The sequence below is a fragment of the Ranitomeya imitator genome, chromosome 3 (assembly GCF_032444005.1).
Source record: "Ranitomeya imitator isolate aRanImi1 chromosome 3, aRanImi1.pri, whole genome shotgun sequence".
NCBI lineage: Eukaryota > Metazoa > Chordata > Amphibia > Anura > Dendrobatidae > Ranitomeya > Ranitomeya imitator.
This window is the reverse complement of record NC_091284.1, coordinates 479,353,195-480,506,627: the sequence shown is the minus strand read 5'-3', so window position 1 is coordinate 480,506,627 and position 1,153,433 is coordinate 479,353,195. Positions and strand designations below refer to the sequence as shown.

The 1,153,433-nt window shown below is 43.5% G+C and overlaps 3 protein-coding genes across 5 annotated transcripts; 2 read left to right on the top strand and 1 right to left on the bottom strand.

Annotated features, from left to right (window-relative positions):
- Nucleotides 1-185,639: 185,639 nt before the first annotated feature.
- On the top strand, nucleotides 185,640-188,683 carry LOC138670322 (uncharacterized). 2 transcript variants are annotated; one of them, XM_069757548.1, is made up of 5 exons: nucleotides 185,640-185,758; nucleotides 185,839-185,943; nucleotides 186,094-186,289; nucleotides 186,439-186,598; nucleotides 187,524-188,683. In XM_069757548.1, the coding sequence occupies exons 3-5, from the start codon at nucleotides 186,217-186,219 to the stop codon at nucleotides 188,626-188,628; spliced, it is 1,338 nt and encodes a 445-aa protein (XP_069613649.1). In that variant the 5' UTR covers nucleotides 185,640-185,758; nucleotides 185,839-185,943; nucleotides 186,094-186,216; the 3' UTR covers nucleotides 188,629-188,683. The 2 variants fall into 2 exon arrangements, with proteins under 2 accessions (XP_069613649.1, XP_069613648.1); XM_069757547.1 differs by having other exon boundaries at nucleotides 185,693-185,943.
- Nucleotides 188,684-203,847: 15,164 nt separating this feature from the next.
- LOC138670321 (uncharacterized) lies at nucleotides 203,848-205,898 on the bottom strand. Its single transcript, XM_069757546.1, has 2 exons — nucleotides 205,308-205,898; nucleotides 203,848-205,152 (listed from the first exon to the last, which is right to left on the bottom strand). The coding sequence occupies exons 1-2, from the start codon at nucleotides 205,652-205,654 to the stop codon at nucleotides 204,267-204,269; spliced, it is 1,233 nt and encodes a 410-aa protein (XP_069613647.1). The 5' UTR covers nucleotides 205,655-205,898; the 3' UTR covers nucleotides 203,848-204,266.
- A 60,126-nt stretch (nucleotides 205,899-266,024) lies between these two features.
- On the top strand, nucleotides 266,025-1,044,529 carry SH3RF3 (SH3 domain containing ring finger 3). 2 transcript variants are annotated; one of them, XM_069757544.1, is made up of 10 exons: nucleotides 266,037-266,844; nucleotides 642,641-642,916; nucleotides 701,126-701,221; nucleotides 829,673-830,026; nucleotides 927,900-928,006; nucleotides 954,512-954,682; nucleotides 990,385-990,632; nucleotides 997,836-998,173; nucleotides 1,038,197-1,038,531; nucleotides 1,043,263-1,044,529. In XM_069757544.1, the coding sequence occupies exons 1-10, from the start codon at nucleotides 266,344-266,346 to the stop codon at nucleotides 1,043,429-1,043,431; spliced, it is 2,595 nt and encodes an 864-aa protein (XP_069613645.1). In that variant the 5' UTR covers nucleotides 266,037-266,343; the 3' UTR covers nucleotides 1,043,432-1,044,529. The 2 variants fall into 2 exon arrangements, with proteins under 2 accessions (XP_069613646.1, XP_069613645.1); XM_069757545.1 differs by lacking the exon at nucleotides 829,673-830,026 and having other exon boundaries at nucleotides 266,025-266,844.
- The last annotated feature ends 108,904 nt before the right edge of the window (nucleotides 1,044,530-1,153,433 follow it).

The following is a 1,153,433-nucleotide window of genomic DNA, read 5'->3' as shown; positions in this document are numbered from 1 at the left end:
ACAGCCGGGACCAGCTGCTTCGAAAGCATCACCAAACCAGGGATTCAAGCTTCAGGAGGCTAATTTGCATATTCCAGGTGCCTTCTGGGAGAAGCGAAGTCTCCCTAAGCTAGAAGATCGTTGGGTACAGCCGGGACCAGCTGCTTCGAAAGCATCACCAAACCAGGGATTCAAGCTTCAGGAGGCTAATTTGCATATTCCAGGTGCCTTCTGGGAGAAGCGAAGTCTCCCTAAGCTAGAAGATCGTTGGGTACAGCCGGGACCAGCTGCTTCGAAAGCATCACCAAACCGCGCGCCTTACGGCACGCGAATTTTTGCCTGTAGGACATTATTGCAAGAGAGCTTGGCTGAGTAGATTACACAAGAAGGAAAACACACAGCAAGTCAGCAGGATCTAGGAGCAACATGGCAGATGTGACAACCTACATGGTGAGCTGCAGCATGTGCTACATGTTCACAGATCGACCAGAAGAAGAATCCAATTTCACCTGTCAGAAGTGTAGACTAGTGGCCCTTTTAGAAGAAAAGGTGCGGGGTCTGGAAGAAAGAATAGCAACTTTGAAACTCATCAAAGAGAATGAAGACTTTCTAGACAGAACAGAAGCATCTCTACTGGTCACAGAAGGTGCAAAAAGTGTCAGAGAACCTCCAAAAGCAGATGAGTGGAAGCATGTGACCAAAAGAAGCAAGAAGACCATGGAGAAATCACCAACCACACAACTGAAGAACCGATATCAAATCTTTGTAGAGGATGAAGATGGCACACCTAAGAATGAAGCAATACCAGCAAGCAAAAAAGAAAAGGGCACACAGCAACAAGTGACAGCAAAAAGTACAGCCAAGAAGCAACGAAGAGTGGTGGTGGTGGGAGACTCACTACTGAGAGGCACCGAAGCAGCCATCTGCAGACCGGACATAACTGCAAGAGAAGTATGCTGCCTTCCAGGTGCGATGATCAAGGATGTGACCGATAGGATACCAAAGCTCTTCAGCTCCAAGGACGTCCACCCATTTCTTCTGATACATGTTGGCACCAATGACACTGCAAGGAAGGACCTACCGACAATCTGCAAGGACTTTGAAGAGTTGGGGAAGAAAGTAAAGGAACTGGATGCACAGGTAGTTTTTTCTTCTATCCTTCCAGTAGACGGGCATGGCACCAGGAGATGGAACAGGATCCTTGATGCAAACAACTGGCTAAGACGATGGTGCAGACAACAAGGATTTGGATTCCTGGACCACGGTGTGAATTACTGGTATGATGGACTCCTCGCCAGAGACGGACTACACCTCAACAAACCTGGGAAACACACATTCGCCAGAAGACTCGCTACACTCATCAGGAGGGCGTTAAACTAGAAGAAGAGGGGACGGGAAGAAAAACATTAGACTCGAACAAAGACGACCCAGGAAAACATACTCAGAAGGGAGGTAAGAACATTTCTAAAACAATCCACAGTGAGGAGATTGGAACAAAACAAAATCCTCTAAACTGCATGCTCGCAAACGCCAGAAGCCTGACAAACAAGATGGAAGAACTAGAAGCAGAAATATCTACAGGTAACTTTGACATAGTGGGAATAACCGAGACATGGTTAGATGAAAGCTATGACTGGGCAGTTAACTTACAGGGTTACAGTCTGTTTAGAAAGGATCGTAAAAATCGGAGAGGAGGAGGGATTTGTCTCTATGTAAAGTCTTGTCTAAAGTCCACTTTAAGGGAGGATATTAGCGAAGGGAATGAGGATGTCGAGTCCATATGGGTTGAAATTCATGGAGGGAAAAATGGTAACAAAATTCTCATTGGGGTCTGTTACAAACCCCCAAATATAACAGAAAGCATGGAAAGTCTACTTCTAAAGCAGATAGATGAAGCTGCAACCCATAATGAGGTCCTGGTTATGGGGGACTTTAACTACCCGGATATTAACTGGGAAACAGAAACCTGTGAAACCCATAAAGGCAACAGGTTTCTGCTAATAACCAAGAAAAATTATCTTTCACAATTGGTGCAGAATCCAACCAGAGGAGCAGCACTTTTAGACCTAATACTATCTAATAGACCTGACAGAATAACAAATCTGCAGGTGGTTGGGCATTTAGGAAATAGCGACCACAATATTGTGCAGTTTCACCTGTCTTTCACTAGGGGGACTTGTCAGGGAGTCACAAAAACATTGAACTTTAGGAAGGCAAAGTTTGACCAGCTTAGAGATGCTCTTAATCTGGTAGACTGGGACAATATCCTCAGAAATAAGAATACAGATAATAAATGGGAAATGTTTAAGAACATCCTAAATAGGCAGTGTAAGCGGTTTATACCTTGTGGGAATAAAAGGACTAGAAATAGGAAAAACCCAATGTGGCTAAACAAAGAAGTAAGACAGGCAATTAACAGTAAAAAGAAAGCATTTGCACTACTAAAGCAGGATGGCACCATTGAAGCTCTAAAAAACTATAGGGAGAAAAATACTTTATCTAAAAAACTAATTAAAGCTGCCAAAAAGGAAACAGAGAAGCACATTGCTAAGGAGAGTAAAACTAATCCCAAACTGTTCTTCAACTATATCAATAGTAAAAGAATAAAAACTGAAAATGTAGGCCCCTTAAAAAAAATAGTGAGGAAAGAATGGTTGTAGATGACGAGGAAAAAGCTAACATATTAAACACCTTCTTCTCCACGGTATTCACGGTGGAAAATGAAATGCTAGGTGAAATCCCAAGAAACAATGAAAACCCTATATTAAGGGTCACCAATCTAACCCAAGAAGAGGTGCGAAACCGGCTAAATAAGATTAAAATAGATAAATCTCCGGGTCCGGATGGCATACACCCACGAGTACTAAGAGAACTAAGTAATGTAATAGATAAACCATTATTTCTTATTTTTAGTGACTCTATAGCGACAGGGTCTGTTCCGCAGGACTGGCGCATAGCAAATGTGGTGCCAATATTCAAAAAGGGCTCTAAAAGTGAACCTGGAAATTATAGGCCAGTAAGTCTAACCTCTATTGTTGGTAAAATATTTGAAGGGTTTCTGAGGGATGTTATTCTGGATTATCTCAATGAGAATAACTGTTTAACTCCATATCAGCATGGGTTTATGAGAAATCGCTCCTGTCAAACCAATCTAATCAGTTTTTATGAAGAGGTAAGCTATAGACTGGACCACGGTGAGTCATTGGACGTGGTATATCTCGATTTTTCCAAAGCGTTTGATACCGTGCCGCACAAGAGGTTGGTACACAAAATGAGAATGCTTGGTCTGGGGGAAAATGTGTGTAAATGGGTTAGTAACTGGCTTAGTGATAGAAAGCAGAGGGTGGTTATAAATGGTATAGTCTCTAACTGGGTCGCTGTGACCAGTGGGGTACCGCAGGGGTCAGTATTGGGACCTGTTCTCTTCAACATATTCATTAATGATCTGGTAGAAGGTTTACACAGTAAAATATCGATATTTGCAGATGATACAAAACTATGTAAAGCAGTTAATACAAGAGAAGATAGTATTCTGCTACAGATGGATCTGGATAAGTTGGAAACTTGGGCTGAAAGGTGGCAGATGAGGTTTAACAATGATAAATGTAAGGTTATACACATGGGAAGAGGGAATCAATATCACCATTACACACTGAACGGGAAACCACTGGGTAAATCTGACAGGGAGAAGGACTTGGGGATCCTAGTTAATGATAAACTTACCTGGAGCAGCCAGTGCCAGGCAGCAGCTGCCAAGGCAAACAGGATCATGGGGTGCATTAAAAGAGGTCTGGATACACATGATGAGAGCATTATACTGCCTCTGTACAAATCCCTAGTTAGACCGCACATGGAGTACTGTGTCCAGTTTTGGGCACCGGTGCTCAGGAAGGATATAATGGAACTAGAGAGAGTACAAAGGAGGGCAACAAAATTAATAAAGGGGATGGGAGAACTACAATACCCAGATAGATTAGCGAAATTAGGATTATTTAGTCTAGAAAAAAGACGACTGAGGGGCGATCTAATAACCATGTATAAGTATATAAGGGGACAATACAAATATCTCGCTGAGGATCTGTTTATACCAAGGAAGGTGACGGGCACAAGGGGGCATTCTTTGCGTCTGGAGGAGAGAAGGTTTTTCCACCAACATAGAAGAGGATTCTTTACTGTTAGGGCAGTGAGAATCTGGAATTGCTTGCCTGAGGAGGTGGTGATGGCGAACTCAGTCGAGGGGTTCAAGAGAGGCCTGGATGTCTTCCTGGAGCAGAACAATATTGAATCATACAATTATTAGGTTCTGTAGAAGGACGTAGATCTGGGTATTTATTATGATGGAATATAGGCTGAACTGGATGGACAAATGTCTTTTTTCGGCCTTACTTACTTACTATGTTACTATGCTCAATTGGGTTTAGATCTGGAGATTGACTTGGCCATTGCAGAATGTTCCACTTTTTGGCACTCATGAACTCCTGGGTAGCTTTGGATGTATGCTTGGGGTCATTGTCCATCTGTACTATGAAGCGCCGTCCAATCAACTTTGCAGCATTTGGCTGAATCTGGGCTGAAAGTATATCCCGGTACACTTCAGAATTCATCCGGCTACTCTTGTCTGCTCTTATGTCATCAATAAACACAAGTGACCCAGTGCCATTGAAAGCCATGCATGCCCATGCCATCACGTTGCCTCCACCATGTTTTACAGAGGATGTGGTGTGCCTTGGATCATGAGCCGTTCCCTTTCTTCTCCAAACTTTTTTCTTCCCATCATTCTGGTACAGGTTGATCTTTGTCTCATCTGTCCATAGAATACTTTTCCAGAACTGAGCTGGCTTCTTGAGGTGTTTTTCTGCAAATTTAACTCTGGCCTGTCTATTTTTAGTATTGATGAATGGTTTGCATCTAGATGTGAACCCTTTGTATTTACTGTCATGGAGTCTTCTCTTTACTGTTGACTTAGAGACAGATACACCTACTTCACTGAGAGTGTTCTGGACTTCAGTTGATGTTGTGAACGGGTTATTCTTCACCAAATTAAGTATGCGGCGATCATCCACCACTGTTGTCATCCGTGGACGCCCAGGCCTTTTTGAGTTCCCAAGCTCACCAGTCAATTCCTTTTTTCTCAGAATGTACCCAACTGTTGATTTTGCTACTCCAAGCATGTCTGCTATCTCTCTGATGGATTTTTTCTTTTTTTTCAGCCCCAGGATGTTCTGCTTCACCTCAATTGAGAGTTCCTTTGACCGCATGTTGTCTGCTCACAGCAACAGCTTCCAAATGCAAAAACACACCTGGAATCCACCCCTGACCTTTTAACTACTTCATTGATTACAGGTTAACGAGGGAGACGCCTTCAGAGTTAATTGCAGCCCTTAGAGTCCATTGTCCAATTACTTTTGGTCCCTTGAAAAAGAGGACGTTATGCATTACAGAGCTATGATTCCTAAACCCTTTCTCCGATTTGGATGTGGAAACTATCATATTGCAGCTGGGAGTGTGCACTTTCAGCCCATATTATATATATAATTGTATTTCTGAACATGTTTTTGTAAACAGCTAAAATAACAAAACTTGTGTCACTGTCCAAATATTTCTGGCCCTAACTGTATGTCCCCAGGGCTTCCCAGTGTGTGGATGGTGGATGATGTGAGGCGCAGTGAATAACGAGAACACAAGGTTGCAGTCTCTTTACCTTTTACTGAAGGCTTCAGCATCCACAGTCCAGAGCACCAGATCACAGGGCAGGCAGAGTCCGGCCGGTTAGGAGGCAAATCCAGAGTCTCCTTATCCAGGTGGAAATCAGTAGCCTTCCTGTAGCACCTTGGTGTTATAGTACCTTATTGCTAAGCCTCTCATAAGGTCCTCACAGATGTTGTAGATGTTATTGATGTTATCTCTCTCTCTCTGTCCCCCAGATGGATAGGACAAACCCGTATGACAGGTGGCTTAAGGCTTTTTACAGGGACTCTATCATGCCCCGGCCTCTCGTGGGGGCCACTGTTGTGAGTTCTGTTTTTGGGCTCCCTCTGGTGGTTACTGATGGTACTGGGTGATTTGTGTTCTGCTGTCTCTGGTGTCCACCTGTTCTATTAGGATTTGGGAGTTTCCTATTTAACCGGGCTTTCTTGTCATTTCCCCGCCGGCTATCAAGGTTTTCAGAGTGTTTTGTTACCTCAGCTTCTGGCTTCAGTAATCTTCAGGACAAGCTAAGTTTTTGATTTTCTTGTTCCACGTTTTGCTTTATTTTTTGTCTTGTCCAGCTTGCATATAATTGTTTCTTTGCTGCTGGTTGCTCTAGTGGGCTGTAATTGCTCCTCATGTTCCATGAGTTGGAACATGAGTTCAAGTAATTGCAGGATGTTTTTTTGAAGGGTTTTTTGCTGACCGCGCAGTTTACTTTTGTATCCTCTGCTATCTAGTTTTAGCGGGCCTCATTTTGCTGAATCTGTTTTCATACTGTGTATGTGCCTTCCTCTCATTTCACCGTCATTATATGTGGGGGGCTGCTATTTCTGTGGGGTATTTCTCTGGAGGCAAGAGAGGTCTGTGTTTCTTCTAATAGGGGAAGTTAGATCTTCGGCTGGTGCGAGACGTCTAGGATCAACGTAGGCACGTTCCCCGGCTATTGTTATTTGTGTGTTCAGGTTTAGGGTCGCGATCAGCTCAGGTTCCATCACCCTAGAGCTCGTTGGTGCTTGTCCTTTTGTGATTCCCTGCCATTGGAATCATGACAGTATAGCCGGCCAAAATGTTTGGGCTGAAGTAGGAGGAAAAGTAGTCTGAGGAAGTTTTTTTTTTTTTTTTTGTTTCCTCTCCTCTGAGGTTGCTGCCTAGCCTTAATTGCAGCCTGGCTGTTTTTTTTTTTTTTTTTTTTCCTCCTCTTAATCCTTGAATGGCTCTGACCTTAGCTGTTTATCATGGACGTCCAGAGTTTAGCTTCCAGCTTGAATAATCTTGCTGCTAAGGTTCAAAATATACAAGATTTTGTTGTACATGCTCCAATGTCTGAACCTAGAATTCCTATTCCAGAGTTCTTTGCTGGAGATAGATCTAGTTTTCTGAATTTTAGGAACAATTGCAAGCTGTTCCTTTCTTTGAAATCTCGCTCTTCTGGAGACCCTGCTCAGCAGGTTAAGATTATTATATCTTTCCTGCGGGGTGACCCTCAAAATTGGGCATTTGCATTGGCACCAGGGGATCCTGCGTTGCTTAATGTGGATGCGTTTTTTCTGGCATTGGGTTTGCTCTATGAGGAACCTAACCAGGAGATTCAGGCTGAAAAAGCTTTATTAGCTCTCTCTCAGGGGCAAGATGAAGCAGAAATATATTGTCAAAAATTTCGGAAATGGTCAGTGCTTACTCAGTGGAATGAGTGCGCCCTGGCTGCAAAGTTCAGAGATGGCCTTTCTGAGGCCATTAAAGATGTTATGGTGGGGTTCCCTGCGCCTACGGGTCTGAATGAGTCTATGACTATGGCTATTCAGATTGATCGGCGTTTACGGGAGCGCAAACCTGTGCACCATTTGGCGGTGTCTTCTGAACAGGCACTTGAGACAATGCAATGTGATAGAGTTCAGTCTAGAAGTGAACGGCAAAACTATAGGCGGAAAAATGGGTTGTGCTTTTATTGTGGTGATTCAGCTCATGTTATATCAGCATGCTCTAAACGCACAAAAAAGGTTGATAAGTCTGTTGCCATTAGTACGTTACAGTCTAAGTTCATTCTGTCTGTGACTCTGATTTGCTCATTATCATCCATTTCCGTCGATGCCTATGTAGATTCAGGCGCTGCCCTGAGTCTTATGGATTGGTCATTTGCCAAGCGATGTGGGTTTAGTCTTGAGCCTCTGGAAGTCCCTATTCCTTTGAAGGGAATTGACTCTACACCTTTAGCTATGAATAAACCTCAGTACTGGACACAAGTGACCATGCGTATGACTCCCGTTCATCAGGAGGTGATTCGCTTCCTGGTATTGTATAATTTACATGATGTTCTAGTACTTGGTCTGCCATGGTTACAAACTCATAATCCAGTCCTTGACTGGAAAACAATGTCTGTGTTAAGCTGGGGATGTCAGGGGGTTCATGATGATGCACCTCCGATTTCTATCGCTTCATCTACTCCTTCTGAGGTTCCTGTATTTTTGTCTGATTATCGGGATGTTTTTGAGGAGCCTAAGCTCAGTTCGCTTCCTCCTCACAGGGATTGCGATTGTGCTATAGATTTAATTCCTGGTAGTAAATTTCCTAAAGGTCGTTTGTTCAATCTGTCAGTGCCAGAGCATACTGCTATGCGGGATTATGTTAAGGAGTCCTTGGAAAAGGGACATATCCGTCCATCTTCGTCCCCTTTGGGAGCAGGTTTTTTTTTCGTGGCCAAAAAAGATGGGTCCTTGAGGCCTTGTATAGATTATCGTCTTTTGAATAAGATTACCGTAAAATATCAGTATCCTTTGCCTTTGTTGACTGATTTGTTTGCTCGCATTAAGGGGGCTAAATGGTTCACTAAGATTGATCTTCGGGGTGCGCATAATCTTATACGAATAAAGCAAGGTGATGAGTGGAAAACCGCATTTAATACGCCTGAGGGCCATTTTGAGTATTTGGTAATGCCTTTCGGACTTTCTAATGCTCCTTCAGTCTTCCAGTCCTTTATGCACGATATTTTCCGTGAATATCTGGATAAATTTATGATTGTGTATTTGGATGATATTTTGGTTTTTTCTGATGACTGGGAGTCTCATGTTCAGCAGGTCAGGAAGGTGTTTCAGGTCCTGCGGGCTAATTCCTTGTTTGTAAGGGGCTCAAAGTGTCTCTTTGGAGTCCAGAAGATTTCTTTCTTGGGGTATATTTTTTCCCCTTCTACTATTGAGATGGATCCCGTCAAGGTTCGGGCTATTTGTGACTGGACGCAGCCTGCATCTCTTAAGAGTCTGCAGAAGTTCTTGGGCTTTGCTAATTTCTATCGTCGTTTTATAACTAATTTTTCTAGTGTTGTTAAGCCTTTGACGGATTTGACTAAGAAGGGTGCTGATGTTGCTGATTGGTCTCCTGCGGCTGTGGAGGCCTTTCAGGAACTTAAACGCCGGTTTTCTTCTGCTCCTGTGTTGCGTCAGCCTGATGTTTCGCTTCCTTTCAAAGTTGAGGTTGATGCTTCCGAGATTGGAGCGGGGGCGGTTTTGTCACAGAGAAGCTCCGATTGCTCGGTGATGAAGCCATGTGCGTTCTTTTCTAGAAAATTTTCGCCCGCTGAGCGGAATTATGATGTGGGTAATCGGGAACTTTTGGCCATGAAGTGGGCATTTGATGAGTGGCGTCATTGGCTGGAGGGTGCTAGACATCGTGTGGTGGTCTTGACTGATCACAAAAATCTGATTTACCTTGAGTCTGCCAGGCGTCTGAATCCTAGACAGGCTCGTTGGTCACTGTTTTTCTCTCGTTTTAATTTTGTGGTTTCATACCTGCCAGGTTCAAAGAATGTGAAGGCGGATGCTCTTTCTAGGAGTTTTGTGCCTGACTCCCCTGGAAATTCTGAGCCCACTGGTATCCTTAGGGATGGGGTGATTTTGTCGGCCGTCTTCCCAGACTTGCGACGTGCTTTGCAGGAGTTTCAGGCGGGTAAACCTGATCGTTGTCCGCCTGAGAGACTGTTTGTTCCGGATAGTTGGACCAGTAGAGTCATCTCCGAGGTCCATTCTTCTGCGTTGGCAGGTCATCCTGGAATATTTGGTACTAGAGACTTGGTGGCCAGGTCTTTTTGGTGGCCTTCCTTGTCGAGGGATGTGCGTTCTTTTGTGCAGTCTTGTGGGGTTTGTGCTCGGGCTAAGCCTTGCTGTTCTCGAGCCAGTGGATTGTTGTCACCTTTGCCTATCCCGAAGAGGCCTTGGACGCACATTTCCATGGACTTTATTTCGGATCTCCCTGTCTCTCAAAAAATGTCTGTCATCTGGGTTGTGTGTGACCGCTTTTCTAAAATGGTTCATCTTGTACCCTTGCCTAAGTTGCCTTCCTCCTCTGAGTTGGTCCCTCTGTTTTTCCAGAACGTGGTTCGTTTGCATGGGATTCCGGAGAACATCGTTTCTGACAGGGGATCCCAGTTTGTGTCTAGATTTTGGCGGACGTTCTGTGCTAAGATGGGCATTGATTTGTCCTTTTCGTCTGCATTCCATCCTCAGACGAATGGCCAGACGGAGCGAACTAATCAGACCTTGGAAACTTATTTGAGGTGTTTTGTTTCTGCTGATCAGGATGACTGGGTTACCTTTTTGCCGCTGGCCGAGTTTGCCCTTAATAATCGGGCTAGTTCTGCTACCTTGGTTTCTCCTTTCTTTTGTAATTCGGGGTTTCATCCTCGTTTTTCCTCTGGTCAGGTGGAGCCTTCTGATTGTCCTGGAGTGGACATGGTGGTGGATGGGTTGCATCGGATTTGGAGTCATGTGGTGGACAATTTGAAGTTGTCCCAGGAGAAGGCTCAGCAGTTTGCTAATCGCCGTCGCCGCGTGGGTCCTCGACTTCGTGTTGGGGACTTGGTGTGGTTGTCTTCTCGTTTTGATCCTATGAAGGTCTCTTCTCCTAAGTTCAAGCCTCGGTTCATCGGTCCTTATAGGATCTTGGAAATTCTTAACCCTGTGTCGTTTCGTTTGGATCTCCCGGCATCGTTTGCTATTCATAATGTGCTCCATCGGTCGTTGTTGCGGAGGTATGAGGTACCTGTTGTTCCTTCGCTTGAGCCTCCTGCTCCGGTGCTGGTGGAGGGAGAATTGGAGTATGTTGTGGAGAAGATCTTGGATTCTCGTGTTTCCAGACGGAAACTCCAATATTTGGTCAAGTGGAACGGTTATGGTCATGAGGATAATTCTTGGGTGGTTGCCTCTGATGTTCATGCTGATGATTTGGTCCGCGCTTTTCATAGGGCTCATCCTGGTCGCCCTGGTGGTCCTCGTGAGGGTTGTGTGACCCCTCCTCAAGGGGGGGGTACTGTTGTGAGTTCTGTTTTTGGGCTCCCTCTAGTGGTTACTGATGGTACTGGGTGATTTGTGTTCTGCTGTCTCTGGTGTCCACCTGTTCTATTAGGATTTGGGAGTTTCCTATTTAACCGGGCTTTCTTGTCATTTCCCCGCCGGCTATCAAGGTTTTCAGAGTGTTTTGTTACCTCAGCTTCTGGCTTCAGTAATCTTCAGGACAAGCTAAGTTTTTGATTTTCTTGTTCCACGTTTTGCTTTATTTTTTGTCTTGTCCAGCTTGCATATAATTGTTTCTTTGCTGCTGGTTGCTCTAGTGGGCTGTAATTGCTCCTCATGTTCCATGAGTTGGAACATGAGTTCAAGTAATTGCAGGATGTTTTTCTGACCGCGCAGTTTACTTTTGTATCCTCTGCTATCTAGTTTTAGCGGGCCTCATTTTGCTGAATCTGTTTTCATACTGTGTATGTGCCTTCCTCTCATTTCACCGTCATTATATGTGGGGGGCTGCTATTTCTGTGGGGTATTTCTCTGGAGGCAAGAGAGGTCTGTGTTTCTTCTAATAGGGGAAGTTAGATCTTCGGCTGGTGCGAGACGTCTAGGATCAACGTAGGCACGTTCCCCGGCTATTGTTATTTGTGTGTTCAGGTTTAGGGTCGCGGTCAGCTCAGGTTCCATCACCCTAGAGCTCGTTGGTGCTTGTCCTTTTGTGATTCCCTGCCATTGGAATCATGACAGGCCACCTTGCCTCCTAGGTATAGGGCGGATCAGTAACTTGCAATTAGCTGTCCTGCCGGCCTCTGGAGCAAGGCATAAAGCACGGTTGCTCCCTCGGTGTTCCGGCTACTGGGATCCTGCGCATCAGAAGGAGGCAGCCTGTCAGGCCAAAACTCTTTCTGGTATCCACTCTTTTGCTATGACTTCTTCTCACTCTCAACAATACAGTTCTCTGTTCATGTCCTTTCTTAGGAACTGCCGCACGTGGGGCAGGCGCAGATCCGTGACCTTCTGTCTAGGCCTCTGACAGGCTCCCACCCCTGTCAGGGACCAACTACCTGCCAGCCAGCAACTGCCTAACTTCCTCTCCAGGCCACCAGTTTTACCTAAGTATGAAGAGTGCCCTAATAAATAGGAGCATAGCTCCCCCTGGTGGACTGGACTATGAAATGTGTTGTATATTTGTGGTACCTGGTAAAGAGATCCCCTTTATTGCCTCCAAACGTAACATCACTCCCCCTAGAGGAAAATGATATTACTGCAATGACCAGGACCCTGAGGCACTGCACTTACATTATAATTACGCTCCATAATAAGTATTAATGGTGTAAGTCACAATTCACCAGAAAAAAACTCTGCATGAGGCATGTGGAGGTATTGTAGGTGATTAAAGGTTATGTTAGGAGCTAATCTGCTTTCTTTGTTAAGATGTTTAATGTGAATAAATATTTGCTTCATCTGTACCATATAATTTAATTAAAGGGAATCTGTCACCAGGTTTTTTCTACCTCATCAGAGAGCAGCATAATGTAGGGAAAGAGACCCTGATTCCAACGCTGTGTCATGAAGTTTACTGGCTGCAGCAGTTGTGACACAATCACAGTTTTTAGATGTGGCATGTAGCAGAGTTCAGAAACCACAGAGTCCCGCCCACACAATAGCTTTCTATGTACATTGTATAGTGACAGTGAGCTGCTAATCAGTGATGGGGTGAGGTTGGACCACTTGGCATGTGGTTGCTAGTCTGGCAGTGATAATTTCCAGCTGATAAAACGCTCATTGCATTGAAACAGCACATAGCCTAATAAGTGACAAATCAGTGAAGTCAGTGTCTCAGCTTCTACATCATGGTGTTCACAGATTACATAGCAAAAACCTGCTGACAGATTCCCTTTAAATGAGGCATGTATGAAGAGATTTCAGTCAGTAGACCTCAGTATACATGGATTCTGGTAAAGCCTGTTGTGAAGACAGACAGCATTGTATCTTAATTAACCAGACGATTGTTTTTAGCAAACCAAGAATAATAGAATGTTATTTGCATGTTGGCTTTCGAATTTAACGCTGTGTGCCCACAATCCAATTTTTGTGTTTCTGCCCCATTTTTTGCCGCAGTGGAAACGCTAAAAAACGCATTACCATGCAATCCTATGGGATTCCGTAGTTGATGTGTCCATGCTGCGGAATTTCCCGATGCGGAATGGCATAGGGGTAAAATCAGCAGCATGTTCATTATTTATGCGGAATCGCTGCGATTCTGCAGCCATAGGATTGCATTGAAACACTCACTTTATGCATGTGGCTATGCCCACCATGCGTAAAGTGAGTGCTTCATGTGCAGATGGAACTGGGTCTGGAGGAGAGGAGACTCTCCTCCAGGCCCTAGGTACAATATCCCTGTAAAAAAAAATAATTAAAATAAAAAATATGGATATACTTACCTTCTGATGGCCTGCGGAGTCCTCCTGCCTCTCAGCGGTGCACACGGCAGCTTCCGTTCCCAGGGATGCTTTGCGCAAATTACTTGGGATGATGTCGTGGTTACACGACCGTGACGTCACAAAGGTCCTTCATGCAAAGCATCCCTGGGAACGGAACGTGCTGGGAGCGCCGCTGAGGAGATCGGGGGCCATCGGAAGGTGAGAATAACCATATTTATTATTTATTTTTTTATTATTTTTAACATTCTATCTTCTACTATTGATGCTGCATAGGCATCTTGTCAATCACCAACTTGTCAATTACTTTTCCAAGCGATGCTTCAAATCACTTGGAAAACGCAAGCATTCTGCAAGCTAAAAACGCTTGCAAAATGCCTGTGTTTTGTGGAAAAACGCATGCGAATTCCGCTTGCATTTTACCCATGGCTGGGAGTTGCTGAAATTTCTTCAACGTGGGCACATAGCCTTAGTGTTAATTTCTGGTTGGTCAAGAAAACAGACTTTTGTTTGTGTAGGTCAGTAATATTGACTTGTATTGTGTGCTTATCCTTGATCACTAGTGATGTTTGCTGATATGCTAGTTATGTATTGTGTTATGGAGCCAGTTTGTTAACTTCGAAAGCAGAGGCAGAAAAACTATGCAAATAGATTAAATAATCAAGTAATGCTACTTGATCTCTTCTCTGTTCATACCCTTGTATGTAAATACTGAATTAGGGACACTTGTTAAAGTCTAAAAACAGAATACATGCCTCTGTATAAAGAGTCTGAGAGAAACAGATAGATTCTACCAAGACATCCATACATCCAAAGGACCAGAGGCAGGACAGCAGCCATTTTGCATCATGGCTCCATCACGAGGGACACTGATCTATCATTCTACAGGAAACAACCTATTGGTTTTTAGCCTCGGTTGGAAGAATACAGATCTGCTCCATTAATCATCGCTGAACCATGGATACCTTTGGATAAGCCAGGTTGTGATTCTCGGATCAACTGGCCTTGTACCTTGTATGGACTCAATGGACTGTCATCTTCGTTTGCACACCCTTATAAAAAATCATATGATTCTCATTCAGTGAAAAAGGATGATCTCATCTGTATTTTTATGTATGACATCCATATCACATTAATTTTTATACCTCAATAGTTACAAAATTTACAAGAACAAATACAGTATCCCATGTTAATAGCAGCAAAGTGTTTGTAAAAATCACACATTATAGAGTTCATATGCATATCAGCAGCATATAGGGCACGTTTCTATGGAGCATTTTGAGGCCATAATCAACCTTTATGCAGCATTATATGGGGCACATTTTCTATGCAGCATCTTATGGGGCCATAATCAACCTTTATACAGCATTATATCAGGCACATTTTCTATGGAGCATCTTATGGGGCCATAATCAACATTTATGCAGCTTTATATGGGGCTTGGGGACGAGAGATTCTCAGTGCTGCAAAGCCTGCCCCCATCGGGACATCACAACCCTCCCGATGCAATAGCATCGGGCCTCCATCTAGTATATAAGAATACGCAAACAAGACTAACAAGGGAAGACATACAGGAATAAATTTAAAATACCAGTCATACAAATATGCACTCAAAAACAATGAAGTGAACCACCGGGAAGTAAAAGGAAGGAACAACCAAAAGGGAGAGTGTTAAGGATGACACCATAGAGATCACGCAAAATCCCACCGCTGACACCATTTGTGATGAACCCTCACATTGCCACCTCACCTGACGTCACTATTACGTCAGACGGATCACGTAATGCGGTCTCCCCACTATCATTTGCATGATGTTCCGTATCCTCTGGGGACATGTAAGGTCAGCTTGGTAAAGTTTTACACCCACCACCTGTCCACAAGTGCTTAGGGAGCCACAGGGAATGAGAGGATGTGGCCCAGGCAGTCACTGTCAAGGCAACATACTTGCTCACAACCCTGACAGGCTGAGTGATCCCTTTCACTAGCGCCAGTGAAACAGAGTGCTGCTAGCCTGATATGACTGCCAACAGTTCCTCGTTAGATATAAGCCTGGTCTGTTAACAGGATTATACTGGGCCAGAAACTAGCCCCGGTAGCATGGCAAGTTAAACCGAGTAACAGAATTGTGGATTGAGCTAAAAGTTCTGTCCAAGGTTAAATTATATATTTAATTGCCTTAAGGACACACTAGACAATACATGATAGTTACACAAATTCAGTAGTCAGATATGCAAATACAGAGTGGTAGGACAAAATATATAAGCAGAATATAAAACACGAAAACACTAGTGCACGCCCTAATTATCTCCCGCCTTGACAACTGCAACCTTCTACTCTCTGGCCTTCCCCCTAGCACTCTGGCACCACTTCAATCCATCCTACACTCTGCTGCCCGACTAATCTACCTGTCTCCCCACTATTCCCCAGCCAATCCCCCATACCAAGCCCTTCACTGGCTTCCTATCGTCCACAGACTCCAGTTCAAAACCCTTACTATGACATACAAAGCCATCCACAACCAGTCTCCTCCATACATCTGCGACATGGTCTCCCAGTACTTACCTATATGCAACTTTCGATTGCCACAAGATCTCCTTTTCTACTCCCCTCTTATCTCTTCTTCCCACAACCGCATCCAAGACTTCTCCTGTGCTTCCCCCAAACTCTGTAACTCTCTACCCCAACACATCAGACTCTCGCCTACCATAGAAACCTTCAAAAAAAACCTGAAGACTCACCTCTTCCGACAAGCCTACAGCCTGCAGTGCTCCACAACCTACTGAACCGCCGCGCAACCAGCTCTACTCTCTCCTAGTGTATCCTCCCCCATCCCCTGCAGACTGTGAGCCCTCGCGGGCAGGGTCCTCCCTCCTTCTGTACCTGTTAGTGCCTTGCATATTTCTCATGTTTATTGTATTTGTCTATATTTGCCCCCTTTTCATATGTAAAGCGCCATGGAATAAATGGCGCTATAAAAATGTCTAATAATAATAATATGGGATCTGATACTTTTGCATACCCAGACTTGAATGGATCATCAAAGGAAATAGTCATCAGAAGAGCCCTACTGAATAAGAGGCATTTTTATAGCTATTTCACAGGTAATGATTTCTTCTTTTTACTGTACTTTTTCCTATTTATTTATGTATTTATTTTATGATACAGCACAAATAAGAAATGCAAATCTAAACTCTGAGGATTATATGCAGTGCTGCTTTGCTTTATAATTCATCTGATGGCCAGCAGATGGCCTTAATGCTCTAAGTCTACACCCATGAAACCACAAGTCTCCTGATTCCAAACATAAGTTATTGTGGCAATGATTTGTTTTAGTGCCGACATGAATTATCCAAGATACAGATGTTACATTACACTTACAATGGGGACTCATCAGGAGCCATTAGTGTCAGTGAGACCAGTGGTCATTGTACCTTCCATTTACATCTAAGTTACAGCAGTAATGATCTGAATGCTCCTTTGTCTTTGATGATGAGCATCACCCAGACTTACAGTCCTTGGGATTTCTTTCTTTTTTTTTGGTTTCTAAAGAATATCTCTTGAGAGCCCATTAACCAAACCTCTATGGTGCCTTTTCCTCTTTCTGCTTAAGGTGACTCACTAAAAGGTTGTACAACATTCACTTACATGTTAAGTTTCCATGTTTGCAACTGATCCTAAGTGGGTCTCAAGGGCAAAGACTTTATCGTTGTTTTTTTACTTGTATAACCCTGAGAATGCCAAAATCTACTTCTGCCCAATAATAATATTTAGAGAGAGAAAGAAAGGGAAGCCATGTGCACACGTACAGTATTTTTCGCGTTTTTTTGCTATAAAAACGTGATAAAAACGCGAAAAAAATGCAAAAAAAACGCTTACATATGCCTCCTATTATTTACAATGTATTCCGCATTTCTTGTGCAAATGTTGCCTTCTTTTCCGCGAAAAAATAGCATCGCGGAATAAAAGCAACATGTTCATTAAATTTGCGGAATTGCGGTGACTCCGCACACCTAGGAATGCATTGATCTGCTTTCTTTCCGCATGGGGCTGTGCACACCATGCGGGAAGTAAGCAGATTATGTGCGGTTCGTACCCAGGGTGGAGGAGAGGAGACTCTCCTCCACAGACTGGGCACCATATAATTGGTAAAAAAAAAAAGAATTAAAATAAAAAACAGTGATATACTCACCTTCGATGACTTCATGCCTCTCAGCGGTGTACGCTGCCGCTTCCATTCCTATAGATGCTCTGTGTGAAGGACCTGTGATGACGTTGCCGTCTTGTGATTGGTCGCGCGACCGCTCACGTGACCGCTCACGTGACCGCGACGTCATCGAAGGTCCTGCACACACACACCATCTATAGGAATGGACGCCGCTGAGGAGATCGGCTGTCTGCGGGTGAGTATAACCATTTTTTTTATTTTATTTTATTATTTTTAAACATTCTATCCTTTACTATTGATGCGGCATAGGCAGCATCTATAGTAAAAAGTTGGTCACACTTGTCAAACACTATGTTTGACAAGTGTGACCAACCTGTCAGTCAGTTTTCCAAGCGATACTACAGATCGCTTGGAAAACTTTAGCATTCTGCAAGCTAATTACGCTTGCAAAATGTTAGAAAAGCGGGAAAAAAACGCAAAAAAAATTGCGGATTTCTTGCAGAAAGTTTCCGGTTTTCTTCAGGAAATTTCTGCAAGAAATCCTGACGTGTGCACAAAAGAGAAACTGGATGCGAAAGATTAAAGATAAAAAGGACAAATACTAAAAACTATGCACTTAATAAAAGACATCTAATGGTGCATTCTAGAGATATTCTTCAAATTAATGATCATAATACTTGTGGTTTGGCATCTTCTGCAGCTTTATGCTCAATAATGGAAACTATTGCTATACTAGTTGATCAACTCAACTTCTAAAATATATCTTGTGTGGTAATATGGAAATCTTAGGGACCATTACTTATGCTGTGTTCCTTATGAAAATTATCAAAGGAATTTATTACAAAATCATAGGTTATGAAAAACGAAAGAAGCCAATCAAAATTCAGCTTTAAAGAGGACTTTCACTATTTTTTTATAGCGTTGAGCAGGGGAAAAAAAAAACACTCCCAGAAAACGTCAGAACGGGCTTTATCATTGTGATTTGCTAAGACTCATGTCTAACTAGGTCACACAGATCTCACTGTGAAGGGGACGTGAGCAGATCAGTGTGTCATTACATAGACCTTTGTTCATATGAGCACAGGCATCAGGGATTAGTGTCCGGTATTTGGGATAGATGCAGCGCACTGTATGTAACAAATGCTAATCTCACTAAAGTGCTACAGCTCTCATCTCAAAGCATGGCATCTGTGGTAAATTCCCCCTGTAAAAAATCTATGATAATGCCCAATTGGTTAGAATGGAGAGTAGCATATAAACTTTACAAGCTAATATCTGCACAATGGAGAAAATAATTAATATAATAAAAAATGTTTTTGACAGATGTTTAGATACTTCATAATGATGTTGCCAGTTTAGTATATAAACTGTGATGAAAAGTCCTCTTTAACCCCTTCCCGACATTTGAAGTACATATACGTCATGGCTGGAAAGTACTTCCTGACCGATGAGGTATATATGTCATTGCGATTCCCTGTGCACAGAAGGCTGTTCAGCTAATATGACAGCCGACACAGGGCACTTACTGCCAGGAGTGGTGTAAAAGGTTCCCCATAAAAGCTTCAACTCAAGCCACAAAAACAGCAAGTCCCCACTCAGGTCTGTCAACTGTTAAAGGAAATAGAGGGGTATATAGTATAAAGGCTCTAGAAAAGCTAAATGGCTAACTGACCCCCCAAAAGAAATTCAGGAAATTCTGCGATCCCAAATACAAATGCCCCTCTCTCTTCTGAGCCTCACAGTGTGCCTAAGCCGCATTTAGAGTCCACATGTTTGACATTTCTGTAGCAATGAGAGCCCACATAATTTACTGGTGCATGTCTCCAAAGCACAAGCTGGGCACTACCACGAAATGGTGACTACAACGTACTGGGCGATACAGTGACAGTTAGCAATTTTCACTCAGCAACACCCACTGCTACTTGTTTCTGGAAAACACCCATGGAGGCAAAATCATCACTACACCTGTAGATAAATTCCTACAATACAATATAATTTACAAAATGTAGTCCCTTCTAGCACTTAGAGGCTAAGTATGTGAAATTGGGGACAAATTTTGGTGCCATTTTTACCTATTTCCCAGTGTGAAAATGTAAAATCTGGGGCTAAAACAAAATTTTGGTGGTTAAAAATGTTCCTTTTGAGCTTTGTACTGTGCCTCAAAAGTAGTTTTCAACCACATATGGGTTATTGATGTACTCAGAAGGAAATGCAAAACAAATTTTGGGGTCCATTTTTTCCTGCTATCCTTGTGAAAATTAAAACATTTTTTCAGATAAAACAACATTTTTGGGTGAAACATTTTTTTTGTGTTCTTTTTCACAGATCAACGTTGTAAAATTCTTTGAAGCATCTGTGGGTTCAAGGTGCTCACCACACATCAAGGTAAATTCCTTGAGAGGTATAGTTTCCAAAATGGGGTAAATTGTGGGAGGTTTCCACTGTTTAGGCACATCGGGGCTCTCCAAAAATACCACAACTAAGCTGACCGTTCCATCAAAGTCTGCATTTTTAAACGTCACTCCTTCCTTGCTGAGTCCTGCCCTGCACCCAAGCAGTAATTTTTCCTCCACAGATGGGGTATCTATGTACTCAGGAGAAATTGAACAACATATTTGGGGGTTTATTTTCTCCTTTTTAGCCTTGTGAAAATTTGTTGCTAAAAAGTGCGTTTTTGTGGAAAAATTTGTTTTTATTTCTTTTCACTGCTCTATGTAATACATTTCTGTGAAGCACTTGAGGGCTTAAAGTGCTCACCACACATCTAGATAATTTCCTTCAGGGGTTTTAATTTACAAAATAGGGTCACTTGTGGGGGGTTCCACTGTTTAGGCACATCAGGGGCTCTCCCAACACGACATGGCATATGCTAATGATTCCACCCAATTTTGCGCTCCAAAAGTCAAATCGCACATTTTCCCTCCTGAGCCCTGCTGTGCACCCAAACAGTAGTTTTCATCCACATATTGGGTATCGGCGTACTCAGGAAAAATTGCACTACAAATTGAATGCAGCAATAAACTTATTGAAGGTGGTTTTGAGCACCTTGAGGGGTGCACATTTTAGAATGGCATCACTTTTGGGTATTTTCTGTCATATGGGCTCCTCAAAATCACTTCAAATGTGTTTTTGCCCCTAAAATTTTGGTGTAAAAATGAGAAATGAGAAAGAAAAAAATTGTTTCAAAAATTGTGCTGATGTCAAGTAGACGTGTGGGAAATCTTATTTACTAACTATTTGTGTGACATGACACTCTGATTTAAGGGCATAAAAAATAAAATTTTGAAGACTGCAAACATTTTCAAAATTTTGGTTACATTTTTTTTTCCACAAATAAACGCATATTTTACCACTATCATGAAGTACAATATATCACAAAAAATAGTTTCAGAATGAGTGGGATCTATTTAACCCCTTCACCCCAAATCCTGTTTTCACCTAAGTGACAGGGCCAATTTTTACAATTCTGACCACTGTCACTTTATGAGGTCATAACTCTGAAACACTTCAACGGATCCTGGTGATTCTGACACTGTTTTCTCGTGACATATTGTACTTCATGATAGTGGTAAAACTTCTTCGATATGACTTGCATTTATTTGTGAAAAAAACAAAAATTTGTCGGAAATTATGAAAATTTAGCAATTTTCAAACTCTTAGTCTTTATGCCCTTAAATTAGAGAGTTATATCACATAATATAGTTAATAAACAACATTTCCCACATGTCTGCTTTACATCAGCACAATTTTGGAAACATAATTTTTTTTTGTTAGGACGTTATAAGGGTTAAAAGTTGACCAGCGATTTCTCATTTTTGCAACAAAATTTGCAAAACCATTTTTTAACAGACCACCTCACACTTGAAGTGACTTTGAGGGATCTATATGACAGAAAATGCCCAAAAGTGACACCATTCTAAAAACTGCACCCCTCAAGGTACTCAAAACCACATTCAAAAAGTTTATTAACCCTTCAGGTGCTTCACAGGAATTTTTTGAATGTTTAAAAAATTGAACATTTAACTTTTTTTTCACAAAATTTTTACTTCAGGTCCAATTTGTTTCATTTTACCAAGGGTAACAGGAGAAATTGGACCACAAAAGTCGTTGTACAATTTGTCCTGAGTACGCCGATACCCCATATGTTGGGGTAAACCATTGTTTGGGCACATGGCAGAGCTCGGAAGGGAAGGAGCGCCATTTGACTTTTCAATGCAAGATTTGCTGGAATTGAGATCGGAGCCCATGTCACGATTGGAGAGCCCCTGATGTGCCTAAACAGTGGAAACCCCCACAAGTGACACCATTTTGGAAAGTAGACCCCCTAAGGAACTAATCTAGATGTGTGGTGAGCACTTTGAACCTCCAAGTGCTTCACAGAAGTTTATAATGTAGAGCCGTAAAAAAAAATGTTATATTAATTTTCACAAAAAATGATCTTTTTGCCCCAAATTTTTTATTTTCCCAAGGGTAACAGGATAAATTGGACCACAAAAGTTGTTGTGCAATTTGTCCTGAGTACGCCGATACTTCATATATGGGGATAAACCACTGTTTAAGCGCATGGCAGAGCTCGGAAGGGAAGGAGTGCCATTTGACTTTTCAATGCAAAATTGGCTGGAATTGAGATCGGACGCCATGTCGCATTTGGAGAGCCCCTGACGTGCCCTAACAGTGGAAACCCCCCACAAGTGACCCCATTTTGGAAAGAAGACCCCCTAAGGAACTTATCTAGATGTGTGGTGAGCACTTTTAACCCCCAATTGTTTCACTAAAGTTTAGAATGTAGCATTGTAAAAATTAAAAAAATCATTTTTTTCTTTCCACAAAATGATGTTTTAGCCCGCAATTTTTTTTTCCCAAGGGTAACAGGAGAAATTGGACCACAAATGTTATTATCCAATTTGTCCTGAGTACGCTGATACCCCACATGTGGGGGGGAACCACCGTTTGAGTGCATGGCAGAGCTCGGAAGGGAAGGAGCACCGTTTGAAATGCAGACTTAGATGGAATGGACTGCAGGTGTCATGTTGCATTTGCAGAGCCCCTAATGTACCTAAACAGTAGAAACCCACCACAAGTGACCCCATATTGGAAACTAGACCCCCCCAAGGAACTTATCTAGATGTGTTGTGAGAGCTTTGAACCAACAAGTGTTTCACTACAGTTTATAACGCAGAGCCGTGAAAATAAAAAATATTTTTTTTCCACGAAAATGATATTTTAGCCCCCACGTTCTTATTTTCCCAAGGGTAACAGGACAAATTAGACCCAGAAAGTTGTTGTCCAACTTGTCCTGAGAACGCTGATACCCCATATGTTGGGGGGAACCACTGTTTGGGTGCACGGCAGAGCTCGGAAGGGAAGGAGCGCCATTTGAAATGCAGACTTAGATGGATTGGTCTGCAGGCGTCATGTTGCATTTGCAGAGCCCCTGATGTACCTAAACAGTAGAAACCCCCCACAAGTGACCCCATATTGGAAACTAGACCCCCCAAGGAACTTATCTAGATGTGTTGTGAGAGCTTTGAACCAACAAGTGTTTCGCTACAGTTTATAACGCAGAGCCGTGAAAATAAAAAATATTTTTTTTTCCACGAAAATGATATTTTATCCCCTATGTTTTTTTTTTCCCAAGGGTAACAGGACAAATTGGACCCCAAAAGTTGTTGTCCAACTTGTCCTGAGAACGCTGATACCCCATATGTTGGGGGGAACCACTGTTTGGGCACACAGGAGAACTCGGAAGGGAAGTAGCACTGTTTTACTTTTTCAAAGCAGAATTGTCTGGAATTGAGATCGGACGCCATGTCGCGTTTGGAGAGCCCCTGATGTGCCTACACAGTGGAAACCCCCAATTATAACTGAAACCCTAACCCCAACCCTAACCCTAGACCTAACCCTAACCCTAGCCCTAACCCTAGCCCTAATGGGAAAATGGAAATAAATACATTTTTTTACATTTTATTGTTTTTCCCTAAGTAAGGGGGTGATGAGGGGGGGTTTGATTTACTTTTATAGCGTTTTTTTGGCGGATTTTTATGATTGGCAGCTGTCACACACTAAAAGACGCTTTTTATTGCAAAAAATAGTTTTTGCATCACCACATTTTGAGAGCTATAATTTATCCATATTTTGGCCCACAGAGTCATGTGAGATCTTGTTTTTTGCGGGACGAGTTGACGTTTTTATTGGTAACATTTTTGGGCAGATGACATTTTTTGATCGCTTTTTATTCTGATTTTTGGGAGGCGGAATGACCAAAAACCAGCAATTCCTGAATTTCTTTTAGGGGGGGCGTTTATACCGTTCCACGTGTGGTAAAATGGATAAAGCAGTTTTATTCTTCAGGTCAGTACGATTACAGCGATACCTCATTTATGTAATTTTTTTTATGTTTTGGCGCTTTTACACAATAAAAACTATTTTATATAAAAAAAATAATTGTTTTTGCATCGCATTATTCTGAGAGCTATAACTTTTTTATTTTTCTGCTGATGTTGCTGTATGGCGGCTTTTTTTTGCGGGACAAGATGACGTTTTCAGCGGTACCATGGTTATTTATATCCGTCGTTTTGATCGCGTGTTATTCCACTTTTTGTTCGCCTGTATGATAATAAAGCGTTGTTTTTTGCCTTGTTTTTTATTTATTTTTTTTGCGGTGTTCACTGAATGGGTTAACTAGTGGGATAGTTTTATAGAGCGGGTCGTTACGGACACAGCGATACTAAATATGTGTACATTTATTGTTTTTTTTAATTTACAATAAATAAATGGATTTATTGGGAAATTTTTTTTTTTTATTATTTGGGGATTTTTTTATTTTTTTTTTACACATTCTATTTTTTTTTTTTTTAACTTTCTAACATTGTCCCAGGGTGGGACATCTCTGTATTAGATCAGATCGTTGATCTGACACTGTGCATAGCACTCTGTCAGATCAACGATTTGACAGGCAGTTTAGCTGGCTTTCCAGCGCCTGCTCTCAGCAGGCACCGGCTAGCCAGGTCATTTCATGACCCGGAAGGAGTCCGGCGGCCATCTTGGATCCGGGGACTCCTTCCGGGTCACCGGAGCAACGCGATCTCATTGCGTTGCTCCGGTGGGAGAGCGCAGGGAGCCCCCGTCCCTGCGCGATCCCCCTCTATGCCGCTGTCACTACTGACAGCGGCATCAGAGGGGTTAAATGCCCGCGATCGGCGATAGCGCCGATCGTGGGCATTGCTGCGGGGTGTCAGCTGTCATATACAGCTGACACCCGCACCCGATCACCGCGGCGCTCAGCGCGAGACCGCGGTGATCGGTGCACCGTACTAGTACTGCTGCTGGCACAAATGCAGTGCCAGCAGCGCAGTACTAGTACGGCGCGTGGCGCGAAGGGGTTAAGCAATCAATAGCACTGGGAAGAATTGTAAAAATTTTGCTTGGTCATGAAGGTGAAGCAGACTTGGGCGTGAATGGGTTAAGGGACTTGCCTCATATAATAAACAGTTGTCTATTAGACCTTTCAAGGGCATTTTCATATTATAAGGTGAAGTTTCTATGATGCGCTTTTGACGCTCGGTATTTTTGCTGTGCCAACAGTGTGTTTTGCAGTTCCATCAAAGTGGATGGGATTTATAGAACTGTCATGCCCATTGTGCTTTTTTATGCAGTGTAAACTGACCTCTGGTATGTGTTTGAAGTCCATATGTCAATTTCTCTTCCGGGTATACTGAGTTTTTTGAGTGCTTTAATAAGTTTATAGTGTTTCTGTTGCGGAAATGCATTAAAAACGCGTGCAATCTGCACATGCCTGTATCAATCAAGTTTTGTCAAAGCAAACACCAGGAAGTGTTAAAAACAAAGCAGCTTTTTTAAAACATGACATACCAAAAAGAAGCAAAATGCACACGATAAAAAACGCAAGCAAGTAAAAGAACGCACTCAAAAAAGCGATGTTTTTTTTTAACCAAAACTATATATTTTTACTCTATTATTATACACAATGTTTGTCAGATAAAAAAACGGAAAAATGTCACAACTGAGAGCACAACTATAAAATAGAAAAAGAAACTTACCATTGAGGAGATGCCAGATTCTTAAATGGCAAAGCATGCAGAATACATGATTTAATAAGTCATCTTTGGAGCATATAGCATGTGTGATACTTAACTACTAGGGATGAGCAAGCACTAAAATGCTCGAGTGCTTGTTGCTCGAACTGAGCAATTCCTAATGCCCAGATGCATGTTTCGAACAAGTATAATGGGATTCAAAGGGAAAGCTCAGCTTTTTTCCGGCAGACCCTATAAAGAGGTCTGGGGGAGCAGTGAAAATGTTCAAATGGAAGGAGAATATCATGGGGAAGACCCCTGAAATCATCTCTGACTCCCAGATTGCTGATGAGAATAATGGTGTCACACTTTTACTCCACTTTAAGGAGTGAACGGGGGCCAGAAGGGGTCATCGCCCAGGCACCATGCTCTGAGGGGACCCACCCAGAGCTATGCTACTGTAACTGAATTGGCAGGCACAGCGTCCCCATACAGTTGCACTCTGCGGCAAAGCAGGGAGAATCGATATCCCTACACTGCCACCAGTCACTATGGGGCCCCTGAATAGTGGGGGGAACTTGGTGCAAGCATCACCATCGCAAGTTCAACTGTATTGGCTGGATTGCAATACAGTTGACCGTGTTGATGAGAGTGGGAGCAGCTTCTGACGTCCCTTGCAAAGACACTGATAGGGGTCATGATAATGTCATTACTTGACACCCACTGTCCGGAGATGTGTGGGCACTTGGAGCAGTGAGAGAACGAGGAATAGAGGTGAGTATTATATTTAACCCCTTCCCGACCTGTGATGCCACGTAGGCGTCATGAAAGTCGGTGCCAATCCGACCTATGACGCCTATGTGGCGTCATAGAGGCATCACGTCCATGCAGATGGGGTGAAAAGGTTAACTCCAATTTCACCCGATCTGCAGTGGTACTTCAGCCCAGGGGGGGTAGCTTCGCCCCCCCGTGGCTACGATCGCTCTGATTGGCTGTTGAAAGTGAAACAGCCAATCAGAGCAATTTGTAATATTTCACCTACAAAAAGTGGTGAAATATTACAATCCAGCCATGGCCGATGCTGCAAACCCTGATCTGCCCCCCCGCCACCGCCACTGATCTCCTCCCCAGTACTCTGTTCTTTCCCGTACTATGGTCCGCTCCCCTCCAGCCTCCTGTCCGCTCCCACGTCCTCCTGTCCGCTCCCCAGTGCTCCGATCCACCCCCCGTGCTCCGATCCCACCCCCACATACTTACCGAGCCTCCCGGTGTCCGTCCGTCTTCTCCATGGGCGCCGCCATTTTCCAAAATGGCGGGCGCATGCGCAGTGTGCCCGCCGAATCTGCTGGCTGGCAGATTCGATTCAGGTACATTTTTATCACTGTGATAAAGCCTATCACAGTGATCAAAATAAAAAAAAGTAAATGAACCCCCTTTTATCACCCCCATAGGTAGGGACAATAATAAAATAAAGAAAATATTTTTTTTCCACTAGGGTTAGGGTTAAGGTTAGTGTTAGGGCTAGGGTTAGGGTTAGGGTTAGGGCAAGGGCTAGAATTAGGGTTAGAACTAGGGTTAGGGTTAGAATTAGGCTATGTGCACACAGTGCGGATTTGGCTGTGGATTCGTAGCAGTTTTCCATCAGGTTTACAGTACCATGTAAACCTATAGAAAACCAAATCCGCTGTGCCCATGTTACGGAAAATACCGCGCGGAAACGCTGTGTTGTATTTTCCGCAGCATGTCAATTCTTTCTGCGGATTCCGCAGCGTTTTACACCTCTTCCTCAATAGGAATCCGCAGGTGAAATCCGCACAAAAAACAATGGAAATCCGCAGTAAATCCACAGGAAATCCGCGGTAAATCCTGCGAATTTTTAAAAAATGGTGTGGAAAGATCTCACACGAATCCACAATGTGGGCACATAGCCTTAGGGTTAGGGTTGGAATTAGAGTTAGGGATGGAATTAGGGCTAGGGTTGGAAATAGGGTTAAGATTAGGCTTGTGGTTAGGGTTACGGTTAGGGTTAGGGGTGTGTTGGGTTTAGGGTTGTGGATAGGGTTGGGATTAGGGTTAGGATTAGGGTTGGGATAAGAGGTGTGTTGGGCTTAGGGTTGTGGTTAGGGGTGTGTTGGGGTTAGGGTTGTGATTAGGGTTATGGCTAGAGTTGGGATTAGGGTTAGGGGTGTGTTGGGGTTAATGTTGGAGTTAGAATTGAGGGGTTTCCACTGTTTAGGCACATCAGGGGTCTCCAAACGCAACATGGCGCCACCATTGATTCCAGCCAATCTTGCGTTCAAAAAGTCAAATGGTACTCCCTCCCTTCCGAGCCCCAACATGCACCCAAACAGTGGTTTACCCCCACATATGGGGTACTAGCATACTCAGGACAAACTGGGCAACAATTATTGGGGTCCAATTTCTCCTGTTACCCTTGTGAAAATAAAAAATTGCTTACTAAAACATAACTTTTGAGGAATGAAAAATGATTTTTTATTTTCGCGGCTCTGTGTTATAAACTTCTGTGAAGCAATTGGGGGTTCAAAGTGCTCACCACACATCTAGATAAATTCCTTGGGGGTCTAGTTTCCAGACTGGGTTCACTTGTAGGGGGTTTCTACTGTTTAGGCACATCAGCAGCTCTGCAAATGCAACGTGATGCCCGCAGACCATTCCATCAAAGTCTGCATTTCAAAAGTTACTACTTCCCTTCCGAGCCCCGACGTGTGCCCAAACAGTGGTTTACCCCCACATATGCGGTATCACTGTACTCAGGACAAACTATGCAACAACTATTGGAGTCCAATTTCTCCTGTTACCCTTGTGAAAATAAAAAATTGCTTGCTAAAACATCATTTTTGAGGAAAGAAAAATGATTATTTTCACGGCTCTGCGTTGTAAACTTCTGTGAAGCACTTGGGGGTTCAAAGTGCTCACCACATGTCTAGATAAGTTCCATGGGGGGTCTAGTTTCCAAAATGGGGTCATTTGTGGGGGGTTTCTACTGTTTAAGCACATCAGGGGCTCTGCAAACGTAACATGATGCTCGCAGACCATTCCATCAAAGTCTGCATTCCAAAACGTCACTACTTCCCTTCTGAGCCCCGACGTGTGCCCAAACAGTGGTCCCCCCACATATGGGATATCAGCGTACTCAGGATAAACTGGACAACAACTTTTGGGGTCCAATTTCTCCTGTCACTCTTGTGAAAATAAAAAACTGCGGGCTAAAAAATAATTTGAGAAAAGAAAAATGATTTTTTATTTTCACGGCTCTTCGTTATAAACTTATGTGAAGCACTTGGGGGTTTAAAGTGGTCTCCGCACATCTAGATTAGTTCCATGGGAGGTCTAGTTAACAAAATGGGGTCACATGTGGGGGAGCTCCAATGTTTAGGCACACAGGGGCTCTCCAAATGCGACATGGTGTCCACTAACGATTGGAGCTAATTTTTCATTCAAAAAGTCAAATGGCGCTCCTTCCCTTCCGAGCCCTGCCGTGTGCCCAAACAGTGGTTTACCCCCACATATGAGGTATCAGTGTGCTCAGGAGAAATTGCCCAATAAATTGTAGGATCCATTTTATCCTGTTGCCCATGTGAAAATGAAAAAATTGAGGCTAAAAGAATTTTTTTGTGAAAAAAAGTACTTTTTCATTTTTACAGATCAATTTGTGAAGCATTTGGGGGTTCAAAATGCTCACTATGCATCTACATAAGCTCCTTGGGGAGTCTAGTTTCCAAAATGGGGTCACATGTGGGGGAGCTCCAACGTTTAGGCACACAGGGGCTCTCCAAATGCGACATGGTGTCCGCTAAAGATTGGAGCCAATTTTTCATTGAAAAAGTCAAATGGCGCTCCTTCCCTTCCGAGCCCTGTCGTGCGCCCAAACAGTGGTTCCCCCCACACATGGGGTATCGTCGTACTCAGGACAAATTGTACAATAACTTTTGGTGTCCAGTTTCTCTTTTTACCCTTGGGAAAATAAAAAAATTGTTGCTAAAAGATCATTATTGTGTCTAAAAAGTTAAATGTTCATTTTTTCCTTCCATGTTGCTTCTGCGGCTGTGCAGCACCTGAAGGCTTAATAAACTTCTTGAATGTGGTTTTGAGTACCTTGAGAGGTGCAGTTTTTAGAACGGTGTCACTTTTGGATATTTTCAGCCATATAGACCCCTCAAACTGACTTCAAATGTGAGGTGGTCCCTAAAAAAAATGGTTTTGTAAATTTCGTTGTAAAAATTAGAAATCGCTGGTCAAATTTTAACCCTTATAACTTCCTAGCAAAAAACATTTTGTTTCCAAAATTGTGCTGATGTAAAGTAGACATGTGGGTAATGTTATTTATTATCTATTTTGTGTCACATAACTCTCTCGCTTAACAGAATAAAATTTCAAAATTTGAAAATTGCTAAATTTTCAAAATTTTAGCCAAATTTCCTTTTTTTCACAAATAAACGCAAAAATTATTGACCTAAATTTACCACTAACATGAAGCGCAATATGTCACGAAAAAGCAATCTCAGAACCGCTAGGATCCATTGAAGCGTTCCTGAGTTATTACCTCATAAAGGGACACTGGTCAGAATTGCAAAAAATGGCCAGGTCATTAAGGTCAAAATAGGCTGGGTCATGAAGCAGTTAATTTTTTTATGGGGGTTCTTTATATTATATAGAGTCTGCCTATGGGAGATGCATTATACTATAGAGTCTGCCTATGGGGAGTGCATTATATTATTTTGAGTCTCCATATGGAGAGTGCATTATACAATTTAGAGTCTCCTTAAGGGGGGTGCATTATACTATAGAGTCTGCTTATGGGGGTGCATTATACAATATATAGTCTGCCTATGGGGGGGTGCATTATACAATATTGTCTGCCCATCGGGGTGCATTATACAATATTGTCTGCCTATCAGGGTGCATTATACTATAGAGTCTGCCTATGGGGGGTGCATTATACTATAGAGTCTGCCTATGTGGGGGTGCATTATACTATAGAAGCTGCCTATGTGGGGTGCATTACACTATAGTCTGCCTATGGGGGTGCATTATACTATATAGAGTCTGCCCATGGGGGTGCATTATACTATATATTCTGCCTATGTGTGTGCATTACACTATAGAGTCTGCATATGGGGGTGCATTATACTATTTAGTGTCTGCTTATGGGGGTGCATTATACTATATAGAGTCTGCCTATGGGGGGTGCATTATACTATATATTGTTTGCTTATGGGGGGTGCATTATACTAAATAGAGTCTGCTTATTGAGGGTGCATTATACTATACAGAGTCTGCCTATGGGAATGCATTATACAATATAAAGTCTCCCTTTGATGGGAACATTATACTGTAGAGTCTACCTATGGGGGGTGCATTATACTATACAGAGTCTGCCTATGTGGGGTGCATTATACTATATACAGTCTGCCTACTGGGGTGCATTATACTATATAGAGTCTGCCTATAGGGTGTGCATTATACAATATAGTCTGCCTATGGGGGGTGCATTATGCTATAGAGTCTGCCTATGGGGTATGCATCATATAATATAGTATGCCTATGAGGGGTGCATTATACTGTACAGTCTGCCTATGGGGTGTGCATTATAATGTAGAGTCTGCCTATGATCAATATGATGACGATACATTTGTAACAAGTTTTTGGAGGCTGAGGCTTATATAGCAACTAAATGTACTCCAGACCACGGAATAGTCTATAGGTGAGCATTATAATACTTAATAATTTTTAAACAAGCTTTTGGAGGCTTATATAACACAGAAATCTCACCAAGAATATGTAAAAGTCTGTGGATGAGCAATGTAATACCGATAAAATTTTGAACAATTTTTTTCTGACCCGTATATAGCAATGAAATTTACCCATAAAGATGTAATACCTTATGTGTGACACTAGTCACTTCTCACGGCCAAACTGGGATTCAGGATAGTCAAGAAACAAACCACACAGCATCTAAATGTATGACTGGCAGAGGTCTGGGAGAAACAGCTGAGCTAACTAACCTGGCAATCACCTGGGATAATGAACACCTGCAGACAGACAGCACCTCCCAGTCTCAGAAAGGATGGCTGAGCTGTCAATCAAAGTACTGACAACTTCAGCATGGGTATGTACCAGATTGGACCGCTGAGCTGTCAGTAACTGCATCCCAGACACACTAAGGGGTGGAACCATGACAGTAACCCCTCTTCTGGGGAGGGCCACTGGAACCCCAGGCTTCCCAGGAAATTTTAGATGGAAGGCCCTGACTAACAGATCGGCCTTCACATCCCAAGCTGGAACCCAGTATATCTGCTTTGGTCAGTATCCCATCCAGTGGATGAGGTATTGGAGGGAACTTCAGACCCTCTGTGAATCCTCAACCCTCTGAACCTCATACTCCAAGCCACCGTCCACTGAAACTGGAGGAGGTAGGTATGAGGGAGACAATGCTGAAGGGACAAACTCCTTTAATAGGGATTTATGGAACACGTTAGAGATTCAAAGGGATGGAGAAAGCTTTAATCTAAATGCCACAGGATTGACCACTTCTAGAATCTCATATGAACCAATAAACTTTGGACTAAACTTCACCGACGGTACTTTAGGTTTAATGTTTCTAGTTGACAACCAAACCTAATCTCCAATCTTAAATACAGGACCCACCGAACGACTTCTATCAACCTTCCGTTTTTGGCAAATCTGAGCAGGCCAATATTCATTTGGACCTCCCTCCAGACATCCCAAAGTCTCTGTATGGTGTCCTCCACCTCAGGGCATTCTCCAAAATGGGGATATAAACCATAATTAGAGAAGAACGGTGAGGATTTACTCGACTGTTAAAAGCAAACTTAGCGAGAGGTAAAAATGAAGACCAGTCTTCCTGCTGAGCTGCCACAAAGCACCTTAAAATTAGTTCCAAAGATTGATTTGTCCTCTCAGCCACACCATTGGTTTCAGAGTGATAAGCAGCTGAAAATGACAAGTCAATCCAGAGTTTACTACAAGAAGCTCTCCAGAATTTAGAGACAAATTGTACTCCTCTATCAAACACAATGTTCAAAGGGATCCCATATAACCTTACAATATGAGAAATAAATAACCTGGAGAGTGTCTCTGCATTAGATAATCCTGACAAAGGAACACAATGAGCTTGTTTGCTTAATTGGTCAACTACCACCTAGATAGCAACCTTCCCACCAGAGGCAAATCCATAATGAAATCCATGGACAAATGAGTCCATGGCCTTTCTGGAATTGGCAGTAGAGCCAATTACCCAGCCAGCCATGAATAACTTTAGCACGTATTCAAGGTTCACAAAAAGATACAAAATCTTTAATATCATTATGCATGGATGGCCACCAATAATGTCTAGCAATTGCCTTCCATGTAGCAGTAACCAAAGGATGACCACTCAAGACAGAATAATGAAATTCCTGTAACACAAGCAAATCTTAGGTACACAGGCACAAATAATTTAGATCCTGGAGTAGGGGAAGGAGCCAAAGACTGTACTTCATGATTATCCTCTTACAAATCTGAGGTTACCATAGAAACCACAATACTCTGAGGAATAATGGATGATGGAGGTTCTGGAGGAGAAAGTGACTCAAGACTACGTGATAATGCATCAACTTTCACTTTCTTAAATCCTGGCCTGAATGTAATAGAAAAATTAAACCTACAGAAAGACAAGGACCATCTGGACTGTCTAGGACAGTGTTTCTCAACTCCAGTCCTCAAGTCCCCACAACAGGTCATGTTTTCAGGATTTCCTTAGTATTGCATAGGCGATGGAATTAATGCTTGAGCAGGTGATGAAATTATCACCTATGCAATACTAAGGAAATCCTGAAAACATGACCTGTTGTGGGATCTTGAGAACTGAAGTTGAGAAACACTGGTCTTGGAGTTAACTTTTTAGATGATTCAATGTAAGCTAGATTATTGTGATCAGTGACCACTGTAACCGGATGAACCGCCCCTTCAAAAAATTCCTCCATTCCTTAAAGACCAATTTGACAGCAAGTAACTTCTGATTTCCAACATCAACATTTCTTTTCACCAGCAAAAATATTTTTAGGAAAAAAAGCACAAGGATGCAGGTTAGTCAGAGTTTTGAGCCCCTGCAATAAAACTGCCCCCACTCCAAGCTCCTAAGCATCCACCTCCACAATGAACCGTTCTTGGAGATTAAGTTGGATCAGAAAAGGAGCAGACATAAAACACACTTTTAATCTTTTGAAATCCCTGAAAGCACCCAGCGACTAAACCTTGAGATTCACCACCTTACATGTAAGGTCAGAAAGTGGTTTAGCAAAGAGAAAAACCCTTGATAAATTTCCTATAATAGTTGTCAAATCCCAGAAAATGTTGTAAAGCCTTAAGATCACAAAGTTGAACCCAATCAATTATGGCCTGCACCTTCCCAGGGTCTATCTTAAACTCTTCTGCTGACAAGATAACCCCCAAGAATGAAATTTCCTGAACAGAAAAAGCACACTTCTCTAATTTAGCAAAGAGTTCTCTCTCAATCTCTGCAACACAACACGGACATGTTTCTGGTGAGAGTCCAAATCTGGGGAGAAAATTAGAATATCATCCAGGTAAATCACAACAAATCTTTCAACGCAATCAGAGAAAATATTATTCATTAAATTTTGAAACACAGCAGGTGCATTGGATAATCCAAATGGCATGACAAAGTTTTCAAAAAGACCTTCAGATGTTAAAAATGCTGCTTTCTACTCATCATCCTTCTGGAAACTTTCGTTAACATGTTCTTTCACAGCGGTAGGGATAAGATCAATAGCACAATCATAGGGACTATGGGAAGGTAGTATCTCCACCTCTTTTACCGAGAACACATCTACGAAGTCCTTCGGGTACACCTGAAGACCTTTCAGACTAGCAAAGTATATTTGTACAGTTTTTCAGACATTTCTTGTAACAATTGGGGCTCCATTTCACAATCTCCTTCTGATTCCAATCAATAACAGGATTGTGAATCTGCAACCATGGAAGCCCCAGTACCAACCTACCCCAAAGGTAAATTAAACAAAACAGGACATGGATTCATAGTGGAGTGCTCCCACTTGGACAGCAAGATCCACCATTGCCCTCTTAATAAATTGCGGGTTAACGGTGTTTTGTCAAGGGTGAAGATTTGAATGGGTGTTTCTAAACTAACTGTCCCTAACACTAACTTCAGAACCAGGCACAAGTCAATAAAGTTACCAGCAGACCCATAGTCAATGAACGCCAATGTTGATGACACCCGTTTCTCGGAGGATAACATCGTATTTATCAGAACTTTATCAGAGGAAGAAAAAGTTACCTGGGAATCTGGGTGACATCCTTGGCCATTACCCAGACTCAGATGTTCTACCGACTGTTTACTAGCTTGAGGCTATTCTTAAGAAAATGTCCAGAAAGACCACAGTACAAACAGAGTTCAAGATCTTGTCCACATCTTTTCTCCACAAAATGTAGACTAGCCATTCTAACCTCCAATTGGTCCACTTCCATTAAATGGACCTGGTCTGGTGAAATATAAAGAGCAGCCTGCTGTTCACCCCATCTCACAGGGAATCTGTTGTCCATTTGTATGGCTTGAGTCATGGCCTCCACCAGAGAACAAGAGGCGCCATGAAGGACCAGAGCACCCTTGAGCATTTTGGAAAAGACCTCTGTGGAACTGGCACCTGAAAGCATTTTTCCATAGAACTTCAGCGAACCACTTGCGAAAATCAGTATGTAGTCTGCAGCTGCGCAACACTTCCTTCCTGTGCCGGGTTCATGATCTTAGTCTCAGCAACCTGGATCCTGTCAGGTTTGTCATATATCAGACCTAAACTGTCAAAAAAGGTGTCTACAGAAAACCATTCCTGGGCTTGTGGGGACAAAGAAAATGCCCAGATCTAAGGATCCCCTCACAGTAGGGACATAATTATTGCCACTTGCTGGAACTCCACCTTTGACGACAGGGCACATGTAAAAAATAACCCACAAATCTCCCTGAAAACACTTAACTGGTCATTACAGAAAATCTATCAGGAAGGGCCATTACAAGTTCAGGAGAGACCAACTGTACATCAGTGGAGGGTTATAGGGGATCTTCATCAAATTATTTATCTGACTCTGCAACTGATATTGCGATGACTCCAGACTCTGGCATTCCTTAGCCAGATCCTAAGTCATCTGTGTCAAATTCACCACCTGGTTAAAAAGCGTGTGAAAAGGATAGTCAAGAAGTCCAAGATAAGAAACCAGGAGGTTACGTCATAAACAGAAGGATGAGACAAAACAGTAGTCAGGTAGCAATCCAGCAACATTTTTAAACTTTTTTTTAGTTATATATCAGAAAAATGTACCTAGAACACATAGTGTATGGGTAAGAAATGTGACAGAAAGCACGCAATACTGTATGGATGAGTAATCTAAACCTGAACTATTTTTATACACTTTTTTAAGTTTTACATACCTTTGTAATGCAACAATAACAGTGTTAAACTGTATGGATGAAAGTGCAGGGTTGACTCACTCAGCTGCTTCACAAGGTAGACACAGGAACAGTACTGTTAATAATTCACTGGCTGGTTTATTATAGACAGCATAAACCTTAGCAGGGTTCAGCAAAATAAACAGAGCCTTTCTGGCATAATGGTAAAACAAAAATAAAGTCCATCAAAGTCCTTGCCCTGCAGGCTTCACTGCAGGTAACACACAGCATCCTTAGCTCCTATGGGAGCCACGTGGGAGTTCCACCTCTCCCCAATACACCACACCACACTTACTCTCATGGCAGGTATTTAACACCCATGTGCTGGTCACATGACCTTGACCTCACACGGGTCCTGTCAGGACACTGCATGTGGAGATACGGTGGACCTCCACCCACCCGCTCTATGAAGATCCACTAAAACCAGCCCATAACATAGGTTTCTATTAACCCTCTCAGCACCTAGCGTGTTGGAGGCAAAAACACTCTGGTTTTACATCACTGACCACAGTATGTGCAGTGACACACATAGTGTGCCAGTGACTCTGCCACAGTATTTATACAGTCATAAAGGCTTTGCAGAAAGTGCAAAGCCCGACAGAAATTATCGGGAGGGTCATTTATAGACTCCTGAAAGGCAACAACTGGCTCATTAAAAATATTGAATATTACAAACACTTTATGTTCTGCTGTCATTTGGTGGTTTGCAAAAGTGGGGGCTAATCCAGGCTTTGTTCATTTTTAGGAAACAGCCTCTCTGCATTCGCTGTTGACAGGTGAAAGCACTTTTCTGATATGACACACCCGATGGCACTAAAAACCCTCTCAGAGAAGACACTAGTGGCAGGGCAGCACAACACCTCCAAGTCATAGAGAGACAGCTCATGCTAGGTGTCCAGCTTTGAGAGCCAATAGTTGAAAGTCGCAGCAGAAATAGAGGGTACGTTGGTTTGGCCGGTGTGAGTATATGGCCACTTACTAAAGACTATAGGACAAATGGATGTAGAATGGAGTCCACAGCTCTAAGAGATAGAGACTTTTTCTATCATGGAGCACCGATTACATTGATATTATAGTGTTTTATTAGATGTTTTCTTGCTGTGTTTTATTAGTGATTTGCTTGCTCGTCAGTTTATCCTCAGGAATCAATGTTTAAATTCAGTGACAGTAAGCAGAGGAAGACGAGCAGGCTAGATCTTATGTAAACCTAAGGCCAGATAGTAGATTGCTAAAGGTAAGGGTACCGTCTCACAGTGGCACTTTGGTCGCTACGACGGCACGATCCGTGACGCTCCAGCATCGCTCCATTATCGCTCCAGCGTCGTAGACTGCGGTCACACTTCGCAATGCACGATGCTGGAGCGATAATTTCATGACATGTTTGCGATGTAGAAGCTGTTGGCTACTATGCGCACATCGTATATGTGACGCCCAGGAGACCGGGGTACCCAGCACCGGACCAATGGGGTCTGTTTCTTGAGGGGGATGTCACAGGTGGCTTGACCCGGTGCTGTGGCCTCAGGCAATGCACAGTGTAAGGGGTATCATGAGGGAACAGGCACTTACTTGATCAGCAGCAGGTTCTCTCAGCAGTGATGATCCTGATCCTGGATAGATAGCTATTGTCCAAATGAAAGTCTGAGGCACTGAAACGTTTAACCAGTTTACTTCAACATAAAGGGATTTACAACCAGTCCTGTCACCGGAGTCTGTATGGGAACTCTGAGTTACTTTGACCCTGCCGGGGTCTTCGCCTCTTATTGTACGCAGTTTCTGTGTGGCCCTGCTGCTGTATGTGAACTGGCTGCCGGCCCAATCTGTCCCCTCCGGGTCCTGGTTCGATGGGCAACCCGAGTCCTTTTATCGGCTTACCCCCTCCAGGAGTACCGCTGAACTCTGTGTCTGTTGCTGCGTCCGGCCCTAGTGAAGCTGATATCACCTCACGTTTTTTTCCGGTTGCTGTATTATATATAATGAATACAGCCACGGATCCGGTATCCGTCTTTGCGCCTGTTCTGGGTAGTGATTAATGCTACCCGGTTCTCACAATGTCCTTTTTCTCCGTCCCTTTTCTCCTCAGGCCGGTGATTTGGGCCTGGAAACCGTCATAGGACTGTTAGAAATTCAGTTGTATAACCTCTCACTTTCAGCTCCTTAGCCCAACTGCCAGTTCTTCTCTCAGACCAGAATGGATCAAGGGGAGTCTCTGGAGCTCCCCCTTCTGGCCGGAGGTGGTAGTGCAGTCTTGCTATTTTAGTATTTGTATTTAGTGTCAGTAACTGTTTTTGTGGCAAATACCCCTAGGGGTGCCACATTCCCCCTTAGTTAAGAACAGTACTCCGGGACTGTGGGACGATAACATTTTGAAATAACAATTAATATGTACAGAGTCTTAAAAATGAAAAGTTACAAAAAACAGTCAAGGAAACAAAAATAGAGTTCTGTAAAAAGTCACTTCAAATAGCGTCCATTAATACAGTTCTATCCTTGAAGGTACTAGGAAAGGCACTGCACTTTGTGTCCAAGAATTTAGTTCCATTTTTCCAACGGAGTTACCAATATAAAGTCTAAAGAAACTTCAAAAAGAGCAAAAAGCAAAGTTCAAAAAGCAGTCTTTCCGGAGCTTTGATTTAGTGCCTCCGGGCTGATAAAAAGTTCAAGAATATGCAATAAGTTCATACAGACAAGTCTCTGTAGGTACTGGGCTTAAACGTTGCAGAATGATAACAATGACTATAGTTTTATAGTTGGTAATCCGCATACCTGGCCGGTAATTGACCCTGGGTACTACGCTGTGATCTACGTAATAGCGGTGTCTCTTCATGTGATGTACTACTGTCTACTGCGGATGTAGTATCTGCCTGCTCTGCTAAAGATAATTTCACGACTATGGAGTTGGCAAGTCCACCGTGAATGGGATTACTCTGATCAGGAATCTGTTCTTCCTGGCCTGGAACCTCCCGTAGTACGGGGTCAGCCTCTTCCTGTCTTGGGACTTCTGGTATTGGGTTCGGTGTTGGGTAAAAGGCCACCATGGGAACCACTACTGCACCATGGTATGTTAGTAGGGTTTTGGGAAAGTCTCCTATACAGGTGTGATACATTTCCTCTTCTTTTTCCTTTACTGGTTGGACCTGCATGGGTTGAATAACTTCTGGTTCTGGCTGGACAACTTCTGGCTCTTTCAATGCTTCTGGACACAATTTAAGATTGTCTCTTGACACTAATACAGATGTTAAGCCTCCGTTTTTGCTAATGAGACACATTTTAGGATTATCCATTCTTGTTGGTAAAACTGTGTAGGGTACGGCTTCCCACGGATTGTCTAGTTTATTGGTTCGACGGTTTCTCTTCAGCACTTGGTCACCCGGTTGTAATGGGGTCGCTAGAGCATTCTGGTTGAAAGTTCGCTCTTGTCTTTCTCTAGTTTGCTGAAGGCTTCTTTCCACACTCTCTTGCACTTGGCGATACTGCTTTTGCCGTATGATATCCCAATTGGAGTCTTGAACTTCTGCCTCTGGTTTCAGAATTCCCATTTCTAGATCGATTGGTAATTGGCCGGGTCTTGCACGCATAAGGTAAGCTGGGGTGCAGTTGGTGGAGCTCACCGGGACATGATTATACAGATCCACCAAGTCAGGCAATTTCTCTGGCCATTGATTCCTTTCTGTCTCAGGTAAAGTCTTTAGTAGGTCTATTACAATATGGTTCATTTTCTCGCATAAGCCGTTTGTTTGTGGATGATAGGCCGTCGTCCGGATCTTTTTGCAACCATACATATTACAGAATTCTCTGAAGATCTCTGATTCAAAGGCTGTACCTTGGTCGGGGAGAACCTGTTCCGGATATCCATGGGGTCTACAAAAGTACGTTTGGAACGCTTTGGCTGCTGTTTTTGCTGTCAGATCTTTTACGGGTACTACTACCAAGAAGCGTGAATAATGGTCCACGATGGTCAAGGCATAGACATAGCCGGACCGGCTTGGTGTCAACTTCACGTGGTCCATGGCTACAAGTTCAAGTAGTTGTTTGGTGATTATGGGCTGCAGTGGTGCTCTTTGGTTCTTTTGATCGTTTCTTCTAAGGTTGCACGGGCCACAATTTCTGCACCACTGTTCGATTGATTTTCTCATCCCGACCCAATAAAATCTTTCTCTTAGAAGTACTTCTAACTTTTTCCAACCGAAGTGACCAGCACCATTATGGTAAGCTTCGAGGACCATCTTCACATCTTGTTTAGGCACGATAATCTGCCAAACCAATTAATGTGTTTTCGGATTGGTGTACCTTCTACAGAGCTTCCCTTGATACAGGAACATTTTGCCTCTCTCTTTCCAGAGTTGATGCGTCTCTTCTGGGGCATCCTCATCGGGATATGCACTTTGCTCAGTCAACAGTTCCTTCACCAACTTCACAGCCGGATTGCTGTCTTGGGTGTCAGCCCATCTATGGTGTGCTAACGGATTAAAATTCACCTCTTGTTGTTTCTGATAGGTACTTGACTGATGATGTTTTGCCTTGGGATGATGGAAGGCTGGTAGTTCAATTTCTTCAAGCTCCCCCGTTTCTTCTTCTTCATCTCTCAAGTGTGGCATCCGGGATAGGGCATCGGCATTTCCATTCTTGCGACCTGCTCGATACTTGATTATGAAGTTGTAATTAGATAACCGGGCTATCCATCGCTGTTCTAACGCACCTAATTTGGCTGTGTCCAGATGGGTCAACGGATTGTTGTCAGTATAGACAATAAATTCTGCAGCGGCCAGATAGTGTTTGAAACGTTCAGTCACAGCCCAAACTACTGCCAGTAGTTCCAATTTGAAGGAGCTGTAATTTTCTGAATTTCTTTCAGTTGGCCGGAGCTTTCTACTTGCAAAGGCGATGACTTTCTCCCGACCTTCTTGCTTTTGTGACAACACCGCTCCTAGTCCCACATTACTGGCATCGGTGTAGAGGATGAAAGGTTGATGGTAATCTGGGTATGCCAGAACCTCTTCTCCGGTTAGTGCCTTCTTTAGTTGTTCAAAGGAGTCTTCCCTTTCGTCGTTCCACTGAAAAGGAGGGTTTCGGTTTGAAGGTTTCTTCGTCTGCCCTACCAAGGCATCTTGCAAGGGTGCTGCCAACTTGGTAAATCCTTTTATAAATCTGCGACAGTAACCCACCAATCCCAGGAATTGCCTCACTTCTTTTGCGCTGGTAGGTCTTGGCCAATCCCTTATGGCGCTTATTTTCTCGGGATCCGGTGCTACTCCCTCCGAACTCACGATGTGTCCCAGGTACTGTACCTTTGGCTTGAGAAGGTGACATTTGGATGGCTTGATTTTCATGCCATACCTGGATAAGGCTTCGAACACTTCTGCCAGGTCTTTTAAGTGTTGTTCGTAAGTCTTTGAGTAGACGATCACATCATCTAGGTACAGGAGGACGGTCTCGAAGTTCTTGTGTCCGAGGCAGCATTCCATCAACCGCTGGAAGGTACCAGATGCGTTGCAGAGTCCGAATGGCATGCGATTAAATTCACATAGACCCATTGGTGTGGTGAATGCCGTCTTTTCCTTATCTCTCTCAGCCACAGGGACTTGCCAATACCCGCTTGTTAAGTCTAAGGTGGAAAAATAATTAGCAGATTTCAAAGCAGTCAAGGACTCTTCTATCCTAGGCAAGGGGTAGGCGTCTTTATGGGTGATGTTATTAATCCGCCGGTAGTCTACGCACATTCTCATGGTTCCGTCCTTTTTTTTGACAATCACTAGAGGGGCCGCCCAGGGGCTACAGCTGTCTCTTATTACCCCGGCCTGTTTCATCTCCCTCAGCATATCTTTTGCACATTGATAGTGAGTGGGTGGTATGGGTCTATATCTTTCTTTTATTGGGGGATGGTCACCGGTGGGGATTGTGTGTTCTACCCCTTCTGTCCGTCCGAAGTCCAATGGGTGTTTACTGAAGACTTGTTCATATTCCGTCACTAGCCTATACACCCCTTGTTTTTGATGGGTAGGTGTTGAATTTATGCCCACGTGTAGCTGTTGGCACCAATCCTCCAATTCTCCATCTGAGCCGTTGACTTCCACCTGACAGGTTGGTTCCAAGGGCTCAATGGTTGTGATGGCATTGTTGTCAACAGTATATAGCTTTGCCACTGTAGCATACCTTGGCAAAGTGACCTCTTCCTCTCCACAGTTCAAAAGTCTACCGGCACTCGTCCCCGGTGTACCTCGACTACCCCTCGTGCTGTGAGTATAGTGGGCCTGCTGTCGGTGTACACTGGTTCTATTAAGGCTTGATAATCTCGTCCATTAGTACCAATGGCTGCTCTACACCATACCAGCATTTCTGTTTTTGGTGGGATTACAATAGACGTTGGATCACTTACCCTCACACTGCCGATTTCTCCACCTGCAACTTCTACCTGTTGCCTTAACATCAATACTTTTATTTCCCTCTGGAGAACTCTCTGCTGGTAGAATTGGGCAGTTTCAGCAATTTGCTGTAAGACAGAAATAACTTCGGCAATGCAGTTCCCTAACACATTCATTCCTATCAATACAGTTGGTTCACAGTTCCGCCGGTCAACATCAACAACAATTATACCCTGTTTCTTCAATTCTACTTTACCAATCTTTATGGTCATCTCCCTGAATCCTAGTTTCGGTACCAACTTACCATTACTGGCCCATATATCTAGTTCAACATCAGAGGGCCCTTTATCAATATCTGCATCAGCCCAGTACCTCTTATAAAGGATATACGGTATAGATGAAATCTGGGAACCTGTGTCCAGCAAAGCGTTGAGGGGAATTCCGTCCAGCACGATAGGGATAATGGGTCGTCCTCCGATGTACCTGTCGTGCCAGGGTGTTGGGCCTTGAAAGTTCATTCCTGTGAAGCGGCCCGCATTCCCAGGGGATTCCCGTTTAAATCACAATCTCGTGCAAAGTGGCCTGGCTGCTGGCAACGGCGGCAAATGGGCTGTCCATCCGGTTGGTAGCGGTCGCGGGGTCGTCCTCTCCATGTCGGGTATTTCCGGGGTCTCATCCATGGAACATCCTCACTACGGTTTGCCAACTCCATCTTGGGTCCCCTCATCTCCTGCATGGTTTTAGCCATTGAAGCAACAACATCAGTTAAAGAGTCAAGCTTTTGTTGAAGAGCCTCATTAGTACTGGGCCCCAGGGGCTTAGCAATGGCCCCGGACATAGCTGATGTCACTTGCACTCCCTGTTGTTGAGGTGCCTCTGCCATGGGTTGCGCAGGATCCTGATCCCGAGGTGCCTCTGCCAGCTGGAGACGTATAGCGCTCTCCTTTAATTGGGCAAATGTCAATTCAGGGTTCTTAAAAACAAGAATACTCACATGCCCCCGGTGAGAAGGGGTGTAGAGTCCCTCAATAAATTGATCTCTTAGCAGTTTATCCGCTCCGGTGTTAAAAATGGGTTCAGCCAGTGTAAGTGATTTAAGGGCTTCCTGCAGGTTTAAGGCAAAGTCTCTCACGCCCTCATTAGCTTTTTGTTTGCAATTAAAGAATCGTACTTTAGCTTTGTTGCCCGCCGTGGTTTCAAATGTAGCTTTTAATCCAGCAAATATGCGTTCAACAGTGCCTTTTAGATTAGCTGCCCATGCTGTGACTTCTCGCTTAGCATGGCCACTTAACTGCATCATCAGGAGACTATCACGCTGAACTTCACCCACGGGGAACATGTCAATATGGGCCAGCATCTTTTCTCTGAAATCGTCAAGGGTATTAGGCTCACCTTCATACATTGGAAGCCACGGGCCACCCGGGATATATGGCATCAGCACCGGCATGATGGGCGCCGCTCCTTGCACCGCTGCGCTACCGGACTCTCTATCGACACTCTGTCTTTCAGCTGCATTAGCGTCGCCGGGTGCTGCGGCGTCTCCGTGCTGCGACATACTGTGTCCCCTTAGTTAATCCGGACCCTTCCGGTCCTCCGCTTCCGTTGGGATAGTGTAGATTCGTTCCGCTGCGCAGCAGGATTGGTTTTCCCCTTGCTCTGACGTCAGAGCGCTCAGCTTGGTGCCGCCCACAATGACACGCCCCCTGCTGCTCCCGCCCGCCACGCGCTCTGTAATGGCGGATTCTGAAGTTTTTCAGTCAGACTGGGGCTCAGGTAATGGCGTAGCTCAATTAACAGTCTCGTGCCTAACGGTTATGAGGTGATGGCGGCCATCTTTACTCCATTATAACCAATGGGGAAAAGTCACTTTCAATAGTTTTTAATGGGAAATGGAATTTTCTTTAATAAAGTCAATTTTCAAGATTTTTCATCCAAGTTTTCACAGTTTTGGGCTCCAATCACGGCACACAATACCCGGTATACGGGCTGGCTGAATCCTGTTCGTGACGCCAATTGTGACACCCAGGAGACCGGGGTACCCAGCACCGGACCAATGGGGTCTGTCTCTTGAGGGGGATGTCACAGGTGGCTTGACCCGGTGCTGTGGCCTCAGGCAATGCACAGTGTAAGGGGTATCATGAGGGAACAGGCACTTACTTGATCAGCAGCAGGTTCTCTCAGCGGTGATGATCCTGATCCTGGATAGATAGCTATTGTCCAAATCAAAGTCTGAGGCACTGAAACGTTTAACCAGTTTACTTCAACATAAAGGGATTTACAACCAGTCCTGTCACCGGAGTCTGTATGGGAACTCTGAGTTACTTTGACCCTGCTGGGGTCTTCGCCTCTTATTGTACGCAGTTTCTGTGTGGCCCTGCTGCTGTATGTGAACTGGCTGCCGGCCCAATCTGTCCCCTCCGGGTCCTGGTTCGATGGGCAACCCGAGTCCTTTTATCGGCTTACCCCCTCCAGGAGTACCGCTGAACTCTGTGTCTGTTGCTGCGTCCGGCCCTAGTGAAGCTGATATCACCTCACGTTTTTTTCCGGTTGCTGTATTATACATAATGAATACAGCCACGGATCCGGTATCCGTCTTTGCGCCTGTTCTGGGTAGTGATTAATGCTACCCGGTTCTCACAATGTCCTTTTTCTCCGTCCCTTTTCTCCTCAGGCCGGTGATTTGGGCCTGGAAACCGTCATAGGACTGTTAGAAATTCAGTTGTATAACCTCTCACTTTCAGCTCCTTAGCCCAACTGCCAGTTCTTCTCTCAGACCAGAATGGATCAAGGGGAGTCTCTGGAGCTCCCCCTTCTGGACGGAGGTGGTAGTGCAGTCTTGCTATTCTAGTATTTGTATTTAGTGTCAGTAACTGTTTTTGTGGCAAATACCCCTAGGGGTGCCACATATACAATATCGTGCACACCTTTGTTACACGATGCGATCATGCCGCCACAGCGTGACACTTGACAACGAAAGAAAGTTTCAAACGATCTGCTATGATGTACGATTCTCAGCGGGGTCCCTGATCGCAGTAGCGTGTCAGACACAGCGAGATCGTAAGTATATCGCTGGAACGTCACGGATCATGCCATCGTAGCGACCAAAGTGCCACTGTGAGACGGTACCTTAAATGTAATGCAATCGTCTTATCAATCCCCTCTGTATCTCAAGGTCTCAATCCATTGTTCTTCCAGCCTACGTACATTGTGTGGATGGAGATAGTAGACCCAAGTGGGCTGTCACCACGGGGTCTCACATGCAGTCCCGCGTGATTGAATATGCTTCATTCTGTGAGCTAAAGAAAAATGTTTAAGGGGGAGGGAGAAAAAGACACATGGGTTGAATCAGGAAGTTGTTGGAGTGACTTCAAAGGGAGAGGATCCAAGCTGGGATGGATTGATGGACTATGGAGTTTTCGAGATCGGTTGCCGGCTGGGCTGGATCCTCCTGCTACGTTTGAGGGATCTGTTGTTTGGATTTAACAACTTTTCTTAAGGATTGTTGATCCTGGATACTTAGACGTCAGTTGTGATAGTTGTTGTTTGGAGGAGCCTGGACTGTGGCTACAGACTATAATGGCAGGAGATACGAAATATGTGAGCCAACAAAAGTTGGGAGGCAGTGAGTATCTCCTGATACAGGGGCCATGGGAATATCGGCCTGAGGGAAGGGATCTTGAAGACTGAGAACATTGTATTTTTGCCATCTACCTGGATTTGTTGTATAACCATGGATGTATGGAATAAAAAATAGTTGCTTCGTTAACCTGCCTAAGTGATATTTATAACCCACAACCTCAGATCTTCACAGTCGGACAGGTATTGCTTGACCATCTTTAAAAACGTTTTCCTCTTTGTCAAAAATACCTGGTCATCAAGCCCTGGGCTGGTGTCAAGAAATTGGCCACTTACTCCTGCCTCTTCTGTGTGTCTCCATGGCCTCTCCTCCTTGGTTGTTAGTGTTGTCTGAAGGGAATTTTTCAACATATTTTCCACAATGGCCTTCTGGTATAGCACCATTTTAGAAGACCTCTCCACCTCAGGAAAAACAGATCTCCTTGTAACATGGGTATAGCAGGGTGAACAACCAGTAATCTTTTTTGGTCAAGATGAATGTAACACGAGGCTCACGGGAAAGGCAGCCGTACATAAAGTTCGCTATATGTGTCAAGCTCCATACTATCAACACTTCCCTGTCTCCACCATGATGACAACTCTCCATCTCCTCCTTCTCCATCTTTTCCTCAGCCCATCCATGTAGGAGAGACAGAATGAGGGTTGTCTACTAGCATCGGTTGTGCTAGCTACCAGCTCTTGTTTCTCCTCTTCCTCATTGTTATCCAATCTGCACTGAGCAGATGAGATGAGGCTGGGCTGGCTACAATCTCTCTGTGTTATGTCTTCCTCCATCCCCACCTGGTCAGCATGCAAAGCTTCATGTTTAAATGTGAGCAGCGACTGTTTAAATAGGCACAGAAGCAGGATAGTTGCGCTGAGTATGGCGTCACCACCGCTCACTATCTTTGTGGAGTTCTCAAAGTCTTGGAGAACCAAACAAATGTCAGACATCTATGCCCACTCTTCAGTTGTTATGCACGAAGGCTGACCAGAATACCAACTGGCATGTTGGAGCTGGTATTTTGCCACTGGCCTCTTCTGCTCACAAACCCTTGTCAGCATGTGCAGTGTGGAGTTTCAGCACGTGGTGACGTTGCACACCAGTTGATGAGCTGGCAATTGCATGCACTACTGCAGCACTGTCTGAGCGGTGACAGCTGTAGCCAATTTGCAGAAATGGGCGCTTACGTGGCGCACCTTGACCAGAAACCCTGGCAAATTGGGGTATGTTTTCAGTAACCGCTGAACTACCAAGTTGAGCACATGAGCCAATTATGGTACATGTGTGAGCTTGCCAAGATTCACATCCACCACCAGGTTATGCCCATTATCACACACAACCATACAAAACCTACAAGAAACAAAATGAGCAAAAACCCTGCTGTAACTAAATAAGCAAATAGCAAGTAAAAAGTGATTTAAATAACACAGAGTTCTTAGACAGTGTAGTGTGTTTTTTCTTTATATTTTTGCATTCTGTGCAAGCCGGGGTGTGGTCTCCCTTTCCTGAGCTGGAAATTACAATTAAAGGCTTCCCCAGACTGGTGTCTACTGGTTGGAACTTGGTCCTTTTGTCTTCCCTTATTCACACACTGACGTCAACTCTGACACATGGTAAGGTTCTTAATATTAGACAGTGTAGAACCATCCCGATCAGAGTCACCTAGTCGACGGTGGGATGGATTTTATGCTTTTTTGATCAAAAACAGTATTACTAAGAACTCTTTGTTATTTAAATGCACTTTTGCTTTTTACTTATTTAGTTACAGCAGGGTTTTTGCTCATTTTGTTTCTTGTAGGTTTTGTATGTTTTATGGCCAATGTGAACATGCGTTTATGTGCTGCATGTATACCAACTCAAACGAAGCTCAAATTTGTGTTTTTTTCACACACAACCATGCCTGGTTGGAGGTTCAGAGGTAAAAAAAACACAGATCTGTCTGGTCTGTTATTCCTATAAGTAACTGTGCCGCGGTGGGCGGATTCTCTCCTAGACAAATTAGTTCAGCAAAGCCTCTTGCAGCTTCGCTACACCCAGTCAGGTGCTTACATGACATGTGCGTGATCATGCTGGTGGTGGTTATATTCTTCATGGTGAGGCCCCTGCTGATCTTTGCATGGCACATGTTGCAAATGGCCATTTGCAACATGGCCATTCACATTGTATGTTCATGCGCCCAGCTCTCCAGCCTGCTCTCCTGCCTTGTCTGTCTATGAAGTGCACATAGTACATCACCCAACTTTCCACACAGACTTTCCTCTGCTCCTAGCATTCACATGGTATGCCTTTCAGCAAACCCCAGCTTACCCCAGTGTTATTTATGACATTTTTTACTCTGAATTGATTGTATGCATCTGGTCCACCCTTAATTCTCTAACCAAGATGAGCAGAGACCACTCCTCTCTGCTTCACACCTGAATGCACTTAGTTGTACATATATTGCATAGCACAAGTCTGCAATGACTTCAGTCTGTAGTGTGATTACTATAAGTGTGTCCTAGAAGTGTGAAGATTAATTTAGAATTAAAACCAGAATTGAACCAGAAGGGAACTGAAGGTAACTGGCAAGTCACTGTAAACAATGTTTCTGTTTGTTTTTCACTTTCTCCCCTATAATCCGTCAGTTTCTGCTACAGTAACTCCCCTAATCCCTACACCTAGTAAGGAACTGTTCATCTCTTCTTCAATCCTGCTCCTTCTCACTGCTGGCAATATCTCTCCCAATCCTGGTCCTCCTCACCACATCCCCACAGTCAGTTCTACCTCCCATCCACACGCTATCAAAAATTTCCGTAACCTATCTAACCTTATACCCATTCGTCCGGCCCCCGCTTCGCCATTCCCACTAACAGGAGCTCTATGGAACGCTCGCTCTGTTTGCAACAAGCTTTCTTACATCCATGATCTTTTTATTACTCACAAACTTTCCTTCCTCGCCATCACCGAAACCTGGCTCACCCCTTCTGATACAGCCTCTCATGCTGCACTCTTGTATGGTGGCTTCCACTTTTCTCACACACCTCGCCCCAGCAGCAAGCATGGCAGAGGAGTAGGTTTTCTCCTGTCAGATAACTGCTTCTTCACCCCAATCCCACTGCCACCCTCTGTTACCAGCCCTTCATTTGAGGTGCACTCTGTGCGCATATACTCCCCCTCCAACCTCCAACTGGCTGTCATTTACTGCCCCCCCTGGGCCAGCCACCACCTTCTTTGACCACTTCACCACCTGGCTACTTCATTTCCTTTCTGCGGACATCCCCACTATCATCATGGGTGACTTCAACATCCCCATTGACACTCTCAGCTGCCACTAAACTTCTCTCACTTCCTCCTTCGGCCTCACTCAATGGTCTTCTGCAGCCACTCACAAAGATGGTCACACACTAGACCTCATCTTCACCCGCCTCTGCTCCCTATCTAACCTCTCTAACTCACCTCTTCTTCTTTCTGACCACAATCTACTCACATTCTCTTCCCTCTCCACTCCTTGTCTACAATCTCCACCCCACAAACTAGCACACCCTCACAGAAATCTTAAACACCTTGATCTACACTCACTCTGAATCCCTCCTCACTCTCACAGACATAAGATCCCTACACAATGCAGATGACGCTGCCGCTCTATATAACACCACAATAGCTGCAGCTTTGGAATCTCTTGCCCCTCTCACACATACCAAAGCTCGCAAAATCAACAGACAGCCCTGGCACACCAGCCTGACCAAAGAACTGAGGCGAGCTTCCAAGGCTGCTGAGCAGAGATGGAAAAGATCCCACTCCAACGAGCACTTCATCGCATTCAAACAGTCCCTCACTACTTTCAAGACCACACTCGCCACAGCAAAACAAACTTCTCATCTCTTATATCCTCCCTGTCTTACAACCCTAAACAGTTATTCAACACCTTTAACTCTCTCCTTCATCCCCCAGCACCTCCTCCCTCCCCACTCATCTCAGCTGAAGAGTTTGCCTCATTTTTCAAGCAGAAGATTGAGAATATCAGACACAGTTTTAGTCGACAACCCCCAGAGCCCTTCCTCCCAACTACCAAGCCCTCCACCTCCAAAACCAACTTCTCCACTGTTACAGAAGATCAACTCTCCACTCTACTCTCAAGATCGCATCTCACCACCTGTGCACTTGACCTGATCCCTTCCCACTTCATCCCAAACCTCGCCACAGTCTTCATCCCAACTCTAACTGGTGTTTTCCCCTCAAGCTTTAAACATGCCTCAATCACACCTATGTTGTGAATTCTGTGGCAGAGCTCCCTCCTGTGGTCACAAGTGGTACTTCGGCTGATTCTCTCTGGGAGCTTCCGTTTGTGGAGGAAACTGGTGCTGCTGCTTCTGAGTTTCCTTCCTCAGGTGATCTGGTGAGGTCGTTAGGTGCTTCTCTACTTAACCCCACCTAATGCTTTGATTCATGCTTCCTGTCAATGTTCCAGTGTTGGACTTGTGTTTCTCTGGATCATTCCTGTGGCCTGCTGCTCTGCATAGCTAAGTGCTTCTTTGCTATTTGTTGCTATTTTTTCTGTCCAGCTTGTCTATTTGTTTTGCTGGAAGCTCTAGGACGCAAAGGGTGTACCTCCGTGCCGTTAGTTCGGTACGGAGGGTCTTTTTGCCCCTTTGCGTGGTTTTCTTTAGGGTTTTGTGTAGACCGCAAAGTTATCTTTCCTATCCTCGTTCTGTCTAGAATATCGGGCCTCACTTTGCTGAATCTATTTCATCCCTACGTTTGTCTTTTCATCTTACTCACAGTCATTATATGTGGGGGGCTGCCTTTTCCTTTGGGGTATTTCTCTGAGGCAAGGTAGGCTTATTTTTTCTATCTTCAGGCTAGTTAGTTTCTCAGGCTGTGCCGAGTTGCATAGGTAGCGTTAGGCGCAATCCACGGCTGCCTCTAGTTGTGTTTGGACAGGATTAGGGATTGCGGTCTGCAGAGTTCCCACGTCTCAGAGCTCGTTCTATTATTTTGGGTTATTGTCAGATCACTGTATGTGCTCTGACCTCCATGTCCATTGTGATACTGAATTGCCTTTCATAACAGTACAGGAAGCCAAAAGTACTAATGATTCTCAATAGAGGGAAAAAAGAAGTTCTGAGACCATTTTTTTTTCTTGGCTTTGTGTTTTGTCTTTTTTTTCCCCTAGACATTTGGGTGGTTCAGTACACAGGTATAGCGATGGACATTAGAAGTCTGTCTTCATTTGTGGATCAGCTCTCGGCAAGAGTACAAAAGATTCAAGACACTATTGATCAGAAATCTATGTTAGAACCAAGAATTCCTATTCCTGATTTGTTTTTTGGAGATAGAACTAAGTTTCTGAGTTTCAAAAATAATTGTAAGTTATTTCTGGCCTTGAAACCTCGTTCCTCTGGTGATCCAGTTCAACAGGTTTTGATTATTATTTCTTTTTTGCGCGGCGACCCTCAGGACTGGGCATTTTCTCTTGCGCCAGGAGATCCTGCATTGAGTAATATCAATGCGTTTTTCCTGGCGCTCGGATTGCTGTACGATGAGCCTAATTCAGTGGATCAGGCAGAAAAGAATTTGCTGGCTCTTTGTCAGGGTCAGGATGAGATAGAGGTATATTGCCAGAAATTTAGAAAATGGTCAGTGCTCACTCAATGGGATGAATCTGCGCTGGCAGCTATGTTCAGAAAGGGTCTCTCTGAAGCCCTTAAGGATGTCATGGTGGGATTTCCTATGCCTGCTGGTTTGAATGAGTCTATGTCTTTGGCTATTCAGATCGGTCGACGCTTGCGTGAGCGTAAATCTGTGCACCATTTGGCGGTATTACCTGAGCTTAAACCTGAGCCTATGCAGTGCGATAGGACTTTGACCAGAGTTGAACGGCAAGAACACAGACGTCTGAATGGGCTGTGTTTCTACTGTGGTGATTCCACTCATGCTATCTCTGATTGTCCTAAGCGCACTAAGCGGTTCGCTAGGTCTGCCACCATTGGTACGGTACAGTCAAAATTTCTTCTGTCCGTTACCTTGATCTGCTCTTTGTCATCATATTCTGTCATGGCGTTTGTGGATTCAGGCGCTGCTCTGAATTTGATGGACTTGGAATATGCTAAGCGTTGTGGGTTTTTCTTGGAGCCCTTGCAGTGTCCTATTCCATTGAGAGGTATTGATGCTACGCCTTTGGCCAAGAATAAGCCTCAATACTGGACCCAGCTGACCATGTGCATGGCTCCTGCACATCAGGAGGATATTCGCTTTCTGGTGTTGCATAATCTGCATGATGTGGTCGTGTTTGGGTTGCCATGGCTACAAGCCCATAATCCAGTATTGGATTGGAAATCCATGTCGGTGTCCAGCTGGGGTTGTCAGGGGGTACATGGTGATGTTCCATTTTTGTCAATTTCGTCATACACCCCTTCTGAGGTTCAAGAGTTCTTGTCTGATTACCGGGATGTATTTGATGAGCCCAAGTCCGATGCCCTACCTCCGCATAGGGATTGTGATTGTGCTATCAATTTGATTCCTGGTGGTAAATTCCCAAAAGGTCGACTGTTTAATTTATCCGTGCCTGAGCACACCGCTATGCGCAGTTATGTGAAGGAATCCCTGGAGAAGGGGCATATTCGCCCGTCATCGTCGCCATTAGGAGCAGGGTTCTTTTTTGTAGCCAAAAAGGATGGTTCGCTGAGACCTTGTATAGATTATCGCCTTCTTAATAAGATCACTGTTAAATTTCAGTACCCCTTGCCTTTGTTATCTGATTTGTTTGCTCGGATTAAGGGGGCTAGTTGGTTCACCAAGATTGATCTTCGTGGTGCGTATAATCTGGTGCGAATCAGGCGAGGCGATGAATGGAAAACTGCATTTAATACGCCCGAGGGTCATTTTGAGTATCTAGTGATGCCATTCGGACTTGCCAATGCTCCATCAGTGTTTCAGTCCTTTATGCATGACATCTTCCGAGAGTACCTGGATAAATTCCTGATTGTGTACTTGGATGACATTTTGATCTTCTCGGATGATTGGGAGTCTCATGTGAAACAGGTCAGAATGGTTTTTCAGGTCCTGCGTGCTAACTCTTTGTTTGTGAAGGGATCAAAGTGTCTCTTTGGTGTGCAGAAGGTTTCATTTTTGGGGTTCATCTTTTCCCCTTCTACTATCGAGATGGATCCTGTTAAGGTCCAAGCCATCCATGATTAGACTCAGCCGACATCTCTGAAAAGTCTGCAAAAGTTCCTGGGCTTTGCTAATTTTTATCGTCGCTTCATCTGCAATTTTTCTAGTATTGCCAAACCATTGACCGATTTGACCAAGAAGGGTGCTGATTTGGTCAATTGGTCTTCTGCTGCTGTGGAAGCTTTTCGAGAGTTGAAGCGTCGTTTTTCTTCTGCCCCTGTGTTGTGTCAACCTGATGTTTCTCTTCCGTTCCAGGTCGAGGTTGATGCTTCTGAGATTGGAGCAGGGGCAGTTTTGTCGCAGAGAGGTTCTGATTGTTCAGTGATGAAACCATGCGCTTTTTTTTCCAGGAAGTTTTCGCCTGCTGAGCGGAATTATGATGTGGGCAACCGAGAGTTGCTCTCCATGAAGTGGGCATTCGAGGAGTGGCGTCATTGGCTTGAGGGAGCTAAGCATCGCGTGGTGGTATTGACTGATCATAAGAACCTGACTTATCTCGAGTCTGCTAAGCGTTTGAATCCTAGACAGGCTCATTGGCTGCTGTTTTTCGCCCGTTTTGACTTTGTGATTTCGTACCTTCCGGGCTCTAAAAATGTGAAGGCGGATGCTCTGTCTAGGAGTTTTGTGCCCGACTCTCCGGGTTTATCTGAGCCGGCAGGTACCCTCCCAGATTCTTTTTTCATACATAACGTCTTCCATAGGTCAATGTTGCGGAGATACGTGGCACCTATGGTTCCATCTGTTGACCCTCCTGCCCCGGTTTTGGTGGAGGGGGAATTGGAGTATATTGTGGAGAAGATTTTGGATTCTCGTGTTTCAAGACGGAAACTCCAGTATCTGGTTAAGTGGAAGGGTTATGCTCAGGAGGATAATTCCTGGGTTTTTGCCTCTGATGTCCATGCTCCCGATCTTGTTCGTGCCTTTCATGTGGCTCATCCTGGTCGGCCTGGGGGCTCTAGTGAGGGTTCGGTGACCCCTCCTCAAGGGGGGGTACTGTTGTGAATTCTGTGGCAGAGCTCCCTCCTGTGGTCACAAGTGGTACTTCGGCTGATTCTCTCTGGGAGCTTCCGTTTGTGGAGGAAACTGGTGCTGCTGCTTCTGAGTTTCCTTCCTCAGGTGATCTGGTGAGGTCGTTAGGTGCTTCTCTACTTAACCCCACCTAATGCTTTGATTCATGCTTCCTGTCAATGTTCCAGTGTTGGACTTGTGTTTCTCTGGATCATTCCTGTGGCCTGCTGCTCTGCATAGCTAAGTGCTTCTTTGCTATTTGTTGCTATTTTTTCTGTCCAGCTTGTCTATTTGTTTTGCTGGAAGCTCTGGGACGCAAAGGGTGTACCTCCGTGCCGTTAGTTCGGTACGGAGGGTCTTTTTGCCCCTTTGTGTGGTTTTCTTTAGGGTTTTGTGTAGACCGCAAAGTTATCTTTCCTATCCTCGTTCTGTCTAGAATATCGGGCCTCACTTTGCTGAATCTATTTCATCCCTACGTTTGTCTTTTCATCTTACTCACAGTCATTATATGTGGGGGGCTGCCTTTTCCTTTGGGGTATTTCTCTGAGGCAAGGTAGGCTTATTTTTTCTATCTTCAGGCTAGTTAGTTTCTCAGGCTGTGCCGAGTTGCATAGGTAGCGTTAGGCGCAATCCACGGCTGCCTCTAGTTGTGTTTGGACAGGATTAGGGATTGCGGTCTGCAGAGTTCCCACGTCTCAGAGCTTGTTCTATTATTTTGGGTTATTGTCAGATCACTGTATGTGCTCTGACCTCCATGTCCATTGTGATACTGAATTGCCTTTCATAACACACCTATCCTCAAAAAGCTATCTCTTGACCCATCCTCTGTATCTAGCTATCGCCCTATATCCTTTCTCCCCTATGCCTCAAAACTACTGGAACAACACGTCCATCTTGAACTGTCCTCCCATCTTTCTTCCTGCTCCCTCTTCGACCGCTTACAATCAGGCTTCCGGTCACACAACTCCACTGAAAACTGCCCTAACTAAGGTCACCAATGACCTATTAACCGCCAAGGGTAAGTGACACTACTCTATCCTCCTCCTCCTGGACCTGTCCTCTGCCTTTGACACAGTGGACCATTCCCTATTATTACAGACCCTATCATCCCTTGGCATCACAGACTTGGCCCTATCCTTGATCTCGTCATACCTAACTGACCAAACATTCAGCGTCTCCCATTCACACACCCCCTCCTCACCTCACCCCCTATCTATCGGAATCCCGCAAGGTTCAGTTCTAGGGCCCCTGCTCTTCTCCATTTACACTTTTGGCCTGGGACAGCTCATAGAATCTCATGGTTTTCAGTATCATCTCTATGCTGATGACACACAGATCTACATCTCTGTACCAGATATCACCACCTTACTAACCAGAATCCCTCAATGTCTATCCGCTATTTCATACTTCTTCTCCGCTAGATTTCTAAAACTTAATATGGACAAAACAGAATTCATTGTCTTTCCCCCATCTCATGCGACCCCCCTAATGAACCTATCCATTACAGTTAATGGCTGCCCACTCTCCCCAGTCCCACAAGCTCGCTGCCTCAGGGTAATCCTTGACACTGATCTCTCCTTCAAACCGCATATCCAAGCCCTTTCCATTTCCTGCCGCCTTCAATTCAAAAATATTTCACGGATCCGTACATTCCTAAACCAAGAATCTGCAAAAACCCTAGTCCATGCCTTCATCATCTCCCACCTCGACTACTGTAACCTCCTGCTCTGTGGCCTCCCCTCTAACATTCTCGCACCCCTCCAATCTATTCTAAACTCAGCTGCCCGACTAATCCACCTGTTCCCTCGCTATTCCCCGGCCTCTTCCCTCTGTCAATCCCTTCATTGGCTCCCCATTACCCAGAGACTCCAGTACAAAAGCCTAACCATGACATACAAGGCCATCCACAACCTGTCTCCTCCATACATCTGTGACCTCGTCTCCCGGTAATTTTCTGCACGCAACCTCCGATCCTCACAAGATCTCCTTCTCTACTCCCCTCTTATCTCCTCTTCTCACAATCGCATACAAGATTTCTCTCGCGTCACCCCTACTCTGGAACTCTCTACCACAACATATCAGACTTTCACCTACCATCGAAACCTTCAAAAGGAACCTGAAGACCTACCTTTTCCGGCAAGCCTACAACCTGCACGACCAGCTCTATCCTCACCTACTGTATCCTCACCTATCCCTTGTAGATTGTGAGCCCTCGCAGGCATGGTCCTTTCTCCTCCTGTACCAGCTGTGACTTGTATTGCTCAACATTATTGTACTTGTTTTTATTATGTATACCCCTCCTCACATGTAAAGCGCCATGGAATAAATGGCGCTATAATAATAAATAATAATAATTATTTTGTTTGTCTCAGAACTCTCTTTTAAAAAAGTCCCAGACTGGGGAACGCCTAACTCTTTGATGGAGAAACTTCGGAGTGTAGATGCTCTGTGGAACAGTTGTCCACCTTCTCCCTCTGGTCACCCCACTGATTCTTCCTGTCTGTTTTGATGATGGCTCAGCTTCAGCACCAGTATCAACACTACAGGCCTCTGATTTGTTATGCTGTGCACACAGGCCTAGACAAGCACTCTCTTCCTCCAATATGAAGTGTCACAGAGCTGTTCAATGACATTAGGGTGCCAAGCTAGGTGGCTCTATCCTTTTTAAATTTCTGATGTCAGAGGGCCAGCCAATGATAGTAATACCACAACCAAGATGGCTATGGCATTACAGTGACTCACAGGCAATACCTGCAAGCTTTTTAGCTACGTAACAGGTGCCAAAGATGCTGGGCGGGAATTCGAGTTTTACATCGAGCACCGCCCATTATTTCCAGAGAAACAAGCACATTCGAGCACCGTGATACTCGAATGATGACAGAGTATCACCAAGCACGTTCACTCATCCCTACTAACCATCTGTTCCTCAAGTCTGGACTAACTTGTCTTGTTGATGGTTGTTGTTTTTATTTTTATTTTTTTGCACATACTGTATATATTGCTTCCTGTCCTTTTCTAGAATAATATCGCTTGGTTGCCATTTACTAAGGCTTGTTTTCTGCACAGAGATTTCTGACCAAAGAGCTTAATGCACAGATGAAATGACTTGGTCATTTACATCCATTTATATTTTGTTAGTTTTATTCTAATTGTCATGGTTCTCATCTGCTATTATCATCTAAAAATAAAACGTTAATTGAATTGTCCCAGGGTATATGCACACAACATCTACTAGATGCCTGGGAACCCACATCCTTTTTGGAGCAGGAGATGCTTCAAGAAAGGGGGTGTTTTTCCTGAAGAGTCTACTTTGACATCTGTTGCATCATTTTTGCGAAGGCTTTGCTGCCAGCTTTTATGAAATCGTGGCTACTTCCAAGAAGAAGCCACCTGAAGAATAGTGAGGTTACTTCTTTTAGCAGCTGTTTTAGAATCCTGAAGTGGTTAACAGAAGTGAAAAGAGATGGAACATATGCTGAGAAGGTCATTTTGACATTACTGTGCATGTGTGCATCCTTTTTGACATTTTTTAGCTCTTTTTCAGATGGCTTTCAAATAAACTGTGTCTGAAAAAGGCATTTTGTGCACATACATAGCCGGAAATATGGAATAAAACAGGAACCATAGTCTTTTGTGAGGGATACTCCCCAATCAATATAGATAATCAATGGAGAACATTGCGAGCTTAAATACCCCCGTATAGAATATATGGATGTAACCTCAAACAGATCACAAGTCTTGTTTACCAAAAAATACACATTTTATTAAAGTCACATAGACAAGTTGAAGTGTAAATACATCCATATAGAAATAACATTTGTAAAAACAGGCAGGCAACTATACAACCATGGGGCAACAGTATAGGCAAAAGTGTAATATCAAAAAAAGAAAGGGAGCTGTTAAACAAATATAACTATGTAATTTTATGTGTAAATAGTGCCAGCCCCCTATAGAGACCAGAAAAGGGAAAGAGGAAGATAAATATGTAACTAGCTGGCGGACATGGGGTGTATGTACGCTCAAGGACACAATGAATGGAAGCAGTCTGTACAGGCAGTGTATAGCCCTAAGTGGGTAAAAAAACAGCCTCAAATTCTAATACATATGACTCCTACCATGTTTCACAATAACTGTCAAAACGTGATAGTACAATCATGAATGGCACAGACGCTGTATATGGATGCAGATATCAATCATGGTGAGACAGGTAGTGACAGAACAATATAGTGGTACAGAACCCTCTTACCCATGTAGATTATGATGCCTATACGTTATGCATTTGAATTTGAATGTATTACTAGTGGAGAGCACCAGAGGAAGGTGCTACTTCTTTTAAAAGGTTGATGTGTCTGAAAGCCTGAAGCTTTTAAGACGTTCAGAAGCCTGAATATAAGGAACCGCAAGCTCTTTTCAAATACATATTAATAGAACCATTCTATTGATCAATTTATTAACACTTTTTCTCCCACTTAAAAATGGTGGAAACAGGCAAATTAGTAAGTTTTCGCCAAGCTCTTGTGGAGGTCCAAACGAGAGCACAGAGGTGACTATAAATTGCATAGTCCTATGTATGGCTGAAAACATCTGGTTCAGCAGCATAAGTGACTGGTTGACTAAATTTGTACTCACAAAAATTGCTGTGCAGATTTCAGAAGGCAAATAATCTAATCATTTTATTTTGACATGACCACAAATGGCGATGCCCAGACATCAATTGTATCTCATGAGTCACAAGCATCACCTCAGTTGGTCTAGTAAGGATTCAGTAGGAAAGTTTGAGAAACCCTGATTTGTTTTTTATTGTCATACATAAATCATATATGTTTTCTGGCAGATGAAACTATATCCCTGTGTTGTCTCAAGTACTCTTCATCCTTCCATGATTGTTCAAAATCATTGACATAGGTATAAATGTGCATAAGTAAACCTAATGTGAGTGCATGAAGATGTAGAAATTCATATGTTTTTGGGTCTATGTGCTTAATTTCAAATTACCGTAATAGAATATTGGTTAAAAGAGATTTTTTTAGAATCATAAAAAGGAAAAATTGCATAGCGCTTGTAAAGCCACTTATTATTAAAAATCCTATGCGTTCAAGAAGAGAGGGATTTTAAATGTTATAGTGTACTTCTTGCTCCCTAGGTTTCTGACCACTACTGCAATCTATCAGAGGTGGCCATATCCTAGACAAGGAGCACACTCTTTCAAGCTCTTGGTTTTAGAGCTTGCAAATACTGCTCTGAAGCTGGATCCGGCCAATTTCAGTTCCCCTCTCCTACTCCTATGATGCAGAGGCAAAGCAACCTTTGCTAGAAGCATCAGAGAGAGCACAATTCAGGTAAGGGGTTCAACCATGCTGAATGCCTGAACTGTCAATCTTTAGGAGCTTACCACCCACCAGGAAGCAGGAAGGCATACCTTAGGGGAGTTGTAAATTATTGAAGAAAGAAGACGACAATGACCATTTAACTATTTAAGAGAAGGACCGAACGTGTGGTATGGTAGTTATCAAATTTCAGAATATTTAGGGCATAAAGTTTAGAGTTTTTAATTTTAAAAATGTAAATGAGCCCACTTATAAAATCATTTTTCAACTTTATTTTTCCGTAAACTGTCTTCAAGATTTATCCAGCAGTTTACATATAATTTCTACTTGGGATTCATGCTAAGTGTTGCTTAGTGTTCTAAAAGCAGATTTGACTCTTTTTCAAGGGCAAACAAATCACATCTTTAATGTAGCTCATTAAATCACAGGAAATTAATGGCACAAAGTATTCCTCAAAACAACATATGTACCTTTATCCTTACCTCTCTTGTGAGACCGAAGGAAATAGACGCACAAATCTTAGGGATTACCTGCAATAGAACAATTTCCCACATCAAAGCTTATCTCATTCAAACACATACTCTGGATTTCAGCCTTTGACAGGTCAGGAGAGACCGTAGTTTCTATCGTTGTGGTTTGTGATTATTACAGGATCACGTATTGCACTATAATATAAAAGGAAACATCACTAGGAGATGCTTGAATGAATCCTCTAAATGAGACCTCAAAAAGGCATTACCCTGAAGCATATCAGACTGCAATTCAAGCACAAGACCCATTAATGCAAGCAGCAATATGCAACATAAATCTCAATTTATCTCATTTATTTTTCATGAACCTGTCAGTAAAGCAAAAGCGGAAATCAGAGCATGGGAAGTTTCAGGGCAAGTGAGACAAAGAGACTCAGACATTGTGGTGATTTCTATGTATTGACAACACTTAGGGAATGAACACATACTCTCAGTACATTACTATATTTATTACATTACATATATGTAATATTACAAGCATGTCAAGTTATAATGTTTTCAACATGCAATGTTTTTTTCAGAAAAAGTATACCTAGCAAACACATTCAACATATACCATAGGCATTACCAATCTATAGCACATGCAATAGACAGAAAATGTAAGCTGTGTACTGGGAGGGCTCTCCAGTATACAGCGAAGTAGCGAACAAAGAAAACAACTCTAACATCAGTTTATTCACCAAAAGTATTTTACTTAAACGTGTGGATGAACGTAATCAAAAAGAGGGGAAAGATTCAAACAAATTCACAGACACTCAGCGGCCGAGACCCTTATGCTGTACTTTGTGGCGCCCTGTAAAGTGTGCCAACTATCCTCACTCATCTTTGCCTTAAGGCAGGCCTGTATAGTCCACCCACCGAAAACCCTTAAATACCCTAGTATCGGGAACAATGGGTGAATGGGTGTGCAGTACGGGCTTGCCGGAGGTACAGCACAACAGTTTACAACTTACAATGAATTATCTCTATCCCCCAACCAAATAATCACCTGCCCCAATAGAACAGTGAACACTAGTGTTGAGCGATGCCTTCCGATATCTGGAAATATCGGATCGGATTGGATCGTTCCGATACCCAAAACATATCGGGTATTGCCGATTCCGATACCGGAAACCAATGCAAGTAAATGGGACAAAAAAATCGGAATTAAAATAAACCCTTTCTTTTCTTGCAGGTTAATTCTACATGAAGGAAAACAACTAAGAATAATGTAGAATGTATTGGGGGAGGTGGAGGAGACATTAAAGGCATAGAGGTTTAGCCCAATCAAATGGAATAGCAGGATTTAAATTTTTTTAAGACGTTCGGAGTTACAAAGATATTGACTATGTTGAGCTTTTTTTTCATCAACTTCTTCACTTTATTCATCTTCTTCTTCTTCTTCTTCACCTTCTTCCTATTCTTCCTTTTTTTACATTCTTCATATTCATCTTATTCAACTATTATTCTTCTTCATATTCTACTTCTTCATTTTCTTCATATTCTTCTTCATCATCATATTCTTATTTGTGACAGGCATTCCTGTAGTTGTTATCTATAAAAGTTTGAAGATTACACCTTCCGTTGTGCCTGTCACAAAAGATGTACAACAGGATTTGTCCGCGTTCAGTTTTGCCTGCAGCAGCAGTTTTTTTCCAGGGGCACCATGAGGAGGAACGGACTCACCCACATACACTGCTTAGTCTTCTTCTGCTTATAATTTAGATAATATCTTTTGCTCTGATTTTTAGTCTTATGCTTAATGTACTTCTGCTTTTTGTTCTGCAGCTTCTTGTTCTTCTGCTTCTTGGTCTTCTTCGGGGTGGTTTTCAGGGTCGTCGTCTCCAGGGTTGTCGTCTCCGGGGTCGTTGTCTCCAGGGTTGTCGTCTTCTTCGGGGTAGTCTTCAGGGTTGTCGTCTTTAGGGTCGTCGTCAGGGAGATCCAGAGTGATTACCAAAAACCATTTAAAAAGCTTGAACTTGGAAATGTAGCAAAAGGTACAAGAAGGCTGAGGAACTGCCGAGAACCAGCTGATGGTACTGGAACCAGGATGGGTAGCAGAAGGTACAAGAGTCAATGGAACTACCGAGGACCAGCTGATGGTACTGGAACCCGGTTACTAAGCAGGAGGTACCCATGCCAGAAAGCACTACCAAGGACCACCAGACATTGGTGGAACTCGGATACCAAGAAGGAGGCATCTAAGCCAAAGGCTCTGCCTGGAACCAGCTGACGGTACTGGAACCCGGATGGGTAGCAGAAGGTACAAGAGCCAATGGAACTACCGAGGACCAGCTGATGGTACTGGAACCCGGTTACTAAGCAGGAGGTACCAGTGCCAGAAAGCACTAACAAGGACCACCAGAAGTTGGTGTAACTCGGATACCAAAAAGGAGGCACCTAAGCCAAAGGGTCTGCCTGGAACCAGCTGGCGGTACTGGAACCAGAATGGGTAGCAGAAGGTACAAGCACCAAAGACACTGCCAAGAACCAGCTGACGGTACTGGAACCCGGATGGGTAGCAGAAGGTACAAGAGCCAATGGAACTACCGAGGACCAGCTGATGGTACTGGAACCCAGTTACTAAGCAGGAGGTACCTGTGTCAGAAAGCACTACCAAGGACCACCAGACATTGGTGGTACTCGGATACTGAGAAGGAGGCACCTAAGCCAAAGGCTCTGCCTGGAACTAGCTGACGGTACTGGAACCCAGGGGGACCTATTCAAGATTGACTCCCAAAGAACCAGCTAATAGTGCTGGAACTCAGATAGGAAACAGAAGGTCCACATGAAAAAAAAATTGCAAGGCCGCGAGCTGGCCGGAGTTACCGAAAACCCACAGTCCTACAGGGGGAGCTTGTCCTATTGGCACTACGGAACCAGCCTTGATTGCCAGAACCCGCAGAGTCGGCTAACCCGACCGCAACCCGACAGGACAACGTATTGGAGGCAAGGTGACCTTGACACTACCCAGAAACAGCAGGCGTGCTGGAACCAGGCTGGGCAGCAGGTAGTACCCGTGCCAAAGACACTTCTGATCAGCAACACACAGCAGGGGAATAGCTGACGTTACTGAACCCCAATAACACAGGAGCAAGTGTTGACTGTGCAGACAGCACTTCTGAGCAGCAACTGGCAGTGTTGGAGCCCAGGGATTCCCGGAGAAAAAGAGTGTAGGCAGAGGCCTAATTTGAGCAAGTTTAATATCTGTAGTAGTGTGAATGTGGAGGGAGCAGGAGAAATTGCCGGATACACAGCAGGGGAACAGCTGACGTTACTGAACCCCAATAACACTACAGCAAATGCTGACTGTGCAGATGGCACTTTTGAACAGCAACTGATGGTGTTATAGCCCAGGGATTCCAGGAGAAAAAGAGTGTAGGCAGAGGCCTATTTTCAGCAAGTTTCATATCTGTAGTAGTGTGAATGTGGAGGGAGCAGGAGAAATTCCCGCACACACAGCAAGGGAACAGCTGACGTTACTGAACCCTATAACAAAGGAGCAAGTGTTGACTGTGCAGACAGCACTTCTGAGCAGCAACTGGCGGTGTTGGAGCCCAGGGTCAATGCTAGAAACAGAGTGTAGCCATTGGCCTAATTTGAACAAGTTTAATATCTGTTGTAATTTGACTGTGGATGGAGCAGGAGAAATTGCCGGATACACAGCAGGGGAACAGCTGACGTTACTGAACCCCAATAACACAGGAGCAAGTGTTGACTGTGCAGACGGCACTTCTGAGCAGCAACTGGCGGTGTTGGAGCCAGGGATTACAGTTCAGGTGGTAGAAAAATGAGCACAAGAGGAGATCTGGATACTGTTGCCAACCAATTATTTAATCTGGAAGAGGAGTGGCAAATTCCTGCGGGATCCAGGCTTTGGTCATTTTCAGAAAAGTAAGCCGGTCAATGTTATTGGAGGATAGTCGTATGCGATGGTCTGCTGGTACACCGCCTGCAGCACTAAAGATGCGTTCCGATAATACACTAGCAGCAGGGCAAGCCAGCACCTCCAATGTATACTGGCTAAGCTCTGGCCATGTATCCAGTTTAGAGACCCAAAACTTGAAGGGGGAAGAGCCGTGTGGGAGACCACTGTGAGGGCAAGACATGTAGTCTGTCACCATCTGACGGAAACTTTGCCTCCTGCTGACTGAAGCCGTCTGTGATGGTGTAGAAATTTGTGGCGGGGACACAAAACTTTGTCACATTTGGGCCATACTGGCCTTGCCTTGTGCTGAGGCGCTGCTTCTGCTCCCTCTTTGTGCAGAGCTTCCTCCACTGCCTCGACGCACTGAGCTGCTTTGTAAAGCACTAGCAGCACTGCTCTCGATTGGAATGGAGAACATTATGGAATGCACCAGTGTGTCTTGGTACTCCTGCATTTTACGTTCCCGGTTCAACGGTGTTATGAGGCTTTGTAAGTTGTCCCGGTAGCGAGGATCTAGGAGGGTGTACACCCAATAATCAGCCATGTTGAGAATGTGGGCGATGCGGCGATCGTTGCTCAGGCACTCCAGCATGAAATCAACCATGTGCTGCAGACTGTCAACTGGCCAAGAAACGCTGTCCCCTGCTTGAGGCATCATCTCTGCCTGCTCTGCATCACCCCATCCTCGCTCTACATACTGACTACTAGAGCATTGTGTAACTCCCTCCTATGGACAGATGTCTTCCTCCTCCATTGACTCCTCCTCATCCTCCTCACAAAGTGTCCCCTGCCTAGGCCTTTGTGAGGAACCACGTTGCGCAGACTGTCCAGAAGCAGATGGCATTTGTGACTCCTCATACTCCACCTCTTCCACAACCTCCTCCCTTAGCGCTTGCTGTGTATTTTCAAGCAGCCAGATAAGGGGGATAGACTTGCTGACTAGTGCATCATCTGCACTCGCCATCCACATGGAATCATCGAAGGCACGCAAAACCTGGCAGATGTCCTTCATAGTGGCCCACTCAGTGGTGGTGAAGTCTGAATGGCGCGCAGTGTGACTTTTTTGCGCCTGATGCAGCTGGTACTCCATTACTGCTGCCTGCTGCTCACACAACCTCTCCAACATATGTAAAGTTGAATTCCACCTGGTGGGTAGGTCACATGTAATGCAATGTTCTGAAAGGCGGAATCGGAGCTGCCGAGCTGCAATGCGCGATCTTGCCATGCTGGAACACCGCAAGTGTTGGAATGGAGAACATGATGGAATGCACCAGTGTGTCTTGGTACTCCTGCATTTTACGCTCCCGGTTCAACGGTGTTATGAGGCTTTGTAAGTTGTCCCGGTAGCGAGGATGTAGGAGGGTGTACACCCAATAATGAGCCATGTTGAGAATGTGGACGATGCGACGATCGTTTCTCAGGCACTGCAGCATGAAATCAACCATGGGCTGCAGACTGCCAACTGGCCAAGAAACACTGTCCCCTGCTTGAGGCATCATCTCTGCCTGCTCTGCATCACCCCATCCTCGCTCTACATACTGACTACTAGAGCATTGTGTAACTGCCTCCTATGGACAGATGTCTTCCTCCTCCATTGACTCCTCTGCATCCTCCTCACAAAGTGTCCCCTGCCTAGGCCTTTGTGAGGAACCACGTTGCGCAGACTGTCCAGAAGCAGATGGCATTTGTGACTCCTCATCCTCCACCTCTTCCACAACCTCCTCCCTTAGCGCTTGCTGTGTATTTTGAAGCAGGCAGATAAGGGGGATAGTCATGCTGACTAGTGCATCATCTGCACTCACTATCCACGTGGAATCATCGAAGGCATGCAAAACCTGGCAGATGTCCTTCATAGTGACCCACTCAGTGGTGGTGAAGTCTGAACGGTGCGCAGTGTGACTTTTTGCGCCTGATGCAGCTGGTACTCCATTACTGCTGCCTGCTGCTCACACGACCTCTCCAACATATGTAACATTGAATTCCACCTGGTGGGTAGGTCACATGTGATGCGATGTTCCGGAAGGCGGAATCGGCGCTGCAGAGCTGCAATGCGCGATCTTGCCATGCTGGAACACCACAAGTGAGGGCACTCTATGCGGACCTTGTGCAGCAGTGCATCAAGATCCGGATAGTCCCTCAAAAAACTCTGCACGACCAAGTTGAGCACATGTGCTAGACATAGGATGTGAGTGAGGTTGCCTAGGCCCAGAGCTGCCACCAGATTTCGGCCATTGTCACACACTACCATGCCTGGCTGGAGATTCGCTGGCACAAGCCACACATCGCTCTCCTGCTTAATGGCATTCCAGAGCTCCTGCGCTGTGTGGCTTCGATTCCCCAAAGAAAGCAATTTCAATATGACGTTTGGCCACGGCTGTGCTCATATCGGTCGTAACAAGTCAGCATTCATGGGTCCATGTGGAGGCAGACTGTGACGGCTCCTGCAGCAATGATTCAGAGGAACTGGAGTATGAGGAGGAGTTAATGTGTACAGACTGGATTCCTGCAATCCTTGGAGTTGGCAGAACACGTACATCGCCACTCTCAAGATCTGTACCCGACTCCACAACATTTACCCAATGGGCAGTGAGGGAAAGGTATCGTCCCTGTCCATGGTTACTGGTCCACGCATTGGTGGTCAGGTGGACCTTGCTACTGACGGCGTTTAGTAGTACATGTTTAATTTTTCCCTTCACATGCTTTTGCAGGGCAGGGACGGCTTGCCTGCTGAAATAAAAGCGGTTGGGCACATTGTATTGTGGTACTGCCAATGCCATTAAGTTACGGAAGGTTAATAACTGCTGTTAGCAAAATAGAATGTGTTAACAAAAATTTATTCTACTCACAAAAACCACAGAACAAATAGATAGAAATGTATTTATTAAAAGGCAAAAACTAAGCTAATAGAAGCATTTCACAATATATATTTCAACACCAGAGTTACTCCACACAGATTTAACTAAATTGGCCAAGTAATGTTAAGTAATCTTCTACTACTTACTCAAGAGCCTTTTGATAAATGACATTCTTAGTTTTTCCGTCAGGTGCAAAGACGAAGAGATTTTTGGCTGTTCCAACTCTTGAACAGGCTACATAAAGTTGACTATGAGAAAAGCATGGAGATTGTAAATCGATTCCAACTACTTTCAAGGACTGTCCCAGAGCCTTGTTGATGGACATAGCAAATGCCAGTCAAACAGGAAACTGGAGGCGTTTCAAATCAAAAGGCAAATCAGATTGAATGAGAGGAATTGTTGGAATGAAAACATCTTCTCCTGTGGCACATCCTGTCGAAATGGTTGCCTCAAATTACATGTGGAAACAGGTTCTTAATCAAGAGTCTTGTTCCATTACACAGCTCCATGTTTTAGAAAGAGGTTGTGAGGAGGAAGTCCTTGTGGCTCTAAGGAATTGAGGAAATCATTTAGATAAAATAATGCTTGCGCAGGGTCTATTACTGTATCCACTGACTTGTAGGTTGTGCACACACCTGGAAGGAGATTTAGAATTTCAAGATTGATCTTGTTGACGCTGTCACTTTTGTGAGCTAGAATATCCCTTTCACACAGCCAGCCAGAATTTTTGAAGTGGAGTTGAATGTTTGGAAAAACCTTTGCTTTCAACTTTTCAATGAAAGTCACAATGCAACAAAAGTTGCTTGGAAAGCTGATATGTCCAGTAGTTGAGTTTACTGTGGCCTTGCCATCTCCAATAGTCAACAGATGGCTCGAAAACAGTTCAGCGGAAACATCGCCTGTCATGTAGACCCTCATGTTTGTGTTCAGTGACATTTTCTTTACTTTTCTCCAAAGGTACAATGCTTTGAGACAGGCATTGAGTTCGTCTGCATGGGTTGACTTTGGAATAACAGGTAGTGTTTGGCGGAAGTCACCTGCCAAAACAACAACTACTCCTCCCATGATATAGTTGTTGCTACGCAGGTCTTGCAGACTGGGGAGTTCCACCACTCCTCTTGGGCTATCTGCACAAAAGCTGTTCTACCCTGTATGCACACATGGATTTTTCCTCTCTGAACCCTGTTCACACAGGTTATATACAGATGATCAGGTTTTTAAATACATCAGATAGGGATTGCATACATTAGTTAGGACTGCTCTGATAAGGGTATACTGTGAAGATTGGTAGAGCAGCTTAGTATACATGTTTTGCAAAAAACGTATCAACCAAATACCCTGTTTTTTACATCTTTTACTAGCACTTGCGGATTACTGCAACATTTTTTCAAACTGAGTGTTTTTGGTTTTACTATTCTCTTTTGTGTCTTCAGGTTTCTTGGTGGTGTGTGAACATGATCATACAGACTTGTTCACTGTGCAAGTAGCCCATGTGTTCCTGTTTCCATAATTGTTCTCTTGTGTCTACAAGACTGGGGAGTTCCACCACTCCTCTTGGGCTATCTGCACAAAAGCTGTTCTACCCTGTATGCACACATGGATTTTTCCTCTCTGAACCCTGTTCACACAGGTTATATACAGATGATCAGGTTTTTAAATACATCAGATAGGGATTGCATACATTAGTTAGGACTGCTCTGATAAGGGTATACCGTGAAGATTGGTAGAGCAGCTTAGTATACATTTTTTGCAAAAAACGTATCAACCAAATACCCTGTTTTTTACATCTTTTACTAGCACTTGCGGATTACTGCAACATTTTTTCAAACTGAGTGTTTTTGGTTTTCTATTCTCTTTTGTGTCTTCAGGTTTCTTGGTGGTGTGTGAACATGATCATACAGACTTGTTCACTGTGCAAGTAGCCCATGTGTTCCTGTTTCCATAATTGTTCTCTTGTGTCTACAAGACTGGGGAGTTCCACCACTCCTCTTGGGCTATCTGCACAAAAGCTGTTCTACCCTGTATGCACACATGGATTTTTCCTCTCTGAACCCTGTTAACACAGGTTATATACAGATGATCAGGTTTTTAAATACATCAGATAGGGATTGCATACATTAGTTAGGACTGCTCTGATAAGGGTATACCGTGAAGATTGGTAGAGCAGCTTAGTATACATTTTTTGCAAAAAACGTATCAACCAAATACCCTGTTTTTTACATCTTTTACTAGCACTTGCGGATTACTGCAACATTTTTTCAAACTGAGTGTTTTTGGTTTTACTATTCTCTTTTGTGTCTTCAGGTTTCTTGGTGGTGTGTGAACATGATCATACAGACTTGTTCACTGTGCAAGTAGCCCATGTGTTCCTGTTTCCATAGCAGGTCTTGCAGTAGTCTATCCACTGCTTCCAGAGCCCTTTTGTGTGACATGGTGCATTCATCCCAAATGATGGCACTGCATTTTTGAAGCAATTTGGCCATTCCTGATCCCTTGGCAATATTACACACAGGGCTGTCACTATGAGACAGGTTAAGTGGTAGTTTGAATGTCGAGTGTGCTGTCCTGCCACCTTTTAAAAGTGTAGCTGCAATTCCAGAAGATGCCACTGCAAGTGCAATCTTTTTTTGTTGTCAAAATTTTGCCAGGAGCAAGTTGATTACAAATGTCTTTCCTGTTCCACCTGGAGCATCAAGGAAGACAATCTCACCTTTGTTGGTTTCACTGAAACTTAAAATCTAGTTATAGGCGTCACTTTGATCTGGTACCAATATTGTCTCGTTCTGAGACACAAATGCTGTCAGTTCATCAATATTGTAGTTTGTTTCTATGAAAATCTCCCTACACATTTGGATGCCTTCAGGATTTCTTTTTGGGGCAGGCAAACCAAGCAACTGTAAGGCTTTTCCTGACATTGCTATGCACTGATCTTCAAGGAGCATTAAAGTTTCATTGAACAATTCCTCAGTGAAGTTGATGAGTTGCTGAGGATTTTCCCTTCAAATCTGCATGAGGATGTCCTCACTGAGATCAGTTTTCTACTTTGTCCAAATTTCAAGAGGATTGGAAATGCTACAGGTTGTTAGAATAATAGCAAAGAGGTGTCTTAGGCTGGTTTCACACTTGCGTTTTATCTGCAGCGTTTGTACCGCAAAAAAACGCATGCGTTTTTTTCCTATGTTTAACATTAAAAACGCATGCGTTTTTTTTATACGTGTTTGGTTGCGTTTTTGAACGCATGCGTTTTTTTGCTGCATGCGATCTTTTGCAGAAATGCAACATGTAGTAATTTTCAGAGGCCTTTTTTTGACGCAAAAAAACGCATGCGTTCGTATGCGTTTTTTTGTGGCAAAAAATGCATTGGAGTCAATGGAAACGCATGCGTTTTTAAGCGCATGCGTTTGGTTGCGTTAAAAACGCATGCATTTTTATAGAAAAAAAACAGAAAACACACTGATATGCCACCCCCCACCATAAAGGTGATAAAGGGATCCTAACCCTAACTCTAACCCTAAAGGGATCCTAACCCTAACCCTAAAGGGATCCTAACCCTAACCCTACCCCTAACCATACCCCTAACCCTAACCCTAACCCTAGGGATCCTAACCCTAACCCTACCCCCAACCCTAACCCTAGGGATCCTAACCCTAACCCTAACCCTACCCCTAACCCTAAGGGTTAGGGTTAGGATCCCTTTAGGGTTAGGGGTAGGGTTAGGGGTAGGGTTAGGATCCCTATGGTTAGAGTTAGGGTTAGCGGTAGGGTTAGGGTTAGGGTTAGGATCCCTAGGGTTAGGGTTAGGGGTAGGGTTAGGGTTAGGATCCCTTTAGGGCTAGGGTTAGGGGTAGGGTTAGGGGTAGGGTTAGGGTTAGGATCCCTTGGGTTAGGGTTAGGGTTAGGGGTAGGGTTAGGGTTAGGGTTAGGATCCCTAGGGTTAGGGTTAGGGTTAGGGGTAGGGTTAGGGTTAGGGTTAGGATCCCTTTAGGGTTAGGGCTAGGGTTAGGCTCCCTACCCCTAACCCTAACCCTAACTTTTACTGTTTATAGTGGGATTTTTACTTGATTTTGATGATTGGCAGCTGTCACACACTTCTCATCATGCGTTTAAAAAATGCAAACGCATGAAAAAACGCATGTAAACGCTTCAAAATGCCGCGTTTTTTTCACCACATCCAAAAGCGCATGCGTCTAAAAAACATAGCGTTTGCACGCGTTTACATGCGTTTTTCCACCATGCGTTTTTTTTTTAAAACGCATGCGTTTTAAAACGCAAGTGTGAAACCAGCCTTAGTCGCTTTGGGGTTTGTGTGGCTGCTGCTTCACTGAGAGTCATGTCCCAGTGTCCATCATTTTCCAGAAGTCCTTTTCTTTGGCAAGCTTCCCTGAATGTTTCACACACATGCCCTTCGACGGTCTTCAGGTCAGAAAATGATGTAGGGGGCCTTTGATAACATGAAGTAACATGTGCAGGTAGAAGCACTCTGCATTTGACTGATGAACAGTGTAGACGCAACCAAGAGTATCAGTTGCTTTCACCCCTGGATAGCTTTCAATATCAAGCTCCCATTTCCTCCGTTACAGTGTTTTTCTGAGGCATTCCAAGTGTAGTACTTTGGTAAATCACAGTAGAGAATTGTTTTTGAAAAAGAATCTCGCTGACACAGCTCAAAAAGTGCCAAGAGGGAGGTCTTAGGTGGTGTTAGGAGCTGCTGCTGCAAGTTTGCTGGGTTAAAGTAAATTCTCTGTCCATTTTCAAAGTGCACACTCAGATGCACAACTGGTGGGTAGCGCTCATGAATGGAGAATCCTAGTATTCTCCAAACAGCTTCATTGCTGCTTATGTACCTGCCCATCTGTAATGCCTCCACATCATCAATAATAGGTCCATTTTTCTGGAGTTCAAAAACTGCTCGATCAATTCCTTTGTGGACATATTTGCAGATATACTTGATTGATTTCACAGAGTGGCAAGATTCAACATTTATGTGGCCCTGGAAGATTTTTGAGAGCAAAGGGATGTAAGGCACTACCTACCTGTTGTCAATTTCTATCTCTTGGAGTGATGATCCAACACGCACTTTGAGCTTTGCTGTGAAACCACCATCCCCTGGCTTTCTTCTTCGGTAGACTGGATATCCATCTTGTCCTGTTTGGGTTTCTTGGACCAGGGATCGTGGGTAATGCTTTGAACACTTGCCATCTATCATACAGGGAGAATTTTTGTTGAGACTCCCACACGGACAATGGGTCATGTTTTTTGTGATGGTGTCAAACAGCAATGGGTCAATCTGAAGGTCTGGCAATTCAGCACTGATGATATTGTCAATTTCGGTAGGCTGTATTTTTTGCTTCAGCCAGATCAAGATGTGGGCGTGAGGAAGGCCTCTTTTTTGCCATTCAACTGAATACATCCAGCACTGTGTCTCACCATAAATATGTGATTTTGTGATGAGATTAGTCATTTTTGAAAGTTTGTTTGAAAACTCGAGCAATAAGGTCATGGCGATTGACTGTTTTTTGGCCCGGTGTAACAGGCCAGTTTAACCCCCCTGCCCAGAATATACCCGGGGTTAAAGTGGCCTAGGCCAAATTATACCCCGGGTATATTCTGGCCTAGCCCAAACTATACCCCGGGGTATAAATTGGACTAGTCCAGTTTATACCCCTCTGGGCCAGAATATACCCCGGGTATATTCTGGCCTAGCCCAAACTATACCCCGGGGTATAAATTGGACTAGTCCAGATTATACCCCTCCAGGTCAGAATATACCCCAGCTGCTGTAGATCAGGCGGCGCACAGGGCCCCAGGCAGAACACAGGGGCCCCAGGCAGCCCACAAGGGCCCCAGACAGTGCACAGGGCCCCAGGCAGCGCACAGGGGCCCCAGGCAGTGCATAGGGCCCCAGGCAGCACACGGGGCCCCTAGCAGAACACAGGGCCCCAGGCAGCGCACAGGGGCCTCAGGCAGCACACGGGGCCCCTAGCAGAACACAGGGCCCCAGGCAGCCCACAAGGGCCCCAGGCAGCGCACAGGGGCCTCAGGCAGCACACGGGGCCCCAGGCAGAACACAGGGCCCCAGGCAGCCCACAGGGGCCCCAGGCAGCGCACAGGGCCCCAGGCAGTGCACAGGGGCCCAGGCAGCGCACAGGGGCCTCAGGCAGCACACGAGGCCCCTGGCAGAACACAGGGCCCCAGGCAGCCTACAAGGGCCCCAGGCAGCGCACAGGGCCCCAGGCAGTGCACAGGGCCCCAGGCAGCACAGGGGCCCCAGGCAGCGCACAGGGGCCTCAGGCAGCACACGGGGCCCCTGGCAGAACACAGGGCCCCAGGCAGCCCACATGGGCCCCAGGCAGCCCACATGGGCCTCAGGCAGCCCACAGGGGCCCCAGGCAGTGCACAAGGGCCTAAGGCAGCACATGGGGCCCCTGGCAGAACACAGGGCCCCAGGCAGCACACAGGGGCCCCAGGCAGCGCACGAGGGCCTCAGGGAGCACACGGGGCCCCTGGCAGAACACAGGGCCCCAGGCATCCCACAAGGGCCCCAGGTAGTGCACAGGGGCCTCAGGCAGCAAACGGGGCCCCTGGCAGAACACAGGGGCCTCAGGCAGCCCACAGGGGCCCCAGGCAGTGCACAGGGACCCCAGGCAGCCCACAGGGGCCCCAGGCAGTGCACAGGGGCCCCAGGCAGCACACAGGGGCCCCAGGCAGCCCACAGGGCCCCAGGCAGCACACAAAGGCCTCAGGCAACACACGGGGCCCCTGGCAGAACACAGGGCCCCAGGCAGCCCACAGGGGCCCCAGGCAGCGCACAGGGGCCTCAGGCAGCACACGGGGCCCCTGACAGAACACAGGGCCCCAGGCAGCCCACAGGGGCCCCAGGCAGCCCACAGGACCCCAGGCAGCCCACAGGGTGTCCCAGATAGCACACAGAGGGCAGAGACAGTGAGCAAGGGGGTAAGAGATAGCGCGCAAGGGGGGAAGTAGACAGAGCGCATGTCCCCTGTGTGCTGTCTGGGCCCCCCTGTGCGCTATCTGGGACCCACTGTATGCTGTCTGGGACCCCCTGTGCGATGTTTGGGTCCCTGCTCTTGAGTATATCACTCAATCCTAGTTTCACATTTGCGTAGAGCCGTGCGCATGCGTGCGCTCTCAGTGAAGCCTTGACCACTGCTGCGCCCCGCCGGTTAAGCTCCGCCGACGTTCTTTAGACGGTGCGGCGAAGGCAACAAGCTGGATTTTCTTGCATTCACTGAATCGTCAAAACAACGTATGTGGACGCAAACGCAAACATCCGCAGGGCCTGCGTACCCAATGATAAAGATAGGGTACGCAGGCCGTATGCGGCCGCATGCACACCTGGGCGGAGCTTAATTGGCGGGTGCGACAATGGGCGGGGCTTCACTGAGAGCGTACACAGCCGTGCGCAAATGTGAAACTAGCCTAAGATGTCTAGGGCCCATGTGTGATGTCTGGGGCCCCTGTGCGATGTCTGGGGCCCCGTTCTTGAGTACATCACTCAATGGTTCTCATAAGCGTGAAAAATCGGATCTTTAATATGCTTTAATCTTTAATATACTCAAGAACGGGGCCAGAGGCATCACACAGGGGGTCCCAAAAAGCGCACATGGGATCCCAGACAGCACACAGGAGGCAGAGACACGCTGTCTCTTCCACCCTTGCACCCTGTGCTCTGCCTGGGGCCACGTGTGCTGCCTGGGGCCCCGTTTGCTGCCTGGGGCCCCATGCGCTGCCTTGGGCTTGGGTTAATCTGGCCTGTTACACCGGCAACAGGTGCCCTCCAATTTCCTCCCAGGCAGGATTGCAAGTAAAGGTGATGAAAAGATCTGGACGGCCATACTTTCTCACATAAGGCATTGCATTCTGTGTGTATTCATGCATGTGTCGTGGGCTTCCAGTGACAGTTGATGGAAGAATAACCATTTTCCCCAACTCTTTTGGATTAGCATCATTTGCAACAGCATCTCTAAGGTGACTATATTCCTCTGCCCTGAGCTTCTTTTGATTTAGTCGGATATATAAAAGATGTTCACTCTCAATCTTTGCATACGTACATGTTAACAATAAATTGGTGGAAGAGGTGTTTGCATTTCAATATGTGATTTTCCTCTGCAAATCTTGTCATGATCCTATAAGCATAGAAGTCAATGGCAGACACTTTTTTTCCCTGAAGGGTTGCCTGTTGTAGGATCTGTCTGAGGTATTCCAAAGTGATAGCCATCCTGTCCCTGCCAAAAGATGATTGGATATTGCAGTGCATCATAGGACCTGAGAGTTTCTGCTACTTGTTGCAAACTATTGTTCATTTTCTGAAGCACAATGTCACGGCTTTGAAAATCATTACCTACAATCAAGACGGCTACCTCATCAAATGTGGGAGCATTGAAACGTCGCTGATGTTCACCTTGCGGTGTTTTGTCAACTCGAATGGCAACCTTGTAATCGTCATTTGGCATGCATTCAAGTGCAGTCTTGAAAAGTTGAACATATGGATTGTTGGAGTGAAGGAACTGCTGCAAAATAGTGACGATATCAAGGCGAGTGTTAGGAATTAAAGAGCATCTCCGCTGAGCCTCTGCTTCTGCATTTCCCATGTAGAAGAGTTGAAGAAATTTAAATCGTAATGGAAGCAGTGAGCCAATTGAATGGTAAACCTGTCCTTGAACTTTAAATGTCGCCATAAATCCTGTTGTAAACATTTCTTTTGTTGCACCAAATGATGTGATTTGGAAGCAGGAGTTGTACTTCCTGATGTTGTCCAAGAAATGCTTTGATATTGTACTGGCACCTGTCATCAGAGACTTTAGGGGATCTGGTGGTGACAGGAGAGGTGGAAGTTTTATCTTGCCATTTACACAGCATAAACCTAGCGGTTCATCTTTCCATTTCAGGGCACTGCAGTACATGCAGACCACAATCATCTTTCCTATCTGAACTTTAGGATTATCTTGATAATTTATGTCTGACTGGTAACAAAAGGCAGCATCTTTCAAATCTCCAACCATTTCCTGTGCCCTGGTGGAAGAAATAGTAATTCTCTTAGAGGCAAGTCGGCCTTCTCTCTGCTGAGATGACTCATTGGCCATTGAGGAAGCAGTTCTTGCTCTCTTGTCTGCAAGACTCGCTTCCCTCTCATCATAAAGTTCATTGGCTCTTGAGGAAGCAGCTCTTGTTTTCATGTCTGCAAGCCTCGCTTCCCTCTCCTCAGAAAGTTCATTGGCCCTTGAGGATGCAGCTCTTGTTTTCATGTCTGCAAGCCTCGCTTCCCTCTCCTCAAAGTTCATTGGCTCTTGAGGAAGCAGCTGCTGTTCTCATGTGTGTCAGCCTTGCTTCTCGGTCTTCACATTTTTCATTGGCCCTTCATGCAGCTTTTCTTTTCGCATGAGCTGACATTCGTGCCATGGAATTCCTTTTCTTATGTGGCATTATTGTGTTAAAAATAGTCTGTAACTGGCAGTTTCTATATCCTCTCACATAGAGGTAATGTGACTGACATCAGCCTTTCCACCAACACACCCTAACTGACATGCTATTACCTCACACAAGCTTTGTTATACTGAGAATGTCCTTTGTTGCCTATATTAACCAATCAGGGCTCAGATTAATTAATTGTAGCAAAATAGAAGCTGAGCTGTGTTTGGTTGCTATTGGCAGCCTGATCAATACCCAGCTAACAGGAAGCCCTCCCCCTGGGAGTACATATTAGCTCACACATACACATAATAGACAGGTCATGTGACCGACAGCTGCCGTATTTCCTATATGGTACATTTCTTGCTCTTGTAGTTTGTCTGCTTATTAATCAGATTTTTATTTTTGAAGGATAATACTGGACTTGTGTGTGTTTTAGGGTGAGTTTCATCTGTCAAGTTGTGTGTGTTGAGTTGCGTGTGGTGACATGCATGTACCAACTTTTGTGAGATGAGTTTTGTGCAGTGACATGCGTGTAGCAACTTTTTGTATGTCGAGTTGCATGTGACAGGTTAGTGTAGCAAGTAGTGTGCAGCAAGTTTTGCGCATGGTGAGTTTTGCCCGTGGCGAGTTTTATGTGTGGTGCATTTTGAGTATGTGCAAGTTTTGTGTGAGGCAACTTTTGCATGTGTTGCAACTTTTGTGCATGTGGCAATTTTTCCGTATGTGCAAGTTTTGCGTGTGGCGAGTTTTCCATGAGGTGAGTTTTGCACGTGTGGCGAGTTTTGCGTGAGCCTAGTTTTGCATGTGGCGAAGTTTGCGTATGGCGAGTTTTGAGTGGCGACTTTTGTGTTTTGACTTTTATGTTGCGAGGTTGGTGTATGTGTGGTGAAATGTGTGCTGAGGGTGGTATATGTGTTTAAGCACGTGTGGCGCATTTTGTGTGTGTGTTCATATCCCCGTGTGTGGTGAGTATCCCATGTCGGGGCCCCACTTTAGCAGCTGTACAGTATATACTCTTTGGCGCCATCGCTTTCATTCTTTAAGTCCCCCTTGTTCCCATCTGGCAGCTGTCAATTTGCCTCCAACACTTTTCCTTTCACTTTTTCCCCATTATTTAGATAGGAGCAAAATTGTTTGGTGAATTGGAACGTGTGGGGTTAAAACTTCGCCTCACAACATAGCCTATGACTCTCTCGGTGTCCAGACGTGTGACTGTGCAAAGTTTTGTGGCTGTAGCTGCGACGGTGCAGATGCCAATCCCAGACATACACACATACATACTTACACACACACACACACACACACACACACGCACACACACACACACATTCAGCTTTATATATTAGATATCTCCATTTTTTTGCTGAATACATGTGAACTTTTCTGAGTGGGTTGCTGTTCCCACCTATTTGATGTTCTACTTTAACCCCTTCCCGACCCATGACGCCACGTAGGCGTCATGAAAGTCGGTGCCAATCCGACCCATGACGCCTATGTGGCGTCATCGAAAGATCGCGTCCCTGCAGATCGGGTGAAAGGGTTAACTCCCATTTCACCCGATCTGCAGGGACAGGGGGAGTGGTAGTTTAGCCCAGGGGGGGTGGCTTCACCCCCCCCCCCACCGTGGCTACGATCGCTCTGATTGGCTGTTGAAAGTGAAACTGCCAATCAGAGCGATTTGTAATATTTCACCTATTATAACTGGTGAAATATTACAATCCAGCCATGGCCGATGCTGCAATATCATCAGCCATGGCTGGAAACACTAATGTGCCCCCACCCCACCCCACCGATCGCCCCCCCAGCCCTCCGATCTGTCCGTTACACTGCTCCGGCTCCCCTCCGTCCTGTGCTCCGCTCCCCCCGTGCTCTTGTCCGCTCCCCCGTGCTCCAATCACCCTCCCCATGCTCCAATCACCCCCCCCTGCACTCCGATCCACCCCCCCCGTGCTCCGTTCCACCCCCCCCGTGCTTCGTTCCACCCGCCCATGCTCCGTTCCACCCCCCGTGCTCCGTTCCACCCCTCCCGCGCTCCGATCCACCCCCCCATGCTCCGATCCCCTCCCCATCATACTTACCGATCCTGCCGGGGTCCATCCGTCTTCTCCCTGGGCGCCGCCATCTTCCAAAATGGCGGGCACAAGCGCAGTGCGCCCGCCGAATCTGCCGGCCGGCAGATTCGTTCCAAAGTGCATTTTGATCACTGAGATAGATTATATCTCAGTGATCAAAATAAAAAAAATAATAAATGACCCCCCCCCCCTTTGTCACCCCCATAGGTAGGGACAATAAAAAAATAAAGATTTTTTTTTTTCCACTAATGTTAGAACAGGGTTAGGGTTAGGGCTAGGGTTAGGGGTAGGGTTAGGGTTAGGGCTAGGGTTAGGGTTAGGGCTAGGGTTAGGGCTAGGGGTAGGGTTAGGGTTAGGGGTAGGGTTAGGGGTAGGGTTAGGGGTAGGGTTTCGGTATGTGCACATGTATTCTGGTCCTCTGCGGATTTTTCCGCTGCGGATTTGATAAATCCACAGTGCTAAACCGCTGCGGATTTATGGCGGATTTACCGCGGTTTTACAACTGCGATTTTCTATTTGAGCAGTTGTAAAACCGCTGCGGAATCCGCAGAAAGAAGTGACATGCTGCGGAATGTAAACCGCTGCGTTTCCGTGCAGTTTTTCTGCAGCATGTGTACAGCGATTTTTGTTTCCCATAGGTTTACATTGAACTGTAAACTCATGGGAAACTGCTGCGGATCCGCAGCGTTTTCCGCAGTGTGTGCACATACCTTTAGAATTAGGCTATGTGCACACGGTGCGGATTTGGCTGCGGATCCGCGGCGGATTGGCCGCTGCGGATTCGCAGCAGTGTTCCATCAGGTTTACAGTACCATGTAAACCTATGGAAAACCAAATCCGCTGTGCCCATGGTGTGGAAAATACCGCGCGGAAACGCTGCGTTGTATTTTCCGCAGCATGTCAATTTTTTGTGCGGATTCCGCAGCGTTTTACACCTGTTCCTCAATAGGAATCCGCAGGTAAAATCCGCACAAAAAACACTGGAAATCCGCGGTAAATCCGCAGGTAAAACACAGTGCCTTTTACCCACGGATTTTTCAAAAATGATGCTGAAAAATCTCACACGAATCCGCAACGTGGGCACATAGCCTTAGGGTTAGGGTTGGAATTAGGGTTGTGGTTAGGGTTGTGATTAGGGTTATGGCTACAGTTGGGATTAGGGTTAGGGGTGTGTTGGGGTTAGGGTTGTGGTTAGGGGTGTGTTGGGGTTAGGGTTGTGATTAGGGTTACGACTACAGTTGGGATAAGGGTTAGGGGTGTGTTGGAGTTAGAATTGAGGGGTTTCCACTGTTTAGGCACATCAGGGGTCTCCAAACGCAACATGGCGCCACCATTGATTCCAGCCAATCTCGTATTCAAAAAGTCAAATGGTGCTCCCTCAATTCCGTGCCCCGACGTGTACCCAAACAGTGGTTTACCCCCACATATGGGGTACCAGCATACTCAGGATAAACTGCGCAACAATTACTGGGGTCCAATTTCTCCTGTTACCCTTGTGAAAATAAAAAAATGCTTGCTAAAACATCATTTTTGAGGAAAGAAAAATGATTTTTTATTTTCACGGCTCTGCGTTGTAAACGTCTGTGAAGCACTTGGGGGTTCAAAGTGCTCACCACATATCTAGATAAGTTCCTTGGGGGTCTAGTTTCTAAAATGGGGTCACTTGTGGGGGGGTTCTACTGTTTAGGCACACCAGGGGCTCTGCAAACGCAATGTGACGCCCGCAGACCATTCCATCAAAGTCTGCATTTCAAAAGTCACTACTTCCCTTCTGAGCCCCGATGTGTGCCCAAACAGTGGTTTACCCCCACATATGGGGTATCAGCGTACTCAGGAGAAACTGGACAACAACTTTTGGTGTTTAATTTCTCCTGTAACCCTTGGGAAAATAAAAAATTCTGGGCTAAATAATTATTTTTGAGGAAAGAAAACGTATTTATTATTTTCACGGCTCTGCATTATAAACTTCTGTGAAGCACTTGGGGGTTCAAAGTGCTCACCACACATCTAGATAAGTTCCTTTCGGGGTCTAGTTTCCAAAATGGGGTCACTTGTGGGGGGTTTCTACTGTTAAGCCACATCAGGGGCTCTGCAAACGCAACGTGACGCCCACAGAGCATTCCATCAAAGTCTGCATTTCAAAACGTCACTACTTCACTTCCGAGCCCCGGCATGTGCCCAAACAGTGGTTTACCCCCACATATGGGGTATCAGCGTACTCAGGAGAAACTGGACAACAACTTTTGGGATCAAATTTCTCCTGTTACCCTTGGGAAAATAAAAAATTGCAGGCTAAAAGATCATTTTTGAGAAAATAATTTTTTTTTTTTTTCATGGCTCTGCATTATAAACTTCTGTGAAGCACTTGGGGGTTCAAAGTCCTCACCACACATCTAGATTAGTTCCTTTGGGGGTCTAGTTTCCAAAATGGTGTCATTTGTGGGGGATCTCCAATGTTTAGGCACACAGGGGCTCTCCAAACGTGACATGGTGTCCGCTAATGATTGGAGCTAATTTTCCATTTAAAAAGCCAAATGTCATGCCTTCCCTTCCGAGCCCTGCCGTGCGCCCAAACAGTGGTTTACCCCCCACATATGGGGTATCAGCGTACTCCGGACAAACTGGACAACAACATTTGGGTTCCAATTTCTCCTATTACGCTTGGCAAAATAGGAAATTCCAGGCTAAAAAATCATTTTTGAGGAAAGAAAAATTATTTTTTATTTTCATGGTTCTGCGTTATAAACTTCTGTGAAGCACCTGGGGGTTTAAAGTGCTCAATATGCATCTAGATAAGTTTCTTGGGGGGTCTAGTTTCCAAAATGGGGTCACTTGTGGGGGAGCCCCAATGTTTAGGCACACAGGGGCTCTCCAAACGCGACATGGTGTCCGCTAACAATTGGAGCTAATTTTCCATTCAAAAAGTCAAATGGTGCGCCTTCCCTTCCGAGCCCTGCCGTGTGCCCAAACAGTGGTTTACCCCCACATATGAGGTATCAGCGTACTCGGGAGAAATTGCCCAACACATTTTATGATCCATTTTATCCTATTGCCCATGTGAAAATGAAAAAATTGAGGCGAAAAGAATTTTTTTGTGAAAAAAAAGTACTTTTTCATTTTTACGGATCAATTTGTGAAGCACCTGGGGGTTCAAAGTGCTCACTATGCATCTAGATAAGTTCCTTGGGGCATCTAGTTTCCAAAATGGGGTCACTTGTGGGGGAGCTCCAATTTTTAGGCACACGGGGGCTCTCCAAACGTGACATGGTGTCCGCTAAAGAGTGGGACCAATTTTTCATTCAAAAAGTCAAATGGTGCTCCTTCCCTTCCAAGCCCTGCCGTGCACCCAAACAGTGGTTTACCCCCACATATGAGGTATCAGCGTACTCAGGACAAATTGGACAACAACTTTCGTGGTTCAGTTTCTCCTTTTACCATTGGGAAAATAAAAAACTTGTTGCTAAAAGATAATTTTTGTGACTAAAAAGTTAAATGTTCATTTTTTCCTTCCATGTTGCTTCTGCTGCTGTGAAGCACCTGAAGGGTTAATAAACTTCTTGAATGTGGTTTTGAGTACCTTGAGGGGTGCAGTTTTTAGAATGGTGTCACTTTTGGGTATTTTCAGCCATATAGACCCCTCAAACTGACTTCAAATGCGAGGTGGTCCCTAAAAAAAATGTTTTTGTAAATTTCGTTGTAAAAATGAGAAATCGCTGGTCAAATTTTAACCCTTATAACTTCCTAGCAAAAAAAAATTTTGTTTCCAAAATTGTGCTGATGTAAAGTATACATGTGGGAAATGTTATTTATTAACTATTTTGTGTCACATAACTCTCTGGTTTAACAGAATAAAAATTCTAAATGTGAAAATTGCGAAATTTTCAAAATTTTCGCCAAATTTCCGTTTTTATCACAAATAAACGCAGAATTTATTGACCTAAATTTACCACTAACATGAAGCCCAATGTGTCACGAAAAAACAATCTCAGAACCGCTAGGATCCGTTGAATCGTTCCTGAGTTATTACCTCATAAAGGGACACTTGTCAGAATTGCAAAAAACGGCAAGGTCTTTAAGGTCAAAATAGGCTGGGTCATGAAGGGGATAACAAATTCACCAGCTTTGCCCAAAAAATTTGATTGAATGTGAATCGATATGACGTAAATCACAAGTATTCTGATGTTTCCTGGGACTGTTTATACACCCTTTCAAGTTCTTTAACAAAAACATGGGTTTAGTAATGTCAATGTGACCTGAACACATATAGCTATTGGTAAATTAATGGTGGTTTTTAAAATGTAAAAATTATGCAAACATGATCCCTTTTTGGAATTTTATACTCTGGTGGTGTTTACGGAAAAATCCATGGCTTTTTTTGGCAAGTGGTGGTCCTAAATGTAGCCCTTTTTGGGGCACAGTTACAGGTTTGTTGTTTTCAAAATAAAGAAGCAATAGATTTTGGTAAAGAAAATCATTAGTATAGAACTTATAATGTATAAATTGCCAGTATTGCTTAGCTTAATTAATATATTATTCTGTTCTTATGCTTAAAAACTGAAGCCATGACAATAGTTTGACTACAACCTAATACTTTCCAATGATCCAATAACAGCCATCTGTGCAACCCCTAACATAATACCATTTCTTAACCCTGCTGTACTGTTCGGGTCAATATGACCCAAAATGATTTTTGAGACCCTGTAGATTTTTTTATATGAGGATTTGAAACTAGTGGTATCTTGACTTCTCCTCATTTGTGGAGCTCTATATATTTTTTTTGTTTTTGTTTTTGTTTTTTGTTTACTTTTTGCTACACGCTGATTGTTACACTTGTACTGTTCGGGTCGAGATGACCCGATAGCATTTTATACTGTTCTACAGGTCTCTGATTATTTCTGACTGCAAAAGTTATGATTTTTTTTATGTGTACTTCATCTCAAAATGGTGGTGGTTTCACTGTTCTTATCAGTAAACAAGTAATTTTCTAGTATTATCCATTTGCTGTTTGTGAGAGAGGAGACTGGTTGTCTATCATTCAAAGGCTGGGGGTTTCACTGTTATCAGTAATCAAGTATTTATGTTCATATGCTCTAAATGTTCACGTGTATACAGGAAAAACCCCTGGTGAAAGACCTGAAAAAAATCAGGGTATGCGTGTTGTTCTCGATTTGACTCATGGACTAAAAGGACAAAATGTCACGTGACAACTTTTTTACATCCTATCAACTAGGCCAGATGTTGAAGAAAAAAGAACTTAACATGCTGGGTACTATGAGAAAAAACAAACCTGAACTACCACAAGGTATCCTTAGCAAGAGAGAGGCGTACAGTTCTACTTTTTTTTTCTGGAAATACAACTGTTGTTTCTTATGTTCCCAAAAAAACCAAGCAGGTAATTCTAATGAGCACAATGCACCACGACAATGTCGTAATGATAGAGAAGACAGAAGCCTGACATTATTTTGGATTATAATGCCACAAAGGGAGCAGTTGATACTTTAGATGAAGCAATATCAACATATACATGCAAACGCAAAACCAATTGGTGGCCAATGATTTTATTTTATAGCATACTGGACGTTTCTGCATACAATGCATTTGACTTATGAAGAGAAATCGACCCCGATTGGAACCGGAATAAGCTGCATAAAAGAAGATTATTTCTTGAGGAATTGGGCAAATCCCTGGTTAGGCCATATATTGAGAGCAGAAAAGTGACCCCCAGAAGTGAAGGAGCAACAGCCATTGTAAAAAGTGTCCAGCATGCTGAAGAAAGAGACTCCACATCCACGGCCTCCACCAGCACAGCTACCACCAGCACAGCTACCAGCAAAAAAAGAAGAGATGTAGCTTCTGTCTATCTTCCTGTGACAATAAGACTAATCTGACATGTGCTGGATGTTCAAAATATCTGTGTAAAGGACATGACAAAACGCATGAACATGTTCAGTTTTTCTTTTTTCTTTCTAAAAAGGTTGAAGTTTTTATGATTTTTTATTTGTTGATTTATAAATATTGTTTTCAAAAAGTTAAATTTCATGTTTTAGTAATAGTAATGAAAAGCTTCTTTGTTATTTGTGTGCAGAATGCCAACAATCAAAGATAATTGCAAAAAGCCTGTGGAACCTTTTTATGAACTCTGTTTAATGTACTGTATGTCTGTATGTATGTATTGTATGTAATGTATGAATGTACTGTATGTAGTATGTGTGTAGTATGTATGTAGTATGTTGTATGTATGTAGTATGTAGTATGTATGTATGTAGTATGTAGTATGTAGTATGTATGTAGTATGTAGTATGTAGTATGTATGTAGTATGTATGTAGTATGTATGTAGTATGTAGTATGTATGTATGTATGTAGTATGTGTGTAGTATGTATGTAGTATGTATGTAGTATGTATGTAGTATGTATGTATGTATGTAGTATGTATGTAGTATGTATGTATGTAGTATGTATGTATGTATGTATTGTGAGGTTCCAAGGGGAGAAGTACTAGAAAAAAGATATGTTTCTCCCCATTTCATTTCATATGTATCACGGTATTGATTGTGAAGCTGTTTATTTCACTGTAATCCGGTCCTGGTTTCTTTAGTGATCAGCCTGAAAGGACTGGTGCTTCCCTTCCACACATGCAATCCAGCTTTTGACTCCTGACTGCTTCAGCTGATATAATCAGGAACTGCTGGGATCTCACTCACTCATCTGCTGGTCTGGGATGCTGACACAGTAAGGCCGGCGTCACACTTGCGAGTTTTACGGATGTAAGAGCGCAGAAACTACGTCCGTAAAACTCGCATAACATACGGCACAATGATTCTCAATGGGTCTAGTCCTATCAGCCGTATATTACGGATCCGTAATATATGGCGTTCTACGGCCGCACAAAACCGCAGCATGCTGCGTTTGCCAGCGTATCGCACAAAAAATACGCCAATGCAAGTCTATGGGAGAGCGTATAATACAGAATGCATACGGACCATGTGTGTGCCTTGCGAGAAATACACAACTTACTGGCAGATGTCCGGAAATGTCCAAAGGACTCAATCAGGCAGGTGAGACATGCTAATTAGCTGAAAAAGCCAGACAGTGAACCCGGAAGTCTGCTGCACGCCTCCACGGAGTGAGATTCAGCATGGCCAGCATAATTAATGTAGACATGCTGATCATTTTGGTCCAAGAGAGGCCTGTCATCTGGGACCAAAGAGACCCAAATTATGCCAACAGGGCACAAAAAGAGGCTGCATGGAGGAGTGTGTGTGGGTCCCTCTTCCCACATTATGACCAGCAGCCACGTGAGGCACAGCGACAGATAAGTAAGTACACCCATGTTTGAAATGTAATGTTCTTGTGAAACAGCAGGCCTTTACTACTTAATTTATCATCAAGAATGTCTTAAATATTCATGAAAGAACTAGAAAGCACACCAGTAGATACATGGTGTTGTACCTGATAAAAGGATTTCATTAATGTTTTGAATAGGTGTCCCTTACTAAACAGTGTTTCCCATTAATTGTCCTTTCTGTGATAGAGGTTAGGGGACTCTGTCCTTGTGGCCTTGCTTGATAATTGTGTGTGTTGTTTTTAAATTTAATATTAAATGTGCTCCACAAATGCCTATTTGTATGCTACACTTAAATCTGTGTATTCAATTTCACCTTGTGTGAGCAATCTGCATAATGGTGTAATGAATGTGGATATTTTTTGTTGTTTTAGTGGGTGATGTTACAACAAGGTGGGGGAGTATCCGTGACCAGTATAGGAGGGAGAGGCAGCAGCGGGAGAAAAGTGGAGCAAGGGCACCTCCTAAAAAAAAAAAAATACGTCTACTTCGACCGCCTAACCTTCCTCCCCAGCATGGACCTCAGGCCGTAAGTACAAACATCACTCACTGTTTTTATTAAGTCTTTTGATACAAATTTTCCTTAAAATTTTGAATAAATCAAAATTTTTCTTTTTCAGAACTCAGTCTAACCTCACTGACAGGGAGACAGGGTCTGAGTCAGAGCTGGTCATTGACCCAGTTGGGGAAGGTGAAGAGGTGGCTGGTCCATCTGCTGCTCCCTCCGGCTCCATCCCTCATGGATCCTCCACATCTGGCCAGGCAGCTCCATCTGCATCAGAACCACACCCAGAGGCCCCAGAGTTTGCATCTTCCGCCGCAGCATCATCAGCAGCAGCACCACCACTTAGCCAGGATGACCCTGGAAATAGCAGCAGCCCAACTGTTGCCCTGGATCCATCCCCACAGGCTGCAGTCAGACCACAGCGTTCACGCCGCAGGAGAGAGCTGATCCAAAGCCGGCGAAACGTTGATGCTGGGGTCATGAACTATTTGGCACGGGTTCGAGAGGATGATGGGGAGGAGGGATTTACAAGGAGCCTTGCCCAGTACTTAAGGTCCATAGAGCGGGAGTTGAGGCTGCGTTTGAGAGGGTGTTTTCAGATCCTTATTGACGCATGCACCTCCCCAAATAACCCATACAATCTCTTGCAGATGATTGAACAGTGGCAGATGTCACCTGAAAATATTCTGCGGCCTCAGAGATTACAAGGCCTGGCTGCTCAACAAGGATCTGAAGCACCCCCTCAACGTCAGCCAACCCCTCAACCCCAACCCACAACGAACCCACAATGGCAACCTCAGCAACATATGGCAGGATATCATCAAACATCCCAATATGGCCACTTGTCCTCACCTAGTGCTGGAGGCTGGTCCCAACCTGGGTATGGACAATATGGTCATTTTGGGTTGGAGTATGATTCACGGACATATGGTCAGCAACAGCAGGGGTATGTCCCAAATCCTCGGCCCACTCTTCAAACTTTCCAGCATCATAGCTGGGCTAATGTCCCTCAGGCCACTACAACATCTGCACAGGGTGCTGGACAATTGGGCCTACAAAGGCCACCTGATGCTGACCCTGAGCAAGCTACATCTCCTGCACCAACCTACCAGGACTTGTAATTTTTTTTGGTTTGTTTTTGTTTTATAATTTTTCCTTGTTAGTTTTTTGTGGTTTAGATTCTTTTATCCACAATATTGGTTTAGATTGTGCATACATAGCAGTCTTAATTGTGGATGTTGTAAATAAATTTGTGGCCACTAAAAACAGGCAAATTTGATGCCAAAATCTGGTTATGGGCCAAAAAAAAAAACCATAACAAATGTACTACAGTAAAAAGTTATATTACTACCAATCAAAGTCTGGATGCGCTCGAATCATTCTTCCATCACACACACATGATATGCTGACAACCATATGTGAAATAATTAAATACAACAGACCGAGTTTATAAATTGGTTAACACATACTTCATAGATCCAAATAATTAAACATGCAAAAATGCATAGTCTTGCCAGGGAGTAGCACCTTGAGGGCTCAAAAAATAATTTGTAAAGACATCACGAACTTTAAGACCAGAAAGTGGACGGCGCGAAGGAGGGACATATGGGGTAGGCCTACTAACATTGTTCATGAGGTGATCTTCAAAATTTGGAGAGGAACAATCATGTATTCTTGTGAAATTATGTAGAATTACACAGGCTTTGATCACTTAATTGATTGTAGCCTCACTCAGCTGGATGGCAGACTGAAGAACACGCCATTTGGCAACAAGAATCCCAAAGGTGCACTCAACCAGTCTCCGTGCCCTTGCAAGTCTCAAATTAAACACCCTCCGCCGGCGGTCAAGGTTGCGCCTGGGGTAAGGCCTCATGACGTGCCTCGTCAGTTGGAAGGCCTCATCTCCAACAAAAACAAAAGGCACTGCTTCTGCATTGGAGCCTGGGAGTTGTTGTGGTTGTGGGATGTTCAACTGGTTGTCACGTAGCCGCCGACCCATTATGGACGAATTGAAGACCCTAGAGTCTCCAGTTCGCCCATAGGCCCCAATGTCTACAATTATAAACCTGAAGTTACTGTCAGCAACTGCTAACAGAACTACAGAGAAAAACTGTTTGTAATTGTAGAATTGGGAACCAGAGTTCGGCGGCTTACGCACCCTGATATGTTTCCCATCCACAGCTCCAATGCAGTTGGGGAAGTCACAAGTATTTTGGAAACCAGTGGCGATTTTGAGCCAATCCTCCTGTTGGGGCTCAGGCATCACAACTTCCTGAAGTTTCTGCCATATTTGGGAACAGGTTGTCCTAACAATGCCTGAAATTGTCGACCGCCCAATCAGAAACTCCAGGTGTAGACCCGCATACGACAAGCCTGTGGACAGGAAGCTGCAATACAAGAAAAAGGTAAAAAAACCATTAACATGATGACTACGAAAACATGAATAAGCACAAGTGTATATTTCATTTACTAGGACATTATTTACAATAGAAAAAGGTTAATTTTAATATCTTAAAATAATAGCATATTAACAACATTCTTTTATATGTGCTTGTGGCTTCATGTCCAAGTTAAGTTACTGAAACATAGTAGGACACCACACAGTTTTGAACAAACAAACAAAAAACAGTATGGGCGAATGTGGAACACATACCGTAAGGTTAGGAGCAGACGCTCCTCAGCAGAGATGGCTTTTCTCATTCAGGTGTCCTGATAGGTGAGGCCAGGACGTAAGATCTCCAACAACATGTCAAAAGTCCTGATGGACATGCGACTATACAGGTAAAACTTGTCAGGATGTGCCCTCAAAGCTGAATATAGTCTCTGGAAATGTCCTTTACTCTGGCGTTGGGTCAATAGAGGATGGACCCACAATCTTCGTCTCCTCCTTCGCGGATCAACATTGACCGGATATGGCTGGCCAAAGCGACGAGACAACACCCAGTGAAGCAACACCCGCTGAGTTGTGCTTAAATACACATGGTCAACCATGTTTGTAAGGTCCAAGCAACACAGCCAAAATATGCTAGAGAACATATAGGGCAGATGGGAGGGGTCCACCTGTTGTAGAGGGCTTAAATAGTGTGTTTAATGATGATTTAAATGATTTGCAGGCCAGAAAACCGTTAAATGTCCATTTTGTGAGGGTGCGTGAAAAATACGCCATACGGATTACATACGGATTACACACGCACAAGCACATGTGCAAAATACGCGACCACACCTAAGAAACGCATTAACTACGGAAGTCGATTACGGAGACATTGTGGCGTATTGAACGCGTAGTACGGACGTATAATACGTTCCGTATTGTCTTACGCCAAGTGTGACGCCGGCCTTAGGCTGCACAAATTGCTTGGTTATTGTGTTGGTTTATGTTCTAGTTAGAATCTTAATGTTAGTTAGTGGCCAGACGGCCTTAGACATTTTATTTTATGTTTGGCACGTGTAACATTGTACGGCAAATGTGTACAATAAATACACCTGAGACATACCTGTATGGAACTCGCTAACCTGCTATTGTCCGTTGTGACTCCATAGCCACCTGCTTGGGCCAAAGCAAAGATCCCTTCTGAGCTATATTCCCCACTAGGGTTGAGCGACCTTGACCTTTTTAGAGTCGAGCCGTGTTTCGCGAAACCCGACTATCTTAGAAGTCGAGTCGAGTGGAATCGGCCGATTATCGCGAAAAGTCGGGTATCGCCCGAAACACGAAACCCAATGCAAGTCAATGGGGGAGCATAGTCGGCAGTGAGTGGAGGCCAGGAAAACACCTACACTGCCCATTTTAATGGCAAATACATCCATTCTTGTTAAAGAAGCTTGTCAATCGTAATTTACCTTATAATAATTGGAAGGCATTTGAAATTGGGGGTCATTTGGCTAAAGTTGTGGGGGGTAGGGCTGGTTCAAGTAATTAGTGGGCCCAGTAAATCTGGACCACGTCACGGCAGTGGAGCAGGGAGAGGTAAGTATTTCAACTTTGCAAGTGCTGTGATCCTGAGCAAGCAGGGGGGGCCCACTCGTTGGCATTGGCACTGGCACAGGGCCCCTCAAAGTACAGCGGTGTGTTTGCATGGCGGGGGCGCCTCCCACCGGCAGCAACACTTTTGCGTACTATGAGAGGCCCTGTGCCAGTGACGTCGCCAACTAGTATTCCTCCCCCCCACCTGATGAAGGAACCTGCACTTTCATCTGCACCTTCCTCTTTGTCCCCGTGTAAGGTGGTATGGTATGCGGGAAGAGGAACCTGACTTTCAGCAGGGTCACAATCTTGCTGTGTAGCGTGCACGGGGAATGTTGCGTTATGGGTCAATGTACCAGCAGACTCATCTATCACTGGCTGGGCAATGGGCAGGATGAGGAGGAAACACAGATATAGGCCCAAAGAATAAAGTGGGCTAAATGCAGTTCAAAATTGGTAACACAGGACTAACCAGGGGGCATTGCAGTGGAGGACAACTGGAATGAGAGGCTGACACAGAGAGTAGGCCCAAATCAGTAAGTAGTCGAAATGCAGTTCAAAATTGGCAACCGTAGTAAACAGGCGGCACAGCTTTGTTTAGTGGAGGAGAACAGCAAGGAGTGGCAGACACCGATAGTAGGCCCCAACCCAACTAGTAGGCCAAATGCAGTCTAACATTAACAACTACTTAACGAGAGCCTGAAAATGGAATGTCAGGACAGGAAACCAGGAGAACAGCAAGGAGTGGCAGACACCGATAGTAGGCCCCAAACCAACTAGTACGCCAAATGCAGTTGTTCCGTTTAACCACAATTTAATGAGAGCCTGAAGATAGAAGTTCAGGAAAGGCAACCTGGAGAACACCTTGGAGTGTAACACACCATCTCTCTACACCCCATACCCAATTTGTAGGCCTAATGCAGCGTAGTTTCCAACAACTACTAAACGAGAGCCGGAAGATCGAAGCTCAGGAAAGGCAACCTGGAGAACACCTTGGAGTGGAACACACCATCTCTCTACACCCCATACCCAATTTGTAGGCCTAATGCAGTGTAGTTTCCAACAACTACTAAACGAGAGCATGAAGATCGATGCATTGGTGAGGAAACCTGGGGAAAACCTTGGAGTGGAACACACCATCTCTCTACACCCCATACCCAATTTGTAGGCCTAATGCAGCGTAGTTTCCAACAACTACTAAACGAGAGCCGGAAGATCGAAGCTCAGGAAAGGCAACCTGGAGAACACCTTGGAGTGGAACACACCATCTCTCTACACCCCATACCCAATTTGTAGGCCTAATGCAGTGTAGTTTCCAAGAACTACTAAACGAGAGCCAGAAGATCGAAGCTCAGGAAAGGCAACCTGGAGAACACCTTGGAGTGGAACACACCATCTCTCTACACCCCATACCCAATTTGTAGGCCTAATGCAGTGTAGTTTCCAAGAACTACTAAACAAGAGCCGGAAGATCGAAGCTCAGGAAAGGCAACCTGGAGAACACCTTGGAGTGGAACACACCATCTCTCTACACCCCATACCCAATTTGTAGGCCTAATGCAGTGTAGTTTCCAACAACTACTAAACGAGAGCATGAAGATCGAAGCTCAGGAAAGGCAACCTGGAGAACACCTTGGAGTGGAACACACCATCTCTCTACACCCCATACCCAATTTGTAGGCCTAATGCAGTGTAGTTTCCAAGAACTACTAAACGAGAGCCGGAAGATCGGAGCTCAGGAAAGGTAACCTGGAGAACACCTTGGAGTGGAACACACCATCTCTCTACACCCCATACCCAATTTGTAGGCCTAATGCAGTGTAGTTTCCAACAACTACTAAACGAGAGCCGGAAGATCGAAGCTCAGGAAAGGCAACCTGGAGAACACCTTGGAGTGGAACACACCATCTCTCTACACCCCATACCCAATTTGTAGGCCTAATGCAGTGTAGTTTCCAACAACTACTAAACGAGAGCATGAAGATCGATGCATTGGTGAGGAAACCTGGGGAAAACCTTGGAGTGGAACACACCATCTCTCTACACCCCATACCCAATTTGTAGGCCTAATGCAGCGTAGTTTCCAACAACTACTAAACGAGAGCCGGAAGATCGAAGCTCAGGAAAGGCAACCTGGAGAACACCTTGGAATGGAACACACCATCTCTCTACACCCCATACCCAATTTGTAGGCCTAATGCAGTGTAGTTTCCAAGAACTACTAAACGAGAGCCAGAAGATCGAAGCTCAGGAAAGGCAACCTGGAGAACACCTTGGAGTGGAACACACCATCTCTCTACACCCCATACCCAATTTGTAGGCCTAATGCAGTGTAGTTTCCAAGAACTACTAAACAAGAGCCGGAAGATCGAAGCTCAGGAAAGGCAACCTGGAGAACACCTTGGAGTGGAACACACCATCTCTCTACACCCCATACCCAATTTGTAGGCCTAATGCAGTGTAGTTTCCAACAACTACTAAACGAGAGCATGAAGATCGAAGCTCAGGAAAGGCAACCTGGAGAACACCTTGGAGTGGAACACACCATCTCTCTACACCCCATACCCAATTTGTAGGCCTAATGCAGTGTAGTTTCCAAGAACTACTAAACGAGAGCCGGAAGATCGGAGCTCAGGAAAGGTAACCTGGAGAACACCTTGGAGTGGAACACACCATCTCTCTACACCCCATACCCAATTTGTAGGCCTAATGCAGTGTAGTTTCCAACAACTACTAAACGAGAGCATTAAGATCGAAGCAATGGCGAGGAAACCTGGGGCACACCTTGGGGAGGCAGACACCGTTAGTAGGCCCTACCAAAGTTGTACCCCCAATGCAGTTTTAAAATTCCTAGAGGCTGAAAACAAGACTATTGACGCTCAGCGTTTTTCAAAGGAACACAGCTGAATTGAGTGGCGCAGACAGACACAGGTAGTAGGACTTAACCCAAAAATGTGGCTCACTGCAGCTTAAAAAAGTTACAGGGGTACACAAGCAGCAGTGCTCTGGGCAGTGGAGGACAATTTCAATAGTGGACCGCAGACAGACTTTGTACGCCTACTATTAAAAAAAGGATGCTCTATGCAATTAAAAATAGGTTCCAGGGGTCCACGGGCAGCAGTGGTGTGGTCAGTGGACGAGTATTGGAAGGAGGGACCACAGACAGGCGTAGTAGGCCTAACATAACAAAATTAGGCTGTAGACACTGTAAAATTGGTTCCAGGGGTACACGGGCAGCAGTGGTGTGGTCAGCGGAGGAAAATTGGAATTAGGGACTGCAGACAGACTTTGTAGGCTGTCCCCTGTGGACCATGCATCCAACACATTAACCCAGTGCGCCGTAATGGACACGTAACTTTTTGTGGACATGCCTACTGGTCCATGCGTCTCTTGTCAGGTGCACCTTTCTACTGTTTGATTGCCTGAGTGCTATGACAATGCAGACTTTTTCATGCCGGTGGAGGGCTGGGATGGCTTTTCTCGCAAAAGAAATGTCGACTGGGTAGCTTGAACCGTTGCACAGCGTAGTTCATCTGGGCTTTCTAAATATAAAACAAAGAAAAAAAGGAGGCTACATGCACTTTCAGCTGGGTTCCAGGGGTACACGGCCAGCATTGGTCTGGTCAGTGGAGAACTATTGGAAGGAGTGACCGCAAACAGGCATCGAAGGCCTAACATAATAACACATTGCTGTTGGCAATTTTACATTGGTTCCAGGAGAACACGGGCAGCAGTGGCCTGGTCAGTGTAGTAGTAGTAGAAAGAACGGACCGCAGACAGGCATCGAAGGCCTAAAATAAAAAAATTGGGCTGGCTGTAGGCAATTTTAAATTGGTTCCAGGGGTATACGGGCAGCAGTGGTGTGGTCAGTGGAGGCCTAGTGGAAGGAGTGACCGCAGACAGGCATCGAAGGCCTAACAATAATAACACATTGCTGTTGGCAATTTTAAATTGGTTCCAGGGGAACACGGGCAGCAGTGGCCTGGTCAGTGTAGTAGTAGTAGAAAGAACGGACCGCAGACAGGCATCGAAGGCCTAAAATAAAAAAATTGGGCTGGCTGTAGGCAATTTTAAATTGGTTCCAGGGGTACACGGGCAGCAGTGGTGTGGTCAGTGGAGGCATATTGTAAGGAGTGACCGCAGACAGGCATCGAAGGCCTAAAATAATAACACATGGCTGTAGGCAATTTTAAATTGGTTCCAGGGGTACACGGGCAGCAGTGGCCTGGTCAGTGTAGTAGTAGTAGAAAGAACGGACCGCAGACAGGCATCGAAGGCCTAAAATAAAAAAATTGGGCTGGCTGTAGGCAATTTTAAATTGGTTCCAGGGGTACACGGGCAGCAGTGGTGTGGTCAGTGGAGGCATATTGTAAGGAGTGACCGCAGACAGGCATCGAAGGCCTAAAATAATAACACATGGCTGTAGGCAATTTTAAATTGGTTCCAGGGGTACACGGGCAGCAGTGGTGTGGTCAGTGGAGGCCTAGTGGAAGGAGTGACCGCAGACAGGCATCGAAGGCCTAAAATAATAACACATGGCTGTAGGCAATTTTAAATTGGTTCCAGGGGTACACGGGCAGCAGTGGTGTGGTCAGTGGAGGCCTAGTGGAAGGAGTGACCGCAGACAGGCATCGAAGGCCTAAAATAAAAAAATTGGGCTGGCTGTAGGCAATTTTAAATTGGTTCCAGGGGTACACGGGCAGCAGTGGTGTGGTCAGTGGAGGCGTAGTGGAAGGAGTGACCGCAGACAGGCATCGAAGGCCTAAAATAATAACACATGGCTGTAGGCAATTTTAAATTGGTTCCAGGGGTACACGGGCAGCAGTGGCCTGGTCAGTGTAGTAGTAGTAGAAAGAACGGACCGCAGACAGGCATCGAAGGCCTAAAATAAAAAAATTGGGCTGGCTGTAGGCAATTTTAAATTGGTTCCAGGGGTACACGGGCAGCAGTGGTGTGGTCAGTGGAGGCATATTGTAAGGAGTGACCGCAGACAGGCATCGAAGGCCTAAAATAATAACACATGGCTGTAGGCAATTTTAAATTGGTTCCAGGGGTACACGGGCAGCAGTGGTGTGGTCAGTGGAGGCCTAGTGGAAGGAGTGACCGCAGACAGGCATCGAAGGCCTAAAATAATAACACATGGCTGTAGGCAATTTTAAATTGGTTCCAGGGGTACACGGGCAGCAGTGGTGTGGTCAGTGGAGGCGTAGTGGAAGGAGTGACCGCAGACAGGCATCGAAGGCCTAAAATAAAAAAATTGGGCTGGCTGTAGGCAATTTTAAATTGGTTCCAGGGGTACACGGGCAGCAGTGGCCTGGTCAGTGTAGTAGTAGTAGAAAGAACGGACCGCAGACAGGCATCGAAGGCCTAAAATAAAAAAATTGGGCTGGCTGTAGGCAATTTTAAATTGGTTCCAGGGGTACACGGGCAGCAGTGGTGTGGTCAGTGGAGGCATATTGTAAGGAGTGACCGCAGACAGGCATCGAAGGCCTAAAATAATAACACATGGCTGTAGGCAATTTTAAATTGGTTCCAGGGGTACACGGGCAGCAGTGGTGTGGTCAGTGGAGGCCTAGTGGAAGGAGTGACCACAGACAGGCATCGAAGGCCTAAAATAATAACACATGGCTGTAGGCAATTTTAAATTGGTTCCAGGGGTACACGGGCAGCAGTGGTGTGGTCAGTGGAGGCCTAGTGGAAGGAGTGACCGCAGACAGGCATCGAAGGCCTAAAATAAAAAAATTGGGCTGGCTGTAGGCAATTTTAAATTGGTTCCAGGGGTACACGGGCAGCAGTGGTGTGGTCAGTGGAGGCCTAGTGGAAGGAGTGACCGCAGACAGGCATCGAAGGCCTAAAATAATAACACATGGCTGTAGGCAATTTTAAATTGGTTCCAGGGGTACACGGGCAGCAGTGGTGTGGTCAGTGGAGGCCTAGTGGAAGGAGTGACCGCAGACAGGCATCGAAGGCCTAAAATAAAAAAATTGGGCTGGCTGTAGGCAATTTTAAATTGGTTCCAGGGGTACACGGGCAGCAGTGGTGTGGTCAGTGGAGGCATAGTGGAAGGAGTGACCGCAGACAGGCTTCGAAGGCCTAACATAACAAAAATGTCAATACAATGGTATTGTCAGTGGCAGGCATTGCAGGATGTCAGCGCATAGACTAAACATTGGTGGAGCTGTGAGATAATTTTGCAAGTGGTAGAGCACTGTTTGAGCTGGGGGGGGGAACTGTCTTGTGGCCGGCGGTACAGGCCCAGGGCCCCTCATATTACAACGGTGTGTCTGACGTTGGGTGCGCACCACCACCGCCAGAGACACTTTATTGTACTAGGAGGGACCCAGTGGCAGTGACGTCGACCAAAAGCGGGCACACCCACCTCTTCAGACAAACAGGACTCTCACGGGTGCTGTCGCCAAGTGTCGATACCACGGCCCCGTGTGGGGAGTTTGGCCATTTAGTGAGGTGTAAACATGTCGTATGCTGGACAATCAGGTGCAGAAAATTACGAGATTGGAAAAGGCATTCAGAATAGTCCACAGGCAAGACCTTTTCATAGGAAAGCTAGGTGTCAGCCGGGCAAGGTGGGGCAAAAGATTTCGAAATCCAGTTGTGGTTCATTTTAATGAAGGTTAGATCATCTACATTTTGGGTAGCCAGACGAGTCCTTTTTTCTGTTAGTATTGAACCTGCAGCACTGAATACTCTTTCTGATAGGACACTAGCTGCCGGGCAAGCAAGCTCCTGCAATGCATATTCTGCCAATTCTGGCCAGGTGTCTAATTTTGATGCCCAGTAATCAAATGGGAATGACGGTTGAGGGAGAACATCGATAAGGGATGAAAAATAGTTTGTAACCATACTGGACAAATGTTGTCTCCTGTCACTTTGAATTGATGCTGCAGTACCTGTCCTGTCTGCGGTCATAGCAAAATCACTCCACAACCTGGTCAGAAAACCCCTCTGGCCAACGCCACTTCTGATTTCTGCCCCTCTAACTCCTCTGGTCTGCTGGCCCCTGCAGCTCGTGTGAGAACGATCACGGGCGCTATGTGCAGGGAATGCCAGAAGCAAACGGTCAACAAGAGTTGATTGTTTGGTTGCTAATATTAGTTCCAAGTTCTCATGTTGCATTATATTTTGCAATTTGCCTTTATAGCGAGGATCAAGGAGGCAGGCCAACCAGTAATCGTCATCGTTCATCATTTTAGTTATGCGTGTGTCCCTTTTGAGGATACGTAAGGCATAATCCGCCATGTGGGCCAAAGTTCCAGTTCTCAAATCTGCGGTTGTGCTTGGTTGAGGGGCAGTTTCAGGCAAATCCACGTCACTTGTGTCCCTCCAAAAACCAGAACCCGGCCTTGCCGCGCCACCAATTTCCAGTGGCCCCGGAAAAGCTTCCTCATTAAAAATATAATCATCCCCATCATCCTCCTCGTCCTCCTCCTCCTCTTCGCCCGCTAACTCATCCTGTACACTGCCCTGGCCAGACAATGGCTGACTGTCATCAAGGCTTTCCTCTTCCTCAGCTGCAGACGCCTGATCCTTTATGTGCGTCAAACTTTGCATCAGCAGACGCATTAGGGGGATGCTCATGCTTATTATGGCGTTGTCTGCACTAACCAGCCGTGTGCATTCCTCAAAACACTGAAGGACTTGACACATGTCTTGAATCTTCGACCACTGCACACCTGACAACTCCATGTCTGCCATCCTACTGCCTGCCCGTGTATGTGTATCCTCCCACAAAAACATAACAGCCCGCCTCTGTTCGCACAGTCTCTGAAGCATGTGCAGTGTTGAGTTCCACCTTGTTGCAACGTCTATGATTAGGCGATGCTGGGGAAGGTTCAAAGAACGCTGATAGGTCTGCATACGGCTGGAGTGTACGGGTGAACGGCGGATATGTGCGCAAAGTCCACGCACTTTGAGGAGCAGGTCGGATAACCCCGGATAACTTTTCAGGAAGCACTGCACCACCAGGTTTAAGGTGTGAGCCAGGCAAGGAATGTGTTTCAGTTGGGAAAGGGAGATGGCAGCCATGAAATTCCTTCCGTTATCACTCACTACCTTGCCTGCCTCAAGATCTACAGTGCCCAGCCACGACTGCGTTTCTTTCTGCAAGAACTCGGACAGAACTTCCGCGGTGTGTCTGTTGTCGCCCAAACACTTCATAGCCAATACAGCCTGCTGACGTTTGCCAGTAGCTGCCCCATAATGGGAGACCTGGTGTGCAACAGTGGCAGCTGCGGATGGAGTGGTTGTGCGACTGCGGTCTGTGGACGAGCTCTCGCTTCTGCAGGAGGACGAAGAGGAGGAGGAGGGGGTGCGAACGGCTACAGCCAACTGTTTCCTAGACCGTGGGCTAGGCAGAACTGTCCCAAACTTGCTGTCCCCTGTGGACCCTGCATCCACAACATTCACCCAGTGTGCCGTGATGGACACGTAACGTCCCTGGCCATGCCTACTGGTCCATGCATCTGTTGTCAGGTGCACCTTTGTGCTCACAGATTGCCTGAGTGCATGGACGATGCGCTCTTTAACATGCTGGTGGAGGGCTGGGATGGCTTTTCTGGAAAAAAAGTGTCGACTGGGTAGCTCGTAGCGTGGTACAGCGTAGTCCATCAGGGCTTTGAAAGCTGTACCACTGCCCTTCATCAAGGGCATCATCTCTAACGAGATTAGTCTAGCTATGTGGGCGTTCAAACCCTGTGTACGCGGATGCGAGGCTAAGTACTTCCATTTTCTAACCATAGTCTCATGTAGGGTGAGCTGGACTGGAGAGCTGGAGATCGTGGAACTAGCGGGGGTGCCGGTGGACATGGCAGACTGAGAGACGGTGGGAGATGGTATTGTTGCCGCCGGTGCCCTAGATGCAGTGTTTCCTACTACAAAACTGGTGATTCCCTGACCCTGACTGCTTTGGCCTGGCAAAGAAACCTGCACAGATACTGCAGGTGGTGCGGAAAATGGTGGCCCTACACTGCCGGAAGGGATGTTGCGTTGCTGACTAGCTTCATTGGCCGAGGGTGCTACAACCTTAAGGGACGTTTGGTAGTTAGTCCAGGCTTGCAAATGCATGGTGGTTAAATGTCTATGCATGCAACTTGTATTGAGACTTTTCAGATTCTATCCTCTGCTTAAGGTAGTTGAACATTTTTGACAGATGACTTTGCGCTGATCAATTGGATATTGTTTAAAAAAATGCCAGACTGCACTCTTTCTAGCATCGGATACCTTTTCAGGCATTGCAGACTGAGCTTTAACCGGATGGCCACGCTGTCCTCCAACAGGTTTTGGCTTTGCCACGCGTTTTGGGCAAGATACGGGCCCGGCAGATGGAACCTGTTGCGATGTTGATGCCTGCTGCGGCCCCTCCTCCTCCGCTTCAGAACTGCTGCCGCCTGCACCCTGTTCCCCCAATGGCTGCCAATCGGGGTCAAGAACTGGGTCATCTATTACCTCTTCTTGTAGCTCGTGTGCAACTTCGTCTGTGTCACCGTGTCGGTCGGTGGTATAGCGTTCATGATGGGGCAACATAGTCTCATCAGGGTCTGATTCTTGATCATTACCCTGCGAGGGCAATGTTGTGGTCTGAGTCAAAGGACCAGCATAGTAGTCTGGCTGTGGCTGTGCATCAGTGCACTCCATGTCAGATTCAACTTGTAATGGGCATGGACTGTTAACTGCTTCACTTTCTAAGCCAGGGACGGTATGTGTAAAGAGCTCCATGGAGTAACCCGTTGTGTCGCCTGCTGCATTCTTCTCTGTTGTTGTTTTTGCTGAAGAGGACAAGGAAGCGACTTGTCCCTGACCGTGAACATCCACTAACGACGCGCTGCTTTGACATTTACCAGTTTCACGAGAGGAGGCAAAAGAGCTAGAGGCTGAGTCAGCAAGATAAGCCAAAACTTGCTCTTGCTGCTCCGGCTTTAAAAGCGGTTTTCCTACTCCCAGAAAAGGGAGCGTTCGAGGCCTTGTGTAGCCAGACGACGAACCTGGCTCCACAGCTCCAGACTTAGGTGCAATATTTTTTTTCCCACGACCAGCTGATGCTCCACCACTACCACTACCCTCATTACCAGCTGACAATGAACGCCCCCGGCCACGACCTCTTCCACCAGACTTCCTCATTGTTTTAAAAACGTAAACAAACTAACGGTATTTGTTGCTGTCACACAACTTACACGGTGAGCTATAACTTCAGTATGATTTAGCTACCCCTTTACAGGTGAGTGAGACCACAACGAAAATCAGGCACAATGTTACACACTCTGTTGTTGGTGGCAACAAATGAGAGAGATGCCACACACGCAGGACTGTCACTGAAGCACAAATCTAAATATTAATCTCCCACTGATTTGATTTTTTTTTTTTTTTCAGGGAGACTTTAGGAAAAAAAAATAATAGAATAAAATGATTTTTTTCAGGAACAATTTAGAAACCAAATAAAATAAAATGATTTTTTCAGGGAGAATTTAGAAAACAAATAAAACAAAAAAAGGCTTTCTATGGCCCACTGAGTGAGAGATGACGCACACAGGAGTCAGGCGTGGCACACAAGCCCAGAGGCCAATATTTATCTCCCACTGATTGATGTAGTGATTTTTTCAGGTAGATTTTGGAACCCAAATCAAGCTAAAAAAATAATAGGCTTTCTATGGCCCACAATTGGAGAGAGAGAGATGGCACACCCAGGAGTCAAGACTGGCACACAAGCAGAAAGGGCAATATTAATCTCCCACTGATTTGTTTTTTTGTTTTTTTTCAGGGAGACTTTAGGGAAGAAAAATAATAGAATAAAATGATTTTTTCAGGAAGAATTTAGAAACCAAATAAAATAAAATGATTTTTTCAGGGAGAATTTAGAAAACAAATAAAACAAAAAAAGGCTTTCTATTGCCCACTGAGTGAGAGATGACGCACACAGGAGTCAGGAGTGGCACACAAGCCCAGAGGCCAATATTTATCTCCCACTGATTGATGTAGTGATTTTTTCAGGTAGATTTTGGAACCCAAATCAAGCTAAAAAAATAATAGGCTTTCTATGGCCCACAATTGGAGAGAGACAGAGAGATGGCACACCCAGGAGTCAAGACTGGCACACAAGCAGAAAGGGCAATATTAATCTCCCACTGATTTGTTTTTTTTTTTTTTTCAGGGAGACTTTAGGAAAAAAAAATAATAGAATAAAATGATTTTTCAGGAAGAATTTAGAAACCAAATAAAATAAAATGATTTTTTCAGGGAGAATTTAGAAAACAAATAAAACAAAAAAAGGCTTTCTATGGCCCACTGAGTGAGAGATGACGCACACAGGAGTCAGGAGTGGCACACAAGCCCAGAGGCCAATATTTATCTCCCACTGATTGATATAGTGATTTTTTCAGGTAGATTTTGGAATCCAAATCAAGCTAAAAAAATAATAGGCTTTCTATGGCCCACAATTGGAGAGAGAGAGAGAGATGGCACACCCAGGAGTCAAGACTGGCACACAAGCAGAAAGGGCAATATTAATCTCCCACTGATTTGTTTTTTGTTTTTTTTTCAGGGAGACTTTAGGAAAAAAAAATAATAGAATAAAATGATTTTTTCAGGAAGAATTTAGAAACCAAATAAAATAAAATGATTTTTTCAGGGAGAATTTAGAAAACAAATATAACAAAAAAAGGCTTTCTATGGCCCACTGAGTGAGAGATGACGCACACAGGAGTCAGGAGTGGCACACAAGCCCAGAGGCCAATATTTATTTCCCACTGATTGATGTAGTGATTTTTTCAGGTAGATTTTGGAACCCAAATCAAGCTAAAAAAATAATAGGCTTTCTATGGCCCACAATTGGAGAGAGAGAGAGAGATGGCACACCCAGGAGTCAAGACTGGCACACAAGCAGAAAGGGCAATATTAATCTCCCACTGATTTGTTTTTTGCTTTTTTTTCAGGGAGACTTTAGAAAAAAAAAAATAATAGAATAAAATGATTTTTTCAGGAAGAATTTAGAAACCAAATAAAATAAAATGATTTTTTCAGGGAGAATTTAGAAAACAAATAAAACAAAAAAAGGCTTTCTATGGCCCACTGAGTGAGAGATGACGCACACAGGAGTCAGGAGTGGCACACAAGCCCAGAGGCCAATATTTATCTCCCACTGATTGATGTAGTGATTTTTTCAGGTAGAATTTAGAACCCAAATCAACCAAAAACATAAATAGGCTTTCTATGGCCCACTATTTGTGAGAGAGATGGCACGCTCAGGACTGGCACACAAGCCCAGAGGCCAATATTAATCTCCCACTTTTTATTTTTTTTCAGGGAAAATTTATAAACCCAATAAAAAAAAAATAAATAGGCTTTCTATGGCCCACTATCTGAGAGAGAGAGAGATGGCACGCTTAGGACTGGCACACAAGCCCAAAGGCCAATATTAATCTCCCTTTTTTTTTTCAGGGGGAATTTATAAAACCAAAAAAAAATAAATAAATAGGCTTTCTATGGCCCACTATTTGTGAGGGAGATGGCACGCTCAGGACTGGCACACAAGCCCAGAGGCCAATATTAATCTCCCACTTTTTTTTTTTTTGTTCCAGGGAAAATTTATAAACCCAATAAAAAAAATAATAAATAGGCTTTCTATGGCCCACTATCTGAGAGAGAGAGATGGCACGCTTAGGACTGGCACACAAGCCCAAAGGCCAATATTAATCTCCCACTGATTGATTTATTGATTTTTTCAGGTAGAATTTAGAACCCAAATAAAGCAAAAAAAAAAGGGCTTTCTATGGCCCACTGAGTGAGTGATGATGCACACAGGAGTCAGGAGTGGCACACAAGCCCTGAGGCCAATATTTTTCTCCCACTGATTGATGTAGTGATTTTTTCAGGTAGATTTTAGAACCCAAATCAAGCAAAAAAATAAATAGGCTTTCTATGGCCCACTATTTGTGAGAGAGATGGCACGCTCAGGACTGGCACACAAGCCCAGAGGCCAATATTAATCTCCCACTTTTTTTTTTTTGCTCCAGGGAAAATTTATAAACCCAATAAAAAAAAATAATAAATAGGCTTTCTATGGCCCACTATCTGAGAGAGAGAGATGGCACGCTTAGGACTGGCACACAAGCCCAAAGGCCAATATTAATCTCCCACTGATTGATTTATTGATTTTTTCAGGTAGAATTTAGAACCCAAATAAAGCAAAAAAAAAAAAAAAAAGGGCTTTCTATGGCCCACTGAGTGAGTGATGATGCACACAGGAGTCAGGAGTGGCACACAAGCCCTGAGGCCAATATTTTTCTCCCACTGATTGATGTAGTGATTTTTTCAGGTAGATTCTAGAACCCAAATCAAGCAAAAAAATAAATAGGCTTTCTATGGCCCACTGACTGAGAGATGGCACACACAGGAGTCAAGAGTGGCACACAAGCCCTGAGGCCAATATTTTTCTCCCACTGATTGATGTAGTGATTTTTTCAGGTAGATTTTATAACCCAAATCAAGCAAAAAAATAAATAGGCTTTCTATGGCCCACTGAGTGAGAGATGGCACACACAGGGATGGCACTCTATCAGAAATGTCAATCTTAATCTCCCACAAAAAAAAAAAAAAAAAAACAGGGAGTGTCCAACAATTACTATCTCCCTGCAGTAATCTCAGCCAGGTATGGCAGGCAGCAATAAGGAGTGGACTGATGCACAAATTAAATAAAAAGTGTGGACAAACAAAAAAGATAGCTGTGCAGAAAGGAAGGAACAAGAGGATTTGTGCTTTGAAAAAAGCAGTTGGTTTGCACAGCGGCGTACACACAGCAATGCAGCTATCAGGGAGCCTTCTAGGGCAGCCCAATGAGCTACAGCGCTGAGGGGAAAAATAAAAAATGTAGCTTCCACTGTCCCTGCACACCGAAGGTGGTGTTGGGCAGTGGAAATTGCTACAGCACAAGCGGTTTGGTGGTTAATGGACCCTGCCTAACGCTATCCCTGCTTCTGACGAAGCGGCAGCAACCTCTCCCTAAGCTCAGATCAGCAGCAGTAACATGGCGGTCGGCGGGAACTCCCCTTTATAGCCCCTGTGACGCCGCAGACAGCAAGCCAATCACTGCAATGCCCTTCTCTAAGATGGTGGGGACCAGGACCTATGTCATCACGCTGCCCACACTCTGAGTTTACCTTCATTGGCTGAGTAATGGCGCTTTTCGCGTCATTGAAACGCGACTTTGGCGCGAAAGTCACGTACGGCATGGCCGACCCCGCACAGGGGTCGGATCGGGTTTCATGAAACCCGACTTTGCCAAAAGTCGGCGACTTTTGAAAATGAACGACCCGTTTCGCTCAACCCTATTCCCCACAAATGGTGTTTCGAATGCAGGCATTAGTGGCTATTGGACTGTGACTGCAGATAAAGTGCTCTGTGTATGTCCTGGCTGAAAGCTCCTGTGCTTTTGAAGAGCCAAGAGTCCAGTAATATGGAGGAACTAGTGAAACAGTTACTGCAGGCAAATGTTCAACAACAGCAGACTAATACTTACTTCCAGCAAGCCCTGGACCAGCAAAACCAGATTCAGCAAGAGCAGTTGAATGCAATAAAGCAGGCTTTGATGTGGCAGCCCCGAGATGAGAGGGATCATCCACAAAGTGGTGCTAGTGCACAGAAAGCTGTACAAAAAACCCTGCTTAAAATGACTGCTGACGGTGATGTAGAAGCGTATCTCACCGTATTTGAACGTATTGCAGAACGTGAGCATTTACCGGTGGACAGATGGGCTGAAGTGGTTGCTCCATTTCTGAGTGGAGATCCACAAAAGGCCTATTACGATCTAAGTGGAGTGGATGCTATGGACTATACCAAATTAAAAGGCGAAATTCTGGCAAGGCTGGGAGTAAACACATATGTACGAGCACAGAGGGTACATTTATGGACTTTTGTGGAAGATCAGCCAGCCCGCTCACAAATGCATGATCTTATCCATCTAGTAAAAAAATGGCTGCAACCAGAGATTTTGACATCTGCAGAGATGGTAGAACGTGTTGTTCTAGACAAGTACCTGCGGTCCTTGCCCCCTAAGATACAGAGGTGTGTTGGACAAGGTGACCCAAATACAGCCGATCAGTTGGTGAATATGGTCGAACGCTACAATGCTTCTGAGAGCCTACTCCAAGGGACGTTATCACCTCGCTGGGCTACCAAGAAATCGCCGGTATATACTGCAAAACCTACGTCATCTTCAAAAGAAGAGAACGTCGTGATAAAGGGTAGCAGACCCACAAGGGACTATGGAGGCGGTATGGTCTCACAGCAAATCAGCAGACCCTATCAGGTGTCTCCAGCGAGGAAGCAAGGACCTATACAATGTTGGCGATGTCGCGGGCTTGGCCATGTAGCAGCTAACTGCCCAATGACTACAGAGCCAATGGACTGTAACGCTATGAAACGCCTTTCGTTGTATGTACAGTCGGTCTGTGTTGCGGAGGTCCTCACAGGAAATGAACGACACGTGTGTTGCCTTGAGGTCGACGGCCATAGTGTGAATGCCGTCTTGGATTCCTGCAGTAAAGTAACTCTGGTACATGCCAGTTTGGTGGACCCTAGAGCCCTAACAAACTTAACCCTCGGCATTAGTTGCATCCATGGCGATTTAAAAAACTACCCCACTGCCTGGGTCACCCTTGCCACGCCAGTAGGAACCAAAAGACATCAAGCGGCAGTCCTAAAGTCTATGGGACATGACATAATATTGGGGAGAGACTTTCCCTTATTTTGGGACTTGTGGAGCCTTAAAAATGGCATGAACACTCCAGTTGAGGAGGGTGCCGTGGGGCTAACCCCTGAGCCGTTGCAGCAAGATGGGGGGGGCCATTTCAGAGGAAACTCCAGAATCTGTAGACTCACCTCTGTCTGTATATGCAGGCGACACGAGTGAACTAGAGGAGGCTATAGAAATGCCAGGTCTTGAGGTGGCCTGTGGTAAGTTCGGGACCGCTCAGCACCAGGATCCTACTCTGGCAAGGGCATGGGAAAATGTAAAGGTCTCTGAGGGAAGACCATTGTACCCAGGGACTCAAAATGAGTTTCCACATGTAGCGGTGCAACAGGGTATGTTGTATCACATAGACAAAGTGCGAGGGGTGGTGGTAGAGCCACCACCACTACCTTTCGCCGGGTAGTTTTGCAACTAGCACATAAACATCCCTTGGGGGGACACCTGGCTGGAGAAAAAACAAAACACCGTATTCTACAACGTTTCTTTTGGCCGGGTCTAGGGGGGGACGTGACCCGGTATTGTCAGTCCTGCCCTACATGTCAATTGACCACACCTATGTCACATTTTAGAAGCCCCCTTGTGCCCTTACCAATAATAGAGGTGCCCTTCGAGAGGATAGCAATGGATATAGTTGGTCCATTAGATAAATCTGCCAGGGGTCCTCAGTACATTTTGGTAGTACTAGATTATGCCACTCGTTACCCTGAAGCAGTGCCTCTGCGGAATGCCAATGCGAAAGCAATTTCAAAGGAGCTTGTTAATATGTTTTCTTGCACCGGCATTCTGAAAGAAATACTTACGGAGCAGGGAACCCCCTTTATGTCTCGAATACTTAAGGACTTATGTAAACTACTAAAAATCTCCCACTTGCGTACTTCAGTATATCACCCTCAGACTGACGGATTGGTGGAACGATTTAATAAAACCCTGAAGGGAATGTTGAAAAGGGTGGTAGATAAGGACGGGAGGGATTGGGATGCTCTCCTACCATATCTCCTGTTCGCTATATGTGAAGTACCCCAATCCTCCAGCAGGGCGCGTCCGAGGGTGAATATATTCCTATTAGGTATATACTCACCCTCAGACGCGCCCTGCTTCTTTCCGGCAGCCTTCCTTCCTAAGAATCAGCGCTTGAAGGACCTTCGGTGACGTCGCGGCTTGTGATTGGTCGCGCAAACGGTCACATGGGCGGTCGCGCGACCAATCACAAGCCGCGACGTCATCTAAGGCCCTTCATGCACTGATTCTAAGGAAGGAAGGCTGCCGGTTAGAACCAGGGCGCGTCAGAGGGTGAGTATAGCAATATTTTTTATTTTAATTCTTTATTTTACACTTAAATATGGATTCCGATACCGATTTCCAATATTGCAAACATATTGGAACTCGGTATCGGAATTCCGATACCAGATTCAGAAGATCGCCGACCTCATGGCCGACCCCACACAGGGGTCGGGTCGGGTTTCATGAAACCCGACTTTGCCAAAAGTCGGCGACTTCTGAAAATGGCCGACCCGTTTCGCTCAACCCTAGTCATCATTATTCCTAATCATTACTATATGGGGATCATGTTGCAGATAGTGCAGCAAGAATGCACTCATATGTCAGGGCTCTACCATGAGGTCCGAGCCCATGCTGTGTTGGTGGCTGGGTAACAATGATGCTTGTTTCCTCCCTCTCTCCCCGCCAACCCCGAATAACAGAGAGGGGAGTGTTATGATCTGGTGGTTTGGACAAATAATGGACCTGATAGTTACTGATAATAAGGACGAGCTCTGTGACGTGGGAACTCTGCTGACCGCAATCCCTAAACCTATCAAAACACACTAGAAATAGCCGTGGATTGCGCCTAACGCTCCCTATGCAACTCGGCACAGCCTAAGAAACTAGCTAGCCCTGAAGATAGAAAAATAAAGCCTACCTTGCCTCAGAGAAATTCCCCAAAGGAAAATGCAGCCCCCCACATATAATGACTGTGAGTAAAGATGAAAATACAAACACAGAGATGAAATAGATTTAGCAAAGTGAGGCCCAACTTACTGAACAGACCGAGGATAGAAAAGGTTACTTTGCAGTCAGCACAAAAACCTACAAAAGACCACGCAGAGAGTGCAGGGAAAAATACCTTCCGCACCGACTCACGGTGCGGGAGGCGCCCCTCTGCGTCCCAGAGCTTCCAGCAAGCAAGGCAATATTGACAAAAGCAAGCTGGACAGAAAAAATAGCAAACAAGCAAAATAGCACAGAGGAACTTAGCTTCTGCTGGAGCAACAGGAACTCAGAACGATCCAGGAGCGAACTAGAGCCATAGTACAACATTGACAGCTGGCATGGGGCAAAGATCTAAGCAGAGTTAAATAGAGCAGCCCACTAACGAATTAGCCTCGTCACCTGTGGAAGGAAACTCAGAAACACCCACAGGCACCAGAGAAAGTCCATGGACAGAACCAGCCGAAGTACCATTCATGACCACAGGAGGGAGCCTGACAACAGAATTCACAACAGGGGAGGATTATCCTCTTCATCCAACAGTTGCTCGCCCATCACCTCTTTCTACTCCATTTGTTCATCGGATCTTGCACCTTCTATAGCAGTTTGTCTGCTGTCACCACCAACCCCCTTGATCACAAGACTCCACCCTCCCTTGGCACCCACCTGTGTGACAAGAGTCTTGAACTTTGAGACAATGTTATCCCTTCCACAGCCTCCTCTGCTTCCTCCTCTTCTTCTGGGATACCATCTTCTACTTCAGGCTATTCAAAGTCGTCAATGCTAACCATCGTAGTAGCTATTTCAAAACTGTGCAGAAGGGTGCAGAGATCTTTAATCTGTGTCCACTCTGTAAACGTGATATGCACCACCTCCGTGCTGCATTGGCCCAGGCTATGTGACATGACATACTGCGTCAGGGCTCGTTGCTGCTGCCACAACCGCTGCGACATGTGCAGAGTGGAATTCCACCGTCTCGGCACATCACATGCATCGATTAAAGTCAATGAGCAGAGGGGTGCAAATGGCAGAAATGAGCACACAATTTACGTGCTTTCTGGAGCAGGTCACCCAGGCCAGGATAGTGGCTGAGAAAATGCTGCACCACCAAGTTGAGGATGTGATCCATGCAAGGCACATGTGTGAGCTTGCCTCGCCATTATCGGACATGGCCTTTCCTGGATACAGGTTCAGCGGAGACAGCCATTGATCAAATTCAGCCTGGATACCATCCACAACTCTTCAGCTATATGATTGCGATCTCCAAGGCATATCAATTTTAAGACTGCCTGATTGTGGTGAGCCCTGGCTGCTCACTACGCAGGTGATGGGAGTTCGTTATGCACTGTTGGAATGCGTGTCTCATGAAGGCAGAGGTTGATGGCGCAGGTGGAGGCCCTAGAGGAGATAGAGGAGGCAGAAGTAGTGTAGGAAGTGTTTAGTGTAAAAGTTTGGCCTGCCAGCCTTGGGGATTCCAAGACTTGTGGAGCAGTGCCTGTCCCCACAGCCACCAGAGTCACCTTGTGCCCAACCAGCGAGATTTAACGCCCTTGGTCATGCTAACTCATCCAAATGTCTGTGGTGAAATGCACCGTGGCAGACAGAGATTTTGTCACGGAACGGGTGATGGTGCTGGTATAGCGCAGGCACAGCTTTTTTAGAAAGATAATGGCGACTGGGTAATTAGTACTGGGGGATTGCGACGGCCATCAGTTTTCAGAAACCGTTGGTATCCACCAGGCAGCATTTCTGTGGCCAACAAATTGGAGATGGTGTAGTTCAACCTCTTTGCTTTGTCATGCGTAGGAGAAAACAATCTTTTCCTTGACCACAACTGTGGAACCATGGGCTGACTACTGTGCTGTGAGAGGGCGGAGAACGCTGAACAGGACAAACTGCTGGACCATGAGAGAGGTGCAGGCTAAGATGTTACTGTGGATTGAGAAACTTGTGGTGTGATAGTTCTCTGAGATTGTTCAAAAATTGCAAGCATGTCCGCTTCTGCTACAGCTGAAGGCAGCCTCTCAGGCAGTGTGACTGGAATGGGTAAAGAACCCGAGGTTCTACGGTCAAAGACCTACATCTCAATAGTTGGTAACAGAGGAGGAAGAAGAAGCAGCAGATGCAATTGATGGGGTGGCTGGTGATGGTGATTGATGTCCACTGGTCCTCATTTTTGTGCAGTGGGATTCCCACACTAAAGCATGTTGATTGCACATGTGAAGGTTCATACAGGTAGTAGTCAAATTATTGCAGTTTTTACCTCGACTTAGATCTATTTGCAAAGTTGGCAGATTACGTGAGTTGGCTAATCCTTTGCAGTGTCAAAAAGGGCCCAGGCTAGGCAACCCTTACCACACCTGCAAGCTGTGGACCTGCCGATGCTGCTGGTCAAAGGCACAGTTGTGGCTAAGGATGCATCACTCATCATGGCTGCGATGGACAGCGCAACATCTTCCTACTCAGATGAACCTACTCAGCAGTTTGCCTCTTTGTTCACTCCAACTGGGATTTAACACCTCATTATCATCCTCTGTGTTATCACATTTCTGGCCATTGGAGTCACTCTCCTCCTCTTCTTGCCCTGGCAGCACAGTACAGTCCACGTGAGCCTCAGATATTTGAGTCTCATCAGGATCACCTCCCCCCAGGGGTTAACATCTGATGAAGAGGGTCAGGATGCTGTTGGGACCATACTTCTTCCTGCCCCGGATCCATGCTAAAAAAAATTTGGGCATCTGTGCAATTTTCTCATCTTGACTCTGCAAAGCTTTTGAGTACAGAACAGCTCTTCAGAATCACCCATCTGTGGTTCCGTGCAGTCAGTTGAACGTTTGGATAGTTGGGACACAGGGGGAAGCAAGGGGAATTTGGGTGCCACATCTGTGGACTGTACTGGGTGTGATGTTTGAGGTGGAGGAAGAGGAGGAGAGGCCACTTGAAGCTGCACTTGCCATCCACTCGAGTACATGCTCTTTCTACCACTGTGCATCTGCCAAAGAAAGGTAGTAGTGTATCCTGTCCAGTAACATAAGTTGTCAGTTGTCTTTGCATAGGACGTGACATTGCTTCACTAGTACTTTCACCAATATTACCACCTACCCCACATACACCTTGAACATCAAGCCTAATTCCCCTTCCACCACGATCTCGCTTTTTCCCAGTCATGTTGCTCAGACAGTGTGGTAGGAGCACACTATTAAAGGGAACCTGTCACCCCGAAAATCAAAGATGAGCTAAGCCCTCCAGCATCAGGGTCTGATCTACAGCATTCTGGAATGCTGTATATAAGCCCTCGATGTATACTGAAAGATGAGATAAAGAGGTCAGAATATACTCACCCAGGGGTGGTCCCAGTGCAGTCCAGTCTGATGGGAGTCGCGGTCCTGTCCGGGGCCTCCCATCTTTTTACGATGACGTCCTCCTCTTGTATTCACGCTGAGGCACAGGCGCAGGCGTACTTTGTCTGCCCTGTTGAGGGCAGAGCAAAGTACTGCAGTGCGCAGGTGTCAGGAAAGGTCAGAGAGGCCCGGTGCCTTCGCACTGCAGTACTTTTCTTTGCCCTCAACAGGGCAGACAAAGTACGCCTGTGCCAGAGCCGCAGCATGAAAATAAAAAGAGGACGTCATCCTATGAAGATGGGAGGCCCCGGACCGGACCGCGACGCCCATCGGATCGGACCGCCCACCCAGGTAAGTATAATCTAACTTCTTTTTCTCATCTTTCAGGATACATCGGGGACTTATCTACAGCATTCCAGAATATGCCTCCTGTTGACCTGATTCATCTATATATATAAGAGGCATCATGATTACTCACTAATCCCGCCCCCTGCACAGTAGCTCCGCCTCCCACCACATCACCACACACAAACCCGCCCCCCACCTCATTACCACACACAATCCTGCCCCACATCACCACACACAATCCAACCCCCAACACATCACCACACACAATCTCGCCCCCAACCCATCACCACACACAATCCCGCCCTCCCACCACATCACAACACACAATCTCACCCCCAACCCATCACCACACACAATCACGCCCTCCAACCCATCACCACACACAATCTCGCCCCCCAACCCATCACCACACACAATCTGGCCCCCCAACCCATCACCACACACAATCTGGCCCCCCAACCCATCACCTCACACAATCACGCCCCCCACCCCATCACCACACACAATCCCGCCCCCAACATATCACCACACACAATCCCACCCCCCAACACATCACCACACACAATCTCGCCCCCCAACCCATCACCACACACATACCAGCCCCCTACCCCATCACCACACACAATCCTGCCCCCCACCACATCACCACACACAATCTCGCCCCCCAACCCATCACCACACACAATCTCACCCCCAACCCATCACCACACAATCTCGCCCCAACACATCACCACACACAATCCTGCCCCCCAACCCATCACCACACACAATCCCGCCCCCAACCCATCACCACACACAATCCCGCCCCCCAACCCATCACCACAAACAATCCCACCCCCCACCACATCACCACACACAATCACGCCCCCACCCCATCACCACACACAATCCCGCCCCCAACACATCACCACACACAATCCCGCCCCCCAACACATCACCACACACAATTTTGCCCCAACCCATCACCACACACAATCTCGCCCCCAACCCATAACCACACACAATCACGCCCCCCAACCCATCACCACACACAATCATGCCCCCCACCCCATCACCACACACAATCCCGCCCCCAACACATCACCACACACAATCCCGCCCCCCAACACATCACCACACACAATTTCGCCCCAACCCATCACCACACACAATCTCGCCCCCCAACCCATAACCACACACAATCACGCCCCCCAACCCATCACCACACACAATCACGCCCCCCACCCCATCACCACACACAATCCCACCCCCAACACATCGCCACACACAATCTCGCCCCCCAACCCATCACCACCCACAATCTCGCCCCCCCACCCCATCACCACCCACAATAAAGGCCCCCACCCCATCACCACACACAATCCCACCCCCCACCCCTTCACCACCCACAATCCCGCCCCCCACCCCTTCACCACCCATAATCTCGCCCTCCCACCCCATCACCACCCATAATCCCACCCCCCACCCCATCACCACCCATAAACACCGCCCCCCACCCCTTCACCACCCATAATCCCGCCCCCCACCCCATCACCACCCATAATCCCGCCCCCCCACCCCTTCACCACCCATAATCCCGCCCCCACCCATCACCATTCATAATCCCCCACCCCATCACCACCCATAATCCCGCCCCCCACCTTTCACCACCCATAATCCCACCCTCCACCTCATCATCACTTATATAACCGCCCCCCCACCCCATCACCACCCATAGTGCCACCCCCCCACCCCATCACCACCCATAGTCCCGCCCCCCACCCCTTCACCACCCATAATCCCACTCCCACGCCCCCTCACCACCCATAATAAAGCCCCCCCACCCCATCACCACCCATAATCTTGCCCCCCTACCCCCTCACCACCCATAATCTTGCCTCCCCACCCCATCACCACCCATAATTCCGCCCCCCACCCCTTCACCACCCATAATACCGCCCCCCACCCCATCACCACCCATATCACTGTGTCTGCCCCCCATCTTTACTTCTGCTCATCGGGTCCTATAAAACAGTAAGGGCAGTAATGATCTGATAGCGGTCCTGTTCACACATGAAAGTAGAAAATAAAGACTCAGACACATCATGGAAGTTTTAAATAGTGTGAAGTTTATTATATGCTTTATATGTGCTGGTTACCTCCCATCACTCACAAAGAGTGTACAGCAACACTCAGGACAGGAAAAAACCCCAGTGGTGAAAACCTGTAGGGAAACCATGGCTGCTGTACTGCCCTTCCTCCGGGCATACTAAGGGAGGTTTACATAGTTACATAGTTACATAGTTATTAAGGTTGAAAGAAGACTTTAAGCCCATCAACCCATAGCCTAACCTAACATGCCCCAACATGTTGATCCAGAGGAAGGCAAAAAAAAAACCCATGTGGCAAAGAGTAAGCTCCACATTGGGGAAAAAAATTCCTTCCCGACTCCACATACGGCAATCAGACTAATTCCCTGGATCAACACCCTATCAAGGAATCTAATATATATAACCTGTAACATTAAACTTTTCAAGAAAGGCATCCAGTCCACAGTGGTGGAAACCTGTAGGGAAACCATGGCTGCTGTACTGCCCTTCCTCTGGGCATACTAAGGGAGGTTACCACTATGAAATCCAAGTGTGAAAAAATAACAATTATCTGTAAAGTATGCAGTGTGTCTATGCCTACAGCATGTGGGGTGTCTGTGTGTGTCTGTGTCTTTGTTGTCTGTGTACAGTGGGATGTGCATTTTCTGTGTGTGACTATTAAGAATACTTCTCTCCCTTCTCCAGGTCTTCATCCGTCACGTCTTCTAGCTGTTCTCCTTGCAGGTCCAGCAGCTCTGTTCCCCTTCCAGCCATGTTCTTCTCTTTGTGGGTCCCGCAGCTCTGTTTCCAGAGATTACATATTCACATCTTCCTCCTTCTTGCATGCAACGATGTTACAGAGGGAGTAGGGTAGGGCATTATTCCTCCTGAACCAACGGATTACCCAGCTGTGATGGATATTCCTGTCTCTCTTCCATGCCCAGTGGTCAGGGTCTTGTGCCATGATCTAAAATGAAATAAGTGATTATAATCAGAGTTCAAAGGAAATATGTCACCATTAATCATAATCCAATTTGCATATATTTTAGATCTGATGATACTGGTGTGATGACTGAAAATCCATGGCAAAATGACTATAATTACTTATTAAAGTTTTCTTCCTTGACATTAAAACAAGCATTTCATGAGTCCAGCTATGGCTGCATTCAAAAAATGCTCTACCTAATATCAGGATTACAAGACCATTTTGACATGGCTTTTCAAAGTAAGTACAACCGCCCCATCAGGTCTAAGGGATTTATTTATGTATACTGCTGTGATACCTATTTACAGATCAGCTGTATATTATTATTGTTTATATTGCTAACCAGATCACAGGTGGCCCGATCCACGCAAGCTCGAAATTCCATCCTGGTGAGAAGAACATTGCGGAATTGTAGAAGTCGGTCGTTCTTCATACTCCACGTCCATCCGAGGGCCCAGCGGTAGATCTCCTGTTGATATGGCACGTCTTCTTCAAACTGGTTGGCTAAAAACCTGGAGGGAAGAGAAATGAATCCAAATAAATTAGAATCCATTTCAGAAGAAAATACAGACAAATAACAACAAATACAATTATCATGTTTTTACCCGAGTGGTAGAAAAGATATTTTGGTTTTACAATAAAATAAAATAAAGTTATTTCTAGACATAAATGTGTAATAATAAAAGAGACTCACAGAGCTGGAAAGAAGAAGTTTCCATATTCTGAAGATCGCAGTCCTGCTCTCCTGAAGTAAGCGACGACCATGGCGAGGAGATACTAGAGGGATGAGAAGCAGAGGTAGAGGGTATATATAATACAGAACATATATAGCTGTATATTCCTATGTTTGGTAATATCTGGCCACTATTACATAAGAATAAGCCCTTTATTTCCCTATGATGGATCTTCTCAAATCTGGATGATTTCTTATCCTTCACTACAATAATACCTTGTCCGAAATCTTAAGACAGCTGTCCCTGGCTAGAAAACATCTGATGTATTCTTCTTCTACAAAAATGAGAAAATAGAATTATTTCACTATGAACTTTTTTAATGAAAGCTGTTTTAATACTATTAATCTTAAATTTTCGGGGTTGTAGAGCTCTTCATTAATGATGGATTATCCTCACAATAGCATGAATATCAGATTGGTGGAGATTTGGCCCCCGACACCCACTGATCAGATACTGAAGAATTGTCCTAAAGATATGCCATCACTATTGAGGTGAAACCAAAGCCACGACACTGTTCACCACGTAGTGACCGCTCCTGTCTGCTGTATCATACTAGGTATAATTATAGGAGGCTGAGGGAGAACACTTCCCTACATGTTTCTCTACCATTATACACATAAAATAGATTAATATAAAATACATGCCATATAATCTAATACTTTATATCGGGAAACCTTGTAATGTGCAATGAGTCTTACCAAGGAGTATGGCGAAAGCTGCCCGCTCTTCTGGCTCGGGACTGTCATCTTCTGTCTTCCTCCTCTTGGCCACTTCCTGGGTGGCAGACAGTGAACTGTGGTAGAAGAGGTAGGTAATATAGTATTAGGCCTCATGCACATGGCCGTACTATGGCTACACATAATTCACTTACATCCTGCTGGGTGTTCTCCTCATGGGGATCTGACATTAGTTTTGTGCTGTAAATGGTATAAATATGTGTAGTGGTGATGTGTATGATCACTATGATTTGCCGGTGTAAGTGTATGGATTGTGATGACTGCAGTGATGTAACCTCATCTACTTACCACTCCTCTTCATACAGGGCGATCAGTTCTCTCTTCCGCTTCCTCATGGCCATCTCTGCTCTTCTTCCTGGAAACTAACATATAGAAAAAGGAAAAACCTGAATATGCAGAGAATGGCTCTGTCTATAGGATCCCTGGTAGAGTAATACTACCAACCTAATGTGTAACCCAAAACCTAACTACCACAGCCTGCATTACATGGGTTGCAGTATTGCAGCTTTATTGACTTGATTGGTGCTGAGTTGTAATACCCAACATGACCCATTGACAGAAGTGGCGCTGTAGCTAGTAAACAAAACAAACCCTTTTTTTCTACTTAACCCCTTAGTGACAGAGCCAATTTGGTACTTAATGACCAGGCCAATTTTTGCAATTCTGACCACTGTCACTTTATGAGGTTATAACTCTGGAACGCTTCAACGGATCCCGCTGATTCTGAGATTGTTTTTTCATGACATATTGTACTTCATGTAAGTGGTAACATTTCTTCGATATTACTTGCGATTATTTATGAAAAAAACGGAAATATGGCGAAAATTTTAAAAATTTTGCAATTTTCAAACTTTGTATTTTTATGCCCTTAAATCAGAGAGATATGTCAGAAAAAATAGTTAATAAATAACATTTCCCACATGTCTACTTTACATCAGCACAATTTTGGAAACAAAATTTTTTTTTGTTAGGGAGTTATAAGGGTTAAAAGTTGACCAGCAATTTCTCATTTTTACAACACCATTTTTTTTCAGGGACCACATCACATTTGAAGTCATTTTGAGGGGTCTATATGATAGAAAATAACGAAGTGTGACACCATTCTAAAAACTACACCTCTCAAGGTTCTCAAAACCACATTCAAGAAGTTTATTAACCCTTTACGTGCTTCATAGGAACTGAAACAATGTGGAAGGAAAAAATGAACATTTAACTTTTTTTTGCAAACATCTTAATTCAGAACCATTTTTTTATTTTCACAAGTGTAAAAACAGAAATGTAACCATAAATTTTGTTATGCAATTTCTCCTGAGTACGCCAATACCCCATATGTGGGGGTAAACCACTTTTTGGGCGCACCGCAGAACTTAGAAGTGAAGGAGCGCCGTTTGACTTTTTCAATGCAGAATTGGCTGGAATTGAGATCGGACGCCATGTCACGTTTAGAGAGCCCCTGATGTGCCTAAACAGTGGAAACTCCCCACAAGTGACACCATTTTGGAAACTAGACCCCTTAAGGAACTTATCTAGATGTGTGGTAAGCACTTTGAACCCCCAAGTGCTTCACAGAAGTTTATAACGTAGAGCCGTGAAAATAAAAAATCGCTTTTGTTTACACAAAAATGATCTTTTCGCCCACAAATTCTTATTTTCACAAGGGTAACAGGAGAAATTAGACCACAAAAGTTGTTGTGCGATTTCTCCTGAATATGTCGATACCCCATATGTGAGGGTAAACCACTGTTTGGGCGCACCGCAGAGCTTGGAAGTGAAGGAGCGCCGTTTTACTTTTTCAATGTAGAATTGGCTGGAATTGAGATTGGACGCCATGTCGCGTTTGGAGAGCCTCTGATGTGCCTAAACAGTGGAAATCCCCCACAAGTGACCCCATTTTGGAAACTAGACCCCTTAAGGAACATATCTAGATGTGTGGTGAGCACTTTGAACCCCCATGTGCTTCACAGAAGTTTATAATGTAGAGCTGTGAAAAAAAAAATTGCATTTTTTCTACAAAAATGATCTTTTTGCCCACAAATTTTTATATTCACAAGGGTAACAGGAGAAATTAGACCACTAAAGTTGTTGTGCAATTTCTCCTGAGTATGTCGATACCCAATATGTGGGGGTAAACCACTGTTTGGGCGCACCGCAGAGCTTGGAAGAGAAAGAGTGCCGTTTTACTTTTTCAATGTAGAATTGGCTGGAATTGAGATCGGACGCCTTGTCGCGTTTGGAGAGCCCCTGATGTGCCTAAACAGTAGAAATCCGCCACATGTGACCCCATTTTGGAAACTAGACCCCCCATGGAACTTATCTAGATGTGTGGTGAGAACCTTGAATGCCCAAGTGCTTCACAGAAGTTTATAATGCAGAGCCGTGAAAATAAAAAAAAATTTTTTTTCCACAAAAAAGATATTGTAGCCCCCAAGTTTTTATTTTCACAAGGGTAATAGGAGAAATTGGACTGCAATAGTTGTTGTCCAATTTATCCCGAGTACGCTGATGCGCCATATGTGGGGGTAAACCACTGTTTGGGCGCACGGCAGAGCTCGGAAGGGAAGGAGCGCCTTTTTGGAATGCAGACTTTGATAGAATGGTCTGTGGGCATTATGTTGCGATTGCAGAGCCCCTGATGTACCTAAACTGTAGTAACCCCCCACAAGTGACCCCATTTTGGAAACTAGACCCCCCAAGGAACTTATCTAGATGTGTGGTGAGAACTTTGAAAGCCCAAGTGCTTCACAGAAGTTTAGAATGCAGAGTCGTGAAAATAAAAAATTTTTTTTTTTTCACAAAAAGATATTGTAGCCCCCAAGTTTTTATTTTCACAAGGGTAACAAGAGAAATTGGACCCCAGAAGTTGTTGTCCAATTTATCCCGAGTATGCTGATGCCCCATATGTGGGGGTAACCCACTGTTTGGGCACACGGCAGAGCTCAGAAGGGAGGGAGCACCATTTGACTTTTTGAGCGCAAAATTGGCTGTCATGTTTGGAGATCCCCTGATGTACCTAAACAGTGGAAACCCCCCAATTCTAGCTCCAACCCTAACCCCAACACACCCTAACCATAATCACAACCCTTACCCCAAAACAACCCTAATGTCAACCCTAACCATAACCCTAATCAAAACCCTAAATCCAACACACCCCTAATCCTAATCTCAACCCTAACCTCAAACCTAACCCTAATCCCAATACACCCCTAATCCCAACCCTAACCTTAACCCTAATCCCAAACCTAACCCTAATGCCAAGCGTAACCCTAATGCCAACCCTAACCCTAATACCAACCCTAATCCAAACCCTAACCCTAATCCCAGCTCTAACCTTAACTTTAGCCCCAACCCTAGCCCTAACTTTAGCCCCAACCCTAACCCTAGCCCTAAGGCTACTTTCACACTTGGCATTCCGTCGCAATCCGTCGTTTTGGACAAGAAACGGATCCTGCAAATGTGCCCGCAGGATGTGTTTTTTGCCCATAGACTTGTATTGCCGACGGATCGTGACGGATGGCCACACGTCGCGTCCGTCGTGCACTGGATCAGTTGTGTTTTGGCGGAGCGTCGGCACAAAAAAAGTTCAATGAAACGTTTTTTTGTACGTCGCATCCGCCATTTCTGACCGCGCATGCGTGGCCGTAACTCCGCCCCCTCCTCCCCAGGACATAGATTGGGCAGCGGATGCGTTGAAAAACTACAGCTGCTGCCCAAGTTGTGCACAATTTTCACAACGTGCGTCGGTTTGTCGGGCCGACGCATTGCGACGGCCCCGTACCGACGTAAGTGTGAAAGAAGCCTAACCCTAAATTTAGCCCCAACTCTAACCCTAAATTTAGCCTAACCCTAACCCTAAATTTAGCCCTAACCCTAGCCCTAACCCTAACCCTACCCCTAACCCTACCCCTAACCTTACCCCTAACCCTAACCTAACCCTACCCCTAACCCTACCCCTAACCCTACCCCTAACCGTACCCCTAACCCTACCCCTAACCCTAACCCTACCCCTAACCCTAACCCTACCCCTAACCCTAATTTTAGCCCCAACTGCTGTTCTCCTGCCGGCCGGCAGATGGAGACAGATGGCGGGCGCACTGGGCATGCGCCCGCCATTTTCTTCTGCCGGCGGCCAGGAGGAGCAGCAAGAGGATCCAGGGACACAGGTGAGTATTGTAGGGTCCCCGAATCCCCCTATTTCTCTGTCCTCTGATGTGCGATCACATCAGAGGACAGAGAATTACACTTTACTTTTTTTTTTTTTTTTTGCGGTCGCCGGTAAACAGTTAATTACCGGCGATCGCAAAACAGGGGTCGGTAAAACCGACCCCGATCATGCTCTTTGGGGTCTCGGCTACCCCCGGCAGCCGAGACCCCAAAGATTCTCCCGATGCCAGCCGGCGGGCGCACTGCGCATGCGCCCGCCATTTTGAAGATGGCGGCGCCCACCGGGAGACACGAGGAGCATCGGGGGAGCTAGGTGAGTATTGGGGGGCCACCTGGGACCCCTTTTCTCTGTCCTCCGATGTGCGATCACATCGGAGGACAGAGAAATTAAAGATAGATCGCTTTTTTTTTTTTTGCGATCGCCGGTAAACGGTTAATTACCGGCGATCGCAAATGCGGGGTGGGTTAAAAACCCCCCGAATCATGTTCTCTGGGGTCTCGGCTACCCCCGGCAGCCGAGACCCCGGAGAAAATCGGCCTCTGGGGGGCGCTATTGACTTTTTCCACAGCGCCGTTAATTAACGGCGCTGTGGTTTAAGTACCCTTAGCGGCCGCCGTTAAAAGGCGTATCGGCGGTCGCTAAGGGGTTAAAGCAGCACAGCGGCATTTTGTTTTGTTTGTACTGCTGGAGTGGTGCTTTAAATGTAAGCCCCCTGACAATGTTCTTATACTTCACCGTATACTGACAGTGCTCCGGTCCCGTGGCACCATCTTTTGCTCATAACTTCTGACCGGCCGCAAGTCAGAAGTTACGTGACAAGAGCTTAATACAAGTCTATGAGAGCCAGAATGAGGCTCTCATAGAGAAGTATGGAAAAGTGACGTCTGCGCCGCTCCATGAAACACTGGAGCTGACGGCCGGTCACAATTCACCGGAGACTGATAGGAGCAACACTGGAAAAGAATGAAGGGGCAACAGGCGAGTATGAGACAGGGGCCAGGAGAATTACATAAAAAGCACCACTGTCGCTGTGTAGTTAAAAAAAAACGCTGGAGTGGTTGCTTTAAAAAATCCAAAAAATATAATCAGTCATTTATGCCTACCAGATTGATTTCATGTCCTATGATAAGGAAAGACTACACATATCTACATTATACTGACTGCACTGTGACCCGCCATATAAACCTATAAAGCGTATATCCGCTACCTCCCTGCATAGTGACTGATGATCCAGTACAATATTCGTCATATCTTCACTACATGTATGATATAACTATTATATACAGGCTAATAATGGCCATGCACTTCTAAATATTAAATCTGGGAATTTCTAGGAGAAATATGTGGCCCTGTGCTTTTCAGATTAACCCCTTTACCCCCAAGGGTGGTTTGCACGTTAATGACCGGGCCAATTTTTACAATTCTGACCACTGTCCCTTTATGAGGTTATAACTCTGGAACGCTTCAATGGATCCTGGTGATTCTGACATTGTTTTCTCGTGACATATTGTACTTCATGACAATGGTAAAAATTATTTGATAGTACCTGCGTTTATTTGTGAAAAAAACGGAAATTTGGCGAAAATTATGAAAATTTCGCAATTTTCCAACTTTGAATTTTTATGCAATTAAATCACAGAGATATGTCACACAAAATACTTAATAAATAACATTTCCCACATGTCTACTTTACATCAGCACAATTTTGGAAACAAAATTTTTTTTTGTTAGGGAGTTATAAGGGTTAAAAGTTGACCAGCAATTTCTCATTTCTACAACACCATTTTATTTTAGGGACCACATCTCATTTGAAGTCATTTTGAGGGGTCTATATGATAGAAAATACCCAAGTGTGACACCATTCTAAAAACTACATCCCTCAAGGTGCTCAAAACCATATTCAAGAAGTTTATTAACCCTTCTGGTGCTTCACAGGAATTTTTTGAATGTTTAAATAAAAATGAACATTTAACTTTTTTTCACAAAAAATTTAATTCAGCTCCAATTTGTTTTATTTTACCAAGGGTAACAGGAGAAAATGGACCCCAAACATTGTTGTACAATTTGTCCTGAGTATGCCAATACCCCACATGTGGGGGTAAACCACTGTTTGGGCGCATGGCAGAGCTCGGAAGCGAAGGAGTGCCATTTGACTTTCAATGCAAAATTGACTGGAATTGAGATGGGACGCCATGTTTCGTTTGGAGAGCCCCTGATGTGGCTAAACATTGAAACCCCCCACAAGTGACACCATTTTGGAAAGTAGACCCCCTAAGGAACTTATCTAGAGGTGTGGTGAGCACTTTGACCCAACAAGTGCTTCACAGAAGTTTATAATGTAGAACCGTAAAAATAAAAAATCATATTTTTTCACAAAAATTATCTTTTCGCCCCCAATTTTTTATTTTCCCAAGGGTAAGAGAAGAAATTGGACCCCAAAAGTTGTTGTACAATTTGTCCTGAGTACGCTGATAGCCCATATGTGGGGGTAAACCACTGTTTGGGCGGATGGGAGAGCTCGGAAGGGAAGGAGCGCCGTTTGACTTTTCAATGCAAAATTGACAGGAATTGAGATGGGACCTCATGTTGCGTTTGAAGAGCCACTGATGTGCCTAAACATTGAAACCCCCCACAAGTGACACCATTTTGGAAAGTAGACCCCCTAAGGAACTTATCTAGAGGTGTGGTGAGCACTTTGACCCACCAAGTGCTTCACAGAAGTTTATAATGTAGAACCGTAAAAATAAAAAATCATATTTTTTCACAAAAATTATCTTTTTGCCCCCAATTTTTTATTTTCCCAAGGGTAAGAGAAGAAATTGGACCCCAAAAGTTGTTGTACAATTTGTCCTGAGTACGCTGATACCCCATATGTGGGGGTAAACCACTGTTTGGGTGGATGGGAGAGCTCGGAAGGGAAGGAGCGCCGTTTGACTTTTCAAAGCAAAATTGACAGGAATTGAGATGGGACGCCATGTTGCGTTTGAAGAGCCACTGATGTGCCTAAACATTGAAACCCCCCACAAATGACACCATTTTGGAAAGTAGACCCCCTAAGGAACTTATCTAGAGGTGTGGTGAGCACTTTGACCCACCAAGTGCTTCACAGAAGTTTATAATGCAGAGCCGTAAAAATAAAACAAAATTTTTTTCCCACAAAAATTATTTTTTTAGCCCCCAGTTTTGTATTTTCCTGAGGGTAACAGGAGAAATTGGACCCCAAAATTTGTTGCCCAATTTGTCCTGAGTGCGATGATACACCATATGTGGGGGGAACCACTGTTTGGGCACATGGGAGGGCTCAGAAGGGAAGGAGTGCCATTTGAATGCAGACTTAGATGGAATGGTCTGCAGGTGTCACATTGCGTTTGCAGAGCCCCTAATGTACCTAAACAGTAGAAACCCCCCACAAGTGACACCATTTTGGAAAGTAGACCCCCTTAGGAACTTATCTAGATGTGTGCTGAGCGCTTTGACCCACCAAGGGCTTCACAGAAGTTTATAATGGAGAGCCGTAAAAATAAAACAAAAATTTTTTCCCACAAAAATTATTTTTTAGCCCCCAGTTTTGTATTTTCCCGAGGGTAACAGGAGAAATTCGACCCCACAATTTGTTGTCCAATTTGTCCTGAGTGCGCTGATACCCCATATGTGGGGGGGAACCACTGTTTGGGCGCATGGGAGGGCTCGGAAGGGAAGGAGCTCCATTTGGAATGAGGACTTAGATGGAATGGTCTGCAGGTGTCACATTGCATTTGCAGAGCCCCTAATGTACCTAAACAGTAGAAACCTCCCACAAGTGACACCATTTTGGAAACTAGACCCCCTAAGGAACTCATCTAGATGTGTTGTGATAGCTTTGAACCCCCAAGTGTTTCACTACAGTTTGTAACGCAGAGCCGTGAAAATTAAAAAAAAAAATCTTTCCCCCCAAAATTATTTTTTAGCCCCCAGTTTTGTATTTTCCCGAGGGTAAGAGGAGAAATTCGACCCCAAAAGTTGTTGTCCAATTTGTCCTGAGTACGCTGATACCCCGTATGTTGGGGGAAACCACCGTTTGAGCGCATGGCAGAGCTCGGAAGGGAAGGAGCGCCATTTGGAATGCAGACTTAGATGGAATGGTCTGCAGACGTCACATTGCATTTGCAGAACCCCTAATGTACCTAAACAGTAGAAACCCCCCACAAGTGACCCCATATTGGAAACTAGACCCCCCAGGGAACTAATCTAGATGTGTTGTGAGAACTTTGAACCCCCAAGTGTTTCACTACAGTTTATAACGCAGAGCCGTGAAAATAAAAAATCTTTTTTTTTCCCACAAAAAATATGTTTTAGCCCCGAGTTTTGTATTTTCCCAAGGGTAACAGGAGAAATTGGACCCCAAAAGTTGTTGTCCTATTTGTCCTGAGTAGGGTTGAGCGAAACGGGTCGAACATTTTCAAAAGTCGCCGACTTTTGGCTAAGTCGGGGTTTCATGAAACCCGATCCGACCCCTGTGCGGGGTCGGCCATGCGGTACGCGACTTTCGCGCCAAAGTCGCGTTTCAATGACGCGAAAAGCGCCATTTCTCAGCCAATGAAGGTAAACGCAGAGTGTGGGCAGCGTGATGACATAGGTCCTGGTCCCCACCATCTTAGAGAAGGGCATTGCAGTGATTGGCTTGCTGTCTGCGACGTCACAGGGGCTATAAAGAGGCGTTCCCGCCGACCGCCATCTTACTGCTGCTGATCTGAGCTTAGGGAGAGGTTGCTGCCGCTTTGTCAGAAGCAGGGATAGCGTTAGGCAGGGTCCATTAACCACAAAACCGCTTGTGCTGCAGCGATTTGCACTGTCCAACACCACCCTCGGTGTGCAGGGACAGTGGAAGTTTTTTTTTTGTTTTTTTTCCCCTCAGCGCTGTAGCTCATTGGGCTGCCCTAGAAGGCTCCCTGATAGCTGCATTGCTGTGTGTACGCCGCTGTGCAAACCAACTGCTTTTTTCAAAGCACAAATCCTCTTGTTCCTTCCTTTCTGCACAGCTATCTTTTTTGTTTGTCCACACTTTTTATTTCATTTGTGCATCAGTCCACTCCTTATTGCTGCCTGCCATACCTGGCTGAGATTACTGCAGGCAGGGAGATAGTAGCTGCCTGCCATACCTGGCTGAGATTACTGCAGGCAGGGAGATAGTAGCTGCCTGCCATACCTGGCTGAGATTACTGCAGGCAGGGAGATAGTAATTGTAGGACATTCCCTGTTTTTTTTTTTGTTTTTTTTTTGGTGGGAGATTAAGATTGGCAATTTGGCATTTCTGCTAGAGTGCCATCCCTGTGTGTGCCATCTCTCTCACATAGTGGGCCATAGAAAGCCTTTTCATTTTTCTGTATTTTTTTTTGTGGGGTGTATAAATTCTCCCTGATAAAAATACAGTGGGAGATTAATATTGGCCTTTGGGCTTGTGTGCCAGTCCTGAGTGTGCCATCTCTCTCACAAATAGTGGGCCATAGAAAGCCTATTTTATTTTTTTTGGGGTTTTATAAATTCTCCCTGAAAAAAAGGGAGATTAATATTGGCCTCTGGGCTTGTGTGCCAGTCCTGAGCGTGCCATCTGTGCCAGCCCTGAGCGTGCCATCTCTCTCACAAATAGTGGGCCATAGAAAGCCTATTTATTTATTTTTTTTGTTTTATAAATTTTCCCTGAAAAAAGGGAGATTAATATTGGCCTCTGGGCTTGTGTGCCAGTTGTGAGCGTGCCATCTGTGCCAGTCCTGAGCGTGCCATCTCTCTCACAAATAGTGGGCCATAGAAAGCCTATTTATTTTTTTTTTTTGTTTTATAAATTTTCCCTGAAAAAAGGGAGATTAATATTGGCCTCTGGGCTTGTGTGCCAGTTGTGAGCGTGCCATCTGTGCCAGTCCTGAGCGTGCCATCTCTCTCACAAATAGTGGGCCATAGAAAGCCTATTTAAATTTTTTTTTGGTTTTATAAATTCTCCCAGAAAAAAAGGGAGATTAATATTGGCCTCTGGGCTTCTGTGCCAGTCCTGAGCGTGCCATCTGTGCCAGTCCTGAGCGTCCCATCTCTCTCACAAATAGTGGGCCATAGAAAGCCTATTTTATTTTTTTTGGGGGTTTTATAAATTCTCCCTGAAAAAAAGGGAGATTAATATTGGCCTCTGGGCTTGTGTGCCAGTCCTGAGCGTGCCATCTGTGCCAGCCCTGAGCGTGCCATCTCTCTCACAAATAGTGGGCCATAGAAAGCCTATTTATTTTTTTTTTTTGTTTTATAAATTTTCCCTGAAAAAAGGGAGATTAATATTGGCCTCTGGGCTTGTGTGCCAGTTGTGAGCGTGCCATCTGTGCCAGTCCTGAGCGTGCCATCTCTCTCACAAATAGTGGGCCATAGAAAGCCTATTTAAATTTTTTTTTGGTTTTATAAATTCTCCCAGAAAAAAAGGGAGATTAATATTGGCCTCTGGGCTTCTGTGCCAGTCCTGAGCGTGCCATCTGTGCCAGTCCTGAGCGTCCCATCTCTCTCACAAATAGTGGGCCATAGAAAGCCTATTTTATTTTTTTGGGGGGTTTTATAAATTCTCCCTGAAAAAAAGGGAGATCAATATTGGCCTCTGGGCTTGTGTGCCAGTCCTGAGCGTGCCATCTGTGCCAGCCCTGAGCGTGCCATCTCTCTCACAAATAGTGGGCCATAGAAAGCCTATTTATTTTTTTTTTTTGTTTTATAAATTTTCCCTGAAAAAAGGGAGATTAATATTGGCCTCTGGGCTTGTGTGCCAGTTGTGAGCGTGCCATCTGTGCCAGTCCTGAGCGTGCCATCTCTCTCACAAATAGTGGGCCATAGAAAGCCTATTTAAATTTTTTTTTGGTTTTATAAATTCTACCAGAAAAAAAGGGAGATTAATATTGGCCTCTGGGCTTCTGTGCCAGTCCTGAGCGTGCCATCTGTGCCAGTCCTGAGCGTCCCATCTCTCTCACAAATAGTGGGCCATAGAAAGCCTATTTTTTTTTTTTTTTGGGTTTTAGAAATTCTCCCTGGAAAAAAAAAGGGAGATTAATATTGCCCTTTGGGCTTGTGTGCCAGTACTAAGCGTTCCATCTCTCTCTCTCTCTCTCTCAGTCAGTGGGCCATAGAACGCCTATTTTTGGTTTTATTTGTTTTCTAAATTCTCCCTGAAAAAATCATTTTATTTTATTTGGTTTCTAAATTCTTCCTGATAAAATCACATTTTTTTTATTATTTTTTTTTCTAAAGTCTCCCTGAAAAAAAAAAAAAAAAACAGTGGGAGATTAATATTGGCCTTTCTGCTTGTGTGCCAGTCTTGACTCCTGGGTGCGTCATCTCTCAGTCAGTGGGCCATAGAACGCCTATTTTTGGTTTTATTTGTTTTATAAATTCTCCCAGAAAAAATCATTTTATTTTATTTGGTTTCTAAATTCTTCCTGATAAAATCACATTTTTTTTATTTTTATTTTTTCTAAAGTCTCCCTGAAAAAAAAAAAAAAAAACAGTGGGAGATTAATATTGGCCTTTCTGCTTGTGTGCCAGTCTTGACTCCTGGGTGCGTCATCTCTCAGTCAGTGGGCTATAGAACGCCTATTTTTGGTTTTATTTGTTTTCTAAATTCTCCCTGAAAAAATCATTTTATTTTATTTGGTTTCTAAATTCTTCCTGATAAAATCATATTTTTTTTATTATTTTTTTTTCTAAAGTCTCCCTGAAAAAAAAAAAAAAAAAACAACCAAAAAAAACAGTGGGAGATTAATATTGGCCTTTCTGCTTGTGTGCCAGTCTTGACTCCTGGGTGCGTCATCTCTCAGTCAGTGGGCTATAGAACGCCTATTTTTGGTTTTATTTGTTTTCTAAATTCTCCCTGAAAAAATCATTTTATTTTATTTGGTTTCTAAATTCTTCCTGATAAAATCATATTTTTTTTATTATTTTTTTTTCTAAAGTCTCCCTGAAAAAAAAAAAAAAAAAACAACCAAAAAAAACAGTGGGAGATTAATATTGGCCTTTCTGCTTGTGTGCCAGTCTTGACTCCTGGGTGTGCCATCTCTCTCTCTTTCTCTCTCTCTCTCTCTCTCTCTCCAATTGTGGTCCATAGAAAGCCTACATTTTTTTTCCTTGATTTGGGTTCCAAAATCTACCAGAGAAAATAACTCCATCAATCATTGGTAGAAAAATATTGGCCTCTGGGCTTGTGTGCCACTCCTGATTCCTGTGTGCGTCATCTCTCACTCAGTGGCCCATAGAAAGCATATAGTTTGTTACATTTGTTTTCTAAATTCTCCCTGCAAAAATCTTTTTTTTTTTTTGGGGGGGGTTTCTAAAGTGTTCCTGAAAAAAATAAAAATAAAAAAAAAATAATAGTGTGACATTAATATTAACATTTGTGCTTCAGTGACAGTCCTGCGTGTGGGGCATCTCTCTAATTTGCAGCCACCAAAAAAAGAGTGTGTAACATTGGGCCTGATTTTCGCTGTGGTCTCACCAACCTGTAAAGGGGTAGCTAAATCATACTGAAGTTATAGCTCACCGTGTAAGTTGTGTGACTGCAACAAATAACGTTAGTTTGGTTACGTTTTTAAAACAATGAGGAAGTCTAGTGGAAGAGGTCGTGGCCGGGGGCGTTCATTGTCAGCTGGTAATGAGGGTAGTGGTAGTGGTGGAGCATCAGGTGGTCGTGGGGGAAAAAATATTGCACCTAAGTCTGGAGCTGTGGAGCCAGGTTCGTCGTCCGGCTACACAAGGCCTCGAACGCTCCCTTTTCTGGGATTAGGAAAACCGCTTTTAAAGCCGGAGCAGCAAGAGCAAGTTTTGGCTTATCTTGCTGACTCAGCCTCTAGCTCTTTTGCCTCATCTCGTGAAACTGGTAAAAGTAAAAGCAGCGCGTCGTTAGTGGATGTTCACGGTCAGGGACAAGTCACTTCCTTGTCCTCTTCAGCAAAAACAACAACAGAGAAGAATGCAGCAGGCGACACAACGGGTTACTCCATGGAGCTCTTTACACATACCGTCCCTGGCTTAGAAAGTGAAGCAGTTAACAGTCCATGCCCATTACAAATTGAATCTGACATGGAGTGCACTGACGCACAGCCACAGCCAGACTACTATGCTGGTCCTTTGACTCAGACCACAACATTGCCCTCGCAGGGTGCTGATCAAGAATCAGACCCTGATGAGACTATGTTGCCCCATCACGAACGCTATACCACCGAACGACACGGTGACACAGACGAAGTTGCGCAGGAGGTACAAGAAGAATTATTAGATGACCCAGTTCTTGACCCCGATTGGCAGCCATTGGGGGAACAGGGTGCAGGCGGCAGCAGTTCTGAAGCAGAGGAGGAGGAGGGGCCGCAGCAGGCATCAACATCGCCACAGGTTCCATCTGCCGGGCCCGTATCTTGCCCAAAACGCGTGGCAAAGCCAAAACCTGGTGGAGGACAGCGTGGCCATCCGGTTAAAGCTCAGTCTGCAATGCCTGAAAAGGTATCCGATGCTAGAAAGAGTGCAGTCTGGCATTTTTTTAAACAACATCCAATTGATCAGCGCAAAGTCATCTGTCAAAAATGTTCTACTTCCTTAAGCAGAGGTCAGAATCTGAAAAGTCTCAATACTAGTTGCATGCATAGACATTTAACCACCATGCATTTGAAAGCTTGGACTAACTACCAAACGTCCCTTAAGGTTGTTGCACCCTCGGCCAATGAAGCTAGTCATCAACGCAACATCCCTTCCGGCAGTGTAGGACCACCATTTAGCGCACCACCTGCTGTATCTGTGCAGGTATCTTTGCCAGGCCAAAGCAGTCAGGGTCAGGGAATCACCAGTTTCGTAGTAGGAAACACTGCATCTAGGGCACCGGCGGCAACAATACCATCTCCCACCGTCTCTCAGTCTGCCATGTCCACCGGCACCCCCGCTAGTTCCACGATCTCCAGCTCTCCAGTCCAGCTCACCCTACATGAGACTATGGTTAGAAAAAGGAAATACTTAGCCTCGCATCCGCGTACACAGGGTTTGAACGCCCACATAGCTAGACTAATCTCGTTAAAGATGATGCCCTACCGGTTAGTTGAAAGCGAAGCTTTCAAAGCCCTGATGGACTACGCTGTACCACGCTACGAGCTACCCAGTCGACACTTTTTTTCCAGAAAAGCCATCCCAGCCCTCCACCAGCATGTTAAAGAGCGCATCGTCCATGCACTCAGGCAATCTGTGAGCACAAAGGTGCACCTGACAACAGATGCATGGACCAGTAGGCATGGCCAGGGACGTTACGTGTCCATCACGGCACACTGGGTAAATGTGGTGGATTCAGGGTCCACAGGGGACAGCAAGTTTGGGACAGTTCTGCCTAGCCCACGGTCTAGTAAACAGTTGTCTGTAGCCGTTCGCACCCCCTCCTCCTCCTCCTCCTCGTCCTCCTGCAGAAGCAAGAGCTCGTCCACAGACCGCAGTCGCACAAACACTCCATCCGCACCTGCCACTGTTGCACACCAGGTCTCCCATTATGGGGCAGCTACTGGCATACGTCAGCAGGCTGTATTGGCTATGAAGTGTTTGGGCGACAATAGACACACCGCGGAAGTTCTGTCCGAGTTCTTGCAGCAAGAAACGCAGTCGTGGCTGGGCACTGTAGATCTTGAGGCAGGCAAGGTAGTGAGTGATAACGGAAGGAATTTCATGGCTGCCATCTCCCTTTCCCAACTGAAACACATTCCTTGCCTGGCTCACACCTTAAACCTGGTGGTGCAGTGCTTCCTGAAAAGTTATCCGGGGTTATCCGACCTGCTCCTCAAAGTGCGTGGACTTTGCGCACATATCCGCCGTTCGCCTGTACACTCCAGCCGTATGCAGACCTATCAGCGTTCTTTGAACCTTCCCCAGCATCGCCTAATCATAGACGTTGCAACAAGGTGGAACTCAACACTGCACATGCTTCAGAGACTGTGCGAACAGAGGCGGGCTGTTATGTTTTTGTGGGAGGATACACATACACGGGCAGGCAGTAGGATGGCAGACATGGAGTTGTCAGGTGTGCAGTGGTCGAAGATTCAAGACATGTGTCAAGTCCTTCAGTGTTTTGAGGAATGCACACGGCTGGTTAGTGCAGACAACGCCATAATAAGCATGAGCATCCCCCTAATGCGTCTGCTGATGCAAAGTTTGACGCACATAAAGGATCAGGCGTCTGCACCAGAGGAAGAGGAAAGCCTTGATGACAGTCAGCGATTGTCTGGTCAGGGCAGTGTACATGACGAGGTACCGGGCGAAGAGGAGGTGGAGGATGAGGAGGATGATGGGGATGAGTATATTTTTAATGAGGAAGCTTTCCCGGGGGCACGGGAAATTGGTGGCGTGGCAAGGCCGGGTTCTGGTTTTTTGAGGGACACAAGTGACGTAGATTTGCCTGCAACTGCCCCTCAACCAAGCACAACCGCAGATTTGACAACGGGAACTTTGGCCCACATGGCGGATTATGCCTTGCGTATCCTCAAAAGGGACACACGCATTACAAAAATGATGAACGATGACGATTACTGGTTGGCCTGCCTCCTTGATCCTCGCTATAAAGGCAAATTGCAAAATATTATGCCACATGAGAACTTGGAACTAATATTAGCAACAAAACAATCAACTCTTGTTGACCGTTTGCTTCTGGCATTCCCTGCACACAGCGCCCGTGATCGTTCTCACACGAGCTCCAGGGGCCAGCAGACCAGAGGTGTTAGAGGGGCAGAAATCAGAAGTGGCGTTGGCCAGAGGGGTTTTCTGACCAGGTTGTGGAGTGATTTTGCTATGACCGCAGACAGGACAGGTACTGCAGCATCAATTCAAAGTGACAGGAGACAACATTTGTCCAGTATGGTTACAAACTATTTTTCATCCCTTATCGACGTTCTCCCTCAACCGTCATTCCCATTTGATTACTGGGCATCCAAATTAGACACCTGGCCAGAATTGGCAGAATATGCATTGCAGGAGCTTGCTTGCCCGGCAGCTAGTGTCCTATCAGAAAGAGTATTCAGTGCTGCAGGTTCAATACTAACAGAAAAAAGGACTCGTCTGGCTACCCAAAATGTAGATGATCTAACCTTCATTAAAATGAACCACAACTGGATTTCAAAATCTTTTGCCCCACCCTGCCCGGCTGACACCTAGCTTTCCTATGAAAAGGTCTTGCCTGTGGACTATTCTGAATGACTTTTCCAATCTCGTAATTTTCTTCACCTGATTGTCCAGCATACGACATGTTTCCACCTCACGAAATGGCCAAACTCCCCACACGGGGCCGTGCTATCGCCACTTTGCGCTTGGACCCTTGAGAGTGCTGTTTGTCTGAAGAGGTGGGTGTGGCCGCTTTTGGTCGACGGCACTGCCACTGGGTCCCTCATAGTACAATAAAGTGTCTCTGGCGGTGGTGGTGCGCACCCAACGTCAGACACACCGTTGTAATATGAGGGGCCCTGTGCCTGTAACGCCGGCCACAAGACAGTTCCCCCCCCCAGCTCAAACAGTGCTCTACCACTAGCAAAATTATCTCTCACAGCTTCACCAATGTGTAGTCTAGGCGCTGACATCCTTCAATGCCTGGCACTGACAATACCATTGTTTTGACATTTTTGTTATGTTAGGCCTTCGAAGCCTGTCTGCGGTCCCTTCTTTCTACAACTACTACACTGACCAGGCCACTGCTGGCCGTGTTACCCTGGAACCAATTTAAAAGTGCCTACAGTCAGCCCAATTTTGTTATGTTAGGCCTTAGAAGACTGTCTGCCGTCACTCCTTCCACTAGACTTCCACTGACCATACACTGCTGCCCATGTACCCCTGGAACCAATTTAAAGTGCCTACAGCCAGCCCAATTTTGTTATGTTAGGCCTTGGAAGCCTGTCTGCGGTCACTCCTTCCACTAGACTTCCACTGACCAGACCACTGCTGCCCGTGTACCCCTGGAACCAATTTAAAAGTGCCTACAGCCAGCCCAAGTTTGTTATGTTAGGCCTTGGAAGCCTGTCTGCGGTCACTCCTTCCACTAGGCCTCCACTGACCACACCACTGCTGTCCGTGTACCCCTGGAACCAATTTAAAATTGCCTACAGCCATGTGTTATTATTTTAGGCCTTCGATGCCTGTCTGCGGTCACTCCTTCCACTAGGCCTCCACTGACCACACCACTGCTGCCCGTGTACCCCTGGAACCAATTTAAAATTGCCTACAGCCAGCCCAATTTTTTTATTTTAGGCCTTCGATGCCTGTCTGCGGTCCATTCTTTCAACTACTACTACACTGACCAGGTCACTGCTGCCCGTGTACCCCTGGAACCAATGTAAAATTGCCTACAGCCATGTGTTATTATTTTAGGCCTTCGATGCCTGTCTGCGGTCACTCCTTCCACTAGGCCTCCACTGACCACACCACTGCTGTCCGTGTACCCCTGGAACCAATTTAAAATTGCCTACAGCCATGTGTTTTTATTTTAGGCCTTCGATGCCTGTCTGCGGTCCATTCTTTCAACTACTACTACACTGACCAGGGCACTGCTGGCCGTGTACCCCTGGAACCAACATCAGAAAATATAAAAATAAGTATTTTGCTTATAAAAAAGAAAATACTGGTGAGATATCAAATGCAGACATTTTAACATTAAAAACAAACACACAACTAAAATCTGGTACAGTACTAAAAATGGCCACCAGCTACAATTACTTTCTCCTGCAAGTAGTTAACTGAAAGTTTTTTTAAATTGAAAACACACATATGGCATCCACCGAGTGTTGTCCTGTCGCGTCTTCTTTATATTATTGCCGAGAAGATGCAAAATAATGAAAATAATAAAATCATTAATTACCAAAATAATAGAGAAAGTCAACACCACATTGCAAATAAACATTCATTCCAAATAAAGAAGCAGGGCGCGTCCGAGGGTGAGTATATACCTAATAAGAATCTAATCACCCTCGGACGCGCAATGCTTATTTCCAACAGCCTTCCTTCCTAAGAATCAGCCCTTCCGTCGTGTAGAGAGACGTTGTGTTACACTCCAAGGTGTTCCCCAGGTTGCCTTTCCTGAGCTTCGATCTTCCGGCTCTCGTTTAGTAGTTCTTGGAAACTACACTGCATTAGGCCTTCAAATTGGGTATGGGGTGTAGAGAGAGGGTGTGTTACACTCCAAGGTGTTCCCCAGGTTGCCTTTCCTGAGCTTCGATATTCCGGCTCTCGTTTAGTAGTTGTTGGAAACTACACTGCATTAGGCCTTCAAATTGGGTATGGGGTGTAGAGAGAGGGTGTGTTACACTCCAAGGTGTTCCCCAGGTTGCCTTTCCTGAGCTTCGAAATTCCGGCTCTCGTTTAGTAGTTGTTGGAAACTACACTGCATTAGGCCTACAAATTTGGTATGGGGGAAACATTGGCGCATCTGCGGTCCCTCCTTCCTCTAGGCCTCCACTGACCTGTCTACTGCTGCCCGTGTTCCCCTGGAACCAATTTTAAATTGCCTACAGGCAGCCCAATTTATTATGTTAGGGCTTCGAAGCCTGTCTGCGGTCCCTCCTTCCACTAGGCCTCCACTGACCTGTCTACTGCTGCCCGTGTACCCCTTGAACCAACATCATAAAATAAAAAAAAAAGGATTTTGCTTATAAAAAAGAAAATACTGGTGAGATATCAAATGCAGACATTTTGACATTAAAAACAAACAAACAGCTAAAATCTGGTACAGTACTAAAAATGGCCACCAGCTACAATTACTTTCTCCTGCAAGTAGTTAACTGAAAGGTTTTTTAAATTGAAAACACACATATGGCATCCACCGAGTGTTGTCCTGTCGCGTCTTCTTTATATTATTGCCGAGAAGATGCAAAATAATGAAAATAATAAAATCATTAATTACCAAAATAATAGAGAAAGTCAACACCACATTGCAAATAAACATTCATTCCAAATAAAGAAGCAGGGCGCGTCCGAGGGTGAGTATATACCTAATAAGAATCTAATCACCCTCGGACGCGCAATGCTTATTTCCAACAGCCTTCCTTCCTAAGAATCATCCCTTCCGTGGTGTAGAGAGACGTTGTGTTACACTCCAAGGTGTTCCCCAGGTTGCCTTTCCTGAGCTTCGATCTACCGGCTCTCGTTTAGTAGTTGTTGGATACTACGCTGCATTAGGCCTTCAAATTGGGTATGGGGTGTAGAGAGATGGTGTGTTCCACTCCAAGGTGTTCCCCAGGTTGCCTTTCCTGAGCTTCGATCTTCCGGCTCTCGTTTAGTAGTTCTTGGAAACTACACTGCATTAGGCCTTCAAATTGGGTATGGGGTGTAGAGAGAGGGTGTGTTACACTCCAAGGTGTTCCCCAGGTTGCCTTTCCTGAGCTTCGATATTCCGGCTCTCGTTTAGTAGTTATCGGAAACTACGCTGCATTAGGCCTACAAATTGGGTATGGGGTGTAGAGAGAGGGTGTGTTACACTCCAAGGTGTTCCCCAGGTTGCCTTTCCTGAGCTTCGATATTCCGGCTCTCGTTTAGTAGTTGTCGGAAACTACGCTGCATTAGGCCTACAAATTGGGTATGGGGTGTAGAGAGAGGGTTTGTTACACTCCAAGGTGTTCCCCAGGTTGCCTTTCCTGAGCTTCGATCTTCCGGCTCTCGTTTAGTAGTTGTTGGAAACTACGCTGCATTAGGCCTTCAAATTTGGTATGGGGTGTAGCGAGAGGGTGTGTTACACTCCAAGGTGTTCCCCAGGTTGCCTTTCCTGAGCTTCGATCTTCCGGCTCTCGTTTAGTAGTTCTTGGAAACTACACTGCATTAGACCTTCAAATTGGGTATGGGGTGTAGAGAGAGGGTGTGTTACACTCCAAGGTGTTCCCCAGGTTGCCTTTCCTGAGCTTCGAAATTCCGGCTCTCGTTTAGTAGTTGTTGGAAACTACACTGCATTAGGCCTACAAATTTGGTATGGGGGAAACATTGGCGCATCTGCGGTCCCTCCTTCCTCTAGGCCTCCACTGACCTGTCTACTGCTGCCCGTGTTCCCCTGGAACCAATTTTAAATTGCCTACAGGCAGCCCAATTTATTATGTTAGGGCTTCGAAGCCTGTCTGCGGTCCCTCCTTCCACTAGGCCTCCACTGACCTGTCTACTGCTGCCCGTGTACCCCTTGAACCAACATCATAAAATAAAAAAAAAAGGATTTTGCTTATAAAAAAGAAAATACTGGTGAGATATCAAATGCAGACATTTTGACATTAAAAACAAACAAACAGCTAAAATCTGGTACAGTACTAAAAATGGCCACCAGCTACAATTACTTTCTCCTGCAAGTAGTTAACTGAAAGGTTTTTTAAATTGAAAACACACATATGGCATCCACCGAGTGTTGTCCTGTCGCGTCTTCTTTATATTATTGCCGAGAAGATGCAAAATAATGAAAATAATAAAATCATTAATTACCAAAATAATAGAGAAAGTCAACACCACATTGCAAATAAACATTCATTCCAAATAAAGAAGCAGGGCGCGTCCGAGGGTGAGTATATACCTAATAAGAATCTAATCACCCTCGGACGCGCAATGCTTATTTCCAACAGCCTTCCTTCCTAAGAATCAGCCCTTCCGTCGTGTAGAGAGACGTTGTGTTACACTCCAAGGTGTTCCCCAGGTTGCCTTTCCTGAGCTTCGATCTTCCGGCTCTCGTTTAGTAGTTCTTGGAAACTACACTGCATTAGACCTTCAAATTGGGTATGGGGTGTAGAGAGAGGGTGTGTTACACTCTAAGGTGTTCCCCAGGTTTCCTTGCCATTGCTTCGGTCTTCCGACTCTCGTTTAGTAGTTGTAGAAAAGTACACTGCATTAGGCCATACAAAATGGGTATGGGGTGGAGAGAGATGGTGTGTTACACTCCAAGGTGTTCCCCAGGTTGCCTTTCCTGAGCTTCTATCTTCAGGCTCTCATTAAATTGTGGTTAAATGGAACAACTGCATTTGGCGTACTAGTTGGTTTGGGGCCTACTATCGGTGTCTGCCACTCCTTGCTGTTCTCCTCCACTGAACAAAGCTGTGCCGCCTGTTTACTACGGTTGCCAATTTTGAACTGCATTTCGACTACTTACTGATTTGGCCCTACTCTCTGTGTCAGCCTCTCATTCCAGTTGTCCTCCACTGCAATGCCCCCTGGTTATTCCTGTGTTACCAATTTTGAACTGCATTTAGCCCACTTTCTTCTTTGGGCCTATATCTGTGTTTCCACTTCATCGTGCCCATTGCCCAGCCAGTGATAGATGAGTCTGCTGGTACATTGACCCATAACGCAACATTCCCCGTGCACGCTACACAACAACATTGTGACCCTGCTGAAAGTCAGGTTGCTCTTCCCGCATACCATACCACCTTACACGGGGACAAAGAGGAAGGTGCAGATGAAAGTGCAGGTTCCTTCATCAGGTGGGGGGAGGAATACTAGTTGGCGACGTCACTGGCACAGGGCCTCTCATAGTACGCAAAAGTGTTGCTGCCGGTGGGAGGCGCCCCCGCCGTGCAAACACACCGCTGTACTTTGAGGGGCCCTGTGCCAGTGCCAATGCCAACGAGTGGGCCCCCCCTGCTTGCTCAGGTTCACAGCACTTGCAAAGTTGAAATACTTACCTCTCCCTGCTCCACTGCCGTGACGTGGTCCAGATTTCCTGGGCCCACTAATTACTTGAACCAGCCCTACCCCCCACAACTTTAGCCAAATGACCCCCAATTTCAAATGCCTTCCAATTATTATAAGGTAAATTACGCTTGACAAGCTTCATTAAGAAGAATGGATGGTTTTGACATTAAAATGGGCACTCTAGGTGTTTTCCTGGCCCCCACTCACTGCCGACTATGTTGCCCCATTGACTTGCATTGGGTTTCGTGTTTCGGTCGATCCCGACTTTACGTCATAATCGGCCGATTTCACTCGACCCGACTTTGGACATAGTCGGGTTTCGCAAAACCCGGCTCGACTCTAAAAAGGTCAAGGTCGCTCAACTCTAGTCCTGAGTACGCTGATACCCCATATGTTGGGGTAAACCCCTGTTTGGGCACACGGGAGAGCTCGGAAGGGAAGAAGCACTGTTTTACTTTTTCAACGCAGAATTGGCTGGAATTGAGATCGGACGCCATGTCGCGTTTGGAGAGCCCCTGATGTGCCTAAACAGTGGAAACCCCCCAATTATAACTGAAACCCTAATCCAAACACATCCCTAACCCTAATCCCAACAGTAACCCTAACCACACCTCTAACCCTGACACACCCCTAACCCTAATCCCAACCCTATTCCCAACCGTAAATGTAATCTAAACCCTAACTGTAACTTTAGCCCCAACCCAAACTGTAGCCCTAGCCCTAACCCTAGCCCTAGCCCTAACCCTAGCCCTAACCCTAGCCCTAACCCTAGCCCTAACCCTAGCCCTAACCCTAACCCTAGCCCTAGCCCTAACCCTAGCCCTAACCCTAGCCCTAACCCTAACCCTAGCCCTAACCCTAGCCCTAGCCCTAACCCTAGCCCTAACTCTAACCCTAGCCCTAATGGGAAAATGGAAATAAATACATTTTTTAAATTTTTCCCTAACTAAGGGGGTGATGAAGGGGGGTTTGATTTACTTTTATAGCGGGTTTTTTAGCGGATTTTTATGATTGGCAGCCGTCACACACTGAAAGACGCTTTTTATTGCAAAAAATATTTTTTGCGTTACCACATTTTGAGAGCTATAATTTTTCTATATTTTGGTCCACAGAGTCATGTGAGGTCTTGTTTTTTGCGGGACGAGTTGATGTTTTTATTGGTAACATTTTCGGGCACGTGACATTTTTTAATCGCTTTTTATTCCGATTTTTGTGAGGCAGAATGACCAAAAACCAGCTATTCATGAATTTCTTTTGGGGGAGGCGTTTATACCGTTCCGCATTTGGTAAAATTGATGAAGCAGTTTTATTCTTCGGGTCAGTACGATTACAGCGATACCTCATTTATATCATTTTTTTATGTTTTGGCGCTTTTATACGATAAAAACTATTTTATAGAAAAAATAATTATTTTTGCATCACTTTATTCTCAGGACTATAACTTTTTTATTTTTTTGCTGATGATGCTGTATGGCGGCTCGTTTTTTGCGGGACAAGATGATGCTTTCAGCGGTACCATGGTTAGTTATATCTGTCTTTTTGATCGCGTGTTATTCCACTTTTTGTTCGGCGGTATGATAATAAAGCGTTGTTTTTTGCCTCGTTTTTTTTTTTTTTTCTTACGGTGTTTACTGAAGGGGTTAACTAGTGGGCCAGTTTTATAGGTCGGGCCGTTACGGACGCGGCGATACTAAATATGTGTACTTTTATTGTTTTTTTTTTTTTATTTAGATAAAGAAATGTATTTATGGGAATAATATTTTTTTTTTTTTTCATTATTTTGGAATATTTTTTTTTATTTTTTTTACACATTTGAAATTTTTTTTTTAACTTTTTTACTTTGTCCCAGGGGGGGACATCACAGATCAGTGATCTGACAGTTTGCACAGCACTCTGTCAGATCACTGAATCTGATAGGAGTGCAGGCTGCTTCACAGTGCCTGCTCTGAGCAGGCTCTGTGAAGCCACCTCCCTCCCTGCAGGACCCGGATCCGCGGCCATCTTGGATCCGGGGCTGGAGGGAGCAGGGAGGGAGGTGAGACCCTCGCAGCAACGCGATCACATCGCGTTGCTGCGGGGGGCTCAGGGAAGCCCGCAGGGAGCCCCCTCCCTGCGCGGTGCTTCCCTGTACCGCCGGCACATCGCGATCATCTTTGATCGCGGTGTGCCGGGGGTTAATGTGCCGGGGGCGGTCCGTGACCGCTCCTGGCACATAGTGCCGGATGTCAGCTGCGATAAACAGCTGACACCCGGCCGCGATCGGCGGCGCTCCCCCCGTGAGCGCTGCCGATCGCATATGACGTACTATTGCGTCCTTGGGAAGTAAAGCCCACCCCACATGGACGCAATAGTACGTCTAATGGCAGAAAGGGGTTAATATTTACACATCATTATCCACATTTTAAATATTTATTCAAAGTCACCAAATTTTATCCCGTTTCTCCATAATCACCCCGTTATCTATATCTGGGATTTATGGTGAAATCATTTGCTTTTTTATATGTGATTGCTTTCAGTATAGATCCCAACTGTCAGTATCTGGAATGACATAAATCGGCAGTTTATTCATCACACAATGATTCTCACCTCTGTAGAGCGGCCGGTGGCGGTTGTCTCCCAATCAGCAGGTAACGATCTGGGTACAAATCCAAAAAGTGTCGCTTCTCGTAATCAATAAGGAGCCTGTCTTATCTCTAATAGAGCTATCGCATACTGGCACCAACTGACGGTTTTTATCTTTCTTTAAATTCAAATCCTGCGATTCTATTGGTTGATGGTTGAGGCACATGACGCATGCTGCGCTAAATTTAAAGGGAAAGCGCATTCTAAAAATGTTATAAGGAGATACAGTGTATTACTTTTATATCTATATTTGTAGTTTTCCTCTTTATTCTAATTAGTGTTATTTGGGGAAGTTGTCATGTTATTCTATTTATTAACTGATGTTTAGGAAATGGCAGCAGTGGAAGCCCCATGTAATAATGATGACACTAAAGTCGTGATGGGAGAAGTGTGATGTGTAACATGTTCACTAGATCGTCCAATGTGTATGGAGTAAGAGAATAATTGTCATCTGCTTTCTTGCTCCCTGTAAAGTCATTATTTAACCCAATTAACTACAAGGTCAATTTTCATGTTTGCATCTTTGTTTCTTCCTCCACTTTTCCCAAACTCCAACTTTTTTAATTTTAATTTTAAGAGGGCTTGTTTTTTGGGGGACAAGTTGAACTTTTGAATGACACCATTCAATTCACCACATAGTGTATGGGAAAAAATGAAAAAAAAACAAGCGAGGAGAAATTGTAAAAACTAAAAAGGAATTCTGACAATGCTTTTAGGACTATAGGTTGCAATATACTGTATGGACTATGGGGTGCATTATATTATACAGAGGACCACTGGGTGCATTATACTGTATGGACTGTGCGGTGCATTATACTATACAGAGTACCAAGAAGTGCATTATACTGTATGGACTATGGGGTGCATTATATTATACAGAGGACCACTGGGTGCATTATACTGTATGGACTGTGCGGTGCATTATACTATACAGAGTACCAAGGAGTGCATTATACTGTATGGAGTATGGGGTACATTATGCTGTATGGACTATGGGGTGCATTATACTGTGTGGATGACTAGTTGGTGAATTACACTATGAAAAGGACAATAAGGTACATTATACTGAATGTATTATTGGGTGCATTATGCTGTAAGGACTATCTGGTGCATTATGCTGTATGGATTATGGGGTGCATAATACTGTATGGATGACCATGGGGTGCATTATACTATACGGAGGACAATAGAGTGCATTATACTGTATGGACTATGGGATCCATTTTTCTGTAAGGATTATTGGGTGCATTATGCTGTATATACTATGGGGTGCATTATACTGTATAGAGTATGGAGTGCTTTATTCTGTATGGAATATGGGGTGCATTATACTATACAGAGGACTATGGGGTGCATTATACTATACAAAGGACTATGGATGCATTATACTGTATAAACTATGGGGTGCTTTATGCTGTGTGGACCATGTATCACATTATGTTGTATGGATTATGGACTATTATAGTGCATTATACTGTATAGAAGACTATTTGATGCAGTATAATGTATTGAGTATGGGGTGCATTATACTATACAGAAGACTATGGGGTGCCTTATAATGTATGAGGCATGTGGTGCATTACACTATGCAAAGGACCATAGTGCATTATACTGTATGGATGGTTGTGTGAGGGTCACAGTTGGGTGATCATACGATGTAGGGGTCATTATATTTTTCTGGATGAGTTGTGGGGTGGGGTACAGTAGGGTCATCATACTGTGTGTGGAGAGTACTGTGGAGGAATTCATTGTGGTGGTATATTACAGTGTCTGTGGGGTGCTTTTGTTGACATCCTACCTTGCGTGCAATGATAAGGCTCAAGTAAGAGCAATATTAGAGGACACACAGTACCAAATAGTAGGTGCAAAAATAGGGACACATAATTCAGCAGTAGCTCAGCATTGGGGTATCAACAGGATAAGGAGTTTGTGCAGGTTGGGGTTATATGCAGATGGTGCCTGAAATGTGAGAAATCTAAGCATTTTTGTTGTAATCTCTGCAGCCGAGTCCTGGCTGGAGTAGTTTTCATGTTGGTCTGGGCCAGATGGAAACAACAGGAATTGTAAATGACTCCACCTGAAAGAACGTCAGCTTTAAGTCATAACTGTACTGTAATCCCTTATATGTTCTGCAGGACGGGTATCTACCACTATATAGTCACCATACGGTGGTATTATCCATGTTGGTCTTAGGCTACGTTCACATTAGCGTCGCGTCGCTGTTGCGTCGGCGACGCAGCGGCGACGCAGCGGCGACGCGCCCCTATGTTTAACATAGGGGACGCGTGCGTCTTTTTGCACGCGTTTTCCGACACGTGCGTCGTTTTAGACGCTAGCGTCGGACGCAAGAAAACGCTACAAGTTGCATTTTTCTTGCGTCCGATTCCGTCAAAAAACGATGCACGCGTTTTTTCCGTGCGTCGCGCGTTGCGTCGCCGACGCAGGGCGGCGCAACGCTAGTGTGAACGTAGCCTTAGGGGCACACTCAGAAGCTTTGCCCCATAAACCAAAGTCCTAGCTACGCCTCTGGTTTCAACTGAAAGTATTCCTTTGTGTACTAGCTTAACTTGCCTAAAAGGTGAAAGAGAAGCTGTTTAGTAGCTACTTGCGAAATGAAGGAAAAGATGGAGTTCAAGTCCATACATAAATCTTATTTATTTTACAAAGGTAACAACCATAGTCAAAGACATACAAAGATAATATTTTCAAGTAAACATTATATATACAAATACAAAAAGAGGGTGAATGGTAGCAAAAGATGGAAACAGACACCTTATGGGAAATCCTAATGCCCAGTAATTAACTCTTAAAGTGCATAGTGCAATGAAATCAAAGGGTCAAGGACCAGGTAGTGTGAGGCTCCCCTACCGATCTATCAAGCTAATTTAATATAAGTATAACTAGCCCTGCGCACAGGCTAAATGACCCAGATCAGGTCAATAATCCACAAGCCAGATAGAGGGAACCGCCATAAATAAATCCATATCGGTCCTTACCCAGATGATAGGCAACTAGGATACCCCACGCGGTGGCCCCAACGCGCGTTTCGCGTCAGCTTCGTCAGGGGGCAGTGTTTCTACGTATCCAAAATGTGCCTTTTAAATTTGCTCTACTCTAATTACACCCACTCCACCTGATGCGGCGCATGTCACCGCTCGTCCGACCAGAAACTGCATCCCGGGCGGCATCCAAGATGGCGCCGCGGCCAGTTCCGTCGCAATGACGTCACTGAGCCGCACATGTCATCAGACGGCGCCGCCCACAATGCTCCGGACTGAAGACGTCAGCAGACATGCGCACAGTGGACCTGTGCTGTGGTAAGGGAGGTAATATCTTTAAAAGGGGGCGGAACTAGCGGAAAAGTGAAAAACAGAGCCGAAAATGCCTCAAATTACAAGGAGAAAGAGAGATTAACCCCTGAGCGGCCATGCATTCCCCCATGTGTCGGATGAATGTGACAAATATAATAAATATTAGAAAATGCACATACAAGAGGTCCTTTTATGGTCACATAGACCTATACAGAGGTGACCAATCTTAGTGAATAGTGCTTGGGAATCATGAAGTGACACATTCAATAAATACAATATATTACCATATATTACATATTGTATATGCTTTTACCCACAAATATCAAAAGACATATACCACAATAGTATCTACAATAATGATAGATGAACCAAAATGTACATATATACGGTAAGTGCACATGAAACTTAAGCATTACAAATTAAAAGAATTGTACATATATAATCCTTTTCGTCATTCCATAGGTGCCGTGAATTGAAGGACATCAGAAGGAACACATATAGACCGCCAATAATAAACAAGGGGAACTTCGTTGAGGCAGAAGGGGCTCCACTCGATAACAAGCCATATTGCGTGGTAAGTATACATAAACTGAATGCTATAAAAGGCAGAAGAAAAAGTAAAAAAATTAAGAATAATAAAAAATAAAAATAACAGGAACAAACAACACCAATGATTAGTAGCTACTTGATAGTAAAATACTGATCCCTTGGTTGATCTCTTGGTTGTTGTTCAGTCCCAGTCTGGCACCAGCCTTCCCAGTGGCCCGGCAGAGGTTGGCATTTCCTTTCCTGTACGCCAGTTAAAGACCTAGAGGAAAAAATGTCAAGGCCGTCATGTGATACCAATAATAGTACACTGTTTTATAGTAAATTGGTTCAGAGACAAAAATAGTTTAACCTAACACATTTTGTGCTGCTGAAAATGAATATGATGCATATATTTGCTGATTGGCTCTAAATTTCAAGATCCTAAGGAGATTACCTTTCACGCAGACTTATTGAAAAATTGTGTATTTATTATGTCATCATCATTATTGCATTGATAGTAGCTAGGTTATTACATCATCTACATAGTCTATTGATCATTCAATATTCTATCATCTCAGGGTGACCTATCAAAAAAACTCAGCTCTGATGATGTAATCCTAATTACAGTTACATCACCTACTTTTATAGGAAAAATTAAGAGGATAGCGGCACACCACTAATGAAAAAATGAAAAAAAAAATGTATTCAGGCAAGCAAGCCATATTAAAAACATGAAAACCTTACGTGTTTCATGCGGCACCGTTAGTCATAGGATGTCCTATGAGTAAGGGTGCTGCATGCACCTGAAACGCGTAAGGCTTTTCATGTTTTTAATATGGCTTGCTATGCCTGAATAATGTTTTTTTCATTAGTGGTGTGCCGCTATCCTCTCAATTTTTTCTGTTTGGCTGTGCTCACTAGCCTTGCGAGCACCGACTTGCCTTCGGATTTGGCTGTACCCATTTGGTGTTGCATGTGGATCCCGTTGAAGCTCCCAGACCACCTTCTCCTGCACCCACTTTTATAAATGCTCTCTGTGTAAGGCAGGGACGTATACTGACAGCTTGGGGCACCTGTTGTGAATTCTGTTGTCGGGCTCCCTCCTGTGGTCATGAATGGTACTTCGGCTGGTTCTGTCCATGGACTTCCTCTGGTGGGTGTTTCTGAGTTTCCTTCCACAGGTGACGAGGTTAATTCGTTAGCTGGCTGCTCTATTTAACTCCACTTAGATCTTTGCTCCATGCCACCTGTCAATGTTCCAGTATTGGTCTAGTTCACTCCTGGATCGTTCTTGTGACCTGTCTTCCCAGCAGAAGCTAAGTTCCAGCTTGTATTTCTTTGGTTTGCTATTTTTCTGTCCAGCTTGCTATTTTTATTGTTGTCTTACTTGCTGGAAGCTCTGGGACGCAGAGGGAGCGCCTCCGCACCGTGAGTCGGTGCGGAGGGTCTTTTTTGCGCCCTCTGCGTGGTCTTTTTGTAGGTTTTTGTGCTGACCGCAAAGTAACCTTTCCTATCCTCGGTCTGTTCAGTAAGTCGGGCCTCACTTTGCTAAATCTATTTCATCTCTGTGTTTGTATTTTCATCTTTACTCACAGTCATTATATGTGGGGGGCTGCCTTTTCCTTTGGGGAATTTCTCTGAGGCAAGGTAGGCTTTATTTTTCTATCTTCAGGGCTAGCTAGTTCCTTAGGCTGTGCCGAGTTGCATAGGGAGCGTTAGGCGCAATCCACGGCTATTTCTAGTGTGTTTGATAGGATTAGGGATTGCGGTCAGCAGAGTTCCCACGTCCCAGAGTTCGTCCTCTATTATCAGTAACTATCAGGTCATTCCATGTGCTCTTAACCACCAGGTCCATTATTGTCCTGACCATCAGGTCATAACAGTACAGGTGGCCCAAATTACTAATGCATCTCAATAGAGGGATAAGAGAAGTTCTGAGACCATTTTTTTTTCTTTGCAGTGTGTTTTGTCTCTCTTTTCCCCTTTACCTGTGGGTGGTTCAGGACACAGGTGTAAACATGGACATTCAAGGTCTGTCCTCTTGGATGGATAATCTCACTGCAAGGGTACAAAACATTCAAGATTTTGTGGTTCAGAATCCGATGTCAGAGCCTAGGATTCCAATTCCTGATTTGTTTTTTGGTGATAGATCTAAGTTCTTGAATTTCAAAAATAATTGTAAATTGTTTCTTGCCTTGAAACCTCGCTCCTCAGGTGACCCTGTTCAACAAGTAAAGATCATTATTTCTTTGTTACGTGGTGACCCTCAAGACTGGGCATTTTCCCTTGCGCCAGGAGATCCGGCATTGCGTGATGTTGATGCATTTTTCCTGGCGCTTGGATTGCTTTATGACGAACCTAATTCAGTGGATCAGGCAGAGAAAATCTTGCTGGCTCTGTGTCAGGGTCAGGATGAAGCAGAGATATATTGTCAGAAGTTTAGGAAGTGGTCTCTGCTCACTCAGTGGAATGAATGTGCCCTGGCAGCAATCTTCAGAAAGGGTCTCTCTGAAGCCCTTAAGGATGTCATGGTGGGATTTCCCATGCCTGCTGGTCTGAATGAGTCTATGTCCTTGGCCATTCAGATTGATCGACGCTTACGTGAGCGTAAAGCTGTGCACCATTTGGCAGTACTATCTGAGCATGGGCTTGAGCCTATGCAATGTGATAGGACTTTGACCAGAGCTGAACGGCAAGAACACAGACGTCGGAATGGGCTATGTTTTTACTGTGGAGATTCCACTCATGCTATCTCCGATTGTCCTAAGCGCACTAAGCGGTTCGCTAGGTCTGCCACCATTGGTACGGTCCAGTCTAAATTTCTATTGTCCGTTACTCTGATTTGCTCTTTGCCATCCTATTCTGTTATGGCATTTGTGGATTCAGGCGCTGCCCTGAATTTGATGGACTTGGAGTATGCTAGGCGCTGTGGTTTTTTCTTGGAGCCCTTGCAGTATCCTATTCCATTGAGAGGAATTGATGCTACGCCTTTGGCCAAGAATAAGCCTCAGTACTGGACCCAATTGACCATGTGCATGGCTCCTGCACATCAGGAGGATATCCGCTTTCTGGTGTTGCATAATCTGCATGATGTGGTCGTTTTGGGGTTGCCATGGCTACAGGTTCATAATCCAGTATTGGACTGGAAATCTATGTCTGTGTCCAGCTGGGGTTGCCAGGGGGTACATGGTGATGTTCCATTTTTGTCTATTTCATCTTCCACTCCTTCTGAAGTTCCAGAGTTTTTGTCGGATTATCGGGATGCATTTGATGAGCCCAAAGCCAGTGCCCTACCTCCTCATAGGGATTGCGATTGTGCAATTAATTTGATTCCTGGTAGTAAGTTTCCTAAGGGCCGATTGTTCAATTTATCTGTGTCAGAACACTCTGCTATGCGGAGTTATATAAAGGAATCCTTGGAGAAAGGCCATATTCGCCCGTCATCATCACCATTAGGAGCAGGGTTCTTTTTTGTGGCCAAGAAGGATGGTTCTTTGAGACCTTGTATTGATTACCGCCTTCTTAATAAAATTACAGTCAAATTTCAGTATCCTTTGCCGTTGCTGTCTGATTTGTTTGCTCGTATTAAAGGGGCTAGTTGGTTCACCAAGATAGATCTTCGAGGGGCGTATAATCTTGTGCGTATTAAACAAGGCGATGAATGGAAAACAGCATTTAATACGCCCGAGGGCCATTTTGAGTATCTGGTTATGCCATTCGAGCTTTCCAATGCTCCATCAGTATTTCAGTCCTTTATGCATGACATCTTCCGAGAGTACCTGGATAAATTCCTGATTGTGTATTTGGATGATATTTTGGTCTTTTCGGATGATTGGGAGTCTCATGTGAAGCCGGTCAGAATGGTGTTCCAGGTCCTTCGTGCGAATTCCTTGTTTGTGAAGGGGTCAAAGTGTCTCTTTGGAGTTCAGAAGGTTTCATTTTTGGGGTTCATTTTTTCCCGTTCTACTATCGAGATGGACCCTGTTAAAGTCCAGGCCATTTACGATTGGACTCAGCCGACATCTGTGAAGAGCCTGCAAAAGTTCCTGGGCTTTGCTAATTTTTATCGGCGCTTCATCGCTAATTTTTCTACTGTTGCTAAACCGTTGACTGATTTGACCAAGAAGGGTGCTGATGTGGTCAATTGATCTTCTGCAGCTGTAGAGGCTTTTCAGGAGTTGAAGCGTCATTTTTCTTCTGCCCCTGTGTTGTGCCAGCCAGATGTTTCGCTCCCGTTTCAGGTTGAGGTTGATGCTTCTGAGATTGGAGCAGGGGCTGTTTTGTCGCAAAGAAGTTCTGATGGCTCGGTGATGAAGCCATGTGCTTTCTTTTCTAGAAAGTTTTTGCCTGCTGAGCGTAATTATGATGTTGGTAATCGTGATGAGTTGTTGGCCATGAAGTGGGCATTCGAGGAGTGGCGTCATTGGCTTGAAGGAGCCAAGCATCGCGTGGTGGTCTTGACAGATCACAAGAATTTGACTTATCTTGAGTCTGCCAAACGGTTGAATTCGAGACAGGCTAGATGGTCATTATTTTTCTCCCGTTTTGATTTTGTGGTTTCGTACCTTCCGGGCTCTAAGAATGTGAAGGCTGATGCCCTGTCAAGGAGTTTTGTGTCTGAATCTCCGGGTGTTCCTGAGCCGGCGGGTATTCTCAAAGAGGGGGTAATTTTGTCTGCCATCTCCCCTGATTTGCGGCGGGTGCTGCAAAAATTTCAGGCTGATAGACCTGACCGTTGCCCAGCGGAGAAACTGTTTGTCCCTGATAGATGGACTAGTAGAGTTATCTCTGAGATTCATTGTTCAGTGTTGGCTGGGCATCCTGGAATCTTTGGTACCAGAGATTTGGTGGCTAGATCCTTTTGGTGGCCGTCTTTGTCACGGGATGTGCGTTCTTTTGTGCAGTCCTGTGGGACTTGTGCTCGGGCTAAGCCCTGCTGTTCTCGTGCCAGTGGGTTGCTTTTGCCCTTGCCGGTCCCGAAGAGGCACTGGATGCATATTTCTATGGATTTTATTTTGGATCTCCCCGTCTCTCAAAAGATGTTGGTCATTTGGGTGGTTTGTGATCACTTTTCTAAGATGGTCCATTTGGTATCTTTGTCTAAATTGCCTTCCTCCTCTGATTTGGTGCCATTATTTTTCCAGCATGTGGTTCGTTTACATGGTATCCCGGAGAACATCGTTTCTGACAGAGGTTCCCAGTTTGTTTCGAGGTTTTGGCGATCCTTTTGTGCAAGCATGGGCATTTATTTGTCTTTTTCCTCGGCTTTCCATCCTCAGACAAATGGCCAAACCGAACGAACTAATCAAACTTTGGAAACATATCTGAGATGCTTTGTTTCTGCTGATCAGGATGATTGGGTGTCCTTTTTGCCGTTGGCTGAGTTCGCCCTTAATAATCGGGCCAGCTCGGCTACTTTGGTTTCGCCGTTTTTCTGCAATTCTGGTTTCCATCCTCGTTTCTCTTCAGGGCAGGTTGAGTCTTCGGACTGTCCTGGTGTGGATGCGGTGGTGGACAGGTTGCAGCAGATTTGGACTCATGTGGTGGACAATTTGACATTGTCCCAGGAGAAGGCTCAACGTTTCGCTAACCGCCGGCGCTGTGTGGGTCCCCGACTTCGTGTTGGGGATTTGGTTTGGTTGTCATCTCGTTATGTTCCTATGAAGGTTTCCTCTCCTAAGTTTAAGCCTCGTTTCATTGGTCCGTATAAGATTTCTGAGGTTATCAATCCTGTGTCATTTCGTTTGGCCCTTCCTGCTTCTTTTGCCATCCATAATGTGTTCCATAGGTCGTTATTGCGGAGATACGTGGCGCCTGTGGTTCCATCCGTTGATCCTCCTGCCCCGGTGTTCATTGAGGGGGAGTTGGAGTATGTGGTGGAGAAGATTTTGGATTCTCGTGTTTCGAGACGTAAACTCCAGTACCTGGTCAAGTGGAAGGGTTATGGTCAGGAAGATAATTCCTGGGTTTTTGCCTCTGATGTTCATGCTGCCGTTCTGGTTCGTGCCTTTCATTTGGCTCATCCTGGTCGACCTGGGGGCTCTGGTGAGGGTTCGGTGACCCCCTCCTCAAGGGGGGGGTACTGTTCTGAATTCTGTTGTCGGGCTCCCTCCTGTGGTCATGAATGGTATTCCGGCTGGTTCTGTCCATGGACTTCCTCTGGTGGGTGTTTGAGTTTCCTTCCACAGGTGACGAGGTTAATTCGTTAGCTGGCTGCTCTATTTAACTCCACTTAGATCTTTGCTCCATGCCACCTGTCAATGTTCCAGTATTGGTCTAGTTCACTCCTGGATCGTTCTTGTGACCTGTCTTCCCAGCAGAAGCTAAGTTCCAGCTTGTATTTCTTTGGTTTGCTATTTTTCTGTCCAGCTTGCTATTTTTATTGTTGTCTTGCTTGCTGGAAGCTCTGGGACGCAGAGGGAGCGCCTCCGCACCGTGAGTCGGTGCGGAGGGTCTTTTTTGCGCCCTCTGCATGGTCTTTTTGTAGGTTTTTGTGCTGACCGCAAAGTAACCTTTCCTATCCTCGGTCTGTTCAGTAAGTCGGGCCTCACTTTGCTAAATCTATTTCATCTCTGTGTTTGTATTTTCATCTTTACTCACAGTCATTATATGTGGGGGGCTGCCTTTTCCTTTGGGGAATTTCTCTGAGGCAAGGTAGGCTTTATTTTTCTATCTTCAGGGCTAGCTAGTTCCTTAGGCTGTGCCGAGTTGCATAGGGAGCGTTAGGCGCAATCCACGGCTATTTCTAGTGTGTTTGATAGGATTAGGGATTGCGGTCAGCAGAGTTCCCACGTCCCAGAGCTCGTCCTTTATTATCAGTAACTATCAGGTCATTCCGTGTGCTCTTGACCACCAGGTCATAACAGGCACCTGTGCAAGAAATGTGTCTGGGACCCCCTTTTATGGCGACAAAATTATATATATACAGTGGGGCAAAAAAGTATTTAGTCAGTCAGCAATAGTGCAAGTTCCACCACTTAAAAAGATGAGAGGCGTCTGTAATTTACATCATAGGTAGACCTCAACTATGGGAGACAAACTGAGAAAAAAAAATCCAGAAAATCACATTGTCTGCTTTTTTAACATTTTATTTGCATATTATGGTGGAAAATAAGTATTTGGTCAGAAACAAACAATCAAGATTTCTGGCTCTCACAGACCTGTAACTTCTTCTTTAAGAGTCTCCTCTTTCCTCCACTCATTACCTGTAGTAATGGCACCTGTTTAAACTTGTTATCAGTATAAAAAGACACCTGTGCACACCCTCAAACAGTCTGACTCCAAACTCCACTATGGTGAAGACCAAAGAGCTGTCAAAGGACACCAGAAACAAAATTGTAGCCCTGCACCAGGCTGGGAAGACTGAATCTGCAATAGCCAACCAGCTTGGAGTGAAGAAATCAACAGTGGGAGCAATAATTAGAAAATGGAAGACATACAAGACCACTGATAATGTCCCTCAATCTGGGGCTCCACGCAAAATCCCACCCCGTGGGGTCAGAATGATCACAAGAACGGTGAGCAAAAATCCCAGAACCACGCGGGGGGACCTAGTGAATGAACTGCAGAGAGCTGGGACCAATGTAACAAGGCCTACCATAAGTAACACACTAAGCCACCATGGACTCAGATCCTGCAGTGCCAGACGTGTCCCACTGCTTAAGCCAGTACATGTCCGGGCCCATCTAAAGTTTGCTAGAGAGCATTTGGATGATTCAGAGGAGTTTTGGGAGAATGTCCTATGGTCTGATGAAACCAAACTGGAACTGTTTGGTAGAAACACAACTTGTCGTGTTTGGAGGAAAAAGAATACTGAGTTGCATCCATCAAACACCATACCTACTGTAAAGCATGGTGGTGGAAACATCATGCTTTGGGGCTGTTTCTCTGCAAAGGGGCCAGGATGACTGATCCGGGTACATGAAAGAATGAATGGGGCCATGTATCATGAGATTTTGAGTGCAAACCTCCTTCCATCAGCAAGGGCATTGAAGATGAAACGTGGCTGGGTCTTTCAACATGACAATGATCCAAAGCACACCGCCAGGGCAACGAAGGAGTGGCTTCGTAAGAAGCATTTCAAGGTCCTGGAGTGGCCTAGCCAGTCTCCAGATCTCAACCCTATAGAAAACCTTTGGAGGGAGTTGAAAGTCCGTGTTGCCAAGCGAAAAACCAAAAACATCACTGCTCTAGAGGAGATCTGCATGGAGGAATGGGCCAACATACCAACAACAGTGTGTGGCAACCTTGTGAAGACTTACAGAAAACGTTTGACCTCTGTCATTGCCAACAAAGGATATATTACAAAGTATTGAGATGAAATTTTGTTTCTGACCAAATACTTATTTTCCACCATAATATGCAAATAAAATGTTAAAAAAACAGACAATGTGATTTTCTGGATTTTTTTTTCTCAGTTTGCCTCCCATAGTTGAGGTCTACCTATGATGTAAATTACAGACACCTCTCATCTTTTTAAGTGGTGGAACTTGCACTATTGCTGACTGACTAAATACTTTTTTGCCCCACTGTATATATATATATATATATATATATATATATATATATATATATATATATACACAGTATATATTTACTGTATAAATATATACAGTGTATATATATATATATACAGTGGGGCAAAAAAGTATTTAGTCAGTCAGCAATAGTGCAAGTTCCACCACTTAAAAAGATGAGAGGCGTCTGTAATTTACATCATAGGTAGACCTCAACTATCAGAGACAAACTGAGAAAAAAAAATCCAGAAAATCACATTGTCTGTTTTTTTAACAATTTATTTGCATATTATGGCGGAAAATAAGTATTTGGTCAGAAACAAAATTTCATCTCAATACTTTGTAATATATCCTTTGTTGGCAATGACAGAGGTCAAACGTTTTCTGTAAGTCATCACAAGGTTGCCACACACTGTTGTTGGTATGTTGGCCCATTCCTCCATGCAGATCTCCTCTAGAGCAGTGATGTTTTTGGCTTTTCGCTTGGCAACACGGACTTTCAACTCCCTCCAAAGGTTTTCTATAGGGTTGAGATCTGGAGACTGGCTAGGCCACTCCAGGACCTTGAATTGCTTCTTACGAAGCCACTCCTTCGTTGTCCTGGCGGTGTGCTTTGGATCATTGTCATGTTGAAAGACCCAGCCACGTTTCATCTTCAATGCCCTTGCTGATGGAAGGAGGTTTGCACTCAAAATCTCACGATACATGGCCCCATTCATTCTTTCATGCATCTGGATCAGTCGTCCTGGCCCCTTTGCAGAGAAACAGCCCCAAAGCATGATGTTTCCACCACCATGCTTTACAGTAGGTATGGTGTTTGATGGATGCAACTCAGTATTCTTTTTCCTCCAAACACGACAAGTTGTGTTTCTACCAAACAGTTCCAGTTTGGTTTCATCAGACCATAGGACATTCTCCCAAAACTCCTCTGGATCATCCAAATGCTCTCTAGCAAACTTCAGACGGGCCTGGACATGTACTGGCTTAAGCAGTGGGACACGTCTGGCACTGCAGGATCTGAGTCCATGGTGGCGTAGTGTGTTACTTATGGTAGGCCTTGTTACATTGGTCCCAGCTCTCTGCAGTTCATTCACTAGGTCCCCGCGCGTGGTTCTGGGATTTTTGCTCACCGTTCTTGTGATCATTCTGACCCCACAGGGTGGGATTTTGCGTGGAGCCCCAGATCGAGGGAGATTATCAGTGGTCTTGTATGTCTTCCATTTTCTAATTATTGCTCCCACTGTTGATTTCTTCACTCCAAGCTGGTTGGCTATTGCAGATTCAGTCTTCCCAGCCTGGTGCAGGGCTACAATTTTGTTTCTGGTGTCCTTTGACAGCTCTTTGGTCTTCACCATAGTGGAGTTTGGAGTCAGACTGTTTGAGGGTGTGCACAGGTGTCTTTTTATACTGATAACAAGTTTAAACAGGTGCCATTACTACAGGTAATGAGTGGAGGAAAGAGGAGACTCTTAAACAAGAAGTTACAGGTCTGTGAGAGCCAGAAATCTTGATTGTTTGTTTCTGACCAAATACTTATTTTCCCCCATAATATGCAAATAAATTGTTAAAAAAAACAGACAATGTGATTTTCTGGATTTTTTTTTCTCAGTTTGTCTCCCATAGTTGAGGTCTACCTATGATGTAAATTACAGACGCCTCTCATCTTTTTAATTGGTGGAACTTGCACTATTGCTGACTGACTAAATACTTTTTTGCCCCACTGTATATATATATATATATATATATATATATATATATATATATATATATATACACAGTACAGACCAAAAGTTTTCTCATTTAAAGATTTTTCTGTATTTTCATGACTATGAAAATTGTACATTCACACTAAAGGCATCAAAACTATGCAATAACACATGTGGATTTATAGTCCTAACAAAAAAGTGTGAAACAGCTAAAATTATGTCTTATATTCTAGGTTCTTCAAAGTAGCCACCTTTTCCTTTGATGACTGCTTTGCACATTCTTGGCATTCTCTTGATGGGCTTCAATAGGTAGTCACTGGGAATGGTTTTCACTTCACAGGTGTGCCCTATCAGGTTTAATAAGTGGGATTTCTTGCCTTATAAATGGGGTTGGGACCATCAGTTGTGTTGTGCAGACGTCTGGTGGATACACAGCTGATAGTCCTACAGAATAGGCTGTTAGAATTTGTATTATGGCAAGAAAAAAGCAGCTAAGTAAAGAAAAACGAATGGCCATCATTACTTTAAGAAATGAAGGTCAGTCAGTCCGAAAAATTGGGAAAACTTTGAAAGTGTCCCTAAGTGCAGTCGCAAAACCTTCAATCGCTACAATGAAACTGGCTCACACGAGGACCGCCCCAGGAAAGGAAGATCAAGAGTCACCTCTGCTTCTGAGGATAAGTTTATCCGAGTCACTAGCCTCAGAAATCGCAGGTTAACAGCAGCTCAGATTAGAGACCAGGTCAATGCCACACAGAGTTCCAGCAGCAGAAACATCTCTACAACAACTGTTAAAAGGAGACTTTGTGCAGCAGGCCTTCATGGTAAAATAGCTGCTAGGAAACCACTGCTAAGGACAGGTAACAAGCAGAAGAGACTTCTTTGGGCTAAAGAACACAAGGAATCGACATTAGACCAGTGGAAATCTGTGCTTTGGTCTGATGAGTCCAAATTTGAGATCTTTGGTTCCAACCACCGTGTCTTTGTGCAAAGCAGAAAAGGTGAACGGATGGACTCTACATGCCTGGTTCCCACTGTGAAGCATGGAGGCGGTGGTGTGATGGTGTGGGGGTGCTTTCCTTTTGACACTGTTGGGGATTTATTCAAAATTGAATGCATACTGAACCAGCATGGCTACCACAATATCTTGCAGTGGCATGCTATTCCATCCGGTTTGCGTTTAGTTGGACCATCATTTATTTTTCAACAGGACAAGGACCCCAAACACACCTCCAAGCTGTGTAAGGGCTATTTAACCAAGAAGGAGAATGATGGGGTGCTACGCCATATGACCTGGCCTCCACAGTCACCAGACCTGAACCCAATCAAGATGGTTTGGGGTGAGCTGGACCGCAGAGTGAATTCAAAAGGGCCAACAAGTGCTAAGCATCTCTGGGAACTCCTTCAAGATTGTTGGAAGACCATTCCCAGTGACTACCACTTGAAGCTCATCAAGAGAATGCCAAGAGTGTGCAAAACAGTCATCAAAGCAAAAGGTGGCTAATTTGAAGAACCTAGAATATAAGACATAATTTCAATTATTTCACACTTTTTTGTTAAGTATATAATTCCACATTTGTTAATTCATAGTTTTGATGCCTTCAGTGTGAATGTACAATTTTCATAGCCATGAAAATACAGAAAAATCTTTAAATGAGAAGGTGTGTCCAAACCTTTGGTCTGTACTGTATATATACACTGCTCAAAGAAATAAAGGGAACACTTAAACAACAGAATATAACTCCAAGTAAATCAAACTTCTGTGACATCAAACTGTCCACTTAGGAAGCAACACTGTTTGACAATCAATTTCACATGCTGTTGTGCAAATGGAATAAACAACAGATGGAAATTATTGGTAATTATCTAGGCACACTCAATAAAGGAGTGGTTCTGCAGGTGGGGACCACAGACCACATCTCAGTACCAATGCTTTCTGGCTGATGTTTTGGTCACTTTTGAATGTTGGTTTTGTTTTCACACTCATGGTAGCATGAGATGGACTCTACAACCCACACAAGTGGCTCAGGAAGTGCAGCTCATCCAGGATGGCACATCAATGTGAGTTGTGGCAAGAAGGTTTGCTGTGTCTTTCAGAATAGTGTCCAATGGCTGGAGGTGCTACCAGGAGACAAGCCAGTATACCAGGAGATGTGGAGGGGGCCGTAGGAGAGCAACAACCCAGCATTAGGACCGCTACATCAGCCTTTGCAAGGAGGAACAGGAGGAGCACTGCCAGAGCCCCGCAAAATGACTTCCAGCAGGCCACAAATGTTCATGTGTCTACACAAACAGTTAGAAACCGACTCCATGAGGATGGTCTGAGTGCCCAACATCCAAAGATGGGGATTGTGCTCACAGCCCAACACCATGCAGGACGATTGGCATTTGCCACAGAACACAAGGATTGGCAAATTCACCACTGGCACCCTGTGCTCTTCACAGAGGAAAGCAGGTTCACACTGAGCACATGTGACAGATGTGACAGAGTCAGGAGACGCCGTGGAGAGCGATCTGCTGCCTGCAACATCCTTCAGCATGACCGGTTTGGCAGTGCATCAGTAATGATGTGGGGAGGCATTTCTTTTGAGGGCCGCACAGCCCTCCATGTGCTTGCCAGAGGTAGCCTGACTGCCATTAGGTACCGAGATGAGATCCTCAGACTCCTTGTGAGATCATATGCTGGCGCGGTTGGCCCTGGGCTCCTCCTAATGCATGACAATGCCAGACCTCATGTGGCTGGAGTGAGTCAGCATTTCCTGCAAGATGAAGGCATTGAAGCTAGGGACTGGCTCGCCCATTCCTCAGACCTGAATCCAATTGAATATATCTGGATCATCATGTCTTGCACCATCCACCAACATCACGTTGCACCACAGACGGTCCAGGAGTTGGTGAATGCTCCCTCAGAAGACCATCCGCCACCTCATCAGGAGCATGCCCTGGCATTGTAGGGAGGTCATACAGGCACGTGGAGGCCACACACTACTGAGCATCATTTCCTTGTCCTGAGGCATTTCCACTGAAGTTGGATCAGCCTGTAACTTCACTTTTCACTTTGATTTTCAGCATTATTCCAACTCCAGACCTCCGTGGGATATTATTTGTGTGATTTACGTTGATAATTTTTAGGTTTTATTGATCTCAACACATTCCACTATGTAATGAATAAAGATTTACAACTGGAATATTTCATTCAGAGATATCTAGGATGTGGGATTTTAGTGTTCCCTTTACTTTTTGAGCAGTGGATATATATACAGTGGGGCAAAAAAGTATTTAGTCAGTCAGCAATAGTGCAAGTTCCACCACTTAAAAAGATGAGAGGCGTCTGCAATTTACATCATAGGTAGACCTCAACTATGGGAGACAAACTGAGAAAAAAAAATCCAGAAAATCACATTGTCTGTTTTTTTTAACATTTTATTTGCATATTATGGTGGAAAATAAGTATTTGGTCAGAAACAAAATTTCATCTCAATACTTTGTAATATATCCTTTGTTGGCAATGACAGAGGTCAAACGTTTTCTGTAAGTCTTCACAAGGTTGCCACACACTGATGTTGGTATGTTGGCCCATTCCTCCATGCAGATCTCCTCTAGAGCAGTGATGTTTTTGGCTTTTGGCTTGGCAACACGGACTTTCAACTCCCTCCAAAGGTTTTCTATAGGGTTGAGATATGGAGACTGGCTAGGCCACTCCAGGACCTTGAAATGCTTCTTACGAAGCCACTCCTTCATTGCCCTGGCGGTGTGCTTTGGATCATTGTCATGTTGAAAGACCCAGCCACGTTTCATCTTCAATACCCTTGCTGATGGAAGGAGGTTTGCACTCAAAATCTCACGATACATGGCCCCATTCATTCTTTCATGTACCCAGATCAGTCGTCCTGGCCCCTTTGCAGAGAAACAGCCCCAAAGCATGATGTTTCCACCACCATGCTTTACAGTAGGTATGGTGTTTGATGGATGCAACTCGGTATTCTTTTTCCTCCACACACGACAAGTTGTGTTTCTACCAAACAGTTCCAGTTTGGTTTCATCAGACCATAGGACATTCTCCCAAAACTCCTCTGGATCATCCAAATGCTCTCTAGCAAACTTCAGACGGGCCCGGACATGTACTGGCTTAAGCAGTGGGACACGTCTGGCACTGCAGGATCTGAGTCCATGGTGGCGTAGTGTGTTACTTATGGTAGGCCTTGTTACATTGGTCCCAGCTCTCTGCAGTTCATTCACTAGGTCCCCCCGAGTGGTTCTGAGATTTTTGCTCACCGTTCTTGTGATCATTCTGACCCCACGGGGTGGGATTTTGCGTGGAGCCCCAGATCGAGGGAGATTATCAGTGGTCTTGTATGTCTTCCATTTTCTAATTATTGCTCCCACTGTTGATTTCTTCACTCCAAGCTGGTTGGCTATTGCAGATTCAGTCTTCCCAGCCTGGTGCAGGGCTACAATTTTGTTTCTGGTGTCCTTTGACAGCTCTTTGGTCTTCACCATAGTGGAGTTTGGAGTCAGACTGTTTGAGGGTGTGCACAGGTGTCTTTTTATACTGATAACAAGTTTAAACAGGTGCCATTACTACAGGTAATGAGTGGAGGAAAGAGGAGACTCTTAAAGAAGAAGTTACAGGTCTGTGAGAGCCAGAAATCTTGATTGTTTGTTTCTGACCAAATACTTATTTTCCTCCATAATATGCAAAAAAAATGATAAAAAAACAGACAATGTGATTTTCTGGATTTTTTTTTCTCAGTTTGTCTCCCATAGTTGAGGTCTACCTATGATGTAAATTACAGACGCCTCTCATCTTTTTAAGTGGTGGAACTTGCACTATTGCTGACTGACTAAATACTTTTTTGCCCCACTGTATATATATATATATATATATATATATATATATATATATATATATATTGTAGCATGGCTAACGGGTGTGTGGTCGACGGGAGGTATGTGTCACATAGGTACCTTGTCGCTGTAATATAGCCCGGAATATTTCTTTGTTATACATAACCATATATTTGTGTTTCAGGACCTGTGGTGATGTCAGACCACATGGCTAATCATGTGATAGGTTACTGGGTATGGTTAGTCCTATATAAGTCAGGCTAATGCTTAACACAGTAGATATGTGAGGAGGTGAAACCCTCCTGAGTGTGTCAAGGCTCCAGGACTGAGCCGGAAGGACTGGACATTTGTTTTTCTTTTCCTGAGCCAAAGGCTATTTGTTTTCTGTTATTTCGCCACGTGGTTTATGATGCAATAAACCCTATGAACTTTTCAAGAAACGTGCCTCCTGCGTCTCAGACGTCACACCCGAGTGAGTGAAATCCCTACAATTGGTGGAGAATGCGGGCAGCGTGCCCAGCGGAGACGAAGAGTCTGTTATTGGATGTCCTGGGTCAAGTCTGTGGTAAGCCAGCAAGCATTGCCGGGGAAAATGGAGGACCTGCTGAAACACTTGCTCCAGTCACAGCAAGAGAGCAACAGGCTGTTGATGCAGCAGATTCAACAGAACCAGCAGCAGATACAACAGAGCCAGCAGGAGCAACGGCAGCAGATGCAACAGAACCAGCAGGAGCAACGGCAGCAGATGCAGCTTCTGGCAACCGCCATCCAGGGCAAGACGAGCGCCCCAACCCCAGGTCTGGCTGATGACACCCACGTCCGGAAGACGGTAAGACGCGCGTTGCAAAAAATGACTCCCGGGGATGATGTTGAGGCCTTCCTGACGGTGATTGAGAGGGTCGCTGAGCGGGAAAAACTTCCGCCAGAGCAGTGGGCAGAGGTACTGGCGCCATACCTGACGGGAGAACCCCAGAAGGCGTACTATGATTTGACCTTGCAGGATGCCAAAGAGTATCACAAATTGAAAGCCGAGATTCTCGCACGTTTGGGGGTTACACTGACTGTCAGGGCACAGCGAGTTCACTGCTGGGCCTATCACCGGGACAAACCACCTCGTTCCCAAATGTTTGATCTGTTGCACCTGGTTCAGAAATGGCTGCAGCCAGAGTCATCTACACCTGCACAGATGGTAGAACGGGTGATGATGGATCGGTTTGTCCATTCCCTCCTGAGGCCTATACAGTCTTGGGTTGCCCAGGGTGATCCCCAGAATGCCGACGAGCTGATCGGACTGGTTGAGAGATACCAAGGGTTGGAAGGCTCCTTCGGGAGGCAGCCCATGCCGTACTGGGGGTCCCAGAAGGGAGCTGAGTCCCAAAAAGGGGTGGTGCATCCAAGGTCACAAAGGGCGGGGGAGGTGGTGCCCAAGGTCCCTACGGGTGATATTATTTGTTGGAGGTGCCACGGGCCAGGACATATAGCTGCCCGTTGTTCCCAGACCACTGAGCAGATGGACTGCAGCATGGGACGCCGTTGTTCATACTATGCGTATCCAGCCTGTAGTGTGGACTCTCCGTCCAACGAGGGACCTCAAGCGTGTCCCGTAAAGGTGAACGGTCGAGCAGTAACGGCACTGTTAGACTCGGGGAGCCTAGTGACCCTGGTGAGGGCCACTTTTCCTCTCCACCTGCTCCCAGGAAAGAAGGTCGGAGTGCGGTGCATACATGGTGATGCAAAGGACTACCCTATGGCCAGGGTGGACATTGAAACGGCATGTGGCACTGAGTCCCACATAGTCGGCGTCGTTCAGGACTTGTTGCACCCTATAATTATTGGCCGGGATTTCTGTTCGTTTTGGGATTTGTGGGGGAAAGGTTCTGAGCTCCCTAGCAAGAGTAGGGAACCAATGAACCCTGGAAGGGTGTCGCCACACCCAGAGTCAGACAGTTTTCCTTTTTGTGTCCTGGTTGGAGATGAGGAGGAAGTGTCCCCTGCAGCTGACATTCTGGAGTTAGCGGTATCCGGTGAAAATTTTGGGACTGCCCAACATAGGGACCCCACTCTGAGGGAAGCCTTTAATAATGTCACAGTTATTGACGGGGCGGTACAGGAGCCGGGGGCAGACACAAGATTTCCCCATTTTCTGATGAGTGGGGAGTTGTTGTACCGGGTCACGAAAATAAGGGAGGAATTGGTAGAGCAGTTGGTAGTGCTGGGTCCGTATAGACGGAAGGTGTTGGACATGGCCCATTCACACATCTTGGGTGGACACCTAGGGGTGGAAAAAACGCAGGAACGGGTTGTACAGAGGTTCTATTGGCCTGGGTGTCACCGGGAAATAGTGAACTATTGCAGGTCCTGCCCTACATGTCAGCTAACTGCTCCCACTCCTCATTTCCGGAACCCCCTTGTGCCACTGCCCATTATTGAGGTACCGTTCGAGAGAATTGCCATGGACTTGGTCGGACCCTTAGTTAAATCAGCTCGGGGCCATCAGTATATATTAGTCATCCTGGACTATGCCACACGCTATCCTGAGGCAATTCCCTTGAGAAATTCTTCCTCAAAGAGCATAGCCCGCGAGTTGGTCCATGTCTTTTCCCGGACAGGTCTGCCGAAGGAGATCCTGACTGACCAGGGTACACCTTTCATGAGCAAGGTGATGAGGGAGTTATGCAAAGCCCTGAAAATCTCCCAGTTGAGGACCTCGGTGTACCATCCCCAGTCAGATGGCCTTGTTGAGAGATTTAACAAGACTCTGAAGAGCATGCTGAGAAAAGCTATTGAGAAAGACGGTAGAGACTGGGATTGTCTCCTACCCTATCTGATGTTTTCCATTCGTGAAGTTCCACAGGCCTCCACAGGGTTCTCACCATTTGAGCTTCTATATGGCCGACATCCGCGAGGACTCCTGGATATAGCCAAGGAAACCTGGGAAGCCGAAGTCACGCCCCACAGAAGCGTCATTGAGCATGTGGCCCTGATGCAGCAGAGGATTGCAAAGGTGATGCCTATCGTGAAAGATCACCTCCTCCAGGCACAAGGAGCTCAGGCCAGGGTCTACAACCGGTCTGCAAGAGTGAGGCAGTTCAATCCGGGAGACCGAGTTCTTGTGTTAGTTCCGACGGTGGAAAGTAAGTTCTTGGCCAAATGGCAAGGGCCATATGAGGTCATCGAGAAACTTGGTGAGGTAAATTATAAAATTCACCAACCGGGAAGACGGAAACCATTCCAAGTTTACCATGTCAACCTCATCAAGCCAAGGCAAGATAGAGAGCCGACAGTAACTCCGTCTTTGCTAAGCAACCCAGAAGATGAGGTTGGAGCGATTACTATAGCAGAGACGCTATCAAAGACCCAGAAACAGCAGTGCCGGGAGTTACTCCAGAAAAACAGGGACCTGTTTTCAGAGTTGCCGGGATACACGAAGGTCATAGAGCACGAGGTCCTAACAGAGCCACATGCGCGGGTGAATGTGAAACCCTATCGTATTCCTGAGGCTCGTCGAGAAGTTATCTCCAAGGAAGTGGAGCGTATGTTGAAGCTTGGAGTCATTGAGGAGTCCAAGAGCGGTTGGTCGAGCCCAATTGTCCTGGTCCCAAAACCTGATGGAGAGTGGAGGTTTTGCAACGACTATCGGAAGTTGAATGAGGTCTCCAAGTTTGATGCTTATCCCATGCCCCGCGTTGATGAGCTCATCGAAAGGCTCGGGCACGCCAGATATATATCCACCTTGGATTTGACAAAGGGGTATTGGCAGATCCCCATGGCACAGGAAGCCAAGGAGAAGACGGCCTTTTCGACACCTGATGGATGCTTCCAGTATGTCTGGATGCCGTTTGGCCTACAGGGAGCTCCGGCGACCTTCCAGAGGGCTATGGATAGAGTCCTTGCACCCCATAAGGCCTACGCTGCTGCGTACCTAGATGATATCGTCATCTTTAGCCCGGACTGGGAGAGTCATCTGGAGAAAGTCCAAGCGGTGTTTGATGCTCTAAGAGAGGCGGGGTTTACAATAAACCCAAAGAAGTGTGCCTTAGGTAAGGAAGAAGCTAAATACCTAGGCTATATAGTGGGTCGTGGAGAAATAAAGCCCCAAATCAGGAAAGTGGAGGCAATCCAAACGTGGCCGAAACCACTTTCAAAAAAGCAAGTTAAAGCCTTTCTGGGAATCGTGGGATATTACAGGAGGTTCATCCCGAACTTCGCCACAGTGGCTGCGCCTCTAACTGATCTGCTGAAGGGGACAAAGTCGGTGATGGTTAAATAGTCCGAAGAGACAGAGTCAGCCTTCCAAGAGTTGAAAGGGGCTCTATGTAAGCAGCCCGTTCTGATGGCCCCAGACTTCAAGAAAGAATTTATTCTTCAGACAGATGCCTCAGATGTTGGGGTAGGAGCAGTCCTTTCCCAAGAGCTACATGGGGAGGAGCATCCTGTTCTCTATCTGAGTAGAAAGCTACGTTACGGTACTATCTGCTGGGTCGTAAATTCAGACTAATATCTGACCATGCCCCACTTAGATGGATGAGGGAAACAAAGGGCAGAAATGCTAGGGTCACCCGTTGGTTCTTAGCCCTGCAGGACTTTAGTTTCCATGTGGAACATAGGGCCGGAAAGCTGCACGGTAATGCGGATGCCCTATCAAGAATCCCTTGTTTAGTTGGGGAAAGTGCCAAGCCCCACGGCTTTAGGCAGAGGGGGGAGGTATGTAGCATGGCTAACGGGTGTGTGGTCAACGGGAGGTATGTGTCACATAGGTACCTTGTCGCTGTAATGTAGCCCGGAATATTTCTTTGTTATACATAACCATATATTTGTGTTTCAGGACCTGTGGTGATGTCAGACCACATGGCTAATCATGTGATAGGTTACTGGGTGTGGTTAGTCCTATATAAGTCAGGCTAATGCTTAACACAGTAGATATGTGAGGAGGTGAAACCCTCCTGAGTGTGTCAAGGCTCCAGGACTGAGCCGGAAGGACTGGACATTTGTTTTTCTTTTCCTGAGCCAAAGGCTATTTGTTTTCTGTTATTTCGCCACGTGGTTTATGATGCAATAAACCCTATGAACTTTTCAAGAAACGTGCCTCCTGCGTCTCAGATGTCGCACCCGAGTGAGTGAAATCCCTACTATATATATATAATATTTCCTTTGAAAACTATGTGAATTGCTGTATGTAAAAGCTCATGCTAAAATCGAATTGCAGTCAGCAATCCCACTGCATTTGGATGTAAAACGGATGATAGGTGTGAAAAAACAGATTGTATTCGCATGAAAAACGCATGACACTTGCATTACACTCATCCGACCTTACAGAAACAAAATCGGACCGATTTTAAAATAGCTAGGGTGACTCCAGCCGTAGACTTGCATTAGATGTGGATAATCCGCAAATAAAAACACACTCAAAAAAGCAATGAAAAAATTCATAGCCTATTTTAAATAGGTGCAGAAATGGTGCAGAAAATGTGCAACTTCAAAAACACACTAAATACTCATCATGGGAACGTAGCCTAATTAGCCAAAGGCTACGTTCCTTTGACCCTAAACGAACGCCGATATGCCTTTTAACGGTGGTAGTTAAGGGTACTTAAGCCACAGCACCGTTAATTAACGGTGCTGAGGAATAAGGGTATAGCGCCCCTCAGAGTCAGAATTTCTAAAGGGTCTCAGCTACCAGGGGTAGATGAGACCCCAGAGAACATGATTCGAGTCAGTTTTTACTGACCTCGGTGACACGCAAGATGGTGCACCACCACATTATGGGTGTCAGATCCGAGCATTTGTACATGAACAGTTTCCTAAAAAAGTGGATTGGTCGTCATGGGCCAGTTGAATGGCCACCAAGGTCTCCTGATCCGACCCCCTTAGATTTTTATCTTTGGGGTCATCTGAAGGTAATTGTCTATGCTGTGAAGATACGAGATGTGGAGCATCTGAAACAAGGAATACTGGAAGCCTATGCTAGCATTTCTTCTGCGGTGTTGCTATCAGTGTGTCAAGCGTGGGAGAAGGGGTTGCAATGACAATCCAACACAATGGGCAGCACTTTGAACACATTTTATAAGTGGCCATAAACTTGTAAATAACTCATGAAAGAATAAAGTTATGTTAAAACCAAGCACACCTTTGTTTTTCTTGTGAAATTCTCAATACGTTTGATGTGTCATATGAACCTCTTCCCATTGAAAAAAATAAAGTTGGATGTAAAATGGCCTACTTTAAAATGGCCACCATGGTCAACACCCATCTTGAAAAGTTTTCCCCCTCCCATATACTAATGTGCCACAAACATGAAGTTGATATTACCAACCATTCCCATTTTATTTAGGTGTATCAATATAAATGGCCCACCCTGTGCTTTGGTGCAGAGTACATGCATTTTTTATGCGTATCTGCAATGGAAATGTGCTAAAAATGTATGTGCATTTTTTACCTGCAGAGTTTCTGCACCTAATGGAAGTCTATAAAGAAATTCTGTAGAAAACTCAACGCACCCGCAAGAGAAATTACCATGCTTCAGATTAGAAACACACACCACAGGTAAGTTTAGGCTGAGAAAAAAGCACAGTGGGTATGCAATTTCTATTAAACCCCTCAACTTTGCTGGGACTGCAAGATGCTACGCTTTTTTACGCACTGAAAATATGCCGCGTCAAAATCTGATTTTGGACACACAGCCTAATGTGTTATTGTTTGAAGCAATTTATGTGCATTTTTCCAGAAAAGTCAGTACATTATTTTTGTGACATGCACAAACAATGCATTATGTGAAAAGAAATTTATATTTTTCAATTGACTGACATAAAGTATTCAAATCCTGAGTTTCTCATAAAAGCCTATGGGAAACACTACAAAAGGACAAGAATAAAATTACGTTTTTCTTGTGAACTTATAGTTGTTGATATTACTGCCTCAACTAGAAAATTCTAAATTCTTATTTGATTAGAATTTTAAATAAATTCTCATGTACAAACTCAATTGAAAACTGACTGCAAATTCTACTCACCATTCTCTACTACAAATTAACATATTATAATTAACACCTAGATTGAAGAAAAAGTATTCCTACTGATAAAAGACCAGAATGAATCAATAATTCAATATCGGTCACAATAGATCCCTGCATCCCTGACATTCTGTAGATTACTTTGACATTCTTATGTTCTTCATTGCCTTTTATCAGCCTTTGCGACATGTTTCCAGCCTTGCTCATACTAGAATTCATATCATGTTCCAAAAAAATTTGACGCACAGCTAGAATATGAGCTCACAAGTTCAAATGTAAAGTAAATCACAGAAATGAGTTAACTGAAAGCTAACTATATACACCAATCAGCCAAGTAATCACTGACAGGTGACATGAACAACATTTATCATCTCATTTCAATTGCACGTGTCAGGAGGTGGGATGCATTAGGCAGCAAGTGAAGTGACAGTTATTGATGTTCATGTGTTGTAAGCAACAAAAATCTGCATTTGTAAGGGTTTGAATGAATGAAGGATCCGTGGTCCAAATTGTGATAGCTAGACAACTTGATCTATCAAAAATAGTCCAAGAGAGTACAACTGGTAAACCAGTGGCGGCAGAGTCATGGGTGCCCCATGTCAATAGAGATACTGAAAAAAAGATGATCAGAAGGCAATAATTCCAATATAAAAGCCATAATTTTTATTAATACAACTACATTAAAAACCCATACTGCCAATCATTAGGGAAGTAGAACCACCAACACATATCACACCATCACCAGTGTTAACGCACAGCGTCCAAGCATTAGTGAATTACAGGTAATAGTATCGGGCAATGTTACAATAAAACACCCTGGTACATTGCAAAATGCAGACAGATTCCTGCCCTATGTGCCACTACTCAGGCTGATAGCCATACCTCCTAACACAAACCCCTATAAAGCCCACCAGAGGCCTATATAAAAAGGGGAGACGCAATAATTACCATTTAGGGGAGTAGCCGTCACTGCTGGACACCGTGCGTCTGCCCCGACGTGCGTTTCGGACTCCTTTTTCAAGGGGCCTATTGAGTGCAGTGATCCCTGTCATTTATAGTTCCGGGATGCAGCGTGGAACGCCGCAAACCGGATGTAAAGTGTCCGCCCCGGAAGTGACGCGCCATGTTGCCCAGATACCAGCGACGCCAGCCGGCGTCGGCGTCACAGAGTGAGCAGAGCAGGGGAAAACCCCCCGTCCCGTCACCAGATGCCGAAAGCCGGCTGGAGTGGCCAGGAGCGGGCAACACGCGCGTGCAGGGGAAGGACACTGGGATCAAAGATATCATACTGCACCCATATATACCGTCATTATCACAGATCTATAATACCAATTAGACTATTGCCGGGCTACTAATAATAGGATAACAGGACTAATAGGATAGAAGAATAGCACCCATACTAACCCGCTCCATTGTTACAATATATAAATACACAACAATTTATTATATACATATACAGTAGGCACTTTGGGTGAAATTCCGATCTCCTGTAAAAGTCCATAGCTTGTTTTTCATAGCTTGTTTTTCCATCATCATTGTATCAATTATTAGTGTCCTTTTCCTGCCAGGCAATTTCCGTCAAGCTGGCAATCAACGTAAAACACGATACAATACACAATAATTATCTAAAAAAATAAAAATAATATTAAGAAAACACATAGGTATGGTGAGAGATACGTCGCTGACAATCGACAGGTGATAGGAAAGGACTATAGGAATGAGGCGTAGCTGATATTTTCATTGAGTCCAGATGGATATATGGTACCCAAGGTCCATATCCACCTGGACTCCAATTGGGCCAGTCTTTTAGTCAAATTCCCTCCCCGAACACCAGCATCAAGCATATCAATGCCACGGACCATAAATAGGGCCCCATTACAATCATGATACTGTTTAAAATGACGGGGAATTGTTTTTAATGACTGTATATCATTCACAGTTGCTGCGGCCGCTATGCCCAACACGTGCTCTCTGACACATACTTTCAGTTGCCTACTGGTCATACCAATATAGTTTTTACGGCATGGGCATACTCCATAATAGATTACGTGCCGACTTGTGCATGTTATCCATTTTTTGATCTCAAAGGATCGAGAGCCATCCTGGCTCTCAAAATTGTTACTCTTTTCGATATTCACACAAGCGACACAGCGGCCACATGAGGAACATCCCTGTCGTATTGGCATATGGTCTAAAAAAGTGCCGTGGCACTCAGTGGCATAGTGGCTAAATACCAAGTGATCGCGCAAATTTTTCGATCTCCTAGCTGTTATAGCTGCCTTTGCTGGTAAAAATTTAGCAATTACTGGATCTGCCCTCAAAATATGCCACGATTTATCCATAATGTTCCTCATGCGAGCAAACTGTGAATGGTAATTCGTCACGAATCTGACCATGTTCTGGTCTTTTTTAAATTCTTTGGGGCCGTATAGTAAGGTGTTTCTTGACGCATGTTTCGCCCTATTAAAGGCTTTTTTAATCATGCGGTTACTATACCCCCTTTCTCGTAGACGTAATTTCAGATCTTCCGCCTGAATAGCAAACTCCTCATCAACCGAGCATAATCTCCGGAGGCGCAGAAATTGCCCAGTGGGAACCGATTGAATCATGTGACCCGGGTGTGATGAGGATGCATGCAGCAGCATATTGGTGGAGGTTGGCTTGCGGAAAATATTAGTTTGTACCTCTCCTCTTTCGTCCTTACGTAGCAATACGTCCAAGAACTCAATAGTCTTCGGATTGTATTTATACATAATATATATATTTAAGTCATTGTTATTCAAGGATGTCATAAATATTTCAAGATCATCCTGTGACCCCTGCCAGATCAGTAGAATGTCATCGATGTACCGCGTCCATGAAAGAACACAGCACATCGGCGACGACTGATCTGGCAGGGAGAGGTCCCTCTCCCACAGCCCCAGGAACAGGTTAGCGTAAGCAGGGGCAAAAGAAGCCCCCATAGCTGTTCCCTGGAGCTGCAGGAAGAAGGACCCCTTAAAGACGAAAAAGTTATGGGTTAATGTAAACCTGAGAAGTTCAATAATCAGTTTCTGAATGTCCATAGGTGAGCTCGACATGCTTAAGAATATACTGGTGGCCCTAATGCCATCTTCATGCCTGATGCTCGTGTAGAGGGACTCTACGTCCCCCGTCGCGAACATCATATCCTCATCCAATTGTAGGCCGTCAACCCGCTTCAATAGGTCTCCCGTATCTTTCAAAAATGATGGCAACCCCTCGACTAATGGCTGTAGTTTGGAGTCGATCCACCGATTCACAGGTTCTAAATAGTTACCCCTTCCGGAGATAATCGGACGTCCAGGGGGAGTCTGCGCGTCCTTGTGGATTTTAGGCAACAAATAAAACGTTGGAATGGTGGGCTCAGATACAATGAGAGCTGTTGCCAAATCCTTCTTTATGACTCCATCCGCCATAGCCTGATTAATAATCAGATGGAGCTGTGTGGTAAAGGAGGATAACGGGTTGAATGTAAGTTTTTTATAACAGGTGTTATTGTTGAGTTGGCGAAAAGCCTCTTTCTCATATAATTTCTTAGGCCAGACAACCACGTTACCCCCCTTATCAGCTGGTTTATACACCACATCCGTTAGATCCTGTAGGACGCGCAGACGCCCCCTTTCCTCCCTCGTAAGATTATCCCTGTAGATATACCGTGGGATCTCCCTAAACTCTCTAGATACGATCTGTACGAACAAATCTACGTTGGCACAGGTTGCCAGAGGAGGAAATTTTCTCGACTTTGGACGTATTGAGGGTGGAATTTTACCTCCTTCCGGAGTGCTCTGCTCGATGGATAATTCCTCCAAGGCACGCAAGGCTATTTGTTCTTCCTCTGTTGGAAAAAGTTCAGAGAGGTTGCCATCAAAAAAATGTTTTTTAAAAATCAGAGAGCGGGCAAACAAATGTAAATCCTTGACGGCCAAAAACGCATCAAATGACGCAGCGGGAGAGAATGACAGACCCTTCTCAAGAATAGCTAAATCCGTCTCTGTAAAAACATGATTACTAAGGTTAATTACCTTGTTAGTATTTCTGGTATGGACAGGTGACCGATTATTACGTCTATATGGATGATAGGAATATTCCCTCTGATCACGTCTCCCTCCTCCGGATCTAGTACTCATAGATGACCCTGAGGCCTCCGATAAATCGCTCCTGGATGAGATCGATATTTCAGAGGGGGCTCGTTCCAATTGTTGGATCTGAGACTTTGGTTTACGCCAAAGATAGACGGTCTCATTTTCACAATCACGTCGATCACGATTTAACTTATTAAGCTGTGTTGGTTGTATCTTCTTTACTACCGCCTCCAATGTTTTGTCGAGCTGACCATGGAACACATCAAGTTTTTCCGCAGTACCAATTGTTTTCAACTCATCCTCCATTTTTTTTATATTGCCATCCAATTGTATAATCATATTATTATTATGTTCAATTAAGAGCTGCATTAATATCTGTGAACAGCCGCTGCATGCGTCCTCCCATCGGGACACGAATGTACTATCCTCGACTGGAAACGTGGGGATAACCCTCACCCTGAGCCCCCTCGGTATCATTTTTCTATTCATATACTTTTCAAGAAACGTGTGGTTCCACCACAACTTTGTCCGTTTAATGACCATCTGTTGCAAAGTTGTGGTCAGACCTTCCCATCTCCCATCACTCGTCGACTGCACATTAGCTCCATCACCCCCAAATACTTGGTCAATATGCGACAGCCAATTTTTCTCCCTGGCTTGAAAATCCATGTCAAATACACAACCTGTGCGAAACACAGCAAAGATTATCAACAGATATATATGACAAAAAAACATGGTAAAGTATATAATCACTTGTAAATTTATAACCATGTAGATACAGGATTACTGTGGCCTATCATCAATTACTACATAGATACTGAAAAAAAGATGATCAGAAGGCAATAATTCCAATATAAAAGCCATAATTTTTATTAATACAACTACATTAAAAACACATACTGCCAATCATTAGGGAAGTAGAACCACCAACACATATCACACCATCACCAATGTTAACGCACAGCGTCCAAGCATTAGTGAATTACAGGTAATAGTACCGGGCAATGTTACAATAAAACACCCTGGTACATTGCAAAATGCAGACAGATTCCTGCCCTATGTGCCACTACTCAGGCTGATAGCCATACCTCCTAACACAAACCCCTATAAAGCCCACAAGAGGCCTATATAAAAAGGGGAGACGTAATAATTACCATTTAGGGGAGTAGCCGTCACTGCTGGACACCGTGCGCCTGCCCCGACGTGCGTTTCGGACTCCTTTTTCAAGGGGCCTATTGAGTGCAGTGATCCCTGTCATATATAGTTCCGGGATGCAGCGTGGAATGCCGCAAACCGGATGTAAAGTGTCCGCCCCGGAAGTGACGCGCCATGTTGCCCAGATACCAGCGACGCCAGCCGGCGTCTGCCTCAACTAGAAAATTCTAAATTCTTATTATTTGATTAGAATTTTAAATAAATTCTCATGTACAAACTCAATTGAAAACTGACTGCAAATTCTACTCACCATTCTCTGCTACAAATTAACATAATATAATTAACACCTAGATTGAAGAAAAAGTATTCCTACTGATAAAAGACCAGAATGAATCAATAATTCAATATCGGTCACAATAGATCCCTGCATCCCTAACATTCTGTAGATTACTTTGACATTCTTATGTTCTTCATTGCCTTTTATCAGCCTTTGCGACATGTTTCCAGCCTTGCTCATACTAGAATTCATATCATGTTCCAAAAAAATTTGATGCACAGCTAGAATATGAGCTCACAAGTTCAAATGTAAAGTAAATCACAGAAATGAGTTAACTGAAAGCTAACTATATACACCAATCAGCCAAGTAATCACTGACAGGTGACATGAACAACATTTATCATCTCATTTCAATTGCACGTGTCAGGAGGTGGGATGTATTAGGCAGCAAGTGAAGTGACAGTTATTGATGTTCATGTGTTGTAAGCAACAAAAATCTGCATTTATAAGGGTTTGAATGAATGAAGGATCCATGGTCCAAATTGTGATAGCTAGACAACTTGACCTATCAAAAATAGTCCAAGAGAGTACAACTGGTAAACCAGTGGCGGCAGAGTCAAGGGTGCCCAATGTCAATAGAGGCATGTAGGAGGCAAAGGACAGTCTGTCTGGTCTAAAATCTGACAGAAGATACATTTTAGTTGTTTTTACTATACAGCGCCATCATATTCCACAAAGGATTACAGATATTATTATTCATTACCTGTCAGTAGGTCTTTGATTTGTAGAAACCCAAGCAAACACAGGGAGAACATGCAAACTTCTTGCACATGTTGTCCTTGGTGCGAAACACTGAACCATGCTGAAAATGTTAATGCTTGCCATTAAAAAGAGAAGCCAGAAGAAAGAGTGAAATGTAACCTGCTGTAGCGCCCGCTTCTTTGCCTGCAATCCCTTTCTCCCTGCAGAGACACCAGCGTACTCACCACCACGGCCCTGGTCCTGCTCCTTCTGGGTCTTTTCCTTTCTGTGGTGCGTGTGTAAGGAGGTTGCTTTCCCTGCTCCTTACCTGGAACCACTGAGTCAGTCAGCTGGGTTGTTGGGGGGAAGACTTTCTGCCCCGGACAGAAGGGACCATGTGACTGCAGGGGGTAGAGAGGAAGAGAGAGGGGTATGGTCAGAAAAGAGCGGGAGAGCAGAGCACGCGAGACAGAGAGGACAGCGCGCCAGAGAGAGGGCAGGCTGCAGCGCCGTGCTCCCTGAAAGAGAGGTCTCCCCGTGAGGGCACTGAGGCTGCCAAGGAGAAGGGGAGAAAGTGCCAAGTGTTCCTGCAGCGCTCATTTTCAAGGTCCTAGTCAATGAGAAGGAGGAACCACTGATGTCGGCCCCTGAGGTGAAGAGTGTGCTGGCTGTCAGCTCACAAGATCCTGATCGGACAGAGGAAGTGGAACAACTGTGTGAGACAGGGCGTGTGGCTGAGAAGCCCTGGGAAGTGATGCCCGCAGAGCCCAGCACAAATGACGAAGAGTCCGGCCTGCATAGTCTTAATCCATCTGATTCTAGTTTCGACACGAATGCTCCTGTCAATGAGAGGGGGACCTATGGAGAAAAATTACTTGTACTAAGCCCCCAGACTGAGGAGCCTGGGCATGAAGTCCCTAAAGTTTCCGATAACGACAAGGAAAAGGACGAATCGTCTATGCAAGCATCTGCTTGCGGCAAAGCCAAAAAAAGAAGAAAAAGAAGAAGAGGACAGTGGATGCCATTGGAAAATCTAATGTGACAACACAAAATTCGTCTGAGGAATTTTCTTCTATGGCTGCCGACGAGGTAGAGGAAGACTATCTCAACCTGACTGATGAACAACTCCTAGACCATTTGGTTTGGCAGTATGTGAAAGAAGAAAGGCAGAAGGAAATGTGAGAATAGCAGGTATCTGAGTCCCCTCAAAAGAACAAAGAGAAGCACGAAGAGTCCTCGCCCATGGAATGGCGAACTTCAAGAGAGGGGGAATGTAAGGAGGTTGCTTTCCCTGCTCCTTATCTGGAACCACTTAGTCAGTCAGCTGGGTTGGTGGGGGGAAGACTTTCTGCCCCGGACTGAAGGGACCATGTGACTGCTGGAGGTAGAGAGGAAGAGAGAGGGGTGTAGTCAGAAAAGAGCGGGAGAGCAGAGCGCGCGAGACAGAGGGGACAGCGCGCTAGAGAGAGAGAGAGAGCAGACTGCAGTGCTGCGCTCCCCGAAAGAGAGTGCTCCACATGAGGGCACTGAGACTGAGATACCAGCCGTAGTGAAGGCTGGATGTGAGAGTGTGGACTTGGAAGCCTGTGTAATCAGAGAAGACGTATTCCCTGACAGTGACTTGAGCGCGCAGCCCCGGTGACCACAGTGACAAGCCAGGACCCCTGAGTGTGACAAGTAAACTGCTCAGGATGTGTGTAGCATTGCTATTGCAGAAAGACTGCCAGGCTAATATACAGAGACTGTGCAGCAGAGTGGCTGTGTTACTTCTTGCTTCCAGCTTCACTGGGAGAAAAGACTGCAAAGATTTAACCCCGGAGTCTCCAGTTCCCAGGAGACAGAGGAGAGACTTCAGGATATTCAAGCACTGCTGGTGACTGTACCTACGTTGAGATAAGGACCCTCCAGTCAGGACTGCCCTGGACTGATAAGTTACAAGAACATTTGTTAACCGTTTCGATTCCGCTTAACTGTTTACTGTTTGCTTTATCTCTATTAACCCCCTGTTTACTCCCTGCGAGGAGAATCTTACTCCTGTTAATAAATTCCCCTCAACAATTGTTCTGTCTGTTCTGTGGTGACATACTCAACCCTGCACTCTATTACACGTGCACGACATGCAAGTCACCGGGCAAGTGCACACACTTCCTCTTTATTAAAGGGGCCGCATGCGTTCCTCTAAAGCAGAGGTCTCAAACTGCATTCCTCAAGGGCCACAAATAGGTCATGTTTTCAGGATTTCCTTGCATTGCACAGGTGAAAATTTAATCACCTACACACATAATGATTACAGCACCTTGTGCAAAGCTAAGGAAATCTTGAAAACATGCATGGTTTGCGGCCCCCGAGAAATGCAGTTTGAGACCCCGGCTCTAAAGTGTCCCCATCCAATAGCTGGAGGACACTTACTATTTAAGGCACCTCCTCCAACATGGAGGTGCCAGGGCAATATTGTGAGTTTGTTTTCCTAACACTCTTGTGAGTTCTCAGCTTCCAGTATTTGTATCTCAGTCTGCTGCATTCACCAGTGATCACCTCAACAGCAGCTGGCCCAGTTGCACCTGCCAGTGCTCACCGCAATGGCACCAAGTCCAGTCTTGGTCAATGTTGAAGGAAAGATGAATGCAGCATGTTATCAGCAAATGCTGGAGGCAAATTTGAAATCATCAGCCTGGAAGCTGCTCATGGGACGTACCTGGACGATCCAACATGACAACAATCCAAATCACAAGGCCAAGTTGACCTGTCATTGGCACAAAGTGAAGGTTCTGGAGTGGCCATCTCAGTCTCCTGACCTCATTATAATTGAGATACTCTTGGGAGAGCTCAAGTGCCCAGTTCATGCTAGACAGCCCAGGAATTTACAGGAACTGGAGGATTTTTGCCAAGAAGAGTGGGCAGCTTCACCATCTGAGAAAATAAACAACCTCATCCACAACTACCACAAAAGACTTCAAGCTGTCATTGATGTTAGAAGGGGCAGTACACGGTATTAAGAAATGGGGTATGTGATCAGGGTCATTTGGATGTTTTTGGTTGTCATTATGATTTAAAAAGAGAAAACACAGTAGGTTGACAGTAAATGGCTTCACCCAACCACTAACATAAGTGGAGAAAACGTTTTGGTGTTATCATTCATATTCTCTGAAAAAAGGCCAAGAAAGGAAAAATTCTGCTGAGGTATGTAAACTTTTGAGCACAACTGTATAATGAATTGGGGGAGAGGGAGGTACAGAGTGGGGGTGTTGAGGGTGCAGTGGCTGGTATTGAATTTGGGGAAAGAGTTCAGATGCTAATTAATTTATATATTTATTGGGTGGGAAAAGTGGCTATTTATAGTTGGTTAGGCGCAGTGGTGGATTTATATTTGGAATAGTGGGTTGCATAATAACTAATTGTGTATTAACGGTGGGAGTATGTATGTCTGTATTCAGCTGTGTAGTGTAGAAGAAATGGAAAAAATGGGTAATGTGCTCTGGAAGTGGGACTCTAAGTAACTATGCAGAGATGAGTCTTGGCTGGAAGAAGTGATGGCGGTCTGCACTGATTTAAAAAGAAAAGCAAATGTGAAGGACTTCAGTTAGAAACGTCACTTGTGAGTCGGTGTGTTACCTGTATACTGATACTATACACTATATACTATAAACAGATTTCCTGTGCATAATGTCATTATATTACCTGAACACTGACCCTATACACTGTATAATATGTACAGAGATCCTGTGTATAATGTCACTGGTGATCACTTTATTACCGGTACACTGACACTATATACAGAGGTCCTATGTATAATGTCACTGGTGATCCCTGTATTACCTGTACACTGACACTATATACAGAGCTCCTGTCTACAATATCACGGGTGATCATTGTATCACCTGTAAACTGACACTATATACAAAGCTTTTGTGTATAATGTCACTGGTGATTTCTGTATTACCTGTACACTGACAGTATATACAGACCTCCTGTGTATAATGGCACTCAGTATTGTTTTTTTTTTTATTAATGATTCGTATTGTAGTATTCGGTCACTATGTGGTTGTAATATGTGGTCTGGTCATGGTGTGGTAGTATTTGTTCCTTGTATGTGGTATTATTCAGTCACTATGTGGTGGTAATTTGTGGTCGGGTCATACTGTGGTGTATTTGTTCCTCACATGTGGTATTATTCAGTATAGAGGTACTCAGGGGTGGGCTGGGCCAGGGGGCAGAGAGGTAAATGCCCCCCAGGCCACTCCCCCAGCAGCTGAACAGGGCCGGCCTCCTGATGGCTGCATACAGCAAACTGCACGCTGTTGTGTTTGCTGTGCTGTACATGGACACGCGCATCAGTCTGTCTCATAAGCTGAAGACCGTGGCTTATATGAGACATCATCAGCATGCTCTCGCAGGCGGCGCTATGATGTCATTGTCTTGTGCCTCTTCAGGCCGGAAGAGAAGATGGAGGCTGCGGTGCCGGGAATCAGGATTAGGTCGGTATAAACTTAATTTTTTTTTTAACCTTTTTGTGGGGCCATTATCTACTATATAATAGTCTAAGGGTCACTTCCGACTTTCTGTCCTTCTGTCTTTCTGTCACGGTTATTGATTCGCTGATTGGTCTCGCCAGCTGCCTGTCATGGCTGCCGCGACCAATCAGCGACGGGCACAGTCCGGAAGAAAATGGCCACTCCTTACTCCCTGCAGTCAGTGCCTGGCGCCTGCATACTCCCCTCCGGTCACCGCTAACACAGGGTTAATGCCGGCGGTAACGGACCGCGTTATGCCGAGGGTAACGCACTCAGTTACCGCCGCTATTAACCCTGTGTGTCCCCTGTGTGTAGGTTTCTTCCTTGCTTTGGGCCAATATTTCCCAAAAACTTAAGGCAGGGTCCACTCTAATTCACTCATGCAGGATCTGCCTCTGGGGAGAGCTGTGGAGTCATAGTCCTCATAGTTTCCTGTCTGTTATGATCTGGTGGCCTTGGAGCAGCATGAGACGTACTCTGGAGAAGGTGGTCCCTGTACTGACCGCAAACGCTGAACCCAGCAGCGCAACTAGAAGTAGCCGTGGGGGGTACCTAACACTCCCTAGACCCCTCGGCACAGCCTAAGATCTAACTACCCCTAAAGACAGAAACAGGAAACCTATCTTGCCTCAGAGAAAATCCCCAAAGGATAGATAGCCCCCCACAAATATTGACTGTGAGAGAGGGAAATAACATACGCAGATATGAAATCAGATTTTAGCATAGGAGGCCATACTAGCTAAAAAGAAAGAATAGAACAGAGTACTATGCGGTCAGTATAAAAACACTAGAAAATATCCACCGCAGAAAATACGGATCACCACATCTGACTAAAGACATGGGGGGTATATCTGCATCTCCAGAGAAATAGCTAGGCTGCAAAAAATCCTTCACAGACCAAGCTGGACAAGACAAAAACATGAAAATGCACAGAACTATAAGGTCCACTGCAGGTGGACAGCAAAAACAAAGCCAGGACTTATCTTTGTAGAAAAACACAGCAAACTGGAGAGACCAGCAGGAAAGTGAATCCTTCAAGAACAATGGACAACTGGCACTGACTAAAGGATCCAGCAAAGCTATATGCCCCAGTCAGTTTTGCAATTAGTAGATACACCTGTCCACTCCTGCAGTCCAGGCACAACTGCATTACCCTCTACAACCACCGGAGGGAGCCCAAAAGCTGAATTCACAACAGTACCCCCCCTTGAGGAGGGGTCACCGAACCCTCACCAGAGCCCCCAGGCCGATCAGGATGAGCCCGAAGAAAGGCACGAACCAAATCAACGGCATGGACATCAGAGGCAGAAACGCAAGAATTATCCTCCTGGCCATAACCCTTCTACTTGACAAGGTACTGAAGCTTCCGCCTCGAAAAATGGGAATCCAAAATCTTCTCAACAACATATTCCAACTCCCCATCGACCAATACAGGGGCCGGAGGATCAACAGAGGGAACAACGGGCTCCACATATTTCCGCAACAAAGATCTATAGAAGACATTATGAATAGCAAAAGAGGCTGGAAGTGCCAGGCGAAAGGACACCGGATTAATAATCTCAGAAATCCTATAAGGACCAATAAATCGAGGCTTAAACTTAGGGGAAAAAACCTTCATAGGAACATGACGGGAAGATAACCAAACCAGATCACCAACCCGAAGCCGGGAACCAACACACCGACGACGGTTAGCAAAACGCTGAGCCTCCTCCTGAGACAGCACCAAATTGTCCACCACATAAGCCCAAATCTGCTGCAACCTGTCGACCACAGAATCCACACCAGGAAGGTCAGAAGGCTCAACCTGCCCAGAAGAAAAACGAGGATGAAAACCAAAATTACAAAAAAAAGGCGAAACCAAAGTAGCCGAACTAGCCCAATTATTAAGGGCAAACTCGACCAATGGCAAAAAAGCCACCCAATCATCCTGATCAGCAGACACAAAGCATCTCAAATAGGTCTCCAAGGTCTGATTAGTTCGCTCAGTCTGGCCATTTGTCTGAGGATGAAATGCAGAGGAAAAAGACAAATCAATGCCCACCTTGGCACAAAAGGCCCGCCAAAACCTAGAAACAAACTGGGAACTTCTGTCGGACACAATATTCTCCGGAATACCATGCAAACGTACCACATGCTGAAAAAACAACGAAACCAAATCAGAAGAAGGCAATTTAGGCAAAGGCACCAAATGAACCATCTTATAAAATCGGTCACAGACAACCCAGATAACCGACATTCATTGGCAAACAGGAAGATCGGAAATAAAATCCATAGAAATATGCGTCCAAGGTCTCTCAGGGACCGGCAATGGCAAAAGCAACCCACTAGCGCGGGAACAGCAAGGCTTAGCCGGCGCACAAATCCCACAGGACTGCACAAAAGAACGCACATCCCGTGACAAAGAAGGCCACCAAAAGGACCTACCAACCAAATCTCTGGTACCAAAAATCCCAGGATGGCCAGCCAACACAGAACAATGAACCTCAGAAATCACTTTACTAGTCCATCTATCAGGAACAAACAGTTTCCCCACAGGACAGCGGTCAGGCTTATCAGCCTGAAGTTCCTGAAGAACCCGTCGCAAATCAGGGGAGAAGGCAGAAAGAATCACCCCTTCCTTCAAAATGCCGACCGGCTCAAGAACCCCAGGGGAATCAGGAAAAAAACTCCTAGAGAGGGCATCCGCCTTAACATTCTTAGTACCAGGAATGTACGAGACCGCAAAATCAAAACGGGAGAAAAACAGGGACCATCGAGCCTGTCTAGGATTCAGACTCGAGGTAAATCAGATTCTTATGATCGGTCAGGACCACAATGCGGTGCTTGGCCCCCTCAAGCCAATGTCGCCACTCCTCAAATGCCCACTTCATAGCCAACAACTCCCGATTGCCGACATCATAATTGCGTTCCGCAGGCGAAAACTTCCGAGAAAAGAAGGCACACGGTTTCATCAAGGACCATCAGAATTCCTCTGAGACAAAACGGCCCCTGCCCCAATCTCAGACGCGTCAACCTCAACCTGAAATGGAAGAGAAACATCTGGCTGACGCAACACAGGGGCAGAAGTAAATCGGCGTTTAAGCTCCTGAAAGGCAGAAACAGTCGCGGAGGACCAATTCGTCACATCAGCGCCTTTCTTGGTCAAATCGGTTAGAGGTTTAACCACACTGGAGAAGTTGGCAATGAAACGACGATAAAAATTAGCAAAGCCCAAGAATTTCTGAAGGCTCTTCACAGATGTGGGCTGAATCCAATCATGAATGGCCTGAACCTTAACAGGATCCATTTATATAGATGAGGGAGAAAAAATCAAACCCAAAAAAGAAACCTTCTGCACTCCAAAGAGGCACTTTGACCCCTTCACAAACAAAGCATTATTACGGAGGATCTGAAATATCATCCTGACCTGTTTCACATGAGACTCCCAATCATTGGAAAAAATCAAAATATCATCCAAATATACAACCATGAATTTATCAAGATAACTCCGAAAGATATCATGCATGAAGGATTGGAACACAGATGGGGCATTAGAGAGTCCGAATGGCATCACAAGGTATTCAAAATGGCCTTCGGGCGTATTAAATGCAGTTTTCCATTCGTCACCCTGCTTGATACGAATAAGATTATATGCCCCTCGAAGGTCAATCTTAGTAAACCAGCTAGACCCCTTAATCCTAGCAAACAAATCAGTAAGCAAAGGCAAGGGGTATTGAAATTTAACCGTGATCTTATTCAAGAGGCGATAATCAATACAGGGTCTCAAGGAGCCATCCTTCTTGGCAACAAAAAAGAACCCCGCTCCCAACGGTGAAGAAGATGGCCGAATATTCCCTTTCTCAAAAGACTCCTTAATATAGCTCCGCATGGCGGTATGTTCAGGCACAGACAGGTTGAAAAGTCGGCCCTTAGGGAACTTACAACCTGGAATCAAATCAATAGCACAATCACAGTCTCTATGCGGTGGAAGGGAACTGGATTTGGGCTCATCGAATACATCTTGGAAGTCAGACATAAACTCAGGAACTTCAGAAGAGGGGGAAGAGGAGATTGACATTAAAGGAACCTGATCATGAACCCCCTGACAACCCCAACTAGTCACAGACATGGATTTCCAATCTAACACCGGATTATGTAGCTGCAACCATGGAAAACCCAGCACAATATCATCATGCAAATTATGCAACACCAGAAAACGACAATCTTCCTGATGGGCTGGCGCCATGCGCATGGTCAGCTGTGTCCAAAACTGAGGTTTATTTTTAGCCAACGGTGTAGCATCAATGCCCCTCAAAGGAATAGGGTTCTGCAAAGGCTGCAAGGGAAAACCACAACGTCTGGCAAATTCTAAGTCCATCAAGTTCAGAGCGGCGCCTGAATCCACAAATGCCATGACAGAAAATGATGATAATGAGCAGATCAAGGTCACAGATAACAGAAATTTAGGTTGTATAGTACTGATGGCAACAGAACTAGCGATTCTCTTAGTACGCTTAGGGCAATCAGAAATAACATGAGCAGAATCGCCGCAGTAAAAACACAACCTATTCTGATGCCTGAATGTTTGACGATCAGCTCTAGACAAAATCCTATCACACTGTATAGGCTCAGGGCTCCGCTCAGAGGACAACGCCACAGTGTGCACAATTCTGCGCTCGCGCAAGCGCCGATCAATCTGAATGGCCAGAGACATAGAATCACTCAGACCAGCAGGCGTGGGGAACCCCACCATAACATCTTTAATGGATTCAGAAAGAACCTTTCTGAAAATTGCCGCCAAGGCATCCTCATTCCATTTAGTCAGTACAGACCATTTTCTAAATTTCTGGCAATACAATTCTGCCGCTTCTTGACCTTGACACAGGGCTAACAAGATTTTCTCAGCCTGATCCACAGAATTAGGCTCATCATACAACAACCCCAATGCCTGAAAGAACGAACCTAACATTAAGCAAAGCAGGATTCCCATATTCCAGGGAAAATGCCCAATCCTGTGGGTCACCACGCAGCAGAGATATGATGATTTTAACCTGCTGAATAGGATCACCAGAAGACCGGGGTCTTAATGCAAAAAACAGTTTATAGTTATTTTGGAAACTCAAAAATTTGGATCTGTCACCAAAGAATAAATCAGGAGTGGGAATCTTAGGTTCTAAGGCAGGAGTCTGAACAATGAAATCTGAAATACCCTGTACCCTAGCAGCAAGCTGATCCACCCGAGAAACTAACTCCTGAACATTCATGTTAATACTAGACTCCGTAGCCACCCAAAGGTAAAGAGGGAGGAACAGACCAAACAGGCTAAGGAAAAAAAATGGCTCAAAATCTTTCCACCCTTCTTCTGAGATGCAATTAACTCATTGTTGGCCAGTTGTACTGTTATGATCTGGTGGCCTTGGAGCAGCATGAGACGTACTCTGGAGAAGGTGGTCCCTGTACTGACCGCAAACTCTGAACCTACCAGCGCAACTAGAAGTAGCCGTGGGGGGTACCTAACACTCCCTAGACCCCTCGGCACAGCCTAAGATCTAACTACCCCTAAAGACAGAAACAGGAAACCTATCTTGCCTCAGAGAAAATCCCCAAAGGATAGATAGCCCCCCACAAATATTGACTGTGAGAGAGGGAAATAACACACGCAGATATGAAATCAGATTTTAGCATAGGAGGCCATACTAGCTAAAAAGAAAGAATAGAACAGAGTACTATGCGGTCAGTATAAAAACACTAGAAAATATCCACCGCAGAAAATACGGATCACCACATCTGACTAAAGACATGGGGGGTATATCTGCATCTCCAGAGAAATAGCTAGGCTGCAAAAAATCCTTCACAGACCAAGCTGGACAAGACAAAAACATGAAAATGCACAGAACTATAAGGTCCACTGCAGGTGGACAGCAAAAACAAAGCCAGGACTTATCTTTGTAGAAAAACACAGCAAACTGGAGAGACCAGCAGGAAAGTGAATCCTTCAAGAACAATGGACAACTGGCACTGACTAAAGGATCCAGCAAAGCTATATGCCCCAGTCAGTTTTGCAATTAGTAGATACACCTGTCCACTCCTGCAGTCCAGGCACAACTGCATTACCCTCTACAACCACCGGAGGGAGCCCAAAAGCTGAATTCACAACACCTGTCCACAGATCCCATGCCGCCAACTCCATCTGTCTCTTTAGTACCTCTGCTAGTACAGCCTGTAGTGCCATGGCATATTGGGAGACCTCTTCCGGCTGCAGTAAAAGAACTTTGCCCAGAGATGCCAGCCCTAGCTGTTTCATCATATAGCTCATCCATATCTCATCCAGAAATGTCACTATCTCTTTCAAGATGTTACGCGTGGGTTTCAGTTGCATTAAGATAGTTCTATGGACCTCAACCTTCCAAGGCGGCCATAGCAATCTGCACTTGTAGCTCTGGGCTGACACTATAAATCTTAGCGGCGCTTTGCAATCTGGTCACCCAGTCAGACAGTGGCATATTCTGGCAAACAATTTTGGGCAGCATGCTAAACATGGGTAGGGCCCGTGCAGGAGTTCCACTATTAGCATTACTAGCATCGTTGCCTAACAAACAGGCAATCCCTGCATTCTGGCTGTCTAAAAACGGTGAATCATGCAGCCACAGAGATTGGAACATATTACTTGAGCACGTCCAAGATACTCAGATAACACCAGAGCATGCTCAGATAACACGATATTCGAGCACACCCCATGATCATGTCACGGGGCGCCGATTAGACTCGGCGAGGGTGAATATTGATGCACATTTCAATTAAGTGCCATTATCAGAGATTGGTGGTAGTTAGAGACAATGCTGGATACTTCAAATAGCCAGCATTTGCTGTCTGTGAAGCTCCTGAGCCTTCTCCATAAGAATACACAATCACAAAAATGTACAAGACATCGCATTAAGGGGTTAATGGATCAGACTTTATATACATAGCAGTACCAAAAATGTTTTTTTTTCTTTATCTTTATATTTAATAGGAGAAAATGTGAGTGATTCAAGTGTTTATATTTATTTTTAATAATTTTTTTCAATTTTAACTTTAGTTTTTAGTATTTCTTGGGGACATAAACCTGCGATTCTTTGATCACTTAGGCTACGTTCACATTAGCGTCATGCGACGCTGCGTCGCCGACGCACGGCAACGCATGCGTCATGCGCCCCTATCTTTTACATTGGGGATGCATGCGTTGCGTTGTCGTGCGTTTTCGGTAAAACGCACGACGCATGCGTCGTTTCACCGCACCTGGGTGGCGTCGGAGACGCGACAATGTTGCATTTTTCGAGCGTCTAAAAAACGCATGCGTCGCACTTGCGTCGCTCGTGCGTCGACATTGCGTTAAAATCTCCATTGAAACACATTGACAACGCACTTGCGTCGCGTGTGTGCGTCGTGCGTGCGTTGTACGACGCATGCGTCGTTACATAAAATTGAACAAAAAGGTGTCTAGACAGTGTCTAGACAGTGCAAACAGTAGATAAACATCCCCCCTATATAAAGAAAATGTTTGGATTGTTTGTCACTTCTACTGCAGCATCTTGAGGCAAGAAATCCATCACCAGAACACTTCTACACATCCCAGAACACTTCTACTTATCCGCTGTCCAGAGATGTAAGTATACAATGATTCTGTGCATTTTCTACATGTGGTTTAAAATTATTTTTGCAAGTTGTGTTTTATATTCTGCACTGTGGTTAAAGATATTGTTGTATTTTTAGTCTGGTTGTGATGTATGGCGTTGTATAGGATGGCGTTTCATTGTGTCTGCGGACTTGATGATTGTTCTTTTCAGGATAGAATTTTATTTTCAATTATTTGGTTTGGTGGTGTTTTTTGTATTCAGTTGTGATGTTTAAAAATTGCGTTATATGATGGCGTTTAATAGTCTCCGGCCCTGACGGTTTTATTGTAAAGTATGGTAGTGCATAGAATGATTATGCGCCCTTTTACATGTAATAATTTTTTTATTGCAAGTTGTGTAGTTCTGCACTGTGGTTGTGTAAAGACATTGTTGTATGTTTCTGGCTGTGATGTATGGCGTTGTATGCCCTTCTATTGTCTCCGGCCCTGTCGGTTTTATTGTAAAGTATGGTGTTTTTAAATATTTACATTTTTTTCCTTTCAAAAATCTATTGTGTTTTTGGGGTTTCTTGCTCCGTGGATTACTGTACTTTAAAAAAAAAAAAAACTTTTGGTATTACAACATGGGGTCTGTTGTAGATCTTATCTTTAGGCTTTAGTTTAATCTGGCATTGGGTTGTCTCAGCCATTGTTTCTTTAATTTAATCAATGTGGCAGTGTTGTTTGCTCAGCGTTAGGTTGGAGTGCAATGTTGTTTGTGGTTTAAATGCCTTTTTTTTTTGTTTTTTTTTTTATATTGCTGGATTGTGCATAGGAGCATAGGAACAATTATTTTGTTCTTTATTTCAGAATTGCATTAATAGTCATGGCCAGCGGCAGTGATTCCAGCACCCCACCGCTGAGGAGTGAGGTGAGTACATGATCTACTATTACTATATTCGCTTTCATTTGTAGATGGGTCACTCAACTTTTTGGTAAACTATTTTGCAGGCTTCTTCAAGTGAGGAGGAGAGCCAGGAGGAAGAGAGGGAGCAGGAGCAGAGACCGGAGCAGGAGCAGAGACCACGGGGCCAAGCTGTGGTTGCAGGACGGAGAGTAAGTTTTTTTTTTAAACTTTTTTTTTTTTTTTGGGCGGGTATGGGGGGTGGCGGGATGGGGTGGTGTTGTGTGTGGTAGGTGGCGGTGGAGGAGGTAGGGTCAACTTTTATTTATCTTGCAACAATTAATATTTTCCATTTTTTCTAGGTTTCACAACGGGCCCTGGATGAACCCCTCAACATCGACCTCATGTAGGCATCCATAGAGGAACGGGGCCCGTTGTGGGACAGCCGTGACCCCCGGCACGCGGACCAGGGCATATTGCGGTGTATGTGGAAAGAGGTGGCACAATTGCTGTGGGATGGCTTCGACAGCGCTTCCCCCACGGTCAAAGCTAGTTTTCGTAAGTATTTCCAAAATGCTGCTGTGACCCATCATGCTAGGATTACACAACCGTCTGTGATGTCTTCTATTGGTATTGCACACGGTTGCGTAATCGTTGTCAATATATTCTCTAAATTTTGTTGTGTTTTTTTATTTATTTATACACAGTTCGAAAACTGCGGACCAGATGGCGCTCCATGAAGGACCGTTTCAAGAGGGGCCTGAAAAAGGAAGGACAGGCCCGTAGTGGTGCAGCGGCTTCAAGGACCTCGGTTTACAAGTATAACCGTATACTGCAATTCTTGAGACCGGTCCTTGAAAGCAGAGAGTAAGTCAAGTACCTATGCACACACCTAGTTTTTAAAACATGCATATTCACATACTACATTCCAGCCACTTAGCTTATTGCCCAGCCATTTATTTTGGCAAGTACAAAGTATTTAAACAAAAAAAAAAAGGTGAGTTCACCGAGGCGTGAAAAGTAAAAAATACATACTTTTATCCTCTTCAATCATAAGCAGAGGATGAAAAATCAGCACAATACCATAGACACTATCTACGCGTTTCAGGTGGCAGGGAACATCAGACCTGAAACACGTAGATAGTGTTTTTATTGTATTGTGCAGATGTTTCATCCTCTGCTTCTGATTGAAGTGAATAAAGTATTTTGTTTTTACTTTTCACGCCTCGTTGACCTCGAATTTATATTCATTTCTGGTATTCTCACACTTTACACAGCAGCTCCCTTCTGGGATTACTACAATGGTGAGCGTGACTTACTAGTAATGTCCCTGAAATCGGAAGTATACAGAACACAGAAAGCTAGTAGATTGGCCATGCCCAGCCAATATTTCATAGGGGATTAGTATAGTACCTATCCAGGTGTATCCCCGATTTAGTTATACACAAATAATTAAAATATTATAGACACGCCATACATTCCACTGCAAGGCAGGTTATGTTCCCATGCTTGCTCAGCTCAAAGGACCTGTGATGACGTCTCGGTCACATGACCGTGACGTCATGGCAATTCCAACGTAAGCATAATTGTCTGGCGTTAAATCGCAATCATGGGTGACTATTTGGAATAAAATAAATGTGTTTTTTTTAATATTGATGGTGCATATGCAGTGTCAAGATTAAAAATTAGGTTAATATTAATGGCGGTAATGGATACCTGGCGGTAAAGTTAATTAATGACGCCTGTGAAATTTGATATTTAGTATACTAATGCTTTCCTTATGTTTTCACAGAACACACAGCAGCACCCGCGAGCCTGTCCGACCCTCTGGAGCGGTCCTTTGTGAAGCGCCATCTCAAGCCTCGCAGCCATCCCACAGCGAGAGCAGGTCTGCACCACCACAATCTGGCGAACCGGCAGCCGGTCCATCAGATGTTCCCCTGGCCGAGGCCTCTGTCGCTCCTTCCTTCGGGTCTTCCCGACAGCGTCAGCGGGCCTCGGACAGGGCGCCCATGCCCGAATTTTTACATTTGAGTACCGTCTTTCAGAATGGTTTCAAGGCGCTGTGCGATAAAATGTCAAATATCGAGCGGCGTCTTGAAAACATCGAAACGGATCTCGCGAGGCCGGCGAAACATTTTTTTAATGCCCTTCACAACGGGATGGTTGAACATCTTACGCCGGAACTCCAGATTTCGGTCATGCAGGGCTGCAACAATCTTTATGTCACTGCTCTGCAGCAGGCTCGGGTCATGCAGTCAGCGACAAATGCGCCCACAGTACCATCGCTGGCTGCCATGACTCCGACTCCTGCTGCAGAGCACCACCACAGAGGTCCGCGTGACGAGGGCCACCGCCACCGCCACCGCCACCACAGAACAGAGCCCCAAAGGTCGGAGCAAGACCGGCCTTCAAGGGCACACGGGCACAGACGGGAAGCCGACCCACACACAGAGGGAGAGAGGAGGAAAAAAAAGAAGACCAAGACGACGACGACTAGCACTACGACCTTGGCTATGGCTGCTCCCACAACTACCACCAGAACACAGCCTGGGTCGACCCGGAGCACACCAAGTACCCAAGCTGGGTCTACACGGAGCACACCCAGTACCCAGCCTGGGTCTACAAGGAGCACACCGTCAACACAGCCTGGGTCGACCCGGAGCCGGAGTAGCCAGCCAAGGACACTGGTCGTCGTCCCTCCTCCTCCTCCCTCACCTGCTTTGGAAGTATCCCAACAGTGGATGGATGTCGGCATCCCGTCAAGTATCATTGAATATGCTGCTGCTTCCTCCCCCTCGTCCTCCTCCTCCTCGTCCTCCTCCTCGGTCTCTTCCACACCCACCAGAAGTGAGGGATATCAATCCCCTTTAGTTGTGGATGTAGGTACCCCGTAATGTTATGTCCCTAATTTTTTTTCCTGTCCCAAAATAAAAAATTTATTTGGTTTACAAAAAATTGGTTTTTATTGTCTCAAATAAAGTTTTCACCAAATGACACCTTGCGCCGTATACACAAATATTGTCTTTGTAACACCTGATGTGCAATGTCTGACAATATTTTTTAGATTTTTTTTTATTAATTGTTTTATAGGCCTGGCGCTCATTGTACTATCAGCTGTTACAAATAGGGTTGAGCGAAACGGGTCGAACATTTTCAAAAGTCGCCGACTTTTGGCTAAGTCGGGGTTTCATGAAACCCGATCCGACCCCTGTGCGGGGTCGGCCATGCGGTACGCGACTTTCGCGCCAAAGTCGCGTTTCAATGACGCGAAAAGCGCCATTTCTCAGCCAATGAAGGTAAACGCAGAGTGTGGGCAGCGTGATGACATAGGTCCTGGTCCCCACCATCTTAGAGAAGGGCATTGCAGTGATTGGCTTGCTGTCTGCGACGTCACAGGGGCTATAAAGAGGCGTTCCCGCCGACCGCCATCTTACTGCTGCTGATCTGAGCTTAGGGAGAGGTTGCTGCCGCTTTGTCAGAAGCAGGGATAGCGTTAGGCAGGGTCCATTAACCACAAAACCGCTTGTGCTGCAGCGATTTGCACTGTCCAACACCACCCTCGGTGTGCAGGGACAGTGGAAGTTTTTTTTTTTTTTTTTTTCCCCTCAGCGCTGTAGCTCATTGGGCTGCCCTAGAAGGCTCCCTGATAGCTGCATTGCTGTGTGTACGCCGCTGTGCAAACCAACTGCTTTTTTCAAAGCACAAATCCTCTTGTTCCTTCCTTTCTGCACAGCTATCTTTTTTGTTTGTCCACACTTTTTATTTCATTTGTGCATCAGTCCACTCCTTATTGCTGCCTGCCATACCTGGCTGAGATTACTGCAGGCAGGGAGATAGTAGCTGCCTGACATACCTGGCTGAGATTACTGCAGGCAGGGAGATAGTAATTGTAGGACATTCCCTGTTTTTTTTTTTTTTTTTTTTTTGGTGGGAGATTAAGATTGGCAATTTGGCATTTCTGCTAGAGTGCCATCCCTGTGTGTGCCATCTCTCTCACATAGTGGGCCATAGAAAGCCTTTTCATTTTTCTGTATTTTTTTTTGTGGGGTGTATAAATTCTCCCTGATAAAAATACAGTGGGAGATTAATATTGGCCTTTGGGCTTGTGTGCCAGTCCTGAGTGTGCCATCTCTCTCACAAATAGTGGGCCATAGAAAGCCTATTTTATTTTTTTTTGGGTTTTATAAATTCTCCCTGAAAAAAAGGGAGATTAATATTGGCCTCTGGGCTTGTGTGCCAGTCCTGAGCGTGCCATCTGTGCCAGCCCTGAGCGTGCCATCTCTCTCACAAATAGTGGGCCATAGAAAGCCTATTTAATTTTTTTTTTGGTTTTATAAATTCTCCCTGAAAAAAAGGGAGATTAATATTGGCCTCTGGGCTTGTGTGCCAGTCCTGAGCGTGCCATCTGTGCCAGCCCTGAGCGTGCCATCTCTCTCACAAATAGTGGGCCATAGAAAGCCTATTTAATTTTTTTTTTTGTTTTATAAATTTTCCCTGAAAAAAGGGAGATTAATATTGGCCTCTGGGCTTGTGTGCCAGTTGTGAGCGTGCCATCTGTGCCAGTCCTGAGCGTGCCATCTCTCTCACAAATAGTGGGCCATAGAAAGCCTATTTAATTTTTTTTTGGTTTTATAAATTTTCCCTGAAAAAAGGGAGATTAATATTGGCCTCTGGGCTTGTGTGCCAGTTGTGAGCGTGCCATCTGTGCCAGTCCTGAGCGTGCCATCTCTCTCACAAATAGTGGGCCATAGAAAGCCTATTTAAATATTTTTTTGGTTTTATAAATTCTCCCTGAAAAAAAGGGAGATTAATATTGGCCTCTGGGCTTCTGTGCCAGTCCTGAGCGTGCCATCTGTGCCAGTCCTGAGCGTCCCATCTCTCTCACAAATAGTGGGCCATAGAAAGCCTATTTTTTTTTTTTTTTGGGTTTTAGAAATTCTCCCTGGAAAAAAAAAGGGAGATTAATATTGCCCTTTGGGCTTGTGTGCCAGTACTAAGCGTTCCATCTCTCTCTCTCTCTCAGTCAGTGGGCCATAGAACGCCTATTTTTGGTTTTATTTGTTTTCTAAATTCTCCCTGAAAAAATCATTTTATTTTATTTGGTTTCTAAATTCTTCCTGATAAAATCATATTTTTTTTATTATTTTTTTTTCTAAAGTCTCCCTGAAAAAAAAAAAAAAAAACAGTGGGAGATTAATATTGGCCTTTCTGCTTGTGTGCCAGTCTTGACTCCTGGGTGCGTCATCTCTCAGTCAGTGGGCCATAGAACGCCTATTTTTGGTTTTATTTGTTTTATAAATTCTCCCTGAAAAAATCATTTTATTTTATTTGGTTTCTAAATTCTTCCTGATAAAATCATATTTTTTTTATTATTTTTTTTTCTAAAGTCTCCCTGAAAAAAAAAAAAAAAAAACAACCAAAAAAAACAGTGGGAGATTAATATTGGCCTTTCTGCTTGTGTGCCAGTCTTGACTCCTGGGTGTGCCATCTCTCTCTCTCTCTCTCTCTCTCCAATTGTGGTCCATAGAAAGCCTATATTTTTTTTCCTTGATTTGGGTTCTAAAATCTACCAGAGAAAATAACTACATCAATCATTGGTAGAAAAATATTGGCCTCTGGGTTTGTGTGCCACTCCTGACTCCTGTGTGCGTCATCTCTCAGTCAGTGGGCCATAGAACGCCTATTTTTGTTTTTATTTGTTTTATAAATTCTCCCTGAAAAAATCATTTTATTTTATTTGGTTTCTAAATTCTTCCTGATAAAATCATATTTTTTTTATTATTTTTTTTTCTAAAGTCTCCCTGAAAAAAAAAAAAAAAAAACAAACAAAAAAAACAGTGGGAGATTAATATTGGCCTTTCTGCTTGTGTGCCAGTCTTGACTCCTGGGTGTGCCATCTCTCTCTCTCTCTCTCTCTCTCTCTCCAATTGTGGTCCATAGAAAGCCTATATTTTTTTTCCTTGATTTGGGTTCCAAAATCTACCAGAGAAAATAACTACATCAATCATTGGTAGAAAAATATTGGCCTCTGGGCTTGTGTGCCACTCCTGACTCCTGTGTGCGTCATCTCTCAGTCAGTGGGCCATAGAACGCCTATTTTTGTTTTTATTTGTTTTATAAATTCTCCCTGAAAAAATAATTTTATTTTATTTGGTTTCTAAATTCTTCCTGATAAAATCATATTTTTTTTATTATTTTTTTTTCTAAAGTCTCCCTGAAAAAAAAAAAAAAAAAACAAACCCCCCAAAAAAATGGGAGATTAATATTGGCCTTTCTGCTTGTGTGCCAGTCTTGACTCCTGGGTGTGCCATCTCTCTCTCTCTCTCTCTCTCTCTCTCTCTCTCTCTCTCCAATTGTGGTCCATAGAAAGCCTATATTTTTTTTCCTTGATTTGGGTTCCAAAATCTACCAGAGAAAATAACTCCATCAATCATTGGTAGAAAAATATTGGCCTCTGGGCTTGTGTGCCACTCCTGATTCCTGTGTGCGTCATCTCTCACTCAGTGGCCCATAGAAAGCATATAGTTTGTTACATTTGTTTTCTAAATTCTCCCTGCAAAAATCTATTTTTTTTTTTTGGGGGGGTTTCTAAAGTGTTCCTGAAAAAAATAAAAATAAAAAAAAATAATAGTGTGACATTAATATTAACATTTGTGCTTCAGTGACAGTCCTGCGTGTGGGGCATCTCTCTAATTTGCAGCCACCAAAAAAAGAGTGTGTAACATTGGGCCTGATTTTCGCTGTGGTCTCACCAACCTGTAAAGGGGTAGCTAAATCATACTGAAGTTATAGCTCACCGTGTAAGTTGTGTGACTGCAACAAATAACGTTAGTTTGGTTACGTTTTTAAAACAATGAGGAAGTCTAGTGGAAGAGGTCGTGGCCGGGGGCGTTCATTGTCAGCTGGTAATGAGGGTAGTGGTAGTGGTGGAGCATCAGGTGGTCGTGGGGAAAAAAATATTGCACCTAAGTCTGGAGCTGTGGAGCCAGGTTCGTCGTCCGGCTACACAAGGCCTCGAACGCTCCCTTTTCTGGGATTAGGAAAACCGCTTTTAAAGCCGGAGCAGCAAGAGCAAGTTTTGGCTTATCTTGCTGACTCAGCCTCTAGCTCTTTTGCCTCCTCTCGTGAAACTGGTAAAAGTAAAAGCAGCGCGTCGTTAGTGGATGTTCACGGTCAGGGACAAGTCACTTCCTTGTCCTCTTCAGCAAAAACAACAACAGAGAAGAATGCAGCAGGCGACACAACGGGTTACTCCATGGAGCTCTTTACACATACCGTCCCTGGCTTAGAAAGTGAAGCAGTTAACAGTCCATGCCCATTACAAATTGAATCTGACATGGAGTGCACTGACGCACAGCCACAGCCAGACTACTATGCTGGTCCTTTGACTCAGACCACAACATTGCCCTCGCAGGGTGCTGATCAAGAATCAGACCCTGATGAGACTATGTTGCCCCATCACGAACGCTATACCACCGAACGACACGGTGACACAGACGAAGTTGCGCAGGAGGTACAAGAAGAGTTATTAGATGACCCAGTTCTTGACCCCGATTGGCAGCCATTGGGGGAACAGGGTGCAGGCGGCAGCAGTTCTGAAGCAGAGGAGGAGGAGGGGCCGCAGCAGGCATCAACATCGCCACAGGTTCCATCTGCCGGGCCCGTATCTTGCCCAAAACGCGTGGCAAAGCCAAAACCTGGTGGAGGACAGCGTGGCCATCCGGTTAAAGCTCAGTCTGCAATGCCTGAAAAGGTATCCGATGCTAGAAAGAGTGCAGTCTGGCATTTTTTTAAACAACATCCAATTGATCAGCGCAAAGTCATCTGTCAAAAATGTTCTACTTCCTTAAGCAGAGGTCAGAATCTGAAAAGTCTCAATACTAGTTGCATGCATAGACATTTAACCACCATGCATTTGAAAGCTTGGACTAACTACCAAACGTCCCTTAAGGTTGTTGCACCCTCGGCCAATGAAGCTAGTCATCAACGCAACATCCCTTCCGGCAGTGTAGGACCACCATTTAGCGCACCACCTGCTGTATCTGTGCAGGTATCTTTGCCAGGCCAAAGCAGTCAGGGTCAGGGAATCACCAGTTTCGTAGTAGGAAACACTGCATCTAGGGCACCGGCGGCAACAATACCATCTCCCACCGTCTCTCAGTCTGCCATGTCCACCGGCACCCCCGCTAGTTCCACGATCTCCAGCTCTCCAGTCCAGCTCACCCTACATGAGACTATGGTTAGAAAAAGGAAATACTTAGCCTCGCATCCGCGTACACAGGGTTTGAACGCCCACATAGCTAGACTAATCTCGTTAGAGATGATGCCCTACCGGTTAGTTGAAAGCGAAGCTTTCAAAGACCTGATGGACTACGCTGTACCACGCTACGAGCTACCCAGTCGACACTTTTTTTCCAGAAAAGCCATCCCAGCCCTCCACCAGCATGTTAAAGAGCGCATCGTCCATGCACTCAGGCAATCTGTGAGCACAAAGGTGCACCTGACAACAGATGCATGGACCAGTAGGCATGGCCAGGGACGTTACGTGTCCATCACGGCACACTGGGTAAATGTGGTGGATTCAGGGTCCACAGGGGACAGCAAGTTTGGGACAGTTCTGCCTAGCCCACGGTCTAGTAAACAGTTGTCTGTAGCCGTTCGCACCCCCTCCTCCTCCTCCTCCTCCTCGTCCTCCTGCAGAAGCAAGAGCTCGTCCACAGACCGCAGTCGCACAAACACTCCATCCGCACCTGCCACTGTTGCACACCAGGTCTCCCATTATGGGGCAGCTACTGGCATACGTCAGCAGGCTGTATTGGCTATGAAGTGTTTGGGCGACAATAGACACACCGCGGAAGTTCTGTCCGAGTTCTTGCAGCAAGAAACGCAGTCGTGGCTGGGCACTGTAGATCTTGAGGCAGGCAAGGTAGTGAGTGATAACGGAAGGAATTTCATGGCTGCCATCTCCCTTTCCCAACTGAAACACATTCCTTGCCTGGCTCACACCTTAAACCTGGTGGTGCAGTGCTTCCTGAAAAGTTATCCGGGGTTATCCGACCTGCTCCTCAAAGTGCGTGGACTTTGCGCACATATCCGCCGTTCGCCTGTACACTCCAGCCGTATGCAGACCTATCAGCGTTCTTTGAACCTTCCCCAGCATCGCCTAATCATAGACGTTGCAACAAGGTGAAACTCAACACTGCACATGCTTCAGAGACTGTGCGAACAGAGGCGGGCTGTTATGTTTTTGTGGGAGGATACACATACATGGGCAGGCAGTAGGATGGCAGACATGGAGTTGTCAGGTGTGCAGTGGTCGAAGATTCAAGACATGTGTCAAGTCCTTCAGTGTTTTGAGGAATGCACACGGCTGGTTAGTGCAGACAACGCCATAATAAGCATGAGCATCCCCCTAATGCGTCTGCTGATGCAAAGTTTGACGCACATAAAGGATCAGGCGTCTGCACCAGAGGAAGAGGAAAGCCTTGATGACAGTCAGCGATTGTCTGGTCAGGGCAGTGTACATGACGAGGTACCGGGCGAAGAGGAGGTGGAGGATGAGGAGGATGATGGGGATGAGTATATTTTTAATGAGGAAGCTTTCCCGGGGGCACGGGAAATTGGTGGCGTGGCAAGGCCGGGTTCTGGTTTTTTGAGGGACACAAGTGACGTAGATTTGCCTGCAACTGCCCCTCAACCAAGCACAACCGCAGATTTGACAACGGGAACTTTGGCCCACATGGCGGATTATGCCTTGCGTATCCTCAAAAGGGACACACGCATTACAAAAATGATGAACGATGACGATTACTGGTTGGCCTGCCTCCTTGATCCTCGCTATAAAGGCAAATTGCAAAATATTATGCCACATGAGAACTTGGAACTAATATTAGCAACAAAACAATCAACTCTTGTTGACCGTTTGCTTCTGGCATTCCCTGCACACAGCGCCCGTGATCGTTCTCACACGAGCTCCAGGGGCCAGCAGACCAGAGGTGTTAGAGGGGCAGAAATCAGAAGTGGCGTTGGCCAGAGGGGTTTTCTGACCAGGTTGTGGAGTGATTTTTCTATGACCGCAGACAGGACAGGTACTGCAGCATCAATTCAAAGTGACAGGAGACAACATTTGTCCAGTATGGTTACAAACTATTTTTCATCCCTTATCGACGTTCTCCCTCAACCGTCATTCCCATTTGATTACTGGGCATCCAAATTAGACACCTGGCCAGAATTGGCAGAATATGCATTGCAGGAGCTTGCTTGCCCGGCAGCTAGTGTCCTATCAGAAAGAGTATTCAGTGCTGCAGGTTCAATACTAACAGAAAAAAGGACTCGTCTGGCTACCCAAAATGTAGATGATCTAACCTTCATTAAAATGAACCACAACTGGATTTCAAAATCTTTTGCCCCACCCTGCCCGGCTGACACCTAGCTTTCCTATGAAAAGGTCTTGCCTGTGGACTATTCTGAATGACTTTTCCAATCTCGTAATTTTCTTCACCTGATTGTCCAGCATACGACATGTTTCCACCTCACGAAATGGCCAAACTCCCCACACGGGGCCGTGCTATCGCCACTTTGCGCTTGGACCCTTGAGAGTGCTGTTTGTCTGAAGAGGTGGGTGTGGCCGCTTTTGGTCGACGGCACTGCCACTGGGTCCCTCATAGTACAATAAAGTGTCTCTGGCGGTGGTGGTGCGCACCCAACGTCAGACACACCGTTGTAATATGAGGGGCCCTGTGCCTGTACCGCCGGCCACAAGACAGTTCTCCCCCCCAGCTCAAACAGTGCTCTACCACTAGCAAAATTATCTCTCACAGCTTCACCAATGTGTAGTCTAGGCGCTGACATCCTTCAATGCCTGGCACTGACAATACCATTGTTTTGACATTTTTGTTATGTTAGGCCTTCGAAGCCTGTCTGCGGTCCCTTCTTTCTACAACTACTACACTGACCAGGCCACTGCTGGCCGTGTTACCCTGGAACCAATTTAAAAGTGCCTACAGTCAGCCCAATTTTGTTATGTTAGGCCTTCGAAGACTGTCTGCCGTCACTCCTTCCACTAGACTTCCACTGACCATACACTGCTGCCCATGTACCCCTGGAACCAATTTAAAGTGCCTACAGCCAGCCCAATTTTGTTATGTTAGGCCTTCGAAGCCTGTCTGCGGTCACTCCTTCCACTAGACTTCCACTGACCAGACCACTGCTGCCCGTGTACCCCTGCAACCAATTTAAAAGTGCCTACAGCCAGCCCAAGTTTGTTATGTTAGGCCTTGGAAGCCTGTCTGCGGTCACTCCTTCCACTAGACTTCCACTGACCAGACCACTGCTGCCCGTGTACCCCTGGAACCAATTTAAAAGTGCCTACAGCCAGCCCAAGTTTGTTATGTTAGGCCTTGGAAGCCTGTCTGCGGTCACTCCTTCCACTAGACTTCCACTGACCAGACCACTGCTGCCCGTGTACCCCTGGAACCAATTTAAAAGTGCCTACAGCCAGCCCAAGTTTGTTATGTTAGGCCTTCGAAGCCTGTCTGCGGTCACTCCTTCCACTAGACTTCCACAGACCAGACCACTGCTGCCCGTGTACCCCTGGAACCAATTTAAAAGTGCCTACAGCCAGCCCAAGTTTGTTATGTTAGGCCTTGGAAGCCTGTCTGCGGTCACTCCTTCCACTAGACTTCCACTGACCAGACCACTGCTGCCCGTGTACCCCTGGAACCAATTTAAAAGTGCCTACAGCCAGCCCAAGTTTGTTATGTTAGGCCTTGGAAGCCTGTCTGCGGTCACTCCTTCCACTAGACTTCCACTGACCATACACTGCTGCCCATGTACCCCTGGAACAAATTTAAAAGTGCCTACAGCCAGCCCAAGTTTGTTATGTTAGGCCTTCGAAGCCTGTCTGCGTCCCGTTCTTTCAACTACAACTACACTGACCAGGCCACTGATGGCCGTGTTCCCTTGGAACCAATTTTAACTTGCCTACAGCCAGCCCTATGTTATTATGTTAGGCCTTCGAAGCCTGTCTGCAGTCACTCCTTCCACTAGACTTCCACAGACCAGACCACTGCTGCCCGTGTACCCCTGGAACCAATTTAAAAGTGCCTACAGCCAGCCCAAGTTTGTTATGTTAGGCCTTGGAAGCCTGTCTGCGGTCACTCCTTCCACTAGACTTCCACTGACCAGACCACTGCTGCCCGTGTACCCCTGGAACCAATTTAAAAGTGCCTACAGCCAGCCCAAGTTTGTTATGTTAGGCCTTCGAAGCCTGTCTGCGGTCACTCCTTCCACTAGACTTCCACAGACCAGACCACTGCTGCCCGTGTACCCCTGGAACCAATTTAAAAGTGCCTACAGCCAGCCCAAGTTTGTTATGTTAGGCCTTGGAAGCCTGTCTGCGGTCACTCCTTCCACTAGACTTCCACTGACCAGACCACTGCTGCCCGTGTACCGCTGGAACCAATTTAAAAGTGCCTACAGCCAGCCCAAGTTTGTTATGTTAGGCCTTGGAAGCCTGTCTGCGGTCACTCCTTCCACTAGACTTCCACTGACCATACACTGCTGCCCATGTACCCCTGGAACAAATTTAAAAGTGCCTACAGCCAGCCCAAGTTTGTTATGTTAGGCCTTCGAAGCCTGTCTGCGTCCCGTTCTTTCAACTACAACTACACTGACCAGGCCACTGATGGCCGTGTTCCCTTGGAACCAATTTTAACTTGCCTACAGCCAGCCCTATGTTATTATGTTAGGCCTTCGAAGCCTGTCTGCGGTCACTCCTTCCACTAGACTTCCACAGACCAGACCACTGCTGCCCGTGTACCCCTGGAACCAATTTAAAAGTGCCTACAGCCAGCCCAAGTTTGTTATGTTAGGCCTTGGAAGCCTGTCTGCGGTCACTCCTTCCACTTGACTTCCACTGACCAGACCACTGCTGCCCGTGTACCCCTGGAACCAATTTAAAAGTGCCTACAGCCAGCCCAAGTTTGTTATGTTAGGCCTTCGAAGCCTGTCTGCGGTCACTCCTTCCACTAGACTTCCACAGACCAGACCACTGCTGCCCGTGTACCCCTGGAACCAATTTAAAAGTGCCTACAGCCAGCCCAAGTTTGTTATGTTAGGCCTTGGAAGCCTGTCTGCGGTCACTCCTTCCACTAGACTTCCACTGACCAGACCACTGCTGCCCGTGTACCCCTGGAACCAATTTAAAAGTGCCTACAGCCAGCCCAAGTTTGTTATGTTAGGCCTTGGAAGCCTGTCTGCGGTCACTCCTTCCACTAGACTTCCACTGACCAGACCACTGCTGCCCGTGTACCCCTGGAACCAATTTAAAAGTGCCTACAGCCAGCCCAAGTTTGTTATGTTAGGCCTTCGAAGCCTGTCTGCGGTCACTCCTTCCACTAGACTTCCACAGACCAGACCACTGCTGCCCGTGTACCCCTGGAACCAATTTAAAAGTGCCTACAGCCAGCCCAAGTTTGTTATGTTAGGCCTTGGAAGCCTGTCTGCGGTCACTCCTTCCACTAGACTTCCACTGACCAGACCACTGCTGCCCGTGTACCCCTGGAACCAATTTAAAAGTGCCTACAGCCAGCCCAAGTTTGTTATGTTAGGCCTTGGAAGCCTGTCTGCGGTCACTCCTTCCACTAGACTTCCACTGACCATACACTGCTGCCCATGTACCCCTGGAACAAATTTAAAAGTGCCTACAGCCAGCCCAAGTTTGTTATGTTAGGCCTTCGAAGCCTGTCTGCGTCCCGTTCTTTCAACTACAACTACACTGACCAGGCCACTGATGGCCGTGTTCCCTTGGAACCAATTTTAACTTGCCTACAGCCAGCCCTATGTTATTATGTTAGGCCTTCGAAGCCTGTCTGCGTCCCGTTCTTTCAACTACAACTACACTGACCAGGCCACTGATGGCCGTGTTCCCCTGGAACCAATTTTAACTTGCCTACAGCCAGCCCAATGTTAGGCCTTTGATGCCTGTCTGCCGTCACTCCTTCCACTAGGCCTCCACTGACCTGTCTATTGCTGCCCGTGTACCCCTTGAACCAACATCATTAAATATAAAAAAAATTAATTTGATTATAAAAAATAAGATCGTGTTGAGATCTCAAATGCAGACATTTTGACAATCAAAACAAACACACAACAAATATCTGGAACTGTACTACAAAGGTCCAACAGCTACAATTTCTTTCTCCTGCAAGAAGTTAACTGAAAGTTTTTTGGAGTTGTTAACACAGATATGGCATCCACCGAGTGTTGTCCTGTCGCGTCTCCTTTAAATTATTTCCAATAAGATGTTAAACTATTAATTTAATAAAATCAATAATTAAAAAAATAATTGAGTAAGTCAAAAGCACATTGCAAATAAACATTAATTACAAATCAAGAAGCATGGCGCGTCCGAGGGTGAGTAGATACCGAATAAGAATATAATCACCCTCGGACGCGCAATGCTTATTTACAACAGCCTTCCTTCCTAAGAATCAGCCCTTCCGTGGTGTAGAGAGAGGTTGTGTTACACTCCAAGGTGTTCCCCAGGTTGCCTTTCCTGAGCTTCGATCTTCCGGCTCTCGTTTAGTAGCTGTTGGAAACTACGCTGCATTAGGCCTACTAATTGTGTATGGGTGAAACAGTGGCGCATCTGCGGTCCCTCCTTCCACTAGGCCTCCACTGACCTGTCTACTGCGGCCCGTGTACCCCTTGAACCAACCTAATAAAATATTTAAAAAATTAATTTGATTATAAAAAATAAGATCGTGTTGAGATCTCAAATGCAGACATTTTAACAATCAAAACAAACACACAACAAATATCTGGAACTGTACTACAAAGGTCCAACAGCTACAATTTCTTTCTCCTGCAAGAAGTTAACTGAAAGTTTTTTGGAGTTGTTAACACAGATATGGCATCCACCGAGTGTTGTCCTGTCGCGTCTCCTTTAAATTATTTCCAATAAGATGTTAAACTATTAATTTAATAAAATCAATAATTAAAAAAATAATTGAGTAAGTCAAAAGCACATTGCAAATAAACATTAATTACAAATCAAGAAGCATGGCGCGTCTGAGGGTGAGTAGATACCGAATAAGAATATAATCACCCTCGGACGCGCAATGCTTATTTACAACAGCCTTCCTTCCTAAGAATCAGCCCTTTCGTGGTGTAGAGAGAGGTTGTGTTACACTCCAAGGTGTTCCCCGGGTTGCCTTTCATGAGCTTCGATCTTCCGGCTCTCGTTTAGTAGTTGGTGGAAACTACGCTGCATTAGGCCTACAAATTTGGTATGGGGTGTAGAGACAGGTTGTGTTACACTCCAAGGTTTTCACCAGGTAGCCTTTCCTGAGCTTCGATCTTCATGCTCTCGTTTAGTAGGTGTCGGAAAGTAGGCTGCATTAGGCCTACAAATTGGGTATGGGGTGGAGAGAGATGGTGTGTTACACTCCAAGGTGTTCCCCAGGTTTCCTTGCCATTGCTTCGGTCTTCCGACTCTCGTTTAGTAGTTGTAGAAAAGTACACAGCATTAGGCCTACAAAATGGGTATGGGGTGGAGAGAGATGGTGTGTTACACTCCAAGGTGTTCCCCAGGTTGCCTTTCCTGAGCTTCGATCTTCATGCTCTCGTTTAGTAGGTGTCGGAAAGTAGGCTGCATTAGGCCTAAAAAATGGGGAATGGGGTGGAGAGAGATGGTGTGTTACACTCCAAGGTGTTCCCCAGGTTTCCTTGCCATTGCTTCGGTCTTCCGACTCTCGTTTAGTAGTTGTAGAAAAGTACACTGCATTAGGCCTAAAAAATGGGTATGGGGTGGAGAGAGATGGTGTGTTACACTCCAAGGTGTTCCCCAGGTTGCCTTTCCTGAGCTTCGATCTTCATGCTCTCGTTTAGTAGGTGTCGGAAAGTAGGCTGCATTAGGCCTACAAATTGGGTATGGGGTGGAGAGAGATGGTGTGTTACACTCCAAGGTGTTCCCCAGGTTTCCTTGCCATTGCTTCGGTCTTCCGACTCTCGTTTAGTAGTTGTAGAAAAGTACACAGCATTAGGCCTACAAAATGGGTATGGGGTGGAGAGAGATGGTGTGTTACACTCCAAGGTGTTCCCCAGGTTGCCTTTCCTGAGCTTCTATCTTCAGGCTCTCATTAAATTGTGGTTAAATGGAACAACTGCATTTGGCGTACTAGTTGGTTTGGGGCCTACTATCGGTGTCTGCCACTCCTTGCTGTTCTCCTCCACTGAACAAAGCTGTGCCGCCTGTTTACTACGGTTGCCAATTTTGAACTGCATTTCGACTACTTACTGATTTGGCCCTACTCTCTGTGTCAGCCTCTCATTCCAGTTGTCCTCCACTGCAATGCCCCCTGGTTATTCCTGTGTTACCAATTTTGAACTGCATTTAGCCCACTTTCTTCTTTGGGCCTATATCTGTGTTTCCACTTCATCGTGCCCATTGCCCAGCCAGTGATAGATGAGTCTGCTGGTACATTGACCCATAACGCAACATTCCCCGTGCACGCTACACAACAACATTGTGACCCTGCTGAAAGTCAGGTTGCTCTTCCCGCATACCATACCACCTTACACGGGGACAAAGAGGAAGGTGCAGATGAAAGTGCAGGTTCCTTCATCAGGTGGGGGGAGGAATACTAGTTGGCGACGTCACTGGCACAGGGCCTCTCATAGTACGCAAAAGTGTTGCTGCCGGTGGGAGGCGCCCCCGCCGTGCAAACACACCGCTGTACTTTGAGGGGCCCTGTGCCAGTGCCAATGCCAACGAGTGGGCCCCCCCTGCTTGCTCAGGTTCACAGCACTTGCAAAGTTGAAATACTTACCTCTCCCTGCTCCACTGCCGTGACGTGGTCCAGATTTCCTGGGCCCACTAATTACTTGAACCAGCCCTACCCCCCACAACTTTAGCCAAATGACCCCCAATTTCAAATGCCTTCCAATTATTATAAGGTAAATTACGCTTGACAAGCTTCATTAAGAAGAATGGATGGTTTTGACATTAAAATGGGCACTCTAGGTGTTTTCCTGGCCCCCACTCACTGCCGACTATGCTGCCCCATTGACTTGCATTGGGTTTCGTGTTTCGGTCGATCCCGACTTTACGTCATAATCGGCCGATTTCACTCGACCCGACTTTGGACATAGTCGGGTTTCGCAAAACCCGGCTCGACTCTAAAAAGGTCAAGGTCGCTCAACTCTAGTTACAAACACAACCAGCATTGCTCAATATGTCAAGTTTAAAATGTACCATCACACAACGATTTCAGTATAGATAAAGTTGGTTTATTTGTGTAACCAACGTTATCTTTTCTGTAATCGTAAAACGATAGAGCCCCTGCTGTGAGATTTTGGGTGTCAACGAATGATTATGATTTTTTTTTGTTACCCACGCTGTCATTGTTGGATCGGCGAGTTAGACACCGATCAAGCGATGTCTTTATTTTAAAATAGGTAATATTGGGTTACTAGCGCAGTGTTTTAAACACTCAAATAAAAATTAAAAAATACCCCACAAATCAAAAAAGGTGTCAACCACGTCCCTCGCCGTCATCTTTCCGCAATTACTTACACTGTGATTCCCGCCCGTAAATCAGAGCACACCGTTAATAATAAACGCTGTACTGTGGTTTAGGGCTGGCACAGTACGGAAAGCTGACGGCGATGGACGTGTCACACACCGTAATAAAATGTTGTTTTGTATTTTTAATAACTACATTTACAATGGTAAACATCGTGAGTGCGGCCATGCGCTTCATAACATTTCCCAGATTACACGGGACTTGCTCTTTTTGGGTTGCTGGAGAGCTGGCTGTGTGACAGCTCTCCATCAACCACACGACCAATAAACAACGATCACGGTCCGGTGGTATCACTGGTAGTTATCGTTGTAGAATAGTTTTATTAATGTACCTTAAAGGGAACCTGTCACCTGAATTTGGTGGGACTGTTTTTGGCTCATATGGGCAGAGTTTTGGGGTGTTCCAGTCCCACAAAATACAGGTGACTGGTTCCCTTTAAAATATTGGTCAGGTGAGGTGGAAGCAATGTTCACAGTGTCGCCACTATTTGACTCTGGACAAATTCTACCATCCTGAATACAATAGTGTTAACTCTGTAGAGTTTTGCAAACATGATAGTTTCCCTCCTTGTCAAGCCAGGTTCCATATGAAAATAGTCTTCAGTATTAATTATGGTTAACAAGGTGGGAGCCGATGAAGTTTTATACGTCAAAACTATGGTACTCACGGCTGCAAATTTTATTGTTTTGTCACAGTCCATTTGGGTACTGGTGCTCACATAAATTTTGTGGGACAATCATTACTTTCAATAAAATAGGATTTTTTACAATTACTATGGAAAAACGGATGGGAGATTTGTTTTGTGAAAACGGAAAGGCGGAAAGGCACAATAAACTTTATTAACAAACACAACGCATTAGACAATCGGGTGACATTAATAACCAAACATATGATGGTTACATGGGCTCCACAGTGTTTACATAACATCATAACAACACGTTGAATTACACCATTTGATCTTGCCAAGAAACACGGCCAACATCGGAAACAAAATATGCAGCAAATTGGTCCCTCATATGAGCAATCTCCAAAGTTGTCCGCAGAGGATGAGCTTGATAATCAGGCAATGGATTTTGTATGGGTTCATCGAGTTCAACGTTGACTCTCTCTTTATCAATAATAAAATTGTGTAGAACCACACACGCCTTCACCACCTCATCCACTGTCTCAATTTTCAAATTTATTGCGGATCCTAAGATACGCCATTTGTTCACCAGAATGCCAAAGGCGCACTCCACAGTTCTTCGGGCCCTGGACAGTCTATAATTAAAAATACTTTTTGTGTGGTCCAACCCCCGACTAGAGTACGGTTTAAGTAGGTTGCCACACATTTGAAAAGCCTCATCCCCAACCACAACAAATGGCAGGGCCGGGCCTTCGGTGTTAGGAAGAGGTCGTGGATGGGGGAAATTAAAATTGTTCTCGTATAATCTTCGGCCCATGTCAGACTCCTTAAATGTCCGTGAATCATTTGCACGACCAAACGCTCCAATGTCCACAGCGAGAAACCTGCAGTCCGCACCTGCAATTGCCATCAGCACGGTGGAAAAGTATTTTTTATAATTATAAAAAAGAGATCCACTTCTTGAAGGCTTGGTAATCCTAATGTGCTTGCCATCCACGGCTCCGATACAGTTAGGGAAATCACAAACTTTTTCAAATTTTTGGGCGTTGGCATGCCATAATTCTCTTGTAGGGATGGGTAAAAATTCCTCCCTGAGGTTGTCCCACAATGCGCGGCATGTGTCTGCAATAATACCCGACAGTGTTGAGACTCCAATCCGAAACTGGAAATGCAGTGATCTCAATGTCTCTCCGGTAGCCAGGAAACTGACAAGAAGAAAAATAAATAAATAAATATAATTAATTTAATTGTTATGAAAGAATTTTTCATTTTTAATTACAATCCCCCACCCCAAAAAACAAAAACACGTTAATTTAAAAAGTGGCAAGAACATATAAATCCTTCACATTCCATTACGTACCGTAGAGTCACCAGCAGACGTTCCTCAGGGGAAATCGATTTACGGAGCTGCGTGTCCTGCCTGGAAATGGCTCCTTCCACCAGACGCAGCAGATATCGGAAGCTGTCTTTTGACATCCTGGTGTACTCAAAATATTTGTCCTGGTTCTCATTTAATTCGCCAAAAAGACAATGGTACACTCCACGACTCTCTCGGACTTCCACTATAGGGTGTAGCCAAAAACGCCGACGACTCCTTCTCCGTTGTTTGTCTCTTTTCCTCTGTTCTTGACAGGCAAAAGCATAAGCTATAGCAAGGGCTAATTCCAGCTGAAAAGTGAGGTAGATACTCTCCATGGAACGATCCATCTTGATGCTCTATGGTTGGAAATAATGTATGCCGGGGTATATATACCACTATTACATTAATACCCACCCCCATCTACCCATTGGTGGCATTATCGATTGTCTAGACACTAGACCCACCCTCTTCTATTCATTGGTGGTGTTATCTAGTGTCTAGACACTAAATTGTGTGTAAAGATCTAATCAGTGTTTGACAACGCATGCGTCGTAAAACGCTGCGTTTTTGTAAAAACGCACCAAAAACGCACCAAAAACGCAGCGTTTTACGACGCATGCGTCCGACGCTTGCGTCACAAAAGTTGCGTTTTTGCGTGCGTTTCCGATGCGTCGTGCGTTGCGTCGGCGACGCAGCGTCGCATGACGCTAATGTGAACGTAGCCTTATACTATACGTTACTACATACTGCAATAACACAGTATTGCGCTATATAGTAAAAATTGCAGCACGGGGGTCTTCAACAGACCCCTGGTGCCAATGCAAACCATTAGCAACTTGTAATTGCATCACGGACGGCTAGTAGGACTGGACCAGGTGTTGTAAATGTTGCTGTTAGCAATTAACAGAGGCATTTAAAGGCTCAACAGCATCTGTTAGACACAAAGACACAGTTGCTGGCTTTAGAACACAGCCAGTGTCTGTCTGGTATAATGAAGGCTCAGCTCCTGAGCTGGCATAATACATAGGGACCAGACATAGGATGTACCAATACGTCCAATGTCAGAAAGGGGTTAACAAAATGCAAAGTGAATGAGCAAAAGAGAAATCTAAATCAAATCAATATTTGACGCTACCATCCTTTGCCTTTTCTTCTAGGTAACCTGCATATAGTTTTTGAAGGAACTCGACAGGGAGGCTGTTCCAAATATATAGAACTAGCCACATACTTGCTCAAATCCTTCTGTCTCTTCATATAATCTCACACAGACTTGATGATGTTGAAATTAAGCCTCGGTGGGGGTCGTATCATTGCAAGGGGGTACAGATGACAGTATATACCCTGCTAGCCTTACACTTGCTTCTGTGTCCCTGAAAGTGCTGGTACTTCTCATATGCATAGTTCTATATGTTCTGTTATGTATGTCTGATATATATTATGAAGTCGTATAATGCCTTTAATGCTGCTATAATGTAATGTACATATGTTCCTGTGATTGTAGGGAAAGTATAGGACTCAGTGAGTTGTAGGATCTAGGTTAGCCAACTAGAGGGGGTACAGTAGAAACTAGTTAGTAAAGAGGGGCCAACTGCATAAGGTACCTAGAGCTTCCTGCTTTTGGTCAGAAGGGCCTCAGAGCCCATGCAGGGCAGTGGATCCGCGTAACGTTCTACAAGCAAAGGAGCCCAGCTCGTCCAGGGCCTAAGAGTAATGTTTACTGGTGAGGCAGAGGAATACAAGACAGCTACTGTATGTTATGATGGCGGTCAGCTACTTAGGAAGACGCCTGCGTGTCTGGTGCGAAACAGACCGGGAACTCCTATAGTCAGACTGGTCAGACCAAATGCTGCAGTACCGAGGACAACGGTGCGAACCGGAGGTATTCCTAAAGAAGAGAGGGACAGCACAGGGACAGAAAATGTTGTGTCTTGTGAAGTAACTTGTGCAGTTGAAACTATTAGGCGGTAGATATGGTGAAGGAAATGTCGGGAGGCATGAGAGCAATACGCTTTGCAAACAAGCCAATAAAACACATCCAACATTCCTTAATTATTTCCTGAGCATTCCTGACACATATTGTCCCTTATGGATCCAAACAAATTTTAGAACCATTAAATGGCTCCAACATTGTTCTTTGGGGGCTCCACTGTAATCCTGGATACTCTATCACTACAGTTTTATGTATCGTGTATTATGAAACACAAAACAAGAACTGTGGGGGTAAAAGGGGTTTCATTTATTTTTGGCACTTTAAATTTTCTTTTTTTTATCCAGATCTATTTTGCTTACATTTTTAATCTATGTAAAAATACGTGATGCTCACAAGCCACAATTTCATCATCTGCACTGCTAACTTTGTGGTGCAAAGCTTTCTTTTTGCTGTGGTGGGGTTAATTAGTAAATTAATCCTTTATCTGAAACTCAAAGTGAGTCAAAAGAACATGTTAATTATATTATATTATATTAATTGTATATTATGCACCCTCATCAGGAAGAATATTTCTCATACTCTGAGGCTTGATATTTGACATTGTTCCAACCTTTATACAAAGACTAATGTTTCCTATCAGTCAGACAAATTAGTGGATTAATCAGCTTGTAAAGATTTATGTATTAGAGTTTATGATTAATAGCAATAGTTAGTGTGTAGTGCAGGGTCTGGTTGAATGGGGAGGCCGAGCTCATGTGAAATGTTCTCCATGCGTCACTTGCAACCAACACAACAGAGTGAAGCTAGAAGGCATTGCAATTAACCTATTTAAGAAACAATACACAGTGCCCTTTATAATCTATTTATTATATACCTGAGATGTACACATGAACAATGAGAATGGATTGACCTTCTACACTATAAATCACTGCTGGGCTGGAGAATATGTCTTGCTATTCAGTGATGATATACTGTCATTTTACTTTAGCTCCTATTGTCTTCTAACACGGAAAAGGAGAAGTCTGCATGCTGAAGAAAATCCATGTTCATTACTGAAAGAGCAATTAATAAGTGGAAACATTCATGCATATAAATACAGTCTTTGTTGAAGTTGCCTTCAGAACCGAGCTTACTGCAGAGATATGGGAGCAGAACCGATCTTACTACAGAGATAAAGGAGCAGGACCAAGCTTACTACAGAGATAAGGGAGCAGAACCAAGCTTACTACAGAGATAAGGGAGCAGAACCGAGCTTACTACAGAGATAAGGGAGCAGAACCGAGCTTACTACAGAGATATGGGAGCAGAGCGGAGCTTGCTACAGAGATATGGGAGCAGAACCAAGCTTACTACAGAGATAAGGGAGCAGAACCGAGCTTACTACAGAGATAAGGGAGCAGAACCGAGCTAACTACAGAGATAAGGGAACAGAACCGAGCTTAATAAGTATACTACATGGAACCAAGCCTGCTGCATAGAAACTGGAGCAGAACCGTAATCTAGATTACTACATTGATACAGTACCAGAACCAAGTTTACTGCTTAGATATTGTGCCATAATGGAGCTTACTGGCAAACATACAGTACAGACCAAAAGTTTGCACCCACCTTCTCATTTAAAAGATTTTTCTGTATTTTCATGACTATGAAAATTGTAAATTCACACTGAAGACATCAAAACTATGAATTAACACATGTGGAATTATATACTTAACGAAAAAGTGTGAAACAACTGAAATTATGTCTTATATTCTAGGTTCTTCAAAGTAGCCACCTTTTGCTTTGATGACTGCTTTGCACACTCTTGGCATTCTCTTGATGAGCTTCAAGAGGTAGTCACCGGGAATGGTTTTCACTTCACAGTTGTGCCCTGTCAGGTTTAATAAGTAGGATTTCTTGCCTTATAAATGGGGTTGGGATCATCAGTTGTGTTGTGCAGAAGTCTGGTGGATACACAGTTGATAGTCCTACTGAATAGACTGTTAGAATTTGTATTATGGCAAGAAAAAAGCAGCTAAGTAAAGAAAAATGAGTGGCCATCATTACTTTAAGAAATGAAGGTCAGTCAGTCAGTCCGAAAAATTGGGAAAACTTTGCCGACAGCGAACCCCAGCTGTGCCAGGTACTTGTGAATGGGTACCAAACAGAGGCTCTCCTGGACTCGGGGAGCATAGTGACCTTGGTTCATAGGTCCCTTGTTGCCAGTGACAGCCCCAAAGGACCAAAAGTGGAGGTGATGAGGTGATGGGTATTCACGGGGAAATCCGTGAGTACCCGACTGTGGAGGTTAATCTTTCCACACCATGTGGGGACATTAAACATGTGGTGGGAGTGGTGAAGACCCTTCCATATGGGGCTGTGTTGGGAAGAGACTTACCCCTATTCTGGTCCCTGTGGGAGACCAGGGTCAACCCTCTCACGCTAAAGGTTGTGCCGGGAGTAGAACTCGAAGGTGTTGAGATTCCTGCTACAGGGGTCGCCAACTTAGGGACAGAGAGTAACCCCAATAGGCTTCCCTTAGAGGTTGTGGCAGTAGAGGTCGTGGAAACCCCACTGATCCCAGAGCTGGAAGGGTCCCCTGGTAAGTTCGGGACAACTCAGTTCCAGGGTCCCACGCAGAGATGCAGAATTAAAAAATGCAGGTATGAGAAGAGCCGGGAGTGTATGGTCGCGGAGGTGACTGAGGACGTGCGCACAAGGAACCCTCTGGCACCAGCCAAGGATGTGGCCGGGGGTCAGTGTAAATTAGATAGAGCACTCGCTAGACAGCAGTGTCGGGAGGCTCAGGTTCAGGTGCGACATAATACAGACATATGCGCCAAGCTGCTGGTGCATTCTTTGGCGTTTCAGCGTGACATAGTCACGGGTAAGGGTACGGAGTAAACGGTACTAAGGGCCTGAAGGCCAGTACTTAGGTGACAGGATGACCTGAGGGGTTAGTGATCCCAAAATAAACAAGGTCGAGGCTACCCAAAACTGGCCCAAATCTACGGTTAATCAGAAAAGAGGGCTTAGCTTCTGCAATGGAGAATGGAGTTGGTGGTCCCGTAATGAAGTATGGAGGAGAAACGCAAAGGGGAGGGATGCATGCGCCGATCGATGGTTCCGGTCCCTACTTTGGTTTCTTAGAGTAGTGTCGGGCTGGGATGTCACAGGACCATGTAGATGCCCTGTCTTGTGCCCATACAGGGTAACAAATGTTCAAACTCACAGGTATGAACAGGGGAGGAGGATATGTGAAATTCATTCCCTTGTAGATTGTGAGCACTCGCGGGCAGGGTCCTCTCTCCTCCTGTACCAGTTGTGACGTGTATTGTTCAAGATTATTGTACTTGTTTTTATTATGCATACCCCTCCTCCCATGTAAGGCACCATGGAATAAATGGCGCTATAATATTAAATAATAATAAATAATAATAATCATTTGTTCTCCGCCTAAATTATCATTTGCTCTCCCCACCCCCACCTTCAATTAAATTGCTGTCCCCTGTCCCTCACACTGAATTAATCATTTGGAGTCCCCCGACCTCTCCCCACTTCATCATTTACAGTCCCCCCACTTTAATTTGAAGTCCCCTTACTTCATCCATTGCAGTCCCCTATCACCCCATCACTTCATCTGCAGGGCTACTTCATCATTTGCAGCCCCCTATCCCCCTTCCATTTCATCATGTAGTCTTCTCTCAGACACACTTCACCATGTGCAGTCCCCTTCCCCCACTTCATCATGTGCAGTCCCCCTTTCCCACCCACTTCATTATGTGTAGTCTCCCTTGCCCCCCACATCATCCTGTGCAGTCCCCCTTAACCCCCAATTCATCATGTGCAGTCTCCCTTACCCCCCACTTCATCATGTGCAGCCCTACTCCCCCACTTCATCATGTGCAGCTCCACTCCCCCTTCATCATGTGCAGTCCTCCTTACTCCCCTCCACTTCATCATGTGCCGTCCAACTTACCCCCACTTCATCATGTGCAGCCCTACTCCTCCCACTTCATCATGTGCAGCTCCACTCCCCCTTTAACATGTGCAGTCCCCCTTACCCCGCACTTCATGTGCAGCCCCACTCATTCATCATGTGCAGTCCCCCTTACACCCCACTTCATATGCATCCCCACTCCCCCTTCATCATGTACAGTCCCCATAACTCCCCACTTCATGTGCAGCCCCACTCCCCCTTCATCATATGCAATCCCCCTTACCCCCACGTCATCATGTGCGGCCCCACTCCATCATGTACAGCCCCACGTCATCATGTGCGGCCCCACTCCATCATGTACAGCCCCACTTCATCATGTGCAGCCCCACTTACCCCCCACGCCATCATGTGCAGTCTCCTTTAACCCCCAAACTCCATCATGTGCAGTCCCACTCCCCCTTCAAAATGTGCAGCCACATTTACCCCCCACTCCATCATGTGCAGTCTCCTTTAAAGCCCAAACTCCATCATGTGCGGCCCCACTCACCTTCATCATGTGCAGTCCCCCTTACAACCCCCCACTTCATCACTTCCAGTTACCTTCAACCATTGAATTCATTTTATAAAGAAAACAAAAAAGTTTTTCATACTTACCTCACAGTCACTCCCCTGCAGCGCCTCTCTGCTTCCAGCGTCTGGGACATGTCGGCGCGTGCGCGATGACGTCATTGCGCATGCCCGACACGGAAGTAAAGAGAACATGGTTAGACAGCCATGCACAGCTCCCGGCCCCGGTGCAGACGTGTGCGCTGATAGACTGTGATGCGGCTGTGTTTGCTGTCGGCCTCTTCACAGTACAGCGGACATGGCCGCGCACAATTTGCTGTGCATAGCCATCAGGCGGCTGGCCCTGTACAGCTGCTGGGGGAGTGGCCAGGGGGGCATTTGCCTCTCTGCCACCTGGCCCAGCCCGCCGCTGTTTACAAGTTCACCTGTGTGTCTGGCTGCTTGAGATTGCACAAACACCACAGGCACCCCAAAATCTGCACCTAGACACCACCGCTACAGGAGTGCCTCCAAGTGGGTCCTATACCATGAACAAGAACCACTTCCTGCTATTGACATTTGTTGTGGACACAAGGGAAGTGTTGAGGGGTCCAGCGACCTACTTCAGCTACGGTGACATCATTATCTGCTGCCAGTGGTACTACATGCCCCAGCTGGCCCTTCTTCAACATCTGGCGCCTCCCCAGTGGTCCACCACACCAGTATTTACACTACCGGCCTCTGATTCATTATACTGTGCACAGAGTCCTAAAAAAGCAATCTCTCCATCCAATGTCCAATGGCGTCAGTGTGCCGAGTCGGGCAGTGTCTGTCCTTTTATGATCTCTGCTGATGTCAGATGGCCAGCCAATAACAGTAATGCCACAACCAAGATGGCTACGGCATTACAGTGACTCACAGGCAATCCCCAAATGCTTATTGGCTGCGTCACAGGCGCCAAAAATGTGAGGAGAGGATTCAAGTTTGACATCAAGCACCTATTGATCATGAAGTAAGAGTACAGCCGAGCAACGTGATACTCGAGAAATAACCGAGTTTCACCAAACACGTTCGATCATCCCTACGGATTCCATCAGAAATGCCACAGCATTTCAGAGTCAAACATACTTGGCTGAAATCATGCAGCCAGCTTCTGATACATGCTGCCCGTGGATCAATGTGATGTTACCACAAATCAGTGAGGTTTCTAGATTGACAGTTAATTGGCCCTCGGTTTTCTGGACTAAACCTACAAAAGCATGCAGCCATTAACAAATAGCTTGAAACCTGCGCAAAAAATTGCAAGCTAACACAGTGCAGTGGCCAGTGGCCACTAGTTATGTAAGTGAGTAAAATAAATGTGAGTCCATAATTTCCAGTCTGTTACATTCTGATACATCCCAGAATCAACTTTACTGGTGGGCCATTGGCACCCCAATCAAACACTGGTGGTGGGGATGCTAGCAGTGAGGGTATAAAGCCTTTTCCTACAAATGATGTACAGTATAAAAACTTTTGGATGGAAATTACCACTCATGCATTGCTAGAACAATACAATGTATCACTGAAAAGGAGAAAATAACATATTTCAAGTGATATGCTCAACTTCACGTTTTTTACATGGTGTGAACTTCGCTTTATTTTTAATCAGAGATGCAAATCTGGAGCAGAAATCCCTGTATGCAGTAATATTGCCAGTGCAGTAATAATTACTAGTTTTTAAGCAGACACTCTCAGAATTGTGTTTAAGGGCAACTCTCTAGATTTCTCGTCCCCGCTTTTCTATTTTGATCACGCTGAACAAGCAACATTATAGCTTCTTTGATTATGTTTATTTCTTGAGCAAACATTCATCAGCATGATTTTCAGCATAGTGTTTATGCATGTAAATTACCTATGTACGGGAGCTGATGTATATATTGTGTGAGAAAACACATTAAAAGGCCATTTATGTGCAAAAAGAGCCTTCTTGGTAAAATTAGCATTTATTAAATTGCTAAAACTCATAAGACTGAATTGACTACCCCCCTTCTGCCTGCTTTAAATACCAACATTACTGTGATAGTGTAGATTAAAGGACTATCCAGAAAGCTTCACAGCTATAATAGTTGCAAATATATTTAATAATTCACATGTGGACTCTTTTCAATCAAACAAAAAACCCTTAGCTGCATTAAAACATGGAAACATTTTTAAGATATTTTACCTAAATATTAGGTCGGTTTCACACGTCCAGATAATTCTGGTACCGGAAAAAATCGGTACGGGAATTATCCGTGTCCGTGTGCCCCTACGTTTCTGTGGCACATCAGTGTGGCACACGTGCGGCACACGTGTGCCGCCCGTGTGCCCACTGGGTACCACACACACCGTGCTGGGTACCACATGTACCAGCATCTGGTGCTGAAGCCCCGATTCATATCTTCCCTGCAGCAGCGTTTGCTGCATGGAAGATATGAATAATAGTGTTTAAAATAAAGATCTATCTGTCCCCCGCCCTCCCACCCCCTGTGCGCCCCCCGCTGTTCTGAAAATACTCACCCAGCTGTCGCTGCTTCCTGTTCTGGCCGCAGCTTCTCCTGTATGCGGTCACGTGGGACCGCCGATTACAGTAATGAATATGCGGCTTTACCCTTATGGGAGGTGGAGCCGCATATTCATTACTGTAAATGAGCGGCCCCACGTGACCGCATACAGGAGAAGATGCGGCCAGGAGAGGAAGCAGCGCCAGCGAGGGAGCGAGCCGGGTGAGTATTTTCAGAACAGGGGGCACATAGATCTTTATTTTAAACACTATTATTCATATCTTCTATGCAGCAAATGCTGCTGCAGGGAAGATATGAATCGTGGCTTCAGCACCTGTGGGGGGGACAGAGCTTAATGTAGCGCTGTCTCCTGCACGGCACACGGACTGCACACGGACATGTGTAATGGGTCCGTGTAATACGTGCGCTCCCACGAACACTGACATGTCTCCGTGTTTGGCACACGGAGACACGGTCCGCAAAAAATCAATGACATCTGAACAGATGCATTGATTTTAATGGGTCTACGTGTGTCAGTGTCTCCGGTACGTGAGGAAACTGTCACCTCACGTACCGGAGATACTGACGTGTGAAACAGGCCTTAAAGAGTATTTTCCCTACTTGTATCCATTATTAGTAAAAATGTAGCATTGTTCACTCTACTAACACACCATCCAACACGTATAGCTCACATATTCATATCAGAGAAATATGCTAAAGTGAGCCATGAATGCCCACCAAATGCCACCTTTACCTACCAGAAAAGTTACTGAAAAGGATTTTCTAAGAATTACTTGTTTACGCCATAGGTTTGCTGACGTTAAAAATACCAAACGCAGTTACTGTATTCTCACCCTTCTGTCTGCAGTAGGTTGGAAGAGAAGCTGCCATTGATTTTGTGCTGTCGCAAGATATGTTCTCAAATATGTAAGTTTGGGGGGTGAAATTCTGCTGAAAGAGAATTTCTGTCGGGGTAGTCTCAAATTTGAAAGTTAACCCCTATCCATGGGATAAGGGATATCCTCATAAACACTAAGGGAGCAACCGCTGGGACACTCACCGATCGCGAGAAACAAATCTGAAGAGCTCCACTGTGAATGGTGGTTGATCATGTGTACTGCAGCTCCATTCATTGTTATGAGAATGCCAACTACCAGTGAAGTGCAGTGCTCAACAATCTCCAGCAGTCCCTTTAAAATTGAATGCGCATTATTGACCACAGCTCCATCCTGAAGGAGCTCTTCAGGGTCCCGGCTCTTGGGACTGGTGGAGGTCTCAATGGTCAGATATCTCTTATTCCATGGAGAGGGGGTGACTTTTAATCTTGAGAATACTCCTTTAAAAGGAATCTGTCAGGAAGATTTCACCCCTTGGCTTTTTACCTATTTTGTTACATTTCAACCTGTGTATAAATTTTTTTGTAATCTGATTTGTACATCATACATCAGCACTAAATTGTCTGCTTGTGAAGTTAAAAAATATAGGCATAAATTAAATTTATGGGATCAAATAACCAAAAATTATCTTGTGCATATGTATTCACCCATTTTACTGTGAAGCCCCTAAAAATTTCTGGTGCAAACAATTACCTTCATAGGTCACATGCTTAGTGAAAGGAAGTCCACCTGTGTACAATCTAAGTGTCTCATGGTCTATCAGTATATACACCTTTTCTGAAAGGCTGCAGAGAACACCATACACTAACCAAACAACACCATGAAGACCAAGGAAATCTCCACACAAGTCAGGGACAAAGTTGTTCAGAGGTAGAAATCAAGATTGGGTTATAAAAAACAAAAAATCCCAATTTTTGATGATTCCCCAGAGCACCATCTAATCCATTATCATTAAATGGAAAGAACATGGTACCACAACAAAGCTGCCAATAGAAGGACAGCCCACCAAAACTCTCAGCCAAGGGAGGGCAACAAGCCGAGCGGCAGCACAGAGACCAAAGGTAACTCTCAAGGAGCTGTAGAGTTCCCAAGCAGAGACTGGAGTACCTGTCCATATGACCCTAATAAGTCGTACACTCCATAGAGGTGGCCTTTATGGAAGAGTGGGTAGAAAAAAGCCTTTATTTACACACAAAAAATGTAAGGCTTGTTTTGCGTTTGCCAAAGGACACGTGGGAGACTTCCCAAATGTATGGAGGAAGGGGCTGTGGTCAGATGAGGCCAAAATTGAATTTTTTGGCCACCAAGGTAAATGCTACCTCTGGAACAAAACCAACACAGCTCATCACCCCAAGAAATCCATGTTTTTCGGCAGCCGGGACAGAGAAAATGGTCCGAGTCGAGGGAAAGATGGATGATTCAAAATACAGGGATATATTTGAGCAAAATCTGTTTCAGTCTGTCAGTGATTTGATCTGTCAGTGACTTAGCCAAAGCGACTTGCAGATGTAATTGCCTATTTTTCCTATATGTTGTTTGCTTCACAATAAAAAGAACACCAAATGTTCACAGTAGTAGGCATGTTCTTTTTATGCACTGTTGCAAACGTTAAAAAAAAACTGTGAAATTCCAGATTGTGAGGTAGCAAAGCACAAAAAATATCTAGAGGTGTGGAGGGAATGGGAATACTTTCGCTAGCCACTGTAGTTCTTTCAAAGACAAGATCAGCACCACCTCTCTTTGGCCAGTCTATTCCTCATTTACTGATAAACCAGTGCTTGAATTGATATGTAAATGAGGCTGTAGATCTCAAGCCTCCGTCACTCCACCTCTATTCCTACCCCTGCTTGACTGAATGCCTCTATGCTGTGTGACTTCGGGCAAAAGAGCCGTCAGTCCAGCAAAAGGAGGCATGTGAAAACCTTTTGACAGATTCTCTTTAAGTACTTTGCTATCTGAAATCAGCTATAGGTGGCAGAATGGTGAATTGTTGGCTGCAGCTTAAAAATTCAATTTAGATGTTCAAAAAGGCTTATTTTATACAATTTCTGGCGCATTTCACAGCATAGGTTGCAGATACTGCTCAGATTAATAACTGTTAATAATATAGCAGCTATACCCATCCAACATATTGGCTAAACACATGCCCAACCACCCTCTAGGTGGTCCACATTTGTTTCACCTATGCCCTTGTTATAAATCTCTATGAGGAGACCAAGCACAAAAAATACTATATAATTCGATTTCTCTAGACCTAATGCTGGTACCTTTGCAATCTTGTTCTGGATTACTATTTTTTAAGAAGCTCTAACCATAATGTCTATTTATCCTTCATGTGAATGCTACTGTTTTCTGTAATTAATATTGACAACAATTTTTAGTGTAAGCCCCTATTTATGTCTGTCAGGCATTGAAGGAGTTAAGGCTGCAGCAAGAGAAGGAGACCACAGGGGGGCTCTGCTGAATAGAGAAGCATTCTGGATATGTGGTTTTCAGACTCTATTTGTCATTATTCATATTTTTTTTTTTTTTGCAATATGTTTGAACATTTAGTAAATCATTTTTGTAAACTGTCACACACACAGTTAACTTATATAACCTTAAACCCACAATAAATGTGATAAACCCGCAAAAGATATATAAGATGGTATGTGAGAAAAAGTATGCCATGGCTAACGTTCCCTATAGACATTAGAGATAATAAGACCAAACCCAACTGCCCTCCTTATGTATGTGAGACCCTTCTGACTCTTCCCGAATGGACGATTCAAGGAACTCAAGGCTCATTGTGCTGAATTTCAGTGTCTAACCTTTTTATGGGGTACTGTGAAAGATATAGTTGCCGACCATATAAGTAATCAGTCATCAGCTATCGGAGGATTTTTGGACTTGTAAAAGGCATTGTCCAAGGTTTTTAAAAAAAAATCCCATAAAACGATAAAAAATAATTGCATACCAGTTAATTTCCCCATCGCCGCAGTGGTCCCTGGTGACACTGACGTGATTACATCACTTCCATAGTTCCAGTGGAGGTTTAAGCCACACACTGGCTTTAGTGATCACACTGTCATGTACCAAACGTCACCAACAAAGTAGTACCCATGATATTCTATGGGGCTGTGCACATGTTCGATTCTTTCCACTGACCAAGTGGTCCGAGGGAAAAATCAGAGACACGTCCAATTTTGATCCAAGTGTGGGATCAAAATCGACAATGCAAGTCCATGGACCACACGGACTGACAGAATGGAGAGAGTGGAGAAACTTTTTTTTTTTATCCACCTTCAAGAAAAACTGATGCCACTCTGATCAAACTCGGTCAGAGCCTGATCAGAATAATCGGACTGTTTTTCTCGGATGAAGAGAAATTGGTCGTGTGCACCTACCCTTAGATTGATAGATGTTGCATCATTGTGGACTAACAGGGTGTTTAACCCCTTTCTGACCTCGGACGGAATAGTACGTCCGAGGTCAAATCCCCTGCTTTGATGCAGGGCTCCGCGGTGAGCCCGCATCAAAGCCGGGACATGTCAGCTGTTTTGAACAGCTGACATGTGCCCGTAATAGGCGCGGGCAGAATCGCGATCTGCCCGCACCTATTAACTAGTTAAATGCCGCTGTCAAACGCAGACAGCGGCATTTAACTACCGCTTCCGACCGGGCGGCCGGAAATGACGTCATCGCCGACCCCCGTCACATGATCGGGGGTTGGCGATGCGTCAGGATGGTAACCATAGAGGTCCTAGAGACCTCTATGGTTACTGATCACCGGTGGCTGTGAGCGCCACCCTGTGGACGGCGCTCACAGCACACCTCCATTTCTGCTACATAGCAGCGATCAGTAGATCGCTGCTATGTAGCAGAGGTGATCGTGCTGTGCCTGCTTCTAGCCTCTCATGGAGGCTATTGAAGCATGGCAAAAGTAAAAAAAAAAAAAGTTAAAAAAATGTGAAAAAAAATAAAAAAAATATAAAAGTTTAAATCACCCCCCTTTCGCCCCAATCAAAATAAATCAATAAAAAAAAATCAAATCTACACATATTTGGTATCGCCGCGCTCAGAATCGCCCGATCTATCAATTAAAAAAAAGCATTAACCTGATCGCTAAACGGCGTAGCGAGAAAAAAATTCGAAACGCCAGAATTACGTTTTTTAGGTCGCCGCGGCATTGCATTAAAATGCAATAATGGGCGATCAAAAGAACTTATCTGCACCAAAATGCTATCATTAAAAACGCCAGCTCGGCACGCAAAAAATAAGCCCTCAACCGACCCCAGATCACGAAAAATGGAGACGCTACGAATATCGGAAAATGGCGCAATTTTATTTTTTTTTTCTTTTTTAGCAAAGTTTGGAATTTTTTTTCACCACTTAGATAAAAAATAACCTAGTGATGTTAGGTGTCTATGAACTCGTAATGACCTGGAGAATCATAATGGCAGGTCAGTTTTAGCATTTAGTGAAACTAGCAAAATAGCCAAACAAAAAACAAGTGTGGGATTGCACTTTTTTTGCAATTTCACCGCACTTGGAATTTTTTTTCTGTTTCCTAGTACACGACATGCTAAAACCAATGATGTCGTTCAAAAGTACATCTCGTCCCGCAAAAAATAAGCCCTCACATGGCCAAATTGATGGAAAAATAAAAAAGTTATGGCTCTGGGAAGGAGGGGAGTGAAAAACGAACATGGAAAAACGAAAAATCCCAAGGTCATGAAGCGGTTAATGACTTAACATAGAAAAAAATACATACCATGTAGGATGCAGCAGGCCTCCACTGATAAAGGCTAGGAGCGGCACAGGTGCAAACTACTTGATAAAAACAGCCACCCCAACCAAACATTGCAGGGTTTAGCTGCCTAGCAGAAAAAATACACATTGATATAACTCACTTAGGACGCCAGTCACACTGATAGGTGGTATGCAACCTATTAATGACGCCCCTTGTATTAACAGGCGGGCTGCCCAGCACTATAAAATGCAGCGCACAGTGACAGACGCCCCAGAAAAACCCTGTCTGATGTCCTATCAGTGTGACTGACGTCCTATATGAGTTATATCAATGTGCATTTTTTCTGCTAGGCAGCCAACCCCTGCAATGTTTGGTTGGGGTGGTTGTCTTTATCAAGTAGTTTGCACCTGTGCCGCTCCTAGCCTTTATCAGTGGAGGCCTGCTGCATCCTGCTAAGTGTGCATTTTGTCATCAGACAGGGTTTTGGGAAGGCTGTAGCTCATGGTATGTATTTTTTATTTAATGGCTATGTAATGGTTATTTTATCAATTTATCACATTTATTACTCTTAGCATGTTTTTGAAAATAACCTTATCAAATCCTTCTTGCAAAATAAAGTATAGTTACCTTCTGTGGATGGCCGAAATTCAGAATGAAGGCCTGCACTATCCGCAGCATACAGATGACAACCCCTGCGGAGGCCTGGGATTGAACATGAGTCCAGCCATGGAAGTTTAACTCCAGTTTAAACTCAGAATTGCTGGTTTATTATATCTGAGCTTTATATAAAAAAAAAGGTAATAATAAAAAGTGATTCAAGAGAATCTACATTATGCTGTTATCAAATTAGGTGGCAATAACCTGGTGAGTGGTGACAGATTTCCTTTAACCCCTTCCCGACCTTTGACGCCACGTAGGCGTCATGAAAGTCGGTGCCAAACCGACCCATGACGCCTATGTGGCGTCATGGAAAGGTCGCGTCCCTGCAGATAGGGTGAAAGGGATAACTTCAATTTCACCCGATCTGCAGGGACAGGGGGAGTGGTACTTTAGCCCAGGGGGGGGTGGCTTCACCCCCCCTGTGGCTACGATCGCTCTGATTGGCTGTTGAAAGTGAAACTGACAATCAGAGCGATTTGTAATATTTCACCTATTAAAACTGGTGAAATATTACAATCCAGCCATGGCCGATGCTGCAATATCATCGGCCATGGATGGAAACACTGGTCTGCCCCCCCCACCCCACCGATGGCCCCCCCAAGCCACCGATCAGTCCTGTACACTGGTCCGCTCCCCTCCGTCCTCCTGTCCGCTCTCCCCGTGCTTCGATCCAACCCCCCTGCACTCCGATCCACCACCCCCGTGCTCCGATCCACCCCCCCGTGCTCCCTCCCACCCCATCATACTTATGAGCCTCCCGGGGTCCGTCCGTCTTCTCCATGGGCGCCGCCATCTTCCAAAATGGCGGGCGCATGCGCAGTGCGCCCGCCGAATCTGCTGGCTGGCAGATTCGTTCCAATGTGCATTTTAATCACTGTGATAAAACCTTTTGATCACAGTGATCAAAATAAAAAAAATAGTAAATGACCCCCCCTTTGTCACCCCCATAGGTAGGGACAATAATAAAATAAAGAATTTTTTTTTCTTCCACTAAGGTTGGGGTAAGAACTAGGGCTAGGGTTAGGGTTTCGGTATGTGCACATGTATTCTGGTCCTCTGCGGATTTTTCCGCTGTGGATTTGATAAATCCGCAGTGCTAAACCGCTGCGGATTTATGGCGGATTTACCGCGGTTTTTCTGCGCATTTCACTGCGGTTTTACAACTGCGATTTTCTATTGGAGCAGTTATAAAACCGCTGCGGAATCCGCAGAAAGAAGTGACATGCTGCGGAATGTAAACCGCTGCGTTTCCGTGCAGTTTTTCTGCAGCATGTGTACAGCGATTTTTGTTTCCCATAGGTTTACATTGAACTGTAAACGCATGGGAAACTGCTGCGGATCCGCAGCATTTTCCGCAGCGTGTGCACATACCTTTAGAATTAGGCTATGTGCACACGGTGCGGATTTGGCTGCGGATCCGCAGCGGATTGGCCGCTGTGGATTCGCAGCAGTGTTCCATCAGGTTTACAGTTCCATGTAAACCTATGGAAAACCAAATCCGCTGTGCCCATGGTGCGGAAAATACCGCGCGGAAACGCTGCGTTGTATCTTCTGCGGCATGTCAAATCTTTGTGCGGATTCCGCAGCGTTTTACACCTGTTCCTCAATAGGAATCCGCAGGTGAAATCCGCACAAAAAACACTGGAAATCCGCAGGTAAAACGCAGTGCCTTTTACCCACGGATTTTTCAAAAATGGCGCTGAAAAATCTCACACGAATCCGCAACGTGGGCACACAGCCTTAGGGTTAGGGTTGGAATTAGGGTTATGGCTACAGTTGGGATTAGGGTTAGGGGTGTGTTGGGGTTAGTGTTGGAGGTAGAATTGAGGGGTTTCCACTGTTTAGGCGCATCAGGGGTCTCCAAACGCAACATGGCGCCACCATTGATTCCAGCCAAACTTGTATTCAAAAAGTCAAATGGTGCTCCCTCACTTCCGAGCCCCGACGTGAGCCCAAACAGTGGTTTACCCCCACATATGGGGTACCAGCATACTCAGAACAAACTGCGCAACAATTACTGGGGTCCAATATCTCCTGTTACCCTTGTGAAAATAAAAAATTGCTTGCTAAAACATCATTTTTGAGGAAAGAAAACGTATTTATTATTTTCACGGCTCTGCGTTATAAACTTCTGTGAAGCACTTGGGGGTTCAAAGTGCTCACCACACACATCTAGATAAGTTCCTTTCGGGGTCTAGTTTTCACTTGTGGGGGGTTTCTACTGTTTAGCCACATCAGGGGCTCTGCAAACGCAACGTGACGCCCGCAGAGCATTCCATCAAAGTCTGCATTTCAAAACGTCACTACTTCTCTTCCGAGCTCCGGCATGTGCCCAAACAGTGGTTTACCCCCACATATGGGGTATCAGCGTACTCAGGAGAAACTGGACAACAACTTTTGGGGTCAAATTTCCCCTGTTACCCTTGGGAAAATAAAAAATTGCAGGCTAAAAAACCATTTTTGAGAAAATAATTTTTTATTTTTATTTTCATGGCTCTGCGTTATAAACTTCTGTGAAGCACTTGGGGGTTCAAAGTGCTCACCACACACATCTAGATTAGTTCCTTTGAGGGTCTAGTTTCCAAAATGGGGTCATTTGTTGGGGATCTCCAATGTTTAGGCACACAGGGGCTCTCCAAACGCGACATGGTGTCCGCTAACAATTGGAGCTAATTTTCCATTCAAAAAGTCAAATGGCGCTCCTTCCCTTCCGAGCCCTGCCGTGTGCCCAAACAGTGGTTTACTCCCACATATGAGGTATCTGCGTACTCGGGAGAAATTGCCCAACAAATTTTAGGATCCATTTTATCCTATTGCCCATGTGAAAATGAAAAAATTGAGGTGAAAAAATTTTTTTTGTGAAAAAAAGTACTTTTTCATTTTTACGGACCAATTTGTGAAGCACCTGAGGGTTTAAAGTGCTCACTAGGCATCTAGATAAGTTCCTTGGGGGGTCCAGTTTCCAAAATGGGGTCACTTGTGGGGGAGCTCCAATGTTTAGGCACACAGGGGCTCTCCAAACGCGACATGGTGTCCGCTAACGATGGAGATAATTTTTCATTCAAAAAGTCAAATGGTGCTCCTTCCCTTCCGAGCCTTACCATGTGCCCAAACAGTGGTTTACCCCAACATGTGAGGTATCAGCGTACTCAAGACAAATTGGTCAACAACTTTCGTGGTTCAGTTTCTCCTTTTACCATTGGGAAAATAAAAAAATTGTTGCTAAAATATCATTTTTGTGACTAAAAAGTTAAATGTTCATTTTTTCCTTCCATGTTGCTTCTGCTGCTGTGAAGCACCTGAAGGGTTAATAAACTTCTTGAATGTGGTTTTGTGCACTTTGAGGGGTGTAGTTTTTAGAATGGTGTCACTTTTGGGTATTTTCAGCCATATAGACCCCTCAAACTGACTTCAAATGTGAGGTGGTCCCTAAAAAAAAATGGTTTTGTAAATTTCGCTGTAAAAATGAGAAATCGCTGGTCAAATTTTAACCCTTATAACTTCCTAGCAAAAAAAAAATTTGTTTCCAAAATTGTGCTGATGTAAAGTAGACGTGTGGGAAATGTTATTTATTAACTATTTTGTGTCACATAACTCTCTGGTTTAATAGAATAAAAATTCAAAATGTGAAAATTGCAAAATTTTCTAAATTTTCGTTTTTATCACAAATAAACGCAGAATTTATTGACCTAAATTTACCACTAACATGAAGCCCAATATGTCACGAAAAAACAATATCAGAACCGATAGGATCCGTTGAAGCGTTCCTGAGTTATTATCTCATAAACGGACACTGGTCAGAATTGCAAAAAACGGCCAGGTCATTAAGGTCAAAATAGGCTGGGTCATGAAGGGGTTAAATTACTGTGTGTACCCCAATATTTTACCAGTTAAAATGGCAACTCTTGCTCCCTTATTTTGTTTGGCAGAAAAATTAAAAAAAAGTATAAATTCTCGAATATAACAACACAAGAAGTTGATTTCCATACATGATTTCTAAAACCGTTATACATTTAGAATCATGTTAATTGTACTTGTAAGATGGTGGAAGGTGACCCTAGCATCTACTTTCTGCTGTACTATGGGCTACCAGACCAAATCTGGACCTGCACTTCCCCACCACCATTTTGTTCAAATGCGTTGCTAGAGTCCGGTATTGCTGGTTTCTACAATGACTAATGTCTATCATAGTAAAAAAATATATATTACCAATTTTACTACCATCCTATTACTGAACAAAACCCAATATACCCAGACCAATATACCATATACTACAAAGAAAGCAGTATAAGTGTATACAATACAGGTAAATCCAGTGACATCCTCCAGCCATGACTAATCTCTGCAGAATGTAGCACACACACCTCTATGGCTGATCCTTTGTAGCGTACCCACCTGTTGTGAATTCTGCTTTTGGCCTCCCTCCGGTGGTTGTAAATGGTAATGCAGTTGTCCCTGGGCTGCAGTCTTGCACAGGTGTATCTGCTGATTGCAATTCAGACTGGGGTATTTAGGTTTGCTGGACTCCTTACTCCTGGCCAGTTGTCAATGTTTCTTTGGGAAGTGTTGGATCTCTCCTGGCCTCTCCTGCCTAGCTGCCAGTTCAGCAAAGATAAGTGTCTGTTTCTTTTCCTGTGGCACACTTGCAGTGTGCTTATTTTCAGTGCTGTTCATTTGTTTTTCTATTGTCCAGCTTAGACTGTGTCAGTGTTTTTTCAGTCTGGTTGGATTCTCTGGAGTTGCAGATATGCGCTCCACACCTTTTGTTAGGTGGTGGAGTTTATTTTTGTATTTTCTGCTGTGGATATTTTGGAAGGATTTTAATGCTGACCGCTTAGTGTCCTGTCCTATCCTTTCCTATTTAGCTAGAAGTTGCCTCTTTTGCTAGATCCTGTTTTCTGCCTGAGTTTGTCTTTTCCTCTACTACTCACAGTCATTATTTGTGGGGGGCTGCCTATCCTTTGGGGTTCTGCTCTGAGGCAAGATAGTATTCCTATTTCCATCTTTAGGGATATTTAGTTCTCCGGCTGTGTCTAGGTTTTGTTAGGCACACCCCACGGCTACTTCTAGTTGTGGTGATAAGATCAGGGTTTGCGGTCAGTATAGTTACCACCTACTCCAGTGAAAGTTTTCATGCTGCTCCAAGGTCACCTGATCATAACACCCACCCCACTTTCCCCGCTATTTCTACACAAACTCGATGATGCCGTAGTGTCCTTGGCTCCATATACTGGTCTCTGCAAGTAATTGAGGAGTGACTAGGCATTTATTACACATTCCAAACAGAAGGCAGTAAGCTAATTGCTTAATTGAGTATACAGAAGAATCTAGAAGAGGGAGAGTGATTTCGTTTATCAATAGACCCCTGGAATTGGAGTAACTGATATGTAATGGCTATTGGAAGGAAACTGAAAGGCATTGTACAGAGTCTGGAGGCCCCTAAGGCATTGTGCAGTCACGAGGCCCCTTAAGGTACCGTCACATTTAGCGACGCTGCAGCGATCTAGACAACGATGCCAGTCGCTGTTTGGTCGCTGGAGAGCTGTCACACAGACAGCTCTCCAGCGACCAACGATCACGAAGTCCCCGGGTAACCAGGGTAAACATCGGGTTACTAAGCGCAGGGCCGCGCTTAGTAACCCGATGTTTACCCTGGTTACCATTGTAAATGTAAAAAAAAAAAACACTACATACTTACATTCCTGTTACGTTCCCCCGGCGTCAGCTTCCCTGCACTGTGTAAGCGCCGGCCGTAAAGCAGAGCGGTGATGTCACCGCTGTGCTCTGCTTTACGGCTGGCCGGCGCTGACACAGTGCAAGGAAGCTTGCTCCGGGGGACGCGACAGACACCGGAATGTAAGTATGTACTGTTTTTTTTTTTTTTTTTTTTTTTTTTTTTTACATTTCCAATGGTAACCAGGGCTTAGTAACCCAATGTTTACCCTGGTTACAAGCGAACACATCGCTGGATCGGCGTCACACACGCTGATTCAGCGATGTCAGCGGGTGATCCAGCGACAAAATAAAGTTCCAGACTTTCAGCTCCGACCAGCGATGTCACAGCAGGATCCTGATCGCTGCTGCATGTCAAACACAACGATATCGCTATCCAGGACGCTGCAACGTCACGGATGGTTATTGTTCTAAAGTTGCTCAGTGTGAAGGTACCTTAAGGAATGGTGCAGAGTCTGGAGGCCCGTAAGGCGTTGTGCAGAGTCTGGAGGCCCCTAAGGCATTGTGCAGTCACGAGGCCCCTAAGTCATTGTGCAGAGTATGGAGGTCCCTAATGCATTGTGCAGAGTATGGAGGCCCCTAAGTCATTGTGCAGAGTATGGAGGTCCCTAATGCATTGTGCAGAGTATGGAGGCCACTAAGGCATTGTGCAGAGTCTGGAGGCCCCTAATGCTTTGTGCAGAGTATGGAGGTCCCTAATGCTTTGTGCAGAGTCTGGAGGTCCCTAATGCATTGTGCAGAGTATGGAGGCCACTAAGGCTTTGTGCAGAGTCTGGAGGTCCCTAATGCATTGTGCAGAGTCTGGAGGTCCCTAATGCATTGTGCAGAGTCTGGAGGTCCCTAATGCATTTTGCAGAGTCTGGAGGTCCCTAATGCATTGTGCAGAGTCTGGAGGTCCCTAATGCATTGTGCAGAGTCTGGAGGTCCCTAATGCATTGTGCAGAGTCTGGAGGTCACTAATGCATTGTGCAGAGTCTGGAGGTCCCTAATGCATTGTGCAGAGTCTGGAGGTCCCTAATGCATTGTGCAGAGTCTGGAGGTCCCTAATGCATTGTGCAGAGTCTGGAGGTCCCTAATGCATTGTGCAGAGTCTGGAGGTCCCTAATGCATTGTGCAGAGTCTGGAGGTCCCTAATGAATTTTGCAGAGTCTGGAGGTCCCTAATGCATTGTGCAGAGTCTGGAGGTCCCTAATGCATTGTGCAGAGTCTGGAGGTCCCTAATGCATTGTGCAGAGTCTGGAGGTCCCTAATGCATTGTGCAGAGTCTGGAGGTCTCTAATGCATTGTGCAGAGTCTGGAGGTCCCTAATGCATTGCGCAGAGTCTGGAGGCCCCTAATGCATTGTGCAGAGTCTGGAGGTCCCTAATGCATTGTGCAGAGTCTGGAGGTCCCTAATGCATTGTGCAGAGTCTGGAGGTCTCTAATGCATTGTGCAGAGTCTGGAGGTCCCTAATGCATTGTGCAGAGTCTGGAGGTCCCTAATGCATTTTGCAGAGTCTGGAGGTCCCTAATGCATTGTGCAGAGTCTGGAGGTCCCTAATGCATTGTGCAGAGTCTGGAGGTCACTAATGCATTGTGCAGAGTCTGGAGGTCCCTAATGCATTGTGCAGAGTCTGGAGGTCCCTAATGCATTGTGCAGAGTCTGGAGGTCCCTAATGCATTGTGCAGAGTCTGGAGGTCCCTAATGCATTGTGCAGAGTCTGGAGGTCCCTAATGCATTGTGCAGAGTCTGGAGGTCCCTAATGCATTGTGCAGAGTCTGGAGGTCCCTAATGCATTTTGCAGAGTCTGGAGGTCCCTAATGCATTTTGCAGAGTCTGGAGGTCCCTAATGCATTGTGCAGAGTCTGGAGGTCCCTAATGCATTGTGCAGAGTCTGGAGGTCCCTAATGCATTGTGCAGAGTCTGGAGGTCCCTAATGCATTGTGCAGAGTCTGGAGGTCTCTAATGCATTGTGCAGAGTCTGGAGGTCCCTAATGCATTGCGCAGAGTCTGGAGGCCCCTAAGGTTGTAAGGGTATGTGCACACGTTGCGTATTCCATTGTGGATTTTTCAGCGTGGATTCTGAAAAATCCGCAGGTAAAATACTGCGTATTTTGTGCGGAATTCACCTGCGTTTTTACACCTGCGGATTCCAATAATGGAGCAGGTGTAAAACACTGTGGAATCTGCACAAAGAATTGACATGCTGCAAAAAATAAACTGCAACGTTTCTGTGCGGAATTTTTCCCAGCATGTGCACTGCGGATTTGGTTTTCCATACGTTTACAGTACCGTACAACGCATGGAAAACTGCTGCGGATCCACTGGGCAAAGTCCGCTGTGGATCCGCAGCCAAATCTGCAATGTGTGCACATACTCTAAGGCTATGTTCCCACAGAGAGTTTTTGATGAGGTTTCGATGCTCCGTATTTTTGCTGAATCAAAGATAGTACGTAGCTTCTTACACTTCCAGCAAAGTGGGAGGGATTTCTAGAAATCTTATGCCCACTGTTCTTTTTTTATGCAGTGCAAACTTCAACCCTGGAAACGCACTAAACACGCATGTAATCCACACGTGATTGTATCAATAAGGTTTTATCAAAGAAAGATTCCAGGAAGTATCAAAAACAAAGCAGCTTTATTTAAAGCATGATATACCAAAAAGAGACAAAAAACCACAGCATCAAAAACACAGTAAAAACGTAGGTTAAAAACAGAATTAAGAAAATACAAGTCACCTAATTTATAGGTGCAGAAATGCTGCAAAAAAGACAAATACACCAAGAAAACCCGTTTTTGACCTTCTGCGGTCCGTAGTCTAAGGCCGGAGTCACACTACCGTAGAATACAGATGAGTGCTATGTGAGAAAACATCGCATAGCACTCGGCCCTCTGTTAATGTATGGGGCAACTCACATCACCATTATTTTCTCGGGTGTATTCAGAGTGCGTGTAAAATCGCAGCATGCTGCAATTGTCACCCAGATGTGGCCGAGACTCGCCAATGCAAGCCTATGGGTGCGAGGGCTGTCCAATTTTTAAGCACCGATATCCTTTGAAAAGCTGGCAATTCACGTGCTGCATATAGTATAATCACACTGACAGGTTAGAATTTAACAGATAGAATAGATTAGAGGCGTAGCTAGGGTTTTGGTTCAGGGGGGGGCGAAGCTTCTGAGTGGGCCCCTAACCAGATATCCTTGATTACAACTCGGTGATGCACCCTAGTAAAGGAGGAGAACCTCAGCAGATGACCGCAATGCAGCGCGCCGATACAGTTATAGTAGCGTAGCTCCGGGTGGGCCCCCTCAGAGTGCGGGGCCCAGGGCGATGGCCCCCTCTGCCCCCCCCGGTAGCTACGCTACTGGAATAGATATATACACTTAGAATACATCTACATACTGTATATAATCGCCAGTTGGGACTTCCAGTCGCTGTCCCTGAATCCAATAAGGCACCGCGGCAGTGTCACTTGCACAGGTGCAGTTCGTGGTCGCAAGGCCACAAACTGGGCCTGCGCAAGTGACATAAATGTCTCCGCTATTCCCACGCAGGCGCAGTAACAGCTGCATCGTTACTACGTATGTGTGGGAACAGCCATGACATGTATGTCACTTGTGCAGGTGCAGTTCGTTGCCTCAAGGCCACGAACTGCACCTGTGCAATGACATTCACGTCACCGCAATTCCCGCGCATGTGCAATAACAGCCACAACTGCGCGCTCTAGTCGCGCATGCTTGGTAACAACGCAGCTGTTACTGCGACTGCGTGGGGAATAGTGGTGACATCTACGTTTTACTTGTGCAGCCGCAGTAACAGCCTTACGGCCACGAACTGTGCCTGCGCAAGTGACAGATATACGTCACCGCTATTCCCAGTAACAGCCATAACTGCGCGGCGCACCCGCACTCCCGATGCGATAGCATCGGGCCTATTTCTAGTATATACTGTATGTAGACGTCAGTGACACACACATATATACATGTATTTATGTTACATAGATACATGGATAGAACAAAAATAATTAATTTGCCTTGTTCTGTAAAATCACTGCAGGAGCCGACAGGATAGAAGAGATGGATTACATACAGTAAATACAAAGGCAATAGGTAGATATATAGATGTCAGTGACAAATACAATTAGTACAGTGTGTGTGTGCAGCTTACTGTACATGTATTTCATAAAAGATTATTTTTCAGAAAAAAATGGCGTGGGAAAGCCAACGGCTGGGGGCAGATGTTTATAGCCTGGAAAAGGGGTAATACCCATGGAGCTTGAGTGCCAATACATTTTAGATTTAATGTTCCCAGTGTTTTCATATACCTTTGCCCATATAGAGTGCTGGTGTGGTCATTGCAGCCTGCATCTGTTCACAATAAGGAGGTGCTGGTCAGGTTGTTTACTATAGTTTACTACTGGAGATTGTGACTGCCTACTGTCCGACTCTGCACTCCTCCCATTAACCTAAAGGTGATTTTAATCAGTGTTTTCATATATATTGGTCCATGCAGAGTGCTGCAGTGTTTTCTTTTTGTATATTATGCAGTAATTGCAGCTTGCACCTGTTCACACTAAGGAGGTGTTGATCAAGTTTTTTAATCTATCTATCTATCTATCTATCCTTCTTCGCTACCTAAAAATACAAGCCCGCAGCCACCCAAGAATTGGCATATCACATTAGATGCACCAATTCTGGCGCTTTGCCCTGCCAAGTTAAAGCAGACAGCTCACAGCAGTTTGCTTTACCTTAGGCCAGTTTCACACGTCCAGATAATTCCAGTACCGTACAAAAACGGTACTGGAGTTATCCGTGTCCGTGCGCACACGTGGCACATCAGTGTGGCACACGAGCGGCACACGTGTGCCGCCAGTGTGCCCACTGGGTACCACACGCACCGTGCAGGAGACAGCGCTAAAGTTTAGCGCTGTCCCCTGCATCGTGCTGAATCGGCGATTCATATCTTCCCTGCAGCAACGTTTGCTGCAGGGAAGATATGAATAATACTGTTTAAAATAAAGATTTATCTCCCCCCCCGCCCTCCCACCCTCTGTGCGCCCCCCCACCCCTTGTGTGCCGCCCCAACCCCCCTCCATCCCCGCTGTGCTGAAAATACTCACCCGGCTCGCTCCCTTGCCGCCGCTGCTTCCTCTCCTGGCCGCAGCTTCTCCCTGTATGTGGTCACGTGGTGCCGCTCATTTACAGTAATGAATATGCGGCTCCACCTCCCATAGGGGTGGAGCCGCTTATTCATTACTGTAATCGGCGGCCCCATGTGACCACATACAGGGAGAAGCTGCGGCCAGGAGAGGAAGCAGCGGCGGCAAGGGAGCGAGCCGGGTGAGTATTTTCAGCACAGCGGGGGGGGGCACACAGGGGGTGGGGGGGCGCACAGAGGGTGGGAGGGCGGGGAGGAGATAAATCATTATTTTAAACAGTATTATTCATATCTTCCCTGCAGCAAACGCTGCAGCAGGGAAGATATGGATCGCCAATTCAGCACCAGTGGGGGGGGACAGCGCTTAATGTAGCGCTGTCCCCTGCACGGCACACGGACTGCACACGGACAATATCCGTGTGCGGTACGTGTTTTACACGGACCCATTGACTTTAATGGGTGCGTGTAATTCGTGCGCTCCCACGAACACTGACATGTCTCCGTGTTTGGCACACGGCCAATCACGGAGACACGGTCCGCAATAAATCACTGACATCTGAACAGATGCAGTGATTTTTATGTGTCTACGTGTGTCAGTGTCTCCGGTACGTGAGGAAACGGTCACCTCACGTACCGGAGACACTGACGTGTGAAACAGGCCTTAGGCTACTTTCACACTAGCGTCGGAATCTCCCCGTCGCAATGCGTCGGGCAGAGATTCCGACGCTAGCGTTTAACGCACTGCACAACGGAGGCAGCGGATGCATTTCTCCGGCGCATCCGCTGCCCCATTGTGAGGTGCGGGGAGGTGGAGGCGGAGTTCCGGCCACGCATGCGCGGTCGGAAAAAGCGATCCATCAGGAGCAAAAAACGTTACATGTAGCGTTTTTTGCTCCCAACGGTCCGCCAAAGCACGACGCATCCGTCGCACGACGGATGCGACGTGTGGCAATCCGTCGTCAATACAAGTCTATGGGGAAAAAACGCATCCTGCAAGCACTTTTGCAGGATGCGTTTTTTCTGCAAAACGACACATTGTGACGGATTGCAGTTAACGCTAGTGTGAAAGTAGCCTTAGCTGGTTATCAAAAATAAAGGAAACCAATGCCACATGAAAGGCACTAAAGCAGGGGTCCCCAACTCCAGTCCTCAAGGCCCACCAACAGGTCATGTTTTCAGGATTTCCTTTGCATTGCACAGGTGATACAATTATTACCTGGGCAAGAATAAGGAAATCCTGAAAACATGACATGTTGGTGGGCCTTGAGGACTGGAGTTGGGGACCCCTGCACTAAAGGGTGCACATTTATTTTATTTTAGATATCTATTTGCAGGATATCTGGCTATTCTATCTACCTTTACTATTTATTCTATATATCTATTCTATTTATCAATTCTATATATGTATCTATTCTATATATCTACAGTGCCTAAAAGTAGTATTCAACTCCCTGTAGATTTAGCAGGTTTAATAAGATGCAAATAAGTTAGAGCCTTCAAACTTCAAACAAGAGCAGGATTTATTATCAGATGCATAAATCTTACAAACCAAAAAGTTTTGTTGCTCAGTTAAATTTTTATAAATTTTAAACATAAAAGTGTGGGTCATTTATTATTGAACCCCTAGGTTTAATATTTTGTGGAATAACCTTTGTTTGCAATTACAGCTAATAATCGTCTTTTATAAGACCTGATCAGGCCGGCACAAGTCTCTGGAGTTATCTTGGCCCACTCCAACATGCAGATCTTCTCCTGGTTATCTAGGTTCTTTGGGTGTCTCATGTGGACTTTAATCTTTTGATTTAACCCCTTTACCCCCAAGGGTGGTTTGCACGTTAATGACCGGGCCAATTTTTACAATTCTGACCACTGTCCCTTTATGAGGTTATAACTCTGGAACGCTTCAATGGATCCTGGTGATTCTGACATTGTTTTCTTGTGACATATTGTACTTCATGACAATGGTAAAAATTCTTTGATAGTACCTGCGTTTATTTGTGAAAAAACCCGGAAATTTGGCGAAAATTATGAAAATTTCGCAATTTTCCAACTTTTAATTTTTATGCAATTAAATCACAGAGATATGTCACAAAAAATACTTAATAAGTAACATTTCCCACATGTCTACTTTACATCAGCACAATTTTGGAACCAAAATTTTTTTTTGTTAGGGAGTTATAAGGGTTAAAAGTTGACCAGCAATTTCTCATTTCTACAACACCATTTTATTTTAGGGACCACATCTCATTTGAAGTCATTTTGAGGGGTCTATATGATAGAAAATACCCAAGTGTGACACCATTCTAAAAACTACACCCCTCAAGGTGCTCAAAACCATATTCAAGAAGTTTATTAACCCTTCTGGTGCTTCACAGGAATTTTTTGAATGTTTAAATAAAAATGAACATTTAACTTTTTTTCACAAAAAATTTAATTCAGCTCCAATTTTTTATTTTCCCAAGGGTAAGAGAAGAAATTGGACCCCAAAAGTTGTTGTACAATTTGTCCTGAGTACGCTGATAGCCCATATGTGGGGGTAAACCACTGTTTGGGCGGATGGGAGAGCTCGGAAGGGAAGGAGCGCCGTTTGACTTTTCAATGCAAAATTGACAGGAATTGAGATGGGACGCCATGTTGCGTTTGAAGAGCCACTGATGTGCCTAAACATTGAAACCCCCCACAAGTGACACCATTTTGGAAAGTAGACCCCCTAAGGAACTTATCTAGAGGTGTGGTGAGCACTTTGACCCACCAAGTGCTTCACAGAAGTTTATAATGCAGAGCCGTAAAAATAAAACAAAATTTTTTTCCCACAAAAATTATTTTTTTAGCCCCCAGTTTTGCATTTTCCTGAGGGTAACAGGAGAAATTGGACCCCAAAATTTGTTGCCCAATTTGTCCTGAGTGCAATGATACACCATATGTGGGGGGAACCACTGTTTGGGCACATGGGAGGGCTCAGAAGGGAAGGAGTGCCATTTGGAATGAGGACTTAGATGGAATGGTCTGCAGGTGTCACATTGCATTTGCAGAGCCCCTAATGTACCTAAACAGTAGAAACCTCCCACAAGTGACACCATTTTGGAAACTAGACCCCCTAAGGAACTCATCTAGATGTGTTGTGATAGCTTTGAACCCCCAAGTGTTTCACTACAGTTTATAACGCAGAGCCGTGAAAATAAAAAATCTTTTTTTTCCCACAAAAAATATGTTTTAGCCCCGAGTTTTGTATTTTCCCAAGGGTAACAGGAGAAATTGGACCCCAAAAGTTGTTGTCCTATTTGTCCTGAGTACGCTGATACCCCATATGTTGGGGTAAACCCCTGTTTGGGCACACGGGAGAGCTCGGAAGGGAAGAAGCACTGTTTTACTTTTTCAACGCAGAATTGGCTGGAATTGAGATCGGACGCCATGTCGCGTTTGGAGAGCCCCTGATGTGGGGTTTCCACTGTTTAGGCACAATTCTAACTGAAACCCTAATCCAAACACATCCCTAACCCTAATCCCAACAGTAACCCTAACCACACCTCTAACCCAGACACACCCCTAACCCTAATCCCAACCCTATTCCCAACCGTAAATGTAATCTAAACCCTAACTGTAACTTTAGCCCCAACCCAAACTGTAGCCCTAGCCCTAACCCTAGCCCTAACCCTAGCCCTAACCCTAGCCCTAACCCTAGCCCTAACCCTAGCCCTAACTCTAACCCTAGCCCTATTGGGAAAATGGAAATAAATACATTTTTTTAATTTTTCCCTAACTAAGGGGGTGATGAAGGGGGGTTTGATTTACTTTTATAGCGGGTTTTTTAGCGGATTTTTATGATTGGCAGCCGTCACACACTGAAAGACGCTTTTTATTGCAAAAAATATTTTTTGCGTTACCACATTTTGAGAGCTATAATTTTTCTATATTTTGGTCCACAGAGTCATGTGAGGTCTTGTGTTTTGCGGGACGAGTTGACGTTTTTATTGGTAACATTTTCGGGCACGTGACATTTTTTGATCGCTTTTTATTCCGATTTTTGTGAGGCAGAATGACCAAAAACCAGCTATTCATGAATTTCTTTTGGGGGAGGCGTTTATACCGTTCCGCGTTTGGTAAAATTGATAAAGCAGTTTTATTCTTCGGGTCAGTACGATTACAGCGACACCTCATTTATATCATTTTTTTTATGTTTTGGCGCTTTTATACGATAAAAACTATTTTATAGAAAAAATAATTATTTTGGCATCGCTTTATTCTCAGGACTATAACTTTTTTTTCTTTGCTGATGATGCTGTATGGCGGCTCGTTTTTTGCGGGACAAGATGACGTTTTCAGCGGTACCATGGTTATTTATATCTGTCTTTTTGATCGCGTGTTATTCCACTTTTTGTTCGGCGGTATGATAATAAAGCGTTTTTTTGCCTCGTTTTTTTTTTTTTTTCTTACGGTGTTTACTGAAGGGGTTAACTAGTGGGCCAGTTTTATAGGTCAGGCCGTTACGGACGCGGCGATACTAAATATGTGTACTTTTATTGTTTTTTTTTTTTATTTAAAGAAATGTATTTATGGGAATAATATTTTTTATTTTTTTTCATTATTTTGGAATATTTTTTTTTAATTTTTTTTTACACATTTGAAAATTTTTTTTTTTACTTTGTCCCAGGGGGGGACATCACAGATCAGTGATCTGACAGTTTGCACCGCACTCTGTCAGATCACTGATCTGACATGCAGCGCTGCAGCCTTCACAGTGCCTGCTCTAAGCAGGCTCTGTGAAGCCACCTCCCTCCCTGCAGGACCCAGATCCGCGGCCATCTTGGATCCGGGGCTCGAGCAGGGAGGGAGGGAGGTAAGACCCTCGCAGCAACGCGATCCCTGCGCGGTGCTTCCCTGCACCGCCGGCACATCGCGATCATCTTTGATCGCGGTGTGCCAGGGGTTAATGTGCCGGGGGCGGTCCGTGACCGCTCCTGGCACATAGTGCCGGATGTCAGCTGCGATAGGCAGCTGACACCCGGCCGCGATCGGCGGCGCTCCCCCCGTGAGCGCCGCCGATCGCGCTGGACGTACTATCCCGTCCATGGTCATAGGGGCCCACCCCACATGGACGGTATAGTACGTCCGATGTCAGAAAGGGGTTAAATAGATTTTTATTAACAATATAAAGAAGAATGCCATTTACATTACAATATGTCACATACACATTTTCTTATTTTAATAAACCCCAACAGCCCCCCTCCCCCATAAGACAGCTCATTCCCAATCTGCACCCCTCTAAGGCCATCTCTGCCTCGAGTAGTTTACCCTTATCCAGGTCTTAAGAAACCCGACTTCTATACTCCTCAATCCAGTTCAAGCCAAGGAGACCACATTCTATTAAACATTTCTATTCTCCCCCTTTTTTTGTACACCCCCTTTTCCAATTTTAGACCATGTTGTACATATTGGAGAAATTCCCTCCTCGCAGGTGGTTCAGCGTTTATCCAATTTCGTGCTATCACTTTCCTAGCCATGTATAGTAGCCTAGCGATTGCAATCTTCCAGGTATTGTCAACTCCAATTTCTTCCACATATCCCAGCAAGCATACTATCGGATCTCTAAGAACTCTACACTTATAAGCTACTTCAACCCGGCTCAAAACCACCACCCAAAAAGCAGCCAGCCTAGGACACGTCCACATCATGTGATATATTCCTGCATTCTCACTCGCACACCTCGGGCACTCAGAATTGGCACGCAACCCCGCTTTGTGTAGTACTTCCGGAGATTTATATACTCTGTGCAAAATATATAGCTGCGAGAGTCTATATGGTTCACTCAAGGATAGTCGCGGAACCCACTCCATCACCGATTCCCAGGTTTCATTCTCCATCGGCCCCACGTCCCTCTCCCATTTAGCTCTCGCCTTTTATAGGGAAATCTAGCAAAAACGTGTGCATAAGGTCCTTATACAGGGTGGAAATAACTCCCCTTGTAGTCCCGTCACCACACACATACTCCAAAACTATATCATCTTGAATCCTGATATCAGCTTTCTTATTCTGAGCTCTAAAGGCATGTCTCATCTGCGCGTACTGATATTCCCCTGTGGATCGCAGACCAAACTCTACCTGCAATTGGGAAAAGGATTTCAATGCTTGCCGCTGGATTATCTGGTGAACAAAGCAAATTCCCTTAGTCTGCCATTCCATCAGTCCTCCCAGAGCCTCAAATTCCTTTAAACTGTTGTTAGACCATATCGGTGTGAATTTAGTCAGCCCTGTAACCCCACGAATCTGCCTTAGTCTGTTCCATAATTTATGAATCAGGAACAGGGTTGGATATAATTTCCCTAAAGCGCCCAAGGAGCCATCCTCCAAACACCGAACCACCGGTCGTCGGCCTGTCACCTCTTCCATTAGGTGTTGTACTGCACTGGATGACGCCTCTCGCGCCCAGCCCTTCAAATGCTGACTCTGGGCTGCAAAAAAATATATTTCCGGGTTGGGCAAAGCCAAACCACCATCTTCCTTGGGTCGCTGAAGCGTCTTCAGGCTAATACGTGGATATTGTCTCCCCCATATCAAACTTCTAAAGAGGGCATTAATCTGCCTGAACTTCCCCCGAGGGATCCAAATTGGTGCATTGTGTAAAACATATAGAATTTTAGGCATCAGGACCATTTTAATAAGGTTAACCCTTCCGACCACCGATAGATGTAGTTTATTCCAGGCATCTACCTTCGCCTTGAGTACCCCCATAACAGGAGTCAAATTCCTTTGTAGGAACTCCGCAATTGGCACCGAAATCCATATTCCAAGGTATTTAAATTGGGAAACCACCTTTAGCCTCTCATCCCCAACATCCTCACTCACATTCTCTCCTACGTCATCCACCCTAAAAAGAACCGATTTACCCCAATTAATTGTTAGTCCCGACACGGTACCAAATCTCTCAACAATTTCAATGGCCCCTCTCAGTGAATCATCCGGATCAGCCAGGAACAGTAAAACGTCATCCGCGTATAGCGCTATTTTTTCCTCAATCTTCCCATACCTAAACCCAGGGACTCTATCAGACTGCCGAATCTTAGCAGCAAGAGGTTCTACAGCTAACGCAAACAGGAGGGGTGAGAGCGGGCATCCCTGCCTAGTACCCCTAGCCAGCTCTATAGGCCGAGACAGCTCCCTGTTCACTCTAATTCTAGCCGACGGTAATGAATACAACAGCTGTATCCAGGCCACAAACTGCGGACCAAACCCCATACATTCCAACACCTGCCAGAGGTATCCCCACTCAACACTGTCAAACGCCTTATGGGCATCTAGCGACACAATCACTCTTCGACCACAGTTATCCACCTGTAAATTTACATATAACCTCCGCAAATTAATCGCCGTTGACCTATCAGGCATAAAGCCAGACTGGTACGAATGCACCAGACTCGCAATAACACTAGAGAGACGGAGAGCCAACACCTTGGCCAGAAGCTTGACATCAATAGTTAGTAAGGAAATTGGGCGGTACGACTTCGGTTTCCCCAAATCCTTATCCTCCTTTGGAATAACCACTATTATGGCCTCTCTCATAGAGGCTGGCAAGCACCCTCGGGACCTAGCTTCCTCCAGTACCATTTTTAATCTAGGAATCAACACTTCTGCCAAACCTTTATAGATCTCAGCGGGTAGCCCATCAACCCCAGGCGCCTTCCCATTAGCCATGGACATCAATGCCCGACTCAATTCCTCCTCAGTGATAGGGGCCTCGAGGCTCTCTCTATCTGCCTCATTCAGTCTCGGCAGATCCAGACCCTCCAAGAAAGTCAATGTATCCTCGACCGATTCACCAAACCGGGAGGAATATAAATCTGCATAGAAGTCCGCGAAGGCCCTCAAAATCTCAGGCGTTTCCGTTATTCTACCTCCACTTGCAGATTCCAAAGAGTGTATATATGAAGAACCTCTCTGAGCAGCAGCCACCACCGACAGCATATGTCCCACTGTTTCTCCCTCCTGATAAAACAACACTCTTTGGAAATCCCGCTTTGTCTAACAGAATTTTTTCCAAATGATTTTGTGCATTTTTCATCCTTCTCTCTGCCTCAGGAGTTCCCAGTGTGGCCATCCCATCTTCTGCCTCCTTCAACTCCTCAACTGCCACCTTTTCTGCCTCTCTCGTCCTCCGCTTACACCTACTAATGTCCCTAAACAGTAGTCCCCTCAGATACGCCTTCATTGCATCCCAAATCGTAAGAGCGTCAGTGCTTCCATCATTTAAGACAAAGAATTCCGCCACCTCCCGTCCTATACTTTCCAACTCAATACTCTGTAACCAATTAGGATGAATCTTCCAATCTCTCCCACTTATCGAACGTGCCCCCTCCAATCTAACCTCTACTTCAATTGGACTATGGTCTGACAAGGCCCTTGGCAGATATCTCACCTCCCCAACCAGTGTGTCTAAGATCCTGTTACCCAGAGCCATATCAATTCTAGAAAGCGTGGCATGCGCTGGTGAATAACACGAGTACCCTCTCTCCCCAATATGTCTGACCCTCCAAAGATCAATCATACCTATCTCTTGTATATAGGTGCCAAATGTTGTAATGTGTCCCTCCGACCTATTCTGAGTATTTTTATCCCAATAATCATCACAGATGTTATTTAGATCCCCGATAATCATTAATGGTGTTGGCCCCCATCTTTCCACTCGCTCCATTACTTCTCTAATTTTCCTGCTAGAGTAGGGGGGCGGAATATACATCGCAGCAACACACATCATCACTCCATACATTATACACTGTATTAGTACGTACTGCCCATCCACATATACCTTCACCTCCTCATACTGAACTCCCGCTGGAACCAAGATTGAGACTCCTCTTGCATACGTGGAGAAGGTAGAGTGGTATCCCTTCTGAATCCAGCGTCTATTTAGGACATCCACCTTTTCCCTTACCAAATGCGTCTCCAGCAAGCATATCATTGAGGCCCGTTGGTCTCTTGCATATTGCAAACTCGCGGCTCGTCTGGATTTCTCCCCTAGGCCTCTCACATTCCAGCTCAAAATCTTAAAACTGGTCCCCATCAATTGACTCATCTTCACTAAGAGTATCATTATTCTTGAGCACGAGCTGTCTAACTTCCCTCCCCCCCCTCTCCCAACTCCCCCTCCCACCCATCCCCCCTCACATCTAACCATTCCACCTCTTTTCAAGAGTGGGGCATCATCGCCCATAGCGAACACTCCGTTTGGCATTACCTTCCCAACCCTCCTCCCACCACTGTACATAACAGGATTCCATACATTTTGAAAAATAACGTGTCTCAAAATATTTTAACATAGAATTATTTACACACGCAAGAAACCTGCATACACTTATAATATGCCGCTTACCCTTCCTCCCCCTTTCCCAGCAGCCATTACACCATCCCTTTAACTTTAACTGATTACAATCCAGCTCCCTTCTTCACCACCCATACCCCCTGAGTGGTCAATCACATGACTCTTTTCCAACTGACAGATCAGTAAACAAAATCAGACTCTTCCCACAGTTTCAGTCTCCTTTTCCTTTAAGCTTTTTAGCATTAATATCGATCCACTGGGAAGCTTCCTCCGGCTTCTGAAAAAAGTGAATTTTATCAAACGCCACCACCCTCAGTCTTGCTGGAAACATCATGGAGTATTGCACTCCCAGCTCCCTCAGCCGTCTCTTGATACCCGTGAACATCATCCGTTGTTTCTGCACCAGAGTAGAATAGTCTGGGTATATAGCAATCTTTTGGCCTTCAACTGTCAGATCCGTCATGTCTCTGGCCTTCCTCAGGATAATGTCTCTGTCTCTATAATTTAGAATTTTGGCAAGCATGGTACGGGGATTTGCTCCAGGGACAGGTGGTTTCGGCAGGACCCTATGCGCTCTTTCTACCGCAAACACTTTTGTCAGCGCCGTATCTCCAAATGTCTCTAACAGCCAGTTTTCAATATACTCCGTTGGATTCCTCCCTTCAGCCCACTATGCGAATATTATTTCTTCTGGACCTGTTCTCAAGGTCCTCATTTTTAGCCACCAATTCAGCTATTGCTTGAGTGAACTTTTTCTCTGCTTTTTGCAGCTGCACTATATGATCTTCTGCAGTGCTCACTCTCTCCTCTACCTCCCCCACCCGTTTGTCAATCTTCTGCATGGCTGCGTTTATCTGGGCTGTGTCCCCCTTAACCTCCTGTATCTGTAAGGTCAGAGACTGTTTACATGAAGAAACCAGCACAAAAACGTCTCTTAAGGTAGGCTCAGCTTCTGGCGCCATTTCCTCGGGTCCCCCTTCTGCCACCGCCATTTTGCTCTCCTTTCTCCCCTGTTGTACCTTATGTTCTCCTGCTGGGCTCTCCTCCTCCTCCTCCTCCTCCTCCTCCTCCTCCTCCTCCTCCTCGGTATCCGCTCCAGCTCCCTCCTCTGCGGCCTCCGCTCTCGCAAACTGCTGGAGCTTTGCCGCTACCTCCATGCGCTTTCTGCATGCGGCGTTCTCCTTGTCCGCCTTCTCCCTTGTGTCGGCGCCATCTTGGATTGCGCCTGCATCCCCGGCTCCCGCGTCCTTCTGCCGTCTCCTGGTCATGTTCGCCGGTTCCAGCGCTACCGATCAGCACCGCCGGACTCTCCAAGTCTCCCCGCAGCCGGTAAGCCCCCTCAGGGACCGAACAGCAGCGGCTCTGCAGGATTATTGAATATACAGCAGCGGGAGCTCACAGCCGCACGTCCGTTCACATGGACTCTCAGGCCACGCCCCTGTGGACTTTAATCTTGAGCTCCTTCCACAAGTTTTCAATTGGGTTAAGGTCAGGAGACTGACTAGGCCACTGCAACACCTTGATTTTTTGCCTCTTGAACCAGGCCTTGGTTTTCTTGGCTGTGTGCTTTGGGTCGTTGTCTTGTTGGAAGATGAAATGACGACCCATCTTAAGATCCTTGATGGAGGAGCGGAGGTTCTTGGCCAAAATCTCCAGGTAGGCCGTGCTATCCATCTTCCCATGGATGCAGACCAGATGGCCAGGCCCCTTGGCTGAGAAACAGCCCCACAGCATGATGCTGCCACCACCATGCTTGACTGTAGGGATGGTATTCTTGGGGTCGTATGCAGTGCCATCTAGTCTCCAAACGTGACGTGTGTGGTTGGCACCAAAGATCTCGATCTTGGTCTCATCAGACCAGAGAACCTTGAACCAGTCAGTCTCAGAGTCCTCCAAGCGATCATGAGCAAACTGTAGACGAGCCTTGACATGACGCTTTGAAAGTAAAGGTACCTTACGGGCTCGTCTGGAACGGAGACCATTGCAGTGGAGTACGTTACTTATGGTATTGACTGAAACCAATGTCCCCACTGCCATGAGATCTTCCCGGAGCTCCTTCCTTGTTGTCCTTGGGTTAGCCTTGACTCTTCGGACAAGCCTGGCCTCGGCACGGGAGGAAACTTTCAAAGGCTGTCCAGGCCGTGGAAGGCTAACAGTAGTTCCATAAGCCTTCCACTTCCGGATGATGCTCCCAACAGTGGAGACAGGTAGGCCCAACTCCTTGGAAAGGGTTTTGTACCCCTTGCCAGCCTTGTGACCCTCCAAGATCTTGTCTCTGATGGCCTTGGAATGCTCCTTTGTCTTTCCCATGTTGACCATGTATGAGTGCTGTTCACAAGTTTGGGGAGGGTCTTAAATAGTCAGAAAAGGCTGGAAAAAGAGATAATTAATACAAACATGTGAAGCTCATTGTTCTTTGTGCCTGAACTACTTTTTAATACTTTAGGGGAACCAAACAGAATTCTGGTGGGTTGAGGGGTTGAATAATTAATGACCCTCTGAAAAGACTTTTCACAAGTTTAAAAAAAAATAAACAAAGAAATAACATTATTTTTTGCTGCAGTGCATGTCACACTTCCAGGCTGATCTACAGTCCAAATGTCACAATGCCAAGTTAATTCCAAATGTGTAAACCTGCTAAATCTGCAGGGGATTGAATACTACTTGTAGGCACTGTATCTATTCTGAGAGTTCTGGCTGTACAAAAAATGAATTATCCAGCACTCTTTTTTTTGTGAGATTTATTGAATTATAAAGTAATGTATAGGGAAAGTTTTATACACTATGTAAATCATATAAATTCACAATAATTCATAATAAAGGCATAAGGGAGTCCGGCTCTTTGTATTTCATATGATATCCATATGACTGAGAGGAACCGAGCATATAGCAGCACGTAATATTGCGACGTCCATAGCTGGAATGAATAGCTAGTGTGATGTGTTAATTTACTGTACTTGGTTGATGAAATTTTGGGTTTTCTTTGAGATATGTGTGCAAAAATTGGGCGGCACTCGCATGGTCCGTGTGCCGTTCAATTTTTTTCTTGCACCCATAGACTTGCATTGGTGAGTCTTGCACAATATAGGAGTCCAATCACAGCATGCTGAGATTTGGCACAAACACTGAAAACGCCTCAGGAAAAACTCTGATCTCAGCTCTCCTATAGAATAACAGTGTTCCGAGGGCTGTGCGATGTTTTATCACATAGCACTTGACCATGTTATACGCTCATTAAAGAAAAAAATGGATGTGCCATAAAGACCAAAACTGAGTGTTGTAGAGGAGGTTAACCCCTTTATGACTTTGGACGTACCCATACATCCTGGTTGGGAAGGGGTTCCTGACCTTGGACGTATAGGTACATCATGGCATGAGCTATGCCCAGGCGATTGCAACTGGGAGCTCAGCAGACATGACAGTTGAGACCAGGCTCTAAAAAATAAGAATGTAAATAAGAATGTTATCTCTGAAAACACCATCTTGTCCCGAAAAAAAAAAAAAAAAACAAGCCACAATACCGCTCCATCAGTGCAAAAATAAAAGTTATAGCTCTCAGAATGAAGAAAAAAGGAGCAGGGGTCAAATGGTGTGAAACATGAACAAATATATAAAATTGAACAGTCTCACCAATTGCCAAGGACCAGTAAAGTGGAGCCAAAACTTGCTGGACTGAAAGAATCCATCATGCCACAGCGTCGGGAGACAATACCCTGTCAATCCCTATAGGGGCTATCAATAAAGCTGAATCCCTAAGCTCCCGCCCTTACAAATTGTATAGTGCATTTTCCCCTGCTACCATTGTGAAAATGCTAACCACATACTTGAATGTGGTTTTTCAGCAGTTTGAGGGGTGCAGTTTTTAGAATGGTGTCTTTCATATAGGACCCTCAAAGTCACTTCAAGCGTGATGTGGTCTTGAAGTACAATATGTAAGGAAAAACAGTCTCAGAATCACAGGAATATGTTGAAGCATTCCAGAGTTATTATCTCATAAAGTGACACTGGTCAGAATTGAAAAAATTGGCCTGGTCAGGATGTTAAACACACGCCGATGGTTGTAGGGATTAAAGGGGTTGTCCAAATAGGGCAACCCCTTCTTGATCAAATTTTTGGCTCTCACAATATAATAAAGCTTAAAGTCACTTCCCATGTAGACACTGTTCCCGCGGTGTTGGCACTCGCAGTCTTAAGGCTCTTGTGCGGTTGTTGTGACACACGACCCCGGTGCCCAATCAGCGCTAGCGTCACTGTCTCCACCTTCGGACAAATCGAACATGAATAGGAAGTGCAGTTGCCGCTGATCTTCGACTTTCTGTTCATATCGACAGTAGGCGGGGACATTGACACCAGCGCTGATCGGGCGACGGCGTCACATGTCACAACAGCAAGGGAGCCCCAGGAGACGGAGTGGCGACACAACCGGAATGGCGCCAGAAAGGTAGGGTAGTATAAGCTTTATTATTTAATGAGAGCATAGCAAGGGTTATGAGAAGGAGTTGTCCAAGTAGTGGACAACTTCTTTAAGGTACATTCACATGTCAGATCTGTAACACGAACTGAAAGAAAGTGGTTATTCCACTGTCTATTCCGTGCAGAATCTATGCAGAAAGGAGCAAGTTACTTAAAGATTGCCTTGCGCAGGCGTGTACTACGGAGGACACAGCATGAACTTCAACCCAATATTGCGTACAGCATGCAGCCAGCGGGTAAGGAAAGGGTGAATCAAACACCCGAAAACCCCGCCCATATGACCGCAAACCTGTCCCGCCAAATTTAGGTGACAGGTTCCCTTTAATAACATGAACTTTTATTTTTGTGTGGACATCAATCTGCACACATTTTTTGCTGATGCATGTGAACAGTGTTACACAAACCACATTCACATCCACCAAATGCTGCTTGCTATTACTGTTGATGTCATGTGGACATTACAAAAGAAAATCTGCATCAAATCCTGAACTTATGAATGAACCCTAAGGAATAGTTTACTCAGAATTAGGTCACTGAGCCTTGATACCTGCATTTATATTTTTTTCTCACACAAGTGGAAAGGGGCCCTTTGTAAGGAAAAGCCAAGAGTGGGTGAGAAATACAGAAGTGGTGATGTGTTTGGGCCCCTTTCCACTTGTGTGAGAAAAAAACGGTCCGATTTACGGACCGAAAAAATGGATGTAACGTGTGCGATTGTCATGCGAGTGTAATGCGATTTTTAATCGCATCATCCGTTTTTACATCCGTATGCAATCCGTTTTTTTTCTCTGCAACTATTTTTATACAGTCATTTACAGGACTATTTACAGTGTTCTGTGCCACAGAATGGTAAGGTATCCGTAAAAAACAGATGGAATACGGATGGTCCGTATTCTATGCGTTTTTTTTCTCGCACCCATTGACTTGCATTGGTGAGTCTCGTCCGAGACTCGCAGCAAATCGCAGCATGCTGCGATTTTTTTTTCTCAGTCCGATTTCAGCTGAGAAAAAAATCGCAAATGGAATGTCACCTATTGATTAACATTGGTCCGAGTGCAATCCGATTTTTTTTTTTTTTTTTTTTTTTTTTTTTTTTATCGGATTGCACTCGTCCGTTTTCCTCGCAAGTGGAAATGAGCCCTTTCTATGATGCTTTTCTGTTGATTGTCCCACTCCTGGCTTTGGCTTACAAATACTGAGGTAAAATAATTCACCAAATACTGAATGTGTGAACGTGGCCTAAGTAACCGGAGTTTTTCAAGAGGTTAAAGCCATATGCACATGTTCAGTATTTGGTCAGTATTTTACCTTAGTATTTGTAAGGAAAAACCAGGAGAGGGTGATAAATACAGAAGTGGTGACATGTTTCTATTATACTTTTCCCTTCCCCCATGACGGCACACCTGAGAGAGGGGATCCGCCCAGCCAGGACAGGAAACCCTACTGAAAATAAAAGGGCGGTACCTCTCGGTCGCTTCAGTTGGGTTTCCTGTCCTGACAGGGACCCTCTTACTGAACACGGCGGTTCACTTACCCAGGTCCCGTCCCGGCGTGGAAGAACAGGCAGCGCCTGTGCGTCGGGTTCGGGGGTCTGGAAGCGCCGTCCGCGGGTCCTCCGGGTCTCTGCGTCCGAGCGGGCGTTGAGCAGCATGGTCAGAGGGCCGGGTTCCCTTCCATGGCTGCCACGCCGCCCTCCCCTCTCTGCCGGCGTCCAGGTTCGGTGGCCGCTTCCGGGTCGCTCGTCTGACGTCACGCGCAAGGCACGCTGGGAATGGGCGTGCCCGCGTGACGTCGGGGGCGGGCGCCGGATCCAAGATGGCGGCGCCCATGAAAAGAACGCCGGCCGGTGAGAGGGAACTCTGGCGGCACGGCAGAGAGTGGGAGGGGGTTAATTTTGGGCACCAAAGGAGGCGGGGAGTGCAGTGGTCCCCCCCATAAAAGGTTAGACCACAGAAGACGCGCTCATGTCCAGAACCTTCACCATGGAAGTAGGACAACAAGAGCAGCAGCAGCAGCAGCCGCCTTCACAGCAGCAGCAGCAGCAAATGGAGCTCTCATCAGATGCCTTGCCGAGCCACCAACATACCAGGAGCAGCCGCTCAAGTGGTAGGAACAGCAGTCGTCCCGTCCGGCAAGATTCGTCGGCGTCCAGGAGGGACGCTTCACGTGCATCTGTCCAGCCTCCAAAATCGGTACCCTTGATTGTCGGTAGTGGTGAGTGATCTACGTGAATGTCACCCTTATGGTAACAGGGTCCATTTTTGTCTGTTTTGATCACTAGGGGTCCAGGAAAGCTGGTGGTAAAACAAAGAACCGAGAGTGTGCCCTTTCTAAAAACCCGCTTGCAGTTCAGTGGCAGAAGGATCTCTGTGCTGACTGCATCAGTAAAACCATACAAGAAGAGACCCCTAATTTTGCCACTAGCCTAAAAGCCATAATACAGGCTGAAATAAAAGACTCCTTGAAATTGGCCCTTAGCGAACCAAGAAGGAGAAGCCGTAAGGCGTCCACAGACTCAGATGCCTCTCAGAGACAGGGGAGTCATAAAACATCCCGGTCTCCCTCTACCTCCTCGGCCTCTGTCCAGTCTTCAGATTCCTCCTCGGACAGTGATTCAGGAGGTCGTCCATGTTTCCCAACTGAGGACGTAGATAAATTGGTTAAAGCAGTTAGATCTGCAATGGGGCTTAAAGAGGAGAAGACACCTAGGTCACTAGAAGATGTCATGTTTGGTGGCCTAGAAGAGAAAAGGAAACGTACGTTTCCGGTTAATGCAAAAATAAAGGCATTAATTGAGAAAGAGTGGAAAAAGCCCGAAAAAATGGGTTCTTTGCCCTCTTCATCCAAAAGGAGATATCCTTTTGAGGATAAAGACTCTGAGTCCTGGGAGAAAATCCCTAAGATTGACGGGGCAGTAGCCAAATGTTTAAAAAGATCATCCCTTCCGTTAGAAGACTCTGGTGTACTCAAAGACCCGCTTGACAAAAAAGCAGATGGTTTTCTAAGACACATCTGGGAAGCCTCAGCGGGGGGCCTAAAACCGGCAATTGCTGGAATATGTACGGCCCGTGCTTTAATAGTCTGGCTACAACAGATAGCGGACCAGCTAAGAAATAAAGTACCCAGAACTGACATCCTTGCAAACATATCTTTAGTGCAAGGAGCAGCAGCTTTTTTAGCAGACTCTTCTGCGGATTCCGCAAGACTAACGGCAAGAGCAGCGGGCTTGTCCAACGCGGCAAGAAGAGCCCTTTGGCTCAAAGGTTGCCCGGGAGATTTGCCATCTAAACACAAGCTGTGTTCTATTCCATGTGACGGCCAACTTCTCTTCGGGAAAAAACTTGAAGACATCCTGGAACATGCAGGAGATAAAAAGAAGGGTTTTCCCAACATCCCTAAAGATCCTAAAAAACCTTTTTCGGAGGAGAAGATATAATAGAGGTCGCCCCCCAGGGGAGAGAAAAAATTGGGACTTCAGAGATAAGAGAGGATCGGGCTATATGTTTAAAGGGCCCTCCACATCGGCAAAAAAATCCCCCTAATGACATTACGCCAGAAGTGGGAGGAAGACTCTCCCTCTTCTTTCCGGCCTGGGTAAATATCTCCCCCAGTATCTGGGTCACGAACATCATCAGAGACGGCCTAAAAATAAAATTCGTCTGTCCTCCCAGACGAAACTTCATAATAACTCCCCGACGGAAGTCTCAGCAGGAACAATCTGCCCTAGAAACCGAGATCTTGGGACTTGTCCACAAAAAGGTTCTTCAGGAAGTCCCGGCTCAGGAAGAGGGAGACGGGTTTTACTCCCCCCTCTTCTTGATCCAAAAACCGGATGGTTCTTGGAGAACTATTATAAATCTAAGGAAGCTCAACCAATCCATAGAGAACTACACTTTCAAGATGGAGTCTATAAACACGACCATAAAACTTCTCTTCCAACACTGCTTCATGGCAGTAATAGACTTAAAGGATGCTTACTACCATATACCAATACATCAGGAATATCGGAAATACTTGAGAGTAGCTCTCTATATTCAGAATCAGGTAAAGCATTATCAATATACAGCTCTTCCATTCGGCCTGTCTACAGCCCCCAGAGTTTTCACCAAAGTGATGGTGAAAGTAATGTCATACCTCCGGTCCCGGGATATAGTAATTGTCCCATATCTGGACGATTTCCTGGTAATAGGGAGGTCAGAGTCCCACTGCACTCATCAAGTTTCAGTGGTAACATCAACTCTAATGGAGCTGGGTTGGATAATAAACATCCCCAAATCCAGACTACTGCCAGTAAAAATACAGTCCTTCCTGGGGTTAATACTGGACTCCGAGCGTCAGCTCTGCCTCCTTCCACAAAACAAAGTGGACAAGATAATAAACCTGGCCAGTACAGCAATACGTCAACCCGCAATGACTCTCAGAAAGGCGATGTCCCTTCTAGGCTCGTTAACATCGTGTATTCCGGCAGTAGAATGGGCACAATTCCACCTAAGACAACTACAGTGGGAAGTTCTCTCAGCTCAAAGACTATTAAGAGGGCATTTAGAAGGAAATCTATGTCTCTCCCTGAGCATAAGGGATTCCCTAGCTTGGTGGACTGTAGAACACCACCTGACAATGGGGGTCCGGTGGAAAAATCCGGTCAAAGACATCATCACGACCGACGCAAGCGGTACAGGTTGGGGAGCTCATCTGAGGTCTCACTCTGTACAAGGTACCTGGTTCATACGAGAAAAAAACTATGGGTCAAACGAAAAAGAGCTATGGGCAGTGGAGAAGGCCCTAAGACATTTTCTCCCTTTACTCCAGGGTCGCCATACTCGAATCCTGACAGACAATCGAGCAGTGGTGGCGTATGTCAATCATCAGGGTGGGACAAGGTCCAAAGGCCTCATGAATGCATCAAAACTACTCTTCCAATTAGCAGAACACCTGTTATCTCTGTCGGCACTACACATCAGGGGCATAGAAAACACTCAAGCAGACTTCCTGAGTCGCAGAGGCTTAAGACAGGGGGAATGGTCCTTAAACCCCCAGATATTTCAACAAATAGTCCAAGCCTGGGGCTCACCAGAAATAGATTTGTTTGCCAACTCTCACAACAAAAAAGTCAGAAAATTCTGCTCCTTGAATCCAAGAGAACATCCCTTCGCAGTAGATGCCCTACTAATACCTTGGAAGTTTTCTCTGGCCTACGCATTCCCCCCGATAGTGATGATCCCAGCTGTGATCTGGAAAATCAGAGAGGATCAGGCGAAGATTATCCTCATAGCTCCATTTTGGCCAAGGAGACCATGGTTCTCCCTTCTAAGACAGATGTCGGTAACAGATCCATAGATTTTGCCAGAAATTCCGGACCTACTAACCCAGGGCCCAGTAACCCACTCTCAGGTGAAGGGCTTCCATCTGGCAGCCTGGAATTTGAGAGGGCATTACTAAGTCGCCATGGATTCTCACCAGGTTTAATCTCCACCCTGTTGAAAAGCAGAAAACCCATAACTTCTAGAATCTATGGTAGGACATGGAAAAAATTTCTTGACTTCCTGGGTGAACCATTGGGGGAGGTGGCTCCAGTGGGTCCTATCCTTGAATTTCTACAAGCAGGATTACATCTTGGGTTAGCAACCAGCACCCTTAAAGTCCAGGTTTCAGCCTTGGGGGCACTATATAACTGTAATCTTGCCTCAAATAGATGGGTTTCACGATTCATAAAATCTTGCAATAGATCTCGGCCGGTCGTTATCCCAAAAATCCCTCCTTGGGATCTAAATTTGGTCTTAGAAGCTCTAACTAAACACCCTTTTGAGCCCTTACAGGAGTTATCACCTAAGTTACTTACCCTTAAAACAGTTCTTCTAGTAGCCTTAACATCGGCACGTAGGGTAAGTGATTTGCAAGCCCTGTCAATATCCCCTCCTTATACTCAGGTTTTTGATGACAGGATCGTTCTAAGACCAGACCCGGCTTCTCTTCCCAAGGTGTGTTTAAAAGTTCCATAGGAGTCAGGAGATTACCTTACCATCTTTCTGTAGTAATCCCAAAAATCCAGGAGAACAAAAGTTCCACATGCTAGATGTGAGAAGATCTATGTTACAATACATATCTATGACTAGTCAGTGAAGGAAAGATCAAACCCTATTCATAGCCTTTCAGGGTAGCAAAAAAGGGTGTGTGGTAGCTAAAAGTACTATTGCTAGATGGATTAGGGAGGCCATTAGTTTATCCTACTCTGCGGGTGGCACTCCGGTTCCTGAAGGCATCAAGGCTCACTCTACCAGAGCCGTGGCTACCTCCTGGGTGGAAAAGGCTGAGGTATCAATTGATCAAATTTGCAAGGCTGCTACCTGGTCCTCACCCTCAACTTTTTTCAAGCACTACCGGCTAGATCTTTCTTCCTCTGCTGACCTAACCTTTGGTAGAAGGGTACTACAAGCGGTGGTCCCTCCCTAAGGTTTCATTCTACAAAAGTCTCTCAGGTGTGCCGTCATGGGGGAAGGGAAAACACCAAGGTTACTTACTGGTAGCCGGTTTTTCCGGAACCCATGACGGCACCCGTATATTCCCCCCCTTTATCACCCTTTCGGTGTGCACTATTGTTTTGGGTGCTTTTTTAGTTAATATGATGTGGTGTTGGATTGCCATGTGTACTAACCAGGGGGGCCTCTCATGCTCTGAAAACCAACTGAAGCGACCGAGAGGTACCGCCCTTTTATTTTCAGTAGGGTTTCCTGTCCTGGCTGTGCGAATCCCCTCTCTCAGGTGTGCCGTCATGGGTTCCAGAAAAACCGGCTACCAGTAAGTAACCTTGGTGTTTTCTTCTGATTGTCAGACTCCTGGTTTTGGCTTATAAATACTGAGGTAAAATACTGGCATTATATAAATTAGTGAACTGTGGCTTTCTGCCCACTTTGATACCAGTTTTTAATGTCCAGCACCCATTTGGACCCCATAGCTGTATGACTGCGATGTTGGTTATTTAGTCAGTGAAGAGAATGTTTGCCCATTTTGATGTTGGCTCTTATGCCAGTCTTAACCAGCCCAAAGTGAAATGAATTTAATGAGATAAGGGGCATTTCTATCTGTGTCTTGGCAGAGTGAGTCAGTGACTTTAACTACGGTAATGTAATCCTTTGTATACGCCACATACTTAAGCTAGTTCCACACTAAAAGACCACAGAAAAGGCAGTCAACAAGGACCCATAAAATGGCAAAGTTTATTAAACTTTCTCAGGGGACAGGAGTTCTTTTACTCCGAAACGCACGTCGGGGGTAGTACTCTTGGCCCCTCGCTCCTGCATCACTGAGGTATGGTATATGCGGCGGTGTGCCGCTAATGATATTAATGCGTACTTGCACTGCAATTTTGATTAAGTAATTATGCGCTCTTGTTATATATGTGTCAGTGGTGATGCGGGTGTGTGTGGCTGATTGAGTCTTTTTCAGTATGTCCATGCTGTGCTATGGACACTATTCATCTCCCACTTTGTGACATTTACCTGATGTTTGTACTGTTTTTAACGGTTATTTAATAAACTTTGCCATTTTATGGGTCCTTGTTGACTGCCTTTTCTGTGGTCTTTTTGTGTATTCATATTTGCAGTTTGGCCCTATTTGTGGTCCGTGCCTACATGTAGATTACATATCTACTATATATTATTTTGCTATGTTGCTATCTGACCCCTTTGGGGTATTCTACGTGTAGTGTGCCTGCTACAATATATTTTTTCTATTAGTTTCACACTAGCGTTTTGCTGAGCTGCGGACTTCCTCCGTGAAGCCCTGCCCACGGCTGCACCTCCACCGCTCAGCTCCGCCCACTTCCGCATGCGGCCTGCGTACCTATCTTTAACATTAGGTACGCAGGTCGTGCGGATGTATGCAGATGCCTCCGCATGCGTCATTTTGACGATGCGGCGACCAGAGTCAAACGCAGCTGGTTGGATTTTTTTTTTTCCTCTGCAGCGTCAAAACGACGCACGTGGAGGCATCCGCATACATGCGCATGACCTGTGTACCTAATGTTAAAGATAGGGTGGGCAGAGCTGAGCAGCGGAGGTGTTGCCGTGGGCAGGGCTTCACAGAGGAAGTCCGCAGCCCTCCGCAGCTCAGCAAAACGCTAGTGTGAAACTAGCCTTATTCAGAGCAGTGATAAATAGCTGTTTGCCCACTTTGATGCCAGCTTTCAGTTTAGAGTGACATAAATTTGATGGAGCGCATCCTTTTTCTGTGTTCTGGCTTCTTGAGTTCAGCAGACTAAAGTTACTAAATTCTTTGACAACGTCAGTTACTTAAAGGGAACCTGTCACCCCGAAATTCGCGGGTGAGGTAATCCCACCGGCATCAGGGGCTTATCTGCAGCATTCTGTAATGCTGTAGATAAGCCCCCGATGTTACCTGAAAAAGGAGAAAAAGACGTTAGATTATACTCACCCAGGGGTGGTCCCGCTGCTGGTCAGGTCGGATGGGCGTCTCCGGTCGGCTGCGGCGCCTCCTATCTTCTTTCCATGATGTCCTCTTCTGATCTTCAGCTACGGCTCCAGCGCAGGCGTACTTTGCTCTGCCCTATTGAGGGCAGACAAAGTACTGCAGTGCGCAGGCGCCGAGCCTCTGACCTTTCCGGCGCCTGCGCACTGCAGTACTAACCTCTGCCCTCAACAGGGCAGAGCAAAGTACGCCTGCGCCGGAGCCGTGGCTGAAGATCAGAAGAGGACACGTCATGGAAAGAAGATAGGAGGTGCCGCAGCGGACCGGAGACACCCATCCGACCTGACCAGCAGCAGGACCGCCCCTGGGTGAGTATAATCTAACGTCTTTTTCTCCTTTTTCAGGTAACATCGGGGGCTTATCTACAGCATTACAGAATGCTGCAGATAAGCCCCTGATGCCGGTGGGCTTACCTCACCCGCGATTTTCGGGGTGACAGGTGCCCTTTAATCGAATCAGTGAAAGTGGTCGTCTGCCCCCTTTGAAGAACGCTTTTATGCCCAGAACTCATTGGTATAGCGTGGTGTGAAATTTTGACGCGTTGCAACTAGAGTTGAGCGACCTTGACCTTTTTAGAGTCGAGCCGGGTTTCGCCAAACCCGACTATCTCAAAAGTCGGGTCGAGTGAAATCGGCCGATTATGACGTAAAGTCGGGATCGACCGAAACATGAAACCCAATGCAAGTCAATGGGGCAGCATAGTCGGCAGTGAGTGGGGGCCAGGAAAACACCTAGAGTGCCCATTTTAATGTCAAAACCATCCATTCTTCTTAATGAAGCTTGTCAAGCGTAATTTACCTTATAATAATTGGAAGGCATTTGAAATTGGGGGTCATTTGGCTAAAGTTGTGGTGGGTAGGGTTGGTTCAAGTAATTAGTGGGCCCAGGAAATCTGGACCACATCACGGCAGTGGAGCAGGGAGAGGTAAGTATTTCAACTTTGCAAGTGCTGTGAACCTGAGCAAGCAGGGGGGGCCCACTCGTTGGCACTGGCACAGGGCCCCTCAAAGTACAGCGGTGTGTTTGCACGGCGGGGGCGCCTCCCACCGGCAGCAACACTTTTGCGTACTATGAGAGGCCCTGTGCCAGTGACGTCGCCAACTAGTATTCCTCCCCCCACCTGATGAAGGAACCTGCACTTTCATCTGCACCTTCCTCTTTGTCCCCGTGTAAGGTGGTATGGTATGCGGGAAGAGCAACCTGACTTTCAGCAGGGTCACAATGTTGTTGTGTAGCGTGCACGGGGAATGTTGCGTTATGGGTCAATGTACCAGCAGACTCATCTATCACTGGCTGGGCAATGGGCAGGATGAGGAGGAAACACAGATATAGGCCCAAAGAATAAAGTTGGCTAAATGCAGTTCAAAATTGGTAACACAGGAATAACCAGGGGGCATTGCAGTGGAGGACAACTGGAATGAGAGGCTGACACAGAGAGTAGGCCCAAATCAGTAAGTAGTCGAAATGCAGTTCAAAATTGGCAACCGTAGTAAACAGGCGGCACAGCTTTGTTCAGTGGAGGAGAACAGCAAGGAGTGGCAGACACCGATAGTAGGCCCCAAACCAACTAGTACGCCAAATGCAGTTGTTCCGTTTAACCACAATTTAATGAGAGCCTGAAGATAGAAGTTCAGGAAAGGCAACCTGGAGAACACCTTGGAGTGGAACACACCATCTCTCTACACCCCATACCCAATTTGTAGGCCTAATGCAGTGTAGTTTCCAAGAACTACTAAACGAGAGCCGGAAGATCGAAGCTCAGGAAAGGCAACCTGGAGAACACCTTGGAGTGGAACACACCATCTCTCTACACCCCATACCCAATTTGTAGGCCTAATGCAGTGTAGTTTCCAAGAACTACTAAACGAGAGCCGGAAGATCGAAGCTCAGGAAAGGCAACCTGGAGAACACCTTGGAGTGGAACACACCATCTCTCTACACCCCATACCCAATTTGTAGGCCTAATGCAGCGTAGTTTCCAACAACTACTAAACGAGAGCATGAAGATCGAAGCATTGGCGAGGAAACCTGGGGAACACCTTGGAGTGGAACACACCATCTCTCTACACCCCATACCCAATTTGTAGGCCTAATGCAGCGTAGTTTCCAACAACTACTAAACGAGAGCCGGAAGATCGAAGCTCAGGAAAGGCAACCTGGAGAACACCTTGGAGTGGAACACACCATCTCTCTACACCCCATACCCAATTTGTAGGCCTAATGCAGCGTAGTTTCCAAGAACTACTAAACGAGAGCCGGAAGATCGAAGCTCAGGAAAGGCAACCTGGAGAACACCTTGGAGTGGAACATACCATCTCTCTACACCCCATACCCAATTTGTAGGCCTAATGCAGTGTAGTTTCCAAGAACTACTAAACGAGAGCCGGAAGATCGAAGCTCAGGAAAGGCAACCTGGAGAACACCTTGGAGTGGAACACACCATCTCTCTACACCCCATACCCAATTTGTAGGCCTAATGCAGCGTAGTTTCCAACAACTACTAAACGAGAGCATGAAGATCGAAGCTCAGGAAAGGCAACCTGGGGAACACCTTGGAGTGGAACACACCATCTCTCTCCACCCGATACCCAATTTGTAGGCCTAATGCAGCCTACTTTCCGACAACTACTAAACGAGAGCATGAAGATCGAAGCTCAGGAAAGGCAACCTGGGGAACACCTTGGAGTGTAACACACCCTCTCTCTACACCCCATACCCAATTTGTAGGCCTAATGCAGCCTACTTTCCGACAACTACTAAACGAGAGCATGAAGATCGAAGCTCAGGAAAGGCAACCTGGGGAACACCTTGGAGTGTAACAAACCCTCTTTCTACACCACGGAAGGGCTGATTCTTAGGAAGGAAGGCTGTCGGAAAGAAGCAGGGCGCGTCCGAGGGTGATTATATTCTTATTAGGTATATACTCACCCTCGGACGCGCCCTGCTTCTTTATTTGTAATGAATGTTTATTTGCAATGTGGTTTTGACTTACTCTATTTTTTTGGTAAATAATGATTTTATTATTTTCATTGTTTTGCATCTTCTTGGCAATAATATAAAGAAGACGCGACAGGACAACACTCGGTGGATGCCATATCTGTGTTTTAAATTGAAAAAAACTTTCAGTTAACTACTTGCAGGAGAAAGTTATTGTAGCTGGTGGCCATTTTTAGTACTGTACCAGATTTTTGTTGTATGTGTTTGTTTTTAATGTTAAAATGTCTGCATTTGATATCTCTCCAGTATTTTCTTTTTTATAAGCAAAATACTTATTTTTATATTTTCTGATGTTGGTTCCAGGGGTACACGGGCAGCAGTGGTGTGGTAAGTGGAGGCCTAGTGGAAGGAGTGACCGCAGACAGGCATCGAAGGCCTAAAGTAAAAAAATTGGGCTGGCTGTAGGCAATTTTAAATTGGTTCCAGGGGTACACGGGCAGCAGTGGTGTGGTCAGTGGAGGCCTAGTGGAAGGAGTGACCGCAGACAGGCATCGAAGGCCTAAAATAATAACACATGGCTGTAGGCAATTTTAAATTGGTTCCAGGGGTACACGGGCAGCAGTGCCCTGGTCAGTGTAGTAGTAGTAGAAAGAATGGACCGCAGACAGGCATCGAAGGCCTAAAATAAAAAAATTGGGCTGGCTGTAGGCAATTTTAAATTGGTTCCAGGGGTACACGGGCAGCAGTGGTGTGGTCAGTGGAGGCATAGTGGAAGGAGTGACCGCAGACAGGCTTCGAAGGCCTAACATAACAAAAATGTCAATACAATGGTATTGTCAGTGGCAGGCATTGAAGGATGTCAGCGCATAGACTAAACATTGGTGGAGCTGTGAGATAATTTTGCAAGTGGTAGAGCACTGTTTGAGCTGGGGGGGGGGGGGGGAACTGTCTTGTGGCCGGCGGTACAGGCCCAGGGCCCCTCATATTACAACGGTGTGTCTGACGTTGGGTGCGCACCACCACCGCCAGAGACACTTTATTGTACTAGGAGGGACCCAGTGGCAGTGCCGTCGACCAAAAGCGGGCACACCCACCTCTTCAGACAAACAGCACTCTCACGGGTGCTGTCGCCAAGTGTCGATACCACGGCCCCGTGTGGGGAGTTTGGCCATTTAGTGAGGTGTAAACATGTCGTATGCTGGACAATCAGGTGCAGAAAATTACGAGATTGGAAAAGGCATTCAGAATAGTCCACAGGCAAGACCTTTTCATAGGAAAGCTAGGTGTCGGCCGGGCAAGGTGGGGCAAAAGATTTCGAAATCCAGTTGTGGTTCATTTTAATGAAGGTTAGATCATCTACATTTTAGGTAGCCAGACGAGTCCTTTTTTCTGTTAGTATTGAACCTGCAGCACTGAATACTCTTTCTGATAGGACACTAGCTGCCGGGCAAGCAAGCTCCTGCAATGCATATTCTGCCAATTCTGGCCAGGTGTCTAATTTTGATGCCCAGTAATCAAATGGGAATGACGGTTGAGGGAGAACATCGATAAGGGATGAAAAATAGTTTGTAACCATACTGGACAAATGTTGTCTCCTGTCACTTTGAATTGATGCTGCAGTACCTGTCCTGTCTGCGGTCATAGCAAAATCACTCCACAACCTGGTCAGAAAACCCCTCTGGCCAACGCCACTTCTGATTTCTGCCCCTCTAACTCCTCTGGTCTGCTGGCCCCTGCAGCTCGTGTGAGAACGATCACGGGCGCTGTGTGCAGGGAATGCCAGAAGCAAACGGTCAACAAGAGTTGATTGTTTGGTTGCTAATATTAGTTCCAAGTTCTCATGTGGCATTATATTTTGCAATTTGCCTTTATAGCGAGGATCAAGGAGGCAGGCCAACCAGTAATCGTCATCGTTCATCATTTTAGTTATGCGTGTGTCCCTTTTGAGGATACGTAAGGCATAATCCGCCATGTGGGCCAAAGTTCCAGTTCTCAAATCTGCGGTTGTGCTTGGTTGAGGGGCAGTTTCAGGCAAATCCACGTCACTTGTGTCCCTCCAAAAACCAGAACCCGGCCTTGCCGCGCCACCAATTTCCAGTGGCCCCGGAAAAGCTTCCTCATTAAAAATATAATCATCCCCATCATCCTCCTCGTCCTCCTCCTCCTCTTCGCCCGCTAACTCGTCCTGTACACTGCCCTGGCCAGACAATGGCTGACTGTCATCAAGGCTTTCCTCTTCCTCAGATGCAGACGCCTGATCCTTTATGTGCGTCAAACTTTGCATCAGCAGACGCATTAGGGGGATGCTCATGCTTATTATGGCGTTGTCTGCACTAACCAGCCGTGTGCATTCCTCAAAACACTGAAGGACTTGACACATGTCTTGAATCTTCGACCACTGCACACCTGACAACTCCATGTCTGCCATCCTACTGCCTGCCCGTGTATGTGTATCCTCCCACAAAAACATAACAGCCCGCCTCTGTTCGCACAGTCTCTGAAGCATGTGCAGTGTTGAGTTCCACCTTGTTGCAACGTCTATGATTAGGCGATGCTGGGGAAGGTTCAAAGAACGCTGATAGGTCTGCATACGGCTGGAGTGTACGGGTGAACGGCGGATATGTGCGCAAAGTCCACGCACTTTGAGGAGCAGGTCGGATAACCCCGGATAACTTTTCAGGAAGCACTGCACCACCAGGTTTAAGGTGTGAGCCAGGCAAGGAATGTGTTTCAGTTGGGAAAGGGAGATGGCAGCCATGAAATTCCTTCCGTTATCACTCACTACCTTGCCTGCCTCAAGATCTACAGTGCCCAGCCACGACTGCGTTTCTTTCTGCAAGAACTCGGACAGAACTTCCGCGGTGTGTCTGTTGTCGCCCAAACACTTCATAGCCAATACAGCCTGCTGACGTTTGCCAGTAGCTGCCCCATAATGGGAGACCTGGTGTGCAACAGTGGCAGCTGCGGATGGAGTGGTTGTGCGACTGCGGTCTGTGGACGAGCTCTCGCTTCTGCAGGAGGACGAAGAGGAGGAGGAGGGGGTGCGAACGGCTACAGCCAACTGTTTCCTAGACCGTGGGCTAGGCAGAACTGTCCCAAACTTGCTGTCCCCTGTGGACCCTGCATCCACCACATTTACCCAGTGTGCCGTGATGGACACGTAACGTCCCTGGCCATGCCTACTGGTCCATGCATCTGTTGTCAGGTGCACCTTTGTGCTCACAGATTGCCTGAGTGCATGGACGATGCGCTCTTTAACATGCTGGTGGAGGGCTGGGATGGCTTTTCTGGAAAAAAAGTGTCGACTGGGTAGCTCGTAGCGTGGTACAGCGTAGTCCATCAGGGCTTTGAAAGCTTCGCTTTCAACTAACCGGTAGGGCATCATCTCTAACGAGATTAGTCTAGCTATGTGGGCGTTCAAACCCTGTGTACGCGGATGCGAGGCTAAGTACTTCCTTTTTCTAACCATAGTCTCATGTAGGGTGAGCTGGACTGGAGAGCTGGAGATCGTGGAACTAGCGGGGGTGCCGGTGGACATGGCAGACTGAGAGACGGTGGGAGATGGTATTGTTACCGCCGGTGCCCTAGATGCAGTGTTTCCTACTACAAAACTGGTGATTCCCTGACCCTGACTGCTTTGGCCTGGCAAAGAAACCTGCACAGATACTGCAGGTGGTGCGGAAAATGGTGGCCCTACACTGCCGGAAGGGATGTTGCGTTGCTGACTAGCTTCATTGGCCGAGGGTGCTACAACCTTAAGGGACGTTTGGTAGTTAGTCCAGGCTTGCAAATGCATGGTGGTTAAATGTCTATGCATGCAACTTGTATTGAGACTTTTCAGATTCTGTCCTCTGCTTAAGGTAGTTGAACATTTTTGACAGATGACTTTGCGCTGATCAATTGGATGTTGTTTAAAAAAATGCCAGACTGCACTCTTTCTAGCATCGGATACCTTTTCAGGCATTGCAGACTGAGCTTTAACCGGATGGCCACGCTGTCCTCCAACAGGTTTTGGCTTTGCCACGCGTTTTGGGCAAGATACGGGCCCGGCAGATGGAACCTGTTGCGATGTTGATGCCTGCTGCGGCCCCTCCTCCTCCGCTTCAGAACTGCTGCCGCCTGCACCCTGTTCCCCCAATGGCTGCCAATCGGGGTCAAGAACTGGGTCATCTATTACCTCTTTTTGTAGCTCGTGTGCAACTTCGTCTGTGTCACCGTGTCGGTCGGTGGTATAGCGTTCGTGATGGGGCAACATAGTCTCATCAGGGTCTGATTCTTGATCATTACCCTGCGAGGGCAATGTTGTGGTCTGAGTCAAAGGACCAGCATAGTAGTCTGGCTGTGGCTGTGCATCAGTGCACTCCATGTCAGATTCAACTTGTAATGGGCATGGACTGTTAACTGCTTCACTTTCTAAGCCAGGGACGGTATGTGTAAAGAGCTCCATGGAGTAACCCGTTGTGTCGCCTGCTGCATTCTTCTCTGTTGTCGTTTTTGCTGAAGAGGACAAGGAAGCGACTTGTCCCTGACCGTGAACATCCACTAACGACGCGCTGCTTTGACATTTACCAGTTTCACGAGAGGAGGCAAAAGAGCTAGAGGCTGAGTCAGCAAGATAAGCCAAAACTTGCTCTTGCTGCTCCGGCTTTAAAAGCGGTTTTCCTACTCCCAGAAAAGGGAGCGTTCGAGGCCTTGTGTAGCCAGACGACGAACCTGGCTCCACAGCTCCAGACTTAGGTGCAATATTTTTTTTCCCACGACCAGCTGATGCTCCACCACTACCACTACCCTCATTACCAGCTGACAATGAACGCCCCCGGCCACGACCTCTTCCACCAGACTTCATTGTTTTAAAAACGTAAACAAACTAACGGTATTTGTTGCTGTCACACAAATTACACGGTGAGCTATAACTTCAGTATGATTTAGCTACCCCTTTACAGGTGAGTGAGACCACAACGAAAATCAGGCACAATGTTACACACTCTGTTGTTGGTGGCAACAAATGAGAGAGATGCCACACACGCAGGACTGTCACTGAAGCACAAATGTAAATATTAATCTCCCACTGATTTGATTTTTTTTTTTTTTTCAGGGAGACTTTAGGAAAAAAAAATAATAGAATAAAATGATTTTTTCAGGGAGAATTTAGAAAACAAAACAAAAAAAGGCTTTCTATGGCCCACTGAGTGAGAGATGACGCACACAGGAGTCAGGAGTGGCACACAAGCCCAGAGGCCAATATTTATCTCCCACTTTTTTTTTTTTTGTTCCAGGGAAAATTTATAAACCCAATAAAAAAAATAATAAATAGGCTTTCTATGGCCCACTATCTGAGAGAGATGGCACGCTTAGGACTGGCACACAAGCCCAAAGGCCAATATTAATCTCCCACTGATTGATTTATTGATTTTTTCAGGTAGGATTTAGAACCCAAATAAAGCAAAAAAAAAAAAAAAAAGGGCTTTCTATGGCCCACTGAGTGAGTGATGATGCACACAGGAGTCAGGAGTGGCACACAAGCCCTGAGGCCAATATTTTTCTCCCACTGATTGATGTAGTGATTTTTTCAGGTAGATTTTATAACCCAAATCAAGCAAAAAAATAAATAGGCTTTCTATGGCCCACTGAGTGAGAGATGGCACACACAGGGATGGCACTCTAGCAGAAATGTCAATCTTAATCTCCCACAAAAAAAAAAAAAAAAAACAGGGAGTGTCCTTCAATTACTATCTCCCTGCAGTAATCTCAGCCAGGTATGGCAGGCAGCAATAAGGAGTGGACTGATGCACAAATTAAATAAAAAGTGTGTACAAACAAAAAAGATAGCTGTGCAGAAAGGAAGGAACAAGAGGATTTGTGCTTTGAAAAAAGCAGTTGGTTTGCACAGCGGCGTACACACAGCAATGCAGCTATCAGGGAGCCTTCTAGGGCAGCCCAATGAGCTACAGCGCTGAGGGGAAAAAAAAAAAAATGTAGCTTCCACTGTCCCTGCACACCGAAGGTGGTGTTGGGCAGTGGAAATCGCTACAGCACAAGCGGTTTGGTGGTTAATGGACCCTGTCTAACGCTATCCCTGCTTCTGACGAAGCGGCAGCAACCTCTCCCTAAGCTCAGATCAGCAGCAGTAACATGGCGGTCAGCGGGAACGCCCCTTTATAGCCCCTGTGACGCCGCAGACAGCAAGCCAATCACTGCAATGCCCTTCTCTAAGATGGTGGGGACCAGGACCTATGTCATCACGCTGCCCACACTCTGCGTTTACCTTCATTGGCTGAGAAATGGCGCTTTTTGCGTAATTGAAACGCGACTTTGGCGCGAAAGTCGCGTACCGCATGGCCGACCCCGCACAGGGGTCGGATCGGGTTTCATGAAACCCGACTTTGCCAAAAGTCGGCGACTTTTGAAAATGAACGACCCGTTTCGCTCAACCCTAGTTGCAACCTTTCTGTGTTGGCAGTGTGGTATCAGTGGCTCAAAGTTATTTAACCCTGTAAATAAAAGTTGGGGCTTATTCAGATGTCAGTCTTTCACAAACGAGTTTTGTTCATGATTTTCAACGATAGAACGTGAACCTATTATAGTCTGTGAGGCTGTTTACATGTCTGTGGTTTTTTTGTAGACTGAGTGGTCCACACCAAAACGCTGTGAGATATCCATTTTTGGTTGGAGTCATGGCTCAAAGTTGCCTATACAAGTCTAGGGGTCGGTGGAAAACGAAGACAACACTTACATACCATCTGTGCGCTGTCTGTTTTTCACTGACTGTTTGATATGAGAATCTTGAGAAACCCTCCATCAGTTTTTATTTTTGCAAATGAGAAAAACTAATGAAACTCTGATGATAAAAATCAAACAGTGACTAAACACTGGTGAAAATCTGATCCAAACCGTGGATGAACAATGGACTGGTATTTTGCATACAAAAAAAAAATTGATGAAGCTTTGATGCTAAAATCTGATCCCAAACATCGAAGAAAATCTGATCAAAAACACTGATGAAAAGCTGATTATATACACTGATGAAAATCTGATAAAAAACACCGATAACATCTGATCAAAAACACTGATCAAATCTGATTAAAAAACCCCTCTGATAACATCTTATCAAAAACACTGATAAAATCTGACAGTTTTTGCATTCGAGAAAAATCACGGACTTCTGATTGAAGACTTGTGGATTTTGGTCAGATCTCACATTGCAATGCACGTGACAGCATCATAGATATATACAGTATGAAGCGGTCATGCTACGGTCAGGAGACCTGCAGCCGGTCTGGGCATTGCAGGTCAGTGATCCGACATCTGCATGAGCCCTTACTTATGTGAATCAATAAAGTGTTGTACTGCCAAGTTTGATGCCACCTTTTATGCCCAGATCCTATTTGGACCAGCCTGATAATAATTGCTTTCAAGAAGAGGAAGAGATGTCAGCACTCACCCAGTCTGCAGATAAATCAGTTCATTTCTATTTTCTTAATAACATAATTACGGACCTGTAGAAGCGCTAGTGAAGCGCGAAACGGTCATTTTCTGCCATGTCTGGCATTTTTTACTGTAATCCCTGCACCTGCATTATCACTGCCGCACTTTATGATATTGTCCAAGATGTTAAGAAAATAAAAATGGACTGATTTACCTGCAGACCGGCGAGTGCTGACATTCCTCCTTAATTTATTTTGGATCTCGCACCACCCTGAAAGGTTCTGTGCATGAGGTTGTGCAACAGCTATATGGGTCATTCTTCTCTACATGTTATAATAATTGCGTTTATTATCAGGAATCTCTCTGTGAGTGGCAGTGTTAGACACGTCACGCAACGTCATTTAACCCTTTACATAACACCAGGGTTGTTCTGTCCAGCTTGATACCAGCTTTATGCTCAGAACCCTCTGGACCAGCCAGCCATCTATTGTCCCTCTCTGTTAGCTGGCAATGTAAGCTACGCCAATCAAAGTAGGTTTAACCCTTTAAAACACCAGTTTTGTTGTGCCCAGTTTGATGCCAGCTTCATGCCCAGAACTCCTCTGGACCAGACTGGTATATAGCATCCTCTCTGCTGGCAGTGTAACATACTTGACACAAAGTCGTTTAACCCCTTACATGATCCCCTAGGTTTGCACGTCCCTGCATTGCCTCTTATGATGATGGCAGGTCACTGTGAGATCAGTAACACCAGAGATGAAGGCTTTGTAATCAGGAAAGTGCTGAATAAACCAATTCCAGCAGCGAATAAGACGGCACCTCATCCCTGGCAGTCAGTCAGCCCCACTGTCCGTCAGCCTCACCGTCCGTCAGCCCCACCGTCCGTCAGCCCCACCGTCAGTCAGCCTCAACGTCAGTCAGTCTCACCGTCAGTTAGCCCCACCGTCAGTCAGTCCTACCGACAGTCAGCCCCACCGTCAGTCAGCCCCACCGTCAGTCTCAGCGTCAGTCAGTCTCACCGTCAGTCAGCCCCACCGTCCGTCAGCCCCACCGTCAGTCAGCCCCACCGTCAGTCAGCCTCAACGTCAGTCAGTCTCACCGTCAGTCAGCCCCACCGTCAGTCAGTCCTACCGACAGTCAGCCCCACCGTCAGTCAGTCCCACCGTCAGTCAGTCCCACCGTCAGTCAGTCCCACCGTCAGTCAGCCCCACCGTCAGTCTCAGCGTCAGTCAGTCTCACCGTCAGTCAGTCCCACCGTCAGTCAGCCCCAGCGTCAGTCTCAGCGTCAGTCAGCCCCAGCATCAGTCAGCCTCACCGTCAGTCAGTCCCACCGTCAGTCAGCCTCACCGTCAGTCAGCCCCACCGTCAGTCAGCCCCAGCGTCAGTCAGTCCCACTGTCAGTCAGTCCCAGCGTCAGTCAGTCCCAGCGTCAGTCAGCCCCAGCGTCAGTCAGCCCCAGCGTCAGTCAGTCTCAGCGTCAGTCAGCCCCAGCGTCAGTCAGTCCCACCGTCAGTCAGCCTCACCGTCAGTCAGCCCCACCGTCAGTCAGCCCCAGCGTCAGTCAGTCTCAGCGTCAGTCAGCCCCAGCGTCAGTCAGTCTCAGCGTCAGTCAGTCCCACCGTCAGGCAGCCCCACCGTCAGTCAGCCCCAGCGTCAGTCAGCCCCACCGTCAGTCAGCCCCACCGTCAGTCAGTCTCAGCGTCAGCCCCACCGTCAGTCAGCCCCACCGTCAGGCAGTCCCAGCGTCAGTCAGTCTCAGCGTCAGTCAGTCTCACCGTCAGGCAGCCCCACCGTCAGGCAGCCCCACCGTCAGGCAGCCCCACCGTCAGGCAGCCCCACCGTCAGGCAGCCCCAGCGTCAGGCAGCCCCACCGTCAGGCAGCCCCAGCGTCAGGCAGCCCCAGCGTCAGGCAGCCCCACCGTCAGGCAGCCCCAGCGTCAGGCAGCCCCACCGTCAGGCAGCCCCAGCGTCAGGCAGCCCCACCGTCAGGCAGCCCCACCGTCAGGCAGTCCCAGCGTCAGTCAGCCCCGGCCAGCTGCTCCTCCTCCCTCCATTTGCAGGCTGCGCTCAGGTTACAGAGCCGCTATGGAGCTGCTGAGGGGGTGAGGGACAGGTCACCAGAAGGCAGCACAATGCCGCACATGCCCTGCTGCTGATCGGGGCACTGCCATGAAGTTAGGGGCTGGCACGGAGGCGGTGAGGGGCTGCTTTGTGCGTCTATGAAGTGGCCCATGTGAGGCAGTACAGTGCCAGGCAGTCTCCAGACTCCGGGACTGTGGAGTTGTCCATTTCCCCGCCTGGCTGCTGCCCCCTCCGGCTGTTCTAGATGCTCCTCGGGGCATCCTGGCTGTGCACCTCCAAGGGACCACAGAAGCCATCCAAGGGGGAAGAGGAGGAGAGGAGACAGGGAGGCAGGAGAGACGGGGCAGACATGGACGAGTCCTCGCTGCTGGATCTGCTGGAGTGCTCCGTGTGCCTGGAGCGGCTGGACACCACTGCCCGGGTACTGCCGTGCCAGCACACCTTCTGCCGCCGCTGCCTGCAGAGCATTGTCAGCTCCCGGAACGAGCTCCGCTGCCCGGAGTGCCGCATCCTGGTGGAGTGCGGGGTGGATGATTTACCGGCCAATATCCTGCTGGTCCGGCTTCTGGATGGGATCCGGCAGAGACCCCGGAATAGCCCCACGGGGAGCCCCACTGCTGGCGGGCACCACTGTGCTGGCAGCAACAACAGCAACAACCACAGCCCGGGATGTGCTGCCACCGGAGGGACCTCCAACCTGAGGGACCTGGCTGCTGCCAGCCACAATGCCATCCTGCTAGCCAAGGTATGTGCCAGTGGCTCACGTGTCACTGATGTGCTGTGTGGCACCACATGCTGCCTGTGCCAGGTGTTCTACTACTGTGCCAGTCTGCAGATTCATGTATCACTGGGGGCACAATGCCATGGTGTCACCCTAATACAGGGGCAGATCTACACATGGCATTCAGGACTCCTCTGCCAGGTGAAATCAGGAGCTCATGATCTCATTCACTATGGTGCGGTGCCATCTACCAGCTGTGAGTGGCACCCATCTGTGGACTAGGAATGACTAATAGACTAGGGGGCTGTGGCTATCATATTCTGGGTCACTAGTAGTCCCAGCATGCCAGTGGGTGGTGGATGTGGGATGTCCAGGCTTGTGCCCCCTGGTGGCACTGGGCACATAACTGATCACATGTATGGCCCAGAGAGCAGCCCCTGGACCTTCCATTATGGCCGGCATGTACATCGCCCAGGCTGGCAATCCAGGAGAGATGATTTACCCTGCCATTATTACATCACATTATTAACCCTGTCCTGCCAGGAGACTCTGATATGTCTCACAGCTTACATACAGGGCAGAAGTAATGGCTGATGGCTGTATTCTGCAGACCAGGCGCTGGCTTCTGCTTGGGCAGTGATTTTTTTTTTACCTGTATTTTATGTTTTTTGTTATATCACATGGACGGACATGCTGTTATGGAAATGAGGAGGCTTGTCAGCGCCACGGTGGTCGTTGTTGGGGGCTGTAGCCAGAGCTCGCTGTCCGCCTGGGTCACTGGAAGCCCCTACGGATACATCTCCTTACTTATCTGACCGTCGGCCCATATAATATGTCCATAAAGTTTCACGGTACATTTTTATGGGAACTGTCACCTGAACTGTCACGTACAGAACTGACGCTATAGGGGTTTCCTGTCATTACTGAGAACATGGGAACTGTTATACAAGGAGCTCCTGATAAAGGGGAGATGGAAGGGACAGGACGAGCCATACAACTTGTGCTTGAAGTATGTGCTGTTCCCATTCCGTCACTTCTAACGTCAGTATCTCAGCAGGGGCCGTGGGTAGGTGGGCTCACAGCACACATGGGGGGTGCAGTGTGATGAGGCCATATACTGTTAGGGTATGTTTCCACGTTCAGGAAACGCTGCGTTGAGCCGCAGCGGCAAACACGCAGCGTCCAGATGTTACAGCATAGTGGAGGGGATTTCATGAAAAAGACGCATGCGGCATACCCACAAAAACGCACATGCGGCGCTTCTTTTAAGAACGCAGCATGTCCTTACATTGTAGAAAAAACGCAAGGACAGCGCAGGTGACCTGCCAGTGACCTCAGGTGCAGATTTGGTCAGGATTTTACCTGCATAAAATCCTGACGCAATCCTGATGCAATCCTGAACGTGGACACATACCCTTATTGCTGCTCCGTCTTTGAACTACCATGCCTTATGCCACTTCTGCAGACCTTGCCCTTTAAGTAGGTTCTCATGATAGAAATCTCTACTAGCTAAAGCTTTGCATCTGATTGGCCAACGTTAAAGGGGTCTACCCTGGTGAGGGGCGGCCGATAACTGCAGATCTGAAGGATGCTACTAATGACTTATGCAGTGAGTGCTAAGCTTTTATTTGCTGTAGTTTTTTTGTTCCCAAGATTTTTTAAACTAATTTGCCATATTTGAACATACCTAAAGGCAGCCATACACTTTCATTAGCAGCTGGCTGACAGCTGTTCTTCTTGACCTACCGTACTTATGCATGCTTACTAGGGCGAGCACTAAATGTCCACCAATCACTAAATATTTAATGACTAGCTGTTGTTTAAAGGTAATCTGTCACCAGGTTTTTGCTACTCATCTGAGAGTAGAATAATGTAGAGACTGAGACCCTGATTCCAACAATGTATCACTTAGGCTACGTTCACATTTGCGTTGTTGGGCGCAGCGTCGTCGACGCAACCCACAACGCATATACACAATGCTGCCTTTTTTGACGCATGCGTTGACATAAAATAGTAATGTTCATGAATTTTGGCGCAGGGAAAACGTCCTCCGCGCCCTGTCTGGTGCGTCAAATTGACGCATGCGTCGTAAAACGCAATACAACGCTTACCAGCGCATGTCAATGTGCCCCCCATGTTAAAGATAGGGGCGCATGACGCATGCATCGCTATGCGTCGACGACGCTGCGCCCAACAACGCAAATGTGAACGTAGCCTTACTGAGCTGCTTGCTGTTATTTTTAAACACTCCATCTTCTCTGCTGCAAACCTACCAGATATCCAAATGTCTGTATAAACCTGCCCACATCACTGATTGGCAACTTTCTGCCCATATACAGTGTACACATAAAGCTGCCAATCAGAAATGAGTTTACTAGTCCTATAATGACCATCTCCTGCTGATAAATCTGCGATTTTATCCAAACTACAGTAAGCAGCCCAGTATGTGACTCATTCCTGGAATCAGGGTCTCTGTCTCTACATTATGCTGCTCACAGATTAGGTGGCAAAACCTGGTGACAGATTCCCTTTAAAAGCCTGTTTACACAGACCGATCCCACTAAACGATGCGCACTGAACAATCTGTAATAGATCGCTCAGCGTGCATAAACCGCCATTGTTCTTGGTAGCAAAAGTTATATTTACACAGAACGATATGTTGCCAAAAACGATGATTTTAAAACTAGACTAAAAATAATGTCACCCGATGAACAACAGATTTGCTTGTCGTCAGGTGATTGTCGGCCTGTTTACACGGCAAGATTACTGTGAAACGAGCGTTCTTAAAAAGCTTGTTCACAATAATCTCAGTGTAAATGCACTTTATGTTACTGCCAAACACCTCTGAGAACAAAAAGCTTTAAAAATCCATAGCTGCCATTTTGGGAGAGTTAGAACAAGCCTGTCACCTTAGATGGTCCATACTGGTGGGTTATCTGTCGCTTTCGCTGGGCAGAACAGCCTTTACCCTGCAGTTTTGATATCGATGGTTTGACGTTTTTTAGAGCCCAAAACTATGATGCATCCAAAAAGAGCACTAGAATATATGCTTTTTCATCTTTTATTTTGTTTCATTTATGGATCACAAAATCATTCATTTTTAGGACCTTTTTCAAATTAACCTTTGATTTTAAACAAATGACATTTTTGCTTGACCTGTCTTCAGGCTGCTCAGTAACACCAGCCAATATTCCATTCGCCTAAGGCTACGTTCACATTTGCGTTGTGCGCCGCTGCGTCGGCGACGCAACGCACAACGCAAATAAAAACGCACCAAACCGCACGCAAAAACGCTGCGTTTTGCGACGCATGCGTCCTTTTTTGCCGAAATTTGGACGCAAAAAAAATGCAACTTGTTGCGTTGTCTGCGCCCATCGCTTGCGGCAAAAAAAACGCATGCGTCGCACAACGCAGCACAACGCATGTCCATGCGCCCCCCATGTTAAATATAGGGGCGCATGACGCTGCGTCGGGAATTGCTAATGTGAACGTAGCCTAAGACTTGCGCCCTGGGAAGTGCCCAGCGGTACTCTGTTTGTAAATTTGGGAAAGATTACAATAAACGTTTATTGGAATCTCGGTGATTGTGAAGCATTTTTAATACATACTAAACAAATAGAATATTAACGTTGTACGGATTGTAGACCGCCCTTTCACCCTCTATGACTACTGTATACTATTGTTTGATTGCTGGTGACATTACTGACTTTATTAGAACAATCAGTGATGTAACTTGTAGCTCAAGAGGATCCAATGACAAATCTCAAGAAGGACCTCCAACTATCACCGACATGAATATTGTTCTTCTTATATGTGTCAGTGGGACGAGTTGGTCCCGACTAGGCTCCAAGGCCCAAGTGCAACTTCACGTCCTGTACCCACTATTGTTATTCCCCTAAGAACAATGCTAGAATGATCTATGCCTATATAATGAGACATGCTAGAATGATAATATATCCTTAGTGATCTGTTTTCTGGTGACTCCAGCTCTCTTACAGCTTCTTGTCAGTGGAATGCTCTACAACTTAAAGGGCTTGTCCATTTACTTTGGAAAGGGTAAAATATTAGATTCCTGGAGGTTTAACTGGTATCTCCACAGCCCATTGAACCAGCTAATTGGTGGAGATTAGACATTGATGGCCTTTCTTTTGTGTATAATAAGGGGCCGACAATGGTAGATCGCGCTGTAAGAACATCGGCCCATGATGCTAATCAGCAGATGTACAGTATGATCAAAACGCTCTTTCATTGTGTGATTGGATCTTTTATGCCGCCACTTTACAGGGGAGGTGCTGCCTAAGGGTACCGTCACACTATACCATTTCGATCGCTACGACGGTACGATTCGTGACGTTCCAGCGATATCGTTACGATATCGCTGTGTCTGACACGCAGCAGCGATCAGGGATCCTGCTGAGAATCGTACGTCGTAGCAGATCGTTTAGAACTTTCTTTCATCGCTGGATCTCCCGCTGTCATCGCTAGATCGGTGTGTGTGACACCGATCTAGCGATGCGATCCAGCGATGCATTCGCTTGTAACCAGGGTAAACATCGGGTAACTAAGCGCAGGACCGCGCTTAGTAACCCGATGTTTACCCTGGTTACAAGCGTAAAACTAAAAAAACAACAAACAGCACATACTTACATTCTGGTGTCCGTCAGGTCCCTTGCCGTCTGCTTCCCGCACTGTGACTGCCGGACGTAAAGTGAAAGCAGAGCACAGCGGCTGTGCTTTCACTTTCACTTTACGGCCGGCAGTCAGTGAGTGCAGGAAGCAGACGGCAAGGGACCTGACGGACACCAGAATGTAAGTATGTGCTGTTTGTTTTTTTTTAGTTTTACGCTTGTAACCAGGGTAAACATCGGGTTACTAAGCGCGGTCCTGCGCTTAGTTACCCGATGTTTACCCTGGTTACCCAGGGACCTCGGCATCGTTGGTCGCTGGAGAGCTGTCTCTGTGACAGCTCCCCAGCGACCACACTACGATTTACCTATGATCACGGCCAGGTCATATCGCTGGTCGTGATCGTAGGTAAATCGTATAGTGTGACGGTACCCTAAGACACGCATGCTCCATGGGAACAGAACAACTGCATTAACGATCCTTCTGTCACCATATACTTTGTGTTGGCCAATGTGATTGAATGCCAGTTGACCGGTATATAGTCGATTACAGCTCATTTATGGCGCATATTAGAGGGCACTAGTTGGATTTTGGGTATACATAGCTCAACAAAGATACTAAACTCTCCATCTTAAATTGAGTGTAAATCTAACTAACAGCAGTAGTAGTACAGTCATGGCCAAAATTTTTGAGAATGATACCAAAATTATATTTTCACATGATCTGCTGCCCTCTGGTTTTTATCAATGTTTGTCTGATGTTTATCACATACAGAAATTTAATTGCAATCATATTATGAGCACCAATAGGTTATGTTGACAGTTAGAATGAGTTAATGCAGCAAGTCAATATTTGCAGTGTTGCCCCTTCTTCTTGAAGACCTCTGCAATTCTCCCTGGCATGCTCTCAATCAACTTCTGGACCAAATCCTGACTGATAGCAGTCCATTCTTGCATAATCAATGCTTGCATTTTGCGAGAATTACTTGGTTTTTGTTTGTCCACCCGTCTCTTGATGATTGACCACAAGTTCTCAATGGGATTAAGATCTGGGGAGTTTCCAGGCCATGGACCCAAAATCTCTGTTTTGTTCCATGAGCCATTTAGTTATCACCTTTGCTTTATGGCAAGGTGCTCCATCATGCTGGAAAAGGCATTGTTGGGCGCCAAACTGCTCTTGGACGGTTGGGAGAAGTTGCTCTTGGAGGACATTCTGGTACCATTCTTTATTCATGGCTGTGTTTTTAGGCAAGACTGTGAGTGAGCCGATTCCCTTGGCTGAGAAGCAACCCCACACATGAATGGTTTCAGGATGCTTTACAGTTGGCATGAGACAAGACTGGTGGTAGCGCTCACCTCTTCTTCTCCGAATAAGCTGTTTTCCAGATGACCCAAACAATCGAAAAGGGGATTCATCAGAGAAAATGACTTTGCCCCAGTCCTCAGCAGTCCACTCCCTGTACCTTTTGCAGAATATCAGTCGGTCCCTGATGTTTTTTCTGGAGAGAAGTGGCTTCTTTGCTGCCCTCCTTGAAACCAGGCCTTGCTCAAAGAGTCTCCACCTCACAGTGCGTGCAGAAGCACTCACACCAGCCTGCTGCCATTCCTGAGCAAGCTCGGCACTGCTGGTAGTCCGATCCCGCAGCTGAAACAGTTTTAAGATACGGTCCTGGCGCTTGCTGGTCTTTCTTGGGCGCCCTGGAGCCTTTTTGACAACAATGGAAGCTCTCTCCTTGAAGTTCTTGATGATGCGATAGATTGTTGACTGAGGTGCAATCTTCGTAGCTGCGATACTCTTCCCTGTTAGGCCATTTTTGTGCAGTGCAATGATGGCTGCATGTGTTTCTTTAGATAACCATGGTTAATTGAAGAGAAACAATGATACCAAGCACCAGCCTCCTTTTAAAGTGTCCAGTGATGTCATTCTTACTTAATCATGACTGATTGATCGCCAGCCCTGTCCTCATCAACACCCACACCTGTGTTAATGGATCAATCAATAAAACGATGTTAGCTGCTCCTTTTAAGGCAGGACTGCAATGATGTTGAAATGTGTTTTGGGGGTTAAAGTTCATTTTCTGGGCAAATATTGACTTTGCAAGTACAGTAATTGCTGTTAAGCTGATCACTCTGACATTCCGGAGTATATGCAAATTGCCATTAGAAAAAATGAAGCAGTAGACTTTGGAAAAATTAATATTTGTCTCATTCTCAAAATTTTTGTCCATGACTGTATAGTACCTGGAGCCATGCCATGCACCTGAACACATGCAGTAAAATACGTGAGAACACCAACGGCTGGGATAATTTTGTCCCTACAGCTGCCTGTTCTTTACTACATTTCAGATGAAATGAGGGATGTATTATGCGTGCAGTGTAATCCAATGCCAGCAATACTAAAGACACCAAGAACTATTCATTGTGCTGTATATTATAATATACTGAGAATTGTATGAGTATGGGACATTAATGTTGCTTTATGTAACTGGCTATACATTTATATAAAAGAAATACACACAATATACATTGTCCTGTTTGTTATGTAACTCACTATGTCCAACAGTTACCATACTGCTATGCCAGGGGGCACAAGTGCAAAGGACACCATGTAGTCTCTTTCTTTGTATCCGTTCAGGAGGAACACAGCCCTGATACCCCCGTATCATCTCTAAACTCTTTAAAGGCCAGTATTTGCCAATATCGGGCATCGCCTGTCCTATTGGAATATCTATAATGAATGCAGGATGACTGTGTATAGTGAACCTCACAGAATTTGCATTTCTGTGCTGTTGCCTGATCTTCTCCATATCGCTGTTAAAGGGAATTTGTCTGCAGCTTTTTGCTATTTAATCTGAGCACAGCATATTATAGAGCAAATGAGCCTGATTCCAGGGATGTGTCACTTATTAGGATAACATAGTAACATAGTAACATAGTTAGTAAGGTCGAAAAAAGACATTTGTCCATCCAGTTCAGCCTATATTCCATCATAATAAATCCCCAGATCTACGTCCTTCTACAGAACCTAATAATTGTATGATACAATATTGTACTGCTCCAGGAAGACATCCAGGCCTCTCTTGAACCCCTCGACTGAGTTCGCCATCACCACCTCCTCAGGCAAGCAATTCCAGATTCTCACTGCCCTAACAGTAAAGAATCCTCTTCTATGTTGGTGGAAAAACCTTCTCTCCTCCAGACGCAAAGAATGCCCCCTTGTGCCCGTCACCTTCCTTGGTATAAACAGATCCTCAGCGAGATATTTGTATTGTCCCCTTATATACTTATACATGGTTATTAGATCGCCCCTCAGTCGTCTTTTTTCTAGACTAAATAATCCTAATTTCGCTAATCTATGTGGGTATTGTAGTTCTCCCATCCCCTTTATTAATTTTGTTGCCCTCCTTTGTACTCTCTCTAGTTCCATTATATCCTTCCTGAGCACCGGTGCCCAAAACTGGACACAGTACTCCATGTGCGGTCTAACTAGGGATTTGTACAGAGGCAGTATAATGCTCTCATCATGTGTATCCAGACCTCTTTTAATGCACCCCATGATCCTGTTTGCCTTGGCAGCTGCTGCCTGGCACTGGCTGCTCCAGGTAAGTTTATCATTAACTAGGATCCCCAAGTCTTTCTCCCTGTCAGATTTACCCAGTGGTTTCCCGTTCAGTGTGTAATGGTGATATTGATTCCCTCTTCCCATGTGTATAACCTTACATTTATCATTGTTAAACCTCATCTGCCACCTTTCAGCCCAAGTTTCCAACTTATCCAGATCCATCTGTAGCAGAATACTATCTTCTCTTGTATTAACTGCTTTACATAGTTTTGTATCATCTGCAAATATCGATATTTTACTGTGTAAACCTTCTACCAGATCATTAATGAATATGTTGAAGAGAACAGGTCCCAATACTGACCCCTGCGGTACCCCACTGGTCACAGCGACCCAGTTAGAGACTATACCATTTATAACCACCCTCTGCTTTCTATCACTAAGCCAGTTACTAACCCATTTACACACATTTTCCCCCAGACCAAGCATTCTCATTTTGTGTACCAACCTCTTGTGTGGCACGGTATCAAACGCTTTGGAAAAATCGAGATATACCACGTCCAATGACTCACCGTGGTCCAGCCTATAGCTTACCTCTTCATAAAAACTGATTAGATTGGTTTGACAGGAGCGATTTCTCATAAACCCATGCTGATATGGAGTTAAACAGTTATTCTCATTGAGATAATCCAGAATAACATCCCTCAGAAACCCTTCAAATATTTTACCAACAATAGAGGTTAGACTTACTGGCCTATAATTTCCAGGTTCACTTTTAGAGCCCTTTTTGAATATTGGCACCACATTTGCTATGCGCCAGTCCTGCGGAACAGACCCTGTCGCTATAGAGTCACTAAAAATAAGAAATAATGGTTTATCTATTATTGTAGTGTATTGTAGTGTTATTGTAGTATTGATGTGTTGTAGTTTAAATACAATCAGTGTTTTATTATCAGGAGATTATCACTGCCTGACTAGGTCTCATGCAAGCCAGTCCAGCTAATTTGTATTACCCTGCCCCACCAATGATTGTCAGTTTGTTGACAGTGTACAGAGGAGGCTGTTAATCAGGAGTGATGTCGGGGTTGCACACAAAGCAGCATTCTGACCTTTTCTACATTTTAATAACAGAGAAAAAAGGGATTCTATCAAAAATACACCAAGCAATCCAGTATGTGATACATCACTGGGATCAGGGTCTATCATGCTACTCTTAGATTACATAGCAAAAAACTGCTAACAGATTCCCTTTAAATAAGCAGCCCTACATGCGGGAAAGGTCACCTTTTAGGTTGCAGGTAATGGATAGTATATGTCATTTTCTTTTTTCTGTCTTTTGCTTGATTCAGAGGATTCTTAAGAAGTTTTAAAACCTGTGTTGTCGAATAATCTAATGAAAAACATCCACACATCCATTGAGTCATAGGATGAATATCCAGATAGCCTGGTATCAGATCACATTACCGCAAGAAGAGCCAGAGTTCTCGCTAAAAGGCCAATGCAGATCATTCATCAACTATTCCTTGTTCATGCCGCCAGACCGTGCAAACTCTCCAGGCTACTACAGATGATTGGAGCTCAGCATTTTCCTAAGAGGAAATTGAGTCTGAGTAGTCAATCCCCTTTGGAAAATATTCATAAAGATCTAGGTCACTTTGAAGCCTTTCATCGTTGTGAGGAGGACTGTACTATCGTCCTGCTGCCATTCAGAAGAGAAGGGTTAATGCTTCATATACGTATGTCAGAAGGATGTAGGGTTAACACATTTATTAGTGAACACTAGTGAGTATGGCACTGATTCTCTGCATGTGCATCTTCACGTCTAGAAATTGTGGATATAACTGTTTTCCTTAACCCCTTTCTGACATGGGACGTACTATCCCGTCGAGGTGGGGTGGGCCCCCATGACCACGGACGGGATAGTACGTCCAGCGCAATCGGCGGCGCTCACGGGGGGAGCGCCGCCGATCGCGGCCGGGTGTCAGCTGTTTATCGCAGCTGACATCCGGCACTATGTGCCAGGAGCGGTCACGGACCGCCCCCGGCACATTAACCCCTGGCACACCGCGATCAAAGATGATCGCGATGTGCCGGCGGTATAGGGAAGCTTCCCGCAGGGAGGGGGCTCCCTGCGGGCTTCCCTGAGCCCCCCGCAGCAACGATATGTGATCGCGTTGCTGCGAGGGTCTCACCTCCCTCCCTGCTTCCTCCAGCCCCGGATCCAAGATGGCCGCGGATCCGGGTCCTGCAGGGAGGGAGGTGGCTTCACAGAGCCTGCTCAGAGCAGGCACTGTGAAGGCTGCAGCGCTGCATGTCAGATCAGTGATCTGACAGAGTGCTGTGCACACTGTCAGATCACTGATCTGTGATGTCCCCCCCTGGGACAATGTAAAAAAGTTAAAAAAAATTTTTCAAAATGTGTAAAAAAAAAAAATAAAAAAAAATATTAAATACATTTCTTTATCTAAATAAAAAAAAAAACAATAAAAGTACACATATTTAGTATCGCCGCGTCCGTAACGGCCCGACCTATAAAATTGGCCCACTAGTTAACCCCTTCAGTAAACACCGTAAGAAAAAAAAAAAAAAAAAAAAACGAGGCAAAAAACAACGTTTTATTATCATACCGCCGAACAAAAAGTGGAATAACACGCGATCAAAAAGACAGATATAAATAACCATGATACCGCTGAAAGCGTCATCTTGTCCCGCAAAAAACGAGCCACCACACATCATCATCAGCAAAAAAAAAAAAGTTATAGTCCTGAGAATAAAGCGATGCAAAAATAAATATTTTTTCTATAAAATAGTTTTTATCGTATAAAAGCGCCAAAACATAAAAAAATGATATAAATGAGGTGTCGCTGTAATCGTACTGACCCGAAGAATAAAACTGCTTTATCAATTTTACCAAACGCGGAACGGTATAAACGCCTCCCCCAAAAGAAATTCATGAATAGCTGGTTTTTGGTCATTCTGCCTCGCAAAAATCGGAATAAACAGCGATCAAAAAATGTAACGTGCCCGAAAATGTTACCAATAAAAACGTCAACTCGTCCCGCAAAAAACAAGACCTCACATGACTCTGTGAACCAAAATATGGAAAAATTATAGCTCTCAAAATGTGGTAACGCAAAAAATATTTTTTGCAATAAAAAGCGTCTTTCAGTGTGTGACGGCTGCCAATCATAAAAATCCGCTAAAAAACCCGCTATAAAAGTAAATCAAACCCCCCTTCATCACCCCCTTAGTTAGGGAAAAATTAAAAAAATGTATTTATTTCCATTTTTCCATTAGGGCCAGGGTTAGGGCTAGGGTTAGGGTTTGGGCTAGGGCTAGGGTTAAGGCTACAGTTAGGGTTGGGGCTAAAGTTAGGGTTAGGGCTATGGTTAGGGCTAAAGTTAGGGTTAGGGCTATGGTTAGGGCTAGGGTTAGGGCTACAGTTTGGGTTGGGGCTAAAGTTAGGGTTGGGGCTAGGGTTAAGGCTACAGTTAGGGTTGGGGCTAAAGTTACGGTTAGGGTTTAGATTACATTTACAGTTGGGAATAGGGTTGGGATTAGGGTTAGGGGTGTGTCAGGGTTAGAGGTGTGGTTAGGGTTACTGTTGGGATTAGGGTTAGGGGTGTGTTTGGATTAGGGTTTCAGTTATAATTGGGGGGTTTCCACTGTTTAGGCACATCAGGGGCTCTCCAAACGCGACATGGCGTCCGATCTCAATTCCAGCCAATTCTGCGTTGAAAAAGTAAAACAGTGCTCCTTCCCTTCCGAGCTCTCCCGTGTGCCCAAACAGGGGTTTACCCCAACATATGGGGTATCAGCGTACTCAGGACAAATAGGACAACAACTTTTGGGGTCCAATTTCTCCTGTTACCCTTGGGAAAATACAAAACTGGGGGCTAAAAAATAATTTTTGTGGGAAAAAAAAAGATTTTTTTATTTTCACGGCTCTGCGTTATAAACTGTAGTGAAACACTTGGGGGTTCAAAGTTCTCACAACACATCTAGATAAGTTCCATGGGGGTCTAGTTTCCAATATGGGGTCACTTGTGGGGGGTTTCTACTGTTTAGGTACATTAGGGGTTCTGCAAACGCAATGTGACGCCTGCAGACCATTCCATCTGTCTGCATTCCAAACGGCACTCCTTCCCTTCCGAGCCCTCCCATGCGCCCAAACGGTGGTTCCCCCCAACATATGGGGTATCAGCGTACTCAGGACAAATTGGACAACAACTTTTGGGGTCAAATTTCTCCTCTTACCCTCGGGAAAATACAAAACTGGGGGCTAAAAAATAATTTTTGGGGGAAAGATTTTTTTTTTTCAATTTTCACGGCTCTGCGTTACAAACTGTAGTGAAACACTTGGGGGTTCAAAACTCTCACAACACATCTAGATGAGTTCCTTAGGGGTCTAGTTTCCAAAATGGTGTCAATTGTGGGGGGTTTCTACTGTTTCGGTACATTAGGGGCTCTGCAAATGTAATGTGACACCTGCAGACCATTCCATCTAAGCCTGCATTCCAAATGGAGCTCCTTCCCTTCCGAGCCCTCCCATGCGCCAAAACAGTGGTTCCCCCCCACATATGGGGTATCAGCGCACTCAGAACAAATTGGACAACAAATTTTGGGGTCCACTTTCTCCTGTTACCCTTGGGAAAATAATAAACTGGGGGCTAAAAAAATAATTTTTGTGGGAAAAATTTTTTGTTTTATTTTTACGGCTCTGCATTATAAACTTCTGTGAAGCACTTGGTGGGTCAAAGTGTTCACCACACATCTAGATAAGTTCCTTAGGGGGTGTACTTTCCAAAATGGTGTCACTTGTGGGGGGTTTCAATGTTTAGGCACATCAGTGGCTCTCCAAATGCAACATGGCGTCCCATCTCAATTCCTGTCAATTTTGCATTGAAAAGTCAAACGGCGCTCCTTCCCTTCCGAGCTCTCCCATCCGCCCAAACAGTGGTTTACCCCCACATATGGGGTATCAGCGTACTCAGGACAAATTGTATAACAACTTTTGGGGTCCAATTTCTTCTCTTACCCTTGGGAAAATAAAACATTGGGGGCGGAAATTTAATTTTTGTGAAAAAATATGATTTTTTATTTTTACGGTTCTACATTATAAACTTCTGTGATGCACTTGGTGGGTCAAAGTGCTCACCACACATCTAGATAAGTTCCTTAAGGGGTCTCCTTTCCAAAATGGTGTCACTTGTGGGGGGTTTCAATGTTTAGGCACATCAGGGGCTCTCCAAACGAAACATGGCGTCCCATCTCAATTCCAGTCAATTTTGTATTGAAAAGTCAAATGGCGCTCCTTCGCTTCCGAGCTCTGCCATGCGCCCAAACAGTGGTTTACCCCCACATGTGGGGTATTGTCGTGCTCAGGACAAATTGTACAACAATGTTTGGGGTCTATTTTCTCCTGTTACCCTTGGTAAAATTATACAAATTGGAGCTGAATTAAATTTTTTGTGAAAAAAAGTTAAATGTTCATTTTTATTTAAACATTCAAAAAATTCCTGTGAAGCACCAGAAGGGTTAATAAACTTCTTGAATATGGTTTTGAGCACCTTGAGGGGTGTAGTTTTTAGAATGGTGTCACACTTGGGTATTTTCTATCATATAGACCCCTCAAAATGACTTCAAATGAGATGTGGTCCCTAAAATAAAATGGTGTTGTAGAAATGAGAAATTGCTGGTCAACTTTTAACCCTTATAACTCCCTAACAAAAAAAAATTTTGGTTCCAAAATTGTGCTGATGTAAAGTAGACATGTGGGAAATGTTACTTATTAAGTATTTTGTGTGACATATCTCTGTGATTTAATTGCATAAAAATTCAAAGTTGGAAAATTGCGAAATTTTCATAATTTTCGCCAAATTTCCGTTTTTTTTCACAAATAAACGCAGGTACTATCAAAGAATTTTTACCATTGTCATGAAGTACAATATGTCACGAGAAAACAATGTCAGAATCACTGGGATCCGTTGAAGCGTTCCAGAGTTATAACCTCACAAAGGGACAGTGGTCAGAATTGTAAAAATTGGCCCGGTCATTAACGTGCAAACCACCCTTGGGGATAAAGGGGTTAAAGGGAATCTGTCACCACTTTTGAGCTATGTAACCTACTATTAAGGGCATACAGGTTATAAATGGCTGAAAAAAAGTCCTACCTGTGTCTAATATCAGATGTGTTGTTGAGAAATCCGCTTTTATCACTTTATGTAAATGAGTTAATCCAGACTCTGGGGCGGTTGGTGCCTGCCTGGAAGATAACTCTGCGTCCGTACTTCATTATCATGTGAATCGCCTCCCATAGCGTAACTGTGTGCCTGTGACGTTGAGTTTCTGTCCTATAATCTGACGCCTGTGCAGTCCCAGTGCCTTTGTTCCACTTCAGTATTCCGCCCTTCTCAGGACATTGGCTTCACGTTCCTAGTGCACAAGTGCCGACGAAGCACTGGTACTTCCACTCCCAGCATTCTCCGGTGTACAGAATCATCGGGAGCAGAAGTACCGGTGACTCGCCGGCACGATAATGAAGTACGGAGGCAGATTTATCTCTAGGCACCATCCGCCCCAGAGTCAGGAAGAGGGCGTTTATATGAAGTGATAAAAGATGATTTATCAACAACACATCTGATATGAGACACACTGGGAGTACTGTTCTCAGCCGTCTATAACCTGTATGCCCATATTAATAGGTTACATAGCTCCGTCTCTAACCTGTATGCTCATATTAATAGTTTACATAGCTCTCTCTATAACCTTTATGCCCATATTAATAAGTTACATAGCTCTGTCTATAACCTGTATGCACATATTAATAGTTTACATAGCTCCGTCTATAACCTTCTATGACCATATTAATAGGTTATATAGCTCCGTCTATAACCTGTATGCACATATTAATAGGTTACATAGCTCTGTCTGTAACCTGTATGCCCATATTAATAGGTTACATAGCTCCGTCTATAACCTGTATGCACATATTAATAGGTTACATAGCTCTGTCTATAACCTGTATGCCCATATTAATAGGTTACATAGATCCGTCTATAACCTGTATGCCAATATTAATAGGTTACATAGCTCTGTCTATAACCTATATGCCTATGCCCATATTAATAGGTTACATAGCTCCGTCTATAACCTATATACACATATTAATAGGTTACATAGCTCCGTCTATAACCTGTATGTCCATATTAATAGGTTACATAGCTCCGTCTATAACCTATATACACATATTAATAGGTTACATAGATCCGTCTATAACCTGTATGTCCTTATTAATAGGTTACATAGCTCCGTCTATAACCTGTATGTCCATATTAATAGGTTACATAGCTCCGTCTATAACCTGTATGCCCATATAAATAGGTTACATAGCTCCGTCTATAACCTGTATGTCCATATTAATAGGTTACATAGCTCTGTCTATAACCTGACATCTGATGACATCTGAGTGCAGTCCAATTTCAGAATGGAGAAGATGGATCACACTATGATCACATGCTGATCTGACTGTAATTAGCATAATCTGCCCGATTTCTCTTGGAGGAGAGAATGTATGCTCGTCAGCACGTTACCTAGACATGATGTGCAGAGTGACATCACATAGCTGACCATGTAATGCATTCACTGTTAGTAAATGAAAGTATCTTGCTTACTGTAATGTTGGTTTGCGTTATTGATCAAGGTGGTTACTGAATTGTCAAAGCTTCATTGAGGATATAGATTGCCCTAAATTCAAGATTAGAATTCTCCTTTCTATTGCTTATGTAAAGTACACACCGGTAAAATCAATAGCGTCTGGCATTGAAGGGGAAGTCTGGACAACTTACAGGCCCATTCATGCTGTTCATTATTAGAAGTCATTTAAGCCGGTGTTGTCCCAGTTTTTCCATGGAGTGGGCTGCTTTCTCGCACAATGCAGGTGACCCCTACTGATTTAAATGGAGCTTATCCCTTCAGCTTTTCCTTATAAATACATATTTTACATTGAGTGCAAATTGTTCTGTATTTTGTGCACTTTGCATGGCGGCGTTCGGACCAGTGACTGTGCACACTGGTGTATTATTCTAGCTCCAGCTGTAAGGCTGATGGATGGTGATAAGTCCTGGCATACAAGGATTTCTGGAAGGAAAGTACAATCCAGCCCATGATCAACTTTTTAAGATTTGCCTTTACAGACTGCAGTTGGTGAGTGTGCCCAGAAACAGGAATGGCCCTGCTGTTCTAAAAACTGTCGATTACCCAAATTGTTCCATAAAGACAACCCTTCGCCGTCTGCCCCATATGGCCGGTTCATCACGCTCCCTCCATGGGATGGAACGGAGGCGCTATCTAATGCAATGGCCACACATTTTGGATGGACCTGGGGCAAATAGGACCTGCAATGTGGAGGCCCGCACATGGAGTAGCCCCATTGTTTGTCTGCTGTCAATCACAAAACCCTCAGTGTTCATTATTATACAGTTTTTTTTTAGCAGCTAGAATCCTTAATGCTTGAACATGACATAATAAGCAGTGCTGTATAGACTATTGTAAGAATAAAAAGAATAAAAATCTAAAACATATACATTTTTTACAGTTTAAAGGCTTACATTTGTTGAGCAGCTAGAAAAATATCCATAAATGTGCTTGAATTAGCAAGTTGTATAACTAACCCATACATTTCAGTAACCAAAGGTACCCCATTCTGAAGACATCGGGAGGCCGGTAGTTTTATTCTACATTGGAGAACTTTTCCATTGTCGACATGTCATGGGTGGGAAGGGGCTGGCTGACTGCTCATTTCATTAGCTAGACCAGACCCCTTCTCAGTGGCAGCCAATGCGCAGGTAGAAAAGGTGCTGGCGTATCTATTGAAATGAGCCAGTTTGACAGCCCGCTTCACTCATAGCACTGATGGTATGTCAACACGGCAATCTCTGTCCTGTGACTAATCCAACCCAGAAGCAAATAGATTTTATTTCTAGCTAGCAACTTTTTCTTCATGTATAATGCACTACATTATATGACTTCAAGATAGATATTAGAGGGAATTTATCTGTAAGCTTTTGCTGTGTAATCTGAGAGTGATATGGTATAGAGACAGAGACCCCTGATTCCAGTGATATGTCCCTTACAATACTGGTTTGCTGCAGTTTTAATAAAATCATTGTTGTTTCTGCTGCAGATCTACAATTCTCTTCAAGCTAAGCTTAGTATAACCCTGCCCAGAACACGGATTCTCAGCTTTCTGTGTACACTGTGCATAGGCAGACAGCTATTAATAAGTGGTAGGGGGTGAGGTGCACACAGAAAGAGGAGTGCATGGCAGTAGTACACGAAGCAGCATAATAAGTGATACTGATCACTGGAATCAGGGTCTCTGCCCTTGCATCATGCTGCTCTCAAATGACATATCAAAAATCTGCTGATAGATTAACTGTTGTTAGGGTATGTGCAAACGATGCGGATTTTGCCGCGGATTTTTCCGCCGCGGATTTGGAAAATCCGCAGTGCAAAACCGCTGCAGTTTTCACTGCGGATTTGTGTGCAGTTTCTTCTGCGGGTTTTCAACTGCACTTTCCTATTGGTGAAAGTTGAAATCCGCTGCGGAATCCGCAGAAAGAAGTGACATGCTCCTTCTTTTTTTCCGCAGAGAATCCACGCGGATTTTTCTGCATCGTGTGCACTGCGGATTTTGTTTTCCATAGGGTTACATTGTACTGTACACCGCATGGAAAACTGCTGCGGATCCGCGGCAAAATCCGCATCGTGTGCACAAAGCCTTAAAGGGAACCTGTCAGCAGGATTGTGCACAGTAACCTACATATACTGTCAGGTCGGCGTCGTTATACTATACTGATAATACCAAATGATACCTTGGTTGATGAAATCTGTCTTGTGATTGTTGTTTAATCTGTATTTTCAGTTGTGAGTTAATGATATGCTCGTGATCTGCGGCGGCCTGTGTGGGGTCTTCATGTGGTGTTCTGCTTAGCTATTCATAATGTAGCCTGCTGTCAGGTCACTGATCTCTCACTGACCTGCCCCTAGTTTACATAATGAATCTATATATATAATCATCTAAGGGGCACTTCCGTCTGTCTGTCTGTCACAGAAATGCCACCGCCAGGCTGCGACCAATCAGCGACGGGCACAGTCCGGCCGCGAATTCGCCCCTCCCTACTCTCTGTCAGTGCCCCCTCCAGTCAGCGCTCACACAGGGTTAATGGCTGCGTTACACCGCGTTATGCTGCGGTGTAACGCAGTCCGTTAATGCTGCTATTAACCCTGTGTGACAAACATTTTACTATTGATGCTGCCTATGCAGCATCAATAGTAAAAAGATCTAAAGTTAAAAATAATAAACAAAATAAAAAATCATTATATTCTCACCTTCCGTCACCTTTCCCGCTGCTCCTCGCGACGCTCCGGTCCATGCATTGCGGTCTTACGTTACGTCTAAGGGACGTGGAGCCGCATATTCATCACTGTAATAAGCGACACCACGTGACCGCTCATACAGGAAGAGCTGCGACGCTGAGAGGAGTCATCGGGGGAGCTGGGTAAGTATTTTAATGCCAGCGGGTGGGCGCACAGGAGGAGGGAGGGGGGAGATAACCAGGAACTTTATTTTTACAAAAAAAAAAAAAAAAAAGATTTTTCATTCCTTCTCTCCAGTGAACGCTGCTGGAAAGAAGAAAGGAATGGGGCTTCAGCACCACAAGCTGGGGGGACAGCGCTTACTGTAGCGCTGTCTCCTGCACGGCACACGGACTGCACACGGACAGCATCCGTGTGCGGTACGTGTTTTACACGGACCAATTGACTTTAATGGGTCCGTGTGATCCGTGCACTCCCACGAACACTGACATGTCTCCGTGTTTTTCAAACGGACACACGATCCGTTAAAACACGCTGACATGTGCAGAGACACATTGATTTTAATGTGTCTACGTGAGTCAGTGTCTCCGGTACGTGAGGAAACTGTCACCTCACGTAACGGAGCCACTGACGTGTGAAACCGGCCTTGATCAGTATAATGGCGACGACCAGACACTGTAAGTTACTGTGCACAATCCTGCTGACAGGTTCCCTTTAAGCTTTACTGTGTATACCTTTATACTAAAATTTTGTTGAAACTAAAGAACTTTTCTTTCATACATAAAACATAACAAGTTCTGAATTTGTTTGACCATAAATGATGTCTTTCTATTTTCTTTTTCATATTGTATATGTATTAATATGACATAATCAGGCCCCAAATGCATAAAAAAGTGGAAAAAAATATTTGCAGATTTTGTTGAGTTTGTTTTGTGACATCTGTTTCCAATTAGTCATGCAGATGAATGGAGTGCTAGTTTTTCAAACCTTTCCCAATACTGTCATCCTGGGATATTTTTAATGTCTGGATTACAGTTTGGCACAATGCTCTTGAAGCATCGCAATGGAATGCATGAACAATTCTTCACTGGAAAAGCATTGTTTTTTACATTGGCGTTGTTTATTTCTGGCTGTCTTTAATAATCGTTGTTAGTCACTTTAGATATTTATATATCTGGTCAGATTGTAAAGAAACGTAAGGCATCCTATACAAATGATTTTTTTATGCTTTATATTGTTTTTGCCTTCGACCTAAGGTGTCTTGAGCCTTGTGTTGTCTGCTTGTGTGGATTGTGAAAGTCATGCCTGTGCCAAAACTTAAGATCTTGCCCTGCTTAGTGGGGATAATTAACACTTGGCAGTTATTAACACATAACAAGAACTGACAGTAGGATGATAAAGGAGCTGGCTGTGTATCCTATGCCTATATGAAGATGCTGAAATACGAGTCGCCGCTAAAGAGGGCAATTACGGTAGATACATAAGTCATGTACTGGAGCATGGAGTTTATGCAGTACAACACTTTGAGGTCATGTCATGTAACAAGCTGTTTTTGGTAATAACATTAAAAATCTTCAACCATTTCTCGCAGGAAATTTGTTCCAATAGCTGCATATGTGGGAGGTAGAGGTCGCATGGATTGTTTCACTCCTCAAGGTCTGGATGACTGGTAATGACCTAGACTCCATTCAGGACAGTCCAGGTTGTGGGATGCCTACATAAATAGTATAAGTTGTGCATCTCGTTCAGACAGGCTTCCAGTCTGGAAAGGAGCAGGTGAAGTCAGACACTAAAGCCACGTTCACACGATCAGTGTTTGGTCAGTGTTTGGCCGGGATCACACATGCGAGAAATACGTCCGAGTCTCGCATGGTAATCCCCGGCCTTACCGCCTGCACTCCGGAGCGGAGCGTGCGGCAGCATAGCAATACATGAAGCCGCTCCTGAGTGTCGGGTGCAGGGCCGAGGATTACCATGCGAGACTCGGACGTATTTCTCGCATGTGTGATCCCGGCCTTTTACCTCAGTATTTGTGAGACAAAACCAGGAGTGGGTGATAAATACAGAAGAGGTGACGTGTTTCTATTACACTTTTCTCTGATTGTTCCACTCCTGGTTTTGGCTTACGAATACTGAGGTAAAACATTGAGCAAATACTGAATGTGTGAACGTGGTCTATTGCTTATGACGGCGGTAGCCTTCATATCCAATAGTATAGATAGTATTTGATGTGTTTTGAAGGGCTGGCAGTAGACCTTACACCTTCACAGCTCGAGAGCTTCAGGCTGCCGTCACACTATCAGTATTTGGTCAGTATTTTACCTCAGTATTTCTCAGCCAAAACCAGGAGTGGAACAAATAGAGGAAAAGTATATTAGAAACATATGCACCACTCCTGCATTTATCACCCACTCCTGGTTTTGGCTTACAAATACTGATGAAAAATACTGACCAAATACTGCTAGTGTGACGGCAGCCTAACTTGTAGTGGCCAGACGGCCATTTTAAGAACTGTTTATCTGCTGCCTTAAATTTCGCATACTTTGATAAGTGTCCCTGTAGGTAGATGAATATACACGTATACATGTGTATGTATCCATAGGGCTATATATATGCATATGTCTGCAGGGCTTCTACTACTAAGGGCATGTGCACACGTTGGAAAAGTGGTGCAGAATTTTCTGCACAAAATCTGCATCTCCTGGCAGAATCCGCAGCCGCGGATTTGCCGCGGTTTTTATGCGGAATTGATGCGGATTTTGTGCGGATTTTCTGCAGTTTTTGCCACTGCGGATTTCTATTATGGAGGGGTGCAGAAACGCTGCAGATCCGCACAAAAGAAGTGACATAAATCCGCAGCAATTCCGCACTGATTTTTCTGCACCATCTGCACAACTTTTTTTTTTTTTTACATTGATTTACATGGTACTGTAAATCACAGTGCGGATCTGCAGCGTTTCTGAGCGGAAAAATCCGCTGCAAATCTGCATTGTGTGCACACAGCCTAATTCAGCTTTGTGGAGAGGAACAATGAATGACATTATTAATTGGCATGATATTTGAATACTTTCTGACAGTATTATTTTAGTACTGTATAACAGTAATATTGACCCACTGTATGACACTCTTATATCCCATGACTTGGCTTATTATATGTCTACTTTTTTAGGCTATGTATGATACAATTACTTGGTTACTGTAATATAGTAATATTATATTGCTCTATGGCACATGCAGCACTGAAAATACATGACATTGACAATTTACAGTACAATATGTGTGGGTGGTAGACTTGGTTTGAATCAAATAGAGAAATAGAGAAATCTGCAGCATGATCTGTTTTTGAAAATCTTTACTATAGCTGTACATGTTTGTTAGAAGGTGATATTTACCATTGGTTGGCGTAGTATCATAAGTGCCCTGATAATGTCTTGTTTTGGGGCTTAAAGGGAATCTGTCACCATGTATTTGTTACCCCATCAGAGTCTGGGATCATGTAGGTGCAAAGACCCTGATTCCAAATATATATCACTTACTGAGCTGTTTGTGGTCATTTTGGTAAAATCACTGTTTTATCTGCTGCAGATCTACCAGTTCTCTGAATACTGAGCACTATATAACCCCACCCACATCACTGATTGGCAACTTCCTACCCATGAACAATGTATACACAAAGCTGCCAATCAGTGATGGGGTGGGGTTATATTAACCTCATGAATATGCTTGACTACCAGTATACTAGTCCTCATATGATCATCTCCTGCTGATAAAACAGTAATTTTATCACAACTATGTTAGCAGCCCAGTAAGTGAAACATCGCTGGAATCAGGGTCTCTGTCTCTATATTATGGTGCTTTGAGATTAGGTGGCAAAAACCTGGTGACAGATTCCCTTAAAGATCTTTTAAAAAGCTTCCAGTACCCTTGATGGTAGCAGATACTATTGCTGTGCAATGTGCTTTGAAATCACCTAGCTATCTATAATGTGCATGCAGTCTTACCCAACAACACCTGGCTTGTGTTCTTCTTGCTTATTTTTTGGCAAACGTGGCCTTTACTACATAACTGGTGTATATTTAGCTTGCGTCTGCTACCTAATCCATCACTCGTGTCTCTGGATGATGTTTTCGTTCGTTCTTCATCTGTAAACAGCAATCTGTTGTAAAGTTCTTACTATTACCACAGCCCTCAGCAATTTACCAGCGTCTACGGTAATTGTTACTGTTCATTAAGCAAGCACAGGAAAGTCGTACACTCTTGTATATACACTGTCGGATTAAAAAAAAAAAATCTTGGCTAGATTTGTATATGCATGTACCCTGTCGTGGTCAGTCAGTGCTAATAGGATTATGACGATATTTAAATGATTATTTGTCATGATGGATATGCTGAAATATACAGAAAATGTTGTAGACTGTAGCAATTCATTAAAAATTCAATTAAGTATCTCCGGCTCTGCTAATCTCCAATACAGCACATTCATAATTAATCTGTTACTTTGTAAACAAAATTGACCTCTTTTAGACACAATCATATGCTCATTGGTCACTGTAATACTTGAAGACATCTGTAATAATATTCTCCATCAAATATATGGTGGGGTAGAGCAGGAAGAACAAATGAGTGCTTAGTATGGATGATCTGTCACCCCCCCTGACATGTTTTTTCTAGTAAATACTTGTATTCCCCAGGAACATATTATTTCTATAGCTGATTATTGCTGTTCCTCTGTTATTTTGCATGGAAACATATGAATAAACTGACAATTGGAAGTTGTGATACTCCTTGTCATTATAAGTATTGGACAGTGGCAGTTTGTGTGGAGATATGTGCCCAACTGGTCTACCATGACAAGTTCGTCACATACACATTTCACTTCTCAGAATTTCACCACCATTCCCATCTGACTCCACCTCTTGCTGTGCCTGTTGCATTCATTTTTGTCCATATTATTACACATACTGTAACACCTCTTTGTACTCCACATAGTAAGTATGCCCCTTTGTACCCTTTAGATAGTAAAACTGCTCACTAGAATATACAGTAAGAATGGAGCTTTACTTTTTTCATCCCATCTGTGCCCTAGAAAGTAATCACATAGTAATGGCCCACTTGCGCACGCATGAAATTAATAGTGTGTTTTTTTTTGCCCCTTAAAAAGTAATAATACCCATAATACCCATAATACCCATGACCATATGACCCCTTTAAACTAGTAATGTCTCCTGAATACTCTTAAAAATACTATTGCCCCCCTGAGTTGACACTTCATAATTAATAGTACCCCTATTGCCACCAAAGAGTAATGATGTCCCCTTTGTGCCCCCCTGAATGTAATAATTCCCCTTGAGCTTTCCGTTTATGGTTACTACCCCCATTGCCGCACCAAAAGAAATAATGCTCCCTGAGTCCTCCACAAATACTAGCAATGCCCCTTGAGTCCCCCCACAAAAAAGTAATCCTGCTCCAGAAAATAAAAATGTATATATACTCACCCAACACCAGATTCTGGCAAATTCACAGTTAGTCTCCATGTGCAGGCAAGGCGCTGCGGTAACATGATTGTGCATCCTGCGCCAAGATGCTGATTGACATCTTGTGTGAAGTGAGTCCTAAAAAGACTCAGTGCAATGTGCACACCATTACAGTTTAAGAATGGCAGTCGCTTGGGTGGTACGCACTGTCCCTGGATGACCTTATCTTGCCCTACCGCCTTCGCTGGGTATGTTACTGAGCACAGTGTAGAATTATTGGAACAGATGTTAGATATATACATTTACTAAACAGTCATTTACTAAAGCACATATGAGGAAAGGTGACCGGGTCTTCAAGTTAGGGTTAATCCACGCAAGTAGCGTCAACTGTTTGCCTATTTCTGGTTGTGACACATCCAAAATTATGAAATAGAATGAGCACTAATTTGAATAATGTTGAATATACCACTTAGCGCGCCAATTTTGTCTTAAGGTACCGTCACACTTAGCGACGCTGCAGCGATACCGACAACGATCCGGATCGCTGCAGCGTCGCTGTTTGGTCGCTGGAGAGCTGTCACACAGACCGCTCTCCAGCGACCAACGATGCCGGTAACCAGGGTAAACATCGGGTAACTAAGCGCAGGGCCGCGCTTAGTAACCCGATGTTTACCCTGGTTACCATCCTAAAAGTAAAAAAAACAAACACTACATACTTACCTACAGCCGTCTGTCCTCCAGCGCTGTGCTCTGCACTCCTCCTGTACTGTCTGTGTGAGCACAGCGGCCGGAAAGCAGAGCGGTGACGTCACCGCTCTGCTTTCCGGCTGACCGACGCTCACAGCCAGTACAGGAGGAGTGCAGAGCACAGCGCTGGAGGACAGACGGCTGTAGGTAAGTATGTAGTGTTTGTTTTTTTTACTTTTAGGATGGTAACCAGGGTAAACATCGGGTTACTAAGCGCGGCCCTGCACTTAGTTACCCGATGTTTACCCTGGTTACCAGTGAAGACATCGCTGAATCGGTGTCACACACGCCGATTCAGCGATGTCTGCGGGGAGTCCAGCGACCAAATAAAGTTCTGGACTTTCTTCCCCGACCAGCGACAGCACAGCAGGGGCCTGATCGCTGCTGCCTGTCACACTGGACGATATCGCTAGCGAGGACGCTGCAACGTCACGGATCGCTAGCGATATCGTCTAGTGTGACGGTGCCTTTACAAAGAGCTCATTCACACCACTGTATTTTCCGTCTGAGTGCCATCCGTGACAAAAATGGACAGCAATCAGACTAATGTAATTCAGTGGGGCAGGGCAGATGAATTTTTATCACTGACCTTATCTGCGTGTGAAAAAAACAGCAGCATGCCCTAGTATCTACCATAACTCTTTTAAAACTCACCCATTAATATCTATGGGTGTGAGAAAAAGAATTCAGTTGCCATACGGACACAATACATCAACCCTTTTCTTTAGTAGTAGAGCTTGTCATCTTGACCCGAACTTCAATAGTGATATGTCCCTTAATGACCTATGGTATATATACAGTTATATGAAAAAGTTTGGGCACCCCTATTAATCTTAAGCTTAATGTTTTAGAAATATTGTTTTTTTTTTTTGCAACAGCTATTTCAGTTTCATATATCGAATAACTGTTGGAAACAGTAATGTTTCTGCCTTGAAATGAGGTTTATTGTACTAACAGAAAATGTGCAATCTGCATTCAAACAAAATTTGACAGGTGCATAAGTATGGGCACTTCAAAAGAAAAGTGACATTAATATTTAGTATATCCTCCTTTTGCAAAAATAACAGCCTCTAGTCGCTTCCTGTAGCTTTTAATGAGTTCCTGGATCCTGGATGAAGGTATTTTTGACCATTCCTCTTTACAAAACAATTCCAGTTCAGTTAAGTTTGATGGTCGCTGAGCATGGACAGCCCTCTTAAAATGATCCCACAGATGTTCAATGATATTCAGGTCTGGGGACTGGGATGGCCATTCCAGAACAGTGTAATTGTTCCTCTGCATGAATGCCTGAGTAGATTTGGAGCGGTGTTTTGGATCATTGTCTTGCTGAAAGATCCATCCCCTGCGTAACTTCAACTTTGTCACTGATTCATGAACATTATTGTCAATAATCTGCTGATAATGAGAAGAATCCATGCATCCCTCAACTTTAACAAGATTCCCGGTGCCGGCATTGGCCACACAGCCCCAAAGCATGATGGAACCTCCACCACATTTTACTGTGGGTAGCAAGTGTTTTTCTTGGAATGCTGTGTTTTTTGGCCGCCATGCATAATGCCTTTTTGTATGACCAAACAACTCAATCTTGGTTTCATCAGTCCACAGGACCTTCTTCCAAAAAGAAATTGGCTTCTCCAAATGTGCTTTTGCATTCCTCAGCCGACTCTGTTTGTGGCGTGCTTGCAGAAACGGCTTCTTTCGCATCACTCTCCCATACAGCTTCTCCTTGTGCAAAGTGCGTTGTATAGTTGACCGATGCACAGTGACACCATCTGCAGCAAGTTGATGCTGCAGCTCTCTGGCGGTGGTCTGAGGATTGTCCTTGACTGATCTCACCATTCTTCTTCTCTGCCTTTCTGATGTTTTTCTTGGCCTGCCACTTCTGGCCTTAACAAGAACTGTACCTGTGTTCTTCCATTTCCTTACTATGTTCCTCACAGTGGAAATTGGCAGGTTAAATCTCTGAGACAGCTTTTTGTATCCTTCCCCTGAACAACTATGTTGAATAATCTTTGTTTTCAGATCATTAGACAGTTGTTTTGAGGAGCCCATGATGCCACTCTTCAGAGGCGATTCAAACAGGAGAACAACTTGCAAGTGGCCACTTTAAGTAGCTTTTCTCACGATTGCATACACCTGGCTATGAAGTTCAAAGCTCAATGAGGTTAGAAAACCAAAAAAAGTGCCTTAGTAAGTCAGTAAAAAGTAGGTAGGAGTATTTAAAACAAGAAAATGATAAGGGTGCCCATACTTATGCACCTGTCAAATTTTGTTTGAATGCAGATTGCACATTTTCTGTTAGTACAATAAACCTCATTTCAAGGCAGAAACATTACTGTGTCCGACAGTTATTAGATATGAAACTGAAATAGCTGTTGCAAAAAAAAATAATTTTTATAAAACATTAAGCTTAAGACCAATAGGGGTGCCCAAACTTTTTCATATAACTGTGTGTGTGTGTGTATATATATATATATATATATATATATATATATATATATATATATAATCTTTATTTTTATATAGCACTTACATATTCCGCAGCGTTTTACAGTTTGCACACATTATCATCGCTGTCACCGATGGGGCTCACCATCTAAATTCCCTATCAGTATGTCTTTTAGAATGTGTGAGGAAACCGGAGGAAACCCACGCAAACACGGGGAGAACATACAAACTCCTTGCTGATGTTGTCCTTGGTGGGATTTGAAACCAGGACCCCAGCGCTGCAAGAACATATTCTATGTTCTTCAAAGTAGCCACCTTTTGCTTTGATGACTGCTCTGCAGACTCTTTGCATATTATATTTTCCAGAGGAGCATTGCATGGTGAATAAGCCTCCTTACCTTGACAAGCCAGAGATGGTATGTCACTCTCCATAAGGAAAAGCGATACCCCTTAGACCCCTGTCCAGAGCCTCTCACCTAGCCAAATCAGTTCTCATGCTTCGCACTGACGAGGGCCAACAGCCCGAAACACCGTGTCTGCGAATTGAGATACTGATTTGGCTTTTATCCTAAGTCATATTGCACGACTCGTAAAAGGGTTTATTGTGACTTGTAGGATCGCTACTTCCAACAGGTGGCACTATAGAGTTTAAGTCCTCTTTTTCTCAGAAGAGGCAATTTGCATACTGCACACTCTTGGCATTCTCTTGATGAGCTTCAAGAGGTAGTCACCGGCAAGTGACAGGTTTAGGCAATATGAAAATGATACCTGAAACCAGACAAAAAGGGGAGAAGATGACTCAATCTTTGCATTGTGTGTCACACTAATCATGGAGAACAGAAAAAGGAGAAGAGAACTGTCTGAGGACTTGAGAACCCACAATGTTGAAAAATATGAACAATCTCAATTTTACAAGTCCATCTCCAGAGATCTTGATGTTCCTTTGTCCACAGTAAGCAACATACGGTAATTAAGAAGTTTATATATAACCTGAGATGTATTCACATATATACATGTATATATCTCAGGCCAGGTGCTGATGTATGGAGCAGGTTCAGGAATTGAGCCCCCTCAATACAAAGGGGTTACCGGATGTTATACAGCCAGCTTCTACCTCTAGCAGCAATAACCGTAGCTAACTCCAATTGCTGCTGTTTTGAAGAGTTCAAAACATGAGGTTTTCAAGCAGAAACCGTTTTCAGAAACCTTACTGCTCTGGGCTATGTGCACAAATTTGATATAAACTCAGTTGAACCCGACAAGGTTTTCAAGCAGGAAACGCATCACAAAACTCTACGGAGTTCCTTCCTGAGGCGTTTGTTGTCGTTCTTTGGCTGTGTGTACACATCTTTTTGAGGCGATTCCTCTGCGGAAACTGACTGGAAAACCTTTCAAAAAAATCCAAAACAAAGAACATAAGCAGTTCTATGTAAAAACGCTCATATGCGCAGACTTTTCAACATCTTTTAACTATTTTAGATTTCTAAAAACACCCAACAGGTAAAAAAAATGTGACCTGCCAATTCTTCCGGCGTTTTCCACTGTGAAGACGCTCAATACTTTACAATACAAGTCAATGGGAAAGCTCAAAAAATGCCTATGAAATTGTAAGATGGCCGGACATATTATGGAGCATTTTGCCATCCTTTTTGTCTTAAAAAATACTAGCGGTTACTTCATTATTCAATGGGATTAAAAAAAAAAGAGGAAAACAGCAGTGATGGTGGTGAAAAGGTTACATTAATGTGGTATTTATTTGCAATTTAAAATGATTAGGAAAATGAAATAAAACCACATTACCCAGTGAACGATAAAGAAAAAACGAAACACAAGCTCCATATAAGTGGAAATGTGCTTGGAACGTGCAAAATCCTGAAATCAAGGTATTGAAAGAAGATGGCCAGGTATTGTTTCAGCTTTATATTGCTGTTCTTAGCCATTGTTTCCTTTTAGGGTGAGGTTATTTAGTGGAATTTACAAATCCGCCTTTTAGCTAGGTAGTTTGTTTAAAAGAAGAGCCGGTCTGAAGAGGCTGCATAAACTGTGAACTGCTGTGACTGCAAAGACATTGTTTGGCTCAGACACTTATTCAATCAGCTCTTTTACTCAATCAAAGTCAAGCGCTGCCTAAAATAGCCGAGATAGCACCCTCCACTCCTTACTCCTGGCTCTGTTCCTTTCAAGTTGAAGTTACAGAGATGTGAAAGTGTATAGGGATGACACAGCGCTCCTCAGGAGCAGAAGCATTATTCTTGGCCCTGGCCAGGAGGGGACTGATGGTGCACAAGTTATACTTTCAGGCGGAGAATATATTCCAATATGCAACCAATAGGCTAACCAAGGCTACTAAAGGGGTCTAGCTGTTTTATTGACATAGACCATTATGCATGGCTTTACATGGCAGGTCATTTTGAGGCAAAACTGATCAAGTAGATTCACAGTGTTGTTCTTCTTTTAGGTTTCTAAAGAAAATTTATGTTGGCATGGAATCTCGGTGTAAATGCTCAATTTACAGGGTCATTGGGCCTCTATTATTTTAAAGGAACTTTTGAGGCTTCCCAGAGCTGGGAGCTGATCCAGATTTTTATGGAGATTAGAAATACTGAAGTATAGAAGAGAGGTATTACTCTAGGATACCATAGTGAATAAATTACCGTATATACTCGAGTATAAGCCAACCCGAGTATAAGCCGACCCCCCTAATTTTGTCACAAAAAACTGGGAAAACCTATTGACTCGAGTATAAGCCTAGGGTGCAAATGCAGCATTTACCGGTGAATTTCAAAAATAAAAATAGATCATTCTTGCCCCATAGCTGTGCCATATAGTGCTCTGCATGTTCATTATTGCCCCATAGCTGTGCCATATAGTGCTCTGCACCGTTCATTATTGCCCCATAGCTGTGCCATATAGTGCTCTGCACCGTTCATATTTCCCCATAGCTCTGCCATATAGTGCTCTGCACCGTTCATATTTCCCCATAGCTCTGCCATATAGTGCTCTGCACCGTTCATATTTCCCCATAGCTGTGCCATATAGTGCTCTGCACCGTTCATATTTCCCCATAGCTCTGCCATATAGTGCTCTGCACCGTTCATATTTCCCCATAGCTCTGCCATATAGTGCTCTGCGCCGTTCATTATTGCCCCATAGCTGTGCCATATAGTGCTTGCACCGTTCATATTTCCCCATAGCTGTGCCATATAGTGCTCTGCACCGTTCATATTTCCCCATAGCTGTGCCATATAGTGCACTGCACCGTTCATATTTCTCCATAGCTCTGCCATATAGTGCTCTGCATCGTTCATATTTCCCCATAGCTCTGCCATATAGTGCCCTGTGCCGTTCCTTATTGCCCCATAGCTGTGCCATATAGTGCTCTGCACCGTTCATATTTCCGCATAGCTCTGCCATATAGTGCTCTGCACCGTTCATATTGCCCCATAGCTCTGCCATATAGTGCTCTGCACCGTTCATATTGCCCCATAGCTCTGCCATATAGTGCTCTGCACCGTTCATATTGCTCCATAGCTGTGCCATATAGTGTTCTGCACCGTTCATATTTCCCCATAGCTGTGCCCCATATAGTGCTCTGCACCGTTCATATTTCCCCATAAATGCTCCACATAAATCTGTGCCATTGCTGCTGCTGCTGCAATAAAAAAAAAAAGCCATACTCCCCTCTCTTGCTTGCAGCTCCCAGCGTCCGGTCCCGGCGTCTCTCTGCTCTGACTGATCAGGCAGAGGGTGGCGCGCACACTATATGCGTCATCGCGCCCTCTGACCTGCACAGTCAGTGCAGATAGACGCCGGGAAGATGGAGCGGCGCTCGGCACGGGGACAGGTAAATATGCGATACTTACCTGGTCCCGGCGTCCGGCTCCTTCTCCTGGACAGCTGGTCTTCGGTGCTGCAGCCTCTTCTTCTATCAGCGGTCACCGGCACCGCTGATTAGAGAAATGAATATGTGGCTCCACCCCTATGGGAGGTGGAGCCGCTTATTCATTTCTCTAATCAGCGGTCCCACGTGACCGCTGAACAGTGGAAGAACTGCAGCACCGAAGACCGTGGGACGGCAGGGGGAGCGCCAGGATCGCTGGAAGCAGGTAAGTATGCCTCAGCACCCTCACCCCTTAACCGCCGACCCTGCCACCCACCTTGACTCGAGTATAAGCCGAGAGGGGCACTTTCAGCCCAAAAATTTGGGCTGAAAATCTCGGCTTATACTCGAGTATATACGGTAATCGGTTAACCACCACATGTCAAAAATGTATGGCAGTTAGTCCTGAGCTTTAACCCTGTGCCATTGTAAATTTACGGCACAGTGTTAAAGATCTTGCTTCTGCAATCTAGCAATCTGACACAGCTGATTGCAGCCAGGCACTCTTAGAAGGCGCCAGAAACAGTTTATTACTGCTTCTGTCTTCTCCCTTGCCTGCTACATAGCGTTCAGCGCTATACATTGAACAGAAGCTACATAGAGCTCAGCTAGGATTTGGATGTTTTGCCCCCAGCAGTTCGCCCCCAGCAGTTCGCCCCGGGTACATTTCACCCCCGCACATTTCATCCCCAGCATTTGGCCCCCAGGATGATGCTTACCTATCGCAGCTACAGCTCCTTGGGTCACGGAGTGCAGTCTAGCGGTTCCCCATGACGTCAGATGGAAACAGTTTTTACTTACGATATGATACGATACACTTTATTGATTGCGGGGGAAATTACGGTATTACAGCAGCAATACAAACAGTAGTACATAAATTGTTAGGACACAAATCTTGCACAAGTATACCGACATTACATAACAAATAAATGTGGGTAGTTCAGGTATATACCGTATATACTCGAGTATAAGCCGAGATTTTCAGCCCATTTTTTGGGGCTGAAAGTCCCCCTCTCGGCTTATACTTGAGTCATATACCCGGGTGTCGGCAGGGGAGGGGGAGCGGGGGCTGTGCAATCATACTTACCTGCTCCCAGCGCGGTCCCTGCAGTCCCTGGCTTCTCCGGCGCTGCAGATTCTTCCTGTACTGAGCGGTCACATGGCACCGCTCATTACAGAAGTGAATAGGCGGCTCCACCTCCCATAGGGGAGGAGCCGCATATTCATTGCTGTAAATGATCGGTGCCATGTGACCGCTCAATTACAGGAAGAAGCTGCAGCGCCGGAGAAGCCAGGGACTGCAGGGACCGCGCCGCAGCAGGTAAGGGGAGCGCAGCGCTATAATTACCTGCTCCTCGCTCCGGTGCGGCTCCGTCTGCAGCGTCCTCTAGCAGTGACGCTCAGGTTAGAGGGCGCTGTGACGTAGTCAGTGCGCGCCCTCTGCTGAGCGTCAGTGCTGGAGACGGAGCCGCACGAGGAGCAGGTAATTATTGAAAGCGCTGGCGTCCTGAGCAAGAGAGGTGAGTATGTGATTTTTTTTTTTTATTGCAGCCGCATTCTATATGGCACAGCATTATAAGGAACACCTATGGGGCCATAATCAACGGTGCAGAGCATATATGGCACAGCATTATAAGGGGCATCTATGGGGCCATAATCAAAGGTGCAGAGCATATATGGCACAGCATTATAAGGGGCATCTATGGGGCCATAATCAAAGGTGCAGAGCATATATGGCACAGCATTATAAGGAGCATCTATGGGGCCATAATCAAAGGTGCAGAGCATATATGGCACAGCATTATAAGGAGCATTTATGGGGCCATAATCAAAGGTGCAGAGCATATATGGCACAGCATTATAAGGAGCATCTATGGGGCCATAATCAAAGGTGCAGAGCATATATGGCACAGCTTTATAAGGGGCATCTATGGGGCCATAATCAAAGGTGCAGAGCATTCTATATGGCACAGCTTTATAAGGGGCACCTATGGGGCCATAATCAAAGGTGCAGAGCATATATGGCACAGCATTATAAGGGGCATCTATGGGGCCATAATCAACGGTGCAGAGCATTATATATGGCACAGCATTATAAGGAGCATCTATGGGGCCATAATCAAAGGTGCAGAGCATATATGGCACAGCATTATAAGGAGCACCTATGGGGCCATAATCAAAGGTGCAGAGCATATATGGCACAGCATTATAAGGAGCATTTATGGGGCCATAATCAAAGGTGCAGAGCATATATGGCACAGCATTATAAGGAGCATCTATGGGGCCATAATCAAAGGTGCAGAGCATTCTATATGGCACAGCTTTATAAGGGGCACCTATGGGGCCATAATCAAAGGTGCAGAGCATATATGGCACAGCATTATAAGGGGCATCTATGGGGCCATAATCAACGGTGCAGAGCATTCTATATGGCACAGCTTTATAAGGAGCATCTATGGGGCCATAATCAAAGGTGCAGAGCATATATGGCACAGCTTTATAAGGCCGCCGTCACACATGCGAGTTTTACGGACGTAAGAGCGCAGAATCTACGTCCGTAAAACTCGCAAAAAATACGGCACAATTATTCTCTATGCCCCTGCTCCTATTTGCCGTATTTTACTGATCAGTATTATACGGCTTTCTACGGCCGTACAAAATCGCAGCATGCTGCGTTTGTCACCGTACTGCGCAAGAAATACGCCAATGAAAGTCTATGGAAGCGTGAAAAATACGGATTACACACGGACAAGCAGTGTGACTTGCGAGAAATACGCAGCGCTGTTAGAGAGAAAAGCCGGTAATTCAGTGCGGTGTACAGTAAAATCACACTGACAGCTTACAGTAGAATAGGTAGAATAAATGTGTACACATAGAATAGGTATATATATATATATATATGTCAGTGAGACACATATATGTATATATATTAATATTTATTCCAGCGCTAGACAGCTTGAAAGCCGGTAATTCAATTACCGGCTTTTTCCTTCTCCTTCCTAAAACCCGACATGATTTGAGACATGGTTTACATACAGTAAACCATGTCTTCTCTCCATTTTGTTTGCAGATTCCACACTACTAATGTCAGTAGTGTGTATCTGCAAAATTTGGCCGTTCTAGCTCTTAAAATAAAGGGTTAAATGGCGGAAAAAATTGGCGTGGGCTCCCGCGCAATTTTCTCCGCCAGAGTAGTAAAGCCAGTGACTGAGGGCAGATATTAATAGCCTGGAGAGGGTCCACGGTTATTGGCCCCCCCCTGGCTAAAAACATCTGCCCCCAACCACCCCAGAAAAGGCACATCTGGAAGATGCGCCTATTCTGGCACTTGGCCACTCTCTTCCCATTCCCGTGTAGCGGTGGGATATGGGGTAATGAAGGGTTAATGCCACCTTGCTATTGTAAGGTGACATTAAGCCAAATTAATAATGGAGAGGCGTCAATTATGACACCTATCCATTATTAATCCAATACTAGGAAAGGGTTAAAAAACACACACACATTATTTAAAATTATTTTAATGAAATAAAAACAATGGTTGTTGCAGTATTTTATTCAACGCCCAATCCAGTCACTGAAGACCCTCGTTCTGTGAGTAAAAAAACATAATAAACCAACAATATACTTACCCTCCGCAGATCTGTAACGTCCAACGATGTAAATCCTTCTGAAGGGGTTAAAACATTTTGCAGCAAGGAGCTGTGCTAATGCAGGCTGCTCCTCGCTGCAAAACCCCAGGGAATGAGGCTAAAAATAGATCAATGATCTATATTTAGCTTCATTTGCGGTGAGGCGCCCTCTGCTGGCTGTTCATAGAGCCAGGGAGCTTTCTAGGTAATTTCCCACGATCTATGAACAGCCAGCAGAGGGCGCCTCACCGCAAATGAAGCTAAATATAGATCATTGATCTATTTTTAGCCTCATTCCCTGGGGTTTTGCAGCGAGGAGCAGCCTGCATTAGCACAGCTCCTTGCTGCAAAATGTTTTAACCCCTTCAGAAGGATTTACATCGTTGGACGTTACAGATCTGCGGAGGGTAAGTATATTGTTGGTTTATTATGTTTTTTTACTCACAGAACGAGGGTCTTCAGTGACTGGATTGGGCGTTGAATAAAATACTGCAACAACCATTGTTTTTATTTCATTAAAATAATTTAAAAAAATGTGTTTGTGTTTTATTTAACCCTTTCCTAGTATTGGATTAATAATGGATAGGTGTCATAATTGACGCCTCTCCATTATTAATTAGGCTTAATGTCACCTTACAATAGCAAGGTGGCATTAACCCTTCATTACCCCATATCCCACCGCTACACGGGAATGGGAAGAGAGTGGCCAAGTGCCAGAATAGGCGCATCTTCCAGATGTGCCTTTTCTGGGGTGGCTGGGGGCAGATATTTTTAGCCAGGGGGGGGCCAATAACCGTGGACCCTCTCCAGGCTATTAATATCTGCCCTCAGTCACTGGCTTTACTACTCTGGCGGAGAAAATTGCGCGGGAGCCCACGCCAATTTTTTCCGCCATTTAACCCTTTATTTTAAGAGCTAGAACGGCCAAATTTTGCAGATACACACTACTGACATTAGTAGTGTGGAATCTGCAAAAAAAAATGGAGAGAAGACATGGTTTACTGTATGTAAACCATGTCTCAAATCATGTCGGGTTTTAGGAAGGAGAAGGAAAAAGCCGGTAATTGAATTACCGGCTTTCAAGCTGTCTAGCGCTGGAATAAATATTAATATATATACATATATGTGTCTCACTGACATAGAATAGGTATATATATATATATACCTATTCTATGTGTACACATTTATTCTACCTATTCTACTGTAAGCTGTCAGTGTGATTTTACTGTACACCGCACTGAATTACCGGCTTTTCTCTCTAATATATGTGTCTACTGACATATATATATATATATATATATATTTTCTTTTCTTTTTGGGACACATGGATCACTTCTATAGCGGTATGTTGGTTTTGCAAGCCTGCGAGAAAACCACGCAGTACGGATGCCATACGGATTACATACGGAGGATGCCATGCGCAAAAAACGCTGACACACCCTGCCTACGGAGGAGCTACGGACCACTTTTTTCGGGACTTTTCAGCGTATTACGGCCGTAATATACGGACCGTATTGTTTTACACTGTGTGTGACGCCGGCCTAAGGAGCATCTATTGGGCCATAATCAACGGTGCAGAGCATTCTATATGGCACAGCTTTATAAGGAGCATCTATGGGGCAATAATGAACGGTGCAGAGCATTCTATATAGCACAGTTGTATTTGGAGCATCTATGGGGCAATAATGAACGGTGCAGAGCATTCTATATAGCACAGTTGTATTTGGAGCATCTATGGGGCAATAATGAACGGTGCAGAGCATTATATATAGCACAGTTGTATTTGGAGCATCTATGGGGCCATAATGAACGGTGCAGAGCATTCTATATAGCACAGTTGTATATGGAGCATCTATGGGGCAATAATGAATGGTATGGAGCATCTATTTTTATTTTTGAAATTCACCGGTAGCTGCTGCATTTTCTACCCTAGGCTTATACTCGAGTCAATAAGTTTTCCCAGTTTTTTGTGGCAAAATTAAGGGGGTCGGCTTATACTCGGGTCGGCTTATACTCGAGTATATACGGTAAGTCACTGTTAATTGACATTAGTACACCAGCAATCAGTCATTGTTGTCTACCACCCTTAGGAAATTATTATACACCCCCATAGCAGTAGGTACAAACGATTACCTGAATTCCTCCTTCTTGCACCTTAGTAGGATTAGACGGCTGCTGAATGTGCTCTTCTGCTTCAAGAACAGCCGGATAGTGGGTTTTTATTATTGTTCATTATAGCCCTACACTTCTTCTGAATCCTATCCTCCAATACCTCCTCAAAAGAGTCCAGATGGAGGCCAGCAGCCGTGCTTGCCTTCTTGATAAGTTTGTTGAGCTTATTAGCATCAGCTACTCGCACACTACTGCCCCAGCATATGATAGCAAAAAAGATGGCGCTTGCCACAACGGACTGGTAGAACATTTCCAGCATTTTACTGCACACATTGAATGACCTGAGCTTCCGAAGTTTGTGCAGTCTGCTCATTCCCTTCTTGTAAACCTTTTCTGTATGACACCTCCAATTGCGTTTACTGTCAAGGTGAACCCCCAAATATTTGGAGCTCTCAACAATCTCAACCTCCTGGCCAGAAATATTGATTGGTAAGTAATCCTTATTTTTCTTTCTATAACTCACCACCAACTCCTTGGTTTTCTTTACATTTAGTTCTAGACAGTAAAGGTACCGTCACACTAGACGATATCGCTAGCGATCCGTGACGTTGCAGCGTCCTCGCTAGCGATATCGTCCAGTGTGACAGGCAGCAGCAATCAGGCCCCTGCTGTGCTGTCGCTGGTCGGGGAAGAAAGTCCAGAACTTTGTTTCGTCGCTGGACTCCCCGTAGACATCGCTGAATCGGCGTGTGTGACACCGATTCAGCGATGTCTTCGCTGGTAACCAGGGTAAACATCGGGTTACTAAGCGCAGGGCCGCGCTTAGTAACCCGATGTTTACCCTGGTTACCATCGTTAAAGTAAAAAAAACAACCGCTACATACTTACCTACCGCTGTCTGTCCTCGGCGCTCTGCTTCTCTGGTCTGGCTGTGAGCACAGCGGCCGGAAAGCAGAGCGGTGACGTCACTGCTCTGCTTTCCGGCTGCCCGGCGCTCACAGCCAGACCAGAGAAGCAGACAGACAGCGGTAGGTAAGTATGTAGCGTTTGTTTTTTTACTTTTAGGATGGTAACCAGGGTAAACATCGGGTTACTAAGCGCGGCCCTGCGCTTAGTAACCCGATGTTTACCCTGGTTACCGGGGACCTCGGGATCGTTGGTCGCTGGAGAGCTGTCTGTGTGACAGCTCTCCAGCGACCAAACAGCGACGCTGCAGCGATCCGGATTGTTGTCTGTATCGCTGCAGCGTCGCTTAATGTGAAGGGGCCTTTAGTCCGACACCAATCCAATTAACTTGTCACAAAAGTGCAGCACTCTGTACAGTACTTTTGTGACATTTGGATTGATACGGGAATTCATGAACCACAAGGACAAACGGGGGCAAACTGCTGGGGGCGAAATGTACCCGGGAGCGAACTGCTGGGGGGCGAAACATTCTATAACCCGTTTAGCTAGTGCTATACAGCAAACAGAAGCTACATAGCGCTCAATGCTATACAGTATAGAAAACAGAAGCTACATAGCGCTCAGTTATCACTATACAGCGAACAGAAGCTACATAGCGCTCAGTCAGTGCTATATAGTGAACAGAAGCTTTATAGCACTCAGTTAGTGCTATATAGCGAACAGAAGCTACAAAGCGCTCAGTTAGTGCTATATAGCGAACAGAAGCTACAGAGCGCTCAGTTAGTGCTATATAGAGAACAGAAGCTACAGAGCGCTGAGTTAGTGCTATACAGGGAACAGAAGCTACAGAGCACTCAGTGCTATACAGCGAACAGAAGCTACAGAGCACTGAGTTAGTGCTATACAGCGAACAGAAGCTACAGAGCGCTCAGTTAGTGCTATACAGAGAACAGAAGCTACAGAGCGCTGAGTTAGTGCTATACAGGGAACAGAAGCTACAGAGCACTCAGTGCTATACAGCGAACAGAAGCTACAGAGCACTGAGTTAGTGCTATACAGCGAACAGAAGCTACAGAGCGCTCAGTTAGTGCTATACAGAGAACAGAAGCTACAGAGCGCTGAGTTAGTGCTATACAGGGAACAGAAGCTACAGAGCACTCAGTGCTATACAGCGAACAGAAGCTACAGAGCACTGAGTTAGTGCTATACAGCGAACAGAAGCTACAGAGCGCTCAGTTAGTGCTATACAGAGAACAGAAGCTACAGAGCGTTCAGTTAGTGCTATACAGGGAACAGAAGCTACAGAGCGCTCAGTTAGTGCTATACAGGGAACAGAAGCTACAGAGCGCTCAGTTAGTGCTATACAGCGAACAGAAGCTACAGAGCGCTCAGTTAGTGCTATATAGAGAACAGAAGCTACAGAGCGCTGAGTTAGTGCCATACAGTAAACAGAAGCTACAGAGCGCTCAGTTAGTGCTATACAGGGAACAGAAGCTACAGAGCACTCAGTGCTATACAGCGAACAGAAGCTACAGAGCGCTCAGTTAGTGCTATACAACGAACAGAAGCTACAGAGCGCTCAGTTAGTGCTATACAGGGAACAGAAGCTACAGAGCGCTCAGTTAGTGCTATACAGCGAACAAAAGCTACAGAGCGCTCAGTTAGTGCTATATAGAGCAGGGGTGTCAAACTGCATTCCTCGAGGGCTGCAAACAGGTCATGTTTTCAGGATTTCCTTGTACTGCACAGGTGATAATTCAATCACCAACTCATTATTTGTGTAGGTGATTAAATTATCACTTGTGCAGTACAAGGAAATCCTGAAAGCATGACCTGTTTGCAGCCCTCGAGGAATGCAGTTTGACACCCCTGAATATAGTGAACAGAAGCTACAGAGCGCTGAGTTAGTGCTATACAGTGAACAGAAGCTACAGAGCGCTCAGTTAGTGCTATACAGTGAACAGAAGCTACAGAGCGCTCAGTTAGTGCTATATAGTTAACAGAAGCTACAGAGCGCTCAGTTAGTGCTATACAGTGAACAGAAGCTACAGAGCGCTCAGTTAGTGCTATACAGGGAACAGAAGCTACAGAGCGCTCAGTTAGTGCTATATAGTTAACAGAAGCTACAGAGCGCTCAGTTAGTGCTATACAGGGAACAGAAGCTACAGAGCGCTGAGTTAGTGCTATACAGTGAAGAGAAGCTACGGAGCGCTGAGTTAGTGCTATACAGGGAACAGAAGCTACAGAGCGCTGAGTTAGTGCTATGCAGTGAAGAGAAGCTACGGAGCGCTCAGTTAGTGCTATACAGTGAAGAGAAGCTACGGAGCGCTCAGTTAGTGCTATGCAGGGAACAGAAGCTACAGAGCGCTTAGTTAGTGCTATGCAGGGAACAGAAGATACAGAGCGCTCAGTTAGTGCTATGCAGGGAACAGAAGATACAGAGCGCTCAGTTAGTGCTATACAGGGAACAGAAGCTACAGAGCGCTGAGTTTGTGCTATACAATGAGGAGAAGCTACAGAGCACTCAGTTAGTGCTATACAGGGAACAGAAGCTACAGAGCGCTCAGTTAGTGCTATACAGGGAACAGAAGCTACAGAGCGCTCAGTTAGTGCTATACAGGGAACAGAAGCTACAGAGCGCTCAGTTAGTGCTATACAGGGAACAGAAGCTACAGAGCGCTCAGTGCTATATAGGGAACAGAAGCTACAGAGCGCTGAGTTAGTGCTATACAGAAAACAAGCTACAGAGCGCTCAGTTAGTGCTATACAGTGAACAGAAGCTTGGGCATTGTTGATCTTTCTGTAGGACCTGGTCTCTGCTGGCATAGTTTAGTTGTGTAAACCTAATGTTACACAATACCTGGTGTTGTGAATACTTGTAATATGACAAGTTTAAGCACTCTCGGATATGTAAAAGATGGTAATGAATTAATGGACATTGTCCTTTGTGTTGGTTTTGATTCTGTTTCAAATCAATGCTGTAACTTAATTTTCTGAAAGGGAACCTGATTTGTTTGTTCTTGCATCATGAATCAGAGCTCAGCTGTGCCTTTCCAGCCAGGTATCTTTTTCTCTGAAACTGTCTTCAGAGAAAAGAGAGTTTGAAAAGAAGGTTGGGGACAATAGGAAGAGATGTGACTAGTCCGGCACGGCCCCTTTCGGCTTCTCCCTTCTCTACTCCAATTGATTGATAGGTCTCTTCTTATATACTCAAGTATAACTACTGTACCATGGCAATCATCTGGAACAGAGAGAAGCCGCCTATGGGCCACATCAGACTAGTCACGTCTCTCCCTATGGTCCACGACAGGCTTTTCAAACTATGTTTTTTCTGAAACGCCACCCAGTTTCAGACACAGACATACACAAATTTATTCATGCAGCCAGGCTCTGATTCATGCTGTACATGGTTCAGGCAGGATGAATCTTGTGGCATGTTACCTATATTTTTTTCTGTGCTCACCAATCAGTTTTGTTTTCAAGACAACTATTGTATACTTAGGATGACTTTCCCTTAAGTACATTTCACGTTGATGGAAATACATAGTAAGGTATGATTACTGTTTCAATTTTATAGTCATTTCATTTTTCATGCCACCTTTAGGCACACATTAAGTGCCACATCATCTGTTAACAGCAGGAGACAGAAGTCGAGGTGTAGTAAATAAAATCTCGGAAAATGAAAAATGTGCAAATTTGGCAAACTTAATATTTTATTTCTAAAGCCCTTTAGCTCATACATAAAATATTACAGCAAAACGCCCACGTTGACTAGACCTCAGGTTGTAGGGATGTCCAAAACCAGCAATGTTCTCTGCGATGATAATATTACAAATGCAAGACTTGAAGTAGTAACTTGATGCATCTGAAAATGGAAGTTGTGGTGTTGTTGCGTATCTATACATATAACTATTAGATCTGTTTTATATGGGTGATTCATTGAAAAATTCTATTTGAGTGATGTTTCTCGAGTCAGGAAAGAGTTTATGAAGAATAACTATGTAGCTATGTCAGTGTTGGCACCCTTGAAATTGTTGCAGAAAATTGCAATTACACATACTTATTTCCTTTGTGTGTGTTGGAGCAACACAAAAAAAACTGAGAAAAAAATGAATATTCAACATAATTTCACACTAAACCCGAAAAATAGGCCTGCCAAAATGGTTGGCACCATTCCAACAACTTTGTTTCTAGTATGTGATGCTCACTCAAACTCACCTGTGGCAAGTAACAGGTGTGGGTAATATGAAAATTACACCTGAAACCAGATAAAAAGGGGAGAAGTTAACTCAATCTTTGCATTGTGTGTCTGTGTGCCACACTAAGCATGGAGAACAGAAAGAGGAGAAGAAATCTCAAGGTTACAATTCCATCTTCAGAGATATTGATGATCTTTTGTCCAAAGTGCGCAACATAATCAAGAAGTTTGCAACCCATGGCACTGTACCTGATCTCTTTGGACGTGGACAACAGTGAAAAATTGATGAAAGGTAGCAATGCAGGATTGTACAGATAGTGGATGAGCAGCCTTGATCAAGTTACAAAGAAATTGAAGTTGTCCTGCAGGCTCAGGGTACATTAATTGTCAGCGCGAACTATCCATTGACATTTAAATGAAATGAAACGCTATGGCAGAAGACTCAAGAGGACCCCAGTACTGACACAGACAATAAACAGCTAGACTCCAGTTTGCCAAAATGTACTTGAGTGGGCGAAAATCTTTCTGGGAAACCGTCTTGTGGACAGATGAGACCAAGATAGGGCTTTTTGGTAAAGCTCATCACTCTACAGATTACTGAAAACAGAATGAGGCCTACAAAGAAAATAATACAGTGCCTACAGTCAAATATAGTGGCAGTTGACAGATTTTTTTTTTCTTATGTTGCCTCCGACACTGGGTGCCTTGACTGTGTGCAAAGCATCATGGAATCTGAAGATTACCAAAGGATTTTGGGTCACAATGTGCCCAGTGTCAGAAAGCAGGGTTTGACTTTTAGGTCATGGTTCTACCAGCAGGTCAATGACCCCAAACATAATTCAAGAAACACCCAGAAATGGATATAAACAAAGCTCTGGAGAGTTCTGAAGTGGCCAGCAATGAGTCTGGATCTAAATGCCATTGAACACTTGTGGAGAGATCATAAAATTGTGGTTGGGAGAAGCCACCCTTTAAATATGAGAGACCTGGAGCAGTTTGCAAAAAGAAGAGTGGTACAAAATTCTAGTTGGGAGGTGTAAGAAGCTTGTTGATAGTTGTAGATAACGATTGATTGCAGTTATTTATTACAAAGGGTGTGCAACCAAATATTAAGTTGATTTGTGGGGGTTTTGTGTGAAATTATGTCCAGTTAGTCTTTTTTCTGTTTTGTATTGTTCCTATACACACAAAGGAAATAAACGTGTGCATAACAAAACACGTGTAATTGTAATAATTTTCTGGGAGAAATACTTCATTTTCTGGAACAGTTTCAACACTTTCAGCCTTTACTGTATATAGTTATTGCAAGTACACTGAAGTTCAAACTCCTGAGAAATAGACGCAAGTCAAATAAATGTGTAAATAAGCAAAACACGCATAGGGGCTGTGAGTCTGGAGTCACATGGGTAAGGATCATTCCTGAACTAGTCACTACGCTTTTTGCCTCTTAAAGGCGTATTTGCACTTTTGACTTGGGTCTATTTCTCAGGAACATGATTCCCGCGATCCTTTTATCATAATGTCTTTTGTTGACTCCCAGTCTCACTCTGCCTGAGTCCTTTACAGTCTACCTGTTGTTTTGTACTACTATTAATTCTGGTGGAAAAATATTTTACTAAATGTTGTTGTATTATATACAGTTGTGCTCAAAACCTCTGTGCATGTTAATAGGCCAAAATCACCAGGGTATGTGAACTTTTGATCAGGGTCATTTGGATGTTTTGGGTTGTCATTATGATTTAAAAAGAGAAAACACAGTAGATTGACTAAATGGTTTCACCCAACCACTAACATGAGTGGAGAAAAAGTTTTGGTGTTATCATTCATATTCTCTGAAAAAAAGGCCAAGAAAGCAACAATTCTGCCGAGTTTTGTAAAGTTTTGAGCACAACTGTAATAATAAAGACTTTTTTGTATTCATTATAGACAGACTTTTTGACTCCATCTTTTTAAGTTTTCATGTTTCAAATAAAGCAGTTCATTCTCCCACAATGTCTTGAGCACTGATGATTCTGCAAAAAATCTGAAATCTGCAACAAGTGGCATGGAAGATGAGAATAGCCCTTTAAAGGGACTCTGTCTCCAGGTTTTTTTCTACCTCATCTGAAAGCGCATAATGTAGGGAAAGAGACCATGAATCCAGCAATGTATCACGTAGTTTATTGGGTGCAGCAGTATTGACACAATCAGTGTTTTTTAGATGTAGTGTGTAGCAGTACTCTGAAGGCTAACCTTGCCCACACCACAGCTCTCTGTATATAGTGTCTATTGACAGTAAGCTGCTAATCAGTCCTGGGGCGGATTTGGACCAGGATGCACATAAACTGTAGTCCTGTAGTGTTAATCTCCTGCTGATGAAACACTCATTGCATTGAAACAACAGTACACACCATATTAAGTGACACATCGCTGAAATCAGTGTCTCGGCCCCTACAACATGCTGCCCTCCGAATAAATAGCAAAAGGCTGCTGACAGATTCCCTTTAATTAATAAAGACAAATAGGCCCTCGATTATGTTATCACAATCACATTAAAAAGCAGTACCCCATAAACCCAATATCATGTACGGTAACAATGTATGTTTGTGTCTGCACTCTGCCGGTAGGATGAGGGAAGGGCTCAAGCTTTCTCTGATCATTATGGCAGCTGCGCTGGCACACCCTTCTGTACAGAGAAGCCCACTGCCAATCATCTGTCACAAGATTGGCATCTTAACCCCCTGAATTAGCCAAGCGTGCATGGCCTGGGTGGTCCTATAGAGTAGGAGCTATGCTTAATTAGCAGCTTTCTGCTGTGGATAGTACTACTGTAAAAAAAATAGAGCGGTTTGGTGAGACAACTCTTAAATATTATATGAAGACTTTTCAGAAGGATGGAAGAAGGTGCTTGGTCAAAATCAGTAATAGCAGCCCATACTGGGCCTATACTCTATCCACCGAAAAAAGGGAGACACGGATGTCAGATCATTGCTTTGATGCTTAGAGTGACCCTTGCACTTTCAGTATAATTCCATTCACATGGACTGACCAGCGGCATGATACGACTGCTGATCGGCAAACTTTTACCAATCGGCGGAGAATTGACTTCCTGTTTATACAGGCAGACCAAAGCAAATGATGTGTAGTGAGCGATCTGAATGAAATTGCTGATTGCACATAGGCTGCCATAGTTGTGGGCAGTTCACGCCCTATTCACACGTGACGATGTGCCGCCCAGAGTGGTGAACTCTTGTACTGCATTTTGCTCATTCATCGGTTGATCGCCTGCTTAATCAGCAAGTTATCAGTGAAACGAGCTTTTTTAATAACGCTCATTCACAATGATCTTGCAGCATAAATGCCCTTTGTCCCTGTTATTGTTAATGCTCAGACAGTACATGTAGAGTTAACATTGTTTGTCTGGTCATTATCACCGTAATGTAATAAACAATCTATTGCATTTGTAATGACTAACAGGTGCGAGGATAAAATACGTTAGGAATATTTTTTTTCTCTTGACTGAGGATATGTTTCAGCCGACAGTCTAACATGAATGAAACAGCTGCAGATAGCACATAAAGATATGTTGGCACGGTGGAGTGAGCGTAAGTCTCATTGTCTGCCTACAGTTATATATGGGCTTTTCTGGAAGGGTTAATAACTAAAAGGTATGATCTTTGGTGGTCTAAGTAATCTCTGGAACTAAGGGGTCTTCTTTTCTGACTTTACATTCTGACTTGACTAGGAATGCGGAAAGCAGTGTAGAAAGTTTTGACTAGTCCAAAGCTCATATTTTAGAGTTTGCTACCCAAGCCAAGAAAGCCCTCTAGTCCTGACTGTCGGACAGCGACACTTGTCAGACCTCTATCCTATTGCTGACCACTGGCATATCTATTCCCATACAGATGGCACTGAAAGAAATGTAATTCTCAGCAGGCACGTCTGAGACGCCTCATGCTAAGGGTGCGGTCACATCGCGTTCAGGCACCCGGTTGTTGGTCTCTGTCGGGGCTTATGTCCGAACCCACCAGCAAATGGCGCCGTAGACTATAATGGTGCCAACAGAGCGAACGTGAATGTACAGTGGTATAGAATGTTATCTCAATGGTGGTTACTCATGAATCATTCCTACCACTGTCTGTGTGATGATGATCTCTAGTTGCACTGTCCACTTCTACTGGTTTGTAAGTGTAAAGATTGTTAACAGTAGGCACGGCATGTCCTTGGCATTGCCTGGTTTTATAGATGTCTGAAAGATTCTCTTGAAGGCAGGCGTACACAATTATTATTCAATGAAACCTTGGCCTGGCTGTCTTCATGATTACCGCTTCCTATATCTGTCTCCCCTTATTTCATTACTTCAATCCTAAACCTCTGTCTGCTCCTTTGTTGCCAACGTGTTTCTTTTTTTTTTTCAGTCTGTAAAATCACCCGGGCATAGATTACACATACTGTAGCTTAGCCTGAGCAGAAATAAAAATGTCCTAATCATTCATCCATCTAGAAATATAGAGCATCGCCTTTAAGAAATGAAGGTGCAAAGTCACCCTGGTAGATACCAAGCCATCCAAAAAGAAAAACTGGAGGCTGCATAAAAAAGGTACAAAAGTTGTTTATAACCACATTGTGGCAACATTTCCTTTCCAGTTTGGAAAAAAGGAACCGAAACGTCGTCACAATGGGCTCATAAATAAACAATCTACTTTTGTACACTCTCTTGGTGTGCTGCCTCCACTTTTTTTATCTATCTTTATCATCTATATATAAAATATATGTCTGTGTATATCTCATATCTATCTATCTATCTATCTATCTATCTATCTATCTATCTATCTATCTATCTATATCCCATATCTATCTACAGGTGGGATATAGAGGTAGAGTCTTATTTTCTTGCTAAATTACATAAAAAGGGCTTGGTATGAAATGAATACAAGAGTCAAGCAGTCTAATATAAAAGAAGCACTCCTACTTCTCCCAGCAAACTTTTTATCCTCTTAATATACTGCAATCATCATATTACATAGCACTGTGCACTTACAATTGCTCACTTTGCCTTTCAACCCAGATAATTCTCTTTTCTCTGCTCTATGTAGAAATAGGAAGTCTCTTTTTCTGTGCATCAGTCATCCCCCTCTTCAACTCCAGACCTAGCTGCTCCCTTCTCCCCTGCCAGGGACTTTTGCAGCGATGACTCACACAGGGAAAATTGACCTCCTGTTTCTACATAGAGCTTAGAAGGATTTAGCTAGTCAGTTTTTAATCACATGTCAAAGACCTAATGGAAAACAGAAGAATCAACAGAAAAAAAGGCAAAATGAGCAATTGTCAAAGACCTAATGGAAAACAGAAGAATCAACAGAAAAAAAGGCAAAATGAGCAATTGCCAAAGACCTAATGGAAAACAGAAGAATCAACAGAAAAAAGGCAAAATGAGCAATTGTCAAAGACCTAATGGAAAACAGAAGAATCAACAGAAGAAAGGCAAAATGAGCAATTGTGAAAGACCTAATGGAAAACAGAAGAATCAACAGAAGAAAGGCAAAATGAGCAATTGTAAGTCCACAGTGTTATGTAATATTATGATTGCAATATATTAAGAGAATAATAAATGTTGATTGGAGGAGAAGTACTTTAATTCAGAAAGTTTCTTGACACTGAAGATTTCTCCTCCACCTAATCCTATTGTATCTAATTCTGTGTAAATATTTCAAGACCAAGATTTTATTACTAGTATTTGTCTGTTAGGTGTTGCTTGAAATATCATTTTTGTCAGATGTCCTCTTCTAGTCTGCTCCCATCTGCTGAAGATGGTCCTTAGACAGTAATGTATTGTAATGGTGTAGCTGAGAGAATCTGATGGGACTCTGTGACATGACTGAGCCCTGGGAAACTAGAATGATACTTGAATGCAGCGGTTTTATCTGCACTTTCACACTTTTCCGCCTGATAGACCACTGCTGACATTAATGAACTCTGCCTTTAGAAGGGGCATGGCGACCACCTTTTTGTTATAAACCAGTGAGAGTTTATACTCCTGTGCCAAAGTGTAATTAGTTCTTTTTTAACTCATTGCCTTCCTCAGGGAGCAGTATTACCTCCTATCAGACACTGCCTTCGGCAGCTGAAGCCTTAATATCTGATGTCATATGGTTCCGTGCCATCAGATATAGTTACTGTAGCAACATATAAACAGGACACAAAACAGTTTTATGTGATTGCTTGCAAGTCAGGCAACCATCAACTTTATGTTTATTTTTTAAAATTGTGAAACGAACATTTTATATAATAAAATAAACAGAAAATGATGTTTTGGGACGCTGCTTGTTTCTGGAGATGTGTCCAAAATGCTGTCTATGGCTGCTCTGTACATACAGCCAGTGGTGTAGCTGCGTGGGTGGGTGCCGTGCGCCAGGAGGCAGTGCCTTGGCCAGGCGGTTTATATACAGGGCTAGGGTAGCACCTGAAGTTTTCCCTTGGTGAAAGTAATCAACAATATACAGGTCCTTCTCAAAAAATTAGCATAGAGTGTTAAATTTCATTATTTACCATAATGTAATGATTACAATTAAACTTTCATATATTATAGATTCATTATCCACCAACTGAAATTTGTCAGGTCTTTTATTGTTTTAATACTGATGATTTTGGCATACAACTCCTGATAACCCAAAAAACCTGTCTCAATAAATTAGCATATTTCACCCTTCCAATCAAATAAAAGTGTTTTTTAATAACAAACAAAAAAACCATCAAATAATAATGTTCAGTTATGCACTCAATACTTGGTCGGGAATCCTTTGGCAGAAATGACTGCTTCAATGCGGCGTGGCATGGAGGCAATCAGCCTGTGACACTGCTGAGATGTTATGGAGGCCCAGGATGCTTCAATAGCGGCCTTAAGCTCATCCAGAGTGTTGGGTCTTGCGTCTCTCAACTTTCTCTTCACAATATCCCACAGATTCTCTATGGGGTTCAGGTCAGGAGAGTTGGCAGGCCAATTGAGCACAGTAATACCATGGTCAGTAAACCATTTACCCGTGGTTTTGGCACTGTGAGCAGGTGCCAGGTCGTGCTGAAAAATGAAATCTTCATCTCCATAAAGCATTTCAGCCGATGGAAGCATGAAGTGCTCCAAAATCTCCTGATAGCTAGCTGCATTGACCCTGCCCTTGATGAAACACAGTGGACCAACACCAGCAGCTGACATGGCACCCCACACCATCACTGACTGTGGGTACTTGACACTGGACTTCAGGCATTTTGGCATTTCCTTCTCCCCAGTCTTCCTCCAGACTCTGGCACCTTGATTTCCGAATGACATGCAAAATTTGCTTTCATCAGAAAAAAGTACTTGGGACCACTTAGCAACAGTCCAGTGCTGCTTCTCTGTAGCCCATTTCGGCACCTGTAGCCCATTTCCTGCACACGCCTGTGCATGGTGGCTCTGGATGTTTCCACACCAGACTCAGTCCACTGCTTCCTCAGGTTCCCCAAGGTCTGGAATCGGTCCTTCTCCACAATCTTCCTCAGGGTCCGGTCTCCTCTTCTCGTTGTACAGCGTTTTCTGCCACATTGTTTCCTTCCAACAGACTTACCATTGAGGTGCCTTGATACAGCACTCTGGGAACAGCCTATTTGTTGAGAAATTTATTTCTGGGTCTTACCCTCTTGCTTGAGGGTGTCAATGATGGCCTTCTTGACATCTGTCAGGTCGCTAGTCTTACCCATGATGGGGGTTTTGAGTAATGAACCAGGCAGGGAGTTTATAAAAGCCTCAGGTATCTTTTGCATGTGTTTAGAGTTAATTAGTTGATTCAGAAGATTAGGGTAATAGGTCGTTTAGAGAACCTTTTCTTGATATGCTAATTTATTGAGACAGGTTTTTTGGGTTATCAGGAGTTGTATGCCAAAATCATCAGTATTAAAACAATAAAAGACCTGACAAATTTCAGTTGGTGGATAATGAATCTATAATATATGAAAGTTTAATTGTAATCATTACATTATGGTAAATAATGAAATTTAACACTATATGCTAATTTTTTGAGAAGGACCTGTACTTCATTTACCAATTTCCCTCTCTACACTAACTTCTAGTCTGTTTTTATTTTTATTTCCTATTAATGGGATTCTCTTATAGAGTGTCATCGGGGCAGGGGCTGCTGGCACTCAGGCAACATACTTTTCCTTTAGAAAACAACTGGTCATTGGTGGCGGCGCTGTGGTCCTTTTCAGATTCTGGGCCGTGTCTTTTCTACTAAGCATGTGCCGGTTATCAATTTCGGTACATGCTCAAAACCTGTGTGACGAACAGCCAGTCACCTCAAAGGTGAGGTTGTGGAAGACAGTTGAAGTCACAGTTCCACAGCAACACAATGTAGTTATACTGTATCAGCAAAGTCTCTCCCAGGCAAAGATTTGAAAGCAAACTTGGGTTTCAAGATGTGCAAGCTTTTTGAAGAAGCAACAGCTGTGGGCTGTAGAGTGGTACAATAATGAGTGTCTGCAGACATTAGTTAAGCATGGTGGAGGCTCTTTGCAATTACGGGCTGCTTCTCATCAAATGGAGTTGAGCATTTGGTCAGAGTTATAGGTGCCTTCAATACTGAGAAATACAGGCATATACTTATACATCATGCAATATCATCAAGGAGGCATCTGATTGGCTGCAAATTTATTCTACAGCAGGACAATAACCCCAAACATACAGTGAATGTCATTAAGAACTATCAACTTAAAGAAAAATACAGAGTCCTGAATGGCCTCCAAAGAGTCCTGATCTCAAAATCATTGAGTCTAGCTGGGATTACATGAATAGATTTGACATAAACCTACATCCACAGAAGATCTGTGGTTAGTTCTCCAAGATGTTTGGAGCAACTTCCTTCAAAAACTGCATACAAGTGTATCTAGAAGAATTGATGGTGCTTTGAAGGCAAACTGAGTTCTCACCAAATATTGGCCTGAATTAGGTTTCTCATTTGTTTATTCACTTTGCATTTTGTTAATTAAAAATAAATTACAATATTTATGAAAGCATTCTGATTTTACAGATTTTTCTCCACACCTTCTTAAAGGGACTTTGTGACCAGGTTTTTGCTATCTCATCTGAAATCAGCATAATTATAGGAAAAGGGACCATGAATCCAACAATGTATCACTAAAGGCCCCTTCACATTAAGCGACGCTGCAGCGATACCGACAACGATCCGGATTGCTGCAGCGTCGCTGTTTGGTCGCTGGAGAGCTGTCACACAGACCGCTCTCCAGCGACCAATGATGCCGGTAACCAGGGTAAACATCGGGTAACTAAGCGCAGGGCCGCGCTTAGTAACCCGATGTTTACCCTGGTTACCATCCTAAAAGTAAAAAAAAACAATCACTACATACTTACCTACAGCCGTCTGTCCTCCAGCGCTGCGCTCTGCACTCCTCCTGTACTGTCTGTGAGCACAGCGGCCGGAAAGCAGAGCGGTGACGTCACCGCTCTGCTTTCCGGCTGACCAACGCTCACAGCCAGTGCAGGAGGAGAGCAGAGCACAGCGCTGGAGGACAGACAGCTGTAGGTAAGTATGTAGTGTTTGTTTTTTTTTACTTTTAGGATGGTAACCAGGGTAAACATCGGGTTACTAAGCGCGGCCCTGCGCTTAGTTACCCGATGTTTACCTTGGTTACCAGTGAAGACATCGCTGGATCGGTGTCACACACGCCGATCCAGCGATGTCAGCAGGAGTCCAGCGACGAAATAAAGTTCTGGACTTTATTCAGCGACCAACGATCTCCCAGCAGGGGCCTGATCGTTGGTCGCTGTCACACATAACGATTTCATTAACGATATCGTTGCTACGTCACAAAAAGCAACGATATCGTTAACAATATCGTTATGTGTGAAGGTACCTTTAGTTTACTGGGTGCAGCAGTTGTGACCCAGAGGTTTTAGATGTAGAATGCACCCCACACCAGGCTTTATATGTACATAGTTCTGCGTATCGCAGGAGGGGAATGAGTTGGGCCAGGAGGTAAGCACCAGCTTGTCACAGCAATGATAAAATCCTGATGAAAAAACCTTAATCGTAAGTAAACAACATCACTCAGCATGATTAATGAAAATTCGTTGAATTCAGTGTTTTAACCCCTACCTCATGCTGTCCTTAGATTACATAACAAAAACCTGCTGACAGATTCCCTTTAAACTTTTATACAGTACTGAATATAAAATGCACAGCAGGGACATGTAGCCTGAATAATTTCTAATCATCAGTGCCAATACGAGTGCAGTATTTCTGGGATGTGACTATGCTGAGATTTGTGCTACTATACATGCACAACACACAATTTGGTATAATGATGCAAAGCAAATACAATAGTGCTCGTTCCCTGGAATTAGGGCATCCGGATCTAGAATAAAATGTTGGATGGGAAGACGGGTACAAACATTCACTATTTTCGGCGTGATTTTCTTTTTGTACAGTGAAGTTTTGTTTCCTATTGTAATCGTATTTGCTTCATCTTTGAGAACAGCAAATGCAGAGGCGGGAGAACAGTTCTAGGAGTTTGTTTAATCTGTAAAGCATTGTCAGTGCCAACAGGGATAGAAACATTACTTTCTTAACTGCACTTTATATGCAGCTTTTCATCTTTGCCAGTATTGTGATATGGAAAATCATGTGAAAGCTGCCTATGGCAAACAGCTTTACTGAGGCATTGGCAGTGTACAACTCAAGCTTTGCGAATTATGAATTAGCTCTAAAAAGCCTCACGACCACAGGGTTTAACCCCTTAAGAATAAGGAAAATGTTTACAATCTTCCTGCATAACTGAAACATTGTCATGTTTACAGTTACAGAATGCATAGCTATATCAATTGCAAAACGTTAGGCACATCTTGTCAATTTATATCTTCTCTTCATTAGATAAAGGGAATATGTCAGCAGGTTATTTTTATGTAATCCGAAGAAAGCAAGAGGTAGGGGCTGAGATACAGTTTTCAGCGATGTGTCATTTATTAAGCTGTGTGCTGTTTACTTACAATGAAGGTTTTATCACCAGCAGATTATCACTGCCCTGACCATAGCTCATGCCATGGCTAGTCTGACTCCGCCCTTCCTGTGATAAGTCGCTCTCTTTCAATAGACAATGTATGCAGAAAGCTGTGGTGTGAGCGGGGTCAGCTTTCTGAGCTCTGCTTCATGCTACATCTATGCTTGTCACAGCAGCTGCACCCAGTAAATTAAGTGATACATCATTGGAATCAGGGTGTCTGTCTGCTGATCTCAGATAAGATAAAAAATAAAAACTGCTGACAAATTCCCTTTAAAGAATATCTGTCTTTTAACCCCTTTCTGACATTAGACATAATAATCGGTCCATGTGCCCTGGGTCTATCTGACCAAGGACAAATCATTACGTCTAGGGGATCGTCCGTGCACACGGGGGGTGTGCAGGCGACTGCCGCCGGGTGTCAGCTGATTCTGACAGCTGACACCTGGCACTAAGTGCCAGGAGCGGTCACACACTGCTCTCGGCACTTTAACCCTCGAAATGCTGTGATCGAACACAATTGCAGCATTCCAGAAGCCAGCTGACAGCCCTTCTGCATTTGGATTGGAGACCCCACGGCGTGATGTGGGGCCCCAATCATTGCCATGGTAACCCGATGTCGTCATGACGACATCTGTGTCATCAGACCTAGCAAACTTGCTGATCATGCGCAGTGCTGCTTTATCTCCATGCTGTAGAAGCGATCAACCTGCAAAAAATGATAGTCCCATAGTGGGACTAAGTAAAAAAGTTAGAAAAAAGTAAACAAATATTTTTAAATAATTGTAAAAAAAAAAAAAATATATATATATATATATATATATATATATATATATATATATAATCTCTCTAAATAAATATTTGAATGGGAAAAAGATATAAACAATAAAAGTACACATATTTGGTATTGCTGTGTCCGCAATGACCCAACCTATAAAACTGTCCCACTAATTAATCCCTTAAGTGAATACCATAAAAACAAAAGGCAAAAAACAATGCTTTATCATCATACTGCTGAACAAAAGTGGAATAAGATGCGATCAAAAAGATGGATATAAATAAACATGGTACCGCTGAAAACGTCATCTTGTCACCATACAGCTCCGACAGTGGAAAAATTAAAAGTTATAGCTCTAAGAATAAAGCGATACAAAAAATTTTTTTTCTATAAAATAGTTTTTATTGTATAAAAGCGCCAGCACATAGAAAAAGATATAAATGTGGTATCGCTGTAATTGTACTGACCTGAAGAATAAAGCTGCCTTAGCAATTTTACCACATATGGAACGGCATAAATCCTCTTTCCCCCAAAAAAGAAATTCATGAATTGCTGGTTTTTGTTAATTCTGCCTCCCAAAAATCAGAATAGCAAGCGATCAAAAAATGTCATGTGCCCAAAAATGTTACCAATACAAACGTCAACTCGTCCCGCAAAAAACAAGACCTCACATGACTCTGTGGGCCAAAATATGGAAAAATTATAGCTCTCAAAATATGGTGATGCAAAAACTATTTTTGGCAATAAAAATTGTCTTTTAGTGTGTGACGGCTGCCAATCATAAAAATCCACTATAAGGTCTCTTTCACACGTCCTGATATTTCCAGTACTGGAAAAAAATGGTACCGGAGATGTCGGTGTCTGTGTGTGTAATACTTTCGGCACACGTGTGCCACATCAGTACCACAAGGACGGGCGTTACAGTAAGCACTGTTCCCCAGCACCGGGTGCTGAACACGGCACTTATCATTCTCCCCTGTTCTGCTGGCGATCGGCGCAAGCAGGGGAGAATGATGAGAGTTTAATTAAATAATTTAAAAAACAGCATGGGGTCCCCCCATTTTTGACAACCAGCCTTGCTAAAACTCACAGCTGGGGGCTGGTATTCTCAGGCTGGTAAGGGGCAATGGATATTGACCCCCCAGCGTAAAAATAGCAACCCGCAGCTGCCCAGAAAAGATGCATCTATTAGATGTGCCAATTCGGGCGCTTTGCGTGACTCTTCCCACTTGCCCTGTAGCAGTGGCAAGTGGGGTTCATATTTGTGGGGTTGATGTCACGTTTGTATTGTCAGGTGACATCAAGCCAAAGTCTTAGTAATGGAGAGGCGTCTATAAGACACCTATCCATTAGTAATCCTATAGCTACATTGTAAATAAAGACACAGCCAGAATAAAGTATTTTATTAGAAATAAAACAATACACACTTTTCCATTTTTATTTAAAAATAACAAAACATAGTTATACTCACCTTACGTCTAATTCCTCCGAAACCCTCGTTCTTCTGTAATATAACAAAAATAAAAAACAATATCCCTCACGTCTCTGTCGTTCCGTCCCACGCTGTAATCCATGTCTGGGGGAGAAATAGTTTTCAACATGGGGTCACTTATGGGGGTTTCTGCTGTTCTGGCACCTCATGGGCTCTCCCAGGGGGTCATGGCACCTGCAAACCATAACAATAAAATCTCACGCTCCTTGCCATCTGAGCTTTGCACTGCGCCTGAATAATATTTCCCGATTACATGTAGGGTATTGGCGCACTCAGTAAAAAATGGAACTCGGTTTGTTGTAAAAAAAAAATCATTTCAGCCCTTAGAAAAATCAAAAACTTGGGGCTAAAACAACATTTTAGTGGTAAAAATTTAATTTATTCCTTGCTCACCGCTCAGTGGTGTAAAATTCTTTGAGGCACACGTGTAAATATGATCACGGGCAGCATGGTGGCGCAGTGGTTAGCACTGCAACCTTGCAGCGCTGGGGTCCTGGGTTCTAATCCCACCCAGGACAACATCTGCAAAGAGTTTGTATGTTCTCTCCGTGTTTGCGTGGGTTTCCTCCGGGCACTCCGGTTTCCTCCCACATTCCAAAGACCTACTGATAGAGATTCTAGATTGTGAGCCCCATTGGGACCGTGATGATAATGTGTGCAAAACTGTAAAGCGCTGTGGAATATGTTAGCGCTATATAAAAATAAAGATTATTATTATTATTATTATGATCACAGCACCCCTAGATTAATTCATTGGGGAGTGTAGTTTGTAAAATGACTTCACATATAGGGGGTTTCTGTCATTCTGGCACCTTAGGGTTCTCCTCCTATCTCTCTGACCGATCCTTCACTGTATGTTTTGCTGGTTCCTCCTCCTCTCACCTTCCCCTTACTGTTGGGGTTCCTCAAGGATCAGTCCTAGGCCCCCTCCTCTTCTCGTTGTATACTGCCCCTATTGGACAAACAATCAGTAGATTTGGTTTCCAGTACCATCTCTATGCTGACGACACCCAATTATACACTTCTCCTGATATCACACCGACCTTTTTAGAAAACACCAGTGATTGTCTTACCGCTGTCTCTAAAATCATGTCCTCCCTCTATCAGAAACTTAACCTGTCAAAAACTGAACTCCTCGTGTTCTCTCCCTCTACTAACCTACCTTTGCCTGACATTGCCATCTCCGTGTGCGGTTCCACCATTACTCCAAAGCAACATGCCCGCTGCCTTGGGGTCATCCTTGATTCTGACCTTTCATTCACCCCCCACATCCGATCACTGGCTCGCTCTTCTTACCTGCATCTCAAAAACATTTCTAGAATTCGCCCTTTTCTTACTTTCGACTCTGCAAAAACTCTTACTGTTTCACTTATTCATTCTCGTCTGGACTATTGTAACTCTCTACTAATCGGCCTCCCTCTTACCAAACTTTCCCCGCTCCAATCTGTCCTGAATGCTGCTGCCAGGATCATATTCCTCACCAACCGTTACACCGATGCCTCTACCTTGTGCCAGTCATTACACTGGCTACCCATCCACTCCAGAATCCAGTACAAAACTATTACCCTCATCCACAAAGCACTCCATGGCTCAGCACCACCCTACATCTCCTCCCTGGTATCAGTCTACCACCCTACCCGTGCCCTCCGCTCCGCTAATGACCTCAGGTTAGCATCCTCAATAATCAGAACCTCCCACTCCCGTCTCCAAGACTTTACACGTGCTGCGCCGATTCTTTGGAATGCACTACCTAGGTTAATACGATTAATCCCCAATCCCCACAGTTTTAAGCGTACCCTAAAAACTCATTTGTTCAGACTGGCCTACCGCCTCAATGCATTAACCTAACGATCCCTGTGTGGCCTATTTATAAAAAAAACAATCAGGTTCCTCGCATCATGTTCTCATACACTTTATGCAGTTAACCCCTTCATGACCGGGGGATTTTTCGTTTTTCCGTGTTCATTTTTCGCTCCCCTCCTTCCCAGAGCCATAACTTTTTTATTTTTCTGTCAATTTGGCCATGTGAGGGCTTATTTTTTGCGGGACGAGTTGTACTTTTGAACGACATCATTGGTTTTAGCATGTCGTGTACTAGAAAACGGGAAAAAAATTCCAAGTGCGGTGAAATTGCAAAAAAAGTGCAATCACACACTTGTTTTTTGTTTGGCTTTTTTGCTAGGTTCACTAAATGCTAAAAATGACCTGCCATTATGATTCTCCAGGTCAGTACGAGTTCATAGACACCAAACATGACTAGGTTATTTTTTATCTAAGTGGTGAAAAAAAATTCCAAACTTTGCTAAAAAAAAAAAAAAAAAAAATTGCGCCATTTTCCGATACTCGTAGCGTCTCCATTTTTCATGATCTGGGGTCGGTTGAGGGCTTATTTTTTGCGTGCCGAGATGACGTTTTTAATGATAGCATTTCGGTGCAGATACGTTCTTTTGATCGCCCGTTATTGCATTTTAATGCAATGTTGCGGCGACCAAAAAAACGTAATTCTGGCGTTTCAAATTTTTTTCCCGCTACGCTGTTTAGCGATCAGGTTAATACTTTTTTTTAATTGATAGATCGGGCGATTCTGAGCGCGGCGATACCAAATATGCGTAGATTTGATATTTTTTTTATTGATTTATTTTGATTGGGGCGAAAGGGGGGTGATTTAAACTTTTACGTTTTTTTATTTTTTTCACATTTTTTTAAACTTTTTTTTTTAACTTTTGCCATGCTTCAATAGCCTCCATGGGAGGCTAGAAGCAGGCACAGCACGATCGCCTCTGCTACATAGCAGCGATCTGCTGATCGCTGCTATGTAGCAGAATTGCACGTGTGCTGTGAGCGCCGACCACAGGGTGGCGCTCACAGCGACGGGCGATCAGTAACCATAGAGGTCTCTAGGACCTCTATGGTTACCATCCAGACGCATCGCCGACCCCCGATCATGTGACGGGGGTCGGCGATGACGTCATTTCCGGCCGCCCGGCCGGAAGCGGTAGTTAAATGCCGCTGTCTGCGTTTGACAGCGGCATTTAACTAGTTAATAGGTGCGGGCAGATCGCGATTCTGCCCGCACCTATTACGGGCACATGTCAGCTGTTCAAAACAGCTGACATGTCCCGGCTTTGGTGCGGGCTCACCGCGGAGCCCTGCATCAAAGCAGGGGAGCCGGCATCGGACGGTATAGTACGTCCGATGCCGGTAAGGGGTTAATAGCCCTCTGTGTCTGTACTGCTACATACTTAGGCAGTTAACTGGTTCATGCAGCTTTACATGAACACCCGAGCCTTACACTATGGCCGGTCCGAATAACTAAAGCAATTGTTACCATCCACCTCTCGTGTCTCCCCTTTTCCTCATAGTTTGTAAGCTTGCGAGCAGGGCCCTCATTCCTCCTGGTATCTGTTTTGAACTGTATTTCTGTTATGCTGTAATGTCTATTGTCTGTACAAGTCCCCTCTATAATTTGTAAAGCGCTGCGGAATATGTTGGCGCTATATAAATAAAAATTATTATTATTATTATTATTATTATTAGGGGCTCTGCTAATGTGACATGGCACCCTCATACCATTCCAGCAAAATCTGAACTCCAATATGGCTCCTCTTCCTTTCTGAGCTTTGCACTGTGCCTCAAAAGTAGTATTTCCCTACATATGGGGTATCGACATACTGAAGAGAGATTGCACAAAAAATTGTATTGTTCAATTTCTCTTGATACCCTTATGAAAATGCAAAATTTGGGGCTTAAATAACATTTTTGTGAGGAAAATGTGATTTTATTATTTTCACAGCTCAACATTATAAACTTCTGTGAAGCATCTGGAGGTTCAGGGTGCTCACCATGCATAGTTTCCAAAATGGGGTCACTTGTGAGGGTTTCCTCTGTTTAGGCACATCAGTGGCTCTCCAAATGCGACATGGCATGTAATCTCAATTCCAGCCAATTTTGCATTGAAAAAGTCAAACGGCACTCCTTCCCTTCCATGCTCCACCATGCTCCAAAACAGTGGTTTACCCCCACATATGGTGTATCAGCGTACTGAGGACAAATTGTACAACAAATTTTGGGGTCCAATTTCTCCTGTTTCCCTTGGGAAAATAAAAATTTGGGGAGAAAAGATCTATTTTGTGGAACAAATATGATTTTTATTTTCACGGCTCTACGTTATAATCTTCTCTGAAGCCCTTGGGGTTGAAAGTGCTTACCACACATCTAGATAAGTTCCTTGGGGGGTGTAGTTTCCAAAATGGGGTCACTTGTAAGGGGTTTCCACTGTTTAGGCATATCAGGGGCTCTCCAAACGCGACATGGTGTCCGATCTCAATTCTACCCAATTTTGAGTTCCGAGCTCTGCCGTGCGCCCAAACAGTGGTTTACCCCCGCATATGGGGTATCAGCATACTCAGGATAAATTGCACAATAACTTTTGGGGTCCAATTTCTCCTGTTACCCTTGTGAAAATAACAAAATTTGGATCTGAAGTAAATTTTGTGTGAAAAGAGTTAAATGTTAATTTTTTTGAGCACCTTGAGGGGTGCAGTTTTTAGAATGGTGTCACTTTTGGGTATTTTCTATCTTATAGACCCCTCAAAGTTACTTCAAATGTGAGGTGGTCCCTAAAAAAAAATGATGTTGTAAAAATGAGAAATCGCTGGTCAACTTTTAACCCTTGTAACTTCTTAACAGAAAAATATGTGGTTACAAAATTTTGGTGATATAAAGCAGACATGTGGGAAATGTTCCTTATTAAGTATTTTGTTGACATATCTCTGTGATTTAAGGGCATGAAAATTCAAAGTTGGAAAACTGCAAAATTTTAAAACTTTTCTCCAAATTTCCTTTTTTTGTCACAAACGCAAGTAATATCAAAGAAATTTTAACACTTTTATGAAGTACAGTATTTCACGAGAAATCGTTCTCAGGATCACCGGGATCCATGCAAGCGTTCCAGAGTTATTACCTGATAAAGGGACAGTGGTCAGAATTGTAAAAATTGGCCCGGTCATTAACGTGCAAACCACCCTTGGGGGTAAAGGCGTTAAAAACAAAACCTGAAGAAATCCATGGACTTGCAGTCCTTATCACTGGCAACCAGTTCTAACTGCATATAGTGCACTTATCAGTTTAATATGTCAATGAAATCTCACTATTCTTGCTCTTTAATGTGGCATAAATTCTTTTTGTAGTAGTCGGTTTAATTACAGCAGCATGGAAGCACCAGCACTATAGGGGCCAAAACTTCCTTTTTCCAATTTCCCAAGTTAGATTAAGTTTAAAGTACAGTGAACGTTTAAATGTAAAGAAGGAGATCTGCCGAATGTTGTTTGATACATCAAGAAATCTATTTAAGGTATATATCACCATCATTACTAAAACTAAGGATTTTTTTCAGATTATAAAATTGCAGGTGTTCTGATAAAATAACAAACCTATACTCAACCATCATATAGCCAGCAGTTCCAACTTAGGTTCTCCCTTCCAGTTTTCAAGCTGTAACCACATTTCTAACTTTTGACCATTTTTTGTGGTCCTGGACAACCCCTTTAAAGGGAAGGTAACGCGTTTGTAGATCATTAATAAATCAATGTAATGTAGCATAGCATGCTGTTATAACCAAGTTTTTAATGTATTTGAAACATATTTTGTGTGTTATAGGAGTTTAAGGCTAAGTGCACACGTTCAGGAATTCATGCAGAAAATTCCTGTGAAAAACCGGACATTTTCTGCATGAAATCCGGAAGAAATCCGCATGCGTTTTTTGCCGCGGTTTTGACGCGTTTTTGACGCGTTTTTTCCGCGGTTTTTTCCGGACACTTCCCAATGCATTTTGTAGTGGGAAATCCGCATAAAAACCGCAAAAAGAATGAGCATGTCCGGATTTTGTGCCTGATGCGTTTTTTATGCGGAAAAAAACGCATCATGTGCACAAAACATGCGGAATTCATTCTAAATGATGGGATGCTTCTTGTATGCGGTTTTTTTGCGGTTTTATAGCGTTTTTATAGGGAAAAACCGCAAAAAAACCGCGAAAAAACCGCGAAAAAACCGGAACGTGTGAACACAGCCTAAAGAAGGCACTGGTGGCTGACATCTTGTTTTCACAGCAGCAGGACACTATCAGTGTAATAATATGGCACCCCATGGTCATAGGAGATAACAGACCACCACTGACCCTATCTATTAGAATGGAGCAGTCACTGTTGTGTACTGGGCACTCCTCTGTAGGCTGCACATTTCACAGCAGTGGGAGTGATCTGCTGCCATATTCATGGAGCCCTCAGATCTGCTAACTAAACATAAGTAATACTGCTTACAACAGAACAGATCCTAGATTGAGGGCTGCCAGTAGTAAAATGCAGGGGCAGAATAGCCTAGACATCAAGGAGGAACAGTGTACCATTAGCATCATTGTAGTAGGAGCTGTCAGCTACTCCACAGGAGCTGTGATTCAGCCCTTCCTAAGATAAGATAATGAGCTGCAGTGAATGGCCAGGCAATGTGGAGGGAGGTGAGATAATCATGTAGTCTGGGTGAGAGAGACTGATGGGAGAGAGAGATACAGTAACTGCTGGTGATAGCAGATCACAGAGCAGTCTCCCACAAAATGGCACTGCCCTGTGATGCTACTCTTCATTCTGCCCCAGGGATACTAGACCACCCAAAATGGGAGGGAAATGGTGATGTCAGCAGTTACTGCCCCAATTTTGCTGCTAACAGTAAAGCTGGTAAGTCTTATTATAGCTGCTTGAGGTCTAAAATGGAAAATGCTTCCCCTAGTGGTAAATATATATTTGTAAGAAAATATATAATATTTTTCATATAGAAATGTTTGCAAACAGTGCAAACATTGAATTAATACATTTTAATTACTATTTTAAGCTTAATTTCACAAAAAAAAAAACTACAAGAAAACTGGTGGCACATTTCCTTTAACCCCTTAGCGACTGCCAATACGCCCTTTAACGGCGGCCGCTAAGGGTACTTAAACCACAGCGCCGTTAAGTTAATAGCGCCCCCCAGAGTCGGATTTTCTCCGGGGTCTCGGCTGCCAGGGGTAGCCGAGACCCCAGAGAACATGATTCGGGGTTTTTTTTACCCACCCCGCATTTGCGATCGCCGGTAATTAACCGTTTACCGGCGATCGCAAAAAAAAAACAAAAAACGCAATCTCTTTTTAATTTCTCTGTCCTCCGATGTGATCGCACATCAGAGGACAGAGAAAAGTGGTCCCAGGTAGCCCCCCAATACTCACCTATCTCCCCCGGTGCTCCTCGTGGCTCCCGGTGGAATCTTTGGGGTCTCGGATGCGGGGGGTAGCCGAGACCCCAAAGAACATGATCGGGGTCGGTTTTCCGGACCCCTGTTTTGCGATCGCTGGTAATTAACTGTTTACCGGCGACCGCAAAAAAAAAAAAAAGTAAAGTGTAATTCTCTGTCCTCTGATGTGATCGCACATCAGAGGACAGAGAAATAGGGGGATTCGGGGACCCTAGCATACTCACCTGTGTCCCTGGGTCCTCCTGCTGCTCCTCCTGGCTGCCGGGGAAAAGAAAATGGCGGGCGCATGCGCAGTGCGCCCGCCATCTGTCTCCATCTGCTGGCCGGCAGGAGAACAGCAGTTGGGGTTAAAATTAGGGTTAGGGGTAGGGTTAGGGCTAGGGTTAGGGGTAGGGTTAGGGGTAGGGCTAGGGGTAGGGCTAGGGTTAGGGCTAGGGTTAGGGGTAGGGTTAGGGCTAGGGTTAGGGCTAGGGTTAGGGGTAGGGTTAGGGGTAGGGTTAGGGCTAAATTTAGGATTAGGGTTGGGGCTAAATTTAGGGTTAGGCTTCTTTCACACTTACGTCGGTACGGGGCCGTCGCAATGCGTCGGCCCGACATACCGACGCACGTTGTGAAAATTGTGCACAACGTGGGCAGCGGATGTAGTTTTTCAACGCATCCGCTGCCCAATCTATGTCCTGGGGAGGAGGGGGCGGAGTTACGGCCACACATGCGCAGTCAGAAATGGCGGATGCGACGTACAAAAAAACGTTTCATTGGACTTTTTTTGTGCCGACGGTCCGCCAAAACACAACTGATCCAGTGCACGACAGATGCGACGTGTGGCCATCTGTCACGATCCGTCGGCAATACAAGTCTATGGGCAAAAAACGCATCCTGCGGGCACATTTGCAGGATCCGTTTCTTGTCCAAAACTACGGATTGCGACGGATGCCAAACGACGCAAGTGTGAAAGTAGCCTTAGGGCTAGGGTTAGGGTTGGGGCTAAAGTTAGGGCTAGGGTTGGGGCTAAAGTTAGGGTTATAGTTGGGATTAGGGTTAGGGTTTGGATTAGGGTTGGTATTAGGGTTAGGGTTGGCATTAGGGTTACGCTTGGGATTAGGGTTAGGTTTGGGATTAGGGTTAAGGTTAGGGTTGTGATTAGGGGTATATTGGGATTAGGGTTAGGTTTGAGGTTAGGGTTGAGATTAGGATTAGGGGTGTGTTGGATTTAGGGTTTTGATTAGGGTTATGGTTAGGGTTGACATTAGGGTTGTTTTGGGGTAAGGGTTGTGATTATGGTTAGGGTTAGTGATTAGGATTATGGATCAGGTTGGGATTAGGGTTAGGGGTGTGTTGGAGTTGGGTTGGAGCTAGAATTGGGGGGTTTCCACTGTTTAGGTACATCAGGGGGTCTCCAAACACGACAGCCAATTTTGTGCTCAAAAAGTCAAATGGTGCTCCCTCCCTTCTGAGCTCTGCCGTGCGCCCAAACAGTGGGTTACCCCCACATATGGGGCATCAGCATACTCGGGATAAATTGGACAACAACTTATGGGGTCCAATTTCTCTTGTCACCCTTGTGAAAATAAAAACTTGGCTACAAAATCTTTTTTGTGGAAATTTTTTTTTTTTTATGACTCTGCATTATAAACTTCTGTGAAGCACTTGGGCATTCAAAGTTCTCACCACACATCTATATAAGTTCCTTGGGGGGGGGTCTAGTTTCCAATACGGGGTCACTTGTGGGGGGTTACTACTGTTTAGGTACATCAGGGGCTCTGCAAACGCAACATAACGCCCACAGACCATTGTATCAAAGTCTGCATTCCAAAATGGCGCTCCTTCCCTTCCGAGCTCTGCCGTGCGCCCAAACAGTGGTTTACCCCCACATATGGTGCATTAGCGTACTCGGGATAAATTGGACAACAACTATTGCAGTCCAATTTGTCCTGTTACTTTTGTGAAAATAAAAACTTGGGGGCTACAATATCTTTTTTGTGAAAAAAAAAATATTTTTTATTTTCACGACTCTGCATTCTAAACTTCTGTGAAGCACTTGGGCATTCAAAGTTCTCACCACACATCTATATAAGTTCCTTGGGGGTTCTAGTTTCCAAAATGGGGTCACTTGTGGAGGGTTTCTACTGGTTAGGTTCATCAGGGGCTCTGCAAACGCAACATAATGCTCGCAGACCATTCTATCAAAGTCTGCATTCCAAAACGGCGCTCCTTCCTTCCGAGCTCTGCCGTGCGCCTAAACAGTGGTTTACCCCCACATATGGGGTACCAGCATACTCAGGACAAATTGGACAACAACTTTTGGGGTCCAATTTTTCTTGTTACCCTTGTGAAAATAAAAACTTGGGGGCTAAAAAATCTTTTTTGTGGAAAAAAAAAATATTTTTTATTTTCACGACTCTGCATTATAAACTTCTGTGAAGCACTTGGGCATTCAAAGTTCTCACCACACATCTAGAGAAGTTCCATGGGGGGTCTAGTTTCCAAAATGGGGTCACTTGTGGGGGATTTCTACTGTTTAGGCACATCAGGGGCTCTCCAAACGCGACATGGCGTCCGATCTTAATTCCAACCAATTCTACATTGAAAAAGTAAAATGGCACTCTTTCTCTTCCAAGCTCTGCGGTGCGCCCAAACAGTGGTTTACCCCCACATATTGGGTATCGACGTACTCAGACCACTAAAGTTGTTGTGCAATTTCTCCTAATTTCTCCTGTTACCCTTGTGAAAATAAAAATTTGTGGGCAAAAAGATCATATTTGTAGAAAAAATGCGATTTTTTTTTTTTTTTTTCACGGCTCTACGTTATAAACTTCTGTGAAGCACATGGGGGTTCAAAGTGCTCACCACACATCTAGCTAAGTTCCTTAAGGGGTCTAGTTTCCAAAATGGTGTCACTTGTGGGGGGTTTCCACTGTTTAGGCACATCAGGGGCTCTCCAAACGCGACATGGCGTCCGATCTCAATTCCAGCCAATTCTACATTGAAAAAGTAAAACGGCACTCCTTCTCTTCCAAGCTCTGCGGTGCGCCCAAACAGTGGTTTACCCTCACATATGGGGTATTGACGTATTCAGGAGAAATCGCACAACAACTTTTGTGGTCTAATTTCTCCTGTTACCCTTGTGAAAATAAGAATTTGTGGGCGAAAAGATCATTTTTGTGTAATCAAAAGCGATTTTTTATTTTCACGGCTCTACGTTATAAACTTCTGTGAAGCATTTTGGGGTTCAAAGTGCTCACCACACATCTAGATAAGTTCCTTAAGGGGTCTAGTTTCCAAAATGGTGTCACTTGTGGGGGGTTTCCACTGTTTAGGTACATCAGGGTCTCTCTAAACGTGACATGGCGTCCGATCTCAATTCCAGCCAATTCTGCATTGAAAAAGTCAAACGGCGCTCCTTCACTTCTAAGTTCTGCGGTGCGTCCAATAAGTGGTTTACCCCCACATATGGGGTATTGGCGTATTCAGGAGAAATTGCATAACAAAATTTATGGTTACATTTCTGTTTTTACACTTGTGAAAATAAAAAAAAATGGTCCTGAATTAACATGTTTGCAAAAAAAAGTTAAATGTTCATTTTTTCCTTCCACATTGTTTCAGTTCCTGTGAAGCACGTAAAGGGTTAATAAACTTCTTGAATGTTGTTTTGAGAACCTTGAGGGGTGTAGTTTTTAGAATGGTGTCACACTTCGTTATTTTCTATCATATAGACCCCTCAAAATGACTTCAAATGTGATGTGGTCCCTAAAAAAAAAAATGGTGTTGTAAAAATGAGAAATTGCTGGTCAACTTTTAACCTTTATAACTCCCTAACAAAAAAAAATGTTGTTTCCAAAATTGTGCTGATGTAAAGTAGACATGTGGGAAATGTTATTTATTAACTATTTTTCGTGACATATCTCTCTGATTTAAGGGCATAAAGATACAAAGTTTGAAAATTGCAAAATTTTAAAAATTTTCGCCATATTTCCGTTTTTTTCATAAATAATCGCAAGTAATATCGAAGAAATGTTACCACTATCATGAAGTACAATATGTCACGAAAAAACAATCTCAGAATCAGCGGGATCCGTTGAAGCGTTCCAGAGTTATAACCTCATAAAGTGACAGTGGTCAGAATTGCAAAAATTGGCTCGGTCATTAAGTACCAAATTGGCTCTGTCACTAAGGGGTTAAGTACGGTAATTTATTTTAAATGTTACATTATTTACCTCTTTGTATTATAGTTTTTTTCATCAGGTACTGGAAGCTTTGTGAGATGCTGAGGCATTTGACATTACATCATAAAATTCTTCTAGAACTTATGATGAAAATAATAAAAAAAATCATAAACCATCATCATAAAATCATGATAAACTTTGATCCTTTTTGAAAAAATTTGTCGCAGGCACATGCTGTGTGGTGAAGGAAGCTGAAGGACATCTGGTGTTGGTTGCTTGAAAGAATTTTACTTCTTTTTTTCTGCTACAAGCAGAAGAAATATCCCAGGAGCTTATAAAAAGGGATGATGAAGAGGTTTCTTTCAGCAGCGCTGCAAGGTCTTGAAGTAACGTGATTACCTCCACGCGTTTGCCTCCCTGTAATAACCAAGGGTAGTTTGATTGAAATTTGAATGAAGATGATATTGGCAAAGATGAATATAAGAAATCCTGTTCTGCTTTATTTATTGCTCATACGTTCATGTGCAGTTTATGTTTAAAACAGGCAAAAGAATAAATCCCTGAAAGATGCATACTGTATAGTATCTCAATTCCCCTTTCATATTCTATTATGTATCATGTATATTTTCCTTGCACAAGGTGACCCAACCATACTAGACACCTTTTTATGAATTGTAAAAATTTGAAGAAATGTGTTCTGGTTTTGGGGTCACATTTTCAAAATTGACTAATTTTAATTGCTGCATTAAAACTTAATGAGGGTTCAACTTTAAATATTTAAGGGATAACCACAGTATAGGTAGCACAGGATGCACCAAACTGTAACACATAAGTGCAGGACAAGGCGCGCAATGTTGTCTTATACATAAAGAAGTCTGCACTCAAAGCGCCATAACCACAGCGACGCTGAAGCATTTCCCACTGCTTGGCTGCTATTCTTCTTTCTGCACATCTGGATAACAATTTTTGTTTGATAGAAGTTTATCTGAGGAACCTAATGTGACAAATTTATTTGTACTGGAATCAGACTTGATTGTGGAGTTCTTCTTTATGTGTGGTGACACCATAAACAATCAAGAATAATTTGTGTGTGGGGTAATTTCTGGTAATTATCAGAAGAATCAAAATGTCCCATTCCAGATATACAGTGCCCTTTTCTCATCTCAGTTCCTCTATAACAGTTCCAGGTATACAGTGCTCACTCAGTAATACCAGCCATACAGTGTTTCCTAAATAGTATGATTAACACAGTGCCACCTTTTACTGCTGACCATACTGTGCCTCTCATAAGAGTACTAGCCACAAAGTGCATCAACAGCACTAGAGAAACCAACAGCACTAGAGAAACCAACAGCACTAGAGAAACCAATAGTACTAGAGAAACCAACAGCACTAAAGAATCCGACAGCACTAGAGAAACCAACAGCACTAGAGAAACCAACAGCACTAGAGAAACCAACAGCACTAGAGAAACCAACCGCACTACAGAAACCAAAAGCACTAGAGAAATAAATAGCACTAGAGAAACTAATAGCACTAAAGAAACAAACAGCAGTAGAGAAACCAATAGTACTAGAGAAACAAACAGCACTAGAGAAACCAATAGTACTAGAGAAACAAACAGCACTAAAGAATCCGATAGCACTAGAGAAACCAACAGCACTAGAGAAACCAACAGCACTAGAGAAACCAATAGTACTAGAGAAACAAACAGCACTAAAGAATCCGACAGCACTAGAGAAACCAACAGCACTAGAGAAACAAACAGCACTAGAGAAACCAATAGTACTAGAGAAACAAACAGCACTAGAGAAACCGACAGCACTAGAGAAACCAACAGCACTAGAGAAACCAACAGCACTAGAGAAACCAAAAGCACTAGAGAAACCAACAGCACTAGAGAAACCAACCGCACTACAGAAACCAAAAGCACTAGAGAAATAAATAGCACTAGAGAAACTAATAGCACTAAAGAAACAAACAGCATCAGAAAAAATAGCACTGGAGAAACCAACATCACTAGAGAAACCAAAAGCACTAGAGAAACTAATAGCACTAAAGAAACAACAGCACTAGAGAAACAAACAGCACTAGAGAAGCCAATAGCACTAGAGAAGCAAACAGCACTAGAGAAAACAACAATAGAGAAATCAATAACACTAGAGAAACCAAAAGCACTAGAGAAACTAATAGCATTAGAGAAACAAACAGCATTAGAGAAGCCAATAGCACTAGAGAACCAAACAGCACTAGAAAAAAACAGCACTGGAGAAATCAACAGCACTAGAGAAACCAATAGCACTAAATAAACAAACAGCACTAGAGAAAACAATAACACTAGAGAAACCAACAGCACTACAGAAACAAACAGCACTAGAGAAACCAATAGCACTAGAGAAACAAACAGCACCAGAAAAAAACAGCACTGGAGAAACCAACAGCACTAGAGAAACCAAAAGCACTAGAGAAACTAATAGCACTAAAGAAACAAACAGCAATAGAGAAACAAACAGCACTAGAGAAGCCAATAGCACTAGAGAGGCAAGCAGCACTAGAGAAAACAACAATAGAGAAATCAATAACACTAGGGAAACCAAAATCACTAGAGAAACTAATAGCACTAGAGAAACAAACAGCACTAGAGAAGCCAATAGCACTAGAGAAACAAACAGCACCAGAAAAAAATAGCACTGGAGAAACCAACAGCACTAGAGAAACAAACAGCACTAGAGAAACAAACAGCACCAGAAAAAAACAGCACTGGAGAAACCAACAGCACTAAAGAAACCAACAGCACTAGAGAAACCAATAGCACTAGATAAACAAACAGCACTAGAGAAACCAATAGCACTAGAGAAACCAAAATCACTAGAGAAGCAAACACTAGAGAAACCAATAGCACTAAAGAAACAAACAGCACTAGAGAAACAAATAGCACTAGAGAAGCCAATAGCACTAGAGAGGAAAAACAGCACTAGAGAAAACAACAATAGAGAAATCAATAACACTAGAGAAACCAAAATCACTAGAGATACTAATAGCACTAGAGAAACAAACAGCACTAGAGAAGCCAATAGCACTAGAGAAACAAACAGCACCAGAAAAAAAACAGCACTGGAGAAACCAACAGCACTAGAGAAACCAACAGCACTAGAGAAACCAATAGCACTAAATAAACAAACAGCACTAGAGAAAACAATAGCACTAGAGAAACCAAAAGCTCTAGAGAAACCAAAAGCACTAGAGAAACCAGCAACACAAGAAAAACCAACAGCACTGCAGAAACCAACAGCACTAGAGAAGCCAATAGCACTAGAGAAGCAAACAGCACTAGAGAAACTAATAGCACTAGAGAAACAAACAGCACTAGAGAAGCCAATAGCACTAGAGAAACAAACAGCACCAGAAAAAAAACACCACTGGAGAAATCAACAGCACTAGAGAAACAAATAGCACTAGAGAAAACAATAACACTAGAGAAACCAACAGCACTACAGAAACAAACAGCACTAGAGAAACCAATAGCACTAGAGAAACAAACAGCACCAAAAAACAGCACTGGAGAAACCAACATCACTTGAGAAACCAAAAGCACAAGAGAAACAAACAGCACTAGAGAAGCCAACAGCACTAGAGAAGCAAACAGCACTAGAGAAGCCAATAACACTAGAGAAACAAACAGCACCAGAAAAAAAACAGCACGGGAGAAATCAACAGCACCAGAGAAACAAATCGTACTAGAGAAAACAATAACACTAGAGAAACCAACAGCACTACAGAAACAAACAGCACTAGAGAAACCAATAGCACTAGAGAAACAAACAGCACCAAAAAAACAGCACTGGAGAAACCAACATCACTTGAGAAACCAAAAGCACAAGAGAAACAAACAGCACTAGAGAAGCCAATAGCAGTAGAGAAGCAAACAGCACTAGAGAAACAACAATAGAGAAAACAATAGCACAGAGAAACTAATAGCACAAGAGAAACTGATAGCACTAGAGAAACTAATAGAAACTAATAGAACTAGAGAAGCCAATAGCACTAAATAAACAAAGAGCACCAGAGAAGTCAATAGCACTAGAGAAACAAACTGCACCAGAAAAAACAGCACTGGAGAAACCAATAGTACTAGAGAAACCAGCAGCACTAGAGAAACCAAAAGCACTGGAAAAACCAACAGCACTAGAGAAACAAACAGCACTAGAGAAACAAACAGCACTAGAGAAACAAACAGCACTAGAGAAACAAACAGCAATAGAGAACCCAAAAGCACTAGAGAAATCGATAGCATTAGAGAAACCGATAGCACTAGAGAAACCGACAGCACAAGAAAAACCAACAACACTGGAGAAACCAACAGCACTAGAGAAACCAATAACACTAGACAAACCAACAGCACTACAGAAACAAACAGCACTAAAGAAACCAATAGCACTAGAGAAACAAACAGCACCAGAAAAAAAACAGCAATGGAGAAACCAACAGCACTAGAGAAACAAACAGCACTAGAGAAACAAATAGCACTAGAGCAACAAACAGCACCAGAAAAAAATGAATGCACTGGAGAAACCAACAGCACTAGAGAAACAAATAGTACTAGAGAAACAAATAGCACTAGAGAAACTAATAGCACTAGAGAAGCCAAATGCACTAGAAAACCCAACAGCACAAGAAAAACCAACAGTACTAGAGAAACCAATAACACTAGAGAAACCAATAGCACTAGAGAAACCAATAGCACTAGAGAAACCAATAGCACTAGAGAAACAAACAGCACTACATAAACCAACACTACAGAAACAGAGCAGTTTTAGATTTTTTCCACTTCCATTATTTTTATATTGCATTTTCTTCCAGAGGCTTTTAAGGACCATCCCAATAGTTTTTGGGGTGTGAAGATCCATTAAAAGTTTAAGGTGACTCCTTTGGTTTATTTAGGGATGGAAAATACAAAATGCTCATCTAGTTCTGTTATTAAACCTGGACAGTTGCCACATTATGGTGCATTGTAAAAGATTGTTTGTTGTGTAGACGCTGAAGGCAGCAAGCTGATATAAGAAGATGTGCACACAACCTCTTTTTCTGGGAAATTTCTCCCAGGAATCACCTAAGGTTATGTGCACACTGACTCTTTTAGGCGCTTCCTCAGCCATTAAAATTTCCCAGGCAAAGTTGTTTCAGGAAAATGCCGGCGGTCATTATCCTGAGGCTGACTTCAACTGCGGTGCCTTCCAGTCTATGATATGTATAGAGAGCAGGTGGCTTCCAAAGAGCTTTTACTTTTGAGATATCTTGTGCCCATAGCCTGAAAGAGCAACTTAAAAACATCTCATAAAATGAACATAGTGCACAGCAATGTTGTTTTAACATTGCTGTGCACTTTGCTCCTTTTATGAGATGTTATGCCTTATGTCACTTATTTTAATCACTCAGGGTTTGGAAGCCTTGAAGTCATTAACGTAGCTACCGGGGGGGGGGGGGGGGGAGGGTAGAGGGATTGGTGGCATCGGGTCCCGCACCCTGAGGGGACCCACCCGGAGCTACGCTATGTAACTATATTGGCGTGCACAGCGCACAGATATAGTTACATTCCCTGCTCTGCCACCCGGCCACTATGGGGCCACTGAGGAGGCGGTGGGGGGCCCTGTGCCCTGTCATTGCAGGGTCATCTGTATCGGCTGCATGCCGATACAGCTGACAGCATTGATGAGAGAGGAAGCGTAGCGTTCCCTCTCCCATCATCCCCCTGTCAGCGTCTGACGCCGCTGGCACTGACGGGGTCGCGAAGAAGTCAGTACTCGGCGCCCGCTGTCTGGGCTCATTATACTGTACTGGCTGCCAAATGGGGGTGTATTATACTATACAGGCTGCCTAATGGGGTGCATTATACTATACAGGCTGCCTAATGGGGGTGTATTATACTATACAGGCTGCCTAATGGGGGTGCATTATACTATACAGGTTGCCTAATGGGGGTGCATTATACCATACAGGCTGCCTAATGGGGGTGCATTATACTATACAGGCTGCCTAATGGGGGTGCATTATACTATACAGGTTGCCAAATGGGGGTGCATTATACCATACAGGCTGCCTAATGGGGGTGCATTATACTATACAGACTGCCTAATGGGGGTGCATTATACATACTGGCTGCCTAATGGGGGTACATTATACTATACAGGCTGCCTAATGGGGGTGCATTATACTATACAGACTGAAAATTCCTGAGAAAAAACTGACATTTTCTGCAATAAATCCGCATGTGTTTTTGCCGCGGTTTTGCCGCGGTTTTGGTGCGTTTTTGATGCGTTTTTTTCCGGACATTTCCCAATGCATTTTGTAGTGGGAAATCCGCAAAAAAAACCGCAAAATTAATGAACATGCTGCGTTGTTTACCGCGATGCGTTTTTTTGCGGAAAAAAACGCATCATGTGCACAAAACATGCGGAATTCATTCTAAATGATGGGATGCTTATTGTATGCGTTTTTTTTGTGGTTTTATAGCGTTTTTATCGGGAAAAACCACGAAAAAACAGCAACGTGTGCACACAGCCTTAGGGTGCGTCACCCAGTTATGGTCAAGGTTACCTGGCTAGGGGCCCACTCAGAAACTTCGCCCTCCTGAACCAAAACTCTAGCTACGCCTCTGCTTGAAGTGGATAAAAGAAGTAACATTCATTATTCTCCGAAGCCTCCGGCTATCTATACTTCGCTTCACAGAGTGAAAGACATTGGCGGTGAAGCTGCTGCAAGAACGACGACAAAGCTCATTTGAGAAAGGCCTACTGGCATTTTCCCGAAAATGGGAAAACTGCAATATAGAAGATATATGTGCATACAGCCTACAAAATATCAGAAGGTTGTGAAGTTACTGCCAGTTAATTCTGCCGTTTTTTCCACAAAATGCAATTTATAGAAATATTCCAGATAAGTAGATTTTTTAGATGGGATTCCCTCTCACCCCAGAAATTTTGTCTCAGCTGGCACGGTGGTTCTATGTATCCCACTGGTCATTTGTAGAATGTAGAGAAGATGCTTTATATGTTGTGTGCGGTGGCTTAGAAGACATAAAATGGAAATCTGGTCTTACTGGAACCCCCTACAAGTAAATGCCTGTAGTAATAAAATAACCCCATAGTGGTTGTGAATAAAGAAATGGTCGGAAGCTGTCTTTTCAGAATGCAGATGCCCAGTGTTCATGAATTTGCTTGAGGAATCTAAGTCCTTGCAGCAGGAGACCTGTTTTCTTATGTCATTTTCAGTCCCCAGAAATCATGTAATAATACCATGTCCGCCTAGCTAGCAGTGAGAGGATTAAGCTCAGCTCTGTAGATTTCCTGACTCTTTTTGGGGTTTAGATGTCTACCAAGGGCTGTTTGAAGGAGCGCACTGGCATCCAGAGGCCCATAACTGTTTGCAGCTGTGTTTATTTTCTTGGATTTTGACTCTTCTTGGCTGAAATCCATTGCTGAGAAATGAAATACTTAAAGCAGCAGTTCATTTCCTACCGCCTGCTATACAGAACTGGGTTGCCCTGGCGTACTGTATACTGATATTGAGCGTTGTTTTAATAATGGTAATAACTATAAAAATATATAATATACTATATTTCTGGGCATTACTTTATTTTCATAAGTTGATAAAGAGTAGTGTAATTACAGCTTTGTGTATATATAGAGACATTTGTGATATGCCTTGGGATTTATAACAATAACATTAGGTCTAATTTCCAGAAAAAAAGCAATACAGCTGGATAGACTGTAACAATCACCGTTTTCCCAATTCATATGGAATAGTTCCCAATGTATTTTATATATATCTTTATACTCAGATGTTCTCTTAATTATGCCAAAAAATAAAAATGAAATGTTTCCCATATAGAAAGTAATCCATTTTTTAGTAGCAGTAGTAGTAGAAACGTTTGATCTTACCTTGCCGTAAAGCAGGGGTCCCCAACCTGTAGCTCGGGAGCCACATGTGGCTCGCGGTCCCATGAACTGTGGCTCGCGACTGTCTGCCAGCTTGGTGCATTAGCTCCAGATTTAGTAAACTGGTATGAAGAGCACATGTCAAAATGGTGAACTTTGTGAGTAGCCCTGCACAGACCAAATCTGGGTACACATCTACTGGTCTAAAGGCCCCGTCACACATAGCGAGATCGCTAGCGAGATCGCTGCTGAGTCACAAGTTTTGTGACGCAACAGCGATCTCAGTAGCGATCTCGCTATGTGTGACACGTAGCAGCGATCAGGCCCCTGCTGTGAGATCGCTGGTCGTGTCGGAATGGCCTGGGCCATTTTTTGATCGTTGAGGTCCCGCTGACATCGCTGAATCGGCGTGTGTGACGCCGATTCAGCGATGTCTTCGCTGGTAACCAGGGTAAACATCGGGTTACTAAGCGCACGGCCGCGCTTAGTAACCCGATGTTTATCCTGGTTACCATCGTTAAAGTAAAAAAAACAAACGCTACATACTTACCTACCGCTGTCTGTCCCCGGCGCTGGGCTTCTCTGCTCTGGCTGTGAGCGGCGGGCAGCCGGAAAGCACAGCGGTGACGTCACCGCTCTGCTTTCCGGCCGCTGTGCTCACAGCCAGTACAGGAGGAGTGCAGAGCACAGCGCCGGGGACAGACAGCGGTAGGTAAGTATGTAGTGTTTGTTTTTTTTTACTTTTACGCTGGTAACCAGGGTAAACATCGGGTTACTAAGCGCGGCCCTGCGCTTAGTAACCCGATGTTTACCCTGGTTACCCGGGGACTTCGGCATCGTTGAAGACAGTTTCAACGATGCCGAAGTCTTTCCCCTGATCGTTGGTCGCTGGAGAGCTGTTTGTGTGACAGCTCTCCAGCGACCAAACAGCGACGCTGCAGCGATCCGGATCGTTGTCGGTATCGCTGCAGCGTCGCTAAGTGTGACGGCACCTTAAGGCTATGTTCACACTTTGTGGATTTTGCTGCGGATCCGCAGCGGATTTGACCGCTGCGGATCCGCAGCAGTTTCCAATGAGTTTACAGTACAATGTAAACCTATGGGAAACAAAAAACGCTGTGAACGCTGATTACATTCCGCAGCATGTCACTTTTCTGCGGATTTTCACCTGCTCCAATAGGAAAATGCAGATGAAAATCCGCATAAGAATCCGCAGTAAAAACCACGATAAATCCGCAGTAAAAACCGCAACGGGTTTTCACTGCGGATTTTGGAATTCTGCTGCGGAAAAATCCGCAGTGGAATCCGCAAAGTGTGCACATAGCCTTAGGGGTTTAGAGATTAAGTATGTACGCTGGAGACAGGATGATACTACCGGTCAGAGAAGGTGCTTGAAGATGGATGTAACTGTGTTGGGAGTGCGTGATGAAAGAATACTGAATGTGGGGTTTGGTGGGAACCCCTGGATCTAGGTATACTGCTTTGGAGGGATTTGTTTGGAAAAGCTTTGGTTATCATTATACCCATAATGGGGGCTTTGGTTGCCACTACTGTGAGGGGGGACAGAAGCTGGATGTGGCTCGCGACCGTCTTGCAGAACTGAATGTGGCTCTCAAGGTCAGAAAGGTTGCGGACCACTGCCGTAAAGCCTACAATCCTGATTATTGGGTAGATGATCTTGAACATTCTATTCTGTTTCTTCACTTATCTGTGAATGTGGATGTGAGGTTACGGTAAATTCTGAAACAGATTGAAGGGATTTGCTGGGCTTTAAAAAAGGCATATGTGAAAGCATAATAAAAAAGCAAATAGTCAACTTTTTCCCTTGTGGTTCAGTGCCAGGATCCAGTAGTCCTCCACTAGTCTGTTTGTACTTTTCTGAAGTAACAGTGTGATGACAGCTTTAATACATGTGCCTTGTGACCACTGCTGACGGAATAGAGGAGCGCTACACCAGCGTCACCTCTCCATGGTCAGTGTAATGCAGCGGGGGACTACCTGAGTGACGGCACAAGCGGAGCAGAGGATTTCATCGGTAAGTAATATTTTATGTCATGTGCAGCTGGTTCCATTAACCATTGTCAACAAAACTGAAATATAATGATATTACTATTATACATTTTGCATCAGTAATTAATGATTTTGTTTACTTTTTTTTGGTAAACCAAGAACAAGTCCCAGCCGCATCAAGGTTTGGAAACTTTTAAGTGGTTGGAAGAAGTGAAATGTTCATTGTTCATGTGGGGGGAACTGGGAAGCCACTTGCTCTCTATATTTCACAGTATAGAGGAGAAGACCCCGGTGGAGGAGACGCTGCAAGAACGATGGCTCGCGTTGTCATGTAGCTTTGCCTAGGAAAACTTGGCGACTGCACTAGTGGCCAAAATACACAATGTCCACATAGCCTTAAAAAGTTTTGCAGATGACCAGAAGTGCTGTCAAAAGCAAGGAAGTCCACTAATAAGTAAAATAAATGGGATGCTGTACTGTAAACTGCTCACACTCCTGAACTGGTGTTGTTCAAGAACAGAAGCTCAACTCCATTGGATTGTGTTGATTCTGACAATAAGAGAAAATATATGACAAGAAAAAAAAATTCAGCACTCAGCAGGCTGCAACAAAATCTTCCTTTAACATTAAGTTACAAAGAGCGAATTACATGTTCACAAGGGAGAGCACCAGGATGTAAAGTTGACAATGGCCATCTTGTGTTCACTAACGCCTTCTTTAGCCCTTCCCTTGAAAGCAAATCTTAGCGATGTACTATAACTAACTGTAACCCCAGGAAGGAATTTTATAGTATATAAAGCATTTTGGGTCTGAGACCATAACACAGATGTAAATTAATGTTCTCTATAACAACACACCATATATATTAAATTGTCATAATATAACTTAAAATACAAAACCTACAAGTGAATATTTAATAAAATAAACAAATATATCTTGGTACCGTGTTAGCCAGTAGATAGAAAAATATTTAGAATTGAGAGTCCTCAGTGGTTGATACCTTTTAAATCATAACATTATGGACATGAAATTACTTGTGCTAAAAGGTAGCTTCAAATCGCAGAAAGACAGAAGAATCTGGGAATATAAACTGATGACGACCTTTGACACTCACACTGCAGGAATGAATGTGTCGCACGGATTTATGTCTTTTTACATCAACTAAGGAACTTGCCCCTCAGACCATGTGGGGTCATCACAACAGAGACCCTAATCACAGGACAATAAAACAATCCTTATCTAAGAATTGGCCCAATATTTATGGACGTAACTGTTTATCACCCATGGTAATTCTGCTTCATGTCACCTGGCTTATCCATGGTGGGTTTTTTTTCTATGCCATGTTGTGCATAAATATGTGATTCTTCAGAATTTGTTTTAGTCTTTGCCTGATGCAGAGACCTGTGTAGTCTCGAAAGCTTGCAATTTGTTACCATCTTTTCAGTTAGCCATTAAAAGGTATCAACCACTGAGGACTCTCAATTCTAAATTTTTTTAAAATCAACAAATAAATACAGCCTAGTCCCGCTCTCTGTGGCAATTTCTTACTATTTAAATCTAAAGCAGTTAGTCTTGAAGACATCCTATAGAAAACAAGACCAAGACACAGGCAATAAGGAGGCCCAGGCAATATTTTGCCCTATTGCAGATAGAGCTTTGGGGGGAGGTTTCTGCTGCTGCAGCAAGTTGTTTTATAGCTAGCTACAGGACAGGAGTAGAAAAGGGGACATGGTTGATCTTGTAAGACAAGTAGAGATCTTTGTCTACAGTATTTCTCAGTGTTAGTTGTAATGTAGGACAAAATAGGAGCAATAAAAGAAAGGAGATTAATTAAGAAATTGCTTGGATATTTTTTGCATTTTCTGTGTTTATTCTGTGAAAAAGTATAGAAATTCTGATCATATTATCTTGCAAAGAATTATCTCTCCGTGTGAGTGCTGTTTACAAAGTCTCAAACTTTTAGTTTGAAAAAGTAAAAAATATTTTTCAGTAGTTTCTTGTTGGAGCAAAATAATTTGTAATGTACATTTATTTTTTTCCAAATTCTACTTTCCAGTTACTGATGTTACTGTCTGGGGTTTTTGTGGAAATACTTGCTACAAAGTCCCATCGTTTAGAGTCTTAATATAGCTTCAGGGTAATTCTTCATCAGAAATAGAGACTTGAGGGCCAATTCATTAAGCTGGCATTGCACACACCACTATTAATGAAGGGTTCACACCACTTCATAAATTCAGTGCATCTTTGTTGTGGCACATGCCTCATCAAAAGTGCTAATCCAGTCAGAGACTGGAGTAGCATTTCTGGCCTAAGAAATGCCATCAGTTTTATTTAAGTTGATGGGCGGGCTTAGCCATGCCCCGTCTTGCCCTGGCTCCTTCCCAGCTCTATCCATTTTGGTGAAGGTGGCCAAATCTGGCTTGAAAACACCAAAAGTCGCTACATTTTTGTGCAACTCCACACTGTGCAAAAGTTTTGCAACTTTTCAAAGTGTTGAATGAATTTGATGCATCAGCCCCATAGTGTTACAAATATTTAGAACTGAATTTTTGGATTGCTCAGTTCAGCAGGAACATTGTTTAATAGACACTCAGTGCCCAATTTTGTGTGTTAGTTCACACGGATAGCAGCAAAGAATAGCCAGATTACATTTTAGAATAGAGCGAGTTGGTCTTGATTGGTTACTAGCACTTTGATGTTCTAACGTTTAAGTATCCATTTGGCAGAAAGGTGACGTAATGTTTTTGATCTAAGTACCGGAACGTTTGAATCACCCTCCTCTCATTAAGGCTGAACTGTTTACTCACATTATCATATGAAAATGGATTTGTTCAATGTCAATTTGACATCATGTACAATTCTCCAGCGAGGATAGTTGCTAAGTAATTAGTGAGGCTGCAATAAGCATGCCCCTAATTGCACGAGAGGGAGCCAGACTTCATATTCTTGGAATTCCGGGAATACAATGCTTATAGCATATTTGGCCCACAGCATCCATTTTATTAGACTGGATTTACTAATGTGTGTTTATAGTGGACATTCTGCATTTAGGCATATAGAAAACATTTAATACTGTACAGAATAAAAAGTAAGATGTAATATACCGAACATGTATTCGACGTACCACTTTTTGAAGCCGGTGGTCGATGGCAGTAGCTATGTGGTAGGTAAGTTATTTTTTATAGAGAAACTCCAGCTAATGGACAGGAAATGTCAAGTTGTGAAGCTGGAGGGAAAGGGAAGACCAACTGAACAACCACCGATGTGGCACATCCTACTTTATGTAACAGTACCTAGCATTTATCAGAACATAAATGGATGTTTGGGGCCAAATAATATTTGCATTTTTTTTTTAATTTCTTACCCTTAGGAAATGATTATATATTTAATAACAGTACCTCTTATAACCATAGCATTAGGAAAACTGGTAAATCAGAGATACACAATACACAGCTGACTACATGGGTGGCATGGTGGCTCAGTGGTGTTAATACGCGGTTAGGACTGTTCCGATTGGGTAGACCTTGTCACTGGTGGGATGGCTTCAAGCTTTTTTTTTAATCAAAAACAGTGTTTACTAAGCACCCAATGTTATTTATATGCACTATTGCTTTTTACTTAGAGCAGGGTATATGTCCATCTTGTTTTTATCTTTTGTCTATTTGATGGTCAATGTGAACACGCTCCTACTCATTGCATGTATGCCAACTTATACTCCAGTTCTTTTCTTTTGGTTTTGCTCAGTGGTTAGCACTGCATCCTTTTAGCGCTGGGCTTCTGGGTTAAAATCCCACCAAGGACAACATCTGCAAAGCCTTTATACGTCCTTCTCATGTTTGCGTGGGTTTCCTCCGGGTTCTCCGGTTTCCTCCCACATTCCAAAGACATACTGATAGGGAATTTAGATTGTGAGCCTCAGTGGTGACTGTGCCGATAATGTCTGCAAAGTGCTGTGGAATTAATAGCGCCTTTTAAATAATTAACATTAAAAAAAAGACTGTAAAATAGTAATACATTGAGCCATGCAAAAAGTTTTTCAGGCAGTGGACCTTACGCAAGTCAAAGCATTTTCCTTTTGGGCCAAGAGGATTTTTTATCATTTTACTGTAAAGAATAGAGATTTGATTTTGCCCCTCCTATATAATAAAGATACAGTAATTACAAGAATGGACAGAAAATGAAGTTGTCCATAGCAAACATAAAATCATAAGTATCTGTTGGAAAATAACAGATGTCGTGTATGTTTTTTGGAGTACATCAGCCGCATCACAGCCAAATATCTCCACATGAACAAAGTATAAATTGCAGAGGAAGAGTCATCGGTATGAATATGCCTTCTTCATAATGACTTTCCCATTATGATCTGAACCGCAGCTCTGCAGAACAGAGGCATGGCAGGGATGCTCGGCAGTCTTTTAGAGACACAGAATGAAACAGCAGGAGAATTTTGGGAGTTTCTAAGTTCCAAAAGCTCCCACTGTCTAGTCCGGTAAAAATCAGCTTCTCTTGTGTGGCACATGCTATTGTAGACTGAACTCAGAATAAAATTACAGCTATCAAAGGCAATCTACATTGCTAAATATTTCTCTCCAGCTCTCATTCGCCGACCTCTGCTGCTTGTTACTTCTTATTTACTGCCTGCGTTCTTCCTAAAAGCATAGCAGCTCCCGCACTGTCATTAGCCAGAATGGTTATAATCACTAATTGTGACTTTTTTGTCATATAATTTCTGATATGGATGTCTAAAATAGCATCACTGTTGCGAAAAGATAGCACCAATTAAGTGAAATTTTCTACTTTTATCTCCAAGGCAGGCCACAGTAGAATGGTTTGTGAGCTAGTTGCAGCGTTTGATTTGTATCAGTATTGATAATAGTATATATTTTATGTACTCTTTCAATATAGTACAACCTGATGTAGATCTTAAAACTAGTGTGCTTAAAGGGTTTAGCCACTGCTTTTTTATTGTTGGCCTATCCTTAAAATAGGTAATAGATATCTGATCATTGGGGATGCAACGCGCAGCACCCCCGCCAATCATCTGTTACCTGCAGCGGTGACGGTCAGAAGTACTCAGATGCTGTCGAAAAACACAACAGTTCTGTCATATCTAGTGGTCGCTGACGAATACTGCAGATCCAAGTCTATTCAAATGAATATGGGATGGATCTGTAGTATCTGGCCGTAGCCACTACAATTCTGATGGCGCCGCTGTGTTCCAGCAGCATCTGAGAACTTCTGTCCGCCACCAGCGCTAGTAATATCTGATTTGCAGGGGTGCTGAGTTTCACACCCCCACCAATCAGATATTGATGACCTAGCCTAAGGATAGGCCATCAATAAGAAAGTACTATCCAAACCCTTTAAGATAAACTACTTACTGGTGCATATACAGTGGGGCAAAAAAGTATTTAGTCAGTCATTTAGTCATGTTTTTTTATCATTTTATTTGCATATTATGGTGGAAAATAAGTATTTGGTCAGAAACAAACAATCAAGATTTCTGGCTCTCACAGACCTGTAACTTCTTCTTCTTTAAGAGTCTCCTCTTTCCTCCACTCATTACCTGTAGTAATGGCACCTGTTTTAAACTTGTTATCAGTATAAAAAGACACCTGTGCACACCCTCAAACAGTCTGACTCCAAACTCCACTATGGTGAAGACCAAAGAGCTGTCAAAGGACACCAGAAACAAAATTGTAGCCCTGCACCAGGCTGGGAAGACTGAATCTGCAATAGCCTACCAGCTTGGAGTGAAGAAATCAACAGTGGGAGCAATAATTAGAAAATGGAAGACATACAAGACCACTGATAATCTCCCTCGATCTGGGGCTCCACGCAAAATCCCACCCCGTGGGGTCAGAATGATCACAAGAACGGTGAGCAAAAATCCCAGAACCACGCGGGGGGACCTAGTGAATGAACTGCAGAGAGCTGGGACCAATGTAACAAGGCCTACCATAAGTAACACACTACGCCACCATGGACTCAGATCCTGCAGTGCCAGACGTGTCCCACTGCTTAAGCCAGTACATGTCCGGGCCCGTCTGAAGTTTGCTAGAGAGCATTTGGATGATCCAGAGGAGTTTTGGGAGAATGTCCTATGGTCTGATGAAACCAAACTGGAACTGTTTGGTAGAAACACAACTTGTCGTGTTTTGAGGAAAAAGAATACTGAGTTGCATCCATCAAACACCATATACTACTGTAAAGCATGGTGATGGAAACATCATGCTTTGGGGCTGTTTCTCTGCAAAGGGGCCAGGACGACTGATCCGGGTACATGAAAGAATGAATGGGGCCATGTATCGTGAGATTTTGAGTGCAAACCTCCTTCCATCAGCAAGGGCATTGAAGGTGAAACGTGGCTGGGTCTTTCAACATGACAATGATCCAAAGCACACCGCCAGGGCAACGAAGGAGTGGCTTCGTAAGAAGCATTTCAAGGTCCTGGAGTGGCCTAGCCAGTCTCCAGATCTCAACCCTATAGAAAACCTTTGAAGGGAGTTGAAAGTCCGTGTTGCCAAGCGAAAAGCCAAAAACATCACTGCTCTAGAGGAGATCTGCATGGAGTAATGGGCCAACATACCAACAACAGTGTGTGGCAACCTTGTGAAGACTTACAGAAAACGTTTGACCTCTGACATTGCCAACAAAGGATATATTACAAAGTATTGAGATGAAATTTTGTTTCTGACCAAATACTTATTTTCCACCATAATATGCAAATAAAATGTTAAAAAAACAGACAATGTGATTTTCTGGATTTTTTGTTCTCAGTTTGTCTCCCATAGTTGAGGTCTACCTATGATGTAAATTACAGACGCCTCTCATCTTTTAAAGTGGTGGAACTTGCACTATTGCTGACTGACTAAATACTTTTTTGCTCCACTGTATACAGAAGTATGGGCCATTTGAAGGCATTTTTATGTCAATTGTAACTGAACAATTGAAGAATTCATTATTTTTTAGATTTTATTCACTGTTGTATTTTATTATGAATTTTCATTCCAATCCATCATTGTAGGGCCAACGACTTAGAACACACGTGGTAAAAATTGTTGGTACCCCTCGTTTAATGGCAGAAAAACCCACAATGGTTGCAGAAATAACTTGAATCTGACAAAAGTAATAATAAATAAAAGATTTATGAAAATTAACAAATGAAAGTCAGATATTGCTTTTCAACCATACTTCCACAAAATTAAAAAAAATAAATAAAACTCATGAAATAGGCATGGACAGAAATGATGGTACCTTTAACTTAATATTTTGTTGCACAACCTTTTGAGGCAATCACTGCAATCAAACAATTCCTGTAACTGTCAATGAGACTTCTGCACCTCTCGACAGGTATTTTGGCCCACTCCTCAAGAGCAAACTGCTCCAGTTGTCTCGTGTTTGAAGGCTGCCTTTTCCAGACGGGATGTTTTAGCTCTTTCCAAAGATGCTTAATAGGATTTAGGTCAGGGCTCATAGAAGGCCACTTCAGAATAGTCCAATGTTTTCCTCTCAGCCATTCTTGGGTGTTTTTAGCTGTGTGTTTTGTCTCATTGTCCTGTTGCAAGACCCATGACCTGCGACTGAGACCAATCTTTCTGTCACTGAGCAGCACATTTCTTTCTAGAATCCCTCGATAGTCTTGAGATTTCATTGTACCCTGTACAGATTCTAGACACCCTGTGACAGATGCAGCAAAGCAGTTCCAGAACATAACTGAGCCTCCTCCATGTTTCACAGTAGGGACAGTGTTCTTTTCTTGATATGCTTCATTTTTCCGTCTGTGAACATAGAGCTGATGTGCCTTGCCAAAAAGTTCAATTTTTGTTTCATCTGTCCATAGGACATTCTCCCAGAAGCTTTGTGGCTATGTGCACACGTCCAGAATTTTTCGCGGTTTTTTCATGTTTTTTTGGCGGTTTTCCACATAAAAAACGCTAAAAAAAGCTTACATTAAGCATCCTATTATTAGAATGCAATCCGAAATTTTTGTGCACATGTTGCAAAAAATGCATTGCGGAAAAAAACGCAGCATGTTCATTAATTTTGCGGAAAATCTCTGGATTTGCCACTATACAATATAGTAGTGGAAAGCTCCGGAAAAAATCTGCATAAAAAATGCAAAAAACCCCCCGAAATATACACGAAAAAAACTTGAGCGGATTTCTTGCAGAAAAAGTCCGGTTTTGTCCAGGAAATTTCTGCAAAGAATCCTGACGTGTGCACATAGCCTTAATCTGTTTATAAGTATTTCTGGGCTCTTGTTACCATTCGTATTATCCATATCTTTGATTTGTCATCAATTTTCCTCCTGTGGCCACGTCCAGGGAGGTTGGCTACAGTCCCATGGATCTTAAATTTCTGAATAATATGTGAAACTGTAGTCACAGGAACACCAAGCTGCTTTGAGATGGTCTTTTACCTTTTAAATGTTTGTCTATAATTTTCTTTCTAATCTCATTTGACAACTCTTTCCTACGCTTCCTCTGGTCCATGTTGAGTGTGATACACACCATGTCACCAAAAACCACAGTGAGTATCTGTAGCCCTATATACAGGCCCACTCACCGATTCCAAGATTGTAGATACCTGTGATGGTAGTTTGTGGACACACCTTGATTTAACATGTACCCTTTGTCACATTATTTTCAGGGGTGCCATCATTTCTGTCAAGGCCTATTTCATGAGTTTTATCTTTTTTTAAATTCTGTGGAAGCATTGTTGAAAAGCAATGTCTGACTTTCATTTGTTCATTTTCATAGATTTTTTATTATTACTTTTGTCAGATTCAAGTGACCATTGTGGGTTTTTCTGTCATTAAATGAGGGGTACCAACAATTTTGACCATGTGTGTAATTGGGCTCTCGGCCAAATTTTAACCGTGTAAATGCAGCTGGTGATGATGCATCACGGTAGTGCATACCAAATTTGCTGGCATTACTCCACTACATGAATAAATACAGTCTGCATAAATCAAAATTTCGAAAATTTTACAAACAGCAGGAAAAGTGATAAAATAAATAATCACTGATTAGTTCCCCACCGTTCCCCCTGGTATTTGTCTGTTTCCTTTCAGCATTCATGCCAAGTACATCCATGTGGGTTGTACACCAATCACTGTAGTCCGCAGTATTATGCCATGTATAACATACCGTACATTGCTGCAGGGAAGTAACCAAAGACCATATTACATTTTCTAGTGTTAGCCATTTTTTTTAAATCCCTGAAAACCTTTTTCACCAACTGGTTTAAGCCACAGCAGCAACTGTTCTTGTCTAGCTAAGGCCGGTTTCACACGTCCAGATAATTCCAGTACCGGAAAAAATCGGTACCGGAATTATCCGTGTCCGTGTGCCCCTACGTTTCTGTGGCACATCATTGTGGCACACGTGTGGCACACGTGTGCCCACTGGGTACCACACGCACCGTGCTGGGTACCACACGTACCAGCATCTGGTGCTGAAGCCACGATTCATATCTTCCCTGCAGCAGCGTTTGCTGTAGAGAAGATATGAATAATAGTGTTTAAAATAAAGATCTATGTGCCCCCCGCCCTCCCACCCCTTGTGCGCCCCCCCCCCCCTGTTCTGAAAATACTCACCCGGCTCCCTCGTTGGCTGTCGCTTCTTCCTGGTCTGGCCGCATCTTCTCCTGTATGCGGTCACGTGGGGCCGCCGATTACAGTCATGAATATGCGGCTCCACCCCTATGGGAGGTGGAGCCGCATATTCATTACTGTACATGAGTGGCCCCACGTGACCGCATACAGGAGAAGATGCGGCCAGGAGAGGAAGCAGCGCCGGCGAGGGAGCGATCCAGGTGAGTCAGGGGCGTAGCTAGAGCTTTTGCCGCCCGGGGCTGCTCCCGAGTTTGGCGCCCCCTCCCCCCCCCCCCTCGGCTCAATACACACAAAGGTTACCAAAAATAGGGCAACACACATGATAGGGTCTGCAAAAAAAAAAAACAAGTTCTGCTTACCTGACCGCGCTCCTGCTCTCTCCACGCAGCTGAAGCGTGCACTCGCCGGCGACTGACAATGACGTCAGAAGCCGTCGACGTGTGCGCTGCGGCCGACTTCAGCTGCCAGCCTCCAAATAGCTGGTGGCTGTTGTTAACTATTGACGTACGGGCGTGGGCCCGCACGTCAATAGCGTTAAACAGCTGCAGCGCCGCCCGCGGTTTTAGAGGGCCCCGGGCGAAAGAGTCTCAGTGGGCCCCCCCTTTAATATATAGCATGATTCATGATGCAGATACAGCAGAGAAATATAGCATAGCCACATAGCATATAACACAGCCCACGTAGCATATAGCACAGCCACGTAGTGTATAACACAGCCCACGCAGTATATAGCACAGCCCACATAGCGTATAGCACAGCCACGTAGTATATAACACAGCCACGTAGTATATAACACAGCCATGTAGTATATTGCACAGCCCACGTAGCATATTGCCCAGCCACGTAGTATATAACACAGCCATGTAGTATATTGCACAGCCCACGTAGCATATTGCCCAGCCACGTAGCATATTGCCCAGCCACATAGTATATTGCCCAGCCACGTAGTATATTGCCCAGCCACGTAGTATATTGCCCAGTCACGTAGTATATTGCCCAGCCACGTAGTATATTGCCCAGTGATGGAGTATACAGCACAGAGCCACGTAGTATACAGACTTAAAATAAAAAATAAACATATACTCACCCTCCGATGAATTCTGGCCCTGTATCGCACGAGGCAGCTTCCAGTCCCAGGGTTGGTATGAGCGCAGGACCTGTGATGACGTTGCGGTCACATGACCGTGACGTCATGGCAGGTCCTTCTCACATACCATCCTTGGCACCGGAAGCTGCCGCTTGCATGGAGCGGGCACTGGAGCGTTGCGAGGAGCGGGAAAGGCGATGGAGGGTGAGTATAGCAGGTTTTTTCATTTTTTTATTATTTTTAACATGACATATTTTTACTATTGATGCTGCATAGGCAGCATCAATAGTAAATAGTTAGGGACACACAGGGTTAATAGCAGCGGTAACGGAGTGCGTTACACCGCGGCCCGTTACTGCTGCTATTAACCCTGTGTGAGTGGTGACTGGAGGGGATTATGGAGCGGGCGCTGATTGTGGGGAGGATAGAGCAGGCGCCGGGCACTGACTGCAGCGGAGGGACTAATCGGACTGTGCCCGTCGCTGATTGGTCGCGGCAGCCGTGCTGATAGCCGCCCCCACATTGTGCCGCCCGGGGCGGCCCGCCCCCCCCCCCCGCACCCCCCTTCCTACGCCACTGAGGTGAGTATTTTCAGAACAGCGGGGGGGTGGGGGGGCGCACAGGGGGTGGGAGGGGGTTGGGCACATAGATCTTTATTTTAAACACACTTATTCATATCTTCTCTGCAGCAAACGCTGCTGCAGGGAAGATATGAATCGCGGCTTCAGCACCAGTGGGGGGGACAGCGCTTAATGTACCGCTGCCTCCTGGACGGCACACGGACTGCACACGGACAACGTCCGTGTGCGGTACATGTTTTACATGGACCCATTGACTTTAATGGGTCCGTGTAATACGTGCGCTCCCACGAACACTGACATGTCTCCGTGTTTGGCACATGGAGACACCGTCCGCAAAAAATCAATGACATCTGAACAGATGTATTGATTTTTATGTGTCTACGTGTGTCAGTGTCTCCGGTACGTGAGGAAACTGTCACCTCACGTACCGGAGACACTGACGTGTGAAACCGGCCTAAAAGGTAGTTTGGAAACCCATTCTAATATATTTCAAAGCCTATTTATCACTTTTCCTAAAAAGACAAAGAAAAACTCCCTCCATTTGGAGAAAAAGAGATTCAAACTCGAGAGGCAACGAGGCTTTTTTTACTGTAATTGTAGAATCACCTCTCTGAATAGTTGGTCACATTGGTAACTGTTGGAGGCTTCAAAAAGTTTAAAATGATTTCTTAGAGCAAAATAACATCAATGTTTTTGTAAATGCATTTCTATAGAAGTATTCTTCAACATGTTAATCCGATCTGATGAACACTTGGGATAATGAGGGAAAGTTTTCACTCTTAAGGTACCGTCACACTCAGCGACGCTGCAGCGATATAGACAACGAGCCGATCGCTGGAGCGTCGCTGTTTAGGTCGCTGTAGAGACGTCAAACACAGCAACTCCAGAACGATGCAGGAGCGATCCTGTGACGTAACGGCGACTCACTTATCGTTCTCGCTGGTTGTTAGCTCCATGTAAAACATTGCTGGCATCGTTGCTTTTGCTGTCAAACACGACGATACACGCCGACCTTACGACCAAATAAAGTTCTGGACTTCTAGCTCCGACCAGCGATATCATAGCAGGATCCAGATTGCTGCTGCGTGTCAAACACAACGAGATCGCTATCCAGGACGCTGCAACGTCACGGATCGTTGTCGTTCTCGTTGTAAAGTTGCTGAGTGTGAAGGTACCTTTAGGCCAAATTGGTTTATTCATTCTATTTATTTGCCTTCTTGCAGATCAATAGAGGATCAAATTTCCAAAGTTTACTTGTAGCTCTTACCTTCCTTCATATTCTTTCGTCTGATCAACGACTCGCGATAGTGAGGGAATGTTTTCACTCTTAGGTCAAATTTGTTTATTCATTTTGTTTTTTTTGCATTCTTATAAAACAATAGGGGGTCAAATTTTCAAAGTTTGCTTACATCCCTTACCTTCCTTCATATTCTACCATCCCTTGGCCGAACTTGATCGACATATATCTTTCTTCAACCCTACTATGTGTAATAAAGACCACTAATAGCAAATCATCTGAAAGATGTCATCACTTTTGCATTCTTACTTTCAATATGTTTTTATCCTACTTTGTCGATATGGAAGTGGCCCTGTTCTATACTCATGGTCAAAATTATATGGAACCAAGTTGAGCTTTTGACATTTTCATATCTGGAAAGGTTACAAGCCTCTCCTGCTCCTGCCAGGCCACAAAGTCTCAGCTATTCAGGATTGAACATTGTTTTTCTATAGTTTTCAGAGAAACGTTTGCATTTTTATGTTTTAAACAACTGTAACGAGTTCTGCATGCCAATAAAAATTATTCACACAAAACTTCAATCAATAATTCAATTCAAAAATTCCATTTATTTGCTGAGCTGTTCTCACTAGGAGAAATATTATTAGAAAAGCTGTTTTTTAATGCTTAAGTCAGCATGATTTATTGAGCTGTCTCTTTCATAGACAAACGCAACTACTCTTCTCGGTTTCATTTTTTTACGCTCGCCAGTATAAAAGTTACATATCATGTTTTACAAGCTCTTGGTTATGCTACGCTACATCAGCAACGCAATATCAGATCATGTATTTAACAAACTTTACCGGCAACTGGCACCTATGGGAAATCATTTCTATTAATGCTGCATTCACACATCCGTATGACACGTAATATAATGCTATCCGATTTATTATCGAACAGCACCTGGACCCATAGAATGGAATGGATGTACTAACACATCAGTTACAATAAGACTCAGATCCGTATGACTCAGAGCTTGTGCTATTCTGATCTGATGTTGTGGATCAGACTCGGCCATTAAAGGGGGGTTGTCTGAAACTAACAGTGAATTTCATTCTACATGTCTAACTATATAATGTAATTATCTAACCACTTTAATGAACTTTGACTAATGTACTCTAAGGTACTTCAACTTAAAGTTCCCTGCCATTCCCTCTCTACTCTGACTTCCTGTCTGTGCTTTTTTTCTTACTTCCAATGACAAATTGTTTGAGTTCCGGCATGCACTGGGTATTCTCAAATGGATCATCAGGTGGCTGGGCTGCTGTCTCTCCCTATGCTCTTTTATGCCCTGAAAAAGTTTTAGAGCAATCACCGCAGCTTTTTTCACTGCCACCCCATGTTGACATCTTTTCTCAGTAGCGGTGATGTATAAACAAATGCAACTTCTGTCACACTTCTACCAGTCCCTGCCAACCATCACACTTCAGTCCCTGCCACCCTGCATATTCAGCCCATGCTGCCACATTGCTTGTGTCGCCACCATCTCTTTCACTGACATGATATCATCAGGGAGCGGTGATAGAAGCAGGGTGAGTGACAACAACTCCATCCCACAGTTTCTGTCACTGCCGTTGAACAGAATATCCATGTGAAAAAAATCCGTATTTTGGGGAAGACTATCCAAGTCTATGAGTGCACAAAAAATGTTGCAATTCTTAACATAGGAAACTGTTTGGTCTTGTAAATATTGTTAACTGCTGAAGTATAGTTGCCAAAAATAAAGTCAGATAGTATGTAGATAAGAGATTGTGTACCTCTATATACCAGTTATAGGTTCCAATCCAACTCCATATTTTACTAACACTTTATCTGCTGATTGAGGTATATGGCAGTATGTAATGTAGGATGTATTACCTGTGCCTGATAATTTAGAAGCTTGAGTCCTTTCCTGGTTCATTCAGAATTGTTATCAAGTAGTATCCATCAGTCACTTTTTCTAAAAACTTCGTCCTGCAGTATCAACCAGAAGCTAGACAACGGTGTAGGACTCATCATTGCTGTCAAATAGCATGTAAGCCAATGATCTTCCCATAATAGTGTCTTGACTCATAACTATGGATATCACCCAAAGTAGATGCACCCGGACCACACGCAACAAAATAGATTCATTTTGCTTATGTTTAATCACACATCTCGTTTTGACATGTTTTTCTACCTTGTATTTACATTTTTGAGGCACATTCTACAATCTAATTTGAGTGCATTCTACCCTCCCCTGTTGGATATATTAGGACTTTTTTTTGTCTGCTACAAAAACATTATACAATCTCAATGAAAATGCTTAAATAATGCACATCTTTATCATAAGTCATTCGCCGTGGAGTCGATTTCAGCAGACATTTTTTTCCAAGTACGGTATATTAAATCTAGAAAATTTGACTTATTAGTGATTTTTGCTATAGACCATTAGCTTGAAAAAAAACCTTATTTCTTTTTTAAATAATATTACGTTGCCAATTTAGATTAAGTACTAAATGTCATGTTCATTCTTGGAGCTACCTTAAATAATATCTTAGGGAACTGCACTTCCTGTGTCTTTTATTGACAGTGCTAATTTTAAGTGAAGGAAAATTGGGTTTTTGTTGAAGGAGTTTTTTTTCATGGCAGAATGTAAATGGAGAGAAATGAAAGGTTGTTGCAAAGTCCTGGAGACCACTGAGACAACCGCTGTGTGTTCTTTGTTCACAGAAGACTGACCTCATAAACGGTGCTTGCATTCTGCTGATATTGTCAGATCAACGATGGGAATTAGAATCCCCTACAGGAGCCATACTCTATTACCTAAATCTATCCTACTTAGGAAGCCATTTATATATTAGGTACACAAGGAGCTACTGAAAATGTAATTGCCTAAAATATTAAAAGGGGTTTTCTACCTGGAGCATTTATCTAACATTTATGGAACATTTATATTTTGTGAGAGTCTTCATACTGGAGCCTACACCAAAACCAACAATGAGGTTCTTGTGTTCCCCATTGTCTAGAATCATGTAGGAAAGAAACTGTTGCAGATTTCTTAAGCATTTGCAGCAGCTTTGCTCTTTGCATCTACTGCTTGTGATTTTAGGACAACTCATTAGTAGTGAAGATTCACTTTATAGCTTATTCCCAAAACATTAATATCTTAGGCATGGATTGATTGAAAATAACATATGGAGACATTCTCAACTTCCAACACCCGAGAGGATCTGCTCTACAGCTCAGAAAGCAGTGTGCGCTTTGTTCAGAAGTCACAGCACAGCTGCAGCCTGTGATTGGTTGTAGCAGTCATGTGACTAGATGAGCGCGTCATCTGGGAAAAACCTGATGTCATGCACTTCGTCACCTAACCCCTGCAACCAACCATAGAATGCAGCGGTGATGTGTAGAAGTTTGGTTCGCAATTAATCACAAAATAACTTCATATTTTGGGAATAAACCCTTTAAATACAAAATTATCTTTTTTACTTTACTTTTTCTGATGAAACTAATTGTTGTATGTAGTGATTAACCCCTTAGCGACCGCCGATACGCCTTTTAACGGCGGCCGCTAAGGGTACTTAAACCACAGCGCCGTTAATTAACGGCGCTGTGGAAAAAGTCCATAGCGCCCCCCAGAGGCCGATTTTCTCCGGGGTCTCGGCTGCCGAGGGTAGCCGAGACCCCAGAGAACATGATTCGGGGGGTTTTTAACCCACCCCGCATTTGCAATCGCCGGTAATTAACCGTTTACCGGCGATCGCAAAAAAAAAAAAAGCGATCTCTTTTTAATTTCTCTGTCCTCCGATGTGATCGCACATCGGAGGACAGAGAAAAGGGGTCCCAGGTGGCCCCCCAATACTCACCTAGCTCCCCCGATGCTCCTCGTGTCTCCCGGTGGGCGCCGCCATCTTCAAAATGGCGGGCGCATGCGCAGTGCGCCCGCCGGCCGGCACCAGGAGAATCTTTGGGGTCTCGGCTGCCCCCCCGGCAGCCGAGACCCCAAAGAGCACGATCGGGGTTGGTATTACCGACCCCTGTTTTGCGATCGCCGGTAATTAACTGTTTACCGGCGACCGCAAAAAAAAAAAAAGTAAAGTGTAATTCTCTGTCCTCTGATGTGATCGCACATCAGAGGACAGAGAAATAGGGGGATTCGGGGACCCTAGCATACTCACCTAGGTCCCTGGATCCTCTTGCTGCTCCTCCTGGCCGCCGGCAGCAGAACATGGCGGACGCATGCCCAGTGCGCCCGCCATCTGTCTCCATCTGCCGGCCGGCAGGAGAACAGCAGTTGGGGCTAAAATTAGGGTTAGGGTTAGGGGTAGGGTTAGGGGTAGGGTTAGGGGTAGGGTTAGGGGTAGGGTTAGGGGTAGGGTTAGGGTTAGGGGTAGGGTTAGGGGTAGGGTTAGGGGTAGGGTTAGGTTAGGGTTAGGTTAGGGGTAGGGTTAGGGGTAGGGTTAGGTTAGGGGTAGGGTTAGGGGTAGGGTTAGGTTAGGGGTAGGGTTAGGGGTAGGGTTAGGTTAGGGGTAGGGTTAGGGGTAGGGTTAGGTTAGGGGTAGGGTTAGGTTAGGGGTAGGGCTAGGGTTGGGGCTAAATTTAGGGTTAGGGTTGGGGCTAAACTTAGGGTTAGGCTTCTTTCACACTTACGTCGGTACGGGGCCGTCGCAATGCGTCGGCCCGACATACCGACGCACGTTGTGAAAATTGTGCACAACGTGGGCAGCAGCTGTAGTTTTTCAACACATCCGCTGCCCAATCTATGTCCTGGGGAGGAGGGGGCGGAGTTACGGCCACGCATGCGCGGTCAGAAATGGCGGATGCGACGTACAAAAAAACGTTTCATTGAACGTTTTTTGTGCCGACGCTCCGCCAAAACACAACTGATCCAGTGCACGACGGACGCGACGTGTGGCCATCCGTCACGATCCGTCAGCAATACAAGTCTATGGGCAAAAAACGCATCCTGCGGGCACATTTGCAGGATCCGTTTCTTGTCCAAAACGACGGATTGCGACGGAATGCCAAACGACGCAAGTGTGAAAGTAGCCCTAGGGCTAGGGTTAGGGTTGGGGCTAAAGTTAGGGCTAGGGTTGGGGCTAAAGTTAGGGTTAGAGCTGGGATTAGGGTTAGGGTTTGGATTAGGGTTCGTATTAGGGTTAGGGTTGGCATTAGGGTTACGCTTGGGATGAGGGTTAGGTTTGGGATTAGGGTTAAGGTTATGGTTGTGATTAGGAGTGTATTGGGATTAGGGTTAGGTTTGAGGTTAGGGTTGAGATTAGGATTAGGGGTGTGTTGGATTTAGGGTTTTGATTAGGGTTATGGTTAGGGTTGACTTGGGGTAAGGGTTGTGATTATGGTTAGGGTTAGTGATTAGGATTATGGATGAGGTTGGGATTAGGGTTAGGGGTGTGTTGGGGTTAGGGTTGGAGCTAGAATTGGGGGGTTTCCACTGTTTAGGTACATCAGGGGGTCTCCAAACACGACAGCCAATTTTGCGCTCAAAAAGTCAAATGGTACTCCCTCCCTTCTGAGCTCTGCCGTGCGCCCAAACAGTGGGTTACCCCCACATATGGGGCATCAGCGTACTCGGGATAAATTGGACAACAACTTCTGGGGTCCAATTTCTCTTGTTACCCTTGTGAAAATAAAAACTTGGGGGCTACAAAATCTTTTTTGTGAAAAAAAAATATTTTTTATTTTCACGACTCTGCATTCTAAACTTCTGTGAAGCACTTGGGCATTCAAAGTTCTCACCACACATCTAGATAAGTTCCTTGGGGGGTCTAGTTTCCAAAATGGGGTCACTTGTGGGGGGTTACTACAGTTTAGGTACATCAGGGGCTCTGCAATTGCAACATAATGCCCACAGACCATTCTATCAATGTCTGCATTCCAAAAAGGCGCTCCTTCCCTTCCGAGCTCTGCCGTGCGCCCAAACAGTGGTTTACCGCCACATATGGCGCATCAGCGTACTTGGGATAAATTGGACAACAACTATTGCAGTCCAATTTCTCCTGTTACCCTTGTGAAAATAAAAACTTGGGGGCTACAATATCTTTTTTGTGGAAAAAAAAATATTTTTTATTTTCACGACTCTGCATTCTAAACTTCTGTGAAGCACTTGGGCATTCAAAGTTCTCACCACACATCTAGATAAGTTCCTTGGGGGGTCTAGTTTCCAAAATGGGGTCACTTGTGGAGGGTTTCTACTGGTTAGGTACATCAGGGGCTCTGCAAATGCAACATAATACCCGCAGACCATTCTATCAAAGTCTGCATTCCAAAACGGCGCTCCTTCCTTCCGAGCTCTGCCGTGCGCCCAAACAGTGGTTTACCCCCACATATGGGGTACCAGCATACTCAGGACATATTGGACAACAACTTTTGGGGTCCAGTTTCTCTTGTTACCCTTGTGAAAATAAAAATTTGGTGGCTAAAAAATCTTTTTTGTGGAAAAAAAAAATATTTTTTTTTTTCACGGCTCTACGTTATAAACTTCTGTGAAGCACATGGGGGTTCAAAGTGCTCGCCACACATCTAGATAAGTTCCTTAAGGGGTCTAGTTTCCAAAATGGTGTCACTTGTGGGGGGTTTCCACTGTTTAGGCACATCAGGGGCTCTCCAAACGCGACATGGCGTCCAATCTCAATTCCAGCCAATTCTACATTGAAAAAGTAAAACGGCACTCCTTCTCTTCCAAGCTCTGCGGTGCGCCCTAACAGTTGTTTACCCCCACATATTGGGTATCAGCGTACTCAGGAGAAATTGCACAACAACTTTTGTGGTCTAATTTCTCCTGTTACCCTTGTGAAAATAAGAATTTGTGGGCAAAAAGATCATTTTTGTGTAAACAAAAGCGATTTTTTATTTTCACGGCTCTACGTTATAAACTTCTGTGAAGCACTTGGGGGTTCAAAGTGCTCACCACACATCTAGATAAGTTCCTTAAGGGGTCTAGTTTCCAAAATGGTGTCACTTGTGGGGAGTTTCCACTGTTTAGGCACATCAGGGGCTCTCTAAACGTGACATGGCGTCCGATCTCAATTCCAGCCAATTCTGCATTGAAAAAGTCAAACGGCGCTCCTTCACTTCTAAGTTCTGCGGTGCGCCCTAACAGTGGTTTACCCCCACATATGGGGTATTGGCGTATTCAGGAGAAATTGCATAACAAAATTTATGGTTACATTTCTGTTTTTACACTTGTGAAAATAAAAAAAATGGTTCTGAATTAAGATGTTTGCAAAAAAAAGTTAAATGTTCATTTTTTCCTTCCACATTGTTTCAGTTCCTGTGAAGCACGTAAAGGGTTAATAAACTTCTTGAATGTGGTTTTGAGAACCTTGATGGGTGTAGTTTTTAGAATGGTGTCACACTTCGTTATTTTCTATCATATAGACCCCTCAAAATGACTTCAAATGTGACGTGGTCCCTAAAAAAAAATGGTGTTGTAAAAATGAGAAATTGCTGGTCAACTTTTAACCCTTATAACTCCCTAACAAAAAAAAATTTTGTTTCCAAAATTGTGCTGATGTAAAGTAGACATGTGGGAAATGTTATTTATTAACTATTTTTTATGACATATCTCTCTGATTTAAGGGCATAAAAATACAAAATTTGAAAACTGCAAAATTTTAAAAATTTTCGCCATATTTCCGTTTTTTTCATAAATAATCGCAAGTAATATCGAAGAAATATTACCACTAACATGAAGTACAATATGTCACGAAAAAACAATCTCAGAATCAGCGGGATCCGTTGAAGCGTTCCAGAGTTATAACCTCATAAAGTGACAGTGGTCAGAATTGCAAAAATTGGCCTGGTCATTAAGTACCAAATTGGCTCTGTCACTAAGGGGTTAAATAATAATGTACTAGTTTGCTGTGAAATAATAGAACTTCTTCTGATGTAGCATTACCTTACACTTATGTTAAACTTACTTTTGAGATACAAAAGGGTTTCCAGAGCTAATGCTTTCAGGTCTATACTTTTGTTACAGTGTTATAGTCATTATAAAGGTGTTTCCATATGTTAATAATATAGTATTACAGTAGTGAACTTTTCCTGGGGACGAAACACGCACTCGAAACGCGCGTCGGGGTTAGGAGATACGCCGTGCCATATGGTATTCTTGTATTGAGCAGTACGGACATAGGTAATATGTACATGGCGTAGTTTGGTGTAACCTACATATGAACATTGTGAACAGCATTTAGACTTACACTTGTTGTCACTATTATGTTCCAACCTAGGGATATTATCCCTCAATGGAACTTACTTATATCTGCACTGCACTTTAAACTTACGGTATTTGTGTTACCTCCCTTTCCGCTGGACCCACTATTTTCAGACAGCAGGGATTCTCTAGTTACCATACCCAACCTTTATGCCCATATTGTGACAGGCGTATACTCCTTTTATGAGGACTGCAAACAAGTATCCTCACTTGTATATATTGAAGTCTGGGAATTGTCTGGTCACCATGTGGGCATGGGGGGCGGGAATTTCTATGCAACACATTTTGTTAACTATGTGCTTAGTGACTACATACCTGCCTAATTAGGAAACCAGTCTAAATTATAGACAGGTTATATATATATATTTCTATTTACCAGTGTATTGATGTATACTGCTTTAGCTATCCTCCTTTGTGTTTTGTGGTTTGAGGCACCCTTTTTAACACTATTGTTTGTCTTCTATGAATTTTAAATATTTGATGAAATAAAGTGTTTCAAATTATCCTGTCATTGCAAACACTTCTTGATCTGGATGCGGCGTAAAGGCCCCTTCACATTAAGCGACGCTGCAGCGATACCGACAACGATCCGATACCGACGCTCACAGCCAGTACAGGAGGAGTGCAGAGCACAGCGCCGGGGACAGACAGCGGTAGGTAAGTATGTACTGTTTGTTTTTTTTTACTTTTAGGATGGTAACCAGGGTAAACATCGGGTTACTAAGCGCGGCCCTGGTTTACCCTGGTTACCAGTGAAGACATCGCTGGATCGGTGTCACACACGCCGATCCAGCGATGTCCACGGGAGATCCAGCGACGAAATTAAGTTCTGGACTTTGTTCAGCGACCAACGATGGCACAGCAGGGGCCTGATCGTTGGTCGCTGTCACACATAGCGATTTCCTTAACGATATCTTTGCAACGTCACCAAAAGCAACGATATCGTTAACGATATCGTTATGTGTGAAGGTACCTTAATTGGCGCAAGATCAATATGGTTCTCTATCATGTGAAGTATTGCGCACTCCTCGTGTGAGGACAATGGGCCTGGGTAGTATGTTTACCATAAATGTATATTTAGAATAGTGTGAGTGAGTTAATATACTCACCGATCGTCATCTTCCCAGTTCCCGGGCCTTACCAGTCCTCTCCTCACTCACGTGACTTCTATTCCTACTCACAGAGGGCTCTATGTATAAGCCATGAGTCATTTTACAATGTAATCCTATGGAGCTTCCAAAAAAGGTCCTAATGTCTTACATAGTAAGAGCCCCTTCACACCTCTTTATTTCCAGTACTTGTGGCATCTGTTTTTTTTTTTTCACGGATACCACATTTACCCATTATATCCTATGGGGCTGCTCACATCTCCTTGTTTTTCCACAGACTGTGTCAATGCAAACTACACAGAGACATGGCCGTTTTTTTCCGTCAGCATGGATGACAAAGGCCTATACAACTGTATGGGTCCGTGAAAAGAACGTACAGGACATGGATTTGCAATGTCTAACATTGCAAAGTATAGGAGACACTTTGGAATTTCATTCTTTACCATACCCAGAAAACACAGTTGGCATATTGATGGCACACTGATGACACAATTATACAAAATACTGATGACACCGGTACTGTTTTTCCAGTACTGGTTTTATATAGACACTAGATGGTGGCCCGATTCTAGCGCATCGAGTATTCTAGAATATGTATGTATTTATATAGCAGCCACATATTATATAGCACAGGCCACGTAGTATATAGGAGCCATGTAGTATATAGCAGACAAATACTACGTGGCCTGTGTTATATACTATGTGACTGCTATATACATACATACATACATACATAAATACATATTGTAGAATACCCGATGCGTTAATACAGGCCACACAATATATAACAGTGGCCACGCAGTATATAACACAGCCCAAACAGTATATAACACAGCCTACGTACTATATAACACAGCCCACGCAGTATATAGCAGCCACGCAGTATATAACACAGGCGATGTATATAACACAGGCCACGCAGTATATAACTCTGGCCACGTAATATATAGCACAGCTCACGCAGTGTATAACACTGGCCACGAAATATATAGCACAGCCCACGCAGTACATAACACTGGCCACGTAATATATAGCACAGCCCATGCAGTACTTAACACAGCCCACATAGTATGTAACACTGGCCAGGTAGTATATAACAGCCACGCGGTATATAACAGCCCACGTAGTATATAGCAGTGTGGGCACCATATCCCTGTTAAAAAAAAAAAAAAATAGATCTATACTCACCCGCCGGGATCCAATCCAGCGAAGCGTGCGTCGCTGCCGCCATCTTCCGTTCCCAGGATGCATTGTGAAATTACCCAGATGACTTAGCGGTCTCGCGAGACTGCTAAGTCTTCTGGGTAATTTTGCAATGCATCTCTGGGAACGGAATCTGGCGGAGGCCGCGCGCGGCTCGGCGGACTACGGAAGGCGAGAATAGCAGGTTTTTTGTTTTTTTATTACTTTTAACATTACATCTTTTTACTATTGATGCTGCATAGGCAGCATTGATAGTAAAAAGTTGGTGACACGCAGGGTTAATAGCAGCGGTAACGGACTGCGTTACCCGCGGCATAACGCGGTCCATTACCGCTGGCATTAACCCTGTGTGAGCGGTGACTGGAGGAAAGTATGCGGGCGCCGGGCACTGACTGCAGGGGAGTAGGTGAGGGACTAATCGGACTGAGCCCGACGCTGATTGGTCGCTGCAGCCATGACAGGAAGCTGGCGAGACCAATCAGCAACGCGGGATTTCCATTACAGAAGTTGCAGACAGAAAGACGGAAGTACCCCTTAGACAATTATATATATATATAGATGTGAAGGGGGACTAAAACTTGACTCATGGCTCACACATAGAGCCATATGTTAGCTAGTAAGTCGGAATAGAATCACATACATGAGAAGAGGTCTGGAGCGGCGCTGGAAACCGGTGAAGACTGCAGTCAGTGAGTTTCTTAAACTTTCACTACACTACTTATACCTGTAACAATATTCATAAAGCACAAAGTATGTATCCAGGCTAGGGACATTAGTACATGACCCCCGCTATTTAAATGTCAAGCAATACTATGTACCTACACAGTGGAGTACTCCTTTAAATTGAAAACACAGAAAAGAACCACTGATAAAGTAGCCACAAACCACCAATAAAATATTACAAATAACATTTTATTTAGAAAAATTAAAATAGTAACCATTGTATACATAAAGGTCTAGAAAGGAGGAAATGGAGGAAAAATATCAATATCCAATAGTGTATACAAACACCAGTGTAGACCACATAAAAAATGGTCCTTTTAAACAGTAATTATAGTATGCTAGATGGAGGCCCGATGCAATCGCATCGGGAGGGCAGTAATGTCACGATGGGGGCAGGTTTTGCAGCGTTGAGAATCTCTCCCCCCCATGTGCTCACCCACCTATCCACTTTCTCTTTCCCCATGTGCTGACTTCTCCCATCTGTGCTCTCTTCTTTGACATTGGCGTACTTTTTTAGGAGGAGCCATGTTGGCATTGATATTTTCTTTTTAAAGGGGTTTTCCCACAAACAAAAGTTAATTTTAAAAATTGTCTGTGTCTGACCGTTTACAAAACATACCACAGCTCCTGGGCAGGGGAGGAAGCAAAAGACAATACTGACATTACAGCAGGAGATCGCAGAGGATACATTTTGTGAGGTAAAATATTGTTTAAAAACAGTCAGTGAAATATTTTACCTGACAAAAAAAATCGTCTCTGATCCCCTGCTGTAATGTCAGTATTAGCTTTTGCTTCCTCCCCTGCCCAGGAGATGTGGTATGCTCCATACATGGTTTGACACAGACAATTTTTAAAATGAACTTTCATTCGTGGGAAAACCCCTTTAATGTGACTGGCTTACTCTGCCTGTAGACACGTCACGTATCTGCCGCCAGGATCAGCCGAATGATTCACTGCGCCTGCGCGGAATTCAGGCAGGTGCAGTAAATCAGAACGCCACCATCTTTGTGCAGACAGATAGCGGCGGTAACATTAAAACTGCGCATGCGCTCCTCCTGTACAAAAATGGCGGCAGTCAGTGAATCATTCGGCTGATCCCAGCGGCGGCGTGTTCGCAATGGTGTTCCGCTGGTGGTACCACGCAAGAGGCTGCATACGGCGTATATAGTGTGGGTGTGGTGCATACGGCAAATACAGTGTGTTTGTGTGTGTGTGTGGTGCATACAGTGTGTGTGTGGTACGATGGTGTTCCGCTGGTGGTACCGCGCAAGAGGCTGGTACCACCAGCAGTTTCCATATTGAGACACCCATCACTTGGGTGTCCCAATATGGAGATCGGTGAACTTCCGCTGCTTGGAATTCTGGGATCCGGACACATCTGGACGGAACAGGATGTGAAGACATTACAAGGTAAGTATATATTAAGATCATCAAAGTGCCCATAACCAAGAATCCAACCAGAAATGGTATATGCTGTTTTAGTATAAGACATATTGCTTACCTATGATAAGGGAAGATAGATGAGCCCACCACGCTGCCCCGACGCGCGCTTCGCATAAGTGCTTTCTCAAGGGGAAGTGTCATATACATTTGCACAGGTTAAGCTAATAGAAAATGTTTGGGAGTGCTTCTTTAAATTGGTATCTCTTGCCTGCCAGCTGAATACATAGGCATAACACTTGGCATTCAATCTGCTCTCACAGACTTTTCACACATGCCTGAGGATCACATTCCAGTCACATTTGAGTTGGCAATATAGCTCTTCTATTTCTAGGGTTTGCTCAAAATTAAATTGGGATTGAACCCAGCAGCCTTGACAATATTTGCCTGAGTACGTTCAGTGGCAGCTCTCACAAATATCCATCCCAATACTTCTCCTAATCCCTGATCTTCTGCCTCTCTCATCTCGTCTTCCAGCACACCTTTATTGTTTTTCAAGGCTGGTCGAGACGTCAGTGAATTGCTGTAGTGCTAACTGTGGCTTTAGGGTTAGCGCACAATAGTGCTGTTTATTGCTTTATCACACCATTGGATGGGGCTGTAATGGACATCAGTATCGACAAGGCAAGGCGTTTTATTAAATCGCTGTCTATGACAATTTGTGTTCATCAGGAATGTTGGAAATCAGACTAAAGTCATAAAGTCTTTATTATGAGCCAGAAGAAGACTAAGTATGACATCAGAAAATAATGGGGATTTTTTTTGTGTTTAATTCTTAAAATGTGATTTTTGCACTTTGTCTTACTGTTTCTCTGCTGCCCTAGATTTAAAGCGTTCTGGCCTCAGCGAAAAAATAATTTGTTTCTAATGATATTTTCCAGCATTTTTGTATGTTTATGGCTATTTTTAAGCTTGCTGCATGCAAAATGCTTCTTCACATCCCATAGTGAATTGGTTGCTCTAGCTTTCCCTCAGTGCCTCCGATCTATGTATAATAAGGAACGGTTACTGTAAGGAGAAGGTAAAGGATGACCTCAGCACAGCCACTCAGCAGCCTACTAAATCACCTTGCAGCTTGCTTCATTACTGGCTACAATTTGATGGATTACCTGTTTTATCTCAAAGATTCTCTAGTGGGAGATTTGATGACTATGATGAATGAGACTTGGAAATTTCAAAAAAGAACATATATATTTCTAAGCAAAATATATGATTGCGAAATATGATTTGTAATAAAACCGGATATTGCTCTATTTGCTTCACTGACTTGCATCATAACCTGGGCTATACTTTAAAGGGACGTTATATAGACAAATTACTTATTGAAGTCCGTGCTTTGTAAATCTACCGCTATCGAATTAAGTAAGGCTGATCCCACGTCACACAGAGAGCTGTGCTTATCAATTCTACGTTTAAGCATCTTATTCCAAAGTCATTGTTCAACCATTATTCATCCTCCAGTCAGTATCCCCACGAAGCTGCATGTCAGTGTGGTCGCAAAGCTTCATGATTGGGCAGAGTGATCCTAAATCACTCAGCCTGATATTAGAGACAAATGTGGACATGTACCACAAGAGACCTCTCCATCCACTCACTGTACTTGTACCTGCACTATGATAGGGAGGAAGCTGGAAGCTGAAAAATCAGTGTCTACTGTCCTGGTAGGGTCGAGTGTCAAACAGTGGCAGGGCGCAGTTATAGCTGCCACTCTCTAAACACAGCGGTGACTGAACTCACGCCCCATGACTGAATCCCGAATCCACCAGGATGAATAAAGTTTATTTCCTTCCTTCAGTGGGGCTCAAAGTGCCAGCGCTGGGCAGGTTTAGAACACTATTAACCTGCAGACTAACCCCATATCTGCAGATTAATAGTGTTTTTTTCATGTAACATGTTCATTTTAAAGTGAACCTGTCAGCAGGAGTTTGCTAAGTAAACTACAGGCATTGTCATGTTGACGTTGTTACACTGATTAAAATGACACCTGGGGTGAAGAAATCCGTCTTGTGGTCCTTGTGTAATCAGTTATAGGAGTTTGTAGCTAATGATATGCTCGCGCTGTAGTCAGAGTCTTACCTGCCCACAGGCCGCCCCGATGCACAAGCATGGTCCTCATCATAGAGACACAGTAGTGCTTTGGAGCGGCCTGTGGGAAGGTCTTTCCTTGGTTTCTCTGGCCTAGGGCATCAAGATAAGACCCTGCCTACAGTCCTACTCCCGGAGCACAAGCATCTTATTAACTGAAAACTTCTATCACTAGTTATACAACAACCACAAGATGGATTTCTTCACCCCCAGGTATCATTTTAATCAGTGTAAAAACATCAACACGGCAATGCCTGTAGTTTACTTAGCAAAAACCTGCTGACAGGTTGGCTTTAAGGATACAGTCATTAAAGGGATTGTTTCATCATCCTTAGTGGATAAAATTGCAAAGTTTGTGTAAAAACAGAAGTTTTGCAATTGTTATTAAAAATCCTCTCCGTTCCCATGAATGGAGGGAGTTTACATTTTCTTGTTTACTGGCCTTCACTGCAGTGAATTAGCAGTAGATGGTTTCCTAAGCCAATAGTGCATCACTTACAAGCTCTTTTTTATAGAAACTGTAGATCAATTAGGGGGACACTACTCACCATCAGACTGGAAGTTGGGGGGCAGAGGAGAGGAGCGCTCTTGTTCAACATCATGAAACAACTCTTAACTATTCTATGCCCTATACCACTATGAGTGCTGAACTTAATGTTCACTGCCTTAGATACAAATGCTGCTTAATGCTATTCCTCTGAATGATATGTGGCCCTGTATGTCTCTTTGCTTTTTATCTAATTACTAAGGCTCTGTATGCAAATATTTAGACTGTGCAGCACTCTGGTCCCAAGTTAGTTCCTAAGGTATGACGGGAGGATTGGCTCCAATCCACTCATTTCGGAACTACAGGTCCTTTATTAAAGCATTTCGAATTAGACAAAAGCTCTCATGCAATCTAGAAAATCAATGCGTGTCTTGCTGTATATTATAACCTTTATTTTTGATATACCTGCCTTCTCCAGTGTTATGTATGTGTCAGACTTTTCATGCGTATGTCATTTCCTTCATGTAGGTACATACTGTCATGTGAGTACTAATTTTCACCCACGGTTGGAATTATTAAGAAAAAGAGGCCCTGAGAAGTAATATTTCATGGGGACATAGTGAAAGTAGAAATTGTAGAATGCCTACAGCTCTGTTTTTTAGTCTCGAAGCATAATCGGTTTCTTTCTACAAGTGGACGACAAGGGGTCATTAATGTAACATTTTGTAATAACACTCAAAAAACCTCCTACCCTTACTTACCAATAATATTTGATGGAGGGTATTGGGTTACATTATTCATCTGCACATTACCAGCCCTAAAGGCTTTAGTTATAACACATTATTTGAGCTATTTTGACAGCTCAGGGGTAAATTACCTCTTATGATTTGCTTATTTTGGGTAAGATGTTTGGCACAAGAAAAAATTTCACTTTAAGGCTATGTCACACATTGCGTTTTTGCTGCGTTTATTTTTTCTGCAGGCAAAACCTGCTCTCTTGAAAGTATACAAGCTGCTTACAAAAAACATTTTTTGCTGCGTTTTTCAGGATCCCAAAGTTTAACTTTGCTTTCACCAGAGAATCATGAACACAGGTCATCAATGCAAGATGAATCTGAAACCATAAAAACATTTTTGTAAAAAGGGTAATTTGTTCAAATTATTTAGAGGAAAAAGATTTTTATGTCTGAAAAAATGGTGACTATTCTGGACTAAAAAGTTAAGGTACCGTCACACTAAGCGACGCTGCAGCGATACCGACAACGATCCGGATCGCTGCAGCGTCGCTGTTTGGTCGCTGGAGAGCTGTCACACAGACCGCTCTCCAGCGACCAACTATGCCGGTAACCAGAGTAAACATCGGGTTACTAAGCGCAGGGCCGCGCTTAGTAACCCGATGTTTACCCTGGTTACCATTGTTAAAGTAAAAAAAACAACCACTACATACTTACCTACCGCTGTCTGTCCCCGGCGCTGTGCTTCTCTGTACTGGCTGTGAGCACAGCGGCCGGAAAGCACAGCGGTGACGTCACCGCTCTGCTTTCCGGCTGCCCGGCGCTCACAGCCAGAGCAGAGAAGCAGAGCCGGGGACAGACAGCGGTAGGTAAGTATGTAGTGGTTGTTTTTTTTACTTTAACGAAAGCCCTTGAGAAAGCCTGAGTGTAGGAGCGGCGAAACGCGCGTCGGGGGTCGCGCTGTATCCAGGGACCTCCCCATACTTGGTAAGATCCTGGGTTGTTTTATGTCCTAAGGGAAATTTGGTTACGTTGGTTGGAAATTCACCTCTATGTGCTTTTTCTGTGTCCCTTTTGAGACATGACTCATATCTTAGCCCTAACATTATGCATGATATTCTGGTCTGGAGCAATGGAGCTTGTTATATTATATTGAGTACTCTTACAGGTAGATCAGGTGTCATTTCACTATTGTTAGGTGGTGTGGGGGCCACGGATCTTCCATTATGTATATCAATTCAGAGTAGCAGAGCACTATTGCCTCATTATATATGATATATGTATCAATTGATGTTATTTGTGTCTGGGTATCCCTGGTGTTTTCATCTGGTGTCTTTTAAATGTGTAGTTTTTAATGTTTTTTGTCTTTAAATAAAATTTATATTTTCCTGTATACTCCTAGGATTTGTAAAGCGCAGTTTAAAATTTGCATAAAAAAGCAAAAACGCAACGTGTGAACATAGCCTGAGACAGGAAATAAAGTTCAAAACTTGCCATTTCCAAGTTTAACCCCTTTCCGACATTGGGTGTAATAGTATGCCGATGTCGGACTCCCTACCTTTGACGTGGGCTCTGGCTCTGAGCCCACATCTTTTCTGGTACATGTCAGCTGTTTTGAACACCTGACAGGTGCCGCACTGTGGTTGGCGCTCATAGCAAGTGAGCATTTCTGATCATCGCCTGTATGTAGCAGAACTGATTGAATTATGGCAGCTTCTAGTCTCCCATGGAGACTATTAAAACATGCCAAAAGTAAAAAAAAGTTTTTAAAAATATTTAAAAAAATGAAAAAAAATATAATAGTTCAAATCAACCCCCATTGCCCCATTCAAAATAAAACAATCAAACATACACATATTTGATATCACCGTGTTCAGAATCGCCCGATCTTTCAATATAAAAAAAGAATTAACCCAATCACTAAATGGCTTGACGAAAAACAAAAGTCAAAATTCCAGAATTATGTTTTTTTGGTCACAGCAACATTGCATTAAAATGCAATAACGGGCGAGCAAAAGATCATATCCGCACCAAAATGGTATAATTTAAAACGTCAGTTCGGCATGTAAAAGATAAGCCCTCACCCAACCCGAGATCACGAAAAATGGAAATGCTACGGGTATCAGAAAATGGAGCTTTTTTTTTTAAACTAACTTTGGAATTTTTTTTTTACCACTTAAATAAAAAAGAACCTACACATATAAAAACAGTAGATACCGCGCTTGAGGAAACTACAAACAAATGCCACCTGCGTGCAATATCTGGTGGAGAAGGATTCACCCGGATCCTAACCGTATAGCCGATGACAAAAGAATCCCGGGAACGGTACCGCATAGACAAGTAAACAATTCCTCCACTGCCACACACTAATTGGAATAGCGTTGGGGCTTTTTATATGATAAATAAGCCAGCCAAGACAAATAAAATCCAATCAGAGGCCATTAAAAAGGCGCCAAAAGTGCCAGACAGAACCAGTTTTAACAGGTCATAAATGTTACCTCAACTAAATTGATGACCTTTATATGACCCTGAACTGACAGGACAAAACAGACTTAAGTAGAATAGAATGAAGGCCATTCTAGCTCTGTGTTGCCATGAGACCCCCCCCCTTTATTTCTTTATTAATGACGGGGGAGGGCTACCATTCTGATAAAAAAAAATAAAAAAGTTATGGGTCTGGGAAGAAGGGGAGCAAAAAACTAAAAGCAAAAATGAAAATACCTCCGGGGTTAATATCTTCGTAAATCAAGCATTTTACGCAAAAACCAAAATGGAGTGAATGGGAATGTCCGGCCCCCTCCATCCCTCTGAACAGTCCCTTAAAAATCCTGGCCTATAAAATACAATTCTCAAAAACTCATCAAATTCAGCTTTCGTAGACTTTTCTATCTCTCCCTTGATAAGATATATAGATCATTCCAGAAAATGTCATGATATTTGTTTAGTCATTGATTTAATGACTAAATAAACACTTTCTGACGATGCAGCATTGTTGGCTTAGATCTTATGCCTGGTGTAGAGTAACAACGTCACTGCGGCAGCTTTAGGATAGCTCATTTACCAAACACCCTGCTCTCCTTTCTTCTCCAGAGGACTAACATCTTGAATGTTAATACTAGAGTGGAGAAGCAGTGGAGGATTTCTGGCTGTCCTGCCAATGCGGGTCACATGGGAAGAAGCAAGGATTTAGTACAAACGTCAGGCATGCAGATGAGATGCCCACTGTTCTCAGCAGGTGGACCTGCCTGACCTGCTGTGCGCAACTGACACTGTGTGACCTTATGGGAAAAGAATCATTTCTCTGCAACTGTTACTGCTTCTAATCCCTCATTAACCCTTTAGCCCACGCCTCTCCGAGCCGAACCTAGCCATGGCCCTTAGGTTCTGGGAATGCTAAGTAGCAGTTAACGGTATCTCCAGACGGTATACATCGGGGGTCTACCATACCAGCAAATCATTTCACACATTGTTTTGCAAAGAATGATGATGGTTATGATTTTCAAAAAATGTCTGTGTCACATTTTGTGCATAATCTCCACGAGAAGCAATGGGATGAAACTGAAAGGGAAAAAGCTTTTTGACAGTGAGGGTGGTCAATGAGTGGAACAGGCTGCCACGAGAGGTGGTGAGTTCTCCTTCCATGGAAGTCTTCAAACAGAGGCTGGACAGATATCTGTCTGAGATGGTTTAGTGAATCCTGCTTTGAGCGGGGAGGTTGGACCAGATGACCCAGGAGGTCCCTTCCAACTCTAACATTCTATGATTCTATATAGATTTTACATTTCTAGGGTGTTTTTTTATGATGATGAAGGTAAAATTTCATAAATCTGAATTTGCAGTCATGCATGTTCTCAGCTTGACAAAAAAGGTATATGTTATACAGTATGACTTCCCACACAAATTTATCACCGACATTCAGGATTGTTAATAAATGTGTTATCATTGGTGTTCCATAGCTGGAACCCCCATAGTGAATAAATGATGGCTGCTGTTACTCACTTGGGGTGAAGGCGAGTTCGAATTGTGTGGTGGTCAAGCATGAGCAAATCTATGGGGCTAACAGTCAGCCAAAACACAGAATCTTAAATTGGAGCCACAATGCACCTCAAGGTTGCCAAATCTTCCAGAAATTCCAGGATAATCTTAAAAATACGTCACTTTTCTGCCCGGTTTGTAAAAATAATTGAGGGCGTCCATGACTTTTTTATAAGCTGTAAAAACTTATCCACATTTTCATGCTTGTAGTTTTCATCATTTTACAGTTTACATTGAATGCAGCTGATGTCTGATATAAGTTATGGGTTGTAGACATGTCACTTATAATCATAACGATTTATTATGGTTTTCCAATGTGTCTGTAAAAAAATATTGTCTGACCTTGAATTTTTGGTGAGTTTCCCAGAAAAAATAGAAAGTTAAGTTGCGCACCTGCTCGGTGGTCTCTCTATTCAAAAATGCATTCCAGTGGTTTTTCTAAGTGATACATTTTACAGTTTGTGCAAAAACCTCTTTTACAAAAAATAAATACAAATTAGGTGTGATTTTCTCCATGTTGTGCTGCACTGTATGATGAAGACTACATTTTGTCTTCTATGATTATAGATTGTAGTCTACATACTATGACATACTATATAGGCTATGGGTTGGTGAAAATTATGGCCACCAACACCAAGAGTTGCCCACAATCTTTATTTTGCTCATTTTCTTCCAGGCAGTAACCACAAACTAAGACCTTCTGATACACATCTTGTCTGCTGAGGTACATCTGAATATATTGAGATATGTTTCAAGACGTACTATAGAATGTTAAGAAAATGGAGACCTTAAATTTGAACTCTGTTAATAATATCACATCCATCAGTGCTGGAATCACCTAGACAAGGATAAAGTTTGAGTAGTTTTATATCGTTGATCTTTGTGACCAGATGTAGATTTTCTGTAGCCCTGAGCTGTAATTTAATAGGAATTCGATAATAATTTTTCTTTTTTACTGGTGGAGTATTGCCGCAGCCCTTTTTACTATTGAACGGTGTGGGGTGGACCTACAAAATCATATTGATGGCTTACCCTAAGGCCGGGGTCACCCTTGCGAGATCAATTTGAGAAACTCGCATCAATCCTGGCACTCGGGACCGGAGTGTGCGGCTGCATGTATTTCTATGTAGCTGAACGCTCCGGTCCCGAGTGCCGGTGGCAGTGCCGGGTATTGATGCGAGAGACTTGTACGAGTTTCTCACATTGCACTCGCAAGTGTGACCCCGGCCTAAAAATGCATTTACACTACAAGATTATCGTAAGCGAACGTTCCTAGGAATGTTCATGTCACAATATTCTTGAAGCCCAATTAGACTGCCGATAACCCGATGCATGAGCTAAATGCTCCTTTCTTTGGGTGAAATGATCTTTTGGTTTTCAAAAAAGATCATCGTTCTTGGCAGCGCATCGTCCTGTGTAAACAGGACTCGCAATAGTGAGAACAATGGCAGCCAATGCACACTGATCCAAAACAGATCGTTTAGCGCTATAAAAGATCACCAATTAGTGAAAGTTTACCCGTTCTTTTAACGCTGCCATATCCGGTAATGTAAGCCAACCTTTCAGACAGGCGCTACCTTGTTGATTAGAGATGAGTGAATCGTTTCTATGTAAATCTTTTTTGTACCTAATTTTATGAAACTTGCAAGTCCCGGCAAATTTGAACAAATTGCCTTTCAATTCACAAAAATTGCCCAAAAAAATACCCGCTTCCATTTCACACATTGCAGGAAATTGCATTAGCCAGGCAAGGCTCACATAACCTCATGACCTCACAACTATCAAAAGCATGATGGGATAAAGGGGGCAGCATTACGCGTTTCAAATCGTAATTACTAATAAAAATATTGATTTTATCAGAAGCTGACATAGTGCTGGAACTTTTACCTTTGCAGATGACTAAGTTCGCTATGTAAATGTGGGTATGATTTGTACAGAATTTGTAAACTTAGTGACAAGGACCAATCTGGATGGGACAGGACACTGGGTTCCGGGACTGAATTTTACCGATTAATAAAATATGGTTGGAGAAAAACTTCATTAATCATGGTCAAATTTTGACAACTGTTGCAGAGTGCCATGTGTGGCTATAATCCTTAATAAATTCAGAAGGTGACACAATGAATAGTCATGTTATGTATAATTATCTACATGTATGAAGTCATAGAGTGGGTTGGATTTCAGACAGAATCTTAAAGTTGAGTTGTCTGGTCCAAACCGGTAAGTCTGCAGTCACTGTGTGTGACTGCAGACTTAGGAATACCCCCAACCCAAGGTTTCACCACTTTCAGAGTCGGGATCGGAGGGTATGTATGAGATATACATACTCCAGGGCAGTGGGCGTGGCCTCACTCTACATACACTTATATGGAGTGAGGCCACGCCCACTGGACGGCCGTGTCACTAGTCAATGCAAGTGTATGGAGTGAGGCCATGCCCACTGGTCAGGAGTATGTATACCTCATACATGCTCGCCGGTTTCAGATCTGAATATCCGCAGCTGACAGTGCGTATACTGGGGGATTCATAAGTGACACACAGTGACTGCAAACTTACTGATTTGGACCTGACAACCCCTTTAAGTACTGTCTGAACACTCTTGTAATTTTACTAATCCTTTCCCTTAGGATGTATTGGTGGCAGATGAAAAACCTGCATTCAGATTTTAATAGAAAGTATTAAAATTAGCAAAATGTACATTACTAACAATTGCTAATTTCTCATACTTTCGCGGCTATTATTAAATGGCTGCTTCTGTGAAATAATTACGTTTTTTCGTATGTCTAGTCAGTCTCTGCAGCATGAAGGCTTTTGTTGGTGAACGCTTAAGTGAGTGTATTAGCCAGCGGGCAGCAAAGGTAATGTGAATAGATTGGCGGTCTATGTATATAGTCCCACTGCACTGGCGAACATCCAGCACTCAGTCCTACTGTAATGTGCTTTGATGGGGATTTAACAGCATTTTTTAGATAGGATGAGATAAGGTGCTGGAGAAATTCAATAAATTGTTCTGTGAACAAATGGATTTATAAAAGTGTCACATTTACTACCTACCGAGCATGAAACATTCTGGAAGCCAAAGACGTGAATTTCCCACTTGGCAATAAGAGCTATTGGTTTCCCTGGTTAGTATGTAGCTAAATATATGTAATACTGTTGTGTAATTGTTCATGTCTTCTATAGGAAGAGCGACCAGATATCATTTTTCATTGAACTGAAGACTTTATTTCCACTGTTCTTGTAAATAGTTATGGTGACTAGGAATAAGATGCATTTATTTGGGCTCATATCATTGACTGGAGGTTAGTTTTACTATCCCAAATATGTCCTAGTAATATAATCGTTTATCACTGTAGTCTGCTTATGAAAAAATGTATAGAAATGTGATTGTTATATTTGTTATAACATGGCAGATCTTTTATTATATTTGGTAGATTTCCTCACAGTCTTAGCTTGTTTGTACTTACAGGATAAAATCCAGAGCGAGGATACAAATCGCCAATTATTCTTCACATAAAAACGCATTAAAGTGCAGTTTACAGATCGTCTGGAGAGAAAACTTTCCATGTATTGATTATGTCTCCGGTAACAGTGAAGTTTCCCATTGGACTCTGTCACTTCTAAATTAGCGAACAAAGAGCATCTGGCCAGGGATGGCATATTTACTGCCTTGTTTTGAGCATGGTGACATCTGCACAATCTTTTTTGGTGGAAATCAAAGAAAATATTGGGAACCTTGTGAAGGGTTTTGTTGTTATATAGAAATTGTGCTGCAGGATTTGGAAAAGTGCATTGCTGTGTAGTTGGTCTATAAGTCTCTATTATTATTATTATTATTATTAATATTATTGTTATTATGTCCTGATCCCAGGATCAGGACTCCAGGTTGCTTGCTTTTCTGCACATACACATATACTGTATGCTGAATATTTTTGTATATCCGGTACATATGGATAAGGGTATGTGTATATGGAACCACGGGAGGACACGGACAGTGCAGGGCTCCTGTGCAGGACTTGTGTCTAGGCCCCCCCATAAAATCCCACCCACATAAACATACACACATTTATTAGGGTTCGCTCACACTGGCATATAACAGGGCCGAGTTCTCTCTGATGTTTTATCAGATAGCACTAGGACCATTGTTATACTATGCAACTATTTTCTCATGCCAATTCAGCATTATGTGGGGTGCATCAAATAATCAGATCACGTGCACTTATACAAGTCTATGGGTGCGTTTGAACCACCAGACTGCACTCGGATGTCATGTGAGTGCAGTCCAATATTCACTCATAGAGACAATGGGGAAGGTAAGTTCTCCATCTTCTTCACACCTGTGCTAATATTCTCTCATGTGAGAGAATCTGATTCCACTCAGATGACAATTATCTCTTAAGAGAGTCTAAGGGTACCGTCACACTATACGATTTACCTACGATCACGACCAGCGATATGACCTGGCCGTGATTGTAGGTAAATCGTAGTGTGGTCGCTGGGGAGCTGTCACACAGACAGCTCTCCAGCGACCAACGATGCCGAGGTCCCTGGGTAACCAGGGTAAACATCGGGTTACTAAGCGCAGGACCGCGCTTAGTAACCCGATACTTACATTCTGGTGTCCGTCAGGTCCCTTGCCGTCTAAGCCACTCACCCAGGTCGCAGTGCGCATGCCCAGGAATCCCAGCCCCGCAGTGTGAATAAATCATAAGACACTGAGGGGCTGGGATTCACAAGCAGGGCGGCCGCACAGGCACAGTCAGCGAGACTGCATATGAGGACAGACGGGCAGCGCTCACTGCGCCTGCCCCAGGCAAGACAAAAGAGCGCAGGCGCCGGCTGATTTCAAAAGAAACAGCGCTGAGGAGGCGGCGCCCGGCACCAAGAAGACTTGAGTGTCGGATGTGAGGCGTCTGAAGCGGGGGGGGGGGAGGGGAAGGCCTGCCTCCAGGACTGAAGACAGGTATTTCGGACAAATTACAAAACGGATTATTTCTGCATTTACAGCACCAATAACTAAAAGACCCACCTTGCCAGAATGCAGTATTACTGCTGCACAAGGTGGCTCTTTTAGTTTCAAACGCCTGGGGGGGGTGATAGGTTCCCTTTAATAGCATTTGTTCTGGTGACAGGTTCCCTTGAACACATGAAACTGGTTGGCTTTGTATAGTTTTTTTTATTTGTGATGTATCCTTGTTCATACTTACTCGAATTGACAGTGGCTCTGGACTAGACTGTGGTTCAGAAAAGTAATGTAATGTATTTAAATGTTTCACAACATTTCACGTACATTATATCTCTATGTAAACTGTGAAAAAAATGTTTACGAAAATGCCCCTGTGGGAATCTGTTTTTAAGAGCGTATCTTTCCTAGATCTCAGAAATATTAGGTTGGCTTCTAATTTCTACATCCGTCTATGATAATTAGTTTTATGTGATTGCCACATTAATAAGACGTATGAATCAGACATTAAGGTTGTAATGCTCACCTTTTCTGTAATATACTACTGTTCTTACATACAGTACATCAGACTTATGGTAGTTGTATAGCTTGTGTGCCAAAGACTCTTTAGAGTAAAATTGGAAGAAAAGGACTAGGAAGCCACTACATCATCTTCAAAATTCACCATTAAAGGGAACCTGTCTGCAGGATTGTGCAAAGTAACTTAGACAGTGTCAGGTTGGCGCCCTTATACTGATTACAATGATACCTTTGTTGATGAAATACGTCTTGTGGTTGTTGTATAATCTTTTTTTTTAGTTTTGAGGTAGTGATATGCTTGTGCTCCGAGGTGGGCCAGTATGGCTTCTGTAGTGCAGCGGTGTCCTCACTGTGCAGTGATGAGGCAGTGACCCATGAAAGTTCAAAGTAAACGTAGTTTTAATGTCCAAAACTTACAAACAAACAAAATGGTATCCTCCGGATTGCAGCCGGGAAACAAAACATTACATAAATGCATCTGGTTGCCGAGGGCGACCGCACCACCGTATTATGCTGCGGGTTGCCAGGAGTTTGCTCCGCTGGGCTTTGTGTTCCCTCACACAGGCTGAGCTTTTGCAGAGCCATTTGCTCTACACCTTGCAAACTCCACACTGACACACCCAACCCTCTGCTGCATTTGTTATTACAATAACATGTGGCCATAGGCCACATGGAAAACCCGTTATGGGGGAGGAAACAGACCGCCCCACTACTTTCCTGTAGTCCATTTAAAAAATAAAAGCCCATGACAGGTTTTCCTAAATCTGCCTTGGACAAATAGCTTGCCCAAAGCCAACACTCCCTTTTATTCTGCATTGCAATCACAGCTATGCCTGTGACTGCAATGCACTCCCACGGCCTCCATATGCTTCCTTGCACATCCTGGGGGACACACTTCTGGCAGGTTAGTGATCCCTCAGTGACCTGCCCCCTAGTTTACATAAATTAATATTATATATACATACTAAAAAAACCACCCTTCTGTAGGAAGGTGCCAGCCATGTCACCTGTGCTGCAGCATAATCGCATATGTAATGTGCATATAATTATTATGGTTGAGGTAATCCTGATATTTAGAAAAAAAAATCCATTTGAAAATGGCGCCCGTCGCACCTGCGCAATAGCAGCTATCGATGTAAATCCGATATCTGCTACTGTGCATGCGCCGGCGGCTCCATCTTGCTAGAGAAGAAAAAAATCTTCCTCCAAGATGGCGCTGCTGAGCATGCAGCTATCGGATCACCTCTATATACATCGATAGCTGCTACTGTGCGGGCGAGACGGGTGCCATTTTCAAATGGATTTTTTTTTAAATATCAGGTCCTAAACACACATCATAATGCACAATAGACTACCTCAAAAGGCGCAAGCTGAAGGTTTTACAATGGCCCTCACAGTCCCCTGATCTGAACATCATTGAAAATCTGTGGCTAGACCTCAAAATAGCAGTGCAAGCAAGACGACCCAGGAATCTCACAGAACTGGAAGTATTTTCTAAACGAGAATGGATGAAAATCTCTCAAACAAGAATTGAAAAACTCTTGTCAGGCTACAAAAATTGTTTACAATCTGTGATACTTGCAAAAGGGGGTGCTGCTAGGTACTAACATGCAAGGTGCCCAAACTTTTTCATTTGCCAATTTTCTTTTTTATAATTTATAAAATGTAAGATATCTATCTATCTATCTATCTATCTATCTATCTATCTATCTATCTATCTATCTATCTATCTATCTATCTATCTATCCATCCATCCATCCATCCATCCATCCATCCATTCATCCATCCACCGTATTTTTCGGACTACAAGACGCACTTTTTCCCCCCAAAAAAGGGGGGAAAATGGGGGGTGCGTCTAATAGTCGCAATGCAGGCTTACCGTGGCGGCAGAGGTGCGGTGGCAGAGGTGCGGCGGCAGAGGTGCGGCGGCAGAGGTGTGGCGGCAGAGGAGGCGCAGTAAGCGGGGTCCCTTTCTCTGGTGAGGTGATGCAGCAGCCCGGTATGCAGCAGAGCCGGGTGAATCCTGTTGTTATCGGTGGTGGCGGCCATTTTCCTGAGGCCGCGCGTGCGCAAATGGAGCGCTCTGCTTCCCGGGGCTTCAGGAAAATGGCCGCCGCGATCTCCATCTGCACACGCGCGGCCTCCCGCAGCCATTTTCCTGAAGCCCCGGGAAGCAGAGCGCTTCATCTGCACACGCGCGGCCTCAGGAAGATGGCCGTGCCCACCGATAACAACAGGATTCACCCGGCTCTGCTGCTTACCGGGCTGCTGCATCACCATACCGGGGAAAGGGACCCCGCTTACTGCGCCTCCTCTGCCGCCGCACCTCTGCCACCGCACCTCTGCCACCGCACCTCTGCCGCCACGGTAAGCCTGCATTGCCTGCACGGTAAGCCTGGGACCCCTCTCACGCCATACCTCTCACTGCACCTCCTGATCCCAGCACCTCCTGATCCCAGCACCTCCTGATCCCAGCACCTCCTGATCCCAGCACCTCCTCATCCCAGCACCTCCTGATCCCAGCACCTCCTCATCCCAGCACCTTCTCATCCCAGCACCTCCTCATCCCAGCATCACCCCACCTCTGCCGACACCTTGCCTCCTGTGACCCTGCTCTGCCACCGCCAGCCCTCAGGTAAGATACTGTAAATTCGGACAATAAGACGGACCCCCATCTTATAAAAAATCTTTTTTTCTGCAATTTTCACCCCAAATTTGGGGTGCGTCTTATGGTCCGGTGCGTCTTATAGTCCGAAAAATACGGTATATCCAGGGGTGCCCAAACTTTTACATGCCACTGTAAAATCAATTCACTCATCCCTGTTAAACAGAAGTTAGCAGAGAAAGCTCCAATTGCTGCTGTTGTAGGCAGATAAAACACAGCCGACATCTGCCACATGTTAAGCAGGCTAAACTCCTGAGCCCATACATGTGTTACCCACGATGGACAGTTACATCCTAATGCATTAAAGAGAACCTGTCACCTGAATTTGGCGGGACCAGTTTTGGGTCATATGGGCGGGGTTTTTGGGTGTTTGATTCACCCTTTCCTTACCCGCTGGCTGCATGCTGGCTGCAATATTGGATTGAACTTCATTCTCTGTCCTCCATAGTACACGCCTGCACAAGGCAAGATTGCTTTGTGCAGGCGTGTACTATGGAGGACAGAGAATGAACTTCAATCCAATATTGCAGCCAGCATGCAGCCAGCGGGTAAGGAAAGGGTGAATCAAACACCCGAAAACTCCGCCCATATGACCCAAAACCAGTCCCGCCAAATTCAGGTGACAGAGTCCCTTTAAGGAGTTATGGACTAGGGCAGTATTGACTTTGTGGAATAGAACAATTTTTATTTTTTATTTAACAGTGTTTATAATGCTTTCTTTTTTGCAGAAGTTGTACGTGAGTTTCAGGTGCCTTTTTTGGTTAGCGAAATTGTCCTATCTCAGACATTTATCCACAAGACGTGCCATCACTTTGTTCCACAGTGCTGTCAATGGAGCGACATGGGTGTCTCTTTCCACTCATTTGTATGGGAGTTCCAACAATTGGCTAATTTACAGGCTTTGCGGTTTCCAACTCATGTACTAATGAATGGATAATTCCACCAATGCCAGTATTGTGCCATCATTTTGGCGCTGCCTATAAATAGAGTTTTATATTGTATTCAATCCCTTTTTCACTGTCTAAACATAAAAACTATGAGAAATGGCCAATTGGTTGAAGGCACTTTGTAGATTAGGGTTGGCAAAGATTCCAGACTTTATCAGTTGTCATGTTGTCATAAGTATCTGTGGCATATTATTGGAGTGAACTTGACTTTGTATGTTTGAATAGTGTCTGCTCAGTTATTCAGATGACAATATATGGCCCTACGGTCTGGATTGATCAAAGCTGTTATGCCAGAAAACTACCTTAAATAGTTTTGAAGAGTTGCAAAATTTTTGCACAACACTGAGTTGTTCAAAAATTGTACGACACTCGCCATTTTTTAAGTTTTGTTTAGCGCTGTGAAAATGGCCAGGACGAGGACGTGACACCAGAACTCATCTAATTCATGTTGTTAGAATCTGTTTTGTTTTTGACCATCCGCCATCTTGCTGTGGTTTTCTGGCTGCTGGTCTTTTTCCCCTGGTGCTGGGTTGTCTTAGGTCAGGTGATTGTATCACCCTTTATTACCCAGCACCTGCCTCCCATTCCTTGCTGGACAACAGTGTTAATCCGCTAGAGTTCTGGCTAGGTGCTTTGATAGCTTTCTGTGTTTGATATTGTGCAGTTCTGGGAACCCTGGTTCTGCTATCCTTAGTTTCTGTTTTTGTTTGGTTTCTGCAGCCTTCTCTGTTTTTTCTATTAGGAGGTGACCTGTTTTTACACCCAGTCCTTAGATCTTTTAGGGATCTCCGTTCCCCTATCTATAGGTCTTCACTTGAGATTAACCTACGATCGTTGGTGGGTTTATTCGCAAGGAATGGGTCGCCCATTCCATCGTAGGGTTTCAGCCTAGTCTCGGAGCAGAGTCAGTTTTCCCCCTTCTATCCTAGTTCGGTGTTGCAGTTCCGTAACAGCTGTAGCATACGTTACACTAGAAGTCTTATTCCAGCCTCTGGAGTAAGATTTGTGGCGAGTTACAAGGAGGCACACACCACGTGTCTGATTCATTAAGAGGCACATGCTCAGGAGCGTCTAACTCAATCACACCCCTTCATCAACACCGGCGTAAACATCGACAGTCTTGATGAGTACTTTTCTGATATACCTTGTAATAAAGGATGAGATACAGCAAAAATAAGAGAAGTCAGTAAGATCAGACTGACAGTTCTAACTAATTTTCATGAAGGCCCTTTACATTGTAAAGGTGAAAAATCACTTTTGACTTGACATCTTCTACTTTGTATATATAAGACATCGGGGAAGCTTTTAAGTAAATATGGTTTTGTGCCTTGTGATTACTAAAACATGCAGAACTGATTTACATCGCCTCTAGTGTATATTTTGTCACTCTCACCTGAAGATGAGTGCTTGGTTACTATGGAAACAGTATGCAGAAGGAACGCGGACTAAGCTCACATCACCGTCAGTGTGCAGCCATAGAACAATGAAGAGGCGCTAAGCAGACCACGACATTAGCCATTACCAGCCATACCAGTCTATGAATGCATGCTATCATTTCACTACTGTGTTCCTTTCATTTAGAGAAATCGTGCAGGCAGTGATTCACTGTGGAGTGGAAGCCCAGTCACATTCCTTCTAAGACAGGCAGGACAGTGGGAGGATGACATGAATCAGATGTAAGTGGAGAAAGCATTACACTTCCATTCAAAATCTATTCAATAGTCACTTAAGTGGTATAGACAGGAAATTTTATTCCAGATTTGTGTGTCTAAAGTGGATTTTCTTGGATGACACTAAAATACCAATAAATATAGAAAAATCAGAATTTTTCTACTGACCTAAAGGTGATCAAAAGAATTAGTAGAACCATTTGTTACGATTACTTACTTATACCTGGGTTTAGCTGATCATTGTAGGTCTGGCTCCAGAGACCCCCAAATTATCAGCGCTAATTATTTGAAAAAATTGGATGTTACAAACTTTTCAATATAGTTAATATTTTGTCCATACAAATGAATGGCCATCTACCTAATACATGGGATTTCGGGTTGCATTTGAAAAGGGGGCTCGATTTATAGGAAACTGACTAATAGAGGAGGTTTCTGATTCAAGGAAAATGTACGATGTCTATAGGGTTTTATATGTTATATTAATATGGGTTGTCATGATGAAACAACACTTTTATGAAGAAATACTTGGAAGTTTACTTTTAAATTAGTGACCTATTCTTAGAATTATTATTATTATTATTTATTTATATAGCACCATTGATTCCATGGTGCTGTACATGAGAAGGGGTTACATACAAGTTACAAATATCACATACAGTAAACAAACTAACAATGACGGACTGATACAGAGGGGCGAGGACCCTGCCCTTGCGGGCTTACATTCTACAGGATTATGGGGAAGGAGACAGTAGGTTGAGGGTTGCAGGAGCTCCGGTGTTGGTGAGGCGGTAGCTCCGGTGTTGGTGAGGCGGTAGCTCCGGTGTTGGTGAGGCGGTAGCTTCGTTGGTGGTGAGGCAGCAGCGGTGTCAGTGCAGGCTGTAGGCTTTCCTGAAGAGATGAGTTTTCAGGTTCCGTCTGAAGGATCCGACTGTGGTTGATAGTCGGACGTGTTGGGGCAGAGAGTTCCAGAGGATGGGGGATATTCGGGAGAAGTCTTGGAGGCGATTGGATGAGGAGCGAATAAGTGTGGAGGAGAGAAGGAGGTCTTGGGAGGACCGGAGGTCACGTGAGGGAAGATATCGAGAGATTAGTTCAGAGATATATGGAGGAGACAGGTTGTGGATGGCTTTGTAGGTCAGTATTAGCAATTTGAACTGGATACGCTGAGGGAATGGGAGCCAGTGAAGAGATTTGCAGAGGGGGGAAGCGGAGGAGTAGCGAGGAGAGAGATGGATTAGTCGGGTAGCAGAGTTAAGGATGGACTGGAGAGGTGCAAGGGTGTTAGCAGGGAGGCCACAGAAAAGGATGTTGCAGTAGTCAAGGCGGGGAATGATGAGGGCGTGCACAAGCATTTTAGTAGATTGGGGGTTGAGGAAAGGACGGATCCTGGAGATATTTTTGAGCTGGAGGCGACAGGAGGTGGAAAGAGCTTGGATGTGTGGTTTGAAGGACAGGGCAGAGTCGAAGGTTACTCCGAGGCAGAATGGGTCATCATTATCAAATTGGTGGGGGTCCAAAACCAGCCCCCCTACCAGTCAGTTGTTTTCAGTTTTGACATACCATAAGCATTTGAGGGGGCTGTACAGCACAGCTCAAGTAAACTGTGTAATGACTGGGTACTGCAGCTCTGCTCTTATTGGAGAGAATAGGAGCTGATATACAGCACTCGGCAGCAGGCACTAAACAGTATGCAGAGCTGTGGTGTTCCCTCCGTTTACATTCAGCCGCCACCAAAGGTGATAACAGCTGATTGTGGGTGAAATTCAGAAAAATCCAAGGCACCATAGAGAGATCCTTATACATTTTTTATCTTTATTCCAGTATTAAAAAGGCATCATAATAGTGAGGAGTTTACTGGGAGAATTTTACTGCAGTGAATTTGAACTGCGGTGAACTCGCCTCTGCACCGTGAGACTTTCTCATGGTGCTAGGGGAGATCTCACTGATGTCACCGCAGTTCAGCCCGGCTGGGAATGATCGCATCTTGGCATCATCCAGGTTGGAAACTGTTTATCCCCGGGACATGGATTAAGGCATGGAACAGAACAACGGACAGGTTAGGGATATTGTTGTTTTTTATTTTTGTTTTATTACAGGAGACAAGGGATTCAGTGAAATTAGGCCTTAGGTAAGTATAACTGTGTTTGTTATTTTTAAATAAAGTAAAAGTGTTTTGTTTTATTTCAAATCAAAAACTTTATTCTGGCTGTGTCTTTATCTACCATATACAGTAACTATAGGCTTGATTTCACCTGACAATACAAAGGTGACATCAACCCCACAAATATGAACCCCACAAAGCACCAGAATTGGCGCATCTAATAGATGTGTCTTTTCTGGGCGGCTGAGGGCTGCTATTTTTAGGCTGGGGTGTCCAATATCCATGGCCCCTTACCAGCATGAGAATACCAGACCCCAGCTGTCTGCTTTAGCAAGGCTGGTTGTCAAAAATTAGGGGATCCCACACATTTTTGAAAACTATTTATTTAAATAATTAAAAAATGAGGTATGGGGACCCCTCTATTCTTGATAACCAGTCTTGCTAAAGCTGACAGCTGAAGGTTGCAGCCGTGGCTGTGAGTTTTGCCTGTCTGGTTATCAAAAATACAGAGGAAACCATGCAATTTTTTTTCCTTATTTACAGCACAGGCGGCGGCTGAATACTCCAATCAGCCGCTCATGATCTAACTGTTATTAGCGGAGAGCAGGCGTCGGATGATAGGAGCAGTAGTCCCATCAACTGGCACCAGAGACTGGAGGTGAACTTTATACCTTCCATCACAGCTGCTAGCTCACGCTGTCTTTTGACAACGTGGGAACCATGCTGTCTGACCAGCAACGATGATGTTACCGCCGACCAGAAGTGGTGTCTGTCATTCACATGACTGTGCTACAAACACCAGGTTTTCAGGGGGCCGAACCCGAACAGTAGCACGGACTTCTTGGTGAAGTCTATGTTCAGTGTCTGTGCCCAAACAGTAGGTGTTTGTACGGACGCTGAACTTTACTGTTCGGGTTCGCCCATGTCTAAAGATGGGTCATGGCTTGCTCTGTTTTCCTATTGTATCAAATACTTATTTCATGTAATAAAATGCTAATTATGTAGAAATCAGACAGTGTGATTTTCTGGATTTTTTTAAGATCCTGTCTCTCACATTTGAAGTGTGCCTACGATAAAAATTACAGACCTCTCCATTCTTTGTAGGTGGTTAAATTTGCAAAATCATCAGTGAATGAAACACTTATATTCCCTACTGTATATCCATTACCCTACCTGGGATGTAGAAAAACATCTGGAAGTACGCTTTTTGCCAAAATATAAGCACACTTTTAAACCTAATTCTAGAGATGAATATCTATATATACTGTGCATGCCATGCGGGCAAAGCTGTCAATTTTCATCAATATGTACTCCCACTTTTGCATGATAACCTCATAATTCCTTATGTCATCATTTGTGTAGGGATATGACTGATACTGCTCCAGGTCACGTTATCATACAAGTACGTCCTGCTGAACATTTTTGTGGGGGCAAGCTAACAAAAATAAAACTTGAATTGTAGCCACTAAGCAAGACTAATCAGTATCATCTGGGTGGGATAAAATAGTATAGAGTTTATCATTTATTATTAAAGGTTTTCCCTGGATTTTATGTGCTCACTAATGAGATTTCCAATGAGGAAATACGCAGGCATAACATGCTACATTTCCTCTGCAGCAGCTGCTGATGACCAGGCGGGTTATAGTGTTAAAAAAGGGGTCATCATTGTCAGACAAGCCTTTTAATAGAGAAATTTGCCGTGTATGCAAAATAAGTAGCCATTGACATGATTGACACTACTGGAACCTTCAAGGGTTAAAAAGGCAAGTGTAGAGAAGAGCAGCAAATCATGATTAGATTACAAAGAAGGAAATGCAAAATCCTGTTAAATACCGTACCTGGAAGCTTAACCGGCTTAATATTAGATTTTAAGAGGTTAAATAGATACATTTAGACGTTACGAGTATTTACAAGCTTCCATGTTTGGACTCTGGATATTAGTCTACATATATAACTGATAATGACTTGACTATGTGCTCCGTATAGCTGCGGTCCTTAGTGTATGGAGCTGTCACAGTGGGAGTGGGAAGTGGGCTTGTTTGCCAATAACCTGAGAAGAAATTCCATAACCTGCCGTGCAGAAAAGGTCAAACTCATTTTTGCGAACAGGAGTTCGGTTGGTTTAACCGCGCATTACAGAACTCAGCTTCATTACTAGTAATTAATCCTCAAGGTTCTTGAATGTCAGTTCAGGGAGGCAATGCCATAATGCAGGTAGGCTATCAAAAGTAATTGCTATTTTTCTTAGCTATGTGTGACCTAATTGAGAGCCAATCCCGACTCATGTTTTCTCATTCTCACGTAGATATACCCTTAGCTAAGGACATGGTGGGGCAATTAAATGCATCTTCATCCTGGTGATTGTGAACATTCTCTTATTAGTAATTCCATTTTATTTTTTTTAAGCCTGCCTGATACATGAAATATTCCAGATCTTACAGAGAAAATATCTTTTCCGGGGGAAGGAAGTATGGTTTGTTCTATCTAGCTACAAAGATGTCATATTGTGCAGATGAATTCATCGTTTATATTCTGGGATGAATGAAAAGATCTGCTTAATGTTATTGTAGTTTTTGCTTTATGTTCTAGAACGTTGGTACAATTTTTTTCTCTGGTGTGATGGTCACTCTGTCCATAACAATACCAAGGGACCATAATAAAACATAAAGGGTTGTTACCATATGAGACATTTTCAACATGCCAAAAAAATATGTCATAAATGTATCATCATCGGTGAATCTTCCACTTACAGGGATTCTCACCTAACAGGGGAGTGGCTGTCTCCATTTTTGTGCACCTAAAAAAGGAAAATACCATGTATGCACAAGGCCCTCACCCAGATTGGTAATAGTTACCCTTGAAGAAGCACCACCATGAAGATTATTTTTTTATGAATCTGTGTATATGTGCATGTGGTGTAGCATGTGTGCTAATATACTCACAAAACGCCCCACATTCTCCAAGATGCTCCTCTTCTCGTTGACATCACCACTTTTCCAATGAACTATCTGGGTCTCTCTATGCACGAGCTTGAAGTCTCTTATACAATGTTAATCTATGGAGCCTAATTCTGACGCTCCAGAGGTTTACATTGTAAAAGCCACTTCTGAAGTCAACTGTAGAGTCTGAAGAGCGGAGATGTCACTGAGAAAAAGAGCAGAACGGCGCTGGATACCGGAGAGGGGGCGGTAGGTGAGTATATCAATGCACTGTCTCTACATTACATGCACATATACACAGATTTATACACAAATAATCTTCATTGGAGGGCTTCTTTAAGAGCTGTGGTGTTTTTCTGTGATTTCTCCTCCCAACCCAGTGGCGGAGCTTTTCTTCTTCTAGGAGAGCCTATTACATGCAATACTTCCACTACACAAATCCAATCCCACACAACGGGTCCTGGCTTTCTAAAGTGTTGGTATTCTTCCACCAATCATATAATTGACTTGTGATTAAACTTGAAAACTTCTTTAAGATCATACTTTAGCTCATGGTAGCTACCACCTATGGGTGGATAACTATAATGAACGATGGGAAGAAAACCTTCTATCACGATTAGCCCACAAGACTCCTACTGCAGCTCGCTAATACCTGCTTAATAGAATGTAATTAGAGTCCAAAAAGTGCCTTTGTTTTTTGATAAATGTGTCATATACCAACTTCAATAGTTTTTAGGATTTCTATTTTTTGCTTGCAGCATATTAATAAACCTGCCCAAAATAATATAGGCCCTAAAGAAAGTTTGACTCCAGGTTGTAACCCAGTGTCTGCTGGAAGATTCTGAAAGGATGATGTTTTTCTCAGTAAAGCTAGCAATATGGTGAAGAATATAGGAACGTTTTCAATTGTTTCCTTGTCGCCCATAGAGTAGTAGAAGTGGTTTGAAGGGGTCAGACTCTCTAATTCCATTATGTCTATGAGATAGCTTTTATGGGAAATCCTCATAAGACACAATGTAGGTCATGAAGTTTGTTGAGTCTTGTAGTCACTCATTAATTGCAGATTAGTAGACAGCTTATAACCTAGGATTCTGTTTTGTCATCAACATTGGTTTCATCAAGGAAAAATAAGACACTAATTGAAACTTGTCATGCTGGGCTTTAGATTAATTGGCAGTTATGAAGTTTCTTACTAAAGTAAATGAAAAGGCCGAAGCAGAGAACTAATCCTAATACTTGCGTCTCATATCTCAGGGCTATATGTGGAAGTGGGGTATAATACTGAACCTTACAGGGAAATTTATGTAAATATCGAAGAAAATTGATATCCCAAGAGGGACATAGTATTTCTTTTTTCTATTTTGTGAAGAGTGAATGTGTTATGCTTTACGTTTATCTGTTTGTTTCCCTAGATAACCATACTCAAATTTGCAGCCATGCACCATGCATTATTATAAAAATCTGATTTGGCAAAAAATTTATGCTGGCTAGTGATGAGTGAGCGTGATCGGATAAGGTGTTAGCCGAGCATGCTTGACTCTTAATAGAGGATCTTCGGCGTGCTCCAATACTATGCTCAAGTCCCCGCGGCTGCATGTCTCACGGCTGTTCGCAACACATATAGGTATTGCCTCACAAAAAGGTAATCTTTTTTTTTCTTGCCTAAAAATACCAAGGAAATGTGGCATCTTTAACTTTGAGAGATCATTTCATCTTCAACTTGCTTAACATGTTCTCAGGTGCCCAAAACTATACGGTTCACCTGTTCTCTTTGACTAATTTTTGGTTTATCCCACTTGCCCCTAATATGGCATCTGTATTTTTCTTAATGCCTGGAAATGAATACTTTTCCAGGTATATTATAGAGACAGTTATGTTAGGCTAAATATGTCCAGGACATTAAAAAACTGAACTACTTACAGTACCTAAATCTTTCTGCGAACGGAGTCAGATGCACCTAAAGTACTGGGACAGGAGTGTACTACAGCTAAAAATGTGCAGTCCATTTGGTAGTTTCCCAACACCTGAAATAAAGCCGTTACACTTTCCAAAGTTATGTAGAACTAGTGAATGTATGTCAACTGCGTCACGTCCTCTAATCATCTCAAACTTTATATACAGTCTCTAAAATTCAGCTCCTTATTCTTCCTCTACTTAAAAATGTTTCCATCTCCATCCATAACGTAACCATCCTCTGTAGACATCAGAGTGTCTTCTTCCCTTATACCAATATAATGGTATTTGGGTTCTTAGCTTGATAGAAGGGTCATATGACAATAAGCTGATCCCAGAATGTCCCTCTGTTCGGACCACCAGTGATCTGTTCTCAGTGAAGAAAGCAGACAGTAAGCATCACGAGGGAAAATAACTATTATTCAGTGCCCATTCTTATTCGTGGGCAGTCTGTATAATGCAGGTCAGCATTTGTCCTTCGCAAGGCAAAAACATTGGAAACGGATACAGGAATGATCAGCAAAATATTTCTAGCTAAACACATTTACAGTGGGTCAAAAAAGTATTTAGTCAGTCAGCAATAGTGCAAGTTCCACCACTTAAAAAGATGAGAGGCGTCTGTAATTTACATCATAGGTAGACCTCAACTATGGGAGACAAACTGAGAAAAAAAAATCCAGAAAATCACATTGTCTGTTTTTTTATCATTTTATTTGCATATTATGGTGGAAAATAAGTATTTGGTCAGAAACAAACAATCAAGATTTCTGGCTCTCACAGACCTGTAACTTCTTCTTTAAGAGTCTCCTCTTTCCTCCACTCATTACCTGTAGTAATGGCACCTGTTTAAACTTGTTATCAGTATAAAAAGACACCTGTGCACACCCTCAAACAGTCTGACTCCAAACTCCACTATGGTGAAGACCAAAGAGCTGTCAAAGGACACCAAAAACAAAATTGTAGCCCTGCACCAGGCTGGGAAGACGGAATCTGCAATAGCCAACCAGCTTGGAGTGAAGAAATCAACAGTGGGAGCAATAATTAGAAAATGGAAGACATACAAGACCACTGATAATCTCCCTCGATCTGGGGCTCCACGCAAAATCCCACCCCGTGGGGTCAGAATGATCACAAGAACGGTGAGCAAAAATCCCAGAACCACGCGGGGGGACCTAGTGAATGAACTGCAGAGAGCTGGGACCAATGTAACAAGGCCTACCATAAGTAACACACTACGCCACCATCGACTCAGATCCTGCAGTGCCAGACGTGTCCCACTGCTTAAGCCAGTACATGTCCGGGCCCGTCTGAAGTTTGCTAGAGAGCATTTGGATGATCCAGAGGAGTTTTGGGAGAATGTCCTATGGTCTGATGAAACCAAACTGGAACTGTTTGGTAGAAACACAACTTGTCGTGTTTGGAGGAAAAAGAATACTGAGTTGCATCCATCAAACACCATACCTACTGTAAAGCATGGTGGTGGAAACATCATGCTTTGGGGCTGTTTCTCTGCAAAGGGGCCAGGACGACTGATCCGGGTACATGAAAGAATGAATGGGGCCATGTATCGTGAGATTTTGAGTGCAAACCTCCTTCCATCAGCAAGGGCATTGAAGATGAAACGTGGCTGGGTCTTTCAACATGACAATGATCCAAAGCACACCGCCAGGGCAACGAAGGAGTGGCTTCGTAAGAAGCATTTCAAGGTCCTGGAGTGGCCTAGCCAGTCTCCAGATCTCAACCCTATAGAAAACCTTTGGAGGGAGTTGAAAGTCCGTGTTGCCAAGCAAAAAGCCAAAAACATCACTGCTCTAGAGGAGATCTGCATGGAGGAATGGGCCAACATACCAACAACAGTGTGTGGCAACCTTGTGAAGACTTACAGAAAACGTTTGACCTCTGTCATTGCCAACAAAGGATATATTACAAAGTATTGAGATGAAATTTTGTTTCTGACCAAATACTTATTTTCCACCATAATATGCAAATAAAATAATAAAAAAACAGACAATGTGATTTTCTGGATTTTTTTTTTCTCAGTTTGTCTCCCATAGTTGAGGTCTACCTATGATGTAAATTACAGACGCCTCTCATCTTTTTAAGTGGTGGAACTTGCACTATTGCTGACTGACTAAATACTTTTTTGCCCCACTGTATTTTGGCTTTATGTACCTCCTTTTAAATCAGGCCCCTTAGATGAGAATACTGAAAAAGGGACCCCTTCTTTTAACTCATTGTTCCCTAAAAGGGTACGTGAAAATGGGTTAAACTTAAATGGGCCTCCAAAATGAATTTCTCGAGAAACGTCAGATTTACCATACCATGCCACAAAATTATCTGTAATGCTCTTCTGAGTTCTAGTTTTGTAAGGTTACGATTATAGGCAAGTACTGAGCGCCTGTAAGGAACCTCAGACTAGGAGAGAAGACCCTAAAGTTCTATTCTTTAGAGAGCAGAGTCAGTCAGTTTTGGTTTTAATGTAGAAAACCCTTCTGAGGGCTCTCAAGAAAGAGGTTAATTCAAGAAAAGCAGTCTTGGCTTCTGAAGCATATTGTATAACGGTGAACGTGGGCTATGATGAAACACCGGCTAAGTCTCCATGGGCTTCTTTAATGACAAGCGCTTTGCAGAAAAGTACTCTGGAAAAACAAAAGGCAGTCTACAAATCATGTTACTTTGCAGTCTGTCATAACAGGATTTACCCATGCTGCCTGAGTGTTTGTTTTGGCATGAGGAATTGATGAAAATGGTTTTTATTCTTACATAATATTGCATATGGCATACTTGTTCTATCTGTAACCTATAAGGCCAAATTATATTGTAATGTAATGAATAGTCTATCTTTAAGTTATTTCCATTTTTTTAGTTGAGTTTGCACTTTTTTTAAGAAACATAGTAAGTTGAGTAATAGCTTTAAATAAGGACTAAATCTATTTTCTCATGTGTCAGTCATTCTACCATATGAGGCAGGCACAGTGGTCCATTTGATATTAGATACTAGACCTTCAGAAATGTGAATGCCTTCATTTATTTTTCATTCATTTATTAATATACAAAGCGTTCGCCAAGTATTATATTATGCCCACCTATGTAGTCAGTTCAGCAATAGTTGCCCACTAAGCCTTTTTAAAACAAGAACCAGTAATAATTGGCATGAAGCAGTTTTCCACAGTCCACAGTCTCCACCTGCGATAATTCTAGAAAGATTGCGCACTAGCAGCGCCCGGGATTAGTAGAATTTGTTACTACTGTCAAAATAATTTGTTTGGTGGTTAATATCAAGGAGACATTCCACCGGGACTCTCAGTCCCTTTATTAGCCAGAAAGGAGAGCTGTTCGGGAAGACTTGCGCTCTCCTATGTATTTCACATATTTCAATGGCTGCCATTTGAACAAACACCATACTATGTAATCCATGCATCATTGCAGTAGAGTTTTCTTGCTGAATAAGTCTGTTTCACATTTGCGTTCGGCAGCCCAGCATACTTTTTCCCTTCATATCATACCTATCTTTAACATTGGGTACGCAGGGACATGCGTTTATCTGCGGATGCGTCCACGTGCGTCGTTTGGACATGCCGCAGAACGCAACATGTTTCATTCCCGTGCGGTCGGGGGACACGTCAGAACGACGCATGCGGACGCATCTGCAGACAAAGGCTTGCCCCTGCGTACCCAATGGCAAAGATAGGTACGCAGGACGCATGCGCAGCTGTGCGGATATGAAGGGAAAAAGTACGCAGCCCTACACATGTGTACTTTGCCTTAGGCTTTCCGTTAAATTATCTGTTTTCTGGGGGTTCTGGTTCTGTAGTAATTAGATAATCACTTCAGCTACTGAGATGACAAAGCCTGCTTTACGCTACTTTCACACTAGCGTCGTACGACGCACGTCACAATGCGTCGTTTTGGTGAAAAAATGCATCCTGCAAAGTTGGCTGCAGGATGCGTTTTTTCCCCATAGACTAACATTAGCGACGCATTGCCACACGTCGCAACCGTCGTGCGACGGTTGCGTCATGTTGTGGCGTACTGTCGGAACAAAAAAAGTTACATGTAACGTTTTTTTGCGCGTCATGTCCGCCATTTCCGACCGCGCATGCGCTGCCGGAACTCCGCCCCCTCCTCCCCGCAACTCACAATGGGGCAGCGGATGCGTTGTAATAATGCATCCTCTGCCCCCGTTGTGTTGCGTTGTCACAGGATGCGTCGGTACGTCGGCCCGACGCACTGCGACGGGCCGACGCTAGTGTGAAAGTAGCCTTAGGCTCTGCGACAGCTCTCTGCCTTTCCTCTCATTTGTAATTTTGTGAGATAAGAGATGGAAACCTGCTGGGGTTACTGTTCCAAATCTAAAAAAAACTTCCCTTGTAATGAAATTTTTTTTCCTAATGTTACAATAGGCTTTCAGTTTTTACATACTTTTTCTAACTAGGATTAGGGGTAAGAACAGGGTTAGGGTTAGCATTACAAACCTGGTTATGAAATAGTGCTAGGGTTAGGACTTGGGATAGGGGTATGGTTATTCTTATTATTGGTAGTATTTACTCCATGGCACTTTACATGTGAGGAGGGGTATACATAATAAAAACAAGTAGAATAATCTTAAACAATAAAAGTCACGACTGGTACAGGAGGAGTGAGGACCCTGCCCGCGAGGGATCACAACCTACAATGGATGGGTGAAGATACTGTAGGCGAGGGTAGGCCAGAGTACCTCTGGTTATGCTTGCCAAACCAGTAACCGTTAGAGTGGTGAATGGGTCGACACTTCCGTTACAGATCACACATCAGACTGTCCCTTTCACGTTAGCCATGTCCCCATCCCACCAGGAGATTATTTCCCTTCTTGTCCTTCCCGAGGGAATGGATGAGATTCTGCTGGGAATACCCTGGCTCCGTTTCCACTCCCCACATATTGAGTGGACCTCTGGGAGGATATTGGGCTGGAGTGAATCCTGTAAGGGCAGATGTGTGAAAGAGTGCGTTCAGGTTTCCACCACTGAGATACCTGCAGATCTCTCTACTCTCCCCAAATACTATTGGTCTTATGCAGACGTCTTCTCCAAAAAGGCCGCGGAGACCCTTCCGCCTCACCGTCCCTATGACTGTCCTATAGATCTCTTGCCTGGAGCAGAACCTCCTCGGGGACGTGTCTATCCCCTCTCTCTCCCGGAAACGGAGGCTATGTCCCAATATATCCAGGAGAATTTGGCAAGAGGGTTTATTAGGAAGTCAGTGTCACCAGCAGGGGCAGGGTTCTTCTTCGTACAGAAGAAGAATGGAGAATTGCATCCTTGCATAGACTACAGGGGTCTTAACGCCATCACCGTTAAGAATAAGTACCCGCTGCCCCTGATTTCTGAGCTTTTTGATAGGCTACGGGAAGCTAAGGTATTTACCAAATTAGTCCTGCTGGGAGCTTATAACCTGATTCGCATCCGTGAGGGGGACGAATGGAAGACTGCGTTTAACACCAGAGATGGGCACTATGAGTATCTGGTGATGCCCTTCGGGCTCTGTAATGCCCCAGCCGTTTTCCAAGACTTTGTCAACGACATCTTCCGGGATATGCTTTCCGCCTCGGTCGTAGTCTATCTGGATGATATTCTCATCTTCTCTCCAGATATTGACTCCCACCGGAGAGATGTTGGCAGAGTCTTCGACCTCTTACGGGCAAACTCTCTTTACGCCAAGTTGGAGAAGTGTGTGTTTGAGCAGGAGTCTTTACCTTTCCTGGGCTATATCATCTCTGCCCAGGGACTGGCTATGGATCCTGCCAAACTACAGGCTGTGATGGACTGGCAAGAACCCCATTCACTTAAAGCGGTGCAGCGCTTTATGGGGTTCATTAATTATTACCGCCAGTTCATTCCCCATTTCTCAACTTTGGTAGCTCCCTTGGTAGCCCTCACCAAGAAGGGAGCAAATCCCAAAGTGTGGTCTGAAGAGGTCTCCAGGGCCTTTTCTTCTACTAAGTCTCATTTCGCTAGCGCTCCCATCCTACATCGTCCCGATGTCGATAAGCCGTTTATAATGGAGGTGGATGCCTCTTCCGTTGGTGCTGGAGCAGTCCTCTTCCAAAAGGATGCTCAAGGTCGGAAGCATCCGTGCTTCTTCTTCTCCAAGACCTTCACACCAGCGGAGAGGAATTATTCCATCGGGGACAGGGAGTTGCTAGCGATGAAATTGGCTTTCTCAGAGTGGAGACATCTCTTGGAGGGGGCTCGTTTTCCCTTTCAAGTTTTTACTGGGCGGCACGGTGGCGCAGTGGATAGCACAGCAGCTTTGCAGCGCTGGGGTCCTGGGTTGTAATCCCACCCAGGACAACATCTGCAAAGAGTTTGTATGTTCTCTCCGTGTTTGCGTGGGTTTCCTCCGGGCACTCCGGTTTCCTCCCACATTCCAAAGACATACTGATAGGGATTTTAGATTGTGAGCCCCATCGGGGGACAGTGATGATAATGTGTGAAAAACTGTAAAGCGCTGCGTAATATGTTAGCGCTATATAAAAATAAAGATTATTATTTTTATTATTACTGACCCCAAAAATTTGCTATATTTGCAAACAGCCCAGTGGCTAAATTCTCGCCAGGCCAGATGGTCCTTATTCGTCTCCCGATTCCACTTCACCCTCCATTATCTCGCTGGGGAGAAGAATATTCGAGCTGATGCTCTTTCTCGCCTGTGTTGTGTCAATCGAGGAGGAGGAGGGAGAGCCTCGGCTTATTGTTCCTTCTGAGAGCTTGAGAACCGTGGCTCCGGTGTCGCTTGAGTCTGTGCCTCCGGGCAAGACTTTTGTGCCCATAAATTTGCGACCGGAGGTTCTCTCTTGGGCTCATTCCTCCAGGGTGGGTGGACACTTTGGGGCAAAAAGGACATCTGAGCTGCTGGCGAGGACGTACTGGTGGCCGCATATGCTCCGAGATGTCAGAGATTACGTTCTGGCGTGTGTCTCATGCGCCAAAAATAAGTCTCCTCGACAACGGCCGTCTGGGTTACTCTATCCCTTGCCGGTGGCAGACAGGCCCTGGGAGATGGTCGGGATGGACTTTGTAGTGGGTTTGCCCAAGTCTCGCGGCTGTACCGTCATTTGGGTTATTACCGATCATTTCTCGAAAATGGTGCATTTGGTGCCGCTCCCACGGTTACCTTCTGCACGGGCTTTAGCAGCGTTGTTCATAAGACACATCTTCCGCCTACACGGCATGCCAGACAAAATTGTCAGTGACCGGGGTCCCCAGTTTGCGTCTCGGTTCTGGAGAGAGCTTTGTCGTCTTCTCAGCATTGAGTTAAATCTCTCTTCCGCATATCATCCCGAGACGAATGGGTTGGTAGAGAGGGCCAATCAGACTCTGGTCACATATCTACGACATTTTGTTTCTGCCAGGCAGGATGACTGGGCATCTTTATTACTATGGGCAGAGTTCGCCCTTAATAACGCTGTAGCCGACTCCACCGGTCAGACTCCTTTCCTCCTTAATTACGGCCAGCATCCGCGTGTCCCTGTGCCTATGCCCGTGTCCTCTGCTGACTCCAGGGTGGCAGACTGGGCAGTGGAGGCACGGGACATTTGGAACCGCACTCAAGATGCCATTCGGGCCTCGAAGGAGAGAATGAGGTCCTCCGCCGATGCACATTGGCGCCCTGCCCCGAGCTTTGCTCCTGGCGATTTAGTGTGGCTCTCCGCCCATAACATCAGGCTGCGTGTAGAGTCCACTAAGTTTGCTCCTCGCTACTTGGGTCCCTTCAAGGTCCTTGAACAGGTTAATCCTGTGGTCTACCGTCTGGCCCTTCCTCCACGCCTTGGTATCACCGACACCTTTCATGTGTCCCTCCTTAAGCCCGTATACATGTGTCGGTTTTCTGAGTCATCAGCCGAGACATCGGATTCGTCTACGGACGATTTCGAGGTGAACGCTATTTTGGGGTGCAAGGTGGTACATGGCAAAAAATTTTATTTGGTGGACTGGAAGGGTTATGGTCCTGAGGACAGGTCCTGGGAGCCTGCTGAGCACATTCGGGCTCCGCAGCTCATTGCTGCCTTCGAGCGTAGCGAGGCCCAAGGAGGGGGGGGGCCCTAGGAGGGGGTGTAATGTTAGGAGTCGAGTTTCCTCTGCTGTACAGGGGGAATCTCGATCCGTGTCTGCTGCGGTCTCCCATTCGGCATCGGCCGCAGTGGGGTCTGCTCAGCGGAGGCGTCGCTCCCAGCGTCTCGCTGGGACTGATTCTGTGCAGAGGGTTACTGCTGCCTTTTCTGGCTCTCCTGTTGTACCCTGCACTGATCTGCGGCGAGCGGGCTTCTCTGGGACTAAGTCCTTATTTGCCCACACTGAGCATGCCCAGGGCAAGATCTCCCGTTGGAGATCGAGGGTCACATGCTCAGGTACTGCAGCACGTCCCATTGGTCCTCCAGGAAGGTCCTGAAAGGGCAAAACTTCGGTAGCAGCTTCCTGTGCTGCAACTGTATAAGCTGCGCATGACCGCACGGCCATGCGCTAGTATTGTCTTTATAATATGTGTGTGTGTTGTGAGTGAAAGTCGCTCTTTAAATAACAATCCCTATTGGATGACTGTTCGCGGAAGGTGTATGTTTAGTTTCAATGTATTTATTCAAAATTTTTAAACATAGAACATAACACAATAGTGCTCAGTTGGTGTTACATGCATAAGGAATGTACAGATTGTCAATTCGTACAATTCTTGTTGGACAATGAAGTCAAATTAACTCTAATAGAATCTAACTAAACGACACAGTATAGACACCACAAACATAGACAAAGGGAAGAAACAACAGGATTGGGCACATCGCTGCTGTCAGCGTAACTATAGCTATAACACCGGAGGTATCAGAAAATATAATGCGGTATCAAGGTACGCGCCAACTCTAGTTGGGGAGGGGTATACATGGTCAAGTGGTATATAATAAATAGGGTGTTTCCCCCATATCTTATGACAGTGCATTACACAACATACGCAATCAAAATCGACACATGACGTATATTCAATGATTATTTACGGCGACAATGCAATAGCTTGAGCTAAATGGGCTCCATGCTCAAGGTCCAGCCAAGGACTCCAGATCTTAAAAAAGGTATTCCATTCATCATTCCTGGTGGCCTGAATTCGTTCATATAAAAGAATAACATTTACCCTATCTTTAACCAATGAGATGGACAATGATGGTGTTCTCCATTTAGAAGCTATGTGAATCCTGGCTGCCATACATACAATGTTAACTAATTTATGTATACTCTTTGAGAGCCCGGGGAATTTCTTACCTAGCAAGAATACTGTGGGATCCATTGGGATTGATTTACCAAAAATCTGTTCTATAATTGACTTGACATCTCGCCATAGGCTCTCAGCTACTGGACACCTCCACCAGATATGGAGCATATCACCCGGTATATTACAACCTCTAAAGCAGTTCTCTGAAACTTGAGGAAACATGGCGTGGAGTTTTGTAGGAACATAATACGTTCTATGTAGTACTTTAAGTGATGTTTCGGTTAGCGATGTCTGATGACTGCCTTTTGATAGCGTATCGCAGCAGGCGAACCAAGACTCCACAGACATGGTAAGACCCAGATCCTCCTCCCACTGTAACATATATTTTAATTTCCCTGTAGTTTGTGGAGTATTGAACATGGAGTATAGTAGGGATATCATCCCATTTCCCATTGGGTTATTTATGCACCTCTGTTCAAAGCTTGTTGGGCAAAATGGGGGAAGGTGTATGTTTGCTATCTAGCGCCCAACTTATCCAACAGCACGTTACACACATAACAGCATCTAGTTGCTGTGACCGCCTGTACGGCGCCGTGCGCTTACCTGACCCAAGCCTGGGTGGTTAGCGGCGTCCGTTTGTGCGGCACCGCACGCACTCTTGTGCCACCAGTAGTGGTGTCGAGCGCATGAGGTCTTTATGAACTCAAATCCTAAGTCTTGGGATTGAGTTCTGAGACTCTTTGCTTGCGCTCTTTGTGCGGTACCGCAGCCCTGTGACGCAACAGGGTTCGCTTCCTTCACACAGGGTGAAGTTAACCTATGTGTGTATACTTATTGTACCACCATATCATCTGTCTCTACTAGCAGCAGGGTTTTCACCTGCACGGTGGACCTCGGACTCCGAACGCACCTAATACCATAACATCTGATTCTTGGTGCGTTCCGCCAGTCCTTAACAAGGGGTGATGTGCGGGAGAAATCTTGTATGCGATTGTGGGAAGAGGAGATAAGAGGAGAGTATAGAAAAAGATCTTGTGAGGATCGGAGGTTGCGTGCAGGTAATACCGGGAGATGAGTTCACAGATGTATGGAGGAGACAGGTTGTGGATGGCTTTGTATGCCATGGTTAGGGTTTTGTACTGGAGTCTCTGGGTGATGGGGAGCCAGTGCAGGGATTGACAGAGGGGAGAGGCCATGGAATAGCAGGGGACAGGTGGATTAGTCGGGCAGCAGAGTTTAGAATAGATTGGAGGGGTGCAAGAGTGTTAGAGGGGAGGCCACAGAGCAGGAGGTTGCAGTAGTCAAGGCGGGAGATCAGTGCATGGACTAGGGTTTTTGCTGATTCTTGGTTGAGAAATGTACGGACCCGTGAAATATTTTTGAGTTGAAGTTGGCAGTGGAAAGGGCTTGGATATGTGGTTTGAAGGTGAGATCAGAGTCAAGGATTACCCCGATGCAGCGAGCTTGTGGGACTGGGGAGAGTGGGCAGCCATTTACTGTAATGGATAGGTCCGTTGGGGGGGTTGAGTGAGATGGGGGAAAGATGATGAATTCTGTTTTGTCCATATTAAGTTTTTGACATCTAGCGGAGAAGAAGGATGAAATAACGGACAGACATTGAGGGATTCTGGTTAGAAGGGAGGTGATATCTGGTACAGAGGTTAGGATTAATGCTAGGATTACAGATAGTGCTGGATTTAAAGTTATAAAATAGTTCCATAAAAAACACAAAAATGTAATAAAAAGTAAAAAAAAATAACTTACGGTACTTTTTATTTTAACAGTTTTATGTTGGATTTCAGGAAAAACAGAAAATAACTGGGGGGTTAAATTGTAAACTATAATTACATCAGTGTTTTCTTAACCCCTTAGTGACAGAGCAAATTTGGTACTTAATGACCAGGCCAATTTTTGCAATTCTGACCACTGTCACTTTATGAGGTTATAACTCTGGAACGCTTCAACGGATCCCGCTGATTCTGAGATTGTTTTTTTCATGACATATTGTACTTCATGTTAGTGGTAACATTTCTTCGATATTACTTGCGATTATTTATGAAAAAAACTGAAATATGGCGAAAATTTTTAAAATTTTGCAATTTTCAAACTTTGTATTTTTATGCCCTTAAATCAGAGAGATATGTCACGAAAAATAGTTAATAAATAACATTTCCCACATGTCTACTTTACATCAGCACAATTTTGGAAACAAAATTTTTTTTTGTTAGGGAGTTATAAGGGTTAAAAGTTGACCAGCAATTTCTCATTTTTACAACACCATTTTTTTTTAGGGACCACATCACATTTGAAGTCATTTTGAGGGGTCTATATGATAGAAAATAATGAAGTGTGACACCATTCTAAAAACTACACCCCTCAAGGTTCTCAAAACCACATTCAAGAAGTTTATTAACCCTTTACGTGCTTCACAGGAACTGAAACAATGTGGAAGGAAAAAATGAACATTTAACTTTTTTTTTGCAAACATCTTAATTCAGAACCATTTTTTTTATTTTCACAAGTGTAAAAACAGAAATGTAACCATAAATTTTGTTATGCAAATTCTCCTGAATACGCCAATACCCCATATGTGGGGGTAAACCACTGTTAGGGCGCACCGCAGAACTTAGAAGTGAAGGAGCGCCGTTTTACTTTTTCAATGCAGAATTGGCTGGAATTGAGATCGGACGCCATGTCACGTTTAGAGAGCCCCTGATGTGCCTAAACAGTGGAAACTCCCCACAAGTGACACCATTTTGGAAACTAGACCCCTTAAGGAACTTATCTAGATGTGTGGTGAGCACTTTGAACCCCAAAGTGCTTCACAGAAGTTTATAACGTAGAGCCGTGAAAATAAAAAATTGCTTTTGTTTACACAAAAATGATCTTTTCACCCACAAATTCTTATTTTCACAAGGGTAACAGGAGAAATTAGACCACAAAAGTTGTTGTGCGATTTCTCCTGAATACGTCGATACCCCATATGTGAGGGTAAACCACTGTTTGGGCGCATCGCAGAGCTTGGAAGTGAAGGAGCGCCGTTTTACTTTTTCAATGTAGAATTGGCTGGAATTGAGATCGGACGCCATGTCACGTTTGGAGAGCCCCTGATGTGCCTAAACAGTAGAAATCCCCCACAAGTGACCCCATTTTGGAAACTAGACCCTCCATGGAACTTATCTAGATGTGTGGTGAGAACCTTGAATGCCCAAGTGCTTCACAGAAGTTTATAATGCAGAGTCGTGAAAATAAAAAATATTTTTTTTTCCACAAAAAAGATATTGTAGCCCCCAAGTTTTTATTTTCACAAGGGTAACAGGAGAAATTGGACTGCAATAGTTGTTGTCCAATTTATGCCGAGTACGCTGATGCGCCATATGTGGGGGTAAACCACTGTTTGGGCGCACGGCAGAGCTCGGAAGGGAAGGAGCGCCTTTTTGGAATGCAGACTTTGATAGAATGGTCTGTGGGCATTATGTTGCGATTGCAGAGCCCCTGATGTACCTAAACTGTAGTAACCCCCCACAAGTGACCCCATTTTGGAAACTAGACCCCCCAAGGAACTTATCTAGATGTGTGGTGAGAACTTTGAATGCCCAAGTGCTTCACAGAAGTTTAGAATGCAGAGTCGTGAAAATAAAAAATATTTTTTTCACAAAAAAGATTTTGTAGCCCCCAAGTTTTTATTTTCACAAGGGTAACAAGAGAAATTGGACCCCAGAAGTTGTTGTCCAATTTATCCCGAGTACGCTGATGCCCCATATGTGGGGGTAACCCACTGTTTGGGCGCACGGCAGAGCTCAGAAGGGAGGGAGCACCATTTGACTTTTTGAGCGCAAATTGGCTGTCGTGTTTGGAGACCCCCTGATGTACCTAAACAGTGGAAACCCCCTAATCCCAACCTGATCCATAATCCTAATCACTAACCCTAACCATAATCACAACCCTTACCCCAAAACAACCCTAATGTCAACCCTAACCATAACCCTAATCAAAACCCTAAATCCAACACACCCCTAATCCTAATCTCAACCCTAACCTCAAACCTAACCCGAATCCCAATACACCCCTAATCACAACCCTAACCTTAACCCTAATCCCAAACCTAACCCTAATCCCAAGCGTAACCCTAATGCCAACCCTAACCCTAATACCAACCCTAATCCAAACCCTAACCCTAATCCCAGCTCTAACCCTAACTTTAGCCCCAACCCTAGCCCTAACTTTAGCCCCAACCCTAACCCTAGCCCTAAGGCTACTTTCACACTTGCGTCGTTTGGCATTCCGTCGCAATCCGTCGTTTTGGACAAGAAACGGATCCTGCAAATGTGCCCGCAGGATGCGTTTTTTGCCCATAGACTTGTATTGCCGACGGATCGTGACGGATGGCCACACGTCGCGTCCGTCGTGCACTGGATCAGTTGTGTTTTGGTGGAGCGTCGGCACAAAAAAACGTTCAATGAAACGTTTTTTTGTACGTCGCATCCGCCATTTCTGACCGCGCATGCATGGCCATAACTCCGCCCCCTCCTCCCCAGGACATAGATTGGGCAGCGGATGCGTTGAAAAACTACAGCTGCTGCCCACGTTGTGCACAATTTTCACAACGTGCGTCGGTATGTCGGGCCGACGCATTGCGACGGCCCCGTACCGATGTAAGTGTGAAAGAAGCCTAACCCTAAATTTAGCCCCAACCCTAACCCTAAATTTAGCCCCAACCCTAACCCTAAATTTAGCCCCAACCCTAGCCCTAACTCTAGCCCTAACCCTAGCCCTAACCCTACCCCTAACCCTAGCCCTAACCCTAGCCCTAACCCTACCCCTAACCCTAACCCTACCCCTAACCCTACCCCAAACCCTACCCCTATCCCTACCCCTAACCCTACCCCTAACTGTTATATTTGCTAATGACAGGTGTTATGAAGGCAATCCAGAAACACAGTGTGCTTAGCGATCAGAGCGCACACAGTGATCTGACAAATACCCAAAAATACAAGAACGAGCTCTGAGACGTGGAAACTCTGTAGACTGCACACCTGATCCTATCCTAAACACAACTAAAAGCGGCTGTGGATTGCGCCTAACAACTACCTAGGCAACTCGGCACAGCCTAAGAAACTAGCTAGCCTGAAGATAGAAAAATAGGCCTGACTTGCCCCAGAGAAATTCCCCAAAGGAAAAGGCAGCCCCCCACATATAATGACTGTGAGTAAGATGAAAAGACAAAACGTAGGGATGAAATAGATTCAGCAAAGTGGGGCCCGATATTCTAGGACAGAGCGAGGACAGTAAAGCGAACTTTGCAGTCTACAAAAAACCCTAAAGCAAAACCACGCAAAGGGGGCAAAAAAACCCCACCGTGCCGAACTAACGGCACGGCGGTACACCCTTTGCGTCTCAGAGCTTCCAGCAAAACAAAAGGCAAGCTGGACAGAAAAAAAGCAACAAAAAAGCAAAAAGCACTTAGCTATACAGAGCAGCAGGTCACAGGAACAATCAGGAGAAGCTCAGATCCAACACTGAAACATCCTGCAGACTGTGAGCCCTCGCGGGCAGGGTCCTCCCTCCTTATGTACTCGTGTGCCTTGTTATCTGCTCATGTTTAATGTATTTGTCTATATTTGCCCCGTATTCACATGTAAAGCGCCATGGAATAAATGGCGCTATAAAAATGTATAATAATAATAATAATAATAATTGACAAGGAGCAAGGATAGCAGCATCAGGCGGAGTTAAGTAATGAAGCAGTTAACAAGCTCACCAGAACACCTGAGGGAGGAAGCTCAGAAGCTGCAGTACCACTTGTGACCACAGGAGTGAATTCAGCCACAGAATTCACAACAGTACCCCCCCCTTGAGGAGGGGTCACCGAACCCTCACCAGAGCCCCCAGGCCGACCAGGATGAGCCGCATGAAAGGCACGAACAAGATCGGAAGCATGAACATCAGAGGCAAAAACCCAGGAATTATCTTCCTGAGCATAACCCTTCCATTTAACCAGATACTGGAGTTTCCGTCTAGAAACACGAGAATCCAAAATCTTCTCCACAATATACTCCAATTCCCCCTCCACCAAAACCGGGGCAGGAGGCTCAACAGATGGAACCATAGGTGCCACGTATCTCCGCAACAACGACCTATGGAATACATTATGTATGGAAAAGGAGTATGGGAGGGTCAAACGAAAAGACACAGGATTGAGAACCTCAGAAATCCTATACGGACCAATAAAACGAGGTTTAAATTTAGGAGAGGAAACCTTCATAGGAATATGACGAGAAGATAACCAAACCAGATCCCCAACACGAAGTCGGGGACCCACTCGGCGTCTGCGATTAGCGAAAAGTTGAGCTTTCTCCTGGGACAAGATCAAATTGTCCACTACCTGAGTCCAGATCTGCTGCAACCTATCCACCACAGAATCCACACCAGGACAGTCCGAAGACTCAACCTGTCCTGAAGAGAAACGAGGATGGAACCCAGAATTGCAAAAAAATGGAGAAACCAAGGTAGCCGAGCTGGCCCGATTATTAAGGGCGAACTCAGCCAACGGCAAAAAGGACACCCATTCATCCTGGTCTGCAGAAACAAAACATCTCAGATATGTTTCCAAGGTCTGATTGGTTCGTTCGGTCTGGCCATTAGTCTGAGGATGGAAAGCCGAGGAAAAGGATAGGTCAATGCCCATCCTACCACAAAAGGCTCGCCAAAACCTTGAAACAAACTGGGAACCTCTGTCAGAAACAATATTCTCAGGAATGCCATGCAACCGAACCACATGCTGAAAGAACAAAGGTACCAAATCAGAGGAGGAAGGCAATTTAGCCAAGGGCACCAGATGGACCATTTTAGAAAAGCGATCACAGACCACCCAAATGACTGACATCTTTTGAGAAACGGGAAGGTCAGAAATGAAATCCATCGAAATATGTGTCCAAGGCCTCTTTGGGACCGGCAAGGGCAAAAGCAACCCACTGGCACGAGAACAGCAGGGCTTAGCCCTAGCACAAATCCCACAGGACTGCACAAAAGTACGTACATCCCGTGACAGAGATGGCCACCAGAAGGATCTAGCCACTAACTCTCTGGTACCAAAGATTCCAGGATGACCAGCCAACACCGAACAATGAAGTTCAGAGATAAGTTTATTAGTCCACCTATCAGGGACGAACAGTTTCTCTGCTGGACAACGATCAGGTTTATTCGCCTGAAATTTTTGCAGCACCCGCCGCAAATCAGGGGAGATGGCAGACACAATGACTCCTTCCTTGAGGATACCCGCTGGCTCAGATAAACCCGGAGAGTCGGGCACAGAACTCCTAGACAGAGCATCCGCCTTCACATTTTTAGAGCCCGGAAGGTACGAAATCACAAAGTCGAAGCGGGCAAAAAATAACGACCAACGGGCCTGTCTAGGATTCAAGCGCTTGGCAGACTCGAGATAAGTCAAGTTCTTATGATCAGTCAATACCACCACGCGATGCTTAGCTCCTTCAAGCCAATGACGCCACTCCTCGAATGCCCACTTCATGGCCAGCAACTCTCGATTGCCCACATCATAATTACGCTCAGCGGGCGAAAACTTCCTGGAAAAGAAAGCACATGGTTTCATCACTGAGCAATCAGAACCTCTCTGTGACAAAACCGCCCCTGCTCCAATCTCAGAAGCATCAACCTCGACCTGGAACGGAAGAGAAACATCTGGCTGACACAACACAGGGGCAGAACAAAAACGACGCTTCAACTCCTGAAAAGCTTTCACAGCAGCAGAAGACCAATTAACCAAATCAGCACCCTTCTTGGTCAAATCGGTCAATGGTTTGGCAATGCTAGAAAAATTACAGATGAAGCGACGATAAAAATTAGCAAAGCCCAGGAACTTTTGCAGACTTTTCAGAGATGTCGGCTGAATCCATTCCTGGATGGCTTGGACCTTAACTGGATCCATCTCGATAGTAGAAGGGGTAAAGATGAACCCCAAAAATGAAACTTTCTGCACACCGAAGAGACACTTTGATCCCTTCACAAACAAAGAGTTAGCACGCAGGACCTGAAAAACCATTCTGACCTGCTTCACATGAGACTCCCAATCATCTGAGAAGATCAAAATGTCATCCAAGTAAACAATCAGGAATTTATCCAGATACTCACGGAAGATGTCATGCATAAAAGACTGAAACACAGATGGAGCATTGGCAAGTCCGAACGGCATCACTAGATACTCAAAATGACCCTCGGGCGTATTGAATGCAGTTTTACATTCATCTCCTTGCCTGATTCTCACCAGATTATACGCACCACGAAGATCTATCTTAGTGAACCAACTAGCCCCCTTAATCCGAGCAAACAAGTCAGATAACAATAGCAAGGGATACTGAAATTTAACAGTGATCTTATTAAGAAGGCGGTAATCAATACACGGTCTCAGCGAACCATCCTTCTTGGCTACAAAGAAGAACCCTGCTCCCAGTGGTGATGACGATGGGCGAATATGTCCCTTCTCCAGGGATTCCTTCACATAACTGCGCATAGCGGCGTGTTCGGGCACGGATAAATTAAATAATCGACCTTTAGGGAATTTACTACCAGGAATCAAATTGATAGCACAATCACAATCCCTATGCGGAGGTAGGGCATCGGACTTGGGCTCTTCAAATACATCCTGATAATCAGACAAGAACTCTGGGACCTCAGAAGGAGTGGATGACGAAATCGACAAAAATGGAACATCACCATGTACCCCCTGACAACCCCAGCTGGATACCGACATGGAATTCCAATCCAATACTGGATTATGGGTTTGTAGCCATGGCAACCCCAACACGACCACATCATGCAGATTATGCAACACCAGAAAGCGAATAACTTCCTGATGTGCAGGAGCCATGCACATGGTCAGCTGGGCCCAGTATTGAGGTTTATTCTTGGCCAAAGGTGTAGCATCAATTCCTCTCAATGGAATAGGACACCGCAAAGGCTCCAAGAAAAACCCACAACGTTTAGCATAATCCAAATCCATCAGATTCAGGGCAGCGCCCGAATCCACAAACGCCATGACAGAAAACGACGACAAAGAGCATATCAAGGTAATGGACAGAAGGAATTTGGACTGTACAGTACCAATGACGGCAGACCTAGCGGACCGCTTAGTGCGCTTAGGACAATCAGAAATGGCATGAGTGGAATCACCACAGTAGAAACACAGACCATTCAGACGTCTGTATTCCTGCCGTTCAACTCTAGTCATAGTCCTATCGCACTGCATAGGCTCAGGTTTAACCTCAGGCAGTACCGCCAAATGGTGCACAGATTTACGCTCGCGCAAGCGTCGACCGATCTGAATGGCCAAAGACAAAGACTCATTCAAACCAGCAGGCATAGGAAATCCCACCATGACATCCTTAAGAGCCTCAGAGAGACCCTTTCTGAACAAAGCTGCCAGCGCAGATTCATTCCACTGAGTGAGTACTGACCATTTCCTAAATTTCTGACAATATACTTCTATATCATCCTGACCCTGGCACAAAGCCAGCAAATTTTTCTCAGCCTGATCCACTGAATTAGGCTCATCGTACAGCAATCCGAGCGCCAGGAAAAACGCATCGACACTACTCAATGCAGGGTCTCCTGGCGCAAGAGAAAATGCCCAGTCTTGAGGGTCGCCGCGCAAAAAAGAAATAATAATCAAAACCTGTTGAATAGGATTACCAGAAGAATGAGGTTTCAAGGCCAGAAATAGCTTACAATTATTTTTGAAACTTAGAAACTTAGTTCTATCTCCAAAAAACAAATCAGGAATAGGAATTCTTGGTTCTAACATAGATTTCTGATCAATAGTATCTTGAATTTTTTGTACATTTATAACGAGATTATCCATTGAAGAGCACAGACCCTGATTATCCATGTCCACACCTGTGTCCAGAATCACCCAAATGTCTAGGGGAAAAAAAAAAAAGTGAACACAGAGCAGAAAAAAAAAAAAAATGATGTCAGAACTTTTTCTTTCCCTCTATTGAGAATCATTAGTTAGGCTCCTTGTACTGTTATATTTGCTAATGACAGGTGTTATGAAGGCAATCCAGAAACACAGTGTGCTTAGCGATCAGAGCGCACACAGTGATCTGACAAATACCCAAAAATACAAGAACGAGCTCTGAGACGTGGAAACTCTGTAGACTACACACCTGATCCTATCCTAAACACAACTAAAAGCGGCTGTGGATTGCGCCTAACAACTACCTAGGCAACTCGGCACAGCCTAAGAAACTAGCTAGCCTGAAGATAGAAAAATAGGCCTGACTTGCCCCAGAGAAATTCCCCAAAGGAAAAGGCAGCCCCCCACATATAATGACTGTGAGTAAGATGAAAAGACAAAACGTAGGGATGAAATAGATTCAGCAAAGTGGGGCCCGATATTCTAGGACAGAGCGAGGACAGTAAAGCGAACTTTGCAGTCTACAAAAAACCCTAAAGCAAAACCACGCAAAGGGGGCAAAAAAAACCCACCGTGCCGAACTAACGGCACGGCGGTACACCCTTTGCGTCTCAGAGCTTCCAGCAAAACAAAAGACAAGCTGGACAGAAAAAAAGCAACAAAAAAGCAAAAAGCACTTAGCTATACAGAGCAGCAGGTCACAGGAACAATCAGGAGAAGCTCAGATCCAACACTGAAACATTGACAAGGAGCAAGGATAGCAGCATCAGGCGGAGTTAAGTAATGAAGCAGTTAACGAGCTCACCAGAACACCTGAGGGAGGAAGCTCAGAAGCTGCAGTACCACTTGTGACCACAGGAGTGAATTCAGCCACAGAATTCACAACACCTAACCCTACCCCTAACCCTAACCCTACCCCTAACCCTACCCCTAACCCTACCCCTAACCCTACCCCTAACCCTAACCCTACCCCTAACCTTACCCCTAACCCTACCCCTAACCCTACCCCTAACCCTAACCCTAATTTTAGCCCCAACTGCTGTTCTCCTGCCGGCCGGCAGATGGAGACAGATGGCGGGCGCACTGGGCATGCGTCCGCCATGTTCTTCTGCCGGCGGCCAGGAGGAGCAGCAAGAGGATCCAGGGACCTAGGTGAGTATGCTAGGGTCCCCGAATCCCCCTATTTCTCTGTCCTCTGATGTGCGATCACATCAGAGGACAGAGAATTACACTTTACTTTTTTTTTTTTTTGCGGTCGCCGGTAAACAGTTAATTACAGGCGATCGCAAAACAGGGGTCGGTAATACCGACCCCGATCATGCTCTTTGGGGTCTCGGCTACCCCCGGCAGCCGAGACCCCAAAGATTCTCCCGGTGCCGGCCGGCGGGCGCACTGCGCATGCGCCCGCCATTTTGAAGATGGCGGCGCCCACCGGGAGACACGAGGAGCATCGGGGGAGCTAGGTGAGTATTGGGGGGCCACCTGGGACCCCTTTTCTCTGTCCTCCGATGTGCGATCACATCGGAGGACAGAGAAATTAAAAAGAGATCGCGTTTTTTTTTTTTTTGTTGTTTTTTTTTTGCGATCGCCGGTAAACGGTTAATTACCGGCGATCGCAAATGCGGGGTGGGTTAAAAACCCCCCGAATCATGTTCTTTGGGGTCTCGGCTACCCTCGGCAGCCGAGACCCCGGAGAAAATCGGCCTCTGGGGGGCGCTATGGACTTTTTCCACAGCGCCGTTAATTAACGGCGCTGTGGTTTAAGTACCCTTAGCGGCCGCCGTTAAAAGGCGTATCGGCGGTCGCTAAGGGGTTAAAATACTTTATATGCATTTATGGTATAAGATATTCAGTAGTGGACCGGTGGAAGTGATTTAGAGAGTGCTAATGGACCATGAAATATGGCAGTCTGTGCACGCAGGACGATTCATTACAGATGTGCACCGTTTACAGCAACGTGCCGGTGTATACAGGCTACTAAATAAGTAAATATTTACATTTTGTGGGTAATTTAGTGCCGCCCGTTGGTCCGTGTAAATGGATCTTTACATACGAATAATGCAATATATGGTTTGAGTCGCTTTACTCTACTTCTTTATAGACACTTTCCTAATTCTTGTTAAACTATGTAATGTACACAATTTGTTGAAATACAAAGCTCTTAAAATATGTGCAAAGAGCAGAAAGGCAACAGATGCTCTTTAACCCCTTCGCGCCACGCGCTGTACTAGTACTGCGCTGCCGGCACTGCATTTGTGCCAGCAGCAGTACTAGTACGGCGCACCGATCACCGCGGTCTCGTGCTGAGCGCCGCGGTGATCGGGTGCGGGTGTCAGCTGTATATGACAGCTGACACCCCGCAGCAATGCCCACGATCGGCGCTATCGCCGATCGCGGGCATTTAACCCCTCTGATGCCGCTGTCAGTAGTGACAGCGGCATAGAGGGGGATCGCGCAGGGACGGGGGCTCCCTGCGCTCTCCCACCGGAGCAACGCAATGAGATCGCGTTGCTCCGGTGACCTGGAAGGAGTCCCCGGATCCAAGATGGCCGCCGGACTCCTTCCGGGTCATGAAATGACCTGGCTAGCCGGCGCCTGCTGAGAGCAGGCGCCGGAAAGCCAGCTAAACTGCCTGTCAGATCTTTGATCTGACAGAGTGCTATGCACAGTGTCAGATCAACGATCTGATCTAATACAGTGATGTCCCACCCTGGGACAATGTTAGAAAGTTAAAAAAAATAAAAATAGAATGTGTAAAAAAAAAAAAAAAAAAAAACCTTTCCCAATAAATCCATTTATTTATGTAAATTAAAAAGAAACAATAAATGTACACATATTTGGTATCGCCGCGTCCGTAACGACCCGCTCTATAATACTATCCCACTAGTTAACCCCTTCAGTGAACACCGCAAAAAATAAAAAATAAAAAACAAGGCAAAAAACATTGCTTTATTATCATACAGGCGAACAAAAAGTGGAATAACACGCGATCAAAACGACGGATATAAATAACCATGGTACCGCTGAAAACGTCATCTTGTCCCGCAAAAAAAAGCCACCATACAGCATCATCAGCAGAAAAATAAAAAGTTATAGCTCTCAGAATAATGCGATGCAAAAACAATTATTTTTTTATATAAAATAGTTTTTATTGTGTAAAAGCACCAAAACATAAAAAAAATTACATAAATGAGGTATCGCTGTAATCGTACTGACCTGAAGAATTAAACCGCTTTATCCATTTTACCACACGTGGAACGGTATAAACGCCCCCCTAAAAGAAATTCAGGAATTGCTGGTTTTTGTTCATTCCGCCTCCCAAAAATCAGAATAAAAAGCGATTAAAAAATGTCATCTGCCCGAAAATGTTACCAATAAAAACGTCAACTCGTCCCGCAAAAAACAAGGGTTAGGGTTGGGGTTAGGGTTTCAGTTATAATTGGGGGTTTCCACTGTTTAGGCACATCAGGGGCTCTCCAAACGCGACATGGCGTCCGATCTCAATTCCAGCCAATTCTGCTTTGAAAAAGTAAAACAGTGCTTCTTCCCTTCCGAGTTCTCCTGTGTGCCCAAACAGTGGTTCCTCCCAACATATGGGGTATCAGCGTTCTCAGGACAAGTTGGACAACAACTTTTGGGGTCCAATTTGTCCTGTTACCCTTGGTAAAATAAAAACATAGGGGATAAAATATCATTTTCGTGGAAAAAAAATATTTTTTATTTTCACGGCTCTGCGTTATAAACTGTAGTGAAACACTTGTTGGTTCAAAGCTCTCACAACACATCTAGATAAGTTCCTTGGGGGGTCTAGTTTCCAATATGGGGTCACTTGTGGTGGGTTTCTACTGTTTAGGTACATCAGGGGCTCTGCAAATGCAACATGACACCTGCAGTCCATTCCATCTAAGTCTGCATTTCAAACGGTGCTCCTTCCCTTCCGAGCTCTGCCATGCACTCAAACGGTGGTTCCCCCCCACATGTGGGGTATCAGCGTACTCAGGACAAATTGGACAATAACATTTGTGGTCCAATTTCTCCTGTTACCCTTGGGGGAAAAAAAATTGCGGGCTAAAACATCATTTTGTGGAAAGAAAAAATGATTTTTTAATTTTCACAATGCTGCATTCTAAACTTTAGTGAAACAATTGGGGGTTAAAAGTGCTCACCACACATCTAGATAAGTTCCTTAGGGGGTCTTTTTTCGAAAATGGGGTCACTTGTGGGGGGTTTCCACTATTAAGGCACGTCAGGGGCTCTCCAAATGCGACATGGCGTCCGATCTCAATTCCAGCCAATTTTGCATTGAAAAGTCAAATGGCACTCCTTCCCTTCCGAGCTCTGCCATGCGCTCAAACAGTGGTTTATCCCCATATATGAAGTATCGGCGTACTCAGGACAAATTGCACAACAACTTTTGGGGTCCAATTTATCCTGTTACCCTTCGGAAAATAAAAAATTTGGGGCAAAAAGATCATTTTTTGTGAAAATTAATATACATTTTTTTTTACGGCTCTACATTATAAACTTCTGTGAAGCACTTGGAGGTTCAAAGTGCTCACCACACATCTAGATAAGTTCCTTAGGGGGTCTACTTTCCAAAATGGTGTCACTTGTGGGGGTTTCCACTGTTTAGGCACATCAGGGGCTCTCCAATCGTGACATGGGCTCCGATATCAATTCCAGCAAATCTTGCATTGAAAAGTCAAATGGCGCTCCTTCCCTTCCGAGCTCTGCCATGTGCCCAAACAGTGGTTTACCCCCACATATGGGGTATCGGCGTACTCAGGACAAATTGTACAACGACTTTTGTGGTCCAATTTCTCCTGTTACCCTTGGTAAAATGAAACAAATTGGACCTGAAGTAAAAATTTTGTGAAAAAAAAGTTAAATGTTCAATTTTTTTAAACATTCAAAAAATTCCTGTGAAGCACCTGAAGGGTTAATAAACTTTTTGAATGTGGTTTTGAGTACCTTGAGGGGTGCAGTTTTTAGAATGGTGTCACTTTTGGGCATTTTCTGTCATATAGACCCCTCAAAGTCACTTCAAGTGTGAGGTGGTCCGTAAAAAAATGGTTTTGCAAATTTTGTTGCAAAAATGAGAAATCGCTGGTCAACTTTTAACCCTTATAACGTCCTAACAAAAAAAAATTATGTTTCCAAAATTGTGCTGATGTAAAGCAGACATGTGGGAAATGTTGTTTATTAACTATATTATGTGATATAACTCTATAATTTAAGGGCATAAAAACTAAGAGTTTAAAAATTGCTAAATTTTCATAATTTTCGACAAATTTTTGTTTTTTTTCACAAATAAATGCAATTTGTGTTGAAGAAGTTTTACCACTATCATGAAGTACAATATGTCCCGAGAAAACAGTGTCAGAATCACCAGGATCCGTTGAAGCGTTTCAGAGTTATGACCTCATAAAGTGACAGTGGTCAGAATTGTAAAAATTGGCCCTGTCACTTAGGTGAAAACAGGCTTTGGGGTGAAGGGGCTAATCACTTATACCAGGACCTGGCGGTAGATTGACAATTAATTCTGTTGAATTTATGTTTACCAGATCTGAATCATCCTGTAGGAGCAATGATTTATCTTAAATCTGGGTCTATTTTGGTTGACAGACCTTTTATCCATTAGTACTTTAAAGGGAACCTGACAGCTGATACATGCTGCCTGGTCCACGAGCAGCATGTATCAGGCATGATCTCAGCCAGATATGTTTAACTCTGAAGTGCTGCGGCATTTTAGAAAAAAATTTTTTAAAACCCACAGGGATCGGGCGGCACGGGAACCTAGCCGGATAGGCAAGTCCCCGGTGGCTTCACCCACTCTCTGGAGTGACAGGTCTCTTCCTACACACGCACTAGTCTGTCGTGCGGCTCGGCCCTCGGTGGCTATTGAACTATGTTTTTCTCTGATACATAGTTACACATACATGGCTGAGATCATGCGGCCAGTGCCTGATACGTGCTGCTCACGGACCAGCTCTCAGGTTCCCTTTAAGACTCTGGCATGTATTTATGATCTAGCAAATACAGTGTTGTCCTTGTCTAGGTCTGGATTCCATGGCGTTACATCCCATATTGTTCCTTCGCGTTAGCTGTAGGGTTATTTGTTAGGGGCCTGTAAATGATTTGTGAACGCTCCCGCTACCGAGCAGTGCATGCCGCTGAGCAGCGGGTTTTCGGCTTATATTCCTTGGGGTCCTTTCTTTGAACTGGAGATACTTTTGGTGTGATCACAGAGTTGCTGTAAGGTGTGTCACCCCCTGTCAGCATACACCATGTTGTCTGCTGTCTGGACTCTCACCCTCTGCTGGCACTACCACTAGTGACACCGTTTCTCAGCTATGTGGATTGCAGATTAATTGGAGCAGCTGCGACTCTCAAGCTGTTCATGTATCGACAGACAGAACGGAGCACGTGCAGAAGTGTTATTAATTTATTTCATTCTGCTACTCTATTCCCTGCTACGATAAAACACTTGACAGATATACACAAACGAGACGTATGGGACGGGAAATCTTGGAAAACATGTCCTCGGGAGTAAGCTGTCATTTTCTAGTAACAATATTATGGCATCATTTTCTGACTACTTTAACACTTCTGTTACTTTAGCTGGTCATCGACATAAAGATTATTTCATCATTTGTAATAATTCGAAATAATTGTTATGTAGTGAGGGCAATGACTCATGGAAGCCATGTTGAATCTGCACCGCTGTCTACACTATGACACCTCAGACACCAGCTGTGTCTCAGTAGACTTAATTTTACCCGCATTGGAAATTTGGAGCATATAAAGTACTTTTTGATTTCACATTTAGTCCGAAACTCCGAAAGAAAATGTGGTGGCAGGAAAAAAAACAACATTGTAGAGTAGGGGTGCTTGATACATTTTCTTTTGAGAGACAAAATAACAAGAAGTTGCAATTCGAAAAGCTTTAAAGGGAACATGGCATATAGAAAATGGAGGAAGTATCTCACACATTTTTATTGGAAAAGATTCAGTACAACGTACATTATAGTCATTGAAATTCCTGCTGTTTGTGTGCATGAGTCAAGTAGGCGGGCTTATTCAGTGATTGACAGTCTTCACTTTATCGTTGTACATGCAGAGCGCTGTCAGTCACTAACTAGCCCGCCGACTGAAATCACATGTAGCAAGCTCCAAGGATTTCAGTGAATAAAATACAAGTTATACTGATTTTTATCCAATATATTTCGGCGCCTTTCTCAAGGTAAAAAAAACCGTACGATGCCGAAACGCGTTGGAATATTAACCTCTTCATCCCCGGTCGATTTTTTGTTTTGTTTTTGTTTTACCTTTTTTGTCTCCTTTTGCCAAAAAGCCATAACTTTTTTAATTTTTCCAGCCATATAGGCATATGAGCACTTGTTTTTTTTGCGGGACAAGTTGTACTTTTGAAAGAAACCCAAGAGTGGTGAAATTGCAAAAAAAAGTGCAATTCCACAATGTTTTTTTTTTATTTACCGTATATACTCGAGTATAAGCCGACCCGAGTATAAGCCGACCCCCCTAATTTTGCCACAAAAAAACTGGGAAAACTTATTGACGCGAGTATAAGCCTAGGGTGGAAATGCAGCAGCTACCGGTGAATTTCAATAATAAAAATAGATCATTATTTCCCCATAGCTGTGCCATATAGTGCTGTGCGCCGTTCATTATTGCCCTATAGCTCTGGCCCATATAGTGCTCTGCACCGTTCATTATTGACCTATAGCTGTGCCCCATATAGTGCTCTGCACCGTTCATTGTTGCCCTATAGCTGTGCCCCATATAGTGCTCTGCACCATTCATTATTGACCTATAGCTGTGCCCCATATAGTGTTCTGCACCATTCATTATTGCCCTATAGCTGTGCCCCATATAGTGCTCTGCACCGTTCATTATTGCCCTATAGCTGTGCCACATATAGTGCTATGCACCGTTCATTATTGCCCTATAGCTGTGCCCCATATAGTGCTCTGCACCGTTCATTATTGCCCTATAGCTCTGCCCCATATAGTGCTCTGCACCGTTCATTATTGCCCTATAGCTGTGCCCCATGTAGTGCTCTGCACCGTTCATTATTGCCCTATAGCTCTGCCCCATATAGTGTTCTGCACCGTTCATATTGCCCCATAGAAAGCTCTGCCCCATATAGTGCTCTTGCACCGTTCATATTGCCCCATAGAAAGCTCTGCCCCATATAGTGCTCTTGCACCGTTCATATTGCCCCATAGAAAGCTCTGCCCCATATAGTGCTCTTGCACCGTTCATATTGCCCCATAGAAAGCTCTGCCATTGTCGCTGCTGCTGCTGCAGTAAAAGAAACAAAAAACACATACTCACCTCTCTTGCTTGCAGCTCCCCAGCGTCCGGTCCCGGCGTCTCTGCACTGACTGATCAGGCAGAGGGCGCCGCGCACACTATATGCGTCATCGCGCCCTCTGACCTGAACAGTCAGAGCGCAGAGACGCCGGGAAGATGGAGCGACGCCGGGAAGATGGAGCGGCGCCCGGCGGCTGGAACGCGGACAGGTGAATATTACATACTTACCTGGTCCTGGCGTCCGGCTCCTTCCCCCGGACAGCTGTCTTCGGTGCCGCAGCTTCTTCCTCTATCAGTGGTCACTGTTACCGCTGATTAGAGAAATGAATAGGCGGCTCCACCCCTATGGGAGGTGGAGCCGCCTATTCATTTCTCTAATCAGCGGTCCCACGTGACCGCTGATAGAGGAAGAACTGCAGCACAGAAGACCGTGGGATGGCAGGGGGAGCGCCAGGATCGCTGGGACTAGGTAAGTATGCCTCCAGCGCCCTCTCCCCCTCACCCGCCGACCCCACCGCCGACCGTGACTCGAGTATAAGCCGAGAGGGGCACTTTCAGCCCAAAAATTTGGGCTGAAAATCTCGGCTTATACTCGAGTATATACGGTACCTTGTTTAATATATGGTAAAACTGACCTAGCAATATGATTCCCCAGGTTAGTATGAGTACGCAGATACAAAACATGTATAATTTATTTTTATTTAAGTCGTGAAACAAATGTCAGAAATTTGTAAAAAAAAATTACTTTTGTCACCATTTCCAAGACCTGTAATGTTCAAATTTTAAGGGATCTAAAGCTGGGGCAGGGCTTACTTTTTGCGCTGAGCTGATGATTTTACTGCCACCATTTTGGGATAGATATGATCTTTTGGTTGCCTGTTATTGAATTTTATTGCAATGTTGCAGTGACCCAAAAGATGTAATTCTGGCATTCTGATTTTTTTCCTCATTAAACCATTTGCCAATCGGATGAATTTTTTTTTACATTTTGATAAATTGGACATTTCTGAATGTGACTATTCCAAATATGTGTATTTTTGTAATTGTTTTGTTTTATTGGGGCAAAAAGGGGGTGATTTGAACTTTTGTGTTTTTTATTTGTTTAATATTTTTACTATTTACTGTATTTAATAGTCCCATTAACGGACTTGAATCTGCGCTTGTCCAATCGCCTGTGCTATGTAGAGCGAAAATCACGATCTTCTATGAACTCCGACCACGGATCGTAATGACATGCACGGGGATCTTCTACAGACTCTCGGCTGTCATGACGACCTTTTGGTGCCCAACGTTCACATGACAGGCACACCAATGGGTGGGATCAATGATGCGCTTCCTCTCTGCACATGTCATATGTGCTGTCAATGATAGACAGCGGTTTTTAACTAGTAAACAGCTCCCATCTGTAGTGACATCCCTGCAAGCTTCCCCCCTTCCCCAGCAGGTACTCCAACTTACTCACCTCCGCGGCCCCCCATCCTACACTTTTTCCACTGCTGCTGCCCGGGGTCTGCTCACAGGTCCCTGGGCACTGTGCTTAGTGCGCGTGCGTGCTCCCGCCCTCTTAAAGGCATCCATAGTCCTAAAGTGTCCCCAGCCAATGGCTTGGAGACACTTATTATTTAAAGCACCATCACCTATTGGGATGTGCCTGAGCAACGTGTAGAATCTAATTGTTGCATGTTTGCTATTTCTCAGGTCCCCTGTTATAGTTTGTTTTCCATTACCTGCCTGTATACCAGCCATGTTTATGGTACGAGCTGGCATTTGCCGTGCTCACCTGTATACCAGCCTGCCATGCTCACTGTTATTTTTCAGCCCTACCAGCCTGCACCCTCCAGTGCCTACCTGTATACCAGCTGTACCAACCTGCACCTGCAGTTCCTGTGTTCCGGTCGTGCCTGCCTGTACTCTCCTTCAGCGCCATTCCAACTTCCTGCTCTTTGGGGGTCAGCTGCCGTGCGTTTGTGGTCTGTCATGGTGTAGCACCTGGTGTCCACCAACAGTGGGTGATAAATACAGAAGTGATGACGTGTTTCTATTATACTTTTCCTCAGACTGTTCCTCTCCTGGTTTTAGCTTACAAATACTTGAGGTAAAAAGCTCAAATACTTAACATGTGCACATGTGCGATCACATCAGAGAACAGTGAAATGAAATGGCAGATCGCGCTTTTTTTATTTTTTTTTGTTGGTGGTCGTCGTTATCAACTGTATAACCCGGGGGTCGGTAAAATCTGACCCGAATCATGTTCTCTGGGGTTTCAGCTACACCCGGCAGCCGAGACCACGGAGAAAATCCGACTCTGGGGGCGCTATACATTTTTTCCACAGCACCGTTAATTGACGGCGCTGTGGTTTAAGTACCCTTAGCAACCACCGTTAAAAGGCGTATCGGCGGTCGTTAAGGGGTTAAATAAAAATTAAAACGATGGTTACTCTTTAAATGTGCTTAAAATGTCAATATATATAATGCATGCTTTATTCAGACATCAGGTTTTTTTGGTCAATATTTCATCAATATGTATAATGTAAATCCAGGAGTGGGTGCGAAACATATAACAGGTGTGAAACTTTCAGTTCATGATTTTTCTCTGTGTAGGTTCCACTCCTGATTTTGGCTTACAAATACTAAGGAAAATCAGTCCAAAAATATCTGAGGTATTAAAAAAGTACTATGTGTAATAAATTATTCATATACTTAAATTAACAAAGCTGATCCTAACTAGAGATCTCAGTGCAGCCCTGGATCCCCTCCTAGTGTATATGCAGCACGAGACAGCGTTTCATCATCACTGCAGTGTATAATGGGGCGTCAGTAGCTACACCAGCCCACTTCTCTGTCTTTTTCATGGGACATAACAGAGAAAAGAGATGGTGCAGATGTTGTTCTTGGTGGAATTTGAACCCAGGTCCCCAACGGTGCTAAAGTACAGTGCTGACCACTGAGCCCCCGTGCTGCTGTGACAATATTAATAGAAGCTCCAGTTATGGAGTTGTATTTTAGACTTATACTTCCTGACCTTTTCAGGAACAGTTACCATCAAAGTTCACACCTCTATACACAGCTAATCCACAGGATCCACTAAGTACAATAAGTGATGTTACAGCTGACCCTGCTCCTCCTCTTATCTCATTGACCTTTGCACATGGTCATTAGATGCTTCAATGCAGAACAGAGGGTCAGAGTGCATTCACTATGGCTATGTACGTGTGTTGTTTCCTTAAGCAACAGAAAGTTAGAGTCTAAAAAAGCTTGAGTGACCAGTGTGAAAATTGCCAGATTTTTATTTTATTTTTTTAATATATAAATGATATGGAGAAAAAAACATTGCCAAGAATAAAGAAATAAAGATGACACAAAAATTGGATTTTTTTTTTACAATAGTTTAATTTCTGATGACACTGTAGCATTAACTGCATTTTTAACACTGTGTAAGTTTGGATTTTCCATTCACTGCAAATGGTGACTTTCCTAAATGTTCAAAAATAAGATCACGTTGAATATTGTATTTTTATATAAGATCATAAAAATTAATTGTTGTTTTCGCCTATGCATTAGAAACATCTTTATTATATTAATAAGGTGCTTGTATAAAAAACTTTTTTTTGCTGTTGTTGTGTTTATGGCATTTTGTAGGTCATTCAAATGCTTACATCAGCAAAAAATAACATTGATTGATCTGACAGCAATTGTATGTTCATGTACCATTCAACACTCAACAGGAACTGCACCTCTGGTAATTATAAGCCTGCACACTTCAGATACAGGCAACAGGGGCTACTGGCTACATCATAAAATGTTATTTGTCTCTTTGATGTTTGTGTTCAAAGAACAAATCTCCTGTCCCACAGCACTCCAAGTCTCTGGTACACTTCCAATTTGTTGTATTAGGGCAGCTCTAAGTCTGGCATATCTACTCATAGACGTGGGATCTAAGAAATGACTGTCCAAGTCCCATAAATTAATAGCGTAAAATACTACTAGATTTACAGTTTCTATGTGTGCAAGTAAACTACAAGTGCAACATATAGACGGACTGATCGATACATGGTTAACAGATGTATAGAAAGACAGATGATAGATAAATAGATCAATAGAATGATGATAGATTCATGGAAATGTAATGGACAGATTTATCAATAGATATTAGATTGAGTGATAGAGTAGATAACTGAACTATCTATTGATCACACAATAATAGATAAATACATAATAGAGAGAGATATAAATCCAGAAAAAGAAAGAAAGAGAAAGAAATTCAGATTCATAAAGAGGTGCACACCGTCATAAATCAGGAGTGTTGGACGATCGGTGGACACCTCTGTGTGCGCCTCACCACGAATATTACTCCAGTCCCTGAAGGAGTAAAGGTACCGTCACACTCAGCAACTTTGCAACGAGAACGACAACGATCCTTGTCATTGCAGCGCCCTGGATAGCGATCTCGTTGTGTTTGACACGCAGCAGCGATCTGGATCCCGCTGTGCCATCGCTGGTCGGAGCTAGAAGTTCAGAACTTTATTTCGTCGTCAGGTCGGCGTGTATCGTCATGTTTGACAGCAAAAGCAACGATGCCTGCAATGTTTTACATGGAGCTAACAACCAGCGAGAACGATAAGTGAGTCGCCGTTACGTCACTGGATCGCTCCTGCATCGTTCTGGAGTTGCTGTGTTTGACGTCTCTACAGCGACCTAAACAGCGACGCTCCAGTGATCTAGTTTAGGTCGGCTCGTTGTCTATATCGCTGCAGCGTCGCTGAGTGTGACGGTACCTTAAGATTTGTGCCATAGTGAATGCCACTGCTCATCATGAACTTGACAAGCAGCAGTCGCCACGCCTCTGTTCCGCCCCTTTTGGTGGAACTAAGAGACCGTCGTGAAGACGCCAAAAGTTGCAAAATTTAGGCACAACTCAGAGTTTGCTAATTTTCACAGCTTTTTCGACAGAATTCAGGTATAAATGTGTTGACGCATCATGTTCATAAAATAGAAAAGCAGCTGCCGACAGCACTTCAGATATCAGAATACACGTTCTAGTTCCACTGGACCCAAATGGAAAAGTGCATACGAAAAGACAGAGAAGAACAGAATCCAATCCTGGTGAAAAAATAAAAATTAACTCTTTATTTTGCCAAACATAAAATAAAAATGCATCCTGTTCAGTAGTCATTTTCACAGAAATTTAATTTTCTCTTATCCTTCCATAAAATAGTGTTACATCATAGTAAATTTCTAAAATTATAAATGTCCTCCAAATACAATATTTACATCTTTAGTTCCTAAACCAATTTCTGTTTAGTCCCCTTTTTAATTTCTCAATCATCTCAGTACATGTGAGTATACTATATGTGTGGCCATTATATGATAAAGAGAAGCTGGACAAGGGTCTAAGGCAGGAATGCAGGTAAGAAAAGAGAAGGAAAAGGGAAGGAGTTATATGAGTGACCTTGAAAGTGGGAGTACCATAAAAGTAGGGGCTGTTGGGCTGACATTTTATGAAGTATTGGAAGAGCAATATCCCAGCCAGCCTCCCTTGGTTTTGGCGAGGTAGCGGGTGCTGTTACATCTTTACTTGGAATAATGGACCAACGCATGTACCACCTCTGCTTCCATTTTAGGGTACCGTCACACTATACGATTTACCTACGATCACGACCAGCGATATGACCTGGCCGTGATCGTAGGTAAATCGTAGTGTGGTCGCTGGGGAGCTGTCACACAGACAGCTCTCCAGCGACCAACGATGCCGAGGTCCCTGGGTAACCAGGGTAAACATCAGGTAACTAAGCGCAGGACCGCGCTTAGTTACCCGATGTTTACCCTGGTTACAAGCGTTAAACTAAAAAAAAACAAACAGCACATACAGTTAGGTCCATATATATTTGGACAGAGACAACATTTTTCTAATTTTGGTTATAGACATTACCACAATGAATTTTAAACAAAACAACTCAGATGCAGTTGAAGTTCAGACTTTCAGCTTTCATTTGAGGGTATCCACATTAAAATTGTATGAAGGGTTTAGGAGTTTCAGCTCCTTAACATGTGCCACCCTGTTTTTAAAAGGACCAAAAGTAATTGGACAATTGACTCCAAGGCTATTTCATGGACAGGTATGGGCAATCCCTTCGTTCTGTCATTCTCAATTAAGCAGATAAAAGGCCTGGAGTTGATTTGAGGTGTGGTGCTTGCATTTGGAAGGTTTTGCTGTGAAGTAAACATGCGGTCAAAGGAGCTCTCTATGCGGGTAGAAACAAGCCATCCCTAAGCTGAGAAAACAGAAAAAACCCATCCAAGAAATTACTATAATATTAGGAGTGGCAAAATCTACAGTTTGGTACATCCTGAGAAAGAAAGAAAGCACTGGTGAACTCATCAATGCAAAAAGACCTGGGTGCCCACGGAAGAGAACAGTGGTGGATGATCGCAGAATAATCTCCATGGTGAAGAAAAACCCCTTCACAACAGCCAACCAAGTGAGCAACACTCTCCAGGAGGTAGGCGTATCAATATCCAAATCTACCATAAAGAGAAGACTGCATGAAAATAAATACAGAGGGTTCACTGCACGGTGCAAGCCACTCATAAGAATCAAGAATAAAAAGGCTAGACTGGACTTTGCTAAAAAACATCTAAATAAGCCAGCACAGTTCTGGAAGAACATTCTTTGGACAGATGAAACAAAGCTCAACCTCTACCAGAATGATGAAAAGAGAAAAGTATGGCAAAGTCGTGGTACAGCTCATGATCCAAAGCATACCACATCATCTGTAAAACACGGCGGAGGCAGTGTGATGGCTTGGGCGTGCATGGCTGCCAGTGGCACTGGGTCACTAGTATTTATTGATGATGTGACACAGGACAGAAGCAGCCGAATGAATTCTGAGGCATTCAGAGCCATACTGAGTGCTCAGATCCAGCCAAATGCAGCCAAACTGATTGTCCATCTGTAGTATGAAACGACGACCAATGACCCAAAACATAATGCCAAAGCAACCCAGGAGTTTATTAAAGCAAAGAAGTGGAATATTCTTGAATGGCCAAGTCAGTCACCTGATCTCAACCCAATTGAGCATGCATTTCACTTGTTAAAGACTAATCTTCAGACAGAGATGCCCACAAACAAACAGCAACTGAAAACCACCACAGTGAAGGCCTGGGAGAGCATCAAAAAGGAGGAAATACAGCGTCTGGTGATGTCCATGAGTTCAAGACTTCAGGCAGTCATTGCCAAAAAAGGGTTTTCAATTAAGAACTAAAAATGAACATTTTATTTAAAATTATTGAATCTGTCCAATTACTTTTAGTCCATTTAAAAACAGGGTGGTACATGTTAAAGAGCTGAAATTCCTAAACCCTTCATCCAATTTTATTGTGGATACCCTCAAATGAAAGCTGAAAGTCTGAACTTCAACTGCATCTGAGTTGTTTTGTTTAAAATTCATTGTGGTAATGTCTATAACCAAAATTAGAAAAATGTTGTCTCTGTCCAAATATATATGGACCTAACTGTACTTACATTCTGTTGTCCGTCAGGTCCCTTGCAGTCTGCTTCTCGCACTCAGTGACTGCCGGCCGTAAAGTGAAAGTGAAAGCACAGCCGCTGTGCTCTGCTTTCACTTTACGGCCGGCAGTCACAGTGCGGGAAGCAGACGGCAAGAGACCTGACGGACACCAGAATGTAAGTATGTGCTGTTTGTTTTTTTTTTAGTTTAACGCTTGTAACCAGGGTAAACATCGGGTAACTAAGCGCGGTCCTGCGCTTAGTTACCCGATGTTTACCCTGGTTACAAGCGAACGCATCGCTGGATCGCATCGCTAGATCGCTAGATCGGTGTCACACACACCGATCTAGCGATGACAGCGGGAGATCCAGCGATGAAAGAAAGTTCCATACGATCTGCTACGACGTATGATTCTCAGCAGGATCCCTGATCGCTGCTGCGTGTCAGACACAGCGATATCGTAACGATATCGCTGGAACGTCACGAATCGTACCGTCGTAGCGATCGAAATGTTATAGTGTGACGGTACCCTTACTGAAGACCAACAGGAGATCAATGTGTGCTGCGGGGACTCCGCTTCTGCCTTGCACCGCCGGGACACCCCTTCATCCCAGCCTGGGGCCCACAGCACCATTCCTACTGTCAAATAATGTAAATTTGACCATACTTCACCCGTGCTTGATCCTGATGATAGTTTACAAATTCTTTTTTTCCTATTTTCCTCCTCTAAACTTGGGGTGGGTTTTATGGTCCTTACAGAGTAAGGAATGGTAAGGAATAGTATGGAGTATTAATAAACTATTGGTAACAGGCAGCACCCTAAGAAAAAGAAACAATATTTGGGCATCTCAAGTAGCACAACATCTTAACTGTAAAGCATTATATATTTTGGTATTAATATACAGTGACTTTCGAAAGTATTCCCTCCCTTTGCATTTTTAATGTTTTGATACATCACAACCTTCACAGTTATTTTTCAGGGTTTGAATCCATTTATGTAAAGAACATACCTACAACTGTGAACAGCTGGTTTTCGTTTTATTGTGACGCATACAACAAATATGACAAAATAACTGAAAACTTTAGTGTGCATGACTATTCATCCCCCTAAAGGCAGTACTATGTAGAGCCTCATTTGTGACACTTACAGCTGCAAGTTGCATTGCTTAAGTCTCTGTGAGCTTTCCCCACCTTGCCACTGGGATTTTTGCCCATTCCTCAAGGCAAAACTGCTCCAGCTCCTTCAAGTTTGATGGTTTCCTCTGGTGAACAGCAATCTTCAAGTCTAACTACGGATTCTCAATTGGATTAAGGTCTGGGCTTTGACTAGACATCTCCAAAATATTCTACACATTTCCCCTTAAACCACTCGAGTGTTGCTTTAGGAGTATACTTTCAGTCATTGTCTTGTTGGAAGGTAAACCTCCGTTCCAGTCTCAAATCATTGACAGACTGAAACAGATTTTGCTCAAGAATTTCTCTGTATTTTGCACTATCCATTTTCCCCTCGACTTGTACGATTTAACCTGTTCTGGATGCCGAAAAACATCCCCGTAGAATGATGCTGCCACACCATGTTTTACTGTGGGGATGGTGTTCTTGGGGTGATGAGCTGTATTGGTTTGGTTCCATACATAGCGTTTACCTTGGTGGCCAAAAAGTTATATTTTGGTCTCATCTGATCACAGCACCTTCCTCCATATATTTGGGGAGTTTCCCACATGTCTTTTGGCAAACTCAAAACAAGCCATACATTTTTTGAGTATAAGTAAAGGCTTTTTTGTGCCCACTCATCCATAAAAGCAACCTGTATGCAATGTACGGCTTATTGTGGTCGCATGGACAGATACTACAGTCTCTGTCTGATTGCGAACTCTGCAGCTTCTCCAGGGTTACCTTTGCTCTGTGTGCTGCCTCTCTGATTAATGCCCTCCTTGCCCGGGCTGAGAGTTTTGCTGGGCGGCCCGCTCTTGACAGGTTTGTTGTGGTACCATGTTTTTTCCATTTGATGATAATGGATTTGGTGGTGCTTCGGGGGATCCACAAACTTTTGGATTTTTTGATTAACCCAACCCTGACTTGTACTTCTCATTAACATTGTGGCTGACTTGTTTGGGGATCTCCTTGGTCTTCATGGTGCTGTTTTTTTAGTGGTGCCTCATGCTGTATGGTGTTGCAGCCTCTGTAGCCTTTCAGAAAAGATATATATACTGACAGACCATGGGACACTTAGATTACAGACACGCGCACTTCCTTTCACTAAGCATGTCACTTATGAAGATAACTGCTTGCAACAGAAATTTTAGGGGCTTCGTGGCAAAAAGGGTGAATAAATATGCACATGCCAATTTTTAGTTATTTGATCCCTTAAATTTAATTTATGCATATATTTTTCTCTCTTCAGTTCACTAACTTAGACTATTTAGTGCTGATGTCTCACACACCAATCAGATTACAAAAATATCTAAACACAGGTTGTCATGTAACAAAATAGGTAAAAAACCAAGGGGGCTGGACTCTTTCGCAAGCCACTGTGTATAGTGAAAGCAGTGTCCGATTTTATTAAAGCGATCCAGACAGGTCTCCCATGCCCCAAATCTACCGCTATGTGTTTATTCTAATTTTAATATCCTACCTGACAAGTCCTTTGTATGGTATATTTGCTTGTTAGTATATGGCAAAAGACAATTTTATAAATCCATTTGTGATATGCTAATTCATGAAGGGAGTGTTGGTTTCTACATTTCATGCCTCTATGGCCATGATAAAATGATTTACAAGAGTCATAAATGCCTCCTTTTTTTGCAAATCTTCCACATATGCACAACTTTCTTCCTTTGTTTTCTGTACGTAGTGAAGCCAAGTGCACGTTCCCTGGCTTCATAGGAGCTCTACCTGTATGAGATTTGGTGGTGGCAGATTGTGGCTAGTAGCAAGCCATGCTTGTAGTGTTCTCATTCCGGGGATTGTCTTCAGCTTCTTCGTGGATGGCACATTACATCAGAACGATGTGCTCCCCGGACATACTTAGTGCATCTATGAAGCCTGGGCATGTACACCTGGCTTCATTGCGCACTAGCATGAAAGGAAAAAAGTCATGAACATGTGCGAGATTCTCAAAGGGGCATGATAACATGATTAATGGGACGAATTGTCTGGAATAATCAACTCCCCCTCGAATAGTCTGACATTAATTAACATATTGCAAATGGTTTATAAAATTATTTTTTGTCATACACTGCATTCTAGTATACAGTATAAAGGCCTCGTTGGGAAGGGTGTTAACATAAGAATACATACATGGTGCGGATTGGAGGGCATGGGCGAGCTGTCTGTTTCTGTTTTAAATCCAATGTATTATTAACAGTGCACAGTGGGGAGTGCTATACCGCACAATCTGAAAAAACGTGGCATGGTAATAGTTACTGTGTATTTGTGAACATGAACTAGCTGAAAACTAATGTCCTGTAAGTTGTAGTTGCTAGGCATAACAAGTACTTCAGCTCTGTACCGTTTGCCAGATTGCAGGATTTATTTTTATTTTTCCGAAAGTCTTTGTGTGTTTTAGTCATCCATAAAATTGTGTGGGTGGAATAAGGAGACAAATGATTGTTATTAAATGTACTTCAGTTGTGCAATTCAGATCTTACATGTTCAGGTTAAATTGTCACTTCACTAAGTTTTTTAATTTATGAAGTTGTTACCACGGTCTTAAAGTAAAATATTTCCTGTGTCTGATATTCTTGGCCCATAATGTTCAAACTTAGTAATAATGCTACAGCCTGATGTTAATTTTAGAATGTATTGCAAAATATTGAAAAGTAATTACACAGAGGGTTGATGAGGGATGTGCTAGAACCAGACGCTGCTGATTCATGAAGAGGTGCATGTAATGATTGGTGTGTGCCACCATGCGCTACACCAACAATCTCACTCCAGTCAGGTACTGAATTGATATCTGCTATAAAGAACTCCACAGTTTGTCATGGACTAAATGCGATGAAACCTCACAAGCCGTCACGCTCTGTCCCACCACTGTGTCATCCACAGCTCCATTTTGGCAGAGCTGAGTGAAACTGGCGAGACACCAAAAGTGTTAAAATTTTTGCAACTTTTTCAAAGCTGTTAAGACAGAATTCTGGCATGAAAGCTTTGATGATTCTGGCCTGTTGTGTTTTGATTGTGTTTTTTGGGTCAGTGATAATTTTCTATGTCAAATGATACATATTCTTAGGGCGCAGTCAGTCGGCCATATAACACGGACGACGATCGCGACTGGCCTGCGCTTTCCTGACCCGAGCATGGCATATATTTCTGTGCAGCTGTCACGCTCTGGTTAAGAGAGCCGCCAGCCAGTCCGTACATTGCGATTCGATCGTAGTCCTTGTTAAACAATCATCTGACTCTGTGCCCATAGTATGAAGTTACACCTGCCATGTTTCACATAGTTTTCTCTATAGGACTTCCAAACACCAGAATTTTTTTTTACAAAATTTGACAAAACTTGTATAAAAACTCTTCTAAAAAGTGCCGTGATCAATTCACTCTCATAGATGTATTCTCATAGTATTAAATTGGGTTAGTTAGTTAGTTAAAGAGCATGAAAACAAGAAAGTTTGTAATTGACTTGCTTTTTCTACCTGTTCTCATTTTCCTTAAATGAGAGCTTTTATCTTACATAGTGTGTGTATTGTTGCCTAGGAGATTCCAGGCTGAGGAGTTGATCAGGATTGGTTTCAATACAGCACTTAGCTGCTCATCTCACTCTCCCTTTCTGTCAACTCTTTACGTGTTATCCCACAATCCCCCAACCCTCACTACTTGCAGTTTCCAAAGAAGCACTGCTCTTACTTCCTGAGGATGTGTGCTCGTTCAAATCCTGCAAATATTGTGATAACAGTCTAGACTTCAGTGCAAACACCGACAGACCGTTAATATGTCACAGTAGCAAGCAGATATTATTCAGCAGTAGGAAGGAGCTACTGAACCAGAGCTGTCACTTAAGGACAGTGCCCACCCACTACCATCAAGGATGGACAGCATTGTGCTGCTGAAGACACAAGCTGAGAATAGCCCTTTAATGTGGAAAACATAGCACAAAGCCAGATGGTCTTACTGTATCTTATGTTTTCCTCATTGTGCATTGGGAGAGAATGGATTTCTCTTATCCTTGCATCTTTATCCACCGATATTTCACAGACAGGTTTTAGTTAGAGCTAAACTTGGTCCTTTTTCATCCCCAATTAATTTAAGGCATAGTTAGGCTACTTTCACACTAGCGTCGGAATTCAGCCCGACGCTAGCATTGTTAGCGCCGCACAACGGGTGCAGCGGATGCATTTCTCCGGCGCATCCGCTGCCCCATTGTGAGGTGCGGGGAGGTGGGGGCGGAGTTCTGGCCGCGCATGCGCGGTCGGAAAAAGCGGTCCGTCTGGAGCAAAAAACGTTACATTTAACGTTTTTTGCTCCCGGCGGTCCGCCACAACACAGCGCAACCGTTGCACGACGGTTGCAACGTGTGTTAATACGTCATAATGCGTCGGTAATGTTACTCTATGGGGCAAAAACACATCCTGCAAACAACTTTGCAGGATGCGTTTTTTGCCGTAAACGATGCATTGCGACGTAATTAAAAAAAACGCCAGTGTGAAAGTAGCCTTAGGTACCAAAAGAGGTGAGCAAGTAGAAACCAAAGAGGCCACATTGTCACTAATGATGGCTTATTCAATCATGAGTAATACTGTAATGTAAGTATCTTATATATTTTATGTTCAGCAGTAGTGGAATTCATGTATCGAAGAGTGTGTAGCATAGTGTTTGTATTTTTATAAATCTCCCAAAATGCATGATGTTTTTATTAATATGGAACCTTTTTTTATTAATGTTTAACCTTAAAGAGTAAATATCATTTTAATTTTTGTGTCAAGAATCAATAATCAAGAATCAATAGTACACATGATAACTTGTAATGTATAATTTAGCATGGATATCTGCTTCTTTCTCATTCCGGAGTGATCACTCTCAATTCATGGGTGAAATCAGGCTTCAATTCATAAAAGAGGCAGACGCATGCATTCTACTGCGAGTTCTCCTAGAATGTGAAGGGAAGTGTCATTTCTGGAGAACTTACATCAAAACGTCGGTGCCTGCCTCTATATCCTCTCTTACCCCCATCATTGACTCTTCTGGTGAGCAACTATCATCTCCTATCTCAGCAATGTGAAAATCTGTCTTCATAGAATACTCGGTTTAGCCAAGAATTGAGAATTTTGACAATGAATGATCAGTCCAGGAGTAAAAAGAAGCAGATTTCCTCTGATAAGATATGTTACAAAATGTCTTACTTTCACATATACTATTCTATGGAAAAATAAGCACCACTCATTTTTAATTTCAGTGCTGGAGTGGTGCCACTAATCTAAGTTCCCTGACCCTAGTAATATACTCCAGCACGTCCTGGTGCCGCTTTGGTTCTGTACTCTCATCTTGTGGCCGCATCTTCGTGTTTGCCAGAAGTTAGAGCAAATAGTCACAAGTTCTCAATGTAAGTCTAGGAGAGCCTGGTTCTGGCCTTGTTCTGGCTCTCACAGACTTATATTGAGTTGTGATTTCAGGATGGCTGCAGCAAACACTGATGCGAAGGTCACAAACTGCTGAAGACCAACAGCAGCGGTGTCGATAGTATACTGCATGAAGACGGCGTGTGGTAAATATATGACCAAGGACAGAGAACTTAGTTTAGTAGTTTAGTAGCACCACTCCAGCTCTGCAATAAAAAAAGCCTTAATATTAAAGAGGATTTCCGAGTCTATTTCATTTTCTACCTTGAGCCTAAGAACTAGCAGGCAGGTAGTTGCTAATTACCTGCTTGCTTTGCATGCTGCTGATTTCTGCTGGCTCAGAATGGCCACAGTCTTCTGCCGATCATTCTTTGGCTTCCGCTGATGCCACTTTGACAGAGCAGCTGCTTCTCTTCCGTTTCTCTGTTGACAGGGTGTAGCTGCCCTTGGCAATGTTGATTGTCAGCTGGCTCTTCGCTGCCTAAATGCGAATAGAGAGCTGTCAATCAGCATGACGTCAGTAGTCACATCCCATCAACAGAGCAGCCCGAAAGAAGAAGAGCTGCTCTGTTGACATGAACAGCAGGAGTTGTCCATGACCGCTCTGAATCGGTGCCAGGTTAAAAAGGCAGGTACTTAGCAATTTCCTTGCTTATAGTTCTTACGTTCATAGTAAAAAAAAAAATAGTCAATAGTCCCCGAAGAGCCATTTAAGGTGGTTTTTGTTGATCCAAGTCCATAAAACACCGTACTCGCTAGTATCATTTCTGGTCCGACCACCAGGAATCCTTACTTGAGCTAACTCCTCATAGGTCATAAGACTTGGAGGTCAGGCTGGGTATTGTGATACGAGCATGGTCCATGTTTCATGGATGTGTGAAACCAGTCTTAGGAGGGCTTAAAAAGATTACATTAATATTTATTATGTAAGGAATGATATCCCTCTATTGTATCTGGACTTCAGTGGAGCAAATCTTTCCACCTGCTCGTAATACATCATGTGGCAACGATGGAATTTGGTTTGATGTCTGTAGATGAAGGCATCAGTTATGTTCTCATCGTATTACATATTGTATTGTGTAAGTTGATGCGTTGATGGAAACGTAATACTCTATACACAAAGTAAAATGATCTGTATGTAATGCTCATATGAGCACAATACCTATGAGTGTGATGAGGGCTTTGTGATATATGGTGGGCAGGCACTACTAAAAGTAATAACTAGGAGAATCCATTATCACTGTGCAAGGAACTCGGCACCAAATTCTTTGAAATAGAATCAATTTTCCCACCGTTATGAATTATCGGAAAACACATTTGTACAAATGTTCCTTCCTCTGCTCTTTGCTACTCCATCAAGTTTATTACACTTAAATAATTAATCTTCCTACTTCCAATGCTGGTGCGATTTACCATAATCAGGAAGATATTAACCTGTCTCAGCCTTTTATCTTTTGTCAATAAACGTGAGTGGTAGTTCTCTGCTATGTACTGACACTTTACATACGTGCTAATTATCCTCTCATGGTGTCACCGTTATTTCATCAACATCTGAGCCTATAGTATGGGCTAAAGATATCCCACAAATCTCTGCTGATCTCTTTCTCGCCTTCCCCCTCTGTATATTATGTGTATGTAAATCATCAGCTCTCCTTTTGTTTTAGGTTTTCGTTATTTCCTCACTTGTAAGGCTCTAAGCTCTGAAGAACGTGTTGAAATGAAGAATATATATTCTTTATATAGTGTATCTATACACACTCCCCTTTCTTGAACTCGCAACAATAAGAGGGAAAAGTTATGGAAAGCACTGGATCGATGGATATGTTAATGACATACAAATGATATAAAAAAAAATTAACAAAATTTTGAAAACATCTCAATGAACTCAGCATGGAGAATCAGAGATATACACACATTTGCACATCTTGGCACGCTATCAGTGAGGTTATTGATGGTTGGGCAAGGAATGATCTTGGGCATGGAAATCATTAAGATCCGCTGCTGGCAGCTCCTTTGTATTTGTAACGACGTCCTACATGTGCTTGATGGTTTACAAGTCCGGAGACGCTGCAGGCCATGGTAGCATATTTATGCTATATAGCCTGCTCATAGTAGCATGAGCAACATGCATCCTGGCACTGACATGTTGAAAAACTGCTCCTTGAATAATTTTGCAATCCACAGTTTCCATGACCAAATAATTGTAATGCTGAGCCGTTAGTGTGCTTGCAATAAAAACCAGAGGGGTCCGGCTGCTTGCTGTCATTTTGATAAAATTGCTGTTTTTTTTAAGCTGCAGATCTAGCAGTTATTAGTATGTTGAGCTCTGTTTAGCCCCGCCTCCACCCCTGATTGGCAGCGTACACAGAAAGCTGCCAATCAGTGGTGGGGGCGGGGTTATACAGAGCTCATGAACATGCCTGACTACCCAGCAGCAGGTTTACTAGTCCTCTAATAATAATCTCTTGCTGATAAAACTGATTTTATCAAACGTACACTAAGTAACCCAGAAAGTGATATGCTACTGTAATCAAGGTCTCTACCCCTACATTATCGTGATCTCATATTAGGTTGCAAAAACCTGCTGACAGATTCCTTTCAATGATGTGATCATGACTCATGGCTAGTAAAGGATATCAGGCAAGGGTTTATAGAGGACGAGGATTGTGAAAGAAATTGTTGAATTGCGACCATCACATGATGACATTGGACATTGTGCACTGTGTTCACACAGACAAATAATTAGTCTAAGCGTGTTCAACGCTCAGTCACCTGAAAGTCGAATTGATCATGCATGTGACGGCTAATTTCAGTGGCCAGAATGTGGCGACCTTTTCTCTTTATTTATATGACATTAATTGTACATTGATTTCGAGATAAAAAAAAGAACATTTGATACAATTTGGACGGGAAATAAACTGTAAGAGGATTTGACTTGGACTGAAATGATGTGGACTAAATCAATGTTCCTTAGCTAGTATTGTGGTTTGGCTGTACAGCAGAACACCTATTCGCTCTTGTCATTTGTGTATGGATCACTTGCATTTTTGTTTTTCTTTTAATAATTTTATTGTTTATGACCCTGTATCCACCCATTTTGCTGATATTCCGCAGTTCTTACTATAAATTAAAGGAGTAGTCTGGTGTTAAGCTATAAGTCTTGTGACTTGTGAATCCTTACACTGAGCGCAATGCTATGAGGATTCTCCACTGCTGGCACTGGGAGTTCATGGTCATGTGATTGCAAGTATTAAATTTGCATACATCCGGCCACATTCCTACTAGACTGTGTCCTTCCTCACATGCATGGAGAAAGGCTGTGCCCATCTAATCTATACCTGACTGCGTGTATGTAAATTGCATACTTGCCGTCACACGCACGCTGCTCCTGGCATCGGCACTGGAGAATCCTCAATAGCCCCAAGTGTATTCAACGTGAGGATTCACAAGTTTATGTAAGATCAGATACCACATTACTGAGGTTTTTATTACCCGCCGCATTGATTTCATATCAGGGGTCTCCATTTGCACCCTACTACAAGATGGGGACGAGGATGCAGACATTACTACAAGATGGAGACCAGGATGCAGACATTACTACAAGATGGGGACCAGGATGCGGACATTACTACAAGATGGGGACCAGGATGCAGACATTACTACAAGATGGAGACCAGGATGTGGACATTACTACAAGATGGGGACCAGGATGCAGACATTACTGCAAGATGAGGACCAGGATGCGGACATTACTACAAGATGGGGACCAGGATGCAGACATTACTACAAGATGGGGACCAGGATGCGGACATTACTACAAGATGGAGACCAGGATGTGGACATTACTACAAGATGGGGACCAGGATGCAGACATTACTGCAAGATGAGGACCAGGATGCGGACATTACTACAAGATGGGGACCAGGATGCGGACATTACTACAAGATGGGGACCAGGATGCGGACATTACTACAAGATGAGGACCAGGATGCGGACATTACTACAAGATGGGGACGAGGATGCAGACATTACTACAAGATGGGGACCAGGATGCGGACATTAATACAAGATGAGGACTAGGAAGCAGACATTACTACAAGATGGGGACCAGGATGCAGACATTACTACAAGATGGAGACCAGGATGCGGACGTTACTACAAGATGGGGACCAGAATGCGGACATTACTACAAGATGGGGACCAGGATGCGGACATTACTACAAGATGGGGACCAAGATGCGGACATTACTACAAGATGGGAACCAGGATGTGGACATTACAAGATGAGGACCAGGATGCGGACATTACTACAAGATGGGGACCAGGATGCGGACATTACTACAAGATGGGGACCAGGATGTGGACATTACTACAAGATGTGGACCAGGATGTGGACATTACTACAAGATGGGGACCAGGATGCGGACATTACTACAAGATGAAGACTAGGAAGCAGACATTCCTACTAGATGGGGACCAGGATGCAGACATTACTACAAGATGGGGACCAGGATGCAGACATTACTACAAGATGGGGACCATGATGCGGACATTACTACAAGATGGGGACCAGGATGCGGACATTACTACAAGATGAGGACCAGGATGCGGACATTACTACAAGATGAGGACCAGGATGCGGACATTACTACAAGATGGGGACCAGGATGCGGACATTACTACAAGATGGGGACCAGGATGCAGACATTACTACAAGATGGGGACCAGGATGCGCACATTACTACAAGATGGGGACCAGGATGCAGACATTCCTACAAGATGAGGACCAGGATGCGGACATTCCTACAAGATGAGGACCAGGATGCGGACATTACTTCAAGATGGGGACCAGGATGCGGACATTACTACAAGATGGGGACGAGGATGCGGACATTCCTACAAGATGAGGACCAGGATGCGGACAGTCCTACAAGATGAGGACCAGGATGCGGACATTACTACAAGATGGGGACCAGGATGCGGACATTACTACAAGATGGGGACCAGGATGGGCACATTACTATAAAATGGGAAAATTACTGCTAAAGGAGGACAAGAATAGGGGATATTACTATAAGATGGGGACATTAATTCAAAATGAAGACCAGGATGGAGGAAAGTACTACAAGATGGGAACCAGGATGGGGACATTACTATAAGATCTCGGTCAGAATTAATAATTGTAATACAAATTTACTGTATGTGGCTAAATTAGTGGACACAAAAAGGAAATAATTGTAAAAATGTTAAACAAATTCAAAATAAAGTGTACATTTTTTTACGCCAAAAATTCAGTTTTATATATAAACTAAAGTAAACAAAAAAGTGCATATTTGTTGTCGCTGCACCCATAATGACCCAAATGTAAAACTGTACAATATGATATACCAGAATATGATAAATGCCATTTAAAAGAATAAAATAGAAAACAAGCCAAAGATGGTCAAAAAAATGATCAAAAGGTGTATAGAAAAAATATAGTATCAGTGCAAATAATTCATCCCTTTACATTTTTTCTGTGTGTGGCGTATATTCCCATCCAAGTTTGAGACCCCTCTAGACCGTCACCTTCTTTATGATGGTTATGCTTGCAGCTTTCTGTTTAATACTGTTGTAGATCAAAATCACAGATACAGCGCTGGCAAAAATGAAGAGACCACCACATCAAAACCCTGTCATGGGCAGCCCAATCTCCAGACCTGAACACCATTGAAAACCTCTGGAATGTAATCAAGAGGAGGCTGGATTGTCACAAGCCATCAAACAAAGAAGAACTGCTTACATTTCTGCACCAGAAGCAGTGTGAAAGACTGGTGGAAAGCATGCCAAGATGCATGAAAGCTGTGATTAAAAATCATGGTTATTCCACAAACTATTGATTTCTGAACTCTCCCTGAGTTAAAACATTAGTATTGTTGTTTCTAAATGATTATGGATGTGTTTTCTTTGAATTATTTGAGGTCTGAAAGCACTGGGGTTTTTTTGTTTGTTTTTTGACCATTTTTCTTTGTCAGAAAAAAAATACAACATTTATTGCTTGGAAATTCAGAGACATGTTGTCAGAAGTTTCTAGAATAAAAGAACAATTTACATTTTACTCAAAAATATACCTATAAAGAGAAAAATCTGACAAACTGAACATTTTGCTGTGGTCTCTTCGTTTTTGCCAGAGCTGTATATTTCACAAAGTATATTTGTTAGTATGCGACAAGAAAAGTTTACAATGTGCTTGGACTATGCTTAGCTATCCGCGATTCATCCTGACGCATCCAAACATTGCATCAGTCAAGCTGATTGCTGATCATTTGGACCTTTCTGGGTAAGAGAAGCCTGAGGTACTTGTCGACATGACATGAACTGAGCTGAACTTGAAGAACGCAGAGGAAACCTCTATTTCCCAGACACAAGATCTGAGAACACAGGAGCAGCAGGTGGTGTGCTAAACAGTTTTTGGCCATGAAAATTTCCTTCAGGATGATAAAAATCAATTTTTAGTTAAGAAGTGTGTGTAACCGAGTCCTTTTGAAAACAAAGCAAACACGATTAGATCAAAAGTGCCGTAATAAATAATAAATCAGTTTACCTTCCAGTGTTGTGAAACGGTTTAATTATAGATCCCTCAATTAGATTAGCTGTATTACAATGGGTAATTAAAACTGTATCAAAGCAGCAGCTATCATGAGAACAAACGTAAGCATCTCCTGAAATGTAGCCACTAATTTCATGTGACGGCGCGTCGCCTAAACTTTAACAACCATGTAATAAACAATATGTATCTCATTTATATGCCCTTTCAAAACAACTATAGAGCCATTTTGACACAGATTTTGAAAGTACATACATCAGATCAAAGAGATCTGTTTTATTTATTGAGTGTTTTTATTTATATGCAAATGAGGCGTTAAGTTCTCTGGGCGTGACAAGGCCGTTATGGGGAACCTGACAGCTGATACAACATGTTTGGTCATTAAGGCCAAATTAGGCCCCATCCCTAAGGAGTTAAAACATATCTATAGGCCTTATTCACACCTCAGTATTTTGGTCAGCATTTCATTAGTATTCGTAAGCCAAAGCCCAAAGTAGTTCTAAAATACAGAAGATGTGTAAATCTTTCCGTTATAGAAAAGGTTGCAAAATAGTGCCGTGAACAAATACAAGTTATCGAGCAATAAAACGAGCCCACATACTGCTGCATCATTTAAAAAAGAAATGTACTATGACCCCTAGCATACAACTATTACCAAAAAATGATATCTGGTCATTAACCCCTTCATGACCTTGGGATTTTCCGGTTTTACGTGTTCGTTTTTCACTACCCTCCTTCCCAGAGCCATAACTTTTTTATTTTTCTGTCAATATGGCCATGTGAGGACTTATTTTTTGCGGGACGAGTTGTACTTTTGAGCGACATTATTGGTTTTACCATGTCGTGTACTAGAAAATGGGAAAAAAATTCCAAGTGCGGTGAAATTACAAAAAAAGTGCAATCCCACACTTGTTTTTTGTTTGGCTTTTTTGCGAGGTTCACTGAATGCTAAAACTGACCTGATGTTATGATTCTCCAGGTCATTACAAGTTCATAGACAACAAACATGTTTAGGTTATTTTTTATCTAAGTGGTGAAAAAAAATTCCAAACTTTGCTAAAAAAAAAAACCCGTACCCATAGCTTCTCCATTTTTCGTGATCTGGGATCGGGTGAGGGCTTATTTTTTTGCACGCCACACTGACGTTTTTAATGATACCATTTTGGTGCAGATATGTTCTTTTGATCGCCTGTTATTGCATTTTAATGCAACGTCGCGGCGACAAAAAAATTGTTTTTTTATTGATAGGGCGATTCTGAACACGGCAATACCAAATATGTGTATATTTGATTTTATTTTTATTGGTTTTTTTTGAATGGGGTGAAAGGGGGATGATTTAAACTTTTTTTTTTATTTCATATTTCTTTAAATATTTTTTTTTTTACTTTTGCCATCCTTCAATAGCCTCCATGGGAGGCTAGAAGCTGGCATAGCCTGATCGGCTCTGCTACATAGCATTGAGCATCAGATTGCTCCTATGTAGCTGAATTACAGGCTTGCTATGAATCACAGGCTTCCTATGAGCGCCAACCACAGGGTGGCGCTCACAGCAAGCCGGATTCAGCAACCATAGAGGTCTCAAGGAGACCTCTGGTTACTATGCCGACACATCTCTGACCCCGATCATGTGACGGGGGTCGGCGATGCGTGCATTTCCAGCCGGATGGACGGAAGCGGTAGTTAAATGCCGCTGTCAGCGTTTGACAGTGGCATTTAACTAGTTAATAGCGGCGGGTGGATCGCAATTCCACTCGCCAATATTGCGTGCACATGTCAGCTGTTCAAAACAGCTGACATGTCCCGGCTTTGATGTGGGCTCAGCGCCGGAGCCCACATCAAAGTGAGGGATCTGACCTCGGAAGTACTATCCCGTCCGAGGTCAAAAAGGGGTTAAAGGGAACCTGACGCGCGGTCCATGGATCAGGCAGAATATATCAGACAGCAGCTGCATGATTTCAGCCATGTATGTTTGACTTCAGATTAAAGCAGACTTCAAAAGTAGGATAACTAGTTGCTGTGTTTCAGAGTGAAACATATATGGCTGATATCAGTGCCTGATACATGCAGCCACCTGTCAGGTTCCCTTTAAAGAGCCAGTGCTTCCCAAGGCTGTTTTTTTCATCTCGCACCAACCTCTTTAGCTTGATAGCTCACTTTATGGGGTCATGCACACCTGTTTTAATTGGACAAGAGCTATCCATAGTTTCCACAGATAACTCTCGTACCCATGTTATTCTATGGGGTAGTGCACATGTTCTATTTTTTTTCTCTGACTGAGTGAACTGAGGAAAACCTTTTCTGTGCGCAAGATTTGCCTCTGAGAATCGAATGACACTCGCCCATTCATGCCAATGGGTCTGTGAAAAAAATCGGATTGCGCTCGGGTGACTTATGATTTTCACGGACTGATATAATGAAGACTGTGGATAATTTTTTTTCTCTCCACCTCAGAGAAAATTGGATCCCGCTCTGATTAAAGTCTGATCAGCGTGTGATTAGCATAATCGGACCAAGAGAACGGTCTCCTCCCGCTCTGTGTGAGACCAGACAAGGGAATTAGACAGTGAGCTATCAATTACGCTAAAGAGATTGGTGCTAGACCGAGAAACCAGCTCAGGAGGCAAAGTCTAGTTAAGTGCTCTTTCACTCCCAGAGCACTTAAAGCCTGATTTATACATGAATCAAATTGAATTTGGATAGGAAACTGGAATTTAATTAAAGAAATCAAAATGTATTTCATGCATTTCTGATGGGTCTGAGGTTTCCTGATAGCCCACCTGGCTTCTTCACCCCACAGCTGCTATTGGGTCTTTAACACCTCCGTTGCCCAATAGAATTAGAAGTGTGATAGCGTTAGCCCCTGACTCATGACATGACGTGGCGTGAGTCTAGGCTTCACATGACGTCATGGTGTGCATGAATCTGACATTATGATATGGGTGCTGGAGGCACTGATGACCTGATAGGACCCATTGCATGACGAAGACCAGGTGCTTATGCATGAAAATTGGATTAGAGCGTCAAAGGGTGACGTAGCGCAGAAAAGGTGAGGGCTGAATATTCTTCTTGTTATATATTTTTTGATCCGTACCCAGCCCTTTTGAATTTAGCAATATGGTGGTCTATCCGCAATGTAGCTGGATTAGTGCACATAGGAAACAATATTGGATTCTAGTGAATCAATACATTATTATTACCGTTACATTACTGGTGAAATTGTATAGATTTATTGAGGTTTGAGGCAATCATTACCTCTGACAGTTTTCATCGATGTTACTAATTATATCTGCTAAAGGTGGCGGATTAGAGTGTGCGCCGATAATAGATATTGAAGTTATTGTTGTATGAATGATAATTTTTTATGCTCATAATGGAACACAACCAGGTCTATAGAAAGAAGGCATTGTGTGTGTGACAGGGATATTGTGTAACCAGTAATTTGAGATAAAACATTTCTGAATGCCTTCCATAAAAGATAACACCGCTCTATCTCGCCAAATATGTCACATAATCAAATTATTTTTGTTGCAATGCCAACAATTAAATGAATTCCTTGAAAAATAAGTCCATCAGGAATTTGGTACTGTTTGAAATGAATGGGCCCAATTTATTAAGACTGGCACTCTAGTGTTAATGGAGAAGGATGCACCAAATCAAACACTGTGACTCTCTCTGTCTGCATCATTACAGATGATGACTCCATCAGCGAATACGTCCGAATCCCATTTTATGGTTCAGACCTATGCCCCGACGTAACCAGAGAACATGGGGTCAAACGTGACATCAACATTGTCAAAATGGTCATCAGGCGTTTATAAAGTGGCACCACATTTCCGCCAATAATCTCTATTAACGCATTTGTTTTCTGACCTCCCTGATGTGCAATTGTAAACCTGTTCCTAAAATTAAAAGTTGTTATTCTCCAGAATACCCCTGCATCACTGGATAGGGAAGGAAATCTCCTCCTGTATGGCTACAAGGTAGCGCGGCTGGAACATTATAGCGTCGTAGATAAATGCAGTTGTACGTATACTGATATGTGCATGATTTCAGTCTGAAAAGCGTTTGCAGATGTTTTGTAATGATACACCTATTTAATATAATGGATGATCTGCTGCTTAGATAAATGCTTGGCTTGCTCAAGCAGTGTTGATCCTTATGACTGCAGAATTAACCCTGGTAGCTGAGTGTTGAACAACCCCATGGTATTGTTGAATAATACAATGGATTGGATAAACCAGTTTTTTTATATCTATATAATATAAAAATAAAATCCCATCTGCAGATTATATATTAGTGAGTGACCTGACATGTATAGTGTGTGCTATGAAATGTAGACTATTGAGTTACTGTGCAGATGGGACAGATGTGGTTTTTCTTTTGCCATTGTATGGTTGTATGGCATGTTTTGCATTTTTCTTCTAGGAGAAAGCCGTCACATACGAATACATACATTTCACTGTTTATCTGTTCTCTGTACAGTACTGCAATAAATAGCAACTCCACAACCACTGTCTGGAGGAAAAACCGCAGCCATTTGAGCAAACAGCTTGCAAAAACATTTGTAATTAGCATTGGTGATGATAATTACGGTAACATGCCGTATGAGCACCAAGGGGAATTCTTTTTCCCAGACCATCTTGCAGTCTTCTATTTTTTCTCAGTTCTGTGAGAAATAGTAGAGGAAATAAGCCATTGTAAGGTTTCTGGTCTCCTTTCCTAGAGCACTAACTCTTAAGTGGTGCGTCCTCCCCATTTAGTGGTTTCGTGTTCTGAACTGCGGAGTGCTTGGCACATTCTGAATGAAGCAAGGATCATAACAAACCCAAGCAAAAATGATATATATTCTAAAAGAAATGACATCCGATACATCTTTGTTATACACTCTTCAACATTGAAACTGCAACACACAGAAGGAAAGGTTGTAGAACTATGAAAATCACATGGTCGATAATCATGTTAATGATATGAAAATGATGAGAAAATGGACATAACATTTTCAAAACATCTTGATTTGTTTAGAATCGAGTATGAGCACCATGTGCAGAAATACAAGCACTTACACATCTTGTCATTTTATCTGCCATCAAGATCTACTGTTGGCAGCTCCTTTTACAAGTGTTCATAGAATCATAGAATGTTAGAGATGGAAGGGACCTCAAGGGTCATCGTGTCCAACTCCCTGCTCAATGCAGTATTCACTAAACCATCTCAGATGGATTTCTGTCCAGCCTCTGAAGACTTGCATTGAAGGAGGACTCACCACCTCTTGTGGCCGCCTATTCCACTCATTGATCACCACTAATATCTAATCTGGATCTTCTCCCGTTCATTGTCAATCCTTTGCTCCTCATGTTTCCATGTGCAAATGAGAATTAGGATGATCCCTCTATACTGTGACGTCCCTTCAGATATTTGCTACAAAACACCAGTGACAACTATACTGTGCAATTAATTCTGTGAACACCTTTGTCAACAAGCTTTATTTGTAATGATGTGGAGGTACGACATGTCATGAATTGTCAAAGATAAAGATATTCACAGTCTAAGGAAAGAGAATTTGCATGTGTTTTGCAGAAACCATACTACACCATTACTGCATCATCTACCGCAGCTATATATCAGGAGCAGACTCAATGGCTGCACAGTTGCTCTTGAGTAATGAAAGGCTCTTCGGCTCTGGAGTATTCAGATTTCATTGTGTTCTGTAAGGATAATAACGAAGATATCAGTAGAAACTGATGAGAAAATCTGTTCCAACCATTCAGTCATCTTCCAGTGATACAATTGTTCAGCCATTGTCACAATTAGAATAATCTCAGAGATTTCATGAAGTGTGTCGTTATGGCTGGATTCCGACAAAGCAGAAGAAAGTCTCCGGGGCCATGTTCAGGTCACAGACCTATAAATCCTCCAGAAGCACCTTGAAGTTTAGATTGAATAGGACAAATGGAAACGGTATTCATGACTTTATTATGTTCTCTAATTGTGCGAGTTTCTTCTAGATACTCTGGTTTTACCTGAAAACTCTCCAATCATATTTCACAATAAAAAAGAGCTCGTAAAAATGTTACCAAAATAAAATGAAAAAAAAACAAACAAAAACAAATAAAAGTTCAAAATATTGCATATGCAAAGTCTGTATCTGAAGTTTTCAGTGGAGCTGGACCTATGTAGTCCGTAAATTCCATAAGGAATTCTGTAATAGACAAAATAAAAAAGAGACATTAGGGCCGATCAACACTAAAGGCCCCGTCACACATAGCGACGCTGCAGCGATACCGACAACGATCCGGATCGCTGCAGCGTCGCTGTTTGGTCGCTGGAGAGCTGTCACACAGACAGCTCTCCAGCGACCAACGATCCCGAGGTCCCCGGTAACCAGGGTAAACATCGGGTAACGAAGCGCAGGGCCGCGCTTAGTAACCCGATGTTTACCCTGGTTACCATCGTTAAAGTAAAAAAAAAAAAAAAACGCTACATACTTACCTATCGCTGTCTGTCCTCGGTGCTCTGCTTCTCTGGTCTGGCTGTGAGCACAGCGGCCGGAAAGCAGAGCGGTGACGTCACCGCTCTGCTTTCCGGCTGCCCGGCGCTCACAGCCAGACCAGAGAAGCAAAGCGCTGAGGACAGACAGCGATAGGTAAGTATGTAGCGTTTGTTTTTTTACTTTTAGGATGGTAACCAGGGTAAACATCGGGTTACTAAGCGCGGCCCTGCGCTTAGTTACCCGATGTTTACCCTGGTTACCAGCGAAGACATCGCTGAATCGGCGTCACACACGCCGATTCGGCGATGTCAGCAGGACCTCAACGATCAAAAAATGGCCCAGGCCATTCCGACACGACCAGCGATCTCACAGCAGGGGCCTGATCGCTGGTACGTGTCACACATAGCGAGATCGCTACTGAGATCGCTGTTGCGTCACAAAACTTGTGACTCAGCAGCGATCTCGCTAGCGATCTCGCTATGTGTGACGGGGCCTTTACACTCTGAATGTTGTCATAAATAACAGACCACCAGCTTTTCTATTTGACCACCTTTGAGGACATTTTATTTACTTAAATGCATGTATTTTGGGCTAAAAAACATTTTTGCAATTGAGTTTCATTACCAATTTTGCGCCATTTTTTTCAGACTCTTTGTTTCTCTGTACATTCAACTTTAATGTAGCTTATGACCATAAATCAGCTGAGAGAAGCCCCTGAAAAGACAGATTAAACAGTGTTACACACTTTCCTGTTAGGAGTATGTGCGCACGTTATGTATTTGCTGCATTTTCGAAGAATTTCCTACTACCACCATGTGAATGAGATTCCTGAAGTGTCATTCTCATGTTGTGTATTTTTTCCTTGCAGATTTGAAACAGTTTCAAAACTGCATGTTAATTCTTTCAGAATTTTTCACCTATTAAATGTGAAAACATGCATCAAAAATACATGGAAAAAAAGCATCAACATCAAATTAAAATGCAGCAAAAACACGCATATTTTATACTGTGTGTTTTCCTGTCAACACTTTATTATTTACAGCAGAAATGTCTGCAGCAAATGCTTAACGTGTACACATACCCCTAGGCTACATTCGCACAATGAGCTTTTGATGTGTAATCTATTCAAGATAGGTTACTTGCGTTTTGTTTATTACGTTTTTGTGTGTAATTTTTGAGCACATGTTTTTATCATGTTTTTGACGTTGCTTTTTTTGTCTCCTGTTGGTCTGTCACCTTTTTAATAAAAATGCTGCGTACACTTCCTGTTATTTGGCTTTGACAAAACATTATTAATGTACTTAGGTGCAGATTTAAATGTGTTTTTGATGTGCTTCTGCCTCAGAAACAAATTTAAAACAAGTCTATGGGGAAAGCCCACACAGAAAACTCAACGTACCCGTAGAATTTGACATGTTGAGGATCTGAAGCATGTACTGTATGTCAGGTCAGCTTACGTTACTTTTTCATTATTGACAGCAGCATCTAAAGCAGGGGCTGGGAATCTCTTTTCTACCAAGGGCCATTTGGATATTTATACCATCCTTCGGGGGCCGTACAAACTCCACCCACAAAGTACATCCTGACTCTGGCACTGGTGTCAGGACGTCATCTTTCATTGCATGCCCTTCAGTGTTCAGTAGTGAGCACTGCATGTGTGTGCTAACAGAGCAAGAAGAAATTAAATTGAACCTGTCACCCCAAAAATTGAAGATGAGCTAAGCCCAAAAGCATCAGGGGCTTATCTACAGCATTCTGTAATGCTGTAAGATAAGCCCCCGATGTATCCTGAAAGATGAGAAAAAGAGGTTAGATTATACTCGCTCAGGGGCAGTCCCGCTGCGGTCCGGTCCGATAAGCGTTGCGGTCCGAGGCCTCCCATCTTCTTATGATGACATCCTCTTCTTGTATTCATGCTGTGGCTCCGGCACAGGCGTACTTTGTCTGCTCTGTTGAGTACAGAGCAAAGTACTGCAGTGTGCAGGCGCCGGGAAAGGTCAGAGAGGCCCAGCCCCTGCGCTCTGCAGTACTTTGCCCTCAACAGGGCAGACAAAGTACGCCTGCACCAGAGCCACAGAGTGAATACAAGAAGAGGACGTCATCGTAAGTAAATAGGAGGCACTGGACCACGACGCCCATCGGACCGCCCCCCCCTAGGTGAGTATAATCTAACCTCTTTTTCTCCTCTTTCAGGATACATCAGGGGCTTATCTACAGCATTACAGAATGCTGTAGATAAGCCCCTGATGCTGGTGGGCTTAGCCTATCTTCGATTTTGGGGGTGACGGGTTCCCTTTAATGAGCTGATGGCAATCAAAATGCAGCTCCCTGCCCAAGAATGTGGTCCCTGAGGATCTGCTCGGGGGCCTGATAAGAGGTCGTCGAGGGCCGTAAATGGCCCGGGGGCCTGAGGTTCCCCACCCCTGATCTAAAGGGTTAAACTGACATAGTGGTGCATTAAAAAGAAGCACAGTGGGCATGATTCTGTAAATTCCATCCACTCTGCTGGACCTGTAAGATGCTGCATTTTCGAAGCAGGAAAAGCACACAGCGTCAAGTGTGATAAAAGACCATTGTGGGTATGTAGCCTCTTCCTCCTGTTAGTGCATATTTACTCACTAGCTAACCAGCAATTTTGCCCATACAATGGCTGTTGGAGGATGAGCATGTGACCAGACCATGGCCTCACAAGGCCCATTCATACAATAAATTAGACTCGACAAACCATTAGTGGAAAGAAATGGCCGTGTTATTTATTTTTGAGTTACTTGAAAATTCCATAAAATACATTTTTTAATCTTCAAATTTAACTCTTCAAATAACCAAAGTTTAACCATCATCATCACAACCAATCCACCCATAAGGGCGATTTTCCTCGCAAAATAAATTACACGACAAAGGAGACCGAAATAAAAAAGGGGAGGGTGGGCGGGATCTTCAGTTCCTCAGGATATGTGAAGACTGAGGAAAAAATTCAAATACTGGGCTTTTTATAGCCCACAAAAAGACCGCCAAAACCAGCTGTCCAATTAGCAGCTGTTGCTAAGCCAGTCAGAAATCTTCCAGCAACAGCTCCCACCGCTTCTGGCACGAGACAACCAAAGCTTACCCAATATATAAATAATTCCACAACCTTAACAGTTAAATTCAATAAATCTCCTTCCTGGCCTGTGAAGCCATGAGACCCCCCCTATAATTTCAATATTATGGGCGGGGGAGGGCTAACATGGCCTCACAAGGCCCATTCATACAATAAATTAGACTCGACAAACCATTAGTGGAAAGAAATGGCCGTGTTATTTATTTTTGAGTTACTTGAAAATTCCATAAAATACATTTTTTAATCTTCAAATTTAACTCTTCAAATAACCAAAGTTTAACCATCATCATCACAACCAATCCACCCATAAGGGCGATTTCCCACATGCCAGGATTCAAAGAAGCCTGGCCCCCCCACCACCACACAGCCATCTTTCCACCATCGTTTGAAGATTTAAGTTAAAAATGTCTAAACCTATATCCGAAAGGTGAACTAAATCACGCCTGTAAAAACCTGGCAAAAAACCTTCCAAGTCTTCATGCCTGAAGGAAAACCCGTTAATTATTGGGAGAAATTTTGACATCGCACGGTTGACCCTTTTCCGAATCTTTTCTAAAAAGGAAAGTTCCAAATTCTTCCATAATAACCTAGGAATGATCTCGGAAAAAACAAACTGGGAAAGAGGAGAAAACTGCTTAAAATAAACCAAATCTGATCTCAACAGAGCTAACAATTCCAAAGTCTTGGTTTTTCCGAGATCATTCCCACCCAGATGAAATATTACTAAATCGGGAGAGGGGAATTTATAAAAACATTTATTAAACTCTAACGAAAGATTAAACCAAGACATTCCTCTGACGCTATGCCAGAAAACTTGAACACAATCCTGGCTGAAAGAAAGGTTTTCAGAATAGGAACGTTGCTTAGCCCTCTTCTGAGCCCAAAAAACATAGGAATGTCCTACGATCCAAACAACCTTGCAACCTGAAATAGAATCAAAATCAGTTATCATACAAATCATGTCTCACATAAAGCTTGAATCTACCCGATTCCCATCTACCCATACGCATAATCTGAGAATCTTGCACACCGGCTCTAGCCGCCTCCGTTGCCGCTCCTATACGAAAGGAATGAGAGGTAAATCTCAAATGATCTTTATTTAAAAGCTGTAAACACTTTTTTAATACTGCATTAAATTGAAAAATAGTCGCTGGAATGCCATCCGAATGAATAAACAAAGGCCCCGAAAAATTAGGCCTAACCCGCAACCAGTTTCTGAGATTAGAAACTGGGCAAAAATTTTTTTCTGGAATAGAATCGATTTTTAATCTGAAGCCTCGGCCTAATTGATCTGTTTTCGATCTTCTTATAAATAAAATTAAATGAGAATCGAAAAGAGAAACATCAGAAACCATAAGACCCGAGAAAACATCCTTTTTAGCAGAAACTAATTCCCCGACTCGAAGAGCTCCAAAAAACGCTAAGGAAAAGGCCGAGGAAAATAAAGAAGACTCAAAAGAATTATTACAAACATTTGCAAGAGATAGACAAAGGTCATTTAACAGCGGAAGGGAAATAGGGCGCCTAGAGTCCGGCTTGAAGTTGATTCTCTTAAACCCCTTCAAAAATTGCTTGATAGGGAATAGCCCGGTTAACGGAACCCTACCAAACAATTTCAAAAAGAACGACACCCCCGCCAAGGATTTTGCGACTGCTGAATATGACAATCCTTTGCTACAAAGAAATTCCGCAAACTTCAAACCAGAAATGGGACTAGACACATTAAAATCAAAATCATTCAACCTACAAAAATTTATCCACTGTTGCCATGCGGCTGAATAATCAGCCCATGATCGGGCCGACAATGAATTCTCAATAAACTGTGGAATTAACTCAGAATTATGTCCCAAAGTTCCTGTGGGCAAGGCGTTGGATCCGGATCTGCAGAAGGTACCTGTTGGCGAAAAATTTCCCGTTGTTGACAGCACAAAGAATCCGAAACTGCTTGCAGTCCACTTACACCTGACTTGGCTTTCAGCCAAATATTCAAATTTAAACAAAGCAGAACTAACTGCCTTAGAATTCTCATAGCCCATAAATTTTTTGAAGCAAGTGTGTTAATCCCGAGAATGACGCCTCTATTATTGGACAGGATCAGAATTCTGTTATCCCTCATCTGGTGACCCCACAGGTAAAGACCTAAATAAATTGAAAACAATTCCAAGACCATAGAATTACCAACTACGCCATTTCGGAACCAAGAATCAGGCCATTTTTTAGATATCCAATGAGGAGAACACAAAACACCGAGACCTAAAACAGAATTGCAAGAAAAAGAAAAATTAAGCGCCTCTGCTGAAACAAAAGCAGATTGCCAACAGGATTTGCCATTATAACTCGCCAAAAAGGCCTGCCAAATCTTGGCGTCCTCTTTCAAATCCAATGATACTCTGATATGAGATTCCGGAGAAGAAACTCCAATGGTGGAATTATAAAGTCGCCTAGAAAAAATCCTGCCCATCGGGATCACCCTTAATGCAAAGTTTAAAAGTCCAAGCAAAGATTGCATGTCTTTCAGAGTCACCTTTTTTCTAGACAAGAATTTATTCAAGCAATTGTTCAATTTCGAAATTTTCTCTAGTGGCAGTCTACACTCCATCTTAACCGAATCAAGGGTTATGCCCAAAAATTCGATGACATTCGCAGGTAAGCAGGTTTTATCATGAGCCAACGGGACTCCGAATTTATCGCACAAGGATACAAAACTGTGTAGAGTATCTAAACAAGAGTCAGAAGACGGAGGACCGATAAAAAGGAAATCGTCTAAGTAATGTAGAATTCCAACGTTCTGACAATTGGATTCCAAAACCCAATGGAGAAAAGAAGAGAAACTTTCAAAGTAAAAGCAGGATAGGGAAAAACCCATGGGTAAACACATATCGAAGAAAAATTGATCTTCGAAGTGAAAACCCAAAGAGTTAAAGCCGGAAGGATTAACCGGAAGCAACCTAAAAGCTGATTTAATGTCAGATTTTGACATTAATGAAAACCTACCGAATTTCCTCAAAATGTCAATAGCCAAATCGAACGAGGAATAAGAAACCGAACAAAGGGATTTATCCACTTCATCGTTTAATGAGGAACCCGACGGGTATGATAGATGATGAATCATGCGAAAACTACCCACTTCTTTCTTGGGTACAATACCGAGAGGAGAAATCCGAAAATTAACAAATGGTGGAGAAGAAAAGGGGCCCGCAATTCTACCCAGGCCCAATTCTTCCAAAATTTTTAGCCTCGCTACATCCCTATGCAGATATAAAGATGCCAAATTCTTAACTACAACACAACCTGAGCCTTTAAACTGCGGAACTTCAAACCCATAACAAAAACCCTTAAACAGTAAACTACTGCTCGCTTGGTTTGGGTAAATGCTTAACCACCATAGCATTTCTGATAGTTTCACCGGAGTCTGTGCTCTTTGAAACTTGCTCTCTGGTAGATGACTGAGTGGATTGTTTACGAAAACACTTAAACATGGGGTGTGAGTTCCCGCAAAATGAGCATTCATGCCGAAACCTGCATGAATTACCCCATTTGCATGATGACTCATTAAATGAAAAACATACCCCTTTTCTCGGGAAGTTAGAAACTGGCTGCCTATTAGCATACTGTCGTTGTGGGAGCATCAAATTAATCCATAAACCCACGTCCTTAACACCCCATGAGATGTCGGGATGAACTGCCAATTTCTGCCTAAAGGCTTCGTCGTAATGGAGCCACACAACGCCTCCAAAATTGCGAAAAGCTTCCAAAATAATGTCTATATGTTGGAACAGCTTACTACACAGGCTGGGAGATTTCTCCCCCAATACTGCTGCGTAAATTGAAAAAGCCTGCAGCCAATTATTAAAAGACTTTCCTGCACCGCGTTTAACATCGTCCTCAGATTTAGCGTCCTTGTCGGACCTAATAGCGTTGTTTTTGCGGGGAAGCAAAGAAAATATATCGACATAATTATTATTCCAAATGAGCTCTTTCACTGAAGAGCTCAAGTGGAACCCAAGGGGCGTAATATCACAAGTCAAAGCCTCCTTGTATGGATTCTGCGGCGCTGGATTAGCCTCTGCAATAGTGGGTGGGGCAATTGTGACCCCACAAGCATCACCCAAAGATTCAGCTAACACACTCTTAATCATATCTCTAAGCTGGTTAGGATGCACAGACAGGGGCACATTGCTTATCTCACCCCCTCTGGAAGATCCTCCTCTGGTCATCTGCTCTGACGGCAAGGAAACGCTCGAGCTCAGCATTGCAGGTGAGCACAGCTGCGGATTCTGCAACGCTGACACGGTCGGTTCTTCATCCGATTCTTGAAGCTGCAAACTGCTCGTGGACACTGTCTTCTGAGGGCCGGCAACGCCCACTGAAGAAGCCGCCGCAACCCGGCGGGATGATGCTGCCACAGCGCTTTTACGGCTGCTGGCAGCAGGGGACCTGCCGACGGCTTGTGACATCAATGGCGCCGCTTGATAATTGCGCTGGCAATCTCGAACCGGGCTTCGGGACTTGCTAGTAGATGGGCGTTGCGTCTTCTTGCGCACATCCGGTGCGCGGCCACTGGGACATGGAGGCGGAAGGGGCGGTAATACCGACCTCTGTGGTGTCTTCCTCCTTGAACGTCTAGCCAGATTCTCCGACGCGCACGGTTCCTGCACTAACGGTTGAACCGAAGCGCTCTGCATAGCAGCGGGAGGAACGGGGTCAGAAGCAGCAGGTAACGATTCAGCAGCCAAGCAGCTCTTCAGCCAGTCCACTCCGTCTTCTCTGCTGGCTCTCGATAGGAGTTGCTGAAATAGGTCTTCCATTCTTAAAAACCGTATCTTCAGTTCCTCAGGATATGTGAAGACTGAGGAAAAAATTCAAATACTGGGCTTTTTATAGCCCACAAAAAGACCGCCAAAACCAGCTGTCCAATTAGCAGCTGTTGCTAAGCCAGTCAGAAATCTTCCAGCAACAGCTCCCACCGCTTCTGGCACGAGACAACCAAAGCTTACCCAATATATAAATAATTCCACAACCTTAACAGTTAAATTCAATAAATCTCCTTCCTGGCCTGTGAAGCCATGAGACCCCCCCTATAATTTCAATATTATGGGCGGGGGAGGGCTAACATTAGTCTCCTCCAATAAAAAGCCGCTTTCCCATGTGAGGTGTTTAACAATTGGAGTAGGCTGATTGTCTGGTCTTTACCTGACAATCCGTCAGTGAGCTCGTTCTGACAGGATAGTTTGTCTTCCTGAGCTCCTGTCAGCTGATTTATGGCCACAGACTACATGGAAGTTGAAAGTGTAGTGAAACAAATTCCTGTAAATACTAAATGGTGCAAAATGTGGAATGAAACCCAATTTTTTTTTAGCCCTAAGTACATGCATTTAATAAAAAAAAAACCAAAAGGTGGCCAACTCCTTAAATTCTTCGCCCAGGCAATTATTGTTATCAGGCAGCATCTATTAGGATAGGTGTTAGATTACAGCAGTACACTTGGTGGGTGTTTTCAACGCCTAATGAGTCAAAAATAATTATCAAAAATCCTGATGTGTGAATAAAGCCTGACCTAAACATTGTGTAAAACCATTAACAAGCTTTTATTCTAAAATTAGCCAGTGGTCTGTGTGTTTTTTCCTGACACCATTCAGTGATAGTGTTGAGCAGGCCAATTATTTTTGGTCTTTATTTTTTTTCATTTACAATTCAGAACAATGTATGGACAGAGAGGGACTGCAGTATGTGTATGTTTCATAACATGCGGTAACTGAATTGCTAAGTAATATTTTTGTGTAGTAAGCAAGTACTAAAATCACTCTTTAGCCATGGGACTGCCATATTGCCCTTGGAAGGTTAGGAACAGTTGGCTATTTTATATTAGTTACACTGTTATCAGTGAAGCAGTTATGAAATTAAATGTCAACCTTTACCACTATTTCTGAGTTTATATATAGAATTTTGATAATAAATTGCTTTTCTTATCTTGTGCTAATCCTGAGTTACTGCTATGTGTAACTGTAAAATGGTTTCCAGAGGTTGACATATACGATCAGAAAAAAGACTGATGTGTACTTGGCCAATAATTCTAACACTACACGATTTCTGTATGGGCAAGAATCTTGATTCAGATACTAAAGAGTTGGGGACGTTTATGGATATTTGTGGCAATTATAATCATGGTGTCAGTATCATCATTTGGTCAAATTTAGGTCTTGTTAACAAGTCTCTTTTTTTGTTTAAATTTAGGAGGTAGACCAGCTCTCTACGTACAGTACATGCCAAAAGTGTCGTTAAGGGTTCATTAGCCAGACCTTGACCAAAAGAATGGACTTTTGGCCTTCTATCTGGCTGTTATATGATGGTATCATGCGAGACCAATGAACGCTCTTCTCACTCCATGGATGAGTGATGAGGAGAAACATATCACAATATACATTGATATTTATGTGTTTAATTTGAGAGATGCCATGTGTAATCCATTCTCACAGGGAGACAGAGCTATCTTACATACAATTTTCCTGCTCACGTTTGCATGTATAGTTAATTAGATGCAGGTATTAGACACCACATTTATCACTGTAATGTACGTTGCTAGAGCACTAAGTTTGCAGAGTTTGTCAGCAGAACATGGCTCTTGTGGTGTGGAATGGAAAAGTTAAGGCAAACTTTATTAATGAATACAAGCTCCCTTGACTCTACAGCATTAGTAATTCCTCTGTAGGCAGCGGTGCTGTGATGTACGTCAGGTATGATCAATGACGTGACAGAGAATTGATGAGATTTTCTAATAGAAGGACAGGTCATCCACAAATACGGCAGTCACTTTGGTTGCGTCTGCTGCAATCGTTATATATTTAGATTTTGAAGTAAATGATGATATTTTATTATATGGCCATCCCACAATACAGGACTTAAAATCACCACCGTGTGACTAAATACAATATTTATATGCATCACTTTCTGTAAATGTGAATAAATTTGTAGCACAACAGTGCATTTATCCATTCATACAGTAGCTGTTGGGAGAAAAAAACGATGGGCAACTGAATTTTCTATTATGCCAAGGAGGAGCATGTCTTGCACACAAAATACCCTAACCCTCTAGGAAATCAAAGAAAGCAGTAAACATTTTTTGTTCGTCTTGGAATGCTTCATATTAAACCATACAATATTCATCCAGATAAGGCTTCTTTCACAATTCTGTCGGTACGGGCCGTCACAAACCGTCGGCGCGACGAACTTTGTGAAAATTCGACACAACGTGGGCAGCGGATGCAGTTTTTCAACGCATCCGCTGCCCATTCTAAAGTCCTGGGGAGGAGCTAGAGATCTCCGCCCGGGCATGCGCACTCCAAAGTGCAGGATGCGACGTACGTAAAAACTTTCCCTTGAACGTTTTTTCGTGACGACGGTCTGCCAAAACACGACGCATCCAGTGCACGATGGACGCGATGTATGGCCATACGTCGCGATCCGTCGGCAATACAAGTCTATGGGGAAAAAAATCGCATCCTGGGGGCACATTTGCAGGATGCGTTTTTTTCCCAAAATGACACATTGTGACGGATCAATAAAGACGGAAGTGTGAAAGTAGCCTAACTAGTATAATTCTCCAAACCCTATCTAGTTACTCTTATGCAAATCTCATCCCCCCAATTTTGTATACCAACCAGTTGTTCATATAATGTCCATGGACTTATGTGTGAGATTTTTCAGCTTGTAATAAGAAATGCTTGTTCTATTGGTGCTCAATGTCAACTATATATTTCAGTGGCGTATTTTATATTTACTTTTATATCTATCCTTGTAGGCAAACCTAATCTTCTGTATATCTATAAAGTATGACCATGATATATCAATTGCATTTTTCTTACATAATTTTTGAATCCTCACTTTATATTTTGGATGAGGGAGTTTGTGCCAAATTGATCTACCGTATTTTTAAGACTATAAATTGCACCTTCCCCCTCCCAAATTTGAGGGGAAATGGGGGCGTTTTATCGCCTGAATGTATAGTGGGGAAAAAAAAGTATTTAGTCAGCCACCAATTGTGCAAGTTCTTCCACTTAAAAAGATGAGAGAAGCCTGTAATTGACATCATAGTTAGATACCACAATTATGAGAGTCAAAATGAGAAAAGAAATCCAGAAAATCACCTTTTCTGATTTGGCAAGATTTATTTTGCAAGTTATGGTGGAAAATAAGTATTTGGTCATTAACAAAAGTTCATCTTAATATTTTGTTATATATCCTTTGTTGGCAATGACAGAGGTCAAACAGAGGTTAAAAATGCCTAAATTCAAACTTTTACTGCCAAAAAGGAGCAACAGACATGATAAGACCTATATTTTCAATAAAAAGTTCAGATTTATAGAAATTCTTTAATGGCTTTTTGTAATTTTATTTTAACTGTGGCTGTTGCAGTTTTGTATTTGGTATTAATGATTATGGTATGAAAAATCAGATGCTGTTTACTAAAATATGTTGAAAATATTAGTTGAAAATATTATCGCTTAATTTGTTACAATATTCATAATTGATCAAAAGGTGTAGTTGTGGATGTCTGATGGGTGATTTGCACAATTGGATCCATAAGGTCAGTGTCACTATGTTTTTGCTTATAGAATATTTGGCTACTTTAAAACAAATCTGTATTGGACATAACATCCATTGGGTTAGTAAAGAATAAATAGTGAAAGCTCCTGTATGTTTGGGTCCGCAGTTGTCTGAAATTTGACAGAGAGATCTGGAGTTTTACAAGTTTGGGTTTGTTAAGTTTTGATATGCCTGTTAAAGATGACCCGTCATCAGGATTTTATACCCAATCTAATGGCATGTGTGTAAAGGTGCTTAAATGCCAAATAAATCCTTACCTTTATTGTAGAAATCCATTATTGTTCTGTCCCCACATGAGGCGAATGGAGGTGTGGTTGACTATTAAGAGTTGTGAGAGAGATAATCGTACCTTCATATTTCTTCGATGTGAGGCAGACAGGACCAATGCTGCTCAGCGTCCGGAGAGATGATGCACACCAGGGATTGTGCAATCCAGACTTGTTTATTTTGTAAATCTGGACATACAGCGTATAACTGGTAATACAGTACTTTCTCCAGAAATGCAGGTGTAGACAAGGTACAGTAAGATGTAGCACCAAGTATGACTGCAAGTGTGAGCAGCAAGAGAGAGTGGTCGAAAGACTGATGCCTTCCTAAGCCGGTTAAAGAGCGTCCTCTCACAACAGAAAGTAAACTGAAAATGAAATGGCTGCCAGAGGAAGAGAAGACTTGACCCCTGAACCGGAAGTAAAGACATGCCCACAAGCATAAATGAATAACAAGCTGCCATATGGAAAAAGGCTATTGGGTGGCAGCAGAGCAAAATACAGAGTAACATATAACAACATACATGGAACAGCACAATTATCATGTTTTAGGGAATTCCATAGTTGTAATCGTATGCTAATGAGTTGTGAGTGCAAAGGGGCGGGCACTGCTCTTACAGCTCTCCTGCCTCTCTGCCGCTTCCCACCTACCACCTGCCTCATGACTCTGACTGATAGGTCACCTGAAGAAAGGAGGCCGGCAGTGGGCTGGAAATAGGAAGAGAGGCAGGAGAGATAAGTGCGGAGTCCGCCCCACTGCACTTAGATTAGCAGACAATTGCAACCATGGATTTGTCTAAACAGCAAAATGGATTCCTACAAGAAAGGAAAGGATTTAGTCACCATTACTTACTTACTGTTATTAGTTTGGGGTATAAAATCCTGTTGAGAACCGAATGATGATGTAGAAATAATTTTTTAGATAGTGACAGTAATTTTTTTTTCAGCATCTCAAAACTTTTATGTCTGAATAAAAAAGTCACATCTTTATTTGTGGAAAGTTGTAGATGAGCAATAGGTTAGTGGGAGAACTGAGCCTGACAATGTCTGAGCAATCTCTCTGCAATGAGAGAAATCAAATCCTGAAATTACTTACAGTAAATTACTCTTCATACTATTTTTTAACTCAATTTATAAAGTTCAGATTGCGTGGACGAAAAGGGCAGCCACGGCGGAGAAATCGGGAGAAGTTATAGCAGGCATTTTCCTTTGCGGTTAATAGGAGCTATCTCTATTCATGGCTCTGTATGGCACAGTGACTGCAGCCTACAGGGAGGGTTCAATCTGTTACCTGTCTAGCAGCGCACTAAATAAAAAAGGAGCTTATTTCCATGGAAAATCTGTGCAGATCACAAAGATCGACTGTTTGATGTGTCGCCTCTTTGAAAACACTGATGAAACAGCAGTAAAAGCGAAGCACATGCTTGCATTGGCAATCTTACTTTTGCAATTATTTTTCATCTTCTCTCGATATGGCTCACATGTAAACTTAAATCTTTCATGTTGTATTAAATATCCTACTTTACTCGTCCTGGAAAATGCAACAACCGTAAATCATAATTTTTTTTCTTACATCATTTTTGACAAGCCAGTTGTGTGTGGATACTGTGTAAGCAAAACCTGTTAAACATTAAAACATATGTTCTCTGATGTAAGTTGTTTTATTAACGATATCACTTAATTATGTGTACCTGATGGACTATCCATTGAAATTACATTAACATACCAAGAAAACACACTTAAACCCCTTAACAAAGATTGTATGTGTTAAAACTGGGTATTATACAATGTATCTAAACTAAATGAAATGCAGTATTGGATGTATATTTGCGTCTTCCTGCCGCAAGACGCCATAGCAGTAGAAAGTGAGGCAGATGTGGCTTTGGCCACATGGTGTGACTAGGGAGGCTATATGCAGTACTATATATGTCTCCGCAGTAGTGATAATAATAATCTTTATTTTTATATAGCGCTAACATATTCCGCAGCGCTTTACAGTTTGCACACATTATCATCGCTGTCCCCGATAGGGCTCACAATCTAGATGAGCGAGTGTGCTTGGATAAGGTGTTATCCGAGCACGTTCGTGTCCTAATCGAGTATTTTGCTTGAAAAATGCTTCAATCACCACGCCTATATGTCTCGCGGTTGTTTGACACCCGCAACTCATGCAGGGATGGGCTAACAAACAGGCAATCCCTGCCTGTGTTGCGGCTGTCAAACAACCACGAGACATGCACCCACAGCGACTCGAGCATTTTTGTCAAGCACACGGAAAATACTCGATTAGGACACGAAAGTGCTCAGATAACACCTTATCCAAGCACAATCGCTCATCACTACTCAGCAATCAACTGTAAGCCTGCTTAAACAGGAGCTTTCACCAATTTGAGCATGTGAAAGTGGCCATATCATTGCAAAGTGACTGCTGGGCTGCATGTCATTATATTATTTAATTTCACATCTCCATTATGTAGATATTAAAGGGAAAAGTTGTAAAAGTCATAAATTATGTAAAGTTTCACTTGGAGCATTTTGTTTTTTTCCTGTATGACACTGACCAATCATAAGCATGCAGCAACAAAGGGGAAAGAAGAACATGCCCATAGATAAGCTTACAGTAGGTTTCTCAGTGTGAGACGTGTAATAATAGGCCATCTCCTCACTGATCTCACTGCAGAGCAATTAAAAGTCCTAAAAGTAGAGCAGAGCTGACATGATTGCTGACAATTTTTCATCTTTCATCTCGCAGCACTACAGCAGAACTGAGCTTGTCTCATTACAAACATGTCTGCATCTATACCGTTCCTTTCACTGCTGTCAGCTTTGCTCCTCCCCCACACTGACAATTGTGAGATGAAAGATTCAAGAAATCTCTGCACTATGCCCAGCACTTGTAATCACTCTGCAGTGAGACTGGTGAGGATAACAGGCAGTCCATCATTACATTTCTCACATAGTACAAAGCCTGTTATAAGCTATTGTAATGGTGTCTTCTTTCCTCCCATCCCTGTATGTTGCTGCCTACTTGTGATTGGTCAACATAATACAGGGGAAGAAGTACACACCCCCAGTGAAAAAAATTCTGATAACACCCTTTTGTATTTAACATGAAACCTAAATCTTATAACTAAGCTAATATCTCTGCAACGGTAAGGAGAAATTCAAAAATTAGAAAGTTGTTTTCGGCTCTGTAGATACTATTCTGTGATGCGGCCAATTTAATATGCTCTTATAAATAATCCTCTTCCACTAAATTATAGCCTGGCAAGATTGTGATGCAGCAAAGGAAAGCTGCAGAGAAAAGCAGTAGAGAATGTGCAACAGTGCGTAACACAGCACCATAGCACAGCTCAACTCTGTACAACTGCCAGGAACAAAAAACAAATGTATGGCACCGATCCTAGGAAACAGTAACATAGTGTAAGATCTAAGGACAGGCCATCAATCTTAACGTCCTGGAATACTTCTTTAACTAATATACATTTTCTTGATCCCTAATTAAGAGTACTGCATCATTTTCATCTTTTAAATTTTAAAAATGTACCAAAAGTAAAATGGCCGATAACAGTAATTCAGTGGTGCCCAAACTTATACATGCCACTATATAGGCCAGACCTTACTGTAAATACAGTGCCAAGATTCTTGTCAAAATTTAGATAAGAGGTTCATTTTTCTATTTGTTGATTTCAATCAAATATCACCATATTACTTCTCAACAATATCCTTATCTCAAATAGAGCATACAGACAAAATATTGTACTCCCAGTTGACCTATAAAAAATCTGATTTGATTGCTAGTGTTTTCCTAATGTCTAAAAGTATTCTTTTGGTAGATACTGGGAATGTCTCACAATAAAAGTAGGATATAACATTGTTTCATACATAACAATTATTGTCTGTTGCTCTTTCGTTGGCTTTTCCTCATTGAATAACATTACCTGCTGAATGCGCAAAGTTTAACCATTAGGGCTTGTTCACACGTCATTTTTTTATGTGCAAGTGCTATCCGTTTTTTTTTAACACTCGTATCTATCAGCCTATCAGGCTTTTTACATTTTGGTGATTTTTTGCAGACCGAGTGCAGTGTCTAAAATTGTAGAGACATGTTCAATATTGATCAGAGTGTCGGATGAAACTCTGCAATGAAAGTCTATGGGTCGGGGGAAAATCAGACTGCATTCGCATGCCATCTGTGTGCTGTCTGATTTTAACTGACTGATAGGAGAAGATGGAGAAACTTTTTTCCTGTCAGTGAATAAAACTGATGAGACTAGGATCAAACTGATGAAAATCACTGATGAAACTTGGTCCGTTTTCCTCGTACATAAAAAACTTGAGGTCTGAATGAGGCCTTACTGAAGAGGTAGAGCCTGATTGACCCTGCAGGACCGCAATGTTGTCAGTCTGTGAGGTAAAATAACCAGTGACATGCAGACTGAGGATTTTATGGGTAATAATATCTATTTCTCAGGTGTAATGATTATGCAAACCATCTCAATAATTAGAAATGTTTTTTTCTGAAATTAGAGCCGTGTGTTTTTCCTGGTTTCACGTGATACAGTAAACGCTAATTACTGTACTTTGCTAATTGACAGGTTTACGCGATACGCTAATCCATTAGCAATCCTATCATGGTGGTAAGGGCGTTTGAATAAGTTGTATATGTGACAGTTTTGTGTCACTTCTGTAGACGCTACTCACCACTCATGGACTTAAAAAACAAAGCAAATCTGTCAACGCAAAATGTGAATATGTGAGAGGCCTGTGGTCAGGATTACATGGCTGCCGTGGCCAGATGTCATTTAGCCGAGCGTGCCGACATCACAGCTCCAGCCATGCCTGAGCACTAACACACAAAGCACATGTCTGACATGGAGGAAATGGAATTCTGGGCGTCCACCTGTTCAAGTTCAAAGTTGTTGCCAAGGTCATAGGAAGTGAAAAGAGTGAAATATCGGGAGACACAACAACAGGTGCCACAGAAACTAGTCAATTTTTCTCCTTGGTCAGAGCATATTCTTTACATTATTTACAGATATGAAATTACTTGTATCCTTGTCGTCTTATGATATAGCTTATTCTGTTGTAAGATAATTATTATGGAGAGTGGAGTGTGCCTGTTATGATGAAATATACAGAAAATATGTTAAATTTAAAGGAGAATTCTATTTCAAATGTTAAAAAAGTGTTAAGGGACTCTGTCACTTGGTTTTTGCTACCTCATCTGAGAGCAGCGTAATGTAGGAAAAGAGATCCTGATTACAGCAAGGTATCACCTCAATTACTGGGTGCAGCCATTCTCATACAGTTAGACTAGGTTCACATTGCGTTAGTGGGTGTCCGCTAACGGACTCCGTTACATAGCGCAATTGTCGCAATTAACGCTATGTAACGGATCTGTTAGCGCACCAATTGACTGCAATGTGCTAACGGATCCCTAACGCATCGCAAACGTATGCCATTTTTGGCATGCGTCTGCGATGTGCCGTTAGTTTTAGACGGACCTCGAACGCTGCTTGCAGCATTCAGGGTCCGTTCCCTGCTTTCGCAGATGGGGCATCTGCGCTAGCGGGATTGCCGAACGCAATCCCTTTTTGGACATTGCGTTAGCGTAATCCGTTAGCGTATCCGCTAAACGGATTGCACTAACGCAATGTGAACCTAGCCTTAGAGTTCTTAAATATAGCATGTAGCAGAGCTAAGAAAGCTAACCCCACCCATGCCAGGCTCTAGATACACAATGTATATTGATAGTAAGCTGCTAATCAGGCTGGGGGCGGAGCTGAACCAGGTCTCAGTCCAGGCAGTGATATTCTCCTGCTGATAAAACACTTACCGTATATACTCGAGTATAAGCCGACCCGAGTATAAGCCGACCCCCCTAATTTTGCCACAAAAAACTGGGAAAACTTATTGACTTGAGTATAAGCCTAGGGTAGAAAATGCCAAAAATAAAAATAGATACCAATAAAAGTAAAATTAATTGAGACATCAGTAGGTTAAGTGTTTTTGAATATCCATATTGAATGTGGAGCCCCATATAATGCTCCATACAGTTCATGATGGGCCCCATAAGATGCTCCATACAAAATACGCCCCATATAATGCTCCATATTAAAATATGCTCCATATAATGCTGCACAAAGGTTAATAATGGCCCCATAAGTGCTCCATAGAAACATTTGCCCCATACAATGCTGTATAAAGGTTGATGGCCCCATAAGATGCTCCATACATTATTGCCCAATAAGATGCTCAGCACATTATGCCCCATGATATACAGTGGGGCAAAAAAGTATTTAGTCAGTCAGCAATAGTGCAAGTTCCACCACTTAAAAAGATGAGAGGCGTCTGTAATTTACATCATAGGTAGACCTCAACTATGGGAGACAAACTGAAAAAAAAAAATCCAGAAAATCACATTGTCTGTTTTTTTAACAATTTCTTTGCATATTATGGTGGAAAATAAGTATTTGGTCAGAAACAAAATTTCATCTCAATACTTTGTAATATATCCTTTGTTGGCAATGACAGAGGTCAAACGTTTTCTGTAAGTCTTCACAAGGTTGCCACACACTGTTGTTGGTATGTTGGCCCATTCCTCCATGCAGATCTCCTCTAGAGCAGTGATGTTTTTGGCTTTTCGCTTGGCAACACGGACTTTCAACTCCCTCCAAAGGTTTTCTATAGGGTTGAGATCTGGAGACTGGCTAGGCCACTCCAGGACCTTGAAATGCTTCTTACGAAGCCACTCCTTTGTTGCCCTGGCGGTGTGCTTTGGATCATTGTCATGTTGAAAGACCCAGCCATGTTTCATCTTCAATGCCCTTGCTGATGGAAGGAGGTTTGCACTCAAAATCTCACGATACATGGCCCCATTCATTCTTTCATGTACCCGGATCAGTCGTCCTGGCCCCTTTGCAGAGAAACAGCCCCAAAGCATGATGTTTCCACCACCATGCTTTACAGTAGGTATGGTGTTTGATGGATGCAACTCAGTATTCTTTTTCCTCCAAACACGACAAGTTGTGTTTCTACCAAACAGTTCCAGTTTGGTTTCATCAGACCATAGGACATTCTCCCAAAACTCCTCTGGATCATCCAAATGCTCTCTAGCAAACTTCAGACGGGCCCGGACATGTACTGGCTTAAGCAGTGGGACACGTCTGGCACTGCAGGATCTGAGTCCATGGTGGCGTAGTGTGTTACTTATGGTAGGCCTTGTTACATTGGTCCCAGCTCTCTGCAGTTCATTCACTAGGTCCCCCCGCGTGGTTCTGGGATTTTTGCTCACCGTTCTTGTGATCATTCTGACCCCACGGGGTGGGATTTTGCGTGGAGCCCCAGATCGAGGGAGATTATCAGTGGTCTTGTATGTCTTCCATTTTCTAATTATTGCTCCCACTGTTGATTTCTTCACTCCAAGCTGGTTGGCTATTGCAGATTCAGTCTTCCCAGCCTGGTGCAGGGCTACAATTTTGTTTCTGGTGTCCTTTGACAGCTCTTTGGTCTTCACCATAGTGGAGTTTGGAGTCAGACTGTTTGAGGGTGTGCACAGGTGTCTTTTTATACTGATAACAAGTTTAAACAGGTGCCATTACTACAGGTAATGAGTGGAGGAAAGAGGAGACTCTTAAAGAAGAAGTTACAGGTCTGTGAGAGCCAGAAATCTTGATTGTTTGTTTCTGACCAAATACTTATTTTCCACCATAATATGCAAATAAATTGTTAAAAAAACAGACAATGTGATTTTCTGGATTTTTTTTTCTCAGTTTGTCTCCCATAGTTGAGGTCTACCTATGATGTAAATTGCAGACGCCTCTCATCTTTTTAAGTGGTGGAACTTGCACTATTGCTGACTGACTAAATACTTTTTTGCCCCACTGTACTCCACACATTATGCCCCATAAGATGCTCCATAAGATGCTCCACACATTATGCCCCATAAGATGCTCCATACGTTATTCCCCATAAGATGCTCCAGACATTATGCCCCATAAGATGCTCCATACATTATTCCCCATAAGATGCTCCACACATTATTCCCCATAAGATGCTCCACACATTATGCCCTATAAGATGCTCCATACATTATTCTTCATAAGATGCTCCACACATTATTCCCCATAAGATGCTCCATACATTATTCCCCATAAGATGCTCCATACATTATTCCCCATACGATGCTCCATACATTATGGCCCCATACGATGCTCCATACATTGTGGCCCCATGCGATGCTCCAAACATTGTGGCCCCATATGATGCTCCATACATTGTGGTCCCATACGATGCTCCATACATTGTGGCCCTATAAGATGCTCCACACATTTGCCCCATATGCAGTTGCTGCGATTAAAATAAAAAAAATCACATACTCACCTCTCTTCGCTCAGGCCCCGGCACTTGCAGTAGTCACCTTCCTCATTCCACGCGCTGCTCTGTCTTCCATCCTCTGCATTGACTGTTCAAGCAGAGGGCGGCGCGCACACTAATCGCATCATCGCGCCCTCTGACCTGAACAGTAAGTGCAGAGGATGGAAGACAGAGCAGCGTGCAGCAGTGGAATGAGGAAGGTGACTATCGTGCAATGCTCTCCTCCCTCGATATACTCACCTGCTCCTGGCGCAGTCCCTGGCAGCGTCTCACTGTCAGATGGTCTCTGGGAACCAGCGGCATCTTCCTGTGTTCAGTGGTCTCGTACCGCTCATTACAGTAATGAATATGCGTCCATATTCATTACTTTAATGAGCGGTACCACGTGACCGCTGAACATAGGAAGATGCCACCAGCTTCCGGAAACCATGGGACATGCAGGGACAGCGCCAGGAGCAGGTGAGTATGTCACCGTGACAATGCCTCGAGTATAAGCCGAGAGGGTCACTTTCAGCCCAAAAAAGTGGTCTGACAATCTTGGCTTATACTCGAGTATATATGGTATTAGGCTGTGTGCTGTTATTTCAATATAATAAGTGACATATCGCTGAAACATTGTCTCAGTTCCAATCTCATTCTGCCATCAGATTAAATAGCAAAAACCTGCTGCATTATCTGTCCTCTGTAGTACACGCCTGGGCAAGACAAGGCAGTGCGCAGGCGCCGGGCCTCTCTGACCTTTCCGGTGCCTGCGCACTGCAGTACTTTCCTCTGCCCTCAACAGGGCAGATAAAGTACGCCTGCGCCGGAGCCGCGGCGTGAAGACCAGAAGAGGACGTCATGGAATGAAGATGGGAGGCGCCGGAGCGGACCTAAGACACCCATTTGACCAGACCGCAGCGGGACCGCTCCTGGGTGAGTATATTCTAACGTCTTTTTCTCCTCTTTCAGGTAACATCGGCGGCTTATCTACAGCAGTACAAAATGCCTTAGATAAGCCCCTGATGATGTTGAGCTTACCTCATCATCGATTTTGGGGGTGACAGGTTCCCTTTAAGCATTTCAAGGTCCTGCAGTGGCCTAGCCAGTCTCCAGACCTTAACACAATAGAAAATCTTTGGAGGGAGATGAAACTCAATGTTGACTAGTGACAGCCCCCGAAACCTTAAAGACCTGGAGAAGAGTGGTGGGGCAAAATCCCTGCTGCAGTGTGTGCAAACTTGGTCAAGAACTACAGGAAACATCTGACCTCTGTTATGTCATGCAATAAAATGACAAATTAATTATGTAAACTCATACAAATCATACAATGCGATTTTCTGTATTTTTTTTTAAAGACTCTGTCTCTTACAGGTGAAGTGTACTTGCGATAAAAACTACAGACCTATCCTTTCTTTGTAGGTGGGAAAACTTGCAAAATCATCAGTGTATCAAATGCTTATTTTCCCCACTGTACATACAGCTTTGGCAAAAATTAAGAGACCACTGCAAAATGTTCAGTTTGTCTGATTTTTCTCTTTATAGGTATATTTTTAGTAAAATGTAATTTGTTCTTTTATTCTATAAAGTACTGACAACATGTCTCTGAAGTTCCAAGCAATAAATTTTGTATTTATTTTCTGAAAATGAGAAAGTCAAAATATTTAAAAAATGCATTGCTTGCAGACCTCAGTGCAAAAAAAGACAAGTTCATAATCATTCAGAAACAACAATACTAATGTTTTAACTCAGGAAGAGTTCAGAAATCAATATTTTGTGGAATAACTATGATTTTTAATCACAGCTTTCATGAATCTTGGCATGCTTTACACCAGTCTTTCACTCTGCTTTTGGGTGACCTTATGCCACTCCTGGTACAAAAATGTAAGCAATTCTTTGATGGCTTGTGACTATCCATCTTCCTCTTTATTACATTCCGGAGGCTTTCAATGGGGTTCAGGTCTGGAGATTGGGCTGGCCATGACAGGGATTTGATGCAGTGGTCCTTCATCCACACCTTGATTGACCTAGCTGTGTGGCATGGCGCATTGTCCTGCTGGAAAAAACAGTCCCCATAGTTGCGGAACATTACCTGAGCAGAAGGAATCAACTGTTTTTCCAGGTTAACCTTTTATTTGGCTTGATTTTTACGTACTTCGCAAAGATTAACCTGCCCAATTCCAGCCTTGCTGAGGCATCCCCAGATCATGACCGATCCTCCACCAAATTTCACAGTGGGTGCAAGACACTATGGCTTTTACGCCTCTCCAGGTCTAACCATTAGATAACCAGGTGTTGTGCAAAACTGAAAATTAGACTCATCAGAGAAGATTACCTTATGCCAGTCCTCTATGGTCCAATCCTTATGGTCTTTAGCTTGGCTCTCCTTTGCTTCTCATTGATGAAAGGCTTTTTTCTAGCTTTACATGACTTGAGTCCTGCCTCTAGGAGCCTGTTACAAACTGTTCTTACCGTGCACTTCACCCCAGCTGCCATTTGCCATTACTTTTGTAGGTCACTTGATGTCATCCTGCGGTTGCTGAGTGACATTCGAATAAGATAATGGTCACCCCGGTCAGTGGAGAGTCGCTTTCGTCCTCTGCCAGTCTGTAGCTTTAAATAAAAAATGCAGAAATAAATCAATAAAAAATGCACTGTTAAAAACAGGCTACAATACTCTAAAATACAATAATATACAAAGAGAAAAAAGGAGTACAAAACTGCCCATGTATAAAAAATATAACAATTATTTATTAATTATCATAAAATCACCACATACATGATTATGAAAGATTTTTCCAAAGATAAAGAAATGTATAGTGAAGGACACAGAACCGAAAAAGGTCCAACACAATTGCATATATCACAGGGCTGGGAAGTCAGAGATCATAATATATATCCCATATTACACCGCTATCTAACCACCATAAATATAATCAGAGTAAAAGAAGCATAAAGCCAATGTGGCTATATCCCTATACACATGACGGAGGTGTAGGCAGTGCAAATCCTTATATCAATATAATCCCACCCAATTTTGTCCAGGCAATAGGTCAGACCATGCAGCCCCAATGCGTGTTTCGCGTGGGCTTCCTCAGGGGTCTGTAGCTTTGTTGTCCCCAATCCCTGCTGCTTGACCTTGTTGTAATGGACTGACGTCTTAGAAACTTTAAGGATGGAGGCAACATGACTTTCACTGTGTCTCTCTGCCAGTAAAGCCAGAATTGAGCCCTGGTTAAAAGTTATTTTTTCATTCCTATTACTTTTGGGTATTACTAGCACTTGTTTTGTCATCCAGCTTGTCCTATTGGAAGAGGATTGTGAACACCACAGCAGTGTTTTTTATACTTTCCCTCGTTCAATAAGATTTGGTTCAAGTGATCACCTAATCAGAAGCACATAAAGTAGAATGAAGTACTCTGGTTGGAATTCAACTGACACTGGAATGGAATGGCTGTCAGACATGTAGAGAAGCTGTTTTTTATAAAACTGTGCTGCAGTGGTCTCTTAATTTTTGCCAGAGCTGTATATATGTACAGATGACTTTGCAAAAGTCCCACAGGTTCCATTTGTTTTGGGAATGGATCCCTTGACAGAGAAAATATGGCAGTGCCACTTTAAGAAATCTTAGTACTAACATTCTCGTGACTAAATGATCATTTTGCTAAATTCATTGCATAGTTATGCAATGTACTTTTGCATAAACACTTAAATCCTTCATGGCCTATACTTTCTGAGGTTCCCTGGAGACAACCAGTAGATGGTAATTATAGAAAGTTGTGCTCATTTCTGCGTTATGTATTATAGCAGACTGAATGCTTAAACTGCTTTTTTCATATTGATTTGTGCATATGGATTTATCATATATTCAAATGTATCATATTCCATTGCATCTTTTCAATGAATAATAGATTTTTGTTGTGTCTACATATTAAACTTGCAGGTAAGGCTGACATATGGTAACATCAGCTGTCACGCTGCATTGTGGTCATTTATTACACTTGAATTATAGAAATATGAATTAATTATGATTTTTAGATATATATAGTTTCCATACGTCAGGAACCTTTCTTTTCAATTTCTCCACGCGTAGTGTAATAGCCGTAGTTTAGCAGTGTGGTTTTATGCTGTATCTCAGTCACCTACATAAATGCCTGGAGTGTTTTTCGGCAATTACCTTCCCTTTGTACATTAATTCAGCCTAAGCAGATACAGTATATTAAGAAGGTATAGGGCTGAAATACGAACCAGTCTAACGCTACTTCTACATGCATGTCATGAATGTGACTTTCTTCACATGCTTCATGAGCAGAAAATGAATGCTTCATGCACCATTTAGTGACCAAATCATACCATGCGCTTCCATATTTTCTGTTGCGTACTTGGCTGTACAAACGTAAAAGTAAATTTCTTTCTTTCGAGGGGAAAGATTGAATGAGTCAATCTCCCGTCAAATCCTTAAAAAAAAGCTTACCGTAATCTATTTTATCAATTCTATCTTTGTAAAGGAACATTAAACACAGAAAATATCCAAAAAAAATAATAATGTCCCAGCAATTTGGCCTTAATCTCCTCCTTTTCTTTCATCCTATTCAGTCTCACATTACAATAAAAAATTTGAAATATATGCAACCCCAATTCCAGAAAGCAGGATCGCTGTAAACTGTAAAGAAAACAAGAATGCAATGATTTGGAAATCTCTTCTTGCTACGGTTTATTTACAGCAGAACATAGAACACAGATCAGAAGGTGAAAGTTGGACATTTCTCCAACGACGCTAGTGTGAAAGTAGCCTTAGTCAGTCCCTGCGTGTGTTGTGGCTGTTAAAGGGACACTGTCACCTGAATTTGGACAATCTTCAGCCATGGAGGCGGGGTTTTGGGGTTTTTGATTCACCTTTTCCTTACCCGCTGGCTGCATGCTGGCTGCAATATTGGATTGAAGTTCATTCTCTGTCCTCCGTAGTACAAGGCAATCTTGCCTTGCGCAGGCGTGTACTATGGAGGACAGAGAATGAACTTCAATCCAATATTGCAGCCAGCATGCAGCCAGCGGGTAAGGAAAGGGTGAATCAAACACCCGAAAACCCCGCCTCCATGGCTGAAAATTGTTCCCTCCAATTTCAGGTGACAGTGTCCCTTTAACCAGCCATGAGACATGCAGCTGCGGAAACTCGAGCATTTTTTTCAAGCACGCCGAAAGTGCTCAGGATATGAGCGTGCTCAGGTAACACCTTATCCGAGCACACTCGCTCATCACTACTAAGTATCTATCCAAAATGCATCAGTGATGTAAGCCTCCATGCTGACCATTTTTATTTTGGCAGTGCACATAAATTGTAAGAATATAAAATAATGTTACAGATTAATATGTCAATGTATTTCCTCTACTGTTAAATCTTCTGGAGTTAGTCCCTTATCACAGAGCAGCTAGAGGACTGTGCAATGCTTAGCATGGTAGCCTGACATTTACAATACTTTGGAGAAATCATTGGTCAAAATGGGAAGTTTAAAATATATGTATTTTCTTTTATAATGGTTTAAATTTAGGCTGCGGAAAAAAGTTGAATTTTAAATGTTAACTTAGGGCTGACATAACACCAGTGAGTGAGCTCATGTGGTGAGAATGTCACTGCTGCAAACCATTGGGCTGGAGACATGGAGAAATTTAGACTGATCATCTATTTGGTGGTCAGAGGAATTTATTTTTACTGGGGAAAGGATGGCAGCTGTACCAACATTAGTAAGAGACCTCCACGTGGAAAAGCCATTCCCACAGTTATTTATTGTATTATCTCATAAAGCTGGAAACTTACTCCTAAACTCACGGAATAAAACGCGTCTCCAGGACCAAAAAAACTATGATGTGTGCTCTAATTATACAGAAATAAGATGCCTGCCCTTACTATTGTATCGTGAGTTTGTTATCCTTTGTGCTCTGTTCACTTTTACAGTTGAAACCAGAAGATTACATACTATATAAAAAGACACATATGCATGTTTTTCTCAATATCTGACATGAATTCAGAATAAACCTTTCTCATTTTAGGTGAATTAGAATTGCCATAATTATTATTTGCCAAATGCCAGAATGGTATGAGAGAGAGAGAGAGAGAGAGAGAATGTTTTTAAGGCATTTTTATTACTTACTGCAAAGTCAAACGTTTACATACACTAAGGCTATGTTCACACCTTGCGTCGGGTCCCTGCGGGTTCTCCCGCAGCGGATTTGATAAATCTGCAGGGCAAAACAACTGCGGTTCTCCCTGCAGATTTATCGCGGTTTGTTCCGCGGGTTTCCGCCTATACTATTGATGCTGCATATGCAGCAATATGCAGCATCAATAGTAATGTTAAAAATAATAAAAATTGGTTATACTCACCCTCTGATGTCCGGATCTCCTGGGCGCTGCACCCGGCGGTCCGGTTCCTAAGATGCTGTGGGAGAAGGACCCTTCGTGACGTCACGGTCATGTGACCGCGACGTCACCGCAGGTCCTGGTCGCACAGCAACTCTGACCGGATGGCCGCGTGCAGCGCCCAGGAGCTCCGGACATCAGAGGGTGAGTATAACCAGATTTTTTATTTTTTAACCCCAAATATGGTTCCCAGGGCCTGGAGGAGAGTCTCCTCTCCTCCACCCCGGGTACCACCCGCACATTATCCGCTTACTTCCCGCAACGTGGGCACAGCCCCATGCGAGAAGTAAGCGGTTCAATGCATTCCTATGGGTGCAGAATCGCAGCGATTCTGCACAAAGAAGTGACATGCTGCGGGTTGTAAACCACTGCGTTCCCGCGCGGTTTTTCCCGCAGCATGTGCACAGCGGTTTGCGGTTTCCATAGGGTTTACATGTTACTATAAACGCTATGGAAACTGCTGCGGACCCGCAGCATCAAAATCGCGGCGGTTCCGCGGTAAAAACCGCTAAGTGTGAATGTAGCCTTAGATTACTATGCCTTAAACAATTCTGAACTGCCCATATGATGATGTCATGTGTTTGGAAGCTTCTGATTTGCCAACATCTGAGTTAATTAGAGACACACCTGTGGTTGTATTTTAATGCACACCTGAAACACACTGCTTCTTTGTGTAGCATCATGGGAAAGTCTAAAGAAATCAGCCAAGATATCAGGAAGAGAATTGTGGACTTGCACAAGTCTGGCTTATTCTTGGGTACAATTTCAAGATACCTGAAGGTGCCTCGTTCATCTGTACAAACAATTATATGGAAGTACAAACAAGATGGGAATGTCCAGTCATCATACCACTCAGGAAGGAGACAGGTTCGGTGTCCCAGAGATGAACGTGCTTTGGTCCGACATGTGTATGTCAACCCAAGGACAAAAGCAAAATACCTTGTGGAGATGATGGCGGAAGCTGGTAAGATTGTGTCAATATCCACAGTGAAATGAGTACTGTATCAACATGGGCTGAAAGGCTACTCTGCTAGGAAGAAGCCATTACTCCAAAAGAAACCTAAAAAAAAACATTAATGTTTGCAAATGCACACAGGAACAAAGACCTTACTTTTTGGAGACATGTCCTGTAGTCTGATGAAACTAAAATTGAACTTTTTGGGCATAATGACAATCGTTCCGTTCGGAGGAAAAAGGTAGAAGCTTGGAAGCCTAAAAACACCATCCCAACTGTGACACTCGGGAGTGGCAGCATCATGATGTGGGGTCATTTTGCTGCAGGAGGGACTGGTGCACTTCATAAAATAGATGGCATCATGAGAAAAGAAGATTATGTGGCAATACAGAAAAGCAACATCTCAAGACATCAGCCAAGAAGTTAAAGCTTGGGTCTTCTAATTGGACAATGACCCGAAACATACTGCCAAAATGATAACAAAGTGGCTTAAGGATAACAAAGTCAATGTTTTGGAGAGGCCATCACAAAGCCCTGATCTCAATCCTATTGAAAATTTATGAGCAAAGCTGAAAAGGCAGGTGCGAGCAAGGCAACCTACAAACCTGTATCAGTTACACCAGTTGTACGGCATTTGTAGTTTAATAGTAAACTAGTAAGCTGCAACTACCTTTATAAAGCATGTATTTTTTTCTCTCCATACTAATGATTATCCATAAAGGTTTCTGCTATGCTTCATTTCTTGATAGTTCTGTTTTCAGTCCATTGATTTGTACAGTGCATTTATGAGCATTTGTCTCCATTTCGATTGTGCGGTCCACATATTAACATGAAATTGGGGATACTTTCTTTTTAGCTCTCTATACACATAAAGACATAGAAGCACAAACTGTGCTCACCTGCAAGGATGAAATGGGGATTGAAATAGAAATCACAAATACAATAATGTCTGTGGAATCATGTATACTTTATTAAAGTCCATAAAAGAAACACTCCAACACGGCCACTCCAATCAGGGAGCCATATGCAGAGGAATTGCTTAATGCTCCTGGGCCCCATTGCTGCATTTATAACAAGACCTACAGTGTGCCATTTATAATGCTGCCATCCTCTCATGTGGCAGTATGGCCTTGGTGCCACTGCTTTCTCTACACTTCCCATACCTGTCTACTTGCCTATCTTATGCTTTACAAAGAATAAAACATACTTAGTTCTCTTAGTAAACTTTTGTAAATACTATTATGTGCTATGTTATTTCATCCAATTAAAAATTGGAAACATAATATCTGAAAACCCTAAGGGGAACCTGTTTTTAATACTTTATTAAAAATGGCCTCCCATAAAACAGCAGCAAAAACAAATCACAACATACAAATCATTTATCCTCCCTCTTCCATTGCCTAACACTCACCCTTCTGGTTCCTACTTTTTATCTGTATTCAAACCTTACTTATAATCAATTCTTCAAAAATGTCTCTTTTTTTCTGGATGGAGAGAACCAATTACCGTATTTTTCAGACTATAAGACGCACTTTTCCCCCAAAAAAATTGTGAGGAAAATAGGGGGTGCGTCTTATAGTTGGAATGCAGGCTTACCGGCAGTGTGGCGGTAGCAGAGGTGCGGGGATGATGAGGTGCGGTGAGCGGTATGGCGTGAGCAGGGTCCCTTCCACAGGTGAGGTGACGCCGCGGCTCGGTATCCAAGGAGAGCAGCAGGGCTGGGTGAATCACGGCTTCTCGGTGGTGGCGGCAATCTTCCTGGGGCTGCGCGTGCGCAGATTGAGTTTTCTGCTTCCTGGGGCTTCAGGAAAATGGCCGCGGGAGGACGCACGTGTGCAGATTGAGATCACGGCAGCCATTTTCCTGAAGCCGAGTTCGCAGATTGAGATCTCGGCTTCAGGAAAATGGCTCCCACGATCTACATCTGCACACGCGTGGCCTCCCGCGGCCATTTTCCTGAAGCCCTGAGATGCAGAGTACTCAATCTGCACAAGCGCGACCTCAGGAAGATGGCCACCACCACCGAGAAACTGGTGATTAACACAGCTCTGCTGCTCACCTTGGATACCGGGCCACGGCGTCACCACACCTGATGAAGTGACCGCACATCTGCTGCCGCAACGGCACTGCCGCAACCCCCCCATGGACACCAGGCCATGGCGTCGCCCACCTATGCAGGGACCCTGCTCAGGTGCATGCCATACCGCCCACCACGCCTCAGCATCACCACACCTCTGCTGACACCATGCCTCCTGTGACCCTGCTCTGCCACCGCCTGCCCTCAGGTAAGATATCTTAAATTCGGACAATAAGACAGACCCCCATCTTATAAAAAATCTTTTTTTTCTGCAGTTTTCACCCCAAATTTGCGGTGCGTCTTATGGTACAGTGCGTCTTATAGTCCGAAAAATATGGTATGTTTTCCTCTACCATTCTTTTATCTGTTGTTGCTGTACTTTTGGGTCTCTTCTGGTTTTAAATCAACTATTATTAGATATCTTTAATTACTTCACAGTTCTTCTAAATCAAGAACAGTATTTTTTAGCCACTGCGTCATAATCATTCCTTTTGCTACTATGAGGATCATTATAATTACTTTTATTTCACTCAAGAAATATTTCTCTTCTATGTCTACATGGAGCAAAAGCAACAAAATATCTGTAATGATTCCACCCCTCAGTGCTGAGTTGTCTATGCAGTGATTGACAGCTCAGTTGTCCAGTCTGGTGGAGGGGAATGCTGAGTGGTCTGTGTTTTTATTGACAGCTTGGCCGTCCAATCTGAGACTGGGAGGTTCTGAGCTCTCGTCAGGTGCTCCCGTTTCCCTTAATTGTTCAGATATTTAACTGAGCTGGCAGTCCCAGATAGCTGTCACCCATATCTTCAGCTAAGTGTGGTTGCTTTACTCTGATCCACTATTCTCTTGGTATTTTGACCATGTACTGTTACTTGACTATGACTTTGTCTCTTACCTCTTATGGCATACCCTCCTGGCAATTGACCTTGGACTTCTTGACTATCCCAACTCAGTTTGTCCGTGAGAAGTGACTTAGCGTCACATGATCTTTATGTATATTCCTATCTGTACTATCCCTAATTAACTCTCTAAAGATTTACAAAAAAATTATATAGTTTTTTTTATATTTCCAAAGGTCATGGTTCATATTTCCATCTGCCAAGTCACATTTAGGACACATTTCCTTATAGTCTACTATTAATTTCCCTAAAGCGATGTCAAATGCCTGAAAGTGAAAAAAGCAACGCTTTTCACTTCATTTCTTTCCAGATTTCAGGGTTTTTACATTTATTTATTAGCGCTTTTCTCATTTTATTTCCAATACCAAGATCTAATTCAAGTTCCTGCCTCCATATCACATTATTCCCCCTTCCTTTCAAACTATTGCTCCTTATAGTTTGAGACCCTCCAAAAATATTGTATATACTCTTGACAAGTGCTACTTTCATTACTCTATTAACTTAGTATTTACAAAAAATACAATATTTAAAAATATATTATTTTTCGTTTTCAAATATGTTACTTGTGTGAATGTTAGATAATCCATGGACTCAATCTGATATCTTACTTTTAGCTTCTGTAAAGTGTATATTTCCCATAAATGTTTACAGGTAATGGTTTTATTACAGCCAGGACCTACTTCCCATCACCATTGTCAGCCTGTTAAATGCCACTGACAAACTCTGATATCAGCATTAACAATGCACAGCAGGGGGTATCATGATTCAATGCAACCATCGGCACAACCGTGACATGATCGCGGGTCACTGATTGGTTGCTATGACAACAGAGAGTCTGAGACACGGGATCTAATAAGTATTTGATCACCCACTAACCAGCAATAATTCTTGCTCTCACAGACCTGTTAGTTTTTCTTTAAAAAGCCCTCCTACTCTGCACTCATTACCTGTATTAATTGCACTTGTTTTAACTTGTTACCTGTATAACAGACAACTGTCCACGCACTCAATCACATTCCAACCTCTCCACCATGCCCATGACCAAAGAGCTGTCTAAGGGCACAAGGGGCAAAATTGTAGATCTGCATAGGGCTGTGATGGGCTAAAAGCCAATAGGCAAGCAGCTTGGTAAGAAGGGAGCAATGAATAGAAAATGGAAGATACACAAGATGACTGTCAGTCTTCTTTGGACTGGGGCTCTATGCAGGATCTTGCCTCGTGGGGTAAGGATGATTCTGAGAAAAGTCAGAAATCTGCCTAGAACTACACGGGAGGACCAGGTCAATGACACGAAGAGAGCTGGGACCACAGTCTCAAACATTACTGTTAGTATTTTGCCAAAGAAACTTGTTTCTTCGGTAAGAGTTTATATGCAAATTGCGCGGCAAATAAGCTTCCTTACCTTGACAAACCAGAGCTGGTATGTTACTCTCCATAAGCAGAAGCCTTACCCATTAGACGCCAGTTCAGAGCCTCTCACCTAGCCAAATCAGATCTCATACTTTGCACTGACGAGGGCCAATAGCCCGAAACACCGTGTCTGCAAATTGAGATTCTGGTTTGGCCTTTATCCTAAGTCATATTGCACAACTTGTTAAAGGGTTGATTGTGACTTGTAGGATCGCTACTTCCAATAGGTGGTGCTACAGAGAGTTCACATCCTCTTTCTCTCTGGCAATTGCATAGAAAAAAAAGCATTGAACTGTTTTTCACAAAAAATTTACTTCAGATACATTTTTTTTTATTTTCACAAGGGTTACAGGAAACAATGGGACAAAACATTTACATAGTAACATAGTAACATAGTTAGTAAGGCCGAAAAAAGACATTTGTCCATCCAGTTCAGCCTATATTCCGTCATAATAAATCCCCAGATCTACGTCCTTTTACAGAACCTAATAATTGTATGATACAATATTGTTCTGCTCCAGGAAGACATCCAGGCCTCTCTTGAACCCCTCGACTGAGTTCGCCATCACCACCTCCTCAGGCAAGCAATTCCAGATTCTCACTGCCCTAACAGTAAAGAATCCTCTTCTATGTTGGTGGAAAAACCTTCTCTCCTCCAGACGCAAAGAATGCCCCCTTGTGGCCGTCACCTTCCTTGGTATAAACAGATCCTCAGCGAGATATTTGTATTGTCCCCTTATATACTTATACATGGTTATTAGATCGCCCCTCAGTCGTCTTTTTTCTAGACTAAATAATCCTAATTTCGCTAATCTATCTGGGTATTGTAGTTCTCCCATCCCCTTTATTAATTTTGTTGCCCTCCTTTGTACTCTCTCTAGTTCCATTATATCCTTCCTGAGCACCGGTGCCCAAAACTGGACACAGTACTCCATGTGCGGTCTAACTAGGGATTTGTACAGAGGCAGTATAATGCTCTCATCATGTGTATCCAGACCTCTTTTAATGCACCCCATGATCCTGTTTGCCTTGGCAGCTGCTGCCTGGCACTGGCTGCTCCAGGTAAGTTTATCATTAACTAGGATCCCCAAGTCCTTCTCCCTGTCAGATTTACCCAGTGGTTTCCCGTTCAGTGTGTAATGGTGATATTGATTCCTTCTTCCCATGTGTATAACCTTACATTTATCATTGTTAAACCTCATCTGCCACCTTTCAGCCCAAGTTTCCAACTTATCCAGATCCATCTGTAGCAGAATACTATCTTCTCTTGTATTAACTGCTTTACATAGTTTTGTATCATCTGCAAATATCGATATTTTACTGTGTAAACCTTCTACCAGATCATTAATGAATATGTTGAAGAGAACAGGTCCCAATACTGACCCCTGCGGTACCCCACTGGTCACAGCGACCCAGTTAGAGACTATACCATTTATAACCACCCTCTGCTTTCTATCACTAAGCCAGTTACTAACCCATTTACACACATTTTCCCCCAGACCAAGCATTCTCATTTTGTGTACCAACCTCTTGTGTGGCACGGTATCAAACGCTTTGGAAAAATCGAGATATACCACGTCCAATGACTCACCGTGGTCCAGCCTATAGCTTACCTCTTCATAAAAATTGATTAGATTGGTTTGACAGGAGCGATTTCTCATAAACCCATGCTGATATGGAGTTAAACAGTTATTCTCATTGAGATAATCCAGAATAACATCCCTCAGAAACCCTTCAAATATTTTACCAACAATAGAGGTTAGACTTACTGGCCTATAATTTCCAGGTTCACTTTTAGAGCCCTTTTTGAATATTGGCACCACATTTGCTATGCGCCAGTCCTGCGCAACAGACCCTGTCGCTATAGAGTCCCTAAAAATAAGAAATAATGGTTGATCTATTACATTACTTAGTTCCCTTAGTACTCGTGGGTGTATGCCATCCGGACCCGGAGATTTATCTATTTTAATCTTATTTAGCCGGTTTCGCACCTCTTCTTGGGTTAGATTGGTGACTCTTAATATAGGGTTTTCATTGTTTCTTGGGATTTCACCTAGCATTTCATTTTCCACCGTGAATACCGTGGAGAAGAAGGTGTTTAATATGTTAGCTTTTTCCTCGTCATCTACAACCATTCTTTCCTCACTATTTTTTAAGGGGCCTACATTTTCAGTTTTTATTCTTTTACTATTGATATAGTTGAAGAACAGTTTGGGATTAGTTTTACTCTCCTTAGCAATGTGCTTCTCTGTTTCCTTTTTGGCAGCTTTAATTAGTTTTTTAGATAAAGTATTTTTCTCCCTATAGTTTTTTAGAGCTTCAATGGTGCCATCCTGCTTTAGTAGTGCAAATGCTTTCTTTTTACTGTTAATTGCCTGTCTTACTTCTTTGTTTAGCCACATTGGGTTTTTCCTATTTCTAGTCCTTTTATTCCCACAAGGTATAAACCGCTTACACTGCCTATTTAGGATGTTCTTAAACATTTCCCATTTATTATCTGTATTCTCATTTCTGAGGATATTGTCCCAGTCTACCAGATTAAGGGCATCTCTAAGCTGGTCAAACTTTGCCTTCCTAAAGTTCAGTGTTTTTGTGACTCCCTGACAAGTCCCCCTAGTGAAAGACAGGTGAAACTGTACAATATTGTGGTCGCTATTTCCTAGATGCCCAACCACCTGCAGATTTGTTATTCTGTCAGGTCTATTAGATAGTATTAGGTCTAAAAGTGCTGCTCCTCTGGTTGGATTCTGCACCAATTGTGAAAGATAATTTTTCTTGGTTATTAGCAGAAACCTGTTGCCTTTATGGGTTTCACAGGTTTCTGTTTCCCAGTTAATATCCGGGTAGTTAAAGTCCCCCATAACCAGGACCTCATTATGGGTTGCAGCTTCATCTATCTGCTTTAGAAGTAGACTTTCCATGCTTTCTGTTATATTTGGGGGTTTGTAACAGACCCCAATGAGAATTTTGTTACCATTTTTCCCTCCATGAATTTCAACCCATATGGACTCGACATCTTCATTCCCTTCGCTAATATCCTCCCTTAAAGTGGACTTTAGACAAGACTTTACATAGAGACAAACCCCTCCTCCTCTCCGATTTTTACGATCCTTTCTAAACAGACTGTAACCCTGTAAGTTAACTGCCCAGTCATAGCTTTCATCTAACCATGTCTCGGTTATTCCCACTATGTCAAAGTTACCTGTAGATATTTCTGCTTCTAGTTCTTCCATCTTGTTTGTCAGGCTTCTGGCGTTTGCGAGCATGCAGTTTAGAGGATTTTGTTTTGTTCCAATCTCCTCACTGTGGATTGTTTTAGAAATGTTCTTACCTCCCTTCTGAGTATGTTTTCCTGGGTCATCTTTGTACGAGTCTAATGTTTTTCTTCCCGTCCCCTCTTCTTCTAGTTTAACGCCCTCCTGATGAGTGTAGCGAGTCTTCTGGCGAATGTGTGTTTCCCAGGTTTGTTGAGGTGTAGTCCGTCTCTGGCGAGGAGTCCATCATACCAGTAATTCACACCGTGGTCCAGGAATCCAAATCCTTGTTGTCTGCACCATCGTCTTAGCCAGTTGTTTGCATCAAGGATCCTGTTCCATCTCCTGGTGCCATGCCCATCTACTGGAAGGATAGAAGAAAAAACTACCTGTGCATCCAGTTCCTTTACTTTCTTCCCCAACTCTTCAAAGTCCTTGCAGATTGTCGGTAGGTCCTTCCTTGCCGTGTCATTGGTGCCAACATGTATCAGAAGAAATGGGTGGACGTCCTTGGAGCTGAAGAGCTTTGGTATCCTATCGGTCACATCCTTGATCATCGCACCTGGAAGGCAGCATACTTCTCTTGCAGTTATGTCCGGTCTGCAGATGGCTGCTTCTGTGCCTCTCAGTAGTGAGTCTCCCACCACCACCACTCTTCGTTGCTTCTTGGCTGTACTTTTTGCTGTCACTTGTTGCTGTGTGCCCTTTTCTTTTTTGCTTGCTGGTATTGCTTCATTCTTAGGTGTGCCATCTTCATCCTCTACAAAGATTTGATATCGGTTCTTCAGTTGTGTGGTTGGTGATTTCTCCATGGTCTTCTTGCTTCTTTTGGTCAAATGCTTCCACTCATCTGCTTTTGGAGGTTCTCTGACACTTTTTGCACCTTCTGTGACCAGTAGAGATGCTTCTGTTCTGTCTAGAAAGTCTTCATTCTCTTTGATGAGTTTCAAAGTTGCTATTCTTTCTTCCAGACCCCGCACCTTTTCTTCTAAAAGGGCCACTAGTCTACACTTCTGACAGGTGAAATTGGATTCTTCTTCTGGTCGATCTGTGAACATGTAGCACATGCTGCAGCTCACCATGTAGGTTGTCACATCTGCCATGTTGCTCCTAGATCCTGCTGACTTGCTGTGTGTTTTCCTTCTTGTGTAATCTACTCAGCCAAGCTCTCTTGCAATAATGTCCTACAGGCCAAAATTTGCGCGCCGTAAGGCGCGCGGTTTGGTGATGCTTTCGAAGCAGCTGGTCCCGGCTGTACCCAACGATCTTCTAGCTTAGGGAGACTTCGCTTCTCCCAGAAGGCACCTGGAATATGCAAATTAGCCTCCTGAAGCTTGAATCCCTGGTTTGGTGATGCTTTCGAAGCAGCTGGTCCCGGCTGTACCCAACGATCTTCTAGCTTAGGGAGACTTCGCTTCTCCCAGAAGGCACCTGGAATATGCAAATTAGCCTCCTGAAGCTTGAATCCCTGGTTTGTTGTGCCATGTCTCCTAAGTATGCCAATACCCCATGTGAGGGAGAAAACCACTGTTTGGGTGCACGGCAGAGCTCCAAAGGGAAGGAGCTCCATGTACTTTTTGAATGCAAAATTTGCTATAACAATTGGCGGATGTCATGTCGCTTTTGGAGAGCCTCTGATGTATCTAAACAGTGAAAATCACCCACAAGTGTCACCACTTTAGAAACTAGACCCCTCAGGGAACTGATCTGGATATGTGGTGAGCACATTGAACCCTCAGGTAATTCACTTTAGTTTATAACTTTGAGCCGTATAAAGTAAAAAAAAAAAACAAATTTTCCCCACTAATATGTTTTTAGCACAAAATACTGCATTTTCATAAGGGTAAAAGGAGAAATTGCACCATATACAGTGGGGCAAAAAAGTATTTAGTCAGTCAGCAATAGTGCAAGTTCCACCACTTAAAAAGATGAGAGGCGTCTGTAATTTACATCATAGGTAGACCTCAACTATGGGAGACAAACTGAGAAAAAAAAATCCAGAAAATCACATTGTCTGTTTTTTTATCATTTTTTTTGCATATTATGGTGGAAAATAAGTATTTGGTCAGAAACAAACAATCAAGATTTCTGGCTCTCACAGACCTGTAACTTCTTCTTTAAGAGTCTCCTCTTTCCTCCACTCATTACCTGTAGTAATGGCACCTGTTTAAACTTGTTATCAGTATAAAAAGACACCTGTGCACACCCTCAAACAGTCTGAATCCAAACTCCACTATGGTGAAGACCAAAGAGCTGTCAAAGGACACCAGAAACAAAATTGTAGCCCTGCACCAGGCTGGGAAGACTGAATCTGCAATAGCCAACCAGCTTGGAGTGAAGAAATCAACAGTGGGAGCAATAATTAGAAAATGGAAGACATACAAGACCACTGATAATCTCCCTCGATCTGGGGCTCCACGCAAAATCCCACCCCGTGGGGTCAGAATGATCACAAGAACAGTGAGCAAAAATCCCAGAACCACGCGGGGGGACCTAGTGAATGAACTGCAGAGAGCTGGGACCAATGTAACAAGGCCTACCATAAGTAACACACTACGCCACCATGGACTCAGATCCTGCAGTCCCACTGCTTAAGCCAGTACATGTCCGGGCCCGTCTGAAGTTTGCTAGAGAGCATTTGGATGATCCAGAGGAGTTTTGGGAGAATGTCCTATGGTCTGATGAAACCAAACTGGAACTGTTTGGTAGAAACACAACTTGTCGTGTTTGGAGGAAAAAGAATACTGAGTTGCATCCATCAAACACCATACCTACTGTAAAGCATGGTGGTGGAAACATCATGCTTTGGGGCTGTTTCTCTGCAAAGGGGCCAGGACGACTGATCCGGGTACATGAAGGAATGAATGGGGCCATGTATCGTGAGATTTTGAGTGCAAACCTCCTTCCATCAGCAAGGGCATTGAAGATGAAACGTGGCTGGGTCTTTCAACATGACAATGATCCAAAGCACACCGCCAGGGCAACGAAGGAGTGGCTTCGTAAGAAGCATTTCAAGGTCCTGGAGTGGCCTAGCCAGTCTCCAGATCTCAACCCTATAGAAAACCTTTGGAGGGAGTTGAAAGTCCGTGTTGCCAAGCGAAAAGCCAAAAACATCACTGCTCTAGAGGAGATCTGCATGGAGGAATGGGCCAACATACCAACAACAGTGTGTGGCAACCTTGTGAAGACTTACAGAAAACGTTTGACCTCTGTCATTGCCAACAAAGGATATATTACAAAGTATTGAGATGAAATTTTGTTTCTGACCAAATACTTATTTTCCACCATAATATGCAAATAAAATGTTAAAAAAACAGACAATGTGATTTTCTGGATATTTTTTTCTCAGTTTGTCTCCCATAGTTGAGGTCTACCTATGATGTAAATTACAGACGCCTCTCATCTTTTTAAGTGGTGGAACTTGCACTATTGCTGACTGACTAAATACTTTTTTGCCCCACTGTAATTTGTAGTGAAATTTCTCCTGTATACGCCGATAAACCATATGAGGGAGAAAACTACTGTTTGGGCGCATGGCAGGGCTCATACGGGAAGGAGAGGCATTTTTGAATGTAAAATTTCCTGGAATCATTAGCAGAAGTCATGTGCAATTTGGGGATCCCCTGATTTGCCTAAACAGTGGAAATCCCCCACAAGTGACCCCATTTTGGAAACTAGACCCCTCAATGAATGTACCTAGATGTGTGGTGAGCACCTTGGACCACAGGTGCTTCACAAAAGTTTATAACGTTGAGCTGTGACAATAAAAAAAATCACAATTTTCCACACAAAAATGTTATTTTGACCCCAAGTTTTGCATTTTCATAAGGTTAACCGGAGAAATTGCACCATACAGTTTGTTGTGCAATATCTCTCGAGTATGCCAATACTCTATATGTGGGGGAATACTACTTTTGAGACTCAGTGCAGAGCTCGGTAGGGAAGAAGCACCAAATTTGAGTTCAGATTTTGCTGGAATGGTTTGAGTCCCTGAAGTGCCAGAACGACAGAAACCCCCTATACGTGAACTCATTTTACAAACTACACTCCCCAATGAATTCATCTAGTGGTGCAGTGATCATATTGACACCACATGTGTCTCAAGAATTTTATACACTGAGCGGTGAGGAAATAATAAATTACATTTTTACCACTAAAATGTTCTTTTAGCCAAAAGTTTTTAATTTTTCTAAGGGCTAATAGGAATTTTTTTTTACAACAAATTGAGGTCTATTTTTCCTGAGTACACCAATACCCTACATGTAATCGGGAATTATTTTTCAGGCACAATACAAAGCTCAGAAGGGAAGGAGCACAAGATTTTACTGTTAGGCTATGTGCCCACATTGAAGAAATGCTGCAGAAATGTCCGTAGCATTTCCGCAACTCCCTGCCACGAGTAAAACGCATGCGGAATTCACATGTGTTTTCCCGCAAAACACAAACGTTTTTAGCTTGCAGAATGCTTGCACTTTCCAAGCGATTTGAAGCATCTCTTGGAAAAGTGATTGACAGGTTGGTCACACTTGTGAAGCATAGTGCTTGACAAGTGTGACCAACTTTTTACTATTGATGCTGCCTATGCAGCATCAATAGTAAAATATATAATGTTAAAAATAATTTTAAAAGAAGGTTATTCTCACCTTCCGACTGCCTCCGATCTCCTCAGCGGCTCTCCCGCTTCGTTGCGTTCCCAGGGATGCTTTGCGCGAAGGACCTTTGTGACATCACGGTCGCGTGACTGCAACGTCATCCCAGGTGATTCGCGCAATTCATCCATGGGTACAGAAGCCGCTGCGTGCACCACTGAGAGGCAGGAGGACTTCGGGGGCCATAAGAAGGTAAGTATATCCCTATTTTGTATTTTCATTCTTTTTCTTTACAGGAATATTTCACCCGGGGCCTGAAGTAGAGTCTCCTCTCCTCCAAACCCTGGATACCATCCGCACATGAAGCGCTCACTTTACACATGGTGGGCATAGCCACATGCATAAAGTAAGCATTTCAATGCAATCCTATGGCAGCGGAACCGCCGCGATTCCGCAGAAATAATGAACATGCTGTGGATTTTAACGTTATGCAATTCTGCAGCGGGAAAATCCGCAGCATAAGCACAGCAACTGCGGAATCCAATAGGATTGCATGGGAATGTGTTTTTAAGCGTTTCTGCTGCTGTAAAAAACCTGACGGAAACGCATAAAAAACGCAATGTGGGCACACAGCCTTATGGTTTGCAGGTGCCATGGCCCACTGGGAGAGCCCATGAGGTGCCAGAACAGCAAAACTCCCCATAAATTACCCCATTTTACAAACTACACCTCTCAGTGAATTCATCTAGGGGTGCAGTGATCACATTGACACAACGGGTCTGTCACCGAATTTTATACCATTTGGCAGTGAAGAAAAAATAACTACATTTTTACGACCAAAATTTTGTTTTAGCCCCAGATTTACATTTTGGCCTAGCCAGTCTCCAGAACTTAATCCCATAGAATACTTATGGAGGGAGTTGAAGCTCCAAGCTGCCAATTGACAGCCTCAAAATCTTAATGATTTTGAGATGAACTGTAAAGAGGAGTGGACCAAAATTCCTCCTGACATGTGCGCAAACCTCATTATGGCTAGGTTCACACTAGCGTTGCGCCGCCCTGCGTTTTGCGACGCGTGCGTCGTTTTTGACGAAAATCGGACGCACAGAAAATGCTACAATGTAGCGTTTTCTTGCGTCCGACGCTAGCGTCGGAAACGACGCACGTGGCGAAAAACGCCACCAAAACAACGCACGCGTCCCCTATGTTAAACATAGGGGCGCGTCGCCGCTGCGTCGCCGCTGCGTCGCCGGCGCAACAGCGACGCACATTGGCGGAACGCCAATGTGAACGTAGCCTATCAACTACAAAAAACATCTGACTGCTGTGCTTACCAACAAGGGTTTTGCCACCAAGTATTAAGCTTGTTTCCAAGAGGCATCAAATACTTATTTATCACTGCAAAGTACAGACACATTTATACAATGTGATTTTCTGGATTTTCTTTTTGATATTCTATCTCTCAATGTTAAAATTAACCTATCCTTAAAATTATAGACTGTTTATGTTTTTGTCAGTGGACAAACTTGCAAAATCAGCAAGGGATCAAATACTTATTTCCCCCACTGTATAGATATATACATATATGCAGTATATGTATATACTAGCTGTTTCCAGCCAGCTAACGCTCGGCACGCTCATTGCTATCTAATATAAACCTTGTGATATCTCTCTCTGTCCTTATCAATCTGCTCAGGTGTTCGTTGTTGATAACCAATCCTACGATTTTGTCGCTATTGTTGTTGTCGATCAGCTACTGCATCGTTGTCCGGATTTTCCTGCGGCCTGTAAGATGGACCTGGCGACTTTTCTTGGCTCATTTTGTTTGGGAGAATGCGGATGCAATTAAATGTACGTTTACCTTGGCTGAAGTGGTTGAATTACATAGAAAGGAAGTGCTGCTTGTGGTAATGTGGGGGACGGAGCCTCATGTGGTAATGTGTGGGGACGGAGCCTCGTGTGGTAATGTGTGGGGGCGGAGCCTTGTATGGTAATGTGTGGGGACAGAGCCTCGTGTGGTAATGTGCCGGGACGCAGCCTCGTGTGGTAATGTGTGGGTACAGAGCCTCGTGTGGTAATGTGTGGGGATGGAGCCTCGTGTGGTAATGTGTGGGGACGCAGCCTCGTGTGGTAATGTGTGAGGACAAAGCCTCATGTGGTAATGTGTGGGGCGGAGCCTCATATGGTAATGTGAGGGGACAGAGCCTCGTGTGGTAATGTCTGGGGACGAAGCCACGTGTGGTAATGTGTGAGGACAAAGCCTCGTGTGGTAATGTAGGGGGACAGAGCCTCGTGTGGTAATGTGTGGGGACGCAGCCTCGTGTGGTAATGTGTGGGGACGCAGCCTCATGTGGTAATGTGTGGGTATGCAGCCTCATGTGATAATGTTTGAGGACGAAACCTCGTGTGGTAATGTGTGGGGACGCAGCCTTGTGTGGTAATGTGTGAGGACGGAGCCTCGTTTGGTAATGTGGGGGATGGAGCCTCATGTGGTAATGTGTGGGGACGGAGCCTTGTGTGGTAATGTGGGGGGTGGGATTATGTGAAGGGTGGGATTATGTGTGGTAATGTGGTGGGGGGCAGGATTATCTGTGGTAATGTGGTGGGGGGGTGGGATTATGTGTGGTAATGTGGTGGGGGCTGGATTATGTGTGGTGATGTGGTCAGGGGTGGGATTATGTGTGGTAATGTGGTGGGGGTGGGATTATGGGTGGTGATGGGGTAGGGGGGCGGGATTATGGGTGGTGATGGGGTGGGGGGCGGGATTATAGGTGGTGATGGGGTGGGGGGCAGGATTATGGGTGGTGGGGGGTGGGATTATGGGTGGTGATGGGGTGGGGGGCGTGATTGTGTGTGGTGATGGGGTGGGGTGGCGTTATTATAGGTGGTGATGATATTATGGGTGGTGATGGGGTGGGGGCGGGATTGTGTGTGGTGATGGGGTGGGGGCGGGATTATGGGTGTTGATGGGGTGGGGGGCGTGATTGTGTGTGGTGATGGGGTGGGGGCGAGATTGTGTGTGGTGATGGGGTGGGGGGAGAGATTGTGTGTGGTGATGTGGTGGGGGGTGGGATTGTGTGGTGATGTGGTGGGGGCGGGATTGTGTGTGGTGATGTGGTGGGGGCGGGATTGTGTGTGGTGATGTGTTGGGGGGCGGGATTGTGTGTGGTGATGGGGTGGGGGGTGGGATTGTGTGTGTTCATGGGGTGGGGGGTGGTATTGTGTGTGGTGATGGGTTGGGGTCGGGATTGTGTGTGGTGATGGGGTGGGGGGTGGGATTGTGTGTGGTGATGGGGTGGGGGGCGGGATTGTGTGTGGTGATGTGTTGGGGGGCGGGATTGTGTGTGGTGATGTGTTGGGGGGCGGGATTGTGTGTGGTGATGGGGTGGGGGCGTGATTGTGTGTGGTGATGGGTTGGGGGGCGAGATTGTGTGTGGTGATGGGTTGGGTGCGCGATTGAGTGTGGTGATGGGTCGGGGGCGAGATTGTGTGTGGTGATGGGTTGGGGGGCGAGATTGTGTGTGGTGATGTGTTGGGGGCGGGATTGTGTGGTGATGGGTTGGGGCGTGATTGTGTGTGGTCATGGGTTGGGGGGCGTGATTGTGTGGTGATGGGTTGGGGGGCGGGATTGTGTGGTGATGTGGTGGGGGGCGGTATTTTGTGGTGATGTGGTGGGGGGGTTGTGTGTGGTGATGTGGGGGGCGGGATTGTGTGTGGTGATATGGTGGGAGGCAGATCTACTGTGCAGGGGGCGGGATTAGCGAGTAATCACGATGCCTCTTATATAGATATATACATATACGGTATATGTATTTTATTTACCATATATACTTTATCCTATGAGAGAAGAGTCATTAAAATTGCCAGACTCCTGCAAAAACTTAAAAAAAACAAAACAGAAAATATACACTTCCCCAAGATGCACAACCTGTGTATGCAGATACATATGTTAAAAATGAACAGTACAATTCTGGTGTATGTAATACAGTTATGAATTGCTTGTTGTGTTTCTAGAGTGAGTTCTATTACTGCCTGGCCATGTACAAATTAGACATTGTGTTCTCGTTTATTGATGTTAATTGGGTTTCTGGCATGTCCCTATCTATGTAATGTATAAATCTTTTTTTATCATACCTGTGGCACTTTATGTCACTGTTGTGCTTTCCTATATTGTGTGCTAAGGCTGTGATTTACATGATACCTTTTTATTCATATTTTTATCCTAAGTCATATTGCACGACTTGTTAAAGGGTTGATTGTGACTTGTAGGATCGCTACTTCCAACAGGTGGTGCTATAGAGTTTAAGTCCTCTTTTTTCTCAGAAGAGGCAATTTGCATATCATATTTCTATAATTTTACATCACCATTGTGCTTCATTATATTGTACTAGATGGTGGCCTGATTCTAACGCATCGGGTATTCTAGAATATGTATGTAGTTTATTTACGAAGTTTTCAGAATAATGCAATGAATACACAGGATTCGGCCCCCAATTCGTGGCCGAATTGCATCTGTCACTGATTGGTCACGCCCGGCCGGCCGATCAGTGAAGCCAGGGCCGGCTCCAGGTTTTTGAGGGCTCCGGGTGAAAGAGTCTCACAGCCCACGTAGCATATAATGCAGCCCACGTTGTATATAGCACAGCCACGTTGTATATAGCACAGCCACGTAGTATATAGCACAGCTACGTAGTATATAACACAGCCACATAGTATATAGCACAGCCATGTGGTGGGGGGTGGGATTATGTGTGGTAATGTGGTGGGGGCTGGATTATGTGTGGTGATGTGGTCAGGGGTGGGATTATGTGTGGTAATGTGGTGGGGGTGGGATTATGGGTGGTGATGGGGTAGGGGGGCGGGATTATGGGTGGTGATGGGGTGGGGGGCGGGATTATAGGTGGTGATGGGGTGGGGGGCAGGATTATGGGTGGTGGGGGGTGGGATTATGGGTGGTGATGGGGTGGGGGGCATGATTGTGTGTGGTGATGGGGTGGGGTGGCGTTATTATAGGTGGTGATGATATGGGTGGTGATGGGGTGGGGGCGGGATTGTGTGTGGTGATGGGGTGGGGGGCGGGATTATGGGTGTTGATTGGGTGGAGGGCGTGATTGTGTGTGGTGATGGGGTGGGGGCGAGATTGTGTGTGGTGATGGGGTGGGGGGAGAGATTGTGTGTGGTGATGTGGTGGGGGGTGGGATTGTGTGGTGATGTGGTGGGGGCGGGATTGTGTGTGGTGATGTGGTGGGGGCGGGATTGTGTGTGGTGATGTGTTGGGGGGCGGGATTGTGTGTGGTGATGGGGTGGGGGGTGGGATTGTGTGTGTTCATGGGGTGAGGGGTGGTATTGTGTGTGGTGATGGGTTGGGGTAGGGATTGTGTGTGGTGATGGGGTGGGGGGTGGGATTGTGTGTGGTGATGGGGTGGGGGGCGGGATTGTGTGTGGTGATGTGTTGGGGGGCGGGATTGTGTGTGGTGATGTGTTGGGGGGCGGGATTGTGTGTGGTGATGGGGTGGGGGCGTGATTGTGTGTGGTGATGGGTTGGGGGGCGAGATTGTGTGTGGTGATGGGTTGGGTGCGCGATTGAGTGTGGCGATGGGTCGGGGGCGAGATTGTGTGTGGTGATGGGTTGGGGGGCGAGATTGTGTGTGGTGATGGGTTGGGGCGTGATTGTCTGTGGTCATGGGTTGGGGGGCGTGATTGTGTGGTGATGGGTTGGGGGGCGGGATTGTGTGGTGATGTGGTGGGGGGCGGTATTTTGTGGTGATGTGGTGGGGGGGTTGTGTGTGGTGATGTGGGGGGCGGGATTGTGTGTGGTGATATGGTGGGAGGCAGATCTACTGTGCAGGGGGCGGGATTAGCGAGTAATCACGATGCCTCTTATATAGATATATACATATACGGTATATGTATTTTATTTACCATATATACTTTATCCTATGAGAGAAGAGTCATTAAAATTGCCAGACTCCTGCAAAAACTTAAAAAAAACAAAACAGAAAATATACACTTCCCCAAGATGCACAACCTGTGTATGCAGATACATATGTTAAAAATGAACAGTACAATTCTGGTGTATGTAATACAGTTATGAATTGCTTGTTGTGTTTCTAGAGTGAGTTCTATTACTGCCTGGCCATGTACAAATTAGACATTGTGTTCTCGTTTATTGATGTTAATTGGGTTTCTGGCATGTCCCTATCTATGTAATGTATAAATCTTTTTTTATCATACCTGTGGCACTTTATGTCACTGTTGTGCTTTCCTATATTGTGTGCTAAGGCTGTGATTTACATGATACCTTTTTATTCATATTTTTATCCTAAGTCATATTGCACGACTTGTTAAAGGGTTGATTGTGACTTGTAGGATCGCTACTTCCAACAGGTGGTGCTATAGAGTTTAAGTCCTCTTTTTTCTCAGAAGAGGCAATTTGCATATCATATTTCTATAATTTTACATCACCATTGTGCTTCATTATATTGTACTAGATGGTGGCCTGATTCTAACGCATCGGGTATTCTAGAATATGTATGTAGTTTATTTACGAAGTTTTCAGAATAATGCAATGAATACACAGGATTCGGCCCCCAATTCGTGGCCGAATTGCATCTGTCACTGATTGGTCACGCCCGGCCGGCCGATCATTGAAGCCAGGGCCGGCTCCAGGTTTTTGAGGGCTCCGGGTGAAAGAGTCTCAAAGCCCACGTAGCATATAATGCAGCCCACGTTGTATATAGCACAGCCACGTTGTATATAGCACAGCCACGTAGTATATAGCACAGCTACGTAGTATATAACACAGCCACATAGTATATAGCACAGCCATGTGGTGGGGGGTGGGATTATGTGTGGTAATGTGGTGGGGGCTGGATTATGTGTGGTGATGTGGTCAGGGGTGGGATTATGTGTGGTAATGTGGTGGGGGTGGGATTATGGGTGGTGATGGGGTAGGGGGGCGGGATTATGGGTGGTGATGGGGTGGGGGGCGGGATTATAGGTGGTGATGGGGTGGGGGGCAGGATTATGGGTGGTGGGGGGTGGGATTATGGGTGGTGATGGGGTGGGGGGCGTGATTGTGTGTGGTGATGGGGTGGGGTGGCGTTATTATAGGTGGTGATGATATGGGTGGTGATGGGGTGGGGGCGGGATTGTGTGTGGTGATGGGGTGGGGGGCGGGATTATGGGTGTTGATTGGGTGGAGGGCGTGATTGTGTGTGGTGATGGGGTGGGGGCGAGATTGTGTGTGGTGATGGGGTGGGGGGAGAGATTGTGTGTGGTGATGTGGTGGGGGGTGGGATTGTGTGGTGATGTGGTGGGGGCGGGATTGTGTGTGGTGATGTGGTGGGGGCGGGATTGTGTGTGGTGATGTGTTGGGGGGCGGGATTGTGTGTGGTGATGGGGTGGGGGGTGGGATTGTGTGTGTTCATGGGGTGAGGGGTGGTATTGTGTGTGGTGATGGGTTGGGGTAGGGATTGTGTGTGGTGATGGGGTGGGGGGTGGGATTGTGTGTGGTGATGGGGTGGGGGGCGGGATTGTGTGTGGTGATGTGTTGGGGGGCGGGATTGTGTGTGGTGATGTGTTGGGGGGCGGGATTGTGTGTGGTGATGGGGTGGGGGCGTGATTGTGTGTGGTGATGGGTTGGGGGGCGAGATTGTGTGTGGTGATGGGTTGGGTGCGCGATTGAGTGTGGCGATGGGTCGGGGGCGAGATTGTGTGTGGTGATGGGTTGGGGGGCGAGATTGTGTGTGGTGATGGGTTGGGGCGTGATTGTCTGTGGTCATGGGTTGGGGGGCGTGATTGTGTGGTGATGTGGTGGGGGGCGGTATTTTGTGGTGATGTGGTGGGGGGGTTGTGTGTGGTGATGTGGGGGGCGGGATTGTGTGTGGTGATATGGTGGGAGGCAGATCTACTGTGCAGGGGGCGGGATTAGCGAGTAATCACGATGCCTCTTATATAGATATATACATATACGGTATATGTATTTTATTTACCATATATACTTTATCCTATGAGAGAAGAGTCATTAAAATTGCCAGACTCCTGCAAAAACTTAAAAAAAACAAAACAGAAAATATACACTTCCCCAAGATGCACAACCTGTGTATGCAGATACATATGTTAAAAATGAACAGTACAATTCTGGTGTATGTAATACAGTTATGAATTGCTTGTTGTGTTTCTAGAGTGAGTTCTATTACTGCCTGGCCATGTACAAATTAGACATTGTGTTCTCGTTTATTGATGTTAATTGGGTTTCTGGCATGTCCCTATCTATGTAATGTATAAATCTTTTTTTATCATACCTGTGGCACTTTATGTCACTGTTGTGCTTTCCTATATTGTGTGCTAAGGCTGTGATTTACATGATACCTTTTTATTCATATTTTTATCCTAAGTCATATTGCACGACTTGTTAAAGGGTTGATTGTGACTTGTAGGATCGCTACTTCCAACAGGTGGTGCTATAGAGTTTAAGTCCTCTTTTTTCTCAGAAGAGGCAATTTGCATATCATATTTCTATAATTTTACATCACCATTGTGCTTCATTATATTGTACTAGATGGTGGCCTGATTCTAACGCATCGGGTATTCTAGAATATGTATGTAGTTTATTTACGAAGTTTTCAGAATAATGCAATGAATACACAGGATTCGGCCCCCAATTCGTGGCCGAATTGCATCTGTCACTGATTGGTCACGCCCGGCCGGCCGATCAGTGAAGCCAGGGCCGGCTCCAGGTTTTTGAGGGCTCCGGGTGAAAGAGTCTCACAGCCCACGTAGCATATAATGCAGCCCACGTTGTATATAGCACAGCCACATTGTATATAGCACAGCCACGTAGTATATAGCACAGCTACGTAGTATATAACACAGCCACATAGTATATAGCACAGCCATGTAGTATATTGCACAGCCACGTAGTATATAGCACAGCCCACGGAGTATATAGCACAGCGATGTAGTATATAACACAGCCCACGCAGTATATAACATAGCCTGCGCAGTATATAACACAGCCCACGTAATATATAACACAGCCCACGTAGTATATAACACAGCCCACGTAGTATATAGCAATGAGGGCACCATATCCCTGTTAAAAAAAGAATTAAAATAAATAGTTATATACTCACCTTCCGGCGGCCCCCGGATCCAGCCCAGGCCTTTAGCGATGCTCCTCGTGGCGCTCTGTTCCTAGTAATGCCTTGCGGCAATAACCCGTGATGATGTAGCAGTCTCACAAGACCGGTACGTCATCAGGGGTCATTGCCGCAATGCATTCTTGGGACCTGAGCGTCGCGAGGAATGGGAAAGGCTGCCGCGGATGCCGGAAGGTGAGAATATAATGATTTTTTTTAAATTATTTTTAACATTATATGTTTTTACTATTGATGCTGCCTAGGCAGCATCAATAGTAAAAAGTTGGTCACACTTACAGGGCTAATGGCAGCGCTAACGGACTGCGTTACACCGCATTATGCTGCTGTGTAACGCAGTCCGTTAAAAAGTTATGTGGGTGCTGACTGGAGGGGAGTATGGAGGGGGCACTGACTGGAGGGAAGTAGGGAGGGGCCAATTCGTGGACTGTGCCTGTCGCTGATTTGTCACACCCAGCCAGCCACAAAAAATCAGCTATACGGGATTTCCGTTACAGACCGACAGACAAACAGATGGAAGTGGACCTTAGACAATTATATTTATAGACTAGATGGTGGCCCGATTATAACGCATCGGGTATTCTAGAATATGTATGTAGTTTATTTATGAAGATTTCAGAATAATGCATAGAATACACAGTATTCGGCCGGGCACGAACAATTAGCAAATCGTGGTTCAATTCCCGCGCCAATTTGCAGCAGGGCTGCGTCTGTCGCTGATTGTTCGCGGCCGGTTGGGGGTGACCAATCAGTGAAGCCAGGGCCGGCTCCAGGTTTTTGAGGGCCCCGGGCAAAAGAGTCTCACAGCCCACATAGCATATAACTCAGCTCACGTAGTATATAGCACAGCCACATAGTTTATAGCACAGCCACATAGTTTATAGCACAGCCACATAGTATATAGCACAGCTACATAGTATACAACACAGCCACGTAGTATATAGCACAGCCACGTAGTATATTACACAGCCATGTAGTATATAGCACAGCCACGTAGTATATAGCACAGCCACATGGTATATAGCACAGCCCACACAGTATATATCACAGCCCACACAGTATATTGCACAGCCACATAGTATATAGCACAGCCAAGTAGTATATAGCACAGCCACGTAGTATATTGCACAGCCCACGCAGTATATAACACAGCCCACGTAGTATATAGCACAGCCCATGCAGTGTATAACACAGCCCATGCAGTATATAACACAGCCCTCGTAGTATATAGCACAGCCCACGTAGTATATAGCACAGCCCACGCAGTATATAACACAGCCCAAGCAGTATATAACACAGCCACGTAGTATATAGCACAGCCACATAATATATTGCACAGCCACGTAGTATATTGTACAGCCACATAGTATATTGCATATATAGCACAGCCCACACAGTATATAACACAGCCCACGTAGTATATAGCACAGCCCACGCAGTATATAACACAGCCCTTGTAGTATATAGCACAGCCCACATAGTATATAGCACAGCCCACGCAGTATATAACACAGCCCACACAGTATATAACAGCCCACGTAGTATATAACACAGCCACGTAGTATATAGCACAGCCACACATCTGGGGTTATTGCAATGCATTCTTTGGACCGGAGCATCGCGAGGAGCGGGAAAGGCTGCCGCGGATGCCGGAAGGTGAGAATATAATGATCTTTTTTAATTATTATTTTTAATATATGTTTTTACTATTGATGCTGCAAAGGGCAGCATCAATAGTAAAAAGTTGGTCACACTTACAGGGTTAATGGTAGCGTTAACGGACTGCTAAAACAATATGTGGGCGCTGACTGGAGGGGAGTATGGAGTGGGCACTGACTGCATGGAAGTAGGAGGGGGCAATTCGCGGCCAGACTGTGCCTGTTGCCGATTGGTCGCGCCCAGCCGACCGCGACAAATCAGCGACGCAGGATTTCCGTGACAGACAAACAGACAGACAGATGGAAGTGGACCTTAGACAATTATATATAGAGATTTTTCAGGAGTCTGGAGTTTGTAGGTTTTTGTAGCTACAGTAGTTCTCCACCATCCTTGAGGCAGATGTGTTGCTGCTTGGCTGAAGCCAGTGGCTTTCTTTGTCTTTCATATAATTGTTTTAAGGAGATGTTTGCAGCATTTAACGGGCTTAATCTAGAAAATTGTTATGGTGACACTATCAATGATGGCTTTTTCTCAAGTGACATACAACACTCATTTAGGAACTTTGTTTGTTTCCTTTTACCAGTGCATTCTGGGAGTTCCGGTGACATTAATAGTTAGGAAAAAGATCTGTTAGGTCAAATGTCTGACGGCTCAGTGAAAAGAAACGCCTGGTAGCTGGAAAAAAATGTAGGCTACTATGTATATGGAGAATATCACATGTTGTGGGTCTGAATCGTTACTAGATGGAAAATAGAGATGTGCACTACGTGCCACAGGTGGACTATAGTAAGAGTAAAAAATCCAGGTCAATTTTCAGTATGATGGAGGAATGTTCTGCCGTCACTTGCATTTGTGGGATGCTCCTGTGATTGCTGGAGGCTGGCCAGCTAATATCTCTTTTCCAGAAAATAAAATGAGCAGGAAAAATCACCTTATGTTTTTCGCTTCATCTCCAGAGGGACCTGACGGTTAACGCTCTCACTGACCCTGTAACAAGGGGGCAAATGCAGATCTGCAGGTGTCTTAACAGTGACATTCGCAGGTGTCGAGAGCAGCTGAGATGTCCCAGATCGCATAAGGAAACCAGAAGCATTGAGTAACTGCACAATGTTTACCCTCGTGATCCCTCTGTTTTTCTTACATTCTTTTTTTTATTTCAGTGGCTATTAAATCACACCTTCTTACAACCAGAAGCTACTTATATACAGTACCCTATCTTAAAAATAACAGCTTTTGTAAGGAAACAGTAGGCCATAACCTGCGTAATGGTTATTTTTTCTAAAGTAGAATAATTTGCCTTTCAAAGTGAAAACATCATGCAGAATAGAGAACGTCAGGTCACCCAGCAGGAAGAAGGTGCTGACAATGGTGTTCCAATAGGAATAACGCGCTGACAATGGCGTTCCAATAGGAATAACCCACTGACAATGGCGTCCCAATAGGAATAATGCACTTACAATGGCGTCCCAATAGGAATAACCCACTGACAATGGCGTCCCAATAGGAATAACGCACTTACAATGGCATCCCAATAGGAATAACCCACTGACAATGGCGTCCCAATAGGAATAACCCACTGACAATGGCGTCCCAATAGGAATAACGCACTGACAATGGCATCCCAATAGGAATAAAGCACTGACAATGGCGTCCCAATAGGAATAACGCACTGACAATGGCGTTCCAATAGGAATAACGCACTTACAATGGCATCCCAACAGGAATAACCCACTGACAATGGCGTCCCAATAGGAATAACCCACTGACAATGGCGTCCCAATAGGAATAACGCACTGACAATGGCATCCCAATAGGAATAAAGCACTGACAATGGCGTCCCAATAGGAATAACGCACTGACAATGGCGTTCCAATAGGAATAACGCACTGACAATGGCGTCCCAATAGGAATAACCCACTGACAATGGCGTCCCAATAGGAATAACGCACTTACAATGGCGTCCCAATAGGAATAACCCACTGACAATGGCGTTCCAATAGGAATAACCCACTGACAATGGCGTCCCAAAAGAAATAACGCACTGACAATGGCATCCCAATAGGAATAAAGCACTGACAATGGCGTCCCAATAGGAATAACGCACTGACAATGGCGTTCCAATAGGAATAAAGCACTGACAATGGCGTCCCAATAGGAATAACGCACTGGTTACCAGTGAGGACATCGCTGAATCGGCGTCACACACGCCGATTCAGCGATGTCTGCAGCAGGTCCAGCGACGAAATAAAGTGCTGGACTTTCTGCTCCGACCAACGATGGCACAGCAGGATCCTGATCGCTGCTGCCTGTCAAACTCAACGATATCGCTATCCAGGACGCTGCAACGTCACGGATCGCTAGCGATATCGTTCAGTGTGACGGTATCTTAAGGCCGCTATTTGGTCATGAATTGCCATGGCAAACATCAGGACCACAAAATCAAGATCTGAGGGCACCAGTTTGGTTAAATAGGAAGCCCCCACACTCTGTTAACCATTTATAATGATGTAGTCACTATTGACAGCAGCATCTATGGGGTTAAACAGAGTCGGACGGTGCAAACACTGATAGCGGCTGATGCAGCAAGTTGTCAGCTATAATGGACAGCCGACAGCTGCTGGATTGTCACCTGTATGGCGATTCTAGTCTCTTATATCTCAGGTCAGGTAAAAGACATATTGGCTGTCATTAAGGGGTTAAGGTTATGTTCGTTCCCTTTACATATCATAACAATTATTTTTATATAATGAACATGTGGTTTATTTTTGAGGGCGGGGTTAGAAAGAGCAATTTCAACTACCAGTGGCTTTTTATTTTATTTTGTTTTTATTTACAGCCTTTTTAGTTATTTTTTCATGTATTTTACACATTGTACTCTCACATAAAGTCATAAAAATCCTTTGGGTGGTGTTTCGTCCTCCAAGATGGCGCCGCCCGTGCCTGCGCAGTAGCAGCTATTGGAGGTAGCTGAGAGCTGCTACTGCGCAGGCGGTGCCATCTTAGAGGAGGATTTTTTTTTTCTTTTCCAGTAAGATGGCACCACCGGCGCATGTGCAATGGCAGCTATCGAATCACCTATACACACCAATAGCTGCTATTGCGCAGGCGCAGCGGGTGCCATTTTAAAAGGGATGTTTTTTTTTCTTTCTGAATAGCATCATCAACATTTATTATTGGGACAGTAAACATGTGATTATGCTGTAGTGACGGTGCCATGGCTGGCGCCTGCCTGCAGGTTGTTTTTTTGTTTATTTTTCTTCTGTATGTACAGATATTCATTATGTAAACTAGGGGGCAGGTCAGTGAGGGATCAGCGACCTGTCAGCAGCCTGCATTATGAATATCTAATCAGAGCACCACATGAAGACCCCCCCACACAGGCCATCCCAGGGCACGAGCATATCATTAACTAAAAGCTGAAAATAAAGATTAAACAACAACCACAAGACGGATTTCATCACCCAGGCATCATTGTAATCAGTATAACGGCGCCGACCTGACACTGTCTGTAGGTTACTCAGCACAATCCTGCTGACAGGTTCCCTTTAAGGAGAGCAGGTCGCCACTTCAAAGCTGTGGTATAAAAAGACTCATTTATACATATGTGACATTAGGAATGTAGTTTAATCATCTAATTTGTAGTAAGAATAAAAAATTATTTTTTTTATAATTTTGATGCAAATGTTTAATTTAGGCTACGTTCACACTAGCGTTGCGCCGCCCTGCGTCGGCGACGCAACGCGCGACGCACGAAAAAACGCGCGTTTTGCGACGCGTGCGTCGTTTTTTGACCAAAATCGGACGCACAGAAAATGCAACTTGTTGCATTTTCTTGCGTCCGACGCTAGCGTCGGAAACGACGCAAGTGTCGAAAACCGCAACCCTAAAAACGCACGCGTCCCCTATGTTGAACATAGGGGCGCGGCGCCGCTGCGTCGCCGCTGCGTCGCCGGCGCAACAGCGACGCACATTGGCGGAACGCCAATGTGAATGTAGCCTAACACATTTCCCGGTTTACAACAAATATGATTCATGTTTCCAAGCTGCACATTAGATTGCGGCCTCTCCTCACTGAGTACACAGGTATGTGAGATGAGTGTGAAAAGATGTTTGGCTTCATTCACACCGTGCATCAATGGACTGTGCATGATTCATATCTTATATCAAAATCAGATCCAGTCATGTTATCGGAAATCAGGTCAGCTACGATCCAAGGAAACAGCCCCTTGTTTTCTTCTGAATATATAGGTATACTTGACAACTTTCATACTGGCCACAAATACCTTCAAGTTTATAGTCTTGTGTTAGTAAATGCTTGGTTCACGCTCTAAAACCCAAGTTCAGGAAAGTCTTTTTCTCCTAAAGCACTCTTTTTTGTTTTTTGCATTTTATGGACCAGTTTTGTGGGGTTTAGATTTAGATTGGCCCCCTTGGCATATGTTTGGAAGGTAGCAAGCATCTTTTGTAAAGGGAAAACTTTTAAAGAGAACCAGTCACTTGTAATAAATATATAATTGTTTCACTTGGTAGAAACACCTCTGTTCTCCTGAATCTGGAGTTCTTTTTCTTTTGTTCTGGCATCTTCCCATTCACAAGGTATTGCCCTTTCTTCCCTTGATATGAATCTTGTTATTTAGCCAACTGGGCATTGTTTTCATGATGACACCTACAGAAAAGAGTACAGGTACATGACCACTTGGCTACCAAGGCTAGATTTATATATAGGGAAGAGGGGACCATATCTTAGGAATGAAGAGGAACAAAATAATTAACCACCAAATCAAAAGAGCAGCGGAATTTACCCTGGGTAAGAAATGCATATGTAGCGCCCCAGGGTCCTGGTCGTTGCAGTAACATTATTCTCCTCTAGGGGGGAGTGATGTTACGTCTGATGGCAATAAAGGAGATCACTTTACCAGGTATCTCAAACCACACAACACACTTTACACTCCAGTCCACCAGGGGGAGCTATGCTCCTATTTAGTAGGGCACTCCTCACAATTAGGTAAAACTGGTGGTCTGGATAGGAAGTTAGGCAGAAGCTGACTGGGCTTCACCCAGGCAGCACCTGTCAGGCAGACAGGGGAAGGAGGAACATCTAGCAGCTGCATCCAGGAGGGTCCCTGACAGGGGTGAGATCCTGTCAGAGGCCTAGATAGAAGGCCACCGAGCTGCGCCTGCCCGACGTGCGGCCCGGCTCCGAGTACCCCACTGCCCTACTGGGGGCGATCCACATAAATATGGCGAGTGACCGGCCAACGTTCACCATCTTAGCTGTTCTCTATCCGTTGGTCTTAAGTCATTTTGAAATGCTATGTCGTCCATAGCTGCCCGCTGTGACTCTTTTCAGGCTATTGTCTACAGTAGTCTGACAATGAGCCATTTGGAGTGATTTATCGGCCGGATCGTTGGCAGTGTTAAGTACTTGTCACTTTATCGCTTTATTGAAAGCGCATATACCACGACACTTCCAGCTTCTATTGTTTCTTAACATTGGAGTCATAATTTACTGTCATGAACTTATACAATGCTAGTGGGAATGATCCTTAAAATTAAGGCTGAAATCATCAGTCATGTGGTTTAATAAAGTGTGTTTTCGGGAAAGCAGCGTTCGGCACCATGGCTGATGAGGCATAATAAATAAGGCTAGTGCCGAGAGAATGTGTGTGCCCGCTATTGACAATGGAGCAGCGTTGTAATTGGCATTGTCTTGTGAGGGGCCACGTGTGCTAACCTGTAGCATATACTGTGACAGACATGAAATTGGCAGTATATTCTAGAGAATGGATTGGGACCGGCTCATAAGCTTGATTGTAAACTGATGGTGGAAAATGTCACAAATAAAAATGTTATTTTATTCTGTAGCTCCAGAAAATGTAATGAATCTTCTTTTTACTTTTTTGAATGGCATCAGCCATGTTTGTGAGCTAATAACCTTTCCAGCAAAGTGCGGAATCCAAGCTGCCGCACACACTCCATTGCATCATTTCACACATGTAGATGAAAGAGCAGACTAGAAAACCTTGTCATCTCAATTGTAATAATGGCTACAGAAAACCAAATACATTTTGTGAATAAAGTACACTGAAAAGCTTTCCCCAAAAAACACATAACAGGGAATAACTTGCTGATCTCTGGGGTCTGACCGCTGGGACCCCCAGTGATCCCAAGATTACGGCTCTGTAACTTTGAGAACAAGGCTCTGGAGGTCTGTCTAGAGTCGCATGTTCGGCATCTGCTCCTTTCATTGTCTATGGGACTGCAGAGAACAGAACTCAGCAATTTTTGTCAGTCTCATAGGCAATGAATGGAGCGGAGCTTGATTATGCACACACCCACTCCATTCAAGACGGGGCTCCAGAGCTCTGTTCTTGGGGTTCCAAGGCCTCCATCTTGAGATCCTTGGGATTTCTACCCCTCGTGATCTGCAAGGTATTCCATATCCTATGAATAGGGGATAACTTAGTTTTTTGAAAATAAAATAAAATAAAAGGCACACATACAAGTGCCGAGACCGCTGGAATGACTCCGGTATGGGAGGAGAGTATAAGCGTTTTTATTTTATCAGGTCCAAACATTTAGATGAAGCAAGGGTTGTCAATTTTTTCTGCAAGAGTCATCATTAGAACTACAATTAAACATCGCTGCAAAGTCTCTGACGGGGGAGAAGCGATGCATCTGGGTCAGAAGCTGTGAAGGAGAGGGAGCTGGTCTGTCAGGAAATTTGCAGTGATGTCGAATTGTCGTTCTAATGATGAATCATGCTGTTTTTACATAGAGCTTAGAAGAGTTCAGCTAGTTAGTATTTAATCATGTGATGTTATATTCCTAATAGAAAAGAGAAGAATTATCTGGTAGAAAGGCAAAATGAGCAATTGTAAGCACGCAGTGCTATAGAATATGATGATTGCAATATAGTAAAAGGATAAAAACTTTGATGGGAGGAGAGCTTCAATAAAGAGAAAACATAAATATTGAGTCAAATAAAATAAATGGAAGATTAGAAGAAAATGGAAAAAACATATGGTTATACTCTGCAAATGACATAAGGCACTATACCGTATCATTCATCTCTCTGCCTTTTTATTCAGCGTGCACAGAGTAGTAGATGAGATCTCCTTTCGTCTTGGCGCTGCTACGCTCCACATATGCTAATGATTGTATTCTAAAAGGTGTTTTATAAATATCCCGAAATGTGTTTCTAGCTTATCTGTGTGATATACCCAGAGTGTTGCAGAGCCAGCATCCTCCAGAGTACAAGCGTAAATAATAGGCTGCGAGTCAGCATGATCTATGGCTTCTCTTCAGGCATCGCTATCGAATAGAATCACATCTCAGCGCACCTGAAGCCCTGAACAGCATAGCCCCTCCGAAGCTAGTCCTGGGACAGCACAGGCTGCAATCCATTATCCGAGCTGGTGCTTCCAGCAGATTTTAGGACGGTAAATGTTTCCTTTATGAAATGTTATTTTGTGCTGGCATTCAAAGGGTTACTAAGCGGTGCTGTGAAGGCCAGGCTTGGTGTAATGCATTTTGTTTTCTTAGAAACAACATATATTTTATTGTATGAATCCTATGGTGTCTGCTGTACTGGCGGCGGCATGTCACAGGGGAACATCTTCATTTAATAGGACAGGTTGTTCTTCTGTGACTCCAGCACCAGTCCTTAGTCTGGGGGCCAGAACATGCACATGCATTTCCACCCATGTCATTAAAATATGACATACTGCATTTACATATGTAGGTTTAATAATAATAATAATAATAATAATAATTTTTATTTATATAGCGCCAACATATTCCGCAGCGCTTTACAAATTATAGAGGGGACTTGTACAGACAATAGACATTACAGCATAACAGAAATACAGTTCAAAACAGATACCAGGAGGAATGAGGGCCCTGCTCGCAAGCTTACAAACTATGAGGAAAAGGGGAGACACGAGAGGTGGATGGTAACAATTGCTTTAGTTATTCGGACCGGCCATAGTGTAAGGCTCGGATGTTCATGTAAAGCTGCATGAACCAGTTAACTGCCTAAGTATGTAGCAGTACAGACACAGAGGGCTATTAACTGCATAAAGTGTATGAGAACATGATGCGAGGAACCTGATTGTTTTTTTTTTATTTTTTTTTATAAATAGGCCACACAGGGATCGTTAGGTTAATGCATTGAGGCGGTAGGCCAGTCTGAACAAATGAGTTTTTAGGGTACGCTTAAAACTGTGGGGATTGGGGATTAATCGTATTAACCTAGGTAGTGCATTCCAAAGAATCGGCGCAGCACGTGTAAAGTCTTGGAGACGGGAGTGGGAGGTTCTGATTATTGAGGATGCTAACCTGAGGTCATTAGCGGAGCGGAGGGCACGGGTAGGGTGGTAGACTGATACCAGGGAGGAGATGTAGGGTGGTGCTGAGCCATGGAGTGGTTTGTGGATGAGGGTAGTAGTTTTGTACTGGATTCTGGAGTGGATGGGTAGCCAGTGTAATGACTGGCACAAGGTAGAGTCATCAGTGTAACGGTTGGTGAGGAATATGATCCTGGCAGCAGCATTCAGGACAGATTGGAGCGGGGAAAGTTTGGTAAGAGGGAGGCCGATTAGTAGAGAGTTACAATAGTCCAGACGAGAATGAATAAGTGAAACAGTAAGAGTTTTTGCAGAGTCGAAAGTAAGAAAAGGGCGAATTCTAGAAATGTTTTTGAGATGCAGGTAAGAAGAGCGAGCCAGTGATCGGATGTGGGGGGCGAATGAAAGGTCAGAATCAAGGATGACCCCAAGGCAGCGGGCATGTTGCTTTGGAGTAATGGTGGAACCGCACACGGAGATGGCAATGTCAGGCAAAGGTAGGTTAGTAGAGGGAGAGAACACGAGGAGTTCAGTTTTTGACAGGTTAAGTTTCAGATAGAGGGAGGACATGATGTTAGAGACAGCGGTAAGACAATCACTGGTGTTTTCTAAAAAGGTCGGCGTGATATCAGGAGAAGAATTGTATAATTGGGTGTCGTCAGCATAGAGATGGTACTGGAAACCAAATCTACTGATTGTTTGTCCAATAGGGGCAGTATACAACGAGAAGAGGAGGGGGCCTAGGACTGATCCTTGAGGAACCCCAACAGTAAGGGGAAGGTGAGAGGAGGAGGAACCAGCAAAACATACAGTGAAGGATCGGTCAGAGAGATGGGAGGAGAACCAGGAGAGAACGGTGTCCTTGAGGCCGATGGAGCGGAGCATAGTGAGGAGGAGCTGATGATCCACAGTATCGAATGCTGCGGAGAGATCCAAGAGAATTAGCATGGAGTAGTGACCATTAGATTTAGCTGTTAGTAAGTCATTAGAGACTTTAGTGAGGGCAGTTTCAGTAGAGTGTAAAGAGTGGAAGCCAGATTGAAGAGGGTCGAGAAGAGAGTTATCTGAGAGATAGCGGGTAAGACGGGAGTGGACCAGGCGTTCGAGGAGTTTAGAGATGAAGGGAAGATTAGAGACAGGTCTATAATTAGCGGCACAGTTTTGATCGAGGGATGGTTTTTTAAGTAATGGATGTATGATGGCATGCTTAAATGAGGAGGGAAAAATACCGGAAGTGAGGGAAAGGTTGAATATTTTTGTTAGGTGAGAGGTGACAGCCGGGGAAAGGGACTGGAGGAGATGTGACGGAATGGGGTCACTGGTGCAAGTGGTCGGGCGAGAAGATGCAAGGAGCCTGCTTACTTCTTCTGTAACTGCTTCAAAGTCAGAGAGTGAACTAGATGCAGTGGGGGAGGGAGGACAGTGCATGGTATGAAGAGATTGGGAGATGATTTCCTGTCGAATGTGGTCAATTTTTTCTTTGAAGTAATTGGCCAGATCGTCAGCACGGAGATCCGTGGTTGGGGCCTGCTCTCTTGGGTTGAGTAGGGACTGGAACGTGTCAAAGAGATGTTTAGGGTTATTGGACAGGGAGGTGATGAGGGTGTTGAAGTAGGTTTGTTTGGAGAGGTGAAGGGCAGAATTGTATGTCTTTAGCATGAACTTATAATGGATGAAATCTTCGGGTAGATTAGATTTTCTCCACAGACGTTCTGCGCACCTGGAGCACCGCTGCAGGAAACGTGTTTGCAGCGTGTGCCACGGTTGTTGCCGTCTGTGCCGAGTTGTTTTATGTATAGGAGGGGCAGCTTCATCCAGAGCACTTTGCAGGGTTTCATTGTAATGCTTCAGAGCAGAATCAGGACATGAGATGGAGAAGATTGGGGCCAATGAGGACTGCAAGTTCTTCATAAGTTTCTGGGTGTCAATGGCCTGTATGTTTCTATAAGTGTGGAAAGTGGGGGTGACCTGAGCGGGATGGCAGTTCTTGATAGAGAATGAAAGAAGGTTGTGGTCAGAGAGCGGGAGAGGGGAGTTTGTGAAATCATCCACTGAGCAAAGCCGGGAGAAGACCAAGTCAAGGGAGTTTCCATCTTCATGTGTTGGAGAGTTAGTATGCTGTGAGAGGCCGAAAGAGGAGGATAGCGATAAAAGGTGAGAAGCAGATGGGGAGAGGGGAGAGGCAATGGGGATGTTGAAATCACCCATGATAAGGGTGGGGGTGTCACAGGAGAGAAAGTGTGGAAGCCAGGTGGCAAAGTGATCAAGGAACTGATGAGAGGGGCCGGGAGGACGATACACCACCGCAACTCGCATGGAGAAGGGGACGTAGAGTCTGACCACATGGACCTCAAAGGAAGGGAAGACAAGTGAGGGTACTTGGGGGATAACTTGGAAAGTACATTTGGGTGAAAGGAGCAGACCAACGCCTCCACCTGCTCTGTTGTCCGATCTTGGGGTATGAGAAAAGTGTAGTCCACCATATGAAAGAGCAGCAGCAGCGGTGGTGTCTGACTGCTGGATCCAGGTTTCAGTAAGAGCCAGGAGATTAAGAGAATTAGAAAGGAAGAAGTCATGAATGAAGGAGAGAATTCCACACAGAGCGAGAATTCCAAAGGGCACAATTCAAAGAGACGGTTTTTGTAGCCGTTTTTGTTGCATTTGTTGTTTCTACTGAAAACATCTTGAATAATGACATCTGCACCAAAGAATTGCTAGAAAAGGTTTTGCTTGGACGTTTTATACACATAATGGCAGATAAATAAAAGTAATGTTTTTTTGTGATTTTTTTCTCCAGTGGCATAATCAGATTTTATGAAACGCATCATTTTAAATTACTATCTAAATTGTGTTTGGGAATCAAGTCCTCTGTTTTAGGAACATACAAATGAAATTCATGTCCAAAACGGATTTGTTGCATAACTGATGCAAAGAAAAGCTAAGTGACCCTTGGTTGATTGTGGGGTCCATCTGGGTTCTGGTATTTGTCAGTTTTTAGAATGGGAAAAAAGGCATCTTTTGATCTTTTTTTTTTGCAAAAAACTGGCACAGAACGTAATCCTTCCGGCCTCTGTGTCTCTGTTTACATCTGTTATGCAATGGATAGTTTTGGATAGAGTTTGTGTTTTCCTAAAACGGAAAAGACAAATGGATTCCTGCAGGTGTGAACAGAGTCCGATAGATACATGCAGGTTCTACATTCTCTGTAAGGGTCTCTCAGGCGCCCATTATGGTAAACATACTGTATCTTTGTAATATAAGAAAAGACTGAACCTTGCTGCGTTTTTTAACTTATCTTAAATTTAGCTTATGGTCTTCAATGTATAAAACTTCTAGTACCCTGAAACCATCCACAAGCAGGCCAAGTGCAGTAGAGAAACCATACTATGGCCTAAGTGTGAAGTGTCAGTAACACACTAATGCGAGATAAGGTATGTGAGATTTGAGATATTGTGACAAGTGTGAGATTGTCCAGCCACATACATGGATCAGTTGGGCAGGCCAACCTATTTGCAAACACTTCATAGGGGTGCTCGGAAGACCAATTTAATTTTCATTGATATTCCAATCTATCTATATATTTATTTACTAGATGGTGGCCCGATTCTAACGCATCGGGTCTTCTAGAATATGTATTTATGTATGTATATAGCAGCCACATAGTATATAGCACAGGCCACGTAGTATATAGGAGCCATGTATTATATAGCAGACAAATACTACATGGCCTGTGCTATATACTATGTGGCTGCTATATACATACATATTGTAGAATACCCGATGCGTTAATACAGGCCACGCAATATATAACAGTGGCCACGCAGTATATAACACAGCCACGTACTATATAACACAGCCCACGCAGTATATAGCAGCCACGCAGTATATAACACAGGCGACGTACTATATAGCACAGGCCACACAGTATATAACACTGGCCATGTAATATATAGCACAGCCCACGCAGTATATAGCAGCCACGTAGTATATAACACTGCCCACGCAGTATATAACAGTGGCCACGTAATACATAGCACAGCCCACGCAGTATATAGCACAGCCCACGGAGTATATCACACAGCCCACATAGTATATAACACTGCCTATGTAGTATACAGCAGCCACGCTGTATCTAACACAGCCCATGTACAGTAGTATACAGCAGTGTGGGCACCATATCCCTGTTAAAAAAATAATAAAAATAAAAAATAGTTATATACTCACCCCTGGGATCCACCGAAGCTCCGGCGATACACGCGTGGCTGCCGCCATCTTACGTTCCCAGGATGCATTGTGAAATTACCCAGATGACTTAGCGGTCTCGCGACACCACTAAATCTTCTGGGTAATTTCGCAATGCATCGCCGGGAACGGAAGATGGCGGCAGGCGCGTGCGGCTCGGCAGACTACAGAGGGGGAGAATAGCAGGGTTTTTGTTTTTTTATTATTTTATTATTTTCAACATTACATTTTTTTACTATTGATGCCGCATAGGCACAACGCGGTCCGTTACCGCCGGCATTAACCCTGTGTGAGCGGTGACTGGTGGGGAGTATGCGGGCGCCGGGCACTGACTGCGGGGAGTAAGGAGCAGCCATTTTCTTCCGGACTGTGCCCGTCGCTGATTTATCGTGGCTGTTTTGCCGCGACCAATCAGCGACTTGGATTTCCATGACAGACAGAGGCCGCGACCAATGAATATCTGTGACAGAAAGACAGACAGAAAGACGGAAGTGACCCTTAGACAGTTATATAGTAGATTTTACTCACTCATATAGCGCCATTAATTCCATAGCATTTTACAGGCATTATTATCACTGTCTCCATTGCTGCTTACAATCTAGATTCCCTATCAGTATGTCTTTGGAGTATGGCAGGAAACCAGAGAACCCAAAGGAAACCCACGTAAACACGGAGAGAACATACAAACTCCTTGCAGATGTTGTCCTTGGAGGGATTTGAACCCAGGACCCCAGCACTGCAAGGCTTCAGTCCTAACCACTGAGCTAACATGATTTAATGCCAATATCTCAACTATTTCCTAATGTGCTTGAATTAAAAATTCCTCATCATTCCCTTACTACACTATCTAACTACTATTGTATTGTTTCCCTACTTGCTGCCTGATGACGCTTCATTTGAGAATCCTAGTGCATGCTAGGATATTTAATCAAAGTGTCATCAGGGGCAGAGGCTGCGGTCACTGTCATAGTCCCTGCCATCTTCAGTGCCGCTCGTTTCAGGGGCTGGGCTAGTCCGTGCGCAAAGTGCACTGAGTGATGTGCACAATGACAGCGCACGCTCTGTGTTTCCAGCTCAGATCAGTAGTAACGAGTCAACAACACAGAGGAGAACCTGGTTTCAGGATACCTGGCATGCAGAGTCCAGTGCTTCCCCCACAAGTGACGTAATTTGTGGAGGCGATGCTGTTCTCTACAAGGTGCCGGGTAATTTGTCACTACACTCTGACAGTGCCCTCTCTGTGTTGACAGCTGATTACTACTTTTCTGAGTCGGCAGTGCTTCATTTCAGGGAGGAGGCGGGGGCTACAGCGGTGACCGCATCCTCTGCCCCATGATGACAGGTGATGAGTGCAGAGTAGAAGGGCTTATTAAAGAAAACCCAACGGGTCTGTGAGAGAAAAATTTCTTGCTGGTTGGTAGATGATCAAATATTTATTTCATGCAATAAGATGCAAATTATTTATCATACCATGTGATTTTCTTGATTTTTTTTTGAGGTTTTGTCTCACAGTTGATGTATATCTACGATAAAAATTACAGGCCTCTCCATTCTTTATCAGTGGGAAAACTTGCAAAATCGTCAGTGTATCATATACTTATTTCCCCACTGTATATTAGAAATGAGTTTAGGTTACAACACTAACTAGATAGGGATTTTGATGAAATTTTTTTAGCCTTCGGGTCACCAATTTTAAGGTATAAACGAGCAGTTGCACTTCATAACACCGCATGCACACAAAGCAGTAGATACGGACACATTATTAGAATAACAGATCAGTCAACAGCAGTTTGTTGACTGTTTCCAGGCAACAACACTAGATTTTCTGTGCTGAAAATATGTGAAAACATGAAATGTTAAAATACTTTAACAGCACAGAGAAGGCAGTGCCTAATTAGCAAACACTGTATAACTTGTTGCCATTCATAACCGCTATCTTAATAGATAAAGTCTACAGATTGTTTTGGAGAATAGCGTGAATAAATTACTGATTAAAAGATGCCTTATCCCCAGAAAATATGACATTTCCATTTCATTCTGGATGTGTTTTCCTCCTCATCATCCCTATGGAAACCTGAAAGATAGACAATGAGGTAGGAAAAGACAATGGTGAGAAGCATTGTAGAGAAGGCGATGTGTCTGGGATACATCAAATAATTGGGAAATTTGTTATATCTGTATCTAGGGATATGATTATTCATGCTATGCATCTGAGCACTTATATTGTTCTGTCCAGCCGAAATCACAGACAATACATAAACCGAAGCAACTTCTGGCTTTTTACATTTATATGCCCCATAAGAAAACATCCAAGGGCATTTTTCCAAGGCGGATAACTCCTGTAATGATATTTCAAAGCAATCAGATTTGGTTCCTGGGTCATAATGGAAATTTTTGCAAACTCTAAGCTATGAAGAGTATAAGTCTGTCTGTGGATATTCAGCATGTCACTATTCACTGAAAAGTAATAATAACAAAAAAATTAAAGATATATATTAAACATTGCATAGTATTTAATTGTACACAGATTACTTACAGCAAAATTTAATCAAAAGGGCATCCAGCCCCTCAGGCGCTGCTGGTATTGCATACGTGCCTGATTCAAATTATTGGGATATGCCAGACATGCACAGAACCTGCCGATATTTGGTGGGCGGCCATTAGCTTCACGTCAGGAATATCTCCGAGTGTGGGGGTGAAAAGCACAAATCGATTTGCAGAATCGGGTTCATCAGTAATCTGTGGCTGCTGGATGGGAGCCTTGAGAACCGTCTCCTACCTATCTACATTCATGGCTCTGGACGAGAGCCCCGAGAGCCACCGATTACCTGCCGGCATCCCTGGTTCTTCTTTTGGGTTAATTCTAAAAAGACCCCTATACAAGTTGCATAATAAACAAAAACTTTGGATAACAACATATGCTTCATTTTAAAAATGTATAAAAAACGAACATACTGGGATGGTGGAGGACACGGAAAAGACAAGAACACAATGATGGTTAGCACTACATATATAAAGGTCCAATTATATACTTTTGATCATGAGAGGAGAAATAGTAACAGTGATAATGTCATGAATAATAATTCCCAGTGGGGTTGCCTAATAATGAACTTTCTCCCGTGGAAATGACTCCCACGTATGACAGCAGAGTTTTACATATGTATCATATTGTCATAGCAAATGTATATCATAATTGTGTATATGTTTCACATTGGGGAGTCACTCTGCCCAGAGAAAAAAAGAGATGGACATCATCTATGGTGGTGGAACCCATGTAAATACATAAGGTGCATGAACGTGTTAAATCCATATAGATACAAGAATAACACTGCTTTAAATAATTAGAAAATAAAGTGCTTATTGCGACGTTATGCCAATAACTTAGTCAATCAAGACCTCATAGACCATATCAGCAAACCAATCATACAGACCCACCGTATATCATATATCAATGAGTGCCTCTTTTCGTTTGACCCTTCCAGCTTCTTTTTCCATCCATAACGTATTCCATAGGTCATTGTTGCGGAGATACGTGGCACCTGTGGTTCCATCCGTTGATCCTCCTGCCCCGGTTTTGGTTGAGGGGGAGTTGGAGTATATAATGGAGAAGATTTTGGATTCTCGTATTTCGAGACGGAAACTCCAGTACCTGGTTACGTGGAAGGGTTATGGTCAGGAAGATAATTCCTGGGTCTTAGCCTCTGATGTTCATGCGGCTGATCTGGTTCGTGCCTTTCATTTGGCTCATCCTGGTCGGCCTGGGGGCTCTGGTGAGGGTTCGGTGACCCCTCCTCAAGGGGGGGGTACTGTTGTGAATTTTGGGGTCAAGCTCCTTCCTGTGGTCATGAGTGGTACTTCGGCTGGTTCTGTCTATGAGCTTCCTCTGGTGGATGTGAGTCACCCTGCCCAGAGAAAAAAAGAGATGGACATCATCTATGGTGGTGGAACCCATGTAAATACATAAGGTGCATGAAGGTGTTAAATCCATATAGATACAAGAATAACACTGCTTTAAATAATTAGAAAATAAAGTGCTTATTGCGACGTTATGCCAATAACTTAGTCAATCAAGACCTCATAGACCACATCAGGAAACCAATCATACAGACCCACCGTATATCATATATCAATGAGTGCCCCTTGACGCACGTTTCGCATCTGGCTTCATCAGAAGTGGATGGACTGGGTCCAGAGCATCAATTCACACCAACTCTACATGGCAAGTTTTGTATATCTATGTTTAGTTTAATGCAAATGCTCCATAAATTAAATTAGCACCCATCCTGTTAGAAAAATAAAAGTTCTATCTTTAAATTAATTGTTTTAAACCTGTATTACGGTGAATTGTAGAATCGCCTCTGAACAAAGGAGCTGTTAAAGCTGCAGAAAATTCTGAATCCTGTATTAATTAATTTAAAACTTGAAGTGTTAACGCAGCCATTGTACAACTTACATTTTTACTAGGCAAAAGGCACAATGATGATAATGGGTTTTCCCTACAGCTTGTGGCAATATTCTCAGCCATGGTACTAATAACATTTTAATGATGATAATCTATATTATAATTCAATTTCTAAAGAAATGATATATTGTCGCAAATCCGGAATAGTGGATTTAGCATGTCTCCTATTTTTATTTCATAGACGTTGCAAAGTCACATTCGTAGCACTTCCTGCATTTTATCAAACCTTATAAACCTATCAAGAAATGTTTCATGCTTAATGCCGGGCTATTCTAGTCTTGCTCTACAAGATTAACCTGAACCAATAGGATCAGTTTCAATTTCCCATTAAGTATTAGCATAAATATCCCAAGATTCCTTCAGACGCACAATTTTCTTTTCAGTAGCTTATTAACTAATGTAAATTATGTTTCTTTTCATCCTAATTTAGGCTTTGACCATTTTCCTACAGTTTTCAGGGACTTTTTTAACAATACAATATCCTGTTTTATACACATATACCCAGATTTGTCAATATTGTCCTGTTTTGTGCCTGTCTTGATGTATTGTGCGCTGGATTAAGATGCACCAAAGAGGTGATTCTTAATGAATATGAAGCTTCTTTAACCTGCTTTACATCAGCATAAGAAAGGTACTTCAGTCTAGGACCGGAGTAAATCTTTACTGAAAATTTACGCCACTTCTATGATGGCACTGGCCATGTTGCATCAGTCTGAGCTCTGGACACATATCAAAAACTTGGCAGAGCTGGTCAAAACTGGTGAACATCTCAAAATTCACAAAATTGTCGTTAACTGCTTAATCAAACCTTTCACGGAGTCTTTAGAGTTATAAGTCAATTGTTCCATTAGTGTCTGTTTCTTCAGAATGATGATAGCTATTTTTCACTCCTTCTACATTTTCAGATGTATGCTCTAAATCAGGGGTGTCAAACTGCATTCCTCGAGGGCCTCAAACCATGCGAGTTTTCAAGATTTCCTTAGCATTGCACAAGGTGCTGGAATCATTCTCTGCAGGTGATTAAATTATCACCTGTGCAATGCAAGGAAATCCTGAAAACATGACCTGTTTGCAGCCCTCGAGGAATGCAGTTTGACAGCCCTGCTCTAAATAGAGTACACGTGTGGGGGGACATTAGTAATTGTTGTTTCAACCTTGCGAGTTCTGGTAATTCCGATATGGATGTTGTCCGAAGGGACACTTTCTAGAATTGTGCTTCATATTCTTACACACAAGCACTCTAAGAATAGTTAATGTTTAGGTATTGACTTATTTTTCACTTTTTAAAAAAAAATAATGAGGTTTTAAATTAATAAAAGGCTTGTGAGATGAGTCCAAAAATGTCCTATACTGTGTGATCACTGGGTGATAAAGTATTCACTGCAGAAATGTAAGGGTAGGGATGTATTCACTGTGATTTAAATTGTCAGCTGCCTGATCCACGAGTTCCAGAAGCAACCGAGCGCCGTCTATGCTAGCTAATTGTGTTGTACAACTAAGACAGCTGCTGGGATTAGCGATAACTCTGATACTGGAAGTTTCATCCCTTACATGTCAAAGTCAGTAGTGACTGGGACATCTAAATAGATGGGAATAGTTGTGAGCACTGAATTATCACGGCAGCCGAAGGCCTAATAAATGACCCCACATTTGCCATATTAGTACTGCTATCAAGCCTTACCACCAATAGGACAAAATGATGCAGTACAAATCTATTGTATCCGCACAATTGTATTAAAAGGAACTTGATTACTCTCGGGAGCCATTTGTAAAGTGTCAGTGCGTGCTTATAGCTGCTGCTCACAGTATAGTGATCGGGTCTGTGAGCAGGGACTGAAGCCGCTGTGTTCATAACTGAAAGCTGGTGGGTCCCAGGAGGAAATAAGTTCATTTTCTCCCTGTAGCTTCCTTTTCAGTACGTGGACCGGAAAGCATTGTAACACTATTTGCCTGCAGATTAAACCTACAGTATATCTTCAGGTAAATAGTATTTTCCAAGGTGACAGGTTTCCTATACATAATGTAATTTTTTAGCTGTTAATATTACTCAATATTTTCCCTTTTAGAATACATAATTTAGCGGACTCCTAAAAGTTGACAATTGATTGGTCTATCATGAAACCTTTTATTCATATCTGTGAGACTTACCGTCTTGCACCACATCTGTTACCTATTTTATTTTCCACTATTTTAGTCCCTCACTCAACAAGGGGTCATGGCTTCTCGAGAAAGGAGTTTTACCCAATTTGATACTGTGTAACAAAAAATGCACCTCAGGGTAAGCAAATTAATAGGTTGTGTAAACTTAGAGTGCATTGTCAAAGACTGCCCTAAATTCATTATGTTGCACTAGCCACTGTGACAAATTTGCCGCATTATAAGACTGTCGAATCCAAGTTTATTCTGTTACAGTAGGCAGATGAAGTCTGAACTCTAAATACTGAATATTTTGTAAATCAGCTGGTCAAAGCCATCACTAAGTTTCCACCTTAAGTGTCAATTAGAAATAGATGCAATATTTATAATTCTGTACTCCAAAATAACATTTCCTAAAAAAAAAATCCCAAAACTTTAGATATTGCATTTTATAGAATCAATTTTTTGCACTATATTGCAAAGTAAGTTTGATTGTAATGAAAAAAAAATATAACATGCGCTCCTAAGGCATTGCCTCCAGGTACTTACTGTAGCCTAATACTCACAGAATATAAATCGGAAGAGCAAATTGACATCAGAGACATTTTGTTAAAGAAAGCTAATATTTATAATAACTTGTAATGATAGCAACCAATCATAAAAGAATATGGTGGCTGCATACAGTATGTTTCTGTGCACTGGTATTCAGGTGTACATTTTTGTCAATGTATGGAAAAGTGTCACTGTATGGAAAATACGTGTATAACCATGTACTTTTAGGCTGTGTGCACACGTTGCGGTTTCTTTGCGTTTTTTTTGCATTTTTTCCCGATAAAAACGCTATAAAACCGCAAAAAAACTGCATACAATAAGCATCCCATCGTTTAGAATGAATTCCGCATGCTTTGTGCACATAATGCGGTATTTTCCGCGAAAAAAACGCATCGTGGTAAAAACCGCAGCATGTTCATTAATTTTGCGTTTTTTTTTGCGGATTTCCCACTACAAAATGCATTGGGAAGTGTCCGGAAAAAATCGCGGCAAAAACGCGGCAAAACCGCTGCAAAACCGCATGCAGATTTCTTGCGGATTTCTTGCAGAAAATGTCCGGTTTTTCTCAGGAATTTTCTGCGAGAAATCCTGAACGTGTGCACATAGCTTTACAGTTTGGGTAGGGATCTAAGAGGTAAGGTTTCTCCTTGTGGAGAGTGATAAGCCTGGTCTGGCTTTCCAGTATGAGGAGACTTAAGCACCATGCATGCTCCTCTGGGAAATTAAATATGTAAATTATCTCTTCAGAGAGGAAGACGACGTGAATTTTAGTGCCACCCATTCCGTGTCTAGTGCCATACCTTGTCTGCAAATTGGGATTCAGGTGGTTTGACTTATCCTAAGTGTCAAAGATCGCAGCCCGGGAAGGTCATACAATACCACCTGCTGTGATGTTTGGAGCGAACATCTCTCTGATACCCCTATCGTTCTGACAATTACGCGATTGACCGATGATTAACGGAGGAGGCCACAGGTTGTTTCCATTAATAGGCTAGTTATCAGGAAACTAACAGTGAGCATATGGTACAGTATATACACCTCTGATTCCCATGCAGGGAATATATGTATGTACCATTGATACAGTCAGTCACTGCGAACTCCACGATAACCCCAGCACTACTCACCTCCAACACCAGCCGTGTTTTATACAGGCTGACTGAAGGACTGATTTCTGGTAGTGTATGGCTTCGGCTCGAAAGTTACAGAACAAAAGGAACAGAACAGTTAAATCTTATATTTAATCCAAACGATAGGCAGTGTTTATAAGAAAAATATACAAAAGATTTGACAAAGCAGACAAAATAATGCGGCATATACAATTACAGAAAATAAATGGGATTAACAAAATACTTACTACACTGATCACAGACTTGATTCGGCTTAGTGGATGGAAGTCTAGTGATGGGATCAAGCCTATACTAATATGTATCTTCCTCAGCATACAACACAGATCATAATTTGTCTTGACCTTTTATCAGTATCTGAGTTACACCCCCCTGTGATGATCTCACAGTTCTAAAAAAACATGCATCTTCACCCCCGATTAGCCATGTATGTCCCTTCACTATCGGATTTATACAAGCTTATTTTCCTCTCTGAAGAGACAATTTGCATACATAGTTTGGATAGAAATTCCTATTATATTTCTAAATACTGCCAATGTATGTTTTACCTCACTACACCAGTTCATACCATCCAATAGAGACTGCTTTCACATATCTGTGTTTTATGGACCAAGTAAAGATGGGTAGCAGGTCTGCTGGCCTAAACTTGACAGCCTCATAAATATGCGGGCATGTTTGGGTTAGGAGACTCGGGGTCAGTCCATGCATAGGGGTCTGAGTAAGGATCGTGAAACATGGATGTATGAAACTGACTCTAGGGTTACCCAGTAAGCTGCTTCAAAAGCCCCTGGATCTATATTATTCTGTGCATTTTTCATCAGTGCTAACTTCAAATGTTCTCATGGTTGTTTTTGGAAAAGTGCACACTATATAAACTTTCCTGACTGCCGCATTTGAAGTCCGTTGAGACTAAATCTTCCCATATGTTATGGGATTACAATTCTCAAATCAGTCAAATGGTATTTACATTTCAGAAAGAAATATGAAGGTAATAAATATCAGATTGATTATGTGTGGTTTATGCTGCATATTTTCCAAATCTGTGCATGGAAAAAGCTTGACCTATTTTACAGAAAGACTAGACATGAATATATACTTGGATAATATGTATATTTTCTGCATTAACAATTTTATAACATTTTCTTTTTTTTACATAAATTCTTTGTCAAACCTTGCGATTAAAAATTTTTGGAATGTATAATCTGTCTGTTCATCAATTTACTTGTCATTATGGATATGATCTGGGAATGATGAAGCAGGTAGAAACATTATCCATTGCAATGTGGTCATCAGGAGCTAGACTGGCTCTTTTTACTTGCCTTCCCTACAAACATTAACTTTTTGGAGAGGGGGATCTGGCTTTTCTTTCCTTGCTGCCAAAACCACAGACAGCATAAAATCCAGACAGCATCACTTATTACAGAAAGCTTTATTTTATTCTGAAATGATACAGAATATATAATTTAAAGGGAACTTGCCCCTTCTCAAGACACAATTATTTGCCTGCAAATATAGTGGTAATCTGCAAGTAAATAGTATGTAAATCATGTTGGGCTAATTTACTTGAAGCATGGATACAGGGAAAGCATGAAGTTCTATTTTCTCCTAAGCTGCTTTTTTCCTACAGTTAGAGTAGCACAGGGGGCTGTAACAGTTGGTGCTTACTACTTAGTGAGCTCCTTATAATCACTCCCTCTGCACCTTGATAGCCTGCTCTGCAGCTTGTGTGTGCAGAATTAGCTGAAATATTCTCCCTGCAGCTGTTCACTTCATGTCATCGGGTCAGTTTAGCAGTTGATGCTCACTGCACAGTGAGTGCACTGCAATCACACAACCATGCTGCAGAGCTGGCTGCTGTCTATCAAGGTGTAAGGGGAGTGATAGCAGTGCACTCTCTTTGTAGTAAGCTTGAACTTAAAGCCACCCGAATGACTAGCAGCGATCAGCTGCAGGTAAAATATAACTTCATGTTCTCCCTGTAGCCGTATGTGAAGAAACCAGATTATATCTTAATTACCCAGATGACTATGTATTGCAAACCAAGAAGAATTGACTTTTTATCTGTAGGTTGGCTTTTGGATTTAAGTATTGATTTCTGGTAGGTCAAGAACACAGAATTTCATTTGTGTAAGTCTGTAATAGTGACTTGTAAGCTGATATACCATATAATATAGTGTGCGCTTATCTTTGACTATTGATGTTTGCTGATATGATAATTGTGCATTGTATTATGGAACCAGTTTGTTGACTTTGAAAGCAGAGAGTGAAAGTGTGCAAATAGATTGAATGGTCAAGTAATGCTACTTGATCTCATCACCATTGTTTTCCCCTATCTGAATGCTGGACTGAAGGACAATGGGTAAATCTAAAAATAGATTACATGCCTTGGGTATAAAGAGACTCAGAGACAGCGAGACGAGGACACAGAGCGACAGAGCCACACATTCTGCAAAACACCCAACAGACGAGAGACAGGACTGCCGCCAATTCATCATGGCACCATCACGAGGGACACGGATCTTTGATTCTATAGGAAAAAACCTAGGGGTTTTTGGCTCCAGTTGGAAGTATACAGATCTGATCCATTCACCATCGCTGAACCATGGATACTTTTGGAGAAAGCCAGGCTTGGCACCCACTGGTCACCTGGTTCCATGGAGATGTTCGGATAAGCCAGGTGGTGACTCGTGTCAACTGGCTTTGGACCTTGTATGGACTCTATGGACTGTCATCCCCTACACTTGTCATTACCTTCTCTCTGTGTGTGTATGACAGGTGGAGTTGTGACCCTGGAAGCTCTGATGTAACATCTGCCATTATCCCAGCAAGTCAGCAGAAGGGTGAGACTCTGTAATGTGCACCATCTTGGGTACTGTGCTGGGACTGTTCTACCTGTTACCTGCCTGTTTTGTGGTTCTTTGGCACACTGTTTTACCTTCACCCTGTGTTGTCTGAGTAGTGTTATGCCCATGTTCAACGGGAGAGCGGGCGTTAGGCAGGACGATCCCTGGTCCATGCGGTTTCGGCTAGCAGGCTGGGGCGCCCGCCGACCCCGTTTCCCCACACTTTGCACACTGCAATCACACAAACATGCTGCAGAGCTGCTGTCTATCAGGGTGTAAGAGGAGTGATAATAGTGCACTCCCTTTGTAGTGAGCTCGAACTTACAGCCACCCGAATGACTAGCAGCGATCGGCTGCAGGGAAAATATAACTTCATGTTCTCCTTGTAGCCGTAATTCCAGTAAACCAGCCTAACATGATTAAAATGCTATGAACTTGCAGATTACCACTATATTTGCAGGTACATTTTATGGGAAGAACTGTGGTGACCCCTACCTCTCTCCTCAAACAGCTTACCTTGATTCCATGAAACGCCACAGGGTTTTCTATGAAATGACACAGGGTTTTCTATGAAACGCTACAGCTGTGCATGGAATCTAGTTGGCATTGCTCTATGGAAAAGAGCTTATTTGCATGTTAGAAACATTAGTGAAGACAGGCAACTGCAGTTGTAAAGAACCAGTCAACTATGAGCAGCATGAATCGCAATCTGATCACACAACTGTTTCTAGGTATAGTTTTGTTCTGGCATTTCATAGAAATTGTAGTTTGAAATTCTAACTGGGGACCATAGCCGGACATGAGACTAGTCCGGGGTCTTCCATCCGCTGCTGGAGGTGAAATGCCAATCTCCTGCAACAGTGCAAGTCTATTGCTGGGACTAGTCTAGTTTCTAGCTATGGTCTCCATCTGGATAAGAAAGCATAATTTCTCTGAAATTTTGAAGCTTTTCCGAGAATAATATGACTGGCTGTAACCGGGCAGCCAGGCCGCAACTCATGCTACCTGACCGCCCCCTGACGAAGCCGACGTGAAACGCGCATTGGGGCTGCACCGCGTGGTTCTCCTGTCACTGCAATAAGGGTAAGGGAGATGTTTGATTGAGCTTATACTTTGGCTGATTAAATACGAATGCAGAGGATTTGTTTCATGGATCTTTATGTTTGATATACTAAATAAGTAGTCTCCTGGTGTTCCCTTGTCCTAATGACCTATACAGCACTTAGCACTTTATTTATAGAATTTGCAGTTGGAGGCGGCCACATGGTTGGTGTCCATTTTGCTTTTCCTCACTCAGGAAGATATATGTCTTTGATGTATTGTTCCGTTAACCAATTGTCTGACTTATGTATTGTAATAAATTTATATTTATCTTTTTTACTATCTTGGGACGTGTACGCCATCTTTTCTGGTTAGATGTATTGCTATGTGGAGTGTTCTATTCTAGTGATGTGGTCCCTCTATCTTGGGCTCTGACACATTTGTTTTGAGCATGATTAAGAGGGTTAATGTGTCCACAGTGGGATGTATTTATTACCTGCAGTTTGGACCATAAGAATCCCCTAACAGGTTCCCTTTACGTAATGTAATACAGAAATCTTAGTCTACTATGGGACCATACTGTTGAACTTTGTGTTTCGCTAATTTTAACAAAATGATGGTATGTTCCAACAAATGTTCTGTTATTCGGGTACTCTCCTCAGAAACATTGCTTTTTGGTAAGAATATGGCACCTTTTCGAGGCAGTGAATGCAACACTTACAGCTCCTTAATTGGGAACCATAGAGACTCTCTTTATTACCAAGAGGCTTTTTACTATTCGGTAAATGGAATTGCAATTGTCCCGGCCTTGAGCTGCATACTGTACTGTAAGTAGGTTTCCAGAAGTCAATGTGCATTACAACCGCTGACACGAAGAGGATAGTATTTCAACATGTGGGACACTTAAGAGTAAGTTATGTAACTTTTAAAGAAAGCTCTAATTTTGTCAAGATGCTTTGGGACGTGATCTCTTTAATCCGTCATGTCAGATGTATATCTATTGTAGAAAATATGCGGCATCTGTTAGCATTCAATCCCAGAAAGGAGTCCGATTCAGTGACCCCTGGTCTAAGAGACAGGGGCATCAGGTGTCTGCGGTGTGTATTGGTTTTTCTGACTGCTATAATTTCATTATGTCCACTGGAGAGCAGTTGCATAAACTGGAAGAAAGACAAATTAATGTCATAAACTTCTATATTTTTTTGGCTGGGAATATAATAGATGATGTCTTAAAGCTACAGTATTGCTAGATGCACATTATCAAAAGAGTTAAAGGTAGCAGATGGCAGCAATTCTGCGAAACAAATAACATGGCCAAATGGAATAAATTTGCTTTTCTGGAATCTTAATATACGAGAGAGAAAGGCAGATGCGAGGACTTGCACTTGCAAAGACTAGGATATTATAGCTTGTCTGGGAGCCCATACCTATGAATAAATTGACAAATATATTGTAGGGTTATCTGATCTGCTTGGCAAACCTTAATGGCATTCGTTGTGAACCTGAGGCTGCCGGCCGTGCTTTCAATTGGTGTTAAATGATATTGCAATGGCTGGCATATAAAGCCTCAATATGATTTTCCAAGCTGTCACCAGTGATGAAAATATATAATTCAAAAGAACACAAATCACTTAGATTATAAGACACATAAAGAACCTCCACGTGGCGACGCACCAACAAATGCCACACTGATCCCATGGCCAGGAGTGAAATATCTACTTTTATTTTTCTTACCACCGTATCGATGTTTTTCTATTGAATAGAGGACAGTGTGAATTGTATTGAGACAGTGCATTCATTTCACAGCTACAGTAATATCCCTTCCGTAAGTTTTGGGAATATAAAGGAATCAACTGAAAGGGCCGAAAATCGCTTACTCTGTTTGAAAACAGGCTTGAAAGGCTAAGCCGGGGTTTTATGTCATCGCATTGTTGAATGCATTATATGCGATAGAAGAAAACTATATAAGTTTCGTGTTAACCATAAAAAATTAAATTGTTTTACTAGATGAGCAAAGTGGCAATCTGCGGTGCTCACATCACGCATCTGTCTACTCTGCACGGCCTATCTGTATGCATTAGGCGTCATAGTGTACATTATGTGTCACCCATTGTATATCATGCATTATGCATGATGATCTCCACTGAAGTCACAGCATTGTGCTGCATTTTTTTAAGCTTTCTATAAATAAATTCTGCTTTCCCTTGTAACAATAGTTTCTCAGACTATGTAATTAAGCACTTGCTGTTCTAAGGCTTTCGGCATCTTGCAGATCATTCATCCAAATGCCGCCACTAGTACCTGGAGACCTACTAGAGTTCCAGTTTTTGTCCATAGACGTGATTTTCAATAAAGTCAAGCAGTCAGTTAATCGGTACATTAATACTGTGGTCAGATGTCAATACGCCGTCGTACGTTGCCGGACGTGTAAATAAGACTTGGCCACACAACACAGAAAATTAACTTTAGGATAATTACTGTGACCATCAAACTGGGAAAGGCTAAGACTAAAAATGCATTCACTAAACTTGGGTGAAAAACAGCTTTACTGAGACATATAGGGGTGGCGTTTCTCTTGGATCACATTACAAGCGGTGGCAGTCCGACCTTCGGTACCCCAACTGATTCTAAGAATGATGTTTTTACCTATTTTTCCACATGTTTGTGCCACAAAAGAGCAGCGTTTAATTGGCCCCAGCAAAATAAATGAGATTTGAAATCTCATACACAATTTGCTATTTTTTTTCCCTTGCAGATTCGAAGCAGTTTCAGATGTGCAGCATGTCAATTCTTTCAGAGTTTTTGCATTGATTTTCACCTCTCATGAATGTGGAAAAAAACGCATAAATAAAAAAAATGAAGAGCGTGCAAAAACACAGTAAAAATATTTTTTTATGCAGCACTTTGAGGCAGAAATGGCTGCACAAATACTTATTGTGAGCATATACCCTAAATAAGATGCTGTGTGGATGCTTAAAAATGCTTGGTTTTGCCCCTTCACAACACTGCCCCTCAGTTGAGCAGGAAAAAATTAAATGTGGAAGGAATGCTATGCACAGCGTATATCCCCTTCATTCTATGAATCAGTGAGAGTCACGGAGGTCAGATGTTATCAATCTTAAAGCGACTCTGTCACCCCCTCCAGCCGATAGAAACTAAAAGAGCCACCTTGTGCAGCAGTAATGCAGCATTCTGACAAGGTGGCTCTTTTAGTTATTGGTGCAGTTAAAGCCAAAATAAAGCATTTTATAATTTCGCCAAAATACCTCTCTTTAGTCTTGGAGGCAGGTCTTAACCCCCCTGCTGCAAACGCCACACTTCAGTCACTCAAATCTTCTTCGGCACCGGGCCACGCTGTTTTCCAATCAAATCCGGCGCCTGCGCTGTTTAAAACTGGCTGGGGCAGGCACAGTGAGCTCTGGCCGCCTGACCTCAGATGCAGTCTTGCAGACTGTGCCTGTGCGGCCACCCAGCTTGTGAATCCTGTGCACCTGGCCTAAGACTTCCTTTTACAAATGGGTGGTCTTATTTGGAAACTGTTTTTTGCATATTTGAATTTTGCTTGCTTTTTTCCTAGCAAAGATGCAACTGAACCTCTAGCAGGCGCCTCCATCACAGTTAAGAAGATAGCCTTGGTCATTAATGACAACAATTGTCCAGTGATTTATTATAAGCTTTAGTCCTAATCGCAGAATCATATAAAGTGCTGCTGAATAATTTCACCGTAATGTCTGCCTTCTTAAGACTCCGGCTACTTAATTCTTCCATAGAATTTCAATTATGGAGTGTAATAAAATCCCCATGGGGTTAGGACTGGAGAGAGTTAGAAATATTGCTGTGGGAAAGTTTGAGTCATCCTGTTATCAAATCTAATTTGTATTCCCATGCATAACCTGATTTTAAATGGCACCTATGCAATCTAATAGTCATTTCTTTTGTTCTGTATCACAAGAGACTAGTGCGTAGCGAGATATAAAACATTGGTTTGCGAAGAGTGTTCAGAGACTGGATATCAACAGTGAGAATAAATTTGGTTTCGCATTCAGAATAATGAATGGGATTTGCGTGATTTATATTCAGCCTGTTTTCTGCAATTATTTGGTGAACATTGGTTATCTATTACATGGCTTTTATTATTCTGCAGTTTATATAACCTCAAATCAATATTGCATTAACCGTTCAAATATTATTTCTCTAAAATTGCTTTCCAATGTAATCGGCTGTGAATACAGTAGCTATTGTTATTATTTCGGCCTTGTTACTTGCACAGAACAATTGTAATTGGACTGTTTTTTGTAGTTTTTTTTTTTACATTATTTGTGTACTCCATTATGTGTTTATGATAGTACAGTTATTATATCAGGTAACAAATGGTAAGCCTACTTACAATCTCGGCTTATGTCTATCAATGTATTCTGTGTCTACACAAAGTATTTTAGGATATCCTGAAAATAATTGAAGATGAATATACAGTATATACTGTATGTACAGTGTGTTGAAATGATCTCTAAAAGGGCTAAAGCTAAAGATTACGTTTGCATTTTAGACAAAAAATTTTTTTTCATATTTTATATTTAAAAAAATTACAAAAAGGAAGATAGGCTGATGCAAAAGTTTGGGCACCATCAAGGCTGGACTGGGACTAAAATTCAGCCCTGGCATTTGAAGTTACACAGGCCCACTTGTCACATGGTGACTGTATAATATCTTTGTACACTTGTAGGCAGGGCCGGTTTTACACAAAGTGGGGCCCTAGGCAAAGTTTATAATGGGGCCCCAAATGCTAACATATTGCACATCACATAAAAGCATTTCAGTTGCATTTACATGCGCTGAGTTCAGGCCACTAAATGAGTTTGATCAACAATACTGAAGTTGTTTAACGCTTGTTTCCTGGCCTCTTTCCACCGTCTGAGAAAGAATGATGGGACAGAATGATCACTAATAGATCACTAACAGATAACCATACAGTATCATGTTATCAGCAGCACATCTACAGTTTACGCCGGCGATGTGCTGCTGCGAACAATGATTTTTGTTCCGGCAAAGATAATCTGAATATGCAGAATTTTACTTGTTTAGTAAAATACACCCCATAGTCCTCCATATATTATAATGTGCACCACAGTCCTCCATATAGTATAATACACTCACTATAGTCCTCCATATATTAAAATACACTGCTCAGTCCTCCACATAGTATAATACACTCCTCATAGTCCTCCATATAGCATAATACACTCCTCATAGTGCTCCAAATAGTATAATGCACCGACATATTCATCCATGTAGTACAATTCACTTGCCATAGTATAATGCATCGCATAGTTCTTCATATAGTATAACGTATTCCCCATAGTCCTCGATACAGTATAATACAGCCACCTCACAGAGTATAATGTAACCCCCCATAGAAAATAATGCAGTCCCCTCATAGTTTAATGCAGCCCCCTCAGAGTATGATGCAATCACCCCTCATAGAATATAAATATAATACAGCCTCCCATAGAATGTAATGTAGCCCCGAATAGAATATAATACAGCCCATCTCCCCATAGAATATAATGCAGCCCCATCAAAGAGTATGATGCAATCATCCCTCATAAATCTAATACAGCCCCCCATAGAATATAATACAGCCCACCGCCCCATAATATATAATGTAGCCCCCCATAGTATATAACACAGCCTCCCACATAGAATATTATATACCCCCACAATAGTATATAACACAGCCACATAGTATATAACACGGCCTCCCCCATAGACTATAATATACCCCCCATAGTATATAGTACAACCCGCATAGTATATAGCACAACCCGTATAATATATAGCACAACCTGCATAGTATATAGCACAACCCACATAGTATATAGCACAGCCTGCATAATATAGCACAGCCCACGTAGTATACAGCACAGCCCACGTAGTAGTATACAGCACAGCCAGCAGAGTAGTATACAGCACACACAGCCCACAGAGTAGTATACAGCACACACAGCCCATGCAGTAGTATACAGCATGCACAGCCCACGTAGCAGTATACAGCCCACGTAGTAGTATACAGCACACACAGCCCACGTAGTAGTATACAGCCCTCACAGTAGTATACAGCACACACTGCCCACATAGTAGTATACAGCCCATGCAGTAGTATACAGCACACACAGTCCACGTAGTAGTATACAGTCCACACAGTATTATACAGCACACATAGCCCACGTAGTAGTATACAGCCCACACAGTAGTTTACAGCACACACAGCCCACGTAGTAGTATACAGCCCACGCAGTAGTATACAGTACACACAGCCCACGTAGTAGTATACAGCCCATGCAGTAGTATACAGCACACACAACCCACGTAGTAGTATACGGCCCACACAGTAGTATACAGCACACACACAGCCCACGTAGTAGTATACAGCCCACACAGTAGTATACAGCACGCACAGCCCACGTAGTAGTATACAGCACAGCCCCCCGGAGAATGGCCCCACAGTCCAGTTAAAAAAACAAAAAAACACACTCCTCACTTCTCCTCGTGCCTGCGCTGCTCCCTGCTCTGGTTTCGGCGGCTGCCACTTCACTGCCGGCCACACAGCAGGTGCACGATGATATGACGTCATTTTGCACCCGCAGTGTCAGCGCGAGGCAGAGCAGAGAATGATGGGAGAGGGAGCGTCGTCAGACGCTCTCTCCTCCATGATTGCATTCAACTGTACGGCATCATAGACGCCGGTATAGTTGAAGACGGCGGTGCTGGCGGGGGGCGAGTCAGCGCTGGTGCCGCTGACAACGGCACAGTTTGCAGTGCCCCACTACTGGCACCGGCCCTTCTGGCATTTGCCAGAACTGCCCGATGGCCAGTCCGGCCCTGGGCACCATGTATGGTTAGTACCTAGTAGCACTTTTGAAAGTATGACAGCTTGTAAACGCTTTTTATAACCAGACAAGAGTCTTTCAGTTCCTGTTTGAAGGATTTTCATCCATTCTTCCTTGGAAAATTCTTCCAGTTCTGTGAGATTCCGGGGTCGTCTTGAATGCACTGATATTGTGAGGTCCGGTGGAAGCGTGGTAGCGCGAAACGGCCGTCATCCAGTTGTAATTCACGTTCTCCCTCGCTTTCCTGCTATGACTTGTATGTCACAATAAAGGACTGGAATTTTTATGGACGGTGAGTGCTCTCCTTCATTTTTCTTCTTTTTTGGACATGTACTCTTTTCATCTATGATTGAGCACCCGGTTCCTTTTTGGGCAGATAGTAGCAATTAGCTGGCTCCTCGTGTGTGATCTTTTGGCCCTTTCATTGCAGTTGGTGCGGAGATAACTTTGTTTCTTGATCTTATCCCCAAATTCAATAAGCTTATTAATCTTTCAAGTGTTTCATAGAAATTAAAACAATTTGAAAGGAAAAGAAAAAAAAATTCCAACAAAAATGCTGCTTTAGCCCCAAATTTTGCATTTTCACAAAGGCAACAGGAAAAAAAACGTACAATTTGATGTGTAATTTCTCCCAAATACGCCTGTACCCCATATGTGGTGGAAAACAACTGTTTTGGTACACGGCAGTGCTCGTAAGGGAAGGAACACCATTTGACGTTTGGAGCGCAAAATTGGCTGGACTAGAGAGCGGACGCCATGACATGTTTGGAGAGCCCCTGATTTCTCTAACAGTGGAAACTCTCCACAAGTGACCCCATTTTGGAAACTACACCCCTCAAGAAATTTATGTAGCTGTGTGTTGAGCACCTTGAACCCACAGCTGCTTCTCAGAATGTTATAATGTTGGGCAATCAAATTAAAAAAATAAAAGTTTTACCACAAGAACATTGCTGTAGCCCCATTTTTTTTATTTTCACATGGATGAAAATGGACCTCAAAAGTGCTCCAATATAATGTAATGGGAAAATACTTTTCAGGCACAGTGGAAAGCTCAGAGGGGAAGGAGTGCCATATTACAGTGCAGATCTTGTTGTTATGGTTTTCTGGTACCATGTCTCATTGGCAGAGCCCAGAGGTGTCAGAACAGCAGACCACCCTACCATAAGTGAACCTATTTTACAAACTACACCTATCAATTTACCTAAGGGTGCAGTGATCATATTGACACCACGGATGTGTCACAGAATTTTATACCATTGGGCTGTGAAGAAAAAAATATTAAATAAAATTTTTACCACAAAAAATTTTGTTTTAGCCCCAGATTTTACATTTTCACATGTGGAAATGGATAAAAATGGCTGCACAATTTGTCCCACAATTTCTGCTGAACATGGAAATACCCCATATGTTGCTGCACTGTACACCTTAGCCACATGGCAAGATTTGGGTGGGAAGGAAGGCTATATTTGACTCTTGAAGAACAAATTTTTATAAAATAGTTTACATACTCCATCTACGCTCTGTCCCTAAGTTCCAGAATAGCAGACTCCTCTCAAGTGACCTTGTTTTGGAAAATACACCCCAATGGGAATTATCTACAGGTGTAGTGACGATTTTAACTCCATGGGTGTTTTTTTCAGAAACAAGTAGCAATGTATGTTACTGAGTTAAACTTGCAAATCTGCCATTGTAGTGCCCATACTTTGTAATGCACAGTACATTTTAGTGACCATACATTCTGCTCAGCTTGTGCTTGTGGAGACATGGACCCCATAATTTAAGCAGGCTCTTATCGCTACAGAAATCCCAAATGTGGAAGCTAACTGTGGTTTATTTGTACTGTGGGTCTCAAAAGGGAGAAGACGTTAGGATTTTGGAGTTCAGAATTCGCTGGATTTCTTTTGGGAGGTGTTATGATCCGGTGGTTTGGACAAATAATGGACCTGATAGTTACTGATAATAAGGACGAGCTCTGGGACGTGGGAACTCTGCTGACCGCAATCCCTAAACCTATCAAAACACACTAGAAATAGCCGTGGATTGCGCCTAACGCTCCCTATGCAACTCGGCACAGCCTAAGAAACTAGCTAGCCCTGAAGATAGAAAAATAAAGCCTACCTTGCCTCAGAGAAATTCCCCAAAGGAAAAGGCAGCCCCCCACATATAATGACTGTGAGTAAAGATGAAAATACAAACACAGAGATGAAATAGATTTAGCAAAGTGAGGCCCGACTTATTAAACAGACCGAGGATAGAAAAGGTTACTTTGCGGTCAGCACAAAAACATACAAAAAACCACGCAGAGAGTGCAGGGAAAAATACCTTCCGCACCGACTCACGGTGCGGGAGGCGCCCCTCTGCGTCCCAGAGCTTCCAGCAAGCAAGGCAATATTGACAAAAGCAAGCTGGACAGAAAAAATAGCAAACAAGCAAATTAGTACAGAGGAACTTAGCTTCTGCTGGATCAACAGGAACTCAGAACGATCCAGGAGCGAACAAGAGCCATAGTACAACATTGACAGCTGGCATGGGGCAAAGATCTAAGTGGAGTTAAATAGAGCAGCCCACTAACGAATTAGCCTCGTCACCTGTGGAAGGAAACTTAGAAACACCCACAGGCACCAGAGAAAGTCCATGGACAGAACCAGCCGAAGTACCATTCATGACCACAGGAGGGAGCCTGACAACAGAATTCACAACAGGGAGGTGAGCAACCATTTTACTTTTCCAGATCCTTTGTGCTACCAGTATTGTAGAAGACCCCTATATTTCCATTAACAGATGACAGACCTGAGTGAGGACTTGCTTTTTTTGTGGATTGAGTTGAAGCTTTTATTAGGAACATTTAACATAAAATTTAGGATAATATTTCTCCTGTGCTCTACGCTGAGCACTTGTATTGTGTTTTCCATCTAAATCTCCAAGTAATGTGATTCAAATGAAACCCCTGAGGGATCCATTCACTATAATGAGGCAGCAAAGTTACTGTGGACTCCGTCTGGCCTCTGTTCAGTGGTGTCCTTTTCAGATAGACACTAAACTGTGATCTACCGTGCTTTTGTGCACGCCTAAAAAGATGGACTCTGCCGGATCATAGGCATGATGGTATCCACAGTATCTCCATCTTCCTCATTCTAGGGACTCTTCCAACAGGGGTTTAGTCTGAATCACATATTACAGATATATGCACAGAAACCCCTGGTGGGAATGCTCAGCATAGAGCGTAGGATAAATTTGAGCCAAGCCTTACTACGATTTTTGGGAAGCAGTATAAATAAATGAACAGTAGGTAGTGATGAGCAAAAGGGTAACAATGTTTAGAACTTTTGACTTTCAAGCTAAAGAATATAAGACTGAGAATAACATCATTTTATAGACTATCATCTTGGCTATCTCATACATAAATTTGACCTGCAACTATTTAGTGTACGATCATACATGGTCTCTTCTACACATTCCCAAAGTTAGTGCATATTGGTCGATTCACTTTTGTATGTATGCAGCTTTTTCTTCAACTCTACCCACAAGTGTTCGATTGGTTAGAAGTCTGGAGACTGGGGGTGGGGGTCATTCCTGCACCTTTACTTCATCATCATTGAACCATTTCTTCACAAATCTTGATATATTCTCCCGGTCATTTGTTGTGAATTCTGTTGTCGGGCTCCCTCCTGTGGTCATTACAGTCAAATTTCAGTATCCTTTGCCGTTGCTGTCTGATTTGTTTGCTCGTATTAAAGGGGCTAGTTGGTTCACCAAGATAGATCTTCGAGGGGAGTATGATCTTGTGCATATTAAACAAGGCGATGAATGGAAAACAGCATTTAATGCGCCCGAGGGCCATTTTGAGTACCTGGTTATGCCATTCGGGCTTTCCAATGCTCCATCAGTATTTCAGTCCTTTATGCATGACATCTTCCGAGAGTACCTGGATAAATTCCTGATTGTGTATTTGGATGATATTTTGGTCTTTTCGGATGATTGGGAGTCTCATGTGAAGCAGGTCAGAATGGTGTTCCAGGTCCTTCGTGCGAATTCCTTGTTTGTGAAGGGGTCAAAGTGTCTCTTTGGAGTTCAGAAGGTTTCATTTTTGGGGTTCATTTTTTCCCCTTCTACTATCGAGATGGACCGTGTTAAAGTCCAGGCCATTTACGATTGGACTCAGCCGACATCTGTGAAGAGCCTGCAAAAGTTCCTGGGCTTTGCTAATTTTATCGGCGCTTCATCGCTAATTTTTCTAGTGTTGCTAAACCGTTGACTGATTTGACCAAGAAGGGTGCTGATGTGGTCAATTGGTCTTCTGCAGCTGTAGAGGCTTTTCAAGAGTTGAAGCGTCGTTTTTCTTCTGCCCCTGTGTTGTGCCAGCCAGATGTTTCGCTCCCGTTTCAGGTTGATGTTGATGCTTCTGAGATTGGAGCTGGGGCTGTTTTCTCGCAAAGAAGTTCTGATGGCTCGGTGATGAAGCCATGTGCTTTCTTTTCTAGAAAGTTTTCGCCTGCTGAGCGCAATTATGATGTTGGTAATCGAGAGTTGTTGGCCATGAAGTGGGCATTCGAGGAGTGGCGTCATTGGCTTGAAGGAGCCAAGCATCGCGTGGTGGTCTTGACAGATCACAAGAATTTGACTTATCTTGAGTCTGCCAAACGGTTGAATCCGAGACAGGCTCGATGGTCGTTATTTTTCTCCCGTTTTGATTTTGTGGTTTCGTACCTTCCGGGCTCTAAGAATGTGAAGGCTGATGCCCTGTCAAGGAGTTTTGTGCCTGACTCTCCGAGTGTTCCTGAGCCGGCGGGTATTCTCAAAGAGGGGGTAATTTTGTCTGCCATCTCCCCTGATTTGCGGCGGGTGCTGCAAAAATTTCAGGCTGATAGACCTGACCGTTGCCCAGCGGAGAAACTGTTTGTCCCTGATAGATGGACTAGTAGAGTTATCTCTGAGATTCATTGTTCAGTGTTGGCTGGGCATCCTGGAATCTTTGGTACCAGAGATTTGGTGGCTAGATCCTTTTGGTGGCCATCTTTGTCACGGGATGTGTGTTCTTTTGTGCAGTCCTGTGGGACTTGTGCTCGGGCTAAGCCCTGCTGTTCTCGTGCCAGTGGGTTGCTTTTGCCCTTGCCGGTCCTGAAGAGGCCCTGGACGCATATTTCTATGGATTTTATTTCGGATCTCCCCGTCTCTCAAAAGATGTCGGTCATTTGGGTGGTTTGTGATCGCTTTTCTAAGATGGTCCATTTGGTACCTTTGTCTAAATTGCCTTCCTCCTCTGATTTGGTGCCATTATTTTTCCAGCATATGGTTCGTTTACATGGTATCCCGGAGAACATCGTTTCTGACAGAGGTTCCCAGTTTGTTTCGAGGTTTTGGCTATCTTTTTGTGCTAGGATGGGCATTGATTTGTCTTTTTCCTTAGCTTTCCATCCTCAGACAAATGGCCAAACCGAACGAACTAATCAGACTTTGGAAACATATCTGAGATGCTTTGTTTCTGCTGATCAGGATGATTGGGTGTCCTTTTTGCCGTTGGCTGAGTTCGCCCTTAATAATCGGGCCAGCTCGGCTACTTTGGTTTCGCCGTTTTTCTGCAATTCTGGTTTCCATCCGCGTTTCTCTTCAGGGCAGGTTGAGTCTTCGGACTGTCCTGGTGTAGATACTGTGGTGGATAGGTTGCAGCGGATTTGGACTCATGTGGTGGACAATTTGACATTGTCCCAGGAGAAGGCTCAGCGTTTCGCTAACCGCCGGCGCTGTGTGGGTCCCCGACTTCGTGTTGGGGATTTGGTTTGGTTGTCGTCTCGTTATGTTCCTATGAAGGTTTCCTCTCCTAAGTTTAAGCCTCGTTTCATTGGTCCGTATAAGATTTCTGAGGTTATCAATCCTGTGTCATTTCGTTTGGCCCTTCCTGCTTCTTTTGCCATCCATAATGTGTTCCATAGGTCGTTATTGCGGAGATACGTGGCGCCTGTGGTCCCATCCGTTGATCCTCCTGCCCCGGTGTCGGTTGAGGGGGAGTTGGAGTATGTGGTGGAGAAGATTTTGGATTCTCGTATTTCGAGACCGAAACTCCAGTACCTGGTCAAGTGGAAGGGTTATGGTCAGGAAGATAATTCCTGGGTTTTTGCCTCTGATGTTCATGCTGCCGATCTGGTTCGTGCCTTTCATTTGGCTCATCCTGGTCAGCCTGGGGGCTCTGGTGAGGGTTTGGTGACCCCTCCTCAAGGGGGGGGGGTACTGTTGTGAATTCTGTTGTCGGGCTCCCTCCTGTGGTCATGAATGGTACTTCGGCTGGTTCTATCCATGGAATTCCTCTGATGGCTGTGGGTGTTTCTGTGTTTCCTTCCACAGGTGACGAGGTTAATTCGTTAGCTGGCTGCTCTATTTAACTCCACTTAGATCTTTGCTCCATGCCACCTGTCAATGTTCCAGCATTGGTCTTGTTCACTCCTGGATCGTTCTTGTGACCTGTCTTCCCAGCAGAAGCTAAGTGCCTGCTTGTTTTTCTCTGGTTTGCTATTTTTCTGTCCAGCTTGCTATTTTGTTTGTTGTCTTGCTTGCTGGAAGCTCTGGGACGCAGAGGGAGCGCCTCCGCACCGTGAGTCGGTGCAGAGGGTCTTTTTGCGCCCCCTGCGTGGTCTTTTTGTAGGTTTTTGTGCTGACCACAAAGCTACCTTTCCTATCCTCGGTCTGTTCAGTAAGTCGGGCCTCACTTTGCTTAATCTATTTCATCTCTGTGTTTGTATTTTCATCTTTACTCATAGTCATTATATGTGCGGGGCTGCCTTTTCCTTTGGGGAATTTCTCTGAGGCAAGGTAGGCTTTATTTTTCTATCTTCAGGGCTAGCTAGTTCCTTAGGCTGTGCCGAGTTGCATAGGGAGCGTTAGGAGCAATCCACGGCTATTTCTAGTGTGTGTGATAGGATTAGGGATTGCGGTCAGCAGAGTTCCCACGTCCCAGAGCTCGTCCTATATTATCAGTAACTATCAGGTCATTCCATGTGCTCTTAGCCACCAGGTCCATTATTGTCCTGACCACCAAGTCATAACAGTCATTGTCCTGCTGGAACACAAAGTCGTCCTTTTAATGCTTATAGTACTCAAATGTATGAAGTAACTCATCTTGTAGGATACTCACATATAGTTCAGCATTGAGACCACCATCGATCCTGGTCAAGTATCCAATGCCTTTGGCGGTGAAACAACCCCATTCCTAAACGGAACTTGACAGTTCCTTCAATTTCTCAATCCATTAACCCCTTTTTCTTTTGTTTCTTCAAGACCCATTTGCACCCATCAGAGCATAGTTTATTGACTTTCGTCTCATTGCTCCAAATCACCCATTTCCAATCTTCTATTGTCCACTTGTCGTACTTTTTTGCAAATTCAAGTTGACTTTATTATGATGATATTGAAGTCACGGCTTCTTCATCATTTTGTGGCCGCCATTCTAGACTTATAAAATGTGTGTCACACAATGCTTGTATGGATGTCTGTGACCTCGCTATTACGAGCCACCTACACTGCCTTGTTTTTCACGCCAGAACTGATAGAACTTGTGATGAGCTGACTTCTTGACCATGATATTTTGCCTGGACACCTCTTGACTTTTGAATGGATGGATGACTTCATTTTGTATTCTTCCAACTGTCAAGACACTCACATTTTGCAGTTTGGCAATTTTCTTGACTGAGAGACGGCTATCGATGAGCTGAATGATGCTGTTTCTCTTTTCTTGGGAAATCTTCTTCATGGCCACCTTTCGATTCGAACCAGTGACCTTTTGCTTGGGAATCAACCTAATAACAAACTGAGCTATTAGGGAATGTGAGAACAGATTGTATTTTGTAATATAAAGGAAAAAAAGTTTTTTCCACCACCAGACGCAAAACAATAACAATACAAAAAGACGGGCAGAGGACGGCACTAGAGTATATAAAATCACACAGATTCTTCTGGACTTGGACTTTGCAATTTCTGATAAACAGGTGTCACGTTGGCTTTGGGTTTTTGGTGCTCTGCATTGGTAGCATATAGTTGCATAATCCACACGGCAAAAGAGGAAAAATATATGCGGCACTCACTCATTTGAAGCTGTATAATCGTGCTCTTTATTGGAAAGAAAATGTGCATACATCCATTAGGACATCAGGTGTACAGAAGGGTGTGGTGATGGAGTCTGGACGACGGCCATTTCGCACTGAATGTGCTTCAACTTGTGGACCCGTTGAAGCACATTCAGTGCGAAACGGCCGTCGTCCAGACTCCATCACCGCACCCTCCTCTACACCTGATGTCCTAATGGATGTATGCACATTTTCTTTCCAATAAAGAGCACGATTATACAGCTTCAAACGGGTGAGTGCGCATATATTTTTCCTCTTTTGCCGTGTGGATAAAACAATAACAATGCAGTGACATGACATGAATCTGCATAACTAATCAAATGCAAAATAGTGGCTAGTCAATGTTATGTATTAGATAGAAAAGAATATTTGTCTATAGAATGTTGGTAGTCACACATTTGAAGCTGTAGTGGATGGTGAGGTATGGAGCCTGAAAGTCAAAAGTTCAAAACATTGTTACCCTTTTGCTCCTCACTGTTGTTTTTACGCCATTCCTCGTACGGTGTAAGTGATTAGACAGTTTTATTTGGATTGGTGCAATTACAACAATATCAGATTTATATATTTTTTTTTATGTTTGGCTGCTATCACACACTAAATTATACTCTTCTTGACGAAAACAAGGTTTTGCATTGCCATATTTTATGAGTTATATCAGGAAAATTGTGTTTCTTCATGCAATCCCGTACAGAGATTAAGGCTATGTGCACACATCCGGATTTCTTGCAGAAATTTCCTGAACAAAACTGGACATTTTCTGCAAGAAATCTGCATGCTTTTTTTCACGCGTTTTTTGTGCGTTTTTTTTTCCGGAGCTTCCCAATGCATTAAATAGAGGCAAAAACGCGAAAAATCTGCAAAATTAATGAACATGCTGCGTTTTTTGCCGCGATGCTTTTTTTTTCGCGGAAAAAAACGCATCATTTGCACAAAAATTGCAGAATGCATTAAAAATGATGGGATGCTTATGTATGCGTTTCCTAAGCGAAGCGTTTTTTCAGCGGAAAACGCTTGAAAAGAAGCGAAAAAAAAAATGCAAAAAATCCTGAACGTGGGCACATAGCCTAAAGCTCTCTGGGGGCCATATTATCCCTTCCAGGACCCTTGTTGGTCTTTACCCAAAAATTGGTTCTCAATCTCATTGGTTATATATTTGCGGTCTTTCTCCAACTGTAGGATACATTTGAAGTCAATCAGACGCCTCCCTGATGGTACTGCATGATGCATAAATATCTGCCTGAATTTTTCAACATTAAGGACACCATTATTCTTGACAAAATTTCCATCTCTATTTGCTAGAATGCAGCTCCAAATGGGCAAGGAACTTTCACCATGCTTCATTGTTGTCTGAAGGCTTTAGGAAAACAAACTGCCAACTGTTACAGCCAAATATATCAGATTTTGACTCATCAGTCGAGAACCTGCTGCCATTTTTCTGCACCTTGGTTCCTATTGTATTCATGCATAGTTGAGTTACTTGGACTTGTTTCCAAGTCAAACGTATATCCGCCTCAATGCATTAACCTAACGATCCCTGTGTGGCCTATTTATAAAAAAAATAAAAAAAAAAAAGGTTCCTCGCATCATGTTCTCATACACTTTATGCAGTATTAGCCCTCTGTGTCTGTACTGCTACATACTTAGGCAGATAACTGGTTCATGCAGCTTTACATGAACACCCAAGCCTTACACTATGGCTGGTCCGAATAACTAAAGCAATTGTTACCATCCACCTCTCGTGTCTCCCCTTTTCCTCATAGTTTGTAAGCTTGCGAGCAGGGCCCTCATTCCTCCTGGTATCTGTATTGAACTGTATTTCTGTTATGCTGTAATGTCTATTGTCTGTACAATTCCCGTCTATAATTTGTAAAGCGCTGCGGAATATGTTGGCGCTATATAAATAAAAATTATTATTATATTATTATTATATCTTTTTTGCCCCAATTCTGTCCCAGACCTCTCCACAAAATAGATCGGTGTAGCTAGGTCCCAACTGGTCGCTGTCAATCCTGAGCTGATGGCATTTCTGGACATCTTCCAATTTTCAAAGGAAGTGAACATGATGTGTCTTTCATCTGCAGCACTAAGTTTCCTTAGCCAACAATTACATCTATGGTCTTCAACATCACCTTGGTTTTCTCAATGCTGAGAAATACAGTTACATATCCATCATGCAATACCATTAGGGAAGCACCTATCTGGTGGTATTTGCCTCCAAATGCAATTCTCCAGAAGGATATCAACCCCAAATATACAGCCAATGTCATTAAGAATTATGAGAGTCCAGAGTAAAGAAGAGCAAAAAATCCAATAAGTGATGTAATGGCCCCATAGAGTAATCTCAACATCATTGAGTCTGTATAGGATTACATGAAGAGACAATGATTTACACAAGCCTGTATGCACAGAAGATCTGTGGTTAATTCTCCAAGATATTTGGAACATCCTCCCTACTGTATTCTTTAAAAAATTGTGTCCAAGTGCACCTAGAAGAATTTGATTCCTTGATGCAGTTTTGAAATCAAAGAATGGCCACACCAAGTATTGATTTGATTTAGATTTATCTTTTGGCTATTCACTTTGGAAATTGTTAATCGATAAGTGTATATAAGGTCAACATATAAACCTAAGGATAGCCACAGCAAAAAAATATATCTGCCACCCCCTTCGATAGGTGGTCAATGCTATTCCATGACAACAGCCTGTAACACTTCTAGCTACCATCCTCTTCCTGTATCGTTACAGAGGATATTACTGTGACTGCTGTTGATAACGGAGGCAGATGTATATTTACAGAAGCCCATTGGAAATAATGAGGTTATTCTGATCTCCACTTTCTCCCCATTCACTCCAGACCAGCTACATAGAGGGCTTCATGAAGTATACATCCTTGATATAGTAAATTTATAAGAACGGAAATTCATTGCTTGCGGCTATCATTGAAACTTTGGACCTGAGTTTTAAATGAGGAGTCCAACATAATAGATTTTTTAACTTCTTTTGGGCATAGTTCACCTTTGCAGGCAATTCAGTGTGAATGATGCATATAAGATGAATCCTATTTATCAATGTCTCTGTACTTTCTTGAGTTTTCATTATGTTTGTAAACCTCGTAAAGGACACAATGTACTTCAAGACATAAAACAACTCTAGGAAGAATAGATTACGATTTTCAGTGTTAGACATGGCTTGATGTATTGTGCATCCTAGTGACCTCTGACAGAAACAAGAGAAAAATTGATGTAACCAACATGTCCATGTGCACTGCTTGTTTTTCTATATTTTGATTCATGACAAAAGGTTGTGTGACACCATTCATTACTATGAAACCCTTTTAAAACAAATGGGCGTCAGAACAATTCATGTGTGTTTCTCAGCTAATACAATTTACAGTACAATTACTGTAATCTAGTATCTGTTAGCCAAGATAGTCTGATAATCTGGGGCTAGAATTAAGAAATAGAACTATAATCTCACAATATCCGGAGCAGAACAGTGAGAGGCGGTATTATTTATTCTTTGCTGCTCAGTAATAGCTGTAAATCCCCACAAATGTCAGATTTAATGGAAGGGGTTTATTTTAAACAATTTCTCTCCCTGAATTTGAGGTCTGAAGGGAGCAAATGTAAAGATTGTCCAACAGAAGGAAGAATTTCTGGAGGTAAAGTTTTAGAAATCACGCTAGGATAGGAATTATCATTGTGTTTGTAGTTCAATTATTAAAAGCTCGATTAAAGACATAGACAATCAGTCAGGAGCTCCATGCACAATAGATACCGTAGCTGTCAGTTTACTGATGGTTCAGCAGATCGGTCGGCCTGCAGCTATATTTCCTGACCTGACACCTCCTTTCACAGGAGCGCTTGCTCTGCTGATCACTCCTACACTCCTATTTCCTCTACGAGAAAGTCGCTGCTAGACTCCTCTGAAATTGACATGCTGGATTCATCTCCCCCGGCGTTACCTGTCAGGGAGAGTCAGAAACCCCTCATATATATTAGATTGTTTGCTGGGCCCACCAATATCAGGGGGTTTAGCCAACATTAGTTTAATGCAGCGGTCCCCAACCTTTCTTATCTATAGCGCCACATTCAAGCCTGCCCCCCACAATAGTGACCCATCATTGGTAAGATAACAGTCAAAGCTTCCCTACAGAGAGCACACTGAGACATTGTGCCCTCCTACAATACAGCCAGGCGTTTCACACTTTACCCCTATTCGGTATTCTCGTATATCGCACACCCTCCACACTATCACATACAGCTTCAAGCTCCTTTCTGACTAAGGCTGCTTTGACGCATCAGGTTTTTGCCGTCAGACACAATCCGGCGAATTTAGAAAGAAAATGGATCCTGAAAAATTTGGTGCCGGATCCGATTTTTTCTCATAGACTTTTATTAGCGCCAGATGGCCTCACATTTCATCCGTTTTTCGCCAGATCCGTCAAAAATTGTCGGTCTGGCGGCCAGAGAGAATGCACAGAGGAACGTTTTTTGTGTTCATCTAAAAAACGTCCAGCAACAGATCTGGCGCCATGCGGCTTTTGCTATAATAGAAGCCTATGGCACCGGATTCGTCAAATGAGTGAATCCGGCGACTGATTTCGTTTTTTTACATTGAACATGCATTTTCCATTCTGGAGTGTGTTCTCTCTCTCTCCTCAACAGAAACATAGGATCCAATTATCCGGATATCAGCTAATCGGATCCGTCGCATCAGTTTTTCACAATTTGCAACTGATCAGTTTTTTTCAAAACTTGCCAGATTCAGCCTGAAGGCAAAAACCTGATGTGTGAAAGTAACAGTGCCATCTTATTTCCAGCTCACTACAGGTATATGCACATCCAGATCTTCTCTTCTTTGCAAGTCACCATCTTAAAATGCCACCATCCAAAGACCTTCTCCTCATAGTTGGTTGCTAGACCAGATTCTAATGTACCAAGCTGGCAGACAGACGCAAGTCACATGTGTCTCCCAAGCTACAGGTTGGCGACTCCTTGTGTAATGGTACGGGGGCCTTAAGAATTTCATGTTGGCAATTCAACTTTTCCAATCATTCTTTAAAGAGTAACCATCTTTTAAATTTTGATTCCATAAATCAATAATACATGTGAAAATAAGAAGCTTTGTTATATAAAAAAATTCTCAATTCTGAGGTAAAATTGGTATTCAGAGAAGACAGTGAGCTTCTTCCTCCCTCTGTCTACATAGAATCTTATCAGTAGTGACTGCCATCTCCTGTCTCAGTAATGGGAAAGTCTGTCATCACTGAATACAGATTTTACCTCAAAATTGAGAATTTTGATAATAACTGATCAATTCTGGCAGAGAAATAATCACTTTTTTCTGATAAAGTATATTACAAAGTTGATTTTTTTCACATGTATTATGGATTAATGAAATTAAAAATAAAGCAATGGTTACGCTTTAACTCCTTCACGACCGATGATGTATATTTACATAATCGACCACGTCCCTGCCTTTGATGCAGTCTCCGACGCTAAGCCTGCATCTCTCCCTGCACTTGATGGCTGATTTAATCAGTCATCAAGTGCCTCTAACCGTCGCTGTTGGATCTATGACAGGTGGAAGTGCATCACAAGTCCCACCCATCAGCCCCACTGTCTCTTGTTCACGGGTGCCAATGGGTTGTCATGACAACCGTGTGTCTGCAGAAGACCCTCGTGCCTGTCATCATGATCCTCCTGTGATAGATCGTGATTTTTGCTCTAAAGAGGCAATCAAAGCCTCATATGTACCATAAAGGGGTTAAGGTGTTTTCCCATCTTGGTAATCAATGGCAATTGCTATTATATTGCTGTTGCCCAAGAATACTCATCTGCAGAGGAAAAACTGAAAAGGGCGTAACATTTAATAAAGGGTGTGACCCTGTAGTTTCAGTATCTATGCAGGTCCAAAAGATCAACCCAGCTGCTCATTCGGTTAAGGCCAGGGGTGGACATATCATTGGTGGAACCTGTGTGTCCACACAGGGGCCCAAGAGGTGAGGGGCCCATTTAAACCTCCAAAGCAGGTGAAATTTTGCATTTATAGGAACTCTTGGGCTGTAAAGGGCCCATATATTGTTATTGTACAGGGGCCCTTTTCTGTCTGTGCCCTCCAGTGGTTGAGGCGTATAGTTGTGATATACCATCGCTTTCTGAGATGAGAATAAACCTTTAGGCTATGTTCACACGTTCCTGATTTCCCTCCTTTTTTTCAGGACTAAAAACCGCAGCTCTTTGCAGAAAACGCAGGTCCTTTTTTTGGTGCTTTTTTGGTGCTTTTTTGGTGCGTTTTTTGATGCGTTTTTTGATGCGTTTTTTATGCAGTTTTCTATGCAGAGAGTCTGTGTGTTTTCTAGGAAGTTTTTTAGGTTAAAATGGCTGAAAATACCCTAACCCTAACCCTACCCCTAACCCTACCCCTAACCCTACCCCTAACCCTACCCCTACCCCTAACCCTACCCCTAACCCTATTCTAACCTTAGTGAAAAAAAAAATTCTTAATTTTTTTATTGTCCCTACCTATGGGGGTGACAAAGGGGGGGGGGGGTCATTTACTATTTTTTTTATTTTGATCACTGAGATAGGTTATATCTCAGTGATCAAAATGCACTTTGTAACGAATCTGCTGGCCGGCAGATTCGGCGGGCGCACTGCGCATGCGCCCGCCATTTTGCAAGATGGCGGCGCCCAGGGAGAAGACGGCCGGACGGACACCGGGAGGCCGGGTAAGTATAAGGGGGGGAGATGAGGGCACGGGGGGGGCGTCGGAGCACGGGGTGACATCGGAGCATGGGGGGTGGCATCGGAGCATGGGGGGGTGGGATTGGGGCACGGGGGGGCAGCCACACTGCAGCGGTTCTGCACCACAAACCGCAGAAAACCCGCAGATATTTTTTTCATCTGCGGGTTTTACTGCGGGTTTGACCTCACAAACAGACGGGGTCTGTTCCGCAGGACTGGCGCATAGCAAATGTGGTGCCAATATTCAAAAAGGGCTCTAAAAGTGAACCTGGAAATTATAGGCCAGTAAGTCTAACCTCTATTGTTGGTAAAATATTTGAAGGGTTTCTGAGGGATGTTATTCTGGATTATCTCAATGAGAATAACTGTTTAACTCCATATCAGCATGGGTTTATGAGAAATCGCTCCTGTCAAACCAATCTAATCAGTTTTTATGAAGAGGTAAGCTATAGGCTGGACCACGGTGAGTCATTAGACGTGGTATATCTCGATTTTTCCAAAGCGTTTGATACCGTGCCGCACAAGAGGTTGGTACACAAAATGAGAATGCTTGGTCTGGGGGAAAATGTGTGTAAATGGGTTAGTAACTGGCTTAGTGATAGAAAGCAGAGGGTGGTTATAAATGGTATAGTCTCTAACTGGGTCGCTGTGACCAGTGGGGTACCGCAGGGGTCAGTATTGGGACCTGTTCTCTTCAACATATTCATTAATGATCTGGTAGAAGGTTTACACAGTAAAATATCGATATTTGCAGATGATACAAAACTATGTAAAGCAGTTAATACAAGAGAAGATAGTATTCTGCTACAGATGGATCTGGATAAGTTGGAAACTTGGGCTGAAAGGTGGCAGATGAGGTTTAACAATGATAAATGTAAGGTTATACACATGGGAAGAAGGAATCAATGTCACCATTACACACTGAATGGGAAACCACTGGGTAAATCTGACAGGGAGAAGGACTTGGGGATCCTAGTTAATGATAAACTTACCTGGAGCAGCCAGTGCCAGGCAGCAGCTGCCAAGGCAAACAGGATCATGGGGTGCATTAAAAGAGGTCTGGATACACATGATGAGAGCATTATACTGCCTCTGTACAAATCGCTAGTTAGACCGCACATGGAGTACTGTGTCCAGTTTTGGGCACCGGTGCTCAGGAAGGATATAATGGAACTAGAGAGAGTACAAAGGAGGGCAACAAAATTAATAAAGGGGATGGGAGAACTACAATACCCAGATAGATTAGCGAAATTAGGATTATTTAGTCTAGAAAAAAGACGACTGAGGGGCGATGTAATAACCATGTATAAGTATATAAGGGGACAATACAAATATCTCGCTGAGGATCTGTTTATACCAAGGAAAGTGACGGGCACAAGGGGGCATTCTTTGCGTCTGGAGGAGAGAAGGTTTTTCCACCAACATAGAAGAGGATTCTTTACTGTTAGGGCAGTGAGAATCTGGAATTGCTTGCCTGAGGAGGTGGTGATGGCGAACTCAGTCGAGGGGTTCAAGAGAGGCCTGGATGTCTTCCTGGAGCAGAACAATTTTGTATCATACAATTATTAGGTTCTGTAGAAGGACGTAGATCTGGGGATTTATTATGATGGAATATAGGCTGAACTGGATGGACAAATGTCTTTTTTCGGCCTTACTAACTATGTTACTATGTATGTTACAATGGAGGTCTATGGGTGCAGAACCGCTGCAGTTCCGCAAAAAGAAGTGACATGGTTCTTTTTTACCGCGGCTATTCAGCGCGGCTTTTTTCGCGATTTTCCGCAATGTGGGCACAGCAGTTCCTGTTTTCCATAGGGTACATTGTAATGTACCCTGCATGGAAAACAGCTGCGGACCCGCAGCGGGAAAATCGCGGCGATTCCGCATGAAAAAAAAGGATGGTGTGAACATGGCCTTAATTCGACCTTTTTAAAATTCATATAGTTTGCAAAGCCATTCTACTATGGACTGTTAACTGATCTGGAGTAGTCCACACCGAGGTCAGGATGGCTACCAGAGTCCATTTTGCCAAAAATATTAATAAATATCAGAGTTATAACCTTTACCTTGAGTGATGATTCTGTTTTCTTTGTTAGCTCTGTATGTAAGCACAGGTGAACGTAGAGGAACTTGTTTTCATCACCTAGTGTCCAGCAAACAGGCCACGTTCCTTCCTTCCTCTGCTGCAGTGCCATTGGAAAAGAAATATTAGGCATTGGCTGTTATAGAAGTAACGATAATTTGTTTGCGCTGATAATAAATTAAGAATAGAAACCTTTCCATAAACCTGGGCAAATTTCGTCATTAGCTCGAGAGTTGTCTTCTAATGCTCAAAGAGTTAGTTGCTAATAGCAACAGGTTTTAATGATGCAAACATTTCCCTGTCTCTGGAAGCCGATTAAAAGGGTTTATATAACACTAGCTATTCCGGTTTGTGTCCATGATGAATAGGAGTAATAATCTTCATTATGCAACTTCTAATATTCCTTTATTAGGGATTAGTGCATATAGAACAGTATACATTTACAATAGGAGACACTTGTCCGGCAGTCATAAAACCTTTGAATACTTTGAGTAGGAAATAGGAATAATCTACTAATTTCTCATTTGTGCCAGTGTAAATTTCTGTATTGGCATGAAAAGTACGGCAGTTGGAATGGTCATTCTTTTACTGTATAATCTTATCATTACTAATTCATTGCTGTTGTAAAAAGATTCAACCTGAAGATGAAGTATCTGCGGGGAGGTTCTCTGATTATGGAGACTGTCTGTTCTAGGTAATCTTAGCTTACATATCTTTGAACAGATTATTTTGACAGCAGTATCAAATTGTTTCCCTGTTTCTTCCCTGCTGCTATTAACGTACATATAGTTATATTTCATCCCTGTGGATTGTTGTTCTCTGCATGCATAATATTCACATATTTCATGCAACCACATTTGGGAGGATTAGTCGGAATGGAGGACGGTCTACCACACTGTTGCTCCTTTCACACTCCTCCTTACCACAGCTGAGGAAGTGCAGTGGAACAGGGATTTGGAGCTGCTTTTCTAGAATTTGGTGGGGTCACAGCACTAGACTTCCAGTAATCTAACTTTATTGACCTGTGAATAAAGATTTTTTATATAAAAATCTGCTTTACATCATATTACAAATGCCCTAAATTTTTTAAAAAATCCATTTAGTGACAGATGCACATTTCACTTGGGATATTGAAATAACAGGGAACCTCATGTAAAAAGGCCTCTTAGTTCATATTCTTCCTGCACATAGTATCACCATTCACCACTTCTACATTTCACATCGATTTTCTAACATGCAGAGATATATAACAGAAAATATAAATATGTATAAGATCCTCAAAGCTCTTTTAAAGATTTAGGTCACTTTCAGGAAGAAAGATCTGGCTGTTTCCCTGAAGGCCGCAAAGTAACATTAATTATATTCAAGGACTTTCCATGATAACTTAAAGTTCTTTAAAGGTATTTTGATTCACTTACAATTTACGGACAATCTTGTTAAGACATTGTATATTTAGTAATGTACTTAAAGAAATGTAATATTTAAAATCTTGATTTCCCTGCAGAAAGTAGCACATTACTCAGTGTAATTTCTGTAAATGTATTATTTCATGCACTTAAAGGCATTGTTTTCTCAATGTATCAATGTTAGAGGGGAGCTATGCTGTTAATCCAATATAGCAAGTCATACTCTTCCGGCTCCAATGCTAATAATACAATGGTCTTTGCCATTGACCTGACTACTGTGGCCCCTGATTGCCCGCTCCTGACCCTATAGATCAGGGGTGTGGAATCTTTTTTCTGCCAATGGCCATTTGGATATTTATACCATCTTTCGGGGGCCGTACAAACTCCGTCCACAAAGTACATTCCTACTGTGGCACTGGTGTCAGGATGTAATCTTACATTGCATGCCCTTCAGTGTTCAGTAGTGAACACTGCATGTGTATGCTAACAGAGAAGAAGACATTAATGAGCTGGTTGTAATCAAAATACACCTCCCTGCCCAAGAATACGGTCCCTGAGAATCTGCTCGGGGTCTGATGAAAGGTCATTGAGGGCCGTAAATGGCCTTGGTGCCTGAGGTTCCCCACCCTTGCTATAGACAATCATCGACTAAAGCAGGTGGTCGGTGATGTCACCTCTCCCGACTCATCATAGACTGTCAGAGCGACAGCAGTGGTTCAGAGATCAAGGTGTGGGGGTAAGTATGCATTGTTTTAACCATGTAGTGTCCCACTGGAACTTTTATCATCTGGGTAGAGAACTCCTTTAATAAGGGAAAGCGTTGAACTGAACCAATCGATAATCATTAAGAAAATATTTTATACACACTCTGCTGGTCTTCTTATATCTATCTTACAATCCAACAAAATTTCAGTGTATGAAATCTGTCAGCAGGTTTTTGCTATAGCATCTAAGAGCAGCATAATGTAGGGGCTGAGGCTGTGTTTTCAGTATTTCTCTGAACACTGAGCTCTGTATAACCCTGCCCACACAACTTTCTGTGTGCACTGTGCATAGGTAGAAAGCTGCCAATCAGTGGTTGGGGCGGGATTATATAGAGCTCATGAATATGCCTGACTACCTGGCAGCAGGTTTACTAGTCCTCTAGTGATAATCTCCGGCTGATACAATGATTTTACCTAAACGTCAGTAGGCAGTGTTGTGGCAAACAGAAGTAAGATTTTTGGTGTAAGATAGCCACAGCTTGTCTTGAATTAGACACTCCCGTTCTGCCTGCATTCTGTATTAGCTCCACCAACTATGACAGAGCTAGGCGAAACTGGCGTGAAAACGCCAAAAGTTGCAAGTTCCGCAGTACGCAATATTTTTTTTAAACTTTTCAATGAGATTTCCATCAGAATTCTGGTGGAATGGCTTTGATAAATCGAGGTCAGAGTGTTTTGTTTTTTTCATACCGGCCATCATATTAATGCATTAAACAGACAACATATTGCTTTTAACCCCTTCACGACATTTGATGTACAATTTCAGATTTTGTTTTAATCGCTCAGATAAAAAGAAAACAACAATGATGCATATTTGGTATCTACGTACTCGTACTGACCTGGAAAATCATATTGCCAGGTCAGTTTTACTATATAGTGAACATGGTAAATAAATAACCCCAAAAAACTGTTTTGAAATTGCACAGTTTTTGCAACACACTTGGGATTTTTTTTCCCCGCTTTCCAGTGAATCACAGAAGATGAATGGTGTCATTCAAAAGTACAACTTGTCCCACAAAAAAAACAAGTCCTCATACGGCGATGTTACTGGAAAAAAAAAATGTTATGGCTTTTTGGAGAAAAGGGAAGAAAACACAAAAATGGAAAATCGCCTGGTCATGAAGGGATTAATACTCTTATACAGGCAACATGTAATGCCTATTTCCCATTCCATGGTATTGCTGAGCTATTGATCACTTAGTGCCTGGTTACCCATAGATTACAGCTGCTTGCTAGGGTTGGCAGCGACTTTCTTCTAACATGAAAACATTGTTGTGTAATGTAACAAAATATGTGTATATATATATATATATATATATATATATATATATATGTGTGTGTATATATATATATATATATATATATATATATACAGTGGGGCAAAAAAGTATTTAGTCAGTCAGCAATAGTGCAAGTTCCACCACTTAAAAAGATGAGAGGCGTCTGTAATTTACATCATAGGTAGACCTCAACTATGGGAGACAAACTGAGAAAAAAAAATCCAGAAAATCACATTGTCTGTTTTTTTTATCATTTTTTTGCATATTATGGTGGAAAATAAGTATTTGGTCAGAAACAAACAATCAAGATTTCTGGCTCTCACAGACCTGTAACTTCTTCTTTAAGAGTCTCCTCTTTCCTCCACTCATTACCTGTAGTAATGGCACCTGTTTAAACTTGTTATCAGTATAAAAAGACACCTGTGCACACCCTCAAACAGTCTGACTCCAAACTCCACTATGGTGAAGACCAAAGAGCTGTCAAAGGACACCAGAAACAAAATTGTAGCCCTGCACCAGGCTGGGAAGACTGAATCTGCAATAGCCAACCAGCTTGGAGTGAAGAAATCAACAGTGGGAGCAATAATTAGAAAATGGAAGACATACAAGACCACTGATAATCTCCCTCGATCTGGGGCTCCACGCAAAATCCCACCCCGTGGGGTCAGAAGGATCACAAGAACGGTGAGCAAAAATCCCAGAACCACGCGGGGGGACCTAGTGAATGAACTGCAGAGAGCTGGGACCAATGTAACAAGGCCTACCATAAGTAACACACTACGCCACCATGGACTCAGATCCTGCAGTGCCAGACGTGTCCCACTGCTTAAGCCAGTACATGTCCGGGCCCGTCTGAAGTTTGCTAGAGAGCATTTGGATGATCCAGAGGAGTTTTGTGAGAATGTCCTATGGTCTGATGAAACCAAACTGGAACTGTTTGGTAGAAACACAACTTGTCGTGTTTGGAGGAAAAAGAATACTGAGTTGCATCCATCAAACACCATACCTACTGTAAAGCATGGTGGTGGAAACACCATGCTTTGGGGCTGTTTCTCTGCAAAGGGGCCAGGACGACTGATCCGGGTACATGAAAGAATGAATGGGGCCATGTATCGTGAGATTTTGAGTGCAAACCTCCTTCCATCAGCAAGGGCATTGAAGATGAAACGTGGCTGGGTCTTTCAACATGACAATGATCCAAAGCACACCGCCATGGCAACGAAGGAGTGGCTTCGTAAGAAGCATTTCAAGGTCCTGGAGTGGCCTAGCCAGTCTCCAGATCTCAACCCTATAGAAAACCTTTGGAGGGAGTTGAAAGTCCGTGTTGCCAAGAGAAAAGCCAAAAGCATCACTGCTCTAGAGGAGATCTGCATGGAGGAATGGGCCAACATACCAACAACAGTGTGTGGCAACCTTGTGAAGACTTACAGAAAACGTTTGACCTCTGTCATTGCCAACAAAGGATATATTACAAAGTATTGAGATGAAATTTTGTTTCTGACCAAATACTTATTTTCCACCATAATATGCAAATAAAATGTTAAAAAAACAGACAATGTGATTTTCTGGATTTTTTTTTCTCAGTTTGTCTCCCATAGTTGAGGTCTACCTATGATGTAAATTACAGACGCCTCTCATCTTTTTAAGTGGTGGAACTTGCACTATTGCTGACTGACTAAATACTTTTTTGCCCCACTGTATATACATATATATATACATTATACTATTCATGTGAATTTAGTCTCCAGATTTATATGTGCTATTTATTACTGGATGCCATCATTTGCACACTACATAACCGTTTTTTTTTGGTTGTTTGTTTTTTTTCTTCGATTTATTGTAGAAAAATATATTTGCAAGGAAAACCATTTTTTTCTGTACAGCATGTTGTGAGGATCACGGATGTGTCTCATCCTAGCAGATCTTTTCTCACATTTCTTACTGTCGCATAAGAAAGCTTCAGTTTGATTCACTGGACTTTTAACTCTGATATAAATACACTGTGACCACAGTGATGGCAAATAAGCGCCATTTGCCCTTCTCTGTCAGCAGGAGGTTGAGTTATGAGCCACATATAAGTTGCTGATGATAGAGCCTCACCGGGTGAAATAGCTGCTGGTTTAGGTAAGAACCCGTGAATTCTCTGAATATCACCTCTCGTTCTCCGACGTATAAAAAGATGAGCTGCTATCAATGCGATGCAGCCGGTCAGATTAAAACAAGGAACCTATTACTGCTTATTGATTCTCTTACAGCCAGAATGGGAACTACTATGTCAGGTCGTCCATTTCTGCGGCTCATGTGCTAATAAAGGTTTACAAAATACAAGCATGCCTACGATGCTACAGAGATAGCAATGCTGCGGACTCAGCAAGAAGGATGAGGGAGGGGGCAGCGCAGTTATTGGCCTTGGACCCAGGCATTAAAACTTGATTAAGATTCCAGTTAAAGTAAAATATCTCTTAATGATCTTCATCTGCTGTTCTCTCCATCATTCTTCCTCTTGTACTGTCTAGAGATATCTTCTTTATTGCGACCTCAAAATATAAGAAAAATTAAACAGCCATTCTCGTATTTTATTTTTATATATATATTTATTGTCTCTGAAATATGACTAAGTATGCTGGGGTTCGATTGGTTGAGAGATGGCCACCATTTTCCGTTTATTGCTATGATAAATAGTACAAACCCAAAACTTTACTCAAAGGAGTTTTCCACTACAATGATACCGTATTCTTAGGAAAGGTCATTAATATCACATCAGTGGGGGTCACACACCCAGCACCCGGTAAGTCAGCTTGTACAGTATATGCTCCTGCATCAGCCAGATGTAAAGTGTACAGAGTAGAACACCACAGCTCCATCACATAGTTTAGAGGCCACTCCAGGTACTGTAGATAAGCTCATAATTTGAATAGGAAATAGTTATTATTATTGTTTATTTTTAGAGCACCATTGATTCCATGGTGCTGTACATGTGAAATGGGTTACATACAAAATACAAATATAAATTACAATGAGAAAACTAACAATGACAGACTGGAGCAGAGGAGGAGAGGGCCCTGCCCTTGTGGGCATGCAGTAGACAGGTTAATGAAGAGGTAGGCAGTAGATTAAAGGGTGGCAGAAGCTTTGGTGGTGTTGAAGTGACAGTGGGGTCATTTCCGGCTGTAAACTTTCTTGAAGAAATGGGTTTTCTAGTTCAGTGTGAAAGTTCCGAATGTGATAATCAGACGTGTTGAGGCACAGTATTCCAGAGAATGGGTGATACTCAGGAGAAGTCTTAGAGGTGATTGGTGAGGAACATACGATTGTGGAGGAGAGCAGGAAGTCTTAGGAGGACCAGAGATTTTGTGGGAAGATAGCTGGAACTGGATTTGTTGGGAAATTGAAAGCCAATTAACTGATTTTTAGAGGAGAGGAGTAGCAAACAGAGAGGTTTATTAACCAGGCAATATTATAGAGTTATCTTTTGTGTTTCAGATAATAGACCAAGATGAAACCTGTTCTCTTAAAGTGGTTGTCCACTACTTGGACAATCCTTTCTCTTTCCTCATGTTTATCCCTGTTAAAAGAAAAACACTTTCAGTCATGGACAAAAGTATTGGCATCCTTGAAGTTGTTCCAGAAAAGGAAGCATTTCTTCCAGAAAATTATTGCAATTACACATGTTTTCTTACACACATGTTTATTTCCTTTGTGTATATTGGAACACAAAATAAAACAGAGAAAAAAGTCAAATTGGACATAATTGCACACAAAAAACCCCAAATGGCTCAGACAAAATTGTTACCTCCTTTACAAAATTGTGGGTAAACAACTTTGTTTTAAACATGTGATGCTCGTTCAGACTCACCTGTGGCAAGTAACAGGTGTGGGTAATATGAAAATCACACCTTAAACCAGATAAAAAAGGGACACGTTGACTCAATTTCTGTACTGTGTGTCTGTGTGTCACACTAAACATGCCAAACAGAAAGCAAACATAATTGTCTTAAAACTTGAGTACCAAAATTGTTGAAAAATATAAAGAATCTCAAGGTTAAAAATCCATCTCCAGAGATCTTGATGTTCCTTTCTCCATTGTGCGCAATATCATCAAGAAGTTTACAACTAATTGCATTGTAGCTAGTCTTGTGGATGGTAGTGAAAAATTGATGAAAGGTTGCAACGCAGGATAATCCGGATGGTGGATAAGTAGCTCCAACCAAGTTCCAAAGAAATTCAAGCTGTCCTGCAGGCTCAAAGTGCATCACTGTCAGGGAGAAATATCCGTCAACATATGAATAAAATGAAATGCTATGGCAGGAGTCCCAGGAGGACCCGACTGCTGACACAGAGACATAAAAAAGCTTGACTGCAGTTAGTCAAAATGTACGTGAGTAACCAAAATCCTTTGGTAAAGCGTCTTATCGATGGATGAAACCAAGCTAGAGCTTTTTGGTAAAGCAAATCATTCTACTGTTTACCAAAAACAGTATGATGCCTACAGTGAAAAGAACACAGTACCTGCAGTGAAATATGGTGGGGGTTCAAAGATGTTTTGAGGTTGTTTTGCTGCCTATGTCACTGAGTGCCTTGACTGTGTTCAAGGTATCATGAAATCTGAAGATTACCAAATGATATTGGTTCGCAATGTAGTGCCCAGTGTCAGAAAGCTGGGTTTGTATCCTAGGTCAAGGGTCTACCAGCAGGACAGTGATCCCAAACATACTTCAAGAAGCACCCAGAAATGGATGGAAACAAATGTAGAGCTCTGAAGTGGCAAGCAATGATATAATTGCTGTTGGGAGATTACACCCTTCAAATATGAGAGAACTGGAGCAGTTTTCAAATAGAGTGGTACAAAATTCCAATTGAGTGGTGTAAGTAGCTTGTTGATGGTTACAAGAAGTGATTGATTACAGTTACTTATTCCAAAAAAGGTGTGCAACCATATATTATGTTGAACATCTAGATGAAGAAAGAGAGCAGCCATGACTTCCTGTTAATGCTTAATACATCTGAAGGTGGGGGGAGTGTAGCTGCCACTGATTGGGCGTAGAGCTCGCGTGACATGAGAACCCCACGTGAGTCCTGGGAACTCGAGTGCTGACACAGCTGGAATCGTGCTGGCACTGGCGGTGGGTATAGGACTTTTTTATTTTAACAAGGCCAAACATTAGTAATGAGAAGGAGTTTTCCAAGTAGTTAATAACACCTTTAAGTGCTGGCCTTTTACATCAGATCATTTTATGGATGGGGCCTATGCAATTTTACCCCCAAAGTGATGCCTGCCATCCATTTAGCTACTGCTGATTGTAATATACTCTGATAGCCCATATTCATCCTGGCTAAGTTTAGCTGAGTTTGGCCATTGATGGCTTAAGCGACGTAAGGTCTGATTTGAGCCCTAGCCCATTTATTCTAGTTACTATGGGGGAAATAGTGCGCACATGTCTCACCAATAATAATTTCTATCATGTACCTAGGACATGTCAGAAGAGTTTTAAGACTGGAAGCATTCTTTAAGTTCTCCCATTACATTGATTTAAACCTGAGTACATCTGAATTATAAAAGGAGCTGATGTCCCCAGATCACAAGAAGTTGATTAAATAATTATAAGCTGAATTATTCTGTTAGATATTGGATATACTTAAAAGCCCAACAATTACCCATCTGCAACAGTAATGTGATAATCTCTGCATCCTGTTCTATAATTAAGCATTCACACTACATTAGATTTATTTTTTTAGTGTGATGTCCTGTACAATTGCTGTCCATCCTAATATTGCTGATTAAAAAGATCCTCCTTTCTCCCTTCTGGAGCCTTCTTTATTTGAAAGGATGTGCCAGTCCCAATTACCTCCCTTTATTACTTGGTGCGATCATTTTGGAAACCAATTAGTCGACAGTCAGAGACTTGTTTATTAGAAATACGCTTTTATGATGGATTAAACATCTGCTTGTGGATCCTCCTACAACATGTAAACCACAGTGTAATACTTCAAGAAATATAGTCATTTTATTTCTTCTATTTTCTTCCAGCTACAATGTCACTAGAATTTTATGCCCCCAAAGCACTGTGCCATTGCCCCCAACTCACTGTTTGTAGTACCGGTATTGTCACATGCATCATAGGAACTGATGGGCTACCTCAAGCACCAATTGCTGGGTATAGAAGAAGCTTCTGCCCCTTATACAAGTATGGACCTCAGCACAGAGTAATACAACCACTAGGACACAAATGTTATCAGGCAAAGGAAGAAGGGTAGGCTGTACTATGTGGTTTGCCTTGACGGTATCTGCTGTAACAGCCACATAACCATAGTGGTTTCGACTTTCAAGAGACACAAGAATAGCGATACTCACAGAAAGGCACAATTGTTTCGTTTGGACTGTACAATGTAAGTAAGCTTCTTAGAAGTGGCTTCCCTTTTCCAAATCAATGCTGGTTAGGCAATTATAGTCTGGTAAAAAAAATCAGTTCTCCACCCATTGGGCTTCAAAATCACTATGCACGGAGATTATCTGTCTACTTGCCCTGCTCCTGGCATGAGGAGTTTCTTACTCAAAACCTGCTCATCCCAATTGCAACTCGATTTCCCTGCTGCCATTGTGATTGGGTTTATAAAGCTTACATGTTACACTTTACAGACTCACGCCAAAGTCCTGAAATGCCCCAGAATACTACCACTAATATATATCAAGCCATACACTGTGAAAAAAAGCTCAGCACCATAAGATTGTGTCACATCCAACCCTCCCTACCAGAGGAGCTGTGACAGCAGTCACCAGCATCATGAAATGAGGGCCAATTCCCCAAGCACCATGACATTTAACAGGAGACAACCAATTAAAAGGGAAAGCCTTAGTTTTGCCCTCAAGATAGAACACAGTGACAAAGACATTGGCACATAAAACATTGAAATAAGAATAGGTGGGTAAAACATGTCAACAGCATATTGGAAGTTTTCACTAATAATAGGTAATAATGGGAGATGACATGTGGTTTTCACACTCTTGAACGGGAATAATTCTTACAGTTATATTAAAGAACTAGATAACACACGATAACACAGTGGTATCCTAATACAGAGATAATAATGTCACAGTACAGAGATATAGATGGTGATGTCACAGTAGAAGAGTAGTAAAGTGATGTCACAGTGCAGAGATAAAGATGGTGATGTCACAGTTGAAGTGTTTTAAAAAGCGATGTCACAGTACAGAGATAAAGATGGTGATGTCACAGTAGAATTGTAGTAAAGTGATGTCACAGTGCAGAGATAAAGATGGTGATGTCACAGTAGAAGTGTAGTAAAGTGATGCCACAGTGCAGCGATAAAGATGGTGATGTCACAGTAGAAGTGTAGTAAAGTGATGTCACAGTACAGAGATATAGATGTGATGTCACAGTAGAAGTGTAGTAAAGTGATGTCACAGTGCAGAGATAAAGATGGTGATGTCACAGTAGAAGTGTAGTAAAGTGATGTCACTGTAGAAGTGCAGTAAAGTGATGTCACAGTACAGAGATAATAAAGACGGTGATGTCACAGTAGAAACGTAGTAAAATGATGTCACAGTACAGAGATATAGATGGTGTTGTCACAGTAGAAGTGTAGTAAAGTGATTTCACAGTACAGAGATAAAGATGGTGATGTCACAGTCGAAGTGTAGAAAAGTGATGTCACAGTACAGAGATAATAAAGATGGTGATGTCACAGTAGACGTGTAGAAAAGTGATGTCACAGTACAGACATAAAGATGGTGATATTACAGTTGAAGTGTAGTAAGGTGATGTCACAGTACAGAAATAATAAAGACGGTGATGTCACAGTAGAAATGTAGTAAAGTGATTTCACAGTACAGAGACAAAGATGATGATGTCACAGTAGAAGTGTAGTAAAGTGATTTCACAGTACAGAGATAAAGATGATGTCACAGTAGAAATGTAGTAAATGATGTCACAGTACAGAGATATAGATGTTGATGTCACAGTAGAAGTGTAGTAAAGTGATGTCACAGTACAGAGATAAAGATGGTGATGTCACAGTAGAAGTGTAGTAAAGTGATGTCACAGTGCAGAGATAAAGATGTTGATGTCACAGTAGAAGTGTAGTAAAGTGATGTCACAGTACAGAGATAAAGATGGTGATGTCACAGTAGAAGTGTAGTAAAGTGATGTCACAGTACAGAGATAAAGATGGTGATGTCACAGTAGAAGTGTAGTAAAGTGATGTCACAGTACAGAAATAAAGATGGTGATGTCACAGTCGAAGTGTAGTAAAGTGATGTCACAGTACAGAGATAAAGATGGTGATGTCACAGTAGAAATGTAGTAAAGTGATGTCACAGTACAGAAATAAAGATGGTGATGTCACAGTATAGAGATAATAAAGATGGTGATGTCACAGTAGAAGTGTAGTAAAGTCTTTTCACAGTACAGATATAATAAAGATGATGTCACAGTAGAAGTGTAGTAAAGAGATTTCACAGTATAGAGATAATAAAAATGATGTCACAGTAGAAATGCAGTAAAGTGATGTCTCAGTACAGAGACAAAGATGGTGATGTCACAGTAGAAGTGTAGTAAAGTGATTTCACAGTACAGAAATAATAAAGATGGTGATGTCACAGTAGAAGTGTGTGTTACAGAACCCCCCCAGCACCAAGAATGTTATGCAGTATATGTATAATAGTTTCCATGTGAAATGCATCAGTCCACAGGCTGCGCCCCTGGACAAGATATTCTCTTTCTGACCTCCCCCCACCTTTGTAATTCCCACAGTAAATAGCGGGAGGCTCCAGTCCCCTGAGGCTATTGTAATGTATGTCTGGCCAGCTGTTTTCCTATTGGTCTGCCCTGTGTATCTGTGTTATATATTCTGTGTGCTGTAAATAAAGGTTGTTCTTAGACTGGACATACGTGGGGTAGCAGTCAGCTTTTATATGCTCTCATGTAATCAAGAAATTTCTGCCAGCGTCCTTCATTCAGAATCTAGCAAAAGCAGATTGGACCTCCTGAAACACAGGGTGGTACTGAAAGAGGAACCCCAGCTTGGTAGACCCTGTCACAGTGTGGTAAAGTGGTGTCACAGTACAGAGATAATAAAGATTGTGATGTCACAGTAGAAGTGTAGTAAAGTGATGTCACAGTACAGAGATAATAAAGATGGTGATGTCACAGTAGAAGTGTAGTAAAGTGATGTCACAGTACAGAGATAAAAATGGTGATGTCACAGTAGAAGTGTAGTAAAGTGATTTCACAGTACAGAGATACAGATGATGATGTCACAGTAGAAGTATAGCAAAGTGATTTCACAGTACAGATATAATAAAGATGATGATGTCACAGTAGAAGTGTAGTAAAGAGATTTCACAGTATAGAGATAATAAAGATGATGTCACAGTAGAAATGTAGTAAAGTGATGTCACAGTACAGAGATAAAGATGGTGATGTCACAGTAGAAGTGTGGTAAAGTGATTTCACAGTACATCTATATATATAATTGCCTAAGAGTTTCTCCGTCTGTCTGTCTGTCTGTCTGTCTGTCTTTCTGTCTGTCTGTCTGTCTGTCTGTCTGTTCTGGAAATCCCGGCTCTCTGATTGGTCGAGGCCGCCAGGCCTCGACCAATCAGCAATGGGCACAGCGACGATGATGTCATAAAGGACGTAGAAATCCCGCGTCTGATTGGTCGAGGCCGCCAGGCCTCGACCAATCAGCAACGGGCACAGCGACGATGATGTCATAAAGGACGTAGACATCTCACGTTTCTGATTCAGCGACGGGCACAGTATCGACGTAGATGTCATAATGGTTGCCATGGCGACGATGATGTCATAAAGGTTGCCTCGACCAATCAGCGACGGGCACAGTGTGCCGCGAATTCTGGAATCATCATTGTCCATATACTACGGGAACATGCATAGTCTAGAATACCCGATGCGTTAGAATCGGGCCACAATCTAGTAAATAATAAAGATGGTGATGTCACAGTAGAAGTGTGGTAAAGTGATGTCACAGTACAGAGATAATAAAGATGGTGATGTCACAGTAGAAGTGTAGTAAAGTGATGTCACAGTGCAGAGATAATAAATATGATGATGTCACAGTAGAAGTGTAGTAAAGTGATTTCACAGTACAGAGATGATAAAGAATGTAATGTGACATTAAAGATATAATAAACAGTGATGTCATTGTACAGAGAGTAAGAAGAAATGATATCCCAAATCAGTGCTAGGATATTGATGTTACATCATATCAGTAATAATCTAAGTGAGGATAATAGTTTGATATAATGGTCTGAATGTTGTCAAAGTCCAGAGATGATGCATGCGGTAATTATAGTAGGGGATAACAGGGATAATACTATACAATGTGGTGTCACAAAACACAAGTAAGTGATGTCACAGTACATGAGTAATAAATACTGTAATAGACATTATACAGTCATCAGACAGGTTTTTGGACCACAGTGAAATTAAATTTTAGGAAAAATGTGTACAAAGGTATCACAAGATGGCGTAGTGTTACAGAAAGGTAATAGACTTATGTCATACTAAAAGGCTAAGGACCACAATGATAAACATAGCATCATAATACCATAATAATGCACAGGACAGAAATACTGAACACGTGTAATCCCTTACACAGCAAAGCCACAGTTAAGTGATATCTGCACTAGGGTCCAGATGGGGCTGAAACTCCCCTGGGAATTTCCTAAAATGGCCAAAATCAAAATCTCATCTCTCATTTTCATCTCGTATTCATTTACATTTGGTTATTGATCAGTGTTCTTGAATATGTGCTTCTGTCATTACCTACTGGGACATTCACAACTGCTGGAGAGCCGCTGGTTGCACTTGATTGAGCTAGATGAATTCTTCTCCTTTGGCTGGCCATACACATAATGATGTACAGCCCATATCATGCCAGAAGGAAGGTGTTGCTTGGTATTTCTCTTAGATTACTTCATGGCTGGTTTATAGTGATTAGATCATTATTGGACAAGATGTCAATACGGTTGTGATGAGCACAGTAACAAGCCTCACTAGGGATAGTACTGCATTGACATCTTATTCTGGGTAGTCAAGTGTCCAAGTCTCATGGGTGTAGGTTTATTAAACTGCTTGGTTTCTCTGTGTTGGAGTCAATAATGGAAATGTCACTGGAAAGAAACACATTTTAGGAGTCTTCATGATCCATGTGTCTCCATTTATTTTTGTTCGCCCTAATGTTGCCATACAAATTATGTTTCTGTTATTGGATTTATGGGGTTGTTGAATACCAGAATAGTACCACGGATTATAAAGGTAAAGAGAAAAGTAATGTTTCTTCATTCAATGTGTCATGAAAGATCGTATAAAATATTTGCATGGTATTAGGTAATCATATGCAGATGCTAGTGTTTATTGCACTTGAAGAACCCATGTTACTTTAGGTGAACATGTTTTATACTTGTCAAGGCAACAACGAGGCCTCCCAAGGACGTGTGTACAGCTGATGCCAAACCCTGAATATTTCTACATACTCAAAGGTGTTTACATCAATGAATTACTAATTATTTTATGTAATAGTACTGCTACCAATCAGATTCCTGTAAAAAGTATTATTTATTATTTGTATTCTTCAAACTCTCTATAATTTCTATAATGTCTTATAATAAGGCTATCCAACAAATGCTGCACTGCAACCAGGTGGTGTCTACTATCAATATGACCACATTATACTAACCCCGTCATCCCATACATTAAAGTGTTATTTCTATCATAGTCATTCTTCTAGCCAGACTGTTAGATCTGTCTATATGTGCTCACCATAGAAGGTTGGGTCCAACTCTTGGCTGTTTTCTGAATCCTGATTTCCTGTGAATGATCCACAGAAACATATATTCCCTTGTCTTCCATGAATGGCTGAGATGAGAATGACCATTTAAAAGGAATCTGTCCCCTGGATTTCACCCCCAAACTATTTATATGTGCACGTAGCTCTTTCAAAGACAAGTCCAGCATTACCTTTAAATGGCAAGTTTGCTCCTCCGTAACTGATAAATTAGCGTTTGAATTGATATGCAAATGATTTTGACAAGCTACTTGTAGCCACTATGTTTTGTGACTTCAGGCAAAGGAGTTCTCAGTCAGGCAGGAGGAGGCAGCACCAGGAAGCGATTAGAGCTGGAGTGACAGAGGTTTCAGATCTACAATAATTTTTCAGCCTCATTTGCATATCACTCAAACATTAATTTCTCAGTAATGGAGGAATGGACTGGTCATGTACAGATATTGCCAGACTTCTCTTTAACCCCTTCATGACCCAGCCTATTTTGACCTTAAAGACCTTGCCGTTTTTTGCAATTCTGACCAGTGTCCCTTTATGAGGTAATAACTCAGGAACGCTTCAACGGATCCTAGCGGTTCTGAGATTGTTTTTTCGTGACATATTGGGCTTCATGTTAGTGGTAAATTTAGGTCAATAAATTCTGCGTTTATTTGTGATAAAAACGGAAATTTGGCGAAAATTTCGAAAATTTCGCAATTTTCACATTTTGAATTTTTATTCTGTTAAACCAGAGAGATATGTGACACAAAATAGTTAATAAATAACATTTCCCACATGTTTACTTTACATCAGCACAATTTTGGAAACAAAATATTTTTTTGTTAGGAAGTTATAAGGGTTAAAATTTGACCAGCGATTTGTCATTTTTACAACGAAATTTACAAAACCATATTTTTTAGGGACCACCTCACATTTGAAGTCAGTTTGAGGGGTCTATATGGCTGAAAATACCCAAAAGTGACACCATTCTAAAAACTGCACCCCTCAAGGTACTCAAAACCACATTCAAGAAGTTTATTAACCCTTCAGGTGCTTCACAGCAGCAGAAGCAACATGGAAGGAAAAAATGAACATTTAACTTTTTAGTCACAAAAATTATTTTTAGCAACAATTTTTTTATTTTCCCAATGGTAAAAGGAGAAACTGAACCACGAAAGTTGTTGTCCAATTTGTCCTGAGTACGCTGATACCTCATATGTGGGGGTAAACCACTGTTTGGGCGCACGGCAGGACTTGGAAGGGAAGGAGCGCCATTTGACTTTTTGAATCAAAAATTGGCTCCACTCTTTAGCGGACACCATGTCACGTTTGGAGAGCCCCCGTGTGCCTAAAAATTGGAGCTCCCCCACAAGTGACCCCATTTTGGAAACTAGACGCCCCAAGGAACTTATCTAGATGCATAGTGAGCACTTTGAATCCCCAGGTGCTTCACAAATTGATCCGTAAAAATGAAAAAGTACTTTTTTTTCACAAAAAAATTCTTTTAGCCTCAATTTTTTCATTTTCACATGGGCAACAGGATAAAATGGATCCTAAAATGTGTTGGGCAATTTCTCCTGAGTACGCCGATACCTCATATGTGGGGGTAAACCACTGTTTGGGCACATGGTAAGGCTCGGAAGGGAAGGAGCGCCATTTGACTTTTTGAATGAAAAATTATTTCCATCGTTAGCGGACACCATGTCGCGTTTGGAGAGCTCCTGTGTGCCTAAACATTGGCGCTCCCCCACAAGTGACCCAATTTTGGAAACTAGACCCCCCAAGGAACTTATTTAGATGCCTAGTGAGCACTTTAAACCCCCAGGTGCTTCACAGAAGTTTATAACGCAGAGCCATGAAAATAAAAAATAATTTTTCTTTCCTCAAAAATGATTTTTTAGCCTGGAATTTCCTATTTTGCCAAGGATAATAGGAGAAATTGGACCCCAAATATTGTTGTCCAGTTTGTCCTGAGTACGCTGATACCCCATATGTGGGGGTAAACCACTGTTTGGGCGCACGGCAGGGCTCGGAAGGGATGGCACGCCATTTGGCTTTTTAAATGGAAAATTAGCTCCAATCATTAGCGGACACCATGTAACGTTTGGAGAGCCCCTGTGTGCCTAAATATTGGAGATCCCCCAGAAATGACCCCATTTTGGAAACTAGACCCCCAAAGGAACTAATCTAGATGTGTGGTGAGGACTTTGAACCCCCAAGTACTTCACAGAAGTTTATAACGCAGAGCCATGAAAATTAAAAAAAAAAATATTTTCTCAAAAATGATCTTTTAGCCTGCAATTTTTTATTTTACAAAGGGTAACAGGAGAAATTTGACCCCAAAAGTTGTTGTCCAGTTTCTCCTGAGTACGCTGATACCCCATATGTGGGGGTAAACCACTGTTTGGGCATATGCCGGGGCTCGGAAGTGAAGTAGTGACATTTTGAAATGCAGACTTTGATGGAATGCTCTGTGGGCGTCACGTTGCGTTTGCAGAGCCCCTGATGTGGCTTAACAGTAGAAACCCCCCACAAGTGACCCCATTTTGGAAACTAGACCCCGAAAGGAACTTATCTAGATGTGTGGTGAGCACTTTGAACCCCCAAGTGCTTCATAGAAGTTTATAATGCAGAGCCGTGAAAATAATAAATACGTTTTCTTTCCTCAAAAATAATTATTTAGCCCAGAATTTTTTATTTTCCCAAGGGTAACAGGAGAAATTGGATCCCAAAAGTTGTTGTCCAGTTTCTCCTGAGTACGCTGATACCCCATATGTGGGGGTAAACCACTGTTTGGGCACATGCCGAGGCTCGGAAGTGAAGTAGTGACGTTTTGAAATGCAGACTTTGATGGAATGCTCTGTGGGCGTCACGTTGCGTTTGCAGAGCCCCTGATGTGGCTTAACAGTAGAAACCCCCCACAAGTGACCCCATTTTGGAAACTAGACCCCGAAAGGAACTTATCTAGATGTGTGGTGAGCACTTTGAACCCCCAAGTGCTTCATAGAAGTTTATAATGCAGAGCCGTGAAAATAATAAATACATTTTCTTTCCTCAAAAATAATTATTTAGCCCAGAATTTTTTATTTTCCCAAGGGTTACAGGAGAAATTGGACCCCAAAAGTTGTTGTCCAGTTTCTCCTGAGTACGCTGATACCCCATGTGTGGGGGTAAACCACTGTTTGGGCACACGTCGGGGCTCAGAAGGGAAGTAGTGACTTTTGAAATGCAGACTTTGATGGAATGGTCTGCGGGCGTCACATTGCGTTTGCAGAGCCCCTGGTGTGCCTAAACAGTAGAAACCTCCCACAAGTGACCCCATTTTAGAAACTAGACCCCCCAAGGAACTTATCTAGATATGTGGTGAGCACTTTGAACCCCCAAGTGCTTCACAGACGTTTACAACGCAGAGCCGTGAAAATAAAAAATCATTTTTCTTTCCTCAAAAATGATGTTTTAGCAAGCATTTCTTTATTTTCACAAGGGTAACAGGAGAAATTGGACCCCAGTCATTGTTGCGCAGTTTGTCCTGAGTATGCTGGTACCCCATATGTGGGGGTAAACCACTGTTTGGGTGCACGTCGGGGCTCGGAAGTGAGGGAGCACCATTTGACTTTTTGAATACAAGATTGGCTGGAATCAATGGTGGCGCCATGTTGCGTTTGGAGACCCCCTGATGTGCCTAAACAGTGGAAACCCCTCAATTCTACCTCCAACACACCCCTAACCCTTATCCCAACTGTAGCCGTAACCCTAATCACAACCCTAACCCCAACACACCCGTAACCCCAACACACCCCTAACCCTAACCACAACCCTAATTCCAACCCAACCCTAGCCCTAAGGCTATGTGCCAACGTTGCAGATTCGTATGAGATTTTTCAGCACCATTTTTGAAAAATCCGCGGGTAAAAGGCACTGCGTTTTACCTGCGGATTTACCGCAGATTTCCAGTGTTTTTTGTGCGGATTTCACCTGCGGATTCCTATTGAGGAACAGGTGTAAAACGCTGCGGAATCCGCACAAAGAATTGACATGCTGCAGAAAATACAACGCAGCGTTCCCGCGCGGTATTTTCCGCACCATGGGCACAGCGGATTTGGCTTTCCATATGTTTACATGGTACTGTAAACCTGATGGAACTCTGCTGCGGATCCGCAGCGGCCAATCCGCACCGTGTGCACATAGCCTAATTCTAAAGGTATGTGCACACGCTGCGGAAAACGCTGCGGATCCGCAGCAGTTTCCCATGAGTTTACAGTTCAATGCAAACCTATGGAAAACAAAAATCGCTGTACACATGCTGCAGAAAAACTGCACGGAAACGCAGCGGTTTACATTCCGCAGCATGTCACTTCTTTCTGCGGATTCCGCAGCGGTTTTACAACTGCTCAAATAGAAAATCGCTGTTGTAAAACCGCATTGAAATGTGCAGAAAAAACATGGTAAATCCGCCATAAATCCGCAGCGGTTTAGCACTGCGGATTTATCAACTCCGCAGCGGAAAAATCCGCAGAGGACCAGAATACGTGTGCACATACCGAAACCCTAACCCTACCCCTAACCCTACCCCTAACCCTACCCCTAACCCTACCCCTAACCCTAGTTCTTACCCCAACCTTAGTGGAAAAAAAAAATATATATTTTTTTTATTGTCCCTACCTATGGGGGTGACAAAGGGGGGGGGTCATTTACTTTTTTTTTTTATTTTGATCACTGAGATATAACCTATCTCAGTGATCAAAATTCACTCTGGAACGAATCTGCCGGCTGGCAGATTCGGCGGGCGCACTGCCCATGCGCCCACCATTTTGGAAGATGGCGGCGCCCAGGAAAGAAGACGGACGGTCCCCAGGAGGCCAGGTAAGTATAAGGGGGGAGAGATCAGGGCACGGGGGGGGGGGCGTCGGAGCACGGGGGGTGGATCGGAACACGGGGGGGTGGATTGGAGCACGGAGTGGGGGATCGCTGTGCGGGCGGGTGGATCGGAGCACGGGGGGGGAATCGCTGTGCGGGGGGGGATCGCTGTGCGGGGGGTGGGATCGGAGTGCGGGGGGGTTTGATTGGAGCACGGGGGGTGTGATTGGAGCACGGGGGGAGCGGGCAGGAGGACGGGGGAGCGGAGCACAGGACCGAGGGGAGCGGACCACTGATCAGGGGGCTGGGGGGGCGATCGGAGGGGTGGGGTGGGTGCACATTAGTGTGTCCAGCCATGGCCGATGATATTGCAGCATCGGCCATGGCTGGATTGTAATATTTCACCATTTTTTTAGGTGAAATATTACAAATCGCTCTGATTGGCAGTTTCACTTTCAACAGCCAATCAGAGCGATCGTAGCCACGAGGGGGTGAAGCCACCCCCCCTGGGCTAAACTACCACTCCCCCTGTCCCTGCAGATCGGGTGAAATGGGAGTTAACCCTTTCACCCGATCTGCAGGGACGCGATCTTTCCATGACGCATATGCTGCGTCATGGGTCGGAATGGCACCGACTTTCATGACGCAGCGTATGCGTCAAAGGTCGGGAAGGGGTTAATAGAGCTATATATGCATATAAATATTTTGTTTTGGAGGGGGGGTGAAATCCTGCTGGAAAGAAGTCCTAAAAATGTGCACCTATAAAAATGAATAGCGCTGGATGGCTCCTGGTCCCAAATGCTTAAGCTAAACGTCCAAGATATCCACTGCGCTTTTCAAATTTTGCCAAATTTGAAGGAGGGGAGTAGAAGAATACTAGATGACATTCTGTTGTTTTTTTTTAGTTGTTGAATGAAGTTTTTTTCATCTGTTCATAAAAGTACAGCCAATTATATTTTGATTGAATTGTAAATGAATAGATGTTACATTATTCTGCATTTCTTTCATTTATTTTTCATTTGCTTTCATGTATGAATTTGTCATTATCATTTCTATGATTTCTTTTTTTTAAATTCTTTTCTTCATTGTTTACTATTGTTGAAAATGTCAAACCTAAAATGTCCTTTTCAAGCTTTGGATTGATGTTTTTAGATAATAACATTATTCACTATTTATTTCTGAAGCTATTATATTCTGAGCATTCAGCCCGCAATGATCCGAGTCATTAACATTTTGACATTTTTATTGTGTGGTTGATGGGGAAAAGCATTTCTTGACGATTGTTTAATTTATCATTACATTTGTTTTTTTTGTGAATGCAGAACTCTGTACTAGAAATGCCAGGATTAAAGGTGAAGTATTTTATGCAGGCACTGTTTCTTTTTAGGGTACAGAATAAAAATTTGTTGGGAAGATTTTAATTAAAAGTTTAAAGGGAACCTGTCACCTGAACTTGGCGGGACTGGTTTTGGGTCATATGGGCGGAGTTTTCGGGTGTTTGATTCACCCTTTCCTTACCTGCTGGCTGCATGCTGGCTGCAATATTGGATTGAAGTTCATTCTCTGTCCTCCATAGTACACGCCTGCGCAAAGCAATCTTGCCTTGCGCAGGCGTGTACTACGGAGGACAGAGAATGAACTTCAATCCAGTATTGCAGCCAGCAGGTAAGGAAAGGGTGAATCAAACACCCGAAAACTCCGCCCATATGACCCAAAACCAGTCCCGCCAAATTCAGGTGACAGAGTCCCTTTAATGCTGTGCATTACGAGGCTTCCCATGATCTTGTCTAGATGGAGACGGTAGTAATTACTAAATGACAAAGCCATAAAAACCGAATACTTCATATTCAGTAGTCGGTAACTATATCCTGGTGGGTGGGTCTTATCGTGGTAATATTGACCGCTTCAGATATTAAAGATTTATGATTAGGAATATGATAACCATCATACTATTTCCAATGTGTATTTATGCAGAATGATTTCTTTTTCGAGTCTTCATTTTTTTCTCCTCTTTTAACAGCGTCAAAACATTTATATTTTTCTGCCAACACACCTTTGTAAGGGCTTGTTTCCTGCAGAAAAGAGCTATACTTTTGAATGACACCATTCACTTTACCTTACAATGTACTGTAAAACGGGAAAAAAATGGTGAAAAAACAATCAGTTTTTAAGGATTTTTTGGGTTTAATTTTTATTGTGTTAATTGCGCAGTTAACTTGACCTTATCATATGATTCTATGGGTTTTATTATTTTAGTGGAGTAAAAAATTCTGAAATTTGCAAAAAAATTAATATTTTTTGTAGCCATCTTCCTATTTTTTTTATTTTTCTGCCTGAAGACCTGAATGATATCTTGTCTTTTTTGCATGTGGAGCACCATTTTTATATGACGCACACACGTTACTCACACACACTTTTTACTACACTTTTTAGTAAAGGCGTGGCAACCAAAAATTACAATTTTGGCATTTCAATGTGTTTTCTTTGCGTTGTTTTTCTTGTGGATTAAATAATTTTAGATTCTGATGGATCATAATTTTAAGGATACAGGTATACTGAATATATTTTTCTTTTGCTTAGCTGTGAAAAAGACAGGTGATTCAACTTTTTTTTATCTTACACTTTATTTTTTAGTGCCCATAAGAGACTTGAACCTGCAATTGTCTCATCACTTGTATTATATACTGCAATAATTCAGTATTAAAATATATAGTGAAAATTGTGGCCTCCTATGAAGCCCGGCCTGTGGCAGGACTCTAATTGCCATGTTAGCCCATTGGCACAATGTAATCACATTGTGGGGGAGAGGTCACAGTGATTGCGCTATGTAAATGCCGCTATCAATTATTATAATCTTCGAGAACTAATCACTGATATTCTGTGGATGTAGGCTTTTTCAAATACTTTTGTCTCTCCGTGTAACCCCACATGGACATGATAATATTAACATCAGGTCTATTTCATTTCATCACTCCCAGAACTCCTTGTTCTTCTTTATACTGAAGATAGTTTTGGGGTTGTTGTGATGTTGATGAATACATTTGAATCTTCAATGATGGTATTGCATGATGTATAAATATCAGCCTTTATTTATCAGCATTGAGGACACAATTAATCCTGCCTATGGATGAGCAGACCCATGCAAGTTCGGCTTCTGGTACCCGACCTGAACTTTATTGCAAAGTTCGGTTTGGGTACCAGAACTGTACCAGAACCCGAACCTCATTGAAAATAGTAGGATCCCAAACTTTTCAGCTGCAAAATGTTCTCTCTATCTCTCCTCTGAACATTGTAATGGACTTCCTGGAGAAGTTTGTGTTCTGTGTTTAGCACCAGACACTACCAGTACAAACCCCGAAAATGTAATTTCTGGTATGCTCATTTCCAATCCTGACTAGGGGTGAGCGGACTCCTGGAAGTTCGGGTTCTGGTACCGAACCCAAACTTTATTCTAAAGTTTGGTTTGAGTACCAGAACTGTACTCAAACTTGGATGCCATTGAAAACAATTGAGATTTGGAGTCTGGGTAAGAATTAAAAAATATTGATAGTGCTCAACGTTGCCCTCACCTGTACTTGTATCCCCTCTTGCAAGATTTCTGTAACATTTATTTGATTTTTCATGTAAAAACTTTCCATTTTAATATCGATTCACATATATTACAAGGCAACTACCATTTCAGCATTTAAATATTCAGAAAATGTACTATAACTGAGTTGGAATGATGTACTTGGTCTACAATGAAAAAAAGACAGTTTTTGACAAAACTGGAGTCTGCTTTTTTCCCATAAACAGAGCAGTGCCCCTCTATCGTACTAGCTGTATCTTGTATTCCACCCTTGACCCAACAACTTGAATGCAAATTAGCTACAGGACCTGACAGAGGCCATAAACAACAGGAGCGTTTTATGGAAATAAGAGATTCCTTTCTAATCTTTAAAACTTTATATATATATTTATATATATATATATATATATATATATATACATATATACAGTATATATCTACCGTATTTTTCGAACTATAAGACGCACCGGACCATAAGACGCACCCACAAATTTGGTGAAGAAAAAGAGAAAAAAGTATTTTTTTATGTTAAATGGGGGTCTGTCTCATAATACCAGTGTCCGTCTTACAAATCATATGTCCCTCATCCTGGTATCTCTATAACCCCCATCCTTGTGCTGGCACATGCCCCCCCAGTTACTATATGCCCCCTTGTGCTGCTGGCAGGCACATGCCCCCCCGGTCACTATATGCTCCCCTGTGCTGGCAGGCACATGCCCCCCTGGTCACTATATGTCCCCTTGTGCTGCTGGCAGCGACATGCCCCCCGCTCACAATATGCCCCCCAGTGCTGCTGGCAGGCACAGGCCGCCCGGTCACTATATGCCCCCCTGTGCTGCTGGCAGACACATGCCCCCTGTGCTGCTGGCAGACACATGCCCCTCCCCGTGCTGCTGGCAGACACATGCCCCCCCTGTGCTGCTGGCAGACACATGCCTCCTCTGTGCTGCTGGAAGACACATGCCCCTCCCCGTGCTGCTGGCAGACACATGCCCCCCCTGTGCTGCTGGCAGACACATGCCCCCCCTGTGCTGCTGGAAGACACATGCCCCTTGTGCTGCTGGCAGACACATGCCCCCCCGTGCTGCTGGCAGACACATGCCCCCCTGTCTGCTGGCAGACACATGCCCCCCTGTGCTGCTGGAAGACACATGCCCCCTGTGCTGCTGGAAGACCCATGCCCCCCCTTGTCTGCTGGAAGACACATGCCCCCTGTGCTACTGGAAGACACATGCCCCCCCTGTGCTGCTGGAAGACACATGATAAAATAACAAGCACTTAACTCACCTTCAGATGATGGCTCCGTGCTCACAGCTCCTCGGTTGTGCTTCCTGTTTCCCAGGCATCGGATCATGTGACCTGAGCATACAGTGATGTCATCACTGTGCTGTGCCGATCACATGATCAGATGTCAGCACAGACACAGGAAGCACAACCAAGGAGCTGTGAGCACGGAGCCATCATCAGAAGGTGAGTTAACTGTTTGTTATTTTATCATGTGCCTGCCAGCAGGGGGGCATGTGCCTGCCAGCAGCACAGGGAGGGCATATAAGAGTGACAGGGGGGCCATATCCATGATGGGAGGGGGGGAGATGCAGGCACATGTAATATTCACTGCTCCCCTGTGAATCAACTCAGGCAGCTTCAGCACCGAGGTGATAGACAGCAGGTGCAGGGAATATTACATGAGGCTAATGAGCGGGAGCACAGGATCTCCTGCTGTCTCTGCAGCCCACAGCCAGCCCACTCCAGCCCCGTGACACCTCTCCAGAGCTGCTCCCCCTCCTCTACAGCACAGCACACAGTATATATATATATATATATATATATATATATATATATTTAGATCTGAAACTATTTACAGTATTTAGCCTTAAGAATATAACAAGATATTTGTATACAAATTCAATGGACTTGTCTATATTTTGTTTCAAGACCCAATAAATAAAAAAAATTATTAACCAAGAAAATGAATTGGTTTACCTAAAGACAGAGTTTTCGAGATGACAGCTTCTCCATTTATGTTATCAATGATAGACAGGAAGCCTTATTCTTTTATGATAGATTATTCTAAGGACATGTTTAATTTATCATTGAGACTTTATGAAATGCTGAAAAATCTGCTCCTCAGCTTATTGATATAAAACAAATACCCCACACCATTAAAAAAAACTTTTATTTATAATATTTTATTTGCAACCTTTTTTGTTGTTTTTTTTTCTCAATTATAATAGTAAAGATACAGAATGCTAAATTTTTACCATTTAGGACACAGGGAAATAAGAAAATCTTGCGATCATCAAGTAATGTTCCTCCACCGGAAAGGAGTATTGCAGTCATTTGACATTCTCTATAACGTAATTTTTACGACAAATGTGTTAAAAACTGTGGTATCCATTTGCACATAATTTTATACATATTTTTTGGGTCAGAAAAGTAGAGTATTTATTATACATATGGCTAGGGAATGGCGGTTGCCATTAGATAGTGAAAGACCATTTACTCAGTTGATAAATCCCCTGCCATTCTGTGCTGCCGCTGAGGTGCTCCATACTTGTCTGTCTTTATTCCACTACCTTGGGAAGCATGGTGGCTCAGTGGTTAGCAGTACAGCCTTGCAGTGCTGGGCTTTTCACTTCAAAGACAACATCTGGACTGAGTTTGTATGTTCTCCCTTTGTTTGCGTGAGTTTCCTCCCTCCGGTTTTCTCCCACCCTACAAAGACATATTGATAGGGAATGTAGACTCTGAACCCCAATAAGGACAGTGATTATGATGTCTGTACTCTTCCTCCTTATCTGTGATGAGGTTCATCATTTTCGGGATTATCTATTGGACCCTAAGCTACAATTTTTCAAACAAACACCCATTCATCAATGGATTGAAAAATTGTTGCTTAAGAGTGGTTCTTAGTGATCGTCTAGAATTTGAGACATGTTCACATGTTACACATTTGTTTTTGTCATGGATTCTGCATATATTCTTGTCAGTGCCATGGAAATAAATATCTTCTAGATTTTGTAACACTGGCTTTCTTAGTACCGTAAATGCTTATGCAACTCTGATCCATGTACCTACCCTTTCAGACTGTTTGCTGAGAGATAACCTTTGATCTTCACCTATATGGAGGGAAAAAATGAATTACCGTAGATTTCATTATTCAGTATTAAAGTTAGAGCACATTTAGTTCCTGTTATCTGTAAAGGATATCTTTAAAGGGAATTTGTCAGAAGGTCTTGCCAGTAGCGTACATACCTTTGCAGCCGTCCAGGGGCCCCAGTGTTAAGGGGACCCACTTCCACCCCCAAAGCCGCTTCTGTCACAGACACATTGAAGTGCAAAGGGCACATATATTGTTCTTGCACAAGGGGACATCATCTGTTTGTGTCCGTCCCGGTAGCCATTTCCGACACTATGACTAATCTTTTTCTTGTAATATCTAACTGTACTGTCCATGACTTTTCACTTCACACTTCCAAAATAGCTGTCATCATCCTGTAGTCTGACAGCTCCTCAGAGTCTTAAGGGTGAACTGGTGTCATTCAATTCAAACACTTAACCTCTCGGTGTGTGAACCATAGTAGATTGCGAGGCAACGTCTGTCCTTCCCATGCACCCTAATGGAGTCTGCCGTCATTAAAAACAGGATTTGTTGTTTGCTGGCCACATACATTTTTTTGCTTTTCTACTTACAAGAATTGATTTTTGCCAAAAGAGATGAAATTAATTACTCTTCGAAAAATAATTTTAGTAGTAATGTCCACTCTACAAAGACTGAGTTGGTAGGAATTAGTGATAGTGATGAGTGAATCTGCCAAAATCCAAGAATGTATCAGTTCACTCAAATTCGGCCAGGATATTCAGTTCAGATTCGATCTGAATCCCATGGACATTATTATTCTCTGATTGCACAATATTCTCTTAAATCATCTTTTAATGATAATAAATGGATATTGCAATAGCCGAATATAACAGAGGGATTTTAGGGTTAGCTTGACTCTATTATGCAGCTTCCCTTGTACTTTACATCAATTGTAATTGCTGTCTGTCATCCTTCTACTGCAATTTATCCACTTCATGACATCAGCTGTACATGTACTGCTCAAGTCAGAAGCGGGTGTACGGAGAGGGCTCACAGTGTGAATCCACTCTGTACCTGGCAGGTCATGGCTGCATGTTACAGCGACGACCTGCCTCTAACAACCGCTGTTAAATACCGCTGTCAAACACCGGCATGTGGGAACATCATTCTAAGCATTCATTGGCGCGCCCTTGACATGATCGCCAATGGGTTGCTATGACAGCCAGAAGTCGGCTGAAGACCCCAGTGCTTGTCATTATGGAGCTCCTTTGAAACTCTGCCTTTATTTTTCCTATATGCAGCAATTCTTTGGTATCGCTGTATATAGCACAAGCGATCAGACGATCGCAGCTTCAAGTCTTCTAAAGGGATTTACAAATACTGGTAAAACAAAAAAAAAGTTAAAAAAATAAATAAATGTTCAAATCATTCCCGTTTCTCCCCAAAAAAAATAAAGATACTAAAGAAAGCACCTATGTGGTATGGCTGCATTCAGAAAGGACTGATCTATCAAAATATAAAAATAATTAACCCAATTGGTAAGCAGTACACTGTAAGCAATAAAAAAAAATCAAGGTTACCAAAAATACCTTATTTCGATCAGTGCAGTTCACCAAAAAAAGGAGGTAAGAAGTGACCAAAATGTCACATTTATCCCAAAATGGTATAAATGGTTGCCTCACCTTGCAAAAAATAAGCCATCACATTGCTCCATCGACCAAAGAATAAAAATGTTACAGATCTCGGAATATGATGACTCAAACCCCAAAATGTTTCAGCACTGAAATAATTTTTCAAAATTGGATATGATTGGTATCGCCTTAATCATACCGATGAAGAGAGTCATGCTGCAAGGTTATTTTGACCATAAAATATACACCGTAAAATAGTTCCCAATTAACAATGTCAGATTTACTTTTTTTTACAATGTCTCCCCATATGGAATTTTCTTCCCTTTTCAAATACACCAAAATGACTGGTGCATATCTTAGTTGCATTGCCAAAGATGAGCTGACCTTTGGAAATTGGAATTCGCCGACTTTACTGAATTTTCCCCAAAATTTGATTTGCTGCAAAACATTTGCACAAATTACAATATCTAAAAGGCTGGAATTGCTTGTAAAAACATGGGAAAGAGGAGTGAGAACCTCACAGACCATAATAGCTTATAATTTAGAGGCAAGAAAGAGGGGATCCCGATGACCATAAGAGCTTACACTTTACATGATTGAGAGAAAGGACCACACTGACCAAAAAAAGAGCTTACACAATACAGGAGAGAGAGAGCGAGAGAGAGAAAGGACCACACTGATCTTAAGAGCTTACATAATATGAGAGAGAGAGAGAGCTACAGTGACCTTAAGAGCTTACACACTACAGGAGAGAGAAAGAGAGAGAGAGAGGACTACAGTGACATTAAGAGCTTACACAATACAAGAGAGAGGACTATAGTGACCTTAAGAGCTTTCACAATACAGGAGAGAGAGGACTACAGTGACCTTAGGAGCTTACACACTACAGGAGAGAGAGAGAGGACTACAGTGACCTTAAGAGAGAGAGAGGACTCCAGTGACCTTAAGAGCTTACACAATACAAGAGAGAGAGGACTACAGTTAGACTTAAGAGCTTACACAATACAAGAGAGAGAGGACTACAGTGACCTTAGGAGCTTACACAATACAGGAGAGAGAGAGAGGACTACAGTGACCTTAAGAATTTACACAATACAGGAGAGAGAGAGAAGACTACCGTGACCTTAAGAACTTACACACTACCGAAGAGAGAGAGAGAGAGAGAGAGAGAGAGGACTACAGTGACCTTAAGAGATTACACAATACAGGAGAGAGAGAGGACTATAGTGACCTTAAGAACGTACACAATACAGGAGAGAGAGAGAGAAGACTACATTGACCTTAAGAATTTACACAATATAAGAGAGAGAGGACTACAGTGACCTTAAGAACTTACACAATACAGGAGAGAGAGAGAGAGGACTACAGTGACCTTAAGAACTTACACAATACAGGAGAGAGAGAGGACTACAGTGACCTTAAGAACTTACACAATACAGGAGAGAGAGAGAGGACTACAGTGACCTTAAGAGATTACACAATACAGGAAAGAGAGAGGACTACAGTGACCTTAAGAACTTGCATACTACTGAAGAGAGGACCCCACTAATCATCAGTGATGGCCCATTTACCGACCACCAGTGTACAAGGTATGATAATCCATAAGATATCACAGCTGCAGGATATTATGGGGAGGCCCACACAGCAACACAAAATGATATTTGCTTGCTCTCTGATGCTTCAGCAGTGTGGGAAATAGTGGTGAGCCAGTTTTTTTTTCTTGAACCACAAATTGAATCTCAAAATGTTCTCAAAATTTATGTGAAACAGCTAATTTCAGGAAATTCAACTAAACCTCGATCCTCTGCTAATAGATCCGCTCATCTCTAATTGGTAGCATTGACCTAATAAGTCTATCCGCATACTTTTTCTTTATTTCACCATTGTTTCCACTATTGTGTTTTAGAGCAAAGTATTCTTGACAGATTGATATACAAGTTATCTGATAAGAATCAGTGCAAGTTGCATTATATTCATTTACACCTCTGCTCATTCTGATCTTAGGAGTCCAGTGGGCAGCTGTACTTAGGGATTGACAGCTATTCCTGTATGTACAGTCAATAAGGAGCTGACTAGGCCCACCTACTGGACTCTTCAGCTCAGAATAAGTGTTAATTCAAAGGAATAAGTATCTACTTATACTGCACCCTTTCCCACAAATATGTAAATCAATCTGCTCAACTTGTCCTGCTCTATATTGTGCTGCCTACAGACTGCACTACATTTCCAGTGGACAGATCCCCCTAGAAAAGACATTCATAGTGCCAGTGCAAATAGGTTTCAGTATGACAAAGGTGGTTTTGAGATCTGCTGTGTGAAATCTGTTCTCCCTTCCTTAATAAATCATCCTGACACTGGTAAGAAACATAGTAAGTCTATCCACAAGAGATATTGCCAGAGGCGGTCATGCTTCTGCTCCAAGTGCTTTCAGATTACATAGAATGCGGTATTAATGACCCCGCCACATAGCGAGAGTTTAATCAGCGGCTCCCACAGCACAGATATGTGAGCACAGAGTAGCGTGTCCCTGTCAGGTCTGCTTATGACACTCCATAATACCCAGCTCTTACATAATACAGACATAGCTATCACTGACCATTTTAAATGACTCTTTTATTGTAAAATATTTCACATGCGTGATGCATATATTCTGGGGTGCAGCACACGAAACTCCATGGTTTGGTTGGTCATATGAGTGTATTTTCCTGTAGTTCCATATCTGTAAATGTTTGAATCTGAAATTAGTGGTTTCATCCAATGTGTTGTATCCACGTTTAACCCTTTAGTGACCGAGCCAATTTTGACCTTAACCCCCTTCATGACCCTGGGTATTTTCGTTTTTTCGTTTTCGTTTTTCACTCCCCTCCTTCCCAGAGCCATAACTTTTTTATTGTTCCATCAATATGGCCATGTAAAGGCTTATTTTTTGCAGGATGAGTTGTACTTTTGAACATCATTGGTTTTAGCATGTTGTGTACTAGTAAATGGGAAAAAAATTCCAAGTGCGGTGAAATTGCAAAAAAAGTGCAATCCCACACTTGTTTTTTGTTTGGCTTTTTGCTAGGTTCACTAAATGCTAAAGCTGACCTGCCATTTTGATTCTTCAGGTCATTACGAGTTCATACTTGCAACAGGAACAGAATAGCCGGTCTCAGGAGCGCAGAAGGAGAACACAGACACCAGTTTAGGGTAAAAACCACAACGCATTTCAACGGCGTGCGCTGTCTTCTTCAGGTGGATATCCGGCTATTCTGTTCCTGTTGCAAGACTTTTTCCTTCGTTGTGGGGTATCCGGCTGGAGCTGCGGGGACCTGCGCACTTATTTCCTCCTCATTGGGACGGCCGCTAGCGCTCCTTCCACAAACCGCCATTTGTTGTTCTACATTACGAGTTCATAGACACCAAACTTGTCTAGGTTATTTTTTATCTAAGTGGTAAAAAATTCCATACTTTGCTAAAAAAAAAAAAATTGCACCATTTTCCAATACCCGTAGCATCTCCATTTTTCGGGATCTGGGGGCGGGTGAGGGCTTATTTTTTTGCGTGCAGAGCTGACGTTTTTACTGATATCATTTTGGTGCAGATACGTTCATATGATCGCCCGTTATTGCATTTTAATGCAATGTCGCGGCGACCCTAAAAACTTAATTCTAGCATTTCAAATTTTTTTCTTGCTGCACCATTTAGTGATCAGGTTAATCCTTTTTATTTATTGATAGATACCAAATATGTGTAAGTTTGATTTTTTTGTAATTGTTTTATTTTGAATGGGGCGAAAGGGGGGTGATTTAAACTTTTATATTTTTTCATTTTTTTCATATTTTTTTTAAACATTTTTTATTACTTTTGCCATGCTTCAATAGCCTCCATGGAAGGCTAGAAGCTGGCACAACAATCGCCTCTGCTACATAGAGGTCCGAGGTCAGAAAGGTATTAATGACCAGGCCAAATTTTACAATTCTGACCAGTGTCACTTCATGTGTAATAACTCTGGAATAGATCCCACTGATTCTGAGATTGTTTTCTCGTGTTATTGTACTTCATGAGAGTGGTAACATTTCTTCCATATGACTTGCGTTTATTTGTGAAAATATCTCAATTTTTTGCGAACATTTTGAAAAAAAAGAAAAATCACAATTTTCAAACTTTCATTTTTTAAACCAGTTAGTCATACTGTACAAAATAATTAATAACATTTCCTATGTGTGTATATCACAGCTGCATCATTTTTCAAATGTAATTTTATATTGTTAGGATGTTAGAGGGGTTAATCGTTTAGCAGCAATTTCTAATTTTTTCAACAAATTTACCAAACCTGTTTCTTTAGGGACCTATTCAGATTTCAAGATTTCAATGGGCCTATATATTGGAAACTCTCCAAAAGTGATACCATTCTAAAAACCACATCCCTCAAATATACAGTACTTCAAAACTGTTGTCAGGAAATTTTTTAACTTTACACGTACTATACAAGAATTAATGCAAAGTTGAATGAAAATAAAATAAATTTAAAGTTTACCTGTAAAATATTGCTTTCACTTTAATTTTTTCACTTTTGCAAGAGGTAACACCAAAAAGTGGCCCCCACTTTCTTTCAAGCACAGCAATACCTCACATGTAGTAAATAAGTTCTGTTTGGACTCTGAACGGAAGGTGCAATATTTGAATTTTGGAACACAAATTGGCTAAAATAGATTGCGGGCTACATTTCATATTTGCAGGGCCCCAAAGGCGCCCAAACAGCAGAAATCCCCCACAAGTGACCCCATTTTGGAAACTACACACGTCAAGGATTTTATCCAAGGGTATAGTGAGAATTTTGAACCCAAAAGTACTACACAGGATTTGATAACATTAGGGCGTCATATTGAATATGTCGTCATATCATCATCATTTTTTTTAACTTTTGAAAAAACCCGAACCCTAAGCCTAAAGTGCCCCTAAGCTCAACCCTAACCCTAAGCTCAATCTTTACCTAAGCTTAACCCTAATCCCATTCCTAAGCCCAACCCTGAGCCCAACCCTAACCCTTATAGCCAGTGGCAAAGAATTAAAGAAATAAAAATTATAAAATATATATTTTTTTATTCTGACTAAGGGGATTGTTGTGAATTCTGTGGCTGAATTCACTCCTGTGGTCACAAGTGGTACTGCAGCTTCTGGGCTTCCTCCCTCAGGTGTTCTGGTGAGCTCGTTGGCTGCCTTGTTATTTAACTCCACCTGATTCTGTCTTCCTTGCTCCTTGTCAATGTTCCAGTGTTGGATCTGAGCTTCTGGATCTTTCCTGTGGCCTGCTGCTCTGCTTAGATAAGTGCTTCTTTGCTTTTGTTGCTGTTTTTTCTGTCCAGCTTGTCTATTCGTTTTTGCTGGAAGCTCTGAGACGCAAAGGGTGTACCGCCGTGCCGTTAGTTCGGCACGGTGGGTCTTTTTGCCCCCTTTGCGTGGTTTTTTGCTTTAGGGTTTTTTGTAGACTGCAAAGTTCTCTTTGCTATCCTCGCTCTATCTAGAATATCGGGCCTCACTTTGCTGAATCTATTTCATCCCTACGTTTTGTCTTTTCATCTTGCTAACAGTCATTATATGTGGGGGGCTGCCTTTTCCTTTGGGGTATTTCTCTGAGGCAAGTCAGGCTTGTATTTCTATCTTCAGGCTAGTCAGTTCCTCAGGCTGTGCCGAGTTGCATAGGTAGTGTCAGGCGCAATCCACAGCTGCCTTTAGTTGTGTTTAGGATAGGTTCAGGTATTGCGGTCTACAGAGATTCCACGTCTCAGAGCTCGTTCTATTGTTTTTGGGTTATTGTCAGATCACTGTATGTGCTCTGATTACTGCACACTGTGTTACTGGATTGCCTACATAACAGTACAAGGAGCCAAGCTAATGATTCTCAATAGAGGGAAAAAAGAAGTTCTGACATCATTTTTTTTCTCAGCTCTGTGTTCAGTCTTTTTTTTCCCCTAGACATTAGGGTGCTTCAGGACACAGCTGTGGACATGGATATTCAGGCTCTGTGCTCTTCAATGGATAATCTCGTTATAAATGTACAAAAGATTCAAGATACAATTGATCAGAAATCTATGCTAGAACCAAGAATTCCTATTCCTGATTTGTTTTTTGGTGATAGAACTAAGTTTCTGAGCTTCAAAAATAATTGTAAGCTATTTCTGGCCTTGAAACCTCATTCTTCTGGTAATTCAGTTCAACAGGTTTTGATTATTATTTCTTTTTTGCGCGGCGACCCTCAGGACTGGGCATTTTCTCTTGCGCCAGGAGACCCTGCATTGAGTGGTGTCGATGCGTTTTTCCTGGCGCTCGGATTGCTGTACGATGAGCCTAATTCAGTGGATCAGGCTGAGAAAAATTTGCTGGCTTTGTGCCAGGGTCAGGATGATATAGAAGTATATTGTCAGAAATTTAGGAAGTGGTCAGTACTCACTATGTGGAATGAATCTGCGCTGGCAGCTTTGTTCAGAAAGGGTCTCTCTGAGGCTCTTAAGGATGTCATGGTGGGTTTTCCTATGACTGCTGGTTTGAATGAGTCTATGTCTTTGGCCATTCAGATCGGTCGTCGCTTGCGCGAGCGTAAATCTGTGCACCATCTGGCGGTATTGTCTGAGATTAAACCTGAGCCTATGCAGTGCGATAGGACTATGACCAGAGTTGAACGGCAAGAACACAGACGTCTGAATGGGCTGTGTTTCTACTGTGGTGATTCCACTCATGCTATTTCTGATTGTCCTAAGCGCACTAAGCGGTTCGATAGGTCTGCCGTCATTGGTACTGTACAGTCTAAATTCCTTCTGTCCATTACCTTGATATGCTCTTTGTCATCGTATTCTGTCATGGCGTTTGTGGATTCAGGCGCTGCCCTGAATCTGATGGATTTGGATTATGCTAAACGTTGTGGGTTTTTCTTGGAGCCTTTGCGGTGTCCTATTCCGTTGAGAGGAATTGATGCTACACCTTTGGCCAAGAATAAACCTCAGTACTGGGCCCAGCTGACCATGTGCATGGCTCCTGCACATCAGGAAGTTATTCGCTTTCTGGTGCTACATAATCTGCATGATGTGGTCGTGTTGGGGTTGCCATGGCTACAAACCCATAATCCAGTATTGGATTGGAACTCTATGTCGGTATCCAGCTGGGGTTGTCAGGTGGTACATGGTGATGTTCCATTTTTGTCTATTTCGTCATCCACTCCTTCTGAGGTCCCAGAGTTCTTGTCTGATTATCAGGATGTATTTGAAGAGCCCAAGTCCGATGCCCTACCTCCGCATAGGGATTGTGATTGTGCTATCAATTTGATTCCTGGTAGTAAATTCCCTAAAGGTCGTTTATTTAATTTATCCGTGCCTGAACACACCGCTATGCGCAGTTATGTGAAGGAATCCCTGGAGAAGGGACATATTCGCCCATCGTCATCACCACTGGGAGCAGGGTTCTTTTTTGTAGCCAAGAAGGATGGTTCGCTGAGACCGTGTATTGATTACCGCCTTCTTAATAAGATCACTGTTAAGTTTCAGTATCCCTTGCCATTGTTATCTGACTTGTTTGCTCGGATTAAGGGGGCTAGTTGGTTCACTAAGATAGATCTTCGTGGTGCGTATAATCTGGTGAGAATCAGGCAAGGAGATGAATGGAAAACGGCATTTAATACGCCCGAGGGTCATTTTGAGTATCTAGTGATGCCGTTCGGACTTGCCAATGCTCCATCTGTTTTTCAGTCTTTTATGCATGACATCTTCCGTGAGTATCTGGATAAATTCCTGATTGTTTACTTGGATGACATTTTGATCTTCTCAGATGATTGGGAGTCTCATGTGAAGCAGGTCAGAATGGTTTTCCAGGTCCTGCGTGCTAATTCTTTGTTCGTGAAGGGATCAAAGTGTCTCTTCGGTGTGCAGAAAGTTTCATTTTTGGGGTTCATCTTTTCCCCTTCTACTATCGAGATGGATCCGGTTAAGGTCCAAGCCATCCAGGATTGGACTCAGCCGACATCTCTGAAAAGTCTGCAAAAGTTCCTGGGCTTTGCTAATTTTTATCGTCGCTTCATCTGTAATTTTTCTAGCATTGCCAAACCATTGACCGATTTGACCAAGAAGGGTGCTGATTTGGTTAATTGGTCTTCTGCTGCCGTGGAAGCTTTTCAGGAGTTGAAGCGTCGTTTTTGTTCTGCCCCTGTGTTGTGTCAACCAGATGTTTCTCTTCCGTTCCAGGTCGAGGTTGATGCTTCTGAGATTGGAGCAGGGGCGGTTTTGTCACAGAGAGGTTCTGGTTGCTCAGTGTTGAAACCATGTGCTTTCTTTTCCAGGAAGTTTTCTGCTGCTGAGCGTAATTATGATGTGGGCAACCGAGAGTTGCTGGCCATGAAGTGGGCATTCGAGGAGTGGCGTCATTGGCTTGAAGGAGCTAAGCATCGCGTGGTGGTATTGACTGATCATAAGAACCTTACTTATCTCGAGTCTGCCAAGCGCTTGAATCCTAGACAGGCCCGTTGGTCGTTATTTTTTGCTCGCTTCGATTTTGTGATTTCGTACCTTCCGGGCTCTAAAAATGTGAAGGCGGATGCTCTGTATAGGAGTTTTGTGCCCGACTCTCCGGGTTTATCTGAGCCGGCGAGTATCCTCAAGGAAGGAGTCATTGTGTCTGCCATCTCCCCTGATTTGCGGCGAGTGTTGCAAAAATTTCAGGCTAATAAACCTGATCGTTGTCCGGCCGAGAAACTGTTCGTCCCTGATAGGTGGACTAGTAAAGTTATCTCTGAACTTCATTGTTCGGTGTTGGCTGGTCATTCAGGAATCTTTGGTACCAGAGAGTTAGTGGCTAGATGCTTCTGGTGGCCATCTCTGTCACGGGATGTACGTACTTTTGTGCAGTCCTGTGGGATTTGTGCTAGGGCTAAGCCCTGCTGTTCACGTGCCAGTGGGTTGCTTTTGCCCTTGCCGGTCCCGAAGAGGCCTTGGACACATATTTCGATGGATTTCATTTCTGACCTTCCCGTTTCTCAAAAGATGTCAGTCATTTGGGTGGTCTGTGATCGCTTTTCTAAAATGGTCCATCTGGTGCCCTTGGTTAAATTGCCTTCCTCCTCTGATTTGGTGCCTTTGTTCTTCCAGCATGTGGTTCGTTTGCATGGCATTCCTGAGAATATTGTTTCTGACAGAGGTTCCCAGTTTGTTTCAAGGTTCTGGCGAGCCTTTTGTGGTAGGATGGGCATTGACCTATCTTTTTCCTCGGCTTTCCATCCTCAGACTAATGGCCAGACCGAACGAACCAATCAGACCTTGGAAACATATCTGAGATGTTTTGTTTCTGCAGACCAGGATGATTGGGTGTCCTTTTTGCCGTTGGCTGAGTTCGCCCTTAATAATCGGGCCAGCTCGGCTACCTTGGTCTCTCCATTTTTCTGCAATTCTGGGTTCCATCCTCGTTTCTCTTCAGGACAGGTTGAGTCTTCGGACTGTCCTGGTGTGGATTCTGTGGTGGACAGGTTGCAGCAGATCTGGACTCAGGTAGTGGACAATTTGACCTTGTCCCAGGAGAAGGCTCAACTTTTCGCTAATCGCAGACGCCGTGTGGTTCCCCGACTTCGTGTTGGGGATCTGGTTTGGTTATCTTCTCGTCATATTCCTATGAAGGTTTCCTCTCCTAAATTTAAACCTCGTTTTATTGGTCCGTATAGGATTTCTGAGATTCTCAATCCTGTGTCCTTTCGTCTGACCCTCCCGGACTCCTTTTCCATACATAATGTATTCCATAGGTCGTTGTTGCGGAGATACGTGGCACCTATGGTTCCATCTGTTGAGCCTCCTGCCCCTGTTTTGGTGGAGGGGGAATTGGAGTATATTGTGGAGAAAATTTTGGATTCTCGTGTCTCTAGACGGAAACTCCAGTATCTGGTTAAATGGAAGGGTTATGCTCAGGAAGATAATTCCTGGGTTTTTGCCTCTGATGTCCATGCTCCAGATCTTGTTCGTGCCTTTCATGTGGCTCATCCTGGTCGGCCTGGGGGCTCTGGTGAGGGTTCGGTGACCCCTCCTCAAGGGGGGGGTACTGTTGTGAATTCTGTGGCTGAATTCACTCCTGTGGTCACAAGTGGTACTACAGCTTCTGGGCTTCCTCCCTCAGGTGTTCTGGTGAGCTCGTTGGCTGCCTTGTTATTTAACTCCACCTGATTCTGTCTTCCTTGCTCCTTGTCAATGTTCCAGTGTTGGATCTGAGCTTCTGGATCTTTCCTGTGGCCTGCTGCTCTGCTTAGATAAGTGCTTCTTTGCTTTTGTTGCTGTTTTTTCTGTCCAGCTTGTCTATTCGTTTTTGCTGGAAGCTCTGAGACGCAAAGGGTGTACCGCCGTGCCGTTAGTTCGGCACGGTGGGTCTTTTTGCCCCCTTTGCGTGGTTTTTTGCGTTAGGGTTTTTTGTAGACTGCAAAGTTCTCTTTGCTATCCTCGCTCTATCTAGAATATCGGGCCTCACTTTGCTGAATCTATTTCATCCCTACGTTTTGTCTTTTCATCTTGCTAACAGTCATTATATGTGGGGGGCTGCCTTTTCCTTTGGGGTATTTCTCTGAGGCAAGTCAGGCTTGTATTTCTATCTTCAGGCTAGTCAGTTCCTCAGGCTGTGCCGAGTTGCATAGGTAGTGTCAGGCGCAATCCACAGCTGCCTTTAGTTGTGTTTAGGATAGGTTCAGGTATTGCGGTCTACAGAGATTCCACGTCTCAGAGCTCGTTCTATTGTTTTTGGGTTATTGTCAGATCACTGTATGTGCTCTGATTACTGCACACTGTGTTACTGGATTGCCTACATAACAGGGGATTACTCGGGGGGGGGGGATGTTTTACTAATTATCAGGCTTTTGTTCAGTGTGATAGGGCCTATCACAGTGATCAAAAGGGAACCAATAAGAAAAATCCCTGCTGTTTATAGGGTGTCAGCAGGCAGATCTTGCGCACTTCACTAGGCCGGGGAATGGTGAGGTGGTGAGGGGGGCTTGGGGGTCATCATTTCTCTCTTTTCTTGCCATGTTATATCATGTTAGAAGAGAGAGAAATGATTTTAATGGTAGATCACACTTTTTTAATATGATTCCTGTTATTAATTGAATAACGCTGATCACGTGATCGGGGACCGGAAAATCTAGCCCTATTCGGGGTTCTGCAGGGTCTCAGCTACCCCCGGTAGCTGAGACCCCAGAGATTTTCGGACTCTGGGACGCGCTATACGCTTATTTCTGCAGCCATTTTAAAACAGCAATGAGGGTATAAGACCCCTTAGCAGCCCCCGTTTTAATGTGTATCGGCGGTTGTTAAGGGGTTAAAGGGAAACCCTCACATTAAATGTAGTTTGATCTGGCAACCATAAAGCAAGAAATGCTGAGCAGATTTATATACGTTTGTGGGACCACAATCAATATACTGTATATTGTAATTTATTTTATACAAGCCTTCCATACTCTGGGTTAAGTGATAAGAGGGTGTGCTAATCAATGATTGTATGTATACTTATACGGGTAAGGCTGTCATTCCCTGATTAGGATTTCCTACTTAGCGTATTATTTTTTACATTTATTTATTCTTGATTTTAGGGAGATAACATATTCAAAAGCATTTTACAGACGTTGTTAATCATTGTCAGTATGTCTTTTGGAATAAGGGAGGAATGAGAGCTTCTGGATATTTTATCTATAATATTCAGAAAGGAATCCATTGTTGTTATTTGAGCCATGAGTGTGGTATGTTGATGACCATTCATTGTACATGATTTGTTATTCGTTGTCTCAATGGGCGTTGGTATGTATATTTATGTTTTTCCCATTTACTATGTTTTAGGCCTTAACTGGCCAGCTCCCCAATATGCAGATTTCTAGTGGGCCACTCTACGACAACCCACAGTGGCCACCTGCTAGCACCATACCTTTCCCAGTTTCTTTACATAGCCACACGATGCAGTGCAGTACACACAAAGCCTTGCTAATCTGATTGCTGACTATCGTGATGTTTGGTGGGAGCAGAGCTTGGTTTTCAGTGTCAAAGCTCTTTGACTATCTCAGCCTGTGGCTTCTGTCTATTATTAGTGTGGTCAGGGGTAGATTAAGGGAAGCCAGGGCCTCAGGCTGTTCAGACTCTGTGGCCCCCCGGTCATGTAACGGGGTCATGTGATGGGGTCGTGATGGGGTCATCATATACCTGAACCAGATTATTGCAGAAAAATAGTTGCTGTGTGAAACTATAACCTGTCAAACATCCATTGATCTAGTCAATTTACCCTTCAGTTCAGTATGTAATATACAGTGTATAGTGTCAGTGTATAGGTAACACTGACTCACCAGTGATGTCTCTAGGTGAAGTCCTTCATCTTTCATCCAGCACAGACCGCCATCACTTCATCCAGCCAGGACTCGTCTCTGCAGGAAATAACACAGTTATCTAGAGCTCGGCTTGTAGAACACATAACTTAATTTTTCCCAACTTCTACATTACACCACATGAAGAAAAAAAGGCGACATAGTGTCACTCTACACAGTAACAGGACCGCCCCCCCATTCAACAGTGTCCTCAAAAAATAAAATAAATACATCACTGCAGTAATAAAATCCCTTAATTAGCCCCTATGGTAATAATAATATCCCCCATCCTGGCCCCATGTATCTCATTCCTGGCTCCAGCCACATGTTCTCCCATCCTGCCCTCAAGAGTATCCATCCTGCCCCATATGATCTCCCCATCCTGCCCCATAAGTCTCCATCGTATCCATCCTGCCCCATGATCCTGCACGATCTGTCTCCAATCCTGCCCCATGTCTTTCATTCTGCGCCATGTCTCCAATCATGCCCCATATCTACATTCTGCCCATGTCTCCAGTCCTGCCCCCAGTGTGTCCAGCATCTCTGCCCCCAGTGTCCAGCATCTCTGCCCCCAGTGTCCAGCATCTCTGTGCCCAGTGTCCAGCATCTCTGCCCCCAGTGTCCAGCATCTCTGCCCCCAGTGTCCATCATCTCTGCCCCCAGTGTCCAGCATCTTTGCCCCAATATGTCCAGCATCTCTGACCCAATATGTTCAGCATCCTGCCCCCAATGTGTCCAGCATCCTGCCCCCAGTGTGTCCAGCATCCTGCCCCAATGTGTCCAGCATCCTTCCCCCAATGTGTCCAGCATCCTGCCCCCAATGTGTCCAGCATCCTGCCCCCAATGTGTCCAGCATCCTGCCCCCAATGTGTCCAGCATCCTGCCCCCAGTGTGTCCAGCATCCTGCCCCCAGTGTGTCCAGCATTTTGCCCCAGTGTCTCCAGCTTATTGCCCCCAGTGTGTCCAGCATTCTGCCCCAGTGTCTCCAGCTTATTGCCCCCAGTGTGTCCAGCAAACTGCCCCAGTGTGTCCAGCATATTGCCCCAGTGTGTCCAGCAATCTGCCCCAGTGTCTGACTCCAGCATATTGCCCCCAGTGTGTCCAGCAATCTGCCCCAGTGTCTCCAGTATTGCCCCCAGTGTGTCCAGCAATCTGCCCCAGTGTCTCCAATATTGCCCCAGTGTGCCCAGCAATCTGCCCCAGTGTGTCCAGCATTGCCCCCAGTGTGTCCAGCAATCTGCCTCACTGTCTCCAGCATTACCCCCGGTGTGTCCAGCAATCTGCCCCAGTGTCTCCAGCATTGCCCCCAGTGTGTCCAGCAATCTGCCCCAGTGTGTCCAGAAATCTGCCCCAGTGTGTCCAGCAATCTGCCCCAGTGTGTCCAGCATATTGCCCCGGGCCCCCCAGATTGCTGTTCGCAAAAAAAAAAAAGAGTTGTCCTCACCTGACCGGCGCTCCAGTGGCGAGCTCCCTCCAGCAGTGCGGACTCGCCAGCGACTGACAATGATGTCAGACACCGGCGACGTGTGCGCTGCGCCTGCGGCCGACTTGAGCTGCCAGCCTCCAATTGGTTGGCGCCTGCACATCAATAGGTTTAACTGCCGCAGCTCCAGTAGGGGCCCGGTGAGCAGATGAGACGGGACCCGATGCGGGCCCCCCTCTGACCAGCGGGCCAATATGCCAGTCAGGGCAGTAATGCCATGATGGCGGCGGGAAATCTGAGCGGTAGCCCAGGGCCCCCTCACACCGCAGGGCCCTGGGCTACCGCCCAGATTGACCCTATTATAATCCGCCCCTGAGTGCGGTCAGAGCCTTTGGCAGCCTCTGGGCATCCAGAACAAATGGTACAGCTGCAAAAAGGCCCACTGGGGAAGTGGAGCTGGGGGAACTTCAAAACCCAACACTAAGATCAGTGGTTAGTAATTTAGTTTTACAGTCCTGGAGTCCTGGGTTCCAATCCCACCAAGGACAAAATCTGCAAGGAGTTTGTTTGTTCTCCCCGTGTTTGTGTGGGTTTCCTCTGGGTACTCCTGCCGTCGTCAGAACCTACACACTACTTCTCCTGCACACCCCTGAGCCGTGAAGATTTCAACTATGTTTGAATAAAGAATCAACTCGTTTTAAAGGATCGGTGAGTGCTGTAACCTTTTTTCTTGGAATATGGACTGCATTGTTGTGACGTTTGGTTTAAGCACCTGGGATCTGATAGCAAGCCTGTATCCGTAAAAAGGTGTGTTCGATATATAACTCAGACTAATTGGCGGTGCTATCTACTATTTTCTCTGGACAAGATTATTCTTATGTGTGTACATGTTTTTATTGTATGTCGTGTTTGTTGAGGGATGGGCCCATATACATTTCATTCACAGGTGCCTCCTGTCTCATTAATGTCTCCCTCTGACTAGTCCATAATGCTAGTCTTCGATTATATATGCTACAGAGTACTGCATATAAATCTAATGCCCAAGTGATAAGACCTTCATGTGGATGGTTCATACCTCCGTGTAGGAATGCTGTGTTGGGATGGTGGGATAAATATGACATGCTATTTATTGCAGTGATTTGCTCATAGTAAGATTTTGTATTTGAATTGCATTACAGGGTTTACACTTAAGGGAGTTTCATGACATTATGATGGAGCTACCCGATGACTTTGCCATTACACAGTTTGCACCGCCAGAGATCACGGTATGGGGCTGGTGGAAGGCTATGCAATGTTAGTGAACATCATTGCAGGACCACGACACAAACCTGGAAAGAAAAAAAATCATATGGATTACTTCATTCTGCATCCACTTACCTTTCAGTGAATTGTTGTGGCAGCATAATGTAATTTTTTTTTTTGGCCAAAGTCATTGTGTTGTCTCAGCCTAAGTGTTGCTCGCTTGCAGTCTTCTAAAAAGTTATTTGTGTTATTTTTTGTGCCGTTTTTACAATGTTTTTGCTTTTCTCAAAACTGTTACTTTTAGATATTTCTTTAAATTGGTTTTCCAGTGTTAAATGTTTTTAGTGCACAGGTCTGCACCGTGCAAAACTATCAAACACAGCTATATTCACCCACCTCTGATCCATCAGCTGCCCCGTCTTCGGTTGTGAGGTCAGGAGTCAATGATTGTAGTGCACATCACTGGGCTCAGTGGTCTCATCTTGTCTGCCTTGTTATGATCACTGATCCCAGTAATTGGCAGCAGCAGTCGCTTGCACTGTACTCATGATTAGAGATGAGCGGTGTTCGAGTCGAGCTGTTCGCCAATCTCAAATTCGAGCTGTTTTGGGCGGTGTTCGAGTCGTTCGAGGAACCCGAACAATTTGATTAAAATTCGTCTGTTCGAGTATCTGTTTGATAGCTGTTCGTTCAGCAAAAGCCTTGCTTGATTTGCACATTAAAACTGTTTATCATTGTTAATAGACTGTTTCAGTGTATAGTGGGCGGGGGATAGATCTGTGCTGAAATAACGCCAATCTTCTTTTTTTTTTCTTTCCCGCATTTACAGTGGGGTGGTGCAGTCTCTCAGCCTATCAGCAGTGCGCACACACACAGCAATGCGCATGTGATGCACACAAGCAAGGGCATGTGTCATTGGCTGTGTATGTCACATGTCCTTGCCCTATAAGAACCAGCCATGTGCCCCGTCGCCACCATTTCCTCACTGCTGCAGCTTAGTGTTATACGGCACCACTGCTGCTGTGGGCGCTATACAGTTTAAGAGTAGTTTTTTGGAGCAAATTGTCAGAGAGATAGATTTAGGGAGTCGGGCGGAGTCGGGACTAGTTGTAATATCAGCCCTTTTCAGGGTAGGTTACAGCAATTCATAGCACTGATTGCCAGGCAGGTCTGTGCCAGTGCTGTGCAAGTGTTTGTCAGAGCATTTGGTGTAATCTAGCTCAGCCAATCCTTTTGGGCTAGTAGCATTGTCTGATAGACATCTGAGTAGCCCGACTGTGAAACTAGCTACACCGCCTGTGTATCTAAACTTTCACTGCATCTAATCCGGTTGATAGTTTAGGGCCTAGGAGCACTGTCTGCACATCAGCAGAGTAGCCTGCCTGTGAAACAAACTATACCGCCTGTGTATCTCAATTTTCACTGCATCTAATCCAATTGATAGTTTAGGGCCTAGGAGCAGTGTCTGCAAATCAGCAGAGTAGCCTGCCTGTGAAACAAACTATACCGCTTGTGTATCTCAATTTTCACAGCATCTAATCCAGTTGATAGTTTAGGGCCTAGGAGCAGTGTCTGCACGTCAGCAGAGTAGCCTGCCTGTGAAACAAACTATACCGGCTGTGTATCTCAATTTTCACTGCATCTTATCCAGTTGATAGTTTAGGGCCTAGGAGCAGTGTCTGCACATCAGCAGAGTAGCCTGCCTGTGAAACTAACTACACCGCCTGTGTATTTCAATTTTCACTGCATCTAATCCAGTTGATAGTTTAGGGACTAGGAGCAGTGTCTGCACGTCAGCAGAGTAGCCTGCCTGTGAAACTAACTATAACGCCAGTATATCTCAATTTTCACTGCATCTAATCCAGTTATTAGTTTTGGGCCAGTTTTTTGGGCCAGTTTGGCCACTCAGTTCTGCTCGGTTTTCATCCATCGGTTGTTGTGCCAACAACTACATATACAGAGATGCCAATTAGTTAAGCACTAAAATGAGTGACAAAAGGCCTGCTGCTGGTGGAAAGGGGAATAGGCATGTTGGAAAGGAAAAAAAGGTTGTGTCCGTGGGGTAGGTGGTAAAGCAACAGTAACATCTGCAGAAGAAAGACCATCTTCCAGCCAAAGTAAGATGTCTACTTCTTTTCGTGGACAATCTGATATGATCCCTTTTTTATGACCATCGCTACAAGCATCGCCAAAAATTCCAGATGAGGCACAAAAACAGCAGGTGCTTGAACGGATATCAAGTGCTCGTTCAAGTGGGCTCTCCTCCATGTCAACGTATAGCCTGGGCCAACGAGATCAAGAGGTGGGGCAAATCACGCTGCAGGAGTGGTCTCATATCAGGGACCTATGCACCCTTCTGCACATTTTTGAAATAGCAACAAAGATGTTTAGTGCTGACGATGCCATTATCAGCATGACCATTCCGGTGATTTACATGCTGGAGCACACCTTACACAGTGTTCGGAGTCAGGTGGTGGAACAAGAGGAGGAGGAGGAGGAACAGGAGGAGTCGTATGTGGAAGGGATCATATCTCCAAGGACAACAAGGTTGGCAGGACCAAGGCGGCTGGCATTGGAGGCTGGGGGAGAGGGATTACCGAGGACACATGGTAGCAGCCAAACTGTTGAGGAAGGTGCAGGAGGCGAGGAAGAAGTGGAGGACGAACTGGCACTGGGCATGGAAGACTCATCAGATGAGGGAGACCTTGATCAAATTTCTGTTGTGTGAGGTTGGGGGGAGAGGGCAGACGAAGAAAGCATGATTCTCACCTCGCCACCACCAAGACAGCAAGGACTTGGTCCTCCTAGATGTGCAAGACACATGAGTGCCTTCTTGCTGCACTACCTGCAACATGACCCTCGGATTGACAGAATCCAAAGTAATGCTGACTACTGGGTTGCCACACTCTTAGATCCCCGGTACAAAAGCAAATTTGGTGAAATAATTCCTACCATAGAAAGGGATTCACACATGCAGGAGTATCAGCAGAGACTGTTACATAATCTAACATCTGCTTTTCCACAAAACACCAGTGGTGCACATAGTGAATCTCTGAGTTCTAACTTGCGAACCGTGGGACTATCGAGTCATCACTCAAACTGTAACAGTAACATCGTGTCTGGTGGTAACAGCAATTTTTTCCAATCATTTCAAGATTTTTTTTAGACCATCCTTTGCAAGGCCACAGGAGACAAGAAGTCTGACGCACAACCAACGCCTAGAGAGGATGGTACAAGAGTATCTCCAAGTTAACATCAATGCCATGACTGTGGAACTGGACCCTTGCTCATTTTGGGCTTCCAATCTTGAAAAATGGCCTGAGCTCGCCACTCACGCCTTGGAGATCTTGTCATGCCCCGCAGCCAGCGTTCTCTCTGAACGTATGCTCAGCACTGCTGGTGTTGTGCTGACAGATAAGCGCACTCGGCTGTCCAGTGACAATGTAGACAGACTAACGTTCATCAAGATGAACGAATCCTGGACCCGCAAGGACTTTTCTACCCCTGTGTCATCTTGGGGAGACTGAAAGCTTGATGATTTCTGAAAATCACCTCACCAACTATTTTAAAAAACTCTGGCGAAATTGATGCCACTTAAGTGGTGTCTGTGGCCGATTGTTTGGACAAAATAGAGACTCTTTATTTAGTCCCCTTGCTGAGTTTTACATGATGTTGCCATCATCAATTCCAGGTGGATGGGGTCGTCTGCAGAGTTGTTTACTCATACTATGGCCTGGGATTCAGAGGTCTGCTCCAAAGCTTCAGCATCTGCTAGTCAGCAGAGTTGCCCAGCCACCCACTGCCTGTTTACCTAAGTACTATTTTTAACGGCATCTTGCCCTGGAAATCCTTTTGGGCCTAGTAGAATTTAGTGCTACTCAGCAGCGTACCCCACCCATGAAGCAAGCTACACCACCTGTTTACCTAACTACTATTTTGTAACGGCATCTGGCCCAGGAAATCCTTTTGGGCCTAGTAGCAATTTCTGCTACTGAGCAGCGTACCCCACCCATGAAGCAAGCTACACCGCCTGTTTACCTAACTACTATTTTGTAGCGGCATCTAGCCCAGGAAATCCTTTTGGGCCTGGTAGAATTTGGTGCAACTCAGCAGCGTACCCCACCCATGAATCAAGCTATACCGCCTGTTTACCTAACTACTATTTTGTAATGGCATCTAGCACAAGAAATCCTTTTGGGCCTAGTAGAATTTAGTGCTACTCAGCAGCGTACCCCACCCATGAAGCAAGCTACACCGCCTGTTTACCTAAGTACTATTTTTTAACGGCATCTGGCCCAGGAAATCCTTTTGGGCCTAGTAGCAATTTCTGCTACTCAGCAGCGTACCCCACCCATGAAGCAAGCTACACCGCCTGTTTACCTAACTACTATTTATTTTGTAACGGCATCTAGCACAGGAAATCCTTTTGGGTCTAGTAGAATTTGGTGCAACTCAGCAGCGTACCCCACCCATGAAGCAAGCTACACCGCCTGTTTACCTAATTACTATTTTGTAACGGCATCTAGCACAGGAAATCCTTTTGGCCCTAGTAGAATTTAGTGCTACTCACCAGCGTACCCCACCCATGAAGCAAGCTACACCGCCTGTTTACCTAAGTACTATTTTTTAACAGCATCTGGCCCAGGAAATCCTTTTTGGGCCTAGTAGCAATTTCTGCTACTCAGCAGAGTACCCCACCCATGAAGCAAGCTACACCGCCTTCTTTCTTTCTCAATCTAACCCCTCGGCTCTGGGGTGTCCACTCTCCCTCCAGCTCTCTCCTTCTCACAGGTGGACTACCATGTGTTTTCACACTGTGGCGAATCTTTTGGGCCCAGGTATAAGAAGTCGTCGAGGTAATGGACAATATGTGCCTCCTTACAAACATCCATGACGACACATTTGAGGAAGCAACTAAACACCTCAAATAGTGAGCAGGATATGGCGCACCCCATGGGCAAACAGCGATCTATGTAGTATGCTCCTTCATAGAAGCAGCCCAATGGGAGGACACTATTCGGAGGCACAGGTAGTAACCGGAACGCCCCCTCAATGTCTGTTTTGGCCATTAGGGTGCCCCTTACCAACGTCTTGACCCGCCTGAGTGCCTCGTCAAAGGAGGTACAGTACATAGTACATAGTACTGTACTTGGTTCTGCGTCGATGTTTTCGTTTACTGACCTGCCCCTTGGATATGACAAATGGTGGATTAGTCTGAATGTATTGGATTCATTTTTTGGCACAACTCCCAACGGGGGTACCACTACGTCTTCTAAGGAAAATGTTCTGAATGGACCCACTGCCATTTTACCTAAAGATATTTCTTTTTTTTATATTTTTTTGTCAAGACATCTGGTTGTTGGTATAGTGAGTTTAGATTTTTACTCCAGCCTTTTTTGATTTTAGAAGGGCATGACATGCCTATATCTGTGTCTCCTCCTCTTTTTTCTCCTCCACCTCTTTTCTTTTCGCATGACTATATGTAGTTGCAACTTTTCCATGTTTGTTGTGTCTTCTGAGCAGTTTGTCAGCTTTTGGACACCTTTTAAGGTGTTTTCTATGTGTTTTCCATGTGTTTGTATGTGTTTGTGTTTGCCTGCCATTGGTTTCAATGGGGTTCGACGGTGTTCGTCGAACGTTCAACGAACAGTTCGGTGAACACCTTCCTGTTCGACGAACCGAACCCGAACACTACGGAAGTGGCTCAACACTACTCATGATGTTACCACTGCAGCCTGTCAACAGCATCGGAGAGGCATCACTGGACCTGGTAAGTGCTGTTGTGTTTTTTATTTTCTAAGTCTATAGGCAAAAAAAAAAGAATCCTGGACAACCTGTTTACGAGAGCGGTGGTTATGACAAAACAAAGAAAACCTTGCATTAGGCATTGCCCATTTTTTCTTCATGTGAGGGAGTAGATATATTGTATGTAGGCTTGTGGGCTGTTTTGCCACGACTACATTTTAGTCCCAATCCACCCCAGTAATGCCCTTATGAGATCCCTGTAGACTAGAATATGTGTTTCCTTGCACTATGCACTATATTCTGCATGGCATTGTTAGACAGACGCTGATCATGATTTCCCTTATTGTAACAATTCCACCTACTATAGTTACTTTACATTTGAGTTGGATTACTCACATTTTTTATGCCTGCAGCATTAGCTTTAGTTTTGCTAGTAATATGGTATACAGTATTTCTATTATATCCTTATTACCATAGATCTATATCATACACTTACGTTTCCCTGTATACATGGTAGTAGACATTACGTTTTCAAGTGAGAAGATAGATGTTATTTAGACGGATGTGTTTGTTGAATTAATTGGAAGGATACATGATGTTTTATAAGCGTAATCATTAAATGTGGATAACTCGCAGGAGAGAGAAAGCATCACGGAGATTACCGGTAAGCAGACATCTCATCTTCACAGGCTGCGGAGAGTACAGAGTGCATTTTGAGGACACCAGTCCCCAGCATGAGAAATGCCATAATATGTATTAGGTTTATTAAAAAGATAATTATAAACAAATGGAATGGAATGAATCTAATACATATATGGCTCTGCTTTATTTGCCGATGCATTTATTGCTGTATCACATATCTTAAAATCCTAAGGGCTCAGTTTTACATTTTCAAACAACTGGACAGTAGTTTACTGAAAATGTTGTCGAGTAAGAATAAAATGAATTTTTAGCATTAAAAATGCTAAACTAAAGTTGCTTTTCCTATCATATATGGTAAACGTCCTTTAATCCAGCCTTTCTGGTATTAACTATTCTGGATTATTGGCTGGTTATAAAGAAAAGCATACAGTACTGAACCTTATGAGAGGTCAAAAGTAGGGATGAGCGGACCCGTGGAAGTGTGGGTTCTGGTACCTGACCCGAACTTTACTCCAAAGTTCGATTCTGGTACCAGTGTCAAGACTCGGTTGTCGGTTGACTTGGGACCAGTGGCTCCTTCCCTGTCCCTAATGCTAGGGGCTGCCCTAGCTCATCCTGTTCCTTGGGTTACTGGTGTAGATGTTGGGGCCACGTACCTTGCCTTATCTGAAACCACCCTCCATCTGTACCCTTCCCCCACCCAGGAAGAGGGGAGTAGCAAGTAGTATACCAACCAGACAAACAAGGTTACACGAACAGGGACACATAAAATACCAATAATGCAAATATTCACACATAAACAACAGAGGAATGCACCGAGGAGTGGAGGATGGGGTGAAACCAAAGTAGGAGAAGGAATTTAATTATCACACTCACTAAACCAAGCAACAGTCACAGATAAATCCACCAAACGCCTACGCTTATAGCCACCAACTACTGTCCTCCCAGACATGCAGCATAAGCTATTCTGATGATGTGTGTCAGTCAAGACCCAGATTATATAGGGCATAAGAGTGGCTAGGTGAAGGTGAAGTCCTTCTATTCAGTGCTGGAGTAGGAGCCATCAGACGCTGTGGTCTCCTGGCTCTTCTTTGTTGCGGTAACCCCATGACATTCAGAATTGTACCAAAACTTGAACCAGAATCCGAACCCTATTGAAAACAATATATACCCGAACTTTAGATCTGGAAAAAAAACTCTCTCGCCCCCCTAGTATTCACAGGAGATCTGTACTTAGTATGCAGTGTCTGTGTAGATGTAATACAGTAATCACCGGTGACATTGTACACAGGACCTCTGTATATAGTATACAGTGTATAGGTAACACTGACTCAGCAGTGATGTCTCTAGGTGAAGTCCTTCATCTTTCATCCAGCACAGACCACCATCACTTCATCCAGCAGGAAATAACACAGTTATCTGGAGCTCTGCTTGCAGATCACATTACTTAATTTTTCACAACTTCTACATTATACCACATGAAGAAAAAGAGGCAACATAGTGTCACTCTACACAGTAACAGGACTGCCCCCCATTTAAAATAGGGTCCTCAAAAAATAAAATAAATACATAACTGCAGTAATAATATTTCTTAATTAGCCCCTATGGTAATAATCCCCCATCCTGGCCCCGTGTATCTCATTCCTGGCTCCAGCCATATGTTCTCCCTTCCTGCCCTCATGAGTATCCATTGTGCCCCATATGATCTCCCCATCCGTCTCCATCGTATCCATCCTGCCCCATGATCCCGCATGATCTGTCTCCAATCCTGCCCCATGTCTTTCATTCTGCCCCATGTCTCCAATCATGCCCTGTATCTACATTCTGCCCATGTCTCCAATCCTGCCCCATCTGTCTCCAGTCCTGCCCCCAGTGGGTCCAGCATCTCTGCCCCCAGTGTCCAGCTTCTCTGCCCCCAATGTCCAGCTTCTCTGCCCCCAATGTCCAGCATCTCTGCCCCCAATGTCCAGCATCTCTGCCCCCAATGTCCAGCATCTCTGCCCCCAGTGTCCAGCATCTCTGTCCTCAATGTGTCCAGCATCTCTGCCCCCAGTGTCCAGCATCTCTGCCCCCAATGTCCAGCATCTCTGCCCCCAATGTCCAGCATCTCTGCCCCCTGTGTGTCCAGCATCCTGCCCCAGTGTGTACAGCATATTGCCCCAGTGTGTCCAGCAATCTGCCCCAGTGTCTCCAGCATATTGCCCCCAGTGTGTCCAGCAATCTGCCCCAGTGTCTCCAGCATATTGCCCCCAGTGTGTCCAGCAATCTGCCCCAGTGTCTCCAGCATATTGCCCCCTTGTGTGTCCAGCATTCTGCCCCAGTGTGTCCAGCATCCTGCCCCCAGTGTGTCCAACATATTGCCCCAGTGTGTCCAGCAATCTGCCCCAGTGTCTCCAGCATATTGCCCCCAGTGTGTCCAGCATATTGCCCCCAGTGTGTCCAGCAATCTGCTCCAGTGTCTCCAGCATATTGCCCCAGTGTCTCCACCATATTGCCCCCAGTGTGTCCAGCATATTGCCCCCAGTGTGTCCAGCATATTGCCCCCAGTGTGTCCAGCATATTGCCCCCAGTGTGTCCAGCATACTGCCCCCAGTGTGTCCAGCATATTACCCCCAGTTTGTCAGGCATTCTGCCCCAGTGTCTCCAGCATATTGCCCCTAGTTTGTCCAGCATATTGCCCCCAGTTTGTCCAGCATATTGCCCCAGTGTGTCCAGCTTATTGCCCCAGTGTGTCCAGAATATTGCCCCCAGGTTGTCCAGCATTCTGCCCCAGTGTCTCCAGCATATTGTCCCCAGTGTGTCCAGCATATTGCCCCCAGTGTGTCCAGAAAATTGCCCCCAGTGTGTACAGCATCCTGCCCCAGTGCCTCCAGCATATTGCCCCCAGAATGTCCAGAAATCTGCCCTAGTGCCTCCAGCATATTGCCCCCAGAATGTCCAGCATATTGCCCCAGTTTATCCAGCATTCTGCCTGAGTGTCTTCAACATATTTCCCCCAGTGTGTCCAGCAATCTGCCCCAGTGTCTCCAGCATATTGCCCCCAGTGTCTCCAGCATATTGCCCCCAGTGTGTCCAGCAATCTGCCCCAGTGTCTCCAGCATATTGCCCCCAGTGTGTCCAGCAATCTGCCCCAGTGTCTCCAGCATATTGCCCCCAGGTTGTCCAGCATTCTGCCCCAGTGTGTCCAGCATATTGCCCCCAGTGTGTCCAGCATATTGCCCCCAGTGTGCCCAGCATCCTGCCCCAGTGTCTCCAGCATATTGCCCCCAGTGTGTCCAGCAATCTGCCCCAGTGTCTCCAGCATATTGCTCCTAGTGTGTCCAGCAATCTGCCCCAGTGTCTCCAGCATATTGCCCCCAGTGTGTCCAGCATTCTGCCCCAGTGTGTCCAGCATCCTGTCCCCAGTGTGTCCAGCATCCTGCCCCCAGTTTGTCCAACATATTGCCCCAGTGTGTCCAGCAATCTGCCCCAGTGTCTCCAGCATATTGCCCCCAGTGTGTCCAGCATATTGCCCCCAGTGTGTCCAGAAATCTGCCCCAGTATGTCCAGCATATTGCTCCCAGTGTTTCCAGCAATCTGCCCCAGTGTCTCCAGCATATTGCCCCCAGTGTGTCCAGCATATTGCCCCCAGTGTGTCCAGCATACTGCCCCCAGTGTGTCCAGTATATTACCCCCAGTTTGTCAGGCATTCTGCCCCAGTGTGTCCAGCATATTGCCCCCAGTGTGTCCAGCATATTGCCCCCAGTGTGTCCAGCATATTGCCCCCAGTGTGTCCAGCATACTGCCCCCAGTGTGTCCAGCATATTACCCCCAGTTTGTCAGGCATTCTGCCCCAGTGTCTCCAGCATATTGCCCCCAGTTTGTCCAGCATATTGCCCCCAGTTTGTCCAGCATATTGCCCCAGTGTGTCCAGCTTATTGCCCCAGTGTGTCCAGAATATTGCCCCCAGGTTGTCCAGCATTCTGCCCCAGTGTCTCCAGCATATTGTCCCCAGTGTGTCCAGCATATTGCCCCCAGTGTGTCCAGAAAATTGCCCCCAGTGTGTACAGCATCCTGCCCCAGTGCCTCCAGCATATTGCCCCCAGCATATTGCCCCCAGAATGTCCAGAAATCTGCCCTAGTGCCTCCAGCATATTGCCCCCAGAATGTCCAGCATATTGCCCCAGTTTATCCAGCATTCTGCCTGAGTGTCTTCAACATATTTCCCCCAGTGTGTCCAGCAATCTGCCCCAGTGTCTCCAGCATATTGCCCCCAGTGTCTCCAGCATATTGCCCCCAGTGTGTCCAGCAATCTGCCCCAGTGTCTCCAGCATATTGCCCCCAGTGTGTCCAGCAATCTGCCCCAGTGTCTCCAGCATATTGCCTCCAGGTTGTCCAGCATTCTGCCCCAGTGTGTCCAGCATATTGCCCCCAGTGTGTCCAGCATATTGCCCCCAGTGTGCCCAGCATCCTGCCCCAGTGTCTCCAGCATATTGCCCCCAGTGTGTCCAGCAATCTGCCCCAGTGTCTCCAGCATATTGCTCCTAGTGTGTCCAGCAATCTGCCCCAGTGTCTCCAGCATATTGCCCCCAGTGTGTCCAGCATTCTGCCCCAGTGTGTCCAGCATCCTGTCCCCAGTGTGTCCAGCATCCTTGTTGTGAATTCTGTGGTCACAAGTGGTATTGCAGTCTCTGGGCTTCCTCCCTCAGGTGTTTTGGTGAGCTCGTTGGCTGCCTTGCTATTTAGCTCCACCTGAGTCTGTCTTCCTTGCTCCTTGTCAATGTTCCAGTGTTGGATCTGAGCTACTGCATCTTTCCTTGGGCCTGCTGCTCTGCTAGATAAGTGCTTCTAGTTTGTTTTCTGTTTTTTCTGTCCAGCTTGTTATTATCTTTTGCTGGAAGCTCTGAGAGGCAAAGGGGTGCACCGCCGTGCTGTTAGTTCGGCACGGTGGGTCTTTTTTGCCCCTTTGCGTGGTTTTCGTTTTAGGGTTTTTTGTAGACTGCATAGTTCTCTTTGCTATCCTCGCTCTGTCTAGAATATCGGGCCTCACTTTGCTGAATCTATTTCATTCCTACGTTTGTCTTTTCATCTTGCTAACAGTCATTATATGTGGGGGCTGCCTATTCCTTTGGGGTATTTCTCTGAGGTAAGTCAGGCTTGTATTTCTATCTTCAGGCTAGTCAGCTCCTCAGGCAGTGCCGAGTTGCATAGGTAGTGATAGGCGCAATCCACTGCTGCTTCCAGTTGTGTGAGGACAGTTCAGGTACTGCAGTCTACAGAGATTCCACGTCTCAGAGCTCGTCCTATTGTTTTGGGTTTTTGCCAGATCTCTGTATGTGCGCTGATTACTGCACGCTGTGTTGCCTGATTGCCAGCCATAACAGTACAAGGAGCCTATTCAATGATTTCCAATAGAGGGAAAAAAGAAATCCTGACATCATTTTTTTTTCTTAGCTCTGTCTTCAGTCTTTTTTTTCCCCTAGACATTAGAGTGCTTCAGGACACAGCTGTGGACATGGATATTCAGGCTCTGTGCTCCTCAATGGATAATCTCGTTGTAAATGTACAAAAGATTCAAGATACTATTGATCAGAAATCGATGCTAGAACCAAGAATTCCGATTCCTGATTTGTTTTTTGGTGACAGAACTAAGTTCCTGAGCTTCGGAAATAATTGTAAGCTATTTTTGGCCTTGAAACCTCATTCTTCTGGTAATCCTATTCAACAGGTTTTGATTATTATTTCTTTTTTGCGCGGCGACCCACAGGACTGGGCGTTTTTTCTTGCACCAGGAGATTCTGCATTGAGTAATATTGATGCATTTTTCCAGGCGCTGGGATTGCTTTACGATGAGCCTAATTCAGTGGATCAAGCTGAGAAAAATCTGCTGGCTTTATGCCAGGGTCAGGATGATGTAGAACTATATTGTCAGAAATTTAGAAAATGGTCAGTACTCACTCTGTGGAATGAATCTGCACTAGCGGCTTTGTTCAGAAAGGGTCTCTCTGAAGCTCTTAAGGATGTAATGGTGGGATTTCCTATGCCTGCTGGTTTGAATGAGTCTATGTCCTTGGCCATTCAGATCGGTCGTCGCTTGCGCGAGCGTAAATCTGTGCACCATCTGGCGGTATTGTCTGAGAGTAAGCCTGAGCCTATGCAGTGCAACAGGACTATGACTAAAGTAGAACGGCACGAACACAGACGTCTGAACAGACTGTGTTTCTATTGTGGTGATTCTACTCATGCTATTTCTAATTGTCCTAAACGCACTAGGCGGTTCGATAGCTCTGCCGTTATTGGTACTGTACAGTCCAAATTCCTTTTGTCCATTACCTTAATGTGCTCTTTGTCATCATATTCTGTCATGGCGTTTGTGGATTCAGGCGCTGCCCTGAATCTGATGGATTTGGATTATGCTAAACGTTGTGGATTTTTCTTGGAGCCTTTGCGGTGTCCTATTCCGTTGAGAGGAATTGATGCTACACCTCTGGCCAAGAATAAGCCTCAGTACTGGGCCCAGCTGACCATGTGCATGGCTCCTGCACATCAGGAAGTTATTCGCTTTTTGGTACTGCATAATTTGCATGATGTGGTCGTGTTGGGGTTGCCATGGCTACAAACCCATAATCCAGTATTGGATTGGAACTCTATGTCGGTAACCAGCTGGGGTTGTCAGGGAGTACATGGTGATGTTCCATTTTTGTCTATTTCGTCATCCATTCCTTCTGACATCCCAGAGTTCTTGTCGGACTTTCAGGATGTATTTGAAGAGTCCAAGTCTGATGCCCTTCCTCCGCATAGGAATTGTGATTGTGCTATCGATTTGATTCCTGGTAGTAAATTCCCTAAGGGTCGTTTATTTAATTTGTCCGTACCTGAACACACCGCTATGCGCAGTTATGTGAAGGAGTCCCTGGAGAAGGGACATATTCGCCCATCGTCGTCACCATTGGGAGCAGGGTTCTTTTTTGTAGCCAAGAAGGATGGTTCGCTAAGACCGTGTATTGATTACCGCCTTCTTAATAAGATCACTGTTAAGTTTCAGTATCCCTTGCCATTGATTTCTGACTTGTTTGCTCGGATTAAGGGGGCTAGTTGGTTTACTAAGATTGATCTTCGTGGTGCGTATAATCTGGTGAGAATCAGGCAGGGAGATGAATGGAAAACGGCATTTAATACGCCCGAGGGTCATTTTGAGTATCTGGTGATGCCGTTCGGACTTGCCAATGCTCCATCTGTTTTTCAGTCTTTTATGCATGACATTTTTCGTGAGTATCTGGATAAATTCTTGATTGTTTACTTGGATGACATTTTGATCTTCTCAGATGATTGGGAGTCTCATGTAAAGCAAGTCAGAATGGTTTTCCAGGTACTGCGTGCTAATTCCTTGTTCGTGAAGGGATCAAAGTGTCTCTTCGGTGTGCAGAAAGTTTCATTTTTGGGGTTCATCTTTTCCCCTTCTACTATCGAGATGGATCCGGTTAAGGTTCAGGCCATCCAGGATTGGACTCAGCCGACATCTCTAAAAAGTTTGCAGAAATTCCTGGGCTTTGCTAATTTTTATCGTCGCTTCATCTGTAATTTTTCTAGCATTGCCAGACCATTGACCGATTTGACCAAGAAGGGTGCTGATTTGGTTAATTGGTCTTCTGCTGCCGTGGAAGCTTTTCAGGAGTTGAAGCGTCGTTTTTGCTGTGCCCCTGTGTTGTGTCAACCTGATGTTTCTCTTCCGTTCCAGGTCGAGGTTGATGCTTCTGAAATTGGTGCAGGGGCGGTTTTGTCACAGAGAGGTTCTGGTTGCTCAGTGTTCAAACCATGTGCTTTCTTTTCCAGGAAATTTTCTGCTGCTGAGCGTAATTATGATGTGGGCAACCGAGAGTTGCTGGCCATGAAGTGGGCATTCGAGGAGTGGCGTCATTGGCTTGAGGGTGCTAAGCATCGCGTGGTGGTTTTGACTGATCATAAGAACCTTACTTATCTTGAGTCTGCCAAGCGCTTGAATCCTAGACAGGCCCGTTGGTCGTTATTTTTTGCTCGTTTTGATTTTGTGATTTCATACCTTCCGGGCTCTAAAAATGTGAAGGCGGATGCTCTGTCTAGGAGTTTTGTGCCCGACTCTCCGGGGTTATCTGAGCCGGCGAGTATCCTCAAGGAAGGAGTCATTGTGTCTGCCATCTCCCCTGATTTGCGGAGAGTGTTGCAGAAATTTCAGGCTAATAAACCTGATCGTTGTCCGGCCGAGAAACTGTTCGTCCCTGATAGGTGGACTAGTAAAGTTATCTCTGAACTTCATTGTTCGGTGCTGGCCGGTCATCCAGGAATCTTTGGTACCAGGGAGTTGGTTGCTAGATCCTTCTGGTGGCCATCTCTGTCGCGGGATGTGCGTGCTTTTGTGCAGTCCTGTGGAATTTGTGCTAGGGCTAAGCCCTGCTGTTCACGTGCCAGTGGGTTGCTTTTGCCCTTGCCGGTCCCGAAGAGGCCTTGGACACATATTTCGATGGATTTCATTTCTGACCTTCCCGTTTCTCAAAAGATGTCTGTCATTTGGGTGGTCTGTGATCGCTTTTCTAAAATGGTCCATCTGGTGCCCTTGGTTAAATTGCCTTCCTCCTCTGATTTGGTGCCTTTGTTCTTCCAGCATGTGGTTCGTTTACATGGCATTCCTGAGAATATTGTTTCTGACAGAGGTTCCCAGTTTGTCTCAAGGTTCTGGCGAGCCTTTTGTGGTAGGATGGGCATTGACCTATCTTTTTCCTCGGCCTTCCATCCTCAGACTAATGGCCAGACCGAACGAACCAATCAGACCTTGGAAACATATCTGAGATGTTTTGTTTCCGCTGACCAGGATGATTGGGTGTCATTTTTGCCGTTGGCTGAGTTCGCCCTTAATAATCGGGCCAGCTCGGCTACCTTGGTCTCTCCATTTTTCTGCAATTCTGGGTTCCATCCTCGTTTCTCTTCAGGACAGGTTGAGTCTTCGGACTGTCCTGGTGTGGATTATGTGGTGGACAGGTTGCAGCAGATCTGGACTCAGGTAGTGGACAATTTGACCTTGTCCCAGGAGAAGGCTCAGCTTTTCGCTAATCGCAGACGCCGTGTGGGACCCCGACTTCGTGTTGGGGATCTGGTTTGGTTATCTTCTCGTCATATACCTATGAAGGTTTCCTCTCCTAAATTTAAACCTCGTTTTATTGGTCCGTATAGGATTTCTGAGATTCTCAATCCGGTGTCTTTTCGTCTGACCCTCCCAGACTCCTTTTCCATACATAATGTATTCCATAGGTCGTTGTTGAGGAGATACGTGGCACCTATGGTTCCATCTGTGGAGCCTCCTGCCCCTGTTTTGGTGGAGGGGGAATTGGAGTATATTGTGGAGAAGATTTTGGATTCTCGTGTCTCTAGACGGAAACTCCAGTATCTGGTCAAATGGAAGGGTTATGCTCAGGAGGATAATTCCTGGGTTTTTGCCTCTGATGTCCATGCCCCAGATCTTGTTCGTGCCTTTCATGTGGCTCATCCTGGTCGGCCTGGGGGTTCTGGTGAGGGTTCGGTGACCCCTCCTCAAGGGGGGGGTACTGTTGTGAATTCTGTGGTCACAAGTGGTATTGCAGTCTCTGGGCTTCCTCCCTCAGGTGTTTTGGTGAGCTCGTTGGCTGCCTTGCTATTTAGCTCCACCTGAGTCTGTCTTCCTTGCTCCTTGTCAATGTTCCAGTGTTGGATCTGAGCTACTGCATCTTTCCTTGGGCCTGCTGCTCTGCTAGATAAGTGCTTCTAGTTTGTTTTCTGTTTTTTCTGTCCAGCTTGTTATTATCTTTTGCTGGAAGCTCTGAGAGGCAAAGGGGTGCACCGCCGTGCTGTTAGTTCGGCACGGTGGGTCTTTTTTGCCCCTTTGCGTGGTTTTCGTTTTAGGGTTTTTTGTAGACTGCATAGTTCTCTTTGCTATCCTCGCTCTGTCTAGAATATCGGGCCTCACTTTGCTGAATCTATTTCATTCCTACGTTTGTCTTTTCATCTTGCTAACAGTCATTATATGTGGGGGCTGCCTATTCCTTTGGGGTATTTCTCTGAGGTAAGTCAGGCTTGTATTTCTATCTTCAGGCTAGTCAGCTCCTCAGGCAGTGCCGAGTTGCATAGGTAGTGATAGGCGCAATCCACTGCTGCTTCCAGTTGTGTGAGGACAGTTCAGGTACTGCAGTCTACAGAGATTCCACGTCTCAGAGCTCGTCCTATTGTTTTGGGTTTTTGCCAGATCTCTGTATGTGCGCTGATTACTGCACGCTGTGTTGCCTGATTGCCAGCCATAACACATCCTGCCCCCAGTTTGTCCAACATATTGCCCCAGTGTGTCCAGCAATCTGCCCCAGTGTCTCCAGCATATTGCCCCCAGTGTGTCCAGCATATTGCCCCCAGTGTGTCCAGAAATCTGCCCCAGTATGTCCAGCATATTGCTCCCAGTCTTTCCAGCAATCTGCCCCAGTGTCTCCAGCATATTGCCCCCAGTGTCTCCAGCATATTGCCCCCAGTGTGTCCAGCATATTGCCCCCAGTGTGTCCAGCATACTGCCCCCAGTGTGTCCAGTATATTACCCCCAGTTTGTCAGGCATTCTGCCCCAGTGTCTCCAGCATATTGCCCCCAGTTTGTCCAGCATATTGCCCCCAGTTTCTCCAGCATATTGCCCCAGTGTGTCTAGCATATTGCCCCCAGTGTGTCCAGAATATTGCCCCCAGGTTGTCCAGCATTCTGCCCCAGTGTCTCCAGCATATTGCCCCCAGTGTGTCCAGCATATTGCCCCCAGTGTGTCCAGCATATTGCCCCCAGTGTGAACAGCATCCTGCCCCAGTGTCTCCAGCACATTGCCCCCAGAGTGTCCAGCATATTGCCTTCAGTTTATCCAGCATTCTGCCCGAGTGTCTTCAGCATATTGCCCCCAGTGTGTCCAGCAATCTGCCCCAGTGCCTCCAGCATTTTGCCCCCAGTGTGTCCAACATATTGCCCCCAGTGTGTCCAGCATCCTTCCCCAATGTCTCCAGCATATTGCCCCCAGAGTGTCCAGCATATTGCCCCCAGTTTATCCAGCATTCTGCCCGAGTGTCTTCTGCATATTGCCCCCAATGTGTCCAGGAATCTGCACCAGTGTCTCCAGCATATTGCCCCCAGTGTGTCCAGCATCCTGCCCCCAGTGTGTCCAACATATTGCCCCCAGTGTGTCCAGCATCCTGCCCCAATGTCTCCAGCATATTGCCCCCAGAGTGTCCAGCATATTGCCCCCAGTTTATCCAGCATTCTGCCCGAGTGTCTTCTGCATATTGCCCCCAATGTGTCCAGGAATCTGCACCAGTGTCTCCAGCATATTGCCCCCAGTGTGTCCAGCAATCTGCCCCAGTGTCTCCAGCATATTTCCCCCAGTATGTCCAGCATCTCTGCCCCCAAGGTCCAGCATACTGGCCCGGGCCCCCCGAATTGCTGTTCGCAATAAAAAAAAAGTTCTCCTCACCTGTCCGCGCTCCTTCGGCGAAGCTCTCGCAGCTGAAGAGTGCGCTTGCCGTTGACTGACAATGCCATCAGACGCCGGTGACGTGTGCGCTGTGGCTGATGTCAGCTGCCAGCCTCCGATTGGCTGCCGGCTGTTAACCATTGACGTGCGGGCGCGCGCCCGCACATCAATAGCGTTTAACTGTCGCAGCGCCAGTAGGGGCCAGGTGAGCAGATGAGACGAGGCCCGATGCGGGCCCCCTCTGCCCACCGGGCCCATACGCCAGTCAGGGCAGTAATGCCCCCCCACACCACTGGGCCCTGGGCTACCTCCCAGATTGACCCTATTATAATCCGCCCCTGTGTATGAAACTCTCCAAATTTTATCCACATACTGTGTAAAAAAATCTGAGATATTGACCAACAGTGTAGATGCACAATATGTGAGTTTATGCTCTGTAGGGTGACATCAGCAGCTAATCTTCCTATAACGCAGGCATTTTGATGATTTTGTAAGTGATTCAATTTACTCCTTTCTATTTATGACCTATATAGACATAAGGGCATCAGGAAATTCAATAAATTTGAAGATTTGAAATAGAGTATAGCAGATTGATTAGGGATATATTTGAGGCACAGTGATGATTTGTTAGATAGCAATGTCATTTTAGCTTACTTACGGTATTTCCTATCAAAGGATGGCTCAGCGAAAGCTCCAGCAGCACCGAACGACGAGACAAAATAATAAGACTGTGCCCAGAAGGAGGAGTCCATGTCAGTATAGTCACACTTTAAAGTGCTTCTTAATCACTAAGAAGAAAGTACAAGATATTGCAATTAATGAGCTGTCTGTGGGTTGTACAGTGGAAAACATAACCAGTCAACATCACGTTAATTCAAAGTCCAAGTATAAAACATTCTCAAGTGGAACTAGTTCTTTATTCACGTTATCGATTCATTTTGTTTGAAAATAAGACATCATTCTACAGAAATTCTCAGTGGATTTATAACCTGGCCATTTATTTTTATCAAATTTGTTTTATACACAATATGAAGAAAGAGCTGAATGCACTATTAAACATGAGTGGTCTCATAAATTGATATGTATGTCACCCAGCCTTACCAAAAATCAGCCCTATTTTGGGAGCTGTTTCATACCTGTGTGCCCCCTACAACGTACATTTCTTAACATCAGTATCACTGTTTAGTTCTATAAAATACAGTGGACAGCCAGGAAATGTCGTGCTAGCATGGCTTTGCAGTAGCAACAGCAGCATGAGAAGCATTAGAGAATTAGCAAAAATCACTCATGGGATAAAATTGCCTATTATATATAGTATATATTCATGTTCAGCGGTGTGTTAAATGGTTCCGGGCATTTTTTTAATTGTTGCCAATACTTACAAATCAAATTGAAAAGTGTTCAAATTTATGTGGAATCTCGAATTTCAGGTCATCTCTATTGAAAAGCGTATTTACCAACAAGTCTAGGATACAGAAAAGCAGCATACCATCCAATATCAGCTGTGTAGCTACTATACGTAGCAGTGAAACCTACTATACAGCTGTCAAATAGTCACTGAATCTAGGACAAGCCATCTGAGAATCTGTTATATTTCCGTGCCATACTGTCTAATTGATGCCCTTGTCGAATAATGTTTGAACTGGTTGTTTAATTGGTGAGGGCATCTCGACCCTGTATTTTTTACAGATGTAGAGACCCTGAGTTTGTCATGTGTACCATGGATATTTCTCTTATTAGTACCCCTAATGGGTTTACTTGCAGTAACTCAGCATTGTCACAGTGCCCAATTTTAGAAGCTTGGTCACCTTTTTTCTGATCTGCTACATCTATGACTTGGTAATGCCATAATGATTTGATTGACAACTTTGATTAAAATAAATGGATCCATGGTTGTAAGTAGTTGTAAATATAAATTATATTGGGATTTGTGCTCTTTAAATGTTTATTTTGTGTGAGATCAATCTGAGAAAGCATCTGCATATAGATTGTAAGCTTGCGAACAGGACCCTCACTGCTCTGTTGAGTTGCGTTACTCTGTAATGTCTTTATTGTCTGTCCATATCCCCTCTAATATGTAAAGTGCTGTGGAATATGTTGGCGTTACTGAAATAAGTTATTAATACATATTTTTCAAGAAAAACAAGAGAAAAGATATTCAAACTAATGGGATCAATCTTAAATAGTACATTTTATTGATACTACAAAAAGGCAAAGCAAAACACACAGTTTAAAACATTTAAAACACCAACATGGCTGAGTGGGCCATTAATAATCTTTTAATAATCTTTTATTTTTATATAGCACTAACATATTCCGCAGCGCTTTACAGTTTGCACACATTATCATCACTGTCGACGATGGGGCTCACAATCTAAATTCCCTATCAGTATGTCTTTGGAATGTGGGAGGAAACCGGAGTGCCCGGAGGAAACCCACGCAAACACGGAGAGAACATACAAACTATTTGCAGATGTTGTCCTGGGTGGGATTAGAACCCAGGACTCCAGCGCTGCAAGGCTGCTGTGCTAACCACTGAGCCACCGTGCTGCCCCACGGCCATTAAAGAGTCTCCCCAAGGCAATAGAAAAAACAAATAATTCATGACATACACAGGACAAAAGAGCATGTATAATAGGTATATAAATGGAATTCCCTGGTCAGGTGAAAAATAACACCTCCAATTTGCTGCCAGCTGACCTGGTGGATACCATAAAAAAGTACATCCTACACTAAAGTAACCCACCTATACCCACCAAGAACATAGAAACTGGTTGTAGTATACCTCATCACACGTATCGTAATATATGCAAACCTAATTGGCCAAAGGCTTGATCCAACACCTATATTCTGCTGGCCAAATAATCAGGTGCCTGGCGGTCATCACTCCCACATCCTATCTGATGAACAGACATGTGCATGAAGTCACCACATCCCAATCTAAACCTGGTATCCAAAAGCATGGAGAAAGGTAGAACCATGATAAAATATATCGAGATAGTCTTGTTGCAAATGCAATAGTGGGTTACCAAGTCCTGTCCCTTGGGAGACCAAAGCCCCATGCGTATCGATGCTATTGAAGCGTCTTTATCAGGGGAAAATGCATTGACCCGTAGAAGCGCTGTATTAGCGTGAAACGGCCATCGTCAGCACCTGCTATCGCACACTCCTGTTCTCACTCTCTCAGCCATGATGATTTTTTAATTGTTACCGAATAAAGAATGGAATTTTAAAGGATCAGTAAGTGCTATCTACTTTTTTCTCGTCCGTGAAATAATACATATTTCTGTTCCATAGATCGTGTAGGGAACAATACATTATTACATGTTTTCATTATGTTTGAAGAATGTAAAGTGTTGTGTGTAGAATACAGGTCTACATGGCGGTCATGAGATCATTTTCTGCTCTCGCACCTCACAATGAATAGTATTTGGGATTGGCAGTTTGTTTTTTCATGTGCAGCAATTCTTCTACTGCTGTCCATGGTACTGAACTTCCAAAGTGACCTCCGGTTTGGCAACTGATGATGAAATAATTCTTATTTTGAATAAATATTAATACTAATATCAAAGTGCTTAACTTGGATGGTTTTTCTCTAACCTCAAGTCCGCAGCACGTGGCTTCCAGGTGGATGGCAGCTATGGATATTATTATGCACTGGTGGCGGCATTACTAAAACCTGGTTCTGTTATATCATTGGAAGTCAACACTACAATAAATGTCTCCATGTCACTTCTTTATTGGAATGTTCCTTTAAAAATGTTTGAGTTGGTCCTACTCTAACTGCAGTGTATGAGCGGGTCTTGCCACCAACAGGTGGTTACTGAGGCTGTGACATATTGCTTAAAAAATAAAATTAAATGTATCTGTTTTATTAGTACTTGTATATCTACAGTTAAAATGGCTTCTGAAAAATTATAATCCCTACTATGATCAGCGACATTCTGACCAGTATTTGTAAGTTTTCCAAGTTGTAATTGCATACAGATTGAATATACTTGTAAATTATTTTGACTTTTGTGGGAACTTTATGGTCCTTTTCAAATATAGTACTTATACATCACCAATATAGTACTACTATGATAGTCAGTTTGTTCCAAAACCTTCCATAAAAAGTTATTTTTACCCTGACTAGTGTATTCATTGGTTCTTATCACTTTAATGGTATTTTGTTCCCTTTTATCTCATCTTTTAATATGTTATATTCTGTCTATTCCTTAAAGGGTTTTTTTTTCCACAAACAAAAGTTCATTTTAATCAACAGATCTTGGAATAATAGTAATGTCCATAATTGGATGTGTTTAAATAAAATGTTCCTGTGCTGAGATAATCTTATAAATGTGACCCTGCTGTGTACTGTGTAATGGCTGTGTCTGCAGGAACATGGTCTGATCATATCACAGCTCCTGGGCAGGGGGTGAGAAAAAAAAGTGCACAGACATTACAACATGGGATTGCAAATTATTCTTTCTTTGAAGTAAAACATTGTTAAAAAAATAGGAAAATGTTTCCCTTCACAGAAAAAATCAGTTGTGATCCCCTGCTGTCCCGACTGTATACTCTTTTGCTTCCTCACCTGCTGTAATACTCTTTTGCTTCCTCTCCTGCCCAGGAGCTGTGATATGATCAGACCATGTCCCTGTACTGTCAGACAAAGCCATTACACAGTACACAGCAGGGGCACATTTATAAGATTATCTCAGCACAGGAACATTTTATTTAAACACATCCAATTATTATTCCAAGATCTATTGATTATTTAAAATGAAGTTTTTTTTCGTGGGAAACCCCTTTAAGTGTTTTTATTGTTTTAATGTTTCTTTTGTAAATCAATAGCATACATAAAAATAAGAAACTTTGTAATATATCTTATCAGATAAATCTGCTTCTCTCTGTCAGGACTGATCAATCATTCCCAAAATTCTAAATTCAATGAAAATAATCTGTCTTCAGTGAATACAGATTTTCCCATTACTGAGAAAGGATTTTATGGTGAACTGTAAATGTTGTTTCAGGAGAACTTGCAGCAGAATGCCTGGGTTTGCCTCTAGCTTTTCCTTCCCCTCCTCCATAACATTTTAAAATCACCAAATGTTATCTCCTATCTCAGCAATGGAAAAATCTGTCCTCACTGAATACAAACGTTACAGATTTTACCCATGAATTAACAGTGGAAGTTCAGTCCTGGAGGGGACAGAAGAAAACTTTTCTGACGAGATATATTATAGAGTTGCTTATTTCCATTTGTACTATTAATTTATGAAAACACATATAAATTAATTAATTTTTTTTCTTTAATTTTATGACCATCAGCTATTACAAGTATGCTTTGACTGGCATGGGTAATCCTTTGGGCTTCACAGTAATGTACTTTGCAATGATATCTTGTAAATACTTATGGTTATGGAATTACCTTACACTTTTCTGTAGGTGCTGCTTATGTTTATTACTGTAGTTTTTCCCTCATTTAAAGAACCTACTTTCTGCTGTAAAGAAGCGTTTTGCCCAGAGTGTTTTTCAGCCACAATCTGGAGAGGCCCATTACATTTGATATATGATATTTATTAGTTCATGCAGTTACAGAAAGCACAGTAGGGCACCCTAGTAATGCTTCTTTCCAACACAGCATGATGTACTCATTGCACTATTATTTTAGTAATAAGCGAAATTTGCAAAAGAGCTAAGTAAGAGTAGGCATATTTAACTAGTTCATGTAATGTGATAGTGGAAATAAGGGAGCATTATTTTACTTTAGTCTGCGGGTATGGTATGACATTGCAGTTCTTGGTGAGGACAAATCGATCGAGTAGTCTTTAAAGGGTTGTCTGGTTTACAAACCCCATTTTCAAATACTGTGTCAGGGAATTCTAAGGTAATAGATGTAGAAACTGCTAGAGCTAGAGTAGCATATGAAGCCCTGTAGGGCTGCCACCTCCATATACTACATTTCAATGGGAATTGTTCAATGTTTATTCTCCATTTTGGTGGGAACTGAACTTTGATGCTTTCTCTGAAAACTTAAAGGGAACCTGTCATGTAAAATAGCGCTATTAACCTATAGATATAGGGTTAATTTGCAGGTTAATAGCATTCTGACACCATGGCAGTGAGAACCCACCTGCCGGGAGGAGATTAACTTTGTTCCCACTGCAGCATTCAGCGTTCAGTCACAGGGGTGAAACCAACACAGTTTCAGTCACCGCTTTGTGCATAGAGAGCAGTGGCTGTAATTGCGCCCCCTTACTGACTGACAGTCGGCTCTAACACTAATCCCGCTGTCAGTCAGTGTTGGGGCGCAGTTACAGGCACCGCCCTCTATACACTGAGCGGTGACTGAAACTGTGCCGTGCCACCCCTATGACTGGGAGCCATATTCATAAGCTCTGTATAACCCCCCCAAGCACTGATTGGCCACTTTCTGCCTATGCACAATGTACACAGAAAGCTGCCAATAAGTGATGAATAAGTGTTACAAAGTGTTTAAATTTTCAGGGACCTGTGAATTTCAGGTAATTTAACCCAAAGTTGATCCTTCATAGATTGATAATAATAATAATAATCTTTATTTATATAGCGCCAACATATTCCGCAGCGCTTTACAGTTTAACAGTTTCAAACACAAAAGTCATAAGTAACAACGTTAACAATACAATAATTAAAGCAAAATAAGACGACCCTGCTCGTGAGAGCTTACAATCTACAATATTGATCTGCTCATCTCTAAAACTTACAATGACAATTATATCATTACATTGCATTATAGATTCAATTATGCAGCTTTTTTCACTTCTTTTTGATTTGCCAATAGATGCAAGTGCGTCTCACTAAATTAGAATATCATCAAAAAGTTAATTTATTTCAGTTCTTGAATACAAAAAGTGAAACTCCTATATTATATAAAGTAATTGCAAGCAGAGTGATCTATTTAAAGTGTTTATTTCTGTTAATGTTGATGATTATGGCTTACAGCTAATGAAAACCCAAAAGTCATTATCTCAGAAAATTAGAAAAAATAATAAAAAACACCTGTAAAGGCTTCCTAAGTATTTAAAAAGATCCCTTAGTCTGTTTAAGTAGGCTCCACAATCATGGGGAAGGCTGCTGACTTCACAGATGTCCAGAAGGCAGTCATTGACACACTCCCCAAGGAGGGTAAGCCACAAAAGGTCATTGGTAAAGAAGCTGGCTGTTCACAGAGCATATTGATGGAAAGGTGAGTGGAAGGAAAAAGTGTGGTAGAAGAAGGAGCACAACCAACCGGGATAAACGTAGCCTTGAAAGGATTGTTAAGAATAGGCCATTCAAAAATTTGGGGGAGAATCACAAGGAGTGGACTGCTGCAGGAGTCATTGCTTCAAGAGCCACCACACACAGATGTACCTAGGACATTGGCTACAAGTATCGCATTCCTTGTGTCAAGCCACTCATGACCAATAGACAACGTCATAAGCGTCTTACCTGGGCCAAGGATAAAAAGAACTGGACAGTTGCTCAGTGGTCCAAAGTCTTGTTTTCAGATGAAAGTAAATTTTGCATTTTATTTGGAAATCAAGGTCCCCGAGTCTGGAGGAAGACTGGAGAGGCCACAATCCAAGCTGCTTGAGGTCTAGTGTGAAGTTTCCACAATCAGTGATGATTTGGGAGCCATGTCATCTGCTGGTGTAGATCCACTGTGTTTTATCAAGACCAAAGTCAGTGCAGGCGTCTATCAGGAAATTTTAGAGCACTTCATGCTTCCCTTTGCCGACAAGCTTTTTGGAGATGGAAATTTCATTTTCCAGCAGGACTTGGCACCTGTTCACACTGCCAAAAGTAAAGATGCCTGGTTTAAAAACAACAGTATCACTGGGCTTGATTGGCCAGCAAAAACTCGCCTGACTTTAACCTCATAGAGATTCTAAGGGGTATTGTCAAGAAGAAGATGAGAGACACCAGACCCAACAATGCAGACAAGCTGAAAGCCGCTATCAAAGCAACCTGGGCTTCCATAACACCTCAGCAGTACCACAGGTGATCGCCTCCATGCCACGCCGCATTGATGCAGTAATCGATGCAAAAGGAGCCCGACCAAGTATTGAGTGCATTTACTGAACATACATTTCAGTAGGCCAACATTTCAAATTTTAAAATTATGTTTAAATCTGATGTTATAAAGTATTCTAATTTACTGAGCTAATGACTTTTTGGTTTTCATTGGCCTTAAGCCATTGAATAACTGAAAAAAAAATGTTTGATGATATTCTAATTTAGTGAGAAGCACTTGTAATTCCTTTAACGTTTTTCTTCTAGACTTCAATGATGATGATTAGTGATGAGTGAGTATACTTGTTGCTCGGGTGATCTCCTAGTATTTGTTAGTGCTTGGAGATTTAGTTTTTGTCACCTCAGCTGCATGATTTACGGCTGCTGGAAAGCTCGAACACATGTGGGAATTCCTTAACAAACAGGAATTCCTCACATGCATTCAGCCTGTCTAGCAGCTGTAAATCATGCAGCTGTGGCAAGGAAAACTAACTCTCTGAGCAATAACAAATACTCGGAGACCACCCGAGCAACGAGTACACTCGCTCATCACTAATGATGATCTATCATTAAGATAGGTAATCTATAACAGATTAGTGGGGGGTCTGGCTCCTAGCAGCCATGCCACGGGATGGCTAACTGAAGGTGCCTTGAAGCATTGGAAGTAGAACAGCTTTGCACATTGTAGTGTAACTGCGAGTGGTACTGCTATTTCTCTGCCATGTTTTTCTATAGTAGAAAGTCATTACACAGTTTGCGGAGCTGTGCCACTTGTGATTCACTGGGGCCCCTTCAATCACTTGAACAGTGGGTTGATAGGAGTTGTCCCCCAAATGGTTTGATATTGATAACCTAACCGAATAAGCTATTAAATATAAATCCTAGTGAAAACCTTTCAAGACTAGAGCCTATAATAATGATTTGTCTTCTATATGGTGTACCATGTTTTGTATTAGATATAATTTATAGTTAAAATGTTTTGATGTTCATTGGTCAATAAAACATATGTGCAAATTAAGAAGAATGCAACTAGCCCCTAGAAAACTCAGAAACGGCATCCAAACTCCATACAGATTTTAGCCAGGGCTACAAGGTAAGAGAGCTAAATACTGAGCCATCGTCCAGCCTCTTCATGTAGCATGGTGGACTTAAATTGATACAGCTGTAAATATTCAGATACCTTTTCTCTGTGGTGTGATTAAAAGATGAACATGTACGATGTAATGCACAATGCACTGTGACACTCATCAGTCACGGTCATTGCTGAATCACATTCAATTTACAGCACATTATCGCAAGGTGAAGGTTCTCTCCCCACTGATGAGCGCTCTGACAGAAGCTCAAGAAAAGATGAGAGAGATTGCTAGGACGTACTATATGATCTGTGAAATTACAGCTACCTGTCTGCGTTATCAGCATTTCTGAGGGAACAGCCATTTCACTCTTACAGGATAAGACAAAGCTCGCCATTTGTTCTCTTGCAGTTATCTTTAAATCTGAATTAAACATTATATATTATTTAAATTGTCTAACCTACTTTGGTCATTTTGCTCATCTTAGCCGTGATAAAAATATATGTACAGGGGGAGAAAATAAGTATCTGATACACTGCCGATTTTGCCATCTTCAAAGAACGGAGAGGTCTGTAATTTTTACACTTAATAATAATAATCTTTATATAGCGCTAACATATTCTGCAGCGCTTTACAGTTTGCACATATTATCATCGCTGTCCCCGATGGGGCTCACAATCTAAATTCCCTATCAGTATGTCTTTGGAATGTGGGAGGAAACTGGAGTGCCCGAAGGAAACCCACGCAAGCACAGGGAGAACAAACTCCTTGCAGATGTTGTCCTTGGTGGGATTTGAACCCAGGACCCCAGCGCTGCAAGGCTGCAGTGCTATCTACTGAGCCACACTTCAACTGTGAGAGACAGAATCTAAAAATAAAAAAAAGAAAATCACATTCTATGATTTTTAAATAATTAAATTGCATTTTATTGCATGAAATAAGTATTTGATCACCTTCCAAACAGCAAGAATTCGGCTCTCACAGATTAGTTAGTTTTTCTTTAACAAGCCCTCCTCTCTGCACTCTTTACCTGTATTATTTGCACTTGTTTGAGCATGTTACCTGTATAAAAGACACCTGTCCACCACTCAATCACACTCCAAACTCTCTACCATGGCCAAGACTAAAAAGATGTCTAAGGACACCAGGAACACAATTGTACACCTGCACAAGGCTGGGATGGGCTACAGGACAATAGGCAAGCAGCTTGGCGAGAAGGCAACAACTGTTGACACAATTATTAGAAAATGGAAGAAGCACAAGATGTCTGACAATCTTCCTTGGTTGGGACTCCATGCAAGATCTCTCCTCGTGAGGTAAGGATGATTCTGAGAAAGGTCAGGAATCATCCAAGAATTACACAAGAGGACCTGGTCAATGACCTGAAGAGAGGTGGAACCACAGTCTCAACCATTACTGTTAGTGACTCACTACACTGCACATGTCCAGGCCTGCTGGAAGTTTGCCAATAACCATCTGGATGATCCAGAGGAGGCATGGGACAAGGTTATGTGGTCAGATGAGACCAAAATAAAACTTTTTGGTATCAACTGCACTCACCGTGTTTGGAAGAAGAAGAAGAAGGATGAGTACAACCCCAAGAACACAATCCCAACCATGAAGCATGGTTGAGGAAACATTATACTCTGGGGTGGTTTCCTACAAAGGGGACAGGATGACTGCACTGAATATGAAGAGAGGATGGATGGTGTCATGTATCTCAAGATTTTAACCAACAACCTCCTTTCCTCAGTAAGAACATTGAAGATGGGCCATCCATGGCTGTGTCTTCCAGCATGACAATGACCCAAAACACAGCCAGGGCAACTAAGGAGTGGCTCTGTAAGAAGCATTCTGGAGTGACCTATCAAGTCTCCAGACCTAAATCCAATAGAAATCTTAGGAGACAGCTGAAACTCAATGTTGCACAGTGACCCGAAACCTGAAATATCTTGAGATGATCTGTATAAAGGAGTGGGCCAAAATCCCTGCTCCAGTGTGTGCAAACTTGGTCAAGAACTACAGGAAACGTCTGTTCTCTGCAATTGCAAGCAAAGGTCTCTGTACCAAATATTAAGGAGAACCTGTCACCAGAAATAATGCTTTTAACCTGCAGATATGCAGGTAATCTGCAGGTTAACAGCATTGCTATGCTGTCCAGCGCCTGCATCCAGCTGAATGCAGCTGGAAAAAAGTGATGTTTATTCTCCCCACCAGTATTCGGTAATCAGTCATAGGGGTTGGGGTGTGTGGGTTCAGTCACAACTCTGAGTATACAGAGCGGCGGCTGTAACCGCGCACTCGGCATTGACTCACACTGGCTCTACATTGACGCTCTCTAACCACTAATCCTCAAAACCCTTTTACACAAGGATGATAATCTGCCAAATTAGCGTTAGTAAGAACCTCGTTCATTCTCACCGACATGTGTAAACATCACTGTGATCAGCCTGTAAACGAGCAAACACTAGTTCATCATCTGATTGTGCGATGCCCCAGGGTCCTAGTCGTCGCAGTGTTATTGCTTTCCTCTCTGGGAGAGTGATGCTACGTTTGGAGGCATTGAAGGATAACTGCTTCCAGGTATCACAAACATTCAACACATTTCACACTCCAGGCCACCAGGGGGAGCTTCTGCTCCTATTTATTCGGTCACTCCCCACATAGGTAAAACTGGTCGCCTGTAGGGAAAGTTAGTTAGTTGCTGACTGAGCTCAGCTCAGTTAGTTGGTACCTGGCAGGGGTGGGATCCTGTCAGCGAATGAAGGAGGAAGGACACGGAGCTGTGCATGCCATCAGAGCTGCAGCTCCCAGAAAGAGACATTCAGAAGGCAGAACTATTGCAGTGAGCGTGAAGGAAGTCGTAGCAAAGGAGAGGATACCAGAAGGGGACCAGCCCTGCACAGGCTGCCTCCTTCTGAGGCGCTGAAGCCCGGTAGCTGGAACATCGAGGGAGTAAGGACCTTTATGCTTTGCTCCAGAGACCGGCAGGACAGCTAATTTCACATTACCTGTCCGCCTTACACCCAGGAGGCACAGAGGCAACCCATGGAGGCCGGGACGTGCTAGAGTCCCTATAAACAGCCTCAAGCCACCAGTCATACGGGTTTGTCCTATTCTATATGGGGGACAGATAGAAAGACATAACATCTGTGAGGACCTTATGTGAAGCCTTGCAGTAAGGAACTACAACACTGCAGCACAAGGGAAGGCTACTGATTTCCACCTGGACAAGGGAACTCTGGACTTGCCTCCAAACCGGCCGGAATCTGCCTGCCCTGTGATCTAGTGCTCTGGACTGTGGATGCTGAAGTCTTCAGTAAAGGTAAAGAGACTGCAACCTTGTGTCCTCGTTCTTCACTGCGCCTCTCACCATCCACCATCTACACTCTGGGAAGCCCTGGGGACATACTTCACCTGTGGGAAGGTATACTATCTAGCTGCTATAACATCACCCCAGCGGACCCTTTAAATCAGCGTCTGTCACCCTGACCGATTACCACAGGTGGCGTCATGAACATTCCCCTTAAAGACCTTTCCCTTTTACACGGACGTCCCAGGGCCATGGGCCGGGCCAGCCACCGTGACATCCCCCTGTGAACCGAAGGACCCGGTACCGAGTACCCCACAGCCCCATGGGGGCGCTCCAATTGCATTATATACTGTATGTGACATAAAAGGTTACACTATGCAACAAATTTCAGGGAGGTTCTTGTCCCCTGAGAAAATTTTATTGTATCTAATAGATTTTGATATGCTGAACACCAATATGTGCTCCAAAAGTCTGTATCACGTAAGGTTTTTAACCCCTTCATGACCAGAGCTTTTCCGTTTTTCGCTCCCCTTCTTTCCAGAGCCATAACTTTTTTATTTTTCCGTCAATATGGTCGCGTGAGGGCTTATTTTTTGCAGGACGAGCTGGCGTTTTTAAAGATGCCACTTTTTACAGATACGTTCTTTTGATTGCCCGTTATTGCATTTTAATGCAATGTTGCGGCACCCAAAAAATGTAATTCTGGCGTTTTGACTTTTTTATTGCTACACCGTTTAGCGATCATGTTAATTCTTTTTTTTATTGATAGATCGGGCGATTCTGAACACGGCGATACCAAATATGTGTAGGCTGGATTTTTTTAATTGTTTTATTTTGATTGAGGCCAAATGGGGGTGATTTGATCTTTTATGTTTTTTTTTTCATTTTTTTTAATATTTTTAAACATTTTTTTACTTTTGGCATGCTTTAATAGTCTCCATAGGAGGCTAGAAGCTTCCATAACATGATCGCCTCTGCTACATAGAGATGTTGCTCAGATCATGTCTATGCAGCAGAATTACAGGCTTGCTATGAGTGCTGACCACAGGGTGGTGCTAATAGCAATCTGCCATCAACAACCATAGAGGTCTCGAGGAGACCTCTGGTTGTGATGGCAATGCAGCGATGACCCCCGATCACGTGACGTATTTCCAGACCGGTGTCAGGAAGTGCATTTAAATGCCTTCTGTTAGCGTTTGACAGCGGCATTTAACTACTTAATAGGCAAGAGCGGATCGTGATTCCGCTCGCGCCTATTGCGGGCACATGTCAGCTGTTAAAAACAGCTGACATGTCGTGGCTTTGAGGTGGGCTCACCGCCGGAACCCACCTCAAAGCGGGGGACACTGCCAGTTGATGTACTAATCCATCAGCTGACAGCAAAGGGTTAAGAAACAAGAGTTTATAGTCTAGATTATGATGTTTGAGACACTACATACATGTGCATCGATGTCAGTAGCAAAAACAATTGTTCAAAAGTGTTTTGCAGACGACTTTCGTTTATAATCTGTGTCAGATGTTTCTCCAGCAATAGCCAGCCAGCGTTGACGTGCTCCTCTTTCCCTGGTACCTTTTCTCCATTAGCGCAATGTCTTGGTGAAATCTTTCAGTGTTCATCGCTAACGGCACCAAGATTGGCTGGAAAAAAGTCCAGGGGAGAATGTAGAAAATGCATTATTAGTGACATATTGTATTTCATCAAATGATATTCTGTGAGCATGTTGTCCACGAGTTGTTCAAAGTTCGGTGCCCTGAATACCTGACAAAAGAAATCCTCGGTGATCCCCTGCTGTAATGTCAGTATTGTCTTTTGATTCCTCCTCTGCCCAGGAGATGTGGTATGCTCCGTACACGGTCAGCCGAATGATTCACTGCGCCTGTGCGGAATTCGCAAAAGTGCTTGCATATGTGTAGATCAGCGATTTATGTTATTTCAGTGGAAAATTCTGAATATACTGTTTCAGAAAAAGTTCACATATGAGTTTTTAGAATTATAACAGAATATTATAATGTCTTGTTTCATTTCTCAAAAAACATACGTGATAGGAAAAATCTGAAGTCATTTCTGAAATCAGCATGAAAAAATCTGTCAAGAAGACTCAAAATTGTCTGAGGGACAAAACCTTTGCAACACAGTATTGTTGTCGGTAGCTCACATAGATATAAACAGTGGATGTGCTGCCAACAATATGCATGCAGTTTGTGGAATGAATTAAAGGTATTAAAGGGAATTTGTCATCAAGTGTTTGCCATGTAATCTGAGAGCACCATAACATAGGAGCAGAGACCCCGACTACAGCGATGTGTCACTTACTGATGCTGTGTTTTACTGTTTCAATCAGTTTTTTTTACCAGCAGTAAATTATTACTACAGGACAACAGACCTTGTGCCTCCTAGTCCAACCATGTCCCCAACACGAATTGTCAGCTCTCTGTCATTATACATTGTTCACAGAGTGCTGTGATGTGGATGGGGTTACACACTGCTCAATAACTGAACTCTTCAAGAACTACAGCAGAGAAAACTGTGACTCTATCATACCTGCTGCTCCCCCATTAGAGGATGGGGATCCTTACCAGCCAGTCAGAGAAAGCAGTTACATGGTGCCATTGTCTCTCTCTGGAAGACCTATCTATTCAATATCCAGCAACTCAAGAGCTGCCTCTCCAGTGTTCTCTGCCGATCCTGCACCAATGACATCACATGTTCATAATATTCATCTAATTACTAGCTGAAAATTAATATATGAACCATTGCACGTACAGTATGTGATAGTTGAGCCAGGGATTTATTGTAGTTGTTATGTGAAAGGTGGACTTGATATTTTGAAGAACTTGTAGAGAGTACTCAAATGGGTTACTGTTGTGAATTCTGTTGTCGAACTCCCTCCTGTGGTCGTGAATGGTACTTCAGCGAGTTCTGTCTATGGGTTCCCTCTGGTGGCTATGAGTGAAGCTGCTGCTTCTGAGGTTCCTTACACAGGTGACATGGTTTATCCTTTGTTTGGCTGCTCTATTTAACTCCTTTCAGATCGTTACTCCATGCCAGCTGTCAATGTTTTTGCATTCGTTCAGTTCGCTCCTGGATCTCTCTGGTGACCTGCCTCCTCCTGCAGAAGCTAAGTTCCTTATTGTCTTATTTTGTTCTCTGTTTTCTTGTCCAGCTGCTTTTCATGATTTTGTCTTGCTAGCTGGAAGCTCTGGGATGCAGAGTGGCCCCTCCGCACCGTGAGTCGGTGCGGAGGTCTTTTTTGCACACTCTGCGTGGTCTTTTGTAGGTTTTTGTGCTGATCGCAAAGTTACCTTTCCTATCCTCTGTCTATTTAGTAATTCTGGCCTCCCTTTGCTGAAACCTGTTTCATTTCTGCGTTTGTGACTTTCATCTTTACTCACAGTCAATATATGTGGGGGGCTTCCTTTACCTTTGGGGAATTTCTCTGAGGCAAGGTAGGCTTTATTTTCTATCTCTAGGGCTAGATAGTTCTTAGGCTGTGACGAGGCGCCTAGGTCTGGTCAGGAGCGCTCCACGGCTATTTTTAGTGTGTATGATAGGATTAGGGCTTGCGGTCAGCAGAGCTTCCACATCCCAGAGCTCGTCCTGTATGAGGTTTAACTATCAGGTCATTCCGGGTGCTCCTAACCACCAGGTCATAACAGTACAGCTGGCCCAAAGTATTAATGCATCTCAATAGAGGGATAAGAGAACTTCTGAGACCATTTTTTTTTCTTTGCACTGTGTTTTGTCTTTCTTTTCCCCTAAACCTTTGGGTGGTTCAGGACACAGGTGTAGATATGGACATTCAAGGTTTGTCCTCTTGTGTGGATCATCTCACTGCAAGGGTACAAAACATTCAAGATTTTGTGGTTCAGAATCCTATGTTAGAGCCTAGAATTCCTATTCCTGACTTATTTTCTGGGGATAGATCTAGGTTCTTGAATTTCAAAAATAATTGTAAACTGTTTCTAGCTTTGAAACCCCGCTCCTCTGGTGACCCCGTTCAACAGGTAAAAATCATTATTTCTTTGTTACGTGGTGACCCTCAAGACTGGGCATTTTCCCTTGCGCCAGGAGATCCTGCATTGCGTGATGTGGATGCGTTTTTTCTGGCGCTTGGATTGCTTTATGATGAGCCAAATTCAGTGGATCAGGCAGGGAAAATCTTGCTGGCTTTGTGTCAGGGTCAGGATGAAGCGGAGGTGTACTGTCAGAAGTTTAGAAAGTGGTCTGTGCTTACTCAGTGGAATGAATGTGCCTTGGCGGCAATTTTCAGAAAGGGTCTTTCTGAAGCCCTTAAGGATGTCATGGTGGGATTTCCCACGCCTGCTGGTCTGAATGAGTCTGTCTTTGGCCATTCAGATCGATCGGCGCATGCGTGATCGCAAAGCTGTGCACCATATGACGGTATTCTCTGAGCATAGGCCTGAGCATAGGACTTTGACCAGAGCTGAACGGCAAGAACACAGACGTCAGAATGGGCTGTGTTTTTACTGTGGTGAATCCACTCATGCTATCTCCGATTGTCCTAAGCGCACTAAGCTGTTCGCTAGGTCTGCCATCATTGGTACGGTACAGTCTAAATTTCTTTTGTCCGTTACTCTGATTTGCTCTCTGTCGTCCTATTCTGTAATGGCATTTGTGGATTCAGGCGCTGCCCTGAATTTGATGGACTTGGAGTTTGCCAGGCGCTGTGGTTTTTTCTTGGAGCCCTTGCAGTATCCTATTCCATTGAGAGGAATTGATGCTACGCCTTTGGCCAAGAATAAGCCTCAGTACTGGACTCAATTGACCATGTGCATGGCTCCTGCACATCAGGAGGATATCCGCTTTTTGGTGTTGCATAATCTGCATGATGTGGTCGGTTTGGGGTTGCCATGGCTACAGGTCCATAATCCAGTGTTGGATTGGAAATCTATGTCTGTGTCCAGCTGGGGTTGTCAGGGGGTACATGGTGATGTTCCATTGCTGTCAATTTCGCCATCCACTCCTTCTGAAGTCCCTGAGTTTTTATCAGATTACTGGGATGTATTTGAAGAGCACAAATCTGGTGCCCTACCTCCTCATAGGGATTGCGACTGTGCTATTAATTTGATTCCTGGTAGTAAGTTTCCTAAGGGCCGTCTGTTTAATTTATCTGTGCCAGAGCACGCCGCTATGCGGAGTTATATAAAGGAATCCTTGGAGAAGGGTCATATTCGTCCGTCGTCGTCACCATTGGGAGCAGGGTTCTTTTTTGTGGCCAAGAAGGATGGTTCTTTGAGACCTTGTATTGATTACCGCCTTCTTAATAAGATCACAGTCAAATTTCAGTATCCTTTGCCACTGCTGTCTGATTTATTTGCTAGGATTAAGGGGGCTAGTTGGTTCACCAAGATAGATCTTCGTGGTGCGTATAATCTTGTGCGAATTAAACAGAGTGATGAATGGAAAACGGCATTTTATACGCCCGAGGGCAATTTTGAGTACCTGGTTATGCCATTCGGGCTTTCTAATGCTCCATCTGTGTTTCAGTCCTTTATGCATGACATCTTCCGAGAGTACCTGGATAGATTCATGATTGTATATTTGGATGACATTTTGGTCTTTTCGGATGATTGGGAGTCTCATGTGAAGCAGGTCAGAATGGTGTTCCAGGTCCTTCGTGCGAATTCCTTGTTTGTGAAGGGGTCAAAGTGTCTCTTTGGAGTTCAGAAGGTTTCATTTTTGGGTTTCATTTTTTCCCCTTCTACTATCGAGATGGACCCTGTTAAAGTTCAGGCCATTTACGATTGGACTCAGCCGACATCTGTGAAGAGCTTACAGAAGTTCCTGGGCTTTGCTAATTTTTATTGTCGCTTCATCGCTAATTTTTCCAGAATTGCTAAACCGTTGACTGATTTGACCAAGAAAGGTGCTGATGTGGTCAATTGGTCCTCTGCGGCTGTAGAGGCTTTTCAGGAGTTGAAGCGTCGTTTTGCTTCTGCCCCTGTGTTGTGCCAGCCAGATGTTTCGCTCCCTTTTCAGGTTGAGGTTGATGCTTCTGAAATTGGAGCAGGGGCTGTTTTGTCGCAAAGAAGTTCTGATGGCTCGGTGATGAAACCCTGTGCTTTCTTTTCTAGAAAATTCTCGCCTGCTGAGCGCAGTTATGATGTGGGCAATCGGGAGTTGTTGGCCATGAAGTGGGCATTCGAGGAGTGGCGACATTGGCTTGAAGGAGCTAAACATTGTGTGGTGGTCTTGACGGATCACAAGAATTTGACTTATCTCGAGTCTGCCAAACGGTTGAATCCTAGACAGGCTCGATGGTCGCTCTTTTTCTCCCGCTTTGATTTTGTGGTTTCATACCTTCCGGGATCTAAAAATGTGAAGGCTGACGCCCTGTCAAGGAGTTTTGTGCCTGACTCTCCGGGTGTTCCGGAGCCGGAGGGTATTCTTAAAGAAGGGGTAATTTTGTCTGCCATTTCCCCTGATTTGTGGTGTGTGCTGCAAAAGTTTCAGGCTGATAGACCTGACCGTTGTCCTACGGAGAAACTGTTTGTCCCTGATAGATGGACTAGTAGAGTTATCTCTGAGATTCATTGTTCAGTGTTGGCTGGTCATCCTGGAATCTTTGGTACCAGAGATTTGGTGGCTAGATCCTTTTGGTGGCCTTCTTTGTCACGGGATGTGCGTTCTTTTGTGCAGTCCTGTGGGACTTGTGCTCGGGCTAAACCCTGCTGTTCTCATGCCAGTGGGTTGCTTTTGCCCATGCCGATCCCGAAGAGGCCCTGGACGCATATTTCCATGGATTTTATTTCTGATCTCCCTGTTTCTCAAAAGATGTCGGTCATTTGGGTGGTTTGTGATCGCTTCTCTAAGATAAGTCCATTTGGTACCCTTGTCTAAATTGCCTTCCTCCTCTGATTTGGTGCCATTGTTTTTCCAGCATGTGGTTCGTTTGCATGGCATTCCAGAGAACATCGTCTCAGACAGAGGTTCCCAGTTCGTTTCGAGGTTTTGGCGGTCCTTTTGCGCTAAGATGGGCATTGATTTGTCTTTTTCTTCGGCGTTCCATCCTCAGACTAATGGCCAAACCGAACGAACTAATCAGACTTTGGAGACATATCTGAGATGCTTTGTTTCTGCTGATCAGGATGATTGGGTATCCTTCTTGCCTTTGGCTGAGTTCGCTCTTAATAATCGGGCCAGCTCGGGTACTTTAGTTTCTCCTTTTTTCTGTAATTCTGGTTTCCATCCTCGTTTCTCTTCAGGGCAGGTTGAGCCTTTGGACTGTCCTGGTGTGGATGCGGTGGTGGACAGGTTGCAGCAGATTTGGACTCATGTGGTGGACAATTTGACATTGTCCCAGGAGAAGGCTCAACGTTTCGCTAACTGCCGGCGTTGTGTTGGTCCCCGACTTCGTGTTGGGGATTTGGTTTGGTTGTCATCTCGTCACGTTCCTATGAAGGTTTCCTCTCCTAAGATTAAGCCTCGTTTCATTGGGCCATACAAGATTTCTGAAGTTCTTAATCCTGTGTCATTTCGTTTGGACCTTCCAGCTTCTTTTGCCATCCATAATGTGTTCCATAGGTCGTTATTGCGGAGATACGTGGCGCCTGTGGTTCCATCCGTTGATCCTCCTGCCCCGGTGTTAGTTGAGGGGGAGTTGGAGTATGTGGTGAAGAAGATTTTGGATTCTCGTGTTTCGAGACGGAAACTCCAGTACCTGGTCAAGTGGAAGGGTTATGGTCAGGAAGATAATTCCTGGGTTTTTGCCTCTGATGTTCATGCTGCCGATCTGGTTCGTGCCTTTCATTTGGCTCATCCTGGTCGGCCTGGGGGCTCTGGTGAGGCTTCGGTGACCCCTCCTCAGGGGGGGGGTACTGTTGTGAATTCTGTTGTCGGGCTCCCTCCTGTGGTCATGAATGGTACTTCGGCTGGTTATGTCCATGGACTTCCTCTGGTGGGTGTTTCTGAGTTTCCTTCCACAGGTGACGAGGTTAATTCGTTAGCTGCTGCTCTATTTAACTCCACTTAGATCTTTGCTCCTGGCCACCTGTCAATGTTCCAGTATTGGTCTAGTTCACTCCTGGATCGTTCTTGTGACTTGTCTTCCCATCAGAAGCTAAGTTCCAGCTTGTATTTCTTTGGTTTGTTATTTTTCTGTCCAGCTTGCTATTTAATTTGTTTTCTTGCTTGCTGGAAGCTCTGGGACACAGAGGGAGCGCCTCCGCACCGTGAGTCGGTGCGGAGGGTCTTTTTGCGCCCTCTGCGTGGTCTTTTTGTAGGTTTTTGTGCTGACCGCAAAGTAACCTTTCCTATCCTCGGTCTGTTCAGTAAGTCGGGCCTCACTTTGCTAAATCTATTTAATCTCTGTGTTTGTATTTTCATCTTTACTAACAGTCATTATATGTGGGGGGCTGCCTTTTCCTTTGGGGAATTTCTCTGAGGCAAGGTAGGCTTTATTTTTCTATCTTCAGGGCTAGCTAGTTTCTTAGGCTGTGCCGAGTTGCATAGGGAGCGTTAGGCGCAATCCACGGCTATTTCTAGTGTGTTTGATAGGTTTAGGGATTGCGGTCAGCAGAGTTCCCACGACCCAGAGCTCGTCCTTATTATCAGTAACTATCAGGTCATTCCTGATTCAGGAATGACCTGATCCGGTCCGTGATTTTTTGTTAGCTGCCTAAAGACATAAGTCAAGTTGGCAACCCTGGTACTGCTGGGGTGGTGGTCAAATAGGTTAGTAATGGTTATTTTTAGAGATGAGAAAAAAGATTTGCAGGTCAGTGATCCATCTGCCATGTCTGTAGTTAGTGGCCACCACCAGACCAGAAGTCTATGAGCTACCTGCAACATCCCATTCTGATTGCTGGCCACAGCAATGTCCTTCCATTGTCGATTATGCTTGAAGGACATCAAGGTGGACTATTAATTAGAATCAGGTAGTCAGAGATTCACAGGATTTTGGTTTAGCGGCCACTGACTTCCATAGTTGCTGCTTAAAAAGGGTCCTGTGTATATTTTTGTTATTTTACTATTACAACACATTTCCAGCTCTTAGAAAGATTTTATTTTTAATCCTGTTTTAGACCCACTGTGATGGCACAGCAGATACATTTTACACAGATTACAGTTGATTCCTGAGAGTCCCGGCTGGGGGGCACTTTGTGATCATCTTTTTGTCTTGAGAGCCTTCTAACAAATTGGCATTAACAACTTTAGGCTATGTGTACACGATGCGGATTTGCTGCGGATCCGCAGCGGATTTTTCCGCGCAGAAACGCTGCAGATCCGCACTGTGATTTACAGTACAATGTAAATCAATGTAAAAAAAAAAAAGCTGTGCAGATGGTGTGGAAAAATGAGTGCGGAATTGCTGCGGATTTAAAAGAAGTGCATGTAACTTCTTTTGTGCGGATCTGCAGCGTTTCTGCACCCCTCCATGATAGAAATCCGCAGTTGCAAAAAACGCAGAAAATCCGCATCAGTTCCGCAGCAAATCCACACAAAATCCGCATAAAACCGCGGCAAATCCGCAGCTGCGGATTCTGCCAGGAGATGCGGATTTTGTGCAGAAAATTCTGCACCCCACCACTTTTCCTACGTGTGCACATAGCCTGTATCTTCATTCATAGATGACTGATCTGCCCTAATTAAGGAAGAACTAAAATGCAGCCAAAAAAGGGACCAATGAGAAAAGTAAATACCGTATATACTCGAGTATAAGCCGAGATTTTCAGCCCCAAATTTTGGGCTGAAAGTGCCCCTCTCGGCTTATACTCGAGTCACGGTATCGGTGGGGTCGGCGGGTGAGGGGGAGAGGGCGCTGAGGCATACTTACCTAGTCCCAACGATCCTGACGCTCCCCCTGCCGTCCCACGGTCTTCGGTGCTGCAGCTCTTCCCCTGTTCAGCGGTCACGTGGGACCGCTCATTAGAGAAATGAATAGGCGGCACCACCTCCCACAGGGGTGGAGCCGCCTATTCATTTCTCTAATCAGCGGTGCCGGTGACCGCTGATAGAGGAAGAGGCTCCGGCACCGAAGACCGCGTGACAGGCAGGGGCAGCGTCAGGACCGCCAGGACTAGGTAAGTATTTTATATTCACCTGTCCGCGTTCCAGCCGCCGGGCGCCGCTACATCTTCCCGGCGTCTCTGCGCTCTGACTGTTCAGGTCAGAGGGCGCGATGACGCATATAGTGTGCGCGGCGCCCTCTGCCTGATCAGTCAGTGCGCAGAGACACGGAACGAGACGCCGGGAGCTGCAAGCAAGAGAGGTGAGTATGGCATTTTTTTTTTTATTGCAGCAGCAGCAGCAATGGCAGAACTTTCTATGGCACAGCTATGGGGCAGTACTGAACGGCACACAGCACTATATGGCAGCTATGGGGCAGTACTGAACGGCACACAGCACTATATGGCAGCTATGGGGCAGTACTGAACGGCACACAACACTATATGGCAGCTATGGGGCAGTACTGAATGGCACACAGCACTATATGGCAGCTATGGGGCAATACTGAACAGCACACAGCACTATATGGCAGCTATGGGGCAGTAATGAACGGCACACAGCACTATATGGCAGCTATGGGTCAGTACTGAATGGCACACAGCACTATATGGCAGCTATGGGGCAATACTGAACGGCACACAGCACTATATGGCAGCTATGGGGCAGTACTGAACGGCACACAGCACTATATGGCAGCTATGGGGCAGTACTGAACGGCGCAGAGCACTATATGGCAGCTATGGGGCAATACTGAACGGCGCAGAGCACTATATGGCAGCTATGGGGCAATACTGAACAGCGCAGAGCACTATATGGCACAGCTATGGGGCAATAATGAACGGCGCAGAGCACTATATGGCATAGCTATAGGGCAATAATGAACGGTGCAGAGCACTATATGGCACATCTATGGGGCAATAATGAACGGTGCAGAGCACTATATGGCACAGCTTTATATGGCACATCTATGGGGCAATGATGAATGGTGCAGAGCACTATATGGCACAGCTTTATATGGCACATCTATGGGGCAATAATGAACGGTGCAGAGCACTATATGGCAGAGCTTTCTATGGCACATCTATGGGGCAATAATGAACAGTATGGAGCATTATATATAGCACAGCTTTATATGGAGCATCTATGGGGCAATAATGAACAATATGGAGCATTATATGTGGCACAGCTTTATACAGAGCATCTATGGGGCAATAATGAACGGTATGGAGCATTATATGTGGCACAACTTTATATGGAGCATCTTATGGGGCAATAATGAACGGTATGGAGAATCTATTTTTATTTTTGAAATTCACCGGTAGCTGCTGCATTTCCTACCCTAGGCTTATACTCGAGTCAATAAGTTTTCCCAGTTTTTTGTGGCAAAATTAGGGGGGTCGGCTTATACTCGGGTCAGCTTATACTCGAGTATATACGGTAGCTTCTAGACGTTACCCGTAGTATAGTTTTAACTGAAAAACTGTTTATAAATAGTGAAGCATTAAACTTTTTTGCATCAATACAAACTGTTACAATAACATGAATGCAAATGTGAACGAAACGCTTAAAACGTTAAATGAAATCCAGCAGATGGCATGATAAGAATTAAGTAGATAGGATTTCTCGTGGTTGTTTGCAGCAGTTAATCTAGTCAGGTGTCATATACCTGTTTCCTTGAATTTTTTTTATTATTGACCAATGTTTAACTAATTTACCTGTAAAAAAAAAAAACTGGAAAAGGAAAAAGGGAAACCTATGAGAAGACCCATGCAATTTATATAAAGCTAGTTCTTTTTGATGTCTGTAATTAGGGAAATTTGTTGCAATCTACATGTAGTTTCCATAGAAACTGGTATTGACAGCGCGTCATCTACATCAACATGCATGTGGAATGTCATCAACATCCATGCTCTAAGTGTGAACTGGAAGCAAAATGTTTGCCTTTAGGAATCAGCAAAGACTACTACTATTAAAGAATGATGTAGAGGTTCTTATCTATCACTTGTGTGTACCTGATTAGTTTGTGTGCCATTTCGTGGTTGTCTGGCATGTTGGTTGTTTCTTCCTCTCTAACATGGTTCCCGTAATGCAGACTAATTTTCCACAATGCGTCTGGCCTTGCAGGCAGGAAAGTCCCGAAATAAGGGCATTAGTGATAGATCAGTGATGTAGTACTACAACCCTCTGCAGACCAAGGCTGGGTTCACACACAGCACTTTTCATTGTAGCTTACAGCAGGTCCTGTTATGGCATATGATGAGGTGGATTTTCGAAGCTGAAGGCATTGCATTAGGGATATATAGCTAAGGTGGAGAAGCTTAAAGGCATAGGGAATAGCAGAGCTGGATATGCAGGGTGGCACCTGGAATGATGGAGCTGGATGTGATGGTTGACACATGAAAGAGTATGGAGCAGTAGAGCTGGATATGCTAAACAACATGTGGAGCAGCATGGAATAGCAGAGCTAAATATTCTGAGCATCACATGGAGCAGCAAGGAACAGGGATCTGAATATGCTGAACAACAGGTAGAGCAGCATGGAACAGGGGAGCTGGATGTGCTGAACAGCATGTGCAGAAACATGGAACAGCAGAGCTAAATAAGCTGAATAGCACATGGAACAGCATGGAACAGCATGTGCAGCAACATGGAGCTGGATATGCTAAACAGCACATAGAGCAGCAAAGAACAGGTGAGCTGGATATGCTGAGCAGCACATAGAGCATCAATGAATAGGGGAACTGTATATCCTAAACAGCACATAGAGCAGCAAGAAACGGAAGCTAGATATGCTGAAGAGCACATAGATCAGCAAGGAACAGGGGAGCTGGATATGCTGAACAGCACATAAAGTAGCAAGGAACGGGAGAGCTGGATATGCTGAACAGCACATAGAGCAGCAAGGAACAGGAGAGCTGGATATGCTGAACAGCACATAAAGCAGCAAGGAACAGGAGAGCTGGATATGCTGAACAGCACATAGAGCGGCAAAGAACAGGAGAGCTGGAAATGCTGAACAGCACATAGAGCGGCAAATAACAGGATTGCTGGATATGCTGAACAGAACATAGAGTGGCAAGGAACAGGGGAGCTGGATATGCTGAACAGAACATAGAGCAGCAAGGAACAGGAGAGCTGGATTTGCTGAACAGCACATAGAGAGTCAAGGAACAGGAGAGCTGGATATGGTGAATAGCACATAGAGCGGCAAATAACAGGAGAGCTGGATATGCTGAACAGAACATAGAGCAGCAAGGAACAGGAGAGCTGGATATGCTGAACAGCACATAGAGCGTCAAGGAACAAGAGAGCTGGATATGCTGAACAACAGGTAGAGCAGCATGGAACAGGGGAGCTGGATGTGCTGAGCAGCATGTGCAGAAACATGGAACACCAGAGCTAAATAAGCTGAATAGCACATGGAACAGCATGGAACAGCATGTGCAGCAACATGGAGCAGGGAAGCTGGATATGTTAAACAGCACATAGAGCAGCAAAGAACAGGTGAGCTGGATATGCTGAGCAGCACATAGAGCATCAATGAATAGGGGAACTGTATATCCTAAACAGCACATAGAGCAGCAAGAAACGGAAGCTAGATATGCTGAAGAGCACATAGATCAGCAAGGAACAGGGGAGCTGGATATGCTGAACAGCACATAAAGTAGCAAGGAACGGGAGAGCTGGATATGCTGAACAGCACATAGAGCAGCAAGGAACAGGAGAGCTGGATATGCTGAACAGCACATAAAGCAGCAAGGAACAGGAGAGCTGGATATGCTGAACAGCACATAGAGCGGCAAAGAACAGGAGAGCTGGAAATGCTGAACAGCACATAGAGCGGCAAATAACAGGATTGCTGGATATGCTGAACAGAACATAGAGTGGCAAGGAACAGGGGAGCTGGATATGCTGAACAGAACATAGAGCAGCAAGGAACAGGAGAGCTGGATTTGCTGAACAGCACATAGAGAGTCAAGGAACAGGAGAGCTGGATATGGTGAATAGCACATAGAGCGGCAAATAACAGGAGAGCTGGATATGCTGAACAGAACATAGAGCAGCAAGGAACAGGAGAGCTGGATATGCTGAACAGCACATAGAGCGTCAAGGAACAAGAGAGCTGGATATGCTGAACAACAGGTAGAGCAGCATGGAACAGGGGAGCTGGATGTGCTGAGCAGCATGTGCAGAAACATGGAACACCAGAGCTAAATAAGCTGAATAGCACATGGAACAGCATGGAACAGCATGTGCAGCAACATGGAGCAGGGAAGCTGGATATGCTAAACAGCACATAGAGCAGCAAAGAACAGGTGAGCTGGATATGCTGAGCAGCACATAGAGCATCAATGAATAGGTGAACTGTATATCCTAAACAGCACATAGAGCAGCAAGAAACGGAAGCTAGATATGCTGAAGAGCACATAGATCAGCAAGGAACAGGGGAGCTGGATATGCTGAACAGCACATAAAGTAGCAAGAAACGGGAGAGCTGGATATGCTGAACAGCACATAGAGCAGCAAGGAACAGGAGAGCTGGATATGCTGAACAGCACATAAAGCAGCAAGGAACAGGAGAGCTGGATATGCTGAACAGCACATAGAGCGGCAAAGAACAGGAGAGCTGGAAATGCTGAACAGCACATAGAGCGGCAAATAACAGGATTGCTGGATATGCTGAACAGAACATAGAGTGGCAAGGAACAGGGGAGCTGGATATGCTGAACAGAACATAGAGCAGCAAGGAACAGGAGAGCTGGATTTGCTGAACAGCACATAGAGAGTCAAGGAACAGGAGAGCTGGATATGGTGAATAGCACATAGAGCGGCAAATAACAGGAGAGCTGGATATGCTGAACAGAACATAGAGCAGCAAGGAACAGGAGAGCTGGATATGCTGAACAGCACATAGAGCGTCAAGGAACAAGAGAGCTGGATATGCTGAACAGCACATAGAGCGTCAAGGAACAAAAGAGCTGGATATGGTGAATAGCACATAGAGCGGCAAATAACAGGAGTGCTAGATATCCTGAACAGAACATAGAGTGGCAAGGAGCAGGAGAGCTGGATATGCTGAACAGAACATAGAGCATCAAGGAACAGGAGAGCTGGATATGCTGAACAGCACATAGAGCGTCAAGGAACAGTAGAGCTCGATATGCTGAACAGCACATAGAGCGTCAAGGAACAGGGATGCTGGATATGCTCAAATGAGTACAGAGTCAAGTTTCAGTCATACAGAGTTGTGTTTGTCAAAAGACACACTTCATTAGAACTGAAGCAAAGTCCAATAATAAGCAGAGCTGGATTTCTCTTTTGGCACAAACTGAGTTGTCAACTTGTTGTCAGCATTTCGCCACCTGAACTGCCCTAAAAATGGCCAAAGTGACTGATATCAGAGGTGCACACTGGATTACCATGGTAACCTGATACACAAAGGAACAGAGGGAGCTGGGAAAGGAGATGCAGAGCCTGGTGCTGGAACCAGGACAGATAACACTTCCACACAGCAGGTACTAACGTCTCCCTACACAGAAGAGCATGTGCTAGACTGGTGAACATACCACTACTGTATATTGAATAAATAGTTCAAAGTGTATAGACATTGACATAACAAATTTCACTTTTTGAAATTAGCTGGTGAGTTTGTATTACATTTGCAAAAAACATTCCTGAGTTCTGATTGGGGGTGGTCCAAACACTAAAACTCCCAAAATCGGGGCCAGCTCCAGGTTTTTGAGGGCCCCAGGCGAAAGAGTCTCAGTGCCCCCCCTTCCTTTAACACATACCACGATTCATGATGCACAGATATAGCAGAGAAATATAGGTATAGTACAATGCCAGATTTCATTTCTTACATGAGTGATAGCTATTGTAAATTCTACAATACCATACAGCAGAGGGGCTTTATATAAGTCAACCCCTTATATGCCAATTTTTTGTGACCTACTCCCTCTTCCTCAGTTACCAGTAGGCATTTTATTGTTAGCTAAACTTGCTGCAAAGAAAAAACTGCATACATTGAATATGACAATTTTTAATGGAAAACTTTTTAAAGTAAACATTAGAAAGTATTAACGTAGAACATTTATAAAAGTGCAAAATGGGTAGCATATAGCACAGCCACGTAGTATATAGCACAGCCACATAGTATATAGCACAGCCATGTAGTATATAGCACAGCCACGTAGTATATAGCACAGCCTTGTAGCATATAACACAGCCCATGTAGTATATAACAGCCCACGTAGTATATAACACAGTTACGTAGTATATAGCACAGCCCACGTAGCATATAACACAGCCCACATATTTTATAGCAGTGTGGGCACCATATCCCTGTTAAAAAAAGAATTAAATTAAAAAATAGCTATATACTCACCTTCTGGCGGCCGCCGGATCTAGCCCTGGCCTTAGCGATGCGCCCGGCAGCTCCCTTTCCCAGTGATGCCTTGCGAGACAATGACCTGTGATGACGTAGTGGTCTCGCATGATCCTACATTATCTGGGGTCATTTCGCAAGGCATTACTGGGAACGGGAGCTGCCGGGAGCATCGCGAAGATCGGGAAGGCTGCGGGGGCGCCGGAAAGTGAGAATAGCACGATTTTTTATTGTTTTTATTATTTTTAACATTATATCTTTTTACTATTGATGCTGCATAGGCAGCATCAATAGTAAAAAGTTGGTCACACTTGCCCGGGTGCTGACCCCGGCCCTGTCCAAAATGATTACAGTCGAGGGACAGTGGCATACAAAGACCTTGGCTCCATAACAACTTTATTCCGTAACAGGTCATTATAATTTTCTAGCTGATACTAGTTGATAAAACATAGAGTTATAACAAGACATTGTTTCATCTGTAAATGTTTTATTGTAGACATCAACATGAACAACCTTATGTATAAGAAAATCCTATTGTGTGTATTAAATTGTGATGAGTTTGTGCTCTACATTTACTATAAGAAAATATTACCAATATGTAATATGGGAAAACATAATTTATGACCAGTCAGCATTTCTAATATACACTTCTGAACATTAAAATTCCAACACCAAGAAGAAAAGTTGTAGAGTTATGAAAATCACAAGACTGAAACACATGTTAATGATATGCAAATGATGACAAATAGTAACAAAAGGAGTTGGTTTTCAACACCCCGCCAGGCCTCATATTGCTCCTCATCCTACTGGGAGCAGTCTGCATGGCCTAAATGTTCTACCATGGCCTGGAGCGTCTCCGGACTTGTCTCCCATCGAACACAGCTTGGACATTGGTCAGCAATTGCAATAGGAGCTGTCAGCAGCGGATCTTGATGATTTCTGTGTCCAAGTGTATTCAGCATGACAGAACATTCCTCAGACAACCATCAATAGCTGCAATTATAGCATGCCAAGGCATGTAAGAGCATGTATTTCTGCGCAAGATGCTCACACTCAATACTGAATAAATCGAGATATTTTGAAAATGTTTCTATGTTTTAATAATTTGAATATTATGTCTATCGATTCTATTATTTTCTTAATTCCACGACTTTTTCTTCTAGGTGTTGCAATTTTAATGTTGTAGTTAAACACTGATATATATTAAAACTGAGGGGATTCAGGTATTAGCCTATGGCAGAACTGTTTTCTAAGCCGCAAGGCATGAGTGAAAATCAATGCCTTCAATTACTAAAAACCATGTTCTGAGATGAGCTCTAGTATTGTTAATCTACGCTTTAGAACAATGAGATTTAGTGAGTGCATGGCGGATAAATAAAAGGATTTAAAAAAACGGTTTGACCCAAGCAATTTGAAAAAAAACCATTGTCTATCTTTTATAAGAATCAATCCAGGATTAACATACTTTAGAATATTTTATTTAATCTATACTGGTAACTAAGCTCTGGTTCATGTCAATTTGCATTATCCTTCATTATAGTGCCCTGAAAAGAACCAGTAATGCTTATGTTTTATAGATTGTGTGCATCACATTATTTTCCACCTTGCAGACCGTTGTTCATTGTGACAAATTCTTAATAGTAAGCTACTAATAAGGTTTTTACCTTGGATAATAAAATAGCAGCTTAGAACTTTACCGCAGTGCCACACATCATCTAGGAACAAAATAATTAAAACTTGATAAAAATGCATTTTATTAGTCTCCAGTTACCTCTGGCTTTTTCCCGCTCCATAGTCAAATGTGTCATGATGAATTTTTTTTTTTTTTAATCACAGCAATGATGTATTATGAATGGGCAATATAAAAATTACAATTCTTATTAGTAAGCATTTAGAATTTTAATGTGATTGCAAATTCCTTAAAAGAACACTGCATTGTGCGTAATGCAGAAGTTGATGCTCCTCTTGCTTTCTGCACTATGCCCCGACTGCTATTTTGCGCAGGACCATCTCTGTGTACAGTTGTGCTCAAAAGATTACTTCCCCCTTGCAGAATGTTTGCTTTCTTGGCCCTTCTTTAGAGAATATGAATGATGACACCAAAACTTTATCTCCACTCATGGTTAGTGGTTGGGTGAAGCCATTTATTGTCAAACTACTGTGTTTTCTCTTTTTAAATCATAATGACAACCCAAAACATCCAAATGACCCTGATCGAAAGTTCACAAACCCCATTTCTTAATATCGTGTATTGCTCCCTCTAAAATCAGTGACAGCTTGAAGTCTTGTTGTAGTTGTGGATGAGGTTTTTTATTTTCTCAGATGGTGAAGCTGCCCACTCTTCTTGGCAAAAAGCCTCCAGTTCCTGTAAATTCCTGGGCTGAACTGCAGGTTTGAGATCTCCCCAGAGTGGCTCAATGATATTGAGGTCAGGAGACAGAGATGGTCACTCGAGAAACTTCACTTTGTTCTGCTGTAGCCAATGACAGGTCGACTTGGCTTTTTGTTTTGGATTGTTGTCATGTTGGAACATCCAAGTACGTCCCATGCACAGCTTCTGGGCTGATAATTGCAAATTTACCTACAGTATTTGCTGATAACGTGCTGCATTTATCTTTCCTTCAACTTTGACCAAGATTCCTGTTCCTTTGTAGCTCACATATCCCCAAAACATCAGCGATCCACCTCCATGCTTTACAGTAGGAATGGTGTTCCTTTCATCATAGTTGACCTCTCTCATCACTCCAAATTACCTTGTTCCAGAAGTATTGAGGCTTGTCTCTGTGCTGTTTTGTATATTGTAGGTGAGATACCTTGTGGCATTTGCGCAGTAATGGCTTTCTTTTGGCGACTCGACCATGTAGACCATTTTTCTTCAAGTGCCTCCATATTGTGCATCTTGTAAAAGCCACACCGCGAGTTTTCAGAGAGTCCAGTGTTTCACCTGATGTTATTTGTAGTTTTTTCTTTGCATCCTGAACAATTTTTCTGGCAGTTGTGGACGATATTTTTGTTTTTCTACCTGATCATGGTTTTGTTTTTACAGAGCTCCTGATTTTCCATTTGTTAATCACAGTTTGAACGCTGCTGACTGGCATTATCAATTCGATGGATATAATTTTGTATCCCTTTCCAGTTTGATACAGTTCAACTACCTTTTCCCATAGATTCGTTGACAATTCTTTGGCTTTCCCCATGACTCACAATCCAGAAACGTCAGTGGCTGGATGAAAGATGCAAGAGTCTGTCTGGATCCCAGAAACTCACTCCGCTTTTATGCACACACACTGATTACAAGCAAACAGGTCACAGGTGAAGATGTTACCTTTAGGAGCCAGTCAAACCCATTTGTGTCAACTTCGGTGCATGTTATCAAGCCAAAATCACCAGGGTATGTAAACTTTTGATCAGGGTCATTTGGATGTTTTAGGTTGTCATTATGACTTAAAAATAGAAAACACAGTAGTTTGACAATAGATGGCTTCACCCAACCACTAACCATGAGTGGAGCAAAAGAAGTGGTGTTATAATTCATATTCTCTGAAAAAAAGGCCAAGAAAACAAAAATGTTGCCTGGGTATGTAATATTTTGAGCACAACTGTATTGAACATTGATCATGTGCATCGCTCAGGGGTGTGGGCAGGTTATACACAGCTCAGCATTCTTGAGCACTGCTACATCTACAGCAGAGAAAACAAGGTTTCTATCAAAACTGCACAAAGCAGCCAGGTAAGTGATACATCCCTGGAATTAGGCTCTGTTCCTCTGCATCATGCTGCTTTTAGATAACATAGCAAAAACCTGCTGACATATTTCCTTTAACTCTTTCCCAACTGTGTGATTTACCATTTGTACACTTTTCTTTTTTTGCCCTTCCCAGAGCTCTTGTTTTTTTTATTTTTCCATCCACATACCAATATGAGGATTTGATTTGTTGGACAAGTTGTCGTGTTGAATTACCCCATGCATTTTACTGTTAAAGGGAATCTGTCAGCATGTTTTTGTTATCTCATCTGAGAGCAGCCTGATGTAAGCAAAGAGAAGCTGAATCCAATGATGTATTACTATTACTGGTTGCAGACATTCTCACACAATCATAGTTTTTAGATTTAGCATGAAGCAGTGCTGAGAAAGCTAACCCCGCCCACTTCAGACTCTGTATATACAAAGTCCATAGACAGTGAGCTGCTTATCACAGGAGGGGACGTGTGGGACCAAGAGGCTCCCCTGACCAGCTTGTCACACCAATGATAAGCTCCTGGTGCCAAAACAATCATTGTAAGCAAACTAAACCTCGAAGCTAGAGACATCACTGAAATCTGTGTTTTAACTCCTACAGCATGCTGTCTTCAGATTACATAGCAAAAACCTGCTGACAGATTCTCTTTAAAAAAAAATCCAAGTGTGGTGAAATTCCAAAAAAAATCCCACAATTACTCAACTTTTTGGGGGGCTTTGTTTTTATCTCGTTCATTGTGATGTATAAATGACATGTCAACGTGATTCTTCGGGTCAGCATGGCCTATTGTATAGTTGTTTTTTTATTTAAATGGTGAATAAAATTTGGAAATTTGTAAAAGAGAAATAAAAATGTCACCAAGGTGTCTGCCTCATGGACTAGCCATCAGACACTTGGTCCTCAGTCGGCTTGTCAAAGTATGTTTCTCTGAACCGCGGCAGCCAGCGTCTAATTCATGATGTCGTGGTTCGGGCGGTATGAAACTCCTATCAGGTCTCCTTTAAAACAATTCAAGAAAAGTTTAACGTCTGAGTTTTTTTCTGGTCAAATTACTGTTTAAATACTTTGTTAAAATCTTGTTTGTGAACTTTTATTTCACTTTCTTGTTTTCAGAATATTTCTCAGCTTCCATGTGGAAGAGCTCTTTATGCTTACGAAGGAAAGGAGCCTGGGGATCTGAAATTTAACAAGGGAGACATAATCATTCTACGACGGAAAGTGGACGAGAACTGGTACCATGGAGAACTGAATGGAAATCGTGGCTTCTTCCCAGCGAGCTACATCCAATGCATCAAACCTCTCGGCCAGCCTACTCCGCAAGGGAAAGCACTTTATGACTTTGCAATCAAGGATAAAGATCAGGATAAGGACTGTCTCACATTCACCAAGGTAAACAGACAATAATCCGCTCTACGTGAATATTCTATTGATCTCACTGCAGTAATAATTGCATTTAACCACATTTCACCTCTTCTGTTTTTATGGATTGCACCAATTAGTAAGAAAACGATCTAAAAAACTGACAAATAGGCCTTCTGTTCTATTCTCAGCGTGATACCAAGTAAGACGAGGAGTGAAAAATATGCACACCATCACGGAATATTTTGGACTGATTTCTGAGGATTAATATAATGGGGACATTTACTAAATTAAAGGAACCAGAATTCAATTGTCCTTATTTTTTTTTTACATTTTGCTCAGTTAGTGGCATAGCCAGGGTGGAAAATGGATGGTGTGTAACATACTGTAAATGGGCAAAATAGGCTATCCAAAAAGTGGTGTAATTGTAAGGTCGGTTTACACAACCCAACTTACGGCAATGAACGACCTCTCTAATTAGTAAATATGTACTGACCGGTGATTGTTTAATAGCCTGTTTACAAAGGAAGACCCCAGTTCAGATGTTCAATGAACAATCTCTAGTAGCTCGTTCACTGTGCATAGACTGACATTGTTCTTGAAATCACAAATCTTGTTTACACAGGACAATATTGATGTTTTGCGCAGAAATCATCGCAAAGCAACTTTTCACCCAAGGATTGCTCGTTTATGATAATCTTGCAACGTAAAATGACCTTTAGACTAGACAGACTAAAAATGCAATGGACAGTATTTACCAAACTGCATGAACCATTTTCAGGAGGAATTTTCACCTAAGAGGAATATTTAGTGTAATTTTTTTACTTGCTCTATCCATTTTTAGACAAATTTATGAAAGCATTGCAAAATGTATTGCAAATTTTGCACAATTCATTTTGTCGCCCATTTTAAAACATGTGACCGGAGACGAAAATAAATGCCACAGTTGTCAAAAATGCATCTGCTGTGATTTAACATGAAAGGATATTAGCAAGAAATAGCGTAGAAATGAGCAAACATTGAGGAGTTATTAAAATTTTTTAGGTCAACATTTAGAAAAAAAAGTTTAAAAGAGTAAACATTGCCTTATTTTTTAATTTTTATTTTATTTTAACCTTTTGCCTGCCCTTTGTAGTCCACAAAAATGGCGACAAGCCGGCTACCATTTTGATGAAGCAAAGCAAATTACGGAAAATCTGCATTCTACAGAATAGGTATTTTTGTATAATTTGAGTAGAATTTAAATCCTTTTGAATCAATGTACAATCTATGCTTATATGCATGTGCATTAGGGAATCTGTTAATGATTTAGAAAGGCTTATCCTATTGCAAAGTAATGTCAGGCCAAATGCAAATTTTGAAAATATAAGTTCCACCCATTTAAGTGACTTTCAGTGTATTTTAGCCTTTATAGTAGTCTCAAAATATTTTCTCCTATGAAAAATAAATAAATACGTAAAAATAAACATATGTGGTATCAATACGTCCAGAAAAGTCCGGTCAAAATCTAAAATTGTGAGTTTTCAACCTTTGCAACACTGACAAAAAATGCAATAAGTGACTGTTAAAACATTGTACCTCCACCAAAATAGTAGTAATCCCTTCACAGCGTATAACGTATATTTGCGAAAATATTCACATCTTGGCATTTTTTTAGGGTTTGCATCAGTTCATGTAAAGAACATGCCTATAACTGTGAACATTTGTTTTTATTTTTTATTGTGAAGCAAACAAACAAATAAATAGGACAAAGTAACTGAAAACTTCAGTGTGCATAAGTGTTCACCCTCCCAAAATCAGTACTTTGTAGAGGCTCCTTTGTCGGCAATTACAGCTTCAAGTCACTTTCAATAAGTTTCTATGAGTTTTCCCCATCTTGCTACTGGGATTTTTTTCCATTCCTCAAGGCAATACTGCTCCTTCAAGTTAGATGATTGCCCCTGTTGAATCTTCAAGTCTGACCACAAATTCTCAGTTGGATTAAGGTCTGGACATTGACTAGGCCACTCCAAAACATTTACACATTTCCCCTTAAACCACTCGAGTGTTGATTTAGGCTATGTGCACACGTCCGGAATTGCCACGGAAATTTCCGCGGCAATTCCGGAACTCCCTGCCACGGGAAATACGCATGCGGAATTGGCATGCATTTTCCCACTAAACACTAGCTTTTTGCAAGCGTAATTAGCTGATTGACAGGTTGGTCACACTTGCCAAACATAGTGCTTGACAAGTGTGACCATGACCAACTTTTTACTATTGATGCTGTCTATGCAGCATCAACAGTAAAAAGATAGAACGTTAAAAATACTTTAAAAAAAAAAAGGTTATTCTCACCTTCCAACGGCCCCCGACATCCTCAACGGTGCACGCGGCGGCTTCCGTTCCCATGGATGCTGTGTGCGAAGGACCTTTGTGACGTCACATCCCTGGGAACGGAAGCCGCTGCGTGCACTGCTGAGAGCCAGGAGGACTCCGGGGGCCATCGGAAGGTGAGTATATCACTATTTTTTATTTTAATTCTTATTTTTTTAACGTGGATATGGTGCCCAGTCCGTGGAGGAGAGTCTCTTGTCCTCCAGACCCAGGTACAAACCGCACATGATCCACTTACATTGGGCTATGCCCACCATGTGTGAAGTAAGCGGATCAATGCGTTCCTATGTGTGCAGAATCCCCGTGATTACGCAAAATTAATGAACATGCTGCGTTTTTTTCCGGAATGCGTTTCCGCTCCGGAAAAAAACGCAGCATGTGCACAAAAATTGCGGATTGCATTCTAATAATAGGATGCTTAATGTATGCTTTTTTTCGAGGTTTTATCGCGAAAAATTGCCAAAAAAACGTGAAAAATCTAGAATGTGTGCACACAGCCTAAGCAGTATGCTTTGGGTCATTGTCTTGTTGGAAGGTGGACCTCCGTGCCAGTCTCATATCACGGACAGACTAAGGCTATGTGCACACGTCAGGATTATTTGCAGAAATTTCTGGAACCTTCGATGATGTCACGGTCAGGTGACCGGTCACGTGACCGCGACGTCATCGAAGGTCCTTCACTCTCTGCATTCTTAGGAACGGAGGCAGACGTTTGCAGTGCGGAGAGCCGGGGTCCTTCGGAGGGGTGAGTATATCCATATTTTTTGTTTTTATTCTTTATTTTTTACATGAATATGGATCCCAGGGCCTGAAGGAGAGTCTCCTCTCCTCCAGACCCTGGGAACCACACGCCGTATAAGATGACTGGGCATATAAGATGACCCCCGTCTTATACGGTGGGCATATTCCAAATTCCATATTTTATATGGAAAAGTTGGGGGTCGTCTTCTACGCCCAGTCGTCTTATACACCAGAAAATACGGTAATTATCTTTTAAAAATTCAAAATAAATTCCTCAAAATCCAGATATTCATCTGTAACTGTAACTCCAAAAGTGTGCGTGTCTGAAACCATTTATATTTGTTGCACATTTGTTTTTTTAGTCACATTTTTATCCATACACACCACATCAATACAACTCCCTTTTGCATGTGCTGGCTTTTTGGATGAGCAGCTAGCTAGTATTTCTCATTATGTCATTTTTGGGAAGGGATTTGAATGATGTTAAATAGAAAAAAATAGACAATAAACTGTGCAGGTCTGTTTTGCACAGCAGTTTTACTAGTCCTGCTGCCACATTTTGTACCTGTACCTTTCAACCTAGCTATTCTTGTTGCTTCCTTTTTTTTTATAGAAACTGAAAATTAAAAGATTAATGAAAAGCTAATTGTAGTGTTGTACAAAACATATGGTAAAAGGAAAAGCAGCAATGGCAATGGACAAGGAACTGTATTAAAAAAAAAATATCCTCGCTAAGTATTTGGGAGCCCCTAGCAGCAACAGAAACACCAACACCACTGGCACCAGCTGTATGGACAGTAGTACTAAAAAAGGCAAGTCACAATTTGCCTCTTTGCCTGCACCAAGCTCATTAATAGGAAGGAAGCATAAGTCATTATGGAATACATGACACATCATTCATTTCACAGCAAAATGATGTTACCTCTGACATTGACACCTTCAGCCAGTCAGTGTTCTGCAGAGAATGGACTGCCTATTCCCAAAAATTTTGAACAGTTTTTTAAATTAAAAAAAATATGAAAAGTCAGTGCATTAACATAGTAACATAGTAACATACCGTATATATTCGAGTATAAGCCGACCCGAGTATAAGCCGACCCCCCTAATTTTGCCACAAAAAACTGGGAAAACTTATTGACTCGAGTATAAGCCTAGGGTGGAAAATGCAGCAGCTACTGGTAAATTTCAAAAATAAAAATAGATGCTCCATACCGTTCATTATTGCCCCATAGATGCTCCATATAAAGCTGTGCCACATATAATGCTCTGCACCGTTCATTATGGCCCCATAGATGCTCCATATAAAGCTGTGCCATATATAATGCTCTGCACCGTTCATTATGGCCTCATAGATGCTCCATATAAAGCTGCGCCATATAGAATGCTCTGCACCGTTCATTGTGGCCCCATAGATGTCCATAGAAAGCTGTGCAATATATAATGCTCTGCACCGTTCATTATGGCCCCATAGAGTCTCATTATAAAGCTGTGCCCCATATATATTGCTCTGCACCATTGATTATGGCCCCATAGATGTGCCATATAAAGCTGTGCCATATATAATGCTCTGCACCGTTCATTATGGCCCCATAGATGCTCCATATAAAGCTGTGCCACATATAATGCTCTGCACCGTTCATTATGGCCCCATAGATGCTCCATATAAAGCTGTGCCACATATAATGCTCTGCACCGTTCATTTTGGCCCTATAGATGCTCCATATAAAGCTGTGCCATATATAATAATAATAATAATAATAATCTTTATTTATATAGCGCCAACATATTCCGCAGCGCTTTACAGTTTAACAGTTTCAAACACAAAAGTCATAAGTAACAACGTTAACAATACAATAATTAAAGCAAAATAAGACGACCCTGCTCGTGAGAGCTTACAATCTACAATGAGGTTTGGGAGATGCAAAGTACAGGTGTATATTTACAATGATGTATTTACAATCATGGTCCAGCCATCTTCAGGGGGTGGGGGATAGATGGGGATAGTGAATGGGCTACACACACACAAACATAACATAACTTTGATTAGTGAACGTGATAGGCCGCTCTGAACAAATGTGTTTTGAGCGAGCGCCTAAAACTATGCAAATTATGGATGGTCCTAATATCTTGGGGTAGAGCATTCCAGAGGATTGGCGCAGCACGGGAGAAGTCTTGGAGTCGGGAGTGGGAGGTACGGATTAGTGCAGAGGTTAATCGAAAGTCATTTGCAGAGCGCAGTGGTCTGTTAGGCTGATAGACAGAAATGAGGGAGGAGATGTAAGGGGGTGCCGCACTGTGGAGAGCTTTGTGGGTGAGAACAAGTACTTTGAATTGTATCCTGTAATGAATGGGTAGCCAGTGTAACGACTGGTGAAGAGCGGACGCGTCCGAGTAACGATTAGCCAGATGGACGACCCTGGCTGCTGCATTAAGGATGGACTGGAGAGGGGAAAGTCGAGTGAGGGGGAGGCCAATTAATAGAGCGTTACAGTAGTCCAGAATCCTGAATCCAGGTTTCCATGAGGGCCAGCAGATTCAGAGAGTTTTTCAGAAAGTAATTGTGTAGGAAAGGAAGCTTGTTACATACAGACCGTGGATTCCAAAGGGCACAATTAAAAGAAGGAGGAGATGAAGGAGTGCAATTAATATTAGTAAGATTATTAAGGTTTCGATGTGAGGTAGGGTAGGGGTTGAGGTTGGTGGATGGTGGACCGGGGTTTGGGGAGATGTCTCCTGATATCAGCAGGAGTAGGAAGATAAAAAGCAAGTAGCTTTTGGGATTGTATGAAGTTTTTTTATGCAGTCTGTTTGGGTAAGATGGACTGAAGTTTTTCAGGAAGGTGAGAAGTGCATGGGAGCTGTACATGGGAAAGGGAAGGAGAGAGGAGCTGATGTATATGAGTCGTGATGGAGGGGGGATTGGGCGGTGAAAGTGGATTACAAGGGAACATAGGAGGATAGGAATAATGCACATGGATAGACTGGAGTGCAGAGTGTGGGTTACCTGACTCCTGCCCTGACTAACTGCCATGGAATAACTGTGATATCACAGCGCTTATCTTCTGTGACGCTTTGCTTATGGGACGCTAGCGTGCACCCCCACTTGTGTGCACCCCTAAAGAAGGTTCTAAATTTATAACCCAGAAGAGATGGATTGTGGGAACTGGTTGAGGATAATTTGGCAGCTGGCTTGCACACCAGGGGCTTTTTTTTTTTTTTCTTTTAAAAGATGATCAAAGACACTCAGCCTGGTAAAATCTACTTTCACACCTTCCACCAGATAAGATCTACACTGATCCCAGTCATGGATAGTAAGTGGACAGTAAGTTTTAAGTGCAATGCAACAAATGAATTATACCAATGAATTAGCAAACACATTAAATTATGTTTCTAGATGGTAAAGCAGCAGATGACAGACAGCAAGCAGAGGAGGGAGTTAATACCATTAGAGTCTATTGCAGCAGATGGGACAGCTATCAGAGGTAGGAAGTGGCACCATTTGATTGCAAAGCAGGAGACAGCAAGCAGAGGGAGTTTATACCATTAGAGTCTATTGCAGCAGATGGGACAGCTATCAGAGGTAGGAAGTTGCACCATTTGATTGCAAAGCAGGAGACAGCAAGCAGAGGGAGTTAATACCTGTGTGAAGAGAGAAGAGAGAAGATGGATGTTAGTTCTGTGCCATGGAATAACTGCGGTATCACGACGCTTATCTTCTGTGACGCTTTGCTTATGGGACGCTAGCGTGCACCCCCACAATGCTCTGCACCGTTCATTATGTCCCCATAGATGCTCCATATAAAGCTGTGCCATATATGCTCTGCACCGTTCATTATGTCCCCATAGATGCTCCATATAAAGCTGTGCCATATATGCTCTGCACCGTTCATTATGGCCCCATAGATGCTCCATATAAAGCTGTGCCATATATATAATGCTCTGCACATTTCATTATGGCCTCATAGATGCTCCATATAAAGCTGTGCCATATATGCTCTGCACCGTTCATTATGGCCCCATAGATGCTCCATATAAAGCTGTGCCATATATATAATGCTCTGCACATTTCATTATGGCCCCATAGATGCTCCATATAAAGCTGTGCCATATATAATGCTCTGCACATTTCATTATGGCCCCATAGATGCTCCATATCAAGCTGTGCCATATATAATGCTGCTGCTGCAATAAAAAAAAAATCACATACTCACCTCTCTTCGCTCAGGACGCCAGCGCTTTCAATAGTTACCTGCTCCTCGTGCAGCTCCGTCTCCAGCACTGATGCTTACCAGAGGACGTGCACTGACCACGTCACCGCGCCCTCTGACCTGAGCGTCACAGCCAGAGGATGCTGAAGACGGAGCCGCACCGGAGCGAGGAGCAGGTAAATATCGCGCAGCGCAACGCTCCCCTCCCCATATACTTACCTGCTCCTGGCGCGGTCCCTGCTTCTCCCGGCGCTGCATATTCTTCCTGTATTGAGCGGTCACAGTTACCGCTCATTAGAGCAATGAATATATGGCTCCACCTCTGTGGGAGGTGGAGCCGCATATTCATTACTTTAATGAGCGGTACCATGTGACCGCTCAGTACAGGAAGAATATGCAGCGCTGGAAGAAGCAGGGACCTGCAGGGACCGCACCAGCAGTAGGTGAGAATAACTAGACAGCCCCCGCTCCCCCTCCCCTGCCGACCCCCGGGTATGACTCGAGTATAAGCTGAGAGGGGGACTTTCAGCCCAAAAAAATGGGCTGAAAATCTCGGCTTATACTCAAGTATATACGGTAGTTATTAAGGTTGAAGGAAGACTTTAAGTCCATCTAGTTCAACCCATAGCCTAACCTAACATGCCCTAACACGTTGATCCAGAGGAAGGCACAAAAAAAAACATGTGGCAAAGAGTAAGCTCCACATTGGGGAAAAAAATTCCTTCCTGACTCCACATACGGCAATCAGACTAGTTCCCTGGATCAACGCCATATCAAGGAATCTAGTATATATAACCTGTAACATTATACTTTTCCAGAAAGGTATCCAGTCCCCTCTTTAATTTTAGTATTGAATCACTCATTACCACATCATACGGCAGAGAGTTCCATAGTCTCACTGCACTTACAGTAAATAATCCGTGTCTGTTATTATGCTTAAACCTTCTTTCCTCCAGACGTAGATGCTCCCTTGTCCCCGTCTCAGGTCTATGATTAAAAAGATCATCAGAATCTTTATACTGTTCCCTCATATATTTATACATTAAAATAAGATCACCCCTTAGACTTCGTTTTTCCAAACTAAATAGCCCCAAGTGTAATAACCTATCTTGGTACTGCAGACCCCCCAGTCCTCTAATAACCTTGGTCGCTCTTCTCTGCACCCGCTCTAGTTCAGCTATGTCTTTCTTATACACCGGAGACCAGATCTGTGCACAGTATTCTAATTGTTGTCGAACTAGTGACTTGTATAGAGGTAAAATTATGTTCTCCTCATGAGCATCTATGCTTCTTTTAATGCATCCCGTTATTTTATTTGCCTTTGTAGCAGCTACCTGACACTGGCCACTGAATGTGAGTTTATCATCCACCAATAAACCCAGGTCTTTTTCATTGATGGTTTTTCCCATTGTTTTACAATTAAGCACATAGTTATACATCTTATTACTTCTACCTAAGTGCATGACCTTACATTTATCCCCATTAAATCTCATTTGCCATTTATCAGCCCAAGCTTCTAGTTTACAGAAATCATCCTGTAATATAATATTGCCCTCCTCTGTATTGATTACCCTGCAGAATTTAGTGTCATCTGCAAATATTGAAATTCTGCTCTGTATGCCCCCTACAAGGTCATTAATAAATATGTTAAAAAGAAGAGGGTCCAATACTGACCCCTGTGGTACCCCACTGCTAACCCTGACCCAGTCCGAGTGTGCTCCATTAATAACCACCCTTTGTTTCCTATCCTTGAGCCAACTCTTAACCCACTTACACATATTTTCCCCTATCCCCATTATTCTCATTTTATGTATCAACCTTTTGTGTGTTTTGTTATATTATTAGATGGGCTATTAGTCTGTTTCCCTGGTGTTGTGTCTTTGATATTACTAAGACTCTGTTTGTGTCAAAGAGCATGAATGACGTTGGATACATTGCTCTGAGCGGTCAGATTGTTTCCACACATCTTTTTTGATTAGGCATATGAGGGTTTTGCTTGGTGAATCAATTATCTGCAAATCAATTTTTTTTGGAAGAATTTGTCGAACCTGTCAATTTTGAGTTTCAAAAGATTTCATCTTCTCTAGTACAGCATGAAGTTTTTATATCAAATCATTTTGAGTAAGGTGCATGAAATGGCTGTATGTACTGTTTGCTAAAACCTGTCTTGAAATAACAGATCCTTTTTGAATATGGATTTGACTTGTAGTTCTGGACAATTGTGTGGTTTCTTAATGTTTAAAGCACTGAAATTAACAAAGATGCTTCTTTGTTGCTGTCTTATCAAACATGCTTGACACATAGTAACATAGTAACATAGTAACATAGTTAGTAAGGCCGAAAAAAGACATTTGTCCATCCAGTTCAGCCTATATTTCATCATAATAAATCCCCAGATCTACGTCCTTCTACAGAACCTAATTGTATGATACAATATTGTTCTGCTCCAGGAAGACATCCAGGCCTCTCTTGAACCCCTCGACTGAGTTCGCCATCACCACCTCCTCAGGCAAGCAATTCCAGATTCTCACTGCCCTAACAGTAAAGAATCCTCTTCTATGTTGGTGGAAAAACCTTCTCTCCTCCAGACGCAAAGAATGCCCCCTTGTGCCCGTCACCTTCCTTGGTATAAACAGATCCTCAGCGAGATATTTGTATTGTCCCCTTATATACTTATACATGGTTATTAGATCGCCCCTCAGTCGTCTTTTTTCTAGACTAAATAATCCTAATTTCGCTAATCTATCTGGGTATTGTAGTTCTCCCATCCCCTTTATTAATTTTGTTGCCCTCCTTTGTACTCTCTCTAGTTCCATTATATCCTTCCTGAGCACCGGTGCCCAAAACTGGACACAGTACTCCATGTGCGGTCTAACTAGGGATTTGTACAGAGGCAGTATAATGCTCTCATCATGTGTATCCAGACCTCTTTTAATGCACCCCATGATCCTGTTTGCCTTGGCAGCTGCTGCCTGGCACTGGCTGCTCCAGGTAAGTTTATCATTAACTAGGATCCCCAAGTCCTTCTCCCTGTCAGATTTACCCAGTGGTTTCCCATTCAGTGTGTAATGGTGACATTGATTCCTTCTTCCCATGTGTATAACCTTACATTTATCATTGTTAAACCTCATCTGCCACCTTTCAGCCCAAGTTTCCAACTTATCCAGATCCATCTGTAGCAGAATACTATCTTCACTTGTATTAACTGCTTTACATAGTTTTGTATCATCTGCAAATATCGATATTTTACTGTGTAAACCTTCTACCAGATCATTAATGAATATGTTGAAGAGAACAGGTCCCAATACTGACCCCTGCGGTACCCCACTGGTCACAGCGACCCAGTTAGAGACTATACCATTTATAACCACCCTCTGCTTTCTATCACTAAGCCAGTTACTAACCCATTTACACACATTTTCCCCCAGACCAAGCATTCTCATTTTGTATACCAACCTCTTGTGCGGCACGGTATCAAACGCTTTGGAAAAATCGAGATATACCACGTCCAATGACTCACCGTGGTCCAGCCTATAGCTTACCTCTTCATAAAAACTGATTAGATTGGTTTGACAGGAGCGATTTCTCATAAACCCATGCTGATATGGAGTTAAACAGTTATTCTCATTGAGATAATCCAGAATAACATCCCTCAGAAACCCTTCAAATATTTTACCAACAATAGAGGTTAGACTTACTGGCCTATAATTTCCAGGTTCACTTTTAGAGCCCTTTTTGAATATTGGCACCACATTTGCTATGCGCCAATCCTGCGGAACAGACCCTGTCACTATAGAGTCCCTAAAAATAAGAAATAATGGTTTATCTATTACATTACTTAGTTCTCTTAGTACTCGTGGGTGTATGCCATCCGGACCCGGAGATTTATCTATTTTAATCTTATTTAGCCGGTTTCGCACCTCTTCTTGGGTTAGATTGGTGACCTCTAATATAGGGTTTTCATTGTTTCTTGGGATTTCACCTAGCATTTCATTTTCCACTGTGAATACCGTGGAGAAGAAGGTGTTTAATATGTTAGCTTTTTCCTCGTCATCTACAACCATTCTTTCCTCACTATTTTTTAAGGGGCCTACATTTTCAGTTTTTATTCTTTTACTATTGATATAGTTGAAGAACAGTTTGGGATTAGTTTTACTCTCCTTAGCAATGTGCTTCTCTGTTTCCTTTTTGGCAGCTTTAATTAGTTTTTTAGATAAAGTATTTTTCTCCCTATAGTTTTTTAGAGCTTCAATGGTGCCATCCTGCTTTAGTAGTGCAAATGCTTTCTTTTTACTGTTAATTGCCTGTCTTACTTCTTTGTTTAGCCACATTGGGTTTTTCCTATTTCTAGTCCTTTTATTCCCACAAGGTATAAACCGCTTACACTGCCTATTTAGGATGTTCTTAAACATTTCCCATTTATTATCTGTATTCTTATTTCTGAGTATATTGTCCCAGTCTACCAGATTAAGGGCATCTCTAAGCTGGTCAAACTTTGCCTTCCTAAAGTTCAGTGTTTTTGTGACTCCCTGACAAGTCCCCCTAGTGAAAGACAGGTGAAACTGTACAATATTGTGGTCGCTATTTCCTAGATGCCCGACCACCTGCAGATTTGTTATTCTGTCAGGTCTATTAGATAGTATTAGGTCTAAAAGTGCTGCTCCTCTGGTTGGATTCTGCACCAATTGTGAAAGATAATTTTTCTTGGTTATTAGCAGAAACCTGTTGCCTTTATGGGTTTCACAGGTTTCTGTTTCCCAGTTAATATCCGGGTAGTTAAAGTCCCCCATAACCAGGACCTCATTATGGGTTGCAGCTTCATCTATCTGCTTTAGAAGTAGACTTTCCATGGTTTCTGTTATATTTGGGGGTTTGTAACAGACCCCAATGAGAATTTTGTTACCATTTTTCCCTCCATGAATTTCGACCCATATGGACTCGACATCCTCATTTCCTTCGCTAATATCCTCCCTTAAAGTGGACTTTAGACAAGACTTTACATAGAGACAAACCCCTCCTCCTCTCCGATTTTTACGATCCTTTCTAAACAGACTGTAACCCTGTAAGTTAACTGCCCAGTCATAGCTTTCATCTAACCATGTCTCGGTTATTCCCACTATGTCAAAGTTACCTGTAGATATTTCTGCTTCTAGTTCTTCCATCTTGTTTGTCAGGCTTCTGGCGTTTGCAAGCATGCAGTTTAGAGGATTTTGTTTTGTTCCAATCTCCTCGCTGTGGATTGTTTTAGAAATGTTCTTACCTCCCTTCTGAGTATGTTTTCCTGGATCTTCTTTGTTCAAGTCTAATGTTTTTCTTCCCGTACCCTCTTCTTCTAGTTTAACGCCCTCCTGATGAGTGTAGCGAGTCTTCTGGCGAATGTGTGTTTCCCAGGTTTGTTGAGGTGTAGTCCGTCTCTGGCGAGGAGTCCATCGTACAAGTAATTCACACCGTGGTCCAGGAATCCGAATCCTTGTTGTCTGCACCATCGTCTTAGCCAGTTGTTTGCATCAAGGATCCTGTTCCATCTCCTGGTGCCATGCCCGTCTACTGGAAGGATAGAAGAAAAAACTACCTGTGCATCCAGTTCCTTTACTTTCTTCCCCAACTCTTCAAAGTCTTTGCAGATTGTCGGTAGGTCCTTCCTTGCCGTGTCATTGGTGCCAACATGTATCAGAAGAAATGGGTGGACGTCCTTGGAGTTGAAGAGCTTTGGTATCCTATCGGTCACATCCTTGATCATTGCACCTGGAAGGCAGCATACTTCTCTTGCAGTTATGTCCGGTCTGCAGATGGCTGCTTCTGTGCCTCTCAGTAGTGAGTCTCCCACCACCACCACTCTTCGTTGCTTCTTGGCTGTACTTTTTGCTGTCACTTGTTGCTGTGTGCCCTTTTCTTTTTTGCTTGCTGGTATTGCTTCATCCTTAGGTGTGCCATCTTCATCCTCTACAAAGATTTGATATCGGTTCTTCAGTTGTGTGGTTGGTGATTTCTCCATGGTCTTCTTGCTTCTTTTGGTCACATGCTTCCACTCATCTGCTTTTGGAGGTTCTCTGACACTTTTTTCACCTTCTGTGACCAGTAGAGATGCTTCTGTTCTGTCTAGAAAGTCTTCATTCTCTTTGATGAGTTTCAAAGTTGCTATTCTTTCTTCCAGACCCCGCACCTTTTCTTCTAAAAGGGCCACTAGTCTACACTTCTGACAGGTGAAATTTAATTCTTCTTCTGGTCGATCTGTGAACATGTAGCACATGCTGCAGCTCACCATGTAGGTTGTCACATCTGCCATGTTGCTCCTAGATCCTGCTGACTTGCTGTGCGTTTTCCTTCTTGTGTAATCTACTCAGCCAAGCACTCTTGCAATAATGTCCTACAGGCAAAAATTTGGTGATTCTTTCCAAGCAGCTGGTCCCGGCTGTACCCAACGATCTTCTAGCTTAGGGAGACTCTTCGCTTTCCCAGAAGGCACCTGGAATATGCAAATTAGCCTCCTCAAGCTTGAATCCCTGGTTTGGTGATTCTTTCCAAGCAGCTGGTCCCGGCTGTACCCAACGATCTTCTAGCTTAGGGAGACTCTTCGCTTTCCCAGAAGGCACCTGGAATATGCAAATTAGCCTCCTCAAGCTTGAATCCCTGGTTTGGTGATTCTTTCCAAGCAGCTGGTCCCGGCTGTACCCAACGATCTTCTAGCTTAGGGAGACTCTTCGCTTTCCCAGAAGGCACCTGGAATATGCAAATTAGCCTCCTCAAGCTTGAATCCCTGGTTTGGTGATTCTTTCCAAGCAGCTGGTCCCGGCTGTACCCAACGATCTTCTAGCTTAGGGAGACTCTTCGCTTTCCCAGAAGGCACCTGGAATATGCAAATTAGCCTCCTCAAGCTTGAATCCCTGGTTTGGTGATTCTTTCCAAGCAGCTGGTCCCGGCTGTACCCAACGATCTTCTAGCTTAGGGAGACTCTTCGCTTTCCCAGAAGGCACCTGGAATATGCAAATTAGCCTCCTCAAGCTTGAATCCCTGGTTTGGTGATTCTTTCCAAGCAGCTGGTCCCGGCTGTACCCAACGATCTTCTAGCTTAGGGAGACTCTTCGCTTTCCCAGAAGGCACCTGGAATATGCAAATTAGCCTCCTCAAGCTTGAATCCCTGGTTTGGTGATTCTTTCCAAGCAGCTGGTCCCGGCTGTACCCAACGATCTTCTAGCTTAGGGAGACTCTTCGCTTTCCCAGAAGGCACCTGGAATATGCAAATTAGCCTCCTCAAGCTTGAATCCCTGGTTTGGTGATTCTTTCCAAGCAGCTGGTCCCGGCTGTACCCAACGATCTTCTAGCTTAGGGAGACTCTTCGCTTTCCCAGAAGGCACCTGGAATATGCAAATTAGCCTCCTCAAGCTTGAATCCCTGGTTTGGTGATTCTTTCCAAGCAGCTGGTCCCGGCTGTACCCAACGATCTTCTAGCTTAGGGAGACTCTTCGCTTTCCCAGAAGGCACCTGGAATATGCAAATTAGCCTCCTCAAGCTTGAATCCCTGGTTTGGTGATTCTTTCCAAGCAGCTGGTCCCGGCTCTACCCAACGATCTTCTAGCTTAGGGAGACTCTTCGCTTTCCCAGAAGGCACCTGGAATATGCAAATTAGCCTCCTCAAGCTTGAATCCCTGGTTTGGTGATTCTTTCCAAGCAGCTGGTCCCGGCTGTACCCAACGATCTTCTAGCTTAGGGAGACTCTTCGCTTTCCCAGAAGGCACCTGGAATATGCAAATTAGCCTCCTCAAGCTTGAATCCCTGGTTTGGTGATTCTTTCCAAGCAGCTGGTCCCGGCTGTACCCAACGATCTTCTAGCTTAGGGAGACGCTTCGCTTTCCCAGAAGGCACCTGGAATATGCAAATTAGCCTCCTCAAGCTTGAATCCCTGGTTTGGTGATTCTTTCCAAGCAGCTGGTCCCGGCTGTACCCAACGATCTTCTAGCTTAGGGAGACTCTTCGCTTTCCCAGAAGGCACCTGGAATATGCAAATTAGCCTCCTCAAGCTTGAATCCCTGGTTTGGTGATTCTTTCCAAGCAGCTGGTCCCGGCTGTACCCAACGATCTTCTAGCTTAGGGAGACTCTTCGCTTTCCCAGAAGGCACCTGGAATATGCAAATTAGCCTCCTCAAGCTTGAATCCCTGGTTTGGTGATTCTTTCCAAGCAGCTGGTCCCGGCTGTACCCAACGATCTTCTAGCTTAGGGAGACGCTTCGCTTTCCCAGAAGGCACCTGGAATATGCAAATTTGCCTCCTCAAGCTTGAATCCCTGGTTTGGTGATTCTTTCCAAGCAGCTGGTCCCGGCTGTACCCAACGATCTTCTAGCTTAGGGAGACTCTTCGCTTTCCCAGAAGGCACCTGGAATATGCAAATTAGCCTCCTCAAGCTTGAATCCCTGGTTTGGTGATTCTTTCCAAGCAGCTGGTCCCGGCTGTACCCAACGATCTTCTAGCTTAGGGAGACTCTTCGCTTTCCCAGAAGGCACCTGGAATATGCAAATTAGCCTCCTCAAGCTTGAATCCCTGGTTTGGTGATTCTTTCCAAGCAGCTGGTCCCGGCTGTACCCAACGATCTTCTAGCTTAGGGAGACTCATCGCTTTCCCAGAAGGCACCTGGAATATGCAAATTAGCCTCAAGCTTGAATCACAGCACTATGTGAATCAATACCTCCTTCAAAAAAGTACTCGGCAAGATTCCTAGATAATATTACAAAGTGCCTTGAGTGCAGTGCTCAGTACTGCCCCTTTGATATGAGGATCGATGGGGGTCCCAGCTGTTATCTCCTGATATGTCTCTATTATTGTAGATAGAAAGTAAATGTAACTCCAGGGATAGAGAGAGGTTCCCAGAAAACTCACATTATTCCAGTAAGGTATCATTAACTATAGACTTGGCTGTCTGTATGTGTCAGATACATGTATATTAGCATTTCTCAAATCATTTTAATATTGATTTTGAAGGAAAAAAATAAAATATGGTCAGCGGTATTGAAAAATGGATTATTTGGATTTCGAGTTCACCAGTTTTGCCAAATTTTTCAAAAAAAATGTATGTTAGGTGTCGAGTTCCCACCGCTGCACAGAGGGAATCTCGAACCACCTCAGCTGTGGTCTCCCAATCTTCTCCAGCCGCAATGGAGTCTGCTCAGCGGAGACGTCAGTCCCAGCGTCTGGCTCAGGCAGATACTCTGTGCTTGGTTGCTGCTGCTCTTCCAGGCTCAAATAATGTAGCCAGTACTGGTCAGCGGCGAGCAGATGCCTCTGGGACTAAGTCCTGCTTTTCCCCTTTTGAGCATGCCCAAAGGAAAACTTCTCATTGGACATCGGGGGTCACACGCTCAGGTCCTGTAGCAACTCCCATTGGACCTCTAGGAAGGTCCTTGTCTGTTGCAGCTATAAAAGGTTTGCATGGCTGCATGACCATGCGCTAGTATCAGCTTATGTTATGAGCTTTGCTATTTGGTGGTCATGTCTGCTTGTGGTCAGGTTCAGCAGAAATAAGCCCCTAGAATACCGGCACCTCCGGTGAGGAGTTTTGTGTGTTTGAATTCAGGGCCGGTGTATAGCCACTAGAATTTCGGCTCCACCAGAGAGGAGTTGTTTGTGTGCTAAGCTGACTGCATGACCACTAATTGCTTTCTGCTCTGTTAGGTAGCTGTGATCCTCTGTGAGGTTAACAGGGCACAGCGTTTTTCTATCTAGGTGACTCTGTGAAGTAACAGAGTTCGCTTATACCGCCATATAGTGCCGCCAATTGCTAGCAGCAGGTTCCTCTCCTGCACGGTGGACCCCGGGCTGCGAACGCACCTTTAATAACATATATTTGGTGCGTTCTGCCAGCCCTAACAATGTATTTGCGATGAATAAATTTGCTGCAAATTGAATGTTTTATTATTATGTTCCGGGGTCCCACCAGACCGCAGAGCATAATAAATGTAAGATGTAAAATAAATAACACCTCTTCTACTATCCATCCGTTGCTCATCTTCCTGCCATTACGTGGTGCACATCTACATCCTCTTCACTGCAGGCCAGACTTCCAGCCTGGTAACTGTGCATTGTAATGTCATGGAGCATGTGGTGGCATAAAAACACTGCAACGTTGCAATTCCAGTGATACAAAAGGAATGATTGTGGTCAAAAGTCCTGGCATTCAGTTAAGAGATCGGAGATGGGGCACACAACAGTGGAAAGACGAGAACTAGTTGGCAGGCAGTGAACAGCAAGGCATTCGGATAGATGAGCAGTCAGGTGAGTATTCCTTTTTTTTTGTTTTGTTTTGCTTTTTTAGGATTCACCTATATTGTTCAACAAAAAGGAAGCTGGGTATTTCTTTATTTTTTGCAAATGGCAAATCGAATCTCAAAGTGTGTGAATTCACATGGAACCATGACTTTTAGCTTGATCCACTGCAGATGGAACCAGTCATCAGCACAGAAGAAAGGTATGAAATTGCATAAGTTTACCCCCTTAAAAGTTTGAGCATTTCACAACCAATGTGGAGACTCTAGGGGGTTGCAAGAAATAGAAGAGCAGCAATTTGCTGTGAGTTCCAGTACAAGATTGAAAACATAAAGGGACACAGTGCAGAGAATTGTGCCATACTCTGCAGAGAAAAGGCGAGGTGAGATCATATGGTTTAGTGACAAAGCTGGCTTAGGAGGGTCAACTTCAATACAATGAACAGGGTAGAAGTTTAATTGGGAAAAAAATTTCAAAGGCTGAGCTGCTGATCAAATGGACTGTGCAAGGGATGCCAGACATAAAGGAATGAAATAAAATGCCGTCTAGGAGTCTGAAAGGTACTTTGAGACAAGAAAGAACAAGAATGAACATTGTTCAAGGGCAAATATAATAATGTTCATTAACTAAAAGGTTATAGAAATTAACAGAGGAATAGTTAGACTGGTATTTTGCTTTGCGCTTCAGTTAATTACAGATATTTATGTAATTTTCTATTTTATGTAAATCTTAGCAATCAAAATTGTGGGATTTTTCTCTTATTTGCTTTACTATTTATAGATCTTATAGTATAATACAATATGTACATAGCAAAAAGATATTCTACTGGTAGACAGAGAAAGTTTAGTCATTGCTTCTACTTGTAGTAATTTTCCAACAATTCTTGTTTTGGCGTTGACTCTTGCCCAAGTAATGACAGAATTCAGAGATGCATGAGTCGTTGCAGTGTATTATTACGCAGTCAGTATAGGTGAGTGTTCACATCTTGCTGGTGACCTGTGACTGGCAGAACATGTACACAATGCAACGAGGGTTGTTCTTCGACCTGAGAGTGAGTCGATGAATTCTCAAGTGTGTAGAGCTAAGCATTCTGCTCAGAACAAGTAAAATACTGCACAACTGATAAGATGGGGCTTTACAGTAAATACGGATAATACCCCAAGAGCAATCCAATAGTTTGTTAAGGTTTTGGAATATTGTTTAAAGAAAACCTGTTACTTGATTCATGATACCCAAGCCACGGACAACATGAACAAGAGCATGCCTGCTTGATTGCAACAAGGCGTATTTTTCTTTGAATTCTCTGATGTTTAAAAAAAAAAAAAAAATAGTTTGAAGATCATTTCCCAGTGCAACTACAAGTGAGTGACAGGTCTCTCTCAATGTACATAGGAGAGATGTCCCAATCTCTTGGAGTGGCAAAAGTCGGCCGAGGGTCTTATCCTTTTAACCTATATTTTCTCTGAAATCTACGTTGGGGCTGAGTACATGTGATTTTTCCACAAAAGACAGTACAATCCAGTAGGTTCACCATCAATGATGATGGTGAACTTGGACATGTCGGAGTTCAGTTTCTATACAAATGGACAATTGAATACATTTGTCTTAGGCACATGTAGTTGTTTAAAGGTTTGTTTTTTTAGCGTTCATTATGCGGTAAAAATAATATGACAATATGAGTCTCTATGCCAGTATGGTCATGGCGATACCAAACATACTTACATAGTTTTTCTTTTCTTAATTTTTAATTTAATTAATGAAAGATTTTTTAGAAATGCATAAAAAAAGTTTTTTGTGCTGACATTTTTATTGATACCATTTTGTGATAGATCGCATTGCTGTGTATAGCAAAAGTCATGGTCTCCTATGAACGCCAGCCACAGATTAACAGCAACTTTTAGCAGGATAACAGCCGCCAGCAGAGCTCCTCTCTATTTGTGGCTGTTGGAGGCAGACGGTAGCTGAATAACTCAATCATGAGCTTCCTGCAAAAGTGTTGTCTCAGTTCCTTAAGGAGCCACCTAACGAAGGCTAACGCCGGAATGCTCGTCGGGACCTGGCGTCATTCCAGCAGGAAGAGATGTTCAGGTTTTTGCACTTACTGTATATATTATATGTACTACTCTGGTATTACTCTTGTAAAATATCTATTGCCCACCTTGGCAATCATATTGTTACTATACACATGTTGTCATATTCAGCTTTTCATCTATATTTATCTATATTATGAACTTTATTGTGAACTCTTATTATGAATCTGGTCATATTATATGACTACTAGTTTATACAGTCCACTGTGCCATGGTCTGAGGAGAGCCTGGACGGGTCTGACTAGGTGAGCACCTGACTTTTTACTAGAGCCCCTGAAGGTAGGGTTAGCCTTGGCTCCTGATGAACACCAGACGCAACTTCAACACAGACCAAGGACACATGAAACCCTCAAGGGACTAGTGGTTAAAATGGCTCAGAAGGTGAGGACAGCTGATGCAGGCAGAAACTGCCAGGAGTGGACTGGTACAGGTTGGCATGGCAAGTGCTGGCTGATCGGCGGATGTACAGACTGGTACAGCAGGTGCAGGCGGGTCCAGCTGATATACAGAGTGGCACGGCAGGTGTAATCGTGTCCGGCTGATATGCAGACTGGCACAGCAGGTGCATGCAGATGCGGCTGATATACAGATAGGCACGGCAAGTGCTGGTGGATTCGTGTGATGTACAGACTGACATGGCAGGTGCTGGCGGATCCGGTTGATGTACAGACTGACACTGCAGGTGATGGCGGAACCAGCTGATGTACAGAATGGCATGACAGGTGATGGCGAATACAGTTGATGTACAGACTGGCACTGCAGGTGTTGGCGGAACCGGTTGATGTACAGAATGGCATTGCAGGTGCTGGCGAGTCCAGCTGTAATGCAGACTGACAGGGCAGAGTGCCCAGGGATCTGCATGCCGTGTTCATACCTCAGGCAGCAGCAGATGAGGAAGGACAGGGCAGAGGGGCATCATGCAGGTTCACTGGTGCTATAGTACCCACTGTGCCTTTTTAAACCGTCTATGATATTTGTGAATTAATAAAGATGTACTATAGTTTCCTTTGGTTATTCTTCTCTTGTGAATTGGCTATTAATAGATAAAATAAGACCTCTTTTAAAACTACACCAAGCAGTCCAGTAAATTATACATTGCTCAAATCAGGGTCTCTGCTTCTACATCATTCATCTCATCCAAAAATCATACATTGATCTAATGCCACTAGGCGAAAATTGACAAAACTGAACATGAGGTTCTTAGTTTAACACTTTGATCAGACTGTATGAAGCCCACTGCCAGGTCACGATGAACATCTCAGTGGGTCCTAACTTTTTCTTGGTCTTAAAGGTATGGTGCTGTGCGCCAACAACCACCACGTCGATAATGCACCATTATGGAGGGCGACCTGATGTCTCTCAGCACCCATGCTGCAAGGCTGACTCCCTATTACTCTAAGCCACATCGCCCTGACATTAGATCAACTTATGATTTTTGGATGTGGGGTCTATGTCTTTTACCTAATGTTCAGTATATTGTCAGAAAAAAACACACACCTGGAGTATAATCATAAACATCCCTTGCAGTAAAATAATGTCCCCCCTGGAGTTCTTTCCGTGGGCATGTGCCAGGCATATTTCTGAATGCAATTCACTGCAGCTATCAATTTCACTATATGAAATATGAACAGTCCCAAAGACTCTAATGGGTATGTACCCTATCATGTAAAATTGCAGACTTGTGAATTGGGCCAAAGATAGGGGGTCTGAAATTATTTCACATTAAGGGTTGTGGGGTGGCAATTTTTGTGGGCATTTTACACATAGCGGACCCCATATATATAGGCTTTTATCCAGGGTTTTAGCAGAAAGTACACACTTGATGGGCTTAGCTACAACAGCTTAGTAAGTATCTTGCAACATAGATTTAGATGCAACATCTCAGTAAACAATATTGCACTTCAAATTAGGGTTGACACCCAACTTGTTTTCTTATTAGAATGAACGGTAAAAGCGGTTCCACCAATGCAATCTTGATCTGTGTCAACCACGGGGCCTTGATATGAGATTTTTGTCAATGGAGAGCTGGTTGGAATTCCTATTAATTTTTATGCAAATTGCTTCCACCTCAGCACCACGTCAGAGGACCCTGTTATTGAGCTCGGTAGTTAGCATTGTTGCTTTACAGCATTGGGGTCCTGTGTTCAAATCCCCTCAAATACATCTGCAAGGAGTTTGTTTGGTCTCTTTGAGTTTGGGTGAATTTCCTATGACACTCCAAAGACCTACTAATAGGGAATGTAGATTATGAGCCCCAATAGGGGCATGTCAGTTGGCAGCTTTCTAATAGAGAACACATGAGCCCTCGACTGAACCAGCGCTCTTGTATATCGGACAGTCGGATGAGATGGTTGTCTACCGAACGACTGGCCAAAGCATCATTTGGCTGACAGCCGTTTAGTGTATGGCCAGCTTAAGCAAGTTTATGAATAAACTAAATGGTATAATACATGTTGAAAAAGGGGTATACAAAAAGAGAAATGTCTTCACAAAGTGTTATAAGGTTTGGGGACCTCGGTCAAGCACAGATGGCTTACCATCAAAAATCTGTTGAGAGATAATATGATGTACATGTTAATTTCAACATTCTAACTTTTGAATTAGGTCATGTTTGTGTATATTTCTCCTATATATTCAAGCAATAAGTGGATATATATCTACATACATAAATATATATATATCTATATTGTAGTGTTTCCCTTACTTCGGGTCTTGAGGGACACTCGCTTGGCACGGGAATAACGCATACAGGCACGGTTTTCTTATAAAAAACAGTCTCTTTATTTGTTTATTTCACAACACCATAAACCACATCCTTAGGAACTTGATAACAGCTTGAACACCATCTGTACATATTCAACTTCACCACAGTTTGTCTCTGACCCCGGTCAGCATAACACACGGACCCCTGTCCGTTACCTGGTGGCGACCTTCACAGGTTCCTGGACACCTCTTGGCCTCAGAGGTGCCCCATACATAATGTCTCTCTCCTCTGACCCTGGTCAGCATAACACGGATCCCTTTCCGTTACCTGTTGGTGCCGCACAGGTTCTCGGATACCTCTCCTCCACAGAGGTATCCTTCAGACATTCTCACTGACCCCGGTCAGTATTACCCACGGTTATCAGACCGTTCCACACACTGGCATTTGCCAGGTCCAGAGCCCCGCCATGTGGTCTTCAGGGATACGACACTCCCAACACATGGGCTCTCCAGGACCTTCCTGCACAGACCATTCAGGTCCACACTCAGAGACCATGTGACCCACACCCTGGTCACATTACATACCTGTAACCACTCCCTTGGGTGGGAGTGTGGGTGTGTGTGGCAAGTTTGACCTTCCCATCTCTCATAACTAGTCCTGCCATTAGAACTACACATTTACATGTGGGACTACAGGTCCCAGACCACAACATAACTTCAGACTGACAGCGCAGAGTGTCCTTCCCTGCGACACACATACCGGCCATCTACAATTCTGTCGGACTTTGTCTCATCACAATTATGCCTCCAAGTGCATCTTGAAGTGCACACGCAGCGCCCCCTTCCTGTAACAGGGGTCACTACACCATAATATATCTATAATATAACGCTGGGAGTGTCACTCTGTCCGAAGCCTTTATAGACTGCGCAAGTGCAGAGTGACGCTCCCAGGAGATCGCGGTATGCGTAAACACAACGCACACCGCGATCTCCAACAGAGAACCAAGGACCGCCAGGAGGGTAAGTATTGGCTATATTCACCTGGCCCCGTTCCACCGCTGCGCGCCACCATCTTCCGGGTCCTCTCCTGCCTGTGACGTTCAGTTCAGAGGGCGCGATGACGCGCTTAATGCGCGCCGCCCTCTGACTGACCAGTCACAGCCAGAGGAGCCGGAAGATGGTGGCGCGCAGCGGTGGAACGGGGCCAGGTGAATATAGCAAGTGCTGGGGGGCCTGAGCTAGCGGCGATACCGGAACCTGACCCCCACAGCGTGCCGGTGTCCCCGCCTGCTCAGGCCCCCCAGCACTCGGCGCCCAGAGACGATAGGTGAGTATGGTATTTTTTTTTTCATATATTGCAGCAGCATACAGGGCATATACAATGGAGCATCTTATGGGGCCATAAACCATAATGGAGCAGTGTACGGGGGCATATATTATGGAGCATCTTATGGGGCCATAAACCATAATGGAGCAGTGTACGGGGGCATATACAATGGAGCATCTTATGGGGCCATAAACCATAATGGAGCAGTGTATGGGGGCATATATAATGGAGCATCTTATGGGGCCATAAACCATAATGGAGCAGTGTACGGGGGCATATACTATGGAGCATCTTATGGGGCCCATAAACCATAATGGAGCAGTGTACGGGGGCATACACACTGTAGCGTCTTATGGGGGCCATCAACCATAATGGAGCAGTGTACGGGGCATACACTATGGAGCATCTTATGGGGGCCATAAATCATAATGGAGCAGTGTACGGGGGCATACACACTGGAGCATCTTATGGGGCCATAAACCATAATGGAGCAGTGTACGGGGGCATATACCATGGAGCATCTTATGGGGCCATAAACCATAATGGAGCAGTGTACGGGGGCATATACAATGGAGCATCTTATGGGGCCATAAACCATAATGGAGCAGTGTACGGGGGCATATACCATGTAGCATCTTATGGGGGCCATAAACCATAATGGAGCAGTGTACGGGCGCATATACAATGGAGCATCTTTTTGGGGCCATAAACCATAATGGAGCAGTGTATGGGGGCATATATAATGGAGCATCTTATGGGGCCATAAACCATAATGGAGCAGTGTACGGGGGCATATACCATGGAGCATCTTATGGGGCCCATAAACCATAATGGAGCAGTGTACGGGGGCATACACACTGTAGCGTCTTATGGGGGCCATCAACCATAATGGAGCAGTGTATGGGGCATACACTATGGAGCATCTTATGGGGGCCATAAATCATAATGGAGCAGTGTACGGGGGCATACACACTGGAGCATCTTATGGGGCCATAAACCATAATGGAGCAGTGTACGGGGGCATATACCATGGAGCATCTTATGGGGCCATAAACCATAATGGAGCAGTGTACGGGGGCATATACAATGGAGCATCTTATGGGGCCATAAACCATAATGGAGCAGTGTACGGGGGCATATACCATGTAGCATCTTATGGGGGCCATAAACCATAATGGAGCAGTGTACGGGCGCATATACAATGGAGCATCTTATGGGGGCCATAAACCTTTATGGAGTAGTGTACGGGGGCATATAATATGGAGCATCTTATGGGGCCATAAACCATAATGGAGCAGTGTACGGGGGCATATACAATGGAGCATCTTATGGGGCCATAAACCATAATGGAGCAGTGTACAGGGGCATATACAACGGAGCATCTTATGGGGCCATAAACCTTTATGGAGCAGCGTATGGGGCATATGAATGGGAGCAGCAAATTAAAGAACGGTGGCGCAGGATGGGAGCAGCACATGTCAGAATGGAGGCACAGGTTGGGTGCAGCACATGTCAGAATGGAGGCGCAGGATGGGAGCAGCACATGACAGGATGGGGACGCAGGATGGGTGCAGCACATGACAGGAAGGGGGCGCAGGATGGGAGCAGCACATGACAGAACGGGGGTGCAGGATGGGAGCAGCACATGACAGGATGGGGGCGCAGCATGGGTGCAGCACATGACAGGATGGGGGCGCAGGATGGGTGCAGCACATGACAGAATGGGGGTGCAGGATGGGAGCAGCACATGACAGGATGGGGACGCAGGATGAAGCAGCACATGACAGGATGGGGGCGCAGGATGGGTGCAGCACATGACAGGATGGGGGCGCAGGATGGGTGCAGCACATGACAGAATGGGGGCGCAGGATGGGTGCAGCACATGACAGGATGGGGGTGCAGGATGGGTGCAGCACATGACAGGATGGGGGGCGCAGGATGGGTGCAACACATGACAGGATGGGGGCGCAGGATGGGTGCAGCACATGACATAATGGGGGCGCAGGATGGGTGCAGCACATGACAGGATGGGGACACAGGATGGAGCAGCACATACCAGGATGGAGACCATATACCAATATAAATGCTCGCCACCCGGGCATAGAACGGGTTCAATAGCTAGTATATATATATATATATATATACATATATATATATATATATATATACTTTGCGTCTACATAGGAAAACCTCCTGGACTCCCAGGAACACATGCTGTCTTGGTTTATGTAGTTCATTAGTGGATTCAATGCTGAGGAGGGGCTGAAGCAATGGTGTGGGAAAGCATTTCAAGGGAGAGAATACATTAGGCCTTCCTTTATTGCAAAGTATTTCTATTCCAGCATTAAAAATAATGTTTATTTTTATAATGATACTAGCTTAGCCAATTATTTTGGGCCCCTGAAAACAGAGGAGCTATATACAGTGCCTACAAGTAGTATTCAACCCCCTGCAGATATAGCAGGTTTACACATTTGGAATTAACTTGGCATTGTGACATTTGGACTGTAGATCAGCCTGGAAGTGTGAAATGCAGCAAAAAAGAATGTTATTTCTTTGTTTATTTTTTTTTTTAAATTGTGAAAAGTCTTTTCAGAGGGTCATTTATTATTCAACCCCTCAACCCACCAGAATTATGTTTGGTTCCCCTAAAGTATTAAGAAGTAGTTCAGGCACAAAGAACAATGAGCTTCACATGTTTGGATTAATTATCTCTTTTTCCAGCCTTTTCTGACTATTTAAGACCCTCCCCAAACTTGTGAACATCACTCATACATGGTCAACATGGGAAAGACAAAGGAGCATTCCAAGGCCATCAGAGACAAGATCGTGGAGGGTCACAAGGCTGGCAAGGGGTAGAAAACCCTTTCCAAGGAGTTGGGCCTACCTGTCTCCACTGTTGGGAGCATCATCCGGAAGTGGAAGGCTTATGGAACTACTGTTAGCCTTCCACGGCCTGGACAGCCTTTGAAAGTTTCCTCCCGTGCCGAGGCCAGGCTTGTCCGAAGAGTCAAGGCTAACCCAAGGACAACAAGGAAGGAGCTCCGGGAAGATCTCATGGCAGTGGGGACATTGGTTTCAGTCAATACCATAAGTAACGTACTCCACCGCCAGACGAGCCCGTAAGGTACCTTTACTTTCAAAGCGTCATGTCAAGGCTCGTCTACAGTTTGCTCATGATCACTTGGAGGACTCTGAGACTGACTGGTTCAAGGTTCTCTGGTCTGATGAGACCAAGATCGAGATCTTTGGTGCCAACCACACACGTGACATTTGGAGACTGGATGGCACTGCATACGACCCCAAGAATACCATCCCTACAGTCAAGCATGGTGGTGGCAGCATCATGCTGTGGGGATGTTTCTCAGCCAAGGGGCCTGGCCATCTGGTCCGCATCCATGGGAAGATGGATAGCACGGCCTACCTGGAGATTTTGGCCAAGAACCTCCGCTCCTAAATCAAGGATCTTAAGATGGGTCATCATTTCATCTTCCGACAAGACAACGACCCAAAGCACACAGCCAAGAAAGCCAAGGCCTGGTTCAAGAGGCAAAAAATCAAGGTGTTGCAGTGGCCTAGTCAGCCTCCTGACCTTAACCCAATTGAAAACTTGTGGAAGGAGCTCAAGATTAAAGTCCACATGAGACACCCAAAGAACCTAGGAGAACTTGGAGAAGATCTGCATGAAGGAGTGGGCCAAGATAACTCCAGAGACCTGTGCCGGCCTGATCAGGTGTTATAAAAGACGATTATTAGCTGTAATTGCAAACAAAGGTTATTCCACAAAATATTAAACCTAGGGGTTGAATAATAATTGACCCACACTTTTATGTTTAAAATTTATAAAATTTTAACTAAGCAACAAAACTTTTTGGTTTGTAAGATTTATGCATCTGTTAATAAATCCTGCTCTTGTTTGAAGTTTGAAGGCTCTAACTTATTTGCATCTTATTAAACCTGCTAAATCTGCAGGGGGTTGAATACTACTTGTAGGCACTGTAAGTTCTAAACATTTAATGCAATATAATTTGTAAAATCCTAGAATTACAGCTGAATGTCTACACTTCAATCACATATTGATAGCCCTGTTTCCTATTGGAATGTATAGGCTAAATTATGAAACTTAAATTTCTGTCCAAATACAACCATAATTCCAAAATAGTTGGGACGCTGTGTAAAATTTAAAGAAAACAAGAATGCAATGATTTGGAAATCTTTTATAGCCATATTTCATTTTCAAAACAACAAAGAACGTGGATCAGAAGGTGAAAGTTAGACATTTTTTCCATTTCATTTGACAAAATTAATACATTTACAAATTGATGGCAGCAATATATCTTCAAAAAATTCTAGTCACAACAGTCTGTAAACATCTGTGAAGTGAGGAGACAATTGCCGTACTTTTGCAAAAGGAATGTTGTCTCACTGTCTAATGTAGGATTCTTGCTGCTCCACAGTCCTGAGTCTTTGCTGGAGTTTTCATTTCGTAATGCACCAAACGTTTTCAGTTGGTGAAAGGTGTGGACTGCAGGCGGCCAGTTCATTACCCGAACTCTTGTTGTGATGGGTGCAGTATGTAGTTTTTCATTGTCTTGCTGAAATATGCAAGGCCTTCCCTGAAATAGACATTGTCTGGATGGAAACATATGTTGTAAACCCTCTCTTTCTCTCTCTTTGAGTGGTGCGCTGATAAGCTTGATGGTCCCTCTACTCTTGAGTCCCCAGGACTCAATGTCCTTGGTTTCCATAAAGAGTTTCACATTGTATTTCATCTGATCAGAAAACAGTTTTCCATTGGGCCTCAGTCCATTGTGTATGAGCTTTGGCCCACAGAAGACGACAGCGCATCTGGGTTGTGTTGATTTGTGGCATTCTTTTTTCATGATAGAGCTTTTACTTGCATTTGTGAATTGGACTGTGTTTACAGACAATGATTTCTGGATGTGTTCCTGAGCCTATGCTGTGATTTACACAGACACACGCTTGTTTTTCATGCAGTGTGCCTAAGACCCATCTTTACCTCTGAGAATTGCTGCCCCTCTAACATTCCATTTTTATACAGTCATTTGACTTAATTGAAAATTGACCTTTTAGCTGCATTTTTTTCTTGCCAGTTACTATTTCAGCCTTTTTTTTATCCCTGTCCCAACTTTTTGAGATCTGTTGCTGTCATCAATTTCAAAATTAGTTAATTTATCCAAATTAAATGGAATAATTTGTAACGGTCCGGATGGCATACACCCACGAGTACTAAGAGAACTAAGTAATGTAATAGATAAACCATTATTTCTTATTTTTAGGGACTCTATAGCGACAGGGTCTGTTCCGCAGGACTGGCGCATAGCAAAAAGGGCTCTAAAAGTGAACCTGGAAATTATAGGCCAGTAAGTCTAACCTCTATTGTTGGTAAAATATTTGAAGGGTTTCTGAGGGATGTTATTCTGGATTATCTCAATGAGAATAACTGTTTAACTCCATATCAGCATGGGTTTATGAGAAATCGCTCCTATCAAACCAATCTAATCAGTTTTTATGAAGAGGTAACCTATAGGCTGGACCACGGTGAGTCATTGGACGTGGTATATCTCGATTTTTCCAAAGCGTTTGATACCGTGCCGCACAAGAGGTTGGTAAACAAAATGAGAATGCTTGGTCTGGGGGAAAATGTGTGTAAATGGGTTAGTAACTGGCTTAGTGATAGAAAGCAGAGGGTGGTTATAAATGGTATAGTCTCTAACTGGGTCGCTGTGACCAGTGGGGTACCGCAGGGGTCGGTATTGGGACCTGTTCTCTTCAACATATTCATTAATGATCTGGTAGAAGGTTTACACAGTAAAATATCGATATTTGCAGATGATACAAAACTATGTAAAGCAGTTAATACAAGAGAAGATAGTATTCTGCTACAGATGGATCTGGATAAGTTGGAAACTTGGGCTGAAAGGTGGCAGATGAGGTTTAACAATGATAAATGTAAGGTTATACACATGGGAAGAAGGAATCAATATCACCATTACACACTGAATGGGAAACCACTGGGTAAATCTTACAGGGAGAAGGACTTGGGGATCCTAGTTAATGATAAACTTACCTGGAGCAGCCAGTGCCAGGCAGCAGCTGCCAAGGCAAACAGGATCATGGGGTGCATTAAAAGAGGTCTGGATACACATGATGAGAGCATTATACTGCCTCTGTACAAATCCCTAGTTAGACCGCACATGGAGTACTGTGTCCAGTTTTGGGCACCGGTGCTCAGGAAGGATATAATGGAACTAGAGAGAGTACAAAGGAGGGCAACAAAATTAATAAAGGGGATGGGAGAACTACAATACCCAGATAGATTAGCGAAATTAGGATTATTTAGTCTAGAAAAAAGACGACTGAGGGGCGATCTAATAACCATGTATAAGTATATAAGGGGACAATACAAATATCTCGCTGAGGATCTGTTTATACCAAGGAAGGTGACGGGCACAAGGGGGCATTCTTTGCGTCTGGAGGAGAGAAGGTTTTTCCACCAACATAGAAGAGGATTCTTTACTGTTAGGGCAGTGAGAATCTGGAATTGCTTGCCTGAGGAGGTGGTGATGGCGAACTCAGTCGAGGGGTTCAAGAGAGGCCTGGATGTCTTCCTGGAGCAGAACAATATTGTATCATACAATTATTAGGTTCTGTAGAAGGACGTAGATCTGGGGATTTATTATGATGGAATATAGGCTGAACTGGATGGACAAATGTCTTTTTTCGGCCTTACTAACTATGTTACTATGTTACTATGTAACTTTCAGCTTCTGATCTGTGTTTTATGTTCTATTGTGAATAAAATATGGGCGTAAGAGATTTCAGTATCATTGCATTCTTGTTTTCTTTACATTTTTATAAAGCTTACAAACTTTTTTGGAATTAAGTTTGTAGTTCTGGACCCAACTGTATGAACATTTGCTCATTATTCCAAGAATATTTAACCCCTTCCCGACATGCGACATACTAGTACTGCTCTGCGGGAACTAAGTTCCCGCAAACCGCAGTACTAGTACGGTGGCACGATCGCACAGCCTCACAGTGAGCGCCGCGGCGATCGCGTGCAGGTGTCAGCTGTATATGATAGCTGACACCCCGCAGCAATGCCCACAATCGGCGCTGGCACCGATCGTGGGCATTTAAAGCCTCTGATGCCGCTGTCAGTAGTGACAGTGACATAGAGTTGCATCGCGCAGGGACGGGGGCTCCCTGCGCTCTCCCACCGGAACAACAAGATTGCCTTGTGCTTCGTGTACTACGGAGGACAGAGAATGAACTTCAATCCAATATTGCAGCCAGCATGCAGCCAGCGGGTAAGGAAAGGGTGAATCAAACACCCGAAAACCCCGCCCCTATGGCTGAAGATTGTTCCCTCCAAATTCAGGTGACAGAGTCCCTTTAAAGATCCTAGTCCAGCGCTGTACCTAGCTGGCTTATCCCAGCAATGCTAGAGCTTGTTAACAAGTCTCTCATTATGGTAAAGATGTGTCAGTCACGTGGCATTGTCCTTGGAGAGGCCAGACAAGGGCAAAGGCGGCTATTGTCCCTAGCCAGATCTTTAAGGTATATTTTCTTTGAAATGCCAGGGCATTACAGGGTAAAACATTAGAGCGTTTTGGTGTAACATATACCTCGCCGCAATCGTGCAGTTAGGCTCTGATTCGTGCTGCGCATGGTTTGAGTGACATGTTCCCTTTAACCCTTCATGACATGTGCCGTATATATACAGTATAGTGCTGTAGGAGCTGCGTCCCTGGAAACTGCAATATACATATGGCGTGATCATAGCACAGTGCCACGATCAATGGTGGGTTTCATCTCTATATGAGAGCTGACACTCTTCAACAATGCCCATGATCAGTGCTAGCAATTGTGCCGATGGACTCCATGTTGATCTCGGGCTGAAAGATGGCTGTTGGGTACTCTGCAAAAGCATTGCAGAGTATTAGATCAGGAATTAGGGCAGAGAAAGGTAATGTCCACCCTGGGATAATGTAAAAAAGTTATTAAAAACATATTTGAAAAAGAGCTACATAATAAAGAAAAAAATATTAATCCAATAAATACATTTATTTATGTAAAAACAAAAACAAACAAAACATATTTGATATCGTCGAGTCCGGAATGACTCGAAATATATAACTGGGATGAGGGAATTTATTGTCATACAATCCTCCTGAGTACGTGCAGCTGGCTCAGCAGGAGGAGCCCAGTTTCTCGGCTTCAAAGAAATAATTCATCAACCAACTAGCTAGTACAGGGAGACCCCTTGCTGAATACCATATGATCTAACCACTTTTTTTTATACAGCTAGTGTTTCATAAGGGGAATATGGATGTATCGTACCTCATAGCCATACACCTGTTGGTTACATTTTCGAGATCTCTGGAACAGGCCAAACACCTTCCAGTGGAGTTCCAAATCCATTCTAGCACCACTGGGTGGGGAAATATGTAGAATGGCTAGTAGGAGCCAGGTAGAAAAGTTGTGTTTAGTCTCAATGCGTAGCAGGAACCCAGCCAGATCTGTTGATGCCAGAACCACCTCCCTAGGACCGTCCATTAAGAAGTTATGATCCATCTTAAGTTTTGTAGTTTTTAGCTGCTAAAGGCAAGGGGAGGTTATTTAGGTTCAGCCCAGAGGACAAGGAAGTGACTCAAAGGGGATAAAGGCTAGTGTAATGCCATGTGGTCTCTCTCTGTTATTCTTGCAGTTCAGTTTGAAAGTGGGGTCAACGTCCAGTAACATTCTGTTAAGGACCTAGGAACCTGCTGGCAGCCCATGGCCCCTGCGGCCCAGCACACACATGGTCAAGCATCAACCCTCTATTTGACATTATCCATCTGCTTATTTCTCTTGTCCTACCACTATTGTGTTTGCATAACTGATGTCATGATTCAGGACGGGGTTTTGTCTTTATCCCGTCCTGGTCAGATGGGGTTATTTGTATCTGCCTCTCTCTGGCTCTCTGGCCAATCTTCCTAGGTCTGGTGTCAGTTATATTCCTGTCCTCGGCTGAAGTGGTTGACCCTTTTTTGTGCCTGTGCCATGTGCCTGTTATCTTGCTGCTCATTTGGTTATGACCCAGTCAGTCCCCTCGTTGTGAGTTTGTCTGCTGTCTTGGTGCTGTTTATTAGCCTGCTTGTTTTTTTGACTCCTGCTTTGCCCTTAGACTACCCGCTTTGTCTGACCCCTCTGGTACCACGTTATCTCTCTGGTTCTGAACTCGGCATTTGTCCTTAACCATGTTCCTGTCTGCCCCTTCCTGTCTGCCTTCCTCTGGTTTTGACTTACACCTGTCTGACACTTCTCCTGCTTCCCCCAGCAGTGTATAGCTCTCTGGGACTCCGGGGTTTGGCTCCTCCCCCAGACACTCCCCTGGCAGTCACATGTCTAAAGTCCTGTTCTTCTGAAATACTTTTCTTTACCTCAGCTCCATCACTCCTCCTAGATCCTTGATTGTATGCCCGGTATACTTTCACCCCAGCTCAGGACCCTTGCACGGACCTGTCTGTAAGTACCATGTCAGTGATCTGACCATTGTATATTTATAGCCATCATGTATATAGTGTATTGCCTAGTGTGCCGCTAAGGCAGTTAAATATATAATTTAACTTTGGGCTGCTATTTTATCTCGACCCACAAATCCACACGCCTGTTTCTCAGCTTAACTTTCCATGCTATCGGGGCTGGTTTCTGACCCAATATAATCCTGTTAATGAACTGGGCTTACATATATCGAGGAACTGGAGGTAGTCCTACTGGGCTGACAAGGCACTGTTTCACTCATTCTGATGAAAGCTTGTCAGGGTTGTGGGCGAGTGTGGTGCAACGTCACATCCTCTTACTCCTCATGCCTCCATAGGCTCATGTGGACAGGAGGTATCTGTGTAAAACCGTACCAAGCTGACCTTACCTGTCCCCACGGGGTGCGGAACATCACTTTGGTGAAAGTGGGGATACCGCATTAACCCCTTAATCCCATATGACGTACTATCCCGTCCAGGTGACCTGGGACTTAATTCCCAGTGACGGGATAGTACGTCATATGCGATCGGCCGCGCTCACGGGGGGAGCGCTGCCGATCGCGGCCGGGTGTCAGCTGCCTATCGCAGCTGACATCCGGCACTATGTGCCAGGAGCGGTCACGGACCGCTCCCGGCACTTTAACCCCTGGCACACCTCGATCAAAGATGATCGCGATGTGCCGGCGGTGCAGGGAAGCATCGCGCAGGGAGGGGGCTCCCTGCGGGCTTCCCTGAAGCGATCGGTACACGGTGATGTACTCACCGTGTACCGAGCGTCTGCTCCCTGCAGGCCCAGGATCCAAAATGGCCGCGGGGCTGCATCCGGGTCCTGCAGGGAGCACTTCCGGGTCAGGATCAGGCTGCAGCTGCAGCTCTAATCCTGCCCGGCTGTATGTTAGATCACCGATCTGACAGAGTGCTGAGCACACTGTCAGATCGGTGATCTGTGATGTCCCCCCCTGGGACAAAGTGAAAAAGTAAAAAAAAAAATTTCCACACGTGTAAAAAAAAAAAAAAAAAAAAAATCCCTAAATAAAGAAGAAAAAAAAAATATTATTCCCATAAATACATTTCTTTATCTAAAAAAAAAAAACAATAAAAGTACACATATTTAGTATCGCCGCGTCCGTAACAACCCAACCTATAAAACTGGCCCACTAGTTAACCCCTTCAGTGAACACCGTAAGAAAAAAAAAAAAAAACGAGCCAAAAAACAACACTTTATTATCATAACGCTGAACAAAAAGTGGAATAACACGCGATCAAAAAGACGGATATAAATAACCATGGTACCTCTGAAAACGACATCTTGTCCCGCAAAAAACGAGCCGCCATATAGCATCATAACCAAAAAAATAAAAAAGTTATAGTCCTCAGAATAAAGCGATGCCAAAATAATTATTTTTTCTATAAAATAGCTTTTATCGTATAAAAGCGCCAAAACATTAAAAAAATGATATAAATGAGGTATCGCTGTAATCGTACTGACCCGAAGAATAAAACTGCTTTATCAATTTTACCAAACGCGGAACGGTATAAACGCCTCCCCCAAAAGAAATTCATGAATAGCTGGTTTTTGGTCATTCTGCCTCACAAAAAATCAGAATAAAAAGCGATCAAAAACTGTCACGTGTCCGAAAATGGTACCAATTAAAACGTCAACTCGTTCCGCAAAAAACAAGACCTCACACGACTCTGTGAACCAAAATATGGAAAAATTATAGGTCTCAAAATGTGGAGACGCAAAAACTTTTTTGCTATAAAAAGCGTCTTTTAGTGTGTGACGGCTGCCAATCATCAAAATCCGATATAAAAAAGGCTATAAAAGTAAATCAAACCCCCCTTCATCACCCCCTTAGTTAGGCTAGGTTCACATTGCGTTAATGGGTTAACGCTAACGGACAGCGTTGCACGGCGAAAATGTCACAATTAACGCCGTGCAACGGGTCCGTTAGCACACCCATTGACAGCAATGTGATTTTCGGGTGTAGCGCATCGCTAGAGCGTGCCATTTTCAGCTCGCGTTAGCAAGGTGCCGTTCTTTTGTGGCGCGCCTCGGACGCTGCTTGCAGCGTCCGCGGTGCGCCCGAGGTCCGATCCCCGATCTTCCAGAGCGGGGACGTTAACGCGACCACTAAACGCGACACCTAAAAAGACATTGCGTTAGCGCAATCCGCTAGCGCTAGCGCTAAACGGATTTCCCTAACGCAATGTGAACATAGCCTTAGGGAAAAATAAAATTTAAAAAAATGTATTTATTTCCATTTTCCTATTAGGGTTAGGGTTAGGGCTAGGGTTAGGGCTAGGATTAGGGCTAGGGTTAGGGTTAGGGCTAGGGCTAGGGTTAGGGTTTGGATTACATTTACGGTTGGGATTAGGGTTGGGATTAGAATTAGGGGTGTGTCAGGGTTAGGTGTGTGGTTAGGGTTACAGTTGGGATTAGGGTTAGGGGTGCGTGTGTGGTTAGGGTTACAGATGGGATTAGGGTTAGGGGTGCGTTTGGATTAGGGTTTCAGTTATAATTGGGGGTTTCCACTGTTTAGGCACATCAGGGGCTCTCCAAACGCAACATGGCGTCCGATCTCAATTCCAGCCAATTCTGCATTGAAAAAGTAAAACGGTGCTCCTTCACTACCGAGCTCTCCCGTGCGCCCAAACAGGGGTTTACCCCAACATATGGGGTATCAGCGTACTCGAGACAAATTGGACAACAACTTTTTGGGTCCAAGTTCTCTTGTTATCCTTGGGAAAATAAAAATTTGGGGGGCTAAAAATCATTTTTGTGGGAAAAAAAAGATTTTTTATTTTCACGGCTCTGCGTTGTAAACTGTAGTGAAACACTTGGGGTTTCAAAGTTTTCACAACACATCTAGATAAGTTCCTTGGGGGGTCTAGTTTCCAATATGAGGTCACTTGTGGGGGGTTTGTACTGTTTGGGTACATCAGGGGCTCTGCAAATGCAACGTGACTCCTGCAGACCAATCCATCTAAGTCTGCATTCCAAATGGCGCTCCTTCCCTTCCGAGCTCTGCCATGCGCCCAAACAGTGGTTCCCCCCCACATATGGGGTATCAGTGTACTCAGGACAAATTGGACAACAACTTTTGGGGTCCAATTTATTCTGTTACCCTTGTAAAAATACAAAACTGGGGGCTAAAAAATAATTTTTGCGAAAAAAAAAATTATTTTCACGGCTCTGCATTATAAACTGTAGTGAAACACTTGGGGGTTCAAAGCTCTCAAAGCAAATCTAGATAAGTTCCTTAGGGGGTCTAGTTTCCAACATCGTGTCACTTGTGGGGGGTTTTAATGTTTAGGCACATCAGGGGCTCTCCAAACCAACATGGCGTCCCATCTTAATTCCAGTCAATTTTGGATTGAAAAGTCAAATGGCGCTCCTTCCCTTCCGAGCTCTGCTATGCGCCCAAAAAGTGGTTTACCCCCACATATGGGGTATCGTTGCACTCAGGACAAATTGCACAACAACTTTTGTGGTCTAATTTCTTCTCTTACCCGTGGGAAAATAAAAAATTGGGGGCGAAAAGATCATTTTTGTGAAAAAATAAGATTTTTTATTTTTACGGCTCTGCATTATAAACTTCTGTGAAGCACTTGTTGGGTCAAAGTGCTCACGACACATCTAGATAAGTTCCTTAAGGAGTCTACTTTCCAAAATGGTGTCACTTGTGAGGGGTTCCAATGTTTAGGCACATCAGGGGCTCTCCAAACGCAACATGGCGTCCCATCTCAATGCCAGTCAATTTTGCATTGAAAAGTCAAATGGCGCTCCTTTCCTTCCGAGCTCTGCCATGCGCCCAAACAGTGGTTTACCTCCACATGTGGGGTATTATCGCACTCAGGACAAATTGCACAACAACTTTTGTGGTCTAATTTCTTCTCTTACCCTTGGGAAAATAAAAAATTGGGGGCGAAAAGATCATTTTTGTGAAAAAATATGATTTTTTTATTTTTACGGCTCTGCATTATAAACTTCTGTGAAGCACTTGTTGGGTCAAAGTGCTCACCACACATCTAGATAAGTTCCTTAAGGGGTCTACTTTCCAAAATGGTGTCACTTGTGGGGATTTCAATGTTTAGGCACTTCAGGGGCTCTCCAAACGCAACATGGCATCCCATCTCAATTCCAGTCAATTTTGCATTGAAAAGTAAAATGGCGCTCCTTCCCTTCCGAGCTCTGCCATACACCCAAACAATGGTTTACACCCATATATGGGGTATCAGCGTACTCAGGACAAATTGGACAACAATTTTTGAGGTCCAATTTCTTCTCTTACTCTTGGGAAAATAAAAAATTGGGGGCGAAAATATCATTTTTGTGAAAAAATATGATTTTGTATTTTTACGGCTCTGCATTATAAACTTCTGTGAAGCAATTGGTGGGTTAATGTGGTCACCACACATCTAGATAATTTCCTTAGGGTGTCTACTTTCCAAAATGGTGTCACTTGTGGGGGGTTTCAATGTTTAGGCACCTGAGGGGCTCTCCAAACGCAACATGGCGTCCCATCTCAATTCCTGTCAATTTTGCATTGAAAAGTCAAATGGCGCTCCTTTCCTTCCGAGCTCTGCCATGCGCCCAAACAGTGGTTTACCCCCACATATGGGGTATCAGCGTACTCAGGACAGATTGTACAACAACATTTGGCATCCATTTTATCCTGTTACCCTTGGTAAAATAAAACAAATTGGAGCTGAAATAAATTTTGTGTGAAAAAAAGTTAAATATTCATTTTTATTTAAACATTCCAAAAATTCCTGTGAAACCCCTGAAGGGTTAATAAACTTCTTGAATATGGTTTTGAGCACCATGAGGGGTGCAGTTTTTAGAATGGTGTCACACTTGGGTATTTTCTATCATATAGACCCCTCAAAATGACTTCAAATGAGATGTGGTCCCTAAAAAAAAAATGGTGTTGTAAAAATGAGAAATTGCTGGTCAACTTTTAACCCTTATAACTCCCTAACAAAAAAAAATTTTGGTTCCAAAATTGTACTGATGTAAAGGAGACATGTGGGAAATGTTACTTATTAAGTATTTTGCATGACATATCTCTGTGATTTAAGGGCATAAAAATTTAAAGTTGGAAAATTGCGAAATTTTCAAAATTTTCGCCAAATTTCCGTTTTTTTCACAAATAAACGCAAGTTATATCGAATAAATTTTACCACTACCATGAAGTACAATATGTCACGAGAAAACAATGTCAGGATCACCGGGATCCTTTAAAGTGTTCCAGAGTTATAACCTCATAAAGGGACAGTGGTCAGAATTGTAAAAATTGGCCCGGTCATTAACGTGCAAACCACCCTCGGGGCTTAAGGGGTTAAGCAATCCGTCTGACTTAATAGTGATGTAAGGTGGGGTGGTGAGAGGTGCAGCTTTGTCATGCTATGCCTCTAGTTAACCCCTTCAATGAACACTTAAAAAAATAAATAAAAAACGAGGTAAAAAACTACCACCGAACAAAAAGTGGAATAAAATGCAATCAAACAGACGAATGTAAATGAAAATGGTATATCTGAAAATGCAAATAAAGAAGCTACCATACACCTGGGTCATTTGAAAAATAAAAAAGTTATAGCTCTTACAATAAAGTGATGCAAATACATATATTTTTTTACTGTCAAATAGTTTTTATTGTGTAAAAGTGCCAAAACATTAAAAAAAATGATATAGGAGCATGGTATTACTGCAATCGTAGTGACCCGAAGAATAACGCTGCTTTATCAATTTTACCACATGCGAAATGGCATAAAAAAAAAAAAAACAATTCCTTATTTGCTAGTTTTTGTTCATTCTGCCTCCCAAAAATCAGAATAGAAAGCAATCAAAAAATGTCATGTGCCCAAAAATGGTACAAATAAATACGTCAAATCTTCCTGCAAAAAACAAGCCCTCATAACTGTGAGCCGAAATATGGAAAAATTCTAGCTGTCTAAATATGGGGATGTAAAAACTTGTTTTTGCAATAAAAAGCATCTTTTCGTGTGTGACAGCAGCCAAACATATAAACCTAATATAAATCTTGTATTGTTGTAATCGCACGGACCCGAAGAATAAAGTCCCTAATCACTTATACCACACGAGAAACAATATAAAAAAATAAATAAAACAAATTCTTCACCTGCTGTTGATTTGTTCATTCTGTGTCCCAAAGATCGCAGTAAGGCTTGGCTCATATTGATCCTGCGCTCTACCCTGAGCACTTACACCCGGGTTTCCTTGTAATTCTCTGAAATACGTGATTCAGTCAGAACACCTGGCAGAAGATTCCCTATAATGAGGCAGATGAAGTCACTGTGAAGGCCATCTGACCTGTGATCCTGCGGTATCCGTTTTTTAGGCGTAACACATACCTAGAGGAATGATGGCCCTGCTCGCAAGCTTTAAATGTTGGAGGAAATAGTGAAGACCCGAAAGGTAAAAACTAAAAAGTGCTTGTACTGTATGGTCCAGCCATCAATATAATAAATAGGGTACTCACATAATGCTGCATGAACTGGTCACCAGCCAGTATGTGTACAAGTGCAGACACAAACTGCTATTAAATAGATCGAAGGGAAAATAGGGGATTAGTAAAGTTAGGTGATTTGCCAGTCTAAAGAAATGTGTTTTAACCCCTTAGCGACCGCCGATACGCCTTTTAACGGCGGCCGCTAAGGGTACTTAAAGCACATCGCCGTTAATTAACGGCGCTGTGGAAAAAGTGAATAGCGCCCTCCAGAGTCGGATTTTCTCCGGGGTCTCAGCTGCCGGGGGTAGCCGAGACCACAGAGAACATGATTCGGGGGTTTTTTACCGACCCCGCATTTGCGATCGCTGGTAATTAACCGCTTACCGGCGATCGCAAAAAAAAACAAAAACGCGATCTCTTTTTAATTTCTCTGTCCTCCGATGTGATCGCACATCAGAGGACAGAGAAAGGGGGTCCCAGATAGCCCCCCGATACTCACCTCTCTCCCCCGGTGCTCCTCGTGGCTCCCGGTGGGCGCCGCCATCTTCAAAATGGCGGGCGCATGCGCAGTGCGCCCGCCGGCCGGCCCCGGGAGAATCTTTGGGGGAGACCCCAAAGAGCATGATCGGGGTCGATTTTACCGACCCCTGTTTTGCAATCGCCGGTAATTAACTGTTTACCGGCGAACGCAAAAAAAAAGCAAAGTGTAATTCTCTGTCCTCTGATGTGATCGCACATCAGAGGACAGAGAAATAGGGGGATTCGGGGACCCTATCATACTCACTGGTGTCCCTGGATCCTCCTGCTGCTCCTCCTGGCTGCCGGCATCTTCTGGGCAAAAGAAAATGGCGGGCGCATGCGCAGTGCGCCCGCCATCTGTCTCCATCTGCCGGCCGGCAGGAGAAGAGCAGTTGGGGTTAAAATTAGGGTTAGGGCTAGGGTTAGGGCTAGGGTTAGGGCTAGGGTTAGGGTTACAGCTAGGGTTAGAGCTAGGGTTAGGGTTAGGGTTAGGGCTAGGGTTAGGGCTAGGGTTAGGGCTAGGGTTAGGGCTAGGGCTAAATTTAGGGTTAGGGTTGGGGCTAAATTTAGGGTTAGGGCTAAATTTAGGGTTAGGGTTGGGGCTAAATTTAGGGTTAGGGTTGGGGCTAAATTTAGGGTTAGGGTTGGGGCTAAATTTAGGGTTAGGCTTCTTTCACACTTACGTCAGTACAGGGCCGTCGCAATGCATCGACCCGACATACCGACGCACGATGTGAAAATTGTGCACAACATGGGCAGCGGATGTAGTTTTTCAACGCATCCGCTGCCCAATCTATGTCCTGGGGAGGAGGGGGCTGTTATGGCTGGCAATCAGGCAACACAGCGTGCAGTAATCAGCGCACATACAGAGATCTGGCAATAACCAAAAACAATAGGACGAGCTCTGAGACGTGGAATCTCTGTAGACTGCAGTACCTGATCTATCCTCACACAACTATAAGCAGCAGTGGATTGCGCCTATCACTACCTATGCAACTCGGCACTGCCTGAGGAGCTGACTAGCCTGAAGATAGAAATACAAGCCTGACTTACCTCAGAGAAATACCCCAAAGGAATAGGCAGCCCCCCACATATAATGACTGTTAGCAAGATGAAAAGACAAACGTAGGAATGAAATAGATTCAGCAAAGTGAGGCCCGATATTCTAGACAGAGCGAGGATAGCAAAGAGAACTATGCAGTCTACAAAAAACCCTAAAACGAAAACCACGCAAAGGGGCAAAAAGACCCACCGTGCCGAACTAACAGCACGGCGGTGCACCCCTTTGCTTCTCAGAGCTTCTAGCAAAAGTTAATAGCAAGCTGGACAGAAAAAACAGAAAACAAACTAGAAGCACTTATCTAGCAGAGCAGCAGGCCCAAGGAAAGATGCAGTAGCTCAGATCCAACACTGGAACATTGACAAGGAGCAAGGAAGACAGACTCAGGTGGAGCTAAATAGCAAGGCAGCCAACGAGCTCACCAAAACACCTGAGGGAGGAAGCCCAGAAGCCAGAGACTGCAATACCACTTGTGACCACAGAAGTGAACTCAGCCACAGAATTCACAACAGTACCCCCCCCTTGAGGAGGGGTCACCGAACCCTCACCAGAACCCCCAGGCCGACCAGGATGAGCCACATGAAAGGCACGAACAAGATCTGGGGCATGGACATCAGAGGCAAAAACCCAGGAATTATCTTCCTGAGCATAACCCTTCCATTTGACCAGATACTGGAGTTTCCGTCTAGAGACACGAGAATCCAAAATCTTCTCCACAATATACTCCAATTCCCCCTCCACCAAAACAGGGGCAGGAGGCTCCACAGATGGAACCATAGGTGCCACGTATCTCCTCAACAACGACCTATGGAATACATTATGTATGGAAAAGGAGTCTGGGAGGGTCAGACGAAAAGAAACCGGATTGAGAATCTCAGAAATCCTATACGGACCAATAAAACGAGGTTTAAATTTAGGAGAGGAAACCTTCATAGGAATATGACGAGAAGATAACCAAACCAGATCCCCAACACGAAGTCGGGGTCCCACACGGCGTCTGCGATTAGCGAAAAGCTGAGCCTTCTCCTGGGACAAGGTCAAATTGTCCACTACCTGAGTCCAGATCTGCTGCAACCTGTCCACCACAGAATCCACACCAGGACAGTCCGAAGACTCAACCTGTCCTGAAGAGAAACGAGGATGGAACCCAGAATTGCAGAAAAATGGAGAGACCAAGGTGGCCGAGCTGGCCCGATTATTAAGGGCGAACTCAGCCAACGGCAAAAATGACACCCAATCATCCTGGTCAGCGGAAACAAAACATCTCAGATATGTTTCCAAGGTCTGATTGGTTCGTTCGGTCTGGCCATTAGTCTGAGGATGGAAGGCCGAGGAGAAAGATAGGTCAATGCCCATCCTACCACAAAAGGCTCGCCAGAACCTCGAGACAAACTGGGAACCTCTGTCAGAAACAATATTCTCAGGAATGCCATGTAAACGAACCACATGCTGGAAGAACAAAGGCACCAAATCAGAGGAGGAAGGCAATTTAACCAAGGGCACCAGATGGACCATTTTAGAAAAGCGATCACAGACCACCCAAATGACCGACATTTTTTGAGAAACGGGAAGGTCAGAAATGAAATCCATCGAAATATGTGTCCAAGGCCTCTTCGGGACCGGCAAGGGCAAAAGCAACCCACTGGCGCGTGAACAGCAGGGCTTAGCCCTAGCACAAATTCCACAGGACTGCACAAAAGCACGCACATCCCGTGACAGAGATGGCCACCAGAAGGATCTAGCAACCAACTCCCTGGTACCAAAGAATCCTGGATGACCGGCCAGCACCGAACAATGAAGTTCAGAGATAACTTTACTAGTCCACCTATCAGGGACGAACAGTTTCTCGGCCGGACAACGATCAGGTTTATTAGCCTGAAATTTCTGCAACACTCTCCGCAAATCAGGGGAGATGGCAGACACAATGACTCCTTCCTTGACGATACTCGCCGGCTCAGATAACCCCGGAGAGTCGGGCACAAAACTCCTAGACAGAGCATCCGCCTTCACATTTTTAGAGCCCGGAAGGTATGAAATCAAAAAATCAAAACGAGCAAAAAATAACGACCAACGGGCCTGTCTAGGATTCAAGCGCTTGGCAGACTCAAGATAAGTAAGGTTCTTATGATCAGTCAAAACCACCACGCGATGCTTAGCACCCTCAAGCCAATGACGCCACTCCTCGAATGCCCACTTCATGGCCAGCAACTCTCGGTTGCCCACATCATAATTACGCTCAGCAGCAGAAAATTTCCTGGAAAAGAAAGCACATGGTTTGAACACTGAGCAACCAGAACCTCTCTGTGACAAAACCGCCCCTGCACCAATCTCAGAAGCATCAACCTCGACCTGGAACGGAAGAGAAACATCAGGTTGACACAACACAGGGGCACAGCAAAAACGACGCTTCAACTCCTGAAAAGCTTCCACGGCAGCAGAAGACCAATTAACCAAATCAGCACCCTTCTTGGTCAAATCGGTCAATGGTCTGGCAATGCTAGAAAAATTACAGATGAAGCGACGATAAAAATTAGCAAAGCCCAGGAATTTCTGCAGACTTTTTAGAGATGTCGGCTGAGTCCAATCCTGGATGGCCTGAACCTTAACCGGATCCATCTCGATAGTAGAAGGGGAAAAGATGAACCCCAAAAATGAAACTTTCTGCACACCGAAGAGACACTTTGATCCCTTCACGAACAAGGAATTAGCACGCAGTACCTGGAAAACCATTCTGACTTGCTTCACATGAGACTCCCAATCATCTGAGAAGATCAAAATGTCATCCAAGTAAACAATCAAGAATTTATCCAGATACTCACGGAAAATGTCATGCATAAAAGACTGAAAAACAGATGGAGCATTGGCAAGTCCGAACGGCATCACCAGATACTCAAAATGACCCTCGGGCGTATTAAATGCCGTTTTCCATTCATCTCCCTGCCTGATTCTCACCAGATTATACGCACCACGAAGATCAATCTTAGTAAACCAACTAGCCCCCTTAATCCGAGCAAACAAGTCAGAAATCAATGGCAAGGGATACTGAAACTTAACAGTGATCTTATTAAGAAGGCGGTAATCAATACACGGTCTTAGCGAACCATCCTTCTTGGCTACAAAAAAGAACCCTGCTCCCAATGGTGACGACGATGGGCAAATATGTCCCTTCTCCAGGGACTCCTTCACATAACTGCGCATAGCGGTGTGTTCAGGTACGGACAAATTAAATAAACGACCCTTAGGGAATTTACTACCAGGAATCAAATCGATAGCACAATCACAATTCCTATGCGGAGGTAGGGCATCAGACTTGGACTCTTCAAATACATCCTGAAAGTCCGACAAGAACTCTGGGATGTCAGAAGGAATGGATGACGAAATAGACAAAAATGGAACATCACCATGTACTCCCTGACAACCCCAGCTGGTTACCGACATAGAGTTCCAATCCAATACTGGATTATGGGTTTGTAGCCATGGCAACCCCAACACGACCACATCATGCAAATTATGCAATACCAGAAAGCGAATAACTTCCTGATGTGCAGGAGCCATGCACATGGTCAGCTGGGCCCAGTACTGAGGCTTATTCTTGGCCAAAGGTGTAGCATCAATTCCTCTCAACGGAATAGGACACCGCAAAGGCTCCAAGAAAAATCCACAACGTTTAGCATAATCCAAATCCATCAGATTCAGGGCAGCGCCTGAATCCACAAACGCCATGACAGAATACGATGACAAAGAGCACATTAAGGTAATGGACAAAAGGAATTTGGACTGTACAGTACCAATAACGGCAGAGCTATCGAACCGCCTAGTGCGTTTAGGACAATTAGAAATAGCATGAGTAGAATCACCACAATAGAAACACAGTCTGTTCAGACGTCTGTGTTCTTGCCGTTCTACTTTAGTCATAGTCCTGTCGCACTGCATAGGCTCAGGTTTACTCTCAGACAATACCGCCAGATGGTGCACAGATTTACGCTCGCGCAAGCGACGACCGATCTGAATGGCCAAGGACATAGACTCATTCAAACCAGCAGGCATAGGAAATCCCACCATTACATCCTTAAAAGCTTCAGAGAGACCCTTTCTGAACAAAGCCGCTAGTGCAGATTCATTCCACAGAGTGAGTACTGACCACTTCCTAAATTTCTGACAATATACTTCTACATCATCCTGACCCTGGCATAAAGCCAGCAGATTTTTCTCAGCCTGATCCACTGAATTAGGCTCATCGTAAAGCAATCCCAGCGCCTGGAAAAATGCATCAACATTACTCAATGCAGAATCTCCTGGTGCAAGAGAAAATGCCCAGTCCTGTGGGTCGCCGCGCAAAAAAGAAATAATAATCAAAACCTGTTGAATAGGATTACCAGAAGAATGAGGTTTCAAGGCCAAAAATAGCTTACAATTATTTCTGAAGCTCAGGAACTTAGTTCTGTCACCAAAAAACAAATCAGGAATCGGAATTCTTGGTTCTAGCATTGATTTCTGATCAATAGTATCTTGAATCTTTTGTACATTTATAACGAGATTATCCATTGAGGAGCACAGAGCCTGAATATCCATGTCCACAGCTGTGTCCTGAAGCACTCTAATGTCTAGGGGAAAAAAAAGACTGAAGACAGAGCTAAGAAAAAAAAATGATGTCAGGATTTCTTTTTTCCCTCTATTGGGAATCATTGGAGTGGCTCCTTGTACTGTTATGGCTGGCAATCAGGCAACACAGCGTGCAGTAATCAGCGCACATACAGAGATCTGGCAATAACCAAAAACAATAGGACGAGCTCTGAGACGTGGAATCTCTGTAGACTGCAGTACCTGATCTATCCTCACACAACTATAAGCAGCAGTGGATTGCGCCTATCACTACCTATGCAACTCGGCACTGCCTGAGGAGCTGACTAGCCTGAAGATAGAAATACAAGCCTGACTTACCTCAGAGAAATACCCCAAAGGAATAGGCAGCCCCCCACATATAATGACTGTTAGCAAGATGAAAAGACAAACGTAGGAATGAAATAGATTCAGCAAAGTGAGGCCCGATATTCTAGACAGAGCGAGGATAGCAAAGAGAACTATGCAGTCTACAAAAAACCCTAAAACGAAAACCACGCAAAGGGGCAAAAAGACCCACCGTGCCGAACTAACAGCACGGCGGTGCACCCCTTTGCTTCTCAGAGCTTCCAGCAAAAGTTAATAGCAAGCTGGACAGAAAAAACAGAAAACAAACTAGAAGCACTTATCTAGCAGAGCAGCAGGCCCAAGGAAAGATGCAGTAGCTCAGATCCAACACTGGAACATTGACAAGGAGCAAGGAAGACAGACTCAGGTGGAGCTAAATAGCAAGGCAGCCAACGAGCTCACCAAAACACCTGAGGGAGGAAGCCCAGAAGCCAGAGACTGCAATACCACTTGTGACCACAGAAGTGAACTCAGCCACAGAATTCACAACAGGGGGCGGAGTTACGGCCACGCATGCGCGGTCAGAAATGGCGGATGCGACGCACAAAAAAACGTTACATTGAACGTTTTTTTGTGCTGACGGTCCGCCAAAACACTGATCCAGTGCACGACAGATGCGACGTGTGGCCATCCGTCACGATCCGTCGGCAATACAAGTCTATGGGCAAAAAACGCATCCTGCGGGCACATTTGCAGGATCCGATTCTTGTCCAAAACGACGGATTGCGATGGATGCCAAACGACGCAAGTGTGAAAGTAGCCTTAGGGCTAGGGTTGGGGCTAAAGTTAGGGCTAGGGTTGGGGCTAAGGTTAGGGTTAGAGTTGGGATTAGGGTTAGGGTTTGGATTAGGGTTGGTATTAGGGTTAGGGTTGGCATTAGGGTTACGCTTGGGATTAGGGTTAGGTTTGGGATTAGGGTTAAGGTTAGGGTTGTGATTGGGGTGTATTGGGATTAGGGTTAGGTTTGAGGTTAGGGTTGAGATTAGGATTAGGGGTGTGTTGGATTTAGGGTTTTGATTAGGGTTATGGTTAGGGTTGACATTAGGGTTGTTTTGGGGTAAGGGTTGTGATTATCGTTAGGGTTAGTGATTAGGATTATGGATCAGGTTGGGATTAGGGTTAGGGGTGTGTTGGGGTTAGGGTTGAAGCTAGAATTGGGGGGTTTCCACTGTTTAGCTACAAACACGACAGCCAATTTTGCGCTCAAAAAGTCAAATGGTGCTCCCTCCCTTCTGAGCTCTGCCGTGCGCCCAACTAGTGGGTTACCCCCACATATGGGGCATCAGCGTACTCGGGATAAATTGGACAACAACTTCTGGGGTCCAATTTCTCCTGTTACCCTTAAAAACTTGGGGGCTACAAAATCTTTTTTGTGGAAAAAAAAAATATTTTTTATTTTTATGACTCTGCATTATAAACTTCTGTGAAGCACTTGGGCATTCAAAGTTCTCACCACACGTCTATATAGGTTCCTTGGGGGGTCTAGTTTCCAAAACAGGGTCACTTGTGGGGGGTTACTACTGTTTAGGTACATCAGGGGCTCTGCAATCGCAACATAACGCCCACAGACCATTCTATCAAAGTCTGCATTCCAAAACGGCGCTCCTTCCCTTCCGAGCTCTGTCGTGCGCCCAAACAATGGTTTACCCCCACATATGGCACATCAGCGTACTCGGGATAAATTGGAAAACAACAATTGGAGTCCAATTTCTCTTGTTACCCTTGTGAAAATAAAAACTTGAGGGCTAAAAAATCTTTTTTGTGGAAAAAAAATATTTTTTATTTTCACGACTCTGCATTCTAAACTTCTGTGAAGCACTTGGGCATTCAAAGTTCTCACCACACATCTAGATAAGTTCCATGGGGGGGTCTAGTTTCCAAAATGGGGTCACTTGTGTGGGATTTCTACAGTTTAGGCACATCAGGGGCTCTCCAAACGCGACATGGCGTCCGATCTCAATTCCAGACAATTCTACATTGAAAAAGGAAAACGGCACTCCTTCTCTTCCAAGCTCTGCGGTGCGCCCAAACAGTGGTTTACCCCCACATATTGGGTATCGACGTACTCAGGAGAAATCGCACAACAACTTTTGTGGTCTAATTTCTCCTGCTACCCTTGTGAAAATTAAAATTTGGGGGCAAAAAGATCATTTTTGTAGAAAAAATGCGATTTTTTATTTTCACGGATCTACGTTATAAACTTCTGTGAAGCACATGGGGGTTCAAAGTGCTCACCACACATCTAGATAAGTTCCTTAAGGGGTCTAGTTTCCAAAATGGTGTCACTTGTGGGGGTTTCCACTGTTTAGGCACACCAGGGGCTCTGCAAACGCAACATGGCGTCCAATTTCAATTCCAGCAAATTCTGCATTGAAAAAGTCAAACGGCACTCCTTCCCTTCCAAGCTCTGCGGTGCGCCCAAAAAGTGGTTTACCCCCACATGTGGGATATTGGCGTATTCAGGAGAAATTGATTAACAAAATTTATGGTTACATTTCTGTTTTTACACATGTGAAAATAAAAAAAAATGGTTCTGAATTAAGATGTTTGCAAAAAAAAGTTAAATGTTCATTTTTTCCTTCCGCATTGTTTCTGTTCCTGTGAAGCACGTAAAGGGTTAATAAACTTCTTGAATGTGGTTTTGAGAACCTTGAGGGGTGTAGTTTTTAGAATGGTGTCACACTTCGTTATTTTCTATCATGTAGACCCCTCAAAATGACTTCAAATGTGATGTGGTCCCTAAAAATAAAATGGTGTTGTAAAAATGAGAAATTGCTGGTCAACTTTTAACCCTTATAACTCCCTAACAAAAAAAAATTTGGGTTCCAAAATTGTGCTGATGTAAAGTAGACATGTGGGAAATGTTATTTATTAACTATTTTTTGTGACATATGTCTCTGATTTAAGGGCATAAAAATACAAAGTTTGAAAATTGCAAAATTTTAAAAATTTTCGCCATATTTCCGTTTTTTTCATAAATAATCGCAAGTAATATCGAAGAAATGTTACCACTAACATGAAGTACAATATGTCACGAAAAAACAGTCTCAGAATCAGCGGGATCCGTTGAAGCGTTCCATAGTTATAACCTCATAAAGTGACAGTGGTCAGAATTGTAAAAATTGGCTCGGTCATTAAGTACCAAATTGGCTCTGTCACTAAGGGGTTAAATCACACCAATCGTTTTTGTTTTTCTCTCGCTTTGTTCCAAAGCCAAAACTTTTTTATTTTTCTGTCCACATAACTGCGTGAGTGTTTTTTTTTTTTAGATTAGCTGTACTTTTGAATGTCATCTTTCATTTTATCATGTGATGCACTGGAAAGCGGGAAAAATGTGCAATTCCACAATTTTTTTTTTTTATTTTGTACCCTGAGCTGACATTTTTTATCATTTTGGGGTACATACAATGTTTTAATCACCTCTTATTACCTTTGTATTGCAGTATTGCAATACGGTGTAGCAAAAAAAAAATCAAAATGCCAGTATTTCATTTCTTTGGCTGCTGAAACACTGAATTATTTTATATCTACATGCTTTAGCACTACAGAGTGCAACTTCTTTTGTATGTTATATATGGAGGTGGCTGCTCCTAGTATGCGCCTGTACACTCCAGTTTGCTGATGTGGAAGTGACAGTCACTCAGTCTTTTGTTATTTGTATATTAGTTGTCTGACCAAGCACTCTACCCTCCAGCATGTGGTGGTTTTAATTGCAGCAGGATCTTACAGTGGACAGTCACTGTTTTTTTGTAGTAATGCATTGGTGATGTCAGGAGAAGTGGTGTATAATTGGGGTCATTTTCATAGAGATGGCACTGAAAACCAATTCTGGTGATAGTTTGTCAATAGACAAAGAAAATAGAAGGACCATAGGACTGAACCCTGGAGAACCTTGACAGCAAGGGGAAGAGGAGTTGAAGAAGAGTCAGCAATTAATACACTGATCTTTACTCCATTATTAAAAAAAAACCCTCTCTCGATCCATCCTACACAAATAACTACAGACCACTTTACTATCACCCCTTCATCAGCAGATTTGGCTTTCAGTGCCATCTTTATGCTGATGACACACAACTAGGCACGTCATCCCCTGACCTTACCCCCGCTGTGCTACAGAACACCAGTGTTTGTCCGCAATTTCCAACATCATGTCTGCTTTCTATCTGAAACTCAACCTTTCTAAAACTGAACTTCTTTGGCTCCTGCCATGTACTGACCTCCCTAAAGCTGATATCTCCCTTGCTGTCTGGGTGTTATTTTGACAGTAATTTTTCCTTCACCTCCCATATACAGTCTCTTGCCTGCTGTTGTTGCTTGCACCTAAAGAACATCTCTAGAATCTGCCCCTTTCTCACCATGAAAACAAAAAAAACCCTCACTTTTGCCCTGATCCACTCCTGCAGAAACAGAGAGCATGTGGTTTGACGAGGATCAGGACATGGCATACAGGGTGGCAGAATGACAACGGAAGAGTTAGGATAGTAATAATATTTAGGAAAAGCTAAGAATTCTCTACATTCAGGAACATACAGCAAGAGTTTGGTTAACCACAGGATAGCACAAACCTATATGCAATCAGGAACTTGCAGCAGGGACATGGTTAATAGCTGTTTAGCAGCGATTTATTGGCAAACTAGGAACTTGTTTGCAGAGATGCTGTACACACAAATTTTTAATGTATTGGCAAGCTGGTAACTTGCTTGTAGATATTCTGTAACACACAAATATCTTGATGACATTGACTTGGTGTATGAACAACTCCAAGAACCAGTAGCGTAGCTACTGGGGGGGCAGAGGAGGCCTTCGCCCCGGACCCTGTCACATGAAGGGGCCCACTGGGAGCCGGCACTGCCACTTCCGTGATGAGACACAATACAGCACAGGAGGAGAGCAGTAAAATGCCTGCTTCCCTGACTGACGGAGATTCTGCACGCTGGTAGCACAGTGGCCAGTTGCAGATCTTCCTCCTGCACTGTATTGTGCTGACCGACCCATCTCAGGAGCTTCTCCCAGGCTGCAGGTTTTTTCCCTCTGCATGCACGCTGGGATTGGCTCAGGGCAGGCACGCTGGGTCCTAGTGCCCACCTACATTTCACTCACTCAGAGACTTCCTGGTCCTGCTGCAAACGTCATTGGTAAGTGGGGATAAAATGCATTAAATTGATAGGCATGTCATAGTCACTGGGGGGTAAATGTGAGAGGATGGGGGTGTTGTGGGGGCTTAGGTGGGGGAGTGGGACAGGGCACTGGGGGGTGAATGTGAGAAGATAAGGGTATTGTGAGGTCTGAGGTGGGTGAGGGGCAACAACACTGGGGGGCTGATTATTATACGGTTTTGTTAGAGACTGTATGCACATCATCACATGTAATAGTTGTTCTCTGGGAAGGGGAGATAGGGGGCATATTGTACTTACCAGCTGGGAAAGCCATGAGCTGCATTACATTTAAAGGGAACCTGTCACCCCCCCCCAGACGTTTGTAACTAAAAGAGCCACCTTGTGCAGCACTAATGCTGCATTTGGACAAGGTGGCTCTTTTAGTTATGCTCCTTGCACACGCTGAAATAATCACTTATAAAATGTGTCCCCTCATACCGTGAAATTGCCAGGGAGGTGAGACTTTCCTTCCTAATCAGACGCGGCACAGCCGTCATTCATAACCCCTTGGCGCCGGGCGCAGCCTCCTGGGCGTTGTTTGAATCTGTCCCAGAGCCTGCGCTGTTAGGTTATCCCTTGGGCATGCGCAGTTAGTGCTGCCCGTCTTCTGACATCATCTTTTGTCAGGCTGAGTGCGCCTGTGTGGGCACGCTGCCCAAGATCCCACCCCACAGTGTCTTCTGATTTATTCACACTGCGGGGCTGGGATTCATGGGCATGCGCTGTGCATATCTTCGCCTCTCATTCATCTCCCTCCGCCTTCTTCGGACTGCGGTGTCAGCTGATCCCTAAGCGCATGCCACAATGATTAGGGATCAGCTGACGCAGCACAGTCTGAAGAAGGCGGAGGGAGATGAGCGAGAGGCGAAGATATGCACTGCACATGCCCATGAATCCCAGCCCCGCAGTGTGAATAAATCAGAAGACACTGCAGGGCGGGATCTCGGGTAGCTCGCCTGCACAGGCGCAGTCAGCCTGACAACAGATGATGTCAGAAGACGGGCAGCGCTAACTGCGCATGGCATAGGGATAACATAACAGCGCAGGATCCGGGACAGATTCAAACAACGCCGAGGAGGTGGCGCCCGGCGCCAAGGGGGGATGAATGACGGCTGTGCTGGGTCTGATTAGGAAGGAACGTCCCGCCTCCCTGGCGATTTCATGGTATGAGGGGGCACATTTTAGAAGTGTTTATTTCAGCGTGTGCAAGGAGCATAACTAAAAGAGCCACCTTGTCCAAATGCAGCATTAGTGCTGCACAAGGTGGCACTTTTGGTTACAAACACCTGGGGTGGTGACAGGTTCCCTTTAAAGCATCACTGCAGCATTTTTTGTTATTTCACCGCTGGAGTGGCGCTTTAAGGCTATGTGCACATGTTGCGGATCCGCAGCGGATTTCCATCAGGTTTACAGTACCATGTAAACCTATGGAAAACAAAATCCTCAGTGCGCATGCTGCGGAAAATACAGCGCGGAAACGCTGCGTTGTATTTTTCACAGCATATCAATTCCACAGGTGTAAAAACGCAGGCGAAATCTGCACAAAATCCGCAGTAAATCCACTGGGAATCCGCAGTTAAAATGCAACGTGTTTTTACCTGCAGATTTTGCAGAATTCGAATGAAAAAGACTGCAATGTTATCCGCAACGTGTGCACATACCCTAAGAGGCGCAGTTACAGCTGCTGTGACTGAATCAGTACCGGCGCCGCCCCGTAGGCTGCAGTGAGGAATGAAGTTAATTACCTCCTGGCATTGTGACTCTCAGTGCAGGCGACGCACGGTGTCAGAACACTATTAACTATTATACTGTGTTTTGTATAGGGGAGCTGTGGGGGCATTATATTGTGTATAGGGAAGCTGTGGGATCATCATATTGTGTATAGGGAAGCTGTGGGATAATAATATTGTCTATAGGGGAGCTGTGGGGGCATTATACTGTGTATAGGGAAGCTGTGGGCTCATCATACTGTGTAGAAGGGAACAGTGGTGACATTATACTGTGTATAGGGGAGCAGTGGGGACATTATACTGTGTATAGGGGAGCTGTGGAATCATCATACTGTGTAGAGGGGAGCTGTGGGCTCATCATACTGTGTATAGGGGAGCAGTGGTGACATCATACTGTGTATAGGGGAGCAGTGAGGACATCATACTGTGTATAGGGGAGCTGTGGAATCATCATATTGTGTATAGGGGAGCTGTAGGGGCATTATACTGTGTATAGGAAAGCTGTGGGCCCACCATACTGTGTATAGTCAAGCTGTACATGTACATGGAGGGGACATTATTAAATGTTAAGTGGGCACTTAAACATTATTGTTATTGGGCACTCAGAGCACTGAGACCATCAAAATCTCATATGTGGTATTATTGCTCTTTAGGGACAAAATGTGGAAGGCACTAGCACAGGGCATTAATGTTTTCTAGGGGTGAATTTTATTATCTAGAAAGCACAAAAGAGTCATTATTACTATGTAAGGGGCTCAGTGGTGGCATTATTATGTGGGGCGGCACCATTATTGTACTACACAGCAGGTGCAGTAATAGGGACACATACGACAGCAGCGGCTCCGTATTGCGGTATCAGCAGAATGATTAGCTTGTGCAGGTTGGGAATAGATATGGACAGTGCTGGAAATGTGAGACGTATGATGTGTCTTTGTTGTAATCTCTGCAGACAAGTCCTGGCTGGAGAAGTTCTTACGTTGCTCTGGGCCAGATGGAAAAGATGGGAAAAGTGAACAACTCCATGAGAAAGACCATCAGCTGTAAAGTCACCATTTAAAACTGTCCAGTGATCTGTTATATGGTCTGCAGGACTGGTATCTACCACTATATGGTCTCCATATAGTAATATCAGTGTTCGTTTTTGTCTATAGATGTTTTTTCAGTCAGAGCGCGGTCATCTGCTGATGTTCCTCTATGCTCACAATTAGGGTGCACCACGTAGCTGTAGTCAAGGGTATCTGGTTAGGGGCCCACTCAGATTTTTCGCCCCCCCCCCCCCCCCAAGCTAAAATCCAAGCTACGCCTCTGCCAAGAACAGATGAAAGAATTTGGTAATCTGTAATCTTTTTAGGCTATGGTTTGAACTAGATGGACTTAAAGTCTTCCTTCAACCTTAAATACTATGTTACTATCTATGTTACAATAGTAGGTGTTGAGAGCACCTTCAGAAGCTGAACCAAGTCTGGAAATAAATGCTGAAAGTAAAATGGAATTGAAGAGTAGCATTGGAGATTAGACATCTGGTTAAACTAAGTAGAAGGAGAAGCAACAAATATGTTGTTGCTGAGAGCTATGCTTTCCTTACAATCAATCAATGGAAAGCCACCTCCACTGACCTTAAAAGTCTTAGGATGATGACATCAATGTGCATTTCAGGCTACCACAATAACTCTGAGCAATCTAGCACAAATGGAGCCAACCATAGAGGAGGATTACAAGACCGGCCACTGGAGCCAGGATAGGTGAGTAACAGTTATTGGGCCCATAGACATTGGAGTGTTATTAGATAACATTCAGATTTCTATATCTGTTTATAATGATGACTGAATGTATTTTAGCAGATTTATTTCATTTTACTATCTGTACTTTAACCTTTTTTGGTGCAGCAGGTACAATGTATGTCATTATATGCATTGTTCTAAACTATGTGTAACTGTTTTATTAAGGCAGCAGTTATTTTATTTTTATTGCATTCAATTTTTTTGTGTTTTATTTTACACACTTGATGGTACAGCAGTCACTTTAACTTTTGGTGGTTTGGAACAAAGACCATCACAAATTTGGAAACAAACTTTGCCGTTTCAGATCCCAGCATGACTTACATGTAACAGCATATATATTATGCTTCTCCCGGTGTGCAACGTAATAACATTGCGGGGTGTTACATAAACATTGCAGCGTGTTTTTTAAAAATATGTTTAAATATAATGTCTTTTCTTTTTGCTAGATTACTTTGATTCTGTCAGGTTCCTCCAGCAATTTTGCAGGATTATTTGAAAAACACTTGTAATATTTTAATGTGACATCTGTATATCATTCCTGACAAGATAGATTTATCAGCTAGTATTAAAAAAAAAAAAAAAAAAAAAAGGAAATGTGAGAATACAGAGGAGTTCATTACTTTCAAAGTAGGTCACTTGTAGGGAGACCAGAAATCTCCCACAGAGGAAAATGCTTGAGGTTTCGAAAAAAATTGAAAAATAGTCAAAGCGCATCAGTTATACAGTGTAGAGAATCTGCCCAACCTTAGTCTGCCGGCTCCACTCTGCCTTTGATTATCTAGCAGTGGGTGGCTATTGAATGTTATCCTCTACACTACAAGTAAAGCGGGTTAATATGGAGCTTGTTATGTCACTCACATCATTCACTGTGGAGTGAGATGAAAAGAGCCCTTCTCCAGTGACCCCCATACAGCAAGGCTCCGTTCTGTGGAGCCTTGCTGAATACCGGCATGTTCTGCTAGTGTAGTTTTATCTATCCCAAAACATTTTTTTTTCATAGTAGAACTAAACAAATCTTTTTTTTCTTTCTGTATATTACATTCTCAAGTGTCCTGACATAGAATGCATATACTATATATATATGGAATGTGCAATGTCATACCCGCCATTCAGTCCAGAATTGATCCCTAGGATAAGGTTAATTGCTTGTTCCATTGTTATACCCCACCAAATAATAGGCAATGTTTAGTTATTACGAACACAACATATCAAATATATATATTTGTGTGCTACATTAATAAGTGACATGCACATGGTAAATACCATCACAGTAATTCGCCTCTCTTATTAATCTTGAGCAAACTCGGTTTAGCAGAGATAATAAATCCCTTAATGCTTCAATGACAGCCTGCTGTAAAAAAGACTTTACTCCCGCACACAGTAATTTCGTGTTTGTTACATGCAGCCGCAGGTAGGGGGTCCGCCTGTTAGTGCCAGCAGGACACCTCAAAGGGGGACATTTTTTAACTGCTTCAACCTTTTGCGATCATTTTGTAGAAAACATTCACTAAGTGGTGATATTTCACCACTCTATTTTAGGGACACTTTATGTTATTAAAGACTAGAACAGTTCAAAATTGGAAAAAGTGGTTGTTATTATTATTATTTACCTTATCAATAATGACAGATCCATTTATTATGTGTTACTGCCCCTATTGGACAAACAATCAGTAGATTTGGTTTCCAGTACCATCTCTATGCTGACGACACCCAATTATACACTTCTGCTCCCGATATCACACCGACCTTTTTAGAAAACACCAGTGATTGTCTTACCGCTGTCTCTAACATCATGTCCTCCCTCTATCTGAAACTAAACCTGTCAAAAACTGAACTCCTCGTGTTCTCTCCCTCTACTAACCTACCTTTGCCTGACATTGCCATCTCCGTGTGCGGTTCCACCATTACTCCAAAGCAACATGCCCGCTGCCTTGGGGTCATCCTTGATTCTGACCTTTCATTCACCCCCTACATCCGATCACTGGCTCGCTCTTCTTACCTGCATCTCAAAAACATTTCTAGAATTCGCCCTTTTCTTACTTTCGACTCTGCAAAAACTCTGACTGTTTCACTTATTCATTCTCGTCTGGACTATTGTAACTCTCTACTAATCGGTCTCCCTCTTGCAAAACTCTCCCCGCTCCAATCTGTCCTGAATGCTGCAGCCAGGATCATATTCCTCACCAACCGTTACACCGATGCCTCTACCCTGTGCCAGTCATTACACTGGCTACCCATCCACTCCAGAATCCAGTACAAAACTACTACCCTCATCCACAAAGCACTCCATGGCTCAGCACCACCCTACATCTCCTCCCTGGTATCAGTCTACCACCCTACCCGTGCCCTCCGCTCCGCTAATGACCTCAGGTTAGCATCCTCAATAATCAGAACCTCCCACTCCCGTCTCCAAGACTTTACACGTGCTGCGCCGATTCTTTGGAATGCACTACCTAGGTTAATACGATTAATCCCCAATCCCCACAGTTTTAAGCGTGCCCTAAAAACTCATTTGTTCAGACTGGCCTACCGCCTCAATGCATTAACCTAACGATCCCTGTGTGGCCTATTTATAATAAAAAAAAAAAAAAAAAAAAAGGTTCCTCGCATCATGTTCTCATACACTTTATGCAGTATTAGCCCTCTGGGTCTGTACTGCTACATACTTAGGCAGGTAACTGGTTCATGCAGCTTTACATGAACACCTGAGCCTTACACTATAGCTGGTCCGAATAACTAAAGCAATTGTTACCATCCACCTCTCGTGTCTCCCCTTTTCCCCATAGTTTGTAAGCTTGCGAGCAGGGCCCTCACTCCTCCTGGTATCTGTTTTGAACTGTATTTCTGTTATGCTGTAATGTCTATTGTCTGTACAAGTCCCCTCTATAATTTGTAAAGCGCTGCGGAATATGTTGGCGCTATATAAATAAAAATTATTATTATTATTATTATATTATCCAGCACATTTTAAAATGGCTAAGTTAAATCTGGAAAATAGTTTTCTGGATGGACATTAGCTATAAAATTATGGGTATTTTTTATTATTTAAAATTACACCAGTCGGACCCACATGGTAATTCTTACAATATGTGTTCAACCTAATGTGCATGTCCTTTATTCCCTTTACAGAAAAATTTAGATGATGCTTGAGCTTGAAGTTCAACAAGTTCCTATGAAGTTCTTCACAACAATTGCTCTGAGAGGTGTAAATGCTAACTTTGCAAATCACGAATTATACTGTTATTTCTATGCATAAAAATGTCAATTTAAAAACCCTTTAAAATATACATGTTGTTTTTCAGGATGAAATTCTGACAGTGATCAGACGTGTAGATGACAATTGGGCTGAAGGAATGTTGGGAGAAAAGATTGGCATTTTCCCAATTCTCTATGTCGAGGTGAGGAATTTTCAGTCATGGAAATACATATAGTATAAGAGTCCAAACTATTATAAATCAGAGAATGAAATGTATTTTCTGGTACAGAAAATGTCACTATTTTCCGTAAATGGTAAAGTGAAATATGCTGTACAAAGTATGAAGAGTTATGGAAGTGAAGGAATATATTCGCGTGCAATTGAATTCTGTTATCACGTAAAGTGCAAAATATGAGAAGAGAGTCCTGATGTCCTAAGGGCCTTTAATGATTTTTTATGGACAGAAGATTCATCATTTCTATCTTGCGACATTGTTGACCTATACTCTTGCATAACGCACGAACTTGCCCTTGTGGCAGTTGAGTACCATCTTGCCACCTGCAGCCTTGAATACAAAAGTTTGTTTTAATTGTGATTGAGTTTTTACTCCATCATAATTATTTTTGTGACACTTAGTATTTGCAAATTAGGGGCGTCCCAATGGGGGTCAACATTCACGCCGTCATTGGCAGTACTGTATGTATCATGGTGGGAAAAATTGTTAGTTTTTTGACCTAGTAACCCATTTTCTGACAGCATAACCTGGTACGGTCACTTCATTGATGATATTCTCATAGTGTGGATTGGTAGTGAACGACCGTGTCGGGCTTTTGTGGTATCAATAGGATTGATCTAAACCTGAAATCCACTAATTCGGGTACAATAAAACACATTTCCTTTTTAGATTTATGGCTGACAGTGGATATTGTTTCATCAAAAATAGCCACCTCGATTTATCTTTAACCCAATTCTGGTAACACCATTTTGGAAGCAACAAAAAGGGGCTGAGGCTGCCGCTGCTGTTGTATTTATCAGTGGGAGAATGGAGGGCAGAGCGCACTGACTTGTCCCAAGAAGTCCTGACGATGGCACATGCCAGGACGTAAGCCTTCACTGCACGGGCTGCAGCGTTCAGTAGTGCATGCATTGTCAGGAGCGATTAAAGCTCCTTTTTTCTGCGATCCCTAGGGATTTGTCCACCTTTGCTCTAAATCATGTCACATTGTCAAATGAGACATCAAAAGGGTCACACATAATATACAATATATGGTACAAGGCATGTAGTTCAGTTTTTATGCAAATTTAGCTAAATTTTGGGCTACTCTTCCCCCTTGTTATTTGCAGTTTATAGAATTATGTTTAATGGATCTGAAAAGTACAACAGATGTATTATGTTTGTTTTGCCCTTTTCACATCTAGGCGTGTACACTCTTACCACATGAAGCAATCCACATTCCTTGAGGTCATTTATAGTAATCATAACATTCCATTACTATGCTTGGCCTAAGTCACAACTTTCCAGTGTAACTGATCCGTTCTCCATGACACAGGGTAACCTTCAAATACATGTGTGACAACTAGTAAATAATATCAGATAAATAAATCAATGATATATATACATACATATTTATATAAATATATATATATATATATACAGTATATACAGTGGGGCAAAAAAGTATTTAGTCAGTCAGCAATAGTGCAAGTTCCACCACTTAAAAAGATGAGAGGCGTCTGTAATTTACATCATAGGTAGACCTCAACTATGGGAGACAAACTGAGAAAAAAAAATCCAGAAAATCACATTGTCTGTTTTTTTAACATTTTATTTGCATATTATGGTGGAAAATAAGTATTTGGTGAGAAACAAAATTTCATCTCAATACTTTGTAATATATCCTTTATTGGCAATGACAGAGGTCAAACGTTTTCTGTAAGTCTTCACAAGGTTGCCACACACTGTTGGTATGTTGGCCCATTCCTCCATGCAGATCTCCTCTAGAGCAGTGATGTTTTTGGCTTTTCGCTTGGCAACACGGACTTTCAACTCCCTCCAAAGGTTTTCTATAGGGTTGAGATCTGGAGACTGGCTAGGCCACTCCAGGACCTTGAAATGCTTCTTACGAAACCACTCCTTCATTGCCCTGGCGGTGTGCTTTGGATCATTGTCATGTTGAAAGACCCAGCCACGTTTCATCTTCAATGCCCTTGCTGATGGAAGGAGGTTTGCACTCAAAATCTCACGATACATGGCCCCATTCATTCTTTCATGTACCCGGATCAGTCGTCCTGGCCCCGTTGCAGAGAAACAGCCCCAAAGCATGATGTTTCCACCACCATGCTTTACAGTAGGTATGGTGTTTGATGGATGCAACTCAGTATTCTTTTTCCTCCAAACACGACAAGTTGTGTTTCTACCAAACAGTTCCAGTTTGGTTTCATCAGACCATAGGACATTCTCCCAAAACTCCTCTGGATCATCCAAATGCTCTCTAGCAAACATCAGACGGGCCCGGACATGTACTGGCTTAAGCAGTGGGACACGTCTGGCACTGCAGGATCTGAGTCCATGGTGGCGTAGTGTGTTACTTATTGTAGGCCTTGTTACATTGGTCCCAGCTCTCTGCAGTTCATTCACTAGGTCCCCCCGCGTGGTTCTGGGATTTTTGCTCACCGTTCTTGTGATCATTCTGACCCCACGGGGTGGGATTTTGCGTGGAGCCCCAGATCGAGGGAGATTATCAGTGGTCTTGTATGTCTTCCATTTTCTAATTATTGCTCCCACTGTTGATTTCTTCACTCCAAGCTGGTTGGCTATTGCAGATTCAGTCTTCCCAGCCTGGTGCAGGGCTACAATTTTGTTTCTGGTGTCCTTTGACAGCTCTTTGGTCTTCACCATAGTGGAGTTTGGAGTCAGACTGTTTGAGGGTGTGCACAGGTGTCTTTTTATACTGATAACAAGTTTAAACAGGTGCCATTACTACAGGTAATGAGTGGAGGAAAGAAGAGACTCTTAAAGAAGAAGTTACAGGTCTGTGAGAGCCAGAAATCTTGATTGTTTGTTTCTGACCAAATACTTATTTTCCGCCATAATATGCAAAAAAAATGATAAAAAAAACAGACAATATGATTTTCTGGATTTTTTTTTCTCAGTTTGTCTCCCATAGTTGAGGTCTACCTATGATGTAAATTACAGTCGCCTCTCATCTTTTTAAGTGGTGGAACTTGCACTATTGCTGACTGACTAAATACTTTTTTGCCCCACTGTATATATATATATATATATATATATATATATATATACATATGTATATATTCAGTATCTCTTCATGATAAATATGAACAAACAAAAATGTCAACATGTATTTCAAATTTTGACCGGGCAATAGTAAGCTATGCTTTTATGCACTCAAATGGGTTGGCCACTTTATATTTATTTTGACAAATGTGTTGGGGGCATGATTCTCTTACTAATATACTGTATACTGTAGGTATTAAAGTAAACCTGACGGCTCATACATACTGCTCGTGGATTGATTTCAGCCATGTATGTTTGACTTTTAAATGCTGCAGCATTTCAGAGCAAAACATACTTTAAAATCCATTTGGGACCAAGCAACATGGGAGACTAGTCTGAAAGGCAGGATCCTGGCAGCTTCTCCCCGCTTGCTCCGCCTGAGTCACGAGTCTCCCCTGTTTGGCTTGTGTATAGACAGAGACACCTGTAACTCCCAGACAGTGGGTGGGGAGAAGTCACCAGGGATCCATCTTTCCGACTAGTCTCCCATGTGGCTTATTCCCTGGTGGCTTTTAATGTAAGTTTTCTTCTGAAAAGAAAGTCAAACGCACATGGCTGATATCATATATCCAGTGTCAAATACATGCTGCCTGTGGATCAGCATGTATCAATTGTCAGGTTCCCTGACAATTTCTCTTCCTGTTTGTCTTAATATAGCTTTCCTCACCGCATAGAGCTTCTAGTCTCAAATTAGCTGTTGGTGGAGGTTCTGTGACCAGGCCTGTCCATCAGTCTCCTTCAGTTGAAAACTTTACACATGGGAAATATGATTTTCAATTGGAGGAAGCTAATGGCCAGGTATGGTAATATTCTCCTCCATCAGCAGCCATTTTGAGAACAGGAGAGCTGTGCAGTCTGCGAGAACACCAGCACTAACAGGTTCAGAAGAGCCTGTAATACTTAAAAAGTCCTACAAAAATGACGTCCCTAAAACATCTGTTAAAATAGAGATAAAGAAGATAGATAATTCCTTTAAGTATATTTCATAAACCCATTTAGTAGTCACTGTGGCAAGCATGTTTGTCTGTTCATTTTTCAGTGGAGGTCAAGATAAGATTACTCAATAATATCCTCCAAGATTAGAAATTTATGTCACTTCTTAGGGTACCGTCACACAGTGGCATTTTGATCGCTACGACGGCACGATCCGTGACGCTCCAGCATCGTAACAATATTGCTCCAGCGTCGTAGACTGCTGTCACACTTTGCAATGTACGACGCTGGAGCGATAATTTCATGACGTATGTGCGATGTAGAAGCCGTTGGTTACTGTGCGCACATCGTATACAATATCGTGCACACCTTTGTTACACCATGCGATCATGCCGCCACAGCGGGACACTAGACGACGAAAGAAAGTTTCAAACGATCTGCTACGATGTACGATTCTCAGCGGGGTCCCTGATCGCAGGAGCGTGTCAGACATAGCGAGATCGCTGGAACATCACAGATATATCGCTGGAATGTCACGAATCGTGCCGTCGTAGCGATCAAAATGCCACTGTGTGACGGTACCCTAACACTATACATTCAACCATTTACTCAGACTAGGCGTACACAAAGCTGAGTACCGAAGAGATCCATAATATTAAAAAGTTAATTTTGATTGAAACATGTTTAAAAACAATAAGAAACTGAATGTCCTATAGGGGACCTTAGAGTAGCCAACCAAAAGGAAACAATATGTGCAGTCCCAGAAGATGTCTAGCAATATATGGATAAAGTGAAATTTGGAGTGCTGTGACTCCCCTTCCAAGTCACCTCTGTTGTGCACCTAAAATATCATGTATCAAAAAGAAAATTTACAAGGCAATTATAAGGTACATAGATAGACATACAGGAACAAAACAATGCATTAAACCCAAGAATCATCTGTCATGGGCCATGAAAGATGTGGACTCCGCACCGGCGCCTGAATCAAAGGGGGGTAAGACAACCTTTAATGTACCTATACATCCAAGGTCATAAAGGGGTTAAAACTCAATTTGAAAATGAGCTTTGAAACAATGCATTTGAAAATCACACATGCAAATCTGTGTAATGTTCTTCTTCATTGTGGCGATGTGACATCCACTTCTTAAGACCCTACTATTTATGCACGCATTTTAGTTAATTCCCTTCAACTATGCATAATAACACAGCACTGTGCCAATTTTATAAAATATTTGCAGATGTCAAACACTGCTGCTTAAAGATGTTTAACATTAGTGCTTGCAAAATCTTTTTCAAAGTGCTATATACCAGAATTTTCATAAAAAAAGGACTTGCAGAAATTTTATTTGTTCATGAAATTGTTTGAGGAATGCTTTATGCAAACAGCAAAGCCGGCTTCCAGTGAATACCAAGATATCTCCCTGTGGAGGCGGACAAGGGGAGGACATGAATTTTATACTGACATTATTACTGTTTTTGTGATGTTATTATAATATATTATGTTATATTTTGTATTATGAGGTTTTAAACCAGCTAGAGTCAACAACATAGAAGACAAAACTTGCTCATTTCAGATTCTGGGAGTAGAGGAATATTGTTCAAAACTTGCATCCTAAACTGAAGATTGCATTTATCATAGAAATTGGTCTTGGTCCTCTTGGATTACAAAAAATATCTGTTTTTATTTCACAAACAGCCCACCTCTTGTCCAAAGGCTGTACCTGGTAATGCAGGTCATCCTCTGAAGTGATGGAAAAAGGCAAACTTTAAATAAACTTACAGGGAACCTGTCAGGTGGGATTGGTACAATGGACAAGTCAAGACCTGATTCATTAAATTCACTGCTTTCGACCAAAAAACAAGTCAATCCTGGGTAACCCTACGTCACGTGAATTAGGTCAGCATCTTGTGTATTGTATTTTTCAACTGTTAATTTTTATTGAAAGTTTTAAAACAAACATTGATGTAATATATCAGAGTACAAACTTTTGTTTGTAAAGAAAATACAGATGAATGATATTGAGGGGAAGCAAAAGGAAGAGAGGGTGGTGTAAAATATGCCCAAGAGGTAGAGAAATCTTTCATAGTGGACATGTATGTTCTCTCCATGTTTGCGTGGTTTTCCTCCGGGTTCTCTGGTTTCCTCCCACACTCCAAAGACATGCCCCAACACGTGCCAATGATGTCTGTAAAGTGCTATGGAATTAATGGTGCTATATAAGTGGGATAAATAAAATAAATAATGGATTTGTTAAGAGAAATAAGAAGCTATGGATTCTTGTAGGCATAGGGGTGGTACAGCAAAAGGTGTATAGCTGCTGTTTTCTGAGCAGGATGACCAGATTGTCCCGAATGTACCGTATCTACTTTTGTCATATAATATAGCTGAAAATTTCTTGTTAATCATGTACCAGAAAATCCGTTTATTCACTTCCATGAGGTCTAAGCCTGGTTTTCTCCAGGTTGAAGCAATGCACTTCTTTGAGTCCATGAAATGACAGCATGGAAGTATTTAGACATTTTGGGGATATGTTTATTTAGCAAAGCTTCCAAGGGGTTTGTACTTTACATTGTAGCCTGTAACTGAGAGGATAAGAAAATATACTCTAATCCAGAGCCTATGCACTTTGGGGCAAAGCCACCATATTTTATATATGTTGCTTTTAGACCAGCAACCTCTGAAGCACTGATAGCAGTAGTTAAGAACGGCTTTGGACGCTCTGCCTGAGAATCTTGTGTTTTTCATCTGTTACTTAGAACAGAGTGAGATTGAGCAAGACGCTGGGACCGACGTCTTTGCTGAGCAGACTCCACTGCGGCTGGAACAGAATGGGAGACCGCAGTGGAGATGGCTCGAGATTCCCCCTGTGCAGAAGCGGGAACTCGACCTCTAACATTACCCCCCCTCCTAGGGCCCCCCCTCCTTGTGCCTCGCTACGTTCGAAGGCAGCAATAAGCTGCGGAGCCCGAATGTGCTCAGCAGGCTCCCAGGACCTATCATGTGCCTTCACCAATCAAGGCTTGTACTGCCTAGAAATAAGACCTGCTGAGATTCAATAAAGGGACAAGGTAAATTTTGGCTGTCATTGTCGATCTCCTTATTGACAGCATGGCAAAATTGAAGTTACAAAAAAAAATGAATGTGTGAAAAAACATGCTCAGATTGTAATTTTGAAAATTAAGTATTCCATTCATCATTATCTGTGCTATCCTACAATGTTCTTCCATTTCTGATTCCTGAACCCCACCAGACTAGGTAGCTGCAGTAGCCACACTGTGTGCAGTATGTGCCAAGGTTTTGATGTTTAAAATATAAGATCTTCCTTCATTAGCAACAAGATTTTGTTGATCAAGAATAAAGTGGGAGTAGGTTTAGAATTAGATTTGAACCTGTGTGACACCAGCCCTACAAACAAGATATTGATGTCTTGATAGTGGCTAATCATCGTTTTGATAGAGTGACCCAATCTTTGAGTAGCTCCAATATTATATTTGCACGGATTTTGGACAGCTAGTTCTGTCTGTAGTTTAAAGGGCCACTGTCACCCCCCTGCAGCCGTTATAAACTAAAAGAGCCACCTTGTGCAGCAGTAATGCCGCATTCTAACAAGGTGGCTCTTTTAGTTTTGTGTTCAGGTATTACTAAAATAAAGCAGTTTGAAACTTTGCAGAAATACCTGTCTTTGTCCAGGGAGGCGGGTCTGAAGCCTCCTTTGTGAAGCGCCCAACTGCCGTCACTCATCTCTTCTGGGCCGATGGTCGCCGCCCCCTCCGCGCTGTTTTCTTTTCAAATCCGGCGCCAGCGCTGTGTAAATATTTGTGGGGCAGGCGCAGTAAGCTCTGGCGGTCTGACGTCCCAGCCAGGCTTGCAGACTGCGCCTGTGCTCGCAGTGCGGCCACCCAGCTCGGTAATCCCTGCCCCGCACTGTGTTATGCATTATGCACAGTGCGGGGCTGGGATTCCTGGGCATGCGCACTGCGTGTGTCAGCCACTCACCCAGGTCCCCCCGCTGACACACGCAGTGCGCATGCCCAGGAATCCCAGCCCCGCACTGTGCATAATGCATAACACAGTGCGGGGCAGGGATTACCGAGGTGGGTGGCCGCACTGCCAGCACAGGCGCAGTCTGCAAGCCTGGCTGGGACGTCAGACCGCCAGAGCTTACTGCGCCTGCCCCACAAATATTTACACAGCGCTGGCGCCGGATTTGAAAAGAAAACAGCGTGGAGGGGGCGGCGACCATCGCCCCAGAAGAGATGAGTGACGGCAGTTGGGCGCTTCACATAGGAGGCTTCAGACCCGCCTCTGTGGACAAAGACAGGTATTTTTGCAAAGTTTCAAACTGCTTTATTTTAGTAATACCTGAACACAAAACTAAAAGAGCCACCTTGTTAGAATGTGGCATTACTGCTGCACAAGGTGGCTCTTTTAGTTTATAACGGCTGCAGGGGGGTGACAGTGGCCCTTTAATTCTGACGAGGCCTCCATTCCATTTTAGATCTTTAAGGCCGTTTTCTCAGATATTGTAAATACAGTGAATCTTTCTCTCCAGTTTTGTGTGCAGAAAATCTGCCGTTTTTCACTGTCCAAGTTGTTCTTTAACCCCTCTGTGACCTTAGACGTACTATCCCGTCAAGGTGCCCTGGGCTTATCTGACCCTGGACGGGATAGTACGTCATAGCGATCGGCAGCGCTCACTGGCGGAGCGCCGCCGATCGCGGCCGGGTGTCAGCTGCTTATCGCAGCTGACATCTGGCACTATGTGCCAGGAGCGGTCACGGACCGCCCCCGACACATTAACCCCTGGCACACCGCGATCAAACATGATCGCGATGTGCTGGCGGTGCAGGAAAGCACCGCGCAGGGAGGGGGCTCCCTGCGGGCTTCCCTGAGCCCCCCGCAGCAACCCGATGTGATCGCGTTGCTGCGGGGGTCTTACCTCCCTCCCTGCCTGCTCCAGCCCCGGATCCAAGATGGCCGTGGATCCGGGTCCTGCAGGGAGGGAGGTGGCTTCACAGAGCCTGCTCAGAGCAGGCACTGTGAAGCCTGCAGTGCTGCATGTCAGATCAGTGATCTGACAGAGTGCTGTGCAAACTGTCAGATCACTGATCTGTGATGTCCCCCCCTGGGACAAAGTAAAAAAGTTTAAAAAAAAATTTCCAAATGTGTAAAAAAAAATAAAAAAAAATATTCCAAAATAATGAAAAAAAAAAAAAATTATTCCCATAAATACATTTCTTCATCTAAATGAAAAAAAAACCAATAAAAGTGCACATATTTAGTATCGCCGCGTCTGTAACGACCCGACCTATAAAACTGTCCCACTAGTTAACCCCTTCAGTAAACACCGTAAGAAAAAAAAAAAAACGAGGCAAAAAACAACGCTTTATTATCATACCGCCGAACAAAAAGTGGAATAACACGCGATCAAAAAGACAGATATAAATAACCATGGTACCGCTGAAAACGTCATCTTGTCCCACAAAAAACGAGCCGCCATACAGCATCATCAGCAAAAAAATAAAAAAGTTATAGTCCTGAGAATAAAGCGATGCAAAAATAATTGTTTTTTCTGTAAAATAGTTTTTATCGTATAAAAGCGCCAAAACATAAAAAAATGATATAAAAAAGGTATCGCTGTAATCGTACTGACCCAAAGAATAAAACTGCTTTATCAATTTTACCAAACGCGGAACGGTATAAACGCCTCCCCCAATAGAAATTCATGAATAGCTGGTTTTTGGTCATTCTTCCTCACAAAAATCGGAATAAAAAGCGATCAAAAAATGTCACATGCCCGAAAATGTTACCAATAAAAACGTCAACTCGTCCCGCAAAAAACAAGACCTCACATGACTCTGTGGACCAAAATATGGTAAAAATTATAGCTCTCAAAATGTGGTATTGCAAAAAATATTTTTTGCAATAAAAAGCGTCTTTCAGTGTGTGCCAATCATAAAAATCCGCTAAAAAACTCGCTATAAAAGTAAATCAAACCCCCTTCATCACCCCCTTAGTTAGGGAAAAATAAAAAAAAAATGTATTTATTTCCATTTTCCCATTAGGGCTAGGGTTAGGGCTAGGGTTAAGATTAGGGCTAGGGCTAGGGTTAGGGCTAGAGTTAGGGCTAGGATTAGGGTTAGGGCTAGGGTTAGGGCTAGGGTTAGGGTTGGGGCTACAGTTAGGGTTGGGGCTAAAGTTAGGGTTAGGGTTTAGATTACATTTACAGTTGGTAATAGGGTTGGGATTAGGGTTAGGGGTGTGTCAGGGTTAGAGGTGTGGTTAGGGTTACCGCTGGAATTAGGGTTAGGGGTGTGTTTAGATTAGGGTTTCAGTTATAATTGGGGGGTTTCCACTGTTTCGGCACATCAGGGGCTCTCCAAACACGACATGGCGTCCGATCTCAATTCCAGCCAATTCTGCGTTGAAAAAGTAAAACAGTGCTCCTTCCCTTCCGAGCTCTCCTGTGTGCCCAAACAGGGGTTTACCCCAACATATGGGGTATCAGCGTACTCAGGACAAATAGGACAGCAACTTTTGTGGTCCAATTTCTCCTGTCACCCTTGGGAAAATACAAAACTGGGGGCTGAAAAATAATTTTTGTGGGAAAACAAAAAGATTTTTTATTTTCACGGCTCTGCATTATAAACTGTAGTGAAACACTTGGGGGTTCAAAGTTCTCACAACACATCAAGATGAGTTCATTGAGGGGTCTAGTTTCCAATATGGGGTCACTTGTGGGGGGTTTCTACTGTTTAGGTACATTAGTGGCTCTGCAAACGCAATGTGACGCCTGCAGACCAATCCATCTAAGTCTGCATTCCAAATGATGCTCCTTCCCTTCCGAGCCCTCCCATGCGCCTAAACGGTGGTTCCCCCCCACATGTCGGGTATCAGCGTACTCAGGACATATCGGACAACAACATTTAGGGTCCAATTTCTCCTGCTAACCTTGGAAAAATACAAAACTGGGGGCTAAAATATAATTTTTGTGGGAAAAAAAATATTTTTTATTTGCACGGCTCTGCGTTATAAGCTGTAGTGAAATACTTGGGGGTTCAAAGCTCTCACAACACATCAAGATGAGTTCCTTAGGGGGTCTACTTTCCAAAATGGTGTCACTTGTGGGGGGTTTCTACTGTTTAGGTACATTAGGGGCTCTGCAAACGCAATGTGACGCCTGCAGACCATTCCATCTAAGTCTGCATTCCAAATGGCGCTCCTTCCCTTCTGAGCCCTCCCATACGCCCAAACGGTGGTTCCCCCCCCACATATGGGGTATCAGCGTACTCAGGACAAATTGGACAACAAGTTTTGGGGTCCAATTTCTCCTGTTACCCTAGGGAAAATACAAAACTGGGGGCTAAAAAAGAATTTTTGTGGGAAAAAAATTTTGTTTTATTTTTATGGCTCTGCATTATAAACTTTTGTGAAGCCCTTGGTGGGTCAAAGTGCTCACCACACATCCAGATAAGTTCCTTAGGGGGTCTACTTTCCAAAATTGTGTCACTTGTGGGGGGTTTCAATGTTTAGGCACATCAGTGGCTCTCCAAACGCAACATGGCGTCCCATCTCAATTCCTGTCAATTTTGCATTGAAAAGTCAAACGGCGCTCCTTCCCTTCCGAGCTCTCCCATGCGCCCAAGCAGTGGTATACTGCCACATATGGGGTATCAGCATACTCAGGACAAATTGGACAACAACTTTTGAGGTCCAATTTCGTCTCTTACCCTTGGAAAAATAAAAAATTGGGGGCAAAAATATAATTTTTGTTAAAAAATATGATTTTTTATTTTTACGGTTCTGCATTATAAACTTCTGTGAAGCACTTGGTGGGTCAAAGTGCTCACCACACATCCAGATAAGTTCCTTAGGGGGTCTACTTTCCAAGATGATGTCACTTGTGGGGGGTTTCAATGTTTAGGCACATCAGTGGCTCTCCAAACGCAACATGGCGTCCCATCTCAATTCCTGTCAATTTTGCATTGAAAAGTCAAACGGCGCTCCTTCCCTTCCGAGCTCTCCCATGCACCCAAACAGTGGTTTACTGCCACATATGGGGTATCAGCATACTCAAGACAAATTGGACAACAACTTTTGGGGTCCATTTTCTCCTGTTACCCTTGGTAAAATAAAACAAATTGGAGCTGAAGTAAATTTTTTGTGTAAAAAAGTTAAATGTTCATTTTTATTTAAACATTCCAAAAATTCCTATTAAACACCTGAAGGGTTAATAAACTTCTTGAATGTGGTTTTGAGCACCTTGAGGCGTGCAGTTTTTAGAATGGTGTCACACTTGGGTATTTTCTATCATATAGACCCCTCAAAATGACTTCAAATGAGATGTGGTCCCTAAAAAAAATGGTGTTGTAAAAATGAGAAATTGCTGGTCAACTTTTAACCCTTATAACTCCCTAACAAAAAAAAAATTTGGTTCCAAAATTATGCTGATGTAAAGGAGACATGTGGGAAATGTTACTTATTAAGTGTTAGGGGTCGAGTTCCCGCTTCTGCACAGGGGGAATCTCGAGCCACCTCCGCTGCGGTCTCCCATTCTTGTCCAGCCGCAGTGGAGTCTGCTCAGCAAAGACGTCGGTCCCAGCGTCTTGCTCATTCTCACTCTGTTCTGAGGGTTACTGCTGCTTCTCCAGTCTCTGCCATTAAAGTCAGTGCTGGTCAGCAGCGAGCGGACTTCTCTGGGACTAAGTCCTTGTCTGCACGTACTGAGCATGTCCAGGGTAAGATCTCCCATTGGAGATCGAGGGTCATGTGCTCAGGCTCTGCAGCACATTCCATTGGTCCTTTTGGCAGGTCTTGGAAGGGCAAAGGTACTGTAGCCACTTCCTGTGCTGCTGCTATATAAACTGCGCATGACCGCACGGCCATGCGCTAGTATTGTCTTACAATTGAATACGTGTGTTTGTTGTGAGTGCAAGTCGTTCATTAAATACCCCTACCCTATTGTATGACTGTTCGCGTATGGAGTATGGCTGCTATCTAGCGCCCGACTAATCACTCAACGTGTCACACACGTATCAGCATATATCACACACGTGTCACACACGTATGGGCGCCGGGGATCCGCTCCTGCCTCCTGCTACTGGTCACTAGTATCTCTCTGCACCTCTGGCTACATTAAGGTAATTAACCCTGGGACTATTAATATGTGTACCTTAGCCTCTTATCATTAGGTACCTCCTCTATCATGGCAATCTTACATGAATCCTTTTCCAGGTGGTTAGCATACTTTTTTGCACCACTGGATACATTTTGGGTTTTTTTCTGCCAAGCCTTAGAGGGGAATACCATGCTCAGGGTCCACATACCACAATTTGGTAACAGTTTTGTGCAGTGTCTTGCTATTCAGCCTTACATATACTAGTGCCACCATCAATACTATCATCTGCTATACTCTGGGCTTTTCTATCTCCTGTGCCCATATGAGGCAGGTCCGTCTCCCCCAGATTTTTGTCTAGGTGTTGAAATATCCCCTGTATTTTATCTATATTTTGTGTTTTTGATTGTTTTGTTTTTTTAAAGATTGTTAATAAAAAATTACATTTTTAAATTACCTTCCTCATCCTCACTTTGTCTTTCCTTTGGAAGATACCATTCTCTACAAAGGAATATGTGAATTACACACGTATCAGCGTCTATTGCTGTGACCGCCAGTACGGCGCCACGCGCCAGTAGTGCGCTTCCTGACCCACGTCTGGGTGCTTAGTGGTGCCTGGCAGCACGGCACAGTTCGCACTTCGGTGCTCTAATTATAAGAGTTGCCTAACACACCCTGTTGCGGTGTTGTGTCAGCAAGTGGTCTAATCGGACTTCAATCCTGTGTCTTGGGGTTGTGTTCGCTGACTCCTTGCTTGCACTCTTTAGTGCGGTATTGCGGACCTGTGGTTTTACCGGGTTCGCTTCCACCGCCATATTACGCTGCCATTTACTAGCAGCAGGTTTTCACCTGCATGGTGGACCCCGGACTGCGAACGCATCTATTACATCTTTCTTGGTGCGTTCCGCCAGTCCTAACAGAATACTAGCGCCAGGGTCTGGCTAGTAAATGGCAGACGATCAGCGTTTACAGCGGTACATCCAGCAGCTGGAGGGAAGGTTGGCGGCTCTAGAGCGTTCAACCTCAGCTGTGGATGTCACTGCTGTCGCTGTTCAGGCTGCAAGTGTAGCCGCAGCCAGTTTGTCTGCTGCCACCTCTGCCCCGACTTTATCCCGTCTCCCGCTTCCTGACAAGTTTGCTGGTGACAGTAAACAATGTCGCGGATTCGTAAGCCAGTGCTCCATACACCTTGAGCTCCTGGCGGCGCGTTTCCCTACGGAACGGGCGAAAGTGGGATTTATTTTATCTCTCTTGTCGGGCAGGGCGTTGGAGTGGGCAACGCCACTTTGGGAGCGTGATGACCGTGTGGTACAGAGTGCTCCGCTCTTTATGGAAGCTCTGAAGCAGGTCTTTTTGGGACCCCGTATTACACACGATACCGCACTCCAGTTATTGACAATCACTCAGGGTTCGTCCGTGGTCAGTCAGTTTGCCATCCAGTTCCGGACTCTAGCCTCGGAGTTAGAGTGGTCAGATAAAGTTCTAATTCCGGTGTTCTGGAGGGGACTGGCAGACCACGTGAAGGACGCCTTAGCCACCAGGGAGATACCCGCCACACTGGAGGAGCTTATTTCTCTATCTACCCGCATCGACCTCCGTTTTCACGAACGAAGGTTAGAGCAGACCCAGTGTAGGCAGAGGTTTAAACTGGCTCCCACCTTCGCCAGACCTCTTGAATCTTCCGTTTTGGCGTCCGACTCCCATGAGCCCATGGAGGTTTCTCGAGCGGGACCTAAGTCTCAGGCCGCTCGAGTACCCATGGTTTGTAAAAATTGTCACCAACGAGGACATTACACTAATAAATGTCCACTGCGGTCGGGAAAACGATCGCGTCTAGTAACCTTAGGGGGAGGTTCACTAGACACAGCGGCTTTTTCCTCCAAACTGTCCTTTAAAGGGACAATCCTGTTTGACTCATCCACTCTACCAGTCGAGCTTTGTGTGGATTCAGGAGCAGAGGGAAATTTCATGTCCTCTGCTTTTGCTCTGCGCCACGCTGTACCACTTGTTATGCTCGCCAAACCTGTAAGTGTTAGAGTTGTGAATGGGTCGACACTTCCACAACAAATCACACACCAGACTGTTCCATTCTCGTTGTCCATGTCCCCTTCCAACCAGGAGATTATTTCCCTTCTAGTCCTACCCGAGGGAATGGATGAGATTTTACTGGGAATACCCTGGCTCCGTTACCACTCCCCACATATTGAGTGGTCCTCTGGGAGAATATTGGGTTGGAGTAAGTCTTGTATGGGCAGGTGTGTGAGTGAGTGTGTACAGGTCTCTACTACCGAGGTACCCACAGACCTTTCATCTCTTCCAAGGTACTATTGGTGCTATGCAGATGTATTCTCTAAAAAGGCAGCAGAGACTCTACCGCCTCATCGCCCCTATGACTGTCCTATTGACCTCTTGCCTGGAGCTGAACCTTCTCGGGGAAGGGTATATCCCCTCTCTCTCCCTGAGACGGAGGCTATGTCTCAATACATCCAGGAGAATTTGGCAAGAGGATTCATTAGGAAGTCAGTGTCTCCTGCAGGGGCGGGATTCTTCTTCGTACAGAAGAAGAACGGGGAATTACGTCCTTGCATTGATTACAGGGGTCTCAATGCTATCACCATCAAAAATAAGTACCCGTTGCCCCTGATATCGGAGCTCTTTGACAGGCTAAGGGGAGCAAAGATATTCACCAAACTAGATCTGCGGAGTGCCTACAACTTAATTCGCATCCGTGAGGGGGACGAATGGAAAACGGCTTTCAATACCAGGGATGGGCACTATGAGTACCTGGTGATGCCCTTCGGGCTCTGTAATGCCCCAGCCGTTTTTCAGGACTTTGTCAACGATATCTTCCGGGATATGCTTTCCACCTTGGTTGTAGTCTATCTGGATGATATTCTCATCTTCTCTCCAGATATTGACTCCCACCGGAGAGATGTTGGCAGAGTCTTCGAACTCTTACGGGCGAATTCCTTATATGCAAAGTTGGAGAAGTGTGTGTTTGAACAGGAGTCCTTGCCTTTCCTGGGCTATATCATCTCGGCCCAGGGATTGGCTATGGATCCTGCCAAACTACAAGCAGTGATGGACTGGCAGGAACCCCATTCTCTTAAAGCGGTGCAGCGCTTTATGGGGTTCATAAATTACTATCGCCAGTTCATTCCCCACTTCTCAACTTTGGTAGCTCCCTTGGTATCCCTCACCAAGAAGGGAGCGAATCCCAAATCGTGGTCCGAAGGGGTCTCCAAGGCCTTCTCTTCTATAAAGTCCCATTTTGCCAGTGCTCCTATCTTACATCGTCCCGATGTGGGTAAGCCATTCCTTTTGGAAGTGGATGCCTCATCCGTTGGGGCTGGAGCAGTCCTCTATCAAAAGGATGCTCAGGGTCGGAAGCACCCATGCTTCTTTTTCTCAAAGACCTTCACACCAGCGGAGAGAAATTACTCCATCGGGGATAGAGAGTTGCTGGCAATGAAGTTGGCCTTTTCGGAGTGGAGACATCTCTTGGAGGGTGCTCGGTTCCCATTCCAAGTTTTCACGGATCACAAGAATTTGGTCTATTTACAAACAGCCCAGCGGCTGAATTCTCGTCAGGCCAGATGGTCCTTGTTTTTCTCCCGGTTCCACTTTACCCTACATTATCTCGCCGGGGAGAAGAACATTCGTGCTGACGCTCTCTCTCGCTCCTTCGTGTCAGCTGAGGAGGAGGAGGACGAGCCTCGGCTCATTGTCCCTTCGGAGAGTCTGAGAACTGTAGCTCCGGTTTCGCTGGAGTCTGTGCCCCCGGGCAAGACTTTTGTTCCCATCAATTTGCGTCCGGAGGTTCTCGCTTGGGCTCATTCATCCAGAGTGGGTGGACACTTTGGGGCAAAAAGGACATCTGAGCTACTGGCGAGGACGTACTGGTGGCCACATATGGTTCGTGACGTCGGAGACTACGTTCAGGCATGTGTCTCTTGTGCCAAGAATAAGTCTTCCCGACAACGGCCAGCTGGTTTGTTATACCCTCTGCCGGTGGCAGACAGTCCCTGGGAGATGGTCGGGATGGATTTTGTTGTGGGTCTGCCCAAGTCTCGTGGCTGTACCATTATTTGGGTAATCACCGACCATTTTTCTAAAATGGTGCATTTGGTGCCGCTTCCCCGGTTACCTTCTGCACGGGCCTTGGCAGCGTTGTTTGTCAAACACATCTTTCGTCTTCACGGTATGCCAGACAAAATTGTCAGTGACCGAGGTCCCCAGTTTGCGTCTCGGTTCTGGAGAGAGCTTTGTCGTCTTCTCAGTATGGAGTTGAATCTCTCTTCGGCTTATCATCCCGAGACGAATGGGTTGGTAGAAAGAGCCAACCAGACCTTGGTCACATATCTGCGACATTTTGTTTCGGCTAAGCAGGATGACTGGGCATCTTTGCTACCGTGGGCGGAGTTTGCTCTTAACAATGCCGTCGCTGATTCCACTGGACAGACTCCATTCCTCCTTAACTATGCTCAGCATCCGCGGGTACCTGTGCCCATGCCCGTGTCTTCCGCTGATTCCAGGGTGGCAGACTGGGCTGTGGAGGCACGGGACATTTGGGATCGCACTCAGGATGCCATTCAGGCTTCCAAGGAGAGAATGAGGTCCTCCGCCGACGCACATCGGCGCCCCGCTCCATCCTTTGCTCCTGGCGACTTAGTGTGGCTCTCCGCCCGTAACATCAGGCTGCGAGTTGAGTCTACCAAGTTTGCTCCTCGCTACTTAGGTCCTTTTAAGGTCCTCGAACAGGTTAATCCTGTGGTTTACCGTCTGGCCCTTCCTCCACGCCTAGGTATCACCGACACCTTTCACGTGTCCCTCCTTAAGCCCGTCTACATGTCCCGGTTTTCTGAGTCATCTACTGGGACGTCGGGTTCGTCTACGGACGATTACGAGGTGAACGCTATCTTGGGGTACAAGGTGGTTCGTGGCAAAAAATTTTATTTGGTGGATTGGAGGGGTTACGGTCCTGAGGATAGATCCTGGGAACCTGCTGAGCACATTCAGGCTCCGCAGCTCATTGCTGCCTTCGAACGTAGCGAGGCCCAAGGAGGGGGGGGCCCTAGGAGGGGGGATAATGTTAGGGGTCGAGTTCCCGCTTCTGCACAGGGGGAATCTCGAGCCACCTCCGCTGCGGACTCCCATTCTTGTCCAGCCGCAGTGGAGTCTGCTCAGCAAAGACGTCGGTCCCAGCGTCTTGCTCATTCTCACTCTGTTCTGAGGGTTACTGCTGCTTCTCCAGTCTCTGCCATTAAAGTCAGTGCTGGTCAGCAGCGAGCGGACTTCTCTGGGACTAAGTCCTTGTCTGCACGTACTGAGCATGTCCAGGGTAAGATCTCCCATTGGAGATCGAGGGTCATGTGCTCAGGCTCTGCAGCACATTCCATTGGTCCTTTTGGCAGGTCTTGGAAGGGCAAAGGTACTGTAGCCACTTCCTGTGCTGCTGCTATATAAACTGCGCATGACCGCACGGCCATGCGCTAGTATTGTCTTACAATTGAATACGTGTGTTTGTTGTGAGTGCAAGTCGTTCATTAAATACCCCTACCCTATTGTATGACTGTTCGCGTATGGAGTATGGCTGCTATCTAGCGCCCGACTAATCACTCAACGTGTCACACACGTATCAGCGTCTATTGCTGTGACCGCCAGTGTGGCGCCACGCGCCAGTAGTGCGCTTCCTGACCCACGTCTGGGTGCTTAGTGGTGCCTGCCAGCACGGCACAGTTCGCACTTCGGTGCTCTAATTATAAGAGTTGCCTAACACACCCTGTTGCGGTGTTGTGTCAGCAAGTGGTCTAATCGGACTTCAATCCTGTGTCTTGGGGTTGTGTTCGCTGACTCCTTGCTTGCACTCTTTAGTGCGGTATTGCGGACCTGTGGTTTTACCGGGTTCGCTTCCACCGCCATATTACGCTGCCATTTACTAGCAGCAGGTTTTTACCTGCACGGTGGACCCCGGACTGCGAACGCATCTATTACATCTTTCTTGGTGCGTTCCGCCAGTCCTAACATTAAGTATTTTGTGTGACATATCTCTGTGATTTAATTGCATAAAAATTCAAAGTTTGAAAATTGCTAAATTTTCAAAATTTTCGCCAAATTTCCGTTTTTTTCACAAATAAACGCAGGTACTATCAAAGAAATTTTACCACTGTCATGAAGTACAATATGTCACGAGAAAACAATGTCAGAATCACCAGGATCCGTTGAAGCGTTCCAGAGTTATAACCTCATAAAGGGACAGTGGTCAGAATTGTAAAAATTGGCCTGGTCATTGACGTGCAAACCACCCTTGGGGGTAAAGGGGTTAAAAGACACTGTTGAGCTGTGGATATTTGGTGCATTTTTTCCCTATAGGCTTTTTTGGGGAGTTTGAAAAAAACAAATATAAAAACAAAGTTGCGTTTTAAGTGCAGAATTAAAGCATTTATGTTTAAAAAAAATGCATTAATAAACACTGATTCAAATCTTCACTAAAAGTACATTAAATAATAAATACTAAAAATGCAATGGTCAGGGAAAATTGTTACTGTTGGGGTTGGCGGAACGCACTAAATAAATTATAATAATTAGGTGCGTTCACAACCCGGGGTCCTCCGTGCAGAGTTGGAAACTGCCGCTAAGCAATGGCGGCCACTATATGGCGGTAGAACACCAAATACACATGGGTTTACCTTCACCCGGTGTGAACAGCGATGAACTCTGTTGCTTCACAGAGTAACAGCTAACTAAATACAATAATGCTGTTCCCTTTTAGCTGTCACAGGGCACAGCAGATTTAGCGCGAGTGAAGTCACAAGACTCAGCCCCTAGGATGTGGGAGTTAGAGTCAGACTGGACCCACTCTGTGCACGGCGTCGCACTTGTGATGCCACTATTCAGCGCAGCCACTACAGATTAGGCACGAGTGTGGTCTCTAGACTCAGCCCCTAGAACGCGGGGAATAGAGTCTAACTGGACCCACTGTGCGCACGGCGTAGCACTGGCGCTGTCTCTAACTCCAATCAACCTATACACATACACAACCAGAGGGTAGGGGATCATTAGGAGCTTACACCAGAGTCATTCACACACTTCACATGTTTGGACTATACTAGCGCACGGCCGTGAGATCCTTTTATAGATTCTAGTCTGCAAGGACCTTGCGAGAGAGCCAATTCAGACTCGCTTGAGGACCTGGGCATGTGAACTCCAAACACCAATGAGTGTTCGTCTCACGGGCATGCTCAGAAGGGAAAAATCTGGACTTAGTCCCAGGAACATCTGCTTGCCGCTGTCTAATGCTGGTTGCTATAGCTGTACCTGTAGAGGCAGCAGCAACCAGACACACAGCTTAAGTCTGAGCAAGACGCTGGGACTGATGTTTCTGCTGAGCAGGATCCTCTTCAGCTGAGATTGACTGAGAGACCGCAGATGACAAGGCTTAGGATTCCTCCTGTGCAGTGGGAGAATCCTGATGCCTAACAGTTAGGCTATGTGCACATGTTGTGGATTTTTCCACACTGTTTTTGCAAAATCCGCAGGTAAACCGCACTGCGGATTTGCCACAGTTTATGTGCTGATTCCACCTGCGGTTTTACACCTGTGGATTCCTGTTGAGGAGCAGGTGTAAACCGCTGCGGAATCTGCACAAAGAATTGACATGCTGCGGAAAAAACACCTCTGTGTTTCCGCACATTTTTTTCCGCAGCATGTGCACTGTGGATTTTGTTTTCCATATGTTTACATGGTACTGTACAATGCATGGAAAACAGCTGCAGATCCGCAGCGTCAAATCCGCTGCGGATCCACAGCAAAATCCGCAACGTGTGCACATGGCCTTACTCCATGCTTTTGGTATGAAACATGTTAATAAATGGAAACAGAAAAAAGTATTTTGCACTGCGTGTGAACACAGCCTAAAGAGACTATGCCTGGCATAAAAAAGCTGTTGAGGGAACAAAATGGGGGCATTTTGTAAAACATAACTCAGCTGTGGTATCCAAATAATTTTTTTTAATTTAACTTTTCCCACCACTGTTAATGGAAGCTTTTCACATATTATCAAGTTTTGTTCAAATGTTTCTAAAATGTGTTCTATGTTCAAATCTAAATAATCAGCTTTGGATTTTTTGAAAGATGATTTCTTAAATATTTGATTCTGCTTTTGCACTCTAATAGAATCCTAAAGTTATCTGTTACATCTGTTAAATTCTTTTAATTCTAAAAGTTTAATATAGAAAATTAAGAACAATATATGGTAACACATGTAAGAAAAATAAATATCTACTCTCCTCTGCAGTCTAAAAGCCTCCATGCATGTTAGATTATATTAGCTAAACATACAGATATTGAGTGGTTCGGTGTATGAGGGACCCGACTGTCTTCTGACATATTATGTCAGAGGATAAGTATCAGGTATGTCTGTTTTTTTTCCTGATGATCCTAAATGATAAGCTGTTACCAGAGATCATTTGGTGGTTACTTCATTTCCTTTCTGCGGACATCCCCACTATCATCATGGGCGACTTCAACATCCCCATTGACACTTCCCTCTCAGCTGCCACTAAACTTCTAACTCTCACTTTCTCCTTTGGCCTCACTCAATGGTCTTCTGCAGCCACTCACAAAGATGGTCACACACTGGACCTCATCTTCACCCGCCTCTGCTCTCTATCTAACCTCTCTAACTCACCTCTTCCACTCTCTGACCACAACCTTCTCACATTCTCATCTCTCTCCACTCCATGTCTACAATCCCCACCCCACAAACTTTCACACCCTCGCAGAAATCTTAAACACCTTGACCTACATTCATTCTCTGAATCCCTCCCTCTCACAGACATATGTTCCATACACAATGCGTATGACGCTGCCGCTCTATATAACACCACAATAGCTGTAGCTTTGGAATCTGCTGCCCCACTTACACATACCAAAGCTCGCAAAATCAACAGACAGCCCTGGCACACCAGCCTGACCAAAGAACTGAGGCGAGCTTCCAGGGCTGCTGAGCGCAGATGGAAAAGATCCCACTCCCAAAGATCACTTCATCGCATTCAAACAGTCCCTCACTACTTTCAAGACCACAGTCGCCACAGCTAAACAAACCTACTTCTCATCTCTCATATCCTCTCTGTCTCACAACCCTAAACAGGTATTTAACACCTTCAATTCTCTCCTCCGTCCCCCAGCACCTCTTCCCTCCCCACTTATCTCCACTGAAGACTTTGCTTCGTTTTTCAAGCAGAAGATTGATAGCATCAGAGACAGTTTTGGTCAACAACCCCTAGAGCCCTTCCTCCCGACTTCCCAGCCCTCCAACTCCAAAACCAACTTCTCCACCATTACAGAAGATCAACTCTCGACTCTACTCTCAAGATCACATCTCGCCACCTGTGCACTTGACCCGCTCCCATCCCACCTCATCCCAAACCTCACCACAGTCTTCATCCCAACCCTAACCCATCTCTTCAACCTATCACTAACTGGTGTTTTCCCCTCAAGCTTTAAACATGCCTCCATCTCACCTATCCTCAAAAATCCCTCTCTTGACCCATCCTCTGTATCTAGCTATCGCCCTATATCACTTCTCCCCTATGCCTCCAAGCTACTGGAACAACACATTTACCTTGAACTGTCCTCCCATCTCTCTTCTTGCTCCCTCTTTGACCGCTTACAATCTGTCTTCCGGTCACACCATTCAACTGAAACTTCCCTAACTAAGGTCACCAATGACCTCTTAACCGCCAAGAGCAAGCGACACTACTCTGTCCTCCTCCTCCTCGACCTGTCGGCTGCCTTTGACACAGTGAACTGTTATGATCTGGTGGTTTAGGAGCAACATGGGACGAGCTCTGAAGGAAGTGGTACCTGTACTGACCGCAGTCCCTAAGCTCAACACAACACTAGAAGTAGCCGTGGGATGCTCCTGACACTCCTTAGGCACCTCGTCACAGCCTGAGAACTAACTACCCCTAAAGATAGAAACAGGAAAACTATCTTGCCTCAGAGAAAATCCCCAAAGGATAGATATCCCCCCACAAGTAATGACTGTGAGTGGAGAGGGAAAAGACATACACAGAATGAAACCAGGATGAGCACAGGAGGCCAGTCTAGCTAGATAGATAGGACAGGATGGAATACTGTGCGGTCAGTATAAAACACTACAAAAAATCCACACAGAGTTTACAAAAATCTCCACACCTGACTAAAGGTGTGGAGGGTAAATCTGCTTCCCAGAGCTTCCAGCTTCACTGAATTAAATCATACTGACAAGCTGGACAAACAAAGAAAGCACAGAACGGATAAGTCCACAACCTGTGGACAGAAAAGAGCAAGCAAGGACTTAGCTTTGCTGAACTGGTCAGGATAACAGGGAAATCCAAAGATATGTGAATCCAACCAGGAACCATTGACAAGTGGCACAAGCTGAAGGAAAGAGCCAGGCTAAATAGCCGAGCAGAATAGACAATCAGTGGAAGAAGCTGCTGACTGCTAAATCCAAGGAGCAGCCATTCCACTTAAAACCACCGGAGGGAGCCCAAGAGCAGAACTCACAAAAGTGCCACTTACAACCACCGGAGGGAGCCCAAGAGCGGAATTCACAACAGTGGACAATTTCCTATTATTACAGACCCTCTCATACCTTGGCATCACAGACTTGGCCCTATCCTGGATCTCATCATACCTAACAGACCGGACATTCAGCGTCTCCCACTCATACACCACCTCCTCACCTCGCCTCCTATCTGTCGGACTCCCACAAGGTTCAGTCCTTGTGCCCCTGCTCTTCTCCATTTACACCTTTGGCCTGAGACAGCTCATAGAATCTCATGGCTTTCAGTATCACCTCTATGCTGATGACACACAGATCTACATCTCTGGACCAGATATCACCTCCCTACTAACCAGAATCCCTCAATGTCTGTCCACCATCCTTCTTCTCCACTAGATTTCTGAAACTTAACATGGACAAAACAGAATTCATCATCTTTCCTCCATCTCACGCGACCCCCCAACGAACCTATCCATTACAGTAAATGGCTGCCCACTCTCCCCAGTCCCACAAGCTCGCTGCCTCGGGGTAATCCTTGACGCTGATCTCTCCTTCAAACCACATATCCAAGCCCTTTCCACTTCCTGCCAACTTTAACTCAAAAATATTTCAGGAATCTGTTCATTCCTCAACCAAGAACCTGCAAAAACCCTAGTCCATGCCCTCATCATCTCTCGCCTTGACTACTGCAACCTTCTGCTCTGTGGCCTCCCCTCGAACACTCTCGCACCCCTCCAATCTATTCTAAACTCTGCTGCCCGACTAATCCACCTGTCCCCCTGCTATTCCCCGGCCTCTCCCCTCTGTCAATCCCTTCACTGGCTCCCCATTGCCCAGAGACTCCACTACAAAACCCTAACCATGACGTACAAAGCCATCCACAACCTGTCTCCTCCATACATCTGTGACCTCGTCTCCCGGTACTTACCTACATGCAACCGCCGATCCTCACAAGATCTCCTTCTCTACTTCCCTCTTATCTCCTCTTCCCACAATCGTATACAAAATTTCTCTCGCGTATCACCCCTCCTCTGGAACCCTCTACCACAACACATCAGACTCGCGCCTACCATTGAAACCTTCAAAAAGAACCTGAAGACCCATCTCTTCCGACAAGCCTACAACCTGCAGTAACCACCGATCGACCAAACCGCTGCATGACCAGCTCTATCCTCGCCTACTGTATTCTCACCCATCCCTCGTAGATTGTGAGCCTTCGCGGGCAGGGTCCTCACTCCTCCTGTACCAGTTATGACTTGTATTGTTTAAGATTATTGTACTTGTTTTTATTATGTATACCCCTCCTCACATGAAAATCGCCATGGAATAAATGGCGCTATAACAATAAATAATGATAATCTCTGATATAGAACATAAGAGTGTTTGGAGATATAGCTGCTGCTCATAGCTATCTATAGCTATCTAAAGTGTATTGGATGGGAGGAGTATAGACAATTTGGATTAATAAATGCATTTTAGAAATCATGAAAGTCATCAAGTATCTAGTTTGGTTCAGTTAGTATCTCAGCAGCTGTGTTTTTGAGTGCAACAACATAGGATAACACAGTTGGGGCGTTAGCTATAATGGCCAATATATGGCTTGTTCGGTCTACCTCTTCATAATATGATTTTTTAACCCCTTAAGCCCCGAGGGTGGTTTGCACTTTACTGACCGGACCAATTTTTACAATTCTGACCACTGTCCCTTTATGAGGTTATAACTCTGGAACGCTTCAACGGATCCTCGTGATTCTGACAATGTTTTCTCGAGACATATTCTACTTCATGATATTGGTAAAATTTATTTGATATTACCTGTGTTTATTTGTGAAAAAAATGGAAATTTGGCGAAAATTTCGAAAATTTTGCAATTTCCAACTTTGAATTTTTATACCCTTAAATCACAGAGATATGTCACATAAAATACTTAATAAGTAAAATTTCCCACATGTCTACTTTACATCAGCACAATTTTGGAAACACATTTTTTTTCTGTTAGAGACTTATAAGGGTTAAAAGTTGACCAGCAATTTTTCACTTTTACAACACCATTTTTTTTATGGACCAAGTCACATTTGAAGTCATTTTGAGGGGTCTATATGATAGAAAATACCCAAGTTTGACACCATTCTAAAAACTGCACCCCTCAAGGTGCTCAAAACCACATTCAAGAAGTTTATTAACCCTTCAGGTGTTTCACAGGAATTTTTGGAATATTTAAAAAAAATCAACATTTAATTTTTTTTCACAAAAAATTTACTTCAGTTCCAATTTGTTTTATTTTACCAAGGGTAACAGGAGAAAATGGACACCAAAATTTGTTGCACAATTTGTCCTGAGTACCCGGATACCCATATGTGGATGTAAACCACTGTTTGGGCGCATGGCAGAGCTCGGAAGGGTAGGAGCACCATTTGTCTTTTTAATGCAAAATTGGCTGGAATTGAGATGGGACGCCATGTTGTGGTTGGAGAGCCACTAATGTGCCTAAACATTGAAACCCCCCCACAAGTGGCACCATTTGGATTTAGACCCCCTAAGGAACTTATCTAGATCTGTGGTGCGCACTTTGACCCACCAAGTGCTTCACAGAAGTTCATAATGTAGAGCCGTAAAAATAAGAAATAATATTTTTTCACAAAAATGAATTTTCGCCCCCAATTTTTTATTTTTCCAAGGTTGCCAGAAGAAATTGTACCACAGACGTTATTGTACAATTTGTCCTGAGTATGCGGATACCCCATATGTGGGGGTAAACCACTGTTTGGGTGCATGGCAGAGCTCGGAAGGGAAGGAGCGCCATTTGACTTTTCAATGCAAAATTGGCTGGAATTGAGATGGGACGCCATGTTGCGTTTGGAGATCCACTAATGTGCCTAAACATTGAAACCCCCACAAGTGACAACATTTTGGAAAGTAGACCCCCTAAGGAACTTATCTAGATGTGTGGTGAGCACTTTTACTCACCAAGTGCTTCACAGAAGTTTATAATGTAGAGCCGTAAAAATAAAAAAAACAATTTTCCACTAAAATTATTTTTTAGCCCCCAGTTTTGTATTTTCCCAAGGGTAAAAGGAGAAATTGGACCCCAAAAGTTGTTGTGCAATTTGTCTTGAGTAGGCTGATACCCCATATGTGGGGGTAACCACCGTTTAGGCGCATGGCAGAGCTCGGAAGGGAATGAGCGCCATTTGGAATGCAGACTTAGATGGAATGGTCTGCAGGCGTCACATTGCGTTTTCAGAGCCCCTAACGTACCTAAACAGTAGAAATCCCCCACAAGTGACCCCATATTGGAAACTGGACCCCCAAGGAACTTATCTAGATGTGTTGTGAGAACTTTGAACCCCCAAGTGTTTCACTACAGTTAATAACGCAGAGCCATGAAAAGAAAAAATCATTTTTTTCAACAAAAATTATCTTTAAAACCCAGTTTTGTATTTTCCCAAGGGTAACAGGAGAAATTGGTCCGCAAAAGTTGTTGTCCAATTTGTCCTGAGTACGCTGATACTCCATATGTGGGGGGGGGGGGAACCACCGTTTGGGTGCATGGCAGAGCTAGGAAGAGAAGGAGCGCCATTTGGAATGCAGTCTTAGATGGATTGGTCTGCAGGTGTCACATTGCATTTGCAGAGCCCCTGATGTACCTAAACAGTAGAAACCCCCCACAAGTGACCCTATATTAGAAACTAGACCCCCCAAGGAACTTACCTAGATGTGTTGTGAGAACTTTGAACCCCCAAGTATTTCACTACAGTTTATATCGCAGAGCCGTGAAAATAAAAAATCATTTTTTTCCTACAAAAATGTTTTTTTAGCCCCCCAAATTTTTATTTTCCCAAGGGTAACAAGAGAAATTGGTACCCAGAAGTTATTGTCCAATTTGTCCTGAGTATGCTGATACCCCATATGTTGGGGTAAACCCCTGTTTGGGTGCACGGGAGAGCTCAGAAGGGAAGGAGCACTGTTTTACTTTTTCAACGCAGAATTGGCTGGAATTGAGATCGGACCCCATGTCGCGTTTGGAGAGCCCTGATGTGCCTAAACAGTGGAAACCTCCAATTCTTACTGAAACACTAACCCAAACACACCCCTAACCCTAATCCCAACCATAACCTTAACCACACCCCTAACCGTGACACACCCCTAACCCTAATCCCAACCATAAAAGTAATCCTAACCCTAGACCCATCCCTATCCCTAGCTCTAACCCTAATGGGAAAATGGAAATAAATACATTTTTTAATTTGTTTATTTTTCCCTAACTATGGGGGTGATGAAGGGGGGGTTTATTTACTTTTATAGTGGGTTTTTTAGCAGATTTTTATGACTGGTAGCCGTCACACACTATAAGACGCTTTTTATTGCAAAAAATATTTTTTGGCGTTACCACATTTTGAGAGCTATAATTTTTCCATATTTTGGTCCACAGATTCATGTGAGGTCTTGTTTTTTGCGGGACGAGTTGATGTTTTTATTGGTGACATTTTCGGTGAAGTGACATTTTTTGATCGCTTTTTATTCTGATTTTTGTGTGGCAGTATGACAAAAAAAAGCTATTCATTAATTTCTTTTGGGGGGGTTTATACCGTTCCGCGTTTGGTAAAATGGATAAAGCAGTTTTATTCTTCGGGTCAGTACGATTACAGTGATACCTCATTTATATCTTTTTTATGTTTTGGCACTTTTATACGATAAAAGCTATTTAATAGAAAAAATTATAATTTTGGCATCGCTTTATCCTCAGAACTATAACTTTTTTATTTTTTCGCTGATGACGCTGTATGGCAGCGCTTTTTTTGCGGGACAAGATTACATTTTCAGCATTACCATGTTTATTTATTTCCATCTTTTTGATCGCATGCTATTCCACTTTTTGTTCGGCGGTATGATAATAAAGTGTTGTTTTTGCCTGTTTTTTTTTTTCCGGTGTTCACTGAAGGGGTTAACTAGTGGGACAGTTTTATAGGTCGGGTCATTACGGATGCGGCGATACTAAATATGTGTACTTTTATTGTTTTTTTATTTCGATAAAGAAATGTATTTATGGGAACAATATTTTTTTTTCTTTATTTAGGAATTTTTTAACATTTTTTTTTTTTACACAACTAAATATTTTTTTTAAACTTTATAACATTGCCCCGGGGGGCATCATGTTATAAGATCAGATTGCTGATCTGACACTTTGCAGAGCACTGTGTCAGATCAGCGATCTGACATGCAGGGCTGCAGGCTTACCAGCGCCTCCTCTGAGCAAGCGCTTGGTAAGCCACCTCCCTGCAGGACTCGGATGCAGCCCCATGGCCATTTTAGATCTGTGGCCTGCAGGGAGGAGACGGTTGGTACAAGGTGAGCAAATCGCCTTGTGCCGAGGGTCTCAGGGAAGCCTGTAGGGAGCCCCCTCCCTGCGCGATGCTTCCCTATGCCCCCGGAACACTGCGATCATGTTTGATCGCAGTGTGCCAGGGGTTAATGTGCCGGGGCAGTCTGTGACCACTACTGGCACATAGTGCCGGAAGTCAGCTGTGATAGTTAGCTGACACCCAGCCGCGATCGGCCGCGCTCCCCCCGTGAGCGCGACCGATCGCTATTATGTACTATCCCATCCCTGGGAATTAAGTCCCAGGTCACCTTGATGGGATAGTATGTCAAATGAGATTAAGGGGTTAACAAAGAATCATTTATTTTCACCATTCCTAAAATCCAAGCCTTTTGTGCTTCTATAGCCTCTATTCACCGGTCTTCAGAAGCATTATGGTTTGCTTGAATAAAGGCAGCCTCAGGATTATCATTTCTACCTGCTGCCCCCCCCCCCCCGCCCCATAACATGAGTCTTATAAAAACTCTACTCTTCAAAGTGAAAATATTATAGAATCCTAGCCCATTTTTGCTAGCTGAGCCATCATTAAAGTGAAAGTACTGTCTAACATGTTGCTTTATACAGTGGGGAAAATAACTATTTGATACACTGCCGATTTTGCATGGCAATTTATCCAAAGTGTCTCAGGAGCCATTATTCAAAACGTCGACACCGGGCCATATGTTGCTCCTGTTACTGTGAGTTGTTTTCTTGGCATAATCATGCAACCAAAGCCTGCAGGGTCTCTGGACTTTTCTCCTTATATGTATATCTGTGACATCATTGATTGGCAATTGCAAAGGGTGTTGCCAGCAGTGGATTTTGATGTGTGTACCCAAGTGCATTTGTAGGGGATATAAATATGTCTTTGCTCCTTCTTCTCCCCAACGCCTTTAAGTATATACGTATATATGCTATTAATGTGTTCGTACATGGTGGTACTGCTACACATAAAGTGTATTACCACCATGTACAAGAGTATTGCAACACCCCGTGTGAATTGCTCTTTATAAATGTATGCCTTCAAATGTTTGACACAATTTGCACACTTTGTGTTAGGGAAAATTTGTCCACGGGCCCAGTATAGTGATAGGGGCATAGTGTCCATAGTTGGCCATTAGAGGGAGCACTTCAGTGTATAGTTAGAGTAGGATGGGAACAGTGGCATAAAGATAGTTAGGTTTCCTGGTTCTAGTCAGTCAGGGCCTGAGCATCCGTGCAGCTCACTGGGCTGCCTGGCCAGGAGTCACTGTGCCTCGTAATGTTATAATAGGGGGGCCCAGCATAGCATACAGAGTATCAAGGAATTCCTCTAGGTGAAAACAAGTATGACAGTGCTGCAGATGCTGCTGAAGGAAGTCTGTCCCCAGATAGAGAAGTTTGTTCAGCCGTGAAGCACAAGCAAGATGTGGCAGATCTTTGCATGGGCAACAGTTCTAAGAACCGGGCCGAAATGGTGTAGGACCCCCCCATTTGAGTCAAGGATTCAGGAGGTCACAGATTCTATTGAACCAAAAGATGCAGTCTGACCCGGGGCTAAGTAGAGAGCAGGAGAGGACAGAGAAGGGACAGAAATCAAGACACCTATTTGTGATATCTGAAGTGCCTGCATTCAAACAAATCGTGCTGAGTAAACATGTTGACAATTAAGTTAAGCCGGAGTGTGTTAAGCCGGAATGTGTCTCCATTATTTCTGAACCGTCTGGGAGGATAACATCTCCGTACCGGGCCAGTCCAGATGGCGCAGAGAGTCAGCACAGAGGTAACGCAGCAGAGAAATGTGAATTGATGTGGGAAGGGGCCAAAGAGTGATACAGGAATTGCTGTCGGCCATTACTACCTCCCTGGCTCTTCTTCCTACACTTTCACCATGGAAAAAGGTTTTGCATTTTGAGAGGACACTTTCTGTTCCGATACCAATTCTGGAGGATTATAATAGCATTCTCATACATATCGGGATAAGTTGAGTTCTGAACAAGACACTTTGTATTTGCCTTCCACTAAAATTGTCTTAGGCTATGTGCACACGATGCGGATTTTGGTGCGGATCCACAGCAGTTTCCCCTGCGTTTACAGTTCAATGTAAACGTATGGAGAAAAAAAACACTGTGCACATGCTGCGGAAAAAAACGCGCGGAAACGCAGCAGTTTACAATCCACATAATGTCACTTCTTTGTGCGTTTTCCGCATCGAATTTACAACTGCCCTTATGGAAAACCGCAGTTTTAAATCGGGATTGGAAACCGCAGGAAAACTGCGGTAAATCCGTGATAAATTCGCCGCGGTTTTGAACTGCGGATTTATCAAATCTGCTGGAATCTGCTGCGGAAAAATCCGCCGTGGACCCAGACTACGTGTGCACATAGCCTTATTGTTAGACGAGATTATGCTGGTAATTGTGAGGAGGGCTCAACACAGAGAGGTGCAGGCTTTTTTTTATGACACACAATCACACAATTCCCTTTCCTGAATTGAGCTGACCCAGGTCAATGATAATTTGGCTGCCAAAGGTGTCTTGCATTACATTTTTGACAAGAAATCTCTCAGATTATTCTTTATTATTATTATTAGTGATAGATCTGTCCAGGAGATTGGTTGGGACAGGGAGGGTTGGAGGTTCCACCCTGATGGCTCTCATTAATAGATAATACAACTAGAATGGGGAGTATTTGATATATTATTATTATTATTACTATTTATTGTTATAGCGCCATTTATTCCATGGCGCTTTACATGTAAGGACGGGTATACATAATAAAAACAAGTACAATAATCTTAAACAATACAAATCATAACTGGTACAGGAGGAGAGAGGACCCTGCCCGCGAAGGCTCACAGTCTGCAATATACTGACGATTTTGCAAGATTTCCCACCTACAAAGCATGGAGAGGTCTGCAATTTTTATCGAAGGTACACTTCAACTGTGAGAGACAGAATCTAAAAACAAAAAAACTGAAAATCACATTGTATGATTTTTAAATAATGAAATTGCATTTTATTGCATGAAATAAGTATGTCATACAATAGAAAAGCAGAGCTTAATATTTGGTACAGAAACTTTTGTTTGCATTTACAGAAGTCAAATGTTTCCTGTAGTTCTTGGCCAGTTTTGCACACAATACAGCAGGGATTGTGGCCCACTCCTCCATACCGATCTTCTCCAAATCTTTCAAGTTATGGGGCTGTCGCTGGGCAACATTGAGTTTCAGCTCCCTCCAAAGATTTTCTATTGGGTTCATGTCTGAAGACTGCCGAGGCCACTCCAGTACCTTGAAATGCTTCTTACAAAGCCACTCCTTAGTTGCCCTGGCTGTGTGTTTTGGCTAACTGTTATGCTGGAAGACCAAGCCAACACCCATCTCCAATGCTCTTACTGAGGGAAGGAAGTTGTTGGCCAAAGCCTCTCAATACATGACTCCATCTAGCCTCCTGTCAATACCTTACCTTTGCAGAGATGAAACTCCAGTGTTTGATGTTTCCCTCCCCATGCTTCATGGTTGGGACGGTGGTCTTGGGGTTGTACTCCTCTTTCTTTCTCCAAACACGCCAAGTGAAATTGATACCACAAAGTTTTATTTTGGTCTCATCTGACCACATGATCTTCTCCCATGCCTCCTCTAGATCATCCAGATGGTGATTGACTAACTTCATACTGGACTGTATATGTACTGGTGTGCAGTGTCAGACTAGGATGTCTGGGGCCCATGGGGGAATTGACCCTAGGGGCCCACCCCACAGTTAGATGCGAATATCTGTTAGCCATTATATCTGTTATAGTGGAGCATTGACTGTAAAACACAGGAGGCTCCTGCACATCTACTATTCGTATGCGATAACTGTGATGTACAATTACAGTAGTGTCCATTAAAGGGCTCCTTTTGTTAAAAAAGTTATAATACCACATACAAGGGAGAAATACTGCCACACCATGGTCAGACCACATATTTCCACCACATTGTGACCAAATAATTCCACATACAGGGGACAAATACCACTGTACTGTGTTCAGCCTACATATTACCACCACATAGTGACCGAATACTGCAATTCCTATCATGAATAAAAACAACAATACTATCAACACTGTTATTACCACGAGACACATTATACATAGGAATGTATAGCGTACAGTGCAATGTATAGTGTCAGTGTACAAGTAATACAGTGATAATCATTGACATTATACACAGGTGCTCTGTACATAGTGTACAGTGTACAGGTAATACAGTAATCACCAGTGACATTATACACAGGAGGACTGTATATAGTCTATAGGTAATACAGTGATCACCAGTGACATTATACACAGGAGCGCTATATATAGTGTACAGTGTTCAGGTAATACAGTGATCACCAGTGCCATTATACACAGGAGATCTGTATATTGTGTCAGTATACAGGTGTCACAGTGACTACCAGGGATATTATAATATACGCAGGATCTCTGTATATAGTGTATAGATTAATTAATACAGTGATCACCAGTGATATTATACACAGGAGCTCTGTATATAGTGTAAAATATGTGTGTACATGTGATACAGTGACTCACTAGTGATGTCTCTAGGTGAAGTCCTTCATCTTCGCTTTTCTTCTTCATCTGCCACAAACCGCCATCTCTTCTTCCCTCCGAGACTTGTCTCTGCAGAAAATAGCACTCATTTATACCTGATCTCTTCTAGAGTACATTCCCCTCTTTTTTCCCGACTTCTACACTCTGCCAGATGAAGAAAAAGTGACATAGTGCTGCCTTTCACAGTAATAGGACCCCCTTTTATTCCCACTCCATGGAAAACAGTCTCCTAAAAAGTATATTATATTACAGCATTATGTGATGTCCCCCACTTACTATCATAAACTAATAATGTACACTACCGTTCAAAAGTTTAGGATCACTTAGAAATTTCCTTATTTTTGAAAGCAAAGCACAGATTCAGAAATACATTCTATACATTGTTAGTGTGGTAAATGACCATTCTAGCTGCAAACTTCTGGTTTGTAATGCAATATCTTCATAGGTGTATAGAGGCCCATTTCCAACAACCATCACTCCAGTGTTCTAATGGTACTTTGTATTTGTTAATTGTGTAAGAAGGCAAATGGATGGTTAGAATACCCTTGAAAACCCTTGTGCAAGTATGTTAGCACAGCTGAAAACAGTTTGGCAGATTAGAGAACCTATAAACCTGACCTTCCTTTGAGCTAGTTGAGAATCTGGAGCATTACATTTGTTGGTTCCATTAAACTCTCAAAAATGGCCAGAAAAAAAAGAATTTTCATGTGAAACTCGACAGTCTATCTTTGTTCTTAGAAATGAAGGCTTTTTCATGCGAGAAATTGCCAAGAAACTGAAGATTTCCTACAACGTTGTGTACTACTCCCTTCAGAGGAGAGCATAAACAGGCTCTAAACAGAGTAGAAAGAGAAGTGGGAGGAGCCGCTGCACAACTGAGCAACAAGACAAGTACATTAGAGTCTGTAGTTTGAGAAATTGACGCCTCACACATCCCCAACTAGCAGCTCCATTAAGTAGTACACACAAAACGCCAGTGTCAACGTCTACAGTGAAGAGGCGACTCCAGCATGCTAGCCTTCAAGGCAGTGTGGCAAAGAAAAAGCCATATTCGAGACTGGCTAATAAAAGGAAAAGATTAATATGTATAAAAGAACACAGACATTGGACAGATGAAGATTGGAAAAAAAGTGTTATGGACAAACAAATCCAAGTTTGAGGTGTTTGGATCACACAGAAGAACATTTGTGAGACGCAGAACAACTGAAAAGATGCTGGAAGAGTGCCTGATGCCATCTGTCAAGCATGGTGGAGGTAATATGATGGTCTGGGGTTGCTTTGGTGCTGGTAAAGTGGGAGATTTGTACAAGGTAAAAGGTATATTGAATAAGGAAGGCTATCACTCCATTTTGCAATGCCATGCCATACCCTGTGGACAGCGCTTGATTGGAGCCAATTTCATCCTGCATCAGGACAATGTCCCAATGCACACCTCCAAATTATGCAAGAACTATGTAGGGAAGAAGCAGGCAGATGGTATTCTATCTGTAATGGAGTGTGGCCAGCGCAGTCACCAGATCTCAACCCCACATTGAGCTGTTGTGGGAGCAGCCTGACCGTATGGTATGCAAAAAGTGCCCATCAAGCTAAACCAACTTGTGAGAGGGGCTTCTGGAAGCATGGGATGAAATTTCTCCAGATTACCTCAGCAAATTAACTGCTAGAATGCCAAAGGTCTGCAATGCTGTAATTGCTGCAAAGGGAGCATTCTTTGACAAAAGCAAAGTTTGAAGGAGAAAATTATTATTTAAAATAAAAATGTTTTTTTTCAAACCTTGACAATGTCTGGATTAGATTTTAGATTCATTTGGCAACTCATTTGATTAATAAAAGCATGAGTTTTCATGGAAAACACAAAATTGTCTGGGTGACCCTAAACTTTTGAACGTTAGTGTATGTTCCTCATTCTGACCCCCATACAGTAATTAAGTTCATTATCCTGGCCTCCTTTATTTAATAATGTGCCCCATCCTGGCTCCAAATGTCCCTTGGCCTGGCTGGCCCCCTATGTCATTTGGTCTGGCTGGTCCCCTATATCCCTTGGCCTGGCTAGCCCCTTATGTCCCTTGGCCTGGCTGACCTCCCTGTGCTTAGCCTGGCTATACCCCACTGTCCCTTAGCAGAAAGATAAAAGTAGTAGGCAGATCTTAAATAGTAAAATTCAGACAATAAGAGATAATGTCTCACAACCTGTGAAAGGTATGTTGCTGTCGATTGGTGCATGCAGCGTTGACGTGTTCCAGGGGTCGGCATCACCGAAGCCATCATTGGGACAGGTGACCCCTGGCACACATCAGCGCTGCATGCGTGTTCTCATGTTGAATAATGGCTCCTGAGACACTTTGGATAAATGTCCATGCCTCTGGGGCCAACATCAATTTAATGTGAGCGTGTTTTTCTGTGCATCCTGCTCAATACTGAATAAATCAAGATATTTTGAACATTTTCTTCCCATTTTAACATAATTTGCATACCATTAACATGTCTATCCTGTGATTTCCATAATTCCACAACTTTTCATTCTTGGTGCTGCAGTTTCACTGTTAAGGAGTGTGTAATATATATTTATAGAGTAACTTGAACTTCTTTGTACATATGAAACTACATACTTTAAATTTTTTTTATTATTATGTTTTCCTTAATTTCCTTTTAACTGCCATTTTTTTAGAACAAATAATTATATCAGCATTTATATGGTAATGGAAGCCTTCCCCACCTCCTGCACCTACGATACTTGTGTTACAGCATAATTACTCCAGAGCTTTGATTGTACAAAGTTCTGAACAATAGATCTTCAGAAAAAGACTTCAATAATAGAGGGTTTGTAGTTAATTGCTTTGTGCAAAACTGGACCAATTAGCCCAAAAGAAACCTTCTTATTAACCACACTAGCAGAATAATATTTCTTCTTTCATAACAGATCAGTAATGAATATTATATCTTAAATATAGAGAGAATAACACTCTAGTTATAATCATCACATTATACTTTGTTATTATGCAGTGGCAACTTTTCAAAATTTCCGAACTTCCGAATTTCCAGAACTTCTTGAAGAGTTGGACATTGGATGTGTCGGACTGGGGTGGCAAGGGCCCACCAATAACATTGACTTTGGAGGCCCACTTTTCTACTCTGTGCAATTATTACATTACCTTCTTTCATAATTTTTCCTATGCTTCAATTTAATAATAAACTAGGTAGTTTGTTGAATGAATGAGATTTTGCTTTTTTTGTTCATAGTAAATCAAATGTATTGGGTCAACTACTGCTCATGTTGGGATTAAGTGGCTTGCTTCTGCACAGGGGTCCACCTGGGGATTCACCTGTTCACCAGTCCAAGCCTAGACATGGGCAGCAGGTTCTCTTGGAAAATCAGATCTGGGGCAGACCACTGTCACCGTCATCCTTATTTCCAACAGCAAAGTAGCTTCTATAGGTAGCATAACATAATTAAGACCTTGTCTGCCATAATGTGCTGTTGACTCGATAGGATGGCATTTGTAACATAACTTATCAAGTGTCTCGTTACTCGGTGTGAAGTTTTTCGTTAGCAGAATAATGTGTGCTTTCTTGAACTTTAATGCTATCACCATTAGGGCTTCTTATAATGATCTGTAAGGTGCTCTAATGTGCAAAAGTGTATTCATGTGACTGGTTCCCTTTAAAGCTACAAATCAATGAACTATTGAGTAAAGCATAAAAGCCAACTGTTACATTATCTTCTTTGACAAAAGCTTGGAATATACTATTTTAGCGATTCACCCATAATGAAGGCCTATTGTGTTTCATAAGATGCCATTTCTCCAAACAACTTTTTATGAATTCCCATTTTGGTAGACAGTTGATGATGTATCGCAATGGATTTTGTGGAATAAAGCCTTCATTTATGTTCCTCATCACCATCTTCATCCTGACCCTAATGACATAATTGAGATGATCAAGAACAGCTCTTAGAACAGAGTGAGGCTTTTATTGACTTGTCAGACAATAACTTGTGTGATTACTTCTTCAAATTGTCTTTTACTAAAGGTCATTTTAGCAAATACCAATTTAAAGCCTCATTTCATCTTTCCAATGTTTTACTGCCACAAATACACAGAAGTTGCTTTTATTCTGCCTGTGAACATTTTTGCTAATGGCCATTCAATAAAGGGCTGGAGAAAATCGGCTTGCTTTTTAAGCACCACTTTGGCTAGGAAAGTATGGTACTTTACGTGCTTAAATAGAGGGACACAGTTACTTTCTGTCACTTTTCTCCTAAGATTTATAGCAAATAACAGTTATATTGTAGCGAGTCCTACTAGATTATTAAGTCAATAGTTGATTTTGTCTTTGTTGGAATATCATAGGATCAATGTACTAAAGGGAACCTGTGTCATACTTTTTCATGCTGCTTCTACGTAGTCAATGGGATGGGGCCTAATTCTCTTGACCCCCATGGGATATTGGAGTGCCATTCACTGTATATAGTTGTTCCAATTAATTTAGCTATTCTATAGTATAGTATGTAATCAAAATAGATTATATTCCAAGAATTGGTGATACATACACTTTTAGGGTGATTTTGTAAATAATGCAAAAATATTCACAATGTAGATTCACTAGAAAACCTCTGGGGTAAACAAACATACAGGTCCTTCTCAAAAAATTAGCATATAGTGTTAAATTTCATTATTTACCATAATGTAATGATTACAATTAAACTTTCATATATTATAGATTCATTATCCACCAACTGAAATTTGTCAGGTCTTTTATTGTTTTAATACTGATGATTTTGGCATACAACTCCTGATAACCCAAAAAACCTGTCTCAATAAATTAGCATATTTCACCCATCCAATCAAATAAAAGTGTTTTTTAATAACAAACAAAAAAACCAACAAATAATAATGTTCAGTTATGCACTCAATACTTGGTCGGGAATCCTTTGGCAGAAATGACTGCTTCAATGCGGCGTGGCATGGAGGCAATCAGCCTGTGACACTGCTGAGATGTTATGGAGGCCCAGGATGCTTCAATAGCGGCCTTAAGCTCATCCAGAGTGTTGGGTCTTGCGTCTCTCAACTTTCTCTTCACAATATCCCACAGATTCTCTATGGGGTTCAGGTCAGGAGAGTTGGCAGGCCAATTGAGCACAGTAATACCATGGTCAGTAAACCATTTACCAGTGGTTTTGGCACTGTGAGCAGGTGCCAGGTCGTGCTGAAAAATGAAATCTTCATCTCCATAAAGCATTTCAGCCGATGGAAGCATGAAGTGCTCCAAAATCTCCTGATAGCTAGCTGCATTGACCCTGCCCTTGATGAAACACAGTGGACCAACACCAGCAGCTGACATGGCACCCCACACCATCACTGACTGTGGGTACTTGACACTGGACTTCAGGCATTTTGGCATTTCCTTCTCCCCAGTCTTCCTCCAGACTCTGGCACCTTGATTTCCGAATGACATGCAAAATTTGCTTTCATCAGAAAAAAGTACTTGGGACCACTTAGCAACAGTCCAGTGCTGATTCTCTGTAGCTCAAAAGTGGCTTTACCTGGGGAATGCGGCAACTGTAGCCCATTTCCTGCACACGCCTGTGCACGGTGGCTCTGGATGTTTCCACACCAGACTCAGTCCACTGCTTCCTCAGGTTCCCCAAGGTCTGGAATCGGTCCTTCTCCACAATCTTCCTCAGGGTCCGGTCTCCTCTTCTCGTTGTACAGCGTTTTCTGCCACATTGTTTCCTTCCAACAGACTTACCATTGAGGTGCCTTGATACAGCACTCTGGGAACAGCCTATTTGTTGAGAAATTTCTTTCTGGGTCTTACCCTCTTGCTTGAGGGTGTCAATGATGGCCTTCTTGACATCTGTCAGGTCGCTAGTCTTACCCATGATGGGGGTTTTGAGTAATGAACCAGGCAGGGAGTTTATAAAAGCCTCAGGTATCTTTTGCATGTGTTTAGAGTTAATTAGTTGATTCAGAAGATTAGGGTAATAGGTCGTTTAGAGAACCTTTTCTTGATATGCTAATTTATTGAGACAGGTTTTTTGGGTTATCAGGAGTTGTATGCCAAAATCATCAGTATTAAAACAATAAAAGACCTGACAAATTTCAGTTGGTGGATAATGAATCTATAATATATGAAAGTTTAATTGTAATCATTACATTATGGTAAATAATGAAATTTAACACTATATGCTAATTTTTTGAGAAGGACCTGTATATACGTAGAACAAAAATGTTAAAAAAAGGGGCATGGAAAAAAGCCCAGATTCGAGCATATTGTACCCAAAATATCATACTTCATTAATTAGGCAGGATAAGCAGTGTCTCATATAGTATAAAATAATAGCATGGTGCTGCGCATTAGCAGGAAATCACTGTATAGCCAGTATTATCAAGGTTTAAGGTTAAATCCATTAATACTAACTTATATGGAGGCCGGTTCCCAGCTGTTTCATCTTTCTTCATCACGTTTCATCTTTCTTCATTTATTTTTCTTACCGTATTCAGCATAAATGAGTTTATCCCTTTGAAAAGTAAGTTTCTTAGCAGTATCTCACTGAACACAAGAAAAATTTCCCAAAATTTTGACAAAACTCAGTTTCATGGAACATATTTTTAATCCATAAAATGAAAACAAGATTAATAATATAACTTTCATTGCAAAATCTTCAGTTTTACTCAAATTAGTTGGGAAAAAGGATTACACCTCATATCAAAAACTTCTACAACTAGTATTATGTATGACCTCCATGATTTTTAAGGACAAACCAAGTCTTCTAGGCATGGAATGAACAAGTTGGCAATATCTGTCTTTTTCTATTCTTCAAGAACTACCTCTTTTAGAGCCGGGATGATGGATGGAGGGTAAAGCTCAACTTGTCTCTTTGGAATTCTCCATGTGGTTTGGTTGGTTTCAGACAACGAAACATACTTGCCCACTTAATCACTTTCAGCCTGTTCATCAGAAATGCAACAGATGCATGTTTTGGATCATTATCATTGTTATTATTTAAAGGAGTAATCCATAGATATCATAAGTGCCTGATAGACGTAAATCCCATCAGTCTGAGCCTTGACCAATTTCTAGAACATAGTTCCCATGACCTCATCCCAACTATTTAGATGACTATTTGGCTACAGCAGCCGAGCAAAAAATGAATGAAGGTGTGGCTGTATAGCATGCCTGCTTGTCAGTTTATGTGCCTCCCATAGAAATAGAGTGCCAGGTAGGATGACGATCAGGGGACTCCTTCTTCTCAAGATAGATGTGAGTCATAGAGGTGGGACTGCATCTGTCAGAAATTTACAGCCATAAATGCTGTATTATTATATACAGTTAGGTCCATATATATTTGGACAGAGGCAACATTTTTCAAATTTTGGTTATAGACATTACCACAATGAATTTGAAACAAAATAATTCAGATGCAGTTGAAGTTCAGACTTTCAGCTTTCATTTGAGGGTATCCACATTAAAATTAGATGAAGGGTTTAGGAGTTTCAGCTCCTTAACATGTGCAACCCTGTTTTTAAAGGGACTAAAAGTAATTGGACAGATTAAATAATTTAAAATAAAATGTTCATTTTTAGTACTTGGTTGAAAAGCCTTTGTTGGCAATGACTGCCTGAAGTCTTGAACTCATGGACATCACCAGTCGCTGTGTTTCCTCCTTTTTGATGCTCTGCCAGGCCTTCACTGTGGTGGTTTTCAGTTGCTGTTTGTGTGTGGGCCTTTCTGTCTGAAGTTTAGTCTTTCACAAGTGAAATGCATGCTCAATTGGGTTGAGATCAGGTGACTGACTTGGCCATTCTAGAATATTCCACTTCTTTGCTTTAATAAACTCCTGGTTGCTTTGGCTTTATGTTTTGGGTCATTGTCCATCTGTAGTATGAAACAACAACCAATCTGTTTTGCTGCATTTGGCTGGATCTGAGCACACACTATGTCTCTGAATACCTCAGAATTCATTCAGCTGCTTCTGTCCTGTGTCACATCATCAATAAACACTAGTGACCCAGTGCCACTGGCAGCCATGCATGCCCAAGCCATCACACTGCCTCCACATTGTTTTACAGATGATGTGGTATGCTTTGGATCATGAGCTGCACCACGCCTTCGCCATACTTTTCTCTTTCCATCATTCTGGTAGAGGTTGATCTTGGTTTCATCTGTACAAAGAATGTTCTTCCAAAACTGTGTTGGCTTTTTTAGATGTTTTTTAGCAAAGTCCAGTCTAGCCTTTCTATTCTTGATGCTTATGAGTGGCTTGCACCATGCAGTGAACCCTCTGTATTTACTTTTCATGCAGTCTTCTCTTTATGGTAGATTTGGATATTGATATGCCGACCTCCTGGAGAGTGTTGTTCTCTTGGTTGGCTGTTGTGAAGGGGTTTCTCTTCATCCACCACTGTTGTCTTCTGTGGGCGCCCAGGTCTTTCTGCATTGATGAGTTCACGAGTGCTTTCTTTCTTTCTCAGGATGTACTAAACTGTAGATTTTGCCACTCCTAATATTGTAGCAATTTCTCGGATGGGTTTTTTCTGTTTTTGCAGCTTAAGGATGGCTTGTTTCACCTGCATGGAGAGCTCCTTTGACCGCATGTTTACTTCACAGCAAAACCTTCCAAATGCAAGCACCACACCTCAAATCAACTCCAGGCCTTTTATCTGCTTAATTGAGAATGACATAACGAAGGGATTGCCCACACCTGTCCATGAAATAGCCTTGGAGTCAATTGTCCAATTACTTTTGGTCTCTTTAAAAACAGGGTGGCACAGGTTAAGGAGCTGAAACTCCTAAACCCTTCATCCAATTTTAATGTGGATACCCTCAAATGAAAGCTGAAAGTCTGAACTTCAATTGCATCTCAATTGCATTTTCAATTGCATCTTCAATTGTATCCTCACCCATCCCTTGTAGATTGTGAGCCCTCGCGGGCAGGGTCCTCTCTCCTCCTGTACCAGTTGTGACTTGTATTTTTCAAGATTATTGTACTTGTTTTATTATGTATACCCCTCCTCACATGTAAAGCGCCATGGAATAAATGGCGCTATAATAATAAATAATAATAATAATAATAATCTGAATTGTTTTGTTTAAAATTCATTGTAGTAATGTCTATAACCAAAATTAGAAAAATGTCTCTGTCCAAATATATATGGACCTAACTGTAGAAATACATCACATGACAGAACTACAATACATTACAGGATAAGACACAGATCAAAACATAAGTGCAAAGCTCCAATCAGACAAAGACGACATAGATCTGGGTACTTATTATGATGGAATATAGGCTGAACTGGATGGACAAATGTCTTTTTTCGGCCTTACTAACTATGTTACTATGTTACTATGACATAAAATCAGGCACAATTCAGAAATAAATAAACCAGAAATGGAAACAAAATGGAGGAAAGTTCTCGACCTACTAAATGGGAGAAAAAAAATTAGAATAAAGTTAAAGAAACAAAATAATGAAGAAAATAAAACTAAAAGTGAAGAACCATAATAACTACAACTACATGAATATCCTCCCCAAAATACATATACCCGTATATACTCGAGTATAAGCCGACCCCCCTAATTTTGCCACAAAAAACTGGGAAAACCTATTGACTCGAGTATAAGCCTAGGGTGGAAATGCAGCATTTACCGGTGAATTTCAAAAATGAAAATAGATCATTATTTCCCCATAGCTGTGCCATATAGTGTTCTGCACCGTTCATTATTTCCCCATAGCTGTGCCATATAGTGCTCTGCACCGTTCATACTGCCCCATATCTGTGCCCCATATAGTGCTCTGCACCGTTCATACTGCCCCATATCTGTGCCATATAGTGCTGTGCACCGTTCATACTGCCCCATATCTGTGCCCCATATAGTGCTCTGCACCGTTCATACGGCCCCATATCTGTGCCCCATATAGTGCTCTGCACCGTTCATACTGCCCCATATCTGTGCCATATAGTGCTGTGCACCGTTCATACTGCCCCATATCTGTGCCCCATATAGTGCTCTGCACCGTTCATACTGCCCCATATCTGTGCCCCATATAGTGCTCTGCACCGTTCATACTGCCCCATATCTGTGCCCCATATAGTGCTCTGCACCGTTCATACTGTCCCATATCTGTGCCCCATATAGTGCTCTGCACCGTTCATACTGCCCCATATCTGTGCCCCATATAGTGCTCTGCACCGTTCATACTGTCCCATATCTGTGCCCCATATAGTGCTCTGCACCGTTCATACTGTCCCATATCTGTGCCCCATATTGTGCTCTGCACCGTTCATACTGCCCCATATCTGTGCCCCATATAGTGCTCTGCACCGTTCATACTGCCCCATAGATGCTCCACATAAATCTGTGCCGCTGCTGCAATAAAAAAAAAAAAGCCATACTCACCTCTCTTGATTGCAGCTCCCGGCGTCTCGTTCCGGCGTCCGGTCCCGGCGTCTCTCTCCGCTCTAACTGATCAGGCAGAGGGCGCCGCGCACACTATATGCGTCATCGCGCCCTCTGACCTGCACAGTCAGAGCGGAGATAGACGCCGGGAAGATGGAGCGGCGCCCGGCGGCTGGAACGGGGACAGGTGAATATTACATACTTACCTGCTCCCGGCGTCCCGCTCCCTCTGCCTGTCACAGCTGGTCTTCATTGCCACAGCTTCTTCCTCTATCAGCGGTCACCGGCACCGCTGATTAGAGAAATGAATACGCCGCTCCACCCCTATGGGAGGTGGAGCCGCCTATTCATTTCTCTAATGAGCGCAGAAGACCGTGGAACTGCAGGGGGAGCGCCAGGATCGCTGGGACTAGGTAAGTATGCCTCAGCGCCCTCACCCCCTCACACGCCGACCCTGCCACTCACCTTGACTCGAGTATAAGCCGAGAGGGGCACTTTCAGCCCAAAAATTTGGGCTGAAAGTCTCGGCTTATACTCGAGTATATACGGTAAATACCGTAATAAATTGTATAAAATCATGTAAAACCCCCGGCCCAGCCTTATTCATACTAAACCCAAACTAAATTCATAACATCCTATATACAATATTATGTACAATAATAAACACTATTGTAACGCTCGCGCCGAGACTGGTTGGTGCGGGCACCTGGGGGTGTGGCCCCACTGGACCACAGACCGAACTTCCCTGGAAGGGGCGTAACTAAGTAGCTTCCTAGGTGTTCGCTGGAGCCTCTGATGGTGAGGTCAGACTTGTGCAATAGGAAGCTACCAGGTACCACTCCAGGGTGGAGTCGGACTCTGGATGCTGATCCCACCGGGGACAAGACACGGGCAGGCAGGCACGGCTGTGACACTGGCTGACAGACGGGTATGGCAGAGGCCCTGACGGGCGGACTGGCTTGACGGAGATACAGGCAGGCAGACGGGCGCGGCTGCCACTCAGGCAGACAGGCGGGCACGGCTGGCACTGGCAGACAGGACTGATACTCTGGTAGTAACTGGTATTCAGATGGATGTGTGGAAACAGGTTAGAACCTGTTCAGACTGGAGAATATAAAGGAACAGGTAGAGACCTGTAGGGAGAGTTGCAGAATTAAGATAGAGCAAGAGTGGAAGAAAAGCTGAATCGCAGGAGGCGGAGTACGAGTAGAAGGTGGAGCTATGAGCAGAGAAGGCAGAGCAGAGAGTAGAGAAGGAGAAGGCAGAGCCAAGGACGGAGCCGCAGGAGGCGGAGCCAAGAGCGGAGACGCTGGAAGCGGAGCCAAGAGCGGGGACGCTGGAGGCGGAGCCAAGAGCGGAGACGCTGGAGGCAGAGCCAAGAGCGGGGACGCTGGAGGCGGAGCCAAGAGCGGGGACGCTGGAGGCGGAGCCAAGAGCGAGGATGCCTAAGGCGGAGCCAAGAGCGGGGACGCTGGAGGCAGAGCCAAGAGCGGGGACGCTGGAGGCAGAGCCAAGAGTGGGGACGCTGGAGGCGGTGCCAAGAGCGGGGACGCTGGAGGCGGAGCCAAGAGCGGGGACGCTGGAGGCGGAGCCAAGAGCGGAGAGGCTGTAGGCGGAGCCAAGAGCGGAGATGCTGGAGGCGGAGCCAAGAGCGAAGACGCTGGAGGCGGAGCCAAGAACAGAGATGCTGGAGGCGGAGCCAAGAGCGGAGATGCTGGAGGCGGAGCCAAGAGCGAAGACGCTGGAGGCAGAGCCAAGAGCGAAGACGCTGGAGGCGGAGCCAAGAGCTAAAGACGTAGAACCGCAAGGAGCGGTGCCAGTTGGAACCGCAAGGAGCGGAGCCATAGAGAGCAGAGCAGGGTCAGAGAGCAGAGCTGAGAGAAAAGCTGAGAGACACAGATCCACAGGTTGTGGTAGAACTGAGCAGAGAGAAGCAGAGCCACAGACAGTGGCGAACAGAGCAGAAAGATAAGGCAGAGGTACACACAGCTGAGTGGGAAATGACTAATGACAAAGAAGGAGCAGAGACGGACATAGACCAGAGTACAGACAGGAACGGACACGGATACACAAACAGAACACAGATGAAGGTCTGCAATAGTGCAGCCCTCAGAGACAGGAAACACACGACCTGGCAGCTCAGTAGCAAATGCTAACTGAGGGGAATAGTTTGCTCAGGCATCCTCCAATGGGTGAGGATGCCTTAAGTATCAGAGGCCTCAAGGCTATTGGCCAGAAGCACCTTAGGGAGGTGCACACCGTCTCAATAAGAATCCGGAGTGGCTGGCGCCGCCCTCCTATGCACACAGCCAGGAAGTGTACACAGAGCAGGCCGCCATGAAGCACATGGCATGGAACCAGCAGCAGACAGATCTCACAGCATGGCACTGGGTGAGTGAGTAGATGTAACAGGCAGGTGGGGAATGGAAGGCCATGCAGTGATGCCGGCAGGGTTGTTACAACTATAACACATTACACTAAGTTTAAATATTATACAATGGACACAAATAACCACAAAAAGAACAAATACTTAGCTAATGGTCCCACCGCCTTAATTTAGTCACCCCCTTACATCATATTCACACTACAACAAATTTAAAAACAACAGTTTATAAGAATATACAACATTAACAGAATTTTTACATTTTTTACATTTTTTTCCCTATATATAAACACACACCTACATTTACTATCCCGCCACCCCTGATCCAGCTCTGGCCATTAAGTTCAGGATTCTCCGAGCTAAGATCTGGCAATGTCTAGTATTGTAATACCCCTTTGAATAGTCATTTCAGAAAATAATTTGTAGGATAAATTTCAGATTCGTTAAACTAGATGCTGTAATACTGATGACATTGCAGATGAGATTATTGACTCTTTTCCATCTAAGCCTTCACACTGCTCCGATTGGCGTTTTAAATAATTTGTTTATTGATCCAGTGCCTGAGATTTATTGCCTTCATACCTTTGTTTATACCTATGCTGTTTTTAGCAAGTATGTTCATATTTGATACAGTTCTTAAATACATAATTGGAACTTGATTATTTAATTAAATCTGTTTATGTATACAGTACAATTAATGTCCTCTTTTATCTTGTAACATTCATTTTATCTGGCATTCATGGCACTTGGCAGATGACAGATGATAAAATATTGCAGATTATAAAACAGTTATGGACAAGTAAAATATATGTGAAATATACAGTATGTAATGCATAAGAAGAAATGCAGCCTAATAAAACTGGTGTAGCATAATATTAGTATTCAATATGTCATTTGTTCTTGGATCACAAGTGTCTTCTACTTGTTTGCTTTGCTAAAACTTTTACTTAAAGGGGTTGGCCACAACTTGGACAATCCTTTCTCACTCTGAATGTTTGCCCCCTTTAAAATAAAAATACCTATACTCGCTTCCGGTGCTGGCACTATTCCGATGGTGTCAGCGCTTGCATTCCAGGGCTCGCATGAGGTTGTTATGTTACATGAGCTCTGCACCCAATCAGCGCGGGTATTACTGTTGCCGCCTTCGGATGTATAAGTAATCAAGAGAAATTAAGAGATGAGATTTCCTGTGAATGCCAGCCATGGGCTGATTTTAATGGGAGGATCGTAATTACAGGCATGGCGGTCATCAGTAGACTGACGGCTGTCATGTCAACCCATCAGCGCCTCACGATCACGTCACGGGCATGGAACGATGTGCCTCCCTTCTGGCGCGTGTTAAATGCTGCTTTTAGAGATTAACAGTGGTATTTAACAGGTAAGTAGCCACGGACGGAGCTCCACTCCTCCCGCGGCTGTTAAAGGTACTTGCGAGCCCGCATCAAAGTCAGGGACACCACATATTATGTAAGTTTATATCATATGTCGTGAACTGTTTAACTCCTTCATCCCAAAGCCTGATTTCACCTTCCTGACCAGGCCAATTTTTACAATTCTGACCACTGTCACTTTATGAGGTCATAACTCTGGAACGCTTCAACGGATCCCGATGATTCTGACATTGTTTTCTCATGACATATTATACATTATGATAATGGTAATATTTCTTTGATATGACTTGAGTTTATTTGTGAAGAAATAGAAGTTTGGCGACAAGTTTGCAGCTTTTAAACTTTTTATTTTCATGCCCTTGAATCAAAGAGTCATATCGCACAAAATAGTTAGCAAATAACATTTCCCACATGTCTACTTTACATCAGCACAATTTTGGAAACATCATCTTTGTTGCTAGGAAGTTATAAGGGTTAAAATTTGACAAGTGGTTTCTCACTTTTACAACAAAATTTGCAAAACCATTTTTTTGGGGGGGACTACCTCACATTTTAATTTCAAAAACCTGACCTGCACATCCAAACATAGACTGAGTGTGAACAGGTGCTGAACCCAGAGTCGCCAACTCGTATATAGTTAAGTAAAAAGGGCAGCACACTGCAGCGCCAAAACATGCAAACTTGAAAACACGAAATTTGAACTGCATCACTGCACTAGAAATATGAAAAATGAGAGCTTTTAGCGCATAAAAATGGCCATATTTATGTGTACCTCGTAGCCACTTTACGGCATCTCTCTTATACGAGGTCCTACGCTTGACCTACCTCAACGAGAATAAACGTCTCCATCTGAATGGGTACATGTGAAACCTCTTCTTGGACTCAAATTCTCTCTTTCTGTGGAGGGGTATTGGACCTACTATAATTAAAACACCTGTGGCTAGGAGGCGGGGAGTGCACGATCAGAAGGCTAAAGAATACATTTCAAAAACCTGACCTGCACATCCAAACATAGACTGAGTGTGAACAGGTGCTGAACCCAGAGTCGCCAACTCGTATATAGTTAAGTAAAAAGGGTAGCACACTGCAGCGCCAAAACATGCAAACTTGAAAACACGAAATTTGAACTGCATCACTGCCCTAGAAATAAGAAAAATGAGAGCTTTTAGCGCATAAAAATGGCCATATTTATGTGTACCTCGTAGCCACTTAACGGCATCTCTCTTATACGAGGTCCTACACTTGACCTACCTCACCGAGAATAAACGTCTCCATCTGAATGGGTACATGTGAAACCTCTTCTTGGACTCAAATTCTCTCTTTCTGTGGAGGGGTATTGGACCTACTATAATTAAATCACCTGTGGCTAGGAGGCGGGGAGTGCACGATCAGAAGGCTAAAGAAAACATTCTTTAGCCTTCTGATCGTGCACTCCCCGCCTCCTATCTCGGTGAGGTAGGTCAAGCGTAGGACCTCGTATAAGAGAGATGCCGTAACGTGGCTACGAGGTACACATAAATATGGCCATTTTTATGCGCTAAAAGCTCTCATTTTTCATATTTCTAGTGCAGTGATGCAGTTCAAATTTCGTGTTTTCAAGTTTGCATGTTTTGGCGCTGCAGTGTGCTGCCCTTTTTACTTAACTATATACGAGTTGGCGACTCTGGGTTCAGCACCTGTTCACACTCAGTCTATGTTTGGATGTGCAGGTCAGGTTTTTGAAATGTATTCTTTAGCCTTCTGATCGTGCACTCCCCGCCTCCTAGCCACAGGTGTTTTAATTATAGTAGGTCCAATACCCCTCCACAGAAAGAGAGAATTTGAGTCCAAGAAGAGGTTTCACATGTACCCATTCAGATGGAGACGTTTATTCTCGGTGAGGTAGGTCAAGCGTAGGACCTCGTATAAGAGAGATGCCGTAAAGTGGCTACGAGGTACACATAAATATGGCCATTTTTATGCGCTAAAAGCTCTCATTTTTCATATTTCTAGTGCAGTGATGCAGTTCAAATTTCGTGTTTTCAAGTTTGCATGTTTTGGCGCTGCAGTGTGCTGCCCTTTTTACTTAACTATATACGAGTTGGCGACTCTGGGTTCAGCACCTGTTCACACTCAGTCTATGTTTGGATGTGCAGGTCAGGTTTTTGAAATGTATTCTTTAGCCTTCTGATCGTGCACTCCCCGCCTCCTAGCCACAGGTGTTTTAATTATAGTAGGTCCAATACCCCTCCACAGAAAGAGAGAATTTGAGTCCAAGAAGAGGTTTCACATGTACCCATTCAGATGGAGACGTTTATTCTCGGTGAGGTAGGTCAAGCGTAGGACCTCGTATAAGAGAGATGCCGTAAAGTGGCTACGAGGTACACATAAATATGGCCATTTTTATGCGCTAAAAGCTCTCATTTTTCATATTTCTAGTGCAGTGATGCAGTTCAAATTTCGTGTTTTCAAGTTTGCATGTTTTGGCGCTGCAGTGTGCTGCCCTTTTTACTTACCTCACATTTTAAGTGACCTTGTGGGGCCTATATGACAGAAAATACCCCAAAATTACACCATTCTAAAAACTGCACCCCTCAAGGTACTCAAAACCAGATTCAGAAAGTGTATTAACCCTTCAGGTGCTTCACAGTAATTTTTGGAATGTGGAAGAAAAAAATAAACATTTACTTTTCTTAGGCAAAATGTTTCCTTTAGACCTACTTTTTTTTACTTTTGCAAGGGTAACAGAAGAAGATGGACTGTACATTTTGTTGTGCAATTTCTCCTGAGCATTTCTATACCTCATATGTGGGGGAAATCTACTGTTTGGGCACACGGCAGGGCTTGGAAGGGAAGGAGTGACATTTCACTTTTTGAATGTAAAATTTGCTCGCATAATTAGCGGATGCCATGTCATGTTTGGAGAGCCCCTGATATGCCTAAACAGTGGAAACCCCCAATAAGTGACACAATTTTGGAAACTTGACCCCTGTGGGACCTTATGTAGATGTGTATTGAGCACCCTGAACCCCCAGGTGCTTCACAGAAGTTTATAACTTTTAAGCCGCGAAAATAAAAACACATTTTCCCACAAATATCTGTTTTAGCTACAAATTTTGTATTTTCCCAAGGGCAAAAGGAGAAAATAGAAACCAAAGTTTGTTGTTCAATTTCTCCTGAGTTCAACTCAATCCATAAAAAAAGCAAGACCTCACTTAAGTCCATCATCTGTTAACGGAATTATAGTGGGCTTCAACGTTACGTTACAATTTGTGTTTTAATATATTTTTATTGTGTTTGCTGTCTTTTTCAACAAATTTTGCAATTTTGTATCTTGATTATATTTTGGGAGTGCACTCTATATACATGGCTCTTTCCCTTGCTCTTCTGGTACATTTTGTTGCTGTGCATTGGGTTGCACCCCTGCGCATATTTACCTCATAGGTTGTGATTGGTTTCTTGCCCATCGGTAGTGCCCCCTGGCTCTTTTTTTTACATAGACAGCACCCCTCCTCATTACAGAGATGCACATCACCTGATTTACTTAATTGGTATTTGGCTCTCAAGCCTGAACAGCTTGGAGTAGGACAACATGTATAAAAAGTATCATGTAATCAAAATACAACTTGCCTAATAATTCTGCACACAGTGTAGATGAATTCATTGAGAGGCTTAGTTTGTAAAATGGGGTAACTTAATGGATGGTTCTGCTGTTCTGGCACCTCAGGGACTCTGCCAATGTAACATGGCACCCTCTAAATATGGTGCTACTTCTCTTCTGAGCTTGCACTGTGCCTCAAAAGTAGTTTTTGACCACATATGGGGTATCGGTGAACTCAGGAGAAATTGCACAAGAAACTTTGGGGTCCATTTTCTCCTGTTATTCTTATTAAAATGCACAATTTGGAGCTTAAAATTATTTATTTGGGAAAAATTTGATTTTTTATTTCCATGGCTGTGCGTTATAAACTTCTGTAAAGTACTGGTGGGTTCAAGGTGCTCAATACACTTCTAGATAAGTTCCCCAAGGGGTCTATTTTCTAAAATAGTGTCACTTGTGGGGGGTTTCCACAATTTAGTTACATCAGGGGCTCTGCAAACGTGACATGGCATCTGCTACTGTAATTATTCCAGCAAATTTTACATTCAAAAAGTCAAGTTGAGCTCCTTCCCTTCCAAGCCCTGCCGCGCGCCCAAACAGTAGTAATACCCCACATATAGGATATCGGCATACTCAGGAGAAATTGCACAACAAATTGTTTGGAGCTATTTCTCCTATTACCATTATGAAAATGCAAAATTTGGAGCTAAAAAAGATTTATTTGGGAAAAATGTTATTTTTTTCCCATGGCTCTACGTTATAAACTACTGTGAAGCACCTGTGGGTTCAAGATACTCAATGCACATTGGGATAAGTTCCCTAAGAGGTCTAGTTTCCAAGATGCGGTAACTTGTGAGGGGTTTCCACTGTTTAGTCACATCAGGGGCTCTCCAAACATGACTTGGCGTCTGCTAATTATGCAAGCTAATTTTACTTTAAAAAAAGTTAAATGGCGCTCTTTCCCTTCCGAGCCCTGCCGTTTGTTCAAACAGTGGTTTTCTCCCACATATGGGGTATCAGCATGCTCAGGAGTAGGTGCACAACAAATTTTATGGTCCATTTGTCCTGTTACCATTGCAAAAATAAAAAAAAATAGGTCTAAAGGAAAATTTTTGGGAATGAAATTTAAATGTTTATTTTTTCCTTCCACATTACATTAATTCCTGTGAATCACCTGAAGGGTTAATAAAGTTCTTTATTGTGGTTTTGAGCACCTTGAGGGGTGCAGTTTTAGAATGGTGTCATGTTTGAATGTTTTCTGTCATATACGCCCCTTAAAGTCACTTCAAGTGTGAGGTGATCCCTAAAAATATGGTTGGAAAAATGAAGAATCGCTGGTCATCTTTTAACCCTTATAACTTCTTAACTAAAAAAAAATATGATCCAAAAATTGTGCTGATGTAAAGTAGATATATGGGAAATGTTATTTATTAACTATTTCGTGTGACATGACTCAATGGTTTAAGGCCATAAAAATTAGAACATTGTAAAATTTTCTAAATTGTTCCCAAATTTCCATTTTTTCATATCAAAGAAATGTTACCACTATCATGAAGTACAATATGTCACGAGAAAACATTCTCAGAATCAGTGAGATCTATTGAAGCGTTCCAGAGTTATGACCTCATAAAATGACAGTGGTCAGAATTGTAAAAATTGGCCTGGTCAGGAAGGTGAAAGCAGGCTTCGGGTGAAGGGGTTAAAGGAGCATCCCTTTGATGTATTTTTCATCCTGTACACTTGGTTTTTTTTGGTCTTTCACTGCATATTTAGTCACCACCTTACAGTTTATTTGTTTTGAAAGTCATGTTTGACTGAAATGTTCTGCATGGAGGATGAATCCTGCCATGGACTGTAAATCCAAGAAACCTTTTGAATTTTTGCTTTATATTTTTCTGTATGTAGGTTATGTAAGGAAATATTGTTTCACTTGGAAAGTTTCCACTGAACAAATTTCACAGAGACTGTAACACTGGTACCAGGATCTGACCTCAACAATAGATACTAGCCCTGCCAAGACACAGCAGAAACAACCCCCAAACATGTGTCTTTTCCCTTTTTTTCTCCCTTTTGGGGATTAGTCCTTTTGGGTGGGTGGGCAGGGCAGGACTGTTCACATCCTACCCCCTTAAACATCTGGTACATTCAGTTCCAATCATGAAAGAGAGTTAATGTAGTCCTGTCTAAAGTCAGTCTGCAGGATTGTCTATCTAGGAAGCCCCCTTTAGAGAGGAACAAATACACACATTCCCCTATCCAGATTCAGTCCTGGAAATGCCAATGGGTGGCTAGATTTGGTTATGGATCATGTTGAAAGACTGGGGGTGATACACTTTTACATGGAGGACCGTATATGCAGGCACAGGTTGGGGTTTCAACATATTTCTTTGAACATTTAAAATATATGTTTGCATTTATATATTTCATATGGTTTTTATGTACATGCACAATACATTAAATTATATCATGGCTTTATTTGTTGAAAGTAACATTATCTGGAGGAGGTGAAGATTTTCTGTCAGGGTAGCTTTGTATGCTGTAAGAAGAACACAGAGTTTCAACTTACAGAACACCATGAATGTCTCTATCCAAGCACTCCGGGCAATAAATCTGCCAGCGATAAAGGTCACAGTATGTTGTAGTATAAAGTAAGACAACAAATGTTAGTGGAGTAAATAGTAATAGAAGGGACATGGAGAACCAGTATGTCTGTGCTGAATCTTCTCAATGGCTTGTGGGATGCTGGTGTAGCAGTATCATAAACCATTTTATAGGACTTATTGTTCTTTCTCGGAAGCCTCCAACCTGCTATGCCAGAAAACAGCTGGCAGCTCATGTTTCCCATGGACTGTACTTCAGAAATAATGTACGATGGATGCAGCTGGATGTTACTTATGTGTGGGAATAAATGCAAAGCGACACTATAGATATAAACCAAGCTGATCTATGGCTTAAAAATACAATGTCGCATATATAATGAGGCAATGGTTTTCACAAAATTAAAAATGTTGGAAGTATTAATATGTTTAATATTTTAGGAGGAAGGTAAAAGTTCTGGAGATATTTTATAATATGTGAACATCTCATTCATTTAACCCCTTCATGACCCAGCCTATTTTGACCTTAATGACCTGGCCGTTTTTTGCAATTCTGACCAGTGTCCTTTTATGAGGTAATAACTCAGGAACGCTTCAACGGATCCTAGCGGTTCTGAGATTGTTTTTTCGTGACATATTGGGCTTCATGTTAGTGGTAAATTTAGGTCAATAAATTCTGCGTTTATTTGTGATAAAAACGGAAATTTGGCGAAAATTTTGAAAATTTCGCAATTTTCACATTTTGAATTTTTATTCTGTTAAACCAGAGAGTTATGTGACACAAAATAGTTAATAAATAACATTTCCCACATGTCTACTTTACACCAGCACAATTTTGGAAACAACATTTTTTTTTGCTAGGAAGTTATAAGAGTTAAAATTTGACCAGCGATTTCTCATTTTTACAACGAAATTTACAAAACCATTTTTTTTAGGGACCACCTCACATTTGAAGTCAGTTTGAGGGGTCTATATGGCTGAAAATACCCAAAAGTGACACCATTCTAAAAAATGCACCCCTCAAGGTGCTCAAAACCACATTCAAGAAGTTTTTTAACCCTTCAGGTGCTTCACAGCAGCAGAAGCAACATGGAAGGAAAAAATGAACATTTAACTTTTTAGTCACAAAAATTATCTTTTAGCAACATTTTTTTTATTTTCCCAATGGTAAAAGGAGAAACTGAACCACGAAAGTTGTTGTTCAATTTGTCCTGAGTATGCTGATACCTCATATGTGGGGGTAAACCACTGTTTGGGCGCACGGCAGGGCTTGGAAGGGAAGGAGCGCCATTTGACTTTTTGAATGAAAAATTGGCTCCACTCTTTAGCGGACACCATGTCACGTTTGGAGAGCCCCCGTGTGCCTAAAAATTGGAGCTCCCCCACACGTGACCCCATTTTGGAAACTAGACGCCCCAAGGAACTTATCTAGATGCATAGTGAGAACTTTGAACCCCCGGGGGCTTCACAAATTGATCCGTAAAAATGAAAAAGTACTTTTTTTTCACAAAAAAATTCTTTTAGCCTCAATTTTTTTCATTTTCACATGGGCAACAGGATAAAATGGATCCTAAAATTTGTTGGGCAATTTCTCATGAGTACACCGATACCTCACATGTGGGGGTAAACCACTGTTTGGGCACATGGTAAGGTTCGGAAGGGAAGGAGCGCCATTTGACTTTTTGAATGAAAAATTATCTCCATCGTTAGCGGAGACCATGTCGTGTTTGGAGAGCCCCCGTGTGCCTAAACATTGGAGCTCCCCCACAAATGACCCCATTTTGGAAACTAGACCCCCCAAGGAACTTATCTAGATGCATATTGAGCACTTTAAACCCTCAGGTGCTTCACAAATTGATCTGTAAAAATGAAAAAGTACTTTTTTTTTCACAAAAAAATTCTTTTCGCCTCAGTTTTTCATTTTCACATGGGCAATAGGATAAAATGAATCCTAAAATTTGTTGGGCAATTTCTCCCGAGTACGCCGATACCTCATATGTGGGGGTAAACCACTGTTTGGGCACACGGCAGGGCTCGGAAGGGAAGGCGCGCCATTTGACTTTTTGAATGGAAAATTAGCTCCAATTGTTAGCGGACACCATGTCGCGTTTAGAGAGCCCCTGTGTGCCTATGCATTGGAGCTCCCCCACAAGTGACCCCATTTTGGAAACTAGACCCCCCAAGGAACTTATCTAGATGCATATTGAGCACTTTAAACCCCCAGGTGCTTCACAGAAGTTTATAATGCAGAGCCATGAAAATAAAAAATAATTTTTCTTTCCTCAAAAATGATTTTTAGCCTGGAATTTCCTATTTTGCCAAGGGTAATAGGAGAAATTGGACCGCATATGTTGTTGTCCAGTTTGTCCTGAGTACGCTGATACCCCATATGTGGGGGTAAACCACTGTTTGGGCGCACGGCAGGGCTCGGAAGGGAAGGCACGCCAATTGGCTTTTTAAATGGAAAATTAGCTCCAATCATTAGCGGACACCATGTCACGTTTGGAGAGCCCCTGTGTGCCTAAACATTGGAGATCCCCCACATATGACCCCATTTTGGAAACTAGACCCCCAAAGGAACTAATCTAGATGTGTGGTGAGGACTTTGAACTTCCAAGTGCTTCACAGAAGTTTATAACGCAGAGCCATGAAAATAAAATAAAAATTTTATTTTCTCTAAAATGATTTTTTAGCCTGCAATTTATTATTTTCCCAAGGGTAACAGGAGAAATTTGACCCCAAAAGTTGTTGTACAGTTTCTCCTGAGTACGCTGATACCCCATATGTGGGGGTAAACCACAGTTTGGGCACATGTCGGGGCTCGGAAGTCAAGTAGTGACATTTTGAAATGCAGACTTTGATGGAATGCTCTGCGGGCGTTACGTTGCGTTTGCAGAGCCCCTGATGTGGCTAAACAGTAGAAACCCCCCACAAGTGACCCCATTTTAGAAACTAGACCCCGAAAGGAACTTATCTAGATGTGAGGTGAGCACTTTGAACCCCCAAGTGCTTCACAGACGTTTACAACGCAGAGCCGTGAAAATAAAAAATCATTTTTCTTTCCTCAAAAATGATGTTTTAGCAAGCAATTTTTTATTTTCTCAAGGGTAACAGGAGAAATTGGACCCCAGTAATTGTTGCCCAGTTTGTCCTGAGTACACTGATACCCCATATGTGGGGGTAAACCACTGTTTGGGCACACGTCGGGGCTCGGAAGGGAAGGAGCACCATTTGACTTTTTGAATAAAAGATTGGCTGGAATCAATGGTGGCGCCATGTTGCGTTTGGAGACCCCCTGATGTGCCTAAACAGTGGAAACCCCTCAATTCTAACGCCAACACACCCCTAACCCTTATCCCAACTGTAGCCGTAACCCTAACCACAACCCTAACCGCAACACACCCCTAACCACAACCCTAACCCCAACACACCCCTAACCCTAACCACAACCCTAATTCCAACCCAACCCTAACCCTAAGGCTATGTACCCACGTTGCGGATTCGTGTGAGATTTTTCCGCACCATTTTTGAAAAATCCGCGGGTAAAAGGCACTGCGTTTTACCTGCGGATTTACTGCGGATTTCACCTGCGGATTCCTATTGAGGAATAGGTGTAAAACGCTGCGGAATCCGCACAAAGAATTGACATGCTGCGGAAAATACAACGCAGCGTTTCCGTGCGGTATTTTCCGCACCATGGGCACAGCGGATTTGGTTTTCCATAGGTTTACATGGTACTGTAAACCTGATGGAACACTGCTGCGGATCCGCAGCGGCCAATCCGCTGCGGATCCGCAGCCAAATCCGCACCGTGTGCACATAGCCTAATTCTAAAGGTATGTGCACACGCTTCGGAAAACGCTGCGGATCCGCAGCAGTTTCCCATGAGTTTACATTTCAATGTAAACCTATGGGAAACAAAAATCGCTGTACACATGCTGCGGAAAAACTGCACGGAAACGCAGCGGTTTACATTCCGCAGCATGTCACTTCTTTCTGCGGATTCCACAGCGGTTTTACAACTGCTCCAATAGAAAATCGCAGTTGTAAAACCGCAGTGAAATGCGCAGAAAAACCGCGGTAAATCTGCCATAAATCCGCAGCGGTTTAGCACTGCGGATTTATCAAATCCGCTGCGGAAAAATCCGCAGAGGACCAGAATACGTGTGCACATACCGAAACCCTAACCCTAACCCTACCCCTAACCCTAACCCTACCCCTACCCCTAACCCTAACCCTACCCCTAACCCTACCCCTAACCCTAACCCTAACCCTAGTTCTAACTCCAACCTTAGTGAAAAAAAAAAAAAATTCTTTATTTTATTATTGTCCCTATCTATGGGGGACAAATGGGGGGGGTCATTTACTGTTTTTTTATTTTGACCACTGTGATAGATTATATCACAGTGATCAAAATTCACATTGGAACGAATCTGCCGGCCGGCAGATTCGGCGGGCGCACTGCGCATGCGCCCGCCATTTTGGAACATGGCGGCGCTCGGGGAAGAAGACGGACGGACCCCGCCAGGATCGGTAAGTATAAGGGGGGGAGATCAGGGCTCAGGGGGGGGAGATCAGGGCACGGGGGGGCGTCGGAGCACGGGGGGGAGGGATCGGAGCATGGGGGAGAGTGATCGGTGTGCGGGCGGGTGGATCGGTGTGCAGGGGGGGTGGATCGGTGTGCAGGGGGGGTGGTTCGGAGCACGGGAGGGGATCGGAGTGCGGGGGGGTTTGATTGGAGCACGGGGGGGTGTGATTGGAGCACGGGGGGAGCGGACAGGAGGACGGGGGAGCGGAGCACAGGACGGAGGGGAGCGGGCCACAGATCGGGGGGCTGGGGGGGCGATCGGTGGGGTGGGGTGGGGGCACATTAGTATTTCCAGCCATGGCCGATGATATTGCAGCATCGGCCATGGCTGGATTGTAATATTTCACCATTTTTTTAGGTGAAATATTACAAATCGCTCTGATTGGCAGTTTCACTTTCAACAGCCAATCAGAGCGATCGTAGCCACGAGGGGGTGAAGCCACCCCCCCTGGGCTAAACTACCACTCCCCCTGTCCCTGCAGATCGGGTGAAATGGGAGTTAACCCTTTCACCCGATCTGCAGGGACGCGATCTTTCTGTGACACAGCATATGCGTCACAGGTCGGATTGGCACCGACTTTCATGACGCATACGCTGTGTCACAGGTCGGGAAGGGGTTAACCTCTTCATGACCTTGGGATTTTCCGTTTTTCCATGTTCGTTTTTCGCTCCCCTATTTCCCAGAGCCATAACTTTTTTAATTTTTCCATCAATATGGCCATGTGAGGGCTTATTTTTTGCGAAACGAGTTGTACTTTTGAAGTACATCATTGGTTTTACCATGTCGTGTACTAGAAAATGGGAAAAAAATTCCAAGTGCGGTGAAATTGCAAAAAAAAGTGCAATCCCACACTTGTTTTTTGTTCGGCTTTTTTACTAAGTTCACTAAATGCTAAAACTGACCTGTCATTATGATTCTCCAGGTGATTACGAGTTCAGAGACACCAAACATGTCTAGGTTCTCTTTTATCTAAGTGGTGAAAAAAAATTCCAAACTTTGCTAAAAAAAAAATTTGCGCCATTTTCCGATACCCAGCGTCTCTATTTTTCGTTATCTGGGGTCAGATGAGAGCTTATTTTTTGTGTGCTGAGCTGACGTTTTTTATTGATACCACTTTTGTGCAGGTACGTACTTTTGATTGCCCGTTATTGCATTTTAATGCAATGTTGTGGCGACCAAAAAAAAGCAATTCTGGCATTTCAAATTTTTTTCTCGCTATGCTGTTTGGTGATCAGGTTAATGCTTTTTTTATTGATAGATCGGGCGATTCTGAACACGGTGATACCAAATATGTGTAGGTTTGATTTTTTTTATTGTTTTATTTTGTTGGGGCGAAAGGGGGGTGATTTAACCCCTTCATGACCCAGCCTATTTTGACCTTAATGACCTGGCCGTTTTTTGCAATTCTGACCAGTGTCCCTTTATGAGGTAATAACTCAGGAACGCTTCAACGGATCCTAGCGGTTCTGAGATTGTTTTTTCGTGACATATTGGGCTTCATGTTAGTGGTAAATTTAGGTCAATAAATTCTGCGTTTATTTGTGATAAAAACGGAAATTTGGCGAAAATTTTGAAAATTTCGCAATTTTCACATTTTGAATTTTTATTCTGTTAAACCAGAGAGTTATGTGACACAAAATAGTTAATAAATAACATTTCCCACATGTCTACTTTACACCAGCACAATTTTGGAAACAACATTTTTTTTTGCTAGGAAGTTATAAGAGTTAAAATTTGACCAGCGATTTCTCATTTTTACAACGAAATTTACAAAACCATTTTTTTTAGGGACCACCTCACATTTGAAGTCAGTTTGAGGGGTCTATATGGCTGAAAATACCCAAAAGTGACACCATTCTAAAAAATGCACCCCTCAAGGTGCTCAAAACCACATTCAAGAAGTTTTTTAACCCTTCAGGTGCTTCACAGCAGCAGAAGCAACATGGAAGAAAAAAATGAACATTTAACTTTTTAGTCACAAAAATTATCTTTTAGCAACATTTTTTTTATTTTCCCAATGGTACAAGGAGAAACTGAACCACGAAAGTTGTTGTCCAATTTGTCCTTAGTACGCTGATACCTCATATGTGGGGGTAAACCACTGTTTGGGCGCACGGCAGGGCTTGGAAGGGAAGGAGCGCCATTTGACTTTTTGAATGAAAAATTGGCTCCACTCTTTAGCGGACACCATGTCACATTTGGAGAGCCCCCGTGTGCCTAAAAATTGGAGCTCCCCCACACGTGACCCCATTTTGGAAACTAGACGCCCCAAGGAACTTATCTAGATGCATAGTGAGAACTTTGAACCCCCGGGGGCTTCACAAATTGATCCGTAAAAATGAAAAAGTACTTTTTTTTCACAAAAAAATTCTTTTAGCCTCAATTTTTTTCATTTTCACATGGGCAACAGGATAAAATGGATCCTAAAATTTGTTGGGCAATTTCTCATGAGTACACCGATACCTCACATGTGGGGGTAAACCACTGTTTGGGCACATGGTAAGGTTCGGAAGGGAAGGAGCGCCATTTGACTTTTTGAATGAAAAATTATCTCCATCGTTAGCGGACACCATGTCGTGTTTGGAGAGCCCCCGTGTGCCTAAACATTGGAGCTCCCCCACAAATGACCCCATTTTGGAAACTAGACCCCCCAAGGAACTTATCTAGATGCATATTGAGCACTTTAAACCCTCAGGTGCTTCACAAATTGATCTGTAAAAATGAAAAAGTACTTTTTTTTTTCACAAAAAAATTCTTTTCGCCTCAGTTTTTCATTTTCACATGGGCAATAGGATAAAATGAATCCTAAAATTTGTTGGGCAATTTCTCCCGAGTACGCCGATACCTCATATGTGGGGGTAAACCACTGTTTGGGCACACGGCAGGGCTCGGAAGGGAAGGCGCGCCATTTGACTTTTTGAATGGAAAATTAGCTCCAATTGTTAGCGGACACCATGTCGCGTTTAGAGAGCCCCTGTGTGCCTATGCATTGGAGCTCCCCCACAAGTGACCCCATTTTGGAAACTAGACCCCCCAAGGAACTTATCTAGATGCATATTGAGCACTTTAAACCCCCAGGTGTTTCACAGAAGTTTATAATGCAGAGCCATGAAAATAAAAAATAATTTTTCTTTCCTCAAAAATGATTTTTAGCCTGGAATTTCCTATTTTGCCAAGGGTAATAGGAGAAATTGGACCGCAAATGTTGTTGTCCAGTTTGTCCTGAGTACGCTGATACCCCATATGTGGGGGTAAACCACTGTTTGGGCGCACGGCAGGGCTCGGAAGGGAAGGCACGCCAATTGGCTTTTTAAATGGAAAATTAGCTCCAATCATTAGCGGACACCATGTCACGTTTGGAGAGCCCCTGTGTGCCTAAACATTGGAGATCCCCCACATATGACCCCATTTTGGAAACTAGACCCCCAAAGGAACTAATCTAGATGTGTGGTGAGGACTTTGAACTTCCAAGTGCTTCACAGAAGTTTATAACGCAGAGCCATGAAAATAAAATAAAAATTTTATTTTCTCTAAAATGATTTTTTAGCCTGCAATTTATTATTTTCCCAAGGGTAACAGGAGAAATTTGACCCCAAAAGTTGTTGTACAGTTTCTCCTGAGTACGCTGATACCCCATATGTGGGGGTAAACCACAGTTTGGGCACATGTCGGGGCTCGGAAGTCAAGTAGTGACATTTTGAAATGCAGACTTTGATGGAATGCTCTGCGGGCGTTACGTTGCGTTTGCAGAGCCCCTGATGTGGCTAAACAGTAGAAACCCCCCACAAGTGACCCCATTTTAGAAACTAGACCCCGAAAGGAACTTATCTAGATGTGAGGTGAGCACTTTGAACCCCCAAGTGCTTCACAGAAGTTTATAACACAGAGCAGTGAAAATAATAAATACGTTTTCTTTCCTCAAAAATAATTTTTTAGCCCAGAATTTTTTATTTTCCCAAGGGTTACAGGAGAAATTGGACCCCAAAAGTTGTTGTCCAGTTTCTCCTGAGTACGCTGATACCCCATATGTGGGGGTAAACCACTGTTTGGGCACACGTCGGGGCTCAGAAGGGAAGTAGTGACTTTTGAAATGCAGACTTTGATGGAATGGTCTGCGGGCGTCACGTTGCGTTTGCAGAGCCCCTGGTGTGGCTAAACAGTAGAAACCCCCCACAAGTGACCCCATTTTGGAAACTAGACCCCCCCAAGGAACTTATCTAGATATGTGGTGAGCACTTTGAACCCCCAAGTGCTTCACAGACGTTTACAACGCAGAGCCGTGAAAATAAAAAATCATTTTTCTTTCCTCAAAAATGATGTTTTAGCAAGCAATTTTTTATTTTCTCAAGGGTAACAGGAGAAATTGGACCCCAGTAATTGTTGCCCAGTTTGTCCTGAGTACGCTGATACCCCATATGTGGGGGTAAACCACTGTTTGGGCACATGTCGGGGCTCGGAAGTCAAGTAGTGACGTTTTGAAATGCAGACTTTGATGGAATGGTCTGCGGGCGTCACGTTGCGTTTGCAGAGCCCCTGGTGTGCCTAAACAGTAGAAACCCCCCACAAGTGACCCCATTTTGGAAACTAGACCCCCCAAGGAACTTATCTAGATATGTGGTGAGCACTTTGAACCCCCAAGTGCTTCACAGACGTTTACAACGCAGAGCCGTGAAAATAAAAAATCATTTTTCTTTCCTCAAAAATGATGTTTTAGCAAGCAATTTTTTATTTTCTCAAGGGTAACAGGAGAAATTGGACCCCAGTAATTGTTGCCCAGTTTGTCCTGAGTACGCTGATACCCCATATGTGGGGGTAAACCACTGTTTGGGCACATGTCGGGGCTCGGAAGTCAAGTAGTGACGTTTTGAAATGCAGACTTTGATGGAATGGTCTGCGGGCGTCACGTTGCGTTTGCAGAGCCCCTGGTGTGCCTAAACAGTAGAAACCCCCCACAAGTGACCCCATTTTGGAAACTAGACCCCCCAAGGAACTTATCTAGATATGTGGTGAGCACTTTGAACCCCCAAGTGCTTCACAGACGTTTACAACGCAGAGCCGTGAAAATAAAAAATCATTTTTCTTTCCTCAAAAATGATGTTTTAGCAAGCAATTTTTTATTTTCTCAAGGGTAACAGGAGAAATTGGACCCCAGTAATTGTTGCCCAGTTTGTCCTGAGTACACTGATACCCCATATGTGGGGGTAAACCACTGTTTGGGCACACGTCGGGGCTCGGAAGGGAAGGAGCACCATTTGACTTTTTGAATAAAAGATTGGCTGGAATCAATGGTGGCGCCATGTTGCGTTTGGAGACCCCCTAATGTGCCTAAACAGTGGAAACCCCTCAATTCTAACGCCAACACACCCCTAACCCTTATCCCAACTGTAGCCGTAACCCTAACCATAACCCTAACCGCAACACACCCCTAACCACAACCCTAACCCCAACACACCCCTAACCCTAACCACAACCCTAATTCCAACCCAACCCTAACCCTAAGGCTATGTACCCACGTTGCGGATTCGTGTGAGATTTTTCCGCACCATTTTTGAAAAATCCGCGGGTAAAAGGCACTGCGTTTTACCTGCGGATTTACTGCGGATTTCACCTGCGGATTCCTATTGAGGAATAGGTGTAAAACGCTGCGGAATCCGCACAAAGAATTGACATGCTGCGGAAAATACAACGCAGCGTTTCCGTGCGGTATTTTCCGCACCATGGGCACAGCGGATTTGGTTTTCCATAGGTTTACATGGTACTGTAAACCTGATGGAACACTGCTGCGGATCCGCAGCGGCCAATCCGCTGCGGATCCGCAGCCAAATCCGCACCGTGTGCACATAGCCTAATTCTAAAGGTATGTGCACACGCTTCGGAAAACGCTGCGGATCCGCAGCAGTTTCCCATGAGTTTACATTTCAATGTAAACCTATGGGAAACAAAAATCGCTGTACACATGCTGCGGAAAAACTGCACGGAAACGCAGCGGTTTACATTCCGCAGCATGTCACTTCTTTCTGCGGATTCCACAGCGGTTTTACAACTGCTCCAATAGAAAATCGCAGTTGTAAAACCGCAGTGAAATGCGCAGAAAAACCGCGGTAAATCTGCCATAAATCCGCAGCGGTTTAGCACTGCGGATTTATCAAATCCGCTGCGGAAAAATCCGCAGAGGACCAGAATACGTGTGCACATACCGAAACCCTAACCCTAACCCTAACCCTACCCCTAACCCTACCCCTACCCCTAACCCTACCCCTAACCCTACCCCTAACCCTACCCCTAACCCTACCCCTACCCCTAACCCTAACCCTAGTTCTAACTCCAACCTTAGTGAAAAAAAAAAAATTCTTTATTTTATTATTGTCCCTATCTATGGGGGACAAATGGGGGGGGTCATTTACTGTTTTTTTATTTTGACCACTGTGATAGATTATATCACAGTGATCAAAATTCACATTGGAACGAATCTGCCGGCCGGCAGATTCGGCGGGCGCACTGCGCATGCGCCCGCCATTTTGGAACATGGCGGCGCCCGGGGAGGAAGACGGACGGACCCCGCCAGGATCGGTAAGTATAAGGGGGGGAGATCAGGGCACAGGGGGGGGAGATCAGGGCACGGGGGGGCGTCGGAGCACGGGGGGGGAGGGATCGGAGCATGGGGGAGAGTGATCGGTGTGCGGGCGGGTGGATCGGTGTGCAGGGGGGGTGGATCGGTGTGCAGGGGCGGTGGATCGGAGCACGGGGGGGATCGGAGTGCGGGGGGGTTTGATTGGAGCACGGGGGGGTGTGATTGGAGCACGGGGGGAGCGGACAGGAGGACGGGGGAGCGGAGCACAGGACGGAGGGGAGCGGGCCACAGATCGGGGGGCTGGGGGGGGCGATCGGTGGGGTGGGGTAGGGGCACATTAGTATTTCCAGCCATGGCCGATGATATTGCAGCATCGGCCATGGCTGGATTGTAATATTTCACCATTTTTTTAGGTGAAATATTACAAATCGCTCTGATTGGCAGTTTCACTTTCAACAGCCAATCAGAGCGATCGTAGCCACGAGGGGGTGAAGCCACCCCCCCTGGGCTAAACTACCACTCCCCCTGTCCCTGCAGATCAGGTGAAATGGGAGTTAACCCTTTCACCCGATCTGCAGGGACGCGATCTTTCTGTGACACAGCATATGCGTCACAGGTCGGATTGGCACCGACTTTCATGACGCATACGCTGTGTCACAGGTCGGGAAGGGGTTAAACGTTTATATATTTTTTATTTTTTTCACATTTTTTTAACTTTTTTTTTAACTTTTGCCATGCTTCAATAGCCTTCATGGAAGGCTAGAAGCTGGCACAACTCGATCGGCTCAACTACATAGCAGCGATCATCAGATCGCTGCTATGTAGCTGAATTGCAGGCTTGCTATGAGCGCTGACCACAGGGTGGCGCTTACAGCAAACCGGCATCAGTAACCATAGAGGTCTCAAGGACCTCTATGGTTACTATCCTGACGCATCGCTGACCCGCAATCATGTGACAGGGATCGGCGATGCGCTCATTTCCGGCCCGATGGCCGGAAGCGCCAGTTAAATGCCGCTGTCAGCGTTTAACAGCGGCATTTAACTAGTTAATCGTGGCGAGTGAATCGCGACTTCACCCGCCACTATTGCGGGCACATGTCAGCTGTTCAAACCAGCTGACATGTCCCAACTTTGATGCGGGCTCACCGCCGGAGCACGCAGCAAAGCGGGGGTTCTGACCTCGGACGTACTATCCCGTCCGAGGTCAGAAAAGGGTTAAAGATTAAAAAAGCACAAGCAACACAAAATATCCAGAATATAAATTCTGAAAGTGACCATTTCTCAAGACCAAGCCTCTTTAGATTGGATCTGAGTGATGGTGTGCTATGCTTTTCATTCTTCAGTGGTTATCTGTGACAGTTAAATATGATCCAGCTGTCTTGTTAAACTCCCTGTGCACAAATAAGCCATTCCGTTATTTCATGTTTTTTAGCTTTTGGATCCTAAATATATGAAATGGATTGAATCCAAACTTTGGAAATGGTTTACAGATCATAAAATGAGGATGACATTTTTCAAGAAAATGTCAGATCAGAATTTCATTTAGCAACATTTTTATCATTCTATATACAATTTCCAGGGCCATTTCAATGCTTGGCAGGTGCTTCTATATACATCACTTATGCTGCTATTTAGAAACAAGTACTTACATATATTTCCTCTCTGAACATGATGTCCATAAACCAGATATCTGTTCAGTAAAACTAAGAGAAAAATAAGTAGGACATTTGAGGCCACTTCAAATTTGTATTTCATAGCTAAAAAGAAATTAGAAAATGTAATTGTTTTATAAACATGATATTTTTAGATAAATTGTGACATAACCAATGTGTTATCAGCTAGTTGACTTTTGAAAGTTCAAATTACATATCAATTATTTTTTGTTTGTTTGTTTTGAGCCAAACCCAGGATCCAAGTAGAAAAAAAACAGAAAAAAACATGCCAATCATCAGTATTGACCTTATCTCACAATAAGTCTCACTCCTTGAGCAGCACGTCCATGCTGAACTTTCCTGTCACTTTGCATCTAACTCTCTCTTCGACAACCTACATCTGGCTTCCGTCCCCACCATTCCACTGAGATTGCCCTGACCAATATTACTAACGACTTACTTACAGCCAAAGCTAACAGACAATTCTCTATACTTCTCCTTCTAGACCTGTCCTCTGCCTTCGTCACACTTGACCACTGCCTCCTACTACAGATCCTCTCTTCCTTTGGGGTCAAAGACCTTGCCTTATCTTGGATCTCCTCCTACCTTACCAACTGCACATTTAGCGTTTCCTACTCCCATACTACATCTTCATCTCGCCCCCTCTGTTTGTGTCCTGTTGTGAATTCTGTGGCAGAGCTCCCTCCTGTGGTCACAGGTGGTACTTCGGCTGATTCTCTCTGTGAGCTTCTGTTGGTGGAGGGAAGTGGTACTGCGGCTTCTGAGTTTCCTCCCTCAGGTGATCTGGTGAGGTCGTTAGGTGCTTCTCTACTTAACTCCACCTAATGCTTTGATCCTGGCTTCCTGTCAATGTTCCAGTGTTGGACTTGCTTTTCCCTGGATCATTCCTGTGGCCTGCTGCTCTGCATAGCTAAGTTCTTCTTTGCTATTTGTTTGCTATTTTTTCTGTCCAGCTTGTCTAATTTTTTGCTGGAAGCTCTGGGACGCAAAGGGTGTACCTCCGTGCCGTTAGTTCGGTACGGAGGGTCTTTTTGCCCCCTTTGCGTGGTTTTCTTTAGGGTTTTGTGTAGACCGCAAAGTTACCTTTTCTATCCTCGATCTGTTAAGAAAGTCGGGCCTCACTTTGCTGAATCTATTTCATCTCTACGTTTGTCTTTTCATCTTAACTCACAGTCATTATATGTGGGGGGCTGCCTTTTCCTTTGGGGTATTTCTCTGAGGCAAGGTAGGCTTATTTTCTATCTTCAGGCTAGTTAGTTTCTCAGGCTGTGCCGAGTTGCCTAGGCAGAGTTAGGCGCAATCCACGGCTGCCTCTAGTGTTGTTTGGAGAAGATTAGGGATTGCGGTCTGCAGAGTTCCCACGTCTCAGAGCTCGTTCTATGATTCTGGGTTATTGTCAGATCACTGTATGTGCTCTGACCGCTATGTCCATTGTAGTACTGAATTTGCCTTTCATAACAGTGTCCCTCAAGGCTCTGTCCTTGGGCCCTTACTCTTCTCAATCTATACACTTGACCTGGGACAACTCTTAAGGTCCTATGGCTTCCAGTACCATCTATATGCTGATGACACTCAGATCTACCTCTCTGGCCAAGATGTCACCTCTCTGCTCTCCAGAATCCCAGAGTGTCTATCAGCCATATCCTCCTTCTTCTCCTCTCGCTTCCTCAAGCTCAATGTGGACAAATCTGAACTAATTATCCTTCCTCCATCTCGTATACTTATCTTCCCTACCTGATCTATAAAAATAAATGAAATCACACTTTCCCCTGTCCCCAAAATCCGCTGCCTCGGGGTAACCCTTGACTTTGTCCTGTTCTTCAAACCGCACGTCCAAGCTCTCGCCAACTCCTGTCGCCTCCAGCTTAAAAATATTTCCAGAATCCATCCTTTCCTCAACCCTCAAAATGCTTGTGCATGCCCTAATCATCTCCCGCCTCGACTACTGCAACATCCTCCTTTGTGGCCTACCTTCTAACATTCTGGCACCCCTCCAGTCCGTCCTTAACTCTGCTGCCCGATTAATTAATCTCTCTCCTCGTTACACTCCTGTTTCCCCTCTTTGCAAATCCCTTCACTGGCACCCAATTTCCCAGCGTATCCAGTTTAAACTACTAACACTGACCTACAAAGCCATCCATAACCTTTCTCCTCCATATATTTCTGAACTAATCTCTCAATATCTTACCTCACGTAATCTCTGGTCCTCCCAAGACCTCCTTCTCTCCTCCACGCATACTTGCTCTTCACCTAATCGCGTCCAAGACGTCTCCCGAATACCCTCCATCCTCTGGAATTCTGTGACCCAACACATCTGGTTATCCACCACATTTGGTTCCTTCAAAAGAAACCAGAAAACCCACCTCTTCAAAGAAGCTTACAGCCTGTAATGACCACATGGCCACCTCAACACCATCGGAGCTACTGCAACCCTTGAGCTTCTGTCTCCTTCCCCATAATGAAGAATGTAAGCCCGCAAGGGCAGGGTCCTCTTCCCTCTGCACCAGTCTTTCATTGTTAGTTTTGTTTACTGTAAGTCATATTTGTATTTTGAGGTAACTCCTTCTCATGTACAGTACCATGGAATTAATGGTGCTATATAAATAAATAAATAATAATAGTAAGCTCAATTTGGTAATATGTCTAACAGATAAGTGTCTTATTCATCCCCAATCTGAATAGGGGCATTTTCAATTTTGATTTAAATATTTCAATGGAGGATATCTGTCTGAAATGGGTTGACAAACCCATTCAATTAGCGACCCTTAAATTAATCATGAAATATAATAGATTCCACACCTGATTTTTCCTACTTCAAGCAACATAAATAGCCCACAATTCTCTTCTATTATAATTTTGTTTTCTTATCTTGTATGTATAGCAATAAGAAAGTAATGACACACAACATAAACAACTTAAAAAGGTTCACAAACCTTTGGTAATACTGTTTCTGCAGTGCGCAGTCCTGCATTCAATCATTATTTCTTCCATGTAGACCACAGTATGGAAACTCTACCGCTTCCTGAACAGAGACATTAACCAGACCTCAGATCTTACACTTACAGGCACTGAGCATCACAATAAGCATGTAACATTTTGAGGAGACACACCATCATCCTGAAGTGTGAATGTTGCTTGTGCGGTGTAAGCTATGTCTCTGATTAAGGTCCAGAGAGCAAGGCCTACATGATAGAAAGCTCTGCCTCCAAATGATTTTTTTGTGGGTGCAGAGTAGGAACAGATTATGTCTGCCGGTTGATCTAAAAAGATGGCCAACACTCTAAGACCTCAGTAATTCTTTGAAGAAGAATAGGCCTAAGTTGGTATGATGTAAAGCAGGATATATTCCACAAAAATCAACGTATTGTTAGTATTGGATATAAAACTTAACTTTTACTTTTCTATTAAAATGAAAAGACAATGTGAAAAACTCAAACCACCTAAGTGAGGGAAAACTCATACAATAGACTAACAAGACACGAAAAGAAATATTAAAAGACAATCTCATTACAACAGGGTCCTACAATCAGACCCGAATAGTATATGTGCTGTATATTACTCGTTTTTGTGCTAGACCTGTGGCAGTATGTATTTTAAATACCAGCCTTAATCACCAAAAGAGGCTGTATAATAAATAGGGGTACTATGAACCACTTATAATGCTTGGCCCATTATAGCCATAAACTACCACAAAAAGAACCAGGAACACTTGATAATGTGTCAGCCACCTTATGGTCAATAGAGTTTAACAGACACAATTCATAAGTGCCGTTATATTGCATTTTATATCAGTAGTTTGCAGTGCGGTTGATCAAACCCAAAATTATGTTTAAGCAACAACGATATGGTTAGATCTCATCCCTTTCCTACGAAGAACATGTCACATTACTCTGATCGAAGGAGAACCGGGCGAGGGGCCTCTGCTTTAAAATGGTGTCTCCTGACGCATTTCATCCTCTCATGAACTCATCAGGGGAGTATAATACCTGGCCTGGCTGCGTTACATATTCCCCGCTTGTGTCCTTTAAATCATGGAGGACCGGAAGTGCGTCAGACGCCCATTATGTATGGCGTGCGACTCACTTCCCGTCCCTGGACAGCACTCCCGCCATCTTGGAACGCACACAGTGCATGGAGCTCATAATCCCAAGTAATGACACGCAGACGCATTCATTGCGCCTGTGCAAAACTAAACCACATAGTATCCCGGTAAAGGACTGCAAGCCCCATTCATTCACTAGGAGCTACGGGTTTTTTTCGTGTTGTGTGTTGTGAATACATTAGAATAACAATTAAGCCTATTTGGAAATATATCAACGAGCCATTGAAACTACCAAATCACATAAATCAAACCCCGGACATTATAGATATTTAAGGGGGAACATATACACACTAACATATTAAACCAGACAAGTATTATTCCATTTTTGCATCATTGTCTTGTTTTTCCACTTGATATGATTCAGGTTTTCTCAGATTTTATATATTCACCAAACTTAGAATGGGGTCCCAGACCAGAGAATGTATAATTGTTGAACTTCTGATCCCCAAAGCTATGCTGTAAAAAGATTAATTCGATGTTTTAAAAAGGGACACATATATAGAATGTATATATGAGTCAAATATAATTCTGTGAGAGATACCACTGCCCATATGAAAAACTGTGCTGTTCTCTAGTAATAGGCTGTGCTCCTGAGTACCTGCCTAACACGGAGGTTGGCACCCTACAGAACCTGCGCAAGTGGCGCCCCCACTCAACGGCGGCTCTCCCTATGTAACTGTCTCTATAAGACCCTACAATAAATAGGAAAGCGTAGGTATATAAGGGACTGTGCGGATACAGATTGGTATAACATAGGGAGGGAAGGTGTAAACTCTCTCGATCCGAGTCACAAAAAACAACTGTACGATATTTGTTCGTTCGGTCCTTCAGGTCGTATCGTTCTTAAATTAAAAACCCACCTGCTCTCCTTCTGAAATATTAGTTTATCCCAATCCCCACCCCTTACAGGTGGTATGATTTTTTCAATCCCGACAAATTTGATCTTCTTGGGGTCTCCTTGATGGTATACATTCATATGATTAGCCACTGGTGTATCTCTTTTGTTCACTATATCTCGAATATGTTCACAGACCCTTCTGCAAAACTCTCTCTTCGTTTTACCCACATACTCCATCCCGCAATCACGTAGCCTTATACACCACTCCTTTTGTGCAGCAGTTGATAAAATGTCGGATAGAGTATGTTGCCCCCGTGACATTGCTGGAGAAAGACCTGCTAGGGAGGATCGAGTCACAGGCTTTACATTTCCCACATTTAAAACAGCCATTGGTCTGATTTGTCAAAAAATTCATTTTTTTTGTCTTGGCTGATAATGGCTGTGAACCAATCTATCTCCCAGAGATCTGCCCCTCCTATAGGTGATCTGAGGCGAGGGGGGGAGCTGTCCTTTAATATCCATGTCCATCATTAATATGGGCCAATGTTTTTGAAGAATAGTTCTCACATTGTTAGCACCATTGAAATATTTCGTAATAAAACGAATGGTGGTATCATCCTTCACTTTTTTGTTTAGGAATCAATAATTCCTTTCTCTCTCTTTTTATTGATTCTTTATATGCTTTGTTTAGAACGTCTTTTGGATACCCCCTTTCTAGGAATCTTGTCTGGAGGTCCCTGGCCTGTTCTTGAAACGAGTCAATATGTGAGCAGTTCCTGCGCATTCTTAGATATCGGCCCTTTGGAATCCCCCTCTTGAGTGGGACCGGATGGTTACTTTCCCATTTCAAGAGGGAGTTTGTGGCTGTATATTTTCTATGGGTTCTAGTGGAAATAGCCCCATTACAATCTATTTCAATGCTAATGTCCAAAAAGGCCAATTTTGTGGGATTAGCCTCAAAGGTAAAGTGGAGGCCTATACTGTTCTGATTAAGACCATCGACAAACTGCTTAAAATCAATAACATCCCCCTTCCAGATGATCAGCATGTCATTGATGTATCTTAACCATAAAATTATTCTGTCATCAGGATGGGGTATAGATTCTCCAAAGATTATTGTATCTTCCCACCAGCCCAGGAGCAAATTTGCATACGAGGTCGCACAAGGGCTGCCCATCGCAGTGCCCCTGAGCTGGTGGTAGATTTTCTTATCAAATAGAAAAATGTTCCTTATGAGACAAAATTCCAGACTTTCCAATATGAATTTATTGTGCTTTGTATATTGTATGCCTCTGGTATTGAGATAGTAATTCACAGCCATCAAGCCAATGTCATGTGGAATAGAGGAGTACAGTGCTTCCACATCTATACTCCCTATTATCATATCTGAGTCTAAAAAGACCCCATCCAATTTGCCCAAGAGGTCAGTGGTATCCCTCACAAATGATTTCAAAGCCCCAACAAAGGGTTTAAGAACTTTATCCACATAAATTCCCAATCTTTCAGTGAGGCTATTATTGCCTCACACTATCGGTCTACCCTTTAAAGGATTTGTGCCTTTATGGATTTTTGGAAGGCAATAAAAAGTGGGCAGGACCGGGAGCTTTGGGATCAAGAAGTCTCTCTCATCCTTTCCAGCAACTCCATCCAAAAAACCTTGCTCCACAATGGAATTCAGTTCCTTTGAGAATTGTGTAAGGGGATTAGTTTTTAGAATTTCATATTCATCCCCTCTCTCCAACAAGGAGAGGCATAGGGATCGATACTCAGGCGTATTCATAATAACCGAATTACCACCTTTGTCCGAGGACTTTATTGTGATACTATGATCCTCCTCAAGGCTAAGGAGGCAAGCCATTTCAGTTTTTGATAAATTGTATTGATTCCTATGTTTAGTTTCTGAAAGTTTAACTAGATCATCAGTGACCAAATTCAAAAAAATGCCTAATGAACACAGATCCCCCATTGGGGGAGGCATTTTGAGCTCTAATTTTTTAAATTTGTAAATGGGCCTCTCCCCTCATCATTGGGATCAGTGTCTCCTATATGATAAAGAAACTGGACATCTTGAAGGAGATTGTCTGGTATGTCTAATTCTTCACATTGTTTTTTATCCTCCCTTGTAAAGAATAATAGTTGTCTGGTTTAATATGTTAGTGTGTATACTGTATATTCCCCCTTATATATCTATAATGGCTGGGGTTTGATTTACGTGGTTTGATAGTTTCAATGCCTCGTTGATATATTTCCAAATAGGCTTAATTGTTATTCTAATGTAATCACAACATACAACACAAAAAAAACCCGTAGCTCCTGGTGAATGATTGGGATTGTAGTCCTTTACCAGGATACTATGTGGTTTACTCTTGCACAGGCGCAATGAAAGCATCTGCGTGTCATTACTTGGGATTATGAGCTCCATGCACTGTGTGCGTTCCAAGATGGCGGGAGTGCTGTCCAGGGACGGGAAGTGAGTCGCACGCCATACACAATGGGCGTCTGACGCACTTCCGGTCCTCCATGATTTAAAGGACACGAGTGGGGAATATGTAATGCAGCCAGTCCAGGTATTATACTTCCCTGATGAGTCCGTGAGAGGATGAAACGCGTCAGGAGACACCATTTTAAAGCAGAGGCCCCTCACCCGGTTCTCCTTCGATCAGAGTAACGTGACATGTTCTTTGTAGAAAATGGGTGAGATCTAACCATATCGTTGTTGCTTAAACATATTTTTGGGTTTGATCAACCGCACTGCAAACAACTGATATAAAATGCAATATAATGACCTACTTATATTAATGTGCCAGAAATCTATACGAGATGTTTAGAGGTGAAGAATCAGAAGCCTGAGATTCTTATATGATTTCTGGCTATATAATGGTATGGTTCAATATAATTTTTGGGGGGCCTCTTGTAATTTGCTGCAATTCATAGGCTGATATACAAGAATAAACAAACTCGTCTTGGCAACCATAAAGGTACAGGACCTATTGGGGCAGAATGTGTATGGCAATAGCCTATCTTATGAAGGCAACATGAACAAAACGGCACTTATGAATTTTGTCCGTTAAACTCTATGGACCATAAGGTGGCTGACACATTAACAAGTGTTCCCGGTTCTTTTTGTGGTAGTTTATGGCTATAATGGGCCAAGCATTATAAGTGGTTCATAGTACCACTATTTATTATACAGCCCCTATTCGGGTCTGATTGTAGGACCCTGTTGTAATCAGCTTATCTTTTAATATTTCCTTTCATGTCTTGTTAGTCTATTGTATGAGATTTCCCTCACTTGGGTGGTTTGAGTTTTTCACATTGTCTTTTTAATAGAAAAGTAAAAGTTAAGTTTTATATCCAGTGCTAAGTTGGATGACTTTAACATCTGTCAAGCAAAAGTTGTTCTCAATTTTATTGGAAGCCAGTGCAGCCTGTGAAGGATTGGTAAATGGGAGAATATCAAGGTTGATTTGTGTTTGACCCAGCGGATGCATTTTAAACTAACTTAGGCTACGTTCACATTAGCGTTACGCTAATGTGCGTCGCTGTTGCGTCGGCGACGCAGCGGCGACGCACCCCTATGTTTAACATAGGGGACGCGCACGTTTTTTTGTTAGCGTTTTTCGACATGTGCGTCGTTTTCGACGCTAGCGTCGGACGCACGAAAATGCAACAAGTTGCATTTTTCGTGCGTCCGATTTTCGTCAAAAAACGACGCACGCGTCGCAAAACGCAGCGTTTTTGCGCGCGTTTTTGGTGCGTCGCGCGTTGCGTCGCCGTTGCGTCGCCGACGCACCGGCGCGCAACGCTAATGTGAACGTAGCCTTAAGGTTGTGCATTGCATTGTCTGGAAGTCCTACGTATAGGGAATTATAGTATTCTAGCCATGAGGTTATAAAATCATGTTCCTTTAGTGATAGGTTTTCTGGTTCAATCTGATGTATAACTTTGGCAGCGTCCCTCAGGTAGAAGTATGAAAATGTAATAATTTAATAATTTTTTATATCTGTTTTTGAGAGACAGTTCCTGTTATATCTGTCAGAGGCCACAGGTAGAGATGGGCGGACCACTGGATGCTCGGGTCCGGTGAGTTTGGCCAAACAGTTAAAAAAAGTTTGTGTTTGGGTACCAGAACAGTACATATGCTAAACTTTACTGTTCAGGATCGCCCATCTCTTGCCACAGGCTCGGAAAGGCTACTCGGACAAACTTAGACAGACTTGATATAAGCTACTTTGTCTGGCAGACCCTTTGAAGCCCAGGTGGGTACCCTTTACCATTTAACGCCTGCACAAGGATATGGTCTTACAACAGGGTCCAGTGGATTGCTTCCACAGAAGGACTGTTGTCCAGAAGAGGCAGGAAGAGTCGCCAAGCACAGTCAAAGCCAAGAAGTCACATCAAGAACAAAAATCAAAATTAGAAATATATTTACTTATACCATTTTTGACTTGTTCAATACTTATTTCACCCTCTATATATTCAAATTTCCACTTTTGACAGTAAAGTCTCCTTTACAAATAGAAATATAGGTATGTCAGTGGTTAGTTTGACTATTAATGTTTTTTGGTAAATGACTTAGTAGGTGAACCTGAACAGATGTTAGCCACTTCGCGACATTGGACTTACTGGTACATCCAGTGTCGTGTCCCTGTCTTTGATGTGAGCTCAGGAGCTGAATACTCATCATTTCCAGTAGATGATGGCTGTGTTATTCAACTATCATCTTCCTCTAACAGTGGTGAGTGGCTTGAGCTTTGACCTCTTTGAACTCTGACAGGAGCCAAGCCCTCGGTTTGCATGATGCCACTTGCCCATCATCGCCAAAAATCTCTGTGCTTTCTTTGACAGTACTCTGTTGCAGTCCAGCATGTGGCTAGGCTTCATAAGAGACCATTATTTTTGCTAAATACTAATTGTATAAAGACTACTAATTATTTTCTCTCAATAATAGTTCTAAAAAAATCACATATGTGGTATAGCCAAGTTTGTAAATGTCCAAACTATCAAATTGTAAAATTAATTACCGTAACCAGATAAGCAAACATCATAAATAGAAAAAAAATAAAATGCCAGAATTGCTGTTTTTTGGCCTTTGCAACACTGCAAAAACAATGCAATAGAATAAGATCAAAACACTGTATGTATTACAAACTGGTATCAATGAAACCATCAGCTCGCCATGCAAAAAACAAGCCCTCAGAGTGCTCCAAAAATGAAAATGTTACAAGCCTCAGAAAATTTTAACACAAGGAAATTCTTTTTAAAGAATTTCTGAATTTCTTTTCACCAGTTAGATAAAAAAAATATGCAAGTTTAGTATTGCCGTAATTGTAATGATCAGTTTATTTTTACTGGTCAAAGAATGCAACAAAATAAAAAAAAACTATTGCAAAATGTATTTTTTTTATTAATTTTGCCACACCTTGAATTTGTTTTCTTGTTTTCCATTACTTTCACGCTGCTGCAATGCAGATAGAAGCTAGCCCCGCTAGGTGGCAATAGAGTGGAGAGAGGTCATGCACACAGATGAAGCAGAGCTATCGTGCAGCAGCGAAGCTACCACAAGGTGGCAGCAGGCAAGTCAAACAAGCCGGGTAAAATCCAAGACAGTAACGCAGTACCAAACGAATAAGCAACTCATGGTCAGAGACAAGCCAGGGGATCAGTAACGGTCAGGAGCAGATATGCCAAAAAACAAGATACAAAAGCAGGTCGGAATCCAAGCCGAGTTCAAGTGCCAATAAGTCCAGACACAAAGGGGACACACAGAGACAGGACAGGGAGCAGGGTATAACACAGACACGGGTCGAGTCAGGAATAACAGCAAGACAAGTCAGGATCTAACAGAATCAGCTACTCACGCTGTAGGCAGAACTATAACTGACACCGCCTGCAGGATACAACAGAGATAAATAGCAAAACCTCAAACCAGACTGAGGCTGAGAAAAGTTAAACCTGACATAATCAGACCGGGAAAAGGGAAGACAGGACTCAAAACCTGGTCTGGATCATGACAATTACACTGTATGGAAAATGGATGGTGTAATTTACAAGTACAACTCATCCTGCAAAAACAAGACTTCAAACGGCTGTGTGAAAAAATAAAAATGTTATGGCTCTTGGAAGAAGGGGTGAAAGAAAAGAAAGTACAAAATGGAAAATTGATTATTATTATTTATTTATATATCACCATTAATTACATGGTTCTGTACATGAGAAAGGGGTTACATACAGAGTTATAGATATCATTTACAGTAAACGAATTTACAATGACAGACTGGTACAGAGGGGAGAGGACCCTGGCCTTGCGGACTTACATTCTACGGGATAATGGGGAAGAGACAGAAGGTCGGGGGTGCAGCAGCTCTGATGGTGGTGAGGCGGCAGCTCGGGTGGTGGTGAGGCAGCAGAATGGTTATTGCAGGCTGTAGGCTTTCCTGAAGAGATGGGTTTTCAGGTTCTGTCTGAAGGATCCGAGGGTGGTGGATAATCGGACGTGTTGAGGCGTGGAATTCCAGAGGATGGGGGATATTCGTGAGAAATCTTGGAGGCAGTTGTGTGAGGAACAATTAAGTGTGGTGAACAGTAGGAGGACTTGGGAGGATCAAAGATTGCGTGAGGGAAGATATTTGAAGATTAGTTCAGAGATATAGGGAGGGGACTGGTGGCAGATGGTTTGTAGATCAGTGTTAGTAGTTTGAACTGGATGTGTTGGGGTATTGGGAGCCAGTGGAGGGATTTGCAGAGGCGAGAAACGGGAGTAGCGAGGAGAGAGGTGGATTGGGCGGGCAGCAGAGTTGAGGACAGACTGGAGTGGTGCAAGAGAGTTAGTGGTGAGGCCACAGGAGGGTGTTGCAGTAGTCGAGGCGGGAGATGATGAAGGCGTGCACAAGAGTTTTAGTAGATTAAGTGCTGAGGAAGGGACAGATTCTGTTAATATTTTTGAGTTGGAGGCGACAGGAGGTGGCAAGAGTTTGGACATGCGGTTTGAAGAAGAGGGCAGAGTCGAGAGTTATTCCGAGGCAGCGGATTACAGGTGCGGGAGAGAGCGTGATGCCGTTTACCATAATGGATAGATCGGGTAGGGGAGATATGCAAGGTGGAGGAGAGATGATGAGTTCGGTTTTGTCTACATTGAGTTTTAGGAAACGAGAGTGAAGGAGAATATAGCTCAGGGGTGTCAAACTGCATTCCTCGAGGGCTGCAAACAGGTCATGTTTTCAGGATTTCCTTGCATTGCACAGGTGATAATTTAATCACCTGCAGAGAATGATTCCAGCACCTTGTGCAATGCTAAGGAAATCTTGAAAACACGCATGGTCTGAGGCCCTCGAGGAATGCAGTTTGACACCCCTGATATAGCTGATAGACACTCCGGGATTCTGGACAGCAGAGAGGTGACATCTGGGCCAGAGAGGTAGAGCTGAGTGTCATCCGCATACAGGTGGTACTGGAAGCCATAGAACTTTATCAGTTGTCCTAGTCCCAGGGTGTAGATGGAAACAAGTAGGGGCCCAAGGACAGAGCCTGGAGGGACACCAACAGAGAGAGGATGGGATGAGTAGGTAGTGTGGGAGTGGGAAACGCTAAATGTGCGGTCGGAAAGGTATGAGGTAATCCAGGACAGGGCAAGGTCTTTGATGCCAAGGGAAGAAAGAATCTGTAGCAGTAGGCAGTGGTTGACTGTGTCAATGCAGAGGACAGGTCGAGAAGGAGGAGGATGGAGAACTGTCTATTGGCTTTGGCTGTGAGTAAATCATTAGTAATTTTGGTCAGGGCAGTTTCGGTGGAGTGGTGGGGGCAGAAGCCAGATTGGAGGTTGTCAAGGAGAGAGTTAGATGAGAGGTGGGAGGAAAGTTGAGCATGGACATACTGCTCAAGGAGTTTTGAAGGAAACAGGAGCAGTGATATAGGGTGATAGCTGGGCACAGCAGTTGGGTCAAGGTTTGTTTTATTGGGGATGGGTGTGATGGTGGCATGTTTGAAGGCAGAGGGAAAGATAGCAGAACATAGCGATAGGTTGAAGAGATGGGTTAGGGCTGGAATGAGCATGTTAGTGAGGTTGGGGAGCAGGTGGGAAGGGATGGGTTCAAGTGCACAGGTGGTAAGGTGTGATTTCGAAAGGAGGTGAGTAAGCTCTCCTCCAGTGATGTTGGAGAGGGAGGTTATTAAGGAAGGGCAGAGGTCTGGTATATGGAGTGGTTGGGGTGGTGGAATAGTAAAGGTTTGCCTTGTTTGGTCAATCTTGTTTATGAAGTAGGTGGCAAAGTCCTCGGAAGTGATGAGGGGAGTTGTAGGTGTCAGTGGTGGGCAGACGAGAGAGTTGAATTTGCTGAACAGTTGTTTTGGGTTGTAGGATAATGAAGATGCAAGGTTTATAAAATATGTCTGTTTAGCAGAGGTGAGGGCTAATTTGAAGGCAAGTGTAGCTTGTTTGAAAGCAGTGAAGTCGTCTTACAGGCATGTTTTCTCCCAACGCCGCTCCGCGACCCTGGATGCTTATCGAAGTTTTTTGGTGTGATTGTTGTGCCAGGGTTGCCTATTGATTTGTCACACTTTGCCATGCGTGAGAAGGGCGACTGAGTCTCTGGGCGATGTGAGGGTGGCGTTATAGAAAGCGGCTGCGCTGTCCGTGTCGTGGAGTGAAGATATGGAGGACATGTAGAAGAGAGTCAGAGAGTCTGAGAATGTCTAAGTGAGCGAGGTTTCTGCGAGGATGTGCTGATGGCTGGACATGGGGGAGGGAGAGGAGGACAAGAATGAGAATGTGAGTAGATGGTAGTAGGATAGGGGGAAGGGAGAGGTTGTGAGATTAGATAGGGAACAGAGGCGGGGGAAGATGAGGTCTAGTGTCTGTCCGTCTGTGTGGGTGGCTGTGGAGGACCACTGAGTAAGTCCAAAGGATGAGGTAAGGGACAGGAGTTTGGAGACTGCTGGCTGGCGGGTTTCGGTAGGGATATTAAAGTCACCCATGATGATGGTGGGGATGTCAGCAGAGAGAAAGTGAAGAAGCCAGGTAGAGAATTGGTCAATGAAGGCACTGGCTGAGCATGGTGGTCGGTATATGACAGCCACTTGGAGATTAGACGGAGAGTAGATACGGACAGAGTGAACCTCGAAAGAAGGGAGGGTGGGGTTGGATAGGGTTGAATGAGCAGTTTTTAGAAAGAAGGAAACCCCTCCTCCACCATGTCTGTTGCCAGAGCGAGGAGTGTGGGTAAATTGGAGGCCACTGTAACTCAGTGCAGCAGGGGAGGCTGTGTCATCGGGCATCAGCCAGGTCTAAGTGAGGGCAAGGAAGGAAAGGTTGCGGGAAATAAAGAGATTGTGGATCACGTGGACCTTGTTGCAGACGGAGCAGGCATTCCAAAGTGCCCCAGAGATTGGAAGCAGGGGTGTGGGGGTCAGTGGCACAGATTTTAAGTGTGAGGGTTTGCGGTAGCTTCTCTTATTGTGAGAAGGATATGGGTGAGGATTAGTGGGTTAATAGGTGGGGGGGCAGGATTGGGGGATATGTCGCCAGCAGTGAGAAGGAGCAGAGAAAGGGAAAGCATGTGGGTGAAGGAGAGTGATCGGCTTATATTCAATTTTTGTAAGAGAGATCAGAAGTTAAGGAGCAGGTCTGCAGATGAAGCAAGATGGGGGTAAGAGAGAGGGGGAGACAGTTATTTGGTTCGAGGGTGCAGGGCTTTGTGGATAGCAAAGGAGAGTGAGGATTAGTGGAGCAAAAACAGTGAGCGCAAATGTGAGCATGGTTAAAGAGGAGGGGAAAAAAAGAAAGGCAAGTAAAATTAGAAGACAGTGATTAATCTTACCGTCTGGCTGATTTCTGGACTATTTCTGGTATATTTCTAATGATATACTTAAAAGTTGTCACTTCAAATGATGTCACATCTGACCAATGTCATATCTGACCAGCTCCATTCAACATATACCATTCAAGTGTCCATGAAATTAAGCCATGTGAGAGAGGGAGAGGGGAGGAGGAAGGGTGTGGAGGATAGTTCACAGCAGGGAACAATTAACAGATTGCAGTTAAAAGAATATTTGACTACCATCAAAGCCGAAGAAAGAGACAGAATGAGGTGGACTGATAGTGCTAGGTGTGAAGAGCATGGATATATCAATATGCATTCACTAAATTTGAAGCATGATACATGGAATTAAAGTCATGGAAAAAGCAGAAGCGTACCAATTAGAACAGAGGGAGAGAAGTACATGGGATTCAAGGGTGCAGTGGGTATTCCAGATTAGGAGCTAGTTCAGACATACCAGTTAGAACAGAGGGAGAGAAGTACATGAGATTCTGGGGCGCAGTGGGTATTCCAGATATGGAGATAGTTCAGATGTACCTGGGAAAGCAGATGGATCAGGGCATGACAGCATGAAGGAGAATATACCATGGGTTACCATTCTGGTTTATTTCTGATGATACACTTAAAAGATGTCACTTCAAATGGTGTCACATCTGACAAGGTCATATCTGACCAGCTCCATTCAACTTGTACCATTCAAATGTCTATGAAATGAAGCCAGGACTAGTTGGGAAAAGGGTAAGGTTATAATCAGATCACAATTGTTAACCCCTTCATGACCTTGGGATTTTCCATTTTTCCGTGTTCGCTTTTCGCTCCCCTCCTTCCCACAGCCATATCTTTTTTATTTTTCCATCAATATGGCCGTGTGAGGGCTTATTTTTTGTGGGAGAAGTTATACTTTTCAAAGACATCATTGGTTTTACTATATCGTGTACTAGAAAATGGGAAAAAAATTCCAAGTGCGGTAAAATTGCAAAAAAAAGTGCAATCCCATGTGGGTTTTTTGTTTGGCTTTTTTGCTACGTTTACTAAATGCAAAAACTGACTTGCCATTATGATTCTCCAGGTCAGTACGAGTTCATAGACACCTAACATGTCTAGGTTATTTTTTATCTAAGTGGTGAAAAAAATTCTAAACTTTTTTCTGATACCCGTAGCGTCTCCATTTTTCGTGATCTCGGGTCAGTTGAAGGCTTATTTTTTGTGTGCCGAGCTGATGTTTTTAATGATACCATTTTGGTGCAGATACGATCTTTTGATCGCCCGTTATTGCATTTTAATGCGATGTCGTGGCGAACAAAAAAACATAATTCGGGCGTTTCTAATTTTTTTCTCGCTATGCCGTTTAGCGATCAGGTTAATCCTTTTTTTTAATTGATAGATCGGGTGATTCTGAATGCGGCAATACCAAATATGTGTATGTTTGATTTTATTTTTATTGTTTTATTTTGAATGGGGCAAAAGAGGGTGATTTATACTTTTATTTTTTTATTTATTTCCTATTTTTTTAAACTTTTTTTTTTACTTTTGCCATGCTTCAATAGCCTCCATGGGAGGCTGATGGGTTCTGCTACATAGCAGCAATCATGAGATCGCTCCTATGTAGCTTAATTACAGGCTTGCTATGAGCGCCGACCACAGGGTGGCGCTCACAGCAGGTCGGCATCGGTAACCACAGAGGTCTCAACGAGACCTCTGGTTGCTATGCCGACACATCGCTGACTCATGTGACGGGGTCGGCGATGCGCGCATTTCCGGCCGCGCGGCCAGAAGCGGTAGTTAAATGCCTATGTCAGCGTTTGAAAGTGACATTTAACTAGTTAATAGCGGCGGGTGGATTGCGATTCCACTCGCCGCTATTGCGCGCACATGTCAGCTGTACAAAACAGCTGACATGTCGCGACTTTGATGCGGGTTCAGCGCTGGAGCCCACATCAAAGAGGGGGATCTGACCTCGGACGTACTATCCCGTCCGAGGTCAGAAAGGGGTTAAGGTGGTTTCACAGTTTGGCCAATCCCTGCTTTTTAGAAAACTCCTGTGACAATCATTGCTGGCTGCCAAACACATCACAAAAATCCATAAGGAAATGAATGAAAGGATGCAAAAAAAAAAATACTTTAGGACAAAAGATGCTGGTGTGTCCTAAAATGTCTTTCTTTTAAAAAACGCTTTAGATTTGAGAACATCAAAAAGGCATCATATACACATACCCAATGTTAGGTTGTATTCACTTTTTCGGAGAAAAGAATAGAAAAGAAACATTGATATTATTCTTGTCATTTGCATTTAAATTTATACTTTTTTTTTTGTAGGACGTCATATTTCTAACAGAAAAATTAAAAAAAGCTCAGTTTTTTAGCTAAATTTGTATTTTTTGTTACCTTAATACTTTTAAAGGGCTTGTCCCCTTTCAGAAAATATTAGTACTCAGATGCAGTTTATTATAAAAAAAAATGCATTCTGATCCCTGTCCCCAGGTGCAGTTCTGTGTCTCCACCGTTGTTCCTGATGTCCAGTATTAGTGTGTAACATCAGCCAATCAGTGAGCTTAGTGATTCTGAGTAGGGCATTTTGAGAGTTACTGAGCTCACTGATTGGCTGCTGCTCAGTTAATATTCCATCAATGCTGCAGTCAATACCTGATGCCAGGAGCAGTGGTGGAGACTCTGCGCTGGAACCCGGGACTGTGAGTAAAGTGTGGTTTGTTTGTTTTTTATAAGGCGAGCCACTCTGCCTTTGGATCGGAGACCCCGCAGCATGACGTGGGGTCCTGATCGCTCCCATGGTAACCCGATGTCATCATGATGACATCCGGGTTAAAAGAGCTGAAAGACTTCCTGTCATGCGCGGTGCATGTCAGGAAGTCTCTGAGGCCAGTGTGCACAGAGCGCGGCACTGACAGCTTCTATAGCATGCAGATGTGCATGCCATTTAAGCAATCAGCCTGCACAAAATGAGTGTCCCATAGTGGGACAAAGTGTAAAAGTTAGAATGAATTAAAAAAAATGTTTAACCCCTCTGTGACCTTAGACGTACTATCCCGTCGAGGTGCCCTGGGCTTATCTGACCCTGGACGGGATAGTACGTCATAGCGATCGGCAGCGCTCACGGGGGGAGCGCCGCCGATCGCGGCCGGGTGTCAGCTGCTTATCGCAGCTGACATCCGGCACTATGTGCCAGGAGCGGTCACGGACCGCCCCCGGCACATTAACCCCTGGCACACCGCGATCAAAGATGATCGCGATGTGCCGGCGGTGCAGGGAAGCACCGCGCAGGGAGGGGGCTCCCTGCGGGCTTCCCTGAGCCCCCCGCAGCAACGCGATGTGATCGCGTTGCTGCGAGGGTCTCCTCACCTCCCTCCCTGCTCGAGCCCCGGATCCAAGATGGCCGCGGATCCGGGTCCTGCAGGGAGGGAGGTGTCTTCACAGAAGCCTGCTCAGAGCAGGCACTGTGAAGCAGCCTGCACTCCTATCAGATCAGTGATCTGACAGAGTGCTGTGCAAACTGTCAGATCACTGATCTGTGATGTCCCCCCCTGGGACAAAGTAAAAAAGTAAAAAAAAAAATTTCCAAATGTGTAAAAAAAATTAAAAAAAATATTCCAAAATAATGAAAAAAAAAAATAAAATATTATTCCCATAAATACATTTCTTCATCTAAATAAAAAAAACAAAACAATAAAAGTACACATATTTAGTATCGCCGCGTCCGTAACGACCCGACCTATAAAACTGTCCCACTAGTTAACCCCTTCAGTAAACACCGTAAGAAAAAAAAAAAAAAAACGAGGCAAAAAACAACGCTTTATTATCATACCGCCGAACAAAAAGTGGAATAGCACGCGATCAAAAGGACAGATATAAATAACCATGGTACCGCTGAAAGCGTCATATTGTCCCGCAAAAAAAGAGCCGCCATACAGCATCATCAGCAAAAAAATAAAAAAGTTATAGTCCTGAGAATAAAGCGATGCAAAAATAATTATTTTTTCTGTAAAATAGTTTTTATCGTATAAAAGCACCAAACCATAAAAAAATGATATAAATGAGGTATCGCTGTAATCGTACTGACCCGAAGAATAAAACTGATTTATCAATTTTACCAAACGCGGAACGGTATAAACGCCTCCCCCAATAGAAATTCATGAATAGCTGGCTTTTGGTCATTCTTCCTCACAAAAATCGGAATAAAAAGCGATAAAAAAATGTCACGTGCCCAAAAATGTTTTCAATAAAAACGTCAACTCGTCCCGCAAAAAACAAGACCTCACATGACTCTGTGGACCAAAATATGGAAAAATTATAGCTCTCAAAATGTGGTATTGCAAAAAATATTTTTTGCAATAAAAAGGGTCTTTCAGTGTGTGACGGCTGCCAATCATAAAAATCTGCTAAAAAACCCGCTATAAAAGTAAATCAAACCCCCCTTCATCACCCCCTTAGTTAGGGAAAAATAAAAAAAAATGTATTTATTTCCATTTTCCCATTAGGGCTAGGGTTAGGGCTAGGATTAGGGTTAGGGTTAGGGTTAGGGCTAGGGTTAGGGCTAGGGTTAGGGCTAGGGTTAGGGCTAGGGTTAGGGCTAGGGTTAGGGCTAGGGTTAGGGCTAGGGTTAGGGTTAGGGTTAGGGCTAGGGTTAGGGCTAGGGCTAGGGTTAGGGTTAGGGTTGGGGCTACAGTTAGGGTTGGGGCTAAAGTTAGGGTTAGGGTTTAGATTACATTTACAGTTGGGAATAGGGTTGGGATTAGGGTTAGTGGTGTGTCAGGGTTAGAAGTGTGGTTAGGGTTACCGTTGGAATTAGGGTTAGGGGTGTGTTTAGATTAGGGTTTCAGTTATAATTGGGGGGTTTCCACTGTTTCGGCACATCAGGGGCTCTCCAAACACGACATGGCGTCCGATCTCAATTCCAGCCAATTCTGCGTTGAAAAAGTAAAACAGTGCTCCTTCCCTTCCGAGCTCTCCTGTGTGCCCAAACAGGGGTTTACCCCAACATATGGGGTATCAGCGTACTCAGGACAAATTGGACAACAACTTTTGTGGACCAATTTCTCCTGTTACCCTTGGGAAAATACAAAACTGGGGGCTAAAAAATAATTTTTGTGGGAAAACAAAAAGATTTTTTATTTTCACGGCTCTGCGTTATAAACTGTAGTGAAACACTTGGGGGTTCAAAGTTCTCACAACACATCTAGATAAGTTCATTGAGGGGTCTAGTTTCCAATATGGGGTCACTTGTGGGGGGTTTCTACTGTTTAGGTACATTAGGGGCTCTGCAAACGCAATGTGACGCCTGCAGACCAATCCATCTAAGTCTGCATTCCAAATGATGCTCCTTCCCTTCCGAGCCCTCCCATGCGCCCAAACGGTGGTTCCCCCCCACATATCGGGTATCAGCGTACTCAGGACAAATTGGACAACAACATTTAGGGTCCAATTTCTCCTGCTAACCTTGGAAAAATACAAAACTGGGGGCTAAAATATAATTTTTGTGGAAAAAAAAATATTTTTTATTTGCATGGCTCTGCGTTATAAACTGTAGTGAAATACTTGGGGGTTCAAAGCTCTCACAACACATCAAGATGAGTTCCTTAGGGGGTCTACTTTCCAAAATGGTGTCACTTGTGGGGGGTTTCTACTGTTTAGGTACATTAGGGGCTCTGCAAACGCAATGTGACGCCTGCAGACCATTCCATCTAAGTCTGCATTCCAAATGATGCTCCTTCCCTTCCGAGCCCTCCCATGCGCCCAAACGGTGGTTCCCCCCCACATATCGGGTATCAGCGTACTCAGGACAAATTGGACAACAACATTTAGGGTCCAATTTCTCCTGCTAACCTTGGAAAAATACAAAACTGGGGGCTAAAATATAATTTTTGTGGGAAAACAAAAATATTTTTTATTTGCATGGCTCTGCGTTATAAACTGTAGTGAAATACTTGGGGGTTCAAAGCTCTCACAACACATCAAGATGAGTTCCTTAGGGGGTCTACTTTCCAAAATGGTGTCACTTGTGGGGGGTTTCTACTGTTTAGGTACATTAGGGGCTCTGCAAACGCAATGTGACGCCTGCAGACCATTCCATCTAAGTCTGCATTCCAAATGGCGCTCCTTCCCTTCCGAACCCTCCCATGCGCCCAAACGGTGGTTCCCCCCCACATATGGGGTATCAGCGTACTCAGGACAAATTGGACAACAACTTTTGGGGTCCAATTTCTCCTGTTACCCTAGGGAAAATACAAAACTGGGGGCTAAAAAATAATTTTTGTGGGAAAAAAATTTTGTTTTATTTTTATGGCTCTGCATTATAAACTTCTGTGAAGCCCTTGGTGGGTCAAAGTGCTCACCACACATCCAGATAAGTTCCTTAGGGGGTCTACTTTCCAAAATGGTGTCACTTGTGGGGGGTTTCAATGTTTAGGCACATCAGTGGCTCTCCAAACGCAACATGGCGTCCCATCTCAATTCCTGTCAATTTTGCATTGAAAAGTCAAACGGCGCTCCTTCCCTTCCGAGCTCTCCCATGCGCCCAAACAGTGGTTTACTGCCACATATGGGGTATCAGCGTACTCGGGACAAATTGGACAACAACTTTTGAGGTCCAATTTCTTCTCTTACCCTTGGAAAAATAAAAAATTGGGGGCAAAAATATTATTTTTGTGAAAAAATATGATTTTTTATTTTTACGGTTCTGCATTATAAACTTCTGTGAAGCACTTGGTGGGTCAAAGTGCTCACCACACCTCTAGATAAGTTCCTTAGGGGGTCTACTTTCCAAAATGGTGTCACTTGTGGGGGGTTTCAATGTTTAGGCACATCAGTGGCTCTCCAAACGCAACATGGCGTCCCATCTCAATTCCTGTCAATTTTGCATTGAAAAGTCAAATAGCGCTCCTTCCCTTCCGAGCTCTCCCATGCGCCCAAACAGTGGTTTACTGCCACATATGGGGTATCAGCGTACTCAGGACAAATTGGACAACAACTTTTTGGGTCCAATTTCTCCTGTTACCCTTGGTAAAATAAAACAAATTGGAGCTGAAGTAAATTTTTTGTGTAAAAAAGTTAAATGTTCATTTTTATTTAAACATTCCAAAAATTCCTATTAAACACCTGAAGGGTTAATAAACTTCTTGAATGTGGTTTTGAGCACCTTGAGGGGTGCAGTTATTAGAATGGTGTCACACTTGGGCATTTTCTATCATATAGACCCCTCAAAATGACTTCAAATGAGACGTGGTCCCTAAAAAAAAATGGTGTTGTAAAAATGAGAAATTGCTGGTCAACTTTTAACCCTTATAACTCCCTAACAAAAAAAAAAATTGGTTCCAAAATTATGCTGATGTAAAGGAGACATGTGGGAAATGTTACTTATTAAGTATTTTGTGTGACATATCTCTGTGATTTAATTGCATAAAAATTCAAAGTTTGAAAATTGCGAAATTTTCAAAATTTTCGCCAAATTTCCGTTTTTTTCACAAATAAACGCAGGTACTATCAAAGAAATTTTACCACTATCATGAAGTACAATATGTCACGAGAAAACAATGTCAGAATCACCAGGATCCGTTGAAGCGTTTCGGAGTTATAACCTCATAAAGGGACAGTGGTCAGAATTGTAAAAATTGGCCTGGTCATTAACGTGCAAACCACCCTTGGGGGTAAAGGGGTTAATAATTGTAAAAATATTTTTTTTTTAAATAATAAAAAATAATAATTAAAAAAATCAATATTTATTCCAACAATAAATAAATATTTGAATTGAAAAAAATCTAAACAATAAAAGTACACATATTTAGTATCGCCGCGTCCGTAATGACCCAACCTATAAAACTGTCTGACTAGTTAATCGCTTTAGTGAACATCACTAAAAAAACAAGGCAAAAAACAATGCTTTATCATCATACTGCCGAACAAAAAGTGGAATAACACGCGATCAAAAAGACAGATGTAAACAAACATGGTACCGCTGAAAACGTCATCTTGTCCCACAAAATCAAGCTGCTATATAGCTCCTTCATCAGAAAAAAAAAAGTTCTAGCTCTCAGAATAAGGCGATGGAAAAATAATTTTTATATAAAATAGATTTTATTGTATAAAAGTGCCAAAAGATTAAAACATGATATAAATGAGGTATAGCTGTCATCGTACTGACGCAAGGAATAAAACTGCTTTATCAATTTTACCAGACGCGAAACGGTATAAACGCCCCCCAAAAAGAAATTCATGAATGGCCAGTTTTTGTTCATTCTGCCTCACAAAAATCGGAATAAAAAGCGATCAAAAAATGTCATGTGCCCTGTTATGAACTGGTGATTCAGAACCACAATGGACCTGGTGAATACGAGCACAGAAAATTACCTGATAGTTGCTAATCACATAGGACGAGCTCTGAGACGTGGGAACTCTGCTGACCGCAATCCCTAATCCTATCACACCACACTAGAGGTAGCCGTGGAGCGCTCCTGACCAGACCTAGGCGCCTCGGGCACAGCCTGAGAAACTAGCTAGCCCTGAAGATAGAAAAATAAGCCTACCTTGCCTCAGAGAAATTCCCCAAAGGAAAAGGCAGCCCCCACATATAATGACTGTGAGTAAAGATGAAAATACAAACACAGAGATGAAACAGATTTTAGCAAAGTGAGGCCCGACTTACTGAATAGACCGAGGATAGGAAAGATAGCTTTGCGGTCAGCACAAAAACCTACAAACAACCACGCAGAGGGCGCAAAAAGACCCTCAGCACCGACTAACGGTACGGAGGTGCTTCCTCTGCGTCCCAGAGCTTCCAGCAAGCAAGACAAACCAATATAGCAAGCTGGACAGAAAAAATAGCAAACAAAAGTAACACAAGCAGAACTTAGCTTATGCAGGGCAGACAGGCCACAAGAACGATCCGGGAGAGAGCAAGACCAATACTGGAACATAGACTGGAGGCCAGGAACAAAAAACTAGGTGGAGTTAAATAGAGCAGCACCTAACGACTTAACCTCGTCACCTGATGAAGGAAACTCAGAAGCCGCAGCCCCCCTCACATCCACTAAAGGAAGCTCATGGACAGAACCAGCCGCAGCACCACTCATGACCACAGGAGGGATCTTGACCACAGAATTCACAACAGTGCCCGAAAGTGATACCAGTAAAAACGTCAACTCATTCCGCAAAAAACAAGACTTCACATGACTCTGTGGGCCAAAATATGGAAGAACTATAGCTCTCAAAATGTGGTGATGCGAAAACTATTTTTTGCAATAAAAAGTGTCTTTTAGTGTGTGACAGCTGCCAAACATAAAAACCTGCTATAAAAAGTAAATCAAGCCCCTCTTAATCACCTCCTTAGTTAGGGAAAAATAATACATTTTAAAAAATGTATTTCCACTTTCCCATTAGGGTTAGAGTTAGGGCTAAAGTTAGGGTTAGGGTTGGTGCTAAAGTTAGGTTTAGGGTTGGGGCTAAAGTTAGGATTATTGTTGGGGCTAAAATTAGGGTTAGGGTTGGAGTTAAAGTTAGGGTTAGGGTTGGGGCTACAGTTAGGATTACAGTTATGGTTGGGATTAGGGTTAAGGTTGGGATTAGGGCTAGGGGTGTCTTAGTGTTAGGTTTGTGGTTAGGGTTATGGTTACAGTTGGGATTAGGGTTAGGGGTGTCTTGGGGTTAGGGTTGGAGTTAGAATTGGGAGGTTTCCACTGTTTAGGCACATCAGGGGCTCTCCAAACGTGACATGAAATCTGATCTCAATTCCAGCCAATTCTACATTGAAAAAGTCAAACGATGCTCCTTCCCTTCCGAGCTCTGCCATGCGCCCAAACAGTGGTTTACCCCCACATATGGGGTATCAGCGTACTCAGGACAAATTTCAAAACAACTTTTGGGGTCCAATTTCTCCTGTTACCCTTGGGAAAATAAAAAATTGGGGACTAAAAGATCATGTTTGTGGAAAAAATATTTTTTTATTTTCACTCCCAAGCGTTATAAACTTTAGTGAAACACCTGGGGGTTCAAAGTTCTCACCACACATCTAGATAAGTTCCTTGGAGGTTCTAGTTTCCAAAATAGGATCACTTGTGGGGGGTTTCCACTGTTTAGGCACATCAGGGGCTTTCCAAACGCAACATGGCGTCTGATCTTAATTCCAGCCAATTTTGCATTGAAAAAGTCAAACGGCGCTCCTTCCCTTCCGAGCTCTGCCATGCGCCCAAACAGTGGTTTACCTCCACATATAGGGTATCTGCATACTCAGGACAAATTGCACAATAACTTTTGGGGTCCTGTTACCCTTGGGAAAATTAAAATTGGGGGTGAAAAGATCACTTTTGTAGAAAAAATATGATTTTTTAATTTTACAGCTCTACGTTATAAACTTCTGTGAAGCCCTTGGGGGTTCAAAGTTCTCACCACACATCTAGATAAGTTCCATGGGGGGTCTAGTTTCCAAAATGATGTCACTTGTGGGGGTTTCCACATCAGGGGCTCTCCGAACGCGACATGGCGTCCAATCTCCATTCCAGCTAATTTTGCGTTGAAAAAGTCTAACGGTGCTCCTTCCCTTCCAAGCTCTGCCATGCGCCTAATCAGTGGTTCCCCCTCCCCCAGATATAGGATTTCAGCGTACTCAGGACAAATTGCACAATAACTTTTGTGGTCCAATTTTTCCTGTTATCCTTGGGAAAATAAAAAAAAATTGGATCTGAAGTAAATTTTTTGTGAAAATAAGTTAAATGCTAATTTTTTTTAAACATTCCAAAAATTCCTGTGAGGCACCAGAAGAATTAATAAACTTCTTGAGTGTGGTTTTGTGCACCTTGGGGGTGCAGTTTTTATAATGGTGTCACTTTTGGGTATTTTATATTATGTAGACCCCTCAAAGTGACTTCAAATGTGATGTGGTCCCTAAAAAAAAGGTGTTGTAAAAATGAGAAATCACTGGTCAACTTTTAACCCTTATAACTCGCTAACAAAAAAATGGTTGCAAAATTGTGCTGATGTAAAGTAGACATGTGGAAGATGTTACTCGTTAAGTATTTTGTGTGATATATCTCTGTGATTTAAGGGCATGAAAATTCAAAGTTGGAAAATTGCGAAATTTTCAACATTTTTGCCAAATTTCAGTTTTTTTCACAAATAAACGCAAGTCATATCAAAGAAATTTTACCATTATCATGAAGTACAATATTTCACAAGAAAACATTGTCAGAATCACTGGGATCCGTTGAAGCGTTCCAGAGTTATAACCTAATAAATGGACATTGGTCAGAATTGTAAAAATTGGCCTGGTCATTAACGTGCAAACCACCCTTGGGGGTAAAGGGGTTAATCAGGCTTGCATGTCGGATATTGGCTTCAAATATCCCTAAAAAGTGATTGTGTGGTTGAACTGTCAACTTATCTGTGTAAACTGAATACACTTGTGATAGAAATATGGTTTGGTAGCACTCAGATCCTTGCTGTAATATATGTTCCACTTTGAAAGCCGTGCGGAATCATTCCTTTCCTTTAGTTTTTCAGATCACTGTAAAGCTATCATCACATCTTTGTATTTATGAGCAATAGACAATGTGTAGCCTGATTAATGGACATAATGGGACATATAACTTCCTTGGTCTCTATTTTGATGGCTCTGCATGCTTTTCATTTGTATTATTTACTTGGTGAATGATGACACATATTTTCCAGCTCATGCTGTTACGGTATAAAACATTCTTTCGTTCCCACGATACAGATGAAATCATTGCCAGCTTTGAAATACAGAGGAATTTGTTCAGCGCAGAACTTCAAATAAAACATGCCAGAAAATTACTAACTACTGAGCATAAAAAAGATTGCAACATGGAAAACAACATATTTCACGTGCAATAATTTGTTTGCAGACAATATAACTCCACTAAGGTTCTTCTAGGTTTTGTCCATGCAGAAAACATAGTTTCTTCTGAGATGGAAATCCCCATCTTATACAGGTCCTTCTCAAAAAATTAGCATATAGTGTTAAATTTCATTATTTACCATAATGTAATGATTACAATTAAACTTTCATATATTATAGATTCATTATCCACCAACTGAAATTTGTCAGGTCTTTTATTGTTTAAATACTAATGATTTTGGCATACAACTCCTGATAACCCAAAAAACCTGTCTCAATAAATTAGCATATCAAGAAAAGGTTCTCTAAACGACCTATTACCCTAATCTTCTGAATCAACTAATTAACTCTAAACACATGCAAAAGATACCTGAGGCTTTTATAAACTCCCTGCCTGGTTCATTACTCAAAACCCCCATCATGGGTAAGACTAGCGACCTGACAGATGTCAAGAAGGCCATCATTGACACCCTCAAGCAAGAGGGTAAGACCCAGAAAGAAATTTCTCAACAAATAGGCTGTTCCCAGAGTGCTGTATCAAGGCACCTCAATGGTAAGTCTGTTGGAAGGAAACAATGTGGCAGAAAACGCTGTACAACGAGAAGAGGAGACCGGACCCTGAAGAAGATTGTGGAGAAGGACCGATTCCAGACCTTGGGGAACCTGAGGAAGCAGTGGACTGAGTCTGGTGTGGAAACATCCAGAGCCACCGTGCACAGGCGTGTGCAGGAAATGGGCTACAGAGAAGCAGCACTGGACTGTTGCTAAGTGGTCCCAAGTACTTTTTTCAGATGAAAGCAAATTTTGCATGTCATTCGGAAATCAAGGTGCCAGAGTCTGGAGGAAGACTGGGGAGAAGGAAATGCCAAAATGCCTGAAGTCCAGTGTCAAGTACCCACAGTCAGTGATGGTGTGGGGTGCCATGTCAGCTGCTGGTGTTGGTCCACTGTGTTTCATCAAGGGCAGGGTCAATGCAGCTAGCTATCAGGAGATTTTGGAGCACTTCATGCTTCCATCGGCTGAAATGCTTTATGGAGATGAAGATTTCATTTTTCAGCACGACCTGGCACCTGCTCACAGTGCCAAAACCACTGGTAAATGGTTTACTGACCATGGTATTACTGTGCTCAATTGGCCTGCCAACTCTCCTGACCTGAACCCCATAGAGAATCTGTGGGATATTGTGAAGAGAAAGTTGAGAGACGCAAGACCCAACACTCTGGATGAGCTTAATGCCGCTATTGAAGCATCCTGGGCCTCCATAACATCTCAGCAGTGTCACAGGCTGATTGCCTCCATGCCACGCCGCATTGAAGCAGTCATTTCTGCCAAAGGATTCCCGACCAAGTATTGAGTGCATAACTGAACATTATTATTTGATGGTTTTTTTGTTTGTTATTAAAAAACACTTTTATTTGATTGGATGGGTGAAATATGCTAATTTATTGAGACAGGTTTTTTGGGTTATCAGGAGTTGTATGCCAAAATCATCAGTATTTAAACAATAAAAGACCTGACAAATTTCAGTTGGTGGATAATGAATCTATAATATATGAAAGTTTAATTGTAATCATTACATTATGGTAAATAATGAAATTTAACACTATATGCTAATTTTTTGAGAAGGACCTGTATATGAGCCTGACGTTATCAGTCATGTTAAAGCCTATGTCATACCCCACATGTCAGACACTGGCTGCACTTTTCTACACTTCTTTCCGAGCAGAACACTGAAAATAGTTGTCATTGTTGGAAGACCCTTCTTCTTATTTCTTGAGAATGAGGCTTTAGTATTTATTTTTTATTTAATATCCAGACTTAATTGATGGGGCAATTGTTTTTTGAAACTTCACTTTTACAATAATATAACATGCTATTTTCCTGGAATTTTTTAAATTAATTTATTAATATAGTATGCTGGCCACATTTTTTTCCTCCTGAAAAGGAAGCTATCACACGAAAATGACCTCTTGTTTAAATCAGGTTATGTGTTAAATGTATTTAAAATAAAAGAATGATCAATATTTTTTTTTTATTTGTTAAAATGTATTAACAATGAAAAATGGAAATCTTACAATGTTCTCACTGGCCACAACTGATTTTTTAAACTCTCTTATTTCAGGAAACAACACTTATACATAGCCATAGTGGTCCGAGCCCACTCTATCTTTGGTACTTAAGTAGCCAATGAGCTTGAGCAAAAGTAATTGTAAAAGGAAGGAGAGCAGGGACAGCTGTTATGTCATATTTTGGGGTTGGTGGATCCTGTTTTATCAGTTGTGTATAGAGATGCTGCCTTACATTTAAATCCTGCCTCTGATGATAAGAAGCCTTGCTGAAAATTCTTTATGGAAGGGAATGAAGTATGAGTCTAAAAAAATTGCAAATTACTAGTTTTGTTTGTAATAAAGATCTTGATATGAAAAAATGCCTTTTCTAAAAAAAATATATATGTAAGACAAAAACCTGATTTGAACAATAAGTCATTTTCTGATGATAGTGTCCCTTTAAAAGAGAAGACCCACCAATATATTTTAACTGCTCATATGAACCACAATTATAACAGGTGTCATTAATAGAGACCTATGAATTTTTTATGTTTATTAATGTAGTTTGCTGAATTATTGCTGACGTTGAAAACTTTGATTCTACAACATCTTCTAAAGAGCAGATATTCACCGTAATTCACTACATGCCTTGTCTGTCCTCAAAAAAATAAATAAATATTAGGCTCTTGGCCTATGAAGGCAACCACTGCTATAAACCGTAAGCCTTTCTCCAATGGCAGTCAGCTGGGATATAACTTGACTGTGGCATAAGTGTTGTGTAGATTAGAAGTTGAGGCCATGACAATAGGTGTAAAGTGTGTAGAATTCCCATGTTTAGAAGAAAGGTTGGTTCTAAAGTGGGTATGGAAAGTTTTCAGACCCCTTTACATTTTTCACTCTTTGTTTCATTGCAGCCATTTGGTAAATTCAAAAAAGTACATTTTATTTGCATTAATGTACACGCTGCACCCCATCTTAACTGAAAAAAAAACAAATGTAGAAATTTTTGCAAATTTAATAAAAAAGAAAAACTGAAATATCACATGGTCATAAGTATTGCGACCCTTTGCTCAGATACGCATATTTAAGTCACATGCTGTCCATTTCCATGTGATCCTCCTTGACATGGTTCTACTCCTTCATTGGAGGCCAGCTGTGTTTAATTAAATGGATAGGACTTGATTTGGAAAGGCATACACCTGTCTATATAAGACCTCACAGCTCACAGTGCATGTCAGACCAAATGAGAATCATGAGGTCAAAGAAACTAGCCAAGGAGCTCAGAGACAGAATTGTAGCAAGGCACAGATCTGGCCAAGGTTACCGCTAAATTTCTGCAGTACTAAGAGGACAGTGGCCTCCATAATCCTTAAATGGAAGAAGTTTGGGACTATCAGAAGTCTTCCTAGACCTGGATGTCCAGCCAAACTGAGCAATCGTGGGAGAAGAGCCTTGATGAGAGAGGTAAAGAAGAACTCAAGATCACTGTGGCTGAGTTCCAGAGATGCAGTAGGGAGATGGGAGAAAGTTCCACAAAGTCAACTATCACTGCAGCCCTCCACCAGTTGGGCCTTTATGGCAGAGTGGCCCAACAGAAGCCTCTCCTCATTGCAAGCTATGTGAAAGCCTGTATAAAGTTTTGCTAAAAAACAACCACATGAAGCACTCCCAGACTACGAGAAATAAAATTATCTGGTCTGATGAGATGAAGATGGACCTTTTTGGTGATAATTCTAAGTGGTATGTGTGGAGAAAACCAGGCACTGCTCATCAACTGCCTAATGCATTCCCAACAGTGACACGTGGTGGTTGCAGCATTATGCTATGGGGGGTGTTTTTCAGCTGCAGTGACAGGATGGAAACATGAATGCGCCAAGTTCAGAGATATCCTGGATCAAAACCTCTTCCAGAGTTCTCTGGACCTCAAACTTGGCCGAAGATTTACCTTCCAACAAGACAATGACCGTAAGCACACAGCTAAAATAACAAAGGAGTGGATTCAGAACAACTCTGTGAGCATTCTTGACTGGCCCAGCCAGAGCCCTGATCTAAACCCAATTGAGCATCTCTAGAGGGACCTGTCCACCAACGTTCACCTTCCAACCTTACTGAACTGGAGAGATTCTGCAAGGAAGAATGGCAGAGGATCCCCAAATCCGGGTGTGAAAAACTTGTTACATCATTCCCAAGAAGACTCATGGCTGTTCTACCTCAAAAGGGTGCTTCTACTCAATACTGAGCAAAGGGTCTGAATACTTATTACCATGTGATATTTCAGTTTTTCTTTTTTAATAAATTTGTAAAAATTACTACATTTCTGGTTTTTTTCAGTCAAGATAGGGTGCAGAGTGTACATTAATGAGAAAGAAAGTGAACTTTTTTGAATTTACCGTATATACTCGAGTATAAACCAAGATTTTCAGCCCATTTTTCTGGGCTGAAAGTCCCCCTCTCGGCTTATACTCGAGTCATACCCAGGGGTCGGCAGGGGAGGGGGAGCAGGGGCTGTCTAATTATACTCACCTGCTCCTGGCGCGGTCCCTGCAGGTCCCTGGCTCACCGGCACCCCAGCTTCTTCCCGTAGTGAGCGGTCACATGGTACCGCTCATTACAGTAAGGAATATGCTGTTCCACCTCCCATAAGGGTGGAGCCACATATTCATTACTGTAATGAGCAGTAACGGTGACCGCTCAGTACAGGAAGAAGCAGCAGCGCCGGGGAACCAGGGACTGCACCGCGCCAGGAGCAGGTGAGTATAATGGGGAGGGGAGCACTGCGCTGCGTGATATTCACCAGCTCCTCGTTCCAGCCACCGCTCCATCTTCAACATCTTCTGCAGTGACGATCAGGTCAGAGGGCACGGTGACGTGGTTAGTGCGTGCCCTCTGCCTGAACGTCAGTGCAGAAGATGCTGAAGATAGAGCGGCGCCGGAACGAAGTCAGGTGAATGTTGAAAGTTCCGGGGGCCTGAGCGACGGAGAGGTAAGTATGTGATTTTTTTATTGCAGCAACAGCAAATGGGGCAAGTGTCTGTATGGATCATCTTATGGGGCCATAACGTTTGTTCAGCACTATATGGGGCAAGTGTCTATTTGGGGCCATACTTGTTTGCGCAGCACTATATGGGGCAAGTGTCTGTATGGGCCATAATCAACGTTTGTGCAGCACTATATGGGGCAAGTGTCTGTATGGAGCATCTTATGGGGCCATAATCAACGTTTGTGCAGTACTATATGGGGCAAGTGTCTGTATGGAGCATCTTATGGGGCCATAATCAACGTTTGTGCAGCACTATATGGGGCAAATACAGTGGGGCAAAAAAGTATTTAGTCAGTCAGCAATAGTGCAAGTTCCACCACTTAAAAAGATGAGAGGCGTCTGTAATTTACATCATAGGTAGACCTCAACTATGGGAGACAAACTGAGAAAAAAAAATCCAGAAAATCACATTGTCTGTTTTTTTTTAACATTTTATTTGCATATTATGGTGGAAAATAATTATTTGGTCAGAAACAAACAATCAAGATTTCTGGCTCTCACAGACCTGTAACTTCTTCTTTAAGAGTCTCCTCTTTCCTCCACTCATTACCTGTAGTAATGGCACCTGTTTAAACTTGTTATCAGTATAAAAAGACACCTGTGCACACCCTCAAACAGTCTGACTCCAAACTCCACTATGGTGAAGACCAAAGAGCTGTCAAAGGACACCAGAAACAAAATTGTAGCCCTGCACCAGGCTGGGAAGACTGAATCTGCAATAGCCAACCAGCTTGGAGTGAAGAAATCAACAGTGGGAGCAATAATTAGAAAATGGAAGACATACAAGACCACTGATAATCTCCCTTGATCTGGGGCTCCACGCAAAATCCCACCCCGTGGGGTCAGAATGATCACAAGAACGGTGAGCAAAAATCCCAGAACCACGCGGGGGGAACTAGTGAATGAACTGCAGAGAGCTGGGACCAATGTAACAAGGCCTACCATAAGTAACACACTACGCCACCATGGAATCAGATCCTGCAGTGCCAGACGTGTCCCACCGCTTAAGCCAGTACATGTCCGGGCCCGTCTGAAGTTTGCTAGAGAGCATTTGAATGATCCAGAGGAGTTTTGGGAGAATGTCCTATGGTCTGATGAAACCAAACTGGAACTGTTTGGTAGAAACACAACTTGTCGTGTTTGGAGGAAAAAGAATACTGAGTTGTATCCATCAAACACCATACCTACTGTAAAGCATGGTGGTGGAAACATCATGCTTTGGGGCTGTTTCTCTGCAAAGGGGCCAGGACGACTGATCCGGGTACATGAAAGAATGAATGGGGCCATGTATCGTGAGATTTTGAGTGCAAACCTCCTTCCATCAGCAAGGGCATTGAAGATGAAACGTGGCTGGGTCTTTCAACATGACAATGATCCAAAGCACACCGCCAGGGCAACGAAGGAGTGGCTTCGTAAGAAGCATTTCAAGGTCCTGGAGTGGCCTAGCCAGTCTCCAGATCTCAACCCTATAGAAAACCTTTGGAGGGAGTTGAAAGTCCGTGTTGCCAAGCGAAAAGCCAAAAACATCACTGCTCTAGAGGAGATCTGCATGGAGGAATGGGCCAACATACCAACAACAGTGTGTGGCAACCTTGTGAAGACTTACAGAAAACGTTTGACCTCTGTCATTGCCAACAAAGGATATATTACAAAGTATTGAGAGGAAATTTTGTTTCTGACCAAATACTTATTTTCCACCATAATATGCAAATAAAACGTTAAAAAAACAGACAATGTGATTTTCTGGATTTTTTTTTCTCAGTTTGTCTCCCATAGTTGAGGTCTACCTATGATGTAAATTACAGACGCCTCTCATCTTTTAAAGTGGTGGAACTTGCACTATTGCTGACTGACTAAATACTTTTTGCCCCACTGTATCTTTATGGAGCATCTTATTGGGCCATAATTAACGTTTGTGCAGCATTATATGGGGCAAATGTTTGTATGCAATATCTTATAGGGCCATAACGTTTGTGCCGCACTATATGGGGCAAATATCTTTATGGAGCATCATATGGGGCCATAATCAACATTTGTACAGCATTATATTGGGCAAATGTGTCTATGGAGCATCTTATGGGGCCATTATTAACCTTTGTGCAGGATTATATCTGGCATATTTTAATATGGAGCATCTTATGGGGCCATCATAAACTTTATGGAGCATTATATGGGGCTCCTGATTCAATATGGATATTCACTTAACCTACTGATGTCTCAATTAATTTTACTTTTATTGGTATCTATTTTTACTTTTGACATTTACCGGTAGCTGCTGTATTTGCAACCCTAGGCTTATACTCGAGTCATTACATTTTCCCAGTTTGTGGCAAAAATAGGGGGTCGGCTTATACTCGGGTCAGCTTATACTCGAGTATATACGGTACCAAATGGCTGCAATGAAACAAAGACTGAAAATTGTAAAGGGGTCTGAATACTTTTCATACCCACTGTATGTCCTGCTTGTCAACAAATTGCAACAAATTAGCACTATGCATAACAGCCCCACAACCACAGCAATGTATTCCAACAGTTTTACTATTAGAAAAGTTACCTTTTTTACTGAGATTAGGAGGATGTTCACAGATTATTCAGACGCTTTTTGTTTGCACACAGATGTATTTCCTAAAATGTTTCCTAGTTTGTAGGTTATATTATGTACAGTATAGAGAACAGCAATGGTGCACCTGCAGCAGAGGCAGACCGGGCAGCTGGCACTTGGATCAAGAGGAATCGCCTAACAGCTTCCTACCAAGTTCATAAATTCTTGACTGTAAAATCTGGAGGCTATACATTTTGCTAAGAGACCTTCTCTCCATTCTTGTCATCTATGCCAAAAATATAACTCATTTATAATGTCTTCACAGAACTGTAATGGGAAAGTTATGATTTTGTTATGAAGTCTTAAATCTAATGATACATCCCAGCTAAAAAAATCCAAACTATCCTTTATAATTAAGATGAATGTCAGTGTTAAATTGTCAATTAAATTTTTAATTTTTACTTCATAAACCAATAATACATATGAAAATAAGAAGCAACTCTGTAATATATCTTATAGAAGAAATTTGAATCTTTCACATCGTGCATAGATATTTTATTCTCAATTCATGGGTAAAATCTGTTTATCGGCAGTCTCACACGTCCAGATAATTCTGGTACCAGAAAAATCGGTACCGGAATTATCCGTGTCCGTGTGCCGGTGCGTTTCTGTGGCACATCACAGAATACCCACTGGGTACCACACGCACCGTGCAGGAGACAGCGCTAAAGATTAGCGCTGTCCCCTGCATCTGGTGCTGAAGCCGCGATTCATATCTTCCCTGCAGCAGCGTTTGCTGTAGAGAAGATATGAATAATCGTGTTTAAAATAAAGATCCATGACCCCACCCCCCTCCCACCCCCTGTGCGCCCCCCCTGCTGTTATTAAAATACTCACCCGGCTCCCTTGCTGGCTGGCGCTGCTTCCTGTCCTTGCCGCAGCTTCTTCTGTATGAGCGGTCACGTGGGGCCGCTCATTTACAGTAATGAATATGCGGATCCACCCCTATGGGAGGTGGAGCCACATATTCATGATTGTAAGGTGTGGCCCCACGTGACCGCTCATACAGTAGAAGGTGCGGCCAGGACAGGAAGCATTTGGAGAGCCCCTGTGTGCCTAAACTTGTCTTGCGCAGGTGTGTACTATAGAGGACAGAGAATGAACTTCAATCCAATATTGCAGCCATCATGCAGCCAGCGGGTAAGGAAAGGGTGAATCAAACACCCAAAAACCCCGCCCCTATGGCTGAAGATTGTTCCCTCCAAATTCAGGTGACAGAGTCCCTTTAAACCCCCAAGTGCTTCACAGAAGTTTATAACGCAGAGCCATGAAAATAAAAAATCATTTTTCTTTCCTCAAAAATTATTTTTTAGCCTGCAATTTTTTTTAATTTCACAAGAGTAACAGGAGAAATTGGACCTCAAAAGTTGTTGCCCAGTTTGTCCTGAGTAGACTGATACCCCATATGTGGGGGGGGAACCACTGTTTAGGCACATGTCGGGGCTCGGAAGAGAAGTAGTGACTAGGGTTGAGCGAAACGGATCATTCACTTTCAAAAGTCGCCGACTTTTGGCAAAGTCGGGTTTCATGAAACCCGACCCGATCCCGGTGTGGGGTCGGCCATGCGGTGCGCGACTTTCGCGCCAAAGTCGCGTTTCGTATGACGCGCTTGGCGCCATTTTTTCAGCCAATGAAGGAGCGTGGGCAGAGTGATGACATAGGTCTTAGGGGCGTGGACGCCTATCGTCATCTTGTCGCTTGTGCGCTGTAGCGATTTGTAAATGTGTAAATGTGTAACACCAGCTTTTCTGTTCAGGGATGGGGGGTGGGAGAGAGAGAGAGAGAGAGAGAGAAGAAAAAAAAAAAATTCCCATTGCATTGGGTTTCGTGTTTCGGTCGATCCCCAACTTTTCGCCATAATCGGCCGATTTCACTCGACTCGACTTTAGAGATAGTCGGGTTTCGCGAAACCTGACTCGACCCTAAAAAAGTAAAAGTCGCTCAACCCTAGTAGTGACGTTTTGGAATGCAGACTTTGATGGAATGGTCTGTGGGCATCATGTTAAGTTTGCAGAGCCCCTGATGTGCCTAAACAGAAGATACCCCCCACAAGTGACCCCATTTTGGAAACTAGACCCCCCCAAGAACTTATCTAGATATGTGTTGAGCTCTTTGAACCCCCAAGTGCTTCACAGAAGTTTACAACGCAGAGCCGTAAAAATAAAAAATAATTTTTCTTTCCTCAAAAATTATGTTTTAGTAAGCAATTTTTTATTTTCACAAGGGTAACAGGAGAAGTGGACTCCAATATTTGTTGCACAGTTCTGAGTACGCTGATACCCCATATGTGGGGGTAAACCACTGATTGGGCACACATCTGGGCTCGGAAGGGAAGTAGTGACGTTTGAAATGCAGACTTTGATGGAATGGTCTGCGGGGATCAAGTTGCGTTTGCAGAGCCCCTGATGTGCCTAAACAGTAGAAACCCCCCACAAGTGACCCCATTTTGGAAACTAGACCCCCCCAAGGAACTTATCGAGATGTGTGGTGAGCTCTTTGAACCCCCAAGTGCTTCACAGAAGTTTATATCGCAGAGCCATGAAAATAAAAAAATATTTTTCTTTCCTCAAAAATGATGTGTTAGCAAGCATTTTTTTTATTTTTGCAAGGGTAACAGGAGAAATTGGACCTCAATAATTGTTGCCCAGTTTGTCCTGAGTAAGCTGGTACCCCATATGTGGGGGTAAACCACTGTTTGGGTGCACGTCAGGGCTCGGAAGGGAGGGAGCACCATTTGACTTTTTGAACGCAAGATTGGCTGGAATCAATGGTGGCGCCATGTTGCGTTTGGAGACCCCTGATGTGCCTAAACAGTGGAAACCCCTCAATTCTAACTCCAACACTAACCCCAACACACCCGTAACCCTAATCCCAACCCTAACCCTAATCCCAACCCTCAACCACAACTTTAACCACAACACACCCCTAACCATAACCCTAACCACAAGCCTAATCTTAACCCTATTTCCAACCCTAGCCCTAATTCCAACCCTAACTCTAATTCCAACCCTAACCCTAAGGCTATGTGCCCATGTTGCGGATTTGTGTGAGATTTTTCCGCACCATTTTTGAAAAATCTGCAGGTAAAAGGCACTGCGTTTTACCTGCAGATTTACCGTGGATTTCCAGTGTTTTTTGTGCGGATTTCATGCTGCGGAAAATACAACGCAGCGTTTCCGCGCGGTATTTTCCACACCATGGGCACAGCGGATTTGGTTTTCCATAGGTTTACATGGTACTGTAATCCTGATGGAACACTACTACGAATTCGCAGTGGCCAATCCTCTGCGGATCCGCAGCCAAATCCGCACCTTGTGCACATAGCCTAATTCTAACCCTAACCCTAGTTCTAACCCTAACCCTAGTCCTAACCCTAACCCTAGCCCTAACCCTAGCCCTAACGCTAATCCTAGTTCTAACCCTAACCCTAGTGGAAAAAATATATATATTTTCTTTATTTTATTATTGTCCCTACCTATGGGGGTGATAAAGGTGGGGTTCATTTACTATTTTTATCACAGTGATCAAAATGTACCTGGAATGAATCTGCCGGCCAGCAGATTCGGCGGGCGCACTGTGCATGCGCCTGCCATTTTGGAAGCTGGCGGCACCCATGGAGAAGACGGACAGACACCAGGAGGCCTGATAAGTATGAGGGGGGGGATCGGAGCACGGGGGGATCGGAGCACATGGGTGGGATTGGAGCACGGGGGAGCGGACAGAAGGACGGGAAGCGGACAGGACAAAGGAGGGGAGCGGAGCAGTGTACCGGACAGAACAGAGGACTGGGGAGGAGATCGGTGGCAGTGGGGGGGCAGATCAGGGTTTCCAGCCATGGCCGATGATATTGCAGCAACGGCCATGGCTGGATTGTAATATTTCACCAGTTTTCATAGGTGAAATATTACAAATCGGTCTGATTGGATGTTTCACTTTCAACAGCCAATCAGAGCGTCGTAGCCACGGGGAAGGTGAAGCCACCCCCCCCCCCCCCCCCCCCGGGCAGAAGTACCACTCCCCCTGTCCCTGCAGATTGGGTGAAAATGGAGTTAACCCTTTCACCCGATCTGCAGGGTCGCGATCCCTTCAGATCGCATACGCTGCATCACAGGTCGGATTGGCACCGACTTTCATGACGCAGCTTATGCGTCATAGGTCGGGAAGGGGTTAATAGCAAGGTCTATGTATATTGGCCCCTTCCCAGCCCAAGACCAGCCCACAGCCACCCCAAAAGCAGCCCATCCATTAGATGTGCCAATTCTGACGCTTAACCTTGACTCTTCCCAATTGCCCTGGTGCGGTGGCAATCGGGTTAACGGGATTGTGGGGTTGATGTCAGCAGCTGCTGCTGACATCAAACCCTGAAGTTAGTAATGAAAAGGTGTCTGTCAGACACCCCCATTACTAACTTTGTAGTCCAAAGAAGTAAACACACACAAAAGTAACATAGTAACATAGTAACATAGTTAGTAAGGCCGAAAAAAGACATTTGTCCATCCAGTTCAGCCTATATTCCATCATAATAAATCCCCAGATCTACGTCCTTCTACAGAACCTAATAATTGTATGATACAATATTGTTCTGCTCCAGGAAGACATCCAGGCCTCTCTTGAACCCCTCAACTGAGTTCGCCATCACCACCTCCTCAGGCAAGCAATTCCAGATTCTCACTGCCCTAACAGTAAAGAATCCTCTTCTATGTTGGTGGAAAAACCTTCTCTCCTCCAGACGCAAAGAATGCCCCCTTGTGCCCGTCACCTTCCTTGGTATAAACCGATCCTCAGCAAGATATTTGTATTGTCCCCTTATATACTTATACATGGTTATTAGATCGCCCCTCAGTCGTCTTTTTTCTAGACTAAATAATCCTAATTTCGCTAATCTATCTGGGTATTGTAGTTCTCCCATCCCCTTTATTAATTTTGTTGCCCTCCTTTGTACTCTCTCTAGTTCCATTATATCCTTCCTGAGCACCGGTGCCCAAAACTGGACACAGTACTCCATGTGCGGTCTAACTAGGGATTTGTACAGAGGCAGTATAATGCTCTCATCATGTGTATCCAGACCTCTTTTAATGCACCCCATGATCCTGTTTGCCTTGGCAGCTGCTGCCTGGCACTGGCTGCTCCAGGTAAGTTTATCATTAACTAGGATCCCCAAGTCCTTCTCCCTGTCAGATTTACCCAGTGGTTTCCCATTCAGTGTGTAATGGTGATATTGATTCCTTCTTCCCATGTGTATAACTTTACATTTATCATTGTTAAACCTCATCTGCCACCTTTCAGCCCAAGTTTCCAACTTATCCAGATCCATCTGTAGCAGAATACTATCTTCTCTTGTATTAACTGCTTTACATAGTTTTGTATCATCTGCAAATATCGATATTTTACTGTGTAAACCTTCTACCAGATCATTAATGAATATGTTGAAGAGAACAGGTCCCAATACTGACCCCTGCGGTACCCCACTGGTCACAGCGACCCAGTTAGAGACTATACCATTTATAACCACCCTCTGCTTTCTATCACTTAGCCAGTTACTAACCCATTTACACACATTTTCCCCCAGACCAAGCATTCTCATTTTGTGTACCAACCTCTTGTGCGGCACGGTATCAAACGCTTTCGAAAAATCGAGATATACCACGTCCAATGACTCACCGTGGTCCAGCCTATAGCTTACCTCTTCATAAAAACTGATTAGATTGGTTTGACAGGAGCGATTTCTCATAAACCCATGCTGATATGGAGTTAAACAGTTATTCTCATTGAGATAATCCAGAATAACATCCCTCAGAAACCCTTCAAATATTTTACCAACAATAGAGGTTAGACTTACTGGCCTATAATTTCCAGGTTCACTTTTGGAGCCCTTTTTGAATATTGGCACCACATTTGCTATGCGCCAGTCCTGCGGAACAGACCCTGTCACTATAGAGTCCCTAAAAATAAGAAATAATGGTTTATCTATTACATTACTTAGTTCTCTTAGTACTCGTGGGTGTATGCCATCCGGACCCGGAGATTTATCTATTTTAATCTTATTTAGCCGGTTTCGCACCTCTTCTTGGGTTAGATTGGTGACCCTTAATATAGGGTTTTCATTGTTTCTTGGGATTTCACCTAGCATTTCATTTTCCACCGTGAATACCGTGGAGAAGAAGGTGTTTAATATGTTAGCTTTTTCCTCGTCATCTACAACCATTCTTTCCTCACTATTTTTTAAGGGGCCTACATTTTCAGTTTTTATTCTTTTACTATTGATATAGTTGAAGAACAGTTTGGGATTAGTTTTACTCTCCTTAGCAATGTGCTTCTCTGTTTCCTTTTTGGCAGCTTTAATTAGTTTTTTAGATAAAGTATTTTTCTCCCTATAGTTTTTTAGAGCTTCAGCGGTGCCATTCTGCTTTAGTAGTGCAAATGCTTTCTTTTTACTGTTAATTGCCTGTCTTACTTCTTTGTTTAGCCACATTGGGTTTTTCCTATTTCTAGTCCTTTTATTCCCACAAGGTATAAACCGCTTACACTGCCTATTTAGGATGTTCTTAAACATTTCCCATTTATTATCTGTATTCTTATTTCTGAGGATATTGTCCCAGTCTACCAGATTAAGGGCATCTCTAAGCTGGTCAAACTTTGCCTTCCTAAAGTTCAGTGTTTTTGTGACTCCCTGACAAGTCCCCCTAGTGAAAGACAGGTGAAACTGTACAATATTGTGGTCGCTATTTCCTAGATGCCCAACCACCTGCAGATTTGTTATTCTGTCAGGTCTATTAGATAGTATTAGGTCTAAAAGTGCTCCTCCTCTGGTTGGATTCTGCACCAATTGTGAAAGATAATTTTTCTTGGTTATTAGCAGAAACCTGTTGCCTTTATGGGTTTCACAGGTTTCTGTTTCCCAGTTAATATCCGGGTAGTTAAAGTCCCCCATAACCAGGACCTCATTATGGGTTGCAGCTTCATCTATCTGCTTTAGAAGTAGACTTTCCATGGTTTCTGTTATATTTGGGGGTTTGTAACAGACCCCAATGAGAATTTTGTTACCATTTTTCCCTCCATGAATTTCGACCCATATGGACTCGACATCCTCATTTCCTTCGCTAATATCCTCCCTTAAAGTGGACTTTAGACAAGACTTTACATAGAGACAAACCCCTCCTCCTCTCCGATTTTTACGATCCTTTCTAAACAGACTGTAACCCTGTAAGTTAACTGCCCAGTCATAGCTTTCATCTAACCATGTCTCGGTTATTCCCACTATGTCAAAGTTACCTGTAGATATTTCTGCTTCTAGTTCTTCCATCTTGTTTGTCAGGCTTCTGGCGTTTGCGAGCATGCAGTTTAGAGGATTTTGTTTTGTTCCAATCTCCTCGCTGTGGATTGTTTTAGAAATGTTCTTACCTCCCTTCTGAGTATGTTTTCCTGGATCTTCTTTGTTCAAGTCTAATGTTTTTCTTCCCGTCCCCTCTTCTTCTAGTTTAACACCCTCCTGATGAGTGTAGCGAGTCTTCTGGCGAATGTGTGTTTCCCAGGTTTGTTGAGGTGTAGTCCGTCTCTGGCGAGGAGTCCATCGTACAAGTAATTCACACCGTGGTCCAGGAATCCGAATCCTTGTTGTCTGCACCATCGTCTTAGCCAGTTGTTTGCATCAAGGATCCTGTTCCATCTCCTGGTGCCATGCCCGTCTACTGGAAGGATAGAAGAAAAAACTACCTGTGCATCCAGTTCCTTTACTTTCTTCCCCAACTCTTCAAAGTCCTTGAGAATTGTCGGTAGGTCCTTCCTTGCCGTGTCATTGGTGCCAACATGTATCAGAAGAAATGGGTGGACGTCCTTGGAGCTGAAGAGCTTTGGTATCCTATCGGTCACATCCTTGATCATCGCACCTGGAAGGCAGCATACTTCTCTTGCGGTTATGTCCGGTCTGCAGATGGCTGCTTCTGTGCCTCTCAGTAGTGAGTCATTCACTTGTAAAAATCACTCCCCGACCATTTCCCTCTTTCGCCCATTTATTGAAAAATAATAATCCATGCTGATACGCCGCAATCTAAATGGAGGTCTCACAACAGTCCCCATCTTCTTCGCCAGCGTATGGAGCCCCATTTAGAGAAAGAAGTTCCATAGACTGGAGCAGCAGCCCCTGCCTGTTCTCATGCTTCTCTCTGCGAGAACCCGGCTGCTGTGATGACTCGTGAAGTCAGAAAGGCTAATGCAGTTCACAGCTGCTTAATCTCACGAAGGAAGCTGGATTGATGAGTGGTGATGTCATTGCTCATCATTCTGGCTCTTGTGCTGCCTTCATGTGACCAAGAGGTGGTAAACTTACTGACATCACCACTTGTCACAGCAGGTAAGTTCTAGCGGAGTGCAGCGTGAGAACTGGCAGTGGCTTCTGCTCCAGGATATGGAGATTCATCTTCTGATTGGAGGCTCCTTACGCTGGATGAAGAAGACAGGATTCGTTGTGGAACCTCCATTTTGACCATGATGGACCGGCATGGATTTTTTACAAATTACTTTTGTGTGTGTGTATTCCTTTAACACCTTTCAATTACTAACCCATGTGTTTGATGTCAGTTGACATTACATGGCTGCCATCAAACCGAAAAACTATTACCCCGATTGTCACCGCACCAGGACAATTGGAAAGAGCCAAGGCTAAGCACCAGAAATGGTGCATCTAATGTATGCACCTTTTCTGAGGTAACTGAGGGCTAGTCTTATTAGCCTAGGAGGGTACCAATATCCATAGACCTTCCCAGCCTATTAGTACCAGCCCGCAGCTGTCTGCTTAGCCTTTGCTGGTTATTAAAAATAGGACTGACCCCATGTCATTTTTTTTAGCGTCCCCCCATTTTTCCTAACAAGTAAAGGCTAAGTAGATAGCAGTGAGCGGATATTAATAGGCTGGGAAGCTCCATGGTTATTGGGCCTTTCCCAGGATAATAAGACCAGCTCACAGCTGTCTGCTGTCCCTTAGCTGGTTATTAAAAATTAGGGGGATCCCATGCCATTTTTTTTCATTTATTTATTTATTTATTTATTTATTTATTTATATTTTAGCTAAATACATGTACAGCAAATAGCTACAAGCATGGCACTAATTGTATATCTCACGGGTATATTTCTATCTATCTATTATACATCTAACACCTAAAAATCTGTCATTTCTATTCTGCATTCTTTTCTGGTACATGTCACAAGGACTGCACACGAATGACACATGTGGGACGCATTAATGTTTGTGCTGCCAGAAAAAAGCAGACATGTCCATGTATCAGTCACAAGGACACACAGACATCTGTGCAGTCTCATAGATTTAAATGGCTCTACATGTGTAAGTGTCTCCAGTACATGTGAAAACTGTCACCACACGTACTCGAGACACTGATGTGTGAAAGGGGTTTTGGTTAAAGACAGATTTTCAAATCTGTAACATTTATTGCATTTAAAATTCTCTGGATAGGAGCTAGAGAAAGACATTCTGCTGCAAGTTCTCCTGAAATGACAGCTACAGTTGTCCATAGGACTTTATGAGCACCAACTGTCATCTCCTATCTAAATATTGTAAAAAATTGTATTCACTGAAGGCAGACTGTACCCAAAAATTGAGATTTTTTTAGAATGAAAGAGCAGTCCATGAACAGAAAGGAGTGGATTTATCTTATAACATATTACAATGTTTGGAAAAAAAAAATAAAATGACTGTTACCGTTTAAATATTATTAAACATTATTATAATATTATTGATATGTTGAAACACAGATATCCAATATGGCAAATGGATAAAACATTCTAGAAGCAATATAAAAGGCGTTGGCCACTATTTTACATGTTCCTTTCATGTGAACTAACTGCTGTAGATGACACTTCACTAACTACCTTGCTTTTGCAAATCCTCCTGTAACCTGAGCTGCTGAGAATCTCCTGCTGCCTATGATGCCACATCAAAGTCTCCCTCAGTTCTGAAAGCTGGCCGGTGTGGATTTCCTCATGGGAGAACATGTGTGTGGGCATGGATTGTCGCATGGATGCAGGTACGGACTGGGGCTGAAATTCAGCCCTGGCATTTGAAATCACACAGGCCCATGCTGTCCCTGTCCCCAAGCACCAGATGGGGATATATTACTAATATTACCCTGGGTGGAGGAAAGCAATATTTACCACATGACCAATATTTCTAATGATACCTGTACCCTGCTGAGGTAAGTGACTGAGTCATCCACCTTGTGCTCCTTCACAACTCTTAACATTATGGGTATCTTGAGAACACGGATTCTGTTAACAATGTTGCAGATAAGGTAGCCCACAACCAGACAGGCCCTTCTGTCATTTGCCAGAATTACCAGATGGCCAGTCCGGCCCTGCATTGGTAAGTGGAGCTGTGTTTGTGTGCTGCAGACTCAGCTCTTCCTGCAGAAACAGCTTTCCTTGTATTTGTATGTATACAGCAGGGTGTACATACTTATATACATGTGCACACACTTCTTTTTGCCCTGTATAATGTATGTACACCCTGCTCTTTTCTCTTTATAATATGAATACATTTAGATCTATCCACATCTATGGATCCATTCCATCTATCCATTTATCCTTCCCAGCCATATGCATATCCATCCTATACTTTATCTATGTATTTTATTTATTTATTTTACTCACTTATATAGCGCCATTAATTCCTTCACGCTTTGCAGACATTATCGGCAGTGTCCCCTTTGGGGCTCACAATCTAGATTCCCTATCGGTATGTCTTCTGAGTTATCTATCCCATCCATCCATGGCAGTAAGTGGTAGTAGGGGGATAACCTTTATTGGCGGGGATAGTGATTTGTACATTATTTCTATTCCTGCAGTGTCTTGGCCCTGATGCTGTATGTGATGCTGGGGGAGGAATAGGAGGGATTTTGGCTGAGTTACAGGTCTGTGCTCACTGCTGGCTTGCAATCCAGTACAAGGAATGGTGGAAAATGTAGTGAGAAGAGAGCAGAGGATTCTGAAGAGGAAGTGATCAGTGACAACAAAGCTGGTGCCAGGGCAAACAAACGGAAGCAGAGGTGCTTAAAACAGCATGAGACATGGCAGAAAAGGCATATGGGGATCTTTAGGGGAATACACTATATGGAGGACTACGGAGGACTGCGGAAAGTGCATTATACAATATGGAGGACTATGGGGAGTGTTTCCTTAAGTATTTATGGCAAAGACATTAACTGAGTTAGGGCAGTAGACAACCTCTTTAAACACTCTGTTCATCTCTAAACAAAACATTCCCAACTTTACTACTGTAGCAATACATCGATGGACAAACCTACGTCAGCCTATATAGAAAATAACATATGCTCTCAAGCAAGAGTCAAATCATTGGTTCTTTACAATATATTGTACAGATAAAAATCTCAATTTTTGTCTTAGCAGATTATGCTGGAGCTGAACAATATTTTCAAAATTGTGGCCCAAGTTTGGATACTTTTTTGCTTTCTGCTTTAACTAAACATTATTTGCATAATATTTAATTCACTGATAATACAATAGATAATGTCAATTTTGATAATCTATTTATTGCATTTCTCTATAATTGATTATCATTTAAAATGGGCATGGCTTTCAAGAACAGAATGTTGAAAAGGTCAGATATTTTGCACTAGTCCATAGCTACAGGTCCTTCTCAAAAAATTAGCATATAGTGTTAAATTTCATTATTTACCATAATGTAATGATTACAATTAAACTTTCATATATTATAGATTCATTATCCACCAACTGAAATTTGTCAGGTCTTTTATTGTTTTAATACTGATGATTTTGGCATACAACTCCTGATAACCCAAAAAACCTGTCTCAATAAATTAGCATATTTCACCCATCCAATCAAATAAAAGTGTTTTTTAATAACAAACAAAAAAACCAACAAATAATAATGTTCAGTTATGCACTCAATACTTGGTCGGGAATCCTTTGGCAGAAATGACTGCTTCAATGCGGCGTGGCATGGAGGCAATCAGCCTGTGACACTGCTGAGATGTTATGGAGGCCCAGGATGCTTCAATAGCGGCCTTAAGCTCATCCAGAGTGTTGGGTCTTGCGTCTCTCAACTTTCTCTTCACAATATCCCACAGATTCTCTATGGGGTTCAGGTCAGGAGAGTTGGCAGGCCAATTGAGCACAGTAATACCATGGTCAGTAAACCATTTACCAGTGGTTTTGGCACTGTGAGCAGGTGCCAGGTCGTGCTGAAAAATGAAATCTTCATCTCCATAAAGCATTTCAGCCGATGGAAGCATGAAGTGCTCCAAAATCTCCTGATAGCTAGCTGCATTGACCCTGCCCTTGATGAAACACAGTGGACCAACACCAGCAGCTGACATGGCACCCCACACCATCACTGACTGTGGGTACTTGACACTGGACTTCAGGCATTTTGGCATTTCCTTCTCCCCAGTCCTCCTCCAGACTCTGGCACCTTGATTTCCGAATGACATGCAAAATTTGCTTTCATCAGAAAAAAGTACTTGGGACCACTTAGCAACAGTCCAGTGCTGCTTCTCTGTAGCCCAGGTCAGGCGCCTCTGCCGCTGTTTATGGTTCAAAAGTGGCTTTACCTGGGGAATGCGGCACCTGTAGCCCATTTCCTGCACACGCCTGTGCACGGTGGCTCTGGATGTTTCCACACCAGACTCAGTCCACTGCTTCCTCAGGTTCCCCAAGGTCTGGAATCGGTCCTTCTCCCCAATCTTCCTCAGGGTCCGGTCTCCTCTTCTCGTTGTACAGCGTTTTCTGCCACATTGTTTCCTTCCAACAGACTTACCATTGAGGTGCCTTGATACAGCACTCTGGGAACAGCCTATTTGTTGAGAAATTTCTTTCTGGGTCTTACCCTCTTGCTTGAGGGTGTCAATGATGGCCTTCTTGACATCTGTCAGGTCGCTAGTCTTACCCATGATGGGGGTTTTGAGTAATGAACCAGGCAGGGAGTTTATAAAAGCCTCAGGTATCTTTTGCATGTGTTTAGAGTTAATTAGTTGATTCAAAAGATTAGGGTAATAGGTCGTTTAGAGAACCTTTTCTTGATATGCTAATTTATTGAGACAGGTTTTTTGGGTTATCAGGAGTTGTATGCCAAAATCATCAGTATTAGAACAATAAAAGACCTGACAAATTTCAGTTGGTGGATAATGAATCTATAATATATGAAAGTTTAATTGTAATCATTACATTATGGTAAATAATGAAATTTAACACTATATGCTAATTTTTTGAGAAGGACCTGTAGCTATGGACTTGTCAGGTTTAATACACTACTGAATGATCAGTAATTTCAATAACTATTGAGTTCCGAGTATCTGGTGGGTATTGGAACCAGTAAAATCATTGTACCAATATAAACATATTTGAATCCAAGTTATTTTTCATGTAAATGCCAAAGTCAATTTTTCTTATACACTCATATTAAAATAAATAAAAATAAATTTGTCCTAAATTGGTTAGTTTTTGCATATATGAATGTGAGTATTTTCAGCATACACGAGAAATCATTTATGAAAGCTTGCACTGCTTTACATATGGAACAGGGCCGCCATCAGGGCATGACAGCCATGACTGGCGTATGGGGCCCGGTGGGCAGAGGGGGCCCGCATCGGGCCCCGTCTCATCTGCTCACCGGGCCCCCCCTGCAGGCGCTGCGGCTCACTATTGACGTGTGGGCCCGTGCCCGCACGTCAATAGTTAACAGTCGCCGCCAGCCAGTCGGAGGCTGGCAGCTGACTTGAACGGCGGCAGTGCGCAGTCGCACCTCGCCGGCGTCTGACGTCATCGTCAGCCGCCGGCGAGTGCGTCCTTCACCTGCGTGGAGGAGCTTCGCCCACCGCGGGAGCATGGCAAGGTAAGAAGTTTTTTTTTTTTTTTGGTAGCGGCGATCCAGGGGAGGGGGCCCGGGGCAGTATGCTGGACACGGGGGCAGAATACTGGGCACGCTGGGGCAGAGGAGATGCTGGACACAGGGGCAGAATGCTGGACAAAGGGGTAGAAAGATGGACACACACAGGGGCATTATGCTGGACACAGGGGCAGAATGCTGGACAAAGGGGCAGTATTCTGGACACAGGGGCATTATGCTGGACAAAGGGGCAGAAAGCTGGACACAGGGGCATTATGCTGGACACGGGAAGAATGCTGGACAAAGGGGCATTATGCTGGACAAAGGGGCATTATGCTGGACAAAGGGGCAGTATTCTGGACACAGGGGCATTATGCTGGACACAGGGGAAGAATGCTGGACACAGGGGCATTATGCTGGACAAAGGGGCAGTATTCTGGACACAGGGGCATTATGCTGGACAAAGGGGCAGAAAGCTGGACACGGGCATTATGCTGGACAAAGGGGCAGAAAGCTGGACACAGGGGCAGAATGCTGGACACGGGCATTATGCTTGACACAGGGGCATTATGCGTGACACAGGGGCATTATGCTGGACACAGGGGCATTATGCTGGACACAGGGGCATTATGCTACACAGGGGCATTATGCTGGACAAAGGGGCAGTATGCTGGACAAAGGGGCAGTATGCTGGACAAAGGGGCAGTATGCTGGACACAGGGGCAGTATGCTGGACACAGGGGCAGAATGCTGGACACAGGGGCAGAATGCTGGACACGGGCAGTATGCTGGACACAGGGGCAGTATGCTGGACAAAGGGGCAGTATGCTGGACAAAGGGGCAGTATGCTGGACAAAGCGGCAGAATGCTGGACACAGGGGCAGAATGCTGGACACAGGGGCAGAGATGCTAGACACAGGGGCAGAGATGCTGGACACAGGGGCAGAGATGCTGGACACAGGGGCAGAGATGCTGGACACAGGGGCAGAGATGCTGGACACAGGGGCAGAGATGCTGGACACAGGGGCAGAGATGCTGGACACAGGGGCAGAGATGCTGGACACAGGGGCAGAGATGCTGGACACAGGGGCAGAGATGCTGGACACGGGCAAAATGGAGATACGGGGTATGATGAAAGACATGAGGGCATGACTGGAGACAGATGGGGAAGGATTGGAGACACTGGAGGCAGAATTGGAGACAGATCTTGCAGGATCATGGGGCAGGATGGATATGATGGAGACAAATGGGTCAGGATGGGGAGATCATATGGGGCAGAATGGATACTCATGAGGGCAGGATGGGAGAACATATGGCTGACGCCAGGAATGAGACACACGGTGGCCAGGATGGGGAATATTATTACCATAGGGACTAATTTAGGGATATTATTACTGCAGTGATGTATTTATTTTATTTTTTGAGGATACTGTTTTAAATGAGGGGGCGATCCTGTTACTGTGTAGAGTGATACTATGTCGCCTCTTTTTCTTCATGTGGTGTAATGTAGAAGTTGGGAAAATTAATTAATGTATTCTACAAGCAGAGCTCGAGATAACTGTGTTAATTTCCTGCAGAAACGAGACCTGGCTGGATGAAATGATGGCGGTCTGTGCTGGATGAAAGATGAAGGACTTCACCTAGAGACGTCACTGGTGAGTCAGTGTGTTACCTATACACTGACACTATACACTGCATACAGAGCTCCTGTGTATAATTTCACTAGTGATCACTGTATTATCTGTACACAGACGCTGCATACTAAGTACAGATCTCCTGTGTATAATGGCACTTATGGTGATAGTATGGTGCTTTTTTTTTATTACTGATCAGAATAGTAGTATTCAGTCACTATGTGGTGGTAATATGTGGTCTGGTCATGGTGTAGCGGTATTTGTTCTTTGTATGTGATATTCGATCACTGTGGTGGTAATATGTCATCTGGTCATAGTGCTGTGGTATTTGTTCTTTGTATGTGATATTATTGGTCATTTAAAAAATTGAAAAATAAATAAAAATATACCTAAATTGTATTGCATATTTTAACAAATATTTAATAGGTTAAAGTAGAGTAGGGCCCGGCCAAAAGTGTCTACTGTGTTATGGTGGCGGCTTAAAAAATCTTTTGGCCAAAACAAAAGCTGCCGGCTATATGTGTGATCTGGTGATGGGAACTGTTAATGTGTGATAGGTGAGAAGTGGAGTTTTTCCAAGAGAGAGCGGTGGGACTGTGGACAGCTCGAGGGGTGGAGCCTGGAGGCAGGGCTGGGCTGGAGCCTGGGCGGAGTCTCAAGGGGGCCCCGAAAATTTTGCCAGTATGGGGCCCCGAAATTTCTAGTGGCAGCCCTGATATGGAATGAGTATGATATATAATTACCGTATGTCCATACTGTATGCCCATAAACTTTTACAAATTCTCTTATGTATCCATAGTCACCTATAAACCCCATCGGGCTGGTATGCATCAGCTTTTTTCCATTTTATAAGAAAGCCCAGTAGACCATTATTTCATTTACAGTGGATCACGACAAAAAATAATCTCGGGAGTGGCATAGAGTGTGGTCGCACAGGGCCCCACTCTCTGAGGGGCTACTATTAACTGTCATGGTGTGCGACAATCTCGCTGCATTGGTACAAGCTGTGTGGTTACTTTGGAGCTCGTGATACGAGGGGTCAATGCTGTCATCAGACGCCCCAACCTGTCATTGCAGGTTCAACTATATCAGGATCTTGCATGCCGATGCAGTTGTAATGCAATTTTTCCTTGGCGTCTGACATCTCAGTCCAGCAGGCACAATGACGTAACTACATGGTGCCCGTAGTGCTGACATGTGCGGTGCTTCAGAAGAACGCTCACTGCGCAGGCTGGAGCAGTGGAGGAATGAGGAGGAAAGGTGATTATTGGTTTTTTTAAACTTTTTAAATCAGTGAGAAAATTGTACTGGCCAGAATACTGTATGGAGGACTAAGGGGAGTGCATTATACTATATGGAAGACTATGGAAAGTGAAGTATACTGTATGTAAGAGTATGGGGAGTGCATTATACTATATGGAGGACTGTGGGGAATGCATTATACTATGTGGAAGACTATGGAGAGTGCAGTAAACTGTATGGAGGACTATGGGGAATGCATTATACTAGATGTAAGAATATGGGGAATGCATTATAATATATGCAGAAATATGGGGAGTGCATTATACTATGTGCAGGACTATGTGGAGTGCATTATACTATGTGCAGGACTATGGGGTGCATTATACTATATGGAGGACTATTGAGTGCATTATAATGTATGCAGGACTATATGGAGTGCATTATACTATATTCATGGATGTGAGGAGTGCATTATATTATATGCAGGACTATGGGCAGTGTATTATACTATATGTAGGACTATTGGGAGTGCATTATACCATATACAGGACTATGGGGAGTGCATTATACTATATGCAGAAGTATGGAGAGTGGATTATAGTATATGGATGACTATGGGGAGTTCATTATACTATATGGAAGACTATGGGGTGCATCATATTATATGTAGCGGAATGGGGAGTGAATTATACTATATGGAGGGCTATCAGGAATGCATTATATTATATGCAGGACTATGGGGAGTACATTATACTGTATGCAGGACTATGGGGTGCATTATACTATATGCAGGACTATGGGGAATGCATTATATACTATAAGGAGGATTATGGGGTGCATTATACTGTTTGATGGACTATGGAGAGTGCACTATACTATATGGAACACAATGGAGAGTGTATTATACTATATGGAGGACTATGGAAATTACATTACACTGCATGGAGGACTATGGGTTGCATTATAATATATGGAGGACTGTGGGGTGCATTATACTATATGAAGGTCTATGGTGTGCATTATAATGCATGGAGGACTATTGTGTGCATTATACTATATGGACAACTTTGGGGTGCATCATAGTATATGTAGAAGTATGGGGAGTGCATTATACTATATGGATGACTACGGTGAGTGCATTTTACTATATGCATGACTATGAGAAATGCATTATATACTATAAGATGTACTATGGGGTGAATTATACTATATGGAGTACTATGGAAATTGCATTATACTATATGGCGGACTCTGGGGAGTGCCTTATACTATATGAAGTACTATGGGGTGCATTATACTATATGAAAGGCTATGTGGGTGTTATTATAATATTTGGAGGGCTATTTAGAAACCTTCATACTGTGTGCAAGCAATTATACAGTGTGAAGGTTTGTATGGGGTCCATCATACTGTGAAAAGATGGAAAAGTTAATTACTCCACCAGAAAGAACATCAGCTGTAAGTCACTGTCAATAACTGTACTGTAATCTTTTACATGTTTTGGAACACTGGTATCTACTACTATGTAGTGGTAATATCAGTAATGGTCTTTGTATAGAGATTTTTTTTAGTAACAGCGTAGTCATCTGCTGAAGTTCTCCTACTTCCACTATTAGGGTGCAGCACCATGGTTGTTTCCAGAATTACCTGGTTAGTGGCCCTCTCAGAAGTTTCCTCTTCAACCCTCAAACCAAACCTCTAGCTACACCTGTGACTACACACTATATCCTCCTTTTTCATTGGTACCAATTGTTAATACAGCCATTAACAGTACAGTAACATACTGTACATAAACCTTCCATCCAAGGGTAAAGAATACTATACATCACGTCTGAGTCTTTCTTCTGGCATAGACATCAGAACATAGCCTTAAGACCCTTTTAAACTGATCAATGATTGATTGAATTAACTTTTATAGAAAAGTTTGCACTTGGTCATTGCTTCATGTAAATCATGGCAATGGCAGGCCCAAAAAATTACTCTAATAAAAAAGAGGGAGAAAGAATAATCATTAATGTGAACCCTCTTATAACCAATTTCCAATGGAAAAAAAACATACGTAATGGTGAGCCTAAAAGTTGGAGGTGATATTGGAAGGTTATTTTGCAACACAATCAATATGCAGAAACCTTGCTAATTAGCTTTTTTCATGAAAGACAATTAAATACAACTAATGCATAAGAAATTAGTAATGTTGCCTTCAGCAAACTGCTGATCTACAGACCTGCAAGAGCAAGATACCTAGAAAGCGACTCTTAGCTTTGGATAAAGAAATCAGAGATCATGAGGACAACCAAAGTCCTAATGCATATAATAGGTCAATGGTGCAGTGATGCATTGTCAGGCTTCTGTCTTTACAGTATCATGAAAAATAAGAAATAACCGCAATACCTGCTTCAAAAATACATTAAAAAAAATGTCAACATCAAAATGGATCTTAGACCTTAGATATTCTGTTTATGATGCCTATCTAAAGGAAAAGGAAAATCTTAAAATTTGGGCATTATTGTTTCCCACTTGTCTTCAACATATTCACCTAGGTCCATACAACTAAAACATGTAAAAGTAGAGCCTTGAAAACCGATTCTTTTAATGGCTGTGACATCAATGAAAAAAAATGTCCTTGTATGACATTGTCAAAATTCATTTTGGAATTATTAAACAGAGCTTTGATTGTCACAAATTCACAAGGATAGTATATGAGCTCAACTGTGTGAGGTTGCCATCAAACTTCTTTTTGTATCTCAGCTTTCCTGATGATTACCAGATTTAAGGGGTTGATCAAAATGAGACAATGGTGACGTATCACTACAAATTGTTGCCAATTTTCAACTATAACCATGTAAATCGTTAAAATGAAGTAGCTATTGTCCTGGTAGCTTTTTTCTTTTATGAAGGCTCCATTAAAGTCAACGGCTGACCACGTGGCCACCTGTGTAAAAAACAAGAAGAAAAAGAAACAAATTATATACTTCAACAACAATGTACTGCTTACAAAATAATCCATTGAATCTTTCAAAAAATGTACACTTAAGTCAGAAGTTACTGGATTCCTTCCTAAGCAGTGCTAATGATTACCCCAATTTCCATGTACATATTACAACAATAGCCATGTATTCAATATTGACATAGTAGACATAGTAGAAAGAAAAGTGCGATGTGGTGGGCACTGTCATATAAAGACCATCGTATAACACAAAATCACAGGTTTACTTAAAAGCAACGCGTTTTGAAGTCAGTTTGACTTCCTGAATTCCTTCTTCATTTGAAATGCATTGCTTTTAAGTAAATTAGTGATTTTGTACTATGAAGGGGTCTTTATATGACACTGCTCACCACACTGCACTTTTCTATCTAATACTTTCCCCCTGCTTTATTTTATAGTACTGTATTAGATAAGCATTACTAATGCAGGTTAGTTAATATTTATCTTAAACAAAATTGCTTAATGAGGCACTTTTAACGTTGAACAAGTATGTAAAAACGGGGACAACTCTCCTACTGCGGCAGCCATTTTGATCTAGAAGGAAGTGGGTCACAGTAACAATCCTTTGCCGATCAGACATTGTTATTCTAACAATATGCCATGAATGGCGACAACCTATTCTGTGAAAACCCAGTCAACTGTGGTCATACTGGTATGTGATTTTTAGTAGAGTTAGGCTTTAAAATGCTCCCTATGAACTTTCATTATCAAGATAAAAATTTGAATTAGTAGAATTTTACTATCTTCACAGTCACTAGCTGTGAGATGTCACCCTGCAGTACTTACACTTGTCATGTATTCTTAAGGTTGGGTGTATCAGCTTTCGCACTAGGTAGATTTCAGACATGTAATAATGCACAGCCTTACAATAGTCTTTGGTTTATCTTAAATCAATATGAAACATGAAAACAGCATGTGTGAGATAATAAATCATCCCTCTGTGTGAAAGGTGTTTTATTGATCCACAGAAGATCAGTTTTCTTAGAATTATATGTGTAGTGAAAGAGCTCAATAAATCTAAGCAGCGTTCTATGTTTAACATCAGTTTAAAGGGAACATTCGCACCATCTGGTTGTTCAGAGTACACTTGGGATATATGATTGTTCTAAAATCTTTTTATTTGGGAATCTTAGAAAAGCCCAATAACTGAGTCAGTAAATGTAGTAGTGTCACTGATGTCTTTACATATCATGGGGGTTGTATATACTACTTTACAGTTCACCAGTAGATCCAGTTATAACGAAAATTGGCCATACACTTCAGATTAAAAAAAAAAACAGAACCTGCTAATTTCGGTGGGATTAGCAGACTGGTTAGAATGTAACAGGGCCCCCTAACTGGCTCCTTTTCCTTTGATTGCAGGGATATAAATATTTAGGGGCTTCTCACAAAATTAGAATATCATCAAAAGTTAATTTATTTAAGCTCTTCAATACATAAAGTGAAACTCATATATTAGACTGAGTCATTACAAACAGAGTGATCTATTCCAAGTGTTTATTTCTGTTAATGTTGATGATTATGGCTTACAGCCAATGAAAACCCAAAATTCATTATCTCAGTAAATTAGAATACTTTATAACAACAGCTTGAAAAATTATTTTAACATCCGAAATTTTCACCTACTGAAATGTATGTTCAGTAAATGCACTCAATACTTGGACGGTGCTCCTTTTGCATAATTACTGCAGTAAAATGGCCCATTTTGGGGGTTTTGTGTGAAATTTTGCTCAATTTGCCCTTTTTGCTGTTTTTTCATGTTGTTCCAAGACACACAAAAGAAATAAACATGTGTATAATGAAACACAAGTAATTGCAATAATTATCTGGGAGAAATACAATGTCAAGGGTGCAAACACTTTTGGCCATGACTGTACAGTCTGTAGTAACCTGATTTGGTGATTGCACAGGTTTTGCTAAGGATTTCTCCTGTACTATGCCACATATTAAAAACAAAATGAAAATTCGCAATAATCACCAAAATCTTGACAGTAATAAAATTTGTGTTTAACAAAAATTGGTACATCACTTAGAAAAAAGTTCTGTAGCAAGTTAGAAGATTTTAGTCTAGAATAATAGTTATACATGCATTACATCAGGGGTCCTTTCAGAATCCCCCCAAAACTTGGTTCCCATTGGAATACAGTTTTTTGGTATTCCTATGGACACCCCGATATAGTTCTCAATGTAGAGCACTGTTTCTGTGAACCTACCCTTACTGTGCAGATTTTTATGAAGTTAGGTGCAGATAATCTATAATCTTAACAAATGTTTTTGGTGGAGTTGATATAAATCTGAGAAATTGGAACCGTCAAACAATAATTTCCACTAAAATGTAAAAAATAAACCTAAAATGATGGAATGATCTAGAATAAACCTAAAAGAATTTGTGAAAAACAGGGACAGCAATTTAAGTTTTTCAATAAAATAATTCTGCAAACATGGGCATTAGAGATAAACCAATCTATTTGATGCAAATCAAATATGAGAGGAATTTTTAAAAAATTTGCTTAAACTCAGCTAATTTGAATATTTTGCAATTCGATATCCATGAATTGCTAAATATGCGCACCTCAATTTTACACATTACAGAAGATTGCATCAGCCAGAGAAGGTTCACATGATGTTGGACACAGCTAGATGGCCTTCCCCATAATGCCTTGCAGCTTTCACATTACGTTATGTAGAGTAGGTAATAAGGAAGCACTGTCATAGCTTGTATAAAAGCAGAAGCAGGGAATGCAGTAGCCATTTGGGGTGAATATGGATTGTGATAGGACATCACAGCTCACAGTTTAGCAATAGATATAGGGAGTTAAAGCTAAAACATACTGGTTAAACATTATTAATAGTGTGTTACAGCATAAAAGTGAAGAACAATTACCATGCATTTACCTGCTGCCATATATGAAATGGTTACTTTCACAATACTAAGTATGTGTTTGCAATAATGAGATTACAAGGGATTACATGCAGTCCTAGGAGAACCCAGAGTGGTATATTCATCTTTTCAGGGCAATTGTCGTATTTGTGATTCGTTGGTTTCTCCATGAATTGATTTGTTTTTAATTTGCTGAAGCATGCAAAATTGAAGTTCAAAAGATTTCCTCATCTTTGAATGGCATGTGCCCAAGCTTACTGCACTCATATTAATATTGAAGAAAGCAAAACACCAGTCGCTACCATCAGGTGGCCACTCTTGTGCCCTAATGTAATGGCCAAACAGTCCAGGTTCTCAGTCCGATACATATACTTTATATGCTCTATATATTAAAATTGTGGTTACTAATACTGCTCACGGTGAGCACCACATCAATCGGTGGTAGCGCCGATTGTGGGCATCTAACCGTTCCGATGCCGCTGTCAGTAGTGAAAGCAGCATAGGGAACAATCACGCAGGGGGCTCCCTGCTCTCTCCCATCGTAACAACGTGATGCAATCACGTTGTTCCCATGGTCTCCATGAAGACCCCTGGCTCCAAGATGGCTGCGGGGTCCTTCCGGGTCTTTCAGTGGGGTGGCTTGTCATCGCCTGCTGAGAGCAGGTGCCGGCAAGCATCCTGCACTGCCTGTCAGATTGCTGATCTGACACTGTGCCATGCAAAGTGTCAGATCAGAGATCTGATGTAATATAGTGATTGGGGCAATGTTATATAGTTTAAAAAAATTAGAATGTGTAAAAATAGTTAAAAAAAAAAATCCCCAAGTAAAGAAAAAAATATATATATTTTTTTCCAATAAATCAATTTATGTAAATAAAAAAAATAAAAGTACACATATTTGGTATCACCACGTCTGTAACGACCCACACTATAAAACTATCTCACAAGTTAACCCCTGCAGTGAACATCATAAAAATATAAATGAAAAACGAGGCAAAAAATGATGCTTTATCATCATACCGCCGAACAAAAAGTGCAATGAAGGGGTTAATATGACTAAATCGACTTACACCTGAATATATAGTTTTTTTATTTAGTTTTTCTTGAAAGGTAAATTGCCATCTGATTCATGCTTCCCAAACTATGTTTGCGGGTAATTAGAAGACCTGCAGTGTTGGGAAGAGCTGAATGTTGGCAGCGGTCAGCTCTGGCTATGGCCTCCTGATCTGTGGCTATGGTCCCCTAATCAATATTTCTTCTGATACGCCAGAGTGTTTCCGAGAAAGATATACCTGGCTGCAGTCGCCCAGCCATGCTCTGATTTATGCTGCCCGCTGTTTGGGCATAGTGAATAAGATGATGGGTTCCCTTTAAGGTCCTGTTCTTAGTCTATTGGTAGATAAGATGTGTTTGGCTGCTAAAAGAAGAGCTCTGGAAATCAGGACTATGACGTGAATGTGCTCTCTGGGGTGTGAAGGAGCTTCTTAAAATTCAAAATGGCACAACTTAGTTTTCAATACAGATTGCAAATAATCTCCCCAGTCCTCTGGAGGAATCTCAGACATAATACACAGAGTGAGAATGCAGAGCATACAACAAAAGAATCTCAAGAAGTAATCTATTATACTGCCAGAAGTTAGGAACAATTGTCTGCAAAGAAATCAAAAGCAGGGCATTTGTTATAGTCTTGATGCTATACTTTAGAAAGCAAATTCTAATTGCCACATATACAGATGTGGCAGGCTTCAAATTAACAGAATTAGTGGACTTAGCTGGTAATGACACATGCATACCCTGTTTATAAATGCGCAATTTTGTCTGATTTCGGAAAGGAGGACTGAGACTGTTCACATAGGTGATAACACACAAGTAATTTCCTGCCGGTGCTCTTTTTCAGTTCCGCAAAAGCTTGTGTAGTGCTTTAATGGCTACTGATAAAATGTGGCATTTAAAGCAGTCAATGTGTTTTGTACACTCTGGCATGTAATCTCAGTTAAGCTTGAAAGTGCGAGTGGGTAAAGTACTCTGCATGGCAGATTCTGCTAAGATAACGGCATTTTCATGTTAACGTTTTTCCCATTGTTTTTAGATGATGTGATCAACATTAGAACAGCTGAGCTGATCTTTTTTTTCCTGCATACACCCAGCGCCCTGGACGTACAAATTTATGGCATAGGAAAATGTACTTTTTCTATAAGGGCTTCAAAACGACCAACTAAGCTGGAGGGAACATGCATTACATTTACGTAATCTTGCATTAGATGGTGGGAAATGCTGGCACAATTCCCCGAGGAGACTACCCACATCACATAGTAACCTAATATCTGTAGATGACATATCATATTTAACACTGAAAGCATCAATTTGTGAAGTTTTCACTGCATGACATGCATAACGTATCAAATCTATGTTAGGAAAATAGAGTATATGTAAAGAACTGACCGGTTACTAAGATGATAAGTAGGAAAATTACTTTAAAGCACTTTTAATGTGCTGCAGGCAGCAGTTTAGCTGCTTTTCAGATTTTTATTGACATCGAATAGAGAGGCAAATAAAGAATTTTCATTTTAAGGAAGACAACCCATTGACAGATGGATACATATGGTTAAGATAAAGGGCAATCCACTTTTCCAAACTCCTACAAAGAGCCACTCACTACTAGCATCTCTTGCTCCTCCTTATCTAGCCCCTGCATGTATTATGCATCCAGCTACTACAGAGTCTTGGCCAAAGATTGAGAAGTAAGATCGGAGGAAGTCATCATATCACTGGACCAGCATTTATTTGTAAAGCGGTTGTCATCTTGGCACAACTTTAAATACTATTTCCTAAAAGCTATAAAAAATCAGGTGAAATAAATAGGAATTAAACTGGTTTTAACCGCGAGAAAGACTATTTATACTTTTTCATCCAATTGTCAGCCATGACCCTTCCAACTACTTTTGTCTCAATGGCAAATTGTCAAATGTTTCAATTTCATTTGCCATGTATAATTTGTCTTCTCGAAGGTTTTGTACCTATTTTGTAGAATCCTGAAAGAACGAGATCCTCTAGTGCATTACATGCAAGCTCTACGTAGCAATCAGAAACTTTGTAATAAAACATTTAAAATTTGTTGTATTCATTCATACAACTGAAAAAAGTGTTATATGATATCTATAGCCTTTATTATCCATTAATCAGCAAAAGTAGCATCATTTTGACACCTGTTCAGTTTTAGATGTGGTAAAATGAATCTGTACCGACAGTGTTTCACTATGTCCTACCAAATCTGTCACAATGTGGATTACCATTGATGCCCATTGGACCTTATAGACTTACAAAGTGTTTTATTGACTACAATTGTAGTGTGCAGACAGCAACATTCTTCCCATCAAATCAAACCAAAATGCACAGAAGGCTACAAATGGAGCCTCCAATGCAAATATGAAGTATGGAATATGACTTTGAGAGTGTATAACTCTTCATAAATGTCCCAAAAGATGTTTTTATGGTGTGAGAGAATAATTGTGCTAAGGAGAAAGCAATGCAAAGAGGCTTACTGCCAGGAAGAAAATAGTTGGCTTTCTAGTCAACGTTTAGAGGCAGCTATAGTAAAAGTCAAATAACAACAGGCTCTTCAAAGTACCTACTTGTACCTGGGGTTGAATAGAACCTTCATCCATGCAATGGCTTCCTTCACCTAGCAATTCCTTAAAGAATAGGCAGGCTTAGTGACAAAATTGATTATTTTAGTACATATATGAATCTTTCACTGGTTTATGAAACAAAAAATAAACAATTTTGGCCTGGATTTCCACCATCATTGTTAAAGGGAATCTGTCACCATCTGGACACTTTTAAGCTATTACTATGGGCATACAGGTAATAGAATGGTTAAACTAGTCCTACTTGTATGCCTCATAGCTGCAGTCTAGAGGTTGAGAAATGCACTTTTAATGTTTTATTTTAATGATTTTGTTCCTGCAAGAAATCCCTGCCTCCTTCATTACAACAATAGCGCCCCCCTCGTGTCTTCATCCTTCTACTGCGCATGACTCACAAGCACCTGCGCAGAAGCAGGATGAAGACACTGCCCATAGAAGGGCGGAGAAGGCACCCATAACCACTCGAGTGTACAGCGCATGCACGGGATTACGGCGGCGCAACTGCATGTCACAGGGCAGTATGCTGTGCATGGGAAGGGGGTGCTATTGTAATGAAGATAGGAGCAGGGATTTCTTCCAGGCACAAAATGTTTAACATAAAAAATTAAAAGTAAATTTCTCAACATCTACACCGCAGTTATGAGGCATACAGGTAAAACCTAGTTTAACCATCCTATTATCTGTGCGTATAGTGATAGCTTAAAAGCATCCCAGGAGGTAACAGATTCCCTTTAAAGCCAAGGAAACCTTATTTTAGGTTTGCCAAGGCTTTTATAGAAAAAAATAAGAAAATACCTGAGGTCGTTAGATCTTTTTTAATCTTACAGTTGTCATGTCTGGATATTTTGACTAACGGTAATTGGAGCATTTTGGTTAATACAGTAACTAATAATGATAATAATGCAGATAATTTACTGTTACACCTTTTTAGATTTTTTTAATTACTGTGTTCACTTTCTATTTGCTTTCAGCAAATGGCACGAAAATATAGGCACCAGGATACAACTTGACAGCCATTTAATTTATTTTCTTTTTTTTTCTTTCCCCTTAATGTTCCTTGCACTCAGCTGAACGAGGCAGCCAAACAACTTATTGAGAAGGACAAGACAAGCTTATCCCCAGCACCAGGCTATGAGGTCCCTGTCTCTGTTGATGCCAACATGGTACTGAGTGTGACCCAGACTCCCATTCTTAACACTACCGGAGTTGTCAGTGACAACCAGAGGCATGTCGACATCAAGAAGAATGCCAAGAAACGACACTCATTCACAGCCCTCAGTATGACGCACAAATCCTCCCATGCCATGAATAACAGGCATTCCATGGAAATTAGTGCTCCAGTATTGATCAGTTCTAGTGATCCTCGCGCTGCTGCCAGAATCGGAGGCATGGCTCAACTTTCATCCAGTGCACCAGTCCAGGTAACTGTTTTTAGAACAGCCACATGAGGGCTTAACTAACTATTCGGAGCCCATTCAGATGGCGTATGGAGAAAACTAGCCAATATTTGCAATCTATAACTATAGTGTGTTGCCTGTGCTGTGCGATTAATTTTTTGCGTAATGCATACATGTATCCTTCATACATGTGCCCACTATAGGAATCTTAACATGCTTTCTTTCAAGTCTCTTTTGCATGTATATCTCTACTACTAATAAATCTAATATATAAAATATTCTAATACTAAACCTGTGCTGCCCTCATTATGACAGCATAAGCAGGATCACATTATAATATTCTGTTGACTCTCCTTGTTATTCATGGCTGTTGGAAGGTTAACTAGTCACATAAATTAGAATTTATTAACTTAAATGTACGGTAATTCTTATTAAAGCCTGCATATAGATGGACCTAATCCTTAGAAATCCCAGACCTACTTACACCCTGCTATTTCCATTGACTATTTTTTGCCTTTGTCCTTAATGCATGGGCAAATACAGTACTTGATTTATACACTGTACCTTACTAACCGTTTGTAGGAATAACATTTCAAAGATACTCGGTTTATTGGTAATCTGTTTTAACTGTTTTATTTCTTAAGTTTTAATATTTTTTTCTTAATTGATCTAGTCCTGTGGAAGCGTAAGGTCAAATAAGAATTAAATATTGTATCAGTATCTATCTAAATCAAGGTTGGGGTCACAGGAACAATGCTCAATAAGATTGTTAGTAATGTGTATCTTCCGCTTTTCTATACTGTTTCAAAGCCTTTTCTACAAGAAGAAACTTTTGGATGAAAAACGTTAAGCTTGTTACTTAATGTCTCCTAAAAGGCATAAACTTGGTTGTTATGCAACAGCAGTAATCGTTATAATGGAGCCTCTCTTGTGTCATGTATGCCCGATGGTGCTTAGAATGTCAGGTCTCAGATGGTGGAGGCTGCGCTCGTATTATTAACAATTAGCTATTCTTGACAGATGCTTGGCAAGGTGCAGGCTTGCATTTATCTCAAAAGGATCTCATGAATAATGTAACATCGCTTAATTCCAAGACTGGTAACATTGTGCCAGTTTGAGGATATAGTCATACAACATAAAGTAGATATGATGAATGAAGATGACAATGTTTAGAAGGTTTATTCACCCATCATTGTAAGGTTAACTGTCATTCTAGGGACATTGATCACCTGCAGTGAGTCCATGTGTATTGTGTTTTAGATTTATATGGTGTTTAGTTATTTAAATACAGTAGCAGTTTATTTATTAGTGTATAAAATTAAAATGGTGTAATGTTTTTTTCTAAAACTTTTTAACTCAGCTACTGGCTGGGTCCTGACATTTTTATTTGCTGGTGTATAAGTTTCAAAGTAAGAGATACAACACAAATACTGCAGCCTCATGACATTGCAGACTGCGGTTGGCATCCAACCATATCTCCTATACTGTGGCTGCATAAATTTTGAACTGGGCACACCCATTTGTGTGCCCAGTTAACAGCTGTAGGTGGAGCCTGACACCATTTTATAGTAGCCCAGTTGGTTTCAATTTACCTGTAATTACTTTGATGTCAGTGGAGCTGTCATGTCACTGCTGTGATCAGATCACAGTAATGAGTGGTAAGGACAGGTCCGGGAACCAGCTTTGGAGCAGTTATTTATCCAGTGATAGGTTTTCATCCCTAGATGAAGTCATCACTGCAGTCCTGGTGCCAGATCTGGTGAGTGTTCTCTGGTAATTACTGTGATCTGAGCTGACCAGTCATGTCATTGCGGTGCTCAGATCACAGTAATAACCAGTAAACGTTCATCAGATCCAAACACCAGAACTGGGGTGGTGACTTCATCCAGCAGTGAATACATTTCTCCACAATGATTCCTCCCCCACAGTTTCACCCAACACATACAGTACATTATGATGACTCCACAGTGCCTCCAACAAAGTATGCCCCTTCAGTGTCATGAATGCAGTATAATACCCCCACAGCATGATGTCTCTGAAGTACCCCCCATAGTCTGATATCCCCATGGTGCCCCCACACACACACTCACACAGTATTATGCCCCCACACTGTATGATGACCTTGCAGTATAAAGCCCCACTCAGTATGATGGGCCCTTTTTCATTATAAGGCCCCACACAGCCTCCTATTCAGTATGAGGGACCGCAGATCCTTGTACTACTTATGAGGGCCCCACATTCTCCTACCAAGTTTAAGGGTCCCACATCACCCTACTCACTATAAGGGCTCCAGAGCACCCTACTCAGTGTAATGGGCCCCTACAGCCCCTCACACAGAATGAGGCCCCCCATACAGAAAGAGAACCTCCATAGCCACCCAGTATGTCTGCACTGTGGCCCTAAACATCATCCTCTCTTATCCTTTTCAGAACACCCAGAAGGGGAGTGTAGTAGTGACATCACACATGTGTGAGCATTTCCTGCCCACATACATTTACTGCAGTCATAGAGCAGCTAGCATTTCACTAGGTTTTCATGACAAGTATCAGCTGCTAACATCCCAGTGTTTAAAAATTGAAAATATAACACAAATTCAATTATTTTTCATATTTTATACCATTAAAAATTGTAAATATTTTAAAAAATATATTCATATTTTCTTTTTTTTCAAATTGTTGAAAAAAATTATTTTGATGATATATACCTTTTAAAATTATGTTTTAATGTCCATTAGATTGTATGCAATAATGTCCTCAGCTATAGGTGGGCATTAAAAGGTATGCTATAATAAGCTCTATAATGACCATATACTCGTCATGTATGGGGTCCTCGGCTGTTTTCTAATAAACCAGTGTTTCTTACTGTTATTAAGCTAAGTGCCCCATGCTGAAATAATTGTACCTCTAGTGATTCCTATTGCCCAACAAAAATCCACATGTCCGTCTAAGTACAAGTAAGAATCTAGGGTATATACAGCTTGTCTAGTAAGCACAAATATTGCGGAGTATTCCAATAATTCAACTTGATACATAATCACTATAGCAATATCACATTTTTAATTTTATCTCATGCCATAAATACCAGCTAAATGTCCTTAGGTTTTGAGGTTGAAGTGATTCATATCAATAAATAAATTACCGTAATTATGGCAATCGTATATAGGTGTAGAGTGTTAAAAAGAGTAATTTCGCAAACAAACATTGCAGGTTAATTGGGAATAGGGGTCAGTGGCTTCTGAATTATGATTAAATGAGGAGGAATAGTTTGCAATTTCAGCTGTGTTGGCTAAGGGTAGCAAATTCCAGCAGCAGGTTTCACATTCGTTTTTTTCATCCACGTGAAATATAGAATGCTTTTTTGTGTTTGCTGGTTTGACATTTGGTCCATGCATCAGATTTTACAATTAGCTTTAAATACGATTTTGTCGTAATAATTCATAGTTTCTTCCATAAACTACTTAGAGAAAAAGGGACACCATTCAGCTGACATAAATTCTATCCTTTTTTTCACGGGCCCATTGACTTGAATCAAAGATCTTTGATCGGAAAATCGTCAAAATCAAAAATAAGACATCAAGATAGGACATGTTCATTGTTTTTTTTAAAGTTAGAATGGTCCACAAAAAATTGATATATTAAAGTAACGATCGAAATGAATATGTCTCTGTTTAGTCCGTGAAAAACAGCCAGCAAACTGTGACAATCACTGTGTGAATGAGCACCAACAAATATAATTCAGTTTCTACAGTAACAGTTTAATTTAGAAATACCAATAAGTGATTTTCGGCATTCACCAAGTTTCCCATCTTTTTACGAATTTTCTAGAAAATAACTGATTACTTTGAAAATGTCTGGAAATTATTATTATATGTTTTATCTTTGTTGAATACAAGTCACACTGAATAATTTGAAATTGAAATTTGTTCATTGATAAACCAAGCAGAAAGAAATGCAGGTCTGGTCGAGGTCCGTTAATATTTAGTCAAGCAGTTGAATGCACATATCTAATGAGGTCGCTTTTTATCCCACTCGTGTGGACATCTTGAGTTGAAGCATGTGAGGCATTTTAATATGTGGCAAGCAATTTACTCAGGTAGCTGCGCAAATTGCATCTGACATCTAAAACGTGAGTGGAGAGAAACGCGCTGAAGAGGCGGAGGAGGAGGCCTTTCCAAGTAGCAGTCACATTAATTCAGCAAATGCATCAATACATCTGTTCTGTGTGATATCGTCTAATGCAATAACAACATTGACAAGCTCCACTGAACTAATCTTCTTTTAGCAGGCCAGAGATACGCTTCCAATTTTAATACCATTTACCTGACGACAGGTAACAGCAGATACCAGGGAAGAAAGATTAAAAGAGAACTTTAATGTTTCCTACATTTGTAATGTCTGTCAATTGGGATTTAGTGGGTACAAAGTAACAGGATTACAGAAGGCATACAAGGTGGAAACAAAGCAGCATCATGTTAAACATATGAAGTGTGCGTGCGGAGTGGTTGAGTAATGTGCTGTCTTTTCTTATAACACATTGATTATCCATCTGCTTTTTTGAGTACACCCCGTCAAATGAAAGGATCAAGCCTGGCAATGATTTCATGAACATGTATTCATGCATCGGTAAGATATCCTTCTTTCCAAAGCTTCTTGAGACAGAATTATATAAAAAGCTTGAAGGATGTTTCATAAATAACCACAATTTTTTCACTTCAGAACACAATGATATATTGGATGAATGATATAGCAACAGTAAAAACATATCTACTATACAGTAGATTTTGGCCAATAGTAATAATTCAGCTACACAAAATCGATATAGAAAAATGTTATATCATTTTCTAGGAAAGGCGAAGCACATGGCTTGCTAGTTGTAGTGTTGCTACTTACGCATTGTACCAGTTATTCCACAGTCTAGTTCAATATAAAATATTACCCTTGCTCAGCCTGTGCCAAATTTATACAATGAAATAGGTTGCTGATATCAATATTATTGTTGTCATTTCCAGAAAAATGAACTTGTTTTGCAAATGATACTATTTATCCATTTATCATTTATTCACACTGAAGCATCAGGCCTTTTATGTATTGGTTTCTCTATCTTGATTGCCAGGGAAGTAATATTTAACCAATGGGTCCATGGCAAAATTTGATCTTGTCCAAGAACCAACTGGGAATTTTAGGATTTTGGATTATATAATATGCACGTAGCTAATAGGATGACATGTTTAGTGAATAGATGTTTTAATATGTTGGTGTCTTAATTTTCTTTTATTACTTTGCTATAGCTTCTAAGGGTACCGTCACACTATAACATTTCGATCGCTACGACGGTACGATTCGTGACGTTCCAGCGATATCGTTACGATATCGCTGTGTCTGACACGCAGCAGCGATCAGGGATCCTGCTGAGAATCGTACGTCGTAGCAGATCGTTTGGAACTTTGTTTCATCGCTGGATCTCCCGCTGTCATCGCTAGATCGGTGTGTGTGACACCGATCTAGCGATCTAGCGATGCGATCCAGCGATGCATTCGCTTGTAACCAGGGTAAACATCGGGTAACTAAGCGCAGGACCGCGCTTAGTTACCCGATGTTTACCCTGGTTACAAGCGTTAAACTAAAAAAAAACAAACAGCACATACTTACATTCTGTTGTCCGTCAGGTCCCTTGCCGTCTCTGCTTCCCGCACTGTGACTGCCGGCCGTAAAGTGAAAGCAGAGCACAGCGGCTGTGCTTTCACTTTCACTTTACGGCCGGCAGTCACTGAGTGCGGGAACCAGACTGCAAGGGACCTGACGGACACCAGAATGTAAGTATGTGCTGTTTGTTTTTTTTTAGTTTAACGCTTGTAACCAGGGTAAACATCGGGTAACTAAGCGCGGTCCTGCGCTTAGTTACCCGATGTTTACCCTGGTTACCCAGGGACCTCGGCATCGTTGGTCGCTGGAGAGCTGTCTGTGTGACAGCTCCCCAGCGACCACACTACGATTTACCTACGATCACGGCCAGGTCATATCGCTGGTCGTGATCGTAGGTAAATCGTATAGTGTGACGGTACCCTTAGTGCTTAAAGTGGCAATCCAGGTTGGTTTGTTTTATAATCTTGTAAGTAGTCGGTTTATATAATTTAGCTAGTATTTTCTAATTTAGCAGTTACTTTCTATCTGGAAGGTCATAGTATATCTTAAGTTAGCTGATGTAATCCCATGGTGGCCCTCTGGGAATTGCATTCCTTTATGTTCTCTGAAGTTGGTCACCATCTCAATCAGCATCATGCTCAAACAGTTCCCTCACAAGTACTCACAACATTGGAAGATAAAAATCTCACCGAACTTAGTTCCTCAATAATAATAATAATAATAATAATCTCTTTATTTATATAGCGCTTTACAGTTTGCACACATTATCATCACTGTCCTCGATGGGGCTCACATTCTAAATTCCCTATCAGTATGTCTTTAAAATGTGGGTGGAAACCGGAGAACCCGGAGGAAACCCACGCAAGCATGGGGAGAAGATACAAACTCCTTAATGCGCCGCTCTGCTCTGTGCAACGTGTAGTTTGAGGCTTTGCACAGCAGATGTGATCTAATGACATAATTGCATCTGCTGTGATGAGACAGAGACGCACAAACTAAATGGTGGAACAGGTAGCAAGTGTCTTCATACCCCTCCCTTGAATTCAACTGTATCTGCATCCTGAGGATGAGATATCATTGAAATCCACATGCTGGGCAGTGAAGGTACCATTCACTATGTGTTCTAGGGTCAGACTGGCCCACTGGTGAACCGGTGAATCCTCTGTTAAGCCCTGGCCTCTCCTTCAGGGGTATCAATCTTAGCAGACCTTGTGAGTTGGGGAGAACCCAGTGCTCAACAGCTGCCCTTAACCCCTTCATGACCCCAGCTTTTTTTGTTTTTCGCTCCCCTCTTTCCCAGAGCAATAACTTTTTTATTTTTCCGTCAATATGGCCATGTGGGGGCTTATTTTTTGCGGGACAAGTTGTACTTTTGAATGACATCATTGGTTTTAGCATGCGTGTACTAGAAAATGGGAGAAAACATTCCAAGTGCGGTGAAATTTCAAAAAAGTGCAATCCCACACTTGTTTTTTGTTTGGCTAAAATGCTAGGTTCACTAAATGCTAAAACTGATCTGTCATTTTGATTCTCCAGGTCATTGCGAATTCATAGACACCAAACAAGTGTAGGTTATTTTTTATATAAGTGGTAAAAAAAATTCTAAAGTCTACTAAAAGAAATAAATGCGCAATTTTCCGATACCTGTAGCGTCTCCATTTTTTGTGATCTGGAGTTGGGTGAGGGCTTATTTTATGTGCGCCAAGCTGATGTTTTTAATGATACAATACTGATGCAGATACGTTCTTTTGATCGCCCGTTATTGCATTTTAATGCAATGTTGCAGTGACCAAAAAAGCATAATTCTGGCGTTTCTAATTTTTTTCTTGCTACACCGTTTAGCGATCAGGTTAATCCTTTTTTTATTGATAGATCGGGCGATTCTGAATGTGGCGATACCAAATACGTGTAAATTTGATTTTTTTAATTGTTTTATTTTGAATGGGGCGAAAGGGGGGTTATTTAAACTTTTATATTTTCTTTATTTTTTTCATATTTTTTAAAACATTTTTTTTTTACTTTTGCCATGCTTCAATAGCCTCGATGGGAGGCTAGAAGCTGGCATAGCCTGATCGGCTCTGCTACGTAGGAGCGAAGCTCAGATCGCTCCTATGTAGTAGAATTGCAATGATCGCCGACCACAGGGTGGCGCTCACAGTAATCCGGCATCAACAACCATAGAGGTCTACAATAGACCTCTGGTTGTCATGCCGACACATTGCTGGTTCCTGATCACGTGATGGGCTCAGCGATGCGCGGATTTCTGGCCCAAGTATGGAAGTTAAATGCCAAAGTTAGCGTTTGACAGCAGCATTTAACTAGTTAATAGCGGCAGGGGAATTACGATTCCACTTGCCGCTATTGCGGGCACATGTCAGCTGTACAAAACAGCTGACATGTCCCGGCTTTGATGCGGGCTCACCACCGGACCTCACATCAAAGCAGGGAATCTGACCTAGGATGTACTATCCCATCTGAGGTTAGAAAGGGGTTAAAGTCAGCGATGCTGCCACAGTCATTTGGAATGGAACTTTACATGCACCCTGAGAATGCAGATTCCGTTGAATAGAATGGTCTAGGAGAGAGCTGATATCTCTCTCCTCCATCATTTAGCATATGTGCTTGAGACAGGATATGGTAGATGTTGTGAATTCTGTTGTCAAGCTCCCTCCTGTGGTCGTGAATGGTACTTCGGCGAGTTCCGTCTATGGGCTCCCTCTGGTGGCTATGAGTGAAGCTGCGGCTTCTGAGGTTCCTTACACAGGTGACGTGGCTTATCCTTTGGTTGGCTGTTCTATTTAACTCCTCTCAGATCGTTACTCTAGGCCAGCTGTCAATGTTTTTGCATTCGTTCAGTTCGCTCCTGGATCTCTCTGGTGACCTGCCTTTGCCTGCAGAAGCTAAGTTCCTTATAGTCTTATTTTGTTCTCTGTTTTCTTGTCCAGCTGGTTTTCATGATTTTGTCTTGCTAGCTGGAAGCTCTGGGATGCAGAGTGGCCCCTCCGCACCGTGAGTCGGTGCGGAGGTCTTTTTTTGCACACTCTGCGTGGTCTTTGTAGGTTTTTGTGCTGATTGCAAAGTTACCTTTCCTATCCTCTGTCTATTTAGTTAGTCTGGCCTCCCTTTGCTGAAACCTGTTTCATTTCTGTGTTTGTGACTTTCATCTTTACTCACAGTCAATATATGTAGGGGGCTTCCTTTACCTTTGGGGAATTTCTCTGAGGCAAGGTAGGCTTTATTTTCCTTCTCTAGGGCTAGATAGCCCTTAGGCTGTGACGAGGCGCCTAGGTCTGGTCAGGAGCGCTCCACGGTTATTTCTAGTGTGTGTGATAGGATTAGGGCTTGCGGTCAGCAGAGTTCCCACATCCCAGAGTTCGTTCTGTATGTGGTTTAAGTATCAGGTCATTCCGGGTGCTCCTAACCACCAGCTGGCCCATAAGTATTAATGCATCTCAATAGAGGGATAAGAGAACTTCTGAGACCATTTTTTTTTCTTTGCACTGTGTTTTGTCTTTCTTATTCCCTAGACCTTTGGGTGGTTCAGGACACAGGTGTAGTTATGGACATTCAAGGTTTGTCCTCTTGTGTGGATCATCTCACTGCAAGAGTACAAAACATTCAAGATTTTGTGGTTCAGAATCCTATGTTAGAGCCTAGAATTCCTATTCCTGACTTATTTTCTGGGGATAGATCTAGGTTCTTGAATTTCAAAAATAATTGTAAACTGTTTCTAGCTTTGAAACCCCGCTCCTCTGGTGACCCCGCTCAACAAGTAAAAATCATTATTTCTTTGTTACGTGGTGACCCTCAAGACTGGGCATTTTCCCTTGCGCCAGGAGATCCGGCATTGCGTGATGTTGATGCGTTTTTTCTGGCGCTTGGATTGCTTTATGATGAACCAAATTCAGTGGATCAGGCAGAGAAAATCTTGCTGGCTTTGTGTCAGGGTCAGGATGAAGCGGAGGTGTACTGTCAGAGGTTTAGAAAGTGGTCAGTGCTTACTCAGTGGAATGAATGTGCCCTGGCGGCAATTTTCAGAAAGGGTCTTTCTGAAGCCCTTAAGGATGTCATGGTGGGATTTCCCACACCTTCTGGTCTGAATGAGTCTATGTCTTTGGCCATTCAGATCGATCGGCGCATGCGTGAGCGCAAAGCTGTGCACCATCTGGCGGTGTTCTCTGAGCATAGGCCAGAGCCTATGCAGTGTGATAGGACTTTGACCAGAGCAGAACGGCAGGAACACAGACGTCGGAATGGGCTGTGTTTTTACTGTGGTGAATCCACTCATGCTATCTCCGATTGTCCTAAGCGCACTAAGCGGTTCGCTAGGTCTGCCACCATTGGTACGGTACAGTCTAAATTTCTTTTGTCCGTTACTCTGATTTGCTCTCTATCATCCTATTCTGTAATGGCATTTGTGGATTCAGGCGCTGCCCTGAATTTGATGGACTTGGAGTTTGCCAGGCGCTGTGGTTTTTTCTTGGAGCCCTTGCAGTATCCTATTCCATTGAGAGGAATTGATGCTACGCCTTTGGCCAAGAATAAGCCTCAGTACTGGACTCAATTGACCATGTGCATGACTCCTGCACATCAGGAGGATATTCGCTTTTTGGTCTTGCATAATTTGCATGATGTGGTCGTTTTGGGGTTGCCATGGCTACAGGTCCATAATCCAGTGTTGGATTGGAAATCTATGTCGGTGTCCAGCTGGGGTTGTCAGGGGGTACATGGTGATGTTCCATTGCTGTCAATTTTGCCTTCCACTCCTTCTGAAGTCCCTGAGTTTTTATCAGATTACCGGGATGTATTTGAAGAGCCCAAATCCGGTGCCCTACCTCCTCATAGGGATTGCGACTGTGCTATTAATTTGATTCCTGGTAGTAAGTTTCCTAAGGGCCGTCTGTTTAATTTATCTGTGCCAGAGCACGCCGCTATGCGGAGTTATATAAAGGAATCCTTGGAGAAGGGTCATATTCGTCCGTCGTCATCACCTTTGGGAGCAGGGTTCTTTTTTGTGGCCAAGAAGGATGGCTCTTTGAGACCTTGTATTGATTACCGCCTTCTTAATAAGATCACAGTCAAATTTCAGTATCCTTTGCCGCTGCTGTCTGATTTATTTGCTCGGATTAAGGGGGCCAGTTGGTTCACCAAGATAGATCTGCGTGGTGCGTATAATCTTGTGCGAATTAAACAGGGTGATGAATGGAAAACGGCATTTAATACGCCCGAGGGCCATTTTGAGTACCTGGTTATGCCATTCGGGCTTTTTAATGCTCCATCTGTGTTTCAGTCCTTTATGCATGACATCTTCCGAGAGTACCTGGATAGATTGATGATTGTATATTTGGATGACATTTTGGTCTTTTCGGATGATTGGAAGTCTCATGTGAAGCAGGTCAGAATGGTGTTCCAGGTCCTTCGTGCGAATTCCTTGTTTGTGAAGGGGTCAAAGTGTCTCTTTGGAGTTCAGAAGGTTTCATTTTTGGGTTTCATTTTTTCCCCTTCTACTATCGAGATGGACCCTGTTAAAGTTCAGGCCATTTACGATTGGACTCAGCCGACATCTGTGAAGAGCTTGCAGAAGTTTCTGGGCTTTGCTAATTTTTATCGTCGCTTCATCGCTAATTTTTCCAGTATTGCTAAACCATTGACTGATTTGACCAAGAAAGGTGCTGATGTGGTCAATTGGTCCTCTGCAGCTGTAGAGGCTTTTCAGGAGTTGAAGCGACGTTTTGCTTCTGCCCCTGTGTTGTGCCAGCCAGATGTTTCGCTCCCTTTTCAGGTTGAGGTTGATGCTTCTGAAATTGGAGCAGGGGCTGTGTTGTCGCAAAGAAGTTCTGATGGCTCGGTGATGAAACCCTGTGCCTTCTTTTCTAGAAAATTCTCGCCTGCTGAGCGCAATTATGATGTGGGCAATCGGGAGTTGTTGGCCATGAAGTGGGCATTCGAGGAGTGGCGACATTGGCTTGAAGGAGCTAAACATCGCGTGGTGGTCTTGACTGATCACAAGAATTTAACTTATCTCGAGTCTGCCAAACGGTTGAATCCTAGACAGGCTCGATGGTCGCTCTTTTTCTCCCGTTTTGATTTTGTGGTTTCATACCTTCCGGGATCTAAGAATGTGAAGGCTGACGCCCTGTCAAGGAGTTTTGTGCCTGACTCTCCGGGTGTTCCGGAGCCGACGTCTATTCTTAAAGAAGGGGTAATTTTGTCTGCCATTTCCCCTGATTTGCGGCGTGTGCTGCAAAAGTTTCAGGCTGATAGACCGGACCGTTGTCCTACGGAGAAACTGTTTGTCCCTGATAGATGGACTAGTAGAGTTATCTCTGAGATTCATTGTTCAGTGTTGGCTGGTCATCCTGGAATCTTTGGTACCAGAGATTTGGTGGCTAGATCCTTTTGGTGGCCTTCTTTGTCACGGGATGTGCGTTCTTTTGTGCAGTCCTGTGGGACTTGTGCTCGGGCTAAGCCCTGCTGTTCTCGTGCCAGTGGGTTGCTTTTGCCCTTGCCGATCACGAAGAGGCCCTGGACGCATATTTCCATGGATTTTATTTCTGATCTCCCTGTTTCTCAAAGGATGTCGGTCATTTGGGTAGTTTGTGATCGCTTCTCTAAGATGGTCCATTTGGTGCCCTTGCCTAAATTGCCTTCCTCCTCTGATTTGGTGCCATTGTTTTTCCAGCATGTGGTTCGTTTGCATGGCATTCCAGAGAACATCGTCTCGGACAGGGGTTCCCAGTTTGTTTTGGGGTTTTGGCGGTCCTTTTGCACTAAGATGGGCATTGATTTGTCTTTTTCTTCGGCTTTCCATCCTCAGACTAATGGCCAAACCGAACGAACTAATCAGACTTTGGAGACATATCTGAGATGCTTTGTCTCTGCTAATCAGGATGATTGGGTGTCCTTCTTGCCTTTGGCTGAGTTTGCCCTTAATAATCGGGCCAGCTCGGCTACTTTAGTTTCTCCATTTTTCTGTAATTCTGGTTTCCATCCTCATTTCTCTTCAGGGCAGGTTGAGCCTTCGGACTGTCCTGGTGTTGATGCGGTGGTGGACAGGTTGCAGCAGATTTGGACTCATGTGGTGGACAATTTGACATTGTCCCAGGAGAAGGCTCAACGTTTCGCTAACCGCCGGCGTTGTGTTGGTCCCCGACTTCGTGTTGGGGATTTGGTTTGGTTGTCATCTCGTCACGTTCCTATGAAGGTTTCCTCTCCTAAGTTTAAGCCTCGGTTCATTGGGCCATATAAGATTTCTGAAGTTCTTAATCCTGTGTCATTTCGTTTGGACCTTCCAGCTTCTTTTGCCATCCATAATGTGTTCCATAGGTCGTTGTTGCGGAGATACGTGGCGCCTATGGTTCCCTCCGTTGATCCTCCTGCCCCGGTTTTGGTCGAGGGGGAGTTGGAGTATGTGGTGGAGAAGATTTTGGATTCTCGTGTTTCGAGATGGAAACTCCAGTACCTGGTCAAGTGGAAGGGTTATGGTCAGGAAGATAATTCCTGGGTTTTTGCCTCTGATGTTCATGCTGCCGATCTTGTTTGTGCCTTTCATTTGGTTCATCCTGGTCGGCCTGGGGGCTCTGGTGAGGGTTCGGTGACCCCTCCTCAAGGGGGGGGTACTGTTGTGAATTCTGTTGTCAAGCTCCCTCCTGTGGTCGTGAATGGTACTTCGGCGAGTTCCGTCTATGGGCTCCCTCTGGTGGCTATGAGTGAAGCTGCGGCTTCTGAGGTTCCTTACACAGGTGACGTGGTTTATCCTTTGATTGGCTGTTCTATTTAACTCCTCTCAGATCGTTACTCTAGGCCAGCTGTCAATGTTTTTGCATTCGTTCAGTTCGCTCCTGGATCTCTCTGGTGACCTGCCTTCTCCTGCAGAAGCTAAGTTCCTTATAGTCTTATTTTGTTCTCTGTTTTCTTGTCCAGCTGGTTTTCATGATTTTGTCTTGCTAGCTGGAAGCTCTGGGATGCAGAGTGGCCCCTCCGCACCGTGAGTCGGTGCGGAGGTCTTTTTTTGCACACTCTGCGTGGTCTTTGTAGGTTTTTGTGCTGATCGCAAAGTTACCTTTCCTATCCTCTGTCTATTTAGTTAGTCTGGCCTCCCTTTGCTGAAACCTGTTTCATTTCTGCGTTTGTGACTTTCATCTTTACTCACAGTCAATATATGTGGGTGGCTTCCTTTACCTTTGGGGAATTTCTCTGAGGCAAGGTAGGCTTTATTTTCCTTCTCTAGGGCTAGATAACCCTTAGGCTGTGACAAGGCGCCTAGGTCTGGTCAGGAGCGCTCCACGGCCATTTCTAGTGTGTGTGATAGGATTAGGGCTTGCGGTCAGCAGAGTTCCCACATCCCAGAGTTCGTCCTGTATGTGGTTTAACTAATCAGGTCATTCCGGGTGCTCCTAACCACCAGGTCATAACAGGTAGACATGTGGATGGGATATGGTAAGGACTCGTTACTGTATATAGGGAGCTTTTGAGGCCATCATACTGTGAGCGCCTTCATACTTTGTATAGGGAGTTGTGGGGGCTATCATACTGTGAAGCTGTCCACTCCCCCAGGAGGCTTGGGACAAAAATATGAGTGTATACACATGTAAGACAAACAGGGATAACAAAAAGCAACTAACATACAAAACACTCACCACAGGTACAGAGATATATAGTGAAGGGTAGGAATGTACAAACCAAATGTGAATAGGAAAATGGGGAAAGCATGCACCCAAATACAGCATACAACAATCTCCAGCCGCAAAACGATTTCCACCTCCCCACAACAACTCCAGGGAACAAGGAAGTGAATTTTCACTGGTGAAAATGAGAAGGTCTGGCCAGATTTTAAAGAGAGAGGAAATGACCAGGTCAGGAGCAGCTACAAATGGAGCTGTATGTTTCTAACCAGCATAGAAAGGGTTGTTAATATGGAACATAAAACACACACACAAAACACACAGGCGGAATAGAAGATCTGCGATTCCCAATATGTAATAGTTTTCTACCCCCAGATCTCCCAGGAGGATGGTGATACACTCATGATAACAGCTGAGAGAGATTTTACTGCTCAGGATCAATTAGAGCTCTGGAACTTCATGGTGGTTTCAATGGTAACTAAAAATTAAAGGGAACCTGTCACCCCCAAAATCGAAGATGTGCTAAGCCCACCAGCATCAGGGGCTTATCTACAGCATTCTGTAATGCTGTAGATAAGCCCCCGATGTAACCTGAAAGATGAGAAAAAGAGGTTACATTATACTCACCTGGGTGGGCGGTCCAATCTGATGGACGTCGCGGTCCGGTCCAGGGCCTCCTATCTTCTTGTCTTCATGCTGCAGCTCCGGCGCATGCGTACTTTGTCTACCCTGTTGAAGGCAGAGCAAAGTACTGCAGTGCGCAGGTGCCGGGCCTCTCTGACCTTTCCCGGTGCCTGCAGTACTTTGCTTGGCCCTCAACTGGGCAAACAAAGTATGCCTGCGCCAGAGTCGCAGCGTGAATACAAGAGGAGGACGTCATCATAAGAAGATGGGAGGCCCCGGACTAGACCGCGAAGCCCATCAGACCGGACTTTCTCATCTTTCAGGATACATCGGGGGCTTATCTACAGCATTCCAGAATGCTGTAGATAAGCCCTTGATGCTGCTGGGCTTAGCTCATCTTTGATTTTGGGGGTGACAGGTTCCCTTTAAAGACTAGAAAGGCATTCCTAGAGGGTAATATGTGCAAAATAGGGCAGATTTAAAATTTGGTAATATTGGCACAAAAGAATAAATGTATTTATATATTCTTATAAAACCATATTGTGATTTTGGAAACACTTCTTTAACCAACACCTTCATTTTGATGCATGTACTTGATTCTATAGGCTTATGTATAATCATGGGACATCTGGGCATGCGTACTCTAGTTGCTAACAAACAACGCATAATGATAGCCCTGCTGATTTTCAACCCTGTTTTGTCTGGCGAATGTACATAGTGTGTCTCTGAAAAAAGTAGTACATCCTGCTAAATTTCCTAGCAATAAGAGGAAATGCAATAGCAATGAACCTATTTTATAATCATAGAAAGCTCTAATGACAATACTGATGTTCAAAATGCAGCAAAGCGGAAAATGATTTTTTGTCCTTATTGGCACAAAGATGTAAAATGAATAAAAGGGAGAAGTTCTTAAATGACTATGTCACTTTAGAAACTACATATCTGATGTTACAGTGCTGTACTATATTTGTGGAACTGTAGAATTTCTGGTTAGAAGGGATTATTATAACATAAAAGAAAGGGTCTTTTGTTATATACTCGGGTGTTCAATATTTTTCAAAAATTTTGACTACAGTACAATTGCCATAGTTAAGTATTACTGGGACCTGAGAGGTACAAGTTAGCAGATATCCTGCTTTAGTGGATAGTAATTTAATATAATTTCACTTGTAAATTCACAAAAACTTCAGGATGTTTGCCCAAAACAAAATGTCAGCTCAATTGGGGTATCTGGTATAAATTTATATGTGCACGCAACCCGCACAGGGAATGAAAAAAGTATTTAGAATATTTTACATTGACTTGAACATATGAATAAATGTTAAAAATAGGCAAGTCCAATAAACAGAAGCTTTCAAAGGGACAGATTGATACAAAAGCAGATAGGGCCCAGTTTGAGAGAGTTTCAAATGTCCACTGAGTGCACAATTATTAAGAAATTTGTATTTTTGATAATGAATTTTATTATTGAACAGCTACAGTGCTGTTGGCAAATTCAAAGGGTAAGAAACATGAAACCTGAATATTTAAGGAAGTAAAAGTGAGGTTTTGTCTTTTATAAGAGAACATCTATGTGTGCAGAATTAATGGACAACTAATAGTGTGCAGAATTATTATGTAACTAAATGAAAAACGTAAATTTTCCTATCTTGTTTATTTTCATCTGTTATACTGAAAATAATCATCAAACAGCTAAAAATGTACAAAAATACATTCATAATAATAATAATAATCTTTATTTATATAGAGCCAACATATTCCGCAGCGCTTTAAAGTTTAACCCCTTAGCGACCGCCGATACGCCTTTTAACGGCCGCCGCTAAGGGTACTTAAACCACAGCGCCGTTAATTAACGGCGCTGTGGAAAAAGTCCATAGCGCCCCCCAGAGGCCGATTTTCTCCGGGGTCTCGGTTGCCGAGGGTAGCCGAGACCCCAGAGAACATGATTCGGGGGTTTTTTAACCCACCCCGCATTTGCGATCGCCGGTAATTAACCGTTTACCGGCGATCGCAAAAAAAAAAAAAAAGCGATCTCTTTTTAATTTCTCTGTCCTCCGATGTGATCGCACATCGGAGGACAGAGAAAAGGGGTCCCAGGTGGCCCCCCAATACTCACCTAGCTCCCCCGATGCTCCTCGTGTCTCCCGGTGGGCGCCGCCATCTTCAAAATGGCGGGCGCATGCGCAGTGCGCCCGCCGGCCGGCACCGGGAGAATCTTTGGGGTCTCGGCTGCCGGGGGTAGCCGAGACCCCAAAGAGCATGATCGGGGTCGGTATTACCGACCCCTGTTTTGCGATCGCCGGTAATTAACTGTTTACCGGCGACCGCAAAAAAAAAAAAAATTAAAGTGTAATTCTCTGTCCTCTGATGTGATCGCACATCAGAGGACAGAGAAATAGGGGGATTCGGGGACCCTAGCATACTCACCTAGGTCCCTGGATCCTCTTGCTGCTCCTCCTGGCCGCCGGCAGAAGAACATGGCGGACGCATGCCCAGTGCGCCCGCCATCTGTCTCCATCTGCCGGCCGGCAGGAGAACAGCAGTTGGGGCTAAAATTAGGGGTAGGGTTAGGGGTAGGGGTAGGGTTAGGGGTAGGGGTAGGGTTAGGGGTAGGGTTAGGGGTAGGGCTAGGGTTAGGGCTAGGGTTGGGGCTAAATTTAGGGTTAGGGTTGGGGCTAAATTTAGGGTTAGGGTTGGGGCTAATCTGTCTCCATCTGCCGGCCGGCAGGAGAACAGCAGTTGGGGCTAAAATTAGGGGTAGGGTTAGGGGTAGGGTTAGGGGTAGGGGTAGGGGTAGGGTTAGGGGTAGGGTTAGGGGTAGGGCTAGGGTTAGGGCTAGGGTTGGGGCTAAATTTAGGGTTAGGGTTGGGGCTAAATTTAGGGTTAGGGTTGGGGCTAAACTTAGGGTTAGGCTTCTTTCACACTTACGTCAGTACGGGGCCGTCGCAATGCGTCGGCCCGACATACCGACGCACGTTGTGAAAATTGTGCACAACGTGGGCAGCAGCTGTAATTTTTCAACGCATCCGCTGCCCAATCTATGTCCTGGGGAGGAGGGGGCGGAGTTACGACCACGCATGCGCGGTCAGAAATGGCGGATGCGACGTACAAAAAAAGGTTTCATTGAACGTTTTTTTGTGCCGACGCTCCGCCAAAACACAACTGATCCAGTGCACGACGGACGCGACGTGTGGCCATCCGTCACGATCCGTCGGCAATACAAGTCTATGGGCAAAAAACGCATCCTGCGGGCACATTTGTAGGATCCGTTTCTTGTCCAAAAGACGGATTGCGACGGAATGCCAAACGACGCAAGTGTGAAAGTAGCCTTAGGGCTAGGGTTAGGGTTGGGGCTAAAGTTAGGGCTAGGGTTGGGGCTAAATTTAGGGTTAGAGCTGGGATTAGGGTTAGGGTTTGGATTAGGGTTGGTATTAGGGTTAGGGTTGGCATTAGGGTTACGCTTGGGATTAGGGTTAGGTTTGGGATTAGGGTTAAGGTTAGGGTTGTGATTAGGGGTGTATTGGGATTAGGGTTAGGTTTGAGGTTAGGGTTGAGATTAGGATTAGGGGTGTGTTGGATTTGGGGTTTTGATTAGGGTTATGGTTAGGGTTGACATTAGGGTTGTTTTGGGGTAAGGGTTGTGATTATGGTTAGGGTTAGTGATTAGGATTATGGATCAGGTTGGGATTAGGGTTAGGGGTGTGTTGGGGTTAGGGTTGGAGCTAGAATTGGGGGGTTTCCACTGTTTAGGTACATCAGGTGGTCTCCAAACATGACAGCCAATTTTGCGCTCAAAAAGTCAAATGGTGCTCCCTCCCTTCTGAGCTCTGCCGTGCGCCCAAACAGTGGGTTACCCACACATATGGGGCATCAGCGTACTCGGGATAAATTGGACAACAACTTCTGGGGTCCAATTTCTCTTGTTACCCTTGTGAAAATAAAAACTTGGGGGCTACAATATCTTTTTTGTGAAAAAAAAAAATATTTTTTATTTTCACGACTCTGCATTCTAAACTTCTGTGAAGCACTTGGGCATTCAAAGTTCTCACCACACATCTAGATAAGTTCCTTGGGGGGTCTAGTTTCCAAAATGGGGTCACTTGTGGGGGGTTACTACAGTTTAGGTACATCAGGGGCTCTGCAATCGCAACATAATGCCCACAGACCATTCTATCAAAGTCTGCATTCCAAAAAGGCGCTCCTTCCCTTCCGAGCTCTGCCGTGCGCCCAAACAGTGGTTTACCCCCACATATGGCGCATCAGCGTACTCGGGATAAATTGGACAACAACTATTGCAGTCCAATTTCTCCTGTTACCCTTGTGAAAATAAAAACTTGGGGGCTACAATATCTTTTTTGTGGAAAAAAAAATATTTTTTATTTTCACGGCTCTGCATTATAAACTTCTGTGAAGCACTTGGGCATTCAAGGTTCTCAACACACATCTAGATAAGTTCCTTAAGGGGTCTAGTTTCCAAAATGGTGTCACTTGTGGGGGGTTTCCACTGTTTAGGCACATCAGGGGCTCTCCAAACGCGACATGGCGTCCAATCTCAATTCCAGCCAATTCTACATTGAAAAAGTAAAACGGCACTCCTTCTCTTCCAAGCTCTGTGGTGCGCCCTAACAGTTGTTTACCCCCACATATTGGGTATCAGCGTACTCAGGAGAAATTGCACAACAACTTTTGTGGTCTAATTTCTCCTGTTACCCTTGTGAAAATAAAAATTTGTGGGCAAAAAGATCATTTTTGTAGAAAAAATGCGATTTTTTTTTTTTTTTCACGGCTCTACGTTATAAACTTCTGTGAAGCACATGGGGGTTCAAAGTGCTCGCCACACATCTAGATAAGTTCCTTAAGGGGTCTAGTTTCCAAAATGGTGTCACTTGTGGGGGGTTTCCACTGTTTAGGCACATCAGGGGCTCTCCAAACGCGACATGGCGTCCAATCTCAATTCCAGCCAATTCAACATTGAAAAAGTAAAACGGCGCTCCTTGACTTCCAAGCTTTGCGGTGCTCCCAAACAGTGGTTTACCCTCACATATGGGGTATCGACGTATTCAGGAGAAATCGCACAACAACTTTTGTGGTCTAATTTCTCCTGTTACCCTTGTGAAAATAAGAATTTGTGGGCGAAAAGATCATTTTTGTGTAAACAAAAGCGATTTTTTATTTTCACGGCTCTACGTTATAAACTTCTGTGAAGCACTTGGGGGTTCAAAGTGCTCACCACACATCTAGATAAGTTCCTTAAGGGGTCTAGTTTCCAAAATGGTGTCACTTGTGGGGAGTTTCCACTGTTTAGGCACATCAGGGGCTCTCTAAACGTGACATGGCGTCCGATCTCAATTCCAGCCAATTCTGCATTGAAAAAGTCAAACGGCGCTCCTTCACTTCTAAGTTCTGCGGTGCGCCCTAACAGTGGTTTACCCCCACATATGGGGTATTGGCGTATTCAGGAGAAATTGCATAACAAAATTTATGGTTACATTTCTGTTTTTACACTTGTGAAAATAAAAAAAATGATTCTGAATTAAGATGTTTGCAAAAAAAAGTTAAATGTTCATTTTTTCCTTCCACATTGTTTCAGTTCCTGTGAAGCACGTAAAGGGTTAATAAACTTCTTGAATGTGGTTTTGAGAACCTTGAGGGGTGTAGTTTTTAGAATGGTGTCACACTTCATTATTTTCTATCATATAGACCCCTCAAAATGACTTCAAATGTGATGTGGTCCCTAAAAAAAAAATGGTGTTGTAAAAATGAGAAATTGCTGGTCAACTTTTAACCCTTATAACTCCCTAACAAAAAAAAATTTGTTTCCAAAATTGTGCTGATGTAAAGTAGACATGTGGGAAATGTTATTTATTAACTATTTTTCGTGACATATCTCTCTGATTTAAGGGCATAAAAAATACAAAGTTTGAAAATTGCCAAATTTTAAAAATTTTCGCCATATTTACGTTTTTTTCATAAATAATCGCAAGTAATATCGAAGAAATGTTACCACTAACATGAAGTACAATATGTCTCGAAAAAAAAATCTCAGAACCAGCGGGATCCGTTGAAGCGTTCCAGAGTTATAACCTCATAAAGTGACAGTGGTCAGAATTGCAAAAATTGGCCTGGTCATTAAGTACCAAATTGGCTCTGTCACTAAGGGGTTAACAGTTTCAAACACAACAGTCATAAGTAACAACATTAACAATACAATAATTAAAGCGAATTAAAAGACCCTGTTCGTGAGAGCTTACAATCTACAATGAGGTGGGGGAGATACAAAGTACATGTGTGTATTTACAATGGTGTATTTACAATGATGGTCCAGCCATCTTCAGGGGGTTGGGGATAGATGGAGATAGTGAATGGGCTACACACACACAAACATAAAATGACTTTGATTACTGAATGTGATAGGCCACTCTGAACAAATGTGTTTTGAGCGAGCGCCTAAAACTATGCAAATTGTGGATGGTCCTAATATCTTTTGGTAGAGCATTCCAGAGGATTGGCACAGCGCGGGAGAAGTCTTGGAGTCAGGAGTGGGAGGTATGGATTAGTGCAGAGGTTAGTCGAAAGTCATTTGCAGAGCGCAGCAGTCGGCTAAGCCGATAGACCGAAATGAGGGAGGAGATGTATGGGGGTGCCGCACTGTGGAGAGCTTTGTGGGTGAGAACAAGTACTTTGAATTGTATCCTGTAATGAATGGGCAGCCAGTGTAACAACTGGCGAAGAGCGGATGCATATGAGTAATGATTAGCCAGATGGACGACCCTGGCTGCTGCATTAAGGATAGACTGGAGAGGGGAAAGTAGAGTAAGGGGGAGTCCAAATAGTGGAGAATTACAGTAGTCCAGGCGGGAGTGGATCAGGGCGACAGTGAGGGTTTTCTAGAGATGTTCTATAGGTGTAAGCGGCACGAGCGGGCAAGAGATTGTATATGGGAGGTGAAGGAGAGATCAGAGTCAAACATAACACCCAGACAGCGCACCTGCTGCCGGGGCGTTATTATGGTGCCACCCACGGAGAGGGAAATGTCAGATTTAGGGAGGTTAGTAGATGGTGGGAGCAGAAGAAGTTCAGTTTTGGAGAGGTTGAGTTTCAGATAGAGAGCAGACATGATGTTGGAGACTGCAGACAGACAGTCAGTGGCGTTCTGTAGTACAGCTGGGGTAAGGTCAGGGGATGACGTGTATAGTTGTGTATCATCAGCATAAAGATGGTACTGAAAGCCGTGTAGAGAGAGAAGGGGGCCAAGAACTGAGCCCTGAGGTACCCCGACAGTGAGAGGAAGAGGAGATGAAGTGGAGCCAGAGAACAGAACACTGAAGGAGCGGTCAGAAAGATAGGAGAAGAACCAGGAGAGAGCAGTGTCCTTAATGCCAAGTGACTGGAGCCTAGAGAGTAGGAGAGGGTGGTCAACAGTGTTGAAAGCTGCAGAAAGGTCAAGAAGAATGAGCAGAGAGTGGTCACCGTTACGTTTTGCTGTCAGAAGGTCATTGGTCACTTTGATGAGTGCAGTTTCTGTTGAATGTAGGGGCGGAAACCGGACTGTGAAGGGTCTAGGAGGTAGTGAGTGGAGAGGTAACGGGTAAGGCGGGAGTATATCAGTCGCTCCAAGAGTTTAGAGATGAAGGGGAGATTGGAGACTGGTCTGTAGTTGTGTGTGCAGGATGGGTCGAGGGTGGGTTTCTTTAATAATGGAGTAATGATAGAGTGTTTGAAGGAGGATGGGAAAATGCCAGAGGAGAGGGAGAGATTAAAGATTGTAGTTAGGTGAGTTGTGGCGACTGGAGAGAGAGACTAGAGGAGATGTGAGGGAATGGGGTCAGTGGTGCATGTAGTCAGACGAGGAGAGGAGCCTGGAGACTTCTTCTGTGATGGGATCGAATGTGGAGAGTGAGCCAGGGGAAATGCAGGGAGGTATGGGAGTCACTGAACATGGTGATTGGGAGCGGATTTCCTGACGGATATTGTCTATTTTCTCTATAAAGTGGGAGGCAAGGTCATCAGCACAAATGTCTGTGATAGGGGCTTGTGCTTTTGGCCTGAGGAGGGAGTGAAAGGTGTCAAAAAGTTTCTTGGGGTTATTGGATAGTGAGGAGATCAGGGTGGTGAAGTAGGTCTGTTTGGCGAGGTGAAGGGCAGAATTATAGGTCCTCAACATAAATTTGAAGTGTATGAAGTCTTCTGGTGTGCGTGTTTTCCTCCATAAGCGTTCAGCACATCTAGAGCATCGCTGGAGAAATCGGGTTTGCGATGTGAGCCAGGGCTGTTTCACTCTGTGTTTGGAGGTTCTGAGGGTGAGGGGAGCTACTTGGTCAAGGGTGTCATTGAAGTGATCTACCGCCAGATCAGGACAGGAAAAAGAAGAGATTGGGGACAATGATGAGTGTAGGGAGTCTGAAAGTTTATGAGGGTTAATGGCATGTAGATTTCTGACTGAACGGTAGGTAGGAGGGTGCTGGGGTGAGCGAGGATTTGTGAGTGTGAAACAGAGAATGTTGTGGTCAGAGAGGGGAAGCGGTGAGTTATCAAGGTAGGAGATTGAGCAGAGCCGGGCGAAAACCAGGTCCAGGGTGTTACCGTCTTTGTGTGTTTCAGAGGTTGAGAGCTGTGAGAGGCCAAGCAAAGTGGTTAGTGATAGAAGCTGGGATGCAGATGTAGAAGTGGGGCTGTTAATGGGGATGTTGAAGTCTCCCAGGATAAGGGTTGGTAGTTCTGAGGACATGAAGTGCGGCAGCCAGGCAGAGAAATGGTCCAGGAAGTTGGTGGGTGAGCCTGGGGCCGGTATATGACCGCTACTCTGAGGGAGAGGGGACGGAAGAGCCTGATGGTGTGGACTTCAAAAGAAGGGAATGAGAGCGATGGAACTGGGGGGATGACCTGGAAAGTGCATTGTGGGGACAAGAGTATGCCGACTCCACCACCAGGTCTGTTTGTGGGTCTCGGGAAATGGGAGAATTGTAAGCCACCATGGGAAATGGCAGCAGGAGAGACAGTGTCAGAATCCTGAATCCAGGTTTCTGTGAGGGCCAACAGATTCAGAGAGTTTTTCAGAAAGTAATTGTGAAGGAACGGACGCTTGTTGCAAACAGACCGTGGATTCCAAAGGGCACAATTAAAAGAAGGAGATGAAGGAGTGCAAAAATATTAGTAAGATTATTAAGATTTCGATGTGATTTTTAAAAAGAAAAAATAAATTACCAAAAAAGCCATCCTTCATTTTAATAACAGTCATGAGTCTTCCATTTATGTAGTCTGTCAGTTTCTCATTCTGTTCACAAACAGCTTTTTGGCAACACCAAACTCAGCACCAAATAGGCGTGTACTGTTTTCCTTCACTATAAATCTCCCATTTAAAAAGGGCCCACAAGTTCTCAATAAAGTTTAGGTCAGATAAGGAAGGGGTCATGCTATTATTCTTTCATATGTAAAATCTTTACTGGCTAGCCAAGCAATATAGTCTTCAAGGCATGTGATGGAGCATTGTCCTACAGAAAAATCATGGTTTTCTTGATAGATGCAGATTTTTACCTGTAGGGCTCTTTCAAGAACATGTCTTGTAAAATCTGGCAGTATGTTTAAAAGTTGATTTTGAGATCATCATCAACCTTAAAAGGTCCAAATAGCTCATCTCTAATGATACAAACCCAAAAGTTGACCCATCTATTTGGTCCATCTAGAATCACTTTCATCTCATCAGTCAATAAAACCTTTGAATTGTTTGTCTTCAGATATTCTTTGGCTCAGTCTCAACTTTTGTGTCTTGATCAGTGATGGTGGAGTTTCAGCCTTTCTTACCTCAGACGTGTCTCTGAGCACTGAACACCTTGGTCTTCTGGGCACTCCAGGAAGGTTACAGTTCTGAAATATGTCAACCCCAGCAGGCTAATGGGTTCCTGGCTGTGGTCACTTCACGTTTTATTCTTCTCAAATCTTTTCCAGTTAGTGTGCATCTTTTTTTCTCATCACTTTTTTCTGTGTCCCTGTTGACGATTTGCTTCAAAACTTTTGAGAGTTCTGTGATAACATCCCAATATCTTATCAATTTTAAAAGTTCTGCATCCTTCTCTAAGACTTTGAACAAATTTTGACTTTTCCGAGTCACTGAAATCTCTTTTTTGACTCATTTTAGGAAAACAAGCTGCCTAATAATTATGCACACATTGATAAATAGTGTTGATGTCTTTAGACCACAACCTTCCTCTTTACAGAGATGCACTTGCCTAATAATTGTGCACATGGGGTATGTATGGCATGTAATGGACAGGTGATACTGCATGTTCTATTTACAAGATCAGCCATGTTGTGGTTATGACCACCACATATTCACGTGAGTTTCTGGATAATTTTTTTCACTATGTAGTGTAGTACATGTAAATGTATTTTCCATTTTATGTAAATACAACTTAGCAATAGCAGTTAAAAGCTACTATAATGTGTGTTGTAGATCTTCAGCAAGACCCAATATCTTCTTTTTGGTAGTGGGAACATTCTACTCTTAGTTGACAATTGCAACAAACATATCCAGTTTATGCAGTCTTCGAGATAAACATCATGACATCATGGATAACTGGTTGATACATTTTAATTGAAGTAAGTTTCAGTAAACAGAGTCAAGGATCCATCTTTCACAGGTTGAATCAGAAGCCATGAAAGTGAATGTAATAAAATGTAAAAACTGCCCAAAATTACAGAAAGCAAATGGAAAGGAGACTGATGCTATCAGAAGAATTAATTGAACTCACTAAAGTCTGTAACAGAAATGTTTTTAACAAATTGTTGTAAACGTGACACTTCACAATAATAGAGAAAATATCCAATAAGAAAAGACACCCACCCAGGTGTCAACTGTTAAAATTTAAAGCTGCATTCACACTCCACCCACGGTGCGTTTTTTTTCTTCTGGCAATCACAATAAAACCAACATTTTTTCTGGTATGTTCGAAAATTAATGCAGATAGTGATCTTCTTTATTAGCAAGTGTGTAAATTCAGCCTCTGATAGGGGTGTCTCAATAACTCTTACACCCTTCAGTGGAGAGGGTCATGCACATGGGATCAATTGCGAATAGGACTCAGAGGTAAGATGGGAGCATCACAAACTTTAATCCAGCTTTGTATAATAATAATAATAACAATAATAATACATTGGCAATATTATTTATTTATAAAGCCCTAGCAAGTTTTGCTGCATTTTACAATTATAAAAATTTATATTGGTAAACATCTGGCTTATATGATCAGTATTAAACTAAACCATATAGGAAAATACTTATAAAAAAAAACAAAAGTATAACAAATTGTGGCTATAATTTTTTTCCAGCAGTGATGACCACGTTTTGCCCCTTTGCCCCTTTTCTTTCAGAAGGTACAAGTGTAAATACAGTTTTCCCAAGGCCGCCACAGAGAATGCTGCTAATCTACACCATTCATGATAATTATCAGCTTTACAGAGGCTTATTGAGTCTTAAGGGACCTGAGCAGGCACTTAATCATTTCCAGAGTACAAAGACCAGAGAGATGCTCCGGTGCCCTAAAGTAAAGTAGTTCTAGTAAACCAGTGATAGCGAATCATAACCCAGAATTAGCATTTGAATGAATGGCTGAATGAATGAAGGCAAAAAGGTTTCTTCTTAAATGTCTCAAAAACATTGCAAAAGTAGAAAAAAAATACTGTTAATGAAAATAAAAAATTAAATTGATTTCTCCCAAATTATTTTATAAACTCACTTAAAGTGAACACAGTCATAAAATAAACTACTGCCAAAACTGTGGGGAGTCATGTTAGTGCTCCAGCTACAAAATATGAATAAATATGTTGTAGAGTTAGGCCATGCTCACATTGCCCAAAATTGGCAAATCCACAACAACATATTGTGTGACATTTAGATTTGTGCCATGGATTAGCAAGAAGATTAGGGGCACTGTAGCCCCGATTTATAAAGACTGGTATTGTACAGGTCAGTGTAAATAAATAGCTGTAGCAGAGTAAGGCTGTATGCACACGATGCAGATTTAGTGCAGATATCTGCAGTGTTTTTTTTCTGTGCAGAAACGCTGCAGATCTGCACTGTGATATACAGTACAATGTAAATCAATGTGAAAAAAAAAGCTGTGCACATGGTGCAGAAAAATCCACGCAGAAACGCTGCAGATTTCAGAGAAGTGCACGTCACTTATTTTGTGCAGATCTGCAGCGTTTCTGCACCCCTCCATTAATAGAAATCTGCAGTGTTAAAAACTGCAGAAAATCCGCATCAATTCTGCACAAAAAACGCACTAAAACCCGCATAAAAACTGCAGCAAATCCGCAGCTGAGGATGCTGCCAGGAGCTGCGGATTTTGTGCAGAAAATTCTGCACCTCTTTTCTTACGTGTGCACATAGCCTAAGATGAGCCTGATGCGACACTTAATGAGTAAGGCCATGTTCACACAGTCACTATTTGGTCAGTATTTTACCTCAGTATTTATAAGTTAAAATCAGGAGTGGAACAATCAGAGGAAAAGTATAATATAATCGATGAAACAAGAGAAGAAAACAGTGCGGCACTCACCCTTTTTGAAGCTGTGAAATCGTGCTCTTTATTGGAGAAAAATATGTAAAACATCCGTTAGGACATCAGGTCAGCGGGAGGGTGTGGAGGTGGAGTGTGGACACGATTTCACAGCTTCAAAAAGGGTGAGTGCCGCACTGTTTTCTTCTCTTGTTTCATCGAATTTACTGTGGATTGCTTATCAGTGCTGAGCACCGTATACCCAGAACATACATGCCACCTGCGTATTTTTCGGATGTTCTTTAAGGAGTTAATGTCCATATTGATTTGTGCTTCTCTAGTGCCGTCCATTGCTCATTCTGTGTGTTGGTAGTATAATAGAATCGTGTCACCACTTCTGTATTTGTCACCCCCTTCTGGTTTTGGCTTAAGGTACCTTCACACTAAACGATATCGCTAGCGATCCGTGACGTTGCAGCGTCCTGGCTAGCGATGTTGTTCAGTTTGACACGCAGCAGCGATCAGAATCCTGCTGTGATGTCATTGGTCGGGGCTAGAAGGCCAGAACTTTATTTGGTCGCTTGCTCTCCCGCTGACATCGCTGAATCGGCGTGTGTGACACCGATTCAGCGATGTCTTCGCTGGTAACCAGGGTAAACATCGGGTTACTAAGCGCAGGGCCGCGCTTAGTAACCCGATGTTTACCCTGGTTACCATCCTAAAAGTAAAAAAAACAAACACTTCATACTTACCTTCCGCTGTCTGTCCCCTGGTCTGTGCTTTCCTGCACTCACTGTGAGCACAGCGGCCGGAAAGCAAAACGGTGACGTCAACGCTCTGCTTTCCGGCCGCTGTGCTCACAGCCAGTACAGAGAAGCATAGCGCCGGGGACAGACAGCGGAAGGTAAGTATGAAGCGTTTGTTTTTTTTACTTTTAGGATGGTAACCAGGGTAAACGTCGGGTTACTAAGCGCGGCCCTGCGCTTAGTAACCCAATGTTTACCCTGGTTACCGGCATCGTTAGTCGCTGGAGAGCGGTCTGTGTGACAGCTCTCCAGAGACCAAACAGCGACGATGCAGCGATCCGGATCGTTGTCTGGATCGCTGCAGCGTCGCTTAGTGTGAAGGTACCTTTACACATACTGATGTAAGATACTAATCAAATACTGAATGTATGAATGTGGCCTTAGGCACATCTTACAAGTAGTAATGAGACATCCCATGGAACTCATAGAGAGCCAAGTAATATGGGTATTTATTAATGCAGCATGCATCTGTACAGAAGAGGGCCAATGTTTCGATCACAGACCTTTCTCACGACCATTTCTAACCTACCTGACATCATTCTCTGGCCATGAAAAGGTCTGTTGACTGAAACATTGTCTCTCTTCTGTACAGATGCATGCTATGTTAATAAATACACACATCACTTAGATCTCGGAGTGCCGTGGCATTTGACATTACTTGTATCTTCACTACCACAGGGTGCCAAACATTTACTGCCGAATGCCTGCTATACCTTCCTCATCTTACAAGTAGTGTGACATACAGAAATCTTACTTCAGTCGGGGGGGGGGGGGGGGGTTTCTGGAGTAAGATTTATGGCATAAGGCATGCCTCATCTGGTAATGAATTAGATACCGGGCATGGCCAGATCCCTGTCCTGCCACATCACCTCCCATTATGGCACACCTTGTTAGGACTGGAGGAATGCACAAATAATAATTGGAGATGATATAAGGTGCTTTCACAGTCCGGGGTCCACCGTGCAGCTAAGACACCTGCTGCTTGGTAATGACGGACTATATGGCGGTATAATGTGAGTACACACACGGGTTAGCTTCACCCGGTATGAAGGAAGTGAACCCTGTTGCATCACAGGGCCGCGATACCGCACAGAGAGCGCAAGCTAGGCGACACAGAACTCTGCCCCAAGACTCAGGGTAAGAGTCCCTCTAGATCTCTTGCGCTCGACACCGCTACTGCGGTGCCAGGGAAACTAAAGTAAATATTTTCCGCACAGTAGTGCGTGCAGTGACACTCTAGCGGACGCCACTAACCACCCGAACTAGGGCTAGTAAAGCGCACTGTTTGCACACGACGCCGCTCTGGCAGTCGCTGCTAACTGGACTCAGCAACTTGTGCAATTATGCAAAAAATTGTGACTTTACAAAATGTTTTATGCCAGGAAATTGTCGTAATCACTTTCATGTATTGGCCCCTACATCTTACCAATGTGAAGTTCTTGGGATTTGAGATTTGAAAACGCTGCACTGCTTTACTCATTTTGCAAAGATATTTTCATGTGTAGGAATAAATTATCTTATTCACCTTCATTTCAAGAGAATTAGGCAAGAAGTTTATGTCTGAATATTGACCATAAGTTAGTGTGTTTGGTCATTGCTAAATCCTAATGGGTTTAAGAAAAGTATACAGTCATACATAAGCAAATAGATGTTAAATGGGTCTTTGTAAAAAGGTCAATGAGTACAACAAATCACTGTCACCCTTTGAACAATCTCTATCAAAAAGGAAATAAAAGGAGAATGAAGAATATGTTAGGAAGTGTGAGGACTGGCGGAATGCACCGAGTTAATATGGATGTTATAATTGGTGCGTTCGCAGCCTGGGGTCCACCGTGCAGAAGACAACCTGCTGCTAGAAAATGATGGCACTATATGGCGGTATAAGTGAACTCAGTTACTTCACTGAGTCACACAGAAAAGAACACATTGTGCCCTGTTAGCGTTACAGGAGAACACAGCGAACTGCTGAGCTGATGGCAGTCAGTGGTCACGCACACAGAGAAGGACACAAAAACTCCTCACCGGAGGTGCCGGTATTCTAGGGGCTTATTTCAGGTGGGTCCCTGAATACAATCATACAGGCGCGACCACAATTAGTAAGCTCATAACATGAAGTGATACTAGCGCATGGCCGTGCGGCCATGTAAACCTTTTTTAGCTGCAGCAGCTTCAGGACCTTCCTAGAGGACCAATGGAAGCTGCTACAATATCAGAGCAACTTCAGGACCTTCCTAGAGGACCAATGGGAGCTGCAGCAGTACCTGAGCATGTGACCCCTGACCTCCAATGAGAGGTCTTACCTTGGGCATGCTCAGAAGGGAAAAAGCAGGACTTAGTCCCAGAGACGTCTGCTTGCCGCTGACCAGTACTGGCTACAATGGCTGAGTCTGGGAAAGCAGCAGAAACCATCCGCACAGTATCAGGCTGAGCCAGACGCTGGGACCGACGCCTCCGCTGAGCAGGCTCCACTGCAGCTGGAGAGGAATGGGAGACTGCAGAGGAGATGGCTCAAGATTCCCTCTGTGCAGAGGCAGGAACTCGACCCCTAACAGGAAGTTTCTCAGAATATTAATTTGGAGGTAAATTGCTTATTTGATTTTTAATTGTAATTCCTTATATTTGATTTTCGATACAGTCACTATCCACTTTCACTTCTTTATTTTTCCCTTTTATAATGAACTATATGTGAAATAAGTGATTAGGTAACTGATAATTACTATCTGATGGTATTCATCAAGTGTTTCACCTTGGGGTGGTGTCACGATCAGCTGCGGCCACAGATGCGGCCCAGCCCATAGACGCCCCCAAGCCGACCAACCTCAGAAGGCGTGGGGCGCGTGTCCCCGGAGACGCAATACTGACCCTTTGAACTGCAGAGGGGGACCCGGCCTACCCAAACTAGGGGAGGGCAGCGACCGGGGTTCTGTGGCAGCTGAGCATGTGGACAAAGAAAGAAACACGTAGGACTTGATTACACCGATACTTCAGGTAAAGAAAGTAAAGTTTACTAAAGTAAAGTCACACAGTACATAAACAAAACATGACGATGTCAGGCTCCTGATTCCACATCTCAGAAGGGTATCACCCAGTAGACCCCAAGGCACCAACGGATCACCGAGGCACAGATAGGTGGGACATCAGGACCCAGGCAGGACATCAGGGTACACAAGGACATCAGGGTACAGGCAAGACATCAGGATACAAACAGGACATCTGGACTCAGGAAAGACCTCAGGACATCAGGACACAGGCAGGGCATCAGGACACAGGAATACTGGATAGACATCTGGGACACTGGTGTGACAGCCCAGGTCATCAGCTGGGACACTGGCGTGGCAGCCCAGGAAATCAGGTACATCAGGATATGAGACACAGGGAGGACATAAGGACATCAGGGAACAGACAGGATATCAGGACATCAGGGCCCATGAGGTCATCAAGACACAGGCAGGACATCAGGGTACAGACAGGACATCAGGACATCTGCACCCAGGGTCACCGGCAGACATCAGACAGGAGTCGTTTGGTTCCGGACATCTGACACGACCTACAGGTACCACCAGAGTCATCCGGCTCCAAACTCCAGACAGCGGTAATCAGGTTCCAGACTGCGGTTATCAGGCTCCGGGCATCGGACCTAGGAAGGAACTCAAGCATGATGGTGCAAACACCGCCGTACTGGAAATGAGCCAGACGGGGTTAACACCGCATGGTAGTCAGAGCACAGAGTACTAGATGCTCAGCAGAAACACTGGTTTCAAGAGACTCAAAGTCACAGGGAGTGAGGCTCCAGATGCAGAGGGATTCCAGGAACATAATCACAGCAGACACAGTTCAGACAGGTCCAGGTACAGGACAGGTACAGGATCAAGGATTCGGGCCTGGATATCCCGCCTCCAGGACAAGCGACAGAACAGGACAAAACAGGAATCAAAGCAAGGACTTTGGTTCCAAAACATAGACATGAGAGGTGCAGGAACACAAACACACATAGCAAAGTTCAGGAGCTTTGTGAGTGTAGCTCAGGCCCCGCCCATAGGGCAGGGGAACTTTATATATGAGCTGCCCCTCAGCAATTGGCTGGGGACAGCTTTTGAAGTACACACCCTAACCCTGATAAAAGCAGGGAAGGTGTGGCTGCGCAAGCCTTAAGCACACACAGAAACCATTACAGCACCAACAGTGCAGGTTCTGAGGCTCAGGGCACCTGACTGAAACTGCATGAACTGAGCCACGTGGAAAGTCATGCACCAGCTGCAAATAACTTCACAACCTGCGGACAGCTTTACAGCAGCAACCAGGGACCGCACATGAGAAAGGTATGCAGCAGAGCAAATACCTAAACACCCATGTACGACTGCGCAGCAGAGCAGGGAACTGAGAAGGCTCATCCAAGTAACAGCCAACAGTGTCACAGCTCAAATTAGGGGGAAAAGAGAAAAGGGTTAAAGCAAACATATGCATTGTCATGCCGAAAACCAGATACAGACAGAACGGCGTGACAGGTGGTATCTGAGTCTTAATCTCAAAATAAGTTCAGACTCTAAGAACTAAAATGAATACAAACTTTGGACCTCAAAATTAATTGTGACTCAGAAGGGAATTGAAACATCAGATTTCAGACCCTATCGTGTTCCAAACTAAAGTCGTTCTTTTTTAGCTTCACCAAGAGTGCATCAACATTAGGGCAACACAGAAAGGTATTCATCATCATCTTTAGCTCATCTCCAGCATCTGGGTGACACTGGGATACTGGATGACAGCAAAAAGTAACACTTGTCTATTAGTTTAGTAATCCAAAATAGATCCCCTTTTACCTTTTACCCTTTTTTTTACATGAAGCTAATACCACCAGCAAATTTTCAACTGTTGGTTTCATCATCAGTCTGACTAAGGCAAGTTTCACATTTGCGGTTGAATCCGCAGCGTTAATCCGCATCCGCAAGTGGTGGAAAAAACACATATAAACACATACAAATGTGGCGTTTTTCAGACGCATACGGGAACGCATGTGGTTAAAAAATGCTGCGTTTGTATGCGTTTATATGCGTTTATTCCTGCGTTTGCGTTTTTGGTGTGCATGATGAGAAATTTCACAGGAGAAAAATCTAAATAACCAGACACCGCCAATGGGACTACAGAGGGCGTGTATTATGGGATTTCTTTATATAGACCCCTGAACAGCTGTAATCTTCATATTTTGCTACTGTATCCTGTGTCATGATGGATCTTCGCATGGAGAGCTTTTATTTCACCCTGGATTTAAGCATCAAGCTGTTTCTTGCCTGTGCTTTTGCTTGGGAGCAAGACAGAAATCGCGAAAGATGGAGAAGGAGACAACGTAGGCATTTTTGGAGACACCCCATTATCGAACTACGTGAGAGCCGTGGAGCCTATCACACGCTGTATGGCGAGCTTAATGCCAACCTGGAGAAATTCCATGAATATACAAGGATGTAGCAAGACTCGTTACGGGATTTGCTTGCTCGTGTCCAAGGAGCCATACGGAGACAGGACACCCAGCCCCGTAGAGCGATTCCACCCGAGGAACGTCTGCTGGTTGACGTCTGCTTGTTGACGTCATTGCGTCCTGATTCTGTTCTGCTGTATCCTTTGGACACAGACTGAAGAGACAATGACTGTCACACTAAAGAGATCTATACGCATCAAGTCAGGTGTCCTAAATAATGAATTCATGATGCACATATAACAGCCTCATGAATTCACTATTTCTGACACCTGTGCAGGTGAGCATAGATATGCCGTGTATGACCACCATGATCCCTTCACTTTGTGTGTAATAGATTACGTACACAGAAGAGAAAATGGAGGTTATACAAGGCAGTTCTCTACTCACCAGGTCAGGTGTCCTAATTAATGATTTTTTGACACCTGACCTGCTGAGTAGAGTTCTGCATTGTATTTCCGCTATTTTCTCTTCAGACTGCAACACTAGTCACAGACTAAGCAGAAGGAAGAGATTATGGAGATAATACATCAATTAATTTTTTGGCCCACCTCATATCTTTATACTAAAGACACACAAAGCTGCAGTCTTTTATTTGCTAACTACTGGAGATATGATGTGGCCCAAAAATAAAGTGTGTGGCGAAGTTTCTTAGTGGGCGCACGGTGTGTGTTGCCGGCGGCAAAAGACACAATAAACCAAACATAATTGGGGCAAATAAAATTGTATTTATTTTTTAACAACAAAAATATTTATTTACCTGCGCCGGCTTGGGGTAGAGTGATGTAAACGGGGGGTGTGAAGCACTGAGGCCTGGCTAACCGTGGACGACGCAGAGGTGGCAGGAGAAGGGGCAATGAAACTAGTGGGGTCTGGTAGTATGGGGATGGGGCTTGACACATGAGAGGCTTGAGATGCACTGGAAGGGTGAGACAAACCTGACATTACAGACACACTGGGAGGTGAAGGGGGAGGAATACTAAGAGTCCGCTGTTTTTTTTTGTTTTTTTCTTGGGATTGCCGGGTTCTGGGAAGCCTCGGGCTCATATGTCTTTGCATGGTCATGGTGGGTGACCTGTCAGGGTCTGTCTGCACTGTGTCAGAGTCCATAGGGCCCGTAGAGTGTGCATCCATGCCAGAGTCCATAGTGCTTGTACAGCGTGCAGCCATGCCAGAGTCCATAGTGCTCGTAGAACGTGCAGCCATGCCAGAGTCCATAGTGCTCGTAGAGCGTGCAGCCATGCCAGAGTCCATAGCGTGCATAGAGCATGCAGCCATGCCAGGGTCCTGCTACATCGTGGTGGTGGCGGTACAGAAGGCCATGCCAGGGTCCTGCTGCATCGTGGTGGTGGCGGTACGGAAGGCCATGCCAGGGTCCTGCTGCTGCATCGTAGTGTTGGCGGAACGGAAGGCCATGCCAGGGTCCTGCTGCTGCATCGTAGTAGTGGCGGAACGGAAAGCCATTCCAGGGTCCTGCTGCTGCTTCTCATCAGAAGAAGACATTCTGATGCATGCAGAAAGAAAGCAATGGCAGAAATTAGCACATGTAGAGACAGAAAATAGAAAATAAAGGCATTGGATAGGATATACTCACATTGTTCAGAGGCTTGTTTGCTCCAAGGTGCTGTGGGCTGTCTGCTCTGCTTGGCTGTCTGCTGAGTAGTGACCTGCCAATGTCCACTCCCTCCCTTTATCTCCTTGTATGTGGGGGGTGGCTTATCAGTGTCTAGACATGTTTTTCTCTTGTGAAACACATGCCTTTGCGAACGCAAGCAAACACATGTGCTTGAGAACGCATGCGTTCATATAGACAGCAATGCGTTTTTTTGGCGCATTCCTTGCAATCGACCGCATGCGTTACCAGGCGGCAAATTGACGCCTCTAAAAATTACTACATGCTGCATTTCCGCGCCAAGCCGCAGACGACGAAACGACGCATGCGTCATCAAACGTGGCAAAAAGCAAACAATCGAAAACGCTTGCATCCCTAATGTTAAATATAGGAATACACAACGCATGCAGATATATGCGGTAGAAACGCTGTGGACACAACCGCAAATGTGAAACCGGCTTAATAGAGACAAATAGAAGTACGTGCAGCATGATCATTATATGATGTCTAAACCTGGTATATACCAAGTTAAAGAGGTTGTTCACTACTTTTATATTGATATCCTATCATGAAGATAGTTCATTAATGTCTGATCAGCCGGGGTCCGACACCCGGCACCCACGCTGATCAGCTGTTATCGACGGCGGCCACCTGCCAGAAATACTCACTTGCCAAGCTGATCTTTCTTCTGATAGTGGGTGGGGCGTGGTACTGCACTTCTGCCTCCCAACCAATAAGAGGCAGATGTGTCGTACCCTGCGCAAGTCACTATCAGAAGACGGAGCAGCTTGGCAAGTGAACACTTCCAGCCCTTGGAATACCTCTTTTATTAAAACACTGGAGTAAAGTGTGCTAAATTTATTAAGAGGATTTTTGAACATTGCATCAAAACTAAGTGAAAAATATTGAAAGTATGGAGGATTCATAGAGTTATTTCACGCCACTGGTTATTGAAGAAGTCAGTTGCCAGGAAATATTAAACATGCAGTTTTATTTGATGCATTTCGAAGTATAACACACTTCTTCATGAATTAACCACATATCTATTTGATTTGTTAAATATTTTCTGGCAACTGGCGTCTTCAAAAAACAACAGCTTGGAAAAACTCCACAAATCCTCCATACTTTCATTTCAATTGGTGCGAAGACCCGTAGATTCACAGCAGCAGAACAATGTTTTAGAATGCATAATTCTACAGGTTAGCATAATCTGCTATTTATTTTTAAATGCTTGTCAGATAAGCCCCTATTTGTGCTACTTCTCTCCAGCCTCTCTATCTAAATGATAAATATTTGGAGATTCCCCAAAATTGCAACAGATTTGTAAGATATGCTGCAATTGCCCCAAAATTATGTAATGCGGCAAAATTGCCAACCAAAAAAGTGGCTTACCCGTCCATTTTATTCAATTCTGACCAGTTCCAATTTATGTGGTAATAATTCTTGAATGCTTCAAAGGATGTCAATGATTCTGAGGCTGATTTTTAATGACATGTTGTACTTCATATTAGTGGTAAATTTAGTTGTTATGATTTGTATTTTATTTATTAAAATATTGTAACTTTCACAAAAAATAGGAAATTTAGAAATGTTTAACCTTTCGATCTTTATGCCTTTAAACCAGATAGTTATACCATTCAAAATAAATAAATAAATAACATTTCTCACTTGTCTACTTCACATCAGTATCATTTTTGAAACATTTTTTTTTATTAGGAAGTTAGAAGTGTCAAACGTTTATCAGCAATTTCCCATTTTTCCCCCCAAATTTTACAAACCCAATTTCTTAAGGGACCACATCCATTTTGAAGTGAATTTGAGGGCCCTATGTAACAGAAAATACCCAAAAGTGACACCATTTTAAAGTTACACCCCTCAAAGTGCTTTGAACCACATTAAACAAGTTTATTAACCCTTTAGAGTGTTCATCAGAATTAAAGCAATGTGGCAGGAAAAATTTGAAGATTTTACTATTTCCTACCAAAATATTGATTTAGCCCCTAAATTTGCATTTTTAAAAGGGCACCAGGAGAACATGGACAGTAGAATATGTTGTGTGGTTCCTTCTGAGTTCCCTGATATTCCATATGTGGTAGAAACCTACTGCTTTGGTACACAGCAGGGCTTGGAAGAGAAAGAGCGACCTTCAACTTTTGGAATTCATAATAGGCTGGAATAGATACCGGATGCCATGCCATATTTGCAGACCCCTGATGTGTCTAAACAGTTGAAATTCCCCACAAGTGACCCCATTTTGGAAACTTATCTAGCGATGTGGTGATCACTTTTAACCTGCAGATGCTTCACCAAATTTTTTTATGTTGACCCATGAAAATAAAAAAAATCACATTATTCCCATAAAAATGTTTCTTTAGCTCCAAATTATTCATTTTCACATGGATAATAGTAGGAAATAGATCATAATATTTGTTGTGCAATTTTTCCTGAGTACACCGATACACTATATGTGGTGGAAAACTACCGTTTGGGCACCCGGCAGTGATCGGAAGGGAAGAAGCGCCAATTAAATCCTGGAGTGCAATTTTTGGGTGGAATAGATTGAGATGCCATGTCACATTTGAAGAGACCCTGACATGACAAAACAGCAGAAACCCCCACAAGTGACCCCATTTTGGAAACTGCACCTCTTGAGTAATTCATTTCGGTGTGTGGTGAGCATCTTTAACCCTCAGGCAATTCACAGAATCGTATAACATTGGGCTGAGTCAAAGGAAAATTACCATTTTTCCCCACTAAAATGTTGCTTAGGCCCAAGTGTTTCATTTTCAAAATGGATAATAAGAAAAAATGGACCTTATAATTTGTGTGTCAAAGATAATGTGTCACAGAATTTTATACCATTGGACAGGAAAAATGAAAAATGATTACATTTTTACATCAAAAAAATTTATTTTAGCCCCAGATTTTACATTTTCACATGGGGAAATGAGTAAAACTGGTGACAAAATTTGTCGGAAACTGCTATCCGACCATGTCAAAGGTCGTGAAGGGGTTAACAGGTCTAGAAAGATGTGCCAAATCTATCACAGAACCTGCTCTACTGTGATAAATTTGGTGAATATTCTGCCAGCCTAATTTAGCTTATTGCTATCTAGATTTCATATTAATAATAATAAATCTCACTTAGTTTTTTTGTTCCTGCTGATTTTTCTGATTTATATTTCTTAAAGTAGCCATTCTACGAGATGTTTTTAGAGACTCATCAAAATGTTGCATTTCTTTTCCCATTGAAATCTTGCAGACAATATCTTAGCCATCTAAGAATACTTTAAATTCCTTCTATGCGAGTAAAATATAGAAATTTATAGAGGAAACTAATTTGAAATTCATACTGAGTTATGCAAATGAACTAAGACCATGTAAATTTCATGATGTTGATGAACAGATCAAACACTGAGTTATTATACCAGGGAAATGATCTAAATTACCCAAACATGAAACAAGATCATTTCAATCTCAATATATTACTAAAATGTTTACAAGTGATGTTTTCTAAAGACTTTTTGCAGGGATTTTATCGTATTTAGTAGAGTAAATACACACCATGTACCAATGTATCATTCATTTGGTAATCCTCTGATTTAGTACTTGCCATTGTGTTATTTAATAGGGTTTTTCATTTCTGCTCATGTTACTGTGGTTTCATACACAGCATTTAAAAAAAACACCACTGCAGGTTTTGACTTTGTTTTTTACACAACGCCAGAAATAGATCCAGTAAACAAAAGTCTAAATCCCGCCATATATTTAAGATAGCTGTCAGCAAAACCAGTCAATGGTTCAGACAGCAGCTATCTCATCCAACTCTCCCATACACAGGAGCAGTCACTTTGCCGAGCGCTCCTGTGTTCTTTAATCCCTTTACCCCCAAGGGTGGTTTGCACGTTAATGACCGGGCCAATTTTTACAATTTTGAAAATTTCGCAATTTTCCAACTTTGAACTTTTATGCAATTAAATCACAGAGATATGTCACACAAAATACTTAATAAGTAACATTTCCCACATGTCTACTTTACATCAGCACAATTTTGGAACCAAAATTTTTTTTGGGTTAGGGAGTTATAAGGGTTAAAAGTTGACCAGCAATTTCTCATTTTTATAACACCATTTTTTTTAGGGACCACATCTCATTTAAAGTCATTTTGAGGGGTCTATATGATAGAAAATACCCAAGTGTGACACCATTCTAAAATCTGTACCCCTCACGGTGCTGAAAAACATATTCAAGAAGTTTATTAACCCTTCTGGTGCTTCACAGGAATTTTTGGAATGTTTAAATAAAAATGAACATTTAACTTTTTTTTCACAAAAAATTTAATTCAGCTCCAATTTGTTTTATTTTACCAAGGGTAACAGGAGAAAATGGACCCCAAAAGTTGTACAATTTGTCCTGAGTACGCCGATACCCCATATGTGGGGGTAAAACACTCTTTGGGCGCATGACAGAGCTCGGAAGCGAAGGAGCGCCATTTGACTTTTCAATGCAAAATTGACTGGAATCGAGATGGGACACCATGTTGCGTTTGGAGAGCCCCTGACGTGCCTAAACATTGAAACCCCCCACAAGTGACACCATTTTGGAAAGTAGACCCCCTAAGGAACTTATCTAGGGGTGTGGTGAGCACTTTGACCCACCAAGTGCTTCACAGAAGTTTATAATGCAGAGCCGTAAAAATAAAAAATCATATTTTTTCACAAAAATTATCTTTTCACCCTCAATTTTTTATTTTCCCAAGAGTAAGAGAAGAAATTGGACCCCAAAAGTTGTTGTACAATTTGTCCTCACTACGCTGATACCCCATATGTGGGGGTAAACCACTGTTTGGGCGCATGGGAGAGCTCGGAAGGGAAGGAGTGCCGTTTGACTTTTCAATGCAAAATTGACAGGAATTGAGATGGGACGCCATGTTGCATTTGGAGAGCCACTGATGTGCCTAAACATTGAAACCCCCCACAAGTGACACCATTTTGGAAAGTAGACCCCCTAAGGAACTTATCTAGATGTGTGGTGAGTGCTTTGACCCACCAAGGGCTTCACAGAAGTTTATAATGCAAAGCCGTAAAAATAAAACAAACATTTTTTCCCACAAAAATTATTTTTTAGCCCCCACTTTTGTATTTTGCCGAGGGTAACAGGAGAAATTCGACCCCAAAAGTTGTTGTCCAATTTGTCCTGAGTACGCTGATACCCCATATGTGGGGGGGGAACCACCGTTTGGGCGCATGGGAGGGCTCGGAAGGGAAGGAGCGCCATTTGGAATGCAGACTTAGATGGAATGGTCTGCAGGCATCACATTGCGTTTGCAGAGCCCCTAATGTACCTAAACAGTAGAAACCAACCACAATTGACCCCATATTGGAAACTAGACCCCCAAGGAACTTATCTAGAATTGTTGTGAGAACTTTGAGCTCCCAAGTGTTTTACTACAGTTTATAACGCAGAGCCGTGAAAATAAAAAATCTTTTTTTTCCCACAAAAATTATTTTTTAGCCCCCAGTTTTGTATTTTTCCAAGGGTAACAGGAGAAATTGGACCCCAAAAGTTGTTGTCCTATTTGTCCTGAGTACGCTGATACCCCATATGTTGGGGTAAACCCGTGTTTGGGCATACGGGAGAGCTCGGGAGGGAAGGAGCACTATTTTACTTTTTCAACGCAGAATTGGCTGGAATTGAGATTGGACGCCATGTTGCGTTTTGAGAGCCCCTGATGTGCCTAAACAGTGGAAACCCCCCAAATATAACTGAAACCCTAATCCAAACACACCCCTAACCCTAATCCCAACAGTAACCCTAACCACACCTCTAACCCTGACACACCCCTAACCCTAATCCCAACCCTATTCCCAACCGTAAATGTAATCTAAACCTTAACCGTAACTCTAGCCCCAACCCTAACCCTAACTTTAGCCCCAACCCTAACTGTAGCTTTAACCCTAGCCCCAACCCTAGCCCTAACTCTAGCCCTAACCCTAGCCCTAACCCTAGCCCTAATGGGAAAATGGAAATAAATACATTTTTAAAATTTTTCCGTAACTAAGGGGGTGATGAAGGGGGGTTTGATTTACTTTTATAGCGGGTTTTTTAGTGGATTTTTATGATTGGCAGCCGTCACACACTGAAAGACGCTTTTTATTGCAAAAAATATTTTTTGCGTTACCACATTTTGAGCTATAATTTTTCCATATTTTGGTCCACAGAGTCATGTGAGGTCTTGTTTTTTGCGGGATGAGTTTACGTTTTTATTGATAACATTTTTGGGCACGTGACATTTTTTGATCGCTTTTTATTCCGATTTTTGTGAGGCAAAATGACCAAAAACCAGCTATTCATGAAATTCTTTTGGGGGAGGCGTTTATACCATTCCACGTTTGGTAAAATTGATGAAGCAGTTTTATTTTTCGGGTCAGTACAATTACAGCGATACCTCATTTATATCTTTTTTTTATGTTTTGGCGTTTTTATACAATAAAAACTATTTTATAGAAAGAATAATTATTTTGCATCGCTTTATTCTGAGGACTATAACTTTTTTTATTTTTTTGCTGATGATGCTGTATGGCAGCTCGTTGTGGGACAAGATGACATTTTCAGCGGTACCATTGTTAAAATATCTGTCTTTTTGATCGCGTGTTGTTCCACTTTTTGTTCGGCGGTATGATAATAAAGCGTTGTTTTTTGCCTCGTTTTTTTTCTTTTTCTTACGGTGTTTACTGAAGGGGTTAACTAGTGAGCCAGTTTTATAGGTCGGGTCGTTACGGACGCGGCGATACTAAATATGTGTACTTTTATTGTTTTGTTTTTATTTAGATAAAGAAATGTATTTATGGGAATAATATTTTTTTTTTTCATTATTTAGGAATTTTTTTTACACATTTGGAAAATTTTTTTTAACTTTTTTACTTTGTCCCGGGGTAGGGGGCAACACAAATCGCTGATCTGACAGTTTGCACAGCACTCTGTCAGATCACCGATCTGTCTCAGAGCACTACAGCCTTACCAAGCGCCTGCTCTGAGCAGGCACTTGGTAAGCCACCTCCCTGCAGTACCCGGATGCCGCGGCCATATTGGATCCGGGCCTGCTGCAGGGAGGGAGGTAAGGAGACCCTCGCAGCAACGCGATCACATCGCGTTGCTGCGGGGGTCTCAGGGAAGCCTGCAGGGAGCCCCTTCCCTGCGCGATGCTTCCCTATACCGCCGGCACATCATGTTTGATCGCTGTGTGCTGGGGGTTAATGTGCCGGGGTCGGTCCGTGATTGCTCCTGGCACTTAGTGCCGGATGTCAGCTGCGATAGGCAGCTGACACCCGGCCGCAATCGGCCACGCTCCCCCTTTGAGCGTGGCCAATCGCGTATGACTTACTATCCTGTCAGTGGTCATACGGGCCCACCCCACCTTGACGGGATAATACGTCATATGGCAGAAAGGGGTTAACCCCTTCGCGACATGCGCCGTACTAGTACTGCGCTGCCGGCACTGCATTTGTGCCAGCAGCAGTACTAGTACGGCGCACCGATCACCGCGGTCTCGCGCTGAGCGCCGCGGTGATCGGGTGCGGGGGTCAGCTGTATATGACAGCTGACACCCTGCAGCAATGCCCATGATCGGCGGTAGCGCCGATCGCGGGCATTTAACCCCTCTGATGCCGCTGTCAGTAGTGACAGCGGCATAGAGGGGGATCGCGCAGGGACGGGGGCTCCCTGCGCTCTACCACCGGAGAAACGCGATGAGATCGCGTTGCTCCGGTGACCCTGAAGGAGTCCCCGGATCCAAGATGGCCGCCGGACTCCTTCCGGGTCATGAAATGACCTGGCTAGCCGGCGCTTGCTGAGAGCAGGCGCCGGAAAGCCAGCTAAGCTGCCTGTCAGATCGTTGATCTGACAGAGTGCTATGCACACTGTCAGATCAACGATCTGATCTAATACAGTGATGTCCCACCCTGGGACAATGGTACAAAGTAAAAAAATAAAAAATAGAATGTATAAAAAAAAATTTAAAAAAATCGCCAAATAAAGAAAAAAAAATTTCCCAGTAAATCCATTTATTTATGTAAATTAAAAAAAAACAATAAAAGTACACATATTTGGTATTGCCGCGTCCATAACGACCCGCTCTATAAAACTATCCCACTAGTTAACCCCTTCAGTGAACACCGCAAAAAAAAAAAAGAAAAAACAAGGCAAAAAACATTGCTTTATTATCATACAGGCGAACAAAAAGTGGAATAACACGCGATCAAAACGACGGATATAAATAACCATGGTACCGCTGAAAACGTCATCTTGTCCTGCAAAAAAAAAGCCGCCATACAGCATCATCAGCAGAAAAATAAAAAAGTTATAGCTCTCAGAATAAAGCGATGCAAAAACAATTATTTATTTATATAAAATAGTTTTTATTGTGTAAAAGCGCCAAAACATAAAAAAATGATATAAATGAGGTATCGCTGTAATCGTACTGACCTGAAGAATAAAGCTTCTTTATCAATTTTACCACACGTGGAACGGTATAAACGCCCCCCCTAAAAGAATTTCAGGAATTGCTGGTTTTTGTTCATTCCGCCTCATAAAAATCGGAATAAAAAGCGATCAAAAAATGTCATCTGCCCGAAAATGTTACCAATAAAAACGTCAACTCGTCCCGCAAAAAACAAGATCTCACATGACTCTGTGGTCCAAAATATGGATAAATTATAGCTCTCAAAATGTGGTGATGCAAAAACTATTTTTTGCAATAAAAAGCGTCTTTTAGTGTGTGACGGCTGCCAATCATAAAAATCCGCCAAAAAAAACGCTATAAAAGTAAATCAAACCCCCCTTCATCACCCCCTTAGTTAGGGAAAAATAATAAAATGTAAAAAAAATGTATTTATTTCCATTTTCCCATTAGGGTTAGGGCTAGGGTTAGGACTAGGGTTAGGGCTAGGGTTAGGGTTAGGGCTAGGGTTAGGGTTGGGGTTGGGGCTAGGGTTAGGGTTACCATTGGGATTAGGGTTAGGGGTGTTGTTGGATTAGGGTTTCAGTTATAATTGGGGGGTTTCCACTGTTTAGGCACATCAGGGGCTCTCCAAACGCGACATGGCGTCCGATCTCAATTCCAGCCAATTCTGCTTTGAAAAAGTAAAACAGTGCTTCTTCCCTTCCGAGTTCTCCTGTGCGCCCAAACAGTGGTTCCCCCCCAAAATATGGGGTATCAGCGTTCTCAGGACAAGTTGGACAACAACTTTTGGGGTCCAATTTGTCCTGTTACCCTTGGGAAAAAAAAACCTGGGGGCTAAAATATCATTTTCGTGGAAAAAAAATATATTTTTTATTTTCACGGCTCTGCGTTATAAACTGTAGTGAAACACTTGTTGGTTCAAAGCTCTCACAACACATCTAGATAAGTTCCTTGGGGGGTCTAGTTTCCAATATGGGGTCACTTGTGGGGGGTTTCTACTGTTTAGGTACATCAGGGGCTCTGCAAATCAACATGACGCCTGCAGACCAATCCATCTAAGTCTGCATTTCAAACGGCGCTCCTTCCCTTCCGAGCTCTGCCGTGCACCCAAACAGTGGTTCCCCCCAACATATGGGGTATCAGCATTCTCAGGACAAGTTTGACAACAACTCTTGGGGTCTAATTTGTCCTGTTACCCTTGGGAAAATAAAAACGTGGGGGCTAAAATATCATTTTCGTGGAAAAAAAAATATTTTTTATTTTCACGGCTCTGCGTTATAAACTGTAGTGAAACACTTGTTGGTTCAAAGCTCTCACAACACATCTAGATAAGTTCCTTGTGGGGTCTAGTTTCCAATATGGGGTCACTTGTGGGGGGTTTCTACTGTTTAGGTACATCAGGGGCTCTGCAAATCAACATGACGACTGCAGACCAATCCATCTAAGTCTGCATTTCAAACGGCGCTCCTTCCCTTCCGAGCTCTGCCATGCACTCAAACGGTGGTTCCCCCCAACATATGGGGTATCAGCATACTCAGGACAAATTGGACAAATAACTTTTGTGGTCCAATTTCTCCTGTTACCCTTGGCGAAAAAAAAAATTGTGGGCTAAAACATCATTTTGTGGAAAGAAAAAATGATTTTTTAATTTTCACACCGCTACATTGTAAACTTTAGTGAAACAATTGGGGGTTAAAAGTGCTCACCACACATCTAGATAAGTTCCTTAGGGGGTCTTCTTTCCAAAATGGGGTCACTTGTGGGGGGTTTCCACTGATAAGGCACGTCAGGGGCTCTCCAAATGCGACATGGGTTCCGATCTCAATTCCAGCCAATTTTGCATTGAAAAGTCAAATGGCGCTCCTTCCCTTCCGAGCTCTGCCATGCGCTCAAACAGTGGTTTATCCCCATATATGAAGTATCGGCGTACTCAGGACAAATTCCACAACAACTTTTGGGGTCCAATTTATCCTGTTACCCTTGGGGAAAAAAAATTGGGGGCAAAAAGGTCATTTTTTGTGAAAATTAATAAGAATTTTTTTTTACGGCTCTACATTATAAACTTCTGTGAAGCACGTGGAGGTTTAAAGTGCTCACCACACATCTAGATTAGTTCCTTAGAGGGTCTACTTTCCAAAATGGTGTAACTTGTGGGGGTTTCCACTGTTTAGGCACATCAGGGGCTCTCCAATCGTGACATGGGCTCCAATCTCAATTCCAGCAAATCTTGCAGTGGAAAGTCAAATGGCGCTCCTTCCTTTCCGAGCTCTGCCATGTGCCCAAACAGTGGTTTACCCCCACATATGGGGTATCGGCGTACTCAGGACAAATTGTACAACGACTTTTGTGGTCCAATTTCTCCTGTTACCCTTGGTAAAATGAAACAAATTGGACCTGAAGTAAAAATTTTGTGAAAAAAAAGTTAAATGTTAAATTTTTTTTTAACATTCAAAAAATTCCTGTGAAGCACCTGAAGGGTTAATAAACTTTTTGAATGTGGTTTTGAGTACCTTGAGGGGTGCAGTTTTTAGAATGGTGTCACTTTTGGGCATTTTCTGTCATATAGACCCCTCAAAGTCACTTCAAGTGTGAGGTGGTCCGTAAAAAAAATGGTTGTGCAAATTTTGCTGCAAAAATGAGAAATCGCTGGTCAACTTTTAACCCTTATAACTCCCTAACAAAAAAAATTATGTTTCCAAAATTGTGCTGATGTAAAGTAGACATGTGGGAAATGTTGTTTATTAACTATATTGTGTGATATAACTCTCTAATTTAAGGGCATAAAGACTAAAAGTTTCAAAATTGCTAATATTTCATAATTTCTGACACATTTTTGTTTTTTTCACAAATAAATGCAAGTCATATCGAAGAAGTTTTACCACTTTCATGAAGTACAATATGTCACGAGAAAACATTGTCAGAATCACCAAGATCCGTTGAAGCGTTTCAGAGTTATGACCTCATAAAGTGACAGTGGTCAGAATTGTAAAAATTGGCCCTGTCACTTAGGTGAAAACAGGCTTTGGGGTGAAGGGGTTAAGAGAGACAGACATTGCTTGTGTCGGCTTATCTCAACAAAAGTACCAGTACTTTGAAATTGGACATTTCAGATCCTTATCTCACCTGAAAATCATTAGTCGGGAGCTTATACATATACATTAGGTGGTTGGCAGGGCTCAACGATATCAGCGGATTTGCCAACATTAGTCTAATGCAGTGGTCAACAATCTTTCTGACCTTGAGAGCAACCTTTAGCTCTGCAAGAGGGTCATGAGCAATATACAATTCTGCAAGAGGGTCACCTGTTCCCCCACACAGTAGTGGCAAACAAAGCCACCATGACTAATATAATGATAACCAAAGATTTTCCACACAAATCGCCCCTGAAGCAGTATACCAAGATCAAGGGTTTACCACAATATCCCATTCAGTATTCTCCCATCAAGCAATCCCAACACAATGTTGAATCCAGCTTCAAACACCTCTCCTGACAGGTAGTATCATTTGGTGTCCAGTGTACCATACTTAAAATATTTCTAAACCCCTGAGAGACCAGTGTGTGTGCATCCAGTTCTGCTCTTCACAAAAGTCACCATTTTGTGATGTGCTCTTCATACCTATTTGCTATACCTGGAAATAATGCGACCCACAATTCATGAGAGAGTGTGTTAGGGGTTGAGTTCCTGCCTCTGCACAGGGGGAATCTCGGGCCATCTCCGCTGCGGTCTCCCATTCTTCTCCTGCCGCAGTGGAGCCTGCTGAGCGGAGACGTCGATCCCAGCGTCTCGCTCAGTCTGACTCTGTGCTGAGAGTTACTGCTGCGTTTCCTGCTTCTGCCATTGAAGTCAGTGCTGGGCAGCGGCGACGCTTCTGGGTCTAAGTCCTGCTTTTCACGTTCTGAGCATGCCCAGAGTAAGATCTCTCAGTGGAGATCGAGGGTCACATGATCAGATACTGCAGCTAAGGTCCTTGTAGGTGCTAGGACTAAATCCTGCTTTGCACTCTGAGCATGCCCGGGGCAAGATCTCTCAGTGGAGATCTGGGGTCACATGCTCAGGTACTGCAGCAACTCCATTGGTCGTTCTTTGGAAGGTCCTAAACGTGCTGTAGCTATTTAAGGCTCGCATGGCCGCACGGCCATGCGCTAGTATCAATTCTAATATGTGCTTTGCGCCAGTGTGGTTATGTATGTTTGTATTCAGGGACCCGGCTGAAATAAGCCCCTAGAATGCTGGCACCTCCGGTGAGGAGATTGTGTGAACGTGATTCAGGGACCCGGCTGAAATAAGCCCCTAGAATACCGGCACCTCCGGTGAGGAGATTGTGTGTGTGCATAACCACTGACTGCTATCAGTTCGGCAGTAAGCTTGTGCTCCTGTGAGGCTAACAGGGTGCAGTGCTTTCCTATCGCGGTTGCTCTGTGAGGTAACAGAGCTTGTCTATACCGCCAAACAGTGCCACCATTCACTAGCAGCAGGTTCCTCCTGCACGGTGGACCCCGGGCTGCGAACACACCATTCATAATTAACATCTATTTTACTCGGTGCGTTCCGCTAGCCTTAACATAATACTAGCGCCAGGGTCTGGCTAGTAAATGGCGGACGATCAGCGTCTACAGCGGTACATTCAGCAGCTGGAGGGTAGGTTGGCGGCTCTATAACGTGCAACCTCAGCTGTGGACGTCACTGCTGTCGCTGTTCAGGCTGCAAATGTAGCTGCAGCCAGTTTGTCCACTGCCACCCCTGCTCCGACTTTATCCCGTCTCCTGCTTCCAGACAAGTTTGCTGGTGACAGTGAGCTATGTTGGGGATTCGTGAGCCAGTGCTCCATACATCTTGAGCTGCTGGCTGCACGTTTTCCTATGGAACGGGCGAAAGTGGGATTCATTTTATCTCTTTTGTCGGGCAGGGCGTTGGAGTGGGCATCACCGCTTTGGGAACGTGATGATCGTGTGGTTCAGAGTGCTCCTCTCTTCCTGGACGCTCTGAGGCAGGTCTTTTTGGGACCTCGTGTCACCCACGATACCGCGCTCCAATTGTTGGCAATTAATCAGGGTTCATCCATGGTCAGCCAGTTCGGCATCTAATTCCGGACTCTAGCTTCTGAGCTGGAATGGCCGGATAAAGTCCTTATTCCAGTGTTCTGGAAAGGACTGGCAGATCATGTAAAGGACGCCTTGGCCACCAGGGAGATTCCCGCCACACTGGAGGAGCTCATTACTATATCTACCCGCATCGATCTCCGTTTTAACGAACGGAGGTTGGAGCGGACGCAGTGTAGGCAGAGGTTTCGGCTGGCTCCCACCTTTGCCAAACCTCTAGAATCTCCTGTTATGGCGTCCGACTCCCATGAGGCCATGGAGGTCTCTCGAGCGGGACCTAGGTCTCAGACCGCTCGAGTACCTGTGGTGTGTAAAAATTGCCAGCAACTGGGACATTACGCTAATAAATGTCCACGGCGGTCGGGAAACGATCGCGTCTAGTGACCATTGGAGGAGGTTCACTGGACACAGCGGCATTTTCCTCCAAATTGTCCTTTAAAGGGACAATCCTGTTAGGCACATCCACTCATACAGTAGAGCTTTGTATGGATTCAGGAGCAGAGGGAAATTTCATGTCTTCTGCTTTTGCTCTGCGCCACGCAATACCTCTGGTAATGCTTGCCAAACCAGTAACTGTTAGAGTGGTGAATGGGTCGACACTTCCGTTACAAATCACACATCAGACTGTCCCTTTCACGTTAGTCATGTCCCATCCCACCAGGAGATTATTTCCCTTCTTGTCCTTCCCGAGGGAATGGATGAGATTCTGCTGTGAATACCCTGGCTCCGTTTCCACTCCCCACATATTGAGTAAACCTCTGGGAGGATATTGGGTTGGAATGAATCCTGTAAGGGCAGATGTGTGAAAGAGTGCGTTCAGGTTTCCACCACTGAGATACCCGCAGATCTCTCTTCTCTCCCCAAATACTATTTGTCCTATGCAGACGTCTTCTCCAAAAAGGCCGCGGAGACCCTTCCTCCTCACCGTCCCTATGACTGTCCTATAGATCTCTTGCCTGGAGCAGAACCTCCTCAGGGACATGTCTATCCCCTCTCTCTCCCGGAAACGGAGGCTATATCCCAATACATCCAGGAGAATTTGGCAAGAGGGTTTATTAGGAAGTCAGTATCACCAGCAGGGGCAGGGTTCTTCTTCGTGCAGAAGAAGAATGGAGAATTACGTCCTTGCATAGATTACAGGGGTCTTAACGCCATCACCGTTAAGAATAAGTACCCGCTGCCCCTGATTTCTGAGCTTTTTGATAGGCTACGGGGAGCTAAGGTATTTACCAAATTAGTCCTGCTGGGAGCTTATAACCTGATTCGCATCCGTGAGGGGGACGAATGGAAGACGGCGTTTAACACCAGAGATGGGCACTATGAGTATCTGGTGATGCCCTTCGGGCTCTGTAATGCCCCAGCCGTTTTCCAAGACTTTGTCAACGATATCTTCCGGGATATGCTTTCCACCTCGGTCGTAGTCTATCTGGATGATATTCTCATCTTCTCTCCAGATATTGACTCCCACCGGAGAGATGTTGGCAGAGTCTTTGACCTCTTACGGGCAAACTCTTTACGCAAAGTTGTAGAAGTGTGTGTTTGAGCAGGAGTCTTTACCTTTCCTGGGCTATATCATCTCCGCCCAGGGATTGGCAATGGATCCTGCCAAACTACAGACTGTGATGGACTGGCAAGAACACCATTCGCTTAAAGCGGTGCAGCGCTTTATGGAGTTCATTAATTATTACCGCCAGTTCATTCCCGACTTCTCAACTTTGGTAGCTCCTTTGGTATCCCTCACCAAGAAGGGAGCAAATCCCAAAGTGTGGTCTGAAGAGGTCTCCAGGGCCTTTTCTTCTATTAAGTCCCATTTTGCTAGCGCTCCCATCCTACATCGTCCCGATGTCGATAAGCCATTTATAATGGAGGTGGATGCCTCTTCCGTTGGTGCAGGAGCAGTCCTCTTCCAAAAGGATGCTCAAGGTCGGAAGCATCCGTGCTTCTTCTTCTCCAAGACCTTCACACCAGCGGAGAGGAATTATTCCATCGGAGACAGGGAGTTGCTAGCGATGAAGTTGGCTTTCTCAGAGTGGAGACATCTCTTGGAGGGGGCTCGTTTTCCCTTTCAAGTTTTCACAGACCACAAAAATTTGCTATATTTGCAAACAGCCCAGCGGCTAAATTCTCGCCAGGCCAGATGGTCCTTGTTCTTCTCCCGATTCCACTTCACCCTCCATTATCTCGCTGGGGAGAAGAACATTTGTGCTGATGCCCTTTCTCGCTCTGTTGTGTCATCTGAGGAGGAGGAAGGAGAGCCTTGGCTCATTGTCCCTTCTGAGAGCCTGAGAATCATGGCTCCGGTGTCGCTTGAGTCTGTGCCTCCGGGCAAGACTTTTGTGCCCATAAGTTTGCGACCGGAGGTTCTCTCTTGGGCTCATTCCTCCAGGGTGGTTGGTTACTATGGGGCAAAAAGGACATCTGAGCTGCTGGCGAGGACATACTGGTGGCCGCATATGCTCCGAGATGTCAGAGATTATGTTCTGGCATGTGTCTCATGCGCCAAAAATAAGTCTCCTCGACAACGGCCGGCTTGGTTACTCTATCCCTTGCCTGTGGCAGACAGGCCATGGGAGATGGTCGGGATGGACTTTGTAGTGGGTTTGCCCAAGTCTCGCGGCTGTACCATCATTTGGGTTATTACCGATCATTTCTCGAAAATGGTGCATTTGGTGCCGCTTCCACGGTTACCTTCTGCACGGGCCTTGGCAGCATTGTTCATAAGACACATCTTCCGCCTACACGGCATGCCAGATAAAATTGTCAGTGACCGGGGTCCCCAGATTGCGTCTCGGTTCTGGAGAGAGCTTTGTTGTCTTCTCAGCCTTGAGTTAAATCTCTCTTCCGCATATCATCCCGAGACGAATGGGTTGGTAGAGAGGGCCAATCAGACTCTGGTCACATATTTGCGACATTTTGTTTCTGCCAGGCAGGATGACTGGGCATCTTTATTACCATGGGCAGAGTTCGCCCTTAACAACGCTGTAGCCGACTCCACTGGTCAGACTCCTTTTCTCCTTAATTATGGCCAGCATCCGCGTGTTCCTGTACCTATGCCCGTGTCCTCTGCTGACTCCAGGGTGGCAGACTGGGCTGTGGAGGCACGGGACATTTGGGACCGCACTCAGGATGCCATTCGGGCCTCCAAGGAGAGAATGAGGTCCTCCGCCGATGCACATCGGCGCCCTGCCCCGACCTTTGCTCCTGGCGATTTAGTGTGGCTCTCCGCCCGTAACATCAGGCTGCGTGTAGAGTCCACTAAGTTTGCACCTCGCTACTTGGGTCCCTTCAAGGTCCTCGAACAGGTTAATCCTGTGGTCTACCGTATAGCCCTTCCTCCACACCTTGGTATCACCGACACCTTTCATGTGTCCCTACTTAAGCCCGTATACATGTCCCGGTTTTCTGAGTCATCTGCCCGGACATCAGGTTCGTCTATGCATGATTTCGAGGTGAACGCTATTTTGGGGTGCAAGGTGGTACGTGGCAAAAAATTTTATTTGGTGGACTGGAAGGGTTATGGCCCTGAGGATAGGTCCTGGGAGCCTGCTGAGCACATTCGGGCTCTGCAGCTCATTGCTGCCTTCGAACGTAGCGAGGCCCAAGGAGGGGGGGTAATGTTAGGGGTCGAGTTCCTGCCTCTGCACAGGGGGAATCTCGGGCCATCTCCGCTGCGGTCTCCCATTCTTCTCCTGCCGCACTGGAGCCTGCTCAGCGGAGACATCGATCCCAGCATCTCGCTCAGTCTGACTCTGTGCTGAGAGTTACTGCTGTATTTCCTGCTACTGCCATTGAAGTCAGTGCTGGGCAGCGGCGAGCAGACGCTTCTGGGTCTAAGTCCTGCTTTTCACGTTCTGAGCATGCCCAGAGTAAGATCTCTCAGTGGAGATCGAGGGTCACATGATCAGATACTGCAGCTAAGGTCCTTGTAGGTGCTAGGACTAAATCCTCCTTTACACTCTGAGCATGCCCAGGGCAAGATCTCTCAGTGGAGATTTGGGGTCACATGCTCAGGTACTGCGGCAACTCCATTGGTCCTTCTTTGGAAGGTCCTAAACGTGCTGCAGCTATTTAAGGCTCGCATGGCCGCACGGCCATGCGCTAGTATCAATTCTAATATGTGCTTTGCGCCAGTGTGGTTATGTATGTTTGTATTCAGGGACCCGGCTGAAATAAGCCCCTAGAATGCTGGCACCTCCGGCGAGGAGATTGTGTGAACGTGATTCAGGGACCCGGCTGAAATAAGCCCCTAGAATACCGGCACCTCCTGTGAGGAGATTGCGTGTGTGCATAACCACTGACTGCTATCAGTTTGGCAGTAAGCTTGTGCTCCTGTGAGGCTAACAGGGTGCAGTGCTTTCCTCTCGCGGTTGCTCTGTGAGGTAACAGAGCTAGTCTATACCGCCAAACAGTGTCGCCATTCACTAGCAGCAGGTTCCTCCTGCACGGTGGACCCCGGGCTGCGAACGCACCATTCATAATTAACATCTATTTTAGCATTCCGCTAGCCTTAACAGAGTGAGCCACTCCCGTGCTACAGGTTGGAGACTCCTGGTCTAATGTGTAGCCTTCAGGTGGCCTTAAGGCTTTTCCTTTAATTTTCCATTCATATACAGAGTTTTGGAAAAAAAAAGCCAATGCCATTTTTACAGTTTTTAAGCAAAGCCAGAAGTGGATCCAGTAAACAGTCAAAGTGTAAACCCCCCCATATGCATTTCATATATTTCAGCTGAACCAGCTGATTGTTCAGACAGAAGCTATCGCGCCTGATTCTCCCATATAGGGCTCACTCACATGAGCTTATTACATGGTCAAATGCTATCGATACTAGGGGCAGTGCAGCGCTGCTGTTTTTTCTCATGCCAATTCGACATGAGCAAAAAAAATCACAGCACGCCATGAGTAGCTTTGGAATTTGTATCACGGGCACCCATACAAGTCTATGGGTGTGTGTGAAAAATCGGACGACATCGACATCAGATGTTATCTGAGTTCAGTCCGACATCCACAAACTCAGACGATGGAGAACTTAAAGGGACTCTGTCACCTGAATTTGGAGGGAGCAATTTTCAGTCATAGGGGCGGGGTTTTCGGGTGTTTGATTCACCCTTTCCTTACTCGCTGGCTGCATGCTGGCTGCAATATTGGATTGAAGTTCATTCTCTGTCCTCCATAGTACATGCCTGCACAAGGCAATCTTGTCTTGCGCAGGCGTGTGCTATGGAGGACAGAGAATGAACTTCAATCCAATATTGCAGCCAGCATGCAGCCAGCGGGTAAGGAAAGGGTGAATCAAACACCCGAAAACTCTACCCCTATGGCTGAAAATTGCTCCCTCCAAATTCAGGTGACAGAGTCCCTTTAAGTTCTCCGTCTTCTCCGCACCTGGAATCCAATTGATGCGAGAGAATCGGATCACACTAAAGGTGACACTCGGCTTAAACTCTGACAGTATGAGCCTAGTGCCATTAGCATAATCAGCCCAATTCTCTCACATCAGAGAATCTACCACTGTCTGTCCCCAGCCTTACAGGAGCACTCGCCCTGCCAAGTGTTCTCTATGAGAGAGCCGATGCCAGACCTCACTGGTGACAGCTTATCTTTAATGCTACGCTCCCACAAAATGAGCTTTTGGTGAGTTTTGTATGTTGTAGATTTTCTGAACCTATTAAGTAAATTAGGTAATTTGTTTTTTTTTATTGCATTTTTTGAGTGCGCTTTTTCATATGCTTTTATTGCATTTCTTAATGCTATGTGTTTTGTTTCTTTTTGGTATAACATGTTTCAAACAAAGCTGTCTTGTTTTTGATACATCCTAGTATTTGGCTTTGATAAAACTTTATTGATTCAGTCATGTGTCGATTACATGCAGAAAGGCACTAAAAACGCATGGACATTTTTTATCTGCTCATTCTCCATATCTGATGCAAGTCTCTGAGAAAAATCTGCACATAAAACTCAGCATGCCCTCAGGAGGAATTGACCACAGGTCTGTTTTCACTGAGTTAAAAAAGCACAGTGAGCACGATTCTATGAATCCCTTCCACTCTGCTGGAACTGTAAGACGCTGTGCGAATATACGCAGCATCAAAAACCTACCAAAAGATCAGCCTTAGTGAACAAAAGTATCAGCAGTCTTAAATTGGGCACTCCAGATCCTTATCTCTCCTGACAATCATATGTTGGGGGCCCCAGTATACATAAAGGTACCGTCACGCTCAGCAACTTTGCAAAGAGAACGACAACGATCCGTGACATTGCAGCGTCCTGGATAGCGATCTCGTTGTGTTTGACACGCAGCAGCGATCTGGATCCCGCTGTGCCATCGCTGGTCGGAGCTAGAAGTCCAGAACTTTATTTCGTCGCCAGGTCGGCGTGTATCGTCATGTCTGACATCAAAAGCAACTACGCCAGCAACGTTTTACATGGAACTAACAACCAGCAAGAACGATAAGTGAGTCGCCGTTACGTCACTGGATCGCTCCTGCATCGTTCTGGAGCTGCTGTCTTTGACGTCCCTACAGCGACCTAAACAGCGACGGTCCAGCGATCTAGTTTAGGTCGGCTCGTTGTCTATATTGCTGCAGCGTCGCTGAGTGTGATGGTACCTTAAGACTTTCAGTAGGGTTCATAGATATCGGTATGTTGGGCTGACATTAGTCTAATGTGTATGGGGCCTTAAGGCTTTTCTTTATATTTCCCATTCCTTTTAAATTCATCTCTGCTTTTGATATTTAATAAATGAATGAAAAATTGTCCTAAAATGCAATACAACATAACTAATATACTTTTATTTCAGCTAAGCAACATTTGACAAACGTATGCTTGGCTGCTGAATGTGAAAAGATGTAAGGAATGAATTAATTTAGTGGCATGTTCTGATTACATGAAAGTCTGTGATAAGCCCATGTCTGTTACACATGATCAGGATCACTACCTGTAAACACGTTTCATAACATGCAATGTAGTAATGATGGTGAAATATTGAAACATAAGCCGTTTACTTTTTTCGGTTCCCTTTAGCTTTGTTTATTTGCAAAAAAAAACCCACTGTTTTATTATATGAAAAAAATGTATTCTTTAATCAGTAAATTAATTGTATTTTATATACAATTGTATAGTCTTTTTAATCTTTGAATCTTATTGTATGGATCATATTGACATAATAGAGAGAGGGTCCCCATCTCAACACCCACTCTCTGGCCCAGAATGAAGAGCCACCTGTAAGTGCAAACTATATCTATCCTACGGAAGTTTACTGGGGGTGTCAAGTGTCATATCATTTGTGAAGAGCTCCTACAGCTCCCATGTGCAAAGGATAGACAGAGGATAGACAATCCCTCTCATAATACTGAACAGAACGTAGAAGCCATAATGGTAACTTGTAATAAGGATAAAAATAATAAAAAAGCGATGTGACAACTTCTTAAAATTACTTTTTTTTATCCTTTCTACAGGTTACCATTATTACTTCTATGTTCTGTTCAGTATTAATTCTCCCTTTTTCGTTTCCCATCTCAGGACAAACCTTAGTAATTGGAAACAATATCAATTGCACAGAATTCATAGTATAAAAAAAATCTTATTGAAGACCCTATACCATAAAATTCAAAGGTCTCACGTATTATGGACGGACACTCCTCAAATTAGACTCAATCACCGAAAAATAAAATTATGATATTTTTAATGGATTTTTTGACTCTGTGTTTTTCAGTGATTAAACCTTAAATTTAGTTTATCTGAGTTCTAAATCTGTATGTAACTTCACCTCAACCATAAACCCCTTTACACTGCTTGTCTCTCATGTTGTATCTCACTAGATTCGCCACACCATCATTCCTAACTGTTGCGCAGTTTGAGCTATTATTGAACTTGGCCTCAGTTTCATTGCCTGGTAGTAATTACAGCATCATAATCATCAATTTGCATGTTTGCATGTTCACACAAATCATGATTATTGCTTCAATTAAACAGTTAAGGCCGCAGATTGCTCCAGAAAGGATGAGTAAAGGTACCGTCACACATAGCGACGCTGCAGCGATACCGACAACGATCCGGATCGCTGCAGCGTCGCTGTTTGGTCGCTGGAGAGCTGTCACACAGACAGCTCTCCAGCGACCAACGATCCCGAGGTCCCCGGTAACCAGGGTAAACATCGGGTAACTAAGCGCAGGGCCGCGCTTAGTAACCCGATGTTTACCCTGGTTACCATCCTAAAAAGTAAAAAAACAAACGCTACATACTTACCTACAGCCGTCTGTCCTCGGCGCTCTGCTTCTCTGGTCTGGCTGTGAGCGCCGGGAAGCCAGAAAGCAGAGCGGTGACGTCACCGCTCTGCTTTCCGGCTGACCGACGCTCACAGCCAGAGCAGGAGGAGAGCAGAGCACAGCGCTGGAGGACAGACGGCTGTAGGTAAGTATGTAGTGTTTGTTTTTTTACTTTTAGGATGGTAACCAGGGTAAACATCGGGTTACTAAGCGCGGCCCTGCGCTTAGTTACCCGATGTTTACCCTGGTTACCAGCGAAGACATCGCTGAATCGGTGTCACACACGCCGATTCAGCGATGTCTACGGGGAGTCCAGCGACGAAATAAAGTTCTGGACTTTCTTCCCCGACCAGCGACAGCACAGCAGGGGCCTGATCGCTGCTGCCTGTCACACTGGACGATATCGCTAGCGAGGACGCTGCAACGTCACGGATCGCTAGCGATATCGTCTAGTGTGACAGTACCTTAAGAGCACAGCCTAATTAGATCTCATAAATAACCAAACAGTAGCTGTAATAATAGGCGTTATTCATCGCAGTGTTTGACTCTACATCTCAATCCCTGTTCTGCCATTTTTTTCACAAAGTTATAAACAAATAGCGATGAGCGAATCGATTTGACGTAAATCAAATTTGAATCAAATTTGTGTCCCAATTTTTAGGAATCTGCTACATCCATCCTAAACTACAATTCTGCAGTCACTCCATGTGATTGAAGACTTATGAATCCTCACACTGGACACTCTGCAGATTTCTTGGTGCCGGCGCTGGTCACACTGAACACTCTGCGGATTTTCTGGTGCCGGCGCTGGGAGCGGGTGATCATGTGACCACAAATATACAATTTGCATACTTCTAACAAGACTTATCCGGACAATACACTTGTATTGAATGAGGTGGTGCTAATCTAGTTTGCACATATCCGCATGTATGCAAATCACATACTTTCGGTCAAGCGCTCGCCTTTAACGATGCTGGCATCGGAGACTCTTCACAGCACTCAGTGTGCAAAATGTGAGGATTCACAAGCCTGCAGTCACATAGAGTGACTTGTAGCCTAAGGCCTGATAACCCTTTTCAGTTTGAAAGAAGAGTTAAGTCCATCAAGTTCAACCTATATCCTAACATATTGCATACTTACATAGTTACATAGGTTGAAAAAAGACCTAGGAACATCAAGTTCAACCTTTCTACACAAATTATGATCCAGAGAAAGGCAAAAACCCCAAGAGGCCGATCCACATTAAGGGAAAAATTCCTTCCTGACTCCACATGTATATAACTCTTGTACGTTTAATTTTTGGGGGCACAGATGGCTGAAAGATGCGGCAAATGTATTACGAGTAGTGATGAGCGAGTGTGCTTGTTACTTGGGTTTTCCGAGCATGCTCGGATGTTCTCATAGTATTTTGGACGTGCTTGTAGATTATGTTTGTGTCTCTGCAGCTGCATGATTTGTGGCTGCTAGACAGCCTGAATACATGTGGGGGTTGCCTGTTTGTTAGGGAATCCCCACATATATTCAGGCTGTCTAGCAGCCACAAATCATGCAGCTGTGGTGACACAAACATAATCTACGAGCACGCCCCAAATACTCTGAGAACACCCAAGCATGCTCGGAAAACCCGAGTAACGAGCACACTCGCTCATCACTAATTACGAGGCATTCATTTATTAAAGGGAACTGTCACCAGAAATAACGCAACCAACCTGCAAAAATGGGTTAATCTGCAGGTTAAATTGTGTTACTAACCTGTCTGGTGCCTGCACGTACCCAAATGAAGCAGGAAGAAAATTAACTTTACTCTCCCCACCAGCTTTCGGTATTCAGTCATGGGCTGGGGGCGAGGTTACAGCTGCCACGCTGTATACTCAGCGGTGTGGCTGAACCAGGGTCAGCGCTTCTCCCATGACTGAAACCGAATGCTTTCTCTGCTCTACATTCGGCTACGTGCGGGCACTGCACAGGTTAGTAACACTATTAACCTGGAGATTAACCGCATATCTGCAGGGTAATAGCACTATTTCTGGTGACAGATTCCCTTTAATGATTTTTTGTGATGTGCTTAGGGAAGAATAGGAGATAAAAGGTAAGAGAGGTGGTCACCTGCTCTTTTATTTTGGAAGAAGATGGAAATTTGTATGGATAAGAAAAATATTAAAATATATTTGAAATTTTTGCTAACAATAAATGTGAAATCATTCCTACCTCTTATCACTTTAGCTTATTTAAGAAAGCAACTATGATAATGAGCATATGTATTCAGAAAAGCTGTTAAAGTTATTTTCTAATCTATATATTTGGAGTCACCAAAGCTGAATTTATACGGTAAAAAAGGCAGAATGTCCAATTATATGCCACGCTAATAATGGCAGATACAATAACAATTGTATAACCTTCGTCTAAATGAATGAACTCTAGACAGTTACATTTTTAATCAGTGAGATACACTTTTTCTTGACACCGTTTTCTCACTTTTTTTGGAATGGACTTGTCAGTTTTCTTCCAAGCTTTTTGCTCTGTTTACTGAAAATAATAACATTTGTATAAGTATTATGCAAAAATGTAGTAGATTGTGACAAATTGCCTCCACCATGATGATGTTTCCCAGGCACAGTTCCATAGAACGTTATGGAGTGATTGCCTACGTCTTTGTTTTATTGAGTGTGGGAATTACTGAACTGAGTCTCAAAGGTCATTAGAAATTTACCAAATCATATACTTCTAGCAAGCGAACCTCTATATACGCCACGAGCCAACCCCGTCTGCATCGCTTATGTAACTAAAGAAATTAATAAATAAAGCTGAGCACAAGATAAGATGTAAATAAGCATCTGAGACATAGAAGTACATTTTCCCTCTGAATTAATGAAAGTGGCAGTGGCCTGCGGTGAGACAGTTCTAGATTCGCTTTGAAGTCAGAATAGAGATTTCAGGCTGGTGATTTTATTGATGATAATAACACTGAGCTTATTGCTGAAGCAATTACTTTTAGTGTGTTGCTGGAATTGCTGCTATGTCTTGCACTTGCACACTTATCAATTCAGCCATCAAATATCTCATTCAGATGGGAAATGCATTCTCAAGCAGTATTGGAGCAGTGTTAAACTGAAATCCAGTGGGCCATGGGCACTTGAGAGTCTTCAAATGTTTAGTTCACTATGCTTGTGGCACATGGGCAACCATGTATGAAGGGGATGGAGGGTAAAAAGCATCATATGGAAATGTAGCTTATTTGCCTTCATTCATGAATTCTTATTTTAATATAACAATAGGTGAGCTTAGAGTTGTAAGAATTGAGCTTTAAAAGAAAGAGCACTTGAAAGAAGAAAGAAGAAGGTGGTCATGGACATTTTATGAGCTATTTGAACATTGCATAATGAAAACTGAGGCTCCTATCCATCAAGACTTGCATTGTTCATGCCGCTCTTGATGAGGAGGTGTTCTGGAGTCAGACGCTTCTGATTCATGAAGAGAGGTACGCATCTTCATGATTCAGGAACGTTGGACGAGTGGCAAGCAACTCTATGTGCCCCACCATAAATCCCATTCCAACGTCTGCTGGAGTAAGATTTGTGGCATATCGAACGCCGCTACTCTTCATGAATTTGACGAACATGCCCCTATCGTGTCCCTGCGTCTTTGCTTCTCCTATTTTGTTGGAACTGGATGAAAATAGCGTCAGAACGCCAAAAATCAAATAAGTTTAGCACAGCCTCTAGTGGCACCAAAATATGACTTTTCAAAGCTGTTGTTACTAGTAAAACTTAAATACACTTTCAACTTTTCTTTTTAATAATAACCATTCATCAGTCTCACATTACAATCAACAACAGAATGTCTCTGTTATCCTAAACTTTATCACCCCCCTTCTTTTGCAAACACCCAGAAGGAGAGCAAAAGAGTTACATCAGACATATGTGAATAGAACCTCTGTGCCTATATTTAAAGCAATCAAAAAACGAACTAGCACTACAATTGATTTTCATGTCAAATGTGAACAACTGCTCCTGATAGTGTTTTGAAGTTGAAAATATCAAAACTTTTTTAATCAGTTTTAATACTTTATATCGTTAAAAAATATTAAAGGGATATTCTCTTGAGTAGCTCAAAGCTTTGTAGTGTCTTTACAGTCTCCTTACTTCCTGGTTACTTGCAGGGTGTGCTCTCCTCCATAAGTGACAGTTCTGGTGGGGAACAGAATCGTAGTATTCATAGAACTAAGAAGTTTTGCACAAGTATTGGTGTTACACATTCAGCCATCAGTGGTTTGTTCTGGAGTGTACACCACCATTTTCATATGGAGATAACAGGGCATTTGAGCAGGCACGCAGCTCTGAACAGCAAGGGGGAGAGCTGTTATTAGAAGTGCTCTGAAAGCTGCATAGCTGGTGATTTTGCAAGTTTTATAACAGCAGCTCCTCAGAAGCCGAGAGTGAGGGGGGAGGAGGTGAGCAGCTAACTACTGAATAGAAATCAATGGGGCTGGAGAGTGGTGACTGGGATATTAGGAGTTAACCACTCTCCTGCAACGTAGCTATGGAAACAAGCTATACACTATGTAAGCTAAGTAAGCTAAAGCTGTCATTACATTAGAATGACAGTAGATGGAAAAAGCAAGTCAGTTGCAAACTTGCTTGTTTACTTGCTGTCTAACTAACGCAAATTATTGACTTTAGAATACCCTTTTAAATATTTGTGTATGTCCACATTCCTTTACAAGGGTTAAAGGGTGAAAGCCACGGCATCCCCTGGAATCTAGTAAATCGAGTGGCTATGGTAAATTCTGCCTGTGGAAGCCCTATTAAGAGCTGCCAGGCTAATATAAACAGTGCCCCCATGAGAGATCCCCAACCAATGCTTCATGAATGGTGCCTAAACTCATTGCTTATGATTCTGAGGTCAATGCTATATGCAGTTATTACTGTAGACCATTGACAAGTGGTGAGTTTAGAATATGGTCCTCAATTTTTTTCTATTAGCCTAACTAGAAAGAAGATGCTGATAACTGGGACTCAAATATGCTTGTAGTCCATGATAAAGAAATTATTATTTTCTGACAAACATATAATACAGATTGCATCCAGTTTTTACCCTTCATGAAGATTTTGAAGACCTACCTGTTTAGAGAGCTTATATTTCATGACAAGTGCAAAAACATCAAAGTGCACTTAAAACATCAAAATTGTTTTGTAACGTGACATAATTCGGATATATTTGTTCGGCATTTCATCTTGTTACCCTCTCATTTCATCTTTTCTGGGTTAAAAAATAGGATTTTTATATCATGCTCATTTGGTAAGGCCAATATAGCAAAATGTAGCGAATATCTCCTTGGTGGTCTCTTATTGAGGCCTGTGTAGCTCTCTTAGCATGATTACATATTCTAGTTATAAGTAGAGCTTGTGATTTGCAGAGTGACAGCTTCTTATCTGAAGTCACAGACCATGCCAGCTATTACAGTATAAATCACTTATATTCACTGCCATTAATACTTTATAGTTACTTCACGTTTTGGGTGATAAGTGCCTTCTATCAAATGTCTTAGACTAGAGTATGCTTCTTTCTGGACTCCTTTGCTACTTTGTGGAGTTAATAACTTGCATTAGTAACACTTGCTGCTCTTTATATTCCTAAGCAAAAGGTCATACACAGTGGATATAAACAGTCTCCACATGTCATTTAAAATATTCATACCAAGAAGAATCATTTCAGAACTTTTTTCACCTTTAATGTCACCCATAATCTGTAAGGCGTTGCTCACATGTCCAGATCCGTTAGAACAGATCAGGCAGAAATCCTGCTGCAGCCAGGACTTCCTCTTCATGTTCGATTTGTCCGTGACGCCAGTGCTGATTGGGCGCCGATGACACATGTCACAACAACGCACGAGAGCCCTGGGGAGAGTGACTGCTGACACCGCGGGAACAGGCCTGGCCGATTCCTGTTTCCTGTGCGGGTGAACCCAGCAGTTATAAAGACTATAATGAATGCTGTTTGGTTTATGTCAAGAAGACTGAATATGTCTTTTCTTTTATTTGGACTGGTTTATGAAGCCTGTTTTCATAAACCAGTTGAAAATTTAAGCGAGAAGCATTCTTGTGACAACTTCATTAAGCAGCCAAGTGAGCCGATTTAACACACACAGCAAAGGGATCTCATTTATTAAAGTTGTCATTCTGGAGAAGGGTATACTTTTTTTTTTTTTTTACTAGGCATTAGATATAGTATGGAACACTGTGAAGACAGTCAAGAAAAAGTGGCTTAAATTTGGCACACCAGTAACATTACCTAGAACTGGATATCCCTGAAAAATTGATGGAAAGACAAGAAGTAAATTGCTCTGGGAGGCTAATTAGAAGCATTGAGCAACACTAAAGATGCTGCATTTTTTACATGTACAAACTCTTTACAGATGTTGTCCTTTGTGAGATTTGAACGACAGCCGCAAAGAAAAGTTAGAGGATTTCCCTTCATGTGAAGCTTTTCAGGCTGTCTGCAATGTGCCTTACTCAGTCCTTTTCTTCTGTTTTTGAGTGACAGCTCTAGCGGTCCATAAAACAGCTGTCACTCTGGAGGGTGTTTTCTTGTGTGATCTACATATTGATGTGACTTGCTTGTGTATGGTCACCGTATGATAAAATTATTTTTGTACTATTACAGTGGTAGCATACACTGCATACAAGCAGAGCTTGTAAGCGCTGCTCATATTTCCCAAAACAATAAGTAAATAAAATTAAGAAGGAGTAATGTTAGGTGTCGAGTTCCCACTGCTGCACAGGGGGAATCTCGAACCATGTCCGCCGCAGTCTCCAATTCTCCTCCAGCCGCAGTGGAACCTGCTCAGCAGAGACATCGATCCCAGCATCTGGCTCAAACTGACACTGTGCGCTTGGTTACTGCTGCCTTTCCAGGCTCTTCCTTTGTAGCCAGCACTGATCAGCAGCGAGCAGGCCTTTCAATCCTGCTTTTCTTATACTGAGCATGCCCACGGGAAAACCTCCCATTGGAGGTTGGGGGTCACATGCTCAGGTCCTGTTGCGGCTCCTATTGGACCATCAGGAAGGTTCTGGAGCGCTACTACTATAAAAGGTTTGCATGGCCGCTCGGCCATGCGCTAGTGAAAACTTGGTAACGTGTGTGTGGATGTATGCTTGTCGATGGATGAAAGCTCCGAATCGTTCCCATCCCTAGAGTTGTTAACTGCTCGCGAATGGTGGAAGCTACCTAGCACCTGACAGTGCTATCCTTCACATCTAGCACACGATACTGCATCTGTTAGCAATGACCGCCAGTGCAGCACCATGCGCTAATAGTGTGCTTTCCTGGCCCAATTTTGGGTGGTTAGTGGCGTCCACCAGAGCGGCGCTGCATGCACTGTTGTGCAGTAAATTCTTAGTTCTGATTAATCTCTGACACCCGAGTAGCGGTGTAGAGTGCAAGAGGTCTAGAGGAACTGAGTCTTGGGGCAGAGTTCTGTGACTCCTTGCTTGCGCTCTTTGTGCAGTACTGTGGCCCTGTGACGCAACAGGGTTCACTTCCTTCATACCGGGTGAAGCTAACCCGTGTGTGTATTCACATTATACCACCTGTTGTGAATTCTGTGGCAGAGCTCCCTCCTGTGGTCACAAGTGGTACTTCGGCTGATTCTCTCTGTGAGCTTCCGTTGGTGGAGGAAAGTGGTACTGCGGCTTCTGAGTTTCCTTCCTCAGGTGATATGGTGAAGTCGTTAGGTGCTGCTCTATTTAACTCCACCTAGTGCTTTGATCCTGGCCTCCAGTCAATGTTCTAGTATTGGACCTGTTTCCTCCTGGATCGTTCCTGTGGCCTGCTGCTCTGCATAGCTAAGTTCCGCTTTGCTATTTTGTTTGCTGTTTTTTTCTGTCCAGCTTGTCTTTTTGTTTTTTTCTGCTTGCTGGAAGCTCTGGGACGCAGAGGGTGTACCTCCGTGCCGTTAGTTCGGTACGGAGGGTCTTTTTGCCCCCTTTGCGTGGTTTTTGTAGGGTTTTGTGTTGACCGCAAAGTTACCTTTCCTATCCTCGCTCTGTTCAGAAAGTCGGGCCTCACTTTGCTAAATCTATTTCATCTCTACGTTTGTCTTTTCATCTTAACTCACAGTCATTATATGTGGGGGCTGCCTTTTCCTTTGGGGTATTTCTCTGAGGCAAGGTAGGCTTATTTTCTATCTTCAGGCTAGCTAGTTTCTCAGGCTGTGCCGAGTTGCATAGGGAGCGTTAGGCGCAATCCACGGCTGCCTCTAGTGTGGTTGGAGAGGATTAGGAATTGCGGTCAGCAGAGTTCCCACGTCTCAGAGCTCGTTCTATGTTTTTGGGTTATTGTCAGGTCACTGTATGTGCTCTGACTTCTATGTCCATTGTGGTACTGAATTACCTTATCATAACAGTACTGGAGGCCCAAAGTACTAATGATTCTCAATAGAGGGAAAAAAGAAGTTCTGAGACCATTTTTTTTTCTCTGCACTGTGTTTTGCCTTTTTTTCCCCCTAGACATTTGGGTGGTTCAGGACACAGGTGTAGCGATGGACATTAAAGGTCTGTCTTCATGTGTGGATCAGCTCACGGCAAGAGTACAAAATATTCAAGACTTTGTGGTTCAGAATTCTATGTTAGAACCGAGAATTCCTATTCCTGATTTGTTTTTTGGAGATATAACTAAATTTCTGAGTTTCAAAAATAATTGTAAACTATTTCTGGCTTTGAAACCTCGCTCCTCTGGTGACCCAGTTCAACAAGTTAGGATCATTATTTCTTTTTTACGTGGCGACCCTCAGGACTGGGCATTTTCTCTTGCGTCAGGAGATCCTGCATTAAGTAATATCGATGCGTTTTTCCTGGCGCTCGGATTGCTGTACGATGAACCTAATTCAGTGGATCAGGCAGAGAAGAATTTGCTTGCTCTGTGTCAGGGTCAGGATGAGATAGAGGTATATTGTCAGAAATTTAGAAAGTGGTCCGTACTCACTCAATGGAATGAAGGTGCGCTCGCAGCTATTTTCAGAAAAGGTCTCTCTGAAGCCCTTAAGGATGTCATGGTGGGATTTCCTATGCCTGCTGGTCTGAATGAGTCTATGTCTTTAGCCATTCAGATCGGTCGACGCTTGCGTGAGCGTAAATCTGTGCACCATTTGGCGGTATTACCTGAGCTTGGACCTGAGCCTATGCAGTGCGATAGGACTTTGACCAGAGTTGAACGGCAAGAACACAGACGTCGTCATGGGCTGTGTTTTTACTGTGGTGATTCCACTCATGCTATCTCCGATTGTCCTAAGCGCACTATGCGTTTCGCTAGGTCTGCCACCATTGGTACGTACAGTCGAAATTTCTTTTGTCCATTACTCTGATTTGCTCTTTGTCATCCTATTCTGTTATGGCATTTGTGGATTCAGGCGCTGCCCTGAATTTGATGGACTTGGAGTTTGCTAGGCGCTGTGGTTTTTTCTTGGAGCCCTTGCAGTATCCTATTCCATTGAGAGGAATTGATGCTATGCCTTTGGCCAAGAATAAGCCTCAGTACTGGACCCAGCTGACCATGTGCATGGCTCCTGCACATCAGGAGGTTATTCGCTTTCTGGTGTTGCATAATCTGCATGATGTGGTCATGTTGGGGTTGCCATGGCTACAAGTCCATAATCCAGTATTAGATTGGAAATCCATGTCTGTGTCCAGCTGGGGTTGTCAGGGGGTACATGGTGATGTCCCATTTCTGACTATTTCGTCATCCACCCCTTCTGAGGTTCCAGAGTTCTTGTCTGATTACCGGGATGTATTTGATGAGCCCAAGTCCGATACCCTACCTCCGCATAGGGATTGTGATTGTGCTATCGATTTGATTCCTGGTAGTAAATTCCCAAAAGGTCGACTGTTTAATTTATCTGTGCCTGAGCACGCCGCTATGCGGAGTTATGTGAAGGAGTCCTTGGAGAAGGGGCATATTCGCCCGTCATCGTCGCCATTAGGAGCAGGGTTCTTTTTTGTAGCCAAGAAGGATGGTTCACTGAGACCTTGTATAGATTACCGCCTTCTAAATAAGATTACGGTTAAATTTCAGTACCCCTTGCCATTGTTATCTGATTTGTTTGCTCGGATTAAGGGGGCTAGTTGGTTCACCAAGATAGATCTTCGTGGTGCGTATAATCTTGTGCGTATTAAGCGAGGCGATGAATGGAAAACTGCATTTAATACGCCCGAGGGCCATTTTGAGTATCTAGTAATGCCATTCGGACTTGCCAATGCTCCATCAGTGTTTCAGTCCTTTATGCATGACATCTTCCGAGAGTACCTGGATTAATTCATGATTGTGTACTTGGATGACATTTTGATCTTCTCGGATGATTGGGAGTCTCATGTGAAGCAGGTCAGAACGGTGTTTCAGGTCCTGCGTGCTAATTCTTTGTTTGTGAAGGGATCTAAGTGTCTCTTTGGTGTTCAGAAGGTTTCATTTTTGGGGTTCATCTTTTCCCCTTCAACTATAGAGATGGACCCTGTTAAGGTCCAAGCCATCCATGATTGGACTCAGCCGACATCTCTGAAAAGTCTGCAAAAGTTTCTGGGCTTTGCTAATTTTTATCGTCGCTTCATCTGCAATTTTTCTAGTATTGCTAAACCATTGACCGATTTGACCAAGAAGGGTGCTGATGTGGTCAATTGGTCTTCTGCTGCTGTGGAAGCTTTTCAAGAGTTGAAGCGTCGTTTTTCTTCTTCCCCTGTGTTGTGTCAACCAGATGTTTCGCTTCCGTTCCAGGTCGAGGTTGATGCTTCTGAGATTGGAGCAGGGGCTGTTTTGTCGCAGAGAAGTTCTGATTGCTCGGTGATGAAACCATGCGCCTTCTTTTCCAGGAAGTTTTTGCCTGCTGAGCGAAATTATGATGTGGGCAATCGAGAGTTGCTGGCCATGAAGTGGGCATTCGAGGAGTGGCATCATTGACTTGAAGGAGCTAAGCATCGCGTGGTGGTCTTGACTGATCATAAGAACTTGACTTATCTCGAGTCCGCCAAGCGGTTGAATCCTAGACAGGCTCATTGGTCGCTGTTTTTTGCCCGTTTTGACTTTGTGATTTCGTACCTTCCGGGCTCTAAAAATGTGAAGGCGGATGCTCTGTCTATGAGTTTTGTGCCCGACTCTCTGGGTTTATCTGAGCCGGCGGGTATCCCAAAGAGGGAGTAATTGTGTCTGCCATCTCCCCTGATTTGCGGCGGGTGCTGCAAAAATTTCAGGCTAATAAACCTGATCGTTGCCCAGTGGAGAAACTGTTTGTCCCTGATATGTGGACGAATAAAGTTATCTCTGAGGTTCATTGTTCGGTGTTGGCTGGTCATCCTGGAATCTTTGGTACCAGAGAGTTAGTGGCTAGATCCTTTTGGTGGCCATCTCTGTCGCGGGATGTGCGTGCTTTTGTGCAGTCCTGTGGGATTTGTGCTCGGGCTAAGCCCTGTTGTTCTCGTGCCAGTGGATTGCTTTTGCCCTTGCTGGTCCCGAAGAGGCCTTGGACACATATCTCTATGGATTTTATTTCAGATCTTCCCATCTCTCAAAAGATGTCAGTCATTTGGGTGGTCTGTGATCGCTTCTCTAAGATGGTCCATTTGGTACCCTTGTCTAAATTACCTTCCTCCTCTGATTTGGTGCCATTGTTCTTCCAGCATGTGGTTCGTTTACATGGCATTCCAGAGAATATCGTTTCTGACAGAGGTTCCCAGTTTGTTTCGAGGTTTTGGCGAGCCTTTTGTGGTAGGATGGGCATTGACTTGTCTTTTTCCTCGGCTTTCCATCCTCAGACTAATGGCCAGACCGAACGAACCAATCAGACCTTGGAAACATATCTGAGATGCTTTGTTTCTGCTGATCAGGATGACTGGGTATCCTTTTTGCCTTTGGCTGAGTTCGCCCTTAATAATTGGGCCAGCTCGGCTACCTTGGTTTCGCCGTTTTTCTGCAACTCTGGGTTCCATCCTTGTTTCTCTTCGGGGCAGGTTGAGTCTTCGGACTGTCCTGGTGTGGATACTGTGGTGGACAGGTTGCAGCAGATTTGGACTCATGTAGTGGACAATTTGACCTTGTCCCAGGAGAAGGCTCAACGTTTCGCTAATCGCAGACGCTGTGTGGGTCCCCGACTTCGTGTTGGGGATTTGGTTTGGTTATCTTCTCGTCATATTCATATGAAGGTTTCCTCTCCTAAGTTTAAACCTCGTTTCATTGGTCCGTATAGGATTTCTGAGGTTCTTAATCCTGTGTCTTTTCGTCTGACCCTTCCAGATTCTTTTTCCATACATAACGTATTCCATAGGTCATTGTTACGGAGATACGTGGCACCTATGGTTCCATCTGTTGATCCTCCTGCCCCGGTTTTGGTGGAGGGGGAGTTGGAGTATATTGTGGAGAAGATTTTGGATTCTCGTGTTTCTAGACGGAAACTCCAGTATCTGGTTAAGTGGAAGGGTTATGCTCAGGAAGATAATTCCTGGGTCTTTGCCTCTGATGTCCATGCTCCCGATCTTGTTCGTACCTTTCATATGGCTCATCCTGGTCGTCCTGGGGGCTCTGGTGAGGGTTCGGTGACCCCTCCTCAAGGGGGGGGGGTACTGTTGTGAATTCTGTGGCAGAGCTCCCTCCTGTGGTCACAAGTGGTACTTCGGCTGATTCTCTCTGTGAGCTTCCGTTGGTGGAGGAAAGTGGTACTGCGGCTTCAGAGTTTCCTTCCTCAGGTGATATGGTGAAGTCGTTAGGTGCTGCTCTATTTAACTCCACCTAGTGCTTTGATCCTGGCCTCCAGTAAATGTTCTAGTATTGGACCTGTTTTCTCCTGGATCGTTCCTGTGGCCTGCTGCTCTGCATAGCTAAGTTCCGCTTTGCTATTTTGTTTGCTGTTTTTTTCTGTCCAGCTTGTCTTTTTGTTTTTTTCTGCTTGCTGGAAGCTCTGGGACGCAGAGGGTGTACCTCCGTGCCGTTAGTTCGGTACGGAGGGTCTTTTTGCCCCCTTTGCGTGGTTTTTGTAGGGTTTTGTGTTGACCGCAAAGTTACCTTTCCTATCCTCGCTCTGTTCAGAAAGTCGGGCCTCACTTTGCTAAATCTATTTCATCTCTACGTTTGTCTTTTCATCTTAACTCACAGTCATTATATGTGGGGGCTGCCTTTTCCTTTGGGGTATTTCTCTGAGGCAAGGTAGGCTTATTTTCTATCTTCAGGCTAGCTAGTTTCTCAGGCTGTGCCGAGTTGCATAGGGAGCGTTAGGCGCAATCCACGGCTGCCTCTAGTGTGGTTGGAGAGGATTAGGAATTGCGGTCAGCAGAGTTCCCACGTCTCAGAGCTCGTTCTATGTTTTTGGGTTATTGTCAGGTCACTGTATGTGCTCTGACCTCTATGTCCATTGTGGTACTGAATTACCTTATCATAACAACCACCATATAGTCTGGCATTACCGAGCAGGAGGTGTCTTTTCTGCATGGTGGACCCCGGACTGTGAACGCACTTAATATCCTCTCTACTTATTATTTGGTGCATTCCGTCAGTCCTTAGTTGATGTAAAAAGACATAAATCCACGTGACACATTCATTCCTGCAGTGAGAGTGTCACTCACTTTGACACTCTCACTGCAGGAATGAATGTGTCGCATGGATTTATGTCTTTTTACATCAACTAAGGAACTTGCCCCTCAGACTATAAGGGGTCATCATAATAGAACCAGACCCAAATAAAACATTCCTTATCTAAGAACTGGCCCAATATTTATGGACATAACTGTTTATCACTCATGGTAATTCTGCTTCATGTCACCTGTCTTATCCATGGTCTGTCTTATCCATGGGTTTTCCCCTTTTTTTTCTGTGCTATGTTGTGCATAAATATGTGATTCTTCAGAATTTGTTTTAGTCTTTGCCTGATGAAGAGACCTGTGTAGTCTCGAAAGCTTGCAATTTGTTACCATCTTTTCAGTTAGCCATTAAAAGGTATCAACCACTGAGGACTCTCAATTCTAAATATTTTGCACACGTTTAGGAATTTTCATGTTTTTGTTCAAGTTTTTTCGCTATAAAAATGCGATAAAACAGCGAAAAAAACGCTCACATTAAGCATCCTATTTTTAGAATGCATTCCGCATTTTTTGTGCACATGCTGCATTTTTTTACACGACGGAATCACATGCACCAACAAGAGGATAAAAGTTTTGATGGGAGGAGTGCTTCTTTAATGTGGAAACAAAGTTCAGGCTGTCAACAGAGAAATCTGTAACATCTGAACTTATGATCTGAAGGGAAAGAAATAAAATCTCAAGGTTATATTCAACATAAGGACATTTAGGAAGAGTGTTATGTAGGCAATCCAGTGACACAGTGTGCCAGAAATCAGAGCACATACAGTGATCTGACAATAACCCTAAAACAATAGAACGAGCTCTGAGACGTGGAATCTCTGTAGACCGCAATACCTGAACCTATCCTAAACACAACTAAAGGCAGCTGTGGATTGCGCCTGACACTACCTATGCAACTCGGCACAGCCTGAGGAGCTGACTAGCCTGAAGATAGAAAAACAAGCCTGACTTGCCTCAGAGAAATACCCCAAAGGAAAAGGCAGCCCCTCACATATAATGACTGTTAGCAAGATGAAAAGACAAACGTAGGGATGAAATAGATTCAGCAAAGTGAGGCCCGATATTCTAGATAGAGCGAGGATAGCAAAGAGAACTTTGCAGTCTACAAAAAACCCTAAAGCAAAAAACCACGCAAAGGGGGCAAAAAGACCCACCGTGCCGAACTAACGGCACGGCGGTACACCCTTTGCGTCTCAGAGCTTCCAGCAAAACGAATTGACAAGCTGGACAGAAAAAGTAGCAACAAAAGCAAAGAAGCACTTATCTAAGCAGAGCAGCAGGCCACAGGAAAGATCCAGAAGCTCAGATCCAACACTGGAACATTGACAAGGAGCAAGGAAGACAGAATCAGGCGGAGTTAAATAACAAAACAGCCAACGAGCTCACCAGAACACCTGAGGGAGGAAGCTCAGAAGCTGCAGTACCATTTGTGACCACAGGAGTGAATTCAGCCACAGAATTCACAACAGAAGAGAGAGGCATTTGGAGACAAGAAATTGCATTAAGGCATAACATTTACTCATATTTTGGAGTATGATCCCATAGTTTAGACATTCCTAAGCCATTTCTCAGTATGATACAGACATCAGGTTAGAAGTATATTGGAACGGAGAAGAGTTGTTATGTTGCTGTTTACTTAGTGAGTGCTACGTATTTTACTGGAAGTTAAATATTTATGTCTTGCTGAGGACATAGTCTAAAATTTCCTTCTAATTGATGGCATGATCTCATTAAGCAAGATTGTATATTGCATGTTAGTGAGCCCTCTTCATTAAATTGATGAATATGTTTAGCAAGTCATCGTTTTCTTGCTGGTGCTGAATGGCTGAATAATGATCATCTCAACCTTTTACCTTATGAAGCAGCAAACAGTTGTAGATCTTGAAATGTTTCTCCAAGAAGAAGCATTATCAATTTACATGTAGAATTGGCAGTTCTTGATATGTGTAGTAAAGTGGCATAATGTGTGTTTATAGGTCACTCACTATGAAGGAGAATGGTTTATCTGGTGCCTGACATGTTGCAGTTGCTGGGAGATGGGATTGGGGAATTGGGAATATTTCATGTAATATTTTACATTCTAGTGAAGTTTTGCCTTCTCATCCTACAAATACATCCGATTTGTGCAGTTGTATATTTAGCACTTGATTTGGTGATGTGGAGTTGTGATGAGCCAGTATACTCATTGCTCGGGTTTTTCCGAGCACGCTCGGGTGACCTCCAAGTATTTGTTAGTGTTCCGAGATTTAGTTTTCATCACGGCAGCTGAATGGTTTATAGCTATTAGCCAGGCTGAGTACATGTGGGGGTTGCCTGGTTGCTAGGGAATCCCCACATGTAATCAAGCTGGCTAGTAGCTGTAAATTACGCTGCTGAGGCGATGAAAACTAAATCTCCGAGCAGTCATAAATACTCGGAGGTCACCCGAGCGTCCTCTGGAAAACTCGAGCAACGAGTACACTCGCTCATCACTAATGTGGAGGTTTAATAATTTCTGAAGTGGATTAGCTATAAAATGTGTATATTTCATAAGGAGCTGGGGGAAATCTCAATGATATACTGTACTTGCTAATTTGTTGGTCTTTCCTTGTCTTATCAGTCAATGTATTGTACAGTATTTGTTTCTGCTGCTTTTACCTGGTGTTCAGGAAATCTGACACTTAAGATTTTTCTTCTTGATTGACTTATTTCACAGTTTTGTTTGCCATCAGGGTCCTTTATGATCTATAGATAGATAAAATCTCCATAAAGACTAAATACACAAAAGCAGAATTAGTAATTTTGCAGCTTCAGAGCTGAAATCTTCTACCATTAATAATTTGCAGTTTTGGAAGTGTCGTCCTCTTTTTACAGTTTTTAGTGTAAGAAAAAAGTTACAAACCTTTCAAATTTCAAGCATGAATATATAGCAATGGGCTTCCTAATTAGAAATGGTTTTACCTAATAAGTTAGGTATTAGTCTACCAATATCGGATGGTATTCAACCAAATAGGTCTTTACAGTAGATTCTGTACAGTAATTAAATGAAGAAAAAACAAACTCTTCCCATCTATTTGTGAGACAACTGTGTAATAATAAAGTAATAGAGGCTGAAGATATTGGCGGTGGGTCTAGCAGTTAATCCACTATGGGAAAAGTACTTTACACATTAAATTATACTCTTGCAAATGGCTCCTTTAATGTTCACATATTCAATACAGGATGCAATTTGAAGTTTGGCTCTGTCAAATATGAAGTTCAGAGTATAGGGTATGATAAACCATTCTTTGGGACATTTTTACTGACCCTGCACCAACATTTAAAACCTGTGTAAGTCTTAACTTGCACAAAGCATTTACATCTTTTCATCCTCTTTCCAGAGCCTTTAGTACTTTTCTAAAAAAGTGGTTGGTGCTTAGCAGGTTAGGGTCACCCATTGGCTGATAGACTATGATTTACATTGGAAGGCGGCGGGCACAAGGGGGCATTCTTTGCGTCTGGAGGAGAGAAGGTTTTTCCACCAACATAGAAGAGGATTCTTTACTGTTAGGGCAGTGAGAATCTGGAATTGCTTGCCTGAGGAGGTGGTGATGGCGAACTCAGTCGAGGGGTTCAAGAGAGGCCTGGATGTCTTCCTGGAGCAGAACAATATTGTATCATACAATTATTAGGTTCTGTAGAAGGACGTAGATCTGGGGATTTATTATGATGGAATATAGGCTGAACTAGATGGACAAATGTCTTTTTTTGGCCTTACTAACTATGTTTGTTAGTATGTAAATTGGCTTACCGTATATACTCGAGTATAAGCCAAGATTTTCAGCCCATTTTTTGGGGCTGAAAGTCCCCCTCTCGGCTTATACTCGAGTCATACCCCGGGGTCGGCAGGGGATGGGGAGCGGGGGCTGTCTAATTATACTTACCTACTCCCGGCGCGGTCCCTGCTTCTTCCAGCGCTGCATCTTTTTCCTGTACTGAGGTCACATGTCACCGCTCATTAAAGTAATGAGTATGCGGCTCCACCTCCCATAGAGTCGGAGCCGCATATTCATTACTGTAATGATCAGTAACTGGGACCGCTCAATACAGGAAGTAGATGCAGCGCCGGGAGAAGCATTATATATGGCACAGCTTTATATGGAGCGTCTATGGGGCCATAATGAATGGTGCAGAGCATTGTATATGGGGCACAGCTTTATATGGAGCATCTATGGGGCAATAATGAACAGTGCAGAGCATTCTATGTGGCACAGCTTTATGTGGAGCATCTATGGGGCCATAATGAACGGTGCAGAGCATTATATGTGGGGCACAGATTTATATGGAGCATCTATGGGGCCATAATGAACGGTGCAGAGCATTCTATATGGCACAGCTTTATGTGGAGCGTCTATGGGGCCATAATGAATGGTGCAGAGCATTCTATATGGCATAGGTTTATATGGAGCATCTATGGGGCCATAATGAACGGTGTAGAGCATTATATGTGGCACAGCTTTATATGGAGTTTCTATGAGGCCATAATGAACGATGCAGAGCATTATATATGGCACAGCTTTATATGGAGCATCTATGGGGCCATAATGAATGGTGCAGAGCATTATATGTGGCACAGCTTTATATGGAGCATCTATGGGGCCATAATGAACGGTGCAGAGCATTATATATGGCACAGCTTTATATGGAGCATCTATGGGGCCATAATGAATGGTGCAGGGCATTATATGTGGCACAGCTTTATATGGAGCATCTATGGGGCAATAATGAATGGTGCAGAGCATTATATATGGCACAGCTTTATATGGAGCATCTATGGGGCCATAATGAACGGTGCAGAGCATTATATATGGCACAGCTGTATATGCAGCATCTATGGGGCCATATTGAACGGTGCAGAGCATTCTATATGGCACAGGTTTATATGGAGCATCTATGGGGCCATAATGAATGGTGCAGAGCATTATATGTGGCACAGCTTTATATGGAGCATCTATGGGGCCATAATGAACGGTGCAGAGCATTATATATGGCACAGCTTTATATGGAGCATCTATGGGGCCATAATGAATGGTGCAGAGCATTATATATGGCACAGCTTTATATGGAACCTCCTTTGGGGCAATAATGAATGGTATGGAGCATCTATTTTTATTTTTGAAATTGACCGGTAGCTGCTGCATTTCCTACCCTAGCCTTATACTCGAGTCAATAAGTTTTCCCAGTTTTTTGTGGTAAAATTAGGGGGTGGGCTTATACTCGGGTCAGCTTATACTCGAGTATATACGGAACGCACCAAATATATAATTTATTAAATGGAATTGGTGCGTTCGCAACCCGGGATCCACCGTGCAGGAAAGCACCTGCTGCTAAATAATGGCGGCTCTATATGGCGGTATATACCAACTCTGTTAGCTTCACAGAGTAACCGCGAGAGGAAAGCTCTGTGCCCTGTTAGACTTTCACAGAGGCACAGGCCAACTACCCAGATGTGAGCAGTGAGTGGTCATGCATGCATACAAAACTCCTCGCCGGAGATGCCAGCATTCTAGGGGCTTATTTCAGCCGGGTCCCTGAACACACTTAAACACAATCTCCTCGCCGGAGGTGCCAGCATTCTAGGGGCTTATTTCAGCCGGGTCCCTGAACACATTCAAACACATGACCACATTGGCGCAAAGCATATAGCATAAGACGATACTAGCGCATGGCCGTGCGGTCATGCGCAGTTTATATAGTTGAAGCACAGGAAGCTGCTACTGAAGTTTTTGCCCTTTCAGGACCTTCCAGAAGGACCAATGGAAAGTGCTGCAGTACCTGAGCATGTTTTGCTCTTTCAGGACCTTCCAGAAGGACCAATGGAATGTACTGCAGCACCTGAGCATGTGACCGAACATGTGGCCCTCGACCTCCAATGGGAGACCCTGCCCTGGGCATGCTCAGTGTGAGTAAACAAGGACTTAGTCCCAGAGAGGCTCGCTCGCCGCAGATCAGTGCAGGGTACCATAGGAAAGCCAGAAAAGGCAGTAGTGACCCTATGCACCGAATCAGCCCCAGCGAGACGCTGGGAGCGACGTCTCCACTGAGCAGAGCCCACTGCGGCTGATACCGAATGGGAGACCGCAGCAGACACAGATCAAGATGCCCCCTGTGCAGCAGAGGAAACTCGACTCCTAACATACGGTAAATTATAACGGAAATCAAGAGTTTTTTGTGCAAAAGCTGCACAACATGCACCGAATCTCATAAGAGGTGTGTAGCTTGTAATAAATTAAGCTACGTTTTAATTAATTTAATAAGTCTTCCCCTATGTGTCTTCTGACGGTGAGTTAGTGAAGAGTATTAATTCCTAAGTCTGCCATGCACAAGTATTGGAGTTATCCAGATGCCTGAAAAAGGTCTTTAATATTGAATTCCTATTCACATTCTAGCCTAATGGACTGGCGTATTAGCACTTCAAATTAGTTTTTAGCAAGTGTGTGAAGTTGGCTGAAAATTCATTGTCTTTTTCTGTGCTGAACTGGCTGGATCTTGTATGCAATTTAATTTCATTGCATTGTTATGCCTGTAATATCTAATCCTGTGTATAATGAAGATTTTTGCATTTCATGGTGTCTGAAGTGACCTGTAACCCCTTAGCCAGCAGATAAGCCAAGCTAAGGTTTTTTACCATCCAGCTGATGACCACTAGCCACAGAGTGCTGAAGCTGACACACTAATGAGGTGTTTGACTGCTTTCTACTTCCCATTTAAGTTCCAGTAGAGAAGCTTTGCTGAGCCTGTAGAGAAGCTGTTAACAAGCTGATGTCCCTTGTGGCAACATGGGATTGCTGGAGTTTCAAAAAAGAGCTTGGAGTCATGCTGACATGTCTTACATTGCAGTGACAAATTGTCAGCTCAACCCCCCTGCCGAAAGGAGCAGACAATTTTCTTGATGTCTACGATGATCATAGTCATTTATCTAGAGAGTGATATATCTGAATAAGGCCATAAAGGCCTGGGTTGTATTTTTCTATACTTATATCATGTTACATTCAACACAAATGCACTGATACTGTCCGAATAGCAGGTATCTATTATAACGTATGACAAGAATAGGTTTTCTTGACACATAAGGATAGAAGGATTTATAGCGTGCAGAATTCATATGCTACTGATGCTCATTATAAAGTCCTAAACTCCCTGTTACCAATGGAGAAAAAGTGATCCAGCTCACTGCAATAGTTCCTCCTTGCAGTCCGGAGCACTGAGGCATCTCTGCCAGGACACAATGCACTCAGAAAAGAAATCCAGCTCCATATACTCATAATCCTCTTTATTTAGATAAGTATATACAAATGGACAAAATGGTTAAACGTGCCTGCTAATGACATCTATGCGTTCCAGGTGCCGTGAGACCCTTAATCATGATTAAGGGTGTTAGGGCACTTGAAATGCATAGATATTAGTAGCAATAATGGACCTATGGCACCTGAAACACATAGATATCAGTAGCATTAAGGGTCTCACGGCACTTGAAATGCGTAGATGTCAGTAGTGTCACATCATTGCTGCCACCGCCGCTCCCCACTCCCTGTCATACTCACGTGCCCTTGGCATCCCGGCGCGCCTCCACTGCTGCGGATCCCCACCTGGCGTCTTCTCCTCTGCGCTCATTCCCGGCTTCTGCCTCTCGTCAGCTGCGCGTGCACATTTCTGAGTTCGTCCCAGCTTCTCCTCCCTGTGCTCTATATCCCCTTGGAGGACTCCAACCCGGAAGTACTACTCAGTGCTGGCCTTATTACCCTGCCCCTTCCTCCTTGCCATGCCTTGTGTTCATTTGTGCTCTACAAGTGATTCTGTTCACACTATTGTTCTGCGTTTCTTAACCTTACTTTGTGCTTCTACCTATTCTCTTCCTATGTCCTGTTCATGATCTCCGTCCTGTCAGTTCCTTCAGTGTCCTACCTGCTACCCCGTGTCCACCGCCCAGTCCTTGTTCCTGTCTCCAGCCTGTCAGTCCTCATCCTCCGTCCAGTCCTTGTGTCCCTCCAGTCCAACCTCTCTGTTCTGTCAGTCCCGTTGGAGTCCTGCCTGCCAATAAATGTCCTGCTTCCAGTCCGTGTTCCTGTCTCCAGCCTGTCTTCTCTCAGTCCCCGTCCAGTCCGTGTTTCCGAGAATTCTTCCTGGTTGTCCGTCCTTGTCTGCTAGCTGCTGTGGCGATAGTCTCTGCGGGTCTGCCTCTAACACTCCCTGTATAGGGGTGGTCCATCTGGTCAGCTCGCCCATGGGAGGATCGTTGTCACGGTCCAGTGGGTCCACCCCTTTGTATCTTCAGTTGAGTCCTCACAAGTAGCATTAAGGGTCTCACAGCACCTAAAACGCTTAGATTTCAGTAGCATTAAGGGTTTCATGGCACCCGAAACACGTTTATGTCAGAAGCATTAAAGGTCTCATGGCACCTGAAGCGCATAGATGTCAGTAGCATTAAGGGTCTTACGGCACCTGAAACGCGTAGATATCAGTAGCATTAAGGGTCTCACGGCACCTGAAATGCAAAGATGTCAGTAACAGGCATGTTTTAACCATGTTGGCCATTTGTAAATACTTAAATAAAGAAGAGTACGAGTTAATAGAGCTGGATTTCCTTTCTTTTCTTCGACCCTTACTGATACAAGGGCAGTTTCCATCAGGATGTTGCCAAGATGTGGTAAGTACCATCTTGGCATATGGCACGTTGCTGTGTATTAAAATCATATCACAGTGGCAACTCTATTTGTTTTGCAGCTCACATACAAATTGAACGAGTGCGTGCCTCGGGACTTAGTGCACCACACTCATTTGAGTTCACCTACATCTGTGTATGACACGTATAGTTGAAAAAATAGAACGTCCAATTACACACCTATCATTGGTGCTTAGTATTAAAATTGTATACCAATAAAGCTTAAATAATAGAGATGAGCAAATCAATTTGATGCAAATTAACACAACAAATTGGAATAATTTGTCATTTGATTCGCCAAGAATGGCTTTACACTTTTCAGAAGTTGGTATCAGTCAGAAAAGACTCACATTACCTCCCGCAGCCATGAGGGCTTCCCTGTAATGCCTTAAAGCTATCACATCACAAAGATATCACATCGCACAGCCAATCCGGCTATCACAGCCGATTGAAGAGCATAAATCGGCCATTTTGTGGTGAATATGGATACTGAAAGGATTTCACAGCTTAGCCCTACAGATAAGGAGAAAAAGCCAGAAGACACTGAACAAAGTATACAGTGAGAAACAGTTATACTCATATATGTGGCGGTCAGTTTGGCATTACTAAGGCTGTGTTAGTACTAAAGAGCTTGAAAGGGGTTTGATACAGTCCTAGGAGACATCAGAACATCATAGTATTACGCATGACTTTTGAGGGATATAAGAGTACTCACACAGCTAATTTATGTGAAAAATTTGGAAAAGCTGGTGAATCTGAATTTCAAAAGATTTGCTTATGTATGTTGTAGAAGGTGCCAATGATGTGTTTCATTTCGATTCACTATATAACACAATTTTTGTTCCTGGCTTCCAAGTGTAATATTTCAACTGCCTATGTTTAAAGACTATGGAAAAACGACTACATTCAGCACAAACTTTGATTTTATGACCACAGGCCAGAAAAATTTCATATTTATTGTGTCAAAAAAAGGAAATTATTATATTTTCGTTCATGCGGTCTGATAAAAAACAACACTTGCATGGTAAATAGACAAAGACACTCAAAAATCACTCAAAAAGGATCAGAAATTAGTAGTTTTTCTAGATTAGCGAGTGTACTGCAAATCACTTTCTCGAAGATGCCCCCAAATGTAGTCCCCTATCAAGTTTTCGTTATACTGTCCTTGGTAACTAAGTTTAAAGTCCAATATATTGATGAAAGCGCTTACCTTGCTCCCAAGTTCCCATGTTCTCCTTGAACTTGTCAAGATGAGCGTCAAGGATATGGACTTTGAGAGACATTCTGCATCCCATTATGACGTAATTCTTTATGAGAGTCTGAACCAACTGCACATAGTTTTCAGCTTTGTGATAACCCAGGCAGCCATGAACCACTGCAACAAAACTGTTCCAAGCCGCTTTCTCTGTCATGTCCAGTAGCTTGATGAACTAGTCACATTATATGATATTCTTGATCTGCGGTCCAATGAAGATACCAGTCTTGACCTTTGCCTCGGACAGCTTTGAAAAGAGATCTTGGATGTACCTGAAAGCTGCTGACTCGTTGTCAAGAGCCATGACAAATTGCTTGATGTGGCCTAACTTGATGTGCAGTGGTGGCATCAACACCTTCAGAGGTTCTATCAGCGGCTCCCACTTGACATTGCTCTTCCCCACAGAGAACTCGGTCCACTGTGGTGGTCCTTTCTGTGATAGTGTGCTTTAGAGTCACGGCTGTTCTGTTGTGAAGCAGCACGGCTTTGAAGTTCTGGGATGAACTGTCTGTGTATAGGCGCCATTCACTCGGGTTATAGGTGATACCTTTAGCCTCAAAAAGACCAGCCACATTGTTGCAGAAGCACAACCCATCTTCCCGACTGAAGAAGTTATAAAATGTTTGGTGACGCTTTCACCGATCTGTGACTTGCACGCTTTCATCCAACAAGTTCCACTGCTTGAGCCTAGATGTCAGAAGCTTAGCATTGGACTTGGTAAGACGAAGGTCTCTGATCAGATTGTTGACGTCTTTCTGGTTAGGAAAGTATGGCCTTCTCTCCTCAATCGCATCTGTGAAAAGGTAATCTTGATCTCCAATATCTTCCTCGCTGTCTGACTTGCAGCTTTTTCCTGAAGATGGCTGATCCCTGTGGCCTGTGTTTGGCAGGATCCACCATGCAGAAGTGGCAGTTGGTTGAGTGGTCGGTCGGTTGCCACCAAATTCAGGGGATAGCAAACTTCATGGCTCTCTTTTCTCCCCTGTACCAACCTGTAACATGTCAGATATAATTAATTATATAAATTTAAAAGCATGACATTTTACGCAATACTTAATACATATTTTGCTATAGTGCATTGACATACAGTACAGACCAAAAGTTTGGACACACCTTCTCATTTAAAGATTTGTCTGTATTTTCATGACTATGAACAAAAAAGTGTGAAACAAATGAAATGGTGTCTTATATTCTAGGTTCTTCAAAGTAGCCACCTTTTGCTTTGATGACTGCTTTGCACACTCTTGGCATTCTCTTTATGAGCTTCAAGAGGTTGTCACATAGAATGGTTTTCAATTCACAGGTGTGCCCTGTCAGGATTAATAAGGGGGATTTCTTGCCTTATAAATGGTGTTGGGACCATCAGTTGTGTTGTGCAGAAGTCTGGTGGATACACGGCTGATAGTACTACTGAATAGACTGTTAGAATTTGTAGTATGGCAAGAAAAAAGCAGCTAAGTAAAGAAAAATGAGTGACCATCATTACTTCAAGAAATGAAGGTCATTCAGTCTGAAAAATTGGGAAGACTTGGAAATTGTCCCCAAGTGCAGTGGCAAAAAACATCAAGCTCTACAGAGAAACTGGCTCACATGAGGACCGGCCGAGGAAAGGAAGACCAAGAGTCACCTCTGCTTCTGAGGATAAGTTTATCCGAGTCACCAGCCTCAGAAATCGCACGTTAACAGCAGCTCACATTAGAGACCAGGTCAATGCCACACAGAGTTCTAGTAGCAGACACATCTCTTCAACAACTGTTAAGAGGAGACTTTGTGCAGCAGGCCTTCATTGTAACATAGCTGCTGGGAAACCACTGCTAAGGACAGGCAACAAGCAGAAGAGACTTGTTTGCGCTAAAGAACACAAGGAATGGACATTAGACCAGTGGAAATCTGTGCTTTGGTCTGATGAGTCCAAATTTGAGATCTTTGGTTCCAACCACCGTGTCTTTGTGCGACACAGAAAAGGTGAACGGATGGACTCTACATGCCTGGTTCCCACCGTGAACCATGGGTGCTTTGCTGGTGACACTGTTGGAGATTTATTCCCAATTGAAGGCATACTGAACCAGCATGGCTACCACAGCATCTTGCAGCGGCATGCTATTCCATCCGGTTTGCGTTTAGTTGGACTGTCATTTATTTTTCAACAGGACTATGACCCCAAACACACCTCTAAGCTGTGTAAGGGCTATTTGACCTAGAAGGAGAATGATGGGGTGCTATTCTAGAAGACCTGGTCTCCACAGTCTCTAGACCTAAACCCGATCAAGATGGTTTGGGGTGAGCTGGACCGCAGAGTGAAGGCAAAAGGGCCAACAAGTGCTAAGCATCTCTGGGAACTCATTCAAGATTGTTGGAAGACCATTCCCGGTGACTACCTCTTGAAGCTCATCAAGAGAATGCCAAGAGTGTGCAAAGCAGTCATCAAAGCAAAAGGTGGCTACTTTGAAGAAATTAGAATATAAGACATAATTTCAGTTGTTTCACACTTTTTTGTTAAATATATGATTCCACATGTGTTAATTCATAGTTTTTATGCCTTCAGTGTGAATGTTCAATTTTCATAGTCATGAAAATACAGAAAAATCTTTAAATGAGAAGGTGTGTCCAAACTTTTGGTCTGTACTGTATGTGAAAATGTTGTCAATTGCAACTCCTTTAACTGTACTAGATCTAAATCAATGAAATTCTACAGAATAAAACACTGCCATCTAAATGAGCAGCAATTGTTCAGCTTACCTTCAAGAGTTTTCTTGCAATATTCGCATGTGAAATAAGGTGCCCAGGACTTGTCTTAATCCCCGACACTCATGCTGAACTATGCTTTGTAGACCTCTCACATCTTACGACATGCTTTCACAGAATACTTTCTCGCTCTTGTCTTTATAAATTGTCCACACGTAGTAAATTGCATCTGCTTGGCACAAACAACCTCTTGATGCCATCTAAAACAAATAATTGCTCTTTAGCTACGATTCGCTATTCTCTTACTCAGCAATAACATAAACTGAAATATTGGTTCGAGTCACCTGTACTTTTATACAGTACTTTTATGACTACTATTGAACAGTCCGAGAATGTTCTAGAAAGTTCTAAAAGTTTCTAGAAACGTCTAGATAATTCTGGAAAATTGTAGAAACTTCTGCACAATTTTAGCAGTTCAACATTATTCTAAAAGACTACTCAGTATAGAATACGAATCGAGAATTTTATCGAAAACAGGTCAAATTTAAAAATGTCATTGTCCTGATCACAGAAGCAAAGTGTTTGTGGAAAAACAACTATTTTCTATGTGTTTTAGGCTAGGTTCACATTGCGTTAGGGCAGTCCGTTTAGCGCATAGTGCTACGGACTGCGCTAACGCAATGTCCCAAAAGGGATCGCGTTCGCGGTCCATCACACAAATGATGGCACATCGCTAGCATTGGGCGTGCGCTAGCAATGCGTTCGCCATTACTAGCAATGGCGGCGTTAACAGACTACGTTACACCGCGTTATGCCGCGGTGTGGCATAGTCCGTTAAACGGGTTCACATAACGTAATGTGAACCTAGCCTTAGGCAAAACAGGTTAGGAAAACACACTTTGGACCCAGGAAAAAAATAAATAAAAATTTGTAACATAGCATCACCATTCCTCCTAACAGCCAACTAATCAAGTTCATATAGTCAGATCAGACAGACTGACCAAACTTTCTGAGTGCACCACACAAAGTACAAACACCCCATTATTGCCAGCATCCGAAGGGAAGGCTGCATTCTGCTGAATCTAGATCTGCATATAAACCTGTCCTTGTATTAGTAAGTATGATCTTATGCTGTGCTATGGATATAATAGTTTTTACTGACACAATTTTGAGGTAGATACAATGTTTTGATAGCCTATTACTGTATTGTATTGCAATGTTGGGGCTCCCAAAAAACAGAATTCTGGTGTTTCAATCCTGTACCCTACTATGCCATTTACCCATTAGATTAATTTTATTTTTATTTTATATTTTGATTGATCGGACTTTTATGAACACAGCAACACCAAATATGTGTATTTTTTTGTTTTTTTGATTTCATATTTTTAAAATCCTATTTATTATTATCTTACTGTATTTATTAGTCCCCTTAGTAAACATAAGGCAAATATTTGCATTTGGCTGCACCAGAAAAGTTTCCTTATATAACAAATAGACCCCTTTAATGCTTACTATACCTCTGGAGTGAGATGAAACCATGGCACAGATATGTAACATGTAGTTAAGATATAACTATATTTACAAGTTCTACCCATTTCCTGACATAAATGACATAATGAAGGAAAAAAAAACCACTCATGAAAACTCTGTGACAAAGTTATTCAAAAATTGGAGCTAGAAGATGAAGTCACTGAATATTTCTTGGAAAGCAGTTAAGTTAATCATTAAAAGGCAGAAAGAATTATAATATGCCACAGATATAAATCTCACCAGAGATAACTGTTCTAAGTGTTGTGACAATGAAAAGAGGGCAAGGATGGTAAAATATCAGGCATTTTTGCTTTATATCTATGGTCTTTTAATTTAAATGTTCTTTCTATTGAAACAGTTGAAAGAAACAAAGAACTTCTTAGTTAAAATCTTGAGACGTTCTTAATACAAATCATGTCAGACACAATGTGAATGATTACAATGCCATTATTATTCAAAGTTCAGTATAACATAAAAAATGAGAGTTCAATGTTAAGGTGCTCAGAGGAGTCTCAGTTGTTGGGCTCAACAAAGGTTCCCATTAAATGCTTATATCATTGATTATTGTTGACGCAATTACATTTTTCTTAAGAGAATGAATAGCAAGTGGAGGGGTGGGAGAGATCGGTGGTGTTGCGGAAGTTGCTTACTGTTTATTCAATTGATAAAGTGTAGCAAAGTAAGCTTATAAATCACAGTAACATCAGGATGTTGAGATTGAAGAGTGGGGTTGTATAGGGATATTATGTAGTTTAACCATTATCCAACTTAGGGCTCCTTTAAACTTGCGAGATAAACGTCCGTGTCTCGCATGAGAAAACCAAGCTGTGGTGCCGGCACTCCAGAGTGGAGAGTGCGGCTGCATAGCAATACATGGAACAGCACGCTCCACTCCCGCGGAAGTTTATCTCGCAAGTGGAAAGGAGCCCTTAAAGGGATATACTCAAGTTTTATAAGTTATGCCCTACCCACTCTTATGGGAGTTCCAAGACCAGCCAAATGCTTCTTTGCTGGTCCTATTAAGAATGGATAGAGCAGTATTGTGCACGATAGACCACTCCTCCCATTCATAAGTGGCTCTTCAAAACCTAAGTTCTCAATATCGGTGAAGTCACATCTGTCTGCTTCCCAGCGATGAATAGAGATAGCTTACAAACTTGAAAATATGTCTTTGAGACTTTGTGTTGATGTCTAAAATTAGGTGAATAAAGGTCCTCATAAATATTGGACTAACGTCAGCCAAACCGGACAATATTGGCATTCTCAGCCAACAGTCTAATGTCTATGAGATCCTCCTGACTCTTTCCCGACAGATAAAGTTGGGAGAGATAAAGATCCAGCATGTCTGATTTTTGATTGCTGATCCTTTTATACTTGGTGAGATGACCCATCATCAGAGCAGTTTGTTAGTGGCTCTCTCTTAAGGAACAGAGGAGCATGCAGCAGAAGTACTCTTGTGTATAGAGGACTTGGGAAAGTAATTGGATATCATGTCTCTTAACAGTGTAGTCTCTGCTATTAGATGGATCAGAGATATCTTCACATTGAAAAATATAGCTTATAGTGAAAATTGTCTGGGTATCTAACAGATTTTTGCTGAGAGGTCAAAGACCAAGTACGCAAAAGTTTTAAGGAAGTAGCAGGACCATCGTACATGTAGCGGTATCCCCTTGTCTAGGTTGCACCATCGGCACGTCTTTGTGATATATGAATGAAATTTTTGATCCAGACAAGGTGTACCAGCACACTCTAAATTTCTTATTCTGCTTCCTTATACAGTGCGATGGCCCGTGGTAGGATTGTTATATGCTTTGTATTCTGCTTTCTGAAAGTGTTGTGTCCAGATCTCTTTAATGATAGATAACATGGTTTCAAAGATGTATTCCTTTAAAGTAATATCTGATACATGGATGATAATTTATTTGGGTCTCATGATTGAGTTAAGATCACCTTGTATTGACTAATAACTCTATCTAGGGGAACCATAACAATTTAGGATAAACTCACCTTCTTATAAAGTATTAGAAAATGTATTTTGGGGAACAATAGGTTTATTTGTAAAGAATCAAAGTGGATCAGAGTGCTTTTAGTTAGGATACAGTTGTGCAGGACCTCTAATTTATAGGTAGAACATACAATCTGAACATTAGATTAAATATTTTAAAAATCTAGAGTTGTGTTGGTCTGGCAATCTTTGAATGGATGGTCATAGTACTATTGTGTTTGTTTTTTTACTGTAAGCCAGCTTGTGAATTTTATCATTTTGTGGTCTTCTATTGTGGACCAGATCTTGTTGTTGGCTTGCCATGTCCAGTCTAATGTTCTCAATAGAAGAGATGCTTGACCATAAAAGTATAGGTTGGTATGGTGTGTATTTTGGTGGTATCAATTCTATATGTAATGAATGATTTTTGCCTATGTGAAGAAAGATTAAAGGACCTATATCAGGAGAATTTGGAAAAAGTAATTAAATTTAGGGGTGGCTTAAGCCTTTCACTAGGGTTTTTCTGCCCATTTAGGAGATGAAGGATGCAGATCGAGAACGTAACATATGCTTAGCAGTGGGCGACACAGCAAGTAATGCCCTAAACACAAGTCCGACCAATAAGTGCACAACTTTTCGCTTAAAAATGTGGTGCATTTAGGTAGTTTATAAAAGTATAGTTCTTTTTGGTTTATTTTCGTGATCAGTGCTTCTTATTTATTTACATTTCTCTTGACATTTTTAAAATTGCTTGAAAAAGTTATTATAGCTGGTACTTTAACCCCTTAATCCCATTGGAAGTACGATCCCATCAAGGTGACCTGGGACTTAAAATTCCCAGTGACGGGATAGTACATCCAGTGCGATCAGCCGCACTCACGGGGGGAGCGCGGCCGGGTGTCAGCTGACTATCGCAGCTGACATCCGGCACTATGTGCCAGGAGAGGTCACGGACCGCCCTCGGCACATTAACCCCCGGCACACTGCGATCAAACATGATCGCAGTGTTCCGGCGGTATAGGGAAGCATTGCGCAGGGAGGGGACTCCCTGCGTGCTTCCCTGAGACCCTCGGAGCAACGCGATGTGATCGCGTTGCTTTGAGGGTCTCTTACCTCCTCCTCCCTGCAGGCCCAGATCCAAAATGGCTGCAGGGCTGAATTCGGGTGCTGCAGGTGTTAGGGCTAGCGGAACGCACCAAATGATAAGACAGATAGAGTATGGTGCGTTCGCAGCCCGGGGTTCACCGTGCAGAGATGGAACCTGCTGCCAAGTAATGACGGACTATATGGCGGTACTCATAAGTATACACACGTGGGTTAAACTTCACCCAGCGTGAGGGAAGCGATCCTGTTGCGTCACAGGACCGCGGTACCGCACATAGAGCGCGAGCAAGTAGTCAGCGAACTCAACCCCAACTAGGATTGAAGTCCGATTAGACCCTTGCTGGCACAACACCGCAACTGGGTGTGTAAGGAAACCAAATAACAATATTAAGGCACAAGAGTGCATGCGGTGCCGCACTGACGAACGCCACTAACCACCCAGGCTTGGGTAAGGAAAGCACAGAGGAAGTGCACGGCGCCGTACTGGCGGTCACAGCAACTGGACGCTGTAATGTGTGATTAGTGCTGTAGAATAAGTCGGGCGCTAGATAGCAACCATACACCTTCCGCGAACAGACATTCAATAGGGTAGGGGTATCCAAGGACGACTTGCACTCACAACATACACACATTAACAATTGTACACTAGCGCATGGCCGTGCGGTCATGCGCAGTTTATATAGTTGCAGCACAGGAAGTGGCCACAGAAACTTTGCCCTTCCAAGACCTGCCAAGAGGACCAATGGAATGTGCTGCAGAGCCTGAGCACATGACCCTCGATCTCCAACGGGAGATCTTGCCCTGGGCATGCTCAGTGTGTGCAGACAAGGACTTAGTCCCAGAGAAGTCCGCTCGCTGCTGACCAGTACTGGCTTTAATGGCAGAAGCTGAGGAAGCAGCAGTAACTCTCTGTACAGAGTGAGACTGAGCAAGACGCTGGGACCGACGTCCCTGCTGAGCAGACTCCACTGCGGCTGGATAAGAATGGGAGACTGCAGCGGAGATGGCTCGAGATTCCCCCTGTGCAGAAGCGGGAACTCGAGACCTAACATTACCCCACCTCCTAGGGCCCCCCCTCCTTGGGCCTCGCTACGCTCGAAGGCAGCAATGAGCTGTGGGGCCCGAATGTTTTCAGCAGGCTCCCATGACCTGTCCTCTGGGCCATAACCCTTCCAATCCACCAGATAGAACTTTTTGCCGCGTACCACCTTGCACCCCAAAATAGCGTTCACCTTGTAATCGTCCGTAGACGAACCCGATGTCCCGGCAGATGACTCGGAAAACCGGGACATGTATACGGGTTTCAAGAGGGACACATGAAAGGTGTCGGTGATACCCAAGCGTGGAGGAAGAGCCAAACGGTAGACCACAGGATTAACCTGTTCGAGAACCTTGAAGGGACCCAAGTAGCGAGGAGCAAACTTAGTGGACTCAACGCGCAGCCTGATGTTACGGGCGGAGAGCCACACCAAGTCGCCAGGAGCAAAGGTCGGAGCGGGGCGCCGATGAACATCGGCGGAGGACCTCATTCTCTCTTTGGAGGCCCGAATGGCATCCTGTGTGCGGTCCCAAATGTCCCGTGCCTCCACAGCCCAGTCTGCCACCCTGGAGTCAGCAGAAGACACAGGCATGGGCACAGGAACACGTGGATGCTGGCCGTAATATAGGAGGAATGGAGTCTGACCGGTGGAGTCAGCTACGGCATTGTTAAGCGCAAACTCTGCAAACGGTAGCAAGGATGCCCAGTCATCCTGCTTGGCAGAAACAAAATGTCGTAAATATGTGACTAAGGTCTGGTTGGCCCTCTCTACCAACCCATTCGTCTCGGGATGATATGCCGAAGAGAGATTCAACTCAATACTGAGTAGACGACAAAGCTCTCTCCAGAATCGAGACGCAAACTGGGGACCCTGGTCACTAACAATTTTGTCTGGCATACCGTGTAGGCGAAAGATATGTTTGACGAACAAGACAGCCAACGCCAGTGCAAAAGGTAGCCGTGGAAGAGGCACCAAGTGCACCATTTTGGAAAAATAATCGGTGATCATCCAGATAATGGAGCAGTTACGAGACTTGGGTAAGCCCACCACAAAGTCCATCCCGACCATCTCCCAGGGCCTGTCCGCCACTGGCAGAGGATAAAGCAAACCAGCTGGCCGTTGCCAAGGAGTCTTGTTCTTGGCACAAGAGACACACGCCCGAACATACTCTGCGACATCACGAGCCATATGCGGCCACCAGTATGTCCTCGCCAGTAACTCAGATGTCCTTTTGGTACCAAAATGTCCACCCACCCTGGACGAGTGTGCCCAAGAGAGAACCTCCGGTCGCAAACTGGATGGAACAAAAGTCTTGCCCAGGGGCACAGACTCTAGCGAAACCGGGGCCACAGTTCTCAAGCTCTCGGTGGGGACAATAAGCCGAGGCTCCTCCTCCTCCTCCGCAGATGACACAACGGAGCGAAAGAGAGCGTCGGCCCGAATGTTCTTCTCCCCAGAAAGAAAATGGAGGGTGAAATGAAACCGGGAGAAGAATAAGGACCATCTGGCCTGGCGAGAATTCAACCGCGGGGCTGCCTGCAGGTACACCAAATTTTTATGGTCTGTGAAGACTTGGAAGGGAAAACGTGCTCCCTCCAAGAGATGTCTCCACTCCGAGAAAGCCAACTTCATGGCTAGCAACTCCCTGTCCCCGATGGAATAATTCCTCTCTGCTGGTGAGAAGGTCTTGGAGAAAAAAAAGCAAGGATGCTTCCGACCTTGAGCATCCTTTTGGAAGAGGACTGCTCCAGCACCAACAGAAGAGGCATCCACCTCCATGATAAATGGCTTATCAACATCGGGGCGATGTAGGATGGGATCGCTAGCGAAGTGTGACTTTATAGAGTTAAAGGCCTTGGAGACCTCCTCAGACCACAATTTGGGATTCGCCCCCTTCTTAGTGAGGGCAACCAAGGGAGCTACCAAAGTTGAGAAGTGCGGGATGAACTAGCGATAATAATTAATGAACCCCATAAAGCGCTGCACCGCTTTAAGAGAATGGGGTTCCTGCCAGTCCATCACAGCCTGTAGTTTGGCAGGATCCATAGCCAATCCCTGGGCAGAGATGATGTAGCCTAGGAAAGGTAAGGACTCCTGCTCAAACATACACTTCTCCAACTTGGCATAGAGGGAGTTTGCCCGTAGGAGGTCGAAGACTTTGCAAACATCTCTCCGGTGGGAGTCCATATCTGGAGAGTAGATGAGAATATCATACAGATAGACTACGACCGAGGTGGAAAGCATATCCCGGAAGATATCGTTCACAAAGTCTTGGAAAACGGCTGGGGCATTACAGAGCCCGAAGGGCATCACCAGATATTCATAGTGCCCATCCCTGGTGTTAAAAGCCGTCTTCCATTCGTCCCCCTCACGGATGCGAATCAGGTTGTAAGCACCCCGCAGATCTAGTTTAGTAAATACCCTTGCTCCCCGTAGCCTATCGAAGAGCTCAGATATCAAGGGCAAAGGATACTTATTTTTAACGGTGATGGCATTAAGACCCCTGTAGTCTATGCATGGACGCAATTCCCCATTCTTCTTCTGCACGAAGAAGAACCCTGCCCCAGCAGGTGACACTGACTTCCTAATGAATCCTCTTGCCAGATTTTCCTGGATGTACTGTGACATTGCCTCCGTCTCCGGGAGAGATAGCGGATAGACTCGACCCCGGGGAGGCTCAGCACCAGGCAAGAGATCAATAGGACAGTCATAGGGGCGATGGGGCGGAAGGATCTCCGCCGCCTTTTTGGAGAACACGTCTGCATAAGACCAATACTGCTTGGGGAGAGAGGAAAGATCTGCGGGTACCTCTGTAGTAGCAACCTGAACGCACTCCCTCTGACACCTACCCCCACAAGATTCGCCCCATCCCAGGATTCTGCCAGAGGACCACTCGATATGAGGAGAGTGGTACCGTAGCCAAGGTATTCCCAACAGGACCTCATCAATTCCCTCAGGAATGACGAGCAGAGATATAATCTCCTGATGAGATGGCGACATGGACAGAGTAAAAGGGATGGTCTGGTGTGTTATCTGTGAGGGCAGTGTCGACCCATTCACCACTCGTACCGTTACTGGTTGAGCTAGCATAACCAGGGGTATTGCGTGACGTTGGGCGAAGGCAGAAGACATAAAATTGCCCTCCGCCCCAGAATCCACACAGAGCTCTACCGAGTAGGAGAATGAGCCAATAGTAATTGTCCCCTTAAAGGACAATTTAGAGGCAAACATCGCCGTGTCTAGTGTACCTCCACCTACTACCACTAGACGCTGACGTCTCCTCGACCGCTGAGAACATCTGGTGGCTAGATGTCCTGACTGCTGGCAAACATGACAGACCTTGAGTGCACAAGCGATCCGGGACTTAGATCCCGCTTGTGACACTTCCCTGGCCTCATGTGACTCAGGAACCAGGACCGGAGATTCCAGAGGTTTGGCGAAGGTAGGAGCCAGCCGAAACCTCTGCCTACACTGGGCTCGCTCTAACCTCCGCTCGTTAAAATGGAGGTCAATTCGAGTGGAGACAGTTATTAACTCCTCCAGTGTGGTAGGAACCTCCCTAGTGGCCAGAGCGTCCTTAACGTGGTCAGCCAGGCCCCTCCAAAATATGGGGATAAGAGCTTTATCCGACCAATCCAGCTCAGAAGCTAAAGTGCGGAATTGGACGGAAAAATGACTGACCAAGGACTCACCCTGAGTTAATGCCAGCAGTTGGAGCGCAGTATCATGGGTGACTTGAGGTCCCAAAAAGACCTGTTTCAGAGTGCTCAAAAACAGCGGAGCACTCTGCACCACATGATCGCCACGCTCCCACAGCGGCGTAGCCCATTCCAACGCCCTGTCCGACAAGAGAGACACTATAAATCCCACCTTAGCCCGCTCTGTGGGAAAACGTGCAGCCAGGAGCTCGAGGTGAATAGAGCACTGACTCACAAATCCCCTACAAAATTTGCTATCACCAGAAAATTTTTCTGGCAGCGGGAGGCGAGAAAATGTCGGAGCAGGGGTGGCAATAGACAGGGTTGCTGCAGCCACGCTAGCAGCCTGTACAGCAACTGAGGTAACATCCACAGCTAAGGTTGCGCTCTCAAGAGCCGCCAACCTACCCTCCAGCTGCTGGATATACCGCAAGGATTGCTGTTTGTCCGTCATTACTAGCCAGACCCTGGCGCTAGTGTAATGTTAGGGCTAGCGGAACGCACCAAATGATAAAACAGATAGAGTATGGTGCGTTCGCAGCCCGGGGTCCACCGTGCAGAGATGGAACCTGCTGCCAAGTAATGACGGACTATATGGCGGTACTCATAAGTATACACACGTGGGTTAAACTTCACCCAGCGTGAGGGAAGCGATCCTGTTGCGTCACAGGTCCGCGGTACCGCACATAGAGCGCGAGCAAGTAGTCAGCGAACTCAACCCCAACTAGGATTGAAGTCCGATTAGACCCTTGCTGGCACAACACCGCAACTGGGTGTGTAAGGAAACCAAATAACAATATTAAGGCACAAGAGTGCATGCGGTGCCGCACTGACGAACGCCACTAACCACCCAGGCTTGGGTAAGGAAAGCACAGAGGAAGTGCACGGCGCCGTACTGGCGGTCACAGCAACTGGACGCTGTAATGTGTGATTAGTGCTGTAGGATAAGTCGGGCGCTAGATAGCAACCATACACCTTCCGCGAACAGACATTCAATAGGGTAGGGGTATCCAAGGACGACTTGCACTCACAACATACACACATTAACAATTGTACACTAGCGCATGGCCGTGCGGTCATGCGCAGTTTATATAGTTGCAGCGCAGGAAGTGGCCACAGAAACTTTGCCCTGCCAAGAGGACCAATGGAATGTGCTGCAGAGCCTGAGCACATGACCCTCGATCTCCAACGGGAGATCTTGCCCTGGGCATGCTCAGTGTGTGCAGACAAGGACTTAGTCCCAGAGAAGTCCGCTCGCTGCTGACCAGCACTGGCTTTAATGGCAGAAGCTGAGGAAGCAGCAGTAACTCTCTGTACAGAGTGAGACTGAGCAAGACGCTGGGACCGACGTCCCTGCTGAGCAGACTCCACTGTGGCTGGATAAGAATGGGAGACCGCAGCGGAGATGGCTCGAGATTCCCTCTGTGCAGAAGCGGGAACTCGAGACCTAACAGCAGGGAGGTGGCTTACCAGCGCCTGCTCAGAGCAGGCGCCGGGAAGCCTCCCTGCTGTGCCTGTGGGATGGCTCATCTGACACAGTGCACAGCAAAGTGTCAGATCAGCGATATAATATAATGTGATGCCCCCCCTGCGGCAAAGTTAAAAAAATTTTTTACATGGTTAAAAGGAAAAAAAATTCCTAAATATATATATATATATATATATATATATATATATATATATTGTTCCAATAAATACATTCCATTATCTAAATAAAAAAAACAAAACAATAAAAGTACACATATTTAGTATCGCCGCGTCCGTAATAACCCGACGTAAAATTTTTTTTAAAAACAAGGCAAAAAACAACCCTTTATTATCATACCGCCGAACAAACAGACAGATATAAATAATCATGGTACCGCTGAAAACGTCATCTTGTCCCGCAAAAAACGAGCCACCATACAGTGCCATCAGTGAAGAAATTAAAAAATTATAGTCCTCAGAATAAAGTGATGCAAAAATAATTCTTTTTTCTATAAAATAGTTTTTATCGTATAAAAGCGACAAAACATAAAAAAATTATCTAAATGAGATATCGCTGTAATCATACTGACCCGAATAATAAAACCGCCTTATCCATTTTACCAAACGCGGAACGGTATGAACGCCTCCCCCAAAAGAAATTCATGAATAGCTGGTTTTTGGTCATACTGCCTCACAAAAATCGGAATAAAAAGCGATCAAAAAATGTCACAAAATGTCAAAAAATGTCACAGGTTCAGTTAGAATTGGGGGTTTCAATTATTTAGGCACATCAGGGGCTCTCCAAATGCGACATGGCGTCCGATCTCAATTCCAGCCAATTCTGCGTTGAAAAAGTAAAACAGTGCTCCTTCCCTTCCGAGCTCTGCCGTGCGCCCAAACAGCGGTTTACCCCAACAAATGGGGTATCAGCGTACTAAGGACAAATTGGACAACAACTTTTGGGGTCCAATTTCTCCTGTTACCCTTGAGAAAATACAAAACTGGGGGCTAACAAATAATTTTTGTGGGACAAAAATTATTTTTTATTTTCACGGATCTGCGTTATAAACTGTAGTGAAATACATGGGGGTTCAAAGCTCTCACAACACATCTAGGTAAGTTCCATGGGGGTCTAGGTTCCAATATGGGGTCACTTGTGGGGGGGTTCTACTGTTTAGGTACATCAGGGGCTCTGCAAATGCAACTTTACGCTTCAGACCAATCCATCTAAGTCTGCATTCCAAATGGCGCTCCTTTCCTTCCGAGCTCTGCCATGCACCCAAACGGTGGTTCCCCCCCACATATGGGGTATCAGCGTACTCAGAACAAATTGGACAACAACTTTTGGGGACCAAGTTCTCCTCTTACCCTTGGGAAAATACAAAACTGGGAGCTAAGATATTTGTGGGAAAAAAATGATTTTTTCTTTTCACGGCTCTGCGTTATTAACTGTAGTGAAACACTTGGGGGTTCAAAGTTCTCACAACACATCTAGATAAGTTCCTTGGGGGTCTAGTTTCCAATATGGGGTAACTTGTGGTGGGTTTCTACTGTTTAGGTACATTAGGTACATTAGGGGCTCTGCAAACGCAATGTGACTCCTGCAGACCATTCCATCTAAGTCTGCATTCCAAATGGCACTCCTTCCCTTCCGAGCTCTGCCATGCGCCCAAACTGTGGTTACCCCCACATATGGGGTATCAGCGTACTCAGGACAAATTGCACAACAATGTTTTGGGTCCAATTTCTCCTGATACCCTTGGGAAAATAGAAAACTGGGGACTAAAAAATAATTTTTATGGAAAAAAAGAATTTTTATTTTCATGGCTCTGCGTCATAAACTGTAGTGAAACACTTGGGGGTTCACAACACATATAGATAAGATCCTTAGGGGGTCTACTTTCCAAAATGGTGTCACTTGTGGGGGGTTTCAATGTTTAGGCACATCAGGGGCTCCCCAACACAACATGGCGTCTCATCTCAATTCCAGTCAATTTTGCATTGAAAAGTCAAACGCCGCTCCTTCCCTTCCGAACTCTGCCATGCATCCAAACAGTGGTTTACCCTCACATATGGGGTATTATCGTACTCAGGACAAATTGCACAACAACCTTTGGGGTACAATTTCTTCTGGTAACTTTGGAAAAATAAAAATTGGAGGCGAAAAGTTCATTTTTGTGAAAAAATATTTTTTATTTTTACGGCTCTACATTATAAACTTCTGTGAAGCACTTGATGGGTCAAAGTGCTCACCACACATCTAGATAAGTTCCTTAGGGGTCTACTTTCCAAAATGGTGTCACTTGTGGGGGGTTTCAATGTTTAGGCACATTAGTGGCTCTCCAAAAGCAACATGGCGTCCCATCTCAATTCCAGCCAATTTTGCATTGAAAAGTCAAATGGCGCTCCTTCCCTTCCGAGCTCTGCCATGCGCACAAACAGTGGTTTACCCCCATATATGGGGTATCGGGGTACTCAGGACAAATTGTTCAACAACTTTTGCAGTCCATTTTCTCTTGTTACCCTTTGTAAAATAAATCAAATTGGAGGTGAAGTAAATTTTTTGTGAAAAAAAATTAAATGTTAATTTTTTTTAAAAACATTACAAAAATTCCTGTGAAGCACCAGAAGAGTTAATAAACTTCTTGAATGTGGTTTTGAGCACCTTGAGGGGTACAGTTTTTAGAATGGTGTCACACTTGGTTATTTTCTATCATATAGACCCCTCAAATGACTTCAAATGTGATGTGGTCCCTAAAAAAAATGGTGTTGTAAAAATGAGAAATTGCTGGTCCACTTTTAACCCTTATAACTCCCTAACAAAAAAAAATTTGGTTTCCAAAATTGTGCTGATGTAAAGTAGACATGTGAAAAATGTTACTTATTAAGTATTTTTTGCGACATCTGTGATTTAAGGGCATAAAAATTCATAAAAATTTCACAATTTTCGCCAAATTTCCGTTTTCTTTTCCACAATTAAACGCAGGTAATATCAAAGAAAATTTACCACTGTCATGAAGTACAATATGTCTCGAGAAAACAGTGTCTGAATCACCAGGATCCATTGAAGCGTACCAGAGTTATAACCTCATAAAGGGACAGTGGTCAGAATTGTAAAAATTGGCCCGATCATTAACGTGCAAACCACCCTCGGGGCTTAAAAGGTTAACTTTTTTATCAAACATAACATAGGGCATATGAAAAGGCAGCCAGCAGTTATGTATTGTATGTATCTAATATTTTTGTGTTTGACACATGTTGTTCCATGATAGTTGGTTTCATTGTCTTCATGGCTTACAAGAAGAGATGAGCAATTATTGTACAAGTAAAAATACATTAAGTATACTACAATGCACGGTGTAGGAAATTCTTAAAGCAAGCAAATTAGAAAATAGCTTAGATTATGGCATCAAATTGATTGGGATTTAGGTAAACTTTACTTTCGCCTTCAGACCACCCTTTTTTCCATAAATTGCACCTTTGGGATGAATGATGTATTGGAATTGTTTCTTCTTTCAGCACACTTATAAGCTTCAGACTGAGTTTGCTTTCTGCTATGTAGGGTTGAATATTTTTTATATTATTGATGGTATTTTACATAGTGTATTCTCCAATGTGTTGTGTATGTTAAAGTTATATACACTATGGGAAATAAATGAATTTTGATATGTCACAACAGATCCTCAGATTACCACTTCTAATAGCTCCTTCCTGCTAAAGACGTGTTTTATGTTCTTTTTCTGCAGGATTCTTCTACATTTGGCACTGCTGCTGCTGGTGCTGCTAGTCCAAAAACAGCCACACTCAATGGAGAACAAGCAAATTCACCAAAAGTTCAAATACCTCTTAATGTGTAAGTAGAAAAATGATATCTTGTATGTATTCATGTACACTCATTCAAAATGGAAATCAGTGTTTCTTCTCTTTAGGTAGATGACAGATGAGTTTGTATAGTAAAAGTTCTTTTTGTAAATGAAAAACAGAAAATAGTAATTAACATCTTTCAAAAGGTATTAGCTTATGTTAAACTCGACACATCATGGAACAGTGGCTTCATCTCTGTTGTGGAGATATTAATTAGTAAAGTTTTTATGCTAATTTACGCCATGACCAGAGATTCGCATGTGGGTGCAGTTACTTTTTTCCCTGTATGACGTTATCCAATCATAAGCAAGAAGCGTCATGCAGGGGTAAAAAAGAACACTCTCCCAGAGATAGTCAGACCTATCTCTCTTTGTTTGAGACAGTAATGTCTTCAAAGGGAGATTTGTAGTTAAAATTCTGCGCTGCCGCTAAGAAGAATTTCAGGAGAGTATAGTTGATTCACAGTGGTTTTATTCAACGCGTTTCAGGGGTCTCATGCCCCCTTCATCAGGAAATACCACACAGAATATACAGGCATCACAGGTATAAATAGTTTTGCTATTAGTTGATAGTGCTGTGAGAAGATAACTAAACTTCTAATGACACATAGCCCTGCTCTACCTCTCTGCTTGTAATCACAATAGATGCTAGCGGTGAGAACAGCTAGGAGAACAGGGCTGGGTGTCTCACACAGAGAAAGCCAGGTCTGACCATATCTGGGGGCATTGTCATTTTATCCTCCTGTATTCCTCTTGCTTATCATTGTCATGCAGGGGCAAAAGTAAATACCCCCAGAGGTGAATCTCTGCTAACATTTCCATGATCTTATGTGAAATAAAAAAATTAAAACTACATTTTATTCAGCACTGCAGCCATTATTCAATGATGTGACCACTTTAACATGCTAAAACTGGTTAAAGTTCCTGTTTAACTCATCGCAGACTATTCCTACCATGAGTTTAATACTTTTATACCATATATTCTTTAAGGGTTTTTCCAGCTTAGAATAGTTTGAAACAACAAACTGACCAACATTCCTCTTGCTTCATCTGTGCCAAGGCTTACTGGATCCTTCACCAGTCCCTGCATCCTTCAGCGATGCTGATTGGACATGGATGTGTGACTGCTGCAGCCATTTACCCAATACAGTAATTGGCTGCAGAGGTTCCATATTTTTTTACCAAAATTCATTTCTGAAGGCCGTTCTACAGGCGATAGCAGCGGACCGAGAGAGTAGCTCTACATAAGCAGTTCGAATTTGTAAAATGAGTATTACTCAGTTTGGCAATTTAAACTTTTCTAAGCTTTTGGTAAAAAAAAAATTCAAAGGCTGCACAACTCCTTTCAATGTATTTGTATCTTTATACTGTATATAATAAATAAATCTTAACCGGTGTGCAATTGTAAGTTATACTATGAGAAGTATTAGGTTTGTTTGGGTTATAGCATTTTTTAGACTCAAAAAGAAAATATTTCCAAACAAAGATCTTAAAAACTGTGTCAGTAGAGGTTGGGAGTGGTGTTAAAGGACCTTTCACCAAATTTTTCATGTTAACCTAAATACATGTAATGATAACTGCAGAGCAAAATAAAAAGTTTTTGCTTTTTTTAAATTTTGCCTCTCCATTGCGGAGATATTAACAATGAATGTATTTGACACTTAATGAGTTAACTCTGTCTAAGTGGGTGCTATCAGATAGAAACTCCTACAAGGAGAAGAAGTACATCCCCAAGTGAAAATACTCACTAACCCTTACCAATGTTAGCTACCGTATATACTCGAGTATAAGCCGACCCGAGTATAAGCCAAGACCCCTAACTTTGCCACAAAAAACTGGGAAAACTTAATGACTTGAGTATACTCCTAGGGTGGAAAATTCAGCAGCTACCGGTAAATTTCAAAAATAAAAATAGGTACCAATAAAAGTAAAATTAATTGAGATTGATTGATTGAGAGTTCATGATGGGCCCCATAAGATGCTCCATACAAAATACGCCCCATGTACAGTAATGCTCCATAAAGTTTATGATGGGCACCATAAGATGCTCCATATTAAAATATGCCCCATATAATGCTGCACAAAGGTTAATAATGGCCCCATAAAATGCTCCATAGACACATTTGCCCCATATAATGGTGCACAAATGTTGAATATGGCCCCATAAGATGCTCCATAGACACATTTGCCCCATATAATGTTGCACAAATGTTGATTATGGCCCCATAAGATGCTCCATAGACACATTTGCCCCATATAATGCTGCACAAATGTTTATTATGGAGCCATAAGATGCTCCATAGAGATATTTGCCCCATATAATGCTGCACAAATACTGATTATAGCCCCATAAGATGCTCCTTAGAGATATTTGCCCCATATAATGCTGCACAAATACTGATTATGGCCCCATAAGATGCCCCATAGAGATATTTGCCCCGTATGCTGTTGTTGCAATTAAAAAAATCATGACATACTCACCTCTCGTCGCTCAGGCCCCCGGCACTTGCAATATTCACCTGTCCTCGTTCAACCACGGATGCCACTGTGTCTTCCGCGTCCTCTGCACTGACGTTCAGGCAGAGGGTGCGCACTAACCACGTCATCGCGCCCTCTGACCTGAGCATCACAGCAGAGGACGCGGAAGACGGAGTGGCGCCTGGCGGTGGAACGAGGACAGGTGAATATCGCGCATTGCTGCTCACCCTCCCCGTCATGCTCACCTGCTCCCGGTGTGGTCTCCGGCAGCTTCCCTGATGATCTTCTCTGGACGCTGACAGCTTCTTCCAGCATTGAGCAGTCACCGGTACCGCTCATTACAGTAATGAATATGGGGCTCCACCAATATGGGAGTGGAGTCGCATCCCTATTAATTACTGTAATCAGCGGTACCATGTGACCGCTCAACACTGGAAGAAGCCGTCAGCGCCCGGAGAAGACCATCAGGGAAGCTGCCAGGGACCGCGCCGGGAGCAGGTGAGTATGTCACAGCCGCCGCTCCCCCTTCCCCGCCGACCCCCCTGGGACAATGACTCGAGTATAAGCCGAGAGGGGCACTTTCAGCCTAAAAAAATGGGCTGAAAATCTCAGCTTATATTCGAGTATATACGGTAATTAAGTGTCCAGTACTTTGATTGCTAATATAGTATCTCTGCTGTGTAAATAAAAACAAGCAAAAAATGTTTTGTTCCACTCTGCAGCCACTATTACATTGTGTGTTCCATTCATCATGTGCAATTTTGTGAAAAGTCCTCCTGGGATATTAGAAAGATGCAAAAATATAAAAACTTTGTTTACAAAAATTCCCTCCTTCACAAACATAGCTTACACTATAAATCTACAAATGCCCCCATGTGATCATTTACAGTATATGTCCACAAACAAGATATTTACAAAACATTTTCTAAATTCATTATAAGAAGATGTATCATGCATAGGGATGAGCGGACCTGTGAATGCTCGAGTTCATCCAAAGTTCATCCGAACTTGACCCAGAACCCGAGCCCAATAGAAGTCAATGTGAACCCGAACTTCAGTGCTTTAAAATGGCTATAAAATGGTTATAGTAAGGGCTAGCAGACTGCAAAATCGGAGTAAAAGCAGGACAATTGCCCTGCAAACAAATTTAGATAGGAAAATGACATAGAAAAAAAAAACTTTAAAAAATTATCTTGAATCAGGAGGTGGAGGTCCAAGTGGAGGAGGAGGTGGAAGAGGCAGGGGAGGAGACTGTTTTTGTGTTTTTTTTCTTGTTTTTTTAGGGAACTGACTGAAAAGAACATAGAATTAAAAAAATAAAGATAACAATCTAGAACCAAGAGGTGGAGGTCCAAGTGGAGGATGAGGTGGAGGAGGTGGAGGTAGATGTGGCGTTGTAGGTGTAAGAGGCAAAAGAGCCAAAAGGTACAGATATAATAGACATTTGGTTAGGATAAATCTGTCATCTGTCACCTGGGTGTGCAGTATCATTCTTGAGCACTCCAATACTTACCCTAATTGGGAATGGCCCATCACACAGACAAGTCCTCTGGGATCCACGCCTGGTTCATTTTAATAAAGATTAGCTAACCCACATTGGCAGTGGACAGGTGGCATGCTAAACACACATTCTGACACTACACTTGCCACAGAGCAGGTCAACGTCTCCAAGGAGTAAAGGTCAGGCTCAGGGCATATGTCCAATTTGGAGACCCTGAAGTTAAATTGGGAAGACCAATCAGTTAGTACGTGGAGATGTGTGGACACGTACTCTTCCACCATGTTATTGTAATGCTGCCTCCTACTAATATGAACTGTATCAGATGATGGTGCCAGATGTTGTGATGTGCTGAAAAAGCTTTGCCACATTTGACAATACTAATCGTGTCTTCTAAGGTGTTGATGGTGCCGCAGCTGCATTAGCGATTTCCTCCTCTGCATTGTTCTTTCACTGAGCGCTCACTGTCAGGTGGGAGCGCCTTCAGTAGTGCCTCTGCCAGCATGCGCTTGTATTCACACATTTTGTGATTGAGCTCAAGTGATGGAAGTAACAATGGTACAAAATCCTTGTAGAGGGAATCCAGCATAGTGGCCACCCAGTAATCAGCAGTGGTAATAATCCGGGCAATTTGGCGGTCGTTGTGCAGGCAGAGCAGTATGTATTGGCTCATCTGCACCAGATTTCCCAGGGGCAAGCTGTCCTCAATCGGTGGTGTATGGTCTGGGTCCTCTGTATTCCCCAGCCATGCTCCAATAATGCCTGTGAGCTGATTTAAGTGGCTCCCAGCTGTGAATACGATTCGTCCTCTTCCTCCTCCAAAACTGTTCCCTGGCTGGACAGTTGTGTACCTGGCCACTGTTCAGGGTTGCCAAATTCCTAAAAAAATTCTGGACAACTGGACACAAATTCATGGATAGCATAACATTTTTACAGACATTTGACACGCCCCTTAAAGACAACGACTAATGAGGACCACACCTCCTAAAATCCACACCCCTAAAAAACACCCCCCAAATGCTAAAATGACCAAAATAGGAGCCAGAGGAGATACTTAGAATTATGCTACAGGACAGGATGTGGTACTTTGCACAGTGATATATGCTAAATATATATATATATATATATATATATAAGTATATATATATATATATATACAGTATATATATATACACAGTACAGACCAAAAGTTTGGACACACCTTCTCACTTAAGGTGGCTCATCAAGAGGATGCCAAGAGTGTGCAAAGCAGTCAACAAAGCAAAAGGTGGCGACTTTGAAGAACCTAGAAAATAAGACATAATTTCAGTTGTTTCACACTATTTTGTTAAGTACATAATTCCACATGTGTTAATTCATAGTTTTGATGCCTTCAGTGTGAATGTACAATTTTCATAGTCATGAAAATACAGAAAAGTCTTTAAATGAGAAGGTGTGTCCAAACTTTTGGTCTGTACTGTATGTATATATATATATATATATATATATATATATATATATATATATATTTATATTTAGTGGTTGAGTGAAGCAATTTATTGTCAGACTACTTTGTTTTCTCTTTTTAAATCATAATAACAACCAAAACACACTCTTTAACAGATACTATTTAACAGATACTGAGAATTAAGGTACCGTCACACTAAGCGACGCTGCAGCGATACCAACAACGATGTCGATCGCTGCAGCTCTCCAGCGACCAACGATCCTGAAGTCCCCGGGTAACCAGGGTAAACATCGGGTTACTAAGCGCAGGGCCACACTTAGTAACCCGATGTTTACCCTGGTTACCGTTGTAAATGTAAAAAAACAAACACTACATACTTACATTCCCGGTGTCTGGTCACGTCCCTCGCCTTCAGCTTCCAGCACTGACTGAGCACCGGCCATAAAGTACAGCGGTGACGTCACCGCTGTGCTGTGCTTTACGGCTGGCCGGCGCTCACGAGTCAGTGGTCACAAGTGGTACTTCGGCTGATTCTATCTGGGAGCTTCCGTTTGTGGAGGAAAGTGGTACTGCGGCTTCTGAGTTTCCTCCCTCAGGTGATCTGGTAAGGTCGTTAGGTGCTTCTCTACTTAACTCCACCTAATGCTTTGATCCTGGCTTCCTGTCAATGTTCCAGTGTTGGACTTGTTTTTCCCTGGATCATTCCTGTGGCCTGCTGCTCTGCATAGCGAAGTTCTTCTTTGCTATTTGTTTGCTATTTTTTCTGTCCAGCTTGTCTTATTGTTTTGCTGGAAGCTCTGGGACGCAAAGGGTGTACCTCCGTGCCGTTAGTTCGGTACGGAGGGTCTTTTTGCCCCCTTTGCGTGGTTTTCTTTAGGGTTTTGTGTAGACCGCAAAGTTATCTTTCCTATCCTCGCTCTGTTAAGAAAGTCGGGCCTCACTTTGCTGAATCTATTTCATCCCTACGTTTGTCTTTTCATCTTAACTCACAGTCATTATATGTGGGGGGCTGCCTTTTCCTTTGGGGTGTTTCTCTGAGGCAAGGTAGGCTTATTTTCTATCTTCAGGCTAGCTAGTTTCTCAGGCTGTGCCGAGTTGCATAGGCAGAGTTAGGCGCAATCCACGGCTGCCTCTAGTGTTGTTTGGAGAGGATTAGGGATTGTGGTCTGCAGAGTTCCCACGTCTCAGAGCTCGTTCTATGATTTTGGGTTATTGTCAGATCACTGTATGTGCTCTGACCTCCATGTCCATTGTGATTCTGAATTGCCTTTCATAACAGTACAGGAAGCCAAAAGTGCTAATGATTCTCAATAGAGGGAAAAAAGAAGTTCTGAGACCATTTTTTTTTCTTTGCACTGTGTTTTGTCTTTTTTTTCCCCTAGACATTTGGGTGGTTCAGGACACAGGTGTAGCAATGGACATTAAAGGTCTGTCTTCATGTGTGGATCAGCTCACGGCAAGAGTTCAAAATATTCAAGATTTTGTGGTTCAGAATTCTTTGCTAGAACCGAGAATTCCTATTCCAGATTTGTTTTTTGGAGATAGAACTAAATTTCTGAGTTTCAAAAATAATTGTAAACTATTTCTGGCTTTGAAACCTCGCTCCTCTGGTGACCCAGTTCAACAGGTTAGGATCGTCATTTCTTTTTTGCGCGGCGACCCTCAGGACTGGGCGTTTTCTCTTGCGTCAGGAGATCCTGCATTGAGTAATATCGATGCGTTTTTCCTGGCGCTTGGGTTGCTGTACTATGAGCCTAATTCAGTGGATCAGGCAGAAAAAAATTTGCTGGCTCTTTGTCAGGCTCAGGATGAGATAGAGGTATATTGTCAGAAATTTAGAAAGTGGTCAGTGCTCACTCAATGGAATGAATCTGCGCTGGCAGCTATATTCAGAAAGGGTCTCTCTGAAGCTCTTAAGGATGTCATGGTGGGATTTCCTATGCCTGCTGGTTTGAATGAGTCTATGTCTTTGGCCATTCAGATCGGTCGACGCTTGCGTGAGCGTAAATCTGTGCACCATTTGGCGGTATTACCTGAGCTTAAACCTGAGCCTATGCAGTGTGATAGGACCTTGACCAGAGTTGAACGGCAAGAACACAGACATCTGAATGGTCTGTGTTTCTACTGTGGTGATTCCATTCATGCTATCTCTGATTGTCCTAAGCGCACTAAGCGGTTCGCTAGGTCTGCCACCATTGGTACAGTACAGTCAAAATTTCTTCTGTCCGTTACCTTGATATGCTCTTTGTCATCGTATTCTGTCATGGCATTTGTGGATTCAGGCGCTGCCCTGAATTTGATGGACTTGGAATATGCTAAGCGTTGTGGGTTTTTCTTGGAACCCTTGCAGTGTCCTATTCCATTGAGAGGAATTGATGCTACGCCTTTGGCCAAGAATAAGCCTCAATACTGGACCCAGCTGACCATGTGCATGGCTCCTGCACATCAGGAGGTTATTCGCTTTCTGGTGTTGCATAATCTGCATGATGTGGTCGTGTTGGGGTTGCCATGGCTACAAGCCCATAATCCAGTATTAGATTGGAAATCCATGTCGGTGTCCAGCTGGGGTTGTCAGGGGGTACATGGTGATGTTCCATTTCTGTCAATTTCGTCATCCACCCCTTCTGGGGTTCCAGAGTTCTTGTCTGATTACCGGGATGTATTTGATGAGCCCAAGTCCGATACCCTACCTCCGCATAGGGATTGTGATTGTGCTATCAATTTGATTCCTGGTAGTAAATTCCCAAAAGGTCGACTGTTTAATTTATCCGTGCCTGAGCACGCCGCTATGCGCAGTTATGTGAAGGAAACCCTGGAGAAGGGGCATATTTGCCCGTCATCGTCGCCATTAGGAGCAGGGTTCTTTTTTGTAGCCAAGAAGGATGGTTCGCTGAGACCTTGTATAGATTACCGCCTTCTAAATAAGATCACGGTTAAATTTCAGTACCCCTTGCCATTGTTATCTGATTTGTTTGCTCGGATTAAGGGGGCTAGTTGGTTCACCAAGATAGATCTTCGTGGTGCGTATAATCTGGTGCGAATCAGGCGAGGCGATGAATGGAAAACTGCATTTAATACGCCCGAGGGTCATTTTGAGTATCTAGTGATGCCATTCGGACTTGCCAATGCTCCATCAGTGTTTCAGTCCTTTATGCATGACATCTTCCGAGAGTACCTGGATAAATTCCTGATTGTGTACTTGGATGATATTTTGATCTTCTCGGATGATTGGGAGTCTCATGTGAAGCAGGTCAGAACGGTTTTTCAGGTCCTGCGTGCTAATTCTTTGTTTGTGAAGGGATCAAAGTGTCTCTTTGGTGTGCAGAAGGTTTCATTTTTGGGGTTCATCTTTTCCCCTTCTACTATCGAGATGGATCCTGTTAAGGTCCAAGCCATCCATGATTGGACTCAGCCGACATCTCTGAAAAGTCTGCAAAAGTTCCTGGGCTTTGCTAATTTTTATCGTCGCTTCATCTGCAATTTTTCTAGTATTTCCAAACCATTGACCGATTTGACCAAGAAGGGTGCTGATGTGGTCAATTGGTCTTCTGCTGCTGTGGAGGCTTTTCAGGAGTTGAAGCGTTGTTTTTCTTCTGCCCCTGTGTTGTGTCAGCCAGATGTTTCTCTTCCGTTCCAGGTCGAGGTTGATGCTTCTGAGATTGGAACAGGGGCTGTTTTGTCGCAGAGAGGTTCTGATTGCTCAGTGATGAAACCATGCGCTTTTTTTTCCAGGAAGTTTTCGCCTGCTGAGCGAAATTATGATGTGGGCAACCGAGAGTTGCTGGCCATGAAGTGGGCATTCGAGGAGTGGCGTCATTGGCTTGAAGGAGCTAAGCATCGCGTGGTGGTATTGACTGATCATAAGAACTTGACTTATCTCGAGTCTGCTAAGCGTTTGAATCCTAGACAGGCTCGTTGGTCGCTGTTTTTTGCCCGTTTTGACTTTGTGATTTCGTACCTTCCGGGCTCTAAAAATGTGAAGGCGGATGCTCTGTCTAGGAGTTTTGTGCCCGACTCTCCGGGTTTGTCTGAGCCGGCAGGTATCCTCAAGGAAGGAGTAATTGTGTCTGCCATCTCCCCTGATTTGCGGCGGGTGCTGCAAAAATTTCAGGCTGATAAACCTGATCGTTGTCCAGCGGAGAAACTGTTTGTCCCTGATAGGTGGACGAATAAAGTTATTTCTGAGGTTCATTGTTCGGTGTTGGCTGGTCATCCTGGAATCTTTGGTTCCAGAGAGTTAGTGGCTAGATCCTTTTGGTGGCCATCTCTGTCGCGGGATGTGCGTACTTTTGTGCAGTCCTGTGTGATTTGTGCTCGGGCTAAGCCCTGCTGTTCTCGTGCCAGTGGGTTGCTTTTGCCCTTGCCGGTCCCGAAGAGGCCTTGGACACATATCTCTATGGATTTTATTTCAGATCTTCCCGTTTCTCAAAAGATGTCAGTCATTTGGGTGGTCTGTGATCGCTTTTCTAAGATGGTCCATCTGGTACCCTTGTCTAAATTGCCTTCCTCCTCTGATTTGGTGCCATTGTTCTTCCAGCATGTGGTTCGTTTACATGGCATTCCAGAGAATATCGTTTCTGACAGAGGTTCCCAGTTTGTTTCGAGGTTTTGGCGAGCCTTTTGTGGTAGGATGGGCATTGACTTGTCTTTTTCCTCGGCTTTCCATCCTCAGACTAATGGCCAGACCGAACGAACCAATCAGACCTTGGAAACATATCTGAGATGCTTTGTTTCTGCCGATCAGGATGACTGGGTGTCCTTTTTGCCTTTGGCTGAGTTCGCCCTTAATAATCGGGCCAGCTCGGCTACCTTGGTTTCGCCATTTTTCTGCAATTCTGGGTTCCATCCTCGTTTCTCTTCAGGACAGGTTGAGTCTTCGGACTGTCCTGGTGTGGATACTGTGGTGGACAGGTTGCAGCAGATTTGGACTCATGTAGTGGACAATTTGACCTTGTCCCAGGAGAAGATCATTCCTGTGGCCTGCTGCTCTGCATAGCTAAGTTCTTCTTTGCTATTTGTTTGCTATTTTTTCTGTCCAGCTTGTCTTATTGTTTTGCTGGAAGCTCTGGGACGCAAAGGGTGTACCTCCGTGCCGTTAGTTCGGTACGGAGGGTCTTTTTGCCCCCTTTGCGTGGTTTTCTTTAGGGTTTTGTGTAGACCGCAAAGTTATCTTTCCTATCCTCGCTCTGTTAAGAAAGTCGGGCCTCACTTTGCTGAATCTATTTCATCCCAACGTTTGTCTTTTCATCTTAACTCACAGTCATTATATGTGGGGGGCTGCCTTTTCCTTTGGGGTGTTTCTCTGAGGCAAGGTAGGCTTATTTTCTATCTTCAGGCTAGCTAGTTTCTCAGGCTGTGCCGAGTTGCATAGGCAGAGTTAGGCGCAATCCACGGCTGCCTCTAGTGTTGTTTGGAGAGGATTAGGGATTGCGGTCTGCAGGGTTCCCACGTCTCAGAGCTCGTTCTATGATTTTGGGTTATTGTCAGATCACTGTATGTGCTCTGACCTCCATGTCCATTGTGATTCTGAATTGCCTTTCATAACACGGTGCCTTACATGATGGTAGCAGATGAGGCGTTTCAATTATCAAGGAACCTCATGAGGCCCTATCCATGGAGAGGCCTGGACTATTGGCGGCAAATTTTTAATTTGCATCTTTCCCGCGCCTGCTGTCAAGTAGAGTGTTCCTTCGGCATTCTCAGTGCAAAATGGCGGTACTGCAGTCCGCAATTCAACTGAGTGAAGGCAATGTCAATGGCATGATAAAAGCATGTGTTGTTCTTCACAACTCTACAAGATACCATGATTGTCCATTGATGGTGAAGTTGAATCTGCAAATACTGTCTTGTCTACTACACGTGTTCTTCCTTCACGTCGTCAGCCCTCTGGCCTAAAAGTTCGTGATGTCTTAACAAATTTTTTTGTTTCACCAGAGGGATCAACTGTCTGGTAAGACAATGCTGTTTCGATCTAATTTTTTTTCTCTTCTAACTTAATAAATAGACTAGTGTTCCTGTTTGAATTGTGTTGTATGTTTTTAAACAAAAAAAAATATTTTGTTAAGTATTCACATAATGTATGTAGTCCTAACAATACATGACACTCATTGATTTAAAAAACGTTTTTACTGCTCAAAACATATATATAGTTGCCAAAAACATATTGACATCATATGTCATTTTAGGCATATTAACCAGAGCAAACAATAAAGCATAACATGCCAAGGACACAAATAACCTTACACCCAAAACACCGTCAATGGCAGCCAAATAACTATTACAAACAAATTACAGGTTCTGTTAGGTTGGGGGTGGTGATGGCGGGTGGCCAGCATGTGCGGAACTTGGCCTAGGTGGTTGACCAACCTGACTGTCAACCTGTGGTATGCCAGATATATATGGAGGATTTTGTTGCAAGGATCTATCCTGTGTCTGAGGGAAAATTTGTTACTAAGGGTAGAAGTGCATTAACTCCTGTGAACTGGATTGTCCCATTTGGTCATACCCCCCAGTATGGCCATGTCGAGCAGACATATGTTGGGACCAGCCTCCAAACGTGTGTCTGCTCAAGTGGCCAGATTGGGCAGGTGCTGGATACTCATACATTGGCCTAGGTTGTGTTTGTTGGTGGGTTTGGGCAGGCTGTGGCTGTGGCTGTGGTGCAATACGTGGCGGAGGTGCTGTTGCGACTGGTTCTGTTTGTTCCTGTGGAAGGTCTTGCACTGCAAGAAGGTTGTTAGATGACATTTGCCAACTTTCAAGATAGTTAAACACAGGAGTAGAGTTGTTTGGGGGTGTTGCCGCATCTATCACTATTTGTAGACAACCTGTGGTCTGCAGCCTGAGCGAGCGTGGAATGGGACGCAAGTAGCGAGCAAGACTGCGGAAGTACGCTTCCTCCCCATCGTCATGGGCAGCTCTGGACAAATAGTCCAACACCCCTGTTTCCACTTGCCTCCTGGTGGCAGTGGTAGAAAGCACCCTTCTGCACTGCCCACGGTGTAGTCTTGTAGAAGGCTGTGGTGATGTATCCAGAGTCAAGGTTGGACTGCTGCTGTGGGCCCCTTCCTCAACCTCTGGATTGGCCTCCTGTGTGGCAGAAGACGCTGCTGCTGGTGGTTGGTTGCTGGCTGTTGGTTGGGCAGATGGGCCAGCCACTTTGGCACCTTCACCAACGGGGTCAATCACCACCTCAGAGTCAGATGCAGTCTCCCTTTCTGTAAGGTTTGACTCTGTTCTGGTAATCCAAAAATTAAAAAAAATTTGTTTAAAAAACATATTGACGTTATAAATTTTTAGACATGCATGCACTTACGGTCTGAGCTCCATCACCGGTGCAAGAAAATTAAGACACTCAAAATAGACATATTTTCTTTTTTGGGGGCTGCATCACCACTACGCCCAAAAAGTTGAAATTGGTATTAGTCCCTGCAAGCGTCTATTGACATCATTCACTGCAAAGAAACACAAGATTATGGATGATTCAATTTCCTGTGAAATTGTATCGTATTTCTCGCAATTCACACTCATGGTCCGTGTGGAATCCGATTTTTTTCTCGCACCCATAGACTTGCATTGGCGATTCTTGGCCGAGATTCGCTGACAATCGCAGCATGCTGCGATTTCACTCGGATCCTGAATACGGCCGAGAAAAAAACGGATAATAGGAGCTGCCCCATAGGTTAACATTGGGCCGAGTGCTATGCGATTTACGCTCTATTATGCTCTAGTGTGAGTCCGGCCTTAAAGTCAATGTACTCTGCAAGATTATAGTAAATGAGCTTCCCGAAAATCATGCAGTCTAAACATGCTGCCGATCACCATATGAATGAGCAAAATGCTTGCTCATAGGGTAAAATGATCTTTTGCTCTGCCCAAAAGATACAGTAAACAGGACTCACAGCACTGCCGAGAAAAATGTCAGTCTCAGTGTGCACTAAATGATCTGTTACAAATTAGCATTCAGTGCACATTTAAATGACCACTAACCAGCAAGCATGTTGCCAGGTGGCGTTCATATAACTCTGTGCATCACTGAGTTCTAATGGACTCTTAGATTACATAGTGCCTATTTGCACAGAAAAAACATCACTATACATCAGAACACAGTCACATTGAATATCGACTTATTAAAGTCAATGATCCAGTTCACATGTGCCAATATTTTAATCAACCTATAGCAAAATCACAGCATCTTTCTTTGGCTGTGTTCTCAGGAAAGTCTACCCCTAAGCCTACTCAATAGATCAGCACAGGGATACAAAAGTGCATAGCACAACAGCAAGAAGAAAAAAAAAGCATTTTTTATCAGCAATAGTATGTGGTCAGAAGGGATAGAGCAATGTATATATTTCACCTAAAATGTATTTTTCCTTCCCAAGAAAGTGTCAACTTATTTTGTAACATCATTGAATCACATTGGAATTTATTTGACTCCTTTTCAAAAAAAGAAATCTTTAACTTCAAAGTAAAAAATACTTATGTATAAAGCAATCTACAAACATTTGATACATGGATTAGTCACTAGGAACAGCAGTCCTGTAAATGTAGAATGTACATTTAAAGCATCAAACACATGATCAGTAATATTGTCGAAGCGTTAAGCTAATTTTTCCGTATTCTGTTCAGTTTTAACAGCTAAACCTACTTTTGGGAAAGATAAGTCAATTTTCTTTTGCCATAGTACATTGACTGTTATCCTGGCATTGGCTTTCACTGTCTCTTGTTTCATAAAATATGTGCTGGCATGTTCTCATACAACAGGTCTTTTTCCTCCCAGACTCACATGGCTAGCTAAATCCAGGTCAAGGTGCATGTTCCCTTATCTCCCTTTGGTAGCTAATGATAAACATTATGTCCACAAATAACACTCACTCCCAAGGAGTAGTTGGTATAAAACTGTATGTCATTAATATGTCAACCAGATTCATAAGAAGTGTAGAACTACTAAAGATACACCAACGCACATCAGTCATGTGAAGCCACCCCTCCCCCCCCACCCCCCATCATTTCACATTGTGCCCCATCTCCTAAGTGAAGCAAAGATGCCCTTGGTCATGAGCCATTATGAACATGTTTCATTGTACATGATCCATTCTCACATTCCCTGTATATTTGCTTGTCCCTATGTAGGGAAACTCACTTTGGTGTACCTAATAGATATTTTTCTAAATTTGAGCTTTGTTGATACATTACTCTTTTGATTTTTGCTCCAGTCCCCCATTTTCCTTGTGAGATTAACTTGCCACGACAAATTCTTAACACAGTCTACCACTGGGAATGGTACTATCATGTTTCTGAAATTACCACTTAAAATTCAGTTCTGACATGTTCCAACAAACAAACACCAAACAACTCTTCCTTCATCAGAAGATGGCTAGATAGGACATTGAATTGGCTGATACAAGAGAAAGAGTACAAAGTCCAAAACCTGTAAAATTAAGGTACCGTCACACTAGACGATATCGCTAGCGATCCGTGACGTTGCAGCGTCCTCGCTAGCGATATCGTCCAGTGTGACAGGCAGCAGCGATCAGGCCCCTGCTGTGCTGTCGCTGGTCGGGGAAGAAAGTCCAGAACTTTATTTCGTCGCTGGACTCCCCGCAGACATCGCTGAATCGGCGTGTGTGACACCAATTCAGCGATGTCTTCACTGGTAACCAGGGTAAACATCGGGTAACTAAGCACAGGGCCGCGCTTAGTAACCCGATGTTTACCCTGGTTACCATCCTAAAAGTAAAAAAAACAAACAGTACATACTTACCTACAGCTGTCTGTCCTCCAGCGCTGTGCTCTGCACTCCTCCTGTACTGGCTGTGAGCGTCGGTCAGCCGGAAAGCAGAGCGGTGACGTCACCGCTCTGCTTTCCGGCCGCTGTGCTCACACAGACAGTACAGGAGGAGTGCAGAGCACAACGCTGGAGGACAGACAGCGGTAGGTAAGTATGTACTGTTTGTTTTTTTTACTTTTAGGATGGTAACCAGGGTAAACATCGGGTTACTAAGCGTGGCCCTGCGCTTAGTTACCCGATGTTTACCCTGGTTACCGGCATCGTTGGTCGCTGGAGAGCGGTCTGTCTGACAGCTCTCCAGCGACCAAACAGCGACGCTGCAGCGATCCGGATCGTTGTCGGTATCGCTGCAGCGTCGCTAAGTGTGACGGTACCTTTAGTCTTCCCAATTGTAGCCTGAAGGTGTTTGATGAATCTATTATACCACGCATCCTGGAGATACTTGTGTACAGTCTCACTTGTGATCATGACTAATACAAAAACACTTATGGTACCTGAATAATATGCATAATGTGGTCTGACTTGTATTGCTTGTTATTGAAAGGTTGCTTTAAGTTTTGGCTCAGGCCATCCTGAAAAGCCATCCACACAAACATGGCTTCACCGTGACGTCACCGCTCTGCTTTACGGCCGGCGCTTACACAGTGCAGGGAAGCTGAAGGCGGGGGACGCGACAGACACCAAAATTTAAGTATGTAGTGTTTTTTTTTTTACATTTACAATGGTAACCAGGGTAAACATCGGGTTACTAAGCGCGGCCCTGCGCTTAGTAACCCGATGTTTACCCTGGTTACCAGGGGACTTCGGCATCGTTGGTCGCTGGAGAGCTGTCTGGGTGACAGCTCTCCAGCGACCACACAACGACAAAACAACGACACTGCAGCGATCGGCATCGTTGTCTATATCGCTGCAGCGTCGCTTAATGTGATGGTACCTTTAATTCTGTCTACACCTCAGATGCTCTCCTCTATCACTGGTAAACAGCTACTTCAACATGAAAAACAAACACATGTACTACCATCTACATCAACACATAGTAATGCAAACATAGACTACTATGGTCCTTTTTATTCAAAGGTAACACTAACGACTTCATTTGTATTCAGAAACTACAGTAGGCATCTAGTTAAAAATACAATAATTACACAATTTAAAATAAAAACATTGTAAATATATATCCTATGACCATCACAGAAGATCACTCCTATTTTTCTACTCCCCTTTTTGTGTGCTTGCAGGTTGGACAGTGTTCAACCTTTTGATCATAAGCTTTTCCTTGTTTTCAGATCCAGTTATTCTGGCTAGTGATAGATGTTAGTGTGCCCTTCCCATTCTAGTCCAATGGCTTGGAATAGCAGTCCTGGACATCTGAGAAAACTGTTCGGGGGATTGGGGACAGGTCTCATGGTGAAGGTGGTGCACTAAAGTGGGTTTGACTGATATATCACACCCGTTCCTTTTTTTTTAATTTACCTCGTACTCTGACTCCACCTCTTCTTCAGAGTAAGGGAGCATAAAGAGACATCCCTGCCTTTTTACTGACTTTTTGAATATCCTTCAATGCCCTACTGCTAATTCTACCACTCATTGCATCTATGGCTGTAGCTGAAGCAACCTTGCTACTTGGGGTCCGCCATGGGTTCCGTGACACTAATTCCAAGTACATTGGATTAATCTCTAGCCTCAGAATCTGGAGTCTTTTTTGCTATGAAGTTAATTTCAAATATTTTGAAATAATCTCTAGGATCATGAAACTAATTTGCAATGCCTTGAATAAATTAAAAGCTTCAAAATCTGACTCCAAATCTCATATTTAAGGTAAGTTCTATAAAATCCTTCACAGACAAAGCTGGACAAGACAAAACATGAAAATGCACAGAACTATAAGGTCCACAGCAGGTGGACAGCAAAAACAAAGCCAGAACTTATCTTTGTTGAAATGAACAGCAGAACAGGAGAGACCAGGTATGGATGTGAATCCTCCAAAAACAATGGACAACTGGCACTGACTAAAGGATCAAGCAAGGCTATATAGCCCAGCCCAAATTGCAAAAAATAGATACACCTGATAAATGCTGCGATCCAACTACCGCAGCACTACCACTCATAACCACCGGAGGGAGCCCAAGAGCAGAATTCACAACATGCACTGTTGAAAGTCAGTGTGTCTTATATCTCTCTATATCGGCTTCTTCACTTTGTCGCTAGGCAGTTCAGTGCTCGTACTGCAAATGGGAGATGCAAACGCTGTCAGGTTTAAAGGGAACCTGTCAGCAGGATTGTGGACAGTAACCTACAGACAGTGTCAGGTTGGCATCGTTATACTGATTAAAATGATACCTTTGTTGATTAAATCTGTCTTGTGGTTGTTGTTTAATCTTTATTTGCAGTTTTCAGTTAATGATATGCTCGTACTCCGGGGCGGCCTGTGGGGGGGGGGTCTTTATGTGGTGCTCTGATTAGGTATTCATCAGTATGGCTTCTGACAGGTCACTGCTCCCTCAGTGATCTGCCCCCTATTTTACATGCAGCATGGCTACATCTATAATGTGTATTTCATGCTTTTCTTTGATGGTATTCATAGATTCTACTGCGCAGACGCCGCCAACGCCATCTTAAAGGAGAAAAAAAAATTTCTCTAGCAAGATGGCACTGCTGGCGCCTGGGCAGTAGTAGCTATCGATCGCTGATAGCTGCTACTGCGCAGGCACTGCCGGTGCCATTTTCAAACTTTTTTTGTTTATGAATCTATGGATACCATCAAAGAAAAGCAAGAAATGCACATTATAAATGTGATCATGCTGCAGCGCAAGTGCCGCCAGTGCCTGCCTTCAGAAGGGGATTGATTTTTTTTCACTATATACAGCTCTGGCAAAAAATTAAGAGACCACCACATCAAAACTTTGTCATGGGCAGCCCAATCTCTAGACCTGAACCCCATTGAAAACCTCTGGAATGTAATCAAGAGGATGATGGATTGTCTCAAGCCATCAAACAAAGAAGAACTGCTTAAATTTTTGGGCCAGAAGCAGTGTGAAAGACTGGTGGAAAGCATGCCAAGACGCATGAAAGCTGTGATTAAAAATCATGGTTATTCCATCCACAAAATATTGATTTCTGAACTGTTCCTGAGTTAAAACATTAGAACTGTTGCTTCTAAATGATTATGAACTTTTTTTTTGCATTATTAGAGGTCTGAAAGCCCTGTTTTGTTGTTTTTTTTAAATTTTGACCATTTCTCCTTTTCAGAAAAAAACCCAAAATGTATTGCTTGGAAATTCGGAGCCATGTTGTCAGAAGCTTGTAGAATAATAGAACAATTTACATTTAACTCAAAACTATACCTATATAAGAGAAAAATCAAACAAACTGAACTTTTTGCAGTGGTCTCTTCATTTTTGCCAGAGCTGTATATCTATATTATTCATTATGTAAAATAGGGTGCAGGTCACTGAGGGATCAGTGACCTGTCAGAAGCCATACTGGTGAATACCTAATCAGAGCACCACATTTCCTTCTCCAAGATAGCGCTGGCGGCACCTGCGCAGTGGCAGCTATCAGCAATCACCGATAGCCGCTACTGTGCAGGCACTCCTGGTGCCATCTTGGTGGAGGAAATTTTATTTTTTCTCTAGTAATATGGCACAGTCGGTGCCTGCGCAGTAGCAGCGATCGGATTGACGAACGCTGCTACTGCACAGGAGAGGCCGGCTCCATTTTCAAACTGATTTTTTTTTTTAATGAATCTATGGATAGCATCAAAGAAGACCATGAAATACACATTATAGATGCAATCATGCTGCATGTAAAATATCGGGCAGGTCACTGAGGGATCAGTGACCTGTCAGAAGCCATATTAATGAATACCTAATCAGCACACCACATGAAGAACCTCCCCACAGGCCCACCCTGGAGCACGAGCATATAATTAACTCAAAACTTAAAATAAAGACTAAACAACAACCACAAGGCGGATTTAATCAACAAAGCTATCATTTTAATCAGTATAATGACTCCAACCTGACACTGTCTGTAGGTTACTCAGCACAATCCTGCTGACAGGTTTCCTTTAAAATTAATGTGGCTAGGTCTTGTGGTTCCACCCATCCAGAGAATCCATGTTTAACTGGAGAGTGTTGATTAGCAGTTTTAATCAGCTCTCTGCTGTGAGCTTTGGCCAAGGTTACAACCTTAAGGTACCGTCACATTCAGCGACGCTGCAGCGATATAGACAACGAGCCGATCGCTGCAGCGTCGCTGTTTAGGTCGCTAGGAGACGTCAAACACGGCAACAGCTGAACGATGCAGGAGCGATCCAGTGACGTAACGGCGACTCACTTATCGTTCTCGCTTGGTTGTTAGCTCCATGAAAAAACATTGCAGGCATCATTGCTTTTGCTGTCAAACATGACGAATCATGCCGACCTGACGACCAAATAAAGTTCCGGACTTCTAGCTACGACCAGCGATGTCACAGCAGGATGCTGATCGCTGCTGCGTGTCAAACACAACGAGATCGCTATCCAGGACGCTGCAACATCACGGATCGCTGTCATTCTTGTTCTAAAGTTGCTCAGTGTGAAGGTACCTTTACAGCTTCCTTCAAGCTGATAATTATCAGTTGTTACTGGTTTGCTGAATATTTCGGTCTGCCTCTTACATCTCCTGGTTATTAACTTGTGACATTAGGTCATATCTCTGATTACTTGATTTTCGCACAATTTTGTCCCCGATCTTGACTTTCTGATTCTGACCTGGTGTCATGACTATTCCCTACCAGCTTCCTGGGTGCCCTGTTTAAATTCAGATACATGTCTAGGGGTAAAGTGTGAAGACCAGCGTAACCTTGGTTCCAGATTAGTGGAGTGGTTTGTCAAAGATGTATCTTTGGAAGCCCTAGTAAGAGCTGCCTGCCTCCCACACTCATTGCACATTACATTATAACCAGACTGAAATACAGTTTACATACTAGTTGGTCCAGGATCTTGCGAAGTGGGTTCAGAATTATCAAACCACCTAGGTCCAAGACACTGCATCATGTCCTCTGACCATTTACGAATCCAAGGTGAACTGATCTGACTGACTTTAAGGGTATCATAAAAATGTTTGTACCTTTAGGAAAGTTGTTGCTTGTATCTCAGACTCCACCCTCACTTGCGTAGTTCTAAGAGCTAATGTGTTGGACTCATCATTTCTCTGCTGCGCCATGATCCAATACAATATACTCCAGAACTCTCCACATCTGAATCTTTCTTTAAGACCTTTGGAATGTTATATGGCAAGTCTGACGATGTGGCGTTAGCTTAAAGCAAAATAGCATCCCTGCACCAAAGGAGATGTAATGCTGAGAAATACTCTACTGATTTCTGATGCTGGGTCACAGACCCTCAATGAAATGACCAGGGCCTCCTTCACCATCACTTGCTTATTGGACTTTCTGACTGAATCAAGGACATGTTAACTTAGCACAGTTTCCTTCCCCAGTTTCATGTGACTCAACAAGGTCCTTTACAGTCCGTCTTGATATGCAGCTGTGTGAACATAGACAGGAATTCACCGCTTATTCTGCACCTCCACCTGAGACACATGTACCTACAAAATTTTCTGAGAAGCCCATGCAGATTGGAATTGCTCTATCCCATCAATAACAAGGTCAAACCAATAAAGCTGGATCTTAATAGCTACTGTGTGGAGTCTGGACATCGAATATGTACCTGCCAAAGCCAACAGTCACGATAAAAATGTAAGCTCCTTTATGGGTCTGGGATACCCACATAGGTGTACAGATATTTATCTGTGGTTCTGCAGAGTATTGCTCTCTGTTTGTTATACTGTCTTTAAAAACCTGTGTGATTTTGTTGATGCCAAAGTAGAAAAAGATGCTGGATGTTGTATTTGAAACACACTGCAGTATGATAGTGTTGCAGTCTGTTCCATTCCGGACCCTGGTTTTCCATGTGGCTGAAAGCCACAGGTTTGTTAAAAGCCCTGCAGGAAAGGGTTATTTGGGTTTTAGTGAGTCTGAGGTGGATGTTCTGTGCCCGAATGAGAACTAGCATGTTTAACGGCTGCAAACAGGTGGATATGGTGCTCTTTCTGCGACCTGGAGAATATCAAGGCCTGTGTACGACTGTGTATGTAGAGACTGTGATACAGCGGTACAGGACACCCACGGGAACTAGTCAGAGGAGGACTGGCATGTGTAGTGTCTGTACAGTGGAAGGAAGCCGTATAATATGATTGCAAATGGTGAAGTGGACACTAATTATACACTGAAGTTATATGCACTGAAGTCATATGCATTTGTGTGAAGGAGTCCCTTTAATTCTGTGAGGAAACACATTAAAGACGTTTTAGGTTTGAATTTTGTGGGTCCTTGCCTCATAACTGCATACGGTGCTACTGCTGCACTGCGGAAGTTAACTTTATGGGGTATATTTGTCCGCTAAAGGTTTCCAAATGGATTCTGATGAGGTCTAATTAAGGTTTGAGTAAAAATCAAATCTCTGATGGCTTTACAGTGTATTTTAACTATATGTTAAAGTTCCTTCTGCTAACTAGGACCTACATTTATTGGTTTATATGAAATAACAGGTTATTAGTTGCCACCTAATCTAAGAGTAACATAATATAGATACAGAGACCCTGATTGCCTCGATATTCCACTTTCTAAGGTTTATCAGTAGGAGATCATCACTAGAAGACTATGTACCCTGCTGCCATGTAGTCCTCCAAATTCCTGAGCTCTCTATGGCCCCACAACTGATTGGCAGCTGTCAGAAAGTGGTGTAGATGGGACTATACAGTGTTCAGAATTCTGAGAACTGGTAGCTTTGCAGCAGATGAAAGCAGCCTAGTAAGTGCTGCCTTAGATGGGTTAGTGCAGCACCCCAGGTAACCGGTTGCTGCAGTGATGTTCCTTTTCCTTCGGGGAAGGTGATGTCATGCTGAGAGGCAAAAGAGTTCTCTTCACCAGATAAGGCACACACATGCAACATATTCTGAATCCAGGCCAGGAGGGGGAGCGCAATACCCAGATTCAGGGAAGCTTCCCTAAGCTTTATGTATCCTGACCTGGAGGAGGAGCTAGTTAGTTGGTCCTGGGAGACCAAGCAGAGCAGACGTCTAGGAGAGACGTAGTGGAGAGAGAGAGGTCTGGCAGCCACGAAGGAGCTGCAGCCTCTGGGAAGGAGTAACCTGTTGGGTTGCATGTGGAGCAGCCGGAAGGGAAGGAGCACAGGAGAGAGGCAGAGCTCAGAGGGGAACTGTGGCTGAAACTCAGTAGCCAGGTACCGGGAGCCCGAGGCTTTCGTGGACTCTATGACACGGAGCAGAACCAGAGGGCATAACACTACACGTCACCTGCCCGTATAACGCCTGAGACGCAGCAGCACTGGAGGGGCCCGGGGCATCTGAGAGTCCCTGTAAAAAGGCTCAAGCTGAGCGTCGTGCAGGTACCTGTCCCAGGACAGGGAAAACTGGAGGACCTTGGAAGCTTAAAGCAGCAGGGACCTCACTTAGAAAGGCGCAAGAAGGAAAGGCTCATGAACCTCTACTGGTAAAAGAGAACTCTAATTTGCCTCTAATTTGAGTCGGCCGGACTACCATCATCCATGCCTGGTACCCTTGACTGTGGCCTGTCACCCACAAGTAAACCAGGTAAAGACTTATCACTTGTCTCCTCCATTTATTCACCAGCTACACCATCTATGCCACACACCATAGGACCCCTGTGGGAAGCGTAACATCTGGGCTGCTGCAACATCCCCCAGAGGACCCTTCTAATGCAGCGTCGGTCCCCCTATTGACCGAACCCCACAGGTGGCGTCACAACAAACTTTGAATATTTAACCACCTTTAACGTTGATGCCCAGGGCCACGGACCGGGTCGCAGCCACCGTGACATCCCTCGTTTTACGACCGGACCCGGTACCGTGTACCCCACTGCCCTGGGGGCGCGTCAATAGCAGTGACCGCTTCACCCTGTTAGTGAAAATCATATTCATTATTCAGAGGCAGCCTAAAATACGAAGTGCAGAAAATTCTATATTCATATGTAGTGAGAAGGCCTTTAGAATATTTAGTACATTAAAAAGGTTATAATGCAAAGGATAAATCTTTGGTTGTGACAGGTAACAGTAATGTCAACAACTTAGTCCAGGAGGTCCTATCAATTTTTCCCTAAGATAAGTGATCCTAAGGATTAAGATGCCGTTTAAAAGGGGGGATGCTGTGAAGTCCAGGTCTGAAGACACTCCTATACCACTGTCTTTAAGCACTATCATGCTTGGGCTGCGGTTCACAACAGGGGGAGGACAATGTGGTTGTGTTTAATATTAGTGTGGATAGGACTTGTGGTGCTGCCCAGCCACGGAATTTATGTGTTACTGCAGAACGCTGATTATCAGTTGTAATCAGCTCTCTGTTGTGCGCCTTGTCTCAGTAGCATCCCTAGAAGCTTTCTACAAGCTGCCAGCTATCAGTTATTACTTACCCTTGTCTGCTGCTTAGTTTAGCTTGCATATTTCTAGGTTAATAGTACATTATTTTGGCTTGTATTCTGACTAACCGACTGTCTTACAATTCTGTCCCTGACCTTGACCCTCTGGTTTTAATCTGGTATCACTACTATTCTCTGCCAGCTTGTTTAACCGGCCAGCAGCCATTCCGTAGAAAGTCCAGATCCCTGTATATTGCTTAAGGGTAAAGGCATAGTTTCTCCTGCGACCTGCTCAGCAGAATGGATGGTGCAAAGCTTGTCTGTGGAAGCCCTGTTAGGAGTTGCCAGCCTTCCACACATGCTGTATCATTACAAGACCATAAAAGTAGCACTTAATAAAAAAGTGCATACCTCTAGAACTGTGCGATGCAGTTAAAAAAAATAGCAGCAGGAATAAAATATGAGCTAAAACTGGCAACTTTTGACATGGTTTTCTGTAATGCATTTGTGAGTGCTGAAACTGTCTCTTAATAGCTATATTGGTGAAATCTCTACATTAAGGTCTGAATGTAACCCTAACTTTAAAGAAGCACTGTGGCCAACTGCAGATTTTAATAACACAGAGTTAAACTGGGTGCAGCCATGGTATCTGAAGTGATTGTTATGTCCAGTCTGAAGCATATAAAAAATCTAAAACCTTTGTGGTTGGGTTGCACAGTTTACTATAAGGCAGATGAGAGAGTGAAGTCAAGTGGTGAAGGTTATGTTATCTTGTAGGATAAAAACTGAGTTATGTAGATAAAAAATATATATATAAACATCAAAAACAAGCAATGCTTAATTCATTGGAAGCTAAATGTAGCTTAAAGCCTATTCCCTCTACAAAGTTAGGTGTGGCAGCAAAGAACTGAAAAATTCTAAATAAAGCCTCCTGCATAAGTACTGAAAAAAAAATATTTTTTTCCATTAATATGATGCCAAAAATAAAATAAAATCTACAGAGAACATCTGAAAAATGCAAGGTTTGTGTCCAGTACTTTATCCAATTAAGAATTTATGTCTTGACTTGACAAAACTTAATCACTAACAGTCCTCATGCAACTCAGCAGAAAACTATTGTAAAGAATAATTGGCACACATTATAGAGAGGCAGCAATATAGCAAAAAAGAGCCACACAGTTATGCACAGTGGCCAGTGTACCATAATGAGTGCACAGTGCTGGACTTGAGCATAACTGTAAGGCAGGGATCACACATATGCGAGATAGGTCCGAGTCTCGCAGGTGAAAACCCAGCTCTGGTGCCGGCACTCCACTTCCAACTGCCGGCGCCAGAGGAGTGATTTCACCTGTGAGACTCGGCCGTATCTCGCGTATGTGTGATCCCTGCCTAATGCAGTCACTAGGGACTGTGGGCTCTTACCTGATCCCTCAAACTAGGGGGTGCCATAGTCTATCCCTGTTCCCTGGATTAGGCCGGGGTCACATACCTTGCTATGCTTCTGTTTTAGCCCTTATCTGTTCCCTCCCACACCCAGGGAGGTTTGAGGCCGAAGTGAATAGGATTAAACTAACCAGACAGACTGAAATAAAATAAAACTACAATCATTCAAAAAGCAACAGAGTGGAACACAGAGGAGGGATAGGTAGGAGAATGCAAATAGGTGAGGATAAGTATAAGCACTAAAAACCAACTCCAAGCAGCAATTTCCAGAACAACTCTCCAAACGCCAATTCCAAACATGGACTACATCTCCAACACCAAACAAGGCAGAATGAACTATCACTGGCAAGGTCAGATGCAAGGAGGAGAGTTCTTATACCTGCTGGGAGTAATGAATTTAAAACAGCTAATACCACCCAAAACAGAGAACTCCATGACTCCAAATAAGCAGTTTAACCTTTGCAGCGCCAGAGCAAAGAAAGCCAGAACTGCTAATAGAACGGTGAAGCAGGTGTATGTGTCACCAGATACTGCAATCATCTGACCCCACTCTGTCACGTATCCCTGTGACAATAACTCTGATTAACAGTACAAGACACTTTTAATTCACCTTTGAATGTTACCGTCTACGGATTTTCCAAAGTGATAAAATTAGCATTTGACTTTAGTTTTTTAACGCATCAAACTAAAGAGTGCAAAGTATGTAAATGGCTAGCCAGAGACAATAGAAACTTGAGAGATTGAGTGATAACTGTTGCCATTCTTAAATCAATGGGTCCATTAAATAGGACCTGTCACCAGGTCAAAAGTGGCTATTTTTTGCTCATATTTTTTTCTTGCTGCTACTCAGAGTATTCAAGAGTATATATGTACTGTATGTATATAGTATGTATATATATATTATATATTATTATTATATATAATTCCCTATATGCTTCCAGAGATATGTTTTTTTTTTTAATTTAGTGCTAAATGTTGTGGTCTTTACCAAGAAGGTGTAGCTCATAGGATTCTCTGGGGTCATGTCTTGAGGCTACTTTGCATTATTACCTAATGAGCCATGCGCCCATAGAACAGACCTTAGTAAAGACCATAAAAGTAGCACTAAATAAAAAGGGCCTTATTTGTTGTACCATATAGTGGTTCAAGAAAAAAAACAATACCTAAGGGATTATCTGGAACAAAATAAGAGCAAACACTGGCCACTTTGACCTGGTGACCAGTCATCTTTAATTGAAAAGTTTATTTCCTCTTTTGTCAGTGTCCTTTTATTTAAAACAGGCATAAATTGAAATATTGTAGATGAAATAGAATGGATGAAAATGTTTATGTATTGCCTAATGCATTCACTTTAGTGTGACCTGTGATTTTGCATTACAATGGTATTTTCTTTCTGCAGGTATTTAGCCCTGTATGCCTACAAGCCACAAAAGAATGATGAGCTGGAACTGCGGAAAGGGGAGATGTACAGAGTCACTGAAAAATGCCAAGATGGTTGGTTTAAAGGCACCTCGCTCCGTACTGGGTCATCAGGAGTTTTCCCTGGCAATTATGTTACTCCAGTTTCCAGGTGACTGACTTTACCGCAGTCCCATTGATAACTAAATTATCTGAGCGTGCTTGTACAAAATTCTATGTGTCTCCATGGTAACAGACTACAAACAAATCCTGTGTAGTCTGATCCTGCGGTCATACTACTTCCATCAGCCCATTAGTTGTTAGTTACCTTAAAGAGAATATAAAGCTCCCCGATCATGTGGTTGAAAGTTGAGAGTGAAAGTGATAATGTCTGTCCATACAGTCACCTCAAGGCCAAGGCCACCAATTTGAGTCACAGTAGAATCCAGTGATGAAATGGCTGGGTTTCGGGGAGAGGTAATTAACACTTCACTCTTTATTTTATTTTGATCGCTTCCCTGTGCACATTTTTCCAAAAGTGAAAGAAAACCCATTAATTTTTTTTTTTATCTCAACTGTATTGCAGTTACCTCTTCAGAATGTGTTTTCACATTAATGAAAACGTAGTTGACGGTGCTTTTAAAATTCTATAGAGTGACGAACTAGAGGCAGACAGAGACATTCTGCTGCAATTTCTCCTGAAACGACAATTATCACTTTCCATAGAGCATTATGAGCACCAACTGTCATTTAATATCTCAGTAGAATTTGAACATTAATATTCACTGAAGACAGAATTTAGCAGTGAACTGTGAATTTTGAGAATGACTGATCAGTTCCGGAAGAGAAAAGCAAATTTATCTGATAGACTGTATTACAAATTTTCATGTGTACTATTGATTTCTGAAAAAATGTAAATGACAGATACTATTTAACTGTTTTAAGGCATTCCTATCTTCACATTAATTTTATTTTAGTTGTAGAAAGCAATATAAGAAAAAACTTCACATAATTGTTTTCATCCTCTTTTGCTGTATTTAGAATAAAATATCTTGTTTTTCAATTAGTTTATGTTTTTAATTAGGAAAACCATAGGCATTTAGGTTGCATTCTTTTCACTATACAACACTAATTTTGTTTCCAGGAAGAAAAACACCCAAATACCCAATGCAGTACTATGAAAAGTATTTTCACTTCATAGGCTATGTAGACATGTAAATTATTTTCATTTCTGTATGATCTGCATAAAGTGGTTGAAGGTTCTGCTTCCATTATAACAGTGGTTGTTAATCTAATTTCCGCTTATTTATTTCCTGCTGCCTTTAGGACATGCTCGAAAATAGTGGACATGTTGCGGGGTTTTTTGTGTGCAAAATGTGTGCGTTTAACAGTGAAAATCTAAATGGATGTTATTTAATGAAAACTCATGCCCACTGTGTTTTTAAAGATGCTGTCAAATTATGCATTTTTTGTGCATTTTAGTGAATCCCTATGTTTCTGCACTAAGTAATGGATAAAAAAATGCTGCGTCGTATCTGCACCACAAAAGCATAAAACAGGCAGCACGGTGGCGCAGTGGTTAGCACAGCAGCCTTGCAGCGCTGGAGTCCTGGGTTCAAATCCCACCAAGGACAACATCTGCAAGGAGTTTGTATGTTCTCCCCGTGTTTGCATGGGTTTCCTCCGGGTTCTCTGGTTTCCTCCCACATTCCAAAGACATACTGATAGGGAATGTAGATTGTGAGCCCCATCGGGGACAGCGATAATAATGTGTGTAAAGCGCTGCGGAATATGTTAGCGCTATATAAAAATAAAGATTATTATTATTATAGTGCAAAGCAGGAAGAAAAACAAATGAGACACAATAAATAAAGCTTATTCTGATGTGCACAGCTGAAGAAAAAAAATGCAGCGTGTTTGTACCTGGGAATATGGCTTTCCATTGCCAACATATTCCTCAACATTAGACCATGTTCACACGTTCAGTATTTGATCAATATTTTACATTAGTAAGCCAAAATCAGATGTGGGTGAAAAGTGCTGAAGTGGCGCATGTGTATCTATTATACTTTTCATCGAAGGGCGCAGTGAGACTGCCATATAAGATGGACGACGATCGCATTGCAATGATTGGACTGACCAGCAGCTCTCCTGATCCATGTATGATAGCTGCATGTATTTCAATGGAGCTGTCATGCTCGGATCAGGAGAGCTACCAGCCAGTCCGTGCACGTCGATTCGATCGTCATCTGTCTTATATGGCCGTCTGACAGCACCCAAATTGTTCTACTCCTGATTTTGGGCTTTCAAATACAACTTGTGAACATAGCTTTTTAATAAATTTGTAATCACAGAAGTGCCTGTCCCCATTGGAACTCAGACCCTGTCTCAAAAACTGATAGACTAGCAATACATCTTAGATTTAGCAGAGCTGAAGAAGCTAACCCCGCCCACACCAGGCATTGTATAGCCAATGTCCATAGGCAGTGAGCTACCTATCATATGAGGGGGCGTGTCAGACTAGCATGCTCATTCTGCTGTGTCCCAACAATGATAAGCTGGCTGGTGCTAAAACAATCATTGTAAGCCAAGAAAACTACAGAGTAAATATGTGTTTTAACCCCTACATCATGCTGTTTTCATATTACATAGCAAGAACCAGCTGACAGATTCCCTTTAACAGAAGTTCACCAAAGGATAATAAACTAAGAAACGTCTTTCTAAACACAATGATGTAAGAGGCCCCTCGATGTTACACATGACGTACTTTTCCAGAAAAGAAACTTGAACATTGAAATAGCTAAATCTAAAATCTGCATACACTTTCTAAGAGAGCCTTTTCATTTTGGTGTTTGCAAAAAGCAGGCGTACTCATAGGAAACCCATGAAAGCACAGGGAGAATATGAAAAAAGGATCCTAAGACTGCAACGCAAAAGTCCTAACCCCTACAGTATGACTAAGTTTTAAGACAGTACACTGGACAAGCACTCCAATGGCTACTAATAGATTTAATATTTTAAGATAAGAAATACATTAAAATTGTTGTCCTGCAGCTCTGCTCTTAGACATGAGGCTAGCTGCTATCCCACCCCGTAGCTGTTTTGTTAAGATGTGGACTTTATTTTCTAACCCTATACAACCCATCCGATAAATTTATCTCTCTCTTTGCAGCTTAACAGACCAAATATAAAAGTCCCGCTCTATCGTATGTTCTCATTTTATATACACAAGTGTTTATACAAAACAATGACCAACTTTTATCCTTTATCTAAAATGTCAATGGAAACATGGCAACTATTATTATTTGCTAACTCTGACATATGCAGCTCTTTGCTCCTTTTGTTATGTCATAGAGAACACATGATCTGTCAGCTGGATGAGCTCTCCTTGTGTATGGGAGAGATGGCTGAAATGGCTGCCTACCGAACCATTGTTTGGCTGTTGGCCATCTAATGGCTATGGCGGGCTTTATTTTGTTTATGTGTATACTAGATTGTGGCCCGATTCTAACGCATCGGGTATTCTAGAATATGCATGTCCCCGTAGTATATGGACAATGATGATTCCAGAATTCGCGGCAGATTGTGCCCGTCGCTGATTGGTCGAGGCAACCTTTATGACATCATCGTCACCATGGCAACCATTATGACATCTACGTCGATACTGTGCTTGTCGTTGAATCAGAAACGTGGGATTTCTACGTCCTTTATGACATCATCGTCGCTGTGCCCGTTGCTGATTGGTCGAGGCCTGGCGGCCTCGACCAATCAGAGACGCAGGATTTCTACGTCGATACTGTGCCCGTCGCTGATTGGTCGAGGCCTGGTGGCCTCGACCAATCAGAGACGCGGGGTTTCCAGGACAGACAGACAGACAGACAGACGGAAAAACCCTTAGACAATTATATATATAGACTACTATAGGGCTGGATTTGTACATCCATGTTTGGCGGTCTAAGTACTGACGACGACATATGGACTGACCATGAATCTCCTGACCTGAACTTGCCAGCTTCATATATGCCTATGGGGATTTTGGATTTGGCTCGAGAGACGGAGCAAGGGGGACCAAGAAACATGGATGTAAGAATCTGGCCTTACTGCCTCATGAATGGTGATACTTGTACACATCTGAGTTTCTTGACACCTGCTATAGCCTAGCCCACGGTCATACCTCCTATACAGGGCTAATCATAAATCTCCCTCTACAGTGTCGGCCAGTGACCTCAAAAAGTGCAAGCCAGAGTGCTTGCTGTGAAATGGCCGCACCTCGGCTGTGCTTTCTATTTTGGCACAATTGGCAAGTTCTAACAACAGAACATGTTTATATAAACAAAAAATGTAAAAAGTCAATTAGTATTGTGCATATGTATTACATAATAATGATTAATAACTGTTTATATGATACTACCATCACACCGATATGTTTTCCACACCATATAGTGTTACATTTATTTGTTATTCCATGCTATAGAGCAATGCTTAGGGCATCTACTCCATATGTCTGTAATGGCATTGTGTTGTCATGGCAACATATTGTCCCGGGGATTTATGTGCATCTCTTAACAGTTAGCAATAGTAAAAACATGGCAAACAAAATGAGTTCCCAGGGACCAGTCTTGAACCAACACTTTTTATGTAAAACTGCTGCAGCAGCACAGCTTCACTGGTACACGATCATATGTACTGTAATATTTATCTGTGCTTTCTGGTAAGGATAGCATAGACCTTACGGGAAATAATTTGCAGGTCTGAATAGCTTTTTGCACAATCAATACTTCAAGTCAATTGCCTGCTAACTTTCTTACTCATTTAACCATTCGCTGTCAAAGACAATTTTGACTATAGGACTGGGGGATTATTTTTTGAACCCCACCTTTAATGAGATATAGCTGTTTTATTTTTGTTTTATCATTTCTAGCCATACAGGTGCTTGTTTTTTTTTACAGGACAAGTTGTATTTTTTTTAACTTTTAGCTTTTTTTTTTAAATTTCCCACCAACATAAAATAGTAATTCTACAATATTTAGATTGTTGGGTTTCTTGATATGGCTTTATTTGTGGGTCAAATTTACATTGTATACTGCACTATAAAAGCATATTTTACATATATTTTTTCTTGTTATGACATTTTTAGAGCCATATCTTGTTTTCATTGTTATTATTTAGGGCCCGGGGTGTGTTATTATGGATTTTGTTAGGGTTGGTGAACAGAAAACTGCAATTCTGGTATTTATGGCTATTTTCTAGAAGAGTACTGTGCATACAGCCATTGCAGTTACACATTTTGTCATACACATGTTTATTTCATTTGTGTGAGTTGAAGCAATACAAAAAAACAAACAAAGAAAAGACAAATTGGACATACTTTAGCACAAAACCCCAAAAACGGGCCGGACAAAATTGTTGGCACCCTCAACTTAACGAATTAGTGACAGAGCCAATTTGGTACTTAATGACCAAGCCAATTCTGACCACTGTCACTTTATTAGGTTATAGCTCTGGAATGCTTCAACGTATCCCACTATTTCTGAGAATTTTTTTGTGACATTTTGTACTTCATGTAAGTGGTAAAATTTCTTTGATATACACTAACCATTCCAAAGTTTAGGGTCACTTCAAATGTCCTTATTTTTGAAAGAAAAGCACAGTTTTTTTTCCAATGAAGCTAACATTAAATGATTCATAAATGCACTCTATACATTGTTAATGTGGTAAATGACTATTCTAGCTGCAAACATCTGGTTTGTAATGCAATATTTTCATAGGTGTATAGAGGCCCATTTCCAACAACCATCACTCCAGTGTTCTTATGGTACTTTGTGTTTGCTATATCCAACAGCAGGTTAGAAATTACACATTAAAACTTAACTTTTACTTATATTTGTTAAAATCACGAACGTGACCGTGAGCGAACAAGGTGCCAGTGTTTTTAAAAACCAAAAAATCATAACAAAGACCACAACAGGTAAGAGTTCAAATGGAACAGTATTTGTGGAGCATATGTTTCAAAATCTATCATACATATGACACTATACCACAATGAGCAAGCTCAAAAAACCATATAGGGTGGGTTAATCTCCAACCTATTAAATTTATACCACCAATAGCACTAGAATACATATATGCCTCACCACATTAATAATGCACACCAGCATATGTTCGGTAAGTGTCTATGCGTGGATTCATCTAGCAACAGCGTTTATAATTTATACTCATCCTTCTGGGACCGATGCTGCCAGCGGTGCCTCCTTAGAGTTTCTGGGGCTTAGGGGCGGATCATGCCGCACTAGCCATAGTTCCCCGTTATATCCAGTGTCTCCCGACGCGTTTCTTCTTTTAATTCATCAGGGGGGTAGTGACAAAAGATGCTGTCAAATCCACGAGCATTGCTAAACCATGCGCCCCCTTACCTGACTTAAATAGACTACGTGTTCCTTCACGCGGCGCGTACCCGGCCGCCGGTGACTCATTTCCGGCTGCTCTCGCCCGCGCGCTGGCATAGTTAGTATTGACGCGCCCACCTTGTGCATCCTGAGGCCGCGCACTTCCGGCCACCGGAGAGCTCCTTCCGGCCCCTCATGCACGTGTTGCATACCGCGCACCTCATAGTGCCGTGTGATGCTGCAGAGCCTGTGCGGGGGCAGACAAATAGGGATGCACCCGTCATTTCCAGTAGGGAATCAAAGACGGCGCATTAGCCCGTAAGCGTCACATCCGGCTTACGATCAAATGACCGAGGCCGAGGTGTAAATAAAGCATGTAAACCCCCGATTGGTCGGGCCAGCCCACTATGCTAAACATCCACCGAGGTGCATAACAGTGCACAAACGTGGATGCTGTCCATTCAATAAAGGTAATGTGCCATTTTGTACAACCCACATCCTTCCATACCACACACGGAATATAGGTCATTTCAGTGTCTCCTTATCCATACGGTACACATACGCAGATATGGGTCTAGAAATAAGATTAAAAATTCCACTAAAAATAGATGAACCCCCACTAATGCGATAGAGTCATCAAAAATAAGTGGTAAACCCAGCCCAATAGAAAAAATTCCACAAAAGGAATACAGGTCATTTCAGTGTCTCTTTATCCATACGGTACAAATATGCAAATACGGGTCTAGAAATAAGATTCAAAATTCCACTAATGATAGATGAACCCCCACTAATGCGAGAATCATCAAAGAAAGGGGGGGAAACCCCAGAACAATAGAAAAAAATATAATAATTTTTGAAAAAAATAAAAGAATAAATTTTGGAAAAAAATCGAGATCAACACGGAAAAAACAAAAGACAACAACCAAAAATAGGCCGGGACACGATGGACTATTTTTGGTTGTTGTCTTTTGTTTTTTCCGTGTTGATCTCGATTTTTTTCAAAAATTTATTCTTTTATTTTTTTCAAAAATTATTATATTTTTTTCTATTGTTCTGGGGTTTCCCCCCCTTTCTTTGATGATTCTCGCATTAGTGGGGGTTCATCTATCATTAGTGGAATTTTGAATCTTATTTCTAGACCCGTATTTGCATATTTGTACCGTATGGATAAAGAGACACTGAAATGACCTGTATTCCTTTTGTGGAATTTTTTCTATTGGGCTGGGTTTACCACTTATTTTTGATGACTCTATCGCATTAGTGGGGGTTCATCTATTTTTAGTGGAATTTTTAATCTTATTTCTAGACCCATATCTGCGTATGTGTACCGTATGGATAAGGAGACACTGAAATGACCTATATTCCGTGTGTGGTATGGAAGGATGTGGGTTGTACAAAATGGCACATTACCTTTATTGAATGGACAGCATCCACGTGTGTGCACTGTTATGCACCTCGGTGGATGTTTAGCATAGTGGGCTGGCCCGACCAATCGGGGGTTTACATGCTTTATTTACACCTCGGCCTCGGTCATATGATCGTAAGCCGGATGTGACGCTTACGGGCTAATGCGCCGTCTTTGATTCCCTACTGGAAATGACGGGTGCATCCCTATTTGTCTGCCCCCGCACAGGCTCTGCAGCATCACACGGCACTATGAGGTGCGCGGTATGCAGCACGTGCATGAGGGGCCGGAAGGAGCTCTCCGGTGGCCGGAAGTGCGCGGCCTCAGGATGCACAAGGTGGGCGCGTCAATACTAACTATGCCAGCGCGCGGGCGAGAGCAGCCGGAAATGAGTCACCGGCGGCCGGGTACGCGCCGCGTGAAGGAACACGTAGTCTATTTAAGTCAGGTAAGGGGACGCATGGTTTAGCAATGCTCGTGGATTTGACAGCATCTTTTGTCACTACCCCCCTGATGAATTAAAAGAAGAAACGCGTCGGGAGACACTGGATATAACGGGGAACTATGGCTAGTGCGGCATGATCCGCCCCTAAGCCCCAGAAACTCTAAGGAGGCACCGCTGGCAGCATCGGTCCCAGAAGGATGAGTATAAATTATAAACGCTGTTGCTAGATGAATCCACGCATAGACACTTACCGAACATATGCTGGTGTGCATTATTAATGTGGTGAGGCATATATGTATTCTAGTGCTATTGGTGGTATAAATTTAATAGGTTGGAGATTAACCCACCCTATATGGTTTTTTGAGCTTGCTCATTGTGGTATAGTGTCATATGTATGATAGATTTTGAAACATATGCTCCACAAATACTGTTCCATTTGAACTCTTACCTGTTGTGGTCTTTGTTATGATTTTTTGGTTTTTAAAAACACTGGCACCTTGTTCGCTCACGGTCACGTTCGTGATTTTAACAAATATAAGTAAAAGTTAAGTTTTAACGTGTAATTTCTAACCTGCTGTTGGATATAGTAAATATTGGTTAGTGGTAATTTTTTGTCCTTGCTGAGATACTACTTTGTGTTTGCTGTCTAAGAAGTCTAATGGATGGTTAGAATACCCTTGAAAACCCTTGTGCAAGTATGTTAGCACAGCTGAAAACAGTTTGGCTGATTATAGAACCTATAAACCTGACCTTCCTTTGAGCTAGTTGAGAATCTGGAGCATTACATTTGTTGGTTCCATTAAACTCTCAAAATGGCCAAAAAAAAGAACTTTCATGTGAAACTCGGTAGTCTATTCATGTTCTTAGAAATGAAGGCCATTCCATGCGAACAATTGCCAAGAAACTAAAGCGGTGTGTACTACTCCCTTCAGAGGAGAGCACAAACAGGCTGTAACCAGAGTAGAAAAAGAAGTAGGAGGCCCCGCTGCCCAACTGTGCAACAAGACAATTACATTAGAGTCTGTAGCTTGATAAATCGACGCCTCACAGGTCCCCAACTAGCAGCTTCATTAAATAGTACACGCAAAATGCCAGTGTCAACGTCTACAGTGAAGAGGCGACTCTGAGATGCTGGCCTTCAGGGCAGAGTGGCAAAGAAAAAGCCATATCTGAGACTGGCTAATAAAAGGAAAAGATTAGTATGGGCAAAAGAACACAGACATTGGACAGAAGAAGATTGGAAAAAAGTGTTATGGACAGACGAATCCAAGTTTGAGGTGCTTGGATCACACAAAAGAACATTTGTGAGATGGAGAAAAACTGAAAAGATGCTAGAAGAGTGCCTGACGCCATCTTTCAAGCATGGTGGATGTAATGTGATGGTCTGGGGTTGTTTTAGTGCTGGTAAAGTGGGAGATTTGTACAAGGTAAAATGATATTGAATAAGGAAGGCTATCACTCCATTTTACAATGCCATGGGATATCCTGTGGACAGCTCTTGATTGGTGCCAATTTCATCCTACAACAGGACAATGTCCCAAAGCACACCTCCAAATTATGCAAGAACTATTTTGGGAAGAAGCAGGCAGCTGGTGTTCTATCTGTAATGGAGTGGCCAGCACAGTCACCAGATCTCAACCCCATTGAGCTGTTGTGGGAGCTGCTTGAGCGTAGAGTACGCAAAAAGTGCCCATCAAGCCAAACCAACTTGTGGGAGGGGCTTCTGGAAGCATGGGGTGACATTTCTCTAAATTACCTCAGCAAATTAACCGCTAGAATACCAAAGGTCTGCAATCCTGTAATTGCTGCAAAGGGAGCATTCTTTGACAAAAGCAAAGTTTGAAAAAGAAAATTACAGGTCCTTCTCAAAAAATTAGCATATAGTGTTAAATTTCATTATTTACCATAATGTAATGATTACAATTAAACTTTCATATATTATAGATTCATTATCCACCAACTGAAATTTGTCAGGTCTTTTATTGTTTTAATACTGATGATTTTGGCATACAACTCCTGATAACCCAAAAAACCTGTCTCAATAAATTAGCATATCAAGAAAAGGTTCTCTAAACGACCTATTACCCTAATCTTCTGAATCAACTAATTAACTCTAAACACATGCAAAAGATACCTGAGGCTTTTATAAACTCCCTGCCTGGTTCATTACTCAAAACCCCCATCATGGGTAAGACTAGCGACCTGACAGATGTCAAGAAGGCCATCATTGACACCCTCAAGCAAGAGGGTAAGACCCAGAAAGAAATTTCTCAACAAATAGGCTGTTCCCAGAGTGCTGTATCAAGGCACCTCAATGGTAAGTCTGTTGGAAGGAAACAATGTGGCAGAAGACGCTGTACAACGAGAAGAGGAGACCGGACCCTGAGGAAGATTGTGGAGAAGGACCGATTCCAGACCTTGGGGAACCTGAGGAAGCAGTGGACTGAGTCTGGTGTGGAAACATCCAGAGCCACCGTGCACAGGCGTGTGCAGGAAATGGGCTACAGGTGCCGCATTCCCCAGGTAAAGCCACTTTTGAGCTACAGAGAAGCAGCACTGGACTGTTGCTAAGTGGTCCCAAGTACTTTTTTTCTGATGAAAGCAAATTTTGCATGTCATTCGGAAATCAAGGTGCCAGAGTCTGGGGGAAGACTGGGGAGAAGGAAATGCCAAAATGCCTGAAGTCCAGTGTCAAGTACCCACAGTCAGTGATGGTGTGGGGTGCCATGTCAGCTGCTGGTGTTGGTCCACTGTGTTTCATCAAGGGCAGGGTCAATGCAGCTAGCTATCAGGAGATTTTGGAGCACTTCATGCTTCCATCGGCTGAAATGCTTTATGGAGATGAAGATTTCATTTTTCAGCACGACCTGGCACCTGCTCACAGTGCCAAAACCACTGGTAAATGGTTTACTGACCATGGTATTACTGTGCTCAATTGGCCTGCCAACTCTCCTGACCTGAACCCCATAGAGAATCTGTGGGATATTGTGAAGAGAAAGTTGAGAGACGCAAGACCCAACACTCTGGATGAGCTTAAGGCCGCTATTGAAGCATCCTGGGCCTCCATAACATCTCAGCAGTGTCACAGGCTGATTGCCTCCATGCCACGCCGCATTGAAGCAGTCATTTCTGCCAAAGGATTCCCGACCAAGTATTGAGTGCATAACTGAACATTATTATTTGTTGGTTTTTTTGTTTGTTATTAAAAAACACTTTTATTTGATTGGATGGGTGAAATATGCTAATTTATTGAGACAGGTTTTTTGGGTTATCAGGAGTTGTATGCCAAAATCATCAGTATTAAAACAATAAAAGACCTGACAAATTTCAGTTGGTGGATAATGAATCTATAATATATGAAAGTTTAATTGTAATCATTACATTATGGTAAATAATGAAATTTAACACTATATGCTAATTTTTTGAGAAGGACCTGTATTATTTGAAATAAAAATTGAAAATCTAGTCCAGACATTGACAAGGAATGAAAATTCCTTGTCAATGTCTGGACTAGATTTTCAATTCATTTGACAACTCCTTTGATTAATAAAAGTATCAGTTTTCATGGAAAACACAAAATTGTCGGGCGACCCTAAACTTTTGAACGGTAAACAGAAAATTAGCGAAAATTTTGACATTTTCAAACTTTTAATTTTTACACCCTTAAATCAGAGAGTGATGGCGCACAAGCTAGTTAATACATAACATTTCTCACATGTCAACTTTACATCAGCACAATTTTGGAAACATATTTTTTTGTTAGGAAGTTATAAGGGTTAAAAGTTGACCAGCGATTTCTAATTTTTCCAACAAAATTTGCAAAATGTTTTTAGTTTGTGGGGTCAATATAGCAGAAAATTTCCAAAATTGACACCATTCTAAAAACTACACCCCTCAAGGTGCGCAGAACCACATTCAAGAAGTTTATTAACCCTTCTGGTGCTTCACGAGAACTAAAGCAGTGTGGAAGGAAAAAAGAACATTTTTACTTTTTTTTTAAAAAAAATTCACTTTGGAATGAATTTTTTTTATTTTCACAAGGGTATCAAGAGAAAATAGACCACAAAATTTGTTGTACCTTTTCTCCAGATTATGTCGATACCCCGTATGTGGGGGAAAGCTGCTGTTTGGGCACATGGCAGGGCTCAGAACGGAGGGAGCACCGTTTGACTTTTTGAATACAAAATTGTCTGAAATCAATGGTGGGCACCATGTCGCATTTGGAGACCCCCGAATGTACTCAAACAGTGGGTCCCCCAATTCTTACTCCAACCCTAACCCCAACACACCCCTAACCCTAATCCCAACCCTAATCATAACCCTAACCCCCAACACACCCCTGATCCAAACCCTAACCATAACCAAAATCGCAACCCTAACCCTAACTCACCCTTAGCCCTAATCCCAACTATAACCCTAACCACAACCCTAACCCCAACACAACCCTAACCTCAACCCTTGCCCCAACTCTTACCCCAGCACAACCCTAACCTGTTCTCTAGCTCCAACCTTAACCCTAGCCTCAACCCTAACTCTTTGCCAACCCTAGCCCAACCCTAGCTTTAGCTCCAACCCTAGCTCTAGCCCCAACCCTAACCCTAGCCCCAACCCTAACCCCAACCCTAGTCCAACTCTAACCTTAGCTCTGAATGCATGGCTCCCCCATCCTCCCACCCTGTATGCATGGCTCCCCCATCCTCCCATCCTGTATGCATGGCTCCCCCATCCTCCCACCCTGTATGCATGGCTTCCACATCCTCCCACCCTGTATACATAGCTCCCCCATCCTCCCACCCTGTATGCATGGCTCCCCCATCCTCCCACCCTGTATGCATGGCTCCCTCATCCTCCCACCCTGTATGCATGGCTCCCACATCCTCCCACCCTGTATGCATAGCTCCCCCATCCTCCCACCCTGTATGCATGGCTCCCCCATCCTCCCACCCTGTATGCATGGCTCCCCCATCCTCCCACCCTGTATGAATGGCTCCCACATCCTCCCACCCTGTATGCATGGCTCCCCATCCTCCCACCCTGTATGCATGACTCCTCCATCATCCTCCCCTGTCCTTCCCGTCCTCCTCCATCCTCCCCCGTCCTCCCCTATCCTGTCATACTCACCTTTCTCTCACAGCTGATCTTCCCGGCATCTGTCCCCGCAGTGTCGTCCTTCCTATATGAGCGGTCACGTGGTACTGCTCATTAAGGTGATGAATATGCATCCATATTCATCACCTTAACGAGCGGTATCACGTGACCGCTGAGGACAGGACGAGCTGCCGACGCTGAGACAGAGTTGCAGGCACCGCTGGAGGAGGGTGAGTATGACATCTTCAAAGAGGTGGGGGGAGAGAGGTAGGTTCGGTTGACCCCGGACTTTATAATTAAAAAAAAGCCTTGCTCAAGTGCGCCCCCCACATCCTGGTGCCCTAGGCACGTGCCCTCACATGCCTATTGGCAAAAACGGCCCTGAACATGTGCATAACAAAAGATGTATAATTGACTGGGATAAATACTTCATTTTCTATAGCAACACTTTTGGCCATGACTGTATAATATACAGCTCTGGCAAAAATTAAGAGACCACCACATCAAAACCCTGTCATGGGCAGCCCAATCTCCAGACCTGAACCCCATTGAAAACCTCTGGAATGTAATCAAGAGGATGATGGATAGTCACAACAAGCCATCAAACAAAGAAGAACTGCTTACATTTTTGTGCCAGCAGCAGTGTGAAAGACTGGTGGAAAACATGCCAAGACGCATGAAAGCTGTGACTAAAAATCATGGTTATTCCACAAAATATTGATTCCTGAACTCTTCCTGAGTTAAAACATTAGTATTGTTGTTTCTAAATGATTATGAACTTGTTTTCTTTGCATTATTTGAGGTCTGAAAGCGCTGTTTCTTTTTTAATTTTGACCATTTCTCCTTTTCAGAAAAAAATACAAAATTTATTGTTTGGAAATTCGGAGACATGTTGTCAGTAGTTTATAGAATAAAAGAACAATTTACGTTTTACTCAAAAATATACCTATAAAGAGAAAAATCAGACAAACTGAACATTCATTTTTGCCAGAGCTGTAGATTCACATGGATAAGGCGTGCATAGGGCACCAGTCGCACAGATAGGTTTAATACTCAGTGTCTAGCTTACAGTCTTTTAGATCAGTCTGGCTAATCAGCACTATATAAGCTCACCCCACTAGGACAGACACCCCAAATTTAACCAGCCAACACTAAAGTGCTTGGTTGCACCCTGTGTAAGATGAGAAAACCTGCAACAAAAAAGGATGAAAAAATACAGAAGCTGGCAAGCTGTTGAGAATACTCATTGTTTTGCAAGATCCTACACTAAAATTGAAGGCCAACTCTCCAAAACAAACAAAAAATTCAAAAAACATCAAATAAAAAAAGCAAATGTATTTACCAACAACAGGTCACTGTAGGATATAGCAGGCCCCCATGATGTAGGTGGAGGCACAATCCTACTATTCATGGAGGGGGTGGTTGACTAGTATTATATATGTGCTTGGATAAGCCCACCTGATCTAGTAGGATAGGTGTCACTAATAGGCTGTAGGCTGGACACTGTGTAATACACTTATCTGTGTGACTGGCGCCCTACAGAAGCATCCACCGCCACTGTGAATGGTAGTCGGGTGAGTGGTTGCTTGCACCTGTTAGTATTTTGCACCTGTGTTGTGCTGCCTTTATTATGGGGTCTGCCGCATCCTGCTGACCCATTACACTGTGTGCAGAATTATTAGGCAAGTTGTATTTTAGAGGATTATTTTTATTATTGATCAACAACTATGTTCTCTGTCAACCCAAAAGACTCATAAATATCAAAGCCTAATTTTTTTGACAGTTGGAGTGGGTTTTTTTAGATTTGGCTATCTTAGGAGGATATCTGTTTGTGCAGGTAACTATTACTGTGCAGAATTATTAGGCAACTTAATAAAAACCACATATATTCCCATCTCACTTGTTTATTTTCACCAGGTAAACCAATATAACTGCACAAAATTTAGAAATAAACATTTCTGACATGCAAAAACAAAACCCCAAAAAATTAGTGACCAATATAGCCACCTTTCTTTATGATGACACTCAACAGCCTTCCATCCATAGATTCTGTCAGTTGCTTGATCTGTTTGCGATCAACATTGCGTGCAGCCGCCACCACAGCCTCCCAGACACTGTTCCGAGAGGTGTACTGTTTTCCCTCCCTGTAGATAACACACTTTATGAGGGACCACAGGTTCTCTATGGGGTTCAGATCAGGTGAACAAGGGGGCCATGTCATTATCTTTTCTTCTTTGAGACCTTTACTGGCCAGCCACGCTGTGGAGTAGTTGGAGGCATGTGATGGAGCATTGTCCTGCATGAAAATCATGTTTTTCTTGAACGATACCAACTTCATCCTGTACCACTGCTTGAAGAAGTTGTCTTCCAGAAACTGGCAATATGTCTGGGAGTTGAGCTTCACTCCATCCTCAACCCGAAAAGGTCCCACAAGTTCATCTTTGATGATACCAGCCCATACCAGTACCCCACCTCCACCTTGCTGGAGTCTGAGTCGGAGTGGAGCTCTCTGCCCTTTACTGATCCAGCCTCTGGCCCATCCATCTGGCCCATCAAGAGTCACTCTCATTTCATCAGTCCATAAAACCTTTGAAAAGTCAGTCTTAAGATATTTCTTGGCCCAGTCTTGACGTTTTATCTTATGTTTCTTGTTCAAAGGTGGTCGTTTTTCAGCCTTCCTTACCTTGGCCATGTCTCAGAGTATCGTACACCTTGTGCTTTTTGTTACTCCAGTAACGTTGCAGCTCTGAAATATGGCAAAACTGGTGGCAAATGGCATCTTGGCAGCTTCATGCCTGATTTTCCTCAATTCATGGGCAGTTATTTTGCGCCTTTCTTGCCCAACACGCTTCTTGCAACCCTTTTGGCTATTTGCCATGAAACGCTTGATTGTTCGGTGATCACGCTTCAAAGGTTTGGCAATTTCAAGACCGCTGCATCCCTCTGCAAGACATCTCACAATTTTGGACTTTTCAGAGCCTGTCAAATCTCTCTTCTGACCCATTTTACCAAAGGAAAGGAAGCTGCCTAATAATTAAGCACACCTTATATAGGGTTTTTATGTCATTAGACAACACCTCTCCTCATTACAGAGATGCACATCACCTGATTTACTTATTTGGTAGTTCGCTCTCAAGCCTGAACAGCTTGGAGTAGGACAACATGTATAAAAAGTATCATGTGATCAAAATACAACTTGCCTAATAATTCTGCACACAGCGTAGTATTGTGACCTGGTCTCCCTTGCTAGTGCACTCCTATAGTTAAATCCTCCTCTTATATCACAGTGACAGCGTGTGTGAATCGGTGTCAATACATCTGTGATCACAAGACTAGATTAGAAAGTTTTCTATACTGCAACGCAAATCCTTTTGAATTCCGTTTGTGTAAGGGTGGCAGGGGTTCAAGTCTCCTGTTTTACGCCATATTGAAATGAATGAAGTGTGCAGCCTGCAAGCGAATGAAGATGACAGAGCATCTCATTGTAATTTCCACCATGAGCTATACCGTACATATCCTAGGAGCGCCGTTCTGTAGGGATGCTTACACTTAATGGGCAACAGTCCTGAATAAATAGGAGGTAAGATTTGAAGTTGGATATGACACTTGATAGGGATAAAATGATAGAAAAATGTTTGGAATGACATTCTGCCATAACTGTGACATATCGTCTATTTGATGCTATTCGATAAAAGGGAAAACAGCTGCTTCTTCACTCAGGCATTGCCGTTTATGGGATGTTTGATGCAAGTAACACGTTTTTGCCCAATAAATAGAGAGCATTGAGAACAGAGATTGCCAAACAGCCCAGAAGCTGAATACAGAACATCTGCTTTTGTTTTTTCCTTTTCTCTTTTCCAGGAAACTTTTTGTGCCACCTCTTTTGCTATATCAGATGGTGATTTGTATGTTTAGTATATTGATAGCGTGAAAAAATAAACTATTGTGAATTTATTAGTTTCCATAAAACATAATATTGATGTTTTGGTAATATTGGGAACCTAGAGAAAAGTCCTTAATCGTTCATTAGAAATATACTGTATACTGTATACAATATGCAAAAGTTCTGTTATCGCTGGATATCGAATTCTATATTAGCAATGTGCCACAATGACCCCACGTTTCGATTACGTGTATAAAACCAGAGGATGTTAGTATTCACTACACAATGCACTTTCAATATACAAGAAGATGCATAAAATAAAGCCATAAGTATATGAAGTATAAATCATTCCACTAATTGTCAGATACATTTTTTAACTGAATTCTAGTTATGCAACCTGAAGCTGTGGTTTGTGGTTTCTTTGATGATTTGAAGGCCGCATTCAGCCATCTGTTTTTGTATGTGTTAGGCTGGAGTCACACAGTGCATAAAAAAATTGGTCCATTTTTCATAGATGAGAATCGCACAAATGTTCCCTGAACAGTGATCCGTATGTCATCCGTGTGCAGTGTGAGGAAGCGATTTTCTCGCATGTAAGCATCCGTATGACATCCATATGGTGAGATTTTCTCGCCGGCTTACAAAATGGACATGTAATGGATCCATGGGCCCAAATTCATGAAAACATATATACAGTACAGACCAAAAGTTTGGACACACCTTCTCATTTAAAACATGTGGAATTATATACTTAACAAAAAAGTGTGAAACAACTGAAATTATGTCTTATATTCTAGGTTCTTCAAAGTAGCCAGCTTTTGCTTTGATGACTGCTTTGCACACTCTTGGCATTCTCTTGATGACCTTCAATCACCAGCCCAGCACCTGTATATACATCACCAGCCCAGCACCTGTATATACATCACCAGCCCCAGCACAGCACCTGTATTTACATCACCAGTCCCAGCCCAGCACCTGTATATACATCACCAGCCCAGCAACTGTATATACATCACCAGCCCAGCACCTGTATATACATCACCAGCCCAGCACCTGTATATACATCAGCAGCCCCAGCCCAGCACCTGTATATACATCACCAGCCCAGCACCTGTATATGCATCACCAGCCCCAGCCCAGCACCTGTATATACATCACCAGCCCAGCACCTGTATATATTTCAGCCCCAGCCCAGCACCTGTACATACATCACCAGCCCCAGCCCAGCACCTGTATATACTTCAGCCCTGGCCCAGCACCTGTATATACATCACCAGCCATTATCAGCCCCAGCCCAACACTTGTATATACATCACCAGCCCCAGCCCAGCAGCGGTATATACATCACCAGGCCAACATCTGTATATACTTCAGCCACAGCCCAGCACCTGTATATACATCACCAGCCCCAGCCCGCACCTGTATATACATCACCAGCCCCAGCCCAGCACCTGTATATACATCACCAGTCCCAGGACCTCTATATACATATAAAATAAAAATCCTGTATTAGAAATAAAACAAAACACAGTTATACTCACCTAACGCCTAATTCCACCAAAGCCCTCGTTCTCCTGTAATAAAACAAAAATAAAAAACAACAATCTATATATATAATTGTCTAAGGGGTACTTCCGTCTGTCTGTCCTCAACTTCCTAACGGACATCCTGCGTCACTGATTGGTCTCGGCAGCTGCCTGTCATGGCTGCCGCGAACAATCAGCGACGGACACAGTCCAATTAGTCCCTCCCCTGCACTCACTGCCCGGCGCCCGCTCCGTAATCCCCTCCAGTCACCGCTCACACAGGGTTAATGGCAGCGGTAACGGGCCACGGTGTAACGCACTACGTTACCGCTGCTATTAACCCTGTGTGTCCCCAACTATTTACTATTGATGCTGCCTATGCAGCATCAATAGTAAAAATATGTCATGTAAAATATAATTAAAAAAAAAAAAACCTGCTATACTCACCATCTGCCACCTTTCCCGCTCCTCGCGCCGCTCCGGTGACCGCTCCATGCAAGCGGCAGCTTCCGGTCCCAGGGCTGGTATGTGACAAGGACCTGCTATGACGTCACGGTCATGTGACCGCAACGTCATCACAGGTCCTGCTCATACCAGCTCTGGGACCGGAAGCTGCCGTTTGCAATGGAGCGGTCACCGGAGCGTCGCGAGGAGCGGGAAAGGCGGCGGATGGTGAGTATAGCAGGACTTCAACGGGCCTTCGGAAGGTGAGTATATGTTTATTTTTTTATTTTAAGTCTCTATACTACGTGGCTCTGTGCTGTATACTCCGTCGCTCTGAAATATACTATGTGGCTTTGCAATATACTATGTGGCTGTGCAATATACTATGTGGCTGGGCAATATACTATGTGGCTGGGCAATATACTATGTGGCTGGGCAATATACTATGTGGCTGGGCAATATACTATGTGGCTGGGCAATATACTATGTGGCTGGGCAATATACTAAGTGGCTGGGCAATATACTACGTGGCTGGGCAATATACTACGTGGCTGGGCAATATACTACGTGGCTGGGCAATATACTACGTGGCTGGGCACTATACTACTTGGCTGGGCAATATACTACGTGGCTGGGCAATATACTACAAGGCTGGGCAATATAGTACGTGGCTGGGCAATATAGTACGTGGCAGGGCAATATAGTACGTGGCAGGGCAATATAGTATGTGGCTGGGCAATATACTATGTGGCTGGGCAATATACTATGTGGCTGGGCAATATAGTACGTGGCTGGGCAATATACTATGTGACTGGGCAATATACTACATCGCTGGGCAATATACTACGTGGACATGCATATTCTAGAATACCCGATGCATTAGAATCGGGCCACCATCTAGTATACCATACTTGTCCATCGTTCTGTCCCACGCCGTATTTCATGTCTGGGTGAGAAAGGCCTAGCAGACATCTTAATTGGGGTTTCCCCTTACAAAATTACAAAATGTCAGTGGTGTCACAGCACATAGGTGCAGTCACAGTCACAGAAGACTGTATCTCCCAGATCTTAAAGGCAGGGAGAGGGACATGTATTGTAGCATTTGTAATGTAATTTTCCACTATTGAACCCCATTAATTTTCTCACCCACTACGATAACCCATTAATGGCCACCATAAAGCATGATACCACCACATTTTTCCCACAAACACATGATACCCTCACAGTTAATTCCTCAACAGTACCATCCACATACACACCAAGATTCCCATTCAGTGCCCACACACAGTGATGACCCCACAGTCCCTACCCATACACACACATTAAGATCTCCAGTGACCCCACCACTGTTTGATGGCCCCTACTGTTCCCCAACACAGAATAATGGCACCCAAAGTAATCCTTTCCACATACAGGTTGGTGGTCCCTCCAGCAAAAACCACAGTTTGATCACTCACAGTCCCCTTCCCACATACATTTAATGACCCTCAAAGCACACACATCATATACCCATAAACTTATTAATTGCTTAAATAAAAAGGTGTGCTTTTCTTAGATTTGGAGCTCAAATATAGGGTGAATGATGGCAGAGGATACATATATTATTATTATTTATTATTTTAGTGCCATTTATTCCATGGCGCTTTACATGTAAGGAGGGGTATACATAATAAAAACAAGTACAATAATCTTAAACAATACAAGTCATAACTGGTACAGGAGGAGAGAGGACCCTGCCCGCAAAGGCTCACAATCTACAAGGGATGGGTGAGAATACAGTAGGCAAGGGTAGAGCTGGTCATGCAGCAGTTTGGTCGATTGGTGGTTACTGCAGGTTATAGGCTTGCCGGAAGAGGTAGGTCTTCAGGTTCTTTTTGAAGGTTTCGATGGTAGGTGAGAGTCTGATATATTTGGGTAGAGGGTTCAAGAGTAGGGGTGATACCTAGAGAAATCTTGTATATGATTGTGGGAAGAGGAGATAAGAGGGGAGTAGAGAAGGAGATCTTGTGAGGATCGGAAGTTGCATGTAGGTAAGTACCGGGAGACGAGGTCACAGATGTATGGAGGAGACAGGTTGTGGATGGCTTTCTACGTCATGGTTAGGGTTTTGTACTGGAGTCTCTGGGCAATGGGGAGCCAGTGAAGGGATTGACAGAGGGGAGAAGCTGGGGAATAGCGGGGAGACAGGTGGATTAGTCAGGCAGCAGAGTTTAGAATAGATTGAAGGGGTGCGAGAGTGTTAGAGGGGAGGCCACAGAGCAGGAGGTTGCAGTAGTCAAGGCGAGAGATGATGAGGGCATGGACTAGGGTTTTTGCAGATTCTTGGTTGAGGAATGAACACATTTGTGAAATATTTTTGAGTTGAAGTCGGCAGGAAGTGGAAAGGGCTTGGATATGTGGTTTGAAGGAGAGATCAGCATCAAGGATTACCCCGAGGCAGCGAGCTTGTGGGACTAGGGAGAGTGGGCAGCCATTTACTGTAATGGATAAATTCGTTGGGGAGGTCACGTTAGATGGGAGAAAGATGATGAATTCTGTTTTGTCCATGTTGAGTTTCAGAAATCTAGTGGAGAAGAAGGATGAAATAGTGGACAGACATTTAGGGATTCTAGTTAGTAGGTAGGTGATATCTGGTCCAGAGATGTAGATCTGTGTGTCATCAGCATAGAGATGATACTGAAAGCCATGAGATTCTATGAGCTTCCCAGGCCAAAGTTGTAAATGGAGAAGAGCAGGGGCCCTAGGACTGAACCTTGTGGGACTCTGACAGATGATTATATAAATAATCATTCTGATAAGTTGTGAATAAAGTGGCAGACTTTTTATTGGCCCATGTGGCAACGTTTCAGATTCATAACATAACCTTTCTATACTGTGGAACTGAAATGTTGCCACATGGGCTAATAGAGTCCACCCCTCCCCCGCTTGCTCAGGACCCCGGCACTTGCGATACTTACCTCTTCCCGCTCCTCCTCTGCGGCGTCTTCTGACTGTGATGTTTCAGGTCAGAGGGTGCAGTGACATCACATCTGTGCGCCCTCTGCCTGAACAGTCACAGTGCAGAGAGCCGGAAGATGCTGATGTTAAGGAGTCCGGAGCAGAGCAGCAGCCAGCGACGAGAGGTGAGGATTTCAGTTTTTTTTTTTTTTTTTATAAATGTTTTGGGCAATATATGGGGGCCATCATATACTGGAGCATAATATGGGGTCCATCATATACTGGAGCATTATATGGGGCCCATCATACACTGGAGCATTATATGGAGCATCATATGGGGCCCATTATACTAAAGCATAATATGGGGCCCATTATATATTAGAGCATCATATGGGGCCCATTATATATGGAGCATCATATGGGGCCCATTATATATGGAGCCTCATATGGGGCCCATTATATATGGAGCATTTTATGGGGCCCATTCTGTTTGGAGCAAGGTATTGGGCTCATTATAATGTATGGAGTATTATACGGGGTGCATTATACTGTTTTGAGCATTAAATGGGTCTCATGATACTGTTTGGAGCATTATATGGGGCTCATTATACTGAATGGAGAAATATATGGGGCTTATTATTCAGCATGTAGCAATACATGGGGCTCATTATACTGTATGGAGCACTATGTGGTACCCATAATACTGTGTGGAGCATTATATGGGGCTTTTTCTGTATGGAGCAATATATGGGCACATTATTCTGTATGAAGCCTTATGTGGTGCCCACAATTCTGTATGGATGACTATGTGGTGCCCATAATACTGTATGAAGCAATATATGGGGCTCATTATACTGTATGGAGCACTATGTGGTGCCCATAATGCTGTATAGAGCAATATATGAGGCTCATTATACTGTATGGAGCAGTATGTGGTACCCATAATACTGTATGGAGCAATATATGGGGCTCATTCTGTATGGAGCAATATATGGGGCTCATTATTCTGTATGGAGCAATATATGGGGCTCATTATTCTGTATGGAGCACCATATGTGTTCAATATACTGTATGGACGACTATGTTGTGCCCATAATACTGTGTGGAGCGCTATGTGGTGCCCAGGATATTGTCTGATACTGGTGCCCAGACTATACTGTCTGATTTATGACCTATTGTAGAATGTACAATAGTTATCACTCATGTAATGTAAGAAGTGAAATCTTTGTCATTGTACTATCCCTATATTTCTCTGCTGTATCTGTGCATTATGAATTGTGGTACGTGTTAAAGGAGCCAACTGAGACTTTCACCCGGGGCCCACGAAAACCTGGAGCCGGCCCCGTATGCACTGCACAGTACTGTCCTGTTGTCAAAGAGGTGACATTGGACTTTGGGATGGTCAATATTGGTTTAGTATTTTCAATATTACTATGTCCAAATAAAAATAAAATATTAAAATATTGGAAAAGCTGTTTAAAAGGATTATACCAAGTAATCCCCTCTCCTCTGGAAAGGGGATAACTTTCCAATTGCTGGAGATCCGACTGCTGGGACCCCATGATCCTGAAAATCGGAGCTCTGGAGAGCGCCATGTAAATGCAGCTGTGGTCAATCATACATCACTGTGGCAGCATTCACATGTGGCTCTTCAAATATCTTCTTTTAGGAGAGTGAGGGGCAAAACAAAGAAAAGTAAAATTCACTGATCGGGGTGAGGAGTGTTATAGTATGTGGGCTGGTGGGGTTTGTGTGGCAGAGCTGCTTTGTCCCCATCCGGCCCTGCCTAAGGGGTTAAGGGAATTGAAGCTGCGATCGTCTGTTTGCTTGTGCTATACATACAGGTGCAGGAGAAGGAGGTCTGGGAGCTTCAATGGGATCCACATACAGCACCAAATGGGTAGAGCCAAATCAGAAGGCAGGAGGGTGCTCGCAAGGCTAGTGAGCACAGCCAAACAGGAAAAATAGAGAGGATAGTGGCACTACTACTAGGCTTTTCATGTTTTCAATATGGCTTGCTATGCCTGAATAACGTTTTTTTTTCATTTTTTCATCAGTGGTATGCCGCTATCCTCTCTATTTTTTCTATACATACAGGTGCTTCTCACAAAATTAGAATATCATCAAAAAGTTAATTTATTTCAGTTCTTCAATACAAAAAGTGAAACTCATATATTTATATAGAATCATTACAAACAGTCATCTATTTCAAGTGTTTATTTCTATTAATGTTGATGATTATGGTTTACAGCCAATGAAAACACAAAAGTCATTATCTCAGTAAATTAGAATAATTAACAAAAAGGAAGGCGGCTGTTCAAAGAGTGTTGTATCCAAGCATATTAATGGAAAGTTGAGTGGAAGGAAAAAGTGTGGTAGAAAAAGGTGCACAAGCAAATGGGATAACTGCAGCCTTGAAAGGATTGTTAATAAAAGGCCATTCGAAAATTTGGGGGAGAATCACAAGAAGTGGACTGCTGCTGGAATCATTGCTTCAAGAGTCACCACACACAGATGTTTTCAGGACATGGGTTACAAGTGTCACATTCCTTGTGTCAAGTCATTCATGACCAATAGACAATACCAGAAGCGTCTTACCTGGGCCACGGAGAAAAAGAACTGGACTGTCACTCAGTGGTCCAAGGTGTTGCTTTCAGATGAAAGTAAATTTTACATTTCATTTGGAAATCAAGGTCCCAGGGGCTGGAGGAAGAGTAGAAAGGTCCACAATCCAAGCTGCTTGAGGTCTAGGGTGAAGTTTCCACAATCATTGATGGTTTGTGGAGCCATGACATCTGCTGGTGTAGGTCCACTCTGTTTTATCAAGACCAAAATCAGTGCAGCTGTCTACCAGGAAATTTTAGAGCACTTCATGCTTCCCTCTCCCGGCAAGCATTTTGGAGAGGAAATTTCATTCTCCCACAGGACTTGCACCTGTCCACACTGCCAAAAGTACCAATGCCTGGTTTGAAAACAACAGTATCACTGTGCTTGATTGGCCAGCAAATTCGCTTCGCCTTGACCCCATAGAGAATCTATAGGGAATAGTGATGAGCGAGTGTACTCGTTGCTCGGGTTTCCCTGAGCACGCTCAGGTGATCTCCGAGTATTTGTAACTGCTCGGAGATTTAGTTTTCGTTGCCTCAGCTGCATGATTTACAGCTGATAGACAGCTTGAATACATGTGGAGATTCCCTAGCAACGAGGCAATCCCCACATGTACTCAGGCTGGCTAGTAGCTCTAAATCATGCAGCTGGGTCAACAAAAAGTAAATCTCCAAGCAGTTACAAATACTCGGAGACCACCCGAGCGTGCTCAGTAAAATCCAAGCAACGGGTACACTTGCTCATCACTAATAGAGAATTGTCAAGAGGAAGATAAGAGACACCAGACCCAACAATGCAGACAAGCTGAAGGCTGATATCAAAGCAACCTGGGCTTCCATAACACCTCAGCAGTGCCACAGGTTGATAGCCTCCATGCCACGCCGCATTGATGCAGTAATTGATGCAAAAGGAGCCCCGACCAAGTATTGAGTGCATTTACTGAACATATATTTCAGTAGACCAACATTTCAGAATTTAAAATCATTTTTCAAGCTGGTGTTATAAAGTATTCTAATTTTACTGAGATAATGACTTATGGGGTTTTCATTGGCTGTAAGCCATAATCATCAACATTAGCAGAAATAAACAGTTGACATAGATCACACTGTTTGTAATGACTCTACATAATATGAGTTTCACTTTTTGTATTGAACTGAAATACATTTTTTGCCGATATTCTAATTTTGTGAGAAGCACCTGTAGCAGTTCATCAGAACTGATATGTATAGTGAAAAGTACAATCTCCTATGAATGCCAGCTGAAGACGTACATGTACGTCATATGTCGTGAAGGGGTTAAAGTGAGAATAATAGCCAAACTACTCAATATGTACAAAAATACATTTGACATTTAAAAAAAAAAAAATCTGAGACCAGACAGAGGCCACCCTTATTTTCAGTAACAGCCAATCAACTTTTTGGGCAGCATCAACCACATCCTCCCAGACACTGCCCTACATCAGCCCTACACCATGATGAGCTTACTCTGCATGCTTGAAGTTTGAAATACAGTATATATTTAAAGGTGTTGTCCTAGGAACAAAAGTCTGCAGCCACTCTGCAGATTACTGAATTGTGACAGAGTGCGATGCAAATGCTGTCATGATTTCTCAGTATTCCCAATGCGTGCAGTTGGTCACATAACTGTATGTATGTGATTTGCATACTTGCGGTTACGTACTGATTAGTCTCATCTGACTTCTTTTAATTCCCTTCTATTGAGAGCAGACGAACGACTACAGTAAGCACTTGACTGCAAATATGCACATTTCATACTTGTGGTTACATGACATCCACTGGAACTGACAAGCAAAGCTGAGTGTACATTACACACCGTTAGTATTTGGCAATCTGCACGGCTAGTAGAGATAAAAACTATTTTCTGTAATGATGCGATGATTATATTGTCCATCTGTACAAATCACTGAGAAAGTTCTGTGGCTTGACAGATATTGCCCCGATTCATGAAGGCCCGGCTTTTTTCACACTGGTCTTTATGAGGGGACGCGCTGAAGTCAAATTCTCCTGATTCATTAAGAGGTGCACATCTCTTAAAGGGATTTACCCACAAACAAAATTAATTTTAACCCCTTAACGACCGCCGATACGCCTTTTAACGACGGCAGTTAAGGGTACTTAAACCACAGCGCCGTTAATTAACGGCGCTGTGGAAAAAGTGAATAGCGCCCCCCAGAGTCAGATTTTCTCTGGGGTCTCGGTTGCCGAGGGTAGCCGAGACCCCAGAGAACATGATTCGGGGTTTTTTTACCGACCCACGGGTTGCAATCGCCGGTAATTAACCATTTACCGGCGGTCACAAAAAAAAACGCGATTTCCCATTTAATTTCTCTGTCCTCTGATGTGATCGCACATCAGAGGACAGAGAAATGGGGTCCCCGATAGCCCCCTGATACTCACCTGTCTCCCCCGGTGCTCCTCGTGGCTCCCGATGGGCACCGCCATCTTTTTCGGCAAAAAAATGACGGCCGGCACCCGGAAGATCTTTGGGGTCTCGGCTGCCGGGGGTAGACGAGACCCCAAAGAACATGATCGGGGTCAGTTTTTACCGACCCCTGTTTTGAGATCGCCGGTAATTTACTGTTTACCGGCGGTCTAAAAAAAAAAAGCGATCTGTCATTCTTTGTCCTCTGATGTGATCGCACAACAGAGGACAGAGAAATAGGGGGATTTAGGGACCCTGTTATACTTACCGGCGTCCCTACATCCTCCTGCATCCCCTCCTGCCTGCCGGCTTCCTCATCGGGAAAGAAAATGGCGGGCGCATGCGCAGTGCGCCTGCCATGATCTGCCGGCTGGCAGCTAGAGGAGTTGGGGCTAAAATTAGGGTTAGGGTTGGGGCTAAATTTAGGGATAGGGTTAGGGTTGGGGCTAAATTTAGGGCTAGGGTTAGGCTTCTTTCACACTTGCGTCGGTACGGGGCCGACACAATGCGTCGGCCTGACGTACCAACGCACGTTGTAAAAATTGTGCACAACGTGGGCAGCGGATGCAGTTTTTCAACGCATCCGCTGCCCAGTCTATGTCCTGGGGAGGAGGGGGCAGAGTTACGGCCAAGCATGTGCGGTCGGAAATGGCAAACACGATGTACAAAAAAAGTTACATTGAACTTTTTTTGTAAAGATTGTCCGCCAAAACACAACGGATCCAGGGCACGTCGGACGCAACGTGTTGCCGTCCGTCGGCAATACAAGTCTATGGGCAAAAAAGGCATCCTGCGGGCACATTTGCAGGATCCCTTTTTTTTCCAAAACGATGGATTGTGATGGATGCCACACGACGCAAGTGTGAAAGTAGCCTTAGGGTTAGGGTTGGGGCTAAAGTTAGGGCTAGGGTTAGGGTTGGGGCTAAATTTAGGGTTAGGGTTGGGGCTAAATTTAGGGCTAGGGTTAGGGTTGGGGCTAAAGTTAGGGCTAGGGTTTGGGTTGGGGCTAAAGTTAGCATTAGGGCTAGAGTTAGGGTTGGGGCTAAAGATAAGGTTAGGGCTAGGGTTAGGGTTGGGGCTAAAGTTAGGGATAGGGTTGCTGCTAAAGTTAGGGTTAGAGTTGGGATTAGGGTTAAGGTTTAGATTATGGTTGGTATTGGGGTTAGGGTTGTCATTAGGGTTACGTTTGGGATTAGGGTTAGATTTGGGATTAGGGTTAAGGTTAGGGTTGGGATTAGGGTTAGGGATGTATTGGGATTAGGGTTAGGTTTGAGGTTAGGGTTGAGATTAGGATTAGGGGTGTGTTGGATTTAGGGTTTTGATTAGGGTTATGGTTAGGGTTGAGATTAGGGTTGTTTTGGGGTTAGGGTTGTGATTATTGTTAGGGTTGTGATTAGGATTATGAACCGGGTTGGGATTAGGGTTAGGGGTGTGTTGGGGTTAGGGTTGGAGTTAGAATTGGGTGGTTTCCACTGTTTAGGTACATCAGGGGGTCTCCAAACACGACAGACAATTTTGTGCTCAAAAAGTCAAATTGTGCTCCCTCCCTTCTGAGCTCTGCTGTGCGCCCGAACAGTGGTTTACCCCCACATATGGGGCATCTGCGTACTCAGGATAAATTGGACAACAACTTTTGCGGTCCAATTTCTCCTGTTACCCTTGTGAAAATAAAAACTTGGGTGCTAAAAAAATCTTTTTCGTGGAAAATAAAATATGTTTTATTTTCATGACTCTGCATTATAAACTTCTGTGATGCACTTGGGCATTCAAAGTTCTCACCACACATCTAGATAAGTTCCCTGGGGGGTCTAGTTTCCAAAATGGGGTCACTTGTGGGGGGTTTCTACTGTTTAGGTACATCAGGGGCTCTGCAAACGCAACATAACGCCTGCAGACCATTCTATCAAAGTCTGCATTCCAAAATGGCGCTCCTTCCCTTCCGAGCTCTGCCGTGCGCCCAAACAGTGCTTTACCCCCACATATGAGGCATCAGCGTACTCGGGATAAATTGGACAACAACTTTTGGGGCCCAATTTCTCTTGTTACTCTTGTGAAAATAAAAACTTGGGGGGTAAAAAATCTTTTTTGTGGAAAAAAAAATATTTTTTATTTTCATGACTCTGCATTATAAACTTCTGTGAAGCACTTGGGCATTCAAAGTTCTCAACACACATCTAGATAATTTCCATGGGGGGTCTAGTTTCCAAAATGGGGTCACTATTGTGGGGGTTTCTACTGTTTAGGCACATCAGGGGCTCTCCAAATGCGAAATTGCGTCCGATCTCAATTCCAGCCAATTCTACATTGAAAAAGTAAAACGGCACTCCTTCTCTTCCAAGCTCTGCGGTGCGCCCAAACAGTGTTTTACCCCTACATATGTGGTATAGACGTACTCAGGAGAAATTGCACAAAGACTTTTTTGGTCTAATTTCTCATGTTACCCTTGTGAAAATTAAAATTTGGGGGCAAAAAATCATTTTTGTAGAAAAAATGTGATTTTTTTATTTTCACGGCTCTACGTTATAAACTTCTGTGAAGCACCTAGGGTTTAAAGTGCTCACCACACATCTAGATAAGTTCCATGGGGGGTCTAGTTTTAAAAATGGTGTGACTTGTGGGGGGGTTTCCACTGTTTAGGCACATCAGGGGCTCTCCAAACGCGACATGGCGTCCGATCTTAATTCCAGCCAATTCTACATTGAAAAAGTAAAACGGCACTCCTTCTCTTCCAAGCTCTGCGGTGCGCCCAAACAGTGGTTTACCCCCATATATGGGGTATCAACGTACTCAGGAGAAATTGCACAACAACTTTTATGGTCTAATTTCTCCTGTTACCTTTGTGAAAATAAGAATTTGTGGGCGAAAAGATCATTTTTTTGCAAACAAATTTTTTATTTTCACAGGTCTATGTTATAAACTTCTGTGAAGCACTTGGGGGTTCAAAGTGCTCACCACACATCTATATAAGTTCCTTAAGGGGTCTAGTTTCCAAAATGGTGTCACTTGTGGGGGGTTTCCACTGTTTAGGCACATCAGGGGCTCTCTAAACTTGACATGTCATCCAATCTCAATTCCAGCCAATTCTGCATTGAAAAAGTCAAATGGCGTTCCTTCACTTCCAAGCTCTGCGGTGCGCCCAAACAGTGGTTTACCCCTACATATTGGGTATCGGCATATTAAGGAGAAATTGCACAACAAAATTTATGGTTAAATTTCTGTTTTTACACTTGTGAAAATAAAAAAAAATGGTTCTGAAGTAAAATGTTTGCAAAAAAAGTTAAATGTTCATTTTTTCCTTCCACATTGTTTCAGTTCCTGTGAAGCACTTAGAGGGTTAATAAACTTCTTGAATGTGGTTTTGAGAACCTTGAGTGGTGCAGTTTTTAGAATGGTGTCACACTTGGTTATTTTCTATCATATAAACCCCTCAAAATGACTTCAAATGTGATGTGGTCCCTAAAAAACAAATGTGTTGTAAAAATGAGCAATTGCTAGTCAACTTTTAACCCTTATAACTCCCTAATAAAAAAAAATTTGTTTCCAAAATTGTGCTGATGTAAAGTAGACATGAGGGAAATGTTATTTATTAACTATTTTTTGTGACATATCTCTCTGATTTAAGGGCATAAAAATACAAAGTTTGAAAATTGCAAAATTTTAAAAATTTTCGCCATATTTCTGGTTTTTTTCATAAATAATCGCAAGTAATAATGAAGAAATGTTACCACTAACATGAAGTACAATATGTCACGAAAAAACATTCTCTGAATCAGCGGGATCCGTTAAAGTGTTCCAGAGTTATAACCTCATAAAGGGACAGTGGTCAGAATTGTAAAAATTGGCTCGGCCACTAAGGGTTTAATCAACATTTTACTAAAAAGATCTTTGAATAATAATAAATTCCACAATTCAACGTGTTTGAAAAATGTTCCTGTGTTGAGATAATCTTATAAACGTGCCCCGGCTGTGTCCTGTGTAATGGCTGTGTCTGATTGTACAAGAACATGGTCTGATCATACCACAGCTCCTGAGCAGGGGAGGAGGCAAAAGTCTATACAGACATTACAGCAAGGGATCGCGGCTGATTATTTCTTTGAGGTAAAATATTGTTTAAAAACAAAGCATTGAAAAGTTTTACTCACAAAAAGAATCAGCTGTGGTCCCCTGCTGTCCTGTCTGTATACTCTTTTGCTTCCTCTCCTGGCCAGGAGCTGTGGTATGATCAGACCATGTTCCTGTACGGTCAGACACAGTCATTACACAGTACACAGCAGGGGCACATTTATAAGATTATCTCAGCACAGGGACATTTTTTTAACACATCCATTTGTGGAGCTTGTTACCATTCCAAGATCTATTAATTAAAATGTACTTTGTTTATGGGAAAAACACTTTACTTTGATTTGTCTGAAAAGTGCCGTACACCTCTGTATGTACCTTGCCACAATTCACACTCCATTTCGGGACTGAAGTAAGATTTATGGCATAAGGAACACTGATACTTATCATGACTTTGACGAGCAGGAGTTGCTAAGACCCCGTCGTTCCACAACTCCGCCTGCTTTATCAAAGTTAGGCAAAAATGGCGTAAAACTGTCAAAAGGGGCAACAGCCTTGCGTTGCACCAAACGTTCTTGACTTTTCAAAGTTTTTTATTCTAGAATTCTAGCATAAAAGTTTTGATTAATCAGTATGCCTTCGCAGGGTAGGTTATAACATTAGTTACTGCTTGGACCAACACCAGTCGCAAGGTGTGTTGTGGCTCCATTTAATCTTATTAGGAGTGCCAGAGATAGCCAGGTGTGGCACTCGGTTACCTCAGTTCCATAGTCCAATGTGTACATATGCACATTGTACAGTGCAGCCCAAGTTTCTAGTGACTTGTGTAGGTCTAAAGGTACCGTCACATTAAGCGACGCTGCAGCGATATAGGCAATGATGCCGATCGCTGCAGCATCGCTGATTCGTCGCTGTGTGGTCGCTGGAGAGCTGTCACACAGACAGCTCTCCAGCGACCAACGATGCCGAAGTCCCCTGGTAACCAGGGTAAACATCGGGTTACTAAGTACAGGGCCGCGCTTAGTAACCCGATGTTTACCCTGGTTACCATTGTAAATTTAAAAAAAACCAAACAGTACATACTTAAATTCCGGTGTCTGTCCCCCGGCCTCAGCTTCACTGCACTGTCTCAGCGCCAGCCTTAAAGCAGAGCGGTGACGTCACCACTGTGCTTTACGGCTGGCCGGCGCTCACAGTCAGTGCGGGAAGCTGACGGCGAGGGGACAGACACCGGAATGTGAGTATGTACTGTTTTTTTTTTTTTACATTTACAATGGTAACCAGGGTAAACATCGGGTTACTAAGCGCGGCGCTGCGCTTAGTAACCCGATATTTACCCTGGTTACCAGTGAAGACATCGATGAATCGGCGTCAGACACGTCGATTCAGCGATGTCTGCGGGAGATCCAGCGACGAAATAAAGTTCTGGCCTTTCTGCTCCGACCAACGATGTCACAGCGGAATCCAGATCGCTGCTGCGTGTCAAACACAACGATATCGCTATCCAGGACGCTGCAACTTCACGGATCGCTAGCGATATCGTTGTTAAGTCGCTCACTGTGAAGGTACCTTTAGAGGTCAGATTGTCAGCCATCTGCAAGTTATCACTAGTGTTGAGCATTCCGATACCGCAAGTATCGGGTATCGGCCGATACTTGCGGTATCGGAATTCCGATACCGAGATCCGATATTTTTGTGATATCGGGTATCGGTATCGGAAGTGTAAAATAAAGAATTAAAATAAAAAATATTGTTATATTCACCTCTCCGGCGGCCCCTGGACATCAGCGGGAGGATCCGGCGTCCGGCACGGCTTCTTTCTTCAAAATGCGCGCCTTCAGGACCTGTGGAATGACGTCCCGGCTTCTGATTGGTCGCGTGCCGCCCATGTGACCGCCACGCGACCAATCAGAAGCCGCGACGTCATTCCTCAGCTAAAGTCCTAGAATGAGCGCCTTCTAGGACCTGAGGAATGACGTCGCGGCTTCTGATTGGTCGCGTGGCGGTCACATGGGCGGCACGCGACCAATCAGAAGCCGGGACGTCATTCCACAGGTCCTGAAGGCGCGCATTTTGAAGAAAGAAGCCGTGCCGGACGCCGGATCCTCCCGCTGATGTCCAGGGGCCGCCGGAGAGGTGAATATAACAATATTTTTTATTTTAATTCTTTATTTTACACTTTAATATGGATCCCAGGGCCTGAAGGAGAGTTTCCTCTCCTTCAGACCCTGGGATCCATGAGGATACATTCCGATACTTGATGTCCCATTGACTTGTATTGGTATCGGATATCGGTATCGGCGATATCCGATATTTTTCGGGTATCGGCCGATACTATCCGATACCGATACTTTCAAGTATCGGACGGTATCGCTCAACACTAGTTATCACCTTTTCTGTGGATGAGTGATAACGTATTAGAACTGGAATGATCCTTTTTATTGTTGTTGTTTTTTTTGTTTTTTTTCTATAGAAGCTTTCAACTTCATATACTTTACTTACAACCATATCAAATTAGCCTTGAGTGCAGGTTTTGTTTAATTGGTTTAATACAGCATACACTTTCATGCTGTGCAGTTAGATTACCACTGTGAGCAGGCAGCAGCATTAGCATATAAACTGCAGCAAACATTAGGCATACCTGCTTCCTCTTCTACCTTGCGGAGCGCGCAATATGTCTGCTGTATGGCTATGGATGTGTAATTAGAATATAGGTCAGGTTCTTGTTCATTTAAAAATATTGTAGAGTAAAGACAAAAGTACATGGAAGATATGTTGTGTTTGTATCACCATAAAGAGAGGTTGATTTTTTTAGCAAGACTTTAAGCGTTACAAATTTCTTAGAGCAGGAAGTTACCGTATCTCACACCCATGTAGGTAAAACCCACACCCAGAATTGGACATGGAGCAAAACCTATAAGTATTCATATTGTTAGTGTAGTAAAAAAAATCCAAAAATTCCAAATCATGTCTCCCTTGTTGGATAATGCAAGTAAGATAATTCTAAAACACCATGGGGTTCATTTATTAACATTGGCCTAGCACACGCCTGTCTTACTAAAGAACTCACTGGAGTACAACATGCCAACTACATTAAACCACTTAAAGGATTTGGTGCATCTTACCAGTGGCGTGCACCTTTGTGTATCTCCCCGGAATTGTTACTCAAGTTCTTGACTGGAGTATCATTTCTAGTGTGCAAAACGCAAGAAGTTTTAATGAATTGGGTGGGTGGGCGTTGGCCACACCTTATCATACACAGGCTCCTTTTAAGCTTGGTGGAGGGTATCTGCGTATTCGTACTGACCTGGAAAATCATATTGCCAGGTCAGTTTTGCCATATAGTGAACATGGTAAATAAAAAAGAACCCAAAACAACTGCGATTTCAACCCACTTGGAATTTGTTTCCTATTTGCCAGTACAAGATGCAGTAGAAATAATGGTTTTATTCAAAAGCACAACTCATCCCGCCAAAAAAGAATCCCTCATATTGATATATTGATGGAAAAATAAAAAAATTATGGTTCTTGGAAGAAGGGTAGAAAAAAACAAAAATGGAAAATGGCCATGGCATGAAGGGGAAAAGGGGTTGAACCAGGAACAAAGTACATTTTAATCATTATATTTTGTAATAAAACATGTGTTTAAAAATTGTTGCTGTGCATAGGTAAGCTTATAAATGTACCATGTAATGGATATGTCCGATCATGCAGAGCTGCTTTCATTGATGGTCTGCACATGCCACATCTCCTAACCTGGGGAGGGCAAAAAAAAGTATACAGACATGACAGCAGGGGATCTCAGATGATTCTGTGAAGAAAAACAAGTTTTTTTAAACAGAGAAATGTTTTACCTCACAGAAAACATGCCATCCCCTGCTGTTCTGTTCTGTGTATACTCATTAGCGTCACTCCCTGCCCAGGAGCTGTGGTATTATCAGACAATGTTCCAGTACGGTCAGGCACAGCCATTATAGAACTTATTGAGCTGTTAATTAAAATGTACATTGTTCATGAAACAACCATTTTAATGTTTTTTTCCAAGACTCTAATATAGATGACTTAGAACAGGCCATAAACATAGGATCACTGGCAGTCTAACTCCTGGCACATCCACAGCTGATTAAAAGGGGTGCAGCGGCAAGCACTACATTCACTTGACTGTTTATCTGGCAGTGGCTTCATACATTTTTCAGTGGCTGTATCTAGTATTGCTAGTCGCTGCCATAAGCCTGATCCTACCAATTTAGTATTGAGGACTTATCATAAAGTAGGCCGTAAATATTAAAGTCCCATACAATTTCTCTTTCTTCACTCCTCAATGTTATCTTTATGTGCTCATCTATCTCACTAATTTATCTGACCACCTGTATGTCAAAAATGTGTAATAAAACAGAGCATATGCAACTTATCTGTGTATATTAGTAGAGTTATGTTAACACCAATAGTATGATTGCATAATGCCACAATAAAACAATTAACCATTTTACTGTTCACTAACATGTATTAGAACAATAAAAGCTACCAAAATAACCAAAAAAGTTAAAGTCTTTCTGTAAAAAAAAATCTGGAGTGAATGTAATGTTTTATTACGTGAAGCATAGGGCTACAGAATTTTATGTCATGTTGCTTGTTTTGTTTTATTGCTTTAGGATGCCTGCTGGACTTGCCCAGTCACGAAACTGCACCATGGGAGTTCCTCTAACAAGCAGAAGTTCTCCACTAGCTACACATGCGTCTCCTGGTGGGATGACAAATTGTACCAATGTTGTCAGACCTGTTCTCCCTATTACTGTACCTCAGATACATGCTCACCAATCTCCAACATCCTCGCCAAACAATTCATCCAAGATCTCCAACCAGCAAGCTATTAACCACACGCGCACCTGTGTGCCGATGGGTAAGTAATAGGAACAAAATGAAATGCTTGTAATGTTTGATTGCACAGTTTGTAAAATATATTGAATGTTATTGTAAAATGCAGAATGGGTGAGAAGAGCAGATCTTTTGTTCATGTAAATCTGATCAATTTGTTTTGTCTGTACCCTAAAGCTTAACAATAATTAAAAGGTAGCCCCTCAGCACTTTTTTTTTGTGAGTCTTGAAGATCACATTGGCGCATCTACATTTTAACTGTATGCACACAGATGTAGCGTTTCGTTATTACCGGAATCCTATAACAGGATCTTATGATGCGGTATGTCTTTGGCGTCTAATTGTAGACTGATCCTGAGTTCATTCAACTGAGAATAATGTTCTTTAATTGTCATATGCTATAATTTACTCTATGTAGGCGATAAATAGAAAGATCCAAACAGATTCCACATCTCTACTCCAGCTCTAAATGGACAAATCTGAAGAGGTTGCACCTAAGCATCAGTGATGAGTAAGGTGGAATCAGAATCCTACTTTGGAGATCTGAAATAATAAAATAGTCATGTAGCATAAGAGGACAAGAAATAGTTGGATCAAAAAACAAATTGTCATGGCAAACATGTCACCAATAGACAAGTCATAAGAATGCTCAGACACAATATAAGAAAGGTATTGTTAAGGCAACGTGTCATTATCACTATTGTCATCAAATCTTCATTTTTGGCCATTCTTCATTTGTTGCCATCCTCTTTGTAAAGTGCAATTAGTTGCTTTCCTTCCCCTTTTCTAAAGTAACTGTCAGGGCTGGGACAAGGTATTTTGATGCCCTATGCAAATAAGGCCAATTTCTCCAGCCCAGCAAAAGGAATGGGTTGTAGAGTAAGGAATCAGGTCCCCTAATGCACCCCTCTTCCCCAGGTGAGTCAATTAATGCGCTTTGACGACTAATTACACTAGGTTTCTTATCTTTTTCACCCAATAATGCCAAAGTAAAAGAGGAATGTCCTTTAGACGTGTGGCACAACAGGGCTTTCAATTTTGGGCTGGCAATTTCACAGTTAAATATAGGAATTACTCATTGTCCACTTGACTTTTGGATATGGGATGGACCCCACTCCTTCTTAAAACCAAAATAACTACTGTAAACCTCGGTACTAAAATAAATACACAAAACACATTATTTTGGTTGTCAAAATGGCCACAGCTTTTATTCAAATCACAGGATTAAATAATCACAGTAGGAGTCAGGTGGAGTGCTAGTACATTGGGATTCACAAGTACTGCGATATCCCCAGCTGTCTGACATACAGCACCAGGACAGACAGCCATAAAGGGGCGGCACGCACTGGCTTGCCATTCAAGCAGAGCCAGTAAACTTTCAGGGCACCAATGACCCTATTATCCTCACTCCTGTGCTTAACCACTGTGCCCGCCCCTGATTGATGTTACCGTTACAACGTCCTTGAGGCTGGCCACCAAAGCCGAGCCTGCTGACCACCATGAGGTTTTACATCCTCTATTAGTTAAAATGAGTCCACCTTAACTTGTCTGCAACTTACACCTGACTCCTAAACCGCAAAGCCGTGACGGGTTATAAATTCCAAGTCTCATTTGACACTTTTTTTTTAAAATAATTAAATCATTTTTGTAAACTTAAAAACTAGAAGTCCCTGCAAAAGCATTAATGGGACTAAACTTGGCAAACCCCCGACTCACAAAGAGTCATCCTACAGCGCTCAGGAGAGGAAAAACCCCTGTGGAGGAAACCTCCAGGGAACCATGGCTGAAGGATTGCCCTTCCCTTGGGCTTAGAAGGTTACCGCAAATAATAACTCTTTATAGCCGATATACAATTGAACCTGGTACAAGATATAAAATGACAAATTCAAAAATACAATAAAGTATTTATCATTATACAAGCAATAATTAAAAAGTTTAAGGACAGAGATTATAAACAGGGCAGGAGGGCGGGTAATGTTTCCTCCTGTCCATCCTGTGAGAGAAAGAGGGAGAGCCAGAGTGGCCTCCCCTATATAAGCCCCACCCTCCTCAGTAATACAACAGGCACAAACATCTAAACTTCCTCTTAAAGCAACAACTCTCTTGTTTAAAATCTACACCCCAATACAAACAAAAGCTGCAGGAGTTCTCGGTCCACCCATCCCCAATTCATGTCAACCTCCGTCTAGTCTCCAGTGGTTTCTGACTGTTTCCAGTCACTTTGCACAATACCAGGGATACATAGCAATATTCATACCTGACATCCTATATTTTATATGGCAAGCCCAAAGATAGTTATGGAAGCAAATATTGCTGAGCTATAACGAGGTCTGTTTGGTTTCATTTAAGGTGTCCAGCATTTGAAGAATACTCTAATACATACCAAACAGACCCCATTAGTGATCACTCTGATGTCATTTGCATACATCATGGGACAAATTTAGCTTGTGAAAAAAACTTTCATATTGAGGCTCAAGCACACTTATAATTCTTACCTAAGCCTGTAATGTGTGATTTTGTCTGCTGAATCACTATACCTGTAATTGCTATCTGATTTTGAGAGCTGATAACAAACATTGATCATTATAATGTTTTCAACATTTGATTCCCAGCTTTGCAGAGGCTCTTAATATTATTAAATCACCTGAACCACCATCATTACATGGTACACCCCCATAACCACTATCAGTACATGAGTACATCACAAGAATCATCGTCATTTAATGAGTACATAGCCAGAACTACCACCAATACTTCAGTACAGCAACAGAACCACCATAAGTTCATGAACACAACCCCATTAGTTCATGAATGCATCACTGGATCTACCATCAGTAAATGACTACATCACCAGAGCCATCATCAGTACATGATTACAGCACCCGAACCACCATAAATACATAAAGGGGGTGAAATAAGGATTAAACATGTCAACAGTTAAATATATATCTAAAGCTGCTATTGACATGAAATTCTCACTAGATGTCAGTAACAACCAATCAAATCCACATAAGCAAAGAAGTCAAGCCATAGATGTCCATAAAATAAGTTATGTGTAATAATGACAAATGACACAGAGAAAAAGTATTGAACACAAGAAGAAAGAGAGGTCTAAAAAGCCATGGAGAGTAAGGGTACCAGCTGAAATCTATTAATAATTAGAATGCAATCCAGCCAGTGAAAAATAATATCAGCTTGTTCATCTGATGAATACATGTGGAGATTCCCTAACAAACAGGCTTTTCTCACATGTATTCAGGCTGTCCAGCAACCTCAAATCATACAGCTGCATCGACAGAAACTAAATCTCCGAGCATGTGAAAATATTCAGAGGACACCCGAGCATGCTCGGGAAAACCCGAGCAACGAGTATACTCACTCGTCACTAGTTGTTACCAACATTTCTTGAGAAATTCATGCTAATAGCACCTTTAGAAATATATTTACTTATGAAATTGGTGACATGTTCAATACATACTTCACTTGCTGTAAGTACATCAATATCAGTACATGATAATGTTACCAAACCTACCATCAGTGCATGAGAACATCAACAGAACTACCATCAGTACATGAATACAGCACCAGAACAACCTTTGTTATATAAATATATCACCTGAATGCTCATCAGGACATAATTACAGCACCATCATAACTCTATGACTGCAATGTCAGTTCACCCCCATTTACATATATTGCATGGACTTACAAATCCCAGTATGTCCTTATCAATAGTAAAAATATGCTAGGGCTTATCAGCCTTCATTAGCCCGCTGACCATACAGGAACCACAGTATTGATTACACAAAGTTAGTATTACAAATAAACATTTACAACCAGAATTCAAAATAAGTTGGGATGAGTCTAAAACCTTCAGAAGTGCCTGATTTACTTATGTACCAAATTTCGTGCTGATTGCTGCAGTTGTTTGGCCGTGCATAACGATTAGACATCAGACAGCAGACAAAAGAATACATTTTTATAAATAAAACGATGTGACTTCGCATGGGTTTATTTGGTTTATCTGTTTGCTGTTTATGTGTGGTCAAATACTACAATTGCTATTGAAATGAAGCCAACATATAAGACCTACAAAGGTGAAACCTAGTGTAAAAACTTCCAAAGTGCTTGATTTACCAATGTGGCAAATTCGTTTAATTGTTTGTCTGTAAATTAGTGTTTGCTTCCGTGTTCTGTTTTTGAGAATATCTTTAAAACACTATTCTATTATGTTTTTTTGGCAAATAATCAATAACAATAGAACTTAAAGAGCTAAAATCTGGTGTAAATCTTTCCAAAGTTCTTGGTATACTTATTTGGCACATTTGGGCCGTATTGGTAGTCATTTGTCCATAGGTTAATGTTTGTGTTTATGTTGCAATTTTTTGGTGAATATCTTGTGAATGGCAAGTCTAAGAGTCCTGATTTACCAATAGGGGGCAGATTGGTCCAGGCTTAAATATTTGCTCTTGTTTTCAGTTTATTTGTTGAATATCTCAAACGGTAGGCCCGAGAGAACAGTAACCAGGTCTAAAACTTTAAAGAAGAGTAAGATTTATGTGCTGAATTTGGTGCAGATCAGTCTACTCGTGCTTAAAGCAAAGACATTGGAAACTAATATATATACCGTGTATATATATATATATATATATATATATATATATATATACACACATATATACAGCTCTGGCAAAAATTAAGAGACCACCACGTCAAAACCCTGTCATGGGCAGCCCAATCTCCAGACCTGAACACCCCATTGAAAACCTCTGGAATGTACTGAATAGGATGATGGATAGCAAATAGATGATTGGCTGCACTCAATTGTACTAAAGCAAGGGAGTGTGTGATACATGAAATGTGAATTCACATTTCATGTATCACACATTCCCTTGCTTTAGCACAACTGAGTGCAGCCATTCATCTATTTGTTATGTTAGTTGTTTTTGGTTATGCACCAGTTCTGACTAGTTCGCTGTTCGGTCAGTTTACCATTACTTGCTAGGATGATGGATAGTCACAAGCCATAAAACAAAGAAGAACTGCTTACATTTTTGTGCCAGAAGCAGTGTGAAAGTATCGTTGTTTCTAAATGATTATGAACTTGTTATCTTTGCATTATTTGAGGTCTAAAAGCACTGTTGTTTTTTATATTTTGACCATTTTCCTTTAAAACAAAAAAAAATGCAAAATGTGTTGCTTGGAAATTTAGAGACGTTGTCAGAAGTTTATAGAATAAAAGAACAATTTACATTTCACTCAAAAATATACCTATAAAGAGAAAAATCAGACAAACTGACAATTTTGCAGTGGTCTCTTGATTTTTGCCAGAGCTGTATTATATACATATAATGTATACACTGAACAAAAATATGAACTCAACACTTTTGTTTTTGCTCCCATTTTTCATTACCTGAACTCAAAGATCTAAGATTTTTTTTATGTACACAAAAGATATTTTTCTCTCACGGCTTTGCTACCTGGCTTCTACTAGCCGCTCTATATAGATCACCACCCTGAAGTGCTAGAATGGATGGAGACCCAGACAGGCATTCCGCCCATTACCGAGATCTCAAAAATGTAACCGGTGTACAGCTAGGACGTACTATAACTCCATGACTCTTTTTGAAATTAGTTTGCGGGAATTCTTTCAAGCAGTTAAGCAGCTTGGGCTCCCAGCAGGGCTTCATCCTTCCAGTAAGGCTACTTTCACACTAGCGTCGGAATCTCCCCGTCGCAATGCGTCGGGGAGAGATTCCGACGCTAGCGTTTAACGCATTGCACAATGGAGGCAGCGGATGCATTTCTCCGGCGCATCCGCTGCCCCATTGTAAGGTGCGGGGAGGTGGGGGCGGAGTTCCGGCCGCGCATGCGCGGTCGGAAAAAGCGGTCCGTCTGGAGCAAAAAATGTTACATGTAGCGTTTTTTTGCTCCCGACGGTCCGCAGAAGCACGACGCATCCGTCGCACGACGGATGCGACGTGTGGCAATCCGTCGCAATGCGTCGTCAATACAAGTCTATAGGGAAAAAAACGCATCCTGCAAGCACTTTTACAGTATGTGTTTTTTCTGCAAAACGACGCATTGCGGCGGATTGCAGTTAACGCTAGTGTGAAAGTAGCCTAAGGCCTTGGTACCAGCTAGGCTGCCAGGGGTGTGAGGTTTTTCACTTGGAGCTGTTGAAGCTGGATCACCTGCTAAGGTCCTTTATCAGCTTCACATTTTGAAGAAGGCCTATAATCTTGAACCAGATAGGATACAGTCAATTGACATGCAATTGTATCCCTTATATTCTTCAGAGGGCTATGTGGTGGCCATTATACTATTTAGAGGGCTATGTGGGCGCCATTTTGCTATATTGAGGGCTATGTGGTGGCCTTATACTATATTTATGGCTATGTGGCTGGCATTATACTGTTTGCAGGACTATACAGGGCCCGTTATACTGTTTGCAAGTATGTATTGGGGCCATTATACCGCTTGTAGAACTATATGAGGAGGGCCATTATACTGTTTGCAGGGCTGTCGGGGGCCATTATACTGTTTGAAGGGCTATATAGGGAACATTATACTGTTTGGAGGGCTGTGTGGGGCTATTATATTGTTTGGAGGGCTATGTGTGGGCCATTATACTGTACTGTATGTAAGCAATTATACAGTATGAAGATTTTGTGAGGTCCATAATACTGTGTAGAGGGCTGTATGGGGATCAGTATCTGTTTGAAGGGCTAGTGGGGGCCATTATAATGTTTCCATGGTTATATAGTGGCCATCATACTGTGTGGAGGTGTGTGGGGTCCATTATAATATACGGAGGCCCATTATACCATTTGGAGGGCTGTATAGCGATCACAGTTGGAACATCATACAATGTTGGGCTGAGGGGGAGGGGTGTACAGTAGGGTCATCATACCGTGTGTGGAGGGTACTGTGGAATAATTCACTGTGGGGGGTATCATACTGTGTTTTGGGTGAACACTATAGTTGGCATTACTCTTTATGCTGGAAATGAAAGGGAATTCGTGGGGCTTGAATATGAGGAAAATTACTTTGCAAGAGCAGCAAGGTTGTGAAATATGTTTTTCTGTGACTGCCGAATATTAAGGGTTTTTTGCGGGAGGGACCATATATTACTTCTGCTATGGGGCCCCATGACTCTTATGTGCTCCCCTTTACATGTTTGCGAGTATATGTGTATATATTAATTGTATTTTTCCATCCCTTATAGCACATCCTTTGGCACAACCTCAAGAACGTCCCACAGCTACCGTATCCCCTATAAGGACTCACAATTCACCATGTCGGCTCCCTGCTAGCCCACACAGGTCACAGACAACGGTTTCTCCACAACACATACCCCAGCAGCAGTCCTCCATACAGACTACTATTGCAGTACACTGTACTCGGCCAGTTATCCCGTTTACTTCAGCAGCAGCAGCCATCACGCCGCCAAATGTTACTGCAACCAGCATTAGTGCTGAAGCTTGTAATGGCCCAGTCAACTGTATGCCAACTGCCAGCCCAACAAACTCCAGCTGCAAGACAGAAGAGAGGAAGACTGAGAAAGTAAGTGCCTTTTGGGTGTAGGAACAGTAACACAACCCCATTTTTTACAGACCTCTAACAGGGCTAGTATAGATATGTATTAGATCTTTTCTCTACTGTTACTCTAAGTGCCTCCAATTTCAACCAGAATAATGCACAGTTCTTTTTTTCACAGACTTGCGTAGAATTGGGAGAGATTAGTTCCATACATAAGTCTCTTTACAAAACTAAAATGCCATCATTGCCATACAGGCCCTGCCGGGTGCATGAGGTTTTAAGGGAATAAAATCATTCCATGTTTTGTACAATATTCCAACTTAGGCTACGTTCACATTTGCGGTGTGCGCCGCAGCGTCGCCGCCGCAACAAAACGCATGCGTCGTGCGGCCCTATCTTTAACATTGGCGCCGCATGGGGCCGCATGTACATGCGTTGTAATGCGTTTTGGTGCGTTGTACACTGCATGCGGCGTTAGGGCGCACCTGTCAGGGCGCGGCAAACGCAACATGTTGCATTTTTCGGGCGGTGCCGACCTTTTAAAAAACGCATGCGTCGTGTTTGCGTCGTCGATGCGCCTTTTTCCCCATTGACTTGTATTGACAACGCAGACGACGCAAGTACTTGTGTCGTGGTGCGTTGTACAACGCATGCGTTTTCCAATAAAAAATGCAAAACATTGTCTAGACTTTGTCTAGACACTAAAAAAAACTATATATATAAAAAAAAAGGGGTTTGGCATTGTCTTTCACAAGAATAACTCACTGCACAAAAAGCGCATGCGTCGAAAAACGCTGCATTTTTTGGTCAAAACGCAACTGCGTTTCCGAAAAACGCAGCGTTGTGCATGCGTTGAACGCATGCGGCGCAAAACGCAGCGTTGTGCATGCGTTTTGCTGCGTTTTTGTTTGCGTTGTGCGTTGCGGGGACAACGCTGCGGCGCACAACGCAAATGTGAGCAAATTATTGGAATGAAATTGCTTATAGGCGAATGTTGTGTAGTTAGAGCTGTGAGTCTATATGCTGTAATGAAAAAAAAGAAAGCCTGTCTATAGCAAGTGTTTTCAGCCTTGGGTGATTTAATAGTTTAATATCAGTTCATCCTCCTTGGATAACTAATTCTTTATTTTTATTAAATTTTTTTCCATGCCACACTCTTACCATTGATTTGTTCTTGACTTGTGCATAAGTGTTTCTGTGCAGATGGAACATATCCTGACGTAGATGGTTTATCTATAGAGCACAAATGGAGAGTTAAGTGCAGGGTGAGAATAAACATAGGATCTAAAGGAATAGAAAATCCTTCTCATACAAATAAGATGTTGTCGTGTTGAAGACATGGTGATTTATATAAATCTCTAGATGCAGGTAGTTTTACATTTTTATATCCTGTTTCAAGGAAATTTGTAAAATCTGTTAGTTATGAGCAATATAGATTGTGCTGTGGCATAATGTTTTGTGACACTAATGTGAAACGCAGAGCACAGGGAACCCAGTATATCGGGTCGGATCTTTCTGGTCTTGGGTGGTGGCAGCCATGCTTGGTGACAAGAGCACATGCTATGGATGTGCAGGGATGTGATTAACTGCTGAAGCTGGGCACTCTACGGTATATGAAATACTTTATGGTGTATACATTTCTGAATCATCCTTCTCACACTAGCAGTATTTGGTCAGTATTTTACATCAGTATTTGTAAGCCAAAACCAGGAGTGGGTGATAAATACAGAAGTGGTGCATATGTTTCTGTTATACTTTTCCTCTATTTGTTCCACTCCTGTCATGACATCAGGACCCGTAGAAGTGCGGCAGCGTGAAACGGCCGTCGTCCTTTCTGTCCACGTTCTCCCTGTTGTCACCTGCACATGTTCTAAATAAAGGATTGGTGTTTTTCAGGAACGGTGAGTGCACTTCTGTTTTTTCTTCATTTTGGACTTATACAGTCATGGCCAAAAGTATTAACACCCCTGCAATTCTGTCAGATAATACTCCTGAAAATGATAGCAAACACAAATTCTTTGTTATTATTATCTTCATTTAATTTGTCTTAAATGAAAAAAAACACACAAAGAATTGTCCTAAAGCCAAATTGGATATAATTCCACACCAAACATAAAAAAAGGGGTGGACAAAAGTATTGGCACCGTTCGAAAAATCATGTGATGCTTCCCTAATTTGTGTAATTAACTGCACCTGTAACTTACCTGTGGCACCTAACAGGTGTTGTCAATAACTAAATCACACTTGCAGCCAGTTGACATAGATTAAAGTTGACTCAACCTCTGTCCTGTGTCCTTGTGTGTACCACATTGAGCATGGAGAAAAGAAAGAAGACCAAAGAACTGTCTGAGGACTTGAGAAACCAAATTGTCAGGAAGCATGAGCAATCTCAAGGCTACAAGTCCATCTCCAAAGACCTGAATGTTCCTGTGTCTACCGTGCGCAGTGTCATCAAGAAGTTTAAAGCCCATGGCACTGTGGCTAACCTCCCTAGATGTGGACGGAAAAGAAAAATTGACAAGAGATTTCAACGCAAGATTGTGCGGATGTTGGATAAAGAACCTAGACTAACATCCAAACAAGTTCAAGCAGCCCTTCTGTCTGAGGGCACAACAGTGTCAACCCGTACTATCCTTCGGCGTCTGAATGAAAAGGGACTCTATGGTAGGAGACCCAGGAAGACCCCACTTCTTACCCCGAGACATAAAAAAGCCTGGCTGGAGTTTGCCAAAAGTTACCTGAAAAAGCCTAAAACGTTTTGGAAGAATGTTCTCTGGTCAGATGAGACAAAAGTAGAGCTTTTTGGGCAAAGGCATCAACACAGAGTTTAGAGGAGAAAAAAAGAGGCATTCAAAGAAAAGAACACGGTCCCTACAGTCAAACATGGCGGAGGTTCCCTGATGTTTTGGGGTTGCTTTGCTGCCTCTGGCACTGGACTGCTTGACCGTGTGCATGGCATTATGAAGTCTGAAGAATACCAACAAATTTTGCAGCATAATGTAGGGCCCAGTGTGAGAAAGCTGGGTCTCCCTCAGAGGTCATGGGTCTTCCAGCAGGACAATGACCCAAAACACACTTCAAAAAGCACTCGAAAATGGTTTGAGAGAAAGCACTGGAGACTACTAAGGTGGCCAGCAATGAGTCCAGACCTGAATCCCATAGAACACCTGTGGAGAGATCTAAAAATGGCAGTTTGGAGAAGGCACCCTTCAAATATCAGGGACCTGGAGCAGTTTCCCAAAGAAGAATGGTCTAAAATTCCAGCAGAACATTGTAAGAAACTCATTGATGGTTACCGGAAGAGGTTGGTCGCAGTTATTTTGGCTAAAGGTTTTGCAACCAAGTATTAGGCTGAGGGTGCCAATACTTTTGTCTGGCCCATTTTTGGAGTTTTGTGTGAAATGATCAATGTTTTGCTTTTTGCTTCATTCTCTTTTGTGTTTTTTCATTTAAGACAAATTAATTAAATGAAGATAATAATACCAAAGAATTTGTGATTGCAATCATTTTTAGGAAGAAACTGAGTATTATCTGACAGAATTGCAGGGGTGTTAATACTTTTGGCCATGACTGTACATTACTGAAACAGTGCACCCGAGTGTCCTTTTACCAGGCATATACGGCACAGCAGCGGCAAGTAGCTGTGGAGATTTTGGGTTTTCAAACAGTAGTGGTGCCGTGTTATCTTTTCTTCATTTTTCTTACAATATAAAAACTTCTGCCTCAAAACATTGACACAAAGGAAAATATAGACTAAAGACTGAAATAATATGTTTGAGCGCTTGTTCTAAGAGATTCTATTAATATGATCAAAATCACATGCATAAGAAGAATAAGCTAGAGATTCCAATAAAATAATTTCCTATATTCGAAATTAAAACATCAGCATGGCAGGATACCAAAACATAATGTTGACACGTTTCGAGATGGTCGGTTTTCATTCTGATCTTGATGAGGAGGTGTAGTGGAGTCAGACACTCATGATTCATCAAGAGATGCATACCTTTTAATTAATCTGATGCGCCTGACAAGTGGGGAGCACTGGAATAAGATTTCTGGCATACCAGAAGGAATACCACAGATCATCATGAATTAGATGAGCTGTGGTGCCAGGCCCTTGTCCCAACCCCAGTTCTGCCAATTTTGGCTGAGCTAAGAGAAACTAGTATGAAAACGCCCCAAAAAAAAAAATTCTGGCAAACTTGCTTTGACAACTTTGGTGCTATGTTTCACAATCCTGCCTTGTTGATATTTTAACTAATTTTGATTACAGGAAAATATTTAATTGGAATCTCCAGATTTTTCTCCTTATGGATCTGTTAGCCGGTCTTAGGCTAAGTTCACATTTGCTTATATGCGCTTTACGTATCATTTACATGCGCAAACGCATGACAAAACACATGCAAATGCATGCAAACACTGTGTTTTTTATCCACATCATCTGCCTAAAAACCGCAGCTTTTGCATGCGTTTTGACATGCGTTTGCGGTTTTTATGCGCATGCGTTCGGATGCTGTTCCAGAATTTCCTAGACACAAGCCACGTCCAATGGGCGTGTCATGGAAACTTAATGAACCTGTTGCGCTCACATTGCCAGATTACCAAAGTCACCTTCTGAGGACTACAGTGGAAGTTGCCCAAATGAGGGATACATTTGCTGCCTACTTTGTTTCTGACATTGGAATAATAAAGCACCTCTAGCTAAACCCCTGTTCCAACTTCCCTCAACAATACAATACACAGAAGGGCAACGGATTCTTGCTTTGTTCACTGTGGGAAAAAAATTGTAAAAAAATGCAACACAGGTTCACTGCCGCATCACACCACATTGAAATAATTACAAAAATCCTTTTTGACTTGTGGCGTGGCTCTGTCCCAGTCATCCAACACCGCTCTGGCCACTTCATCCCATAGCTGCCGAATGATCACAGTGTCCGAGTGCTGATCCCGGGTGTCCAACAACGGAACTCGCTTCTGCACCAGGGTGATGAGTAGGTCGTTATCGATGGTTACTTCACGATGTGGAACCTAGAAATCAAAGAAAAACATTAATATTCTTGTAAAGATCGACGTGCAACCTAGAAATCAAAGAAAAACATTAATATTCCACAATAGCACTCAAGAATACATACAGGCCGTCTTGCCACCTGAACTTGGGCCTGAGTCTGCTCCTGCTCTACTGCACTGGAACTGTTCTGTAAAGATAATACATGATTTTACCCCATGTGTCATACGGACAGTCAATACTTACCAATCAGTAGCAAATGTACTCACTTCATCAGTCTCCTGTCCACTGTGGGAGGAATTCTGCTGTTCGCTAGAAGACAAACATTTTCAGAGCTTGTATATACTCACATCCTGAGTGAAATCCAGAGTCTTCAACAAATCAGTCTTCAGAGCAGCTCCTATCAGTTCCAAAGACAAGAGAGTACTGGATTTCTAGTGCCCACACCCTCTTTGATTTATATAGTTATATACAGCTTTGTTTTGGGTGTGGCAAACTAGTTCATGTATCTTTTCAGTCTGTTGTAAGCATGCGCATTGAACGCAAGCTTACACATGTCCTTGCGTACGCTTGCGTTCCCATAGACAGTATGGGACGCACTCCATCCGCAATCATCCACATGTGTATGGCTGCGAAGATTTGATGCCTCTAAAAATGCAACATGTTGTGTTCGCCGGACCCTGCCGCACACTTCGATACGATGCATGCATATGCATCCGCAAGCAAACGCATGCAAGCACATGTCCATGCATACATCATGTTAAAGACAGGTACGCATGACTCATTCGGATCAATGCTGAAGAAGGGCACACAGATGCAAATGTGAAACCAGCCTTAGTCAGTGGGCTTTCTAGAGATCCTGCGTTATATTGTTTGGTGAGGGAAGTGAAGTGATGAGCTGACAGTTTTTCTATTATCCAAATCACAGTTATTGATAACACAGAACGATTACCATAAGACGCACCCCAAATTTTCAAAAGGAAAATAGGGAAAAAAAATAATGTGTCAAATAAGGGTCCGTCTTACAGTCCAAATTCAACTTACCGGGGGATGGGGGGATAGGCACAGGAGAAGGAGTTGTCCCAGGGGTTGTTCGGTGGTCCAGGCTGGTGCGCTGGCCTCCAGGATATCCCATCCTAGACTGGTGCGGCAGCTATGCTCTGTGCTGCAGTAGTGGCACTCTGTGCTGCTGTAGCGATGCTCTGTACTGGGGCTGCATCGGTGCTCTGTGCTGGGGTGGCAGCACTCTGTGCTGCGGTGGTGGTGCTCTGTGCTGGGGCTGCAGTGGTGCTCTGTGCTGCTGGGGCAGCAGCGGTGCTTGTGCTGCAGTGACGGCGCTCTGTGCTGTATCGGCGGTGTTCTGCCGGCATTTTGTCAAAGCCTGGAGGCTCCCGAAGCTCCATTGCTGCAATGCGGCGCCGAGACCTCAATCTGAGCATGCGCTGCCCCCAGTGGCCATTTTCCTGGGTGCCACCGCATTGCAAAAATGAAGCTGCGGGGGCCTCTGAGCTTTGACAAAATGCCGGCAGAGCCCCCCAGCAGCACAGAGTGCCGCCGCCCCATCACAGAGCGCCGCTGCGACCCCAACACAGAGCACTGATGCTGTCCCAACACAGAGCACCACCGTGGCACAGAGCACTGCTGCCGCAGCATTTGTAAGTTTATTCCGACTATAAGACGCACCCCCATTTTCCCCAAAAATTTTTTGAGAAAAAGTGTGTCTTATAGTCCAAAAAATACAGCAGATATTGAATTAAAAAAACTGTTATCGACTATTCAAAAATTGTGAGGTTCTGTTTTGTAGACTGACTTTCCCCATGATATTCCAAAATGGCACATAGCATTTTCACGATATTTTAACATAGTGCCATGAAATCTACGTATATAATCACCAGTTAGGTCTGTCCCCGAATCCCACAAGGCACCGCGGTCACTTGCGCCTGCGCAAGTGACCTTCACGTCACCGCTATGCCTGCACATGCGCAGTAACAACCACAACTGCGTGCTCTACCCGTGCATGCGCAGTAATGACGCTACTGTTACTGTGCCTGCATGGGGACTAGCGGTGATGTCTATGTTTTACTTGTGCAGCCGCAGTACCAGCCTTACGGCCACAAACTGTGCCTGCGCAAGTGACAGACATACATCACCGCTATTCCCAGTAACAACCATAACTTCGTGGTGTACCCATGCATGCTTACTTACGATTTTTGATTATCTCACGCAGCACAAACTTTTCCACAGTAAGCATACACAGATGTTAATTTCACCGCACTCCCGATGCGATAGCATCAAGCCTACTTCTGGTAATAGATAAGAGCTGGTAATATGTTTGCGACAGGAGCCATACGTGTTTTTCTAAGTGTCCATCTGTGCATGTTAATTTTGGATTCCCAATTCACAAATGACCTGCCTTTTAAACCTTAAGTTACAAGCTCTCTGTCTTCAACTTTCAGAATCAGTCAGAATCTGTTATCTCCCACCTGACCCTGTTTGCTATAAATTTGCAGCAAGAAGCAGCTGGATCATTGTGTTTAATGTTCATTTTATACATTATTGGTTTTACATTTTGATGAGTTTGTACTGCAGGAAAACACGGTATCACTTTGCTTTCTCTTAGCTAACATGTTTATGAATTAGGGAATGAGACCTTTCTGAACGACACAGAAGTTCATTCGATCTTCTATATGTAAAACTTTTACTAGAAATTACTGAAGTTTTCACGTATAAGGAGATAAAAGTCCAGTCCATAAATTGTTTGGCCCATACATCAGTTGAGAATAGTTTGGCATGCAAAGACAGGAAACTAAGAACAACAAGACCTCCTTAAAAAAATGTAACCTTGAACTACGTTCAAGACGTAACTGGCAATCCTGAGGTATGATCCATCATTTATTTTTTCTGTGTTCTCTTCTTTTGCAGAGAATGTATGTGACATTGGCTTGTAAGAACATAGCCAGGTGTATATATGGTTCTAAATACGTGTAGAACATGAGCGCACAAGTCCATCGGGTGATACTTTTTTGGTTACAAGGAAAGTAAAAGGAAGGTGCTCACCAGCATGTTTTTATTTCCACAATATGTTTCAACATTAGACTAGTGTCTCTCAAGTGAAAAAAATAATTTCATATCCAGGACGCCAGAGAGAAATGCATGAAATACCGGAATCGGTCGCTGGATTCATCATTCATCTCACGTTTCATCCGTTTCTCGCTGGAAACGTCGCTGTGCATTTTTTCGCCAGACAGAAAAAACGTTCCTATGTACATTTTCTCCGGCCACCAAAAAACTAATTTTTGACATATCCGGCAAAAAACGGATGAAATGTGAGGCCATCCGTCACAATCCGGCGCTAATACAAGTCTATGAGAAAAAAAAACGATCCGGCGGCAACTTTTGCCGGATCCGTTTTTTTCAAAATTTGCCGGAGTGTGCTTGACAGCAAAAACCTGATGTGTGAAAGTAGCCTTACAATGCACACTGACAGCGCACTTTCTTGCTAACTTGTTACTTATCAAAGCCAGTCAGGGAGCGCATTGTCACTATGCATGTTGCACAGTGAAAAGAATCTACTGAGCATATGTCAAAATTGACAACCAAAGCTTGCTCAGTAGAACAGGGACTAACCCAGCCTCTGAAATGGATGTCATTGATGACACTTAATTTTAGGGAAGGGGCAGAGACTGTGGCAGTGACCTCATTCTCTGACCCTAATGAACACTCGTTTGACTATCCCAGCATGCACTGGAATTCTCAAACGAAGCGTCATCAATGAAGAAGTAGTAAAAATAAATAAATAATGCAGATGGAGTAGTGAGGAAGTATAGGAAGTTTTTAATTAAAGTATTTTAGAAAAGAGAATAGATTGTGACATTAAATAGACATTTAGGAGAAAAATACATTTTATCTTCAGATCAGCCCCTCAATGGAAAAGAAAAATGCATGAAAAGATTCATTCAGTTTGAAGACTAATCACTGTTAGGTGCCGAGTTCCCACCCCTGCATAGGGGGAATCTTGATCCATGTCCTCTGTGATCTCCCATTTTTCCCCAGCCGTAGAGGAGCCTTCTCAGCAGAGACATCGGTCCCATCATCTTGCCCAGACTAATGCTGTGCGTCTGGTTACCACTGTTGTTCCTCGTTCTGCTATTATAACCAACAGTGGTCAGTGGCGAGCAGATGTTCCTGGGACTAAGTCCTGCTTTTTCTCAACTGAGCATGCCCATGGGATGACCTCCATTAGAGGTCGGGGGTCACATGCCCAGGTCCTGAAACGGCCCTGATTGGACCACTGGGAAGGTTCAGGAAGGACGCTGCTATCAAAGGTTTGCATGGCCGCTCGGCAATGTGCTAGTATAAATCTAAATTTGAGTATGTGTGGATGTGTGGATGCAATCTGGTGAAAGCTCCTAATGATCCCCTTCCCTAGTGTTGTATGTGGTTGGGTGATTGGAGCTAACTAGTGCAAGTCTGTGCCATCCTGCACAAGGCACGATAATACTGCGTCATCCCAGCAGCATCTGCCAGTGTGGCACCCTGTGCAACTAGTGCACTTTCCAGGCCCTAGTTAGGATAGTTAGGCTTCTTTCACACATGCGTCGGTACGGGGCCTTCGCAATGCGTCGGTCGGACGTACCGACATAATGTTGTGAAAATTAGCCACAATATGGGCAGTGGATGCAGTTTTTCAACGCATCCGCTGCCCATTCTATATCCCGGGGAGGAGGGGGCGGAGTTACGGCCACGCATGTGTGGTAGGAAAATAACTTTTTTTCGTGCCGACGGCCTGCCAAAACATGACGCATCAAGTGCACGACGGACGCGACATATGGCCATCCGTCGCAATCCGTCGGCAATACAAGTCTATGGAAAAAAAATGCATCCTGCGGGCACATTTGCAGGATCCGTTTTTTCCCCCAAACGACGGATTACGACGGATTCCAAACGACGCAAGTGTGAAAGTAGCCTTAGTGGCATCCGCCAGAGCGGCGCTGTATGCACATTGTGCGGTAAATCTTTATTTATTTTTTCCCTGGCACTGCAGTTGCAGCACCGAACGCTAGTGGGTCTAGAGGGACTCTAACCCGGTGTCCTTGGGGCAGGGTCCTGTGACCAAAACACTAGTGTTCACTCTGCGGTATTGCGGCCCTGTGATGCAACAGGGTTCGCCTCATACATACCGGGTGAAGTTAACCCGTGTGTGTTCACATTATACCGCCACTAGTCCATTACCGAGCAGCAGTTGTCATCTCTGCACGGTGGACCCCGGACTGCGAACGCACCATATTTCTTTCTTTATATTATTTGGTGCGTTCCGCCAGCCCTAACAATTACTGATTTTCCTTGAGTGACTTTACTATTTATTATCATGCATTTTGTCAGGCAGGGATGTTATCAGGCAACCAGCAAACCCTGCATTTCCTATTCCTTTGCACTAGTTTTACAAATGGTATTCACCAAACATTTACTGGAATATTTACCATGTAAATGGATTATAGTCTCAAAACAATCCAAGTTAACCCTGTCAGATCCACAGCTAAATAATTACTGTTGTCAGTCTGTAGGTCTTCAAGGCCACTGATGATTTATTTGCTTTGTCTGTTTGTGTTTACGCTGAATAAATAGATAGTTGACATTGCTGTAGGGGTAAATTACAATCCAGCCTTGGCTGCACTGATGTCTTGCATTATCTTGTGGTCATACTTTGTATACTGTAATAGAATTGTAATCCGTTTCTGCGCTGGCTGTCAGAAGGACCTGCAACATGTTGTGTGCATAGGCAATTATTGACCTCTGTGTCTGCTGAACCGTAGAAGCTGAAATCTGTATTCTGAATGGTGTTGTCAATACCTCCCTTTATTTGTGTAATATAAAGCAATGGCACAGATTTATTGTGATGGTTAAAATGGAAATGTAAACTTACAAAGTAAAGTGTACAGACCAAGCCTAATCCATCTTCTATAGTGATTTTCTGAGGAAAAAGGACATGTCCCCATAAGCATCTATGACACGGACAGCTTTCCCTAATCAGGACTTGTACAGGTGCTTCTCACAAAATTAGAATATCATCAAACAGTTAATTTATTTCAGTTCATCAATACAAAAAGTGAAACTCATATATTACATAAAGTCATTACAAACAGAGTGATCTATTTCAAGTGTTTATTTCTGTTAATGTTGATGATTATGAAATACAGCCAATGAAAACCCTAAATTCATTATCTCAGTAAATTATAATACTTTATAACACCAGCTTGAAAAATGATTTTAAAATCCATAATGTTGGCCTACTGAAATGTATGTTCAGTAAATGCACTCAATACTTGGTCGAAGCTCCTTTTGCATTAATTACTGCATTAATGTGACGTGGCATGGAGGCGATCAGCCTGTGGCACTGCTGAGGTGTTATGGACGCCCAGGTTGCTTTGATAGCAGTCTTTAGCTGGTCTGCATTGTTGGGTCTGGTGTCTCTCATCTTCCTCTTGACAATACCCCATAGATACTCTATTGGTTTAAGGTCAGGTGAGTTTGCTGGCCAATTAAGCACAGTGATAGTGTTGTTTTTAAACCAGGTATTGGTACTTTTGGCAGTGTGGACAGGTGCCAAGTCCTGCTGGAGAATTAAATTTCCATCTAAAAAAAGCTTGTCGGCAGAGGGAAGCATGAAGTGCTCTAAAGTTTCCTGGTAGATGGCTGCACAGACTTTGGTCTTGATAACACACAGTGGACCTACACCATCAGATGACATGGCTCCCCAAACCATCACTGATTGTGGAAACTTCACACTAGACCTCGAGCAGCTTGGATTGTGTGCCTCTCCACTCTTCCTGCAGACTCTGGGACCTTGATTTCCAAATTAAATGCAAAATTTACTTTCATCTGAAAACAACACCTTGGACCACTGAGCAACAGTCCAGTTCTTTTTCTCCTTGGCTCAGGTAAGACGCTTCTGACGTTGTCTATTGGTCATGAGTAGTTTGACACAAGGAATGCGACACTTGCAGACCATATCCTGGATACGTCTGTGTGTGGTGGCTCTTGAAGCAATGACTCCTGCAGCAGTCCACTCCTTGTGAATCTCACCCAAATTTTTGAATGGCCTTTTCTTTTTCTTCCACACTTTTTCCTTCCACTCAGCTGTCCATCAATATGCTAGGATACAGCACTCTGTGAACAGCCAGCTTCTTTAGCAATGACCTTTTGTGGCTTACATATGTCAAGTCAGCAGTCTTCCCTATGATTGTGGAGCCTACTGAAACAAACTAAGGAACCTTTTTAAACGCTTAGGAAGCCTTTGAAGGTGTTTTTTGTTAATTATTCTAATTTACTAAGATAATGATTTTGGGGTTTTCATTGTCAGTAAGCCATAATCATCAACATTAACAGAAATAAACACTTGAAATAAATCACTCTGTTTGTAATGTCTATATAATATATGAGTTTCACTTTTCGTATTGAAGAACTAAAATAAATTAACTTTTTGATGATATTCTAATTTTGTGAGAAGCACCTGTATATTAAAACTATTGCAGGAAAAAAAGTGGCCCAGGCTCCAAGTCTCATTGCTAAAGTTGAAACATAAAAGCAGTGATTTGACAGTTGCTTTATATTTTGTCAGTACTTGTATTGGTATAAGGAACCCGGTAAGTTTAAAACTAGGCACACTGTCACATCGGATAACGCTATTTACCTGCTGATATGGATTTAATCTCTAGATTGACAGCATTTGAAAACAGGGCCGTGGAGTCAAAGTTGGTGTACATTTTGTTGGACTTGGAGTCTGTATAAAATGGACTGACTCCGATAATATATAATAAATTGGTACAGTAGTACAATGCAGGATGTGCTGTAAATTTTTTCATATTACACTAATTTGGGAACGTTATGAAATGTCCTATAAATGTCTGTTCTGCTCCTGATCTAAGGATCTCGGCTTTTAGTGGAGTTGAATCTGTGCTGCACTTTATGTACATGCTCAGTAGTGAGGCCGTGCTGTGGGGTTGGAGTCGTGGAGTCAGAGTCAATTGAAGTCGGTGGTTTGGCTTACCAACTCCACAGCCCTGTTTGAAAGGTGTCCAGCCAACAAACTGAAAGTGAAGCTCCCAAGAGTAAATTTGTTCTTCTTGGGAGTCATTGGCTTTCATTGGCTTTCAGTTATACAGACGTGGCGGAATGGCTTCAGTCACTGCTCACTGCACTGTAAGTGATGGATGTAAGCATACACTTTGACTGAGTGCCGATTCCCAGAAGGAATAAAGTTAATTTTCACCCTAGTGCTGTGCTTTCACTACGCTGGCCGTGCACCTAATGCTTCTTTATTTGTAAATTAACCCTATATTTGCAGGTGTTATCCAACATAACAGGTTCCCTTTAAGGCCCTTATAAACATTAAACTAAAGTTGGCTGAACCCATGAATATCTATAGGATCGGATGACAGTCTATTAGGTATGAGGGTCTTCCAAATCTTTCGGGAGAGATTATGTCAGTGGAGAAAAGCATTCAGCTGGTTGGACTACCAACGACTGATGATATTGTTCTCTCTGGAAATAAGCAGTGGAGGCGGCTCTCTTGTAGAGAGCACAGGAATACTTGCTTGAGCCAGTGATTACTGTGTCAGGGGTAGTTGGGAGAGATAGTTGCCGGCTGAAACAATCACTCAGTGAGAGTTAGCTAGTATGTATGGGTACCTTTAGAGTTAATTTTAAATTGTTCAGAAATGGCAGATTTATTTCTCATTTTTTGTGTGGAAATTTGTGAAAGTTTACACTGCTATATATATACATTGATAATCCTTTAAAAGTCCATACAAAATTAAATTTTTTGGGGGCTCAACATAAATTTCTACAGTCACTTTATGTGACTGCAGATTGTATATATTTAGTGATGAGCGAATATACTGGTTACTCGAGATTTCTCGAGCATGCTCGGGGTCCTCCGGGTATTTTTTAGTGCTCGGAGATTTAGTTTTTCTTGCCACAGCTGAATGATTTACATCTGTTAGCCAGCATAAGTACATGTGGGGGTTGCCTGGTTGCTAGGGAATACCCACATGTACTTATGCTGGCTAACAGATGTAAATCTTTCAGCTGCGGCAAGAAAAACTAAATCTCCGAGCACTAAAAAACACTCGGAGGACCCCCGAGCATGCTCAAAAAATCTCGAGTAACGAGTATATTCGCTCATCACTATATATATATATTTAATACTCTCATTATTTGTTATTATCACAGTTTTGGACTAACATACTAAGTTGCCAAATGAAAAGATCCAGAGAAATAAATTATATAGTAGTACTTTATTAATACATGTAAAAAAATAGAAGGAAAACAATAAAAAATATTGTAACCAAAAACAAGAGTGCCCTCACTAGGGGGGACACTGGGCTGTGTTACAAAATCCTATATATTATGATGAAAGCCAGTTGCACATAAATAATGGGATAGCATAACAGCTAAACATCAGGTCAAGTGACATCCTAAACAGAATATAAGTGCATACAGTGCATTTACTGCTTAAGTGAAGGCTATAATGGTATGTGTTAGGGCTAGCGGAACGCACCAAATAATAAGACAGATAGAGTATGGTGCGTTCGCAGCCCGGGGTCCACCGTGCAGAGATGGAACCTGCTGCCAAGTAATGACGGACTATATGGCGGTACTCATAAGTATACACACGTGGGTTAAACTTCACCCAGCGTGAAGGAAGCGATCCTGTTGCTTCACAGGACCGCGGTACCGCACATAGAGCGCGAGCAAGTAGTCAGCGAACTCAACCCCAAATAGGATTGAAGTCCGATTAGACCCTTGCTGGCACAACACCGCAACGGGGTGTGTAAAGAAACTAAATAACAATTTTTAAGGCACAAGAGTGCATGCGGTGCCGCACTGACAAATGCCACTAACCACCCAGGCTTGGGTAAGGAAAGCACAGAGGAAGTGCACGGCGCCGTACTGGCGGTCACAGCAACTGACGCTGTAATGTGTGATTAGTGCTGTAGGCTAAGTCGGGCGCTAGATAGCAACCATACTCCTTCCGCGAACAGGCATTCAATAGGGTAGGGATATCCAAGGACGACTTGCACTCACAACATACACACATTAACAATTGTACACTAGCGCATGGCCGTGCGGTCATGCGCAGTTTATATAGCTGCAGCACAGGAAGTGGCCACAGAAACTTTGCCCTTCCAAGACCTGCCAAGAGGACCAATGGAATGTGCTGCAGAGCCTGAGCACATGACCCTCGATCTCCAACGGGAGGTCTTGCCCTGGGCATGCTCAGTGTGTGCAGACAAGGACTTAGTCCCAGAGAAGTCCGCTCGCTGCTGACCAGCACTGGCTTTAATGGCAGAAGCTGAAGAAGCAGCAGTAACTCTCTGTACAGAGTGAGACTGAGCAAGACGCTGGGACCGACGTCCTTGCTGAGCAGACTCCACTGCGGCTGGATGAGAATGGGAGACCGCAGCGGAGATGGCTCGAGATTCCCCCTGTGCAGAAGCGGGAACTCGAGACCTAACATTACCCCCCCCTCCTAGGGCCCCCCCCTCCTTGGGCCTCGCTACGCTCGAAGGCAGCAATGAGCTGTGGGGCCCGAATGTTTTCAGCAGGCTCCCATGACCTGTCCTCCGGGCCATAACCCTTCCAATCCACCAGATAGAACTTTTTGCCGCGTACCACCTTGCACCCCAAAATAGCGTTCACCTCGTAATCGTCCGTAGACGAACCCGATGTCCCGGCAGATGACTCGGAAAACCGGGACATGTATACGGGTTTCAAGAGGGACACATGAAAGGTGTCGGTGATACCCAAGCGTGGAGGAAGAGCCAAACGGTAGACCACAGGATTAACCGGTTCAAGAACCTTGAAGGGACCCAAGTAGCGAGGAGCAAACTTAGTGGACTCAACTCGCAGCCTGATGTTACGGGCGGAGAGCCACACCAAGTCGCCAGGAGCAAAGGTCGGAGCGGGGCGCCGATGAACATCGGCGGAGGACCTCATTCTCTCCTTGGAGGCCCGAATGGCATCCTGCGTGCGGTCCCAAATGTCCCGTGCCTCCACAGCCCAGACTGCCACCCTGGAGTCAGCAGAAGACACAGGCATGGGCGCAGGAACACGCGGATGCTGGCCGTAATTTAGGAGGAAAGGAGTCTGACCGGTGGAGTCGGCTACGGCATTGTTAAGTGCAAACTCTGCCCACGGTAGCAAGGATGCCCAGTCATCCTGCCTGGCAGAAACAAAATGTCGTAAATATGTGACCAAGGTCTGGTTGGCCCTCTCTACCAACCCATTCGTCTCGGGATGATATGCTGAAGGGAGATTTAACTCAATACTGAGTAGACGACAAAGCTCTCTCCAGAATCGAGACGCAAACTGGGGACCCCGGTCACTAACAATTTTGTCTGGCATACCGTGTAGGCGAAAGATATGCTTGACGAACAAAACAGCCAACGCCTGTGCAGAAGGTAGCCGTGGAAGAGGCACCAAGTGCACCATTTTGGAAAAATGGTCGGTGATCACCCAGATAATGGTGCAGTTACGAGACTTGGGTAAGCCCACCACAAAGTCCATCCCGACCATCTCCCAGGGCCTGTCCGCCACCGGCAGAGGATAAAGCAAACCAGCTGGCCGTTGCCGAGGAGTCTTGTTCTTGGCGCAAGAGACACACGCCCGAACATACTCTGCGACATCACGAGCCATATGCGGCCACCAGTATGTCCTCGCCAGTAACTCAGATGTCCTTTTAGTACCAAAATGTCCACCCACCCTGGACGAGTGTGCCCAAGAAAGGACCTCCGGTCGCAAACTGGATGGAACAAAAGTCTTGCCCGGGGGCACAGACTCCAGCGAAACCGGAGCCACAGTTCTCAAGCTCTCGGCGGGGACAATAAGACGAGGCTCCTCTTCCTCCTCCACAGATGACACAACGGAGCGAGAGAGAGCGTCGGCCCGAATGTTCTTCTCCCCAGAAAGGAAATGGAGGGTGAAATGAAACCGGGAGAAGAACAAGGACCATCTGGCCTGGCGAGAATTCAACCGCTGAGCTGTCTGCAGATACACCAAATTTTTATGGTCTGTGAAGACTTGGAAGGGAAAACGTGCTCCCTCCAAGAGATGTCTCCACTCCGAGAAAGCCAACTTCATGGCTAGCAACTCCCTGTCCCCGATGGAATAATTCCTCTTTGCTGGTGCGAAGGTCTTGGAGAAAAAGAAGCAAGGATGCTTCCGACCTTGAGCATCCTTTTGGAAGAGGACTGCTCCAGCACCAACAGAAGAGGCATCCACCTCCATGATAAATGGCTTATCAACATCGGGGCAATGTAGAATGGGAGTGCTAGCGAAGTGTGACTTTATAGAGATAAAGGCCTTGGAGACCTCCTCAGACCACAATTTGGGATTCGCCACCTTCTTGGTGAGGGCAACCAAGGGAGCTACCAAAGTTGAGAAGTGCGGGATGAACTCACGATAATAATTGATGAATCCCATAAAGCGCTGCACCGCTTTAAGAGAATGGGGTTCCTGCCAGTCCATCACAGCCTGTAGTTTGGCAGGGTCCATAGCCAATCCCTGGGCTGAGATGATGTAGCCTAGGAAAGGTAAGGACTCCTGCTCAAACATACACTTCTCCAACTTGGCATAGAGGGAGTTTGCCCGTAGGAGGTCGAAGACTTTGCTAACATCTCTCCGGTGGGAGTCAATATCTGGAGAGTAGATGAGAATATCATCCAGATAGACTACGACCGAGGTGGTGAGCATATCCCGGAAGATGTCGTTCACAAAGTCTTGGAAAACGGCTGGGGCATTACAGAGCCCGAAGGGCATCACCAGATATTCATAGTGCCCATCCCTGGTGTTAAACGCCGTCTTCCATTCGTCCCCCTCACGGATGCGAATCAGGTTGTAAGCACCCCGCAGATCTAATTTAGTAAATACCCTTGCTCCCCGAAGCCTATCGAATAGCTCGGATATCAAAGGCAAAGGGTATTTATTCTTAACAGTGATGGCGTTAAGACCCCTGTAGTCTATGCATGGACGCAATTCCCCATTCTTCTTCTGCACGAAGAAGAATCCTGCCCCAGCAGGTGACACTGACTTCCTGATGAACCCTCTTGCCAGATTTTCCTGGATGTACTGTGACATTGCCTCCATCTCCGGGAGAGATAGCGGATAGACTCTACCCCGGGGAGGCTCAGCACCAGGCAAGAGGTCAATAGGACAATCATAGGGGCGATGGGGCGGAAGGGTCTCCGCCGCCTTTTTGGAGAACACGTCTGCATAAGACCAATACTGCTTAGGTAGAGAGGAAAGATCTGCCGGTACCTCTGTTGTAGCAACCTGAACGCACTCCTTCTGACACCTACCCCCACAAGATTCACCCCATCCCAGAATTCTGCCTGAGGACCACTCGATATGAGGAGAGTGGTACCGTAGCCAAGGTATTCCCAACAGGACCTCATCAATTCCTTCTGGAATGACGAGCAGAGAAATAATCTCCTGATGAGATGGCGACATGGACAGAGTAAAAGGGATGGTCTGGTGTGTTATCTGTGAGGGCAGTGTCGACCCATTCACCACTCGTACCGTTACAGGTTGAGCTAGCATAACCAGGGGTATTGCGTGACGTTGGGCGAAGGCAGAAGACATAAAATTGCCCTCCGCCCCAGAATCCACGCAGAGCTCTACCGAGTGGGAGAATGAGCCTATAGTAATTGTCCCCTTAAAGGACAATTTAGAGGCAAACGTCGCCATGTCTAGTGTACCTCCACCTACGACCACTAGACGCTGACGTTTCCTCGACCGCTGAGGACATCTGGTGGCTAGATGTCCTGACTGCTGGCAAACATGACAGAGTGCACAAGCGGTCCGAGACTTAGATCCCGCTTGTGACACATCTCTTGCCTCATGTGACTCAGGAACCAGGACCGGAGATTCCAGAGGTTTGGCGAAAGTAGGAGCCAGCCGAAACCTCTGCCTACACTGGGCTCGCTCTAACCTCCGCTCGTTAAAACGGAGATCAATTCGAGTAGAGACTGTTATTAACTCCTCCAGTGTGGCAGGAATCTCCCTAGTGGCCAGAGCGTCCTTTACGTGATCAGCCAAGCCCCTCCAAAATATGGGGATAAGAGCTTTATCCGACCATTCCAGCTCAGATGCTAAAGTGCGGAATTGGACGGCAAAATGACTGACCAAGGACTCACCCTGAGTTAATGCCAGCAGTTGAAGCGCAGTATCATGGGTGACTTGAGGTCCTAAAAAGACCTGTTTCAGAGTGCTTAAAAACAGCGGAGCACTCTGCACCACATGATCGCCACGCTCCCACAGCGGCGTAGCCCATTCCAACGCCCTGTCCGACAATAGAGATACAATAAATCCCACCTTAGCCCGCTCTGTGGGGAAGCGTGCAGCCAGGAGCTCAAGATGAATAGATCACTGACTCACAAATCCCCTACAAAATTTACTATCACCAGAAAATTTTTCTGGCAGCGGGAGGCGAGAAAATGTCGGATCAGGGGTGGCAATGGACAGGGTTGCTGCAGCCACGCTAGCAGCCTGTACAGCAACTGCGGTAACATCCACAGCTGAGGTTGCGCTCTCAAGAGCCGCCAACCTACCCTCCAGCTGCTGGATATACCGCAAGGATTGCTGTTTGTCCGTCATTACTAGCCAGACCCTGGCGCTAGTGTAATGTTAGGGCTAGCGGAACGCACCAAATAATAAGACAGATAGAGTATGGTGCGTTCGCAGCCCGGGGTCCACCGTGCAGAGATGGAACCTGCTGCCAAGTAATGACGGACTATATGGCGGTACTCATAAGTATTCACACGTGGGTTAAACTTCACCCAGCGTGAAGGAAGCGATCCTGTAGCGTCACAGGACCGCGGTACTGCACATAGAGCGCGAGCAAGTAGTCAGCGAACTCAACCCCAAATAGGATTGAAGTCCGATTAGACCCTTGCTGGCACAACACCGCAACGGGGTGTGTAAAGAAACTAAATAACAATTTTTAAGGCACAAGAGTGCATGCGGTGCCGCACTGACGAACGCCACTAACCACCCAGGCTTGGGTAAGGAAAGCACAGAGGAAGTGCACGGCGCCGTACTGGCGGTCACAGCAACTGACGCTGTAATGTGTGATTAGTGCTGTAGGCTAAGTCAGGCGCTAGATAGCAACCATACTCCTTCCGCGAACAGGCATTCAATAGGGTAGGGATATCCAAGGACGACTTGCACTCACAACATACACACATTAACAATTGTACACTAGCGCATGGCCGTGCGGTCATGCGCAGTTTATATACAGTGGGGCAAAAAAGTATTTAGTCAGTCAGCAATAGTGCAAGTTCCACCACTTAAAAAGATGAGAGGCGTCTGGAATTTACATCATAGGTAGACCTCAACTATGGGAGACAAACTGAGAAAAAAAATCCAGAAAATCACATTGTCTGTTTTTTTAACATTTTATTTGCATATTATGGTGGAAAATAAGTATTTGGTCAGAAACAAAATTTCATCTCAATACTTTGTAATATATCCTTTGTTGGCAATGACAGAGGTCAAACGTTTTCTGTAAGTCTTCACAAGGTTGCCACACACTGTTGTTGGTATGTTGGCCCATTCCTCCATGCAGATCTCCTCTAGAGCAGTGATGTTTTTGGCTTTTCGCTTGGCAACACGGACTTTCAACTCCCTCCAAAGGTTTTCTATAGGGTTGAGATCTGGAGACTGGCTAGGCCACTCCAGGACCTTGAAATGCCTCTTACGAAGCCACTCCTTCGTTGCCCTGGCGGTGTGCTTTGGATCATTGTCATGTTGAAAGACCCAGCCACATTTCATCTTCAATGCCCTTGCTGATGGAAGGAGGTTTGCACTCAAAATCTCACGATACATGGCCCCATTCATTCTTTCATGTATGCTTTTACTATGCGGAATTGGCCAAAAAAAGCTATGGAACCCTTATGCCAGCATAGTCAATGAGAATCCTGAAGTGCTAGGCCTCTTTCACACTTACATCTTTTCAGATCCGTTGCAATGCGTCGTTTTGGGAAAAAATGGATCCTGCAAATGTGCACGCAGGATCCTTGATGCAAACAACTGGCTAAGACGATGGTGCAGACAACAAGGATTCGGATTCCTGGACCACGGTGTGAATTACTTGTACGATGGACTCCTCGCCAGAGACGGACTACACCTCAACAAACCTGGGAAACACACATTCGCCAGAAGACTCGCTACACTCATCAGGAGGGCGTTAAACTAGAAGAAGAGGGGACGGGAAGAAAAACATTAGACTTGAACAAAGAAGATCCAGGAAAACATACTCAGAAGGGAGGTAAGAACATTTCTAAAACAATCCACAGCGAGGAGATTGGAACAAAACAAAATCCTCTAAACTGCATGCTCGCAAACGCCAGAAGCCTGACAAACAAGATGGAAGAACTAGAAGCAGAAATATCTACAGGTAACTTTGACATAGTGGGAATAACCGAGACATGGTTAGATGAAAGCTATGACTGGGCAGTTAACTTACAGGGTTACAGTCTGTTTAGAAAGGATCGTAAAAATCGGAGAGGAGGAGGGGTTTGTCTCTATGTAAAGTCTTGTCTAAAGTCCACTTTAAGGGAGGATATTAGCGAAGGAAATGAGGATGTCGAGTCCATATGGGTCAAAATTCATGGAGGGAAAAATGGTAACAAAATTCTCATTGGGGTCTGTTACAAACCCCCAAATATAACAGAAACCATGGAAAGTCTACTTCTAAAGCAGATAGATGAAGCTGCAACCCATAATGAGGTCCTGGTTATGGGGGACTTTAACTACCCGGATATTAACTGGGAAACAGAAACCTGTGAAACCCATAAAGGCAACAGGTTTCTGCTAATAACCAAGAAAAATTATCTTTCACAATTGGTGCAGAATCCAACCAGAGGAGCAGCACTTTTAGACCTAATACTATCTAATAGACCTGACAGAATAACAAATCTGCAGGTGGTCGGGCATCTAGGAAATAGCGACCACAATATTGTACAGTTTCACCTGTCTTTCACTAGGGGGACTTGTCAGGGAGTCACAAAAACACTGAACTTTAGGAAGGCAAAGTTTGACCAGCTTAGAGATGCCCTTAATCTGGTAGACTGGGACAATATCCTCAGAAATAAGAATACAGATAATAAATGGGAAATGTTTAAGAACATCCTAAATAGGCAGTGTAAGCGGTTTATACCTTGTGGGAATAAAAGGACTAGAAATAGGAAAAACCCAATGTGGCTAAACAAAGAAGTAAGACAGGCAATTAACAGTAAAAAGAAAGCATTTGCACTACTAAAGCAGGATGGCACCATTGAAGCTCTAAAAAACTATAGGGAGAAAAATACTTTATCTTAAAAACTAATTAAAGCTGCCAAAAAGGAAACAGAGAAGCACATTGCTAAGGAGAGTAAAACTAATCCCAAACTGTTCTTCAACTATATCAATAGTAAAAGAATAAAAACTGAAAATGTAGGCCCCTTAAAAAATAGTGAGGAAAGAATGGTTGTAGATGACGAGGAAAAAGCTAACATATTAAACACCTTCTTCTCCACGGTATTCACGGTGGAAAATGAAATGCTAGGTGAAATCCCAAGAAACAATGAAAACCCTATATTAAGGGTCACCAATCTAACCCAAGAAGAGGTGCGAAACCGGCTAAATAAGATTAAAATAGATAAATCTCCGGGTCCGGATGGCATACACCCACGAGTACTAAGAGAACTAAGTAATGTAATAGATAAACCATTATTTCTTATTTTTAGGGACTCTATAGCGACAGGGTCTGTTCCGCAGGATTGGCGCATAGCAAATGTGGTGCCAATATTCAAAAAGGGCTCTAAAAGTGAACCTGGAAATTATAGGCCAGTAAGTCTAACCTCTATTGTTGGTAAAATATTTGAAGGGTTTCTGAGGGATGTTATTCTGGATTATCTCAATGAGAATAACTGTTTAACTCCATATCAGCATGGGTTTATGAGAAATCGCTCCTGTCAAACCAATCTAATCAGTTTTTATGAAGAGGTAAGCTATAGGCTGGACAACGGTGAGTCATTGGACGTGGTATATCTCGATTTTTCCAAAGCGTTTGATACCGTGCCGCACAAGAGGTTGGTACACAAAATGAGAATGCTTGGTCTGGGGGAAAATGTGTGTAAATGGGTTAGTAACTGGCTTAGTGATAGAAAGCAGAGGGTGGTTATAAATGGTATAGTCTCTAACTGGGTCGCTGTGACCAGTGGGGTACCGCAGGGGTCGGTATTGGGACCTGTTCTCTTCAACATATTCATTAATGATCTGGTAGAAGGTTTACACAGTAAAATATCGATATTTGCAGATGATACAAAACTATGTAAAGCAGTTAATACAAGAGAAGATAGTATTCTGCTACAGATGGATCTGGATAAGTTGGAAACTTGGGCTGAAAGGTGGCAGATGAGGTTTAACAATGATAAATGTAAGGTTATACACATGGGAAGAAGGAATCAATGTCACCATTACACACTGAATGGGAAACCACTGGGTAAATCTGACAGGGAGAAGGACTTGGGGATCCTAGTTAATGATAAACTTACCTGGAGCAGCCAGTGCCAGGCAGCAGCTGCCAAGGCAAACAGGATCATGGGGTGCATTAAAAGAGGTCTGGATACACATGATGAGAGCATTATACTGCCTCTGTACAAATCCCTAGTTAGACCGCACATGGAGTACTGTGTCCAGTTTTGGGCACCGGTGCTCAGGAAGGATATAATGGAACTAGAGAGAGTACAAAGGAGGGCAACAAAATTAATAAAGGGGATGGGAGAACTACAATACCCAGATAGATTAGTGAAATTAGGATTATTTAGTCTAGAAAAAAGACGACTGAGGGGCGATCTAATAACCATGTATAAGTATATAAGGGGACAATACAAATATCTCGCTGAGGATCTGTTTATACCAAGGAAGGTGACGGGCACAAGGGGGCATTCTTTGCGTCTGGAGGAGAGAAGGTTTTTCCACCAACATAGAAGAGGATTCTTTACTGTTAGGGCAGTGAGAATCTGGAATTGCTTGCCTGAGGAGGTGGTGATGGCGAACTCAGTCGAGGGGTTCAAGAGAGGCCTGGATGTCTTCCTGGAGCAGAACAATATTGTATCATACAATTATTAGGTTCTGTAGAAGGACGTAGATCTGGGGATTTATTATGATGGAATATAGGCTGAACTGGATGGACAAATGTCTTTTTTTGGCCTTACTAACTATGTTACTATGTTTTTTCCCATAGACTTGTATTAGCGATGGATGCGTCGTGTTTTGGCAGACCATCATCTGGAAAAAACGTTCAATGTAACGTTTTTTTACTGCGTCAGGAAAACGTGTCACAACGGATCCTGTGGTATACGTCGTTGACTAGAATGGAAGCCTATGGACGCAGGATCCGTCGTGACACGTCGTATGATGGAATCCAGCACTGGAATCCATTTTTTTACACTGAGCATGCTCAGAATCAGGAATTTGTAGCCAATTGGCCAGACAGGCCCCAAACTATATAAACGTGGCCTGGGGCGTCACCCCCAAATGTGCCAGCAAGACTCCTGCCAGCCTGAAGACAGCCAGCCAGTCAATATATGGTTTCCCTATTTTCCAGTAGCCAATCACATTTGGGAGACTCCCATTTTTAGGCATGGAAAACGGATCCGTCAAAAAAAGGATGAAACGGATGGTAAAAACGGACAAAACGGATGCAACGGATCCAGTTTTCCATCGGAACCGTCTAGCGGATCCATCGAAATACTGGATGCGTTGCATCCGTTTTTCACTATTTTTGACGCATCCGTCGATACGTCGCGCTGACGCATTGTGAGGGATAAAAAAAAAACAGAAGTGTGAAAGTAGCCTTATGCACATGATCAGTATTTTTCCGTTCAGGATTTGCTGTATGTTTAAATCCAGAGCATGCCAATTCTTTGTGTGTTTGTGCCTGCGTTTTTGACCCATTGTATGCACAGGAAATCAACACATGCAAATACGCACCAAAAACGCAGCGGATTTGCTGCCAAGTGGTGCAGAAACCTTGCAGAAATTTCTGCAAGCAAATACTGAACATGCACACATACCCTAACATCTGCAGGTTCCTCTCAGCTTCCATCTCACAAGCATCCAGCATTGCAATATTCAGATATTTGCAGTTCAGCAGAGTTATGAGAGCTGCAAAAAATGTGTTTGTAAGGAAGCAAAGTTCAGTTCTACTGTTTTGTGTTAATTACATGTCTCACACCAGCAATTCATCTTTTCATTTATAATATGAATCTCAGAGATCTGTGTCTGGCCCACAGATCTTAACAGTTTATTAAGTTCATTTACGTATAAAAAAAGTGGGTTTCTCTGGAATAAGACTTAGGATTGCATATATCAAGGTATCGTTATATTCTGTTTCCTATGACCCACATGCCCATATAGACGGCTTAGGAGGCTTTTGTTGTAACATTATATTCGCAAATGATAAAAACTTCTACAACTGAAAAATAGTTCCATTCATCAAAATGTGGTTGTTTTGGCACCCAGCACGCCTGATACAGAAGAATAGGACTGTCACTGAAGTGTCTGCAACAAATCTGTCTGTTGTGAAGACTTTATAGAGGTGATTGCCAAAAAGGGAAGTATCAGCTTACCATGAGGTTCAGTAGTCAGTGTGAAAACTGCAAGGTTTCAGGCTTTTTTAATTTAGATTTAGTGACATGGAAAACTAGAAAACACATCAATAAAAATGTAAAAAAAAAAATATTTAATGTATAAACTTGATTTTAAACAAATTCATTTTCCTTTCAAAAAAAGGAGACTCGGGCAGTCTCGATGTAGAGGTAAACCACATCGACATGCCATTTTTCCACAAATCAGTGCGGTTTTTACATTGATTGTTAATTACAACATATTGCTAATTTGATATCCATAGAAATTTTATTTAAAACTCCATGTACAGTTTTAGGTCATTGTGTAGCCACCATTGGCTCCTGACGCAAGAATCTACGACTCGTCGTAAATTAAAAATAAACTACACCAGAATGTATTATCTAGGCCTTTGGCATACAATGTAGTGTACGTGACGTTCACACTTTCTCATTCAGGTATTGTTGCAGAAAATACAGCAGTTATCTATGAATGGGCAGATATATCGACATACTGTCATTCATGTTCTGTATGTAGGAATACCCATTTCTGCAGGGCTGAAATTGACAAGGACTTAATATCTAATTTATTCATAATATTTTATAATATAACTATGTCTTGTAAGTCCTACTTAATACATGTCTAATGTATCCATTAGAGCCTCTTACAGTTTGTCAGAGTTCTGCTTTTCCTATTTAGCAGCCAGTGACTCATGTCTCAATGATGTTGTCTTCTGGCTTCACCTGCTGCAAGCTTCACGTTTGATGGATGGTTGGTCTGACAGCTGCCACTACTGTCAAGCGCATCAAGTAGATTGCAGAGTTACTGTAGGTTAGAATAATGAGAATACTTTTTCATCTTCCACATGTAATAGAATGGTGCAGAATATGTTTTAGTACAGACAAGGCTGCCACTTGACCATGGGGATTACAGACTTAAGACCATGTAGTTTTTTTCTGCAGCCCACATTGTTCATGGAAGGTTAGGATACAATTGGTAAATATAGTATGTTGTGTGAAACAGACCAAAGGTATTACTATTGGCCCCCTCTTCTTTAGGAATACCCCCAAATAGGATGGCTTATAATGAAATTTCAGAAAATATTCATCTGCTTGACTACAGAAGTCATCATAGATTTACCTGCTGTAATGAATGCCGAAGGATCTATCACTTGAATTAAAGCTTACCTACACTTTTTTTATGGACTACGTGACAGGGCCTGTAATAGCCTGCAAATCATTGAAGGTCTGGGTCCTGAAACCACCACCGAATGCTCAAACTATTTGTCAAACATGTGCTGCTCATGAAGCAGGAGCTTCCTGCTCCTTTATAGGTATGGTTTATGGACTAACAAGGCCTGTCATATACTGGAAAATATGTATTTTCTCTTTAAAGGGTTTATCCAGAAGTAATTTTTTTTTATTATGAGCCAAGAAACTAACAAGCAGGAAGTTGCGAACTAGTTAGCAACTACTAGTGATGAGCGAATATACTCGTTACTCGAAATTTCCCAATCATGCTCAGGGGTCCTCCAAGTATTTTTTAGTGCTCGGAAATTTAGTTTTTATTGTCGCAGCTGAATGATTTACATCTGTTAGCCAGCATAAATACATTTGGGGGTTGCCTGGTTGCTAGGGAATCCCAACATGTACTTATGCTGGCTAACAGATGTAAATCATTCAGCTGAGGTGAGGAAAACTAAATCTCCGAGCACTACAAAATACTCAGAGGACACCCGAGCGTGCTTTGAAAATCTCGAGTAACGAGTATATTCGCTCATCACTAGCAACTACCTGACTATTTTATGTAATCCTGGCTCAGAGTGGTCACTGACCGCTGCTCCTTCACGTCAACAAAGCAGCCTTTTCTCTGTTGGCTGGGCGTGACTGCTGACTTCATGCTAATTGACAACTGGCTCCCCGCAGTTATGCAGCAGGTAGCCAGCTGTCAATCAGCCTGACATCGTCAGTCACCACCCCGTCATCATAGAAGAGTGGAAGAGAAGCCACTGCTTTGTCGTCGTGATGTCAGAGGAAGCCGCAGAATTGTCAGCAGGAGCAACTGAAAAGGCAGGTAGTTAACAACTGCCTACCTGTTAGTTCTTAGGCCCACACTAAAAAAATAATATAGTCCTGGATTACCCCTTTAAATATAGTTTGAACTCAGTAGGCCTCAAGTCGTTAAACATGTACTGTGGTTATGGTTGGCAATAATCTGCCTCATAAAAAGCAGAACCAAGTGTAGGATCTAATGAAGAAAGCAGGCTACATTCCTGTCTTGAATGTAGGAATTGGAGTGTGGGGTTTGAATTTCTCTCAATGTTCTCATGGCTTTTCTCTGTGCACACTGCACGTTTGAAAAACATAATTAAGTTAATTGGATTCTAGAAATTGGCTGTACTACGCACACTTTCATGTTTGCATGATATATAGATATAGAATTGTGGCGACTGAGAAAGATGTGTGTAAATACATGATACTTACAGCAATGCAGAGTATGTCAGCACTGTGTAATAACAGAAAATGACTAAATAAGCATCAAGATTGGTGGCCAACTGGCAAGGCAGCAGAAATCTAATTCTATGTCTGGAACTTCACATTAAAAAATCCTTTCTGCAGAAAGACAATGCAGAAGACCGTTTTACCCAAGCTACTGTACAATATTGTGAATGGTGAAAGAGTTGTCCTTAGCAGTTGAATATTTTAGATATCTTGTTTGAAAACGAAAGGTATAACGTAACTGGTTGGTATGACAATGTCCAAAAATCACAGTTTTAGCCCCGTGGTCATCTCCATATATGAAATACAGGTAACGCTGATGGGCTGAAATTTATGCTTCACACCCATACAGGATAGAAAGCGGCAGAACCTAATTTTTACAAAAGTGTGCAGATGCAGGAACTAACCTCACGTTGGAATCTGTTGATAGACAACCATTAACCCAACGAGCAATGATACCTACTGCTGCATGTTACAGGTCTGGTGTTACCCTTACCAATTGGCAGAAGTTGCACCGTACAGACTTCCCGCTATATACTCTGTACATTGCACTAATGTCGAGGACTCTGCTCTATTGTAGCTGCATCATCATGTTTTTGGCTAAATATGTATTTATTTTACTCAAGATGGCATTCAGCTATTATTAGAAAATGGTTCATTTTTATAGATGTCTATTAATACTTTCAATCTTAGACTATATTTAAGCTATAATTTTCTGTACACTTTCATTCCTGGAAAATGGTCTAGAATTAGAAATTACAAAAGAATAGTATAATTGCATGAATAGATGATTTTTAGCAGACTTTACTAAAATATAATTGCAGCTCAACAATTGAAATGGAATAATAAAATTACATGAGTTGGTGTTTCCATTGACTAAAACAATGAAAATCCATTAGTTTGTGAATAGTTGCTTTTTACAAACAGTTCGTTTTACAAGTTTTGTTTCCAGTAGATTTCCAGCAGTGTGGGAAATGTATATATCCGGAAAGAAGGCAGCATTAAACGTAATAGATTTAGTATAGGGACAAAACTCAAGTTTCCAACCCAGCATCTTCCATATACATAAAGCAAAAAATGGAAGCAGCCCAGGTGTACGATAGTGAAACACTGTTCTTACATGAATGAAAAAAAGATCAATATGTATGTACAGTATATAGATACTGTATGTATATGTATACAGTGCTCAGCATAAATGAGTACACCCCAATAGAACAGATTTATCAGAAAACTCTTAGTTTAGAATAAACATTTTCTATGGGATAGAACACTGCAAAATACTCCACAAATGGGCCATTGATTGCAAACAAGATTTGTTACTTTGCATTCATTTAAGTCTAGGTTGCAAAAATTATTTTACCACAATGAACGTTTTAAGAGCATAGCTAAAGTTTAAACTAGAATACAAAATTCTAATTAACAAGAATTTGACCACAGGTAATTCTAATTATTAATTAAACAGGTGTCCAGAAGACAGTTGACTATAAAATGTCGTTACTTAATAAAGGGTTCCTTCCCCACACCCCTGGCTCTTGTGTTCTCATGCTTACCATGGCATCTTGTAGTGGTCTAGGAGCAATCTCTAACCAAATGAGGTAGTACCAGCTGCAGAATACGCACTGCATATTCTTGGCATATTCCCTTGCTTGCGTTATTTTAGCGCTACCTTTCTTTGCTGATTATTTGTTTTTTTTGTGGTTAATCTCCATTTTTGTCAATCTGCTTCACTGTGACCTCTGGTGACCTCTGTACCATGCGATGTTATAACTTTTTATTGGGGTTGTTTATACACTAGTTGGAGGTGCCCAAAATAGTATTTTTGCTTTGCTATTGCTCCTTATAGCATGCCTATCCACCCGTGCATCTAATACAACACTCAGGGGTGTTGGATGGTTATTGTACCATGTTTTCATGTTTTTAAATGTTTTTAATGAGTTGATTGTCCGTGTTATCAATAAAGTTCTATATATTTTGATCACATTATATCGGGTGTGCACACCATTTCTTCTATTGGTCTTTTTCTTCTCTTAGCATGTACCTTGATTTCTGTACAAGGTGTAGTACCCTGATGATGTATTATTCCTTCTCGTTAAGCATTGTTTACATCATGAGTGCAACCTAATCTCCATAAGTTACTTAACAAAGAACATGCCTTCCCATTTCATGCTGTCAGCAATGGCACCACATGGCAGAGAAATGTCACAAGACTTGAGAAAGAAAATATTTTTTTACGCATGAAGATCAGCAAAGCTTTACTTATCAGGCCGAATACTGTAGCAAAAGTGATACAAAAATTTAACAAAGATGGAACTGCAACCATATAATGAAATCAGGAATAACCTTTCTACTTTTTTGATACCAAAGATAAAATACTAAATTTTTATTAATATAAATCCTAAAACCATGAGACAACCACAGACAATTATTCACAAAAAATCACACAACCGTGCACTCTAGATATTCCCTGCAGCTGTTAGTCCTATATCAAATTCTACCTGTCAGCGGAGGTTGGCACCCTAAACAATAATACGAGATTGGCGCCCCCACTCACCGTCGGCTGGCCCTATATCTCCTGCAATGAACCCTAATTAAGGTGTCTCATACGGGCCACCAGCTGTACATGACAGGAAAAATTTAGATAGAATCATATGGATGAACTTAATTGAAGCAGGGTGCAGTACACGGACAAAGACAATGGTGCAAAAACAAAAAAGTGCATGTGAAAACAAATATTTAAACTCTCACTGTCCCTTTCTGATATTCACCTGCCTAGCTGCGGGGGTTGGCACCCTACTTGTCAGCGGATATGGCGCCCCCACTCAGCGGTGGCTGACCCTGGAAAAACTCTATTGATATATATTATTAACCTGATAGGTTAGCTGGGTTATAACCATGTCTAGAAATGATCATTTAAGGCAATGTAACAAACATCATTTCAGCTCTGATTATCAGCTGAAAGATACAAGAATATGCAAGGCATGACAGCACAGAGTAAAAAAACATGATACTTATCAAGAGATGATGGTTTATACGCCTCAAGGCAGACATTGATGTTGAATGAGAGAGCCTGGCTTACAATCACTGTTTTAATTTGTGACAAAGGTGTTCGATGGTGTTGAGGTCAGAGGTCTATGCTAGTCAGTCAAGTTCTTCTCCGTCAAACTCATACAACCGTGTCTTGCCTTTATAAATTTAGTTTTTTTCAGTAGCTCACAGTCATGCTGGAACAGAAAAGGGACTTCCAGAAACTCTTCCCACAAAGTTGGAAGCATACAATTGTCCAAAATATTTTTGTATGCTGAAGCATTACTATTTACCTTCACTGAAACTAAAGTGTCTAGGCAAACCCCTGTAAAACAACACCATAGCATTATTGTAACTCTGAGAAACAAATGTGACGCTGCGTCACTACTCACGGACCAGCCGTGAAACAGGGTAAGAGGTCTGGGGTCAGATGCCAAGAGAGGTCGTCATAACCAGAGGAGTAAAACAAAGACAAAGTCAGGTCACAGTCTGAGATCAGAATTCCAGGAAGATAGAGGATCAAGACAATGGAGCTAGGCAAACAGATGAGCAAAGGCAAAGTCCAAGGTCAGACAGCAAACGATCAGAAGCTGTGCACTGGAAAACCAGGCAGACACACACCAACGAGCTAAAGCTATGACTGGTAATCAGACACTGACAGTTAGCTATATCACCAGGTAATCATCAGAACGGGAGACATCTGGAAGAAACCCAGCATGCCCCTGCCCTGCTTGGCGGCTGGACTGTAATTCAAAACACTGACAGCTCAACACACACTTGCCCAGACTGGACAGCTGATCTGTCACTCACAATACTGACAGCTCAGCACGACCTTGATTCTATAGCGTGGATGACCTGTCACTCATTGCATCCATGACACAGTGAGTGGTGGATGAAGAAAAAGGACAGCACCTCATAAGTTGGTGAACTTATATAATGTCTATTCTGCCTTCTGTTGCAACAGACAGCAACAGAAGGCAGAATAAATGTGATGTAAGTTCACCAACTTATGACACGCTGTTCTTTTTCTTCAAACGATGGTTAGATGTTTGCCAAAAAGGACTCCTTGGATGTGATGCGCTCTTCCGTTGTGGGTAAAGTTAACCCTATCTTTCCATGTAGTGCTATGAATTACCAATACAGTGAGTGATGGAGTCATGACATTTCTCCCTTCTTTTCTAAACTTTACAGTTGGCACAATTCAATCAGACAGGTATCACTCTACTAGCATTTGCCGAATAAAGATCCATCTATCAGACTGACAGAAAAAAAAACAATGTTTGGTCATTCCACAGAACATGATTCTACTGCACCATAGTTCAGTGGCAGCATGATTTATAAGCCATGTGCTTGCATGCAGCTGCTCAACGATGGAAACCCATGCCATTAAGCTTCCATAACATAGTTTTAGTGCAGGTGTAAATGCCAAAGTAGGTCTGGAACCTGACAGTTATTGAATCAGCAGAGGGTTGACGACTTCTATGCACTATGCGCCTCAGCACTCAGTGACTCCACTCTAATTTTACGTGGTCTGCTACTTTGTGGCTGAGGTGCTATATCTCCAAACTCTTCCACACACCAGCAAAACCACTCACTGTTTATTTTGTAATATTTGGTTGGGAAAAAAAAATCTCAAAATAACTTGTTGCAATGGTGGCATCACATTACAGGACCGTGTGCTTTCATATTTTTGTCCATATAACATATATATAGCCAATCAGCCATAATATTTAAACTAAATTAAGTGAATGAAGTGACTTGAACAATTGTAAGGAACAGAGGAACTTAGCAAAAGTTTCAATTTTGATGCCTAGGTGACCTGGTCAGAGCATCTCCAAACTGACAGGCTTTGTGGAATTTTCCCAATATGCAATTACAAGTTAGCTAGTAACTCGGAATAAGAATATGGACACCCGAAGCTTGCATGAAATCATAGGCTAATCCATCTTGTCTGCATCACAGATTTCTGTGTTGTGAATTCTGTGGCAGAGCTCCCTCCTGTGGTCACAAGTGGTACTTCGGCTGATTCTCTCTGTGAGCTTCCGTTGGTGGAGGAGAGTGGTACTGCGGCTTCTGAGTTTCCTTCCTCAGGTGATGTGGTGAAGTCATTAGGTGCTGCTCTATTTAACTCCACCTAGTGCTTTGATCCTGGCCTCCAGTCAATGTTCTAGTATTGGACCTGTTTCCTCCTGGATCGTTCCTGTGGCCTGCTGCTCTGCATAGCTAAGTTCCGCTTTTGTTATTTTGTTTGCTGCTTTTTTCTGTCCAGCTTGCTTATTTGTTTTTTTCTTGCTTGCTGGAAGCTCTGGGACGCAGAGGGTGTACCTCCGTGCCGTTAGTTCGGTACGGAGGGTCTTTTTGCCCCTTTGCGTGGTTGTTTGTAGGGTTTTGTGTTGACAGCAAAGTTACCTTTCCTATCCTCGCTCTGTTTAGTAAGTCGGGCCTCACTTTGCTAAATCTATTTCATCTCTACGTTTGTCTTTTCATCTTAACTCACAGTCATTATATGTGGGGGCTGCCTTTTCCTTTGGGGTATTTCTCTGAGGCAAGGTAGGCTTATTTTCTATCTTCAGGCTAGCTAGTTTCTCAGGCTGTGCCGAGTTGCATAGGGAGCGTTAGGCGCAATCCACGGCTGCCTCTAGTGTGGTTGGAGAGGATTAGGGATTGCGGTCAGCAGAGTTCCCACGTCTCAGAGCTCGTTCTATGTTTTTGGGTTATTGTCAGATTACTGTATGTGCTCTAACTTCTATGTCCATTGTGGTACTGAATTACCTCATCATAACAGTACTGGAGGCCACAAGTACTAATGATTCTCAATAGAGGGAAAAAAGAAGTTCTGAGACCATTTTTTTTTCTCTGCACTGTGTTTTGCCTTTTTTTTCCCCTAGACATTTGGGTGGTTCAGTACACAGGTGTAGCGATGGACATTAAAGGTTTGTCTTCATGTGTGGATCAACTCTCGGCAAGAGTACAAAAGATTCAAGACACTATTGATCAGAAATCTATGTTAGAACCAAGAATTCCTATTCCTGATTTGTTTTTTGGAGATAGAACTAAATTTTTGAGTTTCAAAAATAATTGTAAACTATTTCTGGCCTTGAAACCTCGCTCCTCTGGTGACCCAGTTCAACAAGTTTTGATCATTATTTCTTTTTTACGTGGCGACCCTCAGGACTGGGCATTTTCTCTTGCGCCAGGAGATCCTGCATTAAGTAATATCGATGCGTTTTTCCTGGTGCTCGGATTGCTGTACGATGAACCTAATTCAGTGGATCAGGCAGAGAAGAATTTGCTGGCTCTGTGTCAGGCTCAGGATGATATAGAGGTATATTGTCAGAAATTTAGAAAGTGGTGCGTACTCACTCAGTGGAATGAAGGTGCGCTCGCAGCTATTTTCAGAAAGGGTCTCTCTGAAGCCCTTAAGGATGTCATGGTGGGATTTCCTATGCCTGCTGGTCTGAATGAGTCTATGTCTTTGGCTATTCAGCTCGGTCGACGCTTGCGTGAGCGTAGATCTGTGCACCATTTGGCGGTATTATCTGATCATAAGCCTGAGCCTATGCAGTGCGATAGGACTTTGACCAGAGATGAACGGCAAGAACACAGACGTCAGAATGGGCTGTGTTTCTACTGTGGTGATTCCACTCATGCTATCTCTGATTGTCCTAAACGCACTAAGCGGTTCGCTAGGTCTGCCACCATTGGTACGGTACAGTCAAAATTTCTTTTGTCCGTTACCTTGATCTGCTCTTTGTCATCTTATTCTGTCATGGCATTTGTGGATTCAGGCGCTGCCCTGAATTTGATGGACTTGGAGTATGCTAGGCGTTGTGGGTTTTTCTTGGAGCCCTTGTAGTGTCCTATTCCATTGAGAGGAATTGATGCTACGCCTTTGGCCAGGAATAAGCCTCAGTACTGGACCCAGCTGACCATGTGCATGGCTCCTGCACATCAGGAGGTTAATCGCTTTCTGGTGTTGCATAATCTGCATGATGTGGTCGTGTTGGGGTTGCCATGGCTACAAGTCCATAATCCAGTATTAGATTGGAAATCCATGTCTGTGTCCAGCTGGGGTTGTCAGGGGGTACATGGTGATGTCCCATTTCTGTCTATTTCGTCATCCACCCCTTCTGAGGTTCCAGAGTTCTTGTCTGATTACCGGGATGTATTTGATGAACCCAAGTCCGATACCCTACCTCCGCATAGGGATTGTGATTGTGCTATCGATTTGATTCCTGGTAGTAAATTCCCTAAAGGTCGACTGTTTAATTTATCTGTGCCTGAGCACGCCGCTATGCGGAGTTACGTGAAGGAGTCCTTGGAGAAGGGGCATATTCGCCCGTCATCGTCGCCATTAGGAGCAGGGTTCTTTTTTGTGGCCAAGAAGGATGGTTCGCTGAGACCTTGTATAGATTACCGCCTTCTAAATAAGATCACGGTTAAATTTCAGTACCCCTTGCCGTTGTTATCTGACTTGTTTGCTCGGATTAAGGGGGCTAGTTGGTTCACCAAGATAGATCTTCGTGGTGCGTATAATCTTGTGCGTATTAAGCGAGGCGATGAATGGAAAACTGCATTTAATACGCCCGAGGGCCATTTTGAGTATCTAGTAATGCCATTCGGACTTGCCAATGCTCCATCAGTGTTTCAGTCCTTTATGCATGACATCTTCCGAGAGTACCTGGATAAATTCCTGATTGTGTACTTGGATGACATTTTGATCTTCTCGGATGATTGGGAGTCTCATGTGAAGCAGGTCAGAACGGTGTTTCAGGTCCTGCGTGCTAATTCTTTGTTTGTGAAGGGATCAAAGTGTCTCTTTGGTGTTCAGAAGGTTTAATTTTTGGGGTTCATCTTTTCCCCTTCTACTATCGAGATGGACCCTGTTAAGGTCCAAGCCATCCATGATTGGACTCAGCCGACATCTCTGAAAAGTCTGCAAAAGTTCCTGAGTTTTGCAAATTTTTATCGTCGCTTCATCTGCAATTTTTCTAGTATTGCTAAACCATTGACCGATTTGACCAAGAAGGGTGCTGATGTGGTCAATTGGTCTTCTGCTGCTGTGGAAGCTTTTCAAGAGTTGAAGCGTCGTTTTTCTTCTGCCCCTGTGTTGTGTCAACCAGATGTTTCGCTTCCATTTCAGGTCGAGGTTGATGCTTCTGAGATTGGAGCAGGGGCTGTTTTGTCGCAGAGAAGTTCTGATTGCTCGGTGATGAAACCATGCGCCTTCTTTTCCAGGAAGTTTTCGCCTGCTGAGCGAAATTATGATGTTGGCAATCGAGAGTTGCTGGCCATGAAGTGGGCATTCGAGGAGTGGCGTCATTGGCTTGAAGGAGCTAAGCATCGCGTGGTGGTCTTGACTGATCATAAGAACTTGACTTATCTCGAGTCTGCCAAGTGGTTGAATCCTAGACAGGCTCGTTGGTCGCTGTTTTTTGCCCGTTTTGACTTTGTGATTTCGTACCTTCCGGGCTCTAAAAATGTGAAGGCGGATGCTCTGTCTAAGAGTTTTGTGCCCGACTCTCCGGGTTTATCTGAGCCGGCGGGTATTCTCAAAGAGGGAGTAATTGTGTCTGCCATCTCCCCTGATTTGCGGCGGGTGCTGCAAAAATTTCAGGCTAATAAACCTGATCGTTGCCCAGCGGAGAAACTGTTTGTCCCTGATAGGTGGACGAATAAAGTTATCTCTGAGGTTCATTGTTCGGTGTTGGCTGGTCATCCTGGAATCTTTGGTACCAGAGAGTTAGTGGCTAGATCCTTTTGGTGGCCATCTCTGTCGCGGGATGTGCGTTCTTTTGTGCAGTCCTGTGGGATTTGTGCTCGGGCTAAGCCCTGCTGTTCTCGTGCCAGTGGGTTGCTTTTGCCCTTGCCGGTCCCGAAGAGGCCTTGGACACATATCTCTGTGGATTTTATTTCAGATCTTCCCGTCTCTCAAAAAATGTCAGTCATTTGGGTGGTTTGTGATCGCTTCTCTAAGATGGTCCATTTGGTACCCTTGTCTAAATTACCTTCCTCCTCTGATTTAGTGCCATTGTTCTTCCAGCATGTGGTTCGTTTACATGGCATTCCAGAGAATATCGTTTCTGACAGAGGTTCCCAGTTTGTTTCGAGGTTTTGGCGAACCTTTTGTGCTAGGATGGGCATTGACTTGTCTTTTTCCTCGGCTTTCCATCCTCAGACTAATGGCCAGACCGAACGAAACAATCAGACCTTGGAAACATATCTGAGATGCTTTGTTTCTGCTGATCAGGATGACTGGGTGTCCTTTTTGCCTTTGGCTGAGTTCGCCCTTAATAATCGGGCCAGCTCGGCTACCTTGGTTTCGCCCTTTTTCTGCAACTCTGGGTTCCATCCTCGTTTCTCTTCAGGGCAGGTTGAGTCTTCAGACTGTCCTGGTGTGGATACTGTGGTGGACAGGTTGCAGCAGATTTGGACTCATGTAGTGGACAATTTGACCTTGTCCCAGGAGAAGGCTCAACGTTTCGCTAATCGTAGACGCTGTGTTGGTCCCCGACTTCGTGTTGGGGATTTGGTTTGGTTATCTTCTCGTCATATTCCTATGAAGGTTTCCTCTCCTAAGTTTAAACCTCGTTTCATTGGTCCGTATAGGATTTCTGAGGTTCTTAATCCTGTGTCTTTTCGTCTGACCCTTCCAGATTCTTTTTCCATTCATAACGTATTCCATAGGTCATTGTTGCGGAGATACGTGGCACCTATGGTTCCATCTGTTGATCCTCCTGCCCCGGTTTTGGTGGAGGGGGAGTTGGAGTATATTGTGGAGAAGATTTTGGATTCTCGTGTTTCAAGACGGAAACTCCAGTATCTGGTTAAGTGGAAGGGTTATGCTCAGGAAGATAATTCCTGGGTCTTTGCCTCTGATGTCCATGCTCCCGATCTTGTTCGTGCCTTTCATATGGCTCATCCTGGTCGTCCTGGGGGCTCTGGTGAGGGTTCGGTGACCCCTCCTCAAGGGGGGGTACTGTTGTGAATTCTGTGGCAGAGCTCCCTCCTGTGGTCACAAGTGGTACTTCGGCTGTTTCTCTCTGTGAGCTTCCGTTGGTGGAGGAGAGTGGTACTGCGGCTTCTGAGTTTCCTTCCTCAGGTGATGTGGTGAAGTCGTTAGGTGCTGCTCTATTTAACTCCACCTAGTGCTTTGATCCTGGCCTCCAGTCAATGTTCTAGTATTGGACCTGTTTCCTCCTGGATCGTTCCTGTGGCCTGCTGCTCTGCATAGCTAAGTTCCGCTTTTGTTATTTTGTTTGCTGCTTTTTTCTGTCCAGCTTGCTTATTTGTTTTTTTCTTGCTTGCTGGAAGCTCTGGGACGCAGAGGGTGTACCTCCGTGCCGTTAGTTCGGTACGGAGGGTCTTTTTGCCCCTTTGCGTGGTTGTTTGTAGGGTTTTGTGTTGACAGCAAAGTTACCTTTCCTATCCTCGCTCTGTTTAGTAAGTCGGGCCTCACTTTGCTAAATCTATTTCATCTCTACGTTTGTCTTTTCATCTTAACTCACAGTCATTATATGTGGGGGCTGCCTTTTCCTTTGGGGTATTTCTCTGAGGCAAGGTAGGCTTATTTTCTATCTTCAGGCTAGCTAGTTTCTCAGGCTGTGCCGAGTTGCATACGGAGCGTTAGGCGCAATCCACAGCTGCCTCTAGTGTGGTTGGAGAGGATTAGGGATTGCGGTCAGCAGAGTTCCCACGTCTCAGAGCTCGTTCTATGTTTTTGGGTTATTGTCAGATTACTGTATGTGCTCTGACTTCTATGTCCATTGTGGTACTGAATTACCTCATCATAACATTTCTGCCTATGGGTCTGTGTGAATACAGCACGTTAAAGTGTCAGTCTTGAAAGTATCAACTATGAGCAAATGACCATCAAAACTGAACCATGGAGCACTGGAAGGAAGTGGTCTGTTCTGATGACTTGTGTCCTTTCTTTAACATCATGAATATGGTCAGGTACATGTAGATGAGGCAGTAGGATTCTCTTGTCAATGTTCTGTTGGGTAGTCTTGGGTACTGACATTTATATTGATGTTGCTTTTACGTGTACAACTGACCTTACCTAAACATTGTTGCAGATCAAGTATACCCCCATATAGCAATTCTATTTCCTAATGGCAGTGGTCTTTTTCTGTAGGATAATTCAATCACCCGGCAAAAAATGTTTAAGAATAATTTGAGAAACATGACAAAAGTTGAAGATATTCTTTTGGACTGCATATTCTCCAGCTTCCAAACCAATCATACATCTATTAAATGTGCTATGAGAAAAATTCCAATCCATGGAGGCTCCATCTCAATATTTACAACATTTAAAGTATCTATACCACTCTGGCTGCCTGACACCTAGAATTTGTTTGGAGGTCTTGTGGAGTCCATGCATTGATGACTCAAAACTAATTTGGGATCATGAAGGAGATTTACACCATATTAGGCAGGTGGTTTAACTCCTTTCTGACATTCGACGTACATGTACGGTGCAAGTCTATAGCGTGTATGGAGCGGTCTCAAGGCCCCATAGCCAGCAGAAAATGGCTATGACACACAAGCAGGACCTGCCTCTAACAGCCACAAGTGGAGCGGAGCTCCATCTGTGACTGTTAACCTGTTAAATGCCGCTATCATTTTTTGACAGATGTCTTAACAGCGTGCTGGCATAGGGACGCTATATTCTATTTCTATGCTCCCATCGGTGCCCCCGAGATGCAATTGATAGATAGAAAGATATTACTCTATCTATCTATATATATATATGTGTTGGCAAATAGTTTTTCTGTTGTGTCATCATTTTTTATCTATCCTATATTCCTTGTTACTATATAATTAAATATAAAATATATTATCTTCCAGAGAGAAAAAAAGGGTGGATTGCTGAAACTTCTTGCTGGAGCCTCTGCAAAAAAGAAATCCCGTTCTCCGCCTTCTATCTCACCAACTCATGATCCCCAGGCTATGATGGAAGGAGTAATTCAAGGTGCAATAGGACTTGAGTTCTCAATAACCAACCATGGAAGAGCGGGATCATGTCCCATTGAAAGTGAAATGCAGGGAGCAATGGGAATGCACCCGCTACACAGAAAAACTGGTTCTTTAGATCTAAATTTTTCAATTCCATCACCAGTAAGACAGCCTGCCTGTGCAATGGTAGCTGTACGCCCAGAACCTAAATCACTCTCCAGAGAAAGGTAAAAACATTCCAAAAAAATATTTTATTATATGCTAAATTGTTAGTTTGAGTATTGGAGAGAAAGCATACAGTTTACTTTTATAAATTATTAGGATATAACCACATTTATGGTTCAAATTAAGGACTTAATTAAAATTGTGTATATAACATCAACATATTGTGCAGTATTGTACATAAATTGTCATCCCTCACAACAGTCCCTTTCCTTAGGGTACCGTCACACATTGCCATTTTGATCGCTACGACGGTACGATTCGTGACGTTCCAGCGATATCCATACGATATTGCTGTGTCTGACACGCAGCAGCGATCAGGGATCCTGCTGAGAATCGTACGTCGTAGCAGATCGTTTGGAACATTCTTTCGTCGCTGGATCTCCCGCTGTCATCGCTAGATCGGTGTATGTGACACCGATCTAGCGATGCGTTCGCTTGTAACCAGGGTAAACATCGGGTTACTAAGTGCAGGGCCACGCTTAGTAACCCGATGTTTACCCTGGTTACCAGCGTAAATGTAAAAAAAAAAAAACAGTACATACTTAGATTCCGGTGTCCGTCAGGTCCCTTGCCGTCTGCTTCCCGCACTCACTGACTGCCGGCCGTAAAGTGAAAGCAGAGCACAGCGGTGACGTCACCGCTGTGCTGTGCTTTCACTTTACGGCCGGCAGTCAGTGAGTGCGGGAAGCAGATGGCAAGGGACAGACACCGGAATGTAAGTATGTACTGTTTGTTTTTTTTACGCTGGTAGCCAGGGTAAACATCGGGTTACTAAGCACGGCCCTGCGCTTAGTAACCCGATGTTTACCCTGGTTACCTGGGGACCTCGGCATCGTTGGTCGCTGGAGAGCTGTCTGTGTGACAGCTCTCCAGCGACCACACTACGACTTACCAACGATCACGGCCAGGTCGTATCGCTGGTCGTGATCGTTGGTAAATCGTATAGTGTGACGGTACCCTTAGTATGGCTCTGCTATGATCACTGTTCTTGGATTGTGGAAAGTCTTAAGAGGGCTTTCACGGACATTTTTCATGATGGCAGTCCACAAAGCAGGTAGCAGGTCCCATTGAATGGTTTTGTATTTAGCCTTTCATCACTGTATAGAGATCTGGCATTCACTGCAAAACCCACCGGGCTACATTTCCTCCAGTAGTTCCTGACTGGTTAAGCAAGTTGGCAGTCAGAGTTTCTATCCCACTAACACAGCATAGTGGTAGTTAGTGAGTCAGGTTAGGTATCAGAAATAGTGATCAGGAATCTAGCAACAGGCGTAGAATAAGCTTATAACTGGCAGCAGAAGAAAATATAAAAAGGGTTCCATGCTCTGTCACAGGCCACCAAACGCCAATGGCCAGGCTGGGCATTGAGCACACTTCCCAGCAATGACACAAGCACTGCCCTGGTTTCCTCCAGCACCAATCACTTAGTCAAAGTGGTGGCTCGCGACAGCATAGGCAGCTGATGCAGGAAAGGACCAAGTGAGCATATTACAAGCTCAGTTTCTAATGTTCACATTTCAAATACACAATAGGGACAATTTCATTGAAAGCCAGTTACCCTATTGGCATCATTTACCTGCAGGAGTACCTACAGGAAACCCTCTCAAACATGGGGAGAACATACATATTTATATATAGTGATTCCAGTTCAAATAGGTACCAAAGATAAGCTGTTTTCAACGGAATATTAGGCCAATAGATGTGATTAGATTTTTCTTGGAACCATAAAGTTTGAAATATTTTGTACATGGAGACTCCAAGGGAATATTTTCCCATCACCTCTAGTCCTTCTGAATTTTAACAAGTTTTTCACAGTAAAATATCTACACAGGTCAAGGACATTTTCTTTTAAGCACAAGAAAATTCATTCTAAAGACTCAAAATGAATTTGCATATATTAAAAAATGAATTCCCAAGAAATACGTAGAACTCTTTTTGAGTTAAAATTAGTATGTTTAAATGTGATTTCAGTCTTTTGTGAAAGTGGCCATTGATGTGATTTTGTGCTGTCAATGCAGAATTATTACTCTCTCCATTCACTTGGAAAGATAGTGCCAGGCCCTAAAACCATCTAAGCAAAGTCACGTTATCTGGTCCCTTCTTATGTATTCAGAACACGATAACACTTCCTAGCTAAACTAATAAACTCATCTGCAGCACACAATGATTTTCTTGAACTAATTTTACTTTTCGCTGCCACAAGCTGACATCTGGAAGGCTGGGGCTTGTGGAGGTGTGTAAGAGGGCTCCTAGAGTACTGCATGGCTGAAAAATTGAAATACTCCTTAATTAAGAAAGCCTCGAAGTCACATGCAGCCCACGCGATATCATCTTTAAGTCATGTTATCTACAATATACAGGAAAATATCATTTAATTTGCTGATGTTCTTTACAAAATGTGAAACCAATTTTATTTTCTTGCCTGAAAATTGTTAGGTTCACCAAGATAATTAGTGATTAAAGGGAATCTGTCAGCCCAGAATGACTTTTCAAACCAAGCAGAAGCACTTGATGCACCCTTGGCATGGCCAAACATTAAGTGCACATTCCCACCTACTTGTTTTCCATCTCTTTCTTCCCCTTTCTTGGATTTACAGCTGCGGCTTTATAAAGCCAGAGAAGGGCTGAGATGGATGGAAAACAAGTACAGTGTTTTTCGGACTATAAGACGCACATTTTTTTAAAAAAATTGGGGGGAAAAGGGGGATGCGTCTTATAGTTGGAATGTACTTACAGTTAGCGTGGTGGTTATCGCTCCCATCCCAGCCTGGTGCGGCTGGTTCGGTGGTGCAGGGGGCTCTGGAGACATTTTGTGAAAGCCCGGAGGACCCACACTTCTATTGCCTCCATGCTGTGGCCTCCAGGAAAATGGCCGCCGGAGGTGGCGCATGCGCAGATTGAGATCTCGGCTCCGAGATCTCACTCCTGAGATTTCAGGACGAGAACTCGTTGCTGAGATCTCAATCTGCGCCTGGGGAATCAATCTGGCCTCGGGTAAAATGGCCGCCTCCGGCGGCGCATGTGCACACTGAGATCTCGGCTGTTGTGAATTCTGCTTTTGGGTTCCCTCCAGTGGCTGTAGGTGGGAATGCAGTTGTCCCTGAGTTGCAGTCCTGGCCAGGTGTATCTGCTGATTGCAGTTCTGACTGGGATATTTAGGTGTGCAGGATTCATTAGTCTTTGCCAGTTGTCCATGGTTCTGGGAGGTTTTGGATCTTTGTCTGGTTCCTCCTGCCTTGCTGCCAATTTGGCAAAGATAAGTGCCTGGTTTTTGTTTCTGTGGCACACATGCTGTGTGCTTAATAATTCTGTGCTATTCATTTGTTTTCTCTTGTCCAGCTTAGATTGGGTCTGTGTTTTCTCAGTCTTGTTGGATTCTCTGGAGTTGCAGATATACGCTCCACATCTTTAGTTAGATGGTGGAATTTTTTGTATTTTCTGCTGTGGATATTTTTGGAAGGATTTTAATACTGACCGCTTAGTATTCTGTCCTATCCTTTCCTATTTTAGCTAGAGTGGCCTCTTTTGCTAAATCCTGTTTCCTGCCTGTGTGTGTCTTTTCCTCTACTACTCACAGTCAATATTTGTGGGGGGCTGCCTATCCTTTGGGGTTCTGCTCTGAGGCAAGGTAGATTTCCTATTTCCATCTATAGGGGTATTTAGTCCTCCGGCTGTGTCGAGGTGTCTAGGATTTGTTAGGCACACCCCACGGCTACTTCTAGTTGCGGTGTTAAGTTCAGGATTTGTGGTCAGTATAGGTTCCACCAACTCAGAGAGGGCAGAACAAAGTACTGCAGTGTGCAGGCGCCGGGCCTCTCTGACCTTTCCAGCACCTGCGCACTTCAGTACTTTGTTCTGCCCTCAACAGGGCAGACAAAGTACGTCGGAGCCGTGGCTGAAGATCAGAAGAGGACGTCTTAGAATGAAGATGGGAGGCGCCGCAGCGGACCAGAGACACCCATCCGACCGGACCAGCAGCGGGACCGCCCCTGGGTGAGTATAATCTAACGTCTTTTTCTCCTCTTTCAGGTAAAATCGGGGGCTTATCTACAGCATTACAGAATGCTGTAGATAAGCCCCTTATGCCGGTGGGCTTACCTCACCCGCGATTTTCGGGTTGACAGGTTCCCTTTAAGTGACACGCCAAGGGTTCAATGTCCAAAGCAAAGATTAAGGGTGACAATGAGCAGCCCTGTCTTGTGCCTCTCTGAAATTTGAAAGTCTCAGAGAATTGTACATTCACTCAAAGTTTAGCAACTGGGGAATGATATAGCACCTGGGTTAAAGCAGTGTAGTAAGGACCAAAGCCCAACTTTCTCATAATTAACCACAAGTAATTCCATTCTACACTGTCAAATGCTTTTTTTGTCAGTTGCATTTGGAGTTTGAGAAATAGACATCTCAGATTTATAGCAGTAGATGCATTTAGGCATAAACCCAAATTGATCCTCATCTACTACTTTTCTAATAAGTTTAATCAATCTATTGTCTAAAGCCTAAGCTAGTATTATTTTTAAAGTTTTGCATGCATTTTTCTGTCTTTAGTGTTCTTTTTCATAAATTTGCTTCTATTAAAACCAACCAATATTAAGCATTTAAGCCATCTTATCACTTTTGGTCCAATGCAACAGTTTTAATATACTAACAGAGACAATTAACGCAAACAGTTTGTTCAAATATCTGTAAATTTGTTTTAATGTTTTAATTTATCACTTAAATGTCCTGAATTTCAGATATCGAGTTGTTGTTCCCTATCCACCACAAAGTGAAGCAGAAATTGAACTAAAAGAAGGCGACATTGTATTTGTTCACAAGAAGCGGGAAGATGGTTGGTATAAAGGCACATTGCAAAGAAATGGAAGGACAGGGCTTTTCCCTGGAAGCTTTGTGGAAAGTTTTTGAGTCTGTCAAGCACCATTTCTATACAGTGAAGGAGTATCCAGCAAATTATCATATGCTATGTTGGAGACGTGTTGGGCGAAAACACACAATAAGCACAAAACATCAAAGAAAGAAAGTGGATGCCAAAACAAAATGAGTTGCCACTTTGACTTCCAAAGATACCCTTAGACCATCAGCCTATGATCTAAAGAGATGTTTTGATCTCCCCGAGGTCATTCATCCTTATGTTTATGTTTATGATCTAAAGAGAGACGTATGTTGGATGTCCATCATTGAGAAATGGCTGACTACAAGATCCCTCGGTATGTTGGAGTAGTGCCTTCTGCTTGGAACCATGAACTGAGAAGATGCACATTTTGACCATGTTTGCGAATTGTGATGTATACATGATAAATGAAATTTCTTTCAAATGAATCTTTTATTCTATGCTAACTTATTTGTATACACTGCAGTGTTCTTATTACTTGCCTATGCAAGAGGAATAAATAATATGAATCGGCCGATGGGCTTTGCACATTGTACATTTGATGTACTGGATTATGGTAGATACCTGCACAATAAAAGGCACAAGATCACCATTGTTTTTAAAAAATATGTTACAGTGTAGGGAATATTTAGCAACCCATTGAATGTTGGTCTTTCATTTACTTATCAGATTGGTTGGTAGCAAGGTTTCAATATTATGTTTACATTTTTACTTATAATCCGTTATAGTCACATTAAATTTTGCTGAATGGTTTCGCTCAATTTTCTGTCACTACGAATAAAACTGACAGCGAGAACCAGCGTAATAAAAGTAAGCACAATGGTAGAGAAGGGAAGGCGAGGCTTGAGAAGGCATTACATCTGAAGCACACAGCTGCTGCCATGAGCTGAACCGTTCCTGTCCGTGGGCCATGTCTGCTGTCACAGCTCTGCTGCATTTAACTGAGCGAATCTGTGCTGTAAACCCAGACTCATCAAATGGATACGATTGACACGTTTCTAGAAGGTATCCTCCATGTTTTTTTTAATCTCCTACAATCTTTAAGTCTGACAAAGAAAATGATATGTAAATGCAGTTATAAGTTATTTGTGATATGAAGAAAAGCAGTATTTAAAATAAAAAAAAAAAATAATAATTCAGAATCATATATTTATTATTGACACATTTTGGGGGACAAGAATTTAGTTAGATACATGTTAAAACGATATAGTAAAATGTGCTTGTAAAAAGAACACTGCAAACCCCGTGAGGAAAATGTTTGTGTACAGATTGTAAACTCGTGTCCTCATTTAGAGAATGTTCTGGAACTGTGTTAATGAAATACAATGTCTGGCTGGTCTTCATCTACACTAAGCCATTAAATTAAACAACCAGCAACATGTAGACTTATCAGTGCAATAATTATAATGGGCAAATTATTATTAAAGTCAATCTGTCGCCAGGCTTTTGCTATGTAATCTAAGAGCACCATGATGTAGGGGAAAAGAGCTTGATTCCAGGGATGTGTCACTTACTGGGCTGTATTTTGCTGTTTCAATGCAATCAGTGTTTTATCAGCAGGAGATTATCATTACAGGACAATCTGACTCATGCCTCCTAGTCCAACTATGCCCCCAGCACTGATTATTCACTTTCTGTCTTTATACAATGTACACGGAATGCTGTATTCAGTGATTTGGGTAGGGCTATACACAGGGCTCAGCATTCTGAGCTCGCCAAATCTGCAACACAGAAAATGTGATTATATCATAACTACTGCACTCAGTAAACTAAATGATACAGCACTGGAATCATGGTCTTTGTCCCTATGTAATGCTGCTGTTAGATTACATAAAAATATCCTGCTGACAGATTCCGTTTAACGCAAGGAAAAATGTCTAGTCCTAGATGTGTTTCCAGCAGTGTAACTGTATGACACCATACCTGAGCAATCAATGTGAATTGTCAAAAATAGGCAAAAGAAAATAATGATCGACAGTGGGGAATATTGATCTATTCTGTCGACCTTTAAGACAGTGTATGCAGCCTTAAAATGTGCCATATTTATCAAGGTTCATTCTGCTTAGTAAAATGGACACATCTATACCGTCTAAGCTTACACCAACTATTACTTGGTTTAGTTTGTGCCAGAAATGTGCACCAACTTTTTGGTACATTTTTGGCATACTGTGTCATATTTGGACCATACCCCTTTCCAATTAAACCACACCTTTTTCCTGTAAAGCCACACCCTTTGTTGGACAAGGAACAGTAATAAATGGTGCAAGTTATGAAACACAGTTTTTGGCACATATTGCACCAGAATGCTAATCTGAACCAACCCACTGGAAATAAATGCTGATCCTCTATGGAGCCATACAGTCCACATACACTGCTCTACACCCTAAATCTGACTCCACTTCTTCAGAGATGTCCTTCCCTAAAAGCAATGGTTCTAGAGGAGAATACCTATGTATATCCGAAAAATAATGCCTGTGTGTGAAATTAGAGGCATATGAAGGTTTAGTACAAGGCTCATGGACCTCAAGAAGGTCCTTTAATCGTCCCATGAACAAGCACCATGCTCATGAGCCCTTAGACCAAAAAGGACTGGCTACAGCAGAAAAGCTCTAATATTATGTATATGACTTCAACCTGAGGGCACAATAACACAATTATTTATCAAAATCCGGCTTCACACAACACAATAAATATAGAGAATGAGGATTTACAATAACAGTAATAGAAAACAGTGAGGAAAAAAAATGTGTTTATGCTTAATACTGTACATTGAAATATAGGGTTGTGTTATGTAATCAACGTAAGAAATCTAAGATGTTAATATATATGACGATGTTGTGCATTAAAGGATAATTTCACCCAAGAAACATTAACTGCATTTGCTAACACTCAATAGACACAATTGTAAAAGATATCCATGGCATCCAGCACTGCCTGATCTCTACTTGGGTCATCCTTTTTTTCTTCTGCTTATCCTGTGCTCTGTCTGTTGTTCAACTTTTTTGCTTCAAATGGTTTTCCAAGATTATGAAAAATCAGATGCATGGGTTTCTGAGACCTAACGAGCCCATCAATCAGATGCCTTCAGCTTTGGTGGTAGCTCGATGTAAACTGTACAAAGCAGGAGCTGCACAGCTTCATACACTGCGCAGAGGCCATTTTCACGTGCTCCCTTACATTTGCACCAGTTTTGATAAATCTTCCCAAATCCTATATGCTGCTTATTTTCACAGTGAGAAAAAGCTAAAGTTTACTGCCAACATTGCATGTTCTTACGTATTTCTGTAGTTTTTTTATTTTTCTGCAAGCTATGAGAACTTGGGAAATTACATTGAATACTGCAGGACTGTGCTAATTAATAATGCCGCTTTACAGTGCACTAATAACCCATCCATATAATGATAGCCTGAATGCCGTGGATAACAGCCCCATTCAAGGACCCCAGTTGATAGTGTCATCAAAGCCAGCAGAGTGTTCCTCTAAGCAATAGTGCCAATAGAGTGCCCCCTATTAACAGTGCCAGCAGAATGTCCCCTTATACACAATAGTGCCAGCAGAGTATTTACTGTAAACAAAAGGTATTATCTATGACTCTCTAGGGCAGTTAATGGGTTACATTTTCACCATAGTTTAGTTTTTTACTAATTCAGCCCCTATGTATTTTATAGGGGTTGGAGTTTTATTTTCTGGGGTATAGCCATAGAGAATGGAGTGGTAAAGAAAGCTCACTCAATGAGAACTTATACAGCCCCATTAGTTATAGGATCTCTACAGTAATGGTTGGCAGCTGACAACTGTATCAGAGAAAGGGGAGTTATAACAATTTAGCAACCTGCCTTGTGTATGCTCCTGTGTACAACCTGACAGGCCTGCCCCCATTTCACTTTAAAAATAAAATAAAAATGTAATTGTTGAAACAAATTCATTGTTCCAGCTGGGAAATGTCATATTCATTTAAAGGGGTATTTTCAAGTTTGGAAGTTGTCCATGAGATAGGTGGTGACTTACCGATCAATAGGGGCCCAACTGTTGAGACCTCATAGATCCTGAAAACTTTAAAGAGCCCCATGTGAAAGACATGGAGGTTGATAATATGAACTGCCACTCCATTCATTCTTATGGACGTGCTGAAGACCAGCTGAGTGCTTCGCTTAGTGTATGGGATAATGTCTGAACTTAAGAATACACCTTTAAGGAGCCTTAGAAAAGGAAGTACTGGTGACTTGTATTTATTATGTGAAATAAATAAGGCAGCACACTGCGGCGCTGAAACATGCAAACATGAAACATGAAATTTGAACTGCATTACTGCACTAGAAATATTAAAAAATGAGAGCATTTAGCGCATAAATTTGCCAATTCATGTGTACCTGGTAGCCACTTTACGGCATCTCTCTTATACCAGGTCCTAGACTTTCCTTTCCTCGCTGAGAATAAACGTCTTCATCTGAATGGGTACATGTGAAACCTCTTCTTAGACTAAATCTCTCTCTCTGTGGAGGGGTAATGGACCTGCTGCGATTAAAACACCTGTGGCTAAGAGGCGGAGTGCTCAGTCAGAAGGCTAATGAATATAAATTTCAAAAAAGTTAATATAGTGTGAATATCAGTGGTATTATACTTTTGGAGTTTGAGGAAACACATAATAAATACAAATTTTAAAAAACTGACTGTCACATCCAAACACAGACTAAGTGTGAACAGGTGCTGAACCTAGAGTCACCAACTCATATACAGTCAAATAAATAAGGCAGCACACTGCGGCGCTAAACATGCAAACATGAAACATGAAAATTGAACTGCACTAGAGTCACCAACTCATATACAGTCAGTTTTGTGAAATCTATATTCATTAGCCTTCTGACACATGAATTGGCCAATTTATGCACTAAATGCTCTCATTTTTCATATTTCTTGTGCAGTAACGTAGTTCAATTTTCATGTTTCGTGTTTGCATGTTTTAGCGTCGTAGTGTGCTGCCTTATTTATTTGACTGTATATGAGTTGGTGACTCTAGGTTCAGCACCTGTTCACACTTAGTCTGTGTTTGGATGTGACGGTCAGTTTTTTTAAATTTGTATTTATTACTGTATGTGTTTCTTCAAACTCCAAAAGTATAATACCACTGATATTCACACTATATTAACTAAGATGATACATTTTCTATAATAAATTAGATGACAAGTATGCAAGATCTTTCCAAAAGAACACCCTACTGAGAAGACCACACATGATCTAGGCCAGATGTCTCTCTGTGATGTATTTAAAATTCATAAATTACCTTTGTATATTGACCCCCTTTTTGAGAGGAGTAGCCCTCTAGAAGACCACGCTTTCAGAACTTTAAGTGATTGGTCTAAACAGGTTTCTCTGGATATCATACCTTTAAAATTGATGCTTTGACATTAACACATAACTATTCAGGCTCCTTCTTAATGTGCAAAATGAAGCCAACAGCCAGAAGGGTACTTTAATATACATATGCAGTAAAGCTATTGAACATTAAAAAGAAACTTGCTGAAAATTATTTATTTGGTGCAATTATGATGTAAATGAGAGGTTGGCATGAAGTGCACTTGTATTGTCAATTTCAGATTTTGTTAATACAGTGTATATGTCCATTTAAGCTGGTGCAAGTGTCAGACTGCTTGCTCTAATGATTTTCCATTTATTTATTCATTTTAACTAACACTTTAGAGCCAAAGTCAATCATTTTAATTTCTAGAACAAAAAAAATCAGTTTAGCTAAAAATAAAAATTAACCTTTTATTTGGTGCATAAACATTCATTTGAGTAGCCTTTTTCATTAATAAATTCTTTGCCTTCAGACGTTTTCTGTGGTTTGTTATACCTTTTTATTTTCATAATTTATTCATTTCTCATGTAATAATTTCTCAGCTTTGCAACTTTGCTAAAATCTAGATAATTTCCCCAGATATATATGGCTCTACAATGCTCGTACTACTTGGCATGAAGATTGTCATTAATATGTAGTGAGCTTTATTGCAGTTGGCATACTTCTTTTGACCTTTTCTAAAAGCACATTTACAATTTACATTAATTCTAATGTTTACTCATAATTTCTGCTGAATAAATAACAATTATAGGGATTATCCTAAAAAAAAAAAATCAAATCTGCAGTAGATGTGATTAAGTAATAAAATAAATTATACTTCCCTCTAGAACACAAGCACTGGCGATCCGGTGGTTCGTCCAGTCTTTGTTTACAATAGCTTGCACGTGAGCTTGGCGGGCATTCATTGGACTTGGCGATCATGTTCCATATTACTGGCATCACTGCTCGACAATGAGAGCCATACCAGTCCCTTGTAAACACAGACTAAGAACATCAGCTAAGCTTCTTAGTTGAATCTCCAGGGTAAGAAAGAGGTGAGTATAGTTTATTTTTCTATTTTATCACATGTGCTGCAGCTTTTTTTTCTAACGCTGAATAATCTCTTGAAGTTATTGTTGTCGTTCAAATTTGGCCGCAAAAACAGATTTAGCAAAAAATAAACCTAAAAAGCACAAAAGTAAAAATCACAAAAAATGCAACACATTACACTAGGCTACTAGCAGACCAAGCTTCTTATAAACAGTAAAGGTATGTATACATAACTAGACCATCATCATTTGTATGGTAAATGTTTATATTGATTTGAGGAAAAAAAGAGCAAAAAAACTTATAAATTCCTCAAAAAGGATCAAAAGTATAGGAGCTATATGTAATCCTATCTGTATAGTGCAGGTACAATCTCTTGAGGTTAGGTGCATATGTTGATGGCTTAGTACCTTCAGAAGAAATGATTGACTACTTCAAACATTCACGGCAATACTCCACCTCTATAGAGTTTTACATCGTCTGCTTCCAAATTTGGTCAGTAATATTGAATCAAATGCCAATGCCTTTACTGCAGGGCTATTTCACTTCTGAGCACTATCCATAAAGCGTAAGCATGTATAAGAAGAGAAGGTCTAACCTTGGATTGTCTCATGCTCTTTCCACACAGGTCTCCCATGTCTGTAGTAACTTGATTGTTAAAAGCAAGCTTTTAGGGAATCAACCCTAGAAAATGGAAAGGGATTCCATCTTTTTTGGCAAAACTCTGCACCATAATCTTTACATTGGATAACCTTATGTAACACCTTCTTAAAGTTTATGTTCATTTCTCATGACATTACCATTGTATAAAATGGGGTTCATTATATTATATAATGTGCACCTTAGGCTAAACTACAGTCATGAACGAAAGTGCTCGCACTCTTGTCCCAGAAAATGAAATATTTCTCAGAGAAAATTATTGCAATTACAGCATTTTTATGCACATGTTTATTTATATAGGGCAGCACGGTGGCGCAGTGGTTAGCACTACAGCCTTGCAGCGCTGGGGTCCTGGGTTCTAATCCCACCCAGGACAACATCTGCAAAGAGTTTGTATGTTCTCTCCGTGTTTGCGTGGGTTTCCTCCGGGCACTCCGGTTTCCTCCCACATTCCAAAGACATACTGATAGGAATTCTAGATTGTGAGCCCAATCGGGGACAGTGATGATAATGTGTGCAAACTGTAAAGCGCTGCGGAATATGTTAGCGCTATATAAAAATAAAGATTATTATTATTATTATATATTGTGTATAGTGGAACAACACAAAAACAGAGATAAAAAGAAAATTGGGTATCATTTCACACAAATCCCCGAAAATGGGTTGGATAAAATTGTTGCCACCTTTCCAAAATTGTGGATAAACAACTTTGTTTCACGCATGTAATGATCGTTCAAACTCACCTGTGGCAAGTAACGTAAAGTATGGGCAATACGAAAATCACACATGAAATCAGATAAAAAGGGTAGTAGTTCACACAATCTTTGCTTTGTGTGTCAGTATGTGCCATACTAAGTATGGAGAGCAGAGAGAGGAGAAGATAACTGTCTGTTTGACAACTTGAGAACCAAAACTTTAAAAATATCAACGATTTCAGAGATACAAGTCCATCTCCAGAAATCTTGTTATTCCTTTGTCCAAAGTACTCAACATAATCAACAAATTAATACCCAAGCCACTGTAGCTAATCTCCCCTGACATGCACGGCAGAGAAAAATTGATGAAAGGTTGCAACACAGGATAATCTGGATGGTGGATAAGCAGCCCCAATCACGTTCCAAAGAAATTCAAGATCTCCAGCAGGCTAAAGGTGCATCAGTGTCAGCACGAACTATCCGTCAACATTTGAATTAAATGAAATGCTATTAAATGAGACCCAGGAGGATACCACTGCTGACACAGAGACATAAAAAAGCTAGACTGTAGTTTGCCAAAATGTACGTAAGCCAAATTTCTTGTGGGAAAGCTTCTCGCCAACAGATCTGTCCAAGAAAGAGCTTTTTGGTAAGCCACATCATGCTATTGTTTACTAAAAAAGGAATGAAGCCTACAAATAAAAGAGCACAGTACCTACAGTCAAATATGGTGGAGGTTCAAAGATGTTTTGTGATCGTTTTGCTTCCTCTAGCACTGGGCGCCTTGAATGTGTGCACAGCATCATGAAATTTGAAGATTACCAATGGATTTTGGGTCACAATGTAGTACCTAGTGTTAGATAACTGTGTTTGTATTCTGGGTCATTGATCTCTGAGCAGGGCAGTGACCCCAAACATACTTCAAGAAGCACCCAGAAATGGATGGAAACAAAGCCCTGGAGAGTTCTGAAGTTGCCAGAAATGAGTCCACATCTGAATACCCATGGAGAGATCTTAAAATAGCTGTTGGAAGAAGGTACCCTTCAAGAATCAGAGACCTGGAGTAGTTTACAAAAGAAGAGTTGTCAAAAATCCCAGTTAGGAGGTGTAAGAAACTTGTTGATGGTTATAGGAAGCAAATGATTGCAGTTATTTATTCCAAAGCGTGTGCAACCATATATTAAGTTGAGGGTGGCAACAATTTTGTCTGTCCCATTTTGAGGATTTTGTGTGAAATGATGTCTAATTTGCCATTTTTTTTTCTGTGTTTTTTTTTAGCATTTTTCCAATACAAACAAAGCAAATAAACATATGTATAACAAAACGTGTATCGTATTTTCCGGCGCATAAGACGACTTTTTGACCCCAAAAAATTGTCCCAAAAGTCGGGGGTCGTCTTATACGCCAGGTACGGCATGTGCAGGGAGCGATCCTGCATTTCGGCGTGTGGTTCCCAGGGTCTGGAGGAGAGGAGACTCTCCTTCAGTCCCTGGGATCCATTTTCATGTAAAAAATAAAGAATAAAAATAAAAAACATGGATATACTCACCCTTGGACGGGCCCTCCGTTCCTGAGAATGCGGTGAGTGAAGGACCTTCAATGACGTCGCGATCACATGAGCAGTCAGGTGACCGGTCACCTGACCGCTCATGTGACCGCGACGTCATTGAAGGTCCTTCACTCACTGTATTCCTTAGGAACAGAGGCAGACGCTTGCAGCACTGTGAGCCAGGGCCCGAGGGTGAGTATATCCATGTTTTTTATTTTTATTCTTTATTTTTTACATGAATATGGATCCCAGGGCCTGAAGGAGAGTCTCCTCTCCTCCAGACCCTGGGAACCACACGCCGTATAAGATGACTGGGCGTATAAGATGACCCCCCCGTCTTATACGGCGGGCATATCCCAAATTCCATATTTTATATGGAAAAGTTGGGGGTCGTCTTATACGCCCAGTCGTCTTATACACCAGAAAATACGGTAATTGCAATAATTTTGTGGGAGGAATACTTTATTTTCTGGAACAATTTCAAGGGTGCCAACACTTTTGGCCATGACTGTGTATATGTTAAGTTCTCCACAGTTACTGCCACAAGTGGGATATGACCGATCAGGGTATTTTTTGTTCCATTTTAAAGTTTTCTATTAGATGTAAATTACATAAAATAAGTTAAATATATATATGCCATTAGAAAGTGAGAAACCTTGCTGCTTGTTGCTCAGACCGTCTTATTCAGACTTGAGGCAGTAAACATAAATTCAATTTGCAGTTTATTCCCAATGATTGCAATAAATGACTAGCAATCATCATCTTAATCACCACATTTGCTTCTAAACATAATTTGGTCATGTTTGACTTGATGAATGATGCACTTTTCAGAGCATCTCACAAGATTCATGACAAGTTTCATTCACTAAATCACTTCCAATTTTTTTTAGATTGCCTTAAAAGTGATCTTCCCGAGAATTAAACTTTCTGAACTGATGGAAAATTAGGAAAGCTTTGTAAACTTTACAAACAAAATTATTACTTGATCTAAACAGTATGAGTACATTCTTCATCATGTTGTCTTTTTGGTTACAAAACGATATGCTGAAGAATTTACTCATATTTTTTTTTTATCAATTCATCATTTTGTTTAAAAGTTTTCCTAATTTTCCACCAGATTAGAAATTTAAATTAAAATCTGAGATTGATGCAGACATACAAGTACATACAGACTAAGATCACCCATGTGATTGACATATAACATAATCTGCTATTGGATGTGCACTTGTCCAAATCATAATGAAATGGCCAAGGAGGTTGAAAAAAAAATCTCCAGGTCCTTCTAAACCCACCATCATATAGATATACAGTAAAGATTTAGAGGTATATGCAGATTTGGTGAAGCTCATACATCAATTTCACTGTTTTTTTTTTCTGTTTTGGTATCACTCATAAAAATCCTACTTAGATTTATATTTCAGCAAAGCACAAGTTAATGTGATGTACAAGCATAACACTTATACAGGATCGATGAAGCAGCTATTATCACACATAGGATACTATTGGACTTGACAGTACAAAAATGGGTAATTTTATTTAAAAACCCTGTCTTAAAATCCAGCAATGAGAACTGTGGACTGTCATATGTTAGATAACTGCAAAAAAATACCCAAAGTAGGGATAATTGACAACCTAAAGTTACCGTCACACTGAACGATATCGCTAGCGATCCATGACGTTGCAGCGTCCTGGCTAGCGATATTGTTCAGTTTGACACGCAGCAGCGATCAGGATCCCGCTGTGATGTCGTTGGTCGCTGCAGAAAGTGCAGAACTTTGTTTCGTCGCTGGACTCCCTGCAGACATCGCTGAATCGGCGTGTGTGACGCCGATTCAGCGATGTCTTCACTGGTAACCAGGGTAAACATCGGGTTACTAAGCGCAGGGCCGCGCTTAGTAACCCGATGTTTACCCTGGTTACCATCGTAAAAGTAAAAAAACAAACACTACATACTTACCTTCCGCTGTCTGTCCCCGGCGCTGTGCTTCTCTACACTGGCTGTGAGCGCCGGCCAGCCGGAAAGCACAGCGGTGACGTCACCGCTCTGCTTTCCGGCTGCTGTGCTCATAGTCAGTGCAGGAAAGCACAGCGCCGGGGACAGACAGCGGAAGGTAAGTATGTAGTGTTTGTTTTTTTTACTTTTACGATGGTAACCAGGATAAACATCGGGTTATTAAGCGCGGCCCTGCGCTTAGTAACCCGATGTTTACCCTGGTTACCGGCATCGTTGGTCGCTGGAGAGCTGTCTGTGTGACAGCTCTCCAGCGACCAAACAGCGATGCTGCAGCGATCAACATCGTTGTCGGTATCGCTGCAGCGTCGCTGAGTGTGAAGGTACCTTAAGCTAAAAGGGGTGTTGTCCACTTTAGAATTGTGTTCACAAATGTTCTGTAAAAAAGTGATAAGGCACTTAGTAATATATTGTTTAATTAATTCAATTCAGTTGTATTGAGCAAGACCCAACACACCTAGTTGGAATGTGTAACCAATAAATGGGCCAACCAATTGTATTATTAGTATTTCCAAAAAAGATTACCATGTCATTCTATCAAACATAACCTATACTTTATAGAATTCAACAAATTTTATTCATACACAAACAATACATCATAAAAACTATAAGCCTGTGAGGTGGTGCATAAAAAATGCATCACGTGGCGTGGCCATACATAATTGGTACAGATAATTGGAAGTTAATAAAACATAATTCTTGTACATGATTTCATAATCTCTCACATGTGCTTATACAGTGGTGAAAAAAAATAAGTATTTGATACACTGCCGATCTTGCAAGTCTTACAACTTACATAGAATGAAGAGGTCAGTAATTTTTATCTTAGGTAGACTTCAACTGTGAGAGACAGAATCTACAAAAAAATCCAGAAAAACACATTTTATGATTTTTTTGTGTAATAAATTTGCATATTATTGCAAGAAATAAGTATTTAATATGATAGAAAAGCAGAACTTAATATTTGGTACAGAAACCTTTGTTTGCAACTACAACGGTCAGATGTTTCCTGTATTTCTTAACCAAGTTTGCTCATACTGCAGCAAGGAATTTGGCCCACTCCTCCATACAGATCTTCTCCAGATCTTTCAGGTTTCGGTGCTGTCTCTGGGCAACATTGAGTTTCTGCTCCCTTCAAAGATTTTCTGTTGGGTTCAGGTCTGGAAGCCACTCAAAGACCTTGAAATACTTCTTACGGAGCCACTCCTTAGTTGCTCTGGCTGTGTGTTTCGGGTCATTGTCATGCAGGAAGACCCAGCCACGACCAAACTTCAATGCTCTTACTGAGGGAAGGAGGTTGTTGGACAAAATCTCGCAATGCTTGACCCCATCCATCCTCCCTTCATTACTGTGCAGTCATCCTGTCCCCTTTGTAGAAAAGCACCCCGAAAGTATAATGCTTCCCCCACTATGCTTCTTGGTTGGGATGATGTTATTGGGGTTGTACTCATCCTTCTTCCTCCAAACATAGCGAGTGGAGTTGATACGAATAAGTTCTATTTTGATCTCATCTGTCTACATTACCTCCTCCCATGCTACCTCTGGATCATCCAGATGGTCATTGGTGAACTTCAAACAGGCCTGGATATGCTGGACATGTGCTGGCCTGAGCAGGGGGACCTCGTTTGCCCTGCATGATTTTAATCCATGAAGAAGAAGAAGAAGGCTAGCACTCGACTTCTGTTGAGGTGACAGTGCTAGTGAACGGAGCCAGTAGTCCCATCAATAATAAAATATATAATCACTTCACTCGTACAAGATAAGGTTTGCTTCAAGTGAATAATTTATTGGTGAAAATTGAGGCGACGGAAAAAATTAATGTTTTGGCCAATCAGTGGCCTTCATCACAATGTCGCTCTTCGTAGGTTGTTTTCTAGAATTTGAACATGTTGTATCATTGAGGCAGAAAAATATGTGGGTGTATACATACAATCCACACTGAGGGAAAAAAAAAAATTTTGCACTGGGGTCCAAAAGACGCCAAGGTAGAAATGCATACAGTGTGCACCGACAGGCAATAAGATTGGTATTTGGTTTTGAAAAAAGAACACGTCCGTGTTTGAATGGAGTTACTGTGCTTGTCGGTGTTAGTGATACAGTGGAAATGCTGAAATTTGTCTGTGTCAGCATCTCCCATTTAGCCACCAACGCTGGCTCCTGCAGCAACTCCAGGGAAACTGCCTCATCTGCAGGCACAGCTGTGCCAACAAAGGACTTGTTTCCAAGCCCTCTTTTGGCCATAATATCCTCCTTGCCTGGATATATATCTTAGCATTTCCACTGTATCACTAACGCCGACCAGCACAATAACTCCATTCAAACACGAACGTGATCTTTTTTCAAAATCAAATACCAATCTTATTGCCTGTCAGTGCACACTGTATGCATTTCTACCTTGGTGTCTTTTGGACCCCAGTGCAAAAAATTTTTTTTCCCTCTGTGTGGATTGTATGTATACACCCTCATATTTATCTTCCTCAACGGTACTACATGTTCAAATTCTAGAAAACAACCTATGAAGGGCGACATTGTGATGAAAGCCACTGATTGGTCGAAACGTTAATTTTTTCTGTCGCCTCACTTTTCACCAATAAATTATTCACTTGAAGCAAACCTTATCCGGTACGAGTGCAGCAATTTTAATCCATGACGGCGTAGTATTTTACGATAATGTTTGAGACAGTGGTCCCAGCTCCCTTCAGGTCATTGAACAGGTACTTTCGTGTAGTTGTGGGCTGATTCCTGACCTTTCTCAGAATCATCCTTACCCTATGAGGCAAGATCTTGCATGGAACCTCAGATTGAGGAAGATTATCTTGTTCTTCCATTTTCTATTAATTGCATCAACAGTTGTCTTCTCACCAAGCAGCTATTGTCTTTTAGCCCATGTGCAGGTGTACAATTATGTCCCGAATGTCCTTAGGCAGCTCCTTGGTCTCGGCCATGGTGGAGAGGTTGGAGTGTGATTGATTGAGTGTGTGGACAGGTGTCTTTTATACAGGTAAGGAGGTCAAACAGGTGCAATTAATGCAGGTAATTAGTGCAGAGTAGGAGGGCTGCTTAAAGAAAAACAGGTCTGTGAGAACCAGAAATCTTGCTGGTTGGTAGGTGATCAAATACTTATTTCATTCAATTAAATGCAATTAATGATTTAAAAATCATACAATGTGATTTTCTGTTTTTTTATTTTTAGATTCTGTCTCTCACAGTTGAAGTGCACCTACGATAAAAATTACAGACCTCTCCATTCTCTGTAGGTGGGAAAACTTGCAAAATTGGCAATGTATCAAATACTGATTTTCCCAACTGTACATCTGGGTTTAAAAATGTCAACACCAATATACACATAAATTGTATATGACCTAGTAAGGATTCGTATAGAATTGTCTAGAGTGTGAATATCAATGCAATGGGCTACTAAATAATAAAGTGCATATTGCATCCAGAAGGAGGTATTATACAGTTCGAACTATATTACCATACGAGGTACAATTAGATATAACCATCAAGTTATATATAAAATTAATCACATTAGTCTTTAGCTCATTAGAAAAAAGGGGAATTCAGTATGCCGCCGGCCAGTACTTTTAACAGCAGCAATCTGTATGCCTGGCTGTGTAAAATGGATGCTGTACTGAACAACACATGGTATAAATCTCTATCGGGAATTTGTTTATTTTTGCACTTGGCATTTTGTAGGTCTATGATATTGAACCACTAGCAACAGTATCTCATATACTTTATCACCTGTGCTACGGCATATATCTTACCCAACATCTATATTTAGAGTTATCTTGCATGTTGTTTATATCCAAGCACTTTTTTTGGTGAAAATTTTGGACTCATACCTGGATTGTAGACACTAGTGGATTCATTTTGTAAAGAATCTTGTCTGAGCATTGACCCAATTAATAAGGTATACACCACCGGATGGCAGTATTTTATTAAGTAAGATTTTTACTCTTGATAGGAATATAACATTACCTCAAAGTTACATTATTCCCTTTTTTTTCTCTTACTAGGTCCTATCCAATTTGTGTGTATATTGGCGTTGACTTTTCTAAACCCAGATGTATAAGCACATATAAGAGATTGATTTATCAACATCCACTGTTCTATACCAATTATATGTGGCCATGCCACGTGATTCATATTTTCTTTACCACCTCAGTCTTATAGTTTTTATGATGTATAGCTGGAATGTTGTCAGATGTATGCAAATCACGTACTTATGGTTACTTTACTGTCGCTTCTTATCAGCAACACTGGTGAATACTGAGAGAGTGCGCATCACATGACGTCAGTATTTGTAAGTCTACAGTCACGTAGAGTGACTGCAGACTTTAGTGTCAAGCTTGGACAACGCCTTAAATATTATTTCATGTGCATTGGCTCATTTGGTTTGTTAATCTATAGATGCTAATGTCACATTATGTTCACATGTTGCAATCAAATCATGTTCCTTGCAGTGTTTTTGTGAAAAATAATGACAAAATCTATTATGACCACTGTGTGACTAGACCCTTAAACAATGCTGCTCTACAAGGTCACTGGGCACCTGTGTATAGAGCTACACCCTGTACCAACATCAAGCAAAGAGAGTTTTATAGAGTTTTGATAAGTAACATGTTTTCGGGTGCGAAAGTCATACATTTTCATCCTTCAGCACAATGTACAAGGATTACACATACATTACTGAGTATGCCATGTGTATATTACTCTATATGACTTAGGGCAGAAATGATGACTAACCAGATTAGCTTTTTCATTTCTAATTCTACACTGTGGAAGTACTTACTGCCCTGTATCATCTGTGGACTTTTATTGAAAACGTTCTGTATATTCAATGATTGCAGCAGTGTTTTCTGTTTTTTATAAGCTGAAATTAAATGGATGACATAATGTAAGTTAACTTGTGAAAATGTTAGATGTTCTCAAATTTCAGTGCCAATAAAGAAAGCAAGTATGTTTTCATATTGTGCACCTTTACCTATGGGTCCATGGAAGCTTGTGTAGTCACCTCTGATGGACTATTTTGTACAAAACATTATCTGGTGTATTCAACTTGTACATGATGAATTCCTTTGTAGTTTGCACAAACCTCAAAATGTTTCTACCAAGTATGAATGTTAACATTGAGTCTTGGACATTCCAGCCCACCTGGTGACCATAGAACAATGAGAGTGTGTTTTGTTCTTCAAATAAAACAAAGTATCATAATGTATACATATGAGTAAGTGTTTTCATTGTCTACACCTATGACTTGATATTACACGTAGAGCAATTACCGTACTTACATTTTAAGATATAATACATTGCCAAAATAATAAAACTGCAATTCACTGATTGTACAGCTGGGGGAAACTTTTGTAAGTATTTCAAATTAGTATCATGCATTATTATTGTACTGGTGAAAAAGCAAAAAGTTGCAAATATCCCTTATGCCAAATTTTATGACTTTTTGATACCAGAAAGTTAAAAGGTCATTTCGGTACCTAAAATTTCCTTTCTGAAGAACTAGCTTTTCATCCTAACTAGGGATGAGCACTAAAGTGCTCAGATGTTTGTTACTCGAACTGAGCAATTCCTAATGCTCGGATGCCTGTTTTGAGTAACAAGTCTAATGGAAGTTAATGGGAAATCTGAGCATTTTTCTGGCAGACCCTACAAGGAGGTTTGGAGGGCAGTGAAAATGTTGAAAGAGATGGTAAAAATGCTGGCTAGAAGGAGAACAGCATGGGGAAGACCGCTGCAAGCTTGTCTGACTCCAAGATCGATGCTGAGAACAATATTGCGATACTTTTACTCCACGTTAAGGACTGACCATAAAACATTCAAAATCTAAGAAAAATTGGAGTTTACATGAAACATTTTTTAAGAAACATTCTTTCTTGTATAATGACTTGTATGTAAGGCACAATTGAAAAAGGATTAAAAAAAATAAATTATGTAAACCAAGATTGAAATGTTTGCAAAACAATGGGAAATTTCAGTGTCATTTACAATTGCTGGAAGAGGGACTCAGATTCACCATGCATTAGATATAAAGAAGGGCCTCATACACATTCTGCTCAAATTGTCATGTAGTGGTACTCATAAACTCATCAATGCTATGCAGTAAGTGCAAAGCCCACCAAAAATTACAAGCAGGGCCATCCATAAAGTCTTGCAGGCACCAACTGTAGTGCCTCATTCAAATATTGTGAGCAAAGTATAGTTGTAGTACTCCTACACTCATAAAATTTCTGAACATAGTGAAAATACTGCCAAACCTTACAAGCAGGGTCAGTCATACACCCTTTGCAGGCCCCAACTAGAGTGCCTCATTCAACTATTGTGAATGAAGTTTAATTGTGGTACTCCCACACTCAAAAACACTCTGCACACAGTGCAAAGTCTGCCAAAAATTACAAACAGGGTCATCAATATACTTTTGAAGGCATCAACTGCAGTATCTCATTCAAATGTTGTGTTCAAAGTGTGATGTTGTTACTTCAACACTCAAAAATGCTCTGCAAAGAGTGCAAAGTCTGCCAAAAATTACAAACAGGGTCATCAATATACTCTTGAAGGCCCAATTGTAGTATATCATTCAAATATTGTGAACAAATGGTAGTTGTGGTACTCCCACACTCATAAAAGGTCTGAACATAATGCAAAGCCCGCCAAAAATTACAAGCAGGGTCATCCACACACTCTTCAAGGCTTCAGCTGTAGTATCTCATTGAAATATTCCAAACAAAGTGTAGTTGTGGCACTTCCACACACATAAAAGGTCTGCATTATGTGCAAATCCTGCCAAAAATTTAAAGCAAGGTCATCCATATACTGTACTCTTGAAAGCACCAACTGTGTGGCCTACATGATGTCTGGAATCTAGTGAATGTTATCGAAAATGTATTCCTAAAGGATGTAAATCAAGTATTGATTGCAGTTCATGCAATGCCATCATCTGGACCTGCCAGTGCTCTTCTCATGACCAAAAACTTGATTATTTTATATATATATATATATATATATATAAATATATATATATATATATATATATATTTGAAAACAGAATGACTCAATGAACTGTGAGGCTTATTCATTAAAACCATGTTTTAGACTGTGCTTAAGAGGCAGTTTAGCATTGTTTTTTAAATGTTTCAGTTAGCTGTGTTTTTTTCTTTCCATCACATTTGTTATTGGTTTGCGCTATTTTCCTCTGGTTTGTCTCCTTTCTGCCTTTTTAAATTTACTGATGAAGTAAAGTTTACTTTACTATATATAACACAGCGCTGTGAACGAAAAAGGGAAAGGGAAAAAAGGAACCAAGAATACGGTCAGTGTCAGTGGTTGAGGACAAAATTATTTGGTAAAACAAATAGCATGCAGTGGTAATGCAACAGAGATGCAACCACTGACCTCAATCTCGGGTCATTTTTTCCCCTTGCCTACCTTGTCTTTGTTTCTTCTGTAATTACACAGCACTAGAGTAGCATGGGACAAAAAAGTGCAATTTGACATCTAAATTGATGACATTCAATGGCTTAAACAATATTTAGTAATTTATAGCCTCTTAAAGAGGTTGTTTCATATTTCTATCTTCAGAAGTACTCCACTTCCGTGCCTCTTGCTTACCTGGTGCAGTGTGCTAAAGCAGCAAAGATTGAGCCTCTGGCTTGAAATGTGAATTTTGCTAATGTACCAGCAGAGGCAGCTTTGGTTCTGCTGCATAGGAGAAGCACAGGATCACTCAGGCAGGCCTAATTCACTGATCCTGCCAGCTTCAGAGCAGTGTATGCAAGCTGAATATCAAGCAGCTTGGAAGTGCATGCTTCTTGCCTATGAAACCAGACACTCCTGAGGTCGACAATAACCTAGAGGCATATCCAGGGGGAGGCAGGCATCTGCCCTGGGAGCAGCTGGCAGGGGGGCACCGTTGAGCTGTCTATTGTGGTGGTCCAAAGTGTTTTCCCTGGTGGCTGCATGTTACCCCTCTGACTGGGAGTCTGCTATTCTCTGAGCTGGCTGCCAGCTCACAGAATGTGCAGTGTGCTGGCTCCAAGTGATGAATGAAGGTCGTACCACTGGGTCGGAGCAACATCAGCAGCATGATCAGGTCAAGTGATCACGCTACTGACAACACTCACTAGTGCACAGAGGCGATCGATGAACATCGGTGGTAAGTGCTCCTGTGGAGATAAGGAAACTGAAGATTAAGTTTAATGGGGGAGATATAGTATGGGCATGGGGTTATTTAGTGTCTGTGGGATTTTGTGTGGGGATGGGAGTATTTAGTGTGTGGTGGAGATTTAGAGTAATGGGGTGGGGAAGATTTAAGGATACAGTTTTGGGAGCAAGTAAGGGACAGGTGCAGACACAATATGGGGAGCAAGGGTTGGGTGGGGACCATGTGAGTGAGTGGGAGATGAGTGCAAACACAGTATGGGGAGTGGGGTAATGGGTGCGGACACAGTATGGTGAATGTGGGGATGGGTGCAGATACAGTATGGTGAGTGGAGGGATGGTGCGGATGAAGTATATGAAGCGAGGAGGGTAATGTATGAAGGAAGGATAGGTGCAGACACAGTATGGTGAGGGGGGATGGGTGCGGACACAGTATTAGTAACAAGGGGAAAAAGTGTATGGGAAGCAAATGGGAAGCAGAATGTCTCCACAATATACTAACGTATGTATGACTAAACTTAAGGAGGAGTTTTTGTTATCTGCTCTACTAAACCTCCCATATACTTCCGCTACATTAATGATCAGCTAATAATCTGGACAGGCTCAAAAGATGATCTGCTTACCTTTCACAACACCATACAAACATCAATTTACCATAAGCCCACAGGATGTCCGGCATGTCTTAGATGTAACAACTTTCATCCAAGACACAAAAAAATCCATAGTCTACAGCAGGGGAGGGCATTGGGCAATTAATTAAGAATGCTGCAATCCCCTATATTTAATTTGAACCTGAGCACAGCCCTTTCTGTATATCATATGAGCCCCCCAACAGCCCCTTATATGTGGCATGAGCCCCACACAGCCTCCCCATATACACTGCATGAGCCCCACACAGCCTCCCTATATACACACCGCATGAGCCCCACACAGCCTCCCCCTACACCGCATGAGCCCCACACAGCCTCCCTATATACAGCATAAACCCCACACAGTCTCCCCATATACTGCATGAGCCCCACACAGCCTCCCGATATACAGCATGAGCCTCACACAGCCTCGCCATATACTGCATGAGCCCCACACAGCCTCCCCATATACTGCATGAGCCCCACACAGCCTCCCCATATACTGCATGAGCCCCCATGCAGCCTGCCTATATACACTGCATGTCACCCCCATAGCCTCCTCATGTGCAACATGTCGACCCCATAGTCTCCCCATGTGAAGCATGTCGCCTTCATATGCAGCACCATGTGCCACATGTCACCCCCATATGCAGCACCATGCCACCCCCCCAATGTGCAGCACCATGTCACCCCCCATGTGCAGCATCATGTTGCCCCATGTGTGCTGCACCATGTCACACCCCCATGGCCTCCCCAAGCCCACCCAAACAGCCCATACACATGAGAAAAAAAACATCACATACTCAACTCAGTCCCGTTCCCTGGCACATGGAGACAGCAAGCGGGCAGGCACCATGCGGCCCGTGGACCTCTGATTTCCAGCTCCACAGCTGTCTCAGTCCGCGGGCTGGACTGGGACAGCCAGAGGGCTGGATGTGGCCAGCGGGCCGCACTTTGCCCAGGCCTGATATACAGTCCAGCTCTGAGGTACATCTGAATCAGTTCAGACAGTAAAGACATAAAACTACAGCTGCTATCAATGAGGAATACATTCCTACAACAAGGATACCATCCACCGGTAATAGATGAACAGATCCATAGAGTTACAAGGATCCCCAGAAGCAGCCTCCTTGATTACAGATGGAGGGAGGACAACAACAGGGTACCTCTTGTGGTTGCATACAACCCCCATATGAGCATCCTAAGGAAAATTGGTGCTGATCTCCAACTCATATTACACAGAGACCAAAAATTGAAAGAAATATTCCCAGAACTACCACTTCTCTCCTACAAACAGCCCCTATCTTAAGAAATCTCCTCGTCAGAAGTGACTTTTCATCACCATCAGTGATGGGCACATTCCAATGTAACAATAAAAAATGCAAAACGTGTACCCAGATATTCGCCTAGCGTGACGTTAGTGATCACGTGCCCGTGTGAGGTAAGGAACGCTGTGTGGAATTTAATTTAAGATCCGTGACTCTATCACCTGTACTAGTACAGGGGTGATTTACTCTCTAAAATGTCCCTGCGGGAAATTATATGTGGGACGTACTAAACGCCCCCTTAATGTTAGAGTAAATGAACACCTTAGAAATATAAAAAAGAAATTCTGTGGACATCCACTCTCTAAGCACTTTGCTGATTATCACGATGGACGGGTGAAAGACATTGTAATTACTGGCTTAGAAATTATTCCTCCAGATTGGCGCAGAGGTGACTATATTAAAAAAATGTCCAGGGCTGAAAGCAGATGGATTTTTAATCTAGACACATTGAGACCAATTGTTCTTAACTGTGAGGTTGAACTCTTTGCGTTTATATAATAAAATTGCTCTGTTTTAAATTCACGTAGAAATTCTATATAAGGAAGCTCATAACGCTGGTGGACCATCCCTGATGAAAAAGACCGTGATCTTCGAAACACGTAGGAATTGGTCCCCACAGCGTTCCTTACCTCAGATGGGCACGTGATCACCAACGTCACGCTAGGTCCTGCATTGGCGTCTGCAGCGCCACAGGCTCCGAGCGTACACCGGCTCTATCTGTGCACCATCAGAGGGGACACAAACAAAGGGGGATGTGAGTCACCGGCCAGGACTACATTCCTGAAGAAATATCTCTTCCTTCGGTACCTTACGTTTCTCCCAGACAACGGTTGCAACTATTCCGCTATCGTGGAGACTCATTTCACTATTTTTTCAGGTACTTTTAAGCGCTTTTACATATGGTACTCTAGACATGCCATAGGGCATATGGGACATTTAGAGTGTGTTGTAATGCTAGTAGAGATTGTTTTTGTTCAGCGCAAAACAAACTTATAGTTCCCTTTTACACATAGTATTTATCTTGGACAACACTGGTGGTTGGTGTCCTGTTTTTGCAGCGGCAATAACATCTCTAATATATTTTGCACCAACCATATTACATATATTGTGTACCCAGATATTACCCACAAATACAGTCTGCATACCGAACACAAATTAGGACTATATGGTCATGAATTTATTTTCATGTTCATCTTCCAATGTGATTTTCATGATACAATGTACAAGGTGCCCTGGAGGTACTGTATCCATATTGGGGAAACCATGCAAAAACTACAAACAAGGATGAATCTACACGGACACACAAACAGGAATGAAATGGACACACCTGTGGGAAAACATTTCTCTTGACCTGGACACTGTATGACAGCTTTAAAAGTCTTAATACTAAAAGGTCATTTTAAGGATGACAGAGAGAGAAAAATTTGGGAATTCAAAATGATAAAGATGTTCAATTCTTTGACACTGGGACTCAATTTAACACCTGGATTCAGGGCTGCCACTAGGAATTTCGAGGCTTCATACTAGCAAAATTTTAGGGGCCCCTTTGAGATTCCGCCTAGGCTCCACCTCAGCCCTGCCTCCACCCCTCAAACCATCCACAGTCTAACCGCCCTCTCTTGGAAAAACTCCACTTCTGCACCACATCCTCACTAATCACAAATTTAAAGTTCCCATCACCACAAACTTAGCCAGCAGCTTTTGTTTTGGCCAAAAGATTTTTTAATCCACCACCACGACGAGGCAGACTATTTTGGCCGGGCTCTACTTTACTGTAGCTTACTAAACATTTGTTAAAATATCCAATACAGTTTAGGTAGATTTTTATTTATTTTTCAATTTTTAAAATGACCAATAATATCATAAACAAGTAACAAATACTGCCACAATATGACCAAATCACATATTACCACCACATGGTGACCAATAATACCACATACAAGGTACGAAAACTGCCACACCATGACCAGACCACATATTACCACCACATAGTGATACAAAAATCAAATACTGCCACATGATGTCCAGACCACATATTACCACCACAGGGACCTAATAATAGCACATACAAGGAACAAACATCTCCACCACAACATAGTGATCGAACACTACAACACTGATCATTAAAAAAGAACACAATACTAATATCACCATAAGTGCCATTATACACAGCTCTGTACTTCATATACAGTGTCCGTGTACAGGTAATACAGTGATCACCAGTGACATTATATACAGGAGCTTTATATACAGTGTATAATAGCAGTGTACAGGTAACACGCTGACTCACCAGTGATGTCTCTAGTTGAAGTCCTTCATCTTCACTTTTCATGTTCATCCAACGCAAACTGGCATCACTTCTTCCAGCCAGGACTCATCTCCGCAGAAAATAACAGTTATCTAGAAAACATTCCCCAATTTTTCCCCAACCTCAACTCTACACCAGGTCAAGAAAAAATGCGACCGTGTCACCCTGCACTGTAACAGGACCTCTCCTCGCCCCACACTGAAAACAGTATCCTCAAAATAATATCCTTTAATTAGCTACTACAGTAATAATATCCCACATTCTGGACCCCACGTGTCCTCCCATTTTGGACCCCATGTGTCCTCCCATTGTGTCTCTCCATACTTCCCCCATATCTCTCCATATTGCCCCATAGTCATCCATAATAGTATAATGTACCCCATAATCATATATAGCAGTATAATGCATCCCCATAGTAGTATAATACACCCCAAAGTCATATGTAGTGTAATGCATTCACATAGCAGTATATTGCAACCCATATTAGTATAATGCACCCACATAGAAGTATAATGCAGCCACATACCAGTATAATGCACCCCCATAGCAGTATAATGAACCCCCATAGGAGTATAATGAACCCCCATAGCAGTATAATGCACCACCATAGTGGTATAATGCATCCCCAAAGTGGTATAATGCACTCCCCTAGTGGTATAATGCACCCACATACAGTAGGTGTACAATGCAGCTCCACAGCAGTATAATGCAGCTCCATAGTATAATGCAACCCATAGTGGTATAATGCAGCCCCATAGTAGTATAATGCAGCCCCATAGTATAATGCACCCCCCAGAGTGGTATAATGCACCCCCATTGCAGTATAATGCTCCCCCATAGCAGTATAATGCACCCCCATAGCAGTATAATGCACCCCCATAGCAGTATAATGCACCCCATAGAAGTTTAAGCACCTCCATAGCAGTATAATGCACCCCCAAAGCAGTATAATACATCCTATAGTACTATAATGCGCCCCATAGTATAATGTAGCACCATAGTAGTATAATGCAGATCAATATGATTGATAACACCAAAACTTTTTCTCCACTCATGGTTAGTGGTTGGGTGAAGCCATTTATTGTCAAACTACTGTGTTTTTTCTTTTTAAATTATAATGACAACCCAGAACATCCAAATGGCCCTGATCAAAAGTTCACATACCCTGGTGATTTTGGCCTAATAACATGCAGAAATGGGTTTGAATGGCTACTAAAGGTAACATCCTCACCTGTTTGCTTGTAATCAGTGTGCGTGCATAAAAGCTGAGTGAGTTTCTAGGATCCAGACAGATTCTTGCATCCTTCATCCAGCAACTGATGTTTCTGGATTGTGAGTCATTGGGAAAGCAAAAGAATTGTTAACGGATCTACGGGAAAAGGTAGTTGAACTGCATAAAACAGGAAAGGGATACAAAACGATATCCACAGAAGTGATAATGCCAGTCGGCAGCGTTCAAACTGTGATTAATAAATGGAAAATCAGGGGCTCTGTAAAAACAAAACCACGGTCAGGAAGACCACCATATGTTAGACTTGGACTCTGTTGTGATGGTGCACGGGCTTGTCTAAAATAAGAGTCAAAGGACTCACAGAAATTGCTTCTTCCACTTACACTACTGCAGCTGCTGCTGCTGCTGCTAATGTTTTGGCAATGAATTGGAGTGCTGAAGGTTGGAAGTCTAGAGCTGCGTTGTATATTGTGTGCCTCACTGCTGTCTTGGGGGAACCTCTCTTAAGGTTGCATAAAAGCGTGTTTCGATATTCCAGCATTCAGGGGTCTATTTCCAGTATGGGAAGCATCTGGAAAAATTTGGTCTTATAACGTTGATCTAACAGAGTGGCAACCCAGTAGTGAGCACTATTTCAAATCACAACTATATGAGGATCATGTTGCAGATAGTGCAGCAAGAAGGCAGTCATATGTCGGGCTCTTCCATGAGGTTCAAGCCCCTGCTGTGTTGGTGGTTGGGTAAGAATGATGCTTGTTGACTCCGTCCTCTCCTGCCAACCATGAACAGCTGCTCACCCATCACCTCTTCCTCCTCCATTTGTTGCTTGGATCTTGCACGTTCACTAACAGTTTGTTAATTATAATCAGCCCCCCTTGATCACAGTAATCTACCCTCTCTTGGCACCCATCTGTGTGACAACAGTCTGGAACCTTGAGACAATGTTATCCCTTCCCCATCCTCCTCTGCTTCCTACTCTTCCTCTGGGACCACCACTTCCTCCCACAGGCTATTCAAAATCTGGTCCAGCATATAGATGACCGGAATAGTGATGCTGATGACGGCGGTGTCAGCTCTAACATCTTAGTAGCCATTGTGAAACTGTGCAGAAGGGTGCAGTGGTCCTTAATCTATGCCCTCTCCATACACATGATATGCATCATGTCCGTACTGCATTGGCCCAGGCTATACGAAATAATGCCCTTGGCCATGCTTACTCGTCCAAGCGACTGTGGTGAAATGCACCCTGGCAGACATAGCTTTAGTCAAGGAACTGGTGATGCTTTCTGTGATATGCTTCTGTAGCGCAGGCATAGCTTTCTTAAAAAAGTAATAGTGAGTGGGCAACTGGTCCTGGGGGACTGCGACGGCTTTCGGCTTTCGGAAACCGTCTGTATCTACCAGGTGGAAAGGTAGCATTTCCGTGGCCAACAGATTGGAGATGGTAGAATTCATCCTCTTAGCTTTGTCATGTGTAGGAGGAAACAATCTTTTACGTGACCACAACTGCAGGGCCGTGTGGTGGCTGCAGTGCTGAAAGGGGTGGATTACAGTGAGCCGGACAAACTGCTGGACTGTGAAGGAGGTGCATGCGTAGTTGTTATGGTGGATTGAGAAGGTTGTGGTGTGTTCATTCTCTGAGATCAGTCAAAAACAGCAGGTATGTCGGCTTCCGTTACAGCTGACGTCGGGCTCTCAGTCAGCATGACTGACACAGGTAAAGAACCTGAGGTTCTGCGGTCAGAAACCTGCGTCACAATATTTTGCACGGTAACAGAGGAGGAGGAAGAAGCAGCAGATGCGATTGATGGGGCAGCTGATGGATGTTAAGGTCTGCTGGTCCGCATTTTAGTGCAGTGGGATTCCCAGAGTAATGCATGTTGATTGCGCATGTGAAGGTTAATACATGTAGTAGTCAAATTATTGCACTTTTTCCCTCTACTCAGATTTTTTGGCAATTTACGTGAGTTGGCTCATCCTTTGCGGTGTCAAAAAAGGCCCAGGCTAGGCAACTCTTGCCACCCGTGCAAGCTGCAGACCCGCAAACACTGCTGGTCACAGCCACAGTTGTGGCTGAGGATGCATTGCTCACCGTGGCAGCATCACTATATATCTGTGACCTACAGCGCAATGTGACCTTCTCGTTTTCCTCCTCAGATAACCTACTCAGCTGTATGCATCTGTGTTCATGCCAACTGGGATCTACCACCTCATTATTATCCTCTGTATTATTACATTCCTTGCCCTTAGAGTCGCCCTCCTCCTCTTCCTGCCGTGACAGCACTGTACAGTCCATGTGAGCCTCAGATATCTGAGTCTCATCAGGATCACCTCCCCCCTTGTGGATTAACGTCTGGTCACGAAGGTCAGGGTGCTGCTTGGACTCTACTTCGTCTTGCCCTGGATCCAAGTTAAAAAAAAAATTAGGACATCGGTGCAGATTTCCTCCTCTTGACTTTGTGAAGTTTTGAGTACACTTCTGATGACCACAGCATAGAATGTGTGAACAGCTCATTAGGCTCATCTGTGGTTCCCTACAGTCACTTTTACGGCTGGAGAATTGTGATGTGGGGGGAAGCAAGGATAATTTGGGTGCCACCTTTGTGGACTGTACTGAGTGTGATGTTGAGATGGAGGAAGAGTAGTAGAGGTCACTTGAAGCTGCGCTTGCCATTCATTCGAGCACATGCTCTTTCTGAGCCTCATCAAAAAGGTGTACCTCTGTGTGTCTGCCAAAGAAAGGTAGAGGAGTAGCCCGTCCAGTAACAGAAGTTGTCAGTTGTCTTTGTATAATAAGTGACATTGTTGGTTCACTAGTACTTTCACAAACATTACCACCTACCACACCCAGAACACCCAGTCTAATCCCCCTTCCTTCACTACCTCGCTTTTTCCCAGTCATGTTGCTCAAATAGTGTGGTAGGAGCACAATATTAGTAATGAAAAATTAGATTTTAAACTCTGCAACTCCTCTGCAAACAGCTGAATTTCAGCGGCAGTAAATGACAACGTGAAATATGATGTGCTGCATTGCGCTAGTCACAGGAAAAATAATAGTTTGAGTATGGATAAGGCCTGTAGGACAAAGAAGATATGCTCCAAATAATTTTAAAATTAGATCTCCCCTACTGTAAGACCTTAGTAACAGAATAAGTTTTTGGTGGGGGAGCTGTGGATGAAGCCTCTATAACATAGACTACAAACAATTTGAAAGTGAGATGTCCTCTACTGTATGACATTAGTAACAGAAGAATTTTTGGGGGACTGTGGATGAGGCCTATATAACATAGACTAGGTGCTACAAGCAATTTGAAAGTGAGATGTCCCCTACTGTATGACATTAGTAGCACAAGAAATATTTTGGGGCCTGTGGATGAGGCCTCTGTAACATGGCCTAGATGCTACAAACAATTTCAAAGTGAGATGTCCCCTACTGTACTGTGTTAGTAACTGAACAATTTTTTTTAGTGTGGGTGACACCTGTATAACCTAGAAGATATGCTCCAAACAATTTCAAAATTGGATTTAGCCTGCTGTATCACGTTTGTAAAGTCAAAAAATGTTTTCTTTTTTATGTGAAATAGCTCTGCACACACAACAATTTCACCACCACAAAATTAGAATGTGGGATATGGTGGGCTCTACGACGTTTAGCAACAGAATTTTTTTTATGTGTGTTAGGTCTACAGACAGCTTAATTTCAACCCCCCAAAATTATAACAGGGCATATGATGGGCTGTGTCACGATTAGCAACCGAAAAAAAATATTTTTAATGTGAGAGGGCTGCAGACTGCTTGATATCACCGCCACAAAATTACAACTTGGTATAACACGACCTGTATCATGTTTACCAACAGAAAAAATTATTATTTTTTTAATGTGCATGAGCTATGCAGACTGTGGAATTTCACTGTCACTAAATAACAAGGTGAGATATGGCATGGTGAATCACGGTAGCACCTGCCCAAAAAAGAATTTTTCATGCACAACAGCTCAAATCACAGAACAATGTCCCCACACCACTAAATGACAAGGTGGGCTATGGCATGCTGTTTCACATTTAGCTAGAGAAAAAATAAGATTTAGAATGGTCTACTCGTGCATGAAGCATAATGGAAGCAATGCACAACACACTTGCATGACATGTACCCTGCTGTCTTTGTCTGTGGACCTCAGTAATGGCAAAAAAAATGCTGGAAGGTCGATTTCACAGCCACACAGGACTCTACCTAGTTAAAATATCTGAATAAGAACAACCACCTAGATAACTACCTAAAATCTAGCTGCTAGCACTGCCAGTTTCAGGAGCAGTCTTTCTGCGCTGTTGCAGTGTCAAAATGGAGCTAAAACAAAGATGTCCTCTCTTTATATGGAGAAGAACATGTGATTCCAGCAGCCAATGACACAAGCCACTGTGTGTTAGGTGTCGAGTTCCCGCCTCTGCACAGGGGGAATCTCGAACCATCTCTGCTGCGGTCTCCCATTCTTCTCCAGCCACAGTGGAGTCTGCTCAGCAGAGATGTTCGTCCCACCATCTTGCTCAGTCTCATTCTGTGCATAGAATTACTGCTGCCTTGCCTACTTCTGCCATTGAAGCCAGTGCTGGGCAGCGGCGAGCAGACGCTTTTCGGATCTAAGTCCCGCTTTTTCCCTTCTGAGCATGCCCAGGGTGAGATCTCCCATTGGAGATCGAGGGTCACATGCTCAGATGCTGCAGCGGTTCCCATTGGTCCTTTATTGGAAGGTCCTGAACGTGCTGCAGCTATATAAGCTGCGCATGACCGCACGGCCATGCACTAGTGTACATTTGTAAACGTGTGTGTGTTGTGAGTGAAAGTCATTCATTAAAATCCCCTCCCTATTGGATGACTGTTCGCGGAAGGTGGGTGATTGCTATCTAGCGCCCGACTTAGCTACCAGCACGTTACACACCATACAGTGTCTAATTGCTGTGACCGCCAGTGCGGCGCCGTGCGCTTTCACAGCGCTTTCCTGACCCAAGCCTGGGTGGTTAGTGGCGTCCGCCAGTGCGGCACCGCATGCACTCTCGTGCATCTTTTATTATTACTTTGGTTACGCTGATACCCCATTAGCGGTGTTGAGCGCAAGTAGTCTAGTCGGACTTGGATGCCAAGTCTTGGGACTGAGCTTGGTGACTCCTTGCTTGCGCTCTTGTGTGCGGTACCGCGGTCCTGTGACTTAACAGGGTTCGCTTCCTTCACACAGGGTGAAGTTAACCTGTGTGTGTATTCACATTGTACCACCATAGAGTCCGCCATTACTTGGCAGCAGGTTCCATCTCTGCACGGTGGACCCCGGGCTGCGAACGCATCTTAATCTATTTTATTATTTGGTGCATTCCGCTAGCCCTAACATTGTGTCAGGACATTGTGGGTGTTTCCTGTGTAACACAGGTAATTGGATGCAGCAATACAAAGGCACACAGCAAGGGTTAACAGGGAAAACAATTTCTGATTTAATTATTACAGGGATAGATCTCCTCGCAGGGAGCAACAGGCAGTGGGTGATCACCGGTCTGACCCGCTGACCCCTAATCCATTATGCTGCTTTACAGCCAAGAGTAGTCCACGGCAATCCTCCACTCAGCGTGCACTCCTCCACACGGCCATAATTGCTGCGATGTGACCTCTCTCTACCCACGACCCAGTGTCGGTCCTCATCAATTCCTGTCTCTGACTGGAAGCCCTCTCTTTTCCCCATGCAAACCCTCTTATACTTCCCTGGCTCACCACGCCCCCTCTACACAGATCAAGGGTTGGCTTCGTCCTCAATCTCCTTTCCCCTGCAACAGTTGGCCCGGCCCCAGCAGTTCCGGACTTGGTGCCTTGTCAGCACCCAAAGCCCGGTCTTTTCCTCTACACCCCCGTTCTCCTTTAACTCGCCATTCCACAGTTAAGAGCTATTTCACCAGGCATTCACATTTCTTAACTTCTTGGCCAATTCATTGCCAGATGAATTGATCTTACTCATAATGGTTGGGAGGCACTCCAGCCATCGTTCACTCTGATCGGCGTAATCCGGGTTGACTGATGGGAGATGGGGAGCTACTTGGGTCCAGTGTGTCCATTGTTTCTGAGGCTTAAAACATTGTTAGCTCATCTCCTAGCTCTCCGAGAGTAGCAGGCAGCAAAGTGTGGGTGAGGCTGACACCCCTTCTCCGTCGAAGTCTAGAACCATCGAAGTGAGTACTTCGGTAGCTTCTGGCGATTCTTCTCCATTTTCAGGTCTTTTGGACAGGCAGGGCTGCAGCATGCTATGGTGAACCACTCGAGTGGGTGCCCCCTCCATTCATTCAGGCTTAATTTTATACACCGGACCATCAGAATTGACTTGTCATGTCACTCGATGTCGGGTCCGCTTTCCTCCACTCTCCAGCTTTCCCTGGAGATGCTTGTCCCGGACCAACACCTATTCCTTCAGATGCCTCTCCAATCTGTCCCCTGTGGTTAATCTGCAACAGGCAGACCTTCTTTCTCCACTGTCCTACGGGGGGCGTCATTCCTCTTGACTGGTGGACTTGACTGGTGGAGGAGTAGACAAATCTTCGTCGTTGGCTGCCTCATGTGGGGCATACCTTGACATGTGTCCTATTATTCCACAACTCCAGCACTCAATTCTGGTGGGCACCTCAGTCTATATCATTGTCCTACGGGAGAGACATACCCCCTCTGTAATCGTTCTTCTTCCCAGGATATAGGATTAGATTGCTTTTTGGGTCTTTCCTATGCTCCGTAACTCACCTCTAATTCCTCTTATTTCCTGCTGCAAGTCACCCCGGGCTATGCGATTCGATTCCTTTTATGCCCCTTAGTTCTGCTTTAATTTCTCGCATTTCCTGCCATATGTCACGTATTCAGTCTGTAGGGCTCATGGAAACTATGCCTTCAGGACTTTCTTCTCTCCGCCTTTGTCTTTCAGTCTTCGGGCTGCGTCCCTCAGTCACAGAGCCAACTAGTTTAACGGCTGACATGGTAGGGATCAGCCTCAGGCATAGTGTCCTGTTTTTCCACACCGGTATAAAGACGGGTCCCATTCTGCACTGGGTGGTCTCACTCCCTGGTAGGGTTCGACGGACAGGTGGGACACTGATACACTCCTTTCTCTTCATGAGGGTGCCACTCTTGATGTGCCTTGGGCCAGTGCGGGGGTTCTTCTAAGGTTAGACCATTAATCCCTCATTTGCTGTATTTCCCTCCAGATCTTTCGGCCCACTCTGGCTCAGCTGTGGGTGGGGTAGGCACCTCATTGCTCTGGACAATCCCTACCAGGGCTGCCACCCCCTGTTCCTGCTCTCACCGGCACCTCCGCTCCTACTTCTAGGAAGGTCATACACGGGCTAGTACGCAAGCGTTCTCGCAAAGCCTGCTTGAGCGGCGCATCCCTGAGGCTCGACATAAACTGATATCTCAATAACACAACAGGGTGCCCCATTTCCACAGTCCACACATCATCCCATTTAATATGCGCATTCACCTCCTGCAACGCATTAATATACTGGGTCACAGTCTCTCCTTCTTGCTGAATATGGTGAAACAGTCGCATCTGTAGCTCCCCAACACTAGTGGGGTCACCATGCATTTCTTCCAGGATCTGCACCACCTTATCCAATGTATCCCACCCTTGAGGGGGACGGAACATGTCGGAGTGCCAAGTCATACCATGCAGGGCTATCAAAGAAATCTCAGCTTGCATAGCAGGGATCATGGGGTGCATCTGCAACATGCTCTTAACCCTTTCAGTCCAGTACCACAACATCATATTACTCGCTGTGAATTTTGTGAGATTGCTGAGCATGGCCCTTAATGGCAAGCTAAACCTTGGGGCACCCATGGTGGATTGGTCTGCCGCGTCTGTGTCCAAAGTCTACATCCTGCCAACTACACCAAATGAAACACAGGTAATTGGATGCAGTGACACAGAGGCACAGAGCAAGGGTTAACAGGGGAAAACAATTTCTGATTTAATTATTACACGGATAGATCTCCTCGCAGGGTGTAACAGGGAATAAATCACGTGATTAATGTACATGGAACACAAAGGGGAAGAACAACTTAATGTGGCAGTTTATATATGTCAATTTCACTTAGCGTGACACGGCTACCTATCTCTTCTCCTGGGTTAGATGGCTAGCTGCCGGCTGAGGCCGGTACTGAGTTCTTCTGCCTTCTCTGCCTAAAAATTTGGTCTCCTTCTGGCAGCAGTAGGCGGTGATCGGTCTGACCCGCTGAACCCCTAGTCCATTATGCTGCTGCGCAGCCAATAATAGTCCACTGAAATCCTCCACTCGACGTGCACTCCTCCGCACGCCCGACAGAGTCTGAAGGTGATAGGGTTGGCGGATTGCGCTTAATAAATAAATAATAAAGCGCAATTGCCACCCAGGGTCCACTGTGCAGAGATGGAAAACTGCTGCTAGTGGGTAATAACAGAATACAGGGCGAGCGATTACCCATACACACAGGGTTGAATGCCACTCCGTGTGAACAGCTCGTGAACTGAACTCGCACACAGAAATGAAACAGATGTTCTGCAACTGAGCTGGGTCACTCGCACACAGAAATGAAAGAGATGCTCTGCAACTGAGCTGTGTCACTCGCACACAGAAACGGAAGAGATACTTTGCAACTGAGCTGTGTCACTTGCACACAGAAACGAAAGAGATGCTCTGAGCTTAATACCCTGACTAGGGTTGTGCTTGCTCTTGAACTCTACTGTGCTAACCGCACACATGTAGGAATCAGATGCTAAGCCAATCGTTAATTGCCCCTATTGACACTAGCTGCTTGCCTGCGTGTACAGTCCCAAGCTAGACAGACACTCAACACTTTCAGGCAGGGTGGTAGAGACTCCACTCACATAGTCGTATATAAAATGATACTAGTGCATCGGCATGTGCCTCTGAGAGCCTTTTATACACTAGGCTCATGTCCAGTTTGACAGGGCCTTGCCCGTGGACCAATCTGGCACTTCCACATCACAGGAGCAGCTGATGTCAGTATGGTGATCTCTGGACATAGACTCCAGAGTGCTGGACTGCACCTGAATATTACTGGTTACTAAGGGCTTGGCAGGAGATCCAGCAGTAACCAAGCGTACACCACGAGCCTGAGCAAGGCGCTGGGACTGACGTCTATGCTTAGCAGCACCTGCAGCGGCCGAACCTGAATGGGGAACTGCCAAGGCAGACAAGGCTTGGCATCTACCCTGTGCAGCAGGAGAATCCTGGTGCCTAACAGAGGGTCCCTGCTTTACCTGGCTGTAATCGCTGCCATGTGGCCTCTCTCTACCAACAGCCCAGCGCCGGTCCTCACTAATTCCTGTCTCTGATGGGAAGCCCCTCTCTTTTCTCTGTGGAAACAGTCTTAGGCCGGCGTCACACTTGCGAGTTTTACGGACGTAAGAGCGCAGAAACTACGTCCGTAAAACTCGCAAAAAATACGGCACAATTATTCTCTATGCCCCTGCTCCTATCTGCCGTATTTTACTGATCAGTGTTATACGGCTTTCTACGGCCGTAGAAAATCGCAGCATGCTGCGTTTGTCACCGTATTGCGCAAATAAAATGCCAATGAAAGTCTATGGAAGCCCCAAAAATACGGATTCCACACGGACCAGCAGTGTGACTTGCGAGAAATACGCAGCGCTGTTGCAGAGAAAAGCCGGTAATTCAGCGCGGTGTACAGTAAAATCACACTGACAGCTTACAGTAGAATAGGTAGAATAAATATGTACACATAGAATAGGTATATATATATATATATGTCAGTGAGACACATATATGTATATATATTATTACTTCATACAGCCGCGAGATAGCAAAAAGCCGGTAATTCAATTACCGGCTTTTGCTTTCTCCTTCCTAAAACCCGACATGATATGAGACATGGTTTACATACAGTAAACCATCTCATATCACGATTTTTTTGCATAATCCACACTACTAATGTTAGTAGTGTGTATATGCAAAATTTGGCCGTTCTAGCTCTTAAAATAAAGGGTTAAATGGCGGAAAAATTTGGCGTGGGCTCCCGCGCAATTTTCTCCGCCAGAGTAGTAAAGCCAGTGACTGAGGGCAGATATTAATAGCCTGGAGAGGGTCCACGGTTATTGGCCCCCCCCGGCTAAAAACATCTGCCCCCAGCCACCCCAGAAAAGGCACATCTGGAAGATGCGCCTATTCTGGCACTTGGCCACTCTCTTCCCATTCCCGTGTAGCGGTGGGATATGGGGTAATGAAGGGTTAATGCCACCTTGCTATTGTAAGGTGACATTAAGCCTAATTAATAATGGAGAGGCGTCAATTATGACACCTATCCATTATTAATCCAATTGAATGAAAGGGTTAAAAAATACACACACACATTATTAATAATTATTTTAATGAAATAAAAACAAAGGTTGTTGTAATATTTTATTTAACGCCCAATCCAATCACTGAAGACCCTCGTTCTGTGAAAGAAAAAACATAATAAACCAACAATATACTTACCTTCAGCAGATCTGTAAAGTCCAACGATGTAAATCCTTCTGAAGGGGTTAAAACAGTTTGCAGCAAGGAGTTCCGCTAATGCAGGCTGCTCCTTGCTGCAAAACCCCGGGGAATGAAGCTAAATATAGGTCAATGATCTATATTTAGCTTAATTTGCGGTGAGGCGCCCTCTGCTGGTTGTTCCTAGATCGTGGGAACTTTCCTAGAATGTGCACACATAAAGTTAGAAAAAAAAATACAGTTTACAAGCACGCCACACCTCTGAGCTCTGCAAACCCCCTACCCTCATCAAATATGTGCTCCAGGCTCATGATACACCACCATTATCATAGCCAAAGTGTTTAATGGCAACGTAGATATTTTCCTGAACTTTTTGCTGAATGCTACCGATTTTTTCCGATCTTATAAAATTTTGCTTGTGTTTCTGATTGCGAATCCAATGTGCCATATTCGTGCCGAATTTATGTTTGGCGATTATTTTTTCGAACAAATTCGCTCAATACTATGAAAGACGGTTCATTAGTGCAATGTACACCAGAATTCTGCCACATTTATCTTAATCCATCTTCCCCTATGCTTCTATTAGGTAAGGAGCAGAAAGACAGGAACTAAGACCAACTTGAATTTCAACACCTTTAGTTTATCACAGGGGCATGATAACATGCTAAGTGAGCCGACTAGTCTGATGAAATGAACGCCCATCAACTACTCAAAGCCCTCATTTACGTATCATAAACGGACTTTAGAAATACGTGTTCTAAATATCTGTTCGTGTAATGTAAGGGACTGTTAAGGTACCTTCACACTAAACGATATCGCTAGCGATCCGTGACGTTGCAGCGTCCTGGCTAGCGATATCGTTCAGTTTGACATGCAGCAGCGATCAGAATCCTGCTGTGATGTCGTTGGTCGGGGCTAGAAGGCCAGAACTTTATTTGGTCGCTGGCTCTCCCGCTGACATCGCTGAATCGGCGTGTGTGACATCGATTCAGCGATGTCTTCGCTGGTAACCAGGGTAAACATCGGGTTACTAAGCGCAGGGCCGCGCTTAGTAACCCGATGTTTACCCTGGTTACCATCCTAAAAGTAAAAAAAACAAACACTTCATACTTACCTTCCGCTGTCTGTCCTCCGGCGCTGTGCTTTCCTGCACTCACTGTGAGCACAGTGGCCGGAAAGCAGAGCGGTGACGTCACCGCTGTGCTTTCCGGCCGCTGTGCTCACAGCCAGTACAGAGAAGCACAGCGCCGGGGACAGACAGCGGAAGGTAAGTATGAAGCGTTTGTTTTTTTTACTTTTAGGATGGTAAACAGGGTAAACATCGGGTTACTAAGCGCGGCCCTGCACTTAGTAACCCGATGTTTACCCTGGTTACCGGCATCGTTGGTCGCTGGAGAGCTGTCTGTGTGACAGCTCTCCAGCGACCAAACAGTGACGCTGCAGCGATCCGGATCGTTGTCTGGATCGCTGCAGCGTCGTTTAGTGTAAAGGTACCTTTAGGTAGAGTGCATCATGATCCACCCGCCGCTGTTAACTAGTTAATCTCTGACAGCTGCATTTAAGAGGTATCGTTTCGCCTTATGGAGAGTGACATACCATCTCTGGCTTGTCAAGGTAAGGAGGCTTATTCGCCGTGCAATGCTCCTCTGGGAAATATAATATGTATCGCTACTTCCAACAGGTGGCGCTATAGAGTTTAAGTCCTCTTTTTCTCAGAAGAGGCAATTTGCATATTATAGCTGCATTTAACTCGTGCAAACCAGATGCGAGTCTTAGCTTTGCCCATCGGCGCCCGTGTCATGTGATCACGGGTCTCCGATGGGTTGGCATGGCAACCCGGGGCCTGCAGGAGACCCCTATGGTTGTCATTGCCGAACTGCTATGAGCGCCACAGAGCAGGGCTTCAGCACTCATATGTGTAACTAAAGCGTTCAGAAGAAGCGTTCGCAGCTTCTAGTCTCCTATGGAGACTATTGAAGCAAGTAAAAAGTAACAAGGAAGTTTAATAAAAAAATAAAAAATATAAAAAATCAAATCACCCCCCTTTTGCCCCATTCAAAATAAAACAATAAAAAATACAGATATTTGGTATCACCACGTTCAGAAATGCCCGATTTATCAAGATATGAAAAGAATTAACCCGGTAAATGGTGTAATGAGAAAACAAACCAAAACACCATAATTATGTTTTTTTTGGTTGCTGCAACATTGCAATAAAATGCAATAATGGGCAATAAAAACATTATATCTATCCCAAAATGGTATCAACAAAAATGTCAGCCCCAGATCACAAAAAATAGAGACACTACGGGTCTCGGAAAATGGCGCCTTTTCTTTTGACAAACTTTGGATTTTTTTTTTCACTGCTTAAGTAAAAAAGAACCCATACATGTTTGGTATTTATAAGCTTGTAATGACCTAGTGAATCATAATCAGTTTTAGCATCTAGTGAACATTGTAAAAAAAAAAAATCAGTTGTGGAATTGCACTTTTTTTTGCAATTTTACTGCACTTAGATTTTTTTCCCCATTTTCCAGTGCACAATATAGTAAAAGCAATGGCTTTGTTCAAAATTAAAACTCGTCCCACAAAATACAAGCCCTCACTTGGCCATATTGACAGAAAAATGAAAAGTTATGGCTGTGGGATGAAGGATTGCAAAAAACAGACCCTGTAGCGTGTCGTCCACCTATACTGGATATTTTTCAAGAAACCATTGAAGAATTGCTGTCATTAAAACTAAGGACTTAGATGGAACATCCAACTACTATTTTTCAAAAAAAACTTTTAGAAGTGTTGTCTGAGGGTACACTGCCAGGACAACCCCTTCTCCCCAATAAAATAAAAAAGCCTATACTTACATCCCATTCCTGCGGTGTTGGCACTCGCTGTCCTGGGGCTCTCTTGCGGTTGTGATGACACATGAGCCCGGTGCCCAATCAGCGCTATCGTCACTGTCCCCATCTTCTGTCGAATTGAACATGCAGAGGAAGTCAGGGATCAGCTGCAGCTCTGATTTCTTTTTCATGTTCAATTTGTCCGAAGGCCAGGAAGGCGTCGCTTCATCGCGTGCCAAGCTGTGTCAGCTTTGAAGCTGACGAGACCAGACCAGAGCCTGGAGCAGCGCGGGAACAAAGAGTAGGGGTGAGTATTGTGTGTGTGTGTGTGTGAGTGCGAGGGCTGCATTATACTGTGTGTGTGTCTGCACTATACTGTGTGTTGGGGTGGAGCTGTACTGTACTGTGTGTTGGGGGAGCTGCACTGTACTGTGTGTTGGGGCAGCCACACTGTACTGTGTGTAGGGCGAGCTGCACTATAATGAGTGGTGGGGGCTGCACTGTACTGTGTGGTGGGGAAGCTGCACTGTACTATGTATGGAGGAGGGCTGCATTATACTGGGTGTGGGGGAGCTGCACTGTACTGTGTGTGGAGGAGAGCTGCACTATATGTGTGAAGGGGTAGCTGTACTATACTGTGTGTTGGGGGAGCTGCACTATACTGTGTGCATGGAGGGGGGCTGCACTATACTGTTTGTGTGGGGGGAGATGCACTATACTGTGTGTGTGGAGGGGGGCTGAATTATACTGTGTGTGTGGCGGGGGCTGCACTAAACTGTGTGTGGGAGAGCTGCACTATACTGTGTGTGCGGAGGGGGCTGAATTATACTGTGTTTGTGGAGGGGCACTGAATTAAACAGTGTATGTGGAGGGGGCTGCTCTATACTATGTGTGTGGGAGCTGCACTAAACTGTGTGTGGGGGGGGAGGCTGCATTATACTGTGTGTGGCTGCAGTATACTCTGAGGGGGGCTGTAGTATACTCTATCAATGACCATGGGGAGTGAATTATACTATATGTACAATATGGGTTTTTCCTATAGTCCTATATTTAACAATGGCTAGAGTCACTTCAACATGGAGCATAAACACATTTTCAAATGATAAATACCAAGAGAAAAAATGAAGTGAAGGAGAAAGAACGATTTAAAACAATGAATTTATTCAGAACTTATTCTAAAAAAGTGTATTTACACATAATATAAAAATTAGACAAAAAAAGCGGGGGAAACGGAAACCTCCAAATACCAGGGGAGGCACACCACAATCTATAACCGTCCTGTGGTACTAACAATACGCCCCATTTGAAGAAGCTTTATTGCGAAACGGCGCTTGTTGGGCGCGGGAGGCCTCCACACTATCCTGTTTCCACGCACAGGTTCCTGACATCTATTACTTCAGGTAATTACTTTACCCACTACACTTAGTTAGGCGCTGTACCATACACTCCATTTGCATACATAGTGCTTAGTTCACTCCCCAGAGTTTTCCACAGCATATTGCATGCTAAGATACTGGGTACATATGCTTTTGGTCCTAGGTGTACATGCCCTCTCTAAGGTTATATACTACCATCTGTTGGTTAACCCTGTGCGCTGCACATTATCTCTTGATCCTTGAAGCATTATTTTTGACTGCTTAGACATAAGTAATTAATTCATCTAACTACCATTGTTTTTGGGATCATTGTTAGTACCACAGGACGGTGATAGATTGTGGTGTGCCTCCCCTGGTATTTGGAGGTTTCCGTTCCCCCCGCTTTTTTTGTCTAATTTTTATATTATGTGTAAATACACTTTTTTAGAATAAGTTCTGAATAAATTCATTGTTTTAAATCGTTCTTTCTCCTTCACTTCATTTTTTCTCTTGGTATTTATTATTTGAAAATGTGTTTATGTACTATATGGGACCTGCATTTTTACTGTATCGAGGACTAGTTGTCACAATCATTCTTCCTCAGCCGGTGTAAAGAAACTCGGGAACAAGCGTTGAACAGCATAAATGCCGTTGATCACGATTGTTTAACGGCCTGAACTCTGCACTTGTAAATACAACCGAAATGTTTTTGTGATGTGGAATATGAGAGCATTTGGGGCACCACTTTAAACTTTTTTCGTAAATCAAGTTTATTGAATTGCATGTAAATAACATAGTAGTAATCAGATGTTCAAATGCAGTTATAGGCACATAAAGGATTGTGAAAGTGATACAAAAATGGACAACTGTATACTAAAAGTTTCAGCATTTAAACATTGATCGTCAAATCAATAAAGTTGCAACTTTGTGAACAAATTACCTCTGGCTTAATCAGAGGTCTAATGGTTTAAAAAGATTGCTTATGATGTATGTATCAGAAGCTCCCACTATTCAGCCAACGACCAGCTCCAGGTGGGGCTAAGCCGCCGGATGAAAGCAAGAGTGCCTAGGCTCGTCCGAGCACTCAATGTCGGTTATGGAATCTATATGAGGCAGGCCAGGCGAAGAGAAAGTAATAAAGAGAGGTGGAGAGAAAAGGAAGAGAAGAAGAGAAGGGGGAGAAGAAGAAGAGGAGAGAGTGAGAGAGAGAGAAAAGAAAAAAAAAGGGGGGGAAGGGGTAGAGGTGAGGAGGAAGGGGGGTGGGATCAGGGTAGGGAGAATCTGGTCTTCAGTCCCGACTAAATTGAGACTATTATTCTTTTATGCTAAAGTAAGGCTGTTAATGCAATGTTTACTGTCTAGGGGAGTTAAGATTATGGGCTGTGTCGTAGCTGTTTTTCGTTCTGACCCAAATGTCAGCTGACAGATCACCAGTGAGACCAAATTGTGGAGTTACGCCCGTCATTTTACAAGCGCGCTTGGAGACAAAAAGACACCTCACACATATCCTGTGAGCAAGTCACTTTTATCTGAAGTAATAGAGCAAGAAGCAATATTTTATACCATTTACACATAATGCATTTCAATGTAACTCATGTAGCCCCCACCATCACCCAGGGTCATACTTTATTTACCATAACCCAGAATATGTTGTACTGACTCTTGGGAACATACATGATAAGAAGTACAGTCTCCTTGAAGAGGAGACTGTCAGACTACTGAGTCAACAGATTCTAGTAATTCTAACACTTTAAGGCAAAAGGCACTTAAAGGCAAGGTAGTTAAAGGCAAACTATTAACCCTTCTATATCAATTTCCCCCTTTTGTAAATGGTATAACCTCTGCTACGGGGTCAGCTGATGTCCACAAAGGAGCTACTGTCTCATGGGTCTAGTACCCACAAGGGGACTTCCTACCTGCTTCGCCCATCCACCCTCATTGTGGACACTCACCTCCCCCGTCAGCAGTGGCTACACGGGGCCTATGATACACTACAGAAGGTTCAGCCTTAGATTTTTTTCTACACCTACATTATTCCATAGCTTAGGTAATATATATATTAGCGCTTTTACGGCTACATAAAAGAATAAGTAAAGCAACAAAATTTGCATACAAGTCTGTAAAACACCAAAAACAATCCATCCCGCTAGGCCGCTAAGCCAATTGGCTGGATTTAAAAAGGAGTCTCCATATCGTATTAGTCTCATTAAGAGCCTTAAGGAACCACGAAAATCTGAGTCCAAGTCTCACTTGTGCATGCAGTGTGGTGTTAATACCTTCCTTGGGTCCTGGGGTAAGGCTAAGTACAGCATAGTCCTTGCAGATACTGGGCTGTGTGCACAGATCCAACAGTCCAGCAGTTTTTGTCCTTCCGCGTCTTTTACAAGAAAAGCAAGATGTTGAACAAGTTTGCTTATCCAGTGTCTCTGTAAGATGCAAACATCCTACCACAGCCAGCAAGGTGATTAGGACAACAGTCATTCTGCTGGTGAAAAGATCTTTTTGCAGTGGCTGGCAAGGATCCAGGTGGGCTTTCCCTCAAGTTTCCCTGAGGTGAATGTGGTCAGCTGGACTTTAAAACGGGCCGTCAAACCGTGGATCTAGGCTCCTTCTCACGTGTCTGTGTATGACCACCAATCACCTGGATTCAGCTGATATACGTCTGCACTGGCATTAGGATCTGGAATGGATGAAAACACATGTTTATGCACCACATTAAGTCTTTTCTGTAAGGCCTGGACATGGGCTGTCATAGCACCGTGTTGCATTTGCAGCACCTGTGGGAAGTACAGACCAGCCTCTGGCAACCTACTAAACAGGACTTCAAAAGGACACAAGCCTGTCTTTCTATTTGGAGTGTGTGTGACTGAAAAGAGTGCAAGAGACAAACACTGTACCTCGCTCTTTCCTTTGTCTGCCATGGCCTTTGATTTTCCAGTTTAAGTGTCCCGTTTAGTCTCATCACTTTCCCACTACTTTGTGGTCTATATGGTGCATGACATGCTTGCTGTACTCCCAGGACCTGCATGACTTCCCTCATTATTTCTCCCGTGAAGTGTGTGTCCCTATCGCTGTCTATGGTTTCTAGGACACCATACCTGCAGATCAGTTCTTTTCATCAGTTTGTCTGCAGTCGCTTTAGTATTTGCACATTTTACCAGATAGGCTTCCAGCCAACCAAAGAAGAGATCTACACATACTAGGATATTTTTCACACACTCCTACCTTGGGTAGCTGTATGTAGCCAGTCTGCAGTCTCTGAAATGGGTAGAGAGGCCTGGGTGTCGCTTTCTTAGGGATTTTTACTGTTTTACCTGGGTTGTGCTGTGCACAGATGAGGCATGACTGTACGAGCTTTGCGGCTGCGTAACTGAAACCAGGAGCGATCCAGAAGGCATCTTGTGTTGCTTGCGCCATGATTGGGAGCAGGGATCTTGGTATATAAGATTTATCCTGATTCTCCCATACTCTTTCTGAGTTCAGCTCAGCTCCCATTCTCCCAGTGTTCCTTCTCTGTTTGGGCAGCTGGAGGGATTTCAGGACATCTAGGCTCAGTGTGGCTGGAATACGCTGACTCCCCGCCACCGTCCACTGCTCCCTAGGCCGCATTGCTGCTACTTTAGCAGCCTCGTCTGTCCTCCTGTTGCCCTTTTCCTCAACAGAGTCACCGTCCGTGTGTGCTTTTACCTTGACGATGCCAACCTGGACTGATAACGTCAATGCCTCCACTAATTGTTTCACCAGCTCTACGTTTTTAATGGGCTTACCGGCTGATGTAAGAAACCCTCTGCTTCTCCAGATAGGGCAATATTCATGGGATATTCCCCATGCACAATTTGAAACTGTGTAACTGTTAGCGACTTTACCTGCAGCAACTCTACACGCCTCAGTGAGTGCCTTCAACTCTGCCTCCTGCACCGACATGTGAGGAGCGAGTGGTTCAGCTCGGATTACCTCATGTGAGGATACTACTGCATATCCAATGTAGAGTCGCTCATTCTGGTGGTATCTGGAGCCATCTACAAAAATAAAAAACCTCAAAATATGCATTAGGAACAGGTTTTTTTTCTTCCCACGAACATATGTAAAACCCACTGTCTCCTGACTCATCAGTTCCTGTGAACTGATAGCTTAACGCTACCATTTGCAAAAATATGGTACATATTTACCACTAATTCAACAATTCATTATTATGGCCATGGGGTTTTTATTAAGCCATATTTATTTTTCATCCAATATGGATTTTTATTTACAACAAGGAGCATCTATAGAAGGGGGCTTCTCCCCATCCGTTGAAAATATTTTTATGTAATATTCCAAAGAAATTTTTTTTTTACGCTAATCCCTTCTCCTCCCATATAAGCTGGTATGGTCACTTCACTAATGACCTTCTCCTGATATAGAATGGACCAAGGGCATTGGCATTTCATTTTCTGTCCTACATTAGTAACAATAATTTAAATCTAACTTTACTCAAAATTTCCAGGAAAATGTTAGCAGTTTTATGGACATTACTCTCAACTTTGATCATGACATGAAAGTTATAACTTCTTCCTGTAGGAACGAGACAGCAACCAACTCAATCCTTTATGCCACGTCTTGTCATTCAAAATAAGCAGTGAATAATATCCCTGTGGGCAAATTCTTTAGATACAAATGCCATTGTACTTTAGAGATATTGTATAAAATTGAATTACAAGTGGCAAAGAAAAGACTACGAGCTCGTCATTAACCACAAAGAACATTAGATAGAGTAAATGTATAATTAGTGGAAAAAACTTGAGAAATAATATTGGAAGATAAAAAATTGGCAAAAATAGATACAAAAATCTGAAAATAGGGATCAATAGGGAAACATGGTGGATGTATATTTTAAAAACACAAGCTCATTCAGATTTGATCTATCATTATGAACAAACAAACTCCACCTAATTACATCTCATCTGTGTAGTGATTCTCTTAAGTAATTGGTTAGATTTAGTCAGCTGGCATGTCCAGGATATGACAAAACACTGTTTAGTGCAATAACTTACATGTGTCTGAAACGCGTCTGCTAACTTTTTAATGGACATGGGTGGTAGTGGGATTTTTTACTTTTATAAATGTTTACTAATAGAATATTTTACCGGATCCTCCTACTGCTGGAATCGTTTGTCTTTACCAACCTCTAGTATTCTCCACAAACTTAGATTTCGGAAGCACCTTCTAATAGTAAACCTCAGTTCTAAACTTACCTGTGAATTTTCAAGAATAACAGAGGAGAAGCACAATGTTGTATTCTAAAAGGTGCACCAGAATTCTTATTTCATTGGGAATATAATTATTTACTGAATCAGAAATGTCAGATTTGTTGACAGGTCTTCCTTAATATGAAAGCTTTGAGATTTGACATGTTTATTGTTGTCTTTCTTTGGCGTTTATTCATGTTGCACATGTAGATCAGCAGCGTGAAAATCCACTATAAGAAATTGTTGAAAACTCATGTTGCCTCTATATTGTTTTCTGCACAGATAACGTGCATATTTATGGGATGAAATTGCTTAATGTTCCACTAACTGTGCTCACTCTCAGCAGGAGGGGGGTCAGCATTAATGCTTCATATAAATCGTACCTAAGGCTTAAAGTCTTTCAGCCAGAAAATGTTCTTCCTATGCTTCCAACAGAGCACTTTCCTGTACTTTGTTTCAAAAGGGTTTTGTGGCGCTTAATATTTTAAAGCATTTTATGAATACTATTAATTATAATATAAAGCTGAAACACAAGAACATTGTGTGAATGTAATCAAATGTTTACTGCAGTTGCCAGACAATTTAAAGGTTTGGCAACCTGTGTGCTCATGTGTATGACCATATGAAAATGTCATGGCTTATACTGTTTGAGAGCATTAATCTACCACTTGTGGATTTATCATGACTGGGAAATTAAAGATTTTTTTTATATTTTGTTTTGTACATGTGTCACTCTATCTGTAGAAATCATACTGTGATTAGGGATGAGTGAATGTGCTCGGTGACACTCGGATATCACTTGAGCATGCTCAACGAGCATTAGCTGGTGCTCAGATTTGAAGCTCAATTCCTCGTCCTGCATGTTTGTCACCTGTTAAACAGCTAATAAACCTGTGGGGATTGCCAGTCAGTCACTGTAATATCATAGCCGTCTTGGTAGTGGCATTACTGTGATTGGCTGGTCGCATGACCTCATGAGTGGTTATAAAAAAAACCAGCGTTGACAAATTCGGCACACTGATGCCATTGCACAGCTCAGAAACAGGTGTGATTGGAGGGAGAAAGCAGTTATCCAGGCCTGTGTGAGCACAGTTTTATCAGAGTCCTCTAGTGTTGATACTGATCCTGATCCATGATACTAACAGTCCTTCTAAGGGTACCTTCACACATAACGATATTGTTAACGATATCGTTGCATTTTGTGACGTAGCAACGATATCGTTAATGAAATCGTTATGTGTGACAGCAACCAACGATCAGGCCCCTGCTGGGAGATCGTTGGTCGCTGAAGAAAGTCCAGAACTTTATTTCGTCGCTGGATCTCCCGCGGACATCGCTGGATCGGCGTGTGTGACACCGATCCAGCGATGTCTTCACTGGTAACCAGGGTAAACATCGGGTAACTAAGCGCAGGGCCGCGCTTAGTAACCCGATGTTTACCCTGGTTACCATCCTAAAAGTAAAAAAAACAAACACTACATACTTACCTACCGCTGTCTGTCCCCCGGCGCTGTGCTCTGCACTCCTCCTTTACTGGCTGTGAGCGTCGGTCAGCCGGAAAGCAGAGCGGTGACGTCACCGCTCTGCTTTCCGGCCGTTGTGCTCACACAGCCAGTACAGGAGGAGTGCAGAGAAGCAGAGCGCCGGGGACAGACAGCGTTAGGTAAGTATGTACTGTTTGTTTTTTTACTTTTAGGATGGTAACCAGGGTAATCATCGGGTTACTAAGCGCGGCCCTGCGCTTAGTTACCCGATGTTTACCCTGGTTACCGGCATCGTTGGTCGCTGGAGAGCGGTCTGTGTGACAGCTCTCCAGCGACCAAACAGCGATGCTGCAGCGATCCGGATCGTTGTCGGTATCGCTGCAGCGTCGCTTAATGTGAAGGGGCCTTAAGGGCTAGTCTTGTGCTTTGCTGTTTGTATCAGATACATTCTGCATTTAGCCTAGGGACAGTTGCAGGAGCAGGGAGAGTGGCAGAATACAGTCTCAAGGCAGGGCTTAGGCTTTGCAGTCCATTGCAAAATATATAGCTGCTGTTCGTGACCACATTCTTTTTTTTTGGGGGGGGGAAATGAAAAAATTTACTGTTTTGTCACCCATACAGTTTTACATGCTTAGCGTTACTTTACGGTGGTATATAAATCTCTTAAAAAAATTGTAAAAAATATTTCTGAATTGAACTAGTCATCCAAAGGGATTAACGTATTGCTTAATGTTACATTACGGTGGTATATAAAACTCAAAAAAGACTTGCAAAAAAATTTCTGGATTCATTGAGTCATCCAAAGAGTTTACATCCTTAGTGCTACATTACGGTGATATATAAAGCTAAAAAAATTCTAAATGTATCTGGATTCAATTAGTCATCAGTAGACCTTAACGCACTGCTTAGTGTTACATGACGGTTGTTTATAAAACTAAAAAAAGTTACATTTTTTTGGATTGAATTAGTCATCCATGGAGTTTAACGTGGTTAGTGTTACACTGAAGTGGTATTTAAAACTCAAAAAAAGGTTAAAAAAAAAATTCTGGATTCAACTAAGCCATCTGTTAGGAGTCGAGTTTCCTCTGCTGCACAGGGGGAATCTCGATCCATCTCCGCTGCGGTCTCCCATTCTCCTCCAGCCGCAGTGGAGTCTGCTCAGCAGGGACGTCGATCCCAGCGTCTCGCTCAGTCTGACTCTGTGAGAAGAGTTACTGCTGCTTCTCCAGCTTCTGCCTTTAAAGCCTATACTGGTCAGCAGCGAGCAGACTTCTCTGGGACTAAGTCCTTATCTGCACACACTGAGCATGCCCAGGGCAAGATCTCCCGTTGGAGATCGAGGGTCATGTGCTCAGGCTCTGCGGCACATTCCATTGGTCCTCTTGGCAGGTCTTGGAAGGGCAAAAGTTCTATAGCCACTTCCTGTGCTGCAGCTATATAAACTGCGCATGACCGCACGGCCATGCGCTAGTATCAAGTCATATGTGCTTTGCGCCAGTGTGGTTAGCATAAGTGTGTTCAGGGACCCGGCTGAAATAAGCCCCTAGAATACCGGCACCTCCGGTGAGGAGATTGTATGAGTGTGTTCAGGGACCCGGCTGAAATAAGCCCCTAGAATACCGGCTTCTCCGGTGAGGAGATTGCGTGTTGCTTAACCACAGACTGCTATCAGCTTGGCAGTAAGCTTGTGCTCCTGTGAGGCTAACAGGGCGCAGTGCTTTCCTCTCGCGGCTGCTCTGTGAGGTAACAGAGCTAGTCTACACCGCCATATTGTGCCACCATTCACTAGCAGCAGGTTCTTCCTGCACGGTGGACCCCGGGCTGCGAACGCACCATTAATAATAAATATCTATTTCTACTCGGTGCGTTCTGCTAGCCCTAACATAATACTAGCGCCAGGGTCTGGCTAGTAAATAGCGGACGGTCAGCGTCTACAGCAGTACATCCAGCAGCTAGAGGGTAGGTTGGCGGCTCTCGAGTGCACAACCTCAGCTGTGGACGTTACTGCTGTCGCTGTTCAGGCTGCAAGTGCAGCTGCAGCCAGTTTGTCCGCTGCCACCCCTGCTCCGACCTTATCCCGTCTCCCGCTTCCAGACAAGTTTGCTGGTGACAGTAAGCTATGTCGGGGATTCGTGAGCCAGTGCTCCATACATCTCGAGCTGCTGGCTGCACGTTTTCCTACGGAACGGGCGAAAGTGGGATTCATTATATCTCTCTTGTCGGGCAGGGCGTTGGAGTGGGCAACGCCGCTTTGGGAACGTGGTGATCGTGTGGTACAGAGTGCTCCTATCTTCCTGGACGCTCTGAGGCAGGTCTTTCTGGGACCCCGTGTCACCCACGATACCGCGCTCCAATTGTTGGCAATTACTCAGGCTTCGTCCATGGTCAGCCAGTTTGCCATCCTATTCCGGACTCTAGCTTCTGAGCTGGAATGGCCGGATAAAGTCCTTATTCCGGTGTTCTGGAAAGGACTGGCAGATCATGTGAAGGACGCCTTGGCCACCAGGGAGATTCCCGCCACACTGGAGGAGCTTATTACTATAGCTACCCGCATCGATCTCCGTTTTAACGAGCGGAGGTTGGAGCGGACCCAGTGTAGGCAGAGGTTTCGGCTGGCTCCCACCTTTGCCAAACCTCTAGAATCTCCTGTTATGGCGTCCGACTCCCATGAGGCCATGGAGGTTTCTCGAGCGGGACCTAGGTCTCAGACCGTTCGAGTACCTGTGGTATGTAAAAATTGCCAGCAACTGGGACATTACGCTAATAAATGTCCACGGCGGTCGGGAAAACGATCGCGTCTAGTGTCCATTGGAGGAGGTTCACTGGACACTGCGGCATTTTCCTCAAAATTGTCCTTTAAAGGGACAATCCTGTTAGGCACATCCACTCTTACAGTAGAGCTTTGTGTGGATTCAGGAGCAGAGGGAAATTTTATGTCTTCTGCTTTTGCTCTGCGCCACGCAATACCTCTGGTTATGCTTGCCAAACCAGTAACCGTTAGAGTGGTGAATGGGTCGACACTTCCATTACAGATCACACATCAGACTGTCCCTTTCACGTTAGCCATGTCCCCATCCCACCAGGAGATTATTTCCCTTCTTGTCCTTCCCGAGGGAATGGATGAGATTCTGCTGGGAATACCCTGGCTCCGTTTCCACTCCCCACATATTGAGTGGACCTCTGGGAGGATTTTGGGTTGGAGTGAATCCTGTAAGGGCAGATGTGTGAAAGAGTGCGTTCAGGTTTCCACCACTGAGATACCCGCAGATCTCTCTACTCTCCCCAAATACTATTGGTCTTATGCAGACGTCTTCTCCAAAAAGGCCGCGGAGACCCTTCCGCCTCACCGTCCCTATGACTGTCCTATAGATCTCTTGCCTGGAGCAGAACCTCCTCGGGGACGTGTCTATCCCCTCTCTCTCCCGGAGACGGAGGCTATGTCCCAATACATCCAGGAGAATTTGGCAAGAGGATTTATTAGGAAGTCAGTGTCACCAGCAGGGGCAGGGTTCTTCTTCGTACAGAAGAAGAATGGAGAATTGCGTCCTTGCATAGACTACAGGGGTCTTAACGCCATCACCGTTAAGAATAAGTACCCGCTGCCCCTGATTTCTGAGCTTTTTGATAGGCTACGGGGAGCTAAGGTATTTACCAAATTAGACCTGCGGGGAGCTTATAACCTGATTCGCATTCGTGAGGGGGACGAATGGAAGACGGCGTTTAACACCAGAGATGGGCACTATGAGTATCTGGTGATGCCCTTCGGGCTCTGTAACGCCCCAGCCGTTTTCCAAGACTTTGTCAACGACATCTTACGGGATATGCTTTCCACCTCGGTCGTAGTCTATCTGGATGATATTCTCATCTTCTCTCCAGATATTGACTCCCACCGGAGAGATGTTGGCAGAGTCTTCGACCTCTTACGGGCAAACTCTCTTTACGCAAAGTTGGAGAAGTGTGTGTTTGAGCAGGAGTCTTTACCTTTCCTGGGCTATATCATCTCTGCCCAGGGATTGGCTATGGATCCTGCCAAACTACAGGCTGTGATGGACTGGCAAGAACCTCATTCACTTAAAGTGGTGCAGCGCTTTATGGGGTTCATTAATTATTACCGCCAGTTCATTCCCCATTTCTCAACTTTGGTAGCTCCCTTGGTAGCCCTCACCAAGAAGGGAGCAAATCCCAAAGTGTGGTCTGAAGAGGTCTCCAGGGCCTTTTCTTCTACTAAGTCTCATTTTGCTAGCGCTCCCATTCTACATCGTCCCGATGTCGATAAGCCGTTTATAATGGAGGTGGATGCCTCTTCCGTTGGTGCTGGAGCAGTCCTCTTCCAAAAGGATGCTCAAGGTCGGAAGCATCCGTGCTTCTTCTTCTCCAAGACCTTCACACCAGCGGAGAGGAATTATTCCATCGGGGACAGGGAGTTGCTAGCGATGAAATTGGCTTTCTCTGAGTGGAGACATCTCTTGGAGGGGGCTCGTTTTCCCTTTCAAGTATTTACAGACCACAAAAATTTGCTATATTTGCAAACAGCCCAGCGGCTAAATTCTCGCCAGGCCAGATGGTCCTTATTCTTCTCCCGATTCCACTTCACCCTCCATTATGTCGCTGGGGAGAAGAACTTTCGAGCTGATGCTCTTTCTCGCTCTGTTGTGTCATCTGAGGAGGAGGAAGGAGAGCCTCGGCTTATTGTTCCTTCTGAGAGCTTGAGAACCGTGGCTCCGGTGTCGCTTGAGTCTGTGCCTCCGGGCAAGACTTTTGTGCCCATAAATTTGCGACCGGAGGTTCTCTCTTGGGCTCATTCCTCCAGGGTGGGTGGACACTTTGGGACAAAAAGGACATCTGAGCTGCTGGCGAGGACGTACTGGTGGCCGCATATGCTGCGAGATGTCAGAGATTACGTTCTGGCGTGTGTCTCATGCGCCAAAAATAAGTCTCCTCGACAACGGCCGTCTGGGTTACTCTATCCCTTGCCGGTGGCAGACAGGCCCTGGGAGATGGTCGGGATGGACTTTGTAGTGGGTTTGCCCAAGTCTCGCGGCTGTACCGTCATTTGGGTTATTACCGATCATTTCTCGAAAATGGTGCACTTGGTGCCGCTCCCACGGTTACCTTCTGCACGGGCCTTGGCAGCGTTGTTCATAAGACACATCTTCCGCCTACACGGCATGCCTGACAAAATTGTTAGTGACCGGGGTCCCCAGTTTGCGTCTCGGTTCTGGAGAGAGCTTTGTCGTCTTCTCAGCATTGAGTTAAATCTCTCTTCCGCATATCATCCCGAGACGAATGGGTTGGTAGAGAGGGCCAATCAGACTCTGGTCACATATCTACGACATTTTGTTTCTGCCAGGCAGGATGACTGGGCATCTTTATTACCATGGGCAGAGTTCGCCCTTAATAACGCTGTAGCCGACTCCACCGGTCAGACTCCTTTCCTCCTTAATTACGGCCAGCATCCGCGGGTTCCTGTGCCTATGCCCGTGTCCTCTGCTGACTCCAGGGTGGCAGACTGGGCAGTGGAGGCACGGGACATTTGGGACCGCACTCAGGATGCCATTCGGGCCTCGAAGGAGAGAATGAGGTCCTCCGCCGATGCACATCGGCGCCCTGCCCCGACCTTTGCTCCTGGCGACTTGGTGTGGCTCTCCGCCCGTAACATCAGGCTGCGAGTTGAGTCCACTAAATTTGCTCCTCGCTACTTGGGCCCATTCAAGGTCCTCGAGCAGGTTAATCCTGTGGTCTATCGTTTGGCCCTTCCGCCACACCTAGGTATCACCGACACCTTTCATGTGTCCCTCTTGAAACCCGTGTATATGTCCCGGTTCTCCGAGTCATCTGCTGGGACATCGGGTTCGTCTTCGGACGATTATGAGGTGAACGCTATTTTGGGGTGCAAGGTGGTGCGTGGTAAAAAATTTTATTTGGTGGACTGGAAGGGTTATGGTCCCGAGGACAGGTCCTGGGAGCCTGTTGAGCACATTCGGGCTCCGCAGCTCATTGCTGCCTTCGAACGTAGCGAGGCCCAAGGAGGGGGGGGCCCTAGGAGGGGGGGTAATGTTAGGAGTCGAGTTTCCTCTGCTGCACAGGGGGAATCTCGATCCATCTCCGCTGCGGTCTCCCATTCTCCTCCAGCCGCAGTGGAGTCCGCTCAGCAGGGACGTCGATCCCAGCGTCTCGCTCAGTCTGACTCTGTGAGAAGAGTTACTGCTGCTTCTCCAGCTTCTGCCTTTAAAGCCTATACTGGTCAGCAGCGAGCAGACTTCTCTGGGACTAAGTCCTTATCTGCACACACTGAGCATGCCCAGGGCAAGATCTCCCGTTGGAGATCGAGGGTCATGTGCTCAGGCTCTGCGGCACATTCCATTGGTCCTCTTGGCAGGTCTTGGAAGGGCAAAAGTTCTATAGCCACTTCCTGTGCTGCAGCTATATAAACTGCGCATGACCGCACGGCCATGCGCTAGTATCAAGTCATATGTGCTTTGCGCCAGTGTGGTTAGCATAAGTGTGTTCAGGGACCCGGCTGAAATAAGCCCCTAGAATACCGGCACCTCCGGTGAGGAGATTGTATGAGTGTGTTCAGGGACCCGGCTGAAATAAGCCCCTAGAATACCGGCTTCTCCGGTGAGGAGATTGCGTGTTGCTTAACCACAGACTGCTATCAGCTTGGCAGTAAGCTTGTGCTCCTGTGAGGCTAACAGGGCGCAGTGCTTTCCTCTCGCGGCTGCTCTGTGAGGTAACAGAGCTAGTCTACACCGCCATATTGTGCCACCATTCACTAGCAGCAGGTTCTTCCTGCACGGTGGACCCCGGGCTGCGAACGCACCATTAATAATAAATATCTATTTCTACTCGGTGCGTTCTGCTAGCCCTAACACCATCCATACGTTTTAACGTGCTTTGTGTAAAATTACAGTGGTTTAAATTTTTTAAAAACCTCTTGGCCTGGTACAGTTCACAAAATATTTTTGTTCCAAAAATTGAGTATTGTCATTCATATAGTTTTTCACATGCTTTGTGCGAAATTTCGTTGGTTTGAAATAAAAAGAAAAATTGGCCTGCTACAGGTGTACAAATTTGGTTGTTCAAAAATGGACTATTCTCATATATACTGTAGAACCTGGTTTGCGTGAATTTAATTTGTTTAAAAGAAAAAAGAAAAATTGGCCTGCGACAGGTGTACAAATTTGGTTGTTCAAAAATTGACTATTGACATAGATACTAAAGAATCTGCTGTTAGGACTGGCGGAACGCACCAAGTAAGATGATATAGATGCGTTCGCATTCCGGGGTCCACCATGCAGGCGAAACCTGCTGCTAGTGAATGACAGACTATATGGCGGTACTAAAAGTATAAACACGTGGGTTAAACCTCACCCAACGTGAAGAAAGCGATCCTGTTAAGTCACAGGACCGCGGTACCGCACATAGAGCGCGAGCAAGTAGTCAGCGAACTTAACCCCGAAAGGGATTGAAGTCTGATTAGACCCTTGCTGGCACAACACCGCAACTGGGTGTGTAATGAACCTTATTAGTAACAAATGAGCACAAGAGTGCGTGCGATGCCGCACTGACGGACGCCACTAACCACCCAGGCTTGGGTATGGAAAGCGCAAGGCAAGCGCACGGCGCCGTACTGGCAGGCACAGCTATAGGACGCTGTGATGTGTGTAACATACAGATGGATAGTCGGGCGCTAGAGAGCTACCATCATCCGCGAGCAGTCAACAACTCTAGGGAGGGATACTTAGGAGCTTTCATCCATCGACATACATCCATCTACACACACACATAATAATTGTACACTAGCGCATGGCCGTGCGGTCATGCGCAGTTTATATAGTTGCAGGACAGGAAGTGGCCACAGAAACTTTGCCCTTCCAAGACCTGCCAAGAGGACCAATGGAATGCGCTGCAGAGCCTGAGCACATGACCCTCGATCTCCAACGGGAGATCTTGCCCTGGGCATGCTCAGTGTGCGCAAATAAAGACTTAGTCCCAGAGAAGTCTGCTCGCTGCTGACCAGCACTGACTTTAATGGCAGGAGCTGAAGAAGCAGCAGTAACTCTCTGTATAGAGCGAGACCGAGCAAGACGCTGGGACCGACGTCCCTGCTGAGCAGACTCCACTGCGGCTGGATAGGAATGGGAGACCGCAGCGGAGACGGCCCGAGATTCCCCCTGTGCAGAAGTGGGAACTCGAGACCTAACATCTGCTTTGTGTGAAATTTCATTGGTTTGAAATAAAAAGAAAAATTGGCCTGCTACAGATGTACAAATTTGGTTGTTCAAAAATTGACTATGGTAATATATACTGTAGATCATGGTTTGTGTGAAACTTCATTGGTTTCAGCTCTGCTGAAGCTAATGTGTCTAGAAGAAAAACTGCACACTGTGGCAGAGTTATTGAAAGGAATAACAGAACAGACAGACCGGGCATGGTCGTGTGTGATAATGGCCTCTAACCTGGTGGCGGCTGGTAATCTTAGCAAGGACATACATGTACCATGCTTGGCCCACGTGCTCAACTTGGCAGTTCAGCTGTTTCTGAAAATCTAACCAGATTTGTCAGAGCTTCTGGTCAAAGTATGCCGCGTCAGAGCCCACTTCTGCAAGTCAGCTACAGCTGTTGCCTCTCTGGCAGTGCTGCAGCAGCACATGATAGTGCCAGCTCACCGACTGATGTGCAATGTCACATGCATTGGAACGCCACACTGCACTTGCTAGCAAGGCTTTCTGAGCAGCAAAGGCCAGTTGTTGAATACCAACTACAACACGCCTGTCTGTATTCTGGTCAGCCTCTGCACATAACAACTGAAGAATGGGCATGGATGTTTGATATTTGCACAGTTCTCTAAGACTTTGAGAACTCCACAAAGATGGTGAGCGGAGATGACGCCATTATCAGCACAACGATCCCACTTCTGTGCCTACTTAAACTTTCACTGCTCACAATTAAAGCTGAAGCTTTGCATGCGGACCAGTAAGAGATGGGGAATGACATGAGAGAGGGTGGACTGGGTAACAATGAGGAGGTGGAGGCTGAGGAACAGGAGCTGGCTGAAAGCACAAAAGAGACTAGTACCCACACAAGCTTGTCTCCTAAGTGGATGGACTGAGAAAGGGAATGAGGAGGAAGATATGAAAGAGTAGGAAGAGAGAGTAATCATTGTGGTGGAAGCAGAGAAGTGTTCGTTGTAAGGAGCTTGGCACATATTGCAGACTTTATGTACTGCTACCTCTCCCGTGACCCTTGCATTACATTCATCTTGGTAAAAAAAAGAGTACTTGTTGTTCACCCTTCTTGACTCACGTTATAAGGAGAACCATCTTGAGGTTGAGAGGTCTACTAAAATGGTGCAATACGAGAAGGTCATTGTTGAAAATATGCTGAAAAAATTCCCATCGGACAACGCTAGCCGCACGGTGCAAGCATCCAACCAAGGAGTAGAGGAGAAGGAGACACACATGGTACCACTGAGACAGGGGTACACTGTCAACTGCCTGGGCCAATTTCATGACACCATCCCAGCATCAAGGCCCTGATGATTGGGTATTTTTGACAAGCAGGGAAAAGTTTTAAAGATGGTCAAGCAATACCTGGCTGACATATCCAGCGTACCCCCTAATTCCTCTGCGACCTTCAACTATTGGGCCACAAAGCTGGACATTTACATGAGCTGTTGCTTTATGCCTTGGAGGTGTTGTGCTGCCCAGCAGATAGAGTATTATTTGAGTGGGCTCTTAATACCGCTGAGGGGTCATAACAGACAAGCGGTTTCACCTCTCAACAGAAAGTGCTGACAGGCTCTCTCTGATGCACAAAGCCTGGATTAGCCCCAATGTTTCCACATCACCAGATGACAGTAGCACATATACTGTTTTTAATCTTTAATATTTGAATGAGACCACCAAGTTGTTGCCTTCAAGGGCCTATGGATGACTGGATGACGCTTCTTATACATTTTTCCTGGCTATTCACTATGTGCAGAGACTTTATGAGTGTAAAAGTACCACAACTTCACTTTATTAAAATTTTTTTGAGGTACTACAGTTGGTGCCTTGAAGGGTGTATGGATGACCCTGCTTGTAATTTTTGGCAGGCTTTGCACTGTGTGCAGAGCTTTTATGAGTGTAAGGCTGGCGTTACACTAAATATTTGGAAAATTGGTCCAAGTCTCCCTGCCGAGAGTCACACAAGTGTTCTCTGTATGGTCACTGAAGGGGTTAACTAGTGGGACAGTTTTATAGGTCGGGTCGTTACGGACGCAGCGATACTAAATATGTGTACTTTTATTGTTTTTTTTAATTTAGAAGAATTTAAAGAAATGTATTTATTGGAAGAATTTTTTTTTCCTTTATTTAGGTTTTTTTTTTCACATGTAAATATTTTTTTTTTTACTTTTTTACATTGCCCCAGGGGGGACATCACTGTATAGTGAGATTGCTGATTTGACACACTGCTGTGCACTGTGTCAGATCAGCGATCTGACAGGCACTGCAGGGACCCTTCCGGCGCCTGCTCTGAGCAGGCGCTTGCAAGCCACCTCCCTGCAGGACCCGGAAGGCCCCTGCTGCCATTGTGGATCCAGGCCTGCAGCGAGGAGTAGGTAGGAGACCCTCGGAGCAACACGATCACATCGCGTTGCTCCGAGGGTCTCAGGGAAGCACGCATGGAGCCCCCTCCCTGTGCGATGCTTGCCTGTGCTGCCGGAACGCTGCGATCATCTTTGATCGCAGTGTGCTGGGGGTTAATGTGCCGGGAGCGGTCCGTGACCACTCCTGGCACATAGTGCCGGATGTCAGCTGTAATAATCAGCTGACACCCGGCAGTGATCGGCCGCGCTACCCCGATCGCCTATGACGTACTATCCCGTTACTGGGAATTAAGTCCCAGGTCACCTCAAGGTAATAGTACGTCATATGGGATAAAGGGGTTAATAAAAAAATCTCTTTTGGTTTGCTTAAATTATTATTTTTTAATCGTTTTTAAATTTTACCTTATGTACAAGTCATTATACAGAAAAGAATGTTTCATTTTTTTCCTGTAAACTCCAGTTTTTCTTCGATTTTGAATGTTTTATTGTCACTCCTTAAGATGGAGTAAAAGTGTGACACCATTGTTATCAGCAGCTATCAGGGATTCAGAGATGCTTCCAGGGGTCTTCACAATGCTGTTCTCCATCCATTTAGCACCTTTTCCATCCATTTGAACATTTTCACTGCCACCCAGACCACCTGACAGGGTCTGCTGAAAATATGCTTAGATTTCCCATTGATTCCCCCTATACTCATTACTCAAAGTGTGCTTGCGAGCATTAGAAATTGCTCAGTTTGAGTAACGAATATCTGAGTATTTTAGTGTTCGCTCCTCATCCCTAATTGGGATGCATCCATGAGCTATGTAGTCTGCCTTTACTAACATTTGTAAAATAATAACTATTTCTAAAGAGTTCACTGTATTTGAGCATTTTACTGTAATTCAATTTAAGCAATTCTTTTGAAAAGCGAATTTGTCAGCTGCACCAAATTTTTCTCTAAAAATTGATTTGCAGTAAATCAATTCTTCACAAATCTCAAGTAATGCAAAGCCTCCTATTTGAGTACACATTCTCAGTTAAATGTCTGATTTTTTAAATTTCTCTTTTGTAATTTTAAACACACTTATTCTATCCTTCCCAAAAAGGAATGGGCAAGATCTTATAAATGCACATCAAAAATCATCATCAGCAACAGTTATTGGTGTGGAAGGTACTGTATGGACAAATTAGAGTGTGACGACACAGCATTTTATTTTAATTAACCAGATGTCTACTTTAAGCAAGCCAGGAGGAATAGACTGTTATCTGTAGGTTGACTTTAGAATTTATGTGTTTGTTTCTTTCTGGTTGGTCAAGAAAACAGACTTTTTTTTGAGTAAGCCTGTAATATTGAGTTTTAAGCTGACATTTGATGTAACATATTGTCTGTTATCCTGGATGACTAGTGATACAGAGTCATGGAACAATGATGATTGCTGATATGCTGGTAAGACATTGTCCAGGCCAGCTAGTTTGTTGACTTGCAAAACAGAGGAGAAAAAACTATGCAAATAAGATTACATAATCAAACAATGTGAGTTAGTATCATCACCATTCTTCCTTTTTACCTATGAATGCTGACTTGAAGGATATGTGTTAGCAATAAAAGGATGGATAACTCCATAGATAGAGATTCGGTCAATACCTCCAGACAGCCAGACAGCTGGGCAAAGCATCAGAATTGTTGCATCTAATAGATGTGTCTTTTCTGGGCGGCTGCAGGCTGCCATTTTTAGGCTGGGGGGTCAATATCAATGGCCCTTACCAGCCTGAGAATACCAGCCCCCAGCTGTCTGCTTTAGCAAGGTTGGTTGTTAAAAATAGGGGGGACCCCACACAGTTTTTAAAAATTACTTATTTAAATAAAAATACGCCATGGGGACCCCTCTATTCTTGATAGCCAGCCTTGCTGAAGCTGACAGCTGAGGGTTGCAGCCCCCAGCTGTGACTGTTGCCTGGCTGGTTATCAAAAATGCAAGGGAACCCACACCATTTTTTTAGATTTATTTATAGCATAGGAGCTGGCTGATGAATACTCCCATCAGCTGCTCCTACTCTCACTGTTATTAGCGGCAGCAGGTGTAGGCTGATGGGAGTAATAGTCTCAAAAAAATGCTGCCTGCTGTCATTGTTCTCACTTGTATACAACTTTCATAATTCTCCCCTGCTCGTGCTGATTGCCCGCAAAGCAGTGGAGAATGATGAGAGACGTCTTCAGCACCTGGTGCCGGGAAACAGCAACAAATGTACAGTTGCCACATGTGTGCCACACGTATTACACACACAGTACCGACATCTCCCTTACTATTTTGACATTAGCGTGAGCGCTGTGGGAAAGTTTCTAACTACGCACGTGCTAACATCAGATAGGTGAAGTGAGTTCATTGGCTGTGAACTCCCAGGACGTTTCTGATGGCATCAGGAGCATGAGAACTTTCTCACACGCTCTGTGACATCAGATAGGTCCTACCACTTCACTGCGAGACACTGGGCTGGGGTAGCATACACTGCTCAGTGTCTCTGCTGGATGACAGGCTGTATGATCGCATCATGCAACCATGCAGCCTGCCATCTAGGTGTAGCAGAGCTAGACCCATCGTGGGACAAATGGATTATTATATTCTCAGCAGAAAAGTCAGGAATATTGTTGTTTTTTATTTTAATTCTATTGCAAGAGATAATGGCGTCTGTGGAATGGGCAATGTCATAAGTACAGTTTAATTAAGATTTATTAAAGGAATCTGTGTCATTCTTTCAATTAAATGACTTTTTTCTGTATGTCTGTGCTTTTACACAATTTGACTATGGGGTTAGTAATGGGGGTGTCTTATAGATGCGTATCCATTGCTAACCTTGAGGCTTGATGTCACATGACAATACAAAGCTGACATCAACCCCCAACTATCACCATACTTGCCATCGCTACACTGCAAATGGGAAGAGTGAGGCTAAGTGCCAGAATTGATGCATCTTTTAGTTGCACCTTTTCTGGGGTGGCTGAGAGCTGATGTTTTTAGCCTGGGGGGCCAGTATCCATGGCACCATTCTAGACTATTAACATCAGCCCGCAGCTGTCTGCCTAGCCTTTGCTGGATATTATAGGGGGACCCTATTTCATTTTTGGGGGGTCCCGCATTTTAATAGCCAGTAATGGCTAAATATACTGCTGTGAGCAGATATCATTAGCATGGGAAGCTCCAGGGGTATTACCTCTTTCACAGGCTATAAACATTGGCCCCCAGCTATCGGCTTTCCCTCTGCTGGTTAAGAAAATTATGCGGGAGCCCACGCCAAAAATAAAATAAATAAAAATATGTTAATAAATAAATACATGTACAGTAAGCTGCACACACTGGACTAATTGTATATGCCACTGACTTCTGTATATATATCTTTTCTATGTGTATATACTGTTTATAATCCATCTCTTCTATCCTGTTGGGTACCGATGTAACTTTGCAGTACGTGGCTGCTGAATTGCTGAATTTTCTTCTATCTATGCAAAAAATTGACATATATTTGTGTGTGTCACTGACATCCATAGATCTATGTATTCTATGTGTATATATCTATTCAGTCTATTATATTCTAACCAGCAACACTGTGATTTTACTGTATAAGGCAGATGAAATGCCTGCTTTTTATATATCTACTGTATCTATCAATCTATCTATCATCTACTTTAAAATACTTTAGTAGCAACGCAATTATTTTCCCACATTGTTACGGAATTTTACCAACTTTTTCAAATTTTAAGAAAAATGCTTGTGTTACCGTTCCCTAATTTGAATGTGCCATATTCGTGCCGAATTTATGGTTGGCAATCATTTTGTCAAACATAAAGTCAAAGTAATCACTGCACTCGTACATTTTCAAATTGCAAAAAGTTTATTAAATTTGAATTCGTGAAAAAGAGGTACTTGGCGAATTCGCCAAGTACCTCTTTTTCACAAATTCAAATTTAATAAACTTTTTGCAATTTGAAAATTTACGAGTGCAGTGATTACTTTGACTTTATGACTTGTGGGATCGAGTATCCCGTTCACTGGCACCGTGAACTTTAGTTGATTGAGTGCTAGCTTTCAATTCTTTCTACATTTTGTCAAACATATTAGCTCATCTCTGCTCATTTGCGCACAATTCAAACTATGGATTTCTCTGAAACAGAAACAAGGATTTCTATATAACAGGTTTTAATTCAATTGAACAGCCTTGACATACATGTCAATATGACAGCTTTTCATAAGCACACAGGAAACACAGTAAACTAAAATAAAATAAATGTATGGTGTAGTGTTAAATACTCAATATATGGTTTAGTTAATATGGCTATATATGTTCTGTGTTGCCTACTGTATTCAACTTAAAATGGGGTTGTATGTTAATAAAATAACCATCAACCACAAATATAGTAATGTTAAAAACTAAGGTTTATGTAATATTAATTAGCAAAAATAGAACTGCGGCACTCACTCCTTGGCTAAAATGGCTTGAAGCCTGGATGAAGCACTTGGCAGCATGAAACGGCCTTGCTTTCTCTTTCTATACCCGGCGTCCGGTTATATAATAAAGGTCCGCTGTAGCCATGGCGTGAGTGACAATTATTTTTTATCTTTGGAAATATCTTTGATCTGTTAAACACTACGTGTAGCTACTTTAGAACTGACTCAGAAATAGCTGAAGATACACCCGCATCTAACTCCTATATACTCTAAGCCTCCTTTACTCAGTAGTGCCGAATCCGATCCAGTTCTTCTATTTGCAGTAATATTAATTAGGATTTGTTGACACATGCTAATATAACCCTGACAAATTTTATTTTTAATGACCTGCATCAACACAGATTTTTAGAGCATGATGGGATACTGACAGCCTGTTCCATCCAATTGTATCACTGAATTCGAATGTGTTATGTGCTATTTAGTATTCCTGGCAGAAATCATTATAATATGCACTCATATTATGCGTAACACAAAGGTTCTTTCCTTAAGGCCCTAGAAAAAATGGCAAGTTTTGCTACAAAAATTATACACTGGTTCATTTCAATGCTACAGGTGCTTATCACAAAATTAGAATATCATCAAAAAGTTAATTTATTTCAGTTCTTCAATACAAAAAGTGAAACTCATGTGTTATATAGAGTCATTACATCTATTTCAAGTGTTTATTTCTGTTACTGTTGATCATTATGGCTTGTAGCCAATGAAAACCCAAAAGCCATTATCTCAGCAAATAAGAATACTTTATGACATCAGCTTGAAAAATTATTTTAAAATCCAAAATGTTGGCCTACTGAAATGTATGTTCAGTGAATTCACTCAATATTTGTGCAGCGCCCCAGAGTCCTGGTCGTTGCAGTAATGTCGCTCTGCCACTAAGGGGAGTGATGTTATGTCTGATTGCACTAAAGGAGTTCACCTGACCAGGTATCACAGTCACACATTACACTTCACACTCTGGCCACCAGGGGGAGCAAAAGGCACTATGTATTAGGCCACTCCTCACACTTTGGCAAAACTGGGGGTTGGATAGGAAGTTAGGGAGAACGCAGCCTGGGAGAGCTCCAGGGAGGACTTGTCAGGGGTGGGTTCCTGGCAGGTACCTAGCAGAAAGGACAGAACGCTACGGAGCCACGCCTGCACTACCTTGCGGCGGCATCCTAAGGAAGGACATGAAGCGAAGGATATTGTGGAGAAGTGAGAAACGAAATCGCAGCACAAGGAGATAACCAGTAGGAGTCGTGCCCCGAGATCGGCAACATCCTACTGAAGCTCGTACCCGGTGGCCGGAACGCCGAGGAAGTAACAGACTTCAAGCATTACTTCAAACAGCAGCAGGACAGTTGATTATAGGTTGGCTGTCTACCTTACATCAACTAAGCAGACATAGGGGGCAAAGTTGGAGAGGGGCATCTCTAGGGTCCCAGAATAGCTCCGAGCCTACCCGTCATACGGGTGCGTCCTAGCCAGATAAACTTGGGGGACGGAGAAGAGAAAGAACGAATACAAAAGTTGTGAGGACTATCCCGAATGCTCAGCAGGGAAGGACTACAACACATAGGCGCTAGTTGGTAGGCACTGATTTCCACCTGCAAAGGGAACTCTGGATGTGCCTTCAGACCCGCCGGTCTCAGCCAGCCCAGTTAGCAGTGCTCTGGACTGCGGACCCCGAAGCCTTCAGTAAAAAGGTAAAGAGACTGCAACCCTGTGTCCTTGTTATGCATATTTTATAATGGTGTCTCTTTTGGGTATTTTCTGTCATATAGACCCATCAAAGTTACTTCAAATGTGATGTGGTACCTAGAAAAAATGGTTTTGCAAATTTTGTTGGAAAAATGAGAAATTGTTGGTCAACTTTTAACCCTTATAACAAAAAAATGATGTTTAAAAATCGTGCTGATGTAAAGTAGACATGTGGGAAAAGTTATGTATTAACTATTTTGTGTGGCATAACTCTCTGATTTAATGGCACAACATTTAAAATTTTGAAAATTGCTAAATTTTCCAAATTGTTGCCAAATTTCCATTTTTTTTTCATAAAAACACCATGTTCCAAATTATTATGCAAATGATATTTTTCTCTGATTTTCCTAAATGGTCGGTGCAAATGACAGTCAGTCTAATAAAAGTCATCACGCGTTAGAGTGTACATCGAATTTTATTGAAGAAACCTCCCAATGATAACAGTATAATCTCCAAAATGAATAAAAACTCAAAATGCACTGTTCCAAATTATTAGGCACAGTAGAATTTCTAAACATTTGATATGTTTTAAAGAATTGAAAATGCGCATTTGTGGAATTTGCAGCATTAGGAGGTCACATTCACTGAACAAAAAAAAGCTATTTAACTCCAAAACATCCTAACAGGCCAAGTTACATGTTAACATAGGAACCCTTCTTTAATATCACCTTCACAATTCTTGCATTCACTGAGCTTGTGAGTTTTTGGAGAGTTTCCGCCTGTATTTCTTTGCATGAAATCAGAATAGCCTCCCAGAGCTGCTGTTTTCATGTGAACTGCCTCCCACCCTCATAGATCTTTTGCTTGATGATACTCCAAAGGTTTTCTATAGGGTTGAGGTCAGGGGAAGATGGTGGCCACACAATGAGTTTATCTCCTTTTATGCCCATAGCAGCCAATGACTCGGAGGTATTCTTTGCAGCATGAGATGGTGCATTGTCATGCATGAAGATGATTTTGCTCCTGAAGGCACGTTTCTGCTTTTTATACCATGGAACCATCCATCTGGACCATCCATGGTTGCTCGACACTCATCAGTAAACAAGACTGTTTGAAAATTAGTCTTCATATATGTCTGAGCCCACTGCAACCGCTTCTGCTTGTGATCACGCTTAAGTTTTCGGGAAATATCTAATGTTTTCATCCCTTGACAAAGGCATTGCACTATATGATGCTTTTCGGCAGCAAAGAGATCCTTTATCTTTCCCATGTTACTTGAAAACTGTGGCCTGCTTAATAATGTGGAACATCATTTTTAATTAATTTTCCTTTAACTGGAATCAGCAGGAAAACTAATTATCACATGTGTTTAAGATTGATTTCAGTGATCCTTTGAGCCCTGAGACACAATACCATCCACGAGTTTATTTGAAAAACAAAACAATTAAATCTTTATGACACTTAAATCCAATTTGCATAATAATTTGGATCACGGTGTAGATGCAAGTCATATCAAAGAAATTTACCACTATCATGAAGTACAATATGTCATGAAAAAAGAGTCTCAGAATCAGTGGGATACGTTGAAGCATTTCAGAGTTATTACCATATAAAGTGACAGTGGTCAGAATTGTAATAATTGGCTTGGTCACAAAGGGTTTAACCCCTTAATGACAGCCAATACGCCTTTTAACTGACCTGAGATATGAGAGAATAGCCTCCCCATACAGGTGACAATCCAGCAGCTGTCGGCTGTACACTATAGCTGACAACTTGCTGCATCAGCCATGATCAGCTATGGCACCATCCAAATCTGTTTAACCCCTTAGATGCTGCTGTCAATAGTGACAACATCATTATAAATGGTTAACAGAGTGTGGGGGATACCTATTTCTCCCCATCGGCCCCCAGAGATCATGATTGTGTGGTCCTGATGTTTGCCATGGCAACTCACAACCAAAGTCTGGCCTTAGAGTCTGACGGCTGTTGTAACCTGTTCAGAAGTTAGTGGCATTTAGGTGGTAAAAATACACATTTTCATTTCTGTCATGCCACTTTGCATTAATTCCTGAAAAACACCTGAAGGGTTAATAAACTACCTGACAGCCGTTTTCAATATGTCAGGGGGTGCTGTTTTTAAAATGGTATAACTTTTGGGGGTTTCTGTTGTGAGTTCTGTTTTTGGGCTCCCTCTGGTGGTTACTGATGGTACTGGGTGATTTGTGTTCTGCTGTCTCTGGTGTCCACCTGTTCTATTAGGATTTGGGAGTTTCCTATTTAACCGGGCTTTCTTGTCATTTCCCCGCCGGCTATCAAGGTTATCAGAGTGTTTTGTTACCTCAGCTTCTGGCTTCAGTAATCTTCAGGACAAGCTAAGTTTTGATTTTCTTGTTCCACGCTTTGCTTTATTTTTGTCTTGTCCAGCTTGCATATAATTGTCTCTTTGCTGCTGGTTGCTTTAGTGGGCTGTAATTGCTCCTCATGTTCCATGAGTTGGAACATGAGTTCAAGTAATTACAGGATGGTTTTTTGAAGGGTTTTTTGCTGACCGCGCAGTTTACTTTTGTATCCTCTGCTATCTAGTTTTAGCGGGCCTCATTTTGCTGAATCTGTTTTCATACTGTGTATGTGCCTTCCTCTCATTTCACCGTCATTATATGTGGGGGGCTGCTATTTCTGTGGGGTATTTCTCTGGAGGCAAGAGAGGTCTGTGTTTCTTCTAATAGGGGAAGTTAGATCTTCGGCTGGTGCGAGACGTCTAGGATCAACGTAGGCACGTTCCCCGGCTATTGTTATTTGTGTGTTCAGGTTTAGGGTCGCGGTCAGCTCAGGTTCCATCACCCTAGAGCTCGTTGGTGCTTGTCCTTTTGTGATTCCCTGCCATTGGAATCATGACAGGTTTCCCAATATATGGGTCCACTAAAGGCACTTTAAACATGGATAGGTCACTAAAAAAAATTATTTTGTAAATTTTCTTGAAGAAATGAAAAATTGCTGCTACATTTTTAAACCTCCTAAAATGCTAACAAAGTAAAATAACATTTTACAAATGGTGCTGATGTAAAGCCGGCATGTGGGAAATGTTATTTATTAATGGTTTGCTGTGGTATGACCATCTGGATTAAAGGGATAATCATTCAAAACTTGAAAATTGCTAATTTTTTAACATTTTTCTCAAATTTCTGATATTTTTTATAAATAAACACAAAACATATCAACCTAAATTTACCAATATCATAAAGTATAATGTGTCATGAAAAAAACAGTCTCAAAATCACTGGGATTTGCTAAAGGATTCGAGTTATTACCACATAAATTGACACTGGTCAGATTTCAAAAATTTGGCTCCGTCACTAAGGGGTTAAGGAAGCACTCTCATTTTTTTCCTTTTAATATATCGCAGTCATCCTATTATATAGCACTGTGTACTTACAATTGCTCACTTTGCCTTTGTACCCACTTAATTCTTCTGTTTTCAATTATGTCTACGCCATCACGTGATTAAGAATTATCTGAATTCTTCGAAGTTCTATGTAGAAACAGGAGGTCAAGTTTCCCTGTATGACTCATGAGTCACTGAAAAATTCAATGGCAGGTGATTATACATTATCTTTTTGTTCAGAGTGTATGGCAACCCCAAATGTGGCATAGGTAATGAACATCTTAGGGTAATATAAAAAGAAGCTATTATTACGGATAAGAATGTGTTAGCTGCTAACAGAAGCACCACTAGCATTTATGCCAGCATACAATCCTGAAGTAGTAATATCAAATGTAGGTCACATTTGGCATCTTTGGCTCTGGCAGGTGTATTACTGAGGAGGAAGCAAAGGGCCCATCACTCATCTTAATCACATCAGGATGATGTAGCCTCTGACAGCGACACCATCAACTGGAGTCCACCTCTTCCACCACCATAACACTCAATGTTGCACAGATTGGAATTTCTAATACGTCAATGATACCTGTTTCTGTTCTGCCCCATAGTTCCTAACCCACTGTACCCTGGGGATTGAGGAATATACTACACAAGAATTACTTTTTTCATTTGATTTATTGGGATAAATGACCAGTCAGCCTTTGTTCTCAAATTACAATGGGCCGCAGAAGATGGAAAACATGATTCTAATGCCTAAATGTGCTGCTGGCTCTGTGAGTCTTGGTAGTGTTGGAGCTGGAAGTGGTAGTAGCCCTCTGAGCCAGGGCAAATTGGGGTGGGAATCAGGCAAGGGGCCGCGGAGCTCAGGTCAATTTCCTCACCAAGGCACTTGTCAACTCAAGCAGGGACGAAGATGATGATTCTGTGGTTGACAAGACCTGAGAGCAAGACAAGGGTGCAGAGGAGGTGATGTCATCAGAGGAGGAGGTTTTTGACCTCATCAATACACATAGCAGGCAAGGTATGGTTAAAGCAGCATCTTGGTCAAAATCTTCTTGTTCTTCAGTCAGCTGTGGAGCAGGTGCTGTCACAACTGTTGTTGATATAAGAGTATGAACAGTGCCAGAAAGCCCTGGTGGTGGTCATGGTGGTAGCAAGTCTTAGGTAAGGGCAACTCATATGTGGGAATTTTTTTCAACATTACCGGAGGACCAATCTGTTGAAGTGAGCAGGCTGTTGGAAAATATGATAGCTACATCTTGGGACACAATTCGAGCATGACATGTGGGGAAAGCAGACTGCCTTCTCGTTGTCATCAGCCCCAGCATCATCCTCGCCTACTACTGTCCCTACACATTCTCCTCTGCCACCGTTGGATCATTTTGTACACCTTGTGGTGGTTGGATGACTTTTACTTTTTTAAATCAAAATAGTGTTAACTTAGGAACGTCATGTTGTTTACATCTACTATTATTATTTACTTACTACATGGTATATGCTAATTTTGTTTTTGTCTTGGGTTTTGTCTATGAAATGGCCACAGTGTGAACGTGCTCTTACATGTTGCACATTTGCCACAATATGCTCAAGCTCATTTCTTGAGTTTTTCTGTAGCTACTTGTATTTTGTAGAAATAGGAGCGTGGCCCCCCTTTCTGAGCTAGGCATTTCATCTTTATAGCTTCTCATGGACAGGTGTCTGAAGAGTCGGGGCCCTTGTCCGGTTCTGTCCTAAAAAAAGGATAGGACCGTCCTAGTTGGGTATACCTTGTTACGACGGGATTACTTCTATGACTAAGTACCCTATGTTTGTTTACACATACTATTACTATTTACTTATTTACCTGCTACAGGGTATACTGTCATATTGTTTTTTCATAGATTTTGTCTGTGGTATGGCTACAGTGTGAATGTGCTATTACATCTTCAAATTCCTTTAATTCTTTAAAAAATGTTCAGCTTATTTCCAAAATTGTTAAGAAATGTTTTGTGTGGGGAGCTGGAAAAATGCCAGTAAAATCTGTGCTTCCTAATCACTGAATTTTTTGCACAGTGAATGGTTGCTGACTAGGTAATTACTATGTGGTCCCTCAGAGTCAACCCTTCACCCCATGTTTGGTGCCTGTGCCCATCTGGTAAGAAAGACAAAAATGATCAGAAAGGGTTAAATTGTTTAAAGTGATGAAACCAAAATTATTTCTCTTTCCTGAGTGCAATTTTCTTTCAGTAATTAACAATTTTACAAATAACTAAGGCACCAGCAGCAATAATTACAATATATATGACTTGAGGATCCAGAAGGTTTATCTTCCAGTGCAATAAACTGATCATCAGAAAACAGAGTTGTGCCACCTAAACTGCCAGTCTTACCTGCACTGTGTCCTTTTTTTCCAGTAGATACCCAAGGACTTCAGAGTGAATAGTGCTATGGGTGCACTCACATGTCCAGTCTCCGGTGTAATGTTTGCCCCCCCCCCCCGCTCAAACATATGCAATATGGCGGGGGTCTCATGTCCACATAGACCTAATTTACCTCATGCACTTGTAAGCAAGTGTCATGGGAAGGTCAAGTTCTGTTCTATTTTAAGGCAAAGTGGCTTAAACCGGTTTTTACTGGTTTTTGTGCACTTATATTTCCTGCATTGTGATTGGCTTTTAGGCCTTTTGGCGGTCTTTTTCTGAGTTATAAGCCAGGTTCCTGTCAGCGCCTGTCACTCCGCTGGCGCTTTAAAAAAGAAGAGGACTCACCTCGGAATGGAGAAGCTGCTGCAGGAACTCCTGGCCAGAGCCGGCGGGGAGGATGGTATGGAGTGGCTGAGGAGCTGCTTAGCTATAAAACCTCGAGCGGCAGCCTCCGAAGCCATGCCTCCTCCTCCCGAACTGGAGGTCCTGGTCCCGTCCTTGGATCAAGCTCCCTCACCTCAGCACGCCGGCGGCTCTGCAGCGAGATCCAGGAAGCAGAAGGCGGTCTTTTCCCCTCCATCCTCACCTCCAGCGTCCAGGCGCGCCTCATCAGAAGCAGGAAGGAAGTCACGTCGCCGCCCTCCAGCTAAATCTCACAGCCCGCAGCGAGATTTCGGCTGCCATCATCCCAGTGAGACCCCTTTGTCATCAGGAGCCGCCGGGAAAGCCAGGGAGGGTTCGGGCCATAAAAGCGCTATGGCACCCTCTGCTGCTGGCTCTCGGGCGGCTTCTGCGGCAGCTGCTGACGGATCGAGGTCCGGCCTGACTATCCGAGAGCAGTCGTCGGATCAAGCGTTACCAGGCAGCTGCGCTCGCCCTACTCGGCAGGCTGGAGCACAAGTGGTCCGGAAAACAGAGGACGAGACGACCGACCGGCAAGGGGTGAGACTTTCACTATTCCTACGTCTGTCCCTCAAAGTCAGTTAAAAGACCTGATTAAATCAGTTTTAGATGAAGCCTTAGGTGAGGCATCTAGCCATTCCCAGTCAGCAGCTTCTCATGCCACTTTACGCATGGAAGCTCCTGCTCATACTGTTAACCCTTTGAATCCTTTTAAGGAGGCCTTAACATGTGAGCTCTCTCCCCTTGTCTTCCATTTAAGCTCCTCTGTTAAGGAGCTTATTTGGAACAACCAATATGTAGACATATTTTTACTACTGCCCCGCAGAGACCACCCCCCGAAATCTGATAAGAAAGATGACAAATTTGAATCTGATGACGCAAAGCGTAGCATCAGATCTTTTCATAACTGGATCCAGGCGTTCTCTATTTATGCTGCAGTTTTAGGAGAGAAATCTCCTCACCTGTGTAGCAGCCTCTTTCACATTTAGATATCAAATTGGAGGCGTACAGAAATTTTGGTGGCTCTGTGTGGCTAAATTACGATGAGGCAAGCTGTCAGTGCACCCTAAGGTTAAGTGGGGTTCCAAGGACATTGGTATTTGGATTAACCTCATGCTGCCTGTTAGGAACGGTGTGAATAGGCAGCCTAATAGTACGGTTACAAAGAAAGGCGTTTGTTTCGCTTACAACAAGTCCTTTTGTAAGTGGAGCAATAACTGTTGTTTCTGGCATGAATTGTTGTGAATTCTGTTGTCAAGCTCCCTCCTGTGGTCATGAATGGTACTTCGGCTGGTTCTGTCCATGGGCTTCCTCTGGTGGTTGTGAGTGGGGCTGCGGCTTCTGAGTTTCCTTCCACAGGTGACGAGGTTAATTCGTTAGCTGGCTGCTCTATTTAACTCCACTTAAATCATTACTCCAGGCCTCCTGTCAATGTTCCAGTATTGGTCTAGTTCTCTCCTGGATCGTTCTTGTGACCTGTCTTCCCAGCAGAAGCTAAGTTCCTGCTTGTTTTTCTCTTGTTTGCTATTTTTCTGTCCAGCTTGCTATTTTGATTTTTGTCTTGCTTGCTGGAAGCTCTGGGACGCAGAGGGAGCGTCTCCGCACCGTGAGTCGGTGCGGAGGGTCTTTTTGCGCCCTCTGCGTGGTCTTTTTGTAGTTTTTTGTGCTGACCGCAAAGTTACCTTTCCTATCCTCAGTCTGTTCAGTAAGTCGGGCCTCACTTTGCTAAATCTATTTCATCTCTGTGTTTGTAATTTTCATCTTTACTCACAGTCATTATATGTGGGGGGCTGCTTTTTCCTTTGGGGAATTTCTCTGAGGCAAGGTAGGCTTATTTTTCTATCTTCAGGGCTAGCTAGTTCCTTAGGCTGTGACGAGTTGCATAGGGAGCGTTGGGAGCAATCCACGGCTATTTCTAGTGTGTGTGATAGGATTAGGGACTGCGGTCAGCAGAGTTCCCACGTCTTAGAGCTCGTCCTATATTATTAGTAACTATCAGGTCATTCCGTGTGCTCTTAACCACCAGGTCCATTATTGTCCTAACCACCAGGTCATAACAGTACAGGTGGCCCAAAGTATTAATGCATCTCAATAGAGGGATAAGAGAAGTTCTGAGACAATTTTTTTTTCTTTGCAGTGTGTTTTGTCTCTCTTTTCCCCTTTACCTCTGGGTGGTTCAGGATACAGGTGTAGATATGGACATTCAAGGTCTGTCCTCTTGTATGGATAATCTCACTGCAAGGGTACAAAACATTCAAGATTTTGTGGTTCAGAATCCGATGTTAGAGCCTAGGATTCCAATTCCTGATTTGTTTTTTTGGGGATAGATCTAAGTTTCTGAATTTCAAAAATAATTGCAAATTGTTTCTTGCTTTGAAACCTCGCTCCTCAGGTGACCCTGTTCAACAAGTGAAAATCATTATTTCTTTGTTACGTGGCGACCCTCAAGACTGGGCATTTTCCCTTGCGCCAGGAGATCCGGCATTGCGTGATGTTGATGCGTTTTTTCTGGCGCTCGGATTGCTTTATGATGAACCAAATTCAGTGGATCAGGCAGAGAAAATCTTGCTGGCTCTGTGTCAGGGTCAGGATGAGGTAGAGATATATTGTCAGAAGTTTAGAAAGTGGTCTGTACTCACTCGGTGGAATGAATGTGCCCTGGCAGCAATTTTCAGAAAGGGTCTCTCTGAAGCCCTTAAGGATGTCATGGTGGGATTTCCCATGCCTGCTGGTCTGAATGAGTCTATGTCTTTGGCCATTCAGATCGATCGACGCTTGCGTGAGCGTAAAGCTGTGCACCATTTGGCGGTATTATCTGAGCATAGACCTGAGCCTATGCAATGTGATAGGACTTTGACCAGAGCTGAACGGCAAGAACACAGACGTCGAAATGGGCTGTGTTTTTACTGTGGTGATTCCACTCATGCTATCTCTGATTGTCCTAAGCGCACTAAGCGTTTCGCTAGGTCTGCCACCATTGGTATGGTGCAGTCGAAATTTCTTTTGTCCGTTACTCTGATTTGCTCTTTGTCATCCTATTCTGTTATGGCATTTGTGGATTCAGGCGCTGCCCTGAATTTGATGGACTTGGAGTATGCTAGGCGCTGTGGTTTTTTCTTGGAGCCCTTGCAGTATCCTATTCCATTGAGAGGAATTGATGCTACGCCTTTGGCCAAGAATAAGCCTCAGTACTGGACCCAATTGACCATGTGCATGGCTCCTGCACATCAGGAGGATATTCGCTTTTTGGTGTTGCATAATCAGCATGATGTGGTCGTTTTGGGGTTGCCATGGCTACAGGTCCATAATCCAGTATTGGATTGGAAATCTATGTCTGTGTCCAGCTGGGGTTGTCAGGGGGTACATGGTGATGTTCCATTTTTGTCTATTTCGTCATCCACCCCTTCTGAAGTCCCGGAGTTTTTGTCGGATTACCGGGATGTATTTGATGAGCCCAAATCCAGTGCCCTACCTCCTCATAGGGATTGCGATTGTGCTATCAATTTGATTCCTGGTAGTAAGTTTCCTAAGGGCCGACTGTTCAATTTATCTGTGCCAGAGCACGCCGCTATGCGGAGTTATGTAAAGGAATCCTTGGAGAAGGGTCATATTCGCCCGTCGTCGTCACCATTGGGAGCAGGGTTCTTTTTTGTGGCCAAGAAGTATGGTTCTTTGAGACCTTGTATTGATTACCGCCTTCTTAATAAGATCACAGTCAAATTTCAGTACCCTTTGCCGCTGCTGTCTGATTTATTTGCTCGGATTAAGGGGGCTAGTTGGTTCACCAAGATAGATCTTCGCGGTGCATATAATCTTGTGCGTATTAAACAGGGCGATGAATGGAAAACAGCATTTAATATGCCCGAGGGCCATTTTGAGTACCTGGTTATGCCATTCGGGCTTTCCAATGCTCCATCAGTATTTCAGTCCTTTATGCATGACATCTTCCGAGAGTACCTGGATAAATTCCTGATTGTATATTTGGATGATATTATGGTCTTCTCGGATGATTGGGAGTCTCACGTGAAGCAGGTCAGAATGGTGTTCCAGGTCCTTCGTGCAAATTCTTTGTTTGTGAAGGGGTCAAAGTGTCTCTTTGGAGTTCAGAAGGTTTCATTTTTGGGTTTCATTTTTTCCCCTTCTACTATCGAGATGGACCCTGTTAAAGTCCAGGCCATTTATGATTGGACTCAACCGACATCTGTGAAGAGTCTGCAAAAGTTCCTGGGCTTTGCTAATTTTTATCATCGCTTCATCAGTAATTTTTCTAGTGTTGCTAAACCGTTGACTGATTTGACCAAGAAGGGTGCTGATGTGGTCAATTGGTCTTCTGCGGCTGTGGAGGCTTTTCAGGAGTTGAAGCGTCGTTTTTCCTCTGCCCCTGTGTTGTGCCAGCCAGATGTTTCGCTCCCATTTCAGGTCGAGGTTGATGCTTCTGAGATTGGAGCAGGGGCTGTTTTGTCGCAAAGAAGTTCTGATGGCTCGGTGATTAAACCATGTGCCTTATTTTCTAGAAAGTTTTCGCCTGCTGAGCGCAATTATGATGTTGGCAATCGAGAGTTGTTGGCCATGAAGTGGACATTCGAGGAGTGGCGTCATTGGCTTGAAGGAGCCAAGCAACGCGTGGTGGTCTTGACGGATCACAAGAATTTGACTTATCTCGAGTCTGCCAAACGGTTGAATCCTAGACAGGCTCGTTGGTGGCTATCTTTCTCCCGTTTTGATTTTGTGGTTTCGTACCTTCCAGGCTCTAAGAATGTGAAGGCTGATGCCCTGTCAAGGAGTTTTGTGCCCGACTCTCCGGGTGTTCCTGAGCCGGCGGGTATTCTCAAAGAGGGGGTAATTTTGTCTGCCATCTCCCCTGATTTGCGGCGGGTGCTGCAAAAATTTCAGGCTGATAGACCTGACCGTTGCCCAGCGGAGAAACTGTTTGTCCCTGATAGATGGACCAGTAGAGTTATCTCTGAGATTCATTGTTCAGTGTTGGCTGGGCATCCTGGAATCTTTGGTACCAGAGATTTGGTGGCTAGATCCTTTTGGTGGCCGTCTTTGTCGCGGGATGTGCGTTCTTTTGTGCAGTCCTGTGGGACTTGTGCTCGGACTAAGCCCTGCTGTTCTCGTGCCAGTGGGTTGCTTTTGCCCTTGCCGGTCCCGAAGAGGCCCTGGACGCATATCTCTATGGATTTTATTTCGGATCTCCCTGTCTCTCAAAAGATGTCGGTCATTTTGGTGGTTTGTGATCGCTTCTCTAAGATGGTCTATTTGGTACCCTTGTCTAAATTGCCTTCCTCCTCTGATTTGGTGCCATTGTTTTTCCATCATGTGGTTCGTTTACATGGCATTCCGGAGAACATCGTTTCTGACAGAGGTTCCCAGTTTGTTTCGAGGTTTTGGCGTGCTTTTTGTGCTAGGATGGGCATTGATTTGTCTTTTTCCTCGGCTTTCCATCCTCAGACAAATGGCCAAACCGAACGAACTAATCAGACTTTGGAAACATATCTGAGATGCTTTGTTTCTGCTGATCAGGATGATTGGGTGTCCTTTTTGCCTTTGGCTGAGTTCGCCCTTAATAATCGGGCCAGCTCGGCTACTTTGGTTTCGCTGTTTTTCTGCAATTCTGGTTTCCATCCTCGTTTCTCTTCAGGGCAGGTTGAGTCTTCAGACTGTCCTGGTGTAGATACTGTGGTGGATAGGTTGCAGCAGATTTGGACTCATGTGGTGGACAATTTGACATTATCCCAGGAGAAGGCTCAACGTTTCGCTAACCGCCGGAGCTGTGTGGGTCCCCGACTTCGTGTTGGGGATTTGGTTTGGTTGTCGTCTCGTTATGTTCCTATGAAGGTTTCCTCTCTTAAGTTTAAGCCTTGTTTCATTGGTCCGTATAAGATTTCTGAGGTTCTCAATCCTGTGTCATTTCGTTTGACCCTTCCAGCTTCTTTTGCCATCCATAATGTATTCCATAGGTCGTTGTTGCGGAGATACTTGGCGCCTGTGGTTCCATCCGTTGATCTTCCTGCCCCGTTGTTGGTTGAGGGGGAGTTGGAGTATGTGGTGGAGAAGATTTTGGATTCTCGTATTTCGAGACGGAAACTCCAGCACCTGGTCAAGTGGAAGGGTTATGGTCAGGAAGATAATTCCTGGGTCTTTGCCTCCGATGTTCATGCTGTCGATCTGGTTCATGCCTTTCATTTGGCTCGTCCTGGTCGGCCTGGGGGCTCTGGTGAGGTTTCGGTGACCCCTCCTCAAGGGGGGGTACTGTTGTGAATTCTGTTGTCAAGCTCCCTCCTGTGGTCATGAATGGTACTTCGGCTGGTTCTGTCCATGGGCTTCCTCTGGTGGTTGTGAGTGGGGCTGCGGCTTCTGAGTTTCCTTCCACAGGTGACGAGGTTAATTCGTTAGCTGGCTGCTCTATTTAACTCCACTTAGATCATTGCTCCAGGCCTCCTGTCAGTGTTCCAGTATTGGTCTAGTTCTCTCCTGGATCGTTCTTGTGACCTGTCTTCCCAGCAGAAGCTAAGTTCCTGCTTGTTTTTCTCTTGTTTGCTATTTTTCTGTCCAGCTTGCTATTTTGATTTTTGTCTTGCTTGCTGGAAGCTCTGGGACGCAGAGGGAGCGTCTCTGCACCGTGAGTCGGTGCGGAGGGTCTTTTTGCGCCCTCTGCGTGGTCTTTTTGTAGTTTTTTGTGCTGACCGCAAAGTTACCTTTCCTATCCTCAGTCTGTTCAGTAAGTCGGGCCTCACTTTGCTAAATCTATTTCATCTCTGTGTTTGTAATTTTCATCTTTACTCACAGTCATTGAGGGGGGCTGCTTTTTCCTTTGGGGAATTTCTCTGAGGCAAGGTAGGCTTATTTTTCTATCTTCAGGGCTAGCTAGTTCCTTAGGCTGTGACGAGTTGCATAGGGAGCGTTAGAAGCAATCCACGGCTTTTTTTAGTGTGTGTGATAGGATTAGGGATTGCGGTCAGCAGAGTTCCCACGTCTCAGAGCTCGTCCTATATTATTAGTAACTATCAGGTCATTCCGTGTGCTCTTAACCACCAGGTCCATTATTGTCCTAACCACCAGGTCATAACAATGAATGTTCCTTCTGTGGGAACCCCCACCCAATGTCAAAGTGCTTTAAGAAGCAGGCCGTGCAGCAATCATCCCCTAAGGATGCAATTTCAAAAGGCACAATCACCAGTGAAGCTGGTAAGAATGGCTCGCTGGCTAAGCAGGTATCCAGACAAATAGATTAGTAAGTTGCTATACAATGGTTTCTCCACAGGTTTTTATGTACCACAATTTAAAGGGGATGGATGTAATTTAGTTAAGAACTTATCTTCTGTTTCTGAATTTCCTGAGGTTGCGAGAGACAAGATTTGTAGTGAATTTGAGCTAGGCAGGGTGGCTGGCTCGTTTTTGTCTCCCCTATTTTTAAATTTCCGCATATCCCCCTTAGGTATTGTTCCCAAGAAAGAACCCGGCTCTTATAGGATGATTCACCATTTATCTTATCCATTGGGCCAGTCATTGAACGATGAGGTGAATAAGAATTTATGTTCTATCAAGAAAATTCGGCCCTAATGCCTTAATGGCCAAATCTGAAATTAAATCTGCCTTCAGACTTCTCCCAGTTCATCCTGAGGGGTTTAACTCTCTCGGTTTTCACTTTGACGGGTTTTTCTTTTTTGTCAAATGTCTACCGATGGGCTTCTCCTTGTCCTGCTTTTATTTTGAAAATTTTTCCCGTTTCTTGCACTGGGTTTTAGAATCTAGTGGTGTTGAAGCGGCTGTTTTGCACTATTTAGATTACTTTCTTTTTGTCGGTCCCCCTCAGTCCGTTTCTTGTGAGAAGACTCTTAACAAATTTTTGCAGTTATGTTCCCATTTTGGCGTCCCGATTGCCCATGAAAAAACAGTATGCCCATCGTGCCATATTGAATTTCTGGGCATCAGAATTGATTCAACGAGATTGGAATCTATTTTACCTCAGGACAAAATTAACAAGCTTCGGGGTTCCCTTCTTAATCTATTGTCTAGGAACAAAATTACTCTGAAAGAGCTTCAGTCATTACTTGGTCTCTTAAATTTTGCCCTACGGGTTATACCAATGGGTAGGGTGTTTTCTAGGAGCCCTTATGAGGCCACTAAATGCCTCTCGGCCCTTAGCTCACACATCAGGGTCAGTTCCAATTTAAAAGAGGACGCCAACATTTGGCTATCGTTTTTAGCAGATTTTAATGGGAGATCTGTAGTTCAGTCTCCTTTTGTCATGGCAGATTCTTTTCCTTTCGTTTTTTCGATGGATAGCTCTTCGGGTTTAGCTATTTTATTTCGATCACATTGGGTATCCGTGGCGTGGCCTGAAAAGTGGGTCTCCAAAAAGCTTACTGCGAATTTACTAGTTAGGGAACTTTTTTCCTTTTATTTAGGAATTTTATTATGGGGTCAACATTTACAGAATTCTAGAATTTTGTTATTATCTCCAAATCAGTCAGTAGTCTTCTCAATTAATACCCTGTCATCTAGACATCTTCACACAGCGAAAATTTTGAGGCACTTAGTCTTGGAATGCCTGAAACGTAATATTTGGTTAAAGGCGAACTCAGGTGTCAGTAAAAGTAGTTGTTTGACTGATTTCATACTTCATTGTCAGTGGCTCTGTTTTTACCAACAGGGGCCACTTGCAGACAAGAAAGCAACCCCTTGCCCGCTTTCAATCTGGGATATAATTCCAATATAATTCCCTATTTTATACAGAATTCCTTATCTAGGAGATCATGGGCTGACTACTCAGCTGCATGGAGGAAATGGACCAACTTTTCTGAACTTTTCGGTTTCGAGGCAATGTTTCCCAGCCCGATTTCAGCTTTGAAATTTGCGGAATCGCTAGTTGAAAAGGGCCTATCGTACTCTGCAATTGCTAAATGCTTTGCAGGAGTTTCCTTCTTTCTAAGGTTATACGGTAGTACTGCTCTAACAGAATTTTTCTTGGTCAAGCAATTTTTAAAGGGTCTTAAAAGGGATAAATTCGTACCGGATTCCAGATGCCCAATTTCTATCTCTTTATTGAGTAGCATATGTTCAGCCCTTTTACATGTATGTTTGAATGCGGAAGAGGCTTTGCTGTTCACTTCCATATTTTCCATTTCCTTTTTTGGGGCTTTGAGAGTCAGTGAGGTGGTTTCTGTCAAGAAATCTGTCCCCTCTGGGCTCATGTTTTCAGATGTTAGGATTTTTGAATCATTCCTTTTATTATTTATAAGGAAATCCAAAACGGACCAGCTGGGTAGAGGTTCTGAACTTAGATTGAATTTGTGTCCTGATCCGGTGATATGCCCGATGCGGAACCTATCAAAATGGATTATTTTAAGGCCTGTAGTTCAGGGCTCTTTATTTCTGCACAGGGACAAATCCCCTGTTATGGTTTTCCAGTTTAATTTTATATTAAAGAAGTGCTTAAGCTTTCTAGGTAAAGGTCACCTAAAAATCACCTCCCATTCATTTAGGATTGGAGTGGCCACGGAAGCGGCCAGAGCGGGCTTGTCTGATGATAAGATTAAAAAAATGGGAAGGTGGGATTCCAAACGATTCAAACTTTATGTCTGTCACGAATTTTATGATGATTAATTCTTATTCTCTTGTAGGTCCAACAATTATTTGGATCGTTGGTCACTCCTTTGTCTTCTAGGCTCAGAAGAGGGCCAGCTTTCGTTCATATTCTGAGAATTTGTCTTTTGACCCTTGTAATACCCAGGTTTTCTGGCATAGCATACGTGGGATGAGATGGCCCTCCTTGGTGTTTGAATTGCAAAATTGTATGGTTAAGTTCCCTTATCCGGATTTGATAATTCTGCATATCGCTGGCAATGATTTAGGAAAAACCAAGACTTTATTGGCCGCTATGCGGTCTGACCTTATTTGCTTGAAACAAAGCTATCCATCGTCTTGTATTGTTTTTTCTGAAATCATACCCAGGCTCTTAGGGCATCAGAAGCAACTTTGCTTTGTGGATAAAATCTGGAAAAGAGTGAATCTTTCCATGAGTAAATTTCTACCCCTTATTAATGGATTTTCGTTTAGACATTCAGATCTAGAGGGTTTTTTGCCAGGTATGTTCAGACAGGACCTAGTACATTTGTCTGACATTGGCCTAGACCTTTTCAATTTGAACATGGGTAATATCATTGAAAAATGGCTGTGTGGTTTGGGGGGGCCTCGACTCTCTGAGTCTTGGCCTTATGGGTAAAAATCACCCTTCCTTGGGTGGATTTGGCTACTGGATGATTTTGGATATGGACTTTTAACTTATGAAATTTATTTATTGGTATTTATTCAAGTTGTATGTTACCCAAAATAAAACCTCACGGCCATATTTTCTTCCACCAATAAATGTGTCTTGTTATTTTATTTATTAATGGGGCTTATGGGGACATGCCACACTCAAGTGAAGCAGAATTTCTGCCACAAGGATGAAAACCTGACATGTGTCTAAATGAATCTGTAGTGGTTCAGTGCCAACTTTCATTCACCCATGGCTGATGCCAATGTTTAAACTGGTCGCACCATTTGCCTGCCAGTCTGTCTTCTTCACGGAGCTTCTGACCCCCATAACACCCAGTACCTACTTTCTGTCCATCACGTCATCTATATTGTAGTACTGCTACCTTTTCTGTCCCTAAATTGCCGCCCATCTCCTTCCCTGCCCTGACTGAACTCTCCACTGTGCTTCTCCTGCCACAAGCACTGCACAACCATGCCAGCCACACATTTTCTAGCTGCCCACTGTATTTCATAGTGCTAGACAGTATTAGTGATACTGGGCAATTAGGGCAATTTTTTAATTTATGTGACTCGCAGCAAATTTATTCTGAGCAAATCAAATTTTTTCAGGAAAAATTGGTGAAGCCACTGAATTTGAATTTCAAATTATTCACTTATCTCTAATTATAATAAGTGTCTTTATAGTTTCCACATTTTAGAGCAATAAAAAGGAGTTTTTCACTTTAACAAAACTGGTCCAAATTGGTTTTAGTTATGTGAAATAACAAACACCGCAGGCATTCCCTTTCCAGATACAGCTCCAAGCTCTCCACCACTGCTCTGATTTTTTTTATTTTGCAGTAATGACATCATGACTACAGTGCAGACAACAGCTGCCACCAATCACTGAATTCAACAGCTCTGCTGACGTATAGGCACAAGCCGGTGACCTAAGTGATTGGCTGCAGTGTTGATGTGTGCTGTTGTCCTGATGTCACCACTGCAGACAAAATAAAAAGGTTAGAGCAGCAGCAGATACCCAGGGACGGTGCTAAGTTCTTTATTTTACATGTATAAAGGCGTTTGGGGACCAGTTTAGTTCATGTGGAAAATACCTTTATAGTTATCAATTTATCTGGTTAATTTAGTTACCTTGGCACGAAATATCTAATTTTCCCAAGGAATAAAAGTACACCTTGAATAGCTTCATCCTTAAACCCTTTCTCGAATCAACTGTTCTGTGCAATAATAAAAGAAAGGCATAAGCATGTTTAACATTAAAATGCCTGCACTCCGCTCATAAATTTGTAGCTAAGAGCTCATTTTTAGAGATCAAATTTTAAACCATCAACGTTTATGGGCACAATATTTATTATTTCAGTAATGTTTGACTAGACTGTAAATTTTCCATTATCGTAAGCTTTTTTATAATCAACCTAGAAGACTTCAAGGAATCTCCCAAGTAAATTTATGCACAAAACGCAAAAAAGCTAGTGAAAAGAGTTGTATTATGTAGTACACATCCATTAAAAAAGTTAATTTTGTATTTACATTCCATTTTCATCTGTAAGGCTATGTGCACACGTTCAGGAAAGTTTGCAGAATTTTCCTGAGCAAATCCGGACTACTTTTGCAGGAAATCCGCTGGCGTTTTTTTCGACTTTTTTGCGGATTTCTCGTCAATTTTTCGGGAGGTTCCTAATGCAATAATATTGCGGTAAATCTACGAAAAATCCGCAAAATTAATGAACATGCTGTGTTTTCTTCTGCGATACATTTTTGTAGCAGAAAAAAACGCAGCATGGGCACAAGAATTGCGGAATGCATTAAATTGATGGGATGCTTAATGTAAGTGGTTTTTAAGCATTTTTGCAGCGAAAACCGCCAAAAAAAGTGAAAAAAAGTGAAAAATCCGGAACATGTGCACATAGCCTAAAAGCGCAGAAAGTCAGAAGGTGAAAAGATAGATTTTGAACAAACCCATGCGACGTTTCAGCAGAACGGTTATCAAGCATTACATAAGAGCCAGTAATGAAGGTGTTACAAACACATCAATCAGCTAATTAAAGCAAAACTAAAAAAAATTAAATAAAAATAGTGTAAAATATGTCTTAAGTTACATGAAATGCAAAAGACATGCAATAAATTGTAATTCATAAAGTACATATATATAAAAATGGGGAAAAAGGTGTAAGTATATAACCAATGCCTAATTAATAGAATTTGTGCAAATTAATTACCCGTATATACTCGAGTATAAGCCGACCCGAGTATAAGCCGACCCCCCTAATTTTGCCACAAAAAAACTGGGAAAACTTATTAACTCGAGTATAAGCCTAGGGTAGAAAATGCAGCAGCTACCGGTGAATTTGAAAAATAAAAATAGATGCTCCATACCGTTCATTATTGCCCCATAGATGCTCCATATAAAGCTGTGCCCCATATAATGCTGCATACCGTTCATTATTGCCCCATAGATGCTCTGTATAAAGCTGTGCCACATATAATGCTCCATATTGTTCATTATTGCCCCATAGATGTGCCATAGAAAGCTCTGCCATATAGTGCTCTGCACCGTTCATTATGGTACCATAGATGCTCCATATAAAACTGTGCCATATAGTGCCCTGCACCGATCATTATTGCCCCATAGAAAGCTGTGCCATATAAAACTGTGCCATATAGTGCTCTGCATCGTTCATTATTGCCCCATAGAAAGCTGTGCCATATAAAGCTGTGCCATATAGTGCTCTGCACCGTTCATTATTGCCCCATAGATGTGCAATAGAAAGCTGTGCCATATAGTGCTCTGCACCGTTCATTATTGCCCCATAGAAAGCTCTGCCATATAGTGCTCTGCACCGTTCATTATTGCCCCATAGAAAGCTGTGCCATATAAAGCTGTGCCATATAGTGCTCTGCATCGTTCATTATTGCCCCATAGAAAGCTCTGCCATATAAAAGTGTGCCATATAGTGCTCTGCACCAGTCATTATTGCCCCATAAAGAAAGCTGTGCCATATAGTGCTCTGCACCGTTCATTATTGTCCCATAGAAAGCTGTGCCATATAAAGCTGTGCCATATAGTGCTCTGCACCGTTCATTATTGCCCCATAGAAAGCTGTGCCATATAAAACTGTGCCATATAGTGCTCTGCACCGTTCATTATTGCCCCATAGAAAGCTGTGGCATATAAAGCTGTGCCATATAGTGCTCTGCACCGTTCATTATTGCCCCATAGAAAGCTGTGCCATATAAAACTGTGCCATATAGTGCTCTGCACCGTTCATTATTGCCCCATAGAAAGCTGTGCCATATAAAGCTGTTCCATATAGTGCTCTGCACCATTCATTATTGCCCCATAGAAAGCTGTGCCATAGAAAGCTGTGCCATATAGTGCTCTGCACCGTTCATCATTGCCCCATAGAAAGCTAGAAAGCTGTGCCATATAAAACTGTGCCATATAGTGCTCTGCACCATTCATTATTGCCCCATAGATGTGCCATAGAAAGCTGTACTACCGGTATAATGCTGCGGCTGCTGCAATAAAAAACACAACACACATACTCACCTTTCTTGCTTGCAGCTCCCAGCGTCCCGACTCGGCGTCTCTGCGCACTGATTGTTCAGGCAGAGGGCGCCGCGCACACTATATGCGTCATCGCGCCCTCTGACCTGCACAGTCAGAGCGGAGAGACACTGGGAAGATGGAGTGGCGCCCGGCGTGTGGAACGGGGACAGGTGAATATGCGATACTTACCTACTCCCGGCGTCCCGCTCCTTCTCCCGGACAGCTGGTCTTCGGTGCCGCAGCTTCTTCCTCCATCACCGGTCACCGTTACCGCTCATTAGAGAAATGAATATGCGGCTCCACCCCTATGGGAGTGGAGTCCATATTCATTTCTCTAATGAGCGGTCCCACGTGACCGCTGAACAGGGGAAGAACTGCGGCACCCGAAGACCGTGGGACGGCAGGGGGAGCGCCAGGAGCACCGGGACTAGGTAAGTATGCCTCAGACCTCTGTCCCCCTCACCCGCCGACCCCACCGCCAACCGTGACTCGAGTATAAGCCGAGAGGGGCACTTTCAGCCCAAAAATTTGGGCTGAAAATCTCGGCTTATACTCGAGTATATACGGTATTAAGAAAACTCACCTATGCCATTAGTAATACTGTACACAACCAAAATGCTCTGCGCATGTACTAAAAATAAAAATTCTAATTTGTGCTTGCTTAAACAATAGTTAGGATAATATAACAAAGTCAATATTGTAAAATTAGAATATAAATTTCCATCGAATATGTAAAGTCAGTTAACTACACGGTGATTCACTCGCTACTTTAAGCAGAAAAATTGCTGTAACTTCTAAAAGAGACTGAAGTTTGGGCTGTACGTGCTTTGGTTCATGACAAGTGAAAACACAATGAACCTCAGCGACAGCAATGAGAAACATCTTCATGCCGAGTGATCTCACCGATTTATCGCCCCTCCGGTCGGCTCCACTATAAGACAGACTTGCTACACGAGATTCTACATGTCAGTAGATTATGAGAGGTGCTTCCATTTCACTCCTGACGGATTCCTTCATCATTTGTTAACAATGTACAGATACAGTTTGGCGGAGCATTTTCATTGTGTAAACTTATTGGAAAAATGAGTCCTTAAAGAGATGCCAAAGTGAGCTTCTAAAGAAATTTGGAGGTCAAAACCCTCGATCCAAACCGTGTACTGAAGCCTTCCTTAATGACAAAGTAATCTCTAAGAGACTGTTGCCACCAAGATCGCCTGATTTAACATTGCCATATTTTTTCCTTGTACAGTAACAAGCCAGGAACATTACAGGCACTCCGAGAGAACTTAAAGCAAGATATTCAGACTATGACCACAGGCATCATGTGGAAAACATTCAACAGTATGAAATGGCGCGTGCAGGTGTGCTTGGATGAGAACAGTGGACATTTTCAACACCTGCTTTAACCCCTTCCTGACCTGTGACCCCACTTAGGCGTCATTAAAGTTGGTGTCAATCCGATCTGTGATGCCTATGTGGCATCATGGCAGGATCGCGTTCCTACAGATCGGGTGAAAGAGTTAACTAAAATTTCAGGCTGCAGGGACAGGGAGAGTGGTACTTCAGACCAGGGGGGTGGCTTTGCCCCCACGTGGCTACAATCGCTCTGATTGGCTGTTGAAAGTGAAACAGACAATCAGAGCAATTTGTAATATTTCACCTATGAAACCTGGTGAAATATTACAATCCAGCCATGGCCGATTATGCAATATTAACGGCCATGGCTGGAGACCATGATCTTCCCCCGCCACCGACTGACAGCTTGGATCTGCCGCCGCTGTCAGTCTTTCCTCCCCTCCGTTCTGTCGTCCGCTGCCCTCTTCTCCCCTCTGCCTGCCCCCGGCCCCCCTCCACCCCACGCTGTCCGATCCCCCCCATACTTACCAAGTCCTGGTGTCCCTCCCGGTGTCCGTCCATCTTCCAAAATGCCGGCTGGCAGATTCATTCCAGGCACATTTTGATCATTGTGATAGAACCTATCACAGTGATCAAAATAAAAAAATAGTAAATAAAGCCCCCCTTATCATCCCCATAGGTAGGGAAACTAATGAAATAAAGAAATATACTTATTTTTTATTTTTCCACCAGGGTTAGGGTTTGAATTAGGGTTAGGGTTGCAATTAGGGTTAGAATTAGGGTTAGGGTTGCAATTAGGGTTAGAGTTAGAATTAGGGTTAGGGCTGCAATTACAGTTAGGGTTGCAATTAGGGTTAGGGTTAGAATTACGGTTAGGGTTAGAATTAGGGTTATAATAATTAGGCTATGTGCACACGGTGCGGATTGGCCGCTGCGGATTCGTGGCAGTTTTGCATCACGTTTACAGTACCTTGTAAACCTATGGAAAATCCGCTGTGCCCATGGTGTGGAAAATACCGAGTGGAAACGCTGCGTTGTATTTTCCGCAGCATGTCAATTCTTTGTGTGGATTCCACAGCGTTTTACACCTGTTCCTCAATAGGAATCCGCAGGTGAAATCCTCACAAAACACAGTGGAAATCCATGGTAAATCCACAAGTAAAACGCAGTGCGTTTTACCGGCGGATTTTTAAAAAACGGTGCAGAAAAAAACGCACACAAATCCGCAACGTGGGCACATAGCCTTAGGGTTAGGGTTGGAACAAGAGTTAGGGTTGGAGTTAGGGTTAGGGTTGGAATTAGGGTTCAGATTAGGGTTAGGGGTGTGTTGGAGTTAGGGTTAGGCTTGTGGTTAGGGTTATGGTTAGGGTTGTGTTGGGGTTAGGGTTGTGGTTAGGGTTAGGGTTGGGATTAGGGTTAGGGGTGTGTTGGGATTAGGGTTGTGGTTAGGACTGAGTTGGGGTTAGGGTTGTGATTACGGTTATGGTTAGAGTTGGGATTAGGGTTAGGGGTGCGTTGGGGTTAGTGTTGGATTTAGAATTGAGGGGTTTCCACTGTTTAGGCACATCAGGGGGTCTGCAATCATGACATGGATCCACCATTCATTCAAGCCAATCTTGCATTCAAAAAGTCAAATGGTGTCCCTCCCTTCCGAGCCCCGATGTGCGCCCAAACAGTGGTTTACCCAAACATATGGGGTAAAAGCGCAATCAGGAAAAATTGTACAACAACTTTGGGGGTCTAATTTCTCCTGTTACCCTTGGAAAAATTAAAAAATGGGGGCTAAAAAATTATTTTTGTGGAAAAAAAAATATTTTTTATTTTCACGGCTCTGCGTTATAAAATTCTGTAAAGCATTTGGGGGTTCAAAGTGCAAAACACATATCTAGATAAGTTCCTTGGGGGCTCTAGATTCTAAAATGGGGTCAATTGTGGGAAGTTTCTACTGTTTAGGCACATCAGGGGCTCTGAAAACGTAACATGATGCCCACAGACCATTCCATCAAAGTCTGTGTTCCAAAACATCACTACTTCCCTTCCGAGCTCTTGCACCCAAACAGTGGTTTACCCCCACATATAGGGTATCAGCATACGCAGGACAAACTGGGCAACAACTTTTGGGGTCCAATTTCTCCTGTTACCCTTGGAAAAATAAAAAATTGAGGGCTAAAAAATAATTTTTGAGGAAAGAAAAATGATTTTTAATTTTCATGGCTCTGCGTTATAAACTTCTGTGAAGCACTTGGGGGTTCAAAGTGCTCACCACACATCTAGATAAGTTCCTTGGGGGTCTAGTTTCCAAAATGGGGTCACTTGTGGGGGAGCTCCAATGTATAGGCACACAGGGGCTCTCCAAACACGACACGGTGTTCGCTAACGATTGGAGCTAATTTTTCATTCAAAAAGTCAAATGGCGCTCCTTCCCTTCTGAGCCTTGCCGCGTGCCCAAACAGTGGTTTACACCCACATGTGAGGTATTGGTGTACTCAGGAGAAATTGCCCAACAAATTTTAGGATCCATTTTATCCTGTTACCCATGTGAAAATGAAAAAAATTGAGGCTAAAAGATTTTTTTTGTGAAAAAAGGACTTTTTCATTTTTACGGATTTGAAAGTGCTCACTATGCATCTAGATAAGTTCCTTGGGTGGTCTAGTTTCCAAAATGGGGTCACTTGTTGGGGAGCTCCAGTCTTTAGGCACACAGGGGCTCTCCAAACGCGACATGGTGTCCTCTAAAGATTGAAGCCAATTTTGCATTCAAAAAGTCAAATGGCGCTCCTTCCCTTCCGAGCCCTGTCTTGCACCCAAACAGTGATTCTCCCCCCCACATATGGGGTATCGGCGTACTCAGGACAAATTGTACAACAACTTTCATGGTCCAGTTTCTCCTTTTACCCTTTGGAAAATAAGAACATTGTTGCTAAAAGTTCATTTTTGTGACTAAAAAGTTAAATGTTCATTTTTTCCTTCCATGTTGCTTCTGCTGCTGTGAAACACCTGAAGGGTTAATAAATCTATTGAATGTGGTTTTGAGCACTTTGAGGTGTGCAGTTTTTAGAATGGTGTCACTTTTGGGTATTTTCAGCCATATAGACCCCTCAAACTGACTTCAAATGTGAGGTGGTGCCTAAAAAAATGGTTTTGTAAATTTTGTTGTAAAAATGAGAAATCGCTGGTCAAATTTTAACCCTTTTAACTTCCTAGCCAAAAAAATGTTGTTTCCAAAATTGTGCTGATGTAAAGTAGACATGTGGGTAATGTTACTTATTAACTATTTTGTGTCACATAACTCTCTCGCTTAACAGAGCAGAATAAAAATTCAAAATTTGAAAATTGCGAAATTTTCAAAATTTTTGCCAAATTTCTATTTTTTTCACAAATAAACGCAAAAATTATCGACCTAAATTTACCGCTATCATGAAGCTCAATATGTTACAAAAAAAATCTCAGAATCGCTAGGATCTGTTGAAGCATTCTTGAGTTATTACTTCATAAAAGGACACTGGTCAGAATTGCAAAAATGGCCAGGTCATTAAGGTCAAAATAGGCTGGGTCATGAAGGGGTTAAAACATAAGTTTCTCATGAACCAAGGTATGTACTGTCCAAATTTCAGTACAATAGATGGTCTCTTTTAAAAGTTACATAATTTTTTCCAAGTAAAATAGGGCATGAATCACCTTGTAGTATACTATTTGGCGCTTTATAGGTGGATTATAACAATATATCAATGGTGATCTTGTAAGTAAATTTCCATTAAATGTCAAATCACAATGACTTATTAATGAACTAGATGGTGGCCCGATTCTTATGCATCGGGTATTCTAGAATATGCATGTCCACGTAGTATATTGCACAGCCCACGCAGTACATTGCCCAGCCACGTAGTATATTGCCCAGCCACGTAGTATATTGCCCAGTCACGTAGTATATTGCCCAGCCACGTAGCATATTGCCCAGCCACGTAGTATATTGCACAGCCCACGTAGTATATTGCCCAGTCACATAGTATATTGCCCAGTCACATAGTATATTGCCCAGTCACGTAGTATATTGCCCAACCACGTAGTATATTGCCCAGTCACATAGTATATTGCCCAGTCACGTAGTATATTGCCCAGCCACGTAGTATATTGCCCAGCCCACGTAGTATATTGCCCAGTCACGTAGTATATTGCCCAGTCACGTAGTATATTGCCCAGCCACGTAGTATATTGCACAGCCCACGTAGTATATTGCCCAGTCACATAGTATATTGCCCAGTCACGTAGTATATTGCCCAACCACGTAGTATATTGCCCAGTCACGTAGTATATTGCCCAGTCACGTAGTATATTGCCCAGCCACGTAGTATATTGCCCAGCCCACGTAGTATATTGCCCAGTCACGTAGTATATTGCCCAGTCACGTAGTATATTGCCCAGCCACGTAGTATATTGCACAGCCCACGTAGTATATTGCCCAGTCACATAGTATATTGCCCAGTCACATAGTATGTTGCCCAGTCACGTAGTATATTGCCCAGCCACGTAGTATATTGCCCAGCCATCTAGTATATTGCCCAGGCACATAGTATATTGCCCAGTTACGTAGTATATTGCCCAGTGACTTAGTATATTGCCCAGTCACATAGTATATTGCCCAGTGACGTAGTATATTGCCCAGTGACACAGTATACAGCACAGAGCCACGTAGTATATTGCCTAGCCACGTAGTATATTGGCCAGTCACGTAGTATATTGCCCAGCCACGTATGTCACAGGTTAAAAAATATAAAATAAACATATACTCACCTTCCAAGGGCTCCTTGTAGTTATGACCGTGACGTCATGGCAGGTCCTTCTCACGCAGGCGCGCAGGACCTGTGATGACATCACGGTCACATGACCGTGACGTCATGGCATGTCCTTCTCGTGCAGGCGTGCAGGACCTCTGATGGCGTCGCGGTCACATGACCGAGACGTCATGGCAGGTCTTTCTCGCGCAGGCGCGCAGAACCTGTGATGACATCGCGGTCACATCACCGTGAAGTCATGGCAGGTCCTTCTTGCGCAGGCGCGCAGGACCTGTGATGACGTCGTGGTCACATGACCGTGACGTCATGGCAAGTCCCTCTCCCATACCATCCTTGGCACCAGAACCTGCCGCTTGCATGGAGCGGTCACCGGAGCGTCGCGAAAGTTGAGTATATAATGATTTTTCATTTTTTTAATATTATTTTTAACATTAGATGTTTTTACTATTGACGCTGCATAGGCAGCATCAATAGTAAAAACTTGGTCACACAGGGTTAATAGCGGCAGTAACGGAGTGAGTTACCCACGGCATAACGCGGTCCATTGCCGCTGGCTTTAACCCTGTGTGAGCGGTGACTGCGGGGAGTATGGAGCGGGTGCTGACTGCAGGGGAGGGACTATTCGGAATGTGGCCGTCACTGATTGGTCGCGGCAGCCATGACAGGCAGCTGGCGAGACCAATCAGCGACTTGGATTCCATGACAGACAGAGGCCGCGACCAATGAATATCCGTGACAGACAGAAGGACAGACAGAAAGACGGAAGTGACCCTTAGACAATTATATAGTAGATAGATAACCATAGTCAACATATCGGTTATATAGGAGGATTAATAATAGCAAAAAAGTCATGCTAAACAAGTTTTATTTACTAAACATCCAAATAAAGGACAGAGAAAGAAAGCAAGTATGTAATTGCTGGAGGTTTCCTAACTGATTAATATAAAACACTCCAGCATTCTGGGAAATACAAAAACACAGTGTCAATATCCAATGTATTAAAGTTACAGAAAAAGTCAAATAAAAAATATATATCCTGACTACAAAGTTAAGATGAAGAATCAAAAGGAGGGTGCATAGGGTATTGTTTATAATGGAGGACCCAGTTTAACCCATTAATGCCACTTGATGGGTATAGTACGTCACGAAAAGGTGTAAGTTCCCACATCATGATGTACTATACTCATCATGTCTTTAAACTGTCACTGTGTGAAAAAATCACGGGGAGCCAATGGTTGTCCTGGCAATCAGTGGTCAAACAATTACCTCCTCGTGTGCCAGGTATGATGGCCTGTGAGACCCAGCCATAGGCAGGATCTAACAGGTGACATGCCTGTGTAATATCACAGGTCTCATGTATTGCAGTGCTGGAGCATTGCAATGCATGAGACCAGTGATCAGAGTATAAAAAGTCCAAAGGAGGAACACAACACAAAATAAAGAACAAAAAATATTACACCAATATATACGTATATTTAGGTAAATACAAAAATACAAAAATGCACATATTTGATATTGCAGCGTCCAGAACGATCCAATCTATGAAACTGCCACACTAATTAAGCCCTACATTATTATTATTATTATTATTATTATTATTATTTATTGTTATAGCGCCATTTATTCCATGGCGCTTTACATGTGAGGAGGGGTATACATAATAAAAACAAGTACAATAATCTTAAACAATACAAGTCATAACTGGTACAGGAGGAATGAGGACCCTGCCCGCGAAGGCTCACAATCTACAAGGGATGGGTGAGAATACAGTAGGTGAGGGTAGAGCTGGTCATGCAGCGGTTTGGTCGATTGGTGGTAACTGCAGGTTGTAGGCTTGTCTGAAGAGGTGGGTCTTCAGGTTCTTTTTGAAGGTTTCGATGGTAGGCGAGAGTCTGATGTGTTGTGGTAGAGGGTTCCAGAGTAGGGGTGATACGCGAGAGAAATCTTGTATACGATTGTGGGAAGAGGAGATAAGGGGGGAGTAGAGTAGGAGATCTTGTGAGGATCGGAGGTTGCGGGTAGGTAAGTACCGGGAGACGAGGTCGCAGATGTATGGAGGAGACAGGTTGTGGATGGCTTTGTACGTCATGGTTAGGGTTTTGTAGTGGAGTCTCTGGGCAATGGGGAGCCAGTGAAGGGATTGACAGAGGGGAGAGGCCGGGGAATAGCGGGGGGACAGGTGGATTAGTCAGGCAGCAGAGTTTAGAATAGATTGGAGGGGTGCGAGAGTGTTAGAGGGGAGGCCACAGAGCAGGAGGTTGCAGTAGTCAAGGCGAGAGATGATGAGGGCATGGACTAGGGTTTTTGCAGATTTATGGTTGAGGAATGAACGGATTTGTGAAATATTTTTGAGTTGAAGTCGGCAGGAAGTGGAAAGGGCTTGGATATGGGGTTTGAAGGAGAGATCAGCGTCAAGGATTACCCCGAGGCAGCGAGCTTGTGGGACTGGGGAGAGTGGGCAGCCATTTACTGTAATGGATAGGTTCGTTGGGGGGGTCGCGTGAGATGGGGAAAGATGATGAATTCTGTTTTGTCCATGTTAAGTTTCAGAAATCTAGCGGAGAAGAAGGATGAAATAGTGGACAGACATTGAGGGATTCTGGTTAGAAGGGAGGTGATATCTGGTCCAGAGATGTAGATCTGTGTGTCGTCAGCATAGAGGTGATACTGAAAGCCATGAGATTCTATGAGCTGTCCCAGGCCAAAGGTGTAAATGGAGAAGAGCAAGGGCCCAAGGACTGAACCTTGTGGGACTCCGACAGATAGGGGGCGAGGTGAGGAGATGGTGTGTGAGTGGGAGACGCTGAATGTCCGGTCTGTTAGGTATGATGAGATCCAGGATAAGGCCAAGTCTGCGATGCCAAGGGATGAGAGGGTTTGTAATAATAGGGAATGGTCCACTGTGTCAAAGGCAGCCGACAGGTCGAGGAGGAGGAGGACAGAGTAGTGTCGCTTGCTCTTGGCGGTTAAGAGGTCATTGGTGACTTTAGTTAGGGCAGTTTCGGTGGAATGGTGTGACCGGAAGCCAGATTGTAGGCGGTCAAAGAGGGAGCAAGAAGAGAGATGGGAGGACAGTTCAAGGTAGACGTGTTGTTCCAGTAGTTTGGAGGCATAGGGGAGAAGTGATATAGGGCGATAGCTAGATACAGAGGATGGGTCAAGAGAGGGCTTTTTGAGGATAGGTGTGATGGAGGCATGTTTAAAGCTTGAGGGGAAGACACCAGTTGTTAGTGATAGGTTGAAGAGATGGGTTAGGGTTGGGATGAAGATTGTGGTGAGGTTTGGGATGAGGTGGGATGGGAGTGGGTCAAGTGCACAGGTGGTGAGATGCGATCTTGAGAGTAGAGTGGAGAGTTGATCTTCTGTAATGGTGGAGAAGTTGGTTTTGGAGGTGGAGGGCTGGGAAATCGGGAGGAAGGGCTCCGGGGGTTGTTGACCAAAACTGTCTCTAATGCTATCAATCTTCTGCTTGAAAAATGAGGCAAAGTCTTCATTGGAGATAAGTGGGGAGGGAGGAGGTGCTGGGGGACAGAGGAGAGAATTGAAGGTGTTGAATAACTGTTTAGGGTTGTGAGAGAGAGCGGATATGAGAGATGAGAAGTAGGTTTGTTTAACTGTGGCGAGTGTGGTCTTGAAAGTAGTGAGGGACTGTTTGAATGCGATGAAGTGCTCGTTGGAGTGGGATCTTTTCCATCTGCGCTCAGCAGCCCTGGAAGCTCGCCTCAGTTCTTTAGTCAGGCTGGTGTGCCAGGGCTGTCTGTTGATTTTGCGAGCTTTGGTATGTGTAAGTGGGGCAGCAGATTCCAGAGCTACAGCTATTGTGGTGTTATATAGAGCAGCAGCGTCATCCGCATTGTGTATGGAACTTATGCCTGTGAGGGGGAGGAGGGATTCAGAGAATGAATGTAGGTCAAGATGTTTAATATTTCTGCGAGGGTGTGAAAGTTTGTGGGGTGGGGATTGTAGACATGGAGTGGAGAGAGATGAGAATGTGAGAAAGTTGTGGTCAGAGAGTGGAAGAGGTGAGTTAGAGAGGTTAGATAGAGAGCAGAGGCGGGTGAAGATGAGGTCCAGTGTGTGACCGTCTTTGTGAGTGGCTGCAGAAGACCATTGAGTGAGGCCGAAGGAGGAAGTGAGAGTTAGAAGTTTAGTGGCAGCTAAGAGGGAAGTGTGAATGGGGATGTTGAAGTCACCCATGATGATAGTGGGGATGTCCGCAGAAAGGAAATGAAGTAGCCAGGTGGTGAAGTGGTCAAAGAAGATGGTGGCTGGCCCTGGGGGGCGGTAAATGACAGCCAGTTGGAGGTTGGTGGGGGAATAGATGCGCACAGAGTGCACCTCAAAGGAAATTGAACGCTGTAGGAAAAAAAAGTGACAAAAATTATGGTTTTTCATCATACCGCTGGAAAGAAATAGAATAACACATGATAAAAATTAGTATAAATACAAATGTATAGCTAAAAATGTCATCTTGTCTTACAAAAAGCAAGCCACCAGACAGCAAAAGGCAAGGCACCATCAGTGGAAAAATAAAACAGTTATAGCTTTCAATTATAGAGATGCAATTTTTCTATAAAAAGTTTTTTATTGTGTCAAAGCGAAAAAACATAATATGGATGAAATAAATTTGCTATTGTTGTAATAGGACAGACCCGAAGAACAAAATTGTCTTATCACTTTTACTACATCGTGAACAGCATAAAAAAATAATCTCTGAGTTGCTGGGTTTTGTTCATTCTGCCTCCCAAAAATCAGAATCGAAAGAGATCAAAATGAATTATGTGCCCAAAAATGGTACCAATAAAAATGTGATCTCGTCCTGCAAAAATAAAGCCTTCACATGACTGTACGATACGATACGATACACTTTATTGATCCCGTGGGAAATTATGGTATCACAGCAGCACAACTTAAATCATAAAAATCATAAAGGAATTACATAGTTGACATGACAGTGGAGTTGACAGAAGAACATTATACATTATACATTAGAATAGGACATACACGACGAGTGAACTGAAATGTAGAGAAATAAGTAGACATTCACCTTGGTGGTTTAACCCTAATGTTATTGTTGTACATTCCCATAGCAGTTGGCACAAACGATTTCCTACATTTTTCCTTCTTACACCTCAGAAGTATTAGCCGGTTACTGAAGGTGCTCTTCTGTCTCATGAATAGCTCATATAATGGATGTGCATTATTGTTCATAATTGCCATACACTTTCTCAGAGTTCTTCTCTCCACTACCTCCCCAAAAGAGTCCAGATTACAGCCCACAGCAGAACTTGCCTTCTTAATAATCTTATTCAGCTTATTAGCATCAGAGGACCGCACACTACTACCCCAGCATGTGATTGCAAAAAAGATGGCACTTGCCACTACAGATTGGTAGAACATTTCTAACATTTTGCTACACACATTAAAAGACTGTAGGCAGAAATATACAAAAATTATAGCACTCAAAACATGGCAATGCAAAAACTTTTTGTAAAAATACAGAGTTTTTTAGTGTGATACTAGTCAAACATAAACAATCTATATAAATTTGGTATTACTGTAATCACACCAACCTGAAGAACAAAGTTGTCTAATCACTTATACCACATGGTGAATGTCATAAAATAAAAGTAATTTTTCACCTGATGTTGATTTGGTCATTCTGCCTCTCAAATATCACAAGGCTTGGCACACACTTATTCTGCGCATTTATCTTGAGTTCTCACACTGGGTTTTCCATGTAAACCTCTGAAATACATGACTCGAGACAGATAGAGACACTGTGGATGCCATCTGGCCTTTGATCCTCCCGTGAACATCTTTTAGGCATGCATAAAAGCGTGATTGGGCCACGGTTTTGTGCTCCTCCTAAAAACTGGATACCGCCGAACAGAAGCCACACACAGTCCAGAGTAATTCGGCCTCATTATAGTGAAGGGATCCCACGGGGATTTCATCTGAATCATGCATTTTGTAGATTTAGATAGAAATCCTGATTTAAGTTCTCAGAGTAGAGTATAGGATAAATGTGAACAGATCCAAAATTTTCTGTACTCGAAAATGCTGCCAATAAAAGCTTCTACTCAATTCACAAAAAACAAGTCCCCAGTTAGATTTGTCATCTGTTAACAGAAATATAGGGGTTTTCACATTACTGGCAGCAAATCCAAATACCCCCTCTCTACTGAGCCCCACAGCATGCCTAAACTGCAGCCAGCATCCACATGTTTGGCATTACTGTAATGAGGAGAGCCCACTTAATTTACGGGTATGCGTGTCTCCAAAAGCACAAGCTGGGCAAAATGTACAGGCACTACAACATACTGAGCACTAAATATAGTGGCAATGCAATGGCATATTTGCATTTTCACTTTGCAACATCCATTGTTGCTTGTTTCTGGAAAATACCCATGGAGTAAAAATCATGACGAGACCTGTAGATATTTCCCAGAGGGGTGTAATTTCCAAATTTGGGTCAAATACAGCACAAAGCCACGTAGTATATTGGCCAGTCACGTAGTATATTGCCCAGTGATGTAGTATACAGCACAGAGCCACGTAGTATATTGCACAGCGAAGTAGTATATTGCCCAGCCACGTAGTATATTGCCCAGTCACATAGTATATTGCCCAGTCACATAGTATATTGCCCAGTCACATAGTATATTGCCCAGACACGTAGTATATTGCCCAGACACGTAGTATATTGCCCAGCTACGAAGTATATTGCCCAGTGACGTAGTATATTGCCCAGTCACGTAGTATATTGCCCAGTCACGTAGTATATTGCCCAGTCACATAGTATATTGCCCAGTCACATAGTATATTGCCCAGACACGTAGTATATTGCCCAGACTCGTAGTATATTGCCCAGACACGTAGTATATTGCCCAGAAACGTAGTATATTGCCCAGCTACGTAGTATATTGCCCAGCTACCTAGTATATTGCCCAGTGACGTAGTATATTGCCCATTCAAAGTAAAAGAAGTGACAGCGCTCCATCCGGGTGTAATCCAAATCAACAACTTTATTCAAGCCATAAAAACAGCAGACAGCAACGTTTCGACCCTGTGGGTCTTGATAAAGACCCACAGGGTCGAAACGTTGCTGTCTGCTGTTTTTATGGCTTGAATAAAGTTGCTGATTTGGATTACACCCGGATGGAGCGCTGTCACTTCTTTTACTTTGAACTTTCGATGGTCCTAGTTGGTTCCCTGGACCTGGACGGGCGCTCCAGCTTGTGAAGTGCGGTTAGCCATTTTGTTTGTAGTATATTGCCCAGTCACGTAGTATATTGCCCAGTGACGTAGTATACAGCACAGAGCCACGTAGTATATTGCCCAGTTACGTAGTATATTGCTCAGTGATGTAGTATACAGCACAGAGCCACATAGTATATTGCATAGTGACGTAGTATACAGCACAGAGCCACGTAGTATATTGCACAGTGACATAGTATACAGCACAAAGCCACGCAGTATATTGGCTAGTCATGTAGTATATTGCCCAGTGATGTAGTATACAGCACAGAGCCACGTAGTATATTGCACAGCGAAGTAGTATACAGCACAGAGTCTCGTAGTATATTGGCCATTCACGTCGTATATTGCCCAGCCAGATTTGTCACAAGTTAAAAAATAAAAAATAAACATATACTCACCTTTCCGAGGTCCCCTTGTAGTTCACGGCAGCTTCCAGTCCCAGGGTTGGTATGATTGCAGGACCTGTGATGATGTCGCGGTCAGTTTGTCTCCCATAGTTGAGGTCTACCTATGATGTAAATTACAGACGCCTCTCATCTTTTTAAGTGGTGGAACTTGCACTATTGCTGACTGACTAAATACTTTTTTGCCCCACTGTATTCCTGAATGTCAGAGTCATCAGCTTAACAGCAATTACTGTATTTGCAAAGTCAATATTTGCCCAGAAAATGAACTTTAACCCACAAAACACATTTCAACATCATTGCAGTCCTGCCTTAAAAGGAGCAGCTAACATTGTTTTAGTGATTGATCCATTAACACAGGTGTGGGTGTTGATGAGGACAGGGCTGGCGATCAATCAGTCATGATTAAGTAATAATGACATCACTGGACACTTTAAAAGGAGGCTGGTGCTTGGTATCATTGTTTCTCTTCAGTTAACCATGGTTATCTCTAAAGAAACACGTGCAGCCATCATTGCACTGCACAAAAATGGCCTAACAGGGAAGAGTATCGCAGCTACAAAGATTGCACCTCAGTCAACAATCTATCGCCTCATCAAGAATTTCAAGGAGAGAGCTTCCATTGTTGTCAAAAAGGCTCCAGGGCGCCCAAGAAAAACCAGCAAGTGCCAGGACCGTATCTTAAAACTGTTTCAGCTGCGGGATCGCACTACCAGCAGTGCCGAGCTTGCTCAGGAATGGCAGCAGGCTGGTGTGAGTGCTTCTGCACGCACTGTGAGGCGGAGACTCTTTGAGCAAGGCCTGGTTTCAAGGAGGGCAGCAAAGAAGCCACTTCTCTCCAGAAAAAAACATCAGGGACCGACTGATATTCTGCAAAAGGTACAGGGAGTGGACTGCTGAGTACTGGGGCAAAGTCATTTTCTCTGATGAATCCCCTTTTTGATTGTTTGGGACATTTGGAAAACAGCTTATTCGGAGAAGAAGAGGTGAGCGCTACCACCAGTCTTGTCTCATGCCAACTGTAAAGCATCCTGAAACCATTCATGTGTGGGGTTGCTTCTCAGCCAAGGGAATCGGCTCACTCACAGTCTTGCCTAAAAACACAGCCATGAATAAAGAATAGTACCAGAATATCCTCCAAGAGCAACTTCTCCCAACCGTTCAAGAGCAGTTTGGCGCCCAACAATGCCTTTTCCAGCATGATGGAGCACCTTGCCATAAAGCAAAGGTGATAACTAAATGGCTCATGGAACAAAACATAGAGATTTTGGGTCCATGGCCTGGAAACTCCCCAGATCTTAATCCCATTGAGAACTTGTGGTCAATCATCAAGAGACAGGTGGACAAACAAAAACCAACAAATTCTGGCAAAATGCAAGCATTGATTATGCAAGAATGGACTGCTATCAGTCAGGATTTGGTCCAGAAGTTGATTGAGAGCATGCCAGGGAGAATTGCAGAGGTCTTGAAGAAGGGTCAACACTGCAAATATTGACTTGCTGCATTAACTCATTCTAACTGTCAATATAACCTATTGGTACTCATAATATGATTGCAATTATATTTCTGTATGTGATATAAACATCAGACAAACACTAATAAAAACCAGAGGGCAGCAGATCATGTGAAAATATAATTTTGGTGTCATTCTCAAAAATTTTGGCCATGACTGTACAGTGCCTGCTGGCCTTGCACTGATGTGGATATGCTGTGACCTGCCTACCTAGTGCTGCAATATCAAGATCCACGAATTAGCCCTAAAAAGGACTATTGGTTTCTCAGGAGTTGTGGATTTGAGAGTTGCAGACCTACACTAACTCTAACAACCACGATTCTGACCCTGTCTCTGCAGCAGCTCTCCTTACTCTCGCTGAATCCATAGCTGAATGCGGCGAGCAGGGCGGCGCCAGGTCTCTTATACTCGGGATGATGCTGTGCGGCCAAGCCAATCACTGCACGACCACAACAAAGATGGCTGCGGCGTTTCATGGCTTGGCAGACAATCCCTGCATCGTGATTGGGTCTCTAAAGTCCGCCAAAAATGCTGGGTGGAGACACCAGTTATCGCCAAATAATCCCAGAAATGCTCGATGATCACCGAGTACACCTGATTCTCGGGTGAGTAACGAGTAGTGGCGAGCACATTCGCTCATCACTAGTTAATACTGTACTTTCCTTACTTTACAAGTCAACTATTCTACATAAACAATTTTTATTTACATTATATCTTTTTCTGTTCTATCTATATTTCCCGTGCTCAGTCATTTTTTGGTAATAACAGCTTTATCTTTTATTAGATATTTCTGTTTGTACAGAATCAGGTTATGAGTTTGCATGAGTTTTAAAGAACAAAAAAATCCTTTATCTTGTACAGAATATCTCAACACTTCTCAACAAGATCTGACGAAAGACTGGCTGCAGACTTGAAAGTTGGAAAGTCAGTTTTTGTAATTAATTTTGCGCTTGTCCAGGAAAAGAAAAGTTCATGACCTTTACTTAATTAAAAAAAAAATCAAAGGGACCAAAGACTCTCTATTAATATTGCTGTATTTAAGTCATGAGCAGAAAGCTACACAGATATGCAGAGAACAGGTTGCTAATGTTGCTGTGTTGGCATTTTGACTGTTGGGACCATTTTTAACCTATCCTTATTACACTCTGCCACAAACTATTCAGAAATACGGTAATGATATTGCTTTTCACAATGCCTCCGATGGAACTATATGAACTATAAAATGCTTGTTTATCTTAGACGAGACTGTGAAATGTGCGTATAAGTGAATGTAACAAAGATTTATGACTTACAACTCGGATTTATAAGAGCGTATGAATATTTCAAATAGTAGAGATCTCATTTTACCATTGAAAGGAATCTGTACTTAGGTTTTTAACACCTAATTTGAAAGCAGCTTAATGCAGAGACAGAAACCCTGATTCCAGTGATGCTACTTACTGGGCTTCTTGCTGTAGTTTTAACAAAGTCTGTTTTATCAGCAGGATATTATCATTAGAATGCTAATAAATCTGCTGTCATGTAGGCCTCCATATTAATGAGCTCTGTATAACCCTGCCCCCATCACTGATTGTCAGCTTGTAGCCTATGCACAGTGTACAAAGAACGCTGTATCAGTGATGTGGGCGGGGTTATACAGGGTTCAACATTCAGAGAACTGGTAGATCTGCCACAGATAAAACAGTGATTTTATTAAAATGACAGCAATTAGCCCAGGAAGTGATACATCACTAGAATCATGATCTACATCATATTACTCTCAGATGGGGCGGCAAAAACCAGATAATAGATTCTCTCTTAGAAAAGCTTGAAATTCAGGGTAAGAAGATTGTCTACCATTTAAATTTGAGTAGCATTATTACATACTTTATAGCATAGATACAGATCACATACAGATGAAAATTGTTGGTAAAGTAGGAGAAACCCCAAAATTATTAAGTAAAGGGTACCATCATTTTAGTCCCAGTCAGTTTGTTATTATTAATGTTTCTGTTGAACCACAATTCAATCGTAAAGTCTGATTTTCATTAGTTAATAGTGTTGAGCCACCTCCCTAGTGTTCGGGTTCGGTTTGGTTCGTCGAATAGGGACGTGTTCGACGAATGTTCGTCGAACACCGTGGAACCCTATTGAAACCAATGGTAGGCAAACACAAACACATACAAACACATAGAAAACACCTTAACCCCTTCATGACCTTGGGATTTTTCATTTTTCCATGTTCGTTTTTCACTCTCCTCCTTCCCAGAGCCATAACTTTTTTATTTTTCTGTCAATTTGGCCATGTTAGGGCTTATTTTTTGCGGGATGAGTTGTACTTTTGAAAGACATCATTGGTTTTAGCATGTCGTGTACTAGAAAACAGGAAAAAAAATTCCAAGTGAGGTGAAATTGCAAAAAAAGTGCAATCCCACACTTGTTTTTTGTTTGGCTTTTTTGCTAGGTTCACTAAATGCTAAAACTGACCTGACATTATGATTCTCCAGGTCATTACGGGTTCATAGACACCAAACATGACTAGGTTATTTTTTACCTAGGTGGTGAAAAAAAATTCCAAACTTTGCTAAAAAAAAAAAAAAAATGCGCCGTATTCCAATACTCGTAGCGTCTCCATTTTTCATGATCTGGAGTCGGTTGAGGGCTTATTTTTTGCGTGCTGAGATGATGTTTTTAATGATAGCATTTTGGTGCAGATACGATCTTATGATCGCCCGTTACTGCATTTTAATGCAATGTCGCGGCGACCAAAAAAACGTAATTCTGGTGTTTCAAATTTTTTTCTCGCTACACCGTTTAGCTATCAGGTTAATGCTTTTTTTTAGTTGATAGATCGGGCGATTCTGAACGCGGAGATACCAAATATGTGTAGACTTGATTTTTTTTTATTGATTTACTAGCTGAAGAGCCCGGCGTTGCCTGGGCATAGTAAATACAGTTAGGTCCATATATATTTGGACAGAGACAACATTTTTCTAATTTTGGTTATAGACATTACCACAATGAATTTTAAACAAAACAATTCAAATGCAGTTGAAGTTCAGACGTTCAGCTTTCATTTGAGGGTATCCACATTAAAATTGGATGAAGGGTTTAGGAGTATCAGCTCCTTAACACGTGCCATCCTGTTTTTAAAGGGACCAAAAGTAATTGGACAATTGACTCCAAGGCTATTTCATGGACAGGTTTGGGCAATCCCTTCGTTATTTCATTCTCAATTAAGCAGATAAAAGGTTTGGAGTTGATTTGAGGTGTGGTGCTTGCATTTGGAAGGTTTTGCTGTGAAGTAAACATGAGGTCAAAGGAGCTCTCCATGCAGGTGAAACAAGCCATCCTTAAACTGCGAAAACAGAAAAAACCCATCCGAGAATTTGCTACAATATTAGGAATGGCAAAATCTACAGTTTGATACATACTGAGAAAGAAAGAAAGCACTGGGGAACGCATCAATGCAAAAAGACCTGGGCGTCCACGGAAGGCAACAGTGGTGGATGATCGCAGAATAATCTCCATGGGGAAGAGAAACCCCTTCACAACAGCCACCCAAATGAACAACGCTCTCCAGGAGGTCGGCGTATCAATATCCAAATCTACCATAAAGAGAAGACTGCATGAAAGTAAATACAGAGGGTTCACTGCACGGTGCAAGCCACTCATAAGCATCAAGAATAAAAAGGCTAGACTGGACTTTGCTAAAAAACATCTAAAAAAGCCAGCACCGTTCTGGAAGAACATTCTTTGTACAGATGAAACCAAGATCAACCTCTACCAGAATGATGGAAAGAGAAAAGTATAGTGAAGGCGTGGTACAGCTCATGATCCAAAGCATACCACATCATCTGTAAAACACGGTGGAGGCAGTGTGATGGCTTAGGCATGCATAGCTGCCGGTGGCACTGGGTCACTAGTGTTTATTGATGGCGTGACACAGGACAGAAGCAGCCGAATGAATTCTGAGGTATTCAGAGACATACTGTGTGCTCAGATCCAGCCAAATGCAGCCAAACTGATTGGTTGTCGTTTCATACTACAGATGGACAATGACCCAAAACATAAAGCCAAAGCAACCCAGAAGTTTATTAAAGCAAAGAAGTGCAATATTCTTGATTGGCCAAGTCAGTCACCTGATCTCCACCCAATTGAGCATGCATTTCACTTGTTAAAGACTAAACTTCAGACAGAAAGGCCCACAAACAAACAGCAACTGAAAACCACCGCAGTGAAGGCCTGGCAGAGCGTCAAAAATGAGGAAACACAGCGTCTGGTGATGTCCTTGTGTTCAAGATTTCAGGCAGTCATTGCCAACAAAGGGTTTTCAACCAAGTACTAGAAATGAACATTTTATTTAAAATTATTGAATCTGTCCAATTACTTTTGGTCCCTTTAAAAACAGGGTGGCACATGTTAAGGAGCTGAAACTCCTAAACCCTTCATTCAATTTTAATGTGGATACCCTCAAATGAAAGCTGAAAGTCTGAACTTCAACTGCATCTGAATTGTTTTGTTTAAAATTCATTGTGGTGATGTCTATAACCAAAATTAGAAAAATGTTGTCTCTGTCCAAATATATATGGACCTAACTGTATCTGTGCTTCGTTATAGCACCTCACGTCTCTTATTTTCCCATCATGCCTCTCATTTTCTCCCTTACACCTCTCATTTTCCCCCTCACTCCTCTTATTTTCCCCCTCACTCCTCTCATTCCCCCCTAACACTTGTCATTTCGACCTCACATCTGTCATTTTCCGATCACTCCACTATTTTCCCTCACTCCTCTCATTTTGCACTCACACCTTTTCATTTTCACCTCAGTATATACATGTTTGTCATCTCCCTTATATATAGTATACACCTGTATGTCTTCTCCTGTATATAGTATATACCTGTATGTCATCTCCCCTGTAAATAGTATATACCTGCCACATGTCATCTCCTCCTGTATATTGTATATACCCATGTGTCATCTCCTCTATTATATACCTGTATGTCATCTCTTCTGTATATACTACAGTGGGGCAAAAAAGTATTTAGTCAGTCAGCAATAGTGCAAGTTCCACCACTTAAAAAGATGAGAGGCGTCTGTAATTTACATCATAGGTAGACCTCAACTATGGGAGACAAACTGAGAAAAAAAAATCCAGAAAATCACATTGTCTGTTTTTTATCATTTTATTTGCATATTATGGTGGAAAATAAGTATTTGGTCAGAAACAAACAATCAAGATTTCAGGCTCTCACAGACCTGTAACTTCTTCTTTAAGAGTCTCCTCTTTCCTCCACTCATTACCTGTAGTAATGGCACCTGTTTAAACTTGTTATCAGTATAAAAAGACACCTGTGCACACCCTCAAACAGTCTGACGCCAAACTCCACTATGGTGAAGACCAAAGAGCTGTCAAAGGACACCAGAAACAAAATTGTAGCCCTGCACCAGGCTGGGAAGACTGAATCTGCAATAGCCAACCAGCTTGGAGTGAAGAAATCAACAGTGGGAGCAATAATTAGAAAATGGAAGACATACAAGACCACTGATAATCTCCCTCGATCTGGGGCTCCACGCAAAATCCCACCCCGTGGGGTCAGAATGATCACAAGAACGGTGAGCAAAAATCCCAGAACCACGCGGGGGGACCTAGTGAATGAACTGCAGAGAGCTGGGACCAATGTAACAAGGCCTACCATAAATAACACACTACGCCACCATGGACTCAGATACTGCAGTGCCAGACGTGTCCCACTGCTTAAGCCAGTACATGTCCGGGCCCGTCTGAAGTTTGCTAGAGAGCATTTGGATGATCCAGAGGAGTTTTGGGAGAATGTCCTATGGTCTGATGAAACCAAACTGGAACTGTTTGGTAGAAACACAACTTGTCGTGTTTGGAGGAAAAAGAATACTGAGTTGCATCCATCAAACACCATACCTACTGTAAAGCATGGTGGTGGAAACATCATGCTTTGGGGCTGTTTCTCTGCAAAGGGGCCAGGACGACTGATCCGGGTACATGAAAGAATGAATGGGGCCATGTATCGTGAGATTTTGAGTGCAAACCTCCTTCCATCAGCAAGGGCATTGAAGATGAAACGTGGCTGGGTCTTTCAACATGACAATGATCCAAAGCACACCGCCAGGGCAACGAAGGAGTGGCTTCGTAAGAAGCATTTCAAGGTTCTGGAGTGGCCTAGCCAGTCTCCAGATCTCAACCCTATAGAAAACCTTTGGAGGGAGTTGAAAGTCTGTGTTGCCAAGCGAAAAGCCAAAAACATCACTGCTTTAGAGGAGATCTGCATGGAGGAATGGGCCAACATACCAACAACAGTGTGTGGCAACCTTGTGAAGACTTACAGAAAACGTTTGACCTCTGTCATTGCCAACAAAGGATATATTACAAAGTATTGAGATGAAATTTTGTTTCTGACCAAATACTTATTTTCCACCATAATATGCAAATAAAATGATAAAAAACAGACAATGTGATTTTCTGGATTTTTTTTTCTCAGTTTGTCTCCCATAGTGGAGGTCTACCTATGATGTATATTACAGACACCTCTCATCTTATTAAGTGGTGGAACTTGCACTATTGCTGACTGACTAAATACTTTTTTGCCCCACTGTATATACATGTATGTCATCTCCTCCTATATATAGTATATACCTGTATGTCATGTCCTGTATATAGTATATAGCTGTATGTCATCTCCCCTGTATATAGTATATACCTGCTGTATGTCATCTCCTCTATATACCTATGTCATCTCCTCTTTTATATAGTATATATCTGTATGTCATCTCCTCCTGTATATAGTATATACGTGTGTCATTTCCTCCTGTATATAGTATGTACCTGTAAGTCATCTCCTCCTGTATAGAGTATATACCTTTGTATCATCTGCTCCTGTATATAGTATATACCTGTGTGTCATATCCTCCAGTATATAGTATATACCTGTATGTTATCTCCTCCTGTATATAGTATATACCTGTGTGTCATCTCCACTGTATATAGTATATACCTGTGTGTCATCGCCCCTGTATATAGTATCTACCTGTATGTCATCTCCCCTGTATATAGTATATATGTGTGTGTCATCTCCTCCTGTATATAGTATATACCTGTGTGTCATCTCCTCCTGTATATAGTATATACCTGCATGTCATCTCCTCCTGTATATAGTATATACCTGTGTGTAATCTCCTGTATATAGTACATCTCTGTGTGTCATCTCCTTCTGCATTAGACCGCATTCACACATTATTTGGTCAGTATTTTTACCTCAGTATTTGTAAGCTAAATTGACAATCTGATAAATCCCCAGCCAACAGGTAGCCCTCCCCCTGGCAGTATATATTAGCTCACACATACACATAATAGACAGGTCATGTGACTGACAGCTGCCGTATTTCCTATATGGTACATTTGTTGCTCTTGTAGTTTGTCTGCTTATTAATCAGATTTTTATTTTTGAAGGATAATACCAGACTTGTATGTGTTTTAGGGCGAGTTTCATGTGTCAAGTTGTGTGTGTTGAGTTGCGTGTGGCGACATGCGTGTAGCAACTTTTTGTGTGTCGAGTTGCATGTGACAGGTTAGTGTAGCAAGTTGTGTGCAGCAAGTTTAGCGGATGGCGAGTTTTGCACGTTGCGAGCTTTATGTGTGGTGCGTTTTGAGCATGTGCAAGTTTTGTGTGAGGCAACTTTTGCATGTGTTGCAACTTTTGTGCATGTGGCAATTTTTCCGCGTGTGCAAGTTTTGCGTGTGGCGAGTTTTCCATGAGGTGAGTTTTGCACGTGTGGCGAGTTTTGCGTGAGCCTAGTTTTGCATGTGGCGAGTTTTGCACGTGGCAAGTTTTGAGCGGCGACTTTTGTGTTTCGACTTTTATGTGGCGAGGTTGGAGAATGTGTGGTGAAATGTGTCCTGAGGGTGGTATATGTGTTCAAGCACGTGGTAATTTGTGGCGCCTTTTGTGTGTGTGTTCATATCCTTGTGTGTGGTGAGTATCCCATGTCAGGGCCCCACCTTAGCAACTGTACGGTATATACTCTTTGGCGCCATCACTCTCACTCTCACGCTTTAAGTCCCCCTTGTTCACATCTGGCAGCTGTCAATTTGCCTCCAACACTTTTCCTTTCACTTTTTCCCCATTATGTAGATAGGGGCAAAATTGTTTGGTGAATTGGAACGCGCGGGGTTAAAATTTCACCTCACAACATAGCCTATGACGCTCTCGGGGTCCAGACGTGTGACTCTGCAAAATTTTGTGGCTGTAGCTGCGACGGTGCAGATGCCAATCCCGGACATACATACATACATACACACACACACATTCAGCTTTATATATTAGATTTTGATTGGGGCGAAAGGGGGGTGATTTAAACTTTTATATATTTTTTATTTTTTTCACATTTTTTTTAACTTTTTTTTTCACTTTTGCCATGCTTCAATAGCCTCCATGGGAGGCTAGAAGCAGGCACAACGCGATCGGCTCTGCTACATAGCAGCGATCTGCTGTTCGCGGCTATGTAGCAGAAAATCAGGTGTGCTGTGAGCGCCGACCACAGGGTGGCGCTCACAGCTACCGGCGATCAGTAACCATAGAGGTCTCAAGGACCTCTATGGTTACAAGGTACAAGCATCGCTGGCCTCCGATCATGTGACGGGGGTCGGCGATGCCGTCATTTCCGGCCGCCTGGCCGGATGCGGTAGTTAAATGCCGCTCTCTGCGTTTGACAGCGGCATTTAACTAGTTAATAGGGGCGGGCAGATGATGATCATCATCTGCCCGCGCCTATTACGGGCACATGTCAGCTGTTCAAAACAGCTGACATGTCCCGGATTTGATGCGGGCTCACCGCCAGAGCCCGCATCAAAGAGGAGCTTCTGACCTCGGACGTACTATCCCGTCCGAGGTCAGAAAGGGGTTAAAAAGGTGTCCAAAAGCTGACAAACTGCTCAGAAGACACAACAAACACATGGAAAAGTCAGAACTACATATAGTCATGCGAAAAGAAAAGAGGTGGAGGAGTAAAAGGAGGAGGAGACACAGATATAGGCATGTCATGCCCTTCTAAAATCAAGAAAGGCTTGAGTAAAAATCTAAAATCATTCTACCAACACCCAGACGACTTGACCAAAAAAATAAAAAAATAAATATCTTTAGGTAGAATGGCGGCGGGTCCATTCAGAACACTTTCCATAGAAGATGTAGTGGTACCCCTGTTGGGAGTTGTGCCCAAAAATGAACCCAATACATTCAGACTAATCCACGATTTGTCATATCCAAGGGGCAGGTCAGTAAATGTCAACATCGACGCCTAACCTCCTTTGACGAGGCAATCAGGCAGGTCAAGAAGTTGGTAACGGGCACCCTAATGGCCAAAACAGACATTGAGGGGGCGTTCCGGTTACTACCTGTGCCTCCGAAGAGTGTCCTCCCATTGGGCTGCTTCTGTGAAGGAGCATACTACATAGATCGCTGTTTGCCCATGGGTTGCTCCATATCCTGCTTACTATTTGAGGCGTTTAGTTGCTTCCTCGAATGTGTCGTCATGGATGTTAGTAAGGCGGCACATATTATCCATTACCTCGACGACTTCTTATGCCTGGGCCCAAAAGATTCGCCACAGTGTGAAAACACGCGGTAGTCCACCTGTGAGAAGGAGAGAGCTGGAGGGAGAGTTGACACCTCAGAGCCGAGGGGTTAGATTGAGAAAGAAAGAAGGCGGTGTAGCTTGCTTCATGGGTGGGGTACTCTGCTAAGTAGCAGAAATTGCTACTAGGCCCAAAAGGATTTCCTGGGCCAGATGCCATTACAAAATAGTAGTTAGGTAAACAGGCGGTGTAGCTTGCTTCATGGGTGAAGTACGCTGCTGAGTAGCACCAAATTCAACTAGGCCCAAAGGGATTTCCTGGGCTAGATGCCGTTACAAAATAGTAGTTAGGTAAACAGGCGGAGTAGCTTGCTTCATGGGTGAAGAACGCTGCTGAGTAGTACCAAATTCTACTAGGCCCAAAAAGGATTTCCTGGGCTAGATGCCGTTACAAAATAGCAGTTAGGTAAACAGGCAGTGTAGCTTGCTTCATGGGTGGGATACCCTGCTGAGTAGCACCAAATTCTACTAGGCCCAAAAGGATTTCCTGGGCTAGATGCCGTTACAAAATAGTACTTAGGTAAACAGGAGGTGTAGCTTGCTTCATGCGTGGGGTACGCTGCTAAGTAGCACTAAATTTTACTAGGCCCAAAAGGATTTCCTGGGCTAGATGCTGTTACAAAATAGTAGTTAGGTAAACAGGTGGTGTAGCTTGCTTCATGGGTGCAGTACGTTGCTGAGTAGCACTAAATTCTACTAGGCCCAAAAGGATTTTTCTGGGCCAGATGCCATTAAAAATAGTACTTAGGTAAACAGGCGGTGGGTGGCTGGGCTACTCTGCTGACTAGCAGACACTGAAGCTTTGGAGCAGACCTCTGAATCCCAGGCCATAGTATGAGGAAACAACTCTGCAGACGACCCCACCCACCTGGAATTGACGATAGCAACGTCATGTAAAACTCAGCAAGGGGACTAAATAAAGAGTGTCCATTTTTTCCAAAAATTTGGCCACAGACACCACTTAAGTGGCATCAATTTTGCCAGAGTTTTTTAAAACGGTTGGTGAGGTGATTTTCAAAAATCATCAAGCTTTTAGTCTCCCCAAGATGACACGGGGTAGAAAAGTCCTTGCGGATCCAGGATTTGTTCATCTTGATGAACGTTAGTCTGTCTACATTGTCACTGGACAGCCGCGTGCGCTTATCTGTCAGCACACCACCAGCAGCGCTGAACACACGCTGCGGGGCACAACAAGATCTCCAAGGCATGAGTGGCGAGCTCAGGCCATTTTTCAAGATTGGAAGCCCAAAATGAGCAAGAGTCCAGTTCCACAGTCATGGCATCGATGTTAACTTGGAGATACTCTTGTACCATCCTCTCTAGGCGTTGGCTGTGCGTCAGACTTCTTGTCTCCTGTGGCCTTGCAAAGGATGGTCTAAAATTTTTTTGAAGCGATTGGAAAAAATTGCTGTTACCACCAGATACGATGTTACTGTTACAGTTTGAGTGATGACTCGATAGTCCCACGGTTGGCAAGTTAGAACTCAGATTCACTACGTGCACCACTGGTGTTTTGTGGAAAAGCAGATGTTAGATTCTGTAACAGTCTCTGCTGATACTCCTGCATGCGTGAATCCCTTTCTATGGCAGGAATTATTTCACCAAATTTGCTTTTGTACCGGGGATCTAAGAGTGTGGCAACCCAGTAGTCAGCATTACTTCGGATTCTGACAATCCGAGGGTCATGTTGCAGGTAGTGCAGCAAGAAGGCACTCATGTGTCTTGCGCATCCAGGAGGACCAAGTCCTTGTTGTCTTGGTGGCGGCGAGGTGAGAATCATGCTTCCTTCGTCTGCCCTCTCCCCCCAACCTCGCACAACAGAAATTTGATCAAGGTCTCCCTCATCTGATGAGTCTTCCATGCCCAGCGCCAGTTCGTCCTCCACTTCTTCCTCGCCTCCTGCACCT

What these genes read in the sequence shown, in the direction of transcription:
- LOC138670322 (XM_069757548.1), top strand. Translation starts at nt 186,217, where the DNA reads ATGTGGAAAGAGGTGGCACAATTGCTGTGGGATGGCTTCGACAGCGCT. An exon ending in CACGGTCAAAGCTAGTTTTC is followed by an intron (nt 186,290 to 186,438) that starts GTAAGTATTTCC and finishes ATTTATACACAG; the next exon opens with TTCGAAAACTGCGGACCAGA. An exon ending in CCGGTCCTTGAAAGCAGAGA is followed by an intron (nt 186,599 to 187,523) that starts GTAAGTCAAGTA and finishes ATGTTTTCACAG; the next exon opens with AACACACAGCAGCACCCGCG.
- SH3RF3 (XM_069757544.1), top strand. Translation starts at nt 266,344, where the DNA reads ATGCTCCTCGGGGCATCCTGGCTGTGCACCTCCAAGGGACCACAGAAG. An exon ending in TCCCAATTCTCTATGTCGAG is followed by an intron (nt 701,222 to 829,672) that starts GTGAGGAATTTT and finishes CCTTGCACTCAG; the next exon opens with CTGAACGAGGCAGCCAAACA. An exon ending in GCGCACCTGTGTGCCGATGG is followed by an intron (nt 990,633 to 997,835) that starts GTAAGTAATAGG and finishes CATCCCTTATAG; the next exon opens with CACATCCTTTGGCACAACCT.
- LOC138670321 (XM_069757546.1), bottom strand. Translation starts at nt 205,654, where the DNA reads ATGGATCGTTCCATGGAGAGTATCTACCTCACTTTTCAGCTGGAATTA. An exon ending in CGTCTGCTGGTGACTCTACG is followed by an intron (nt 205,153 to 205,307) that starts GTACGTAATGGA and finishes TCTTCTTGTCAG; the next exon opens with TTTCCTGGCTACCGGAGAGA.